We start from the raw sequence: 1,153,433 nt of genomic DNA on the forward strand, positions 1-1,153,433 counted from the left end.
GTCATCAGAAGTCAAATACAGGACCAAAGATAGAGGAGCTGCCTCTAGGCCTTTCACTGTGTGGTGGAAACCCATTGCCAGTGATCCCTTACCTCACCAGGTGGTCATCTCTGGAGAAACAAGTATGGGAAACCTGACCTAGTTAGGCAGCCAACCCAAGAACAGCACAACACACTGGGACCAGTGTTGAGTGGGGACCCCAAGGACTCAGGTGTCCATGGCTTCCATGCCCCCACTTCTAGTCCTAAACTAGCCTGCCCCGTCCACACCTCACAAAGATATTGTCTTAAAGGATGGACCCTTGGGCACACATTTTTTACTTTAAAATGAGGATTAAAGACCACTTTATAACCTTGGAATTGCAAAACAGAGACTTTAAATATATTTTAAATGACAAACACTATCAAGTTGTATAGGAGAAGAAAGGGGAATTTATGCTCACTTCACAATAAACCAGTGTGTATATTCTAAGTGGTTTACATGTAATTACAGGGAGTTTCGTGATCAACACCCTGTAGATATCAATAAGACTCACTTTTATAAACTCCAACTCATCATTCCAACTCTCTCCATACATTTGCCAGCGGGCATCTACAGTTGGAAAGCCAAGCTTGATGGAAGAAAATCTGATGATTTCAACTCCCTGTGTGTTTTCATTATTGTTGGTTCTAAAAGAGTTTCTCCACTCATGGGTAAGTTATTAGTTTTCAGTCCTAGTTTCTTTGAAACTTTTTCAACCTCATATCCTCCACTTATCTTTCAACTTATATTTTCTTCACTCATTCAACTAAAATTTCCAAAATGTGAGAGGTTCTAGGTTGGGGACAAATAGCAAGCGAGAAGATAGAGGTCATCAGGCTTTGTCAGAGACCTAAGAAACTAGCTCTTGTTCTGTCACTGTCTTAGATTAGGAATACACAGCCTCTCCTAAAAACTGCTTTGCCCCACAGCCAAATTGGAAGACATACATATGCACCAGACTTTGTGTGAAATATCCTAATAATCCTTAGGGCATAGCGGAGGAAATTACTTGCACCATGAAAAAAGTGGCCTCACTGAAGGCAGAGGAAAGGCCAGGGAACATTTTATAGTAAGGTTTATAACAGAACGTTTGAGTGGTGAAGGGCTATTTGTGCAGCCTCAGGGTGTACTGCTAATAAAAGTGTTGGCTAAGCTGCTGTTCTTAAGTTCCATAGACCTATGATGTCAGAATTCATTATGCACACAAGGACTATTTACAGCCTCATAAACATGTAGACAAGGAAATTGTTGGTGAAAAAATGATTTCCAAAGCTAAAGTGTAATCATTCATTCATCAGCTCCCTGAGGACCACCAAATCTATCTCCAAAGACTTCTCCTGCTTAAAGTAAAATCTTGTGTCCTGAGTAGTAAAAGCCTTCATGCTCTGGTTTCATTTTGAATATTTATGCCACATCTGACCAACAGTTGGGTCAGGATGTGTGTCTCTAGGGGAAAGATGCCCAAGCAGGTCCCAGTGTCTACAGCCAGCAGACACACAACATGGCTAAAGTGAAAAATGGGGGAGGGAGGAAAGATGAAGGGAAGAGTGGAAGGGGACCAGAGACAGAACCCTCATATCTTAGGTCCTACTGGCATGGGGAATGCAGATAGCCCCACATCAAAGCCAACTCTAACCCTAACCCTAACCCTAACACTAACCCTAACCCTAACCCTAACCCTAACTGAGAACAAACTGAGGGTTGATGGGGGTGGAGGGAGGGGTGGGTGGGTGATGGTATTGAGGAGGGCACCTGTTGGGATGAGCACTGGGTGTTGTATGGAAACCAATTTGACAAATATCATATTTAAAAAAAACTTGGCTTAGACTGACAATACAAGTTACAGAACCCAAAACTCTGCCTGGCACATAGTAGGCACTCAAAAACTATTTCCTGAATGAATGATAAGCAAGATAGATACCTTCCCTTTTCTCCAGTCTATGGTAATAAATCTCAACACCACTCTTCCGGAAGAAAATTTGTATGCTTTCCTCAGCCCAGTGCAGAAACAATGTGCAGGAGCACTGAAACATTTTCCCTAGTCCATCAAAAATATTTCCATTTGCTAAATGAGTATCTTACCACTGAATATTTTCCCCCTTTGTTTGAGAAGCTGATTACTTCATATCCAGCATCCATTTCTAGTTTACTATTATCATTCAATTTATTTATTAAAAACAAAAATAGTTCATCCATTTTTCCCACTCCCTACCCACCTCCCACTCCTGGCAACCACCAATCTTTTCTCTGTATCTGTGAGCTTAGTATTTTTTGTTTATTTGTTTCTTTTTAGATTTCACACATGAGAAATGATATGATATTTGTCTTTCTTTGTGTAGCTCACTTCACTTAGCATATACCCTCTAGGTCCATCCATGTTGTCACAAATGGTAGGATTTTTCTCATTATGTATGTTTGAATAATAGTCCAGTGTATATCTATACTGCAATTTCTTTATCCATTCATTTATGATGGACTTTTATGTTGTTTCGATATCTTGGCTATTACAAACAATGCTGCAATGAACAAGGGTGTGCATATATCTTTTTGAATTAGTGCTTTCATTTTCTTCAGATAGATACCCAGAAGTGGAATTGCTAGATCATATTGTAATTCTATTTTTAATTTTTTCAGGAACCTCTATACTGTTTCCCATAGTGGCTGCACCAATTTAAATTCTTACCAATAGTGCACAGAGGTTCCCTTTTCTCTACATCCTCACTAACACTTGTTATTTCTAATCATCTTGATAATAGCCATTCTAACATTGTGAGGTGATGTCTCATTGTGGTGTTAATTTGCATTTCCCCAATGATTAGTGATGTAAAGCATATTTTCATGTACGTCTTGGCCATCTGTACGCTTTATTTAGAAAAATATCTATTCAGGTCTGCCCATTTAAAAACTTTTTATTGAAGTATAGTTGACACACAATGTTACATTAGTTTCTGGTACACAACATAGTGGTTTGACAAATTGATACATTATGCTATGTTCACCACAAGTGTAGCTACCATCTGTCACCATACCATGCTATTACAGACTATTGACGATAGGCCCTATGCTGTACTATCTGCCCATTTTTTATTTCATATTGTTTGGGTTTAGGGTTTTAGGTTTTGGTTGGGGTTTTGGAGTTTTGTCTTGTTTTGTTTTGGTGTTGAGTTGTATTTATATATTTTGGATATTAGCCCCATATCAGACATGATTTGCTAATGTTTCCTACCTTCAGTAGGTTGTCTTTTCATTTTGTCAATGGTTTCCTTTGCTATGAAGATTTTTAGTTTGATTTACTTCTACTTACTTTTGCTTCTCTTGCTTTTATTTTATTTTATTTTATTTTATTTTATTTTATTTTATTTTTTTAATTTATAACCAAGTTAGTTAGCATACAGTGCAGCAGTGATTTCAGGAATAGATTCCTTAATCCCCCTTACCCATTTAGCCCATCCCCCTTCCCACAACCTCTCTAGTAACCCTCTGTTTGTTCTCCATATTTATGAGTCTCTTATGTTTTGTCCCCCTCCCTGTTTTTATATTATTTTTGCTTCCCTTCCCTTGTGTTCATCTGTTCTGTGTCTTAAAGTCCTCATATGAGTGAAGTCATATGATATTTGTCTTTCTCTAACTAATTTTGCTTAGCGTAATACCCTCTAGTTCCATCCACATAGTTGCAAATGGCAAGATTTCACTCTTTTTTATTGCTGAGTAATACTCCATTGTATATATATATACCACATCTTTATCCATTCATCCATTGATGGACATTTGCTTTTGGTGTCAGATTCAAAAATCCATTGCCAAGACCTATGTCAAGGAGTTTACTGCCTATGTTTTCTTATTGGAGTTTCATGGTTTCAAATCTTATGTTCAAGTCTTTAATACATTTTGAGTTAATTTTTGTGTATGCTATATATCTTAGTAGCACAGTTTCATTCTTTTCCTGGTGGCTATCCAATTTTCCTAGAACCATTTATTGAGGACACTGTCTTTTCCACATGGTATATTCTTAGCTCCTTGTCGTAAATTAATGACCACATGTGATTGGGTTTAAGTCTGGGCTTTCTATTCTGCTCCACTGATCTATGTGTCTGCTTTTATGCCAATACCATACTATTCTAATTACCACAGCTTTGTAATATACTTTGAAATCATGGAGCCTGCATCCAGATTTGTTCTTCCTTTTTTTAATTTTTTTAATGTTTATTTACTTTTAAGAGAGAGAGAGACAGAGTGTGAGGGGGAGAGAGGCAGAGAGAGAGAGGGAGAAACAGAATTCGAAGCAGGCTCCAGGCTCTGAGCTGTCAGCACAGAATCTGGTGTGGGTTTCAAACACACAAAGCATGAGATCATGACCTGAGCTGAAATCGGATGCTTAACTGACTGAACCACCCAGGTGCCCCTCCAGCTTTGTTCTTTTTTGTCAAGACTGCTTTGACTATCTGGGGTCTTTAAAATTCTATACAAATTTTTTGTTGTATTTCTGTAAAAATGCCATTGGTATTTTGATAGAGATTGCATTGACTCTATAGATTGCTTTGTGTAGATGGACATTTTAACAATATTAGCTCTTCCAATCCATGAACATAGAATATTTCTCCATTTATTTCTGGCTTCTTCAGTCTCTATCTTTAATGCCTTGTAGTTTTTAATATACAGGTCTTTCATCTCCTTGGTTAAATTTATTATAGGTATTTTATTCTTTTTGATGTAATTGTAAATGGGATTGTTTTCTTAATTTCTATTTCTAAAAATTCATTACTAAATAAATGCAGCAGATATTTGCATATTGATTTTGCATCCTGCAACTGTACTGAATATGTTTATTAGCTCTAATAGTTTTTGATGGGGTCTTCATGGTTTTCTGTATATATATGATATATGTATATATAATATATTATCTGCAAATAGTGATAGTTTGACTTCTTCCTTTGCAATTTGGGTGACTTTTATTTCTTTTACTTCTCTGATTATTGTGGCTAGGACTTCCAATATTACATTGAACAAAAGTGGCAAGAATGGGTATTATCTTCTTTTTCCTGATCTTAGAGGAAAAGCTTTCAGCTTTTAGTCATTGAGTATGATGTTAGCTGGGAGTTTGTCATGTATGACTTTTACTATGTTGAGGTAACATTCCTTCTATACCTGCTTTGTTGAATTTGTCAAGTGCTTTTTCTGCATCTGTTGAGATGATCTTGTCATTTGTATCCTTCATTTGTTAGTGTGGTGTATCACACTGACTGATTGGCAAAAGTTGAACCATCCTTGCATCCCTGGAATAAATCCCACTTGATCATAATGTATGACCTTTTCTTTCTCATGATATATGATCCTGTTGATGAATTGTTGAACGTGGTTTGCTAATATTTTGTTGAGAATTTTTGCATCCAAGTCTATCAGGAATATTGGCCTGTAATTTTTTTTTTTTTTTTTTTTGTGGCATCCTTGTCTGGTTTTGGTATCAGGACAATGCTGGTCTCATAAAATGAATTTGGAAAAGTTCCCTCCTTTTCTACTTTTTGGAAGAGTTTCTGAAAGATTGGTGTTAATTCTTCTTTGATTGTTGGGTAAAATTCTTCAGTGAAGTTGTCTGGCCCTAGACTTTTGTCTGGGGAGAGGTTTTTGATTGCCAATTCAGTCTCCTTACTTGTAATAGTCTATTTGGATATTCTATTACATCTTTAATCAGTCTTGGTAGGTTGTACGTTTCTGGTAATTTATCCATTTCTCCCAGGTTGTCCAATCTGTTGGCATATAATTGTTCATTGTAGTCTCTTGTGATCCTTTTATTTCTGTAGTATTAATTGTAACATCTCCTCTTTCATTTCCAATTTTACTTATTTGAGTCCTCTTTCTTTTCTTCTTTGTGAGCCTAAACAAAGGTTTCTCTTAGTTTATCATTTCAAAGAACCAGCTCTTACTTTCATCTTTTCTACTGTTTTTTAATCTCTATTCACTTATTTCTGCTCTAATCTTTATTTCTTTCCTTCTAACTTTGGGTTTTGTTCATTCTTTTTCTATATCCTTGAGGTATAAAGTTAGGTTGTTTTTGAGACTTTTTTGTTTCTTGAGGTAGGCATTTATCACTATGAACTTCCCTTTCAGAACTGCTTTTGCTGCATCCCATAAGTTTTGTTATGTTACATTTGTTTCAAGTTATTTTTTTATTTCTCATTTGATTTCTTCTTTGACCCATTGACTGTTCAGTAGCATGTTGTTTAATCTCCACATATTTGTGAATTTTTTAGTTTTATTTATGTAACTAATTTCTAGTTTATACCATTGTAGTTTGAAAAGATACTTAATATTTCAATATTCTTAAATTTATTAAGACCTGTTTCATGGCCTAACATATGACTTATCTTGGAAAATGTTCTATGTGCACTCAAAAAGAATGTGAATTCTGTTGCTTTTGGATGGAATATTCTATAAATATCTGTTAAGTCCATCTCATCTAATGTGTCATTTAAGTCTGATATTTCCATATTAATTTTCTGTCTGGATCCATTTATGTAAGAGGATACTAAAATCCTCAATATGGGGGCACCTGGATGGCTGAGTCGTTTAAGCATCCAACTCTCGATCTTGACTCAGGTCATGATCTCATGGTTCATGAGTTTGAGCCCAGCATCAGGCTGTGCACTGTCAGTGTGGAGCCTGCTTGGGATTCTTTTTCTACCTCTCTCAGTGTCCCTCCCCTGCTCAGGCTCTCTCTCTCTCTCTCTCTCTCTTTCTCTCAAAATAAATAAATAAATAAATAAATAAACAAACAAACAAACTTTATTTTAAAAAGAGGGTACTAACAAAATAAGTCACATTGCAGGTACGAGACACTTGTTATTTGCTGGCTGCCCCTTTGGGATAGTCCCTATTGTGTATAGTCTTATTGGGAGGTTGCCTGACAATCCATCATCAGGGGAGGAGCTAGAACCTCTCTTATCCCCAGCAACCCAGGGACAGTCATCTGAGTCAGACTCCTCCAATCATTGTCTGACTCTGCATCCTGAGTTAGTGAAGAATTATTAGTTTATAAATTATAAACACTTTAGCTATTTCCTGGTATGGGGTGTGTGTCTGTGTCTGTGTGTGCATGTGTGCATGTAAGTGGAGTGGAAAGAGGGAGAAGGGCAGGGAAAGAGAGAGTATGTGGGTATAACATCAATGTTTTTGTGAATCTCATCAGAAATGTGTATATCTTACTGTTTTCAGAGAAGCATCTTTTGGTTCTGTAAAATATCTCAATATTGTAGAGGGTAGTTATCCATTTCATTGGTTTCTGCTATTATCTTTATGATCTTCTTCCTTCTTGAATGCAGAAGATATTTTCCATGCACCTGCCCAAATTCACATCTTGTGAGTTTCCTATATGATGTGTCCTGTGCCCCAAGGTGCAAGCCAGAAACTCACCTTCCCAAACTCCCTTAGCTAGGCTTCATACTTGAGAATTAGACCCTACCAATCAGACTCACTCATGTGAGACTTGCATTTAAGAAAGAGCAACATGAGAAACCAGGTGCCACACACGGAATGAAGAAACTCCTTTCTAGCCAGAGTGACCTCGGGGGCATTAATTAGTCAAGACGACCCTGCAGTCCCATGGTAGGTATTATTGGTGCCCAGTGGTGGTAGTAAGTAAGTACACAAGGGTCTTTCCATGTCTGTTTTATGGTGGGGTCCAATTTTGTTCTGGTAATGCAGCATCCAAAACTGACTCTTCAGCCCTTCCAAATCAGACTCTAAATACCCTCAGTAAGTATATTTTCTGCTGAATCTAGCCAGTGTGGACTCTGGTGTTTCTATATAACAATTCAGACTATGCATTTTTTCTTTGGATTGTCCTACAACTCTTACTCTAGCTTCTTGAGTTGAATCATTGGCTTCTTTGCTCTCAATCTTTCTTAATTTCTTTTTTTTAATGCTATATATGAGAAACATATTACTGAGTCTTTACCTTTTGTGTTAACTTTTAAAAGTTTATTTATTTTGAGAAAGAGTATGTGAGAAACATGCACCTGCACAAGAGGGAGACAGGCAGATAGAGACAAAAAGAGAAATTCCCAAGCAGGCTTCACAGTGTCAGACACAGGGCAGGGTGGGGATGGGGCCCTTGAACACTGTGATCATGGCCTGGGCCAAAATCAAGAGTGCAATGCTTAACTGACTGAGCCATCCATGCACCTCTAGATCTTTATTAATTTCTGATCATTGGTTTCAAAGCTATAAATGTCCCTTTAGGTAATGCTTTAGCTGCACATAGAGCACTTTCTCTGTTATCAGCTCTCAGTACTTCATGATTTTTCATAAGCTTTTTAGCTCAATCATTATTTTATACTCTTAAAAATATATTCCCAAGCTTGTTTTTTTTTTACCTATCTTTTTTATGTCCTTCTTATAAACACCTAAATTTATTGCTTCAGAGTGAGCAAATATGGTTCATAAGATGGTAATTCTTTGTAATTTATGAAGACTTTCTTTGTGGCCTAGAACGTGGTCAATTTTTGTGAATGTTCCTTCTGTGCTCAAAAAAAATTTTCTACTTTGTATTCATTACCAGTGGTTTCCAAATAGAGCTCAGCTGACAGGCCACACTAGACTCATATGAATCACTGTTTAAAAATAGAGTGCCATAGACCTCAGTCTAAAATACAACAAGTCTCTGAGATAAGACCCTTGAATCTGTGTGTCAAGCAGCATCTCAGATAACTCTAAAATGGTAACTTTAGGAAGCACTCTCTTTTGTTCCTACCCTCAATGCCCTCACATTCAGACAGGATCAGAGATAAAATTTCAGACAAATAGAATCCTATAATATTGAAGAGATTCCATATCCTTTCATGCTACATTTTCCCCACACTCAAAATCATCTATTTTAGATTATTCTTCCTTATACTTAGCCTAAGTATTTCATGCATGCCTTCTATTCTGTCTGCATTTCCCCCTCTTTCTTTCCTAAAGAACCAGATTTCATTTCTTAATCCATGACATAGGTGAGACCCATGAAATCATGTAACTTAGGGGAAACACAGTTCCAGGGAGATAGCCTAAGTAGTCCAAATTCACCCCATGATACTTGTTTATGATTGCTTTACATGATTTATGTGTGAATGACACTCTGCTGGAGACTATAAGTGATCCAGAGATCAGAGATCCAGAGAGCATGGGCTGTAAACTAACCCTAAAAAATGAAGAGGGGAGCACTTCATCTTACTGTTGGAGGAGAAGATTTTTTCCCATACATATCCTTTTGAATGCCAACAGTGAAGCCCACAGCACCAGCTGATGTTATCTTACAACTAGAACATAAACAAGTTCTAGGATGAAGTGGATTCTGTGGCCAGCAGAGTAGAAAAACAGTTCACTGACTCTTAACCCAACCAGCTCCAAAACCTGCCCTACACCAAGATTTCCAGTTACATGAGATAATTCAATTAGTGTATTGGTAAGGATTTCTGTTCCTTGCAGCCTGAACCATCCTCACTGATAACACTCTTGGTTCCCTTTCACTGTAGATGAAAAACTCAACCAGCCACTTTTGATTTTCAATGGACCTTTTGACGAAAGACCACAAATAAATCCTTCTTCGGCTTTTTTATTTTTACACCAAATGCTCCCAACACTGTCATCTTTCCACCACGAAAGTCACACTTCATTCCTTAATCAGAGGCATGCATGACTTACGATCATTTGAATAGTGCTGAGTTCAGTAAGAATTTCCTCTAATCTGTCATTTACCTACACTAGTCCAGAAGTCAGGCTTCAGTGCCTACAGAGTTTAGGATTCATGTGACTCTATGACTAACATGAAAACAATCAGCATATCTAGAAACATATATCACTAAACCAGGAGTGCCTCATGGAAAAATGAGGAAAGTCAGGTGGCTGTTAAATTACACTAAGTCATTATATAAGAAAAGGGAATGAAAAAATTAAGGACAAGTATATGTAATATAGGCCAGGAAAAAATTTTTAAGGGGTGTTACCTGTACTGCCCAACTTGAGACGTCTGAAGTCCAGACATCAATCAAATCTTGACCTTGAAACAATTCCCTAGTCAGAAAGGGATCAGGAATACATTAAAATGAATTCAAGACACTCAAAATTACATATTGTTCTCACATTACTATGGATTTACACATAATCCATGATATTAGAAAATGAAAAGCCAAAAAAAAGCAACACACACACACACACACACACACAAATTCTCATATTTACCTGCTATATGCATCTACATTATTTTCCTTTCTGTTAAATCTCCATGCTCGTAAAATGCACACCAATTCATCTGCATTTTTTGTAACTGATTTACAAATGGAAAGGACTTCAAGCTCTTATCTTTTCTGAGAATGCTCCAACTGCAGAAGTGTTCATAGGTAGAATCCAAAAAACAAAAGACATTTATCATATTCTATTTTTTGCTGAGCTCAGCCAGGCTGATTCCCTCAGCCTGATGCCAACATACACCCTCTATCTACAGAAAGCAACCAACCCCAGATGTGTGATACTTAAACCTGCCTTTTCAAATGGAAAGTACTCCCTAAGAGACTCTGTCACTCTCTACCCTCTTTATTTTACCCCTCTCTGTCACCAGAGCAGATCTTCAAAGGCATTCTGCCCCCTTATTCAGAAAAGCAAAAGACCTGTCCAAAAGACCTGCATAGTCCCTGCTTCTCCCAGCCTCCATCTCCAAATCCTATATGCCCAGTTGGCCTATTTAACTTTCCACACCCATTTTCTTCCAAGACATGGGTCCGGGAAATTTCGTTTATATTTTGATGTCTTCAAACATCATTTCCATTCCATGGGGGAAGAAAAAAAAAACTTCATGAGCCTCCTCTTTTGCTTAATGAAAAGTTGACAAATGAAAACTCACAGCTTTTCAAATTCTTAACATTTTAACTCCAGAGACTTGGAGAGTAAATTAGGTGAATATCTGAGTCATCAAGTAGGTCAGTCTTTTTTAAAGCCAAGAACTGGTCACAGCAGAGTCTCTCATTAGGATTGTGTGATGGAACACTCCACTAGCATCCCCATGGCCTAGCTAACAACCCACAAGAGCCAAACAAAAGGGTCATTTGTTTTTTCCAAAAAATATATTATCCTTCCAATTGGGAAAATAAAATTCTGAATCTATCCTCGATCCATGCTGATAGGGAAAGTCATGTGGATCCTTACAATTAAACAGACAGCAAAATCACATATAAAAACACTTTGGCCACCAACTGGGACATGAAAACTTAGCTACGAAAAACGGTAATGAAAAGAAGGAAGAAGAAGAACTAGGATAAAGAAAAACTATTTTGTTCCTGATCGTTTTAAGAGTAAGATTTTATGTGAATGATTTGTTTAAATGGCTATTAAACTGCTAAGGTGTTTATATATGTAAAATATGCATATTGGAGGAAGTCAGCTGGTAGCTCCACTCTCCTGAGGGAAAATCCAAAGTTCATTACCAATCTTCGGTCTACCGCAGAGAAGTCTGCAAGCCCCAGGGGCCTGGAATTCTAAAAAGGCCATTCAAGCCTCAGGTGGACGCCGCGTTTCTCCATTTCCCTGTCCTTCCGCTTTTCTTTCCTTAAAAATTTTCTTATAGGATTTGCATTTGATGAGGTTCAAGAGGTCACTTCCCCTCTTACCCTCCCCCTCCTGGTCCGGCGGAATAGCCGCGTCCAGAAAACGAACGCTGTCCTAGCCAAAGTGCCTGAGAGACGCGGCTCTGCCTGAGGTTTTGCCCCTGGTGTCCCGCTGCGGGGGACGTTTTCGACCTTGGAGGAGCCAGCCTGCCCTTTGTACTCAGGCCCTCTGTCCTGGAGAGGACCACGCCGATCTCAAGCAAAGGCCGACAGCCGAGGAATGGCCATTTATTGTCTGCCTTTTCCAAGCAGTATTTGGAGCCCGGTCCTGGACGGAGACGAACCTGGCCAAGGATCATACAGGGGAAACGTCGAAGGCACTAAAATGAAAATGCTCTCTCCGCTTTCCACCCCCAGCTTCTGAGACTGTCGCCCTCTGTCTGTGCCCTGCGTTTCCGTTCCACTCCCACTTTGGGGTCGCAGTAGCGCACCGCTGCCCAAGGCACCCAGCACCCCAAGCAATCTGACCGCACTAAGCGAACCGAGTGATGGGGCCGAGGCACGGAGCAGTAGCCCTATACCAAGTCGTACTTCAGCCGCAAGTCCCCTTCCCGAAGAGATGGACCCGCCCCAGCGCGCTTTAGCCGTCGCTCTTAGAAGCCTCTCGGCCGCCGCGCGCTGCTGCTCCGGGCGTGAGCCTTCGGCCCAAAGGTCCTACCGGGGCCTTTTTGTACTTACTTCCAGCTTCTTTTCTAACGCTTAATTTTTAATCTAATCTCAAAACTAAAACAAAGCCCAAGAGTTTGGTTGGGGCTGGAACACGCGCAGGGGCCCAATTCTGCCTTTGCCCCTCGGACCACAACCGGAAGTCACCGGGAGAAAGCTCTGCCACCGCGCTAGCCGAAATCCGTCCAAGGTCAGAGGAATCCTCACAGCCAGTTTTAAGGCCAATGCGTGTTGAGCGCTCCCGACGTGCCGCACGCTGTTCTACAGCTCGGTTTGTATTATTTCGTTTAATCCTCCTAGCAACTCCATGGGGGAAGCTATTATTATCATCCCAACTACAGAAATGACAAAAGTGAAGTCCGGAAAATAAAGTTAACTTGCTCAAGGTCAGGTAACTGGTATGTGCAAGGTGTATTGGGGCGGTGAGGGTGGGGCGAGGCGTACACAGAAAATAATTAAGTGGACTGAAAGCATTTACTACCTTAGTATTTCAAATTGCATGTAACGTTTCAGACTCAGAGCTTTGAGAGCCCAGTGAGGTTGAGCAGTGGCCCTTTTGTACGCCGGCATACAGGAGGGTAGGGACCCACCCTGCTGCCCGGGCGCTGTGGTTACGGTGAACGGCGAGGGTTCTTCGCCTGCCACCACACCACACAAGCCCGTCCAGAGTCTGCGCCTCTTGCAAACGGGAAATGGAGGGGAAAGGAGGAAAATTCCGCTTAAAACAAGCAAACTCCGTGGGCGCTGTACTGGCGGCCCACGTCCGCGAGGAATCTGCAAGGCGCCCTTGGCAGCTCAAGCTGCAACGAGCCGGCAAGTTTTTGTTCCGCGTTTTCACGCTTTTCTCACGGGATCTCGAAAACCAAAGATTCCTCGAGTGCAAATCAGCTGTTGATGGCTCGTCCCCCAAGGAGCCAAAACAAGTCACACAGACTTGGGCCGCTCAAAAACCTAACATTATTAAGAGCGGGAGCTTCCGCGAGGTAGTCACTCGAGTGAGCTCCTCTGACAGAGCTCAGCTCTACACGCACACACACACACACACACACACACACACACACACACCGCACCCTGGCCACAGTACCCTGTTCGGGCCATCGGGCACGGACCCACCGCACTGAGAGGGCGCGCGTCTGAGCCCGGGTGCTGCGAAATTGTCGGATTCCTCCAGGGGCCGCGTGATCCCGTCTAAGAGAAACGTTTCCCCACTCCCAGGGAGTATTAGCCGTTCACTGTGGAGCCATGCAGCGCCACCCTCAGCCTGAACACACTCGGAGAGCAGAGACCCCAGCCCACAGAGGCGGATTTACTTAAACTTGTAGACAATGGACCCACCATCATTTCCTTATTAGGGACAAAACCAAGGAGCATATAAGCGATTGCTCAGGGAAGGAAATTTCTCAAGTACGCCTAAAATTTAAAGAAGTACCTTAAGACTAAACGGCGCTTTTGTTGGATTGGGCCAAAAATATTAGTGTAAATGTGTATATGTCAAAATGTTAGTACTTTTACAATTTTTATTTCATCTTTATAATCATCACAGAAGGACGTATTGTTTTTAAATTTTTATTATTTCCATTTTACAAAAAAAGAGTAGGAATTGAAGCTCAGACTTATTCAAGGTCATCAGGAGCAGGTGCAATTGTCAAACAAAATCTAAAGACACCTATGAGCATCATGTCACTATTCATCTGCTCTGAGGATGAGGGAAATGCTAAGAACAAAGGTAACATATATTATTTGAGGGAGCAGAAAAAATCAGACAAGTCAATAACAAATATTTCTGAAATATTTGTACAGAGTCCTGGTGTGGACTGAGGGTTGGGGATACAGACCAACCAGTGGGCCATCCCCTAGGATCCCTTTCCTCCTCCACCCTAGCCCAAAATCTTCTCACAAGCACTTCCAAATAGTATGAAAAATTATTTCCTGGTCTGGGTAAATGATTTGGAAACTACTATATGGATAGTATACTATATGGATAAACATATACACACATACATAGGGATAGATATATTCAAAGGCCACGTGTGATCTTGTGATAAATTCTGTATGTGTGATCTGGTATGCATATATGGAAGCAATGTGGGGTTAACTCCCCTTTTCACAGCTTATTGCTAAAGTACTCACCCAACCCCATTGAAGGTGGGGGAGGGAAAGTTTGTATACTTGGCAGTTTTAGCAGCCAGGAGAAACTCTAGATATTTGGGGCTGGAAGTCACTTGGGAGGAGGGGGGAGAAAGATGGAGAGTTCTGTTTGTAAGATACACATCCAGAACAATGTTCCAGCCTATTTCCAATTTCCCCAAGGAAGTGTGCTTGTCTGCACCAAAATATAATTTTAGGTATGAAAGAGCTAGAACTGGTGGGTGTGTTTAGGAGTAATAAGGTGCACTTTTAAAACATGATGTCTGGATTTGCCCTAAAATATTTCAGCAAAATGAAAATAGAAAAGAAAAATGGAGCAAGTGTGGCAAAATCTTCATAATTGTTATATCTAGGTGATGGGTATCGAAGAGAGAGCTTATTGTATACCCTCTCTACTTCTGGGTACTATGAGCCTTTTCATTTTAAATAAAAGTGTAAAAAGAAAAATAAAATCTCAATTTTTTCATGTAAATAAGTGTGCTTTATTGTATATAAATCTAATTTTTAGAATTTTGAAAATAAAAGTCAGTTGCAGTAGAAAAAACCAGTTCCTTATGATACCATGTTGCAGAGGAAGACCAGTGGTTGACATCTTCGGCTCAGGTCCGAAATCTAGTTCCCTTGGCTTTCTGGAATCCCAGTTCACTCCTACCTATTGATCGCCTGTCTTTTGTATTCAGCCTTCCCCAACAGGACCTCCAAAGTTCCCCTTATCTCGTAGACTTTCACCAGCATAAATTTAGGAAGCTGCCTGGCTTTCTTCAGCCAAAAGGAATGAGAAATAATAAAAGCAAAAAGTCGTATTACTGTCACTGTAGACCCAGAAGAGGAGAAAGAGTTCTTGGAACCTCTTCACGGATGAGAACGCTAAGGCAGAAGAAAGTGCCTTCTCCAGGATACCTTGCTGAACAGCGGACTGGAACTGGCTTCACCAAACGTTCGGTGGTCTGTCTCTTTTCTACTAGATGTCAGGAAAACGCCAGGAGCTCCGGGTATGTAACTTACAAATGAAGACCCAGCCTTCTGCCCCTTGCTTCAAGAAACCAAAACAGCTGCACTGAATCCTGAATTTCTTCAGCATGGCGTAAGCATGATTGCCACGGAGAGAGCGCGCTTCGACAGAGCAGTGCCAAGTACGTAACTTATTTTCTTCTTTAAATGTTAACGGCATGCGGGGGTAGGAAAGGTGCCCTAAGATGGTCAACCCAGTACTAGGCAGACGATAATTTTTGAAGGAACCTAGGGTCTGGGACACGCGGCTGCGGGGAGCCCGGACCTCAGTGGCTGCGTCAGAAACCTTGGGCAGGTGAGGGAGAGGGAGCTGCGCCTTTGGAGGAGCGCAGGGCAGCCTCTCTGACCACGATTCCCGAGAGCCTGGCGCCACCCAGCGGAAATGAAAAGAACTCCTGCTTTTCCTCCAATTGCACCCAAGAAAAGGGGAGGCGCAGCCCGCAACACCGCAAAATCCAAGGATTTTTGGAGGGGGGGAAGGTGACACTCATTTGACGACTCCACAAATCCATGCCCAGCCTTCCCAGTTCACTCCTCCCCACCAGCAAGGGCACTCTGACCAGGCCCCAAAGTATGTCCCCTTGATCCCCAAGACGAAAAACGCTTTCTCCTAAAATGCAAACTACGGCCACGGAAAAGCTTTTAGTGTTGATGTTCAATGCAGAGTAGGGATATGCGTTTGCCGTGCCGGCCGCGCGACGGCAAGCACAGGGGAGAGTCAAAGCAGAGGATGGAGGGGAGGGCGACGAGGGCCGCGTAAATCATTTGGAGAGATTTTTGGCCTGAGTCCCTGTTTCCGAAAGGTTGCGGGATGGTTTGACGTTGATTATATAGCTGCTTTCTTTTCAAGTGCGCGCCCCTCCCCACCGCAGCCCGCCTGGTGTGCGAGGATTGTGTTTGAAAGGGAGGAAGCATTCTTGAAGTGGTGGGTGATGGATTGTCTAAACCCTTCTGGGACGTTTTGGGCGGGGGTTTTTCCAGGCAGCTCATCAATAAAGACCCCCCTGGAGAGGGGAGGGGGCAGCTGGAAAACAGCCCCCACCTCCCGGCCTGGAGGAACCAGGCCTGGAAAAGAATATTTGCGGCCAAGGGGAAGGGTATGAGGGAGTGAGAGAGGGCAAATGGGCCCCGGGCAGGTGGAGACTCCTTGCCAGGATCCTTCAGCCACGGAACCCTTTTGGGCTTCACAGCAAGGATGCCGCAGGGTGACTCACTGGGGGTAGGGAGGGGTGACAGCCGAAAGGCTGGTGGGCTCTCAACACCAGGGTGTCAAGAGAGCAGGAAGTGGAGTCCATCTGGATGCACTAAGAGTCTTCTGTTTCTATAGATTTCTTTTCGAAGCCCCAAACAAAATCTGTCCATCTCTCTCAAATTGGAGGAGGGAGATTTAGGGTGGGGAGTAAGGATGATCTGGCTCAAGCCATCCCTTGGCTTTCATGGGATCAACACCTAGAACCAAGCCAAGGAAATGAGGTAGCCTCTGACGCTGAAAAGCCCCCTTCCTTCTCATGGGCAACAGCCTTCAGAGATGCCCCACGCAGGGTCGTGTAGGCCGCAGACATGGACTACTGAATGCCGATAGGGAAACGGGCGACTGCTAGCTCCCTGGGAAGACTGGAAATCTCAAAAGCAAGGCCAGCTTAGAGAGGCAGCTTTGGGGCTTCGTCTAGGATAGGAGGCCTCAGCTTTCTCAGAGAGCCACGGTCTCCGGTGTTTTCCCGGTCTCTTCTTCTGTCCTAGCACTGGCGAGCGCTGGCTTCCCCCGGTGCTGGCCTTGCGGGCCTTTCGTCCTCTGCGCCCCAGGGTCCACCAACGAGCTGTCCTCCTTCCACGACCAAGGGTCAGGCCGCATCCCAAAACAGGGATCCACTGCCAGATCGGGGTCTGGGGGCAGGGAGGAGAGTAATGGGGGATGGATGACAAGAAGGGCTCCCGAAAGGCAGCTCCTCCAAGGCGGCGTCTGGGCGCCTGAGGTCCCGAGTCAGGCTCTGGGCGCCGAGCACGTTTTATTTATTCCCACAGAGGATGCTGGAGGACAAAAGAAATATTTGGACGTCAGCGCTGATTTATATTTTTGGAAGAGCTACGTTTCCTTTTCTGAAGAGAAGCAAGCGCGCCCCATATCCTGAGCTCAGCAGGGAGGACAGGAGGGGAGTTTTGATGCTCCAGGAAGTTCATCCATCGCGGCGCGGCGCGCAGGGCCCGGCGCCCGCGGAGTTCGCTGCCCTTGGAGATATTTATTTATTTGGGGGGAGGGGAGGGCAAAGGGAGACGAGACAAGTCAAACACGTGAAGAAAAACCGACCACGGCTGAGTTGGGACCTCCAGGGCGCCTCCCGACCTGCCGCCCCACAGCGGGCCGGCGAAGCTCCCACGTCGGGGGGCGTTGGAGACAAATCCTCGCAACCTCCGGACGCGTTTGGCTGATGAATTCCGCAGCCCACCGCGAGCGTCCTCCCTCGTTCAGTGCCTGAGGCTAACCTCTCCGGACCCAAGGGCGCCTCCCAGGTGGTCCTGTCCCTTCGGCTGGCTGTGCGCTGAGCGCGTGGGGCCCAGCCACCTTCCTCCTGAGCCTGGTTAGACAGGCAGAAGCAGTGGGCGAGGGGCGCCTCAAAAGCGTGGTGCCACAGAGTAGGGGGCGCGCGGGCCCCGCGGCTGGAGGCACAGCAAGGTGGGCGCAGAAGTAATGCCGGGCTCAAAATATCCTGAGAAGCCCTGGCTTCACTGGTTTGTTTCATCAACGGGGACTTCCCTCACAGCAGCACAAGTGGATGCAAAATTTCCGTGCTGAGGGGCACCAGCACCCACACTTGCTTCTGCCTTTTTTTTCTCCCAACACTGGGAATGTGTGGGACAGGCTTCTCTAATTTTCCTTCGCTGCTGGGAGTCCTCTCATTCCTGCCCCGTCGGAGGGGCGCACAGACTGTGTCTTTCCCAGCACTGCCCCTTTTCTCTTGTTGCTGCAGGCATCAGAGCTGCCTTTTAGGAGGAATGGCAATGCCTACGATGGAAACCTTCTTCTCAAGCCCCACCCATAAACTCAGTAGGCGGTGGAAGAAGCCTAAGGGTGGTCCACTGGTCCGCTTGAGCTCTCAAGGTGCCCTGCCTGGTACCAATGCGCTGGCACCTGGGTCAGGGCCTGAGGGCAGATGGGTCCTGTTCCTGGAAGTATACCAAAGTTGTGTCTCCCAACTGAAGGGCTCTAGGGCCTCGAAATCTGAGAAGTGTGGAGACAGGAAGAGGCGCAGTCGCCATATGGGGCTCTGGAAGATTGGACCCCTTTTTACTTCCTCCTCAAGCACCTCAGACTAGGCCAAGCCAGGTATCAAATCAGGTCTACCTCCAGGCCCAGGAGATGGGGGCTTTCCGCGGATCTCTCAGGAAGGTGGCTATTAAAAGCCCTGCCCTGGACAGGCGTTTGGAGAGCGGAAGAATCTATCCAAATAAACATTTGGAATTGGGTGGCTGGTGTTCATTCAAGCCCGGAGGTCTGGGGGCTTCTGGACCGAGGAAGAAGAGCAGACACTGAGAAGGGTGTAAAATTCCCACCATTAACCCTCCTTGCCAAGTTCCCCTCTCCTGGGCGCCTTCTCCTGGCCTCCTGGCCTCCTGGCCAGATTTTCTACTATAAATTAAAATTTCTAGGGGGGCCTCTGCGTCGTGCAGGCTCCTGGTCTTCCCTGGTTTCCTCAAACAAGCTGACACTCCCTGCACCTCAGCATTGAGTTCCCACCGTCCCCATCTACAAAGGCCTCGAAGGAGCTAGAGAATCCTCTACACATATTAACTTTGTACCAAAACACAGGGTGAATACAGTGGTCAGTTACAGGCCGATTTGGGAAGAGGCTTTGCTCTGGCCGGGCTGACGGAAGGAAGGGAGGGGCAAGCAGAGCTAGAGTGTCCCGAGGAGGAGAGGTCTTGGATGGCGGTAAACAGTGTCGGTGCGGATGCGTCTCTCCGGTGGGTAACTGGTTTAGTCTAAGCCATTTCATGTAAAACCCACGAAGCAGAGGAAGTATGCTAAGAACATAAAATTTAAACCGCAATAATGAAGAGATTTCCTAGAATGAAACGCCGATTACAAAACAAAATCGGAGAAACCCAAGCTTCCCGAAGTTTACATTCCCCAGCACAGGAGCAGGGGCGGGGCCTTGGGGTTTGGAGCGGGAAAGGAACCCGCAGCCCAGGCGGACACAGTCAACCAAAGAGGGTCAGAGCACCGAGGATGGACAGAGGGCGGTTGCACTCGACGCCCTGTATTTCTGGTTAAGCAAGGAGCAGCGTGGGCTCATCTATATTCATTTTAACGAACCATAATACCTTTCCTTCCAGTAAGAAAAAATAAATCTAGATTTTTGTTGTTTATAAGGCAATGGAAGTAAGGAAGAGCTCACCACCATAAGAAAGGACTTCGGAGAGAGGGAACTGTCCTAAGCAAGGATATGTTGCAGAGACAACTTTCCTCTTAAACTGTCTGCTAAACAGAAATTCAGATATTCTTGCCAGGGATAAAGAATTTGACATGACTTGTTACTGCATGCATTCTTACCCAGGAGATCTGTATAAATCAGTAATTAAAACAAATTTGAGAGGTTTCACTGCAATGTGTGGAAGCAGCACTGGATTGGGATCCCAGACCCCCCCCCCCACTATAGGCCAGCTTTGTTATTTCCCCAGGTGTGACTTGCAGTGAGTCATCTGATCTTTCTGAACCCCAGTCTCCTTATGGCTAAGGGGAGATAACTGTACTTAGGTCAGGTGGTGGTGACATCATGTGAGTGGAAAAGCTTCTACCTGTGAAGTCTATAAGGAACAAATTCGGGGGTTAGTATTTCTTGACTTGGGGGTCCCTGTCAGGGGAAGTTTCCATAGGCAAAAGTGGGGTCTCCAAGAAAGAATTTCAGAGAAAAGCCTCTTCCTGCTCAGATAACTAAGGTCACCAACCTCCATATTTTTTGTGGAGCGCAGAGTAGTATTTAGATCCCCGGAGAGAGAAAAAGGCTTCAAGACAGCTGAGCTGCTCCTGGCTGGAACTGTAACTACAATGCCTACAGTCTTTCTAAGACCTGTCTAGCCTCCTGTAACACTCAGCAAAGTATAAGTGGTATTTCTTGCAAGTTTGAAGAGTTTAAGTAAAATGGATACCATTGTCACTTGGATTGGATAGGAAAGGGAGCCTTTAAAAATCCCTGCTATTTTAGCCTGCTTGGATTTTAGGGTAGGTTGTTTTTATTCTTCAGTCTCTGGGTCCTAAAACCTTTTAGGGTCTGAGATCCAATGTACATAGAATTCCTAAGTGTGGACAGTCAGAGAGGGTTCAGCAACAGTGATATTGACTTGCTTGCTGAATTTTCCAAAAATCTATTGTCCATCACCCCCACCTACAAATAAGATGATTGCCTTCCTTTTCCTTATGTTTCCATCTGGGCCAATTCTCTTCCCACTAAACACACACACACACACACACACACACACACACACACTGAAGGCTATGTCAGTGGGATTCCTTTTAGATACTATGTGTCCTCCTCACTCCAGTTTCTGTTGTATTTGATTATTTTTCAGACATTTAAAGCATTGATGTAGTGAGCCTACCATGTATACTTACTTACATTTAAATTATTCCATGTAAAGTGGCAAAAGGGGGTAAGAGAAAAAATACCATGAATAAATGGGTATCCATCCCCAAAATATGCTCCCAAGTCACTCAGAAAGAAATTCTTAGAAGTAGAAACAACTGCAAAACCCCTACCCCAACTCAATCAAAACATCCCATCCGGAAAAGACTGACTTGTTTCTTTTTTCTATTGGAAATGAGCGGTAAACTGAGTTCATTTTAGCCGTGTTTTCTTAGCTGACTCTCGGCTACAATCAAGCCATTTTCGGACACATTCCCATGTAGGTACCAGGGGTGCTCTGGAGGAAGCTGTCGACGCCTGTTCAGCTAATTTAGGTTTTCTTTGTCTAATTACTGTGGAGCTTAGGGAAAAGGAGCCCGGCTCAGGGCAGTAAACTGACACTCGGTCTCTGTGTGTGGTATCCAGGCAGGGTTTGATGGAAAAAGCCTGCTTCCACTCAACTTCAGGTCACTGTCTGGGGCCAGCCCCAGCCCAGCCCCCAGCTTCCCCCCTCCCACTCCTCCTGCTCCTCAGCTTCTACAGCCCCACCAGCACACTCAGTCAGGAGCAGATTCTCTATTCAGTATCTCCAGGGGCACAGATAGCTAGTGCCACCCCACTGCCTCGGTTCTGTTCCAAGGCTTTTGGCAGCTGGCCTTTCTCTGGATCCCGGACCAATCTCGGATTCTCTTGTCCTACCCCCCCTCAGGCTCCCCAGCACACATACTTGCACCTTAGTCCCTTTGGAGTAGACACAGAGGGGTGCCCAGCCCAGCCTCCCATTTTGTCCTCTGGTCTGCAGCACCTCCCTTCTGGGCCTCCCCCATCAGTCCTTGTGTGGCCAGGCCAGCTCCCAGGCCTCCGGCTCTCCTCCTCCCACTTCCAGCCCCTGTCCCTGGTCAGACTACATTTCCTTGCACGTGTAATCCAATAACTAACTGTCGGGTCTCATTGGAAGTGATTCCTCCCGAGGGCACATCCTCTCTCCCAGCCTGACTCTTACTTAGAGAAGAATTGGCCACACTGGGGTGGAGTGTTCTCCTACATAAGGTAGTTTCAAGATGGCACAGTTTTTTGGTGGACAGCATTGAGACTAAGGATTGTAAATCTAGTGACAGTTACCCCTTCAGGACTGAATATAAATACAGCTATCTTACTTATCTCACTCAGTGTCAGCCTTCTTTCTGCATTTTTTCTTTCTTTCCTTTTTTTTCTTTTCTTTTCTTTCAAAACATCAGATGGAAAAAGGAAAGGAAGTGGAAACAAACGCAAACATGAATCCTATTCGACTGGGTTTCCAGAGTCTCTAAACTTTGGTTTTTTCTCTATCTATACCCCTCTGCTTAAAGTTCTGAAACTGTTCCAGGATTGCTCCTCCGCAGTAACGCGGGGGGGGGGCACAGGGGGGTGGGGAGGGAGTCTCTGCGGCGCCCCAGCTTCTCGCCCTCTGCTAAGCAACTGTTGCGGAGCTTACAGGCCCTGTCAGAAAGAGAGAGGATGGAACTTTACCTTTGGGCGTGTGACACCCTGGCGTGTGGCTGAGGGCTGCAATGTCTAAATGAAGTTGACAGATGGTGTCAGTGCGGGCACAGGGGGAAGGCAGCTAAGGAGGCTCCCGGCGGGCGGCGAGGGCAGCACCAGCACGAGCGGCCGCACCATTCGGCCCAGGATGAGACAGGAGGAGGATGAGGAAGAGGAGGAGAAGGAGGAAGGAGGAGGAGGAGGAGAAAAGGGGGAGGCGGAAGGGATATGAGGAGGGGGATGAAGACCGGGTGGGGGTGAATGGAGGGAGAGGAGGGCGGAGGAGAGAGCAGAGGGAAAGGGGGAGGAGAACGGAGAGAAGAATGGGTGGGTCCGCTCTGAGGGGTTGGCTGGTTTTGGGGATGAGAGGCAGGGGTGCTGTAAGGGGCAACGAGAAAGAAGATTTCATAAAGTTATAGGTGGTCGAGTTTTGCTGGGGATGGGGGTCGTCCTAGCAAAATGTGAATGAGTCTGTAGTCCCTCAGTTTGAAAGAGGGTGGGTAGGTGAGAGGGAAAGTGGCCGAGAGAAGAATTAAAAGGCCGAGGAGAACCCTGGAGAGAGGGGAGCAAGATAAGAGCTGGAGACTGCAGCCAGGTTGGGAGGGGGGAGGAGTGAGCGTTGAGGCCGAGCGCTCCCTCCCCAAGGCGGCGCGGAGAGTGGAGGGGGCAGGGCGGGGTGGGGGTGGAGGGACGGAGCGAGGGAGGGAGGGCGGCCGGGGGGAGGGCGCGGGAGGGAGGAAGTCTGAGAGACAGAGCGAGGAGCGCTCCTGAAGGGAGACGTCGGGCTCGTCCCCGGGGTCCCTGCCGCGGTCCCAGCTCGCGGGCACAGCTGCCCTGCGCCGGGCCGCTTTGGTTCCTCGGGACCGGAGGCCGTTGCGCAAGACAAGGGCCCGAGGCTCCGGGGAGGGATGCGCCGGGCGTTGCCTCCGGCCCGCCGCCGCCGCCGCCGCCAGAAGCCCCAGCGGAGCTGAGGGAGGCAACGCCGAAGCTCTGGCTCGCAGTGGCCACCGCTGCAGCCCGAGCGGCGGTCTAGGGCGCTCGCCGGGCTTCTGGGCCGACCCCGTTCCGGCGCCTCCACTCCCGGCCCCGGGCCCGCCCCCGCGGCCCGGCCTGGCTCACGGGTCCCAGATGACCACCGAGGGCGGGCCGCCGCCGCCCCCGCCGCGCCCGCCGCCGGCCCCGCTCCGCCGCGCGTGCAGCCCGGCCCCCGGCGCGCTCCAGGCCGCCTTGATGAGCCCGCCACCCGCCGCCGCCGCTCTGGAGACCACCTCGTCGTCTTCGTCGTCGTCCTCCGCCTCCTGTGCCTCCTCCTCCTCCGCCTCCAACTCGGCCAGCGCCTCCTCGGCAGCCTGCAAGAGCGCGGGCGGCGGCGGCGGCGGCGCGAGCGCGGGGAGCGGGGGCGCCAAGAAGGCGAGCTCGGGGCTGCGGCGGCCAGAGAAGCCTCCCTACTCGTACATCGCGCTCATCGTCATGGCCATACAGAGCTCGCCCAGCAAGCGCCTGACACTCAGCGAGATCTACCAGTTCCTGCAGGCGCGCTTTCCCTTCTTCCGTGGCGCCTACCAGGGCTGGAAGAACTCCGTGCGCCACAATCTCTCTCTCAACGAGTGTTTCATCAAGCTGCCCAAGGGCCTCGGGCGACCCGGCAAGGGTCACTACTGGACCATCGACCCAGCCAGTGAGTTCATGTTCGAGGAAGGCTCGTTCCGCCGCCGGCCGCGCGGCTTCAGGCGGAAATGCCAGGCGCTCAAGCCCATGTACCACCGCGTAGTGAGCGGCTTGGGCTTTGGGGCCTCACTGTTGCCGCAGGGCTTCGACTTCCAGGCGCCCCCATCGGCGCCGCTCGGTTGCCACGGGCAGGGTGGCTACGGCGGCCTCGACATGATGCCCGCGGGCTATGACGCAAGCACAGGCGCCCCGAGCCACGCGCACCCGCACCACCACCATCACCACCACGTCCCGCATATGTCGCCCAACCCGGGCTCCACCTACATGGCCAGTTGCCCTGTGCCCGCCGGGCCTGGGGGCGTCGGCGCGGCTGGGGGTGGCGGCGGAGGGGACTACGGCCCGGACAGCAGCAGCAGCCCAGTGCCCTCGTCCCCAGCAATGGCAAGCGCCATCGAGTGCCACTCTCCCTACACGAGCCCTGCGGCGCACTGGAGCTCGCCCGGCGCCTCGCCTTACCTCAAGCAGCCGCCCTCCCTGACTCCCAGCAGCAACCCCGCGGCCTCTGCAGGCCTGCATTCGAGCATGTCCTCCTACTCGCTGGAGCAGAGCTACCTGCACCAGAACGCCCGCGAGGACCTCTCAGGTAACGCAGTGAGCCGGTAGCGGCCCGCTGGCGGCGTCGCCTCTATCTAAGCTTTCGGGCTTCCAGGCTACTGCAACTTCCAGGGAGTCGCCGAAACCTAGGGGTCTGAAGGCACTGGGAGGAGCGGGTGCTGAGGGGAACGGGAACCTTATCCATCAGGGGGAGAGATTGAGGTCATACTGCCTTCTCTCATAGCTTTGGCCAAGAGCTGGGCCTCCAGAATTTGCACTGCCAAGAGGATGGTGCAAAGTCGCCTGCCTCCCTAGCGTTTCTGGGTGACCCTATGGACTGCAGGTCTCAAGTCTCAGGACCGACTTAGAGAGAAAGAATGTTCTTGGGGGAGCCTGGCCAAAGAGCTGTATCTGCTTCCCTTTGTGTGTGACTGTGTTTAGTTTGTTTTGCTGTGCTTTCCTCCCAAAGTAAACGTCAGAAAGGGAGATGTTCTGTATCTTGAGGGTGTGGGTGGGGAGGGGTTGCAACTGGGCAGGAGTCGAGAGGAGGGGAAATGAGGGAAGGGCAGAGAAGAAAGGGGGGAGGGGGGGCGGCAGGATCTTTCACAGAAGGGAAGTGTTTCTAGTGGGGAGGGGCAACAGCCTGTTGAGGAGCCTTTTACCTCCCAACACAGAGCACCAACCTTGGTGAGGCCAGTCTTTCCTAGGTCAGAAGGATCTGAGGCCCACATTGTGCCCCCCCCAAGAAATATTTGCCTCTTGGACTTCACTTGTGTTGCTGGTGTAAATTATGTTGGTTGAAGATTATGAAAATTTATTGACTTGCCAAAGGCGATGAAAGGTAGGAGGGGGAGAGATGGGGTGGAGGAGGTAATTTGAATATTTAGCCATATTTACGGGGACAGTGGAGATAAACTCTCTCACATTAACTAACCCCTCTGAAGCATCCACAGCCTGCGGATTAAAATCAGGCTAATTTGCCCATCAAATGGTGCTCTAGCTCACACTTACCTTTCGCCCCATTTAGAAAATATGTCACAGGATGATGCATACATATACATGTTTGTGAATCAGTGTACCACAAGAGCTTCAAGGGACACGGAAAGCCCAGAAATGGGCAAAAAGATGGTTCCCTGGACGGTGAAATTTCCCAAATAGGCGTTTTAAATGCGGGTCTCAGAGGTTAACTAAACAAAGACAGTCTCGGCAGGACCACACGGGAGAGGATTTTAGCCTGACTTAACCCACTGAGAGCAGAGTCTTGTTCAATTTTTATGGGAATTTCAACAAGTAACCAATACAGACGACCTTTCCCTCTCTCTCTTTTTTTTAATCCCCTGGGACTGGCTGTCAATCACTGCTCACCCCAGGCCGGCGCCCACTCCCCCACTCTCCTGCCCACTTCTCCTCTCCCGCCCTGCCCGCTGCCCTCCTTGCTTCCCCTGTTCTCCCTCTCCACACAGGCTCTACTCACTTTAAACCCAGATTCCGAGGTTTCGCAGCTGCAGTGAGACTACACTAAAAATTAAAAACAAAAGAACTCAAAAGAAAGAGACTTATGATTCTTCTTTGAGACCACCTTTGCCCCACCCAGTACATCGGGGCACACGCACAAGTCCCAGAAATTCGGGGATCCGGAAACAGGACACTTGGAGAAGGAAAACGGCGGAACCAAAGCACGCCGGCCTCCCGCAGCGACCTTCCCGGAGAGTCTTGCACGACCTTTGGGCAGAGCTTAGGGATGCTGGGGAGGCCATGGATTGGGCCAAAGCCTACCGGGACGCTTTGCTCCTTCCCTTGTCTTCTGGGTCCGGTCCCTTTCTTCTGTCCGCCCCCCCCCCCCCCCGCCCTAGTTGGCAACCTCCAGTCGACAGGAGGTAGGGGCTCAGCAGGAGCAGCCTGGGTTCGAGGACGCCTGGTTAGGAGTGCGCCGCCCGCGGGGCCGCGGGCCACCGAGAGACTAGGGCCCAGCGAGGAGCCGGGAGGCCCAGCAGGGCAGAGACTGTGGGCCAAGAAGGTCTCCCCCAGCAGACGCACACGCGCGCGCGCGCACACACACACACACACACAGCACACCCACCGGGGGCCGCGGTCCCACTCCAGACAGGGAGGCCAAGGCCCGCGTGCTCAGGGAGGCCCCGCAGTCTTCGTTAAGTACTGTGAGCCTTTCAAGATGGAGCTAGGGCTTTTATCCCTCAATGATCACATCAAAGAGCTGACGACGGCCTTCGGTCTTAAGGTATGACTTTAGCTCTGGGTCCCGCTATTTTGAGATCGTAGAAGTGGCACCGAGAAGTGCTGTAACGTGATGGGTGAAGGCACCTGTGTGTAGAGAGCAACACGCACACACCGGAGCGCAAGGACCTATTGCTGCTTTACGAGAGCAGTGCGGCGCGCCGTTGGCGACAATAGATGTTACCGGGCAACAAACATAGCCCAAGTCAGGGACCACTTAGCCTGGTGGCTCCGTAAGCCCTGGGATGCTGCCAGGCCAAGGCGTCGAGAGCAGGGCGCGAACGCTGCGGGAGAGCGAAAACGGTTTTAACGCACTTGAAAATCGAATCCGGCCCGGCACCAACGTGTGATTTATGGTGCCATAAGGCACGGGTATCTAGGAAAGACGCGGGTTAAGTGGTCTAATCCAGCCCGGTGCGGAAACAGACCCGATCCGGGAGAAGTCTGGGCCCCGGCGCGCTGCGGACACCGCGGGCCAGTGCGCCCCGGGGCCAGGAGGCGCCGAGAAAGCAAAAGCAAAAGTCGGCAGTGGGTTGGCGCCCAACGGCCGGGCTCAGGGCCTCGGCAGAGGAGCGGCCCCAGCGGAGAGGACTGAGAGCCGTCTCGGTCCTCTGCCATCCCGGAACTCTGTCAGGGGCTGCCCGCGCTGCCGGACGTCTGGGTCTGCAGCTGAGCGCTTATGGAAGGACATTATCTGCTCCCTGGAGTCGGGCTTCTCGAGAGGAAGCCTGAGACTTTCAGGACCTACGATGACCTGCACTTTCCTTCCAGGCCTTTTGTCTTGCAAAGGGATTGTTTTCTGTCACCTCCTTTTGGGACAAAGAATAATCCCTGCTGTGACCTGCTACTCTGACTGGGCCACTTAGTTGGGAAATAAGACAGGAGGCTTGAAACTAGAAGTGGGAGCGACAGTGGCGTTTCTGGGGCAGGGGACTTGGCCTCTGCAGCTGCGGCTTTGGCAGCAAGGTCCAGGAGCCCTGCGTTTAAGGACCCCATCAGAGAGCGTGGGCCAAATGGTTCCCGTGTTGGTGCTCCCCCTGCGATTAAAGCTGTCGTGAGACTCCAGGAATAATAGGGGAATTCAGACACTCTACAACTCGGTTGAGAGGAAGATTGTGCTCTTTGCGGGTAACATCAAAACAAAACATAGTGATGGCAGAGTCCTCCTCGGACTCAGTTTGAAACTTTGAGAAACTTCTGGAGATTGGGTTTGCTCTACCAGTTTTGTTACAATAGACAAAAGGACACATCAACCCCTTTCTTACCCTGAATCAAAATAAGGCATGAGTTAAGTTAAAATTTAAAAAGTGATATGTCCCATCCTCAGACTGTTTGTGAAGAGTTTTTCTTTTCTTTCATCTTTCAGTGGGACTGCCTCGATACCAGCATCACTCTACCCCGGTGTGCGACAGAAAAGATTTTGTCCTCAACTTTAATGGCATTTCTTCTTTCCATCCCTCTGCAAGCGGGCCATATTATCACCATCACCACCACCAGAGCGTCTGCCAGGATATTAAGCCCTGTGTCATGTGAATGGGGGGAAGGAGGCCATGCCAAGGCCGCTCTCGGCTCTCTTCCCCACAATATGCACGGCGCTAGCTGTAAGTAGCACACCAGTCACTTAGCCAGAATCCCCAGGCCAGCGCTGTTCACGGATACTTGTCTACCATTGGTAGAAGGACAGCCCCTGGTAAAGTAATGCCCCTCATATGAATATGTGCAGGCTCCCAGTGAGGGGAGAGCCAACTGAGAACTCAACTTCTTAGCAGAGATGGTAAAAAGTTACCACATGAAAAACATAAACATGTAACTCTGGGATCTTCATTACCTTCCGTAATCAGGGTCTGAAAAACGCAAGTTGTGTGTGTGTGTTTTTCTTTGTCTATGAAAATTTTTGTGCTTTTCAAAAAGGCAGTGCTAAGCACAAGACTTCAAGAAAGCCTCATCTTGTTGCCTAGCCAAGTAAGAGAGTTCTGTTTCGCCAAACACTAAGTTTGGATACAGGTGCCAAAGAACATTATTAAGAAAGTATTTAGAAACAATGTGTCTAGTTTAAGAAAGTGGTTTGCAGTATTGTGACAATACAACGTTTTTTTACAAGGTTGTTTTCTACCACCATATTTTAAAGATATTTTTATGATTTTCGTGTATACTCACACTTTGCTTGTATTTTAAAAGAAGGATATATTTGCACTTATGTATACTTTTACAGTTTGCCAAACTATTTTGATGTAAAATTTTTTTCAATAAAATATATATAACAAATAGCTGTTTTAGGGATCTATTTCCTCCACTGGTGTCCTGGGATCACCAGGTTCTCTCCTCTGCCAGCCGGCAATGCAACTCTACACTGTGGGTTTTTTTTTTTTCCAAGTTGTATAATTGACGTGGTGTGGGGTCTGTGCCTTGAGTAACACAGGCCAGGTTCTGATTGTGGGTCTTCTCAGGAGAGAAAGAGAAGAAGGAACTTCTTCTGTTCTTTCTTTCCTTCACCCTAGCTCTTTCTGGCTAAACAAAAACCAGAAGGTAAAAGGAACTTAAGAGAAAACCAGGCAAGATAATGAAAAGCAAGAGTCTGATTTGAGGAAACCAAGTTTCGTGCCCCTTTTGTTCTCTTTCCTGTGGCCAAGGAGAGTTTTGCCTTTTGCTCTTTGCTCTTCCCCACTAGCAGGCAGTGATGGGGCAGAGTGGAAAGTCACCATCTAGGGCTGGGCTGAGCCTGGGCTCCTGTGAGCTCAGTGGAGGCAAGAAAGGAGTGGTATCCAAAGAATAGGACCAGCTTCCCCTTTTCAAGTCACAGTTTTGTTGATTACATTTTACTGTGGGTGGTGGTCAGATCCTAAAGTGTCCAGAGGCGGATGGCTATGGAGCGGTAATGGGCGTTCTGTGAGCATTCGATCTTTTAATTTCTTTGGAGAGTAACAGAAGCAGGTACTCATCCTCAAAAAAAGGTGTTCTGTAACTGCTGTCTGTCCCCACCCCCAATTCAGAGCCTGGCCAACCCTGCTTAGCAGAAGCACTCTCAACCCCCACACATCTCTCCCCTTCCTCCCTTGTCCCCTATGCTCCCCCCTTTCTTTTAACAAGGGATCTCCTTCAGGGATTCCTTCAGAGCCCCTTTCCCTTGCTCCATGTCCCAAGGTTCCCCAATCATGAATGCTATAGGCAGAGCTGGTAAAGCTCTGGATTAAAAAGCGAGAAAATAGGCCAACTAGGCAGCAGGACTTGCTTCTTGTCAGCCCACCCTCCTCTGAACAGTCCTTCAAAGTCATGGGCAGTTTCAGTAACAGTCAATCTGAGCAGTATCAGAGAGGTTCTCAACCCATGATCAAGCTGCGGATTTTCCTTCCCAACTTGGGTCTGGTGTTTTGTTCTTAGTTTTGTTTTTGCTTTTGCTTTCGAAAACTCACCTTTGTTTCTCATGCCCTAAAAGGTCTTTCTCCCAGTCACCAGGCACTTAATACCACTCAGTAGATATCTCACACAGAAGGTTTTTGTATTCCAAGCAAATTTAAGTCCAAAGACAGTCTCATTAGTAAAACATCTTGTTTTCAAAAGTCTTAACCGTCTTCCTAATCCTTAGGTTTCCTTTCTATATTTTCCAAAATTAATCAGTGATTTAAACATGTCTTTTGTGTCTCCATTATCATATTTGCAGTTAAATAGGGCTTTTTTTCCCTTTTTATACTGAACTACACAAGGGCCTGCTATAAATTATGAAGTCAGTTTCAGAGTTTGCTCCGACCACAGTGCTGTGTTTACATTCCTTCCAAGGCAGCCGGCATGGTCGTAATTTATATCCTAAACACTTGAACGTAACTTGTTTATACAGAGAATGACAAGACCTCAAAGACAAAAACGCTGAGTCTCTCCGGGGTGACTGCTTTGGAAAGGCTAGCGCGCCCCCTAGTGGCACAAGGAGACCCAGGCACGCAATTATTCATGGTTGTTTCAAGCTGTGGAAGAACTTGACCCATTTTGTGCTTTTCCACATCCCTATAATGTGGAGATGTTGCTCCTATTTACAGATGTGTACTAGGTCATGGCTAGCAGGGTTAGACTTCCGTTTTCTGATTTCGGTTCATTTCGCTTTTTTTTTTTTTTTTTAAGTAAGCTAGCTCTACGCCTAATGTGGGGCTTGAACTCACAACCCTGAGATCAAGAGTTGCATGCTGTATCCACTGAGCTAGCCAGGCTGCCCTCATTTCACATCTTTTAAACCCGACATTACATGTAAAAACCTGGAATCAATGTTGCAAACACAGGCACAATGGCAATCTTCACTTGGAGGGGTTGATAGACACAGACTGCTGGGCCCACCCCCCAGGTTCTGACTCAGTCTGTCTGGGGAGGGGCTCAAAAGTTTATACTCCTAATAAGTTCCCAGGTGATACTGATGATGTTGGTCTAGAGACCACACTTTGAAAACCACAGGTCTAGGAAGGTAGTCTCACTTACAGATATTTTATAGGTTCAGATGGGTAGGTATTGAAGCTAGTCCATTAATTGTTAAGCAAAGATCTAAAAGGATTTTTTTTAATAGTTTGTACACCCAAATACCTCTGTGATTGGTTACTGGGGAAGTGCAAAGCCTAATTTTGAAAATAGAAACCTGCCCATTTTTATCCAAAGCACTGAGGCCTCTTATTATATTCTAGTAAACTTTGCAAAGAAAAGTCAGGTGGAAACACTAAAGTCTACCTGCTTCAGTAGAGCAGTAAGTTTAGGTACTTACACACACCAGGATGTTGAAATTCTCCAAATGGAAGGAGGTGGTGATTGGAGCAAGTAGGAAAGGAAATCCTTTATTAGTTATAAAATCTTTTAAGGAACACAGAAAAGGCAAAGAAAGGAAGCTGTGATTTCCATATATAGAAGTAGTGATTCCTAGATACAGATGGGTCAGGCAGAACCATAGGTGGGCAGAGAGAAGAGAGAGACAGAAGGAGAGAGACAGACAGATGGAGGGAGAGGGAGGGAGAAAATAGGGGGGGTAAGAAATGGGGTGGGGGAAGAAGGACAGAGAGGGGGGAAAGAAAGAGAGGGAGGGATAGAGGAAGGGAAGGAGATAGACAGAAAAGAGAGAGAGAGAGATCTGGAAAGGAGGAGTCTCTGAAAAATATTTCACGAATCTCTGTCCCAAAGCTAGCAAAGCAGCTTTGAAGCTAGATTGCCATCCTCAGAGGCAACTATTATCTCTCCAAGTGTGCAATGCCAAGACATTGACTGAAAGGCCCATGTACTTGTTTTGCTTGGCTTCTGCCTGGATTCTGAGGAAGTAAGTGAATTCTCTAGTTGTGCACGCTCAAGTTTTCTGAACTGCTGCAGCAACTTCTAGAGAATTTAGGGTAATAATCTTGATTTACATTTTAGAAAGTAGAAATCTGATTTCAGGGAAAATTTTTCAGGTGCACAGTATATATATGCCACTGTATGGAATTAAATGGAATCAGCACCTCCTTCCTAAAGGAAAAACTGTCTTGTGGATTCATGTATATCTAATTACTGTTCATAATGGGGATTAATTCAAAGCAGGCACCAACTTATTTAGAATGGAAATATATTTTAATATATTTTATCAGAACGGAAATATATTTTACCAAACCTGCCTCTATGAAACACTATCTGAGCAAGGAAAAACACCACAGATGTAGACATTGGGCCAGAAAGGGCCACGGCACATGGGTGTCAAGATCATTTGGGAAAAAAATGAAAGTCCTGGAAGTGTTTTTGGAGTTCAGGGTGCCCTGAGTCCACAGAAATCCAACTGATAAATATTCAGCTCTCCAGTTCCTGGGGGACTTATCCAGCCCAGTGTCGATTCACCAGTCCACTTGGCATAGTGTGTGCAGGAAAGAGAGAGAGAAGGTCTGAGAGCAGTGTGGAGGCTATGTCCTCAACAACATCCCCCCCATCCCCCAAATAGAACACATCTTATTTTCCCAGCTTGGGAGTTGCTGTCTTACAGATAGAAAGAGACCCAGGGAGCCTCGGCCAGAGCCAATTGGTGGCTTGGGCCCCCAGACTGTACCATGCCACCTCCAAGAACTGGCAGAGCACCTCCAACATCACAAACTGCTTTGAATTAGATAGGGTTTGGCCCCAGAGTGGGTAGAGGAAAACCTCCTCCCCCTCCCTCTCCTGGTGATCACTGGGGTTGCTTTTCATGTGCCACTACCTGAACGCAGTCCCTCATCTACAGGGAAAATAATTAATCCCCCATCACTGGATGCTCTGGCTGTTGTCATTTGGACTTTATCTAGGACATTTCATTCCCATTTCCTAAGCACTTCTCCACGGTGCCCCTCTCATGGCCCATGAGGCTGTCTTTGTCATCTTTGCTTTGTTTTTTATTATAGAGGAGATGGAAGCAAGGCCCAGGAACAGCATCTGGCAGTGGGTAATGAGGCAGCTGGTGTGCATCCCCTTCTCTGGGGGGCATTTCAGTGTGCAGAGCCTCATGCTCTGCTCTATCTACATGAACTCATGTCATCCAGGCTCCCCTTAATCTGTTCACCTCAGCACTAAGCAGACTGAGGCATCAGTAAATCATGAGTGGATGAGCCATAGGATGATGTACGCCAATGGCTAGTCTTCAAGATGAAGGAGAGAAGCTGCTATTAGGAAAGAATCACTTTAATGGATTGAAATACTAGTTACTAGGTAACTAGGCCAGTACTTAGTGTCTGAATAGGGATTCCCAAGATATCAAATCAGCTGACATGCTCCCATGTTGGGGGTTCAGCAATTACTTGAGGAAGCATTTGTACACTCCACAGTGGGTCACAGCCCAAGTGCCTGGTAGAGGGACACAGAGAGCTTTGAAAGCCACTCATGACCATTCCATCACCCACCCAGCCAGCTGAGTTGGCTCCTAGGGAGGCGGACCTGAGCCTCAGTGTTCTTAAAAGTTCCCCATGGTGCTTTTACTCTTCTGGCCAAGATTGACAACCACAGTTGAAGATTACTTTGTTTACATATTACAGAAATCCTTTGTGGAAGGTGTTATCAACACAATCTTGTTGGTTTGCAGATGAGAAAAGGCCAGCCCAGCCATTTAGCTGGTGTCTACACTGGCTCCTCTGTCTATAAAGCGTGTGTCCTACAGCTTTGGCAAATCAGATGCCCCAACTTGTCCCACACAGTCACATAGAATCTTTGGGTGGGACTGAAGCGTCAGGAGCCTTGAAAACTCCCGAGGTGAAGCCCTACTCTATCTTCCTGCACACTGGGCTGAATGGCAGGTCTGGCCTCAGACTCTTCCTTTGTGTTCAGGGAAGACCTACAGGGAAGGAAAGCACAGGCCAGCACATCCATGAGGTGTAACTTCACAGTAATCACTTACTAAGGTTCTTTTCCAGAAGAAACGTTGAGTTGGGAGAAGGCATACAGTGTGAGGGCATGGACAATGAGTTGAGAAGGAGACACGTGAAAGGGCAAGCAAGGAATGTTAGAGCCCTCACCCCTCTCTCAGGGCTACTGGAACTGGCCAACTGGGGCTGTGCAGAATCACAGCATCACTCAGCATGTCACTGCAATTAGGACATCTAGGTGATAAAACAGGGTTTCACCTGCTCAGGGCTTCCTACAGGGCAGTTGTCAATATTGCAATTGGATGGTGATAGTGAAGGTAATGATGTGCAGTCCCTAGCCCCTGTGCACTAAGACTAGTAGTCCAGCCATAGTGTCAGATAGGAGATACCCCTCTCTGTGACTGGGGACAAGGCCAAGTGCATCAGAGCCATTGCTTAAAGAAAACACACATGGGCAGACATGCACACAAACACAGGGGACACAGACACACAGACACATGAACACAGACACACAGTCTTCTATTCAGTTGTGATTTAACTCCAAGTAAGGAAAGGTTGACATTTTATCACACCTGCCATCTTTCCAAGTCTCCGAGTTGACTACAACTATGTAATATTCACCTTCTGAGGTTTCTTTTTGCTAATGGCAGGACTTTCTCCTCCTTTAATTCCAGAAGTGTAAAGAACAGGCTGTGTTAAATTAAATGGTGACTTTTGTTTTCAAAGACCAAACTGAGCCTCACCCCAGTCATAAACAAGGTTCGAACCAGGCATAGTACAATGTTGTCCAAGATACGCACAGTGCTTCCTGGAGCAGCAGCACAACAACATATAGTTATTTATGGCATGGTGCTTGAAGGGTGCTTTAGTTTTTCCTCCAAGTGCTGAGGTCCCAGTGGGCTCTGATTCTGTCAGCCTCTGAACACTGGATGTATCCTTACAATGATAAGAACTGGGGTGGTGAGCAAGAGAGATACCCTCTTCCTTTTGGATGGTCCCTTCTTTACAGGCAAGTCTCAAGTCTCCAGAGGAACCAGACAGGTGACCAGCAGGAAGTCCTCAACTAGATGTGAATCAATCAATGAATGTCTGAGCCAGGAACACATGAAAGACGGCACACCAGCTTTGAGTCTTCACTAGCAGAGATATAGACAAATGAATGCCCATGAACAGTCCACTCCAAGCTGTAGGGGCAAAACCCTGTTCTTTATCATGACCTGAAAACATCTCCCACAGAGAGTACATACGCTAAAGAAAATGTCTTTCCAAACAGCATACCCTGTTCACTGAGCATAGGGGTATATGAAGAGCAGAGATGTCAGCGGCAGGCAGAGCTGAGTTCTCCAAAATCTTAACCCTGCCACTTACTGTATTACTTCAGTTTGTGGTGGCTCAGTTTCCTAAACTGGGCAAGGTGGGTACTGATACCAACCTTAAATATTGATGGGATGATTAAAAGGCTACAAAGCAGTTAGTTCCTGGCATAATGTAGGTGGTGAAGATATAGTTCCTCAGTCTTCTACAAGCATAGGAGCAGGGCATGGGAAAGCTGCAAAAGGCCTGATGTCACTTCATGTATAAACCGTGTCCCAACTAAGTCCTAAATGGAGAAGAAATGTTGCTGTTATCAGTGTATGCAGACGGAGGAATTGAGCACAGGATAGTTTTAAGTATTATAAGTATAATTTTACTAAGGCTACCATAACAAAGTACCACAAATTGGGTGAATTAAGCAATAGGAGGTTGTTGTTTTTTTTCTCTCAGTCTCAGAAGCCAAAAGTCCAAAATCAAGGTGTGAGCAGGGTTGGGTTCTTCTGAAGCCTCTCTCCTTGGCTTGTAGATGACCATCTCTGCCCTGTGTCTTCATGTCATCTTCCTTGTGTGTCTGTCTCTGTACCCAAAACTCCCTTTTATAAGGACACCAGTCATTTTGGATTGGCACTCACCCTAATGACCTCACTTTAACTTGACTACCTCTGTAAAGACCCTATCTCCAAATAAGGTCACTAGGAGTTAGGACTCTAACATGTCTTTTTTTGGGGAACACAATTTTCAGCCCATAATAAATATAAACCAAGCTCACAGCTGAACACAAATACACTTGACTTATTAAGGTCCCAAACCCAGGGCCTTCTCCACTGCCCAAGACAACTTAGAATAAGCAAGCTCTCTGAAGAATGCTCATGATAGCTGGGCCATTGAAGCAGGCCTTCTTCTCTCCATCTACTGCCTTGAGTGTTGAGTGGCCCGGAAGCTAGATTTTGTTTCCTTCAGCTAGAAAATACTCAGTAGCCAGCATGTAAGAGAGCCTTAGCCCCTGGCTAGTCTGCATTTTCTTGGGCAAAGCCTCCAAAGTGCTCAGAAATGGGCCCTACAAAGATCACACCTCCCAAAAGAGAAAGAAGACCAGGAAAAAAGATTCTTTCCCTTTTTTAACTGGAGAAGAGGTAGTATTATGAACACAGTATTATGATCATTCAGTGTTAGGAGAAGCAGCTCTGCTGGGTTACTGGATACTCAGATTCTCTGCTGACCAGCATGTATAATCCATCAATCTTTAAAGTAGTCTTACAGGGTTTGCATTACTAAACCCATTTCCTAGATGAGCAAACTCATTCACCAGCACAGAGCTAGTAACTAGGAGGGCTGAAACCCCAACTGAACCCATCTGCCTGCACACATCTGAATTGGGCATTAGGGAAAGGAAGGAATGACAGCTGCAGCTGACTTTGCAGCAAAGTAAGGCTTTGCTTAAGGAAAGGCATGTCCAGTATTCCAGGGTGTCCACAATGCCCACCATAGCAATGCATGAGATGTCAGGGTATTTGTCCAAGAAGCTCGTAAGTTGCACAAGGCACAGCCCACACTATAGCAGACATCCCCATCCTCATCCCACATGAAGGAACAGACCCCTGATGAGGCCAGGCAAAGGCAGTGGGGCTTCCAGGACTCCTACCCTTTTTCCTAAGGGCCCAGGTGAGAACCATCTGCACAGCCCCCAGACCTCGCACCATTGGTGGTTGCATGGTTCTCTGGGATCCCACAGTGAGCAGCCTGATCTGCCCTCAGACCAACTTCCCACCCTGGGTATAAGCTGGTTCTGCCCAAGAAAAAGCAACACTCCTAGTCCTGTTAAGAGGTGAGTTGGAAGGTGTGTGCCAGTCTGAAAAGGGACTTCAGGAAAGCATGGAGAAGAGGAAAGCCAGCTCTCAACATCTAGGATGACTCTGACCCAGACTGACTCTGACATAAGGATCCAAACTCTATTCCCACAAGATCATTGCCACCAACCTGTCCTCCAGTGAACTAAAAGTACCCTGCAGGCTTGGGGGACACAAGATCTGTCCTCAGAGGGAGCCTGGGGAGCAGGAGGGAAGCTCAGCACTTGCTGGGATTGCAGTTTCCCCATCCTCCCCTCTCCTGATGGCTCTTTGTTTCTCAGACCATAGCGGAGGCTGAGTCATTGAGGGATTTTAATTTGGAAAACAAGATTACAAAAGAAAGAAAGAAACCATGATTCTATTAACAATTATATGCAGAACAAGACCAAAGTTACAACTTTCATTTTTTTCCCTCCAAATTTGGTGTTGACTTTAGATGAGGCTTTCCAGAATTTCAAAGCAGGCTCTATTCTCATGGAACAAGAGGCAACTACAAGAGAAACAGAAGGTTTGGTTCTAGGACTTTTATTTCCTTTAACATCAAGGCCCTGATGAAAATGTGAAACCTGATTTAACTGTTGGGGACAGGAGAGAGCTTGAAGACGCTTTTTAGAAGGAACCAGGGCACAGGGATATTGTAAGAAAAAGGTATAGAAAGCCTGAAAGCAAATGTAGGGAGAAAAGAACTGATAGGCATGTTCAAATTCTCAAGGCCACCCCAGCTTGTTATTTTGGACCCTGGAGGAAGGGTGGGAGATTGGGACCCTCATCCAACTGACTTGAAGACCACCCTGCATTCTTGCCTTTGCAGTTTTTAAAAGCAGCCCCTGCATCTCAGGGCAGAAGCCCAGCGCGGGGTGAGCGGCAAGCTTTGTTGTCCTGTCTTCCTGCCAGTCCTCTTCCTAGCCGAGCCCCGGAGCTGCCTCTGTCACTGCCTTGTTTGATATTTTCAAATCCGGCCTGAGGCAGATGATGGGGCCACAGGAGGAGAATCCTTCAGGGTGTCTTGTTTGGTTTGGAAATATTTAAATGTCTGCTGCATTTCCTCGGAGAGGGGAAACGTCAGGGCCTGTGGGAGAGCCCTGCACTCTGGCCGCAGCCCTGCAGGGACCCCAGCTCCTCTGCCCCTGACCTGGGACTGAATCCCGGGGGCCCCCTCCCTCCACTCCCATTCGGAGCACCATGAGAAACTCAAGACAGTCCAGACATTCCCCACAACCTGTTTACAGTCAAGTGACTCAGTCCGTCACTCTTTTAAAGCCAATGTAGCAATTGTCCATGATTACAGAAACGTTCTCGGCTCCTGGAAAAATCGCCAACACATTATTAACCTCCGCAATGAGACACATGTTTTCCATAGATTTAACTGCTAGTGGCCACCACAGATGAACATAGCCTTTTAGAATGAAAAGCGTGTAATTAAGACATAATCTATTCTGCTTTGTAATATATGAAGCAGTAAATGGCTACAAAGATTGATTGAATTCTTCAGCTTCCCTTTGGCATGTAAGCACCTTCAAAGCTCTTGGCACCCTGTATGCTCTAAAGGCAGCAGTGATTGTCACTACTTCACAGCCTATGGGGAGTGTGGACTTAACAGCAAAATGCCTGCCTCTTACTGGGATTCTGGGACCATAATAGTGCTGGATCTGTGATTTACACTAACGCCCATCTTTGGAACACAGCTAGATTGACAGAAGAACGTGGGAAAGCAGGATATGATACTGATTAACTGATATGGAGTGGGCTTTGCTCAGTCAAAATATTGATGGAGGCAAGGACTTGTGGTAAAAGGAGATTTGATTGTATAAACACACAGCTCACCATTGAAGCTTCCTGCACCAGGCGCATTGCCTGCCTTTCAGGGATAAAAAGCACAGCATGGTTTTTTTCATGTTGTCAGGAGTTTTCTGAGGTCTGTCTTTGACAGGTTAAAAAACTGAACACTTTTTACTTTGTACTACTCCACATGAGGGAAAATCCAATCATTTTATGTTGCTCTGTGCAGAGTCAACATGGCCTGAGGCTGATCATCCAAGTATATGGATCTGCCCCTCATGGGCAATTTAGAGTCTGAATGAAGGTTCTTGCCAGAGAATCAAACCTTAATCTCTGCTGTTCAAGTCTTATCAAAAGCTAGATTTTTAAGAAATAACATTCATGAGAGATTACCCAAAGATATGCAGTCCATCTTTTCTACATTCCATCCTAAGTGCACCAGCCCCAGCAGAGAACCAAGGATTTAGGAAAGAACTTCTGACTCACGTAGAGTTGCCCTGGTGAGTGGCACTTGGGTGTTAGGCTGAAGCCCACGATGAGGGACATTAGAACAAACAGCGATTTCATTTTCTCTAATGTATTTACTGGGAAGGTTGTTAAGGGCACTTTCTGTTCCTTCTGGGCATCCTGTAAACACCCATTTGCTTCTAATCTATGAACTTCAAATCGCATAAGTGATCACATCTCATTCTTAGCTCTGGTCACAAAAAACTTTCTGAACTCGACCCCCACTCTCTCACCACCACCACCACCCCCCCCACCCCGGCTCCCGCCAATGACTCTAGAACTCTCCTTGGTATGCCTCTTGCATGCTGGCCCTACGTGCCTTCCCTCACCCCCGACTTCCTCTCTTCTGTTAAATATATCTCTGCAAGCCGCCTAAACCTTTCTCTCTTTTTCTCCCTCCGTATCTTGGAATGCATTTGCTTCACTTTTTAGTGTTTTTATTTGTTATTTTATGTTCTAAATTTTATTCTATTCTTTAATGACCAAACACATCATAGACATTCAATAGGCCACTAGCTAGAAACAGAAAACTAAACCTCCCTCTTTTCACTGCCCCTGCATGGCAGAGGTCTTCCATCTCTGTGTGTCTCAGAGATAGTCTACACATATACAAGCATATATATGTGAATGAACTTAACGTCTTCATAATAATTTCAATATGTACTGAAACTAAGTAAGAATTTTTCCAACTTCCCAGTTGGTTATTTCCTTTATATTCTTATGCACTTACTGATAAGACCTTAGAGGTCTTGCTGAAAAAAGCTGTGAATCTCCTTAAACACACACACATGCACTCACAAACCACTTTTTTAGTGTGTAGAAATGAGTAAAAGTTTTTCTGCCTGAACTGTTACCCAAGAAAGATTCAAAATCTAGAAAGAGAAGAGAGGAGCAGGAAGCCAAGGAATTCCAGCCGCTGGTGTAACCTACTGCAGGTGAAGGCAGATCACAAAAGTGCTTCCACCTCTAAAAGTTTAGTGAGGTTTCCAGAACTAACAGAGGAAGTACAAGGACATTTGCAGCCTGCTGTGTCCCCTTGGGATGCTGGCTCCCATCCTCAGGGACCAGACCAGAATAGTGCAGCAATCTGTGTAGCCGCTTGTGTCCATGTGGTCCAAGGGGAATGCGCTATGGGAGGGAAACCTCAAGTCATCGGTTTTGGAACTTCAAACACGATCTTGTGGCTTTGGGTTTTCTTACAAGAATCAGAAAAGTAAATACACTTTGTTTATATGTAGATGCAGAAACCCTCGAACTGCATTATAAAATGGCAATCTCAGGAGGGTGTGGGGGTGTAACAACAAGCCCCCTCTCTGTGCCCAGCAGCTGCTGGGAGGAGCTCTGAGTCATCACAGTTACCATTCAGGTGAGCCGGGACAACATTCCTCACTCTACCCTCTTAGAAAATAACAAACAAATCTACCCAGGACTGAGGAGAGAAAAGCTCTCCAGGGTGGACCAAGTAGCCAAGGTCCCAGGCAAGTTGACTGCCTCCAAGTGGAGACAAGATGCTGTTGTTCTAACTGTTGTGCTTTAGAGAAAACAGACGTTCCTGTGCAGTTGCTGACTGGGGCGTGTGTAAGGGGCAGTATGAAAAGAGCCAACCTGGGTGGCTCAGTCGGTTGAGTGACCAACTTTGGCTCAGGTCATGATCTCATGGTTCGTGAGTTTGAGCCCCACATAGGGCTCTCTGCTGTCAGCACAGAGCCCACTTTGGATCCACTGTCCCCCGCTCTCTGCCCCTTCCCCACCCTTTCCTGCTCTCCTCTCAAAATAAATAAACTTAAAAAAAAGAGCGCAAGTACCTATAATATAGCAGTCAGTTTATATTTATTACCTCATTTAGTCCCCAGTTAGCCTTATGAAACAGACCTCCTGTTATTTTAATAAAAGGACATGAGGTTAACACTGATGAAGTGACCCATCTGAGGTCATACAACAAGATATTAGAGGGACAGAAAAGGAAACCTGGCTCTGTGCTTTGGTTTTGAAAGTTGCCCATTGCCCTTTGGCATCTAGCAAAGGGACGCACTTTTCCCGATTTAGAAGTCCCTTCTGAGATCTTTGAAGACAAAACTTTGAACCCTTCTGGCAAAATCCAAAGATTTCAGAAGGTCTACAGCAGTGGTACAATTTGGGGACCCAGGGGACAGTTGACCATCTTTGAAGATAGTTTTCATTGTCACAGTGCGGGGGAGGGTATTTGCTAATGTTGTCTAGTGAGTGGAGGTCAGGGATGCTTCAAAATATCCTGTGTACTCAGGACTTCACCACAAGGAATCATTTGCCTCAACATATCATACAGATTGACAGAAGCTGAGAAACACTGGTCTATTGGTATAAAAAAGTCAATCAAACTTTAAAACTGATTCAACACTTTTTAAGAAGTGTTACAGATCTTTGTTGTTGTTGTTGTTGTTGTTTATTTATTTATTTGGAGAGAGAAAGCGAGGTGCAGAGATTGGAAGAGAGAGAATACCAAACAGGGTTTGCACTGTCAGTGCAGAGCCTCTGTGGGAGCTTAATCTCACGAACCATGAGATCGTGACCTGAGCTGAAATCAAGGGTCAGAGGCTCAACCGACTGAGTGACCCAGGCACCCAGAAAGAGTTATAGATCTTTAAGGAGAGCATGCTTTTTTGTAGCCACATTGTATCCTCCTAATTAAATGTTCTGTGTGTTTGGGTTATTGATGTTAGTTCCTATCACTGAAGATCTCATTGCCCAAACAAGTGTCTTCTCAATAAAATTACCTAAAGAAACATTCCTCGTTTTGCTACAAATTTATACAATACATGAATGTGAGGCTTCACATGAATATGGATGCCAACAGGAAAGGATCCACGCTATATAGCAGGAGAAAGGATGGGATACTTCAGCAAACCACAGGGCACTTTTTAAAAGTATAATTGACATGCAATTTTTTATTACTTTCAAGTGTACAACATAATGATTTTATATTTACATTACCTTATGAAATGATCACCATTATAAGTCTAGTTACCATCTGTCACTGTAAAAAAGTTTTACAGTATTATTGACTATATTCCCTATGCTATACTTTACATCCCCATATCTTTTATACATCCTCATATATTTTATAGCTGGAAGATTGTATAGCTTAATCCCCTTCACTTATTTTGCCCATCTTCCACCCCCGACTCTAGCAACCACCACTTTGTTTTTTGTATTTGAGTCTGTTTCTGTTTGGGGATTTTTGTTCATTCATTTTGCTTTTTAGATTCCACATATAAGTGAAATCATATGGTATTTGTCTTTCTCTGTCAGACTTATTTCACCTTTATGCAAAATTTCATTTTTTTATGGCTAAGTAATATTCCTCTGTGTGTGTGTGTATGTGTGTGCATGTGTTTAGCACATCTTCTTTATCCCTTCATCTATAGATGAACACTTAAGTTGCTTCCATATCTTGGCTATTGTAAATAATGCTGCAATGAACATAGAGGTGCATATGTCTTTTCAAATTAATGTTTTCATTTTCTTTGGATACATACCCAGTAGTGGAATTTCTGGATCATATGGTAGTTCTATTTTCAATTTTTTAAGGAAACTCCATACCATTTCCCATAGTGGCTGCACCAGTTTACATTCCCACCAACAGTGTCTGAGGGTTCCCTTTTCACCACATCCTTACCAGCGTTTGTTATTTTTGTCTTTTTGATAATAGCCATTCTGACAGGTGTGAGGTGACATCTCATTATGGTTTTCATTTGGGCCTCTCTCATTTGAGTTTTTAAATAATGAGTCATATGAGTTTTCAACAGATTTTTAATGTTAATCCTTTATCAGATATATTATTTGCAAATATATTCTATCCTTCAGTAGGTTGCCTTTTTGTTTTCTTCATAATTTCCTTCATTGTTCAGAAGCTTTTTAGTCAGAGCACTTCTTGTGCATGAAGCATAGTGACTTTGAACATATAAAAACCTCAAATAATAGCAATTTTTAGGGACTCTTGATGAAATGATTCTCCCAGAGTTCCCTGAGTTTATCATGGATTTTAACATCATTTCGATGGCAGCTAGTTTATCGTCATTTCACATGATTTCACATCTATCTCAGACACAGATGCAGCTCTGGCAAAACAAACCCACAGAGGACTCGAACGGAGTCCAGCATAGTGACGGCTCATCCTCCCCCAGATGAAAAAGGAGATGTTTGTAACGTGGCTGCTTCCCCGCCTCTTCACTCCAGGGCATTCCTACATCTGGCAATACTAGAAACCACAAGTCAAACACAGAATAACTCAACTAGCTAACAAAGAGATGATCAAGAAAGCCTTTGGCAATCTAAATTGCTATCATTTCGTTTCTCTTCCTACTTTTCCGTTTTAAAGTTTTTACTAATTCTGGAAGCACCATTTGACTAAGAAGAATGTACACAGATTAATTCTTAAACCGATAACCTAAGTTCCTCAAAAGCTATTGTTTTTCATTCATTGCTGTAACAAAAAAATGAAACATTATTAACATTTGAAAAAAGAAAACAAATAATCTATAATCCCACATTTCCAGAAATGTAAACAATAGACACAGAGGGAGTGAGGAGGGCAGAAATGGACCCACAAACTGCAGCAGGCATGACCTTTGAAAAGCCATACTCAGCTGGAGCCAGTTGTGGAGAGACAAGGTATGTTGGTTTTCCACAAACCCAGATTATTATGTAAAATATCTCAAATTTTAAATATTGACTCATATGTTTTAAGCACTGTGCCAGTTAAGCAAAACACATCTGCAGGTTAAAATTCAAGTAACAGGTTATCAGTTTGAAAGCTTTGGTACATAATTTTGCATCTAAACAAAGGTGAACAGAAGAAACTCCATGTGAGTTCATATATTTTTGCAATTGTAATAATTGGAACACATTTGAAAGAATATTCTCCATAATATTAAAGGGACATAGGCCTCTGAACATGAGAAAATATTGAAATATTAATGAAGCAAAAGAAGGATGTTGGTGAAAGTCCTTATTTTTACCAGTAAAACATGTCTTGGTCCACCACATTTGCACGCATATAAATTAGAACTCATCTTTACTGAGAGAAATCTACCAGTAATATAAGTGTGTATCAATTGAGGATGAAACTGGGAAGATTCTTGGACAAGCAATGAAGTCACTATAACACCCTAGGGCCAGGGTTCCTGGTGCCAACACATGTGGAAGGAATATTTCTGAAGGATTATTAAATTATTAAGAATATGAAATAGTTTGTTTTCAATGCTGAATCCAAATGAATTAATTTGTAGTCCACATCATAAGTGGATGTAACTGTGGAGTATTGCACACGCACTTCAGTAAAGAGATTTCCATCTTTACAGTAAGGGGGAAAAGATTGGCCACTTCAAGCACCCACAATAGAAGGTATCCACCATAACCTGGAAATATGAGTTTATTTATTCATAAGTTGAGTTCACTCATGTGCTAATGTTTATTTACTGATTACTCTTTCAGCATCCTAGGCCCCGGGAATATAGAGATAAACAAAATTATCGTAGTCCTTGCCCTCATAAAGCACATGGCCTGGTAGAGGAGACATATAACAAACACAAGTATCTAAATGCCCATAGAATTGTAAAGAAGTAGTAATGCCCGTGTGTTCTGCCTTGTGTAAGCAATCTGAAAATCAATGGGGGAAAAAATGACAACCAACTATTGGGGCTGTGATTTGTACCTGACCCACAACCCAGAATTCTTGCCTGAAGCTATTAAAAGCGTAACAGTTCTTTAGGGGGGAAACCTTGAAAGTATGAAGGTGAAAAGTGTTATTTGAATTACTTAGATGCTGTCATTAAAATTATACCATTATACCTTTGAAACAAGTAACTCACTACCATGTGAGACAGAACTAGGATACCCTAATCAGACGCTATCAGGGATGATTATTATTCATAGCAATAACTTGCACATTGAGGGTGAGGAGGCAGAGTCACTCTTGCTGCTGGCTCTGGTAAACCCAAATGTAGACTGGCATTTTACTGCTATTCCCTGAAGGAGACCATCCCCCATCCCTAGACTCACTCTAGGATGAGGAAACCTTGATCCACCCCCCAGACGATTTATTAAGTATCTGTTCTTCTGAGGCAATTTCCTCTTGAGCTTATGACCCACCATCACCAAAAATGATTTGCTATTGAAGACATATAGACAACCAACCCTTGACTATAAAACAGGAGTTTCACCAAATAAAGATTTATTTTTGTTTCCTGCTGTGCAGGCTTTGAGTAAGGATTGCCCATGAGGTGTTACAGAGTGTGAGACCAGCAAAGTGCCCTAAGGCTAACTCCAGGCGTGAGAAGGACTAAAATTCAAAGTTCTTTCTACAATTCCCTTCCATCTATTTTATGAATGGAGGTGAGAATCAGGCTGTGTGGTTTTCACAGGCAACAGTGAACTTAAATAAGAATCTAGTTATGCTTCCTCCCTCAGCTGTTTGATTGCCAATCACAATATGGTTCTAGCAAGGCGGCCAGAAAACATGCAAATTACCACTTCTTGGTGCTCCTTCTCAAGACCCACAGCCCAGCTGGTGGAACAAAAAGACTGAGCATAAAACACTGACAGTTGCCTTCAGTGATTCACATGCACATATCTACAATGTGTAAGTTCTTTCCATGAAGCTGCATGGAGGCAGTGTTTGCAGTGGGAAAACCAAAGACTCGACTGTCCTTATTCCCTCATCAGTACAATGTTTGTAAAACATGCTTTGTGAAGATTAAATAAGATCATTCGAGTCAAATGTTTCAAATATATCCTGGCACATAGTAAATGCTAAATAAGTTTAGCAATGATTATGGTTTCCTGCTCATCTTTCACTGGCCACTCATTTAACATTTCTGGGCCTCTCCTCCTCAAAAGCAGAAATTGGGCAAGGTGATATTTAAATTTCTTCCTGGCTTTAAAACTCAGTATCAGAGGGGCACCTGGGTGGCTCAGTCGGTTAAGCGTCCGACTTCGGCTCAGGTCATGATCTCGTGGTTTGTGAGCTCCAGCCCCGTGTAGGGCTCTGTGCTGACAGCTCAGAGCCTGGAGCCTGCTTCAGATTCTGTGTCTCCCTTTCTCTCTGCCCTTCCCGCACTCACACTGTCTCTCTCTTCTTCAAAAATAAATAAACATTAAAAAAATTAAAAAAAACCCCAATATCAGATACTGAGAACAAACTGAGGGTTGATGGGGGGTGGGGGAGAGGGGAAAGTGGGTGATGGGCATTGAGGAGGGCACTTGTTGGGATGAGCCCTGGGTGTTGTATGGAAACTAATTTGGCAATAAGTTATATTTAAAAAAATAAAACTCAACATCAGAAAACAAGAGCCTATTTCAATGGCTTTAAGAACAGAAATCTCTTTAAATCCCAAGAAAGTATCTCAAGTTCCAGAATAAAATGGGGGAGTATAGTTCAAACAACCTCATGCAAATGCCAAGATTTGTTAAAATCCCAGGCTTATGTGGAGTCATAAAGGACCTTGGCCCATACCGGTGATAAAAAGTGTCTACCAGGCAAGAAAAAAATGAACAATTCACAAGTTGTCACATTTATATAGATAATAATTTTTGTCTCCATAGTAGCTACTATTCTCTAACATTTACATGTGCTAGATCCAATAGTAGGTGTTTCATATACATATTCGTTCATCTTTCCATTGGTCCCATCAGGTAGATTTTATAGGTAAGGAAACAAGCTTCAGAATGGGCAAGTAACTTGCCTCAGGACACAGAGCTATTGTCTCCATTCTCAGTGGTGCAGCCTGGAATCGCACCCAAGTCTATGAGGCTTTGAAGCCCATTCTCTTTTCACCATGTTATAGTGCCTCACATATTTGTTGAATGTTTTTACAGGAGGAACTTTCATTAATGTGCATGAAACAATAATCCGGCCACTTTCATCAGTTGGCCTCAGGGAGTGCATGTGGGTGAGGGGATGCTCAGGAATGGCATGGCCTCCATGTTCTCATTGGCCAGGTCAGAGAGGCAGCCAAGATCTGCAGGGACACGCAGTTTTGGGGGTCCATTGCCGTAAACAGGAAGGCCGTTGATGCTGACTATACAGTGAAGAAAAGCCACTCTCAAATTTCTACCCCATGTGGCTTCTCATGGTTGGAAAAAACCAAGCCTGCCAATATCATCCACCACCAAAGAGAAAGGAGCCCTGAGGCCTTGGAAGATGGACCACCCGTGAGAAGTCTAATCAGGATCAGGCTTCCCAGCACTGAGGAGGATGGGGTGCATCGCGATGAGAAAGTCACCACCGTGAAATGCCTTCCAAACCTCCCCTCTACGCAAAGCCCAAGTCAACCACTAGAGCAGGGAGAGGGCTGTCTGAAGGCATTCTACCCAGGTCTTACCTCGGCTGCACTCAGGAAACCTCATCCAAGGCACAAAGGATGGTGTCTTCACTCAAAATCCAGCTTTCCTTCTCAAACACTCAGCTTCCAGCTCTGCACCACCATTACTCATTCTCCCAGTCCAAAGTCATCATTTGGCTTTTCTACAAACACCTAAATGATCATTACAGAGCACCAAGTCTAGCTGATACTGCTTCCACCCAGGGGCAGATGTTAGCTGCTGGTTTTTATAGATGAGCTAAGTGAGGCTCAGAGAAGTTGATGATCTGTGCTTGGCCACAGAGCAAGTCTGTGGTAGAATTAGGCTTCCAGGCCATGTCCTGCTGCTGTGTCATCAAGGGAGAACAGATATAAACACATGAAGAGCTAAATGATAAAAAAAATTTTTAAGAAAAAAAAAAAAAGAAAATCCAAAAGCAAAGCTATGCTGGAGGCTTGACCTAGTGCTTCTCTGAAATGTCTGTAAGGCTAAGAATCCAGTACCAGATGGGATTTGGGGACTGGAGGTGCAGCAGGGCCATTTGAAGGGTTTGCTTTTCAGAAAAGGGATCGTCATCTTGTTCATTGTTCTTTCTTATCCCTGTCAGCCCTAAGGACAGCCTTCTAGGGCTTCTTCCAATATCACCTACCCTGTTTGTTCCCCACAATGGTCTCTGATGTTCAAGGATCCAGCACCTCTGCCTTCTTTGGGGGCCTCCACAGTTTCACTCTCCATATCCTTGTGCTGTCTACATCATTATTGTCACTTCTCATTCTTTGCTCACCAGTCACCTCTCTTTCCTCATGTTCATCTCTACCTCCATCCTTGCATGGATAGTTCCTCTTGGATATTTCCTTCATCAGACCCAAGTGTTCATGTGGCAGTTAAGTTTCATTTTCTATGTGTCGTGCATCACACAGGTTAGCATGTGTATGCTCCCTACTTATTTCTCCCATGTCACTTTGGTCTCAGCTAGCCTGGTTAGCAAGTTGATTGCAGAGAACATATCTTACATTTTAAAGATGCTCCCCTACAGCACTAGGTGCCTAGTAACTACTCAGGCCATTATGTCAAACTACTTTAAGCCAATTTCTACCAAATTCTCTCCCCACACAACACTTATGAGCAAGCCTCTTTGAGTTTGCTATAAGCTTGGTGAGGTTCCCACTGTCTGCCCTTTAGGACACTGAGTAAACACTCTATATGGAAGGTGTACTTTGAGACCAAGATGACAGCACCCTGACTGCAGGTCAGCCCACTTTCCGGTGTGATCAAGAAACAGAACCCTCCACAAGTGTGGGGGCATGGGGACACAGAGCCACCCAGAGGCTACAACAAATGTGCTCCCTCGAAGTGTCAACCTCTGGGTTCACCTTATACTCACAGTCCTTTGCCTCATGTCTTATAGTTCTTCCAGTTAACACATATCTTGATCACCACTCATTTACCCAGGATTATTAATTTTAACTTATTTTTTTCTAAATAATAAGCTCTTGAGTACAGATTCAAATGTTATCATTTGAAGGGCTTGCCTGCTTCTAGAGTAAGGGTTGGCAAACTTTTTCTGTAAAAGGCCCAATAGTAAGTATTTCAGCTTTGCAAGACGTATGGTCTCTGTCGCAACTACCCAACTCTGACACTGGAAAAGAAAAGCAGCCTTACATGATATGTAAATTAATGGCATGGCTGTGTTCCAATAAAACATTAATTACAAAAGTGAGTTGTAGTTCACCCACCTGTGCCCTGGAGTGTAGATCCTTGATTGGGATCCTTCAAGTGTGGACTACTGATTAGGACACTTCAAATGTTAACTAACAGTCCATCGGACATAGTTTTCAGATATACATACCCACATATCACAACATAAATAGTGAAGTATATGGAGGATATAACAGATAGTATCACAACAATAGTCACCATATTTAGGCTATCAAAAGATAATACCTGGTGATTATTTGCCATATGCTAGGGAAGGCACTTGACAGTATTTATTGTTTCAGGCCACACAAGAATCATCTGAAATAAGCACTACTATTATTACTCCTATTTTACGGATGAGAAAGCTGAAGCTCAAGAGCACAACTGATGAACCCAGTGTTGTAATAGGGGTCATATCAGACAGATAGACTCCAGACCCCACACTCAGGCTACTTCAAAATGGAAGATTAAAGACCAGGGTCTGATTCTCTGCTTCACCATACAGCAGCTGCATGACTCTGGGCACAGCACACTAACCCTCAGCTTCCTTATCTTCAAAATGGGAATGATCATTGCCCTTTTGGGGGAGCTTATGAGTGTATTATTTAAATGTGTGAAAATGACCATCACAGAGCCAGGCGGCTGGTGCAAAGTACAAGCTAATTGAAATGAAATTAAGAGCTTTATGAAGATATAATTCACCTACCACACAAAGTATGCAACTCAATGGCTTTTAGTATATCACAGTGGTGTGCAACCATCACCATAATCAATCTTGGAGCACTGTTATCACCTCAAATAGAAACCTTGTATCTATTAGCAGTGACTCCTCATTCCACCCAAAAACTCCCACTCCAGCCCTAGGCAGTCACTAGTCTAGTTTCTGTCTCTATGTATTTGTCTATTCTGGACCATTTCATGTAAGTGGAATCATACGATATAAAGAATTTTGTGTCTGCCTTCTCTTAGCATAATATTTTCAAGATTTGTCTATGTTTCAATGTGTATCGTCAATTCATTCTTTTATTGCTGAATAATATTTCATTATGTGGATGTACTATACTTATTTATTCATTCATCAGTTGTTGGACATTTGGGTTATTTGCTAATATGAACAATGCTGCTATGATTATTCACATAAAGGATTTTTTGTCAACACACATTTTATTTCTCTTGGGTATATCCTAGGAATGGAATTTCTGGGTCATGTGGTTAGTCTATGGTTAACATTTTAGGGAACGGCCAAAAGGTTTTCAAAAGAGGCCGCACCATGTTACAATCTTACCAGAAGTGCATGAGGTTCCAATTTTTCCATATCCTTGTCAACACTTGTATCTGCATATTGGTTATAGCCATCCTATGAGGTGTGAAATGGTATCTCATTGTGCTTTTTTTTTTAATATAGCATTTTATTAGAAACTCAGGTTAGGAGTGTAACAGCTAATGATGAGAATGTTTTCTTAAAATAATTGATCAAAATGCATGAAGGAACAAGAATGCTCAGTCTAATACATTTTCCTCTGTACATATTTATGTGCCATGTTTAGCTTCAAAGTTGTATTCTTTGAATAACTTTTTTTTGTGTGAAGAGTATATTTAGTATTTTTTCATTGTGCTTTTGACCTGAATTTCCCTAATGGCTGATGATGTTGAACATTTTTTCATGTGTTTATTGGATATTGGTATATCTTCTTTAGCAAGCGCCAGTTCAGGTCCTTTGTCCATTTCTAATTGGGTACTCTTATTATTAAGTTATTTTTTTATATATTTTGGCTATAAGATCCTTATCAAATACATGGTTTGAAAATAGTTTCTCCTATTCTGTGGGTTGTCTATCCACTTTCTTGAAGTTATCGTTTGCAGCACAAAAGTTTTAAATTTTAATTAAGGCTAATTTATATATTTTACCATTTCTCACTTGTGCTTTTGGTGTCATGTCTAAAATGGGTTTGTCTGGGGCACCTGGGTGGCTCAGTCGGTTAAGCGGTCGACTTCGGCTCAGGTCGTGATCTCGCGGTCCGTGAGGGCTGTGAGTTCGAGCCCCGCGTCGGGCTCTGTGCTGACAGCTCAGAGCCTGGAGCCTGTTTCAGATTCTGTGTCTCCCTCTCTCTGACCCTCCCCTGTTCATGCTCTGTCTGTCTCTGTCTCAAAAATAAATAAATGTTAAAACAAAATTTTTTAATGGGTTTGCCTAACCCAAAGATGAAAGTCTTCTAAAGATTTTATCATTTTAGCTCTTATATTTAGTTCTTTAATCCATTTTGACTTTATTTTGTATATGGTGTGAAGTAAGGGGTTTAACCTCAATCTTTTGCACCATTCAGTGAAAAGGCTATTCTTTCCCTCATCAAATTGTCTTGGCGCCTTTGTTGAAAATCAATTGCCACAAATGTTAAGAGTTGATTTCTGGATTCTCAGCTCTGTTCCATTGATCTACATGGTTGTCCTTATACTATTACAACACTGCCTTGATTATTATAGCTTTCTACTAAGTTTTGAAATCAGGAAATATGAATCCTGCAACTTTGTTCTTGTTTTTCAAGACCGTTTAACCATCCTAAGTCAGGCCTTGCATTTCCATATGAATTTTAGGATCAGCTTGTCAATTTCTGTAACAAAGCTGACTGGTATTTTGATAAGGATTGCATTTAATCTGTAGTTCAACTTGGAGAGTATTGCCACCTTAACAATATTCATTCTTTCAACCATGAACGTGGAGTGTCTTTCCAGATTTAGATCTTTTTCAATTTCTTTCAACAATATATTATAGTTTTCAGATACAAATCTTGCATGTCATTTGTTAAATTTATTTCTAAGTATTGTATTACTTGGGCTGCTCTTATAAATTAAACTTTTATTAATCTCATTTTCAGATTAATTGCTAGTTTGTGGCAATACAATTGACTTTTGCATATTGTACTCTACAACATTGTCTGAATTCTATTTTTTTTTTTTTTTAAATTTTTTTTTTTCAACGTTTATTTATTTTTGGGACAGAGAGAGACAGAGCATGAACGGGGGAGGGGCAGAGAGAGAGAGGGAGACACAGAATCGGAAACAGGCTCCAGGCTCTGAGCCATCAGCCCAGAGCCCGACGCGGGGCTCGAACTCACGGACCGCGAGATCGTGACCTGGCTGAAGTCGGACGCTTAACCGACTGCGCCACCCAGGCGCCCCTGAATTCTATTTTTTTTTAAAAAGCCAAAGGAAAAAAAGTTGTCATATCAGGAGGCTAAAAGCAATTTCATTTTTATAGATGAAGAAAGAAGGGCGACCGGAAAGAATCCTCCCAAACTGAGGTACCCCTGTTGCAGCAGGACAATTAGGAAATTCATTCATTCATTTATTTATTAAACAGTACCTACTATGAGCCAGTCTGCCTGGGTTTAATTTCCAGCTCTGTCACTGGGCAGGTACTGTAGAACCTGCCCATGATTCAGTTCCCTCATCTATAAAATGGGTAGAATAGCACTTGCTTCATAAGTTGTGTGTGTGTGTGTGTGTGCGCGCATGTGTATGTGGTGTGTGTGTGTGTGTGTGTGTGGACTAAGTAAAGCCCTTAAATCGTGCCTGGTCTGACATACTTCCTGTGGTAGATTGCAGCCCCTCTCATTCTCCTACCTCCTGAATTTGGGTTGGCTCTGAGGCCTGCTTTGATGATAGATTGTAACACAAGTGATGTTGTGCAAGTTTCAAAACCTAGGTCATTGGGCGCCCTGCACTTCCACCGTTACCCTCTTGGAATGTGCTTTGTAGGTTTTAGCTATTATTTTTATTATGGCCAGACACTGGACACCAAAGTCAACAAAGACAAAATTCCTGCACTCATGGAGCTTACATTTTAATGGCAGAGAGGGGTGGGCAGGAGGGGAAACAGAGAAAGAAATAAAGCAATAAAGATGTCACGTGGCAATGAATACTATGCAGAAAAAGAAAGTGCAGGAAGAGGAAGAGACAAAGGGATACATAGGAGGAAGGAGTCCAGACATTTCAGGTGGAAGCAGGTTGGGCTTCTTAGGCAAAGTGACTGAGAGCAGGGAAGTGGGAAGGATGAGGGAGCCAGCCAAGGAGCAGGACATTCCGGAGGAAGCAGCAGTCAATGCAAAGCCCTGAACAAGGACATGCTTGCCTTAAGTGAAGGGTGGGGGTTTATGTATTCTAGGAAAGGATGTAGGACCAGGGGACTGGTGGGGTGAGGGAGTGAGGCAAAGAGGAAGGCTTACTTAAGTCATGTTGGTTTTGCGGGGCAGGGAAACTACTTTACCTTTTAAATACACCAAGCAGAGTTTCTTTTTAGTAAAGTGCATCAGTCATCATGACAGGTAACAAGCTGCAGCAAATGAATGGTTTATAGCAATAATATATTATGTTTCATAATTCTGGAGGTTGTCTGGGCTCTTAGGAGGCTGCACTCACCTGGTATCTTGGCCAGGGCAGGTCTATTGGCCTCACTCCTTGGCCTAGGGCCTTATGCTAAACCTCTTCTCCACCTGGGTTCTCATGACTTGCTTTGTCTAAGTCAGGTTGTCCTCTGTGGTGGCAGGAACATTCCAAGAGGGTAATGGTGGAAGTGCAGGGCGCCCAATGACCTAGGTTTTGAAACTTGCACAACATCACTTGTGTTACAATCTATCATCAAAGCAGGTCTCAGAGCCAACCCAAATTCAGGAGGTAGGAGAATGAGAGGGGCTGCAATCTACCACAGGAGGTATGTCAGATGTTGGACAGTTATTTGTTGGAAGTGGTGGAACTACTGTTTGAGAGATCTTTAAGAACAGCCTTCTGGGGGTAGATTAAATGTACCAGTATGATCACACCTGTCAGAATGGCTAAAATTAACTCAGGAAGCAACAGATGTTGGCGAGGATGCAGAGAAAGGGGAACCCTCTTACACTGTTGGTGGGAATGCAAACTGGTGCACTCTAGAAAACAGTATGGAAGTTCCTCAAAAAGTTAAAAATAGAGCTACTCTCTACAACCCAGCAATTGCACTACTAGGTATTTACTCAAAGGTTACAAAAATACTGATTTGAAGGGGTACATACACCTGGATGTTTATAGCAGCATTATCTACAATAGCCAAACTGTGAAGAGAGCCCAAATGTCATCAACTAATAAATGGATAAAGAAGATGTGGATGAATCACTGAATTCTACTCCTGAAACCAATATTTCACTTTATGTTAACTAACTAGAATTTAAATACAAATTAAAAAAAAAATAATAAGATGGAACAAAACTAAAAAAATAAAATGTACCAGTGTGATCTGAATTCATGTCATCTTTTTCACCTAGGGATCAATCATTGCCATGTGTCTTCTTATTGCAGATTCTACCCAGGCCCTTTTTTTCCAGCCTTTCATGGATCAAAAAGGCACTCTGGCTGGGGTTCCTTGAAGAACTGCTATTTTCCTAAATCCACTCTTTACTTTTGAGGTTTCGACATCTAGCATTTTGCTATTTTTCCCCTGAGCTTGGTGCCCTAAGCTGTGACACGGAAGTAATTCTGAATGTTTGAGTTGGAAGTCTGGAGACATCCTCACTGCTAAGACAGACATCAGGGCTGTGTGATTTCTGGAAAGCTGGCTGCTTCCTAGCAGACAAGACTCACTGGTACTTGATTGACCTGCTTTAGCACAGCCTAGAGGGAGGAAAACAGACCTAGTGTCTTGACTGCCATCTAGTGGTTGTGCCCACAGGTGGCGGGATTAAATTTAGATTGGTCTAACCCAAACTAGAATATGGAAATGGAGTTTAGAATTTTAATTTAGTTTTAATTTAAAGGTGGTAAAGAGCGGCGCCTGGGTGGCTAAGTCTGTTGAGTGTCCAACTACTGATTTTGGCTCAGGTCATGATCTCACCATTCATGAAATTGAGCCACGCTATAGGCTTGAGATTCTCTCTCCCTCTCTCTCTGCCCCTCCCCTGCGCTCTCTCTTTCTTTCTCTCTCAAAATAAATAAGTAAACTTAAAAAAATAATTAAAAAAATTAAAAAAATAAAGATGGTAAAGAATAGTGGTTGAGAACCTGGGCCTTAGAGTGTGAATACTGGTTTGATTCCTGGTTCTGGTACTTATCAGCCACGTGATCTTGAGAATATAACTTAACCTCACTGTGCCTCAGCATCCTCATCTACAAAGTGGGTTGGTAGGACTACCTGCTTCATGGGTAGCTGTACAGATTAATAAATTAATACATTAAAGTACTTACGACATGCTATACAAGTATTGGCAATCATCATTAATGGTTTTGAAAGTCCAGAAAGAGTTCTGGGTTAGAATACAAAATTTTGACTGTCATATTTCAGAAATCATCAATGAAGGTATAGTGCACAAGGAAGGCATTTCACTGCATAATAGCTGGAGTTAGGTCCACCAAATCCGGGGAGGCAAGGAGGAAACAAAGACCATGGAATCACATAGAAAGAATTTAAGCTGTATTTTCATGTTTGCAGTCTTCAAAAACCCTTTTATGTACATTATCATCATTAGTGAAGAAGAGGGAAAAGGGACTTTGACGAAGGTAGATCTGAGTTGAAGAGATGTTCTTTCCTGAGTGCCTTCCCTTCCTTATAAGATTGTTATGTGTGAGCTAAAGTTTTGTCAATTGTAATAGATGTGAGAGTATATCACCTTGTTAGAGATTCTGTGGCCATGGTCCCTTGCACTGCCTGGGGAAACCAGATAATGTGTAATCCTGAATCCTTGCAACTAAACAGAGTTGATATCTATTAGCCCATCTGATTCCCTCATTTTCCTTACCTGCTCAAATGTCTACTTTTTGTAAACATGAAAAAACACTTAAAGTTTTAATTGTATATGAGTAATTGTTGTTATTGTTTTAGGGATTGTGTTTCTTCAAATGGTTTTAGGTATAATATTGGTTTTTCTCTTTGGCCAGAACACTAGTTCTACTACAGAATTAAGGCAAAATAGAGTTCTTTAATATACGAATAAGGTAACTCCACTGTGTTTCCATTAGCCAGCTCCACTCTATAAAGCATTTTCATCTGAACTACATAGCTATCTTAGATTTAATTGTTTAATTTGATTCTACCTTTAAATGCCTGTATAATAAATCTGTAGAAAAACTGTCTTGAAACCTTCATACCTATTGTTAAATACGTTTGCTAGAGAGTACTACGATGAAGTGTTGTTCACTGTCCACTTGGCCAAGAACAAAATGCCCTTGTTTGCATCAATCTCAGTACATAAGATTAGCTGTTGTTTTTTGCATGGAACCGACCCAAAAATGGATTCGCTATTTGTGAACAGTAGGGAGAATGCGTCAGGCCCCACCTGCACTACATAGCTCTTCCTCGCAAAACCCACTGGGAGATGATTCCCCACAACCCTTCAGCAAGGACCCTCTGGAACCTGTCATTGGGAGGGAGACAAGAGAATCTATCCATTTCTTTCTCACCTAAGTAATAACACTTCAGGAATTAAAGAATATGTTCCCAAATCTGGCTCTGCCTGTTGATCATGGACAATCACACTGCACTGCTATGACCCACTCTCTCAGGATAGTAATATCCTTGTCCACCAGGTAGAATATTAAGTACACTTTATCATCAAAGACTTTGCACACACAATTTCATGTAATCATCACCTCATGTCTCTTAGCTTAAAACACATAAAGTTTAGGCAAATCTAAAGTTGCACAGTTAGTGAATGCAATGGGCAAAATTCCAAGCTCTTTATGCATTTGAGAAAAGTCTCTGAAGAAAACTTTAAGGAAAATTAGCTCAGACATTCTTTCCAGGTAAAGGGAGAGCTTGTTATGTAAAAAAATTCCTTTTTCCATCATGTATCATAGTGAGTGTAGGAAGGTGCTTATATTCCTACTGACCATGCCTTTCTCAGCATGTCTTTACCAGAGCACAGAGTCTTGACCATGGACACACAGCATTTCAGGAGTGAGCTATGGAGAAACTGAGAGCCAAGACCATTTACTTGAGTAAAAAATTCTAACTAACCTGTTCACAGTCACACACAATTCACTGAAACATCTTTTATATGTGCTACATATATGTGTATATATATGATATAAATATACATGCACAGATAAAAGAAGACATTCTTTAAAATTATAGATTTTGACTTGGGGGCTTTAAAAAAGTGTGTTATAATACCCAGGACTTAGCACTCTATTCTTATGGACAAAACAGGAAGACTTTATGCCAGCATGTGTCTTATTTTTAAAGAATGTGTCACTTATACCATCTCTAAGTACTCAAATATAAACAACCAGATAGCGCATGTGGAAAGCAAATGGCTGTGCCTTGAGCATATACACAGGAAGATGGGCCCAGCCAAGCACACTGGTAGAGTACTTGTTCTGGACTAGAAGTCCCCCATGTGAGGAGGGTTCATGAATCTTAAAGTGAACAGCTGACTGACTCTACAGTTCACCACTGCACAAAACATTCTTTCAGAAATGCTATTTCTCCCCCCATAGAATCCTAGCAATGGCGGGGGGGGGGGGGAACTAAAGTAAAGTAAAAATTCAGACCATGGCTTTTTTTGATACTATAGATGAAACACTATGTCAATATTCTGTGATTCATATTTGGTACTTACTAAAATTTAAGAAATGGAAGTTTGGGATAAATGTCTGCGTCTTAAAGGTCAACCATGCATACTGGGTTGGGACCTTGGAGTTGGCCAGCATGAGTTCAGACTCCATCTCTGCTGCCTCCAGCTATGAGATCACATGCCTTAACCTTTCTGGACTTCCTTCCCTTTGGCAGAAAAAATTGAAACTGTTATTCCTATCTCACCATTAACTACAAAAATCAGTAAGATAACATTTTGAAGTTATTACTTTATACATATCATCTGCTTTCACAAACAAATCTAAACAACTCTATAGTATTTTCAAGAAACAAGAAAAATGTTAGTGTAGTTTTACTTAAAATGACCAGCTTGTAATGAGGGCAATGGAAAGAGAACTGATTAAAAGAAATAATCTGCCAAGTGTCTGGAAAATACAAATGTCTGCAGTTATTCTATTAAGAAATACATATCACGGTTCTGAATAAGGAACTGTTAAGTAACTAATTCTTCCATGTTAGGTTAGGAAAAAAAAAAAAAAAACACCAGCAGCACTTAAAAGAATGATCTGAGGGACGCCTGGGTGGCTCAGTCGGTTAAGTGTTCGACTTCGGCTCAGATCATGATCTCGCGGTTTGAGAGTTCAAGCCCCGTGTTGGGCTCTATGCGGACAGCTCAGAGCCTGGAGCCTCCTTCAGATTCTGTCTCCCCCTCTTTCTGCCCCTCCCATGCTCATGCTTTGTCTCTCTCTGTCTCTCAATAATAAATTAATGTTAAAATTTTTTTTTAAAAAGAATGTTCTAAATGTTGGTGAGGTTGTGGAGAAATTGGTACTCTCATGTATTGCTTGTGGGAATGTAAAATGGTGCGGCAGCTGTGGAAAAACTGCATGGTGATTACCCAAAAAGTTAAAAACAGAATTACCCATATGATCCACCAATTCCACCCAAGTCCACAGCAGCATCAGGCACAACAGCCAAAAGGTGGAAAGAACATGAAGTGTCCATGACAGAAGAAAGTATGTGGCATACACATACAGCCTTTAAAAAGAAGGAAATTTGGGGTGCCTGCGTGGCTCAGTCAGTAGGCGTCCAACTTCAGCTCAGGTCGTGATCTCGCAGTTGGTGAGTTCAAGCCCCGCATCGGCTCTGTGCTGACAGCTCAGAGCCTGGAGCCTGCTTTGGATTCTGTGTCTCCCTCTCTCTCTGCCCATCCCCTGCTTGCAGTCTGTCTCTCTCTCCCTCAAAGTAAGTTAACATTAGAAAATTTTTTTTTAAAAAAGAAGGAAATTTGGACACATGCTGCAACATGGACGTATCTTGAAGACATTATGTCAAAGTGAAATAAGCCAGGCACAAAAAGCCACATATTATACAATTTCACTTATAATTAGGTATCTAGGGTAGTCAAATTCATAGACACAGGAAGTAGAATGATGGTTACACAGAGTTAGGAGTAGGGAGTATGAAGAATTAGTGTTTAATGGGTACAGAGTTTCAGTTTGGGAGGATGAAAAAGTTCTGGAGGTGGATAGAAGTGATGGTTGCACAACAATGTGACTATAGTTAATATCACTGAACTGTACACTTAAAATGGTTAAAATGGTAATTTTATGTCAAATATATTTTACCACAATAAGAAAAAAAGAAAGAAAAGAAGTTTATCTGTGGAGCAGGAAAGGGAATGCACCTCCTTCTCAGAGCCCAACCATGAAAGGATCAGTATTTCTTGCTTCTGCCTTGGCCATGAGGACAGCCCTCTCTGCTGTCAGCCAAATGGGCACTCAGGTGCAGTGGAAGTCTGCAGCTCTAGATACTGTGGCAACACCTTTGTCCCCTCTCCATCATTCCAGAAGTATTTTCATAAGGGAAGATAGACAAGGTTAGCCTCAAAAACAAAACAGCCCCAGATAAGACATTGAGAAACTGGTAGGAACACACGCTTTGCAAACAACTGGATTCAAGGTAATGTGTACAGTATAAACATTGGAAGAAAGAGTTTTAACTGCTCAAAATACAAGGTTAAAAGACAAAGGAAGCAGTTTTCTGACTTTATGGAAAAATAAGGGTGTTGTGGGATGGGGGAGGGTGACCTCTCTTTTTCCTCCAGCTTCAATGAGATATAATTAACATATAACATTGTGTAAGTTTAAGGTGTACAATATGTCAATTTGATACACTTATATACTGTGAAATGATCGCCGTAGTAGTGTTAGTTAATAGCTTTATCACGTCAAATATTTACCATTTCTTTTTGTGGAGGGGAACATTTAAGATCTACTCTTTTAATAGCTTCCAAGTATATTACACAGAATTGTTAACTATAATGACCACGCTGTACATTAGATCCCAAGAACTTAATCATCTTACTGGGATCTCTCTTCTTTAAGTGAGAACACTTTTTTTTTTTAAGGGTTTTCATAGCTATAGGCAAAAGGGAAGTTTCCTTTTGTGGCACAACAGCGCCATCTCATGGACAAAGATTATATGACACAAAGTTTCTCTCAAGTGAACATTTCCTAAAAGTCTCTACCAGGAACTTTTTGCATTGATCCATACAGTTCAACTCTCTACCTTAAAAGTCCAGTATTTTCAGAGGTGGTCCAGAAAGGATTATTTCAGTTTTCCAAGTAAATATTTGAGGCAAAAATCAGGATCTCATGCTGTCTCCACTTTGCTCTTAAGATTAAAATCTTAGGGGGACCCTAAGCTCACCTCATCCACAGATACAGCTAGACAGCATTCACATCAGTGTAAATAACCCAGAAAACAACCCGAAGACTGGCAGAACAAACTCCACAACTAAATTTAGAAAAGAAGCCACATTGAAGAGGGGAGGAAGGGTGGAGCTAAACAGACCCACAGGAGGGAGAGACCCACAGGCATGGAGAGGGGAGAGAAACAGATCATCACACTGGGGAGACTGCCCATGGAAGATGAATCTTCATAACATTTGCCTTAAAAATCAGAGGGGCCAAATTTCATGAGTTCTTAAAACCAGCAAGGCTTAAAATCTGGAATTTTAAAAATCAGTGCGCTTGGCTCTGGAAAAGCTAGGAGGGCTAGAAGAAACTGAGTCTCTGCCCTTAAAGAGACAGCACAACAGTCTATGGAGATATAACTTAGAAGCAGCAGTTTGAGAAACACTTGGGAGAGTTGTTTATTAATCTCAGAGCATGTTTCAGAGAAATAGAGATCTAAGATCTAAGATCTTAGAGATCTAAGACAGAGATCCTGTCCCCCAGCCTAAACACATGGACACCTGTAAGAACAAGCTTAGTGCCAACACTTGCTACCTAACTTGGTAACACCACTGCCCTCCCCCTGGGCTGTGCTTCAGTGGATCCAACCCTTCCAGACAGGACTGCCTTAGTCTCTGTGCTGCAGGTCTGTTCCCCTAGAGGACCAGGGCACAAACCTTGCAGACACTGTGCATCCCACCTTCATACACATTGCAGATCTTCCCTCTTCAATATGCTTTTAGCCAGAACCCATCCAAAACAGTGCCACAACCCTTGCAGTTTGCAAGCAGCCCCAACAGGAGCCAGCACCATTTCAAAGTGACTCCTACCTATAGACAGGGAAAGAACCACACACACCAGTCCAACTGTGGTCGTAACAGTGGGCTGGAGGCAGGTAACTAGTCTGACTGCATGCTCCACCCACCAGTGAAAACTTTCCATGGCACACAGGGAAAGCACCTTGCTGTTGGGTACTATTGTATCTCTGGCAAATGTCTGGCCTGACTCAACTAAACCCCAGACTGGCCCATTAACACCACAGTAGCCAAATATTGCCCACAATTGGTAAAGAGAGTCACTGCAGATGACTGGACTGAAGGAAAAATCAACAGAGCCACAAGAGCAGAGCACACACACAACACACACAAGAGATATCCCTGAAGCTCCAGATTCCAGTGACCAGAAGATACTACACAGCAGGATACAACAGGACCTCTTCTTCATAAGTCTGCTACTCTCAACAGCAAGAGACATTGCTGACTTTCCTAACACACAGAAACAGACACAGAGAGTTAGACAAATTAAGGAGACAGAGGAATATGTCCCAAATAAAAGAACAGGACAAAACCACAGCAAGAAACTTAAGTGAAACTGAGATAAGTCACACATCTGAGAGAAAATTTAAAGTAATGATCATAAAGACATTCATTGGGCCTTAAGAAAAAAGTGATGAACATCAATGAGACTCTTAACAAAGACATAAAGATGTACCAGAGATAAAGAACATAATAAATAAAATTAAAAATACACTAGATGGAATAAATAGAAGACTTGAGGAAGCAGAAAAATAACTCAGTGACTTGGAGGACAAGGTAATGGAAAGTAACAGGCTGAGCAGGTGAGAGGGAAAAAAGTATGGAAAATGAGAATAGATTTAGGAAACTCAGGGACATCATCATGCATAGTAACATTTGCATTATAGGAGTCCCGGAAGAAGGGGGGAAAGGGGATGGAAAATTTATTTGAAGAAATAACAGCTGAAAAAGTCTCAAATCTGGGGAAGGAAACAGGAAAGCAGATCCAGAAGACACAGAGATCCCCCAATAAAATCAACCCAAGGAGGTCCACAATGTGACACAAAGTAATTAAAATGGCAAAAAGTAGTGATAAAGAGAGAGTTTTAAAACCAGCAAGAGAAAGGAAAACAGTTACATAAAAAGAAAACCCCATAAGGCAATCAGGGGATTTTTCAGCAGAAACTTTGCAGGCCAAAAGGGAGAGGCTAGATACATTCAAAGTGCTGAAAGGAAAAAATATGCAGCCAAGAATACTCCATCCAGCAAGGATATCATTCAAAATAGAAAAAGAGATACAGAGCTTCCCAGACAAATAAAAGTTAAGGGAATTCATGACCACTAAACCAGTCCTATAAGACATGTTAAAGGGACTTTTTGAGTAGAAAGGAAAGACCGTAAGCGTAAGAAAAGGGGGAAGGATAAAAGCATTAAAAATAAGTATGTCAGTAAAAGTCAGTCAAGTGACTCACAAAATAAAGGATGTAAAGTATAACATCATATACCTAAAACGTGGTGAGGAGAGAAGTAAAAAATGGGTGTAAACTTAAGCAACCATCAACTTAATATGCAGACTGCTAATGGCCAGCACAAATAAGAAAAACAGTAATAGATATGCAAAAAATAAAGAGAATCCAAGTATATCACTAAAGAGAGCCAACTAACCACGACAGAAGAGAACAAGGGATGAGAGGAACAGAGAAGAACTATAAAAACAACCATAAAACAAGTAACAAAATGGCTATAAATGCATACTAATCAACAATTACTTTGAATGTAAATGGACTAAATGCTCCAAATAAAAGACACAGGGTGACGGGGTAGATTTAAAAAAAAAAAAAAAAGACCCATCTATATGCTGCCTACAAGAGACTCATTTTAGACCTAAAGACACAAACAGAGTGAAAGTAGGGGAAGGGGAAGCATTTGTCATGCAAATGGATGTCAAAAGAAAGCCAGGGTAGCCACTAGAGTTTAAAACAAAGACTGTAACAGGAGACAAAGAAGGACACTATATAATAACAAAGGGAACAATCCAACAAGAAGATAAAAAGATTATAAAAATATATGCACCCAAATACATAAAACAGTTAATAACAAACATAAAGGAACTAACCAATAGTAATACAATAATAGTCGGGGTCTTTAATGCCTCACTTAGATCAATGGACAGATCATCCAAACAGAAAATCAACACAGAAACAGTGGCTTTGAATGACATGTTGGACCTGAAGGACTGAACAGCTATATTCAGGACATTCCAACCTAAAAGAGTAGAACACATTCTTTTCAAATGCACAAGGAACATTCTCTACAATAGATCACATATTAGGCCACAAAATAAATCTCAACAAATTCAAAAATATCAAAGTCATACCATGCATCTTTTGTAACCACAATGCTATGAAGCTAGAAATTAACCACAAGAAAAAAATCTGGAAAGAACACAAATATATGGACCTTAAATAATGAACTACTACACAATAAATGGCTCAACCAAGAAATCAAAGAGGAAATTAAAAAAAATATGGAGACTAATGAAAATGAAAATACAACAGTCCAAAATCTTTGAGATGCAACAAAAGCTGTTCCCAGAACGAAGTTTATATCAATACAGGTCTACCTCAAAAAAGCAAGAAAAATCTCAAATAAACAACCAAAGCTACCTACCCTTATACCTAGAAAAGCTAGAAAAAGAACAGAAAACAAAACCCAAGGAATTAATAAAGATAAGAGCAAAAATAAACAAAAAAGATACTAAAAAAATAGAACAGATCAATGAAGTGAGGAGATGGTTCTTTGAAAAGATCAGTAAAATCAATAAGCCTTTAGACACAATCATGAGAGAGAGAGAGAACCCAAATATACAAAATCAGAAATGAAAGAAGATAAATAACAACCAATACCACAGAAATACAAAGGATTGTAAGGGAGTATTATGAAAAATATATGCCAACAAATTGGACAACCTGGAAGAAATGAATAAATTCCTAGAAACATATAACCTACCAAAACTGAATTAGGAAGAAATAGAAAATTTGAATAGATGGATTACCAGCAATGAAATTGAATCAGTAATCAAAAAAACTCTCAATGAGCAAAAGTTCAGGACCAGACAGTTTCACAGGTGAATTCTACCAAACATTTAAATAAGAGTTAATACCTATTCTTCTCAAAGTATTCCAAAGACTAGAAGAGGAAGAAAACTACCAAATTCATTCTCTGAGACTAGCATTATCCTGATACCAAAACCAGATAAGGATATCTCTAAAAAAGAGAACTATAGGCCAATATCTCTGATGAACATAGATGCAAAAATCCTCAACAAAATACTAGCAAATGAAATTCAATAATACATTTAAAAAAATCATTCACTATGATCAAATGGGATTTATTCCCAGCATGCAAGGGTGGTTCAATATTCACAAATCAATCAACATGATACATCACATTAAGAAGACAAAGGATAAAAACCATATAAACATTTCAATAGATTCAGAAAAATCATTTGACAAAATACAACATCCATTCATGATAAAATCCCTCAATGAAGTAGGTTTAGAGGGAACATACCACAACATAATGAAGGCCCACAACAAACATCATACTCAATGGGAAAAACTTGGAGATTTCCCCTACAATCAGGAGTAAGACAAGAATGTCATCCATTCACACATTCTCACTATTTTTTTTTAATGTTTATTTATTGAGAGAGTGAGAGAAAGAGCATGCCCAAGTAGGGCAGAGGCAGACAGAGATGGAGACAGAGAATCCCAAGCAGACTCTGCTCTCTCAGTGCAGAACTTGAACTTGAACTCACAAATCATGAGATCATGACCTGAGCCAAAATCAAGAGTCAGACGCTTAACGCGCTGAGCCACCAATGCACCCCCATTCTCACTACTTTTATTCAACATAGTACTGGAAACCCTAACCACAGAAATTATACAACAAAAAGAAATAAAAGGCATCCAAGTTGGTAAGAATAGTACCGTGCAGAAGACATGTTACTATATATAGATAACCCTAAAGACTCCACTAGAAAGCTACTAGAACTGATCTAAATGAATTCAATAAAGTCACAGATACAACATCAATGTACAGAAATCTGTTTTATTTACATACAATAGAAATGAAGCAGCAGGGAAAGAAATTAAGAAAACAATCCCATCTACAATGGCACTAAACACAATAAGATACCTAGGAATAAATTTAACCAAAGAAGTGAAAGACCTGTACTCTGAAAACTATAAAACACTGATGAAAGAAATTGAAGATGACAAAAGGAAATGAAAGGTATTCTATGCTAATGGATTGGAAGAAAAAATATTGTAAAAATGTCCACCCTACTCAAAGCAATCTACAGATTTAATTCAATCCTTATCAAAATACCAAGAGGATTTTTCACAGAACTAGAACAAACAATCCTAAAATTTGTATGGAACCACAGAAGACTGCAAATAGCCAAAGCAGTCTTGAAAAAGAAAAAGGGGGGGTATCACAATTCCAGATTTCAAGTTATACTACAAAGCTGTAGGAATCAAAACAGTATGGTACTGGCACAAAAACAAACATATAAATCAATGGAACAGAATAGAAAGCCCAGAAATAAATGCACAGTTGTATGATTAATTAATCTATGAAAAATAAGACAAGATTATGCAGTGGGAAAAAGACAGTCTCTGTAACAAATGGTGTTGGGAAAATGACAGCTACATGTAAAAGAATGAAACTGGACTACTTTCTTATACCACACACAAAAATAAACTCAAAATTGATTAAGGATCTAAATGTGAGATCTGAAACTGTAAAAATCCTGGAAGAGAGGACAGGCAGTAATTTCTCTGACATCAGCCATAGAAACATTTTTCTAGATATGTCTCCTGAGACAAGGGAAATAAAGCAAAAATTAACTATTGAGACTACATAAAAATGAAAAGCTTCTGCAGCACATTGGAAACTATCAACAAAACTAAAAAACAACCTACTGAATGAGAGAAGATATTTACAAATGACATATCTGATAAAGGGTTAGTATCCAGAATATATAAAGAAGTTAAACAACTCCACACCAAAAAACCCCAAATAATCCAATTAAAAATAGGCATAAAACATGAACAGACATTTCTCCAAAGAAGACATCTAGATGGCCAATAGACACATGAAAGGATATTAACATCATTAATTATATATGAAAAGAAAGTCAAAACAATGGGTATTATCTCACACCTTTCAAATAACTAAAATAAAGAACACAAGACACAAGTGCTGGCAAGGATGTGGAGAAAAAGGAAACTGTATGCACTGTTGATAGGAATGCAAACTGCTGCAGCCACAGTGGAAAAGAGTAGGCAAGTTCCTCAAAAAATTAAAAATAGAACTACCATATGATCTAGTAATCGCATTACTGGATTTATACCCAAAGAATACAAAAACTCTAATTCAAGAGGATATATGCACCCTTATGTTTATTTTAGCATTAATTACAACAGCTAAATTATGGAAACAACTCAAGTGTCTATCCATAGATGAATGGGTAAAGAAGAAGTGATATATAGATAGATATAGATATAGATATAGATATAGATATAGATATACATATACATATACATATACATATACATATACATATACATATACATAGATATAGATATAGATAGATATATAAAATTCAGCCATAAGAAAGAATGAAACCTTTTGCAATTTGCAACAACATGGATGGAGCTAGCGAGTACAATGTCAAGCTAAATAAGTTAGAGAAAGATAAATACCATATGATTTCACTCATATGTGGAATTTAAGAAACAAAATAACAAAGGGAAAAAAAGAGACAAACCAAAAAAAGAAGAAAAAACAGACTCTTAATTTTAGAGAACAAACAAATAGTTACTAGAGGGGAGGTGGGTGGGGCATGGATGAGATAAGTGATGAGGGTTAAGAGTACACTAACCTTGGTGAGCATTGAGTAATATATGAAATTGTTGATTCACCATATTGTATACCTGAAACTAATTTAATACTCTCTTTTAACTATACTGTAAAATAAAATAAAATAAAATAAAATAAAATAAAATAAAATAAAGTCTTTTTTTGGCATTGGCATTTCAGATGAGGGTCTGATGCAACATATTAGTTTCACACTGAAAACTCTCACTGAAGTATTCTCCACAGGAACAATCAATCCTGCTTATAGGAGAAAACAAAGTAACCTGTACCACAGCCAGCAAGATGCAACACAGTGAAGAAATATGCTCCTCCAGTCTTCATTACCCTTATAAGTCAAATTCTAGTTCTCTCATTTTCCAATTTAAATTTTTTTTTTTAGGTTTCCAGTAGTCTCTTGTGTGTCCCCATACTGTTGCTGTCTGTACTTTATTTTTAAATAACTGAGAAAACTTATTTTGAAAGTGTGGAATATCCTCATTGCATTTGTCCAAATCAAGGCTTAAATGGGGGAGGTATTTTTGTAATAAAAACTGTATATAGGGGCGCCTGGGTGGCGCAGTCGGTTAAGCGTCCGACTTCAGCCAGGTCACGATCTCGCGGTCCGTGAGTTCGAGCCCCGCGTCAGGCTCTGGGCTGATGGCTCAGAGCCTGGAGCCTGTTTCTGATTCTGTGTCTCCCTCTCTCTCTGCCCCTCCCCCGTTCATGCTCTGTCTCTCTCTGTCCCAAAAATAAATAAACATTGAAAAAAAAAACTGTATATATTTGAGGTGTACAACATAATGATTTGATATATATATATGTGTATGTATATATATATATATCGAAGTGATTACTATAGTCAAGCTAATTAACATATCTATTTCCTCACATAGTTATCTTTCTTGTGTATGGTGAGAGCTCTCTTAGCAGATTTTCAGGATTCAATACAGTATTATTAACAGTACTTATCATGCTGTATATTAGATCTCTATACATATTTACCTACAAAACTGCAACTTCGTACTTTGACCAACACTTTCTCATTTACCCTACCTCCCCATCCCTGGTAACCATTGTTCTACTCTTTGCTTCTATAAGTTTGACTATTTTAGATTCCACATACAAGTGAGATTATGAAATAGTTGTTTTTCTGTGTCTGGCTTATTTCATTTATCATTTCCTCCAGGTTCATTCATGTTATCACAAACGGTAGGATTTCCTTTTATTTTAAGCTAAGCAATATTCCATTGGAATATTACTGTATATATAATGAATATTATATAAATTATTATATAAATGTATTTTATTAAGATAAACATTTTATTAAATATTTATTAAATAAATATTCATTTATTATACAAATATAATTCATATATATATATATATATATATATCACAGCACATTTTCTTTATCCATTCATCTGTTGGTGGACATGCAGGTTGTTTCCATGTCTTGGCTATTGTGAATAATGCTACAATAGACATGGGATCGCAATCCTCTCTTCAAGGCCCTGATTTCATTTCCTTTGGATATATATCCAGAAGTGGGATTGCTGGATCATAAGGTAGTTCTATTTTAATTTTTTTGAAGAACTTCCTCACTGTTTTCCAGAATGGTTGCACCAATTCAGTCTTGGCATTCACATTCAACAAAGATTGTTGAACTCCTACTATATACAGCACACTGCAAGCTGCTAGAGATACAAATGTGAGCAAAAAACAGACCTGGATCCTGCCATTATGAAAAAAAAAAAGTGGAATAATTGCTCCATAATCTAAATCTTCTGCATAATAATTTTCTTTTTAAATTGAAAGACATGTCCCAAGTGGAAATGTAGTGTCCTCTAAAGGTCTGATCTTACAGGACCTCAGCTATTCAGGTTCTGGGTGGACAGGGCAAAATTTTCTAAGCTAATTGAGGATAGCTTATGTCTTTGATTACTTCAGTGTCTCTCATATTCTAACTGGTTTTGTATCTAGTCCTTCACTCCATGGGTTCTTGGACCTAGAGAAGTGAGTACAGGTTGGAAAGAACCTTATCATTTCTGCGCTTCTGGTGGCTGGAACAACAAAGCATCAGAGTTTCCTTTAGGACCATAAATCCTCCCTTTTGGGGGGATCATTCCCAACAACATACAAACATACTGTCATTTCCCTCATTAGAAAAAAAAAGTCAGCTCTTTCTTGACCCCAGTTTCCACATCACCTGTCACAATTCTCTGCTCATCTCTGCAGAATTCTCAGCGGAGCTATTTGTAATTTCTGTCCCCACTTCCTCTTCTGAAGTCCTCCACCACCCCCTGAGACAGCTCCTGTGAAGTTCCCTTGCCTTCCCAGTTCTCAACAACTTCCCCTTCTCAACAGCACCTGACACAACCATCAGTCATCCCTTCCTGAAACCCTTTCCTCACTGGTGTCCAGGACTTAGCCCTCTCTTGGTTTTCCTCTTACTTCACTGGGTCCTCCTCCAGGACCTTCTTTGCTTTTCATCTTCCTTACCAAGTGTTGGAATGGAAAGCACCAGGGAGTAGGCTTTTCCCCTACCTCACCCAGGCCTATGTCTTTAAATACAATCTACAGGCTAACGGTGCCCAGACTTGTATGTGTTGCCCAGACAATCTCTCCTAAACACCAACAGCCTCCATGCACCTCTATTCATCTAATAGACAACCCAAAATGTAATTCACCCAAAACTAAACTTCTGGTCTCCCCCACAACTCCCACTCAGAATAAAGCAACTCTGCACATCCACTTGCCCAAGACAAATGCCTTGGAGTCAACTTCAACTGTTCTTTTTCCTCTCATATACCACATCTATTCCAGCAGAAAAAAATTTTGACTTTACTTTCAAAACAGATCCGAATACAACCACTTTTCACCACCACCATACTGGCCTAAGAACCAGGATCTCTCACCTGGATTATCACCAAGGCCCTCCTCCTGGTCGCCAATTTCTCCCCAGTCTATTCTCCATCCAGAGAACAAAGTCTTATCATCTCCCTGCTCCATCCCTCCAATGGCTCCCCCTTTCACCCAGAAAAATCCAGAGTCCTTGCTTCACTGACATGAGATGCCCCTGAAAACTTGTCCTCTGTTATCCCCACATCACCTCTCAAATCTTATTACCCTCTGTTTTTCCTCCATCTGCTCCCCCCTGCCACACCTGCTGTCCTGCTACTCCTCAGGCACACCTTGCCCCAGTGAGTGCCTGGCTTACTCCCCTACTGCCTCCAGGCCCTTCCCTGACTACCTACTTCCCACCACTTCTCTGCTTGACCCTCTCCCACAGCAGGTATTCTGTGCCATGTTTTGACTTTAGTGGCCTTCTCTCCTGTTGGAATGCAATATGCTCCCTCAAGGCAGAGACTTTGGTTTGTCTTGTTCAGTGCTGTGTCCCGACCACCTAAGATGGTGCCTGGTTCTGGTGGAAAATCAATCATCTCTGCTGATAAATTAATGGGCACACTGTCAAGTAATAGAAAATGCATGGCTTTCAGGGCCAAGTTATGGGTTTGAAACTTGAGTTTGACCTTAATGCCAAAAATGTCTAGGATACACTAGAAGCATGGTCCATAAAAAAGCAAATTAATAAATTGGATTTCATCAAATTTAAAAAACTTCTGCTGTCTATAAAAAGGCTTCTATAAGAATAAAAATACAAGCTGCAAACTGGGAGAAAATATTTGCAAATTATCTATCTGATAAAGGAATTGTATCTGGCATATATCAAAAATTCTCAAAACTCAATAATAATAAAGAACCCAATTTTTTTAATGGGCAAATATTGAAGCAGACACTTCACCAAAGAAGATATAGAAATGACAAATATGCAGTGAAAAGGAGTTCAACAGCATCATTTATTACAGAAATGCAAATGTGAACTACAATAAAGTAGTGGCACACACCTATTTGCTAAATAACTGGTCACATACAGTAATGGAGATGTGGCAACACTAGAATATTCATGCACTGGAAACAGGGATAAAAATAGTGCAGTCACTTTGGAAAAGAGTACTTAAAAATGTAAACATAGATCTATCATATGATCCACATATTCCACTCTCAGCTTTTAATGCAAAAGAAATGAAAGCATATATCCACACAAACCTCATACGTGAATGTTCATAACAGCTTTATTTGTAAGAGTCCCAAACTGCAAGCAATATAAATGTCCATCAGTGGGTAGATAAACAAAACATCATTTATTCATTCAACAAAAAGGAATAAACTATTGATACTACAGCATAAGTAAATCTCCAAATAATTACAATGAGTGAAAAAAAAGCCAGACAAACAAAAAATACTGCTTTACGTACTGCTTGTTTCCATTAATATGAAATTTTAGACAATGCAAACTAATCAACAGTGAAAGAAAGCAGATCAGTGGTTCTCTGGTATTGGGAGGAGAGTGAGGTACTGGAAAGGAAGGATTACAGAGATCACAAGGGAACCCTAGGGGATGCTTGTTTGTCACCTAGATTGTGGTAATGGTTTCACAGGTACATGCATGGGTCAGAAATGTTCATTTATATGCTTTAAACATATGCAGTTTATTGTATGTTGACTATACCTCAATAAACCGGTTTAAAATAGTAATAATAAATTAATAAGAAATGTGGGTGAAAAAATAAGTAAGAAAATTTTTAAATGTGTATCATACTGTCCTATATAGTAGTAAATCTAGCTCAAACACTTAACTCTGAGGTTTCTAGCAGCAAAAGCAAAGAAGAAAACATGATGTTCTAGACTTACAAGATAAGATCATGCTAATTGCTTTAAAGTACCACTTTTCTGAGTTTCTAAGAAAGCCTTCAGAGTATTTCCTTACAGGTCCTCAAGGAGAGTTCTATCATATTATGAGGAACAGTCTCAGTAACACCAATATTGACCTCCCATGATCCCCTTTCTTAGAGCAATGCTCAGGTAATCAGAATGTGGGAACACAGTGCTGTCCAGCATCCACACATCTTTAAGTGGTCTAGTCTATGTAGCACAGAGATGCACCTTCAAATTGCTGAGCTCTTCCAAGGGTGATGTGTTAGTGGAGGAAGGGATGTGCAAAGATGGCATGGTGGAGGATGACAGGAGAGAAACCCTCATCTCATAAATGGCAGTGCTTCAACAAAGTTAAGGTAAAACATGTCAGGATGGTTATGAAACCGGGATTTGAAGATCTCAGAGGAAGCTTCATGAAGTCTAGACTGTGAGATTCACTCTGAAGGAATCTAAGCCTGCTGTTCTTCTGAGAGCCAGCCCTAACCCACCAATGGTACAAGCCTGCCCACCTAGACACACCCCAGGCCAAGTCACTTCCCCTCTCCACTTAGTTTTTTTTTTAATGTTTTTTTTTCAATATATGAAATTTATTGTCAAATTGGTTTCCATAGAACACCCAGTGCTCATCCCAAAACGTGCCCTCCTCAATACCCATCACCCACCCTCCTCTCCCTCCCACCCCCCATCAACCCTCAGTTTGTTCTCAGTTTTTAAGAGTCTCTTATGCTTTGGCTCTCTCCCACTCTAACCTCCTTTTTTTTTATTTTTAAGAGGGGCGGGGATGCGAAGGAGGGGCAGAGAGTGAGGGAGACAAAGCAGGCTCCAGGCTCTGAGCTGTCAGACTGATGTGGGGCTTGAACTCATGAAACTGAGCTGAAGTCAGATGCTTAACCAACTGAGCCAGCCTGGTACCCCTTCCCCTCTCCACTCAAAGCCTGGCTGCATCTCTTTTCAGTGAGGCAACCCTTCACAAATGGTAACTTCAGCAACCAAGCTTTTAAGAGGTGAGCAACAGAGTGCAAGGTTCTAACCTCTGGTCAGAATCTGAAATTATCAAAATTTGTTAAGGCTTTGAGGATGAAAATCCCTGCACTATCCAACAGTTCTTCTGGGGTAGATTTACTCTGTGCACAACTCTCTGTAATCGTAAACAGTCCCCAAAGCAGGACCAGCACCTTCATGGGCATGCCCCTCAGGCAGCTCCACAGGGCCCTGTACCTAGGTCTCATGCTCCATTCAAAGCTATGATGTCACTGTCTCTGAATTCTTAATATATTTTGAACGCAGTATCTGTATTTTCATTTTGCACTCCACCCCACAAATTACATAGCTAGGAGCTTGCCTCCAAGTATGCACCACAGATCATCAATTAATTTGTGTTAATTCACGTTGTGAAAAAGGAATGATTTAGAAACGGAATTAAGCAAAGTTAAAAAAACTTTTTCTACAGGACAACTTGTAGCAACAGTTTAGATCAGAAACTCAAATTTAGTCTTCTTACTGCCAATAGCAAAGTCTTAACATTATTGCACAGATTTATACACACTGTAGATTAGACTCGTCCCATAAAATAATGCTTCTCAAACATTTATATGCAGTGATTCACTTGGGGTATCTTGTTTAAGCACAAGTCCTATTTCGGCAGTTCAGGCCCAGACATAGCATTTTTAAGGTGGTTCTGATGCTGCTGGTCAGCAGACCACACTTGGAGTAGCAAAGCTCAAAAACAGATCTGTGTACAGAGGAGGGTAGATATGTCTCTCCAATTTATATGTTGCTCCATCATTTAGTGATTGAGTAATCCAGGGGAAAGTTACTTAGTCTCTCTGAGGCTCAAAATCTTCAAGGCACCCAAGTTAACTTTTCCTACAATTATTTCAAAGATGCAAGCAAAGTATTTTTGCAAAGAGGGTAATTTTAACAACCACTTTATGAATGAGGCAAAGTAGATATAATGATTCCAATTTCATGGGTGAGGAACCTAAGATTTAGGGAGATTAGGTCTTTTGCCCAATGTTACAAGCAGGTAAACCACAGCAAGGTCTTAGACCTTCATCTTTGGATGCTGAACCTCTTGGTCTTTGGCTCATTCAAATATTTCCACAATGTAGTTTATAGCAGGCTCTTGTCTTTACATCAAGCTAACTCACAAAGAGGCTTGCTTTGGGTGCCTATGTGGCTCAGTTGGTTCAGCATCTGACTCTTGGTTTCGGCTCATGTCATGATCTCATGATTTGTGAGTTTGAGCCCTGTATCAGGCTCCATGCTCACAGTGTGGAGCCTGCTTGAGATTCTCTCTCTCCTTATCTCTCTCTGCCCCTCCCCCACTCACTCTCTCTGTCTCTCTCCCTCTGAAAAATAAATAAAATTAAAATTTTTTAAATAAAAAAACAAAAATAAAAAACAAAGAGGCTTGCTTTACATTGAGGATTTAAATTACACATCTTTTATAATCCCTGTATCTTCTTTCCTTTTTTGAAAATCATGTTATTAATTTTTTGTCAAAATGATAAATGTTCATTGTTTAAAGTATTCAAGCAGTATCAGCAAGTGCAAAGAAATTACTAAAATCGTACACCTCAGATGTGACTTCTGTTAACATTTTATTTATTATTTATTTATTTATTTATTTTTCAATATATGAAATTTATTGTCAAATTGGTTTCCATACAACACCCAGTGTTCATCCCAAAAGGTGCCCTCCTCAATACCCATCACCCACACACCCCTCCCTCCCACCCCCCATCAACCCTCAGTTTGTTCTCAGGTTTTAAGAGTCTCTTATGCTTTGGCTCTCTCCCACTCTAACCTCTTTTTTTTCCTTCCCCTCCCCCATGGGTTTCTGTTAAGTTTCTCAGGATCCACATAAGAGTGAAACATATGGTATCTGTCTTTCTCAGTATGGCTTATTTCACTTAGCATAACACTCTCCAGTTCCATCCACGTTGCTACAAAAGGCCATATTTCATTCTTTTTCATTGCTACATAGTACTCCATTGTGTATATAAACCATAATTTCTATATCCATTCATCAGTTGATGGACATTTAGGCTCTTTCCATAATTTGGCTATTGTTGAAAGTGCTGCTATAAACATTGGGGTAAATTCCTAGCAGTGCTACTGGAATCATAGGGTAGGTCTATTTTTAATTTTTTGAGGAACCTCCACACTGTTTTCCAGAGTGGCTGACCAGTTTGCATTCCCACCAACAGTGCAAGTGGGTTCCTGTTTCTCCACATCCTCTCCAGCATTTATAATCTCCTGATTTGTTCATTTTGGCCACTCTGACTGGTGTGAGGTGATTGATATCTGAGTGTGGTTTTGATTTGTATTTCCCTGATGAAGAGCGACACTGAGTATCTTTTCATGTGCTTGTTGGCCATCTGGATGTCTTCTTTAGAGAAGTGTCTTCATGTTTTCTGCCCATTTCTCCACTGGATTATTTGTTTTTCGGGTGTGGAGTTTGGTGAGCTCTTTATAGATTTTGGATACTAGCCCTTTTTCTGATATGTCATTTGCAAATATCTTTTCCCATTCCATTCATTGCCTTTTAGTTTTGTTGATTGTTTCCTTGTAGTGCAGAATCTTTTTATCTTCATGAGGTCCCAGTAGTTCATTTTTGCTTTTAATTCCCTTACCTTTGGGGATGTGTCGAGTAAGAAATTGCTACGACTGAGGTCAGAGAGGTCTTTTCCTGCTTTCTTCTCTAGGGTTTTGATGGTTTCCTGTCTCACATTCAGGTCCTTTATCCATTTTGAGTTTATTTTTGTGAATGGTGTGACAAAGTGGTCTAGTATCAACCTTCTGCATGTTGCTGCCCAGTTCTCCCAGCACCATTTGTTAAAGAGACTGTCTTTTTTCCATTGGATGTCCTTTCCTGCTTTGTCAAAGATGAGTTGGCCATACATTTGTGGATCTAGTTCTGGGGTTTCTATTCTATTCCATTGGTCTATATGTCTGTTTTGTGCCAATACCATGCTGTCTTGATGATTACAGCTTTGTAGTAGAGGCTAAAGTCTAGGATTGTGATGCCTCCTGCTTTGGTCTTCTTCAAAATTACTTTGGCTATTCGGGGCCTTTTGTGGTTCCATATGAATTTTAGGATTGCTTGTTCTAGCTTCGAGAAAAATGCTGGTGCAATTTTGATTGGGATTGCATTGAATGTGTAGATAGCTTTGGGTAGCTTTGACAATACTTATTCTTCCAATCCATGAGCACGGAATGTTTTTCCATTTCTTTATATCTTCTTCAATTTCCTTCATAAGCTTTCTATAGTTTTCAGCATACAGATCTTTTACATCTTTGGTTAGGTTTATTCCTAGGTATTTTATGCTTCTTGGTGCAATTGTGAATGGGATCAGTTTCTTTATTTATCTTTCTGTTGCTTCATTAGTAGGGTATAAGAATGCAACTGATTTCTGTACATTGATTTTGTATCCTGCAACTTTGCTGAATTCATGTATCAGTTCTAGCAGACTTTTGGTGGAGTCTATCGGATTTTCCATGTATAATATCATGTCATCTGCAAAAAGCGAAGGCTTGACTTCATCTTTGCCAATTTTGATGCCTTTGATTTCCTTTTGTTGTCTGATTGCTGATGCTAGCACTTCCAGCACTATGTTAGACAACAGCAGTGAGAGTGCACATCCCTGCCATGTTCCTGATCTCAGGGGGAAAGCTCTCAGTTTTTCCCCATTGAGGATGATGTTAGCTGTGGGCTTTTCATAAATGGCTTTTATGATGTTTAAGTGTGTTCCTTCTATCCTGACTTTCTCAAGGGTTTTTGTTAAGAAACGTTGCTGAATTTTGTCAAATGCCTTTTCTGCATCGATTGACAGGATCATATGGTTTTTATCTTTTCTTTTATTAATGTGGCATATCACCTTGACTGATTTGCAAATCTTGAACCACCCCTGCAGCCCAGGAATGAATCCCACTTGATCAGGGTGAATAATTCTTTTTAAATGCTGTTGAATTCGATTTGCTAGTATCTTATTGAGAATTTTTGCATCCATATTTATCAGAGATATTGGCCTGTAGTTCCCTTTTTTTTACTGGGTCTCTGTCTGGTTTAGGAATCAAAGTAATACTGGCTTCATAGAATGAGTCTGGAAGTTTTCCTTCCCTTTCTATTATTTGGAATAGCTTGAGAACGATAGGTATTATCTCTGCTTTAAACATCTGGTAGAACTCCCCTGGGAAGCCATCTGGTCCTGGACTCTTATTTGTTGGGAGATTTTTGATAACAGATTCAATTTCTTCCCTGGTTACGGGTCTGTTCAAACTTTCTATTTCCTCCTGATTGAGTTTTGGAAGTGTGTGGGTGCTTAGGAATTTGTCCATTTCTTCCAGGTTGTCCAGTTTGTTGGCATATAATTTTTCATAGTGTTCCCTGATAATTGCTTGTATCTCTGAGGGATTGGTTGTAATAATTCCATTTTCATTCATGATTTTATCTATTTGGGTCATCTCCCTTTTCTTTTTGAGAAGCCTGGCTAGAGGTTTGTCAATTTTGTTTATTTTTCAAAAAACCATCTCTTGGTTTCATTGATCTGCTCTACAGTTTTTTTAGATTCTATATTGTTTATGTCTGCTCTGATCTTTATTATTTCTCTTCTTCTGCTGGGTTTAGGCTGTCTTTGCTGTTCTGCTTCTATATACTTTAGGTGTGCTGTTAGATTTTGTATTTGGGATTTTTCTTATTTCTTGAGATGGGCCTGGATTGCAATGTATTTTCCTCTCAGGACTGCCTTCGCTGCATCCCAAAGTGTTTGGATTGTTGTATTTTCATTTTCGTTTGTTTCCATATACTTTTTAATTTCTTCTCTAATTGCCTGGTTGACCCACTCATTCTTTAGTAAGGTGATCTTTAACCTCCATGCTTTTGGAGGTTTTCCAGACTTTTTCCTGTGGTTGATTTCAAGCTTCATAGCATTGTGGTCTGAAAGTATGCATGGTATGATCTCAATTCTTGTATACTTATGAAGGAGTGTTTTGTGACCCAGGATGTGATCTATCTTGGAGAATGTTCCATGTGCACTCGAGAAGAAAGTATATTCTGTTGCTTTGGGATCCAGAGTTCTATATATATCTTTCAAGTCCATCTGATCCAGTGTATCATTCAGGGCCCTTGTTTCTTTATTGACCATGTGTCTAGATGATCTATCCATTTCTGTAAGTGGAGTGTTAAAGTCCTACAATTACCACATTCTTATCAATAAGGTTGCTTGTGTTTGTGAGTAGTTGTTTTATATATTTGGGCCTCCCGTATTCGGCACATAGACATTGATAATTGTTAGCTCTTCCTGATGGATAGACCCTGTAATTATTATATAATGCCCTTCTTCATCTCTTGTTACAGCCTTTAATTTAAAGTCTAGTTTGTCTGATATAACTATGGCTACTCCAACTTTCTTTTGACTTCCAGTAACATGAATAATAGTTCTCCATCCCCTCACTGTCAATCTGAAGGTGTCCTCAGGTCTAAAATGAGTCTCTTGTAGACAGCAAATAGATGGGTCTTGTTTTTTTATCCATTCTGATACCCTATGTCTTTTGGTTGGCACATTTAGTCCATTTTCATTCAGTGTTATTATAGAAAGATATGGGTTTAGAGTCATTGTGATGTCCGTAGGTTCATGCTTGTAACAATGTCTCTGGTACTTTGTTTCACAGGGTCCCCCTTAGGATTTCTAGTAGGGCTGGTTTAGTGGTGACGAATTCCTTCAGTTTTTGTTTGTTTGGGAAGACCTTTATCTCCCCTTCTATTCTAAATGACAGACTTGCTGGATGAAGGATTCTTGGTTGCATATTTTTTCTGTTCATCACATTGAAGATCTCCTGCCATTCCTTTCTGGCCTGCCGAGTTTCAGTAGAGAGATCCGTCACGAGTCTTACTGGTCTCCCTTTATATGTTACAGCACGTTTATCCCTAGCTGCTTTCAGAATTTTCTCTTTATCCTTGTATTTTGCCAGTTTCACTATGATATGTTGTGCAGAACATGGGATTCAAGTTACGTCTGAAGGGAGTTCTCTGTGCCTGTTGGATTTCAATGCCTTTTTCCTTCCCCAGATCAGGGAAGTTTTCAGCTATTATTTCTTCAAGTCCACCTTCAGCATCTTTCCCTCTCTCTTCCTCCTCTGGAATACCAATTATGCATAGATTATTTCTCTTTAGTGCATCACTTAGTTCTCTAATTTTCCCCTCATACTCCTGGATTTTTTTATCTCTCTTTTTCTCAGCTTCCTTTTTTTCCATAATTTTTTCTTCTAGTTCACCTATTCTCTCCTCTGCCTCTTCAATCCGAGCCGTGGTTGTCTCCATTTTATTTTGCAGTTCATTTATAGTATTTTTTAGCTCCTCCTGACTGTTCCTTAGTCCCTTGATCTCTGTAGCAATAGATTCTCTGCTGTCCCCTATACTGTTTCAAGCCCAGGGATTAATTTTATGACTATTATTCTAAATTCACTTTCTGTTATATTGTTTAAATCGTTTTTGATCAGTTTGTTAGCTGTTGTTATTTCTTGGAGATTCTTTTGAGGGGAATTCTTCCATTTTGTCATTTTGGATAGTCCCTGGAGTGATTTGGAACTTCAAGGCACTTCCCCTGTGCTGTCTTGAATAACTTGCTTTGGTGGGCGGGGCCGAAGTCAGACCTGATGTCTGCCCCCAGCCCACCACTGGGGCCACAGTCAGACTGGTGTGTGCCTTCTCTTCCCCTCTCCTAGGGGCCGGATTCACTGTGGGGTGGTGTGGCCCATCTGGGCTACTTGCACACTGCCAGGCTTGTGGTGCTGGGGATCTGGTGTATTAGCTGGGGTGGATCGACAAGGTGCACAGGGGCGGGAGGGGCAGGCTCAGCTCACTTATCCTTTGGTGATCCGCTTGGAGGGGGTCTTGCAGCACCAGGAGGGAGTCAGACCCGCCACCGGAGGGATGGATCCGCAGAAGCACAGCGTTGGGTGTTTGTGCAGTGCAAGCAAGTTCCCTGGCAGGAACTGGTTCCCTCTGGGATTTTGGCTGGGGGATGGGCGAGGGAAATGGCGCTGGCAAGCGCCTTTGTTCCCTGCCAAGCTGAGCTCTGTCATCCAGGGCTCAATAACTCTCCCTCCCATTGTCCTCCAGCCTTCCCACTCTCTGAGCAGAGCTGTTAACTTATAACCTTTAAGATGTTAAGTCCCGCTTGCTGTCAGAACACACTCCATCTGGCCCCTCTGCTTTTGCAAGCCAGACTTGGGGCCTCTGCTTGGCCAGCGGGCCACCCCTCAACCCAGGCTCCCTCCCGCCAGTCCATGTAGCAAGCACCGCCTCTCCACCCTTCCTACCCTCTCCCGTGGGCCTCTCGTCTGCGCTTGGCTCCAGAGAATCCATTCTGCTAGTCTCCTGGTGGTTTTCTGGGTTATTTAGGCAGGTGTAGGTGGAATCTGAGTGATCAGCAGGATGCAGTGATCCCAGCGTCCTCCTATGCCGCCATCTTCCCAGGGGCCAGCGGACTCTGTTAACATTTTAATGAATATCCTCCAGTTGCCTCTTTATGACCCAAGGTGACCCATTTGGGTTGAAAGAAAAAGGGGGGGGAAGTTTCCTTTTGTCAAATAATTTGAATACTGTCTCTATATTCTCCACCTGAAGGTCACAGAGAACTTTAGCATTTTAAAGACTCACAAAACAGGCAGCAAAAAATGATGACATTATAAACAATGCTGCACCAAATATCTTGAAGTTATATGATTTTCCCAATTGTGTTAGTAGTTTTTTAGAGGAAACAAGGTATCCGTATTTCCCTACCCAACAGCTATGGGAATTTACCCTCTCATAAATTGTTCATGAGAGTTCCCATTTTCTAAAATCTACTGTTAGTAGATTTTATCAACCTTTTCGGTCTTCATTAATCTAACTCATGGACAAAACTAATTGTTGTTTTTATTTCTTTCTTTGATCATTAAGGAGGTTGAACACCTTCTCGTATGTTTATTGGTTAATTTATAAATTGCTTGTTCATGTTCTCTCCAAATTTTATTTTTTTAATTTTTTAGTTCTTTGTTTCATAAAAATTCATTTGCTCATATATCGGTTACAAGTAATTTCACCAATTTAGTTTTAAGCATGATTATTTTATTTCATTTTTTAATTTATGTAATTTTAAATTTGTACCATCACATACATAGATTTGGGGAATTTCTAACATGTTTATTTGAAAGACGTTCAGCAACCAAGATTGTAAAAATATTCACCCAAGTTTTCTTGTAACATTTTGTAATTTATGTATTTACAATTAAACTCCCAATCCACTCAGAATTTATTTTTATGTGAGGACTAAAGGAAAGATTTATCTCTATTTTTGTGTAAATCACTAGCTTTTTACCGTTTCCTACATATTAGATAATTAACTATTTACTCATAGATGATATAATGTCTTTTTATTTTTTTATTTACATGTATTTGACATATAATATTGTGTAAGTTTAAGGCATAGAACATGTTAATTTCACACATTTATATGTTGTAATATGATTGCCATTGCAATGATGTTTAGCACTTCTATCACATCACATGATGATCATTTCTTTTTTATAGTTGGAATAATTAGGATCTAGTCTCTTAGCAAAAAAAAAAATCTATAGTCTCTTAGCAAGTTTGATGATTATGATTTAATGCTGTTTATATTCACAATCTTGCGCACTGTCTTTTTAAATTTATTTTATATTTATATTTTACATTCAGTAGCATTCACTTTTGGTGCATAGTTGTGTGAGTTTTGACAAATGTGTAGAGTTACATAATCACTATCACAAACAAGGTACAGAACAGTTCTAACATGCCTCAAAATTCCCTCTCACTCCCCCTTTGTACTGAAACTCCACCCATCTCTAACCCTTGTTGACACACCAATCTTTTCTCAATATAACTTTTCTTTTTCTATAATGCCATATAAATAGGATTTTATACACTATGTAGCCTCTGAGTATTGCTTCTTTTACTTAGCACAATGTGTTGGAGTTCCATCCATGTTGTTGTGTATCAATAGTTCATTGACTTTTTTTGCTGAGCAGTATTCTATTGTATCACAGTTTGTTTATCCATCTATCAGTTTAAGGACATTTGGGATGTTTTCCATGTTTTATGATTATGAATAAGTTGTTGTTATGGACTGAATGTTTGTACCCATGCCCCAAATTTGTAAGTTGAAATCTTAACTCCCAATGTGATGGTATTAGAAGGTAGGGTCTTTGGGAGATGATTCTGTCATGAGGGTGGAGCCCTCATGAATGGGATTAGTGCCCTTATAAAAGAGACCCCAGAGACGTTTCTCACATCATGTGAGGACACAGAGATAAGATGGCTTGCAGAAGTGGGCCTCACTAGACAGTGAACCTGCCAGCACCTTGATCTTGGACTTCCCAGCCTCCAGAACTGTGAGAAGTAATGTCTGTTGCATCAGCCCCCCCAAGTCTGTAGTTTTCTGTTACAGTAGCCTGGATGGACTAAGATGGTTGTAGTGAACATTTGCCTACAGGTTTTTTATTTCTCTTAGGTAAATACCTAGCAACATAGCAATGTATAAAGCAATGTAACTTTATAAGGGAATGCCTCACTGTTTTCCAAAGAGGCTACTGTGCCATTTTGCCTTCACTAGCAGTGTAGGAGAGGCATAGTTTCTCCACATCCTCATCAGCACTTGGTATTTTCAGTTTTATTTTTTAATCCATTCTAATAGATGTATAATGGTAATATCCTTGATATTTTAATTTGTATTTTTCTAATGGCTAATGATGTTGATCATCTTTTTCATGTGTTTGCCATTTCTGTATCTCTGTTGGTGAAACAATTTTTTGAATCTTGTGCCAAGTTTCTTATTAGGTTGTTTGTTTTCTAATTTTTGAGTTGACATGGTAACTTTCTTATGCACTGACTTTTCATATCTATGTGAGTCTATTTCTGGATCCTCTGTCCCAGTCCATTAATTTACCTGTCTATTCCTGGGCCAAGACCACACTTTTTATTACTGTAACTGTTTTATTGCTGTAAGAATGTATTTCATTCATATAAGACAAGTCCTGCTTTATTATTTTTTCAAAATATTCTCAGCTATTTTCAAATATTTATTGCCAGATCAACTTTAGAATAACTTTGTCCAAGTTCTCCCCAAAATCTGTTGAGATGTTTACCTGAAATGATATTGAACAAAACAAAATAATTTAGAAAAAATAACCCTTTATAATAGTATCTTCCAATCCAAAAAAAAGACAGATCTTTGCTTTTATTAAAATCTTTATTTGTGTCTGATGGGTTGATTTTTTTCAGATATTTGTATTTAGTCTGCTTTCATATTCATCATGCACAGTCAGGAATAAAATCAGAAATGAAAACAGGACACAGGACACTCTTTGGCAAAGCTCTGGTTCAGTCTCAAACCGGACAGTCTTGAGTCTGGACCATGACAATGATGTTTTTTACATCTGTCCTATTTTAGCTATTTGTAAAACTTAGAGCATTAAATTTGAGGATTAGAAAAGCAAATAACCCCAGTTGCAGTTAAGACGCCACCTCTTTATGCAGCCCATAACTCTTTTCAGTGAATGAAAACTCAGTTCTTTTTTCACCCAAGGGAGAGCTGACCTTTTACTGAGGCATTCCAGAAGGAATCCACTGTGGATTGCATCAACTCATATGTAGCTACATATTTGTGACATTAAAAATGCCCCTTTCTTACTTTTTAGTATAAACATAATGCCATGAGAACACTTTTTTTTTCTTTTGAAAAGAGCTATTTACCTGATGTACAAAAGAATTCTTGTAAACAAGAATGCAAATCATTGGCCTGCCTGCCAAACTGCTTGAACTCTCCCTCTTGGTAATCAGTTGATCAAAGTGGTCAATTCCATTCCCAGCTTCCTCTTGCTGGCATTACTATATCTAGCCTTTGCCTGATTTTCTTATTTTTTTAAATGTTTATTTATTTTGAGGGAGAGTGAGTGAGTGGGGAAGGGGCAGAGAGAGACGGACAGAGAAAATCCCAAGGAGGCTCCACACTGTCAGTGCAGAGGCCAACACAGGGCTCAAAGTCACAAACCATGAGATCATGTCCTGAGTCAAAATTGAGTCAGATGCTCAACCAACTGAGCCACCTAGGGACCTGTAGCCTTTGCTTCATTTTCAAGAGACTAGTTTCTATAATTTACAATTTTGAAAAAAGAAAATGTCTGTTTTATATCTGACTTCAAGTCTCTTAATAAACTTGCAATAATATGACTGTTCCCAGTTTCTATAAAGAAGTTTGGTCATAAAACATGTTGCTTCCTGGAGCTTTCCCATTTTACAGAATTCAAATAAACATTTTAGTTATGATATAGGCTTAGCTTCCTTACAAGAGACACCAAATTGCAATGGTTTCAATAAGAAAAAAGCTTATTTCTCTCTTATGTAAAAGTATAACCTGATGTGACTGTTCATCTTCATGAAATTGTCAGAGGTCCAGGCTCCTGCCTTATTGCTCTATCACAGTTCTGGCATGCCCCTTATGTACATGGTCCAGTGACATTCCACAATAACTTTCTAGCCATTAGGCAGGCAGGTAAGGGGAAAAGGAAGCATGTCCCTTCCCTTTAATGGCATAAATTTGAAGATTGCATATGCCACTTCCATGCATATCCTTTTGGCCAATGTATTAATTATCTGTTGTTGCATAATAAATTGTCCCCAAAACTTAGTTGTTTAAAACAACAAACATTATTTCATAATTTCTATGGGTCAGAAAACTAGAACAGCTTAGCTGGGCACCTCTAGGTGAAGGTGTCTCATGAAGTTTCATTAAGATGTCAGCAGGGACTGTGGTCTCATCTAAAATTCTGACTGTGGAAGAACCTTCTTCCCAGCTCACTCACATGGCTGTAGGTAGGACTCAGATGAATTGGGGCTGTTGAACTGATGGCCCCACTTCCTTGACACATTGATTTCTCCAGACAGCAGCTCACAATATGGCAAGTGGCTTCCCTTAGAGCAAGGAAGTGAGAGAATGATAGAGGGCACACAAGATAGAAGACAGTCTTTTTATAACCTAATCTTGGAAGTGAGAGTTCCTTTCTATTCCCACACAAGCCAGAGTGCCAATGGGGACAACCCAATTTACCCTGATCAGTTTGCTTTTTGCTCAGATAAAACAATGAAGAAGAAAGATAGAAACCTCATTTATTTAGGACACAGCAGGCCACTATAGCTGGGACTCCATTACCAAGTCACATCATAGCTATGAGGAAGGTGGGGAAATGTTACTTTTATTTTATGCACCTATATGCCAAGCTGAAAATTCCCCATTAATCTAAGAAAGAAGCAGAAAATATATTGAGGAACAAGTATCAGGCTTTGCCCTGGTAAGCATTAAGAGACATTTTACAAGGCTATCCTGAGCTTTAGTCAAAACAGACAAGGTTATGCAGTAACAAAAGAACTTCAAAACCTCTGTGACTAACTGAACAAAAGGTGAGCTCTTGCAAAGTCTTTTGCAGGCTAGGTCACGTCCTCAGACAACAGCTTCTCTGGGGGGCAGCTCCTTATTCCAGGTTTCTTCACTTACAGCCACACGTGTTTCATCATCTCCTTACCAGAAGAAGAGACAGAGGGAGGAGCAGGGACCTGTCTCCTAATTGCTTCCACTCAGGAGGAGTGCCCAGTCTGAGCAGGTCTGCTTGGATTTCACTGGCCAGCATAAGTCATGTGGCCACACTTAACTTCAAGGGGTCAGGAAAGCACAGTGCCCCTATGAACTTGGAAGGAGAAGAGAACCAAAAGAATAGGCAAACAAAAAACTATGATATCTTGAAGGACTTCAAGTTAACCGTGGTGCAACAGACCAGTCATAGAGAGGCAAAGGGACAGTTTGGCGCCTGCTGATGGCTGTAGACCTGGGCTCCCTTCCCAATTTGCCACACTGTGTCAGTGGGATCCCAGATTTGGATGATAGATTGCTAACTCATTTACAGCCAAGGACAGTTTTCAGTTTTAGCTCTGAATGAGCTTTGTGAACTTGGAACTCATGCCAATAGCAGGAAGTAAAAGGACCACAGATAAATTATCTTGTTTACTCATCAATGTGGACCACCCACCTCTTAATTACTCAGGTCCTTTGGTGACTTCTTAAATAACTTAGAAACCATTACAGACAATACATTTAACATGAAGAGTCCTAACAGTGGAAGCCAACATAAACATAAAATCTGTACTTTCTACAACAGCTGTTGTTTATCATAATGGGATGCACAGTTTTTCTAAATGAGAATCATTCACCTAAGATTACTGGTTCCAAATCATTTATCTTTCTTGTAGCATTACGTGGCTTTAGCATGAGCTTCCTCCTACCCATACTATCATGTGGTAATTAATGAGGTATTTTGGTTATGTTGCCCTCTTCTAGGCTACCCCAGAGTGCTCTGTGGCTAAAGACAAAAATACCTGCACATTGATATTGCTTCTGCTCTTTTTCTAGGTGTGACCATCTGTCTCACTCATCTACTATAATGGCTTCTCCATTTGGGGAGGGTAATTCTAGCTGTTGTCATAGATAAATCTTGAAATCTCCATGGTTTCATATGATACTTATTTCTCATTTACTAAAATCTCAAATAGATATTGCTGATCATCACCAATAGCAGGCTCCAACCCACAGAGGTATTCAGAGACTAGACTAATAGCCCACCATTTTCAACAATGCTTCCAAGTTTGCCCTAGGCACCCACATCCCACCCAACAAATATAGAAATAAATCAGGGAAACCACAGCCATAGTCTTCCATGGTTGCCATAACTAAGTACCACAGGCTGGGGGGCTTAAACAACAATTTTTTTCTCACTGCTCTGGAGGCTGGAAGTCCAAGATCAAGATGTTGGCAATGTTGGTTTTTTCTGAGGCTTGTCTCCTTGGCTTTAGGTGGCCATCTTTTCCTTGTATCTTCACAAGGTCTTCTCTTTGTGTGTCTGTGGCCTACTTTATCCCTCTTATAAGGGCAGCAGTTATTTTGGATTAAAGCCTACCCTCTGACCTCGTTTAACCTTAATTACCTTTCAAAAGACTCATCTCTGAAAATAGTTGCATTCTGAGGTACTGGGCATTAGGACTTCAACAGAAGAATTTTGTAGGGAAACAGTTCAGTTTATAACATATTCTGAATCACATTAGACTAAGAAATAATCTTGGCCAAAGTAACTGACTAAAATTAATCACAGAGCCCCCCACCTGGATGCAGAGCAGTTGAGAGGTGCACTCTGTGCCTGGCAGTGATACCCAGCAACTACTCTCCACTATAGCATGGGAAGCATAAGTCATAGGTGCTCTGCCATAGCAGTCCTTTGACTCTCTTTTTCATAACTTCCCCAAACATCAAATTCAGATTGTTCAGCACAGGGAACCAATAGCCCCAGAGGATTCTCAGGGAATGCTAAAGTAAGTCAGTTCACTGAGTGCATTTCTTTACATATGTCATGTGACAAAGATGACAGTTTTTTGCACTGCATTCTTAATATAGATTAGACTTTAAAAATTTTTAGTTTCACACTGAGATAATAATTACTGTCCTCACTGCCATAATCAAAAAGAGTAAATGTAGCTAAAAGAGAAAGAGAGCTGAAAGAGCTAGGGATGCTGAAAAAGACCAGTCATAATCCACTTGTTAGCCAGTGTAAAAAATGTTCCAAATGCCTGCCATAATCCTAATCCTTATATTCTAACCCCTCAAAAATGTCATCCCTCACAGAATTCTGACTTTTCAGATATCTATACAACATTAGCTGATGCCAGGATCAATCCTGATGAACCATAGCTTAATGTCAGTTATAATAGGGCTCATATATGTACAAGTTCTTATTTGAGCTAAAAGATAATAAATGGAGACTAAGTCTTAACAAATTGAACAGAAGAAGTTTATTTTTATTTTTATTATTTTTTAAGTAGGCTTCATGCCAGTGTGGAACCCAATGTGGGCCTGAACTCACAACCCTGAGATCAAGACCTGAGTTGAGATGAAGAGTCAGACGATTAACTGACTGAGCCACCCAGGTGCCCTTAATAGAACAAGTTTATATGACTGAGATCAACACTGTAATTATTTGTTTATACTGAAGCTTAGTTACTATATATTACTGTCTGTACTGTGAACTTTACAATCACTTGTGAGCTATAATACAGACAGTCTTGGCAAGAGATGGGTTTCAATCAAAAGAAGTGAGCATGTGCCACCACAGGACCCCCCTTAATTAATTTTTAGTAGCAGTTTTATCTTTAAACTTTAGAAACTTGTACTATGAGTTCTTTTAGAGCATGACGGTTAGATAGAAAGCAGAACTTTCTATGTCTCAAAAATCTTCTGATCTGTTTCAGAGGACAAAGGTATATTAAGGAAAAACTAAGGTTGTCTTCTTAGAAACCTAATAATGTGTTTCCACATTATCCTTTCTTATAAACAGATATAAATAAAAAATCTGTATATATAGAAAGATTGTGTTTTTTTATGGAACTAGATTTATTATTTACATATTAATCTGCAACATGCTTTTTTGACTTAATATATCTCTTACCTATTAAGAAGTCAAGGTCCTTTCTCTAATTTCTTTTTGCAAATAGATAGCTAGATAGATGATTGAGAGGGAGAGAGAGAGTGAGGGAGAGAGAGAGAGAAAGAGAGATGATATATTTTACATAAATGACATGCATATCAAATTTTATTGTTGACACAAAATCTTTTTTGTTTGCCTCTCCACCTGTCTTTTCTCTGTGGCCTCCCACTGCAGGTGACAACCTGGCATGTGTCCTTCAGTACTTCCTCCATGCTTGTGTAACCATCTATATCTACAAACTATCTTACATAGACACATATAAAATTTTCACTGTTTTATAAATATGGGATCATAGTAGTCACATTTCTCCAAGGCTTACTTTTTTACTCAAATATTCCCCATGAAAATCCTTCCAAGTTCATTGGCAGAGCTGTCCTTTATTCTTTTTTAGTGGCTGTGTAATACTTTGTACTGTGGATCTATCACAATTTATGGAACCATTCTTCTGCTGATGGGTATTTACTTTGTTTACATCTTTGCCACAAAGAATAATGCTACTAAATTGTCCTTTGTAAGCTATACAATATACGGCCGCGGGGCGTGCTGCTTACCTCCGGGGCCTCATGGTCGCGTCGCTAGCCCGGGTGTGAGCGGGGTAGAGGTTATAGGATTCTGGGAAGATGGCGGCGTAGGAGGACGCTGGGCTCACCGCGCGTCCTGCTGATCACTTAGATTCCACCTACACCTGCCTAAATAACCCAGAAAACCGCCAGAGGATTAGCAGAACAGAGTCACCGGACCCAAGTGCAGACGAGAGGCCCACGGAAGAGGGTAGGAAGGGCGGCGAGGCGGTGCGCGCTCCACGGACTGGCGGGAGGGAGCCGGGGCAGAGGGGCGGCTCGCCGGCCAAGCAGAGCCCCCGAGTCCGGCTTGCAAAAGCGGAGGGGCCTGACGGACTGTGTTCCAACAGCAAGCGCGACTTAGCGTCTGGGAGGTCATAAGTTAACAGCTCTGCTCGGAAAGCGGGAAGGCTGGAGGACAAAGGGAGGGTGAGCTGCGGAGCCCCCGGACGACAGAGCTCAGTTTGGCGGGGAACAAAGGCGCTAGCCAGCGCCATCTCCCCCGCCCATCCCCCAGCCAAAATCCCAAAGGGAACCGGTTCCGGCCAGGGAAATTGCTCGCTCCGCGCGAACACCCAACTCTGTGCTTCTGCGGAGCCAAACCTCCGGCAGCGATCTGACTCCCTGCGGCTGCCACAGGGCCCCTCCTGAAGTGGATCACCTAAGGAGAAGCGAGCTAAGCCTGCTCCCCTGCCGCCGTGCACCTTGCCTTCCCACCCCAGCTAATACGCCAGATCCCCAGCACCACAAGCCTGGCAGTGTGCAAGTAGCCCAGACGGGCCACGCCACCCCACAGTGAATCCCGCCCCTAGGAGAGGGGAAGAGAAGGCACACACCAGTCTGACTGTGGCCCCAGCGGTGGGCTGGGGGCAGACATCAGGTCGGACTGCGGCCCCGCCCACCAACTCCAGTTATACACCACAGCACAGGGGAAGTGCCCTGCAGGCCCTCACCACACCAGGGACTATCCAAAATGACCAAGAGGAAGAATTCCCCTCAGAAGAATCTCCAGGAAATAACAACAGCTAATGAGCTGATCAAAAAGGATTTAAATAATATAACAGAAAGTGAATTTAGAATAATAGTCATAAAATTAATCGCTGGGCTGGAAAACAGCATACAGGACAGCAGAGAATCTCTTGCTACAGACATCAGAGGACTAAGGAACAGTCACGAGGAGCTGAAAAACGCTTTAAAGGAAATGGAAAACAAAATGCAAACCACCACGGCTCGGATGGAAGAGGCAGAGGAGAGAATAGGTGAACTAGAAGATAAAGTTATGGAAAAAGAGGAAGCTGAGAAAAAGAGAGATAAAAAAATCCAGGAGTATGAGGGGAAAATTAGAGAACTAAGTGATACACTAAAAAGAAATAATATACGCATAATTGGTATCCCAGAGGAGGAAGAGAGAGGGAAAGGTGCTGAAGGGGTACTTGAAGAAATCATAGCTGAGAACTTCCCTGAACTGGGGAAGGAAAAAGGCATTGAAATCCAAGAGGCACAGAGAACTCCCTTCAGACGTAACTTGAATCGATCTTCTGCACGACATATCATAGTGAAACTGGCAAAATACAAGGATAAAGAGAAAATTCTGAAAGCAGCAAGGGGTAAACGTGCCCTCACATATAAAGGGAGACCTATAAGACTCGTGACTGATCTCTCTTTTGAAACTTGGCAGGCCAGAAAGAATTGGCACGAGATTTTCAGGGTGCTAGACAGCAAAAATATGCAGCCGAGAATCCTTTATCCAGCAAGTCTGTCATTTAGAATAGAAGGAGAGATAAAGGTCTTCCCAAACAAACAAAAACTGAAGGAATTTGTCACCACTAAACCAGCCCTACAAGAGATCCTAAGGGGGACCCTGTGAGACAAAGTACCAGAGACATCACTACAAGCATAAAACATACAGACATCACAATGACTCTAAACCCGTATCTTTCTATAATAACACTGAATGTAAATGGATTAAATGCGCCAACCAAAAGACATAGGGTATTAGAATGGATAAAAAAACAAGACCCATCTATTTGCTGTCTACAAGAGACTCATTTTAGACCTGAGGACACCTTTAGATTCAGAGTGAGGGGATGGAGAACTATTTATCATGCTACTGGAAGCCAGAAGAAAGCTGGAGTAGCCATACTTATATCAGACAAACTAGACTTTAAATTAAAGGCTGTAACAAGAGATGAAGAAGGACATTATATAATAGTTACAGGGTCTATCCATCAGGAAGAGCTAACAATTATAAATGTCTATGCGCCGAATACCGGAGCCCCCAAATATATAAAACAATTACTCATAAACAGAAGCAACCTTATTGATAAGAATGTGGTAATTGCTGGGGACTTTAACACCCCACTTACAGAAATGGATAGATCATCTAGACACACGGTCAATAAAGAAACAAGGGCCCTGAATGAGACACTGGATCAGATGGACTTGACAGATCTATTTAGAACTCTGCATCCCAAAGCAACAGAATATACTTTCTTCTCGAGTGCACATGGAACATTCTCCAAGATAGATCATATACTGGGTCACAAAACAGCCCTTCATAAGTTTACAAGAATTGAAATTATACCATGCATACTTTCAGACCACAATGCTATGAAGCTTGAAATCAACCACAGGAAAAAGTCTGGAAAACCTCCAAAAGCATGGAGGTTAAAGAACACCCTACTAACGAATGAGTGGGTCAACCAGGCAATTAGAGAAGAAATCAAAAAATATATGGAAACAAACGAAAATGAAAATACAACAATCCAAATGCTTTGGGACGCAGCGAAGGCAGTCCTGAGAGGAAAATACATTGCAATCCAGGCCTATCTCAAGAAACAAGAAAAATCCCAAATACAAAATCTAACAGCACACCTAAAGGAAATAGAAGCAGAACAGCAAAGGCAGCCTAAACCCAGCAGAAGAAGAGAAATAATAAAGATCAGAGCAGAAATAAACAATATAGAATCTAAAAAAACTGTAGAGCAGATCAACGAAACCAAGAGTTGGTTTTTTGAAAAAATAAACAAAATTGACAAACCTCTAGCCAGGCTTCTCAAAAAGAAAAGGGAGATGACCCAAATAGATAAAATCATGAATGAAAATGGAATTATTACAACCAATCCCTCAGAGATACAAACAATTATCAGGGAATACTATGAAAAATTATATGCCAACAAATTGGACAACGTGGAAGAAATGGACAAACTCCTGAACACCCACACTCTTCCAAAACTCAATCAGGAGGAAATAGAAAGCTTGAACAGACCCATAACCAGCGAAGAAATTGAATCGGTTATCAAAAATCTCCCAACAAATAAGAGTCCAGGACCAGATGGCTTCCCAGGGGAGTTCTGCCAGACGTTTAAAGCAGAGATAATACCTATCCTTCTCAAGCTATTCCAAGAAATAGAAAGGGAAGGAAAACTTCCAGACTCATTCTATGAAGCCAGTATTACTTTGATTCCTAAACCAGACAGAGACCCAGTAAAAAAAGAGAACTACAGGCCAATATCTCTGATGAATATGGATGCCAAAATTCTCAATAAGATACTAGCAAATCGAATTCAACAGCATATAAAAAGAATTATTCACCATGATCAAGTGGGATTCATTCCTGGGATGCAGGGCTGGTTCAACATTCGCAAATCAATCAACGTGATACATCACATTAACAAAAAAAAAAGAGAAGAACCATATGATCCTGTCAATCGATGCAGAAAAGGCCTTTGACAAAATCCAGCACCCTTTCTTAATAAAAACCCTTGAGAAAGTCGGGATAGAAGGAACATACTTAAAGATCATAAAAGCCATTTATGAAAAGCCCACAGCTAACATCATCCTCAACGGGGAAAAACTGAGAGCTTTTTCCCTGAGATCAGGAACACGACAGGGATGCCCACTCTCACCGTTGTTGTTTAACATAGTGCTGGAAGTTCTAGCATCAGCAATCAGACAACAAAAGGAAATCAAAGGCATCAAAATTGGCAAAGATGAAGTCAAGCTTTCGCTTTTTGCAGATGACATGATATTATACATGGAAAATCCGATAGACTCCACCAAAAGTCTGCTAGAACTGATACATGAATTCAGCAAAGTTGCAGGATACAAAATCAATGTACAGAAATCAGTTGCATTCTTATACACTAACAATGAAGCAACAGAAAGACAAATAAAGAAACTGATCCCATTCACAATTGCACCAAGAAGCATAAAATACCTAGGAATAAATCTAACCAAAGATGTAAAGGATCTGTATGCTGAAAACTATAGAAAGCTTATGAAGGTAATTGAAGAAGATTTAAAGAAATGGAAAGACATTCCCTGCTCATGGATTGGAAAAATAAATATTGTCAAAATGTCAATACTACCCAAAGCTATCTACACATTCAATGCAATCCCAATCAAAATTGCACCAGCATTCTTCTCGAAACTAGAACAAGCAATCCTAAAATTCATATGGAACCACAAAAGGCCCCGAATAGCCAAAGGAATTTTGAAGAAGAAGACCAAAGCAGGAGGCTTCATAATCCCACACTTCAGCCTCTACTACAAAGCTGTCATCATCAAGACAGCATGGTATTGGCACAAAAACAGACACACAGACCAATGGAATAGAATAGAAACCCCAGAACTAGACCCACAAACATATGGCCAACTCATCTTTGACAAAGCAGGAAAGAACATCCAATGGAAAAAAGACAGCCTCTTTAACAAATGGTGCTGGGAGAACTGGACAGCAACATGCAGAAGGTTGAAACTAGACCACTTTCTCACACCATTTACAAAAATAAACTCAAAATGGATAAAGGACCTAAATGTGAGACAGGAAACCATCAGAACCTTAGAGGAGAAAGCAGGAAAAGACCTCTCTGACCTCAGCCGTAGCAATCTCTTACTCGACACATCCCCAAAGGCAAGGGAATTAAAAGCAAAAGTGAATTACTGGGACCTTATAAAGATAAAAAGCTTCTGCACAGCAAAGGAAACAACCAACAAAACTAAAAGGCAACCAACGGAATGGGAAAAGATATTTGCAAATGACATATCGGACAAAGGGCTAGTATCTAAAATCTATAAAGAGCTCACCAAACTCCACACACGAAAAACAAATAACCCAGTGAAGAAATGGGCAGAAAACATGAATAGACACTTCTCTAAAGAAGACATCCAGATGGCCAACAGGCACATGAAAAGATGTTCAGCGTCTCTCCTTATCAGGGAAATACAAATCAAAACCACACTCAGGTATCACCTCACGCCAGTCAGAGTGGCCAAAATGAACAAATCAAGAGACTATAGATGCTGGAGAGGATGTGGAGAAACGGGAACCCTCTTGCACTGTTGGTGGGAATGCAAATTGGTGCAGCCGCTCTGGAAAGCAGTGTGGAGGTTCCTCAGAAAATTAAAAATAGACCTACCCTATGACCCAGCAATAGCACTGCTAGGAATCTACCCAAGGGATACAGGAGTACTGATGCATAGGGGCACTTGTACCCCAATGTTTATAGCAGCACTCTCAACAATAGCCAAATTATGGAAAGAGCCTAAATGTCCATCAACTGATGAATGGATAAAGAAATTGTGGTTTATATACACAATGGAATACTACGTGGCAATGAGAAAAAATGAAATATGGCCTTTTGTAGCAACGTGGATGGAACTGGAGAGTGTGATGCTAAGTGAAATAAGCCATACAGAGAAAGACAGATACCATATGGTTTCACTCTTATGTGGAGCCTGAGAAACTTAACAGGAACCCATGGGGGAGGGGAAGGAAAAAAAAAAAAAAGGACGTTAGAGTGGGAGAGAGCCAAAGCATAAGAGACTGTTAAAAACTGAGAACAAACTGAGGGTTGATGGGGGGTGGGAGGGAGGGGCGGGTGGGTGATGGGTATTGAGGAGGGCACCTTTTGGGATGAGCACTGGGTGTTGTATGGAAACCAATTTGTCAATAAACTTCATAAAAAAAAAAGCTATACAATATATTCAAATGCATATTAATTGCAACAAAGTACTCAGAGGTTTAATCCTGCTATGTAAAGTGAACATTTTCCTTATTTCAGGGCAGTACATTTCTACCCAAGGATTCCCTCAGGTGCTGCAAATGCGTTCTCTTGGACTATAACACTCCAACCATCCATGTTATATCCTGAGCCATCACTGTTTTTGTTTTTTTTCTCCCCCTGTCCTTTGAATATCTTCAAGTTTACAAAGCTCTAAGCTTCCCAAATAAAATTCATTTTTACTTCTCTTATCCCAGTGATTTCCATTATTGAATTCTAATAAAATTGTTGGGTTTGAAAAAGCATCTGAAACAGTAATTTTGAAAAGAAATTGTGGGACTCTGGAAAAGTTTGTATTTTTCATAAAGGAGACCCTTGAGGAAAGGGTAGGATGTTCACCAAAATCTTGGGTGGAAGAGAGGCAAAAACAACAGTTTGAAAGTGCTCTTGAGAATGACCACCCAAGAACAGCAAAGAAATTCACAATTAGAAGTGTGTCCCTTGGCTCATCCATCTCCTGTCCATATGAGGAAATGGGGAAAATGACTTCACAAAAGCCCTTGTTTCTCCAGGGTGGCAGTATTTCCATCAATGCAGACAGCCTTCTTTGCCCATTTACAATGGGTTCAGCTGTAACTCATCACCAGCAAGCTGCTAGAACAATTTGCAGAGGGGTTTTTCTACCTGATTCTATTCCTGGAACAACCGACACCGTTTTACCTGACTCTGTATTCTCCTCGGTTCACTTTAAAGTTTATAGCAGCACTCTCAACAATAGCTAAATTATGGAAAGAGCCTAACTGTCCATCAACTGACGAATGGATAAAGAAATTGTGGTTTATATACACAATGGAATACTACGTGGCAATGAGAAAGAATGAAATACGGCCTTTTGTAGCAACGTGGATGGAACTGGGAGTGTTATGCTAAGTGAAATAAGTCATACAGAGAAGGACAGATTCCATATATTTTCAATCCTATGTGGATCCTGAGAAACTTAACAGAAGACCATGGGGGAGGGGAAGAAAAAAAAATGGTTAGAGAGGGAGGGAGCCAAAACATAAGAAACTCCTAAAAACTGAGAACAAACTGAGGGTTTATGGGGGGTGGGAGGGAGGGGGTGGGTGGGTGATGGGTATTGAGGAGGGCACCTGTTGGAATGAGCACTGGGTGTTTTATGGAAACCAATTTGACAATAAATTTCATATTAAAAAAATAATAAAGTTTGCTGTTAATTGTTTCCCAATAATTATATTTAAATCAGCAAATTTGCACCCCCTAAATATTCATTAGTTCCTATTTGCTGAGCAAAAATTTATTGACACCAACTTGCTCTAATCATCTTCAACATTAGTTTTTTTTCCCTGAGTGGAAGTGATAAAAATGAGTATCAAGATGAAAAAGCATAACCAAGAAGATTAACAGCAGCTGTAGAAGGTTCACAAAGAGAAAGAACCTCATTTTGATTGCCATGAAGGGCAAAGCAGAAAGATTATGGTGTTCCCAAGCACAATAGCTCTAACGTGGGAAGGAACTTTGCAAAGTTTGAAAAATGATAAAAAGATATGTAGAGCAGGCAAGGGAGAGAGTGATAGAATATGAGGTCAAGGGAGGTAGGGCCTCATAGTCCTGCAATAAGGAATCTGGATATTTTACTGCAGATTTCGCAAGCAGTCTTTGGAAGGTGCTGCGTGGAGAATGAATTATGATAGTGAAAAAGTGAAAACAGGTAGATAAGCTAGGATGTCAGTGCTATTAATATAAGAGGGAAAAATGATGTGGCTTAGTTGAGGGTGGTTGCAGGGATGTGAAAAGAATTAGATTACTTTTGGAAATTCTTTGGAGATAGGAAAACTAGAGTTGGTAGATTGGAACTTAGAATGAATAAAAGAGGAGGAAAAGAAGGAACTTGGAAGGAATGTTATTAGAAAACAGATTGACGAGGAAATTTGGGTAAGATGTATGTCAATAGACCTCACTGAATGGGAAAAAAAAGTGTGAAGATGTTTGTGTCCCATGTAAATGCTTACTGTAGGGTGGCCACAGCAGGAAAGGATTTTAATAATCAAGTGGATGGAGTGCCCCATTCTGTGGATACCATTAAGACACATCCCCCAGTCACCCTGTCATTGCATAATGAGCTCATGAACAAAGTGGCCATGGTGGCAAAGATGGAAGTTATGCATGGTCTCAGTAACATGGACTTGTACTCATCAAGGCTGACCTGGCTCTGGCCACTGCTGAGCACCTAGTCTTCCAGCAACAAGGACTAACACTGAGCCCTTGATATGGCACCATTACCTGGGGTGATCTGGTAATTACCTGCTAGTAGGCTGATTACATTAGACTGCTTCTCTCATGGAAGAGGTTGTATTTATTGAAATAGACACTTATTATGATATAGATTTGCATTTCCTGCATGAAATGCATCTGCCCAAACTACCATCCATGGAGTTACAGTATACCTTATCCACTGCCAAGGTATTCCACATAATATTGCTTCTGATCAAAGAATTTTCTTCACAGCAAAAGAAGTGTGGTAGTGGGCCAGTCCTCATGCAATTCACTGGTCTCACCATGTTCTCCACCATCCTGAAGGAGCTGGCTTACTAGAAAGGTAAAATGGCTTTTTGAAGATGGAATTGCCATGCCAGCTGGGTAGCAATAGTTTGCAGGGCTGAGGCCAGATTTTTCAGAAGGCTCTATATGCTCTGAATCAGTGTCCAATATATGGTGCTGTTTCTCCCATAGCCAGGATTCACGGATCCAGGAATCAAGGGGGTGGAAATGGGAGCATGATGGCTCACTATTACATCTAGTGTCTCACCAGCAAGATTTTTGTTTCCTATTCCTGTGACCTCATGTCCTGCTGACCTACAGATCTTAGTTACAAAAGAAGGAATGCTTCCACCAGGAGACACTACAATGATCCCATTGAACTGGAAGTTAATTAAGACTGACACCCAGTCACTGTAAGCTTCTTATGACTCTGATTCAACAGGAAAAGAAGGTAGTTACTGTGCTGGCTGGCGTGATTGATCCTAGCTAATACAGATTCTGATGTTGGGCTTCAGTCATTGGGTGAAAAATAGTGTCATTTACCACAGGAAGCACAAGTCTAGAGGTAGGAATGGAATTAAGAATTCTCTCCTGGACATGTTACAACCCAGTAGAAATATCAAGTGTGGATATGTATCTGGAGTCCACAGAGGAGATCAAGCTTCTAGATATAGTTCTGTAAGCCATTGAAATACAGGTGATTTTGAAAGCCATGGGACTGGATGGGATGACCTAAATAGAGAAGATGACTCAAGACTAAACTCTAGGCCTCCAACATTCTGAGATTGAGTAGAGAAGGAGAACAAACCAGGGACAGATAAAGAAACAGGTAGTGTTGTAGAGAAATGTGGGACACAGAAGTCAAAAAGGGAAAGAGTTTTAGAAAGCAAAAGTGTCACTTGGGGTACCTGGGTGTCTCAGTCAGTTAAGCATCCAACTACAACTAAGGTCATGATTTCACAGTCTATGAGTCTGAGCCCCATGTCAGACTCTGTGCTGACAGATCAGAGCCTGGAGCCTGCTTCAGATTCTGTGTTTCCCTCTCTCTCTGCCCCTACTCTCTCTCAAAAATAAATAAACATTAAAACAATTTTTAAAAAAGTGTCACTCAAAGATGGATTCAGATGAGGAAAGAGAAGTGACCTGTGACTGGAGGACACACTGGAGAACATTGAACACCTTGACGTGTTAAGGCTCAGCAGAATGGTGGGGGCAGAAGATGAATTGGAGTGTATTAGTTATCTCTTGCTGCATAACACGTTATCACAAATTGATCAACTTAAAACAATGCACATTTGTTACCTCATAGTTTCCATGGATCAGGAGTCTAGGCACAGGCTGGCTGGGTTTTCTGTCCAGGATCTCACCAAGCTGCAATCAGGTGTCAGCTAGGGCTTTGCTTGTTGGCAGAGTTACATTCCTTGCTATTTTAGATGTGAGACTCAGCTCCTAGAGGTTTCCCACTGTTCCCTACCATGTTGCCTTCTCCACAACATGGACTTTGCTCCTTCTAGGGCAGCAGAAAATTCTGGCCTTGAATCTCTGACTTCAGGAAAGGCCCAGTGCTTGTTTTCCAGACTCCTCATGTTGGGCCAGACCCACCCTGAACAATCTCATCTTTTAATTAATTCAAAATCAAATGATTAGTGACCCAATCACAGGAGTGAAATCACAACATATTCACAGTCCCACCTGCACTCAGAAGAAGGGACCATGAAGGTGTGTGCACCAGCGCATAGGATTTTGCAAGGCCATACTGGAAATCTGCCTAGGACGAAGAAGAATTGAAGGTTTGGAAAACGCAGATTTAATAAACTGATGATACCTAATGGCACAACTGCTATTTGTTATACATCTGCTCCATCCTGAATACCCTACCAAGCACCTAAACACTCCTTCTTGCTGATCCCTAGAACAACCCTATGGGGCAGGTCCTGTTATTAATCCCATTTTACAGAAGAGGACATTGGGATTCAGAGGATTTAATGACTTCCCAAGGTGATGCTACTATAAGAGCACTAGGGTTCAAATTAGAGCCATCCTCTACCAAAGTTCCCTTGTATTGTATTCCCTTATTGAAGACCATTATTATAAGTATTAAACGAAGTAAGTCTGTGGCCAGGGCTCTCTAGGAATACAGTCACTCCCTACAGGTGACATATAAGATCCTCCAAGTTCAAACATTAGCCTCAACTTTGCTCCACTCTCCTTCTTTGGTCCCCTCTTCATCCTTCATGACTGTACCTCTTGGTTCTCCAACTCCTCCAATAGATGAACATATAAGAAGTGGGGAGGGGAAGAGAAGAGAGAGAAAAAAACCACAAGAGACTATTAATGATAGAAGACAAACTGAGGGTTGATAAAGGGAGGTGGGTGGGGGATGGGCTACATGGGGGATGGTATTCAGGAGGGCACTTGTGATAAACACTAGGTGTTGTATGTAAGGGATGAATCACTGAATTCTACTCTTGAAACCAATATTGGCACTGTGTGTTAATTAACTAAAATTTAAATTAAAACAAAACACACAAAACTAAACCTCTCTTCCTAGGGTGGGGGAAGATGGCAGGGGCTGGGTATTGTTTAGTGGGTACAGAGTTTCAGTATGGAAAGATAAAAGAGTCCTAGAGATGGATGGATGCAACAATGTGAATACACTTAATGCACTGCACTGTACACTTAAAAATGGTTAAAATGATAAATTTCATGTTATATATATTTTATCACTGTTTATAAATGAATTAATGAGTGAATGAAGAAAGAAGAAAGAAAGAAAGAAAGAAAGAAAGAAACTTTCATCCTTGCCTTCTATACCCTTTCTCAACCAGCCACTTCCTATCTTGTGACATCACTTACCACTTGCTCACAGTGACCCTCTTGTCCGTGGCTTCACCTCTGAACTTACAAGCCTCCAAGCCTTTTCTTCTGCTCTTCCAACCACCCTGAAGCCAGACACATTCTACTCTAATGACTAATGTATCTCTTTAAGGCTTAGTCTAAGACATCTATTCCATGACAACCTCCTAAACTGTCCCACCTTGAAAAGTTACCTTTCCTTACTTAGAATTGCCTTAGCCTTCATGCAGAGCACTATTTACACTATTGCACATTTGCTTCTGTTTCATCAGGGATCGACTGGTTCCACACATATCTGTATGTACCAGAGAACAGCACAGTAAGAGTGTAAGCTTGCTGAGGGCAAGGATTTATTCCTGAATAATCCACCAATACCTACTCATTGAGTGGTTTGCATATGGCTCTTTCTAGGGAAACCCCAAAATATAGCCATAGTCTCAGCACTCAAAGAACTTTTTAATAAAATTATTGTGGTAAAATATATAAAACAAAATTTACCACTTTAGTCATTTTTAAGTGTATAGTTCTGTGACATTAAGTAATTCACCACCATCCATCTTCAGAACTTATTCATCTTCTCAAACTGAAACTCTATACCTATCAATTAATAATCCTGCATCCCTTCTTCCTCATTCTATTTACCGGGTCTGTGAATTTGACTACTCTACCTTATATAAGTGGAATCATACAATACATGTCCTTTTGTGATCAGCTTATTTCATTTAGCATAATGTACTCAAGTTTCATCCATGTTGTAGCATGTGTCAGAATTTCCTTTCTTTTAAAGGACAAATAATATTCCACTGTATGGAAATACATTTCATTTTCTATTCATCCACGAGTGGACATTGGGCTGTTTCTACTTTTTCCTGTTGTGAATGATGCTGCTGTGAATATGTACAAATATCTGTTAGATTTTTTTCCTTTCATTTCTTAGAAGTGGAATATCTGGGGTGCCTGGGTGTCTTAGTTGGTTAAGTATCCAACTCTTGATCTCAAGGTCATGAGTTCAAGGCTGTGTTGGGCTCTGCACTGGGTGTGAAGCCTACTTAAAAAACAGTGGGTTTTTATGGCATCACTCTTTTTTTTAAATTTTTTTAACATTTATTTATTTTTGAGACAGAGAGAGAGCATGAACGGGGGAGGGTCAGAGAGAGAGAGAGACACAGAATCTGAAACAGGCTCCAGGCTCTGAGCAGTCAGCACAGAGCCCGATGCGGGGCTCAAACTCATGGACTGCGAGATCGTGACCTGAGCCGAAGTCGGATGCTTAACCAACTGAGCCACCCAGGTGCCCCTCATCACTCTTTTTTAATATCAAAAGATGACGAGAAATATATATATATATTTAATAATATATATTATAAATTATAATGTATAATTATATATACATATACATATATATATATATACACACACATACATACATATATATCCATTTTATTTTTTTTTAAGTTTTTTTTTTCAACGTTTTTATTTATTTTTGGGACAGAGAGAGACAGAGCATGAACGGGGGAGGGGCAGAGAGAGAGGGAGACACAGAATCCGAAACAGGCTCCAGGCTCCGAGCCATCAGCCCAGAGCCTGACGCGGGGCTCAAACTCACGGACCGCGAGATCGTGACCTGGCTGAAGTCGGACGCTTAACCGACTGCGCCACCCAGGCGCCCCTATATATCCATTTTAAGTGGAATAGTGGAATTGCTGGATCATATGTTAATACTGTGATTAATTTTTTGAGGTCAAGAATCCTCTATGTACCCAAGGAGACAGAACCAGCATGTGTGAAACCATTCAAGACTAATTAGCAGAAACAGCTTTCTAATTGGTCCCAGAACGTGGTAGTTGTGTAAACCCTGACTCTACCACCAGGAGTGACCTTGAGCAATACCTTAAACTTCATGAACCCATCAATACAGTGCAATCTATATAAAATATTCTTTTTCCTATTCCAAGATTACTGTTGCCCTCACATTGAAGCATCTCTAAAATCAGTATGGGTGGTATTTAATGGTGTACCATATTTAAAAATTTAGCACTTTTTCCTTAGTGAGACATGAAAAAACAATCATTCTTACAAATGATGGATCCTCAGGCTCCAAATACAGCACCAGGTAGATGAAAACAGATAGTAGAGTAGGCACTCATAACTTTCATTTTCCTTCATTAAGGTTGTGCAGTAATGACTATACACATGTAATCGAAGGTCAAGAAAAGAGAGACCATGAAGGGTTTGACTCACTAAGGAAGGTTTCTTAGAAGAGAACGGATTTGAACTGAACCATTAAGGATGGATAAACTAAGAATAAAGGGGAAAGCATTTTATAGAGGAAAGCCTGGTAAATCAAAAGCAAAGACATAGAAATGATTAAATCCTAATTAAGAGTGGGTATGAAGAAGGAATATTTTCATGGGGGTCGGCTTAATCAAATTCCTTTTTTTATAATATATTTTTAAATTTTTTTAATGTTGTTATTATTTTAATTTTTGAGAGAAAGAGAGACAGAGTGCAAGCGGGGGAGGGGCAGAGGCAGAGGGAGACACAGAATCCGAAGCAGGCTCCAGGCTCTGAGCCGTCAGCACAAAGCCTGACATGGGGCTGGAACCCAGGAATGGTGAAATCATGACCTGAGCTGAAGTTGGATGCTTAACCAACTGAGCCACCCAGGCGCCCCAAAGGTTCAAATTTCTGAAGTGAAATAAGTCAGACAGAGACAGATAAATAATGTATGATCTTTCTTATGCGTGGAATCTAAAAAAAAAAAAAAAAAGATGAAAATGAGCTCACAGATACTGAGACTAGATTGGTGATTTCCAGAGGTGACAGGTAGAGGTGCATGAAATGGATGAAGGGGATCAAAAGGTACAAACTTCCAGTTACAAAATATAGGGCACCTAGGTGGCTCAGTCGGTTGAGTGTCCAACTCTTGATTTTGGCTCAGGTCACAATCCCAAGGTCATGAGATCAAACCCCACCTCAGACTCTGAACTGAGTGTGGGGCCTGCTTGGGATTCTCCCTTTCTTTCCCTCTGTCCCTCTCCCCCGTTGCTCTCTCTCTCTTTCTAAAATAAAAAGGAAAATAAATAAATGAATGAATAAATAAATAAATAAATAAATAAATAAATTCACAGAGATGTTATGTATAAAATGGTAACTATAGGGGAGTCTGGATGGCTCAGTCAGTTAAGTGTCTGAGTCTTCTCAGCTCAGGTCGCAATCTCCCCATCATGAAATTGAGTCCCATGTTGGGCTCCTTGCTGAGCGTAGAGCCGGCTTGGCATCCTCTCTCCCACTCTCTCTCTCTGCCTCCCCCCATTCTCTCTGTCTCTCTTTCAAAATAAATAAATAAACATTTAAAATTGTTAACTATAGTTAATAATACTGTACTCCACATCTGAAAGTTGCTAAGAGAGTAAACTTAAAAGTTCTTACCACAAGAAAAATAAATGTGTAACTATGTATGGTAGCGGATGTTAACTAGACTTTCATGGTGATCATTTCACACTAAAACAAAATTTCTGAAAAAAGACCTCCTCAGAAATCAGCAGTAAATACACAAACAGTTCAATTAGAAAATAGCAAGGACTTGAACATTTTACCAAAGAAGATATATGGATGACAAATAAGCACATTAAAAGTTATTCAACATTATTCATCATTACAGAAATGCAAATTAAAACCAAATTAAAACCACAAGTATTTGAAATAATACTACACATTAATTAGAACAGCTAAAACTTAAAAAATAATGAAAATACCAAATGCTGGCAAGAAGGTGGATCTCTCAGACATTTCTGGTGGAAATGTAGAATAGTGAAGCATCTCTGGAAACAGCTTTGCAGTTTCCTATAAAATGAAACATACACTCACCATAGGAGCAGCAAATACCCTCACCAGTATTTATCCCAGAAAAATTAAAACATGTCCACACACAAACATGCACAAATGTTCACATCAACTTTGTGATAACCAAATCTGGAACAACCTAAAAGTCCTTGGAAGTATGAATGGCTAAAGTACATCTGTACAATGTAACAATATTTGGCAATAAAAAGGAATGCATAATTCATACACACAACAGCTTGAATCAATCACATAGGCTTTATGCTGAATGATAAAGACCAATATTGGAATATTATATTACATACTACATGATTCCATTTATATCACTTTAAGGAGATGACAAAAGTATAGAGATAAGAAAAAATAGTGGTTTCTAGGGAACAAGGATAGGGAGGGTATGAAGGTGATGTGACTATAGAGAGTTAGGGTGAAAGAGTTACTTTGTGGGGCTAAAACAGTTCAGAATGTGCTTATGGTAGTGATTACACAAATCTATACATGAGATAAAAATGGATAGAATTATACACACACACACACGAACATACATAAATGAGTACAGGTAAAAACTGGTGACATCTGCTGAAGAACTGTACGCTAGTTAACTGTATAATGTCAATTTCTTGGTTTTGTTATAAACTATATTTATGCAAGATGTTCCTATTGGGGGAAGATAAGAGAAGGGTACTAGGCAACTTCCTTTGGGGCTATAATTATTTCAAAATAAAACTTACTTTTTTAAAGATTTTATTTCTAAATAATCTCTACATTCAATATGGAGCTCGAACTCACAACCCCGAGATCAAGAGTCACATCTTATACTGCCTGAGCAAGCCAGGCACCCCAAAATAAAATTTTCTGAAAGAAAATATAGAAGTTAATTGCTAGATAATTAAGAATCTATTTAGTATACCAATATCCTTTGAGTCAAGGACAACCTCATGAAAAAGTGATATGTTCTCTGAGATTTCAGAGAAAAGCTTACTCTTCATAAGCCTCATCAACTTGTATTAAAGCAATGCCTTCTCTGAGCTGGTCCAAAGTCTTCCTACCTACCAATCCTAGTAGGAATTTTCTACCTACCACTCCTAGTATTGGTAGGAGTCATTGACAATAGGCCTTGAGAGGCTAGAAGAAAAGAAAGGCAGGACCTGGAGATGTGTAGGTGGGGATGTGGCTGTGTATGTGCATGTGTAAGTGTGTGTTCATGCATGAATATGTGGGAGCTACCGGGGAGGGAGTTGCTGAGAAAGAGGTTATCAGTTACTTATTTTCCTCAGAGTTGGCTCTAGGTAGGTAATGGTTGGACTGATCCAAGATTCCAAGTTCAGTTCCTTGGGACTAACTTAGTTGTGTTCCAAAGATACGAATGTTCTCTTATCCCACTAGACCCAAAGGAGCCTTGAATAGAATTAAAGTGGATCCATAGTAGTCTTTTGTTAACCCACATTATAGGTGTGTGGTCTACTATCATAGGGGAACATTTCTGATGAGATGGAAAATTGGACTTCCAAGTCACATAGGACTAGACTTGAATTCTGGCCTTAAAGCTCACTAGCTGTGGGACCAGAAGCACTTGATTTAACTTCTCTGGCCCAGAGCATTATACTAGTTAAAATAAGTTCATATTTTTAAGAGCACTTTCCATGTGTTAGGCACTATGTAAAACATTCACCTACCTCATAGCTTTCTTGAATAATTTAAATGAGGTTACAAATCTTAAATTGCCTGGCAGAATACACATATCAAGAAAGCAGTTGAGGGGTGCCTAGGTGGCTCAGTCGGTTAAATGTCAGATTCTTGATGTCAGCTCAGGTGATGATCTCACGGTTCATGAGATGGAGCCCCACATCAAGCTCCACTCTAGGATTCTCTCTCTCCCTCTCTCTCATTGCCCCTCCCCTGCTTGCACTCTCTCTCTCTTTCAAAATAAATAAACCTTTTTCAAAGAAAGCAATTGATAAACGTTGTATTTAAATATTATCACTCATTATAGTAACCAAGATGAAAATGGAAGCACACTTCTGAAATGACACAATCTCTGAAAATAACACCAAATGCTGGCTTTCATATGGTGAAACAAGTCCAACTAACAATGATAGTCTATAAGTGTGCTCTGCACTGGACATTAGTCATGACCCCTGAAAATTTCAGCACAAAGAATCCATGCATTTGCTGGCACGTGTCTTGAAGTTGGATTTCTCCTTAAGATACTCAAAAGATTAAGTGGTTCCTTTAGTGTTAGCAACTTAGGAAACACAGAACTATTTCTTTTCATCTAACTATGCAATGATGTATCAGCCAAAGTAAATACAAAGACTATAGTTAAGTAAAAATGCAAGGAACATCAGTAAGATGTAGACTTGAAATAAGTTAAATTACTTAAGTAAGGATTTGGCTGAATTGTGGAGTAAAGTGCCAAAAAAGATCTGATGCTGATGCATGATCTATGGCATAGGAGAAGGGCTGATTTGAAGGAATTTTGTAACATATGCCTGTTAAGTTAGGATTTTAATCCTCTTTAGCAGACTTGGTAAGTATAAATCCAGGGTATACAGACTTCTACTTGCTAATGTTTTTTACCTTGCTTTTAGCCTGGGGGGAATCTCCCTTCAAACACTGAGGGTGGTGATGTGTTAGTGAACATGATGGTTATGGTGACGGCAGTGGTGATGGTGATGATAATAGTGATGGTGATGGTGGTGACAATGATGATGGTGATGGTGGTGGTGGTCGTGGTTATGATAGTTCTGGTAGTAGTGGTGGTGGTGGTGGTGGTGGTGGTGTGTGTGTGTGTTAGTTATAACCAGAACCTTAGATTGAGACAAATGACAAGCTTAACTCTCATTAACATGACCCCAATAAACAACTACAAGAGTAAAATAACAACTTAAACATACAAAATTCAGAGATATTCAAGAAGGTCTGCTCCTTCAAATATTCTATCCTTTCTTCTACCTCTTTCATCTTCTTCCCTCGAGTTCAATGAAATCTTTGGATTTCCAAGTTTAATTTTGCATTATAGTTTTTATAAAGCCCAACATATGTTTGCAAAGGCCATTTTCAGCCACTTTGACTTGGGCTTATTTCTCCATCTGGAGGGAAATAAGATAAATGCATAATTACATAAGGACCCCCATTTTCCACTTTGCCCCATGTCACTTTACTCTGTGGAGGCACAGACATGGTTTTTTGGGAGAACATTTAAAATCAAACACATCTGTTTGAATTCATCTTGCACATAGAGGTTGCAAGCCCCAAGTAATGGAAAAACTAATTCTTTTGTGGTTTTCAAAGGAAGTAAAATGACCCAAATCCCTTATATTTCTTAATCCCTAGTGGGACCACTAGGTTGTCGATGTTCCATGAGCATCTTTTCCAAATCAGTTACTTCCATAATTTTGTCTCTTTATCTTCTTCCTCAGCTTTTCCTACAGCATAGTTGTCAGGTTTCAAATGTCTGGATACACCTTAAATCTCCGATCCCTACTAAATCTATTGGCAAGTACATGCTTCCCAATTTGTTTTTTAAGTTACATTTTAGACCACCTTAGGCCTAAAGAGAAAACACCTAGAAATCAGGCAAACCTTAGAAATTCACTGAGAGTGAAAGAAAGAAAGAAAGAAAGAAAGAAGAAAGAAAGAGAAAGAAAGAAAGAAAGAAAGAAAGAAAGAAAGAGAGAAATTCAGTGAAAGGCTTAAAACATAATTAAAATGAGCTTTATTCCTGAGTTGAGGTTTAGTTAACAAATGTTAATACTCAAAAATATATAGTCCAATGGTCTAAAGTGCAAGTACACTGAGGTTTACATATCAAAAGCTTTAAGAAAAACGTTTAAGCTTTACCTTCTCCACTTTTAGGAAAGACAGAACAAACAAACAAACAAACAAAACAACAAAAAGCCCAGAGGAAAATTAGGTAATTATTGGGATTTTGTGAGGGGAATTAGCAAGAAAAAAAAACCCTTTCCAGGAAACTTTCTAGTATCCATACATGATAAGTCCAATTTCTTGTATCTTCTACTGTTCTATTCAAAGGGCTTTATAAAGAGAGCTGCTGCTCGGAACAGGAATCACCAAGGAATCACAGCAATCTTCAAACATGGCAGCAAAAGTGTATTGCTATGTAGCAGATCAAGCTTCATTGATTGATTTAATATACGACTTTTGAATGGCTACAATGTTTCAGGCCAAGGGCTAGTGCTCAGGATAGAGACGTGCTTTTCTTTGTGGGGCTGGTTCTGCATACTGCTAGACTCTTGTCTGCTGTGAGGTCTAGTTCTAAGGTGACTACTGACAGCTCTATTTTGGTAGAGCTCAGGATGTTTTAGGCTGAAATCATTACTTCCTAAAATACAACTCTTCTTTTGTCTTGCAAGTAACAAAGTTGTATTTAAAGTAGATTAAGAAAAATGGGTTACCATAAGGATACAGAGGGAACCTTGTAGAACCTAAGGACAAGAAGAGGAGTCAAGCCCCATAAGGGACAAGAACAAGGAAATGGAAAGCACATAAAATCAGGGTAGTCCATCTGCACTTTTCCATTGTTCTCTCTGGCAACCCTTGTTCTCTTGTCCCTGAGTCTTCTTTTAATTCCTCTGTCTCTCCCTTTCTCTTTCTCTCTCTCTGTTTTCTCTCTTCCATTTTCCTGTTTCTCCATTCAAAGGAATGACTGCTTCTCCAGTCCCAAAATTTTATGTTCTCCCAGTTCAAGTTCCAACTGAGACAATTGAGTAACTCCAGTTGCAATTCTAAATTTTTTAGGAGAGAAAAATTTTATTGATACACTTCATCTATAAAACTAATTGTTTTACTCTATCTATAAAATATTACAAAACAGTACCTATCATATAGAATTACTATGAGAACTAAATGAGATGTTGCATATAAGAAATTAGTCACAGTCTAAGCACAGAATATCCTGTAATAAAATGCTATTTATTACTATTATTCTAAGATTATTTTGAACCAATTGTTTGGCAGTTGCTTGAACACATTTTCTCAAGGAAACATTGTATATGATTGTTGGATTCCCAGTTATATCCAGTCAAAGCTTTAAAACTCAAAGGCCCCCAGGTCCCACCAGCCCATTAAAAATGATGCTTCATTACATCAATATTTTATCTACCTCAATGTCCCATTTGTGTAACTGCATAACGTTGTAGTTCCAACATATTCTCTTTAAATTCTTCTCTAGTTTATTTTTCTAGAAGATTCCAGATATCTCACCAACATCCCTCTCCTGCTTGTCTAGTCAAGTTCCTGATTTGATGGCTACAAACTATAAATATATTTGTGTCCATAAGAAAGAAATTTGTCATCACACCACCAGGGTCACATACCCTCATGAAGAACACTTCTGCCTTATCAAGGATGACATGTGTCTATGTCCCCACATTACCAATGTTCATTCCATCCCAGATTCAAAATGGCTCTGGTATCCCCTTGGTGCTTACTGCTTCAGAGCCACATGAATTTTCAGATAGATGATTGATAGATAGATAGATAGATGTAGATATATAGAATAGAATGATTATGGTATAGCTTTAGAATTATATTGTCCAGTTAGACTCCTTTCCATCACAGACTAGCTGTGTGACTGTTGGTAAGTTACTCAAAGAGTTGAGCTTCAGTGTCTTCTGCAAAATAATAATATATCATCACCATAGAGATGTGGTGAAGATTAAATAAGATAATATATTTAAAGCCTTGGAGATTTTTAGCTTCTAGAAATGACAAAATAGTTTATATTAGACTAACTTTCCTGCCAATATCACTTATAAATTTGGAACAAAAGATAGAATACAACCATTTGCAGGCACTAGAAGGCTAACAAAATAGGCAGAAACTGAAGATTCAACTCTTGGGGGAAAAAAACATATGAGGTGAGATCCACATTTATCCAAATTTTTTCCCTTTGAGAACTCCTTCACAGTCTACATGGGGAGTAGAAATCAAGCAAAAACCACAGTTTTATTAGTCTAAAAAGCCAGAGATCATAGTTCGAAACTGCCACAGTGGCTAGAAATTAAGGTAGAAAGAAATCCCACAAAGGAACGAATTACATGGGGGACTAGTTACCTGTCAGAATAAGATTCTAAATGTTTACAGGAATATAATCCAAACTAAAATTTCTATACCATATTATCCAGAGTGCCCAACATACAATAAAAATTACTAGACATTGAAAGAAATAGGAAATATAACCCATAGTCAAAAGAAAAAGCAGTTAACAAAGCACATCCACAATTGACCTAAAGTTAGCAAATAATAGATATGTTAAGAAATTTGCAAAAAAAAGATGAATACACAGATGAACCGTTAAAGGATTTTGGGAGAGAAATAGAAATTCTAAAATAATCAATCAGCCAATCTCCCAGAATAGAAAATTAAATATCTGAAAAATTTAAGAAATGTTCACAATGCAGAATATTTCAAGATCAATGACTTTGAAGACAAGTCATTTCAATAAATATTATCCAAACTGAAGAACTAGAAAATGTGATAAAACGAAACAAAACAAAACACTGAAAAGAGCCAAAATGACATGTGAGATAGTATCAAGAAATCTAACCTAGGCATAATTGGAGCCTCAGAAGGAGAAGAAAAAGAAAATGAGACAGAAAATATATTTGAAAAATGTTGGACAAATATTTTCCAAGTTTGATTAAGAACATCAGCTCCCATGAAAAGATGAGCAAAGCCCACTTACAGTTGGATAAATACAAACAAAACCACACCTGAACATTTCATTGTCAAATTGTTAAAAACTAATGATAAAGAAAAAAAATCAGAAGACAGAGAAAAAGACATATTAACATAGCTAACTTCTCATCAGAAATATTGGAGGCCAACAGAAAGTTGAATAATATCTTTAAAGTGCTGAAAGAAAAATGTAAATTCAAATATCTATGCCCACGAAAACATTTTTAAACATGAAAGCAAAATAAAGACATTTTCAGGTTGAAAAAGCTGAATTTTTTTCCCAGCAGTACAAGAATATAGAAAATACTTCAGTTTATTTAACTGAAGAGAAATGATACAAGATACAAATATGTATCTATAGGAAGGAATAAGAACATTTGAAATCATAAATATGTGAGTGAATATGAAAGACTGTCTTTTAAATTTTCTAAGTTGTAACTGATTAAAGAAAAAATAATGTATTATGGGGTTTATAATATATATGGCAGTAAAATATATGACAATAATACCACAAAGAGATTAAGTGAAATTATTGTTACTATTCTTACTTTATACTTGAAGTATTATATATTATTTGAAACTAGACTGAAAAGTTAAAGATCTACATTATAATCCATAAATCACCAAAAATATAAAGAGCTACAAAGCTAATAAAGGAGATCAAACAAAATACTAAGAAATACTCAACTCAAAAGGGGAAAATAGAGGAACAAAAAAGAACACGGGTGATAAGCAGAAAACAAATAGCAAAGTGCTGGAATTAAATGCAAACATATCAATAATATTACTAAATATAAATGTTCTATGCATCCCAATTAAAAAGCACAGATTGTCACACTGGAGAAGAAGCAAGTACAAAGTACATGCTCTTTATAAGGGTTACATCTAAATATAAGGACACGTTTGAAAGTAAAATGATAGGAAAAGATACATTAAGCAAATAGTACACATAAGAAAACTAGTGTGATTATATTAATACCAGCCATTTTAGATATCAAGACAAGAAGCAGTGCCAGAAATATAAAGGAGCATTTTATCATAATAAAAGGGTTTATTCATCAAGACAAAAAAATCCAACTGAGCATCTAATAATAGATCCTCAACATACTTGAAGCAAAAATATAGAAGTAAAAAGAGAAATATTGGACATTTTAACTCCACTGTCTAGGTAATTTACAGAACAAGTTAGACAAAAATGTGAGTAGGGGTATAGAAGACTTTAATAAAACTATTAGTCACCCTCACTTAATTGTAGTGTTTTATATAAAATGCTACATCCAACAATACACATTTTTATTTTTTAATTTTTTTTTTCAACGTTTATTTATTTTTGGGACAGAGAGAGACAGAGCATGAACGGGGGAGGAGCAGAGAGAGAGGGAGACACAGAATCGGAAACAGGCTCCAGGCTCTGAGCCATCAGCCCAGAGCCTGACGCGGGGCTCGAACTCACAGACCGCGAGATCGTGACCTGGCTGAAGTCGGACGCTTAACCGACTGCGCCACCCAGGCGCCCCAAACAATACACATTTTTAAAAATGCAAATGAAACATTCACCTAAATAGGCCATATGTCATAAAACAAGTTGCAATAAATTTTAAAAGATTGAAATCATAGAGACTTAAGTTAGAAATTAATAACATTTTGATAGCTAGAAAAATCCCCAAATATTTATAAGGTAACCAACAGTACTTCTAAATAATCCATACATCAAAAAAAGAAATCACAAGGAAATTAGGAAACATATTAAGTTGAATGATAATAAAAACACAAGATATCAACATTTGTGTCAAGTAGATGACTCCAATTCACCAGTTCCTCATATCCTGTAGAGGGCACTGTGGCTGCTTCCCCAACATCTACTACCATTCTCTTAGAAAATACTTGATTTTCCTGTTACCTCACCTCATGCAACCAAGGGTTTTGTATAAAACTGGCTCCCATGAGAGTCCAGGGATGGGGCATAAAGTTTAGAATAAATTAATCAACACTTTCCCATCTTTGGTCAGGATAATAGTTTAGACAAGTGCATTTGCCTCAATGTGGGGTCACAAGTAACAATAAATTCAAATTAAAATGACTTAAACAATAAGGAAACTTGTGATATCTCACACCAATAGGTCTAGCTGTAAGTCAATTCCACAGTTGGTTAATTCTGCAACTCAATAGTACTGTCAAGGACTCAATTGTCTTTCAACTTTCAGTTTTGTCATCTTCATTCTTATCAAATTGTGGTTTATCATATGCAGGCAAAACAACTTTCAAAAGAAAGAAAAGAATCATTTCTTTCTTGTGAGTCTCCTTTAAGAGTTGAAGAAATCTTTCCTAGCAACCCATCTGTAGATTTCTACTTATTCTGCATTGACCAGAATTACATCAAAGCCCATCCCTAAACCATGACTTGGACCAATGTTGGTTTTTCCCATAGAGCTAGGGCCTAGCTCCTTACAAGGACAGAGAATGTGGGAAAACTGAGCCAGATCAGTCTTTTAGTGAGGAAGAAGAGGAGTACCAACTTTTGGGTGGAAACCAATAACTGTTACTATATATGATACCATTAAATATTGCGCCAGGCTGAAACAGCTCAGAAATGTTACCTTTATTTTATTGGGTGGTGTGTCATAGGGCTTTAAAAAGTTGATGTGTGCATTAAGAAAGAGTTTTTATTAGGTGGATGTTTGGGGTGGAGAGAGAGGCATCCAGGCTAGGGAACAGTGTGTGTAAATCAACAGAGATTTCAAATAGAAAAACATGTTCAGGGAATTTCAAGTACTATAATTTAGCATGCCCACAGTAAAGAATGCAAGCAGAGAGCAGAAGTATGTAAGGCCAGATAGGTAGGCAGGGGCTAGATCATGAAAGGCTCTCAACGCTCTGCTAAGGAGTTTGAACTTTATCCTATGGCAATGAGAGTGCCATGTTGGATGGGTACCTCAGAAAAATCACATTGGTAGTCACGTGGAAGAGGAATGAGTCTGAAGGATGGGTGATCATTGATGAATCCCTCCCAATAGACCAGGAAGGACAGGGGGGATGAAGTATGGGGTGAAGTGGAGTGGACAACTGTATCTAGTAGGGAGAGTCAACAGAACTTAATGGCCAATGAAGTTAGAATGGCCTAGAGCTGCCTGACGTGGAAAGCAGAGGTTTCACAGAAAAAGAGGTGAAATTTTATTTTAACTCTATTTTTATTCTAATAAGATGCATTAAAAGCTTTGGTTTAAGTTTGTGCTCCAGTAAAAGGTTACATCATGACTGGTAGAATTCTCTTAACATCATGGGATTTGGGACAAAACTCTTAACAATATTGTGAAGTATAACTTTCAATATCTTTAATGTCCTCTTCCTATTTTGTGGCATTCTCAGGAATAACCTATGTAACCAGCCAATTACTATTTCTTGAGCATTTATTCAAAATGTCATCTTAGAAAACAATATTTATCTTACAATACCAATGTCTTAAGTTGGGAGGTACAATACAGTATCTGCAAAGATGATGATGCAAAATTCCTCCTACCTATGATTTTACATTCTATTTCTCCTGTCAAGAGGTGGAGTTTATTTCCTGTCCTCTGGAATTATAACTTGTCATGACCAATAAAATGCAGTAGGAATGGTGTGTGAGTTCTGAAGACTAGAGGCCTTGCTCTCTTGGCGTTCTGAGCTATTGTGTGTTAAGAAGTATGACAAATCTACTGGAAAGACCACATAGAAAGACAAAGGCTCATCCAACCCCCAAGCTGTTCTAGCTGTCTCACTAGATATGTTAGCCCTGGAAGTCAGACAAACTTGGATCATTCAACCCAGTCAATCCTCCAGATGACTGCTACTAATGAATAACCCCAGGTGAGACCAGCAGAAGTACTATCCAGCAGAGCCAGGACCATATTACAGAATTGTAGGTATATAAATATTATTTTAAGCTACTAAATTTTGGGGTGGTCTATTATGCAGTGATAAATAACTGATAAAGGAAGTAAATACAATTAATTTTAAATGTAGCTAAGATTTTAAGGACTAAGTACAAATCTAGTCAGTTTTCTTTCCTAAAGAGAATCAAAAAGAGGACTATATGTATACAAATGAATGAACCCATTAGCCAGCAATAATCTATTAATTGCCAAGTATAGGATGGTTACTACATAGACACAAAAAATAGAAGACATAGAACTTGCAACTTAGTAAAGGAAACCAAATTCATACAAGAAGACAACACACAATATAATAATTTGTGATGGTGAAATCTAGGCATTGAGGCAAGTCAATGTGGTATATAACTCAGGAAGCTACCCCATGGTGTTTCAACTAGGTAATCCGGGAAGAAACAAGCCTATTAGAGACTTGACAGATGAGACTTGAGGGTCTATTTATTTAAACCACGCAAAAGTCAGATATGGACTGTGCCATCCTTTGTAAATGAAACTGTGGTGGATACTGATTCCCACAGAAATGACTAAGATAAATGGTTTGGAAGGTTTTTGTCATTTTTTCCTGGAAAGTTTCTTCCTCTACATATGAGTTTATCAAAAGTTAATGATTCTTATAAAGAAGTTTAAGCTTGAAGAAAGTAAGTGCATAAGTAACCTGTAGCTAGACTCATAGTTCCAGAGAATGAGCCAAGGACCATGAACAAATATATCTCATTGAACAGAGCCTCTTCCTGATTTCAAAACATAAAGCTACAATTATTAAAGTGAAAAAGACAGAAATTGAGACAGTATAAAATTAATGTAAGGATTCAGATGGATCAATAAAACAGAATAGAAAGTCAAGAAATAAACTCTTATATTTTGGGACAAAGTTGCCAAAGTAATTCAATGATGAAAGGATACTTTTTCAACAAATATTGCTGGGACAATTAGATATGCATATATCAAAAGAAAGAAAGAAAGAAAGAAAGAAAGAAAGAAAGAAAGAAAGAAAACCCTTATCTCATACCATACACAAAAATCAACTCAAAATGGATTATTGACCTAAATGTAAAAGTTAAAACTATAAAACTTCTAGAAAGAAACATAGGAGAAATTCTTTGTGACCTGGAGTTAGGCAAAGACTACTTAGATATGACACCAAAAGTCCAATCACAATATTTTCATATATCAGACTTTGTAAAAATTAATAACTTTTACCTTTCAAAAGGTACCATTAAGAATAAAGAAGATATGGGGCACCTGGGTGGCTCAGTCAGTTAAGTGTCTGACTTGGCTCAGGTCATGATCTCACAGTTCATGGGTTCGAGCCCTGTGTCAGGCTCTGTGCTGACAGCATAGATCCTGGAGCCTGCTATGAGCTCTGTGTCTCCCTCTCTCTCTCCTCCCCTCTGCAGCTCATGCTCTGTCTCTCTCAGAAATAAGTAAACATTAAAAAAAATAAAATAAAAAATAAAAAAGAGATTTATATATGAATATTACTCAGCCTTCAAAAAGAATAAAATCTTGCCATTTGCAACAACATGGATGGAGCTAGAGTGTATTATGCTAAGTGAAACAAGTCAGAGAAAGACAAAAACCATATGATTTCAGTCATATGTAGAATTTAAGAAACAAAACAGATGAACATACGGGAAGAAGAAATAAATAGAGAGTGAGGCAAACCATAAGAGACTCTTAACTATAGAGAACAAACTGAAGGTTGATGGAGGGGAGGTGGGCAGGGAGATGAGCTAAATGGGTGGTGGATATTAAGGAGTGCACTTGTTATGATGAGTACTGGGTGTTATATATAAGTGATGAACCACTAAATTCTACTTCTGAAACCAACGTTACACTATATGTTAACTAACTAGAATTTAAATAAAAACTTGGAACAAAAACAAACAAAAAGATGCTGTTAAGAAAATGAAAATATAAGCCACAGACTGGGAGAAAAGAATTGCAAACATATACATAATAAACGACGTCTATCTAGAATAAATAAAGAACATTTACAACTCAATAACAAGAATACAAACAACTCAATTTTAAAATGGGTAAAATATTTCAGTAGATATTTTACCAAAGAAGAAATACAAGTGCTAATAAACCCATGAAAAGACCTAAAGCCCACTAAAATGACTATAATTTTAAGAGAAGAGCCAATTCCATGGATCCATACTACAACTTAGATGAATCTCAAAAATTTAGGCTAAGTGAAAAAAAATCCAGACAGTGTGATGCTCTTTATATGAAATGTCTAAAAATGGTGAATCTATAGAGTCAGAAAGATTACCAGTCATCGAGGGCTGGGGTGAGAGCAAGCACTGACTGTAGATGGGCACATGGGGACTTTTGGGAGTGATGAAAACATTCCAAAACTGGATTATAGCAACAGCTGCACAACTTCATAACTACAAAAAAAACCCAAAACATTTAATTGTACACTTGCAAAAGGTGAATTTTAAGGTAGGTAAATTGTAACTTAATAATGCCCTTTAAAAAAAAGGATAAAAATGATGATAAAGAGGGAAAAAAAAGAAACTTTCTAAGTAACAGATACATGAAATTTCATGAGATAGCCCATGTAAAAAGTGAACTGTGGACGTTTATGCCAGGTGTGAACATAGCGGCAATAATGATGATATGGGGTGCTGTGATTGAAGAAATCAAGTTTTTAAATGTATCAAATTAAGGTAAATTTAGCAACCAGAAGAATTTAGGTTAAAATTTTACCAGCTGTTAAATCTTAAAGAGTTTTTTAAAAATATCCCTATCATGCAACTACTGTCATCTTAAAATGGTTTTAACTTCATCTTGACTTCTCAGCTTTCAGAGAGTATAAAAGAAGTGAGAGCCAACCAGGTCTGTTTTCTTGCTTTAAGGTTTTAGAGTTCCTCAGCCATCATCAAAAACATTTTACAAACAGATGGTTTGAAATATGTCACTTTTCCCTCCTCTTTGCATTTATTTCCATTTTCCAGATTTCTAAGTTACTAGTGTATTTGGTGTTTTTTTTTTTTTTATGTTTGTTAGTCATTTTCATTTCCTGCTCAGCTAGTCTGGGATCCAGTCTAATTTCAGAGGAACCTCATGAAGCTTTCTTGGGATGGTGGTCATTCGGGAAAGCAGGAGAAAGTAGTCCAGGGCAGGGAAAAGGCAGGAAGCTGACAGGGAGATTCCCAAGCCCAATTCCCAGCCCTTTTTCTGGGGTCTGGCCACTGTCTTTCCCTGGGAAATTTATTTTTGTCTCCAGAATTTCCTCCTCAATCCTTCTACTTGAGACACTCAATGATAACTGACAGAGGAACTTCAGTTGAATCCTTCACCTTCTCACAAATGGAACAAGCATCTAAGTACAAGGAAAATAAATTGTTAGTGCCTATATATCACTTTTAAAATAAAATAACAAACTGCATGCTTCCAACTATATGACATTCTGGAAAAGGCAAAACTATGGAGACAGTAAAAAGATTAGTGGTGTCTAGGGTTGGGGGATGGTGGGATGAATAGGTGGAGCAGAGGATTTTCAGGGCAGTGAAACTACTCTGTATGATATTATAATGAAGGATACATGTTATGATACATTTGTCCAAATCCATAGAATATACAAATGCCAACAATGAACTCTAATGTGAACTATGGTCTTTGAGTGATCACGATGTGTCAATGTAGGTTCAATGATTTTATCAAATGTACCACATGGTAGGGGATGTTCATAGTGGGGAATGCTGCATATAGGCAGGGCAAGGGGAATATAGGAAATTTCTGTGTTTTCTTCTGAATTTTGTTATAAGAAAAACTGAGCAAAACTGCCCTAAAACTATTCTTAACTCTTCTAAAAAATAAAGCACATTAACAACTTTTTTAATAAAGGGAAAGAGCAGAATTGATAAGTGGACTAAATACCAAAATCCTGGTGTTATCATTTTGCTCCTAAATGGCAGTCACCAGAATTGTGAGGTCATTCTCTTTAAATTTTTTTAATGTTTTTTATTTATTTTTGGGAGAGAGAGAGAGAGAGAGCAAATGGGAGAGGGGCAGAGAGAGAGAGGGAGACAAGAATTCGAAGCAGGCTCCAGGCTCCAAGCTGTCAGCACAGAGCCTGACGTGGGGCCCAAACCCACAAGCCATGAGATCACAACCTGAGCTGAAACTGGACGCTCAACCTACTGAGCCACCCAGGCGCCCCATATGAGGTCATTCTCTTGATCTCATCTGAAAAGCAGGTGCTCAAAGATGGTGGCCATTGTTGCTATTATTTGGGATTAGTCTTCACTGACTTCTTTGCCTATTGCATACAACATCAGCCTACTCCACAGGTGCACTGGGCCACCTCAAGCCTGCACATCATCTTTGGAATTCAAGAAGTATCTAGGCCTATAAATAGCCCACCATTGATACATTTGTTTCCCAACACCTATGCCCAAAATTCCTCCTAGTTCCTAAAATAGACCTTCTATTCTTCCTGCCAATGAGTTAGACTAGCAGAAGCAAAAAAAAGTACAGCCACTTTGGAATAATGGTGTTAAGACAGCTATTGATAAGAAAATGTGAAATTATTTTATTCTGCTTTCTTTTGCTTTATTTTACTTTCTTGTTTGTGTGTGAAATACTATATGACTTATTTATTCTGCTTTATTCTGCTTTCTTGTTTGTGTGTGAAATACTATATGACAATATAAATTCTGGAGAATAGAATTTAGATTTTTCTCTCCCTGTATTTGTATCAAGATTGCAAGCAGGTCACCAAGCCCACATGCTTCCTTGCCTGAGAGGGGTCCATATCACAAAGCTGAATGGGGTTTCCTGAAGACAACTTCTCTTCTTGCCTTTGTGTGAACCTACTCTGGATGGTCAATTCAAGAATTACAGGGGTGGCCTGTAATAAAAAAAAAAAGGAAGAAACTAGAAGACCTGGTCCATGGGGTGCAGCATCTACCTAGCACCAACCAGCCAACTGGGGCTTGTCAGGATGCTCAGCTGTCCCTTCATCTAGCTGCTGGTTAATGGCTCATCTTTTACTGTAGAGAGGTCTTAATTAAAACAAGAGCTAAATTTCATGTAAGCCAACCAAACACATTTGTGAGCTACAGCCAGTCCCAAAGCCCAGTTTGTGACCCTTGGTCTAAATTCATTGAAGAGATTATGGACCATGTCCTGGAAGAGTAGGGGAGAGAGAGTCCCCAACACCAAAAAGGGACCAGGTTCTCCCCATGACCATGTTTCAGGATGGTGGCAGGTCCTTCTGAGATGGCTGCATGATATACCTAAGGAGGACCCATGCTCTTGGTCCCTGGAGATATTCCCATGTTTTGATAGCAACAAGACCACTAGATTCCCAGGGCCAATGGCCCTCTGATGCTGACCAGAACAGTCTCTCTGCTACTTCGCGGTTATGTAAAATCCTATCATCTTTGCAAAATCTTTGGTGGTAGTCCCATTAATGACTGAGATGGGTTTTCCACCAGTTCAGCAGAATAAAGGCCTAAGGTCATATTTAATTCAATTTGAAAGGAATGAATAAAAGTAACATTTTACTAGCTGCATTTATATTGTTAGTTCATACTTGATACACAAAAATAAAGCTCCCAATAGACATTCCTGATCTTGTATCCCTTTATACCTGTGATCTGAACCCACTCTCATCTCAACTCCCTAGAAGTGGGGCAGGGCGGCCTAAGGGGCTGGGAGGGTAGAACAATAGCTTTTTCATTCATTATACTGTAATTATGTCTTTTTGAAGCTGATAGCTTAATTTCTTTTCCAAGTCACCACAATATGTTCCCAGTCATTGCTGGAACTGGGGAGTAAAGGTCATCTTTTATTACAAAGTATATTAGTGTATAGCTATAACAAAAGTATATTTGTTTATAATATACTAGTATATTATGTGTTATACAGCTATAACAAAAATACCACAGACTGGGTGGCAGAAGCAGCAGAAATTTATTGTCTCACAGTTCTAGAGGCTAGAAATTTGAGATCAAGGTGTGGGCAGGGTTGGTTTCTACTGAGGACTCTCCTTGGCTTATCGGTGAACATCTTCTCCTTTGTGTCTTCACTCTGTATGTATCTGTGCCTTAACCTCCTTATCTTATAAAGACAATAGTCATATTGGATTCAGGTCCCTCATTGTAACTTAATTACCACTTTAAGGATCCTATCTCAAACACAGTCACATCTGAGTTACTGGGGGTTGGGAGACTTCAACAAATGGAAGGTGGGGGATGAGGGACACCATTTAGCCCATATTACAAAGAGAGGAGTCATGTTATCCAAGATCCTGAAAGTCTGTCACTTCACCTAAATACAGATCTAATCATATCAAAACCCACACTAGCTAAGTATTTCAAAGTTTTAGGCTCCTGAACTTGCTCCCCAGACTTCTGCACCATGGAGGGGCCTCTTCAAAACTTATGGCATATTCAAAACAAAACTCATTCTAGTTTTCCCAGTGTGTTTTTTATAGTTCTAAGGCTGATCTTATCAAAGGGCTTTGTCAGCATAAAGCCTCCTGGATTTACATACAGGACTCTTGAGAAAGCCACATGGTGTCAAAGAGAAGCTGGACTGTAGCCTCCTCTTTTGGTAACCAGATTGATATACAATACCCTTTATAGTCTTGTTTTTCAGCTTGAATTGTATATTCCCCAAGTCCCTGGCTGAATAAATAAATTGAATTAGATGTGGGGGTGTTTGATTTTGAATAATGCTGGCTCTTGTCTGTGAAATTCTAGATGGCTTTGTCTGGGACCTAGACCCGTTGTTCTTGCTCAGCAATAATGGTTTGATTCTCACATTAAAATTATTAGTTTGATAAAGGGCCAAAAAGTGAAGACTCAAGAATCTGAAATGACCCAATTTTCTAAATAAGGCCCAGGCAAAGCCAACTGTCTGTGGGAGATGGGAAAGGGCAGTCTGTGGCTTCTATTTTTGTGGTCTCCCCAAGGAACAAACATTTCTTTCATGTATACTTTGATGTGAAAATAAAAGTGTACTTATATATCACTGATACTTTAGCATGAACATTTTGTAGGGAGCCTCTGCCCAGGTATTCCCAAACTTTGATTCTGTTACAAGTCAAGGATAAAATGACCAACACAGTCAAGGAATCCTGGGAAGGAACTCAGCCTTTCTCCCATAATCTGCATATTAAGCCCACCACATCAGCCCAGAGGATAAGCCCTTTTGCAGCAAAGTCTCACCAAACATAGAACTCCTTAGACCATCCTTATACCACCAGAAGCCATTGTGAGAGCAGAGCCTGAGACAGAATCTCCAGGAAACAAGAAGGATGTCTTTCCTGTGAACTGAAGGCCTGAGGCTCTTCTGGGTCCCTACTAATGCATTTATGTGAATTAAGGTGGGGTCTTGAGGAAGGGACAGAAAATATGCTCAGGCGAAGGGCCAAGATTGAGTGAGTGCCTTTTGTTTGCAGGTTGAACAATGCTTTGTGAGGGCAATGTGGACAACAACAAAAACATCTGTGTCTCCTGGCCTATTCACCTGGGCCCTGGCTCTAATCTTTATCAGATAGCCTCATTTTGAGAGGAGGGACAGAAGCAACAGAGTACAGGGTAAGTGGGCAAAGAATGAAGTGAGGAAGCCTTGAGCTTCCCACCTCCCCAGAGCCTTCGAGCCAGGTGTCATTTTCCTTTCATGTTCCTTCCTTCCTTGGATTAGCCACAGCCCCTGCCCACAGGCAACTTCAGAATCCTATAGACCTGAACTCAAATCCTAACTCTACCATTTACTAGTTGTGCCATCTTGGACAGCATGCAATATATTCACTTTCTTCATCCTTAAAACTGTACTCATCAAAACTTCCTCCCAGTATTATTGTGTAGATTACATAAAACACTAAAAGAGACCAGGTCCTGGAGTTCTTTTTTTTGTCTTTAATTATTTTTATTTTTTATTTAAACTCAAGTTAGTTAACATATAGTGTAGTCTTGGTTTCAATAGTAGAACCCAGTGATTTATCATTTACATAGGACACCAAGTGCTCATCCTGAAAAATGCCCTCCTTAATGCTCATCCTCCATTTAACCCATCCCCCCACACACCTCTCCACTAGAAACCCTTAGTTTGTTCTCTGTATTTAAGAGTCTCTTATGGTTTTCCTCCCTCTGTTTTTATCTTATTATTCCTTCGCTTCCCCTTTGTTCATCTGTTGTTTCTTAAATTCCATATGTGAGTGAAATCATATGATATTTGTCTTTCTCTGACTGACTTATTTCACTTAGCATAATATCTCCTCCTTCCATTCACATTGTTGTAAAAGGCAAGATTTCATTCTTTTTCATTACAGAGTGTTATTCCATTGTATATATAAACCACATCTTTATTCATCAGTCAATGGACATTTGGGTTCTTTCCATAATTTGGTCATTGTTGATAGCACTGCTATAAACATTGGGGTGCATGTGCCCTTTCAAATCAGCATTTTTGTATTCTTTGGATAAACATCTAGTAGTGCAATTGGTGAGTAGTAGGGTGGTTCTATTTAATTTTTTGAGGAAACTTCACATTGTTTTCCAGAGTGGCTGCACCAGTTTGCATTCCCATCAACAGTGCAAAGGGTTTCACTTTCTCTGCATCTTTGCCAATATCTATTGTTTCCTGAGTTGTTAATTTTAGCCATTTTGAGAGATGTGAGGTGGTATCTCATTGTGGTTTTGATTCGTATATCCCTGATGATGAGTGATGTTGAATATCTTTTTATATGTCTGTTAGCCATCTGGATGTCTTGTTTGGAAAAGAGTCTGTTCATGTCTTCTGCCCATTTCCTCACTCAATTATCTGTTTCTTGGGTGTTGAGTTTGGTAAGTTCTTTATAGATTTTGGATACTAACCCTGTATCTGATATGTCATTTGAAAATATCTTCTCTCATTCCATTGGTTGCCTTTCAGTTTTGTTGATTGTATCCTTCACTGTGCAGAAGCTTTTTATCTTAATGAGGTCCCAATAGTTCATTTTTGCTTTTATTTCCCTTTCCTTCCAAAACATGTCAAGTAAGAAGTTGAGGCAGACAACGTAAAAGAGGTTGCTACCTGTTTTCTCCTGTAGAATTTTGATGGTTTCCTGTCTCACATTTAGGTCTTTCATCTATTGTGAATTTATTTTTGTGTATGGTATAAGAAAGTAGTCTAGTTTTATTCTTCTGCATATTGCTGTCCAGTTTTCCAACACCATTTACTGAAGAGACTGTCTTTTTACCATTCAATACTCTTTCCTGCTTTGTTGAAGATTAGTTGGCCATATATCTGTGGATCCATTTCTGGGTTCTCTATTCTGTTCCATTGATCTGTGTCTGTTTTGTGCCAGTACCATACTGTCTTGATGATTAACAGCTTTGCAATACAGCTTGAAGTCCGGAATTGTGATGCCTCTAACTTTGGTTTTCTTTACCAACGTTACTTTGGCATTTGGGGTCTTTTCCTGTTCCATACAAGTCTTAGAATTGCTTGTTCTAGCTATGTGAAGAATGTTGGTTTTATTTTTTAAAGTTTTTTAATGTTTATTTATTTTTGAGAGAAAGAGATGGAACTCAAGTAGGAGAGGGGCAAAGAGAGAGAGGGAGACACAAAATCTGAAGCAGGCTCCAGGTTCCCAGCTGTCAGCATAGAGTCTTATGTGGGGCTTGGACCCAGAAACTGTGAAATCATGACCTGACCTGAAGTCAGACACTTAACTGGCTGAGCCACCCAGACACCCCAATGCTGGTGTTATTTTGATAGAGATTGCATTGAATGTGTAGATTGCTTTGGGTAGTATTGACATTTTAACAATATTTGTCTTCTAATCCATAAGCTTGGAATGTTTTTCCATTTCTTTATGTCTTCTTTCTTTTACCTCTTTGGTTAGGTTTATTCCAGGGTATCTTATGGTTTTTCGTGCAATTGTAAATGGGATTGGTTCCTTGATTTCTCTTTCTGCTGCTTCTTTATTGGTGTATAGAAATGCAACCTATTTCTGTACATTTATTTTGTATCTTGTGACTTTGCTGAATTAATGTATCCGCTCTAACAGGTTTTTTTGGTGGAATCTTTTGAGTTTTCCATGTACAGTATCACGTTGTCTGTGAAGAGTGAACGTTTGACTTCTTCCTGGCCTATTTGGATGCTTTTATTTCTCTTTGTTGTCTGATTGCTGAGACTAAGACTTTCAGTACTATGTTGGACAACAATCGTGAGAGTGGACATCCCTGCCATTTTCCTGATCTCAGGGAGAAAGCTCACAGTCTTTCCCAATTGAGAATGATATGAGCTGTGGGCCTTTCAAATATGGCTTTTATGATGTTGAAGTATGTTCCTTCTATTCTTACTTTCTTGAGAGTTTTGGTCAAGAAAGGATGCTGTATTTTGTCAAATGCTTTTTCTGCATCTCTTGAAAGGATCACATGATTCTTATCCTTTCTTTTGTTAATGTGGCGTATCATATTGATTGATTTGCAAATATTGAACCAGCCCTGCAGCCAATGAATAAATCCCACTTGATCCTGGTGAATTCTTTGATGTACTGTTGAATTCGATTTGCTAGTATCTTGTTGAGAATTTCTGCATCCAGTTTCATTAGGGATATTGGCCTGTAATTCTCCTTTTTAGTAGTCTTTGTCTGGTTTTGGGAATCAAGGTAATGCTGGATTCATAGAATGAGCTTGGAAGCTTTCCTTCCATTTCTATTTTTGGAACAGTTTAAGGAGATTAGGTATTAACTCTTCTTTAAATATCCGGTAGAATTCCCGTGGGAAGCCATCTGGCCCAGAACTGTTATTTGTTGGGAGATATTTGATAACCATTTCAATTTTTTTGCTGATTATGGGCCTGAACAAATTTACTATTTCTTCCTGTTTGAGTTTTGGTAATGCGTGAGTATCCAGGAATTTGTCCATTTCTTCCCAATTGTCCAATTAGTTGTCATATACTTTTTCATAGCATTCTCATAATTCTTTGTATTTCTGCGGTGTTGGTTGTGATCTCTCCTCTTCCATTCATGATTTTATTTATTTAGGTCCACTCTCTTTTCTTTTTAAGAAGTCTGGATAGGGGTTTATCAGTTTATTTATTCTTTTAAAACAACAGCTCTTAGTTTCATTGATCTACTGGGGGTTTTGGGGGAGGGATTCTATATCATTTATTTCTGCTCTAATCTTTATTATTTCTCTTCTGCTGACTTTGGGCTTTATTTGCTACTCTTTTTCTAGCTCCATTAGGTGTAAAGTTAGGTTGTGTATTTGGGACCTTTCTTACTTCTTGACATAGGCCTGAATTGCAATATATTTCTCTCTTAGGACAGCTTTTGCTGCATCCCAAAGTGTTTGGACTGTCATGTTTTCATTTTTATTTGCTTCCATGTGTATTTTAATTTCTTCTTTAATTTCCTGGTTAACCTATTCATTCTTTAGTAGGATTTCTTTAACCTCCATGTTTTTGAGGGCTTTCCAATTTTTTTTTGTGGTTGATTTCAAATTTCATACCATTGTGATCTGAAAATATGCATGGTATGATCTCAATCTTTTTGTACCTGTTGAGGGCTGATTTGTGACCCAATACGTGATCTATTCTGGAGAATATTCCATATGCACTCGAAAAGAATGTGTATTCTGATGCTTTAGGATGAAATGTTCTGAATATATCTGTTAAGTCCATCTGGTCTAATGTTTCATTCAGAACCTCTGTTTCCTTGTTGATTTTCTGCTTAGATGATTTGTCCATTGTTGTAAGTGGAGTATTTATTTATTTGTTTATTTAATGTTTATTTTTTGAGAGAGAGAGAGAAATAATGATGTAGGGAGGGGCAGAGACAGAGGGAGACACAGAACCTGAAGAAGACTCCAGGCTCTGAGCTGTCAGCACAGAGCCCAAAACAGGGCTCAAACCCATGCACCATGAGATCATGACCTGAGTTGAAGTCGGACACTTAACTGACGGAGCCACCCAGGCACCTCGCTGTAAGTGGAGTTTTAAAGTCTCCTAAAATTATGGTATTATTATCAATAACTTTGCTTATGTTTGTGATTAATCGATTTATATATTTGGGTGCCTCCAAGTTAGAGCAAAAATATTTACAATTATTAGCTCTTCTTGTTGGATAGACCCTTTAATTATGATACGGTACCCTTCTTCAGCTCTTGTTACAGTCTTTGTTCTAAAATCTAGTTTGTCTGATATAAGTATGGCTACTCTGGCTTTCTTTTGATGTCCAATAGCTTAATGAATCTCTTGTAAGCAGCATATATATAGGTCACTTTTTTTATCCAGTCTGATACCCTATGTCTTGATTGGGGCATTTAGTACATTTACATTCAGAGTGATTATTGAAAGATATGAATTTATTGCCACGGTATTATCTGTTGATTTTGTGTTTCTGCTGATGTTCTCTGGTCCTTTGTAATCTTTGCTGCTTTCCACTCACAGAGTCCCCCATAGATTTCTTGCAGGGCTGGTTTAGTGGTCACAACCTCCTTTAGTTTTTATTTGTCTGGGAAAGTGTTTATCTCTCCTTCTATTCTGAATGACAGCCTTGCTGGATAAAGGATTCTTGGCTGCATATTTTTCTTATTCAGCACATTGAATATTTCCTGCCACTCCTTTCTGGCCTGCCAAGTTTCAGTGGACAGGTCTGCTACTAACTTTATGTGTCTACTCTTATAAGTTAAGAACCTTTTGTCCATAGCTGCTTTCAGAATTCTCTATCTTTGTATTTTGCCACTTTCACTATGATATGCCATGGTGTTGACCTGTTTTTGTTGATTTTGAAGGCAGTTCTCTGTGTCTCTTGGACTTGGATGCCTGTTTCCTTCCCCAGATTAGGGAAGTTCTCAGCTATAATTTGTTCAAATAAATCTTCTGCCACTTTTTCTTGCTTTTCTTATTCTGAGACTCCTATGATACAGAGATTGCTTTGTGTCATGGAATCACTTCTAATTCTCTACTCATGATCTAGTAACTTCCTTTCCCTCTTTCATTCAGTTTTATTACTTCCCGTAATTTAATCTATTTCACCTATTCTCTCTGCTTCTTCAGCACTTGCTGTCACTGTATCTAGTTTATCTTGCATCTCAGCTATAGCATTTTTATACTCATCTTGACTAGTTCTTAGGTCTTTGATCTCTGAAGCAAGGGTTTCTCTGGTGTCTTCTTCTGTGTTTTTTTCAAGCCCAGATATTAGTCTTATGACTGTTATTTCTTGTTCCAATATATTGTTTATATCTGTTTTGAGTAAGTCTCTGGCTGTGATTTCTTCTTGACCTTTCTTTTGGGGATAATTCCTCCATGTTGTCATTTTGGCTAAGTTGTTATCTTTTGCATGTTTTAAAAGCTTGTTATGTCTCCTGCAGTTGCAAGTACTGCTATATTAAAAAGGGATCATACACTATCCAGGGCCTGGCACTCGATGAAGTGTTTATGGTGTATGTTGTGTGCACTCTGATGTTGAATTTTGGCTGCTCTATCCCATTGGTCAGTCCTCTATAGAGCTTCTCCTTGCTTGCAGAGGCAGAATTTTTAGAACCTTAACTAGGTGTGCTTTGATTTATTTGTTGAAGTAACTCTGGAAAAAATGAAAAAGGGGGACTCTTGATCCCAAAAAAAGAGAATAAGGAAATGGGAAAAAAAAACACCAAACATAGAATCCAAAGCCTATAAGGCTAATTCCAAGGAAACATAAAAAAAGAAAAAAAAGAAAAGAAAAGAAAGAAGAAAAAAGCAGAAGAAAAGAGGCAAGAAGGAAACAGAAAAGAATAACAAAAACTGATAAAAAAAAAAGATAAAAAGAAATGACAAAATAATCAGAAACGGTGAGCCTGATTCCAAAAGAAAAAAAGAAGAGGGAGGGGGGTAAAGGGGGGAAAAACGAGAACTGTCAGTTGGTGCCTAGTTGTCTGTTGTGCTGGTCTACAGGAGAGGCTGTCTGCCTTGGGTCAGACTCAGTCTTGCCCCAGTAAATAAGCAGTTGCCAAGCACAGAGGGACAGGGTTTCATGTAAGCAGGTCTCACCATGAAGTCCCACCATGTTGGTGTTGGGCAGAAAATGGTGTCACCACAATCTCCCCTTCCTGGACCAGGGATCTCAACCCATGCTGTTCAGGAGGCCCTCACAGAACAGCAAGGGCAGTTAGCTTGCCCTGCTCCAAAACTCTCCTGTGCCTTCTCCTTGGCACATGGCTGGGATTCAAACCCCAAAGTCTTAAAGGATGTAGCACAGTGCAGATCTCCTCTCCTCTTCCAGAGTAGATGCTTTCCACCCTGCTGATAAAAGGTCTTTGGCACCTGTAGGGACTTTTGTCCTTGTGGAGGCAATAAACCCTCTTCCCAAAGTACTCCAGGAAAGGGACTGTTTTCTCCCAGTGTACCTCTGAGATTGCTACACCATGTTATGCCCTCTGGGGCCAGCTACCTCCTCCCCAAGAGCACACAACCTGGCTCCACTCCAGAGAAAGTCATGCACTTTCAAAACCTCAGAGTTTCAGCTCCAAAGGCTGTTTGCAAAAAAGAACTGGCACAGTCCAAACTTCTTATTCCCAGTACATGGTACAGAGAGGTTTTTCTTCTTGTGCTAACTCTAAGCCACACCTTCACAACTTCTCTCTTTCTCTCCCTTTTGTCTCTCCACAGAAAGTGTTATCTCCCCCAATTCACATCCATGCACCTTGCTCCTGCAAAGTTGTCTCCCTCCAACTGTGGAGATACTTCTGCTCTGGAATTCTTATAATTGTACTTTCTGAGGCTGCAGGTACAGCTCCTCATTTGAAGAGAAAGATAAGCTCATTGGAAAACTAAAGCAAATGCCTTGAATAGCAAACTCATCTTGTCTCTCCTGGAAGAGCTTCAAGAACCTGGCCCACCTGAGGGCACTGCCCTAATGGCCATGCCTCATCACAGAGTGCCCAGAGACCCTCTTGCCTCTTTCCCACTGCCTCTTGAGAAATCTCATGTGGCCACTGACCTCTGTCTGAGTATAAGAGACACAAATGAGGAGCACTTTTGCAAAAGAGAGGGAGGAACTTGTTCCTACACCATGCTGGTATCCCAGAGATGAGCATGGGGTTTCTAAATGTGGTGGCCCTAGAATTGGAGATTCTTAATTTTTTTGGAGGGGGCGGGGAAGTCAGCCAAAACAATAGAACCCTAACTTGTTCTACAAATGAAGGTCAAGTTTCCCAAGGTGATATTCTGGGAACTGAAGTGATTAAGAGCAAGTCTCCCCAAAATGTGCTACTTTGGCTTGTGGACTATTCTGAGGTAAAGGCAGTCAAGAACCTCTGGGTTCAAGAAAACCTTTTGTTCCTTCCTTAATTGCATAGAAAAATCTAATTGCGTTTCTTTCCAAGAATTAAAGTTATTACCAGAGGTAAATTTTATCAGGCTGACACATTTGTATGGCAGGGCAAACATCTAATTATCAAACATCTGCTCTCCTTATTGTCCTGTGAATTATCCTTCTCCCCTCTAAAATCCCTGTACACTATCCGATTCCTTAGCTCAGGATCGCAAATATATCTCATTTTACCTTTCTGTTTTGGAACTTCTCATATATGTGGGGTTTCTTTAAAAAAAAAACTAAATTTGATTTTCTCCTATTGATATCTTAAGTCAATTTAATTCTTAGATCAACCAGAAGAGCCTTTGCAATGTAAAGAAAAATTTGTTCTTGCCAACAGAACCCTAGGAAAAGAGCTTAAACTTAAATTGGTTCTCATGTCCCAGTCTGTGAGCTCCCTCAAGAGAGAGATTATGGGATACTAATGTTTGTAGCTATAGAGTCTAGCCATGTCTGGCACATAGTAACACAGTATTGGTGACAGACAAAATAAAAATGTTTGTTGAATCAATGCAACAATAGATACAAACATATATAAGTCTCAGCTTATTGGATTTCATTTATCTCAGTAATTTTAACAACCCTGATAGGTTTTCGCAGGCTGGTTAACACCAAAGCCTTGATTTTCTCATTAAATGGGGCTAAAACATGCCTAAATTTTAGGACTGACTTCAGAATTCAATCCACAAGAATTGTGTTTTTCTAATTAAGGACTCACCCCATTTGTGGGTCACAAAATCAAATTAGTGGGCTGTGACTAGCATTATTTTATAGCGATATAGAGGTAAAAAAATAAATGGACATAACAGAAAATATGATTGGGAATATCATAGTAGGTCATAAGGAGGTAAAGAAAGTATTATTTTGTGCAACTTTTATGTCAGCTATGCATATGGGTGAAAACTAATTTGGAATATAAAATATATTTCCTAATGTACATTATGGTAAAAGATGTTTAAAAGTCACTGTACCAGAGTAGGCTCATCAGGCGGCTCTGAGAGAAGAGGGAATATGTGGCACACATTAGTTTGTGCAGCCCAGTTTTGCCCTGGGTGTAGCAGTGCAGTTTTCCCCAGGTCTGTAAAGTGTCTATGGTTGTGTTGCAGAACCCTCTGGGATGCTTTATTTTATCACATTGCAAAGGTTTTGCCTAGAGAACAAATTTCTAAATGAAAAGTCCAGACTCAGGCAAGTCTGACATTTATTATTTTAAGGGAAAGAAATCACAATTAGGACTAAATTGATCCCTTCTCAAGGGACACATAAACACATGCTCCAGAACCTTTTAGAAGGAATTGAAAGGCAGGGCCTGTAGTTCCCATGTGAAGTCTTGGACCCAAAGACTTTATTTTAGGAGGAGAAAAGCTGAGGCTTGGAATTATAGAATCATGAACCCTTGGAGTAAGAAAGTACCTTAAAAGTCAACTGACCAGCCATATATGAGACCTCTTCGCCAGGTCACTTTCAGAGAAAGGGAATCTTCCTTCCTCTACGGAAAGCCCATTCCATTCCGACCAACTCTAATTGTTCAAATGTTATCCCTTTTTTTTCCATCTTAGTATTTTATTATTTATTTGTGTATTTATTTATTTACTTTCTTATTTACTTCTTTATTCAAGTATAATTAACATACAGTGTTATATTACTTTCAGGTGTACAATAGAACCCAACAATTGCATACATTACTCAGTGCACACCAGAATAACTATACTCTTTTTTGTTGTTTTGTTTGTGTTTTTTTATGTGTGTGCATTTTTATTTTTTTTCTTCCAAGTTTTTATGTAAATTCCAGATAATTAACATACAGCGCAATATTAGTTTCAGATGTAGAATTTAGTGATTCAACACTTACATATAACACCCAGTACTCATCACAAGTGTTCTCTTTAATATCCATCTCCTACTTAACACCCCTCTGGTAACCATCAGTTTGCTCTCTATAGTTAAGAGTCTGTTTTTTGGGCACCTGCCTGGCTCAGTGGATAGAGCATGTAACTATTGATCTTGGGGTTGTGGGTTTGGGCCCCATGTTGTGTGTAGAGATTACTTAAAAATAAAATCTTTTAGGGGTGCCTGGGTGGCTCAGTCAGTTAAGCATCCAACTTCAGCTCAGGTCATGATCTCACAGTTTGTGAGTTCGAGCTCTGTCAGCACAGAGCCTGAAGCTTCCTTCAGATTCTGTGTTTCCCTCTCTCTCTGCCCCTCCCCAGCTCGTGTTATGTCTCTCTGTGTCTCAAAAATAAAGGTTTGTTAAACAAAATTTTAATAAATAAGTAAAATCATTTTTAAAAAGTCTGTTTCTTAGTTTTCCTCTCTTTTTACTCCCCTGTGTTTGTTTTTTTTCTTAAGTTCCACACATGAGTGAAATCATATGGTATTTGTCTTTCTTTGATGCTATAAGTGTACTCTTAATCCCCTTTACTTATTTCCCCCATCCCTCCATCCACATTCCCTCTGGCAACCACTAGTTTGTTCTCTATATTTTAGAGTCTGGTTTGTCTCTTTTTTTTCTTTGTTTTTTAAACTCACATAAGAGTGAAATCATACGATGTTTGTCTTTCTCTGACTGACTTATTTCACTTAGAATTATACCCTGTATTGCAAATGGCAAGATCTCGTCCTTTTTTATGGCTGAGTAATATTCCACTGTGTGTGTGTGTTTGTGTGTGTGTGTGTGTGTGTGTGTGTGTGCTACATACATGCCATATATATATATATATATATATATATATATGCTACATCTTTATTCATTCTTCTGTGGATGGAACTGGGGTTGTTTCTGTATCTTGGTTATTATAAATAATGCTGCAATAAACTTAGGAGTGTATATACCCTTTCAAATTAGTGTATTGTTTTCTTTGAGTAAATACCTAGTAGTAGAATGGCTAGATAATATGGTAATTTTATGTTTAATTTTTGAGGAAACTCCATACTGTTTTCCACAGTGGCTTCACCAGCTTGCATTCCCACCAACAGTGCACAAGGGTTCCTTTTTCTCTGCATCCTCCCTGGCACTTGATATTTCTTGTGTTTTTTATTTTAGCCATTCTGACTGGTATAGAGTGATATCTCATTGTTATTTTGATTTGTATTTCTCTGATGATGAGTGATGTTAGGCATCTTTTCATGCTGCTCATCTGAATGTCTGTTGGCCATCTGTATGTCTTCTTTGGAAAAATGTCTATTCAGATCTTGTGCCCATTTTTTTAATTAAAAACTTTTTTATTTTATTTTATTTTTTAATATGAAGTTTATTGTCAAATTGGATTCCATACAACACCCTGTGCTCATCCCAACAGGTGACCTCCTCAATGTCCATCACCCACTTTCCTCTCCCTCTAACCCTCCATCAACCCTCAGCTCATTCTGAGTTTTTAAGAGTCTTTTATGGTTTGGCTCCTCTAACTTTTTCTTTCCTTCCCCTCCCCCACGATCTTCTGTTAAGTTTCTCAGGATCCACCTAAGAGTGAAACCATATGGTATCTGTCTTTCTCTGTATGGCTTATTTCACTTAGCATCACACTCTCCAGTTCCATCCACGTTGCTACAAAGGCCCATATTTCATTCTTTCTCATTGCCACGTAGTATTCCATTGTGTATATAAACCACATCTTCTTTATCCATTCATTTAAGCTCTTTCCATAATTTAGCTATTGTTGAAAGTGCTGCTATAAACATTGGGGTACAAGTGCCCCTATGCATCAGCACTCCTGTATCCCTTGGATAAATTCCTAGCAGTGCTATTGCTGGGTCATAGGGTAGATCTGTTTTTAAGTTTTTGAGGAACCTCCACACTGTTTTAAAGAGCGGCTGCACCAGTTTGCATTCCCACCAACAGTGTAAGAGGGTCCTCCTTTCTCCACATCCTCTCCAGCATCTATAGCCTCCTGATTTGTTCATTTTAGCCACTCTGACTGGTGTGAGGTGGTATCTGAGTGTAGTTTTGATTTGTATTTCCCTGATGAGGAGCAACATTGAGCATCTATTCTTGTGCCTGCTCACCATCTGGATGTCTTCTTTAGAGAAGTGTCTATTCATATTTTCTGCCCATTTCTTCACTGGATTATTTGTTTTTCAGGTGTGCAGTTTAGTGAGCTCTTTATAGATTTTGGATACTAGCCCTTTGTCCGATATGCCATTTTTAAATATCTTTTCCCATTCCGTTGGTTGCCTTTTAATTTTGTGGATTGTTTCCTTTGCAGTGAAGAAGCTTTTTATCTTTATGAGGTCCCAGTAGTTCATTTTTGCTTTTAATTCCCTTGCCTTTGGAGATGTGTCAAGTAAGAAATTGCTGTGGCTGTGGTCAGAGAGGTTTTTTCCTGCTTTCTCCTCTAGGGTTTTGATGGTTTCCTGTCTCACATTCAGGTCCTTTATCCATTTTAGTTTATTTTTGTAAATGGTGTCAGAAAGTGGTCTAGTTTCATCCTTCTGCATGTTGCTGCCCAGTTCTTCCAGCACCATTTGTTAAAGAGACTGTCTTTTTTCCATTGGATATTCTTTCCTGCTTTGTCAAAGATTAGTTGAACATACATTTGTGGGTCCAATTCTGGGGTTTCTATTCTATTCCATTGGTCTATGTATCTGTTTTTGTGCCAATACCATGCTGTCTTGATGATGACAGCTTTGTAGTAGAGGCTGAAGTCTGGGATTGTGATGCCTCCTGCTTTGGTCTTCTTCTTCAAAATTCCTTTGGCTATTCGGGGCCTTTTGTGGTTCCATATGAATTTTAGGATTGCTTGTTCTAGCTTCGAGAAAAATGCTGGTGCAATTTTGATTGGGATTGCATTGAAGGTGTAGATAGCTTTAGGTAGTTTTGACATTTTGACAATATTTATTCTTCCAATCCATGAGCATGGAATGCTTTTCCATTTCTTTGTATCTTCTTCAATTTCCTTCATAAGCTTTCTAGAGCTTTCAGCATACAGATCTTTTATATCTTTGGTTAAGTTTATTCCTAGGTATTTTATGCTTCTTGGTGCAATTGTGAATGGGATCAGTTTCTTTATTTGTCTTTCTGTTGCTTCATTATTAGTGTAAAAGAATGCAACTGATTTCTGTACATTGATTTTGTATCCTGAGACTTTGCTGAATTCATGTATCAGTTCTAGCAGACTTTTGGTGGAGTCTATCGGATTTTCCATGTATAATATCATGTCATCTGCAAAAAGTGAAAGATTGACTTCATCTTTGCCAATTTTGGTGTATTTGATTTCCTTTTGTCTGATTGCTGATGCAAGCACTTCCAACACTATGTTAAAAAACAGCGGTGAGAGTGGACATCCCTGTCATGTTCCTGATCTCAGGGGGAAAGCTCTCAGTTTTTCCTCATTGAGGATGATATTAGTTGTCGGCTTTTCATAAATGGATTTTATGAGGTTTAAGTGTGTTCCTTCTATCCCGACTGTCTCAAGGGTTTTTATTAAGAAAGGATGCTGAATTTTGTCAAATGTTTTTTCTGCATCGATTGACAGGATCATATGTTTCCTATCTTTTCTTTTATTAATGTGATGTGTCACATGGATTAATTTGTGTATATTGAACCAGCCTTGCAGCCCAGGAATGAATTCCACTTGATCATGATGAATAATTCTTTTTATATGCTGTTGAATTCAATTTGGTAGTATCTTGTTGAGAACTTTTGCATCTGTATTCATCAGGGATATTGGCCTGTAGTTCTCTTTTCTGGCTGGGTCTTTGGTTTAGGAATCAAAGTAATGCTGACTTTATAGAATTAGTCTAGAAGTTTTCCTTCTCTTTCTATTTTTTGGAACAGGTATTATCTGTGTTAAATGTCTGGTAGATTTCCCCAGGGAAGCCATGTGCTCCTGGACTCTTATTTGTTAGGAGATTTTTGATAACTGATCAGTTTCTTTGCTGATTTTGGGTCCGTTCAAGTTTTCTATTTCTTCCTGTTTGAGTTTTGGAAGTGTGTGTGTGCTTAAGAATTTGTCCATTTCTTCCAGGTTGTCCGGTTTGTTGGCATATAATTTTTCATAGTGTTCCCTGATAATTGCTGAGGGATTGGTTGTAATAATTCCATTTTCATTCATGATTTTATCTACTTGGGTCATCTCCCTTTTCTTTTTAAGGAGTCTGCCTAGAAGTTTATCAATTTTGTTTATTTTTCCAAAAAACAACTCTTGGTTTCATTGATCTGCTCTACAGTTGTTTTTTTTTTAGAATCTATATTGTTTTTTTCTACTCTGATCTTTACTATTTCTCTTCTTCTGCTGGGTTTGGGGTGTCTTTGCTGTTCTGCTTTTAGTTCCTTTAGGTGTCCTGTTAGATTTTGTATTTGGGATTTTTCTTGTTTCTTGAGATAGGCCTGGATTGCAATGTATTTTCCTCTCAGGACTGCCTTCGCTGCATCCCAAAGCGTTTGGATTGTTGTATTTTCATCTTCATTTGTTTCCATATATTTTTTAATTTCTTCTCTAATTGCCTGGTTGACCCATTCATTCGTTAGTACGGTGTTCTTTAACCTCCATGCCTTTGGGGGTTTCCCAGACTTTTTCCTGTGGTTGATTTCAAGTTTCATAGCATTGTGGTCTGAAAGTGTGCATGGTATGATATTAATTCTTTTATACTTATGAAGGGCTGTTTTGTGACCCAGGATGTGATCTATCTTGGAGAATGTTCAATGTGCACTCGAGAAGAAAGTATATTCTGTTGCTTTGGGATGCAGAGTTCTAAATATATCTGTCAAGTGCATCTGATCCAATGTATCATTCAGGGCCTTTGTGTCTTTATTGATCCTGTATCTAGATGATATATCCATTGTTGTAAGTGGGGTATTAAAGTCCCCTGCAACTACCACATTCTTATCAATAAGGTTGCTTATGTTTGTGATTAATTGTTGTATATATTTGGGGGCTCCCGTATTCGGTGCATAGACATTTTTAATTGTTAGCTCTTCCTGATGGATAGACCCTGTAATTATTAGATGATGCCCTTCTTCATCTCTTGTTACAGCCTTTAATTTAAAGTCTAGTTTGATATAAGTATGGTTACTCCTGCTTTCTTTTGACTTCCAGTAGCATGATAAATAGATCTCCGTCCCCTCACTTTCAATCTGAAGGTGTCCTCAGGTCTAAAATGAGTGTCTTGTAGACAGCAAATAGATGGGTCTTTTTTTTTTTATCCATTCTGATACCCTATATCTTTGGTTGGAGCATTTAGTCCATTTACATTCAGTGTTATTATTGAGAGATATGGATTTAGAGTCATTGTGATGTCTATAGGTTTCATGCTTGTTTTGGTGTCTCTGGTACTTTGTGGTCCTTGCAACATTTCACTCACAGAGTCCCCCTTAGGATCTCTTGTAGGGCTGGTTTAGTGGTGATGAATTCCTTCATTTTTTGTTTGTTTGGGAAGACCTTTATCTCTCTTTCTATTCTAAATGACAGACTTGCTGGATGAAGGATTCTTGGCTGCATATTTTTTCTGTTCATCACATTGAAGATTTCCTGCCATTCCTTTCTGGCCTGCCAGGTTTCAGTAGAGAGATCCGTCACGAGTCTTACTGGTCTCCCTTTATATGTTACAGCACGTTTATCCCTAGCTGCTTTCAGAATATTCTCTTTATCCTTGTATTTTGCCAGTTTCACTATGATATGTTGTGCAGAAGATCGATTCAAGTTACGTCTGAAGGGAGTTCTCTGTGCCTCTTGGATTTCAATGCCTTTTTCCTTCCCCAGATCAGGGAAGTTCTCAGCTATTATTTCTTCAAGTACACCTTCACACCTTTCCCTCTCTCTTCCTCCTCTGGAATACCAATTATGCGCATATTATTTCTCTTTAGTGCATCACTTAGTTCTCTAATTTTCCCCTCATACTCTTGGATTTTTTTTTAATCTCTCTTTTTCTCAGCTTCCTCTTTTTCCATAATTTTATCTTCTAATTCACCTATTCTCTTCTCTGCCTCTTCAACCATGCTATGGCCACCTCCATTTTACTTTTCACCTCATTTATAACATGTTTTAGCTACTCATGACTATTTCTTAGTCCCTTGATCTCTGTAGCAATAGATTCTTTGCTGCCCTCTATGCTTTTGTCAAGTCCAGCGATTAATTTTATGACTATTATTCTAAATTCTTGTTCCATTATATTGTTTAAATCATTTTTGATCAATTCGTTAGCTGTCGCTACTTCCTGGAGTTAATTTTGAGGCAAATTCTTCCATTTCGTCATTTTGGGTAGCCCCTGCAGTGACTCCAAACTGCGGGGCACTCCCCCTGTGCAGTCTGAGTAACTTGTGTTGGTGGGTGGGGCCACAGTCATACCCAATGTCTGCCCCTGCCCATGGCTGGCGCCACAGTCAGACTGATGTGTACCTTATCTTACCCTCCTCCAGGGGCAGGACTCACTGTGGAGTGGTGTGGCCCCTGTCTGGGCTATTTGCACACTGCCAGGCTTGTGGTGCTGGTTTGATGGGACGGCATATTAGTCAGGGTGGATCCACAAGGTGCACAGGGGTGGGAGGGGCAGGCTTAGCTTGCTGTGCCATTGGTGGTCCCCTGAGGGAGGGGCCTGAAGCACCAGGAGGGAGGCCGACCTATCTGAGGGATGGATCCACAGAAGCACAGTGTTGGGCATTTGCACGGTGCAAGCAATTTTGGTGATGGTGACAGGTACTGGTTCCCTTTGGAATTTTGGCTGGGGGATGGGAGAGGGAGATGGTGCTTGCCAGTGCCTTTGTTCCCCTGCTGAGCTGAGCTCTGTCTCCTGGGGTTCAACTACTGTCCCTCCCAGTGTCCTCTCTCCCTCCCAGATCTCCAAGAGCAAAGCTGTTGACTTTTAACATTCCAGATGTTAAGTCCTGCTCACTGTCAGAACTCATGGAGTCTGGACCCTCCGCTTTTGCAAGTCAGACTTTGGGAGCTCTGCCTTGCCTGGTGGGCTGCCCCTCCACTGCCCCAGCTCCCTCCCACCAGTCTGTGTAGCACACACTGCCTCTCCGCCCTTCCTACCCTCTTCCATGGGCCTACACTTCTATGCTTGGCTCCAGAGAGTCCGTTCTGCTAGTCTTCTGGCGGTTTTCTGGGTTATTTAGGCAGATATGGGTGGAATCTAAGCAATCAGCAGGATGAGGTGAGCCAAGCATCCTCCTGCGCCACCATCTCCCCCCCAATTAAGAAATTTTTAAATATTTATTCATTTTTGAGAGACAGAGAGAGACAGAGCATGAGCTGGGAAGAGGCAGAGAGAGGGAGACACAGAATCTGAAGCAGGCTCCAAGCTCTGAGCTGTCACCGCAAAGCCCAATGTGGGGCTTGAACCCATGAACCGGGAGATCATGACCTGAGCTGAAGTTGGTTGCTTAACTGACTGAGCCACCCAGGTTCCCCTGACCACTTTTTAATCAGATTGTTTGTTTTGAGTTGTGAAATTTCTTTATGTTGATATTTGGGATATCAACCTCTTATTAAATATATCATTTGCAAATATTCTCCCATTCAGTAGGTTGTCTTTTTATTTTGTTGATGGTTTCCTTCCTTGCACAAAAGGAATTTATTTTGGTATAGTCCTAATAGTTTAATTTTGTTTTTATTTCCCTTGCCAAAGGAGGCATATCTAGAAAAACATCTCTACAGCTGATGTCAAAGAGATTACTGCCTATGTTTTCTTCTAGGAATATTATGGTTTCAAGTCTCACATTTAGGTTTTTAATCCATTTAAATTTATCTATGTATATGGTATAAGAACATGGTCCTTTTTCATTGTTTTGTATGTAGAGAACCAGTTTTTCCAACGCCATTTATGGAAAAGACTGTCTTTTTCCCATTCTTGCTTCCTTTGTCATAGATTGATTGACCATAAAAATGCAGGCTTACTTCTGGACTCTCTATTTTGTTCCATTGATCCGTGTGTCTATTTTTGTGTCAGTACCATATTGTTTTGATTACTACAGATATGAAGTATATCTTGAAATCTGGTATTGTGATACCTCCAGTTTTGTCCTTTTTCAAGATTACTTTATCTATTTGGGGTCTTTTGTGGTTCAGTACAAATTTTAGTATTATTTTTTCTAGTTTTGTGAAAAAATGATGTTGGTATATTGATAAGTATTGCATTAAATCTGTAGATTTAATTTTAATGTACTACTTTGGGTAGTATAGACATTTTAATAATATTGCTTCTCCCAATTCATGAACATAAAATATCTTTCCATTTGTTTGTGTCATGTTTTACAGTTTTCAGAGCACTGGTCTTTTACCTCTCTGGTTAAGTTTATTCCTAAGTACTTTATTCCTTTTGAATCAACTGTAAATGGAGTTGTTTTCCTAATTTCTCTTTCTGCTACTTCATTAATAGTATTTAGACATGCAACATACGTATGTATATTAATTCTGTATCTTGTGACTCTACTGAATTCATTTATCAGTTCTAGTCATTTTTGGAGTCTTTAGGGTTTTCTATATAGAGTATCAAGCCATCTGAAAATAGTGAAAGTTTTACTTATTCTTTACAAATGGATGCCTTTTTCCTTACACTTGTTTTATAAATGGATTTCCTTTTCTTGTCTGATTGCTGTGGCTGGGACTTCTAGTACTCTGTTGAATAAAAGTGGGGAGGGTGCACATCTTTGTCTTGTGCCTGAGCTTAGAGGAAAGCTCTAAGTTTTTCACCAAATATTTTTCTCTCCAATACAAAACCACCCTGCCACTTTTAGTTATTGATCCCAAAAGCCAAAAGAGAAAAGAATTTTGCTCCCCTATGAAGTTCCTCAACTGATGAATTCTAAAAAAACTTATTGACTAAAAAAACTTGATAGCCAAGTAACCACTTGGGCAACTCTCTAAATTCTACCCAATTCAAATCATCTTGAGGGACTTGATTAGAATTCAAGTTCTCCTTTAGCCCAGATTATCTTTGTCATTGGTTTGATTTTACATAAAACAAAATGAATCACAGAGGCAAGCTATTTTATCAATGTAAGGAAACCTTTAAGAGGAGCTTTATCAGTATTATCAACATCCAGCTTCAGTCTCCCTTATGAAGAATTGAAATTCTGAGATCTGAGCACAGAAGGGCTATAACAAGAGAACATAACTCCAGGTAGGGAGGGGAGCCAGCTGACTTGTGTCCTCTTCCCCTTGTGGGCTCCATATTGATTTCTTTTGTAGAAACTTCCTTTGGCCTCCAAAGAGGCACCACTCCTCCATTACTTACACATGCTCAAAACGTTTTTCCTTGGGAACTCTGAGCACAGCTGAAATGCACTGGAATTTACAGTCACCTTAACTGCACAAGAACAAAAGAGAAATAAACTTGAGGCATTGCTGTTGGCACCATGGAGTCTCAGAGTTCTCAGGCCTGCCTGAGACCCTTCCCTCCAAGATGAGAGCACATGCTCTAGCTTCTGCTGGAATCCTAAGTAAGGAAAACCTTTAAGATTCCGTCTTGAGTTCCAGGTTTTCCCATCCTAGACCCTGACCCACTTCTCCTCCCTTTCTCCCTTGTTTGATTTACTCTTCAGTGAGCCTCAGCCAAGCAGGATCTGGGTCTTATCACACTGATAATCTTGGGATCCCAGTATTGACCCAGCAACCCTATCTCTCCCTGTTAACCCCCCATAGAAAGCAGAAGACTGCTTTTTCCAGATTATAAAAAACAAAACAAAACCTGCTTGAGTTCTTATGCCCACTCTGAGGAACTCCATTAGGCTCTCAGTTATTTTTCTAAATATAGATAAATTAGTATACATCAGGAACAGTAAATAATCACACCCTTCATTACTCAGAGGCTACCACTACTACCACCACTACCCCAGAGACTACTCCAGCATTTCCCCCAGCCCAACCCCACCAGCTAAAGATCATCAGATCACCCCAATTACTTATGCTGAGACTTTATTTGATCCCTTGTGTTGTGTCCCAGAGACCCAGACATTCTGATGTTGGGAAAGACTGGCTGTCTTTTTTTTCCACGTGGACTCTTCCCTACCACCTCCTCAACAGTATATAAGCCACCAGATCCAGGAATAACCAAATGGCAGAGCCTGCATAAAATATAGTTTTAGTTATTCACTCAGCCACAAAAACAATACAAAGCACATTCTGCCACTGACTTATTGTGAGATATTTTTTATGAATTGTCAAATCATTTATTATATGTTTCCTAGATGTAGATATTATTCCTAGAATCTTAGTTTTGGAAAGATCTCAGAGGCCCTTTGATTCAATACTATCTTTTTACAAGGTAGGAACTAAAGCCTAGATGGCCCTAAACCATTCAGTGTATTACTAATATAACAAGGGCTGGTACACCTCCAGCCTTGACATGTAGTCTCATGATCTTCCTGATGTACTTTCCACGTGGGGCAGTTGAAAATAAGACCACAGGGGCGCCTGGGTGGTGCAGTCGGTTAAGCGTCCGACTTCAGCCAGGTCACGATCTCGCGGTCCGCGAGTTCGAGCCCCGCGTCTGGCTCTGGGCTGATGGCTCAGAGCCTGGAGCCTGTTTCCGATTCTGTGTCTCCCTCTCTCTCTGCCCCTCCCCCGTTCATGCTCTGTCTCTCTCTGTCCCAAAAATAAATAAACGTTGAAAAAAAAATTTAAAAAAAAAAAAGAAAATAAGACCACAAATTCTTCATCCCTTCCCCTATCAAAAGATAAGGCTGCTCTCCTCATCCTTTACAATTGGGTAAACTCATGGCTGCTCTGATCAGTAGAGTGTAGTGGAAGTGATGTCATGTTCTGATATTAGGTTATAAAAGGCTATGTAACATTCCTTTTGCATGCTGGAACACCCATTCTTAGATCCCTGACCCTTAGTGTAAGAAGTCTAAATACCCTAAGGCTTCAGATGTGGGAGACCATGAGTACCTATTCCAGTCCTCAGACCCAGCACAGCACAGCCTTCTTACCATCCCCACATGGCATCAGACATGCAATTCTTGGACTGTCACACCAGCGCATTACCAGCTGAATACCACCAAATGGACCTCAGCAATTCCACGTGGAGCAGAAGAATTGCCAAACTGAGACCTGCTTAAATTATTGGCCCACAAAGCTGGAGTTTATTAAAAAAAATTTCTGTTACTTTAAGTCAGTAGGGTTTGGAGTCGTTTTTTGTGCAGCGGTAAACAACTAGAACACTGCTGACCTACATTAGTTTGCTAGGGCTGCTATAACAAAGTACCTCAAGTACCACTAGGTGGCTTAACAATTTCTTTTTAACAACAGAAATTTATTTCTCAGCTCTGGAGGTTTAAAGTCTGAAATCACGGTGTCAGAAGGGTTGTTTTCTTCTGAGGTCTCTCTCCTTGGCTTGTAGATGTCATCTCCTCCCTGTGTCTTCACATGGCCTTCCCGTCTGTGTCCTAATGTGGACAGCAGCCACATTGCTTAGGGTCTACCTTCATAACCTATTTAACCTTAATTAACCCTTTAAAGACTCTATCTCCAAATAAATTCACAATCTGAGGTACTGGAGATTAAACTTCAACATATGAACAAGGAGGGCACAATTCAACCCATTACACTTCTAAAACTGTTCTGGTCACCAATTCTGATATGGGGTCTTCTCCCCACTCCTCCAAGAATTCTATGGACACTAGCTGGGTGTCCTACAATTCAACTCAATTCTAATACTATCTATCCAGAGATAGCATCAGATTCTACAGGTTAAGGGTTCAGTCCCTAAAGATGCCTCCCCTCCCCAACATTGGATGCCAATTGTAAGCTCAGATTGTTACCTGTGCTTCTGACCTACCAGCTACAGATGAGAAGTCCCAAGACCCCCCTCCTTTCATTCAGGTCAGACATAGTCAAGCCTACGCTGCCACCTGTGCTTCAGAGGTTCCAATGACCATATCCTTCGGTTTGATTAATTTGTTAGAGCAGCTCACTGAACTGAGAAAAACTGTTTACTCACCAAATTACTAGTTTATTACAAAGGATATTAGAAAATGCAGATCAACAGTCCGAAGAAGAGATACAAAGGGCAAGATCCTCAACAAAGAAGTTTCTGTCCTAATGGAGTTTGGGACGGGCCATAGCGGCACCTGGAAATGTGCTTCCCCAAACTGGAAGCTCTCTGAACCCCATATACAACTCAGGACCAACCAGATGGAAGAAATGCATAGGGAAAAGTATGAGCAAAAGTCACGGGGCTTTCATGATCTCCTAGCACACCACTTCACCCCCCATCTCTACATGTTCATCAACTCAGAAGCACTCCAAACCCTGTCCTTTTGGGGGCTAATGGAGGCTTCATTTCATGGGATTATTAAATCATTGGCCAATTGTGATTGATTCAACCTCCAGCCCCTCTCCCCTTCTCATAAATCAGAGTGGAACTGGAAGTTCCAACCCTTTACTCATGGTTAGCTTCCCTGGCAACTAGCCCGCATCCTTAGATGCTTTCCAAAATCACCTCTCTCACATAAACCCAGTTGTGTTGGAAAGGGGCTTGTTATGAATAACAAGATACCCATTTTACTTTGATGATTCTAAAATGATTTCAGGAACTGAGGACAAGAAGCCAAATATTATAACAAAAGATGCTCCCATTGCTCTTATTGATTAGGAAATTCCAAGGGTTTTAGGAGCTGTAATCCAGCAGTCATGGTCAAAGACCAAATAGATAGTTCTTATTATAAATCACAATATCATAACCTCCTTAAAAGGAAGAATAGTCTGTATACAATTCACACGTCAGGCACTTAGTTCTCACTGCTCTAATAAGAACACTGGCTTAATACATATCCTTGCCTAGATCACTCAGTAATAATATGTCTTAAACTGAAGTTGAAATAATATACATGGACCATAGGGAAAATCAGTTATGATTTTGGGAAACCAGGGCCTGCCTCCCATGATGGTGAGAATAGAAAAAGCCTCATAACCATGATAACAACTTGTCAAGGAAGCTGGATTCCTTGGTCACATCTGTGCTTTGTGGCCCCAGGGCCACTGAGATGGAAAGCCAGTCCACTTCAGCAGGATACTATGGGAGAGAACTATTGGGGCTTTTTTTAGGCACCAACATAAATAGCTCCCCTGTGAGCCTGGGTCCAGTAATCAGGCTGTTAGGTTAGGCATGAGTCCCACCTGCTGCAAACACAAACAGGACACTCAGTGTTCCATTAAGGAACTTGTATTTTATTCACCACTCAACCAGCCCTTGTCGTTAATTACGTGTGATGCTATGCCTGGGAGCAGGGTGGGCAGCAGATTGGTATACTAACCTTTCACCTCTCCAGTGCCTGGATTCAGGCCCCAGCTCCTAACTTCATATGCAAACATGGACTTGGCAAGCAGAACCTGAGTCTGGTTAATGTAGAGCAAGAAAATCAATGGCAAGCAGCTCTCTTGGCCCAGGCTTCAGGACACAGCCCAAACCCAGATTGTAGGGGTGTCTGGGATTAGCTGTGAGGAATTCTACAGCAGTCTGCAGGAAGGCAGCCTTTCCTTGGAGTAGGAATGCAGACCAGTGTTCATGTCAACAGAACTGAATTCCTCCCTCCCCCAGCTCTTTTTTTGTAAAAGCTCTGCTTTCTCTGTCAGACCACCTCACTGCAACCTCTCTACCTACCCAGTTGTTTTCAATAACGAACCCTCCTCAGGTGGCCCCTTTGTCTCTGAGCTTTCTGCCATGCCTTCTCCATGCTACTGAACTCTTCAAAAAGAAGTGAACTTATTGACTCTACTCTCAACTCCATTTTCCATGCCATGGCCTTGGGCTCCTCCTGCCATATTGCAAGTCCCACTATGGGGGACTAGAGACTTCCTAGTCACAGCTGTGGTTTGGATTGTCGAGGTCTTCAAGGCTGCCTCATTCAAAGTAGACAAGATCCAGGGGAACCTGGGTGGCTTAGTCGGTTAAGCTTCCCACTTCAGCTCAGGCCATGATTTTATGGTTTATGAGTTCAAGCCCCATGTCAGGCTCTGTGCTGAACGCTCAGAGCCTGGAGCTTGCTTCAGATTCTGTATCTCCCTTTCTCTCTGCCCCTCCCTTGCTTTCTCTCTCTCTCTCAAAAATAAATAAACATTAAAAAAATCAAAGTAGGCAATATCCTGACTCCCAGCCTCTACTTTTCCTGAAGCTTGCATCCCTGCCAGGAATTGGTTAGTCATAGAGCAGGAATACTTTTGTGTACATGGGAGAGTTTGATTCATAATGTGTGCCTTATGAAAAGAAAGGGGTGCTGGCACTAGCAAATAGACAAATAGATTTAACTCCCTTTAAAAGTTTTTTATTTAAGGGGCGCCTGGGTGGCTCAGTCGGTTAAGCATCCAGCTTCGGCCCAGGTCATGATCTCACAGTTCGTGGGTTCAAGCGCTGCATCAGGCTCTGTCCTGACAGCTTAGAGCCTGGAGCCTGCTTCGGATTCTGTGTCTCCCTCTCTCTCTGCCCTCCCCAGTTCATGCTCACACTTTGTCTCTGTCAAAAATAAATAAACTTAAAAAAATTAAAAAATAAAAGTTTTTTATTTAATACATTAAGGGTTTTTCTCCACCATAGTCTCTTCTTCAGAAGGAGGAAGCCATCCACCAACACCACCCACCCTCAAAAGGTAAGTATTAGTATTACAAGTGATAAATAATCATCGCAGCAGCTCATATCTGCATATTCTTGCTATCTCATGTGACCCTTACAGTTACCTGGGACTTATCAGAACAGAAGTTCTCTCCTCATTTTACAGAGTATTTGGATACTCCAAAGTCATTAAGCTAGATGTGAGGTGGCCGGCATGAAACAGAGAAGGTACATAATCTAGTATTCTGACCCTAAAACATGCCACCAGAGGGCTATAAGTCATATGACTTTCACAGCCTGCCAACCCTGAGCATCTCTGCTTCATGTTTCTTCCTGTGGGAGTCTGCCCATCCTATATGCTTCCCTCCCTCTCAGAGTATTCACACCCCAGTATAACTCAGACTTAGCAGAAAACAGAGGGAGGGGGGCAAACAGCAGGGATGTCATCATGACATAACATCAAGTCATGTGTAAATCAAGCTAACTGTGATCATTGTCAATTTATGAATAGCTCCAAATTGACTCTTCATGAATTGACTATGAAAAGTGAGGTGGGCCTATGAAATGTTTCCTTTTGCCAGCTGAAATAATGTTTAGCTTCCTACTAGAGGGCATTTGAAAAACATTGCAGGAAGGATCTTCCTTCCTGGTTCCAGTATGCTCTCTAGTTAGGTTCCCGCAACACACGTAGTTCCTACAACACCAGAAGCCCCTCCACCATGGCTAGGAGCTCCACTCCAGCCCCCATTTTGGCAGTGGACTTCTGTTGAGATGTCCCATTTTGAACAGCTTTCTCTGGCTTCTAGAGTAGATTTCCAGTCAGTTCTGATGGATAGATGTCCAGAAAGTTCTATATATGTGGCTCTGCCATTTAAGGAGTCATGTCCATGGCCTTTCTAACAAGGTTTGGCCCTCAGGTCAGAGACTAGAAGCCCTTTTACAGGTACTGTATCTCATCCCTAGGGGTGTTGGCCCCTCCTTATAATTCTGTTATTCTTTAGAATTCTCTTCACTTCTAACTAGCTAATCCTTCATGACTCTAATCCCCTGTTATAATTAATAATTTTTTATATTAAACGTTCCCTGTTCTTTTTTTAATATGAAATTTATTGTCAAATTGGTTTCCATACAACACCCAGTGCTTATCCCAACAGGTGACCTCCTCAATGCCCATCACCCACTTTCCCCTCCCTCCAACCCTCCATCAACCCTCAGTTTATTCTGAGTTTTTAAGAGTCTCTTATATTTTGGATCCTTCCCTCTCTAACTTTTTTTCCTTCCCCTCCCCCATGGGTTTCTGTTAAATTTCTCAGGATCCACATAAGAGTGAAAACATATGGTATCTGCCCCTGACTGAATTAGTTCACTTAGCATAACAAGCTCCAGTTCCATCCACGTTGCTACAAAAGGCCAGATTTCATTCTTTCTCATTGCCACATAGTATTCCATTGTGTATATAAACCACAATTTCTCTATCCATTCATCAGTTGATGGACATTTAGGCTCTTCCCATAATTTGACTATTGTTGAAAGTGCTGCTATAAACATTGGGGTACAAGTGCCCCTATGCATCAGCACTCCTGTATCCCTTGGATAAATTCTTAGCAGTGCTATTGCTAGGTCATAGGGTAGATCTGTTTTTAAGTTTTTGAGGAACCTCCACACTGTTTTCCAGAGTGTCTGCAGCAGTTTGCATTCCTACCAAGAGTGCAAGAGGGTTCCCGTTTCTCCACATCCTCTCCAGCATCTGTAGTCTCCTGATTTGTTCATTTTAGCCACTCTGACTGGCATGACGTGGTATCTGAGTGTGGTTTTGATTTATATTTCCCTGATGAAGAGCGATGTTGAGCATCTTTTCATGTGCCTGTTGGTCATCTGGATGTCTTCTTTAGAGAAGTGTCTCTTCATGTTTTCTGCCCATTTCTTCACTGGATTATTTGTTTTTCAGGTGTGGAGTTGGTGAGCTGTTTATAGATTTTGGATACAAGCCCTTTGTCTGATATGCCATTTGCAAATATCTTTTCCCATTCCGTTGGTTGCCTTTTAGTTTTATTGATTATTTCCTTTGCAGTGCAGAAGGTTTTTATATTCATGAGGTCCCAATAGTTCATTTTTGCTTTTCATTCCCTTGCCTTTGAAGATGTGTCGAGTAAGAAATTGCTTCGGGTGAGGTCAGAGAGGTTTTTCCCTGCTTTCTCCTCTAGGGTTTTGATGGTTTCCTGTCTCACATTCAGGTCCTTTATCCATTTTGAGTGTATTTTTGTGAATGGTGTAAGAAAGTGGTCTGAGAGCTTTCCCCCTGAGATCAGGAACATGACAGGGATGTCCACTCTCACCGCTGTTGTTTAACACAGTGTTGGAAGTTCTAGCATCAGCAATCAGACAACAAAAGGAAACTGAATACACCAAAATTGGCAAAGATGAAGTCAACCTTTCACTTTTTGCAGATGACATGATATTATACATGGAAAACCCGATAGACTCCACCAAAAGTCTGCTAGAACTGATACATGAATTCAGCAAAGTTGCAGGATACAAAATCAATGTACAGAAATCAGTTGCATTCTTTTACACTAATAATGAAGCAACAAAATGACAATTAAAGAAACTGATCCCATTCACAATTGCACCAAGAAACATAAAATACCTAGGAATAAACCTAACCAAAGATGTAAAAGATTTGTATGCTGAAAGCTCTAGAAAGCTTATGAAGGAAATTGAAGAAGATACAAAGAAGTGGAAAAAACGTTCCATGCTCATGGATTGGAAGAATAAATATTGTTAAAATGTCAATAGTACCCAAAGCTATCTACACATGCAGTGCAATCCCAATCAAAATTGCACCAGCATTTTTCTCGAAGCTAGAACAAGCAATCCTAAAATTTGTATGGAACCACAAAAGACCCCAAATAGCCAAAGTAATATTGAAGAAGAGACCAAAGCAGGAGGCATCACCATCCCAGACTTTAGCCTCTACCACAAAGCTATAATCATCAAGACAGCATGGTATTGGCACAAAAACAGACAATGGAATAGAATAGAGATCCCAGAATTGGACCCACAAATGTATGTTCACCTAATCTTTGACAAAGCAGGAAAGAATATCCAATGGAAAAAAGTCTCTTTAACAAATGGTGCTGGAAGAACTGGGCAGCAACATGCAGAAGAATAAACTTACCCTGTTCAAATTACTATGTGGTTTCTGTCTCCTGATTAAATCCTGGCTAATAAATATATTGCCTAAGCAGCTACTATTTGTCGCCTGAAAAACAACATTGGCTTTCTAGATCTGGAGGAGGCAGACCAAGCCAGTTAAGAATGTGGAAATCATGCCATATCAGGGTTAATTATGTAGAGTCAAGGGCAGTGTCAGGAAATGTTGGTCAATGCTATTTGCTGCCTTCAAATTCCTAATGAGCTGGCTGTGGAAATGGACTTGGGCTTGTTGTGTTGGACTCAGAAGACAGAGAGAGACAGTACAAATGGGGAGAGCTCTAGGGGTTGAGAGGGGGCAGATTCCAACTCAATATAAGTAAGAACCTTCTAATCACAATAGCTGTTTAGACATGAAATGTATTTCTCCCACAAGGCCTGAGTCTGCTCTAAAACATGTGCTGAACAAAGGAAGGTATAGTCTGGACAGTCACTTGGGGAAACATTACAGAAGGGTTTGAAGTACAATGGAGAGGATTTCTAACAATTTCTAAGAGATTTTAACAAATAAAATGTAGAGCAGAGCATTGCAAAGTAAGGAACAGCTCAATAATAAAATTAGATATCTTTGACCTAAAGCCTGGGTTTCCATGTCATTCTAACATGGTTATAACTAATAAAGTCATTGTAAAAAAGTTTCTTTCCAGTTTTTAATATTTGGTATATGACATATCTACCTGTATAAAAGCAATGTATAAATAATAGCACTAAAAACACAGTTATGTTGAAACTCTAAATATATTTAACTATATGATCAAAATACATTTTCAACTATATATTATAGAGTTCTGTAATTTTAATTTTCAATTTGATCATAAAAACTCATTTGCTATTTTTTTTAAGCTTAGGAACCCAAGGGCTGTTTAACTTAGACACTTATGATGTATTAAAGTCACTGTGAGACTATTTAAATAGTTAGCATTAAGTGCACATGAATTTATGGTTCTATAAATGTCTTCTTGAACTGTCTAAGATATAGTTCTCCTGGAAATTTAGCTGAGAAATTCAAACCTAGTTTCATCATTATTTCCCAATCAAGAAGCAATGCTTTAATCTTCATTGATGTAAGTTATGAGCCTGACCATTACACAAAAAAGGTCTGACTTATCAATCTGGTAATTTAACAAATATTTATTACTTGTCTTTTGCCAGACACTCTGAATACCTTGATGAGAAAGACATGTATAGCTGCTGCCCTTACAGAGTAAAGAAATCACATTTCATTATATAATTGGCACACAGTACTCTGAAAGTTCATGCGGCATGGGGTAACCTGAGCTAAGGCTTGTGGGGAAAGGCAGGTCAAGCAAAGCCTCACTGATGAAGGGACATTTAGGCTGAGTCCTCAAGTTTGGGGGCAAGAGGCAAGCAGGTGGTAAAGAAGATGAGTATTTTTCTAGAGGAAGGAAACATTACATACTGGCTATGTAAGACCATGGCAGGTTGAAGAATCTGAAAACTACCCAGACCTGACATAGCATGAAGCCAGAGTTGAGGAGGGGTACATGGCGGAAGACAGGAACCTGATCCCCAGGGGTCTCACAAGCCATGTTATAGATGTGGAACATTACTTTTTATTTTACTTTTTATCCTATCCATCTTTATTCTTGAATTTAGTGCCATAATCCACTAAAGTGTGTGTGTGTGTGTGTGTGTGTGTGTGTGTTACACATACATGTGCACATATGCATGAGTGTGTATGTTTACTGGGTCTACATGTGACAAGTATTTCTTACCATTCATCTTAGTCAAAAAATGTGTAAAATGGTGCTGAGTATCGTCAGTACACTGGGAACCACTGGAGGCTTTTAACTCGCAATGATATGACCAGATTACATTTTAGAAGTTCCACACTGGCTGCAGAGAAGAAAACTGAAGAGTGAGGAGTAAGACTAGAAGCAAGAGGAAGGCAACTGCACCTGAGAGAATTATTGTTGCCTTCGATCTGGGTAGTGCCAACGGGAATGGAGAGAAGTAGATAAATCTGAGAAATGTTTAGGGAAAAAAACACACTAAGACTTGCTAACAGATTAAATGTGCAAAGTGAGATAATGGAAGGAGTGGAGTCTACCTCCCAGGATTCTGGCCTGAACAGCAGTTTGTACATTGAGGATATTTTCTACAAAAGGGAATCATGGAGAGGAAATGCTTTGGCCTGGGGAATTTAGCTTCCTTTGGGAAATGTCAAGTTTGAAGTTTCTGTAGGACACCAGTTTGAAGAGGTTGAGTAAGTGATTGGAGACATGGGTCTGGAGTTTAGGAGATAGGTCAGCACTAGAAATAAAGATTGATTCTGATGTTTGTTCAGTAGAGATTTCTTGAGCCCCTACCTTGTACCAGGTACTGTACATGAAGTTCTAGACTTTCATTAATAAAAAGACATTATCGGGGTGCCTGGGTGGCTCAGTTGGTTAAGCGTCCGACTTTGGCCTGAGTCATGATCTCATGGTCAGTGAGTCTGAGTCTTGCATCAGGCTCTGTGCTGATAGCTCAGAGCCTGGAGCCTGGTTTGGATTCTGTGTCTCCCTCGCTTTCTGCCCCTCCCCACCTTGTGTGCTCTCTCTCTCTCGCTCTCTTTCAAAAATAAATAAATAAACATTAAAAAAAAATAAACAGACATTATCACTGCCCCCTTGGAACTTAGACCAATCACCATTTAAGTGAAATTATAAGTCATGGATGTGGATACATTTACTGAGGGTAAGAATTTTAAATAAGACGAATGGGTTTAGAACTTCAACATCCAAGATTGAAATACAAGAAGAGTAGTTGGCAGCAGAGGCCAAAACAGAGAAAAACTAATAGCATCTTCTGCCCTAAAGGAAGAATTACAAAGAAGAGGATATGAGGGTCAGAGTCAATGCAAATCAAACTGATATGACACAGAGATGTTTCCTGCTGGGCTCTGGTACTAGACTAACTCCCCACAAATGCTGTTAGAATGAGTAAAGGAATAAAGGCCCTATGACTTCTATGATGCAAATTTGCTTACAAAATACTAGTTATCATCGTCATCATCATCATCATCATCATCCTAGTAATGTCAAAGATCAATGCCAGGAACCACAGTAGCAAAAATTTAAAGTGTCACCATCCAGAATTACCTTCATATCAGAGATTAGAAACAGGACACAGGATTTACCATAAATAACACATATAAGAAAGTAAAATGTGAAAAAAGAGGAAACTGAAAAATAAAGCAGAAGCATGTTTCCTGGCATTCCTAGTAAGCTGTAGGTGTTTATTTGTTGATGTGTTTATTTATTTGCTAATCTCAGTATGAAGATGTACAGAATGCAGTTGGTGCTTTTCTGATATTGAATAGCCTCACTCTTTCCTGATTGTTGGCAAGTCTCACTAATACAGGGAAGTTATCAAAAGCTTCATGCCAAAGAGTTTACCTCCCAGAGCTTTGACTTCTGAGGTGGTCCACTGTGAGATGGAATCCTATATCCCAAGGATGAAAAACTGTGAAGCATTGTAGAAATGTAAAGTGTCATTACTGTCATTGAGAAATGGCAACAAATTGCAGTGTGGAGCCTGGACTGCATCCTGGAACAGAAGCGGAAAAGGACATTAATAGAAAAACAAGTAAGTCTGTAAATCTGTACTTTAGCTAACAGTATTAGATGGATGCTAAATCCCTGGTTTTGATCATTATAACATGGATGTGTCAGATAGTAACATAAGGGGAAGCAGAATGAGGGGTACCCAGGAATTCTCTTTAGTTTTTTTTGCAATTTTATTCTAAATCTAAAATTATTTCAGAATAAGCAGCTTCTGCTCTAATTCAAACAAATATTTAAAACCACTCAGTAAAGGACCACCTGGGTGGCTCAGTCAGTTAACTGTCCGACTTCAGTTCACGTCATGATCTCACAGCTCATGAGTTTGAGCCCCGCAATGGGCTCTGTGCTGACAGCTCAAAGTCTGGAGCCTGCTTCGGATTCTGTGTCTCCTCTCTTTGCCCCTCCCCCACTCATGCTTGCTCATTCTCTCTCTTTCAAAAATAAACACTAAAAATTTTTTTTAATAAAATAAAATAAAACCATGCAGTAAAGCCCTAATTACTGAAGACTGAATCCTCAAAGCAGGCTTCAGAGACTGCATTTCTCAGAATGTTTTCTACGAGGTTTTCTTTATTTTGGTTCTTGTGATAAGCTTAGGTGAGAATAACTTTACATCTATGACAACAGCATTTAAGTCTTAGAAATATTTGGACACTTTAATTGACTTTGTTTCTTCAGGTTTTTCTGAACCTAAGCATAAGAAATCACCTCATTTAGATCCACTGCTCTAGAAAACAACTGGACTCCACACATAAGCTTATAACAGCAAGCAAGCAGCTTCAGTTGCTCCTGAAAAGAATGTGAACCTATCTCTTTTTATTTTATTGTTTTAAATATAATGCCTATTAATCCAATAAAATATTTTTGTATATTTGTTTTTTAATATATTATCAAGCTATCCTCTGCATTTAGCCCTTTTCTATCAACTTTCAAATGGTCAGTTTAGTGTATAAACCATCTCAACTCACAAAGTATTTATAAATGCAGAGACCCACACCCATGTAACACCCATCCCCATGTACTACTAATTCACTTGGCAAAAACATGTTACTGAAACAATGCACGGTGTGCAAAACATTGGATTATCACTTATTGTGGTGATATCTTAAACAATGAAATCTGACAATATCATCAGGAAACACTTGCCCTTCTGTCCTAATTCACTCTATTATTTGTAAATGCACTAAGTGTTATAAGTGGAAGAGTTTGCCAAAATCAGCAAAGTCAGTTTAAAAAAAAAGAAGCCTGGATATTTGGCTCTGAAAATCTTTTCTGGCTGGATCCTTACATCTCTTTCCCAACTCAGAACTTGAATGATAACTGCAGAGGATCTGTGTGAAACCTGATGTCTGGGGATTCCAGGAGCAACAGTGGAGCCCCTCAGCAGCAGGGAGGCCCTTTTATCTAATCTCTCTTAATGTAAATGCAGTTGGTCAGTGCATAATATACTTCAACATCTCATTTAGATACAGAAAGACGAATTCCACAGGAAAAAGCATTATTCAGAGTGGCTTTGATTTAACAAGAATGGTTTCATTAAACGAGCATTAACCCACCCATCTAAAGGACAATTTGCTCAAAGAAACCACCAATAATGGAATGTTCCATTCAAAACACTAATGAAGTAAGAGAGAGGACTGTGTCATCTGGAACTGTGAATGTGCAGAGGGCATGTGCTGCCCAAAGACCACGCCTTCCATTTGAATCCCTGAGCGGTGCTGACGGATGTGGCATTGATGTATCAGCAGGTCCAAGCCAGAAACGAAGGCGGCCTCCATGGAGGATATCAACTGACCTGTAAACTGTAACATGTGGTTTTCTTTACAAGGCTTTCCGCTGCTGAATTCTAGGTTTTCTACTTCACAGAAACTGTGCTGCATATTTTCCAGGGCACACAGGGTGGGCTAATCTTGTCCATTCACCAAAAACATGGAGTTTATTTTTCACTGAGACTCAGAAGAAAGAATCATTCTTAGCAAGGCCATCTCTAACAGCATAGCATCCCTTAATGTACAGGTAAAGTGTTTCATGATGGTGGGGAAAAACACCAATGAAGAAAGTGTTACAAACTGAAAGATGGAATTGTGTTTAAGCATGTTATGGAGAAGCTATTAAAGCCAATAATTCATTTTTGAGTCCCCGAAAGAATTTAGTTCTGCTAGCCCTATAAAGACAGTCCTTTTAGAGTACAAGTGTGTTGCATTTGTTGAAAAATAGTATTAACTAACTACATCATCAGAAATGGAAAAATAGGGCACTAACTTCATCATATCCCCTCCCAGAGTGTGGAAGAACAACATTACCTGGCTACTTTGGATCAGATTTGGGGCACAGAGAGACCAAAAGGTCTCAGGCAGTGCTGGGACAGCAGGGGGCGATATTAGCTCGTGCTGGTGGACTCCCCGAGCCACCTGCGGGCTGCTAAGGGAGTTCTGATCCTCAGAAGCCCCCATGACCTGGAAATGAGCAGACAGAACAGCTAGAACAGAAAAGTGGGCACAGACAGTGTCCTAAAAGGGCAGGGGAGATTTCCCTTCTGTTCAGACATGAAGCAGGGAACAAATGAGGATGCATTTTATTTCCCCTGATTAGTTTGCATTTGCTCAGATTGAACAGAGAAAAAAGACGAAAGTCATAGTTATCTAGGACAGAAACAGGTCACTCAGCAGTCCAAGGTCACATGTAGATAGCATCAGAGTGGTTAGAAACATGAGATTTAGGGACAAAGAGGGAATTGGCTTCACCTCAAACATCTGTTCCAACTCCCTTGCCTGCCAGAACCATAACTATTATCTCTTATTTAATTTTATTTTTTTATGGATCTGGAATTCTGGTCTTGCAGAATTTTATTTTATTTTAATTTATTTTAATTAAATGTCTCCATCACTGCCTGCCAGAAAAAATTATGTTTAATGGGATGGGACACAAGATGAGTGCCTTAATGTTTGAGGATGGTCTCATCCACGACTCCTGTTTTTTGCATCCTTCATCTAGTCCATCAGTAAATATTGTCAGTTCTATCTTCAAAATATCCAAATGCAGCCACCACTTACCAGTGCCACTGCTACTGCCCTGATATGGTACCATAATCTTCTCTCACCTGAACTACTACAAAAGCTTCTTAATTGGTCTCCCTGGATCCTTCCTTGTCCTTTTCAATCTAATCCACACAGCAGACACAGTGATTTTGTTAAAATGCGTGTCAGTTCATGTCACCTTACTGCTCAAAACTCTCTAATGGCTTCTCATATTACTGAGTAAAAGCCAAAGTCTTAAAAGGCCCTACATAATCTGATCTTCTTACCTCTCTAACCTCCTCTCTTATTATTGTCCCTTTTGCTCAGTCCACCCCAACCATTCTGTCCATGCTACTCCTTGAACTTTCCAGACATGGTCCTACCTGAAGGCCTTTGTACTTGTTGTTCTTTCTGCCTATAAGGCTTTTCCACAACATATTCTCATGGCTTATTCCTCACTTCTTTCAGATCTTAGGTGCCCCCACAAACCCTATTTACACTCATTCCCTAGCTTTATTCTACTTCAGAGCATTTGTCACCATCTAACATGCTACAGATTTCACTTATATATTGTTTAATACCTGTTTCCCTCAATCAGAATGTGAGGACCAAGAGGACAGGGATTTTTTTTGTTTATTTTGTTCAGTGATATATCATCAGAGCCTAGAACTTGTTGGTACTCAACAACACAGTTGGTACTCAACAAATCACTGATACATTCACTCGTGGGATGAATGAATATTGACTAGATCAGGTAGGATAGAAGAACACTAAAAGAGGAGTAAGAGACACTGAGAAGCCACTGGTCATGCCAGGCATGCTATTTCTTAATCTATTGTTTAAGGGTGTTCAGAAAGTTCCTGAGCACAGTGTTTTTCACCCATCAGACTACTCATTTGAAGCTCACGGGATCACATCAGTGGGCTGTGACCATCAATATAAAAAATTTTTCTTATGAGCACTGGGTGTTGTATGGAAACCAATTTGACAATAAATCTCATATTAAAAAATTTATTTCTTGAAAAATAAAATAAAAATTTTGAAAATTAGTGCAAATTACATAAAATAATGACAAATATTATTTTATGAACTGTTTCTAGTGCCTGTGTAAACATATGTGCTAGATTATTGCAATGTAGAATGGATTGTTCATAATGCTCAAATAACTTTGAAAATCTTGTTATAGATAATATTCCCTAAGGGGCTAAAATAATCCTGTTTTATCAGTTATGCAGAAAAAAATCTTCCACAACCTTTTTGAAACTCTCATTACATGCATGTCAGGGTGCTTATAAGTCCAACAGTTTTCTGAGGCTCTGTTCATTTTCCTTACTCTTTTTCTCTGTGTTCTTCGGGTTGCATAATTTCTATCTATCCTCAAAGTTTGCTGGTTGTTTCTTCTACCAGCTCAAATCTACTCTTTAACCTCTCTAGTGAACTTTCATTTTTGTTTGTTGTGCTTTTCAACTCCAGACTTCCCATTTGGTTCTTTTTTATAATCTCTATCCCTTTAGTGATATTCTGTTTATGAGTCATTTTATCATACCCTCCTTTAATTCTTGAAATAGGATTTCCTTAGTTCTTTGAACATATTTGTAATCCCTGCTTTGAAGTATTAGGTAAATACTTCATCTAGCATCTAGGCCTCCTCCAAGGGGCTTCTATTGCCTGCTTTGTTTGTTTGTTTGTTTGTGTTTGTGTTTGTTTTTCTGTATATCAGCCACACTTTCCTGTTCCTTTGTGTAGCTTAGAATTTTTTGATGAAACTTGGACATTTAGCTAGTATATTGTAGTAACTCTGAAACTGAGCCCCCATTTTGATTTTCTCATTAATTTGTTAACTTTTTTTATTTGGCTGGGCTAATTCTGAAAAATATATTTCCTTTTCAGGGCACAGGCACTGATGTCCCTCCTCAGAAATTTTTGCTTGCTTATGTCTTTTAAGTTGACTTTATAGAGGTCACCTGGGTCTGCATAAACCACTTATTGGTCAACAGTTGTGCTTAAGGCCCTTAACCACTTAGATTTTTATCCTTTGGTTCTGTATGTGGCTTGGAGATGCTTTCACAGTTCAGGGAATTTATGATATTGCCCTATCTTCAGTCAGGACTAGTAGTCAACTGTTCTCTTTCCTGAGAAGGTACAGCCTTGGGTATGCACAGTCTTCTAGACAACCAGGAATAAATTTTATTATATTTTTATATCTGGCTTCCCAGGAGTCACTGCCTTTAGCCAGTGTCTTGTCAGATGTTGTGCTTAAGTTCCTTCCTAATGGGTCTCTTTGTGGCATGGGTAATGTTTTGGGGCTCATCCTACAGCCCAGAGGCATACCTCTACTCTAAGGGCAGGTTCTGAAAGGGATGGTGACCCCTGGTCTTCTCAGCATGCTTCTCCCTGTATGGAAGCTCCACTCTTTGAAGAAGCTGGAATGGGACAATGAGTCCCCAGTTACACATGGATGATATCTCCATCCCTATATCCTGTAGGGAAGAGAACCCAGTCCTCCAGCCATGCCCAAATGGAGTAACATGTGTACAACACAGGCTGAGGGGAATGAGAAGTGTAAATGACCTGTCCCTCCTAGGATGAACTAGGGGAGTGAGCCCCCATCCTCTTTGCTTCACTTGCCATCACAGAGTAGAGCTGACATCACACAGAGCTAGGGGTGAGGTGAGGGTGAAGAGAGCAAGTCATGGCTCAAACGCCACTGACTCTTGCTATTCTTGTGAAGATATAGTAGATTTTCTCAAAAATTCTTCCTTTGCTATGTGCCCTTCGAACAATAACTAAAGGCTTTAAATGGTTATTGGGCTATGTTTTATCTTTTTAAATAATTTTTACCAGTTAAATCTTTGCTGAGGACAGAGTTTTCTTAGTTCCTTACACAGCCATTCTGGAAGTCCTGCCTCTGAACCTTTTGCGTAATCTACACCAAGGCCTTCATCTAGGAAGGGAGCTTTATGAAATTCAAAGACTCACATTCATGGGGCCATCCTGTTACCTTTCAGCAGGTACACAGAGAATGGAGTCCCAGCAAACTAAGATTTCTCAAGTCTGACCTCACTCAAAGGAGGACCAGTGGAGAATAGGGAGGGATGTAGTTTGCAGAGCCCTTGCTGGAGTTATGGAGGTAATTCAGTTCAAGACAAGAAGTATTTGCTGGTAGAGTTCTTACATTTCAGTTCCCATGAATTATCTGTAACTATCCACCAGAATGTGAGGACCAAGAGGGCAGGGATTTTTGTTTATTTTATCCAGGGCTGTATCCTCACACCCTAAAATAGCGCCTGTTACACAGCAAGACACTCATTTACTGGATGTAGTTTATGGCCACCATCCAGCTGTGATTGGGACAAGATGGTGATAAGGCCAGGATTCTTCAAGAGTATCTTGAACTTCCAGAGACATAGCTGTTCAGCCCACTCTCTGATCCTGTCATCTATCATAGTCCCCAGCTGTAGCCTAAGATGGCTCCCACCTGACCCCAAGGCAAGTTGGACCAAATACCAAGGCTGTAATCATATATGTCACCAAAATCTGGCAGAGTTGCTGCTTAAGAAAGATGCTTCTTCACCCTCTGTCATCCTTATCTCAGTGCCCTGTCTTTAAGATGAGAAAAGATAGGTGGATATTTCTGCTTCCATCCCAGGAGACAAGGGAACATGAACATGTCCATCATGTTCTTAAATATAATCATTGGGAACATTGGGTTCACATGTACTGGGTGAATTGAGGAAAGGCTCTTTATGGCACGTTCATTTAAGCCCCACTGCTACCCCATAAAATAAGGAATACCATCCCATTTTTGAGACAAGGAAATGAGCTTAGAGGGGAAGTAATTTTAATGTCAGTGACCAGCAAGTGATAGACCCAGGATTGGAAGCTGTCTGCAAAGGTATATCAAGTATATCTGACTGCAAAGCTCATGTTCTTTCTACTATATGCACTGTATCTTCCAGTAAGAAAAATGTTATGTAAGGTGTCCTGAGAGGTCTTCAGAGCTGGAAGGGGTCCAATAGGTAATCCAGAAGAAACCCCTCTCTTTTCGCATCAAATTATATAAAGTCTTCATTTCAACTGAATTAAGACTGTATTGTGTTCACTGAAAAAATGACTCTTTGTATGATCCAAGGTGGTCACAGTGGTCCTTGCATCTTACTGGAGTTAGCAGTAGCCCTTTGTAGCCCCTCTCTCAGCCCCAGCACACCTTTAATCATCATATGGCCCTATCTCATGAACTTATTTTTACAAATGTTAATTATATAGTATCTCCTTATTACTGATGCACAAAAGTACTCATCAGAAGCACCACTTCACACCTATCAGAATGGCTAAAATTAACAACCCAAGAGACAACGGGTGTTGATGAAGATGCAGAGAAAGGGAAACCTCTTGCACTGAATGAAAACTGCTGCAGCCCCTCTGGAGAACAGAATGGAAGTTCCTCAAAAAACTAAAAATAGAACTGCCTTATGATCCAGCAGTTGCACTACTAAGCACCCAAAGGATACAAATATATAGATTCAAAGGAGTAAATGAACCCCAATGTTTGTAGCAGCATTATCAACAATAACCAAACTATGGAGGAAGCCCATATACCCACTGACTAATTAATGGACAAAGGAGATGTGGCATATGTACATATACATACAATGGAATATTACTCAGCCATCAAAAGGAATGAAATCTTGCCATTTACAAGGATATGGATGGTGGTAGACAGTATTATGCTAAGTGAAATATGTCAGTCAGAGAAAGATTAATACCTATGATTTCACTCATGTGGAATTTAAGAAACAAAACAGATGAACATATGGGAAGGGGGGGAAAGAGGAGAGAGGGAAACAAACCTCAGACTTTTAATAATAGAAAACAAACTGGGGCACCTGGGTGGCTCAATCAGTTAAGCATCCGACTTCAGCTCAGGTCATGGTCTCGCAGTTTGTGGGTTCAAGCCCCGCATCAGGCTCTGTGCTGACAGCTCAGGGCTGATAGAGGGAGGTGGGTGGAGAATGGACTGGATGGGTGATGGATATTAAGGAGGGCACTTGTGATGAGCACTGGGTGTTGCATGTAAGTGATGAATCACTGGGTTCTATTTCTGAAACCAATATTGCACTGTATGTTAACCTACTAAAATTTAAATAAAAGGTTAGGTAAAAGAATCCCCTGACATTAATTGTTATCATTTAGTACTATCACTAGAAGGTGGGAAGCTGTTCTTTTTAATTCAGATAAGTAGAATCTAAATGTCTGATTCCCTTTTGCTCAAAGCTCTCCTGAAACAAAGGTATTTCCTTTTTTATGTTTACTTTATTTTTGAGACACAAAGAGAGAGAGAGCTTGAGCAGGGAAGGGGCAGAGACAGACAGAGACACAGAATCTGAAGCAGGCTCTAGGCTCTGAGCTGTCAGCACAGAGCCCAACATGGGGCTCAAACTCACGAACCGCGAGATCATGACCCAGGCCAAAGTAGGACACTTAACTGACTGAGCCAACCAAGTGCCCAGAAACAAAGGTATTTCTAATTGAACACTGATATGGCAATTCCTCTAGTCAAAGATGGTTTTGTATTTTTTCAACATCAGTTAAATTATTTCAACATCTATGAAATACATTTTGCCAAAAACAAACTTCTGGAAGGCTTCTGAGTTCTGAGTTCTGACGGAGAAGGAGAGGGTCTACCAGTTTGGTTTTCTATGATCCTAGGGGACAGCCCTTCAGCTGAGGGAAGAAGATTCACTCCTTCTGCAGTCATATAGGGACCCACCAGCTTCATGGCACAGATGTGGCAGGAACACATTTACATGCTCAGGTCTGGTGCTTTGTCCAGAACAAAGGCTTCTAACTGTATATACCATACTTAATTAAGTAAGAGTTTTATGAGGTTGATGGCAATACCCCAGGGGCTAACTCAACACCATGGGATTTACTGAGTTCTAACTGCAAACTGAAAGCCCCCAGCATGCACACAACAGAGTCTATATTACAAGAAAGTTAATGTTGCAAAAGAACTCTTTTGAGGGAAAGCAAAGTATCCATTCTCTAGTCAGGGTCACTGCTCCATGACACCAGCACTTCTAACAGGAATTCAGGGTGCACACCCACAGGAGACATGCAGAAGATGGGAGAGCAGAGACCCAAAAGCATGGTTGAACCTGCCCAATGATCAAAGGCAACAACAGGTAACAGGGTTCTGAAAGGTTGGTCTACCTTTATCAGAAACACCAAAAGCAATGGAATTTTAGTTCAATCATTTTCTAGGGATAAGACAGGCCAAGCAGGGTGTGATAAGAAGACCAGAGTAGTTGCCTGTTCCAAACTTGACCCCTCCATTGGCAGGATAAACAGAAGGAAGCAGGAATGAGTGATGCAGTCAACTGAAGAGGGGCAACTCACTCCAGGATCACCCATATCTAGCTTTGGGGAACATGCCTGAATGTGGATTTTAAGACATACAAAATGCTCTGCTGAAAATAAAAAGAAACACACTATAGACTTATAAGTCCACAGATTTTAACCCATAAATGAGTCAGAAAGTCCATTAGTTTTGGGGAGCATCTACCTTTTGAGATTTTATACTTCCTCTTACATGCCATTGCCCTGGATAGCCCTGCAAGACCATGGAAGGAAGAGTAAACTTGAAGCAAGCATTTGTTTTCTTGGAACATTTATTAAAATAAGAAGATTTGGGGGGTACCTGGGTAGCTCAGTCTGTTAAGTGTCCAATTCTTGATTTCTGCTCAGGTCATGATCTCAGGGTTTGTGAGAATGAGCCCCACATCAGGTTCTACACTGATAGCTCAGAGATTGCTTGGGATTTTTTCTCTCCCTCTCTCTCTGTCCCTTCCCTATTTGCTTTGCTCACTCACTCCCTCTTTCTCTCTAAAAATAAATAAATAAAAATTTTAAAAATATAAGATTTTGTGCATTCTTTTTATTAACTCATAATTGCAACCTGATTCAAGGCAAACACATAAAAACCACAGGACCATAACAGACACATGAAACGATGCTCAATGTCACTCCTCATCAGGGAAATATAAATCAAAACCATACTGAGATACCACCTCGCACCAGTCAGAGTGGCAAAAATGAAGAAATCAGGAGACTATAGATGCTGGCGAGGATGTGGAGAAACGGGAACCCTCTTGCACTCTTGGTGGGAATGCAAACTGCTGCAGCCACTCTGGAAAACAGTGTGGAGGTTCCTCAAAAAATTAAAAATAGATCTACCCTATGACCCAGCAATAGCACTGCTAGGAATTTGTCCAAGGGATACAGGAGTGCTGATGCATATGGGCACATGTACCCCAATGTTTATAGCAGCACTTTCAACAATAGTCAAATTACGGAAAAAGCCTAAATGTCCATCAACTGATGAATGGATGAAGAAGATGTGGTTTAGATACACGATGGAATACTACTTGCAGTGAGAAAGAATCAAATCTGGCCACTTGCAGCAACATGGATGGAACTAGAAGGTATTATGCTAAGTGAAATAAGCCATACAGAGAAAGACAGATACCATATGTTTTCACTCATAGGTAGACCTTAAGAAACTTAACAGAAGACCATGGGGGAGAGGAAAATGGGGGGAAAGTTACAGAGAGGAAGGGAGGCAAAACATAAGAGACTCTTGGATACAGAGAACAAACAGGGTTGATGCAGAGTCGGGGAGAGGGGAAAGTGGGCGATGGGCATTGAGGAGGGCACTTGTTGGGATGAGCACTGGGTGTTGTATGGAAACAAATTTGTCAATAAATTATATTAATAAAAAATATTCAGTAAAGGCAAACTATTACTAAAATTTTTTGCTGTAAAATTAGGTTGAGGTGAGATAAAGAACAAAATCATTAAAATAGAGAAGGAGTCTATATTGGAATTTCTTCACTACTGAATTAAGTTCCTTCTTCACTTTAAAGAAGCTGAAACTGGAAATCAATCAATAAATGTACTGAGTGTTATTTATTAAAGAAAGATGTCGTGGAACTCCAACTTCTAATGATGACACTCAAAGAAAAGATTTTGGCCCTCTATCAAAAGATGTGGATAAATTAATGTTTTGAGTTTAAAAGAACAAACAAACAAACACAGGACCAGTATGTAAGGAAAAGATTCTTACAAAAGCTCATACACTTAAGCCCATGTATCACGGCAGAGATTCTTAAGACCCTTCTGGGAACAACAGTGTATAGAAGGTTGACCATCCATCCTAGTTTCCCTGAGGCAGTTTGATTGTATCCCATTGTCCCAGGATAATCATTAATATTGTCCCTTTCATTTTGAAAATCATCTTAGTTTGGACAATAAATTATGCAGTGATCCAGAACTGGGAATCAATCCTGTAGCTCAGACAGCTTCTCATCCTTCAAGTTAAAGTTCCCACAACTACCACAGAACTAGTGTCTTCTGCTGGCCTTGGTTCCACAGGGGGCAGTGGTGATCAACAATGCACACCTAAGCTAGAAATCAGTGCTCCCCTGGAGTAGGCAGTATGCTTCTGCACTGATGGCCATGCTTCCTTTGGCCAAGTTCATCTTTGTGTATTAATCTATCCCAGGCCCAGTTCTAGATTGATGGCATAATGGTGACAACAGGAATTATTTCTCCAGTTGTGGTACGAAGGTGTTCCATGAAAGGGAAGTATATGCAAAACAGTCTCCAAAAGCAGAAGAAAATGTAAGACCAATGCAAAAAGATGAAAAGTCCAACTTGACAAGAAACGGTTTGTTGAGGGAACTTACAGACCGAAGCATGTCTTGGTCCACCTCAAGATGAGTAGATCTCTGCAACCCCACCTTCCATCAACCTGCTTTTTTTTTTTTATAGCCCTAGAGACTACCCAGGAGGAAATGTTTGGGAATCATAGTCATATCTCCAAAGCAAATGAAGAAACTTATGCCCCAAGGGTGTTAAGGGTGTGATTAAACAAAAGGGAAAAAATGTGGGTGGGGGAGAGGAATTGTGCTCAAGAAGGTTTCAGATCACAATGCAGACATAATGGTAGATTTGTCCAAGATGGCATTAGACTGGATCACAAAGGTCAAGACTGCTCTTTTCCAGACGAGGCAAAGAATCCTTCTTAAATTTAAAACAGTTCTTTGCCTCTCCATTTGGTTGCCATGGAAGCCAAACCCAAAGATTTTCTTTCTCATGGGATTTCATAAGACTTCAGACATCTTGAAGAGAGATTTTTGGAATCAAGTTCCCCAGAAATTCTGAAGAACTGAGTATGGCTCATATGGAAGATGAAAAACCTCACTGGCCATGACCTTACAGGGTCTCCCCTCCACTGTAATGTAGGCACCAAGCAACACATTGCCTTCTTAGTTATTACAAAGACCTCCAACTTTTCTGCAAAGTTTCTCTGGAACATGAATTATACAAACAAATTAGTTTTCAATTTTCTCTACCAAACAGTAGGATTTACCGCTGATCATACTCACTGAACTACCAGGCTGGCTATGAAATGGGGACACATATATTCCCAAGCTCTAGTCTACTTCTCAATCTTTATTGGCCTGAGGCAATGAATGGGTCAGGTATTAGAATTAGACTGAACAGTACTTGGGTCCTAGCTCTGTGACCTTGGGTATCTTAACTTCTCCAAACATTCATAAAATGATCATAGTAGATAATAAAATAAACTGTTCTAGTAGAAAATAAAATAAACAGATAATAAAATAAACTGTTATAACAGAGAGAGCAACAAAATTCAGGAGCTTAGAGAACAAAGGAGTTGACTGCTCTCTCATGTTCCAGTTTGGCAGGTGGCTCTGACCTATGCAGTTATCCAGGAACCCAGGCTGAGAATATCTCCACCATCTTCAGCGCATGGCATCCAAGGCAGCTGTGGTCATCATCATTTTTGTCAGTAAAGAGGGGATAGAGAGCATGGCTGATACACACCATTGTCTCATGTGCCCCAGTATAAAAGTTACCCATGTTATTTCTGTTAACACTCTATGGGATGAACTTAATTAACTTGACCCATGTACTGCAAAGAGGGCTAGGAGAGGTAGCATCCAGCTGATGTCTAAATCCCAGATAAAATTTATTGCTATGAATGAAGGGAAGCATGGAGTTTGGTTATGACTAACATTTTCCATCTCAATGGTAATATGGTAATACTACGTCCTTCTTAGGGTTGTTGCTACAAGTAAGTTTGATTAAATGTGCCCAGTACCTGTCAGTATTCAAGAAATGGCAGTTATTCCTACTTCTAATATGCTCTTGTCTGGTCTTACATCCATAAACACCATCTATATGCTGGTGATTTCCAAAGTTACTAACTCCAAATTTTTCCTTGAATTCCAGATCCAAATATCCAACTGACATTTTGTCATATCCACTTGGATATTTATTAGATATCTTATGATCCTGACATCAATTTTTCTCCCCCAAACCAAGCAATTCTCCAACACTAGCTGGACGCACTACAATTCAACTAATTTCTGAAAATATCTTCCTGGAAATAGTATCAGACCCCACAGGTTAAGGGCTCAGTCCCATAGACTGCCCTCTCTTCCCACTTTAGATGCCCATGGCAAGTCCAAGTTGTCACTTGGGCTTCTGATCAACTGACTGTAGGTTGGAGGTTCCCATGACCCCTTCCTTGGACTTGATTAATTTGCTAGAGAAGTTTGCAGAACTAAGAGAAACATTTTACTTACTTGGTTACCCATTTATTACAAAGTGTATAACTCAGGAACATCCTGATGGAAGAGATGTATAGGACAAGGTATAGAGAAAGGGGGCAAAACTTCCATGCCCTCTCCAGGTAGCACCTCTCTCCTTGAATCTCCACATGTTCACTAACCTGGCAGCTCTCCAAACTTTGTCCTTTTGGGGTTTTAGGGAGGCCTCATTACATAGACATTACTGATTAAAAAAAAGAAGCAGTTGCTTTTTTCCTGAATATGTTCCTTCCCCAGTTGCCACCATTTCAGCAAGTGGTACCACATAGTTGCCCAAATCAAAAACAATGAGTCTCGTTCCCTCCTCACCCTCACATTCAATCTTCCCTATTCTGTGTCTCAAATCCATTCACTTTCCTCCCTGTCCACTAAGCCATTGTCATGTGTTTGCAACAGCCTGCCCTTTGGTCCCCTGTCTCTACTCTTGCTGCTGTACAATCTTCTTCTTTTTTATTTAAATTTTTATTAGTTGATATACAGTGTAATATTGGTTTCCAAAATAGAACCCAGTGACTCATCACTTACATATGACACCCAGTGCTCATCACAAGTTCCCTTCTTAATATCCATCATTTATCTAACTCATCTCCCACCTACCTCCCTCCATTCTCAGTTTGTTCTCTATCATTAAGAGTCTCTTGAGGTTTGTTTCCCTTTCTTCTCTTTGTTCTGCCACTTCCCATATGTTCATCTATATTGTTTCTTAAATTCCATATATGAGTGAAATCCCATATTTGTCTTTCTCTTATTGACTTATTTCACTTAGCATAATACATTCTAGCTCCATTCATGTCATTCAAATGGCAAGATTTCATTCTTTTGATGGCTGAGTAATATTCCATTACATATGTATATGTGTATATATATATATATATATATATATGGGTGTATGTGTGTATATATGTATATATACGTATACACACACACACCCATATATATATATATATACATACACATATATATATTTATGTGTATATATGTATATATATATATAATCACATCTTCTTTATCCATTCATTGGTCGACAGGCATTTGGGCTCTTTCCATCATTTGGCTATTGTTGATAGTGCTACTATAAACAATGGGGTGCATGTACCCCTTTGAATCTGTATTTTCTTATCTTTTGGGTAAATACCTAGTAATATTTGCAATTGCACTTGCTGGATCAGAGGGTAGTTCTATTTTTTACTTTTTTGAGGAACTTCCATACTGTTCTCCAGAGTGACTGCAGCAGTTTGCATTCCCATGAGCAGTGCAAAAGGATTCCCCTTTCTCCACATCCTTGCCAACACCTATGGCCTCTTGTGTTGTTAATTTTAGCCATTCTAGCAGGTGTGAAGTGATATCTCATCATCGTTTTGACTTGTATTTCCCCGATGGTGAGTGATGTGGAGCATCAGACACAACATAGAGAATAACAAAAAAATACATAAAATTCATCATTTTGACCTGTTTAGGTATACTCTTCATTGGCATTAAGAACACTCACAAGGACACCTGGGTAGCTCAGTTGGTTGGGCATCCAACTTTGGCTCAGGTCGTGATCCCATGGTTCATGAGTTCAAGCCCCACATCAGGCTCTCTGCTGTCAGTGCAGAACCTGCTTCAGATCCTCTATCCCCCCCTCTCTCTCTGCCCCTCTCCCACTCACTCTCAAAACTAAATAAACATTTTTTTTTCAACGTTTATTTATTTTTGGGACAGAGAGAGACAGAGCATGAACGGGGGAGGGGCAGAGAGAGAAGGAGACACAGAATCGGAAACAGGCTCCAGGCTCTGAGCCATCAGCCCAGAGCCTGACGCGGGGCTCGAACTCACGGACCGCGAGATCGTGACCTGGCTGAAGTCAGACGCTTAACCGACTGCGCCACCCAGGCGCCCCTAAATAAACATTTTTAAAAAAGAACATTCACATTACTGCACAACCATGTCTTGCTTATTCATTTTGCTTTTTCATATATCTCCTTCTTCACATAGCTCCTCAATGCAGAGACCTTGCCTATGTTGCTCACAATATCCTTAACATCTAGTCCAAAGTTAGTCTCATTGCAAACAACAGTAAGTATTTGTTGAATAAATAAGTCTTCTATTACTCTTCTACTAGTATTATCTCTATTTCTATTTATACCATTTCTACTGTTTATTGAGATTCTATTATATGCCAAGTGCTGTGCTAGGTATTTTAAATACATTAATACCCTCAGGGCATCTGGGTGGCTCAGTCTCTTGATTTCAGTTTGGGTCATGATCCTGGGGTCATGGAATCAAGCCCTGAGTAGACCTCTGCACTGAATGTGGAGCCTGTTTAGGATTATCTCACTCTCTCACTCTCTCTCTGCCTCTCTCCCCTGCTTGCTGTCTCTCTCTCTCTCTCTCTAAAATAAAAAATAAGATTTTAAATACATTAATACTCTCAAAAATCTGAAAATCAGGTATTAGTGTGCTCATTCCATATATGAAAAATTTGTCTCAAGTTAAGAGATGTGTTCAAGCTCACACAATATAACATAGAACTAGGACCACAATGCAGATCTTCACAACTTCAGAGTTCACGACCTTTCCTGATACCACAGGAAAATTGTCTTTCTTCTATTCCATGCAAAAGGAAACTATCTCAGTGAAATAGCAGGAAGGTTACTTTCAAACTTCTTATTTCAGAAAGGTCTAACAAATAAATACTCTTGCTTATGAGGACAGCTTGGTGCCTCCCCCATGGCTGTTTTGTCCTCCTTGTCTTCTCCCCAACTACTCTTCACATCCTCTCCCTCTAGCTCAAGCCCAGTTGCCTCCTCCAAGAAGCCCACCTGGCCCATGGGTTTGCTCTCAGTCCATGGTTCTTTATCTCTCTTGGAGTCCCAGAGCCCTAATGGTCTGTTCAGCTTGCCTGGCATCATCTCGTCCTGCCTACTTGCCACATAGGTGAACTTCATCCCTATGCCTAGATTATAGCTCTAAAAAGAGGAGAAACTCTTTGATGCAAAGCCAAACAGAGATTAAAAAGCAGAAGGGGCGCCTGGGTGGCGCAGTCGGTTAAGCGTCCGACTTCAGCCAGGTCACGATCTCGCGGTCCGTGAGTTCGAGCCCCGCGTCGGGCTCTGGGCTGATGGCTCAGAGCCTGGAGCCTGTTTCCGATTCTGTGTCTCCCTCTTTCTCTGCCCCTCCCCTGTTCATGCTCTGTCTCTCTCTGTCCCAAAAATAAATAAACGTTGAAAAAAAAAATTAAAAAAAAAAAAAAGCAGAAGTAACAGATAAGATTTGCATCGCTAACTTCTCTAACAGACCCACAAAATCCTAGAACTTCTTCAGTGGTATCTTTACAGTGGAATATTATTTGGCCTTAAAAAGGGAGGAAATTCTGACACATGCTAAAACATGGGTGAAACTTGAGGACATTTTGTTCAGTGAAATAAGCCAGTTACAAAAGGACAAAAGCTGGATGATTCCAGTTAAATGCAGTCCCTGTAGTCAAATTCATAGAGATAGAAAATAGAATGGTTGTTCCCAGTAGGGGAGGGAATGGGGAATTACTGTTTAATGGGTATAGGGTTCCAGTTTTGCAAGATAAAGAGTTCTGAGACAGATCGCTGTGATGGTGCACAACAATGTGAATGCACTTGTTGTCAGTAAACTGTACACTTGAAAATGGTAAAAATGGTAAATTTTATTCTATGCATATTTTACCCTACAAATATATATATATACTAAAAATATAAAATAAATAAAATAAAATAAATAAAATTAAATTAAGAAAAGAAAAGAAAAGAAAAGAAAAGAAAAGAAAAGAAAAGGAAAAGTTTTCCTCAGAGAACAGGGCCCAACTGTCTAAGATGCCTTCCCTCCCTGCCTGTCATAATTTCAGGGTCTGAGCCAGAAGCATAAGGGTCCACTTCTGTTGGGTCTTGCAAATTTAAGGCCTAAAGGGCCTAACTGACTCCCCTGTGGGGCTCTAGAGAGTCCCTTTGCAGGGCCACGGACTCTCAGCCATGTTCTCTCAGGCCACACTACACCTCTCCAGGAGCATGGCCCTCTCAGCAGAGGAGCTTACACTGCATGCATTTCAGAGGGCCAGCCCCACACTCTCTCCTTCAGGAACAAATGAAACGTGTTATTTCCCAAGATTATAAGCTCTAGGAGGAGATCTGCACTTCCTCTTCTCCCAGTATCTTCCATATCAGGAATTGCACACTCAGGCTTATTGGTTTGTGAGTGCAGATGGGGAAACAGTCATTGTTTACCTATTTCTCTTGCTTTTGACCTGTCCTGCTGCTAATTTACAACTGGGAATCCTCCTTCCCCCTGCTCCCACCCAGGCCCATTTCTCTGCCAATTCCACTCAGTTATTTCTGGGAACCTCCAGGGGGTGTCTCATGTGAAAAAGAAAAAAGGAATGTTCTAGATGGCCAGGCCAGGGTGCTCCCAGGCCCACCCTGGTAGCTGCCAGCACCACAGACACCATCTCTCTGAAGGGCCTCTTTGCCGTAAGTCATCCTTGTGCTGGGCTACAATGGTAGCATGGCTGTCCATAGGAAAGTCCAGCACACAAGACAAGCATTGTTAAGTCCTGGCATTAAGTGGCCATATAAAACTATTTTCTCTAAAATATTTAATGTTAACTTATGAAAAACCCAGAAAATATGTTTAAAGCCATGCCAGATTTTGGGAGAAATATTTTTTTAATGTTTATTTATTTGTAAGAGAGGAAGAAAGAGTGCACAAGCTGGGAAGGGACAGAGACAGAGGGGGACAGAGGATACAAAGCAGGCTCCATGCTGACAGCTGAGAGCCCACATAGGCTTAAACTCACAAACCACAAGATCGTGACCTGAGCCCAAGTAGTTTGCTTAACCAACTGAGCCACCCAGGCACCCAGCCACACACTCCTGATTTCTAAATCTTACAGGAGGGTGTGAAAATCCCTAAACTAAGTAGCTTTTTCCTTTCACTTGTCCTGAGTCCTCATTCTCCTTCCTGTGCAAACACAGTAGAAGAAGGAAACTGCTGAGGGATCTGTGGCTAATCAAGCCAATGTGAGACTAAAGTCAAGAACAAACAGCTCCAGAAACCCAGGGCCATACCATAGTCCTACAATACTAGGGAACACCAGCATGAAGCCACCCCTTTCCAGCAAGCCAGCACTGCCACATGGTCTGAAACTGTGGTCTGGGGAGAAAAGGACCTGCAACACATGTGGAGTTTTTTGTTTGTTTGTTTTGAGAGAGAGTGGTGTGAGCTGGGGAGGGGCAGAAAGAGAGGGGGAGAGAGAGAGAAATGAAGCAGGCTCCACACTGTCAGTGCAGAGCCTGACACAGGGCTCGAACTCACGAACCGTGAGATAATGACCTGATCTTATATCAAGAATCAGTCGCTTAACCCACTGAGCCACCCAGGCACCTCAACACATGCGGAGTTTAAAGTCAAAGGTGGCTATGCCACAACATGGAGAAACCTTCAGAACATTATACCCAGCGAAATACGCCAGACACAAAAAGGCGAAAACTGGATGATTCTGCTTACAGGAGGTACGTAGAGACATCAAATAGAAATTCAAAGTAGAGAGAAAGCAGAATGGTGGTTTCCAGGACCTAGAAGGAGGGGGTAATGAGGAGTTGTTGTTAAAGGGGTACGGAGTTCCAGTTTTGATGAGAAGGGTACTGGAGATAGATGGTGTGATGGCTACACAGCAATGTGACTATACTTAATGCCACTGAATTGTGTCTTAAAAAATGGTTAAAATGGTAAATTTTATGTTATGTGTGTTTTACCACAATAACAACACTTTCAGGTGGCTGATTCCCAATCTCTCCCGCCCCATTGCAGAGAAACAGAAGGGTCAAGATAAGGGAGGGGTGGCTCTCTACTGCCTGGCCCTGTTGCCTTCCAGACCTTGGGCACCAGAGCTCTTTCTAGCCACGTTCATAGGCCTCTTTCTGGACCCACCAGGTCTTCCATCTGGGGGAACAGTTGTGGGGAGAGCCAGCATGTGGACAGGGGAACGTGGTGCACAGCATCTTGACCCTTTCTCCATTTTCCTCCAGTTTACTGCTCTTACCTATAGGGTGAGTGCTTGCATGCATTGTTTAATTTTCACACTCTGCAGAACACTTCACCTACCTCCTCAATCTTCAGGACAACCATGATCCCCAGAATCTGCCGGAAGAAGGAGTAGAAAGAGCAATGCATCACGTGGGGACACCTGACTCAATGGCCCAGCTCACAGGTCCCCGTGTTGCCTTAGGCAAGTCCCACAGCCTCTTTGAACCTCAGTTTCCTCATTGGTAAAATGAAGGCAATTGGACATGATAATCCCCAAGAGCCCTCTAAGCACCAGGCTTCTGAGAAATGGCCTGGCACAGCATGCCCCGATTAGCACACATGAAACCAGAGAGAAAGAGTCTCAGAGGAGGAGGAAGCCTGGCCCAGTACACACTTCTTAGAAAAGGACACAGTTAGAAGCAAGAGCACCCATGACCTTCTGAAATGCAAAAAAGGCCCAGGGTTCTGCAACTCTTTGTTCTTTCATAGAACACCTCACTCTCCCCAGGAAGAATATTTAGGGAGTAGGCTAAATACTCCAGCCCTGGCCTGCTTCCTCAGCTGCTGATCTGATTCTGGAGGGCCTACTCTACAGCAACTCACATGGGTCATCCCAGCCAGCCCCTCAGGGATCATGTGGGCCCAACCCACCCCTCTTTGCCTTACTTTTCAGCTTTGTAGGTGAAGGAGCAGGCCCACAGGAACTTTGCCTGCACCAGCTCTGCTACTTCAGCTTGACCTGCAGAGCTGCTGTCGAACCGTGCAGCCCTCCAATCCACAGAGCCGCCTGCCCTGGAACTGCTCTGCCTTTAATTAGGCAGCAGTTTTATGAGGTGGACGTGAGTGCCAGGTTTATGGAGCCCTCCCTCTGACCCAGGCCCAGCTGACTCTCCCAGGGATGCCCCCAGCCCTGGAGACAGGTGCCCTAAGGGCTTTCCTGGCCTGGCCTGCATCTCTGGGCTGACACTGGCACAATGAACACCTAAATGAGCTCACAGGGAAGAGGAGAGAACATGAGGATGGGTGTACCCAGAAGCAAGCCCATGGAAATGGGCATTTGGAAGCCCCAGAACTCTAATTCTCCATGCCATTTACCCATCATGAAACGAACACTTAGAAACTGGAAACCTATGAATAGAATAATTCTGTTGTAAAGCTTTAAGGACTTTGTCATGGCTGGGCCCAAAATTCACCGTGGTTTCTAAATTAACAGCAGCCATCTTCATTTACCAGCAGGATAAAGAAGGTAATTCATTTTCTTAGAAGCTTCAAGCCTGTCGCCCTGCTCACAACCAGTCCAAGCAGCCATTCCAAATACTGCCTTCAGCCCATGCCAAACTTAGATCAACTGCAGACTCCTAGCTTTCTGAGGAGAGAATGGAAGTATGTGTGCCATGGATAGTATTGCATGTGTACACGTACTTGTATGAGGGGTATTTACATATACCCCAAATGAGCATGCATACATGTTTATCTGTGCACACCTGCTAAGGCTTTGGGAGGCTCTCCACACTCACAGGATGGAAAAACCATCACATTTATTATCTGCCCTTGTGCGGTATTTAAAATACAACTTTGAATGTGTGCACATTTTTTAATGTTATTGGACCACTTGGGTTTTTTTTTTTTTTTTTTTTTTTTTAACCAGGCTGACTTTGAGCCAGACTGCATCTGTCTGCATTGAAAGGGACCATTCTTTCCCTCAAACTCCCAGCCCTGGCCCCGTCCTCACACACCCTCCTTCCAGTGAAACCTGAGCATTTCCTTTCCCGTAAGGCTCAGCCAGCCCAGCTTCTTCTCAAAGCCTGTGCTCAGCTCAGAGGCCAAGCCCTGCTGCTCAAGCAGACCCACGTGACTCTTGAACTGTGAACCCAAGTCCCAGGGTGGGAAACCGTTTGTCAACAGCCCCCATATTTACGACCACAAGGCCAGGCTTCTCTCTGGTGCAAAACTAGTGTTCAGACCAACCAATCATGTGAAAGAGTTCCTAGGTCTGTTCCTAGATCCTCCAAAAATCTCTCTTCAGCTTTGGAGAACATGATTTCTCCTCCATTTGTGTCTTCTGTCTGGATGATCATTCTAATTTGGGGATTCCAGTAAGAAGAGGGCCACTTGCTCAAGACACCCACTTGGAGAAGCATCCTTGAAAGTTTCCAGAATTTTTTGCAGTTCTCATCACTGTGATCCTAAACTGGAGATATCCCTTTTGTAGATGGATTAGTCCTCTGTCTTCTCTGAGAGACACCATGGACTGTATTTTCTAAAATACACTTTTTCAATCTCATTTTCACTTTAAAACACTTTAGCATCATATATAACCCAAAATACAACTTTGTCAGCCCCATTTTCATCTATTTATATACTTTTCAATCCTGACCATATGAATATTTTATCAAGTTTCAACCAGACATCCAATATTTTCACTTAATTTATTATTTAAAGCCACTTCCATTTGTGATACAGTCTACACAACTATAATTTCTACTGCTTGAACACTATTCCATTCAGCAAACACTGGGACTTAGTCTGTCATCCCCCTATTCCTGGACATGTAGATGCACAATGGCGTAGACCAGTTATTTCGTCCATTGATTTCCTTGGGATGAATTTTTATGAGTGAAACATTAGTGTGTCCACTGGTATAATCATTTCCAGGACTCAGGGTATTCCAACTTGTGTTCTGAAAATCTTTTAACAACTTACAATGTCACTTTAAAGGAAGTATAACTTTTTTAATTGCAACTTTGCCAGGAATTAAATTAGTTTTTTCTGACTTAGAAGCTAAAAGTTGATAAACTCAAAGTTTATTTTAATTTACATTTCTTTTATGACTAGTGAAGTCATCATCCACCCCACCCCACCACACCACAACCCCAAACTCTGAGCATTTTTAAAATAGCTTAAGGCTATACATTCATTCTACCTTCTTTAGATTCCATTCAAAGGAAAAGATGCAAATGAGACCCAAAGGGAGAAAGAGAGTGGGGAGCATCAGAATAGCCTGTGTATGTTGCCTTTCATGTACAAATCACACACCTAGATCTTGCCAACTAGAAGAGAATGGGAGATTGAGCTAGGAGATGGGAGTGCAAAGAAAAAAAAATCCAGGCAGAGGGATAGTTACTGGTCAATTCTCTCCCTTTTGTGGTAATGATTGGCTTTTGTGTTGACCACTGCTGCCTCCCTGAGGCCTGTTCTCTTCTATGGGACTGTGAAGGTGCACTCAGTTTAGTTACATTTCCTAACTCCATGACCCCAAACATAAGCTCGCTCTATACAGGTGGTTTGTCTTCAAAGACAATACTTCAACACACACTCTCCGGTACCTTTCCAGTAGCAGTGATAGGCATGCAAAGTCTTTTTTTTTCCCACACTTTATTGAGATATAATTGACATATAACATTGTGTAAGTTTCAGATGCACAATGTGTTGATTTGATACAGTTATACATTGCAGTGTGATTGCCACCATAGCATTAGCTAATGCCTTCATCCCATCGCACCATTTTTTTCTGTGGTGAGAACATTTAAAATCAACTGCCTTAGCAACTTTCAAGTATATAATACAGTATTTTTAGTTGTATTCACAATACTGTGTATTAGATCCCCAGAACCTGTTCATCTGATAAGTGGAGGTTTACTCTTTGACTAACATCTGCTCACTTCCCTGAAACCCAATGCTTAAGTAACCACCATTCTACTCTCTGTTTCTACAAGGTCAGCTTTTTCAAGTTCCAGATAGGAGATCATACAGTATTTGTCTTTCTCTGTGACTTCTTTCGCTTAGTGATAATGCCTTTAGGTCCAAACATGTTGTTTTCAATGACAGGATTTCCTTCTTTCTCATGGTTGAATACTATTTCATTCTTAACGTATACTACATTCTTATCCACTCATCCATTGTCAGGCACTTAGGTTATTTCCATATCTTGGCTGTTGTAAATAATGCTTCAATGAACATGGGAGTGCAGATACAGTTTCAGGATCCTGTATTCATTTCCTTTGGATATATACCTAGAAGTGGGATTGCTAAATCATACGGTAGTTCTATTTTTAATTTTTTGAGGAATTTCCATACTGTTTTCCATGGTGGCTGCAGCAGTTTACATTCCTTCCAACAGTGGCCGAGGTCTCCCTTTTCTCCACATCCTCATCAACATTTGTTCTCTCTTATCTTTTTGATAATAGCTATTCTTGTCTACAGACATACCACCCTGAACACGCCCGATCTCTTCTGATAATAGCTATTCTTAGAGGTGTGAGGTTATAGCTCTTTGTGGTTTTTATTTGTATTTCCCTGATGATCAGTGGTTCTGAGCACCTTTTCATGTGCCTGTTGAGGATTTGCATGTCTTCTTCATTGACAATTTGTATGTCTTCTTTGGAAAGTCTTTCTCCTCAGGACCATGGGCTGAAGCTTCCAACATTAAGCCAAATTAGCAGCCAGGAGCGATGCTTTTTTAAATCCAGGCCACTTTGGGAATCTGACAGAAACACAGATTACAGCCTCACAAATTCATGATACATACCTACCATATCAGAGGTCTCAGAGTTTCTGTAGCATCCATTAACTCGAGGTTAAGAATTAAGTCCATCCAGAGCCACCAGACACTTGTGCAGGGAAGTTCTATCTTGAGCTGGTGAAGACATTGGTGCTTGACCATAGGCTCTTCCTCAGGCCATCAGAGGCATGTTATTGTCTTATGAAGAAGTTGAGGGACAGTTTGGGATGACAAGAAAGAGAAACTTGGGGAGAAACTGAGGGCAAGATATCTGGGTATTTGTCATATTTCCTAGATGTTGGGCATCTGAGGAGATTTCCAGTTTCAAGGATCAGGGCCTTATCTTGATTCAGACATTCAATACTCTTATTCTGATATTAAACAGCTCTCTGCCCAAAAGCTTTCCCACCGTCCTGGAAAGTTACTTCCCTTTATAAACCATGAGATGTGGCTCCTGAGATAATCTCATTCCTGAACTCCTTGAAGCTTATCTGTCTCCCGACTAGATTGTCCAGGCCTGAAAAACAACAGCATCTCTTACTTCTCTTATTCACAGCATGTCTCACATGGTAAAAATGTTAAATGAATGAATGGCTTTAGGTAGAACAAACCTAATCCTAACCCTCCTTGGGTAAGCAAGAAAGGACTGGGCCTTTATTAAAACAAACTTCTGTGAGGATCCTAGTCCAGTCTTTCTATGTGGGTATTGTGGGGGGCATTAATTTTTATTTGGTTTCAGGGTTGCAGTTTGTTTTTACTACTCCTTCTAATATTCACATCATTATCTGTACCCTGTGCTTTGCTTCTGCTGTACCCAGTTAGTATGACAGCCTACTCTATGTTTACCAAACCCTCCACAAATTTTCAAGATATTTTGCACATATATAATATAGACATGTATATAGTTTTTCTTTTTCACATATGATAGCACGGTATTACTTGCTCTTTTCACTTAGCATATGTTTTTTTTATGGTAATCTTTTTTCTTTTTTATTAAGTTTTAATTTTAATTCCAGTATAGTTAACATTCAGCGTTATATTAGTTTCAAGTGTACACTATAGTGATTCAATAAATCTGTACATTACTCAGTGTTCTTCATGATAAGTGTGGTTTTAATCCCCATCACCTATTTCACCCATCCTTCCATCCATCTCTTTTCTGGTAACCATCAGTTTGTTCTCTATAGATAAATGTGTATTTTTTTGGTTCTTTATCTCTCTTTTTTTTTTTACTTTTGTTCATTTGTTTCATTTCTTGAATTCCACATATTAGTGAAATCATATGGTATTTGTCTTTCTTTGACTAGTTTAACTTAGCATTATACTCTCTAGCTCCATCCATGTCATTGCAAATGACAATATTTCATTCTCTTGTATGGTTGAATAACATTCCATTTTATATATATATATATATATATATATATATATATATATATACACACACACAAAGAAGATCTGGCATATATATATATACATATATATATTCATATATATTCATATATTCATCTTTGATGGATACTTGGACTGCTTCTGTAAGTTGATTATTATAAATAATGCTGCAATAAACATAGGAGTGCATGTATTCCTTTGAATTGGTGTTTTGAATTTTTTGGATAAATACCCAGTGCTATCTTTATTTAGGGTAATTATATTTCTAATTCGTTGAGGAAACTCTATTGTCTTCTAGAGTGGCCACACCAGATTCCCAACACTGTATGAGGGTTCTTTTGTCTCCACAACCTCACCAACACTTGTTGTTTCTTGTGTTTTTTATTTTAGCCATTCTGACAGTGGTAAGGTGCTATCTCATTATAGTTTTGATTTGCATTTCCCTGATGATGAGTTATGTTGAGCATCTTTTCATGTGTCTGTTGGCATGTTGAGCATCTTTTCATGTGTCTGTTGGCATGTGTATGTCTTCTTTGGAGAAATTCTCTTCATGTCTTCTATCTTTTTTTAAATTATCTTAGAGAGAGAGAGAGAATTGGGGACAGGGGCAGAGGGAGAGAAAGAAATTCTTAAGCAGAGGCTTAAGCCTAACAAGGGTCTCAATCCCATGACCCTGGGATCATAACCCAAACTGAAACCAAGAGTCAGATGCTCAACAAACTGAGCCATTTGGATTCCCTACTTCTGTCCATGTGTTTTTTTGTTTTTTTTTTTTATCCATGTGTTAATTGGATTATTTATGGGAAGGTTGATGTTGAGTTGTATAAGTCCTTTATAAATGTTGGATACTATCCCTTTATCAGATATATCATTTGCAAATATCTTCTCCCATGCAGTACGTTGTCTTTTAGTTTTGTTGTTTCCTTTGCTGTGCAGAAGCTTTTTATTTTCATGTAATCCTAATAGATTATTTTTGCTTTTGTTTCCCTTGCCTCAGGAGACCTATCTAGAAAGAAGTTGCTATAGCCAATGTCAGAGAAATTAATGCCTGTGCTGTCTTCTAGTATTCTTATGGTTTTACATCTCCCATTTAGGTCCTTAATCCATTTTGGGTTTATTTTTGCATAAGGTGTAAGAAAATGGTCCAATTTTACTCTTTTGCATGCTGCTGTCCAGTTTCCCAACACCATTTGTTGAGGAAGCTATCTTTTCCTATTGCATATTCTTTCCTCCTTTGTCAAAGATTAACTGACAGCATAATTGTGAGTTTATCTCTGAGTTTTTTGTTCTCTTTCATTGATTTATGTGTTTATTTTTGTTCCACTACCATTTTGATTAGTGTAGCCTTGTAATATAACTTGAAGTCTGGAATTATGATGCTTCCAGTTTTGCTTTTCTTTTTCAAGATTGCTTTGGCTATTTGGGGTCTTTTGTGGTTCCATACAAATTTTAGGATTGTTTGTTCCAGTTCTGTGAAAACTCCTGTTGGCATTTTGATAAGGATTGCATTAAATGTGTAGATTGCTTTAAGTAGTATAGACATTTTAACGATATTCATTCTTCTAATCCATGAGCATGGAATGTCTTTCCATGTCTTTCTGTTGTCTTCAATTTCTTTCATCAGGGTTTTATACTTTTCAGGTTACAGATCTTTCATTTCTTTGGTTAAATTTATTCCTAAGTACTTTATTGTTTTTGATGCAATTGTAAATGGGATTCTTAACTTCTTTTTCTGCTGCTTCATTATTAGCATATAGAAATGCAACAGATTTTTTTTTAATATATGAAATTTATTGTCAAATTGGTTTCCATACAACACCCAGTGCTCATCCCAAAAGGTGCCCTCCTAATACCCATCACCCACCCTCTCCTCCCTCCCACCCCCCATCAACCCTCAGTTTGTTCTCTGTTTTTAACAGTCTCTTATGCTTTGGCTCTCTCCCACTCTAACCTCTTTTTTTTTTTCCTTCCCCTCCCCCATGGGTTCCTGTTAAGTTTCTCAGGATCCACATAAGAGTGAAACCATATGGTATCTGTCTTTCTCTGTATGGCTTATTTCACTTAGCATCACACTCTCCAGTTCCATCTACGTTGCTACAAAAGGCCATATTTCATTTTTTCTCATTGCCACGTAGTATTCCATTGTATATATAAACCACAATTTCTTTATCCATTCATCAGTTGATGGACATTTAGGCTCTTTCCATAATTTGGCTTTGTTGAGAGTGCTGCTATAAACATTGGGGTACAAGTGCCCCTATGCATCAGTACTCCTGTATCCCTTGGATAAATTCCTAGCAGTGCTATTGCTGGGTCATAGGGTAGGTCTATTTTTAATTTTCTGAGGAACCTCCACACTGCTTTCCAGAGCGGCTGCACCAATTTGCATTCCCACCAAGAGTGCAAGAGGGTTCCCGTTTCTCCACATCCTCTCCAGCATCTATAGTCTCCTGATTTGTTCATTTTGGCCACTCTGACTGGCGTGAGGTGATACCTGAGTGTGGTTTTGATTTGTATTTCCCTGATAAGGAGCGACGCTGAACATCTTTTCATGTGCCTGTTGGCCATCTGGATGTCTTCTTTAGAGAAGTGTCTATTCATGTTTTCTGCCCATTTCTTCACTGGGTTATTTGTTTTTCGGGTGTGGAGTTTGGTGAGCTCTTTATAGATTTTGGATGCTAGCCCTTTGTCCGATATGCCATTTGCAAATATCTTTTCCCATTCCGTTGGTTGCCTTTTAGTTTTGTTGGTTGTTTCCTTTGCTGTGCAGAAGCTTTTTATCTTCATAAGGTCCCAGTAATTCACTTTTGCTTTTAATTCCCTTGCCTTTGGGGATGTGTCGAGTAAGAGATTGCTACGGCTGAGGTCAGAGAGGTCTTTTCCTGCTTTCTCCTCTAAGGTTTTGATGGTTTCCTGTCTCACATTCAGGTCCTTTATCCATTTTGAGTTTATTTTTGTGAGTGGTGTGAGAAAGTGGTCTAGTTTCAACCTTCTGCATGTTGCTGTCCAGTTCTCCCAGCACCATTTGTTAAAGAGACTGTCTTTTTTCCATTGGATATTCTTTCCTGCTTTGTCAAAGATGAGTTGGCCATACGTTTGTGGGTCTAGTTCTGGGGTTTCTATTCTATTCCATTGGTCTATGTGTCTGTTTTTGTGCCAATACCATGCTGTCTTGATGATTACAGCTTTGTAGTAGAGGCTAAAGTGTGGGATTATGAAGCCTCCTGCTTTGGTCTTCTTCTTCAAAATTCCTTTGGCTATTCGGGGCCTTTTGTGGTTCCATATGAATTTTAGGATTGCTTGTTCTAGTTTCGAGAAGAATGCTGGTGCAATTTTGATTGGGATTGCATTGAATGTGTAGATAGCTTTGGGTACTATTGACATTTTGACAATATTTATTCTTCCAATCCATGAGCAGGGAATGTCTTTCCATTTCTTTATATCTTCTTCAATTTCCTTCATAAGCGTTCTATAGTTTTCAGCATACAGATCCTTTACATCTTTGGTTAGATTTATTCCTAGGTATTTTATGCTTCTTGGTGCAATTGTGAATGGGATCAGTTTCTTTATTTGTCTTTCTGTGGCTTCATTGTTAGTGTATAAGAATGCAACTGATTTCTGTACATTGATTTTGTATCCTGCAACTTTGCTGAATTCATGTATTAGTTCTAGCAGACTTTTGGTGGAGTCTATCGGATTTTCCATGTATAATATCATGTCATCTGCAAAAAGCGAAAGCTTGACTTCATCTTTGCCAATTTTGATGCCTTTGATTTCCTTTTGTTGTCTGATTGCTGATGCTAGAACTTCCAGCACTATGTTAAACAACAGCGGTGAGAGTGGGCATCCCTGTCGTGTTCCTGATCTCTGGGAAAAAGCTCTCAGTTTTTCCCCGTTGAGGATGATGTTAGCTGTGGGCTTTTCATAAATGGCTTTTATGATCTTTAAGTATGTTCCTTCTATCCCGACTTTCTCAAGGGTTTTTATTAAGAAAGGGTGCTGGATTTTGTCAAAGGCCTTTTCTGCATCGATTGACAGGATCATATGGTTCTTCTCTTTTTTTTGTTAATGTGATGTATCACGTTGATTGATTTGCGAATGTTGAACCAGCCCTGCATCCCAGGAATGAATCCCACTTGATCATGGTGAATAATTCTTTTTATATGCTGTTGAATTCGATTTGCTAGTATCTTATTGAGAATTTTGGCATCCATATTCATCAGGGATATTGGCCTGTAGTTCTCTTTTTTTACTGGGTCTCTGTCTGGTTTAGGAATCAAAGTAATACTGGCTTCATAGAATGAGTCTGGAAGTTTTCCTTCCCTTTCTATTTCTTGGAATAGCTTGAGAAGGATAGGTATTATCTCTGCTTTAAACGTCTGGTAGAACTCCCCTGGGAAGCCATCTGGTCCTGGACTCTTATTTGTTGGGAGATTTTTGATAACCGATTCAATTTCTTTGCTGGTTATGGGTCTGTTCAAGCTTTCTATTTCCTCCTGATTGAGTTTTGGAAGAGTGTGGGTGTTCAGGAATTTGTCCATTTCTTCCAGGTTGTCCAATTTGTTGGCATATAATTTTTCATAGTATTCCCTGATAATTGTTTGTATCTCTGAGGGATTGGTTGTAATAATTCCATTTTCATTCATGAGTTTATCTATTTGGGTCATCTCCCTTTTCTTTTTGAGAAGCCTGGCTAGAGGTTTGTCAATTTTGTTTATTTTTTCAAAAAACCAACTCTTGGTTTCGTTGATCTGCTCTACAGTTTTTTTAGATTCTATATTGTTTATTTCTGCTCTGATCTTTATTATTTCTCTTCTTCTGCTGGGTTTAGGCTGCCTTTGCTGTTCTGCTTCTATTTCCTTTAGGTGTGCTGTTAGATTTTGTATTTGGGATTTTTCTTGTTTCTTGAGATAGGCCTGGATTGCAATGTATTTTCCTCTCAGGACTGCCTTCGCTGCATCCCAAAACGTTTGGATTGTTGTATTTTCATCTTCATTTGTTTCCATATATTTTTTAATTTCTTCTCTAATTGCCTGGTTGACCCACTCATTCGTTAGTAGGGTGTTCTTTAACCTCCATGCTTTTGGAGGTTTTCCAGACTTTTTCCTGTGGTTGATTTCAAGCTTCATAGCATTGTGGTCTGAAAGTATGCATGGTATAATTTCAATTCTTGTAAACTTATGAAGGGCTGTTTTGTGACCCAGTATATGATCTATCTTGGAGAATGTTCCATGTGCACTCGAGAAGAAAGTATATTCTGTTGCTTTGGGATGCAGAGTTCTAAATATATCTGTCAAGTCCATCTGATCCAGTGTCTCATTCAGGGCCCTTGTTTCTTTATTGACCGTGTGTCTAGATGATCTATCCATTTCTGTAAGTGGGGTGTTAAAGTCCCCTGCAATTACCACATTCTTCTCAATAAGGTTGCTTATGTTTATGAGTAACTGTTTTATATATTTGGGGGCTCCGGTATTCCGCACATAGACATTTATAATTGTTAGCTCTTCCTGATGGATAGACCCTGTAACTATTATATAATGTCCTTCTTCATCTCTTGTTACAGTCTTTAATTTAAAGTCTAGTTTGTCTGATATAAGTATGACTACTCCAGCTTTCTTTTGGCTTCCAGTAGCATGATAAATAGTTCTCCATCCCCTCACTCTCAATCTAAAGGTGTCCTCAGGTCTAAAATGAGTCTCTTGTAGACAGCAAGCAACAGATTTTTCTACATTGATTTTGTATCCTAAGATTTTACTGAATTCATTTATCATTTCTAGTAGTTTTTTGGTGGAGTCCTTGGGGTTTTCTGTGTATAGTATCATGTCATCTGCAAATAGTGGATGTTTTACTTCTTTTTCCTTACCAACTTAGTTGCCTTTTATTTCTTTTTCTTATCTGATTGCTGTGGCTAGGACTTCCAGTACTGTATTGAATAAATGTGGTGAGAGTGGACATCCTTGTCTTGTTCCTGATTCTTATCCTTTCTCTTATTGATGTGATATATCACATTGATTGATTTATGAATATTGAACCACCCTTTCATTCTGAAAATAAATCCCACTTGATCATGGTGAATGATGTTTTAAAATGTATTGTTGAATTCTATTTGCTAGTATTTTGTTGAGGATCTTTGCATCTATGTTCATCACAGATATTGGCCTGTACTTCTCTTTTTTAGTGATGTCCTTATTTGGTTTTGGTATCAGGGTAATGCTTGCCCCATAGAATGAATTAAGAAGTTTTCTTTCCTCTTCTGTTCTTTGGAATGATTTGAGAAGAATAGGTACTAACTGTTCTTTAAATGTTTGGCAGAACTCACCTGTGAAGCTGTCTGGTCCTGGACTTTTGCTCATTGAGAACTTTTTTATTACTATTTCAATTTAATTGATGGTAATATGTCTGTTCAAATTTTCTATTTATTCCTGATTCAGTTTTGGTAGGTTATTTGCTAGGAATTTATTCATTGCATCCAGGTTATCAAATTTGTTGACATGTATTTTTCATAAGATTCTCTTACAATCCTTTGTATTTCTGTGGTGTCAATTGTTATTTCTCCTCTTTCATTTCTGATTTTATTTATTTGAATTCTATCTATCTATCTATCATCTATCTATCTATCATCTATCTCTTGTCTGTCCAGAAGTTTATTAATTTTATTGATCTATTCAAAAAACCAGCTCCTGGTTTCATTGATCTGTTCTGTTGGGGGTTTTGTTTGTTAGTTGGTTGGTTTGGTTTCTATATCATTAATTTCTACTCTAATCTTTATTATTTTATTCTTTCCAAACAATTTTGGACATTGTTTTTCTTTTTCTAGCTCCTTTAGGTGTAAGTTTAGGTTGTTTATTTGAGATTTTTCTTGCTTCTTGAGGTAGGCTTGTAGTATTCTAAATTTCCCTCTTAGGACTTCTTTTGCTGCATGACAAAGATTATGGGCCACTTTATTTTCATTTTTATTTGTCTCTATGTGGTTTTTGGTTTCTTCTTTGATTTCTTGGTTGACCTATTCATTGTTTAGTAACATATTTAGGAGCATGTTGTTTAACCCCCATATATTTGTGTTCTTTCCAACCTTTTTCTTTTAGTTGATTTCTAGTTTTATAACAGTATGGTGTTATTGTCAGAAGAGATGTATGGTATGACTTTGATCTGTTATTATTTGTTAAGACTTGTTTTGTGACTTAATATGTGATCTATCCTGGGGACTGTTTCTTGTGCACTTGAAAAGATTGTGTATTCTCCTGTTTTAGGATAAACTGCTCCGAATGTGTCTGTTAAATCCATCTGGTCTAACATGTCATTCAAAGCCACTGTTTCCTTGTTGATTTTTCTGTTTGGATTATTTGTCCACTGATGGAAGGGTGTTAAATTCTCCTACTATTATTATATTGTTATCAATTAGCAATATAATAATATATATTATATATATATAATATATATATATATTTATTCATTTTAGACAGAGAATCAGGAAAAAGGGATGAATTTAGTTATATTTTTCCCCCACTTCCTATTTTTTAATGTATTTCTTTAAATTCAAGTTAGTTAATATACAGTGTAGTATTGGTTTCAGGAGTAGAACCCAGTGATTCATCACTTATGTATAACACCCATTGCTCATCCCAACAAGTGCCCTCCTTAGTGCCCATCACCCATTTAGCCTATTCTCTCACCCACCTCCCCTCTAGCAACCCTCAGTTTGCTCTCTGTCTTTAAAAGTCTCTTATGGTTTGCTTGCCTCTCTGTTTTTATCTTATTTTTCCTTCCTTTCCCCTGTGCTCATCTGTTTTGTTTTTTGAATTCCACATATGAGTGAAATCATGTGAAATGTGTCTTTCTCTGACTGACTCATTTCACTTTGCATAAACACTCTAGCTCCATCCATGTTGTTGCAAATGGCAAGATTTTATTCTTTTTGATCACTGAGTAATATTCCATTGTATATACATATACCACCTCTTCTTTATCCATTTATCAGTGAATGGATATTCAGGCTCTTCCCATAATTTGGCTATTGTTGATAGCACTGCCATAAACATTAAGGTGCCTGTGCCCCCTTTGAATCTGCATTTTTGTATCCTTTGGATAAATACCTAGTAGTGCAATTGTTGGGTCATAAGGTAGCTCTATTTTTAAATTTTTTGAGGAACCTCCATGGAACCACCCAAACACATAAAACAGTTAATAACAAATACAAAGGAACTATTTTTAGACACCTGTAAGAATGGCTGAAAATAGTTCCTTTATATTTGTAATTAACTGTTTTATGTGTTTGGGTGGTTCCATATTGGATGCATATTTACAGTTGTTATTTCTTCTTGTTGGATTGTCCCCTTTATTATTATATAATGTCCTTCCTTGTTTCTTATTATAGTCTTTGTTTTAAAGTCTATTTTGTCTGATATAAGTATTGCTACACAAGCTTTTGTTTTACACCCATTTGCATGAAAAATGTTTTCCCAGACTCTCACTTTCAATCTGCAGGTGTCTTTAGGTATGAAATGAGTCACTTGTAGGCAGCATAAATGGCTCTTGTTTTTTATCCGCTCTGTCACCCTATCTTTTATTGCAGCATTTAGTCTATTTACATTCAAAGTAATTATTTATAGATATATATTTATTGTTATTTTTTACTTGTTTTGTGGTTGTTTTGTGGTTATTCTCAGTTTCTTCTTTTCTTCTTTTCATGGTTCACTGGCTTTCTTTAGTGATATACTTGGATTACTTTCTTTCTATTCTTTGCATATCTGTTACCGGTTTTTAATTTGTGTTTACCATTAGGTTTGTATACAACATCTTCTGCATATAACAATCTATAGTAAGTTGATGGTCACTTAAGCTTGAACCCATTCTTCACTCTTCTCCCATGTTTTAGGTATATGGTGTCATATTTTACACTTTTTTATTTTGTGGATTCCTTGACTGATTTTTACAAACATACTGATTTTTACTACTTTTTTGTTTCCTACATTTGATACCCTACTTATGGCCTTTCCTTTCTACTCAGAGTTCACTTTAAAATTTCTTGTATGGGTAGTTTAGTGGCCATGAACTCCTTTAGTTTTTGTTTGTCTGAGAAACTCCTTATCCCTCTTATTCTGAATGATTGCCTTGTTGGATAGAGTATTCTTGGCTGCAGATTTTTTTCCTTTCAGCACTTGGAATATATCATGTCATTCCATTCAGGCCTGCAAAATTTCTGCCAAAAACTCTGCTGATAGCCTTAAGGGGTTTCCCTTATATATAACTGTCTTCTTTTCTCTTGCTACTTTTAAAATTCTTTCTTTTTTTACTTTTTATGATTTTAATTACTATGTGTCTTGGTGTGGACCTCCTTGGTCGATTTTGTTGGGGGACGTCTGTACTTCTTGTTCTGGATTTGTGTTTCTTTCACAGATCCAGGAAGTTCTCAGTTATTATTTCTTCACCCCCTTTTCTCTCTCTTCTTCTGGGATCCCTATAATGTGAATGTTATTATGCTTGATGGAGTTACTGGGTTCCCTAAGTCTTTCCTCATTTTACATAATTTTTTCTCTCACCTGTTCAGCCTGATTATTTTCCATTACTCTGTCTTCCAAGTCGTTATTTTGTTCCTCTGCTTCCTCTAGCATGCTATGTATTGCATCTCGTGTATCTTAATTTCACTTATTGAGTTCTTCATCTTTGATTGGTTCTTTTTTATCTCTTTGTTAAAGGTCTCACTCTCTTCTCAAATCCAGTGAGTATCTTTATGATCATTACTTTAAATTCTCTATCAGGCATATTACTTAATCCATTTCACTTAGGTCTCTTGCTGTGGTTTTGTCCTATTCTTTCATTTGGGGACATATTCTTCGTCTCTTCATTTTGTCTAACTTTGTGTCTCTTTATCTGTGTTAGGAAAGTCAGTGATGTCTCCTGCTCTTGAAAGTAGTGGACAGGGCACACAATTTTAACAAGGTGGTGTTGTTCCTCTTGCACAGGGGACACACAGCCACTGCAGAGACTGGGCCAGCTGGGCTGCTCTGCAAAGCACACATAGGTAAGGATGCAGTATTAACAAGCTGTGCACATACCCTTCCACGGGGGTGGGTGTGTCCTCACCACTATGACTCACCCCATGAGTTGTGGTGTTGGCAAAGTTTATGCTGGCCATCTGGTAAAGGGAACTTACAGTACCAGGACTGAAGCAAATGACTGGGAAGGATGGACCCACCAAAGTTCAGGGGGCAGGGCTTGGTGTAAACAAGTTAGGTAGCAAGTGTCAGAGTGTCAATGTTGTGCTGATATCTGCAGGTGGCTGTGTGTTTATTCTGAGAGACAGGGGAGGGAAATGTCACCTGCCAGCTACTTGGTTCCTGGAAGAGTCTCCCTCTGAGATGTATAAATAACTCTCCCTCGTAGTGCACCTGGGTGGCTCAGTTGGTTCAGCACCCAACTCTTGATTTTGGCTTAGGTCATGATCTCACAGTTCATGGGTTTGAGCCCCACATCAGGCTCCACAATGACAGTGCAGAGCCTGCTTTGGATTCTCTCTCTCTCTCTCCCTCTCCCTCTGCCCCTCATGGATGCTCTCTCTCTCTCTCAAAATAAATAAATAAATAAAATAAAAACATAAAAACATAACTCTCCCTCCTTCATGCCTAGGGGTTTTCCAAGCTGCTGCTTCTATGCTATATCTCCACAGGTCGTTTGTTGTGCTATCTCTTTAAGAGTGAGGACTCAGCTTTCTAACATCCTCCTGGCTCTCCCAGAGCCAAGCCCACTGATTTTTTTTAAATTCCAGTCCTTAGGTCCCACTGGTTGTAAGAACTCATGAAATTCAGCCCCTCTCACTTTCAAAACCAAATATTGTTGGGATTCATCGTCTTCCCCCATGTGGGATCCCCAGTGTGATAGTCTGTTTCTCACCCTTCTTTATCCCTACCTCCAGCTCTCTCCCAGCCACAGGCAACCAGGGCCCTTTCAGTTCCTCACTGTGTCTCTACACTTTCTACTCTCTTTGATGTGGTCTCTTCTCTACCTTCAGTTGTAGAGTTTGTTTTGTCAGGCTTTGGGTCATTTTCTGGGTTATATACACTGATATGAGTGTTATGGAGTTGTTTCCATGGGATGATGTGAGCTTAGGGTCCACCTAATACACCATCTTCCTCAAGTTCTCTTAGCATTATGTTTTGAGGCTTATTCTATATGAATACATTTAGAGTTGCCTTGTTTTTGTTTTTGTTTTTGTTTTTTCATGGCTGGATACTACTCACTTGTATACACTTATTTTGATTTATTTAACCTGTCTCCCACTGATGGGTGTTTAAAGTATTCTTAACTTTCTGCTATTATAGGTAATGTTACATATTCTTGTGAAATTATATCTGATAGATTTATTCCTAAACGTGGGATTTTTGGGTCAGAGGGCATATGCATTTTTTCATATAGATGCCCACCACGGATGACATGCCAGTTCAGACTGCATCAACAGTGTACGAATATACCTCTCTTCCCTCATGCTTAACAATATTTTATCACTTGTTTAATCTTTGCTAATCTGAAAATGAAAAAAATCTCATTGTAGTTTTGTGTTGTATTTCTTATATTATAAATAAGATTAGGCATTCTTCAGAGGTTTCAGAGCCATTTGTTTTTCCTTATCTTTATCACTTTCCTTTCTTTGCCTGAGGTTCCACCAGGCTTTTTTCTTACTAGTTTATAAAACCTTTCTCTATATATCAAGAGCTTTAGATCTCTGTATAGTGCAAGTTCAAGCATTTTCCCCCTACATGTCTTCTACCTTTTACTTTTAGGTATTTAGAGGGTAGTGTTGTTTTGTTTGTTTGTTTTCCACTGTGCAGAAGTGTTTTCTTCTCTTGCATACTGATTTTTCTTTTACTTTTTCTGAGTTTTTTCATAATTGAAAAGGCTTTCCTCACTTCATATTATTTTTATAATTCCCCCATATTTTAACATTACAAAATAGTTTAATAGTTTTGTTATTCATAATTAAATCTTTGATCTAAAATTTATTTTTATGTAATGTGTAATTAATATGTAACATAATGCTAGCTTCATTTTTCCAGAAACCACATTTTCTTCACTAATTTGAAATGCCACTTTTAGTATATATGCTAAATTATTATACATATTTGAATGTTTCTGAACTTTTTATCCTGCTCTATTGATCTGTCTCTAATAATACTTCAGAAACCCATAGTTTTCATTACTGTAATTTTATAATGTGTTTAATATCTGGCACAGATAGTCCCCTGCCCCCATTATCCCTTTTTTTCCAGAACTTTCCTGCCTATCCTTGCTTATTTGCCTTTCCATATGAGCTTTAGCATACACTGTCTAGTTCCAAAAATCTAATATATTGAAATCTTTAATCTATGAAGAATTGACCTCTTAATGATACTGAATCTTACACAAGAACATAATATGTGAGGGGTTTTTTTTTTTTTGGCTTGAAGGGGATTATTTGCTTGTTTGGGTTTGGGGGTTGTTTGTTTTTTGTTTTTTTTTTTTTCCTGTTGCTTTATGTGTTTTATGGATTTCTTTGTTTTTTGTTTTAGCTAAGTCCTATTTGGATTCCTTTAGTAGCATATTGATGAGTTTTTATATAATTATTTTGCACATTTCTAATTAAGGTTATTCATAGGTGTGTTCTTTTTGTAGTTGTTGCTTTTGTATATGGAATATTTATTAAGTCTTAGACTAACTAGTTTTCATTTGTCTGTATTAAAGCCATTGACTATAGAATATAAACTTTGAATCTAGTCACTTTACTAAAATATTTAACTATCTGTAATTCCCTGGAAAACCCAAGAAAATCTGCTGGAAAAAAATAACTATCACATAACCTACAATTAACGATTAGTTTATCTTCTTTTTAATTTGTATATATCATATTTCTTTCTACTGTAATTTATGAACTGATCTCTAGAACAGTGTTACATAATATTTGTGAAAGTGTATATTCTTGTCTTCTTCCTCTCTTTGAGACAAATGCTTCAAGTGTTTCTGCGTTTTAAGCCTGACACTGTTGTTGGGATTGAAATATGGGGTTTTTTTATGTTTATTTATTTTGAGAGGGAGAAACAGAGAGAGGGAGAGAGAGAAGAATCTCAAGAAGGCTCCACGCTGTCAGAACAGAGCCTGGCTGTGGGGTTCAGTCTCACAAACTGTGAGATCATGACCTGAGCCAAAATCAAGAGTCAGACACTTAACTGACTGAGCCACCCAGACACTATTGAAGTATCTAGCCAGCTAGCTAAGCATTGAGAAAACATGGCTGCTAACATCTCAAAGAATCACATAGGTATAATGTATCTCCTCATGAAAACACACATACCACCTGTGAAGTAATTTTGTCCACCAAAAATGTCAAAGCTGGATCTGATCGAACCACTAGATCCAATTACCAACTTATGGAAGCACAGAGAACAGAGGAACTATCTACATCATAACACAGGGAAGCAATCAGCAAATTCTAGACTATAAGAAACACTATGGGACACACAACTCAGGTTCTTTGACAAATAAATTCTAAAGGGGTAGAAAAGAGAGAAGGCATGAGGGAGACAAATGTAGGTTAAAAAGACAAAAGGCATCAATCAACTTCAATGTGTGGAATTTATTTGGATCCTGATTCAAACAAACAAGCTGCCAAAAAAATAACATCATGAGACAATGAGAAATTTGAATTTTACTGGATATTTGATGACATTAAGAAAGAATTGTTAATTTTTTTTGATGCGATAATGGCCTTAAGGTTGTTTTTCAATCCTCCTCTTTAAGCGATATGTACTAAAATATTAATGGATAAATGATACGATGTCTGCGGTTTGGTTCAAAACAGTATAAAAGAAAGGGAAGTAGGTGGAGGTACAGATGTAACAAGAGTGGCCATAGTTGGTACACCTTAATGATACACAATTTTTACTTGTCAATTACACCTCGATAAAGCTTGAAAGGAAGAAAAGAGTGGTTGCAGGTGAAACTGTGTAGTGGAGATATGGGTGTTTATTATACTATTCTGTTTACTTTTGTATTTGTTTGAAATTCTTCATTATACAAAGGTAAAAACAGAATAGATGCATTTTATAAATGCCTTTGTAGGATCTCTAAGAAGAGTAAATTATGTCTGTTTTGTGTTTTATGAATATGTTCCATATTATTAATCATTTCCCTTGCTTTCCTGGAAAAAAAGCCACTCAGTCATGTTCCATTATCCTCTTCATGAGCTGCTAGGTTCTCTTTGCTGTTATTTTGATGAAGTCTTTTGAATAATTATTCCCAAGTGAGACCTTAGTTTCCAAGCAGATCAAAGGATGGGTGTTTGTATGTGAAGACACCTTGAGGCCCTTGTAATAGTAATAATAACAGCAGTAAATATTGATTACCCATCTCTGTGCTGAGCACTAGACTTCTTTTTTTTTTTTTTTTTATGAAGTTTATTGACAAATTGGTTTCCATACAACACCCAGTGCTCATCCCAAAAGGTGCCCTCCTCAATACCCATCACCCACCCGCCCCTCCCTCCCACCCCCCATCAACCCTCAGTTTGTTCTCAGTTTTTAACAGTCTCTTATGCTGTGGCTGAGCACTAGACTTCTTAGCTAACCTTGCCCTTCATCTCACAATTGAAAAGAATGGACCCCAAGAGCACCGAAGCAAGGAGAGGAGGGGCATGACCTATTGGGCCACACCACCCCTGAGTGTGTACCATTCCTGAAGCCACCACATATAACTGTGAAGTCCTGTACATTATCCTAGCCCTTGACACTGGGCTAGAGACCCTCCTCCAGTCCTGATGTGAGCCCTTTGCCTCAAAAGCAGCCTGAATCAGGAAAGAAGTTGCTCCATAATGGTCTTTCATTTTAGGCAAGTTGGAAATGGTCCATTGCAATATCTTGAGAATCCTTGAACAATGAAATATGTGTGAAATCAAAGTTCCATTTTCTGGCACAAGGATTGTTACATTAAAAATAGCATGGGGGGTGGTGACTGGGTGGTTCAGTCAGCTGAACGTCTGACTTCTGCTCAGGTCATGATCTCACGGGTGTGGGTTCAGGCCCTGCATAGGGCTCTGTACTGATAGCTTGGAACCTGGAGCCAGCTTCAGATTCTGTGTGTGTGTGTGTGTGTGTGTGTGTGTGTGTGTCTTTCTCTCTCTGCCCTTGCCCTGCTTGTGCTCTGTCTCTCTCTGTCTCCCCAAAATGAATAAATGTTTTAAAAAATTTAAGAAGAATATCTGGGGGGGGGGAAGCACCTGGGTGGCTCTCAGTTAAGTATCCACCCTTGATTTTGGCTCAGATTATGATTTCCCCATTCATGAGCTCGAGTCCCACATCAGGCTCTGCACTAACAGTGCAGAGCGTGCTTGGGGTTTTGTCTCTTCCTCTCTCTCTGCCCCAACCCTACTCCTGTGCTCTCTCTCTCTCTCTTAAAATAAATAAATAAACTTTAAAAAATAACATCCAGGGGTGGGGCATCTGGGTGGCTCAGTCGGGTGAGCGTCCAACTTTGGCTCAGGTCATGATCTTGCGGTTTGTGAGTTCCAGCACCCCCCCCCCCCACCCCGGCAGGCTCTGTGCTGACAGCTTGGAGCCTGGAGCCTGCTTCGGATTCTGTGTCTCCCCCTCTTTCTGCCCCTCCCATGCTCATTCTCTGTGTCTCTCTGTGTCTCAATGATAAATTAATGTTCAAAAAACTTAACATAAAATAAAATAAAATAAAATAAAATAAAATAAAATAAAAGCATCCTGGGGTGCCTGCGTGGCTCAGTCAGTTGAGCATTCAGCCCTTCATTTTGGCTCAGGTGATGATCCCAGGGTCATGAGATCAAGCCCATCACTGGGATCCATGCTCTCTCTCTCCCTCTGCCCCTCCCATGCATTCCTTCTCTCTCTCTAAAATTAAAAATTAAAAAATATTACCTAATGTTTCCCAAATTCAAATTACATAAACTAATATACTGACTATAGAGAAAGGATGCTCTTGATTTGACATTGAATGAAAACAAGAAGGTTAAAAATTATAAATATATATATATATATATGCAGTAAAATCTCAACTTTGTATTACATGTGTATAAACAAAAGAGAGAGAAAGAGAGAAGACTAGAAGGAAAAATACCAAAACATTAACAGTAGCTATACCTGGATGGTGATTGTGGATGATTTTTTGTTTGTTTTCTGCAAATATTTTCAATAAATATATCCCAATTTAAAACTATTATTTAAATTAATAACGGAGTGGCATTCCACAGGTAGTCAAAGGACTGCAGTTAATCCTCTTGTATTAGAATTTTATCTTGGTCAGTAAAATTTCCAAAGATATAATCAGTTGGTCCTTAATACACCCACATCAGTAAAAAGTGTGCTATCATCTCTATCATCTCATTGTGTTATTTTTAAAGTTTTATTCAGTATCAGACCCAGATATTTCTCCCATATTACCAGTATTTTCTAGCTTTATTTTTCTTACTGCTTACCCTGTGATCTGATCATGTCTTTTTTACAAATAAAAACAAAACTACTTAGGAAGCTTGAGATGAGCAGGCATCAGAGACCCCATTAGATATCATCATCTCCTCAAGTAAGGATCTTGTTTCTCCAGAGGCTAGGAGCCCCAGACTGCCTCTGTGGACAAGTGTGATATTCCCATGGGATCTCTCCTCAGCACTGCTCACCTCCTGGGGCTCCATACCTGCTACCTGTGGCCCCCAATTTCCAAAATGCTCCTGTGCTAACGTTGTCTACGTGCATACAGAAATATGCTGTACTATTTTGAAAGCTGTAAAATAAGTAGGCATAAGAACCTTCAACATTCTTTTGCAGTGAAATTGCAATTATCATAAATAATTGAGAAAAGAGCTCTCCAACTTTTCAGATGCCTTGCTTTCAGAGAAACCAACTCTCCACCTTCAACAACCCTAGCATATGCAAGCTGTAAGGGCTGAGATTTATTTCCTGCAGCTGCTTTTATTACATAGTGTGGACCCTACTCCCCAAAGACACCTCAAATAGATTGTGTCCGGTTTGTTTTAGAAACCGTGGTATCAAGATCAAGTCCCAGAACTACCTTATGACCTAAAGAAAGCCTAAACCTTCTAGGTAGGGGAAATCAGCCTATATAAGCCATTTATACAACACTTAAAAATAAATAAACCAAGATATAGTAGATACTGCCAAATAAATAACCCTCTTTTAAAGAATACCTTTCAGTGGTTTGAAGTGAACGAGACTTGCCTTAAAAAAGAAAGAAATGATATAATTTGGTTCTCTTCTCAGTACCAACTGTGCCATTTGTAAAAACAACAAAGACCTCAAAATTGTTCAGAGTTCATTCCTCTAAGCCACAGAGGCAGAATTCCAGACACTTGGGTGGTCAGAGTCCCATGAAGAGGAGTGAAGGAAACCAAGGGAAATCATGAGAGGAAGTGCTTCATCCAGACCAAGGGACTATTATTTGGGAACATTATTAGGGGTTACATGGTGATAAAAGGTTGCATTTAAACCAGGGCATGTTTCTAAGGGAGTTCAAATATCCTCTGAAGAATATCATGAGCTTGGATATGAAGTGAATAAGTATTTTTACTCATTTCACAGAAGTGACAAATTTTCCCATTGTCTGCAAAAGCACAGAAAAGGTTTGGTAACTATGTTTTACTTGATCAGTCTGTAGTCGCAAACTGTTCATTCGAACAAAATCTATATGTGGTCTAATGGATCAAAATAATGGATCAAGTTTTATTTTGTTTTCTTTTGGCTTTTCCTTTATACTGATCATGATTTTGGAAAAGTGTATGTGTGTGTGTGTGTGTGTGTGTGTGTGTGTGTGTGTGAGTGTGTGTGTGTGTCTGCTCAATAATAGAGCAAGAGTAACTTTTAAGCCTAATTAAAAAAAAATAACAACAGACCTTAGCAATTGCCTAGATTTGCAAAAGCAATGAATAAACAAAGACTAAAGGAAAATCAAGGACAGTGATGGAGGATGTATCTTGTACCCTACCCTCACCTTGGATGCCCTGCCTGCCTTGTTTTTCTTGTGCTGATCTGACCTCTGAATGTAAATGCAGGCTTAGTCCCCTGAGGGCAGAGACTGCTGCAGTTTGTATGTTAATGTGTCTGGTGCCAGATAGGGCTCTTAGCAGGACCTTAGTAGACATTGAAGACTAATTTCCCAAGATGAGTTTCCCTTTGTTGATGAAACACTTTGAAGCAAATGCCCAAGAAGGTCACCTCAGAGACCTCCATCCCATGGCATCAATAATCCCACCAGGACAGCATCTCCCAAAGGAATGTGGGTTTAAAGCTTCCTTTTCTAAACTTCCTGCAACACTGGGACCTCTAATTTTTCTGATAGGAATGGCGAATTTCCATGCAGTTCATATTGTGAGGATTTGTTGTGTGAAGTGTTTCACTCAGCTGTGTTCCAACCTGGGAGCTGGGTGGGTGCAGGCTCTGAACACAGGCATCTGGACCAGCCTGGGGAAGTTTTTGTGCTTATGCATTTATTTCTGTCCTCAGTGTTTTAGCGCCTCTGGATAAAAAAATCCTTGCTAGAGCCACAGACTCAGAACCAAAAAGCCAGAAGGCCCATCCACAGTCCCTCTTCCAGAATAATAGGCTGGACTCTAACAAGCATATGTAATGAGCCCAGAACAGGCAGTTTACTGTATCTTGGCTTCCTGGGTGATGTCCATTGAACCAGAAAGTTGACCTATGATTGATCTGATCGGTCAATGGAGGAAGCAAGACTGCTTTGGTTTCTTTCATTCCCCCAATGTTGAAACCACCTGCATTTGAAGGTTTTAGGAGCTTCTAGACAACCTCAATAAAAGACACATTCTCATCTCTGTGTGTGTCTGTTGATGTGTGCATGCATGTAAGAGTGACCCCAGGTATCGACCAATCCACTCCACAGCCAGAGCAAAAGAAGGTAAGGATACTTCCATAGTTATGCTGGAATAAAAACACGTCTCAAAGTCCTCAAGGCTGCATGTTGTTCAGAGCTCTCCTTACTACTATAAGATTAACCCCAAAGAATTCATTTAGCTTCTCTGAAGGTCAGCCTACACAATGTTAAACTCTCCAGATGTTCCCAAATATTAAGATTTAAACTATGTCAACACAGCATACTCTCAAACTCCAGATGTTTTCCCGTATTGAAAATATAACTTACATCTTATTTTAATAGTTTCAGGTACTATTTTTTTGAGGATGTACTAAGTTCTAAGAACTATACGATGTGTTTTGCTTAAATATCATTTCTAATCTTTACAACAACCTTGCAAGGCAAACATGATTACCTCCTCTTCATTTGTCCTTTTCCTTATGTCAGTTTTGAGGTCACATACCATTTTATGGAGACAAAACTGAAGTCAAAAGGTCACATTACCTGACTTGGATCATATATCTGTTACTTGACAAAGAATGGCAAACAGAATGAAAGTTTGCCCAGATCCAAAATCCACCCTGCCTTCATCTCTCTGAAGAGAGTTCCTATTTCTGCATCAGTAACATGAGAATAATGTTGTGTTTGGAAGGTTGCTAATAAAATAATATAATAGAGATGGACTAGGAGGCCACAAACACAAGGCTTCTTGGACAATTTAGCAGGAATGTAGTTAATTTGACCAACACTGTGCTTTAAATTTTTTTAATCTGAATGACACTGGCAGGGGATGTTCTCTTCAGTTAAACACAAATCCCTCTCTGTCCTATTGTCCCCACCCAGCTGACTCACTAATTGGTCTTCCCCTACTGGCCCCTAAAATAATGTGAGTTTGTAACACCCCTCTGGTTTGGAGCACAGGGGAGAAGTTGAGAGGTCACATTCTGTTTCACAGTGATCCAGGAGGAGCAAGAAACACAGGTGGATTATGGTGACAAGGAAGAAATCCACTTCCAGATCCTCGGCTCACATATGCACTTTCCCCCAAGAGCATCCCACAGTTGAGTTCACAACTGCCCTCTTTTACTTCACAAAAGATAACATCCCCCTCACCCTTCCCACATGACTCCAAAGACAAAGCAGGGGAGTCTTATTAACAATGAAACAGGCATAGGACTTTATGTTTCCCCAGGACTTCCCACCTGATGTTCTATCTGTGAAGGTGAGGCTGGTTTGACAGTGTTTGGCTCATGTAGGAATGTTCTATATCCAGATATGTGATAGGAGTGAGAATTTTTGTTAATAAGTGCCTCTTACATTCTGCAACTAGTGTAGAGAATGTATCACTGGCAAGAGGAAGAGTCCTGGGACCCAAACGCCCAGGATAGGTCAGTCTGAGATGGAAAAGGAAGAGGGAACAGGTGGCAGGAAGCCCTTCTCCATCATGTGGTGGATTCACTATATTTTCTTATTTTCTGTGTTTCTGATGATCTGACATCTGACGCTTCACCAACAGGGAAAGATGGTCTCTCCCAGCATTAGTCGGTCTTTAGAGATGGCAAAGAACTTACCTGTGAGCATGCCTTTTGATACAAGTCAGCCAATCCAGAGTCCTCGGATGTGGGGCTCTCACTCCAGCCCTAATCCTCATGCCCTAATCACCTCAAGGCCAGGTATGGGACCATCGGAGAGAGCCCCTGTGCCCCAGAGCCCATTGACATTATTCAAAATAGCCAATCCTAAGCCTGCCCACTCTGCCTTGCCTGTTCCTTCCTACTGAAACCACAATACAGCTCTGGCCTGTGTTTTCTTCCATCTCCATCTGCCTTCTGACCAACCGTGGTGTTTCCCCTTATAGCCCTGAATGGCATGACATGCCCTCCTCTTGAGACTTGTGACTAATAAACTATTTTCTCAATGGCAATTGTCTCCTTATCTGTTTGTTTCACCATACCTAAATAATAATAATAAAAAAAAACATACATTTTAAAATACATGAGATCCAATCCATTTCTTATAGAGCAAAAATTCTTTATTTCTGGGTTCCCAATTAAATGATCATAACCACCCAATTAATTAAGCACCAATTAGCAAATATATTGAGATTGCTTGCAGCATACAAGCAATATTCTAAGCAATATGTAGGGTAAAAAGAAATTGAAGATCTAGTCTCAGTCCTCAGAAGCTTATAATCTCATAGTTTCTAATTCTGTCATTAGAAGAGGAACATTGAGAAGTCTTCCCCAGGGCACTATAATCTACAAGCATATTTCAGAAAGTGTATCCATGGAGCAGTAATTCCAAGGAATATTCAGGGTGAAAAATCTCAGTAGTCACATGATTTGGGGAACCATTATTTCTAGAGAGTCACAATACACATTAGCATATTAAAGTCTTGGTGAAATCCATTTAAAATTTATTTGTTTCTGAAACTTTTTTTTACAAATTGTATATATGACAACTGTTGACAATTATAAACAGCCAATGTAACTAGTTGTTGTCAAAACATACTTTGGGAAACACCAGCCTATAATGAACAATTATTTAAGAACTGTTCCTTATTTAAGTTATATAAGAAATTTCAGAATTTAGGGCCAATACAACAATTTCTCAACTGAAAATTGAGTATGCTCTGCTATTTCTGAATCTATAACTGGTCTCAAGAACCATCTATCTCACAGGTGGAAAAAGCTGTTAGTTGCCTCATAATATCCCTTTTCCCCTTATCTAGTCATAGAACCCTGATTTTATTAGGTAGTAGCAACATTCCCAACTAATAGAATGCATTTCCCAGCCCTTACATTTAGGTATTGCCAAGTAACTACTGTCAATGAGGCAGTGATGGTAGGACTTCTGGAAATATTTCTTAAAGAAAACTAACTCAGGTAGTGAACCCATTTTGCCCATTCATGGCTCATTTTTCCTGCTCTCTGGAATGCAGATGTGATGGCAGGAGCTCCATCAGCCATTTTAGACCATGAGGTTAAACTGAAAATGGGAGCTATGCACTATGCATATGAAAGCAAAAAGACAGAAGAGGCAGGAATCCCTGCCAACATTGTGAAGCTGCCATATCAGCCCCCAAATGCCTATATCTTGACCTGCTTTACATGACAAAATAAACACTTATATGTTTAAATCGCTGTTATTTGAGGTTTTCTTTTATAAACAGTGGTGCTAAATCTTAACCAAAGTAAAGAAAGAGAGTAACTGCTTGAGAGAGATTTTATTGATACTTCTGGCACAGGAGTTTATTGACCAACTTTCCAATAAACTTCCACCTTCCCAGCTGTTGCTCCAAAAGCAAAACATGATCTATTACCTGATAACCAACAGAAAAATTCCCCTTCCATCTAGGGATTCCTCCTCACCCCAGAATCTTAGCCTGTGGCCCTTTGTCCTTTCTGCAGAATAAGAGTCATGTTTTCCTTGCCAGATTCCTTACAGAATTACACAACATGATTTTTCACTGATCGTTGCTTTTCACAATGTAAATTTCTCCTGTAAATCTTATTCTCATTTTCTTGAGTGCATCTCCCTTTTGGATGGAGCTTCTCACCACAAGGTTGCCATGTCACTTGGTTGTGATATTTTATACAGATTTTTACCCTTTTTTCTCCATCTGTCAGGAATTGAGTTTCCAGTAAGAGGAAGTTTCTTTTTGATTCAGTAAATTGATGTAAAAAGAGGAGTAAAACTATTTTGATGGGAATATGTTTGCTTAGATACCTTTTCCAGCTGTTTAATGCAAATTCAAGAGTTCCTTATTCAATCTCTGCGTACAAAACAAAAAGGAAGCAAGGACCTGCAAAAACACAAAAGGCTTTTACAGAGCAAAATGTTTTTCTTCTTCATCTCAGAAGTAATGTCATCTGAGGAAAAGTCTGTGATGAGGTTTAAGCTAACTTTCACATAGAAGGGTAAGTGGAATGTAAGAGTTGAGTTTTGGGAAAATTGTCTTAGTCTTTTTTATTTGAGCTGTTATAACAAAATACCATAAACTTAGTGTCTTATAAGCAACAGAAATTTATTTCTGTCAGTTCTAGAGGCTGGAAATTCAAAATCAAAGTGCAAGGATGCATGGGTGAGGGCCCTCTTCTGGGTTTCAGACTGCAAACTTCTTGCTGTATCTTCACATGGAGGAAGGAACTAGTAACCACTGTGGGGTCTTTATAAGAACACTAATCCCATTCATGTAGGCTCCATCTTCCATGATGAATGGGGATCACCTCCTAATGACATTACCTTGGGTGTTAGGTCTTCAGCATATGAATTCTAGAGGCACCCAAACATTCAGACTATAGCAAAAATATCATGGTTTACTAAGTAATTCACTTTAGTCTCTAGAATAAAGATAGATTGATGGAGAGAGAAAGAGAGAGAGAGAGGACTATTACAATCATAAGATGATGGAGAGAAAATCTAGCTCAATTTCCTTTGTCTACTGATGAGAAAACTAACTCCCAGAGAAACTTAGCCCATGGTTTCCCAAGTAACACCTATAATCCAGACTCCCAGTCTAGATTCTATCACTGCCACTTTGCCTCATTCATACTGGCATTAGTAACAAACTAAGTTATGCTGCAATAAAAGTAACCCTCAAATCTCCGTGGCTTGTAATAACAAGGGTTGATTTCTCTCTCATATGCATGTCTGCAGCTGGTCTGCCTGAGGGCTCTGTTCATCTTAGTTCATCAGGCTGTGGAGCTGACATTCCACGATCCTAGGTCACAGCCATTTTAGCACTAAGTTCACTGTTTCAAGGAAAGACAGCATGGAGGGTCTCCCACCAGCCCTTCCTGGCTCCATCTAGAAGCGACCTGGGTCACCATCTCCAACATTTCATTAGAGCACATCTTGTAGAGGTTGGGGAATGGTCCATACCTGCCTTGCTGTGTTTTACAATGGGCTAGGGAGCTGGGGAGACAAAGGCAAAGTTAACCTGCAGAATCTTTTTCGACATGATATAGAATTGACCTCTGGTGGCAGCATGGAAAATTACAACCTAAAGGCATGAGGAATGCTTGTGTCTCAAATTCTGCCTATCTCCAAATCTGAGCATAAGGAAATGAAGATTTTAAGTCCTTCATTGCACCATATGGTGGCCACAAAGAAAACTCTGTTTTTAAAGCATGCTGTTTTGCTAAGCTAAATGTTCTTTGAAGAACGTTAGGCCTGGACAGAACTGTTGGCTCCTTTAACTCAGCCCATACAGTTGTCTTATAGATATTATTATTACTCTTTTACAGATGATAAAACTTAGACTCAGGGAGTGAAGGAGAGTTGACCAAGTGTAAGAGTATAAGATGTTTTATCCCACGATAACAAACATCCTTAAAATCCTGCATGTGTTCTCACTCAGGATGTGTCCAACATGGGTTATCAGGGAGCTCTGTTCTATAAAATCATTGGAATCAAGGGTGATGGAAGCTTCACTACCTTGCAGCTGCAGGACTGATAACACACATCTTCTTTAGTCACAATGGCAGAAGAGAGAGACAATGATCACAATGCTTCCATCTGCATGTGACACAAGTCATTTCCACTCACCACTCACTGGCAGGGTTGGCCAAGTGGCCCAATCTCACAAGCAATGGCTGGGAAGGATAGATCTGTGAGTGTGCAGGACAACCATGAAACTGTCATGTCCATCAAACCAAGGTACTCAGCAGCAGAGCTGGATCTAGAACCAAGTCATGTGAGTTTCCTTTCAGTGTTCCTATTCAGAAACCAGAGTAAATGGCTTCAAGTAAAAATTAGGTTCTAAACCAATGACTTTGGGCTGCTTTATCTGAGAGTCAGTTTGCTCATTTATAAATAGAAATAATAAATATATTTTATTGTTTATTATTATTAATTTTATTATTAACAATAAACTATAAATAGGAATAATAAAATTTATCTCAAGTGTGTTTATGAGGTCTGCATGAGATATGAATATTAAGTACTGGTATAGCATCTAGTGCATAGTAAGCACTCATTAAATTGTTTGCTGTTGAGGTTGTAGTTTTTTTTTTTTTTTAATTTTTTTTTCCAACGTTTATTTATTTTTGGGACAGAGAGAGACAGAGCATGAACGGGCGAGGGGCAGAGAGAGAGGGAGACACAGAATCGGAAACAGGCTCCAGGCTCTGAGCCATCAGCCCAGAGCCCGACGCGGGGCTCGAACTCACGGACCGCGAGATCGTGACCTGGCTGAAGTCGGACGCCTAACCGACTGCGCCACCCAGGCGCCCCGAGGTTGTAGTTTTAAAGCCATATGACACTGTTGTGCTTTTGACTTTAATGTCAGGAACAGGTGGTGTCAGCCAGGTAATCCAGACACCTGACTCTGCTCTCTAGATCTTAGACTTGGTTAAAATGACCCTCCAATGACAACTTTTGTTGGAACTGGCAATTTATTACTCAGACACTGAGAAAAACCTTTCACAAACCCATTAATGAGTGTGGGTTCCTTTTCTACACTCATTATTTTATCCATTAATTCAATAAAAATCTATCAAAGACATCATTTTCACTAGGTACTCTTTTATCTATGTGCCAGGAATACAGTGGTAGAGAAAACAAAAGTCCTGCCCTTATGGTGTTTATAGTCTCTGAAGAAACATAAAGTCATCTTGCATGGTCTTTGGGAATACATAGGGAGAGAAAACACCCTTATGTGTAAAGGAAATTGGAGACTCTCAGGCACAGACTGCTATCATAGTCTGTATCCATAAACAGAACATATTTTGGGCACGTTGAATTTGAGTCATCTCTAGGGGTAAAAATGGGTACACTAAGTCATGTTGTGGCAGTTATCTGCCCAAACCCCTTAGCAAGCCTCACTCCCTCCTTCCTCTGATTGTGTTTCTTCCACAAACCAAGCAAGCCTCAAAACACCCTCTTCTCTCAGTCCATTGTGTTAAAATATTCACTTAATGTGATAAATCCAATAAATGTTATCAAAGCAATAAATTCTGGTGCCTTCTCCGAGGACTCTGCAAGTTGTGACTGTCGGTTCCCCAGGATGGATTCTTTTGGTTATGGCCCTAATGCCTTTTCCTTTCCTTCTCCACGAGGGCAACTTTTCCACATTTTCCATGTTACCACCATTCTGCTGTTGTGCATCTACACTCTGATATTCCATCTTTTTCATCCTTTTCTTTAGCATACCTTCCTTTTTTCAGTGGTTAGAAATCTAAACATCACATGGCTCGGCAATGGCAATATAGTTGGCTCAGCAGCTTGCCAAAGTGTCAGACTGTGCACTATGGAAGAGCCACAAGCCTCCTTGCTACATGATACTCTGGGAGTCATTATTGAGAACTTGGTATAGAGTCTGTTTGTTCACCTTCCCCACTGATCTTATGAGCCGTTTAATATCCTGTAAGAAATCCTGTTTTGCTCAAACTACTGAGGGTGGATTTTACTCTATAACCAAACCCTAACCAATACAGTAATTGGTATCAGGAGGGGTTGCAAAACACATTGGGGTCCTTAGGAATGAAAATCAAAGATCCTTTATCTCAGTGGTTTTCCAACTCCTAAGTACAAGTGGTACACAGATCATTTTAAAGAAATCTATGTCCATATCCTCACCTTCCATATACACTCTTGCCTCAAAGACATTAAATGCGCAATCACCCTTCACCCAGTTTATAACAGAAAGCAATAGCCCTCAGCCCTCCCAGACTGACTCAGGTGATTGCCCTAGGCTTAGCAACCTAACACAAGGAAAGCCTTCCCTGATAACCAACCAAGGAACCATGAATCCTCCTGCCTTTCCATCCTCCCCTGTCTTGTGTTACCTTCTGTTAAGTGTGAGACTTGGCTTTGGCAACTGAGTGTTTAGGTCTGTGCTGGAATGTTCCTAATTCAGGTGTGTGATGAAGTGAAGCTGTGAGCATGATGTCAACTGTTGTTTAAAAACCTCTTCACCTCTTACACCCTTCAGCCACTGTCAAAGAATGTGTCATTTTAGAGGGACAGTCCTGTGAGAGAAAGAAAAGAGAACTTGGGTAAGAAATACTACGTGGTTTGGGTGCCCCTGGGTGGCTCACTTGGTTAAGCAGCCAGCTCTTGATTTTGGCTCAGGTCATGGTCTCACAGTTCATGGGTTTGAGCCCTACTCTGTGTTGCACTGACAACACAGAGTCTGCCTGGGATTCTCTCTCTCCCTCTCTCTCTGCCCCTCCCCCGCCTCTCTCTCTCTCAAAATAAATTAAACTTTAAAAACAAAGAAATACTATGTGATTTTAGAAATACAACTAGGAAGGAATTGGAAAAACAGAGAACCATCACAAACCCTTTCCCATTCCTATCAGCTTTATTTTGTGATTGGGACTTTCCCGCAGTTCCATGTATAAACACAAAAAGTAGAAAAAGAATTGATGCAGAGAGTAGATCTTAAGCAGTGTCACCACGAAAAGATAAAAAATACTTAACTATCTAAAGTGATAGCCAGGTTAATTATCTTAATCTTGGTAATCTTTCCACAATGTGTGTGTGTGTGTGTGTGTGTGTGTGTGCATGTGTGTGTATAAACCATCACATTGCACACGTGGCCAAATGGTCAGTTTCTGGGTGTTCTTTCTTGTACTTTGTACTGAGAAGCTGTAGTCTTTCACTAACTTGCATGATTGGACAGACAGCCTCAGCTATTTTCCTTGACCTTCTGCAAGCACTATCAGTATCATAATCTACCATTGATGCTTCAAGCACTTTTAGACCTGTTGTGGACCCAAGCGGTAGAGCCTCTTGCTCTTGGCCTGAATAATTGTCCCTGGATAACTCTCAAAGCTGGTGGTCATTCATAAATGGGTCGAACTGCACATTCACATGAAGTAAATATTAATTCCCAAATCCAGACTCCCATCAAGTTCTGTAGCTGTTTAATAACGGTAGGTATGTAAGGTGAAGGAAGTTGCCTTTTGCTTTGGAAAGAAATATCCCATCACTCTGCAGATCATTGTATGTATATATACCATATCTCCATTTATCCATTGATGAACATGTAAGTTGTTCCCATATCTTGGTTTGTGAATAATGCTACAATGAACATCGGAGTGCAGATATTCCTTTGAGAACTTGTATTCATTTTGTTTAGATATATACCCAGAAATAAGATTGTTGGATCAAATGGTAGTTCTAACTTTATTGTTTTGAGACTCTCCTTACTTGTTTTCCATATCGGTTGAACCAGTTTACATTCCCACCAAGAGTGCAAAAGGGCTCCCTTTTCTCTATATCATTACCAGCATTTATGTCCTATCTTTTTAACGATGGCTGTTCTAACAGGTATGAGGTAATATCTCACCGTGATTTTAATTTGCATTTCTCTGATCATTAGTGATGTTGAGCACCTTTTCATGTACCTGTTGGCCACCGGTATGTATTTTTTGGAAAAATGTCTATTCAGTTCTTCTTTCCTTTTTTCAATCAGATTGCTTGATTTTTTTTGGGGGGGGGTGGTTAGTGGTGGTTGTGGTAAGGTTTTTTTTCTATTGACTTGTATGAGTTATCTATATATTTTGGATATTAACCACTTATCAGAGATATGATTGTCAAATATGTTTTCTGCTCCATAGGTTGCCTTTTCACTTGGTCAATGGTTTCCTTTGCTGTACAGATTTTTCGTTTGCTGTAACCCCATTTGTTTATTTTGCTTTTGTTGCCTTTTGCATTTGTTGTCAAATCCAAAAAATCATTGCCAAGACCAATGTCAATAAATTTACCTACTATGTTTTCTTCTAGGAGTCTTATGGCTTCAGTTCTTATGTTCAACTCTTCAATCCATTATGAGTTGACTTAAAAAATTGTTTTAATGTTTATTTTTATTTTATTTTTGAGAGAGAGACAGAAAGCACAAGTGGGGCAGAGAGAGAAAAGGAGACACAGAATCCAAAGCAGGCTCCAGGCTCTGAATTGTCAGCACAGAACCCGATGTGGGGCTCAAACCCCATGAACTGTGAGATTATGACCTGAGCCAAAGTCGGATGTTTAGCCAGCTAAACCACCCAGCTAAATGACCCAGGCATCCCTTGAGTCGACTTTTCTGGGTATAAGATAAGGGTACACTCTATCTATCTATCTATCTGTCATCTATCTATCTATCTATCATCTATCTATTTGCATGTGGCTATCCAGTTTTCAGCTATACCATTTATTGTAGAAACTACTACTTTGTGTTAAATTAATTGAAAAAATGCATAGGTTTATTTCTAGGCTCTCTATTCTCTATGCTATATGTCTGCTTTTATACCAATACCATACTGTTTTGATTATTGTAGTTTAGTAATATAGTCTGAAAACAGAAAGTGTGATACAGCTTTGTTTTTGTTTCTTGAGATTGGTTTGTCTCTTTGGTATCTTTTGTGGTTCCATACAAATTTTATGATTTTTTTAATTTCTATGGGAAATACCATTGGAATTTTGTTAGAGATTTCATTGAATCTGTAGATCACTTTGGGTAGTTTGGAGATTGTAATAATATTAATTCTTACAATTCACAAGCATGAATATCTTTCCATTTATTTGTGGCTTCCTCAATTTCTTTGATCAATGTCATAGCTTCTTGTGTTTTGATCTTTCACTTCCTTTGTTTAATTTATTCCTAAGTATTTTATTCTTTTTGATGCTAGTGTAAATAAGACTGTTTTATTATTTTCTCTTTCTGATAGTTTGTCCTTAATGTATAGAAACACAACTGATTTTTGTATATTGATTTTATATCTTGTAATGTTACTGAATTTGTTTATTAGTTCTAACAGTTTGTTTTTGGTGGAATCTTTAAGGAATTTTATTTATAATATCCTGTCATCTGCAAATAGAGACCATCTTTCTTCCTCCTTTCTGATTTGGGTCTTTCTTTCTTTCTTTCTTCTTTCTTTCTTCTAGTTAATTCCTCTGGTTAGGACTTCCAAAACTATGTTGAATAAAAATGGTGAGAATTGGCACCCTTGTCTTGCCCCTGTTCTTAGAAGAAAATCTTTCAACTTTTCACCATTGAGTATGATATTAACTGTGGGCTTATCATATATAGCCTTTATTATGTTCACTGTGTGCTCAGTTTGCTGAAATTTTTATCATAAAAGCTGTTGACCTTTCTTAAATGCTTTCCTGCATCTTTTGAGAATATCATGATTTTTATCCTTCCTTTTGTTAATGTAGTGTATCACACTGATTTGCAGGTGTTACAGCATCATTGTATCTCAGGGATAAATGCCATTTGATCATGGTGTATGATCCTTTTAATGTACAGTTGTATTTGCTTTGTTAATATTTTGTTGAGGATATTTATATCTAAGTTCATCTGGGATATTGACCTGTAATTTTTTTTTTGTAGTGTCCTTCTGGTTTTGATAGAAAAGTAATACTGGCCTCTGGACACCTGGGTGGCTCAGTTGGTTAAGCATCTGACTCTTGATTTCAGCTCAAATCATGATCTTACAGTTCATGAGTTTTGCCCCACAGTGGGCTCTGCACTGACAGTGTGGAACTTGCTTGAGATTTTCTCTCTCTCTCTCTCTCTCTCTCTCTCTCCCCACCCCCCACCTCCTGCCCTCAAAAATAAACATCAAAAAAATGCTGGCCTCATAAAATGGTTTTGGAAGTGTTCCCTTCTCTTCTATTTTTTTGGAATAGCTGGAGGATTGGTATTAACTCTTTAAATGTTTGATAGAATTTACAGTGAAATCATTTGACCCTGGACTTTTGTTTGGGGGAAGTTTATGATTAATGATTCAATCTGTTTACCGCTAATCATTCTCTTCAGATGTTCTATTTCTTCATGATCCATTCTTGGTTGGTTGTATGTTTCTAGGATTTATTCATTTCTTCTGTCATCTAACCTGTTGGTATACAATTGTTCATAGTAGTCTCTTATGAACTTTGTATTTTTGTAGTATCAGTTGTAATGTCTCCTCTTTTGTTTATAATTTTATTTCATTCCTCTTTTTTCTTGGTGAGTCTAACTAAAGGTGTGTCTATTTTGTTTACCTTTTCAAAATACAGCTTACAGTTTCATTGGTCTTTTATATTGCCATTTTAGTCTCAATTTCATTTATTTCTGCTCCTTACCTTTGTTATTTCTGTCCTTCTGCTAATTTGGGGCTTAGCTTGTTCTTCTTTTCCAAATTCTTTGAGGTATAAGGTTAAGTTGTTTATTTGAGATTTTTCTTTCCTAATAGAGACGTTTATTCCTGTAAACTTCCCTTTTAGATTTTAGGCACAGGGAGATGAAGATGGACTAGGAGGACTGTAGACTCACCTTGTCCCACAAACACAACTAGATAAGTATCCAAATACCCCAGAAATAGACCTGAAGACTGACATTACAAACTTCACAACTAAAAGGAGAGAAGAGGCCACCTTAAAGAAGGTAGGAAGTATAGAGGTGTCTTTGGGGGGGGGGAATGGATTATGGGTTTTGCAGAGGGGAAGGTGCCCTGGTTGTGGAGAAGGGTGAGAGAGAGAAGCACACCAGGATTTACATAAGGAAAACACCTCCCCAAAGCCATTGGTTTGTAAAACAAGAAGAGCTGAATTTCGTGAGTTCTTGCAACCAGTGGGGCTTAAAGATTGGAATTTTAAAGGTCAGCAGGTTGGCTGGGGTACTGCCCTTCTTCTGCAAAGAAGGCAGGCAGGCAAACAGCCCAGGGGCAGTGTGGAAACAGTGATCTGAGGAATGGAAACAGTGATCTGAGGGGGCACACAGGGGGGAGATAATTCCCTCTTCTTAGAATGCATCCCTGAGAGGCAGCATTTATGAAGCCATCTCTCCAAGAACAAGTGAGATGGCCACTGTCACTTCCTTCCCTTACCCCTCAGCATAGACACAGAGCCAGCCCTGGGAAACTGCCCAACACCGACACTGGGTGCCTAACTTGCTTACATGAACCCCATCCTCATGTATTCTGGCGGGACTGCCCTTCTCAGTCACGTTTGCCTCAGTTCCAGCAGAGAACATCTCTCCAAGAAGAGTAGCACAAACCCCTGCCTACACCATGTCCCCAACCAGAGAATTCTTCAGGGCCTCAGTTTTGGTGTAGGTGGTCTCATCTCACAAACAGACCAGGGCACACCTGGTTAAAACTCACTACATTCAGGAGAGGAACAAAACACTGTCGACTGAAGGCAATAACAACCTCTGCAGATGACTGACCTGAAGGATAGTGCAGCCAAAACATAAAGCAAAGCACACACAACACACACAGAAATACTTCTTGAAACACCAAGCCCTGGGCACTGCCTGACCTCTTCTTCATAGAGCCATCACTTTCAGGAGCAGGAGACATCACTGGCTTTTCTAAGATAGTGAATAAGGCAGAGACTTAGACAAAATGCAAAGATGGAGGAATTTATCCCAAATGAAAGAAGAAGATAAGGCCATGACCAGAGATCTAAGTGAAAGAGATATGAGTAACATGCTGATGCAGAATTTAAAGCAACAATCTAAATAAATAAATAATAAAGCAAGCAGCAACAATCATAAGGATATTCCTTGGGCTTAAGGGAAAAAAAATAGAATACATCAGTGAGAACCTTACCTCAGAGATTAAAAAGTTTAAAAAGAATCAATCAGGGGCACCTGGGTGGCTCAGTCAAACTTCTGACTTTTGGTTTTGGCTCAGGCCATGATCTCACAGTTTGTGAGTTCAAGCCCCACATTGGGCTCTCTGCTGATAGTGCTAAGCCTGCTTGAGATTACCTCTCTCCTCTCTTCATGCCCTTCCCCTGCTCACTCTATCTGTCTCCCTCTCAAAAATAAATACATAACCTTAAAAATATTTTTTAAATCAATCAATAAAAAATGAAGAATGCAATAAATAAGATTAGAAACACACTTGATGCAATGAGTATCAGGCTGGAATAAGCAAAAGAATGAATCAGTGACATACAAGACAAAATAATGGAAAGTAATGATGCTGAACAAAAGAGAGAAAGAATTATACAACATGAGAATAGACTTAAGGAACTCAGTGACTCCATCAAACATAATAACATTCACATTATAGGAGTCAGAAGAAGAGAGAGAAAAGGCTGCAGAAAATTTAGTTGCAGAAATAATAGCAGAAAATTTCCCTAATCTGGGGATGGAAACAGATGTTCAGATCCATAAGGCACATAAAACTCCCATTAAAAGCAACAAAAGTAGGCCAACACCAAGATATATTGCAACTAAATTTGCAAAATATAGTGATAAAGGAAAAAAAATCTTAAAAGCAACAAAACAAAACGAGTCCTTAACTTTCAAGGAAAAACCCATAAGGCTATCTGGAGATTTCTCAACAAAAACTTTGCAAACCAGAAGGAAGTGGCATGATATTTTCAAAGTGCTTAATGGGAAAAATTTGCAGCCAAGAATATTCTATCCAACAAGGCTACCATTCAGTATAAAAGAAAAAACAAAAGAATTTCCCAGACAAAAACTAAAGGAGTTTGTGACTACTAAACCAGCTCATAAAGGAATAGTAAAGGGGTCTCTCAATGGCAAGGATAGACCAAATGTGACAAAGACAAGGAAGAATCAGAGAAAATCTCCAAAACAATGGCAAAACAAGTAATAAAATGACAATAAATCATATCTATTGATAATTACTTTGAATATAAATAAACTAGCCCCAACTAGGAAACACCCAAATATATACATCAATTAATAACAAACACAAAGAAACTCATTGATAATAATACCATAATAGTAGGGGACTTCAACACCCCACTCAAAGCAATGGAAAGATTATCTAAGCAGAAAATCAACAAGGAAACAATGGTTTTGAAAGCCACACTGGACCAGATGGACTTAATATATTCTAAACATTTCATCCTAAAGCAACAGAACACACATTCTTCTCAACTGCACATGAAACATTACCAGAATAGATCAAATACAAACAAAAAATGAATAATCCAATTAAAAAGTGTACAGAAGATATGAATAGACATTTTTTCAAAGAGGATATGTAGATGATCAACAGAAATATGAAAAGATGCTCAACACTTGTCATCAGGGAAATGCAAATCAGAACCACAAGGAGATATCACCTCACATCTGTCAGAATGGCTAAAATCAACAACACATGAAACAACAGGTGTTGGTGAGGATGTGGAGAAAGGGAAATCCTGGTACACTGTTAGTGGGAATGTTAATTGATGCAACCACTCTGAACAACACCATGGAGGTTCCTCAAAAACTTAAAAATAGAACTACCCTATGATCCAGCAATTACACTAGTAGCTATTTATCCAAAAAATACAAAAATTCTAACTTAAGGGGATATATGCACCCCTATGTTTATAGCGGCATTATCTACAATAGCCAAATAATGGAAACAATCCAAATGTCCATTGATTGCTGAATGGATAAAAAAGAAAAGATGTGTGTGTGTGTGTGTAATATTTCACTGTGTGTGTGTATATATATATATATATATATATAGTAATATTACTCAGGCATAAAAAAGAATGATATCTTGCCATTTGCTGTGACATGCATAGAGCTAGAGAATATAATGCTAAGTGAAATAAGTCAGTCAGAGAAAGACAAATACCATATAATTTCACTCTTATGTGGAATTTAAGAAACAAAACAAATGGGCAAAAGGGAAAAGAGAGAGTGAGGCAAATCAAGAAACAGACTCTTAACTATAGAGAACAAACTGATGTTTACCAGAGGAGAGGTGGGGGAATGGGTGAAATACGTGATGGAGATTAAGGGGCACAGTTGTTGTGATGAACACTGGGTGCTGTATGGAAGTGTTGAATCACTCTATTGTACACATTAAACTATTATTAAACTGTTGTTAACTAACTGGAATCTAAATAAAAACTTAAGAGGAGGGGGCCAAGATGGTGGAACAGGATGGAAGGTTTTTTTGCACCTCTCATCCCTGAAATGAAGCCAGATCAACACTAAACCATCTTGCAACCTAGGAAATTGATTTTAGGATTAACACAACAATCTGCACGACTTGAACCACAGAACTTAGCAGTTACATGGCACGGAGAGGTGAACTGGGGGAGAGAGAAGTCGTGGAGGGCTGAGAGCTATTTTTGCTTGTGGAGAGAGGATGGAGATAGTGGGAGGATATGGGTAAAGCATCCCTCCCCTGAAAGCAGCTGGAGAGAGAGAGGAAGAATGGAAACAGTTGCAAGGGACTGAACAAAAAAGGGATAAAGGAAAGAAGACAAAGGAAAAGATTTAAATTCCATTAAGATGCTATAAACAGAGAAGTGAAGAGTCTGAAACTCTGCAGCTTGATACCTGGAAGTGCTCTGGTGAGAAGGGCAAATCCCCAGGAGCAAGGAGCAAGGTCTGAGGGGTCCTGGGGCCACCAGGGAGAGACAGTTCCCCTGCTGGGAGGACACTTGGTAGAGACTTATGCAGCCTCCCCAAAGGCAAAGGTCCCAGCAGACCCCAGATATCAACCACATTTGCTGGTGTTGGAACAAGACATTAAGGGTTCACTGAAGCCTGGCACCAGATGTGTGTTGTGATTTTCCATAGTCCCTGAAACGCTGCTGCTACACGATTATGTGAACTTTTTCTGGGGCAGGCTGACACCCCACCACAATCTCTGGGCATTGGCAACAGCACAGTCGCATGAACATTCCAGGGGGTGGGCTGGCACATGGCCATTGCTTGAGATCCTCCCCCAAAGGGTTTTAGCTGGTCAAAGCTACAGTCCCTCAGAAGTGAGGGGTTGGGAAACACAGTCCCATCTGAAATAAAAATCAGGAGGGAAGTGCCACCTGGCAGCCTGATGGCTTGGTCACAGTGTAGAAGCAGGGAGGAGACAGAAGCTAGAGACAAAGGAGGGGTTTTTGATTGCTGGTGAGAGCAGAGTTTTGATACTAAAGGCTGGGTAGCTGGGTGATGCCATTTTCACCCCTCCTGCACATGCCCATACACACCTATATATGCCACAATAATCCACCCCAGAAAGCTAAGCAGCACCATCTAGTGGAGAATGGGGTCATTACACCAAGCCATGCCCAACTGGGCCAACCGTGCTCTTAACCAACTGAGCCACCCAGGCACCCCTATGGGCCAACCGTGCTCTTAAGGAACACCACAAGTATCTCTGCCTGCTTAGGTTATGGACTATATAGTTTGACTTCTATGGGAAACTGGATGTAATTTCAATTGTATTTCACTTTGTTTGCTGGTCCATCTAATCTATTTTTTCCCTTTCTTATTCCTAACTAAAAAAAGAGAAAAGATTTATTTTTATTTTCCATTTTATTAAAAAGATTTTTCTTTATTTTTTCAACTATATGTTTTACTTTTTTGCAAATTTTTTACATTCTATTTTACTTTTTCATTTCATTTTATTCCATTTTATCATATTTATTTTTTCAAATTTTCAAACATTTTCCTTTTTTTTCCTTTTCTTTCCCTTTTTCCTCTATTCTATCAAGCTTCCTTCAACAACCAGACTAAAACACACCTAGGATCTAGCATCTTTTATTTGATTTTTTGTGTTGTTTTTAATTTTTTAATTTTTTTTACTTTATTAATTCCTTTTCTTCCTTCAAAATGATGAAACAAAGGAATTCACCCAAAAGAAAGAACAGGAAGAAGTGACAGCCAAGGACTTAATCAACAACAGATACAAGCAAGATGTCTGAACCAGAATTTAGAATCACAATAATAAGAATACTAGCTGGTGTTGAAAATAGCATAGAATCCCTTTCTGCAGAGATAAAAGAAGTACAAGCTGGTCAGGACAAAATTAAAAATGCTATAACTGAGCTGCAATCTTGAGTGGATGCCATGGTGGCAAGGATGGATGAAGCAGAGCAGTGAATCAGCAATATAGAGGACAAACTTATGGAGAATAATGAAGCCGAGAAAAAAGGAGAATAAGGCAAAAGAGCACAACATGAGAATTAAAGAACTCAGTGACTCATTATAAAGGAATAACATCAGAATCATAGGGGTCTCAGAAGATGAAGAGAGAGAAAAAGGGGTAGAAGGTGTATGTGAGCAAACCAGAGTGGAAAACTTTCCTAACCTGAGGAAAGACACAGACCTCAAAATCCAGAAAGCACTGAGAACTCCCATTAGATTCAACAAAAACCAATGATCAACATGGCTTATCATAGTCAAACTCACAAAATACTTAGGCAAAGAGAGAATCGTGAAAGCAGCAAGGGGGGAAAGGTCCTTAACAAACAAGGGAAGACAGATCAGGTTCGCAGACCTATGCATAGAAACTTGGCAGGCCAGAAAGGAGTGTCAGGATATATTCAATGTGCTAAATCAGAAAAATATGCAGCCAAGAATTCTTTATCCAGCAAGGCTGTCATTCAGAACAGAGGAAAGATAAAAAGTTTCCCAGGCAAACAAAAACTAAAGGAGTTCATGCCACTAAAGCAGCCCTGCAAGAAATTTTAAGGGGGAATTTCCGAGGGGAGAAAAGACAGGGAAAAAAAAGACCAAAAGCAGCAAAGACTAGAAAGGACCAGAGAACACCACCAGAAACTCCAACTCTACAGGAAACATGATGGCAATAAATTCATATCTCTTAGTACTCACTCTAAATGTCCATGGACTAAGTGCTTCAATCAAAAGACATAGGATAACAGAATGGATAAGAAAACAAGATCCATCTATATGATGTTTACAAGAGACCCACTTTAGACCTAAAGACACCTTCAGATTGAAATTAAGGGGATGAAGAATCATCTATCATGCTAATGTCATGAAAAGAAAGCCAGAGTAGCCATAGTTATATCAGACATTCTAGATTTTAAAATAAAAGAGATGAAGAAGGACATTATATCATAATTAAGGGGTCTATCCACCAAGAAGATCTAACAGTTGTGAACATTTATGCTCCTAATGTGGAAGAATTCCAAATATATAAATCAATTAATCACAAACATAAAGAAACTCATTGATAATAATACCATAATAGGAGAGGACTTCAACACCCCACTTACAACAATGGACAGATGATCAAAACAAAAAATCAACATGGAAACAATGGCTTTGAATGACACACTGGACTGGATGGACTTAACAGATGTATTCAGAACATTTCATCCTAAAGCAGCAGACTACCCATTCTTCTCGAGTGTACATGGAACATTCTCCAGAATAGATCAGATATTGGGACACAAATCAGCCCTCAACAAGTACAAAAAGATCGAGATCATATAGTGCATATTTTCAAACCACAACACTATGAAATTCAAAATAAATCACAAGAAAAAATTTGGAAAGGTAACAAATACTTGGAGACTAAAGAACATCCTACCAAGAACTTAAAGACAAAATTAAAAAGTACATAGAAGCCAATGAAAATGATAACACCATAGCCCAAAACCTCTGGGATGCAGCAAAGGCAGACATAAGAGGGAAGTATATAGCAATCCAGGCCTTCCTAAAGAGGGAATAAAGGTCTCAGATACACAACCTAAACTTACACCTTAAAGAACTGGAAAAAGAACAGCAAATAAAACCCCAAACCAGCAGAAGACAGGAAATAACAAAGACTAGAGCAGAAATCAATGCTATCGAAACCAAAAAACCAGTAAAACAGAACAATGAAACCAGGAGCTGGTTCTTTGAAAGAATTAACAAAATGATAGACCCCCAGCCAGTTTGATCAAAAAGAAAAAGTAAAGGATCCAAATAAATAAAATCAAGAGTGAAGGAGGAGAGATCACAATCAACACAGCAGAAATACAAAAAAATAATAAGGTAATATTATGAGCAATTACATGCCAATAAAATGAGCAATCTGGAAGAAATGGACAAATTCCTAGAAACATATCAACTACCAAAACTGAAACAAGAAGAAATATAAATTTTTATCAGACCCATAACCAGTAGAGAAATTGAATTAGTAATTAAAAATCTCCCAAAAAACAAGAGTCCAGGGCTGAATGGCTTTCCAGGAGAATTCTACTAAACATTTAAAGAACAGTGAACACCTATTCTTTTGAAGCTGTTCCAAAAAATAGAAATGGAAGGGCAACTTCCAAACTCATTCTATGAAGCCAGCATTATGTTGATTCCAAAACCAGACAAAGACCCCACTAAAAATGAGAACTGCAGACCAATTTCCCTGATGAACATGGATGCAAAAATCCTCAACAAGTTACTAGCCAATCGGATCCAAAAATGCATTAAAAGAGTTATTCACCACAAGCAAGTGGTATTTATACCTGGGATGCAGGGCTGGTTTGATATCCACAAAAGAATCAGTATGACACATCACATCAATACAAGAAAGGACAAGAACCACATGATCCTCTCAATAAATGCACAGAAAGCAATTGACAAAATACAGCATCTTTTCTTGCTAAAAAACCTCAAGAAAGTAGGGATAGAAGGATCATCCCTCAAGATCATAAAAACCATATATGAAAGATATATCATTAATTTCATTCTGAATGGGGAAAAACTGAGAGCTTTCCCTCTAAGGCCAGGAACATGACAGGGATGTCCACTCTCACCACTGTCATTCAACATAGTATTGGTAGACTTAGCCTCAGCAATCAGATAATGCAAAGGAATAAAAGGCATCCAAATCAGCAAAGAGGAAGTCAAAGTTTCACTCTTCACAGATGACATGGTACTCTGTATGGAAAACCCAAAAGATTCCACCAAAAAACTGCTAGAACTGATGCGTTAATTCAGCAAAGTTGCAGAATATAAAATCAATGCACAGAAATTGGTTGCATTCCTATACACCAATAACGAAGCAACAGAAAGAGAAATCAAGGACTCTATCCCATTTAAAATTGCACCAAAAAGCATTAAAATACCTAGGAATAAACCTAACCAAAGAGATGAAAATCTATACACTGAAAATTATAGAAAGCTTATGAAAGAAATTGAAGACACACACACACAAAAAAAGGAAAAATATTCCATGTTCCTGGATTGGAAGAACAAATATTGTTAAAATGTCTGTACTACCCAAAGCAATCTACATATTCAATGCAATCCCTATCAAAATCACATCAACATTCTTCATGGAGTTAGAACAAACAATCTTAAAATTTGTATGGAACCAGAAAAGACCCCAAATAGCCAAAGCAAACCCTGAAAAAGAAAACCAAAGCTGGAGGCATCACAATCCTGGACTTCAAAATGTATTACACAGTTGTAATCATCAAGACAGTATGGTACTGGCACGAAAACGGACACTCAGATCAATGGAATAGAATAGAGAACTCACAAATGGACCCACAAATGTATGGCCAACTAATCTTTGATAAAGCAGGAAATAACATCCAGTAGAATAAAGACCGTCTCTTTAGCAAATGGTGCTGGGAAAACTGGACAGGGACATGCAGAAAAATGCACCTAGACCACCTTCTTATACCATACACAAAAATAAACTCAAAATGGATGAACGACCTAAATTAAGACAGGAAGACATCAAAATCCTAGAGAAGAAAGCAGGCAAAAACTTTTTGAACTTGACCACAGCAAGTTCTTACTCAACACGTCTCTGGAGGCAAGGGAAACAAAAGCAAAAATGAACTATTGGGACTTCATAAAAAAAAAAAAAGCTTCTGCGCAGTGAAGGAAACAATCAGCAAAAATAAAAGGCAATGGACTGAATGGGAGAAGATATTTGCAAATGACATATCAGATAAAGGGCTCATATTCAAAATCTATAAAGAACTTATCAAACTCAACACCCAAATAAAAAATAATCCAGTGAAGAAATGGGCAAAAGACATGAATAGACACTTCTCCAAAGAAGACATCCAGATGGCCAACTGACATATGAAAAAAATGCTCAACATAACTCATCATCAGGGAAATACAAATTAAAACCACAATGAGATATCACCTCACACCTGTCAGGATGGTTAACATTAACAACTCGGGCAACAACAGATGTTGGTGAGGATGCAGAGAAAGAGGATCGCTTTTGCACTGCTGGTGGGAATGCAAACTGGTGCAGCCACTCTAGAAAACAGTATGGAGGTTCTTCAAAAACTAAAAATAAAACTACCCTCTGACCAAGCAATTGCACTACTAGGTATTTATCCAGGGGATACAAGTGTGCTGTTTTGAAGTGGCTCATGCACCCCAATGTTTATAGCAGCACTAACGACAACAAAGTATGGAAAGAGCCTAAATGTCCATCAATGGATGAATGGATAAAGGAGATGTGGCATATGTATATATATACACAATGGAGTATTACTCAGCAATCAAAAGAATGAAATCTTGGGGCGCCTGGGTGACTCAGTCGATTAAGCGTCCGACTTCAGCTCAAGTCATGATCTCACAGTCCATGAGTTCGGGCCCCACATCAGGCTCTGTGCTGACAGCTCAGAGCCTGGATCCTGCTTCGGATTCTGTGTCTCCCTCGCTCCCTGCCCCTCCCCTGCTCATGATCTGTCTCTCTCTGTCTCAAAATTAATAAAAAAATTTTTAAGAATGAAATTTTGCCATTTGCAACTACATGCATGGAATTTAGTTAAAATTAAGATAAAAAACAGATCAACATAAGGGAAGAGAAGCAAAAATAATATAAAAACAGGGAGGGGGACAAAACATAAGAGACTCTTAAATATAGAGAACAAACAGAGGGTTGCTGGAGGGGTTGTGGGAGGGGGGATGATCCAAGTGGGTAAGGGACATTAAATAAGACACTTGTTGGGATGAGGACTAGGTGTTATACATAGAGGATGAATCACTGGAATCTACTCCTGAAATTATTGTTGCACTATATGCTAACTAACTTGGATAGAAATTAAAAAATTTTTAAACATAAAAAATAAAAATAAAAAATACAAACAAAAAAATGAACTTCCCTTTTGGAGTTGCTTTTGTGGCATGCTCTAAGTTTTGGTATGTGTGTTTTCTAATTTTTCTCAGCATAGTCTTTCATTTTCCCTTTGATTTCTTCTTTGACCATTGATTATTCAGCAGCATGTTTTTAATCTCAATATATTTGTTAATCTTTCAGTTTTCTTCCTGTAATTTATTTCTATTTTCAAACCATTGTTGTCAGAAAAGATGCTGGATATAGTTTCAATCTTTTTAAATTCATTAATTTTTTTTGTGGCCTAAAATGTGATTTATCTTGGAGAATGTTCCATGTGTACTTGGGAGCAATGTGTGTTGTGCTGGTGTTGAATAGAATGTTCTGTAAATGTCTGTCAAGTCCATCTGGTACAATGTGTTGTTTAATTCCAATGTTTTCTTCTTGATTTTCTGTCTAGATGGTCTATCCATTATTGAAAGTAGGGTATTAAAGTTCCCTATTACTAATGAAGTTCTCTACTATTGAACTGCTGTCTATTTCTCCTGCCAGTTTTGTTAGTATTTGTTTTATATATTCAGATGTTCCTTTGTTCCATGTATAAATATTTACAAATATTAGAAAACAGTGTGGAGGTTCCTCAAAAATTAAAAATAGAAATACCAGGGGCATTTGGGGTGGCTTAGTTTGTTAAGCAACCAACTTTAGCTCAGGTCATGATCTTATGGTTGGTGAGAACCCCACATCGGGTTCTGTGCTGACAGTGTGGAGCCTGAAGCCTGCTTCAGATTCTGTGTCTCCCTCTCTCTCTGCCTCTCCCCCACTTATTCTCTCTCTCTCTCTCTTTCTCTCTCAAAAATAAATAAATGTTAAAAAATAGAAATACCATATGATAAAATAATTCTACTATTGGGTATTTAACCAAAGAAAATGAAAATAAAACACTAACTCCAAAAGATGCATCCCTATGCTTATTGCAGCATTATTTACAATAGCCAAGATATGGAAGCAATATAAGTGTCTATAGACAAATGGATAAAGACAATGTGGTGTGTGTGTGTGTGTGTGTGTGTGTGTATGGCTGGAATATTTTACAGCCATAAAAATAATGAGATTGTGCCATTTGAGACAACACAGGTAGAGCTAGAGGATATTATGTTACCTGAGATAAGACTGACTGAGAAGACAGCTACTATTGATTTCGTATGTGGAATATAAATAAATAAATAAATAACAAAAAGCAAAATCAGACCTATAAATACTGAGCATAAACTGATGGTTGCCAGAAGGGAGGAATATAGGGGGTTGGGCAAACAAAGTGGGTGAAGAAGAGTTGGAAATGCAGACTTTCAGTTATGGAATGAATACATCACAGGATAAAGGGCACAGCATAAAGAATACAGTAAATGTTACTGTAATAGTGATGTGTGAGAACAGGTAGCTACACTTGTGGTGAGCACAGCATAATATATGAACTAGTAGAATCTTTATGTCATACACCTGAAACTAATGTAACATTGTATGTCAACTATACTTTAAAAATTACAAATGTTTTATCCTTCTGAGTAATTGATCCCTTTATTCTTATATAATGACTTTCTTTGTCTCTTATTACAGTCTTTGGTTTAAAGTCTATTTTGTCTCCTATAAGAATAGCTACTCCTGCTTTCATTTGGTTTCCATTTGAATAGAATATCTTTCTCCATCTCTTCATTTTCATTCTTTGTGTGTCCTTAGAGTAGAAGCAAATCTCTTGTTGACAGTATATAGTTGAGTCTTGTTTTTTTATCCATTCACTCTCCAAGTTTTGACTGGAGAATTTAGTTGCTGTTCTCTTGTTGCATTTAAGGGTTTTTTTGTTTAATTTTTTGATAATTTAATTATAATGTATCTTAGTGTGGGTCTTTTTGGGTTTATCTTGTTTGGAACCTTATCTGGATTTCTGTTTCTTTCTTCAAGGCAGAAAAGTTTTCAGCCATTACTTCTTTGAAAAGCTTTCTGCCCCTATCTCTCTCTGTTCTCCTTCTAGGATTCTATAATCTGTACTTTGGTCTATTTGTGGTGTCTCATAAGTCCTCTAGGCTGTCTTCACTTTTCTTTCTTTTTTTTTTTTATTCTTCTTTTCGTTTTGCTCCTCTGATTGGATGAATTCCACTGCCTTGTCTTCAAGTTCATTGATCCTTTCTTCCACTTGATCTGGACTGCTGTTGAAACTCTACTGAGTTTTTCAGTTTAATTATTGCATTTTTCAGCTCTGTGATTTGTTTGGTACTTCTTAATATTTTCTGTGTCTTTGTTGAAATCCTCACTTTGTTCATGTGTTGTTCTCCTGAATTTGTTGAGTATCTTCATTATCATTACTTTTAACTCTATCAGGTAAATCGCTATATCCTTTTTGTAAGGTCTGTTTCTAGTTTTATCTTGTTCTTTTTTTGGAATGCATTCCTCTATTTCTTCATTCTCCTGGCTTCTCTGTGTTGGTTTCTGTGCATTAGATATAACAGCCAACTCTCCCAGTCTTGAAAAACTAGTTTCAGGTTAAGAAATGAACTTTGTCTATCAGCATAGCTTGAGGTCTTGGTTGTCTCCCAAACCTCTGTGATTGTCCAAGCTGCTTTCTTTGTTCTTGGAGCCTCCCAGTAGTTGAAGTTGTATCAAAGGGCAAGATCACAATCAGCACCTAGAAGCAGGTAGATTAGAAGTCATGCCCTCAGATCAGGATTAGAATGGGGAACACACCTAAACCAAGGAAATTAAATAATAAGATGGTCCCAGAACTAACTTATGATTCTACCACATGACAGTTTTAACTGAGCAGCTTCAGGGACATTACAGATGCCTAGGGAAAGGGCAAGCATGTCTCTAAAATAAACTTTACATTCTGTAATCCTATGATGTCTCCACTTCCCAGGACTTAGTAAAAGGGCAGGAGACAAAAGTATTTTTACAACATGTTTCTTTCTGTTATCTCTAAATAAAGGTCCCATTAACTGAAAACAAGCTTATGGGTTTAACCTCCCAGTTAGCCAAACAGGAATGCCACACAGGAGGGAAAGGGTTAGGCTGCATGAGATTGTCCAGCAAACAACCCACAGCTTCCAGAGGGGAAAATGCTTCAATAGCAGGATTCAGGGGAACTTTAGTCACAGGCTCCTTCAGCAGAGGGCCCAGGGCAATTGACACATGTGGGTTAAAATTCTTTGAAATGTCTTCTTTGTGCAAAAAATAGTAAAAGGAAAGGAAAATATACATGTGTAGATCATTTGTAATACAAATTAGCTAGCAATAATATGAATGGACCTTGAGGGAATGAAATAAGTTAGACTGAAAAAAGACAAATACTGAATGATAGCACTAATATGTAGAATCTAAAACAAACAAACAAACAAAATAAAACTTGTAGAAAAAGGGATCAGGTTTGTGGTTACCAGAGGCCAGGGGAGGGAGAATTGGATAAAGGTGGTCAGAAGGTACAAACTTCCAGTCATAAGATAAATATGGTGACAGTGATAGCTATAATTCTGGTCAGCATAGAATAATGTATAAACTTGTTATACACCTGAAACTGTTACATTGTATATCAACTATACTCAAAAAATAAGTAGTGGGGATGTAATGTACAACATGATAACTATAGTTCACACTGCTGTATGGTATATTTGAAAGTTGTTAAGAGAATAGATCCTAAGAGTTCTCATCACAAGGAAAAACTTTTCTTTTTTCCTTTTTGTTTGCATCTGTATGAGATGGTGAATGTTAACTAAACTTATGTAATCATTTCAAAATATATATAAGTCAAATCATTAAAACTATACAGTGCTTATGTCAATTATATCCCAATAAAGTAAAAAATTTAAACATTTGACAAAATACAGCATCTTTTCTTGATTAAAAAAAAACTCAAGAAAGTAGGGATAGAAGGAACATACCTCAATACCATAAAGGTCATATATGAAAGACCCACAGCTAATATTATCCTCAATGGGGAAAAACTGAGAGCTTTCCCCTTAAGTTCAGGAACATTACAGGTATGTCCACTCTCACCATTGTTGTTCAACATAGTACTGGAAGTTCTAGCTCAGCAGTCAGAGGACAAAAAGAAATAAAAACATCCAAATCGACAAGGAAAAAGCCAAACTTTCACTCTTCATAGATGACTACACATGGAAAGCCCAAAAGATTCCGCCAGAAAAACTGCTAGAATTCAGCAAAGTTGCAGGATATAAAACCAACATACAGAAACTGGTTGCATTTCTATACACCAATGAAGAACAGAAAGAAATATCAAGGAATTGGCCCCATTTACAATTCCAATAAAAACCATAAGATACCTTGGAATAAACCTAACCGAAGTAGTAAAAGATCTGTACACTGAAAACTATAGAAAGCTTATGAAATGAACTGAAGACACAAAAAAGTGGAAAAATATTCCATGCTCCTGGATTGGAAGGACAAATACTGTTAAAATGTTGATGCTACCCAAAACAATCTACACATCCAATGCAATCCCTATCAAAATAACACCAGCATTGTTCACAGAGCTAAAGAAACAATTCTAAAATTTGTGTAGAACCAGAAAAGACCCTGAATAGCCAAAGTAATGTTGAAAAAGAAAATCAAAGCTGGAGACATCACAATTCTGGACCTCAAGCTGTATTAAAAAGCTGTTAATCATCAGCACGGTATGGTACTGGCACAAAAACAGATGCATAGATCAGTGGAACAGAATAGAGAACCCAGCAATGGACCCACAAATGAATGGCCAACTAATCTAAATCTCTTCAACAAATGATGCTGGGAAAACTGGACAACAACAAGCAGAAGAATGAAACTGGACCACTTTCTTACAACATATACAAAAATGAATTAAAAATGGATAAAAGACCTAAATATGGAAAGAGAAACCATCAAAATCCTAGAAGAGAAAACAGCAACCTCTTTGACCTTGGCTGCAGCAACTTCTTACTAGACATCTCAGAAGGCAAAGGAAACAAAAGCAAAAATGAATTATTGGAACCTCATCAAGATAAAAAGCTTCTGCCCAGTGAAGGAAACAATCAACAAAACTAAAAGTCAACCAATTAAATGAAAGAAGATATTTGCAAATGACATATCAGATAAAAGGTTATTATCCAAAATCTATAAGGAAATTATCAAACTCAACACCCAAAAAACAAATAATCCAGTGAAGAAAAGGGCAGAAGACATGAATAGACACTTCTCCAAAGAAGACATCCAGACATGTGAAGAAATGCTCAACATCACACATCATCAGGGAAATACAAATCAAAACCATGATGAGATACCACCTCACACCTGTCAGAATGGCTAAAATTAACAACTCAGGAAACAACAGATGTTGACGAGGATGCAGAGAAAGGGGAACACTATTGCAATGCTGGTGGGAATGCAAACTGGTGCAGTCACTCTGGAAATCAGTATGGAGGTTACTCAACAAATTAAAAATAGAACTACATTATGTCCCAGCAAATGCACTACTAAGATTTATCCAAAGGATACAAAAATGCTGTTTGAAGGGGCACATGCACTCCAGTGTTTATAGCAGCACTATCAACAATAACCAAGTTATGGAAAGAGCCCAAATGTCCATTGACTGATGAATGGACAAAGAAGAGATGGTATATAAATGCAATGGAATATTATTTGGCAATCAGAAAGAATGAAATCTTGCCATTTGCAATAATGTGGGATGGAACTGGAATGCTAAGGTAAACAAGTCAGAGAAAGACAAATATCATATGATTTCACTCATATGTGGAACTTAAAACAAAACTGATGAAGATAGGGGAATGGAAGGAAAAATAAGGTAAATACACAGAGTAGGGCAAACCATAAAAGATTCTTAAAGATAAAGAACAAACTGAGGGTTGCTGGGGGGGGGTGGGGAATTGGGTCAGGGATGGGATAAATGGGTGATGTGCATTAAGGAGGGCACTTGGGATGAGCACTGAGTGTTATATGTAAGTGATGAATCATTAGGTTCTACTGTTGAAACCAATACAACACAGTATGTTAACTAACTTGAGTTTAAATAAATAATTTTTTAAAAATATTTTTTAAAAAATTCATGCCCTCACACAGCAGCTGGAAAAGTATGTAATTAGGACTTTCCAGGGTGAAACTGGGAGAGGGTATTTTCCTGCTCCTTCTGCAGTTGGTAAAGTTTGGGGGAGGGGGGATCCTGTGCCCATTAAAAACTTTTTGTTTGTTTGCTAATCTTGTGGGACTCATGAATGCAAGTCCCATGACTAAGAGCCAGGAGATCTAGGGATCCATCCCTTGGGTGGCAACTGTAAAAGCTAGGATGCCAGATGTATTTACAATCACCTTTTAGAAAGATATTGACAATTTGCGGCAAGCTAAAGGAAAAAGGCAGTGGAGGTGCCTTCCCTGATCTCCAAGGAGGACCTCAGTCAGTCTCTAGATGCATGCTAAATTAGAAGCTTGACTCTTAGGCAGCAGCTTTAAAAAAAACATGCAAATAGACCTCTTTCAAGGAAAGACTGGGAGATGGGTGTTTCTGTTTGCTTCCTTTACTCTGAGTCCTGGTAGTATACCCAGTAAGCAAGTGCTCCTTTGTTTGCTACAGTGCTGTGGGATTCATGAATGTAACACCCATAGGCGATTAGAGCCATGTATTACAGGGACCTGTCTCTTAGGTGGCAGCAACCAAAACTGGGATGCTAACATGTGTATTATAAGCTCCACCCAGGAAGATACCAATGATTTGGAATGAACTGGAGGGAAAAGGCTAAGGAAGCATCCCGATCCCTGGGGAAGATGGTGGTCGTCCCCTAGATGTATGCTAAGTTAGAAGCCTAATCCTTAAACAGCAGCTCTTAATGAATGCAAATAGACTATTTTCAGGGAAAGAATTGAAGGTGGGCATTGTGTCTGTTGCTTTTGTACTGAGCCTTGAGGGAATAGCCATGGTGTGTAGTGGAGAGCCTGTTAAGAACTTTCTTTGTTTGCTATAGTCTTGTGGGTCCTGTGGATACAAGCCCCATTGGCTTTCAGAGTTAGGTGTTTCAGGGACCCATCTCTTAGGTGGGAGTTTTAAAAGTTAGGGTGCTAGATGTTGGGTCCAAATCTTTCACTCCTCAGGAAGAAGCTAGGAGTTGGCAGTTCCCTTCCAATTGTACAGCACTGTTCCAGGGTTGGGGTTTACAGGAAGAATGTGTCTCAGCATTTCCTATCTATTCAATGTTGGTATTTTCTCATTTGCCCAATTTGTAGGAGTCACTCAACTGGTTTCTGGATTTCTTTCAGAGGAAATTGCTTGGTGAATATGCATTCAGGGTATCCTTTGGAATAGGGAAGTTCAAGAGTCTCCTATATCACCATCTTGGACTAGAACCCAAAATGAGCTCTAGTTTCTATTACACAAGGAATTATTGATGTTTTGAAGTTTAAATATGGGGGAAAGAACATGTACGAGAATTGAGTAACCATAGGGAACTGTGACATGCACTGTGAATTGATTCAACCAGCATCCATGCCAGCATCCTTCCAGTGTACTTTTATGTATTTCAGAAGCTAGAAAAGTAGGGTTTTATGCAGTTTCTCAATTCTCTTGCATCTAAAGTTCTATAATAATTTAAGCCCCACTATTTAGAAACAAAAATGTAAGATTTAGAAGGTATGTTTCTAATATTTCTGCTGACAAGCACCATAATGGAAGCATCTGGTTTCTCTGTGAATGAGGTGTCTATTTATTGGCTTCATGGGATACTCAAAAGTACTGCCTAGAGTAACTATTTTGTTGGTGTGGATTGCATAAGGCTCAGCATGGTTTTGGAGCCAGCTGCTTTCTACTCATGGAAGTTTCCTGATTGTGCCAACTACCTGCCAGGATAGCTTTCCTGATCATGGCAGATGGTATGGCTTTGGAGCCTCTGCTGTAGACACCATTTCCCAATGTGGTTGATGTCAGCTGAATTAGAGGAGAGGGAATAGCTTCTTTAGTTCTGCAGGGTGGTTGTGGGCAGTGCTCTTAAAAGACCAATATGAAAAATGTTTCTTCAATCTTACCAACAAGCATCCTGTAATAAATCCCTTTCTGTTTAACTAACTAGATTGAACTCTATTGCCTGCATGCAAACCTGGGCAATACACCCTCTTTTCTATTCCTTTCCCTATGTATCCTTTTTCCCCCCTAAACCAAGTCGCTGCACATGGATCTAGAATACATAATTCATTCTTTTTGGCCAAACCACAGGCTTTCCCTTTTTTAAAATGCAACTTGAGATTTACCCTCCATGAATCCATTTTAGATGGGTTCAAAAACACATCCCATTTCCTCTGAAACTGTAACTTAGACACTTAGTAATGGTTCTTTGGGGATTCTAAGAGCATTAATCAGTTTCAGAAACAGAGTCAGAGTACTTCCCCTGGGAAGCATTTTTCACATAAAGTAAAAAGTACTTTGACCTAGCAAGGCAGATGAGGACTTAAGAGAAACACTATAGTTTAAGCTAGGATGGTGAAAGATGTGAAAACTTACTCCTCTAGTTGTTCAAGTTATTTCTCTTCCACTTTCCTTATCTCTCCCCTTCCCACAACACCTGGCAGCTGGCAGCAAAACTAGATGGCAGTTGATCATCCCAATGACAATATTCTTTCCAAAAACAGTCCAAATCTGTCAGCAAAACAACTCTACCTTTCAGAAGGCCCTGGAACCTAGATTCATCCTCCACTGTGCCTGAATCTTCTCAACTCACAAGTGTTGAAATGCTGAATGGAAGCAGGAAGCTCTCTGGTGGGCACACACCACCTCCTGGGGATGGGTCTTGGCACTGCTTCCTGCTTTCCCACGAGGTCTCTGTTCCACTTCTCAGCTGTAGACTTTTCACTTGACCCAGAGAAGTGGCAGAGAAAGACACAGAAACAAATTCACTATAAGTTTTAAAGAGAAACACCAAAGGGAAATTAAATGAAAAGAGGTCATTTCAATTTTTTTTTTTGAAAAGAGGTCATTTCAACTAATATAATGTGTGATGGCTCAAATATGTGAGAAACCATTAAAAAATGCATAAATTGTATTTCTCATTAACTGTGATTCCTGAAGTCACAGCTTTTTTTATTTATTTTTTTAACCTGTAAGTGCCTCATTTGAAGTAGTGTCATGAATTTCCAATTAACCATATTATCAGACTTTGGCAACAGTGCCAATTTCAAAAGTCAAAAAATGGTAACAATTGGCAATTAACAATGTCATTTACATTTTGATATATTTTAAAAAACTAAATAAAAATGCAAAAAACTGATTAGTCAATCCTATGTGATTATGTGTCATTTCCAAAATTCAATATTCTTTGAATAATAAAATAAACACTTGCTCTAGCAACTGAAAAGACAAAAGTGTGCAGTGTCACTGAATCAACACTTAGGATTTAGAACTAAAACATAAGTCAAAGAGATTCCTTAATTGGAAAGTTGGCTTCCTTGCTAAGGACATTAACCTGTTCCTATTTTAATTATTCTTTCCTTTAAAAATGGATTATGTTACATGCCTTTTTGTTTACACATGTATAAAATGCTTGTCTTACCAGAAATCAATCAGATATTAAAAGAATTTAAACATATCCTGGCCATAAGTTTCATTTGGGGACATTCTAAATATTTTTATTATTTGCCGCCTGTCATGTTATTAACATTGAAGAATAGAAGGGTTCTGGGGCATCTTTGTTTGTGAATTCCCAAGTCCTCAACTACATGGAAAAGTTAATAAGCCTTAAAAAGTTGGAACATCACAGGAATTGACCATCTGAGGTATCTATAACTTCATCTTTAAAAAAATTTTTAGTTCCTGAAAACTCTTTAAAAGATATGCATAATGTCATATGGGATCAGGTGGCTGTGCTCTTGATTATGTTTACTTAAAGGCAAAGGATCCAGGTACATTTCTTTGTATTCTCTTTTTAAAAAACTGTAGTCTTCTTTATTAAAAATAAAATTTGGTAACAAACACAAGCAGATATTACTATAAGTGTCTTAACTGCTTCCAAAAATGTGTGAGCACATACATGTTTGAAATCTTTTCATCATTTTCAGAGACAAACTTTTAATTTCCTGCTCTGAAACAGGTGGAATATCATTTTAAGCAGAAGTCTGCTTTGATGGGTGTTCAAGTTTGGTGTGGCTGTTAGGTGCTAGAGACCACTTGGGACATGGGTTTCTCTCTCACCACACAGGAGATCAGACACAGCAGCTCCATGCATGGTAACCGCTTGTTTCTCAAACAGATGATAAACCAGAGGACAGTGGTTCACATTTTCCATAGTCTCTGTAACTGTTTCTGGTGCCTGTATTATCTTTACACATAGGGATTCCAGGAATTAACTATAAGAGCTAGTATGTGCAAGGCATATTCTATGTGCCAGGCATGCATTATCACATGGAATTTTCACACCTTTGTTTGCTGCCTGAGCATATAGAGGATTAAAGATAAGAGTTAATGTATCCAAGCTAAAAGAACCCAAGAACCAACCCAGGTCTGTCTGGATTGCATTTATCAGAACCTTGTAATTAGCCATCATATTGTTACTTTTTAATAATCACCTTTGCTTAATTAATCAGCCACATTATTCTCCCATTAGACCTATATGCAATCAGCATTTGGAAAATGTAAAATAAGAATGTCTACAAAACCCAATAATGCCAACATGCTAAAAGTTTTTTAACATTTAGTTTATACTCAAGACTTCTGCCTCTAAAAAGATCTACAATTAACTTATAAATTAAGACTGTATATCAACTTAACTAATAATAAAATATTTTAACATTTATTTCAGGTTAGATTAAGTCTAAATGTATCATGAAATATTCAAGCTTCCCTTGCAAATGAAAAAAAATTGAGCTACTTAATTTTATACTTGAAATATTTAAGCATATGCCATATAATAAAAAATCTCCCAGGCCAAGACAACGTTGCCAGGAAAATCAGGCTTTCCTTTCTCCACAAGTATTTACTTTTAAAAAACTCACTAAACTCCAAAGAAAAAAAATTGGTTTAAAAGAGTGGAAGAATGGATGAGTTCACATTTTTATGTAACTGACATTACACAGAGGTTTCAAACATCAGTAAGAAAACTGTATGAGATCAACTCTATTGCTTCCCATTTTTTCTAGCTTTTTACTGAAACATCGTCTAAATATACACACAAATGTAGACAGAATATTGTAATAACCCTTTCTGTACCCTTTGGCCAATTCAATAATTATCAATACATATGTATATATACCCATACCTAATACTCTAATTACTTTGAAGCATATTTGCTTCAAGATATATCAACTCATTTAAAAATATTTCCATAGGTATTTCAAAATATAATTACTGTTTTGGGGGAAAATACATTACACTATAATTATCACACATTAAAAAAGGATAACAGTAATCTTCTATGTCCTCGAATATCCAGTCAGGGTTCATTCACATTTCTATAACAATTTAATGATTTTTTGATTGTGTATTCAAATCAGGTCCAAAGTCCATGCATTGTATTTGACTGATATATCTTTCAGGTCCTTTTTAATCTATACTTTTCCTCTCTTTTTCCCTGATATATTTGTTGAAGAAACCAGGTCATCTAATAGCATTTCAACATTTCCCATGTTCTGAATTGGCTGACTGCATATTAGTGGTGTCATTTACATGTCCCCTGTACTTCTTGTAAATTGTCAATTAGATCTAGATCCTTGGGATTTAGTGATGCCTCTTTTGAGATCGTTCTGCTTTGTGATTTTCCCTTCCCCTCAAAAAGAACAAATGTATAGCATGACTTCAATATTATGCAGTTCATAACTATTGTAGATGAGGCCTTTTTCTGTGGAATTCTTTGATGGGGAGGATACATAATGTCTCACATGGTCTAATGGAAAAAACACAAACTGTGGAGCCCAACAGACCTTAGTGGAAGACCCATCACCTACATGTTATGTGATCTTGAGCAAGTCATTTAAACTTCAGCTATTTTGTTTGTAAAAAAGGGGCAATAATGACTTTCTTAAAAGTCTGTTATAAATATTAGAGAGAGCAACACATATAGAGCATCAAGCACATCATAAGTTTTTTATAATAGTTACTACCCTAATAGTCTAGAGGTCTTGAGGATGGCTCTGCTGTCTGCCTGGAATGTTCTTTCCCACTATGTCCCCTACTCCAATATTGCTTTTAAACACTCGAATAAGCCATTACCTATCCAGGAGGTGCTTTAAAACCCCAAGTCTGAACTATCAGCAGCTCCTTTACATCCCTATGTCTTTCATGTTATCAGTATGTATCAAACCACTTTTAGTTTGCTCATTTTGCTTCCTCACTAAAATGTGGGCTACTATAGATAATACCTCTGTCTTTTTTATTTAAATGTTGTTTTAATTATAAAATATTTCATATGTTAAAATACATAAAAGTATATATAACTGACACTTATAAATCCTCTACTAAAATTTAATGAAGGGTTAATGTTTTATCTAATTGACTTCATCTGTCTCTCTTTAAAAAATAATGATGATATTACTGACCCAGATAAGACCTCCCCCATCTACTTCTTCTATTCTTTCCTTCCCATAGGAAATGCCCTTATTAAAGCATATTTTATACTTTTATTTCATATGTATAAGATATACTATCACATACATTGGGTCTCTAAGGTTTACATAAGTAAACCCTTATTAAAGCATATTTTATACTTTTATTTCATATGTATAAGATATACTATCACATACATTGGGTCTCTAAGGTTTACATAAGTAGCATCAGGGTGTATTACTTTGCTGCTTGCTTTTTGTTTTATGATTATTGTGCTTTTGAGGTTTATCCATGGTATAATATGTACCATTTTCATTAATTTTAATTATTATATAGTATTCCATTGTATGAATAAATTAATATTTAACCATTTTCTTCCTGATGGTTGGATTAATTCCACCTTTTTGTTACTATAAACAACCAGAAACATTTGTCCTTGTGCTTACATGTTAGTGTTCTTGGAATGGGGGAGGAGGGGTAGGTAAGATGAGAGTCTTGTTTCCATGTCCTAAATCCTAATATAGTGCCTGAAATATTAAGTGCTCAAACAGTGTTTATTGAAGAGAGGAACGAAAATATGACATTTTTCATTCATGAATGAATGAAATGCTGATGGGCATAAAACTAAAATATCACTAGGACCCAGTTATTGAAGATATGAAGTTATCCAGGAGGCTTTATAAATGTGAATGAGCTGCTATTTCTTGACTTAAGCCACAGAAATTTTGGTTGAAGTGAATTACAGGGGAAATGAAAACATAATGCCAGAAAAAATCAATCATTTCCCAGGTTGACTTTAGCTATGAATTCAGTTCAGTTTTGAGGACAGAGCTTCAATTTTTACCATGGACAAAACTGAAAGGCCAAGTCAACCATAGGGCTCTGATATATGGCACCACAAGTAGCAAAAGGATCTAATACCCCTTATCACAATGAGGCTTTATTCACTTTCATGGGAATATTCAAAAACTGGGTCAGAGTATAAATAGATACACTTTGTCCCTAACAGACTACTTGGGGCATATTATGCAACATACTAAAAGCCAACATTAAGACCACTTTAAGCAGTTCAGCTTAAAGAACTTGATAATGGATGCTGTCTGAGGAGAAAACCCACTATTCAGCTTCTGATACTACTTTAGAAACTAAATTAGAAAACTTCATAACTGTGATTTTCAAAAAATCCTCAGCTATAAACCTCCCACATGCAAAAGCAATGTCAAGGATCCATCCATCAAAACCATACAACCACCTATTTCTTTCTTAACCACATCATTGGCAAAAGAGATTCAATTACCTCTGGACCAATTAGATCCACTTCCTGGATCTGAGGATGGAATTAGCTTTCCCTGAGGCAGAGGTTGCACACAGGAAGGTGTGCGACAGGAAGGTGCTCAACAGAAAGGTGAATAAATTTAAAGTCCAGTTAAGAGGAAAGAAGCAGGGAATAGATCCTGAGTAGACAACCAACAGTGTCAACAACAGCCCACCTCTTTAACATCCCAATGTCCATCCACATTCCTCTTATCACGCAAGACATTCATGCCTACATGAAATATATTCACTGCAACTCCAAATCTATGATCTTGGGGTGCCTGGGTGGCTCAGTCAGTTGAGCACCAACTTCAGCTCAGGTCACGATCTCACAGTCCATGAGTTCAAGCCCCGCTTTGGGTTCTGTGCTGACAGCTCAGAGCCTGGAGCCTGCTTCAGATTCTGTGTCTCCCTCTCTCTCTGCCCCTCCCCCACTCATATTCTCTCTCTCTCTCTCTCCCTCTCTCTCTCTCTCTCTCTCTCTCTGTCAAAAATCAAACAAACATAAAAAATTAAAAATATAATTAAAATCTGTGATCTCTGAGTAAGGTACAGTTTTTGCCTTCAAGCAGTTCCTCATGTTCAAGCAATACATGGAAGAAAAAACCCAGGAGAGTTTCAATTAAAACAAAATCTATCTGAATATAATATAGCCTGGAAACCCACTAGTCACTGGCTAATGCTAGGATGGTATAGAAGGTTAGGGAACTCAGCTAGAAAGCTAGAGTAAAAATTTCCCCAGTCTTATGGTACTCTGAAGATAACATCCTGCTAAGAAGGAGCCTAAAACAAACAACAGGTTTCTACCTCAAGATATTTGTTAGATTTTGAAGCAGCATGTAGCAGCTGAAGTAAAGAACTAAGCTAAAACCTCCAGCACCAAAACATCTAAGATGGAAGAGATCAACAATTCAAAGCTAACACACTTCACCAGAGCTAAACAAAGTTTTACATACATTGGAACCCAGCCCCACTTCACAATGATCCCTGCTCTAATTGAAGAAATCATCCCTTCACCCTTATGCTACTACAAGAAAATGAAAATTCTGGTTTATCAAAGATATTATACAGAGCTAGGATTGTTGTTTGTTTGTTTGTTTGTTTGTTTGTTTGTTTTACACAATGTCAGGCATACAACAACAGAGAGGCAGGAAGATGTGTCCAATAATCAAGAGGAAAAAAACACACTAAATCAGACTGACAGAAAATCCAGATTTTGGAATTAGCAAAGAATGCATTAAAGAAAATAGAGGAAAAGATGGATAAAAATCAATGAAAAAACGGCTAATTCAACAGACAATACAAAACAATCAAATGGACATTACAGAACTAAAAAACATAATATATAAAATTAAGGCTCCATTGGGTAGATACAAAGGCAGGCTGGAAAGAAGAGAAATGAAATTGAAGACAAGTCAATTCATTTTGGACCTGAGGACACCTTCAGATTGAAAGTGAGGGGATGGAGAACTATCTGTCATGCTACTGGAAGTCAAAAGAAAGCTGGAGTAGCCATACTTATATCAGACAAACTAGACTTTAAATTAAAGGCTGTAACAAGAAATGAAGAAGGGCATTATAGAATAGTTACAGGGTCTATCCATTAGGAAGACCTAACAATTATAAATGTTTATGCATTGAATTCAGAAGCCCCCAAATATATAAAACAATTAATCACAAACATAAGCAACCTTATTGATAAGAATGTGGTAATTGCAGGGGACTTTAATATTCCACTTACAACAATGGATAGATCACCTAGACAGAGAATCAGTAAAGAAACAAGGGCCCTGAATGATACATTGGATCAGATGGCCTTAACAGGTATATTTAGAACTCTGCATCCCAAAACAACAGAATATACTTTCTTTTCGAGTGCACATGGAACATTCTCCAAGATAGATCACATACTAGGTCACAAAACAGCCCTTCATAAGTATAAAAGAACTGAGATCATACCATGCACACTTTCAGACCACAATGCTATAAGACTTGAAATCAACCACAGGAAAAAGTCTGGAAAACCTCCAAAAGCATGAACGTTAAAGAACACCCTTCTAAAGAATGAACAGGTCGGGGCGCCTGGGTGGCTTGGTCGGTTAAGCGTCCGACTTCGGCACAGGTCATGATCTCATGGTCCATGAGTTTGAGCCCCACGTCGGGCTCTGTGCTGACAGCTCAGAGCCTGGAGCCTGTTTCAGATTCTGTGTCTCCCTCTCTCTCTGCCCCTCCCCTGTTCATGCTCTGTCTCTCTCTGTCTCAAAAATAAATAAACGTTAAAAAAAAATCTACTTTATAAAAAAAAAAAGAATGAATAGGTCAACCAGGCAATTAGAGAAAAAATTTTAAAAATATATGAAAGCAAATGAAAATGAAAAGACAACAATCCAAACGCTTTGGGATGCAGCAAAGGCAGTCCTGAGAGGAAAATACATTCCAATCCAGGCCTACCTCAAGAAACAAGAAGAATCCCAAATACAAAATCTAACAGCACACCTAAAGGAAATAGAAGCAGAACAGCAAAGACACCCCAAACCCAGCAGAAGAAGAGAAATAATAAAGATCAGTGCAGAAATAAATAATATTACTTATTTAATAATTAAAAAAACAATAAAAAAACAAACAGTAGAGCAGATCAGTGAAACCAAGAGTTGGTTTTTGAAAAAATAAACAAAATTGATAAACCTCTAGCCCGACTTCTCAAAAAGAAAAGAGAGAGGACCCAAATAGATAAAATGACGAATAAAAATGGAATTATTACAACCAATCCCTCAGAAATACAAACGATTATCAGGAAATACTATAAAATATTATATGCCAACAAACTGGACAACCTGGAAGAAATGGACAAATTCCTAACCCCCCTACACTTCCAAAACTCAAATGGGAAGAACTAGAAAATTTTAATAGACCCATAACTAGTGAAGAAATTAAATCAGTTATCAAAAATCTCCCAACAAATAAGAGTCCTGAACTAGATGGCTTCACTGGGGAATTCTACCAGACATTTGAAGCAGAGTTAATACCTATCCTTCTCAAGCTGTTCCAAAAAAATAAAAGGGAAAGAAAACTTCCAGACTCATTCTATGAAACCAGCATTACGTTGATTCCCAAACCAGACAGAGACCCAGCAAAAAAAAGTGAACTACAGGCCAATATCCCTGATGAATATGGATGCCAATGTTCTCAATAAGATAGTAGCAAATTGAATTCAACAGATATAAAAAGAATTATTCACCATATAAAAAGAAATATCACCCACCGTGATCAAGTGGGATTCATTCCTGGGATGCAGGGCTGGTTCAATATTCACAAATCAATCAATGTGATATATCACATTAATAAAAGAAAAGATAAGAACCATATGATCCTGTCAATCGATGCAGAAAAAGAATTTGACAAAATACAGCATCCTTTCTTAATAAAAACCCTCAAGAAAGTTGGGATAGAAGGAACATACTTAAACATCATAAAAGCCATTTATGAAATGCCCAGAGCTAATATCATCCTCAATGGGGAAAAACTGAGAGCTTTCCCCATGAGATCAGGAACACGACAGGGATGTCCACTCTCACTGCTGTTGTATAACACAGTGTTGGAAGTTCTAGCATCAGCAATCAGACAACAAAAGAAAATCAAAGTCACCAAAATTGGCAAAGATGAAGTCAACCTTTCACTTTTTGCAGATGACATGATATTATTTACATGGAAAATCTGATAGACTCCACCAAAAGTCTGCTAGAACTGATACATGAATTCAGCAAATTTGCAGGATACAAAATCAATGTACAGAAATCAGTTGCATTCTTATACACTAATAATGAAGCAACATAAAGACAAATAAAGAAACTGATCCCATTCACAATTGCACCAAGAATCATAAAATACCTAGGAATAAACCTAACCAAAGATATAAAAGATCTGTATGCTGAAAACTATAGAACGCTTATGAAGGCAATTGAAGAAGATTTAAAGAAATGGAAAGACATTCCCTGCTCATGGATTGGAAAAATAAATATTGTCAAAATGTCAATACTACCCAAAGCTATCTACACATTCAATGCAATCCCAATCAAAATTGCACCAGCATTCTTCTTGAAGCTAGAACAAGCAATCCTAAAATTCGTATGGAACCACAAAAGGCCCTGAATAGCCAAAGTAATTTTGAAGAAGAAGACCAAAGCGGAGGCATCACAATCCCAGACTTTAGCCTCTACTACAAAGCTGTAATCATCAAGACAGCATGGTATTGGCACAAAAACAGACATATAGACCAATGGAATAGAATAGAGATCCCCAGAATTGGACCCACAAATGTATGTTCAACTAATCTTTGACAAAGCAGGAAAGAATATCCAATGGAAAAAAGACAGTCTCTGTAACAAATGGTACTGGGAGAACTGGACAGGAACATGCAGAAGAATTAAATTAGACCACTTTCTCACACCATTCACAAAAATAAACTCAAAATGGATGAAGGACCTGAATGTGAGACAGGAAACCATCAAAACCTAGAGGAGAAAGCATGAAACAATCTCTTTGGCCTTAAGTCGCAGCAATTTCTTACTCGACACATCTTCAAAGGCAAGGGAATGAAAAGCAAAAATGAACTATTGGGACCTCATCAAGATAAAAAACCTTCTGTACTGCAAAGGAAACAATCCACAAAACTAAAAGGCAACCAACGGAATGGAAAAAGATATTTGCAAATGACATATTGGACAAAGGGCTAGTATCCAAAATCTATAAAGAACTCGCCAAGCTCCACACCCCAAAAACAAATAATCCAGTGAAGAAATGGGCAGAAGACATGAATAGACACTTTTCTAAAGAAGACATCCAGGTGGCCAACAGGTACATGAAAAGATGCTCAACGTCACTCCTTATCAGGGAAATACAAATCAAAACCATACTGAGACACCACCTCACGTGGGTCAGAGTGGCTAAAGTGAACAAATCAGGAGACTATAAATGCTGGCAAGGATGTGGAGAAAGGGGAACCCTCTTGCACTGTTGGTGGGAATGCAAACTGGTGCAGCCATTCTGGAAAACAGTGTGGAGGTTCCTCAAAAATTAAAAATAAATCTACCCTATGACCCAGTAATAACACTGTTAGGAATTTACCCAAGGGATACAGGAGTGATGATACATAGGACCACATGTACCCCATGTTCACAGCAGCACTTTCAACAATAGCCAAATTATGGAAAGAGCCTAAATGTCCATCAACTGACAAATGCATAAAGAATATGTGGTTTATATATACAATGGAATACTACTTGGCAATGAGAAAGAATGAAATCCTGCCATTTGCAGCAATGTGGATGGAACTAGAGGGTATTATGCTAACTGAAATAAGCCAGGCAGAGAAAGACAGGTACCATATGTTTTCACTCATATGTGGATCGAGACACATAACAGAAGACCATGAGGGAGAGGAAAGGGGACAAAAGTTACAGAGAGGGAGGGAGGCAAACCATAAGAGACTCTTAAATACTGAGAACAAACTGAGGGTTGATGCGGGTGTTGGGGAGAGGGGGAAGTGTGTAATGGGCATTGAGGAGGGCACCTGTTGGGATGAGCACTGGGTGTTGTATGGAAACCAATTTGACAATAAATTATATTTAATATAAAAAAGTGGCTCTAATTGTGAAAACAAAAAATAAAAACACAAAAGAAATAAAGCTTATTATACTAAGTAATTAGCCCAAGATCACAAAACTATGTCACAAAGCAAGTGGTGGAGTCACAATTCAACATAAGCAATCATGCCATTTGTAGATAAATAATTTTACTGTTTCTTCCAAAAAAAAATACAAGTCAATATATAAACAAAAGCACAGGGAGAAAAAAGAAAAACACAAGAGACATGTGGGGCACATAGTCAAAAAACATATATGTGATCAAAGTCTTAGACAAAGAGAGAGAGATTGGAGTAGAAACAATACAGAGGGCAGAGGAAATTATAGCCAAGAATGCTCCAAAACTGGAGAATGACATCAAACCACTGATTTGAAAATCTCTGGAACCCCAAGCAGGATAAAGCAAAGACAACTATACCAAAGATCATTATAGTCAGACTACTGAAGAGCCAGAGAAAACCCGAAAATCAGACAAACGTCCACAGGAAAAAAAGACACAGTATCTTCAAAGAAGGAACAATAAAACCAATGGCTGAGTTTTCAACAAAAACTATGGACACCAGAAAAATTACATCCTTAAAGTGCTGAAAAACACCCTAGAATTCTATACTCAGTAAAACTGTTATTTGGAAACTAATTACACAAAGACACCACAAAACAAGCTGGGGGAAATCTGCAGCAGCATACTGACACTATAATACTAAAGGAAGCTCCTTGGGTTAAAGGGAAATTATCATAGATGGAAACATGAAACTGCAAACACCAGAAAGCAGAACTACCTGCTGGGGGCTAGCTTTGAAGGAATAGGCCCTAGGTTACAGCCATGCACGTGAAGAGGTACTTAACTACTGATGAACTGAATGAGCCAGCCTCTCAGGAAAACAATGATCACTTCCTCCCACCCCTCAGCCCCTCTTCCTCCTTGTGCAAAAGCAGAATCAAAACTATCCTTCCATCATAGGCCTCATGCTAATACTATCCCAGGAACTTTCTCCAGTGCACCAGATTATCTTCTTGGAAAAACAAAAAAAGTAATCATTTTAAGATTCCCCTGTGCATGCTCATTTTTAAAGTTTATTTCTTAAAATTTGTTTAATATGGTAGCTTCATTGATATATAATTCATATGCCACATAATTCATTCATTTAAAGAGTACAATTTAAAAGTTTCAGTTTATTAACAGAGGTCCAAAAATATCACTGAAATAAATTTTAGAGCATTTCATCACTCCAAAAAGAAACTCAATAGCCATTAGCAGTCACTGCTTATTTTCCCTCTGCACTTCCTCTCCCGGGCCTAAGCACCACGAACCTGCTTTCTGTCTCTATAGATTTGCCTATTCTGGACATTTCATACGAATGGAATCGTATGACATGTGTTATTTCATGACTGGCTTTTTTCATTCAGCATAATGTTTTCAAGGTTCATCTATATTGTAGCATGTACCAGTACTACTTTCTTTTTTAATTGTGGTAAAATACATATAACATAAAATTTACCATTTAACCATTTTGAAGTGTACAGTTCAGTATTGTATTGCTGTGCAGTCAATCTCCGAAACTTTTCATTTTGCAAGACTGAAACTCTACACTCATTAAAGAACATCTCCCATTCTCCCTCCCCCATAGTCCCTGGCAACCACCTTCCTTTTTCTATGAATTTGACTAATCTAGATACCCCATATAAGTGTTATTATACAGTATTTGTCTTTTTGTGACTGGCTTATTTCACTTAGTACAATGTCCTCAAGGTCCATGCACATTATAGTATGTGTCAGAATGTTCTTTCTTCTTTTTTAAAGCTGAATGATATTCCATCATATATACACCACATTTTGTGTATTCATGTCTCTGTTGATGGGCCCTTGACTTATTTTCACCTTTGGGCTCTTGTGAATAACACTGCTATGCCTATAGACATACTAATATCTCTTTCATACTTGCTTTCAATTCTTTCAGACATATATCCAAAAGTGGAATTACTGGATCATATAGTAATTTGATTTTTTTTAAGAACTGCCATACAGTTTTCCATAGTGTCTGCACCATTTTATATTCCCACCAACAGTGCATAAAGATTCCAATTTCTCCTTATCCTCACCAACACTTGCCATTTTCTGTTGTTGTTTTTTTTTAAATAGTAGCCATTTAAAAATTTTTTTTTCCACGTTTATTTATTTTTGGGACAGAGAGAGACAGAGTATGAACGGGGGAGGGGCAGAGAGAGGGAGACACAGAATCGGAAACAGGCTCCAGGCTCTGAGCCATCAGCCCAGAGCCTGACGCGGGGCTCGAACTCACGGACCGTGAGATCGTGACCTGGCTGAAGTCGGACGCTTAACCGACTGCGCCACCCAGGCGCCCCAATAGTAGCCACTTTAATTGTTAGGTTATATCTCATTGTGGTTTTAATATGCATTTCCTTAATGATTAGTGATATTGAACATTTTTTCGTATGTTTATTGGCCACTTGTATTGCTTTGGAGCAATATCTATTCATATTTTTTAGTTATTTTTCTTTTTAAACTTGGGTTAATTTTTTTATTATTGAATTGTGAGTTATTTATGTAATCAGATACATGATTTGCAATATTTTCTCCCATTATAAAGGTTGTCTTTTCATTCTTTTTGTTGGTGGTATCCTTTGAAGTACATAAGTTTTTCATTTTGATAAGTCCAATATACCTATTTTTTTTTATTGCTTATACTTTTGGTGTCATATCTAAGTAATTTTGGCTAACCCAAAGTCATGAACATTTATATCTATACTTTCTTCTGACATTTTATAACTTTAATCTTACATTTAGGTCTATTATATATTTGAGTTAATTTTTTTGTGTATAATGTGAATGAGTCCAACTTCACCCTTCTGCATGTGGGTATCCAGTATTAACCCAGCACCATGTATTGAAAAGACTATTCTTTCCTCCACTGAGTTGTCTTGACACTTGTTGAAAATCAATTCACTGTAAATGTGATCGTTTATTTCTGGATTCTCAATCCTATTCTATTGATCTATAAGTCTACCTTTATGCCAATGCCACACTGTCTTGACTACTATAGTGTTGTAGTAATTTTTGAAATCAAAAAGTGTGAGCCTTCCAACTTTGTTCTTCTTTTCCAAGAATGTTTTAGTTATTCTGGATCTTTTGACTTTCCATATGAATTTGAAAATCAGGTTGTCAATTTCTTCAAACAAATAGGCTGGTATTATGAACTAAATTGTTTTAACCCTATAGGTCAATTGTTGGGGGGTAGATACTACCATTCAAACAATATTAAGCGTTCCAATCCATAAACATGGATGTCTTTCCATTTATTCAGGTCTTTAATTTCTTTCAACAGTGTTCTGTGGTTTCAGCATGTAAATTTTTCACTTCTTTTGTTAAAAAGTGCCCTAAGTATTCTTTAAGAAAAATTTTTTTTAACATTTACTTCTTTTTGAGAGACAGAGAGAGAGCACAAGCAGGGGAGGGTCAGAGAGAGAGGGAGACACAGAATCCAAAGCAGGCTCCAGGCTCTTAGCTGTCAGCACAGAGCCCAATACGGGGCTCGAACCCACAAACTATGAAATCATGACCGGAACTAAAGTCGGACACTTAACCAACTGAGCCACCCAGGCACCCTCACTAAGTATTCTTTTTGAAGCTATTGTTAGTACAACTGTTTTTTAAGTTTTTATTTAAGTCCCAGTTAGTTAACATACAGTTTAATACTAGTTTCAGGTGTACAATATAGCAATACAATATTTTGGGATTGATTCTAGTGTATAGAAATACAATTGATTTTATATTTTGATCCTGTATTTGACAACCTTGCTGAACTAGTCTATTAGTTGTAATAGTTTTTAGTGGAGCTGTTAGGATTTTCTATATACAGTAAAACCTTGGTTTGCTAGCATAATTCTTTTCAGAAACATGCTCGTAATCCAAAGCACTTGTATATCAAACCAAATTTCAACAGCCGTTGGCTCAGTTGTGATCATATGATGTTCAGTGTCACGTACTTCTCATATTACAAGACATTGCTCGCTTATCAAGTTAATATTTATTAGAAATATTTGCTTGCGGCGCCTGGGTGGCTCAGTCGGTTGAACGTCCGACTTCGGCTCAGGTCATGAGCTCGAGGTCTGTGAGTTAGAGCCCCGTGTCGGGCTCTGTGCTGCTGACAGCTCAGGGCCTGGAGCTGCTTCGGATTCTGTGTCTCCCTTTCTCTCTGCCCCTTCCCCGCTCATGCTCTGTCTCTCTCTGTCAAAAATAAATAAACATTAAAAAAAGAGAAATATTTGCTTGTCTTGTGAACACTTGCAGATCAAGTTACTCACAGTCCAAGATTTTACTGTATAAGATCATATCACTTACAAATAGGCATAGTTTCACTTTTTTCTTTTCAATATGGATGCCTTTATTTTTCCTTGTTTAATTTCCCAAGTTAGAATTTCCAGTATAATGTTGAATAGAAGTGGCAGCAGCAAATACTTTTGTCTTGTTCCTAATCTGACAGAAAAAACACTCAGTTCTTCGCCATTAAGAATGATGTGACCTGTGGGTTTGTTATAGATGTCCTTTATCAAATTAAGGAAGTTTCCTTCCATTTCTAATTTTTGAGTATTTTTATAATGAAGGTGTTTTAGATTTTGTCAAAAGCTTTTTCTAAATTTGTTGAGATTATTATGTGGTTTTTGTCCTCATTGCACTGATATGGTATACTGTATTCATAGATTTTTTTTATGTTCGAACTAAAAATTTTTGGATAAATCCACTTGGCATGGTATGCAATCTTTTTTATATGTTGATGAATTCAGTTTGCAAGTATTTTGTTAAGGATTTTTGTATCTATATTCATAAGAGATATTTTCCTTTTTTTGTGATGACTGTCAACTTTTGCTATAAGGGTAATAATGATCTCATAGAATGGGTTGGTAATTGTTCCTTCCCTTCCTTTGGAAAAATTTGTATTAACTCTATGTTATTTTATTTAATTCCAGTATAGTTAACATAAAGTGTTGTATTAGTTTCAGGTATACAATTTAGTGATTCAACAATTCTATACTTTACTCAGTACTCATCATGATAAGTGTACTCTTAATCCCCTTCACCTATTTCACCCATCTCCCTACCCACCTCCCCTCTGGTAATCATCAGTTTGTTCTCTATAATTAAGAGTCTATTTTTTGATTTGTCTCTTGTTGTTGTTCGTTTGTTTTGTTTCTTAAATTCCCCATATCAGTGAAACCATTTTCTTTCTCTGACTGACTTATTTCACTTAGCATTATGTTCTCTAGATCTATGCATGTTGTTGCAAATGGAAAGATTTCATTATTTTTATGGCTGAATAATATTCCATTGTGTGTGTGTGTGTGTGTGTGTGTGTGTGCGTGTGTTACCACATCTTTATCCATTCATCTATTTATGGACACCTGGGCTGCTTCCATCATTTGGCTATTGTAAATAATGCTGCAATAGACATAGGGGTGCATATATCTTTTCAAATTAGTGTTTTTATATTCTTTGGGTAAATATCCAGAAATGCGATTACTGGATCATATTTTTAACTTTTTGAGGAACCTCCTTACTGTTTTCCACAGTGGCTGTCCCAGTTTGTGCTCCCACCAACAGTGCAGAGGTTCCTTTTTCTCCATCCTCACCAGCACTTGTTGTTTCTTGTGTTTTTGATATTAGCCATTCTGACAGGTGTGAGGTGGTATCTCATTGTAGTTTTCATTTGTATTTCCCTGATGATGAATGATGTTGAGCATCTTTTCTTGTGTCTGTTGGCCATGTGTATGTTTTCTTTGGAGAAATGTCTGTTCATGTCTTCTGCCCATTTTTTTTTAATTTGACTATTTGTTTTCTGGGTGTTCAGTTATATAAGTTCTATATATGTTTTGGATACTAACCCTATATCAGGTATGTCATTTGCAAATATCTTCTCCCATTGTCTCCCAAATGTCTTCTCCCATTGTTTCTCCCATTGTTTTGTTGATTGTTTCCTTTGCTGTGTAAAAGCTTTTTATTTTGATGTATTTCCAATAGTTTAGTTTTGCTTTTGTTTCCATTGCCTCAGAAGACATATCTAGAAAAATGTTGCCACGGCTGATGTCAGAGAAATTATTGCCTGTGTTGTTTTCTATGGTTTCATGTCTCACATTTGGGTCCTTAATCCTTTTTAAGTATATTTTTGTGTGTGGTATAAGAAAGTGGTCAAGTTTCATTCTTTTTCATGTTGTTATCCAGTTTTCCCAACACCATTTGTTGAAGAGACTATCTTTTTTCCCATTGTGTATTCTTGCTTCTATTAACTGTATTTTAAATGTTTAGACAGTTCAGAAGTAAAGTATGGGCCTGGGCTTTTCTTCGTGGGGAGTTTCTAAATTAAATCCTTTGGTTTTTTATAGTCTGTTCAAATTTTCTATTTATTTTGAGTCAGTTTTAGTAGTTTGAGCCTCCTAGAAATCTATTTCATGTAAGTTATCAAATTTGTTAGCATACAGTTGTTCATAGTATTCTCTTATAATCCTTTAATTATATATATATATGTATATATATCCTATATATATAATTAGTTTTATATATATACCTAATAATTATAACAATGTATTATTTTGTTTATATCAAACCAAGCAATACATTGTTATAGTTATTAGATTATATAAATTTATGTCTTTTAAAGAAGCTGAGTGGAGAGGACAGCAAGTTTTATTTACAGAGTCTGTTATTTTAACCTTCTGATTTACCATTTATGGCTCTCTTCACTTGTTCCTATGAATTCCAGTTACCATCTGCCATAATTTCCTTACATTAATGTAGCTTTGCTCACAATCACCTCCTTTGTGTGTTCTTGTAAAATATATTACATTTTTATATGTCATTAGCTCAACAGTACTATTACAGTTGACACTTAAATAACATGAGTTTGAACTGCACAGGTCCACTTATACATGGATTTTATTTTTATATAAATACAGTACAGGACTGTAAATGTATTTTCTCTTATGATTTTCTTCTTTTTCTTATGATTTTATTAATAACATTTTCTTTTCTCTAGCTTACTTTATTGTAAGAATACATATAACATACAAAATATGTGTTAATCAACTGTTTATGTTATTGATGAGATTTCAGACCAACAGCAGGTTATTAGTAGTTAAGTTTTGAGGGAGTCAAAAGTTATATGTGAATTTTTTACTATGTGGAGAGTCAGCAACCCTAACTTGCATGTTGTTCAAGGTCAACTGTATAAAATATTGTTTTATACAACTTGTTTTTAAATAATAAAAGGAAAAATGTGCATTATTGGGGTCTTTTATAATTATTTAATAATTATATTATAAATATATTATATCAATATATAATATTTATAATTACCTTTACAAGTACTGCTTGATTTCTTATGTGAATTCAAAATCCTGTCTGGGTCACTTGCTCTCAACCTAAAAAATTTCCCTTTAGTATTTCTTGTGAAGCAGTTCTGCCAACAATGAAATCTCTTAGTTTTTGTTTATCTGTATTTTTATTTTATCTTCCTTTTTGAAAGATAGTTGTGCTGGATACAAGATTTGTTGACTTTTTTCTTTTAGTACTTTGAATATGACATCCCATTGCCTTCTGTCCTCCACTGTTACTAATGAGACATCAATTATTAATCCTTCTAGGATTAAGCATTTTTTTTCAATTTTTAGAGAGAAAGACAGAGCACCCTGGGAGAGGGGAAGAAGGGGGGAGAGAGAGAGAGAGAGAGAGAGAGAGAGAGAGAATCTTAAGCAGGCTCCATGCTCAGCGCGAAGCCCAACATAGGGCTTGATCTCATGACCTGAGCCAAAATTAAGAGTGGAATGCTCCACGGACTGAGCCATCCAGGTGTCGCTAGGGTTCAGCATTTTTTTTGAAAGAGAGAGAGAGAGAGCACACAAGCAGGGGAAGGGCAGAGACAGGGAGTGGACAGAGGATCTGAAGCTGGCTCTGCATGGATAACAGAGGGCCTGACTCGGGACTCAAACTCATAAACAACTGAGCCACCCAGGTGCCCTGGGCTCCTCATTTTTAATATGATGTGTCTAGGCGTGAATCTGTATTTGCTCTACTTGGGATTTATTGAAGTCCTTGGATGTATAGGTTAATGTTTTCTATCACCTTTGGGGAGTTTCAGTCATTATTTCTTTGAACATTTTTTCTGCTCCTCCCCCTCTCTCCTGTACTACTTGTACAATCATTAAATGTATGTTGGTGCACTGTATGGTGTTCTGTGTTTCATTGAAGCTGTATTCATTTTTCTTCATTTTTTGTCTGTTTTCAGAGTGTATAGTCTTCATCCTTTTTTTTCTAGCAGTTCAAATCTACTGTTGAGTACTTCTAGTGAATTTTTCATTTTAGTTATCATAATTTTCAACTCCAGAATTTCCATTTGGATCTTTATTTGCAATTTCCATCCCTTTATTAATATTAATATTTGATGAGCTGTTATCATCATACTTTTTTACTTCCTTTAGCACGGCTGCCTCTATGTCTATGAATATATTTGCAATGGCTGTGTCAAAGTCTTTGTTAAATCTAATGCCTGGGCTCTCTCCCAAGCAGTGTCTTGTTTTTTCTGTTTTTCCCCCATGTAAAGTTCTCACTGTCCTGTTTATTTGAATGGCTTGTTTTTTTCAGCAAAAACTGGACATTTTAGATAACGTATTATAGCAACTTAGGATACTGATTTCCCCCTTCCTTCTGGGGATTATTGTTGTTTTTGTTGTGCCATTTGCTTATGTATTTGTTTAGTGATTTGGCTGGTCTAAAACAGCAAAGTCTATTTCCCCTGTGTAGTCTCTGATATTGGTCCTCAAAAAGCATAGCCTAGGGGCACCTGGGTGGTTCAGCCGGTTGAGCGTCCAGCTTCGGCTCAGGTCAAGATCTCTCGGTTCGTGAGTTCAAGCCACGAGTCAGGCTCTGTGCTGACAGCTCGGAGCCTGGAGCCTGCTTCAGATTCTGGGTCTCCCTCTCTCTCTGCCCCTCCCCCACTCATGCTCTGTTTCTCTCTCTGTCAAAAATAAATAAACACTAAAAAATTTAAAAAAAAAAAAAAGCATAGCCTAGTCACCCTGGGATGACAGTGGCTTTAGCAGGTCTCTCTTTCACTGTTTATTTCCCTGATCTGTTAGGCTATCTGTCTCTGTTTATCTCATACCCTGCTCTTAGGTTCTACTAATTGCCTGCTGATGGGTCTGTTTTTGATGATGCCTCGGTGCATAAATTGCTTCACAGTTTCAATTAAATTCAGACGCTTTTCCAGGGGAAGCTTTCAAGGCTAGTCTTTAAGATTTGTTTTGCCCCTCAGAGGGCTCTTCTTAGTCTTTCCCTGATTCTCTCTGATAAACCAGCTGTCCTACAATTTAGGTCGCTCTCATGGAGCTACCAGCCTTCTGTTAATCGCTTACCACCAGAATCACCATTGTTTTTGAGAGCTCTCTTAGATCTGTCTGAACTTCCCCCCTCTGTTCCAAATAAAGTCAGGTCATTTGGGGAGAACTTCAGAACGCTCTGTTCTTAAGGCCCACCTCTCCTGTCAGCCAAAGTTTCTCAAAATGCTCCAGATCTGGGGGCAAGGGTAATGGCTTGCTTCTCTCTAAGCAGCATGCAGGGCAGGGGCAGTAGCTTCTGGTCTTTTCACCGTGCCTCTCCCAGCATGAAACCTCCACCCTATTAATAAGCTGGAGTGAGGACAACTGGAGCCCCAGTACTCATGGCCTGCCACTTAGAGTAGAGCTTCCATCCTATGACCAAAAGTCTCTTCTCTCAATCCTCAACTTCGGTCCTTAACCTCAGCCATGCTCACCTGGAATTCAGCCTATTTAACACAGAACCAGGGGAGATGAGAAGTGTTCATGGTCCTTCCCAACTAGAAAGACAAAATAACCCTTGACTGGAAGCTGGTCAGACAGGAAGGCTTATGTTCTTGAGCACACCCACCCAAAAAGTAGCTTCCATCATGCTGAGTTGATAGAGTGAGCAGATTGTGGCTTGAGTACCACAGAATCTTCCTTTTCTTACCAAGACTTAGTAGAACTTCTTGAATTAATATTTCTTCATTTACTGTATACTCTTAGGACAATTTCCAGGGATTTTAAAGTTTGGAGCTTTAAAAAATGATTTTCACCAGTTACAGTTTTTATGCTGAGGTCCTCAGAGTTTCTCACACTACCTTTCCAGACATGAATCAATTTTTTGTGCTCATGTAGGCATAGTAACTGCTAGGGAAGAATATTGAGGAAATTACGTGTTAAAAGGTAAAGGTAAATATAAAATTATTTTCATTTAATACCAATCTGTACTGGGATATGTTATTTTCTTTTAAAAATAAACAATAAAAATGAGCAATTTCAAAGCTAGATCATAAAAGACTGTGCAGATTCTTCCTTGTTCACTAAAGATGGCCCTATGCCATCCTGTAGCCTTGACTAGTGCAAGGCTACCATACTGTGAGGAAGCCCAAGCTTCCTGAGAGATTCAGATGAACTCAGATATCAAGTCATCTCAGCCCAGGTGCTGGCTCCAAACGTTCACATCAACCTTAGCTGTTCAAATCTTCCCAATAGAAGCACCAGGTATTGTGCAACAAATACACACTATCCTTGCTGTGCCTTCCAAACTGGCAGACAACTCACACACGAGCAGCCTGCCAAACCCAGGGAACTCCATACCTAGGAGATGTGCAGGGGCTAAGGAGGGCCACAGTCACTACTTGCATCCCTGGCTTGTTTATAGTCTTTTCACTGTTTATTTCCTCTTTCAATAGGAAACCAAAATAAAGCCACCTTGGACTAATTCTTGTGCATCCTCAAACCTGAACAAAATCTCACGGTCTGGAACAGGACAAAGTGACCTAACATAATCCTCACTCCGACTGTCTCCCTCCCATTAAAGGCTTCCCCCACAAACACTATGGCCAAGTCACCCACTCCTGACTGCACCCACTGTAGACCTTCCACACACAGTGGGCCTTATGCTTTTCCTGTAATCAGCTGATGGCCACAGCCTAGTTTTCTGGAGAAGTCTCAATTATAAATGATGATTCCTTCATCAGATCGTGATAAATTTCTCTGTTCTGAAAATTTCCTCACTGGCTCTAGAAGGCAGTTCCAGTGGCAGAAAACATGCGGTCTTCAGCTCTCACAAACCTGGGCCAAGTCCCAACCTTGTCCTGTGTCCTGTACTTATCTTGAATCTCAGACTTCTCATTTGTGGAAAAGATACAGCAATCTCTTCCCAGGATCTTTTATGTGTCTGGAAAATGCAAGGGGGGATGACTTAGCATTTGAGCTCACTAGGTTTCTTCTCTCTGTACCTTGAAGTGTTAATCATGGTCTCTGGTTAGGAACTCAATAAACATGACTTCCCTTCCTCCTAATCCCCATCACCAGAGTTTTATCTCAACATGAACCCCTACTACTCAGGCAGAGCTCATGTTAAGGCCCTGAGCTTGCCCTGTGGTGTTGGGATGATAACCACCCACAAGCACAGAAGGAGCCTGGAGTCTTCTCTGGGACTGCACACCCCTGCTAGGAGCCCCCTCCCCTTGTCTGCCCCCTCTCTGTAGGTGTGGGAACCCAGGCCACTAATAGACCCCGCGGGTTTCCTTGAGGGAGCAGAACTGAGACTATAAAACTCACAACCTCCAAGTTCCCAGGCTCTTTGTCAACCCACCACACCATGTCACCTCACAGCTAATGCAGACTGTGGCCCAGTGTTCTCCTGGGAAATGTTTAAAAGTGCAAGTCTGGTTTTTAGAAAACACAAGAAGCTGACAGTTCCCCTACAGTTTAAAGCTGTGAGCAGCAAAGAGAAAGGAAAAAACGGGGAAAGAGCCCCTTGAGTGACAGTCTCACAGGAGATATCATTTCTACCTGAGAAACTAGAAGGTTTAGGCAATAATTTTGCTCTATCAGGAAGGGAGCCAAAATCCCCACAGCATCCTGAAGTTGGGACCTCAGCCCAGTCATAACACTGACTCCCGCACAAGCCCTCAGAGGCCAGAGTCTCAGGGTTTCAGCCTTTGTGTTCTCGCTTTCAAAAAGAAAGGGAGTCCAGGAGCACCAAAAGTTCTCTTTCCAAAAATGGCAAACCCAGAAGCCCTATGTTGAAACCTTTCTTCACACCCAGACCTCAGCCTGTGCAGGAAAAGACAGCACTGTCCGCATCCAGCTCGCGATTGGGAATAAAAGGGTAGCCTTGTTCTGATGGGAAAGCAGGGCTGTGGCTCCCCACAATTGGAAAATGCAGTTCTGATGATTAACGTGTGCATTTCAACAGGCTTTGTGAAAGATGTTTCTGGGCGAGGTCTGAGAGAAAGAAGCTGCCAGTGAGCTGTCTGCCAGCTTCATTTTCTCTGAACTTCTGGCCCCAGTGGGAAAGGAAATTAAAACTTCATTTTTAATTTTTAGTTATGATCCACAATGCTGAAGGGTCACAGCCTGGGGTTTAGGATCCCTAGCTGTGAAAAAGATCTGAAATGCCTTATTCACGGTCAGTCTACCAGCCTACGATTCTTTCTACAACAGAAACACCAAAGGCACAATCCAGGATGCCAATGTTATCTATATCATATCAGTATCATACAGTAAGAAAGTCTGTTAAATATCCTTAATAATTTCAGTTACTTAATGATGTCTACAATACTTTCGTTCTTGGACTTATGTCCTTACTTAAGAGGCTTTAATCTCTCAAATTCTATCATACTATTATCTTGCACTTAAGTGCAAGCCTGGTGCCTTGCCGTGTACTATTTTGAGGTCAGTTAATGAAATGATATGCAGAACAACCAGTCCTGACAATAAATGAAAGAAGAGTAGTTGGAGAAACAGACAGCAGGCTCAGAATCAATCATTGCTCAATGGATAACTGCATGGTTACTTAACTACCAGTAACTTAAGAAAACAAGCTCTTCAGGAAAAACATGTATTGTCTCTCATTGGCACCATGAAAGGATTCTAGAGAGAACTGGCAAAAAGTAAATAGATCCCAAATGGTCTTGTTGGACTCTCAGAGCTTTTTTCTTTTTTAATTTGAGTTACCACCTGTATGAGGTAGTCAAATTCGTAGATAGCAGAATGGTAGTTCCCGGGGCCTGGGAGGAAAGGAGGATGAGGAGTTGTTTAATGGATACAAAGCTGCAGTTTTGCAAGATGAAGAGTCCCGGAGATCTTGTGTACAACAATATGAATATACTTAACGCTACTGAGCTTAAAAATAGTTAAGATGATAAACTTGGTTATATATATTTTGCCCCAATAAAATAAATGAGAGAAAAATTTTAAAAATGAGTTGAATTGGTTGCCACCATGCAAAAGTCAAGACATCACACAAATCTCTGTTTCTCGTCTCCCATAATTGGGAGATGAGGCTACCCTGGGCCCCACCATCCTGCAGGCCAGGAGCCTGGTGGACTGTGAGCAGCCGCCTCTGGGGTGAGCTGTCTGGTCTCTGTTCCGCACAGCAGCCATGCCAGACTTCCAGAAGCTCTGAGGTTTGAGAACCCTGTGCTGAGACAACGGAACAGGCTATGTACTTTTCCAGAGCAATAAAAATGCAAAAGTGTTAAATATACTTGAGAGTCTTAGCGAAAATCTTTTAAGATGCCTTTTTGGCCATGCTTAACAAATTAGGCAAATAGCAAACAGAAAAGACCAAGGGTTCAGGGAAGTGGCTGCTCCTGATGACCCACACCTGTATCAGTGCTTTGGCTGGACATTCCTTCTGGCATGCCCCTTCAGCTTCACCAAGGACTCAGTGCTAAGAAACATCTCCTGAAAGGATGAAGGGTCATTCAGCTCCTCCCAGGACACTCACCACCCTGGCCTCCCTGAGCCTGCAGCCAGGGCCTTGAATGGGGACAGTGTGTGACAGCAGAGTGCCTATTTGTCCACTCCTGAGCTGCGGGAACCTCTTACCACTGCAGGGAAACTTTGGGAAAGATTTGTGATGTGGAAAGTTGTGCCCTGGAAATGAAGTTGAGCCCTTTGGCTGGTCCTGTGCCATTAATTATGGGCTACCGAGCAGACTCACAGGGTGACAGCAATCTGAGGCAGCCAGCGTGCTATCTCAGCCACCCCTGCAACCCAGAGCTGCCACATACTCCCTTCCCCTGGGTCTGGAGCCGTTCTACTGACTGCATGCAGTGCTTGCATGAGTCCAAGGACAAGTCCCAAGTCCCAAATAAGGAAGAATATTTTATTTTTTTTATTTTTTAAATCTTTATTTATTGTTGAGAGAGAGACAGAGAGTGAGCAGGGGAGGAGCAGAGAGAGAGGGAGACACAGAATCTGAAGCAGGCTCCAGGCCCCAAGCTGTCAGTACAGAGCTGTCGGCACAGAGCCCGACACGGAGCTCGAACCCACGAACCGTGAGATCATGACCTGAGCCAAAGTCGGACGATCAACCGACTGAGCCACCCAGGTGCCCTAAGGAAGAATATTTTTAAATGGACACCAGAGAGAGAGAGAGAAATAAATGGTTATAAAATATAGAGTATACCTGGGGTACCTGGGTGGCTCAGTCAGTTAAGGATCCAACTTCAGCTCAGGTCATGATCTCACGGTTCATGAGTTCAAGACCCACATTGAGCTCTGTTCTGACAGCTCAGAGCCTGGAGCCTGCTTCGGATTCTATGTCTCCCTCTCTCATTCTGCTTATCCCCCACTCACACTCTATCTCTCTCTCTCTCAAAAATAAATAAAAACATATTTAAAAGTTTTTTTTAATTTAGTATAGCTATCAAAGTATTTGGAAAAACCTCAAAGCCTAACATTAGTTTTTCAAATTGTGGTCCTTAAGTATAAGAAACAACTGTACTAGAAAAGACAAAGAGAACCTTGGATACCATTTGTGTCAAGATGTCCCTGGAAAGAAGGACGAGTGAATCCTGAGGGCAAATGCAGCAATGAATGCTCAGAGACTTTGGGCCCAGATGTTCTAGATGCCCAGCATTCAACAATGATACCTAGCTTTTAGAAGTGAAGCCAGCACTTGGGCACAGAGTAACCTGACTTTAAAGGCCATTAGTGGGATTTATTTTCACATTTATGTTTTATTATTTTATGTAGAAAAATCATTGTTTTGAACAACTGGAAGGGACCACAAGGAAAAAATGGGTGGGACATGAGGAGAGTGGGAGGGATTAAAGCACCAACCAACATTTTCAAGAAGAAAAAACTACCATTCTGTTTTCTGCATTTCCTTGCTGGAATTTATTACTCATCCAAGCACAACAGATAATTGAGTGGGGTATTCCACCATCTTTCCAAAAACAATAATGCCACATGTCCAAAATTCCACCATTTCAAAAACCTCATAGCCAACAAATTGTAGAGTCCCTCTATGGTAACCACCTCGTACCAAATAAATCCTGCTGTTCATGGCCACGGTTCTTTCCATTTCTTGCATGGGCTTTGAACAGACCATAAATCCATTGATGAATTAGTCAGATTTTGACCACAGTTCTTTCCACAAAGGCTAGGCAAGGTATGATGAATTTAAGCCTAGTAGCCATGCACAGGAAAAATCATACAAATTCCCTCTTCATAAATTGAGAATGAGATTTGGGGAAAATGCCCGCAGAGTTCTTGCTGACATCCAAATCCATTGACCATTTATTTGCTAGTTGGATGAATGGTAAGGAAAGCTTACCCTTCCTGGGCTCTGGTCAGTCTGTTTGTAACCATGACTATGATCGAGTTACAGCTCTTCTGGGGCTTAGGTGTCTGATCCCTAAAATTAGTCCTTGTAGCCTTCCCACTCTAAGACTCCATGATTTTATCTTGTAATTTGCAAGAGGCAGGAAATAAAAAGATCAGATAATATATTGGAAGAAGTGGGCAGACTACATGGAAGAGGAATTAATAATACGGGTAGCAGACAGCTCTATTTCCCATAACTGGAGGGAGAGGAATCGCTCTTTGCTTTGAAATCAGAATTCAGTTTTTTTAATTTCTAAAAAGATGTTGCAGCCTGAATATAGCAGCCCCTCTAGGCAAAGAGAGCTTGGTCTGAACCGCATCCATCTCCCAAACTGAAAAGAGAGCCTGTGTTAGACATGTCTTTGACTGGGAAAAGCATACCTTATCACCACATTAAATGCCCTGGAAAGAAGAGTGACCACATTATTATTAGTTAATTTCTGTTCTTGTGACAGATACTATAGAGAAACAATAGAAAGATGAGGTGGGGAAAGCAAAGATTCCAGGAAAGTTCTAGGCGTATCAATGAATAGAGAAGTACTTATAAATATATGATGTAATGTACTCACAAAAAGGACTTTTAAAAAACTTGATACACTGGGTGTATACAAAGAGGCCAGACACTGTGTGCCTGAGATGTAACAAGGCTTTCTTTATTCTGCAGATCCCAACCTTAGTTCAGCCTTTAAGAAGACCGCAGACAGTTTGGAGCACCCCAAGTTCAGAAGAACATTGAGACATTGGAAGTCTTCCAGAAAAGAGCCGCAAAGTTGAGTTATAGACTGCGAAAGGTTGAGCAATGCAGGGAGGGTCAACAGCATGCAACACTGAGTAAGTGCAGCAGCTATAAGTCAACCAGGGCAAGAACAACCTAAAATAATCACTAGGTCTCCCCCATGAAGAAGGTTTCCATTCTCCACAGGAGTGGGACCTGGGCAGCTGCAGACCACACCCGGGCTTTTGGCCAGAGAGCCAACAATATATTTATAACCTGCAGCCTCCAGGGACTGTGGTTGCTGGCCTGCCTGTACTGGGATTAGCAAAGTCAGCTGTCAAAGAGATGGTCCCACAGAGGGTGACAAGCTCAAGCAGAAGTGGCCCCAGGAGCAGTATGCAGGAGCCCCTGCTGGGGCAAGTATGCTCTCTCCATCTCTCCTCACGGAGCTCTTTTCCATCTTCCTTGTACCTTACTTCCCTCCCCTTCCCCACTGCAGTGATCTTCTGTGACCTTCTGCTAGGCTAGCTCCCCTGGTCCAGGAAGAAAATCAGAAGGCTGAACAAACCACCCTTGAGGTGTGAGTGACTCTGCAGATTAGCCTCCAAGACTAGAGGATCTGCAAAGGTGGAGAGTCCAGCAGAGCAAAGAGATTGTGGACGACACCATGGGGGTTACTATAGCTCTTCTCTCCCTTGGTGCTGCTCCACTGCAAGTTCCTCACCCTGCCTGAGCCCTAAGATCTGCGCAGCATCAAGGGCTGTACTCTATGGGAATAGTATGTCTGTCTTCCTCTTCCATTCAATGAGCCTGAACCTATCCCCTGAAACACATAACCTCGTATTCTAAATTTTTTTTAAAAAACTGCAAGAACATATGGGAGAGTTACTTTCCATGTTCTATCTTTGAAATCAATGATCTGAGAAAAAAATGGTTTTTAAGTACAGTAAGATGACCATTATTTGGAGCAGTTTAGAAATGGATTACTCATGTTGCAGCTGGGAAAAGCTCTCCTGGGTCTCCCTCCCCCCATTTTTTTAAAAATAATACTATGCTGACTGAGAACAACAAGCTACATTTTTATATTAGGTGATAAAACCAGTGTACAGAGAACTTCCTTAGCCAGAATATTTAGAAGAGGCATTTGGTGACATGGGGTTCTGCTTGGCTTGAAGGTGCCCTTTAAGCGCTGCCATGCTTTGTTGTTAAAACCAGGGACCATTATAGAAATCTCACACCCTGGTAAGCTAAGATTCTGCCAAAATCTTGCTAATCTATACCCACTTTTCTGCCTTAGAAAGAAATCTTCATAAACACAATAATTGTTCAATAAATGTTCAGTTTTGGTTAGGTTGTGTATCCATCTGTGATTTATACTCATCTGTGATATAAAGATACAAAATACAGGACAAACTATCTGTTGACCCCCAGTCATGACATAGAGACGAGTGGAAGAGCAAGCAGAATTCAGTATTTAGTTGCGGTGTGTGCGAGTATGCTCTAGCAAAATTCTGAGCTGCCTCTACTTCTTTGTTTTCTTCTACTTATCTTGAAGCTCCCGCCCCCAAATCCCCAGAGTTCCTGTCCTCCTTTTGTCACCTGAACTTCTTAGTCTTGTAGGTTCTTGGGGCTATGAGTCTGCCCCAGGGTCTCCCACTCATGCTTGTGTTAAAGGAGCATCTTGGCAGACAATGTTAAAGAGGTTTCTGGAGAAATTCAGGCACAGAGTGGATGAGGGCTAGTGTCCTATGAGACAATGGAGAGGAGATAAGGGACCCCAAGGACCTAGATAGGGCACTACTTGCCTGGAGGTGCCAGGACACCTGAAGAGGCAAAATCAAATAGTCCAAAGACAGCAGAAAACTATGGGCAGATTAGCCTCCAGGGGCTAATCCATTCCACGATACAGCCACATGGGGGGCAGCAAGAGGTAACTAAGCCTGACAGAAAATACTTAAAAACAAACAACAGTAAAAACAAACAAGTATGTCCCAGCCCAGCTCAGTTTCCAAACTCACTGAATGTCTCCACAGGCCTCTTTCCTGCTCTGGTCTTCTGAGAGATATCCCATCTCACTGACCACACTCTTTAATGATGCTGCATGCCTAGGCCAATAATTAAAGCCACTGCTGCCTCACTGAAGATGTAGCTTTTGGGCTGATGGAAGTATGAGGGTGTTTAGAACCCCAGAAGAGGGACCATCCAGAGAGGGAAAAAGGACCCAGGAGATGGGAGCTGGGTCCTCCCACTTTGAGTCCAAGAAACAGAGCTATCACTTGGGAAGGATTTGGACCATGAGTTCTTCCACACTGTCAGGGGAGCATAAGACACTAGGATTCAATAATTCCATACCTGGTGTAACTTAACAGAAATATACACACATGTGCATCCGGATTCACACATAGCAATTTCATAGAATACTGGTCCTAAGATCCACAAACTGGAAGCAACTCAGACATCCAGCAGTGATAAAATCAATGAATAATAAGCACAAAGAAATAGTATAAGCAATGAAACCAACAAACTATAGCTATACACAATAAGAAGCATCAATCCCACAAACATAATGTTGAGGTAGAGAAGTGTGACCAAAAGAAATAGAAAATATAACTCCATTTATATAAAATTCAAACACAAGCCAAAAACCATACACAGCCTATATTGTTTAGGGGTTATATCCAGGTGGTAAAACAATGAAAAGAAAAGGAAGAATCTCCAGAAAAGTGGGACAAAGATGTAATTGGAAAAGCCCACAGCACCCCTTCCCAGGGGTAGGATGATGTTCTGGGTTGTTGGAATATTTTATTTTTTTTATTTTGGGAGTGGCTTCACTTAGCTATCCATGCACAGGAAGGCATTTTATGAAAATATATTCTATTTCACCATATAAGAAGGGGGAGGGAAGAAAGAGTATTGAAATTTGAGAGAAATCCATGGATTTTGTTCCCACCTCTGCCACTTATTAAACCCTTAATCTGGTCATATAATCTTCCTAAGCCTCAATTTTTCTTACCTGTACCATTTATAAATGGTAAAATATGAGTAATAACTCTTACCTCAAAGGTCTATTGTATAGCTAAAATGAGTATACTTTTGTTTAATTTTTTTTAATGTTTACTTTTGAGAGAGAAAGCACAAGTGGGGGAGGGACAAAGAGAGAGAGAGAGGGAGACACAGAATCTGGAGCAGACTCCAGGCTCTGAGCTGGCAGCCCAGAGCCCAATGTGGGGCTCAAACCCACAGACCATGAGATCATGACATGAGCCAAAATCAGATATTTAACTGACTGAGCCACCTAGGCATCCCTGAGTATAGTTTTTAAATGTGTTAAATCCTCAAAAGCAGCATACACATGGAAGATATAATTTTTATAAATTCCCATTCCATAATTTTATCTACAGCTGGATATTGATTTGCTATCTATTCACTCAGTAAACGTCTATTTTGTGCTTAGGCACTGTGCTGGGTGCTGTGCAAACCCCAATGAACAAGAGCAGACATTTCATTGAGGAAATTTGCATCAATATTTAAAAGTGAAACTAAGGTCCCTCCAAGAATGTAGTATATCCATACAATGGGATATGATTCAGCCTTACAAGGAAGGAAATTCTGACATATGCTACTACATGGATGAACCTTAAGGACATTACACTAAGTGAAATAAGCCAGTCACAAAGGACAAATATTGCATGGATCTACTTGTATGAGGTTCCTAGAGTAGTCAGATTCATAGAGACAGAGAATAGAATGATAGTTGTCAGAGACTAGGGGATAGAGGAAATGAGGAGTTAGTATTTAATGCGTATAGAGTTTCAATTTTGCTAGATGAAAAAAGTCTAGACATAGATATGGTGGTGATGGTTGCATAATACCGTGTACATTCATGTACTTAATGTTACTAAACTTTACACTTAAAATGTTTAATTTTATGTTATGTGTAGTTTACTGTAGTTTTTAATGTTTATTTATTTTTGACAGAGAGAGGGAGACAAAGCATGAGTGGGGGAGGGTCAGAGAGAGGGAGACACAGAATCTGAAACAGGCTCCAGACTCTGAGCTGTCAGCACAGAGCCCAACGTGGGGCTCGAACTCATGGACTGCTAGATCATGACCTAAGCTGAAGTCAGACGCTAAACCGACTGAGCCACCCAGATGCCCCTAGTTTACTGTAATTTTTTAAATGGTTAAGATAGTTAAAAAAGAAAAAGTGAACCTGGGGAAACACAAGAGGTATTCTTACTAACATCAGTAACAAAACAAAGGATGTACACCATCATCACAGCCATTCATATTATACTGGTCATGCTAGCCAAAGCAATTAGATATGACAAAGAAATTAGATATATAAAAATTAAGGGGAAGGTGAAACTATCACCGTTGATGGATAGTATCACTGCAACCAGGAAATCATAAGAGAATCAACAAAACTGTTACTAAAAACAATAGTTCAGACAGGTAGAAGCAAGATTGACATTAGATTTTCCCATGCCTGGTTCAGCTAAGGAAAATGTGCCCCATCTGTGAAGATGTCTAGAAAAGGCACCTCTTTCTGGTGGTCACAGCCCCATGACCATGCTGCCTGACCAGGAAAGGGCAAGTTGAATTCAATCCACACCCTCACCATGCTTTGTGCAATGACTCAGGTACACAAATGTGCACTCTTAGTATTAGTAGTAAGATAGAAAATTAACATCTAGAAATCAATAGTTTTGTATGTACAAACTCTCATTTGAAAGATAGCAGGGAAGGCAACATCGTTAACAGGAGCAATAAAAAAGACGAAATATCTAGGTAAAACTTAACAAAAAATGTATAAACCTTCTGAATAAAACTTCAAGATGCTCCTGAAGAATACAAGGGTAAACTTTTTTAAATGGAAGGACATACCATATTCTTGATAGGAAGACTCAACACCAAAAGATGTCAACTCTCAGGGTGCTTGGGTGGCTCAGTCAATTGAGCCTCCAGGTCTTGGTTTTGGCTCAGGTTGTGATCTCATCGTTCATGGGTTTGGGCTCTGTGTCAGGCTCTGCTGTGGTGCAGAGCCTACTTGGGATTCTCTCTCTGCCCCTCCCCTGCTTGCCTGTGCTCTCTCTCTCTCTCTCTCTCAAAATAAATAAATAAACATTAAAAAAAATTTTTAGAAGATGTCAATTCCCTTTAATTAATTAATTTGTTTAATTAAATATAAATACTATCTCAATTTTAAGGAGGGGATTTTTCTGGACAAGTAATTCTAAAGTCTATATGAAAAACAGGAAGAACCAAGGAAATTGTGAAAATAAAGAAAAATGAGGAAGGTCCAGCTTTAAGAGGTATAAATGCACTCTAAAAAAACAATAATTAAACACCCAATAACTAAAACTGAAAGGAAGGCAGACTAGTGGAAAAGAGTTATCCATATATGTGAAATAAATGTCTGACAAATGCTGCATCTTAAATCTGTGGCAACAGAGATGGACTTTATAATAAGGGAGACCAATGCAAACCAGGAGACTAATGCAGCCATTTGGAGTAAACTGGACCCATCACTCACAGAAAATACCATGCATAAGCTCCAAATGTGTCACAGGCTCAAATGTAAGAAAATGAAACCATCAAAAAGTACTAGAAATATTCAAGAACAGAAGAAATCCAAGGCTTTTATAACCTTGAATGAGAATGTCTTTCTAACTGAAAAGTCATTTTAAGACTCAAAAATTCTGTAGCCATAAAAAAATTGAGAAAATAGTTAATGTAAAGATATCAAAATCAAAAACAATCATACGGTAAATCTATCACAGGCAATACAGATATTAGATGATATTAGGGAATTATTAATTTTCTTGGATGTAATAATGATAGAACTATGTAAGAAAATGTTCTTTTAGGACGTGCATGCTGAGGACTTGGGTTTAAAGAGACGTGCTGTCTGCACCTTATGTTTATACGCACATGCTCACACATATGTACATTCATGTCTTCATATGTCCATACATACACATTCACGCATACACATGCTCACACACACAGCTAAGGCAAAGGTGGTAACTGCTATCAATTGTTGAATTTAGAGAGTGAATATACAAGTGATTGTTACACTACTCCTTTGATGAGTTATTTATTCATAACAGAAAGTTGAAAAACATATCATAAACACAGTCAAAAGACAAATGACAGGGATGCCTGGGTGGTTCAGTTGGTTAAGCATCTGACTTCAGCTCAGGTCATGATCTCATGGTTTGTGAGTTCAAACCCCACATGGGACTTTCTGCTGTCAGTACTGAGCCAGCTTTAAATCCTCTGTCTCCCTCTCTCTCTGCCCCTTCCCCCACTCGCTGTCTCTCATTCTCAAAAACAAATAAACATTTTAAAAAAAGACAAATGACAAACTATTTGTAACACATATCATAAAGAAGGGTTATTCTTCCTAATACATAAAGAAATTCTAGAAGTTAATAAGAAAAAGTCCAAAAACCCAATAGAAAAGAAAGTGAAGGAAGAAATAGTTCACAAAAAGGAGATATGAAACATGAAAAAATGCTTGATCTTATTCAAAAGAAATTCAGATCAAAACTACACTGAGGTCACATGTCTCACTTTATCAGATTGGCAAAAATTCCAAAGTTTGACAACACGTGAAACTGTGAGAAAATGATTCTCTCAGGCTTTTCTGGTAGGAGGGCAAAATGCCAAAATGACAGTGAGTAGGGATTTCACATCTATCAAAATTATAAATGCATTTACTTTTTACCCAGCAATTTGATTTCTGGGAATTTCCCCTATGGATACTCCTGCATACATATAAAATGACAGATTTCCAAGTTGACTCGTTGAATCATTGTTTGTTATAGTAAAAGACTGACAACAACACAAATACCCATTTCTGTGGGGCTGGGTTAATAAATCTCGGTGCATCCACCTCAAACAGCAGCAGGCAGTTCTGAGAAGATTCCTATGTACTAAGGACAGATCTGTAGTACATAATGTTACATGGAAAGAGTAAGGTATTTTTGGTTATAAAAAGAAGAAAAATAAGAACATATACTTTTAATTTATTTATATTTCCACAATTAAATAGTAGAAGGACACAGCACATAATGCTCCCTCCCTACACACACACACACTTGCACACACACAACTGAGTACACACACACACGCATAATTAATAAAAATAGTTACATTGGGGGCTGCAGTTTGGAAACAGAAGGTCAGCCACCTGGATGGAAGTAAGACTTGTCAGTATCTACCCTTTTATATCCTTCTTCTATTTAAACCATGTTCTTGTATTGCCTGTTAAAAAAATAATAATAATTTAAAAGAAAGAGGAAAAGTTCATCCAAAACTTCTGATTTTTAAATAAAAATTTCTTAAATGTTGGTGGTACTTATTTTGAAGATTATTCTATGAGTTTTCTGGTCAATACTTTGATTCCCAACATTCTCATTCTGTCATCTTTTTTAAATTGTGCAAAATAAAGAGCCAACTGCTTACCTGGTGGGTTTGGTTTCTGTAGATAACTAACCTCAACAATTCAGAACCAAAAAATTCCTTTCTTCAGTAACCAGAAACATGGGATTTGCTCTAAGTTATCCCATGAGCTCTCCCACAGGGCTCTGCTTGTGTAGACATAGCCTGGCTTCTCCCAGGTGCCTCTAGGTACTATCCATCTCAATAAGCTCAAACAATCACCTTTCCAGATAATTCATAAACAAATATGGAGGTGAGAAAACTGACAGTGCAAGAGAGCTGGCTGCTGTTCAAGAAAGGTGGGGAGAAGTACTGCTCCTCATGGGTCTCATCCAGAAACCAACACAAAACACATCCCCACCCTTCTGAGCCACCCAGATGCCAAAAGGCCACACGTACTGACTCTATCAATTCAGTCTATTCTTAAGACAGAAAAACCAGAGTGTTTGAAATGCTTATACTATGGCAGAGAGCTCCAGGATCCACTTGAAACCCACTACCCTCTCCCGGAGCCGGTTGTTCAGCATGAAAACAATATTTTGCAGAATGTAGCTGTCTGTTGAGAGGATGTTCCTGAACTGCCATAATGTCCAGGAAGGTGATCCTGTGGGGACAGAAGCTCAGGCAATCTTGCAAGTATCTCTCAGCCTCCCTGCATCCTGACACTCTACTGTGTGCTATTGTGCAGGTTAAATCAGCTTGGAAGAGAAAAAACATTCAGCAAAAGGCACATGCACGCTGAAGTGTCCATAGAAAGAACGGGGTGCATTTCCTTAGGGACCCAGAGGGTTCACAGGCTATTTATAGGAGAATGGGCTTCTGGGATTTCATAGCTGCCAAAGCAAAGTCAACTCCTAGCTGACAGTGACCTTGGGCTGCTGCTCTGAGCCCACAGAACAGGGTCTTCCAAGCATATGATTCTTGGCCATGAGCCCAATTTGCCATCCCCCAGGCCAGCTTGGGGTAAGCCCTCCTCTTCAGTCACAGTTCCCAGCCAGGGATCAGAAGGGTATGGGCTCCTGGAGTGTGAGTGCCTGCTATTATAGCCACATGTGTCCTGGAACAATCTCCAACTTACCTTCCTAGATCCTTTGCCCTTTTCCCTCCTGTGGCCTTAGGTTTTTCTGTTTTCCTTTTGCAAAACAAAATTAGACAGGGCAATAAAACATTTAAATATGCAAAATTGAAGAACTTCAGTTTTTCTAAATTAGGTAGTGTTAGTGTCAAATTATTAATCAAAGCCTTTCTGAAGAGAGCTTCTGTTGTAAACAGGCTGTGAAAAAAAAAAGAAAGAAAAGTAGGTTGTTAGTTCTGATTCTATCTCTCCCAGAGCAAAGCTCTCACTGACCAGTGCTCACTTAATTCAATAACACCAGTCACTTTTTTTCCCCAAAAACAAAAAACAAAAAACAAAAAAACTGGAGATAACTATTGCTACTGACGATAGCTGTTGACAAGCAGGGTTAAATGAATGGAATATTAAAGTTGTGGAGAAAACTGAGAGCAATGCCCAGGCAGGTGTGGCTCACCTCTGTAACTTGATATGGCCATAGGTATCTTCCTTTTGTTTCCCCGAGTGTACAGAAACCTGGGTTCTTTATGACTAGAGAGGTCAGGATCCGGGAGATACTGAAGGACATCATTCATGATAGAGGATCAAACCCCAGTGGGTCAAGGGGTGTATGCTTCTCCCCTCCACCAGCCCATTGTGACAAAAATGTAGCATTAATAGGATTGAGAATTTAGCCTTCACTGCTGCTGTTACATTAGCAATGCCTGATACATATTTCATACTCCTAATTTAGAAGCAGCAGGCAAATGAGTGCATTTGTTTGTGCTTATACACTACCAAAATCTGGTGAGTCCATCTGCCACTCAGTTTCCCTTCCTTTCCTGTTACATATAACCAGACAGGGAGAAGGAAAAACGACCCATTGGTTCAGGGTTTGCATCAGTTAGACTGAGTGTCAGCTTGTGTGCATGGTGTGTGTGTGTATAGTGCATGAGTGTGCGCTGGGTGTGTGTGTTGAGTGAGTGCGTGTGTTGGGTGGGTGGGTATGTGCATGAGTCAGTGTGTGCAGGTGTGTGGTGTGTGGGTGTGAGTGTATGTTAGGCGTGTGTGAGTATATGGGGGTGAGAAAAAGGAGAACATCCTTTGGGTGATTGGGTTAAATTTTGAATCACTGGCGAACTGAAGCCAACCAATTCAAATGAAGATTTCTTTTTTTCATTGACTCAAGAAAGGCTTAATAGCTCTGGCAGAAACTCTGCAAAAAATTTACCTTTGGGCAGACATGGCCCAGGACCAGGCAAGAGGTTTCAGCCCCAAAGAATTTGGCAGAAAGTTATGAGCAAGTGAATAAAGGAGCAGAGAAATGTGACTCCACCCTCCCTGTAACCAGCCTGCTTGCTCCTGTTAACACTGGAGAGGCACTTCTGCAGCCTTCATCCAGGCCCAGTCCCTGGGGCAGCCCAGCTTGGCTCACCTGGCTTGGCAGCTGCGGAATTAAGTCCCATGAAGGTATTTGTGAGCTCACATAAAGTGACCTTTATGGAAATAGCATACACTGTAGACTCTGAAGATAAATCTATGTACATATCCTCAAGCCATCTCCTTTATAGAGAACCTTACATGCTCAGAATACCATGATAATCCTTCCTATAAAATACCGACACACAAAGAAGAGCATTTTTGTCATCAAGTTCATGGTAAGAGTGTGTAATGTTCCAGAACATCTGCCAATACACAGCATGAAATGGAGGGGTTAGGCCATTTTTCAGATAATATGCGACCCCCAATACTTGCTCTTGAATTATCTAGATAAATCACAGAAATACACATCGCAGGCTCTATTAATCTGATGGATCAACTCAATTCTCTAAATGTGTGTCATTAGTTCTCTAAATGATCAAAAGGAAAAATTCTTCTAAAAATTATGAGTATTGGAGTGCCTGGGTGGTTCAGTCAATTAAGCATCCAACTCTGGAGTTCAGCTCAGGTCATGATCTCATGGTTCGTGGGTTTGTCCTGTGTTGGGTTCTGTGCCAACAGTGCAGGCATAGACCTTGGTTGGGATTCTCTCTCTCCCTCTCCCTCTGTCCCTCCCTTGCTCTCTCTCTCTCTCTCAAAATAATTAAAATAAAATAAAATAAAATAAAATAAAATAAAGTACTAAAGCAACCTCATATCTACCCTGTTTTGCTGACTAGCCAATTGTCATTTCATCTTTAAATCATCATCGCTATTTGTTTAACAAACATTTACAGAGTATCAGTTCTGAGCCAGGCACTGGGGAGATAAAGATGAACCAGATGTTGCCCTGTGTGACAATTACAGTGGGCAACAGAGGCAACATTTCCTACACTCCCACTCCAGCCAGTGTCCTCAATGCTCTGCCATCACCTCCATTTAATCCCCAAGGATTAGAGTCCATTTGATTTTTTTAAAATCTCTGTCCCAAACACTCCCAGCAATATCACAGTTATTGTTCACAGCAAACGTGGAAAATTCCAGCATCAGGCACAGAGTGGGTATTTGAGAACTGGTAGCTGTAATTGTTACAATTTAATTATAAAGGCAAGACCTTCTCTCAATAAGGACAGGAACTAAATCTCATTAATGCTGTTGCCTGGTACCTAGCACAACACCTGCCCAGATCTAATTCAGTACTAATGCTTTTGTGCTTTTCTTACAGAGGTGACCAATATTGAGCTTCAAATTGCACAAAAGAGGAACATTGAGAACCCATGTGACTCATTGATTGACTCTCCTTCAAAAGCCCACTTTGGGACAATTTTTTAAGGTTATTACCATTATCCAATTGTTACGCATGTCACACTGTCTACACGAGAAATGCAAAAGGATAAAGAAAATCCATGATGCTCCAACAATAGTCATTACAAGGCCGATATCAGTTCCACTGTGTTCATTGGGGTTCAAAGAGCAGTGAATGTCTGAGCCTCCTCCTGAAATATTTGTGTTTGGTAACTAAGGTTGAGATAATTATTGTTGCAGCATGAAAAACAAGATCAAAGGCAAGTCACTGTAGTTTCTCTTTTTTTGGCAACTCTATCATTCCATTCATCTTCCTATTACCTACACTTAGCACAGTGCCTGTTCATACTCAGTGGTCAATAAATGCTTCTTGCAAAATCACATGGAGAGAGGAGTGTGTCCATTTTGGTACCTAAAAAACAGGAAACAATCCCCAGTAGTGAAAGAAAAAGGAGGGAGAGCATCATTTCATTCACCCACGACAATGGGAGTGACTGTGTTTGTCCCCCATTGTGATCTGTCTCACACATACTGCCATCTGCCCCCTGGAAGCTGCACCTGACCCCATGCACCAGTGACAACTCCTCCAGTGTAGATGTGCTCTGTCTATGTTGTGCACCATCCAGCCTCTATAGTAGTGTGTCCCAAGAAGGAACCGAGAGAACAATGCTCTGGGAGATAATCCCATGGCCAACACCGTGTGGAACACGCTACATACCTCAAAATGTACGTTGGCAGCTAAAGGTTCTGTGAAGGCCTTCAATAGAAAAACAAGTTTGACTTTGCTCAGAATTTCTCAAATTTATCCAATTGCATAATCCATATTACTAGTGTTTTGTGGAATTCACTTTAGGGATGGTTTCATAATCTCACTTTGGAAAAAACTGATAAGCCTTCCTTGTCATGAAAATGTGGGAAGGACACCTGAAAGAGATCCTTCACTTGAAATATTTTTTTTCCCAAAATAGCTCCAAAAGGCAAAAGCATCATCTCCAAGTGAAGTAATTTACTCCTTCTAGTACATTGATACATTCTCATCCAATAGTTCAACAATGATGAAATTCTGGTCTTTAAAACAACCCTAAATTCTACCATTGGTGACTGACAAATGAGGCTAATATCAAGGCTCAGTCATATCTAGAAATGCAGAGGGTATTTGATTAGCAACTTTTGATGGGTGTGGAAAGATGAGACAGAAGGAGTATTGTTGATTTTAAGGGGAGAAAAGGGAAAAGAGCTATTTTCAAAATCATATGTCTTGATTAACAGAACACTGTATTAATGAAGTTAATTTTTTAAAACATGCATTATCTTTGCTTTAACACTAAATCAGACCAAAAATTAACTTACTAGACAATAATCATTACCTAGAATCAATAGATCTTAAGAATGCACATTGGGTTCATCAAAATACAGTTGATCTTCATTATTCACAGATTCTGTATTTGCAAATTCTCCTCCTCACTAAAATTTATTTGTAACTCCAAAGTCAATTCTCACAGTATGTTCATGGTCATTTATGGACATACACAGAACAGTAAAAAAAAAAAAAAAAAAAATTGAGTTGCCCTGAACATTCCCAGCTGAGGTCAAACAAGGTGACTCTCTACCTCAGTTCTCACAGTGTAAAGAAGTGTTCTTTTCTCAGTTGAGAAAATGTTCCCCAAGCAGAGTGCTGAAGTGCTGTGTAGTGTCTCTAAGGGCAAGAGGGCTATGACGTAATTCAAGGAGAAAATACGTGTGTTAGATGGGCTTCATTTAGGGTTGAGTTATAATGTTGCTGGCCATAGATTCAATGGCAATGAATCAACAATATACAGATCTTCCTCAACTTATAATGGGGTTATATCCCAATAAGTCTATTGTAAGTTGAAAATATTGTAAGTTGAAAATGCATTTAATACACCTAACCTACTGAACATCATAGCTTAGCCTAGCCTACCTTAAATGTGCTCAAAACACTTACATTAGCCTACCCTTGGACAAAATCATCTAATATAAAGTCTATTTTATAATAAAGTTTTGAATATCTCAGTTCATCTATTGAATGTTATACTGAAAGTGGAAACAGAATGGCTGTGTGGGTACAAAGTGGTTGTGTAAGTGTGTCAGTTGTTGGCCTGTATGATGGCATGGCTGACTGGGAACTGAGGTTTGCTGTCACTGCCTGGCATCACAAAAGAGCATCATCCTGCATATTGCTAGACCAGAAAAAGATCAAAATCCAAAGTACGGTTTCTAGTGAATCATAATGTTGAAAAATAATAAGTTGAACAATCATAAGTTGGAGACCATCTGTATGTTAAATAAGATGTCTCAGAACAGAAGCACACATAAAACAAGGTTATGTATTGATCAGATGATGGAAATACCATAAACTCACAGGAACCCAACCCTGTATTTTCCCCAAGATCAATGGTTCAATATTTGTTAATTCAGAGTTCATGGTAGCATTATAGAACTTAACATTTGAGAATCATGAGAATCGACTTTATGATATTTGGGGAGCAAGGCACAGTTTCCTTCAAGAAAAAGACTGGCAGAAGTGGGAGATTACTTCAGGAAGGTGAACAAGCTGCCAGTGAGTCTAAGTACTGCAAGATGCCAAACCTTTGGATGAAACTAGAACCACTCAATCAGCAGCAGGCTGTTCTTGGTCTTCGCTGACAGAGTGCACAAGATATTGTGCTGTTTAAATGAAATCTGCAGCCAGTTTGTTGACTCAGTCCTATGTGTGAATCTCTGGTACTCCAACAAACTCTTCTTTCAACTCCTGGTTGAAACAACTGAATGATGCCCTAGAAGGCATAATTTTATTCATGTCTCAATCCTACTGTGCTGAAATGTTGTTCTTCTCTGGGCCCATTTGAAGTTGACCTTTCCTGTGTTTAAAACATCATAACAATTGGGATGCTTGAGTGGTTCAGTTGGTTAAGCATCCAACTCTTGATTTCAGTTCCAAGGTTGTGAGATCGAGCCCCATTTGGGTCTCCATACTGAGTGTGGAGTGGAACCTGCTTGAGATTCTCTCTCCCTCTCTTTCTCTCTGCCTCTCTCCCCTGCTCACGTGCTCTCTCTCTCTCTCTCTCAAAATAAATAAGTAAACTTAAAAAAATCATGACAATCAAGTATAACGGTAATTTCAAACCATCTTATAAAGATCGGCTGAGATGACATCATCAAACATGTTTTTCAGTCATTGTAACTTCACCTTTTCTCTAAAGAATCTAGAAGATCATTCCTTGATGAGGCCACCATTGATATAACGTTGGCTCTTGTCCCCAGCTGTATCACCTGTAGCCCTCATGGCCTGGTCTGGCACACAGCTTCCACTGACTTCAAAGACAGCTTGCTGGTGTGTAAGAACTGTGTGTTCCACAAGACAAAACTCACCGACAACATCAGCTATTGTGGTTCAGCCACGATGGTGTTCCATGGCCACAAAAGTGGCTCACATTCAGTTGTAAAGGAGGAAAAGTTCAAAATCCATGCTCCTACTTCCTTCTAACACACTCTCTCTGTGCCCTCCTCTGCACCAACACACACACAAAAGCCTCAGGAAGATTAGTTTTGTTCAATCTTTTTAAAAAAGACATGCTTCTAGACTCAGCCCATGAATGGAAGATTACAGCCAAATAAATCTGATTTTAAAGTATATTCAGTGGAAAATATGCTACCAAAAAAATAAAATAAAAAGCCCTTAATGATCAGGCACCCCCCCATCCCCAGGTGCAGCGTGATTATTCCATGACGTGATAGTTCTACAGCTATAAAGAGATATGCTCATGGACTGAAATAGCACATTTTTCCTTTGAACTTACAAAAAGATCCTTGGGCGATTTTGAGAGCTATGCTGAGCGTTTGCAAGCAGCAAAGTGATTCACAAGGGGTTTTGCTCGGCTTGTGCAAACACACAATGGGCGCCAGGAAAAGAGGCACAAAATCTGTCACCTCAGGTTCGTCAGTCTCAGGAGGAGCTTCTCCTCCTTCGGTGCACTTTCTAGAAGCTTGATGAGGCTGCTCACACCCCATGAACTTAACCGATGAACCGGGCACCTGTGGTAAGCTTCTATGTTTCTATCACCTTGTCACCAACCCAGAGGAAGCCAACCCTGTCATCTTTGTCCAGAGGAGCTGGCCTCTGAGGGCACAGAGGATTCCAACCTGCCTCACAAGAAGGAAGCCCCAGGTAGGTGCATTAACCAGTCACTGTCAACCCTCCGGTCAGGGAAGCTGTCCTGGCTTTTTCTCCAGAGGATGAAAGGGGGGTAACAACAAAGAAAATGAAAAGCCTTTCATTCAAGGAAGAAGCAAATAAAGGGGACTCCAGGTAGTTGTCTTTCTTCCTTTGGAATTTTAACAAAAGCAGATTCCTGGGTACTGGGGTACCGTTGTAGGGGCAAAAATCACCCCCTGAGTTGATTGGTCTTTATTTTGCTGTCACTTGATCCTGCTTGGTAGCTAAGGGCCACAATTTTATGTGGTCTCCACAGGTGAATCGTGTGTGTGTGTGTGTGTGTGTGTGTGTGTGTACGTATAATACAATATAATGTTTTTTAAGTTTTCATTTTGCTGTCTTCAAAAAAAGAAAAAAGCCAGACAAAGGCACAAAAAAATGACTGTCTGGCCAAGAAAGAAATTGCTGGCAAGTGTAGGTTAACCAAGCTACTAGCTTTCTTGCAGCTGTTAAACTTGTTGCAGAACACTTAGATAGTCTGCAAGAAGAAGTGGCCTTCTTGCTGACGACTCACCTCAGGAGGATGTCAGTCGACCCTGCAAGTTACAAGTCTCTCAAGGTGAAAGCCAAAAGGATGAAGTTGAGAAAGTGCTCACATTTATACCCTCTGTTTGAACACGACTGAACACTTCTGATTTAAAAATAAATTTGGGGGTGTATTATGAATTCTATATGATTCAAAATGCCAAGGAAATAAGGAAAGTTTTCAAGAGTTAATCCTTAAGAAAACTCCTTTTTAAAAATTGTGGGAATGAGTGAAAGCCTTATTTTCTCTCTCACTGTGGAAGGACTCGAATTCTGTTTTCTAAAATTGCCTCACTGAAGCCCATGGAAAATTTGCCCATGGAAATGAGACAAAGTCGTGAGCATTCCTAATAGACAAATTGAGGGGAGAGTAAGCCACAGGCGAAGGAAAACAATGAACTTTATGTTCTTCCAGAACAAATTACACACTTTCCCAGCTCATAAAGCCTTTTTATATAACTTCACTCAGGCAATACCTGGGCAGGGAGAGTCTGCAGGGAGATAACCATGTCCCTGGGGCGGCAGATGCCCTTGGAGCCGGTTCACACTGCCTCACAATACCCAGGAGTGTCTCAGCCTGACACGGCCCCACCTTCGTCAGCTGCTCCTGTCTCCCACAGGCTCCTTCCCACCAGCTTCTCCTCCCCATCTGGGAATCAGACCTTATTGCCACTGGGGTCCATCAGGGCCACAGGCAGAGGGAGGAGGAAGGGGAAGCACCCAGATAGCTTGACCCCAATGGAAGACAATCTGTGAGCCCACTAACCAATTAAGAGTCTTCCTCAGACAGTGCAGTTTAATAACCTACAAGTGCTTTTGTGATCAGGATAATCCAGATCATTGTGTCAACGGCATAACCAACTATAAGTACTGAAGAAAGCTTTTGCACTTAGAAATTAAAATTCAAAATGTGTACCCTGGGAAACTTCCAACAGAAGTCCAGCTTTGTCCTAGGAGAGATTAAATTAGTTACACTCTAACCTCAGTCAACACAGAGATTTTCTTCACCAACACGACTGCCACCTGCAAGCCCTCCCTGCTTGCTGGCTGTCCCACTAGGTGGGATGTCTCTCTTCTCTTTCCCCTACAGTGTTTCTGCATTTAGCAAAGAAGAGAAAAGGAAAGATGGTGCTGAGGACAGTGGCACCCACCAAGATGGCACATCAGTGCAGAAGGTTGAGAAGCATAAACCAATGGCCAGGAGAGGTTAAGTCAATGCACACACAGATGAGGGTGAGCTTTACATAATCCTTCTTCTAAGAATATTTTCTCTTTTATTTATTTATTTATTTCAAAAGAGAGAGAGAGAGACAGGCAGAGAGACAGAGGGAGAGAGAGAATCCCAAGTAGGCTCCATGATGTCGGCACTGAGCCTGACTCTGGGCTCCATCTCACAAACCATGAGATCATGATTTGAGAGAAAACCAAGAGTCTGATGCTTAACTGATTGAGCCACCAAGGCACCCCAGCTTTAGATAATTCCAGGGAATCATTCAAGACAGTTATAAATGTTGTTTTAATTAAATTAGTAATTATATTTTATTGATATATTAACATTAAACATTTATTATTATGAAATATCATTAACTATATTAAATATTTCAGTTAAGTAACCTGGCCACCTCATGTGAACCTTAGCTGAGGTTTTCCCAAAAGCTAGATTTTTAGGTGATACATCCAAATCTTCAGCTTCCAGGATGGTTAGAAAATGTCAGCCAGCTGGGTTGGGGGATCCCCAAGGAGCTCCCATGAGCCTGTGGCTCATTCCCAGGATGGCCTTGGCACAGCCCTTACTTGGGTGATGCCTGGCTAGGGTGAAACACCCCCCTGGGTCTCAAGCCTGCGCCCTCCCCAGCAGGGCCTTCTGGCCCAGGTCAGCTTTGAGTTTGGAAAGTTGGCATTGCATCGGGTCAATAATGGCCATGCCCTCTCTCAAATACCCTCTCTGACAGCTCAGTGTGGTGAGAGTTTGTTCTCCAAAGACTTTCCAGCAGGTACCTGGGGATGGAGAGCTTTAGGAAACCCAACATCTGGCTCCTCCATTTCCATACTTGTTCTTCCCTTAAACTAATCTGCCTGGGACCAGTCCTCAGAGTCCCAGCTCTCCTTCCCCCCAGCCCCTCTCTTGTCCGCCTTTCTCCCTACAGATACAACACAAGGATATCTTGGTTTAGGGGGTATTCTTTAAGGAAGGGCTATGATGCTTTCAAAATCAGTCTAGGAAATAATGTGAGTAGAAGAGCATGAAGCAGAGCCCTCAGATCTGTCAGCAGGGTGTGTGACCAAACACGTGTCTTGAACCTCTCTGAGCCTCAGTTTACCTCTCATAGGTAAATCTGGATTTAGAAAGGGATTGATCAAAGTAGAAATCAAGGGAATTTAAGTTCATTTGTGGCTTTTTTTAGCCACTGTAGGGAAACAGGGCCACCAAAACAGACCCCAATTTGGAATTCAATCGCTCCTTCTCCCTAAAGAGCTGAACAGAGCTTACTTAAAGCGCATGTGATATACTACCATTCCAAATCCATTGTGAAGGCTCTTGACTTGCAAATATTTACCCATAAACCTCTAGGATTTTACTTTGATAAAGTCCTCTCCTCACTTGGTTGGTGTGTAACTTCCTTGGCTTTTGGAAGGCTCTGAAGTGCACTTCTCCATTACTAACACTAGATGGCGGCAGAGCTCCATCACAGTCCCTGTAGACTGGCATGTTAAAGGACCCACAGCCTGGATTGGAGGAGTGCAGGGAAGAAAAGAGAAGAAAAATAAAGGGGGTGGGGGTGAGGTGGGGAATAATTTCTGTTAGTACATTCTTACAGAGTCAAGAAATAACTAAGACCATTGATTCCAGTCTTCAAAACTGCAGTCCCATTCTAGTTTATTGAGATTCACACACAAGAGAACACTTCACATCAAAACATAAAAACCCATAGCAACTGAATTTGCAACACATAAGTGCAAAATATGGAACCTACCTCTAGTTCTACCTCTCTTCTGTTTAAGGCTGACATCACATTAATAACTTGGGCTTTTCTTCCTCTGGTAACAGCACACAGGATGAAGCTCCAATAGTTGGCTTGCCAAGAGACCGAGCCCTCGTGAAAAATTTTCTCTCACTGGGAAGCCACAGATATTTGCCCTAGAGCCTCTCAGGCATGCACACACGCGCACGCACACACACACACACACACACACACACAGGCACACACCACCCAGAAAAACCTGAAGAACAGCCCACAAGCAATCACCCCTCTCCCCCAGCAGCCCCCTCACCTCACCCTCCACAGCACCAAGACTTCTCCCTCTTCCCTGCCCCCCAGATAAGATTAATGCAAAACCAGAGGGAAATCAATACTCCCCCAAAGCTTTTTCCCCTTGAACTGCTCTACTCTGTCTTCATGTTAATTTGCAGCACCTTCATTTTGTGAATCAGCAATCGTTATATAAACGATTTACCATTTTAAAGGTGTGATAACATCAGAGCAGAAGAAGATAAAGAGCTTTATGTGAAACTCAATGCGGCTTTCCTTCTTTACCTTCCCAGAGGCTTTAGACCCCTTGTTTATCTCTTCCTCTCACCAAATTACTTAGGGCCATTGACACCTCTTCTTCCCCCACTTCTTTCTCTTCCCACACCTCCCCATGAGGCCCCCTGCCTGTCCCATACTTGTTCACCAGGGAATTTCCAGGCCCAGCTGCCGGCTGGAGGACTTTCCAGAGAAGCTTCTCTTGATGTGATTGTGCATCTCAAATCGCAAATGATGCTTTTCCAAATCCATTTTCCAGCTTGAAATTTTCTATAATTTGAATTTCTATATAAATTCTATATTTCTATAATTTGAAAACCTATATAAATCATACATTAAAGAAATGTTTAGATGGACGAAAGCATCATCCTACTACCCTACCGATCACTTTCACTTTGCATGTTTTTGATATTCTGTGTCCAAAGGAATCCATCCATGGGTTCACTTTCATACTTTGCAAGGTCCTCATAATTAAGATTGTTTGGGAACCCATTAGGTTGATGTTGTCATTAATGGACGTCTAGTATGAGTCAAAATTTCTTCAAAAGGTTTTGCTTCAATGTTTGCACTATTGAAAATCTTGCTTATGTTTAATTGAAGTATCAGTTGCAATATATATAGGACTTTCTCCTCTGCACTTCATGGCTCTCTTTGTTTCCCTGAAACACTATTTCTTCTGCAGCTCGGTGAGCCAGTTCATATATGAACCAGTGCCAGCAGTAAAGTCTGGGCAGGTGCTCTGAGAATAAGCCTTCGCTTGGGCCCTTCATCTGACTCTCTATGATGCTGTTATTTATTTGCAGCTTTCTTTCTCAGCACAATTAGACTTGAACACACAACCCCCAGTCCGCATGTGCTGCCCAAGGTAGAGACATGAGACTCCAGTAGCATTAACTGGAACTTCAGAGCACCGGTACACTCTTTCGTTCACTATTTATAATCATCGTTCTTTAATTTCCTGTATTTATACAGTTTCTTTTTTCAAAGGCATTCCAAAGGTTCTCTACTGAGATCATTTCATAAAAATCCCTCTTTTAAGTTAAAACTTTTTAAGTTAAAACTTTTTAAGTTAAAACATTTCAGTTAAAAGAGATATATTATTCTCTCCTTTGAAAACAAGGTAAACTGAGGCAGCACTCAGCACCTCATGCTAGACACTCTGTGCCTGCTTGGAGCTGCCGGGCAGTGCCCTGTGCAGTCAAATGCTGTGGCAGCCAAGGTCCCCTTGCTCCACCCTGTGGCTAGTGCCCTGACCGGAATGGGGCAAGGTTTCATTTCTCTGTCAGATTCTGCTTGCAGCAGCCCAGCCATTTCATTCCATTGAAATAATTGGGAGAAGTTATTTTTTTTCCGCAGGCGTCCTGCCTGCACTTCATCATGTGTATTATTTTGGACCCGCTTCAAAAAGAAAAATGGCCTTTCATGGTGTCTACCGAATGTGGGCAGAAATGGGACTAGGCAGGCATAGAACTCCACATAGAGATGGAAAATATTCACGGAGAACACCCACACTCCACGCAGAGAGAGGGTGAGGGCAGCAGGCACCAGCGCTGGGCCCAGCGAACAGAATGCACAAATGACTTCTCCTCCAGCTTCCAGCTTCTTCCAAATAGACCCCACCCCACCAGGAAGGGGAGGGCTAGGCAGGCCTGGCAAAGAGGACTATAGGCTCTTGGCCCTGCCTAGCTTCTCCACACCAAGACCATGGCTTTTCCCCTCCCTTTGGTGGCCACAGTAAGAAGGCCCCCAAAGTTTCCTAAACACTGATATAAACACAGCTTCCTGTCAGGTGTGCCTGTGTTTGACAGGGCAGCTAGGTGGACCGACCTCCTTCTCTGGGATTCTCTTCTGCTCCTAACAAGAAGCTCAGTGTCTCTCTACATTCAACTTCTTGAAACACTCACCCCCAGGGGCATCCAACACCAGGACACTGATCTCTCAGGGGTCCCTAGAATGGGTCTCCAGTAAGGAAAGGGGGGAGGGGGGAGGGGGGAGGGGTGAGGAACTGGCCTGTACTCCTCCTTTCTCCATCTGTTCCTTTTCTTTGCCACTCGCCCCCATCTCTCTTTCCCTCCCCAGGGGCACAAGGGAGGAAACTGGATGATATAGATGCAGTTTGCACTGAACTATTAGAGAGTTCATGTACCTTAAAAAAAGAAAAAAAGAGGAGGCACGCTGGAACAAAAATAACCCTACCCTCCTCCTGCAAAAAAAAAATACGAATAAAAAAAAAAAAATAAAATAAAATAAAATAAAAAAACCCAGTCAGTAGACAGGGGGAACCTATGTCTTCCTATTCAGCCCTAGGGGCTCCCAGTGGAGTCACCAGCCAGGAGGATGAGAGGAGCTTCCCAACAGCATCCATATGACTCTCTGCCCCATATGATCATTAATAAGCCCTTCATAATATGAAAGAATTCACAACCACAGTCACTATGCTTTCTAAGAGAAAGTCATTATAAATAAAAGACCCATCTAATTTTTTCTTCAAAATTTTGGCTCTTGGTTTGATCTCTTTTCAGAGCTCCCCCCCACTCTCTCCTCCCATGCTCCCACACCCAGCTGACTTCAAATTTTAAGTATAGTATTAAATGGCCAGAAATGAAGCACTGTGGGGAGGGGAAATGAATCGAATTTATCAAGACATACATTGGAGTGAGCTATTAAAAATTCAAACTTGCCCAAAGAGAAAGAACAAATTTTGCATCCATCATTTTCTTTTTCCACCAAATGTACACACTTAACATATTTGTCGGGTGGATAAAACTGAAAGTTATGCTAATATTGGAAAAGCAGATCTAGGCATATCAGAGAAATTTGTTTTTAAAGGGACGTTGCCAAGAACTTTGAATCCAGCACTTGACCTGTATTTAATATTACTCTGATCTGCTAGGGGATGTTTTCTGGGTTCTAAATACCTTCTTGGAAAAAGTTTGGCACAGTCAGAAAATAAAGTGCAACTCTCCTTTTACGAGATTTTCAACAGACTGTCAGCACCACTTGATGATTGAATCTCCTTGAAATCAGCAAAGCTGTATAGATACGATCAGGAAAATGAATGTACAAACCAGCAAGGGAAGGCAACAAGTAAGAAAAACTCCACTTAATCCATAATCAAGGGAAATTCAAAATTTGCCAAACTAAGGAGAAATATGAAACACATATTTTTCAAAATTCATTTTAAAATAAAAGGAAATGTTATTGCTATGCATTCACCCTCTCTTGTAAAATATCCAAAGACTAACTAAAATGGACAAAGCATCATGATCTGAGTAAGTCTGAGACTGTTCCAGGAAAAAAAAAAAACAAAAACAAAAACAGTTGACATCAATGATAGTGATGTTTACTAGAAAACTAACCTACTTCCAGCAGACAGTAGACATTGTGACTGATATTAAACAAAATATGTGACTGTTTGCCTTGATGTGAGGAGGGTGGGGCCCCATTTGTTTTCCTATTATGTAAAACCCCTGCCTGGCTCCTGCCAAAACATTTTCCCAGTGACACGTCTGCCTGCCTTTGGACGTGTTCCTTACTAAAACAAATACACCTAACAAATAATCTTTGATAGCAAATACTCATAAAGGCAAACAATGAAAACTACTATGGGTGTTTCTTAAGATGGCACTGGGCACTATGTAGAATTACCACACACAAAAGCAAAACAATTCTGCCTTGCTGACTGGGCCAGTTCCCAGAAGTCAGCAACGTTAGCAACTTGCTCTTTCTTGGCAAGTAGCTAATTTTCCCCCCTTGGGGCAGTGAGTGGTCCTCTCCCTAATAAGTCACAGTGTGTATATATGTTGTCTACTTGGGAAGAGAGATAAGTACAAAAACAAACTATTATTATAAGCGCACACTCACAAATAAAAGGATAATGTCTCCTAAGACGATACTGGCACCTTATAAAAGTGTAATTTAACCTTATCTAATCTGGAGCCTGTTTCATCATAAGGATGGCCAATAATGTAAACCTTTGTGTTAAAGGAAGGAGGAAAAGTACATGCAGGGCAGGCGGTGGCCAGCCTCTCCGGTGACAGCCTGCTGGTGGGGACTTTCTGGGCAGTCAGTGGAGACTGTGCCGTCCTGGAGATGCTAGGTGAGAAAATGATGGATGAGCCAGGGTACAGTGAAGGCAAAAATGGCTAGGAGAATCGTTTCCTCTTCCCATCTGTTCAGGAAGGACGTCAGCGAGATAGACTAAACACAGGCCCTGGTTCGGGATTATGTGCGTGCGCCTGTGTGAACACAACAGCCCTGCCTTTAAAAGAACCTTCCTCCGCTCACTGCAGGGACAGACAAAGGGGAGACCAGACACCCACACTGGCTGGCCTTGAAGAGAAGCAGGGCAGTCCCAGACTGTCGCCCGCAGCCGGCGGGGGGCTGGGGCGGTCCTAAGGGAGTCTGGCCCTGGTGCCCACTGCCTGCTGCAGCCACCAGTTGATGGGACACACCCACCAATGCTGGATGCACTGGCCACCCCAACTGGGCACACTGCTCTTCCTGGGAAGACACAAGGGATCCTAGCGCAGAGAGGCAGTTTCACACCACTGGGTCCAGGATACAACTCTTCCGTGTTCCCTGAGAGAGCAGAGCCCCTTGCCCTCCAGAAGCTCCAAGATGTGAGATATGGTGCCGGCCCACAAACAGGGCTGGGGGCTTGGGGCCTCCTCTGGCTGTGCCGCTAGGTGACCCTCTTCCTACCTCACTATCCAGGCCAAGTCCGAGTTGGGCAGGGGAGGGATTTTTTCCTAGAAAGGATACAAAGGCCCTCTTGCCTATTCTCTCCCCGCACCTCTCTGGCCCTCCCTGATGCTGTCCCCACCCTGCCCCCTGAAGCACCAACCACATGGCCAAAGGCTTCCACTGCATTAGGCACTTGGGCCTGGTGTCAGTTAAGGCTGAGGAGCTGGGGTGACCAACGGAGAGAAGGCTGCAAGTGCTGGGTGGGAGCCCTGCCTTTGTGTGCAGACACACTAGCTCTGTGCAAGTCAGCTAAGCTTACACACATACAACAGATTCAAGCATCTATGTGGATGAACGTTTCCCAACAGTTATTACTATTTGCCTTCCCAAATGTGTCCAGTAAAGGGTATTATATATCAGTTATATATAATCAGTTATATATAATGTTATATATCAGTTGCTAGAATAATGCTGAACACAAAAAGTGTCCATATATTTGCTGATTAAATGGATTAGTCAATATATCAATAATCTAAAATGTACATTTTAACATCCAAAGTAGAGATGAGACTTAAACCACCAGTGATGTTTACTGGTTTAATTTTTCTTCTTAGTGGCACATAAATGATGTACCTTATCATAAATGGCATGTTAGAACCAAGGAGATACACCAAGTAAAATTGGACAAGTAACTTAGTCGCTTTGAGCCTCAGTTCCCCTCTGTATAAGATGCAGATAATAGTGTCTACAATGGGGTCCTTGTGAGGATCAAACGAAATGATTATATGAAGTCCTCAGCAGAAGAACAACATAATAAATGCTCTGTGCATCTTATTGTTATTGTTTAAGGGTCTGTGGTTGAGACTAGAGAAATGTCATATCAAACAGATTTACCCTGCATTAGTATTCACTCTGCCCCAAACTAAGGTCTAGAGGAGCAGTCAAATGTTAGGGAAAACAGAGCTGTCCCATTTGGTGAGTGGGGAGATTTTCCCATTCTGACGGGGGTGGGGGGGGGGGAGGTGTGACCTCAGGCAAAAAGGAACCTCAGTAAAAGTAAATTCTGGGTTTCTTTTTCTGTTGCCATAAATTTATAGTTTAACCCTAGTCAACTATTGGCCTTAAAAAATGCTAGGGTGGGGCACCTGGGTGGCTCCATCAGTTGATGAGTGGATCATCAGACTTCGTTTGGCTCAGGTCATGATCTCCAACTGGTTTGTGAGTTCGAGCCCACATGGAGCTTGCTGCTGTCAGCAAGGAGCCCACTTTGGATCCTCTGCACACCCCCCCCCCCGCCGCCCCTCTCCCGCCCGCACTCTCAAAAATAATTAAAACATTTGAAAAAAAATAGTAGTAGCTAAATACTACAGAGCAAGTGCCTCCTTTCCTTTCATACATTTATTTCTATTTAATATTCTGTGGAAATTCGCCTCTTTATTTGCCATAGTTTATCTTTTCTTATATCTGTGCTTCCAAACTAAATAGCACTAATCCGAATGCATACCTCTCTGCGTGCCAGCGTCTAGCCTTGTGTCTGTGTCTACTGTGTATGTAAATATTGGCAAGTCTCTCCGTGGGTAAAGCCTCAGTGTGCATGGTCTGTGTTGTCATACAGTGTCTCTGGGGTGTGTAAATGTGTGTGGGGGTGTGAGACCGCACTAGTAGCCACTATCACTGCCACTCACTAGTCCTGTTCTCTAAACAGGTTCTTTGGAGATTCAGTTTTTCATAATTAAGACTAAGGTGTGGTTAAAAAACAGAAGTACATTTTCCTGGAAACCAGCAGTCTTCATTTGCAACTTTTATTGGCAAACCTGGCTGCCAGTAAATACATTCCTTGGCATCTCCTAGAATGTAATTCACTTGATGAAGCGGCCTTGCTTTTTCTGTAACGTGCACATCAATTAAAAGGGGCCGCCTGGAAGGAATGTAGCCGGTGGCTGCAAGCCCCAATACCAGGTCACCTCGGGCTCCAGGAACAAAAACGTCCCTCGTCCCTGCCTTGGAGTCTGAGATGGTCTCCCCACGGGACTTCAGACTATTTTTGCTTGGACCCTGGGTAGATTGCAGGGTGCTAAAACAAGGAGCCGGACACTTCGGGGTCCCACTCTAGCTTCGTGACCTCCCCCAGGGACCCCTACCTCAGGAGCCCCTTTCCCCAGGAAAGGCTCCGGAAGTGATGGGCCTGCGAGGGGCAGTATAGCCTCCCGCCGCCTCAGAGGCGCAGGGGAGACCAAGCCACGGACCGCAGGGGGCGCTCGGAGCACGCGCAGTGCCAAGTGAAGGAGCCCAGAGCCACCGGCGAGTCCGGGGCCCCAGGACACGGGACTTGGCTGGGGCTGCGTCCCCAGCCCGGGAACCCCAGCCCAGTGCTGCCGAGTGGCCTCGGGACTTCCCACACTTCTTCCCTGCTCTGCGTTCGCGGGGGAAAAGGCGGGAAGTCTGTGGAAGGAGGAAGGGGAGCCCGAACCCCGGGCCACCGCTTCCAACCGCAGGCGCACGCCAGCACAGCCGCCCTCCCCGGAGGCCGATTGCTCCGATCCAGGTGCCTGCCGGTCCCTGCCCTGAGAAGTGCAAACAGCCGGCTCGGGGTCGAGGGCCCCGCGGCAGTTCCCCAGAGTCCAAGGGTGCGAGGCTGATCGCGCTTTCCGCACACCAGGCCCGGCCTTGCGTACGCTCGGTTGGACGGCCCGGGGTGGGGTAAGGGACGTCGGGAGGGACGTCCCAGAGCTCAAGCCCGCCGGGCAATCGTAGGCCCCGGGAAGTCGAGGCTCAGGCTCTGCTACGGTGGCTCTCCAGCTAGGAGAAGGGTGGCAGACCCGCGGGGCGGGGCTGGAGACCCGGGAAGCACTCGTCGCCCGCACGACACAGGCCCAGCCGCCAGCAAGGTGCAGCCGACCTCGCCTGGCCTGCGGTTCTGAACTGTCTGTGGGTCTTTTCACGGATCAAAGCCTTTCCACCAACACCCGTAGCCAAGGCGCGTCCGTGCCGGAGCGCGCGCTTTTCAGTCCAGCCCGGAGAAGGCGCCTACACCCCGTGGTTTTCTGACGGCTGGCGCCCGCCGGTACCCTACAATCTCGGTGCTGTGCTACAGCCTCTGGGGCTGGAGGACCGCTGCGCCGTGCGCGGCGCGCGCCTTAAATGAGCAGATGTTACCAAGCTGGGAGGAAGCGGGGCCTCTACACTTTCAGCACCTGGCTTGCGGCAGCCGCCCTGAGTCTGTTGGGGACCTGGATGCGAGGACACAGAGGTGCGCGCATGCACGCGCAGGCACCTAATCCTTTCCGATCATCCACCCTTTTATAGATTTTATTCTTGTCCTGGGTTATTAATTAAAGAAGACATTTCGGGTCTCCATCTACCTCTGCCTGGACAAAGGAACCCCCGAGTCTTCCGTAGCCAGCCACTGCAACTTAAAGATTCACTTCCCTTATGCCTTGTGTCCCTTTCTTGCTACTCAGCGCGGCTCTGAGGTGACAGGTGGGCCAGCCCGACGGGGTAACCAAGAGCAGGTGCTGGCAAGCATTCTCCTGTGTAATTAGGGGGACAGCCCAGCTTGGGGACTGGGGGAATGACGTTAAATTATTCCATCACATAAACTGTGAAGGGCTGCTCCTACCAGAGCAACTATCCAATTAGTTCAATCATGTAGACAGGCAATGTAGATCACTTTAAAACATAATCGAAAAACAAATGCTCTTTTTATTTATTGTAGCAAGTATTTTTCTGCTGAGGAGGGAGCAGAATTAGAGGTACTGCGTTAACTCAATCTCTTCTCAGAAGCCCCCCAACTAAGAGGGAAGAAGGAAGAAACCCGCTGAGTCTCGGCAACCCAGACATTCGGTCCCCGCCTCCTCCCTCAGCTGAAAAGTCACACTGAAGACCAAGGCTACCTTCGGAGCTGAAGGTTTGGTAACGAATAACGGTTACTGACACCGAAATATCCTCCCTTACCCCTGGACTCCTGGTCTACGCAAATGAAGCCATATGTAGAACTACAGGCATGTATCTAAATATCCCAAAGACACCCCCACACGGACTTTGTTGCAGTTGTTTGTGATTTCGGTCTAGTGGGGAGTTTTCAAATTTCATTGGCAGAATAAATGCCTTAACCTTCCAATTTGTCCCCTAGCAGCGAAGGGGACAGGAAGGGGACAGCGAAGGGGCTGCTGACGTGCAGCCTCCCTCCTGGGTTTGCAGGATCCCTTAGATTAGCGGCACCGTCTAGAACAGGGGAAGCCCCTTCCCTCATCTTCTAAGCCCGCCTTTCCTGTTTCCGCAGCTCCTGGGCTAAGCTCCCCCCCCCAAAAAAAAAAGCTCTCAAGGGCGTCCTAGATCCCCCGACGATGGGCCGGTTTCCTGGGCAAAACCGAGAGCCAAAAGCTGGATACGCGGGAACAGAGGACTGGGAGGGGGTCTGGGCAGGTCACAGGGGCGATTGGGCTGCCGGCCCGAGGGGGACGCTGGAAACTCCCCGAGGGGTCTCTGACGGAGAGGACAATCTATGCACCCTAGGCAGGGCTCAGACGCCTGGAGACTCATTTCTTGAACTCGGAGTTCGCCCGATCCTTCTTTCCTTATTATTATTGACTGGAATAAAAAGAAGAGAAAGAGCTCCTGGTTCCTGGTGACCTGCGTTAGGGCACCATCTCCTCCCCCACTCCCCCCAATACACACATTCCTGTGGTGTCCCCACGTTCCCAAATCCAGGCATTTCCTGGAGTGCTGGCCACATCTCCCTGGTTCTTTTCTACAGTAGGGGCCCGGTGAGGCCTTGTTTTAAATATCGTTGTGACGTCACGCCCCCTCCTCAGAGCTGTGAGCCGGTAAGTGGGCCCCGGGAACTGTAACCCCACCTGGCAGGTCAAGGAAGGGCTGGGGGTTGCAGGGCGGGCCAAACGACAGCTCCACCAAACATCCATTACCGCTGTCGCCTGCAGGACCTTCAGGCTGCAACTATGGGAGGTGTCAGAAAAGAAGCCCAAGGTTTCCTGCGGGGGCATGTCTGCCAATTGAGTCAGTAGTTGTCCGGAAGACGGATGATTGAACTACCCCGAGGAGCAGCAAAAACGGGGCAATCAAAAACTTTAAACTGAAAAATAAAAACTTTACCCATTCCCCCAAAGACTTTATTTCTGTGCCTTAACATTAAAACAAGACCACTAACAACAATAATAAAATAAGCGAAGTACTTGAAATATAATCAAGCCGTTTACTGGAGGTTTGCTTCCGAGTAAGCTTATAAAATACAAATGCAAATATCTTTTCCTGGCGAATATCCAGAGCTAAACCAGTGGAAAGTTGATCTTTATAAAACTGCACCTCTCCATTTTTTTTTCCGCATGCCAGATACTAATTTCACAACGGCAACTTTTATATCCAAAGCGGGGAGCCCAGAACACCCCCGCTGTTCAATTTGCAATTTACATAACAAGCTGTTTACATTTCTCTGGGCTGCTGAGCGAGAGCGAGGAGAGGGCAGGGGATGGTGAGCTGGGGGGAGACAGTGAAGCACAACTGTCCATTGCAACACCCAGGGTCCGCTGGCATTTCCCACAATAGGAAAACAAACGAGTCGCTATTGCCACTTTCTCTCCAAGCACTGCCAGCAGTGGAGATGCAGTTTAAAGTCCAAATTCACCAAATGCTGGGGTGTTTAGGGAGACCACTTAATTGGTCTCCAGGTTGAAACCAAAATGCTCCCATAAAGCCTCAGCCAAAGGGGCTGGTTATGTCAGGGTACAGGGTTGGAACTGGGACACAAATTCCTTTTTCAAGTCGGGGGTCTTCTCTTCCCTCCCTCCCCCTGCTAGTGTTTAGGAAATATCAAGTACTGAGCCTCCTGCTGATAAATCAAGCGTTTCTTCCAATCCGAGACCCCGCCTTTCAAACACCCTGGAAAAGGAGTTTCAAGTGTCCCAAGAGCACAGCAGGCCAAGAGGTAGCTGCCCCAGGAATGGGAACTTCCGCCCCCCCCCAAGGCTAGTTCTAGACAGAGCAGGTCCTCTTCTCTCCGTGTAAATGTCCATTCTGAAACACATTGTTGTTGTTGTGTGTTTTTTTTAATGTTCAAGTGACACAGAGCTGAGCCCGCTACACAAGATAGCGTCTTAACATCTAACAACTGAAGCTACAAGGAGAATTTTTGTGAGAAAACCGGGATTCCAGCTGAGAAGCCAAAAGGGGCTCCCAACACATCTTTGCAGTTAAAGATTGTCAGAAATTGGGGGAGTGGAGGTGTTAAATGCGTCACACTACTCTTCTTCACAGTTTCCTAAACTTGCCAGTTTCCCCAGCTTCTAGTAAAGAATCCAGTGTTCAGTCTTCAGGAGGGTCTTTTCTAGAGTTGCCAAAACACAGAAATGCGCTGCAGGCACAGGGAGGCCAATCTTTTTCTTGCTCCTTCGTTTCCTTTCTTCTGTCGTCTTTCCATCCCATTCCAGTCGCTCAGAAACTGCAAATCTCAGGCGTGCACAAGGGTACACTTTGTATGCTTACCACCCCCACCCCAATCCTTGAGCCATTCTGCAGGTGTGATTCTGAACATTTTCCCCCAGCACACCCGTTATCTCTGAAAGCCGGCAGCCCCGCGCGTGTGGAGATGGAGGTTAAACTGAGACGCGTTAAGTTCTTGGACGTGTTTATTTGCCTCTTGTCATCACACCTGCTAATGTCACTGAGCCCGAAGCGTGACCCCTCCTCTGAGCAGAAACATGCCGGACCAGACAAGACCCATAGGCCAGTGGCAAACCTTAGGGATCACGTATGCACACACCCCCTCCCCACCACAGGGAAGCGCAGAAAGCCTCCTGGCCTCAGCAGCCTGAGCCTCAAGCACCCCCGGGCCGCCAAGGGCCCTTGGGGCACAAGAAGCAGGGTGTCTTGAAGTTGGGCGGGCGGAGCCTACCTGGGCAGCGGTCCGGCAAGGCCCCATATACCCCCCCCACACACACACCTTATTTCTACTGGGTAGGGGTCACGGGGAAGACGAGGTGGGGCGACAACTCCTGCCCCACTGGGAACAGCATGGCTGTGACTGAGCCTTTAAAACTGTGTCTTTTGTAACCCAGCTCCAGACAAGAGAACCTCCAGGTGGGGGGCAAATGAACACATGTGTGAACCCAGTGAGAGTGGCGACGGGAGGGAAGAAGTGGAAAGAGAGGAAAGGTGAGGGGAAAGGAGGAAGAGAGGCCCAGGAAATCCCGGCCCTGGTGCCAGCAAGATCCGCCACCGAATGGGAAAGAGCCAGTTGGGGCTCGAGGACTCGGTGACATCTGGGAGCAATGGACAGAGGAAGGGTCTGCGTAGGGTACAGGAGGACCCAGGAAGTCTGCGGGACCAAAGGACGCCTGTGCAGAGAGCTGGGGGTGGAAGACAGTACCGGCGGAGGCGGCGGTGGGCATCTGGGAATAGGGGGCCGATCTTGCTGTGGGTGGCAAGCCTGGCGCAGCAAGGGTAGGAGCAGGGGCAGGGGCAGGGGCAGGGGCAGGGGCGCGGACTCCGAACGGCCGGCGCGCGTGTGGTCAGCCCGGCGGTCCTCCCGCAGCTGGGCGCGGGCCGGCAGGGTTCGGCCTCCGGCTCATTCAGAGGCGGTTCTCGCCTACCATTGGCTGCTGCCGCTGTGGTGGGGCGGGGCTCCGCTGCCCGGAAAAAATGTAACTGCGTAAAAAAGTCCTCGCCTGGGTGACGGATGCTCAAAAGTTCAGAAGTTTTCCCAATGCTTCCTTAAGCGGCCGGCGCGCGAGAGACTGAAAAAAAGGTGACGCGGGGCCCAAGAAGGCGGCCGGCGCGCTGCCCCCCGCCCCTGGTTATTTGGCCGCCTTCGCCGGCGACTCAGGGCAGAGTCTCCTGGAAGGCACAGGCAGTGTAGCGAGAAGGGCGCCTTCTTGTTTTTTAGTTTTGGCTCTGTTTTGCCGTCCTCGCCTGGAAGTTGCTCCGCGGGTTCCTCTAAGGCCGTTTGCCGCGTTCTCGTCCGGCCCTCTCCCCTAGCACCGACCCCGAAGTGGCCCGGGGCGCCCCAGGAGCACGAGAGAGCCCAGGGAGAGGCCGTGCGCGGCCGGCGGCTCCTGGAGGCGGCGGCGGCGGCCAAGCCGGACTCAGCGCGGCGGCCCGGCACCAGCTCTGTGGGGCCCGGACTCGGACTGGGCAGCCGGCTTGGCGTGGCCGGCCTAGGGAGGGTGGGGGGCGGCGGGAGGCGCGGGGCGGCGGCGGCGAGCGGGGGCCATGCAGGCGCGCTACTCCGTGTCCAGCCCCAACTCCCTGGGAGTGGTGCCCTACCTCGGCGGAGAGCAGAGCTACTACCGCGCTGCGGCCGCGGCGGCGGGGGGCGGCTACACCGCCATGCCGGCCCCCATGAGCGTGTACTCGCACCCGGCGCACGCCGAGCAGTACCCGGGCGGCATGGCCCGCGCCTACGGGCCCTACACGCCGCAGCCGCAGCCCAAGGACATGGTGAAGCCTCCCTACAGCTACATCGCGCTCATCACCATGGCCATCCAGAACGCCCCCGACAAGAAGATAACTCTCAATGGCATCTATCAGTTCATCATGGACCGCTTCCCTTTCTATCGGGACAATAAACAAGGCTGGCAGAACAGCATCCGCCACAACCTCTCGCTGAACGAGTGCTTCGTCAAGGTGCCCCGAGACGACAAAAAACCGGGCAAGGGCAGCTACTGGACGCTGGACCCGGACTCGTACAACATGTTCGAGAACGGCAGCTTCCTGCGGCGGCGGCGGCGCTTCAAGAAGAAGGACGCAGTGAAGGACAAGGAGGAGAAAGACCGGCTGCACCTCAAGGAGCCGCCGCCGCCGCAGCCCGGCCGCCAGCCCCCGCCCGCGCCGCCGGAGCAGGCCGACGGCGCCGCGCCCGGACCGCAGCCGCCGCCGGTGCGCATTCAGGACATCAAAACCGAGAACGGTACGTGCCCCTCGCCGCCCCAGCCCTTGTCCCCGGCTGCCGCCCTGGGCAGCGGCAGCGCCGCCGCGGTGCCCAAAATCGAAAGCCCCGACAGCAGTAGCAGCAGCCTGTCGAGTGGGAGCAGTCCCCCGGGCAGCCTGCCTTCGGCGCGGCCGCTGAGCCTGGACGGCGCGGAGCCCGCGCAGCCGCCGCCACCCACCCAGCCAGCGCCGCCGCCGCCGCACCACAGCCAGGGCTTCAGCGTGGACAACATCATGACGTCGCTGCGGGGGTCGCCGCAGGGCGCGGCCACGGAGCTCAGCTCTGGCCTCCTGGCCTCGGCGGCCGGGTCCTCGCGCTCGGGCATCGCACCCCCGCTGGCGCTCGGCGCCTACTCGCCTGGCCAGAGCTCCCTCTACAGCTCCCCCTGCAGCCAGAGTTCCAGCGCCGGCAGCTCGGGAGGGGGCAGCGGCGGAGGGGGCGGCGGCGGTGGCGGCGCGGCGGGCGCCGGGACCTACCACTGCAACCTGCAGGCCATGAGCCTGTACGCGGCCGGAGAGCGCGGCGGCCACTTGCAGGGCGCACCGGGGAGCACCGGCGGCTCCGCGGTGGACGACCCCCTCCCCGACTACTCTCTGCCCCCAGTCACCAGCAGCAGCTCCTCGTCCCTGAGTCACGGCGGCGGCGGCCAGGAAACCGGCCACCACCCTGCGGCCCACCAAGGCCGCCTCACCTCGTGGTACCTGAACCAGGCGGGCGGAGACCTGGGCCACTTGGCGAGTGCGGCGGCGGCGGCAGCCGCCGCGGGCTACCCGGGCCAGCAGCAGAACTTCCACTCTGTGCGAGAGATGTTCGAGTCACAGAGGATCGGCTTGAACAACTCTCCAGTGAACGGGAATAGTAGCTGTCAGATGGCCTTCCCTTCCAGCCAGTCTCTGTACCGCACGTCCGGGGCTTTCGTCTACGACTGTAGTAAGTTTTGACACTCCCTGTTCCCCCCTCAAAATCGAAATGAATCGAACCCCAAAGCAGGAACAGCCAAAAGAACCATCAATGCAAAATCGAAACCAAAAAAAAAAAAAAAAAAGAAAAGAAAAGAAAAGAAAGAAAAAAAGAAAAAAAAAGAAAAGAAAAAAAAAGAAAGAAAAAGAAAAAAAGAAAAAAATTCCAATTTAAAAACAAACTTGAAAAACATTCACCAAACGAGTGAACAGAATCCCTCCAAAACTTCAACTCAACCAGCACAAAGAAAACTATTTTCTTAAAAGATTCAGAGCCACCTTCACTTTGCCTTTTCTAAATAAACAAAACGGTAAACTATTTTGTACAGAGACAGCAAAATCATGGTTTATTAAAGGACAGTGTTACTCCAGATAACACGTAAGTTTCTTCTTGCTTTTCAGAGATCACGCTTTCCTCCTTTCTCTTCCATTCCCCTGCCCTTCTCTTTCCTTCACCTCTCACTTGTAAGATATTATTTTATCCTATGTTGAAAGGAGGGGGAAAGTCCCCATATATGAAAATCTCTTTCTTTTTATTCATGGACTTGTTTTAAAATGTAAATTGCAATATAGTAATTTATTTTTAATTTGTAGTTGGATGTCGTGGACCAAACGCCAGAAAGTATTTCCAAAACCTGACGTTAAATTGCCTGAAACTTTAAATTGTGCTTTTTTTTTCATTATAAAAAGGGAAACTGTATTAATCTTATTCTATCATCTTTTTTTCTTTTTGTTGAACATATTCATTGTTTGTTTATTAATAAATTACCATTCAGTTTGAATGAGATCTATATGTCTGGATACTTTAATACAGCCTTAATTATTATAAGAAAAAAGATTTCAGATTAAAACACTAGAAATTACCTATTCTCCTCCTAAATATCTTCAAAATGGAGAAGCCCTGTGACTATTCCTTGTCAAATTTCACATAAAAGTCTCTTTTTGTTTAGATTTTTTTCTTCTTGCAGCATCTTCTGCAAAATGTACTATATAGTCAGCTTGCTTTGTGGCTAGTCAAAAGATACTTTCCTAAACAGATCTGAGTTGGCATATACGAAAATATATTTTTTCAGTAAGGACAGAACATGGTCTGGAAATTTTAAGCCCATGAATCAGCAGCGTTATTACCACAGTGATACCTGTGTGTAGAGATATATACAGATGACTATTTGGCTTGTGCATCATATAAAAAATCATGATGTGTGTTATACATCCCTGTGAGCCAAATGCTGGATAGATATTTCTCCTATTAATTTCACTCCTTTGTAAGAAGAAAAATAAACCCGTTTATAAATGTATATAACTCATCCACATTTACAATCCTTCATGCGTTACAAAGAAGGGTTGATTTAAAAATATATATGTACTGTGGGTTGGAAAGGGATATTTAATCTTTGGGAAACTATTTTAGAAGATGTGTTTGTAGAACAATTATTTTTTGAAAAAGATTTAAAGCAATAAGAAGGAAGGAGAGAAGAGCAGAACATTTTAGTCTAGGGTGGTTTCTTTTCAATCCATTTTTTCTTGTCAATTTACAGTTAAACCTAGGGGGCAATCCAGATTGGCCCTCCCCCTTTGTAAATAACCCAGGAAATGTAATAAATTCATTATCTTAGGGTGATCTGCCCTGTCAATCAGACTTTGGAGAGATGGCGATTTGATTACAGACATTCAGGGCCTTTCAGTTTGTTTTCGAGATAATACAGTTTCCTGCTATCTGCCGCTCCTATCTAGAGGCAACACTTAGCAGTAATTGCTATTGCTTGTTGTCAAAATTTGATCATTGTTAAAGGATTGCTGCAAATAAATACACTCTAATTTCAGTCAAAAACTGCTTTACGTGGCCTCTGATTTGCTGGGTCTCCTCCCTCAGAGTCGTAACCTAATAGCTAGAGAAGATTGCAGCGGCCCAGGGCGCGGGTGTCTCTCCGGGTCAGGCCGGCTGGGACTCGCTTTACTGCTGCGTTTAACTCCCGGCTCGGCTGTCTCGGCCCTAGGCTCTGGAGCTGCCTCGGGTTACCCCTTGCGGCTGGGTGGTGAAGGGAAAGAATCCATTGACAGATCTCATAGTTTGTGCGTTGGTCCACTTTTGGGAGACGAGTTGGAGCCAGGATTTGCCAACAAAGCGTCCGGTGGCTGGAGCTGGGTTGTCTAGGCCCGGATGGCAGGCGGCAGCAGGTGACCCACGGAATGGCCCTGTCCTTTCGGACTGGTGGCGAATCCCAAGGCCCAGCAGCTCCGGCAGCCAGAGACGTTACATTTCTCGACTTGCCTGGTTTCAACCTTTTGGACTGGGGACATGGCCCACCCGACTGTGGCCCACCCGAGGCTTTCCTGCTGGGGCGTTTCTTCGCGGCCCTGGTCCTGCCGAGTAGCTCCTGGCCCAACGCCGGCCTCCGGGACGCCGCTCCCGGACGGGAACGCTCTGCAGCTAATTAGCTGTAATTACCCGCCGCGGCCTGGGCCCGGCTTCTGTTTGTTTGGAGCTCCTTCCTCCCGCCCCCCACCCCCTCACGCCTACCCTCGCCCCGCCGTCTCCCCTCCCCGGCTTCTCGCTCTCCTCGCCGCTGCCTGCCCCCCAAAAGAGGTTGCTTGGGGAGCAGAGAGCCCGAGGAGACCTCTGTTAGGTGTGATGGATGAATCACAAGTTGGGTCGTAGGTGCCGGGAGGACCGCGCTGAGCAGAAAATGGCAAAGAGCAGGGCTGTGTGTGGAGGGACGAGGGTCGCCGAGCCAGGAGGAGCGCTTTCCAGCCCTCGCGGCGGGGGCCGGCGGAGCCCGGGGAAAGCAGCCTACCCGCTCCGCATCCCGCAACTCTGCCTCGCGCCACCTGGCCTACGGCGCTATTTATACTCCTCTCGCGCCGTCTTTGTTGTGAGGACACACGTGTGTTTAGGTGTTTAGCCAGGGTAGAAAGGTCACAGGCACTCCATCGCGCCCGGGTGACAGGGCGCCCCGCAGCCTCGGCAGCCGCGCTGTTAGAAGGACAACTCCCATCCCGCCCCGCCTCGGCCTGGTCGCCTGGTCGTGCCGGACGTGCCCGGGCCAGCGCTGGGGTCCCAGGCGGCCTCCTCGGCTGGGCTGTGTCCTTGCGCGGCGTGTGGGGTCGGTTTACAGGCCACAAATCACTTGGCGGTGGCCGGCGCGGGGAGTCGCTGGGCCTAAGGGACTCGGGAGATATGCAAGCGGGCAGCGGGTTCGGCGAGTTCGGGGTCCACGTGCTCGCACCCCTCTGCTTCTCCCTGAGCCTGGGTTTTGAGGCCGGAGCACGTCGCGTCCTCAGCCAGCCCTGGGCCTACCCCAGCCAGGCTCTTGAGGGCCCGACCTAGCCGCTGCGAGGGGTGGGATGCGGGACAGTGAGGCAGGCAAGTGGGGAGGGCGGCCTGACCAGTGCGGGGCTGCGTTTGCCCCCCCCCCCCCGAGGGAGGGCACGCGGCCTGCACTGGAGAGGACTTTCGGGGGTGAGCATGGCGGGGGGGGGGGGCGGGGGGAAGAACGGGCTCGCTCGGGGCTGGAGACCATTCTCGACCCCGCCAGAATGTGGAGTGGGCAGCGGGCATCCCTTGCTCATCCTTCCTTGGAGCCTGAGTTCTTGCAGCTGGAGAAGGATCCCGGCATTAATGCGGTGCTTGGACTGAGGCAGCCCGGGAGGAGTTCTTCTCCTAAGCTCTCGGGAGTGTTTACACATTTGCCTTGGGACAAACTTCTTAGCAATCGTTACTGCCCTCTTCGACTGCAACGTTTGAAAATTAGTCATGGCAGATATATATGTCTGGGAAGGTGTTTGTGTTATACATATATAGTTATATCTACAGGAGTTGCCTTAAGTCATAGCTCAGGAGCTATGTCAGAGTGGAAGGTCAGAAGTTCTGCTCATTATTCGGATTTTTTAAACCATATAGGTAATGTTTTCAATTCTCAATACATGTGCTTTTGGACTCTGGTCTTAAGAAAAACAATTACCGCTGACCTTATTTAATCTGGGGGAACTACTTGTTCCTTAGTGGTATTGCACTTTTTCAGTAATAAGGATATTTTTTCTGTAAAATATTATAAGAGAAACTTCTTGCTATTTTAGCTAACAGACAGTACATTTTGAAATTAGCCTTGGACACAAGGCAGGATCTAATGGTTGGGAATTGGCTAATTTTGAAATTAGCCTCTGTAGAAAGCTCTGGGATAGTAAGTATTTTGTCCTTTATGTAGCAGTGGGTGCATTTATTTTCTTTGCAATTTATACAGTGAGCAAGTAAATGCCAGCATGTTACATGCCACATAAAAACTTGCATTTTGGCATATTGCATGTGTGGTAGGAACGCGTGCTGTTTTCCAGGGTTATGTAGTTAGCAGTCTTTATTTCACCAGACTGCATGCAAACAAGCATGCATTTTACAATTTATCATTCCACACAGCTTGTGTCATTAATAATCGATGTTTGCAGAGGAATAAGGCTCGATTGTGCTGGTGGTCTGTAAGCTCTTGGCTGTTTCCTGCGGGGGTCAGAAACAAGGGTCAGGAAACAAGAGTGCCTTATAGCCCTATCGGGCTCCTGAACTTTGATAGGTAAAGAAGAGACATAGGACCTTTCTTTCCCACCCTGTTCCCTAGGGAAGGGGTCTCAGTTTTAAGATGGAGGGCCTTTTCTTCATGGCACAAAATTCCAGAGAAGCCTTGAACCCTCTGGTGGTCCAGGCTGCCTGGCCAGGTTGCCCAGGAAGGACAGGAGGCATCCATAGTGCACCCAGGTCCTGGACACCCATACCGGTGTTCTCTACAGCTATTATCAGCACTAGAAACAAGGCTGGTTGGAGTAGCAGTTTCTTTCTACACTCCACATCTTAGAGCTTCTGGAGAGGGGCCACCTTTGCTTCTGAACCTAGTTCCTACTACTGGATCCTGCCTGCTGTCCCAGGGCCTTCTCTTTAGACTTCTCTTAACTCATTTCAGAGTGGGCTCATGAAGCCATTAGCCCTTCCCATTGGGTCATAAACAAATGTCACGTTAAGGGCAAGATTGATAGTGGCCATGTCATAAAGCTGGCCAGGCAGGTTAGATTCTGTGCGGGCAGTCATTCTTCAGCTAAGCAAGGAACTTTGGAGGGAGGCAGGGAGAAAAGGGACTAAGAAACTATGTCATAGTCCTCACCCCCACCAAGTTGTGAGGTATGGCGGGAGCAGAGAGGGAAGCAGCCTTAAACTCAGGAGAGCTCCCAAGCAAGACCTAGGTCATTGAGATAGTAGCCACAATGGCATGAAAAAAAACAAAAACAAAACAAAACAAAACCTGCTGAGATTTGCTATGGGGCCTTAAATGTCAGCTTCAGAAACCCCACTTTTCTGAAAGCTCCTATTTCATTTTTTAAGGAAGCTAAGAGTTTCCCTGAAAAGAGATTTTGTTAATGGCATTTTCACTTGCACTTAAATAGAAAGTCTTCCTTTAGTACTTGGGCTGTACATTCATAGCTGGACCTTTGTGACCAGAAACCTCCTTTACTTTGTCTCTCCCTTTTTTAGTGTGAATCCAACATAACCATTAAGTTCTGTGTGTCTTTGTGTCTCTATCCCTCTGTCCCTTTCTTCCTCACTTTCTTTCTCCCACCCCTCTTCCTCCCAGGCCCTTTTAAAAGGCCCCACAGTTTCTCCCAGATGTCTCCTTTCCAGCTTGAGCCACCTCCCCAGTAACACATATAACCAGGCTCTGAGCCCTGTGGGTGATGGCCACATGGGGTCCTGACCTGGAGCTTGCACTCAGGCCTCAGACAGAACTGGGGCTATATTCAGGCAGGAATGGCAGGTTCCAGGTCTGAGTCCGGTTGGAAAAGGAACAATACTTAATTAAAAGAATTCCAGCTCCAAAATCCATTCAGGAGAATGAAAGCCACTTCTCCACGACATTCTCAACATGATTAGGAGTGGAAAATTGAGCAAAATGTACCATGTCCACCTTATTGGAAACCAAAATATGGCGCAGAGAGCATAAGGCCTGACTTAAGACCTTTGTTCTGCTCCTTTCGCATCTTACCCTGACTCCAATGAAACCCTCTGTTTTATATTATTTTTTTTTGTTGTTTACTTGATTTTTTCCCTCACTGATTTTAAATTTGCAACATATTGAGCATATTATAGGAGATGCAGTAGGATCTGGAATTTCCTTGCATATAGGCCTGAGCCTGTCTTCAAGACAGGAGAGAGGGGTGGAGCTCCCGTTGCGAGACAGCCTGAGGGGGGAGGCTGGTCTGAGGGGTGCTAGGAAAGGGCCTGACATTGTTTCCAGCTCAGAGTTCACCCACCTGGAGTATGGAGAAAGCCTCAGGGGCACTTCCACAGGCCTCTTGCTCTTCCAGATGGCACCTCCTTCTGTTCTCCTAAAGAGCATCTTCTTTTTTCACTGGTCTGCCCTTGAGTTCCCTCAAACCCACTGGTCAGCACAGCTGGTCATATGTACTAAACTGCTCATCTTCTTTCCTTAGCTGTCCCTGTTCCCCAGAATGAGACTGGGTGGGCTGTTCATTTGCCCCCTAAGTCAACACAGCTTGGTGCTACTTGGGTGGGCATGGAAGTGCAATTTGTGGGCCCATAGAGTGAGCAGTGGGCTGGCAGCCAGGGCCAGGTGGTGGGGCCTCTCCATTGACCTGGGTGGTGGGACCCCAGGCAGGGCCTAGGGACAAGGAGGAGGCCTCAGTGAAGGGCTTGGAGGGTCTCAGAACTTGAGTTTGGGAATGAAGGGGTCTGAGGGCTTTGAGGCTGATTTAGATTGAAAGATAAGAGAGAGAGACACAGAGAGATGGAGGCGGGGGGGGGGGGGGAGAGAATAAAAAAGAGAAGACAGGCACCCTCCCTCCCTCATTACCTACCCTAGGGAAAAAGCAGGAAAACCAACACATTTAGCGCCATTAACTCTTAAGGCCTCCTCATTTCCTTCAGTATAAAAGCAGGTCATTGGTCCCGGAGGCTGTACCTGGGTCTTGTTAATGGTGCAGATGTGCAAACAGGACAGGGGTGGGGAGCACGTGTCTAGGTGGCCGTAGGATTCTTAAAAATATGCTACTGGAGGAGAAACGAAAACTCTGTCCTCCCAGCTGAACAAAATCCGAGACCCGGAAGGTGCGCAGAGGTATCCGGTTCTGAAAGCCCCGCGCCCCAGGCCCGCGTTGGGGGTTGCCATGGTCCCCCAAGTTACCGGCTAGTTCCACAGCGCCAGCGCAGTAGCGCTCCAACCTCGGGGTCTTTCTGCAGCCCTGGCACACACAACAACAGAAGGGCTTCCTTGAGGTTATGAAGAGGATGTCTGCTATCACCCACGGAGGACTCACGCGGACAGTGGACGATGGGCTTCACAGCTGGCCGCTCAGGTCAGGGCGAGAGGAGGAGTGTGGTGGGCTAACTCGGGGAGAAAGGGTGCCGCGGAGCCTCCGCCGGAAGTATGGGGGGGGAGCCTCGGGAGGGGTATGTGTGTGGGTGGAGGCCCTGTCTTTGTTCCCACAGCCAAGGGCTGCCTAGGTCCTAGGAGTTCCCAGAGACAACTCGAGCGGCTGATGTCCTAGGTCACCTGTCCTGGGTCCTTACGGGGGTTTCCTGCGTGCCCACTCCCACTCTGGTTCTATGGAATATCCAGGAGATACAGGGCAGTTGTTTACAGTGCGTTTGCTGACCGAGAAATAACGTATCATTGCTCCGTATTTGCGGGCTGGCTCCCGGGAGGGCCTATCCACCATCTCAGAAGCCAAGACGGGGTCCGTGGAGCTAGGGGCCCCGGGGTGCCGCCGGATCGGGCCTCCCTCCCTCTCGGGCGCTGTGGGGGGCGGGTGTGTGTGGCGGCGGGGGGAAAGTGGCACAACAGGAAAGCCTCGCCAGAAGGCCCTTCCCAGGCGGCTTCCTCGCCATAAAAAGCCAGACTCCAGCCGAGGTCCTGACCCCTTCCAAATATACATTCCCTTGCCCGGGGCCCGCCACTCCAGCCCAGGCCTCGGGCTGGGCGGTTTCCTCACAAGCTGGCCAGTGCCCAGCGCTTCGTCTCAGAGTGGCAGGAGTCTGGGGAGCCCCAATTTCAGTTGTCTCCCCAGTTCACCAATCCGTGTGTTCTCGCGTTTAGGTTTTAGGCTTGTGAGCGCCCGGCTCCGCGTGCGCACTGGCGCCTTAGGCGAGGGCTGAGGCGTGGAGGGTTTCCTTCTTAAGGACAGTTCTCCATCACCTCCTCAGCCCCCGCTGGTGCTCGATTGTTCGGGAGATTGAGGCTGCGCACCCCTCCCCCCGCTCCCCGACCGGTGCGCGGGGCTAGCCTCCCAGGTGTGGGCGGAGGGAGCGCGGCCGGCGCTTGCGCACGCGCGCGGCGCCGGTCGGTCCCGCGGTCCGCCACACCAACACCCCAGCACACGGTGTCCTGGAGGAAGCTTGGAGGTCCTGAGTTAGAGCCTCGCCCGAACTTGCTGGGCTAGTGAGCGGGGTACGCGGGCCATCCTAGGCCTCAGCACCTGTCGTCGGGCCCTTAGGCACCTTACATGCTGGGTGTGCACAGAGGCGAGCACCTCGGTCCCGAATTTAGAGATCAAAAGGGGCAGCTGAGACGGGGCGTCCGCTGTGTGATCCCTGACCCTGGAGGAAGGGAGGGATCTGGGGAGTAGGCGGCGGGGCCGGGGTCAGGTCGCGGTCGTCGGCCTCCCAGCAGAGAGACACTGGCCGAGGAAATGGGTGAGGGTGGGGTGGGGCCGTGTCGTCGTTCGTAACGGAGGCCTTGGAAACGTCTTTGGGGACATAGTGCACTCGGGGAGAGCCAGACGGGGGCGAGGGTGAGCCCAAGGCGGCCTGCGGGAAGCATCGCAGCTAGGGCCTAAGGGGAGGCAATGGCGGCCACACGGGCTCGGGAAAGCGAAGTGGCTAGAGCCCCAGTGACGAGTAATAATTCTGATGGCACAGTCCCTGAAAATGTGCTCGACGCTCCCGGGGTGTGCGTGCGACAGGGAATGTGGCTGCGAGGTCGCTGGGAGCCCTGGACTGGGGCCTAGTTGGAGCAAGGCAGCAGCGCCCCCTATGCCTCCCGGAAGAAATCCTATCCAGACCCTGTGAGCTCGAAAAAGACGCCGTGGATGGTGGGAAACCCCCGATTGCGGAGGGTGGACCAGAGCAGCTTTGTGTCCCAGTTGTCGCTGCCGTTTGTGAAACTTCTCGGCACCTCCAGTTATTAAAATCAACGATTTTTAGAGAGGTGTAGGTGGCAATGTTGGGACATGTTGAACTATTTGTAAGATACGTACATGCGCGCGTGCACGATCTTTTTGTAAAACCGGGGTGGGAGCGCTCCGCACCCCCTTCCAGCGTACCATGCGTAGATCGATCGCGCAAACCTGCAAGCACAGGTTGTGAAAAATAGATGACGTATGGGCTTGGATTTATTGGGATCCAGGTTACAACTGAGAGTTCCCGGTTGAATTTCCAAATACAAACACGGTGTCTGGGATGCTTTGAGGCTTTCTCTTGAGGTTTAGAAAGTTATTTGTAAACAGTGCGTTTAAGGTTAACTTGAGGTGAAAATTTAAAGAGTTGCTTCCAGCTTCCAGCTTTAAGAACACGGGGAAAGTCTCATGCCAGCAGTCGACCATCCAGCGAGCAGAGGTTCTATGGAATCTTGGTGTTGGTAAGGCGACTAAAGACCAAGAGGAAGCCTGAAGCAGTTTTGCATGGTTTACTGCCGCACAACGGTAGACCTGAAATCGAGTTTCCTGAGGAGTCATCTTGGCGGGGAACTTTATCTCCCCTAGCATTTCAACACTTCCCTGCACTGCAGGCCTTTATCCCCAAACAGCTGTAGGGGTGTGTCAGTTTTATGCGGGGCCTAGCTCCCTCCTAATTCCTTAAAGACAAAGGGCAGCAGACACCTCCCAAGACAGAGGCAGGCAGGTCAGGTTGAAAGTGAGGTGCTTGGGTGGCCCAGGTATCCATGCACCTTGGTGTTCATTAGGGGCATAAATGTGGTGTTTGGCGCCTTTGGTGTTGTGTTTGAATGTACTGAAAGTTTGACTTTCTTAGATTTTACTTAAAAAAAAAAAAGGTGGAAGCTATTTTATCATACTTGAATAGCATAGCGAGGGCTGGCTAACCAGGAAAAGGGGAGGTAAATAAGTTCAGTGAAACTGAGTTGAGATTTAAGATGGAAGACACTGTTTAATAAAAAGAACTGTCCTGAAGGTATGTCTGAGTGAAATTCACAGCACAGAAAGAACATAAATACCTAAGCAAATATATTCTCTTTTTCACCCTTTTTAAGTTTTTTTTTTTTTTTTTATTTTGAGAGAGAGAGCACACCAGTGAAGGAGGGTCAGGGAGAGAGAGAGAGAGAGAGAAGGAGACAGAGAATTCCAAGCAGGCTCTGCACTGCCAACACAGAGCCCAACGTGGCACTTGAACCCACACATGGTGAGATCATGACCTGAGCCGAAAAGCCTGACACTTAACCGACTGAGCCACCCAGAAGCCCCTTTTTCACCTTTTAAACAGAAGGAGACCAGGAAGCCAAACGAGCCAACCCCTTCCCCCCAGTTGAGGGTTCAGAAATAGAAAGAAGGTTGCAACCAAACATACTCTTGTGTCTTTCAAAAACTGATGCTCTGGGCCATCGTGAGAAAAATAATGTAACATTATAACTCCACTACAGTTCCATTAAGCCCCTGCCTAGAATCCCTCCTGATCCTTACTAAGGAGCTTATTATGGTTTTGGGCTAACAGCCTCAAAACACTGAATTACATGGGGCCACTGCAAAGCCTGAAGGACCCTTGAATGGCCTCTATGCTTGGGTGTGGGATGAGGTGAAGGTTCATGGGGTCAGAGGAGGAGAGGGGGTGCCTGTCCATCAGGGTCAAGGCTAAGGGGAATGTGTGTGTGATTTGTGAGGTTTATGAGACTATGTGTGTGGCCGTGTGTTTGTGATAGCAGGTTTGTGGGTTGTGTTTTCAAGTGTTTGTGAGACTATTGTGTGTCAGTGTGTGAGATGGCAGGTTGTAGGTGTGTATTTGTATTTGTGTGCATGGGAGTGTTTGGATGTGTGACAATGTGTGTGACTGTGTATTTGTGAGTGTGTATGTGTGCCCACCAGCCATTTCAGTCCTGGAGCCCAGCCTTCCAGGACCATCTGTTTCCCATTAGCAGCATCCCGATTGGGAGAAGGCCTGTCCTGGGGCAGCTTCTGAGAACCGGGTGGGCCAGCTCAAGCTGCCCCAGTTCTGCTCCATCGAAGCCGAGGCTGCCCCTGGCCAGCATGCTCTTGCAGCAACTCAGGCAGCCACACAAAGAGCCCTCTTTCCTGCCGCCAGCCGTTGGAGCCTGGGTCCTCCCCCAGATCATAAACTTGCCGGTGAAGACATTCAGAAATAGTTCACCGGCATTCATACAAGCATGTGCAAAGGCTGGAATTCCATTTGCTGTAAAGTTTTATTTTATTTTCCTTGGAGGGGGAGTGAGGGGGGAAAAGAAGAGTCCTGACCCAGTTTATTCTAGGGCAAAATATTGTATTTCATGCAGAAGTATACACCTGTACACAAATCTTTGCTTGCTGCTTGTGGGTTATATACATTTATGTGTCCACCTGCCTTAACCTGCCTTAATCCACTGTACACAGCTCAGGAGAACATACCTGCGGTGAAAGCCAGGCCACCTAAATGATGCACTCAATAAAAGTGGATCCAGTGATCTGAGGCCCAAGTTAAACCTCTTTATTATAATTTTTAATTAACATTGATGTAGTTCAAGTGCATAATGTCTGGCATATATTAGTTACTTAATATAAATTGGTTGAATGACTAAATCAAAATTAGATTTAAAAAGTGATCTGGTACTGAGAAGTGGTTGGAAATAAGTATTGTGTGAAAGATTCTAGACCACAAGGAAAGGCATGGGTTCAGAGACCTCTGGGTAAATCAGGGGCTTTGGCCTGGAATGTTCCAACAATATTTACTTACCTTCACGTTGCTTCTTCTAGCCCCCCTCTATTTCTCAAGACTTCTTTTGAGATGGTGGGAGCCCCGTGGGTTCTAATTATAGTCAGCAGAGAGACCTGAGGGGGTGTGAATGCCTCCTTTCTTCAGGAACTGGGTTTCCAGATCGGCTGGATAGAGTGGCTTATTGTCACCAGAAGGAAAGAAATGTCCCAGGCAGAGCCTTAGGAGAACACTCCAGAGAGGCCAGGCTCAGGCCCAGCAGGGGTCTACCTGCAGGGGCTCTCTCCAAAGGGAGGGAGGCTTAAAGGAAGCTATTTCACTCCAAGGCAAGAATTTGGGTGTTTTTGTTTGGGGGTCCTTATAGCCGCTCTTATACTTCGGGAAAAACATTGACATCGACTCTGTTAATGCTAGTTCATAGAAAGGACATTTTTAATAAAAGAGAAAAACAATTTGAAAGCCCCACAATTTCAGTTGTCTAATGACATAATTTCAAGTATAGTGAACTTGTGATTAAAACATCTTGTTGATTTCACAAAACCCTTCAGAAGAGGCCTCGACAAATGGAAATTGGGCCGAACCCCGGAGTGCCACGTCCCGGCTGCTACAAACCTCAGCCGTCCCACATCCTAACGGCGGGAATAAGGCGCAGTGGCAAGGAGGGTCGCACGGAACGGGCCGGATTCTCCCGCCCCTCCCAGGATCACACCTGCGGCCCCGCACCCGCCGATTCCAAGCAGGGACCGTAGGCCGGCAGGGGCGGCTCGGGGCTCCGCGGTCGCGCTCACGCGTTGGGGTTGTTTCTCATGAGCTCCACGTCGGCGTCCACCATCTCCCTCACCAGCTCCTGGGACCCGAGACACAGGGGGTGGGCGGTGAAGGAGAAGTTTCTGCCACACTCTCCCGGTGACACCTCCACCCCCTGTGGCGCGCGCGGAGCGGCCTCGGCAACCCTCCCTCCACCCTACCCGCCTCCACCCTGCCCCCTCCTCTCCTTCCAAGCCTGGGACACCTCGGGCGCCCGGCGGGGCCCGAACGCTGCTGCTTCGGACGCCTCGCTGCTTCGTCGGGCCGGCCACCCCTCCCGCCCGGCCCGACCCAGCCCAGCCCCGCAGCGAGCGGGCCAGCGGATTCTGCCGTAAAAAAAGGCACTTACATCAAAAGCGACCCGGGGTTTCCAGCTCAGCTTCTGTTTCGCTTTGGTGCAATCTCCTTGCAGAAAGTCCTGCGGGGGGAGGGAAAGATAAAGCAGACGTGAGTCGGGGGCGGCGGCGGCGGCGTCCTTCCCGCTGCTGTCGGCGGGCAGCTCAGGATGCACACGGCTGGCTCCCCGTTTCCCTCCTTTTGGTCCCCGTCAGGCACGCTCAGTCGCGGCTCCCGGAGCCGTAAATCTTGGGAAGGTCGCGTTTAAGAATGCGCTGCACAGATCAGTGCGGACCGTGACAGCGGTTCCGTCCCCAGCTCACGCAGCCACCTCCTCCTGTCCACCCCTCCCCTCCGCGGCGTCCCATTGACGCTAAATGACTTAAAACACACACACACACACACACACACACACCCCAACATGAAGTTGTCAGGGACGCTACTGTGAGAACTGTTTCGAATTACCGCACTTCTCAGGCAAGTAGAGGAGTAAATGAGCAGACGCCTCCTCCCCGCCCCCGCGCTCCGCGGCAGCTTTCCTCTCCGCTGCAGGGCGGACGGCCGTGAGCCCTCCGCGGGCGCGCTCCGACTCACCCCGGAGGCTCCGGGGCTCCGGGGCGCCGGGTCCGCAGCGTGCTGGCGCGCGGCGCTGGGGGACCCGGGACTCCGCGGCGGGGGGCTGGGTAATCCCCGGTCCGCAGAGCTGTTCTTTCCGGGCGGTGGCCTCGAGCTTTCCTGACCCACGGTAAAGACGGGCGGCTCACTGCCATCCAGCACACCCGCGTGCACATAAAACGAAACTGAAGTTTCACGAAGCAATCCTCGCCCTTACTGTCCAGGGGCACGACATACCGTATTTTCTCTTCTGTTCTGTTCTGTCCCATTCCTTAGAAAATAATGATCTCAAGCCACTTCACCTCACGACCCACTAATACGTGCAACCAGCTGTCTGAAAATACAGCTCCGAAGAGCCAGCACCCTGCAGCTTCTTCAGCTCCACCGCACTCCTTCCTTTGCCCAGCGTTCCCTAACTGCTCCGATGGAAGATCAAGTTGATTTTGAAACGACCCTCCAGCTCCTGTACACGAAGCTGACATTTACTTGATCCTTGTGTTTCTCATCCCATCTGACAAGGTCTTATCAAAATATCTATCTATCTATCATCTATTTATAACGCCAAAGACTCAGGTTGGGTCGGCCCTGCTCAGCTTTACCAGTTCAGGCATGGAACTGCTTTAGGAGAGTTTCCATCCACTTAAGAGACTTCCTTAGAAGGAAACTGTCTAATAGAAAACTATAGGGACATGTATAAATCCTGTACCTCAGCCCTCACTCACCCATTTCTTATTATAGATTTCTGGAGACTGATTCGGAAGAACATTGAGATGAGAATTTCAAGAGGATTTGAAAAAAGAAAGGGAGGGAGGGAGAGGGAGGAAAGAAGGAAAGAAAGAAAGAAAGAAAGAAAGAGGAAAGAGACGTACTTTGAAACAGACCATTTTGGGGGGGGGTGAAATAAACATTTAGCTTTGCCTAAATACATGTACAAATGTATTCATCAAACAGTACACAAGATGAGTCCTTAAGACAGAAGAATGTGAAGGTGGTATGACAAAGAGCTGTACTTTAAACAGGATACATACCCCATTGAGAAACTATTTCAGTTATACACAATATTAAAGAACAGCCTAAAACCAGTTACATCAAGTGAAAGTAACAGATAATGAAGCGGCAGCTTGAAAGCCTGCCCACTGATTTTCTTCAGATTCCCTGAAAGGTAGCACGTGTGGGGAGTTTGTTAGAGATTCATGATCAGAAAGGCCACAAAGGGCTGGGCAGAATTGGTGCCCACCTTCACTGAGACTTCCATACTGAAGGGTGTCTGGATGCTACTTCTGAATGAGCATGCAATAGTCCTGCCTTATCCTCAGTGTCACTTTCCATGGCTTCAGTTACCTGCCTTCAACTGAGTCTGGAGCAGGCAAACAGTCAGAAGGTCAGCAGTAGCCTACCCCTATGCCTACGTCATGCACCTCACTGCCTCTCATCACTAGGTATGTTATCATCTCACATCATCACAAGAAGGGTAAGTACAGTACGGTAAGGTATTTCGAGAGAGTGACACCACATTCACATAACTTTTATTATGGGATATTGTTATAATTGTTCTGTTTTCTTATTAGTTATCATTGTTTATCCCTTAGTGTGCCCAATTTATAAATTAAACTTTATCATAGGTGTGTATGTGTAGGAAGAAACATAGTATACATAGAGTTCAGTACTATTGACTGTTCTAAGCATCACTGGAGGTGGGGCTTGGAATGGACCCACCTTGAATAAGGGCGGCAGCGCCCTGTACTGTATGCTTGAAATCGTTCTCTAACAGAGTACATTCAACAACGCTCATTCTCCATCATCCATCATTACTTTTTAGGCTTGAATAAATCAAACTCCCAAAGGCGTTTGCATTTCACAATACAGTGAAGTACTGATTTCCTCTCCAGAGTGTTAAATAATAATAAAACAAGTTATTTCTGCTGGTCCTAACAGTCCACATACAGATTCTTCAGGAAAAGTAGGATACAAAAATTAATAACTGGCAATTTAACACTGCATGGAGTGCTGGAAATATAAGTGGAAAAACAAATTAATTTATTTCTCTTTCCTTTCCCTAAATAAACTTGTATATATTTCCACAATACTTCTCTATTTTACTATAAAAGTCACACAAAGATATTCATTCTTTTTCCCCAGAGAGCTGTGAAATGAAGCAACACAGCCTCCCTCAATTCTATAGCAGTTACATAGCTTGAAGAAACATGGTTATTGTTTAATCACATAACACTTGCTGTAAATCAACCGGCATTGCATAGGATGCAATTCATGGCTCTGAACTTATAGTTAGCAAAACCCTAAAACCCATTTTGGCTTCAAATGATCTCAGTAGGCTTGGGAAAGGGAGCTTTGTATTGTAATTATGTTTCCTGTATTTTTCTACAAGTAGCTCATAATATAAAAACAACTAGGGAACTACAATTAAGGAAAAAGAAAAATGGTTTTCAAAAGCTCAGCAACAGACATTGCTACCATACACTGTAAAAGTATTTCATTGAAACCAGAGACGCACCCAGTTAAACTTCCCAATTTAGTTTTGAGCCCAGCTCCTACATTCCAGTCTAGCAGCTTACTTTAACCTTCTGCCAAGGCTCTGTCTCCCTGAAATTTAATTAGACCAAGAGACCTAGTGAAGGAAGAGGATGAGGTTCCATCAAAACAAAGCAGCAGCTCTCTATGCCAGCTGCTACTGAGCTAACATCTAGACTAGTCCGTGTGCTTTTGCCCCTGTCAACTTTTAGGGAAAGATTAGGGACATCCTAGCTTGTTCACTTCTCCTGAAGGATTTTCTTACTTCTTTCTGTTGGGTCCCTTTAGGGAAAATATATAGTAAATGGTTTAGGCTGCAGGGTTTGGGGCATAAGGTGGACTTAAAGGGTGGGGTGGGGAAAGTGTGGCCCAGGAGTATAGGTGGTTCTGGAATGACAGCAAGGACACAGAAATGCTTCTTTAAATAAGGCTTCTGCCACCGTGAAAAGAAATGGGATTGGGGAAGCTGGATTCTTACAAGAACATCAGGAACTAACCGCTCTTCTCACCGGACTACAGGGGCAATGCTGGGGTGGGGTGGAGAGGGGAAGGGGAGGGGAGGGAGAGGGAGGCAGATAAGGTCACACTACAGTTTCCCTTTACATTTGACAAATCCTCTCCTCTAGGGTGTGATCAGCTCCTAAGGAGGAGAGAGAAGAATGATTCATCTGTTTTGTCCTTTTCTTCTTTTTTGACAGTTCAGTTCCTTCTTTATTTATGGGCTTAAAGTCATAGTATGACAACAGGGGCAAGAGCTGATTAAGGAGATTTTATGTACACTTTCCAAAATGGACTTTCTGCACTGGGTGGTCTGGAGCTTTTCTGAGAGAGAGAGAGAGAGAGAGAGAGAGAGAGAGAGAGAATAAAGCTCTGGGAAAAATTTAAAGCATTTCTATGTGAATATGACATTTCCTGAACTCTGGCTTCTGGTGTCTTCACTGTTTCCATTGCTATTCCTTAGGTGAGCTATACAGTTTCAACATGTGATTTATTATTGTCAAATTCAATTAGGTTTAGCTGAGCATTTTACAGCAGCAAAACAGCATGAGCAAAGAGAAAACGTGCATGTCCAGATGCCCAGAGCCCCCTTATTTTTTCTTGGACTCCCTGCCTACCGTTGACTGGTCAGACCTTTAGGAGCTGTCCTCTGATGGCTCTGTCTAGGCATAAACCCTACAGGCCCAATGCCAATGGCCAGAGTTGGAAACAGCAGCCCAGTAGGAGGGCATGTTTTGCTGCAGCAATTTTTCAGGCTTTCCTGGCTTATGTTCTTGTTATAGTGAACTGATAAAGGGCCAGACCAAATCCTGGAAAAGTCATTAAGCCAGTTCCTGAGCCCACAGTAGTTAACATAAAATCCAGAAAAGGAGAGACCATGCTGTGCCATTATCTTCTACTCTAACTATAGTTCCCTTTCCTCAAATCTCCTGGGTGCCTTTTTATCTCAATCAAGATAACAACGCATCTTTAAATCACACCGGTTAGTCTTCTTTCCTCCCTGCCCCCAATCTTTTTAAAATTTTGATCATCATTTAACACATTAAATGTCTTTGATACCCACCCTCTCTCCTGAAAATCACTGTGGGGAATGCTAATAAATAGATTGACAACATAGGATAACTTCTCAAAATTCATAGTGTAATTTTCTTTGTCTCCCTTTTTCTCTGTGGTTGTGTTGGGGAAATTTAAATATTTATTTCAAATCATGTGTTGGATACCATGTTTCCTCAACAGGTCTGCCTGTGAGGTTTGCAAAGGACAGCTGTTTAGGTGGAGAACCATTTTAAGAGTGTGAGCACTTTTGGCAGGATGTTGTTAAATTTCTAATGTGCATATTGAAAGAAATTGACTCTTGAGTGCTACAAATAAGGAGAAGATGTATAGACAGGGGATGTTAATAAAGAAAACTAAGACTGGTGAAAGCCCTGGTTATATCTTCAAGAATTTAAAATACAGAGCTGTGAGTAACACTGGATATTCATTTCTTCTGCTTTTTTTTTTTAAAGGCAAAATTGAGGAATAGCTTAGGTTCCAAGGGAATAAAAGAATGAAGCAAATTTGGTTCTTGATCTAACTTTATGCTAATGTGGAGTGAGCAGAAAAAGATTACTCTTGGGGAAATGCTTCTTTTTAGAGAAAAAGAAATGCTAAAACAAAACAAAATACCAAAAACCAAAACAACAACAAACTTCAGTAAAATGGAAAAAGCTTTAAAGTTGCCTAGAATATCCCAGTCAAGATTCAAGATGTGCAGCTGGAAGTCAGCAAAAATGGGGTGGGGGAATGAAGACTGAGATTTCCCCCAGAAAGTTTGCAATATAGTATGTCTCTTATTGGGCAAATTTAAACTCTTCCATGCTCACAACTACATCATTTGATTGAAACCTTCCCAGAGACGGAGTGAATCTCAGAGCAGTAAGAAAGGCAGTGGCCTTAATAACGGAACGAACATTTCCCCCTCTCTTCCCTTTTACTGCCATATATCAGCACAAATTGAAGTTGAAGCAAGGCCTCTCCTTTAATGACAAGAGGTGATAAGAGACAAGGAGAAAACAGCAGGCCGTCTCGTCTGCTCAGGAAGCTGGACTCGGTGGGACTGTCCATCAGCAGGAGCTGACAGAATGCCGTCAGACCCCAAACAATGCTTGGGCTCAACCTCAGGGAAATTGAGTCAGTCAGCACTGGCTCTGATGAGCGAAGAACGTACTGACAGTGGAGATAAAGTGGCAAAGGGAGCAAAACTGAGTGAGCAGGCCCTGCATTGTGTCCCTGTCCTCAGTTACCCAGATGGAGGCTGCTGGGAGGCACTCGGCACAGGGTAACACATATATACCCCACACTGAATGCCCTGCAGAGCCCTCACATCATCACCACTGTCACCTCCACTGGTGGCCTTGCATGTGAGCCTGGTTAGTTATGATTCAGGATGTGCTGTACTGACCCCTTGGATGGTGCCTGAGGGGGTCTCCAGGATCCTGTGACCCCTCAGTGATCCCATTAGTCTAGGTTGGGGACCACTTATTTTCAATTGGTAGCATTTATCATTTGGAACCAGGAGCTATTAAGAGCTACTAAACAAAGGGAAGGAAATACTTCTGTGTGTGTATGGCTTAGACACTACTGAAAAATCTATTTAGCATGGTAGAGCTTTCATGGACAGTGAATGAGAACACTGTATTCCTTATGCTCCCACTTGTAAATAAAGCCCAAGGTGGTAAAAGGAAGTATTCACTTTATTAAGGGAGAACCCAATTAATGGCACTTATAGTGCAGCCTACATATAGATGCATCTTTTTAAAAAAATTTTTTTAATGTTTATTTATTTTTGAGACAGAGAGAGACAGAGCATGAACGGGGGAGGGTCAGAGAGAGAGGGAGACACAGAATCCGAAACAGGCTCCAGGCTCTGAGCTGTCAAGCACAGAGCCTGATGCGGGGCTCAAACTCATGGACCGCGAGATCATGACCTGAGCCGAAGTCGAACGCTTAACCAACTGAGCCACCCAGGCTCCCCTAGATGCTTCTTTTTAACATGTGTTCTAAAAATATGGTTAGCACAGAAAGAGAAATGCAGTGGGGCACCTAGGTGGCTCAGTCGGTTGAATGTCCGACTTTGGCTCAGGTCATGATCTTGCAGTTGGTGAGTTCGAGCCCCGTATCGGGCTCTGTGCTGACAGCTCGGAGCCTGGAGCCTGCTTCGGATTCTGTCTCCCTCTCTTTCTGCTCCTCCCCTGCTCACACTCTGTCTCTGTCTCTGTCTCTCTCTCTCTCAAAAATAAATAAACAAAAAAATTTAAAAGAAAAGAAAGAAATGTAGTTAGACAAAAAGCACTCTATAAGACACACTGACAACACAATCATGCAGGAGACATACAGGACTTAACCACACTAATTTTCTTTTAAATAGGTTTTTAAAAATATTGTGGAGAAAGCCCCTTCAGGCAGACATACTTGAGACGTGTAGAGACGAGGGCAGTGGTCCATTATCCTGCATGGAAGGGACATACAGAGCCATACAACGCATGCTATGCTAAGGCCCAGCTTCTCCCCTCATTTGAAGGGGCAGAGGAGCAGGGTGCCCTTACAGCAGGGTCCCAAGAGCTGTCCAGCCATCTGCAGCATCCAGCCCTGAGGGCCTTCAGGGCCTGTCCTGTTCAGACAGGCTGTGAGTGAGCTAGCTGAGCAAAGGAAAACATCTTTCAGAAGCTGTGCTTTGTAGCTTTGGGGGAACTGTCTGTTCATAGGTTGGTGTTAATAGGTTGCTTTAAATAAAATAAGCAATAGGATTTGGGGAATAGGATGTAGGCTTGCATCATACACATTTATGAGGTACTAATGTCTTTCTGTACCTATTCTACATCTACATTGTAATCATAGAGTTAATTTTTGTTGTTGTTTTTAGCTTTATTTCTTGATCCCTGGTGCTTACAGGAGTATCAAGCTAGGGAAAGCTAGATTAAGTACTGTAACTGGAGCCCTCTTGGTTCTGATTTCTTCACTGATCTTCACTCCAAACAGTTGATATGGAGGGGCTGACTCACAGTTGTGATGCAGAGCCAGTTAATGAAAGGGAGATAAGATTGTTAGTGACCTCAGCATTCCAGGCTTCAAAGCCAGCACCATCTTCGATGGAAATTACTGGTTACTGTTAATAACTGGATCTAGGGTGTAAAGATTTACCCATGCTGGTAGGAGGTGACACAAACCCTGAGGAAAGGAGATAAAGCACCTTTAAGTGGACCGATTAAAGATTGTTGTGACCTAATTGGCAAGTGGCACTCTGGAGCACAAGAAGCAGGCTGCCTTTCTTTTGCCACTTAGTACTTTTCAACCTCAAAGTACTTTACATACATCGGCTAATTAAATCTCCAGGCAATCACATTCAAAATGCAACTCAAGAGATCTTGTATCTGTTTCAGGTGCCCATTTCCTAGGGATGAAAGCACTGTACAAAGTATCCATGAGGGTTAAAGCCCAACTCTGTTGTGCAGCTTATCTTCAGCATGCATGTGGTGGGGAGCCACCTTGTCACCAGGGAAGGTACCTTCTCACTTGGGGGAGGCTGACTTGGGTCACAGGAGACCCCTAATAGCAACAGGCGAAGGTGATTTTCCTTAAGCTTGTTCCTTTGCAGTTTGTTAGGAAATACACACTACCCCTTAGAAAAGGTTCTGCCCTCTTTTTGAATATTAGTAGTAAAAAATATTGTAAGTGATATGAATGCCTCCATAACATAGATGGGATATTTTTTCCTTTGGGATTTTTCTCATTTTATATAGTACCATAGGTCACTCAAATTCAAGAAACTCACTTCAGTAGTCCTTCTTTCCTTCCCTCCTTTCAGTCCATCCATCCGTCTGTCTGTCCATCCATTCATCCATCCATCCGACCATCCATCCTCCTCCCAACCAAAATAAAAATTATATGACAGGGTCATTCAAATGTATACCCCCACATTCCTTCAAGCATTCATGCCCTCAGTAACTTAAGAAACTCTAGGATTAACCAGGCAGCTGACTAAGTCCAAATTCTTGTTTTACGGTTGTTTCTCTAGGGACTTTTATATTTGAGGAAAAATTAAGACAAGTATGATGGCATTTGTTAGTAAGGTTTTTGAGAGGTATGGAGAAAAGAGCATTAAGACAAATATTTAGGTTTTTTATGATTTTATCTATCCATTATTTGGTTTCCTATTACCATGGTTAATAGAGAGTTTACCAGGCTTCTGGGTATCTATATCACATGTTACCTGGCATTCTTTCTTTTATATTTTTATAAGAGGAATAGAATCCTATACCTCTATGTATCTATAGAGATATTTAAACAAATAACTTGATTAATGTCACAAAGCCATCTAGTAGTAGGGTTTTGGACTAGAAGTCAGGATTTCTGATACTTAGTCCAGCACTCACAATGCTCAGTGGTACAAACCCTCCCTAAAAAGTACTATAAGCAATATACTTTATGCTTCACTAATTTGAGTGGCACAAAGGTCTCTAAATAATAAAGACTGTAACAACAGATAGAAATATGGAACTATTTCCAATTCATTTTACACTGTTAAGGCTAGCTAGTGTTGCTCTTATCACTGAATTATAGGGAAAGCTATCCTGTTAATTTCTTATAGTTAATATCACAGATGAAAATGTAATCTTTTAAGTGGATTGTCTTATAGTTTTTCTTTGATGCTTGTATGTTACTTTAACCTTGCACTTAACCTTTACTACTATTTTTAAATCGTCATTTTGTTTGAATCACTGTAACCAGAGTACACAGGATTTTGTATTCTACTTTCCCCCAATTATTGTAAACATTTCATAATGCTCTTGATCCTTTGCTGCCAAATGTTTATAGTTTTAGATGCTGGAGAAGTAGCCGTGGACAAGACAAGGCCATGTTCATGAGCTTATGTTCCAGCTGGGAGAGACAGTCAAGAGGACAGGAGATGTGAATAAGACCATGTCAACTACTGAGAGGGTTTGGCAAAGACAGAAGAGAGAGCAAGCTTGATAAAGAGTGGGAAGGCTGGGTGGGGAAGGCCTTCCTAAAGAAGTAACATATGATCCCAGATTTGAATCACAACAAAAAGCTAGTCACAGGAAGTCCTGGGGTAGGAGGGTCTTTCAGGGACACCACAGGTATAAGGACCTTAGGGAGCAACACCGCTGGTCTGAGATGCAGAGAGAAGGCCACTGTGTCTGGGCAAAATGAACGAGGGTGATCAGAGCCCAAGACAAAGTTGGAGAAGTAAAAAAAGGTCAGATCATGCCTGGCCTGCTGGGTAATCCCTATCACAGGGCCCAGGTCTCTCCCAGCAAAGCCGTGTCTTCACAAGACTTTACTCTCTAGTCACAGATTGTGTCGTAAACTATTTGCAGCTGGCCGGCCACAGTCATACAGCTGGTTAACTCAACTTGATATAGCTCACAAGTCTGATTTTCAGATGCCGATGCAATCTTTCAAAGTATGAATGGGACTGACTTTTAGCTAAATGTTTAAAAGGGTGGATGACATATTTTTGCCTGGCATGCTTCAGCCCCTTTGCCTCCTAAAAAAGCTGCCACGCTTTGATTTGTTTGTGCCACCCAACCTAGAACCATCTGGCCACTCTTGAAGGGATTCTGTCCGAGCTATTGCAGTTAAGTCAGGATTATGCTCAGCTGGCCCTGTGGGACATAGGCCCCAAGAAATGTCATGGGGCCAGCAGGCAGGAACCTGGCCTATGAGCTGGCACCTGCTGGGGTATGTGGTAGAAGGGCCGCACCTCTTCTGGCCAAACAAGGACACACTCAACCTCCAGAGGGCTGCAGAGATGGTGCCCCACCCTTCACTTCCTCCTGTGTGAGCAGAATTCTGGCCGGAGTGAAACTCTAACTACAAATACTCCTTGTTGAGAGCTGCCTTCTTTTTCTCCACTAGTTTTCTTTTTTTTTAATTTTTAAATGTATTTATTTGTTTTTGAGAGAGAGAGAGAGAGACAGACTGTGAGAAGGGGAGGGGCAGAGAGAGAGAGAGAGGGAGACAGAATCCGAAGTAGGCTTCAGGCTCCAAGCTGTCAGTGCAGAGCCTGATGGGGGGCTCAAACTCATGAACCATGAGATCATGACCTGAGCCGAAGTCAGACACTTAACCGACTGAACCACCCAGGTACCCGTCCACTAGTTCTCAAGACAATGGGACACAGCACTGAAAGTTGCTTGAGTTAATTTTTTTTTTTTTTTACCAAATTCTATGTCTGTAAAGTTCACTCATCTACAGAGAAAGAACCTAGCTTTGCTTTAAAACGTATAGTCCTTCATCAGCGTACTACCCAAAACACGGAGTTTGGCTTGTGTTCTGAGCCCCTGGAGGCTTCCGGCACTGGGGGCACATGCTCCGTGGGATGTTTTCAGGCATCAGTGTGGGTGCTGTGCTGGACAGGAGCCTGGATCGGGGCTGTGGCAGGAGAGGAGAGCAGCCCAGATGCGGGGAGAGATAGTGAGAGTGAGAAGACTTGCTGAAGGACTGGATTTGGAGGAAAGAGGATTCACAGAGAACTCCTAGGATTTGGGCTTGAATGAGAACCTTTTCATTGCTTTCAAAGACACTATGAATTTACAAACACTACTAGCAAAGTATGAGTGTAACTTTTTATCACAACCTCAATGGCATTAGATTTTATCTCCTTTTCAAGGAAATCTCTCATTTTCATGATTATGAAACAGAGGCTCTTTGAAAAGATTACTTTTGTGAAATTACCTATGTTCTCTTATATCATTCCATGGAACATACTGTCTTGTTTCAGATCTTGATTTGTTGCCAAAGCCTCTTAGCTGAGGAAGTCTGGTTAACTCAGAGAAAGGAGCTCAGTTTCCACAGGCCCCAGCTGTGTTCGTGTGAAAGGAAGGAGAGGGGAAGGCAGCTCACCTTCTTCCATGACCCTAGCTAATGGACAGCTTCAGCTGTGCCTTAGGACAAGCAAGGAAAGGGTTAAGCCAAACTGTGTACACTATGCCCTACCAACCCGTCCCGCTTTTAATCTATGGCTTGTGGCAGGAGGAAGTCCGAGAGGTGGCCTTTCACATGACATCATAAAAGCCTGATTTATCGCCAGCCACCAAACATCTAGAAAATCATAACATCCTTTCAGGAAAATGCAGTGGAAAATAATCAGGTTGACTTTGATGAAAGCTTTGGTGGGGACTCCAAGTGTGACATTCTGCACAGTAACCCTTGGCAGGTGCTCTGTTTGTGCTTGGAGCGGCCTTCACCAACAAAGCCTGGAGTCCGAGTTGCTGGCTGCCCACAGCGGAGCATGGCTTTAATGTCCACAGATAAAACAAGAGTTTGGTTCACACTCTGCTAGCTTGCCTAAGATAACACTTGAGTGTATGTGAAAATGCTTTTGAAATAATAGCTCTATCTGGATGTGGGGAATTATTGATTATAGAAATATAAAGATCATACTCTTCTACATAACCCACCCCTACAGCAGCAATGCCCAACAGTAATAACTTCCTATACTGCTTCTGTTGATTTGCTCTTCTGTGCTTTCCTAGGACTATCTTTAGGACATGACTCTGCAGTTAGAACTTTTTCCTATGTAGTAGTTCCAAAGTAGTGCCCACTGTGGTATCGTTCTTAATAATTAAGGGGGATAAGAGATGACAGAGAAGACACACTCAAAAATGTCAGAGGAAATCAAGGGGTGAATTCCTCTTGCCACAAGGAATCAGTCCCAGGATTATTTGTATCACTATGTTGTTTCTCTTGATCAGTAAGTTGATAAAGCCACCAAACAGGAGCCTCAGTTTCTTTTCTATGCATGATGTACTCTGCAAATAAACACAGGAAAGAGGGACAAAAAAGACTAGAGTATTGGATGGTTCTAGAATTCTGGCCACATCAAGTCTACAAAAGCTCATTGGCATAGAAAGTAGGCCTATCTTTGCAGATTGACACCAACTCTGAAGGTCCTGGCATTCTTGAGTTTGGGGGGGAGAGGAGAGAGGTGTTCCAAAGATTGGGCCAGGACTGACAAAGGGCTAGTCAGGGTTGGAAGGCTGGCAAAATGAAGACTGGGATTCAGTTCTAAGTTATGTTCACTTTGTTTTACTGCTACACCTCAATTGTGTAGGGCAGAGACTTCACAGAATCAAAGGCTCAGGTAAGTAGACACAGCCCTGTGAAGGTTCCTAGAAGGTTGATGCTCAGTGGAGGGAAGAGCCCCCAGTTTGGAGGAGCTCAGAGTCTGGGTCCCAACACCATCAACCTCAGAATGGGTCTCCTACTGCCACATAAGGCAGCCCTAATCACTTCACTGTCAATTCCTTCTGAATTTGATTTCTGAACTGGGAAAGCCTGCCCAAATCTGACCTTCCTGGGATTCTATATGGGGAACTGGAATGATGGGGAGGGAGCAGAGCAGAGAGGTGAGGCCCAGCTCTGGCCCTCCACATGAGTTCCATAATAACTCAAGCTTTCCTCATCTGTAAATGGGCTGGAAGAATTTTAAGGTGCCTTCTCTAAGCTACTGCTTGCCACTCTGCTAGGATTGTTGGTACCTGCACAAGCACTACGTGCCTTGCATCAGTGCCATATGGATCATGTATTGCATCTTCTTGCCTAATGACTGCTCATCATTTCATAGTGGCTGTGGCAGCAGGAGCAGTGGTTCTCAAGTTCTGCTCCAGCTGGGCCCTGGTTTGGCTTAGCCTCAGCACTGCCCTGTGACTTTTGCTCCTGGTAAGCTGAGCAGTGGGGGGAGCTGGTGACTTAGCACACAATCAGATGGCCGAGGCCTATGCTGGCCCTGGTCACCTCTGCCCACAGAGGCTGGGCCCACACTTCCTGGGTGGGTCAGCCCATACTTCCTGGATGGCTCCATGTAGAGAGCACTAGTCAGGAGGCAGGTGACCTGAGGGTACAGGCGTGGTTTTGGTAGTGATGTGTTGCACGGGGCCCAGAGGGAACTATGGCTTCAAACATTCCCCATGAAAACATCCCTGAACATTTGGGGAGCTTTTCAAATAACCAGCCAGACTGAGTGCTTCAGCTGTCTTGTGGCTGTAAAGTGAATACTTGCAGTATCTTATTGCCCAGGGCTATGCATGTCACTGAGACACTTGCCTGATAAATAGTGGTGAAAGTGGGGGAACAAATCTACCACTGATGCAAATCCTAATCAAATGGCTTGGCCTACTGGAGACTGTTGCTGGGTTAGGAAGCTTCTACTCAGGGGCCTTTTAAGAGAGGTTCCCTCTTCAGTGGGCCAATGAGCCACCTCCACGCCCCAGCTCTGACCATTCAGGACTTAGACATGAAGTGCTTCTGGCTGTCATTCACTCCAGAAGTCCATAGAGGCTCTGAGACCTATTACTAGTTTAGGGGTGGGGAAATTGGGAAATGCTTTGAGCTGGCAATAACAACACCTATTAATTGGGCCCCTTGCTTGAGCCATGTGCTAAGCACTTTACATACCTCCTACTGTTAAACTTTCTAACAGTCCTGTGTGCTCCATGAGGAAAGTGAGGCTCCGGTAAATGCCCACTGTCAGTTTGTGGTAGAGCCTGGATTGAAAACCAGGTTTCTGTGACCCCAGACCAGGTAATTAGCCCATTTATCTACACTCCCTCCCTTCTCCCTCTCTGTTTAGTATGTGGGCTGACAGTTGAGGTGTACAATACACCAAGTCACACATTCCCATCAAGCAGCTGTTCTTAATGAGGATGAAGTGCCACCCTAGAGAATTTGTTGAAGACATAATAGAAGGGGAATATACTTTCACTTCACTAGAGGTCCAGAAACACTAAAACTGTTGGTTAGACTGCCTGCGTGGGTTGTACACTACAGCAGATTTAGGAGTGGAAACCTGAGTCAGAAAAAAAGGAAGCATTATCAGGAGACACCACACTGAAATAAGCACATGGCTCTTGATGTCAAAACAGCACCTTCTGAAAAACTTTGACACAGCCATGGATTGTAGAGCAAAAGCAAATTCATTGTTTTCCCTCAGCTGGAGGTGAAAGGTTTTATAGGGGGAACCTCAGATGAAGAAGTATTTTGTTTTGGTTCATATGATTAATGCAGTTTTCTAAGAAAAAACAACCATCGGCTCCTCAAGCTCCATCAGGAATGGTCATGATAATGGACTTTGCAGGTAGCTAAAACATAGACCAGTGGGCAACTGCCTGTGGAAGGATTCTTCCTCATCTGTACCCCGCTGACACTACCAGGCCATGAGACTCCCAGTGGACTTCCTCTGGCAGAACCAGGCTCTGGGGCGGAATCTTCTAGGAACTGTTGGCTTTCTAGGACCACAAGGAATACTAAGAGATGCCTGACATGGGAACTCTGTGAGTTTGGGAAAGTTCCAAATGGCCTTTCCTCAGTATCTGACCTCTGTGGAATACCCTTTTCTATGAAAAGACTTCAACTCACAGAATTCAAAAGAGTTGTCCAGTCTTATTTATGCCACTGCCATGACCATAACTAACAGAAATGCAACTCTTCCTCAGGGTGTATATCTTTTCAGGTTCAGGGTCTGGATAGTGAAGGAGATTACTACTGGAGCGAGTCTGGAGAACACGTGGTATCTAAAGACTTTATCCAAAGTGACTTAGTTCTGGAGTTTGGACAGTGAGAGTTCAGAAAGAAAGGGATGTCTCTGTTTATCACCGTCATGGTGATAGTAGTTACAATGGTAATATTTATCACATAACAACAGCTGCATCGTGCTTTACTATTAGGACCTCTTGGCCTATTTTCTGTAAATGTAATGTAATGTAATGTAATCCTGGCAACATTAAGGCATTCTTGCGCTCAGTAGCCATAATTGCTGGTCCTTGAGACGATCAAGGTCCAGTGATGAAGACTAGTGAGCTCATGGCATTATCATCTGATGCGTGCCACAGCAAAGAGTGAGCGACACGGCAGATGGGCAGAGAGGGAGGCCATGTGAGTGTAGGGAGTAGAGAGAGAGTTGAGACCTGAAGAGCAACAAGAAAGGGGAGGAGAATGAGCATTAATGGTGAGACTGAAAAGTACCCTGTGTAAGTATGTCACCATGGCACCTGTACAAGTAAATGGGAGGACTCTCTCAACATTTTCCCTCTAGAAAAGGTGCTAGGGTGAGCTACTCTCACAGTGGGCCAGAGGAGGGGACTGCAGCCCATCGGGGACCAAGGCCTTCAGAAACATTTTCAGAGCAAATGCTCCCTGAGCTGGGTCATGAAGAATGAGTGGGAGGGAGGATGGTAAAGGGCAAAGGTAAAGACAGTGTAGGTGTAGGATCAGGAGCTGAAAGGCACAAAGGTGTTACAGAATCTTCCAAGAGTTGCAGTTTGGTATGGCTGGGGGCAGGCTGGCATGGGATTCCCACCTTGTGCTGGGTATGGACCCCAGGCACACAGCAGTCAGGGCTCGTTTAGCATGAAATCTGCAGTTGGACCTTAGCTGAATCCCAATACTGTCACTTACTACCTGAGCCTCAGTTTTATGACTTATAAACCTGTTAAATTATATCTTCCAATAATAAAGACCAGAGACCGTAAGTGCTTAGAGCAGTGCCTGGTGTTGAGCAGACGGCAGCGACTGTCAGTGCATAACGTTAGGGCTCCACCAGGGCCTGGAGGATCTGGCAAGATGCCTTGGGGGCCATTCCAAGCCTAGGGGCTGGTTCTCCAAAGAGTGGGCCCGACATCCCTCCACCAAAACTTCTGACTGCAGCAATGGGCAACCCCCTTTCATCATTCTGTTAGTTCCCTATAGCCTGTGACGTTCTTCCTCTTCCTCTTCATTTATTTCGACTATACCCCTGTAAAACATGTGGGACTTAGGGACAGAGAGACTCAGGTGGAAAATCTCATTTGTACCACAACCTGGAGCTGGGGAAAGGATGTGATGTTTTGCGTGTTTGTCAGATAAGGCCCTCCACACATGCTCATTCTTCTCCCCTCTTCAAGTCCTAACTGACTCCCTACTCCCTGAACTCATTCCAACCTTCTCCCCACCCCACCCCATTATACCTAATCTGCCTTTGTATTCCCACAGCACTGTTCCAGTGCTGCGAACATAGCAGCCAATGAGACAGGCAGTGCACATTCTGTTGTGGGGGTGCTGGCAGTAAACAAACCAGCAGGGAGGAAACCAAGACCATGATGAAAATGGTTCCTGTGTCAGGAACACAGACCAGGTGACGTTTAAGCAGAGTCCTAACTACAAGGAGGAGCCAGCTATGGGAGATCCTGGGGAAGCATTTCAGATGGGGGATGCAGCTTGGGCTAGTGCCCTGTGGTTGTAGGGAGCTGGCTAGTCAGAAATCCCAGAATTTTAGAGTGGTCCATGAGCATGGGGTAAGGTAGACTGTTACAGGTGGCAGTGAATCCAGGATGTAATAATTTGGAGCTTCAAGAAAGATCCCTGGATACATTTCTTCCTCTGGGTACTCGTCAGACCCTCTGCCTGCAGGTGGCCTCAGGGATTCACTTGGGGAACCTGTTGGCCACCTAGGGACTGGTGAGCGGATTGGACTCATTTTAGGGGTCCTGGGAAAGGGATGGAGGCCAGAGCAGCACAGACAGCCTCTGTCAGGAGTTCCAAAGCCCAGGGGCTTCCTTTTAGGCTGTAGGTCCTCATCCATTCGTAGGCACCCTGGAGTTCTTGGAGGAGGAGAGTGGGATCTGATATAGTAAGTTCTTCTGGGATAACCTATGTCACTGTCACCAAATTACCAAAAATAAATGGAGGGAAATACTGTGTGCCAATTGATGGCACACAGAAAGTGTCGCAGGGTCATGGAACAGAGAAGGTCTTTCAGGAGAAAAGATTTACCTTCTTCCTGTCAAAGGAGGGAAATATCTCAATGATGGTCAGGGCACCTCAAAGCCTAGTAAGTGCCTGCCTTACTCGAGCCAGTGGCAGAACCTGAAGGGCCACTTTGATCTTTATCGGGTGACTCAGCGCTTCTTGCACCACCATCCCTCTGACTGGAGCACTGGAAAAGTCACCCTATCCAAGGAGGCACAGAGGGTAGAGGAGGAAAAGACACATGAACCATCCTGGCAGATGAGCTCAGTCCTGAAGGCTCAGCATCACGCTTTAGCAGCCCAGTGCTTACACCTCATTTCTCTTGAACAGTTTCTTTCTTTCCTATCCTTTTCTCTCTCTTTTCCCCCTGAAGGAGTCATTTATTTTAAAGGAAAGTCTTTTAAATATTGGCCAACATTCTGTTTAATATTTTATATATGTTTGGGGGGCTCCTTGTATGTCTCTGGCTTACCCTCCTGAAGGGGAGATAGAAATGCTGCCAATAACTCAACACATCTTTTTTCCCAAAACACATTAGACAGTTCCTCAGAGCCCCAAAGAAGGCCCTGACTTGGCCTGCCCCTTTGGGATTTCCTGCCCTTTCTCGTTGGTTACCAGCTGAGAAAGCACACCCTGGCACTTTGTACCCCCAACCACTTTTTCCATTTTGGCCAGTTCTCTCTGCTTGGAAGTCATGCTCCTTAGACAATGGTGGACAGAAGGGGCTTCATTTCTGTGACACCTGGGTCATTTCAGCATGTTTCCTTGTCATTGGTTCTATAACTGTTCTTCTGGTCTGTCTGAAATTTTTGGTTTTGTGGGGGAGAAAATAAATTTCTCCTTTTATATCTTCAAAATACTCCCCTCTCCTAGGTTAAGGCCAATCCAATGTGGCCTTGTTCTTTGGACTAGAGAACTGGGTTTCCTGATGACCATAGTCTCGAGTTATAAATGAAGTATGTTTACTCATCTTTACGAACAGAAACACAGTGTAATATCTTGACTTTATAAAACCTGCCTTCATGACCTGCTGGTAGTGTCTATGTGAAAGATGTAGGGTGCCAGCTGTGCTGGTCCTGTCAGCAGGTGGACAAGCTGGGGCCCAGAAGGGACTGTCCCTAGAGTCCTACAGGAAGTTAGCAGGATGCAGTGGTACTCAGGGCAGGATGGGTCTCTGATCCTAATGCACACCAGGAACAGCCAGCCACATGTAACCCCTTACCTTTATTCCTCACATAGACCCTTCCTCACTTTGAGCTTTTTCTTTTGTTATTTAATTTTTTTCCTGTTTTGGAATAGTTGCTTATGGGGACTCCTCAGGGGCTTTTAGCCACCACCTCTGACCCTGAAAGAGTGGATCCAGCTACATCCTAGGGATGTCTGCTGAGGAGGTGGGCATCAGCCAGATCAAGTGGGTACTTGCTTTCATTCTCTTATCTGGTTGCCCTTCTCTATCTCTGTCTCCTCAGATAACTTGGTGTTCCTCAACAAATTCTGTGGATTTTGTTAAAAGTGGAATTGGTGGGATCCTTAGATAGGCTGAATGAATCAGAATTCCCGAAGGGGACCCTCAGCAAAAGTGTGCTAAAATCACTTCCTCAGACCTGTATGCATTTTGGGGGGTTATTCAGCTTGGTATCCCTGGGACCCAGTCCACTTCTGGGTACACAAATGGGTATTAAAAGGAAAAACAGTCTCTCTCCTTGGAATGTAGCCCAGACTGTCCAGTGTAGCCAGACACTTCACGACTGCCCTACCCCTTGAGGTTCTCAATTACTTCCATCACCAAATGGCTCCCAAATTGCTTAAATGAGGCAAGTGGAGCCTGCAAAAGTCCTTTTGAAACACTGAAGAGCACAAAGAAGAACATCCTGAAGGCGAGCCTTCCCTGGAGATCACGTTCTGACTCTGCCTCAGCAGACCTGCTCCCAGGGCTCACAGCCCCCATCTAGCCCCCAGCTTCCCCAGATAGCTACCCTTCTGGGCCCAAGGCCCACACCCACGCATTCTGCTGGGTCCTGACTTTTCCTGGCAATTGGGAGCTCCTCCCTGGATGCCCTCTATGCCCGCTGGGCCTGGCAGGCCCACGTCCACAGCACCAACATGCAGCCTGCAGCCTCTAGTCTGATGATTTGCTGCCCTTTCCCCAGGGATGCTTACCTGCCAGGTAAGACCCTGATTCCACCTTGAGGAAATGGGTGAGTTACGGCATGCATGGGGGTACCACTATGTTGTGGGTGCCTACTACTACGGCTGTGACTGGGGCCCTGTCAGCTGAACTGGTAAATTACCACTGTGATCACCTCTGCCAGGCTTCTGACTGTCTCCCCTCAACATGCCCTGCCCCCCAGCTTTCCTGCTTCTCCTCTCAGTTTCCAGAAACAGGGCCCACAGAGCAACCAAATGGCTTCTCCAGTAAGCTCAAGGCTTTGTCACTGACTGTCCTTTGCTCCTGCTCTCCTCACCACTTTGTATGTCATTTCCTGTGCTGTGTCTTCTCATAGTGTCACTGCTGTGCCAGTGCTGCCACATGGGTGAAAGTCTCCCAGGGCCCTGCACCCATGTGTGGGTGTGGCCCCCCCACAGCTCTACCCACCCCATAGTGCTTCCATGCTTTGTGCCAACACCCTTTCTATAGCTGCCACCTCTGCACACTCGCTATGCAGCTTCCGTCTATGACATCACCTCATTTTTCATTTTACGTGCTGGATATCATCTCCGTTTTGCAGATGAGGAAACTGAGACTGACAGAGTTGATGAGTCGGGGTGGAGGAGAATGAGCTTCAAACTCTCGCCTGCTTTACACCTAAACTCTTGCTCTTAACCACTGAGCTTCTTTCCCGCAATCGAATGGAAGCTCCACGTGGGCAGAAAGTGTTTCTTGCCCATTTGCAGGGACCTGGGAAGTGTGCGGGATGGCCTCCTGCGTACAGGCCCTTGAAGTACAGGCCCCTGAAGAAGTCTTCCCCTGGTTCTCTCTGTTACAGTGTCCTCTTAATGTCCCTTCTGTCCCTTGCCACAGTCTGTAATTACTTTGTCAATTAGTTTATTGTTCTACTGTCAGCCTCCCTAAAATGTAAGCTCCATGAGGGACAGAAGTGTGTCTTTCTCATTTACCTCTATCTTCAGGATCTAGTACTGTGCCTGGCACACAGGAGGCACTCAACGAGTATCTGTCGAATGGACACAGGAATGCTTAAAACCAAAGTCAGTATTCCCCCCCCTGCTAAATACACCCGTCCCCTTTCCTATTGCATTGTAACCATTAACACCGCCTCCTTCTCTTAAATTTCTGGTCAGCTTTTAGCTGTTTCTTCTATATTTTCCACACATCATTCATTTCCAAACCTTATTGCTGTCAGTTTTCCCTTTCATGGCCTTCAGATCACATGTACGTGGATGACGACAGTCCCCTTCTTTTCACAGACCAGTGTTTCCCTGGCTTCAGGGTCCCTTCTCTCTCTGAGATGTGGCTCATTCTTTCAGAAGCTCTTTGTGACATTCCTTCAGTTAGAAATCTCAATTACTTGCCAAATAAAATCCAAATTCTCTCTCTGACTTCCAATTATCTTTGAAGATTTAATCCCAACCTACATTTCCAGGTTTATTTCCCATTCCTTTCCAAATATTCCCTGCATTCAGGACAAGTCAGATCAATCAGGAAGCACACATATGCTGAGGACTCCCCTACCTTCCCAAATGTAGAAATTCAATGAAGAAGCATTAATTGCATGCCTACCACATTCCAGGTACTGCATGCTGAACATACACAGCTAAATGCCATGAGGCTGGAGCGGGGAGGTTAATTCACAAGCTAGGTCAGAGACAGCCTGTCCCCCAAGCAGACCACCCTGATGGCTCCCTTGGGCATGGGCAGTCAGGTCTCCTGTTCCTTCTCTGGTCTGGCTGGGCAAGAGGTGAGTAGGAAAGGGCTCTGCATAAAGGTGACAAAACCTGGTAGGAGGAGCTCAGCAGGTGCCAGAGGGACAGGACCTTGATCCCTCTCCCGAGGGAACCAATGTTCCACACGGAATAAGAACCAGGGACTTTGGAGAACCAGCTTGTCCAATATGTGATTTTAGACTGGCTTATTCATAGGGCACTTGGGTGGCTCAGTCGTTTAAGCATCTGTCTCTTGATTTGGGCTCAGGTCATTATCTCACAGTTTGTGTGATCCAGCCCTTCGTGGGGCTCTGCTCTAATAGCATGGAGCCTTCTTGGGATTCTCTCTCTTCCTCCATCTCTGCCCTTCCCCTACTCATGCTCTCTCTCAAAATAAATAAATAAACTTAAAAAAAAAAAAACCCTGGCCTACTCATTAAGATATAGCTTGTTTGCCAAATTCTTGAAATTACAGAACACCTTATTTGCTATGTCATGTGGAGAATGGAAGATACAGGAGACCCAGACAAGGTTGGAGAGTCCAGGAGAAGCAAGGGCATCCCTGAAGCCAGGTAATTCACACAAGTGCTGGGAGAAACACTGTGTTGCCTTCAGCATGCAGGGACAAGAATTCGAGCATTTTTTTCCCTTTAAAATCTTAAAAACAGTCCCCAGTAGGCTGATGAGTCTGGAAGCATCCAAGTGGCTGAGACTCTGGTTACCAAAATAAACTGCAGTGCCTCTAGCTGTACACAGAATGGTAGGGGAGACAGTTCCATAAGCCAATAACGGAGCTCAGTGACAAATGTCATTAGGGGGGACAGTGGAGGAAAAAAAGGAGGAGAGATGAGTACCCATTCTTTCATGGGACAGACAGGGCTCTGCAGGGGAGAGGGTGTCTGGGCTGAGTCCTGCAGAATCATGGAAACCTTCCATGGAAAGCCGGGGTGGGAAGGACAAGCCATTCCCTCTATTTGGGATGTCCTTCTCTCCATCTGGACCCACTCACATTATACCCATCCCTCAGGAACCAGCTTGGATGCCACCTCTTCCCAGAGCACACTGATCCTAAGTGATCTGGTCTTCCTTCAAACTCAGGCAGCTCTAGGCTCTTCCCACTGACATGACTGGGTTCCCCACATCCTTGTTGTTGATGTGCAAGGAGGCTGTACTTGCGGCCTCTTCTGGATGGGAAAGGAACTCTTATCTTACTCATTACCACCCTATCCATACTGCCTATGAATGCCATGTATTCTGCCTGCAGTGAGTGCTCAAGATATATTTACTGAAAGATTATCAGAGTCATTGTTTTAAGCTCTTTCCTCTGGTTTGATGAGAACAGGCCTGGAGCTCTATAATTTGGGCAATGGTTCATTATATTCTCTCTTTTCAGGATTTTCCTACTATTCTTTCAAAGTGACAATATAAGCAGTGTAGTTATTCTGCGTGAATATCACAGGAAGTCACATCTCTAACATACCTGCACATTTCAGTAGTTAGTTTGATCTGAAGAAAACCTTTCTCTCCAATGCCATGCTTTCTGAGTTTCTTACTTATTTGAAACTGCCTATGGAGCTGTATTCAGTAACACAGGAGGTTCTATAGGTTATTTTTACATCACTATTGAGGGCTGCTCCATAAGGTATGGCTTAATTTTGTAACTAGGAACACAATGTTACTGAATTTATATGAGAAAAACACACAAAGCATCAGTCCTGCTCACCCTTATTCCTTGCTAATATAGCGAAGAAAGTTTTGAACGAATTCTAAAAATACACAATTAAATTTTCACAAGGAGAAGTGTGACTCTTGCCTCCTCCATAAAAATGCAAAGCTGTTTTGCACAAAGAATTGTCAGATCCGTTAGTTTCATGATACTTTAATTCATAGGTAGCTTAGCTAATTACTACTCCCAAATAATGAAACATTGCAACTATTAATAATTTTAAATAAAATCATTCTTGTAAAATGGCTGCATTTTATCAGTCTAAGTATAAAAATATTGTGGTGATCATTGGCTGCTGCCTCCCTATTTAATATTTCTGCTGGCTGTTGCAGAGCTCTTGATGATAAAGCATCTAAAACATAAACAGTCTTCTCTTTAGAGTTCTTCTTTGAATTTATTGCTCTAAATTTCCAGATATAATGGCCATAAAGGCAACACTAAACAGAATCAGAACTAAAGAGAACATGAGCTTTTTTTTAAGGCAAGCTTTCAAAATACACAAATGTAATTATAATTCTTATTTTTTAAAGTTTTAACTTAGAGGGGCGCCTGGGTGGCGCAGTCGGTTAAGCGTCCGACTTCAGCCAGGTCACGATCTCGCGGTCTGTGAGTTCGAGCCCCGCGTCAGGCTCTGGGCTGATGGCTCAGAGCCTGGAGCCTGTTTCCGATTCTGTGTCTCCCTCTCTCTCTGCCCCTCCCCCGTTCATGCTCTGTCTCTCTCTGTCCCAAAAATAAATAAACGTTGGAAAAAAAAAATTAAAGTTTTAACTTAGAGTATTGTTACAGAATACCGTTCACATGCTAGGTAGGTTTCAGATTATGTGAAATATCACTTGTCATAAAATTGGGTTTCACTGATGCAGGTATGCATTAACCCTTTCTGGCAATTAAGGTCCTGTTTTAGAATAACATTGTGATGCACTCTCAGAAAAATAAACCTGGGTACTAGGAAGAAATGAGACTATCGCACTGTAGGGTTTTTATTAGTCTTGCCATTACCCACCTCAATCCATGTTTCAAATGTGCATCATTCACTTCTTAACAGATGAGAAAGCTCAATCTCAGAGGTCAATTTGGAAAATCAGACTGATGATTTCTCAATCTCAATTTAACATGTTATATTTATGTGCTATGTGCCAACAACATTAAAGATATAACATTGTGCATCTAGCTTCTTTTAGAGCACATACAATAATACATTTTAATTTTCCTAATAATGCACCTATTAAACTAAGATTCCTAGAGGAACCGAAATCCTCTACCATTGCACCTTGTAACATGAAAGCACGTTACACAAGGTACAAATGCAATAGATCTAAATGTTCTTTCTCTAATTACTACATCTTGTTTATTATGTGCAGGCCAAAGGGCATTTTTTTCTTTTGCTACATTCCAACTCATTCTCAAACAAAAGGCCAGTTACCACAGGTTATTCTTTCTAAACCATCTCTTCTCTATTTCTGAAGAAAAGTTTATTGCATCCTTCTCTAATAAAGACATTTTTACTGTGCTTCCAAGATATCTCTTAGATGTTACACTCCTAATTCCTCTTTCAGAAAACAGTTCTAACATGCTTTATTTCTTTATGTGGGTGCCCAGTTCCTGGTTTCATAGTTCCCCAAATTCATTTATCAGAGAGCCCTAAAAAGAACACAGTGAACTTTCCAGCACGTCTCCTGGCCAAGTGAATCTGAACCTCACCTTATGAAAAAGGTCCTCCAAGTAGCTACCTAGTTGTCTGACCTTAGCGAGTCACACTTCCGTGTGGCCTCGGTTTCTTCAGCTGTGAAGCAGCAGGGATGGGTTTCACGGCTGAGGCCTCTCTCGGTGCTCCAGCTCCAAGACTGCAGCCCCTTCCTTTCCCTGTCTTGTTTTGTGGAGCCTGGTGTCGATGAGTGCACTTGTAGCACAAGGAGTTTTAACTGTCAACGCAGCTGTGAGCCCAGCAAAGACTGAAAGGATTACCTTTTTTGCACCCGGTGTTTACAACTGTCCTCTGACAGCACTCTTAATGATCAAACTCCATGTCAAGAAAAAAACAAATAGTAACTATACATTAATTTCTTTCTTTTTATAAAAAAAAATTTTAGCGTTTATTTTTGAGAGAGAGAGAGGAGAGAGAGAGAGAGAGAGAAGAGAGAGACGGCACATGCTCACATGAGTAGGGGAGGGGCAGAGAGAGGGAGAAAGAATCTAAAGCAGGCTCTGAGCTGAGTACAGAACCTGACATGGGGTTTGATTGCACGAACTGTGAGATCATGACCTGAGACGAAACTAAGAGTTGGACGCTGAACTGACTGAGCCACCCAGGTGCCCCGATTTCTTTCTTTAAAAATGGGAAGAGGCTCCTTTAAGTGCTGCAACCCTCTTCCCGAGTGTCCCATTGATGGCTTGTGACAGTGGCACCTATTTAAGAATATGTGAGATATGCCACAGTACATTAGTAACCAGGCAGAACCCGAAAGGCTCCAATTCTTCTTTCATTGTAATTTCCAAGTAGGTTAAAATACAAGGACAGAGGGAAAACCCCTCTTAACTCACTATCTACTAATTAAATGTTTTATAGAATTATGGCAGTCTTGTTAGATTGGGGAAAAAAATGAACAAGTGAATGAAACAGAAAACTACCTAGCAACCTTGCCATGCCTCTCTGGGGAGGCGGGACCAGCTCCACAGTCTGTGACAGAACCAGATCAACAATGAAAACTGGTGAGTGGCTTTCTTGGACTCTTCACAGGATGAAAACTAAGCTTGGTATTAAACACGTACATGTTTCCCTTTGAGTACCTTATCTCAATAATTATGGCCATGCTGGTTTCACCACCATTACCAGTGTGCACATTCCCCTTAGATCTAATCGGGCAAGGAGACACTTTGGGGCTGGCTGACTTGTGCCTGCTGCAGCATGTAGGCAGCAGCCCACACTCATCCCCGTGGCTTGTTCTCATCCTGTCTTAGCTCACTCCTGTCATGCAGGTTAGGGACACTTAAGGACTAATTCAAAGAGTCAGGTTGATCTAAAGGAGTGTACTGGACTGACCTGTGAAGGCCCAGTGCAGTTTTCTCCCAAGCTGCCCTATGCTCATGTTCTTCGGTTTGCATTTCTGATTTTTCCAGGCAAGGGACAGAGAAGTGAAGCTCCTGGAACTAACTCCCTTCTAAGATGCTCCACGAGCCTTGATTTCTGGGTCCTGTGTCACCCACACTCTAACTATGCTGTGTGCACACCTCCTTGAAGTAAAAGAGCAGCTGAAGATGTCTGTGATTAGGGGTTAGAACACCCATGGATCTCTTGCCCAGGAGATCTGAAGCCAGGATGCAGCTGAGGCCAGATGTGTTACTCCTCCTTCATCCTGACCCTGGAGAAAGTGGATGTAAATGCAGGCTTTTAGGTCGTGGTATATAGGTGTCACTGCTCAGTTTTTAATGTTTCTGGGACCATCTCTCTGCACCTACCTGTTTGTCTTTAGATAGAAGCCATGATCTCTGCCTCATAGAGTTGTAAGGAGGACTAAATGAGATAATGTATTTGACAACCTGTAGATGCAGGCACTTCATAATGACAGAAATCATCCTTCTTTCTGGTCTGAAACAAACAACTGCACAAATACCTGTTTTCCAAGCATGCATTGGCAAAAAAAAAAAAAAAAAAAAAAAAAAAAAGAAAAAGAAAAAAGAAAAAAAGAAAAGAAAAAGAAAAAAACAAACCAAAACAACAACAAAAACACAAACAAAACCATGAACTCCTATGTCACATGCTCAGCTAGCTATCCTCTGCACTGCACATGATGAGAACCAAAAGCTCCTCATTTTATGTTTTTACTGATAGTGATACAGAGCTCTGAGACATTAATCTGAGCATATTCTTGATAGAACTGGTACATCTGAGATCATTAGGTTTCCTAAGAAACTGTTTTTTTATTTGTTTGTTTGCCAGCTCAGATACTGTTTAAGGTCTCCTGCTGGCTATGTTTTGCTGTGTGTCCTTCCCCTGCTTGTCAGATGTACAAAGGCTACAACACACATATGTACATACACACAGGGGTGCTGTCTTGGCATTCTTCCCAACCTTTGCCAGGTTATCCATTTCTGCTTAAGCTTCCTCTTGGTCTCTCAGGCTTGCTTGCTTTTTATTTTGGCCTTCCAGCTCACTTTTAGTCATTCAGATCGTCAACCCATTGTATTCTTGGCTCTACTGCTTCTTTCCTTGGCTTGTGCCCCTCGTGTCAATCTCCCCGGGGGTCCTAATACTGGTCAGACAGATTTTCCCCCTCTGACCTCATGGCATCACCTTGATGTCCTCAGCTGGTGTCATTTCTCATCCATGCCCTTGACTCATTCATATTATTTGTCTAATTCAAATTAGACTTTAAGCCGCTCTAAGAAAAATATTTAAGTTTTCCTTTTTCTATGATCAAAGATGGTGCTGTGCTTACAACTGGTCTTCAGAAACAAGTGCAAAAGACACGAATAAATGGAAAGACATGCCGTGTTCATAGATCAGAAAACTTAACATTGTTAAGATGACAACACTAGCCAAAGAAATCTACACATTTAATGCAATCCTTAATAAAATCCCAATGGATTTTTTTTGGCAGAAATAGAAATTCCTACTAAAATTCATACAGAATCTCAAGGGATTGAGAATAGATAAAAGATTCTTGAAACAGAGGAACACAGCTGGAGGTCTTTTCCTGATTTCAAAATTTATTATTAAACTATGGTAAAGTAGTGTGGTATGGGCATAAAGACAGATGAACAGAACAAGGGAATAGAAATCCCAGAAATAAACCCTCACATGTAAGGTCAAATGATCTTTGACAAGGGTACTAAGACCATTCAGTGGGGACAGTCTTAAACAAATGAAGTTGAGAAAGCTGGATTTCCACATGCAAAAGAATGAACTTGGACTCTTACCTTATACCATATGCGAAAATCAACTCAAAATGAATAAAAGACCTAAACTTAAGAGCTAAAATTATAAAACTGTCAGAAGAAAACGGGAAAAGTTTTAGACATTTGATCTAACAATAATTTCTTGAATAGGACACCAAAAGCACAGGCAATAAAAGTAAAAATAGATAAACTGGATTATCAAAATTTAAAAATGAACAGAATGGAAAGGTAGCCTACAGAATGGGAGAAAATATTTGCAAATCATATATCTGATAGGGGGTTAATATCCAGAATGTATAAAGAACTCCTACAAGTCAACAACAACAAAATAAACAACCCAATTTTTTAAAAAAATGGGCATAAGATTTGAATAGACATTTCTTCAACAAAGATATACAAAGAGCTAATAAGCAAATGAAAAGATCCTCAACACTTCTAATCATTATGGAAACACAAATCAAAACCACAATAAGATACCACCTCACATCCATTAGGACGGCTATTATTAAAAAACAAAAAACAGAAGATAACAACTGTTGGTAAGGATGTGGAGAAACTGGAACCCTTTGAGCACTGTTGGTGGCAATGTAAAATGGTGCAGCTGCAATGGAAAACAACTGGAAGGTTCCTCAAAAAAATTAAAAATAGAATTAATGTAAGATTCATCAATTCTGCTTCTGGGTATCTATCCAAAAGAATTAAGAAGCAGAGTCTCAAAGAGATATTTATACATTGATGTCCATAACAACATTATTCACAATACTCAAAAGGTGGAATCAATACAAGTGTCCATTAACAAATGAATGGATAAGCAAAATGTGGTATATACCTAAAATGGAATATTATTTAGCTTAAAAAAAGGAAGGAAATTCTGACACATGCTACATGGATAAGCCCTGAAGATATTATGTGGAGTGAAATAAGCCTGACACAAAAAGATAAATAGAAGATTCTACTTACATGAGGTACCCAGAGCAGTAGTAAGATTCACAGAGACAGAAAGTTGAATGGTGCTTTCTAGGGACTGGGGTGGGGAGAATGGGGAACTACTATTTAATGGGTACAGAGTTTCAGTTCTGTGAGACAAAAGAGTTCTGGAGATGGCTGGTGGTAACGGTGTCATAATAATGTGATGTAGTTGAGATCATTGACCTGTATAGTGGAAGATGATTAACCTAGTTAATTTTGTTATGTGCATTCATCACAATTAAAAAATATTCCTTTAATATTCAACTTAAAGGGGCGCCTGGGTGGCACAGTCGGTTAAGCGTCCGACTTCAGGAGGGTCACGATCTCGCGGTCTGTGAGTTGGAGCCCTGCGTCGGGCTCTGGGCTGACGGCTCAGAGCCTGGAGCCTGCTTCCGATTCTGTGTCTCCCTCTCTCTCTGCCCCTCCCCCATTCATGCTCTGTCTCTCTCTGTCTCAAAAATAAATAAACGTTAAAAAAAATTATTTAATATTCAACTTAAAAATAAATAAGTCATTACTATACTGAATCTCTTAACTGTCCTTTATCTTTCAAAAAGTGTCACACCAGAACTACTCCTTTAGGTGGTATCTGAACTTTAATTTTTGTATCATCAGCACTTAGCACATCATAGGAACTCAATATACTCGCTAAAAAAAAAAAGAAGAAAAAAGTGCAGGGACGAATATATGAACTCTGATTATTCCCTTCTTAAATTTCTCTTTAAAAACTTATTTATCTATTAACATGCAGTGTTATATTAGTTTCAGGTGTATAATATAATCATTCAACTATTCCATGTATCATCCAGGCTTTCTTAAATTTCTAGAGCTACTCACTCAACTATTTCATGTTCAACTGATACATATATATAATATACATATATAATACATATACATATATATAAAATATATATTATACATATACGTATATACATATACATAATATATAAATATATTATATATATATATATAAGTTGGTATATATCATGTATATTTCTTTTTTTAGGTGAAGAATTTTCCATTTATATAAAATATATTAGTTTCTTTTTATGTCAAAAGCCCTTAACATTTTTATTTTTATTTATTTATTTATTTTTAATGTTTATTTTTGAGACAGAGAAAGACAGAGCATGAGCAGGGGAGAGTGAGAGGGAGACACAGAATTGGAAGCAGGCTCTGGTCTCTGAGCTGTCAGCACAGAGCCTGATGTGGGGCTCGAACTCGCCAACTGTGAGATCATGACCTGAGCTGAAGTCTGACACTCAGCCGACTGAGCCACCCAGGTGCCCCATCTTTAACGTTTTTAACATGGAACTAGAAAGAAGAGTATAATGAATGTCTATACATATCACCCAGAATCCACAATTCAGAGCTTTGTTTTTGGCCACGGTATATGTTACCATAATTTCCTCAGAGTCAGGGTCACATCTTTTTGTCAAGTACCTCCCAATGTATGTGTATATATGAGGAGACTGATACAAAGAAGTTAAGTAAGTGGTCAAGTTCACACAAATGGTAAATGGTGGACTTAGGACATCTATCTCCATAACCCTAGGTATATGAGATCTTCCAAATCCATTAGGATGAATCTCTTTATTTTCACTTATTTATGCAAGTGAATTATTTTAACTAATAAGATTAATTTTCCAACATGACTTGGCCAATTTTCAGATATGGTTAATTAAAATTTTTAGGGGCGCCTGGGTGGCTCAGTCAGTTAAGTGTCCGACTTTGGCTCAGGTCATGATTTCACGGTTTGTGAGTTCCAGCCCCGCGTCGGGCTCTGTGCTGGCAGCTCGGAGCCTGGAGCCTGGAGCCTGCTTCAGATTCGGTCTCTGTCTCTCTGCCCCTCCCCTAAGCACTCTCTGTTTCTCTCTCTCTCAAATATAAAAAATTAAAAAATAAAAACAAAATTTTCTTAAAGAGAAACAAATGCCAGTGTTTTACTGTCATTGGTATTTGAGTTTTGGAAACATCCTCACTACTGTCTCTAAGCACTCAGTGTGGCTTCTTGAGCCCTGACTATTTGAAGCATGTGCTAAGACATGTGGGGTCTGATGGCAACAGGGCCTCACAGCTGTGCAGTTGGGAAGAGAAAGTTACTACCTCTACAGTCCATTGCTACTTAAGTTGCTAAATTAGACCCAGATTTATCTTTTTTTTTTGTCATTGAGGAAGCAATTTATTCATTTTAGAAAAATGTTTTTTGCCCTACTCTCTTCTTTCCCCTGTTCCCAAGGCAGATTTACTACCACGAATCACAAATTCAGGCTCAGATGAGGTAGCATCTGCAAAGAGCTTTCTTTGTAAATGTGAATCAGTACATGCAGTAAGGTAGACTGACTTGATTGTAAGAAAATGTAACTTTCTATTTTCCTATCCAGGTTTGGCTCCTGGCTGCACACTGTGACCCCTTCCCTCCATAAAATTGAACTGAGCAAAGGACTGAAGGTCTCTAACATACAGTACACTGTGTCGGAGAAGGGCTGAGTGTTCCTTCCAGTGGTCTCTCACCAGGCACAAGGCACACAGGAAAGACTCACAAGGAGAGACTGAGTCTGGCCTCCCAGAAGACTATGCTAGATGCTTTCTCAAGGGGGAAACAGGTGCAGCTGTGTAGTACTGGGCCCATGGACAGACACGTCTCACCAGGAACCTCTGCTTCATCCAGTATCCCATCTCACTGAAGTCAAACTCCAATTCTGCACCAGGCCACTCACAGAGAAGAAATTTGTTCTGGTGGGGGTGTAAAAAATCCTCATCTATTATAGCCTATGGTCATTCATCATGATATTGCAAGAGATCTGAATGATTAAAAATGCTGAATTAATTCTTTCATTCAATGATTTTTTTATTTTTTATTTTTTTATTTATTTTTTTTTTTAAAAAAATTTTTTTTTTCAACGTTTATTTATTTTTGGGACAGAGAAAGACAGAGCATGAATGGGGGAGGGGCAGAGAGAGAGGGAGACACAGAATCAGAAACAGGCTCCAGGCTCTGAGCCATCAGCCCAGAGCCTGACGCGGGGCTCGAACTCATGGACCGCAAGATCGTGACCTGGCTGAAGTCGGACGCTTAACCGACTGCGCCACCCAGGCGCCCCTCATTCAATGATTTTGTGTCACGCTATGATGGTGGATATGGCAGCCACACCTCCTGTCTCATGGAGCACATGAGAGCTGTTTCAGCCTGCACAGAGTGGCTATTTCAGCCCTTCATTTACCCAAATAGGACCCAGGTAAGTGGTTCATCAATGGTGACATGAATCATCCAGCCACACTGCACTACTCTGGTGAAGAGGACATTCTAGAGGGTTTGGCTTTACCACAGAAGGGAGATCAGGTCCCTGGGAGCCTGGTTCTCTTGGCTGACTCATAGACATCTGACCGGGACGCCATCAAATTCCTGATGAGATGAAGGCCAGACGATGTGCCCATGAGCATGGTGGAGTCTCTGTCTCTCAGTTGTTTTCGCAGATAGAGCTGAGAGTGAAGTGTGAAGGGAGACAGAGCCAGGATTGAGCTTGTCTGGCACAGGCCTGCAGACAGAGTCCATTAGCCTCTGTGCTGGAAGTGGCGCTTATGCACTTAGGCAGGTGCTGAAATGAGAGAGCCTGAGCCTGAAGATGCTGGTCAAGTCTCGATATGACAGCTACCTTGTGGATCATAAAAACCAGATGAGCCAGCAGATAACTGCTATATGGTAACTTGTGTCACGATAAAAATGTCAGTTTTCTGTATTATTTTACAACATCGACTAGCTTAGGAATGCTTTCAAGCAGGACACCGATACCCTCCATTGTTAAAAACAGACCTAGGCATTTATTAACTGGTATTCACACGGCTCTTTCACTACCTGAGTTTATGAAGCGAGACCAGATTTCCTGTCCTTAGTATTCCTTCAGGAGCAGCAACCATTTGGGTGCTATAAAATGTTTCCATCAAAAATGATAGTCAAGGACAGGCACCCTAGGCTCCTCACTCCTACCTACTCACTTTCTTTCTCCCTTGAGAGTTAAGCAAAATTCTCTTTTGTTAATTTTATTCTTTACTCCTTAAAGTGATTCCTGTAACAAAGAACTCAAGTAAAAAATCCACGTAATAATTATGAGTAGAATCCACCCCCTACCTTTTTCAAAGTTTAAGATGAGCTCTATGGGTAGTGAGTGTCATGCCAGCATGGGCCTGGAAACTGGGCTTCTCTCTTCAATTGTGCCTCGTACAGCACTGGGGTCCAACACTTCTGGAGGATTCTCATGGAAGAATTCAGAGGCTGGGAGTGTGAAGGGTATGTGTTTGCAAACAGATATCCAAAAGATGATCTAGGAAATAGCCCTGAATTCTAAACTGAAAGTCATTGTTTTCAGGGCTCTTTTCTCTTCAGTTGGGGTGGTCCATCATGAACTCACTTTATAAAAATTGTGGTTCTTTATAATGAAGATGTACATGATGCTATCTCTTTATGGGGACTTAGGGGAAAATATCAATTATTAGCCAGCAGTTGCTTCTCACACTTCACCTGGTTCACTGTTTCAAAGCTGAAGTTAAATTTGTGCAATCTTGTTATATTTACAGTGTTTACACCTGGAATGAAGAACATACAGTATAGTTCTGCTGACGGCTGGCCAGGACTCCCTAAGCCGCGCCACAGAGCCCAGAAATATAATCACCTTGTGTGAAGGTGGGAATTCATTATAGGCATTATGGGTCAGGTGGAAGACTTGACTTCCATTTTTATGCAATACTTCATGTACTTTATGATATACTAATTCATATCAAGTCTACTGATCATGAATAAAAAAGTAATGTCTTTGAATGATTAATTTTTAAAGAATAAAAGAGCAAGGTTAAAAAAAAATAGGGGCGCCTGGGTGGCACAGTCGGTTAAGCGTCCGACTTCAGCCAGGTCACGATCTCGTGGTCCGTGAGTTCAAGCCCTGCGTCGGGCTCTGGGCTGATGGCTCAGAGCCTGGAGCCTGTTTCCAATTCTGTGTCTTCCTCTCTCTCTGCCCCTCCCCCATTCATGCTCTGTCTCTCTCTGTCCCAAAAATAAATAAACGTTGAAAAAAAAATAAAAAAAAATATAGCATATATGTTTATAATCCTTCATCTCAAAACCATAGAATCTGGAACACTTAAAGCACCTGAGAAACTGCGTGGCTCAACTTTCTTCTTACAGACCAGTGACTGAGGCACCAGCCCAGAGAGGTCAATGTCTTGACCACAGTCACCTTGGCAGCATGGTGGTGTCACCCCAGCCAAGCCTATTGTTAAAAATGTCCAAGGAATGAGGAAGGCTTGAGAGTTGTCTTCTAATATCTGAAAGACTCACATGGGCAAGGGATTGGCATTGTTTGGGGTAGATAAATATAGAAGTTATATGGAGGCAGATTTTAGTTTAATAGAAAAAAATAGCTTTAATGGAAAAGAAATAACAGCTTTCTGACAGAAAGGGCCACCTTGTGACCTAGTGACCAACTCCTCATCACTGGGCAAAACAGACCCTGCTTAGCCTCTGTGGGATATGTGAGCATTTGTGCATTGGGTGGGAGGCTGGAAAATCCCACCGCTGGGCTGGGTGGGAACATGGGAGATTGCACACTGGGAGTAACTTTGTGGCAGGCTTTTATTTTTTGACAACTTTATTATCCCATATTTTACGTATCATATAATTCACCCATTTCAATTGTATAATGCACTGATCTTTAGTTACCTGAACAAAGTAAGCAACATTACCATACATCAGTATGGTATATTATACTATATTGAGGTGTAGTATATTATCACCTCAGTTAGATCCCACTAGGACAGCTGTTTTAACTAAAGTACCATCTCTTGGGGCACGGCTACCTAGTGAGGGGCCACGTCACCCACACCAAATCATGGTGGTGTGTATTGCAATCCGAGCACCTTACTGTGAGTGGATCAGATGCTGTAGCAAAGAACAAGGGCAGGAAGGAAGGGCTGGATGGAGAGGAGGAGATTGGGAGGTAGGTGAGAGCTCTGGGGAGGTCAATGTGAGCCCATGGGTGAACCAAAGGGCTAGTGTTGTGAGGTGGCAACAAGATAAGAGCATATTCCTTTTCCACTGGTTCTCCTCAACTCCGTATAAGATTCTAGTTATAATAAATCTGTTTAAAGTAGTGGACACTTTTACTCTGACAGTTTATCATAGCAAACTTTAGAGGGCCTTTAAGAATAAATCACTTGAAAAAAGAAACTGAAGCTAGCTGCTAGCAAAAAGAGATGATCATAATTGTAATGTCCATTTTTTAAACAGCACCATCTATTTTCAAACCACTTTATTTCCCTAATGAGTTAACATATGTTTACCAGAAAAAGGGAGTCCTCTTTAAACTCAGGCTCCCTGTGGTGCATCCCCAAAAGAAGTATCAATGCCTTGGACACAGACATTCTGTGAGAGCAGAGTTTGGCCCCATGCCCACACTATTCCTCCATCCCGAAGGACCTGCTTGTGTTCTTAAAGCAGGTACTTAAGTAGCACCTTGAAGAAAATAACATGCATGCTGTTTTATGTATATGCTCACACTTCCTTGCTTAAGTGTGCCTGGAAAGCCCCTGATAATCATATCTGAAGCAATCATGAGAAGGGAAAGATAAAGCCACCAATCCATGTGCCAATTAAAATTCAATCAGCCTTAATGGGATTGGAATACTTTTTTTTTTTTTTTTAAGGTAAAGCCTAGGATTTCAGCTTCAGGACTTCTGAAAATCTCGAGAGTTAATTCTTCATACAAAACTTTGAAGGGTGGGGCTCATAGTATCTTTAGGTTTACAGTACCCAACATCTAAACAAAAAAAGAAAGAAACGAAAAAAGAAAAGAAAACATCAACTATCCAGAAAAACTAAGAAAGTCACTTCTGCTCTTGAAAACAATGAAAAGATTGCACATAGTATGTATTTCTCCAGAAAGGCTGATGAGGAAAAGAATGTAAGGGGTCATGAGTGGTACTTCTAGTAGAAAAAAATGAAGATGAATGTTAATGAATGAAAAATATGTAGGAATTACATGTTTTTTTTTTTTTAGAGTTATCAGGTGTAGAGTGTGACCAAAACTGTAAGTTGCGGGACACAGTCTGTTCTGTTCACTTCATCGATTAGATGGGTAAGAGCCACATCTCTAACAAGGCTGGGAATGGATTCATTCTATTTTGATTACTAGCAGCCTAGTCCCTGAGTTCAACCTACCTAATTGGTTTGTGAGATATAAGTAATGGAACATTATAGAAGACAGTCACAAATATAAAATCCAAATTCCACTATAAAGTCTTTTTAAAATAGACATGACCACAAAGAGGGGTGCAAGAAATATTCACGAACAACACCTGGAATCTTTCAGAGCTGCCTGGAAGACAAGTATATTAGGAACTCTCATTCTTTCCAGCACAGTTCCAAGGGTTTGTAAATAAATCAGTGCTGGCCACACCATATGGCCTCCATTTTCTCCCATCTTGACCTTGAGATATGGCCTGAGGAGACCGCAAGTCCCAGCAAGCAGTTTTCAATCTATATCTGAGCAGCACCACATAAAAGATGAAAGCAATTACAACAAGCACCATTTGCAGCAAATACCACGATGCAGTCTTCTTGGCTTCTGGAAAATTGCTAGGGAGCCCTGTAACTGGCCCGACATTTGGGCACAGGCCTCACTGACATCTTTTTCAAATTATAAATCCATTTGGGCTAAATTCTCATGGGTTGTGCCTTAGATCCCTGAGTGGATTGCACAGCAGGTGCTATTAGAACCTAGTCGTAATCAGTGAGTGATGGTCCAGGAACCTGGGAAGGTTCTAATAATAAGCGAGGACTATCATCAGAATACTTAAACACTTAACCAGCTTTGCATCTTCAAAGCACTTTACAAACATTAATTAATTAATATACACTATCCACCCCTGTGATGTAGTTAAGTATTATTATCTCCACTTGACATATAAGGAAACAGACAGGTTAAGTGGCTTGCTTGAGGCCACACAACAAGCCCAGAGTGGGTCTGGGAACGTAAATTAGAAGCACCTGATCCAAACTCGCACCCAGGTGTGCTAGTGGTGTAGTCAGCTGGCTCACGGCACTTCCTGAGCCCTTACTGCCCAGGAGCAAAGAAGTGCCTCTGTCTGAGGGCGTGAGGTTGCAGCAGACCTGCTGACAAACTGTCAGAGGAGGCAAGCCCTCAGGCTGTCTATTGGACCCTGTCCCACTCCACTGGAGATGCCACTCCTTGATCACTTTTTGACCCAGAATAGAGTCTGAGAGAGAGAGAGAGAGAGAGAGAGAGAGAGAGAGCACCGAGTGAGAGCCACGCTCTGGCTAATCCACTGCTCTGTCCAGCTGCAATGGGTGGAGGAAGGATGGGGGCCCTCTGCTTCTGCCTTCCCTCACCATACTGGAAGTGCACTAGTGGCTTGGTTGGGGGAGAATGCTCAGGCTGGCCAGATAGCTGGGAAAGTGAGCTGTCATATCTAAAGGGTGGGTTACTGAGGGAGGAAAAAATGGAGGAAAAGAGAATGCATGGGCAGGAGGAGCCTATCATCTAAGGGTGATCAAAACCAACAGCAACAGCAGCAAAAACCTACACCGGGGAAATGGTGGAGAACAGTGATAACTGAATGAAAAACTACGTCAGTGGGAATTGTGAATTGTGAGTGGCAAATTGCTCTGGTGACTGAAAGTGCTGGGAAAAGGCGGAAGAATTGCATCTGGGAAGAGGAAGAAAGAGAACCAGCAATTCTGGAGTGCCTTTTGTGTATCAGTATTCACTGATTTAATCTTCAAATCAACTCCAGCACATGAAAACATTGATTTTTATCCTCATTTTAGGAATGGGAAATTGAGGTACTGACAGTCAATTTTCTGGAGGAACTGGAATTCAAACCAGGTCTGGCTGACAGTGATGACCCCACACCACTGGAAACAAGGAAGGACTCTAGGCATTTCAACAAATGAAAGGGCAGGAGGCTTCCAGGAACAACTGGGAGACAGTGGAGGCTTGGGAGCGGCTGTAAAGTTGACAGTGGCACAGTGCTGGGGGCTTGATTTTGAATTCGGCAATCCTGCAGCTGCGAGGGACTTGAGGACAGTGTGAGGGAAGTGCGGAAGCTGCATAAACTGTGTCGGGGTAACTCACTGGAATATCCAGAGAGCATTCAAGTGGATGTCACATCAGTTGGCTTGTGTTAACTTATACATACCGTCATGAGAGGCAAGGAAAATGTCTTGACTTTTTAATTGAAGGAAATCATCCCAATGCTTCTCTGGTTATTTGATGAAAATAAAAATTTGGGGAATAATCCTGAATACCATTTCCTCTCTCTCCTACCAAAAGGCCCAGGGCACTGAGCAATGCTACTTTGGGGCTGAATGGATGTTTGTTGAATGAAACACTGAATGAGGACTCAGAAACAAAACTTTCATAGTCTACAAATCCTCACAAGACTGTCAGAATGAGGACAGAGGTTTGCATTTATTTATTTTGCTAAAAGCTTCATACTTCTCCCATCTCTTGATATTGTGAGAGGTCTGGCACTTTCCTCTCAAATATATTTCCTTATATGACATGCTTTTCCACGAAGATGTAAAATTTCTTATTATCATAGAGCTCACTGCTCAAATATGGTACTGTAGCTTTTCTTAGCATCTTGCAACTTTTCTAGAGTGTGCATTGGAAAAGGAAAGAGAGAGAAATTCAACTTGAGATGTCTTCGAAACCTTTGTCAGGGATATTGGGAACTGATGGGAATCGAAGATGTGGAAACTCTTACAGGTAGAAAACACCAAAGTAGAGATGTGGGTGTTGCCTCAGAAAAGGTGGCCACTGCTTCCCTTTATGAAGCCAGTCCAAACTGTGGAACCCCTCCACCAAAGCACCCCCAAATTTCCTCTCGTTCTGACCTATTTAATTGAACTGCCCCCTCGCCAATTTCCTAGAACAGCAGAAAACCAAGTCACTTTCTCCCTGTTTCCACTAATGCGTCTTACAGAGTTCTTCCCACAGCAGTTAGATGTTTTTATGAACACAAGTTGCACTGTGGCATTCCTCCTGCCAAAACAACCCCACAACTCTCTGTAACTCCCATATGCTAGAACCCCAAATGCTAACAATAGCCTGTGTTGCCTTATGTGACTAGCTCCTGACTATTTCCCTAAACTTCTCTCCTCCTCCAGCCCTTTCTCATTCTCTCAGGCACACTGGTCCCACTGCTGTTCCTTCAACTGGCAAAACACACAGTGCCTTTGCACTCATAGAGTACCCTTCTTCTGAAGATCTGTGTGACTTGCTCCCTTACTTCCTTTATGGCTCTGTTCAAATGTCTTATTTTTAGAGAGGCCTTCTTTGATCACTATTTACCCCACCGTATTTTCTTCATAGCACATATCTCCCCTGACATATTCAATTATTTATGTTCTGTGCCCTCCCATTAGTATGTAAGCATCCTATGAGGAGGGAATTTGCACTCCCAGGGCCTTACGGCAGTGCTTGGTACCCAGTAAGAATTTGTTGGATACATGTTTAATATTTGTATGTACCAACTGTTATAGTTTCCTTACAATAATCAGGCTAAAAGTTGCTTACAAATAAAAAAAAATCCATAAAGATTTTACTTTGGTGATTCTTTTTGTCGAATTAATTTCTTAGATGTTACTCCTACTCTAAGAAACCAAGTTTGCATCTTAACAATTGATTTTTAAGATCAAGAATCTGCTCTTTGCTACTTGAATCCTGTATCAGCCTTTGGCCAAAACCAATAAAAGTCTGGGCCACCTTTGGCCACAGCGATTTCTGAGTCACACGTGCATCTCCTTTATCCCTGTGACCCTGCCCCACCTGCCAGCTCCCCAACAAATCCTATTGTTCAGTGTCATACAGAGTAATGTTGAGGTGCACTCTTACGACGTCACTACTAGCTCACATGGAAGGTTGGGAGTTTTCGCCCCTAGTGGAGAGGAATCATTTCTCCTAGAGGGGCCTTAGATGAATGAGGGTCCCATTCTCCTTAGAATTCTCACTCCACTACATATGGCCCTACTTTTGCATTTACAACATGGACAACCACATAAAGTTGAAAGTGATGCTCTTTTGAGTGTAAGCCAGAGATGAATAAAAAGTGGTTTAATGTGTGACTCTGCCAGTACTGAAGGGTTTGAGCCTCATGTAAACTTTCGCTGATCAGCTGCAGTTCTGGTCTAATAATTAAGAGAAAATGTTAATATTTAATACTTAAGCATAATATTTAATTTGGAAAATACTAGTACAGTAATAAAGAGGTTGCACATATGGGTAGAGTTTTCTTTACCTCATTGATATTGAAGGTATAGGGCAATGAAAACATTTTGAAATTAAAGTTAAAATAGTCCCAACTACAAAATTAACAGGTTTTAGTTCAATAGTATTCATCAGGATCACTTATGCATGACATATGTGCTGTGTAAATAAATATATATATCCTTCTACATATACAGTTGGCTTTCCACATCTAGAACTCCCTTGAACAGAACATGATTCATGGAATTGGCAGTTGGTAGTTTATCTTTTTCCACTGTCTTCAAAGGTGGCTTATGCTTTTAAATGCACAAAGTGTATAATCACAATTACTTTAAAGGGTTTCAATCCCATGTGTGAGAGAGTTCCTAGGCCAGCCTAGGAACTGAAAGTGATAATGAAATATTAAAATAAGATGGAAAGGAATGTAGACCCTGGCTTGTTAGTGCAAAGAAGATACTTATCTCAGGTTCACTCTATACATTACTTTCTCCCATTTTTCTTAAAGGGTAGGAATGCGTATCTGATAAGGATATGTATATGTATAGAGCAGGGTTTTGCTGTTGTTTTGGTGTCTAGGTTTTCCTCTTTTAGTGGAGATGTGCTTTGTCAATGGCTATTGAGTCGTGACTGAAATAGAGCAAATTGAAGAAGGCAATGACAGGACGATGGAGAAGGGGGAGAAGACAATACATGTGTCTTGCTTCACACAATGGCTACAGCACTAGAAAAATAGAACTTCTGTATATATACTTATGTCTTTTTTTAATGTTTATTTTTGAGAGAGACAGAGTGTGAGTGGGGGAAGAACGGAGAGAGAGAGAGAGAGAGAGAGAGAGAGAGAGACAGACTCACTCCCAAGCAGGCTTCAGGCTCTGAGCTGTCAGTATAGAGCCTGATGCAGGGCTTGAACTCATGAACTGTGAGATCACGACCTGAGCTGAAGTCAGACGCTTAACTGAGCCACCCAGGTGCCCCTGTACTCATGTCTTAAATGTAATGAGGAAGCTTGCTCTCTGAAAAAGATCTTACTGAGAGCTAAAATGACAACCATTTTGTAAATATCATCCTTAATTTATTTGGTAGGTTTGGATTTGCTATATCAAGGTCAGTCATGTCACAGGTAGAATATTTCCTTCTGAGGACCTTATTTCTAATTTCTAATGTGACCTAGAGGAGTTAAGCTTGACCTCTGATCATATTAACAGGAATCAGCCAAATGGACCATCAAGGGAGGAGTGATAATGACATGTACATTCAGGTAGGACTTTGAGTCCACAGAAGAACTTTCATGTATATCATTTTTGATTCATAAGCCATGGGGGTAAGTATGTATTACATTAAGTAGATTAGGCATCTGTTCCATATTACGGATAAACAAACAAAGTCTGCATGAATCCCCTAAGGTCAAGCAGCTATGAGGTCCTGGAAGTGGGACTCACACTCTGGCCAAGGTCCCCTCACCTGCACCACATGTGCATCTCTTTCTCTACCCTCTTGATTTCATGCTGTGTGTCTGGTGGGCTATGACTCGTCTTCTCTTAGTCTTGAAGATGCACCAACACCAAGAACATTTCACATTTGTGGAGCAAATATGGTAACTGTTAAGCATCAGAGAACTCCTCTTCCCATTCGCACAGCCTTATTGTACTACAGGTAAATCTCTGCCATCATTTACTTTTTGTCTACCTACTTGTTTATATTAAAAAGAAGTTCTTGAAAATCTAAAAAGTTTACAGATACTCAGTGATCCAAAGGTATGCTCAAAAGACTCTAAAGGACCTTAAGCAACATGAATTTACACTTATACAATGAGCTTTTTATGTTACGGAGTTGTGGTTGATAACAGAAGGAATTGGGTACCCACAGAATGCACAAGATCTTTGGCGTAATGGGGTATAATTTGAATCAGTCTCTTGCTGGATGAGTTATGTAGTAGGCATCTCCTATAATGTCTTATAGCAAATTTATGACACATTTACATTTTTTGGTCCCCAGTGTCACAGTGTCTTTGTAACCTTGGCACAAAGTAGTTAACTGGAATGATGGTGGAGATCTGGAACTAACTTTATCTCTTCTTTGCCAGTATGAACATGGCTGGCAATCAAATCTCCTAGTTGGTTAGCAACCATTTATGGAGCACCCTCTGGGGAAAGGGTGCTGTGTTTTCTGTTGAGCACAAGTATTCTTAGACTCCTCACAGAGCAACAAGGCAAGGCCAACCTAGATGCATAACACCAAAGAGTAGCTTATTCAAAGCTGTGCCTACTCTGGGCCTCTGCCATTGACTCAGCAAGGATGCTTGTCTTACAGGGGCCCAGAGGTGGGGTGGAGATGGAAGAAGCAAGTCTGCTCAAGAAACTGCTAGATGGCTGGATCCAGATTGATCAAAGTCTGCCATTTTGCCTTGTCCATCTGGAACCATAATTCAAGAATGAAATTGCCCTAAGTTTTCTCCTCCCCACCATTAAATTCCATTCAATCATAGTAGGCAAAACGCAGTCACGCTCAAGCAGCCAGATGTTATCATTACAGACCTTTCTTTATAAACCGATGCTGAAACTTGAGTGGTTGATGAGACCAGCTAAGCAGTTGTACCTTTGACCCTACTGCATTAAACTTGCCCTATCAATTTAAGCTTAGTATAAACACCATTTCCCAGAGCCCCTCATGAAGTCAGCAGTGAGAAGAAGCTGACTAAGCCTAAACATTTTTTAACAGCAATCTTGTCTTACAACACCAAGGGGATTTGCTGGGTATCTGGGGCTTTATAAAACCATATGAACATGCTGAAAGAATTAAAGTCCTTTAAAAATGAAAAATTGATGGTGACAGTCCTTCTGAAGACCAGTTGGTATAATGGCAGCATAGGAATGGGTATGAGAGTTGGTCTGAAACACGTCTGAATTTTTTTAAGTGATATATTTTTATTAGTTTTTCTTCTTTCTCAAAGGTTTACTCCAAGGTGGCCACTCCAATAAAAAATGAAAAAGTGTGTCCCAGTTATCAGCAACTTGGACATTTAAGAGCCACTGAACATATGTATTGTCCTGATTAAATTTCTTTCAAATGAAGATTGGGATTCTCTCCCCATTCAAGCATATTAGTGATATCATAATTTTCCGCAAATCTGCTTGTAGCTGACATTCTAGTAAAGCTTCACCTGTATACATGCCCAGGAAGAATGAAGGTAGTTACCACTACATTGTTATTTATTTATTAATATTTCAAATGAATGAAACCTAGATGTTCTATAAAATATAAGAGTATATTTATGACTTATTAAATATACTTCAGTGTAAGGCTATTTCAAAAGAGAAGATCAACCTTCGCAGTGTTTAATTTTTTCTGTATAAAAATATTATTCAGTCACTTTGTGGTTTAGCTTCCAAATAAGTAGAATACTGTCCCTTTCTGTCAAAATGCTAAAATTGTACATTGGCAAGCAAATACATGCATGATTATAAGATTTATAAACTCTAATAAAAATTACCTTAAAATGTTTTATCAATGAAATAAAGCTATATTTAAATTATAAATTCTAAGTTTTAAAAAAACAGGCAGGAAATGTAGATATTTTCAGAGACACAGGGTAAAAAAGGAACCCAAACATTAAAAGAGAATATTCTCCATTAAGGGGAAAAAAATACTATCAACTTAGAAATAAGGTGTTTTGGAATATGTGTTGCTTCTAGCAAGGTTTCATCTGATTATTGCAAAATCAAGCAAGTACCAAGGTTATCAGCTCAGGACCATAAAGCCAGTGAGTTATCAAAAGGGATTTACATGTGGACCTCAATCACTGGAATTAGTGAAGAGTCACAGATTTGAAGGGAATACATATCTTACTCAAATTGATATTATGAAGAAATCAACTAGTCAAGGGAGAACTCTCCAAAACCTTAAAATCTAATACTGAGGTCAAAGAAACTTTGTCAAATGTCTTGGTAGCCTGATTAAAAGAGTCATTCTAATTGTTTTCTTTTCTTCAGAAGGAGGAGACAGAAGAGACATTTATTTCATGGGATAAACAGATGAAAGATTGGGAGAGTTGGGATCAAGGCTTGGTGCTGTCACAGCCAGGTTTTGGAAGTTTCACAAGTCTCTTTAGGTCTTTGCCTGCTCATCAGGGAGTGTGTACTTCAGAGGAGATGGCATCTCCTCTTCTTTCAGGCTCTGGGACACAATTCAGAATTCTATGATCTTTAAGACTATTCTCATCTTTAGGATTCAGCAAATGTATGAAGCATTTATTTAGAGAAAAAAAAATGTACTTCGAGAATAACACCTCCCTCTGTCACTTAAATAAAAAGAAACAATATGCATTGGTTCGCTATTTAAATGGGGGTGTTGAAAAATGATGTCATCACCTTCCACCACACTCCACAGTGAACTCACTGGAAGCAAGAGCATTGCCATCAAGAGCTGTCACGACCTGTCCTATGATGGCCAGTTTATGGCAGAGACCACAGAAGTTGCCCATGGAAGGCTTGGTGGGATTCTCGGGAATGTCTCCTCAGCTTTATTAAGGAGTGGAAAGATTGAACAGAACTTTTAGACCCATGAAATCTTCAGGAAGAAGAAAATGCCTGTTTGACCTGACATGAGAATGAGGGAGCCTACCGCAGTGCTGGGTGGTCTTCTGGGATTGCAGGGTGAAAGGGTGGTGGCTTGGAAAGGAGAAGGTATTACATGTTTGAAATGAGGACCAAACGCAAGAAGGGATGCCCTGGATCCCATTGTATACAGCCATTGTATACAACTTTCTGATGCAATACTTTTCTTGCTTTGATTTAAAAGAGTTATTTTAGTATGAAGGGTTTCTGTTGGCTTGCTTTTTCCACCTAAACTAAAAGTGAGAGGAGAATGCCTAGGGAAACTTTGATCAAGCCTTTACGACTTCATGTAACATGGGCTGGATGAGGGATTTGTAAGTTTCTGAGGCATCATGACTAGTAACTGATGCCTTGTTTTTCTTAATTAATGAGTAGCTCAGATATTTCAATGGAATTGGTTTATCCATGTGAAGATAAGAGAAAAAAAGTACACTAATGTGAAAAGCTAGAATATTTTCTAACTTGGTTTATAATGAAAAAGTACATTTAAAATGAGGAAAATTAAATAGACTTATATTCCTTAGACATAATCTTCCTAAGGTAACAGTTCAGTAGTAAGAGAGATAATCATCTTTGTGTCTTTTGTCTTCAGTTGTATTTTTAGTTTTCATTCTGCATTCCATGATTCCAAAAGCTGAAGTCATCTGCAGGTCAAACCATGGCCTGGGGTGAGTACCTCGTACTTCTTAAAAAAATGTGTCTTCATTCTGAAAACATGAAAACTCTTGCTCTGAGGTTGGATTCAATGAACCACGCCTCTTACAAGTTGTTCATCTTTCCTTGCTCATCCAGGCGGACTTTTGCTCAGTTTTGCTGTCACCACATAGCTGCAGGGCTTTTTGAAATTCTAGGCAATGAAGCTCATTTCCATGTTGCTCATCTCCCAGCAACCACGGGGGCCTTCAGAAGGCATGAGTCTAAGGACTGGGGGAAAAGATCTGATGGCAGTGTCCTGCAAACCACAGTAACCCACAAAGGCCCCAGCACATAAAATTTGTCAAAGGTGTTAATCAGCCTCACTGAACTCACCCTTCCTGAGCAACCTGTGACCTACAAAGATGCAGCTTGTTGGAGCCTGGTAGCAGTCTTATCACTCTCGTTTATGAGTTTTCAGACACATTCATGTTGGTGCATGTGTTTAAAAATCTGCCTCTCTCTCTATGCCCAGTTCAGAGTAAGCAAGCGACCGAAAACAAATTTTCTGTTAAGTTGCTCTTCTATAGGGCGCCTGGGTGGCTCAGTCGGTTAAGCGTCTTGACCTCCGCTCAGGTCATGATCTCGAGGTTCGTGGGTTCAAGCCCCGCGTTGGGCTCTGTGCTGACAGCTCAGAGCCTGGAGTCTGCTTCGGATTCTTTTTCTCCCTCTCTCTCTACCCCTCTCCAGCTCCTTCTCTGTCTCTCAAAAATAAATAAATGTTTAAAAAATTTTTGTAAAAAGTTGCTTTTCTATGAAGTGCCATAGTGACAAGGAGGTGAATGGCTTGCCACTGGGATCAGGCCAAAAGCAACACCACCAACACTCCATACTACCACTAAAGACTCCTGATAAAGGGCATTATTTATTTTCTAGCTTATAGTCACCAATGTATATACATGTAAACCCCTACGTAAACAGAGGCACTGAATGAATGATATCACTCTGATGATTTAAGAGGCAAGCATTTTGTGTATTCCTGAATGAGATAAATTAAAAATAGGCAAAATCACAGACCCAACACCACCACATAGTTCCTTATTGTATTTCTACAAAAGAGTGTTCTGCACTGGATTTGACAAATGCCTAGTAGTCACCCAATAAAATCACATTTGGGTATGGCTTTATGGATGATGGGTATGGGTTAAAGGAGGTACTGGCAAATTTGAAGCCACTGTTATGTTGTATTTTCCAAAATGATAAGGGTGGTCTGGTGTCCACATCATGATGAATGAATGAGAGTAGATGGAAGAGAATGGGAGAGAACTGGTGGGGGATGGTGGGTGGTTAGGATAAAAATGGAGTCAAAGAGAGGCAGAGGTAGGTGGGAAAGCAGGGTTGATGTGACAGAAAGTAGTCGATGAGACACTGATTGGATGGCTTCTGTGTGTGTATATAGGCATGCATAAATATAGAGATCTAGAGTTATGTTTAATTCCTGCAGCAGAGTGATAATTCTTAGAAACAAAAATTTCCCTGGAATTTCTAGTTTTATGTCTAACATTAGCTGTCATTATTTAAGTCTTTAAGATTAGTGTAAAAAGGCATTTCACAATGCCTGGTCTCCTTAATCAGCAAAATCAGATGCTGAGAGATAGTTCTCAGATTGGTTAAGAGGATCCCTAAGAAATGACAGACTGCAGAGGTTTTACATGGCAGTATAGAGAGAAGACCTATTTTGCCACTGGACTGAAAAATCTTCCAGAAAGTGAAAAGTCTCAAGAGGATCCAAACACCTCACAGGGCAATGGAACAGTGGTGATGCAAATTTGTGGGTGCAGAAGGGGGTTGTTTATTCATAATTTATGTGTCCTGTCTCATGCTGTATTCTTCTGACCCTCTCAGAGCAGGCTTTCTGAGCCCTGCTGGTCAGAAGTCAGAGTCTTCACTAGGCTGGAGAGAACTCCATTCCCTTGTGTCCTTGTGGGCATGTCGGGAAAGACAAGCTTATTGCTGGCTCTGCACTCTCCACCACGCCCAGCCAGACATTTCAGCAGGGATTCAGAATGTACCACCCAATTCCTAATTCCATATTTTTAAACACAGCATGAAACAAACCATCGATCAGCCAACAGCAGCTGGCAGAGGATCAAGCAGGCCCACCGTGGTTTGAACTTTCGTGAAAACAAATGAGGTTTGGGATTTCAGAGAACCTCTCCAGTTTCAGGCCATCACTAGTACTGACTATTTTCTCTCTAACATCCCAGGCTGTCCAATCTGCTCACCCTCAGCAGAATGATGCCTGCACAAATCCACAGGTTGCCTGGTTCCCAGAAAATATAGGGCCAAGTGATCAGTGCATTGCCATATCCCTTCTTCCCTCCCACTACTTTTTTGGCATGATTAGCCTACAATTTTCTCACTAGGACTTCTCTTCAGATAAATTGTCAATGGGCCTTTCCCTTCCTCACTCCCTCCCTCTTTTCCTTCCTTCCTTCCTTCCTTCCTTCCTTCCTTCCTTCCTTCCTCCTTCCCTCCCTCTCTTTTTTCTCTTTCTTTCTTTCTTTCTCTCTCTCTCTTTCTTTCTTTCTTTCAAAGTCTGTGTTTTTTAGAGCAGTTTTAGCTTCACAGAAAAATTACACAGAAAGTATAGAGAGTTCCCATATATGCTTTCCTCCTCCATTTCCTGCACAATTTCCCCTATTATGTAATATATTGCATTAGAGTGGTATATTTGTAACAACTGATGAACCAGTACTGATGCATTGACTAGTTTGTGTTAGGTTCACTCTTTGTACTGTACAATCTATAGGTGCTGACAAATGTACAATATCATGTATCTACCTAGCATCACAGTGTTGTACAGAATAATTTTGCTGGCTTAAAGAACTTCTGCACCCCACCTATTATCCTTTCCTCTCTCCCCTTGAACCTTTTGCAAGCCACTGGTCTTTTTCTTGTCGCCATAGTTTTACCTTTTCCAGAATGTCATGTAGTTGGAATAATAGAATATTGTAGGCTTTTCAGATTAGCTTCTTTCATTTCTTCACTTAATATGTACCTAAACTTGTAGTCTAAACATGCCATATCTTTCTGTGGCTTGATAGCTCATTTCTTTTTATCACTGAATAATATATTCCATTGTATGGATGTACCATACTGAAGGATATCTTGCTTACTTCCAGTTTTTGGTGATCATGAATAAAGTTGAATGATTATGAATAAACAGTCATATGCAGCTTTTATGCTGACATAAGTTTTGAAGTCAACAGTGTAAATAGTTAGCAGTGTAACTGGTATATGGTAAGACTGTTTAGTTTTTTAAAAAACTGCAAACATTCCTGCAAAGTGACAGTTTGCATTCTCACCAGCAATGAATGAGAGTTCCTGTTGCTCTACACCCTCGCCAACATTTGGTGTTTGGGATTTTCCCTAATCTAATGTGTGTAGTGGTATTCCATTATTCACTTATTTAGTAAATGTTTTATTTTTACATAATCTCTACACCCAATGTGGGGCTCAAACTCACAACCTGGAGATCAAGAGTCGCATTCTACTGACTGAGCCAGCCAGCTGCCCCTCCTGTTATTGCTTTGATTTGCAATTACCTAATGACAAGGGATGTTGAACATTTTTTCATATGTTAATTTGTCAGCTGTATATCTTCTTTGGTGATGTGTCTGTTCAGATTTCTGCACATTTTGTAATTGGGTTGGTTGTTCATTTTCTTATCGTTGAATTTTAAGAGTTCTTTGTATGTTTTGGATACTAGTCCTTTATCAGATAGGTGTTTTGCGAAGATTTTTCTCCAAGTTTTTGGCTTGTTTTTTCATTCTCTTAACAGTGCCTTTCACAGAGCAGAAGTTTTTAACTTTAATGATGCCTCACATATTAACCTTTTCTTTCATGGACTGTGCTTTTGGGGTTGAAACTGAAAATCCAAGGTCATTTTTGGTGATATAGTTAAAAAACTCTTAAGGTCGTTAGATTATCTAGATTTTTCTCTTATATTATCTTTCAGAAGTTTTTCAGTTTTGCATTTTACCTTTAAGTCTATGATCCATTTTGAGTTAATTTCTGGGAAGGGTGTAATGTCTGTGTCTAGATTAATTTTTTTGCACATAGATTTCTAGTTGTTCCAGCACCATGTGTTGAAAAGACTAGCCTTCCTCCACTGGAATGCCTTTGCTCCTTTGTCAAAGATGTGTTGACTATATTTGCATGGGTCTGTTTCTTGGCTATTCTGTTCCACTGATCCATTTGTCTATTCTTTTGCAAATACCATGCTGTCTTGATCACTGTAGCTTTACGGTAAGTCTTGAAGTCAGGTAGTGTCGGTTCTTTGACTTTGTTCTTCTTAAGTACTTTGTTGGCTTTTTTTGGTGTTTTGACTTTCCATATACACTTTAGAATCAGTTTGTCAAGATCCACAGAAATATCCTATATTATTTTCCGTCTTTATGGAGGATTTCTTTTAACTTCATTTTTTGCAGGGTAAGTCCACTGGTGACAAATTTCTTAATTTCTGTTTGAGATAGTATTTATTTCTCCTTCACTTTTGATGGATGATTTCACTAGATACAGAATTCTATGTTGGTATTTTTTTTTCTTTCAACATCTTAAATATTTCACTTCCTTCTCCTATTGCTTGCATGGTTTCTAAACAGAAGTCTGATATTATTCTTACCCTTGTTCCTCTATAGATGTTCTCCCCCCACCAGCTTACTTCTGTAGTTTGAACATGATATACCTCAGTGTTGGTTTTTTGTTTTGTTTTGTTTTTTTTTTTTGTATTTATCTTGCTTGGACTTTTCTGAAATTCCTGACTCTGTGGTTTGATGTTCTACCACTAATTTGAGAAAAATCTCATCTATTTTTTATTCAAATATTTCTTCTATTCCTTTATTTCTTATCATTCTGCTATTCCCATTACATGTGTGTTACACCTTTTGTAATTATTTCACTGTTCGTGGATATTCTGTCCCAATTTTTTCCATTCTATTTTCTTTCTGCTTTTTCAGTTTTGGAAGTTTCTACTGACATATTTTCAAGTTCACTGATTCTTTCCTTGGCCATGTCCAGTCTACCGATGAGCCCATCAAAGGCATTCTTTATTGCTGTTACATTGTTTAGGGTTTCTAGCATTTCTTTTTGTTCTTTCATAGAGTTTCTATCTGTCTGCTTACATTACCTATCTGTTCCTGCATGTTATCCCTTTTTTTCCATTAGATTACAGTATATTAATCACAGCTATTTTAACTTAAAGTCTGATAATTCTAAAATCTCTTCTATATCTGAGTCTGGTTCTGATGCTCACCTTATCTCTTCAGGCTGTGTCTTTTGCCTTTTAGCATATCTTATAGGTGGAAGCCAGACTTGATGTATTGGATAAAAGAATCTAAGGTCAATAGGCCTCTGGTGTGAGGTTTATGTCTGGCTACGAGTTAGGTTGTTTTTATTATTTGCTGTTGCTGCATCGGAGGCTAAAATTTCCTCCAGTGTCCTTGTTTTTGTTTCCCCTTTTGTCTTTGGGTTCCCTAGACACTCCTTCTTAAATGGAGTCTGACCAGTTCTTTCAGCTGGAACCCCCCATTATTATACAGGCTGTGGTGTTAAAATGTGGGAGAAAAGGAAACATTCTATAATCCTATGATTAGTTTTCATTCTATTACTGGGTCTGTGTCCCTGGGCTGTGACCTTCATAAGTGCTTCTCAGTTTTCCTCCTCTCCATCTTAAGTGACACAAGAGTGCTCAAGGGCACTGGAGGTGGGCATTTGCCTTTGTTCACATCATTTAGGCTTTGGTAAAATCGTTTCCCTTGAGGGAAGGCCTTTGCTAAGGTGAAACAGATCTCTCTGGACATATTTCAAAATGGTTACTTTTCTCCTCCTTCTGGCGAAAGCATGAGGGATTTTTCTCTGATCTTTCTCCCATTTTCTGATCTTAACTCTGGGAACAAGTAAAATTTGTGAGGGAGAACTCATGAAAGTGTGGGGTCCTGATACTGGGCCCCCAAGAGTTTTGATCTCTCAAGCTAGTCCACACTCAACCTCCAACAATTAGTTAACCATCTTAATGTGTTCCTACCTGATGATGGCCCAATGGAAGTTTCTGTTCCTAAGCTCTCTGATTCTCTGTATTCACCTCTCTTACTAATTTTGGACAGCAGTTTTGTCCTGTGACCTCACTTCTCTGATGGGTCTAAGAAGAGTTGTTGATTTTCAGTTAGTTCAGTTTTCTTCCTGTTGTGAGGATAGGAATGAAGACTTCCCCACTTCTTATATGTTAGAGTGGGAACCAGAAAACAGTTTAACGGACTTTTATTTTTCTCCTCAACTAAATGCAACTAAGATCGAACATGAAAAGGCAAAACGTAAGTCAGGGGAAGTGGTAAAAAACCAGACAGGTAGAACATTTTAATTTAAAACTCAGTCAGAGGTAAAAGATTAAAATAGATTTTATAATTATTTTTTCACATGACATGTTGATAAGTTTCTGTAAAGAAAGACTTCTCTGGGTCAAAATATATTTTCAGGCATTTCTTTTCATTATTTAAAATAATCATTAAAAATCACTTTAAATATTTTCATTTACACAAGCCCACAGCCCAGTCAGCAGTGTCACTAAACACTACAAGGATTTCATTATTTGTTTAAAATAAGCACCTACCAGAGCACATTCTAATACCTGGAATATGATTCTGATAGCAAAGTAACCCTGTCTAAAAGAGTACTCTCCACATTTGCTGATATTGACCTTGCAGGGAATTTAAGATCCATGAATGGCCCATGGAATAATGACCGAGCACTAAATGGATGCAGAGGAAGGCACACCTTTATTTGCTGGGTGCTCCACTCATGCAGAACACCTGCAAGGGGGAGTCTGGCCACTGCAAGTTGCTACAGTTCAGTGTGCACCATATTTTGATAATGTTCAAGAGTGTTTTATTGCAATCAAATAATATCTTGAGCTCTCACAACAGCAAAATGCAGGAACTTCAAAGGGATTCCAGTCCAACTGGAACCATCATTACAAAACAAATTTTAGCTTTATTGTTAGCCAGACCACAAAAGGGCAGAGACCGTGCCAAAGTAAATGCTCTTGAAATCTCCTCTATATAGTACCTTTGAACAATTAATTGGTCTCCTAGAAACAAGAAAAAAAAAGTAAAGAAAACAAAATAAAAAATTGACAATGGAATATATTGTTCTTGGATGTTGTACCATGGATAAGCCATAGTCCTATTGCACAAATACCTGCCAAATTGATCATTAATTTCAACTAGTCTGTAATTTTACAGATTAGGTTAGGTGTTGTAAACTGAAATTATACTCATTTTGTAGATTACATTTTCAGTTGCCCATGGAGAGGAGATGTTAATGCCTAAGAGAATCTATTGTATTTAATATCAGCTGTTCAGTAGACCATCATCATTGCCACCAAGCCTCAGAGGTGACCTTCATTCATGAAGCATGTTTCTGTAGCTAACACAAATTCCAAACATGTGGACCCTTCACCAACCTGACTTCTTCCAGAATCCTCCAAACAGATAAGACATGGTTCTGGGTAGATGGGTTAGTGAACAGGACAGGTAGGAGGTGAGTTACGGTGAATAAATAGGGGGGCCTGACCCAAATCAGGATTGAAATGTTTTGGAGTCCCGATCCCAAATATCAGAATCCCTTTGCCTATTATTTCTCTTCTTAAACTGTCTTCTAAAGTACTCAGGTCAGATTTTAGCTCTAATTCTTTACTGTGGTTCAATTTCTTATATCAGGAATGGTGCCTGTCTTCTCATTTCTCTCCCTTGGGGGATATATCAGAACATGTAATGTCACATTGGTAATGTCCTTTGAGATCCTTACATTAAAGGCAAAGTGTCATCTATGGCATATATTCTAGATGCAACATCTGAGCTATCAGAATCACAGAGCAGTTTCCCCTATACTTACTTTTGCACAGAGTGTTCCCAATCAGGCAAACTATGAACTAAGTCTGTGAGGATGTCTACTTAGGGTAAGTGTTCAAGAATCCTTGTCATTTCTTAAACTGATATAAATGACCTAAAACACTGCTTCTCATGACAAATCACTCTGGATGATGTTTCGTAAAGAAAAAACACAGAAGTGGGCTAGAGGTAATATAATATAATTCTTGGGCTTACTGCTACCTCCCTAGGAAGGTGGCTAAAAACAAAGAAGCAACACACACACACACACACACACACACACACACACACACACACACAAAACGGAGAGGTGATGGACACGGGGTGTATGTCAGGGCAGGGAGAGGAATGTGTCTGCTCATTTGCCTCTGGGTAGTATCCTGTCACCTGGACATGCTGGTACTTATCTGAATGTGACAAAAGCTTCTGCTTGACTGATATATATGACATCACACTGAAAATTCTGCCACATTTTTGGATAAGTCACTTATGTTTCATTTTCAGTCAGCTGTGTTCTAGCATGCATGGTTCCAAAATGGCACAGAAAATAAGTAGCCCTAACAGTGTTCTGAATCTGAAGTTTGGGAAATTACAAAAGGCTCCTTGCTCAGGATGGAGTGTGGCTCTGTGTGAAGGGGAAGAGTTGGCAGACCTAGGTGCACAGCACAGGCTGCCTGACTGACAGAAAAGGCTTTTACCAAAAGCAGTTACAGAGGGCTGGGAGGGGACCAATCAGATCCCACCAGCCCTCTGGTCTCCTGAGCATCATAAGAAAGTGCTAGAAGTTGAATAAAAAGAATGCTGTGGACCTGCATTTAGCATGTTAACACGGAAACTTTTTATTTTTATTTTTTTAATGTTTATTTTTGAGAAAGAGAGAGACAGAGTGTGAGCAGGGGAGGGGCAGAGAGAAAGACACACACAGACACAGAATCTGAAGCAGGCTCCAGGCTCCGAGCTGTCAGCATGGAGCCTGACACGGGGCTCAAACCCACAAACTGTGAGATCATGACCTGAGTCAAAGTTGGATGCTTAAACTGACTGAGCTACCCAGGCACCCCAACGGGACTTCTTTTCAAAAAAAAATTTTTAAGTAATCTCTACACCCAATGTGGGACTTGAACTTACAACTCCAATATCAAGAGTTGCTTGCTCTATGGATGGAGCCAGCCAGGCACTTGATCTCCTTTTTTTTTTTTTTTTTAATGTTTACTTATTTTTGAGAGAGAGAGAGCAAGAGCGAGAGAGAGACAGAGTGGGAGCAAGGGAGGGATGGCAGCAAGGAGACACAGAATCTCAAGCAGGCTCCAGGCTCTGAACTGTCAGCACAGATTCCAAAGCCTCAAACTCGAAACTGTGAGATCATGACCTGAGCCAAAGTTGGATACTTAACCGACTGAGCCACCGAGGCACCCCACTCTCCTTTTTTAAATGGAAAACTTATGGGACTTAGAAGATCTAGCTCCAAATTACGGACCCTTCACTTGTTAAGCCTTAGAGTCTTCAGTATTTGATATGTTCTAGGTTTATGAAATGCTCTTTTCTTCAAAAACTTTGATGCTTCCTGAATACCTACACTTTGCCCCCAATTGCACATGTAATTGTGAGTGATTTGATGAAATTTATTATATTCTATAACTTATTCTAAGACAAATATAAAGAAAAGCAAAAAAATAATCTTTGCCCTCCCCCAAATCTTAGCACACTTTATAACACATCACCGTTTTATTTTAATTAATTAATTTTATTTTATTCTATTTTTAAAAACTGTTTACTTATTTATTTTGAGAAAGAGAGCATGAGCGCTTGAGTGCAAGTGGGGGAGGGGCAGAGAGAGAGGGAGTGAGAGAATCTCAAGCAGGCTTCGTGCTGTCAGCACAGAGCCAGACGTGGGGCTGGATCCCAAACTGTGAGATCATGACCAGAGCCAAAATCAAGCATTGGACACTTAATTGACTGAGCCACTTAGGGGTCCCAACATGTCACACTTTTAGGAAGGAAGAAGCCAGTGTTGTTCTTAAGCCCAAACAAGTTCTCTTGGGGCTCCCCTCTCTAGCCTTCCACCCCATCAAACTGACAACCAATGGTAGGTGAACTATTGGCATTTCTCTTCAGCTTCACAAAGACTCCCCAATTAAAGGGATTCAGGTTTTGTTCTTTGACTACTCTGGTGCCTTAGCCAATTGTGTGGACCACGGTCACAACATGCCCCCTAGGCCAAGAAAGCAGGCAAACAACATCAGCAGGGAATGTGCATTCAGTGTTCAAGGTCTTCTCATTTCTCAGAAAGAGGAATCTGAATTTTTCTGCAAAATCTTCTGATGTTTAAATTCAAATAAAGAAAGCGCCACTATTGGTCTAGTTGGTCCCGAGAATTTCCCGACTTGAGATCTCTATACAGGCGATGTAGAAAAGGCAAAGAAAACATATGTGCAGTGAATGCATAGAAACCTCACTCTGCTGATTTCATTAATTTCCTTTCTGTTTGGGATTGGTTCCTATAATATACATTTTACCCCACCAATGGCTCTAGTTTTAAAATTTTAGGATATTGGCTTTAAGCCCTGTCACAAAGGGCAAATCATTTTAACCCAAGAAACTGGCTGAAAGGTTGATGTCGGAGACCCAGAAAGCCTGGCTTCAGCACTGGCTTTTCTCGCAACTTCAGCAGATAGGATGTAAGCATTTACTCCTGTGGGTTTCAAGGAGGGGGTGGGTAGGTATCATATAGAAATGGCATGATATGCTGATTTGGGGGAATAAAGGCTTCAGACATGAGAGATGTTTTCATCTCACTTGTTTCCCTAAATTTGTTTTTCTATTAATTAAAAATTCTTTCGCACACATTCATTCAACTTTGTATTTATAACTCAGGCTCTTGACTTTTGACATATAACTAATCATATTTTATCTGTCTTAAAATCCTCCAGATTACCAACAAAAGCTTTTGTGACCTTAAAAGTACACTTTGTAATTGAAGGTGAGGGGGGTTTTGGCATCAATAGACCTGGTCTGATAAACACTGCATCTGCTATCTGTTCGCTATGTACCTTACACAAGTCGCTTGCTGTCTTTAGGTCTTAGTTTCCTCATTTGTAAAATGGGAATAACAACAATAATAGTTAACTTCATAGTGTTGTTATGGGGAGTAACCGAAATAATATAGAAACAGGAGGATGTGGAGCAACTGGAATTCTCAGACATTGCTGGCAGGAAGGCAAAAAGGCAGAGCAACTTTGGGAAACAGTTTGGCAATGTCCTATAAAGTTAAAAATATACTTCCCAATATGAACCAGCAATCCCATTCACAAGTATTTACCCAAGAGAAATAAAAACATATGTCGACACAAACCTTGTATATGAATGTTCAGAGAAACAACATTTCTATCATTCCAAAAGAAAACAACCCAATGGCCTTCAGCTGCTCATCAGGTAAACTGTATGTATCCACGCTGTGGCATACTACTCAGCAACAAACAATGAACTACTGACATACTATGAAAATGGGTGAATCTCATAGCCCTTACAGGAGGTGAAAGAAGTCAAACAAAAGACTACAAATTAATGACATTCTAAAGAGGGAAACCTTACACGACATTCTACATGATATTCTAGAGAGGAAAAAATACAGTGACAAAGAGTGGAGGGAGGGATTAGCTGCAAAGGAGCAGGAGAGAACTTTCTGGGGAAATGTTCTATATCTTGGTTGTGGTGATGGTTATACAATTTATATATTGTCAAAACTCACCACATTGTACACTGAAAGTAATTTTTATTTTAAACAAATTATACCTCATTAAAGCTGGGTGGGAGAGAGAAAAGCCAAGCATGGTGCCTGGCCCCAAGTAAATATATTGAGTAAACTGTTAATCCTCCTCCTGTTTAGTTGTTGTTTAGAATGATAACCTTGTGCCTATCTATGTTAATGGTGCTTATCACCAAAGCCATGCTGATCTTAGGCTTAAGTATTTCTTTACCCCTTCAAGTACTTCTGAAGCACAACTGCCTTTTCCTTTCCCTTCCCTTCCCTTCCTTCCCCTTCCCCTTCCCCTTCCCCTTCCCCTTCCCCTTCCCTTTCCCCTTCCCTTTTCCCTTTCCCTACCTTAAAAAATAAAAAGAAGAAGGTGGGGAGGAGACTGAGCTTAATGTTTGTAAAGCACCTTGGGACATCTGGATAAAAAGTGATAGAGGACTGCCAAGTGTTGTTATTACTCTTCTGTTTTCAACTATACAAATAGTGAAGTTCTTTGTTTGCTAAGTAGCTTCAGTAATAAAGTAAAAACAACAATAAAAAAGCACTGTTTAACCTTAAAAGGCAATTAAAAGGTCTGTTGGAGATCTATTCCTCATCTCCTACTATGCTGACAGATTACTGATGCTCATATTGTCAGACTTATACCAATGGGCTCCTTAATTCTGAGAGCAGGGGAGGCCCTGCTGGGACCCACTCTTCATCCACAGCTCAAATCTCACCAGGGTCCTGGGGCTGAGCCTTGCGAAGGTAGGAACATTCAACAGGAAGAACAGAGTAAAGAAGGTGAAAAGGAACCAGAGGGGCACAGAAGTGGAAATTTTAGGCTCGAGTTGAAGGAAAAATTATGGCTGTTTCACTCAACATTTCTTGGCTTTACTCATTAATAATGCTGTTCAGTTTTTACAAGCTAACAATTTGTGACAACCTCCTTAATCTTAGCAGTAAGTTCTTAAATACCACATATTGAAACCTTCTTTTGGCACATGCCCGAATCTTAAATTCCCCTTCCCATTCTCGGTAATCATGACATAAACAGAGGGAAAAAAACCATTCTCTGAGACAAATGTCACTCTATATTGGGGACTTCTGGGCTGGCTCTTGTTTGGAGGTGGGAGTAGAATAGGAGCCTATAACTCTAATTACCAGCCCTTTCCCGGCTGAGGCATATGGCTGTAAGAGGAGAGTATAACTGAAGCGAGTTTCTCATACTCTGCACTCTGAAACCTGAGATGATGCGGTTCTTTCCTGCACAACAGCGTAGAGCGTTCAGTTGGTGTTATGACTTGTCTGGTTCCCACAGAAAGAGGAATCCTGCCAAATATTTGTAATCTGTGCTGAAGTATGCAATCAGGGAAACCACACCCAGAAGCAAGTGCATGGCTGTGTAATTAGAATGATCTTGCTTGAAGACCAGATGGAAACACTGGTCAGGGGTGGAAGAAGCTGATGGATGAGTGTAAATGACATCTCTAACATGTTGACTATCGTTCTGTACAAAACATTTTCTCCTTGGGCTCTAGTATTCATGCATCTTTCTCTATGCCCACTAAGAAATCACAGTATCTTCTTTGTATGGGTCATTGTTTTGTATCTACTTAAAATACCTAAATAGATCTCCTTGATTGGTTTGCATTTATGTCATAAGCCAAAATGGACTGTACTTATGTGCAAATGATCTTTTTTCCTCCAAGTAAAGCATTTTGTCATATTTTCTATGACACCACTGGGTAAAAGTGCATGATATATTAATGTAGGCAACTGTGGGGATTGAACTGTTCCATGTGTCAGGGCTGGCTTCACTGTACAAACTGGTTAAAATCACTCATTTTCTGAAGTATTGGCAAGATAAAAGACTAACCAGATTAATGTATCATCCCAGGATGCAATAAAATTTTTAACAAAATGAGATTATTTAAGTTAGTAAACCTGAAATGTATTTTTTTTAGTCAGATAATAGCTACCAGCAGCGCCATCTGTTGAAATATTGTAAAACTTCATTTTCCTCTATCTCAAATAATATTCACTTTAAGTTAAGGAAGATACAAATGTTTAGAATCACAGGTAGAATTGGAACATTATGGAGTTTTAGTCCACCCCAGCTTTAGGCAAAATCACAAATGTGATACTTTCCAAGATGAGAAAGGAAGAACTATTTGCAAAGCCCTTCCCTATAGCAGTAACCTCTCCAGTGTTTACTAACTTCCTCAGAGACATAATTTCTCCCATAACACAAAGATAAAACTCCCATGTGTTCCCAACAGGGAGAAGAAAGGATGGGAACAGCTGTGCGGTATACATTATACACAGTCTCGCCCACACTTCACAGGTAACCAGTGTTCAGAGCTGCAAGCGGCCCAGGCTTCCATTTTTACTGGGGTGAAGAACAAGGCCTGTGTTCTTTCTAGGTCTAGATATTGTCCAAGGCCAGACAGGTGGTGAGTATCAAGGTCAGGACCTGAATTCAGGCCCCAGGTGTTCTGAATTTCAGCCCAGAACTCTTTCTATTGCATTCCAGGCCTCTCCCTCAATGGTATGTAGGGGCCAAGATTAACTCAGCCATCCAATAGGTAGTCATCGAACAGTTATGTTCCATGTACTGAGGCACAGAAGTGAGCACAATAAGGAGGGTCTCAGCCTCACAGGGTTTACATTCTAATGGGAGGAGAGATTTGAGAAGGTAGAAGGTAGGCTGTGATGGCAGCTGCTATTTTACAGAGGCTCCTCTGATAGAGCGACATTTATACAGAGACAGAAGGAGTGAGGGAGCCATCTGTGCTTTCCAGCTTTCTGAAGGAAGAGCAGGTCTGTGTACCCTGGGGTGAAGGGTCACTGAGATTGAAGAGAGGTGAGTGGGGGGAGGGGCAGATCATAGAGAGCCTGGTAGGTTTTATTTAAAACTTTATTTTGAGGGACAGAACACCACACAGAGAGGGTTTGTTGGGAGAAGTAACATTATGTCACTTCATTTTTAAAAGTGTCACTTTGTTGTTGTCATGTGAATGGGCTGTAGCCGGGACAAGAATGGAAGGTGAGGGGCTGCTATGGAAGAATTCATGGCAGAGAATGTGGTGGCTTAGTTTAAGGAGGTGGTGAAATGTGGCTGGGTTCCAGATATGTATTCCAAAGGAGAGTGCAGTTTGCTGGTGGATAGATAAGATATGGGGATAAGAGAAAGATGAGAGTCACAGTTGACTCTGAGTCTTTGGGAATCAGCAAAAATAACCACTATGTTTTTTGAATACCTATTACATGTCAGGTGTATCGTTTCTACTAGTCTCAGAGACTTTGAAAGGTGGTTCTTATCCCCACTATACAGATGGAAAAAAAGGCTTATAGAAATCCAGTAGCTTGCTAAGGTCACACAGGCGGGGCATGCTGAATGGAAACCAAGCCCGACTCCAAAGTTCTTTCTCCCACTTAAATCTTCCTATGGCAATCAAGCAATTCTAGTCCCCCCTACCTTCTAAAATTATGTGTGTTTCCACTTTAAATCCTCTCTGTGATTATTTCCTAAAACCTGTCTACAGTATTCATGCACATCTTTAGTTGCTGAGTCACAGATCTACCATAACTCTTATAAGGTCTCTATCTTAAGTACTATCCAAAATGGAAGAATTTATCTGAGGACTTTATACTTCTGTGCACAGTTTAGTTTATTTTTAAGATATGGCTTAATAGTCGTTGTTAGGGACATAGGTATCAAATAAAGCAGAGATTCTATAAAGGTATCAAATTAACTTTTTTGCGGTATAAGCAGAGTTTGGGGGTAGTGCTTTCCCCAAATTTGGTATCCATAAAGGAACATGAGTTTATTGGGAAAAAAAAGTCAGCTTTCATATATACACATACATTTTGGAAGAGAAATAAATGATAAGACTTTAAATTCATGTCATTTGCGCTGGAGATCACCCAAAAACCAATGTTAGAAAATGTGTATTTACATGGTCATTGTTGTAAAAGATCACTTTCTTATATAATGGTCTTAATTATGAAGGTTGCATTGAAAAATGATGCTCTGAAACTATAACTTCTGTACCATCACCAGCACTAGTAGCCCATTACATAGGCAGACAAGCATTCAGTCTTATTTATTATCTATCTATCTATCTATCTACCTATCTATCTATCTACCTACCTATCTACCCAATCTATCATCAATTCTATATGTCTATATTTACATATCAATAATTTTATATCCATCCATCCATCCATCCATCCATCCATCCATCCATTTAACCACTTAAGAGATACAGCAGAAATGGCTTGTGTAGGATCCCATATTTCTTCTGGGTTCAATACAATCATGGGAGGATTCATCTACCACTTCCCGCTTTCTCTTCATTTGACTTCCCCACACCCAAGACTGCAAACACTAGCCAAGAGAGCCTATAAAATTACCTTAAGTGCAGGCCTTTAAAACTACTTTGCAATGAGTACTTAAAAGCTTTCACTAGCTATTATAAAGTAACTTTTTATTTTCTGAATGAAATGTCTCATGACTAATGTCATCTAGCAATGTAGCAATCTAGGGACACTCCCCCTGAGTCACAACTAGTGTAAAACTGAATAGAGGTATAATTTAACAAACTACACCCACATCTTTGAATCAGATACATTTGTATCTTCTTATATAGATACTGGATATTAGGAGTAAACATGTTCCTGGGAATCCTGGGCAGGTAAACCTGTAACTTCAGTGTAGATTCCATCACTCACTGAGGCAAAAATCTTCCTTTTTCTTTTGTGTCACCAAACGATTTAATATTCCCAGACTTTTTGTCTAAGTTGCCTTTCCATTGCCTACAAGACTGATTTGAAGGCTGTCTTACATCGTTAGCTCCTGGAACATAGATTTACATACTATAGTGTCATGCAAATAGGGACTTCCTAAATGCCTTTTGAAAAAATTATAATAAAGTTCAAAAAGAGCCATAATTTCTTTAAGTCAGGTGGACCCCACCTGGCCTAATCTTAAATAAATATTCAAATTGGCTTTCAATAGCACAGAAAGCAGATTGAAATATATAGTATTAATATATAAAACATGACCAAGTAATCAGATTGCTTTTGTTAAACAAAATGAAACTGTTTCACATTCACGTATACAAATGAACTGTGCATTGTTTCTTCTAAAGAAATTATCTTGGACTTCAAAATATTTCTGGAGTGTCCCTTTGGGAATTTCCTTAACAGTGAGTCTACAAGTCACTTAGAAAACCAGTTTCATATGGTACAGTTACAGTATTTTTAATTTGTTTTAACAGCTTTAAGGTTCATAATTAACATACAATGAAGAGCTGCCATCCTTCTCTTTGTTCCTATGTGTGTCACGTGTTCTTTAACATTTTCTCTTTGTCACTGGTTTTGTGCAATTTGATTCTGAGGCACCTCAGTGCCTGTTTCTCCCTGTTCCTTGTGCTTGGGGTTGGCTGAGCTTCTTGGATCTCTTTGTTTATAGTTTTCATGAAATTTGGAAAAATCTTAGTTATTTCTTCAGATAGCTCTTCTGTTTTCCCTTCTTTTCAGGGACTCCAATTACATGCACATTAGGGCACCTGAAGCTGTCCTCTGGAATTGATACTCTGCTCATCTTCTGGAAATTCTTTTTTTCTGTGTTTCATTTTGTATAGTTTTTAATTGTTATGTCTTTAAGGTCACCAATCTTTTCTTTTGCAATGTCTAATATACCATTAATTTCATCCAATATAAGTTTCATGTCAGACAACATAGATTTCATCTCTCCAAGTTCAATTTGGGAGTCTTCTTTATTTCTTCCATATGCCTAACTTTTCATTTTTTAATTTAATTTGATTTAATTTAATTTTTTATTTCAGAGAGAGAGAGAGAGAGAGAGAGAGCGCGCACAAGGTGGGGAGAGAAGGAGAGGGAGAGAGAGAAAGAATCTCAAGCAGGCTCCACAGTCAGTGCAGTTGATCCCATAAGCTTGGGCTCATGACCTGAGCTGAAATAAAGAGCTGGACACTCAACCGACTGAGCCACCCAGTAGCCCCCTGCTTAGTTTTTTAAAACGAAATGACTAGGGTCCTAAAAATTGTTTTATGTCCCTGTAAACATCTATATCAGTTCTAGGTTGGTTTTGATAGATTCTTTTTCTCTTCAATATGGGGCATATTTTCCTGCTTCTTTGCAAACTTGGTAATTTTTGATTGGATGCCATATACATTGTGAAATTTACCTTGTGGGTGGTAGATATTTTTGTTTTTGTAAATTATCTTGAACTTTGTTCTGGGACACAGTTAACTTACTTGAAAAGAATGTGGTCATTTTGGGTCTTCCTTCTAAAATTTGTTAGGTAGGTCTGGAGCAGTGCCCAATCTAGGGCTAATAAATCCCCACTACAGGGGCAAGACCCTTCTAAGTGCTCCAATTAATGCTTGTGGATTTTGAACTTTTCCAACCTGGCTGATGGGAACAGGCAATGTTCCCAGCCTTGTGTGAATGCTTGGTACTGATCCCTGTAATTCATTCAGGTGGTTCTTCCCAAGACTTAGTTTCCTCATATGTGTGTGCTGATCAGTACTTTCCTAAATACTCTAGGGGAACCCCCCTCACACTCTGGAGTAATCTGTGCAATTCTCTCCTCTTTGGTACTCTGTCCTACAGACTCTTGCTAGCTTGGCCTCCCTGAACTCCCATCTCTGTCCTCTCAACTTAGAGAATCCACTGGGCTCTGGCTAACTCTTGTCCCCAGGCTGGATCTTGGAAATTCTCTCAAGGGCTCATTTGTTTCCCATTTGTCAGGGATGACTGTCCTCTGCCGTCTGATATCCAGAGAACTGAAAAGCATTGTCTTGTATATTTTGTCATGTGTGTTTTGTCTTATTCTGGACTGGAGGGTAGATCTGGTCCCTGTCACTCCATCTTTGGTTGGAAGTGGATATCTCCCATGCTTAATTTTTGCTATCACTTGACATAGTCATCAACTTGACAAGGGTTGACTTTGGATGACTTTTCCCCACTGCAGAAAAAAAAATCAATAAAAATGCAAAGGGTCTGTCACTAGCAGGCATGGTTTCTAGTTTGTTTCCCTCTTCATCATTCACTGAGCATATACTACATACCCCCAAGTATGATGTTTTTTATGTACATTATCTCATTTCAATCTTTAAAGCAACTTTATCAAGTAAATACTATTATTCCATGCAGTAACCTCCAAGTTGCAGCTACCCAGGCACTCCAAGAACACATGTATATTTTAATTTAACAACTGATTTATTGGGGTGCCTGGGTAGCTCAGTTGGTTAAGCGTCCAACTTTGGCTCAGGTCATGATCTCATGGTTCAAGAGTTCAAGCCCTGCATTGGGCTCTGTGCTAACAGCTCAGAGCCTGGAGCCAGCTTCAGATTCTGTGTCTCCCACTCTCTCTGCCCCTCCCTTACTCACGCTCTGTCTCTTTCTTTCTCTCAAAAATAAATAAAAACATTTAAAAAATTAAAAAAAAAACAGACATCTGTTCAAATGAAAAATATCTGCTGCTTTTATAGATGCTCACACTATAGTCGTACACTAAAGACCCAGGACAAACTCTGTCTAGTGAGTCTAACTGTCTAAAGCTCTTAGGTTAGAGAACATGTCTTTACAGTGCTACACCAGGAAGATTTTGCTCCAGGTAGAACTTCCTTTTGTTTCCTTGTTCCTTCTGTCCCTGTCTGGTGTTACAATCACAGAACAGATTCATTCCTCTTTCTAAGAACACATTAAGACAAACAAACAAGCTTTCCTGAAGGTAAAAGTGAGAGGTTGGTCATTTACTGTGACTGACAACTATAGCCTACGATGAAACATCCAAGGACAACTAATCTACATGTCATCACCAACATAATATGCAATGTGGAGAATGCTGAAAAGCTATGCTGCTGTTTAGAATCCTCATTTCTAATAAGGGTTATAAATCTCCACAGTGAGTTACCATTAGAAATAAATGGATTTCTGAGCCTTCAATAAAAATGCTGAACCAATGAATGGCTTTGAAATAATAGAACTGAATGTAGCTCCCTTTGAGACTTCACATCAGTAATATTTTATATGAAATCATAGGTATGTTAATATAAAGACTGTTACAATCCTGGCCTAGAAATGCAATATTTAAAATTTTTTTTAATGTTTATTTTTGAGAGAGAGAGAAACAGAGCATGAACAGGGGAGGAGCAGAGAGATAGGGAGACACAGATTCAGAAGCAGGCTTCAGTCTCTGAGCTGAAGAGACTGTGTTGGACAACACAGAGCCCGACGTGGGGCTCGAACTCACAAACTGTGGGATCATGACCTGAGCTGGAGTCGGACACTCAACTGAGGCACACAGGTGCCCCTGCAATATTTTAAATATGAATGATTTAATTATGTTTCCTATTTCAGAAGAGTAAGGGGTGACAGTGATATACAGGAAACAGATTTTCTAAATGCTAGATACTATTACAGAGAGTTCTCCCATGAAGTAGCAGACAATGTCTAATATGTCAGTCCTTCCTTGAAGTCTACATCGACACGTTTGGCCGTGACAAGTAGAATGTGGAAGTAGCTGTTGACAGTACTGCCAAGCTTATGAACAGTAGATGTGTGCTTCTCCCTGTAAGGTCCCTGTGCTAGGGAACCTGCCCTGTCACTCTCAGATTGTGGCACCTCCTCTTTGGGTCCCATGTGCACCTCTTCTGGCTTAAATACAATAGCTGGCACCCAGTGACTCAACCATGAGACAAAGAGTGCTGAGGAGAAGCCCATGGGTCTGTGAGCAAGCTGAACCTGACTGAAAACTATCATGCACTTTTTTTTTTTTTGAGTTGAAGCTTTGACAAAAAAAAAAATAATGCAGGAGGAAATGAGAGGACATGATTTAATCCACGTGTATCAATTTAGATGATAAAGCTATAGGCAGACACATCTTTGCACACAGAGAAAAAGGAAGGAGAACAGGAAAGTAGGAAAGGCAGAAGCAGACACATTCGCAAAAGGATGATCATATTCCATGATCTTGGTTCAGTGCTCTAGAGTTCCTAATGTTTTAAGCAAAAAGGAAAATAACCACAGTGAAATATAATGAGACCTTTTAACCCTGAGGAAGTGACAGCTCATGCTTGGCCTACTTTTACGCATCTGTAATCTGTGTCTTCACAAGAGCATTTCACAAAGAGAGGGGTCTACACCTCTCATTGTATCCCTTCAATACTGGCCAGGGCCAGTGTTCAACTGGCTGCTCTGCAATGGGTCATACAAGTTGCTAATCCTTATAAAGCCAGCTGAAGAACCATTTCCCCAACCCCTCCCAAGAATTTTCTTCAGTTTTTTGCTAATGATGGCTACTTGAATTTGCTTTGTTTCTTTTTCACTAAAGTAACTATTCCTCAAGTTGATGCACCAAATCTTTCTTTAAGAACAACAGAAGGTTTAATAACTATGCATACATTTGTTCAGCACTTTGTCAGGTTACCAACAGCTTCCTAATCAATACTTCTCTCTTTTTTTTTTTTTTTTGAGAGAGAGAGCACAAGTGAGAGAGGGGCCTAGAGAAGGAGAGACAGAATCCCAAGCAGGCTCCAGGCCATCAGTGCAGAGCCTAGTTCGGGGCTTGAACTCACGAAATGCAAGATCATGACCTGAGCTGTGATTGAGAGGCAGACACTTAACCAGTTGTGCCACCCAGGTGCTCCCCCAACAATACTTCTATGGCTTTTCTTTTTTTTTTTTTTTTTTTTTTTTTTTTAAATTTTTTTAATGTTTATTTATTTTTGAGACAGAGACAGACAGAGCATGAATGGGGGAAGGTCAGAGAGAGAGGGAGACACAGAATTGAAGCAGGCTCCAGGCTCTGAGTTGTCAGCACAGAGCCTGATGCGGGGCTCGAACCCACAGACTGCGAGATCGTGACCTGAGCTGAAGTCGGACGCTCAACCGACTGAGCCACCCAGGCGCCCCTTCTATGGCTTTTCAAGACAAGGTAAGGTGGAATGCAGGGAAGGCATTATTATCCTCATTTCACAGATAAGGGAAGTGAGGCTCAGAGGGGTTAAAAAGGTGACTTGGTCTAACTTATATAGCCAGTAGTGGAAGAAGCAAGACAAAAGCCCAGGCATTTTGAAGTGAATCCACTGCCCTCTACTACAGAATGGGTTTATCTCCAATAAAGTAAAAGAATGTGAATGGTGGGAAGGATAGTGGTTACTATAAAAAAACTTGGATTTAATGTTCTTTAAGGTCATGTGGTAAAAGAACAAGTGTTTGACCTGTGGCTTGGCCTCTTACAAGATCTGTGACCCTTGTGTACAAATGGTCCTTTTAAGTATCCACTTTTGGAGAACAGAAACAATGACAATTAGCTGGTTGGGCTGCAGGGAGAATGAAACAAGCTAGTACACAAAGGGTGCATAGTAGTATGTCTGCCACACAGTAGGTACCCAGCAACATAGGTGCTATTCAAGACTATAACAGCTGTTTTGCTGTGTAAGCCTACCAGCCACAAGTCAGCATATTTACAGTGTCTGTGATTCCTATATATTCCTCGTGAGGTTTAATTAGCATCTCTAAAGAGCATAACTGTGCTTTGATGGCAAGTATCAGTCAAGTTCTACCATCATTACTTCTGCCACCTTGCCTATAAGACCCAGGGGTGGCACATTCACAGCCTTTTCTTTCTTTCTTTTTTTCTTTTTCTTTCTTTCTTTCTTTCTTTCTTTCTTTCTTTCTTTCTTTCTTTCTTTCTTTCTTCTTTCAAATTCCTTTTTAAAAAGTGTTTATTTTTGAGAGAGAGAAGAGAGAGAGATAGAGGATCTGAAGCAGGCTCTTCATTGAGAGCACAGGGCCCGATGTGGGGCTGGAGCTCACAAACCATGAGATCATGACCTGAGCTTAAGCTGGATACTTAATGGACTGAACCACCCAGGCACCCCTCATGGCCCTTTCAGTGGGAGTAGGGAATCCATTGGAAATGGACCTGTTGTGTCAGTACCTTAGCTGAACCATTCTGGAAAGGATTTGGGGAAGCTGGATCAGTAACTGAGGTGGCCAATATTTCCCAGTTTACCCAGAACTTTCCCATTTTCAGCATGGCAAACCCTGTGTCCCAAGAACCCCCTCAGTCTTGGGCAAACTGGGATGGGTGGTCACCTTATCAGTCATGGAGACTGAACTAGTAATAAAATAAAATACCTAAGATATTTATAAACAGAGAACAATGCAAAAACCATGGAGCTCTGTGACCTCATGTTCTAAATCAGTGGTTCCCAAAGTGTAGTCCCCAGACCAACACCAGCATTGCCTCAGACCATGTTGGAAGAACAGATTCTGGAGCACCCTGCCAGACCTAATGCCTCACAAGCTCTGGGGATGAAGCCCAGGATTCTGAGTTTTAACATGGGTGATTCTGATGGTCACTCAAGTTCAAAAACAACCACTGGTTTAGAGCATACACAAAAGTTAGACTAGATGCCAAGTAAAATGGAAGCAATGAAAGCTCATGAGAGAAAACTTTTTCCTTTGAACATTTTCATTCACTTCTGATTTTTTTAAATGCTTATTTACTTTGAGAGAGAGAGAGAGAGAGAAAGAGAGAGAGAGATTGTGTGTGTGTGTGTGTGTGTGTGTGTGTGTGTAGACAGAGAGAATCCCAAGCAAGCTTTATGCTGTCTGCGCTTGATCTCAGGAACCGTAAGATCATGACCGAAGCCGAAATCAAGAGTTGGACTTTTAACTGACTGAACCATTCAGGCTCCTCTACTTCCATCTTTGATTATTCAAATTGAATGGAGAAAATGCTAGAAGAGCGCCTTCTTCTCCCTTGTTCCATAGTAATCCAGTATTACTTGGAGATTATCAAGTGTAAAGTATCTCCAAAAAGTAACATACTGACAAGAAAGACATCTTTAGGGACAAGTCATACATATTACATCATCTGTGGCCACATGTGAGTGCTATTTATTCATGTGTTCTAAAAAGAAAAGGGGAGACAAAGAGATCCTCCTCCCAGCCCAGCACACTAGAATCTAGTTTCCTCTCCTCAGCTGGTGCTCCAGGGCCTGACTCCAGTAATAACAGCCTCCTGGGGAGATTAAAGCCCTGGCAGACACAGCTTATCTTGGTTAATGTATACTTTAGCTTTGTGTATATATGCACATATACACACACTGCAGTATTTATAGATGATATACATGTGAAATATTACTGGAGATGAGGCCTGGGATGGGTGGGCAACACCTATGAAGTCAGGACTGAGATCTTTTACGTGCAAACTCAATTTCCCTGAACTGCCCTCCACCTGTGTGGTAAATACACACATGCATCTGTATCAGGAAGAGTCTTCTGTGTCCAGAAAGAGTTGAGTATTTTGTGATGGCCTCTTTTATCTGTGGGGATTTTGCTTATTAGAAAAAATACATGGAATCACCCATCTCCTGACTGTGGAAATGAGATGGTGGGGAGATGAGCTGACTCAGGACTGCTGCTTCAAGTTAGGTCGACAAAGTGGGGTTGAACTGGAGAAGATTGAGCACCACAGCACCTAGCACTGAGAAGGGCAGCGTGCTGGCACCTTCAAGGCCTCATGTCTCCCGTGTGTACAACCTGGGACACAGGGGAGTGTTCTGGTGCAGGTGCCACCTCTGCGGCAGCCTGAGGCCTGGTTTCCTTTTTTTGTGGTAGGGGTGCATATTTCCTTGGGAAGGAGCAGATAAATTACTCCTTAGGATTGTGAATGCTTTCTTGTCACCTGGCCAAATGGAAATTCCAAAAGTATTCTGAGTAGACAGTGACACTAGGATTTGTGCACATACTTGATAACAGCCTATGATAATGGAGTGATAAAAACTCTCAATCCCCATTTTCATGTAAAACTAACGTGTACCTCATAGTTAGGACCCTCAAAAACCATCAACCCCCTGTGCTCTATAGGTTGTATCTATTCTATGTGTATGTCTATGTATTATTTAAAAAGCACAGATCCACACTGTGTTAACTAAGAGAAGTTGCCCTGAGTGTTACAGAAGTGTGGTATTCTGTGCTGCTCTTCTAGTAAGGGACTAGTCAGTTTCTTCCGTAAGGAAGAAACAGAAGAGAGAAAAGGAAGATTGCACATCAGGCTGGAAAAATAAGCCTGGGGGGTTATTATATTTTGAGAATGGAAAGAGAAATAAAGAAAATGGGAGCTGGGAAAATAAAAAGAAGGCAGAGTCAGGGGCTGAGGAGGGCCCTGGGCCCTGGGCAGCTTGGAGGGGCATTCAGAAAGGCCTGGACCCTGGGAGATGTGCTGCAGCAGGGGGTGGGGGGGTGGGGGGGGCAGAAAGGAAATGCTGCAGTCAGGGAAGTGCAATGTCCTTCCTTGGGCTGCCTAACAAATTCCCACAGAGTAGCGGCTTGAAACAAAATATCCTCTTCCAGTTCTGGGTGTTGGCAGGGCTGCTTCCTTCTGGAGGTTTCAGGGGAGGATTGGTTCCCCTGCCTCCTCTGGCTCCCAGGGGCCACTGGCATTCCTTGGCTTACAGCTCCTTCCTCACGTCACTCTGAGACCTGCTTCTGTGATCACAGTTCCTTCTCTGCTCTGATCATCCTGCTTCCCTCTTATAAAGACTTTGTGATTCAGGATAATCTCTCCATCTCACAACCCTTAACCTGATCACACCTGCATGTGCCATGTAAGGTGGCACAGGCACAGGTGCTAGGATTAGGATGGGGACATCTCTGGGAGCCACTATCCTGTGACCCACGCAGACCATGGCACACTATGCATTCGCCATGTCTCCTGTCCTCCCTGGTACAGCTAAGGAGCAAATACACCTTCCCTGTGCACAGAAACTGTCTGGCCTGAGGCAATGAGGCCCAGGTGGGGCCCAGAACAGTTCACATGGTCCTCCACCTGTGTAAAAAACTTCTAAAGGTTAGTTATTTTTACACTCTTCTCTACAAGGGAGGCCCCCAAATGTGTAAACTGTCCCCATTGTCTATTTTATCCATCTATTCAAAGACTCTCAGTAGAAAACTGTTTAATTTGAAACACAGTTGACCCTTGAAAATGCAAGGTTAGGGGCGTCAACCCCTCCTGAAGTAGAAAATACAAATGTAATTTTTCATTCCCCCCACCCCCCCCCAAAGTTAACTACTAATAGCCTACTGTTGACTGGGAGCCTTACCAATAGTACATACAGTCGATTAATGTATATTTTATATGTCATAAGAATTATATACTGTATTCTTACAATAAAGTAAGCTAGAGAAAAAATAGTTAAGAAAGTCATAAGAATGAGAAAATACATTTATAGCATTGTATAGTATTTATAAAAAAATATCTGCAGGTAAGTGACACACGCACTTCAAATTCAGGTTGTTCAAGGGTCAACTGTACTTTGTATTTAACAGTGTGGCAGAAATTTTAGATTGCTTAGAAATGCAGGCAAAGAAATACTTCTTTAAGGAAAAATCCTCATGCTCCTACTAATTTATCTGAGTATGAGAATTTTTTTTAATCATTTAAGGAAACTTTTCACTTTTATTTGCAACTACTCTTGGAAAGTTCTTTTTTGTTTATTTATTTATTTTGAGACAGAGACAGCATGAGCAGGGGCAGAACAGAGAGAGAGAGAGAGAGGGAGATAGAGAAAGAGAGGGAGAATCCCACGAAGGATCTGCACCATCTGCACAGAGCCTGGTGTGGGCTCAAACTCGCAAAACTGTGAGATCATGACCTGAGCTGAAATAGAGTCAGATGCTTAACTGAGTGAGTCAACCAGGCACCCCTACTCTTGGTAAGTTTTTGTTTTTATATCTGAATTTAATTACTATTTCTGGAAAAACATCAGTAATTCATTTCATTTTCATACAGTCACAAAAGTTATCAGAAGAAAATTAAAAACAAAAAATTTGATGTACAGATCAAACGGGGCTCCCTAGTACTTCTTAAAGCAGGAGGGGAGGGGAGAGCCTGGAGTACATTTCATAAACTCTAATTATTAGTTTCTTCCTGGGAGCAGGGGTAGGAAAAAAAAGCCTGTTTATAGTCTTTTGGCTCCTAGTACTCTGAATACAGTCTGAAGTTGCATAGGAAGGATTCTATATCACATTTTAAATTCTTATTGGTGGCTCAAATATGGTGACTTAAAGACTGGACATCAGGGGCGCCTGGGTGGCTCAGTGGTTGGGCGTCCGACTTCCACTCAGGTCACGATCTCGCGGTCCCTGAGTTCGAGCCCCGCGTCGGGCTCTGTGCTGACTGCTCAGAACCTGGAGCCTGTTTCAGATTCTGTGTCTCCCTCTCTCTCTGACCCTCCCCCGTTCATGCTCTGTCTCTCTCTGTCTCAAAAATAAATAAACGTTAAAAAAAAAAAGAAAAAGACCGGACATCAGAGATGTTAATTTGAGAAGAAACATAGCAACATCATAGGAGAATGGTATCTGTTTTTTGTGTGTTTTGCAGAAGTGAGCGCTTTTGTCTGATGCATGTTCTATACAACAGATGGAGGCGCTAGCACAAAACTCGCCAAGGCCACTCCTCTCCACCTGTGGGTCGCGTCCTGCAGGAGTCACTGTCCATCACTGGACTCCAGGTGCATATATGCCCTAGATGCAAAAATCCACCCCAGCCTCGGTCTTGAAATCTGAGACTATTACTGTATTTTAAAAGATAACTGACAAACAGCAGCAGGAGTCAAAGAGAGGGGTCAGCCGTAACTTATCCTATTCATAAATCAGAATAGCAAAGTATAGGATCCTGGGCCGACGCTCTGGTGACAATGCCAGAGAAATTGGCTGTGGCCCTTTAAAAGGAGGGCAGTCGGGGGAGGGTGAATAGTGATGTTTAGGTTTAGGAAGCTTTAGGTGATCAATTGTGCAATGACTAGAGATGCTCCTTCACATATTTACAGTTCATTTCTTTGTTAACTCCATTTTCCCTCCCTCCTTCCATCCATTATAGTGGAGTACATCATTCTGTCCAAAGGGATGAACTATATTTGTTAAGCTTTGGATTATAATGAACTAAGTGACCTTAATTCTTCACATAAATTGTATTTATCATTCAAAAACACAGGTAACCCTTCTTTCATTGTGAATGTTTCAGGTATTGTTTTCCCATGGCAAATGAAATAAAAATGATGGAAGTCCTGTCTTTTGATTCCGATTTCTCTAGAAAGCACTCCTTCCCTACCTGATTACTCCCTCCTGATGGGTTTTCAGGTCTAAAACCCACGTCTACTTTGACAGTCTTTCCTTCATCGACAGAGTAACTTCTTCCCTTAATTAAGGCAATTTTTGAGCATAAAGATACGTCTGTACAATTTAAAAAATATATATTCAAATTTATAAGAAATTAATCTTATTTTCTCTTATGGTCTTTGTCTTTGTGAAACAGAATTAAAAATAAGATAATTTATTCCATTCCATTTTCTTACATTAGGCCATTAAGTCTAAGGTCAGTGGGGCAGAAGTCTTATTAATTTTAAATTATATGTACATCTATATAAATATTTATGAGTTTCTTCCTTTTCACACCTCTATAAATATTTCTTCCATTTCTATAAGCTTAAAGTAATGCCTTAAAATGAATTAGTTTTACTTACCTATGATGGATAAGACAAATAATTTTATTTGAGTAAAACATGTTCTGATTCAAAGAGAAAGGGTTTTTCCAAAGTGGCTAAAAGCAGGTTCACAAATGTAGGAGTTTGCCGTTTATAGGGAGACCTGATGTTATGAAATGTCAGATGTCCAAGATTTTTGAGATGGGGGTGTGAGAGATTCTTTTAAAATGACACATAGCTCTCTGGGGTATTACTGAACTTGAAATTGGAATCTCCCCTTTAAGACCAGATAGACACTGAAGAAAGGTAACACAAGAGCTGTTTTCTCAGCAATGCCTGACTTAATGTCCTGTTTTAACAAGAGTAGCCTGGGTTTGACTTTTTGTAAAGGCATACGTTAATCCAGGCACTGATAGAGAATCTTTAATAGAATTAAAGACATTTAGGGCAGTAGAAACTCCTGGTCTGGCTCCTTGGTTTGACAGGTGAGGACACTGAGGCACAGCAAAGCTAGAAAAACACACGGTAGCAGAACCAGGACTAAAACATTATATACTTTCCATTCTTTCCCCGAAAGCTTGATTAAAAATACCCTTTGCCCACTTAAGAGGTTAATGTACTGACCCCTTTCTTAACAACACTGATCCTTGTTATGTTTTATAATTATATGTGGGCGGTGGGCCAGTCCTAAGGAGCACTAGAAAGGGTAACACTAGATGTACTGAATCTTGCTCCTTAGGGAGGAACAAAAATGCCTCTGAGAGAAGCCACAATGAAGACAAACACCTGTGCATTCGTTCTTTGTCATTCTCTGTTCCCTCTCCCCGTCCCCTAGCCAAGGTGTTATTAACAGCACTGTCAGTCACGGTGGCGTCAGCCTGTGGAGTGGGGAGTGACAGCCTTTAAAAGCTTCCAGGGGTAAGTTTCTGCAGGTTTCCAGGCTGATGCCTTTAAGCCATAAGCACTCAGGGTCTTAGAGCTCAAGAACGTGGTGTTGCAGATAACCACACAGCCTCACTGCCCTGCTAGTGACCCTGAGGGAAATCACTTCTCTATGAAAGATAATTTCTTCTTTGTGACAACACCACCCTGGTCCTCACTGAGAAAAGATCAACTGTGTTGACTTATGACTGCTGGTTTTTGACATCACTATCCTCGGAGGATTTCCTAACGCAGTTGGACAGGAGCCCAAATGTGCAAAGACAGGTTGAAGTGATGAACATAGCGCATGCCCCAAGTTATAGCTGCAGCGGTGCATTTTGGCTGAGAAAGATGGAATCTTTCCTTAGCACAACAAGGAGAGTGCATGTTTCGTGGATTCTTTCTGTGATAGCTGCTCTTGAACAACAGAGCTGGCAGACATGCAGGGCATGGAGGGGGGAACTGTGAGCAAGTACAGAGTCCTGCTTCCCTCCCTCTCCCTCTCGTTCTCCCTCTCCTTTCCCCTCCCTCCCCCTCTCTCTTACCTCCCACTCTCCCTTCTGCTTCTCCCTCCCTCTCTTTTCCTCAGGGAGAGCAGACATTTTAACTGATAGTTTGTAAATAGTGTTAAGGCAGGCAGTTGCTACCTGAGTTCACCTTTCTTATCTCCAGTTCCATTCCAAACTGATAATGCAACATATCTGAACATGTCTTGTCATACCAAAAAGGAGTCTGTAGCTCAAGTATTTAGGAACTTTCATTCACAGTTTTCTTAAAGATTGCTTTTGCATATGGCTTTCTCTGTATTGGGTAGAAATTCATTAATTGGTATTTTGTATAAAGACATACAACCCTCTTTACCACACCTGGTAAGTCAGTGCACAGCAAGCCAGCCAGTCTCCCTGGGTGTGTCTGTCGGCACCTCTGTGGCCACACTCTGCCCCAGCAGGGAGAAGAAAAGGAGACACTGAAGATCCTCCTGGGCATCACACTGCCATTCAAGAGGCCCAAGACAGAACTGTGGTTTTGAGCATCTCATAACCCTCCCCTGGTTCACAACGAGTGACAGAAGCTACAATGCCAAGGCTTTTTTATTTTTTTCCCCATTTGTGGTACTGTTCAGTTGTGTCTGTCTCTTCCATAATTTGATGTTTAGATCCAGGTTTAGGCCTTGAACATTTCTGTTCTCCTTTTCTTTCACTTTTGATATACGCTTCTTGTAAAAATGAGTTTAAAAACATGGTTCTCCCACGTGAGAGATGTGTTTCTGAATGTTGGTGCACCCTGACTTTCTAAGGCCCATCACTCACAGTATTAATTACCTATCAACTGTCAGTCACAGTGACAGGCACTGTGAAGATACAATAGCAAGACAAGACATGGTTCTCGACTCTAACAAGTTAACGTTTTTGCTAAGGGGACAAGATAAACACTAATGATATAATCAGCCAACAATACAAGGTTGTCTACAAGGATTAAATTCTGTGCTTCTCCATCAAAAGGAAAATGAACATTACAGTGGGTAGGGTGAGCCTGAGCAAAGGCACAGAAAATTCCAGGAGGGGGCATTTGTAGGGGTGAGGGGACCACCCTGCCTGGTAAAGAGGATATGTGGACCAACAGGGAAATGTGAAGGCTGGGCAGACTAGCGCAGGCTCCATGAGATAGGCAATTGGGAACCACTACAGGTAACAGGCAAGAATGTGCTTATGAAGAAGGAAGGTTGAGATGGTTTGCTGAAGGAAGAGGATGAGGCAGGGAGACTGCCAGAAAGAAACTCAGGAAATTAAAGGAACACCCCAGAGAGGAAGAGGGCCTGGATAGATGGATGGGGAAGATAAAAATATCTGCCTCATAATGTTACTGAAAAGACTCAATGAAAAATGCACAAGGTGTGCTCTGCATAGTGACTACTTTATAATATGTGCCCAGTAAATACTACGCTAGAACTATTGTGCTTATTATTATTTCCATGTATGAGAAGAGAAATAAACAAACAGAAAGTGAATAAATAAAACATAGCCCTGCCCGCATGCTTTGTGAACTAATATTAGGGCTATCTGTCTATGAAAACCATTCTTCTGTCATTTGAGAGGGGTTGATACACATTTGTTCAACCTAAAAAGTATCTTTGAAACAGAATTAAAAAAATGTTTATTTATTTTTAAGAGAGAGAGAGAGACAGATTGTGAGCAGAGGAGGGGCAGAGAGAGGGACACAGAATCCGAAGCAGGCTCCAGGCTCTGAGCTGTCAGCACAAAGGCCAACAACGGGGCTTGAACTCACAAACCGTGAGATCATGACCTGAGCTGAAGTTGGACACTTAACCTACTGAACTACCCATGTGCCCCTGAAACTGGATTATTAAATGGCTTTGGTATTAAAACATTTAAATGATAAAACTCATGGTTAAAATGCAGGACAATGGGGATGCCTGGGTGTATGTGTCTGGCAAGGCACTGGGTATACAAATGGAACAAAACACCTTCCCTATACTTACAGAGCTTAAAATACTGTGGCGGAAAGAGATGCAGAAACCAGCAATTAGGACACAGGTGTGCAATTCCTTATGCGAAAGCTTTGGGGAGCATTGTGGAATTGAGATAGTTTGGCTTCCAGAAAGACAACATGACAGATGTAGCACACACAGGTGAAGGTTGCCCTGGTCTGTCTGGGCCACCCTATTTATACCTGTCCTGAGGTTGCATCTGGCCAGTGCCCCCTTTTTACTGTCAGAAATTGTATGGCCAATACAGTTACCCTAATCCCATCTTTCTTAACACTCCTGGCAATGCCTGAGAAGCACCCCATAATCAAACGCATTCAGATTTCTTCAGCAAAATTAAAATCTCTTTAGCAAAAGAGGTGTGAAATTATGAATATTCACACTAAATGGTATAAAGACAGACTGTAAATAGTCCTTTGTCCATTCAGGCCAGATTGTGCTGCCACGTGGGTTATGAGAAACATTTGATTTTTCCAGAGCTTTCTGAACTTTGAAATCCTGGGCAAGAGGCTGTGGGCTGTGTAGAGTGGTAGGCAACACCTTCTGAGAAGTGCAGGCATTACAGAAGAATGGCAGAGGGAACACTTTGCTCAGTGTTGGGAAGTTGAGGGAGCTTCCCAGAAGAACTACTGGTGAGCTTGAGACCTGAGGGAGGAGGAGAGTTAGCTGAAGGAGCGTTTGGGAATGGGGTGGGCAGAGGGAAGGGATGTCATATCCTGGGAGGTGGCATCCCCAGTCACCCCAGGGCTGGAGCCAGACAGTAACAGAAGGGCAGGCAGTGAGGCAGGGAGGCCATTGTAAGCAAAGGGGTGCATCTGGAAGGCCTGAGGCTGGGAGGAACAAGGTCAGATCTTCACTTTCAAAAGAAGATTGTGGCAGTTTTGCACTGATAACTCTGAGGAAGGGCCAGGGAAGGGATGAAAGCAGGAGGTGAAGCTGGCTGCACTGGAGGGGGTGATACACTCAAGGGCCCTTCAGGAAGCGGGCTCAAAGGTTTGCTAGATGTAGGAGGCCATGAAAAGGGTGAAGCCCAGGGAAACATACAGGTTTTCCTGTTCACTTGTTCTAACCTGAGGCCCTATGAAAAATATTTGTCTTTTTCCTCATGCTTTTCTTTATGTTAACTGATGAGAACATCTCTGGGATCTGTGACTGACATTTTTTACTTTCCATTTTAAGGTAATATATGTTCATCAGCAAATATTTAGAAAATACAGTACATTAGAGGGAAAGACCCCTTAAAGGTCTATCATCAAAACACAGTCAGTGTTAACATTTGTGCTGGAAAGAGGCCTGAACACAAGAGAAGTCTGAAGAATGTGGCTAAATGATTATTTCCTTCTAACTTTTTCTTACTGTTCTTATATGGTTGCGATCATACTGTTTGTCCATTTTCAATACTACTTTTCTTATTCAACATTTTATCTCAAACAAGTCTGAATGAATGCAACTTTTAAAGGCTTTGGTGCCTTATATCAATTTGAAGTATCCTACACAATTATCTTTTATGATTGAATATTATGCTGTCCAACCGATCTCTAAGCCCTAAGGAAATTATTTTAAAGGAAAACACTCATGACAATATTATAGGGAAGGCAAGGAAGTGTTTGGCATCTCTTACTAGGTCCTAGCTTCTAACTTTCCAAATTCTCTTGCTGTCAGCTGAACCGGGCATGGAAACATTTATAACTGGTGGTTTGTGGATAGCAGAGTAGTATTTTAGCAGTTAAATGAATCTCAAGTTTCAGTACTTCTCCAATGTTGTTTACCCAAAATTTCAATATTATTATTGGTTGGGAATAGAAGGAATTAAAATTACATCTCCATTGTGCCCACCAGAACCACGTCTCTGTTAACCATACTTTTATGTGACTTCAAGAAAGCAAAACCAACTCATAAGGTTTTGGGGGTCAAAACATGGGCCAAAAAGATTGTGATTTTTCAAAATACATATCTTTCCATTCATCTATCTATTGCTGAAAAATACTTCTGGGTCTCACAGAAGGAGGAGAAGAGACTTTAAAGATAGACTAAATAGCCACGAAGTTCAGAGAAGTAAAGAGAGGACAACTTTCTTAAGGGCTCTGTTCCAGAGCACCGTTATCTTGTCCAGGAGGGAGGTACTGGACCGAAGTGCCCTCTGTGTCTCCCAGGGCAGCCCTCAGAGTGACCACACACAACTCTGACTAGAGGAACATCTGTTGGGCATCCATCCTTCCCTACCCATCCACCCCACTCTTCCCGAAAGACCCATGTCATTAGCACCTAGATTTGGAATTCAGAACGAGTGCTTCCATAGAAAAACAATGTTATATATGGTAATTAAGTACAGTTAAAATATTTTTATTAGTGTTTTCAATACGTTATTGGGAAGATAGGTGTTTGTTGGGCAGGGCTGGGCCCTAATATTATTTAAAACATGTGTTATGGGATGAAAATCATTTTGAATATGAACTCTGTTACTACACTAAAGATTTCACAAAATAGCCTATGCTCTTACTTGTGACAGAGGTAATTATATTTTCTTAAACATTTTATGGAATAAGGTGTAAATAAATGAAATAAGAATAAACAAATACACTTTTCACCCAATTTTAATGGCAGAGAGAGGAAATAACCAGAAGTGCCAAGTGGGAAAGGTACCCATCCACACCTTCCTAAGGCCTCAAGGGCCATAAAGAGTGAGCCATTTGTTCGCCATTCACAGAAAGTGTGTGAAACAAAACATGGCATCCTTATATATCTCACAGGTAGGGAGGAAATAACTAGAAGGCTATAACTCTGTAGATGCTGGAAATGTCACTCTTTTGCATTCCCAGCAATCTGTGGGGCATGTTCAGAGAAGCAGAAAGGTGGAGGAAGGGGGAAGGGGGGCCTGAGGAGTGGGCTTACAGTCGGAACCCCTCTGGGGGCATTGTCGGTACAGTGACAGTGACAAGAACAAACATGCCACATGGGGTGGGTCCAAATCTGAACTGCTCAGGGATAAAGAAGTAGCTGTGCAATGAAGTATGATAATAATAATACAGTTTAGATATGAAGAAGGTGTTGGGGAGAAAGTCCCATTGCATCAGATAAGTGGTCCATAAAATGGTTTAGATATTGGCAAAAACAGGTTTGGTTTCCTCCTAAACTATGGCTATTATAAATCCTTTGGTATATTCCTTTAAAAATTATTAAAATTATTAAAATATTCCTTTTAAATTAAAATCTAGTAGTCTACTCTAAGAATTCTAAGGGCACATTAAAGAAAAAATAGTGACTGCCAGGTGGGCTTTTGGGCCTTGCTAACATTCCCTTGAGTCCCAGGGGAAGAGCAAAAAGCCACTAGGGTCACATCTTATTATGCTGTATCTCGGTGGCTTTGATTTTTCTTTTAAACCTAAACCAGAAGCACTCCTCAAAAAGACTTTTTTACATGGTAAGTAAAATGTGAGCCAGTCACACACTAAAAGGACAAAGAGCCATTGTCAGGTAATATGGTGATGCACTCCAGCTGGGCCATTGCCCCTCCCACTTGTAGACAATTCTTCAGAACCACTGGGGGAGAGCAGCCAAATGAATAATGCTCTCTGATGGCCTGTGAATGGTTCACAGTGCTTCAATTCTGCAGGTAGACAGGACAGGTTTACGTCCTCTGAACATATCACCGGACTCTGCCTGCTGGGTTTATAGTTTCAGACCATTAAGTAGGTGCAAACCCACTCACTGCAACAAAGAAAAGCTGCACTGAGAAAAGGCCAGGGAAGACCTTCACAGAGTCACAGTGCCAGCAACCCCTTCTGGTGCCAGAGCTGAGGGGACCTTGGCTGGAACAGACCAAGAGCAGGTGTCCCTGATGGCCAAGGGGTAGAAGGCAAAGTTTTCAGGTGACCTAGAACATATGACCCTGGAGAAAAGGGGGGTAAGGCTTAATGGGGAACCATAGCCTGGAAACCGGCTGGGCCACTACCATACAGTATGACCTTAGGCAAGTCACTCAGCCTTTTGGTGTCCCAGTTTCCCCATCTGAAATGATGATGGAGAAATTAATGCTCCCCAGGCACCTGGAAGAAATAACAATGAAGTTCTGTGCTGGAGAAATCAGAGATGCAAGACAGCAGAGATTGGTCACAGATTCAAAATGGCGGCAAAGGCCAACGCCAAGCAAAGTGATTTTCTGCCTGTTACTCCCCCTCACCCCACAGGGCCCGGAAGAAGCACCTGATGTTTTTAGCTGATTTTCACAACAGCAGACAGAAATGAACAAGTATTGTGGGCCAAGACCTTGAATCTTGCTTCCTAAGGCAAGAACTTGATTCTCTGAGCTGCCCTTACATGGTTTTGAGACACTGCTTATGTCAGAGAAAAAAAGGGAAAAGAGGAATTTGTCAAGAAATTATGCTCTAACTAGGATTTAAAGTTGGGACTGAGAGTTAGTTTCAAAACCAGAACTTGAAATTTGGGGGTGGAGGGAAAATGTCCCTTCTCTCAATGAAAATGTCTAGCTCAACTAGTGCAGAGCACCCAAGAATGAAGAGTTTGCATCTCTAGCAACAGCCTGTGGCTTAACTGCAGAATTATTTCTGGAAATAGTCAATAAAAATTACATATGTATATAAAACAATAACATAAAACTCCAACCGATATAAACTCACTTAATGTAAATTACTTTGGATCTTAAAAAACTGTTTTTATATTGCCTAAATCCCTGAAGTCTGAGCCCATGATGTACCTGGAAGCTTCCCAAGAGTCTCTGCTTGTCAACACTATTCCTGCAGAAGTCAGGCTGTTTACCTCCACCATGCCTGTCAAATTGACTTTGTTTCTAAATACTCTACTTTATATTCCCACCTTCCATCAGACAGGAAAGAGCATTTGTATATGTCCATACCTGAAAAGCCACATTATGCCTGAGGATACAGCAGATATATTCATCAACTTGGTAAAGAGAATCATTTAAAAGCCAGTCAGATTCTGTGCAGTGTGGACTGAAGTTCCTGTTGGCCACATGGGTTGAGCTGGGTAGAGGGACTGTTAATATGGTATGATAAATGCCATCATGAGCATTCAGGGCTAACATAATGTGGTATCCAGCAAGCATCTGTTGGGTGGCTGTGCTGGATAGTCACCTGAAGAAGTTGTCTTGCAAACCTGGTTCAGTCCTTCATCTCAGTGTTTACAAATACCTGACACATTTCCTCTGTTTATAATTCTGTGACCATGACCTATTCTCTAATCCTCTCCAACACCTAGAAACAGACTCCAGGATCAAGAGAGAAAATTTCAAGAATTCAGAGGTTTGGGGCTTCACAGCAGATACAGAGGAGGTCGACTAATTCAGCCAAATTAATTCAGATTCCTCGTTAGAGAGGTTTTCTTTGATAATAACCACATCAATTTATACTAAGATGGTATCTTTGGTCATAAAATGTCAACATGTTTCACAAACATTAACTTAGCCTTCTAGTACCTCTGTGTAGGTTAACATAATCACCCTTCATTTAGAAGACAAGACTGAGATGATGTTAAGGTTGTAGATAGCTAAACATACAACCTTCTGAAGCTGCATTCTATCTCAACTCCTAATTATCTAACCAGAGTGTTTTTCCTTGGTGTTTCCTTTGGATGAATAAACTAATATCATTGTCAATGGTTTCCATAAAAAACAATAACTGCAAAAACACATTTCTAACCTATTGTCTATAGTGGGAGTTGAGGCACAAAATGTCACCTACACAGACAGAAGTTCCAAAAGAAATAATGACTTATCCCCTCATGTTTAAAAACAAATACATGCTTTACTTTTATGTCTGTGATGCAGACCACAAAATATAAAGGAATCAGAAATGAAGTTTAGCTACCTGGAAAATTTATAAAGATGGAGGAAGGAGGAAAGAAAAGAGGTTGAATTATTTTAAAAAAAGAGCAACATCATGAAAATGCAGAAAAGGAGAGGAGAGTATTTCTAGGAAGCAATGGGTTGTTTAGTTTGGATTTCAAGATTGGTGGGTAGTGAAACAATATAAATATTCAGCTGGGGAGGGTTGAGGACAGAGTGATGTGAATCAAAATGACTGACAAATGTACATCAACATATGGGGACAATGATGCAGATGCGTGAAGTTATTTCTGTTACAGAAAGCTGGAAGGCAATGGTCCTTACATCCATGCTTATCCCAAAGTGATGAAACAGTATAAGACTATGCAGAACTGAGTCACAAATGTAAAACTGATAAATTAGAAGAAATATGCCCATAGTAGATGCTCTAAATGGACAAGAAACTGAATTTTGTTTTATTTTTTTCCAGACAAACCCAAGTGACAGGAGATTAAGCGCCACCCTTTTCATAAATACATTAAAGAAAACCATGATTAAAACTACTCTCTTACCTACCACTGTCCTTATGGGATAAAAAATGTCCTGGTTTTATGAATGGACTCTAGCGTTTTATCTTTTCAGTTCCTTTTTGGATCAGTTGGTGGTTGCTCAGCACCATATGTGATGACTGGGTGCGAGTCTTTGCCGCTCCTGGGCACCCACCACCCGCCCACACTAGGATCGGATGTGTGGGCATTGTTTGTTCAGCGTCTACTCCCTTAGGCTGCACTGCCTCCCACTACCCTCCCTCACCAGCTGAAAGAGGAGACAATGCATTGGTATCAACAGCCATCCCACCTTTAGGGCAAGTGGGAGGTGCTGATTCATGAAGAGAATATTTCATATCACACTTCCCTCCCCCCAACCTTCACACTACATTTTACAGATGTGCCAAACTGTGAAAATGGCTTCTCTCTCATCTCAACCTGGCAGCACGCAAAACAAAGGCTTCAAAAAAGAACTGTTTTGATCCACATTCTCCCTCTTTTCTGATCCATTGATGCACAATTTTTAGCAAGAGAGCCATACGCAATCAGACCCACGTCTCCTCCGTTGGGAAACACAATATTAAAAAAATTATATTTTATATACTTGTTTTAGAAAGTAGATCTGAAGCTTATTCCATTGCATCTGACTGTATTTTTTACCAAAATGGCTGCACAAAGAGGAATACAATGCAAGCCTTAATAGGAAAATCTTCTCTGTGAGTCCAATGCTTATTTCAGAATTAAAAAAAATATTGTTCTAAATGACTATTACCTTTCTTACACAATCATATATTTAAATTTTAGTCTTCATTTAAAAAAAAAACAGGAAAACACTGGAGGTTTAAGTGAGGGGGAGATAACATGCCATTAGGTTTCTGGTAGACTTTGGCTCCACAGTTAAAGTACCAGTCATTGTAGCTATTTACTGATCTATACTTATCACTTTTTTATTCAAAAAGTTTTGGAGATGAAGTAGCAGAGGAACACATGCAATGCACAAAGCCAAAAGAACAGCTGAGCGTCTCTTATGCCGTATAATACTTTGCTCAACACATACAGTCTCAGAGTAGGGAAAATAAAGATGGTAGCTGCCACCAGGGCATTTCTTATTAGCAGTTCAAAACTGAAAATGCCTCTGTTTGGCAGGTGTACTTTTCTTAGTTAGAAACAACCTAGCATGCCTTTTGCATATGTGATGCTATTGGTGCACTCCCTCCAAGATTTCAAAGACAACAATAAGGTTTCTCACATGAGCAGTGCACAGCAGTGTACCCACAACACACCAGATGGATGCCAAAGGGACCTACTCTAGAGTCAGTCTGCAATATCCCCATTACCAGCTCTTCCTATTAAGAGGCACCAGTACACAACTCTGGTGGGTTGGAATGGGTTAAAAGCTTATTTGAGATGGTCTGAATTGCTTAAGAAAGAAGTTGCAGGGACTGGAGTAGGGAAACAATCAGAACCTCTGGAAAAAAGAATTTCAGAAAAGATGAAGAAAGAAAGAAGGCAATATCAGCAAAAAAATAAGAAAGAAAAGGGCAAGAAATAAAGAACTCGTGAATGGGGGATATATAGAGATGAAGGGATATAAAAGGAAGATGAATTTTGTTTAAAGGTTGGATGTACAGATGTAAGCCATGAATAAACCCAATACTCATCTTGTAGTAGAATTTCAAATAGAAAGGAAAAGAGGAAAAATATTTTTATACTTTTTTTTCTCCTTTGGAATTTAGTTACAGTTTATTACAGTGTTGGAGTAATTTTGTTTATACCAGAGCTGGTTGGAAAGCAGGAGAATGATCCTTTGATGTGGCATACATGCATTCATTAATTGATCCCCTTTTATGTACCAAGTACTATCCAAGGCCATCAGATGTCATTCCTGCCCCCAAGGTTCCAGGTGGAAATGACACATCACATTACAATGGGACAAGTGCTTCATAAGAGGTTAAGTGCTAACTTTGCCTAAAGAAATAAAAGGAGGCTTCACCAATGGGCTGACATTTGTGCAGGGCCTAGAAACTAATAATTCATCAGTTTTTCAATATGCCCTTTGAGACTGGTGGGAAATATTCATTGTTATGCTACAGTGGAAAAAACAGAAGGAAGGAGAAGTTCGAAGCTTTGAGATTTATAAAAGTGAGAGGATTGGGAATAAAAAGTGTTGAGAGTTATACTTTTAAATTTCTAATGCTAGCCAGTAGAACAGATTCAAATTACCACCGCACTTTCTTATAAATTTTAGAATTTTAATAAGGCAATGTAGCACTCACTCTCTAACCTTCCAAAGCTGAAACGAATTCAGAAACAGATTATTTCTTTTCACCATCTTGACTTAGAGAAACTTGACATATTCCCAAAAGTTCAACAAGTGGTTCTAGAAGATCATTTAGGCACATTTTCTCTGCTAACATTTTTCCAAAAATAATAGAAACAACTTGAATCTAAAATGTATAGTGTCTTTCTAATACCACTCCACATAGGATTAATTTCATTCTCAACAAATTCCCTGTAAGATTGGGAAACATTTCACGATAAACTTGAATATTTGGGAAAAAAAAACCTCGCATATTTAGATTGACCTTGTTATAGCTGTTAAGGACCCATGTTTATGAGATAAACAAAATTTCTTGTGAAAGTAAGGTCGTCTCTATTCTTGACTTTGCCTTTTAAGCATTAAGACAGCTGTGAACTGTTTAGGAATTAGTCTCGAACACAGAATTTAACTAACATCATAGGACACGCAAGGGGCACTCTTCTAGAATTTAAGACAGTTAGGGGTCAGATGCCATGTAACACAAGGCAGATTGGTGGTCTTGGAAAGAATAGTAGCTACACGGAGTTTAAGAATGATGCATGACTGATGTTAAGACCCATGACAGCAAGAAAAGAGAAGATGAAGTACAGGAAGGCAAATACAAGAAGGTAAAAATAAAGAAGAAGAAATAAGCTAGAAATAAAGGAGGAGGAGCAGCTGAGCTGCTGCAGACAGGCTGGAGGCACAGCAACATGGAACAGAGGATGTGCTGGGCACAAATGGAGGCTGGGAAGGAGAGTTAGTGGTGATGGGCCTCATTATTGCTGTGCTGGACAGGTTCTCTCTGCACGAGGGACTCCCTGCCTTTTGTCTCTGCAGGCCCCTCTGGTTCATTTCCTGGACACCTCCTGCCCCAACCTGGAGTGTGTTCTCTCTGTCTTTCAAACCACAAGTCTTTCCAAAACTCTACTCTAAAGCTCCTATTCTTTAGGAATCCTGTTCTTATTCCTTTGCCTACTGTTCCCTCAGACTTAGGATGGTTTGTCCTCACAGTTGCTCAAGTGCATATTAGTATTTTGGTGGGGTTTTTGAGTATGTATATTACTAAACTTTAAAATGACAATTAACTAGAGTCCCCCATTTCTTCTTTCTTCTCCAAGTGATAAATAATGTGTTTTTCAAACAACAGAAAGCACTGTGATCCAGCAGTGGGTCAAAGTGATTAATTATTCTCTGCCAACTGAATACCCCACAGCCCAAGAACCCTGAGCCTCCAGAAGGAATACAGCTCCTTCAACACCTTGATTTTAGCCCAGTGAAACTTAATTCAGACTCCTAATATCGAGAAGTATAAGATAATAAATCTGTGTAGTTTTAAGCTGCTAAGTTTGGGATAATTTGTTATAGCAGCAATAGGAAACCAACACAGATTTTAGACTGTAAAAGTGACATCTAGCTCGTTGTAAGAAGCAAGTACAAAGATAGGTTTCTGCAGGAAGATTTCTGAAAGGGGATGGAAGGGTGTGGTTGGCAGGTAAATGGAGCACTATGAACATACATGATGGCCTAATATATTCTCTTTGGTGGCTGCTCTCTAGATTGTTAAGGATACTTACATTCTAGGAGTAGTCATAGAACTTGCTAGATCTCAGGATCTATTATAGGTTCTGGGAATACACAGTTTAAGCAGAGTAAGAGGAGAGGGTCCCTAACTCATCTCCTTTAACTTTCACTGTGACCATCATTTCTGCCACTGGATCAAGAAGTACAGAGCTGGTAAGTAGCAAATAACCCTTTCTGCATGAAGTTATAGATGCAAAACAAAATAAAGGTTTAAATAAAAGAAAATCTCAGGAGTTGATAAGCTCAAAGTATCCTTTCAGATGTCTCTTGATAACTAATGATTTCACAGCAGTGGGTGATGATGATAATTAATCATGATGACAGTAATAAAAATGGTAATATGCAGCACAAAGTACCTTATATTTATATAAGCTCTTTCATCTTTAAGAATTCTAAGATGCTTTGCAACCTTCCAGTACATATCAATATGAAATGAGGTCTCTGCTTACATCTGAAATTCAGTTTTGCCTGGATTGACAGGTAGTAATCATCTGCCAGTTAATGGAAACTCTGATATTAGCTGGGTAAGGAGCCTTGAAGGCAGGGGATAATCATCAAGGATGGCAGACACTTTAGTCTGGCTCTGCAGCTCTTGGACACAAACGTTTGATTGGTGAATTCTGTGACTTAAAAAAATGTTTATTTATTTATTTTGAGAGAGAGAGAGAGAGAGAGAGAGAGAGAGAGAGAGAGAGAACGAGCAGGGTAGGGGCAGACAGGGAGAGAGAGAATCCAGGCAGGCTCCACATTGTCAGCACAGAGCCTGACTTGGGGCTCCATCTCATGAACTGTGAGATCATGCCCTGAGCTGAAATCCAGAGTCAAACACTTAACCGACTGAGCCACCCAGATGCCCCAGAGTTCTGTGAATTCTTAACCCACTTTTCCAAAAATAGGCTTCTGAGGCTTATCTCCTGAAATTCAAATTGCCTGGCTTTGTGACTAGCTCCCTGTTCATGCTTTTCTCTCCTCTCACCCGCCATGCTCTCTTTGGGGTGTTCATCTCAGAGCTTTAACTCTTCCTTTTGCACAACTACCCTGTCTAGAGGCCCTGTCTGACCTCTTTTCTTTACACCAGGCCTCCAGCTCCAACTCCTGCTTGGTATTGCCATGTGGATATCCCTAAGGCACCATGACTGTACCAGAATTCCTCAACACCTCCCACTGCAAACGGAGTCCTCTTCTTATATCTCTGATGTGAGTTCTGGCATCATTATCTCTCACCTACTTCACGGTTCAGCCTCTACTCCAGGGAACCACCTTCAGTTCCTGTCTGTCATCCACATGTCACTATCCAATCCATACCTAATCCTGTGGTCACCATCTCTGCAATGTCCTGGCATTTGTCACTGATTTTCTCGCCTCCGCTGCCCTGGTTCAGTTAGCTCCTTCTTATACCTGCACTAGATTGTCCCAATAGCTTCCTACATGCTCCTCCTCATTTGTCTGAGAGTTACCATGGGACAAGAACCTTATTTCATCCATCTTCACATTTCTCACAGAGGTTCTAGGACTTATCTCCATGGTAGAAATTCAGTAAACATTCTTTTTTAATTGAATCTCTAAGACCGCAATCATATAAGAATACTTTATTTTATATATACTGATATATTCTGGAGAAGCTGAAGGTAAATAAGAATTATATTTTAAATGTATACAATGAGCATACTATTTTTAAAAGATTCTGGTAATAAATCCTGAAATTAGATAATCTTTTAATACCTTAGAAACCTACTTATTTCTAAGTTTAGATATTCTTTAAAAAAATTTTTTTAATATTTATTTATTTTGAGAGAGAGATATAGAGTGCGAATGGGCGAGGGGCAGAAAGAGAGAGAGGGAGAAAGAGAATCCCAAGCAGGCTCAGCACTGTCAGCACAGAGCCCGATGCGGGGCTTGCACCCATGAGCTGGGTGATCATGACCTGAGCCGAAATCAAGAGTCAGATGCTCAACTGACTGAGCTACACAGGTGCCCTTAAGTTTAGATATTCTTACTCCAGCTTTTCATGAAGCAGTGCACTTCTGATTTATCCAAGAAACCAGCAAATTTATGACAGCATTACAAAATGTACAAACTGGATTTTGCTATTAAGGACAGCACCTATACTGAACAGTGGCTGAATGGAACTAGGTATTTACCAGCAGGCCAACCACCTAACATGTAATTATCTAGGAGGCAGATCAGAGCTATTAAGTTAGACCATCAGCTGTGGATACCAAATTGGAGGTTTCTGACAAAAGCAGTCAAATGAATTCTCAACACTGCTAGTAGATGTGACAGTGAATGAAGAAACCAGTCTGCCATGAACCAAGGGCATGGAGAGTGAGGCTACAGAAGGCCTAGGGTAAGATAAAGATAGATAGGGGCCAAGAGTAAATGTACATGGACTAAATTTTGGTAGACCTGGAATACTTGGAATATTTTTTTCCTCAGTGAACAAAGTGCTGGGGAAAAAATCAAACTTGGTAAGGAATAATTAACCTTATTGAGAAGATAAAGCAGAATAGGGTGGAGGAAGGAAACCATAGATAGATTTATCCATGAAATCTCCATGAATGAAGATTTTTGTATTTATTTTAGAAGATAAATATAGCTTGATACAACAGGAAAAACACTGTCAATTTGTTTAAAAAACAAACAGCAAATGGGGATTTCTAAAATTCCAAAATACAGATCTCGCTGGCTGGATGAAAATGAAGAGGGAACAGGTGATCACACCCATGATGGATGGGCCTCCCGTAAGTAATTCTATACTTTGAGTAAGCTGCATCAGGGCTAGCTGAGGTAGAAGCTGAACTCAAGTACTAATAGTTCTTCCTAAGAAAAGTAGCTGCAGAAGCTAAAACAAATTTCTAAGATTTTGGAATTTCTTTTGTAGATGTCAAGAGGTCAACACTGTAATTATAAATGGGGGTAGTCATTAGCTGGACAGCTTTTTTTTTGGGGGGGGGAAAGTACAGATTTTATAGGAATTCCTAATTGGTGCAGAGAAAAACCCCCATCTATAGAAGGACATCAGAGAGTTTTTAGGACAAATACAAAAAATATTTTTAAATAAGATAAAGTATATACTTATGTATATTCATATAGATTTTATGAATCATTAATTACATTGTTCTGATCAGGATCTAATCATGAAAACTTTCAAGGAAAAATAGGATGTTGGGGGCATTATAGTAAGTACCCAATTACTATTTCATTAGATATGAAATGCTCTCGAGGGGGGTAGCAACCAAGGAAAGAACACAGGCTTTAAGAGGAATGTTATATGCCCCTAGGGGTTCTGTATGGGATCCTATGAAGTATGGAAAACATACAGTAGAATATTTGAGAATCAACTGAAGAGACTGAAACTTAAAGCTCCTTTGGTTAAATCCAAGGAAGGAAAAGGGCAGGAAAGGTCAATGTGATTAAGGAAGGATATAAAGATTAGTATGAGGAGCCTAAGAGGGAGGCTTAAAATATATAAACAGTGATTTAGAGATATAAACTATTTATAAAATACAAGTATAAGAAGTTCAGAGGAAGCATTATGATGGCACATTAGTGCTAGCATCCCACTCCATTGTGATAGTTGTAAAAGAGGAGAATGCTAGGATATGAAAAATTGGAAGGGGTCTTACAGAACAGCCTCTCCTTTCACAGGTCCAAGAATGCAGGAAGAAAGGGACTCGCCCTTAATTTGCTCTCTCTGCAACTCCTTATCCTAGCTCCCACCAGTCAAAACAAGGAACAAAGAAAAGCAGCAGTGGAGGGGTAGGATTAGAGCTTTGGAGGTCAGAGGATCAGGACAGGGAAAGATCAACTGGCTCTAACAGCGCTGAGAAGATGAAGGGTTGGAGTTGGGAGGATCTAATTTCCTGCTTTGGGAGGGGAAGTGTGAGAAGGTGGTGAGAACAGAGATGGGAGAGAAAGGGGACAGTTTCAAGACCCCCAGTACCCAGAGATGGAGCTGAAGGAAGGACGTATACACATCTTCTGATGATAGATCAGATTCCTGAGGTCTGGAAAGTGTTACCCAGCATTATTCTAAACAGGGCTCTGAGATAGAGCAAGCAATTATGGGCCATTTAACTTAACATCATTTACAGAAAAATATTAGGAAAAGTTTGCAGAGGGGACAACTCGACAAGCATATGGTAATTTGATTAGAAACAGGCCACACGTTTTTACTGAAGGAAGGTGTTGTTTTAACTAGCTTGTTGGACTTCTTTGAAGTTACTGCCTTCTCAATTCTGGATTTTAACTCCTGATTTTTCTAATATCTATAAAGAATGGGAATAAACAGAAAGTATCTAAGTAAACAGAACAAAACCAATTACAATTGAGGACACTAGAAATACAATGGCAAGAAAAATGAATGTTGAGATGAATATAATAGCAAGAAAAAAATTTAATTTACAACATCTAGTAGCATTTAAGTCAAGATATTTTTCATGAAAGGTATGTGATTTGAATTTTGGTTTGTGAATATATGCCCTATGTCATTTCCTAAAATACTCTGCAGAAAAAAAGTGATTTTTGTTAGTTTAACTGAGAAAACAAAAACCAAAAAACAAAAAACAAAACAAAAAACAAACTCTTAGCCTTTTTTTTTCCTTCAATGGATTGACTTTTCGGTGTGGTTAAAAATTTGGTGTGGTTAAAACATTCAGATGAATTTCTCATTAATACAACCTTTGAAAATTTTCCAAGTGAAAAATTCTCAAAGAAAATGAAGACATCTTATTTTATTTTAAATTAAGTAGTAAATCAATATTATTATTTCCATACCACCGAATAGCTACTAAAGCTTCGGAAGGAGAATTAGAAAAGATAAAAATCAAGAATAAAATATCAAAGTACTTATTAATGTTGGCTTGAAGACTTTATTATACCTTCTTATCTACTTTTTACTGGTTGATCTGTACAATTTATCATGTGTCATTGTACTTTTCAAAAGGTACTAGATTTAAGTAACTGATCTATACCTCTCTCTATATGTACAATTTCCACAAGGGTGGGGAATGTGTCTGTTTTGCTCATAGGCCTAACATAGTGTTTGGTAAATATTTGGTAAATGGATAAATAAATAAATAACAATAATAGCACATCAATATTGGGTATTTTACTGTGTAACATACTATTTTAATAAGCATTTTGTATAATTGACTGTTAATTCTTCAACACTTCTATAGACTTCTAGCTCTCCTATTGATCTCATTTTTAAAGTCAAGGAAACAGAGGCATTGAGAAGTTGAGTAACTTGCCTAGTCACACAGCTAGTCATTGGCAGTTTTTGAACTCAGGTGGTCTGGCCCTAAGGCCCACACTCAGGCATGACGCTACTTCTTCTCTCTGAATGAAGCACATTGCAATGAGTCTGTGTATAAATGGGTACACATACAGGAAATTATATACAAGAGAGGAGATTTAAGAGGCACAGAACTCAAGCGTTAACATTGCCATCACCAGATACTGGAAATCAGGGGCAATGGGGGATTTAAAGTCTGATGTCCAGGATCAAGATCTTCACAGAAGCAAAACTAAACATTTAAAGGAAACATAGAGATTGATAGGTAAAGAACTAAAAGAATGTGACTCCATTCTGCTCTAATTGGATGCCAGAGTCCTTAGCTCAGAACAAAAACTTTCAAGACTTTCCATGTTGGTAACAGAAGCAAGATTTAAGGTTTTGTGGTGGCTAAATCAATGAGGACAAAAATTACTGGTGCATGTGGAAGTATGTTCTATATGGCATCATCGGTGGTCTTTTTTGGGGTAGTGCTGTCCTGTGCTGAGTAAAGAACCTTTCTTAAAACTAGCCTGAATCTTATTCAAAAAACAACACAAAGTTCTATTTCCCTTCAGTTGCATTAGGGTATTGATGTTCTGAGACCTGATATGTCCTTATCATTTTTTTTTTCAAATTTTCTTGATGGTATTTATTTATTTATTTTTTCCTAGCAGTCATTCTGGAACCATTTGACTCTAAGAAGATTTAGTTTAGTTTTTGGCTTCAGAGTGCCCTATATGCTGAGAATCTGGGAAGATGCATGATTAAAGCTAATCAGGAGATCAGAGTTTTAAAGAATTCAAGGAAGAAAGAAAAAAAAGTCTCTGCCTCTTGCGAGATGGATTTAAGACACTTAAATGGGAAGGATCCAGTTTAGACATGGGAGAATTCCCCGTCCACCCTCTACTGAGTGCTGACAAACCTCAGAGAAGCTGGGTGCTTTTCAGGACTCACTCTGAATGACTCTAGATGTGTTGGTTTTAGGGCCCTGCACCTAAGTGAAAGCTCATTTACCAGTCAGTCTCCAGTTCTGGTCACCTTTTAACTAGAAGAATACTATCACCCCTAAGGCAATTCTATATAAGTCTGTCAAGCTGGTCCAAGTTTTGGGAAAACTTGTTGTTCTGAGGAATGAGGCTAAAAGTTTAGTCTCACTATACAAGAAAAGCTTGTCCCACAGAATATTAAGTTGAAGTGGAGTGAACAAAACGAATGTAGCCTAAAGGCTTAGAAAGATGAAATGTAGTTAAAAATCCCAAATCAAGCAGGGAATCCCAAATCAAAAGAAAATCTAGGGTGAGAGTCCCATCAGTGAAAAAAGCAAGCAAGCATTTGAAATAAGATGCTTCTCTTATGTTCAAACAACACTAGTATAAACAGAATTGCAGAACAGGTATGATGATGACATTTGAATGGACAAAAGAAATGAGGAGGGATGCAGCACTGTCAGGGCAGGAAAGAGGGGTTGATACGGACTCTAAGAACCATCTTGTTAGTCCAAGGGTCCTTTTCCTGTTCAGCAAATTCTTTTGTTCTGTGTCCTTATCAATCCCCCACCTTGCCTAAGTAAGAATGACAGACAAGCCATTCTTAATGACTTCCTAGCTTTTGAAACTATTTTGGTGTCAGAGAAAGAACCACGTTTCAGTTGTTACAAGGATGGAGGTTTCTGTGGGCTCAGTAAATTTTCTACTCTGAGATGACAATTTTTGTTCGTGAGGAGAGAAATAAATTTGTCCATTTATGTGATCTGTGCAATAGTCTGGAAAAATGACACCCTTGTGGCACCTCTTTAGGACAGGGAAACAAATGCCAGTGTGGCTAGGGGGCTCCATAGACAGGCATTCCTTGCGGTGTCAGCAGGAGTGTGCTGGTATCTTCCTCCCCCAGAGATGGAGCACATCCTCTCCTTGGCACACCCACTTGCCATTAGCACAGGGAACCATTGTTCACTGTGTGTTAGAGACCCAGCCACGCCCTGTGCCAGGACAATGCACTGACTCTACAGCTCTAGTCTCTAAGCACTGCTGATTTCCTTTCCTTTTTACTTCCTCCTGTGTGTCAGAGTACATGAAATGAAGTTTGTTCTTTTGTTTAAAAAAAGAGATTTTAGAGGGTGATTACTGATGACATACTCACTGTCAGTTTCTCTTCTCTGGGGTTTTCCTAATCTCTGAAATACTGTACAACATATAAGGTTCAAAGCACAGATAAAACAGGTTCTATTTTCACAGCTAATGTACATTTCATTAGGAAACCTCTGAACAATTCTCTCTGAAGATGCTGTTTTTGATTATTTTTAGATCTATTTAACATGCTGGGTTTTGTCACCATAGTATGAAGGTAGACCACTTTAAAGTGACAGCACCAAGCTAAAAATCTTTATAAATTGAGGAAAGAAGGATAATAGGCACTAACAATCTATAGGTCATTTCTTAATACAGAAAATTTTGTATTCATCCACCCATCAGTCAATATTTATTAAGCACCTACTTATTAAAGCCTAAGATATTTTTTAAAAAGACCTTATCCTCAAAGAATTCATAATTTGGTAAAAAGAGAAGGTCATGTAAACAAATGAGTATGATAAATTATAATAGGTATTACAGCATGATTATGCATAGCATATAATGTAGATACAAATGAAGGAGGAAAGATTTTAGTGGTAGTAAGTAGTATATTGACCAGAAAAGTATTCACAGGCAGGACAGTACATGAGCTAAATCTTAAAAAAATGTACGGGGGGATTGTTTATGGGTTAGGTTTGTGTGGGTGCATGTGAGCGCATATGAGTGAGTGTGGGTACATGTGTGAGTGCATGTGCATATGGGAAGGTATGCAGCCCTCCAGGTCTTGAGATCTTGCAGGTTATGGAGGGCCTTGTAAGTCAGACATCCCATATCAGGGATCAGCTATCAAAGCTAATAATGTGAGGAGACTTGCCTTGGATAGAAGTCTCTGTTTCTTAAATCAACTACTTCCTTGGCTGTATTTTACCCTTGTTTTCCTTGATTAAGCAATGGATTTCGTGCTGAGAATAACAACTCAAATTCAATTCACTGTAGTCTGTTTTGGGACCTGACCATTGAAGGATGTCAGAGAACCCAATGGAAAGCTTTGAAGGCTGACTGTGGATATTCACTAAGAACATCTTCCCAGCCAACCAGCCAGCCAAATGTGGCCATGCACTGGGTGGCCAAGGAGTCCTTACCACTTCAGTTGGTCGGTAGTATTTGAGATCCACAGTCACATGAATTTTTCCGGTCTCTTTACATCTGCCCACTTCATTTTCATTCTTTCCTTCCCACCTGTAAAGGAGATAAACACTTAATCAGCCTCTAATTGCTTGGGAGCATTTGCCATGTTATAGTCCCTCAGGATGGCTCAGCCTTCTCCCTGCAGGAGTATATAAGCTCATTAACTACAGGAACACAGCTGATGTGTCACCATGTTATCAGGGCAACAGTGACTTTCAAAGCCTTTCCAGATCTGTTTCTAAAGGGTAGGGTTTTTTTTTTTTTTTTCCTTCTTTGTAAGAAAATCATGATGGGTTCAGAAGTGCAACTTCAGAAGTGAACAGATTAGCCAGAATAAGGAATTGGGCACAGGGATTTCAAAGATTTTGTACTTCTTTAGACTATTCTTGATAACATCAATTATTATGAATTAATGTCTTCTGTCTCCCTTTTATTTATTTTTTAAAATTTGTAGTGATGTTTTAGGGATATTTATTGTAAACTTCAATGCACTCCAGTTTGGAATAAGTTTCATACCCTAAATTAACCATTCATCTCATCTCTGTGTTATAGCAAGTTCCCTTCCTCTATTCAGTCAGCAGTAGGCCTCATTAACAAATCTCAGACTATTAAACCTCCAAAAAAATACACAACTGGTTTACTGCTTGCTAAGAGAGGGTATATTAGCATCAGCTATGGTGTGCTTTGGACTTGGGTTTTTCTTCCTTAAACATCCACAGTTGGAAACAGTCCCCCCTCAAGTCTATACCGCACATTGTGCAGGATATGCTCACAAGTTTCAAGACCAACTTCTTTCTGGAATTCCATTTTATGTTCTCATTTTTAAAGAAATGAAGACACTGGCTTCATGTTAGCCTCTGGAGACAATACTATACAATTAAAATTATTTTTACAAATGAAACTTTTCAGCAAAGAAAGAAAAGAAATTACAAAGTAATGTCTGACTTCCATGCTTATCACCAGACCTAGTTTGCTTTATCAGTTGGAGAGGAATCCTATGCCAACAGGACAATTCTGTGTGCTCCCTGGATCAGAGGCACAGTGGAGATCAAAGGAAAGAGTAGAACATTAAATTAGTTGCTTGACTATGTCATTCACACGTGTCATTGAAGACAAATAGTAAATATTGATTGTGGCTGTATTTTGGACATAGCTGGGTAGTAGAGACATAAATTGCCCTTATAAGCTTAATTTCTGAACAATCACTGGAATGTTCTATTCTCAACTTACTTTTTTATAGCAGAGGGATAACATGTCATTGTTGGGAAAACTCAGTTTCTAAGCACATTGAATTTGCCAGTGGACTCAAGGCAAATATGAAAAACATCCCATAACACATAGGGATTCATAGTATATGTTGAATAATAAAACTGAACAACTGGCATTATATTAATTAGTTGCCTCAAAAAGAGGTGTTTGGTAACTTACTTTTTTGGTTTAATTTCTTACTATTGATTAGACTAATTTGGCAGGGTCAGAGCTAAGTTTTTGGAAAATTCACCTGGATATGGTATGCGGATGCTTTAGAACATGCAGACTGAAAACAGTGTAAAATGAGAAAACCGAAAGTGGTTATAAACCCTATCTGTCTCTAATAGAAAAGACCACATGTTGGCAAATATCTGCAGTAAGGGAGAATAGATAAATCATTACTTTAAATATCTGCAGTAAGGGAGAATGATAAATCATTACTTTAAAAATTACCTAGCTAATTTTAAAGTTAATCGTTGAAGTGGAGCCTTTTCTTTGGTAAGGCTTTCAGTGGGTGAAAGGATATTTGTATCTCATAAGCATGTTTTTATTCTTGTTCATGTTTAATACTAACAAAGAGAAACAGTCCAACATCTGTCTTCCTGATGGTATCTCCCAGTAAGCCGAAAGGGTTAAAAAATCACTGCTCACAGTTTTACTCTTTTCTCCTATGGTAGCTGGGTATGTAATCTATAATGGGTCAGGCTGACTTATGTGCACACATATATATCCGTAATTCTGTCCTTCTTACTGATAAATCTTCTCAGATGTCACCAACTTGAAAATTGGTGATTCAAATGTACTTTTAGTTGATTTCTTTGAAACCACACATGAACACACATATATTTAAGTTGATAAAGGCCTGGAAAAGACCTGGAGAGCTTGACTGGGGAGGGAACATGTCGGACAGGAAAGGAATGAGGAAAAGCCAGCTGTGTCTTTAGAGCAGGGGCTGACAAACTGTTTCTGTAAAGAACCAGAAAGTAAATATTTTAGGCTTTACAGACCACATATAGTCTCTGTTACATAGTCTTCCTTTCCCCCTCCCCATTCTGTTCTCTTCCTCCTCCTTTTCATCATCATCATCATCATCATCATCATCATTTTTTTTCTTAAATTACCCTTTAAAACTATAAAAACATCCTTACAGGACAGTAGAAAACAGGTGGGGTTTGGCCTGTAGGCCATAGGTTCCTTACTCCTGCTTTAGGGGATGAGTTAATGCTATATCCTCATTCTTTTTTTTATTTTTTATTTTTTAAAAAAAAATTTTTTTTTCAACGTTTATTTATTTTTGGGACAGAGAGAGACAGAGCATGAATGGGGGAAGGGCAGAGAGAGAGGGAGACACAGAATCGGAAACAGGCTCCAGGCTCCGAGCCATCAGCCCAGAGCCTGACGCGGGGCTCGAACTCACGGACCGCGAGATCGTGACCTGGCTGAAGTCGGATGCTTAACCGACTGCGCCACCCAGGCGCCCCTATATCCTCATTCTTAACTTAAAACATTTAATTCCTTTTCATACCAAAAAGTTGCATTGCTGGACCAGCTTAAATTTTGCGGTTTACTGCTTCTTTTTGGCTGCTCTGAAGCCATATGCTAACATGTGGGATTTATGACAGTAGTTGAAATGGGAAACGACTGACGGAAGGAAACTGCAGGTTAGATTTGAGTTTGATGCTACTTGGGCACCTGTGTGTATCAGCTCTGGGCCCACTTCTTGGCCTCTGTCTGAATACTGTCCACAGGGCTGCCATCTTGCAAATGCTGTCTACAGTCCAAATCGTCTCTGTGGTCACTGCATTGCCCCCACTACTAATACAGTTGCATCGAATAATCGAGTATAACCAGGAAAGGGCTCAAAGCAGAACTGAGTTGGCAAAACCGCTTTGTAATTTGCACTAGGTCTGCATGAAGGCAGTAAGCAAAAGTTTCAGCCAAGGGCCAAAAAACATTCAGTTACAACAATACACAAAACACTTGTATTAACAAGTAAAAGGTAACAGCTAACTTGTCCTAACAAGCAATGTTATGACTCAAAGCAGAGCTGGGATGTTAATGAAATGAAGGTAGCTTGACAGGGAATAGAGGATTCAGCTAATTAAAAGGAATTGCTACCCACCAATTTAGATCAACAGCTCACTGAGAAGAGCCTCTGTATAATTCAATTTTTAAAATATATTGTTGGCTCCTAATAAGCATTAAGTGGCAATAGAAAACATTCAAGAACAACAGAATCAAGCACAATAAGGAAAGATGAGGTGTTATTAAAATCTACTCAACTAGGAATTCCTTTAAGGAACAACAAAAGCAAAGTCAACTGTATTAAGTCAAGCTTAGGAGACTATGTTAAAGTAAGGGAGGGCATGATGCACCCCTTATAAAAACCTGAATATCACAAAAGTTCTCAAGGATTATTTAAAAAAATACTATTTTATTAAGGATGTATATAAGGAAACAGGACGTTGCCAAAAGCTACAATTTAGAAAATGACACAAAGTAGTCCTGGGAGAATTATTAGGTTCTGAATGAAGGTGGTGGTTTGTACAGTTTTGCTCCTGTCTGATGCCCCTTTCAAAAAGGAACATACTCAGAAAGGCTAAAAGAGCAAGAAAGAGAACAGAAACCAAATTCTGGAAGCTGGAAGGCCAGATGGATGAGTGTTAAAGGACTTAGCAGAAGCCCTAGAAAACAGACTCCTAAGCCAGCAGTGGGGAAGCTGAAAATGAACCCAATTTACACTTGCAGGAGCCCTCAGATGTCAGGAAGTGAGGGCGGATTACAACTTTCCTTGAGAAGCAGTGTGATGCCCAGTCCCCTCCCAGATCCCACATTGCTTGGCAACTGCCTCACCCTCCCTGGAGAACAAGGTCCCAGATCTGAAGGTCACTGGGCTTGGGAAGGGGTAGGGCCACGATGCTGAAAACAAGGAAAAATCTAGTGAGGTATGTGCACAGAATGCTGAGACTCCCCAACCAGCCCCAGGGCGCTGGCAGTCAGGCATGTCTCCTTTCAGGCAGGAGATGAGGAATCTTCTCTGGGTATCAGGGATTCTCCAAACTAAATGGTCCTGTTAGGTCCCCCTGTAAGTGACATAGTCAACAAGCTCTAACTATGTTCTCAAACTCCCAATTAGCTTTTTAGCCCCCACTTTTAAACATGAGCAGAAAACCAAGGACTACCAGACAGACATGTGGGGAAAACCACATATAGGAAAGAGAAATCATAACAAACAAATTGAAAACCAGCAAGCTGGAGAAAATAGGACAAATAGAAAAGGTAATCAAAAAACAAAACAAAAACACACATTCTACCATTAATATCTTCAGAGATATGAAAAGATACCAAAGAAACAAAAATAAGACAGTATATAATAAAGGACGATTTGGAAAAAAAATCTTAGAAATTGAAAAAAAATTGAAAAAATTAAAAGTTCAAGAGGAGATTTTGGAGATAAACTGAGGAAATCTCCCAGAAAGGAGAGCAAAAAATGGAGATATGAAAAACCAGAAGAAAGATAAGAAAATCAGAATATGGCCTCAAGAGGTCAGTATAATAGAATTTCCAGAAAAAGTACAGAAAAAAAGGAAGCAGAGAAGAGCAGATAATTAAGTAAAATCAAGACAATTGGTCAGAGAAGAACATGCATTTCCAGACTGAAAGGGCCCAACAGAGTGCTCTGAATAATGGATGGAACCCATATCACATGAAATTTCAGAACATTAGGACAAAGAAAAAGACTGACAGACTTCCAGAGAGAATACACAGGGACTAGGAGGCAAAATGGCTCTCAGTCTCCCATAGTAACACTGCAAATTAAAAGGCAATGGAACAATACCTTCAAAATTCTAAGGGCAAAGTATTTCCAACCAAGCAATCTACATCAGCTACCTTCTTAATTCTGAGGGCAGAATAAAGGTATTTTCAGATGTACTGGGTCAAAAATATTTGCTTTCCATCCACTATTCTTAGAAATAAGATTTTGCTTCATCAAACCAAGGAGTTTTTATTTATTTTTAAAAATCTATTTATTTATTTATTTATTTATTTATTTATTTATTTATTTATTTAAATTTTATTTAAACCCAAACTAGTTAACATATAGTGTAATGGTTTCAGGAGTAGAATTTAGTGATTTATCACTTACATATAACACCCAGTGCTCACCCCAACAAGTGCCCTCCTTAATACCCATCACCGATTTCCCATCTCCCCACCCAACACTCCTCTAGCAACCCTGAGTTTGTTCTCTGTATTTAAGAATTTCTTAATGGTTTGCCTCCCTCTCTGTTATCTCATTTTTTCTTCCCTTCCCTTATGTTCATCTGTTTTGTTTCTTAAATTCCACATGAATTAAATCTTATGATATTTATCTTTCTCTGACTTATTTTGCTTAGCATAATACACTCTAGTTCCATCTATGTTGTTGCAAATGGCAAGGTTTCATTCTTTTTGATTGCTGAGTAATGTTCCACTGTATGTGTGTTTGTGTGTATATATATATATACACACACACCACATCTTTGTTATCCATTTATCAGTTGATGGACATTTGGGCTCTTTCCATAATTTGACTGTTGTTGGCAGTGCTGCTATAAACATTGGGGTGCATGTGCCCCTTTGAATCAGCATTTTTGTATCCTTTGGATACAATTGCTGGGTTGTACGCTAGGTTTCCTCAATTTTTTGAGGAACCTCTACAGTGTTTTCCAGAGTGGCTGCACCAGGTTGCATTCCCACCAGCAGTGCAAAAGTGTTCCCCTTGCTCCACATCCTTGCCAACACTGTTGTTTCTTGAGTTGTTGATTTTAGCCATTCTGACAGGTGGTATCTCACTGTGGTTTTGATTTGTATTTCCCTGATGATGAGTGATGTTGAGCATCTTTTCAGGTACCTGTTAGCCATGTGGATGTCTTCTTTTAAAAAGTGTCTTTTCATGTCTTTTGTCCATTTCTTCACTGGATTATTTGTTTTTTGGGTGTTGAGTTTGATAAGTTCTTTACAGATTTTGTATACTAACCCTTTATAACTGATATGTCATCTGCAAATATCTTCTCCCATTCTATCAGTTGCCTTTTAGTTTTGTTGATTGTTTTCCTTCACTGTAAAGAAGCTTTTTATCTTGATGAGGAAGGAGGTTTTAAAAAGATGCCAGGAAATAGAGGACCCAACTTAAGAGAGTGGCTAAGAGAACCCTTCAGATGAGCATGAAGGCAGATCACACAATGCCAACCCTCCACCAGTCTAGATGGAATCAGGTCAGAAGGTTCTATAGGCCCTGCTACAGGAAGACATGACCTGATAGAATAACCCACAGACCTGAACACATTCAAAGGTGATTTAGAAAGCTGGAGCAAAGTCTGGGGTAGTTAGTGATAAATATATAGAAAATAAAGCAAATGAAGACAAATGAAAATTATTAGCTCTGTGTTAAACAAATGACAATTGTACAGAAAAAAAGTAATTGTTGTTTACTGGAATGAAAACCATTGATCAGTCATGATAATTTAACACTGAATATTAAGCTATCCTCAAATTAAAATACAGCAATAGAATATTCAGAGAATGGAGAAATCGGGAGGAACAGAAAACAAACCCTCATTTTGAATAAGAGGACGCCAATAGATAATGCCTAGAAGGGGATAAAAATCAAGAATCAGCAATAAAAACATGTTACTTAGAAACACGGAGGTAAATGCCAAAGTAATCAGCTAGAAGAGTATAATAGAGTGCAAAAGGATTTCCAGAAAGAGAACAGAAAAACATAGAGAAGAGTAAATACTCTCTTGAGGTAAATCAAGACAATTTAACAGAGTAGAGTAACATACTTTTCCAGACATAAAGTGCCAAAAGAATGGCCCACACAGTGGGTAGGAATAGCTGTGAAAATGGGGAAGAAGGGTGGAGGGTGGGAGATTGCTGGAGTTGGTGACAATTCCTGTTGAATGGTTAGAATTTAAATTATGTGCTGGTGTTAACTGGAAAAAAAAATCCCAACAATGAAGGAAAAATCATTACAAACATGAGTTCGCAGAGGACTCTGACCAAGGCTGTTGCCAGCAACTCCCTCTACATGGCCTACAGAATTCTATCCCCAGGGCTCCTGCCCTGCCTGCCTCCCCTAAAGACGCAATGCTTCCTCCATATCTCCCTCTCTCACCCTGCCTTCTGGACATCTGGAGGAACTGATGTTGTAGAGCCATTGACACCCCAGCTCCAATCTCATCCACGGAGGAAAACACTACAAGGCAGATAGAGCAAGTCTGCAAAAACTGAGGAAGAGCCACCTGGGAAGAAGCAGGCACACTGTAGAGGGTTGGATCTCAGAAAGTGAGGGACCAGTGTGTTTGGCAAGGGAGGGAGAGTACATCAACAATGCCAGATGCTGCATCGATGTCAAAAATTGAAGAATTGAAACTGGTCCATAGGATTTAGTAGCATGCAGGTCCCTGGGGATGGCAGAAAGAACTGCTTTGATGGGGTGATGGGGCAGAAGGTGGACTGAGGTGTGGCAGAGGGACGGAGGTAAGGACAGGGAGATGGCGAGGAGGCAATTCATTGGTACGTTTTGACAGAGCAGGGAAAAGAGAGGAAGGGCAGTGTCTGAAGGGAATGAGTGTTTGCAGAGGTCCATTTTTTAAAGATGTAAGGATCTGAAAATGTCAAGATACTGATGGGAAGGAGCAATGTAGGACAGCTGAAGGCAGAGAAGGGAGAGATAACTGATAGTTTCTTGAGGAGACAAGAAGGCTGAAGCCCAAGGCCAGGAGAGACTGTTACCAGAAAGGAGTAAAGGGCAACCAGTCAGTGGAACAGGAGAGGAGGACAGAGTGTAATTTTTATGTTCAGGGGACCATGGTTTTAATCACAAAGTCTATTCTAATTTATGTATATATGAGAACTTAGCTGTGCACAGAAAGACAATATTGCTATTGAAATGGGGACTCTTGTCTCCATTCATGCTCAATTTTACCCCATTTTATTTATGTTAATAAGGATAATTGTTATTAAATAATGGGGTTCCAGCTATTGCATGCAGTTAATGAATAATCAACTACAACAAAAAGTGTAAAATTTAAATCCATTAAACAGCTGTTCATGTCACTTGTTAGAGTAAGAACTACCTTTACTTTGTGCTTTCCATATTGTGGGCCTCTTGTGAATGCCAACTAATGAATCCCCACATCAAGAATCAGGCAGGTAGTACAATCTGCAGTTTACATGTGGAGGGAGAGGAGTTTAGGAGGTTGAACAATTTTGGGAAGGTCATTGGATGACACCTCTATCTCACACAGTTGGAAAAAGCAGAATAGGTGTGGTGCCCTCTTAAAAGGTCACTGTCATTTTCATGGGAGGCCCCTCCCAAACGTTACTATCAATAAGAGTTATTGATTGGTAAATGTTTCCTTGCTTTCTTCTTTTTATCAGTATTGCTGAGAGACTTAAATTGTACTTTCAAAGTGTCTTTTCCTTATGCTTTATCTTTAGGAAATTTAGAATGATTAACTCAATGAAAAAAGCTTTGTGTGGTCATGTCTAACGAGGGTAGATCAAGAGATCGAATAGGAAAAAGACCAGAAATTGTTCTCAGCTGTAAAATGGCAGTGAAGGGAAGTTCAAATGCACACCTAATTTTTAAACAAGCCTTGGTGTTTCTATGCTATCTTTGCATGGATTGCTAACCATGCTCTATCCACCTGCTTTATTTTAATTTATTTTAACTCACCTGGGGCATCCTATACACTTCCAAAGATTGTAGGTGGAGTTTCTTCTGTTTTACAGGACTAAGCAAAATGAATGGAGGTCTTACTAAGGGGTGGTAGTGGGAAGGTACAATTTAAGGACTAGTGCTTGAGCTCTGTATGAGTCTCAGCCATAGCTCAAGGCCTCTGTCCTCTGTACCTCCTCTATTTGCCCAATCTTATCTATCCATCTCTCCTCCTCCCACCTCCCACAAATCTTCACTGAATACCTATTAAGTGCCTACTAAAAGTATTTACTAAAGTAAGCCAGGTGCTGAAGACACAGGTATGAGAAAACTAGATGGCCTTTGTCCTTAGGGGGCTTAAAGTCTAGTGGCCCCTACAATGTAGTGTATGAATGATGGTAGAAGGTACACAGAGTGATAGAGAAGACTGGAAGGGCACCTAGCAAGACTTGGTTGAGCGTAGGATGTTGGGCTACGGAGGATGTCTAAGCTAAGACCTAGAGAATGAGTGGGAAGTGCAGAGAAGCAGAGGGAATAGTAGGTGTGAGTATCTCTCAATATGCCCCAATGTGGTCTGGCTGGTCCAACCCAGTTTATCAGCTTGCCTATCGCCCACATACAATTTACTAACTCTTGCCTCCATGCCTTTTCTCATGCCATTCCACCCACTTGGAATGCTTTCCTTCTTCTTAACTACCATCCATACCTCCCTCTTTGGCTAAGAGCCCGTTTAGATGTACCTTTCTGCAGACATTGCTCCAATGGTGATCATGGTGATATCACTTCAGTACTGATAGAATGAATTTGCACAATACCAACATCTATTTGTGTATATTGGTAAATAATGTATTGTCAGCCAATTACAGTCTACACTACTCAAAGGAAAGGAAATGTCTTCTGATTCTCTTAGATGAGTTTTGCTTGGAGAGAAAAAGTGAGGGGAAAAATAGCACATTTATGGTGCATTTACTACATCTTAAGAACTATGCTGGCTGCTTAATTAGGTAACTTATAGAAGAAGCATTTATTCTGAGGATTAATGGACCCTTAAAGAACTTAAACTGACCTGCGACCCTGTGAATTACATCAACTATACATGAAATAGAATGAGGGTTGCCTCAGCCTCCAAGACACAGCATGAAATCAGGGCTCAAATTAGATCTTATACAGGTTAATAATTAAAAAACCTGCTGTTTCAGTAAAGGTTCACACATCACTTTAGCATGTTATATTTTGGGGGTTTTTTACATGTTAAAAATTCAACTATCTTAGAAGTTTACAAAGGCAAATAATAGAGTTCAGATTGCTAGAGAGGGGAGGGGAGAAAGACAAAGAAGAGAAGAAGGAGGGAAGGAGGAAGGGAGGCAGGGGAAAGAGTCTTTTTCAATAAGTTGAAGCTTGTATGACAAATCCAAATCTATTTATTGTGACTAAATATTATGTAGATATTTTTCAAGGCCTGGGTCTATTTAGAGTATCGCCAGAAAGTTCCCATAGTACCTACATTTGGGAATAGGCTTTCTGTGCAGGCTTCTCACAGTGATTGAGTTTTTCTAGCAACAGTGGCAGATTCAAAGTGATGATGACTAAAAGTGAGTTATATTTCTAATATTCAGTCTCACAGATTTTGTTCAACTTGGTTAGATAGTATGGACACCAAAGAAAGATGTAGCAAGCTGGAGTTAAAGCTTTCAGGTGGGAGTTAAAGCAAGTAGGGGCTCAGAGGCAGCTGGTCAAAAACAAATGCAGCCATGCTCTGTCAGGGAAAGGGACACTTAGTGGACCTACATTTAAAGTTATGAAATCTCCCTAGGAGAAAAAATGCAGAGACACAGTGATTTTCTTTCTTCTGACTTTCCCCCCAAATAGAACGCTTGGAAGTAGGTCTTGGGAAAATTCTGTTCAACAAAACAACTCATTGGAGGGATCTCTTTTCCCATGATGCAATCTAACACAGTCATAGGCACAGCCAATTCTTGAGGAATACTTTCTAGCAGATACACCAGCCACAGGGGTACAAGATTTACACCCTAACCTCTATCACTGGCCTTCCTCTTTTTACAGTCTTCCTTACCCTCATCCTCAAGGCCCAGGGGCCAGAAATCCTACCCACCAGGGAATAATTCCCAATTAGGAGAAGAATATGCATGAACATAAAATGACTTATCTCAGCCAAGAGGATTTTAGAAATGAGTTTCTTTCTAAATGAATAATTTCTTTTTAAATAAATAATAATTTCTGGCCCCTGCTATTTTTACCCAAAATGTAGACAGAGTGCCACAAACTATGATAAATATTTCCATTGGCTGAAACATCTTTTTCCCCCCAGCACGGATGGTGGAGCTCACAAGGCTGTAGGCTATTCTTACAACTCTCTTCTCAAAATTTAACAAGATTAGTGACAAAAAATTAGTCAAGACAAGTATTTACCTATTTGGGTTTATGCTATTATCACTTTAATTGTAGGAGAAAAGTACTTCCTTTTCACATTACTTAGTAATAACTTGATGGGAAAGTGTAAAGCAAAACATAACACTAAAAACAACCCCAACAACACACCCTCCTCCAAATAAACAAACACCCTGTAATGTTCTTGGAAGAAAACATTTGTTGTCATAAGGGTGCCTTCTTAATACAAATGACCAAATGGGAATTTAATTGCCCAACATTACCTTAAATTTTATCAGGATTGTATGTGGTACTGATCTATTTCCCCGAGAATCTTCTACTCACCCAAACCGAAACGAACATGCTATTTTTCTAATAAATTCAAAGCAAAAAATCACTCAAATGATATCAAAGATTTAAGAGAAAATATTGGTGCCAATTCTAAACATATAGATGGCAACATCTTTCAAGGTTTTTTCAGTGAAAATTACAACAGATAATTTCAAAAACGATAATAGAATTAGAAAGTGATAACTGGCCTTCAAACAGCTGAAGTGAGAATATTGCAGATAGTGATTGGTGTGTCTGATATGAAAATCATGTAATAATGAGGTTAAAGAAAAAGTTCAGTTTAGAGAAAATATCCATAATTTTCCTTTAAGCATGTAAATTACAGCAGGTAAAACTGTGAGAGGGCATAAAGTTTTCTATCTTAATTGATGGCACACTAATCAATCTCTCCCTTCCCTTCTATATCCAATTGTTCACCAAATCCTATCGATTCCAAGTCTCTTGGATCAGTCCATCCTCTCCATCTCCACCTCCAGGCACTTGTGTAAACTAAGGTCCTTATCATCCTTCCTTAGCAGCTCTCTAGGGTAGGAAGCATAGTGGCTTCTCTATAGCTGTCACCACCATGAGAGAGTGAACCATGATGAATCCAACTAGGGGAAGTTAGGGTGACAATGAACATTCCTGAAAGGCTTTTCTGGACAAACTGGCTTTTGGCTATCCATCTGGGCTCAAGTAAGAAGGTATCACAGAGCATCTACTACAGACCAGTTGTTGTGAGCACTGAGGACACTGGTGACTGACACAGATGCCAGGCCTGGCTCATTCGCTTACAATTGTGGATCTGAAAGGACAGGAGATGCTCAAGGAACTATGTGTGGTGCTACAGGTTAGGGGGGATTTGCTTCTAGTGACAGAGCTTATGAACAAAACTGCATATAGTAAAGATTATCCTTGAAAGATCTTTCAAATCTGTTTTTTTCCCATCAGAACAAGGGCTCTTGAATGCTTAAAAACCAAGGTTTGACTTATTTTGCTCTCTTGGTATTCTGTTTGGGGCCTCCCTTTCACAGAGGCATGTGGGCCTGGATCTTGTTTTGCAAGTTGTTTCCTTATGATGTGATCCCACTGTTAGCATACAACCATCACATTACAAAGATTGTTTTGAAGGATATAAGCAAGTAGGATGAAAAGTGCAATATAAAAAGCTCTTTGAGTCAAAAAGTACTCAGTTTAGATCTTGGCTCTACCACTCACTAGCTGGGTAACCTTCAGAGGATACTTGACTTCACTGTGCCTCAGTATCCTTCTCAGTGAAACAGTGCCCCAGACCTGGAATTAAACTGAATAAGTGGGCAGCTCATAGCACACTTTGGGGCTCATATTAAATGACCATTAAATGCTATATGAACATGTTATTTTTGTCTGCTTAGCAGTACTTTCTGCTTTTCTTCTAGAAATAACATCCTGCTGTTGGAGAAGGACCTTGATCCTCTCCTACTCAGACCATGGACTTCTATGGCCTGCCAAGCACAGAATTCTCTCTCCCTAACAAGACAGGGCCTAGGCATTGGCCCCATACTCTGTCTTCAGTGAATGGTCTAGAGGTTATCATAGGGCTCAGTGGGGCCAGCCAGAATCCTTCCTCAGTCTTCTTTCTTGATAACTATCAAAAAGATTCTATTCTTCATTTACTGTGTTAGTCTGCATCCCCAGAAATGCTATCAATGATGTCCTCTGCCATAGGAACATGCTGAGGGAATGAAGGCAGCATTCCAAGAAGCAGAGAGAGCCCTGACAGATCTCCAGGCCCTGGATCCGAGTGTCCCCAAGGCTACTTTGAGTTCAGTTTCACTTCCTTAAAAACAAAAAAAAAATTATGACTACTAAAAATGCTTATTCATTCAACTCTCCTTCCTAAATACTTTCATTATGCTTAAGGCTTTGTTTTATTAGCATGGATATTTCACATATTAAAAAAATAAGAACTTATATATATCATCCTTCATAACTCAACAGAATACCCCTAAAAATAAAATGTCATGCTTGATTCCTCAAGGAAACACAAAGTGCACATATTTTTACAGACTACGATGTTGCTTCCATGTAGAGTCAGAGGCCATTAATTTCTTCTAAAGTATACATTTTAATAAAGCCTTTTGAAGGATTGTTTAAAAGCAACATGAATTCCATATCAAAAAGGTGCAAAAAACCCTCAATCTTAACCTAAGTAATCAATAATGCATTTTCAAGTCCATAAAAGAATATGGACAATTTTCTTGAAACATGAAATATCTTCTGTAAATATGAAATTGAGGGCATAACGATTATCTAGATGACTAAATTACACTGCAAAGATTAATTTTTGCACTTTTAATTTTTGTTCAAATTTTCAACTTGCAGCATTGTATTTAAAATAAAAAAAGACCAGATATTTGCTTTCACATACTGTAATTTCTCTAACTAATGTTAGTTTCCTACAAAATGTTTTTATGGAAAACAAACTTATAAGTCAGCTAGCCAGCTAAGGACGAAAATGTAAGTGAATGAAAAATGACTTATACAAAGTAAATCTAATTAAAATTTTTGCTCTACATACTACAATTCAGAAACAAAATTGCCTTAAGATGTATACAAACAAAGACATTGTTCATGGGCTTATTGACTTTCATGCAGTCTTGGGATTTAAGCAATGTCAAATGTTTTAAAATATAAAATGTGATAGGAAAGCACATTACATGTTTCCAAAAAGATAAGCTCTTAGACATTCTCCAATTTTCAGGTTATTTTTGACAGATTATCATAATTTTTAAAATAACAAAAATTATAATAATCTGTCAAAAATAAGCAAACTACTTTATGCAGTAATAATTAGTTCATTTGTAAGAACTTGATTCATCAAGGACTGGTGGGATTGGGTACCTAATGATTAATAAATAAACCATCCTTCCTTAGGCTCTGAGGTGACTTGTATTAAAAAAGCATAGTATCTCATCTCATATTAGAGATTGGTTTAGTCATGGTAGGACCAGAAGCAATTTCCAGAAACTTTGGCTTCATTCTTTGGAGATTCCAGTCATCTTTTGGTCTACCTCTTTCAAGCCATATAAAAGAAAAGAGGTATGTATGACCCTTGCTTTTTAGATTTCTTCATCTCATCTTTGTGCATTCCTGAATTTATTAATAGCAGAAATGGAAAGTCCAGAGAACTCTTTTACCTGAATTTATCAGATGATAAATTCAATCCAATTACAATTAAATTCAACTGGCATTTAAGTAATTTTATGAATACTGGAGATGTAAGGGATAGAATGGAAAAGGAAGAAAAGGAACAAACTAGTTATAGGTGCCCACTGAACTGTTTCTCATGGATGCCTGGAATTTTTTTCTTTAAGTCTTTTCATTTATAAGTACTCCCTCCCCCCTCCAAAAACCCCTAAAATCAAATCCCCCAGCTTCCATAAGTTATTTTTCCATTGTAGACTCATTAAAATGTTGATTTATTTACAAAATGTCTGACACTGTACTGTCCAGAATGAAAGGTACAGAAAAAAAGGGAACTAGAATTGCATTCTGCCCTGAAAGAGCCCACTGTCTAGTCTATCAGGGAAGGTAAAGTCACAGATGACTGAAAACAAAGTAGAAAGTGATAAGGGTTTGGGTTTGGTGATTGTCAAGGTGCATCTCAAACTTGAGACTCCATAATTCTCTCAGGCTTTGCTACTCAAAGTGTGGTCCATGGATCAGCAGCACTGGCATCACTTGGTATCTCAATTAGAAATTCAGAATCTCAGGCCCTGCCCCGACCTACTGATTCCAAATCTGCATTTGAAAAGATCCCCAAGTGATCCACAGAACATTATAGTTTGAGAACCACTGCTCTACAGGAGATAGATTCAGCAAAAAGGTGTCCTAATTCTAATAAATAGACAATTACTTCTCAGAAGGGGTCAGGTGTTAGAGATGAAGAGATGTCTCATTACACCCATAATTTCTATCCAACTACAACCGGCAAGTTTGTTCTTCCTGCAATCGCCTTTCTCTGCTAAGTGTCTATGTTCAGTTCTGTCTGGTCACACAAACATGAAACATTTCTTCTCCCCACACATATAATCACTTTTCCAATCATACTGTTTCCACATTTTATGTTTTCCTTGTTTTCACTGCTGACCAATGTTTTCAATCAATTACACACTTTATTGATAGCAAATACTTAATATGGAGCTTCAGAAGCATAGGACACTGTTTCAGATGCTTCAAATATATTTAACCCATTTAATCTTCACCCCATCCCTGTGAGATGGGTACTCTTATTATCCCCATTTTTACAGTTGGGAAAATAGAGACATAGATAAAGGACTCCCATTGGAAGTTGTAGGGCTGGGATTCAAACTCAGGGAATGTGGCACTGGTACTGCGCTTTTACAATACAATATTATGCCACACTGTGTACAGATAAGGATGAATGTCTTAGGACTGAAAATCGAGCAATTCTGAAAAAGATGAAAACAGCATCCCCAGGAGAAAGAGGTATATACACTCCTGAAAGTCTAGAAAAGCATGTCTCCTCAAACTGTAATAGCACTATGAGTTACTGAGGTATAATACTATCCTTGGCCTTCTAAGCTCTGTTCAGATATCAGTGCGTTTTCTTTGCTCCTTTCTGCCTGGTTTCTGACTGTGTGGATACTGTTCCCAAGAAGGACTTGCTGGCCCATCAGAGCTCACAGCTGCAGTGGGGACTCTGAAGCCCAAGGAACAGCCTTGGCTGTAGCACATGAAATTGCCTGTGGCTTCCCTGCTCTTCTTCCAGCTGAGATTGGTATGCTGATGCATGGGGCCCAAAGAAGATCCAGAGGAAGGAAATTGAAAAAAAAACAAACAATAGAACATAACTTGCAGACAGCATTCACGAAGCCATCATGATTTTATTATCTAGCCCTGAGAAGGAATTTTATATTTTCAGACAAACTATGAAGAATATGCAATGTAAGCATTCTGTTCCCACAACTCTAGTGATAGGACACAGCAAGACCTGAAGGGTACTGGGCACACAGGTGGTAACTGCTGCCACTCAGAAGACTCTTATTAAAGGGACAAAGCCAGATCTTTAGTTCATCTAGAATGCTCAGCACTTCACATCAATCTCTTTTTTCTAAGAATTTGCAAAAAGTTTTTTGCTTTACCAAAATTTTATATACCACTCAAAGGAAAATTTTAATATACCACTAAAAACTTGATTTGTGGTGTAGTCTGCCTTCTGAAACAAAATGAAGGCCATTGCCTGAAATTTGAGACAGATTTTAGTGAAAATGACTCAACTGCTTTGCCGGGCCTTTTCTACTGAGGGAGAACTTGCCAATGGCCAGCACTACTTTGGAAGAGAGGGAGGGAGTCAGACATGCTAGATATCTGTTGTTCAGGTTTGAATGACAGAGGAACGTTTCCCAGTGGGTGAGCCACAGAACTGTTGTTTTTATAAGATTTTAATATAAACTTAAAAATTAAGCTTGGAAAATGCTGGGTTAAACAAAGTTAAACAGTTGCTTTACTGGCAATTCTCCAAGAGTGGTTATAATATTCTGTATGTTCTAAATGAAGGAGACATGGAATGCTTTCATACACATCTCTTGGAATAGCATTCTACTTTGTGAGAGACTGCGCTAGGTCAGAAAACAGGCATTTAGCTCATGGGGAGCATAGGTCGGAAGAATGGCCTGGTGACTGAAAACAGAACATTAGCCCCAAGATGGGAGAATGGCCAAGTCTCATCCACTTCTCAAAGAGAATCTGATTCATTTGTAATACTACCCCTAATTAAAAAAAAAATGTGTGTAAGGTGACTTCTTACTATAAAAGGACACAAGTTCCTCACAGAAAATTTAAATACAGAGCAATATATACAGCAGAATACTAAAGCTGCCCATAATTTCACAATGTAGAAATTGCCTTTGTGTTTTCTTCTAATGTTTTGTAGGCACAGTTTTAGGGAGTTTAGATCATACAACAGATCAAAACTTGTATACTTTTTTTTTTTAACTTAACATTGTCATAGTTATACTTTAAAGTCCTAAGCATTATTTAAAAAAAATTTTTAATGTTTATTTTTGAGAGAGAGAGAGACAGAGCATGAGCGGATAAGGGGCAGAGAGAGAGGGAGACACAGAATCCAAAGCAGGCTCCAGGCTCTGAGCTGTCAGCACAGAGCCCGACGCGGGGCTTGAACTCATGAACCGTGAGATCATGACCTGGGCCAAAGTCAGACACTCAACCAACTGAGCCACCCAGGTGCCCTGTTCTTAAGCATTATTTTTAATAGTTTGATAACAATTGATTACAGTCACTTAAACATTCCTTGATGATGGCCTCTTGAAGTTCCTTGTTTTTTTTCCCTTTTATATTAAAAAAAACTTTACTGAGGTATAATTTACAAACAATAAAATGTCTAACAAGTAGACAGTTTGATGAGTTTTGAAAAATGCATACATTCATGCAACCACTATAGTCAAGATATGAGACATTTATACCACTTCCCTGTGCTTTTCTCCAGTCAACACCCCAAACTCAGCCCATCATGCTTAGGCAACTACTGATTGGCTTTCTATCAGTCCAAATTATTCTTTCCTAGGATATCCTATAAGTAGAATTCTACAGCATGTACTCTTTTGTGGGTGACTTCTTTCACTAAGCAATTATGCTTAGATTTTTTAAGATTTTTAAAATCATTAGTTTTTAAGACTCATCCTAGTCCACTCATTTCTGGAACTCCACTGTATTCCACTGTACAGACACATAACCTTTGTTTATTCATTCACTGGTTGACTGAATGTTGGGGGAGGCAGTGCTTTAATTAGGAATAAAGCTGTTACAGATATTCATCTATAAGTGTCTATGTGGATGTAGATTTTAATTTTTCTTTGTTAAGTGTCTAGGAAAATTGCTGGTCAAATGATAAATATAGATTTGATTTTATAAGAAAGCCAAACTATTTTTCAAGGTGGTTTTACTATTTATACTTTCATCAGTAATGTATGACAGCTCTAGCTGCTACAACATCCTCATCAATACTTGGCACTATGGCATTGTAGTCATTCTAAAGGGAGTGTAATAGTATTTACACTGTGGTTTTAATGAACATTTCCCAGTTGACTAATCACACTGAGCATCTTTCCATGTGCCAAATAATCATTTGTACCTTTTCTTTTGTGAAGTTTCTGTTCCAATATTGGACTCATTTTTTTTTTAATTTTTTTTTCAACATTTATTTATTTTTGGGACAGAGAGAGACAGAGCATGAACGGGTGAGGGGCAGAGAGAGAGGGAGACACAGAAGCGGAAACAGGCTCCAGGCTCTGAGCCATCAGCCCAGAGCCTGACGCGGGGCTCGAACTCCCGGACCGCGAGATCGTGACCTGGCTGAAGTCGGACGCTTAACCGACTCCGCCACCCAGGCGCCCCGGGACTCATTTTTTAATTGAGTTATTTGTCTTCTTGTCTAGATATAAGTCCTTTGTCTGATGTAAGTATTACACTTATTTCTCCTAGACCATGCTTGCCTTTTTCTTTTATTTTAAATTTTTTAATGTTTATTTTATTTTTGAGACAGAGAGAGAGTGTGAGTGGGGGAGGGGCAGAGAGAGAGGGAGACACAGAATCTGGAGCAGGCTCCAGGCTCCGAACCATCAGCACAGAGCCCGATGCGGGGCTCGAACTCACGAACCGTGAGATCATGTCCTGAGCGGAAGTTGGGCGCTCAACCAACTGAGCCACCCAGTGCCCTATTGCCTTTTTATTTTCTTAATGGTCACTTTTCAAAGAGCAGAGATGTATTGTTTGTTTTGGGTTTTTTTTTTTTTGTTGATTTTTGTGTATTTGTTTAGCATTCTCTTTTCCTTTTCTTTTCAAATTTTTACTTAAATTCTAGTTTGTTAACATACAGTGCAATGTTGGTTTCAGGAGTAGATTCATCACTTACATACAACATGATTCATCACTTACATACAACACCCAGTGTTCATCATAACAAGTGCCCTCCTTAATACCCATTACTCATTTAGCCCATCCCTTACCCATCTCCCTCCCTCAACCCTCAGTTTGTTCTCTATTTTTAAGAGTCTCTTATGGTTTGCTTCCCTCTTTTTTTTTTATCCCCCTCCCGTATGTTCATCTGTTCTGTTTCTTTAATTCCACATATAAGTGAAATCATATGGTATTTGTCTTTCCCTGACTGACTTATTGCACTTAGCATAATATTCTCTAGCTCCAACCACGTTATTGCAAATGGAAATATTTCATTCCTTTTGATGGCTAAGTAATATTCCATTGTGTATATATCGCACATTTTCTTTATAAAGAGCAGAGATTTTTAACTGTGATATTCAGTTTGTTATTTTTTTTTTAATTTTTTTTTCAACGTTTATTTATTTTTGGGACAGAGAGAGACAGAGCATGAACGGGCGAGGGGCAAAGAGAGAGGGAGACACAGAATCGGAAACAGGCTCCAGGCTCTGAGCCATCAGCCCAGAGCCTGACGCGGGGCTCGAACTCACCGAACGCGAGATCGTGACCTGGCTGAAGTCGGACGCTTAACCGACTGCGCCACCCAGGCGCCCCTCAGTTTGTTATTTTTTTTTCCCCTTTTATGGTTCTTGCTTTTGGTGTCCTAAGAAATCCTTGGCTTCACCCCAAACTGATACATTCACTGCAAACACACATACCAACCAAAAGCCATAAAGAATGATAAATTGAATTACATGGAAATGTAAAATTTTTTGCTATTTGAAAGGCACTATTAAGAAATTTATTTATTTATTTATTTATTTTTTTTAATTTTTTTTTTTCAACATTTATTTATTTTTGGGACAGAGAGAGACAGAGCATGAACGGGGGAGGGGCAGAGAGAGAGGGAGACACAGAATCGGAAACAGGCTCCAGGCTCTGAGCCATCAGCCCAGAGCCCGACGCGGGGCTCGAACCCACAGACCGCGAGATCGTGACCTGGCTGAAGTCGGACGCTTAACCGACTGCGCCACCCAGGCGCCCCTCTATTAAGAAATTTAAAAGGTAGTCATGGGCTGAGAGACTGTATCTGCAAAGCATAAAAACTCTTATAACCCAACCTAATAGAAAAACAACTTAAGAAATCTTTGCCTACAGCAAAGTTGTAAAGCCTTTCCCCTACGTTTTCATCTAATCGTTTTTAATTTTAACACTTACATTTATAGCGATGATCCTTTTCAATTAATTTCTATGTATGGTGTGATTTATGGATTTTCATTTTTTTTCCACTCCGTATGGTATGGCTATTCATGATTCCAGCACCATCTGTTGAAAAGACTATCCTTCCCCAATTAATTACCTTGACATCTTTGTAAAATTCAACTGATGGTATAGTGTGAGTCTACTTCTGGGCTTTACAATCTGTTCTATTGATCTATAAATCTATCTTTCTGTGGGTATCATGCAGATTAAGTGTTAAAAGAAGTTTGATCTTCTTTTTCAAGATTCTAGATCCTTTGAAGTTACATATAAATTTTAGAATCAGCCTGTACATTTCTACCAAAAAAAAGACTGTGACTTTGATTGTGATTGCACTCAACCTGTAGATTAAACTTTTTTTTTAATGTTTATTTATTTTTGACAGGGAGAGAGAGAGAAACAGAGCATGAGCGGGGGAGGGGCAGAGAGAGAGGGAGACACAGAATCCGAAGCAGGCTCCAGGCTCTGAGCTGTCAGCACAGAGCCTGACGCAGGGCTTGAACTCACACACTGTGAGATCATGACCTGAGCCGAAGTCAGATGCTCGACCGACCAAGCCACCCAGGAGCACCTCAATCTGTAGATTAATTTGAAGAGAATCTACATCTTAATATTCAGTTCTCCAATCCCAGAACATGGTGTATTACTCCTTATATTTAGGGCTATTTTGGTTTCTCTCATCAATGTTTTTTCAGGTTATAGTGTACAAATCTTTCATATATTTTATTAAATTCATCTCTAAGTATTTCATGTTTTTCTGATTCTGTTATAAGTGGTATTGTGGTTTTTAAAAATTTTCAGTTTCTGATTGTTCACTGGCAGTCCATAAAAATAAAATTGATTTTTATGTATAGATTTTGTATCTTGTGACGTTGTTAAACAAATTGATCAATAAATAAATAGTTAAATGTTAGTTTTAGTAGTTATTTTGGTATAACACTTAAAGTTTTGTATGTCCTCCATCCTGCTATCTATGAATAAAGACAGATATACTTCTTACTTTCATTTATTTTTCTTGTTTTATTTTTGGCTAGGATCTTCAAGATAAGTTTGAAAAGGAATAATAAAAGCAGACATCCTTGCCTTGATCCTGATTTTTAGGAGAAAAGCATTCAGTCTGTCAATATTAAGTAAGATATTAATTGTGGGGTTTTCTGAGAGACCATTTATCAACTGGAGGAAATTTCCTTCAGTTCCTAATATGGTTTAAAAAAAAGTTCTTTTTTAAAAATTTTTTAAATGTTTATTTATTTTTGAGACAGGGAGAGACAGAGCATGAATGGGGGAGGGTCAGAGAGAGGGAGACACAGAATCAGAAGCAGGCTCCAGGTTCTGAGCTGTCAGCACAGAGCCCGACGCGGGGCTCGAACTCATGGACCGCGACATCACGACTTGAGCCGAAGTCGGACGCTTAACCGACTGAGCCACCCAGGTGCCCCATCTTTTTTTTTTTTTTTTCCAATAATAGTCACTGACTTTTTTCAAATGCTTTTTCTGCAACTATTGAAAAAAAATCACATGGTTTCTCTTTTCTGTTTTTTTAAATATGCTAAATTATACTGATTTTTAAATGTTAAACTCATCTTGCATTCCTAGAATAAATCCCACTTGGTCATGGTGTATCGACTTTTTATATATTGCTAGATTCAATTTGCTAATATTTTCTTAATGATTTTTTGTTTCTATCTTCATGTGGAACAGTAGTCTGTACACTTTTTTTTCCTGTAATATTTTTTGTTTTTTACTATCAGGGTAATGCTGACCTCATAAAATGAGTTAGGAAGTATTCTTTCTCCTAAGTGTGTATAGTAAGGATATTATTTTGTTCCTTAAATGCTTGAAATTAAGTTCTTTAACAGAGATACAGCTAAAATTTCCATTTTTCTTGAGTCAGTTTTGGCAATGTTGTATCTTTTGTTGAATTTGTCCAGTTCCTCTAATTTGAAAAAGTCATTGGCAAACATTGTTCATAGTATTTCCTTACTATTCTGTTAATATCTGCATGATCTGTAGTGATGTTCCTTCTTTCATTTCAAATAAATATAATGTTATAATTTGTGTCTTTTTTTCCCCCATCAGATAAAAGTTTATCCAGATTTTGATTGTACTGATTTTCTCCACTATTTTTCTATTCCATCAATCTCTATTTTTGTGTTTATTATTTCTTTTTTCTGTTTGTATTGGGTTTAATTTCTTCTTCTTCTTCTAGCTGCTTATGATGGAAGCTTGGATAACTGGTTTGGGATCTTCTGATCTTTTCTTTTTCTTTCTTTCTTTCTTTCTTTCTTTCTTTCTTTCTTTCTTTCTTTCTTCTCTTTCTTTGCCTTTATTCCTTCCTTCCTTCCTTCCTTCCTTCCTTCCTTCCTTCCTTAAATAGTGGTGTTCAAAGCCAAAAAATTCTCTTTAAGTACAGCTTTAGCTGTATCCCACAAATTTTGGCATGCTGTTCCCATTTTCATTTAGTTCAAAATATATTCTAATTTCCCTTGTGATTTCTTCTTTGACCTGTGAGGTATTTAGAAGTGTGTTGTTCAAGTTCCAAATGTTTGGGAATTTTTAATATTTTTCTGTTACTGATTTCTAACTGAATTTCACTTTGGTCAGAAAATGTATTTTTTTGCAATTTTAATACTCCAAAATTTATAAACTTCTCTTATGGCACTGAATATGGTCTATGTTGGTGAATGTGTATGCACACAAGTGTATTTGTGTGCATATACATATATATATTTATATTTATATACACACACACACACACACACACATATATTCTGCTGTTCTGGGCTCAGTGGGTGGTGTATTCTACAAATATCAATTTGGTCAAGTAGATTAATTATGTTGTTCATGTCTTTTATATCCTTAAAGATTTTCTGTTTACTTGTTCTGTCAATTATGGAGAGAAGAGTGCTGAAGTATTCAAATATAAAGTTTGTCTATTTTTCCTCAGTTCTGTCAGTATTTTGAAGTAATGGTAATGGGGTGTATGTACATTTAAAACTGTTATGTCTTCATGATGAATTGATCCCTTTAAAATTATGAAATGACTCATTCCTTCTAATTAAATGAAGTCTAATTCATTGCATATAAATATAGCTACTTCAGCTCTCTTATGATTTGTATTTGCATGTTTTCTCTTTTTCTCTTTTTACTTTTAACTTACGTGTTTACATTTAATGTGTGTCTCTTGTAGATGGCATATTGCTTTTTTATCAAGTGCAACAAATCTGCCTTTAAAGCATTTACAATGGATGTATTATCAATATGGTTACTACTTGTTTTCTATTCATCCCATCTGATATTTGTTCCCATTCCCTCTTTTCCTTCTTTCTTTTAGACTGAGCACTTTTCAGGATTCTGTGTTAACTCCACTATTGCCTTATTGCTATTTTTCATTTTGTTTTTCGTAGTCTCTGATGTTTGTAGTATGCACTTAAACTTACTGCAGTCTATCTCTGAATAATTTTGTATCAATTCACATCTAGTGTAAGTATCTTACAAACAATATAATGATTAAATGCTTCCATCTTGCCCCATACTTTATGCCACTGTTGTCATATAATTTATTTATATGTATCAGAAATTTCATAATGTTATGATTTTTACTTTCAACCAATTACCTTTTCAATTTTAAAATGAGGGAAAAAACCTTTTATGTTTTCCCACATATTTACTATTTCTTTTGATTTTCATTTCCCCATAGAGACCCACGCTTTGAACTAATATCATTTTCTTTTTGCCTAAATGTTTGCTAACAATAGAACATTTAAGCCTTGTTTGTTTGAAAACAGTATTAATTCACCTCCATTTTTGAAATAGCCTCCCTGGGTATAGAATTCTAGGTTGTAGGTTCCTTTTGGCAGTTTAAAGATGTTACTCTATTGTCTTTTGTCTTACATAGTTTCTTATAACAAAACTTGCTTTCATTTGTTCCTCTGTAAATAATTCTCTTTTTTCCTGTGGCTGCCTTTAAGATTTTCTCCTTAGTGTTTATTCTTAGTAATTTGATTATGATATATCCTGGTGAGATCTTCTTTTTATTTCTCCTGCTTGGGATTTATTAAGCCTCTTAAGGATCTGTGATATTATTGTTTTCCCCAAATTTGAGGAAATTTTGGCCATTATTTAATTCTCTCTCTGTGCCCTACCCCCTTTTCCCCTGGGTCTTCAATTACATGTTAGGTTGTTTGCTATTGTAACACAGGTCACCAAGACTCTGTTATTTTTTTCTCCAGTCTTTTTTATTTCTGTGTTTCATCTTTGATCATTTTTATTTTTACTATAAGTTCAACAGTATTTTCTGCAATATTTAATCTGTTCTTGATGCCAATAGTGAATTTTTAATTTCAGATACTTAATTTTCCATCTCTTGAAGTTCCATCTGGCTATTTTTTAAAATATATATTTCCCTCTTTCTTCTCACTAAATTCATGTTTTACTTAAAATATTTGAGCATAGTTACAATAGTTGTTTTAATATCCTTGGGTGCTCGTAACATCATCTTTATTATTCCTCAGACTGTTTTTATTGATTGACTTTTCTCTTGATTATAGGTCACATTTTTCTGCTTCTTGACACTCCTACTAATTTTTTATTGAATGCTGAACATTAAGAATTTTATGTTGTTGAGTCTAGATTTTACTGTCTTATTTTGAAGAACGTTGGGCTTTGTTTTAGTAAGGGGCTGTTATTTGTGTCCAGGTTGATCCTTTTGAAGTTTGTATTTAAACTTTGTAAGCCAAAGTCTGGAGTAGGCTTTACTCTCAGGATTAGTCACATTACTGAGACAGCCCTCTGGAATCTGAATTGCTTCTCTGAGTGATGAACAAGGTCTCTCCAATAAGGCTGGCTGAAACACAAATGCCTCCCAGACTTGAGTAAGCTCTACGAAATGTTGTTCAGTTCCCAGCTTCCAGGTAGTTCTTTGTCTAAATTTACGGAATTTCTTCTTGCATATCTACATCTTATTATTCAGTACAAACTGAATGGGGTCCTTATGTAGATTTCTGGAGTTCTTTTTTCTTTGTAGAGCCCACCTTTCTAGAACTCTACCCCATAATGTTAGGTGCCTCAGATTCTCTCAATTCTGTCCTCTATCTCCTCAACTCAGCAAAACAGTTGTTCTCTGTTGGAGTGCCTCTTCCATGTCCCATGGTTGAGACTGTGCCTCCAGGAAGAGGCTCAGAGTGATTGCAGAGCTCACCTCATTTGTTTCTTTTCTATCAGGGATCACAGACTTGCACTGCCTGTTGTTCAATGTCTAAAATAATTATTTCATATATTTTATGTAGTTCCCCCCTTTTTTTTAAGATGGAAGGTTTAATATGATTTCTGTCATTCTATCATAGCTCAAAGTAGAAGTCTTTTTTTTATACTTCAACAATGAATCTTGGAAAACAGTTTGGCAGCTCCTCAAAAAGTTAAACATATAATTACCATATGACCTAGAAGGAATTCTACTATTCAACATAATTAAAAGCAGGGATTCAAGTGGATATTTGAATATGCATGTTCATAGTAGCATGATTCATGATAGCCAAAATTTGGAAGCAACCCAGTGTTCAACAAAAGATGAACGGATAAACAAAATGTAGTATATGCATATAATGGAATATTATTCACTCCTAAAAAAAGTGAAATGCTGAAACAGGCTATAACATGGATCAATCATGAAGACATAAAGCTATGTGAAATAAGCCAAACACAAAGGATAGATACTGTATGATTCAATTTATATGACGTACCAAGAATAGGCAAATTCATAAAGACATAAAGTAGAATGGAGGTTGCCAGGGATTGGTGGGGAGGGTGGATGGCAAGTTACTGTTGAATGAGTTTAGTTGGGGAAAATCAAAAAGTTCTAGAGATGGATGGTGGTGATTATTGCATAACATTGTGAATATACTTAATGTCACTGAATTGTGTACTTAAAAATGATTAAAACAGCAAATTATATGTGTGTGTGTGTATGTATACAATCACAATAAAAAATTACCAAGACAGAAAAATTTTCCATCTATAATAAAGGATTTCTGACAAATCTTTCAAATATTCCAATAAAAATCTGACTCCAAAATTTGTGTAACACAACAAATAAATGCAATTCATGATTATAAACCAGATCATTTTGGTATAAAGTATAGCATTGTCCCAGTTGGCAAAACTCAAATGAGATCTGAGGATTAGACAGTAGCAATTTATCACTGTTTGTAGGAATGTCATTGTTTGTAGGAAATACACACAAAGTCCAGGGTGATGGATCAATCTACTCTCTTAATGGTTCAAAGAAAAGAAGATCATTTGTAACGGATCTGAAATTTTTCTGTAAGTTTTTTATGGTTTCAAAATTTTAAAATATAAATGACAGTATTAAAAAAGATTGTGTAATGTTATCACATTGATCTGGTAAGAGTAGAATTACCTACAGTAAAATCACAGTAAACCATGTGTTAACCTTTGTAAAAAGTTTAAAATTAAAACTTTGAAAAAAGAAAAAAAAAGAGGCAGTGAAGAACAAAGTCTCTGCTTCATACTGAAACTCAATGTCTTGCTTTACAAGAGACTAAAAAGGGAAAAAGACAAAACCAAGGTGGATAGCAAGCACTTATACAAACTTGCCGGCAAATGTCTGATAAATGACCAGAAATCAGCTCTTAGTTACTTACACAATGGTTTTTCCAATGTGCAAAAATGATTTCTCTACAAATTCCCGAACGCTATGGACTTCCCCAGTAGCTATGACAAAATCCTCTGGCTCATCATTCTGCAACATCAGCCACATAGCCTAGAGAGAGAGAGGCAAATCCAAGTTAAAGTTGAATGCATCCAGTTGCCCCTTGGGAAAGATAATGTTATCAAAAGCATGTAATTGGATATGGACATTGCTAAAAGGTAAACTGAGGCACATTAAAAAATTTTTCTTTCAAGAGCTTATTGGAGCATACATCAATTCAAATAGGGCAGAACTAAACCAAAGGAGGTTGGGAGCGCTGCACTAACAGAAAGTAGGAGTAGGGTTTTCATAGAGTAGACACTGAAGCACAGTAAAAAAAGTTTTTTGATTGACTCTAGTTTACACAGTTGCCTTATTTGAAAAAGTGGAGATAGCTGTTTGTGATTGGTTGTTCTTAAGTTTCATTTTCTTGGATTTGAGTGCATGGACTCTGGCTTAGGTTTTGGTTCACTTACATGGGCTATTAAGGCATTAAAAGCTGCCTCTGTCTAATGCTCTCCTTATATGAATTCTTTGACCTGCACAGCTAGAAAATGAGCATGAATTTAACACAATATTCTAACCATCACAGTAGTGGTTCTCAAACTTGAATGTGCATGAGAATCATCTGTGGAACATCTCAGTATAGATGCCCGGGACACAGAAGTCTGGACTCAGTAGACGTGAGAACATTTAGGCATCTTGATTCCCACACAGCAGGTCTTTGGGCTACAATTTAGAGGAACAAGTATCTGTGGCAAAGAAGCTTTTACATATACTTAAGAAAGGAAGAGTTTAAAAAGTATTGCCAAATTTTCCTTAATATCATGGACGGAAGGTAAGAAAAAGTCATTTTTTAAAGACAGATGATTTTCCTCAAAAGTAGAACGAAATTTTTAACGATAAGGTTAGAAATTTACCAACGTGCTGACATCAAAAAGCAAAATAATCAAGAATCATTAATGGGAAAAGAATCATGTGATGAACAAAACTGCCACTTTTAAAAAGTTATCTGAGTGGCAATAAGAATGTTTTCACCAGAGTTCAGGATTCATCAGGTAGCATTTCAAGGTCAGGTACTCAATGGGGGTATCATACTGGTGGTGCACTTTTTCCACAGGAATGAGAAGTCTAGTTGGGCAACAATGCAGCTGCATGTCTGAGACACAAACTGGTGGCAACTGTCATAGCCTGGCTTCACTCAGTTGTAACTTTATCAGTAGCTATACAGGACTACAGTTTCTATAGTTTGGAACTGTACATTACTTTTTGTGATTTTGTTGCACACAAGACACAGATTAAAAAAAAAAATCATAGCTTATAGTTGACTAAGCATGCCTCTTTAATAAAAATCCAAGCCAAAAAAAAGGTGTTTTTTCATCATTCTCGCCCACTTTTCAAAATAAAATGGGCAAAGGTAATAGGCACTTCATTAGAACACAGTCCCCAATATTATGTGTATTAAACTCCTGTAACATTTAAAGAAAACTATTTTGGTTGGTGTCTCCCCAGCTGCTATTGGAGCTGAAATATAAGTTGCTGTAATCAATGGGGCAATTTATTTTTTCTTAGAGAATGTAACCCAAAAAGTTTAATTCCTCTTTATTCATTTGAATTTGTGGCATCCTTCTGAAAAATAAAAAAAATGATCTTTCCCTTTAAGTTATTTCTTGTGAATATTTTGTATTTTTGGTCTATTACAAGACTATTTCAAATCATATTCTTGTTCTATGGAAGATGATACCTTTGGCAATTGTATATGCCTTGGAGATGGGGTACACTGGCTGGGACAATGGCAGTAGATTCAGGTCAGTGATATACCGAAAAGTAGCTAAAGAAACTGTCTTGGCTAGGAGAGAGTTCTGCTGACATTAATGAAATTTCTGCAGCTTCATTTTGCGTTAGGAGTTCACAGTTGGTGAACACAATTGATAAGCAACACTTCAAAAATTGTTAAATTAGTATTAGTAATAAAACTTGATCAATTATTAAAAGACATAAAAGTGCAAGATGTTCTCTTTATTGGGACAGTCCATGCAACACAGAGTTTACAAAATCTTTGTACCTCCCTGAACTCAGGGATGAGCTATTAAATGCTCTAGGCTGAGAGGATTAGTGGGTTCTGAAATGCAGCCCAGCTGTGCTGGCCAAGCCCTGTGCTCAGCACCCTTTGTTGTGAAGGTCCTCACAGGGCTGTCTTTTGTAATGGGCACCAAGGCACATGCGCATTAGCACAGGCCTGGTGGGGGTCTACCTCCCAGTGTCTCTGTGCCTTGCATGTGCAGTTCCTGCAGCTTAGAATACCCTCTTCCCTCATTTGTCTGGAAACTCTGACCTCTCCTTCCAGATCCCATACAAAAGCCCAAGATCTAGTCCTTGAAATAAATTCCTATTATCTCACTGAGTTTCCACGTGACCAGTGGCACACAGTATTGTTGGCTTCCCTGGGACTGAGCCTGCCCTTTGGCCATCCTTCCCCAACTAAGCTGACCCTCCCATCTTCCCTGAGTGCGCGTGCGTGTGCACACACACACACACACACACGCACACACACACACACATACACACACACACGCACACACACACACACATGCTTGTTTTGGCTTTCTTCAAAAATACTTTCAGAGTTTTTAGGAAAAATTAAATTATGCTTCTGGCTACAATTTCTATTTGAACATTTTTCTGAGGGATTAGTGTATACACTTACACGTGTTTTACTCAAATTTCCATTCTAAAAATAACATTTAAAATAGGCCTTTCAGGACTGCTCAGCTTATTTCTTTTGAAACACTATGTTGTGCTAGAATGGTTTTGAAAGAATTATATTTTTAGTCGTGTGAAAGAAAGCAAGAGCTTGCTAAAAATAAAAGGAGAAAATATGATTACTCGTTAATGGTAGATTACTTTAAACACTAGGCACGAGTTCCCTGGTACTTGTTTTGTTCCCTGACGGGAATCTGGGGATCAGTAGGAGACTCTCACTTTCACTAAAGTGGGTGCCAAGAATCTGCTCTTTTCTTTTCCATCAGACTATCTGTGGCCTTTGACCTATCAATTTCTAGGCATTTCCTCTAAAGTTCATATTGTACCAGACTCCAGTCTGGGAATGGGAAGGGAAAGGATATACAACCCCAGATTTATTTGTTATTACTGAATAGTTTACTGGTTTTAACAGAGGGAAAGGGCTTTGTTTAAATTTCCACTGAGCATAATTAATGGTTATTGACTGGTAAATGAAGAACAGGTGACATTCTGGATTAGAAGATAAATGATCTTGTGTTTGGGTGTGATAATGGGTTAGTAATTTGCCACAGAGCCGAGGCCCAGTGCATCCCATCATAATGCTAGATCATGTCCAGGACACAAAGGCCCCTGTGTGAGAAGTACTCAGCCATTCACCTCCTTATACAGCTGCACACGTTGATTTGGTCCATTTATTCTCTGATGGATAGCACAACTGAGGCAAAAGCTCACCACTTCTCACCTTCCTGTTCACATGCTGAACATATGACCCATAACACAGCCAGGCCACAATCTGTGATCAAATCGCCACTCGGCTTTGACGTCTGACTATAGAAACAATTTTGAGGTTACATGTTTTAGATGTCAGTCCTCTCTCTTTGTCTCTCCAGGAATGAAGGAGAAAAAAGAGAGTCTTCCCACATTCTTTCAGTGCCCTTTAAGGATATGACTGACTTATCCACTTCCTCAGATACTTATTTACTTTCAGCCGTGACCTGATCACCAGTGCAAACAAAAAAATCTCCTGCTTTTTAATCCATCCCACAGGGAGGAAAGACAGTTAAGGAATGTACCAAGGCTTCAGATTCTTCAACATAAAAATATCCCTTAATGGCGAATGAAAAGTGAAGTTTTCAAATCATGTCTCACATTCATTTTGCTTTTAAGGCACATGATGTAGAGAAGAAATCTGACACCATACCATTGACACTGAAGGCCAAGTGTAGATGGTTATAAATATTAGTTAAATTTGGACATGTGTTCTCTGGTAACTATATAATTATAGACAGAACATATCTGTTCTATAAATCTAATTTAGAGAAGTCAAAATAAAAAAAAATTCAAGGAAAAACACTCTGTCCCAAAATGTACTCTTTGGCTATTCAAATCATGAATGCGGAAGTAGGTAGTGAAGGATCATTCCGCTTTCTTTGATTTGGTAGCTCTGGAGGCTGTTCACAGCTGGACCAGTGAAGGAGAACACCCAAAGTACATCACCACAGCCGACTAACTACACCTGATTCCATGCATGCCTTTTGGGGTGTGAGGTGTGTTTGTCTTAAAAATCTGGATTCTACAATTGCTTCCACCTCGCCATTAACCTCCAGTTCAGTATCCAAGCCACAAACACTTATTAACTGAGCTGTCATCCATGAATAACAAGATTTGTTAATCAAGGTTATGTTTAACTATGTTTATTTGACTGCTGCTTTTCCAGTCCTGTGCTTTGTGCTTTATGTGCTACTGTCATAAAAATAATCTTAGAACCATATGTATACATATATACATATATACGTATATACATATACATATACATATACATGTACATATACATACACATGTATATATTTCAGGGGAGAAAGTCTATGAAATAATTCCAATAAAAATCAAGGGAATTTGAACAAATGGAAATAAAAATTCCCAATAAAAAATGCCAACTGGGGCTCCATTCACATACATTTTGTCTTTAAACTTTAGTAGCTGTCTTCATGATAACAGCTTGGTATTTATACAGTTCAGGTCAGGAGTTCAAGTAGTCTTGCGCTATGTCAGGCTTTATGCTTTGTAGTACCCACATATGTAGTCCTGAGCATTAGTATGGGAGACTACCCCCTACTAAGACATAGTTGGGAAACAGGTACCAAATGACTATATAAATAAAACTATATCAAGAAAATTATCTAGTATAAAACCAAAGGCTGGCCTTAAGGCCTTCTCAATCTAGTAATTTTCTTCATGGACAAAAAGACTGTGGTTTGTAGATTCCTTTCATAGAGTTCTTCAGACATTTTAAAGATACAAAGTTACTGAAAAGAATCATTAGGTAATAAATTAATAAAAACAATAAAATAACAGAACACAATTTAGAAAGCTATAGAGCTCTTGTTTCTTACTTTTGCTATTAACACGTTATTTTACATTGATATAATATGCACTGAAAGAAAAAGGCTTTGTGTCAAAATTGGCCCTGCCCTCTATCCCTATTTGCACATCAATGTACAAATTCCAAGGGCAAGGGTTAGTTTTCCTCTGGAAACAAGAGAAAACCTAAAAGCTCATAGTCTTGTGTTAATCATCCTGAATCAGTTTTTTCTGGGATACTATAGGCAGATACAGATTATGTATTTATTTCTTCTATTAATCTTTGAGTATATTTTATCTCTTCTATTTGTTCCATTTCTTTTTCAGGCGCACCAATTATGCACATGTTGTATCTCTGTTTTTCTATTTTCTGTGCCTATTACACCCTATTGAATCATTTTTAGGCTTGTTCTTTTCCCTATTATTTTATGTGGTTTCTTCCTGCCTGTTCACCTGATTCTTTTCAGTAACATTTGTTTTAAATTTTGTTGCTAGTGGGGCTTCAGTTTCTGGATGGATTTTCTTTTTCTCTCCCATATCTTTCCTGATTACTTCTAGCTCAACTCTTCCATTTATTTTCTTTAATCCAGGGGTCAGCAAACTTTTTCTTTTTTTTTTTTTTTCAACGTTTATTTATTTTTGGGACAGAGAGAGACAGAGCAGGAACGGGGGAGGGGCTGAGAGAGAGGGAGACACAGAATCGGAAACAGGCTCCAGGCTCTGAGCCATCAGCCCAGAGCCCGACGCGGGGCTCGAACTCACAGACCGCAAGATCGTGACCTGGCTGAAGTCGGACGCTTAACTGACTGCGCCACCCAGGCGCCCCTTTTTTTTTAATTTTTTTTTCAACGTTTATTTATTTTTGGGACAGAGAGAGACAGAGCATGAACGGGGGAGGGGCTGAGAGAGAGGGAGGCAAACTTTTTCTTAAAGGGCAATGTAGTAAATATTTTAGGCTTGTGAGCCATATGATATCTAACATGAGTACTCCATTCTGCTGTTGTGGCACAAGAACATATACAAGAACACAGACAGTACAGAAACAAATGGGCATGGCTGCATCCCAATAAAACATTATTTACAAAATCAGTCAACTGGCCCATGGACTGTAATTTGCCCACCTTTACTTTTACCAAACTCAACAAAAATATGTTGCCTATAATTTTTTTAATCTATGGAGAACAATAAACTGAGCTCCAGCTATGTATTTTTCTTTGAATAATAAATACTCCTTATGATATGTGCTATTCATCTGTTTTACTCCTTTTCTTCTCCTTGCAACCCTCTCTTCACTCCCACCTCAGGTACAGATCCTGGAGTAGTGCCTTTCAAATTATTAATACTATTTGAACAAGGTTGGAAATTTGCTGAAGAATCATATGAGGCACAGGAAAGTACACTGAGGGCACCCTTTCAAAGTTCTCTCAAAAGCCTCTCATTGAACTCATGGCTGTCCTCATTTTTCAGCACTTAGTTGATTAGTGTGGCTTGCAGAATAGTCCATAAACAACAAGGTTGTTATGGTACCACCTGGCAATCATTGCTTCCTTGCTGCCTTTACAACAGATCATAATTTGCACTCTCAGCTAGGAGGCTATGTCACAGACAGCAAAATTTGTTCCTCCTTCAGCAACATCCTCTTGCCATTCTGCAGTATAAAGGTGGGTATACTGAGGTATTCTTCATTCCTCTGTAATACCATTTTGTGGCCTTTTAGGACTCAAAATTAATTTGAGCAAAACATACATCTTGTATGTATGTATGTATGTATGTATGTATGTATAACATAATATATTCTGAGTACATAAGGCATTATTTTAAGCAATTATATGTATCCCTAAATTATGTGAGTATAAAATCATGTATGAAAGAACTTTAATGTAAAATCCACATACAAATAAGGGATGCTTCACGTGTCTAATCTGCTTAATAAGCCATCCTAACATTTCACGGTTTAAACCTTTTTACGGCTGAGGATTGTATGAGCTGGTAATTTAGGAGGGCTTGGGGTGGATGGCTCGACTTTGCTCCCTGTGACCAAGGTGATCTGACTGGGGTTGCTGGCCTCCCTCAGAGGCCTAGGTCCTTGGTGCTCAGTTCTCCTCCATATGTCCTCCAAACCTGTGATCTCTCATTGTCCAGCTCAAGCTTTTTTACAAAACAGAAGCTGCAAGGTCTCATAAGGTCTTAATAAGACCTCACTTCCTCTCATACTACTATTTATAGGGTCAGTCCCAATTCTTACAAAAGGGAAATGGATCTCCTTCTTTATGAGAAGAGCTGTGGAGTCACAGTGCAAAAGGGCCTGCAGAACAGGAGGGATTATTGCAGCCATCTCTAGAAAAAATCTACCACAAAGGCCTATCTTGCGATGGCTATCACAAAAGCTGATTGTTTCAATATAGTAATGAAATGACTATGGCTGCCTTTAATATAAGCATTATTGCTTCAGCTCGTAGTTTCTATATAGAGCTCCATCTATCTTTAACATTGTGTGGCATTAGGTTTATATGAGGGTGACAGTAATTTGCAGACTAACACCTGGAATATGGAAATTCACTTTCAGGTCACCGTAATTTAACAAATACTCTTACTTGGCCCTAACATCACTACTGTCACAACATACTTCTCAGAGTGGTTGTTTCCTGGAGCGTGCCCAGCCACCTACCTCAACCAGGTGTTTCCAATTACCTGTTCCCACTCGCATACCCAGGTAAGCCATTCTAGAATTAGTTCCTGGCTCAGCAGGAACAATATAAAAGCTGTGGGCATGCAGCAGGAAGTTACTTTATACTCATGACCCCCTGATCGCCCATCTCCCTGCTCATAGTTCCTGGCCTGAACATGTTCTTGGGAAGCCAGCTCTGACTTTTCTATGACCTTATCCCTCAAGCCTGTCCTGGCCACCTGGTTCTGCCTCAGTCTGACTCTGACCTTTGGAATCCAACTTCTGGGCTTGTTCTGGGCTCCCTTGAATAACAGGTCCCAGTGTTGCCATAGATCTCTCAGTTCCAGGTTTGATAATCATTGTTACCAGTAAATAAAAACTATATACACACCATATTATGTGCATTATGGGAGATGTTGACAGGACTTTACAAGCTTAGTCTAAAACAATAGAAATATAGGGGCACCTGGGTGGCTCAGTTGGTTAAGCGGCCAACTTCAGCTCAGGTCATGATCTCGCGGTCCGTGAGTTCGAGCCCCGCGTCAGGCTCTGTGCTGACAGCTCAGAGCCTGGAGCCTGTTTCAGATTCTGTGTCTCCCTCTCTCTGACCCTCCCCTGTTCATGCTCTGTCTCTCCCTGTCTCAAAAATAAATAAAATGCTAAAAAAAATAAAAATAAAAAAAATAAAACAATAGAAATATAATGCAAGCCACATACTGAATTTTAAAATTTCGATTAACCATATAAAAAAAGTAAAAAGAAAAGGTGAAACTAATTTTAATGCTTTATTTAATCCAACATATACAGTACAGTATCATTTCAATATAAAACATTATCACAATATTTTACCTTATTTTTTTGTGTATTAAGTCTTTGAAGTACAGTGTGTATTTTACATTTATATCACATCTCCATTCAGACTGGGCACACTGTAAGTGCTCAGTAACCACATGCAGCTAGTGGACACTACACAGGACAGGTCAGGGCTGAAGGGTCAGCTTCGTGTGAGGAAGGAGAGTCCACCTGCTATGGGATGCACTGCCCTACCTATGTGCTTAACCTGTCAAAGACTCTCCTGGAGCTCCATGGAGGAGGCCTCCTCATCTCTGTAGCAGAGCTGGAGGAATAATCTTCCTCTCCTCCCTCCTTTGTAATTGTCTCCACCTCCTGACTTTTCTGGCAGTGACTTCATCTGTGATGTTAACTAGGAGATAGAGAGCTTGAAAAGCAGTATAACTAGCTCCTAATTTATGGTCACCTGTATTTGAATGCTTGCCTTGTCCATGTACAAATGGGCGACAGTACTACATCTCTAACTATTTATTCCCCAATTAGAATACCTGGGGAGTAAATACCTAGAAAACCACTTATGGGTATGCTGAAATACAGTGTTGAGGAGAGGAGGCAGGAATTCTCAAATTTTAGTGTGCATTAGAACCATCTATAAGGTTAAAAACAGATTGCTGGCTTCCTCTAGTCCAAGAGTTTCTGATTCAATAGGTCTGGGGTGGGGCCTGAAAATCTGCATTTCTAAGAAGTTTGCCTAAGCTGGGGCTGCTTGTCTGGGACCACACTGAGAACCACTGCTTGTTGTAGCTGGAGCTCAGACTTGGGATCAGACCACCTGTGTTTAAACCCCAGCTCCAGGCAGGACTCACCTGGAAACTTCTGGCAAGTTCCTTAATCTTCCAGTTCCTCAGAAAAATGAGAACAATAACAGTACTTACCTCATAGGGTTGTTTTTAAGATTAAATAAGGTAATATAGGTAAAGTGTCTGGAACAGTGCCTGAGACATAGTAAGTGTTCAAAGACTATTATTTATCATGATGATGATGATGACAGTGATAATTATGTAGCTAGAGAGGGTTACTGGTGTCTGGGAGGATCTAGTTCATTTCCATGATCAAATTCTTGCACCCATATACGGCACAGGGAGGGGAGACTTAAAGGGTGGAGTGAATTTAATCTTGATTCTGTTAGTCAGAGCCACAGAATTTTATAGCTGGAAGGGGCCTCAGAGATGTTCTCATCCAATTCAATTCATTTTAAAGGTGAAGCAACTGAAACCAGAGAGATCATGTGACTTGCTTAAAATCATATACCTGGTTAGTGCCAGAGCTGGAAGTAGAATCTCAATTCCTCTTTCAGTATTCTTATTGCATTACATGAACATGCATTTTCATGTGAAAATTCTATTAGAAATGGTTGTTAGGAATAGCTGCATGGACTTCTGTGGCCATGTCAGTCAGTTAAGTATTTATGGAATACTTATTTATAGGTGCTAGGTGCCACTCTGCTAGAGTCTGATGGTGTATCAGGGAGGGATAAACAATGTAGATGCTGTGCCTGACTTATGGACTGCCAACATTTATATACAAAAAGGGTTTTAAAAGTTCAACATTGGATTTAAGAAAGAACTTCTGAGACATAAACTCTAGGTAGTTTCCAGAAGACATTAGGCATGGAATCTTTCTAAAACCTTCCTCCTAAGCAAGACTATCCTTACAGCTCTTGCTGAGGGAGTGAATCAGGCAGCTGTATTTAAGCCAGGTGACTTGTCTCTATACCTTCCCTCCTTCCCAAATCCCTTATCATGGATGGGGACCTGACATATTCTAGGCCAGTCTGTCTTAAAAGAGTGTGTAGTAAGAGACCCAGAGACTGAATGAATGCCACAGCACTGAGCACTGGGGCTGTCTGACTGTCACATAGAGTCAGCCAGCCCTGCTGAAGTCCAGGGGAGGCCTACAGAAGAAGCAGAGCAGAGCAAAGACCTATTTGGGTAGAGGAGTGGGAAAAGGTAGAGTACAAGGTTTGGATGGTGTTGAGGGGAGAGATGCATAGACAAACAGTAAAGTAGATTTCATTTCCCAGTTCCTGTAAATTATCCCAACACTCTATGAGAAATCCCTTTTTACTTGCATTTCTCTGACTTGGTTTCTGCTCCTTGTGCCAATAAGCTCAGACGAAGACAGCTGCAGTTGGAAGAAGACTTTCAGAACTTTGCTGAGTCTCAGTGTTGGGACCAATCATTTGTTAGGCTCTGTATTCAGTGAAAGAAGGCAGTGCCAGAGGCAAGAAGGCACCATTTGAGAACTTAGCATCCATACAGAAGACTGCCATGTGTCTAACAGCAACCAAAATAACAGAAGGCAAATGAGACAAATGCTAGCAGGAAAGGAGATACAAGAGCACAAAGGAGATGATTACTGCACATGAGCAGAGGAGGAGAGATCCAGAGAATTCTTAGTCTGTTTTTTAATCCCAGTAAGCAGTGTTGACTGCCCATTTTTGAGTTCCTCTGAAGACTGCAGACGGAATTAGTGTTCCATTTAACTTGTTCATTTAAACTCATTTCAAATGTGTTTCCCCACAATGTCTTCATTTACAAAAATCAGGATTTCAATTTAAAAGTCACTCTACCACTCAATACTCCTAAAACTATACTTGAACAGATTCAGACTTAATCATTATGCCTTTAATTTTTGGTTGTTAAATATAAAAATATCCCAAGATAAACAGTGCTGTTCTTCTGGGAGGTCAAATTGCCTTTACTGACTTGGTCTTATCCCTGAGTGTAATGTTTCTGCTATCATAATTATTTCCCAGATGCTGACTCTGTAATATCTTTGACTGAGAGATGAAAAGGGAAGCAATTAAGACAACATTTATTGTAGCAGTAATATTGGAGCCTAGTGATACAGGAGGAAAGAAATTCCACTAATATATAAAAAACAATAATGTAGGGACAACTCCACTTCCAAGATGGACTGCTTCACACTACTGAAAATTGAACAAAAAGCCCCTTTGTGTTCTCCAAATTAAAAAAAAAAAATCAAGAGCGCTCCTAAAAGTTCAATTATTTTGAAAACACATAGATGGTGACAAGAGATTTTTGGGGGGTGGGTATTTATAAATCTAGATGAAATCTCGAAAAACAAGCCTTTAATACACTGAATTAACATTTTCAAAACATTAACTTATCAAGTATTTGGAAATCAAAAAATGTCTAAAAAATGTTTTTAAAAATCTTTAGCAAAGCCTACTTCAGATTACCAGACTTTGGAGAATAATAATTATTTTTTGGTGACTAAAATTGCCAGTAGTCTGACAAGTATCAATGACTGCTCAAGACTTATTATTAACAATAAAAAATTGTCTATTACTACACAACACCGTAAGTAATATCATTTAGCAAACACTAAAGGTCACAAACTGAGGGAAATCTTTTCTGTTAATATAACACAACATTTTTCACATTCATTTCATATGAATGAACAATGTATTCATTGTTTCCCTGAACACTAATTTAGTGTTGTATTTTTTTGCTTGTATCAATGAGTGTCAAAATATTGTTCTTTAAATACATGAAAGTATTTGCATAGAGCTTTATTACTGATCTTTAGATGTTAGCCAGAGGCAAAATAAAACAGAGAAGCTCCAGTTGGGAAATCTCACTCGCAATGAAAAGCAAGAGTCTTTAACATATTCTGCTTTTCTGCCAATTTTTTTCCTAAGTATACAATGGTTTATTTACCCTACAATTGGTAAAATTAAAAGTAATGTCGAACACTATAAAACTATACTTCAACTACAGGACGCAAGGATTCCATTTCCCTAAAAATGAAACAGAAAGCTTGCAAGGAAGAATACAAAAACTCTTAAGAGGAAATTCTAAGATCCTGACATGAATTAAAATACAATACCATATAAACCAATTACGGAAAAGCCAAGAAACACAGTGTGTTTCAAAAATGAACTGAGAAACACATGGACAATTTTTATTAAGTTATGCCTTTCTACATCATCTCATCATTAAATGTTCAATTACCTGTAATTGTTTGCATTTATCCCAGTTATTAAGAAAAATAAAGCCACCACATTTTGTCTCTTCAAAGTCAAAGAGTCCACAACCAGATATCTGATGCGGTTTTCAATTCTGTTTTTTCTCTCTAATGCTAACTATCTTGCCATCATGGTACTGCCTTAAAAGACAAAATGCCCTTTCACAGAAGTGCAGGCTCCAGCTGATGGGTTACTCACTATGAAACTGTAGGGCTGTACCCTGGTTGCGGTCAGGAAAGAGCAGTCCCAGAACTTGGTGCCAGGACAGGCTAGTAAAGGCCATGCTTGCACCGCGAGAAACCAGACCAGCCTTTCAAGTCAAGTGTTGGCTTGTAGACATATAAGTTAATCAGCTATGAAATAACCACCACAATGTTCTTATTGATCGCGAAGGGCTTATGATGCAACACTTGGCCTGGAGAGGATCTGTGCTTCATTCTCTCAGCCTCCAACTTTCAGAGAAAGAGAGAACTTTGAGAGTGGTGTTTACAAAATACAGATGTTTAACTTCATGATTTGAACCTTCCTAGGAAGAGATGCAGTGTACCGGGTCTTCAAAATGAAATGTACTAAATGCCTCACATTCACATACCTGTTCACTTTATCAAAGAATATGATAGTGTTTCCATTTCATTGCACCTACCAAGGGTAAAATGGTATTTAGAAAACCTAAAACTGGTAACATTTCAAAACTAAAATTTTAATGTGTTCCCATAAGTTTTTTTTCTTCACTGTGAGACATTATGTTAGTATTTTGGTTATGCTAACCAATGTTAGCAATTTTTGTTTTTTGTTTTTGGATTTCCACAGTTTTTTAGTAACAAAATTCAAAAGATAATAGAATAATAATTGACTAAAATATTTTGGTAGTACTGGTCTACTAAGGAGAAGAATGGAATTCTGGATCACGGGAGATAACCTTTTCCTTATGTTATCGATTCAAAGAACAGCTATTGAACATAAATTAAGAAGATGGTATTTTTTTTTAATTTTTTTAACGTTTATTTATTTTTTTGAGACAGAGAGAGAGCATGAACAGGGGAGGGTCAGAGAGAGGGAGACACAGAATCTTAAACAGGCTCCAGGCTCTGAGCTGTCAGCACAGAGCCCGACGCGAGGCTCGAACTCACGTACCGCGAGATCATGACCTGAGCTGAAGTTGGCCGCTTAGACTGAGCCACCCAGGCGCCCCAAGAAGCTGGTATTTTTAAAGTACTAATATGTGTGCAGGCAGAATATTTAGTGTACTTTGCTCTTGAAAATGAGGAAATCAGTTCCCATTTCTACCAAATCCTTTCCAAAATCATAGAGGGAAAAACTAAAGAGGATAAGGGCGATTTGTGCAGGCAGAGCTTTAGGGCATAATCTAAGATGTTGCTAAATGTGGCCATTGGGTCATCTGCAGATGTGATGATAAAATAAGGAGTCCTTTCCCATGAGGCCAGCTCTCTCATTCAGAGGGTGCCTTCTGGAATAAATCCTCTTGAATAAAATTGACAAAGAAGAAATTCAGTACAAAGTCCAGTGAGCAGACTATGTAATAAGGGGGCTGAAGAATCAGTGAATTAAGTCTTGATGTATAGTAAAGATGTATAGTAAAGCAATTCTCCAAGGGCATAGAGATAAATTCCCAGTGTTTCCTCACAAGTAAACCGGCAGCCAAGTGATAAATCCTCTATTCCCAGTGCACTATCCTCACTATCTGGTTAGGCCTCCAGAAGCATGTGTCCACAGACATTAAAGCGCTTGGTCAGTGAGAGAATGAACATGCTTGGCGGTAATGACAGTTACACAATTGTTTCTGCCTTTCTTTTTTCTTTCATAGAAGATTGCCTATGTGTGACTGACTCCAGAACAAACAGGGACGGAAAAAAATCAAGCATTGTGTTTTTAACGGTGAAATGGACTGCAGGTTTACTCTAGAGGGAACAGGTACATCCCAGCCAACCTGGTGGCATGATGACCTACAGAGCAGTGAGAACCAGTTTCTCAGTTTGCACAACTCACTTTTGTCTCCAACTCAATGTTAGATTGGTTTAAAACTTTGCAAGGTCCATTGAGAAAAAAGAACAAATACTGGACATTTGCTAATAATGGGGAACAGTGTCCCACATCTGGGGGGCATAGATGTCCTGCTCACTTGGAGGAAACAGCGCCACCTGCTGAAAACCCAATCTACTTTAGCTGAGACATCCACTCTTCCCCAGTACCCCACTTGCTAGTTTGGAGGGCCTACTGGAGAACAGAACCCAGCATCTCAGAACTACCTGCTTTTCATCTGGTTTAGTTTCATCTGGTTTAGTGCTACTAGCAGTGGCGGTTAAGACAGAAGGAGTGAAGAAAAAAAAGCTTTTTTTAAAATATGATCTTGTTCCCAGCAGTAAACAGTGCTGCTAGCTTAGGAACCTTTTCTGTGAGCACTTGTGTAGTTTCATACAAGATAGGAGACAATTATTTAAAGTTGGGCTTGTGCTGTGAGACTGAATACAAAAGCACAAACTCAAAATGAAACTCTGTAGCTGGATGTGAGAGCTGAGAGAATCGCAGGGGCAAGAGATGAAGGCCTTATGTATTTATTCTTCTTTCCAAACGAGGTGTTTTTGCAGGAAAATAGGCAGTCATAAAGGACAGCCTTAATGTTATGTAGTGAAAAGAACTCAGACAGAAGTCCTAAGACTCTGGGCTTGTCACTTTAGGTGAGCCACTTATTTCACTCTTGATTTTTTTACACAGGTTACAGGGTTTTAGGTATCCCTTTAGATAATCTATTGAAAGCACTTTGTGATCTACTCAATGTTATTGTTATTACAAATGATAATATTATTGGAGAAAATTCCTGGGTTAATGCCTAAGAGATCAGTGTTCCATAACGATCACTGAGATATGATGTGATAATTCCATAGACTGTTATTATACTTAAAATACAGCATTTTTCAGTATACTAATTCTTTTAAAAATGTGTTTTAGAACGGAATTTGGGGTTTCAACATTTCCATTCTTAAGAATTTCTGATTTCTTGCCCAAAATAGGTCACTTATATTCAAGTTTTGAAAGAGCATAAAAATCCTGGTACCTTATACATTTGTTTTATATATGGGTTTTGCTATTTCAGGAAAATGAATTTGTGTTACATAGGTAGATATTTCAAAGGGGATTTAAGTCTTCTTTTCTGATTAGTTAGCTTCATTAATTGTTGTGAGATAGTGGTCCTTTGTTCAAGTGTTCCTAAATAGTAAATTGTTGATAGAAGTCTTTTCCAATATGATTCTCAAAGAAGAAGAAAAACCCATTAGTAGAGCCTGAACTGAGGAGTGATCAGAAGATTTCAATAAATGAAATCTTTAAAAAAATAAAATAAAACCTTTAAAAACAGATCACTTAACTGGAGAGTGTGCTTTTAGGAACTAGATTCTAATTTAAGCATTATAATAGGTCTAATGTCATCTTTTATTCAACATCATTTTCCTAATTATCTTGGTCTAAGTGTTTCCAAACTTTATTGTTTATTTTGGAATCAAGAGCTTTTTAACCTCTACTGCTCTCTTTTTAGAGCAGGGGATGGTGTTAACATGAAGGTTAGGTGGGAACACAACCCACTAATAGGTAGCAAGTGGTCTAAAAGGCCTTGGTTTGAAAAACTCCTCCAATCAGATAAGAAGGCACTAGAAAAGAGTGAACCAAAGAATGGATGAAGACAGGGCCCCCATGAAAATGTTCCGTTGGGACACCTGGGTGGCTCAGTTGGTTAAGAGGCCGACTTTGGCTCAGGTCATGATCTCGCGGTCCGTGAGTTCAAGCCCCACATCGGGCTCTGTGCTGACAGCTCAGAGCCCGGAGCCTGTTTCAGATTCTGTGTCTCCCTCTCTCTGACCCTCCCCCGTTCATGCTCTGTCTCTCTCTGTCTCAAAAATAAATAAACGTTAAAAAAAATTTAATAAAAAAATAAAATAGAATGTTCCGTTGCAGTAGTTTTGATGAAAATCATCAGAAGAGCTTTCTAACATTTTATACAAAGAATATTAATTTCATCGTCTTATTTTACAGATGGAGAAACTGAGACATGGTGGGGGAATGACCTGCAAATAGGTCACACAGCAGCAGAATGAAGAACAGAAGGCAGATTTCCTGATCCCTGTGCCAGTTTTCCACCCAATCCACCCGTCTAAATGAAATGGCAGAAGCTTAGTTTTGATAAGCAGTTCCATGAAAACATGTCCTGTGCCAGATTCTCTCCAGTGCCCAAGACACTCCCCAATGGTGGGTTAAGGCTCAAGGCCCTTTAACTCTTTCTGCACATACTGGCTTAGGAAATGGCAATACAGTGAGAGGGCTTGGGATTGGCATTTCTAAGACTCAGCACAGAACCCTCCTCCCTTCTCCACTTTTCAGCCTTACGTACAAGGGATTTTGAAGACTTTACCCTGGGTTCTTTGAAACATCCTTGAGTCCTCTTATTAACAACTCTACTTCATATATCAAGTGCAAGTGTCCTCCACGACTGTGGTCAGACTGGCCCCACAAACTGGCTGCACTTTCAGAAAACTAGACAGATAAAATGGGAGGGTGATTATTGGAGTAATTCTTATCTTTACAAAGGGACTTTCTGCATATTCTGTTGCATACATACTCCCTCCGTGCATCAACATGTTTGAGTCTACGATAAATTATTATTATTTTTGACAAAGAAACTATAGAAATTGGGAAATCTAAGCTACTGTGTGTTGAATCACTGGAAACCGAACAGTGGCAGAGATCACAGAGCCTTGGGCAGTTGGCAGGTTCGTATAGGTTTTAGAGATATGAAAACTGGGGTCCAATGAAGTACTGCAGATGGCTAGAGACAGGCCTAGCCCTGGAGCCCTCACCTTCTGTCTTTTAGGCCAATCCTCTTTTTAGGTCACCATGGAGGAGATAAAAGCATTTGAGAATCCTATTGTAAGCCAGTGAAGAAATAAGTAATATATTTAGATACCTGCTTTGATACAAAAATTAGTAACAACTTTTTAGTGAACAAAGTATTTTACTTTGAAAAATGATTTCTCTTTTTTGACAGGGCACTGGAGAAGGGGTCTAAGACAGGCTTCACAACTCTAATGCCTTCAAGGCCCCCTGGCTGGGTTTTACCCCCCGTGTTCTGGAGAGTATGCCCCCCTTCTAGAAGGGGCAATAACTTCACTTCAACAGACAGTACCCATATAGGGATGTAGAACCAGTCTTGCCAGATCTTCTGCTTACATAAAAGAAATTGCAAATCTGGCATGCTAAAAACTGAGAGTTATGTTAACACACAACACACACACACACACACACACACACACACACACACCTCACAGATTTTAACTGTTAGCTAAAAAAATTTTAAACATTACCTGGACTAAACAAAGCATACCAATGAAGCCAGATCTGAGGTCTGACTATTTAGTAATCTGGCCTAAAGGAGTATCCCAATAAGGGTTATTTTTTCTTGAGGAATTTGACTTGAGTGTAAAATTGAGCAAGGGATCTCCAAATCTTCTTCTCACACCACTACTGCAGGGAATACTGAACTTTATTCAACTTACTAGAAAATAAAACTATACTAGAAAATAAACTATAAAATGTAGCTCCTTAGTTTGTTTATAATATAGATACCACATTTAAGAATACTTTTGTTTTCCTACTTTTCTGAAATTCTTCATGTAGGAAATATAAACCACACAGAGAATATAATTTTTAAAACCGGAAACATATTTTCCAATCCCCTTTTACCCCAAATTTCATTAAATGCACAAGTGAAAACATCCTTTGTAAAACAGCTAATATAATTACAAAATAATCAGTTGCAGAGCTCCTATATAATAAAAACAACAACAACCCTTACATTAAACTGCATTCATCAAAAATCAGGGAACCCAAAATTTGGGGCATAAAAGTACCAGTTCATCTAAAGTAAATTTGGGGGTAAGAAAAAATATTTCAAAAAAAAGAGCCAAGCAAAATTCCGCACTACTTCCATCCCATGCTCTGTCCCCCTTTTTGAATGCACTTCAGATAACAACAAATGACAAAGACAGAAAGTGCTATTTGCTAGACCTCCCCTGAATTCTTCTCAGAGCTGCCACCTCTTCTAGTCCCCAGACTGACCTCTGAGTCAAGCCAGATGGGACTGAGAGAGACATCAAGCAAGTGCTGAAAAGGTGACTTGAGTCTCTGGCAGCTGAGTCTGGAGCGAGTTTCTCTGCAAATTCTCTGGGGGTTGCTGCTTTCCAATTTCTCAGGAATGTTTAATTCTCCTCATCCCTTCACCGAATCTCTCTCTGGAGAGGTCAGGGAAGCCTGTGACATCCCCGGAGGGCACTGCCTGACTAAATTAGCATGAGATAACTTTGGACTCTCTTCCAAACATGAAAATACAAGGGAGAGAATTTCATTAAAAGCAGAAGACTAGGTGATCCAAGTTAATCCCAGCTCTAAGCTGCTGTAGAAATGCTCAGTGTTTATGTTCAACTCTCCTCTCTGTGACAGAGTTCACCAACTATAATGCCAGAGATGCTAAGTGTCCAACTTGACCTCAGCTGATCAAATCTTAGCTTCATAATGAAGGTAAAAAGTGGGTTTTCTGGTGTCAAAATGAGTATTTAGACTGTTTATATGTTACTATATGAAGCAGTAAGATCCCATGGTCAAAAATAAACATTTTAGTACTTCAGTCTTTAAATATCTTTTAAATTAGGAAACAGGAAACTGTAATAGGTAACATGAGTCATTAACCATATGTAGTGTGTAAACATGGGAATATCTAATGTCAATTCAGTAAGGCATATAATGTCATAGGGACATGCTTTCTATTATATCTACAAATATTTGAAAAAACACATTGTAAATATTTAGAATGATAGTATAATTAATAAGATCTGTTCAAAAAGTGCAGGATAACCATTGTATCATTTGCCTCTAAAAAATTTAATTAGGAGAATAGCTCTAAAAAAAGGTATCAATACAGCTTGTCTATAAATATGACCAACACACTATTAAAGAATTCAGATTTGGATGTACAACTTGGAGCTCTTCTACTTCAACCAAGGAAGCACTATGTTTGCTAATTCTCTGATGAATAAATGTTTCTTCTTAGCTACTACACCACAATGTATATTGTTTTGCTTTGATTTAAAAAATCTTTCGTGTCTTTTGAATATTCATAATCTATTCATCTATTGACATTTTTCAGACTAAAAGTTATGCTGTGCACTTTTAGACATTTTTAACTTTAGATTCCTTTTAATATTCATTGACCATTGTAAGAGATAAAAAGTATAGAATAATATTCCCCTGGATGAGGGATAATGGCTAACTTTGATTATACTACATTCTACTATAGACAGCAAAGTACTTGGTGATAAAAACTATTTGCTAGTATATTATACTTTACATTAGGTTATCTACTGATGTAATTAGTTCCTAGAAGAGTCCTCTATTTTGACCTAGTGATTCTGTGTAATATGCCCCCCGACTATTTCACTAAAGCCTCAAAACAATGACTGACACTGACTGAATACATAGCATACAATGGCAGTGCATTTTTTATTTATGGAGATAAAGAGGAAGACTCTTCCCTTAAGAAGCACCAGAGTAACAGAAGATATGTAATGTCTTATGAAGAAATAAAGTTCTTGAATGTTAAAAGCTGGGTTCGGAAACTCTCAAAGCTGGGGGCAATTTTGTTTTAGCTTACATTTAGTTACTTTTCAGCTGAAGTGCAAGCTGTATCCAGACTGAAGAGATGTACGTACAAACTATAGGAAGCACAGTGACAGAGTTGACCAGTATACTATAACTCCCTGCCCCTTCTCAAATCCATCGTGGGCATTTTCAAGATGGCTGGTGCGACTTGGTAAAATCTGTGGCCATAGGACTGTGCTGTTAATCAGTAAATAGGAAGATTGAAGCCCAGGCTTCAACCTCACCAGTTTTAAGCTGTAACGAACCAAATCAATTAACTCAGACATAAAATGTTGATAGCCTTTAAGTCACATAGAGGTTAAATTTAATTTTCTGGTGATTTCTACCTTTTGTTACAAATGTTAAATAAAATCTAAAGATAGTTGTGGCTATCTGTTTAATTTTTTAAAGCAGTAATTATTAACATGAATCATTACTTGGGTCATGGAATCCTTTGAGAATCTGACGAAAAATAAGGAGGATTCCTTCCTCATTGAAAACATACATACGTGTGAGCCTATGCATGGACACATTTTTGCCTACACTTTTAGGAGATTCACAGATATTCCCTAAAGGCCATCTTTGGACTCTAGATTAGAAAACACTACAATTTCCACCGATCATTCACTCGTTCATGCTTCCTTCTAGTGCACATTTACTGAAGGTCAGGTTTAAGGTACTTCACTAAAAGCAGTGTGGGACACAAAGAAATACAGCATACAGTCCTTGCAGTGGAGAATCTGACCATGAAGCAGATATGGCATGAAACTGTACACACTGTCAATGCAACAGCTTGAAAGCATTCCTAGGATGGCAGTTTCCTCATTTGTGATTTGGAGTCCTATGACAGTGACCCCCAGCACTGGGAGTGAGACAATAGGAGTGAACAGTGCTTTCTTTGTAAAGGGTAAACCACTGTGCAACTGCTAGTTGTTGGTTTTATGAAGTCAAACTTGTCTTCCTGTTCTGGGAGCCAACCACTGAATAGTAAAGCAAAAACTTATACCAGGAAAGTAGAAGTGGGGAGGAGGAGAATTAATCAGAAGCATCCATAATGGTCTTTAAAAAAATTTTTTTTTAATGTTTATTATTTGAGAGAGAGAGAGACAGAAAGCAAGCAGGGAAGGGGCAGAGAGAGAGGGAGACACAGAATCGGAAGCAGGCTCCAGGCTCTGAGCTGCCAGTACAGAGCCCGACGTGGGGCTCGAACCCACAGACCATGAGATCATGACCTGAGACGAAGTTGGCCGCCTAACCGACTGAGCCACCCAGGCGAACCCATAATGGCCTTCTTAATGAGGGAAGAATATCATTTAGCCAAAAGCACCCAATCTTTTTGAAAGGACCTTTAAACTGATGATTCTTTAAAAAATAAAGCTGCCAATATAATAAATAAAGAAGTGTCTGCTAGAGTGTCACGTAGTAGCAAAGGCTCTGACTTACTTCATGCATTCTTCATTTGGTTCATAAGATACATAAATAAACTAAAATTAAATAAATATAATAAGTAAAAGTTTTATAAGATATAGTCACTTTTGAAATTCACTTATTTCTCATACATTATATGCTAAAACACCTGCATCTCCTCTGGCACTCCAACACTGTACTCTTTTGGAGCTAAGAAATCTAAACTTGAAAATATGATTAATCTGGAGCATGTCAGCTGCAAGACAGTCAAACAAGCCATATTCAGTTTCAATTACATCCTGCTGAAGATGGGTATGATGGTGGCTTCCTTTGTCTCCTCTTCCTCCTAACTTAGGATGCAGAGAGAAACCATGAGGAAAGCCTGAGCATTGGACAGACCCTAGTTAGAATCCCAGCTCTGTTAATTAATGTCTAGGAGGCTGGGCAAGTCACTTCAACTGTAAATAAGGGTAACAATGCCTCCATTGCAGGCTTTAAAAAGATAAGCAGGAAAATGAATGTAAAGTGCCTATAACAATGGTTGGTACATAGTAGATCAATAAAATGGTGGCCTCCATTAATTAGCATGTTATAATCCTAGTTATACAGCACCATGTTTTCTAAAACACCCTCATAATATGTCATTTGATCCCACAACAAACTTTGAATTAAATAACCAGGTATTACTGTTTCTCTTTTACCCATGAGAAAACAATGGCTGAGAGCTGTTAATTGATTTGCTAAAGACCCACAGTGGTAGAAATAAGAAGTGGTCCAAGTGAAAATTGACAGTTTTATAACATCTGATATGTCCAGCCAGGAGAGCATCCTATGTTACCAGTATCTATTGGTACAGTGTGATATTTGAGCCCAGCTCTATGAATATTATAAATATTTAATAAAAGGAAAAAGAGAGGAGCTATCTGGGAAGCATGAACAAATAATATGGAGACTATCAGTCTCAAGAGAAACTTAATAGTGTAGGAAAGAAAAGGGAGATGAGGCAAAGAGGTTTTTGCTGGCTTCTAAGAGCAATAAAAAGAATATCCTTGAAAGCAGAAACTTGCACTTACTGAGGTTTACATTTTGATGGACTAGAAGAATGGTATTTGTGAAAACAGCACAACAATGTGTCGAAGTATACACTGCCCTTTTGTAATTTCCAAAATCTCATGCTATTTGCAGTTATTGCTACAAGGAAAATAAAGCAGAAGGAAACAATGAATTGAAGACCAAAATCAAATCCCATTGCTCACTTGCGCGTGCTCTCTCTCTCTCTCTCTCTCTCTCTCTCTCTCTCTCTCTCTCCTTAAATCCCTAAGGATAGGGGAAGGAAGGAATGTTAAGGAAAAAGGGAGGCATGTTCTTTATAACTGGGAAGCACTTGTACAGTTGATCCTTGAACAATGCATGGGCTAGGAGTGCTGACCAACCACACGGGTGAAAATCTGCATGTAACTTTTGACTCCCTGAAAACTTAACTACTAATAGACTACTATCGAGTAGAAGCCTTACTAATATAATAACCTAAATGATTAACACATATTCTGTATGCTATATATATCATACACTGTATTCTCAGAATAAAGTAAGCTAGAGAAAAGAAAATGTTAAGAAAATCATAAGGAAACTATATTTACAGAATTATACTATATATAAAAAAAAGTCCATGTATAAATGGAACTTCACAGTTCAAATCTCGTGCTGCTCAAGGGTCAACTGCACAAAGTCGTTTCACAAAAAGGTTCTGGGTGTCCCAGCACTACAATAATTAGAATTGTACAAATGAAAAAGGAGGGCTACCGCTTAGAAAGGCTTGTGTGGTATCAGAGGAAAATCTGAGTGTATGTGGTATGAGAGCTTCACAGCATGGGCAACAGAAGTGAGCAATTCACTCTGAAAGAGGTCGGCTATCGACTAAGAACTACTACTGGTAAGCAGTTCCAACTGCTACTGGATGGACTGGCCCAGGTAATGTCTAACTAATTTTATGAGTTCTACATGGTCAATTCCTCATGAGAGGATGTGGAGAAGAAACTCTGTGGAAGTAGTCATATCTTATTCCAAGAATGAGTTAATCAAGACTTTAGTCTCTTTGGAAAGGATAGAGGAGATATTAACATAAAGGGGTACAGCTTGTTTTTTAAAAATATCAAATCCATTAACAGTTTATGAGTATCTTTGAATTCAAATATTTATTATTGTGTCAAAAGTTCAAACAATTACACATGACACATTTTTGAAAAATAGGAACTAGGTTGAATTTTTGAATAGTAGCTTACACTTAAAGTACAGAAATGACTACAAGTATTTAAAATCAACATTAGAATAACATATAAAAATTCATTAAAGAAAGTCTTAAAAGAAGGCCATGTCCATTGTTTTTTCTTATAAAATTCCCAAAGAGCACTGAATATGCTGGTGACAAGGCCTTATAAACATATGAATTAAAAACATAAGAATTCTATTCCCTCATCTCTCTTTTTAGCTACATTGTTAATATAAATATAGCTGCAGAATAAAGGACAGTATATTATCTGGTGTGGAGAGATATACTGTCTTCTTAATTCACTTGTGCCTCATCACTCCTGTGTCACAGGGTTTAACCTCCCCCTCTTGTGGAAATAACATCCTTGTATAGCATCTATCATGTGGTCTTTCTGCATACATGGAGGATACACAGAGTAATGAGTTGATATGAGATATGGAATAGATCCCACAAGTAAGAGAGGCAGGCTCTTGGATGAATTATGAGAGTTATTCCTTCACAGCTGCAGATAGTTTTCATATTTGGTAAAACAAAACATGATGCAATCTCTCACTAGGCTATTAAAGTGGATTAGGGCCCATCAGCATCCCCAAATGATGACCGTGTGTAAATGTGCAGACACAGACAAACACAGGCATAAACACACACTCTGTCCTGTCTCACCAAAAATCTAGGAAAGATGTTTCAAGCTATGGCTCACATTGAAAACATATGTGCAGCAAGTTACAGTTCAGAAAGCATGGTAACTCATGTCAGGGTAGAAATTACTTGACTCAGACTAAAAAAGGAAGAGCTTCCAAAGTTTTCTTTTGTGCTCATAAACAAATTTTCATATTTAATTACTGCAGTCATCTTTTCCAGCCACTCTGATTGAATAATAGATGTATAAATGTTAGAAGATCACAAGACCTTAGATGACCTTAGATTAAGGAAAGGGAACTGAATTTCAGAGAGTTGAAAGTGGAGCCAGGACATACTATGGAGAAATTTCTTTTGGACACAGCAAATAATTGTCCATTCCATGGGCAGGAGCAGGGGAGGGTACTGGGGATTTTCAAGGTGAGGCCACTTGATGGCCTCTTGTCTCTGGCTTCCTCCAAAGGAACAAATTTGTCAGAGAAAACTACTTAATTGAAATCCATAACACCTAATGTGATCATTGAAAATAAATAAATAAAACAACTCAGGGATCCACGAGCAAGGAGAAAGACCAAGTCTTCAAGAGAAGAGCTGAATTCTGCTAGCAAACTAACGCCCCAGCTGAAAGTAAGGACTTTTATGGGCAATCGCAGTAAGTCCACATGCCTCATCTTTGTTTTTCTATGTCGTTTGTTCACAACAATGGCCTCGTGTCTATCTGTATAGACTTGGGAGATATTTGAAGGGCCGAAACTACATAAAGGTTAATTAAGACAATCACTACCACGTAATAGTGTGGCTGCTAGCTCAAAAGGCATCTTTCTGTGCATTAGAAAAAAAGTGCCTTTTCCTTTTCTTCAGTGGAAAACATTTATTAATATGTTGATTGTTATAATACGAAGCTCTACTTCAACCTGCTAGATTATCCTAATGAGTGTGCAGATAAGTACAGCACTCACACTACACAGGATGGACTTGAACCCACTATACTTTGAAGCTTCCCTGATCTGGTGTTTAGCAGGGCCAAAACTCATCCCTTCTTGGAAGCCTGCATATATAGAGAAATTCACTATATTTCTGATGCCCTGCCCCAGAAATCCTGGGATGGGAGGGGGCAGAGCCTTGCCAAATATTCTCCCTATTGCCGTGAAGCAGGATGAAGGCGACTGGCCAATTGTTTTTCCTCTGGAAACTTGTGTTGCTTAAAACTCAAAATATTGTTCTCCAGAATACAGAGAAATTATCCTATAATAAAAAAAATGAGTGATAGGTGGTTGTTTCTAAGTGTTGGGTTTTTTTCCGTTAAATTTTCTAAAATGAATGTTTATTCTTCTCTATCTTTATAATGAAAAGAATAGTTTGTGTTTAAGAAGTAAAAAATGGGACCCATGAGGTTTGTGGGGTTTTATGGCCAGTATTCTACTGAGCAATATACTGCATGTTTTGTCACCTCCCTTGCTAAGTATGGATAGGCGTCTGCATGGCCGCAATCCTGGAATCACACGGGCAGCCAGAGAAGTCAATCTGCTAGGTTCAGGGAGTCAGTACCTCCATCGTCTGTGCACTGAAAACCAGGCATAATCTGGAATTGACAACACAACATGAGCAAAAAGATACTGACTTTTCTTAACCAGTCATGGGAGGATAGTGATTAAATACCATTCCTCTATTTCCTTTCAGCTTAGAGTCATGGGACAGCTGCTGCCTTTCTTTTAAACCAATTATGTTAACTACATAGATTTCCATTTAAAACTAAGGTATTCCTGTTGTTACAAAGCTTTACATCCCACACTGCATTTGAGGAATCTTAGAGCCTTGATAAACAAAGAATCAAATATATGGAATCTCAGTTTCTACCCCAGACCTAAGGGCTGAAACCCTACATTTAACCAAATCCCCAAAACCAAAGCATGGCTTTAGCTCTTTGCTATCTGGGCACTCAATTATCTACCCTGAGAGTCTGTTAACACAGGAAATAATCAAATATAAGGGTGAAGATTGACACTCTTCTCCATCAACATCTGCAAAGTTATGGGGGGACATGGCCTGAGGCTGATCAACTAAGGAAGCAACAACATGGAACATTTGTAGGTGGCCATCTGACAAAGGGTCATAGATGATAGGTGTCAGACAGTCACTAGTGTGAAAACAAATGGTTTAGACACAAATTCTAGTCACCTCTTACTCTGGATAATCTGGCATAATAATAATACAGTCCATCATTGATGAACACCTACCATGTGCCAGACACCATACAGGCACTTCACATATGCCCTGATCCTCACAGTGTCATTTAAATAGGTTGTGTTATTCCTATTTGATGGCAGAAGAAATGGAGGTCAGATGTATTATTGTGCTAACATTATACAATTCCTAATTAGCCTGGGAATTTATCTACTGTCTGTCCACTTCAAAGGCGATGTTCTTTTCACTATTCTATACTGCTTCCTTAAAGTTCATGGGAAACGTGTGAAACTTAAAAAAAAAAAAAAACAAATTGATGTGGCAATTCTAATAAGAAAAAAGTTTGTTTGCATTTTTATATTTTGATGTAGTCCAAAACAATGTAGTTCAAATGTATTGCTGAAGGCTGAGTCATCTTGTTTTGAGAAATTAAAAAATATATACATATATACTTTATATATAAATACATGCATATGTATATACACATATGTACACACACACACACACACACACACACAAACCTATTTACACATATATGTCATCTCCATCTGGGAGATCTTGCTTCAACAGTGGGTGTTATACCATGAGTCTTCTAAGAGACTGCTAAGATCATAGTAACATTAATATTTCTAGGAAAAAGGGGAATGTTGAGCAAGTTTCTGCTCCTGAGCAATACTAGGCAGTCAGCTGCCATGTGTAGAGGACAGAATTGGGGTTTAGTTAGATGTTCTTTGGATGAAATTCACATTTGTGGAACACATTTTCTTTGAGGAGGTGAAGAAGGGATAGCAAGAAGGTATAAAATGCCTTCCTCATTTTAAAACACAAACTGTTCTCTTCAGACTACTCACTGTGAATAATGAACCAGGGAATTAAAAGCTTTAAACCTGTTAAAGAAGCAATATTAAGTTTGGTATAAATATAGCTGAAATAATCCAGGCAGTTTTATGACCTTACACCCCAAATAAAGGTGAAATGTTGAATTCTTTCCCTAGAAATAGTGGTAAACACAGCTAACAGATGGAAGAGCTGAATGGAAATTTCAATAAAGAAGGCCACAAAGAAGCATTTGTAAGCTCAGGGGTGCATGCTTTAAAAAAAGAAGCTGAAAAATGGAACTTTGTTTTATTTTGATAGAGTGCCAAAACAGTACTGCATTCCTTAAAGAGCTGAATAAAGGATCGAGTTAGACTGGCCTTCTCAACACCTCTTGAAAAGCCCCCTTGGGTCTCATTTTGCTGGGATGACTATTTATATGACAGGTAAGGGAATAATTTTGTTGGATTCAGTTACACTCGGGCCTCTGTGACCCCTAGGTCAAAAGAGCAAAGGCAAAAGTGACAATGTAGATAATTGCCTGTTTAGGATAATGGAATACTGATTGAAGTCAATGATTATAACACCTGAAAGATAAATGAGCTGATGTTAAAGGTTCAGTGGAGATAGCAGACAAGTGGAACAGCAGGAGCTACACCAAGGAGTGGCCAGGAGCTGTGGAATTCCAGGGGAGGGGCAAGTTTCCTGACCTGGAACTTACTCCAGCCTGGAGTGTTCCAACATCTAAAATGGGTTAGTTTGTAAAACATGCCATAAAACAGAAATTTAGCCCAATGCCCCAAACTGCGGGATTAGAGTAACATTAGTTAACGTGGCCCTCCATTAATTTTCACTGTAACCTCTGAAGGCCTAGATTTGCCCCAAATCCATTATTTTTGTCTGTCACTGGAGGGAACTTTCCCTTCCTGCCAGCCAGGAAAAAGCCTGCTGACGTTTGCAGTTCAGACCTCAAAGCGCGTCGACAGCCTGACCAGTGTGGGCCAGGGCTGTACCAGCTCCACCGTCAGAACTTGGCCCCTTGGATTTTCTTTTCTTTTTCTTTTATTTTTTTTCCTTTAAGGCAGAAATATGCCTGAAAATATTTTTCCAACCCGAGCACCCCCTACTGACCCCCCTGGTTCAGGTTTCTCAATGCTCTGCCTGGTCCTTCCAAGGGCTTGTCCTGTCACCTTGCAGGAGCTGGCATGGCCTCCCAGGCTGCTCCCTTGATCAGGCCTGGCTAGGGCCTCAAGCAAAAAAGGCTCCACTCTATTTACAAGTTGGGCCAGAGGTGGGTTGCCACAATCCACATGACTTCTCTGGGCACAGCAGTGGCCCTTCTCTGGCAGGTCTCTCTTGAGGTCAATGCTGGGAGCCTTCCTGTCCCAGACCCAAGATGACACTTGATGAGAAACTTCAGAGATGGGTCTCTCATTCCCCTCAGTGCTCCCCTCTGACCTCTAGGCCCAGGTCTGTCCCTTCTGACACAGCCCCAATGACACAGTCTCCTGACCAATGCTTTTGGAGCTGTATGTACTCCCTTTGTTTCCAGATGAATTCACTGAGGCCTAAGGTCATGTATCTGGTGACTTAACAGTCTGGAATTCTACCCAGGCTTTCTTCTTCCAAATACTTTTTAAAAATGACCAAAGATCCATGAGTGACTTGAGAAATTTCTAGAGATTATGACTGTGGAAGGAAACTTTTTGACCCAGGTCCCGATTTTCCAGTGAAAGACCGTGCATCTGACCCCTGTGGAGACATCCGTCTTCTTCTTGATGAGTACATGTCTGTGTAAATAGGAATGTCCTCTGACAGGAAATGTCCTGAAAATGTTTTTTTGTTGCTCTCCCCTGCCACCCTGAAGAATACTATATAAACAGCTGGGAAGCAGAATTCAATATTGTGTGCTAATCAGTCCTTGTAATTGAGACAGGTAAAAGAAAAACACCACTGATCAATCCAATTTTTTTTTTCATTTATTGAGGGTCATGGATGAATTAAACAAAATGTCTGTCTTTAATTGCTCAGAACTCTCCAAGGGAGCCAGCCCTATAGCTGCAGGATCAGGTACATTTTGGTGAACAACATGCACAAGCAGGCAATTATTGAACCAGCCTGACAGAATCACATCTTCCCTAGTCCTGCCTCTGTTGCTGAGTCCAGTTCTGAGTTTGGTCTTTTGAGGATACCTCCTGCCATATAGCTCCCTCAGGCCACACACAAATAACTGTTTTCTAAAGAGCTGGTGACAGACTCCAAATATAAAAAGAGAAACATATTTAATACAGTCTGTCTACCTGCAGCCTATTGTTCACAGATATGACAAAATTCATTTTGGTAACTACATTTGAGGATATATGAATAAAAGTTTTATTTCTAAAAAGCTACTTCTCATCTTTTGGGCCAATCGCTTACTTCTTTATGTCCTGGTTTCCTCACCTGTACAGTGATGAACATATAGTAGCACAGAGGTTCTTAGGAGAACTAAATTATAGTACTCAGCATGGTGGGAGACACATGGAATATATTCCATAAATGGAAACAGTGGCTATTATTTGAATAGCTTCTACAGTAGCAAACGTGGCCCTGAGGGTTGCTGGGGGTTGTCTCTATTGGCCTGTGAGAGGGGAGGGACAGAAGGGTCTGCACACCTGTGTGTCAAAGCTCCCTGTCACCTGCCTGCCTGGTGAGAGCAGGTGATGCTGGGTATCGGCCCAGGAAGACAGGAGCTTCTCTGCCCTGTCCGTTTGCTCTTCCATGAGGATCAACACTGTACCGCTCTGTCACTTCTCAAGTCTCACTTATGTCACTACAGTAACTCAAGTGCCTGATGGGACGTGACTTAGAGAAAGCCCATGCTGGCATGTTTTGCATTATTATACTCCAGGGTGATTTTTCTTTTTAATCAGAGAGATTGAATTGCAACCAGAGATTTACTATTTATTTAGTTTTGAATGTTTATTTTTGAGAGAGAGAGAGAGAGAGCGAGCACAAATGGGGAGGGGCAAAGAGAGAGGGAGACACAGAATCTGAAGCAGACTCCAGGCTCTGAGCTGTCAGCACAGAGCCTGACACGGGGCTTGAACTCACAAACTGGACACTTAATGGACTGAGCCACCCAGGTACCCCTGCAACCAGAGACTCCCAAGTGCAAAGTCCAAGGACAGATCTGACCTACATTATGATGCAGCATCATCTCTCCACATCAGTTTTTTTTTTTAATGTATAAATTTAAAACCATCATATCAAGGAACCCGACTTTAAATTTTAAAAACTAGAGCCAGATTTTTCTTTTTCTGTCATATCCCATTGCATACACAATTTGCATTTGAAGAATTACCCAGGGGAAGTAAATCTTTCTCTGCAACTGTTGCAACTACTAAAGTCAGACGAAAACCCATCTGTGAACTGTAAGATCACCAAGTTCGTAAGCACTGACTTACGTGCGAAGTCCCTGATCTGTGAAGATGCAGAAATCAGAGAAGGCGTACAACAGAAAGCTGGTTAGAGAAAGCTCTTTGCTAATTAAGCAACAGTGAGAAAATGGCCTCCTGGTCCTCCAGGTGTCCCTGCTGCTGACTCAGGTCTCCAGTGAGGGACAGAAGCTATGAGTGGGCTCTATTTCTGTGGCTGTCTTATTGCGCATTTTCTCTGGTGTGGAGATAGGGTTACTCTGAGCCATTGCATGGGCTCCCAGCCCTTTGCTCCTCAAGCTGACTCTGGAGCCTTCTGATTGCTTCCTTAATGGCCTCGCTCCGAATCAACCTCAGGGGAGTTTGAGTTCCCAAGTGTGGAGGTCAAGATCTTGGACCTGGTTCCCTCTGCTGTCCTCTGTCACCTTTATTCCCAGGCTGGGACACTTCACGTGAAGGACAGGGGAAGCTCTACCACGTGGACTTGAACCCTACTGCATTGTCAGTTTGGAGAATAATGTCCCACTGTGAATATCCTCTGGAATGAACCCTGCTGGTCATAACTTCCTTTCCTTTTAACTTAGTACTGAAAGATGAGTCACCAGGTTCCAATATTCTTAATGGTTGTGGAGCCTTTTATAATTTTATAGTATTGTAGGAATAATAATTTAGAAGTAGCACAATCCTCTCAACCCAACTTTTTCCCCCCACTTTTTTTCTTGGCAAAAGATTTCCAGAGAATCCCAGCTGTCTTGAAATATTGATGAGCAGGGGTAGAATGGGCTAACTTCAAACACAAACCCCTGTCCCACCCTCACAGCCAAGTTCAACAGACTGCACAGCAACAGGCTGTTGTGCTTGGATCAAAAGGATCTGAGAGTCTGGAGGCAGGCTTGAAATACAACTGATTTTATTACAAGTAAAATTAATTCAATGGAATTCTATTGAAACTGCATGGGGGGAAAGAGAATTTGGCGTGGTTTAGTCCAGACTCACAGAATTTGGTCCAATTCTTTCATTTATTTCCTTACTCCAACTTAACCCCAAAGAAATTCCTAGCAAAAGACTTACTTACATGTACTTAAAAAAAAAAAAAAACAAAACAAAACAAGGAAAACAAAACATCCAAACCAATGCACCCAAAGCTAGGTGTGTTCTAAGAGTCGCTGTTTCTAGATACATATAATCAAACACAATAATCTTCAGTTTGAGCTTTGTGAGGATTCTTTTTCTTAGTTAATTTGAGAAAGTTACAATTAGATAAGGACAATTAGATAGCTTTAAAAATTCTGACCACAGGCAATAAAATGCTCCAAAATCTTAATCTTCTAATAATATCTTTCAAGACCAATAAAAACCTGAATTTAGAGCAAAAGGGACCATCATCAAATGCACAGAAGGATGAAAGCTTGGTATCAAGAGACTTTGAATACAAATGCCTCATTGGCTGTCTGATTCTTTTTTTTTTTTTTTTTAATTTTTTTTTTTTCTTTTTCAACGTTTTTATTTATTTTTGGGACAGAGAGAGACAGAGCATGAACGGGGGAGGGGCAGAGAGAGAGGGAGACACAGAACCGGAAACAGGCTCCAGGCTCCGAGCCATCAGCCCAGAGCCCGACGCGGGGCTCGAACTCACGGACCGCGAGATCGTGACCTGGCTGAAGTCGGACGCTTAACCGACTGCGCCACCCAGGCGCCCCGGCTGTCTGATTCTTTTTTTTTTATTTTTTATTTTTTTATTTTAAAAAAAAATTTTTTTTCAACGTTTATTTATTTTTGAGACAGAGAGAGACAGAGCATGAACGGGGGAGGGGCAGAGAGAGAGGGAGACACAGAGTCGGAAACAGGCTCCAGGCTCTGAGCCATCAGCCCAGAGCCCGACGCGGGGCTCGAACTCCCGGACCGCGAGATCGTGACCTGGCTGAAGTCGGACGCTTAACCGACTGCGCCACCCAGGCGCCCCTGGCTGTCTGATTCTTAAAGCTTACTGACTTTAACTCAATCTTGGCAAAGGGAAATATCAGGAATTGCTAGGAAGGAATGTGTAAGGGTTAAATGGCAATGTTAGTAAATGCTACAATGTGCCAGGCACTATGCACAGCCACAGTTTAACTTGGCTAATTGGCAGAACAACACTGAGAAGGAGACATAACTATTTCCCTGTCAAAAACTGAGGATCAGAGAGGTTAAGAAAGTTGTTTGATTGGGGAGAAAACTGAGGACTTGATTACTCAACTCAAAACATGTTAGCTTAGACACTCCTGATATCTATTCCACTGGGAAGTCCTGCCCTTGAGGTTGTGTGGGGTGCTGGTACATTCCCATAAAACTATACATGTCCTGAGGGTGCTTCTCTCACCACTGTCACCCTGGGGCCTGACTTAATAAATGTCAGATGAATGTTAAATATTGCTCAGAATCCACATGTCCAAAGAATCCAAAGGAGGGGCATAGTTCTCTTACTCACTGGAATATAAAAATCTAAATAAAGTTGTGAATTAAAATAATAAAATGCATATTGAATAAAGTTAACTTTTCTTTTTACCTTAAGAAGAATTAGAATTATAATGTTTAAAATAAAAAAGAAGAATTGTGATGTTTTACACAGGTAATGATAATGCTGTTGGAATAAATACAGCTTTGCTGTCTTCAGAGGTGGCAACTGAATCACTATTGAAAAGGCATAAAAGCAAGAAATGTAAAAACATTACTATCAGTTATCTGATAATGCAGATCATTCATATATTAATGAGGTTCAAACATGCACACTACAAGGACAGGAGGCTCTTTGGTCTTAGTGACAGAAAAAATGTTAACATATTGTTAGTGTGGGTGCCTTATAAAGTCTTGCCCTTTACCCTGGGTCTATGGCCAGCCCTGGATTTGTGATAATTGCATAGATGGTCAGGCTAGATGGGCTGGTCTTAAAAAAATAAAAACATAAAAACTTTTCAACTTGAGTTGACACCAATAAAATATTAGGAAGTTAAATTTGCTGTAATGAAAGTTACATTCTGCATGTTACAGGTAGGCTATTTATGATTACCAATTAAAAAAACTCTCTAAGTGTAATAGTATGTGACAAAGACCGGAAAAGTTCATTTGTAAGTTTTCACAGAACTCTTTCTCCTATTACTGCCTGAGGATGTTCAGTGTTTGTCTGATCGTAGGACTCTCTGGTGCTGGAAGGAATACGGGTGAAAATAAAGAGGCCTGAGACAGAAGGAAAGAGGAGAGTCAGATCTACATGAATTTTAGAGTTTGGGGCAGAGATGGGGTAGAAACAGGGCATGTGTGGGTAGATGGGTGCTTTGACTCACTGTTTTGTGTCATATGACTGGTTCTTCTTTGCCACCTCTTCTAGAGATTGCAGAAAAGAGTAAGACCACCTTTCAATGATTCTACAACGTTGGATTTTTCTTCCTTTGGAGGTGACTGACCATAAAGTAGCCTAGTTTTCTTTGCATTACATGTAAAACAGACTGATTTCATTCTTGGGTTTATCACAGATGTGCCTTTGCAGATTTGAATAATTAATCACTGTGACATACCAATAGAAATTAAAATTGTGCAATATATGAAACACTATAATTCAGAAAGCATGCAGAAAGAAAAAGTGAGAGGTTTTCAGAGTAGTTTTGATATGGAAGTAATCTATGTTACAGCATAATTTTTTCTCTAAAAAAGCATAAAAGATGAATTTTAGTCTAAGGCAAGGATTAAAATAAAAATGTGCTAGATAAAGCTGCAGTAATATCTCAAAGTCCTAAGAAATTGACCCATTATTTTCTAGCAGAGACTTATATTAGCTAAACAGGATTAGGAGTGTAATTCATGAAGTTCTTTGGCCGTAACAAATCCAGATGGCTTATAATTGAAAAACAGGATTGAAAACATGTTTTTATGTGTACTCTTAATAAATCTTTGGAATGAAGTATTAAAAAAATAAAAAAAAGAGCTATATAAAAAAAGCTACATAAAAAAGACGTATATAAGAAAATTCTAACAATTAGCAAGAAAAAATAGTTTTATCAGATGAAAGTCATAATATTATATACAATTATAATAGGTTGCATTTGCCTAAAGACAGTAATTTAACCATGACTATGGCAACTGAATGCCATAATGATATTTTGTAGAACTCTCTTATTTCTAAATGACAGGACAGAAAAACTAGATTCTCAAAGTCCTAAGAAGTAGACACATAAAAAATGCTTTGTTTTAAGTTTTAAGAATGTGGAGAACATCTCATTCTGGAGAAATCAGTTTCTAAGAAAATTGCATAGTATTATTATAGGGGATCTCTAATAGGAGATAGGAACTGCAACAGGTCTGGGAGACCAGGCAACACTACACTTTTGCATGGTACCATTGTGTTTGTTTGGGTAATGCGTGCTGCTGTAACAGACAAACCCTGAAATCTCAATGTTTTAACACAGCCTTGTCTGCCACAAGTACAAAGTCACCCACAAAGGAACCTTAGAATTTTTAGTAGCCACAATAAAAAAAGATAGATAAAATGAATTTTAATGTCACTTAATCTATCTAAAATATTATCATTTTAACTTGTAATTTATATAAAAATTGAGATATTTTACATTTTTTGTATCCTTTGAAATCCAGGATCTAGTCTACATTTACAAAAATCTTAGTTTATACTAGCCTTGTTTCAAGTGTTCAACAGGCACATGTGGCTAGAAGCTACAGTAGTACTAGATGCCAAAGTTTTAACACAATAGAATTCCTTCTCCATCCTTGCTATCTTTGATTCAATCGGGTATTTAATGTTAGTCTTCTGTATGCTGATTCAGGGACCAAGGTCCTTCCATCTTGTGGATCTATCTACCCCTAGGGGCTCAGAGAGCTTAATTTCTAGTCAGGATAAGGGAAAGACAGGAAGAAGAAGGCCCAGAAATGACACATCATTCTATTCTGAAATAGAAACTGGACCCACCGGAATGCAAGCGGGCATTAGGAGATGCCATTTTGGATTGAGTGGTTGTTTTCCAGCACAAACTCTGAGGAGGAACATGGATCTATAGGAAACTGGCAAAGTCTAAACTTCCATGTTTTGTTTTGTTTTGTTTCGTTTTGTTTTGCTTTGTTTCTCTCAAGAAGAGCAAACTACATGCTCATTTTAAAGTTTGTTTATGTTCCTAACACCAAGACTGACTGGCTTTATCAAAGAGTAGAAGATAAACACACTCTGGCTTGGTGTTCACATGGCTCAGGGTTAGCAGTTTGGGTATGGGTGGGTATAGAGGCTAGCATTTCCACTATTGGCGAGGAGCCATAGGTCTATGACATGATAACTCTAAAGTTGTGCCAAGGTATGAATCTGCACTATAGTCTCTGAGGCTGGTTTGTCTGCATTAGCTCTCTAGTGAATGTTATGGCCACTATGGCTGAGTAACAAATTTCCCCAAAACGTAGTGCCCTAAAACAATTATTTACTATGTTCATGAATTATTTGGGTCAGCAATTTGGACAGTTGTTGTCTGGAGCCTGAGCTGGAAGACCCTGAGGCTGGGGGCTGGACTTATTTGAAAGATGATTACTCCTATGTCTGGAAGTCAATGTTGATTGTTGGCTGTGAGCCCTAGTTCCTTTCCACTCAGGCCTCTCCATGTGGGCTGACTCAGATCTTCTCATAGGATGATGACTGGTTCCCAAGAGCGAGCATCCCATAATACCATGGAAGGGGGGACCTGTGGTTCCATTTTATTCACTGAGACAATCACAAAGGTCCATCAAATTTCTAGGGCAGAAAAATGAGGCTCCATTTCTTGATAGGGGAGTGGTAAAGTTCTGGAAGAACATGTGGGACTGCAAATATTGCTATGGCCATTTGTAGAAATACAATTGGCCATATTGAATGACTATGCTGAGCACCTCTATGAGTTTCAGAAGGTCACCATTCAATACTGAGTTACTCCCACGAAGACATGAAAACATCTCTTGTGAAAAACGTTCTTAGAAATAAAACCAAATGCCGGTGTTGATGAAGGAAATGAAGAGTCAAGGAGAGATGGTTCTCAGCCAGAGAGTTGAAATATTAGATAAAGAGTGAAATGTTAAAGAGTACAGTGGTTAAGGAAAAAGAATCTACCTAAAACAAGTGTGTTACTATTTCTGCATGAAGTTATATGCTGTCTAAAGACTTGGAGACTGTGAAGGTCTTGGAAAGTCTGCCTAGTGATGGCCTAGGTCAAACTATTCATCCCATAAAGAACGATGTTATTTCAGTAACTCTATGGAAATGGTGAAATAATGGAAAAATAGGACAGTTTGATTCAGTTAATCAGAATTCATTAAAACCCAGCCATCAATGAGGTTGATAACTATAATTCAGACAGATGTAAATGGCAATGCCTTGACAAATAGCATCCAGTTGGTATAGAACTTCAGCTGAGGGTGGGAAGTATAGGAAGAGGAGTCTGCTGAGGGCAGGTGCCAATAAGAACCCTAGTCCAGAAGGCTGGGGTAAAGAGCAGGGCACTGAGCTCTGGGAAGTGGAATGCAAAGACTCAAGACAGAGGCCCCATCACACAGTCTTGGCAAGCACAGCAGAGTCTAGAGGAAGGCTGTGGGTTGAAGGACAGGAGGAAGACTTTAGCATCCTAGGTTCATGGTCCATACGCTGGACTTCAGCAAACTGAGTCCTAGCCCTTGCTTGTGGCCAGCAGTGCCAACTGGGCAGTCCTAGGCCTACATACTAAGCATGCAGAGGCTGAAAAGATTTAGGCCAGGCATTCAGAGGAGTGCTACTCACCCTCGTGGGAGACTGGTTTTTGTTGGGGGAGCAGGAGGTCTGGCATCTCCCAAATAAGCAGTTGTATATTTAAATTATTACAATATGGAAATTTATCAATAATTTGTGGCATGTTTATCATTCTGAAAATTATAATTATTTTGGAAAGAAAGATCACTATTGATTACTCAAAAAAATAGAATAAATTGAGTGTCTTGTTACGATGTATGTATCAGTTATAGATACCTTAAGATGTCTTAAATTATTTCATCTGCTCTTGGACCCACAGCAATATGCCCCCAGCAAACACAATCCTGCAGTTATTCATTACTCTCCAAATTCATTTGTGTCAAAACAAAACTAAAGTTTCCCACTTAATAAAAATGAAAGGGTAATAGACTTGAACATTTACTGCATGTTTTTTGGGTATGCCTTAATCTCCCCCTTGGCTAAGTTGCCATCATATAAATCAGGCCCTTAAGTTATCATTGTTATAGTAGCAATAAAAATAATAATAAAAGTACTGTGAGGTCAGAAAATGTCAAGAACAGTCAGAAAAATGAGAGAGACATAAAACAAAGTATAAAAGACTAGCTAGGATTGGAAAAATTCAGGTACTGTACCTCCAAGTGTATTCCAGCAGGAGGTAGCTGCCACTGCTGTTTTATTTAATGAGCCTCCACATAAATCCCAGCTGCTAACCATGTGATAAGTCCATCTCTGCAAACAAGAGACCCCATTCTCTATCGGTGTTCAGTCCTGGCTGCCACTAATGGGAATTTCACTTATAATAAGGGAAAAAACAGATCTTGAAATGCTCCTTTGGATTTGTGTGTTTTTTTTCAACATTTAAACATTAATTGGTTTGACTCCATTTGTGTGTGTGTGTGTGTGTGTGTGTGTGTGTGTGACAAAATTAATATGTAAACTTTCTAGATCCAAATACATGAAAAAAAGGAAGAGAGGAAGTTCTGGATATTTGAAATATTTTTTAATGTGAAAAAGATATAAAGACATTTTCATGGATTACCAGAGAGAGAATTTAGACTGTAAAGTAGAAATAAAGCCTAAAGAAATTTCATAAGCTTCCGATAATGAGTGAATAGAGAAAAGAGAGGAACTTGTTTGGAATTTTATTTTTGAAGGACACACATACTTTTGTAACTTTCTTGACACTAAGGTTTCAGTGGTTGATCCACCATTTTCATACTGGAGTGTGTGCAGGACTGAAATGGAGACTTGCACCTGGTAACGGAGGCTCAGCTGGTGGGGAGCAGTGTGGGAGAATGGAGGACACAGCCCTAAGGCAGACAGGCGAGGAGCCCAGCCCTGCCACGTGCTCACCATGCAGTCTTGGCAGGTGACCTACCCTCTCTGTCTCAGTCGTCTAGATGTCAAATCGGAATATTAATACCCAGAGGTTAGAACAGGCAATGAGGAAAGGCTTGGCAAACCAGCCAGAAGCAGGCACAGAGAGGAAACCATGAGTCATGAGGCAGGGACCAGGAGACTACTACCAAGGCACAATAGTCAGGAGGGCGATCCAGAGTTCATATCAGGAGGTGAAGAAATATGGGGGGGGGGAGGAGATAGACTCAAAGGATCCAGAGAGAAATTTCATAGGTAAAGAATGCCTTTTCAGGGTGCCTGGGTGGCTCAGTCGGTTGGGCATCTGACTTCGGCTTAGGTCATGACCTCACAGCTTGTCAGTTTGAGCCCCGCGTTGGGCTCTGTGCTGATAGCTCAGAGCCTGGAGCCTGCTTCGGATTCTGTGTCTCCCTCTCTCTCTGCCCTTCCCCTGCTCATGCTCTGTCTCTCTCTCTCTCTCAAGAATAAATAAACATTAAAAAAATTTTTTAAAAAAGAATGCCTTTTCACATTGTGTACTACACTGGATGCTTCGATGTCTTCAAAATTAAAAAGAAAAGCAGGGGCTAGAGCACACAAATGCATTTATTTGGGGGCTTTTGTGTTGATTTCTAAGAAGCATGGATCAGTTAACTCACAGGCATGTGGTGACTGTGTTGGGGTCTCTTAGCTGAAGTACATGAGAAGGTTTGATGAAAACAGTGGAGGGAAGAAAGTGGCCATTTCTGATATTTAACTAGCAACGGAGAGGGAACAATAAGGGCTACAGGTGATGACATCATTACTCTAGGGAAGAAAATAAGAACTTCTGTCAGAATTCTACAAAGGTCTCACTTTAGGCCAAACTTCATTCTAGCTAGTTAGAAGTATCAAAGCTCCATATGGCTCAAACGCTGCTGATACAACTTGGCACTCTATATTTTAAGTAAAATAATTAAAAATTTTTTTTAAATGTTTATTTATTATTGAGAGACTCTGTCACAGAGTGTGAAGAGGGGAGGGGCAGAGAGAGGGGGGCACACAGAATCTGAAGCAGGCTCCAGGCTCTGAGCTGTCAGCACAGAGCCCGACGTGGGGCTTGAACTCACAAACTGCGAGATCATGATCTGAGCCGAAGTTGGTCGCCTAACCAACTGAGCCACCCCGGCGCCCCTTAGGTCAAATAATTTTAACTCTTTCAAACACCAAATGTTAGATTTAATTATCTTGGGTTTCTGGGTCATTTCCTCTCCCTCAATTTGTTAGTGCAATATTGCAACACAATTCTGATGTTAACCATCCAGAGTCAGACTCCACAGATCAAAGGATGTAGCTCCCAACAAGAATGCTCTCACTTCTGATGCAAGCCACAAGTTTTTCGGGGTCCCCAGGCCACCGTACTTCTCACTAACTGGCTATAAATTCAAGGTGTTTCCATGACTCCCTTCAGGTTTGATATTTTGTTAGAATGACTCACAGAACTCAGGAAAATGTTATTTGGTACAAATTAAGGATACAAATTAAGACCAGTAAAATGAAGGGACATAGAGGATGGTCCAGGTGGGTCCCAAAATTGAAGCTTCTGTGTCTTCAGAACAAGAAACCCTCCCAACACACCTAATATGGTTACCAGCCAGGAAGCTCCACTGAGCCTTGAGTCCAGAGTTTTTATTGGGTGTCCATTGTACATGATTGGGTGTCCAATACGTGATTGATTGAATTACTGGCTGTGGGGTTGAGTTTAGTCTCCAGCTCCCTTCTCCCCAGAGGCCAGGAGGTTGGGCTGACCTCATGTGGCTCAAAGCTTCTACCCTCCAACCACGCTGGGTGGCCTGGGTCAGGCCCTGTCCTCAAGCTATCTAGGGGTCCATATGAGTCACCACATTAGCATAAACTCAGGATGGTTCAGGGGGCCCACCATGAATAACAAAGATGCCCCTATCACTCTGGAAAGTCCAAGGATTTAGTCTTCCTTCCAGGAATGAGGGGAAAAGGCCGGTCAAATTCTTAAATATACAAGTTAGATGAAACCAAACAACAAATTTTCTTCTCTCTTTTTAAAATTTTTAAAAATGTTTATTTCTTTTTGAGAGAGAGAGAGAGCATGAGCAGGTGAGGGGCAGAGAGAGACGCACAGACACACACGCACACAAAATCTGAAGCAGGCTCCAGGTCATCACAGAGCCCGATGCAGCATTCAAACTCGCAGTGAGATCATGACCTGTGCCCAAGTTGGATGCTTAACTGATTAAGCCACTCAGGTGTCCCCAAATTTTCTTATTTCATCTTGCTGTTGGTAGCATAGCTAATTATTGTGCTTATATTCAGATGAGTGGCAGTCTCACTCCTGTTTAAATAATACTTAAATTTATTAGCTTCCAGAATTAAAACAATTTGTAAACCACTCTGATATATTTTATTATTTTCCCCCATCTTGTATCCATAAAGATACATTTTTTAAAAATTCTTAAATATATGGGGTTGCATTTGTTGTGACTGAAGTTCTTATACCTTTTCATGAAATGCTTTTCCCATTTTCAGGGTCACCTGGAAAATCCCATTTTTCTGCTGACAATCTTATTAATCTTATTTACTTGTTGACAAATCCATACATAAACAGTGTCACTCCAGTATGACAGCTCAAGAATAAGCTTTCAGGATTTAGGGTTTATTATTTAGATAAGCCACTTTTGTGAAGAAGACAAACCAATAATTAATAATAAGAATAAGAGCTCACATATTGAACATCTTCAATGTGTTAGGCACAGGACTTTGTCAAAACTCATACAGGAAGAGGCAGAGTTGGGTTTTAGGCTCACTTGTTTGACTCAAGCATCTAACAGACTGATGTGTCTTCTTTTAATAGATACAATTTGATGATGTAACAAGGCAAATTATCTATGAAATTCCCAAATTTGTTCAAATATTAAGGTTTCCAATAGTTGCAGTTAAAACAGAAATTAAATGTGAATTTCTATATATCTCTGAATATAGCAAGGAACATATGATTCACAAATTTCAATTCACTATCAGCAATCTTGATACTTGGGGATTAAAGTATAAAGAAGTTCTGTTTGCTTATACCTGCTGACTCTCTTTACCTCTTTTGTGTCAGGTTGGATAATGGTCCTGCAAAGATGTCCATACCCTAACCCCCTAACCTGTGAATATGTTACTTTACATGACAAAAGTGATTTGAATATGTGATTAAGGATCCTGAATATGGGAGATGATCCTGGTTATCTGGGTGAGCTCAATGTAATCACAAAGTCCTTAATAAGGTCAACAAGAGGACTGGAAAAGGCAGAGAGGATGCTGTGGAAATGAAGCAGAGATTGAAGTGGTATGCTGTGAAGATGGAGGAAAGAGCCACAAGCCAAGGAATACAAGCAGACTGGAGAAGCTACAAAAGGCAAGGAACAGATTCTCCCCTAGAGCCTCCAGAAGGAGCACAGCTCTGCTGATACTTGATTTTAAGTCTGTTAGACGCATTCAGACTTCTGACCTCCAGAACTATAATAAATCTGTGTTTGTCTTAGTTTGCTCAGGCTGCCCCCCAAAACACCAAAGATTCAGTGGCTTAAACAACAGTTATTTTCATACAGGTCTGGAAGCTAGAAGTCTGAGATCAGAGTGGCATGTTCAGTTACTGGTAAGAGTTCTCTTCTTGGCTTATACCTGGGAGGCTTCTCACTGTGCCTTCACATAGTGGAGACAGAGTGAGCAAACCCTAGGATCTCTTCCTCTTCTTAAAAGGGCACTAATCTCATCATGAGGGGCCTACCCTCATGACTTTATCTCAGTCTAATTATCTCCCCAAATCCCCATCTCCAAATGTCATTACACTGGGGATCAGCACCTTAACACATGAATTTTTGGAGGACACAAGTCAGTCCATAGTAGTGTTGTTCTAAGCTATTAAGTGTGGGGATTTGTAGCAACAGCAAAAGACATTAATACACCCTTTTCCCTTCTTTTTCTAGGTAAATGAAATGAACATTTTACTATACTAACTATACTGAATAATACTGTTACTGTATATTTGAATTTGCTAAGAGAGTAGATCTTAAAAGTTCTCAACACAAGAAAAAGATTTGTGACCATGTTGTGATGGATGTTAATTAGACATATTGTAATCATTTCACAATACGTACAGTAAATATTGAATGATTATGTCATACACATGAAACTAATATAATGGTATATATCCATTATATCTCAATTCCTATTCTTGGAATATTGTGTGCATTTTGGTATATTTAGTAAAGATGAAAACTGAACATATTCTTTAATTTTAAAACTGTGTATAACATAGTGCTAAATTAGGGGCGCCTGGGTGGCTCAGTCGGTTGAGTGTCCGACTTCAGCTCAGGTCATGATCTCGCAGCTCGGGAGTTCGAGCCCCGCGTCGGGCTCTGTGCTGACAGCTCAGAGCCTGGAGCCTGTTTCAGATTCTGTGTCTCCCTCTCTCTCTGTCCCAACCCACTCGCATTCTGTCTCTGTCTCTCTCAAAAATAAATAAACATTTAAAGAAAAACATAGTGCTGAATTATACTTGTTTTTAAAATCAATTTCAAATTAATCAATATATTATATGTAAACAATGTAAAAAATTAAATAGTGCTTAAAGACATTAAAAAAGCAGAATCCCCTTATATCCTGCTCCTCCCAACTTTTAACACTTATAATAATTTGCCAAATAATGTGTCTGTTATTTTCTGATTAATCCATTTTAGACATTACCTTCTGACTTCCTATTATAGCAGATGGAGATTTTTAATATATTTGCATACTTTTCCACCCTACTGTACATCTATAATTAATTCTCAATTTTGTGTTAGATCTTCATTCACAGTAGTCATTATTGATTTCTAAATAAATGTTACCCAACTTCTTTTTTTTTTTTTTTTTTCAACGTTTATTTATTTTTGGGACAGAGAGAGACAGAGCATGAACGGGGGAGGGGCAGAGAGAGAGGGAGACACAGAATCGGAAACAGGCTCCAGGCTCCGAGCCATCAGCCCAGAGCCTGACGCGGGGCTCGAACTCACGGACCGCGAGATCGTGACCTGGCTGAAGTCGGACGCTTAACCGACTGTGCCACCCAGGCGCCCCATCCAACTTCTGAATCAACCAGCAGATTAGGATTTCAACTCCTTTCTTAGAAATCTCTTCCCTCTCCCTACCATACTTATACATGGTTTTTTTTTCATTTGATTAGTCTACTTTGTATAGCCGAATTTTCTCATACCCTTCAATTCTCTATAAAATGCAATTTAACTGTCCATGACTTTAAAGTACTCAAGTACTTATTGTTACCTTTTAATTTTTTTTCCTATAGACACATCTCCTTAAGCCCTCCACCTTCATTTACTAATTGCTCTAGACCTGCTGCTGTTGTCTTCTTGGGACTTCTTTTGTTGTCATCTTCAGAATTCCCATGTCCTGTTTGTGTTACATCTCCTACTCCTACATACCCTTCTCTTTCTTGGTTTACTTACTTGTTTCAGTGGAGTATATTCTTGGGTAGTTTTCTCAAAAAGTACACAGAGGATAATTTCTTTAAAAAGTTACACATTTGAAAATGTCCATAGTATCTCAACCAGATTTAGAATTCAGATTAAAAATCATTTCCAAGGGGCACCTGGGTGGCTCAGGTTGGTTAAGCGTCCAACTTCAGCTCAGGTCATGATCTCATGGTTCATGAGTTCAAGCCCCACGTCAGGCTTTGTGCTAACAGCTCAGAGCCTGGAGCCTGCTTCGGATTTTGTGTCTCTCTTTCTGCCTCCCCTTGCTCCTGCGCTCATGCTCTGTCTCTCTCTCAAAAGTAAATAAACATTAAAAAATTAAAAAAAATCATTTTCAAATTTTAGAAGGCTTTGCTTCATTGGCTTCTCATTTCAATGTTGGAATAGACATACATTGCCATTTTTGCTCCTAATTTTACTCTTGATCATTTGTGTGAAACCTATGTGTACTGCTGGAAGTTTTAGGATCTTCTCTCTGATCCCAACGCTGAACATTCACAGTAATGGTCTTTGGTGTGGGGATCTTTGTTCATTCACAGAGCAAGACACTCACAAAGCTTTGGCAATCATATTCTTCAGTTCTGGGAATTTTTCTTCAAATAGTGATTTGGTAATTTCCTTCTATTTTCCATTTTCTCTCAGTTTGAAATTCTTATTAGATGCTTTCACTTTGCAATATATTCTCTGTTCTCATATGCTTCATCTTCATGCGGGTATGTTCCAGAGTTTCGTTCTTGATCCCCTTTCTCTATACTCACTCTAATAGCAATCTCTTCCAGTCTCAGCAAATGACTTCTTGAGGTTTCTTTGGGGCACTAAGGGGAGCTTTCCTGGGCCATTATAAATTCCCAGATACCTCATCTTCTATGGTAGTCTTGGAACCCATGATAAAATGACTGTGAATTTGTGATGTACTTCTCTACTCTAGAATGATGTTAGGAATCTATGGGGCTGTTGTAGGGGTATAGATATGGGTTAAAGTGAGCCTAAAAGCTCCAGCTGCCTTTAGAACAGTTACAAGAAGAAATTCAGGTAAACTGATAAATTCCTATGTTCCTCTAAAGTAGGTCTGAAATCTGAATGGGGAACTATAAATGACCTACTTCCAGAAGTTCACGAAATTAAAGCCTAATGTATGCCTTTAAGATGTCTATTTACTTGATGAGTCTGTTCTTGTGTTAAGTGAATGCAGTCAACTCCAAGAAATCTGGATGCTTCTAAACTGCCCTAGGTGAAGGCTAAGGGTACTTTACATGCAGAGGTGATAGATATAGTATATTGTGAAGGCAGCTAATCTTCCTCCTTTAAAATGCCAAAGAAAGTTAAAAGCCCTTCGGGGGATAATTACTATCCTTTCCTTTCCTGCACTGCAATTTTATGGTCACCTGGAATAGTGGGTACTCATTTTGCTTAGTATTCATGAATGCACACAAATTCTCTGCCTTAAGGTTGAGAGCTTTTCCCAAATGCTCAAGACTTAACAGAAAGTTTGACAGTTCAGGGCCAAAAAATGAAGAGATGTTTGTACTGAGTTTAAATTACAGTATGCCTTGGTCTAGCAGGACAAGGAATCCACCAGGATGGGAGAAGGTGAAGTGATGGAAAGGGCTTTATATGCTTATGTGGGAATGGCTTAGTTTTAAATGGACAGTAGATGGAGAAAAATATTGCTAAACTAAAGATGGGAAAATGAACGATGTCCTATGAGGGCATGTTTTAGTGAAAAAGAAAATAAAACAAAACAACAACAAAACCAACAAAGCATGGTTCTGAGATCTATATGAGAAGTTTATTCTAACCTTTGAAGTGAATGTATAAGCCATTTTTCAATGCCACAAACAACACCCAGTGAGGTCTTTCTTTTATAAACCCATGGAGATTCCCACAGTTAAATAAGTACATTCCAAATCCTATTTCTTTATATCTACTCTACTCTGTGGATTTCTCAATCTAATATATCCCCTATAAAACCAGTTTATTGAGAAAAAACTTGGAAAACTGTAGCATCACTCAGGTAGTGCAAACATGGAGAGCTTGGTGTTTGATAGTGTAAACATGGGATCGCCAGTTACAATGGTTTTATGTCTAAGGATAGGGTCAGAAAGAGGTAAGCTACTGGAAATCTACCTGCCTTGAGACAGCTTGGCCTCAGCCTGACTTCATGAAAAAGTAGGGTTAATATTGTTGTCTCAGGACAAAGGAAGGATAAAATATCATTTTCAAAACTTCTTATCAACTCTGAATATTAATGATAGTACCCAAATAATTTTACAGATTGATTAAAAGCTATATGTATTATGTGAAAGGATTCTCATATGTGTACTGTATAGGACATACTTGTCATTATTACCCTAGGGAATATAAAATCCATTTGGAACCTTTGAAAAGAAGACAGAAATGTCCCATTCCAGACCAAATGTATTTAAATGTTAATAATATCCTAAGTGTTCTAAATTAATGTATTTTTATATAAAGATTTATATATGCTACCAAAGACTTTGAAGTAGTGACTTTTTTGTTTTGTTTTGTTTTTAAATGATCAGCTATACCTAAAACCCATGTGGTATCAAAGTTACACAAATACATACAATGTCAGTCTAACTGCTTAAATGACTATGTAGAATCTAACTACTGATTTTCCTCCCAATCTCCTTTTCTATATGTATATCTTTTAAAACCTCTATTAGAAAGAAGATTTAGGTACTACAGTTCCTAATGGAGAATAATTAAAAGGTGGAAGAAAACTTTCAGATTTAAAAATAATAACCATACAGTGACAAATAGACAAATTATAGGAATTATGCCTTGAATTCAAATAGAATTTGGAGATAAAATACTTCTAAACCTGAAGTCCACATGAAATGCTTCAATAGTAGAATGGGCTTTGTAATAAAAAGAACATGTAAATAGATGTTCTATTCTGAAAACAGTTCATGCACATTAAGTCATTCACATTTTATTACACTCAGGTTAAACAGCTCTTTGATTTAAAAGTATATAAGAAACATTTGCAACATGACACTAAAGAGGCACTTGAATGAGTTTTGATAATTTATCATAAAGCATAATCTATATTTGCAATGACCCTCTTTCTAAAAGCCAGTGGAGCCAAGGGGTAGGAAGAAGACAGGGCCTGGCCAGTTCCCTTCTTTCTATGCCACATAAGCAGGATGTCTGTAGCCAAAGAGAAAGTTGTAATCAGAGCTATTACCTCAGTCGGAATGAGTTTCTCTCCAAGTATATGCACAGGGATGTATACACACTTCCTTATTAATCACCACAGGACCCAAGAGGGCTCTGCGGCCAGGAACCATGGACAGGGCCCTGGGGAGCGATCCCTGCAATGCTAGCTAGCTCCAGAAGTCCACCCACCTTCACATTTTCTCCTTGAGGCTTACAGCACACTGGGGTTCTTCTATCTTGGTTTGGGAAGATATGGAGAAAAAAATGTATACAATTTGTTATTTTTCACTAAGACCATACTCCAAAAAATAGTATTAAAAAACAAAGCTGGTTCAGTTATAAACTATGCTGTTAACTATGTGTATTTCCAATCACTTGGGGTGCTTTAAAAAAATTCTCAGGCTTCACTTCTGCAGATTGCAACTAGGTAAACTGGTGAGGGGCCTGGGAACTTCTAAATTTATAAAGCTCCCCAAGTGCTCTTAACGATTAAACCATGTTTAGAATCTCAAATTTGATGCTATTTTGGAAATTTTCCTTGGGATGCTAACTTCTCAAATCATAACCCTCAAATTTTATGTCACTTTGGAATATTGAACTACTACATATATTTGCTCTTTCAGCAACATAAAAATTCACTTATTCATCTCCCCATTTCAGTTAAAAATAACACAAAATATTAATTTGCTGCATTTTCCATCCAAATGCTCACTTTATTTTAATAGCAAGAAACTTGAGGAAGCAGAGAATAAGATTTTCCCTTCCTCAGCACTCACTAAAGATCCCATTCCTCAAACTGCAGTGATTTTTACACATATACTATGCTCATAGGGGTGCTTTTCCCATTTACTAATAATAGGTCAGAGAAAAATTATATTGTTTCTGATGAGAAATGTTTATCTAAATGGCTCAAGGAAGTAAACAGAATGGTGTCACTATACCCACATCAAGTGACCACTGAGGATAACCTAAATTTTATAGCTAGCATGGTAAAACCACAAGTGTACCTGGTAAAAAGAATTTTCTCAATTCCCTCTTTAGGTAATAAATATATAACAGACTTCTTTCTACCTGTGTCCACTTTCTATGAGATTGAAAGCTCCTCCTCAAGAAGAATTTTATGATGTTCTGATTTGTGTGATGCAAAACACAGTGGTAAGTGCATGTCAACTGTCAATACCATCACCACTATCAACATCATAGTTGTTGACATTTGAAAATATTCAGTTTCATGTACTTTACATTGTGTTAAATCCCTTATAAGACTCCTATGACAGAGTACTACTATTATGTTCATCTTTATAAACGGAGAAACTGAAGCACAAAGAACTTCAGACTCACCCAATATTTCACAGTTAGGAAGTGGCAGAGCCCGCACCTGAACCCAGGAGATCTGGCTCAGAACTGATGCTGTGGAATTTTGCTCCATGGGACATCTTTCACATAGAACACAGGATAATTAAGGCACTTGGAGTTCCCAATGAGCAATGCCTCCAGGACCCCTCAATAATTATCAGACCCCATGCCTTTGCATATACCAGGACAGGCTTGTTAACACGTCAAAATACGTGTTCTTTGATGATAGGCAGGGCACTGTAGTTTTCTGTTTCAACTTTATCTCTGACTCATTCTGGAGTATTAGTGCCAGGAATGTCACATAGTTATTTCCTGGTTTTATATACTCAAAAGTACTCCTGGAAAACGCCCTACTGAAATTCTTTTTACAAAGAAGTAAAAGGACACAAAGTTTTCACAGTCTCTCAGTTTTGGTTTCGATCTCAATTTATGCCACTTCAGAAAAGCACTCATTTTATTCCATAGTTCCAGAAATTTCAACTATGACAACATACTGAAAAAGGCCAATCTTTCCTAAATTCTGATTTAAGAGTTTACTTCTAATTACACAGCAATCATACACACACACACACACACACACACACACACACACACATCTTAAGGTAAACATTTTAAGGATTTTAAAAGCTATTATTGAAAATGCAACTCCATACAACTATGTTATGATTTTCAAATAAGTGACTATAATAGACAATTTTGAAAGAAGCTGGATTTTGAAGGATGTATTAAGTAAACCTTCCTGGACTCATTTGTTCTCAGGTAAGAACAGAACCTGTAGAACCACTGAGTCTTGTGTAAACCCTTTGTGTAGGAGGCTCTGGAACATCACCAGACTTTCTGGAAGCTGGTATATGAGTGAGGAGCATGTGGAGGTTAGTAATGAGAGTCTCTTTTTGATCAGAGGGCTTTATAATTCTCCCTGCAGCCAGCAACCCACTGAATCTTCAAGAGAAAGCATTCCTCCTTTTGGCGCATTACGTGTTTGGGAGTCTTCCAAGTGAATGTCCCTTAAATGTCAAACAGAACCAGGCACTATAAAGTTCTGTTTTGCCAGCGCCTTCCTTGCAACCAGATCCCACTTTTTGGTTTTGGCACCATATACCTTGGAGAGTAAGAGACAGCTTTGTTGACACCTACACTGGGGGTGTGAACTGCAGGCTATGACACATCGATGGCAGCACAAACCTGCATTTTGCTTGCTTCAAAACATGCTTGTTACTTATGGGAAGTAGCCATATAAATTTAGTAAGGCAGGAAGCTGGACACAAATAACACAGAAACCCCCAATTTTATTTCTGTCTCATGTATGCTGTTCTAGGCCCAGTCTTCACGAGCCAGTAAAGAGGCGTTTCAATCACCACTACTTATTTTTAAATACAAACTTTCTAAACCTTTACTCCTAACAATCCCCAGGATATCATTTAGCTCAAACATCAGTGAGCAAAGGGCCTTAGAACTGGGGAGCTGGAGCTAAAGGAGGAGAGTGAATAGGGAAATGGAAGTGAGGGAGAGAGGGTTGCTCATTCAGTCCAGGCCCAGAGCTTCCCACTGGCCAAAGAGTCAGCCATCCCCTCCTTCTTGACCTCAAGTTCAGGTAACAAAAAAACAGGTTCTCTTTAAAATATCAAATTTCTCAGGATTTAATTTCCAATGATATGAGTAACCCTGATGTGGTGGATCAGACTGTGTATATTGCTGAGGCCTAAGCTTCAGCAAGGTAGTGTCTTTTAACAAAGGATGAGGTGTTATACAGCCCAGATGCACTTCAACCAAGAATCTTTGGTCTAGTTTTCATTTTGAAATTGTAATATCTTTGATGGGTATATGGGAAACAATGATCAAGATCACTTTGATTTTAAATCAGAAGGTCTTCATTCTTGTCAAAGTAGGCTAAGGAGAGAAAGAAAATAGAACTCTGGTTTTCCTTATGTACTTGGTCACATTTCAGAATAAATAGATGTTACATGACCCTAACATGGAAAGGATCACAAAGGAAGAAAGTCAAGAGAAATTGGTTAAGGGACTGGGGAGTGAGGGAGAATTAAAATTGGAGAGAGACTCTGGAGAAGATAATTCTTGGATACATGCATATGCTATTCATTCAACACTATACCTTATCATTACCACACAACTGATTTCAGAGTTACATCATATTCAACAAACCCCTAGACTTTATTCCTAGATAAAATAGTTTGGGGACTTTCTCTTTGAACAGAGAAGAAAACCCATCCCTACTTCAAATGCTTCCCACACATTGATATCATTTACAGATTCATTTGAATTAACAAACTCTGCAAGGGTTAATTAAGCTAACAGATCATTCACACCTTGGCTTTGATTTTTTCTTAACAATTAAAATCCCAACTAGGTATGATGATCTCAGTGATTCAGAGCTCTGCTGTGAGGAAAAGAGCAGAAACTTGGGGGAATGCAATAGAATGGTCATGTATTCACCTGCTCAGGGCTGGCCTTCACCTCTCTCTCCTTGGCCATGTGGTCCTCCCTCCCTTCCATCTTAATGAAGGCTGCCTGATGACACCCATATGGTGGATGACTTTTGGAAACCACTCCTTCTGAGAAACAAGGTCTCCAAACTAGGTTTTCAAAGTAAATAAGGTCTAGTTTAAGTAATGTGATATAATCCCAGCAACTCCCAACTGAAGACCAGTTATATTGATTCTAATAAAGTTTTGGGTTTCCTCATTTGTAAAAACAGATAATCTGTCTGGTCTGTCTTAAAGGGGCCAGTGTGAGGCCAAATGGAGGTGGCATCTATAAAGGGTTGGCACAGTGTGCTTATGGCTCCTATTAAAGTTCACTTCTTTATGGTCCTGCACAATACTCATCATCTCCAGGGAGCTGGGTGAAGCAGACACAGCCTTGTCACACAGCTGCACTAGGTGGATGTTACTTTGCATCTGAATGCACAGACATGGGCTTGGGCCTCCAAGAACAGAGTCACACCAGAAGATGTTCAGGTTTGGGAGCAAACTTCTGGGGAGAGCTTCTGCCAACCTTTGTGGAGAAGAAAGTGTCATTTCCTCAACTCTGTGAAACAACACTATAGAGAAAACTGCCTTTTTAAAAAATAATTTTTAAATATTTACTTATTTTTGAGAGAGAGAGACAGACAGAGCGTGAGGGGAAGAGGGCAGACAGAGAGGGAGACACAGAATCTGAAGCAGGCTCCAGGCTCTGAGTTGACAGCACAGAGCCCGAAGCGGGGCTCGAGCCCATGAACTGTGAGATCATGACCTTAGCTGAAGTCTGACGCTTAACTGAGTGAGCCACCCAGGCTCTCCGAGAAACTGTCTTTCAACTACCATCTTGTTTCACTAAGTTCGAAGTGTGGCAACCTATGAGCAGAACTCTGGAGTTCTGTAGGGAGGTCTGGAGACTATAAACCCTGAAAGGCGAGGTCCTGGTTTAGGGCTGTGGATACAAAAGATCTGGGCAGCAGGCAGCCATCACCTTATCCTTGCTCCTGAAAAGGTATGCTCCAAGGACATGGTCTACTTCCAGGCACTCTTTGGAATGCAGTCCTGACTACGAGGTCCCACAGTCAGCACAGCCTGCCCTAAGTTTAGAAACCAAAGTTATTTGTAAAACTTCCCCATTCTTCAAGACCCGTGTTAAAACTACCTTTCAGAAGTGAGGGATATGCTTTCTCTGAGCATGATGGCCTTTATGAAGGCCCCAGGTATATATTTCTAGTTTGTTCCTTTGAGTTTTAAAACTGCAAGCCATGCTATTTATATGAAGGAGGATGTTCCCTTGCTGGAGAACACTAGTACACAGATTATTGTTGTTGTTCAAGTTGCCAATCCTGGTAGCTATTCAGGAGATAAGTAATTAGTAACAGTTTTGTTGGACCATGAATATCAGAGATTCATACCCTTTGAGTGGAACCTTAATACAGCAGTAAAGGTTTATAGCTATATAAAGCTGTCCAGCTGGAGTGGAAGCAACCCACAACATTTTCCATGCAAAACCCACTCACATGATGCATTCCCCACCCCATCTTGCTCCTGTTGGAGAGGCAGGGAGGAAGAAACAGATGTTTGCACAGGAATTTTCCCAGGGCTTAATTCAAGAAGCTAAAACCGTGAGCACACCTGAGCAAATGAGGCCTGGATCCGGCAGGTAGCGCTGGGCCGTAGCCCCATGTTTCTGTAAGACTATGCTTTATGAACATGGAGAGGCACAGAGTAGGAAAAACAAAGACATTTTCATTCTGTAAGTTTGGAATTCTATCCATTTGCTGTAGTAATGTTTAGTTTTATCAGCTTTCCAGAGGGGACAGTGTAGAGCTACAGTATTTTTAGCTTGTTGAATTTTTCAGTGTTTAAATATATCTCAGAGAAAACACCTCATCTAATGCTACACCCCTTCCCCATATATAAATGACAGTGAATATTCTAATGCTGAAATACGCACTGACCTTAAAAAGCAATGTCTCAAGCACTGCTGGTAACAAACTTTAGATTTGGACATTTACCTAACTGTGTTAAACAAAGGCCTGTATTTGCTTAATGAGATGCAGTACTACGTAAGGAAAGTGAAAAAAAAAATCATTGCAACAATTTCACTTGATTATTCCAATGCAAAAGAAAATCTACTTCCTAAAATACTGTACTGAAAGTACAAGTCTTCATTTGCGAATCTGAATTGTACCTATGTTACTATCATCTTAATGAATGTATAAGTATCGGCAACACCAGTTAGCTCATGGCCTTGTATACAGTCAGTATTCAATAAATGTCACTTGACTTGAACTGAAGGACAAGACAGAATTCTGTGAGATTAAAAGAAAAGAAAGTTTCTACAAAGCAAGCATTTTCTATAATAGGCATATCTCAAACTAATAGGCAGGAAGTATATTTAAAAAAATGTTTTTGCTTTAGGTCTAAAAGATTTTCCTTTCCAACTATAAAACAGCTGAAATCATGTATCCTCAGCCCAACGTAATTTCACGCCTAATTTATGGAAACAGAATACCAAAGGGCTCTGAAAGGGAGAGGGCAGGCAGGAGGGAAAGGATAGTGTGACATTAACACAGGGACCTGCTACTCTGTTGTTTGGCAGGGAGAAGCCTGGGCGATTCTACCCTACTGGGCGGCACAGTAAGATTCCAGCAAAAACATGTGTTATGAGGAGAGGAGGGGGTACTCAGCTGAATGAACTTACTGTTACCTTTTTCCCCCCTAACATAAGTCTTCTTTTTCCTGATACTGTCTGAATTTGAAACATCTAATTTAATCCGTTGGAGGGCCAGTCTTCCTTTTATTTCCTGTCTGTACTGAAGCAGTCGCCTGTTTCAATTACGACTTTCTCCAGCTCCTACATTTCTTGTGCTCCAGCTGGCTCAAAGTGCACTTCCTTGGAAGGTAAAATGCACTAACTGTGCTGATCGGAGACTGATAGCTGGAGAGCCACAATATTTAATAGCTGCACTGATAAGGAGGTTTAAAAAAATCCATTTTTGAGCCTAAACAAAAGGATATTATGTAGCTGTATGTTCAATTAAGATCTAGTTAAATTCTTTTTTCCCATTATGTGGAACTTCATGCAGGCAGCCGACATAATTCATAGTGTTATGGCAAATTTCATCGGCACTGTATGTTTGAGAAATGTTTCCCTCCTGCTTTTCAGTTAGTTACTGCTGATTTGGGACCAGCTTGGTGCAATTATTTCAAAGAACAGAACTGTGGGATTGATACGGCATTCTTGCAAAACCTTGACTGGCTAAAAATAAGACTGTTTTGTAGTTGCAAAGGCAAAAAACGTCTCTGGGCTGTAAACACCAGTCAATGTATTTCTTTTCTGCTTTATGAAAACCACAGTTTTTTTTTTTTCCTTCTTCTTTTCTCTGTCCCTCCTTACTCATAGTGTAGTTTAATTACAGTTTAATCTCTTTCACTGAGGAGCTCTGGAGACCTTATTGTTCAACCACAGTATTATCAAGGCTACAGCTACAATTTATGGCAAAAGGTAGAGGCTCCCCTTAGAAAATCCAAAATCCACCCCCCAATAAATAAATAGATGAATAAATAAATAAATAAATAAATAAATAAAATCGTTACTTTATTGCAAATTTTTATGAGGCCCTAGAGATGCCAGTGCAATAATTAAAGAAATACCTGAGAGGTGTTGATCAACACTTACCCTGTTTAACTCTGCTGGGTCAATAAATCTGAAGGAAAACTTTCAAGTTAACAAGATTGTTTGGGCCTCCAGTTGCTGAAAGTATTCGGTTACACTGAGGGGAAATGAGGTGGGAGAGAGTGGAGGAGAGGTTCAGAAGTAAAAAAAGGAACTCTCCACACTTGAGGTACAGGAAGTATACAGTAGAGAGTTTGTTTCAATTGAAGGGGTGAATAAGGTCACTAAATTATTTTTGTTGCTTTAAGCTTACAGGTGTAATTTAGTGTCTGATTTTTAGTACATATTTTTAGAGAGTTCCTACAATCTTGGCAGTTTCAATAAAAGGAAAGGTATGACTTGGCCTTCCACCAGAACACCACAGATGACAACAATAAGGCCACTACTCAAGTTTGAGATGAAACTTTAACTATTGTCAGTTGTTCCCTTTACTGTCTTCATTCTTTAAAGGATCAGTTTGGGGGCGCCTGGGTGGCGCAGTCGGTTAAGCGTCCGACTTCAGCCAGGTCACGATCTCACGGTCCGTGAGTTCGAGCCCCGCGTCAGGCTCTGGGCTGATGGCTCAGAGCCTGGAGCCTGCTTCCGATTCTGTGTCTCCCTCTCTCTCTGCCCCTCCCCCGTTCATGCTCTGTCTCTCTCTGTCCCAAAAATAAATAAACATTGAAAAAAAAAATTTTAAAGGATCAGTTTGATTCATACATTCATTTTCTCTAAAGAAGCAGGAACAACAAGAACCTTTTATTCAGCTTGCCAGTGAAAGCTGGCTATTTGGAGGGTTTACTTTCACACACTAACTTGGTTCTAATAGAAGCTGTTTTAACCCCATGCTCGTCCCTTCAGTGGGGCCATGATGTCCACGAGGTGTAAGTCAACTCTGCCCAGTGAGGGCCTCTGGCCTGGTGCACCACCTTAGCCATCTCTGAGGCTGATCCCCCCACCACCAGTAACTGTGGCCTCTGCCACCTACACTTCACTGCAATTATGCTTTTCTCTGTTACTTCTGGGAATTTGTGTCAAAAGTGCTGCTTTTTGCTAACTGCCAGTCAATCAGAACTTCAGTGCCTGCTGGTCCTTTCCACTGATTACACTATGCTGACTGACTAGTTCTTCTTCTATCAGAGAACACATATATCTCTTATTTATCATGAATTGCATATACTTTCATTTGAAATTATAGAAGTTCATAATACACTAAACTACAAAAAAAGAAGCCAATGAACAGAAAATTCTAAAAACCTACTAGAAATTTACTTATAATCCTTATTAACAGATACTTTTACATGGTAGAAATGTGTTTATTCTATTTTCTCTAAAACACTTCAACACCGTATGTTCATTTTTCACTGGCAGCTGAAATATATTGCTGTTAATACTTTCTAGGCTAAAGATATCTCTGCCAAACTTTGAGGTATATAACTGTAAGGATATCAATGGAAAATTTTTCTAAGTGCTTCAACAAAATTAAAGCTTTTGTTTCAGAAAAAAAACATTGGCCTCCAAGTATCCCTTAGCCATCCTTCAAAAGAAGTGAAGTGGCTTTCTGTTTCAAAGAGAAATGAAGACAAACCTCTTACTGTCTACAATAGTGTCAGCTTTCTTCCTTGTTTTATCTCATTTTTGGAATTGATGGATCTCTCTTTGTCATACAGAACTTACAGCTCTACCTCAGATTTCTGAAAGGTAACTTATTAGTTTAATTTTTTGAGATGGTTCAGTGTTAAGCTGTTTGATTTTATGAAGTACAGTTGACCCTTGAACACCAAAGGTTTGAACTGTGCAGGTCCACTTATGTGTAGCTTGTTTTTGATAAATACAGTGCAGTACTATAAATGTATTTTATCTTTCTTTGATTTTCTTAACATTTTCTTTCCTTTAGTTTACTTTATTTTAAGAATACAGTATATAATACATATAACATACAAAATATGTGTTAATTGACTACTTATGTTATTGGTAAAGCTTCCAGTCATCAGTAGGTTATTAGTAGTTAAGGTTTTGGGGAGTCAAAAATTATATGCAATTTTTGAGTGTGTGAGGGGTTGGTATCACTAACTCTGTGTTGTTCAAGGGTCAACTGTACTGATATGAGAAGTGGTCTAAACTGTATGCTTTATTTTTCCTGTTGTGTTCTATATTCATTTTGTTTCCTAAGTTGGGGAGCGTATATTATTAAAAATGTATTCTTGTGTATTGGAAGCATCCACATGCATGCCATTTTATAAGGCCGTATGGTATCTTGCTGTACTGCTCTGATGTAGTTGCATAAACATTTCAACAGTACAGGGCCATAGTTCTCAAAGTATGAACCAGGAACCCTATGAGGTCCCTGGGACCATTTAATTTAATCTTGAGGGCAAAATTATTTTTCTAATACAAAGACATTTTTATTATTTATTTCTATTATTTATATTACCATGTTATTTTTAAAAAGAATTAATAAATATCTCTCAAATATCACAGTTTTATTTTCTAATAGGTAAATGTTGATAGATATAACCAACCCACATAAGTAAAAACAGTTTGAGGTGCTCAATAATTTTTAAGATTATAAAGAAGGCTGGGAGAGTTCTGAGACAAAAACAGTTTGAGAAACTCTGATATACGCTATTTAGATTGTTTCCAATTTGGGGCTTCTCTTTTATGGAGCTTCAATTTATATGGAAATGTGAAAATATATATATATATATATATTACATTACATATTTGTGAAAATATATATATATAAATAAAATACATTACATATTACATATTACATATTACATATTTGTGAAAATATATATATATAAATAAAATACATTACATAATGTGAAAATATATATATATATAAATGTGAAAATATATATATATATTACATTACATATTTCTTACATGTAAATCACAACTTTATTATATATATATATATAATAAAGTTGTGATTTACATGTAAGAATGTATCTAGATAACCAACTTTGCCCTAAGTCCAAGTTGGTCTATTCTTTTGAAGACATATTTAACCATTCAAAAATCAACTTCAGAAGCTTACAAGAGAGTTATTCACACTTATAAAATAGGTCCTAGTATTTGTTTATTATGCTTACTTAAAATATTGAATAAAACTAAAATTTCTTAGAGATTTTGAACTCTGTTCTTATAAATTGAGACTTTGGTTTTGGAATCAAAAAGAAGATTCCTTTGGATTAGAGTTTATGTTGTCAATGTAATTCAAGTCAGAAAAAGTCTTTGAATTTGGGCATGGGCCCTCCATCCAGTGTCAAAAGAAACTACACATGCACATACTATCTTAATTGAACCTGAGTTTGGTAGGCCCATTTGTAACTTAACATAATAGTCCTTTGGAAACACTATTTCTAACCCTATCAATTTTATCTTTTGGTACAAAAGCCTTCTGGTGTTGCAGCCATTACTATTTGTTAGTAAAATATGATGGATTTGAATTTGCCTAGGTTAAAATTTAAGTATTCTTACATTTTAAAACAGGAAAAGTCTCTGTTGATATTTTCACACACTGATATCTATATGAAAATAGGACTGTATTTAACAATAGTGATCTTTCAAAAATAGAACTATAAATATCACTCAAATTCACAAGTCAGCTAATGGTTCTCCATGGGAGATGACAGTCAATGTTCAGTCTCATATATCTTTCAGGCTTCAGGCTAAAGATGGCTAATTGTTCAGTCCCTTAAGTTTTGTATAACTATAATCTGCATATTTAGTCTTCATTTAGACTAGCAAATCTCAATACTGGGTTAGCGTAAAGGGAGCAGAGGCAATTTGTGTGTTGTGGAAAAGTATTTTTAGTATTGTAATTATTTTGTTTTAGTCACGATATTTAGTCACAATACTTTTAAAATTCAATGAACATATTAGAGGAAATAGGATTTACTGACAAGAATCTTTTGCTTATAATGACAGATTTTTAATCTCATGTGCAATGTAAATTAAAGGGTAGAATCATGGACTGTGAACCCCATGAGAGCAGGAACAATGTTGTTTTTCACTCCTGTCTTAACAATGACCATAACGTGAACTCAGTTACAATTCACTGGAAGAATTTATGGATGAAAGAATGAAGTTTTAAAACTCATATTATTCTAATTTTTAACAAAGACACCAAAGCAAATTTTTAGCAAAGGCACCAAAGCAATTCAATGGGAGAAAGATGTTCTCAATAGAGTTCTAGAGCAACCAGATATCCATTTGTAAAAGAATGAATCTGCACCCCTAACACCATACACAAAATTAGTGGGACATTACCTAAATATGAAAGCTAAAACTGCAAAACTTCTTGAGGAATCACAGACTGTCTTCATGACCATGGATATAAGCAAAGATTTCTTAAGAAAGACACAAAAGAAGTATCCATAAAAGAAAAAAAATGATAAATTGGACTTGATTCAAAAGAAATCACTTAGGAAAGTGAAAAGGCAACCCACAGAGTGGGAAAAAAATTCACATTATACATAACTGACAGAAGACTTCATTTCTAGACTATATTAGAAACTCCTACAAATTAAGAAAGAAAAGCCAAGAGTCCAATAATATTCCAAATGAACACCATCAATTTTCTGGGGTAATAGGATCAAAACAACCAGTAGGGAGGTAACTTGTGTATTCACTTAAGCATGTTCTTGCTACTTGATCCTCTGTTAGAAATTGTGCACACACACACAGTTGATAAAATAAATGGCAAGAAGTTTCAGTTTAATCACGGAGGCAGAAAAGTGAATGGGAAAGGATAACACAGTGTGAAATGGCAATGAAAGCCTAGGTGGCGTGTGGCTAAATTCAGGGCAGCCCTGAGGGTCACATGACTGGCTTCATTTCCTTTTAATTCTATTTTCAGTAGTGCTACTTCTACCATACATACTTAAGTGTTACTTCTCCAACTATATTTTATACAGATATATGAGGCAATGACCATGGTGAGGTTTAATTAATTACTTGTAGAATGGATAGATGGATGCAAAATTTCAAACGGAGGAACATTCTTGGAATATTTTTGTTGATCAGCATTCGGTGTATGGCGTTAGACCCAACTTCTTATGAGTGTTTCATGCCATTAAGTATATAACTGAATTTCTCTAATCCTAGATGTTGTTGGATATAGATGTATAATAATAACACCAAAGGAAGTACAGTTCCAGTTTAGAAAAAAAAAACAATAAAAAAAAAGTACTGCTGAATGCCACTATTTACAATAAGATCAACTTTGTTGAGGCTTCCAAGATTATCTTTTTCTCCAAACATATTAAAAGTAAGTGTGGCAGGAATTAAACTGAAACCACCATTAATTACAAAATACTACTGATATAAATGAATAATTTCAAAAACTAACTCCTAACCTTGTTCTCTCATACTTGTTTGCACTAGGGTATGCTCTCTCTCTCTGTTTATGTGTGTCTTTGTGTATCTGTATACATACATATACATATCTATCTATCTCTGAATCTATCTATATCTCTTCTTCAGTTATATTTAGTTAAGTGTAGGTCCTTGTCTTTTTTCTTTTTCCAAGATGATTTTACATCAGCAATTTCCATGAACACATCTGGTGTTTCTTTACAGGCTAAATTTACTAAATGTTATATCTAATGAAGGAAGGATTTATGCTTTTTAAACATAAATTCATTTTATTTTCTCTAGGCTCCTCCCTCTCTACTCAAAGCTGATGATTTCTTAACCAAAATGGTTGGTCAGAATCCAATCAAGAATATAACGGCAACTGAGTAAATAAAACCATGAAGTAAGTGTAAAATATTAGTGTCCAGACATCTGAGATGTATGTGGCTACTATGAAACTTCCACAGCTGTACCGACCTGGAGCTCACATGGTTCCCCAGATTTAACAGGACCCATTACCAGTAAGAGTTTTATTTGCTTAATAAATTACATTCTAAAGCACAATAGCCTAGGTTCATAGCTGTAAAATTGCCAAATATTGTCAATGACCACTCTCTGGTCATAAATAACAAAATAATCTATGACTCATTGGATTTTTGATTCCCAGGGCAATTCTTTCTCGCCATTACTCAAAAACATAAAAAAGCGCCTCTGCGTGGCATTTTATGATGGTTGTAAATTACTCAAAGGAGATGACATAGGACAGATTTGTAGGCCGAGTAACAGGAACCAGCCAACCAAATGTGTAAATTAAAGAACTAGTGACAAAAAAGAGGGCTAGTGAAAGAATTCTGAGATCCTAGGAATAGATCAAGATTAACTATGAAAAGAGAAGAGGAGAATGGAAGGAACATGATGCAAAAACCACTCATGGAACATTTATGCTAGCAGCTCGGGGCATGGCATTAAAATAACTGAACCATCATCTGGTGGCTTCAAAGGGTTGACCTTGAAATATATTTTATATTCACGGTCTTATTTGAATATATCAAGGGTAGGTCCTGATATCTAATAGGTGCACACACATAAAACGTGGAAGATTATTTTTAATAACTAATACCAATTTTCAAATGTGGTTAATAGTTCCTTCATGTATGCAACTACCACATACTGAACACTTGCTGTCTGCTGTTGCCCCTAGGCCAGTGGCTTGAGTACTGAAATTAATAAGGCACAGCCCTATTGCTCCCTGAAAGAGCTCAGAGTTGGGAGCAGAGGGAGATGGTTAAATCAACAACCATACTTGCACACCCTCAGCTCTCACAGGGGAGGCTCCTGTATGGGAAGGTGCCGACCAAGGGCACCTAACCTAACTGGGCTGCAGATGGGGAAGACAGGCTCAGGAGAAGCCTGTTGGGCAGCACAGGGAGAGGAAGGTGGGGGGATAAGGACAGAAAAACCATTTTCTTGATGGGTGGAACAAGGGGCATGAAGAGCCTGTCCAGGGAATAGACAGGGAGAGAAGTATGGGGTGGGTGGGGAAGGTAAGGGGGCAATCATGATGGGGTTTCCTCTGCCAAAGAGTAGGGCTGGTGTCACCCTGAAGGTGAGCAGGGCAATGACAAGATTAGACTAGCATTTAGGAAGATTATTCTTTCAGCACCATGGCTAATTTCATTATAACACCATTTAATGATCAAAGTCAACATTTTTTAGCTATTAAACAGAACAATCTTGGAAACTAAAAATTTATCTTTGTGAAAATTAATTATGAAAACTAGAACAGAACAGACGTCATTATATTCTTCTTACATGTACTAAGCACATAGAAGTACAATTATTTTCTGTGGAAATAGGTGTCCATTTCACAAGGATAGCTTAGGCACGTGCAGAGATGTGTTGCTTTTTACATGTCTTGATTGCTTCCTCTCCTTTCATTATGTTCTTTGTTTTTTCCCCTTCAGTATTCTATAGAATGATTTGTAATGGTGTGAGGAAGATTGTGTCAACATGAAGTAGAATTGTGTTAGTTTGTCTCATGTTAAGAAGATAATTTTAAAATCTTCTTTTGGTCTCTTGATTACTTTGACTGCAAAGACATCACTCTACTGGATAAACTCTCATGTCCTGCTGAGGTTGAAATGATGAAATAATTATTTAAAAACTTCCGCCCTTGTCAAAGAGAAACATGTCCTATTTCATAGAAGCCATCTAAGAATATAGTCTTGAGGTCTTCTCTAATATTCAACATGATGCTATGAAGGCTGAACTGCCCTGGATAGAAATTTGACAAACAAGTCATGTAAGTAATATCAGCTAAGTGTTATTCATGTTTCTGTTTCTCTCAACTCCTGGTGGTATTTTGTACATACTAGGTGATTCAATACATCTTGAATGAATGAAATAAATGAGTACTGCTATTTATTATAGATCATTACACTTCAATGCATCTTTAATGTAAAATTTTATGTGTACAGTAACTATCAATATTTTGATTATTTATCTTTTAACTAAAGACCTCCACAATACTCTAGGAGACTTAGAGGAAAGAGGTGTCTTGCCTCTTGTTACAACAAGCATGAGAACATCCATAGGCACCATCTTTGTGTATCACTGGAAGATGCAATATTGTTAATCCTCTGTCACCCCATATAGTAGGAACTCAATATTTGATGAGAGTGACATACTGATTTATATTCCTATTCTACTATCTGCCATCCTCTGAATAAGTTTGATGGTTCATTAAGTTAAAGCCTATGTCTAAAGGATTCTCTGCCTCTTTTTTTTTTTTTAATTCAAGAGAGTGAGAGAGAAAGAGTGAGAGAGAAAGAGAGAATGTGAGCTTGAGCGGGGGAGAGGGGCAGAGGGAGAAATAATCTTAACAGGCTCCACATTTAGCATGGAGCCCAATGTGGGGCTGAGTCTCACAACCCTAGGATCATGACCTGAGTTGAAATCAACAGTTGGAGGCTCAACCTACTGAGCCACCCAGCTGCCCCTAGGGGATTCTCTTAGACTATCTAACACAAACCCATGTGAAATTAAGTATCTAACTGTAAAATGATTTGTTTCCATAACTTCAGAATTAGAAGCTCTGATATTTATTCATCTTATTCATCCAATTAATGTTTACTAAGCACCTACTAGGTTTCAGGTACAGTGCTGGATATACAAAAATAATGATACCTTCCCTACCATCATGGAAATCAAAGTCAACTAGGAGAAGGGAATTATAATTAAGATATGATAAATGCTAAAATACAGATCTGTATACAATGCTATGTGGGCACAATGGAGGAAGAAGTGAATTTTGAATAGGATAAAAGGTGGAATGGAGCAAAACTCAGAGAGGTAAAATTTTAGTTGAGGGCCTGGTAGAATGAAGAAGCGTTCACGAACCAGAAAGGCTGTGTTGCCTAGTACCGTAAACAGTACAGCAAAGGGAAAAGGGAATGAATGTACAGAATAAGTTAAGGGAATGCCCAGTACTCCTCATGATTCATGTAAAGAGCACATGAAAAGAAAGCTTTGAGTCAATAAATTAGGACCAGATGATTATTTACTGAGGACTTTATTATTTTTTTTTTTAAATATATATATATATATATATATTCTTTTTTTTTTTTTTTTTAATTTGTTTTTTTCAACGTTTATTTTTTATTTTTGGGACAGAGAGAGACAGAGCATGAACGGGGGAGGGGCAGAGAGAGAGGGAGACACAGAATCGGAAACAGGCTCCAGGCTCTGAGCCATCAGCCCAGAGCCCGACGCGGGGCTCGAACTCACGGACCGCGAGATCGTGACCTGGCTGAAGTCGGACGCTTAACCGACTGCGCCACCCAGGCGCCCCAGGACTTTAAACTTTCAGTAGCTAATGGTGAATTGAAAGAAGTAGAGAAAATCAGAGGTTCCCATTTGAGCAGCTGTAGAATCTTCCAGGAAATTCATGAGGAGGATACAGGGAGAAAAAGGAAGAAGGACAGGAAAAGGGAAGGACAAGCAGTGAGAGAAGCAGCAGAAGGGAGAGTCAGGGGAGGAGAGAGAAGGGAAGGGAGAACAGAAGATAAGAAGGAAAAGCAGGTCACAGGTGAGTGCATCTAGATCCCCAGTCTCTAAATCCAGGTAGGCTGAGCCAGAAGCTACAAACGAGGGGCCTGGTCCTTGCAGTTCTAATGTGGGTGAGCAGCCAGGTTTGGGATCTTGGTGTGAATTGTCAGACTCACTGGGAGGAGGCAGGCTCTGTTTTTTTGTCTGTTTTTGCCACAAAGTTCCAGTTGGATATAAACTTCTTAGACTCCAGCACAGAAAGGATGTACCTGGCAAGGGAACTGTGTTTTTGCTACAGCTTTCTTTGCTTTTTCTCTCTTTGATATTCTCTGTAATTTTGTACTTCTAAAATGAGGTTATCAAGTGTCAGTATATGTTTTCAAGGATCTCAGGAAAGAATAAAAACTAATACATAACTAATAAATAATTATTTTTAAAAAAGGTTTATTTATTTATTTATTTTTTTTTTGAGAGAGAGAGAGAAAGAGAGAGAGAGAGAGAGAGAATGTGCGGGGGTGGGGAGGGGGAAGTGAGAGAGGGAGAGAGAAAAGCCCAAGCAGACTTTACACTGCAGAGCCTGACACAGGGCTTGATTTCACTAACTGTGAGATCATGACCTGAGTCAAAATCAAAAGTCAGACGCTTAACTGACTGAGCCATCTAGGTGCCCCGTAAATAATCATTTTAAAGGGTTCTTTATATGAAAGTTCATAAGAGAGACCCAGAACTCAACAGCCAATGTGGCTATTTTAGGAACCACTATTCCTAAGTAATTCCTATCTTCATCTGACTTGAGAAAAAGAATGAACGCTAATGGGGGGTTCTTCTTCATTTGAAAACTTTACATGATAACCCAGGAGACAGACAGAATCATAAAGTCCATAAAGAGGTGCCTTGGGGGTAATTAGTTCTAGATAGCTAATAATGTATGCTTGAGAAAACAGAGACAGCTCCAGAGGTTTTAGTAAGAGCATCTTTCCAACACTCCCACAGGATACTTAAGATCCATAAGTAAGAGAGAAGAAGCAATTCACTGAATTTTCTTTTAGTCATGAAGTCTCTACTAACCTAGGCTGTTCATGTATGATTTGAAAAAAAAAACTCCTTTTAAAATTTTTCTTAGCACAATTCAACTAAATAGAGAATTGTTCATCCTGTTGTTTGATAATTTGAAGCTGAAATGTTAGGGGGAACACCACAGAATAACTTCCATTCATTGTTTAATATAGATACTAATATTCAGTTTCATATAAAGAAATGTAAAGACTAAATTACAAAACGCAATTGCTTCACATGAGCAAATTTTGAAGAGCTGACACCATGAAAGCCGTGCTGTCCTCAAAAGGAAGCTTGGTGCTCTGCAGTAACCTGAAGGTTATGTATCCTTTCTGCGCTTCCATTTTCATTTCAGCAGAGTCCCACATATTGATGAGAAAAACAAATATTGACCACATAATTTTATACCAAATCAGAGTATCAGTCTAGCCTAAGAGTCTGATTAAATCTACCCTGGCTGCCAGAAGGTTTTTCATCATGACTGAGGAGGTTTTCCTTCTTCTCATTTGTAGGACTGTCTGTAGCAGAGACAAGAACTTTTTTTTTTTTTTTACAAAGAAAAAGCATTCCACTTTCAAAGCACTAGGCTAAAATGGCGTTTTTTTTCTTTCTAAAAGAAGTGTACATTTGGGGACCAGAAAGACTACTGGAGCATTATAAAAAGTCTTATAATGTTTTCAACATTAATACCCAAGATAAGGGCACCCAGAGAAAAAAAGTGCAGCTGCCTTTGGAACATTCGGGACCACCCAAGCTGTATTCTCTTAAGTTTGTTGATGTGCTATATGGGGCAAAAGAGCAATTTAAACATGTGGGATATTATAAAGACTTAAATAATGTAAGATTTAATAATACGAAGCAGGTACTTAATGTCTATAGTTTTAAAGAACTCTCAAGTGGAAGAAGAGCAGATTTAATTTGAAGGCATTTTATGTTTTTATTAAAAAAAACATATGATTGTGTGTGGTGTGTATATGTCTATATACACACATTCAAAGTTTACTTATATGAAACAATTCTGCTTTACAGTTCAGTCTCTAAACTTGTTTATACAAAGCCAATTATGCTACATTTATTTTATGATTTTGTAAAGTTTCTTGATGTTTCAGTTTCCAGTTAAAAATGATAGGATGAGGGCGCCTGGGTGGCGCAGTCGGTTAAGCGTCCGACTTCAGCCAGGTCACGATCTCGCGGTCCGTGAGTTCGAGCCCCGCGTCAGGCTCTGGGCTGATGGCTCGGAGCCTGGAGCCTGTTTCCGATTCTGTGTCTCCCTCTCTCTCTGCCCCTCCCCCGTTCATGCTCTGTCTCTCTCTGTCCCAAAAATAAATAAACGTTGAAAAAAAAATTAAAAAAAAAAAAAAAAAAAAAAAAATGATAGGATGAATAGTTCTGTACTTGAATTGTACTAAGGAAAGAAAAGGTATTTATTTTAAATCAAATATGAAAAGAACACATCACATTTGGGGACAATAGCAGGCATACAATAAAATATCATAAATTCTAAGATAAAACATACATGATCATGTAAATGAACTAGCCCTCTGTAACACGCAATAGCCTGCTGCTCTGGGTAAAATTCCCCATGTACATAGTATATCTCTCACACAGAAAGGTGGGCTTTTCTGTATGATGGAATACTTTAGATAAGACAATTTTTTTCCAGTGCATGTATTGCCAGAAATAAAAAAGCAATTTGTTTAATAATAATAAAAAACTCAGCAATTTACCTTAGGTTTGAGGCAAGTTTAAAGTGTCAGTCAGTCAGCCCTATAAATATTTCAACCCAACAAGTTATCATTTTCACAAAGTAAACATTAGATAACTTAATTATTTTTTAAAGTTTATTTTATTCATTTAGAGAGAGAGAGAGAGAGAGAGAGAGAGAGAGAGACTGTGGGTGAGGGGCAGAGAGAGAGAGGGATAAACAAAATTTCAAGCAGGCTCTCCACTGCCAGTGCAGTCTGATGTGGTGCTCAAACTCACAAACTGAGAGATCATGATGTGAGCCAAAATGAAGCGTCAGAAGCTCAACCTACTGAGCCACCCAGGCACCCTTCCTATCTCTCTCCCTCTCTTCCTTCCTTCCCTCTTCTTTCCTCCTTCCTTCCTTCCTTCCTTCCTTCCTTCCTTCCTTCCTTCCTTCCTTCCTTCCCTCCTTTTTCTTTTCTTTTCTTCTTTCTTTCTTTCTTTCTTTCTTTCTTTCTTTCTTTCTTTCTTCTCTCTCTCTCTCTCCCTCCCTCCCTTCTCCTTCCTTCCTTTCTTTCTTCCTCCCTTCCTTCCATCTTTCCTTCCTTTCTTCCTTCCTTTTCTTCTTTCCTTTCTTTTTTAAAAATGAAAAGTAGGGGCGCCTGGGTGGCGCAGTCGGTTAAGTGTCCGACTTCAGCCAGGTCACGATCTCGCGGTCTGGGAGTTCGAGCCCCGCGTCAGGCTCTGGGCTGATGGCTCAGAGCCTGGAGCCTGTTTCCGATTCTGTGTCTCCCTCTCTCTCTGCCCCTCCCCCGTTCATGCTCTGTCTCTCTCTGTCCCAAAAATAAATAAACGTTGAGAAAAAAAATAAAAAAAAAAAAGAAAAGTACATGAGTAGTAAAAAGGCCAAGGTAAGTTCTATAGATAACTGTTTAATTAGTGCAACTGTTTTTTGATGGCCTTCTGCCTGTTTATAACTTACACTGATGTCCAACCGTGTTTTTACTCTTCCAGATTCCTTTCACATAAAAAGAAAGAAAGAAAAAAACCCTCAGTCTAATAGAATATTGCAAAATAAAAGAGGAAGAGAAAACTTCAACTGGAAAAAAAAGTCTTTGTCCATGACACTAAATACATTTCCTATCTCTAATATGGTCTATGTATGCTTGCTAATAATCCCAGCTATTTGCAATGAGAAATGAATGAGTAAGAGTGCTTATTGTCCCATAGGTGCAGGTGTAGAGCTGAGAGGGAGGCTTGCACTCTTGGCCTTGATCTGACATTGACTGGTGGTGTGACTGGGCAAGAGGAGAGACAGTGGGTGGAAAAGTAATCATTTATTCATTTATCCATTTATTCAATATTTGTGAGAGCCTACCATGTGCTTGGCAATTCTTTAGATGGCATTTATGGAAGATCTGCTACGGGCTAGCAGCTTTAATTATCTGCATTCATCTTTGTAACATCTTAATAGAAATAATATTTTTATAACTTATTTTAGATGAGGAAAATGAGCTTCAAAGAGATTATTTAGCTATCTTAAATCACATCAACTAAGGATTGAGCTATGACTGCATCCCCATTTTGTCCCATTTCAAAGCCCAGGAGCTCTCGATGACCATAATATGGTGATTCCACAAAACACCACTGTTAGATGTACTCATGTACAGTAACATCACCTCTTCTGAAACATAGATATCATCAGGATACCATGCCTGACTGCTATTGGTAATTCATAGTATACTGTAAAAACATTTTACTGTTTTCTACTTCTCTATAGCATTAATATAAATGTAATATATTCTCATTGTAATAAATCAAAGGGCACAGAAGTGTATAAAGACTTAACAGGCTTTCTCCTCCTTTTTCAAACAAAGTTGAATTCAACTAATTAACCAGTGTTCAAAGTTTGGTATTTTTCTGTTTATACCTTTTTCTCTGCTCATGCTAACTGCAACAAATAGATAAACACAGATGTGTGGTTTTATAAAGTAGTGAGAGGTTTTCTTTTTGTCTTTCGATCATAGAATGCTTCTTCAATAGGAATTCCAATGGAAGGGTGGTGATAGAGTTTTGGAAGACCAGGGAAACTGCCAGAGGAGAGTAAGTCTGGGTGGGGTTATCAGAGTTTAACATTTCATCAAGAAAACATGTTTTTCCATTCTTCTCAAGCACTATCTAGAAAATTTGTCATTAGTAAATTAGCAGTGACTATACATAATAGTAGCATGACTACATATAAGCTGGTGTCTACACATATATATTTAATAGATTGCTCTCCTTCATATATAAATACACATGATGCTACTGATAGATTGCAATCTAGAACATGCCTTCCTGTTCCAATACAAATGGGTCTGCATTTTCTTTTAACTTGGCAGGGTTAAAAAACAGACTCGTCATAAGTGTGTAATGTCTTGAACTAAAATAGACTTCCTTAATGATTTGTTTTCTCCAATTTCACCACAAAATGTAATGCAGCCAACAAAAGAACTATTCTTCCCCCACGTATAATAACATGTTATTCAACAATCATGTAAGAAAGCCTATACATAAGACTGCCAAGGATCTGAAATTGAGTTTCTGAAATGTTTGGGAAGAATTTTTTTTTTCTTAAGTTTCACTCCAAGGCTTTGAGTGAAGTGATATAAATATCTAGGAATATACAGTTTTGCTTTACTACTGTAACATGCTTACAGAAGTAGTTATGGTTTACTTTATAACATGGGTCACTGAAAACATTAACCATAAAAGCATATAAAAATACAAACAAGTTCTCAGTAGCCCATTTACTTTATAGCAGAACAAACAATTTAGTTGCTTCTGTCCTTGTAAGGGCAAACAACTTCTGACGAAGTTGGGTCAGAGCACCCCGTGGCTTTCGCGGAGCTCATAACCTGTATGCCATTCACCCTGACTCTCTCAAGACATCAAAGGAGCTGCACCTCAGGAAGCAGGTAAAAGCTTGGTTTAGAGGACAAAAGGCAACCCTTGCCCAGTATACCCTAAAGGAGATTGTAATGAAATGAAGTATTTTTTCTTTCTTTTGTTTCAAGGAGAACTGCAAAAGAAAGAAAGATTACAACGGTACAAAAGCTAATAAAAGAGAGGAAAAGTGAATCCACTAGTCACTTTTCTAAAATATAGGGTTGGCCTTATAATTTACCTCATAATCACTAGCCCAACAGAAAACCATAAAATTACAGAATATCAAGGCACATAAATATATCTGAATGTGCATTAATGCATTTTTATGTAGAAATATGACAATAGATTTAGTATTACCAAAACTGTGTGTATCTCCTGAATCTGTTACATTCCTGGGAAACATAACTGGGTAAATTAAAATGTAACAGCCAAGAACACAGCTAATGAATTTTAAACATTGGGATATCAAGACAGATCGTTTGTAATGACTGAAAGTTAGGTTTCTTTAAATAAAAGTTTCCTCCCAAAACTTTGTTGGGGGGAAAAATGCTACTTGGAGTGTTGGTGGTGGTAGGGGGACTAGTACAACATAGACACACACACCTTTATATCATACATGTAACATACATGTAATGGATGTGGCACACATATAGACCTACACTAGATCACAAAAATAAGGGCATTTTACATTTGGGAGTTAGGTGAGGAGCCGGGGTTTAAATCTCAGATCCACTACTTGCCACCTATGTGGTCTTGGGTATGTCACTTCACTCTGCTTCATGGAAGATGCCCGTTCCATGAAACATAATTCTTTATATTCATTTTAGAGTCTGTACTTTGGGTTACGTTTCTCATAGAGACAGGAATGTGACAGGTAAAAGCTTCGGAAGTAATGTTAAAGAAAATAAAATAGTATGGTACAATTAGGAAACTTCATGCTAAGCGAAAACTGCTGAAATTTTGAGTATTTATTTTGGCAACGTATACAACAATAAATACACGTCATACAAAAGCTTCTGTCTGGTACTAATATAAAAGCCCTCTGATAATATAACCATTATTTAGTGAAGTTACAGATTTCCTAATCTGTTGTTACAGTTTATAAGCTACATATCTTTGACTCAGCATTAATGAGATGAAACTTACTAGTTTGAAAACATATTTAGCATAAATTGTTAAGTGGGTAAAAAGGACTTGGGTAGTTATCTGCTATCCACGTGTTACTGAAAAGAAGAGGCATGAACTTTATTAGGAAAAAAATAAAATGTGCATAAGAATCTTTCGTAATAAAAACATACACATAAAAAGTACTGGATTTCACAATCAAAATCCGATGAGAATTCTCCTCCTTTGGCAGTCGAACAAAAATTCCAGGAAAATAGTTTAAATTCCCTTCACAAAGTTCAAATGTAGCTATTGGTTATTAACTTGCAGATATAAGAAATAATATTTTGGTATAGATTCTGACCAATGACTGCTTACGTACCCTGTAAAATTCAGAATGTTTTTTGCATTTAATATATATAACATGCAATTATTATTACAGTGTCCAACATCTATTTACTTAATGTAATTCCATACAGATGTATTATAATCTCCCAGAATTCTATTTAAATTTTAATATAAACAATTCACCTAGAGGGGTAAGTGGTATTCATGATTATTTTTGAGAGAAGAATGTTTTAAAGAAGGGGATAACTTACTTATAAATTGAAGAGTAAGTTCATTTAATTTCTAAAATTTGATAGACTAGTAACTTACATAACACTCTATAATATAAAGTGCACAGCTTTAAAAAAAATCATAATTCCCCTAAATTTGTATTTTAAAAATACAAATTATTAATTAGGATTTCTCTGCCTGTAAGCTTAAGAACACTCTATGGCTGGTCAATAGGTCGTTCTGCACATGTGGGTAAGGGTCTCAGCTTGGGAACCTGACCCTGGGGTTCTAGCTCAGACCCCACTGTCATTAACCCGCTTAGTGACTTCAGTGACTTGCACAGCCAATATGTTCCACACAGAAATTACAAAAACAGTTACACAAAGTACTGGAGAATGTTACTTAACTGTGCCTTACATACATGGACTCTATATTTGGACACATATATTACACTCAACTATAGTCATCCCAAAGTGGAAGGATCTTTTGAAAGAGGTAATTATTAAAGCAAATGAAATAAGAAACATTCTTTTTCATTGCTCACGGAAACATAGACATTTGTTTCTTGTCTGCCGGCAAAAACAGAAAAACGCTCCAGTATTTCAGAAGTTAGTGGGTCTCCCCACAGGTTCCAAGAAGAGCCTATGCTAAATACTCCTAAGCTGAGGCAACCTTCCTGGTTCCTTCCTGGAGGCTCCATTCAGCCTGAGCCCAGTGTGCTGCCAGGAGTCACTGCTGGTGGACGGTAGACGGTAGACAGCCAGACGGGTGGGCACTACAGGGAGTGTGCCTGGAAAGGCCAGGATGGGTGGAAATGAGGAGGGGGAGGCTGACATTTCTTTGGTAATAAAAATTCAATTTATATAAACTATAGGAGACTTGGTGAGAAAGTAAAAGAGGTAATTGTTCACATTCCAAACGTTTTAATATATAAACTGTGTAACCATCACTCATGAACAGTGCAGCTGCTAACAATTTCTTTTTTTTTTTTCCCCAGGATAAAAATCATGCTGAAGCCAAGAGATGTTTCTCTAGTGAATGATATTTTGAAACTCTGGTCAAAACATAACTGTGACATAATAAATTTTTAAGAAGTCAGGAAAACCTGAAGACTGAAATTTGAAAGAAGACCCAGTTTTTACCTCAATTAGGAAGGACCACATTTCAGCTTTCACTACAGTGGCAGGCTCAGTCTTTGGAGGGGAAAAAAAGGCCAATTCTGCATGCACATCTGTTTCCAGTGTGATGCTGGTATGCAAACTATTGTCTATTGGAAGTGTGTTGTGGTAAAGTTTGCCAGGGTTAAAGGCTGGGTCAATTTGATCAAGAAGCTAAAATTAGCTTCTGTGTGTTTTCCTGAAAAGAGAAAAAAATACTGTAAAGCTCTTTGTTTTCCTTCAAGTGCCGTTCTCAGATTTCAGTTTCTGGTGTGTAAACTACCAGGAAACAGACAGCTATGACAAGTGACTTCTTGTTCATTGCATTCTGCATAATGAAATGGTGCAACATGTTACCTGAGCTGAAGGACACATGGAAAAAACAAGCATTCTGACCCAATTCACATTTTCTCATTTAAAAATATTAACATTATAAAATTATTTAAAGTGAATGCACTTGGAAATTCAAAACCATAGCTATATTTTAAAGTATGTGATGGTTTGGCAAAGCCCAAACGTATTAAGAAACTCATCATTCTGAGAAGTATTGGGGTAAGTTTTAGGTCACATATTCTTGGTAGTCTTGACAGTGCTCTGATTATTTTCATAGGAAGTGAGTTCCTTAAGACTAAAACGGGGAAAAATTCATATAAAAACTCCAAACCAGTAATAATTTGATAAATTCAAAGAGCAGAAAAGAATCACAGAAACAAAATATACAGTCATGAGATGATTCAAGAAAACTATTAATATGCTTCTGGATAAGCAAAATTACTTAGAAAATTACTTCATAGTTGGTATTCAAATAGATGGGAGAGAGGAAGAAAGGAGAAATAAAATTATCTGCTTAGTTAAGACTGTGATGAGTGTACAAATAAAATAAAAACAGACGCATGTTTGAGATTTATTTATATTCTCAGGGATTTGCTTTTTATTACACCAGATGCTAAGTTAGATTACAGTGATCTATTTTCACTTCAGTAAAATGCCCCTTTAATATTTTAAACACTTAAATATTGTTAATTTTCAAAATAACTTATAATGTAATGACAAATAATTTAAAAACGATCTTTGATGTAACAAATATTTTTATTTTTGGTTTACTATTTTTAAATAGTTCCCTAATAAAGAGAAGTCTGAAAGGAGAAATAAGAAGGTTTTCCTTAGAATAAAAAAATGTAATAACAAAGTACTTCAACCTAGTAACTCCAACGTGAAGATATTGTGTATTTGGGTCATTTATACCACAGGATTTCCTTTTTCCTAAACATCCTCTCAATTTCAGTGACCTTCTGTAATTTTAAATTCAAAGCTTTTTAAAAAGATTTTGTATGCATACGGAAAATATGTAAAATATTTGGCAAAATTCATTTACATATAAAATTGTAAAATATATTTAAAAAAAACCTGATTTTTATACTTAAAGGCCTTCTTGAGCTTAACACAGAACAGTAGGTAGCTACTAAATGTTTGATTATATTTTGGGGTCAGAAATGACTGAAAAATACCCATTATATAAATTTTAGATATTCAACAAAAACACACATATTTATTCATACATTCTGTCATAATTTCAGTAGCCTCAAGTTAATAAAATTCTATATTATCTCTAATTTCTTACAACCCACTCTTCAGTTTAAAATCAACCCTCACCTCACACAATTGTTTTAAAAAATGGGAATAATAATATTAGACAATATTAAACAAAAATAACTGTCTATTCATCAAATCTACAGTTTTTCAGATACTATCTTCCTAATTATATTCTTTTAAACACAGATGACTACTGTTTTCTCTGAAGAGATTCCTTGGGGCTCTAAAGACACTGTACTAACCAAGTGTTCTTCTCTACCTTTCCTACACACTCCGTGAATACCCCCTCCTCCTCCTCTTCCTGGCACTAGACTTTAGGCACTTCCTAAAGTTGTGACCTTATCTTCCTTCCTTTTCCTTTTACGTACTGTTTTCCAGTAAATTCATCCACCAATATGGCTTCAAATATCTCTGTTTCTAGCGTAAGGATCTGAACTCTAGGTTCAGAAGGTCCATGGCTGGACTTCAGGGAGTCTATCAGGGTACTGAAGTTATGATAGAATGTATGAATAAATATGTGTGTTTTTGTTGAGAATCCAAAAATTTCATTGAAAGTTGTCCATAACTCAAAAACAAGACAAAACAAAGACTAAAAATCCCCTTTGCCACACTGGCATGGACATTTCTAATAGTCCAGCATTATCAATACTTCACATGCAAGCCCACTTCACCGTCTGCCAACTCCTGAGAAAGTCGTTTCTCCTGTGTCCCTAATTCTGCTACGGTACTGCCAAATGTTAATCCTCAGACTTCCTTCCTTTCCTCCCTCGCCCAACAGCTTCAATTAGCTACAAGTCCACGTGTTGCTCTGCAATGGTCTCATCTGTTTGCAACACCACCCCATTAATTCATGACTCGTAAACTATGCGATGATTTTGTCTCCTGTCTCCCAGTCCAGGATGGCCAGTGTTGCACAACTCCAGGGCCTGCAACTCGTGTTATAATCCATGCAAAGGCAACACATGTCCATGCAACATGAAGGAAGCCTCCTAGAGCTGAGCACATAGCCCAGAGAATCTGAGTTCGAATTTTTTTTTAATTTTATTTTAATGTTTATTTTTGAGAGAGAGAGAGTGAGTGAATGTGGGGGAGGGGCAGAGAGAGTGGGAGACAGAATCCAAAGAAGGTTCCACAGGCTCTAAGCTGTCAGCATAGAGCCCGACACGGGGCTCAAACCCATGAACCATGAGATCATGACCTGAGCCGAAGTCAGATGCTTAACTGACTGAACCACCCAGGCTGGACATTTCTATGTCATCCGCAGCATCTTTCTTACTTCCCTCTTCAGTCTTGTGTTCTATACCTGCTCATCCTTCCACAATTACCTATTCACAGTCTCTGAATATGTCCACATGTTTTTTAAGCCTTTGTGCTACAACCTCTGTTGATTCTTCTATTCTGGAAAAAGAACACCAAATCCTCACCTCTTAAAATGCCTGGCAACCTTACTTCTGTGGGTCTCTCCCATGAGGTTCTCAGCAAGGCATAGTGTTTGCAATAATAACGGTGTGGGCATCACATTAGGTCCAAAATCCAGCTCCAGCATGGACTTATCCAAGTAGCTTTCTGTAAACTACCTAAACTCTCCACACTCAGAGCCTCATTCTAAAGTGAAGATGTTATTTAACATGTAGAATATGAAGATTAAATGGAATAATGTATGCTATGTGTCTGGTACATTTTAAGTGTTCAATATTTTGTAGCTATTATTTTAATAGCCTCACTTCCAAGTTGTGATTTTGGTCTCTTTTGTCCTCTTCCCTGGATTCTAGTACTGAACATTTTGTGTTTTCTTATGTTGTAAATATTATTTTAGATGGTGGGCGCATGAATTACAACATTTAAATCCTTGAGCACCTAGCATAGTACTTTATGCATCATAGGTGCTTACTAAGTGTTTGATTATTTTTCTGAAGTCACTTTTCATAGGCCAGAAATTACAGGAGTGGGGGAGAAGGAAAGGAGCCACATAAAGTTTTTCAAAACTTAAAAAAAAAATTAAATGTTTTATTTTAGAGGGAGATAGAGAGAGAGAGGGAAGGAGGGGCAGAGAGAGAGGGAGACATAGAATCTGAAGCAGGCTCCAGCCTCTGAGCCGTCAGCACAGAGCCTGATGTGGGGCTTGAACAAACAAGCTGTGAGATCATGATGTGAGCTGAAGTCAGACGCTTAACCGACTGAGCCACCCAGGCACCCCTAAAACTTTTTGTTAACATCTAAATCCTTTACTTGCAAATAAATATGGAGTCAGTCACCATTTCAAAGTTGCATGTGGGACACAATGCCTGAGGTTTACAGATATGAAAGCATCAGGTGAGATTATTCTTGATAAAGTTTAACTTGTTCAGTGTCCTTTAAAAGAGTCCTATGACCCTTGTGAGAATAGGAAATAGAGATAATAGGAGATACAGAAAACCTAAAAAATTCATAAAACATATATTTTCTTAACTTTTAAAAATTTACTAGACAAGATATATTATATAATTCCAGACTTGCAAAAAACCAGATAAATAAAAAAGTTGAGCTATGTCAAATAAATGAAGCCAGTTTAATTTGAGGAACTAGTTTGAATACCTGTAATAAGAGAATCACAGAATACTTCTAAGTAGAGAGCATATGAAATCTATATTTATATAGAGATACAAGACTTATATTAGCCAATTGTTTTCATTCAATAGAGGTTCCTAAAATTATGTTAAATGCTTAAAAGTTGGTTGTAGGTAGACACCATTTTCACTTTGCTTAAGATGTTAATATGCTAAGCAAATGCTTCCTACAAATATTGTAAAGATACAGTTATAAATTCCAAATTAAAAGATTATCAGCCAATTTCTCATCAGAAATCTTGGAGGCCAGAAGGGCCACTGGTTGATATATTCAAAGTCCTAAGAGAAAAACATCGTAAACTGAGAATTCTATATCCAGCAAAACTGGCCTTCAATGATGAGAGAGAAATGAAGACATTCCCAGATAAACAAAACCTAAGGAAGTTCATTACCACTTGACTTTGTCCAGCACGACATACTAAAGAAATGTCCTTCAGGTTGAAATAAAAGGATGCTAAACAGTCATAAGACACAAAGTCATAAGACACAAAGATCCCCAGTAAGGGTATATACATATCCATTATAAAAGCTACTATTATTGTAATTTTGCTTGTAACTCTACTTTTATTTTCTACATTATTTAAAAGGAAAGTGTATAAAAATAATCACTAATCTATGTTACTGAGCACACAATGTAATCTGTAACATTGCTAACAGAAAAAGGTAGTGATAACGCTGCAGTGAAGACAAACTGGTATAAATTCAATTAGATTGTTATAACTTTAGGACGTTAAATATAATCCCTATGATAACCACAAAGAAAGTATCTACAGAATATATACAAAAGGAAATAAGAAGGAAAAAGATAAGGATTTGGTACTAGCTTGGCCATTTACTAACCATGTAGTCCAAGGCTGGCCATTTGACATTTTGAAATCTTGTTTCCTTATAAATAATTATGGTTACTACCATCTGCCATGACTATTTCACAGATGCAGAGTAAGAACCAAGTGGCGTAATATAAAGAAAACTCTTAGTAAACAGTAACGTTCCATAAAGAATTTGGGTGATTAGAAAATATGCTTTATTGAATTGACATTTTTCTACTCGAACATGCATTTCTGGCATCTATAATATCTGTGCTCATACTCCTCCATTCTCTTTATACACCTAAAAAGAGGATTATATAAGCCTTATTCTCTTTTGTTCAATGCTACAGATAGTAGTATTTCATGAACAGAAAGTACTCTAGTGTTCTGAATTCAAAATGACACATTCAGTTTTTAAAGATTTTTTTTAATGTTTATTTATTTTTGAGACAGAGAGAGACAGAGCATGAACGGGGGAGGGGCAGAGAGAGAGGGAGACACAGAATCTGAAGCAGGCTCCAGGCTCTGAGCTGCCAGCACAGAGCCCGATGCGGGGCTCGAACTCACAAGCTATGAGATCGTGACCTGAGCTGAAGTCGGACGCTTAACCGACTGAGCCACCCAGGCGCCTGACACATTCAGTTTTTAATAGTGTGAATCTCATGGTACTAACTCATGGATATCCATGTATTAGTGTTAATAATCTTTGAATGTGTATCTTCAAAAATGATAAGGTATTAATTTGCTATTCTCTTGGCAAAACAATTTAACAGTGGAGTGCACCTTAGAAAAAACATTTTCAACCAAGGAGTTATGTGTCTTGAGTGGGATGCAATCAGTTCTTAGATGACTGTTACTATTAATACCACTAAAGCCTGTAATTGATTAAAAAGCAAAGATCATGAGATTGCATGTTCAGTCTCCACTTCTAATTCTAATTTCTCGCTATTTCTACCACATCTGCAGTCACTTCCTCCAGTGAAGTCCTGAACTCTTCAACGTCATCCATGAGGGTTGGAATCGACTTCTTTCAAAGTTCTGTTCATATTGATATTTTGATCTCTTTCCCTCAATGTTCCTAATGACATCTAGAATGGTGAATCCTCTCCAGAAATTTTCAATGTACTTTGACCAGATCCATCAGAAGAGTCAGTGTCAATGGCAACTACAGCCTCACAAAATGTATTTCTTAAATAATAAGACTTGAAAGTCAAAAAGGACTCTTAGATCCATGGGATGCAGAATGGATGCTGTGTTAGCAGGCATGAAAATAACATTAATCTTGTATACCTCGATTTCAGCTCTTGGGTGACCAGGTGCATTTCCAATGAGGAGGAATATTTTGAAAAAATCTTTTTTTTTTTTTTTTTCCTGAGCAGGTCTCAACAGTGGGCTTCAAATATTCAATAAACCATGTTTTTAACAGATGTGCAATCATTCAGGCTTTGTTATTCGATTTAGAGAGCTCATGCAGAATAGATGTAGCATGAGATTTAGAGACCTCATGCAGAATAGATTCCTAAAGGCCCTAGGATTTTAGAAATGGTAAATAAGCATTGGCTTAAACTTCAAGCCATCAGTTTAATTAGACCTTAGCCAAAGAGTCAGCCTGTGTTTTAAAGCTTTGAGGTCAGGCACTGACTTCTCCTCTCTAGCTATGAGAGTCCTAGATGGCATCTTCTTCCAATAGAAGGCTGTATCCGCTACATTGAAAATCTGTTCTTCAGTGCAGCCACCTTCATTAAGGACCATAGCTCAATCTTCTGGATAGTTTGCTGAAGTTTCTACATCAGCACTCGTTGCTTCACCTTGCATTTTTATGTAATGGAGATCGCTTTTCTTAAACCTCATGAACCAATTTCTGCTAGCTTCACACTTTTCTTCTGCAACTCCTTTACCTTTGTCTGCACAAAACTGAAGACAGTCAGGACCTTGCTGACTTTGTCTTAAAGGAATGTTGTGGCTTGATTTTCTACCAAAACCACTAAAACTTTATAAATATCAACAATAAGGTTATTTTGCTTTTGTATCATTCATATGATCACTGGAACAGTACTTTTAATTTCCTTCAAGAAAGGAAGCACTCTAGAAAATTTAATCTCTTTCTAGAAATTTATTTGCTCATAAATAGAAAATTATTTGCCAGAAGTATTATCATTTTTAAATTATTCTTCAACAGCAATTCTGCAAACATGAATGCAGTGATCCTGTTGGCTTTATTTTGCTAATATAGATACAGGTCTAATGTTTCCGAATCAGAACGAACTAGCAGAATTATTGTGGTAAGGCCTTTTGTAAATTGCTTCCTGACTGGCTACAAAGATAGTACCATCATTACAGGATTAGAGGAAGTCAGATGGCTTTCTTCCCTCTACATTATTCCACTGGCCACATTGGCTTCCTTAACATTAGGTCAAAGTCCTCCCATTCTGAAACCAAAGGAGAAATCAGTGGCTGTGTTCCTTCTGCCATTTGTGATAGGCAATGAGCAAGAAGGCCTTCACTCTAGCTCTGCCACTTAACCAATGGTGCTTACCAGTTTCTTCAGTAAGATAATGAATCATGATGATCCTGCTTTTGGGGTTGGGGAAGGGAACATCTTTATAAATTGCAAAGCACCAAACAGATGCCAGGTTCACTTTTATTCAAGTATTTTAGATATGGTTATAAAGTTTTTAGCAAAGGGATAGGGAAGAGCACAAGTTGAAGAGAACTGTGAATCCCAGAGGTGGGTTTTAGGGGAAGCATGTTTTAGGGGAAGTATGCTTTAGGGCATGATTTAATAAAAGAAAAAAAAACACTGTAGAATGGCATGACACTCAGGGGACAGTCAGTCTTTTATTCTACCTCTCTGAGGATTCATCTGAACAAAGGTGTTCCTACTCTTTTTAGGTTTTTGATGAAATCCTGAAAGCTCTTCAAACACCTATAAGATTATTTATTTGAGGAGTTGAAACTCGTTTCCCCAGGTATTTGCCAGTGCTAATCAGTATACTGAAAAAGGTGATATATGATATGTGAAAGCCTAATTCAGGTCCATATTAACCTCTGATTACTGGGTCGCTCTGCAGCCAGGGTGCAAGCGCCACAGGTAAGTTCTGGTGACTTACTCTCACCATTTCTATCTCCATGCAGGACACTTTTTGTAAATAGATGATTCTAAGGATGAGCTTCTTTATGGTCATAAGTGATCTGTCCTAGAGCAAATAACCAGGAGGTGGTTTTGAAAATAACCTCAGTTGGGGCGCCTGGGTGGCGCAGTCGGTTAAGCGTCCGACTTCAGCCAGGTCACGATCTCGCGGTCCGTGAGTTTGAGCCCCGCGTCGGGCTCTGGGCTGATGGCTCAGAGCCTGGAGCCTGTTTCCGATTCTGTGTCTCCCTCTCTCTCTGCCCCTCCCCCGTTCACGCTCTGTCTCTCTCTGTCCCAAAAATAAATAAACGTTGAAAAAAAAATAAAAAAAAAAATAACCTCAGAAATTTCATAAATTTGACAAAACTATCATGTTGCATGATTTGGTTAGAGTTAAGCAAAGACTAGGGTGCAGAACAGAAAAACTCCTTAAAGGTTAATTTTTCTTTGTAGCATTTTGACCCTCAGGTTGAAATAATGACTTTTTTTCTTTTTGGTCCGATAGGTCATACAAAAGCCGGCACTGCTTACCATGCAGATAATGCAAGCAACAACCTGGTTGTCATGACTCCCTGGGCATTCAGGATGAAAAAGCAGCAAGTGGGAAAGGAAAGGCAAGGTAAGAGAGAAGCAAAGACAGTTTGGTCTTAAAAACTGTCTGCCACGCGAATTGTTAGCTTGACTGTAAACATTCAGTAAGAAAAAGAACTAACAAAGTGAGCCTTCATGTTTTAGAAAGCATATCTGCAAAAACCCTTTAGCACAAAAGGTAACTTTTATTTCTCTCTTTTAAGCTGAACTTCATCTAATGCAGATCTGAATACCTCCAGGGAAAACGTCGCCACTGGACGTGTGACGCCTGTGATGAACTTTATCTGGTTGTGTGTCTCTGTGGCCACTTTCCAAATCACACATTCACCCAGCAAAACATTCAGGCCACATGAGGAAGGAAGTCTTCGGCTACTGAAGATCATTAGTAGCACTGAGTGAAACCACTGTCAGTTTCTTGGGGTTGGCCTCTGATCACTCATACAAAGGACGGAAAATTGTTGGCGCCACTGGACCTCTGCCCAGCTTAGCCGGCAGTGGAGCATATGAAAGGCTCCTTCTTTAAAACCAACACACTGGAAGGGGGCAAAGGGTGGCAGGGACCCTCAGGCACATTAATCAGCAGGGGAATCGCCGATGTCACCTCCCGCTGGGCTTCACTGCCCAAACTACATGTGTCAGCGACTCCCAGAAAAGGGGAGGCCCCAGAATAACACTGGAAGCATCAAATGTCCTCCCTTCTCTTCATATGGAAAGCTCATCTCAGAGGTGTCAGGATAAAACATGAGAACAGCATTTGTCCTCAGAGACAAACAGGAGTGATTCACTGTTTCATGACACAATGAGAGGAGGAGGACACTGTAATAAAAACTTTATAAGGTGAAATCTAAATCCTGAATGCAGTACACATTTTAAAAAACTTTTTTTTGGGTTTTCTTCCTTTCCCTTCTCCTCCCCTTCCTGAGGGAACATAACACAATGTAATTAAATGGTAAATTACTTGAGAGAGAGATGTTTAGACTCATGACAAATCTTTTTGCAGAAAACAAAACTTCACACCCCACACATATTTCGGATGACCCAGCTCTCCCAACAAAGTAGAAAACTAGAACCAAGGTTGTTTAAAAAAGAATATTCAGATGGAAAGGCAGTGAGTTGAAAAACCTTCATTATTTAAGAGTAAGGTAATTTATGGAGGCAGAAATTAACATGAACCCAAGTTGCTCATTAAATAAAAAAAGTAAACTAAGAGGTGGTTGGTTAGCTTTTCTCTATTTCTAGTCAGTGTCTAAATGGGAAAATATGCTGCCCTTAAAGTCACAGTGTGCATTCTCCTTCAAATCCTTAGAACAATTCCAGTATTCCTACAATTTAGAAAATGAACGCCTATATATACAAACATAATGGAATCATTAAGGCAGAGCTTGGGTTTTAGCTAAAATTTATAAAAAATTTAAAGAAATTATTAAAGGTTAATTTTTTAAAATCTAGTAGTTAAAACTGAAAAGGGAAAAGTTACTGATTTGCAGGTTAAAATGTTTGGCATGCTTTGAAATTAAACCGGCTGACATTAATTTCATCAAGTAGCAAGAAAATGAAAGATACTTTACAAAGTTTTATTAAGGGTCCACCAAAGGTTAAAAAACATTTAAATCTAAGAGAGATTCCATTTAAAATGTTCTCAGTGGCGGAAAAAAAAGTTGGTCTATTTTAAGATACTAATTTCCATCTGGCAGAACAGACGCAGACCTACAAAGCTGCATTTCCCTGAGCAATTGCACTGAGGTCCTGGGGCTCCTGGGGGTTACTGAGTGTCAGAGGCACCATGATACATCTTCCCTCCGTTGTCCCCAGTTGGGATCCATCTTTTCTTAGCACATGACATCTGTGTGGAGAGTCAGAAACTCCCTCTTTCATTAAATAATAAAACACAGCAAAACCCTTTATTTACAGTGCTTTTGTGAGGTTTGGTTTAAGTACCAGCATTTCGTTTTTAATATACTCCTAATTTGAATACAAAACTGTTCTGTTCTTATAGAGAATGGATTGAAACATTTCTTAAGCTATATCAAATGCAGTAATTCATGAAAACTCATTTTGAAAAATCAGATATTACAGTCATATGGTTAAAATCCCCCCAAATTAATGAGGGATGTACTGAATTGCCGCCATCCAGTTCCTGAGCACTCTCCTGCCTAGCCCCTCAACTAGGCAACCTCAGTAGCATTCCTATCTCTCTCACCCACCTTTTTAATACTATACTACACACGCTATTTTGAACTTACTTTGTCATCTTATCCTATCATAGAGGTGTTTCAGTTTCACGGAGAATGTTCTTATTCTTTTCTATGGCTGCAATCAAATCACATTATAGAATTATCATAATTTATTTAACTTTGTTTTAATTTAGGTATTAATTAGTTCTCTATTAATGGACATAGACTTCCTCTCCCCCCTGCTCCCTTAAAAAATAAAAAAAAGGAAATAGAAAAACTTGAGATAAGTGTTTTAGACTTTTAAATCTTATGTTGATTCTGTTCTGTAGCTCTAAGAAAGTACATCTGATGACTTGGGTTTAATTTTTTGATCCTTGAGTTTGATCCAAAATTGAGTTGAAGTCTATCATCTGCCTATTATAAACAATACTGTATTCTACCTTTAATTAATTAATTAATATATAATTTTTTTTTTAAAAAGAGAGCTTGAGCACGTGAGCAGGGGAGGGGCAGAGGGAGAGGGAGAGAGAATCTGAAGCAGGCACCATGCTAGGTGTGGATCCCACAACCATGAGGTCGTGACCTGAGCCAAAATCAAGAGTTGGATGCTTAACCAACTGGGCCACCCAGGTGCCCCTAATTTTTATATTTTCAACAAGTACTTATTAAGCATCTAATATTATATGTCGAGCTTTTGGCACCCTCTAGATATCAAGCAGAGGTAGAGGTGGTGGTGGTGGGGGAGATGATTTTAAAAAATAACCAGTGTCCATTAGGAGCTTATAATGTCATAAATGAGACAAGCCATACAGGCAATTCAAAATGAGTCCAAAGCACCTATAACCAGGTGTCAAAATACCAATTGCAGGAGTTTAGATGTTCCTAGGTTAAGTTAGTAAAAAGGAATTTTTAAAAATTGTTTAAGATAGAGAGTATTTTAGTCAGACACTTTTGAATTCAAAGGTAGACTCTGCCATTTACTATCTGTATGGTCTTAAGTAGGTTCTTTTCAACTTCTCTAAGCCTCAGTTTCTCTGAGTCTATGAAAGGGATCTTCCTCCTACTTTACAATGTTCCTAAGAGGAGTGAATGAGATCACACATATAAACTTCCCAAGAGATGACAGGCCCCCAATATGTCACAGAGCCTTCCCGATCTCTGACAGACAGATGACCTCTTACACATCAAGGATGAGAGTTCACATTGGCATTTATCTTTCATTGAGAAAGAGAGGCAATGACAAGCATTAAGTGCTAAAATGAGATGATATGTGATACAGGCATGAGCAGGAGGGACATAGAACCTAGTTCTCCTCCCTAGGGGAAGACTGTCAAAAAGTTTTCCCAGATGACACAATATGTAAACTTGCTGAAGGACCTGAGGAGTCAGCCTAGGACTGAGCACACAGACAAACAGCTGGGGACAGGTTGGAAGTGGCTGATGCTGGACCAGGCTCTACCTTCTCTGCCCTCGCAGCCGTAGAAGTGGAATTCCTGAGAGTAACGTTGCTTTTTGGGGGGAAGCTGTTATGTCCAATTCTGGGCATTTTTATCCAGCATTTACAGAAAATAATGTGAAACAAAGGTGAAAAACAGGGAGATCCATCACAATGAAATGGTAACAACCACCTGAGTAATATTTACATTTAAATCATTAAGTTTATATCTAGGTTTGATGAGTCAACTATTTATAAGTTCTTAAGCTTTTTTGTATTTGTAATTCACATAGCAAGGGCATAAATATCAACTGTTTATTGTGCTTTTTGATTATTTTTTTATGGTATCGATTTGGTAATACGGTAAAAAAAAAAAAAAGGACTATTTTTTGACAAGGAAAGAAGAGACTATCAATTTAAGGTTCCAGAAAGTCATTAGGGATTTTTTCATTTGTTTTATTTTTTTAAATATAATTTTTGATTCCCTAGTGTCTTATCATCTCCAAGAGATAGAAGTCTCTTTTCCCAGTGGTTCTGTTGTATAATTAAAGAAAAGTGAACCAAATTAAATGCTCACAAATCAGTGTGTCTATGTTACCACATCACCACCAACTTAATAACCATTACACTGTTTCACTAAACTAAGAAAGGCACCTCCATTGCTTGTTATAATTTGTGTTTATGGTTAGATGTCTGTCAGTATTTTCTATTACATTGTTAAGTACAGACATTTTAACATTTCACTGAAACTGAAAGCATTTGGAAAGCATTTCTATGTATTTTATGATGAAGTAGCTAATGTTCTTGCATCCACAGAAAAAAAATCTAGCTGTTCCAGTTTGCAGGAAAATATTCTTATTATGAAAATAGCCTATAAAAGAGAGCACAGGTAAAAGTGGTTGATGAACTGGTTATGTTAACACATGTTTCTTCACTGAATTCTGTCAGGTTCTCCCTTTTCTTTTATAAAATTATATGGATTCTTGCAAATCCCTTTCTTCTGCAGCCAAGCTCTTATTCAGAATAGAGGACACCTGAATTACATAAATCTCTATCACAAAGTTACATTTTCTGTGCAGAGCAAGAGCTTGTCAGGAAAAAGGTAATGAAGAAGAATAGCTTAGACAGAGGGATTTAATGATATCCAGCTGCTACTCTATGTTACTTGCTGATAAGACTTTGCTTTAAGTTTACAATAGAGAAAGTTTGGGAAAAGGCTAAAAATTCATATACAGGAAGTGGAAGTCTTTATATTTCATTTGTTCAATTTCCGCTAACTCTTGCAATTATGTTCATACAAGATTTAATTTTCAGAATGTTCATACGTGTGATTGCAAGGCTTTAAAAATAAAATGTAAATTGCATTCAAAAGTATAGAAATATTGCACCTTAGGGAAAAGACACTTAACCTATTTGGGCTTACCATATGGTTAGATGATAAGATAAACCTGAGAATGCACAGATTGTTCAATGTTTACTATAATTGCATGTCATTATTGTGGTGATGTTTCTGCACTTACAAAATGGCAGGGAGTGGGTGCAGAGAGAGCTTTTTCCAATGCAGGGAACATAGTCATTGCTTTAAACATACAGTAAGTTACCATGAAATTTGATAAATGCAATTGTTGAAGAATGGGAAAATCCTAAACAAATTACACTTTACTGAAGATTCAAATTCTAATACAATATGACCTTTTAGATTCTTAGCTTGTTACTTGCATACATGTTGCGAAATGGCATTGCTCACAGTGTTGACCGACCTTGCTACTAAGGCCTGCACTTTCTATGGGCAGAAATGCATTATGATTAACTCTTGTCTGATAAAGGATATAACTAGGAAAAATCTTTGTGGGAGAAAAGCAATTATAATTCTCCCAAGAAAGAACTTCAACATCTAAAATGTGAATACCGCTCTCAATGGATTTACTGCCAGAGGAACCAAAGAGTTAAAACGAAGGAGCGATGTTCTTTCAGGCTAATGAAACCTTCCTGTCTGGAGTCCCTTTCCCAGTGAGTGGGAAAGGAACAGTTTGAATAGCTGGTGCTCTGTGCACTTTCCCACAGGTCTGGACAGGATCTCCAGCTCAGCATCTACTGCTCAGAGAGGAAGAGGCGCATGGAGGGCAGCCGCTGGAGACCAAGGCCTCCCAGGGAGGAGGAGACAGGAGGACCGCACAGACACAACTCAGGCACTCCCATATGGCTCAGCTGCCCACCACAGGCTCTGAGAGGTTTGACAAAGAAAAGCATTGCTTTTTCTTTCTTAAAGGGCAAAAGGTACATGAAGGTCAGTGGCAGGTACCTGTCTAGAGCCATTTTATGCTATTGGTGCAAAACTCCCACAAGTTGAACTTAAAGGAATGTTCCATCCTTGCAGGAAGTCTCCAGATACAGGAAAAGCTAATAAAATGAAAAGGGAGGAGGCACTGCTTTCCTTCCCAAACTCAGCTCCCACAACATCTCACATTACAAATTTGCAAACTAATTACTTAGAGCCAGACATATTAAAAAATTTCCCCTTACAACTAAGTGAATACAGAGAGATTTAAAATAGAGGACTTGGCTCCAGACTTAGACAGGGTTCTGAATTTAAAAGTCTAATTAAGGCGAATGGTGTTTGCTATGTAGTTCTTGCAAACACTAGCATTATTGAAATTACTCCTAACGACTTAATTGATTTAACCAATACCTCAGGTTAAAGATTAGGCAATAATTAGTTCAGCCTGCAGAAGCTGCAGTATTAGGGATGATGAGGTTTTCTATAATGGCTTTGGCTATTTTTTTTCTACAACATAAATTTATCTCTATGAAATTTTGCATTAGATAATTTCACTTTAAACAGACATATCAGTGGAAATCAATATGGAAAATAGCTGTAATATTCACTTGATTAAATGGTCTGATTTCTTGATTAGCATTAAGATTAGTACAGGGAGTGGAGGAGTTCTTTTTCTGTCTTTCCCCTGGAGCTCTCTTTTGAAAGGAGAAAGGGGAAATGGCAGTATTTTGTGACTCATCCTTAGGAGCAGCATTCCAAGTGTGATTTACTTAATATAGCCCTATAAATCACCTAATGCAGAAATAATCTCAAGATCTGCATGTAAACATAGCTATTAAAATATTACAATTACTCTGTTTGCTTAGTGCTCATAAGGTATATCTCATCTTAAGATAAATAGTTTTTTCCTGAGGTGGGGCATCTAAAGTAGCGTCCAAATTATATGCCCATCTAAGAATGCTGAATTTAAGTAAAATATCATATCATCTAAGTATAACAAGTGTGCCACTAGGAAAGGGACTACTTTACCTTTGGCTGACAATTTTTCTGCTTTCAATTTGCTGTACTGGTTTAGAAATCAAATTCGCTAATTTCATAGCTGGCTATTACACTGGCTGGTAATTACTAATCACAGAAAAAAATGTTCAGCTCAGAAGAAAAAAAGTGAGCATGTCTTTTGACTACATTTGTTTTAGGGATTTGCTATGCAACAGCCAAAGGGCACTTATTTTTAAACAAAAAGTGAGCCAGGGGACCCAGGTATATATGCCTTTTGGTAATACTTATTTTTGACTCATAAGACTTAACTTTGTTGAGTGTGGTAATCTGTAACTGTAAGCAATCATCCTCCCGATTACTATTGGGCTAAAAACTGTAAACCATCTACAATTACTAGCATGATCCCTAACCTCTGTAAGGTGGTAATCCAGTATTGGTTGTTAGCTGTCAAATTTATTTCCCTTTGGTGAAATATACCCTGGATTTAATTAGCAGTCATTCTTAATACTTTATGGAGCTGAGCCCAAGCTCTGTGGCTTTGACATTTAACCCCTGACCCTTAAATATTTACCAGCTTTTAAACTGGTTGTGTACAATTATCCCTTCAAGTATATCTCAGATCCATCATTGTGACTACTCTGGTCAATTCCAAGTCAGATGTACTATTCTAACTGATGTTGTAATTCTCTCCCTGAAACTGGAAATAAAACCCTGTTGTTCCACAATGAGCTCTGTCAGGCAAAGCCAAATGTACTCGCCACTACAAGCTACCTGTGGAAGGAGCAGGGTGGACTACTAGTCACACTGACAATGCAACAAGGAAGCAGCAGGGCTGAGTGACTGTGGGCCACTCTTTTGGCTTTAGTGAGCCCTGAGCCTTTGTGGGGATGTTTTAGGATTAACTGTATCTTTAGCTCACAATCATGAAAGGAATACTTTGGGACCTTTTTCATTTGTTTAAAATTAACTTTATTGAGGTATGATTTGGGAAGTATATATATATTTTTTTCTAGGCAGCAGACACCTAGCTGGAAGCACCTAAGAGGCAGGGACTGCATTTTTCCTACCCTTATTCAAAACCCCCACAGCATCTAATATACAGAACAAGTGCTCTTCAGATGTTAGAATGTTAGGAACACACTTAAATCCAAAAGATTGGGAAAGAAAAAGCCCTCATTAGGCAACACCAAATGTTAAAAGACAAAACGGATGTTGTTCTATTGGGACATTTCGAGACCTCACACCTGGAAGGCGCAGCTCAGCCATCACTTCAGGAATGACAACACTGCTCACATGTTCCACTTGCCTTAGACACATTTCCAGAACACACACATTATGCCTGGCAGGTTCTTGATAGTACGTTGTCAATAACTATCTTTGAATGGGTATTAAATAAAGTTGGCTGTTTCACGAACAGCTTCACAAAAGCAAATGTTGACAACCAGAAATGTCAAATAGGTATGTACAAGTATAAAGAGGAAGTACTGGGAGCAAGAGAGTTCAGAGAGAAAAATAGAAGCATACATTACTGATCTCCTCTCCACAGCTCTGTGCCCCGTCTGAGCGAGAGAGGAAAAGAGAGTGAGAGAAGTATCTGCTGCTGTTACTGGGGAGCCCATAAGCTGAGTCTAAATTAGGGCCAGATGCTGGTTTTTGGCTACTTTAAGAAACCAAAGTCTGGGTCAGCTGCACTTCCAAGTAGAACACTGAGGAGAGACTCTGGGCTCTGGTGTCCAGCTGATCAAGAAGCCTGTTTTCTGTAAGAAGCCAAAACAGGCAAGTGAACAGGCTAGACTTTTAAGAAGTCTGTAGAGTAGCCATAACGTGTACTCTCCAGCATCGTCTCAGTAAATGGCATTTGGGTTAGGTAAAATGCCTCAGTGGTAGTTTGGTGCTCACTGGATCTGGCAGCCACTTACTATGTGTGGGTGGACTGCTGCATAATCAAGCTTACTGTATACATAATACAAATTAAAAAATAAATAGCACAGACTGAAATTTATGAGTCAAGCTTCCTCATGTTTTCCCAACATTGACATATGGACAAAGAGCATACAGAGTTTAAGGATCAGAGACTGAACAAGCAGTACATTTTAAATTCTCTAATTTGTTTTCAAGTTTTGTTAACTAATGCTTTAGCAATGTAAAAAGATCCTAAGCAGTAAAGAATAAGGCTGATAAATCTTGGGCGTTTATCTTTAGGGAGTGCCAAAGTGCTGGAAGTGCTAAAAATAAAATGGACTCCCTCTCTATAATCACTTGCTTTCAGTACATCCCCAAATATTTCAAGGCGTTCCTCGTTTCCAGTTTGGTCTTTAGTTCAACTGTGAACTTTATTTGGGGAGGAGGTTGACTAAGCATATTTCAGTCATTTGTAAGAAACATGATACTGGAAAATGGTATGTTTCCTCCCAAACTCTACAAAATGAAACTTACATGTAACCCAGCAAATGCAAAAGTAACTGATAACCGAATATTGAGGTTTGAAATGATTGATTCTTTCTAAAGATCAGTGTCACAACTAATTAGAAATCACCAAATCTTTTTTTTTTAAACATTTATTTATTTTCGAGACAGAGAGAGACACAGCATGAATGGGGGAGGGGCAGAGAGAGAGAGGGAGACACAGAATCTGAAACAGGCTCCAGGCTCTGAGCTGTCAGCACAGAGCCCAATGCGGGGCTTGAACTCATGGACCGTGAGATCATGACCTGAGCTGAAGTCAGATGCTTAACCAACTGAGCCACCCAGGTGCCCCACCAAATCTTTCTTAAAGGAGTCATTTTTATTGTATCCTCAAACAAGAGAAATCATTCCTTTAAAATATTTCCAAAAACTGGGAAAGGGGAAGACATTAATACTAGAATGGGGAAGAGAACACATAAAAAAATTAACATCTTTCAGGCATGTTTCTGTTTCTGTTACAATGTCACTGCCATAAAAATTTCTGTGCGTGTCTATGTATGTGTGTGTGTGCATGTGCGCACGTGTGAGCAGGAGACACTATGAGAAATGATGCTAATACAGGTGGTTACAGAGGCTGAAGGACCTAGGACTTGTCAGGTCTGTCACGTGGCTCCTTTCTCTTCATTCCCTTATATCCCACTGGCCAGGAAGTTTTGCAACCCTACCTCTGAAGTATTTCTCTGAAGATCACTTCTTCTTTACTTTCCCAACCATAGTCTTAATGTAGAATTAAGACTCCCTATATCTAGTCTGCATATTCCTATAATTCAGAGTGGCATTCAAGCTTGGCCATGACATAAACAGACCTCTTCCTCAGGCTCATATCTCATTACTCTCGTTCTCTATAGTCACATATTTACAGTTCCCTCCAAAAGACCATGTTATTTCAGACATCTAAACTTTCTGTATATGTTCTTCCCATCTACTTAATAAAACCTCTTCCTTGCCTTCTAACTCTACTTATTTTTTAAAACTCAGCACAAAGATCCCCTCCTCCAGGAAGTATGCTGTGGTGGCTTTGTTGTAATGGCCTGAGTAATTTCCTATATTCTCCTTCCTAAGAGAACGCCAGCACAAGAGAACCCCTTGTACCTCAGGGAAGAGGACCATAGCTCTAGTCCAAGCTTATCAGAGCAATCCCACTCATTTGACTAGCAAAGGGCCACGGATGGCAGATGACTCAACACTAGCCCAAGGAGATTGCAGAGGTCTGCTGGGGAATTCTGGGAAAGCCATTGGACATCATCTCTGTTTCTACAGATGGAAAAGAATGTGGCCCTGATTGCTACTGGTGGCTGGCCTACAGCCATCTACAGGAACCAGCTGACGGTAAAACCCAGCCCAACTCTGGATGTCAGGTCATGTGTGACAATATATTTCCTTACAGTTAAGGACAGTTTGATTCAAATTTTCTGTAACTTCTGAAGCTAAAAGTATCCTAATTTGGGAGAAGGGGGTAGGAGGAAGGAGACCAACTGCCTTCAAAGGTTGCAATGAGACACAGAGGCTCAAATTGTATATTTTTAATAAGAGAATATCTAGCTCTGCTGCTTGCTCAGGTTCTGCCTAGGTGGTAGGTAATGGATAGCACAGATTAGGAGTCACACACTGATGTGCCAGTGCCACTGCCCACACCCAAGTGGGTGGCTCTCAGAGTGGCAGAGCTTTAAGCAGGCAGGTCCATTCATGTACCAAGCAGGCCATGACCATGTGGGGCAAAAGGAGATATCTGTCAATCCTTCTGGGTCTCCTGACTCCTATTTTATTTATGTGTTTATTTATTTAAAAATTTTTAAAAATGTTTATTTAGTTTTGGGGGGAGGGAGGGGCAGAGAGAGAGGGAGACACAGAAGCAGGCTCTAGGCTCTGAGCTGTCAGCACTGAGTCCTAGGCGGGGCTTGGATCCGTGAACTGCAAGATTATGACCTGAGCTGAAGGGATGCAAGATTATGACTGAGCCACCCAGGTGCCCCTACTGACTCCTATTTTAGAAAAGAATCTATATCAATATACAGTTAAGGTGGAAAAACAACCAAAGTATAATGTCTAGGGCCCTATAGTGGCTCTCTCCAATGTAAGGCCCATGTTGTTGAAGCCCTGTTTGAGCACAGGGCAGCCACTGACCTGTACTACATGCCCTATACCACAGGGCCTTTCTGCAAGAAGAATGGAGGAACAGGATGGATGCCACCATGGCCACACAACCTATCTCATATGCTGGTGAAGGATGATGCCAGCCTTCTATTCAGACTTCCACTCCAGAGCCTTTTTCCTTACCTTGTTCATAGGTTTTATTTTCAACATAAATATACAGGTAATCACAACAGCAACAAATATAATTATTGAATATCTACCACGTGCTGGGCACCATATTAGTAGCTTTATATATACCACCTGATTTAATTTACACAGTTATCCTACTCATATGGCTTGTTACCCCCATGTTTCACAACTGGTTAAGTGGCAGAGCTGGGGTTTGCCGCTAAACCTTATGTTTTTCCAAGTGTAGTATATTGCCTAAATAAAAAAGCCTTAAAAAAAAAAACTCCAAGTAAAATGAATTTTTTTTTTCCAAATCAAAAGACGAAGGTGAGTCCTTGCCAAATGGATTATGTATATTTTTTGGTCCCTAAAAGAGTTAATATCACAGCAAACCTATCTCAAACAGTTTTTACCTATTTCAGGATTAAACTTAAAATTCTCGGCATACCATACTTTTTGAATTTAACTGGTTTGGGACATAAATGCTTGGCACACTTTTTACATTTAGTTTGAATTTTTCTGAAATCACTGATAGCCTTCCTTATCAGAGAAAATCTTTCAAAAATTTATATCAAGAAATATAACAATCTACACCTTTTCTCTGGAGAGATCTGAAAAAAAAATCATATTTTAGACCTGTCTTTTTTGTTGTTTAAAATATTTTGGTTGGAAATTATGGCAAAGATAATGAATGCACACACTGCCTGTACTATATCTAGCAACTTTTAGTAGCATTACTATATGAAAATACATTTCAGAATAACTCTTGGCCCAATTCCAAATACATACTTTTCATAAACTAGTTAACTTCTCTCTTACATAACTTCATTTAAGTAGGAGTTAATAACAGAGAATTGTGTTTATAATCTTAAAGTAACATTTCTTAATGTGAATGGATAATGACTAAATTAGGTGCCTCTCTCTAAATGAAATGGAAATTTAGCCTTAGAAGAAATCTTTAGGTTTTACTGCACTGCTCAGTAAATGCTGCTAAAGCCCAATGCATTTAAATCATGTATCTTAATATTTTGCTCATGTTCAGACTGATTATGAAACTGACTCTGGTTACTGAGGAAAAGTAGGACATTTGAAATAATGGCAAGACAATTTGGTTTCACCTCACTTTGCATTTTACATCTAAGATTGAGGTAATTTGTCAATATCATCATATGACTCTCTAATGATTTCAATATTATACCTTAAAAATAAAATAAATGGCTTGGGGTGCCTGAGTGGCTCAGTCAGTTAAGCGTCTGACCCTTGATTTTGGCTCAGGTCATGATTTCATGGTTGTGGGATCAAGCCCCGCATCGGTTCTCATATAAAATGCACATAGATTATATCAGAATAATATCCTGGCCCATAATTTTGTTTATTAATGAGCTACTTCATTGCTTACAAATATTAAATGGATATCTAATATAATTGAGACCTTCTCAGAATGCTCTTTATTATTTTGGTCTGTTCACAGGGCACCCTTCTAAGTCGTCACAGCAATGTTCATGCATAATAACATAGTGGGGCAATTTTGAACCCTGGGCCCGTAGTGTGGGTCTCTGGGGAAACCTCTCACCCTATGGCTTCCTTGATAATATGACATGGGGAATTGAAGGAGGGGGCTAGACAATATGACTTCTAATGTCTTATAATCTCTAAAATTCTCACAACCAATAAAGAGAAACAAAATTACTTCAACACTGGGGTAAAGTGAACTGCAGTTTATTAAAAAAAAAAAAGATAAGTTTCTCTTCAGAGAGAGCAGGAAAGATGGGAGAACGATGAGTCTGGATGGAATGGAGAAACCGAGTTTGGAAGGCACATGCAATAGAAAATATTCTCTACATCTTTTGAAATCCTACATTACAAACTTCTATCTCCTCCACTACATTGTTAAACTGCAACCCAAATTCTGGAAAACTAGAGCTAGGCAAGGAGAATAGGTAATGAGAGTAAGTAAAAGGTAGAGATGTGGCCAGAAGCAGGGTTACATTTGCCATACAACAAGGCCCCAGGAGAGCATCTGAGGAAGTATTTTTTTAACATTTAGAAATTGTACAACCCATATCTTTCATGATGCAGCAAATTTGTGAGTTTGAGTCTATTGATCCAAGAAAGCAAAAACTCTGGCAAAACAGATGGTTATGGTGGAAAAGACTCTAGGGGAAAAAGAATAGCTGGCATCATTCTCAACCTTCCAGATGTACTTAATACTCACTATTGTGTATCTTTTATTGGAGAGAGGGTAAATATTCCTAAAGAACTTGGGAAGATGGCAAGAAAGACCATGGGGGCAGTGGTGAAATTTCCATTCTGCTAAGATCAAAATACCAGAAACCTGTTTAGTCTGTCTCAGGTTTTGAATGTAACTGTAACTGACTTTCACATCTGAACCTCTATGCCTAGTTCTCTTCCACATTTCCCAAACCTGCTAAATCTCTCCACACTAACACTGACTAGCACTTCAGTCTCAGCATGTGCAATATGGAGCTCAGCTTCTTTTCTGCTGAATGTGTGTCAACCCATTTATTTCCTAGCCCTTTAATGTGCCACACACCCCCTGTTAGGAGGGATTAAAACCATACAGTCATCTTGGATTCACCCTTCTACTCTGCCCCGACGTTAATCAGTTGGTAAATTCTACCACGTCATCCTAATGCAACATCTCTGTCAACTGGAGCTGAAATTCTGATTTGTGCTGGTCTGGGAATTTGGGTAGACTGGGACAGACAAGGTCCCTGACTTGAGAGTTCACAGTCTGAAGGGAAGATAAGCACTGTAGGAGGAGGAAAGAGAGTGACAAGATTTACACAAGACAAGTAGAAGATACTAGGAGAGTACAACAGCAAGGGCAGTATGCCAAGCCTTGGGAGCTGGGGAAGACTCTCTGGGGAAGTGACACTGAAACAGAGACTTGAAGGATGAGAGGTGAAAAGCAGTGGGTGGTCCAGGCATTGCGATTAGTTTAATCTTACTGAAATCCACCTCAAATCATGTCTATTTTCAATCTTCATGGCTCTCCATTGCCAACAGAGTAAAGCAGACTTCTCAGCTTTGTATTGAAATTTTCCATGATCAGGCACCAACTAATCTTTCTATTTTCATCATCTACTGCTTCCCTTCTGTATGCAATGCTCCACACAGAGCATTCCATCACATATTCCTTGGTCACAGTCCTACTTTCCAGCTTCTATACCTTTGTTCATCTATTTCCTCCACTTAGAATCCCAGGCATCTAAATGCTATGTAGCTTTTAATGCCCAGCTCAAATGCCACCTTCCCTGTAAAATATTCATGGATCTCTGCTCCTTCCACTCCACTCCAGGTCCTCACTACCTTTAAAGCTGAAAGCACTTTATCTGTACTTTAACTCCCACAGATACCCTCTCTTGATATTTACTACTCTCTGCCTTGGGTCACTTATGCAATTTGAATTACAAAGCATTTTCTTTTCTGAGTGCCAACCATGTACCTAGCAGAATGCTGTAAGCAAATGTTTGGAGGGAAGATGGTGAATTCTGTCTTAGAGGCTCTGTGCTTGAGAAAGTCTTTGAGATACCAAGATGGTAATGTCTAGAGGGCAGGCTGTATAGAGCTGGGTGCAGGGAGAAAACTGGAATGGAAACAAAAGTTTAGAACCAGAGTGCATATGGCTGTTGAACCCCAGGAGTGGAAGAATCACCCAGGGAGGGTATGCAAAGTATGGTGAAGAAGGCTGGCAGGTAGGAATGGCTATGTATATGTTTTCTCTTCTACTAGAGCAGAGATATTCAGCAGGAGCATTACTGACAGTTTGGGCTACATGGTTCTTTGTTGGGGGGCTGCCCTATGCACAGCAGGATATGAAGCAGCATCCCTGGCTTCTACCCACTAGATGCTACTAGTACTCACCACTGGTTGAGAACTACTGGCCTAGACCTGTAAGTATATGTTCTAAGCATGTTTCTTTATTCCTGTGATTTAGTCATTTGATTAAATTAATTGTTAAGCAAATACTGTGAAAGCATATAATATATATAAGGCATTTTTGATAGCACTGAAGGCCTGTGCTAGATGCCTAATACATATTTAGTAAATAAGTGAAAAAAAATGCTACATTCCAGGAAAAAAAAATCTAGCAAGGGTATTCATAAAGGGATATGACCACCAGAAGCATGTAGATCAAATGGTTTAATGTTCATGCATCCACAGGCCACATATGCTAATAAATAAACCAGGCAAGTAGGAATATAATGACTTGATATTCATGATGATCTTTCTTAAAGCAGATAACATAGGGTAAAGACACAAATGATGTTATTTCTTTCTTTTACTCTTCAGACACAGAAAAGTTTGTTGACTTGTTAGTTATCACAAAAACATGAAAGCTTATTTGTGAATAACTTGTGAATACCCACAAGATACAGAGTAAGCCAATTTTGTCATTGCAAAAACAAATCCTAGAATTTCTGTGGCTATATAGCTTTTCCCTGAATCGAACTTTCTTAAATCTTTATCAGAACCTCCTCATTCTAAAAAGAGTATACCATAAGAATTACCCTATTATTTGTAGACAATCAGCAGTTCAGATTGAAGCTCTTTGCCATATTATATAAACCAGCAACTCCGTCAGTATTATTATGACACAGTTTTGCAATCCCTTCTTTTTATCTAACAAAGAACTTTTCAAAACCTTTTTCGTGGAGCCAGAATTGCTCAGAAAAAGTGAGTGTTCTTTGCAAAATATGAAGTTCGTTTTTCACAATAAGGAAGTTAGGTCTTAAAGAGCTTTTGTACCTGAACACATTTGCTGCATATAAAATACCATTTGTTTCCCTGTAAATGATCCTGATGTGTTCCAATGCAGAATATAATATCAGACACATCCTATTTCTCCTGGTGCATTTTCTTTGGAATTCTCTGCATTCATACACATGCGGCTTCATGGGCCTTCTGCTCCACATAAAGACCTCCAAATAAAGGCATAAACTGGCAGCAAAACATGTGGGCAAACTTCTGAATAGTTTCTTCCTTGTGCCAAGCTGCTATTGGATGTAAATACATTCCCAGACTGTGTTAAAAATGGGGCCCCCCTTTTTGGTTCAGCTGCAGTTTCTACAACCCAGGTTTTGTTCATTAGAAAGTCATTATTACGAATGTGTCAAAATATGTGTTGTAGTAAGGCTCTTCTGCAAGCACACATAAAACTTTTATCTAGGCCTCTAAATAATGCTTTTTATCTTTGTCAGTTTTCAATTAATTTACAATGCTGGTCTGTTTATCAGAACTGGATTTGGGCCAGGCTCTCAGTGTATTTGATGAGTCTTACAATAACCCTGAATGCACCTGTTAATTTTGCCTCTGGGTAAACAGTTGAAAACTCCTCAGCTATTTCCTCAAATTGGGTGGAAACAAAGAAACATGAGATTAAAAAAAATGTCTAGATTAGGGAATTGGAGATGCATTAATTTAAAAAGGGAACAGGGTCAAACTAGGGGCTAGGAGGCTAATAAGCACAGAGCACACAGCAAAAAAGCTCCCAGCAGGGTAAGAGTTCACTTAATTTATCCAGGCGATCTATTCCAGACGCAGTCAATGATACATTATTGGATCCAGACCTGCAACTGCTTCCTAAGACCAACCTCACTTAAGTGTCATTGCCCTCCCTTTTAGAAATATCACTATTACCCAAACCTGTTCACAGGGAGGGCTTTACTCAGCTGGCAACCCACTAACTTTTGTTCTTTATGATGCTCCCTCTAATTCCCTTCTCTGCTGTGGGAATTAGGCATAACAACCACCATGCAAACCGCAGAACACCCAAGTTGATCCTACTCTACGAGATTTTTAGTACTTTATTACACGGAAAGCCAATCCCAGGGATAACAGACTATAAACAACAGCAAATGCTCTATCAAGCAGGCTGCACAAGGTTAAGGACTTTGAGAGATTTACTGGAGGGGTTGTGGAAGGGGATGTTCCATCAATCAAACACCCTTTTTTACACATTAGATTAAAAAAAGAAGAATGGAACACAAGGCAGCCCAGTTAAGACATCTAGAAAACACTTGTTTGTTCTAAACAATGAGAGGAAAGGCTGAGTGATTAGCTGTAATTAAGACTGTCTTCTGACCATTTAATTACTATTAATGTGGAGAGTTATAAGACTGAAAAAATATATTTTATTGCAACAGGAAATAAGTTTTAGGTGTTTGCTGATGTCATTTAAACATTTAAATATTTAAATACATTTGGTGAACAATAATATAATCCTATACTCATATTAAAGGGGTTTACTGGAAATAACATACTTTATTAAACTTAGGAGCTTCAGGGCAGGAATTTGCTTCTTACTTGTGCTGGTATCTAATTGCTTCAGGACACACATACTGTACAGCAGAGCCCACACTGAATGGCAGAATTTAATAATGGGAACGTGTTTGCAGGGCTATAAATACAAGCCAACTAATAAGGAAGTGATCACCAATAGTGAAGTGCCAGGGAACTTTCTCTTCGCCTGGTGATTACCACTAAACACCACATTTTTAAAAAGTGATAATAAAAAAAGAAAGGCTGAAACTGAGAACTATCCACAGAACATGAACTGCTTTTAATGATAATCCAAGGTAACTGTTGTGTCATTTCTGTAACATACGGACCTCTCTCTCTCAAGTGCCTCTTCTATTTCTTATTCAGAAAAAGATTAACTCTTTCAAATGAGAAAAAAAAACAACAACAACAACAAGGTAGGCTGCTCAACAGACACTGCCGAGCACGCGCCCACATGCATGTTCGATCATCACCTGTGCTGTTTCTGTAACAGATCAAACTACTGTCTCCTGCCCTTGCTGACAGCAGATGGTAAAGAGGGAGCTGAGCTCCACTGACACTAAATCACACAGACTCTCAGACAGAAGTCAGGGGGTGACATGGAGTGCTTGCTTCTAGATAGACAGCAAGGTATCTTCTCTTCTGGGGCCGCAGAGAATGCTCTGAAATATGTCTCTTCCATAACTGTCACTCCAGCCACCACGATTTCGGAGGTGACTGAACTGCAAGTTACCTATTGAAGCAGCAGTAGCTGCTGACGACTCAGGGGTATTTGCGTCCCCTCAAGAGGTCACACACGCCCTTGGAAGGTCTGGACACAGATGTGGAGCCGAGAAGTTGAACTCAAACAATAAATTAAATTTACGAATGCTTCATTTTCATCAAAATCTTTCAAGTACATTTTCTTTAACAATAAAAGATTTTTGCTTTAATAACTTAACTCAAAAATGCATATGTATGCAAGACGCATTTGTTAAAACTTTAGTACCCTTTCCATTCTAGACACAGTGATACATTTTCTGCCCTGTGCTCTATAGCAAACCCATTTAAAGGCAGTATTTTAGTATTTTCCACAAGTTTTTCCCTTTGTTAAAAGATGTTTTCCCCCATAACTCATGCTTTGACAGTTTTGCATTTTACCTTTCCCATTCCCACTTCTTTCCTTGACTTTCATTATTAACTACCATCAGCTACTTTTTCCTATTCCTGGGGATGGTGGAAGGACAGTAGTAAGTGGCATTAGTCATGAAGTATGTTTATCATTTGGAGAACGTTCTCATTTCCGTCCTTGTTGAGAAAAAGAGGAAATAGAGGTGGGCCTTGCTAGAAGTCTTTCCATTTCTTCCCTCCTCACCAAGTGCATGTAGGAAACCTCTGAAAAGTATCTGGGACGTGCAATAATGCCAACACCAAGCACATAGGGTCTTTTTGTAAAATGTTGTCTCAAGGAGATAACAGGGTGCATGTGTGTGTGCATACCCACGTGCATGCACTTTGACAGCAACGTTTATGGAGACAAAAAATATTATTTCAAGCATATCTTCTGTGTTTATTTAGAGCTACAGAGTCTACCAGGAAATTAAAATATTAAGGTAGACTAAACAGAAGTGATTAGTCTATAAAAAAGAATACTTAGCACTGGGTTACCATTTTAGCAGTTCAAGAGTCAGTTAAGATAGTCTCAAAGATGGAACCAGAAGGCATTATCATCAGTTTGATATACCATGGGTGGTGAAACATTCAAATCCTATGTGGATCAAACCTAGTTATTCAACTTAGCAAATCCCCTGAGTTGAATGAATGAGTCATGCACATAAAGTGTATTTTTTATTTTAAATTATTTCCCCCACTCTGATATCAGTGCCAAATCCTTCCCCTCCTCAGTCCTTTAGCACCATTCAGAGGCAGACAATGCCACCACTGTTTTCAGAACACAGACATGGTCAAGAGTGGAATAATATAATGATGCCATTCGAAGCAGGGCAGCTAAGGTTGTGTCAGCATTTCCATTATAAAAATCTCTTTTCAAGGATTAATATCTCAGTTGTAAAAATTCACACCCAGGTAAAATTTGGTAGCAGGAACAATTTCATTCTGTAAAACTGGAAATATACTTGCTCAAAAAGACATATTTTTAATGCACACTGAATTCTCACATACAGATATGTGACTTAGAGAAAGAGACCTTAGAGAAAGATGAATATATGTCTCTGTGTGTGGATGAGGCCACCAGCATTGAGACTGATCTTGGTGGCTTTATTTTACTGAAAGTAAGGGCACAAATACCATGTACTGAGTTGAAATTTCAGTTTTAAAAACTCAGATTTTGTTGTTATAAAAACCAAAATACACTAAGTCTCATGACAGTCTCATACAGTAATATTTTCTGTTAGTGCCCTCCTCTAGCACTATCTAACCCCCATCCATCCTTATAGAACAGTGGTTCTCAACGGTGGGGAGGGGGGGTGGATTTTGTCCCCCAAGGAACATGTGGCAATGTCAGGAGATATTTGTGGTTATCATGGTTGGGTTGGTGTATGCTAATAATGGGTAGAAGCAAGGGATCCTGCAAAAAGGAAAGACTGAATTTTTATGGCTGAAAACATCAATAGTGGCAAGGTTGTGAACCTCTATTCTGGAAGTTATTTCTGAGAATCCCACTGCAGAGCCATCTTCTTTCAATATATGAGCACATTAAGTACAAAGCTGTCCATAGCCCTATCCCTGTTCCTAGGAAACTCACAGTCTAGTAGGGAAATAGCCCTCATTCACAAATAATCTAATCCCCAGTGTCCTGAAATGTTTGTGTCTTTAAGTTGATAGGAGAGGAGGCACTTCAAAATCTCTGATTAATTATGCTGGACTATTTCCTTTATTATCATGCTATTCTTGCTAAGGAGTGGTTTTTTGTAAAGCACAGAGAAAATAAGAACAAAAAAGAAAGAGAAGGAAGATGATAAATAAGTGGCTCTGTGCTAGGAATTGATGCTTATTTTTTGTTTTCATTAGAGGCGGAAGAAAGTACTGTTGGGCCAGAGTGTGTAGCTATCTAGTAAGACCCCCAAAGCATGTAGTTTTAGGAGGTACTCACTTGGCATTTAAAAATCCTACATTACAAAACAAATGAGCAAAGGGGGGAAAAAAAGAGAGAAGAGCAAACCAAGAAAGCACTAAGAAAGTACTTAAGAAAGTCTAGAGAACTGATGGTTACCAGAGGGGAGGTGGGCTGGGGGATGGGTGAAATAGGTGAAGGGGATTCAGAGAACACTTATCATGATGAGCACAGAGTAATGTGTGGAATTGTTGAGTCACTATATTGTACATTTGAAACTAATATTACACTGTATGTTAACTAACTGGAATTTAAATAAAAACTTAAAAAAAAGAAAAGAATCAGATAAAACAGATAAAAATTAAACTCTTTTGTTTATTTATAACAAATACATAGCTAACTCCCATATTTTATTTTACTTTGTTTCTAACTCCCATGTTTTAGTTATCTGTTAATCAATCACCCAATCTCCCCACTTTGTGTCAGGAAAGGTATCAGGGTGCTCTCGGTGCCTTGATGATCTACTACAGGAATTGTGCAAAGCATCAACCAAATACATTCAAAGGAGATCCTCAATTCTGTTTTCAGTCATTAGTGCCAGTATCTTCTAAAACCATCTAAAACCAGTTTGCTAAAACCATCAATCAAGTCACATATTTTGGTAATTCAAATTTCAATCCCTTTTCTTTCTTATTTCTACCATTGTGAGGAACGCCTGCTTACTAAAGAAAAGTGAAAAAGCAACAAGCTAGTGGCTGGGCAGATTGAGCAGTTAAAACTAAACAGAAGAGAGTTCTCTTTTCAGACCAACGACCAAGAAGAGTTCTTTGAGACAGACCACTATGGATTCTAGAATTCACGAGATCCGAGATGGTTGATTCCACTCCCTCAAAATACCACTGGAAGGACTATATATGACCACCTTTATATGTTATCTTGATAATTGTCTTGAATGAGTAGCAAATGATGTCAAATGGCAGAAGAAAAGAACTGAAGGATAATATGTTAAGTAAAATATTCAATGGGACTAAGCAATAAAAATATTACCTTTGTTAACCAAAGTACACTGTGATAGCAGGAGGCCAAATAGATTGAACAGGAAAACAGTATTTTTCTAGGAGAAAATACATACAAATTCACCATTCCAGAATTTGAAACATTTAAAACAGAATTTAAATTTACCTTTCCAACAAATTTTAGGCATTGTATCATATATTCCTCTCCTTTCTCCTACAACTGTTACTACTATTGTAACACATACACATACACCCCTATGTATGTGTGAAGGGGTGCATGCATGTATACTGTGGGGAGATTTTGGAGTTGTGAGATTGGATTTATAAACTAATATTCATAGACATTATGTATGTCTCTGTATGCAATCTCTTAACTCCAAAATTTCTCCACAATAGTTTCAAAATCCTTCAGAATTCCAGACACCTGAACAATGAACACTTGAACGCCTTCTGGAAATCTAAACCTCTCTGTAAGTGCATAGACTGCCCTGGGGGGTAGGTCTTGTATTTCGGAGTATGGTCAGTGAGGATCAAACACACTAGTTGTTGGTGGTGATAGTGATAATGGTGGTGTATGTGTGCTTAAAATACCTTAACTATTTTCATCCCCTGATTCTAGTGAATAAAGTTGCTGAAAATGAAAACCATCTTGATAATTCACCTGGGCTTCCTGCCATGTCACAGAAAGCTGCACTCTAACCTACCTGCTAGAGGTTGCCTGTATCTATTCCTACTTACAGCTCAGCACCTCTCCTTTTACTTCCATAAATCAGAAAACTCCTCCTGGCCCTAAAAACATTATTAACTACCATATGGAGTGCCAAACTTTGCCACTGATGTAGACATTAGCTCTTCAAATGGCTGAGAGCTAACCTATCTGCACAATTTGCATCTTAATAGTCTGCAGCTGACTTTCTCACTTGATGGGGATGCCCCAGCTTTGCTCAAGACAGGCTACACTGGCACACTGCCCAGAGCATGACAGCTGGAGCTCATTTGGACAAACTGCAACAGAGTAGAGCCTCTCATTTTCAGTAGGGTTCAACATGTAGGGGGTTCCACCCCAACAGCTAGCTTAAAAGAGCTTAATCTAGCTCCTTATTTGGCTTAGCAGTTTTGGTATTCCCTCCTATATATCTCAACTTTGTGATCAACCACCTCACTCCTGACACAGCCACATGGAAGTGGACACTCATTCCTTATGTCTAATCTTGGAAGTGAGGTACATAAATTATTATACACAATGGAGAGATAGAACAAAAATATTAAACACTGTTGATGAGGTTTTAATCACACTCAGTCTAAGAAATTAAATGAAATCAGTCCTAGAATGCATACAGTTGTACTACATGCTAACACATGATTTCACTGTACTTTTCTGAGGGAATGAGCATACCATGTGCACACACTGGCAATACCAGTGCTCAGCATTCAAATCTATCCTCTTGAGACATGCTTGAGGTTTTTGTCTTAGAAAATACTGACTTCACTACTAAGTTATGAAGTACAAACAGGATGAGGTCTTAAGAGGAGAACACATATACATGGCATTCACTGTAGTGAATGGAACTGGGTCTTGCTGCTTCACACTTCAAGAACTCACCTGCTAGTCCTATATGCTGAGTTTCATTCCAGACATCATAATGGGAAGCCCAGGATTACTAGTAACAGCTTCCAAAGCCCATGAACAATAAAAAAGGCCTGGGGACACACAGAGGTAGCAGACTCTGTGGGGTGCTTATGCTGAATTTGGGCTGAGAAGGGATGCCTGTTGCAGTATCTTCAGCTCTTTACACTTTGGAAATTGTGGTTTGACTCTGGCTAATAGTTGGTTGTTTAGGGTCAGTAGGGGCTAATTTGGAAAGAGATCCTAACCTTATTTTTATTAAGAATGGCCTCTTGGGGCGCCTGGGTGGCTCAGTCATTTAAGTGTCCGACTTCGGCTCAGTCGTTTAAGTGTCTCACAGTTCATGGGTTTGAGCCCTGCGTTGGGCTCTGTGCTGACAGCTCAGAGCCTGGAGCCTGCTTCGATTCTGTGTCTCCCTCTCTCTCTGCCCCTTGCCTGCTCACACTCTGTCTCTTTCTCTCTCAAAAATAAATAAACTTTAAAAAAACAAAACAAAAACAGAATGGTCTCTTAAGGTTGAATGTGCTGGCTTCCCATTTGTGAGCATTAGAACTACCAAGCAGAATGCAAATGTCACAAAGCCTGGAGAAGATGATGCCTCTACCTTTTATCACATATGTATTACTGGGAATATAATAAAATGCATTGGTATTATTCTTCTTATTTTATAATAGGACTGAGCATTGATCCATGTGCAGAATTTATTATTATTATTATTTTTTTATTAAGCCACAAATATGGCTGCAACCACCTTGACAATCTAGGAGTTGCCACTGTTAGGAATCACATTCATGTAATTATAATCAAAGTACAGAGGCAGCCATCTATAAACATCTTGGAAAATTCACCCAACCAATTTTAAGATAAACTACTGCCACATCCACCACAAGCTTGTGTTGCATTTATGAACACATGTCACACCATAAGGGTAAAGTGTGTATATTTATTAGAGTACATTATGTAATATATTTATGAAGATCTTTGTCATATACATAAGAGTAAAGTAGTAGAGCTCAGAGTAGGGAGTCCTACATCTAATTACCTATGACTCCAAATATCTCAGGACATTGGATAAAACAAATAAAATCAGACAAAAAGGGGCCATAATGTAAAATCTTCAAACAATAATGAAACCTAGAGAAAATTGCTTAGACGTTACCCCTCATTTCTTGCAAAGTAAGCTCATATTTAAGTTCAGATGGACCGGGTTAACAATCACTATTTTTACTGTTAAAATGCCCCAGGGAAGTTATAAACGCACCAAATATGCTGTTAACCTTCCTTTATATTGTGTGCAGCTGTATGGCTTTGTACCAGGGACCAAACTTCCTAACTGGGCCAGCAACGTGAAAGAGGCTTTTTTCTAAAACCTTTCAATAACAATGCTTTGCTTGTCACTAGATTTCCATTCCGTTTTCTCTACTACTTCATACTAGTATTTGGCTTGGATTTTACTCATTCCAATTACTTTCTTTGGTTGTCATTTTCTCTGAGGAGTATCTTACATATTACCAAACAGTGATAAAAACAGACAAAGAAATGTAATAGAGAGAAGAGTAAATTCAAATGCTTATTTCTGACACCCAGAGTCAATACTTTCTTAACTCACATTCATTTTCACTGGCAAGCTTAAAGATACATTTGTGACATTTCTGTTTTTCCTTGACATCATTGATACTAAGGATTATCAATTGATCTTATGAGAATTCAATGAAGATGATGACTTTTATTCTTTACTCTTTGCTGTGTACATGAGAGGTTAAAATCTATTCAACTTTTTAAAAGAGAATTTTAATGGTTTTAGATCATTTAGAAGCTTTGGCAGGTTACATTAAAGGAGAAAATGTCAGCCATATTTCGGGCTTTTCTTTCTTTCTTTTTTTTTTTTTTTTTTTTTTTTTTTTTTTACCTAGGACTAAGATGAAATCAGAAGCGCTGTGGTCAGATTATCTGGTCTGAGGAGACACATTCTGCCCTATTGGTTTATACTTTATGAACTCTATACTCAGACCTATATAAAAAATGGCGATTCAGTCTGGGCACTGGTAGTGATTAACTGACTATGATACTGTCACATGACTTTTATTTATTTATTTATTTTGACATCCAGACCCAGCATTTACCTAGGAGATCAGTAAACAGTAAACACTGATACCCCATAAGAAAACAGAAATCCAACTATGATCCCTTGTGCCATTTCAGCTCTATTGATGGAAATACTTTCTTCAAATGCCCTTGTTTGTACAAAGGGAATCTAGAAACTATTTACCAAAATTAATCTAATGACACAGAACAAATAAAACAAAAACTTTCTTAGGCAGGTCAACTTAGGCTAGGCTGTAGCATGTTGGATGAAAAAGATTAATACAATAAATTACATTTGGTTGAAAATTGCAATATATTAGCTACTAATGGACATTAAAAGTGCAATGAAATGAGTCTAACTGCCTTAACAAGTCCATACCTCATCATGATACTGAACTTCAAATTTTTGCTTTAAAAAACAAAATTTCCTTACTTAAAAGTAAGGAGAGGTACCTAGGTGGGTCAGTCAGTTAAGTATCCAAATCTTGATTTCTGCTCTGGTCATGATCTCACAGTTTGTAAGTTTGAGCCCCCTGTCAGGCTCTTTGCTGAGCATGGAGCCTGCTTGGGATTCTCTCACCCTCTCTTTCTCTGCCCCTCCCCTGCTCATACACACACACTGTCTTTCAAAAATAAAAAAATAAAATTAAAAAACAAAGTAAGGAAAAGTTACCCCAAAGCTCTTGTTTCTAAATGGTCTGTCAAAAGACCAGAAGCCTTAGAGGGAGAGTTGGGAGTGTTGGAATCTTCCAGCCCTGTCCTCTTACCAAGTGGATGGCTGAGTGGACCTGGAACCTTCTGAGATTTAAGAGAGTAGAAACTCTTATTTAATACGATTGGACTAGAAGCCACTCTTGTTTCCCACTGGTGTTCTAGACATCATATTCAGTTAAGAAGAGAGACTAAGCAAATAGGAGTTAAAAAAAAAAGTACCCTCCTAGTAATGTATTAAAAAAAGGAATACGTGAATTCAAAACAAATCATTAGCCTCAGACTTTAATTATATATACTTAAAAATCTTGGGACTACATGTAATATAAATGTGATACATAGTTAAAATGTTATAATGAAGTTCTGTAACTTTTTTCAGTTAAAAATGGGTGATAAAGGAAAAACTATATATATAAACAACAAAAGGGATGAATCTCAAATGTTATGTTGAGTAAAAACGTCCAGATTACAAAGGCCACCTGCTATATAATTACATTTATATGGCATTCAGTAAAAGGAGAAACTATGTGGCAGACAACATATCTATGATTACAAGGGGTTATAATTGGAAGGAGTGAAGGAACAATTTTTAGGTGATGGGACTGTTCTGAATTTTAGTTATCTTAATCTTGAATATGGCACTTAATATATGACTACATGCAGTTTCAAAAACCACAGAACTACACACTGAAGAGGGTATATGTCAGTCACACCTGAACAACCCTGACTCAAAAAAATCCAAAAAAACAAAAACTAATTTTTCACTAATATATGTATATTGCCCAAAAAAGGGATAAGAAGAGTCTACGATCTTACGTTGTAAACTGTAAAAAAAAGAAGTCCTAGTCCACAAGGTTGGATTTTTAGAACTTGATTAGGAAGGCAAAATCTAACAGTACTTTCAGAAGGTTAAAGTTAAGCTCTCTAATTTGCTGCGTTACATAGCCATGAAACTCTGATGGGAAGATGATAAGAATCTGAATGTTTCTGCTTTTATTATGATTACACCACCTGGGCAAGGTGCTGTTCCTCATCCTGCTGTAGTAGCTGCTGGTCAGTTAGTAGCACACTTGCATTTATGCATCTTGGCCCAGAGCCCACTAGCAGGGCAATGAAATATCAGGTCTCTCAATTCAAGAATGTAATTTACAGAAACAAGATCTGTCTTTTCTCTGCCTTCCAGTTAGTGTACTGTTAAACTAAATAAGACATCTGCTTTTGAGCTGGATTGCTGGAGGGAAGTTTTATGAATTACCTGCAGGGTAAAAAGCACACAAGGTGAAGGCACCCTCAGGATGTGAAGGACCATAAAACCAGACTGACATCTCTGAAGTTCTGGGCTCATCATTCATGTGTTGAGTTCATGTTCATTCCAGGAGGATATATATGTATAGAAATGGGAAAATATGATGAAACATATTTAAACAAAAGTTTGTATAATGAACAAACAGATCTAAGAATCCAGGGGTTCTAGGACTAGATTAACATGAGGCTACTGCTTTCCCTGCACTTGAATTAGCCCTTGCCATTATTAACAACTCTGAGTGTTAAAAGTTTGTCTTACACAAAAAACATAAAAATGCACAATATTATTTTGACCTCTGGAACAATACAGATGATTTCTATTTTCTCTATTAACTAACAACCTTTCAAATGTGAAACTGTAGCTTTCAGTTCCTACTTCAGGCCAAAGTATACATTGAAGTAGTTTCTAAGCAATATTGAAAATTACCAACTTAATGATGCTGTTTACTTGACCACAGTCATTGAAAGTGTCATTCTCTGTCCACCTCTCTCTGGTGGCCAGCAAGTCAGCCTTTCACCATTCAAAAATCCCAGGAGCTGAAAGCTTGAATCTCCTCAAAAAACAGATCCCAAGAAGGCTCAGAATGCTATCCCCCAGGCAATGGTACCGTCCTGTCACAGAGTTGTACACTTCTCAGGGAACAGGAGCCAGGAAAGACCACTCCAGCTTATTGTACCTGGGGGACAGCAGGGAGGTTTAGTTTGGCCACATAGCCAGTGGGGTAAGAATCTGGGTCTTGCCTTTTAGAGGGAAAGTAGAAGAACCTCATTCCTGTGAAAATCACAGCCTATAGGGCTGGATTGCTAGCACCAAACAGGCTGATCCAATTCTTCAGACTTCAGGGCATGAAGCAGAAATGTCAGTGGCTAAAGGTCATTGCTGTAAACCTCCCTCCCCTCAAAAAGTGAAAAAAACCCAAGAAGTACCCACCGTCCACAGGGAAACTGGCTAATTGGCTGTGAGTGGTCTGGCATGACATTAGCCCTCTGACTGGCTGCCACAGTCCTCTTTTGTGAAAAGATGGTATGAGAGAATGTAGACAGATACTGTTGAGTCCCTGATCACAGTGAGTCTCAGGGTTAATAAACACACTTGGTCCTGTGTGATTTTTCTTCTGAAAAAGTCTAGGTTACAAGGACAAAATACATTTTACCTACTCTGCTAAAAGTTATTTTTGTTAAATTCAAACTGAAAAGCAGATTATGATTGAATACGTTGAAGAATAGAAAACATAACAATGTAAGTTTTAGTTATAAACCTTTGAGTATTTAATTGTGACTTACAGAAATTAACCTGAAAGGGAAGGAAGATAATGATGATGAAAGAATAGATATTCCTATACTAGGACTTCTCATTCTTCATAAACCAGACCAATGAAAATAAGGTTTTGTTTGATGAGTTAAACTCATCTATTTATTTTAGAGGCTGTGGGTGATCCATCGGTATTGAAACAGAAATAAAAATTATTTTGTTTAATATTTGAAACTAAAATAGTGGTTCTCCCTTTACATAAACACACCTTGAACAGAAGACAATAGAAGAAGACAAAGAGTCCTGCTGGCAAAGCTTTGGGCTCAATGGAACAACATCACTAACGTATATTAGCAACACATACCACTGCTGTACTGAGTGCTCGGTACAACACACCACACTATTAAAAAGAATTTGCCAAATATACCAAATGAATCTCAGAGAAGTTCTTTGCATTACCTAGAACAAGGCTAACAAATATTGAAATCTTTCATAAAAGGAGTCAATGATTTATATATTTCCACAAGTTACTATAGCCTGTGCTGATTAGTTTCCGCCAAAGAATCTTTCCCAGCTGCACCCAACAAAATCCTCAATGGACAACAGCCTCAAATTAACTTGAAAACATCTAATATTTTATTCATATATATTTTCCTTTGTAAACAATTGTGGACTTATTATTTTGTACCGCTGAGCAGACTAAAATAATGGGCATAATATAAAATCTATTGGGGAAGAGATATAATTTATATATACAATGTTCATGATGTTGTTAAGAATAAGTCTTTCCAAGGATCATTCTCTCTTCCAAATATAAAACCTGCATAAACAACTTACACAAAACACTGGGAAGAGGAAACATCTCTAAAATTAGAGAAGCTAAATATTGAAGCTATAGGCAATTTATTATGAACATTAACTGCATAGATGCTAAATTAAATACATTATTCCACTTTTTAACACATAAGAAATGATGCTTGTATTTTGACTCTGCAGAACAGGAAGAAAAATGTTTTAGGGAATCTTATTTTAGACATTAAATTCTAAACCTTCTTCCTGTTATCTGTTTTTAGAATCACCTTTATTATTTGTGTGGTTGTAGGAGGTAACACAGATATCAATGATAGGTTGAATATATCAATTAGCTCCTATCAGGTGTTATAATCACATATAATTGTTAGGGTTTTTACAACATATTGAGGAAAACTCATCATAGGAAAAGTTCTGCAAGTCAAGTAAAAAATGTGTCAGGATTTTGCTTTAGAGGGTATATTTTTCCTATTTGGTTTAGTGGATTTTTGTGTGTGAGGAGAGTGGACTGGAAACAGCAGCACAAACACTTGGTGTACAACTCCAAACTATTATGTAATATGTTCACATATTAATTCCTTATATAGTACTTCTAAACACAGGAAAACATTTTGTGTGTGAGTGCATGTTTGCCAATATAAATAGGAGAAGGAGGGATAACCTCCTGGTAATTTTATTCAACACCTCTAAATTTACATAAAGTATCTGGATGGATGACATTCTTTTTTTGACTTTAAAACAGCATGAGAATGGGCTAATTTATTAGTAGTAATTTAAAGATTTTGAAATTTCCCCAAATCTTCTTTTAAATCTTATAAATTAAATTCACTCTTAAAGCTTTAGACATGTTTATAGGTTTGCTTCAGCTCACATAAGAATATCTTCATATATGTATCTAAACTGTACAGTAGTTTGGTTTCTATACACCACTTTATCTTTGCCATTATTATAAAGAATGTATTTATTAATACATGCAAACATCTCACAACATGTACATTTCTCCATATCTGTACATTTAGCAACATCACAAATCGCTAACTTTTGAAGTTATCACAAAAGTTAAAAATGAGTTTGAGACCATATTTTCTAGTTGCATCCTTTAAAAAGACATTAACCGGTTTCAAACAAATTAGCCAATAAACCAGATTTTCAATTGATAAAATTAAGTTATCTAATTTAGTAGTATCTAATTCTACTTAGTAAAGTAGATCATTACTTTTTATTTATAAAAATTTTAAGTCACTTTTTATGAAAATAAGAAAAAGGTTTTCTAGTTTATTATCAATTCAAAAACAATCTGAAGAAGATAAAACCTACAGAAATCAGAGTTATTTATATAAGCTTTTCTTATTATTTATCGGCATTACCACATAGGAATGCTACTTTGATTAATCTTTCAAAGCAGGGATTTCAGAAAATATTGTTAATTTCTGTATTACAAAAAAAGATAGGGAATTTCAATACCATATATTTTTATATAAGATAGTTCATCATAACACTTCTAAAAATTGAAGTATAAATTTAAAGAACCATGATGAGGGAAAAATAATAAATTAATAAAATAGCATTCAATTGTTATTTTCAAAGGTTAGAAGTAGTAAATTATTCTGAGAACAATCTGAGGGTTGATGGGGGTGGAAGGGAAGGGAGGATGGGTGATGGGTACTGAGGAGGGCACCTGTTGGGATGAGCACTGGGTATCGTATGGAAACCAATTTGACAATAAATTTCATATTTAAAAAAGGGGGGGGGAAGAAGTGGTAAATTATTTTTCCTACAAATAACAAATGTTAACTGAACATTTTAATTATTAGACTACTTACTCAACACTATGAAGCAATGGGTCAATCAACAATGACATGAATTTTTTTTTTTTTATGTGGTGTATGTTAGCACATAACAGGGGTGGAAACAAATCTGTGATCCTCATTCCTGGTCTTCATTCATTTAGTAGCATGTACTAAACGTGGCAAAGGAAGATTTGCTGGTGATGAACTCAGGATAAAATGAAAAAAATGTGAACCTTGACCTTTTTAACACTACTTAAAAATCAGAACCAGACCCATCAGCACACCCCCCTCATTGCCGTCAGCCTAACACACTAGAAACCTGATCTCCCCCTCATCCGAGCAGAAAATACCCTTGTAAACTCGGAGCTAAGCAGCAAATGTCTGATGCCTCCTCTGTTGCCTGTTCCCTCCAGACCAAAAGTACAGAAAGATTCTAAGTAAAGTCAAACTTCATATGGTATTTAGAATTTACAACAATGTTGGATGTAAGCTGTATGTTTGAACTATTTCCTTTGCCTTGTTTTCAAATTTCATTTGCAAATCATAATATAAGTAATATAAATTTTGACTGGACATGAGAAGAATGCTTGAATTTTTATTGCTGAAGCATAGAAATGCCATCATCTGTGCTCACCACATTCACACTCCTAAGTACCTCTCTCTTCACAGCATTATCATGTGAAATTGTCCAAAATATTCTAATTTCATCAGCCTGTGCTTACTATAGACATAGATTTCTTTCTGTAAGAAATATTTCTCAGCTGTGGGTTTCTTTATAGCCCTCTCTTCCTATATCGTCATTGATTATAGAATCTTTTATATTTTATATTTCCTTTTTAACTTCTCCAACCTGGTAGATTTGTAATAGTAGAAAAAGTCATAGAAAGATAACAACTATATGGTATAATGTCTAGTATACAACTGCATTTGTTTTTATTTCAAGGAAAAACAAATGAGTGAAAAACCTGTTATCCTCTAGTTTTCAAATAGGAAAATGTGGAATGAAGCAAAAATGAGGTGAAATTTTACAACAGATTAAGGTAGGGTGATAAAATCCATGGGGGAAGAGGAGGAGATTAAATGACATTAAAAAATATCCAAGACTTCATTTGATTAAGTTTAATCTAATTATAAAAAGTCACTGCTCAGTTCCCAACCAAACAAGGAGACCTCAGAAGGTTTAACTAAAAAAGAAAAAAAAAAAAAAAAAAGAACGAAAGAAAAAAGAAAAAAAAAAAGTTTGGTCAGAGGAGCAAAAATAATGCTGAATTAAAGCACTTGGAGGCCAATGGCTTTGAACCTGGGCTTCACCAGTCATTCCAACCAGCGAGGCCGTCTGCAGAGGTTTGGGTTCTCGTTTAACAGAGCCCTCATTGTTTCCAAGGCAGCTAGAAAAATGCTGCTTTATATCTCCTCACACCACAGGCTCCGTGCACAGCCCCGAGAAAAGGCGGCTGCTAGTGTACAATCCACAGGAAGAAAAAAAATGCATGGATATATACACAACCCCTCACCTCCTTACCACCACCCCCACCCATACAGAAAAACACATTTTTCTGCTATAAACTACCTCAAACTCAATTCCTGGCTCACAAACTGTGGTAAAGGATGTTATGGTGGTGCATAATTTATAACTGGAAATTTCTGATTCATGTGGGATTTGGGGCATTTCTTTGCCCTTTACCCATTGCCTCTCCGTTTCCACCTCAAGCACGGGGAGGTGAAAGCCGTCAGGCAGTGGGGCCAATGCCATCAGGCAGTGAGGAGATAAACACTGCATTTTTGAGAGTGCAGTTATTCCACACCTGTTTAAAATGTTTATACAGTAATTAAAGATTAATGCTTATTCCAGACCAGATAAATATTAGACAGTGCATGTGTATATATACATATATGAATCTGCAATGCTGCAGAGAACAAAGATTTTATTGTATCAAGCTTATTTAGAGAAGGGTATATGCTTTAAAAAAGCCTAAGCTTCACAGAGTTTACATTACAGAGGGGAAAAAAGGCTTAAAAATGTTAAGTGGTTGGAGCTACTGAGTGCCATACAGAAAGCAGGTAGTAGTGAGTATGAGCTAATTCTGCTGCTAATCGTTCAGTTTTCTATTTATTAAAGGAGGGGGCTCAGTTTATTCCTGACTAGCTGTCAGTTCAATGGGTCAACTCTAACTTGCTTACTAAAGTTCAACAAGTAAAGCCTGCTGAGACCATGACAAGGAAAATATTTAAGTGTTTTTTTTTTAATTACTAACTATAACATACAGATTTTATTCTTAATTTTGAAAAGGCAAAGCAATAAACTGTTTTGGTTACTAGCTCTGGGCCATACTAGGGCCATACTACAGTATCATCATCCTCAGAAGACAGTAGAAAACCTACTATGTGAACAGAGACTGCACAACCTGTGGTGTTATACTCTGCCTAGGGCAATTCATGCTGCATGGTTAGGATGGTTTGGTAATGTCCTTTTCAGGAAGAAGAGAGCACCCAGCATACCACCTCACTGAATTACCACACACACACACACACACACACACACACACATATAGTTTTTAATACATTGATAGTTTTGTCAACTTTTTAATTAATACCAAAAAAATTAATTAAAAAATCAGTGTTGTCTTTCAGTTTATGCAAAGATATGTTTCTGACAAATTGTATGGGTATATTCAGCCATATTTCCCAATTTACTCGCAATAATTTTACAGAATTCTATGTGTTCCCTTCTGATGATTTTCTGGTGAATGTATGGAAAAATCACTTTGAACTCAAAAGGGCTGGAATTTGTGACAAATTTTAAAGTTAAAATATTTACGCATTGCATTTTCTTATGGGGCACACTAATAGCGTCAAAATAAGGATTACTTTAAAAAGTGGTTAAATAAGTCTCATAAAATAATCTTAACATGTTTCCTACAAAAGTTTTCTCCCTTCTGAAATGTTAACAAAGATATATTTTTACTATTATAGGGTAATACAAGCAATTAGGTAAGTTTTGAAGGTAACAATAGGGTTATACCTGACAGATTTGGGAGGGTTTGCAGACAAATATAGACGGAAATAATTTTGACCAGTCTAGAATCCATTCATCCGGATTTTACAACACTGTGCACTCAGACCACCAGAACACTGTACATTTTCATACCAGCCAGCTTACTGACACCCACTCCATTTGAAAATGTAAACCTGCAAGCCTTCTCTAAGTACTGCACAAGAAGGTGCCTACCACAAAGATTCCTAGAAACATGTGGACACATATCTTGGAGAATAAAAATGTAAGAGGAAATTTCCCTCTATTGCCTGAGTAATTTTGAATTATTAATAAGTATGGCTTTAGATGTTTCATAAAAATAAGTCAGCAAATCAAAGAAAATTCTGAGAAGACAAATCAGAATAAAAGTAAAATTGTCTTATGAAAATTTGAAGAAAACACACATTCTGTAATACTGATAACAGAAGGCAGAATGGAGGTGGGAGAAACATACTATCACCAATTAGCCCCTGTTACTGTAGGTGTCCCTGTGCACATATGGGTAGATGTTTTCTCTCCCAGTGAGAGAGGTAGACCAAGCAGGGTCCTAAATGTTAACATGACCTCTCAATAGTTGTTCTGCAAGCAGTAGATGTTTACTCATCAATTTATTCAGCCATCTATCCTAAATGAGTAATCAGGTAACCTGGGAAACAGTTTTCTATATTAATAAATATGGGGTGAGTATACAGATGACCCAAGGAAAACAGCAATCATTTGAGGTGAATTACTTAGTTTCATAAAGTGAGTATACTTCATCACAAGATTGTCTCAAACCTGGGAACTAAAAATGATGTAAGGAAATTGAGAACACTATTTTGCAGAGCACTGAGATGGGCATTTATATATTCCTCACTTCATTTAATAATTTTAGGGGCGCCTGGGTGGCGCAGTCGGTTAAGCGTCCGACTTCAGCCAGGTCACAATCTCGCGGTCCGTTCGAGCCCCGCGTCAGGCTCTGGGCTGATGGCTCAGAGCCTGGAGCCTGTTTCCGATTCTGTGTCTCCCTCTCTCTCTGCCCCTCCCCCATTCATGCTCTGTCTCTCTCTGTCCCAAAAATAAAATAAAACGTTGAAAAAAAATAATTTTAAAGATTCTTTGAGTAAAAGACTTTTATAGATGATGAAATTTATCTAAAAGGTGTCAAAAGGGGCAGAGTTGGGATTCATTCCTAAATCTCTGAATTAAGTTTAGGCCTCCTCTTTCCAGTACACTCTGGTACAAAGGTTACAAATGAATGTTTACTAGTATCCAAGTAAAAGGGCTGAATAATTCAGAATCTAAAAAGCAGTATTTATATGTTACTTGAAGTAAGGAGTACAGAGTTACAACCTTCTAGTTATAAGGTAAATAAGTATAGTGATGCAATATACAACATGATGACCATTAACAGTGCTGCATGGTACATTTGAAAGTTATAAAGAAAGTAGATCTTAAAAGTTCTCATCTCACATACATACACACAAATAAAAACCTTTCTTTCCTTTTTATTTTTATCTATACGAGGTAATAGATGTTACTTAAACTTCTTGGGGTAATCATTTTGCAATATATATGAGTCAAGTCATTATGCTGTATACCTTAAACTTACACAGTGCTGTATGTCAATTACATTTCAATAAAATACAAAAAGAAATCGAAGTAGGATCTTTATGCAAATTTTAAGTTTAAAATGTTCATTTTAAATTAAGAACTCATGATTTTTATCTACTTTTCTCCTAAAAATGATTTGACATGTTTAATGTGAATGACTAAATTCAAATAACAACCTGAAATGGAAGTATTAAATGAGATCTGAAATCATATTGTGTCAGTTGGAAGAAAAAACGGACATCAAGCTTCCTTTAGTCTGTAAGTGGATAATGCAACTGAAAGCAAGAAGGGAGCCCCACTGGGTTATGTAGTTCATTCTGTTTGAATAAAAGGGAAGTACTACTTCTTCAGGAATGCTTTTCTCTGGCAAGGGGTACATGAATTCTTATACATGGATACTGAGTAACACAACTGGGAATGTTTTCAAAGGTGTCTTTGGAGATGCTAAACTGTTCTAGTTCTTGTCCTTTGTTTTTCTAAATAGAACCCCCAAATAAAAGGCAAAGGCATACACACATCACAACTTAGGACAGACCATTCAGGTGGGGGGAGATAATGAAAATGTGGTTTAGGTATGTTTCTCTAGGGTGATCTAATTTGAGGCAGAGAGACGGTATATATAGCAAAGAGGAGGTTGGCATGGTGTCATGCTTTTAACAGCAATGATTTCAGACTTGCTTTTGGCAGAAGCTGGGGAGGGCTGTCAAGATCTTGCTCCCTGGTGAATGTCTGGTATGTGGGCATTCTGAATTGTCGATCTGTGTGAGAGCCACAGCTTTTAGATGTTCACGCAGTAACATTTCTGACATGGTTAGGAATGCTGAAAAATCTGGGACCATCTTACCCCTGCTTGTCAGCAGGGCAGGAAAGTAGAATGAAATGCTTATGGGCAGAAAATAAATTTTAATGTTAAAAAAAATAAAAAGCTAAGAACCTACAGAAAAAGAAATCACAGAATCCAGTGTGTGGAACCACACTGTGGGACGGAGACAATCTTGTCCTGAAACATTTAGTGGGCTATTTCCCCATTCAATCTTTAGAGGACACCTGCTAACGACAAAAGGTTTCTATCCTCCGACTACCTCCCTATTTTTCCTCCTGGTGTGCTATGGTCATAAGCATAGGCAGACTGATTTCTCGGGATGTTTCCATAAAGCTTGGCATAGGGGAGGCAGCCACTGGGAGGTGTATGCCATGGTGCTGTAGGTTATGGTAGTCTCTAATTATGCTTGTCCACCACCAGCTGCCCGCAGAGGAAGTGGTGCCTACTCTCTCTCACAGGTGGGGAGGAGCAGGTCACATCTGGTACCTGCTTTTCTGGGTAGAGGGGAGAATAAGGCCATGACAAGCAGCCAGACTCCACTGTGTTTCTGCCAACATGCTGTCTTTTGGCACTTGACTTGAAAGATTTAATTCAATGGCCACTCCATAGGGTTTATCTGCAGAAATAAACAGTGAAATCAATGCCAGTTTCTTTCAGCCCCTCTTGTTCCTCAGTGTGGGATGAGAACCCTGTTACTGTTATGACAGATTTGTATATAAAGCTAGGACACATCTGCCATTGTACATGATAGAGAAGAGCTAAGGATGAGCACTTCAACCAGCTTGTACTTTCAGTGATGACTATGCACTCAGCTCTTAGAAGCAGAATATATGCTGGTGCTAATGGATCCACAATCTCAGTCTTTCTCCCCCCTTCCCCGCCTCCACATATACATAACACAGCTGCAAAGCAATCCCCAAATCATCATTGGGGCTCTTTGCTGTGATAGAGGAAGCCAGATTGGCTGTGTGTACAACCCCAGTACATTTTGTCTTTTAAGAGGAGGAAATATACTTTAGTGCCAGTTACCTTGAGATATTTTTATTTATTGAAAAAAATTTTAATGTTTATTTTTGAGAGAGAGAGAGATACGTGAGCAGGGGAGGGGCAGAGAGAGAGAGACAGAGACAGAGTGTGAGTGGGGGAGGGGCAAGAGAGAGGGAGACACAGAATCCAAAGGAGGTTCCAGACTCTGAGCTGTCAGCACAGAACCCAACACAGGGTTCAAACCCATGAACTGTGAGATCATGACCTGAGCCAAAGTTGAATGCTTAACCAACTGAGCCACTCAGGTGCCCCGAGATATATATTTTTAAATATCCCTTTACTTACACATACTCCTTTTAATAGAATCATTATTTTTGTTATACCCAGGACACACCTATGAAATTTAAGAAGTCATTTAGGAATAGTATTCAAAACAAATGTGAAACATACATAATTATTTAAATTAAACCATATCAATAGTTTTATTTTTCTATATATCACCTCTGTAGAAGGCACACATGACAAATTTTACCAATGGTATGTATGTAAGCAAAAATAAACATGAATAGGGCCTGGGGAACTGAAAACGTCACTTATGCCATATGCTGGAAAAATGAATGTCAGAGTCAGTCGCAGACAGTGACTATTTTCCATACAAAACAAATTCAGGTTTGGGTGGCTTCCCCTAGTGAGAGAGTAAATACCTAATCTTCTCCAAACTAAATGCAGCCATTCATATCCCTATCCCCTACCCCACACACTTAAACCATTATCTAATTACACAGTGAACATCCAGAAGGGGAGTTACCAAGCACCATGGGTTAGGAAAGGGCTGGCCAGCAAAGGGGTGGAGGGAAAGGGGAGAACTCACTGGAAACCCTCCAGCTGGGGCCTGTTTGTGACTTCTTGGCCTCACTGTTTGAGACTTTCTGGCATTTTTATTGCCTGTTGTCTCAGTGATAATGTGCAAGCATAGAGATATATTAAAACCCTAAGTAAATATATTCAAAGAGAGAAAAAGAATAGGTCATTAGAGAAAAGAGCAGAAGAACGTTAATTTTGAAGTAACACATATAGAGAATGCAATATTTTAATTTTTAAAATCGCCATAAAAATGTAAGTTAAGGCTATTATTATTTCAATTGAGGGCTTTGGGGAGCACAGACAAATAAATTATAAATGACATTCCATGAAATGAAACACTGAAAGAAACCTTTGGTAAGCTGGACTTTTCTTATCCCTTTTTTCAGAATTATTTCTTCATGAAATTCTGAAGGACGAATCTATGAATTTTATAAAAGAAAAGCATAGCTTCCTTCATTTCAGATATAATTGTTCTACGCTAAATACAACAAAATTGTGGCTCTAAGCTGCTGTTGCTAATAATAAGGAAAGCCAATTATGATGTATTCTTGTAAGGATTTAAAAAAATAGTTACAAAACAGCTCAATTCTTTTCTTATTAGTCACATAATACTTTCTACAAGAACATAGTCCAGACTAAGATTAACAACATGGCAAGCTGCTTGCCATTTTTTCCCCTTTTTTTTTTTCTCTGAATGGGAACAAATACATGACATTGATATTCAAGCCAGGCAGTCCAGATGTGCTGGCAACTTTGTCCTTCTGTGTGATGCAGTGACTACCTTTAGGTACCAGATTATTTAATGGGCAAATGAAGTACTTAATTCTAACTTCTAGCCAGCAGAGCATACTCCCTCTCTGATGACTGGACAATTGTCTTCCCAGATCCTTTTCACAAAATAATCTTTCCCTTGCCTATTGTTCTATCTTTTCCACTTATTGCTGTCTGTCTCTGACAGTGGACAACAATGCCCTCGGTGTGGCCTACAGCATCCAGCCCACTGTTGGCCCACAGCATAAATGCTGGCCTATATGCAGTACTGAGCTACTGAGGACATCCGCCAGGCTGCTGGCAGGATTATCTTATTTTTCAAAAAGGCAAAAGATTATATTCTATAAAAATTCAATCCATATTAATGATAATATTTCAATACTTTTATTTATATTCTCTCACCTACGACATGCATGATGTGTGATATATATGCTTAATAACCAAAAGAAGTGATGACTAATACTTTATGGAAAGGTTGAAGATGAAATGAACACATTGGTTTGTAATTAGACTGTTTAAAAAAAGATTTCCCCAGTGGCTCTGTCAGAATTTACTCTTTATGCAGGGATATGATAGTCCTACGAATAAAACAGCCTGCATTTGCTAGCTGTATGTGACAACATCCAAAAGGGGTACAATATATCACCAAAACAGCTCACAAACTGGCTAGTCACATTATTTATTACGAGCCACACATGTGACAAATTATTTAACTCAGTTGATCCTAATAAGTCAAAGAGCAAGCAATTAGCTAACTCAGTCAGAGGGCTGTTTGTGGCAATTTATAGATGCGCTCAAGCTGTCCCAGCACTTCAAAGCCCCATTAAGGGGAAACCTTTTAATGACTCACTTGAGATGACAAGTATTACACAGCACATATGGCAGCCAAGAATTTGGCAGCCTATTCTGTTACACTCGGCCTCCCTGCCAGCCCGCCCCCTATCTCCAACAGCTGTTTACGTGTTTTCAGTCTGTGCTTTGCTGTTGTAAGCAGACACAGTGCTGCAGAATCAGGCAACACAATGTTTTCAAGAGCAACAAGTGGCATTAGATTCTTGCATCACACAGGTTTCTGGAAACTGCTAAAATCCCCCCACTTTTATGAGTCTGGGTGAGTTATTTCACAGGGGAGGAAAGACAGAGAGACATGGATTGTGAGGGACAGCCCCGGTGACTTTAGGCAAATTGCTTATTCCCATCCTGTGTCTTTATATGAAAAATGAAGACAAGAAAAAACTACCTTACAGAGGTGCGGGAGAATGGACTGACTGAAGGCTGGGCTGACGCTTTGAAGATGAAAAGGGAAGTTGTCAGGATGGTTATTCTTTATCCCAACATGAACTGTATGGGTCAGAGGGTGTTCTGCATCCTGACCTACTCCTACCACTTTTCCTTAAGACAATTTTCATTTGGGCTACATCCACATCCGCATGCTTAATTCCATCGCCAGCCATCCTGCCCCACCTTTGGAAGAAGAGTGCAATGCCACAACTCAACCATTCAATAAAGGAATGGAATTTTGAGCAACGACTTCCCAGCCTACATTGGGGCCACTTGTTCCCTGGAAACAGGGCACACAACAAGTTTAGACACTCAGAAATGAAATACCAGCTGACACTCTCAATATTCAGGCAGTACTGAGGAAATAAGCACTGAGGGAAAAGTACTGAAAAGGCTGAAGATGTTTACTATGTAAAAAGCTGAGAGACCTCAACAACAAAGCAGCATACTTATTTTTAAGTGATAACGGTCGTACTTCTTTATCTGTGGTTTCAGGTACCTCAGTAAGGCCAGTGTGGTGAAAGACCAGCTTAATGGATGAGAGCAGCTGGTGACAGGAGGAAAGCACAACACGCTACCTCATTTGGAGGGGCCACAGTATGTGGAGAAAAGGCAAGTGTCAACCTCTTTCAAAGTACCAACATCCATGAGAACTCAATTAAATCCTGTGACACCATACACTCCCTTTATTCATATGAAACAATCAATTGATTGTGCTTTTGTGTTCCCTGCCAGCCACAGCTGTACTGGAGCCAGTATGTAACTACAGCTTGCAGGAGGCAAATGCAGCAACAGGAGGAAGGGAAACCATGGTCTGTCATAGGGCACGAAGTGTGCCAACCCACAGTGGACAGGAAAGCCACGAAGCCTGCCATGCTAGCAGTCACTCTGTTCTTGATTCCAGTTTTTCACTTTGGCCCACCGGAATTTCAGGTTTGTTATTCTGATTATACAGAAAATCTCCCAGAACAAACGTGAAGTTGAAGAGGTGACAGAGCAAGAAGAGCGAAGAGGTGGACATTTCTTTTGTAGTTGCAATTTAAACTTTCAAATTTTCCTGCTAATACACCTCAGCAAAAAGGGAGTCACCTCATATTTAAGTCCTAACAAAATCCTGCTTATTATGGGGCAGCCTCTCAGTCATATTATTTTGAACACCAAAGTACTATATTGGGGTGGCTGAGCAAGAGGGAAGACATGTTAATTAAACATCAATCGATCCTAGTTTCCATGCTTCAAGGGGCCATGAAAGAATCTGTTTTAAAAAAGCAGTAAAAAAAATAGCTGTAATTATTGCAAGTATGACCTCATAGTTATGAGTTTGATGTCAACAATACTTTAGAAAGCACTTTAAAATGCTATACTAGGGATGGGGAGCCTGACTCTCTCTCCTCTCTCTCTCTCTCTCTCTCTCTCTCTATATATATATATATATATATATGAATGAATGAATGAAATAGTACATGTCCTCATGTTATGCACTAAAGACTTGGGGCTTGGGATAGACCTTCTTCCTCTGGCAGCACCAGCAATGAATTCAAAAGCCCTTGGATGAACAGCATGTGCTCTGAAAGACAGATGACTCAAGGAGGTATCAAAGATGTGTCCAAGGATATTGAATAAAATCATTTTATAAAATATGAGTAGAAAGAACCCCCACTATTTATAAGCATTCAGTTATTTAAAGGATGTGTATATATGCTTAGTAAATTGAACACTTAGAGTCATTTGGTCATTTTGTCCACATCCCTAAATGTTTTTTTTTTTTTTAATCTTTATTTATTTTTGAGAGAGAGACAGAGTGTGAGCAGGGGAGGAGCAGAGAGGGAGACACAGAATCCGAAGCAGGATCCAGGCCCCGAGCTGTTAGCACAGAGCCCAACGCGGGGCTCGAACTCACGAACCGTGAGATCATGACCTGAGCCAAAGTCAGAGGCTCAACCGACTGAGTCACCCAGGCGTCCCAGCCTAAATGTTTAATTATCCAATTCGTTTAGAACATTTTTGTTCTTCTCTGGAAAATATGTGACTGCCTCATTTGAGGTTACTTATTCTTGGATACATATAATCCAAAATAAAAAGAATATAAAACTGTAAAATAGTATAAGAATATCCAAAAAATTCCATTAAAAAACTCTTTCAAACTAATGAATTTGAAATAATTTAAAAGAATATCAATTTTGATGTTTGTGATTCAGATTTTAGTTACAAAAAATATTGGTATACTTTTTATTTAACCAGTATGTTTATTTCCCCTCTTTTTAAAATTTACATATGTATGCATAAAGTCTGGAAAAATACGTACCAACACAATCTCTGAGTTTCAGGTTTAAAATGGTTTTTAAATGTATATAAATGCCATGGGATACATTATAAAAATATTTTAGTCAATTAAAACACACACATGCACACGCACACCCATGCACACAAAATAAAACCCATGGCCCTCTATTACTCTCTCAAAACAACTGAAAAACAGAATTACACAGGTAGATTGGAAATCTTACAAAATTTCAGGGTATAGAATCTTTACTACTATTCTTAAAGTACTATATTATATCTCAAGATGCTCAATGTGTTTTTTCTTATAGTATTGCCAAATATCTTCACAATTTCTATTTGCCAAATATTATGTCAAAGTAAACTTGACAAAGTCAAATTTGCTTAAAATAAGAACAACATATTGTTAATCTCATGCTTTAAAATATGTACTCAAAATAACCTATGCAATATTTTATTTTATCTTCATTTAAAAAAAGTACAGATAATGTGATGTTCGTAAGTTTGAAGATATGGTCTGTTTCTGTTATGCTCTGGAGCTGAAGGTGATAAGAAAAAAAGGTTTTCAAAAGGAAACATAAAAGAGACCATTTATTGATTTATATAATCTTTAACTTAAGAATGTAATCCTCAGGATATAATAAATAGACTCTGAAAACGACTGTGATAATTTGTTAAAGAAACAAACCTATGGCTAGGTTATGGGGAGGCTGCTGTGTCAGGCTGCTAGAAAGTGGAGGCGGTTGGGAGTTTAAGACCTACGTTCACGCCTGGCTTTTGGACAGTTCCTGAACTTCTGTGATCTTTATCTCTCGCACTTAACATGGGAATAATAGTACCAACTAGTGCTATCCTGAAGACTGATTAAATGAGGTTACTCATAGGAGAGCTTTCCAAAACCTCTGATATACAATATAAACATTAGGTATTATTACTGTTATTCCTGTTTGTTTATTCAACAAACTTTTACTTACAATATACCATGAGATCAAATTCTTCCCTTCTTTATTTCTGGTGAAAACTAAGGTGATTAATTTTCATGTGTACAGAGATTCTCTGATCATCTCTATTATCCCTGCCCACACAGAACAAACCAGGAAAAAGAGATGTTGTAGGAACAAATACCTTGGGGAAGGAACATTATGGCTAAAATGCCAGTGTAACAGAACTTTCTGCTATTACTGTGTATCAGAGCCACCGGTCCTCAGAATTACAGAAATGAGTAGCCTCAAGCTTTGGTTTTGGACATATTGATGACCAGCGGGGTGGGTCTTCTCTTTCTCCTTCAGGGTCACCTCAGAGAAGGCCCACTGCTGAAGCTGACATACTATCCACCTCTGTGGTAGAGGAACTGCATTCACCTAACTTTTCCTAAGCCTCACATTCAGATCCACAGAAGAGTGGTCTCAGTTTGCAGTATATGCCCAGATGTTCAGCAGAACGGATGGAAAAAATTAAGGGCCTAAAAAAGAGTGAGGCTTGAAGGCACACCTTCTTTTGTCAAGTTGTCCATTATCCTCTTTTGACCTTGGATATCTACATAAAAGCACTTTTTGGAGCAAAAAAATTTAAGACCTATCCAACATGGGTCATTTGTAATCTTAATCTACTGGGAGAGATTTAAAGACTAAAATGGCTGGCAGGTGCACTGTTTCATTGGCCACCTGGCACAACAGATCTTTACCACGTATATTCCAGGATGTGGATTTTAGAGAAATTTCACATTTTTTTTTTTGAGAAATGCTTCCTCCAGGGAGTAAAATTATACAATTATTATAGATCTAAAGTTATAAGATGTATATGCAAAGTCCTTTGCTCTTTGAAGCAAATTATCATGATTTAGATGCCAGCCACATCCACTTGCTCTCTTATATGACTGGACCATGTAACTGGCTAACGTCCTGCTCCAAGTATCTATAATACAGCTATAACATCTATAACACATACTCCCAGTATCTATAATACTACTATAATATCTATAGCGCATACTTGTGTGCAGAATTATCTCTTTAAAAAGTCCTCAGATAGCTAGCTCTGTAAAACAATCTACATCAGTTTGCTGTTCAGGGACATTCTTCCATTTTTACAACCATGGGTGTTCTAAGGGATAATGTGATGCGTTAACCCTCAAGAACATAACCAGCAACCCCAGGGGAATTCTTGGCTCTGCACATGTACTCCATTTTGTACAGATATAGACATGTGACATCCAGTCCTGTGGGGCTATGCTCTAACATTTCTACTGGCCACACAAAACTTTGTGTGAAAAAGTAAGTTGCATTCACAAAAGTGTGAGAAAGGTGAGATGAAAAATGCCAATGTACATGTTAATGTTCTTAACAGATATTATTTAATCCCTAGAAATGTGAATTTCAGTATAAATAAACCCAGTGCACTTTCTGCAGAATCTAGTGGAGAACCACGTAAATAGATACGTGAAAAATAGCATTTAGAAATACAATTTATAAGACTCGAAAAGAGAGAATATATTCCCAATAGATAGATACTCAAGTGAGCAAATGATAGAAAGTGGGGTATGTAACAGTCCTAACTTTTTTAAACATACCCAGGCCTAAAGCTGTCATCACACTCACCACTGCTTATTGTGATTGATCTCACTGAGCATGTCCAGTGACCATGTAAGGTCAGAGGCTGCAGTGTATTCATTTTGTTACCCATCCCCAGCAAAACAATGAATTCTCAATAAATGGGTGGTATTCGGTAAATACTTGTTAAATAAATTAGTACAAAAAGTTGTGAATAAAGAAAAATGAAAAAAGAATTCAAGGATTATTTCTAAAATCTAGTTATGGACATAGAAAATATAAGAATTAACTGGGTATTTCTATTTAAAAAGGTATTGGGTACAAAATATAGAAAAATATTTAGATATAAGTGAGAAGGATAACTTGACTGCAAGAGGGGCAAACCACTAAAAAGGTCACCAAAGAAAGTGGCTGAGTTTCTCAGAATTGTCAGAAATCTTTCTAAAGTATACCTGCAGAGTTTGAATACTGACCGAAGGTATCTAATATATTATTATTATTGCAAATAAGGAAGCAAGCTGGCTGGGCGAGTACACTTAAAGTGAACCCAGAATTATGAATAAATGTAGGCATTTTTACGTTGCCTACAGAAACATAAATAAAACATAAAAGATATTTCTTCAAGAAAGAAATGTATTCATCTTTCTCTTCATGTTAGTCAAGTTTTTTATACTGAGGTAACATAGAGAAGTTCCTTTCACTATAGATTTTCTCTTACTTTTACTTCTCTGTGCTTAAGTAGTAGAAAACCCAGTACTTTATGACAGATTGATCTACTAACTTGCCAGGGCAAGCACAGGACAGATGGTTTCAGTTGATCAATCTGGAAATGGGCTGCATGTCTAAGACATCTCTTAACACTTTCCTTCATGTAGTCAGTTCTGATCTAGGCATTATGCATGAGACACAGAAGAGTGCTCCAAGAGGTGGCAAGTTCTATAGGTACTGGCAGTCTAGCCTTTCTAGGTGACAAAAAGTAGATCCTGGTTCTGTAACGAAAGGGCCTGGGGAGGCACTACTCATTTTGCTTCACGAACATACAACCTCATTCCACACCTGAGATATGGAAGAGCTCTTTGATAAACATGAAGAGGGATAAACATGAAGAACTAATTCATTAGTTCTATTATCTGACAAATATTTGAATTGTTATGTATAACAGTAAGTAATGATGTATTTTCTTAAATAGCACTTGTATTACAGGGTAGTAAGGCAGAGTCTGAAAATAAAAAGGAAGGGAAAGAAAGTTTATGAAAGTATTTTATTGTTATAAGAAAAAAATTTAAAAGTAATTGGGCTAAGTTGGGGCTTACTATTCTTATTTTACCCAATATTGCTTAATAACCTTCCTTTACCTAGTATTGCAAGCATACTGCTTTGTTTCCTAGCCATTTCAGTTAATATCCAAACAGCTGCTAGAGTTGATTATTTCTGCCAAAGTAACCAGAAAGTATGCACTAACATGGTTATCTTTCAAAGCAAAGATTGAAGGCAAAATGGTTGTTTCAATATTTTCCCAATTACAACCAAATTCCGTTAATATACTTAGACAATCACTAGAAACAAAGATAATTCCAGCAACAGAAACAACGCCCCACATCCGGTTGGAAATCTCAGTCACTATCTACCCATGACAAGGTGTCTGTGTATTCTGATGGACACTGAAATTAAAAAGTAGATACATACCCCTATTAGGTAGTGACAGTACTTAATAGAAAAATTAAACTAGGAAGGAAGGATATAAATTGTTGATGAGATATGATAGCAGAAATCAAACAGGAAGAAACAATAAAAACATTCTATTATCTTGACAATTTTAGACTGAACCAAAGGTAAAATAATTCCTGAAGTATATTTCCTAGATGCAAAATGATGAATTTTTAGAAATGGGTGCTCTTCTCAGTAAAGAAGGCATTCATCTATTAAAAAAAAAAAAACAACTAGGCAGGAGGAAAAGGCGGGGAGGGCATTAAGAAATCAAATAGGCTGAACTTATTGGAGAAGCAGCCTTTTCCTGCAGAACTAGAACCAGTGATACAGAAACTAACCTTGGGACGTATATCCAGAACATGGAAGAAGTGAGTAAGGAGATGAAACAAAAACAAAGAGAAGCTATAATACTCTATACTACATTTTAAACTATTTGCAGACAAGCTCCTGTTTTGAAATCAAACTTGTAAGAACAGATATTTTTAAAAATCATTAAGTAATTTTTAAAAAAACAAACTGAGATTGAAAATTAAAATGGCTTACTTTCTAGGCAAAAAGCAGGGTGAATATAGGTTTAAGTAAAGCAATTTCAAATAAATTCCTAAAGTACATCATCATAAATCTCTGCCATGTAGCCTTGCAAGGGCAACAGTGACTAGTCAAAAGAAGTGACTCTGAAGAGACAATGAGTTCTCCTTAAAACTTCAAAGATTTGATTAAAATAAGAGCCACATAAATGAGACAAATTTATCTACCGAAAATGGACTGTTCTGTTTTTCAGTAAACCTCTCATCTCTCATCTCATTGTTTCAGCAGGACGGCTCCAACTCTCATCCCAGAAATCCTACTGAGTTTACTGGAAATAACAGGATTCAGATTACTCAAATGGTCAAGAGCATCTGCTTTCCTGCAAGATGCACAGCAGGATGAAGCAAAAGACATCATTCAAGACCTGGCAAGTCGACCAACAGTCCGACAGAGATCTGGCAAGGATTGTAAGTAGAAGAAAGCCTACATACTTTCAAGAATCACAGAGAAAGAGCAGTGTGATTCGAAGTCTTGCAGCTATAGAAAAAGTTCATAGAGTCTTTTCCCAGATAAGGTCCTATGTCAAGGAACCTTCATCCACAAAAGATCATCAAAATGATTATTTTTGAACACACACATAAGTAGGTTTATTTATGGTGAGTATTTTATTTTTAGAACTTCTTTTCTAAATCAACCAAGGAAGGCATTGGTTTAAAAACATGGGGTGGCATTTTCAAACTGGAACATACAGTTTATGCTGTCTAAATTAAGCGTATTTACCAGGCAGCAGGGGGATGAGAATTCTTTACAATCCTTGGTCCCTCAAAACTGGAGGAAGAGAAAATCCCTGCACAGTACTCTCAAGTGAGGTTGACCAAGGAGCTATTGAATTGTTGTTCTTGTTGCTGTTGTTTGTAGAGATACAATATTACTTAGAAATACAAATGTTGGTTATAACTAAAATCATCCTCCATTTAGTTTAGCATGTATGAGGATGCGCATGTATGTGTGTACATGAGCGCATACACATATATTCAAATATTAATAAAAGGCTGGAATGAAATAGACCAAATATAATCAGAAGTGCTCTTTTGGTGCTCTTAGGATAGGATGACAAGTTGACAAAAGTTTCATATTTTGCAATTAGAATGATTGTGACTCAGGATCACTTAGAAAGAAGGAGAAATAATGAAATGAAAAAACTCCACATTTGGACTTAGGAAGGAAATAAAAACTCTAAAATTCAATCTTAAACTCAATGCAGTTAGCAATACCTGGCAAGTGACCTACAGTCAGAATCAGTGATCAAGAGAATCCTAACACAGTTTTTTGTTTCTGATTATTTGATAAGCATGGCTTATAAATATGGCTACAGATAGGATCTTAAAATTCTGTGGCTCTTGAATTCGTTATCTGATGATATCCAAGAATAGATTTATAAGGACAAGGCAATACAACATAACAGAAAAAAGTATGGGTTTTATCCAATTCAGAATTCCTTTGTTTTTACACTTATATGCCTTAGAGCTTAGCTCTATTTTTTTCATCTGCAGAAAAAAAGAGTTAATAATATATATCATGCATGCACTTGTGAAGATTAAACACACAGTATAATGAATTAGCCTGGTTCATAGTAGCTCATAAAATAGTAGCTATGCTGGCAGTAGCAGTACAAGCCATTACCAAGAGAAAAAGGTCACTCTTTTTACACATATGCAATTTATGACATTAAAGATAAACACAGGAATTTAAGAAACAAAACAGATGAACATATGGAAAGAGGGGGAAAAAAGAGAGGGAAACAAACCACAAGAGACTCTTAAAGATAGAGAACAAACAGGGGTGATGGAGAGAGGTAGGTGGGAGATGGGCTAGATGGGTGATGGGTATCAGGGAAGGCACTTATTGTGATGAGCACTGGGTATTGTATGTTAAGTGATGAGTCATTGAATTCTACTCCTGAAATGAATATTTCACTGTATATTAACTAAAATTTAGCTACAATAAAATAAAATAAATAAAATAAATACATGCACTAGACCTTTTTTCTTAAAAAATATAATTTTATGAATTAGTCACAATTTTTTATTGGTCTATTTTTTTATATATAATCAATGGACTTGATTTTTATCATTTTTTAAAGTTTACTTATTTATTTGAGAGAGGCAGACAGTGCAAGTGGGGGAGGCACAGAGAGAGGGAGTAAGAGAATCCCAAGCAGGCTCCCTGCTGGTGCAGAGCCCAAAGCAGGGTCTGAACTCATAAAACTGTGAGATCATGACCTGAGCCTAAACCAAGAGTTGCTTAACTGACTGAGCCACCCAGGCACCCCTAATCACTAGATTTTAAAAGTTAGTAACTGGGGCACACGGGTGGCTTAGTCAATTAAGCATCTGACTTGGCCTCAGTTCATGGTTTTGAGCCCTGCTTTGGGGTCTTCAGTGACAGTGGAGAGCCTGCCTGGGATTCTGTCTCTCCCTCTCTGCCCCTTCCCAAAGTGCATGTGTGCTCAGGCTCTCTGTCTCTCTCAAAATAAACTTAAAAAAAATGCTTAAAAAAGTTAGTAATAAAAAGAAGTAAAATAAAACACAAATTAAATATCTTAAAGACTAATTTAAATAACAAAATGATTTTTCTACATCTATTACAAAATAGATTTTGAAAGCTTCTAGAAAGGCTCACAGATATATCATCTATTTACTCTAATACCCTGTCTTAATGAAAAAATTTAGGTGAATCTTTAACTCACATAGACACAGATTAAGGAACAGAGATGCAACTAAAAGTCAGCACCCAGAGACTTTTCTTCCTACCTAAATATGTACAAATTATTTTGCATATTAAGCCAAATTATTTAAAAAATTTCATTAAAATATTAATATTTATATTTTAATGTTAATTTAATTTAAACATCAAATATACCAAAAAACACTTTGATCTCATATGTTTTAAGTTCTTATTAGCAAAACAAAATTTATAACACTCAAGTACATTATTACATGTCTATTTAATCAAAACTAAATATTCTTCAATTACCTATGTAATATTTAGCATGCAATTTCCAACTAGTGCAGATTTTGGTATAATGGAATTATAATTAGAGCAAGAGGTTCAATTTATGGAAAAGGCCATGATCGACCTGCACATGGGAATGTGAATCACACAGTCATTGTCCTTCTATCCCTTGCATCTTACTTTTCTCACCAACTGGTCCCAAGTACCCAATCAAATATCTATGTGAAAATCAGATCCAGACAACCATTTATGAAACTTACATAGTTGAGAACTTCCTTTACAAAATTATAAAGAACAAAAGAACACTGCCAACAAAGGAAAATGTGACATAAGAGCAATTTATATATAACTCAAATCGTCAATATTTAATAAAAAGCACAAATCCCAGAGTCCTAGGGAGGAAATGATGTAGCGTCAACCAGGGAAAGCCTACAAATAGGACTGGTAGTCAGTTATGTCTTCACCAAAGTGGCATTTTTGCCAATAAGACTCTTGGCAGCCCTTAGGGGGCTAAGCTAGTACAATTTACCAAATATGGTGGGGAATGTGAAAACATCACAGATATTAGCATTTATTTTTGAGGCTAACATAATGCAGTCCACAGGCTTGCCATCGGAGCCTGCAGCCACTAAGTGATAACTGAAGCAGTGGAATGCAAATAATCCATTGGTTCACATTAGTGTCACGCTCATTTGTAAATGTTCTCAGTCCCCTTCTGGCCCTTAGGGTACCTCACTTGCTTTTTAGGGGCATAACTCATGGGCAGTATATTTAAAAAGGAGTTAAATTGTGAGAGCACCAGCTAGCAATGATTTACTCATTAAAAAGTGCATTAGGCTACAGTGCCCTGAGTCGTTTGACCTTGTAGCTGATCACTTCTAAATTGCTTGAAAAGAAGTTAGTTATTTACCTACTGGCAGTGGCCCAAGATTTATCTATTTCAGGCTACAAAGTTCTATCATTTATCAGTAAGCTCCCCACTCAATGTTGAATTCTGAAATGCTGATTTAACTATAGGAGGAAACTATGTTGAAACAAGTGAAAAATGAATACAGAACTCTGATAAAACAGGAAATATTTAAGAAATCTGGCACCTCTCCTCAGAGAAGTTAAAAGGACGTTGCAGATAATTTATGGATTTAAGGGGATAAAGCCCTTGTTATAAAGAAATAGGGTCAGAAGGCCCTGAGCACTTGACCCAGACACGCCATATTGGACTTCTGATTCTGGAAAAGAGCAAAACTCTGTAATTTATTAGAAAACCTGCATGGAAATTAATTTACAGCCTAGTTATCTCCATGCGACAGAGATAAATATAATTATTTCTCATTCTGAAGTTGAAAAAGGAAAGCTATCTTAGAATAAGTGGATTCTCCCACTCATTCTCTTTCTGCTTGTTTATCTTCATCATATATCAAATTAATGTGTCTATGAATCCAAGTAAAGAAGTCAAGTGTTTAATCTGAACTTTATGTCACTTTCTCATACCAAAGAAGAGTAGGAGAAATGGTGGAATACATCTAAACTAACATTGGCTAGAGACTACAAAGGCAAAGGGACAAACCAGTGTTTTCATAGTGTTAAAAACAACCCTGAATTTTTAATTCATAAAGATCACAGCGGAAAGTGACCAGGTAATATCATGATTGTTCCTTGGCCTCCAGGTTCCCTAGGTGTCAAAGGGCAAACAGAGTCCATTTTGCCAGTCTGTGGGCTGTCTGCTTCCTCTCCAATGTTTTCCATCCTTTCCCTCCTCCTATGTTACCACCCACCTGTCATTCCTTAAGAGACACCCGTCCTTTGGTCTGGAGAATGAAGCCCACAGACTTCATTTAGACCACTTCTATGGTGGGCCAGCCAGGCCACTGGACGGCCATCCAGTCACAGTCAGTGGGTCCAGCATTGCCCTTTCCTCTTGTTCTATACCCCAAAAACAGAGGAGACTTCTGAACTCCTGGGGCTACACTGACAAATCAGACTTGCATGGCTCCCATACTGCTTTGATTACTGCTGTCTGCAGAAATGCAAAGGACAGGGTGAACCAGAGTGACTTAGCTGGGAATCACAGCATGCTATTCAAAGTGAATGTTTTTGTAATTTATAAAAAATTTCCTGCTTGGTCATTTGTCTGAGAAAAGAAGAAAAGTTATGGTATTCTTCCCCCCTCTTCCCAAAACGTAAAAGCAATGCCAAGAATGTCCCCTAAAAATATAACATTAATTTCCAACTTCAAGAACGTAACATACTGCCATCAAGTTCAATCTCCATCAGAAATCCATTAGGGTATATACTTTTAGGACCTATCAAATCATTCTTTCTCAGTTGTGTAATTCTGTTGGAATTTTACTGTAACAAGCACTAAAATATCAATGGAAAAAGGATAATGACTAGAAATGGCAAAGATTTTATTCTGCAATAAATCAAATAACTTCATCACATATCAGAGATGGAAAGGTAAACTTAAGTTAGAGACCCTGTTCTGTAACAAATAGGCTTTGTATTACAAAGACATTTCATTTACAGTGGCATATATAAATCTGATAGCTACTTCATTAACAGCATCCTAAATAAGAAAATGTACTGTTAGGATTACTTGTCAGTGCTTCTTACTCTGACCCAGGAATTTTGCAGTGAACAATGACCGCTTCACATTGTGCCTTATCTACTTCATTGCAATTAATTACAACTTTTTTTTTTAAATCAAGAACAAAAGAAGTACTTTTTATTACATTTATCAACACCAATGACTGAGGGTAAAAAGACTAAAGAGTGCATGTCAGAGGTAGTACTGCCTGGTTACTGTAATAAATGGTTAGATTGGACTCTTTTAGCAAATGGTAAACTTTATCACAGCAGCTTAGACTTTAATTTGAATAAAGGATTACATCAGCAGAGTTCATTCTTAGTTAGCTCTCATTAACAACTGGAGAAAAGTTTTCTTCTTTTTTTTTCTGTTTTTTCTTAGATTTTCACTCCACTTTAAGTTATTGAGCACTTAGTGACGTTCCAGGCTCTGTATTTACATGCATGTTCTCATTTATTCATCATAACAACCACATAAGTAGCTCTATCTTACCCATTTCACAGATGAGAAAACAGAGGCAGAGTGAGATTGCCCTAGATTGGAACCAATGATAGTCCATTCTAGGGCTTTATTCTTTATCAATTATTTACAAGCTATATTTTTCAATAATACTTTTCCAGTAATACTAACAAAAACCTTGCAAGTAGAGATTATTATTACCATTTTATTTTTATTTTTTATTTAAATCCAAGTTAGTTAACATTTAATAATGTTTCCAGGAATAGAATTTAGTGATTCATCACTTACATATAACACCCGGTGCTCATCCCAACAAAGGCTCTCTTTAATGCCCATCACCCATTTTAGAGCTGAGAACACATATTTAGAGACACTTACAACACCGTATTCAAGTGCATAAGAGGCAGTGCTGGACCCTGAGTTTACCAAATCATGGGCCTCTAACAGGGAAGAGTACAGTCCCCAATGTTAGAAACTGCACAGATTTTGGAAACACTTTACAAAATGACAACTTATCAACAACTAAGATAGATTTTTCATTAAGTTAAGAAAAAAAAAAAGATTTACTGTAGGTAATGCCTATCTCTAAAATAGAAAGAAGGGGCTATGGAGGTAGAGGTAGGTGGTGTACTAAGTGTTTATAATGTGTAGATCCAGAGTTTTACTTTGTTATGAGTTTTCTTCTGCTCTGAACTAATTATCAGTCATTCCCCTCTCTGGCTCCTTTCCCTCAACCTCTAAATCTTAAGACTTTCTCTTCTTTTTTTTCTTTTTTAAACTTTTTAAGTATTTATTTTTCAAGGAGAGAGAGAGACAGAGTGTGAGTAGGAGAGGGACAAAGAGAGTGGGAGACACAGAATCCGAAGCAGGCTCCAGGCTCTGAGTTGTCAGCACAGAGCCTGATGTGGGCTTTGAACCCTTGAGCTGTGAGATCATGACCTGAGCTGAAGTCAGACACTTAACTAAGCCACCCAGGCAGGCACCCCTTAAGATTTTCCTTTCTAAACAACATCATTATCATTATCAACAGGAGAACCTTCCTTCAGCCTCACTAATTTCTTTTTTCTTTTTCCACTACCTTCTTTAAGCCTCATTCATTAAAATTTTGTATCTGGCTTTTCCCCCCCTTCTGCACTTAACTGTAAAATTACAATCTCCCAAACCAAGCCAATTGCATATTTGGTCATTCCAAATTTACCTTTATGAACTACCTCCTCTATGTATCCACCTCTCCCCTTCCTTTCAATTATTCTGTACTGTTAACTGTTCTCTCATTATCTCTCAGACCATTCTTCTGACTTCTATCCTTAAAAAAATAGTTGTGTGGGATGCCTGGGTGGCTTAGTGGGTTAAGCATCTGACTCTTGATTTCCACTCAGGTCATGAACTCACACTTTGTGAGATCAAGCCCTGTGTTGGGCTCCCCCCTGACAGCGTGGAATCGGCTTGGGATTCTCTCTCTCCCATTCTCTCTGCCCTTTGCGCACATGTGTGCATGTGCTCCCTCTCTCTCAAAATAAACAAACATTAAAAACAAAAAATACCTGTGTCCCCAGGTTGTGCAAGTAACTTCATTAGTTTTACTCTGCATTCTCCCTTGGATACTTGATTCACTTCCCCAGCTTCACCCACTCCTCTACAGAGGGCTGCAGAGGTTTCCCTTTTGCCCAGACCTCTCTCCCGGATTCCCTGGACTTCACCCTTGTATATACTTTTGGTTTCCCAAGATTAACATTTTAATTTCTTTTAAAAGCATCTTCATTGAGGGGTGCCTGGTTGGCTCAGTCAGTTAAGCGTACGACTTCGGCTCAGGTCATGATCCTAGGATTGGTGGGTTCGAGCCCCGCATTGGGCTCTGTGCTGACAGCTCAAGAGCCTGGAGCCTGCGTCGGATTCTGTGTCTCCCTCTCTCTCTGCCCCTCTCCGACTCATGCTCTGTCTCTGTCTCTCTCAAAAATAAATACACATTAAAAATTTTTTTTAAAAAAGCATCTTCTTTGATATATAATTCCCACACCATAAAATCCACCCATTAGAAGGTTACAATTCAATGGGCTGGCGTATATCGCAGGGTTGTACAACCATCACCACAATCCAAGTTTGGAACATTTACCTTCCCCAAAAGAAATCCCACATCCATTAGCAGTCATTTTCATCCTTGGTGTCCGTCCTAGGCAACCCCTAATCTAATTCACATCTCCACAATTTGCCTATTCTAGACATTCTGTATAAATGGAATCATACAATATGGTGCCTTTTAGGTCTGTCTTCTTTTGCTCAGCATAATCTTTTCAAGGTTCATCTTGGCTGTCACCTGTATCAGTACTTCATTCTTCTTATGGTTGCATACTGTGCCATTATATGGAGATACAGCAGTCCCCCATTATCCACAGTTTTGCTTTCCACAGTTTCCATTAACATAGTTCAGGAGATCAACTGTGGTCCAGAAGATGATCCTCCTTCTGACACACAGTCAGAAGGTCCGTAGCAGCCTAATGCTACCTCTCAGTGCCTACGTCACTCCTCCCGCTTCACCTACATCACTCCTCCCACTTCACCTCATCACATGGGCATTTCAACATCTCACATCATCACAAGAAAAAACGGTATAGTAAGATACTATGAGAGACAGATCGAGACCACATTTGCATAACTTTTATTATGGTATATTGTTATAATTGTTCTAGTTTATTATCAATCTCTTATGTGCCCAATTTATAAATTAAACTATATTTAACATTTTGAGGAACTGCCAAACTGTTTTACAAAGTAGCTGAATCATTTTACGTTCCCACCAGTGATGAATGAGGGTTCTAGTTTCTCTACATCCTCACTAATACTTGTTATGGGTCTGTCATTTTGATTACAGCCATTTTTGTGGGTGTGAAGTGGTATCTCACTGTGGTTTTGATTTGCATATCCTTAATGACTAATGATGCCTTGTCATGTGTTTATAGATCATGTGAATACCTTCTTTGGGGAAATGTCTATTTAAATCCTTTGTCTATTTTTAATTGGGTTATTTGTCTTAATTATTGAGTTATAAGAGTTATTTATATATTCTGGTTTTTATCAGACAGACAATTTGCAAATATTTTCTCCCTTTGGTGGGCTGCTTTTTCATTTTCTTAACGGTGTCCTATGATACATAAAATCTTTTAATTTTGATGAGGTCCAGTTTCACTACTTTTCCTTTTGTTGCTTGTGCTTTAGATGTCACATTTAAGAAGGCTTTGCCTAACTAAGGGTTGGAAAGATCTTCTCCCATGTTTTCTCCTGAGAATATGATAGTTTTGCACTCACATTTATGTCTACAATCTATTTTTGAGCTAATTTTTGTGTACAGTATGAGGTTCTTTCCCCACCAAATCGTCTTGGTACCCTTGTTGAAAACCAATCAATTATAAATGCATACACTAATATTCTAGAAATTAAGCTTTTCTTTCCCAAAGTTCACTCCTGATTTTTTTTTTAAACTGGCACCACCATCTATTCTCTTGTTCAGATATGGGAAGTCATCTTTGATTCTTTCTGTTACCTCCCATGCATAAACGTTTGTCAAGCCTTGTAGTTTCTACTTTTGCAAGTTGTTTTCATTTAGTCCTTCCTTTACATTCTGATATTGTCCTAAATCAAATATTCACTACTGTTGACCTCTACACAGTTGAGAAATAAATCCATATCTAACCCGGTGTACTGACCGAGCTGTTCTAAACCAAAGCTATCACACCTTGGCTAATCAAAGCAGAGGAGTCTGATGTGCTGGGTTGTGGAATAAACTGGAGGTAGGTATGATGATGTTAGAGCAAGGGCCTACTCATATTTCTTGGTCTAACCCCCAAACTTCTAGAATAGGTTATGCTAATTTAGAAAAGTTTTAGTGGTAGATTAGAAATGTCTGACCTATTTTTAAAAAGTTATTAACATAATAAATATTTGAGCTCCTAATTAGCCAGACAGGCTCTTTTTTTTTTTCCAGCTTTACATGACTACATCAATACCTCTTCTAGATGCTGAAATGGCTAATGAGACCAAAGAACTTCACAAATTTAAATGACTGTCAATATTTAGTATATATGTCAAAATGATATAGCTAAATGTGTAAATTGTTTTTTTTAACGTTTATTTATTTTTGAGACAGAGAGAGACAGAGCATGAACAGGGGAGGGGCAGAGAGAGAGGGAGACACAGAATCTGAAACAGGCTGCAGGCTCTGAGCAGTCAGCAGAGCCCGACGCGGGGCTGGAACTCACGGGCCGTGAGATCATGACCTGAATCGAAGTCGGACGCTTAACCGACCAAGCCACCCAGGCGCCCCAATGTGTAAATTGTTATAGTCAAAAATTTGCTTATTATTTTGACATCACAAATTCCATATATATGAGAAGCAACATAGTAAAGATATAAGTGGCACCTATTAAACTATGCTCATATTTAAATACATTTATTTTGGGAGAAATGGAAATATACACCTGAAGAGAAAAAGAATGACACACACAAAATTTTTACCTAGAAGTACATCCTTCCTAGACTTTGAAATTAATCAGGCTTTGGAATGTACACTCTGCCTGTATGCATTTCAATAGCATATCTTTTTATCAAAGCCTACAATAAATCCACTTTTAATTAACCGTTTAACACCCCATATGAATTACTTAAAAATAACTTTTGGATCTAATAGACTCAAATTTAGCAGGGTGGCTTTAAGTTCAATGGTGCTTGCAGAAGGGAAGTGTTACTATTTTTTACCCCCAGCCGTGTAAATGTGAACATTTGATGCCTTGGCCTACTTTAATTAGATATGCATTCTCACTCACAGCTGCAAACTGTTTCCCCTTCCTATGGCTGCTCCCAGATAAGACCATGCAATTTTGCCTGAGCTCTAAACCTCATCCTGGGCACTGCTGCCCATTTCCCTCCAGCTGCTGGTAGAGAGACCCATGTTTATACCAGTGCTGCAGTTAAACGAAAGCCAAGAAGAGAAGCCCCAAAGAGAGGGACAAAAGTGCAAGACTCAAAACTGATTTTCAGGTTTAGCTCCCCCACCCTTCTCCTCCCCATTCTACCTCAATTGAAGAAAACGGAACCAGGGGCCAGGTACGGGAGAAGGAAGGAACACCAGGAAGAGAATTACAAAGGGTTCTCATCTTCTGTCTCTGACTGTCTACCCCTGTTCCAACTTACTCTGTCCTCTTCTTCATTTTCAGTTGCCATTTTGGGCTTTCTTCACAAATTGAATCCTGTTTTCCAAATTGGCCAGTGAAAAGTTTTTGCCATGTTGAAATCATTTCCAGAGCTAAATCGGGAAACCTGAGGCAGCCGGGCAATCTTACAGCTGGCTGGAATGTGGCTTGCAATAAAAGGCAGTGTGAATAAGGTGCATTGAAGCTAAATTGGATTCATGTGAAGGGCCGTTTATTCAGAGGGGGGTGGAGATGGAAGGAGAGGAATTAATGAATATAAGAAATTAAATTAGCTCAAGCAACCCTTTCAAAAACACACTGAAAAATATCTGACCTGCCATGAACCCTTTTACAAATCTGAGACCTTTGGGTTTAGACCACGGAAGCTCAGTGACATTCGTCTCCAAAGAAAGCCCTCTCTGGAAGGAAAGCACTTCTGAGTTAGATAAGACAGAGCCTGAAGGTGGCTGAGGGGAATGTGGTTTCCCCTGACTGCAATCAGAAGGATGGAAGGCACTGTTGTGAAAGTCAATACATAGCTGAGAGACAAGAGGTCACCCTAACCGATGAAAATATTTCATTAACTAATCAGAGAATACCTGACACAAAAATAAACCTGTCTTTTCATCTTAGCTATCACATTTTTCTTCAATGAAATGAAAAGAAATCATGACCTATCATGTTCTTGAAAAATTATTGATCAATTTATGAGCCTAATGCTTTAATTGATTGCAATAATATTTTACTCACACTTCTAATCTGATCTGACCGCCATGCTGAGAAAAGCCATGGGGAATTCCATTGGGAGAATGACGGCACAGTTACAGGCAAAAGGGTTTACAGACACACATTAATACTGTCCTATTAAAATAATCTCATTGTAGAAAACGTTTCCCTTCCTAAATAACCATCTAATTTTGATATTAAAACATTTAATATTAAAACATTAATAGGAGGGAATGATATTTCTTTACACTGAAACATCCATTTATCTCATTTTCACCTAAATCCTTCTCTTATTACATAGAAAGTAAGATGTTACATCTATTATTTTATTTCCATAATGAGATATCCTAGTAAGGGAATAGATACAATACAATACAATACAATAGATACTACTGCTTGGCTATTCTGTGAAAAGCATTGGAAAGAAATAGTATAGAAGTAAAAAAAAATCTGTTTTTAGAAATCAAGTTTTTATGCAAAAGATTCTAAGCTCCATGGAGTTTGAGATTATGTCTTATGGTTCTCTCAAATATGCCCAGTGTCTACTGATAATTGGGGTCACAGCAACAGACATTCAAAATATGTCTGGTTGGGCTATGGGATTTTACTTATTTTACTGATTAACAAAAAGCTTATTTTACAAAAATTACATCTCGAAGCAAATTCCAAACAAAAGGCATTCTTTTGCGTTCATCAGGCTCTATAATTTATTAACAAATTTGATCTCTTGTAGAATTTATATTCATCCCCATTTGAAAGTGGCACATTTTGAACCTGTTCAAAGGCCAGAGAGGTTCTAGGAGTCCTTACGGCACATTATTGTGGCACATTCTGGCAGTGGGAATAATTTTATTTCATGGGCTATGAATCTGGGAGGGTGTGAGGGTAGTGGTCCCTGGCTTGCCTGTCAAGCTTTTGGAATTGTGCGCAGCTAAACCTGGCTTCCATCTGCCACACACTGAAGAAGTCACTCTAGAAAAATGGACTGTTTTCCCCACTGTATTGTCTTTCCTTTTTTAGAACTTTATCTCACTTATCATTTTTCCCTGCCCATGATCAACCGTGATAAAGTTAACAAAATGATCCTAAGACCACCAAATGTGGTAGGGCAGCCCCAAAACAGGCGTCAGGTCTGAAACGTCCATTACAGCAATCATAGACCACATGTGACCTTTAAGTTTACTTTAATTAAAACGAACATGATTGAAAATTGAGCTCCTGAGTTGACCAGCCACACTTGTGGTTGGTGGCTTACTGTACCAGACACTGCAGATAGAGAACATTTCTAATACTGCAGAATCTTCCATTAGGCAACAGTGCTCTAATTTCTTTCACCTTCTCCTATATAACTTCTAGCTAATACAGAGTAAAAATGGCACACAAAACAAGCTTGAGTGCCAATTATCTAGAGCCTTTTTGACACTAGTGCCCTGGCCAGCAGGCTTCTGCACAGCTTTCCATTCACATTCCACCCACACCCCCCTCTGCATTTCCAATCATAACCATCAAATACAGAGATGCAGAACTGATGTAAGTTTAAAAAGAAGAGAAAATTTGCATTAGTATCTTTTACCATTCAGTTCTCTCTTCGTTGGATTCAACTATTATTTCCCTCAGCCACAGGTCAGGCACTGAAGGCACAAAAGTTCCTAGCCTCAAGGAACACAATCTAGGAAGGATAGGAAAAGTAAAGCCACAATTGGAGAGTAATTTCCTAAAAGCCATAACAAAGGCACAAGCAGAGCTGTGGGGGCAGGGAGCTTGGCTTGGAAGGACCTCTCCCTAAGGGGCAGAAGCTAAGGCAGAGTTTCTCAAATGGGCACTAGTGACATTTTGGGCTGGATAACTCTTTGTTATCCCATGCATGGTAGGATGTTTAGCAGCATCCCTAGGTTTTACCCAGCAGAGGTGATAATCAAAAATGTCTCCAGACATTGCCAAATGTTCCATGGGGGACAAAATCACCCCCCTTTTTGAGAATCACTAACCTAAGGCCTTTAGGACACATTCATTATTTGCCCCAACAAAGTTCACTGAACAACTACTGAAAACTAACTGGTGAGGGTAATGGATGAGAGGACAAGGTCTTTATATTAAGCAACTTAAAGTCTAGTAGAAGTTGGAGTGAACAGGTAGGGTGTAGGTAGAGGGAATTTCAAGCGGGCGGCGGGGGGAAACTACATGCATGGAAGTACAGAAGGGTGACAAAACATGGGAACTTTACAGAATGGGAAAGGGTTGGTGCTTTGAGGAGAGAGGAGTGTGAATGACAGGAAGTAATGGGACCGGGGGAGGAAGCAGAGCCAGATTGTGAAGGTGCACCTGTATGTTGCATATTGCTGTGTCAAATTTAGAACTTATTGTAGGACACTTGAACAAGGGAATAACATGATCCAGATTATATTTTGAATGGTGATATAAACTTTGTGCCATCAAAGTATGACATACAAACCACAAGTGCTATCAAATACCTAAACTGTAGACAGGTTAAAAACCTTTTTCTAAGTAAAGATATTGAAGTTCCAAATCATAGGTGACTCTAATAGGGATGATCTGGAGACAGGGATTTAACTGGTGTCTTTGTAAGTGGAACACCTAGCTCCTAGGCTCGCTGTGGGGGGTGTGGCCAGGGAGGAGGAGGAGTGAGGATCTTTAGGATCACTTCCCACTTTGGGGTAAGGACAACTACACACATGGGGGTCACATGAACAAAGGCAGCAGATTCAAGAGGAGGAGCAGGGTGGCAGATGGGAGAAGTCTGTACCACTCGGGATAGATATAAGGTCTCACTATACAGTGCTGGCTGAAGCATGGATTGGGCTTAGTACAAGGAGAGTAGACGGCACAGGAAGGCTGTGCAAATTTGCTAGGGTGGCCATAACAAAGTTCCACAGATGAAATGGCTTCAACAACAGACATTTATTTTTGTATAATTGTGGAGGCCAGAAGTCCAAGACTAAGGTGTCAACAGGGTTGATTTCTAGTTTCCTAGTTCCCAGGCCTCTCTCCTTGACTTTCAGATAGCCATCTTCTCTCTATGTCTTACGTGGCCTATAGCACTCTCCTCCTCATTTACTTTGTCCCAGAAACTATGGCTTGTTTCCTGTTCCTCAAATGAGTCAAACCTGTGCCTATTTTAGGGCTTTTGCACTTGCTGTTGCCTCTCTGCAGAGTGCCTGCCTGGCTCTCTGCTTTGCTGGCTCTGTCTCATCATCCAACTGTCAGCTTAAATGGCACCTCTTCAGAGAGGACTTCACCACTTTCACTGACTACCCTGTCCCAGCCACCCTGTCACAGCACCGTGCTGGACTTCCTCCAAAGTTGGGACAGTACTTCGTCTCTGAGAGTCTCCTCTCATTAAATTGTAAACTCATGGAAAGCAGCAACCTTGGCAGTGTATTCAGTGCAGTGCCCCCAATGCTGGGAGCAAAGCTTACACATACTTGAGGTAGAAAAAAAAGAAGGGGAGAGAAGAAAGGAAAAATAAGAATACATGAAGGGGAGGGTCAAATGCAAATAAATAAGGTCAGTCCTATGAAGTGTTCAAAGATGTGACACTGTGGACTCTACTGATGACATTTAACAAGTTTTTTTAAATGTTTATTTATTTTTAGAGAGAGAGAGAGAGCACACGAGCAAGCATGAGCGGGGGAGGGGTAGAAAGAGAGGGAGACAGAGAATCCCAAGCAGGCTCCACACTATCAGCACAGAGCCTGAGGCAAGGCTTGATTCCATGAACTGTGAAACCATGACCTGAGCCGAAATCAAGAGCCAGCCACTTAACTGAATGAGCCACCCAGGCACCTCTCTACTGATAACATTAATCTGAGCTGTGGTCTGGAAGTACTGGATGCTCAGTAAAGGTGGGGAGGAGCTGGCAGCTGCTCTCAAAGCAACATGGTGGTAAAGAGAATGAATGACCCAGAATCAGGAGACAGAGGTTCAAAGAAACCTAATTTGAGAGAATAGCTTCCATAACACTGGGCTTTTATTTCATCCCCACTGAAAAGACCCACATATCATTGCCTCTTGCCTTCACGTGGGCTATCACCAACTTTTCAAGTGAATTGCAATGGGTTTCTTCTATCTCTTCAAATGAGCTAAACCCAGGCTTCAACCAGGTTTCAAAACACAAGGCTGTGCCTGAAAATGTCAACTTAGACACCCCTAGGGGGATCCAAAGGTTTGATGAGGCTGCCCAGGGACAAGCTGACCATCTCTTCAGGTATTTACCACACTTCACCACTATGTCTCTGATGTCTGACTGACAAACCTTTCCTCTGGAATGTGGCCTCACACCAAGAGGCCAGGCACCTTCTCTACTATGTCATCCACGCTATTGGCACAGTGCTCAGTACTGGGTGTGGTGTGACTTCTGCCATCTTAAGGACGTGCATCTTAAGGAAAAGTCATACATCAGAAGTCTATGACTAAATGGTGAGATGACAATTTTGGGAGAGCAGAATTAGCCCTAGTGCCCATTTAGCCAGGGTCACAAGGTAGGAGTGCAAAATAAATGCAAGGCACCCTGTTAAATTTGAATTTCATGTAAACAATAATTTCTTACTATAAATATTTTCATGCAGTATTTAAGACATGTGTCTTAAACAAATATTATTTGCCATTTATCTGAAATTAAACTTAACTGGATTCTCTTTACTAAATCTGGCAACCATACTATGAAAGGGCTGCCTATTATTTCAAACACACTTCAGAGAAGTACTGATCAATTACATCAATAGATAATTAAGGCTGGATGAGGACACATGCAGCCACTCATCAAACTTTACTGAGAATCAACTGTGTACAAAACCCCGCTAGGCACTATTGAGGCATATGACTCTTCTTCTAGAACAAAGCCTACTAGGGGAGATAAAGCATGCAGGTAAAAATGACTACCACAATGTAAAAAGTGGTACTGGTAATTTGTCACACAAGCCTGGAAGAGGAAAATCACTTCTGTCCTCAGGGATCTGGATGTTCTCCTGGGCAAACCTAGCTGAGAACCTAAATGAAAAGGCTGGGAAGTGAAGTTAGGGCAGGCCATACAGAGCCAAGATGATCAGGCCAAGGAGTATGGGTCTCATCTTACAGACCAGGAGTCAGTGCTCTGAGGAGGGCATCTGCCCCAAGCAGTTGCAGACCCACCACCAGGACTGCTGAAATCCTAATTTGACAAAGCTAGCCTGAGCCCACCTTCCCGGTCTGATACACCCCAGAGGCCTGAGCTCGTAATTCCCCACTGAAAATCTTAAGATTATTTGGCCACAAACCATATACGTGCCATGGACTCAAGGTCCATTTGAACGTGTGTCCCTTAAAAGTACATGGGCCTTCAAAATCTTAGAGCAAGAACTTCTTGGGTTCTGGAGGAGGCGGAAGGCACACCAGGACCTGCCACAGGCAATATGAAGAACCCATGCTTGGAGGCCTTTTTTGGTTTCTCAGAGAATTCATAAGACCTAAATATCTGAAGAGGGAGAAAAAACCCTCCTGAGGTGAGGCATCATGAAAGGGATGGGTTATGAGAGTTACTCCAGACCATATTTCTTCAATTAGCATTGACTAGGACTAGTACTGCAAACACCCAAAGGTGCACAGTTGTAATGCTTTTGCCTAACACTGTATCAAAGTCACTCAATAATTTTGTTCACAGGACAGGTGATAATATATATTGAGTAAAAACCTTAAGTTGACTTTAATTATGTCCTTTCAAATACTGTTGCACTTAAAATGCTCATGAAAGTAATCTGGCAGGAAATATCCAAGCATATTTTCTCTACTCCTCCTTTATTACCTTCCTACTAGTTAAACTCTTGAAATTTGAAAGCTTTCTCATATGAATTCAAGTACCAAAAGTAAAAAAGAAAGTAAGAAATTGTTTTCATAGTTTAATTTTTAACTTGAGCTTAGACATTTTCTTTGGCTCTAAAGAAAATATTTATGCCACGCTAGTTAGTATACATTAAAAAGGCATGATAAGGAATTAACATAAAATTGCAAAGAGTTGAAAGTAGTTAAATTAAAAAAATATGTATAGAAGAAAGGTCATTTAGTGAAAAACATCTTACTCTTTGACTTGACTGTTTTAAATTTTCACAAGAGTGTATGCATTTCCTGTAACATATATGGTTTAAAAAATTTTGTGTGTGTGTTTATTTATTTTTGAGACAGAGAGGGACAGAGCATGAGTAGGGGAGGGGCAGAGAGAGGGAGACACAGAATCTGAAGCAGGCTCCAGGCTCTGAGCTGTCAGCACAGAGCCTGACATGGGGCTCGAACCCACGAATGATGAGATCATAACCTGAGCCGAAGTCGGATGCTTAACCGACTGAGCCACCCCGGTGCCCCAATAACATATATGGTTTAAAATGGAATAATAATGTAATGTGCTTGACTTCAGACATGGTTATCCATATTAAATGTTTGACATTTATAGGTATGATTAAAGTACCTAAAACACAGAATATATAGACTTAGAAGGTAATTATATTGTATCTAGAATACAATACAGAAAATGTGCTCCAGTTGTTATATATTTATATATATGTATAAAACCAAACACCAGCATTAAAAATGGAAATCTTAGATGGAGCACCTGAGTGGCTCAGTCAACTGAGTGTCTGACTTTTGATTTCGGCTCAGGTCCTGATCTCATGGGTTCGTGGGATCAAGTCCCATGTCGGGCTCCATGCTCAGAGCACAGAACATGCTTGGAATTCTCTCTCTCTCCTTCTCTCTCTGCCCCTCCCTCTCGGTCTCAAAAATAAACAAACATTAAAAATAACATGAAAAAAATGGAATTCTTAGCAAAAATTAACTTCCAAACTCTCAAACATGAATGGAAAGCTGTTTGAATTATGTACTGGCATATTTCAACTTATTGAACTTTGCAGATATTGCAGTATTGCAGTTTTTTTACAAATTAAAAGTCCATGACAACCCTGGGTCTATCATTGCCATTTTTCCAATAGTATTTGCTCACTTCTTGACTCTGGGTCACATTTTGGTAATACCTGCAAAATTTCAAAATTTTCATTTTTTATTATATGTGTTACAATGATTCGTGATCAGTGATCTTTGATGTTACTCTTGTAATTGTTTGGGGGCCCCACTAACCACACCCAACTAAGACAGCAAACTTAACTGATTAATGTGTGTGTTGTGACTGTTCCACTGGCCAGGCAGTCTCTTTCTCTCCTTGGACCTCTGTAGTCACTGAGACACAATATTATTGAAATTAGGCCAGTTAATAATCCTACAATGGCCTGTAAGTGTTCAAGTGAAAGGAAGAATTACACATCTCTTACTTTAAATCAAAAGCTAGAAATGATTACGCTTAGTGAGGAAGGCATGTTGAAAGCCAAGACAGGCCAAAAGCTAGGCCACTTGTACCAAACAATTAGCCAAGTTGTCAATGCAAAGGAAAAATCTTGAAGGAAATTAAAAGTGTTACTCCAGTGAATACATGAATGATAAGAAAGCCAAATAGCTTGATTGCTGATATCAAGAAAGTTTCAGTGGTCTGGATAGAAGATGAAACCATCCACAACATTCCCTCAGGCCAAAGGCAAATCCAGAACAAGGCCCTAACTCTCTTCCATTCTATGAAGGCTGAGAAAGGTGAGGAAGCTGCAGAGGAAATTCTAAAGCTAGAAGGGGCTGGTTCATGAGGCTTAAGGAAAGAAGTGATTTTTATAACACAAAAGAGCAAGGTGAAGCAGCAAGTGCTGATGTAGAAGCTTCAGCAAATTATCCAGAAGATCTAGTTACAGTCATTGATGAAGGTGGCTACATTAAAGAACACATTTTCAATGTAGGAGAAACAGCCTTCAACTGGAAGAAGATGCCATCTAGGACACATAGCTAGTGAGGAGAAGCCAATGCCTGACCTCAAAGCTTCAAAGGAGAGGCTGACTCTCTTGTTAGGGGTTAATTCAGCTAGTGACTTGAAGTTGAAGCCAATGCCTTTTTTCCACTCTGAAAATCCTAGGGCCCTTAAAAACTATGCTGAATCTAATCTATCCGTGCTCTAAAAATGGAACAACAAAGCCTGGATGGCTGCATATCTGTTGACAACACTGTTTACTGAATATTTGAAGCCCACTGTTGAGACCTACTGCTCAGAAAAAAAAGAATCCTTTCAAAATATTCCTGCTTGTTGACAATATACCTGGCTACTCGAGACCTCTGATGGAGATGAAAACAAGATGAATGTTGTCCTCATGCCTGCTAACACAATATGCATTCTGCAGTCCATGGATCAAAGAGTCATTTTGACTTTCAAGTCTTATTATTTAAGAAATACACTTTGTAAGGCTATAGCTGCCATAGATACTGATTTCTCTGATGGATCAGGCAGAGTCAATTGGAAACTTTCTGGAAAGGATTCACCGTTCTAGATGCCATTAAGAACATTCATGATTCATGGTAAGAGATCAAAATATCAACGTGAACAAGACACTGGGAGAAGTTGATTCCAACCCTCATAGATGACTTTGAGGGGTTCAGCACTTCAGTGGAGGAAATAACTTCATGGGGTGCAAACAGCCAGAACTAGGATTAGAAGTAAAGCCTAAAAATGTGACTGAACTGCCATAATCTCATGATAAAACATGAATGGATAAGAAGTTGCTTGTTATGGATGAACAAAGAAAGTGGTTTCTTGAGATAGAATCTACTTCTGGTGAAGATGCTTTGAAGATTGTTGAAATGACAACAAAGGATTTAGAATATCACATAAACTTAGTTGATAAAGCAGCAGAAGATTGACTTCCAATTTTGAAAGAAGTTCCACTGCAGGTAAAATGCTATCAAAGAGCATCACATGCTACTAGAGAATTTCTTCCTGAAAGGAAAAGTTAAATCAATGCAACAAACTTCATTATTGTCTTCAGCAATGTCTTCATTGGTCTTTAGAAATGACCAACCCTGATCAGTCTGCAGCCAACAACATTGAGCTAAAACCCTTCACCAGCAAAGATTATGACTTGCTGAAACCTCAGATGATGATTAGCATTTCTTAGCAATAAAGTATTTTTTAATTAAGGTGTATATATTGTTTTTTAAAGACATAATGCTATTTATTGCACACTTAATAGACTTCAGTGTAGTGTAAGCATTACTTTTATATTCCCTGGGAAACCAAAAAATTCATTTAACTTGCTTTATTGCGATATTTGCTTTATTGTGGTGGTCTGGAACTGAACCTGTAATATCTCAGACATAATGCCGGTACAAAGTACCTATGCTACTGACTACATTACTTTTAACGAAGGGCATGATTGTATATGTGTGAATTTCTTTTTTTAACTATTGTGATTTATCAAATTCACTCATCTAAAAAAACTGTACATAGCCAAACCTAGACTCATTACTGTATAATCTGTGCATGTAAGCACAAAATAAAATTTACCATAAATACCAGTGAAACCTCCTTTATGGTCCCAATTGTGCATGTTTAATTCTTATTTTCTGATGAGTATTAAAGGAATATATACATTTTCAGAAATTTGCTGGGAGGTGTCTTCAGGTTGCTAGGAGGCTGCTTTCCCAGCCATATTAATATTTTTAGAGTAAGAATTTAGCTGAACTTTTGCTGCAGGACAAAAATGGCAACTGCTACAAAAGAACTAAATAAAAAGTGGTTGCTAGTAGGTGGCATGACTTTGGGGGACAGAAGTGCAGGAAGGCAGTTCACTTTAGCTGCAGCTGTAGACCACAGGCAAAGAAGAGACGAGCACATGCATTGCTCCAGAGGCGGAGCCCACAACCATGCGCTACAGTGCTGGAGTGATGAAGAGCACAGGTGAGGTACAGGTTCACAGAAGCCTTCATCAGTCTTTTCAGGGCAATAAGCCCCTAGTTACTGATGTGGGATGTGTTCTGCCAACCACTGTATTGTAAGACATGTTTGGTGAGCAATTCCTCTGGCCTGATGCTTTCTTTTTTTAGGCAACTAGATGTTTTTACATCAGAATGGGGCACTTCACATTTCAAAAAGTCTGGCACATCATATGAGGCAAAGGATGCATGCTTTCAAAATGTGTATGAATGAAACGGGTAATGCTTTCTATTTTTACTGTACTAGGAGATCTAGTAATTTCAAAGCACCCTGTAGGGAATCCTTTTGTAAAATGAATTTTTTTCATACTTCAGAAGTAGTCATTTTTTTATTTTTATTTTTTAAGTTTATTTATTTACTTTGAGAGAGGGAGAGAAAGAGAGAGCATGGGGCAGAGTGAGAGGGAGAGAGAGAATCCCAAGCAGGCTCTGTGTTGTCAGCATAGAGCCTGATGTGGGGCTTGAACTCAGGAACCACAAGATCATGACCTGAGCCGAAATCAAGAGTCGGACACTCAACTAACTGAGCCACCCAGTGTCCCAGAAGTACTCCTTTTTATAAATCAACTTGTTGCAATCCATCTCCTGCCCTGTTCAGCTAGGACGCAGTTCTAAGTCTAGACAAATAATTCACATATCCTACAAAGAAAGATATTTTTCCTCATGTAACTAGATAGCGCTTTCATATGGCAATCTCAAGCTTCTTTATGGAAAAACACCAATGAACTAGTGAACCAAAAGTGTAAAACTATCAGAGCTAGATAGAGACCCTGGCACTGATACCCTGTTCTCAGGATCAGTGTTCTCCATCTAACACTGAACGATTCCCAGACAGCTTTTCACCAAAAAGAAGCTCCTTAAAACCTGAGAGTATCTGATCCCTTGTGAAGGCTGGATTCATGCCAAAGCCACCCCCTGCCCATCCAGGACACAGCACACCCTGATGCTTCCTTTTCTGTCAGGGATCAGACTGGACAGCAGACCCCGCCTCACAAGGAGATCCTCAAGGCCTCTCCCATTGCTTCTGTCCACAATAAAACTTACTAAAGAGAATAAAACATTCTGAATTAAATTATTTGAGTTAAAAAAATTAGAACTGAAAGATACTTTAGAAACTCCGTAGTTCAGTCTCTGTACTGACACCATCAACTTCTATTCTCCTGGATGCTAAGCTATTGAAGGTGGGAATTATTTTTTACAGAGTGGATCACCTGTGAGTGTTTGGTGACTAAATGAAGGAATGGGTAACTCTTGCTTGAAGGTTCCAGCTGCAGATGTAGTATGAGTAAGCACAGCATATTAATAAAAAGTCTCTTTTTTTTTTTCCAAGGAAGAATCACTTGACCTTGTAACTATTTTCAGCAGGTGGTATTTATTGATCATGAGAGATTTTTACAGCCAGGAAGCACAATCTCTCCAGGAACTCTGAAGAAGAAATCTTTTTTGGGGGATGGATAGATTTTGGGGTGTGGGTACATATGCCTAAATATTATGTCTATGTACAACAACTTCACCTTAGGGAGAAAAGAAGAGACTGCCTTAGATTTCCTCAAGGAGTGTTTCATTACAGAATTCCTGAAAGGGAATCTGAACCACCCTGGAAGTTCTAAGGGGAGGGGTACCTGAGTCTTGCTGCAGACAATTGGGAGGAGCATGTCAGGCTGATTAGGCAAACTCACACTTGTCAGTCCCTGAAGGAGATGTGGAAGGCATCAGCCATTACTGCTAGACTTCATTTTCAGATCCCCTTCCTCAAGGCTGCAGCTGTGTCCCTCAGGACCTGGAAACTGTCTTCTTCAGATAGCATCACGAGGTGGATTTCACACAAATGAGTCAGTGTGGTACAGTGGAAAAACACAAGACATAAAGCCAAGAGACCAGCAAATAACAGTTCCACCATATACCATTTGACCCAAGTCAAGCTGTTCACTCTCTCAGGCCCAACTCCCTTTTCTATAAAGCCCTAAAACAACAGTGTCCACCCTCCTTATCTGGGGTTTGCTTCTTGTTTGCTCATTCAACAAACGGCATCAACATGCACTCAGCATGGTGCTAGGCCCTAGGGACTCGGCAATGAAGAATCACACACGGGCCAAGTCTTCCTGAGCCTGACAGTCTAGCATGGACGAAGGTCTCTGAACAATGAAGTACATGTGTTCTGTGAGTTTCAAAACAAAGAACAAGATGCAACAGGAGCTTGTGAACAGATTCTTAGACTGGGGATCAAAATAATCTCCTAGGAGAGTCACACTTAAGGTGAGGGAGGGTGCTTTAAGAACTCAGCCATTTAATCAATACTTCCAGCTAGCCTATCACAGGCCAGGAGGTGGGCATGTGGCTGGGGCTCTAGTTGTGAACAGGACAGACAGGGCCATGCCCTAATGGAGCTTACAATACAGTGGAGGAGGAAGAGCACCACAGATCACACAAATAATGAGTTAATTACTTTTGTAATAAACACCATGAAAGAAAAGAGCTCAGATAAAGTATTTAAAGTGCTTCCTGAACTATCACTTCCTTTATAAATGCTCCTCTAGAAGTGGCAATAGAATAAAATTAGAAGGAAATCTTCCTCCCTCCCTCCTTTCCTCTCTCCTTATTCCTTCTTTCTCCATCCATCCTGCATGTCTATGGAGCTTGTAAGACATCTGGTGTGAATAACACTTAAAGTGTCAGATTTAAATGTTACTAGTGTTGTTGTTATAGTCGTTGTTGTTGTTTTCTGAATGCTTTGATCTAATACTGAAGAACTGGAATAATTAAAACATCTAACTTTAGTACTAAGAAGAAATTTAAAAGCACTGTTTTCATGCATCACACTATGTGAAGAAGGGGTAAAGTGAAGAGTGGTAACTATTCTCCATGGGGTAAAGTCGGATAAAGATGATTTAACAGACTTTTAAAGAGGAGCCTCCATTAAAGAGAGAAGACCTTCACTAAGAAAACCCAGAGCTAAGGCTGCACAGAATCAAGAGAGAGAAAACCCTCAGGCCATTCCAGGAAATGATGGAAAAAAGCTGAACTTTTAATAAGTTTACTATAAAAAATATTAAATTTCAAAGCCAAAAAACAATCTCCTAAGGCTTCAGGAAAACCTTAGCTCAGACTATTTTGTAAACATGACCTAATCTTTATTGAAGACAGCATCAGTTGGGATCTGGACGCAAAGAAGTTGGGCAAAAAGAACACAGTCACCTGTGGCTGGACACCCTGTCGTTAGTTCCTGGAGAAAGTCCACATAGCCATCCAGATGTTTCTAGCCAACATTTAAGGCTCAAGTCTGTTTTCTACACGAACTGTCCCTTCCCTAGGAAGGAGAGCTTCTTAAAGAAGCAGGAAGACTATTTGTGCCAAATGAGTGGCTTGGAAGTCTTCCTCAGCAGTCAGGGCCTCCCACCGGGCAAAGTAGGAGAGAGAGTACAATTGTGGGGGTGACCTCCTTGGGGTCTAACATGTGGTGGATGGCCACCCAAGTGGAGGCGGTTCCTGAGCAGATATAGATAACTGCTAAAATGTAACAATCTAATACTTTTATCATGTGGAGTCTACAGCAAATACTGCCAACAAGGCATGAAGGAAAAAACTGTCTGATACTTTAGCAGGTAGCACAGAGCTGCAATTGAATCCATCTCTGTGGTCATCCCCTTAACTTTAAGAGGTAAGCATATATTACCACCAAAAATATGTTCATAAAGGCCTCACGCTGGTAAGTATGTCAGATTTCATAAATGATGGCATTTTTAAGATACCTTATATTTAAGTATAATATAAAATACAAAAACACATGTGTGATGAGCATATGGCTGGATGTATTTTCAGAAACTAATCATGAAGCTTTATGGTCAACTTTCACCAATGTTTAAAATAATATGATAATATGAGACAACAATGGAAAGAAAAAACAGTAGCCAAAAAGGCTGGCAGGTGTTTGGTTTGTTTAAGTTTTGGCTGTACAACACTGAATAAGTCACTGACATCTTTTGGTCTTCATTTCCACATCTGATCAGAGTAAAAACAATGTCTAAGTATACTCTCTAGTCTAAATTTTTTCATGTTTATTTATTTTTGACAGAGAGAGAGAGAGACAGAACATGAATGGGGGAGGGGCAGAGAGAGGGGGAGACACAGAATCTGAAGCAGGCTCCAGGCTCCAAGCTGTCAGTACAGAGCCCAACGCAGGGCTCGAACCCATAGACCATGAGATCATGACCTGAGCCGAAGTCGGACACTCAACAGACTGAGCCAACCAGGCACCCCTACGTGTACTCTCTCGTCTAAAATGTAATACATTGTGAATGCAGCCTACCCTAAATTCAAAAAAGTGCTTCTGGATGATTTCACTTCAAGAGTGTTTCAGGCAACTCATTTATGTCAATATGCTATTCTGACATTATTGTACTAGGGAGCAGGCTTTGCTGTAACCTTTTTTTTTTTCCTCCCTAGGCCAATTCCTCATACATCTAACTAGCAAGAAACATGTGTCTTCAACAACAATCAAAATTAGTGAGAGGCAGGGTGCTGGCAGCAGAGCCCAAGCAGGCCCTCACAGCCGACCTTACTTTATGGTGGAGCTAAAGTATCAGAGCTGCAGGCTCCTCGATGCCTGAGCTCCAAGTCTCAGCTCCAGAGGGCAGGCAGGCCTGAGTCACCACCCAGGCCCAGTACTCTGCGGCTATGGATGGTCTGTGTTAATTAAGGTGAATTTCTCATCTCAACTGCGTAACATAATTCTGATTTTTGACTACAGCAAGCTCTTAACTTAAAGTCGATCTTTTCTGAATAGTGTGTTAATCTTTGGGTTTGGTAATAATATGTTCTTACTGGCACAAATTTTATTACTGTAACAGTGCACATGCTCACAGTTATCTAAAGTACATTAGGCCTATTAAGTTAGCTTTTCACCTCAATGTGATTAAAAGCACATAAGAAAAAATATGTAGTGAAAAAGATTATTCTGGGAGCCAGACCACCTATTTTAGGGAACTGTAGTAACTCATATCTGTTGAGGACCACATATTACTGTTTCTAGAAACTAAACGTCATCCAAGTAGAAAAGTTAATGAATCTTCCCCAAATACTTTATTTACTAGAAGATTTCTGTTGCTCTTCCTCTCTGCACTGGAGCATTTTTAGGTAGTAGTTTTGAAGGGCTGTCAGAGAAATCTGCTGTGTCCTCTGCAATGCCATGGCAATGATGTATCAAAGTGCCCCTCACTAGTCTGAAAAGACACACGCCAAATCTCTTGTCTCTTCAGTCATCAGCATATATTGAGCTGATCCTATGTGCTTGTTACTTATTTAGACACTGAAGAAACCACATGAAAAATAGCATTGCTGCCCTTGAGCGACTCATAATGTCTGGATAGACAAGCACATAAAAAACTAAATAATAAATCACTACTATGGATGCTGCATGAACTAAAAGGCCAGACAGGTGAAAAGGCCTATTTTGGGTGCTGAAAAGATTGCAGTCCCAAGATACAAGGGTACTATATATATATATATATATATATATATATATATATATATTCTACTATATATATATATTCTATATATATATAGAATATATATATATAGAATATATATAGAATATATATATATTCTACTATATATATATAGAATATATATATATATTCTACTATATATATATATATATATATATATATATTCTTCAATTCTTCAAATTGAAATATAAAAGAAAAGCCTAATGGATTAGAAAATCTGTTCCTTTACGGTATCACAGGCTATGTTATATACCGATTGTCAATTGGCTCAAAGTTCTAGAAGTGCATAAATTAAAGTTTGTGTACTGAGAGTTGAGTATGCAAGAGTATTTAAAGTGGGCCCTAAGAAAGGTCTGTTTCTCTAAATTTCCTGACTCTTAAAACCCAATCTTCACTCTAGATACACACTGACCTGGGCTCTTCAACCTTCCACCTCACACAGTATTAGTAAAATTTAAACGTAGAAATGGTAAAAAAACATACAATGGTAACTATAACTATAAAATTTACTTATGGACTAAGCAATAAAGCATGATATGGCAAAACTATTGAAAATGTCAGTTGTCTGTACTAATGGAAATGTAAGTTTGCAGTAATTAATTTTTTCCTAGATAACTCACTCCAGTAAGAGGGTGTCCTTGAGGAAGCCCTTAGAAAGCCAAATATGCTGCTAGATCCTTAACAACCCCAAATGATCTACCAATCTTCAGTAATCTCAATAGAAAGACATAGCTTGATCATCTGGAAAAGAGCTGAAATTGTTATTTCTAACAAATTGTGAAAATATGCTAAACCCTAATTGCTACCTCAGTCACAAGATATTCAGATTATAGGATAAAAAATACTAAGAAATTATATATAATCACTTATAATGTGGCTATTAAAAGTTCTGTAGTTTAAAAAAAACCTTACAACTAGATATGATTGTATATTTAAATACCTGGGTCAAATAATAAGTATAAAAACATTCAGATCACTTCAGCTGAAACCACAATGTCTTTCTGAAATCTGTTGAATTTATATGCCATTTAGTTATTGAAGTTCATAAGAAACAAAAGTTTCATATCCAGAATGTGAACATCAATATTAACATTGTGAGGAAATCTATCACTCTGTGAAAAGCTGAACTTTCTATTGATATAAGCTTAATGTTCATGTAAACATAAAACATACAAAATAGCAAGCTCTCCTAGTCACAAAGAGCCTTATTTTTCCCTATGAAAGTATTCCAGTTATTAGCACCAATTATCCACTGTACACTGTATAGCAATCAGGAGATTCACTCTTTTGTTTATGAAGTTTCTAAATAGCTGATTTTCAGATATTCAGTATATGTATTACCACAGGAAAAGACTGTTGATGTATTATCAAACTTTTAATACAAAAAAAATTTTTTTGGTTTATTTATTTATTTATTTATTTTTTTAAACGTTTATTTATTTTTGGGATAGAGAGAGACAGAGCATGAACGGGGGAGGGGCAGAGAGAGAGGGAGACACAGAATCGGAAACAGGCTCCAGGCTCTGAGCCATCAGCCCAGAGCCCGACGCGGGGCTCGAACTCACGGACCGCGAGATCGTGACCTGGCTGAAGTCGGACGCTTAACCGACTGCGCCACCCAGGCGCCCCATGGTTTATTTATTTTGAGAGAGAGAGAGAGAGAGAGAGAGAGCCAGCCAGGGAGGGGCAGAGAGAGAGAGAGAGAAAATCCCAAGCAGGCTCCATGCTGTCAGCACTGAGCTCAACATGAGGCTCGATCCCATGACCCTAGGATCATGACCTGAGCTGAAATCAAGACTCAGATGCTTAACTGAGCCACCCAGGGGCTCAGATGGTGTCCCTCTTTTTATCCAGTTTCAGAATCGAATTTCTACAGTGGTAAATATTAAAGTCGTACAAAAACATGGCTACTGTGTAAGGTTTTAAATTATAAGTTATATCTTGTTTTCTACTTCAAATGCAATATTTTGTTGGTGAATATGGAGAATTAGTCCATCTTACATAATCACTTTCATATAGACATGTTCTGTGGGAATTTAATCAACTGTCCTTTTTTGGATGGATATGTGGAAGCATGCAGAACTAAAGAAAAAACTGGGAGTGAACGCTAATCCAAAGCTATCATTGTCTAACTCAGCTTTCTGTGAATAAAAGCACCTCAAAAGTGTTTTATCTGCACAGCTTTTTTGTAAAAAAATTTACAAAGAAGGAGGCATTAATTTTATTATATATATTTTTTATAACAAAAGCTCCTTTACTTGGTTCATTTTGTCTTTCAATTAAAATACAATTTCTGAGCTATTATATTTTCCTTCCATTTAAATACTGTATACACATAGCCTGACATTGATACAATTTTCCCTTGTTGGACAGCTTGTTCTATTTCCTCCAAATTAGATAAAGTCCACTCAGATGGGTTCATGGGAGCTTCCCTCCCCCTTTGTGCCCTCCCAACCTTGGATGCCTTTCTCGTCCTCCTCCAGCATATTCTTGGGTGGGCAGAAACCTGGGGAGACGCAGCCACCAGGCAGCTTGCTACTCTCCTAAAGCACATCTGGGCTTTATATCAGGCCTTTAATTAATCCTCAGTGAAAGCCAAGCTATGACATTTTGACTGGGCAGGCTCCAGTTCTGGACAGGTCTTGATTTATTGCGACTGAGTCTCAACCAACTTTGATTTATTTCAGCTTTGGGGAGGAGGGCAAGCTCAGAACAGAAAAGTGCTGTTGAATGTAGAACACGTGATGTCAGCACAGGCCCTCCAGACTTCCGAGGGCTGCAGGACAAACGGTTCAGAAGAGAATGGCCTCTGAGAAAGCCATTAAAAAAATGATTTAAATAACTTAAAATTGTACATAACAAAATAAATGCAATCATGGATGAGAGAAAATGGTCCTGAAATAGTGGGCTGATTGCAGCAGGATAGGAAGCCTTGGCCTTATCTCTGGGATAAGGACAATTCCCAGTGGGGCATCAGTGTTAATCAAGGCTCTCATTTGCATGTAGGGAGCAGTGGCCCAGCCAAGCCTCTCCTTCCTAGCTGGGAGAACATTCTCCAGAATGTACCTCCTACTTAGCAACACCAAAGATCTTTTGGCTGATTAAGTAATGTCAGATTTCCTATGCTTTTTTTTTTTTTTTGACAGACAAAATAAGCCAAAAGAAGTTACAGTTATTTGATTAAACAAAGTTAGAAGAGTTAGTAAACTTAACTAATGAATTTGTTTCTGTCATGGGAAGGCTATCCGTAATGCCCTTTCCTGGCTGAAGCCTTGACAATGTGCTGAGCTCACTGCTATCTGCTTGAGCACAGTTGTATCTGCACGGTGACCCCCAAGTGCGACACGAGCATGCGCAGATGAAAGTCCAGCTAATGCTTCTCTACAGCTTTGTTTGGCCTAGCATAATGCCTAGCACACAGTAGGGGCTTCTACCACAGGATCTTTGAATACTGACAAGCCCTCCCTGCTCCTGGAGGGAGAAAGTCTGTGCGCATGGTCCTGGCCTGGTGTCACCAGGAATATACGGGTGACACAAGAGAAGTGTCAAAAATCATTATAGGCAAAGTTAAGTTCTCTAAAGGGATATAATGGTAGGAAAAGTGGGTTACAAAAAAAGAAGAAGGGGAGTGGCATGGCCTACAAAAGTAGAAAAAGCATATTCAAACTCCATCACAGCTGCTACCCACATATGCTCTGGGTATAACCAAGCTGAGCCTCCTTTTATCCACTGGCAAAATGGGGAGAAAAACACTTATTCTGCACGGCTGCTGTGAGGAGCAGAGGACATGTTGGTAAAGCTCTTAACACGTTAGACATGGGCATTCCTGGTGCTGAAGACACAGGGAGAGTGCTACGAGAGGGACAGGAACAAAGTTATCAGTGTTCACCTGTGTACCTGTCCCTAGCACTGATAATGCATCCATGGGCGCTGGTGGGTGAGCATGACCCTAAAGGGTGTCTGTGAACATGTGTACAGAAACAGAAGTCTCTGAGAAGGAATGCCCAGGTGGCTGCAAATGTGAGCCACCCACCATACCATAGTATTGACTCTTTCTTCACAGAGCCACATATAAAGGCTGTTCCTAAACATACAATAATCTTTACTTAAAACTACTGAATGAGTGATGCTTGTGACAAGGATTAATATAACTGTTGCTTTGTGATTAGACTTGAGGTTTAAGCCGCTAAACACAATTGTTAGGTCACCAGCACATTAGAGACCTTACAAAGTGCTATCATGTTTCAGAGCTGGCTTTTCATAACAATGCGCATATGTAGAGGAACCATCTTGTGGGTGGTCAGTCTGCCATTCCTGCAAGTGTCAGTCACCTACTTTGAGGTGTGGTGTGCCAGCAGACAAGTTCCGAGCATGGAGAGGGACACCACATTTGGAAATCCACAGCATCCCTGAACCAAAACATTAATTGCTGCAAATTCAATAACCAGGGTTGACGTGAATAAATGCACAATGAAATGCAGCTGTTGTGTCACTGAAGCCAGCATACTCTAATTTTTATAGACTTTCCTTTTTTTAACCTTAAGTGAAAGTTATCTGAATACACCTATTCACTGGTTTTGGAAATTAAACTCTCTTTACATCTCTATTATACTCTAGTTTCTCAAAGAGATTTCGAGGTTGAGAGGTTAGAGAGCCCTGGCTGAGAAATGCTGTACATTCACAAAACCTATTTAATGTAGGGGACCCGGGTCTGCACACCAGTGCAGGGCAGGGTGGGCTCCTGCAGATCTCAAAGCATTTTGTGCTGGAGAGGAGGTGGGCAGGGCTCTGTCCCTCGGGAGCTGCCTCCTAATCACAAGGAACCGGTGGGGCAAAAGGGCTCTTTGAAGAGTACTCCCTGTTCTCCGCAGGGCCAAGGTGACCTACACCACAGCTTGCAAGGTCCTTCTCACCAGCCATCATATGCTCAGTGACACTGAGACAGCAGGAAGGGTCAGAGGACCTGCTGCAGGGGCTGCCCAAGCATGGCAGCTCCAGATGCTGCAAGGGGGCAGGAATGGAATGGCACTTGCCCCTCTGCCTGGTGACAGAGGGTGAGCACTCAGGCACACAGAGAGCTACTAGTCAAGTGCTGCCAGGATCCATCATTTTCTTTGTCAGTTTATGAACAGGAAGATGAAGGGTGAGGGTAATATGTTCATATGTTTGTACCTGCAATCTCACCCCTAATATCATTTCCTGTTTTCACATATGTAGTTTCTCCCCCATTTGATTCTTGGCTTCTAGGAGAAGATGGACATACATGCGTGGGTGTGAGTGTGCATTTCTGTGTCTGTGTGTGCATCTGCATTAACTTTAACTCCTCCCACCCCCTCAGGTATTTTAAAGCTCCATACGATGCAGAGGGAGAAGATGATAAACCAGTGGATGAATTCTTACAAATCAAAGGCCACACAGGACCAATTTCAGAGAAGAATTTTAGGGGAATTTAAACAAACCTGGTATAAAGCAGTAATTGTGACCTATGAGTAGAGATAACTCTCTAAAAGTATTTATAAAGAAGTTTTGTGTAAGAAATCAAAGACCAGGGTGCCTGGGTGGCTCAGCTGGTTGCCCATCTGACTTTGGCTCAGGTCATGATCTCGAGCCCCACTTCAGGCAAAAACACGAGCCCCACTTCAGATGAGTCCCGCTTCTCTCTCTCTCTCTCTCTGCCTCCCTCTCTCTCTGTACCTCACTCACTTGCACCCTCTTTCTCAAAAAAAAAAAAAAAAGAAAAAAGAAATCAAAGACCAGATACCTAATTTGGGCCAGTTCAGTGATGAAATAAGGGAAGTAATATGAACACACCTAGGAATGTTCTATCTTCAAGGGGGTCTTTTAACTGAAATAGGTGCACCCTTTTCTATATAAGACATAGTGTGTTTATTTTCTCAGATGAATAGGCCAATAATTTCATAAAGAAAATATAAGTGACTTGTTCACTGTAACAAAGCAAAGTTGTGCAAGAACTAACACAGAAACGTTTTTCCTTGTGAGCCAGTTTGGTCTCCATGGGAACATACATTTTACAAAAACACACACACACAAAGTTTACATTAATATGGGGTTATAAATAACATGCTGCATGCTTATTAGAGATATTAGAGATTTAAAAAAAAATTTAACGTTTATTTATTATTCAGAGTCAGAGAGAAACAGAGCATGAGCATGAGACAGGCAGAGAGAGGAGGAGACACAGAATCTGAAGCAGGTTCCAGGCTCTGAGCTGTCAGCACAGAGCCCAACGTGGGGCTTGAACTGACAAACCACAAGATCATGACCTGAGCCGAAGTCAGATGCTCAACCGACTGAGCCACCCAGGAGCCCCGAGATATTAGAGATTATTAGAGATAATACCTGATCATAAGTGAGCTATACCATTTTTTGTTCATTTCTTTCTTACAGCTTTCACTTAAAGGCTTTACCTAAGATTTCTCTTTGACAAGCAGTTTTTGAGTATTGGCCAATTTTGTTCTGAATTTTTTTCTGATAAAAAATATTAATTGGAATCAAAAATTTTCTTTGAGATACATGTAATTTGGTTTGTGATATAAACTCAATGAAGATTGTATCATTTTAATGTCATCCAGCTAACAGAACTATCCAGAAAAGAACAAAGGGGTCATGGAAAGTAAATCCCTTTGTTCAGCCACAGTTCTTTTCTCTTCCTGATTTACTTCTTCTGATCTTCATTCGGACCTTCAAACAGAGTCTTGGCAATCTAAAGCATGAATTGTTTACTTCTTAGCTCAAAGACTAAAATGAGAGATGTAAAATTGGACTTTGCTGTGGCTATTTGCTCATACACAGTTGGACAAATATTGGAATGGTCTCTATTACCCTTTCTCTTCATACTTTTTCATAACTAAACATGAGAGCAGAAATCTAAGAATCAGGAGACCTGGGCTAAATATCACAGTTTTGCCCCAGACTCAGGGCTGACTCTAGAGGCAGCTATTCTAGCCCCCAGGGGTGTTAAAGCATCCACATGTTTGTAATTAGAAAACCTATACCAACTTGTTCAGAAAGGTAGTTTGAGATCCTTGGAAAAGAAGATGCTATATAAACAGAAAGACTGGAGGATTCGCCTGAAACCTTAGGCTATCAGTCATACCGGTAAAGTTATAAACGTTTAATTTATTTGTATTGCTGTCCCTAAGAACAAAAACCACACACCATGAGACTTGATGAAGTTCCTTTTAACAAAGACTTTTGGGTTTTTGTAATTAGTGAAGTTTGGCAGTCTTTAAATGGAACAAATCATAGAGAAAGGTACAGCTAAACTGTTCTCCAAAATTAAATTGATTCTTAGTATGAAGTTAAAGCACTTAATTAAGTTAGTCCAGAATTTCATTTGACAACTGAGATTCTGCCTACCTCTGAATCATCTGTCTAAAAGAACAGTTACAATGACTCTATCTAGTCTAAATCAAACATCCAAAGATAAATACTTACTCTGTTCTTATGGTTAATCCTATGTCAACAACTACAGGCTTTCTAAGGTCCTTTACTTTAAAAATTGTAGAATTCTCTGGATTGCAAAGTCTAAGGCTTGACTGAGCTGCTTTCCTTTAAACTGGTACCCCCAGTCTCACAGTGATTCTTGTGTGGCTGTTTTTCCCAAGGGTAATCTGCATTTCAGATGATTGAAGATGTCCATTTGTGAATGGCGGTAGCTACAGCCCTTCAAAATCTCCATAAAATCTCACTCTGGGAAAAAAAAAAAACTGTGAAGAAAGTCTTCTGCCTGCCCCCTTGAGCGTGCAGAGACTACCAGGCTGTGGTCCTCAACAATTACTAGTGGGACAGAGGGAGGGCCACTGATGTCAAATCATGTATCACTACACAGAAAAATGACAAATTGCTTATCTAAAAAATGGCATCATACAAGCATCTACGGTTTCTTTTCTCATAGATGTCCTTCTCTAGGATTCCACAACTACATGTATGAATGCTGGTTTTAAAGTATACAACTCTGTAGGGGCGCCTGGGTGGTTCAGTTGGTTAAGCAAGCATCTGGCTCTGGTTATAATGTCATAGCTTGTGAGTTGGGAGTCTCATGTTGGGCTCTGTGCTGATGGTGTGGAGCCTGCTTACAATTCTGGTTTTCTCTCTCTCTCTCTCTCTCTCTCTCTCTCTCTCTGCCTCTCCCCTGCTCATACTCTGCCTCTCCCTCTCTCTCCCTCTCTCTGCCCCTCCCCTGCTCATACTCTCTCTCTCTCTCAAAATAAACTTAAAAAACTAGTTTTAAAGTATGCAACTCTGTGTATAAATGAAGCAAATTCTAAATCTACAAATATACAGAATTTCATTAAAGTGTTCACTACAGTAGGAGCTAGTTTGAAATATGATTTGGAATGTGGCTAATTTGAGTTGAGATTTGCTGTAAAGTATAAAATCTATGCATTGTTGCATAGATTGTAAAAACTTAGTAACACAAAAAGGAATAGTTTGGATACATTGGGTTAAATATCAAAATTAAGTTCACCTGGTTCTTTTTATGTTTGAAAATGTGGCTACTAGAAAATTTTAAATTTCCTAAAATTAAATGACTCACAGTGATATTCTATAGCATCTTTTATCATGGCATGAAAAAAGAAATTTTAAATTAGTCCGGATTAAGTGGCAAAACTGGAAAAAAAATACATGACATCAGGCTATATAAATGATTTGTTTCACTTAGGAATTTTACAATGTCAAAACATGAAAGCATATTCTGTATCACTGAAAACAAAACAAATTTTATACTAGATGGCAAATAAGACTTTCAAGGAAAAAGTGTTTATTATGCTAAAATCATATTCTCAGATTATGAATCTTACACTGTGTAGGACCCCAGCTCCCTCACTCTGAAGAGGAGAAAATTAAGACTCAGAGTGAAAAAGTGATGGGTTTGCAGCCCCACAGCTAGCAAACAGCAGCACAGTCTAAGGACCACCAGCAGAGCAGGCATGGAACAGGGTTTTTTGTGTCAAGTCATACAGTCAACTGTCTTTACTACAAGAAGTTCTCAAGCCAAGAAAACAGGAGGCAAGAAAACAAGCAAGATTTCATGTTCTAAATGGAGGTAAGGTCCACAGCATATATTTAATTCTAATAAAACCAGCTCATGAGGTAAATGCCCTCTAGAAAATGTATGATAAAAGTATTTTCCTGGATGAGTGGAGGATTAACTTTTAAAAATTGCTATACAAAATGTGGTAATGTGTTTTTAAGAAAAATCACTGATAACTCTGGAGCAAGGGCAATTGATTATAATTTAATCACAAAAGGTTCACTTCATTAACCATTACTTAGAATTGTTCTACAGCATCTGTGACTGTTGCAATGATTTCTACATGAGGATGGTCTGGCTTTTTTATTCATCCTAGTAACCGAAGTACCTCTTTCAAGGTGGTCTGATATGGAATGGATTCCCATAGTCTGGATTCTGCAGTTGGGGATACAGTGAGGCTCTAGTTCACTTCCAACACAAAGAAAACAGCAATGCGTATCATATATTTGATCCTAGTAACAGACAGGGCCATCCAAGAGTAATGTTTCTAAAAGTAATAAGCTTTCCCTACATACTGATCCGAGTAACTAGAGCTAGGGAAACTGTCTCTAGGGACATGCTAATGTCTCCCAAAGAAGGCCAGTCAGAAAGTTCAGCAGTTCTATCTTTGGTCCATTAATACTGGATGTTGAGTCAGGCTACATCCCAGAACACCTACAACTGAAAAGTAATTCTTCTCAAATGAAAACTGGCATATTAAGTGTACCCTCTGGGTTTGGGGAATGCTTCCCATCCCAAAATAAATTTTTAAGCACAAAGAGACAGTTAGAAGTGGTCACTCTGCTGATAACTATGTTTTATTCAGTAATCTGTCAAATAAAGGGGAAAATGGCAGAGAGAGAGAGAGAGAGAGAGAGAGAGAGAGAAAACCCAAAGCAGACCTTTACATTTTAATTTCTTTGTCCCAGTTCTTCCTCCCATTAAAAAAAGTGTGGAGTTTGTGAAAAGAATGAGCAGAGATCATGAAAGTATGATATGCCTTCCATGTTTCATTGGCTCATATTCCAGGGAAAAGAATTACAGCAGAGAAAGGATGTTGCCAACATGTATACAATAGTAGCATTAACCATTCTGACTTGCAATATAAATTGAACCATTAAAGGATTTTAATGTTCCTCATTAACTTTTATTAGCTTTAATTTTTAACTTTTTCTCTTCCTCTTAAAATTAAAAATGAACATTCCCTTCAACTTTGCACACCTTCAAGCAGCGTTCAGGCTAATCAAGGTCTTGGAGGGATCGAAGACAAATACAGGAGGAAAAACACCACAAATAACTGTAACCCCTAGTGCAGAGTTTCTTTCAGTGTCTTCCTTCATAAAAAACAGCAAGTGGGAGGTTATAGTTTTTAAACTTCACAGAAGAATCAGAGATCTCATAGTCCTTTTCTATTAGCATTCATCATCCTTCATCACCAAAAATAAGTGACCTAATTAAATAATTCTGGAGAGAATTTTTTTTCTCCTTCCTATGTATAAACATTAGGTTAACACTCTAATTTTAATATATGTAGTAAAATTTGTCCCCAAATGTAATGCCTACTGGTTGATGAACATGATACCTATTTAAAAAAGAAAGAAAGAAAGTTAAGAAAGAAAACAAAGAAGGAGAAAAAAATACCACGAGGATCTTCTTCTCTCTATAGATTGTGTATCTGAGTTGCCATGTGTATGGATGGATGGGAGGATGAAAAGATAGATGGATGGATGGAAGGCAGGAACACAGGTAGGTATCACATATACAAATAAAAACCTTTTGACTCTCAAAAAAAGCCTTTTAATTTGTGTCTAAAAACAATGATGTTATATTTAAAAGAAGCATTTCAGAAAAGAGAAAATAAGGGCATATTTGCCCTTGGTGAGAAATTTTTTAAAAATCTGTGGAATATTACAACATAAAAATACAGAGTTTAGGGGTGCCTGGGTGGCTCAGTTGGTTAAGTGTCCGACTCTTGTTTTCGGCTCAGGTCATGATCTCATGGTTTCATGGCTTCGAGCCCCACATCAGGCTCTACGTAGGTAGTGCAGAGCTTGCTTGGGATTCTCTGTCTTCCTCTCTCTCTAACCCTCCCCCACTTACTCTGTCCCTCTCAAAATAAACAAATAAACTTAAAAACATTTTTTAATAAAAAAAAAATACAGAGTTTCACTTCCTTATACACATGCCTGTCTGGGAACAGATCCAATTCCCAGATGATCTCTAAGCACACTAAAAGGCCAAAGCAGCATTAACAAATCACCTGTCAAAAGTAGATTTATATTATCTTCTGTCACACAAAAAAGAGAGTATAGAGAATCTTTCAGTTACAAAACTGGCTTCCTCTTATTTATTGTTACTTGGTCCTTTAATTATTTGATCCTTTAAGAAAATACCTATTATACAAAAACATACAAATATTATTTAGCCATTGAGAAAAGGAGGAAATCTTGCCATTTGTGACAACATGGATGGAACTTGAGGGCATTATGCTACATGAAATAATCAGAAAGAGAAAGTCAAATACTGTATGATCCCACTTATATGTAGAATCTAAACAAAAACAAAAACAAAAAACTGAGCTCATAGATACAGAGAACAGATTGGTGGCTGCCAGAGGCATGAGTTGGGGGCAGGTGAAATGGGTGAAAGTGGTCAAAAGGAATAAAGTTCCATCATAACTTACTTACAAGTAAGTCATGGGATGTAATGTACAGGATGGTGATTATAGTTCTAATACTGTATTGTAAATTTCAAAGTTGCTAAGAGAGTATGTCTTAAAAGTTCTCACCAAAAGAAAAAAAATGGTAACTATGTATGGTAATGAGTGTTAACTAAACTAGACTTACTGTCCTGATCAATTTGCAATATATATAAAGACTGAAAAATTATGCTTTTACCTGACACTAATATACAGATGATCCTTGAAAAATGCAGGGGTTAGGGGCACTGACACCCCTGCACAAAGATCCATCTATTAACTTTTGACTCCCTCAAAATTTAGCTACTGATAGCTTACTATTAGCCAGAAGCCTTACCAATAACATACACAGTGGATTAACACATATTTTGTCTATGTATTATCTACTGTTTTCTTATAATAAAGTAAGCTAGAGAAAAGAAGACATCAATAAGAAAATCATAAGGAAAATACATTTACAGTGCTATACTGTATTTATTTTTCAAAAAATCTATATATAAGTGGGCCTACACAGTTCCCAACCTATGCTGCTCAAGTATCAACTGTAATGTTATGTTTGAATTATATCACAATTTAAGAAAAAAAAAAACTAGTTACTGTTAACTGACTTTTTAAAAAAAAACTTGCATATTTTTTTTTTTAATTTTTTTTTTCAACGTTTATTTATTTTTGGGACAGAGAGAGACAGAGCATGAACGGGGGAGGCGCAGAGAGAGAGGGAGACACAGAATCGGAAGCAGGCTCCAGGCTCTGAGCCATCAGCCCAGAGCCCGACGTGGGGCTTGAACTCACGGACCGTGAGATCGCGACCTGGCTGAAGTCGGACGCTTAACCGACTGCGCCACCCAGGCGCCCCAAAAAACTTGCATATTATAAGCATGTCGCAATTATATTTTCATTCACCTCAATTTGCTGATATGCAAATTTGGTAGCCCATTATCTAAAAGACATTTGAGAAGCATTTTCTTCCTCAAAGAATAGAAGGGTGTAATTCATTTTAAAAGACTATATTTCAGTAACAGAAAAAAATAATGCTATATCAAAATGACAATAATATGCATTTTTTTCACCTTGGAAACTTTAGACTTGAAAGAAGCCTATAGTGTAACTTTTCCATCACTCCTGTTGAATTCTAAGACCACCAGTGTAACAGCACCACTCGGAAAACCACAGGGCTGGCCTTGTTAGAATACACATAGAGTTGCTGAGGAACAGGAAACGAAGCCAGATGGTTCTGCTGAGGGAAGCACTTTTTTTTTCTTTATAAAACCAAAAAAGCACTAATAGGTCAAACACAAAAATGCAGATATGGTTAAACGGAAAGCTAACAGGGAGATTTATGTAAATAAGACAAGCACGGTTTTGCATTACGTTCCCATCCATACCAGTAAGTGGAAGGGGTGGGGGAGGGAATAGCACAGATCTATACCATAGATCTGAATGGTTTTCTTGATGGTGGATAAAAGCTACTAGCAATCTTTAAATAGGTACTGCTGCAAAATTCTGGAAGCCAATAGAATATGATTTGTGTTAGACTGAGCATCTGTGAATTATCACAAAAACTATTTAAAAAATAAGCCTTTAAATACAGAGTTTAAAGTAACTGTAGTCTACACTCTGGCTTCTTGAACATCCAATTTAATGTGGTTGTTTACAAACACATGAAGTCCAAATGTGGTACAGCACTCAACACAAGCTTTTGGGGTGAGGCAGGGAAAGGAGCCTCATACCTCAGGTCTCTTTCTGTCCCTCACCCACTCTGGCCAGTTCAGAACCATGCCATTTGCAAGAGCACAGTTGAACACAGGCAGGTGTCTCCTGCAGCACCCAGTCTCTGGTCTTCAACCAGGAAGAGAGTCTGAGAGACTACAAACCTGGCCTCATGATCTTCCTTACTGAGCAGGGTGGCCACGGGCCATGGCTCTGGCTAACAGAATGCTAGGGCTGGTCACCCAGAGATTTGCAGCCTTCTCTTCTTTGACACAGTCCTTAGGGGATTTGCGCAGCTGGGGACAGCTGGGACTGCTGCCACCGTGGAGTCATGATCAGATATTTGGGCCTGGCATCTATGAATTGTGTAAGTGGCTTGCCCCTGCCTCTGGACTTCTGATGGTAAATAAACAGTGATCCCTAGTAAGCTGTCACTTGTAACTGAGTGTAATCCCTAACTGGTGCATGGACCACCTAGATGATGAGTCTTCACAGTGATGATAAAATGCATAATGTAGCCCTTGTGTTGGTCACATGATCTGACAGATGCTATAGTGGGAAGACCGTGAAAGACTGGAGTTATGTTCAGACTCTGAACTGTTTTATCTCAATCTATCAGTGAATATCTCTGAATAATGAACTGCTTCACCTGCTAGATGAGGGCAAAGGAGAGGAGGATAAATAAAGTTGCTTCAGTTTTTAAATTAAATGAATAGATGAAGCTAATCTGGTTTGAGGTCCATTCATTCTGGGGTATTCATTCCATAAACACCCACTGAGCACATCCTATGTTTCAGGTACTCTGAGGGCACTCAGGGCTATGAAACAAGGTCAGCATGGTGATCATATGTGGAAAGTTTTGTGTCTGTGAGAAGGCTGCCCAGCTAACTTGGGACAAGGGCTCTGGCAGCAGCGATTCAAAGGGTTGTAAATAAAGGGTGACAGGACTATAGGGGAAATGGTCAATCCTTGTGGATAAGCAGCTGGGGAGGAGAGTAATAAAAAAGAGGCAGCTCAGAGTGACCCCAAAGCAGAGCAGAATTTTGAGAAGAAATGAGCAGACTGCCTAGCTACCTCTCAAACATGCTACAAAGATGGAACATAAGCTGTACCTAAAGATCTTAGAATTCTTCCTGATGCAAGAACTGTCATTAATTATTTTTTTAACACAAACTTGTGTGATAATCATGGTTTTCATGGAATTTAGTTTTTTCTCATCCTGATGTTTTTGCTACTCCAGTTTATATGGAAAACACAGCTGTAGGAAAAAGGAAGCCCTTTTGGGAAAAGGAAAAAGGAAGCTGGTGAGAGGAAGCCCACCAGCCACCTAGCCACAGTATAATGCTGTTCACATAGTGCCCAGCACACATCAAGTGAAACAGGGCATACCACTAGCAGTCTGTCATGCTTTAAAAGGGTTTTCATTGAGCAAAGCCTTCTTGATACTGTTCCCCTCCCCTTCCCCTCCTCCCCCCTTCAGAGAGAGAGGAAGAAAGAGGGAGAGAGAGATGACAGGAGGGGTGGAAGGACAGAGGGGAAAGGAAGGGGAAGGAGGAGAAAAAGAGGGATAGAACAGAGGGAAGGAATGAGGGAGGAAGAGAGAGAAAGAAAGGAAGATGGAGGGAGGAGGAGAGGGAATGTCTGCACGTGGTGAGTTAGGAAAGATCCTACTGACATGCTTAATGAAGTCAACACAATTTCTTTGAGTCTCACTAGACTTCTAACATCTCAGAGCCCTACACCACGCGCAATTAAACAAGCAAACCAGTAATTCATTAGGGATAATTTTAATAGATGACTCATTTAGCCCAGCCAGTCAATGATGCTTTGGTTTCCCAAAGGCTCTAGCAGATAGTTAACTACAATGAAGCTTTCAGCTGTCACTGACAAAAGGTGATGGAATTTAAACTACCTATCCCATTTCTTCAAACTTATTCAGTTTTTTTTGAAGATAAGGATCAAATGAAATGATTTCTGTGAAACCTGTATTTCCTGTACAGAGTTGATATCCTCTTCAAATTATATGAGTGTACAACTATTAAGTTAATACTGCAGAGGAAGTCTCCCATTTAGAATAGAAGACCTGGCCTTTTAATTTTTGGCTCTTCAAATGTTTTAGAGTTTCTTTCTATCTCAGTTTCTCTTTTGTGTGTTCTTTTTTCCACAGAAGGCCAGTGGTAAAAATGCTAGTTAATTTGTAATTCCTAGTGAGGGGTATTCTTATTAGAGGGGTAAAAAAAAATGGCTTTAAAATCTCACAAGAATGACTCATTATACCAAGAATCAAGCCAGAAATGTCATGCTGTATCACATGAAGGGATTGTGCTGAAGAGCCATGTTCAATACAAGGCCTGGGCATCTCCTTTCCAAGCCAGATTTTTCATATGGAAAATGCAAATAACAATTCCTGCTCTCCTAATCCCTGACTAAAATTTATTGGGAGAATTGAATCCAAAGATATAAATGATAAAGCACTACAGAAATTTAAGAGGATAACCTTCAGGGGGTTAAAAAAAAGTCTGGTGAAAGCTCTTTGTATTTTGTTTTCAAACTTGAAATTTAAGATCCAGTGAAAATCAGCAAGCAATTCTTGACTTAAAGGAGATATAAGAAAAAACACATGAAGCCATGAAGCCTCGGGGATTCTGATCTTTGCCTTTGCACTGGCAAGGAGAGAGAATCAAGTGCCACACCCAGCATGAGTATTTGTATTGTGTGGACTTGGTGACAGAATGGCCAAGAGGCAAGGGCCTTGGTCACCTTCCTGGAATGCAACCTGCCTCCTCCAGGCTCCACCCAGGCAACCCACACACCATCGCCCCTGGGGCGGAAGCTCACCACTCCACTTTGTGAGTCAGAAGCTGGAGGATGGACCTGGGAACAGGGATCTGCTCGACGAGGGGATGAAATGAAAGTACGCACTCGGGGCACTTAAAAAGATACTACAGAATACTTCTCTTTTCTGCTAGCTACACAGTTTACAGTTTTCTACAGCTGCTATCAGAGATCTCCATATAAGAATCTTTAACTTTTACATGTACAAAAACAAAGTCGTATTATTAGAAAGTGACCTGCTCCTATTATGTGTATGTGTGCATGTGTGTGGGTGTGGGTGGTGAAGGAGATACTGGGGACTGGGAGGGGGGACAAGAAGGGGGAAAGCAAGGAGGAGTGAAAGTTTTCCAAAAATAGAATTCGTGACAGAAATCCTGCTTTATCTAGAAGAATCCTCTACCAAATGAGAGGCTTGAAAACTGCGACAAAATATAGTGAGGACCACATAAGGAAAGATGTTTCTGAATGAGCAGACGTCAGTGTTACCAGTCATGCAGAGGGGCACTTAATCTTGTAAGCCAATGCTACTTTTGTGATTATGAAAATTCTGTCTGGTAAATCAGGACCAGTATATCAGTCTTTCATTCTACTTCTTCCATCTGCTCAAACATCCTTCTTTTACAAATAGGAATAAAGTCTAATGATAGTAGAATCTGCAGATAATTGGGAAACTTATCATAGTACAAGAACATATGGGCACTATTCAGTTTTCCTTTATGGTCTGCATGTAACAAGAGTGAAAATTGCTTGAAAATTACTTGCTAGAATCAAGTAAATCCATCACAATTAAAACCTAAAATATGGTTAAAATCATATTCAGTAGATAATGTCTTATGCTAAGTTTAGAAAATAATCTTTTAATAATGAGAGGGATAAAACACATTTCATATATACATATTCATTTTTATAAACCATATAAAGAAATGGTCAAATCAGGAGAGTATTTTTTGGGCATCTGCCATTCTGTGCCAGGCATGTTGGGAAGCACAATTACGACAAAGAGGAAAAATAGCCAGTCCCTGCCTTCAAGGAGCTTCGTGGAGAGAGACTGACACTAGCCAACTAACCACATCATAGCCTATGCTTGTGGAGAAATGGTTTTATTCTCAGAGATTTCAATTTACTTAGATTCTACAGGAAGTAATAAAAAGTAATGAGTTAAACCCAACCATTCCCCTTATAATGAAAAAACATAACAGAAGTGATCTCAAATATTTTACATAACTTTGAGAGGTAGCTGGGAAGCCATTCTAAGGAGTAATTCATCTCTTTCTGTAGGAACTTTACTATTTATTTCCATGGGAGACTCAAATCAACAATGCAAAGACAGTTTTACAAAAGGTTTCTCAATTTTGCCTTTAAGTAATTCTACTTCTGTAAAACTGCACTTGTTAATTAACTGGGCTTGGCTCAAGCCCCAGTCTATCTTTCCTAAAATGAAAAGGGGATCTTTGCTTAATGGTATCCCAGATTCATCCATTTGGGGCATATTTAGCCTGCATGCGTGATACATCCAGTTTCTCGAACGATGGTAAAAGCTACATGGGAAAACCTTTTGGAAATCTGATCCCAAGAGGACAGTGGCTTTTGATTATTCTTGAACCACAATAAGGCAGAGAATAAAGAACATGGGACAAAGTCATGGAACAAACCCATTTAAAGCTATTTAACTAGCAACTCAAAGTGGCAGACATTTCATTCCTGTACAGCATCTATTCCCAAGACAGTCCAAAAAGGTGTCTGCCTCTTGGTATCACAATTGCTTCCCTGGGCAACCAGACCATCAGTGGGACAGATTAAGGTATCTACCACAGAGATTGTCCTTGAGTTCAGATCTAATTGCTCTACAAAGCCATCAGGTATCCCAATTTTACTAAACTCAATTTGTAGAAAAATAAATAACTGATCTCACAAATGCAGAAGATCCAATACTCAGAGAGTGGATCAAAATTTTTTCCTTCCCTAGAAAGAAAAGATAAGGAGAATTTTTGACAATTCACTGCAGAGAATAAGCAGAGGAGATATTTTCTAGCATGGTACACAGAAGCAGAAAATAAAATCCATGTCCTTGCCTTACAGAATATTCTATTTGGAACAGGTTTTTGCTTTATGGTTTTGGATATAAAGGCAAAATTAACACGCTTGTATTAAAGGGCCCCAAAAGGCCAAGACTGGGAACCTGGAGCCTGGGATCACGAGGGCAGTAAGAAGCTCTCAAGTGGTCTGAGAAAGCTATAGGAAAGGGCCACAGGGCCAGACTGTGTGAGGATAAAACATAATTTTAGTAAATGATTCCCTGTGAATGAAGCAGAAAACTAGGATGAAATCAAACAGTACTTTAGAATGAGTGTAAAAATTAGGATTGTTCCTGTGTGTGTGTGTGTGTGTGTGTGTGTGAGAGAGAGAGAGAGAGAGATATTAATTTATTGGCATTCCTGGGCATGAGTCACATGAAAGTAGGAAAGACTAACTTCATTGCAAATACTTTCTGTCCTTTCCAGAGTGTGCTAGTATAAAAAATGAAGCATTTAATATTAAAGATACATACCTTCTACAGGCAAATTCATCATCAAATTTAGATGATGTCGTATTTTAAAAGAGGCAATTATGTCTATATCACACGAATAGCCTTGTTATTAAAGTTAAATAGCCAGTTTTCATTTGTGGGAGGAAGCAGATGTGAAGTGGAAGGCCAGTGAAAGGAGAGAAGCAGGAAGGACAGAGGAGAGCATGAGGAAGGGTAGCTCAGCCCGGATGAGGACCAGCACAAAGGGACTGGGCAGGCCTGAAGGGCGGTGGAAGCAGAAAGCTCGTGGAATCTCACAGTACACTTTACATGTAAGTGTCATAATCTAAGAGGAACAGGAAGGGGTTTCCCTAGGACTGTTCTCAGAAATAGAACCAGGACTTTCTTAGGTACAAGCTATCGTTTCATGTTCCACAGTGGTATAATGACACTTAGCATCATGAGAGTGAGTAAAGGGTGGAGTACAAGCTTCCACCTTAATGTGGTTAATTGCTACCCATCAGAACTTAAATGGCATTTACACAAAGTTTCATAATCCGTTTCCACAGGCACTGTATCTCCTGAGTATGCAACTCCATTCTATATTCATTTTCATTTTTTCCCTCCAAATTCACACACTTATACACATTTGCCAAGAACTACTTTTTCCAATTTAATGTCAGATGCTCAATTTTAGATTTTTAAAATACAATTGAAAATATCTAAAAATGCATCCACCTCCTTGTTCCTAAACTATTTGTGGATGAAAACTTGATGAATAATCCATCTTAGAAACTTTGATGGTGTAGTCTTCATTCACTGAGATAGCAATTTAAACAGTCTAGAGGTTCTGGGGATCTTGGGGCACATTCACTCCTGTGATATCATTCCCAGCCACACAAGACCTGGCCAGAGTAAATAAGGCAACTATGACTTTCTGCATTTGTTTAGTGAGGCCTTTCTAAAGAATAGACTCTGGCACCATGAACACTTTGAGAATTCAAACACAACAAGTAATCAAGCTACTCCGCTGAACATAAAAAAGAAAAAAAAAACTATTTGTTGATGTTGCAACTAGTAAGCTTTCCCTTAAATAAAATCTCAGAAAGTTTAAATGGCATCCTTTCTTTCCAGATTGGTATGAATTAACACAGGATGCAAAATGCTAGCAGCAGACTGACAGATGAATTAGAAACAAGGGGGAAACACTGGTTAATCCTCCCCAGCTCTGTCAACAGTCTACTTCTCCCCCTGCCAGAGGCTCCCTGGCTTTCCCCTGGTCTCTTTTATCAGCTGAGAACTGGAAGCTGTAAGAAAAATTAACTCATGCAGAAGACAATGAACAGAGAGGGATGGACATCTAACTATCCATTTTCCCCAAACACACCCTCCGCATCTTTGCCTAATACGGTCAATATAATGAGTTCAGCAAGATCTGATCATCTCTGTTTCAGCCACACACTCTCTTCCACATATTTCTCCTCCATTTGAACTATAAACGGCACAGAGAGAAAAGAGAGAGAAGTTCAATGTCTTGGCTCTCTGGGAAATGGAAAGTTAGGCAGACCCCACTGCTTATGTCTCTCCTCCCCTCACCTCAGTGAGAATCAGTGGTTGTGAACATGGCTTAGCTATCAGGCCTGGGCTGGAGTTCTGGCTTCATTTACCTCTGATGGCCATGGCTTTGGGCAAATCGTACCCTGAACTCTCCAACCCTCAGTTCCTTCATCCATGAAGGATTGTTGTATGTTTCATATAAGATAATGTATGTGAAGTCCTCTATAAAGTTTTTGACCCATAATGAGCATCCAACATTTGGCAATTTTTATTATTTTTATTTCTAAAAGTAGTTTTTTAAAATTAATATATGCTCCCTGCCGAAAAAGAGGAGGAGGAGGAGGAGGAGGAGGAGGAGGAGGAGGAGGAGGGAGAAAGAAAAAGGAAGGAAGGAAGGAAGGAAGGAAGGAGGGAGGGAGGGAGAAAAGAAAGAGGTGTGTGTGAGGGACTATTATATTAAAATTCAGATGAGTCTCAAAAATCCCGCCCTACCCCCCATAATATGAATGTGCCCTGGATTGCCTTTAGAACAGGAGAACTCTTCAGGAATATCTGTATGGTCAGTTGTTGGTAGTAAAACCTCATGATATTTTTTAAATGGTTTTGCTGAGTCTTGGAAAAAGTTCAGACTTGGGTCACTGATTATCCATGTATCCCAAGACTAAGGACCCTCTTGTGAGTTGATAAAAGCTTAAAGATACTTCCAGTCCAGTGCTTATCAATTAGGTCATCGTTCCATATTTTCCAGCTAAAGTTGTATCCTAGCTAGTTTTATCAAGGTAGGATCACACTGGGACCTCATTAATCAAACTGTTACCGTTAATTTTAAACATATAGTGCCATTTCCAACTCTTCACTGTTAATGTTTATATATATATATAATATATTATATTATATATATAATATATATATATTATATATATAATATATTATAATATAAATATTATTATTAAAAGGGTAGCAAAGTTAAATAAGTTTGAGAAACACTTTATTAATCTTAATAGGCAGTAGTGCATTCATATATTCTAAGTTTTGAGAAGCCAGTCCATGATAAAGAAATCTGCTTACATTTGTGAAATTTAGCATTGTGCAGGCTTATGTGGCTTTAGACAAAGTTTACAAGACTGTCATCTACAGCAACTAGAACCATGACCATGGTAGGTAGTCAACAGAAGGTGTGTGAAAAGAACAGTGCCTCCTAGAGAAGTTAGAGATCCTCTCCTTTCAGGCACCACTGGTACTGTGTTGACATCTCGAATTTGTTTGAATGTGTTCTCATAAATACAATGGTTCAATGTATGTGGACGGAGGCAGGCATGAAAAGAGTGTGATGGTGTCACATAATTATTTAAGAAGATAAAAATATTTCAAAAGTTTGAATTATCAACTGACTATATCCTGTAAGAAGTACAAATTCTCGACAACCCGCGTTTGTGTAAATTGAGTATTTAGAGCTCTGAGCCATCAGCACTACAGAGTAGTTTTTAAACAGTAATACTTTTTTTTTCTCAAGTTGCAACAATTGTAGATGTTAATTATAGGATCTGGGTGGTGGGTATATGGCTGTTAATGGTAAAATTCATTCAACAATCCTGTACGTTTAAAATGTTTATAATAAATATTATTGGAAAAGATGTAAGCACATAACTTATTTATTCTGAAGTACAGCATGATTTAATATAGTTTTTATATTCTTCACTTCAAGTTGAAATACCCCTTACCCACTCAGTTTAAGTTTTAAATCATTTTGATCTAGGAAACAAGACTATAAATGGATGTTAATAAACCTGAATCAGCAACAGGAAGTGGCTTTGTATAAATTCTTGCAAAAATGTTTACAAGACAGAGGTAGATTCTAATCACGAATGTACAGCACATTAATGCTAATTTTTTACAGGGTTGTTATTAGGCCCTTTTCACAGATGGGTAAGCTGAGATATAAAGCCCTAAGACTGAAGAACAAATCACTGACACAGCTAGGATCCCTATACTCTGTTTGTCAAACGCTCTCTACTCTTCATCATGGAAGTTTATCCATAAGTAAAAAAGTGTAAGTCACTTAATCTAAGGATTCACCAGTACAATATGTTTGTGTATAAATGAGAAAGATTATATAATTAAAACGTGTGTAAATAAGATGCTATTATAACTTGTTTGATCTGTACTTGCCAAGGCTTCTTTATTCTAAAGCTGATTATAGCACCAGGATGCAGATGCACTTTAAACAAACAATGTTTCTCTTTTTTCATTCTTATGCTTGTTGATTTTAATTTTAGCAACATCTGCCTTTAGTCGTAAGTCTGTGAAGTAACCTCATTTTAACACGTTTAGAAATGCAAGAGATGGTAACACTTCTCAAAATGGAAATAGCAAACTACGTATTCTTACTTAATAATGGCACTTTTTCAGAAATCAAGAAATTTAAATTGAGACATCCTTCAGGACCCATAAATGAGAACTATATAATACTTCTTGCATCATCAACATGTGTTACTGTCTGAACCCCAGGGTTCAGCAAAACCTACTTGTACTGTGGAACAAGCCAGGTCTTGAATGACAATGACAATGACTTAATTTTGTATGTCTGTTTCTCCATAAAATCTGAAAATTTTACATTTTTCCTGAAAGGCCAGAACATTTTACTCTTGTGTGGATGCTTTGGTTCACTGTACTGATACCATTTTGTCAAGGAATCTTCAAAATGGCATTTGGGAAGACCTTTTTGGAGTCTTTGAGCCAAAATGTTTATAAAATGCTTTTATTTTAAAGGAATACAAATGTGGCCTCTTTGTTTCAAGGTTTGAGCTACACCCAGGACCAGTGCTAGCCTTGGCATTTGGAGAATGAGATGATACCAGGGTCCTTCTTCCAGATCCACTGAGCTCACAAAAGACTTACTCATTACTTATGTATTTAACAGTGTCATGAGTTTCTAAAACACTTTTTGGCTTATTTTTAAAATGTCATTAAATTTTTTTCTGATTGAAAAGTTTATATTCATTTCAAATATATGGAAAATATAGAAATACAAAGAGAAAAATAAACATAAATGGTAATAAGCATTATTAAGATTTGGTATACTGTTTCTCTATCAAAATCTATTTCTGAGTTCTAGCACAAACTTCATTTTTTACCTCGGTGCAAAAAAATAAAGTTAAATAGAATGAAATTTGATCTATTTGGTTCTGAATTTGGAGAACAAGAATTTGGATAAAGAAAGATAACTATACAGCTATCTACTGCTCTAAGCATATGCAGAAAGCTAGAATGATAGTTTTGAAAAAAAATTCATTTTTATGAACCTTGCTGCATATTTTTAAGTAGGTAAGGCCATATAGATTAGACAAAACAGAGTTTCAGCTTCTATTATTAACATCTCCTTTCTCCTACTTCTTAAATTTCTGAAAAGGTGGGCTTATATATTTTTTAATGAAATGTTCTTAGAATATATCTAATGTCTATTGTCATAAAATGCCTCTTTGTAATGACAGCTTCAAAGAACATACCGAAATTATCTAAATGTTATGCTGTTCAAAATTTAAAATCAAAGCTGTTCTTCATCCATAATATAAATCAGTATTAGGTGTACAAGTACCCATTTTTAATTGTTATGAACAAAAATAATAACACCTGAAACTAACCTCTGTGTTAGCAAGTAAACTACTTGTTTGCTTTCTTTCGTAAACGTTCAAGTTTCTTTTTGAATCGCATCAATGAACAAGGAAGCCAGATCCGGTTTCCCAGAGAGGAATCATTAAGGACAGAAATAGTCTCCTGAGCACAGGAAATCTGTAAGCACCTAAACAAGGACAAACAGACTCCAGGGAAAAACACAATGTCACCAACATGCTCCTTCATGTCTGGCCACAGAAAGAGCCATGTATATTTAAAAGGATACTGATCAGGGAAAGGTAAAATATAACCATTTGCTTAAAGAAAAGTCACACTACTTACACATGTAACACATCTAATCCAGACCAGAATTTAATGTGCAGATAAATCCCAAGAGTGAGAACTTGAATTTCCCTTCAACTAATATCCAGTATTATGCAATATTATCATTATTAACAACTCTATCTCTATTTAATGAACAAAATTCATTGGTGTGTAAAGTCACACATTGAGAAGTATGTAGAGTAATAACCAGACACTCAAGCAGCAGAAACCAAAACCTCCGCAAGAATTTCACTCTTAGAGTACTTTAGTAGAATAATGTAAACCTGAAAGTCTTAGATTATACAAACTGAAATTAGGGAGTATTTCCTGAAGCTCTGAGAACTGTACCTGTATACCTAAAATTTTTTTCACAGTTATATGACTTTTGAGTAGGCAGGAGGGAGAAGGTGCACAAAGTGAGGAGATAGAGGCTTTAGGAAGGAAAGAATACTACTCAAACATTTTTCAACCATCCTCGGAACAACTGACTGGCACCTTCATTTTAATGATGGAAAGAACAATTGTGAAAGGTTTCCATATTCAAGTAACATTCAGTGTCATCTACATGTAAAATGGAACCATGGAGCCTTAAAATGAAAGCAGTGTGAGTGTAAATATATCTGCATTAGCAAAATTTTATATGCTACCACTTCTTCTAGGTCATGCTTTTCTACCAGAGGCCTGGCATTGAAAACACCAACTGATACAGGTATTTTTAAGAACATAATGAGTCAGTTCCTACCTCTACATAGTCCTTGGCATGGCCCCAATCTCGCTTGGCATCCAGATTTCCCAGGCTGAAACATTCCAGTTGTCCAAGGTAAATCTTAGCCACTGACCGGCTAATTTTTCTAGTAACAAAATTAGCTCCTAAAAAGAGATAAAAGGATGTATGTATTATCAGATAGTACATTTGACATTTAACAGTTTGGTGAACCAAATCCAATCTCAGCCTCTAGGCATTTCTTTCATTCTCCCCCATTCTCCCTCCTTTAAAATAAGAATGAAAGAAAATGATCACTAACTGTCATTTAGATAAGTTAAGAAGCTCTAATTCTATGTGTCACATCAGCTCTACTTTCATAACAAACATTTTTCTTTTGGGGACGTCTTAACATTCCTAATTTGCTGCTGCAATATGTGACCCAGGCATTAGGCCAAAGAAAAGCTATTGGAATGCCAGTTTTTAAACAGAAAATTCAAAAGGGTTGTACAAAGGGAAATGCCAGAATGGAAGACAGACATCTAAGACCACCCTGATTTTTTTTAAGAACATAAACAGCGTATGTTCCTATTAATAAAGCTATTTTGGAGCTCATGGGGAAAGGGAGAGGAGTAGCTCACAGGCTTTAACCAGTTACAGGAAACAAACAAGAAATGCATTTGGGTTGCCAATAAGTGGTGATCATTCTTCTTTGGAAACTTGCAAAGCTATCCAGTTATAAATTATGACACAGTTCCAACTCAAAAGTTTCTCTCTACTATACTTACTGAAATGCCACCTTCCAAATTCACTTAAGTGCTATCTACAGAAATGGGCTCCTGAATTCTGCATAAATATTTTGAAATGATTGGAGGAAAGGTGCCATAAATTGAAGAAAGAACTGAAATTGTTTTATGTTCTCTGGTCTTTTTTTTTTTTTTTTTTTTTTTTCAACGTTTATTTATTTTTGGGACAGAGAGAGACAGAGCATGAACGGGGGAGGGGCAGAGAGAGAGGGAGACACAGAATTGGAAACAGGCTCCAGGCTCTGAGCCATCAGCCCAGAGCCTGACGCGGGGCTCGAACTCCCGGACCGCGAGATCGTGACCTGGCTGAAGTCGGACGCTTAACCGACTGCGCCACCCAGGCACCCCTGTTCTCTGGTCTTAATGAAAGGTTCTACTTTTTAAAAGATTATAGAGAAGGACAAAATAAAAGACACTTTGGAGATGATTTTACCCATGGCTCTGTTTCTAGGTAAGGTTAGCACAAAGCACCAAATTCTCAAGGTAATAATACACATAAAGTCAATGATGGCTTCATACAGTTTAGATAGATTACTATCATAATTTATCACATTTCAATAACTTTAGCTTTGTTCTTTTGCAGATTAAGCAGGGAGGTTAGTTATGATGAAAGCTTTTGGTTTCTAGAGAAACTGGCACAGTGATAAGGGGAATTTTTCTAAATAGGTTTACTAAATTTTGGCAAGAACATGGCCCAGGGCAAGTGCCAACATATACTAGATCACTGACTACAAAAATTTGGTATATGCATTTATACCAATGCCATCATTAAAGATGACAATGGGATTTCTATGGAAATCTAAATTTTCAGTTTTTCTTAGCAGCTCATAGAGTACATTAATAAATCCAAAGTTTCAACTTTCCATGGCAGTTTATAAAACAGAGCTCCTTCAAAAACCAGACTTTCAAAATGAAGAAATATTAAATAGGTGCAATCCTTCTCAATCTGCTACCCATTAGCAATCATTTATTCTCCACTGACTTATAACAAATAAAACTAAATTTATAATTAAATGTAGATTTCTTGATGTCTGCCTTTTTATTTTAATATCAGGACTATACTATCATTACAAATATACTAGATAAACTAGTGATGCCATATCACTATATAAAGTTCCAAACAAAAAATAGTTCAGATTATTCTCTTTACTAGTAAGCAAATGTTTAGGGGTCAAATGGAAGCATGTGACCATGTTCAATGTATCTAGGTCCTGTCCTTCCCTATTTATTCTTTCAAATAGTATTAACTGAGTACCTATCAAGCACTAAGCACTGAGCTGGGGAACTTGGGAGTGATGCAGTAGCAGCTACTCTGAAGTAGTAGAGAGAGGGTAAGATAGACAAATCAGTGCTGCCAGAAGTGAGTTGACAGATTTGCAAGAACAGAAACAGTCAAATCTGGTAACTCAGTAGCTGGGTGTGGTCAGGAAACACCCACCAGAGAAGCAGCCTGCATGGAGTCTCCTCATGAGGTCATGAAGCAACTAATTAGCTGTGAGACAAGGACAGTGCTCCAGGCACATGCAAAGGCAGTGCAGGGGTTTCCAGCAGGCCTGTCTTTAAATCCTTATCACAAGCCTGCAATGATCATAACCTCAAGACCTCTAACAATGGCTATCACTTTTAGCACCGCACTGACCTCTTTAGATGAAAAAACTCATTTAGTTTTCAGAGAAACCCGAGAACTAAGAACTGTCATTACCCCTTTTGTAGGTGAAGAAGCTGAGATTCAAAGAACCTATGCAAACTGACCATTTTAAAACCGATTTACATCAGTGACTGTAAAATTATAAAGCCCAGGTTCCCTCTTTGATGGGACAGAATGTCTTGCTAGGAGATGTGGAATCTTCCTTATCTGCATCCAAAAGTTGTCTTGGATAATGGTCAAGTTTATTTGAATATGTAGTTCTCAAAATGTAATTTTTTAATATGATTTATTGTTAAACTGGCTTACATACAACACCCAGTGCACATCCCAACTGTGGAGTGCCCTGCTCAATGCCCATCACCCATTTTTCCTCTCTCCCATCCCCATCACCTTCAGTTTGTTCTCTGTATTTAAGATTTCTTGTGGTTTGCCTTCCTCTCTCTCTGTTTGTATCTATTTTTCCCCCTGCCTTCCCCCATGGTCTTCTGTTAAGTTTCTCAAGTTCCACATATGAGTGAAAACATATGATATCTGTCCTCCTCTGACTGACTTATTTCAGTCACCATAATACCTTCCAGTCCCACCCATGTTATTGCAAATGGCATGATTTCATTCTTTCTCATTGCCAAGTAGTATTCCATTGTGTATATAAACCCCATCTTCTTTATCCATTCATCAGTTGATGGACATTTAGGCTCTCTCCATGATTTGGCTATTGTTTAAAGTGCTGCTTTAAACATTAGGGTACATGTGCCCCGATGCATTAGCATTCCTGTATCCCTTGGGTAAATTCCTAGTACTGCTATTGTTGGGTCATAGGATAGTTCTATTTTTAATTTTTTGAGGAATCTCCACACTGTTTTCCAGAGCAGCTGCACCAGTTTGCATTCCCTCCAACAGTGCAAGAGGGTTCCCGTTTCTCCACATCCTCGCCAGCAACTGAGGTTTCCTGATTTGTTCATTTTAGCCACTCTGACCAGTGTGAGGTGGTATCTCTGTGGTTTTGATTTGTATTTCCATGATGATGAGTGATGTTGAGCATCGTTTCATGTGTCTGTTGGCCATCTGGATGTCTTTTCTGGAAAAGTGTCTATTCATGTCTTCTGCCCATTTCTTCACAGGATTATTTGCTTTTCCGGTGTTGAGTTTAGTAAGTTCTTTATAAATTTTGGATACTAACCCTTTATCTGATATGTCATTTGCAAATATCTTTTCCCATTCTGCTGGTTGCCTTTTAATTTTGTTGATTGTTTCCTTTGAAGTGCAGAAACGTTTTATCTTGATGAGGTCCCAATAGTTCCTTTTTGCTTTTAATTCCCTTGCCTTTGGAGATGTGTTGAGTAAGAAATTGCTGTGGCTGAGGTCAAAGAGGTTGTTGACTGCTTTCTCCTCTAAGGTTTTGATGGTTTCCTGTCTCACATTTAGGCTTTTCATCCATTTTGAGTTTACTTTTGTGTATGGTATAAGGAAGTGGTCTAGTTTCATTCTTCTGCATGTTGCTGTCCAGTTCTCCCAGCACCATTTGCTAAAGAGACTTTCTTCCCTTGGATATTCTTTTCCTGTTTTGTCAAAGATCAGTTGGCCATACATTTGTGGGTCCAATTCTGGGGTCTCTATTCTATTCCATTGGTCTATGTGTCTGTTTTTATGCCAGTACCATACTGTCTTGATGATTAAAGCTTTGTAATACAGGCTAAAGTCTGGGATTGTGATGCCTCCCACTTTGGTTTTTTTCTTCAATATAACTTTGGCTATTTGGGGTCTTTTGTGGTTCCATACAAATTTTAGGATTGTTTGTTCTAGCTTTGAGAAGAATGCCGGTGCAATTCTGATTGGGATTGCATTGAATGTATAGATAGCTTTGGGTAGTATTGACATTTTAATAATATTTATTCTTCCAATCCACGAGCATGGAATGTTTTTCCATTTCTTTGTGTCTTCTATTTCCTTCATAACCTTTCTATAATTTTCATCATAATGATCTTTTACATCTTTGGTTAGGTTTATTCCTAGGTATTTTATGGTTCTTGGTGCAATTGTAAATGGGATAGTTTCAAATATTAATTTCTTAATGTTATTCTTTATAACAGCTTTCTTGAGATATAATTCACATACTATATAACCCATTCATTTAAAGTGTATTATTGAATGACTTTTAATACATTTACAAAGTATACAGCCACCATTACTAACATTTCAGAACATTTTAGCACCCCCAAAAAACACTTAGGCAGTCACTTCTCATTTTCCCCAAAGGCCTCTTGCCCTAAGCAACCACTTATCTGCTCTCTGTCACTACAGATTTGCTTATTCTGAACACTTCATATATAAACAGACTAATTTTTGGTCTTTTGTGACTGGCTTCATTTTAGCAGAACATTTTCAAGGTTCATCTATGTTACAGCATAAATCAGTACTTCATTCTTTCTTTATGGCCAAATATATATTTTATTATGTGGATATACCACATTATTCATTCATCAGTCAGAAGGTACACATTGGGTTGTTTTAATCTTTCGGTGATTGTGACGAATGCTTATGAACACTTATGTAGAAGTTTTTGTACCGACACCATGTTTTCATTTCTCTTGGGTATATACCTACAGGTGGAATTACTGGGTTACAGGGCAACTCTACATTTAACCTACTGAGGAAATGTCAAACTGTTCTCCAAAGTATCTGCCATTTTATATTCCCACCAGCAGTGAACTGGGTTCTCATTTCTCCACATCCTTCCCAACATTTGTTACGGTTTATCTTTTCTGGTAATAGTCTTCCTAGTGAATACTGAGTGTTATCTCAGCATGGTTTTGATTTGCATTTCTCTGATGACTAATGAGATTGGGCATCTGTATTTTTACATGCTATTGGCCATCTGCATACCTTCTTTGGAGAAATGTCTATTCAGATCCTTTGTCCATTGTTTAATTGTGTTGGTTGTGTTTTTACTATTGAGTTGTAAGAGGTTTTTTTTACATATTCTGGATCCAAGTCCTTTATTAGATATATAATTTCCAAATACTTTCTCACATTCTATAGCTTCTCTTTTCACTTTCTTAATGGTGTCCTTTGAAGTGCAAAAGTTTTTGTTTGTTTGTTTTTTGTTTTTAATTTTGATGAAGCCCAATTTGTATATTTTGGAGTAATACGAGCTTTAGGTGTCATATCCAAGAAGACTTTGCCTAACCCAAGATCATAAAGATTTTCTCGTATTTTTTAAAGTAAATTTTTACAGACTTTGTTTTTACATTTAGGCCTCTGATTAATTTTTCAGTTAATTTTAGTGTATGGTGTGATGAAAAGGGTTCAACTCCATTCATTTGTATGTGGATATACAGCTGTCCTGGCCCCATCTATTGGAAAGGTTATTTTTTCCTCCTTTGTATTGTCCTGGCACCTTATGTGAAAAATCAATTAATCGTAAATGTGTGAGTTTATTTCCGACTTTCAATTCTTTTCCATTGATCTATGTATCTATCCTCATGACAGTATCCCACATTCTTAATTACTTTAGATTTATGGTAAGTTTTAAAATCAGTAAGTGTGAGTTTTCTGACTTTGTTTTTTTTTAAACATTGTTTTACTTATTCTTAGTCCCTTGAATTTCTTTGTGAATTTTATGTTCAGCTGGTTAATTTCTGCAAAAAAAAAAAAAGCCACTGGAGATTTTGATAGGGATTGTGTTGAATCTGCAGGACAATATGAAGAAAGAATACTGTCATCTTAACCATATCATGTCTTCCAATTTATGAACACAGGATGTCTTTCTATTTACTTAGGCCTTTTGAAATTTCTTTCAGCGATGTTTTGAAGTTTCCAGAAAATAAGTTTTGCTTTCATTTTGTTAAATTTGTTCCTGTGACATTATTGTAAATGGAATTGTTTTCTTTAATTTCATTTTCAGATTAATTTTAAACATTGTTGTTATCATATGCTTCACTAATTAGTTTTTGGAGAGGCTTAAAATTATTATTTTTTAAATTTGCTTTCTTCATTTTTACTCCTTATCACCTGCTGTTTTGGGGAGAGAACTATAAAAATAATTATATATTAGAATGAGACCTTAGAGGCCACTTTGACAAACCATCCCAAGTGTGCAGGTGGAGAAAGACAGGCAGAGAGGCTGAGCAAAACTGCCCAACAGTCAGGACAAGCAGGTAAGCCTGATCCAAGCCTGTCTGGCTTGCTTTCCCACCTGTGCTGATTTCACTAAGCCACAGTGCAATGCAGGAGGTATCCTTCCTCAGATGAGATTATTTAAGTGGTTGTGCATTATAACACGTGGATAATGGACCTCTCGTAATTATTTTAAATGTACACTTCATTTCTAAGAGCCTTAAACTAGAAGACCTTAGTGTCAAGAAATGAAAAGTTAGCCCAATGAACTGACTAAAGGCCAGCTCTGATAGCTACTGGCTATGTGGTCTTGCACAAACCATTTAACGGCTCTGTTCTGTAAACTATCAATATAGTGATATGTGCCATGTCAAATGTTCCTGTATCTGAAACAACACTGTAGAACATAAATCATTACGGAAATGTAAGGAATTAGTATCATCATGTCCTCATTTGTAAAACAAGGATAATAACAATACTTACCATGTAGATTTGATGTTTAAGTGAGAAAATCAAGGTAATATGATTAGCAAGTTCTCAATAATAAATGTTAGCTATTATGATAATTATTACATTACAATGTTAGTGGTATCTATAACTAAGCATGAATGAAAGTTCATATTTCTTACATCTTTTATGACGAAGTCTCTTAATTCTCTGATTTTGAAAATCTAAAGTTGAGAATAGAGGTAAATAGTCAAAGTCAAATGTACAGACTCACACAATGAAAGCACTAATAAACATTTCTTAAACCACTGAACGTTACTTTGTCAATGTAAACTCATTAACATAGAAAAAAAGAGTGGTCACATAAATGTATATCCATAAGAAAAAAAATTAAGATGAATTTTAGTCCAAATCTTAGTTCTAAGTCTGAGATCATGAGTTCTAGCACAGATAGAATGAAAAGAAAAGAATTTCTGTTTTGGCAATGTTGCACATAAGAAAAACTGCCACATTAAAAAACACCAAAATATGCTGGATAAAGCATTAGTATTATTAATTTAAATTCAAAGCTGAGTCTCAAAAAAGTACGCAAGTGAAGGGAAAGCTCCAAAGCACATGTCTGGGTGGACACTAAGGGCTCTGGGCTAAGAACATGACTGGAATACCACCTCAGGACCTAGAAATAGGCTTTAGCTTTAATGTCCAAGCTGAGGCAAAGGACATGGCCTTGGAAGTGTAATACTGGAAGTAGGGTTATATACTATATGAGTTATTAATAGTTCTGTTCCCTTTATAAGTGCCATTACCTTAAATAAGCATTTTAACTTTTCAGTTGCTTTATCTATAAAATGGGATAATAATCCACTCTAAGGACCTAGTAAGATACTTAGTTTAAAGGCTGTATAACTCTATACATTGTAAAGTACTTCTATTAGCTATAAATGTTTATTGTCTTGGATATTTTTACTGTGATAAATCTTTTAAAATAGTAAAATCTTTTTCTTCCACATTTGTCTTTATGTGACCTTTTCCACAGTTAGCCCAAGTCTGGAGAAAGAACAGAACTGTATCAAATAGTCAAAAAGAAAGAGTTAATATTCATCCCTATCATTCAAAATAGGATTCCGTAACAAGACAGTAAGTTTGAAAATAAGGTCATGGAAAAGTAATTTTCTAAATAAGTTTAGTGTATCAAAAACCAAGAGTGGTCACAACCCAAAGTTTCTCACACATTCTGATGGGCAGGCATGTGGCCTGTGGTTCTTGTAAAAAGGACAAAAAGAGGTAGCAGGTAGGGGGTGCCCAGGCCACCCCAGGCAGTGGAGGACACCAGCAGAGGCAATGTTCTAACCTAGCTTCTGTGGGATAACAAGTAAATTATATTGAAGAAATCATCAAGAGGAGGAGACTTCAACCTACTTCATGCTGGAGACTCTGGAGAGATCTCCTTAGGATGCCACCCAGACTGACCTGGGATAGCTGCATCAAGATACATGAAGCAGTATTATGAGGCTCTCTTACAGGGCATGGGCAGTGGTGTGAGAGCCAACAGGCCTGCCCTGCAGCCCTGAGTGGGCTGGAGGCGGTGAGGGAGGATGCTCTGTAGTTGAGGCTTGGAGGTAAAACCCGTAGGATATGGACTACATCTTACATGTAGTGGGTCCACCACGCCAATGAAGGATGGGGTGAGGCTAACTCACTCCAGGAGCCTATGGAAAGAGAAGCCCCTGAATTTTATAAGCAGCAGACACCAAAAAAGAGCCAAGCCTGCCGCCTCCCTGGCCATTAGGCAAGGGAATGGCTTGTATCAGCAGCTCTGCAGCTGAGATCAGCAGTGTGCTGAGTGTACCATGTGGGCCTGAGGATTCCAGTTGCCTCCTTGTCAACACCAAGTCAAATAAGCCACATCTGTGTCCCAGATAGCCAGATGCCATCTCAAAGACAAACAAGGGAAGAAGATGGCATGCCTAGAGAAATTGGCTTCAAAACTGTAATACAGCAGACAATTACATTTTTAATTGAATTTGGTTTTTGTTTGTTTGTTTCATTTTATTTTGTTTGAGAAAAGTGTAAGTTTAACCTTTAGGGACTGTATGACTTTCCTGTGGCTGCCATAACAAATTAGTACAAACTAGGGGGCTTAAAACAACTGAAATTTATTCTTTCACAGTTTTGGAAATACAAGTCTGAAATTGAACAGGGCCAAGTTCCTTCTGGGAAGTCTAGGGGACAAACCTTCCTTTGCCTCTTTCTGGTTCCAGGCATTCTTGATTCTTGGCTTCTGGCTACATCACTCCAATCTCTTCCTCCATCTTTACACCATCCTCTCCTGTACATCTGTCTTTGCCTCTTCTGTTTCTTATAAGAACACTTGTCATTGAATTTAAAGTCTACCCTGGTAATTCAGGATGATCTCCTCGTCTCAAGATTCTTCATTTAATTATATCTGTAAAGACCCTTTTTCCAAATAAGATCACATTCACAAGTTTCTGGAATTAAGAAGTAGGCAGATCTTTTTGGGATCACTCAATCCACTATAAGGATCACAGATTAGAATATTTGAGAAAATGATAAAACATAAATCAAGCACTGTTATATTATTTTAATAACATCTTAAGAGAATGATATATCTTTCATGAGCACAACAAACAGTATCTGGTTGCAAAAGATTAATTTAAAGGTGATAAAATAAGTTTCTCCTCTATTGTAACTCTGAAGTTTGCCTCAGTTAATCTGAGTAGCTCCCAGAGTCTCTCCTTCAGAGAATACACATCTATTTATAATTTTGGACTGGAAATGCCATGCATATTCCCATATTTACCAATTTCCCTTTTCATCATTCCTTCTTGAATCTTCCTTCTGGCATAATTTCCTTTCTTTTGAAAATGTATCCTTTTGAAATTCCTTTAATGTAGAGAAATTGGCTCATATTTGAAAGATAATTTTGCTAATTTCACAACTGCAGGGTGCAAACTATTTTCTTTGAGCATGCTAAAGGTATTATTCCATTGTATTCTGGTTTCCATTTTTTGCTATGGTAAGTGTGAGGTCATTCTATTATTCCTTAGTAGGTCATCTTTCTTCCTCCCATTAAAGATTCTCTCTTTGCCTCTGGTATCCCACAATTTCAATTCAATGTGTCTAGATACGTTTTCTGCATGATGCACACAACACTTAACAGTGTCTCTTATAGCAGGTCTGGAAATCTCTCAGTAACCATCTCTTCCAATATTGCCTCTTCATCACTCTATTCTGTTTTCTTTTCTCTTACTATTTGTTTCTGGGAAGGAATGTTAGACATTCTTATTTTGCCTTCCAAAATCTTAATTTCTTTCTTCCTCTTCTTCCTCTTTCCTTTCTTCTCCACCTTCTTTTATTTATTTCTTTGTTTATTTATTTATTTTAATAATTTTCACCTCTTTATCCTTCTCTGCAATGTTCCGGGTAATTTCCTGAGATCCATTTAATTTTCCTTCAGCAGTCTAATATTTTAAAGTCAGCCATATAATTCTTTGTTTCCATAATTATTTTTGTTTTTATGTCTAAAGTTCTCTTTGGTTCTTTTTCAAATCTGCCCGGGCAGTTCTTTATTCTGTTGCTGCTTATTTATTTTTTATGATTTATCAATTTATTTACCTAGAGATATCTTAGTAATTTTATATTCTGAATTTGATAATGCCACTATTTAAAGTTCTTGGGGGGACTAATTTCTTGTTTTTCTCCTGCTGAATATGACTGATGGTAGCTTGTTTCCTTGTGCATTTGATGACACTCAGAGTTCATACTTAGTAATCTTAATCTGCTGGAAACCAGAGGACATGTCTGAGAATGACTGTTTCCTCCTGAGAGGGTCTATGTTTGTTTCTGATGGAAGTCAGGAGATGCTAACCTCTGCAACCTTTCATCCCCTTCCACTGTGCCCACGTTAATAAGGTTCTGCTCTTCTAGTCTGTTGCTAAGGCCAAAACTGAGCCTTCTAATTAAAGAGGCTGGACATTACCTAAAGGTCTATTAAAACTAGGTAAACAGGACTGGATACCACTTTGGGGTCCCTAGTGGTCCCCACCTACAGTTGGGAGGCGATTGTCAGGAAGATGAAGACAGATTTAGAGAAATAAAGATATTAAAAGAAATTATTTGCTCTGTATAGCTGGATGCAAAGCAAATAACTGTTCCACCCAACACATATTTATTTTTATTTTCATACTAGACATTCAGAAAAAATTTATTTTTATGTTTTCTTTTAAACGGAGTATGCCTGTTCAATATGTATGTATGTATGTCTTTGGCTCAAATATGATTACTTTTAATAATCTTTTTCACACAACAGGCAAATATGCTTTTTTTTTTCCTTATGAAATTCTGAACTAGAATATCGTCTTGTCTTGTGGTTCTTCCCCTTTACACTGGGCCTCACTTCCTGTGAGAACAGATGATTAAGACCTGTTGTGAGATCATTCCAGCACCAACACACAGGAGGCAGCTCAGATATAGAACTAAAGCCAAATTCCTAATTTCCTGGCTTTGTTCTTATATCTAATCCTTACATCATGTATGTGTGAGTATGTATATGCACATATGCCTTGTTAAACTTTTTACTATAATACCGTAAAATATACCAATAATATTTATAGACAAATATCTTCTAAACCAAAATTTTAAGGAAAAGAAGAACTGACAAAATTTATAACATATATCGTAAATTATCAGCATTAAACTTTGAGACATGAATAGCAGCATACTTATTGCAATTAAAGAATTAGATCATCTGTTAAATCACCATCTTTACCACAATGTACTACCCTCTGTACAAAACAGAGGTTTTGTTTTTATTTTTGTTTTTATAACATACAAAATACAACAATAGACATTTTATGATGATCAAATAGAACTAAGGGAAGAAACATTGAGGGAGATACAGTAATTCCTACGAGGGATAATTCTGCTTACCACATTAAACAAAACTGCTTCATTCTGGCCCTGCCATTATACTGTCTAACTCCCAAGAAGCAAAGTAGCTGTGATTGTGTGGCAATTTTCATTGTTAGTATGTGCACATGTATATACAAATATGTATGCTGAAGACATACATATAAATACATGCAAAATATATCCCTGTCAGCATCCAAATAGTATGTGAAGTAACCACAATTTCTCTAAGAAAAGTTTTATTTCTTTGCCCAGTACTTCATCCAAAAGCTGTAGATTTAAAGATTTTTTGGAGTTAGATAAAGTACAAAGCCCGTTTGGATGCTATTCATTGCAAAACAGAAATCATTCCAATTTATCCTGAACCCCTCATGAACCTCCGCCCTGGGGCCCTGCATTCCCCCCCTGTGGTAGTCTCTGGCCACCCCACTGGGAACTGCCTGGGCCGTGGCTCGCTGCAGACAGGGTGTAGAAAGAAGAGACACTGGGAAGGTCATGGCTGACTGAGCAGACTGCAGAGATCAGAGAGCTCATACCTCATTTGCTCACCAAGTCCTGCCAAGAGCAACACTATTTAACTGCAGGTACTCAAAATCCAACAGGCATGCTTAAAGGAATCTCAGGCTTACAAGAGGACCATTCACAACGTGCATTTGTCGAGGATAGCTACCACCTTTTGGCAATTATTCATAAATACATGTTTAAAGAGAAAGATTCAAGCTACTTTGCTCTTTGCATCAAATGTTCAATGCCTTTTCTACCGAGATTAAGATGATTCAAATTCACAAATCTTCATTTTCAGGGTTTCTCAGCTTTAGCACTATTGACATTTGGGGCTGACCTGTACATTGCAGAGTGTTTAGCAGCATTCCTGGCCGTTACCCAAGAGATGCTAGTAGCACCCCCTTCTCAGCAGTGGCAACCAAAAATGTCTCCAGACATTGCCAAATGTCCCCTGGGGAAACAAACTGCCCCCCTCCTTGAGAATCACTGCCTTAGTCAAACAAACGAATCCTGACAAAGACAAAATCCCACAAAATTAAAACAAATTTATATATAAACGCTAAACTTACCCACAGATACACTGTGTTATTTTAAGTCTCTCCATTCATTTGATACACTGACGAAACTATCAGAGAACTAATAAACATGAAATATTTAAATCATGATGAGACAGGGTGAGTCTTCATCTAAAGTCAAAGTGAATATATGAGTCTGGCCTCCTGAGGAGGGTCTAGGTGAAAGCACACATTTGGGAACCATTGATGTGTGGATGGTATTTCAAGTCCTGAAACCGGCTGAGACCACCAAGAGAGGGAAGTGAGCAAGAAAACAGAAATGGTCCAAGAACCGAATCCACTGACACTACAACATTTAGAGGTCAAACAGATGAGGAGGAAGCAGTGAGGCTGAAGGAAAACAAGAGCAGGGAAGAATCCGGAAAGTCTGGAAAGCGCGTGCCCAGGAGGTTGTTAATCACCACGACTGTAGGTCAGGGAGGAAGACAGGGGACAGATGGAAAAATGACCAATGGGTATGGCAGACTCAAGGTGACTGGCGACCCTGATCAGAGAGCCTCAGAGGAATGTAGTCAGAAATCTGATGGGTGAGAGGGTTAAAGACAGAATGGAGGAGAGACTGAGAAAATTTTATTTCAAGATGGGAGAAAAAGTAACATTTGAAGGGAGAGATCTAGTGATGAGGGAGAAATAGAAATGATCCAGGAGAGAGGTGAAAATTGCTGGTGTCACACCTTTGGGTTGGTGATTACAAACAGGGCCTAGTGGACGAATGTTGAGTTCTCCAGACAGCCCATCCATGGGCATAGGAGAGAGGGTAGAAAGAACAAAAATTCAGATTAAAAAATGTGCAGATGTTCCCTCTGAGGGTTTCTATTTCCCTCTCAAATCTTAAACAAACACTTCCCTCTGCTATATGATTTATCCTCCTGTCCACAATGTCCATTCTTACAGCAGCATTATACCAGTTCTCCAAGCATACAGAACTCCCAGTCTCTTGTTCATGCAGATTCCTTAGTCTTTATTTCCTTCTTTTTCATATAATGAGCCATCACTTTGACCATTTTCTTGCTAATACCCTTAATTCCTTTGCTCTCCTGGCTGTTCCACTTCACATACTCTGCAAAACCTCATATCAATATCAATGTCTTTCCTCCTATGTTGTGGCCTGAGTGCTGTGGGAGAACACACCTATTCTAATTATGCTCTCCAACTCAAGCTAAGCTCCTGCTGCCTGGCTGGTAATCATTTAATGTGATCTGCAAGTTTCCATCCGGCTTTTCTCCTACTCACCTCAGGGGATATAACCTTTATCTCACTCATGTCTCCTTTACCTCAGCTGACATGATTTTTTAGATGTCACTGCTTGATGAATGGGCTATCTACCCAGCTACTTGGGAATCCCCTTTGACTCTTTCTCATTCACATCTGCCAGTCAACTGCCCAACTCCTACCGCTTCTACTTCTCAGACATTCCTACAGAACTTCCAAATCAAGCCTCTAGTAGACCATGATAGTGATGGCTGCCTAATTTGTAGATGCCCCTGAAGGACATGTTTGTGTTCCTTCCTTCTTTGCCTGGTCCTAATGGCAGTGGACTGACTCTGCCTTTCTGACTGCACTGACTTATTCAAAAGCATGAACCGAACCCACGCTGACCCAAAGAACCACAGCTACAGTGACTGGTTGAGGGACAGGCACCCCATCATGGCAGGCCAATTAGACTCTTTCCCTTGGCCTTTTCTAAATAGAGTTGAGGGAGCATAGTGAGACTAAAGCTGGTAGTGACCCTAGTTCTGGTTTCATAGAAGAAAGTGGTTTAAAAAGACAAAACCAAGACAAAGAAAAATGGAGACAAGAGACAAAGAGAGAGCACCCTGAAGATATATGACTTCTGGTTCCAATTGTCACTAAGGTCAGGCCAGATACATCTCTGTCATTCCCACAGTTGGGTAATATACACCCAACCTGCCATCTAACTCTAATTATTTCGCTCAAGCCTAGTGTGAGTTTTGACATTTCTAAACCTAGATTCCCCACAGATGCACAAGTCCAACTCAGTGAAAGATTTCATTTAGCCCTCCTACCAGATGCTCTTCTTGCTTTGAGAGAAGTCTGTTTTAAAAACTTACAGTTCCTAAATGAAAATCTGATCACAACCCCCTCTTTCTTCAGTGGTAACAATATCTCTGTGTGATCTGTCATCTGTCACCTTCTAGCTTCTCTACCTGCCCCTTTCCTACCCCACAATTCTCTCCAGCAGCATCCAACTGTACAGGTTCCTCAGCAAGCCTAGGTCCCTTCTCTTTCTCTGCATATGCCTCCTCTGTGAGAAACATCTTTATCCACATTTTGCTCCTGAATTGTCATACTTCAAGTATCACCTTGATGAAAGGATTTCCTGAGTCCTCCCCTCACCAATAGGTGAGCTGTCCCTCCTCCATACTCTTCAATCACCCCTTGCATATGTCCACCTGCTTTTATTACACTTCATTGTAATTTTTAGTTTACTTATCTCCACTGTGAGATTTTTATTTTTTCTAATTTTTTTAAATGTTTATTTTTTTTAGAGAGAGGTGGGAGGAGGGGCAGAAAGAGAGGGAGACACTAAATCCGAAGCAGGATCCAGGTTCTGAGCTGTTAGCACAGAGCCTGTTGCAGGGCTTGAACCCACAAACCGCAAGATCATGACCCAAGCCAAAGTCAAACGCTTAACCGACTGAGCCACCCAGGTGCCCCCACCGTGAGCTTTTTAAACACAAGCATTATGTTCTTCATCTCTTTCACCAGAGTCTAGTATGGGCCTTATCACATGATAGGTATTCAATAAACATTTTCTGAACAGGAAAGAAGTAGGAGTATTCAACAGTTTAAGGAATAGGGTATCTTTTCATTGGTAAATACAGTACATCATGAACTTAGTTCTTCTATTTCTTTTGCCACAATTCTAGATTCTTGGGAATGATTAAACACTTAAACTAGTATGTTTGTTTTACAGGGACATGTATACCAGTAAGCATAAAGATAACATTACAGATAGCAGTCAATGATGAAGAAATTATCTGTCATACTAGGCAGCTTATCTCTCTTCTGACACATTGTAGTCATAATTTCTTCTCACCATCCATATTTTTCAGGACCTCTGTAGACTACTCTTACTTCAATCTACAGTAAGAGGTAGGGAGTGGGGAGAGGTAAGGGATTGATGCAGAACAATCAAACTTTGTTCTGAGAGAATATATGCAATGTATACAAGAATGAAAAAGCATGGGAATAATATAGAGATATATATATTTTTGAAATCAACTCATTTTTACAAAATGACTTATTGACATTAAAATGCCTTATCTGACATCATTCTGTATTATGTTTGCTGTATTTCAGAATTGACATACAGAGCTATTTCACAGGACAATGTTCGTACTTCTATTTGACATTGCTCACACTGACCCTCTTGGATTCAGTTTCTTCTTTGGCTTCCATCTTGACTCAAAATTGTAGTGAAATTTGAGAAGTAAAGCAGAGCCCGTTCATACAAATTTCATGTTCAAAGTAACTTTAAAAAAACAGTATTGGCATATAGCCATTCCAGTGTAAAGACTGCAAAGTAAGAAAATCTTCAAAAGGGCTTTGATTCAAATTTTCATCTGATAGAAAATTGAGGATAAGATAGATATCTATAAAATGAAGCAATTGTGTCTCCTTACACAATAATCTTACTTGGTAGTCATGACTTTGTTTCTGTTATTCTCTTATATCACAGAAAAGTAAAGATATGCAGTACCCCAAAAACAAATGAGTACAAATGATAGTTTTTCACCCAAGGAAAGCAACTAATATTTCTTCTTCTGTAATAACTGTTGCTGATATGTGGTTTGGACTTCAGTTTATGAAATATTTTTCAAGATGGGTCAGACTCCAAAGGCAAGAGTAATCAGAAATAAAGGATGAGTTGTAAGTATTGGTTACCAGTCAATAAATGCCACCTTAATTGTTGACATGGAATAAATATGTAATACTAAGGAATGAAAAACACAAGGAGGGGAAAGTACGACTTTCTTATTTGTTCCATAGTCCCTCTCTGCTACTACTATCTATGCTTTCTTGATATTCCTGACCTATTTAGGGTTCTCAGCTGAAGGCCCAGGGAGTCTGATGGTCACACAAATGACAGCAGCATATCTAAGGCACACCAGAGCAGAGACAGAAACTATTCCTGAATTATCATAGAGAATGAAGAATAAATTCCTTTTTCTGAAAATTTAGGTAATGATTAAAAAAAAAAAAGCATTCAGTCAGTACGATGATTAATTTTGAGTCAACTTGACCAGGCCAAGGAGTACCCACATATCTGGCTAAACATTATTTCTGGGTATGTCTGTGAGGGTGTTCCCATAAGATTAGCATTTGATTGAATCTATAGCCTGAGCAAAGCACACTGCCCTCTTTAACGTTGGTGGGCCTCATTCCATCCCTCAGAGGCCTGAACAGAACAAAAAGGTGGATAAAAGGAGAACGCCTCCTCTCTGTAGGAGGGCTTGAGCTGAGGCATCTGTCTTCCCCTGCCTTCTCCTCCTTACACTGCAAGTGTGAGTCCCCATTCCAGGGCCTTTGGACTTAAGACTGGAACTATATCTGGATCTCCAACTTGTTGACATCAGATAATGGGACTTCTCAGCTTCCATAATCATGAGCCAATTCCTTACAGTACATCTCATATAGGTATAGATATCTCGTATTTTTTCTGTTTCTTTGGAGAACCTAATGATCGGTGTTATAGAACACATTTTAAGACATGCTGACCCTAAACCATAATATGCAAGGAAATAAACTGTTACACAATTATTATCATTTTTTTTTTGTCCAGGGAGTCTTGCCTTGAATTTTCGAGTCTGCACATACTGCTCTTGAGGCCCCTGTTTGATTTTCATGAAAGGAATGTCTGTGAGTTGCAAAACCCAATATTCTTCACATCAGTTTGTAAAAACAAAGATTGTTGCCATCAGTGAAAAAGCAAATTTAAAAATTATTTGACAGTGTATAAACAATATTAAGAATTCTAAACAGTGAGGGTAGCTATCATTCATCAGTATAATTGATTCCCTAATAGTCTCTATAAACTAAAAACCATGCAACATAGTTTTTGAAAGTTAATACACTCAGTTTCAAGATAGCTTAGTCTCATATTGCCCCAGTTTCTATGTAAACTACAGGACAAAATTCAGGAAAAATAATTTGCTTCCACATCTTGCTTCATCATTTCGTATTTTCACTAATTAAATTTAGTGTTTAGCAAAACTAAATAAGGAAAACCAGGAAAGTCAAGAAGAAACAAAAATGTCAAATAGGAATAAAACTCTTGAGGAAAAATTTGAGGGTCAAAAAAGGAGTTGATGTGATTAGAATAAAGCTCATTTGGGAAACGAAGCATGGCTTAAGAGACAGGCCATCTTAGAAGTCAGCATAACGTAATGGATAATTGTAGGGGTTCTGGAGTCAGGCTGCCTGGGTTCAAATCTTGGACACTTCACTTACTACGGGAAAGTAATTTAATCTCTCCAAACTTCTGTCTCCTCACCTATAAAATGGATATAACCATTATAAAATGGATATAACCATAGCTTTACTATGAAGTTAAAAGAAATGTGGGGGCGCCTGGGTGGCGCAGTCGGTTAAGCGTCTGACTTCAGCCAGGTCACGATCTCACGGTCTGTGAGTTCGAGCCCCGCGTCGGGCTCTGGGCTGATGGCTTAGAGCCTGGAGCCTGTTTCCGATTCTGTGTCTCCCTCTCTCTCTGCCCCTCCCCCGTTCATGCTCTGTCTCTCTCTGTCCCAAAAATAAATAAACGTTGAAAAAAATATAAAAGAAATGTGAAAAACACAGCACTGTGTGCATGGTAAGGGCTATGTGTTAACTGCTATGTTACCATCATCATCATTAATATCACTAATAGTTTCAAAAGTTAAAACTTCTTAAAAATGCAAGCTATTAGCTCAGGAGCCCTCCATACTTCTCAAGAATGATTTGTGCTTAAAAATTCTGATCTTAGACACACTTAGAATCGAACCAAGGAAAAAAGGAATATGCAAAAAACATCAAGCTAGTGTCAAAGACCTTGAAGGAAGTGGTCACAGGGCGTGTTCATCCCATCAGCTGGAGGAAAGGAGTGTGTGACAGGGCAGCCACTGTGGATGCTAATTAAGGCTTCAAAGTGAACATTAACCACCCCCAGGAGCCTTTCCTCCTGACAGAGGTGCCATATTCTAAAGCTAGCCCAACTCCTGAAATCCCTACCCCCAAGTCTATTCTAGAATAGCAATTTCATTTTCATGACCACAAAATTTAATTGACATAGTGATATTCAGCTATGTTTACAAAGTTCGATTTCTCTGTTAAAGAGAGGTACACATGTCATTTTTTTCATATATGGTATGAATTTTCATTATAGCGCTGGGTGTAGAACAATAGATTACATTCATTTTTTAAAAATAATTTCATTCCCCTCCTCCCTATAAGGAATATTTCCCTTTGTTTGCAGGTTAAGAAAACATTCCTAAATGTCTAGCACCTCAGATTAAATAGTTATCATAGGCTTCTGAGAGTGTACAGTCCTATGGCTGTCCACATGGGTATATATTAGTACTAAGGTTCTTAACAATACTCGTTTTGTCTGCCTCTAATAAAATTAATCAGTGCTCCTCTGAGAAACTCCTTCCTCTTCCTTAAAAAGAAATTTTGCTCCTTTTGTACAAATTCATTGTTAGGATTTTAAGAGGCACCTGGGCCAGGGTTGAGACATTTCCTGTGTACTTCAACCCAGACTTCTTTAACATCTTGTGGGCACTGGGGCTTCCCCTATTCCATTGACAAAATTATGCCGCATACCTACCTTTTTCATGGCCAGGAAGTGTTTCTTTGTGATCAGATTGTATTTTCACTTCCTTAATTGCAGCCCATTATGGGCTACTTATTCTCATGTGCATCCTGCTTTAGCACCTTTTAAGAAATCTTAAACATGCTAGATATTTAAAAAGTTTTATTATAATGACCTGCCTATTCTGGCAGAAATTAGCCTTATTGAACATAAATTTTGCTCACTCCAGGAATTTTTACTTTACTCATCATTAGGGTCTGTCCAGACCAGGAATGTCTGTATAACAATAACTGAAAAGCGTTCATTAAACCAGGACTGTATGAAGATGGCAAAAGGATTCATTGAGAATGGTTGAGCCCAAACTCTAATAAGATCCAACAATTTATTAAGTTTGTTTTGGTAACTGCATGCCCCCCAGGATTCCATGAGTCTAGAACTATAAAGGAGGTTAAGAGTAGCATTAGGGTTCAACTTTTGCTGAGTCAGTACCCCTACCTGCAGAATCTCCAACAATTCTAGAAGTTGCTGGGATATTTTAAACATTCTCAAAACCAGTTATCTAAAGTTCTACCCTCCTGGCATTAAATTAATTTAGGGAGGAACCACAATCACCTGCACCCTCCATGAGAACTTGAGTTGCCACATGGGTTCCTGATCCTCTGAGAATTCAGAGCTGCACAGGTCCTGAGGGTCCACAGGGAAATGTTCTCCCTCAATGAACTGTGCTTTACATGGAAGTGACGGAGATGCCCCCTTCCTACCTCATGGTCTCAGTTCATAATCTGAGCCCCAAAGGAGTATTCCTGGCATCCCTAAGTCTCTAGTGTCACAAAATTCCTCATTACCAAAAAAAAAAAAAAAAAAAAAAGTGATGCTGCCTTCTCATTGCATCATATCTCCTTTCTCATACCTAGTTAAGTGACTCAGCTTTAAGGGGTTGCCAATCCCACTCTTAATCTTAGTCCAGGCTAAATTTAGATTATACTTATTATAAATGTATTTATAATACTTAAACTATAAAAGATATTCAGTGGTTCTGGTAAAAATGTCCAATGCCTCCTCATCCCCCAACACACACACACACACACACACACACACACACACATACACACACACACACACATGTCCAATGCCTCCTCATCCCCCAACACACACACACACACACACACACACACACACACAATGATCTTGACCTAAGGAACTGCTCTGTTCTGGGCAGATTCTCTTTGTTGTGCCCCTTGCAGGCTGGTCTGTCCAGCTGGGTTTGTTCCCGCAAGTTTATCATTCTGTTTTAGTATTGGTTTATGCACTGGCCGAATGCTGTCTTTAAGCACTGAGTCATTATCAGCTGGTTTTTATGCAACACTTCAGTTCCTCCACTGAGCTTCCAGAATGCTTACTGTGGATCTAGAGTGCTATGTGGCTCTTCTCTGATCTTTCTCTTTCTTTGCAACTAGTATTTTCTTTTTTTTCCTTTTTTTTTCTTTTAAGGTTTTATTATATTATTGAGAGACAGAGAGAAACAGAGCATGAGAATGGGAGGGGCAGAGAGAGGGGGAGACACAGAATCCGAAGCAGGCTCCAGGCTCTGAGCTGTCAGCACAGAGCCCGATGCGGGGCTGGAACTCACAAACTGCAAGATCATGACCTGAGCCAAAGTCGGATGCTTAACCAACTGGGCCACTCAGGTATCCCTGCAACCAGTTTTTTCTTATAGCACAAGTTTTCTTCTGCAAAAGTGAGCATAGGAAAGTAAGATTTTAAACCCTTTATCTAGAAAAATCTTTTCTGCTCCGAGTTCAGTCTTCAAATGAACTCTGGGAATTAAACATTCCATAAACAACAGAAGTTCAGAACTTATTCTTACCAATACTTCATGTTCAATACTCTGTAAATTACTTTATCACATCTTGTCTACCTTAATTACCAGTTACCAAGCTCTGAAAGCTTAACTTCCATACTTGCTCAGGAAAGACAAGTTGTCTATCCCTTCATTAATTTCCTTTTTTGTTATTCCTACATTTTAGATTGTGAGGTGGTACAAATTGACCCTCCTTCTCCAGATGCAACATTACTAGTAGTAGTGGTAATAATAATAATGTGCTAATAACTTTATTTACATTATTTCCTTAATTTTTTCACTTTTTATTTTTTTATTTTTGCAAGAGAAAGCATGAGCAGGGGAGAGGCAGAGAAAGAGGGAAACAGGATCTGAAGCAGGCTCTGTGCTGACAGCAGTGAGCCTGGCATGGGGCACAAAGTCATAAACTGAGCTGTCAGCACAGAACCTCACATGGGGCTTAAACCCATGAACCATGAAATCATGACCTAAGCTGAAGTCAGACACTTAACTGTCTGAGTCAACCAGATGCCCCATAAGTGAAGACTAATATTATCCCATTTTACAGATGAGAAAACTGAGGCTCAGAAAGACTGAGAAACTTGCCAAAAGTCGCTCATTTACTAAGTGATAGAACCTGGATTGAAGCAGTTGAATACTTCTGTATCCTTACCTGAGCCTGAACCAATTAAAAGGGAAAACAAAATTCATAATTAATAATGAAAAAGAGGGGCGCCTGGGTGGCGCAGTTGGTTAAGCGTCCAACTTCAGCCAGGTCACGATCTCGCGGTCCGTGAGTTCGAGCCCCGCGTCAGGCTCTGGGCTGATGGCTCAGAGCCTGGAGCCTGTTTCCGATTCTGTGTCTCCCTCTCTCTCTGCCCCTCCCCCGTTCATGCTCTGTCTCTCTCTGTCCCAAAATAAATAAAAAACGTTGAAAAAAAATTTAAAAAAAAAATAAAAAAAAATAATGAAAAAGAAAGCTTTGATTCAAACTGAATTTGAGGGAAAATGCTATTCTGAAAAGAATTGTAATTTATCTTATAATTAATGAAATTTAAATTATAATTGTACTGATGTGTTTTTTCCAAGTATAGCCAAAAAGTAAAAAAAAAAAAAAAAATTCTTGTTTATAATTTTTTTTTGACAAAACAGCACTTTGTATTTCATGTAGCATTCTCACAAGGACATTAATAAAAATATCTGAATCATTTAAAAAAATACTAGAAGGTTTCATTAATTTTCCCAAGGGTCTTTCATACGTGTTTGATGTTTACCATACTCCTTCCATATCCATCATCTTTTTTTGATTTCCCTAATTTAAAGGTTCACTGGTTTAACTGCCTGAATCTCACTTGAAAATGGCCTTCCTGTGATTACAGCGATTCTCCAATACTACATTTTTTTTTCTTTTTGCAATTCATGCAAATAAATTGACTACTCTAACTCATCTGTAAACATCATTAATATACTTTGTTTGTGGTTCAAAACCATCTCTAATTGGCAGGCCCTGCAGGATTTATATTTCTCACTGTCTTAGTCTTATGCCAATAGCCACTAGAACCCCACAAATTGGTTTGGCTTCAACACAGTCTTACCTCAGAAGGGGAGGAAAAAAGAAATACTCTAGGTTCAGTGCTGAAAATACAGTAAGAGGGAAATAAAGAAGGAAAAAGAAATACACACATGTTCAAAATCCACCAGGTACTATATTAATCTTTTTCACATATGCTCTCCTATTTTATCTTTACACTGGACCCATAGGTAGGTAACATATATTGCCTCATTGACCCTCGCAGTGCACTTATTAGGCAGGCACATTAGCAATACAGAAGAGGAAACTGAGGTCTGAAAAAGTAGTGCAGCCAAGCTGACTCCATCCAGGCCTGGCTCTGAGTGGCTTAATGCACTCTTAACCACTGTGTACACTGCCTGCTTATACTGTGGGAGTTGCACTATGTGAGATCAGACAGTTGTTCATTTGGTTTCAAATGTAAATGTCACAGAAATGACAAAACATTAAAAAAATCAATTCAACAGTCTCAGAAGTCTCACCTCAGTAGGTGAGAAGGACTTGACTTTATTTAGTGGTAACAACCACCTCAATTAGAACAACTATTGCTTCAAAAGTCTTTCATGTTTAAGCAATTACACCTCATCTCCCCACAGTGAATAATATCAGCAGACAGCTCTGTGATCTCCAAGTGCAGATGTCATCTGTGAAGTATCACAGTCTACAAATGTAATAGTAAGCCAGATGATGTCACTTTGTGCCCAACCGGAAAGGCCACCTAAAATCAGGTGGGTCCAAGGTGAGTTGCCAACAGTCTAACCATTTACACACAGACAAAATGGCATTGTGTAAAACACATTAATGCTCTGCTGAACTCTAGCATGAGATTACTTCATCTGCTGATGTTGCAATGGGCGGCCAAATTTTCTTTCAATACATTGAGGCTATGATGCCCATCTAAAAGAACCACAAGGTAGCTTCAACAGACAGAAATACAAATAAAATACTGGGTTGTTAGATATTGGTTTGCTTGTTTCTTGATAGTTCTATATGATCTAAATTGTTACTCAGGCAAATAATAACTTTGTAATTTTTAAAAATACTGTTTTATTTACACAAACACACACACACAAATGAATGCTTCTGCCTGTTGAAATAAATAAAAATAAGTTCTAGTTATAAAAATAAGTTATTTAATTGATATCCTGAATTCTATTATCCCTAAAGTACTAAAATTATCTATGAATTCAAATAATTTTAAAGGAAAATTCCCAAATAAAGTGAACATCTCACGCTAATATTACTGTAATCCTATGCATTGAAAAATTATCTTGAATCCATTTTTGTTATTGTCTTATATCAAAGACAGAACATGGACTCTATTGCTTATTCCCAAAGGAAAGCTTTGTTCTTGTTATAACTTACAACAAAAGATAAATATGCTCATTTATTTTGGAGGTGGAAGGAAGGTCGTCAAGGTCCTACCTTTGATGTGGTTCTGCAGACCAGTGGGTCACGAAAGTAAGAATTCAGCCCAAAATGATTAGGAGAGCCCTGCAATAACAATTCTGTTCTCTGGGTTTCCCTGACTGGCGTTTGACCTATAGAAGACCAGAACACTTAAGGCCTAAATGGTTTCACATGGAGCTACTTATTAAATCAGAAGTTTTCTTTTCTTTCTTTTTTTTCTCCTGTGTTTAGGTAAATGCTTGCTAAAGCTCCATGAAGGATTTACTGCAAAATAAAAGTGATAGGTAAAGAAAAAGAAGATCCCAGTCTTATAGATGATATTTATCTAGATAGGATGATAACATTCAAGGGTGAAATTCTAGAGCCAGCTACCTCACCCTTAGCACTGATATTTGGGGCTGGATAATTCTTTGCTGTTGGGGTTTTCTTGTGCATTGTAAGATATTAAGGAGCATTCCTGCTGTTACCCTCACCTCCAGTTGTGACAACCAAAAACACCTCCAGATATTGTCACAAGTCCTCTGAGGGGCAAAGTCACACTCTTCCTACCCTCATTCCCTTCCAGTTGAGAACCAAAATCCTTGAGAATTAGTCTATCTTCCAGCAATGAATAAGAGCAATCATTAGAAAAAAATGAAGGGGAAAATTATCCAAAATTTTGCTGACTTAATTAGTTGATTTTTACAGGAATTATAGCTTAAACATATGAAGATGAATTTATAACAATAAATATAGTTAGGAATTTTAAAAAGCAAAACACTTGGTAGCTAAAAAAACAAAACAAAACAAAACTCAAGTCTAAAACTCAAAACCACAAGTTCATGAACCTTAAAATGTCAGATTCTTTCAGTTGAATACTGTGTTTAGACTGATATATATGATTTCTTATGAAGCCCATATTTAGAGGAATGTGTTACACTCATCTAAAAATGGCTCAATATCTAAACAGTAGTGGTACACCATCCATTTGTGGTAGTCTTAAACTCTTAATTACAGGTATATTTAAAGTACTTTATATCTTCTTATTACCACATGATTTTTAATGTATTTTGTATTAGCTCTGTTTCTTCTCATTGCCAACTTTTTGGTGATATTCAAGATAAGTCATTGTCTTCATAGCGTATTTACATTTTAATATTATAAAAGTAATGTTTTATTATGATTATTCTGCTAAATATCTGAAAGGTTATATTTCCATTAACCGAATCAATCAATGTCTTTTACAAAAAGATAAAAGCAATTGAGATAGATTTCCCACTTCTCTGCTTGCTTCGTTCCATAGTACAAGTACCAGCTCTGCTGCATGGGAGTTGATCTGCTCACTTCCAACTCACAGTTCATATACATGCTATTTCTGCAAATATGAACAATGCTTATGTCATTTCTCTCTTCAGGATTACCTCTAGCTTTAGTGTTGACACATGTTAGTTTTGTCACCTTGGACAACACAACCTCATGCTGCTCCAGTTTCTTCATTGATGAAATCAATGGGAGTGGGTGATCTTTAAACTCCTTCCCATCTCATAAATTCTGAGGGTATTTGGGGAGAATACATAAAAGTGGATATTAACTGTTCCCTAAAAGCTCTTTAAAATAAAGAATATTATTTAATGGGTTATTATACACTTTTAAATTAAAGAATTAGAAAAAATAGGTGTATGAATTTCCACATACAAATAAAGAGATGTGTAAGTTAAATAAGTTAGTTAAAATGTCTCTAAAAGTACCTTTAGATATTAAATCACAATGTCAAATGCAACAAAACACCTCATGGATGTAACATTTTTCACTATTATAATGCTTGACGATGATGATGATGATGATGATGATGATGATGTGGCCAAACTACTCTGATTCCTTTATCTGGGAAATGATAAAAAGTTCCTCTCGACTAAGAAACACAAAATAAAATAAGCACATAAATGCCCCAGCCTCTTCATGGTATTTATTAGGCTTTCTTGGAATTCTAGAGAAAACAGGAGTCCAGAAACTAAAGAGCTCCTGGAGGGAGAAGGCAATGATGGAGTCTCTTTATAGGACTCCATGGTCACAGAGAAGGTAGCACAGTTATACACCATACGTGGGTGACAGCATTATTTAGGGGTCAAACATGAAAGGAGAAAGAAAAGGAGAAAACCTAAGAAAAAATATTAATTTATGTAGAACTGAGTAAATGGTCCAGTTTTAAACACTTAAAAAAAAAGAAGAAGAAGAATGGGAAGAAAATGGAAGAAATAATATTGTTGACATGGACCCTGGTTTCTTTCTTACTCAGGCTAAAGGTATCCAAGGGATGAAGGCAGTCACTGCATGTGATTCATTGCTAGCAAACTAATAGTGATGAGGTAGGTTCACATAGCCAAACTTTACTTCTTCAGTTTATTCTGGAAGTAGTAGTCACTATATTGTCCAGACTGATCTAATGATCTACACATTAAGATGAGTCAACGTAAGAAAAATATCCTCATAAAAAGACTGGAACTCTTGGGGCACCTGGGTGGCTCCGTTGGTTAAGTGTCTGCCTCTTGATTTTGGCACAGGTCATGATCTCACAGTTGTGAGATCGAGCCCCACTTTGTGCTCTGCACTGTCAGTGCAGACCCTGCTTGGGATTCATTCTCTCTGTCTCTCTCAAAATAAACGTTAAAAAAAAAAAAAAGACTGGAACTGCTAAACTAACCTCCTTCTGTAACACCAGTGGCATCCAAGTGAGGGTCAAAAGTCAATGGGCCCACCATTGTGAACCAGCAGACACTTGAGCCCCACCTGCTGATACCAGACAGCAAAGAACTTTCATGGAACACATTCCTAGTGTGGGCTTTCTCCTTAAGGACATAGACTGTGGGAAGTCTCTCAGAAACCTACACCATCACTTAGCTGTAAGATATTAGACACTACTTCTACACTCATACTGAAAATGGAAAAGTCACAAACAATGAATGCTCAATATTATGTGCATTTCACTCTTAATCATGATGGCTACAGTTATCAAAGTCAGGAACTCAAGTCAAGTTTAATCATTTGACTTTTCTAATCTTTGGAAACTAGAAGGTAGGATATCTCTCTTTGTTCACTCTTGATCATGTAAAATATGTTTTTTTCAATATATTATTTCGTATATATTGTTATTTATAATTTTTAAAGGTCAGCAAATTTGTTATTTGTGAAATGACAAAGTAGTCTGCTAATATAAGAATAAAATATAATTAGCAAAATGTTTTAATTATCCAGGTGATGAATAGTAAGAATTCCTGTTACTTTATTTCTAAATTAATAGACAATGAGAACTAGAAATATTACCATTAGCTTTACAAATAGCCTTGTTTTAATGTTCTGGTTTATAGAATAATCTTAAAGTTAAGAGATTATAAAATCTCTTATACTGATAAACAATATATTGAAAAAGAAATTCTAATGTCTTTATTCATGAAATACTTTAAAGTAATTTAAAAATTTCTCAATATTTTCCATAGTTTAATTTATATAGTTAATAGCTTTATGACATCAGTCTTATTAACTGATATAACTTTCAAAAACACTTAGCAACAAATGCTGAAAGATTTTTTTGTACATGACACCTTCCTCAAAGAAATTTAATAGTGCTAGACAATAAACCCAGCCTTTATTTCCTAAATAGAAAATATATAAGTCTGTATTTCCAGAAGAAAAGTGTCACTATAGCCACGTTCACATTTGTGGCAAACTGAACACTGTATTTATGTACATATATAGAGATATGTAAAGGGAACAGAGAACTTCAAATTTGGAGAAACAACATGAGAGGAAAAAGGTTTTCAGATAGATGTCTTGTTTTTTTGCAATTTATTCATAGAGCAACTACCCCTTTAATTCAAAAAAGAATAGTACATTTTTTATTTTAAAAAGTTGAGTGCTTATGAATAAAAGCACCTAATGAATATCTGTGGATATTGTCATATAAAACATGGTAGTTATTTCCACAGCATACAATACATACCATACATTTTCATGCCTTTATGGAATTTCAACTACTGTTCATTACTAATTTGTACTAAATATTACTAAAGTGCCTCTATTTTATAAAATAAGCATACCTAAAGCATGAGCATATCAACTATCTTGCCTTAATTGAAAGAGTGACTACATGGATGACTGAGGGAAACAGGGGCCAAGTCTTTGATTACTGGCTTCATTCTCTACATCAATGATTTCCAACTGTTAATTCGATGCCAAACACAGGTTATCCCAACTATCTTTAGAGGCATTGTGATCTTTCCATAACAAAGCAAAATAAGTACACTTAAAAAGAAAACTACAAAGTATTTGGAATAGAGAAAAGACATATAACCCCGTCAAAAATATAATGGAAAAAGTGTCAAACTCAGGAGGGAGGGCTGCTGTAATGAGCTATGCTACAGATCTTCAGTCAGTTACTAGTTTATTTGGTTCCACACCTTAATGCTTCAATAAAGCATAATAGAACCCTAACTGACCCAAACACTTCAGAATTTTGTTAATGGATGAGTTAATTATTTATTCTCTTTGACTTCAATATTTATAAGAAATCTTTTGTGTAAGATTATCTTGCTACCTTGGGAGAAATATTAAACCCAATTGAAAGTTTCTTGATGTTGAGAAACAAATTATTCTATAGGTGGGGCCAGCAAATGTTTTCTTACAGGGCTAGACAGCAAATATTTTAGGATTTGCAGGCCACCAGACTACTGTGAAAGCAGCCACAGATTAATATACAAACAAATGGACACGGCTATGCTCCAATAAAACTTTTTTTTAATATATAAAAATAGGCTGGTGGGTTGGATTTGACCCGTGAACCATTATTTGCCAAATTCTGGTCTAGAATAATCTTTATATTGAAAAATTCTTCATTCATACTTTTTAAAGTTAGAAATTCCCATAGAATACTATTCCTGTAGTCAAAAGGTGCCTTGGTCATTATTTTTCATTAGAGAAAAAGCACATACCCCAAAAAGGCTGCATCAGTCTGGGCTCTACTAGTTGGGCATTTGGGATATATACCTTAGGACTAGATTAAAGTTTACCACTGCATTAAAAAAAGAGTATTGTGTACCTGGGTGGCTCAGTCACTTTAGTGTCCAACTTAGGCTCAGGTCATGGTCTCAGGGTTCCTGGCTTCAGGCCCCATATCAGTCTTTGAACTGACAGCACTGAGCTTGCTTTGGATTCTGTCTCCTTTTCTCTCTGCCCCTCCCTACCTGGCACACTCTTTCTCAACAAAATACGTAAACATTAAAAAAAAAAAGTATTTTATTTGATCACTGTGATAACAGGGCAAAAGAGGACTGAGGTATAAATGCTACCTACTTAAGAAAACAAACTTAAAGTACTATAGCAATTATAGGCATACAGACTAAGATTATTAATTAGAAATGAATTTTATCTATTTATTAAAGTATGTCAGGGTTAATCTTTTTTTTTTATATGAAATTTATTGACAAATTGGTTTCCATACAACACCCAGTGCTCATCCCAAAAGGTGCCCTCCTCAATACCCATCACCCACCCGCCCCTCCCTCCCACCCCCCATCAACCCTCAGTTTGTTCTCAGTTTTTAACAGTCTCTTATGCTTTGGCTCTCTCCCACTCTAACGTCCTTTTTTTTTTTTTTTTTTTTTCCCTTCCCCTCCCCCATGGGTTCCTGTTAAGTTTCTCAGGATCCACATAAGAGTGAAACCATATGGTATCTGTCTTTCTCTGTATGGCTTATTTCACTTAGCATCACACTCTCCAGTTCCATCCACGTTGCTACAAAAGGCCATATTTCATTTTTTCTCATTGCCACGTAGTATTCCATTGTGTATATAAACCACAATTTCTTTATCCATTCATCAGTTGATGGACATTTAGGCTCTTTCCATAATTTGGCTATTGTTGAGAGTGCTGCTATGAACATTGGGGTACAAGTGCCCCTATGCATCAGTACTCCTGTATCCCTTGGGTAAATTCCTAGCAGTGCTATTGCTGGGTCATAGGGTAGGTCTATTTTTAATTTTCTGAGGAACCTCCACACTGCTTTCCAGAGCGGCTGCACCAATTTGCATTCCCACCAACAGTGCAAGAGGGTTCCCGTTTCTCCACATCCTCTCCAGCATCTATAGTCTCCTGATTTGTTCATTTTGGCCACTCTGACTGGCGTGAGGTGATACCTGAGTGTGGTTTTGATTTGTATTTCCCTGATAAGGAGCGACGCTGAACATCTTTTCATGTGCCTGTTGGCCATCTGGATGTCTTCTTTAGAGAAGTGTCTATTCATGTTTTCTGCCCATTTCTTCACTGGGTTATTTGTTTTTCGGGTGTGGAGTTTGGTGAGCTCTTTATAGATTTTAGAGACTAGCCCTTTGTCCGATATGTCATTTGCAAATATCTTTTCCCATTCCGTTGGTTGCCTTTTAGTTTTGTTGGTTGTTTCCTTTGCTGTGCAGAAGCTTTTTATCTTCATAAGGTCCCAGTAATTCACTTTTGCTTTTAATTCCCTTGCCTTTGGGGATGTGTCGAGTAAGAGATTGCTACGGCTGAGGTCAGAGAGGTCTTTTCCTGCTTTCTCCTCTAAGGTTTTGATGGTTTCCTGTCTCACATTTAGGTCCTTTATCCATTTTGAGTTTATTTTTGTAAATGGTGTGAGAAAGTGGTCTAGTTTCAACCTTCTGCATGTTGCTGTCCAGTTCTCCCAGCACCATTTGTTAAAGAGGCTGTCTTTTTTCCATTGGATGTTCTTTCCTGCTTTGTCAAAGATGAGTTGGCCATACGTTTGTGGGTCTAGTTCTGGGGTTTCTATTCTATCCCATTGGTCTGTGTGTCTGTTTTTGTGCCAATACCATGCTGTCTTGATGATGACAGCTTTGTAGTAGAGGCTAAAGTCTGGGATTGTGATGCCTCCTGCTTTGGTCTTCTTCTTCAAAATTCCTTTGGCTATTCGGGGCCTTTTGTGGTTCCATATGAATTTTAGGATTGCTTGTTCTAGTTTCGAGAAGAATGCTGGTGCAATTTTGATTGGGATTGCATTGAATGTGTAGATAGCTTTGGGTAGTATTGACATTTTGACAATATTTATTTTTCCAATCCATGAGCAGGGAATGTCTTTCCATTTCTTTAAATCTTCTTCAATTACCTTCATAAGCTTTCTATAGTTTTCAGCATACAGATCCTTTATATCTTTGGTTAGATTTATTCCTAGGTATTTTATGCTTCTTGGTGCAATTGTGAATGGGATCAGTTTCTTTATTTGTCTTTCTGTGGCTTCATTGTTAGTGTATAAGAATGCAACTGATTTCTGTACATTGATTTTGTATCCTGCAACTTTGCTGAATTCATGTATCAGTTCTAGCAGACTTTTGGTGGAGTCTATCGGATTTTCCATGTATAGTATCATGTCATCTGCAAAAAGCGAAAGCTTGACTTCATCTTTGCCAATTTTGATGCCTTTGATTTCCTTTTGTTGTCTGATTGCTGATGCTAGAACTTCCAGCACTATGTTAAACAACAGCGGTGAGAGTGGGCATCCCTGTCGTGTTCCTGATCTCAGGGAAAAAGCTCTCAGTTTTTCCCCGTTGAGGATGATGGTAGCTGTGGGTTTTTCATAAGTGGCTTTTATGATCTTTAAGTATGTTCCTTCTATCCCGACTTTCTCAAGGGTTTTTATTAAGAAAGGGTGCTGGATTTTGTCAAAGGCCTTTTCTGCATCGATTGACAGGATCATATGGTTCTTCTCTTTTTTTTTGTTAATGTGATGTATCACGTTGATTGATTTGCGAATGTTGAACCAGCCCTGCATCCCAGGAATGAATCCCACTTGATCATGGTGAATAATTCTTTTTATATGCTGTTGCATTCGATTTGCTAGTATCTTCTTGAGAATTTTTGCATCCATATTCATCAGGGATATTGGCCTGTAGTTCTCTTTTGTTACTGGGTCTCTGTCTGGTTTAGGAATCAAAGTAATACTGGCTTCATAGAATGAGTCTGGAAGTTTTCCTTCCCTTTCTATTTCTTGGAATAGCTTGAGAAGGATAGGTATTATCTCTGCTTTAAACGTCTGGTAGAACTCCCCTGGGAAGCCATCTGGTCCTGGACTCTTATTTGTTGGGAGATTTTTGATAACCGATTCAATTTCTTCGCTGGTTATGGGTCTGTTCAAGCTTTCTATTTCCTCCTGATTGAGTTTTGGAAGAGTGTGGGTGTTCAGGAATTTGTCCATTTCTTCCAGGTTGTCCAATTTGTTGGCATATAATTTTTCATAGTATTCCCTGATAATTGTTTGTATCTCTGAGGGATTGGTTGTAATCATTCCATTTTCATTCATGAGTTTATCTATTTGGGTCATCTCCCTTTTCTTTTTGAGAAGCCTGGCTAGCGGTTTGTCAATTTTGTTTATTTTTTCAAAAAACCAACTCTTGGTTTCGTTGATCTGCTCTACAGTTTTTTTAGATTCTATATTGTTTATTTCTGCTCTGATCTTTATTATTTCTTTTCTTCTGCTGGGTTTAGGCTGCCTTTGCTGTTCTGCTTCTAGTTCCTTTAGGTGTGCTGTTAGATTTTGTATTTGGGATTTTTCTTGTTTCTTGAGATAGGCCTGGATTGCAATGTATTTTCCTCTCAGGACTGCCTTCGCTGCGTCCCAAAGCGTTTGGATTGTTGTATTTTCATTTTCGTTTGTTTCCATATATTTTTTGAGTTCTTCTCTAATTGCCTGGTTGACCCACTCATTCGTTAGTAGGGTGTTCTTTAACCTCCATGCTTTTGGAGGTTTTCCAGACTTTTTCCTGTGGTTGATTTCAAGCTTCATAGCATTGTGGTCTGAAAGTATGCATGGTATAATTTCAATTCTTGTAAACTTATGAAGGGCTGTTTTGTGACCCAGTATATGATCTATCTTGGAGAATGTTCCATGTGCACTCGAGAAGAAAGTATATTCTGTTGCTTTGGGATGCAGAGTTCTAAATATATCTGTCAAGTCCATCTGATCCAGTGTCTCATTCAGGGCCCTTGTTTCTTTATTGACCGTGTGTCTAGATGATCTATCCATTTCTGTAAGTGGGGTGTTAAAGTCCCCTGCAATTACCACATTCTTATCAATAAGGTTGCTTCTGTTTATGAGTAATTGTTTTATATATTTGGGGGCTCCGGTATTCGGCGCATAGACATTTATAATTGTTAGCTCTTCCTGATGGATAGACCCTGTAACTATTATATAATGTCCTTCTTCATCTCTTGTTACAGCCTTTAATTTAAAGTCTTGGGGCGCCTGGGTGGCGCAGTCGGTTAAGCGTCCGACTTCAGCCAGGTCACGATCTCGCGGTCTGTGAGTTCGAGCCCCGCGTCAGGCTCTGGGCTGATGGCTCAGAGCCTGGAGCCTGTTTCCGATTCTGTGTCTCCTTCTCTCTCTGCCCCTCCCCCGTTCATGCTCTGTCTCTCTCTGTCCCAAAAATAAATAAACGTTAAAAAAAAAAATAATAAATAAATAAATAAATAAAGTCTAGTTTGTCTGATATAAGTATGGCTACTCCAGCTTTCTTCTGGCTTCCAGTAGCATGATAAATAGTTCTCCATCCCCTCACTCTGAATCTAAAGGTGTCCTCAGGTCTAAAATGAGTCTCTTGTAGACAGCAAATAGATGGGTCTTGTTTTTTTATCCATTCTGATACCCTATGTCTTTTGGTTGGCGCATTTAATCCATTTACATTCAGTGTTATTATAGAAAGATACGGGTTTAGAGTCATTGTGATGTCTGTATGTTTTATGCTTGTAGTGATGTCTCTGGTACTTTGTCTCACAGGGTCCCCCTTAGGATCTCTTGTAGGGCTGGTTTAGTGGTGACAAATTCCTTCAGTTTTTGTTTGTTTGGGAAGACCATTATCTCTCCTTCTATTCTAAATGACAGACTTGCTGGATAAAGGATTCTCGGCTGCATATTTTTGCTGTCTAGCACCCTGAAAATCTCGTGCCAATTCTTTCTGGCCTGCCAAGTTTCAAAAGAGAGATCAGTCACGAGTCTTATAGGTCTCCCTTTATATGTGAGGGCACGTTTACCCCTTGCTGCTTTCAGAATTTTCTCTTTATCCTTGTATTTTGCCAGTTTCACTATGATATGTCGTGCAGAAGATCGATTCAAGTTACGTCTGAAGGGAGTTCTCTGTGCCTCTTGGATTTCAATGCCTTTTTCCTTCCCCAGTTCAGGGAAGTTCTCAGCTATAATTTCTTCAAGTACCCCTTCAGCACCTTTCCCTCTCTCTTCCTCCTCTGGGATACCAATTATGCGTATATTATTTCTTTTTAGTGTATCACTTAGTTCTCTAATTTTCCCCTCATACTCCTGGATTTTTTTATCTCTCTTTTTCTCAGCTTCCTCTTTTTCCATAACTTTATCTTCTAGTTCACCTATTCTCTCCTCTGCCTCTTCCATCCGAGCCGTGGTGGTTTGCATTTTGTTTTCCATTTCATTTAAAGCGTTTTTCAGCTCCTCGTGACTGTTCCTTAGTCCCTTGATCTCTGTAGCAAGAGATTCTCTGCTGTCCTGTATGCTGTTTTCCAGCCCAGCGATTAATTTTATGACTATTATTCTAAATTCACTTTCTGTTATATTATTTAAATCCTTTTTGATCAGCTCATTAGCTGTTTTTATTTCCTGGAGATTCTTCTGAGGGGAATTCTTCCGCTTGGTCATTTTGGATAGTCCCTGGTGTGGTGAGGGCCTGCAGGGCACTTCCCCTGTGCTGTGGTGTATAACTGGAGTTGGTGGGCGGGGCCGCAGTCCGACCTGATGTCTGCCCCCAGCCCACCGCTGGGGCCACAGTCAGACTGGTGTGTGCCTTCTCTTCCCCTCTCCTAGGGGCGGGATTCACTGTGGGGTGGCGTGGCCCGTCTGGGCTACTTGCACACTGCCAGGCTTGTGATGCTGGGGATCTGGCGTATTAGCTGGGGTGGGAAGGCAAGGTGCACGGCGGCAGGGGGGGCAGGCTTAGCTCGCTTCTCCTTAGGTGATCCACTTCAGGAGGGGCCCTGTGGCAGCCGGAGGGAGTCAGATCGCTGCCGGAGGTTTGGCTCCGCAGAAGCACAGAGTTGGGTGTTCGCGCGGAGCGAGCAATTTCCCTGGCCGGAGCCGGTTCCCTTTGGGATTTTGGCTGGGGGATGGGCGGGGGAGATGGCGCTGGCTAGCGCCTTTGTTCCCCGCCAAACTGAGCTCTGTCGTCCGGGGGCTCCGCAGCTCACCCTCCCTTTGTCCTCCAGCCTTCCCGCTTTCCGAGCAGAGCTGTTAACTTATGATCTCCCAGACGCTAAGTCGCGCTTGCTGTCGGAACACAGTCCGTCAGGCCCCTCCGCTTTTGCAAGCCGGACTCGGGGGCTCTGCTTGGCCGGCGAGCCGCCTCTCCGCCCCGGCTCCCTCCCGCCAGTCCGTGGAGCGCGCACCGCCTCGCCGCCCTTCCTACCCTCTTCCGTGGGCCTCTCGTCTGCACTTGGGTCCGGTGACTCGGTTCTGCTAATCCTCTGGCGGTTTTCTGGGTTATTTAGGCAGGTGTAGGTGGAATCTAAGTGATCAGCAGGACGCGCGGTGAGCCCAGCGTCCTCCTACGCCGCCATCTTCCCAGAATCCCCCCCAGGGTTAATCTTTACTTCAGAATAGTTAGCCTTTGGTTACCCTTATGCATGAAATAAGTAAAATAATATTTATTTAAAACTTTTACATAAATTCCTATTGTTCTCTAATTCAGACTGCCTAGCTTTCAACTCAGTAAAGTTTTACTAAAACATGAGATATTCATTCATTTATTCATTCATGCATTTAAAAATATGTATTGAATTTTTATTAGCACAGAGGTATTGTTTTATAAGCTGAAGATTCAAAAATAAAACACAGGAAGAAGACTTCCTTAATGGTAGATTCCAAAGAATCTCCTTGGAAAAGGTTAATAAATAAATAAAAATAATAATTGTGAGAAAATGATAATAGTATTGTAGGACCAAGTTAATATGAAAATTAATTTTCAAATTCAAAAAATGCTTTAAGTATTAACTATTAGAAATCTTAACAAATAAGTATTATATCATTTTTACATATACCCCTATAATTCTTCATTATTTGATATTAAATGAAATAAACGAAATATTGATTTTCAGGTATATAATAAAACAGAATGTGTATATTACAAGATCAAGTTTTTAACAAAAGCCCTAGATGTAGAATATTACATATAGAATAACCCTTTCTGTATGTTTAAGGATAAAGACACTTGAAATGTTTCTGAAGGAGCTTTAGTGGGCCTGAGGACAGAGCTGGGAGTCAGTGAGAGGGAATGAAAGGGAAGAAAGAAGTTATTAATTTTAAAGTAAAATTTTTTAGGGCACCTGGGTAGCTCAGTCAGTTGGGCAGCAGATTTGATTTCAGCTCAGGTCAGGAGTTTGAGCCCCACATTTGGCTCGACTATGCTCACAGTGTGGAGCCTGCTTCAGATCCTCTGTCTCCCTCTCTTTGCCCCTTCCCCACTCACACATACTTTCTCTCTCTCAAAAATAAATAAATGTTAAAAAAAAGTAAATAAAATAAAAAAATTTTAAAGTGTTTAACACTGACAAAGACAAAAATTAGTTCTCATTATAAGATATGCAAATAGAGGATTTTTTTGAGGGAAAGTTATATTTTAATGTATCTTTTCATTCTGCAACTAAGAATGCTTTTCCCTATCCTAACCTATCCAAAACAATTGACTTTTACTTATTTATTTTGTTTTTCAGGTGGAAAAGCTGAGGGGTGGAAAGCACAAAAACCCAAACAATGGGTATCAACATAGTTAGGATGAAAGAGGGAGGGACTATCATTTACTGAACAGATGCCTTGAGCATCCCGCACACCAAATGCTGTGAGCAAGGATAGGTACGATCTTCCTTTTCCTTTTCCCTCTACTAAGAATATCCACAACCACAAAATTAATTAAAGAAACTTTTCTGGCTGCTTTTTGTTTTCTTTTGGAGCAACAGACATGACAGATTGGGTTCTTATGCTCTAATGGCCCATCATGGGAATTTTTAACTTATGCAATTATAAAATAAAAATGTACTGATGCTAAAGATACCTTTATAAATCTATCACTTTACTCTTTCCTCATGACTTATAGGTTAATTATGTAGCTATACAGTCACATAAAATTTCACTGAAAAAGTTATAAGCATTATTAGTTGGTGGACTTGAATGAAACAAATTAGGACTGGACTTCTCAATGATTCTCAAGCTAAAAGGCTAAAGGATAGTGAAATTTCATAAAACTTCTTAGAATTGTATTGTACAGGTAATTATCATTTTGTGAAGAGTATACAAGTTTTATAAAGATTTCTCATGCTTCAGCAAATCAGAAATAATGATAAGAGTACACATTTTCTTATTTAAAACCTTACATTTGCAACGGAAAAGCCAGCATGTTGCTAACAGTTTCAACAGAAACTTATGAGAAGCAAACAAGGCAATACAAACAAATATGTTTTCTTTTTTTTTTTTTTTTTAATTTTTTTTTTCAACGTTTATTTATTTTTGGGACAGAGAGAGACAGAGCATGAACGGGGGAGGGGCAGAGAGAGAGGGAGACACAGAATCGGAAACAGGCTCCAGGCTCCGAGCCATCAGCCCAGAGCCTGACGCGGGGCTCGAACTCACGGGCCGCGCGAGATCGTGACCTGGCTGAAGTCGGACGCTTAACCGACAGCGCCACCCAGGCGCCCCACAAATATGGTTTTCTGAAAAAAAGTGATAATGATTCTAAATACAAGAACTGATTTCAAATTTATTTTAACATATACTCTAGAAGCATGGTAATTTCTGGATGTCTATTTCAATGGAATGTAAAGAAAGAATATTGACATCTAACTGACTCAAAGTAAAAAAAATATATGGATTCTACAAGTTGAGTCTACACAAGTAAGAGTGACTTCCAGAAACAACCATTAGTTTACTACTTATTCCTTTCCATTCATTTTGAAACTTCCTAATATTTAGGTTAAAAATGTGCTTGTGGGGTGCCTGGGTGGCTCAGTCGGTTGAGCGGCCAGCTTCAGCTCAGGTCATGATCTCACAGCTCGTGAGTTTGAGCCCTATGTCAGGCTCTGTCCTGACAGCTTGGAGCCTGGATCCTGCTTCAGATCTGTGTCTCCCTCTCTCTCTGCCCCTAACCCACTCGCATTCTGTCTCTGTCTCTCTCAAATGTAAATAAACATTGGGGGGCCTGGGGGCGCCTGGGTGGCGCAGTCGGTTAAGCGTCCGACTTCAGCCAGGTCACGATCTCGCGGTCCGTGAGTTCGAGCCCCGCATCAGGCTCTGGGCTGATGGCTCGGAGCCTGGAGCCTGTTTCCGATTCTGTGTCTCCCTCTCTCTCTGCCCCTCCCCCATTCATGCTCTGTCTCTCTCTGTCCCAAAAATAAATAAACGTTGAAAAAAAAAAAAAAACATTGGGGCGCCTGGGTGGCTCAGTCGGTTAAGCGGCCGACTTCGGCTCAGGTCATGATCTCACGATCCGTGAGTTCGAGCCCCGCATCAGGCTCTGTGCTAACAGCTCAGAACCTGGAGCCTGTTTCAGATTCTGTGTCTCCCTCTCTCTGACCCTCCCCCGTTCATGCTCTGTCTCTCTCTGTCTCAAAAATAAATAAACGTTAAAAAAAAATTAAAAAAACAAACGTAAATAAACATTAAGAAAAGAAAAAAAGAAAGAAAATGTGCTTGAGAAGACCTACCAATGAAAATGGTAAAATTAGAACAGTGTTCAGTTTTCATGTTGAATAAAAAACCTAGCAAACTTACTAAATAATTAAGTCTGGATTTGTATTTTTTCATTTACCACTTCTGACATTCAAAATATAGTTGATCCTTGAACAATGCAGACAGGTAAGGAATGGTAACCCTCCATGCAGTAGAAAATATGCATATAACTTTTGACTCCCCCTAAACTTAACTACCAATAGCCTACTGTTGACCAGAAGCCTTACCAATAACATAAACATTTGATTGACACATATTTTGTATGTTATACGTATTATATACTGTATTCTTACAATAAACTTAGCTAGATAGAAGAAAATATTATTAATAAAGTCATAAGAGAAAACACATTGTCAGTACTGTACTGTAAAAAATCTGTATAAGCAGACCTGCACAGTTCAAAACCTTGTTGTGCAAGGGTCAATTGTAGTTAAAAGCAGATGTGAAGTTTTCCGCAGTCTGCACAGTACATATACAGAATATAACATACAACTTTTTTAGTTGTTGTAAAAGTCTGAAATTCTCTTGTCCATTAACATATTTACTGACCTCTTCTAGGACTCTCGTGATTGAAGAGAATGCCATTCACCGCAAAGAGATTATATGCCTCACGGAAGTTCACCACAATCCAATAGGCATAGAGTTTTGCTGCCCCTGTTGAACAATTTTTTAAAAGGAAATAAAAGACAGTAATTATTATAAATGATGGTGTCTCCTTATAAAAGACAGTGATTTTCACTCATCTTAAATAAGTAACAACTTGCAAAAACTATAATTTATATTACATTAAGATAGAAAACAATTTGAATGAAAACCAAAGACAAAATAAAGGTTCCTTTGCCAGTTAATCATGTGCACAAGAAAATATTTAAGAATTTTTTACTTTTGTAAGAGCCACAGTTCTGTCTTCCACAATCTAACTGATTCAACTATAGTATGCAATATATCAAGTTGACCTAAGATCTTATTCCCATTTTCTTAGTTTTAAGGAATTAGAAAGTAAAAAAAAAAAAAAAAAAAAAGGAATCTTAATATTCTAGATGCTTAGAAGTTTTATCACTAAAGTCTCCCATGAATACTCTTTTTTAAAAAATATATAAGATATAATAGACCTGGTTTTTTTGTTCGTTTGTTTTTAAATATCTGAACCCAGGGAAACTTCCGTTGGGAAAATAAAAAACATGAAATGAAATCTATCACTTCAGCAAATCTTACAACAGTTTAGTAAAAAAAAAAGTCATGTGGGCCTAATTTTCCTTTCAAAGTGATCTGTATGGAAGACTGAATGAACATGGATTGGTGAAGTGAAGTGGTAATTTCACCCTGGAGGCAATGGTAGCAAATACTTGTAGTTAGCAGTGTATAAAGGTATGCTTCTCAATGTCTGCTCACTTAGTCCAATCTGAGTGTTAATCTCACACTCAAATGACTTCAGATGAGAGAAAGGAACAGAATTAAAGCAGAAGCACACGCACGCCCATGCCAAAAGAACATGGCACATGTACAAGTTTATACCCATGCGTTCTCACCATACGGTGACCGAGGATAAAAAGGAGTTGTCTCCTTCTGGGGTATTTCTTGCACTTTCCCATAAAGTTCACTAGTTGAGGCTTGGTAGAACTTCACAGAGTTGATAAGGCCACAGGTCTTAACTGCATCCAGAAGCCGCAAAGTGCCAACTCCATCAACATCTGCAGTATATTCAGCCAAGTCAAAAGAAATCTGGAAATAGCAGGTGAAGACAGTGTTACATTAATGTTTAGCAGCAACATAGATGCTGACGGTGGTAAAACAAACACATTTTACAATTTCACTTACTTAGAAATGTTATGCTTATAAAAAAAATCATACAATTTCACTCAAATATGGAATTTAAGAAAAAGACAGATGAACATAGGGGAAGGGAAGCAAAAATAAGATAAAAACAGACAGGAAGACAAACCATAATAGACTCTTAATACAGAGAAGAACCTGAGGGTTCCTGGTGGGGTGTTGGGTGGAAGAAGGGCATTTGTTGGGATGAGCACTGGGTGTCATATGTAAGAGATGAATTACTAAATTCTATTCCTGAAATCATTATTACACTATATGTTAACTAACTTGGATTTAAAATTAAAAAAAGAAAGAAAAAGAGGGGTGCCCGGGTGGCTCATTCAGTTGAGTGTCCAACTTTAGTATAGGTAATGATCTCATAGTTCGTGAGTTCGAGCCCCGGGTCGGGCTCTGTGCTGACAGCTCAGAGCCTGGAGCGTGCTTTGAATTCTGTGCCTCCCTCTCTCTCTGCCCCTACCCTGTTTGTGCTCAATCTCTCTCTCTCTCTCTCTCAAAAATAAATACACATTAAAAAATTAAAAAGAAATAAATAAAAATAAATAAAAATCATGGAAAAATATTTTCTAATAGCAGAATAAGAGTATGAATGTGATCTATTCTAACATCAAATGACTGAAAAATATCTTAAGAAATATCTATTAATTATCCATGGTAAAGTGAAGAACACTTTAAACACACATATTACTTCCTAATTCTAGGCTGAATTCCCTATGGCAGTGGTTCTCAAAGTGCAAACCCTTGCTCCTCAGAATCACCTGTGGTATTTCTAAAATTCCAGAATGAACCAATCTCTTGGGGGTAGAATCCTAGGAAATCCACATTTATAATGAGTCAATCCCAGTTGACTTTTATGCAGAGAAGTTTGAGAATATGTGTTTTGGACACAGTTGATTTTTTAAAAGATTGTTTTATTTTTTTAATTTTTAACTAAGATACAAGATTTTTAGCATATCACATGCATACATAATCTTTTAATTTTGAGGCACATTAATACAATAAGTACTAATGTACAGAATTGAATGATTTCCAAAAAGAGGTTTCAAGGAATAATTAAATATTTTGCGCTTCCTTAGGATGGTTCTTAAAAATAAATGTGACTGATATATTATTTTTCTTAAATTATTTCTAAGCACAATAAATATAAATTAACCTAATATTAAAATGTCCCCAAATAGTAATGATGAAAATCTTTGTCACTGGTTTATTTGCAGGCCAATAACAGCTGGGCACAATACAAAGATGCTTCCCTGCTGCCTGGTGAATGACCTCAATCTTCACCTGGAAAAACCCCTCTCTGAGGTGAGTGAGGTTACCGGCCCTCATTGCTGCCAGTCCTGAGTGTCACCTGGGCACAAGCTGCAGTCTTGTGCAGTCTGTCTTTAGGAAACTTGGGCGATTGGTGACCACAGACCTGACTCTAAACGCATGTCATCTAGGCCTGTCAGTAAAATTCACATGGCAGACGTGAGATAAAACAGGATAAGAGTAGGGGTGCCTGGGTGGCTCAGTTGGTTAAACACCCAACTACGGTTCAGGTCATAATCTCACACAGTTTGTGACTTCGAGCCCCACATCCAGCCTTGTGCTGACAGCTCAGAGACTGGAGCCTGCTTCAGATTCTGTGTCTCCCTCTCTCTCTGGCCCTCCCCTGCTTGTGCTCTTTCTCTCTCAAGAATAAATAAACCCTTAAAAAATTTTATTTTTATTTTTTTATTAATTTTTTTACATGTTTATTTATTTTCGAGGGTCAGAGAGACAGAGTACAAGTAGGGGCAGGGCAGAGAGGAGAGGGAGACACAGAATCTGAAGCAGGCTCCAGGCTCTGAGCTGTCAGCACAGAGCCCGACATGGGGCTCGAACTCACGAACCGTGAGATCATGACCTGAGCTGGAATCAGACGCTTAACTGATTAAGCCACCCAGGCACCGCCCCCAAATTTTTTTTAAATAGGATAAAAGTATGTTTCCTCCCAAGCTTTCATAGGCAAGAAAGCACAATTTGGGGTTACACTTTTCAAGTAACAGTTTCTTACAATAAAATTTACATACCATAAAATTGACCCTGTTAAAGTTTACGACTCAGTGGTTTTTAGTATTCACAGCATTATGCACTCATCACCGCTATCTAATTCCAGAATGTGTTCATCATCCCCTAAAGAAACACCGTACCCATTAGCAATCTCTTGCCCATCTTCCCTTCCCACCCCCACAGCCACTAATCTACTTCCTGCATCTATGCAGTGACCTATTCTGGATGTTTCATACATATGGAATCATAACATGTGGCCTTTTATAACTGGCTTCTTTCACATATCATATTTCCATTTCTCTTGGACATGTACCTAGAAGTAGTGTCATTTGCATACAACATTTAACATTTTGAGGAACTGCCACATTATTTTCTAAAGTGGCTGCACCATTTCACATTCTTATCAGCACTAAATAAGGGTTCCAATTGTTCCACAGTCTACTCAACACTTATTATAGTCTGTCTTATTGATTGTAGACATCCTAGAGAGTGTGAAGTTGTATATCACTGTGGGTTTTTTTTATTATTAAGGTATAATATACATAAAATATTATCTTAGTTCCAGGTGTACAATAATAATTTGGTATATGCATATATCATGAAATGGCCACAAGTCTAGTTAACATCCAACACCACACACAGTTACAAAATTTTTGATGATGACTTTTAAGATCTAGTCTCTTAGCAACTTGCAAATGATACAATACAGTATTATTAACTATAGTCATCATACTATACATCCCCATGACTTATTTACTTTACAATTGCAAGTCTGTACATTTTGACCACCTTCACCCATTTCATCCACTGTCCACCACCCCACTCCCTTGTCTCTGGCAATGACCAAATTATTCTCTGTATCTATGACTGTATTTGTTTTCTCTTTTACTTTTTTTTAGATTCCACATACACATGAGATCATAAAGTAGTATCATGAGTAGTTATCTCTCTGTCTGGCCTTTTTCACTTATCATAATGCCTTCAAGTTTCTTGCATGTTGTCACAAATAGCAGGATGTCCTTCTTTCCTTCTTAATATAATATTCCATTGTATATATTCACCACATCTGCTCTATCCATTCAGCCATCGATGGACACTTAGGTTGCTTCCATATCTTTGCTACTGTTAATAATGCTGCAATGAACATGAGGATGTAACTACCTTTTCCAATTAGTGTTTTCATTTCCTTAGGAATTGCTGGATCATATGGTAGTTCTATTTTTAATTTTTTAAGGAAACTCCATGCTGTTTTCCACAGTGGCTACACCAATACATTCCTGTATTCCCACTAATAGTGCACAAGGGTCCCCTTTTCTCCACATCCTCACCAACACTTGCTTTCTCTTGACTTTTTGATAATAGCTATTCTAACAGGTACAATATGATATCTCATTATGGTTTTGATTTGCATTTCCCTGATGATTAATGATATTGAGCACCTTGTCATGTATGTGTTGGCCATCTGTCTTTTTTTAGAAAAATGTCTATTCAGATCTGCACATTTTTAAATCAGATTTTTTTTTTTTTTGCTATTGAGTTGTTTGAAGTCTTTATTTTGGATATTGGACCCTTATCAGATATATGATTTGCAAATATTTTCTCCCATTCAGTAGGTTGCCTTTCCAGTCTATTGATGGTTTCTATTGCTGTGCAGAAGCTTTTCAGTTTAATGTACTCCAACTTATTTTATTTTTGCTTTAGTTGCCTTTGCTTTTGGTGTGAAATCCAAAAAATAATCACCAGCACCAATGTCAAGGACCTTACCACCTGTGTTGTTGTTGTTGTTTTTCTAGTTATATACTTTCTGGTCTTACATTCAAGTCTTTAATTTATTTAATTTTGGTGTTTGGTGTCAGATAGTGGTCCAGTTTAATTCTTTTGTATATGGCTGCCTAGTTTTCCCAATGCTACTTATTAGGAAGACTGTCCTTTCCCCATTATACATTCTTGGTTCTTTCATCATAAATTAGTTACCATCTATGTATAGGTTTATTTCAGGGGTCTTGGTTCTGTTCAAATGATCTATGCATCTGTTTTTATGCCAATACCATATTGTTTTGGTTACAATAGCTTTATATGACAGCTCGTAATCAGGAAGTATGGTACCTCTTGAAATCAGGAAGCAGCATGGTGCCTGGCTTTGTTCTAGCTTTGTTCTCAAGATTTTGCTTTGGTTATTAGGATTCTTTCGTGGTTCCACACAAATGTCTCACTGTGGTTTTGATTTGCACTTACCTAATGACTAATGATGTTAAGCATCCTTTCATGTGCCTATTGGTCATTTGTACATCTTATTTGCAGAGATGTCTATTCAGATCTTTTGCCCATTTTTAAGTTTGGTTATTTATCTTTTTCATTATTGAGTTATAAAAGTTCTTTTTTTTTTTTTAAATTAATATTCCACTTTATTTATTTATTTATTTATTTATTTATTTTTTTATATGAAGTTTATTGACAAATTGGTTTCCATACAACACCCAGTGCTCATCCCAAAAGGTGCCCTCCTCAATACCCATCACCCACCCGCCCCTCCCTCCCACCCCCCATCAACCCTCAGTTTGTTCTCAGTTTTTAACAGTCTCTTATGCTTTGGCTCTCTCCCACTCTAACGTCCTTTTTTTTTTTTTTTTTTTCTTCCCCTCCCCCATGGGTTCCTGTTAAGTTTCTCAGGATCCACATAAGAGTGAAACCATATGGTATCTGTCTTTCTCTGTATGGCTTATTTCACTTAGCATCACACTCTCCAGTTCCATCCACGTTGCTACAAAAGGCCATATTTCATTTTTTCTCATTGCCACGTAGTATTCCATTGTGTATATAAACCACAATTTCTTTATCCATTCATCAGTTGATGGACATTTAGGCTCTTTCCATAATTTGGCTATTGTTGAGAGTGCTGCTATGAACATTGGGGTACAAGTGCCCCTATGCATCAGTACTCCTGTATCCCTTGGGTAGATTCCTAGCAGTGCTATTGCTGGGTCATAGGGTAGGTCTATTTTTAATTTTCTGAGGAACCTCCACACTGCTTTCCAGAGCGGCTGCACCAATTTGCATTCCCACCAACAGTGCAAGAGGGTTCCCGTTTCTCCACATCCTCTCCAGCATCTATAGTCTCCTGATTTGTTCATTTTGGCCACTCTGACTGGCGTGAGGTGATACCTGAGTGTGGTTTTGATTTGTATTTCCCTGATAAGGAGCGACGCTGAACATCTTTTCATGTGCCTGTTGGCCATCTGGATGTCTTCTTTAGAGAAGTGTCTATTCATGTTTTCTGCCCATTTCTTCACTGGGTTATTTGTTTTTCGTGTGTGGAGTTTGGTGAGCTCTTTATAGATTTTAGAGACTAGCCCTTTGTCCGATATGTCATTTGCAAATATCTTTTCCCATTCCGTTGGTTGCCTTTTAGTTTTGTTGGTTGTTTCCTTGGCTGTGCAGAAGCTTTTTATCTTCATAAGGTCCCAGTAATTCACTTTTGCTTTTAATTCCCTTGCCTTTGGGGATGTGTCGAGTAAGAGATTGCTACGGCTGAGGTCAGAGAGGTCTTTTCCTGCTTTCTCCTCTAAGGTTTTGATGGTTTCCTGTCTCACATTTAGGTCCTTTATCCATTTTGAGTTTATTTTTGTAAATGGTGTGAGAAAGTGGTCTAGTTTCAACCTTCTGCATGTTGCTGTCCAGTTCTCCCAGCACCATTTGTTAAAGAGGCTGTCTTTTTTCCATTGGATGTTCTTTCCTGCTTTGTCAAAGATGAGTTGGCCATATGTTTGTGGGTCTAGTTCTGGGGTTTCTATTCTATTCCATTGGTCTGTGTGTCTGTTTTTGTGCCAATACCATGCTGTCTTGATGATGACAGCTTTGTAGTAGAGGCTGAAGTCTGGGATTGTGATGCCTCCTGCTTTGGTCTTCTTCTTCAAAATTCCTTTGGCTATTCGGGGCCTTTTGTGGTTCCATATGAATTTTAGGATTGCTTGTTCTAGTTTCGAGAAGAATGCTGGTGCAATTTTGATTGGGATTGCATTGAATGTGTAGATAGCTTTGGGTAGTATTGACATTTTGACAATATTTATTTTTCCAATCCATGAGCAGGGAATGTCTTTCCATTTCTTTAAATCTTCTTCAATTACCTTCATAAGCTTTCTATAGTTTTCAGCATACAGATCCTTTATATCTTTGGTTAGATTTATTCCTAGGTATTTTATGCTTCTTGGTGCAATTGTGAATGGGATCAGTTTCTTTATTTGTCTTTCTGTTGCTTCATTGTTAGTGTATAAGAATGCAACTGATTTCTGTACATTGATTTTGTATCCTGCAACTTTGCTGAATTCATGTATCAGTTCTAGCAGACTTTTGGTGGAGTCTATCGGATTTTCCATGTATAGTATCATGTCATCTGCAAAAAGCGAAAGCTTGACTTCATCTTTGCCAATTTTGATGCCTTTGATTTCCTTTTGTTGTCTGATTGCTGATGCTAGCACTTCCAGCACTATGTTAAACAACAACGGTGAGAGTGGGCATCCCTGTCGTGTTCCTGATCTCAGGGAAAAAGCTCTCAGTTTTTCCCCGTTGAGGATGATGTTAGCTGTGGGCTTTTCATAAATGGCTTTTATGATCTTTAAGTATGTTCCTTCTATCCCGACTTTCTCAAGGGTTTTTATTAAGAAAGGGTGCTGGATTTTGTCAAAGGCCTTTTCTGCATCGATTGACAGGATCATATGGTTCTTCTCTTTTTTTTTGTTAATGTGATGTATCACGTTGATTGATTTGCGAATGTTGAACCAGCCCTGCATCCCAGGAATGAATCCCACTTGATCATGGTGAATAATTCTTTTTATATGCTGTTGAATTCGATTTGCTAGTATCTTATTGAGAATTTTTGCATCTATATTCATCAGGGATATTGGCCTGTAGTTCTCTTTTGTTACTGGGTCTCTGTCTGGTTTAGGAATCAAAGTAATACTGGCTTCATAGAATGAGTCTGGAAGTTTTCCTTCCCTTTCTATTTCTTGGAGTAGCTTGAGAAGGATAGGTATTATCTCTGCTTTAAACGTCTGGTAGAACTCCCCTGGGAAGCCATCTGGTCCTGGACTCTTATTTGTTGGGAGATTTTTGATAACCGATTCAATTTCTTCGCTGGTTATGGGTCTGTTCAGGCTTTCTATTTCCTCCTGATTGAGTTTTGGAAGAGTGTGGGTGTTCAGGAATTTGTCCATTTCTTCCAGGTTGTCCAATTTGTTGGCATATAATTTTTCATAGTATTCCCTGATAATTGTTTGTATCTCTGAGGGATTGGTTGTAATCATTCCATTTTCATTCATGAGTTTATCTATTTGGGTCATCTCCCTTTTCTTTTTGAGAAGCCTGGCTAGAGGTTTGTCAATTTTGTTTATTTTTTCAAAAAACCAACTCTTGGTTTCGTTGATCTGCTCTACAGTTTTTTTAGAGTCTATATTGTTTATTTCTGCTCTGATCTTTATTATTTCTCTTCTTCTGCTGGGTTTAGGCTGCCTTTGCTGTTCTGCTTCTAGTTCCTTTAGGTGTGCTGTTAGATTTTGTATTTGGGATTTTTCTTGTTTCTTGAGATAGGCCTGGATTGCAATGTATTTTCCTCTCAGGACTGCCTTCGCTGCGTCCCAAAGCGTTTGGATTGTTGTATTTTCATTTTCGTTTGTTTCCATATATTTTTTGAGTTCTTCTCTAATTGCCTGGTTGACCCACTCATTCGTTAGTAGGGTGTTCTTTAACCTCCATGCTTTTGGAGGTTTTCCAGACTTTTTCCTGTGGTTGATTTCAAGCTTCATAGCATTGTGGTCTGAAAGTATGCATGGTATAATTTCAATTCTTGTAAACTTATGAAGGGCTGTTTTGTGACCCAGTATATGATCTATCTTGGAGAATGTTCCATGTGCACTTGAGAAGAAAGTATATTCTGTTGCTTTGGGATGCAGAGTTCTAAATATATCTGTCAAGTCCATCTGATCCAGTGTCTCATTCAGGGCCCTTGTTTCTTTATTGACCGTGTGTCTAGATGATCTATCCATTTCTGTAAGTGGGGTGTTAAAGTCCCCTGCAATTACCACATTCTTATCAATAAGGTTGCTTCTGTTTATGAGTAATTGTTTTATATATTTGGGGGCTCCGGTATTCGGCGCATAGACATTTATAATTGTTAGCTCTTCCTGATGGATAGACCCTGTAACTATTATATAATGTCCTTCTTCATCTCTTGTTACAGCCTTTAATTTAAAGTCTAGTTTGTCTGATATAAGTATGGCTACTCCAGCTTTCTTCTGGCTTCCAGTAGCATGATAAATAGTTCTCCATCCCCTCACTCTGAATCTAAAGGTGTCCTCAGGTCTAAAATGAGTCTCTTGTAGACAGCAAATAGATGGGTCTTGTTTTTTTATCCATTCTGATACCCTATGTCTTTTGGTTGGCGCATTTAATCCATTTACATTCAGTGTTATTATAGAAAGATACGGGTTTAGAGTCATTGTGATGTCTGTATGTTTTATGCTTGTAGTGATGTCTCTGGTACTTTGTCTCACAGGGTCCCCCTTAGGATCTCTTGTAGGGCTGGTTTAGTGGTGACAAATTCCTTCAGTTTTTGTTTGTTTGGGAAGACCTTTATCTCTCCTTCTATTCTAAATGACAGACTTGCTGGATAAAGGATTCTTGGCTGCATATTTTTGCTGTCTAGCACCCTGAAAATCTCGTGCCAATTCTTTCTGGCCTGCCAAGTTTCAAAAGAGAGATCAGTCACGAGTCTTATAGGTCTCCCTTTATATGTGAGGGCACGTTTACCCCTTGCTGCTTTCAGAATTTTCTCTTTATCCTTGTATTTTGCCAGTTTCACTATGATATGTCGTGCAGAAGATCGATTCAAGTTACGTCTGAAGGGAGTTCTCTGTGCCTCTTGGATTTCAATGCCTTTTTCCTTCCCCAGTTCAGGGAAGTTCTCAGCTATAATTTCTTCAAGTACCCCTTCAGCACCTTTCCCTCTCTCTTCCTCCTCTGGGATACCAATTATGCGTATATTATTTCTTTTTAGTGTATCACTTAGTTCTCTAATTTTCCCCTCATACTCCTGGATTTTTTTATCTCTCTTTTTCTCAGCTTCCTCTTTTTCCATAACTTTATCTTCTAGTTCACCTATTCTCTCCTCTGCCTCTTCCATCCGAGGCGTGGTGGTTTGCATTTTGTTTTCCATTTCCTTTAAAGCGTTTTTCAGCTCCTTGTGACTGTTCTTAGTCCCCTGATGTCTGTAGCAAGAGATTCTCTGCTGTCCTGTATGCTGTTTTCCAGCCCAGCGATTAATTTTATGACTATTATTCTAAATTCACTTTCTGTTATATTATTTAAATCCTTTTTGATCAGCTCATTAGCTGTTGTTATTTCCTGGAGATTCTTCTGAGGGGAATTCTTCCGCTTGGTCATTTTGGATAGTCCCTGGTGTGGTGAGGGCCCGCAGGGCACTTCCCCTGTGCTGTGGTGTATAACTGGAGTTGGTGGGCGGGGCCGCAGTCCGACCTGATGTCTGCCCCCAGCCCACCGCTGGGGCCACAGTCAGACTGGTGTGTGCCTTCTCTTCCCCTCTCCTAGGGGCGGGATTCACTGTGGGGTGGCGTGGCCCGTCTGGGCTACTTGCACACTGCCAGGCTTGTGATGCTGGGGATCTGGCGTATTAGCTGGGGTGGGAAGGCAAGGTGCACGGCGACAGGGGGGGCAGGCTTAGCTCGCTTCTCCTTAGGTGATCCACTTCAGGAGGGGCCCTGTGGCAGCCGGAGGGAGTCAGATCGCTGCCGGAGGTTTGGCTCCGCAGAAGCACAGAGTTGGGTGTTCGCGCGGAGCGAGCAATTTCCCTGGCCGGAGCCGGTTCCCTTTGGGATTTTGGCTGGGGGGTGGGCGGGGGAGATGGCGCTGGCGAGCGCCTTTGTTCCCCGCCAAACTGAGCTCTGTCGTCCAGGGGCTCCGCAGCTCACCCTCCCTTTGTCCTCCAGCCTTCCCGCTTTCCGAGCAGAGCTGTTAACTTATGACCTCCCAGACGCTAAGTCGCGCTTGCTGTCGGAACACAGTCCGTCAGGCCCCTCCGCTTTTGCAAGCCGGACTCGGGGGCTCTGCTTGGCCGGCGAGCAGCCCCTCTGCCCCGGCTCCCTCCCGCCAGTCCGTGGAGCGCGCACCGCCTCGCCGCCCTTCCTACCCTCTTCCGTGGGCCTCTCGTCTGCACTTGGGTCCGGTGACTCTGTTCTGCTAATCCTCTGGCGGTTTTCTGGGGTCAAATGAGAGAAGCCCTAAACCATCAAAAGTTATTTTCCAGTGTCCAGCTGGGAGATAAAAACAGGTGACAGACCGGAGTTTACAGTCCCCTGATATAGACACACTCTGAGCGGCGCGGGCGCGGGCTCGTCTGCGGTACGGCTGCCGAGCCTAAAAGTTCTTTATATATTCTGGATAAAAATCTCTTACCAGATACATGGATTGTAATTGTCTTTTTACTTTTTTCCCCAGCTTTATTGATAGGTAACTGACATGTAACATTGTGTAAATTTAAGGTATACAAACACTTTCACTTTCTTTATGGTATCCTATGAAACATAAAAGTCCAATTTATCTAATTTTTCTTTTGTGTTTGTGCTTTGGTGTCATATCTTAAAATGCTTTGCTTAACTCAAGAGCATAAAGACTTACTTCTAGTTTTATTCCAAGAGTTTTATAGTTTTATTTCTCATGTTTAGATCTTCAATCAGTTTTGGCTAATTTTTATGTATGTGGTGAGCCAGAAGTCCAAAGTAGTTGTTTGCACATCGATGTCAAGTCCCAGCACTGTTTGCTGAAAAGGCTATTCTTTTTCCACTGAATGGTCTTGGAATTGGGTCATTTTGTTCAAAAAAAAACAAAGCTGTGGCTCCAATTTGAGGGTATAGTTCATTGAGTGGATCTCAGAAGATGGGGATGTCAGGGCTCTTGAGCAGACCACTCAACCACTCTTCCTGGCTGTAGTTTTCTTATAGTATAGTGCCACCACTATACATTTATAGGACATTTTACAATTCAAAAATGCTTTTGTTGGAGCTTTATAACAATTCTAGGAGAAATAGAAACCAGTTCTGAGGTTCACAGAGAATGACTTGATAAAAGTCACACTAAAAGTCAGGAACAGCAAATCTGGGTCTCCATTCCTGGAATGGTGCTCAGTGCTCAGCCTTTCTGAGACTCACTCTGTGAGGACACAATGAAAGCCTCAGACTCTGGCAAGACACAGAAATGCACATATGTGCAACTGTGTATGCATGTACATGTGTGCAGGTATACATGCAGAGTGTTGCCATGCTGTCTACAGTTTCTAACGATTCATGAAATGCAGATGAAAAAACCATGAACCAGATGATCTTTAAGATCCTTTTTACATATCAGCCAAGCAAATACTTAAATCTTTTTTTATGTATAAATTAATATCCATTCACATTTGGAATCTGTCTTGATGGGATCAGTCAAGTACGAAGGGCAAGACAATGTTGGATATTTTTTTCTCTTTGGCTATTTTTTTTCATTCATATACATATTATATAAACAGCTATAAGAAAAGAAAAGCTGACATATGAATACTCAATATTGAGCAGACATCATTCTAAACATCTTGCATATACATGTTTAATCCTAAAACAGGTAAACACTAAAACTGAGGCACAGAAGGCTGAAGGCAAGTGTTGAAGCCACATACTATACTTACAGGAAAGTTATATATATTATATAATTGTATTTTATATTCACAGTGAAGCAGAAGTCCTTGTGTATATATATGCTCCTATTTCTGAAACACAGGATAAGGAGATTCTGCACAACAAAAAGCTTTTCTTGTGCTAGAATATCCAATGAATCATGTCCAAAAGAATTAAAAGCAGTTAGGCTTAAGAAAGTAAATATGGCAGGGGAGTGGGAATTATAGGGCAGGATGGTTCCGTACAGATTTTTTTAGTAAGTCCATCAAGAATTCAGCATATGTTTAATGTTCAAAATGCTGAAGAATATGATTGGCTAATAAAATCTAACTGTCCACAAGGTTTTATAATATAGAGCAACAAATTAACTGGCTTTCTTAAAAAAAAAAATATCAGACTACTCCTCTGTAGCTTGATAAACCTCTCATGGTTACAAGTACGATTCTGAAATACACCGGAACATCAGGGGTCTGGAAAGTTACAGGCCAAATCTGTTCCTATGCCTGTTTTTGTAATAAAGTTTTATAGAAACACAGCCACATGCATTCATTTATGTGTTTTCTATGATTGCTTTCACACTGTAACATCAGAGTTGAGTAGCTGAGACACAGAATATATATTCTACAAAAACGAAAATATTTACTAACTGGCTCTTTACAGAAAGAGCTTTCTGCACCCTGAACTAAATCATAGTTATATTTTGGGGCCAAGACTGAATAATTAAAAAAAAGTTTATCATTACTTCTTCCATATTTCCTCAATATTACAGGATGAATATGGAGTATGTTTCCGATCACGAACAGAGCTGCATTTTCAGAGGCATGGAGACTCTGTTAACAGTAGGAACTTATTTTATCTAATAAGGAGAACAAAAAAATAAGACTGATAAAAAACCAAAGCCTACAAAATTAGTCCCTACCTTCCCCTTCTAAAATTTTTTTCTTCACTTGGCTTTTGGAGCCCTACCTTCTTCTAATTCTCTTCTACTTCACTGACACAACTTCCTGGGCTCTTGTGCTGTCCCACCATCTCCACTCTGGCCCTGTGGCTCCTTCCCACCCACTGTGAGGTGTCTCACTCGGTCTGGGTTTCACATTAGCATCACTGTGCCTAGGACCCCAAGGGTCCATCTCCAGGCCTGCCTGGACCTGAGCTGTAGGACCCCCCCCCCCCACTTCTTCCCATCTGTTTGACAGGCTTCATATCATCTCACGTTGAACTGGCTCAAAACAGAATTCTGGATGTTGTCACCAAAGTTCTTCCCTTGGCCTCTCCTCTGCAAATGATACCCATTTACCTACTGCTTGAGACAAAACCTAGGTTTCATGGATGCCCTTCTTGTCCTTCAGAATTCACAGAAATAACACCTTCCCCACTACCATCTGCAGCATCCTTATGAAAGCTGCATCACCTTCCACCAGGACTATAGCAGCACCTGAGCAGCTACTAGTTCAACCACAGTCCTCCTCCCACCTGGCCCCCAAGTGCTTCTCCATCTCATTGCCTACTCTGCTTTCTCTCACTAACGACCCTACCTCTCTGGACATTTTGCTGTCCCCAGACTAGTGCCAACTCCTGCCTACAACCTTTACACTTGTGTCCCTTCTATGTGCGTGTGTTCTTCCTTCTTTACTATCTCTCTTTTTTCTTCCCTTATCTCTGTTCAGATGTCACCCCTTAGAAAGGGCTTCTTTGCCTTCCTCTGTATCTAAAACACCCAATGCTTTGTCATCTCTATATTTACCCAGGACTCCACGCTGCTTCATTTCTTCTTCATTTTAATATATTATCTGTTACTTGTTTATTTTCTACCACCTTCATCAAAATGTAAGCTCCTTGACGGCGAGGATTTTATCTTTTCTATTGTATCCCTCAGACTGAAACGTTGCTTGGCATGGTATTTGTTGAATGAAGACAGCGTGTAAACAAATGAAGAATTTAAATGTCAAATATACAAATAACAAAATAAAAATACAAAAAAAACCCAAGAACTAGTAGAAAAGAAAACAGGCTACCAGAATGATAGAAAGGGTTGGTAATTTCACAGTACTGAAATAGGTAAAATTTCCAAGAGCAAGATGGACAAAATTCTATATAAATTTCAAAGCTTTAGTATAACAATTATTAAACAAAGGTTTAATGATTAAATACTACACTATATAAAGAGGCAGAATTCAGAGTAAAGGAGAACCATCTTAGACTATAATCAATGAAGTGGGTGTAGGAGAAATGGGTTATTGAAATGTCCAAAGATCTTGTAGTGGGATATCCTCATCTGTAACACACTATTAGGACAGTCTCAGAGAAGAGTAGTAAAGCCTTATAGAACCAGAGAAGTATTTAAAATTAAAAGAAAATAGTTAATTCAAGTACAAATATAAAGAAAATTGCTCTTCTCAACATTCAAAGACATAAACAGATATCCTCAGTTATCCTCATTTGTATATCAGTGGTAAATCGTGGCCTCACTTAAAACAAAAAGAAAATTAGAAATGGTCACCTAAAAGTCTATGTGGGATCCAGACATGAACTGAAGGTTTACAGTGCAATTCTACATAGACTGCAGATTGGAATGTAAATTCTAGAACTGTTTTAATTGTATCAGACTATTATACTGCAGGTCTGGGTTCACTGTGCTAGATTTCACATTAAATAAAGCAAATAATAATGATAATTCTACCATCTTTAAAGCCTTATTCCTCTTCAAGGTTATCATAAATTCATGTCCATTCTATAACCACACGAAAAATGAACAGAGCTGGAAGTGGGCATTCTAACCAAGTAGGATGAGAAAATTGTGTTGATGATGACATTTAAAATGTTATTTATATTAGCTTATTATAAGAGAACATGAACTATGTCCAATTAGTAGATTGGTTTCCAAAATGGCGGTGACTGCAGTGCTGCCATTTTTACCTATTAAAAATGATCACCAAAATTGAATACATGAGGTCAGAAATGTTTTTCACCTGAAACACAAAGGAAACTTTATAGAGGAATTTAAAGATACACAAAGTTATTTGTAGTAGGTGTAGCGTGAGACCACTCGGCTATCCGTATACCCTTATAATGTGTGTTGTTTGCAGCCTCCAAGTCCAACATGACTTGGCCTCTCCAACCTCACTCCCTATCTGCCTCCATGCCAGCCCCACTAGTCCCTCAATGCTCCCAGTAAGCCCTACCTCAGGGCCTGGGTGTTCACTCTTCCCTCCACTCAGAACATTTTGCCCCTGGATATTTGCTTGGCTGGCTCCCTTCACTTCTTTCCCTCACAAAGCCTTCCCTGACCTTGCCATTTAGAGCAAACAGTCTTTCCAACCCATCCTCTCACTGCAGACATCTCTCCAGAGTACCCAACACATTTGACTCTAAGTGTCTTCATTTGTTTAGCCAGCCTGTAAGCTCTCTGAGGACAGCAGGTTATTGGTGTTTTTCCCCCAGGCTTCCTACCACTTAGAAGAGTTCCTGTCACACAGAAGGTGCTCCAGAAACATTATTTGAATGAATACAGTGGCACTAAATCTGAAGTTTAGGCATGTAATTTCTCAATGACCTTATTTTACAATTAATAATGGAGTGAACTTTACATATGAAGTATATGAAATTTTGAAAATCTCAATGAATGAGCCAAAGTTTCCTGAATAAAAATGTTGCCTCAGAGAAAAGACTGGTGTGCCAAAAGAACTATATATTGAAAAAGATAACCAGAGACCAGAACACTTCCTCTAACATTTGCTTTTAGAGGCATAGGAGGCTCAAAATACCAGTAGGCTGGAAATGCCTAAGACCACACAAGCAGCTGCACTGTTTTATTACTCCTCAAGACTTTGAATCTACAAGTGAGAGTTATTAGCCAATGAGAACAACAATAAAACATTACTTTCCATCATGAATCAGCCTTTCTCAGCAGAAATCCAGCAAAGCTGGCATTTATTTAGCAGCTGGGACTAGAAGTAAATCTGTTTTAACAGAGTGAAACAAGTATGGATTCTGAAGAATTGTATGTCAGTGGGCAGGAAGGGCTTCCTTGAGGGGATCTAGAGAGGGTGCACTCCTGTATTAGAAGCACTGTCCCCAAGCAGCAGGGCAACATATCCTGATTATAGGAAATACAAAAGTGTAAAGAAACAGACCCCTGTATTCCTCACTTGTCTTATGGGTACAGATCAGAAAAAAATGTGGTGGCTCCTGGGTGACTCAGTCAGTTGAGCATCTGACTATTGATTTTGGCTCAGGTCATGATCCCAGGGCTGTGGGACCGAGCCCTGTGTCAGGATTTGTGCTGGGCATGGAGCCTGGTTGAGAAGATTCTCTCTCTCTCTCTCTCTCTCTCTCACTCTCTCTCACCCTCTTCCCCTCTCCCCCACTTGTACTCTAAGAAAAAGAAAAAAAAGAAGAAAAAGAAAAAGTAAGAGGTGTGAAGAGGTTACAAAATGAACGCAATAGGAATTAAGACAGGCATGGCTGAAATGTTTGTAACAAGGTAGGGATATAAACTTAAAGGAGCAGAGATGACAAGGACAAATCAAAAAGGGCTCAGCGAAGAGATGGCCTACATAAGCAAATGTAGATGGAGGGGTATGAAGCCATCTAATGGATGGGCCAGCATGAGCAAAAGGAGGGAAAATGCACTGGCCATGTTTGGGAAACAAGAAGCCTCCAGTTTAGATGGAGAAAGGACAAGAAACAGAAGGGACTAATTTTGTAAACACCAGTAGAAGTCATTCTGGGAAAGGTCTTATATGCCAGCCTGTAGTTTGTTTAGCAGGTACTGAGGAGGAACAATGGTTCTAGAACTGAGGAGCAGCATCATTTCAACAAGGGCTTCTCGCTGTGCACTACAGTCCAAGATGCATCTTTTTTGCCCCCAGCCCAGCCAAGGCCCAGATCAGAAACATTTATTACTCACATTTATAAACCTGATTTTATATGATTTTTCCTTATTCACTGCACTTGTATTTTTGTTCAAAACCTTTTATAACTACAAATTGGAACACCAAATAATCATAAGGGCATTACTTCATTGAAGTGATACACTCCTGCCAGACTGAACAAATGTGATATCTTTATTTACCTTTATATGTCCAATATAAATTAATATGTAGTTTCCAATAAGTTTTTGAAATCCTCAAAGTAGACTAAGGACTCTCAGAGGGAATCAGAACTTTCATTATACAGAACAAGGTAACAATCCCCAGATGCACCATGCTCCAAAAAAACTCTGATAGAGTCAAGGCAGCACCATACTGCTTTTGTCTCTGTCTACTCCCCACAGTGTGGAGACCAGGCTTTTCCATGTGTCATTCCTATTGCTTACTAGCCAAGTTAGATTTGTTGAATGAATGAATGAATGAATGAATGACTAACATAAACTTTTTTTCACACCATATTTTTACCATCAAGACAAATTGAAACTTTTTCTAATCAGAGTAGAAAAGATATATGGTATTCTACTCATAGAGTTTTCTAACGTTTTTGCCTTCTTGAAGAGTACAGTTCCTGCTGTGGAAGGTCAACCACACTGCAATACCTTATTAAATCTTATCACTCTTCCCATTTACTAACACCAAAAGGAAGCTCAGCTGTCCCAGGACAGCTTCAGTTTGAATTCTTTCAGTTTGAAAATCTTCATTTCTGACATGAGTTTTTGTCCCCCACTTCAGCAATAACACCTTGGTCACAATTCTTTGCCAAATTCTGTATCTCCAACAATCTCTGGCCCCATTCTTTAAAACCTTTCTTGATTTCTCATTTAAGAGAGACCACAAGTTGAAAAAAAGAAAACAATTAAACTATGTCTCTAGGTTTTGTTGAAAATCTTAATATAAAAATACTTTGTGACTCCAATTATCACAAATCAGCTATAGCAGACATCTTTTTTTTCCAGTTTACAGAGTTGTATCAGCTGGTGATAAACATAGAAAAACCTGTAATTGGGGCGCCTGGGTGGCGCAGTCGGTTAAGCGTCCGACTTCAGCCAGGTCACGATCTCGCGGTCTGGGAGTTCGAGCCCCGCGTCAGGCTCTGGGCTGATGGCTCGGAGCCTGGAGCCTGTTTCCGATTCTGTGTCTCCCTCTCTCTCTGCCCCTCCCCCGTTCATGCTCTGTCTCTCTCTGTCCCAAAAATAAATAAACGTTGAAAAAAAAAAAAAAAAAAAACCTGTAATGATTTTTGTATGAAAAAACAATACCAGAAGTAACTATCCAATTTTTCAAGAGCAAAAGTTACAAAGATTCTCTACAAATAAGCAGAAATACAAGCTTACTACATGAAAGTAATTACATTGGAATACTAAACCAAGGTCCACAAGGTCCATGGATAGAATTCAAGGAGGCATGTAGATCTGGATAAGAAAAATATACACTTTCATTTCTAGCAAATTCTATCTGAAATTGACAATTTCTTTCAATTTTGAATATAAGCAAAAATCCTTGGTAATAATAGCACCACATGTGACTTTTTCACCAATGGATATTCAAGACATTTTTATACCACAGCATAGTTGCTACAAAGGTCTTAAAGTATCACTTGTGCCCATCACTGCTTTGAAGTCACAGTGGTGACTTCAGGTCTCGCCATATAATGTATCACATCACATTATTACATCACAAGCCTGGCTTTTAATAATTATAATATTAGCATATGATATAATTCGTTTCCTTTGTAACCCTAACTGTTTTGCTTTATGCTTTTCAAAAACATTACTCTGAGAATATGTATAGGCTTCACCAGACTATTTGAAGGAGTCATGGCATAGGAAAGAATGTCTGCTGTATATTGAGTGGTAGTGACAGAGTATCAATACTTTAGAATGTGGTTAAAGAAGAAAAACTCCTCTAAAAGAGATCCTACCTTAGGCCACAAAACAAACTTAACAAATTTAAGAAGATTAAAATCATATCAAACACCTTTCTGACCACAAAGGAATGAAACTACAAATTACATAAAGAAAACTGGAAAATTCACAAATATGTGGCAAATCAACAACATGCTACTAAATAACCAATGGGTAAAAGGAGAAATCAAAAGAAAAAAACAAACAAAATACCCTGAGAGAAACAAAATGGAAATGTAACATAACAAAATGTATGGGATGCAGAAAAAGCAGTTCTAAAAGGCTTATAAGTTCATAGTGATAAATGCCTTTCTGAAGAAACATGAAAAGTTTCAAATAAGCAACCTAACTTCAGACCTCAAGGAACTAGAAAAAGAACAAAAACAAAGCTAGTAGAAGAAAGGAAATAACAAAGATTAGAGCAGAAATAAATGAAATAGAGACTAAAAAGACAAGAAGATGATATTAAAGATCAATGAAACTGAGGGCTGCTTCTTCGTTAAAGATAAATTGACAAACCTTTAACTTGACTCACCAAGAAAAAAAAGAGAGGGTGCTCAAATAAAATGAGAAATGAAAGAGATGTTATAATTGAAACCGACAGAAAAGAAAAAGAATCATAAGAGACTACTATGACCAATTAAACCCCAACAAACTAGACAACTTAGAAGAAATGAATAAATTCCTAGAAACATACAACCCATCAAGACTAAATCATGATGAAACAGAAAATCTGAGTAGACCAATTATAAAAAGGAGATTGAATCGGTAATCAAAGACTCTTAAAAAAAAAAACAAAAGTCCAATACCAGATGGCTTCACTGGTTATTTCGGCCAAACATTCAAAGAATACCAATACCTCTCAAACACTTCCAAAAAACAGAAGCAGGGAAACCTTTTTCAAATACATTTTACAAATTCAGCACTATCTTGATACCAAAACCAGACAATGCTGCCACCAAAATAAATAAATAAAATAAAGGATAATATCCCTGGTGAACACTGATGTAAATAAATCAATAATTATTGGCAAACTGAATTAGCAAACTGAATTTTAATGATCATTAAAAATATCATACACCATGAGCAAGTGGGATTTGTTCCAAAGATGCAGAATGGTTCAACACCTGTATATCAGTCAATGTGACACATCAAACTAACAATATGCAGGATAAAAATGTATGACCATCTCAAAAGATGAAGAAAAAGCAATTGACCAAATTCAATACCCATTTATGATAAAAACTGAACAAAGCAGGTAAAGAGGAAACATACTTCAACAAAATAAAGGCCATATATGACAAGCCCACAGCTAAAATCATACTTAATGGTGACAGGCTGAAACTGTTTCCTCTAATATCAGGTATAACACAAGGATGCCCATTCTCCCCACTTTTATACAGCATAGTATTGGAAGTCCTAGCGTGAGCATTTAGGCAAGGAAAAGAAATAAAAATTATCCACATTGGGAAGGAAAAAGTAAAACTATCATTATTTGCAGATGACATATTATATATAGAAAACCCTAAAGACTCCATCAAAAAGCTGTTAGAACGAGTAAACAAATTCAGTGACAATGGAGGATACAAAATCAATACACAAAAATCCATTGTTTATTTATACTAATGACAAACTATCAGAAAGAGTAATTTAAAAAACAATGCCATTTACAATTGCATCAAAAAGAAGAAAAGAACTAAAATTAATTTCAACCAAGGAGGTGAAAGACTTATATATTGAAAACTACAAGGCATTGATGAAAGAAACTGAAGAAGACACAAATGTAGAGATTACCATGGTCATGGATTGAAAGAACTAATATTGTTAAAATGTTCATACTACACAAAACAATATACAGATCTAATATAATCCCTATGAAAATTACACTGTCATTTTTCACATAAATAAAACAAACAATCCTAAAATCTGTATGGGACCACAAAAGACCCTTAATTGTCAAAGCAATATTGAGAAAGAACAAAACTGGAGGCATTATGTTTCCTGATTTCAAGCTATATTACAAAGCTATAGTAATCAGAACAGTATGGTGTTGGCATAAGAACACACACAGTTCACTGAAACAGAATAGAGACCCCTGAAGTAAATCAATACACATATGGTAGACTGACATGTAATAAAGAATTCAAGAATACACAATGGGGAAAGGACAGTCTCCCCAATAAATGGTATTGGGAAAAATGGACAGCCATATGCAAAAGCATTAAAATGGACCACTATCTTACACCAAACACAAAAGTTAACTCAAAATGGATTAAAGATTTGAACATAAGACCTGAAACCATAAACTCCTAGAAGAAAACACAGGTTGTTAGGGTCCTTGACATTGGTGTTGGTGATTATTTTTTGGACTTCACACCAAAAGCAAAAGCAACAAATGCAAAAATAAAACAAGTGACTGTTGGGATGAGCACTGGGTGTTGTATGTAAGCCAATTTGACAATAAATTATATTGAAAAAATAAAAATAAATAAAACAAGTGGGACTACATTAAACTGAAAAGCTTCTGCACAGCAAAGGAAACCATCAACAAAACAGAAAGGCAACCTACTGAATGGGAGAAAATATTTGAAAATTATATATCTGATACGGGGCTGATACCAAAAATACATAAAGAATTCATACAACTCAATAGGAAAAAAAAATCTGATTTAAAAATGTGCAGAAGATCTGAATAGACATTTTCCAAAGAAGACATACAGATAGCCAACAGGTACACCAAAAGGTCCTCAAAATTATTAATTATCAGGGAAATGCAAATCAAAGCCATAATGAGGTATCACCTCACACTGGATAGAATAGTGATTATCAAAACGTCAAGAGAGAAAAGAGGACCCTTGTGCACTGTTGGTGGAAATACAGAATGCATTGTTGCAGCCACTAATGGAAAACAGCGTGGAGGTTTCTCAAAAAAAATTAAACATAGAATGGGGCACCCGGGTGGCTCAGTCCATTGGGTGCCCAACTTCAGCTCAAGTTATAATCTCATAGTTCATGGGTTCAAGCCTGCACTGGGCTCTCTGCTGACAGCTCATAGCCTGGAGCCTGCTTTGGATTCTGTGTCTCCCTTTGTCTCGATGTCCCTCCCCTACTTGCACTCTATCTCTCTCTCTCAAAAAAATAAATAAATAAAAATAAAAATAAGCATTAAAAAGTAATTTAAAAACTTAAAAATAGAACTACCATACGATCCAGCAATTCCACCTGGGTATTTATCCGAAGAAAATAAAAACACGAATTCAAAAATATATATGCACCCCCATGTCACTGAAGCATTACTTACAATAGCCAAGAATGGAAACAACCTAAGTACACATCAATGACTGAATAGAAATATGGTACACACACACACACACACACACACACGCACACACACACTGGATTATTCAGCCATAAAAAATAATGCAATCTTGCTGTTTGTGAAAACACGGATGGACCTCAATGGCATTATGCTAAGTGGAACAAGTCAGACAGAGAAAGAATAATCCAGTATGATCACTTACATGTGGAATCTAAAACAACAACAACAGCAACAACAATAAAAACCAAGCTCACAGATAACAGAAAACAGATTGGTGGCTATAAGAGGACAGGGCAGGGGGGTGGGAGGCTAGGAAGGTTAGATGGGGTTTGAGGGGTGGGAGAAATGGATGAAACTGTTTGGGATCTTTTATTGTTGTTATTGTTAACTAAATTGAGTTTAAAAAGCAGAGAGAAAAAGCCCATAAATCTCTCTCAGAACCCATACCCAGCCCATTAACAAGTTCTAATCAGCCATTTTGGATTCTGGATATATATAAGGTAAAGCATTACTATTACATCCTTTTATTCTATGGTCTGAAATATTGAATACATTCTTGACCTCAATGACTAAGAATCAAAACTATGTAAATACACTAGAGTTGTACATGCAAATCAAAATGAGTATCAAATTAGCATTGATACCTATATTTTTATAACTTTAATATTCTGTATTATTTTGATCATACATAAACAAAATGATCTAACATTCCCCAAGCCCTCTGTTGGCAAAGGGTGATGACACAAGAGTGAATTGAGGTATTATTTAAATCAGAGGTACTTAACCAAGAGCCTTAAAATATTAGACCAAGGAATTAACTATATTTGTTGAAGTTAATCCAGAGACGACTAGTGTATTTAATGTTTGCTGTCAGTTGCTACTCAGATTACAGTAACTTGGAGTGTTCTCTACACAGACAAAATAATGAAATTACTTCAGTTGTGGTATAAGGGGACTGAAACACAGCAAACATCTCATAGTCTTCATTATTATTATAAAGTATTACTACTTTCATTTTGTGTCTACTATAATTACATTTGGAATTTATCTACTACCAACATTAAAGTAGGAACAAAGTACTTACCCTTGGATCTAAATAGCTAATCTTTTTTTTTTTTTTTTTAATTTATAGATCATCTTAAAGAAATGAGAGCTTGCTGAAAGGGTTGAATGAGTCTGGGAAACCAGAACATGGACCTAGGTGGCAATAATGGAGGTTTCAATATCCACACAGGAAGAGTTCGTTAAGAATTACCACTAAAGGGGCGCCTGGGTGGCGCAGTCGGTTAAGCGTCCGACTTCAGCCAGGTCACGATCTCGCGGTCCGTGAGTTCGAGCCCCGCGTCAGGCTCTGGGCTGATGGCTCAGAGCCTGGAGCCTGTTTCCGATTCTGTGTCTCCCTCTCTCTCTGCCCCTCCCCCATTCATGCTCTGTCTCTCTCTGTCCCAAAAATAAATAAACGTTGAAAAAAAAAATTAAAAAAAAATTAAAAAAAAAAAAAGAATTACCACTAAAGCTTCTAGGACAAATAACTAGTTGAGGCTTGAACCCCACTGGCAACTAGCATATGCAAGTATTTGGAAGTCACAGGAGAGACCAAAGCAACATGTTATTTGGGTAATCAACTGTTTTCAGTCCTCCCTTGCCTCTGTTTCTCTTGTCTAGTCTCTATCCCACAAATAGCATATACTATATCAGTTTTGGAAGGAATTAAAGAGAAAAAATACCTAAGCCATGGGAGAAATGAACAAAGATATGTTTAAATAAGTTAACTCCTCAAAAGAGACTTGGAGGTTTTGTTGAAAATACTTTATTGAAATCCTTGTAACAAAGAACTAGGAACTTGAAACAAACAGGAACTGTGTGGCAAACCAGCAATAAAAACAAACCGGGAAGCATGGGAAAAGATGGATCTGTGAAAACTAGAATAAAATTAAAATAATGCTCAAGAAAGAAAGAGGAGAGGTTGAAAGACAATCAAGAGAGGTACAACCAGATACAGAGAGGGCTGCTGGGGGATGCAAGTCCGGAAGGAATGCAGGGGCTCCAGGAAGAGACGGCTGAGAAAATTTGCTCTCCATGGCTATGGCAGACACTGGGTGTGTTCTGCTGTTTGAAGCAGGTAGGAAGGAACAGTGCTAAATACTGAGCTGTTCTAGATCTAAGAGACAAAACTAAAAAACAGACAAATCACTGAGACTGACTGGCATTCAAGAAGCCCTGAGTGATCTTATAAAACTATATGAACTATGATGAAAATGCCAGTAGATTCCTAATATGACTTTACTCTATAAAAAGGTAACTTTACGGTCTCACTGGAGGGAAACTCAAATCACCAAGCTGTGGGATCTTGTTTTCATAGTGAAAAATCTAGCAAAATGTATGTAATGTGCAGAATCCATAAATAGTTAAAGATATGGCAGAAAATAAAAGTGTCTTTGTGAGAGTAGATACTGCCTTATAACTTTTGCAAAATTCTTTATGGTATAAATAAGCAGAGAGGCAAGGAAGAGTATGGGAAGAACCTGTGGATACAATTCACCTAGATTGTCAAAAGCCTTGACAAATACCATAACAAAGTGCATTTAACAAAGAAATCACAATAACTGCCTCTGGAAGAATATCCCAGAGTCTTTTAGGCACTAATAGGGGACTTGCTGCTCTATGCCCAGTACCTCCCACCTACAATCATGAGCTTCTAGACAGAACACTAAAAGAATAAAAACTTACAGGCAGGAAGAACAAAATACAAAAAGTAGATCCTTGATGGTGACTAGCTTATGGACTGTTCTTATTTAATGTTTTGAAACAATCTGCAAAATGGAGGGACACTATAAAAACCTCCAAAACTTCTGTTGTTTTTCCAGAAAAGTGGAAAGTCACACTAGAAACAGTAAACTGCAGGATCCCATGGGACTGCCTAAAGGAGCTGAATTGGACCACATGAAGATAATGCATTTAATACAGGAAGGGAAAAAAAGAATGATTGGACCCACATGCTCAGAGTTCTGAATATTCCTGAAGACATGAGGAGTTGGCTTGACACTAAATGGCTAATCAACTGTGGAGTCTCACACTCTGTTGACAGAGCCAACAGAGCAGAAAGCAGTGTCCTTTGTAGAATACCATGCTTCCTGCACCCCTGGGAGGCCTGGAGTCCTGGTGATTGTATTTTAAGAGAGTCATCTGGAGCTCAAAGAATATCCAGAGTACTAGGAAAATGTTTAAGGAAAAAGGGCAGCTATGGAATGAAGAGAGGGTTAAAAAAAAAAAAAGTTAGACTTCTTTGGTTTGTGAACCCTAAGCCAGGAAGTGGGTGCAATGACTAAGGCTTTGTAAAATAATAAAGGATATGAATAGAAAGACCATAAACCAGCTCATTAGAAGTTCAGAAGGCTTGAATGAGGCACACCCTTCACTTAAGTCTGATTAAGCACTAAATTAACAAAATAGAAGTCTGTCTTTAACTGAGTGATATCTGAAGAACAATTTGCTTAATCTGCTCCATTGGGAGGAACTCATACTATTGAAAGCATATTATGCATTAAAAAAAAACTCATGAATTTTAGAGGCAAAGTTAATAACAGTGACTTTCCATCTTATTTTCCTCTATGTGCCTAGCTTAGTGCCTGGCATGTGATAGGCCTTCAGTGAGTTTCTTCAGGGAATGAATAAATAAGAGCAGAGTATTTCCATATCACCAAATATGGCAGAGATTTTCTGTGGAGAAATGACAGTAATTTCAAAATTGCTCCTTCCTCTACAGATGCTTTTTTCTATATTCATGTGTTAGTTCTAATGAAGAATCATTTCCACAGGAACAAAATGATGTAAAAACCTGATGTAAACATGAGATCAAGGCAATTCAGTAAGATATATTAAAGTATTCTCTGGGAGGAAAAGATTATCAATAATAGTATTACCATTATTAATATTCTTAGTGTTTGTTTAGTGGTATTAAACATTATTTTTGAAGTAGTATCTTTCTGTAACAAAAAAGCACAGAAGAAGGTATTAGCCTCATACTTTTAAAATGAGAAAAACATAAAGCCATGTTTTCAGGGTTTTTTCCACATTCAAATTGCTGGGCCATATAAAATTTAGATTTTGCAGGAAAACAAAGGTCACACTGAACAGGATACATGTCTTATTTTCTTTTGAATACTAGCATGATGATACTTGCTGCAGTGTGACCTGATGTCTACTTCCTTAAGATCTGTAAACCGATGCAAGAAAAGCAGGGACACTGAGGACAAGATAGAATGAAGGAAAGGAATGGAAGAGAATTATGTACCTACAACATTTTAGACAGAGAAAATAAGAACAAAAGGAAATTGACCACAAAGTAAGAGGAGAAAAAAATCATTATCCAAGTTGCAACTTAGCAAAAACACCACCACCACCACCACCACCACCACCAACAGCAACAACAACAAAACCCCCAAAGAATTAGAACTCGTAAGTTCCCAGAGGCAGAAAAAAATACCAATTTGCGATGACAGTAATTCCCTTGTGTATGTATGATTGGTAAAAGAGAAACCATAAGAAAATGACACAAGAAGTTATTGGTGACAATTAATTAAAATGCTGGGACTCTAGGGGCGCTTGGGTGGCTCAGTCGGTTAAGCGTCCAACTTCAGCTCAGGTCATGATCTTGCAGTTTGTGAATTCGAGCCCGTATCGGGCTCTGTGTTGACAGCTCAGAGCCTGGAGCCTGCTTCAGATTTTGTGTCTCCTTCTGTCTCTGCCCCTCCCCCACTTGTACTTTGTCTCTATCAAAAAATAAATAAATGTAAAAAAAGTATTTTTTAAATGTTGGGGCTCTAGTCCTTATTTTGTCAAAACTCAAGTCAACCTCTTTAAGTCTCAGTTTCTTTCTCAAAAATAAAGTCCATTCTAATCCTTTCTCTTTCATGTAATTCAGGATACCAACATGTATCCAGCAAACATCAACTTGACTGATATGAAGATCAGAAGAAGCCAGGAAAATCAAATGTTCAATCTTCTATTCCAAATAGCCAGGAGGTACTACAATCAGGAGATAAGGCTGGTCCTGAAGGTGAAAGCCATTCAGGCATCACTGGACGTACTGTCTGATACACTGCAGTTGCTCCTGGTCACCCTAATATCCTCTATCCCACGTAACACCCTGGGTCTCCCATGACCCTCTACCATGTAGGCAACATTCTCCAAACAGGTGTCCCAACCTTGTACACGGCCTTTTGAAAATCCATACTGCATGCTACTGAAATTATCTTTCTAAAACATAAAATCTTATCAGGTCATACTCTCCTAAAAGTGTAATGACTCCACATAGCTTGCAGATGAAGTTCAACTGCCCCATCTTAAATAACTCAAGTCAACATGGCAAAATATGTCGCCATATTTTAAGGCCACAATCCCCTACCTGTGCCACTATAAGCACAGCAATAATGAAATTTAAGAGAAAATCATTAAAAATACATAGCTTTGTAGTCCTGACTCCAAACAGAAGTTATTAGAACACAAAGCAAGCAGTAACTAAGGCCAAAGCTGTAAACCAGTTGGAAGTAAAGGCCAGAATTAAGCACAGGTAGAATTTCAGCTCTTGTGAGTAATGGGCAAAGAAGGCTAAAAGCACTAATGAGGAGGGACTCGTTTCTTTTCTTGAAGAACTTTCTTTTTTTAATTCCAGTATAATTAATGTACAGTATTATATTCATTTCAGGTGTACAATGTAGTGATTCAACAATTCTGTACATTACTCAGTGCCTATCACGGTAAGTTTACTCATATTCCCTTCACCTATTTTCATTCTTCCCCCACCCTGAGAAGGGAGTTTTAAGCCTGGTGTGCTGCTTAAAATGAAGGTCTGGGACAGAATTTCTGGCCTATGAAAGAAAAAGGAAAAAAAACCTGCTTCTGAAACTAATAGTATTTTTGTTTCAATATAAAGCTAAGTCTCTAAAAAGAGAGGCACATGGCAGCACATAAAACTTTACGTGGGGATCTGCTGAAAGATGCTAGACAGGTCTGCAACTGAATGGATCTACTAGATTTCCAGTATCAAAGCAGGACGGAAACTCTAAGCCACCAATATAGGAGTGGTTCTAGAGGCTGGGGTGGTGACAACCACAAAATTGTTAATGAACAATAAGGGATAAGAATAGAGAGAGGAGGCTCCTGTTTAAATATGGGTCTGCAAACCAAAACTTTAAAGAAGAATATTTCTGTTAAAAGAAGAACCAGTAATATCTATAATTTAAGGAAGAATTTACTCTATAGGAAATGAAAACAGTATTGCAATCTGAAAATGACTTTTAAATATATCTCTTTAATATTCCTTTAACACTGACTTTAAATTATACCTTAAAGAGATGATGAAAAAAATAACATCAGCTAAAAACAAGAAAAAATTCCTTAAAACAGGCAAAACAAAACAAGAATGATTTGGAAAAGGCTCAGAATTCTGGAAATAAAACATATACCAGCAAAACTCAAATTATGAAGATTAAAGAAAGGAACAAGTGTTTAGGAAATACAACTAGACATACCACAGCAAGAATAGATTCCAAAAGAATGGGTACATTTTTGAAGACTTACCTTTCTTCAAACTTCAATATCGAGCATACTGTCAAGAATGTAGCCAGAAAACATATGAATTTCATGAAAAGAGAGAGAGAGATAAGGAAGTATGATCAGTAATGAAACAGGAAAAGGTGGATCACTAAAACTGGGATCTTCAAGAAATGAAAGGCAACAGAGGTTTACCAGTTTTGCAAACTATCTTGGAGGAAGATGGGCAAGTCAGATTTTGCACAAGCCACAGGTGGTATCTGGGAAATGTGCTTTTCTATATTTTAAGTAGAACCAATCTGTTCCTCTGACTTCATGATGCACAAAACTTAGCTGGTATAGTGGCATATTTATGATGATTTGGAAAGTGAACAACCTAGAACTAGTGAGTACCAATCATTTCAAGTTTCAGCATTTCTTTTATTCAAAAGAACATCACTTTCCTTTAAGATTATAATAGGACAAGGTTTTAAGTCACAGGTAATCTGTAAATGACATTCTTTGTATTTTTTAAAATGTCCCAGAAAATGACTTTTACTTTTGGGAGTTCTCCAAAGTAAAATGAGATGTTGTTACTTGTTTTACCTGAAATTATTATAGTCGCCTTCAAGATTAACTCTTCAGAGAGGTACAAATACAGTTTGTACAGGTGTATCTGCATCAGTGCCAGACACTGCACTGCTATGACCCTTCTCAACTTACCATCATCAATGACTCAGAATTTTCATTTGTGAAAAGTTTCAACTATTTCTGTGTTAGTTTTCACTAAGAAACCTAGCCTTTCACTACTTTAAAGAGAACAAAAACATATATTACGAGTTAAATAACAGAGGCACCTTTGTGGCTCAGTTAGCATCCAACCCCTGATTTCAGCTCAGGACATGATCTTACAGTTCCTGAGATAGAGCCCTACGTTGAGCTCTGTGCTGGCAGCATGGAGCCTGCTTGGGATCCTCTCTCTCCCTCTCTCCCTCTGCCCCTCTCCTGCTCATGGTCTCTATCTGTCGGTCTGTCTGTCTCTCTCTCTCTCAAAATAAATAAATAAACTTCAAAAAAATATTAAATAACAAAGGTGCCTTAAGTTCCTAAAAATGAGGTGCTATATAACCACAAAGTTTTATTAATAGTTTATCTTCAAACTTCTATATGAAGGTACATTTTACATGAATGAATACTACAATCTGAAAATAAAATGAGGGCTGAAGGAGTGATTTCATGAGACAATGAGAATCACAATGACTCTAAACCCCCATCACAAATGGGGATCTCTCCATTCATTGTTACTAATTTAAAGATCTGGAGGACTGTCAGAGATATCTGGTAAAAGTAATTGATCTTTCAAGATAATCTCAAACCCACTATTCAAAACTTTTTTAGCTTTAAACTACACAGCATTTAAGAATAAGAGGGAAGTAATATGTCACACTTTTGCAAAGGAGATTGTTTAGGCCCCACTCTCTTTATTTCACACTGCAAAACAGACCAACAGTGGAGCCAGAAACAGTTTGCTTTCTGAAACAATGCTGTACCCTCCATGGTGCATGACATGATAATGCTCTGTGAGTTTGTTTACACAAGCCAGATCCAGCTGTGCTAGTGGCTTAACTACTACTCAGAAGTTAAGGGGCAGACAAGGGACTTGAGAAATCACCAGAGTACAGTAGTATGAAGATGTAAAAAGATAGGCCATTCATTTTTCCTTATTTGTGTCAAGGGAAAAAGGAGAATGAGCCTAAATGTGGGAAAGGAATTTTAAAAACCATTTTAAAACTAGTTTTCATTATTTTCTATTTATAGACATACATTTAAAATATACTCAAAATTTAAAATCCATCTAAAGTTGAGGTGTCTCTTTGACATGAAAGTTTCTCTCATTTTATTTTACTTTTGCTTTTTGCTTCAGATACACTGAGTCATACTATTTGCAAAAGTATCAGTTGATCATTTTTAAGTAATTTTCTTGTTCATTCAATAAATATTTATAGAGCAACTCACGAGGCTCCAGCATGTTCCAAGCACTAAGATACAGCAGTGAACAGAATAAGCAAAAATCCCTGTCCTTGTAGAGTTTACTTTCTAGTCAGAGACAAAGAAAACATACAATATTAACAAGTTAAAAACCATAGAAAGTTTGATGCTGCTAGGAGGTATAGAGAAAAACAAAGCAGGGAATGGAGACAGGGAATGTTGGGTTGCACTTTTAAATAAGATGAGGCTTCTCTGAGCAAAAGGGGGAAACATAATAACAAAAATGTAGTAGCCACAGAAGTAGTAGTCCTGGTGGAAGTCATGTAATAAGTTTGAAACTTGCCATGCAGCAGGCCCTGGGCCAAGTGCCCTACCAGCACTCTGTCATTTAAGCATCAAGACAAGTCTGTGAGTCAGGGAATACTATTATATCTATTTTATATCTGGAAAAAATGAAGCTTATAGCACTTAATGAGCTTGCCTAGGTCACAGTCAATAAGTAGTGGTGGTGAGATCAACACGAGGGGAAAAAATAATAATATAAGGGAAACAACCAAACTACCACTACACACACACACACACACACACACACACACACACACACACACCAACATACAAACCACCATCAACATGCACACACACCCATGTATGCTTTACAATATTTTCCATAATACACAATATTTTCTATAACAAATTCTATAGAATTGGTACCTGACTTTTCTGTGCAATTTAATCCTAAGTTGAAGCTTCACTTTTCCAAAAAGCAGGGTGGCTGTGATTTACAATTAGATTGTCCATAACAGTATATTTTTAGGATGGTTTTTCATAATTCAGAATATTATTTTCCCATAGATACACTATTATAAATAGTGGCCTAGTTTTCACATAAGTCTATAGGATTCAGAATGCAGCTAAAAAAGAAATTGAGTTTTAAAAAGGAGAGGATGCAATTAATATGTCCTCACTGCAACTACTTTCCACTTCTCCCACCCAAACCCACTCCTGTCACCTCCATTCAGGGCTCTACCTCTTTGGGACAAAAACTACTCCTTCTGTGGAGACTCCAAGCCCAAGGCCCTGAGTGTGCTCCAGTCTGGACTCCCTATCCATGTCAGCTTGAAAGCATGTTCTTCGCTGGTGGAGCAGCCCTCACGTGAAGTCTCGGGGCATGCACGTCATCTGCAACAATGAATTTAACAACAAAGAATTCTCTCATACTAAACGAATATGCAGAGTAACGTGACTGTAGTTGTTCAATGAAATTGTCAATGTTTAAAAACAAATTAAAATAAAACCAACTATTTTAAAATGAGGAATAGATTTTTAAATATGAAAAACAAATTTTAAATCTAGCTTTAAAGGAGAGATGGATGTATAAAAGTGGCATGGAAAGGAAAATACACAGGAGGAGAACCACAAACCTTCAAGAAACTGCCAGACTCGGCCAAGCTACACTTGTGCATTCCAGTTCTCAGTAAAGGAGTGTGATGCTGGGGTACTGGGCAATGAGGATGGGGAGGGCGGTCCTCCTACATTAGACTTCAGAATTTTCTTACAGTAACATTACTCACAGTAGGAGTGGAGAAAGTTTATGAGAGTTTATTCCACATGACAGAACTGGAAGGTCAAGGGGAAATGGGATCTTGGCAATGCTACAGGTTACAATCAAGTGGTTAATGCAATATGTTTTAGGAATTCAAGCCAGAATAGCCAGAAAAGTGCAAGAAAAGAAGTGGATAAAGCTAAATAATTAGAAACCTAGACCTAAGAAATGGACAAACTCTAGGTATGGGGAAGGGTCAGAGAACAAGTTAAAGAGGCTGTGATGGAGAAGAAAGATTTTACATGGGCAAATCCCTGGAGAACAGTGGTGCCTTATAACAGAATGGCCAGGCTGGTGTGTGGTCAGGGTTGGGGGAAAAAGAGAGAGACCAAGGGCTTCCACTGGGGTAACAAGGGAACCCAGACATTGCCAAAGAAGAAAGGCTCTGCTTTCACACATGAGTATTTTCACCCAGAGTGACAATTTACGTTTAAATTAAAGAGAAAGAAAATTGACTCTGAAAACTTGAAAGAGTCCAACAGGCCTTGCTTAGTCTTTGAAAAAATATGCTCTGAGTGCCTAAAGTATTGAGGGCATTGGATGATGACTAACTTCTTCCCCTGGCCCTTGTCACAACAGACTGGGGAGGGAAGACAGGGTAGACACAAGTCAAAGGGCACCAGCTTTCATAGAGGAAAAACAAAGGTGATCATGTTATGTGTGATGAATAAAGGTTACTCTTCATTCTCATGCTTTCCTCCCTTGTTTCTCTCAGAATATGTGTACAAGGGAGATGCACAAAATAGTCCTAGTCTTCTCCTTAAGCTCTCCAACAATCAGAAACAGTTATTTTAGGTAAGGTATTTTGTGAGGAAGTCAGTTGCTTTTTTGGAAAACCAAAGATTATGAATGTATTTTTTAATTTTTTTGTATTTCTAAAATGCTCCCCTACCATTAAAACACAGCAGAGGGGCACCTGGGTGGCTCAGTCGGTTAAGCGTCTAACTCTCGATTTCGGCTCAGGTCATGATCTCGATATTTGTGCATTGGAGACCTGCATTGGGCTCCACACTGACAGAGTGGAGCTTGCTTGGGATTCTCTCTCTCCCCCCTCTCTCTCTGTCCCTCCCGTGCTCACTCTCTCTCAAAATAAATAAATAAACAAAATAAATAAAACATAGCCGAAATAATATAACCATTCTTAATATGCCAAAGCTCTGACTATAAACATAACTGACACTTGAAAACTACAGAGCATTTATGAATGTTTTCTTCTTTACCAAGTATGCTTCATGCTCTGTGCTGAACCATAATAAAGCACATACAAAATTAGTAATAGTCCCTGTGTTCCTCTGCCTGTGGGTCAAATGCCTGGCCTGGCACTCTGACCTGTCCTCACAGAAACAAAAACAGGCCAAATGCTCAGACTTGTTGCAGAACCGAGAGCCTCTTGGGTATGGTATGTGGTTACAGACACAGCAAATGTTCAGGGGAAAAGAAAAAAAAAGAAGAAGACTGTTCATGATGGACAAGGTACCACAAAATAAAGAAGGAATGTTTAAGTTTTAAAGAACAAAAGGAAAATATCAAAGAATAAATAGAAGAACCCATAGTATGCTCAAAAGAAATATATCCAGGGGCGCCTGGGTGGCGCAGTCGGTTAAGCGTCCGACTTCAGCCAGGTCACGATCTCGCGGCCCCTGAGTTCGAGCCCCGCGTCGGGCTCTGGGCTGATGGCTCAGAGCCTGGAGCCTGTTTCCGATTCTGTGTCTCCCTCTCTCTCTGCCCCTCCCCTGTTCATGCTCTGTCTCTCTCTGTCCCCCAAAAAATAAATAAACGTTGAAAAAAAAAAAAAAGAAATATATCCAAAGGTGTCCAAAGTTCATGCAATCCTGATTATTAAACCAGAAATGGAGGTGTTAACATTACTCCAGAAAACAAAGCAAGCTTCCGTTTCGGACGTTTGACACGAAATACCAATCCCAAACATTTCATTGTATTTGAGGCTAACACTTCCATAATGATCCTGCTTAAATAGGCAAAATTAAAAACGTTAAAAACCTAACATGTAGAGTTAAAGTTGTTTACTATCTGTTTTTAAAACAAATACAGACCCGCTAGGAATTAAAATACCATACACATTGTGTAAACTCTTATTCTCTCTTCATTAATTAACCTTAAACCCAAAGTGGTAGGAAATGCCAAAGACACCAATGCCAAGACACTACTCACATTGTTATCTGTAATTTTTTATTACTAACAAATTTTCTCCTTTGGGACTATTCTTTATTTTCCTATTACATATAAATTAACAGTTCTTAAGAAGCTTGAACATTCTGGATATTTAAAGCATATGTCACCTTTAGAAAGAATGCAGGAATTCTGACAAGATGAAAAGAGCTGGAATGCAAAGGGCGTACGTGCCTGTAAATGAAGGCATAAGCAGGAGGCTTGCAATAGGGTTTAGCTTTAACACATTTGGCTTCAGAAATATGAAACTTGAGTTTTACCAGTACATTAGAGACAAAATGGTTGGAATCTCTACATATCTGCAGTTCTATATCAGCAGGGAAAGGGTGTTTGGAATTCACCCTTGCATGCTTTCCACCAAGTGGAGGAACTGGGCCTTTGTGGTCACATGAGCACTGTTCACTGCTCTCCTTCCTGACAACTGTAATCCTCCATAAATTGTTAGGGTTACAAGTGGGGCTGCTTATAAAACTTTATGCTAGTAGAAGAATAAATGAATGTAAATACATTTAATATAATAAGATTAGCTGAATACAGTGACTCCACATTGGAGTTAGAACTGAGTGCAATGGAGACGTTTCTACCTTGGACTTCATACCACAATGTCTTTTTTTCCTTCTGTAAAACAGGGCTAACAGCATTTTTGTGACCTGTGAATCTATATCAGAGCTTAACAACTTATGGAGGTCTTTGAGATTTTTTTAAAGTACTATAAGAATAAAGGGAAATAATTTTTTTCATACACATCTTATAGAAAGGAAAGTACACAATTCAAGTTTTCAGGAGGGAAACTACTGCCATCCTAAAATTCATGATCTCAGGACTAATTTAGGCAAATGTCTCTTGAGTTTTCTCTTAGTACTTAATGTTTTCCCTACCCATTAATTGTTGCTAAGTCACCCTTTTTGTCTACAAGCTACTAGAACTTTCATATAGATTTCAAGGTAAATTTTAAGCTATTCACTGTGTATTTCAAGGTTTTCCATCATTTGACTCCACCCCACCTGTCAAAACTTACTTATTAAGTGTTGGGAACATGTTTCCCAGGCAAGAGATCAAAGGAGTTCCTCCAGTACTGTCCATGGGGCCAAGGAATATACAGATAAACAGGCCTTATTTATCATATCTGGAAACTTGAAGAAAAAGAGTGTCTGTTTTTCACTATCTTGATAAAATCAGCACAAAGTGTATTTCTGACACATATTCTTGATTTTAGGAGGTATCTTCTCTCTTAAATTTAACTGGGAAGTATAAAAACCGTACCTAAAAATCCTGTTACCTATGTAGTAGGCAACTATTTAAAGCAGCTTCAGAGGTTGCATGACCAAGGATGGGCCAGTCAGGACTCCAGCTGCCAGGCAGAGTCTCGGGCTTCTTCTCATTACACCCCTGATCTGACTGGAACACTGCCTTCACATCACTCTTCTTTCCAGTTCCTCAGTTTCTCATGACACACCTTTCTGGTCAATTGCCCTCTCTCATCCCTGCCCAGGTCCGTCCTGCCTTCTGTGATCTGGAGAGGATCAGAGGTGGCAGGTTAAGGACGCAGGATGAGCTCTTGGGGCCAGATTGCCTGGTTTTGAGTCCCAGCTCTACTTCTTAGCAGTAGAACAATTTTAGACATGTTGCCAAACCTTTTTGTTTCTCAGTTTCTTCATCTGTAAAAGAGGAGATATTAATATTACCTACCCTGTGAGGCAACTGTGAAGATTCTCCACAATAAGTGCCAAGAACAGTCAGCCACTCTTATTACCATCCTACTCCGCTGAGTCCCCTTCCCCTTTTTGGCCTTCTACTGTGATCTCTGCAGGCCACATTCTGGGGTGAAGGAAATTCTCCACTGATTAACCTTTTGCTCACATGTTGTCTCTATTTCCTTTTGGAAATCTAGCTGGTTCCCCATTGGTCAACTAATTAACCTACATTCTTACTAATACTGGAACACACTCCTGATAACTCCCAATTTCTCCTTGTTTTTTCCCCCTCTGTACTGGAACTCCTTGGCTGCCAAAGAATACCCTAAATGAACATGGTAACATTGTAAATTTGCGAGCAATCAATCTATGCAGTTTGTAGTCACTTCACATGCTATTAATTAGCTCCCTTTTGGATTCCCTACCACTCCTCTCAAAGTCCTACCCTATCCTTTTTCTCTCCTTCTCCAGAACACTAGCTCTCTATTTCACCCAGAAAACAGAAGAGTCGTTGGGGAATAAGTTTTCTCAAATATTTTACTCTACATAAACTTCATTGGTCTTTTCTCCTGTGATATTGTGGTTTACTATATATATATATATATATATATATATATATATATATATATATATATAATATTTGGTTTTCACGTCCCCCCCCGCTTTCTGGCACAGAGCCCCTAAAATCCTTGGATGATGGAACTGATTAGAGCCAGCCTTTTGTTATGTTAATAATGTGACTAACGATGGGGATGACTACCCAGAGAACCAACAGTGTGATTAAGGGGTTGGAGCTTTCAGCCCCACTCAGGGAAGGTGGGGAGAGGGCCAGAGGTTGAATCAGTCACCAATGGTCAGTGATTTGATCAATCATGCCCATAAAAACCGAAAAGGATGGGCTTTGGAGAGCTTCCAGGTTGGTGAACACATGGAGATTCTGGGCAAGTGGCACATCAAGGGAGGGCATGAAAGGTCCATGCCCTTTCCCCATACCCTGCCTTGTGGATCTCTGCCACCTGGCTATTTCAGAGTTACATCCTTTTATAACAAACCAGCGATCTAGTTATAAAATTTTCTTTTGAGTTCTGTAAGCAGCTCTCACAAATTAATTGAACCTGACAGGAGGTCACAGGAACCTCGACTTACAGCCAGTTGGTCAGAAGTACAGATACTGGACTTGTGGCTGGCATATATATAGTCCAGGGGGAGGATGGGTCATTGGGAACTCCAATTTGTAGACAATCAGAAGCACAGATAAGAAGCTGAGGTTGGCACTGGTATCTGAAGTGGTGGCGGGTGGGGGAGGAGTGAGATCTCCATCTCACTTGAAGAGCATCATTAACACTGTTTTCCCTTTCTGAAGCCTAAAATGGCATCTCCGCTCGGTTCCCACTGCTATTTTCCCAGGCCAAGCCCACAACCATTGACCTACATTGGTCTCCATGCTATTCCTTCAACCTGTTATGGAAATTCCTGACTTAGGGGCTTTGCATTGCCTATTGTTTGTACCTAAAATACTTTTCCTCTAGATATCTGCATGCCTGAACACTTCCACTTTATTTAAGATTTTCCTCAAATGTTACCTTCTAAATGAGGTCCCAATCACCCATGTTCCATTCCACCTCTGTCCCTAGCATTCTTTATTTCCTTGGCTTATAGTATTTATTGATCACCTTCTAAAATAACATGTAATCTGCTTGCCTACCTACCTGCTTACTTACTATTCTGGTTTACTATTACAGTATTAACATCCACCTTGCTAGGGCTTACATTGTCCCCCGATGGGTCTCAAACACCTAGAACAGCACCTGGCACACAGAAGGTACCCAATAATTGTCTGTTAAGTGACTTAATCTACAGGAGACTAACAGGCTTCTTTAGAGCAGCCAGTCTCCAGCCTCTTTCTCACCCAAAAGATCCCACACACTACCCACAAAAACCATAGAGATTTTCCAAAAGATCTTTTTTGAAATATGTTCATGAATAAAAAGGAAAAAGGAAGAGCTATTAATAAGAAAACAATCCAGCACCACAGATAGAAGTAGATCACCCAACTGCTTTTTCTGCAGAATAAAGTCTAGATTCTCTCCCAGGACACCTGGAGTCCTTAATCTAGATGTCTCCACTTGTTACCACTGTGACCTCTCGTCTTACCCTTGCCCAGATCCATGCACTACCTACTGCACATTCAGTCCACTAAACTACTCTTCATTTTCCAAACAGGTCATAGATATTCTCCTTTCTAGGACTTTCTTCTCAGCATTTTTGTTTGTTTCATTGCACAGAATGCTGCCTTACTTATACAATAAATTCCTGAGCCTCTCATTCATTTTTTGGTAGTTTCTAAATCCCAGGAACTGAATTAGATATTTCTTCCTCTATTACTTTTGATACTACAATACCAATTTAATATAAGACCCTACCACACTGATTTGTAGACTCCTTCAGGGCAGAGGCTGGGGCTTTTCCATTTTGGATCCCAGCATCTCCTCAGAGGACCTGGCACATAAAAGATGTTCAATAAACTTCTGTTGTAGGCAGATGATGAAATAAAAAATTAAATCTTACCACAACGTAAAGGATTATCATCAAGCAAGAAACAAAAATATAGGGACCCCTGGGTGGCTCAGTCAGTTAAGCGTTCAACTTCAGCTCAGGTCATGATCTCTCAGTTCGTGAATTTGAACCCTGCATCAGGCTCTGTGCTGACAGCTTTGAGCCCGGAGCCTCCTTCGGATTCTGTGTCTTCCTTTCTCTCTGCCCCTCCTACACTTGCGCGCGCTCTCTCTCTCTCTCAAAAATGAATAAATATTTTTTAAAAATTTATTAAAAAAATACTGATGTTTTCTGTATCTATCTCTTTTGAACCATATTTCATTATTTATTTGTTCTTCATTGTCAAATGTTACCAGAAAACTTATTTAATAAATGTTTGCATAGTTTTAAGTTAAATCTAACATTAGAAAATTTCTTTTAATTTATTCTCCTGACCTTAATCTTTAATGGTTCCTTCTCTAAAAGGAAAAGAGCAAAAAGGGAAAAGAAGTTTGTATAGGCTCAAAAGAATTTTTTTTTTAATACAAAGACTTATCGTTGTCTGGAATTTAAGTGGATTCTTTTTTTAAAAGCTAGCTCTAGCTGCCAATTTCCTGTGTTCTCCAAGTGCCAACAGGGTTGTGGTGACAAGAATCACTGCTCCATGAAGCTCTGCACACTTCTGATCATCCACACCATACCTTCCAAGTGACCTGATACATGTCATGGTAACCCTTAGTTCCTGGCTTAAATCTTTCTTTGGTGTGTGTGTGTTTGAAGGAAATGAAGACAGTAACCTATATAAGGGGAAGCATATGCAAAAGGAATATAATAACTGGTTTTAGAAGTACACATTATGATTAGAATATAAATAATTTTCTTATTCATTCAATTTGTACTGATATTCTTTGGCTACTAAGACATATAAACCCATACTGACTACTTTGTTTGCTTGGTCTTTATACACTAAAAAAATATTTTATTTATTCTCCCTACACACACATATATACATATACACTCATATACCTTTCCAACTATCACTCCTCAACCAAAACAAATAAATATGGATATAATCATGATATAAAGTTAGTAGGTGAAAGCGGAAGACTAAACTCTTAGGATATATTTATATCAGTTCTAAAATTCTTAGTGTTTCTTTCCCAGGAGAGAAATAATATGCTATATTCTATAACTTGTAGCTTGTAATTTTCACAAAGCATCAAGAAAGCAAACCATAAATAACTCTCCAACAAATATGTACAGCATATTACTAGGGCTAGGCACTGTGCACAGTTTGGGAACAGAAAGAGGAATGAAGCACAAACTCTGTCATTAAGGAACCCATAATGTATAAGGGACACATACATGCAAATATATATATATTAAAACATATTTAATGCACAATTAGAATGATGCCAAGTATTAATAGCACAGAGGAGGAAGGGAGCAGTAAATATGCCCTGGGTAGTCTGGGCCTTCTAGGAGGGGTGACAATTAAGCTAAGCCATGAGAGATTATAGGTCTTTACTGGACAAACTGGGAGAAAAGGCAGAGAGAGGAAATAGTATTGAAAGACCTAGAAATCCCTTCCTTTTTAAAAGAAGAAATCGTATTGAAATCACCAAAGCAACATAAAATTAAGAAAAATATCAGGGGCACCTTGGTGGCTCGGTCAGTTGAGCATCCAATTTTTGATTTCAGCTCAGGTCATGATCCCAGGGTCATGGGGTCAAGCCCCACGTCAGGTTCTGTGCTGAGCATGGAGACTGCTTGGGATTTGGGATTCATTTTCTCTCTCTCTCTCTCTCTCTCTCTCTCTCTCTCTCTCTCTCTCTGTGTGTGTGTCCCCCTGCTCTCTCTCAAAACAAAAACAAACACAAACATATATATAAAGAAAAGAAATATAATGGAGAAATATAAATACATATAATATATATTATATATAAAAGAAAAATATCAATAGCAGTGCTAGAACACAGAGAAGGGCACATTCAACAAAAGAAAACTAAAGAATTTTTAAACACCATAAAGAATGTATAGTCAGGTTTATCAGGCAAAATAATGTTGAGTTACTAGTACTATGATAGAAAAAGGCAAAAAGCTTTTTAAGTCACCCCACAAACCTGTAGAAACCTCTAGGCCAATAAAAGCAGCAATCCGGCTTACAACACAGCCAGGAAAAAATGGGGTCACAGAAACTGAGTGGCCACCATTGTGATGACCCTAGATTTATTTTGCGGAGGATAGCTCACTATATAATGGGGTGGGGGGGGTGTTGCAGGAAGCAGGAAAGAGAAGAGGGACTATGCCACAGACAGCTCACAGTGAAAGACAGGGGACCATAGTCATGTAGAAAGAATGTACCCACCTCCACATACCTCTGGGCAGACTTCCTATTGGCTACAACTCTAGACAAGGCAGCCTGTGAGCCCCACCATATCCATAGATGCTACCAACACAGGAGAGGAAAAGAAACAGAAGGTGGAGACAAACAAACAGACTAAGGGAATATCAGAATCCTCAAATAGTGGCTGGTCAAAGCATGCCATTGTTGTCTTGTCTTGAGGAAGATCAATCAGTCAATCAGCTCCCACCCCCACCAATATTTCTACAGGTAGCTACATAACTGGTTTACTGAAGATCCTGCACTTGGGGAAATACAAATGTGAAATGTTTAAAACTGCTTCTCCACTGTCCCCAACTTTACAACTTCAAATATTCCTTTCTCTAAGCAGAACTCTCAACTACATGTGGACAGATTCTAGAACTTGCTAGTTACTCTCAGATGTCATCAGTCTGATTTCCTAACTGCTCCTCCAATGCAGGCCAGTCTTGTCCCCAGAGGGCTTGGCTTGGTGAGATCCTGCTCTGCTCTGATCCTTTCCCTTCCGATCCAGCACCTCTGACTAGAGAGGGCAGCAGTAACTGTTGCAGGGACACCTCTTGGGGTTAGTTTCCTATTTTTTGGTGATCTCTGCTTCTTTGCCTAACAACCAGGTGGGTCATTGGGTGGCAGGTGCACATATGCTAACTAAGGCATAATTTGCTAGAGTGAATTCTTGGAACAGGGAGGAGCTGCACCATGACACAGTTTCCTGGGGGATAAATCTGGCTTTGGGACAGTATTTTCTGATATGCTCTCCACCTCTAACAACTGCCTCCAGTAGCACATCTAATAGTCTCCTATTGCTGGGGTTTCCTCACTGAAGGTCCAGTCTTCCATACCAGCAAGAGGGTGGCTATTCCACTGTTGTTCTTTCTTTATGCCCTGCCATTTCTCTCCAATTCTCTTCTCCTCTGCTCAAGTAGAATGCCTTTATTAGTTAGGATTGGGCTCATATGAAAGTAATAGAAAAGCCAGTGAACCTTGTCTAAGTGAACCTTAGACAAGATGAAAGTTTATTCTCTATTAACATAAGTCATTCTATTGCTCCACTATCAACATCATATGGCTTCTAACCCTTGGGCCAAAATGGCTGCAAGAATCCCTAACATCACATCCAACCTCCCATGAAGAAGAGTCTATCTCTTCTCCTTTATAGACTCATAAATACACACATGCACACACACACACACACACAAGATTACAGTATATTACGTGTTATTTCTACTGGAAAGCAATTTCTTAGTGCATTAGTAGTCACATGTGCACACCTAGATATAAGAGGAGGTAGAAATGTAGTTATTAAAGGGTGTATAATCAGGACAAAAATTCAGAATTCTATTACTAAGAAGAGAAACAAAGAAACTGGGGGACAATCTATAGGTTCTACCATACTACCTAAGTAGAATTCCAATGAAAGAATGAGATGTATTTTTCTTGGAGCATCACCAATTTTCCCAAGAAATTCTTTTGATGCCCCCCCCCCACCACATTAGCTTGGTCAGAGAAGGAAACAGCCACAGCATTCCCCACTAGGCTGACAATTCATGCCTAATGATTCTTTCCCCTCTTCCTACTCCATATGCTTTGATGGATGCGGGGAGGAGGTTATAGGGTTGACAGAGAAAGTGCTGGCAGATAGCAAAGCTGGTTCTGATGCTGCTTCTTAAGGCTTGACAAAGGAATGAGGTCCCAGCTATTGATGGTTCTCTTAAGAATGTGAGGACTTCATGGCTCTAAGATCCCTGGACACAAATCGCCAGTTATGCAGAGACAGAAAACAACCCACTCAACATCCTCTGATTTCTTCCTAAAAGGGGCTGTGACCTTCTTGTCCATTCCTAGGTGACACACCTGCAAGGGAAGGCCACCTTTTGGCCTGTGAACCCTGTGAAGCTCACCCCCACTGACCATTTGGTGGGAAGAGGCCCCTCAGAGAACAAGAGACTTCCACAACTGCTAAGTGGTGCCCGCCAACCACTAACAGTGATCAGTTCACACCTTCCTTCATCAAAATGAACAGGCAATGAAAAGCATGCACTACTGGGATAGATCAGTATCCAAAAACAGGGGGAAGAGGGAGCAACTGGAATAAATAGTTGAAAAAGCCCTGTTGAAAATTAGTATCTTCAGGGAGATCTGAAGAAATGCCATCTCAGAAGCAGGAGAAGACTGCTATGAAAAAATAACCAAGAAATAGCTCTAGGAAATTAAAAACACAACTGCTTAGGTGAGATACTTGTTGGGGACTTTAGGTAACCAAATAAAACACTGAAGAAAACCAAATTCTTGATTCAGAACACCAACTCAATAGTCTTCCAGAATGCAGAAGGGAAGCTGGTGAGAGAATAGCAAGAAACATAAGTGTTATATCCAAGACGTTCCATTGCTATGAAATTGAATGGGTGAAAGAGAAGAAATAATCAACAAAATAGAAAACTTCCCTGAGGATAAAGGTCCCCCTAAGTGCTGGACCAGAACACTGACAGATCACATACACCCAAACCCCTGGTGGAATTTCTAAATATAAAGAGAAAATCACTATGAGCTCCCTGGTAAGAAATAAGGAAGGAACAGGAAAAGGAGAAAATGGAAAAGAAGGGAAGGCCAGGGAAGAGTGGAGAAGGGAAGAGAAAGACAATTCTAAAGGCTAAACATAGTGGAGAAAATAAATATACCAATCTGAAAGAAAGGATTATGACCCCAGAGTTGAAACCAGATATAATATTTAAATGTGAAGAGTTGCCTGGGTGGCTCAGTAAGTTAAGTTTGCGACTCTTTATTTTGACTTAGGTCATGATCTCATGGTTGGAGCACTGTGTTGGTGCTTGGGATTTTCTCTCTCCCTCTCTCTCTGTCCCTCCCCACTTCTGCCCCTCCCTCACTCTCTCTCAAAAATAAATGAATAAACTTAAGAAAAAGACATAATATTAAATGTGAAGATAAAAGAAAACCATTTTTGCAAATGAAAAGACTTGCAAAGTATAACAATAATGCATTCTTTTCAGGTAAAGTATTATTTGAGGTAGTACCTAAAAAAAAACCCAAATAAGTAAAGCAATGTGTGACAAACAATAAAAATTTTTAGCCCAAACCATCTTAATAATGCAGTTGTGGAATTAACTGCAATTACAGAATGATTAAAATAGAAAAGATAAAACATAAAAAAATTTGAACTAATATTTAAAATATACATTGTTTCTAAGAACCTAGGACTCAAGGAGGAAAAGAATAGATAAGCATAAACCATGCAAAAGATTTCCTTTTATCCTTGGCAAGGATGTAGTGAGATGCAGATACTCTTAAATTCTTGGAATTCATAGTTTCAAATACCACCAACAAAATATAGTTGGAATGTAGAACCCCAAAATAACTGGAGATGGAATACAGCTTAAAGAAAATGAGATAAATAAGAGAATCAGAAACAGAAGAAAATAAATGAAAAGCATAGCAAACTTTTAAAAACATAAAATCACAATCGTAGGAATTAGGACAGATAGATCAAGAATCAAAATAGATGTGAATGCCTTGAATTCTTCTATTTAAGACTAAAAAGTTCTTTGAGTATTAGGAAAATTAATTAGATGCTATTTTCAAGATACTTGCCCAAAACATGAAGCAGAAAGATTGAAAACAAAAGGACAAATGCTAATAAAAATAAAGTAAAAGTAGCAATACTAACATCAAATAAAGTATAATTCCAAAAAACCGTATTAATCAGGAAAAAGATATTTTATCTAGTTAAAATAAATATAAAAAATAAAAATATGAAAAAATATATACAAGAATGAAACATTTAGAACACAAAGCAACATAACAGTTTCCAAAAGTATAAAGCAAAAATAATTAGAAGTTCAAACACAATTAGACAGTTTTTATTTGCAGGATTTCTATATAAATCTTAGAATGTAAAAGATTAAGTACTCAAAAATAAATAAATAAAAGAAGTTGGGAGGAAGAGAGAAAATGGAGAGTGGAGAAGGTATTTTCAGGGCTTCCGTTTTACACGTTCTACACCCTATGTTGCTCTACCAGCAATAAAAAAGTAAGAAGCAAGCCAACTACAGGTAGCTATGGTACAGGCCATAAAGTGATCAGGCCATAAAGTGCCACTTGGCAAATCAAGAATATAGACATCATTAGGTGGAATGAGACACAAAGAGCTTGAAAAATTGGTTGAGACCAGACTAAAAAGCCTTGGATGTCAGGGTAGGTAGTCTGAATCTTGCTAGTAAAGGTGACACACCCAGATGTCTCTGAAAGTGGGACTGAGAATGGAGTGGTGTAGGAAAGGAGGACAGTGGCAAGAGGTGAGTGGGCAGACAACTGTGACAGCCTGGGAAAGTCAAGAGAACGAGATTCCAGGAAGAGCAATAGTAATGAGACTTACATAAGAGTAGTGCACAAGCATTCACCTGTGCTTGCAAACTGAATGTGAACTTTAAAGTCGGCTAAACACATAACAGGAATATGCATGCCATTTGTCTTAAATTACCTCAAGGCCACCACAAAGGCACACAGTTTTAGTTAAAGGACACAACAATGTTAGGAAGGGAAAATCAATTGTGTATTTTGCATATATACATGGAAATTAAATGCTTTCAGATATGCACTAAGAATTTAATATTTTTCATATGTGTATTTTTATGAGCAGGAAAATTTGTGTTTAAATTTGTTACTAAGTTCCTATGACCTTTTCTTTTACCTTTCTTTGAGGGCTGCTTCCTACAGGCTCTGCCATCTCACTCCCTCCAGTCTAACCACAGGCCTTCCTAACAGTTATCTGTGCTTGGTCCATGTCTTCACTCACTTAAAAACCTTCAAGCGCTTCCCAGGGCCATTTTAACATACTTTTCCAAGCCTCCCACAGTCGGTCTCTAATTTAACGTTTCAAAAACCTTGTTCTGTGCAACAACCCCTATGGTATTCCCACTTCAGTCACTGAGGACCCCTTTGGTCAGCCAACACATCAGAACAGACTATCTTTCAAAATTGTTTTCTCCGTTCACGCAGCTTCTCTTTTTAAGTCTGTATTATTTATAACTCCTACCATATTAACAGATTTATCAAGAACTACAGTTCAAATCCAAGAGCAACTACAACTAGAGCTATAATTATTAGCTACCAGCATTTATAGAAGGGCAGGTAGGTGTCAGGTACCAAGATGGGCACCACACATATACCCTCCTTGCATCAGTACAGCTGTACTAAGATTCCTGAGTCTGTTTATTTTTTTTTTTTTTGTTTTCAACGTTTTTTATTTATTTTTGGGACAGAGAGAGACAGAGCATGAACGGGGGAGGGGCAGAGAGAGAGGGAGACACAGAATCGGAAACAGGCTCCAGGCTCTGAGCCATCAGCCCAGAGCCCGACGCGGGGCTCGAACTCACGGACCGCGAGATCGTGACCTGGCCGAAGTCAGAGGCTTAACCGACTGCGCCATCCAGGCGCCCCTCCTGAGTCTGTTTAAAAAGAATCCCCCCTGATACCTGATCTCTCTCCTCTCCCAATTTTGATACCTGATCACCTGGCTAGCCTTCAGCAAGAATCCTTTTAAGTCGGTTTAACATAAAATCCCCCTACCCATGACGCGATGTTGCCTCTTGGTAATTTTCTTTTTTTTTTATTAAAAATTTTTTTTTTCAACGTTTATTTATTTTTGGGACAGAGAGAGACAGAGCATGAACGGGGGAGGGGCAGAGAGAGAGGGAGACACAGAATCGGAAACAGGCTCCAGGCTCTGAGCCATCAGCCCAGAGCCCGACGCGGGGCTCGAACTCCCGGACCGCGAGATCGTGACCTGGCTGAAGTCGGACGCCCAACCGACTGCGCCACCCAGGCGCCCCAACCTCTTGGTAATTTTCTATTCACTGACCTGCTCACTCTGTTGCTTGACTATAAAGCCGACTTGTCCTGTAATTAGACTTGAGCCTGATCTCTCTTTTCAAATGCATTATCCCTATTGCAATAGTCTTGAAGGAAATCTTCCTTAACATATCAACAAGTGTCAGAACAATGTTTTTTTTTTAACAAGTGTTTCATACAAAGAAGATAGGTTCAATAAAATAAGAGGTCAAAGATAATCAAACAAAACCCACTGTTCAACAGCTTTTTATTGTGAGTCTACTATGTTCCAGCCACTACTCTAGGCATGGGGAAGACTGTAGTAAACAAAACCTATAAAATCCCTGCCCTCATGGAGCTATAATCAGGTGGGAGCATAGACAGTAAATAAGCTTATAATGTCAGGCAGTAATCATAACCGATAACATTGACCACATGCCAGGCATTGCTCTCAAAGTTTTGCCTATAGGTGATGAAGATTAAGGAGTGCACTTGTCGTGGTAAGCACTGGGTGATGTATGGAATTGCTGAATCACTATATTGTATACCTGAAACTAATATAACACTGTATGTTAACTACACTGGAATTTTTTAAAAATAAAAATTAAAAACCAAACCTCAAAAAAAAAAAGAAAAAGAAAAGCTTTGCCTATATTAATTCATTTAATCCTCATGACTACTTTATAAAGGACATATGGTTATAACACAATTTTACATATAAGGAAAAAGAGGCACAATGAGATTGAGATGCTTGCCTAAAGTCACAACACAGTAAATGAATGGCAAAGCCAGGAAATCAAACTCAGGCAGTCTGGCTCTGAGGTTGTGCCTCTACCACACAGTACTGACCCTTAAATACAGTGAGGGAAGAAAACATGACAGGTAAGTATGGCAGGCAGAGAAGACCTCTGATGAGGCACTATTTGAAGAGAAATCTAAAAGTATTTCTTTTATGTAATGTAGAAACTTTAGTAAATTCCAGGAACAACAAAGAAGTTAACATGGAGGGAAGCAAACAAGGGATAATCATAGGAAATAAAGGCTATATCACTTAAGGATTTAAAGGACAAGGCTAATATGCTATAAATGATAAGGCAATCTTTCTCCTCTCCCAATTTTGTAAAATGATACCAGATTTTAAATATATATTTGACCCCTGACAAGCATTGGTTTGAACAGCACAGGTCCACTTACATGCAGATTTTTTTTTTATAAATACTATACAATACTGTAAATATACTTTCTCTTCCTTATGATTTTAATAACAGTTTCTTTTGTCTGGCTTACTTTATTATGAAAATATAGTATATAATACGTATAACATACAATATATGTGTTAATCAACTGTTCATGTTAAGGCTTCCAGTCAACAGTAAGCTATTAGTAGTTGAGTTTATGGGGAGTCAAAAGTTATACATGAATTTCTGACTGCACAGGGGTTCAGCCCCCCTAACCCCTGTGTTGTTCAAGGTTCAACTGTAGTTAACATTGACATTCTGTTCTATAAACATAATTCATACAGTTGTTCAGCCTTATTTTTTCAAAAAAATATAAGCTTTATTGAAATGCAATTCACATACTCACAACTTGAGATATACATACTTCCTAATTCCCCATTTCGAGTGGGTGATTCAGTGGTTTTTAGTAGAGTCATAGATTTGTACACCCATCACCAAAGTCAATTTTAGGACATTTTAGTAATGTCGAAAGAGTCCTCTACCCATTAGCAATCACCTCCACAAAACAATTCCTCCCACCTTAAATACTTATTTTGGACATTTCACATAAATGTCATCTTTTGTGATTTACTTCTTTCAATTAGTATAATGTTTTCAAGGCTCATCCATTATAGCATGTACGACTACTTCATCCCTTTTTATGGACAAATAATATTCTATTGTATGGCTATATCACATTTTGTTTATCATTCACCAACAGGCAGACATTTGGGTTATGGATAGTATAAATAATGGCTGCTATAAACATTATTATACAAATTTTACATGAGTATATGCTTCATTCTCTTGGGTACATACTAAGGAGTGGAATTGCTGGATCATATGGTAACTATGTTTAACCATTTGTGGAATTGCATTCTGTTTTCCAAAGTGGCTACACCATTTTATGCTTCCACCAGTAGTGTACAAGATTCCCATTTCTGCACTAACACTTGTCATTATTTTGATTCCAGACATCCTAAAGAATAAAGTGGTATCTCATTATGGTTTTGATTTGCATTTCCCTGATGACTAATAACATCAAGTATCTTTCCATATGCTTATTAGCCATTGAGTTTTTTTGTTTTTTTATTTGTTTTTGTTTTTATTTTTTTGTTTGTTTTTATGGTTTGTTTCTTTGGGAAAAATATCTATTCAGATCCTTTGCACATTTCTTAATTGGGTTATTCATGTTTTTATAAATACAAGTTGTAAAAGTTTTTACATATTCTAAATATACATTCATTATCAGATATATGATTTGCAAATATTTTCTCCCATTCTGTGGATTGCTCTTCAATTTCTTGATGGTATCCTTTGAAGCACAGAAATTTTTAATTTTGGTGAAGTCTGATTCATGAATTTTTTCTTGTTACTTAGGTTTTGGTGTCATATCTAAAAATCCACTGACAAATTCAAGGTTATAAAGAGTTACTCCAACATTTTCACCTAAAAGTTTTGTAGTTTTAGTATTCTTATATTTAGTTGTTTGGAACTGACAAGGTGATTCTAAAGTTCATATGGAATTACAAAGGATCCAGAAGAATAAAATACTCTTTAAAGAATAAAGAATAAATCAATCTTAAAAAAGTAACACAGTTGGAGAACTCAGACTTCCCAAATCCTAAATATATTATACAAGCAACAGTAATCAAGGAAACATTATACTAGCATAGAGGCAGACATATATATCAAATACAATAGAATTTAGAGTGCAGAAATAAACCCAACAGTCTCGATCAACTGACTTTCAACAATGCTGCCAAGACCATTAAATGAGAAAAGAACAATCTTTTCAACAAAGGGTGCCAGGACAACTAGATAACCACATGCAGATGAATAAAGTTGAGCCCTTATTTCATTCCATATACAAAATTCAAAATGGATCAAAGATCTAAATGTAGTAGCCTATATTTAAATTGATTCACTCTTTGCCACCAATTTCTTTTATTATGTTTTCACTATTCCAATTTTCTTTATTTTGATTCATCAATTTGTTGGTTGAACTACATTCTCAAGTAGTTTTCCAAAAAAAGCACCTGGATGTTGTATAATCTACATCCTGTTTAAAATTTGTTTTTAAATGTTTGTTGTAAAGTGGTCATGAAGGGAAAATTGGATTTATATAAAGTTTTTGGATCACACTTTTTTTGCTCCACCATCTTCTGGAACTAAGGGTTTGTTCGTTCATTCATTCATTCATTCATTCAACAAATACTATTGAGTGCCTACCATATGTTAAACAGTAGTAGGGACAGTGTCCCTGCCCTCACAATTCTTCTATCCTACTGGGGAGAGATGAACTATCAACAAAAATTATGTATTAGTTGGTGATAAACACCATGGAGACGAGACGGGATGAATGAGGGATATACTTAGATATTGAATTAAAAATAAAAACATACTGTCAAAAAAATATTCCCACTTCAATGTTTTTCATAACCTTTTTCTTTTTTTTTTAACTTTTTTTAAATGAACTTAAAAAAAATTTTTTTTACTTATTTTTGGGAGAGAGACAGAGACAGCGCATGAGCAGGGGAAGGGCAGAAAGAGACGGAGACACAGAATCCGAAGCAGGTTCCAGGCTCCAAGCTGTCAGTACAGAGCCTGATGCAGGGCTTGAACTTACAAACCACCAGATCGTGACCTGAGATGAAGTCGGAGGCTTAACCGACTGAGCCACCCAGGCGCCCCTCTTTTTTTAAATTGGAAGGGTTCTTTTAGGAACTAATGTTTAATATAGTAAAAAAGCATTAAACTGAATATGAACAGGTCTTTCAATTTCACTATTATTTATTCCTTAAATTGAAAATATCTTGTTATTAAATCCTACCCTATATTAATATGAGGGACTTAAATGTTGAAGAAGGCTCTAGGTTATCAAGATCTATTTCATAACAATTTCAAAGTATATTAGAAACAAACATTAGAGATTTCAGACCCCAATGTCTATACAAGAGATTTTTTTAAACACTGTAAGAGAAATCACAACTAGAAAGAGAATACAATTCAATTCAGCAGCCATTTTTTCAATGTCTACTTCCTTCAAAGCATTGCATCTAAACAAGGAATCCAAATTCTACAGAATTTTCCTATCTTTGCAAATTAGATGATACTTTAAAATAATTCCAGAAAAACCTATTAATCTTACCTGGTTGTGGAAAAGCTCTTGGTAATACAGGTTATTGCAAAAAGCTGTAATTCTTTTGAACCTACTTTACATGAACTAACAGAAATCATGAAAGAAAATAAGAATTCATTTAATGCACAAAAAATTAAAAACAGAACTACCCTACGACCCAGCAATTGCACTACTAGGTATTTATCCAAGGGATACAGGTGTGCTGTTTTGAAGGGACATATGCACCCCAATGTTTATAGCAGCACTATCAACAATAGCCAAAGTATGGAAAAAGCCCCAATGTCCATCGATGGATGAATGGATAAAAAAGATGTGGTATATATATATATATATAATGGAATATTACTCAGCAATCAAAAAGAATGAAATCTTGCCATTTGCAACTATGTGGATGGAACTGGAGGGTATTATGCTAAGCGAAATTAGAGAAAGACAAACATCATATGACTTCACTCATATGAGGACTTTAAGAGACAAAACAGATGAACCTAAGGGAAGGGAAAAAATAATATAAAAACAGGGAGGGGGCAAAACATAAGAGACTCTTAAATATGGAGAACAGAGGGTAACTGGAGGGGTTGTGGCAGGGAGGATGGGCTAAATGGGTAAGGGGCATTAAGAAATCTACTCCTGAAATCATTGTTGCACTATATGCTAACTAATTTGGATGTAAATTTTAAAAAAATAAAATTAAAAAAAAAGAAAGAAAAGTTAAAAAAAATGCATTTAATACAAAAGGTCCATGTCTGAATATGTAGAAAACCATCTTCTACAATAGTGTTTGATAATAAAAGCACATCTTTCCTGAGTTAACCTACTTGTAAAGGAATACAAGAATAAAACTCAGAATCCATACACAGGATGACTTACTGCTTAGTCATAATTAATGTAAGTATAGAGAAAGCCATGCAATAATGCTGTTGATAGAGGACGATGATGATATTATATATTTATGTGGCACAGGACCCCACTGAGGTTTTAAATGTTATTTTATGAATATCCTTTAGATCCCTCTGAGTAAGAACAGAATATATATTATGTCAATTCTGCAAACTGGAAAACTGTAAATAAAATAATTTACTTAAAATTCCAGAGAGTCAAAGCACTGCCAAGCTAAATGACCAGGAAGCACGCTGCCCATTAAGCCATAAATTTAGAAAGCACTTGTCATTTATGCCCTACCACTCCCCCAAAAGAATCTGTGACAAAGATTAAAGCAAAAAATTTCAAGTGGCAGCAGCAGCAAATTCCCAGGGCACTTCTTAGAGTAAGATTTGCTAGGAATGAGGAGTCACACAGGAGTAACTTTTTTCCTAGATCTCAAATATTTGCCTTATAATCTCAGAATAGTCAAACTGGAATACAACAGAATTTAGCAATAAATTGTTGTCTTGCAATAAGGAGGGATAACATCATCTCAGGACTAACTTGACACCTTTCAAGTTAAGGGAATGCACTGCCCCAAATTAGGGCCACAGCCCATTATTTTAAGCTTCTACTATACTAAAATCCTGTGAATTATGATTCCTTTTTCAATGCTATGTTTGCCCATAAAGATTATTTTGCCCTAAATTTCTGGTAAAGATCCAATGTAGGTTTTTATATTTTGACATTTAGACACCTACCACATGTTAAAATTAAGACCCAGTGATATGTTCACATACAACCCTGTACTATATGCCACATAATTAAATCTTCTATTGCTACAATTCAGCTTGTAACAAAAAGGCCCTTCCTTTTAAAGAGTACAAAGCATTCAGAGGTCACAGAAATAAAAATTAATCTGATATTAATTAACCTCTATATTTTATTTGTTAGCCCTTTTTAGAGAATGTTCATTGTCAAAAGGCTACAGGATAATTCCCTTCCATGAGACCAACAATTTAGAAAGTAGTTATTACTCATGCCACACCTACTCCTTAAGGGAATGTAGAATTAAAGCAGCAAAATTTCCAAAGCACTTTTTTCTGGGTACAGTGGAAATCAGGAGCTTTCGAGGCCATCGAGAAGCCACTATTCATTATCCATCATATGAAATAGTTACCTGTCACAACTTCAAAACAACTCAAACTTTGAGAACAGAATTTAGCCATTTTTTGAATTTTACATAACTATTTAGTAATTTACTATAATAAACTAATTTTAAAACTTAAAGTTTTTCTTAAGTTCTTCCAAATGGTAACAGATATTATATTAGGGAACTCTCACAGCCCATGAGCTGCTAGAACCAGGACTTGATATAAAGACTCCACATTCTGAGGTTGGTCTAATATTGGTATTGACCCAAGCTTTCTAAAATATAACTGAGCTCCAAGGTTGTTACGGAAGTTCTAAACTTCTGGTACTGTCAATCAGGAAAAAGGAAAAGAAATCCTGAACACTTCATCCACTGACATTTCTTAAAACTGTGTGGGGAGAGTGCAGGAGTGATGGAAATAAGGACAGCAGGATAAAATAAGGGATTCAAAGACCCTAATTATAAGCAAGTTTTAAATGGGTTTTGGTATTTGGATTTAATGTTACTCTTTAGAAAATTATTTGAGCTAATGTTTGACATTCACTGCTGAAAACTGCCTATAAAGTACAGCAACTGGAATTAAACTAATAAAATCTTATGCAGTATCAATCCATAGATTTAATAACTAGATAAGGGTGATTTGCAATGAGTGTATAGATAGTTTATAAGTAAGGGAGAGCTTCTAAAGTACTTAAGAAGTACTTACGGGTGCTTATAAACAAAGTCCTGTTTTAAGTAGTTTGAACATTCTTGCTAAAATCTTGTTCGCACTATTAGTTTGCTTAGTGGAAATTTTTTCAGAGACTGTTACAGTGAGTTTTAATAAGCCTTGTGTCTGCAATGGCTCAAATCCTGATTCAATGGGGCCTGGATTAATAAGGTTTTAAATTACCTCAAAACACAAGGCCTGTGCAAGATGTTAAGTATCACTAGGACTCAGAGAGTTAAACTGTATGGTCCAAGTTAGATGTAAGAAAACTCTAGTCAGAGTTAGTCTATCAGGGCCATTTACCCCACAGAAAACAATTATTCCTCTGTGATTTCAACACTGTAAGGGAAAGAGAAGAAACAAATTTATATGGTTTGGAGTAGACAGGGACAGGAAATAACATCCTAAATCAACAGGCATTTTGACATGTGAAATTGAGCCTAACAGTTTTCATCTTTGTCATCTTATTATCAATCAGAAATTTTGGTATGCGTGAGGAAAGCCTAAATCCCATATCCTAACACCTTACTCATGTGTCAGGACTCACCTTACCTTCATGATCTTCCATTAATCCAATTAAAACCTAACTATCTGGTTAGGATTGGCTTCTCCAATCCATGAAGAGCACAGAGATACACTTCCAATGTATGGCTTCCAAATACAGCTGGATCCTCAACACATGACACCCCTTCTGAATGCATTTCACTCAATGAAACTATACCATGCCTCCTGAAATACAATGCTTCCCTTGGTTTCTGAAACCACCAGGCCTTAATTCTCATCTTGCTTCTCTTATCACTCCTAACTAGGCTCTTAACATCCAGGACACCCATATCTTTTGGTATCTCCAGAAGCCATCTTTCCATAGAATTCACTCTTTCCAACTTTTTCAAAGTTACCTCTCAATACACTAATAACCTCCAAATCCTCATCTCTAATTCAACCACCTTCTGAGCTCCAGACAAGCACGTCCAAGCTGCCATTAAAAGATCTCTGCTTGGACCTGTCTCACCACCACTCACCCAGCTCCAGTGACAGAAATGTAGGAACCATCAAACCCATTCACTGGCTTCAGGGGCAAAAAAGAATTGGGTTCCAAATCTCTGCTGATGGCAGTATACTTCTTAACAACTGCCACAAAATAAAATTTGTATTTATTAATAAGTGAACCTAAAAATGAATATTTTATGTAGCATTTTATTATTTTATGTATATTCTCTATATTATCTGAAAATACTTTTCAATATCATTCCACTGTGTCTATGCACCAATAATTTTCCACCACCTTTTCCATCCTGTAAACAAAAAGTTAGCAAGGTATTTAACTTTCCTTCAAATAAATAAATCATCACAAAATTACTTCACTTTGACTTATAAATTAATTTACATGAATCCACAATACATGAAGTTTTCAAGGTGTTCAAAGCAGGTAAGAGAGCCATTTCCCGGATATACTGCAAATGTTTTTCCCTCAAATGCACAAGTGTTTTGAGCAATGTGCTTAGCGCAAGTTTTATGTAAAAGGAAAATACCAAGCTTCTATTATATAATTTCCTGGAACTTATCCTAGGAAGAAACAAAAAGTGATAAAAGATAAAAGAAAGTTCCATATAGAGTATTCTTTGTACTCTATTAAATATTATAGAAAATAAATAACTTTAAAAACCCTAGACTTACTTGAGCAAGTTTTAATTGGATGGAGTAACTATGCAAAAATCTCATCCTTTCATAGCTTCAAGGTATGAAAGTATACAACAGAAAATATATGGCATTTTTCCCTCTCAACCATCTGATTTTCCACAAATCACCTTTGATTTTTTCACAGAAGTTTTTTATTTTTTAATTAAATTTTTTTTAATGTTTATTTATTTTTTTTAGAGAGAGAGAGAGAGAGGGTGAGCAGGGGAGGGGCCGAGAGAGAGGGAGACACAGAATCTGAAGCAGGCTTCAGGATCTGAGATGTCAGTACAGAGCCTGACACAGGGCGGAAGCTCACAAACCGTGAGATCATGACCTGAACCGAAGTTGGATCCTCAACCGACTGAGCCACCAGGAGCCCCTCACAGATTTTTTTTTAAAGCTTTATTTTTGTAGGTCACAGTGACTTTAAAATCATCTCTGCTGCAGAAAGTGGCATTCTCTAGCCAGCTCATCTATATATATAAACACAGAACATCACCATTAAACACAAAAAGTAATCACCAGATTCCAAGACGAGTAAGATATAGAAAAACAGACTGTGTCACCTCAGTGAGTTTTCAAATGTTCTGAATGATTTTAAGAAACATATTGGGGGAGTTTTCACGTATTAAGAGATGAAGTGAAGGCAAATATATATATTACGCCTTGCAGTGGAAGAAAATCATGAAGACAATTCAAATCAGAGTAATTACTGGCCTATATCCAAATAACGTCAACAAATAGACATACACCTAGAAAGATAGATCTCTGTCACTGGGTAGAGAAAGTTTTATCTTTTGAAATAACAGCATGACAAAAGTTTCAAGAAAAGGACAAATAGCTCACAACTATGGAGGATTCAAAAGACTTTCTGGCTGTAGTATTCCAAAAGCAATTCCAATTTTTGTATTCTTGAGAAAAGAACAATCAATGAAGGAAATAGGCCCTATAATATTTGAAAAGCAGAAAAAAGAAAAAAAAATCTATATCTTCTTTTAATGAAAGTGTCTAAACCAACTGAAAGAATCCTAAGGAAAGCAATAGAGAGAATAAGAGTATGAGAGAAGAGAAAAAAAGAAATACAGCTAAAAGGAATTTTAAAAGGACCAAAAGTTAATCCTGGAAGTCTTGGATTTAATTCAAAGATCATCGAAGTTCTTATAAAAGATACTGACACATTCAAAACAGCAGACAGGTCAAGGTGGGATAAGGCAGGTCTAAGAGGGGAATAAATCTAGCAATGGAAATTTAATCTGTACCAAAAAAGTCAAAAATGAAGAGGATAAAAATTGGTAAAGAAAATATACTACAAATGGAAAGTTAAAATAAATACTGAAATGTGATCAAAGCTGCTAATCTCATTAGGAATAGAAAATTAAGAAAACAGTCTTCATATCTTAATCAGCAAAATTCCACAAAGAACCAAAAAATAGATTCAAATTTATTTTGAATAGAGGCTCAATGACAAATAGGAAAATATTAAGTGGTCTGATATACATGCTATTAAAATACAAGAACAATATTTCTAGATATAATGAATGAAAATCACCATAATTTAATGAAGACTCATAATTTGAATCCTTCAGATACAAGAAACCTAACGAAACCCTAGCAGGTAACTACTTAGAAAACCAAACATCACATTATAATAAAATTGCTATAAACTGGTGGTACAGAGAAAATTATAACAGAGGAAAAAATATCTAAAATTGTACTCTCTTTTATGATAATAATACCCAATAAAACTAGGAGTAGAAAACTTTCTCAGCCTGAAAAAGGGCATCTTTAAAAAACAAAAACAAAAACATGGCTAGTATCATACTTAATAGTGAAAGACTGGATGCTTCCCCTATAAGATAAGAGATAAAGGAAGACTGCGGGATCTCTTCAATTGTGTTCAATGTTTCCCTGGAGGTTCTAGCCAGAATAATTAGGCAAGAAAAGAAATAAAAGGCATCCAGATAGGAAAGGAAGAAATAAAACTACCTCTATTAGCAGATGATATGATTTTATACTGTAGTTAGATATTTGTAAGGAATACAGGAAAAATGTAATTAAATTAAAATAATATAAAAATTATCTTAATTTTTAATACTTTCTCAGTTCTAGTACTTACAATAGAGTAGGTGGAATGCTTTCAAGCTTTTTTTAAACTTATTTTCAAGGAAGAAGAGTTTTACCTTAATGTTGTAAAAATACTAAAATAATTACAGGGGTACCTGGGTGGCTCAGTCAGTTAAGCATCCAACTTCAGCTCAGGTCATGATCTCAAGGTTCGTGAGTTCGAGCCCCTCATCAGGCTCTGTGCTGACAACTTGAAGCCTGGAGCCTGCTTCAGATTCTGTGTCTCCCTCTCTCTCTCTGCCCCTCCCTCAGTCATGTTCTGTCTCTCTCTGTCTCTCCCTCTCTCTCAAAAATAAACATTAAAGGGGCGCCTGGGTGGCGCAGTCGGTTAAGCGTCCGACTTCAGCCAGGTCACGATCTCGCGCTCCGTGAGTTCGAGCCCCGCGTCGGGCTCTGGGCTGATGGCTCAGAGCCTGGAGCCTGTTTCCGATTCTGTGTCTCCCTCTCTCTCTGCCCCTCCCCCGTTCATGCTCTGTCTCTCTCTGTCCCAAAAATAAATAAACGTTGAAAAAAAAAAAATTTAAAAAAAAAAATAAAAAAAAAAAAAAAAAAAAATAAATAAACATTAAAAATTTTTTTAAATATTAAAATAATTACCAATAATACATTTTGCAATGCTTTCATAATCATGAAAAAATACTACAATGCATTCATATGTATACATTTTTTTAAAAATCAAAATCATCAAAGAACTCCTTAGTGGGAAAACTGCTTAATAAAATAGAAACTCAATGGGGGAAACCATTAATATTTAATATACATGAAGCAGAGAGACTGTTTTAATAGCTAGAATAGATGCCTAAGAAGAAAATGTGAAAAATTAGGATGATAATAGAATTATCTGGAAATAGTGCATCCACTCAGACAGGAAGAAATTTTATTTAAACCATACCTATATAGATTTATTTTCCTTAAATTGTGGATGGAATATTAACTTAAAAAAATTAAAGCATGAGACTGAATATGTGCTTATCTACTAAGCATATCTGGAAAAATAAAACAAATGTGTAAGATTTTTTAAAAATCATTTTTCCTCTAAATTTCCTTAGCCCTTCTACCCCCAGCTGAGATGGTCTTGTGCTTCCTCCTTTGTCCAGCTGTTCCTTGTGCATTTGGCTTTAATCAGGTGCAGAGCAGGAACTCAACATCCTGTTGCCTTACTCTGATTAGGAGGAGTCAAATTCTACAAATTGGCAGGTTTCTGCTTTTAGTGATTCTATTTGATGAATCATTTGCTTTTAAGTATTTGAAAAGGGCCATTAGTGAAGCAGCAGCCCAGCTTGTTGCTATTTTCCGGTCTATTTATAACCAGCCACTCCAAGGATCCAAATGCTGATCCTCTTTATCTACTAAACCTAAAATTTAGGAATATGGCAAAAAAAGAATAGATAACTGACTAATATCTGAAATAATAACAGAAGTGATCAACAGCTGAGATGCTAGCTGTAGCAGTCTTAAAACAATTAAAATAATAAATTAGCAGACTAAAAGACCAACGTGCCCTTTTCCCAATAACCAAGAGATATAAAATGAGTTTTTAAAAGCTGAGTCCAAAAACTCAAGGATTGAGTCTAGAAATATAGTAAATATAAAATTATTTTTAAATTAATTAAAAAATAATAAATACAGAATTAAAGATATAAAGAGAAAAAGAGACAAAAATTAATACAATAAGTAAAAAATTTAAGACTCTCTTAGTCTCCACATCTTGTCTTAACTTCAGTTCCCAAAACTGTAGTCCTAGATATAGGATACTAGAGATACTACCATCTTGAAGGGGTAGAACATTGCAGCTATACCCACTAATGACAATGTTCCAAGTAAGTTTCCATCCCCACCCATCCATGGAAACAGCTCCCCACCACATCACACACCATACACCCCACACTCTGGAGCTCCAGTCAGGATGTAAGGTGATACTAACAATGCATATACCACCCAGCTGGTACGGTGGCAAGAAGCCAGACTTCCTCAGCTGTATGTCTTGATTTAGAGGTTGTGAAATAGCAAACTCTCATTAAGACTTGGCCACTGTCTCTTTCTCAACATCATTAAATTGCTAACACAGCAGGCCTAACATCAAATGGCCTTTGTGTAATCCCATTAAGCCAAAGGATGAGAAAAGCTGGACTTGGGGATGAGGGAATGCTTTTCATGGAAACCTCAGTTTCATATCTATTTTACAGCCTGGCAGCCTCCCTCAGCCTAGCAAGGTAACAGAGTATGGAAAGACGACACAGATAACACATGTAAGCTATGCCAAAACCAGGCAGAGGCAATGCCAAAAGGACAGGAAACAGAGTCTAAAGAAATTGAAGTGGAGCAAATTTTTTTTTATAGTTCATGGGGGGTGGGGGCTGAAGAAAACTATAAAGTAAACAGATCAGCCAGAGTATGAAGGGCAGAACCTTCAAGGTACTAAATGTAAATGGGTGGATACAGGACACATGCATGGGAAGAATAGTCACTGATCCCTGATGGGCAGCTGCTCATATTCTGAAAGCCAAGTGATAATTTTGTGGCATTTTTCCTTTATTCTTTTGTGAGGTTTCTAAGATAAAAAGAAGTACAATGGTGCTACACACTACTTAAAACCATGCAGAGTTTCAATGATTTTTACAATTTTAATTTTAAAAGGAGGTTAAAAAGTCACATATAGCTTGTTAAATACACTGGCAATTTTGCAGATTACAAAATGAAAATCACCACATTTAACACAATATGAAACTGAGCTCCTTAGCTACAAAATATTTGCTATTGTGTATATGCCACTGCGCTGGTGCACAAAACACTTTAGACTGAAATGTGGTTTTGAATTTCACTGTGTACTGAATATATATGAGAACAGCATTCCAAGAAAAGATAAGATTTTGCTCACATGTAAATAGTTTGGAAATCAGTCAATTAGAAAACATCCCAGGCATTTTTTGTTTTTTCAGAACACTCTGAGAAAACCCCCTAAAACTCTAACCAGCTTTCCTTCTGAGGGATCATAGAATTATTCAGGCACCTGTCTTTTAAAAACTGTGACAATTAATTAATTTTTTTTCAAAACAATTATTTATAACTGATAATTTATTTCTTTACATACACAGATGCTGGGCCGACTTAGCAAATGTCAAGCAATATTGATATAGATCCAAACTATGTTCCCAGAGGGATTTCAAATAGTCGACTTGAAATTCATTTAAATTATATTGAAAACTATACTCAAACCCATATGTAAATTACATTAACATTTAAAATAGTGGCAACTACCTAAATATGTACTGTCAAGTTAAACCCATTTTTATGTAGACTTCGGAATAAGGCTTTTCCTGTCTTTTAAGCCTGTCATTAGTTGAGATGGTTACAAGCTACAAAAGGACAGGACTTCTGACTCTTCCTCATAATAACTATTGGATGAACAGTCTTTTCCGTGCTATCATTTTCATATTCAAACATGAAATCTTGATTGAAACCAGTGAAACCTGGGGGCATGGCAGAAGCAAAGATGAAGACCCTCTTTTTGGGGACACTTCCACAACCCAGGTTACACAGACATTGTACAGAAAGCAAAGATGTAACACACAGAATTTTCACTCCTTAAAAGGAAAACAAGGGAAAATCAAAGACTCTCTAAAATAAGCATATTTAAAATATTCAAAGAGATGAGATGTGAGCAAAGCCACAAAATAAGAAAAGGTGATTTGAAGAAAGCACCAAACAAATTCCATATAGTTAGTAAAATAACAACAAAAGGCATCAATGGATAGGTTGAATAGAAGACAAAACTTTCAAAAACTAGCAAAACTACAATTCAACTAGAGAACACACAAAATTAAGATATTTTCGGGCAAAGGTAGAGGGTTTGTAAGTCACACACCTTCACTAAACCTACCACTAAAGGACCTACTTTAACCAGAAGGAAATTAAACTCAAAAAGCAGGAACAGGATGGAAGCACTAAGGGTGAGCAAATAAACTGGTAAACATATGGATGAATCTAAACAATTACAAGCTACATTTAAAAACAAGAAAAATAACAATGATTAATTTGAAAGACATGCAAACTGGACAGCAATAAACTGGAACATGGGAGGCAGCAGATCAGAGTCAAAAGTGTTCTGAGAAGGCAATGAGGACTAGTGATTAGATTTGGATTAAAGTATATGTGTTAAGTATATGTGCTAAAATTAAGCATAACCGCAAAAAGAATACAAATGAAAAGTGTAACTTCTGAACCAGACGTTAAGAGGAAAAAAAAACAAAAAGATTCACCAAACTAAAAGGGAAGAAACATGAAAAAAGTAAAATAAAAAGTTGAAAACACATATTAACAAGATAGAAATAAGCACCTCTACATCAGTAATAACAGTAAATGTAAACACTAAATTTTCTATAAAAGTGACAAATCGAAGTTACAAAAAAATAAATAATTATTTTTTTAATAAACATAAGCTTAAATGGACACTGGATGGTTGAAAATATAAGGAATAGAAAAAGATATCCCAGGAAACTATTTACAAAAAGAAAGTGGATTCAGTAATATTCATTCTTTTTGCTTTAAATTCCAGGAGTGAGGGGCGCCTGGGTGGCGCAGTCGGTTAAGCGTCCGACTTCAGCCAGGTCACGATCTCGCGGTCCGTGAGTTCGAGCCCCGCGTCGGGCTCTGGGCTGATGGCTCAGAGCCTGGAGCCTGTTTCCGACTCTGTGACTCCCTCTCTCTCTGCCCCTCCCCCGTTCATGCTCTGTCTCTCTCTGTCCCAAAAATAAATAAACGTTGAAAAAAAAAATTAAAAAAAAAAATTCCAGGAGTGACAAGAATAATGAGGTATATTGCATACTGGTAAAACCATCCACCAAGAGGATATGATAATCATAAATGAAGAAAAACAGATAAATCCACAATGATACTGAGAGATTAATACTTTGTGAGAATATTATAATCTTCAATGTAATCATTTAGGAAAAGAAGAGACTAAAGTAAATAAACTTAATAATCAATGTAAGAAATGGAACAATATTTCAAAGAAACCAGAAGATATTAAAATTAATTTTCTATTGAGATTTTGAAACCTAATTTGTTCCATTTGTATTCACACATTGATAAGCCCATAAACTAAGGTCTGACATAAAAAGATACTAGAGCCTACTGAAAATAAATATTTAGAACTCTTGATATGTGCACAGGCACACTCACACACAAACAAGTGTTTCTTTTTGTACTTCAAGACTTTTCAAATAAAGCATTTACTTAACTTTATACATGATGTTATTAAGCAAGTAAATTCAACTAACATTGCATGAATAATGACTATGCTGGCTCAAAACAAATATATAAACTGGTAAACTTGTACTTTCCACCTTGTACCGTAACCTCTGAATCTATAAATGAATGGATGTACGATTGCTCAGAATGTATAAAGATGTACGCCATGCAGCCAGTTGTCAGGTCAAGATGTTCTCTGGCAATGTGAACACATTTCAAGGTGAAGTCAGTATTTGGAAAACGCAAAATGAAAAAATTCAGCAAGTTCTTTCTTAATCCTAACAAACCTACACAGGTAATAATTCTTGTTTGAATGAATAATCTTCTCCGTAAAGAAGATGACTTCACCAGTCCCATGTTAAATTATCAAGTCTCCCTTACTCTAAGATATTATCTCTTTCTTTTTAAGTTTTTAAACAGCTACATGTCCCTTAAAGTTTTTTGATATAACAAATTAACTTTTAAAATTAATTTTAAGGTTGCGTAGCACATTTTGCTCAAATGCTTACATTTTACTATTATTTTTTCAATGTAAAAGGTTTGATCCTCAGAACAATCACTTTAGTTCAATTGGCACCATTTAGCTGCAAAAAAACAACAACAAAAAAAAACAAAACAAAAAAACAACAGTGCTCAAAAGGCAAAGGGAGGTCAAAGGGCCACCACCTGGTCTGGGCCACCGCTCCCCGCCCTCCCCCCCCCAGGCTTTTTGGCCATGTGGCTCTCTTTATCTCAGGGTGTAGAAAACCTCCCAATTTCTCTCAGTTCAAACTCAGAAGGCTCCAACCTTGGTTCCCAACATATACCTTCACTCCACATTCACGAGGCTCCATTTGTTCCTCTGCTGATCACGAGCATCACTTGTCTAGCCCTAACACAAACATCTTCAGCATGCATCATGGGTTTAATGAAGTGGAAAATAAGGATAATAAGGACTTTTCAAACAAAAAGTCAACACAAAAAACTTTTGCAAGTTATACATGAAACATGAAAAGATAGTTTAATATTAATGCATAGACCATTTCTCTTGGCAAATGAGAGCATGCTGTTCAAAGCCACCAGCATCCTAGAGTAGCAACTTTTATTTTCTACATCCCTGGCTACAAGCACAACCTTGCCAAAGTCAGTTTGTCCTTTGTATGATCTGGACATGTTATCAGCAAAATGTAGACTTCTAGCATTCACATTTCCTAAACTGCTTACAGTCAATCTCAACATTTCCTAGAAATTCTTCCTAGACTGGTTTTGATGATGACTATAGATACATCACAAAGCAAACTTCATAGAACCTAGTGTTGGTGGATGAGACAACCAACTATATGGCCACCAGATTTAGTGGGATGTTGGTGCATACTTTAAGCTACTTTATAAAATGAATGTAGTATTTCATTAGTTTATTGAATGTTGCCTATGGAAGAGCTTTGTACTAATCCTGAGATGTTATTGAGAAATAGGAAATGAGTCAATAAATTTTTCCAATGAAGGTATAGATCATATAAGAAAAAATAATAATGTCAAAGAAGAAAAGATCAAAAACAAATAAAAAACCCAGAAACTATGGAGTACATATTAACATAAGCATTAACATAACACATTAATATAAGCAAAAATATCATAGTAAACTCGATGCTGAAACCGGAGAATATAAAACAAAGTATTAAAACAAAAGAACTCAATCTAAAATGGTTTCATGAAGAGATGATCCTCGCTTGCTTCATGAAGAGATGGTCCTTTTGAAGTTGAGGTTTTCTAACTAAATGAGAAGGAGTGGCATTCATGAGGAGAATGTGGGGCCTTAGGTAAGGCTGAGGCAGGAGTGGACAAATTTTCAGCAAGTAGTTTATCTGGGGAGAGCAAGTAAAGGTGCAGGGAAAAAACAAAAGGCAGTCCAGTACAGTGAGATTCACAGGTAGAGAGCTCTGAAATACAGGACTCAACTCTTTTTTTTTTCTTTCCCTTTGATTTCCAATATGCTCAAAAGGGGACTTAGGTGATTTTTCTTAAAGTGGGAGATTGAGAAAGATGGTTTTTATTTGGGTATGTATAAAATATGCAAAATAGAGCTGGGAATTAAAGAATGTCCAGGAGAAAAGTGTTATGGTCTAGAGTAAGAATAGGAATGATCGGGGTGCCTGGGTGGCTCAGTCGTTTGAGCGTCCAACTTCAGCTCAGGTCATGATCTTGCAGTCCATGAGTTCAAGCTCCATATCAGGCTCTGTGCTGACAGCTCAGAGCCTGGAGCCTGCTTCAGATTCTGTGTCTCCCCCTCTCTGCCCCTCCTCCACTCACACTCTGTCACTCTATCTCAAAAATAAATAAAAACATTTTAAAAAATTTTAAAAAAAAGAATAGGAATGATCAACATAATGATAAGAGTATTTGGCATATTAGTAAGACCCAACAACAGAATTTACTAATGCCTGACTGGCAAATAAGAGACAAAAGAATACTTCCAGAAACAAATATAAGGCAATCAGAGGACAGCAGAGTACATGATAATTATTGGAAAATAAGGTAAAATGGCATGACCTAATATAGACTTAATGAGAAGTCATAAACTTATATTTCATAAAGTTTATGAAAAGCCCTTTTAATAAAAAATGGATTTCTATGTGAAAAATGAAAACTTGAGGAAATAATCTGTAAAATCAAACTGGCTTTATATAGTGATATAATTAAACTTATTGCCACTGCAAAGTCATTTTTTTCTACACTTTGAGACTCAAAAAATTTCTAGTGCTCATAGTTGTTTGAACAAAGATTTTTAAAAACTTTGAGCACTTAAGGAAAAACAAAGAATTTATGGCAAAAGAACACCCTTAAAGACAGCTACTATAAAAGGGCCCTAGTTAAAGAGATCTAACTTGTAAAACAGCATCTTACGTATTTTATAAGTTCGGCTGTAAATCTCTGCTTTAGCTTCCTTTAACCACATCTTTAAGTGGAAAAAGACTACTCTCAGTAAAATAAATCCTTATTCTGTTTAGCATAATGAACAGGAATAAGTTAGCTCAGTACGTGACAAGGGTCTAAAATGCCCTTATAAGTTGAAGGAAACACAAAGAGATAATTTAATTGAAGTTAAATATGTTTCAGTTTTTCTGAGTGGAGAAAAGGCACATAATTTTTAAATCCTAAATCATTTACGCTCTGCAATTATCTCATCTACCAGAACTCCAAAATCAATTTTAGTGGACTTTCATTTATGCTTTATAATAGGAAAAAATGACACATTTCCAAATTTAATTAACCAAAACAAAAATTCCTAGGACACCCCATGTAATTCTGAGTGGACTAAACAATACATCTTAGTCGCTCAGGACAAAAGGTCATTTGGAAGGGATGTGCCTTTAAGGGTTTACAAAGGCTTGGTCTTCAGTCCTGTAATAAAAGAGGAAGCACATCTCAGTAAAGGAAGGATGCCCACTTTAAATAAGGAAATGGGTTTGCAGGATGCACACATGCTGCTTTCTATTAATGATAAGCACAGTCTACAAAAAGAGCCTCAGACTGCTTTAACTTTCATGTAGAATACCTGCAGAGAATGCCTAACGTAAACAAAATGACAAGTAATGTGTCCACTCACCATTTATTAAATGATTTATGTGTTCATAATAGAGGCTAGTAAATACTGATGACTATATTCCAGTTAAGAGCTGTAATTACTGGTGTGATGACTGTATGCCAGGATCAACGCCAATAATGTTTTGGGAGAGAAGCATACTTTAGAGGTTTATGAGGATAATTATACAAGATAGATGGCTTTGCTATGAGATTATTATTTTTTTTTTTAGCCAGAGGGAATAAGAAGGCAGAGATTTCTTGAGACCTTTATCATAACTTAAAAAAAAACTTTATTCTATATATTTAATGAATGTAAAACATTTTGTTAAAGTTTTCTCTCCTTCAAGACAAAATAAATCCAATCAAAATCCTAATAAATGTTGATTTAAATTTAATCACTGGCCATCACCTTTTGCTTCTTCCATCTCTGTCTCCTCTGTCTCATGTGTGTGACACACACACACACACACACACACACATCAAATATTTTTCAACTACAATAAAATAAATTACACCCTTATTTAATTACTCAGTTGGTGACTGTCCAATTTGTCAATTTACTCTGCCTCTGATCCCCTCATATTTCTTCTCACCATCTACCGGCAATCCTTAGGACATTTTCCTATTTCTTAGCACCTCAACTAAGAGGTATGCAATAACAGATAAATTACCTACCAAGTCAAAACTCTTTATAAGTTGTCTAGGGTATTGGTGATTTCCAAGAATAGCCTCGATGATGGAGACCAGATTACAAATTGCACCCACAATCCAGCCCAACCTCTCCATACAGCATAAGTGGCAAATTTTGTAAGACTAGCAAAACACATGCTCATTCTGTAAGACCTGTGTTAAGCATCACTTCTACTATGAAGTATTCTTGAGTTGTGTTCTGGCAAAAGCTGAGGCTGAGTAAGTATATGCTTGAGGATACACGTGTCACCCAAAAAAGGGTATCTGCAGTGATCTAGGATTTTTATATCAAAACATTTCAAAGAAATATTTCAAAGAAGCTATTTTAATTTTAACATGAATTTAAGTTTTGGGTCATTTGGAATTATATTTTGGGGTACGGAGGCAGCAGCATGAAATACTATTTTCCATGCTTTAGGTCCCTGCAGGATTTTAATCTGATCCTGGTCAAACCTCTATTATAAAACAGATTTATACCTTTTATCTAACTGTTGGGCTGTGTTTCTCCTCCTGAGATAACAAGCACCACAAGGACAGTCCAGGCAGGTGGACAGGTTGAAGGAGGAGGGAAATGCAGTGCTGACACAGGGACCATGATGTAGTCCAGGTCATTTTCCACAGCACACACCACTGGTTACCGTTCATCTCCTCCACAAAAGTTTGTGCTGTTTGTCTGCACTTAAATTAAAAAAATTAATTATAAAAACTTATTTTAAAATAGAGAGTCGGGACACTTGGGTGGCTCAGTTGGTTGGGCATTCAACTTTTAGGCTCAGGTCATGATCTCACAGTTCGTAAATTCAGGCCCCGAGTCAGGCTCTGCGCTGACAGTGCGGAGCCTGCTTGGGATTCTCTCTCTCTCTCTGCCTCTCTCTCTCTCTCTCTCTCTCTCTCTCTCAAAATAAAGAGATAAACTAAAAAATAGAAAATAAAAATAAAAAATAATATAGAGTTTCAACAAGAATAAATACATGCCTACATTTCCTTTAGTGTTTGTGGAAGTGTTACACGGGAATGCCTGTCAAGTTTTGTGAATCTGCAAAGCTGAAAGATAACTGAGGTAAATCTTGTTTCGGTATTTATAAAACACCTTAAAGGATATTTTGCTATTTTTACTTCAGCATCTGAGACTTTCTAGGGAGAAGAGAGGACATATAACTTCAAATGTTGCCCCAATTTCTGTTTTACATAGACTTGCTTTATACATATATAAAATGCTCTCCTATCTAAAATTTCCCCAAGGATCTACAGCAAAAAGAGTTTATACAACAGACTTGACCACAATAAGTCTCAAAGGCTCTAATACTCTCCAGGGATCAATGACATGTGTGCAGAGAAGAATTTATAAGACTCACTATAACAGTTCCCTTGGAACTATTACTTTCTGATGGGGGAAAGTAATAGATATTTTTAAAAAGTAACACACTTGCCAAAATACGTATTGGCTCCAAAGAAGGCAGTGTGCATTAAACAAACACAATAAAACTGTTGTAAAGTGCTACACTAAAATGTGGATACACTGCAGGTCAAAACATATTCCTTGGAATAGTAATATAGGGCCCATGTTTCACTAAAATGTGAAAAGCTTAGGACATGAATATTATCCTTGTGACTCAATATCAATACAATAAAAGGCTTTTCTCCAATTCCTTTATTATAAACAAAATCAATTATTACCATGTCAACTCTCTCACACATAAAAATGATCATGTTACTTTACACAGCAGGGTCACAAATTCAAATGCCGAGAGAGGCAAGCATGTAATATAAATAAGTGAAGCAGGGCAGGTGCAGGCTGTGGTAAACTCATGCACTATTCCTCAAACTTTAATGTGCATGAAGGAATCACCTTGTTTAAGAGCGTATCCTGATGTAGTAGTTCTGGGGCAATGCCCAAGATTCTGCATTTCTAATAAGCTCCTTGAGAAGCAATGAACTAGGGAGCTCTTTTCCCTTTCTGCTAATTTGCCTCAGATGACCGTCTCCACACAGTAATGCAACCAGGCTCAGTGCTGACCGATTTCTCAAAAGAAGCCAGAAATCCATTCATTCAACAAATATGCCAAGCTCGTCTACATGGCAGGTATTCTAGGCACTTAAGATACAGTGACAAGCCAGACAAAGATGTATGCTCTCATAGTTAACTTGATAACAGGAGGAGAGAGATGAAGAAAGCTATGAGGATATCTAGGGGAAGAACAAAGCCATGTTGTGAAACCTGGGGTTAGAGCATTCCTGGTGTACTAAACTGGACTAGTATGGAAGCTACATGGCTGAGAAGCAAAGTGAGCATGGGAAAGGGCTAGGAGGTCATTTAAAACCTAAGTGCTGTACATGTTCTCTTCTGATTTTTAAATGCTAAAATCTAGAGAACATTAAGCCTATGGTCACCACTTCCTGGCTTCTATAATTTCAAGACTTTGAAGATAAAATTAACATTTTACTTTAGTACTATGCCTTCTAAAAACATTATTAGGGGCATCTGGGTGGCCCAGTTGGTTAAGTGACCAACTTTGGCTCAGGTCATGATCTCATGGTTCATGGGTTTGAGCCCCATATAGGGCTCTGAGCTGAACACTTGCTCAGAGTCTGGAGCCTGCTTCAGATTCTGTGTCTCCTTCTTTCTCTGCCCCTCCCCTACTTGTGTTCTGTCTTACTCTGTCTCTCAAAAATAAATAAATGTAAAAAATTTTTTTTTAATTATTAGCGATTTTTATCATTGTCTATTTTTTTCTAAACTTTTCAACTATAATGCAAATATACAACTTTATCATCAGAATTTATCATAAAAAAATGGGTGTACACAAAGATCTACAAAGAACAAGTGCAGATGTTAGGATCTTTCAGTGATCAAAGGGTAGAATAGAATCCCAGCAAAAGATAATATTCAGTTGTCCTTCATCTATGAATCTGCTGCCCGTATTCCATCATCTGTAAGATAGATACTGTGAACTGCTTTTCTGGTAGTGGTGACAGGTTTGTACTGGAGACATACATCTATTCTTCAGTTGCTTTGTAATCAATGTCAAACATTTGAAAGGAGAGCAGCCCAGGTCAAGGATGCCTTAAGAGACAGTAAATCTAATTTGCCTTTTATCTTCTTGATACAGAATCCTGTACAGCTGGAAACCGCAAAGCCAAATCTATAACCCTTCTCCGAGAAGTCTATAGAATTTCATGTGTATAATCTTTACACTAATCTCATTCTCGGTACTATCTTACTTAGCTACCTATCCTTTCCCATTGTCTCAGTTTCTTCCTACCAATATTAAATTCGTTTTCTCTTGGCATATCAGATGTATCATCAAAGTTCCTTAAATCCTTTTCAAAATAAGTTGTGGAATCCATTCATTCATTAAATATTTATTGAGTGATATTATTTTAGGGGCTCAGCATACATCTGAGAGTGAAATAAAGATCCCTGCCCTTAGGGACCTTAAAAAAGTAAAAAATATATATGTACAGGCAGACAAGAAAAAAGTAGCTTGCTCACAAAGAGTCTATTTAAACAACACCATAATCAGTAGCAGCATCTCCACTCATCATTGTAAAATTGCTAATTCCCTGCTAATTAAAATGTCTTCCACAAAGTCACGGTAAAAAACAGTGCCAGCATTTAAAATAGAACACATCTGACAGACATGACTTAGTCCCTCTTATTGGTTTGCTATATAATTCACCAACTCCTAGGAGAAGAAACTGCAAAGAAAATTTTTAACACAAATTTGGGATTTTTCAAAACTCATTTTTTAAAATTTCTAAATTAAAAGTCATAAAGATTAAGTAAAAAACATATAACATGTAGTTAAACTAAGTTCTTGGTATTTATTCAAAGGCAAGAATATATTAAATCTTGCAATGAGATGAATAAAAAATCATGCAAGAAAAGAAAGATTAAGGTCTTTGCAATTCAAGTCATTTCCATTACTTGATGACTTTAAATTGATATTCTTAATTTGAGACAAACCATGTGGCCAATGAAATAATCATTGCATAATCATTGAATCAATGATTCATTAATCAATGAAATATTGCTGAAAGAAAAACTGAATAAACCCAAGCATGAAATTAATAGCAAAGAACTCAGTGAGAAGTTCTCAAAGTATCATGTTATACTGCTCTTAAATTGATAAACTAAAGCAGTATTTATTTCCCTCAAAAATTCATATTGCTTTTTTTTAAGTTTATTTATTTTGAGAGGGAGAGAGATAGAGTCAGAGACAGAGACAGGAGCAGAGAGAAAGGGAGAGAGAGAATCCCAAGCAAGCTCCTCACGTCAGTGCAGAGCGCGATGCAGGGCTCAAACCCAGGAACCGTGAAATTATGACTCGAACCGAAGTCAGAGGCTTAACTGACTGAACCACCCAGGCACCCCAAAAATTATCATATTGTTTGATGAGAGGTGTTGGGGTAGGGGGAAGTAGTGAGGGGAGCTCCATTATTTTTCTTCTAGGGCCCAAGGAAACTTTTACAGATGTTCAGGAAAAGATGTACACTGAAACTGGTCAGGCATAGAAAACATTCTTCATTTTATCACTAAACCAAATATTATTCTTTTTTCTTAAATCTCATTAGAGTACTTCCCAAAGAACAAGTGGCAATATTTGATTCATAAGAAAAAAAATATGTTTTGAAAGAATGGTCTCACGATAAAAGAAGGTTTCCGGAAATTAATTTCTTAAGGGGTTAAACTGTCAGAGGTTCATTGCCATTATTTTTTATTATACTGTTTGCCCTGCAGTGTGCCTGTACATGGTACCTTAGATCCTAAAAATACATAGCAGTGGTGCCTAAACCTGGTTGCACATGGGAATTGCTAGGGGTACTTATTAAAATGTAGATCATTGAATTCAACTTCTAAAGAATCTTTTTCAGTTGCTCTGAGGTAGAGGCCTAGATGCTACATTTTGATAAATGCCAACATGCTTCTAACACTGCCTACTTATAAGTAAGTAATTTGGGGGCACCTGGTTGGCTCAGTCAGTTAAGCATCCGACTCTCAATTTTGGCTTAGGTCATGATCTCATTGTTCATGAGTTTGAGCTCCACATCGGGCTCTGCCCTTAGAGCACAGAGCCAGCATGGGATTCTCTGTCCCTCTCTCTCTCTGCCCCTCCCCCCAACTGCAAAAATAAATTTTAAAATAAATAAATATATATATTAGATATATTAGATTTAATTTTACCTCTTTTATTTTAATTCTTGAGTTGAGTAATTAATAACATACAAATACAATGGTACAAGATTAAGAGTATACAATTTTATAAATATATGTGTGTACATAGGGGCTATATGTTCAAAAATATCTCTTTGATCAAAATACACATACTAATTTGAAGGGATACATGCACTCTGATGTTTACAGCAGCATTATCAGTAATAGCCAAATTACGGAAAGAGCCCAAATATACACCAACTGATGAATGGATAAAGAAAGTGGAAAGGAAGGGGAAAGGGAAGGGGGAGGAGGATGGGTAAGGAGCAAGGGCAGAAACAGAAAAGGAAAAGGAAAGATGAGGTGGTGTATACACACACACACACAATGGAATATTACTCGACCATATAAATGAATGAAACCTTGCCATTTGCAACTACATGGATGGAGCTAGAGTATTATTCTGAGTGAAATACACCAGAGAAAGACAAATACCATATGATTTCACTCATATGTGGAATTTAAGAAACAAATGAACGGGGGATGGGGGGTGGGGGAAGAGTGCACAGAGAGAAGAACACCAAGAAACAGACTGTTAACTGTAGAGAACAAACTGATGGTTACCAAGGGGAGGTCGGTGGGGTGATGGGTGAAATAGGTGATGGGAATTAAGGAGGACACTTGTTGTGATAAGCACCGGGTATTGTACAGAAGTGGTGAATCACTAAATTTTATACTTGAAACTAATATTACACTGTATGTTAATGAACTAGAATTTAAATTAAAAAAATAATAATAATGAGTATGTAGAGCCACACACACAAAAATTTACATTGATCTAAGGGTATAAACTTCCAGTTAAAAGATGAATAAGTTCTGGGGATCTAATGTACAGCATGGTGATTGTCGTTAATAATATTGCATAATATACTTACAAGTTGCTAAGAAAGCACATTTTGAATGTTTTCACCTCAAAAAAGAAATGGTACTTACATGAGGGGAGGGAGGTACTTGCAAATGCTATGGTAGTAATCATTTTGCAACATATTATTGTATCAAAACAACACATTGTAACCTTAAACTTGCATAAAGTTATATGGCAATACCTCAATAAAGCTGGTTAAAAAGGAAAGAATAAAAAAAATAAAAATCACACAAAAAAAGTACATTGATCTTCTTTAAGACGCAGGCTTTTCTGCTAAGGAACACACAGTAAATACTTTAAGCTTTGTAGGACATACCCAATCTCTGTTTTATATTTCTTGTTTTATATTCCTTGTACAACCTTTTTAAAATGTAATAACTGCCAGCTACAAAAGATTGCATATTTCATGACCCACTGTTTGAAATGGCAAATTTCAAATTTTCCAGAATAGGCAAATCTAGAGACAGAAAGTACATTAGCAGTTGCCAGGGGTTGGAGGGGCTAGGAGATAAATGAAGAGTGACAGGTAACAGAACTAGGGGTTCCTTTGGGGTGATAATTGTTCTAAAATTGATTGTGATGATGGTTGCACAACTCTGAATTTTACATTTTAAATGAGTGAACTATATAGTATATGAATCATATCTCAATAAAGCTGCTATAAAAAATGTAACCACCATTCTCATCTCAGGACTGCCTTTGGCCCACAGGACCAGAGTGTGCCCACCACTGATCTATAGTAATAGTTCTCAAAGTGTGGTCTGGGAACCCTTGAGGGTGCCCAAGACTTTTCGAGGGGAGCTGCAAAACCAAAAATATCATCAAAAAATTAAATCATCAAAAATTATTTGTCTTTTTGTGTTTTTCATTCTTGTATTTTCACATGTATACACTGGAGTCTTCCAGAGGCTACCTGACATGTGGTATCAAAATGAACCAAACGTAGAGGCAGATATGAGAATCCAACCAATCATTCTCCCTGTCTGGAATGTGAGCGTAATAATGCCCAAGGTGAAGTCACTACCAGGACGCCAAAAGGAAGTCTAGGTTAAGAATGGTTGAAGAAAAACAGTAAAAGCTGCCACACCTGATAGCATTGCGGAATGTCTGTATCATCTCTAGTCTACCTTCTTGAAACTTCATGCTACATTGGAAAAATAAATTCATTTAAGCTGCTTTCCAAGATTCTTTAACTTGAAGCTGGATAAAATCCTTTACATATACAGCATCATACCTCTCTAAAAGTCACAGATAGAATACTGTGTAGCCTCAGCTGGCCTCATGCACTGTGGAAGGCAGACCTCACTTTGAAACAGCAAAGAGATCAAATCAACTCTTCTGCCTTTAGATGCCATGTTTTCTTTCCCTACTGCTCTGAATGCTTGATTTGATCTGTGCAGATACCCTTCTCCTCATCTTCCAAAATTTAAAGCTTACCCATTCTTCAAGATCAACCCAACTAACAAGCCACTTCCTTAAAAATGTCTTCTTTTATTTCCCAAAGAATCACCCATTATTCTTACCTCCCACATCTGTACCCAAATGGGATTTAACACTTTCTACTTTACATTTATTCATTTCTCTTATAATTCCACTAAACCACCGGATTCAGTTCTGTTCCCCTACCCCAACATAAGTAGCACAGGACTTTGAGCTACATAAAAGCTCAAATTTGTCAATTACATTAATATTACTACTCATAATTAAGTTCTTTAGGAAAGAGAAAACAGCACAGGATAAAGCAAAAGAGTATTCAAAAATCCTCTCTCCCAGAATAATCTCATGTCTTAGGCTAGTCTGGCCTAATAGAGCATCTCAGCCTTCAATATACTGTGCCATTAAGAGTTAACGAACAGTGTTCTCCTTTCACCCAACTTTAATTTAATATAAGTATTTTTGTGCTTAATGAAAATCAACTCAACCCTTAACTCCCCTTTAAAGTCAATGAAGGAAATCAGGGAGACTTAATTAAATGGTGAAATAAAGCCCTTTAAGGAGGATTTATGACCCTTCTGTGTAAAGTATTTAAGATAACAAGGTGATGGTAAATTAGGTTTTGGCTGGATAAAGACCTAAATATATCAGTGTAAGAGGTTATGAAGGTGTCTTTTATAAATGTACATCTCAGGAGTAAACTAGCTTATTGATTCTTTAGTATGTTTGCTAACTAGAAACAAAATTATAACTTTTCAGTATCTTATTGCCAGACACCAGGTTGTTAGCTATTGGCACCTAGAAATACAAGCTATGCAGAACCAGAAGATTTGTATCATAGATCCCTTAGTACTTCTACTACTCTAGGCTTTAGTTGTCCATACTAGACATTAAGATATTCCTAGCATCATCCAGTACAGTATTTGTGTATTTCAAATAAGCAGGGCTCCAGGCAAAATGCCAAGCATTTTACACAGCAGAATCATATGTTGATTAATAATAATTATCTTCCTATAAATGCTAGGAAGTAAATATAGGATATACTGAGGGTAAGCAGTTATCCTCATGAAGATATTCTATAGGAAAAATAAACTGTCAACTAGGTTTAAAAAACTGCTTCATGGGAAGACCTCAGAGCCTTTAGTATGGTAATATATCCTGTGAAACTTGCATGGTAAGCAGTGTTCCCCCAAACTAACATGGCCACAGATCCCTTATAGCATCTTAGCCATAAAATATACTTTCAGAAGTAAGGTTTAAAATACTTACTAGATGCCTCAATTCCCACTTCTGTTCTACCTGAAATTATTTTTTGGAATTAAAAAGAAGTGAGGTAAAAATATGAACTTATGAGATAAAAGGAAAGAACCCTTAGTAGCATCATGATTATCAATAACATTTCCCTAATAAAAGGTATCTCTACTTACAGGCTGGGAAAATGGTTCTATCTGCTTACCAACAATTATTAGGTTTGGACCTCTCACATTAACTGTACCACTCTCAATCCCCTGCAATACACATCTTCTGAGTGCTATTTTTTTTTTTAAGAAGAAGAAGGTAGGAGATGAAAATCCTAGTAGATATTTATAAATGGTCCAAAAGGTAGGCAAATCAGATTAATTTTCCACAATCTGGAATCAGTCAAAAAGCTATGTTACACTGCAGTAACAGGAGCCTTCAAATAAAACATTCCCAATGAAATATGTTCCTTCCCACCTCACACCCCTCACAAGTCAGCACACCATGGGGGTTCTGCTCTTCCAGGGACAAAGAGCCAGCATCCTAACATGTGCTTCCATAACCAGGGTGGGGGTGGAGCACTGGGGGAGATGAGGCAGCAAAGGAAACTGCCTTCAGAAAAGTCAGAGATCAAACAGGCTAAGAAGCTGGACCCTACCTTGTATCCACAACAAGAAAACTGAACATCTGTGAGAGCATTCTTACTCAACCACATTTTAACCACATTTTAAAGAAATTTCTACAAATTAGGTTGTGATGTGACAGAGTGCCTGGATTCTTGACGAGTAGAATCTGATTGTCTTGGGATTTGGTTCTGCTGCTCTCTAGTGTTTACAAACACTAAAGCTGGTCCTCCCTTACCACTAAGATCTAAAAGTTGCTAACTTACACATTATTTTTAAAGAAGCCTGAAATGAAGACAGAAAGATAACAAGTAAATGAAGACTCAGCACAGCACTGGGAAAGACAGAAGAGGGAAAAGAAGTCTTAGAAAAAAAACCACCAAAAGCAGTACAACAGTGGTTTACAAACATAAATGATTTAACCACTACTTGCCACAATGTATCTATAGATTACCTACCTTGGTAAGCCATACTTTTAAAGTTAACCTTGAACCTTGAAATAAAGAGGAGGGAAGAAACTGGTTCACCAAAGAACCCCTTATAAATTAAACCCTGAAGTCGGGCTCAGACACTTTTCGCTGAAGATCAATGTCCCTCCCTCCCCCTACCTCCTGACACAATGCTGGTTTTGTCCCCACTCCTGCATCAGCTGCGCAGTGCAGGGCGTACATGTTGAAAAGCAGCTGTTTGCTGACAGACTGTGAGCTGGGAAGCTAAAGCTAAGTGAAGTGGTTAACCCACATCCCTTCCCCACCGATAAAGTGCTTTGATAAGCAAGCTACATTGGCAAAAGCTAGAAAGGCTGCCACAGCAGCCACTCTTAGGAATGAATGCTGGCTTGTTTGGTGGACGCTTAATGCTTTCACATCCTTAGCATTCACTTATGGTCCCCAACCTCCACTAGGCTGGTATGCTTCACAGTGTTCTTTCAGCTGGCAGCAGGACCAAGTCTTTGATATGTCAGAGCAATATCCTGTTCATACAGGGAAAACAAATATAAAAAAAAAAAAAACCTGCAAGAAAACATCTCTTCATATAGGCTTTTCTCCATAGTATTTTTTCCTAACATAAACTCCTATTAGAAACACAGTATTAAAGAAAATACTCCCACAGAAGTATGCTCATCATGTCAATGACTGCTCAGTAACACAGGGCCATAAATTTTTCTCCACCTTTTATTAATACAATGAAATCTTAAGTTAAAAAATATGATTAATTTGTAATTTTAACTACTAAGTAACTTTGGACATACGGAGTTACTAATTAAACGCAGAAGGCATGGAACACATGATTCCACACTAACTTTAATGAATACTTCCTTCAAATACATAGCCCTCATTTAAATTTGTAGACTAGAGAGCTTTAATTCCATTCATGTACTTTCTCTGAGTCAAATGGAACCTTACTACCTAAGAGGACACACTAGACCACATTTATCGCTCTCCACAGATTAGAAAAAAATGTGGATGATGGCAAGGCCTGCTCTCCATGTCCATTGGAAGGATTAAATCAAAGGGTCAATAGTAATGCTAGTACAATAGGAAACAGTTATATGATCTATTTGACTTACCTGCTATCAGAAAAGATCACTCTATTATAGCAAATATATTGATAGTATCATCTTTGTATTCAGTACTACCAGAGATATACACTGATTTTTCAAGTAAAATAAATCCCTCTAAGAACTGTAGAAAACTCCATGAGGTAGAACCAAAGGTAACAGAAGGCAACTTTACTTGCAGAATACTGGCTCTGTGGATCGAAAGTGGACAGGTGATAAATGCTCAAAAGGATATTGCACTAGATACAAATAAATTCACACACACTTCTATATAAAAGTGTACATATACATGTGTGCCTATATAGACAGAATTTCTAAAAACTACAAAACCTGTTAAAAAAGGTGAAAAAGATTTAGAGAAATAAATGCCTAAGAGAATTCTACAATGTGTAGCCTGCCCTCCTACCAAAAAGTAATGAATGAAAAAAATGAAGCATAAGAGAAAATGACTATTTCAGCTACCTGGAGAGTATGATACATTCAGGAAAGGATCACAGGTAAAAATAACAGCATCTATAACATTTATCTCAAATCATTTAATTAAGCTATCTTGCCTGGAACATTTTTACATAGCCATTTTGACACCAAGGCCATTTTGACTGGGCTTAAAGAAAACAAACCATTGAACTTTCAACTTTTAAAACATGATCTGCTAGCATGTGCTACAGACAGTTGATACTGTCCCTGATCCTCACCTTCCCATCCTTGGGCCTCAAAGAGGGTTGGGGAGCAGGAATAGGCAGAATTCAGAAGGATAAGTGGGGCTCAGGGGTATCTACTGAACACAGTGCTTAATAAATTCTTGTAAACATCAATTTTAGATCTTAATAAGACTTTGTAGAAATATATAATTTGGAAACTGCGAGGAAAGTTTCAGGTAAGAAGGGTAGAAAATATGCTATGACTGGCAGTGGAGAAAGAGTGAAAACAAAGAAAGTAAAGAATACCTTTAAAAAATATATATGATCACCTGCATATGTGGTCATCTGTCCACCTGGAACATCCATATGTATCGCATTTAGAATGTTCTATCCCACCAAATAACTTTAATGCAAGAGATATTACTTAAAATTTGGATAAAACATCCTGATTAACTATTGAGATCTTTTTCTGATGGGCATAATATGAGATAACAGTGGATATCATGATAAAATGACTTTGAATATTAGAAGAGGTAGTAAAAGGAAAACCAAAAAAGTTAACTTGTTTGAATGCCACATGTGCTTACATTTATGAGTGTTCCCATCTGTTCTACTTAACTTTAACAATCATTACCCTGATTATTAAATACTTTATTCAACAGTAAAGAAAATATCAAAATGTCAGCAATTATTACAATGGATAGGGAATCCTCCTGGACCCCTTTCTTCTTAATGCCCAATAGCTGACCTGTCAAGAGTCACCCTTCTTACACTTCCCCAGTATCTTTCCAATCCACTCCCTTCTCCCTACCCTGCCCAGTCTGAATACTTGCCCTCTCTCACAGTCCATTCTCCATACTCAAAGGTAGCTGGTTACCTTACAGGATGTACATCTCTTCTTTACAGCTTACAGAATAAGAATTACATGGGAAATTTATTCTAAAACAGATTTATGGGGCTTGTCAATTAAGATACTAATGGAAAAAGTCGAGCTTAGAATATAGGAACCTAAATATTGAACATGTCCCCAGATGATTCTGAAGTAGGTAGTCCCCAGAACTTACTTTGAGAAGTGCTGGCCTATGGAGATCCAAACCCCTAATCATTTTCAAAACCACTCATAAACATGAGGAATTTAATATTTAAAAAAAAAAAAACCAACAGTAACAATGCCTAACAATTTTAATTATTTGCTTTCACTGGTGTGTTTTCTTTACATTAAGCCACTATACAAATGATGGTAATACACACACACACACACACACACACACACACACACACACCACAAAACATTTATATCATAATCACCCTTCACTTTACTAAATCAACTACTCATGTAATGCTTTCCATAAATTCCTATGGTTGACTAAAGTACTAATAAAGATAGTATTATGGTGAGGATAGAATTTCTGGAGCTCTCTGGGGTTTGATCAACTCTCACAGGCTCAAAAGAGCTACCTAAAGACAAAGGGGATACTGCAGCAAGCACAAATTTACTGCTGTCACTCAATGCATTAGTCCATGGGGGCAAAGAGAACCTGGACCACAGGGACAGCTGGTTTCACAAGTAGGACCTTCTTATTGTCTGTTAAAAAATCCTTTATTTCTGTGACTTAACAGGGCTCCTACCAATCTTAGCTAATTCGAGAAATCTTACACAAAAGTATTCAAGCATACCTCATGAAATATAAATACACATGTCATTGTTACTAGATCTTCTAGTTAGATTTTCTTGAATCAATTTGAATAATTTACATAATTTATACTTTCCTAAAATTCATTTCACTAATTTTTCCATATCTTTTGTCATATTACATGTAATAAAGTAATTGAAAAAATAGCATGAAGCCAGATCATTTTCTGACACACTTTCATACTTGCCAGGGAAGAGTGATAAAGAAATATGGACAGTGATTACAATGCTGAAAGTATCCCAAAAAAATCCATCATATTCTGTACACTAAATGGTGAGTTAATTTTATATTCAAGCAAAAATATTTTTCTACTTGTGTATACTCATGAGTATGTGCAATACATAAGCACTGCACACATATAGGAATAGCTAGAAACTCTAGGTTGAGCACAAATTTTACTTTTTAGTTATGTTTGGATAAATTCCAGACACTAAAACATCATAAGCAGCCTGAAAATATACTACAACCAATACCCAATTCACACCCTAGATTATAGTCTTATTGTAATGGACATTTGATATAATCCACCAGAACACAAATCTGGCAATCCTCTTTACATGATCTTGCATAGTCTGAGTTGTATTAAAATTTTAGCACAATGCTCTTGCAGTATCCTTGCAAACTCAAACAACCAATCTAACTTTACAAAAAAATGACCTAGAGGAATGGGAAAGAAGGCATCATTACTGGGGTCCCAGAGGGATCTTCGCCTTTGTAAAGCAAATTAAGCATGAAGTTCCTCTAAAATAGCAAATTGTCAGCATGGTTTTTTTTAAAACCATATTATATCCAAGTCATCCACATAGTTTTTAAGAATAAAATCACATATGATTATACATAGCAAATATTTTAAAAACACCTTGTCATCCTGTAAGGAATATTCCATCTATCTGGTAAACTACATTTAGTTTTAGAAAAGTTCGATAGCTGACTTCCATTCTAGATACTTTTAGATAAAGCTATATCAATGTTTCCCAAATGTTTCTACCATTGTGTTTATACTGAATAACAACACTAAATTTGTACAATACAAAAACTCTTAAAACTAGTATCCAAGAAATCAATGATCATTTTCAAGTTTACACATTCTCACTTACTAATATTCTCTGATGGCCAATAGTCAAGAACTAATTCAAACCGCAAACACCAAACTAATCTAGTACGCTTTTTATGTCTTATATAAGAAATATTTCCCTACCTTGAGGTTATAAAAACATTTCACTATATAATGTTCTAGAAGATTACTTATTTTTCCTTTCACATTCAGATTCATAATCCATCTACAACTGTTTCATGCGGTGTAGGTTTTTTTCCATATGGCAGGCAACTGACACACTCTTTAGGGAAAAGATGAGTCAGTCCCCAGGGCAGTACACAAACTCCTTAATACTCTGTCCCACTGGTCTCTTTGTGGCACTCAGGCTAAGGGTTTTAATTAATGTGACTTAAATCTTAATAACCAACTAAATAGTTCCTCACACCATGCTGGTTTCTTTGCAGAAGCGTTGGCTCTTCTTGTCCCCTTGCATTTCCATATACATTTTAGAATCATTTACCAGTTTACACACACACACACACACACACACACACACACACACACACACACACCTACTGGATTATAAGTCAGTAGATGAATTAGAGGAGAATCTACCTTTTTATGATATTGCATCATCCTACTTATAATAGTATAGGATTACCTCCTTTTGTTTAAGTCTTCTGTAATTTCCTCTTAAAAATGTTTATCCTGTTATGATATTGCTTATTTTAGTACATTTGATATTTTTCTACCATTGCAAACAATGTCTTTTAATATTATTTTTTCTTTTTGTTGCTGTTGTATAGAAATGAAACTGACTTTATTTACTGTATTGACTTTTCATCCATTAATATCCTGTTATGGATGGAATGTATCTCCCCAAAATTCATGTGTCGAAGCCCTAACCATCAATACGATGGTATTTGGAAGTGGAGCCTTAGGATGTTACTAGAGACAGATGAGGTCATGAGGGGTCCTCATGATGAGATTCGTGTCCTTATAAGACACACCACAGAGCCTGTTTTCTTTGTCACCCTGCCATGTGAGGAGCACAGCAAGAAGGCAGCCATCTGTAAAGCAGGAACCAAGTCTGCCTTTATTTTAGAATTCCCAGCCTCGAGGACTATAAGGAAAAATATTTCTGTTGTTTAGGCCACTCAGTCTATAATATTTTTGATGGCAGCATGAGCTGAATAAGATGGCTTTTGGTACTAAAAGTGGAGTGCTGCTCTAACGAATACCTAAAAGTGTGTGAGTGGCTTTTTAACTGGGTAATGGGTAAGGGCTAGAAGAGTTTTGAAGTACATGCTAGAAATATGGACATTAAGACTGAATCTGCTCAAGTCTCAGAAATGAGGACCCTGATATAAGAAACTGGAGAAAAGATGATCCTTGTTATTAAATTGCAAAGAATTTGTAAGAAAAGTATCTTAGTGCTTTGTGGAAGGCAGAATTTGATAGTGATGAAACTGAAGATTTAAATGAGTATATTTCTAAACAAAGTATTGAAGGAGCAATGAGGTTCCTTCTGACTGCTTATAATAAAATGCCAGAAGACAGAGATGAGTTGAAGAAGAAACTGTCAAGCAAAAAGGAATCAGAACTTGAAGATTTGGAAAATTCCCAACCTACCACATTGCAAACACTCAGAATGTATGTTCTAAAGAGTTGGACTACACTTGATAAGGAGTTTATGGGATTATATGAGTAGAAACACTGACAGCTTGAACTGCAGGGGATAGAGGCAGGACAAAATGAAAGCTATAGGACTTTTTGAATTTGACAGAATGGGAAGATAGTGCTATTTGGCTATTATTGTATACTATTCTTTAATAAGAGGTAAAAAAGGACACAGAAGGAGATTCAGAGATCATCAGGATCACCAGCCTCATTTCAACAGGCCTTGGGGACAGGGCCACTCCGACAGCCATGGGGGTGCAGCTGCCCAAAGCCTTGAGGATGGAAACTGGCCACGCAGAGCTAAAATGGCAAGACCCCCTCCCACATTCTCCAGGTGGTACTGTCGCCCCAGTGGACCTGGAGGGGGATGCATCTAACCAAAGAGAATTATTCTCCAGCCTTAAGATCTAATGGAATTTGCCTTGCTAGGTTTTGGACTTGCTTGGGACCCATCACCTCCTTTTTCCTTCCGATATCTTCTTTTTGGAACTGTAATGTCTATACTCTGCCTCCCCCACCACTGTATTTTGGAAGCACATTGTTTGTCTTGTTTTACTAATTGGCAGTTGGAGAAGAACTCTGCCACAGGATGAATCATACCTCCAATATCATTCACACTTGACTCAAATGATATTTAGATGAGACTTTGAACTTTTAGACTTTAACATTGACACCAAAACGAGTTAGCACTTTTGGGGCTATTGGGATGGAATGAATATATTTTGCATGTAAGAAAGGCATGAACTTGGGGCATCAAGGATGGAATGTTATGAACTGAATGTTTGTGTCCTGCCAATATTCTTATGTTGATGTATTAATCTCCAATGTGATGGTATTTACAGATGAAGCTTTTGGGAGTTAATTAGGGTTAGATGAGGCATAAGAGTGGGACCCTCATGATAGGATTAGTGCCCTTATAAAAAGAGATTGTAATACATTTCTGTTGTTTTAAGCCATTCAGTTTGTGAGAATTTGTTACAGCAGAGGTAGGAAACCAACATACACACTAAAACAGGTATATAAAACTCTATTATTGGGACACCTGGGTGGCTCAATGGGTGAAGAATCTGACTCCTGATTTGGGCTCAGGTCACAGTTTGTGAGTTCAAGCCCCGTGTTGGGTTCTGCACTGATAATGTGGAACCTGCTTGGTATTCTCTCTCTGCCTCTCTGTCCCTCTCTGCTTGCACACTTGTAAGCTTTCTTCCTCTCTCTCAAAAATAAATTAAAATAAATTTAAAAAAAACCTTCAAGATGGTTCCTCTTAAAAAAAAAAAAGTAAAATTCTGGGGTGCCTGGGTGGCTCAGTTGGTTAAGCGTCCAACTTTGGCTCAGGTCATGATCTCATGGTTCTTGGGTTCAGGCCCTGCATTGGGTGGGCTCTGTACTGACAGCTCAGAGCCTGGAGCCCACTTCAGATTATGTCTCCCTCTTTCTCTTTGCCCCTTCCCTGCTTGTATTCACTCTTTTGCTCTCCCTCAAAATAATAAACATTAAAAAAATTTTAATAAAATTCTATTATCAAATAATTTTCTGCTTCTGTTAAGAAAATATATATATTTTTTTCCTTTATGTAAGTAATGTGGTGAAATACATTGACTGAAATATTAAATATTTTCATTCCTGGAATAAACTCAATTGGCTAACCTATCATCTTTATTATAAACTGCTGGTTTTGGTTTGCAGTTATTTTGTTTAGAAATTCCTATATGAATTCACAAGGGAGACTGGTCTGTAATGTCCCTTTCTCTTAATACTCTTATTAAGTTATACTACTGAAGTTATGCTGCTTCATAAAATTAATTAGGGAATATTCTTTCTCTTTATATTCCGTGGAAAAGTATGTATAAGACTGACCTAAGTATGTATCAAGCCAGATGACATTTACTTAGCTCAAATAAGTTAACCACACTGTTCAATTCTTCTGTATTTATAGATATTTTTTGTCTGCTTCTAGCAGTTATAAGGAAAGTGGGTTAAAATTTCTTACTATGGCTACAGTCTGTCTACTTCTCCTTTTAGTTTGGTAAAAAGCATCATACTGAAGTGAAATGAGATTTGGTAAGCAGCAAATGAGCTTAGCAAGCCGATGAGTGATGACAAAGCAAAGGGTAGGTAAAGTTGAAAACAGAACAAAAGAAATTATAGAATCTGAGGAAAAGAGTGAAAAATATTGAAAATGGAAAAACCACTGCCTTGCAGGACAATATTAAAACAGCCCTATAATTGGGTCCTCAGAGAGGGAGGGGGAGAGAAAAAACAAAACCCAAAACAAAACAAAACAAAAGGGGAATAGGACAAAAGTAGTAAATTTCTCCAGTAGGCTTCAAGTCATTAATTTACAGATTCATAGAGTGTAGCAAACATCAAGCAGGATAAATACAAAGAAAACCACACCTAGGCGTGTCAGTCTAGCTACTGAAAACCAGTGATAAAAAGATACCTAATTGTCACTTGATTCACTGTTTATTATAACACTCACAGTCTTCCTACATGTTGTCATGTCTGGGTATGATGACTCTGGTATTTGCACTATCCAGAATCTTGCCTCAAGGATGTCAAATTATTTTCTCTCTTTCTCAACCATCTCATCCCTCAACCTCACAGGTAATCATGTTAGTATGTAGGGCTATATGGTTGATGGAGTGGGAACATAAGAACTGAGGGAAATCCAGCATTAACTTGGATTTCCCTCAGTTCTATACGTCTCTTGCCCCATTACCTAAAAGAACCAACTCTGAGGATTACACACAGATCAGTAGATTAAATATGAAGACATCAGTAGAGTACAGTGGTTAAGTTACAAGGCTGAGCTCTGGAGAAAAACGTGTTTAAATCTCAGTTTTGTAATTTTTTAGCTGCTGCAAAATCATCACCTAAAAAATACTTACTATTGCTACTCTAGTATGAAGATCAAATGCTTACTAGCACCATCCTGGATACATAAAAAATGCTCAATAATTGTTTGAAGTTATAATCACAGTAATTAAGTGTAAATAAGAGACAAAGGTATTGCACTTTATTAAAACAAAAATTAGCTCATCTAATCATTTTTATTTCATAAAATAAATGTATCTAAGACATCATCACTTGTAAGATACACTCTTATTTTATGTAGCACACAGAAAGAAGTAACATTCTCAAGTGAACTAGAACATTATATTGCTTGTATGTCTCCTCATTTCAGAGATGGCAACATGTACATCTTAGAAACAATAAAATAAAGCACATATACTAACTTTATATATCTCACAAAGTCCTACAAATAAATACTATTATCCCCATTTTTCAGACGAAGAAACTGAGGCCCACAAAATTAAGTCACTTGCCCAATTCAAAGACTACCAACTTGGCTTCAGACTTCTTGCTATTGGCCACTGTATATTATTAGTGCCCCTGTTTTTCTTGGGTTCTGTCATTTTATTAACTTGAAATGTTCAACAATACAACAGGGCTCAAATTTGTACAGACAGAATGTCAGGTTCTGACTATGAAAAAGAAGGCCATTGCATGTCACAAAAACATGCAACGTGGCATCTATTATTATAAAATTCCACACAGGACCAGTGGTTTTCAACCCTGGCTGCCCATCTGAATCACTTCAGATCCTTAAAAAGCCATAGATGCCAAGAAATAACCCCAGACTGACTTGAGTCAGAATCTCCAGGATTGGAATATAGGGATCTGTGCTTCTTTTGCTCCAAAAGTGACTCTGCTGTATGGCCAGGCTTGAGGACCAATCCGTCTTATTTTTGATTATTTAATTTTTCCACCAACACACTCTCCATTACTCCTACCACTAGCGATCTATACCTAGGTAATAAAACATTGACTGTATAACAACCAAAAGTATTCTGATGTTAATATGGTCTTAATTTAACATCATTATATTTTTAAAACTAAAAACTTATTCCATGTACATTTGGACTTGCTGAGAATAGTAATCTCTGTTTCTGCAAAAAGGCAACATTACCCAGAACATTTACTGGGTGTTGAGATTATGGAAATGGAGCAGTGACTAGCATGACTGGGAAAATGAAACAAAAGTGCTTTTGAAGGAAACGACATCAGTGTCTTTGTCACGCTTCTACCTCAAGTGACAAATGCTGAAACTACCCACTGGGTAATGGAGTCCTACGCCAGTGGCCTTGCTTTCTAAGGACATCATCCCTATCTCAACCATATTATATAGCAAATTGCAGTGACCTGCTTCTGTTTGTGTCTCTCACACTGATCTCTGAGTCCCTACAGGGGCAAGACCTCATGATGGTATCTTCTCTATACAGGTCTGGGTCAGGACAGAGTAGGAACTCAACAATTAATTGCTGACTGAATAAGTGAACAAATAAACATTCTTTTCCTCTAGTTCATAATTCATACTTAGGTCAGCATTTTGTATATACAGTTGACCCTCGAAAAAATGGGTTTGAACTGCACAGGTCTTCTTATACATAGATTGCAGATTTTCAACTGTGCAGGGGAGAAGGGTGATAGCACCCCTAAGCCCTGCATTATTTAAGGGTCAACTGTATGCACACACACACATATATTTACTTTATTTTTTATGAATTAACATAACATAACCATGCCCCCACAAACATTAATCCCCAAGAATGGTGAATTATTCATGTCTACCTGTATTACCCAGTTTTCCCAAGAAATTAACAATTCCACTAATATCTACTCCCAAAATCATATTCATCCTTCAAAACACAAATTATATTACATCTTTCATTAAAACCTGTCTGATGCCCTCAAATGAAATTGGGCAATGCAGGTCTAGAGGTATATAGGGGTAAGCCTCAGTACCCTAGTGCTGGCATTATCTTCAGCCTTATCCTGGTCAATGTTTATATTAAGTCCTCAGATCAAGTATGCCAGTGACAAAAAAAGTGAAATGAAAGGTTAATAAGCTAGGAGGAATAATATCCCTAAAAAAAGAAATCAAAACACTGGGACCAGAGTCTATATTTAGCACATTTAATGAAAATGAATATTAAGAGACTAAAACACCAAACCAAAAACAGAAAAAGCCTCATTAAGATAGAATGATGATGGTGTAGGTTCACTGGTATACAAGCAGGAAGAAGAAAACAAAACAGATTTTAATTAAATGAAGCTCACCATTTCAACAGTGTGACACTGACTACCCAAAGAAGCTAATGTCATCATAGCTATATATAGATAGAAGCAGTTTCCAAAATGAGGGAAGACGGCCACTCCACCCTCTCCAGGCTGGCAAGCTGCATCTGGTTTATGGATTAAGTCAGGGTGCCCCACCAGAAGCAAGGCCTGCTCCTGCTGGAGCAGGTCTCATGGAGAGGGACAAGGATGATACTGGGAGGCTCAGAACCATGACTGGGGTAAACTGTAACAAAACAAAACAAAACAAAACGGCCAGGAATAATTAACCTGGAATAATGACAGACCATAAATTATTGTATCTGAAAAAAAAAAAAAGCCAAGTAGAAAAGAGATTAATTTATTTTTCTTATTCCTGAAGTAAACATTAAAGGCAGGCAGATGTATTATGAGCATAGGAAGAGCTTTCAAATAGAGCTAACTGAAGGTACAAGAAATATCTCAAAAGGTGGTAAGTCTCACATCACCAAAGATATTAAAAATATCTCCAACTACCACATTCAGTGCCACTGTAAAGGTTCCTGGAACAGGGACAGGTATGTGGAGTGAAGCACCAAAATATAAGTTTGTAAGTCCATCAATAGACTCACAAGAAAACAATCTGGTTTTCCTAAGACTGCTGTATAAATCAAATGTACACCTGGAAACAGATCTAGATCTTCTAACCCTTCCTTCATCCATTCTATCCATGAGAATAGAGGTAGTCACATATTTTAAAGTTATTTTAGGGGTTATGAATTTCATTTTAAACTGCTGGTAGTGATGTCCACTACACATGTTCTCATCTCCAGAGTTTCTTTATTGAACAAAGAGCTACCTTTGAGAATACATACTTTGTTGGAACTATTATTTCCTTTTACTTTAAGGCAGATTGAAAATATGATCATTAAAATAATAAATAGTATTTCATCCTTGAATACTTTTTAGCAACCTCAAATATTTAATAATTCTGATAGAACAAAGTTCAGAGGTATTGACTGGAAAATTCTGTAGATTAAAAAATACAAATTAAAAAAAATGGAAATAGAACTGCTCCATTTCAGCACTGATATTAGAGTCTGGCTCTTGTTTATTTTTTTTACAAATTTATAGAATAAGCTTTATAGTTGAAATGACAACAAATAATACAACCACATTTTCAGGATAAAAGAACAAAATAATATATCAGTAAACATAAACCTCCTTCATTTTTTCACCAGACTATGCTCTTAATTTTCTATACTGTTCTCTCTAGTAAGTAAACCACAGAAGTAATTTTATTGACATTAACTAATACCCTCATTTTACAAATGAAAAATTGAGGTCACACAACTAAACCCCCAAGCAGGGGTGGCATTTGGGCATTCTACCTCCTAGACCCTAACATCTCTGCCCCCCTCCTCAGCTGCTCATCACAACTGCCTCACTATGCTCACTCTCCATAAGAGCTAGGTAGGAGGTTTCCACAATGATAATTTTTTTCCCTCAAATCCCCAACAGAAAGCACATCTTAAACATTCTTATCTTATTTTCAGGTTCTTGATAAATATTGGAAAAAATTAACAGCAAAATAAAAGGAAGCCAGTTCTGAAGTTCTGTGATTATATTAAAAATCTTCAATTCATTCAAAAAATACTGATTGAGCACCTATAATGAGCCACCACCATTCTAGGCTCCATTCTAGTATAATCCATTCTAGAAGGTGTTACAGAGACAAAAATCTCTGTCTTGATGAATCTTACACTTTAGTGATGCTGAAGAATGACAATTAATAAAATAAATATGTTGAATATATACAGTATGTCTTAAGTAAATGCTGTGAAGAAAAAACAAAAGGGAGCAAGTTATGGGCAGACTGCACATCATAATCAGGGAAAGGGAACACCTTACTGAGAAGATGACATCTAAGAAAGACCCAAAAGAAGGAAACAAGCTGTGCAGGCATTTGACAGAAGGAACAGCGGGAGAAGCTTGACTGGCATGTCTAGCATCAGGAAAAAGGCAAGTGTGGCTGGCACTGAGGGATAGAGAAGGAATGGTAGGAAGTGAGGACAGATCCAGGTCCTATAGAACCTTGTTAGAACCAATCAACTGCCTGTATGCTGACTTCCACATCTATACCATACTAGTTCACATCCTGAACCTTACAACTCTGAGTCTAGAGGGCATCAAATAAGAAATGATCGTGGCATTTTGAAAACTGAAGAAAACATTTTTCTGTGGACTGGTAATTTCTCCAAATCTATCTTCAACTGCAGTTATGTTGTTACTCTGGAGAATAAAAATGATGTTATTTATTGATCAGTATTACAGATCTGAAGTGGTTACCAACCCACATTAATGAAACTATCTCTGTTGCAATGCTTATTACAGCTCCAAATACAACAGGAGACAAGATGACAAAGGAAGAAACATGTGTTGATTCAAATTCTCTATCATTAGTCATTCTTTATCTTCACAGTACATTAAAAACTTTCGATGTTTTTATAGCTATGAATTTTGACTTTTAACACCTGGAACCCTAAGCCAGTGCAAGGTGGTGGGCTTGGGTTATTTCCTAGTGCTAAGAATTTGGCAGCTGAATAAAATTGAGAACTCAATGTTAATCACTCACTCAATATTTTCTTGACCACAATTATGCCTGGATCAGCACAAGAAACCGGAGAAAGCACTCTGCTAGCAGTATTCCCTGCAGCTAGCCCTGAGGCAGTTTCACAACTGCAGTCACCTTAAGTCTAGGGAGCTGAAGAAGGATCACAAGACCCCAAAAGAGGAATGTGCCTCACACACTGCAAGAAGCAGGAGCAGGAGGTGGGCACCCCAAGACGATTGAACAATCATATACAAAAGAAATCCTTCTGGGCCATTCTCTGCCTTCAGTAAATATAATCTATATATTAGAAAATATCACAGAACTATATAAGTAGGTCCAATTCAAAAGTAAAATTGTAAATACACTGTGTGTTGCCTTGCATTGTTAACCTAGAACATTTGTTGCTTTGGGCAAAAATTAGGAAGAAAGATTCCATATGCTTAGGGTAACTGGGACTATTGGATATTCACAAAGATCCCAAGAAGAACTGTGATATGGGATATAACATGTGATAACCATATTATCAGGCTGCACTAAAAAAAAAGTATGTTCTTGCTTTAGTGGATATACACATAAACTATATGCAAAACTACATGGCTGGCAAAAACATAAGGCTAACCATTAATTTATCTGAAAATCAAAAACCAAAACCAAAAAACCAAAAATCAAATTACAAAAATACTACTTTCCTTTGTCAATGACCTAAATCACGTTTCTAAAACTATCAAGTTTTAAACTGCTACCCACTGATTTCATCTTAAAAACAAGGTAGCAGCATTAGTCTAAAACCTATAATGAGAGATAATGAGTCATAATGGAAAGGGTCAACTGGCAACAGACTGTAGTTTTAAAATTACAATAAAGGAGGCTGATGCCAACACTGGCACTATGATGTGGACCAAATCAATCAATTTTTCTGAACCTTACCTATGACATCGACTTCAATGAGTTCACTTACCTATAAAATGAAAATACTAATAGCTCCTCACTTGTAAAGATTAGAGATGTAATACACAAAGCCTGAAGCTCTAAATAAATTATAGGTATTACTACAACCAGTTTGCTATAGAATTTGTTTTCAGTCAGATCCTAGGAATACAGCATTTGCCCCCATGAGCTATGGATGCAAGCTGTTACATGCAAGCCCACACAAGTTTCAGAAGAATAAAGATTCTGTCTTTTCACTGCTATCTCTCTAACACATACCACAGGGCCTGGAATTTAAAGGGTACTGAATATTTATCTTTTTGGTTAGAAAGAAGGAAGAATATTTTAACATACCTTAGGCTTTGGATCACCTTAATTTTTGCATCACTTACTGCTCTAATAATAGATTCTGGTAATTTTGATATTAAAGATATCAAATAAGCAAAAGGAAACCTTTAATTTGTTAAGGAATTTGTCTAAAGTGATAGAAATCTCTTATATTTTCTCAATTTGCAAATAAACACATGTCAAGACATTTCATACTGGAGACCTAAAAGGCAAAGGAATCAGAAATCACAAATATCCACAACCATAAACAATGGTTATGTTTCCCGTAATAAGAAACTATGTAAAAACAAACAAAAGCAAACCATAACAAATGCTATGTATAATTCTAGCACTACTAATAAATCAAACTACAATAAATACTAATGTATAAAACGTTTAAGAAAATGCTAACATTCTAGCTAAAATCTTTATAAGGCTGGCTCTTGCAGATGTGTTCCAAATTCAATAAAGGAGGTTGATGCCACAATGGCTGTCAGAAACATGCAAGTCAAAACCCAATCCAGAGGGAACAAAGCAGCCATGGAACCCAGTGTTTCAGCAGCCCTAAATAATATCCCACCTGTCGTCATGTCAAACAATTTGGCCCACTTCCATAACAAGACAAAAGTCACTTTTGTTGCATGTCAAATGTGCTGAGAGAACAAGCCGGGAAAAGCTGTTTGAAGGTTAGAAGTACTCTGAGCAGTTTAAAAAGAACAGCAATAAATAAAACTCGTTAATGCCCCTAACATTACTGGTCAAAAATAGTCATGAGTTAACAGATGTTACCAGTGCAGCTACATACCCAGGTGATAGACAAACTGAGTTATATAAATAGGTGACCTACAAATAAAGATATCAAGAATGAATAATTAATTACAGTCTGTGTGGAAAAGATATCTCACAAATTTAAAATATCAACAAATGGGTACCTAATGAAATGGTTTTCAAAACACAAAAAGTAGATCTTATATTTTCCATCACCTGAAAAGTAGACCGTGTCATAAATTATGCTTTCATACACCAAACTGATACTAAAAGGTAATCCAATCTTAGCAAATGAATTTATTTTTCTACATTAAAAAAATCAAACTTATTAATAAGTTAATAATCACAACTGTACAAATGTAATTACTTTATTTTTCAGTTTGTAACAATTTAGTCAAAGTATTTTGAAAATAAGTGTAAGAAAATACCAAGACCAAGCAAGAGAAGGTTTAAAAGAAAACTAAAAGGTAGGGGAGGAGAGAGAGAAGAAGAGAGAGGAGAGAAGGACTGAGGGAGGGAGATGAAGGGGAAAGGGAGAGGTAGAAAAAAAGAAAATATATTTTAACCAATCACACTTACACCTCAAGCAGATTAGCTCTTTGCTGAATACTTTCCCTTTTTTTCCTCCTAGGGGCTGGCTGACACTTTGTCCACATGTTTTTCCCCCTTTTCAGTGGTTCCAAGGTCCCCTTGCCCTCTCTGCCCCACAATTTCTTCTAGCTCTATTACCCCCTGCCCTCCTGATGTAGGACTCCAGCCAAGCCCATGGTTCCTCCAGTCCTGCTGCACGCATTTACACTTCCTGACACAAGTTCTGATACTGAACTGAGGAGTACAGGGATGGTCAGTGCAGCTGGTGTGGGAAGAAAGAAGTAGTCTGGCCTCACCAGCTTTCAGAATGACTAGGCTGGTTTCACATCAGGTATTTCTTTAGGAATTCCACAATATTCCATTCTATAGATGGAATATAGATATCTATCCATCAGGTATTTCTTTAGGAATTCCACAATATTCCATTCTATAAATGGATAGATATCTATATTCCATCTATGGAATGGAGTATTTGTGGGGGGGGGTGGGGAGTAGTGAGGCGTCATTCTAAGCACTAATAGTCCCATAAACTTCACAATAACCCTATGAATTAAATGCAACTGTCTCTGTGCTAGAGATAAGAGACCAGGGGCACAGAGGGGGGTCCCTGGGTGGCTCAGTCAGTTAAGCGACTGTCCGACTCTTGGTTTTGGTTCAGGTCGTGATTTCATGGTTCATGAGTTCAAGGCTCACATCAGGCTGTGCACTGACAGTACAGTCTACTTTGGGATTCTCTCGCCCCCTTTCTTTGCCCTCTCCCTGTCTCTCTCTCTCAAATAAGTAAACTTTAAAAAAACAAAAAGGAAAAGAAAAGAAAACAGGGGCACTTTATGTCTAAAGTCACAAAAACCAGAATATGGCAAAGGCAGGATCTGAGCCAAGGCCATCTAGCTCCAGACCCCAAGCTCTGAAGCACAATGCCTGACTGCCCTGAAACTCTCTTCCCTAAAATCCTATTTAGACCACATAAGCATCAAACCCAATAAGAAAGAATAACTAATAAAATTTGGCTATAATTTCTGACTTTTATGATATTTAATTACAGTTTGATACTGAAGGATGGTAAAATATACCACCCCAAAGTATGCTACCTTGGCATAAGGATTACATTGAGAAAGAGACACTAGGGAAATAGCAGACATAAGAAGTGCACTCTGACCTCCTCTTTCCTTCCTGAAGGCAGGAGGAAAACTCCCACATAAAAGATGCCCTCCCTATACCAGGAGGAAAGGAAAGTTCTTATCACCAGAGATGGAGTGTAGAGGCCAAGGAACATCTGTACAAACAGTCCTTGTTAAAATCACTCTTATCTTCCTTGAGTCTCCCCATATATTCTAGTTATTTGTCCACAAGTACCTCTCTCTGTTCAACTTAGTATAGAAACACTTGGACCAAACCACTTCTTTGGGTCTTCATTTTCTCTGGGTGTTCTCATCTATGCATGTAAAAATCTGTATGCTTCTCCCCTGTTAATCAGTCTTATGTTGATTTGATTCTCAGGCCCAGCCAGAGACCCAAACAGGGTTAAGGGAAAGTTTTGCTTCCCCTACAATGCAAATCTTATAAGAAATAGATGACAGAAAAGCAAAACAAATCAAAATAAAATTATAAATTTATGAAAAGCCAGGCTCTTGAGAAGAAGGTGGTTGTGATGTTGCTTTACCTCTCTGGGTTTCAGAGTAGGCAGGGAAACTAATCAATCAATCAATTTTAAATGGCTTTTGGAATGAAACAAAAAGAAAATATAACATCTGACATTCATAATTATATAAATTTCCACATCTAAGAAAAGAAAGACAGACATGATTTGATAGCAGTTAAGCAGTTGATGTGTTAAAGACTAGAAAACTTTGGTCTTTACAGGGTGGTATAAAAATTACAAAAGCTAAAAAGATGTCAGGCCACACAAGTAGTGGAGTATTTGGTGGACTAGGGGAGGCAATGGCATTGCTGGGTCCTCAGAACACATCCTGGCCAAGCACAACTACATGAGCACAGCAAGAAGCAAGAGGAGCATGCTGGGTGAGGAAACTCTGCAATTGTCAGAAACGGATGAAAGAAGGGGAGGTGATTATATATGGGCGGAAAAAAGATTTCTGTTAAAAGGAGAAAACTTATTTTGTGTTACTCCAGAATTAAGACTATGAATAATTGTCCCAAGCACACCTAAATTGAGCACATACAAAAAATTCCCCCCAAATAAGAAACACCTAATCAAAGGCTATGTGCAAAGTATAGAGCATATAACTGGAAACAGTCTATCATATTGTAGATAAAAATAATTCACTCAAAAATAAACATCTGTCTGCCATATAACAGGCACTGAAGGAACATTTGGGGATAAAACTTTATTTACCTGTAACAAGAAGCTCATATTCTATCTTTTAAATAAATAATTTATAAACAATCAGAATTAACATTTTAATTGTTATAATCATAGTATGAATAAAGGTGTTACAAGTACTCAAAGCAAGAATTCTATAGAGGCACTGAACTTTAAGATACAGCTTGAACTAGAAGAATGAGATTTTATATAAGATCCTCTTAATGTTTCCTTTTCAATTACATAATCTCTGAAGAAAACAAATTATTATGAAGTACATTCTTATTTTAACAAGTGACAAATAATTGTTCCCCTGTTATCATCACATTTCTTCAAAATAAGCTTGTATCTTAGCAGGTTAATCCATGAAAGTTAATTTTAACTCTATTACCTACAATTCAACAAGAGGCAGTCTTTTATATCTGACATGTGTTTTAAATGCTATAAAACTAAGTGATTTTACAGAGAAAATAGAAAGTAAAACAAACAAACAAACAAACAAAAACAGAATCTTACCACTCCAAGCACTTTATTGACTTTTAGTTACTTTTGCACAAGCATATACCATAATAATAATGTATCTACAATTTTTATATTCTTTTCTATTACCATCCTATTTTACAGAAATATTAAGTCCAAAACATTAAATATCTTGTCCAAGTACACCGATCTAGGCAGTTACAGAGTTAGGCTTTGAATCTCCCAGTCTGGCTTGAGAACCATGCTCTTACCGAGAACCATGCTCTTATCCCTACCCTACATTGCCTTTCAAAGATAAAATGAGCCTAGAGCTATGGAGAGTCAGGTGGACCCCAGCTCAAACTGTCTTGTCATTATTGGAATATGACTGTAACTAAGAGTTGAAACGTAACTGTGTTACATCTTTCCTGTTGAAGAGGAAGGTTCTGTGTGTTTATTCATACACCATTCCTTAGCTGTTCATCAGATACGTATTTAGTACCTACATGAAGCCACTGTGCTAGTGACACAGAAGTACAAGCCACAGAGAGAGTTTCCAGGGCAGTGTCCTGCATGGTTTTTGTGCCATGGAACTCTTTGACAATCTATGATGCCTATGGACATTTTCTCAGCATAATGTTCATAAAGACACAAAATAAAACACATAACATACCAAATTTTATTGAAATACCATTGTCAAAATATTTTGAAAAGCGAATTTATGATACAGTAATGTCCTTTATTTAAGATATAGAAATTTGATGGAGGAAGACACAAGTGCTGAGGCCAGAAAGGTAATAAAATATACTAATCAAAAATATTTTTTAATATATATTTATAGACATTATTAATACTACAGATCTTTTAAAATAAATTAACAAAGAGAAGAAAAAAATACATGACAAAAGTTAGATGAAAACTTGGATCAAAAAGTCAGTTCTAAGTACACCAGTGGCTACCTAATCTGAGCACTTTATTTAGTCCCAATTTTCTTGACCTCACTGATACCCTGGATTCTCAGGACTCCCTGGACCTTGATTTCTAAGACCCGATACTTACCTGTATCTCCTCCTACCCTTCTCAGTACTTCTCTGCTCCTTCCACTAATTCTTCTTCTAACTTCTGAACACACACATGTCCAAAGGTTTCTTATCAGAGTATGCATCCTAGAAACAGTCTTGGTAACTTCTTAATCAGCTCTCCTGGTATTCATCTCCCACTACCACATATACTGTAGCTACTCTTATGTAATGCTTCCTCACTCTTGCCTACCCACAGAAGCCATGCCCTTATTTCAGAAATGACTCCTTTGGTCCCAAAATAACAAATTCCCATAAAGCAGAGGCAAAGGTCACTCACCATCTTTTCTCAATGCCTTCCTCTTTTCACTGTCCACATATACAGAGCTGCTTTTAAGAATCTGATTTTCCAGCAAGTGTACCCCAACAACCCCACATCCCAGATGTTAACTGGGTCAAATCAGAATTATAAACCTCAAATCCTAAATCCCCACTCAACTTATTACAATAACTAAATCAGAAATTTCTGATTTACAGAGTGTACAGAGAATGTCAGTTGTCTTTCTTTTCTTCACATTATCTTAGGCTCATGAGTCGAACTTAACTAAGAAATAGTAAGGACCTGCTTTTATTCCTTTAGCATAAGTGCAAGGAGAGTCAAGCCTGAGTGATGCACTCTGTGATTCCTTTCCCTAAACTCATCTGTTCTGCTAATTAATTTCTTGAGGGAAAAAAATGCTGTACATTTATGTATCCACAAAACTGTCTCATACATAATAGAAGCTCAATAAATGTTGAATGAGTGAAAGAACAAAAGAGTAAATACAGTAGACTAAAGGTGCCAGAGGCTGGATCTCTAACAAAAGAATAAACACTCCATATTCCTTAACAATTAAATTGAAGACTTAAAAAGCTATAAAAGACAATGTCACATGGGAGAGTTTACTTTAAAAATAAAGAAACTAAAATTCTAAACCCTCAAACCCCAAATTCCCATTCAGCCACCTACACTTCCATATTTGAAATTTCCAAGATAGTAAAACAGCAAGTGATATGGTAAAGACTGAATAGCAATTCCAACACGGTCCAATTAAGCTGTCTATGCCTGTATTTCGTATTTTTAATGTGATCTTGGGAAGTTCAAACCATAGACCCAGGCCTCATTTTCTTCATCTCTAAATGCAAACACTACCATTAAGGTTCCAAAAGAAAAAAAATGGGTAAAAATAACAGTAAAGCCTTCTGTCAATTTGTAGAACTCTATATGAATGAAGAAATCAACATGTGAGTCGGAGAGTTCATGCCAGGCAGGTGGGTGTGTAGTGTGGGTGTTGCGAGGAGGGGCTTGTGTGTGTGTGTGGTCATAGCTACATTCTGCAGGTTTAACTTTTCCTTTACACAATAGGAAACACATGCCATAAGGCAAAGCTAATATTAATTTATTTAAAAAGCAACTTATTTAGTTTCTACTATTTAGAGCCTCTAAAATATTTAAAATCTAAGAGAAGGAAGAAACCTCCTCTACTGTTAACCCTCAACACCATAATTCTCCAACGTTCCAGCAGCTGTTCTCCGTGACACATTTGAAGAAAAGTAAGATATCCAGAAAGTCTGGGGTGTCTAAAGGCCTAACCTTCTTTTTCTTTTTTTTCTTTTTTTTTGGAACTGATCAAACATAGAAGTATTACTGCTCCAAAATAGGCTGGAATTTTCAATTCTCTCAAAGCTATGAAGCACGTGAGCTGTAAATTTTGGTCTCATAGCAGTGGGGAGTCAATTGTGGGAGTTATGGTTTTGTTTTTGAGTGACCAATTTCTGCAAACTGAAGTTTAAGGAAAGATACTGGAAGTCATCCAAAATCAATCTTCTCTCAATTTCATTATTTTAGGACAAGCAGCAGATCCTTCACACTGCATGGAACAAAATCAATAAAAGCCAAGAACAACAGGCATCACTCTTTCAAGATCATTTCATCAGGATTTAGCAGAGGCAAATACAATGAAGTATCTGTAAGCTGCTAGAATAACAACATTTTCACTTTGTTATTCACTGTGCTCTAATCTGAACCCTATCTTCCTGTTCCAAATGCCATTTCAATATTTGAAATCTCTATAGCTGGTAAAATCACAAACACATCTGTGAATTTCTATCCCCTTAAATTAGATGAGTGTGTGACCTTTCTCTATCTTGGGTTCAGATATTCTGCATTAACATACTGTTTTCTTTTTGCATATATTCTTTTTATCCATCTGAGGCTCAATGACCCTTCCCTAGAAATATCAACTATCGGTTTTGTTTTCAACATTGGAATGTTTAGATTAGACAGTCAGTGCACAGGGAAAATTAATACAGCTCCCACCTGCCACAACTCATGTTAACTTCTGCATATGCCACTTCTGTGCTGAATGCACAAGAGCATCTCGGGAATAGCTCTGGGCTTGGGGGGAGGCATCTTTTCTAAACATATCTAGTTACTCTTCATCATCATGCATCCTGGGAGGACAGAGGGCCAATCTCTAGAATGTGAAGAAGCCACTGAGCAGATACATGGGAAAGGAATATATTTAGTATTGAAGAAATGGCATTCTGCTTCAGATTTCAAGCCCATAAATATGCTCACTTTCAGTAAGTAAATTCACTTAGAAATAATTATACTGGGAATCCTAAAATCACCCTTCCCTCCACAATTCTTAGTAGTCACTTAATTCACAACAATATTGGACAAAGTGTCCCTTTTCATCTTCACGTTTCTATTTTCAGGTGCCAACCTAGAATGTGCTCTCATGCTTTTGTGCCATGATGAGGAAACATCTTTTGCTTTTACACTATTTATTCCATGAGTTTTTAAAATGTGGAGAAGTTCAAATAAAAAGCAGTAAAGAATAGTGGAGAAAAATGAAGATGGGCTTTGGGGTCATCAGAGCTGAATTAGAATGATTCCTGGATATTTGATCTTTGCTAAGTTATTAGGTTGAACAATCAAATACTGCTGATATTTATTTGGGGGTGACAAAATGGCAATCTCAGAGGCTTCAACTGACTAATTAGTAGGATCATCAATTTTTTGAAAAACTGAGATAATGTCTCTACTTAATAGGGCTATTGTATTAGGAAGCATCAGTAATCTAACCAAAAAAAATTTCAGTATTTTTACTAAAGCTTTGTTTATAAAGTATATTAGTAAATGTCAGATGTCAGGTTTCAACGAGAAACCCACATTCAATTTTTTAAACTTCTGAAGGGAGAAAAGAAGATCATGGTAAAATCGAGACTTTGTAAGGAAAAAAAAATGAAGGAAGGAGGAAGGGGAGGCAAGGTTTAGAAGATGAAGACTACGAGGAGGACTCAGGATAGAGAAATGTGCCCTAGAAACTACATACAGTTCTCTCTGGCTACATGTTAAGTGTGCATACTGGTGAGGGCTTAGTTCCAGTGGGCTTCTAGGTTCCCCTCTCTGCAGCTCACCCTGCCCCAGTACCTGACAACATTATGAAGCAAGCCTTACACAAAGAGCCACTGCAGGCATCAGTACCTCCTCCTCTGGATTCCTCTAGACCACTTCCTTTTTGCCTGTCTATCTATATCCTTCAGCTCGACTCCCCCAATCATTTGGATTTATCAACCATTTCTTCAGCTCACTCCTCTGCCCTTGGCAGTCCTCAAGAGTCAAAACTGCTTGTGTTCATTGATAAGGCTAACCACCATCTCAAAGGGCACAAGCTCCACTACATGATGTAGCCACTCACTCTCACAGGTCTCTTAAGAGTACAGGTTGCAAGTGGAGCCCTCTTCTCTTTTAGAGGATATTTACCAGGAACAATTCAGGGTAGGCTACTGACTCTCCCATTTCCATCTGTTCTCATGAGATCTTTGGAAGTCCGGAATCAACGTGCTTGTTCCTGAAATCTCCTCTCTCCCTCCTCAAAGCAAAATGATACCCACATATCCAGAAAGGTACACTCTCAAACATTACCTACTTCAAAAGTGTCTGACTCTCAAGAGGAGAACAAGTGAGCAGAATGTAGTTTAACTACTAAACCAATAGCCAGCTCAATCCCAACAATGCCACAAATTTCAGATTTAGCCACAATGAGGAACCACCTCATTGTTCTAACATTATTGTCAACTGTTTCTATTGTTCACGCCATCTTTGAAAAAAAATTATATAGTAATAACATTCAAAATGTAGTAACATTCAAAATGAAGAAAGAAGATCAAAAAACACACAATACAATATGCGTTCTCTACCTTACACACACACACACACACACACACACACACACACACACACAAACTAAACACAGAAAATACACATATTTTCCAAAAACCCACTGTTTCATTTACTTGCCACTTCTGCTGATGGACTTCAGATATTTTCTTTTCATAATCAAGGAAAATAAGGTAGCACAAATGTAAATGCTACATACCTCTACTCTTACCTAATTAATCTGCTACTCTAATCTTGATTCCTGAGTTCTGATGACTTCAGCTCTAAGGAATGAAATAGTAAGGCACAACCAGCAAAAGAGGAGACACAGCAGAAGTCCCTGCTGCTGGCCTAGTCAGTACCTGGCCGCCTGGCATGACAGGTACCACAGCAGTCCCAGAGAGCCCCTCCTATCTGCCAGTTCTACTCACACAAACACAGGAGACATTTTTTGCCAACACATCCCCTCCACATTATGATGAGGATTGGTTTGTCATTGCCAAAAACTTAACTCTTATTTTTGGTCAAATAATCATAAAACTGGTTTCTAAAATTCAGTTTTGAATCCTAAAATTGAAAGGGCTGAGAGCATATAATCCAGTGTTCTTCCAAACTGAAAGTGATGACTATGGGTCATGAAATCAATTTACTGGATGGCATTTTTAAAAAATAAATAATATACTGCACATTGGAATGACATGTATTGTTTTGCAACATTTTACATATATAAAGCATTTATTTATTTATTTGTTTGTTTATTATTTACTTATTTTAAATGTTTATTTACTTGTTTTTGAGAGAGGGAGACAGAGAAAGAGAGAGAGCAAGCACGAGCGGGGGAACGGCAGAGAGAGGGGGAGACAGAAAATCCCAGGCAGGCTCCATACTGTCAGCACAAGCCCGACACAGAACTTGAACTCATAAACCATGAGATCAGGACCTGAGCCGAAATCAAGAGTTGGATGCTTAACTGACTGAGCAACCCAAGTGCCGCAACACTTTTTTTTTTTTTTTTTTTTTTAAATTTTTTTTTTTCAACGTTTATTTATTTTTGGGACAGAGAGAGACAGAGCATGAACGGGGGAGGGGCAGAGAGAGAGGGAGACACAGAATCGGAAGCAGGCTCCAGGCTCTGAGCCATCAGCCCAGAGCCCGACGCGGGGCTCAAACTCACGGACCGCGAGATCGTGACCTGGCTGAAGTCGGACGCTTAACCGACTGCGCCACCCAGGCGCCCCAACACTTTTGTTTTTAATACACACATACATACCAGGATGCTTTATAAAATATATTTCTTACTGTGGATTGCAGTGGGAAAAAAAAGTTTGGAAATACTGCTCTAATCCAATCTCCTTATTTGACAAATAATAAAATTGAGCCCCCAAATGGTCAAGAAACTTACCCACGATTACACAACTTGTTACTAACAAGTACGCAAACTTAATTATTCTTAATAAGATGTCTTTTTTTAATGTTTATTTTTGAGAGAGACAGAGCATGAGCAGCGGTGGAGCAGAGAGAGAAGGAGACAGAATCCAAAGCAGGCTTCAGGTTCTGAGCTGTCAGCACAGAGCCTGACGTGAGGCTCAAACTCACAAGCCAAAGTCAGACACTTAACGGACTGAGTCACCCATGCGCCCCAATAAGATGTCTTTTTTAAAAAGATTTTATTTCCTGTAATTCTTTCTTTTTTTAAAGTCACATTAAACTTCAGCACTTGTCTCAAACCCAAAATGCAGGTATTCACAAATTTTCCAGATAATTGCACATAAACTATATAAACAATTTCTCCAAATCAGTTGACAAATCTGGACTCTAAGGATAACATCAGGCTGAGGATAGAAACCAGACACTGTGATTTGTAATCAACACAAGATTATATCTATTTAACATACAAAGTCTTCAACCCAATGTCAGGAACTTAACAAACACCAGTATCTTCCTTAGTCACACTTCCTTTGTTTTCCATCATGTACCTTGAGTCTAGATCACCCAAGACAACAGAAAAACTCCCACAACATCTAAACTAACTGCCCAAAAGCCAGAACTGGCATTATTAGATAATCTGTAACTCTTCAAGTGTCTGTAACAGCCTGAAGAAAACAACAACAAAAACCATAGAAACACTTTTGGTTATTCTAAAGAACTAGAAAATTAAATGAAATGGGCAGAAAAATAGGATCCAAAACAACCATTTAGGAAGTAACATTCAAATCACATATATTCAAATGGAAATGTCACTTCAGAGTATTAACCATATATCTCTTCTGACACTTAGGTTAATTTTCACTGCTCTGAAATACTGGCCTCAACACCTTCTAGTTTAGGAGTTGAAGGTCCTGTCTATGCCATCTGAAAGCTAATTTTGCCTTGATTTTACAATAAGGTCTCAGATTTCTCACAAATCTTCAGGCCATTTTGAGTATTCTTAAAAATAACTACTGTTTATTGGACAAGTCCATCATCAAGTAATTTTTAAATTATGGTATATTTATCATTTTACTAGTGATTCTTGACAGATATACTCAAGTGGAGTCTATTTTTACCAAAACATTCCAGTTAATTGGGGGGTAGGTATTACAATGTGCCACATTAACAGAAATTATTTCAACTTGCATAGAAAGAAACAGCTAACACTAAAATAAACAACACTGAATCATAAGTAAGTCAGTCAAAATTATGTCTCAAGGACATTACATACAGGTAACTTACTTTTCCTGACCAAAGTCTTCGGTCAGACAAAAGTTATACTTGATTATGTAACTTTAACCTTTTCCTTCACCCTCATGGATACTTTTCACATAAGCCTATGTGTTTCCAAGTACGTCTACCTGTTACGTAGAGGTACCTGTATTTCTGGGTTTGGGAGATTTGAGGGAGGGGACAGATTTTCTAAATCACATAGACCATAATAAGCCAGTGAACAAGAGGCAGACCTGTGAATACACCATTGGAATATTGCTGGTTGGATGTACATTTGAGAAGCTGCTTATTTGTTCAAGTGGCAGATGGAGATCCAATTTTCCAATCTCTAAAATTGCTACCAGATCCTAGATTAGCCAATTACCCTTCATTTTACAGAAAGTAACTATAATAAAATAATCCAAATAAAATTCTTGAATTCAACTTTCCAGAAGTAAGATGGTTAGTTTATACACAGTTTGAGTAAACCAGAGAGGGCTATTCCCTTCATCAGAAAACTTTCTAACACTACTAAAGTGAAAGAACCGGCATTCCAATTAGTCACATAAAACCATAACCAAATTCAGCAGTCAGTACAAAATCTAGCAACCCTATCATTTTTCAAGGTTATACCAGTTTTTACAAGGCAAAGCAAATAAAGCCTAGGAAAATATTCTGAACTAACACATTCACATTTAGAAAAGTTTGCCTCTTCTACAACAATGTTTAACCAATGCCATGAGATCCTTAAGTTTCTTAAATTATTCTCTCTTCCTTGAAAGAAACAAAAATTATTTTTCTTGCCTTAAAGGTCTTTAAGGGTAATCCCAGGCCCACTCCCATATCTCAATCTTTTTCTCTTTCCCTTCTATCCATCTCCCCAGGTATCTGTAACATCGGTTGTACTATTTTTATTTTTCTCTCACTTTTTTTCTTTTATTTATAGTTTCTTAACCTAGCAAATCAATCAAGCTTGTTTTTTTACTATGTCAAATAAATAAATGATGTTCTTAATTCAGGATGAGATTCATCACATTTCATCATGAATTAACATCATCCATCTAACATCTACATTTTTAACAATCATATGTTCTTACTTCTACCTTCTCTTACTTTTTCATGTGCCAATCTCATCAGAAGAGGAAAAAAACCTACCATGAAATTTAGACATTTTTGTAGTTGAACAGACCTGTATTCAAATCTGATCTCCCTAACTTAACAGGCTGTGGTTGATCTACCCAGGTGAAAATAGACGTCATCCCAAAGACATGCTTTCTTTTCTTACAGAGTTGACACCTAGAAGAACACTCTACTAACAAAGGGTCCAACACTGTCCATGTAGGCCTATTTACCCAGCAATCGTGCCTCTTGAGGCAATTACTCTATCTGAACAATGACCTTCCTGCCTAGTGGCAGAAACTATAAAAACCCTACCTGAGTTTCCTGTTGTCTTTTCACTCCTCTCCTAGAAGCAACACTTCTTTTGTTATAAGATACAATTCAAAGAAGCATCTGGTCTCACACAATAGAAAATCATGCCTCACATATCTTGGGTTCCCATCATTCAAATACAACAGAGATCCTTTACTAAGATCCAGACCTTTCAAGGCACATTGGCAAGGTAGTTTCTCCATTTATGTCATGAGAGAATAACCAATCAAGAACAGCCAGAGTGATGTTCTCCCCAAAGCTGCTGTTCTGTAGCTACCTCAGGGACTTTGAAACTTCTTACAGTTAGTGATGAGGGCTGCTTCCCAGCATTTACATACTTTTCAATTCATATAATAGACATTTTAAAGAAAGTTGTTGATAGACTTCATTCTGCTGGTGCACATCAGTTAAATGTGTTTTATTTCCCTTCTGGGTTGTGTGCTGGCAGAGAATAACACAAAGAAGAGGTGGTAGTGTGCATTTCCAGGCCCTTTATGGTCAAGATTATGAAAGAAGGGCTTTGACAAAGAATGTTCAGGCTGACTATAAGAGTTTTCCTTTTAGTACATTATTGTTGCCATGTGTTTGCTGCTGTCTGGAGCAATAAAAAAGCTCTGAAATATTTGTCTGTGTCCTTCATGTACTCAAGAGTTTCCATAAGAGAAATCACTTGGAAAATCACAATATTGCTCCAAATAAAATATTAACATAAAAAACTTGTTGAAATGTTGAGCTAAAATACTAAAGAATTATTACCACAGATGTAATTTATGAGGATCTGAGTGCCTTAGCCTCATAAAGGCTTTTCCATTCCCACTACAAGCACATGTTTGGTATTGTTCTTCATACAATACTGATGCCGCCAACCAGAATGATTTGGTTTGGGGGATCCGCAGAAGTTCCGACGGAACAGATGAGAATGACAAAGAAAGAGCATTATATGATTCAATCCTGAATAAAAGTACATTTAATAAACCAATAGCCAGCCTTATAATTTTATTTAAAGAAATTAAAATTATTTATTTTGTGTATGAAAAATGTAGGCACTTTTTCCTTCTTTCTATCATGGATATTTTTGATAGATAATTATAGACTGCAGATAATTTTAGATTGATTTCCTCAAGTTGAAGGATTTGGCCTTGTAACTATAACAAGTTACCAGGAGTACTAATTACCTATAGGAGAATGGGTTAGCTCAACATTGGTAAAAAAAAAAATAATAATAATCATTTGGTAGCCATGAATTCTCTCCAAATGTAATCTTCATGGAAATCTCCAAAAGAAGAGACTGAATTTGATTTAGGGACCATTTTATCTTTAGCTTTCAAATTTAAGCACAGATTGCTACACTGATCCTCAATTCCTGGGAACTGAAGGCACTCAATAAATGCTGTGCTAATCAAACTGTATGCATTAGCACTTGATCACATGTGACTTTACAGTGTTCCCTGAGTGCCACTGCCTCTCCAATGGAACTGCAAATAAGCTCTGTACCTTGAACTTTTAATTATCCCAAGACTTAACACAGTTTGACTCTTTGTTCTTAAATATTATCAACATCAAAGAAGTTTTTATTTTTTACAAAATTTAGGTTGAGGGAAGTCTCCATAATCAAGGTGAATTATCTACATTGTCCAAGTTCTGTGTCCTAAGATTACTGGCCTTACCATATATACTCTGTTGACATATTTTGTAAGGTCTTTATTTTTCCTAACCCCACAACAGCTGAAAAAGGAGCTATGGATTTAACAATTAATTCAGGGTTTATCTACTTCACATGTCTGCAAAGGATAATCTACTCACACAGTGGAACAGACAAACGAGAGACAATTAAAAAGAAGGTCAAAATTAAAGAGTCATAATAAAACACTGTGATATGGAGTATTCATTTTACAAATGATAATGCTGTGGAAGAAAAAAGTCAAGTGTTGACAAGGTTACAAGACTAAATTAGTAATAGCAGCAGGAATCAGAAATAAAAATGCAGCTGAGATCAGAACAACAACAACAACAACAACAACAACAACAACACAGTCAAGAACAGAGTGAGGGATATGGAGTTTCATTAGTGCTTCTGGAATTAAACTAAGTGACTCATTTTTAAAAGGAAAGGATGGCTAGGAGCTAACTTTCCTGTAAAAAAAAAAAACAGCAATAATAGGAATCTGCTTTGCCTGTATCACAAGGTTGGCATAAAGAGAAAAGAGACAGAGAAGACATGGGAAAATGTTCTACAAACCATAAGTACCAATGAAGATAGTGTTCCTTGTATCAACTTTAACCTGCCTAGTAACTCACGATTTCTTTCAGGAGAGTTATCTGCTTTCTCTTAGTTATTAATTCATTCAGTGATCATTTACTGAACAACCATAATGTGCAAATCACTATATGAAGAACCAGTGCAAACACTAAAACAAAATAGAAGAACTCTCATTCTTCAAACAGCTTATAGGTTAGTTTGTGATATAGTAATCTAGTATGGGAATGAATCATATGAGTAAATGGCTCTCAACCATTTCCTAGTTCCCAATACTCGGCCCTACCTTTATTTTCAGAGAAATCAAGTGGAATTTTCATAGAGAACCTACTGAAGGACTTAATTAGCCTGAAACTGATTTACTATTGAATTTGGAAAGAAAAGGGGAAATTAAAGTCAACTAGAAGGCTCTAACAACAAACTGTTTGTAAGATGGTGAGGAAGGATTTAACCAGAGCAATAGCACCAGAAATGAAAAACTAATCCTTTGAGAGTCTACCAAGCACAGGATAATTTTCAGTGAAAACATTCTAAGCTGTTACAAAACTGAAGAAGGGAAACTAGATAGCAATAAAGAGAGAAAAGAGAAAGAGAAAGAAAAACAGAGGCAATACATGACGCAGAAGAAAGATGTCAGAAGAGAGGTTTCATTAGAAATTACTTTTTTCCTTGAGTGCCTGGTTATTTTTTACTATGTGCTGCTCATTATCTTTGTAAAATTATTTGTGAGGCTTATTTGTGGCAGCTTCCCCTCAAGAGGAATTTTGTTAGCTCCTGTCAGGAATTTAGGATGCTACTAGTTAATGAATTCCTATCACTAAATCCTAGGCTTAAAGTATGCCTAAAGGTCTACTTTTGGTTATATATTCTTAGCAATTTCCCCTCAACTGTGCTCTGCTTAGCATCAAAGAATTATTCCTGTAGAATCCCCTAGTGGTAAAGATAAGGTTTATATTTAATCCATCCTAAATCTAAAGATGTAGTCCTTTGATTTCTGTCTCTCTCATCACACACAAGACTGACAAAACTAAGTTCAAGTTTGCCAAATGGGCAAATGCTCTCAGGATTAAAACAGCCTAAATATGTGATTTACCTACCCTACTTTTCCACAGGTATTAGCCTAATTATCGCCCACTATCTTGTTTGTTCTTCAGTTATTTTAAGCAGACTTAAGATACTTTTTATCATGTATTTTCAGTTGTTTTAAATATAAGATTTGATCCAAATAATTTAGCCTTCAATATCTGTAGATATTGAACAAAATAATTAATTCAAATCTCTATACACAAAAATATTGTAGTAAACTAAGGAAATATATGATCCAAATCTGCTGGCAATGAGAAACAAGTACATGCAATTGTTCCACTTAGAAAAGATTAAGTATTTGCAAAACCGAGATTAACATATTAATTTGATAGTTATAAACAAAGTCACTTACCATTAAAAAACCATTTTATTAGGCCACCAACCAACAAATACATAGAAAATATTCCTAATGATGTACATTCCAAGTATCAACAAATCTCTTGAATTTTAAAAGCAACATTCAGCCTGAATAAACAAAAATAGATTTTAAAAAATCATACATTTATAAAATGACCTGTTTTACATTGCTTTCTAGGATTTCAATCACAAGCTAGAACAACAAAACCAAAAAACCTTGTTTCTTAATCTTAATTATAGAGGTATAAAAACAAAAAGGTTTTGGAATGGTACTTTGATTTATACTGATACTAGTTCAAATTAAAACAAATATTTTAAAATATTTGAACTCTTACTATGTTTATAATGGCATAAAATAATTTTAACAACTCCTCCACAACCAAAATGGAATACATACTTTAGAGCATCAAAGAAGGATTTAACTGAAGTTTCAAGGTCTCATCACTTATTAGTTCAAACTATCAGCCTAAGAGAACTAAAAGGAAAATGACACTATATTCATTATGTGATTTAAGTATAAAACACTGCCATGATAAATATTTGGAAATTCCAACCTTTTATAAAGCATACTTTATGTACAATATCAGCATTCATCCCTTTAGGGTGTACGATGTGGACTGCCGCTGGGGGGAATTTATCTCATTTCATTTTCATTCTACATTCCACTTTGGGGTTGCCAACTAAATTGCTTCTTGGTTTATACTATAGAAAACTTCATAATGTTTAGCTGGAATTGCTTACTTTTAAAGTATGCTGATAGAAAACCCAATGTGGTCTGAAATATCCTCACCAGATGTTTGGATGGATGTGAAACCAACACATATCAAAAGGAAAATTCAAAATACCCTTAGCTATATAACACATAGCCTCATACATTTAACAAGTTCAACTGATCAAAAAACATTAAAACATTTTCAGGGGAACTGAACTTAGGATTAGTACATTTTCCATTGTAAGTACTCAAATTCTATCCAGTTTTTATTTTTATTTTTTTGTTTTTTACTCTCAGGATCTCCATAAAAGTCAAGTGATCATGAGCTACAAGTTAAGTGCCTTTAATAGGACTAGACAATGGGACAGTCTAAAACAGGCTTTCCCAATCTTGGTCTGAAAAACAGAAGTTTAGTCATTAAAACAAAGAAAATGATAGTCTTATTTCTTTCCACACCAGCCAGACCACAATCTGGTATAAGGTATTCAATTTTGAGCATTATTACACCTTCAAAAAATAAAGGTAAATGGGATGTGTTAAGCACATAAGAATAAATATAGTTACGGGAACCTGAATCCACATAAGAAGAAGAAATACTACAGGAAATAGTATTTATGTCCATGAAAAGAGAAGGTCAGGGCCTTCTCTGGAGGTGGAAAGGTATCTACATGGAAAACCCTTTCCAAAATAATTGGATTGTTCTGCATGAATTCTAAGAAAAAAACTAGAAACAATGGATGTAAAACAGGCTACAGGAGGAGAAATTTTCAAATACAATTGTCTGAGGATGAAATGGATTGCCATGACATGTAGTGAAGTAGTTAAACTACTGAGATTATACAGTTGACCCTTGAACAACAGAGGTTTGAATTGCTTGTGTCCACTTACACATGGATGTTATTCGATACAGTACAGTAGTATAAATGTATTTCTTCTTATGATTTTCTTGATAACCTTTTTTCTCTAGCTTACTTTATCGTAATACAATATATAACACATATAACATACAAATATGTGTTAATCAACTGTTTATGTTAGGCTTCCAGTCAAGAGTAGGTTATTAGTAGTTAAGATTTGGGAGAGTCAAAAGTTGTATGTCTATTTTTAACTACATGGCGGGTTGATACCCCTAGCCTCTGTGTTGTTCAAGGGTCAACTGTACTTGTTAATATTACTGAGTATCTCATGAGTGTACCATCATACCATCAAGCCTCAACTTGTTCTGTTCTCTCTGAATCAGTTTCCTTCTTTACCTGGCAAAATATAACTTCAATCATTCTAGGCCAAATATGGCCCCTGTCCTGCAATGTTCCCTGACATCACCCTTTTTACAAAGCCCTTCATCCTTAGAATTAATTATTCCCTCACCGAAGATCATGCAGCACTATTTGTGTTCTTCTATTACAATATTTACCTATACTCAAGTGTGATAACAGATGATAAGGACTACCATATTTATTTTTATTTTTCCAGCACCTATATAGTGGTATAGTCTTAGCCTGTCATGTTTTAGGCAACAAATATGTTCCAAAATGCAGAAAGTAGTCAAATAGCAGATATAGAGTCAGGCTAGGTAATTTTTTAAGACATTGAGATTCTATAGTTCTAGGAAATATAGAGACATGTTTAGGCCTCTTACCAGTAAATAAAGATGATCTAGTACTGATACCCCTATCAGTGAGCATGGAAGAAAAAACTATTGTAAACACACCCTTAACAATGAAATGGAGACACTCAGAACCAACTGCATTTCTCTTGACAGTAAAAACAAAAAGCTCACTCAGAGCTCTGTAAGTCGAAGTTGGTCATTTTAGACATTCCAGAAAAAAAGAACAATTTTTAATTTAATAGCAATATAAATGATATCCTAAATAATGCAGAATATTTGATACAGAAGTAAAGATACTGGAATGCTGTCAGGAAATACCAACAGATAGGTGTATTAAGGCAACATTTATCAATTACACAAATTTATATTATTTGTATTATTATTATTGCTTATTCTACTTCTGGGCTGTATCTTAAACTTGTCCATTGATATATGCCAAAACTATAAAAGTAAAGGAAAGGAGAAAATGTCAAGCCTCACCACCAACTCTATCTCCAATGTGATCAGTCTTTCCAGATTTAACTAACTGGACTGAAAATTAAGTTCAAACATATTCAGCCTATGCTATTCCTACTGGGCTTTTAGAAATCTCTATTTTAGAAAAATAGGTCTACAAAGACCACAAGACATTCTTTCATATTTAAAGAAGACAAAAAAACATTTGAAAAACAATAAAAATAAAGACCAAAAGTAAGGGGTTGTTTGCATTATATATTCTTTTTTTGTAAGATAAGAAAAATGATGAAAAAACAAAAACATGGATTTATCTTAAAAATATCCAAAACATTTCATACATTCAGCACAGACTCAGCCTAATCCCATAACTAGAGTTAATGAGCATAACAGTACCTTTTATAGACATGGAGAGGATCCAAATAATAAAAATGCACAAGAAGCATTTTAATTATAATGCTTAATTAATATAAATATAAAGTTAAGAAAACATTCAGCAAGATTATTCAAATTGAAAGACTCTTGTAAGATTATGCAGTCGCTGAAATGTTTATTGTGAAAAACAAAAAGAACCATTTTATAAAGTTTTAATTCTAAAAAAGATGCAGTGCTCCTGGCTGGCTTAGTCGGAAGAGCATGCAGCTCTTGATCTTGGAGTTGTGGGATCAAGCCCCATGTTGGGTTGAGTATAGAGATTCCAAACAAACAAACAAACAAACAAACAAGCAAATATTAAAAAAAGCTAAAAAGATGAAAAATTGAATGCATATTATGATTCCATGTAAATGAACAGACCAAGAATGAAAACAGAAAAAAACACAGCAAAATGTAGGTTCCAGTGTTAAGATTTTAGGTTAACTATTTTCTGTTTTCCAAATTTGTTCTAATGCTGTTACTTTTGTAACTAAAAAATTTTTTTTCATTCAAAACAATTTAAAAGTCCTGGTATAATGGAAAAACAGTACTTAGAGTAGAATACGGATTTCTCAAGAAAGAGTCCTCTGATAATTCCCAATAATCTTCAAGTCTTCATGTAGAGAGGATAATGAAATGCAGGCCCTTGTTTTGAGAAAACAGCAGGGATTCTAACCTGGCTAAATGAGCACTCCTGAAGGAAGCTAAAGACCAGTGTCAACACACATCTGCACAGGGAAGATTCTGTCCGATGCAGCAAGGGCTCTGCTCACATCTGTTCAAAATACACATCAGTGAAGTGGACACAGGCTTAGGAAACACGCTGAGCACATTAGAAAATGATACCTAGAAGTGATTACAATTATAATGAACAATGTAAAACAGAATAAAGCTATTAATTTGTTTAAACACTACAGACTGGAAAATTTTAACTTATACCTACAAGACGGTAATTTAGCAAAGGTAATCTGAAGGCCTCACTGGGCCCAAATATTAAAGCACAAAAATAAGGCTGAAGGAAACATGTATACTGCCAAGAAAGCAAAATATGATTCTAGACTGCACAAAAAGAGAAGATGGTAGCCCTGGAGTGCCATATGCTTCACTAAACCCACATACTACAATGGATACCAATAAACCAAGCACCAAGAGAGAAAAGAAGAGATTTAAAGCTATTTAAAACTATATTCAAAAATTCAAGAGGAAGTTATATAAAAAGAGGGATAGACACTTTGGTGTAGTTTGGGGGTCACAGAGAACTAAAATCAATGGCATAGAGAATCAGAAAGAAGCAGATTTGGGTTTAATGTAGAGATCTTTCTGACAAGAAAGCAGTCCAAGCATAGAACGGGCTGCTGGTGAAGGCAGCCAGCTCCATGAACGGGAGTGTCCAGACAGAAGCATAAATGAGATCATATACAGTCAAGGAAGCTATAGAAAAGATTCCTGCACTATATAAAAGACAATAGACTACCTGTAAAATCTCTTCTAACTGTGAGATTCCATGATTTGTTAAGCCAACTAAGGTCTGGTACAGGCACCACAACTAACCAACACTGAAAATAAAACAGAATCCCACATGGAATTTTCTCATTAAAAATAAGAAAAATGGTTATTTGCTCCAGTAATTTGGAAACTGTGAAAACAGATGGCATACTCCCTCAAAGCACTAAACACATGCAACTAGCTTTCCAACATAGCACAGAATATCATACATTTAACAGAGGACATTTTTCACGTTTTAATATGTCCAAAACCAGGCTGCACCTTACAATCTAGAGCTGTGATCAGCCAAGCGCGAGTCATGCTGTAGCTGTCAGTGACTAAACATGTGCACAGCTGGTTACCACTGTTCATGCTCTTGTTGCCCCAGTTAAAGAGGGAGCACTGCAGGTATTATATATCTTACCTTTAATTACACTATCAGCATTAAAACAAAAAGTTATTGTATATAGAAACGAACTAAAATATGGAGTGGGGCACAAGTTTGGTATTAAATTAAGCAGACACTTGTCCTGGAGGAATGTCTACAATTCTGTGTTTTCTTGCAGAGTAACCAATTTATTTCACTTATATTTTTATTTTCGATACATGCACAAGAGTAAAATATGATATAAATATGTCTCAATAAATCTGAGTAAGCTTTTCTATAAGCGGAAAATAAAAGCATTTTAAGTGGAAAGAAAGAATTATGTCATAGTTTAATTAGGAAGCTTATCTTTTCCTAATGGTATGTTAAATAAAATAATGATACACCTTAAATCAGTAGTATCTTAGATTCAATGAAATACAATGTGTTTCTTGAAAATTTGGTATGTATTTTATACTACATAACCCTTTATTTTTAATCCATCTACATCTTAGAATTGTAGAGCTGGAAGGAAACTTGGAGGTCATTTGGTCTAACTCAATCTAGTGTATGAATCCTAATGTAGTAGATGACAACTTTTAAAGAAGCTGAAAATTCCACACATTCGTGGAACCTAATAGAAAGGATGCTATCCAAAAGAGGATTTCTCAAGGCACAGAAAGTATACCAAAAAGAAAATCTTCGACCTCAAAAAAATTTAAGATTCATGCTCAGTGAAGGCACCACAAAATTAGCACAGAAGTGACAAACCGGAAGAATATATTTGCAACATACATAACTGATAAAAGATTTATAGGAATGCCTGTATATCAGCAATAAAAATGGTAGAAGAAAAGAATGGACAAAGGATAAGAAAAGGCATTTCACAGAAAGGAACACCAGAATATCTAATAAATATACCGACGGTTCAACTCTACTACAAATCAGAGATAAAGCCATGAAATTACATAAAGTCCTCTAATTTACAGAATAAAAGGATACATTTTAATATTTGGTAAAGTAACACGATTTGTTAAAAAGAACACTGAAATAAACTATTTTGTAAAGTAAATACTCATTTTATAGCTAAAAATGATAATTATAATTTGTTTTCAAATTAAGGTTTTAATACATCAGGTTGTCTTGAAGCAGCATATTATCTGTACAGAGAAATAAAATGTGTTCTAGGATTTCCAAATAAAATATGTGTGTGTATTTATCTCACTTTTCTTTTATTACTAGAATTTACTTATATTTTAAGAAAATACAACATGCTTGTAAACTTGAGCACAGTTTAAGCACAACCAGTTAAAGGAAATATTCACAGTGTCTGTTTCAGAAATAAAAATCTTCATGTTCACTGATGTAGTGGAAACCACTACATCAATGGTTTGCCATTTTATGGAAAAAGACAAGTTAGGTAACAGCTGTTACTAGGTCAAGTGCAATTCAAAATCATTAAGAGCAATGTATGGCAGTTCTAAAAAAAATACTTCAATAGATTCTCTTGCTGTGAAGTTCACATATTGCTCAATAATTCTAGGACTAATCACAATCAAGTCACAATGAACACATGCCATAAAAAGCCAAAATCAACTTTATATTCTAGTTGTGTATGTATATACATTTAGAAACCATTTAAATTAGCGAGTGCAAGTTCCATATTTCTAAATGTCTATATATTTAAAAATCAAAGAATAAGTTTGCCTTTTTTTAAAAAAAAAAGCTAGTTACTAAAGAGGGATACATAATGTGTATATATTGATAGACAATGTGGATCTATTTAACAAGTTTCATCTTAACGTTGTCACGCTGAGCAAAATACAAAGAAAATAATGCTATTTGAAAGGAAAAGGAAAAATAAACCATGCAAGTTCGCTAGTTCCAGATCATAAATGGACAAAAGAATTGCAAGAATATTCAGAAGTCCAAAAGAAGCTGTTTACATATCACTGGATTTTTTAGAATCTCAAACTTTTCTTATTTTTTATATTTTATTATTATAGATAAGAATATACATAGCCCCCACCCCATGGAATAATGCCTGTTCTATTGTGTTTAGGAGAGAGCAAAAACAGATGGTTCTAGTCAAAGCACTTTAACAACCCCCAGCTTTCCCACCTATCTCCTGAAGGGGTGGCGATGTGGGGGATGGCTAGGAGGAGGATGAATGTTGCCGGAACGAGAAAGAGGGTGGCAGTTTAAATCAAAAATAGACAGGTAGAGCAGTGAGGGGTAAAACTGAATGTAAATTATGTTTGGCTTTAAAATATAAGAGTTTTAATGTTTTATTAGTAATAAATCCACCTTTCCCCCCTTAAACTGCTGTCACAACATGTATTAGTGGCCCCTGACAAATGCTTGAAATCTTTGCCATCATTATTACACAGGAAAGGCTTTGAAAGAATTCCAAGCAATCCATCCATGTCATACTTAGACAAAGCAAGTGAGAGGCAATGGGTAGAGAAGATTTAGCTCCGAATAAAGAGAAAGCCTTAACTCTAGTCCCCACATAACCTAGCTGTGCCTGACCTAGGGCAACCAAAGGCAAGGAGCTTCATCTCTTTGTGATCCAGTTATCTAATATGTAAAAGGAAGGAATTAGACTAGGATCTTCCAGTTAGAAGAAGGCAGTCACCAATCTAGATGGTTAAGATAGTGATAACAAAAGAAATGTCAAATAAATAAACTGTTGCCATTAAGTAGAGTCTATAATTAATTTTCAGGTATATTTCCAATTTTGTATCATAGCTTAAAAAAAAACTTCAATTAACTATCAAAAGTAAAGCTGATTAAATATTCCCTTATATTAGTAAAAACAAAAAAGGTAGGATATTAAGAAAATTACAAATAAGTTATTTTTGTAATTATTCTTCAAATAATGAAAATTTAGTCAAAAAGAAAGTAATCTACTTGAAAAATTTTAAGCTTTTATTGTAAATAGCAAAAGACAAAGTCCAATCTAAGAATTTGTATATAATTTATAACTTCATTTAGACACAAATTCTTAAATCCTTATGGTAACTGCATAGAAGAGAGGTGGGGGAAAATCTAACTTTTACGTATCTGAGTTATTTAAGTTATACTTATAGTAATCACTGCACAAAACTTTTAAGATTTCCAAATGTCATATAAGAAAACTAATAAAAAGCGCTCAGAGTAAATATTTTAGGAATGCCCTAATTGGGATGAATAAAAGACTGATAAAAGCTTGAAAAAACAACCTAAAAACAAGTTTGCCACCTTGAATACATAAAATGCCCCTAAACAGAAAAGAAATCTGAATAACTAAAAATAACCTACTCTATGCTGGTTATAATTTTATACTCTTTCACTGGGAATACAATATTTAAATACAATGAAAGCTAAGAGGAGAAGACATGCTTTGATTACTATGTAGTATTTTTTTATGAATTTTATAAACACTTCCTTATATAGCACTTCCTTATTAAAATAAAAAATCAACAAAAAATGAACACCTTGGAAATTAAAACTTTTAATTTATATTTTTTCTTCCAGATGGTGAATTTGGACTTTGCCACTGAATATCTTTTAAAGACACATCTTTTAATAAGTTTTTTTAAACTTTCACTTTTTGTTTTCTAAATTCATTTATATATTTGACCACTACATTTTACATTATAAACTCCAATTTAGCATACATTTAATAGAGCAGCCAATACTGATAAGTGGCAAACTCTATTACCCTAAAAACCAAACATACTTCAACCTTAACTACTCCAACCATAATCCCTCCCCTTCCCCCCAAAAGTAATGTCATTAAACACAAATTTATGGGAGGTTGTACTTTAATGAAATGTACTTACAATATTTAGAAGCTTAGTTTCCATAATCACAAACTGCATATTCAATACACTCAGGGCATGAACATAGGTTGGTTGGTTTGTTTTTCCTTTATGACCAAATTTGGGGCACAACAGATTCATTCTACTGCAATTGTCTATAAATTTTCAGAAATTAAGACATAACTACTAAAGCAAAATGTAGAAACAAATTAACACTGGTACCTAAATTTATTTATATACCTCAGAATCAATTTATGGAAATTCATATACATATTTACATGTAAGAAAACTTAGCATGTATTATTCAGAAAACCAACTTATTTTATTCATTCAAATTTCTGTTTCAAAGAAAATATTCACATACTAATGTTTTCTAGATAAGATAGACCCATGGTAACAGTGTGATCAACAATTTACAAAGCACTCAACTTTAGTCTGTACTTTCCGACAAAATGGACTATAATGCTTTTTCCATCCCAGAGTTTCCACTATTCTGTATTAAATTCTTAAAAAGGTATAAGCCCATTTAAAATGAGTATGTCAAATATTTCTTGAGAAAACCATTATATAATAAAATCTGTCAATTGAATCTTGCCCAAAATTAGTTTTTAAAAGAGACTGTTTGAAGTTTTCATCATTAATTTTTATTAACATTTATATTTACATTAGACAAGACACATAATTTATATCAATAAGCAATAATACCACTGCAAAAATAAATCACAGAATCATAAGGTTTTAGGTCTGAAAGAGATCTTCAAGAGCACATAACCTAACTCTTCCTTACTTCCCAAAAAGTCTCAAACCCTGTTTACAGATGAGGAAAATTGAGGCCCAGAGAAGTTACATGTCTTGTTTAGAAGTTTTGCTCTTATATGACTAAAAAAAATTTGACAAGTCCAATTCTTTTTACTTCTCTTCATAAAGAAAAAAATGCCCTATACCAGTACTTAGAATGTTTTACATTTTAATATGCCCAGCACATATATGATCAATGAAGCTTAAATAAGAGAATAATTATATAATTAAAAATGGGTTAAATATACAATCTCAATTGTCAATATGGTGAAATCCTTAGTTCATGTGTCAACCATGTAGTTATCTTACAGATTTATTACAAATATCTAAAAGAACTTTCAGACATTAGTCACGTTTAAGTATGTGTTCTTAGTGTCTTCAAAGTTCCAACAATCAATTTTTCATCATTATGGTGATATTTCATTAAGCTATCTCTATATGCAAAAAACTATTTTATTTAATTTTATGATGCTGTATACATAAAGGTCTCAAGTCACAACACAATTTAAATAAACTACAAGACTATTCAAGAGATTTAATATGTAGCAACAAACATGTCTTTACCTAATACACATGGAAGATTGCAAATATACACTAAATGACAACAAAATCTATATAACTGAGAAATCAAGATACCACATATAGCATCAGGTCACAGAGCTAATATTTAAAAAAAATAATAAACAAACGTAATTAGAACACTACATGAATGCCATGTGTTAACATCTGGAATTAAGATTACTACAGTAGAGAAAATGAAATGCCCCTAAAAAGCAAAGGGAAGCACTAAATCTCTGAACTTGTTGTTTTACACATAGAAATGTAAATCTCATCCAGAAAATTGATTTCATTAAAAGTTTTCAATGAATGCAAAAAAATGAGTAAGATGAGTCAACTCTCTGTAAACCAGTATTTTATCATAAAAGAAGATAAAATTAAACTGCACTGTTTCTATTAAATATTTCATGAGCATGTCAACTGACACTGAGATTTCTTTAAAAAAAAGTGTTCAAATTCACTAACAACTTTTTACTGAAAATACAAAGTATAATTTATGCTACATTATAAAGAATGATTTTTTACTGGTTTGTAACTTAAAATCTCTGACCAGGTAATTATATAACCAAGATATTTATGTTGTCAGTTAAAATACATATTTTCCCATAATGACATCTATAAATTCTTCCAGAATTAGCACAGCAGAAAACGTACAAAACAAGAAAAAGAAAAATTAATGAAGCTTGTCAAAAGGGAAAACTCAAAAAATGACAAGTTAATATTTTATACTTTGGAGACTTCTGTAATTGTGTTTTATGGATTAGTCTCTGGGTCTTATGCCAATAAAGTTGCACCACCAAGACTCATCATCATAAAAGATGTTCAACTTGATAAGTAGAATCCTCAAGAAGAAACTGAGAAAGAAACAGGGGGAGAGAGAGAACACTAAAGATATAAAAGAATCTCCCACAATATGAGAGAGCATATCACATCTAAAAACACCATCCCTCAAAGGATACAAACTATAGGTAATACATTTATGAATCTAACTGTTCAATACAAAAATAAAGATGCAATCTATAAAAAAGAAAAAAGAATTTTTGAATGGATAAATTTGGAGCCAAAACTGGACTTCAGGGCATTTATATCAATTTTTCTACTAATTATTAATACTTCATAAAAAACAATGGTTACACGAGAAAATATGTTTTGGGATTATAGTCTATCTCATCTATCAATTTAAATAATTTTTGAATATTTATATACTTTAAAATACTTTTATCAGATTTTTTTTTAAAAAAGCACAATTTGGGCATAATAAGAATGAAAAGCTAAGAATTATAAACACAAATATTTTAACAGCATAATTCCAAATAATAGAGTGCAGCCTACTTTTTGTTCAATTTAAATCCTATGCAACTAATTACATAAAAGTTAATATAATTAAGAAACAGAAATCTTCAAAACCAGTATAACATAAGCTACTGTTATATTATTTGCAAATATCTAAGATTTTATAGGATTTAGTCATTTTACAAATGTAAAGCCATCACAAATTATAATTGGTTATAATATGCCAATAAAATTTTGGAAGACCTCTACAACCCATACATGATCTATTTTTCTAGATTAAAAAGTACATCAAAAATTATTTATAAAGTGCATCCTTCTGAAATCCATTTAAAGTGTTATAAGCAATTTTTTAAAATTTTAATCATTCAACATTTAATTATTTATGTAAAATATTTACAAACATTTTATCAAGAAAAATTGATGTGCCAATTGATGTGCTAATATTAACAAAAATCAATATATTGGTTTTAAAAAAGCTTTAAAACAATGTTCTTCTGTTAGATTTGCCTACTTTAGGTATGATTCTTTGAAACCAAGAAGTTGGAGGAAGTGGTGTTGCAACACTGCCCTTTTTATGAAAACTGCAGCAGTGAAAAGGTCACATAAATAATCTGCATGATACTATCCCATTAAGAAAAAGCACACAGCCTAAATCTAATACTGCCAAAAAGGGACAAAAAATACGAAAAAAAGTATGCTGTCAACCTGCAAAACATATTATATTCTAGTTGAAAGTTGTTTCCAAACAGCAGATGTCAATCTAAAAAAATTATATTTATATATAAATATAAATAAAACATATTTGATATTTTGATAACGATTTATAAAGAAATTTATATGTAATTGTGACTAATTGGAACATCCTTGACTTTGGTTTTAAGAACTGTATGACTGTGAAAGTTCATCTTATAAAAATCTATTTAATTAATTGAGAGCCCACAAAATTAATAAAATTCAAATTTTCATAATTTTTTTAGCTCTTGTATTTATACAGCTCACAACTAAAAAATTGAGAGTAACACAGACCTATCTGTGCACACAAACTGAAGTTAACAAAATAGATTTTTTTAATAGAATATATATATGGGGGTATATTCTTTTTCTACTGATATGACAGAGTATAACCATTTAATCATTAATAAGTAACAAGCAACCGCCGTTATATGTTTTATGCTTCATTAAAACAACATTGAGGCCCATCACAGTGCACAGCAAATGGGGCTGGAAACCACCGCACACCCTGGGAAACCACATTCCCTTCTAACCTCGTTTGCTTGAAGCGGCTAGAGAGTGAATGGCAATATACTCTCAAGTAAGCCTTTATTAAGTATGAGAAATAAATTATATTAAGTGTTATTTTTTGAACCCCAAAATGAGGGGAAGGGTTGTTAAGATATCAAATTTACTAAAAAAATAATTATGTGAGAAATAAGTTGCTGTCACAAGAGAGACTTGCCAGACACTGCATTTGAGCAAGTTGTTATACACACCTTTGGAATCAATTTTGTGACACAGAGATTAGTCTGTGGTACTAAATCGCATGAGACTAGATCAGAAAAAAAACTAAAGAGTACGGAAATGTTTTCTTGAACAACATTACCATTACATTAGAGGTATTAAGGAACCCTTATTATATTTATAACTAGTAAGATACTGACATGATTCGATAGTTCAGGACATGTTACAAATTGCTTTTTTATAACTTGCCTCCATATCTCAGGTTTCTAATAAATACGATTTTACTTCATTAGATCCTCATGTCTGTGATTTCACCAAATTCAATTCTACAACTTGAAAATTACCTTGGAAATTTGTGGGAAGCCACAGAAAGTTCCTCAGAAACAGACACATATTAAATATTAATTATAATGATGACTGTCATCTTTTATAGTGATTATGTCATTATATAGGAATGCTAATTAAGACATAAAATGACTTCTTAATTGTAAATCCATTCTGAAGAAATATATATCTGCACCAGTGTGTTTAATAGAAAATCCAGTGTGGGGACCAGACCATAACAGACTGCAGTTCTATTTTCTAAAATGCTGACATTTGAGCAAATGTTCCCATGGAATGTTTGTCTGATTCGTGGACTGACATTTCCTCTTTGTAACTTGCTTAACTAAGAAGGAGACATGCAGGCCAAACTCTACAGTACCCTCAGGCAGCAGGCCATTACTAGCCGCTGCAACTTGTGTATAGTTTCTCTTTTACTTCCCTCTTTCCCTACCGCCCCTCAGTCCTTAGCGGTCTCTTTATTTTGACATGCATATTATCTTAGCTGATTTCTATCATCTTACAGGAGTGGATGACATACCTTAAAAGATTAAGCCTCCCCACCTGGGATTTGTCCAGAAATTCAGTGTACTATAGCTTCTCATAGCCTTCTTCATTCTCCTATATTCTTGTGTTATCAATAGTGGCTTTCTTTCTTATTTTATGTTTAACTACAGGACACAGGCAGCTACGTTGATAGAAGTCAGTTTATACTGTCATTCATCTTTCATTAGAAGTACAAGGTTGACTTCCGCTGTCTGTAACACTTTGCTGCCATCTATGTGTATAAAAGAGCACAACAATCTTCCATGCACCAGAAACCTCCCCTGTTCCAAAAAGAAACATGGCTCTAATCTAGACAGATGACTACGGAAGCTTCAGGAATAATTTGCCTCCCCACAAAAATGCCGAAGCTTACCAGGAATTTCTATTTATGTCTCTGTACAACAACTTTCTAACACTGAAAGAGTAGTGAGGATACATTATTTAACATAAACCAAAACCAATAGTTTTTTTCATTATTACTGCCAATAAATTTTAGCTAATATGGCAACTTCTACAGTTATGTTTAGAAATGAAACAATGACAAGAAAAGGTGAAGTTTTAAGTCAATTATTTACAATAAATTAATTTTTGCAAAACTGCAATCTAAAGAATCTTGCCAAGTGATACGCTGAAAAGATCACTAACCCAAAACACTTTCATAATAATTAATACAAAGCAAATGCAAAGCAACGAGATAAAAAAGTATTTATTCACATTATTTAAACTACCAATAATTCAAATATTGTGATCTACTAATTAACCACTGTCTGTCAAACACTCAAATCCTTTTCTAGGGAAGACAGAGAAATACATCAGAACACTGAAGAGCCTCTCAACCTCCTCCTTAGTGGTGCTGATGGCTCTGAATTGTCCTGACAAATGTCAGTGTCAAAACAACAAACAAAATCACTCCAGTGTGAGCCATATGGAAACCTAAGCAAAACAAACAAACAAAACTTTCCTCTACTAAACCATTTAACAATCTGCATGGTAAAAGGTAAAGATTGATATTTCCAATCAGGATTAATTATATGTGTTAATAGTCCTAAAGAATGTCCCTTATATGTTTGTCAATACTATTGATTTCTAGAAGACATTTTACTGTTAAAAAAAAAACTGACACAACTGGGGCACCTGGGTGGCTCAGTGAGTTAAGCATCTGACTTCAGCTCAGGTCATGATCTCACAGTTTGTGAGTTCGAGCCCTGCGTCAGACGCTGTGCTGACAACTCAGAGCCTGGAGCCTGTTTTGGATTCCGTGTCTCCCTCTCTCTCTGCCCCTCCTCGGCTTGCACTCTGTCTCTCTCTCCCTCAAAATAAATAATCATGAAAAAAAAAACAAAAAAAACCCTAACACAACTAAAGTGTATGGGGGTGGGAGTAGAAAGGAGATTCAGGAAAAGGTTTTACCCTGATTTACCAAACAAAATGAAAAGCTCACACTGACCGCCTTGCCTCTGACAATCTGCCATTTACAATAACTGCATCATTGCTACTAACACAATATTTGTCATCTGGAGAACATTTCATTTTAATCAACACTATAATTATACATAAGTTGAGCTCATTGTTTAAAATTCAACATTTTTTTAAGGAATTTTTGGTCTAAGTTTTTCTAATGACAAACAACATTGTTTAAGAAGCCCAACCAAGCCTTTATGGATATTTACCTGTAAAGAAAGCAAATTTAAATTCATCACGGATGATTTTTTATTAACATCCATAAACGATGTACACATTGTATGAATTTTACTAAAAACAGTAGCGTAGACATTTTTCAAAAAATTGAAATCTAAATTACAGCAATTTTCTCACAATTTACTTCTTTTTGGCACTTGTAAGGTATCCAATACCTAATAACTTAAATAGAAATAAAAATGATTTTAAGCATTACATTTTTTTAAACACAAAAGGTTTCATTTTATTTTACTATACCAATTTTAAGGATCTACATTTAACAAAGAGAATTTTATAAACTCCACTTGTATTAAAAGGATATAGTAGGAATTATATTTGATACCAGGCCATAGGAGGTGCTTAAAAGAATGATTAAGTTTAAATTCTTAAATTTACACACAAGTGTTTTGTGGGGTTTTTTGAGGATCAGGATGACAGATATATCTAACTGTGATATTAAATTATTATCTATGTCTACATCTTAATTTATACAAATTACACATTTCAATCTAATTGGGAATCCAAAGTTTTCATCATTAAAAATCCAAAACAAAAAGTTTCACTCAGAGTACCTACACTATTTACTATTTATGCTTATAAATATATCTAGAAATTGATATTAAGATAAACATTTACCTATTTGCATTAATTTTAGTTTAATTATTGCAAAGCTAAAATAATACTCTGGATTTTATTTAATAATAAGTGGATTAAGAGTGCAAAACCCAACAAACATACCTTTGTGTGGTCTACTAATTATAAGCAAGATTCCAAACGTTATTAGCTGTTATCAAAATTACAATACCACCTAGATCTAATAAAACAGAACAATCTGTTTGAACAGGGAGAGGAGAACTTTCATAGAGTGTTCTCTCTCATATAAATTCTTAATGGACTATAAAGGACTTTTTAAGTGGTTTTAGATTTGAATTCAATTGCTCAAATCTGTAACAGGCTTCCAGAAAGAATTTGAGCCAGATGACACACAGAGGCCCACAAGCATTATAAAGTCCTGCTCTACCCTCATGAATATAAGATAAAAAATGCTAAACTTCCTTCTAAGAACCATAGGAAGTGATTAGCCATATTTACATTAGAGGAGTTTATACACTGTAAGCTTAAACATTAAATTATAAAATGAAAAGGTTTTATACTACAATTTCCTTGTAACAAACTAAAGTGGTTACCAAATTATTAAATATCATGGGGACTGTGCCCACATGGGTGATGATCAACAGAATCAATCAGAAAGAAATGGAGCTATGGAACAAAAACATACAAAATGCAACTTTACTTAAAAGTAGAGATTTGTATCACGCAAGCCAACTATCTACACAGAGTAAGAGCATCCAGTAGTTGCTCCATTCATCTTGCTCACTTCACTTGTAAGGGAGCTAATTTTTCCAGAAACAGACACACCACTGAAGGCATGGATATTAGGTCTAATTGCAAACACACCTTATTAATACTCAGATTCTCAAAGTTGTATTCATTGCTCTTTACCAGGTAAAGCCTTCTGCCCATAAGGTACCTTCATAATCGTTAACAATTAGGGTGACTTTATGCTGCTGTGAGCACACAAAAGAATTACATATAAAAAGGGAATTCCACATGAAAATGAAAGAACTAGCTTTTTTTTTTTTTATGTTTATTTTTGAAAGACAGAGACAGAGTGCAAGCAAGGTGGGACGGGGGAGGAGGTGCCAAGAGAGAAGGAGACACAGAATCTGAAGCAGGCTCCAGGCTCTGAGTTTTCAGCACAGAGCCGATGTGGGGCTCAAACTTCTGAACTGCGAGATCATGACCTGAGCCAAAGTCGGACACTCAACCAGCTGAGCCACTCAGGTGCCCCAAGAACTTATTTTAAACCTCACAAAATATATAAGCCTATATTAATTTATTTATATGCTAAACAAAAGAAGTTATCTTCAGAGACCAAATAAGGAGTTATAATTTGTATATACTATATATGGACAAAAATATATTTGTAGTATTAAAATGGAAATATTTATTTTTAAACCTTATAGAATAGGTTAATTGATAATAGTCATATAACTGACTTGGCTTTTTCTTTTTTTAAAAAAGTACCCAGGGGCGCCTGGGTGGCGCAGTCGGTTGAGCGTCTGACTTCAGCCAGGTCACGATCTCGCGGTCCGTGAGTTCGAGCCCTGCGTCAGGCTCTGGGCTGATAGCTCAGAGCCTGGAGCCTGTTTCCGATTCTGTGTCTCCCTCTCTCTCTGCCCCTCCCCCATTCATGCTCTGTCTCTCTCTGTCCCAAAAATAAATAAAAAACGTTGAAAAAAAAATTAAAAAAAAAAGTACCCAAATAGGAACAATTTATTCATTTTGGCTACCAAGCTATTGATACTTCTGATTCCATAAGTAGCAAATATTATTAGCATCCTATAGCTTTTAGGGAAACTTATTTACACACTAGCACAGTACAGGCACTTGACATAAAAACTATTATTGAATTACCTTAGCCAAAAAGATTGTGCTTATTCCTGATAATTTAGTACTGTAGATTTCTATTTTCCTTATATACTAATTTTATATTAATATCAATTATGTGCTACCATTACATCTTGTATTGTTGTATTAGGGGATCTTCTTCACTATGCAAACACTACTCATATGGTATCAATTACAACCAGTTTCCTCCATTAAGGAAAAAACAATGCTTTTCATTCAAACCTATTGCATCAAAACTTCATTTCACTGTATTAAAGTGGTTGGAACAAGAAGAGAGGTAAAATTTCAAACATCAGAGTCTTACATTATCATCCCCTGATATTTCAGTGACGCCTTTCCAACCTCAGTCTTCTTAGATCAGTTGTATGACAAGAAAATCAAGTGGTGTCAGTTCTGGGTTCCAGCCTAGATAGTAGACCCTGCTGCTCATCAAATGGAAGTTCCAAGTGGTGTTTTGTAAAAAAAGGGCTTAAGCTGGCTCATCGCCAAGATCTCTTCCACCTCAAAATACTATGGCTCACTTCATAAAAATCAAAGGGCCCAAAACATCATTTTCCCCTTTATAATAGGACATAACAAGTTAACGTTTCAGAGGCAGGAACTACAGGCATTTGAATGAGGAAAACATTCTTGCATATAATTTCAAACAGCTGCTGTGGCAAAGGGCAGGCCTCCATCACTGGCGGATGAAACAATGAATGGCATGTAGATTCCCTGTGTTACCTTCATGCATTCGATTCCCTGAATAATTTGCCTCATGTTAGCCTAAAGTATGACAAACAGCAAACTGGGATTGGAGGTTGAGGGGAGCAGAATGGCAAATTTGCAATTCCCTCCCCCCTCCTTTGTTCCTACTAAATTCATTTGTTAGCCCTCCCCCTCAGGATGGACTGTGCCACCATTCCCAGGAGTTGCTATTGTAAACAGCATAGTCAGGAGGGCCTTGAGGAGTTGATGTTTGAGTAAAGGTTGGGAGTAGTTAAGGGAACAAGCAGGTGGATATCTAGGACAGAGTATCAACAATCAAACAAGCATAAAGGACTATAGATAGAAGCATGCATAAAGGACTATAGCAAGCATATAGCAAGCATATAGAAGCAAGCATAAAGGACTATAGATAGAAGCATGTCGAAAGGACCCACAACTGAAGGAAGGTGCTCATTTTATAGATGACTAAATGGAGGCTTAAAAGCACTGAGCACTCTATCAAAGTCACATACCTTTGATAGGGGCATGTAACATGGCCAGGATCTAAAGCCAGAAAAAACACCAAGGCCCAGGGTCTAGAGTGGGCCTGGATCTAAAGTTTTAGAGTATGTCCTAGGAATTCTATGTGCATCCCTGATTTAAGAACTCTTGCCTATAGTGTCCCATGAAAACCTTCCTTCCTTCTGCCCCATGACATGATCATCTGCAGGTTTCCCCCAATATCCAAAAGTAGACAGTTCTAGGAAAACTTTGATAAGCCAAAATGGCATGAAAGCAAGGAACAATTACCATTAATTTATACGGAATAATTTTTGAGAATTCCCAGACCCAAAAAATAACCTCTCTTAGGCTTTCCTGATACCTTAAGACACATCCTGCTTAACAGGTGCACAAAATAAGTCTAGATAAAGCATAGATGCTCACAAACACTGCTCAAAGCTATGGTGTCTTGATGCTGAGATGCTGAATGTAATTCCTGGGGAAGAAGTCTGATGTGCCACTCTCACTGCTCAGGGTGCAGGCTGCCTCTACAACACCTCAATACAAAACAAACACTGAACCTGATTTTTTGCTATTGACCTATTATTTTCATAAAAGTGAAAATTCTCTTCATATTTATTTTAGTGATAACAGGTACTAATTCAGGTCTTTTGTAAAAGCAAAGTGGTATAATGTGATCTTTTTTGAAAGATAATACTAAGGATGTTCTGCATCTGTAAGCCTCCTCCTGATCCTGCTGGCATAGGGCTTGATAAAAGGCAGCAACCAGACCACATGTTAGATAGCTGCTTTCACACAACTTGATTTAATGAAATCTAGCATGCAATTGTGTGGGACATGGAGCTAGACTCTCATCCACATACAAGGATGTTCTCACATTTCCTGTCCTAACAGCAAGCTATACCCCACATTTTCCTGCTCTACTCACCCCTCCCTGAGGGCTCCCCAAGATAACCCCCCCCAAAAAAAAAGAAAAAAGAAAGAATGAATGAGCAGGGACACAGAAGAACAGTCCTCTCTGCTGTTTGCTCTGGGTTTTAATAGGCCACCCCCTACCCTTGCTATGATTACACAGCACAGGGCCACGTAGTTGCAATTTTATTTTGTTCTATAACTGAGTTAGTCAGGCAGTAACCAGATGTTCAACCTAGGCACCTGCCTTTTCCTACCATAAGCAATTCTCCAATGCATCAAGTCACCCAACCCCTTCCCCTCAATGAGAGAAGCCACAAGAGGTTTAGGCTTCCTGGAGATAAATATGAGGGTCAGCTCTCCAGCTATAAATTTCAACTCCTAGAACAAGCCAGGAAAAAGCCACTGGAGATGACAGTCTTTAACCCAGGTAATTAAACAGCTCAGTCCCCTTCCCAAGGGCCACTCGTCTAATTCCCATGCCTTTTTCTTTTTTTTTCCTTTTTTTTTTTTTTAATTCCCGCTTCATTCCCTGGCCTGGTGTTTCTCTCATCTCTTCCCAATTCTAACTTGGTGCGTGGCCACTATGCTAGCTCCTTGGCTCACGATCAGCTCTGCTTCTTGTCTAGCTTCCTGGGCTGGAAGTTCCCACCATGAGGACAACTTAGACTCAGCTCCTTTGTGCTTCCATGTTCACAATTTGCTGACTGGTCCCACACAACCAGACAAGGAATCCCACTCCTGCTCACTTGGTCATGCTCTAGTTTACCTTCTGGTAAAAAGACAGCCTCCTAACTTTCATGAAACAAAATAAATGTCATTAAAGAGTTAGAAAATTAATGAAAACTATGGAGTTATTCAATTTGAAAAAGAAAAAGACTTAATAATGGTCTGCAACACTGAGAAGGGATTTGAAAATCCTTCTCAAAACTGAAGGAAAAAGAGTAAACGACTTTCTGTCTCCACTGAAGACACAGGGGGAAAAGAGTAAGCTTAAGAAGAAACTTAGGTGTGTGGGGAAAGAAAAAAATTATGGTGAGAACTACTTTACATTACATTTATTACTGCAGAGAAAATCATTTTCTTGCATGGTCCTTAAAATAAATTATAGAGAGATATATAAACTACAGAGATCTGAGTTCCAATCCTGGATTGGCCAGTAAACTAGCTGTGTGACTTTGAGTAGCTTCATTTATAAAATGAAAAGCATATGAAATCATTTTTTAATTTTTTTTTTATTTTAGAGAGAAAGAGAGAGAGAGTGAGAGCATGCGTGCATACAAAGGGGGACGAAGGACAGGAGAAGAGGGAGAGGGAGAAGGAGAGAGGGTGGGGGAAAAAGAGTGAGAGAGAGAGGGAGAGACACTCTTAAGCAGGCTCCACATTCAGCACAGAGAACCCACAACCCTGGGATCATGACCTGAGCCAAAATCAAGAGTCAGACACACTCAACCGACTGAGTTATGCAGAGGTCCCCATATGAAATCATTTCTAAAGTTTCTTTTAGCTGTAATATTCCATGACTGTATAATTTTCATTTCTTTGAAAAAAAAATAAAGGCAACTCCAACAGGACACTGTGAGACAAAAAAGACTAATGCTGGACTAGATTTATTATAGAAAGATCACATCCAACACTATAGCTTCAAGAATGACATGAGAGTACCAAACAAGTTGGAGGAATGGTGGAAAAATCCAAAATCACAATAGTAATGAACATTGAACAGGTAAGAAATTTAAGACAGAAATTACTGAAAAACTATTATTTATACAGTTTTAAGAAAAGAACAATAAAGCAGGCTCTTGAAACATGTTCTCCATCAAAATGGGCTGGACTAAATGTTGGATAATTTGTTCCTACTTGGATGATGTCATCATGCTAGGTTTAACTACTTTTAATAACTAGTACATTTCCGTCATCTCTCACTTTCTCCCACATAAGATCAAATCAGCCTCTCAATGACCCACACTTCATGAGTCATAATTTTTCTGTTTATGATTCAGAAAAATGTCTTCAGTCAGTATTTCCCAGACTGTTGTGGGTTTATTCCAAGAACCAATTTCATCTTCATTGGTTTCCTACAGGAAACCAGACCAACTTCCTATTATTTTATTTTCCTTACTTTTAGCATACCATAGCCCACAGCAAATTAACTGGAAGTGAGAGTGATAGAAGACTTTATCCTGCACAAAGAGAAGCCAACACAAACAATGCCCAGTCTAGAAGTCACGGATTCAAAAGAAAATACAAAATGTGCTAATATTAGAATCGTCCTTCTTAAAAGCTCCAAACCAAATAATAAAAATGTATTTTAATTAACCTTATTGCAAGCATTTCACAGTCAGAAAGAACTTTTGTTTAAAAACTATTGTCTAAGAATACAATAAATCCTACAAAGTTAACACTGAGAATTCACTTCAAATATATATACATATATATTTCCCATCCTAACCCCCTAACAAGCTGCTAAAAGAACAGGCAGACAACTGAAGCCCAATGCAAAGAGCCTTGGAGTGGTTGAGGAACTGAGCAACATCTCCCTAATAACAGGGCAGTCTGTCATCCCCAGCTACCATCACACCAGCCCCTGACCCACACCCACTCCTTCTATGACTGATAATCAATCGGACATTAGCTCACAGCAGAAATAGTAACGTGGAACACGGATTTTTAACGGACATCCTAACAGCGGTTTGTATTCATACTATTCCCCTAAAATACTAGTTATTTCTCATGGACTACATACTTCTCAGAAAAAGATTTGTGAATGTGAAGAATTTTGATATAAATGTATATCAGATTCTCCTTAGACTCTCCATTCTCATCATTCATGATCGTAGGTATAGTTTTAGGCTTTAAAAGCACACAAGTTCACTACCTGTCAAGGAACAGGACTATTTTATACCAAATTCAAAAAGCTGGTACATTAAAAAAAGAAGGCCTAAAAAGAATGCATTTAAGACACATATCAAAAATAGATAAACCAAAAAACCTGAAACATTAGAGCAATGGCTCTCAAAGTGAAATTCCCAGACCAGAATCAGCATTATCAACATGTCCTAAAAACATAAGTTCATGAATCAGAAATTCTGGGGAAGCACCCTGCAACCTGCAGCTGATGCTAAAGTGAGCCTTATCTATCAGATATGCTCTCTTCCTTACACCAGGAAATTTCTAGAAAAGAATCCACTCAATTTACATTTCCCTTATAACCCCTCAACTTCTAAACCCTCTGTGCTAGCTAACTCTTCTATCATATTGCTAGAATGCTCTTTTTAGAAGTATCTAGCAATGCCGATATCCCCTCTTGCTTGAAATAGCCTGATTTTTACTTCTGTGACACAATTCCACCCTCCTGCATGTCAATCTCCCACTTTCCTGTTATCAGTGACTATTCTTCCTCTTCCCATTCTAAATACACTCCTGTCCCCTAGGTTCAATCTTCAGGCCTCTACTCTTCTTTTTCTATCTGCTGTCTTGCATTGCAAGAATTCCCAGAGCTGAATTTACATTTGTTGTACCCCTAGTCTCTCTCACAACATATTTGAAACTACCTCATGACTTGTTTCACCTGAATGTCCTTCAAGTACTGCCAGTACCCTGGAATCAAACAGGGTGAAGGAACTTCTCATTTACCCTGTCTGATTCCAACAGTCCCGCCTTGAATGCCTGCTCTGGTATTGGTACCAGCAGTTGTCTGGTCCCCTCGGCACTGGAACCTTGTTTTCCCTCTTCCCTGGCTCCCATATCTTATCAGTAGAGAGGTCTGTCCTACTAGGCATCCTGTATCATCTACTTCATTCCTGCCGTCTTCATCTGACAGCTTCCTATCTCTTCTGAAGCCCTACCACTAGACTTACCTGTAAACCTCATCTCTAAATCTATTTTCCCCATGTTCAAAAATATCCAGAGGCGGGGCACCTGGGTGGCTCAGTTGGTTAACCAGCAGACTTCAGCTCAGGTCATGACCTCACAGTATGTGGGTTTGAGCCCCACGTCGGGCTCTGTGCTGACAGCTCAGAGCCTGGAGCCTGCTTCAGATTCCGTGTCTCCCTCTCTCTCTCTCAGCCCCTTCTTTTTTTTTATTTTTTTTTTATTTTTTTTTTCAACGTTTATTTATTTTTGGGACAGAGAGAGACAGAGCATGAACGGGGGAGGGGCCGAGAGAGAGGGAGACACAGAATCGGAAACAGGCTCCAGGCTCTGAGCCATCAGCCCAGAGCCCGACGCAGGGCTCGAACTCACGGACCGCGAGATCGTGACCTGGCTGAAGTCGGACGCTTAGCCGACTGCGCCACCCAGGCGCCCCCTCTCTCAGCCCCTTCTTAGCTCACACTCTTTCTCTCTCTCTCAAAAATAAATAAAAATTAAAAAAAAATTTTTTTTAAATATGCAGAGGCTATTGAAAGGTAGCCCAACTATCTACAGAGCCTTATGTCCCATTTTTCAACACATTTTTCGCTCAATCTGGAATGCTTATCATGTTAAAAATGTGTCCCAAGTTTTCTCACTTCTGACTCTTAGACTTACATTACTGCCTCCATTTCAACTGCCAGTTCCCACTATGTCTGCAAATTTCCTCCCTAAATCTTCTCCTTGAATCTCTTCAGACTGAAGTTCTCTCTCACCCTTCTCTAAAGACTCTAAGATACTAGTGCCAGCCTCTGTCACTTGCCACAAATCACCTCTACAAAAGTTTAGACCCTCCATGACAGAAGTGGGATTTATACATCTTTGTATCCTCTATTCCACCATGCATGCAAATATTTGTTAAAGGGCTAAATTATCTGACAAAGCAAGATTCATATTCAATTAGACACCATTTCTGCCAATTAACTGGCCTTTAGGTGAAGCCGGCAAAACACAATGAAAACAGATAAACTTCACATACATAGCAACTTTGAATGAAACAACTCAGTCTCCTACACTTTCTACACTTACAGTACAACCACTCCAGAATAATAACCACACAGTAACAGGCTCACTCAAGTAAGAAAAGTACAACTAACTTTTTGAACTTTTTGGAAAAAGAAGCCTGATCCATTTAATTCTAAAGTGACAGGGGGAAGACTTTCTATAAATAAATTTCCATAAAATTTCCTTTAGCTTCCCACCATGCCAGTTTATAGCCCCAGGGGTGAGAAACTATCTAGAATCACAAAGTAAAGTTCTTAATCTAAAGGAAGTTGATTAACAGAGGATTCATTCCAAAACATTCTATTTTGCCTGGAAGATACTCTCATTTTGGTGAGGAAGGCCAAAAAGCAGCTAGATAAATTACAATGTGGAAGATGGACTGATTGTTCCAGTTAGGGATAAATAGTCTTCATTCCTGGAGTGATAAAGAGAGCCACTATGTCTCTATAGAAAAGACAGGTGATAATCTCTCCAGGCATAGTATGCATAAGATACCCTTTCAAAATGAGAAAATACATTCAGAATCATTTACAAAACCAGCTCTGCTCTAACTGAAAAACCTTGATAATTTTCACAGCCCAAAGCTTAATGCTGGATACAGGACAGTATCATCAGAGATTAAGAAAGGAAAAACATTTTTTTCCTAGACAGCACAGATAAGAAGCATCTTTACTAATATGTAGCTATCTGCCAAGGTTAATATTTGAGAGAAAAATGTACATTATGAGAATTTATACACTATTTTTAAATTTGATATCAATTATAAGACTGGGCCTACCATTATGTTTCTCTCACTATGTTCACACCTGTTTCATTTTATTTAGAAACTTATAATTTGTCCCTTAAACTAGCTGAGACATATAGCTTCCACTGTGCCAGAGTTGGGGATATAAAGGAATACAATTCTGAAATAAGACTGCTGAATTCATTCATTGAACAGAAAAAATCACTGATAGATTCTCTGATTTGGGGGGAGAGAGGGACTGTTTTAACTTAGAGTTATTTGCTTTTATTTCTAAGCTCCACTATCCTGATTGAATAAATATCTAAATAGAATTCATATCATTCCTGGCTTCAGATTTCGCTCACTCAAGTGAATATAACAAAAACTTGAATTAAGGAGATTAGTAGAGCCCTAGGAATGGGCTACTCAGGTTTACTGCAATTTTTTCCAGAAAGAAAAACTAAAGAGAGGTAGGTAGACTACCGGAGAATCTGAATTAAGGGGAAAAAAATCAACATTAGCTGTATCATACTAAGGAGACAAGAGGCTTTTCTTCCCATGATTTTTACTACTTATAATAAAAAGTTAATTCAGTTAATTTTAACATATTATTTAACTCAAAAATATTACTTTCTCAGCCAATAATATAACCACTACCAAAAATTAATATTAAAATAGAAGTTTTATTGAGTTACATTTTTCAATATTTTAACAAAACACTTCATTCACAATGTGATTTGAAATGGCAGAGAACAGACTACAAGATCAATCCAAAATAAAGGAATACTGCTATTTTAATGTTAGCAGTAAGATTTTATATCATTCAATAACAGAATACACTTCTAAAAAGTATTAGTATTTCTATCAGATTCATTAATTAAACTTGAAGACTAGGAGCAGTGCCTGTATTATTGTATTAAGAAACAACAGACAAAATACAGAACAACTCAAGAACACAGCAAATGTGTTCAAGAACACAAAATGTGACTGTGAAAATGGCTTACTTTAACATGGCTCTGGGCTCCAAGGTTGTAGATCTCCGTAGGCTTTACTTCATTAATGATCTTCACAAGGCAGGTACTGTCAGTGAGATCACCATAGTGCAACTTCATGTCTTTAGAATTCAAAAACATACCATCAGATAGAAGAAAACAACAAAAGCCCAATTTTTAAAAATATCAAAATGGAAATGTATATTCTAAATGTCTGAAAACCAGACTGGTTTTGGAGTAGCAGAGAATAACTCTCATCTTTAAAGAACCTAAAGAGTAGAAAGCTATTCACATGTGTTGCCTATGTCTAAAGAGGATTTTTAAAAACTCAAAAGAACGTTTTAAAAAAATCATATCAAGGGGCACCTGGGTGGCTCAGTTGGTTAAGTGTCCAACTCCATTCCAACTCAGGTCATGACCTCACAGTTTGTGAGATCAAGCCCCACATTAGGCTCTATACGGACAGCAAGGAGACTGCTTGGGATTTTCTCTCTCTCCCATTCTCTCTGTCCGTCCCCCACTTCTGAGTTCTCTCTCTCTCGCTCTCGCTCTCTCATACACACAAAATAAATAAACATTTAAAAAATAAAAGATTAATTAATTAATTAAAAAATAAAAGTCATATCAAGACAGAAGGCAGATATTATACAATTAATGAATCTTATGGTTCCCAGATAGTTGTAAGGTATGTTACATAAGAGTGATATTCAGATAAAGAAAATCTCACACTAATGTATATATTCTCTAAAGAACTCTGTAATACACTGGGTAATAGTGAATCAGATGCTTTTATCTGGTGATTTTTAAGTACTTCATAAACATGAATCCTTAAGCCATCCATGAAATGAGTGATGTAGTGACATAATTGATTAAATTGATTAAAGAACAACTGGCCTATTCTAACCCTAAGTCTCAGTAGATCCGTACACTGACTTCATTACTATAAGAATTTGACACATTGCAGATGGGCAATTTGCTAGCTTGATCTTTACATTATTTGTACATAATACTAATCTATGTTTAGATCCAATGGCAGTGCCATTCTTCACTTTGCACAAAAATGATCATAATTTTCAAGGAGGATGCACTAAATAACTAAATATAAAGGTGAAAAGCCTTTAGTGGAGACAACTAGATCATCTTCCTGATGATGTCACTACTTGTACAAGTAACCCAAAACTCCAAGTATTCGATGCTCTGAAATGAATACAAAATGACTTATGCTTTACAAACTGACTGAATCATCCCTGCCAGCTGGAAAAACTGGACAAGCAGAGCCGGCTGAACTTGGAGTTTAAAAACCCAGTGTCCTGGTCCTAGCTCTGTCTTTTACATGGTGTATGACCTCAATAAAGTTACAACCTCCCTCTGCCTCCATTTCCTCATCTGTAAAATGGTTTCACTCACAAGTTTAGGAGCTGCTGTAAAGAATAAATGAGAAAACTCTGTGACTGTGCTATGTAGACTATATGGCTACATTCAGGCAATTTTAATAACAAAAAAACATGCAACTGCAATGATCTGTAAAGCAATTAAATATAGTTTTGATTGCCATTTGTTTTTGGACCTGTCTTCACAAATTATTTTAAAAATTAAATACATGTACAAAGATTACTTGGCTTGATTACATTAGACCAAACATAAAAAGTAAAGGAGTGTTCTGAGAATATGGACCTGATCTTACTTGAGGGGATAAGGACACCTGGAGAAGGGCAATCAAAGGCATGTCTACTCTTGGTCCCTTGAGCAGTATCACCTGACCAATATCCTGTAACAGACTAACCAAGATGACACTGTGGCCCAAGGGCAGCAAGCAATGGAAGGGTTTTCAAAGCATGCAGATAGAATTCAACGCAGGCAATTCACCGGTAAATAATTGCAACTTGATGGGCTTTGAGAAAAATGACATCTGAAAATACCTTATCATAATACAGGAAGTTATAGAAAGAAATTTTAGTAAAGAAAATGACTTACTTCCTTCAATATGAGCCTGGGGGTTCTTATACAGATGTTCAATTCGACCTGTATTGAATGAACTGGATCGCCGCACAATTCCATGGACCTTCATTTTTTTATAGTGTGGAAAGAAAAGAAATTATAAACATGTAATGAGGATTAACAAGCACCTCAAAAGTTCTTTTGTTAATGCTTACCTTGTGAGAAAAATAACTATTATTTATAAACATTATTATTTTTTAATAAACATTATTTTTAATTTGTTAGAAATAGTTCCACTGCTTACTTTCTCCCCAACCACTGCCCACCAGCCACCAGCATGGTGCCTCCATCTCTCTGTGGTGTTTTCACTGGCAATCTCAACAAAAGTAATTAGATAATTATGCGACTTCACAGCAAATGCTTACTTACTGATACTCAAATGTCTCCTTTTCCAAACACACACACACTTAGAACCCTGCTGCTGACAAAAATATCTCTTGAGTTTGAAACTGAAGACAGACCATGCGAGGCCATATCGGTAAAACTGCCTTTCAGCCTCTTTAACACAAAGCATGAGGCCACGAGGCTCTGATGCCACCATGTCCTTCCAATGTCCTCATTATAAATAAATATATGGGTGCACTAATATAATCTGGCAGCAACTCCTATAATACAGCTTTGTGGAAAAGTAAGAACTAAACAGCACAGATTAGGAACAAGACTTATATACTACTAGATTTAACACATGAACCAAATTCAAATAAAAAAAGGATTTTTTACTTTTTAATTTTTATCTTTGATTTAACCATAATAAGTGTGACAGTGGGATAAAGTCCTTGGAACAAGAATGCATACCTGTCTGATACCGAAGAAAAGACTATTTGTGTCTGATACATAAGAGAAATTGTTCAAGACTTGGTCTCACTTCCTTCTGGTGTCAAGATTGCTCCCTTTGTGTTGCCAATGCTAATATGAGCTTATGTCACCAGCTGCCCAAGTTCCAGTTCTACTGGTGGCAGTTTTAATCCTTCACCTATTTTAGAAGTGTTCCTTCTGAAGTTGAGTAGTCTCATTTGCAGCTGAATACACTTCTATATTTTCACTCAATCGTTTTCTGTCTGTTTCAAACCAAAATTAATCCTTGGCATGACTCAAATATTCCAAATTGGGGGGGGGGCCGGGGAGTGGAATTATAAGCACATAAGACTTTCTTTCAAATAGAAAGAAATGTCACCGTCATTTTATACAGCATACATGAGAAATTAACTTCTTCAAAGGATACAACACACCCACAATTAATAATTCTGTTGGTTAGTTGCTTTAGCCAAAGAGAAAAGCACTCATCCACCCTATTTTCCAAAAGAACTAAACCCAAGAAAATTTGGTAAAAAGGAAAATATTTTAAGAAGGGAATATCTCAAACTTCATTGACATCTCAGGAGGAAAACAGTAGGGGCACCCGGGTGGCTCAGTCAGCTGAGCATTCAACTTTGGTTCAGGTCATGATTTGGTTCAGGTTCATGAGTTTGAGCCCTGCGTCAGGCTCTGTGATGATAGCTAGGAGCCTGGAGCCTGCTTCATATTCTGTGTCTCCTTCTCTCTGTGCCCCTCCCCCACTTGCACTCTGTCTCTCTCAAAAATAAATAAGCATTAAAAAATTTTAATAAAAAAACAATAAAATCTAGGAAACACTAAATTGAGATTTGGGTACACATATCCATTTCTTAATTTGAAAGTAGATAATAACACATCAAGCCTAGAATTATTGTACTTCATGGTCCAATTTTTCAGGTTGTAGCTTAATTGTAAAGTTGAACTGTTCTACAAACAATTTTAACAAACAATTTCAGCAAATAATTTTTGTTTAATAAAAATCAAGTTCACATACATACTTATACATAACAAAATTGGTATTGACCACCAAGTTATTTCTGAAACATAGATTTCTCAGATGTAAGTAGAGCTTTATTTCATTGGATATAAAGGAATTTCTATGTTCTAAAGACAACTGAATTTTCATAATGAAGTAATAATAAAAATATGATTTCGTCTATTTTTTCTCTTGATCGCTGGATTCTGGGTAAGTCACATATTCCAACAGCCCAAAACAAAGAGCAACTCCTTATACATACACAATGCATATAAGCTTTAAAGGCTCTGATAAAAATATCAAATGATACTGCTGGATTCAGTACGAAATCAGACAACTACACAAAGTCACAGCAAATGAATAACATAGGACTTTCTGTCACACTTATAACCAAAAGCATTAAGCACTAAGTTTTTTTATAACACACACACACACACACACACACACACACACACACACACACAATGTGTTTTAATTTCCCCTACTCCCAACTTTTGGTATGTGTATACAGGGAAAGAAAGACCTGCCAAATGCTTAATACATGACAGCAAGTATTATTCTAAGAACTAATGAAAGCTGAGTCTGTCTGCTTCAGAGACAGGTGAAATACAAACTTTAAGACAAGCCAAAATGTGTGCAAACTGGATAATCTAGTTAAGAATTTGAGATTAGCAGCTTTCTCTTTACAGAAGGGATGTATGCATGGTTGTTGTTTGTTTTTATAAGGATTTTGGGGGGAAAGGAGCTGAGGAGTTAGGAAACCAAACTGAAAAGATAAATGAGCTGAAAATGACTCCATATAAACTTAATCAAAATCACTATTATGTTATAGTAGTTCAAAAACAAAATATAATTCTGAAAAACCGATGTCTTAAATAGAAATAAGTATTTTGACAAATAAATTTTATGTTCCATTTAACTAAACGATGAAAAAGAAAATTTCGAGTTCTCTCAATGTCAGAACAAAGTTAATTTTACTTCAAAACCTAGACTCAGATAAGGCAATATAACAGAGAAATGCTTGCTCATTTCTTTATTTATTACAATCACAAAAACAGAAAATTGTTGCTACTGGATTTCAAATCCTTCAGGATGTTTGTTATTTTGATCAAGAAAACAGAAAAATTATAACCACTAGATTTCAAATTCTTCAGTGTCTAGATTTCTCTTGGAGCCAAGGAAGGATGCTTTCCCAGGTATGTTTAATACTACTTGCCTTTTGAAAAGCATAGATAATATAGGTAACATCAATAGCTAATATGTACATGGCAATGACCCCTGTGCCAGACACTGTTCTTTATAGACATTAAATCACTTAATCTTCCTAATATTATTAGGATTATAATACAGTGCCTGAGAGGACAATGCCTGAGATCACACAGCTAATATACGTGGTAAAGTTAAAATATATACATGGTTCATTCTACCAACATTCAGTATGTTTCAAAATGAAATCCATAAAAACTTTTGCCTCTTTTCACCCAGAAAAATTATTTTATAGATTCTCACCGATCATGATTGGATGCATAGGAACTCCATGTTGTAACAAATGATCTCCCAGATAACAACTGGACAATCCTTATATGCTATTTTCTTTCTGTTTTCCTGATACTCCCTGGTTATAATTCCTTTCCTAGAAGGAAAACCCACAATTCACCTATTCCTTATTTTAAATTTCGATATGTTGTATTGTAGTTGTTACCATGTTATTTAATATAAATTTTTCGTTTACTCCCAGATATATTTTAGCTTTTAAAATATATACATATTATTAAATATATATATATATATTTACTCCCAGATATATTTTAGCTCTTTAAATATATAACTTTGACTTTTGTTTTTCTGGTTTTTCTGTGTTTTGGGGTACAAAATAGGTACACAAGTATGTTGCTAGCTTATCTGCTAACAGTGATTACAGAAAGGCACTTGAAACTTTCATAAGAAGTTTCACTTCTGTCAATGCTCCTTTTCCCCTCATGGCAAGAAGGAATACAGGCATAGGATCCTAGGAAATGTTAACAGGCCTACCTTTCACTAATGCTAATTAATGAACTAGACTAAGGAGCCTTCTATAAAATCTCTATCCCCTGGCTTGTCAGCATCAAGCACTGTGTCACCTTGTTACTCTTATATCAACCAAAGCCCCATAGATCCCACAGAGCTTCTCTGGACTGTTTTCCATCTTTTTGTCTCACCTAAATCTTCAAGACAACCTTAGGAAATAGAGGCATTTATTATCCCCATTTACCTAAAAAACAAAACAAAACAAAACAAAACAAAACCCTAAGTCTTAGAGAGGTCCAGTGACTTGTCCAAGGCCACAGAGCTGCCAATGGCAAAGGAGGAGTAGGAAACAGGCTGTTCAGTGTTCAAGCCTAAGGGCTTCCTCACCACTGTAAGCTGGACCTCCTTGTTCACCTTCCTGGCTCTGAGCTGGCTGACAGACTATAAGGGAGAATTATCCTTTGCACTTTAACAACTGTAGAATTAAATATTTGAGGTTTTAAAGGGTGAATTTCTATACAACCTGACAATTCTGAATTTCCCTCATCATGATATGGCACCTATATTCTATAAATAATAAGCAAGTGTGTGATTCATTCTCTTTAATGTTTAATGTTAAGCAAAATTCAAGAAAAAAGCAACATTAAAAACTGTAAGTTTAAAACTTTAAATAGAGTCTCTTCTCAATGAGAACTGAACCAGGAATAAAGCAATCCTTTACTTTCTTATATCATTCAGAGCATGATCAAATGCATGGATTTCAGTGGCCACATTAGAAGGCCAGGGCCCACTGCTTCAGAAATCTAATATGTGAGGTCACAGAAGGTAATTAACAATAACTAATCAGTCTATTAATATATGATATTCCTTTTCAAGTCATATGCAAATGTCTATCTTTGCTTTAAAGTTAGCCAATCCTGGGGCGCCTGGATGGCTCAGTCAGTTAAGCGGCCAACTTCGGCTCAGGTCATGATCTCGCAGTCTGTGAGTTCGAGCCCCGCATTGGGCTCTGTGCTGACAGCTCAGAGCCTGGAGCCTGTTTCGGATTCTATGTCTCCCTCTCTCTGACCCTCCCCCGTTCATGCTCTGTCTCTCTCTGTCTCAAAAATAAATAAACGTTAAAAAAAAAATTTTAAAAATATAAAGTTAGCCAATCCTTTTATACTCTGCTTTTTTTTTTTTTTGACTAAAGAAAAGTAAAGGAATATATGTAACTGTGCTGTGCTAATTCTATAGATAGGATTTGGTTTTACCTACATGGCTCCATCATCATTACCTCACCAACCTGTCTCTGTTCTTCAACCGGTTGCTCTGCTCCAGTTGACTACTGCTTCTCTGTAGAGTCCATGCCTCCCCCTCTTCATAATGAAAGGCTGACTTTGCCATTACTAGCCAATTAAAGTTTGCCCCTTTCTGCTCTAGGAAGAACTCAGCCTCATTATCAAGCCTATTCACAGAATCTATGGCTCTTTTTCCCATTGCTTATTTGTTCCTGGGTTATACTCTGCTACCCCAAAGCATATTGTTTCCAGTTATTTCTGATCCTAGTGATATTCCTTATACAAAGCATAAATTCAAAATAATATGATAGCTCAGAGAAGCAAAGCCCCACAAATTAAGGTACCTTAAGAAATTCTGTTTATCTTTACCATGTGATTAAATGATCTCATTTGAACCTTTAGTTGTACTTGTTCTCAAACCATAAGATCCAGGAGAGCAGCATCAGTCACACCTGGGGGCTTGTTAGAAAGGCTGATTCCCAGACCCCTGAACCAGCCATCCGCATCTTAATGGGGCCTCTGGGTGGTTCTGATGCATACTACAGGTTGAGAACCTGCTGTGTTAGAAGTCTGTGCTCATCCAAATTGCTGATGTTGACCCTCTGGAATCAGATACAGACAAGTGTCTCCTCTTATCCTAGTGCATGCAATTTACTAGCCCTATTATTTTGCTCATGGTCTTGAGCAACCAGGGGCTGCTGGCTGATAACTCAGGAAAACTTCCAATGCAGCCCCTTTGAAAAATGACCCTCATATTTACTTCAACCTAAACACAAAAAGATGAAGTCTGTGCCACTATTAGATTTCCCTTAATAGCTTATCCTACAATTATATCCATGTCTTAAAATTGAAGACAGCAGCCTATTAAAATTGAATACAATATGGATAAACACCCTTTCATTCCCCTATTCCTACAAAAGTCATATTTCCCCAGGACTATGAAGAGGAATCATTTCTGATTATGCTTTGTAGCTCTATACCTTCTACCTGTACTGTCTGTAGTATCTCCCTCTATCAATTTATGGATCTTACTCCTAAATCTCCCTTCTCTGGTCAATCATTGTTTCAATGATTCATTCCTCTCATTAACTGTGATTTGCCAAGTGGACCTTCTGTTGCGTTTATCATAATCAAATATGCTCTTATAATTTCAAATGTCAACGTAACAAAAACATTTGTAGCTCACCTGGCAGTCCTAGGTTCTCATTATATTTATTTCTTTTTTTTTTAAATTTTTTTATTTTTTTTTAAATTTTTTTTCAACGTTTATTTATTTTGGGGACAGAGAGAGACAGAGCATGAACGGGCGAGGGGCAGAGAGAGAGGGAGACACAAAATTGGAAGCAGGCTCCAGGCTCTGAGCCATCAGCCCAGAACCTGACGCGGGGCTCGAACTCACGGACCGCGAGATCGTGACCTGGCTGAAGTCGGACGCTTAACCGACTGCGCCACCCAGGCGCCCCTCATTATATTTATTTCTATGTCTGTCAACCATTTAGGAACATCTTCTCAAGTCTGCTAGTTCCTTAACGAGCCACCTAAATGGAGCTTCGCATGTCCCTCTGCAGGTCTTCTTCCCAGCCATTTCTAGTAATACTAACAGCAGCATCATGCTGAGACCGTTCACCATCTACCATATCCAGATTAACCCTAGCCCCTATCACTAGTCCACCACATTTTCACAGTGACAACTCCACCTCACGCTGCCATCCCTGCTCCATTTTCCTCTGGGCTAGCTGTGGATACAACTTGTTGCCACCATCCTCACCCATGTCTTAGTCCCCCATGTCCACCTTAGAAGTAAATTTCAATACCACACAGCTTAAGCTTTCTGTCTGACATATCACCTCACTGTTCAAAACTGCAATGACCATGATGGGGTTCAGGACATGCTACCCCAAAATATGGCATCTTGGTGTATGGAATATTTTAAGCTGAAGGAATGTGAGAAAACAGTAGAAGCAGGAAAGTCACTCTAACCTTCCCCCTGCTCTTCTCCCCTGAAACAGTCATGACACCCTCTAGTGAGAGGTATCCACCCTATAACTGGAGAAAAGGAGCATCCTTGTCTCTGAAGACAAGGGGATGCCAAGAAGAATTCAAATAAACAAATCTTGTTAAGTTTTCCCCTATTTACTATATTCACATCATACTGCCTGACCTGTCATATTTCTCCACGACCATCCAGTCTCCATCGAACCTAACATAAACATACCTAGCCTTAACAGTTTCTTTGGATCTTCATTTCTTTTTTTAAAAATTTTTTTTTCAACGTTCATTTATTTTTGGGACAGAGAGAGACAGAGCATGAACGGGCGAGGGGCAGAGAGAGAGGGAGACACAGAATGGGAAACGGGCTCCAGGCTCTGAGCCATCAGCCCAGAGCCTGACGCGGGGCTCGAACTCACGGACCGTGAGATCGTGACCTGGCTGAAGTCGGACGCTTAACCGACTGCGCCACCCAGGCGCCCCTGGATCTTCATTTCTTTATGAAGGTTTCCATGTCACGTAAAACTTACATTAAATAAATTTGCATGCTTCTCAGTTTAATTTTCAGACCCAGACAGGGACCCTAAGAGAGTTGAGGAAAAATTTTTTCCTCCTCCACATTAAACCAAAAAAGATTAACAGGAAGAACTTCTACAGTTTTCTCAAACTCCTTCTATTTTCTCCAACTTCCACTATTTTCTCAAACTGCTTCAGCTTAAAATATTCAATACGCTGAGGTGCCATATTTTGAGGTAGCACATCCTGAACCCCATCAACTCTTACTCACAAATTTCCTTCTCTTGGTTCACTTGATACACAGCCAAATCACTAACTCCTCTCTAGCTACCAAACACCTCTCAGCCAGTGCCAACACCTGAAACAGAGTAAGTCTCTCTGCTAATCCTTCCCTTTTAGACTTACCAAAGCACTAAGTTAATGTGGTCTAAATAAATACCAGTCTTTATCTAAAACTAACTCTTCTATATTACATATGATCTACTCTAAAATTCTCTGATTTAAAGAATATGTATTTATCACTCAATTATTATAGGAAATCTTTGCATATGAACATAAGTGCACATGTACACTTTCATAATTATAGTTGTCTCATTTTGATATTTTTGCAAAATATAAAACTAGCTGGCTAGGTAAGGAAATAGAAGGTGCTAAACATATCTGCTATTACTTCTTAAAGTCTAAAAGTCAAGGCTCTCAGAAAAGATTATGAGTTATAGTAAGAAAGTTAGTTTCCTTTTCAGCAAATCCTGTTGGCATTTAGATGCCAAATTCCTTGCTGTTGTTTTTCCATCTACCCACCATGCACATTTTTTAAAACAGTACACCTACAATTAGAATAATCCAGAGAATCCAAATTTATTAACATAAACACTCCCAGATCAGCCCAGAGCATATGGGTCACTGTATAGGTTTTTCTTCTCTGTGTAACATGAATTTACATAGATGTATATATCTGAGAATTGTTCTTTAAAAGGGTAAGATATATACATGGGGTTATATCAAATTCAATATGTAAAATTCTGGTTTCCTTTAAGGAAAGCAGTCAGTGTTGAAGGAGAGGACAAAAGAGGAGAAAAAGATGACGACGATGATGATGACGCCAGCAAACCCAGAAGTTTCAGCCTCCATAAAATATATGGCTGCCTATTAGAAAGCAAAAACCTCTGAGTGTAAATGTTTCATTCAAGCTTGCCAAAGATCAGCTTAGTTTTTATTGCTCTGTGCAATTTCCGAATTAAGTGACTTCACTGCGAGACTTTTTTTTATGTAACACATTACATCATAAATTAACCCTAATAATATTATAGCTTTTAGCTTACACAGATTGCTGTTTTATCTAAGAATGTGGGAAGCGTGCAAAGCAGTTAAACACTAAGGAACAGGGGGAAGCCACCAGTGCTCACCAACAGATAAATAGCACAATGAGCTGGCATGGTTACAAGCCAAGCGGCACATTCTTCCCCTGATTTTGACTTGTTATCAGAGTTTCAGTGGAAAACACACACAGGAGGACTACGGCAGAGGAAGCAGGAGGCCACTGCGTCCAAGTGATTCCACCAGCCTGTGCTTGCTCACTGAGTCACTCACCTCGTAGCCTTTCTCCAGCAGGAACTCAGCCAAGTATGAACCATCCTGGGAAGGGAAGGAAAATTGACAACTGTCAGATTCATCATGGCGAGGAGAGAAGGCAGCCAAAACTGAGAGTTTTGAGAAAAGCACTGAAGAGGCATATGAACTTAAATTAAGGATCATGGCAACCAAAATAAAAATAATACAGATAATGATGGTAAAAACAGAATAATGATCAACTTTCTACTATTCCTTGAGCATTTTCATAGACATTATTTCATTTGAGCACCAAAGCAGCACAGTAAAATGTTATCATTGTCCTATTCATGGAGTAAGAAACAAAATCTGGGGAGATAATATGGGGCAACAGAGAGAACATGACACTTAAGATTCACATGGTTTGGGTTTAGGTTTTTCCACTTTACTATGCAAAATATGTGTAGCAAAGCAGAAGTCCTTGGTACTACAGGAACATACAGGAATCAGACTAATTCTGGGTGGTTGTAAAAAAGGAATCACTGGGGAAAAATTAGATGAGAGCTGTGGGGACTTGGGGAGAAGGCAGGGTGAGTGTGAGGAGGAGGCAGGGAGCACTAGAGTGTTAATGTTATTGAAAAAAGACACCATAGTGGAAAGGAGGAAGATGAGTACTTTCGTGGGAGAAGGCTTTCTAGGCACTGGTGGGAGTTGGCTTCTAACTCAGGGGTTCTGGAAAGTTCAGCAACAAAAGACTTTTGCGGGAGGGGGATAAACACAATCAGATTTGTGTTATTATCACTGAATATGTATGCATACACACACACATAAACTTTAAATAAAAGAAGGATGTTTATTTTTTACAAAATAGAAAGAATGCATCTTAAATCATGCAGTTAATCCCTACATTAAGATGAAGGTATCTGACTAAACACAGAGATTCTCGACTGGCTTTTAATAACTCTTGTAAAAATTTCTAGATAAGGAAGAGTGTCATTTAAACTAAAATATTTCATGTGCCAGGTTCAGGGAAAGGAAGTATGAGAGTCTTCTAATAAAACTATTAAGAGACCAAAAGGTGAGAAATCACTGTTCTAGAGGTACTATAAAAAAGCTACCAGCCTTGCTCAAAATATGAGTTGGATAGACATTTTGCAGTAAAACCTGTTAACTGCCCACCTGCTTTCAGCCTGGGTAGGTCCCCTCCATCCTATCCAGACTTAAACATAAAAATGGGAGGCTCCAACTACTGGATATTTGTGTACTCAAAAGTAGCTGGGGATATTTGGTTTCTTCACTTTGAAAAAGTTTACAATATCCCTCTGAGCTTCAAAAGTTCCTACCAGACATTCCAGGAAAAAGAAAAGTGAAGCAAGTCTTATTATTGTCATTAGTTGGCTTAAAGCTGGAATTGGAGACACCCTATGGGTCCTGAAAATGACAGGACTGCCAAAAGAGTGTTTACTACATTAATGCAGAGTCACACATAAATTCAGGCAGGATGACAAGGCAAGGTATACAAGGGACACATTTTGTGGTTCATTAAAACCACCAGCAGATTTTCTTCTGACTTGACATAAATATTCTGTTTTATAGACTCATGTAGAGAAGAGAAATTGTTTAACATATTCCTTTTCCTCTCAATCTTATGATTTACACACAATTACACAGTTTTTAAATACCCAACATGCAAACTAAATCAGATAAGAGGGCTGAACAATTCAGACTAGAACAGACCAACAGAAATGTAAGAATAATGAGTAGTCTTACAAATCAATCAATGAGAAAACAGCTTAATAGAAAAAGCATTTACAATAAGAGGAATAATTTTATAGTAGTCTGGAAAACCCTACAAAATATGAAGTTTTGTTTTGGTGCTGGTGTTAGTGTTGTCATTTTGAAGCTGGCAACACTATACTTTTCATCTTTCATAATTCCTCTTTGGAATAAAAATTTAAAGCGCTTTGTGTTCTACCATGGCTACATACAATGTTTCAAAAAAAAAAAAAAGGCAGAGGTGAAAGTGCTAGAGATCCATGGGGGCTGGGAGGGCTGTGATTATTCAGAAAGCTGATGTGAAACAGACCTGATCGGGCCTGAACCCTGTCAATAAGGTCTTGTTCTTCTCACCCAGGGCCCTTCTCAAACTTTCCAACCACACTGGAACATTCTGAACCAGCAGGGCACTCACTTCCTCCTGACTTCCTTGCCAGGTCTCTCAAGTGATAGGGCCTGGGCTGCACAATGAGTGGGAAATGGAGCAGAGCAAAGGCTCTTGGTCTCTGGCCTAGGCAGCCCAGCTGGCCTCCCCTTGTCCTCTTCCCAGGCCCCTGAGGGGACTCCACAGGGAGACACAGTATCTAAACAGGCAGGCGTCAGCCAAGCCAACAAGATCATTTTTTCTGCCTCCTCTAGAAGAACAGGGTTGTTGGAGAAGGCTTCAATCAGACTAATGACTGAAATGTCATGGCAACTGAGAACCTATGACCAACATTAAAAATTCTGATTCTTAATCCCCCAGAAAACAAGGAACTAAATGAACTAAATTTCCAACTCACTTGCTATGAACACAATTAATTTGGTACAAATTCCAGCCTGAGTTCAATCCTTGTTATAGAAAACTTTTTAATTGGAGAGACAATGTCCCATTTGTGACTCTTTTACATTTAATTTTGCACAAATTAAGGTAATTAAGGGTTTCCATTTTGTATTAAATGCTATACAGATCTGAGTAATCACCATGGCTATAACATTTTCAAGACACAAAAACATTTTCTATCTTATTCTTGCAAGAACTCAGCCTGGAAAGCAAGAGCCACTACATCTTAGGTAAATGAGGCATGTGAAGATAGCCATTTTGCCTAATATCACACTACAGAGGCAAAGCCAGGACTAGAATCCAAGTCTCATGTAATTTTGACCTAGAAAACAACCTTCTTCCTCACCCTTCTACACCTGGGATCTACGAAAACATGTCAAAACCTAACAAAATAATGAAAGACCATAATGGGTTTACTTTTAAATCAAATTAATTTAGTCATTTTCCATTACACAGTGCTTTATGGATTAATCAGTGCTTCTAGTTTTGATTAAGTAAACTAATTTTAGAACATTCCAGAGCTCAGAGGAAGGAGACCATACACAGCACCTGAGATTTCTCAGGTTTTGTTTGGGTGTATGCTCCACACAGGAAACAGTATAATGTTGTTTGAAGATGGACTTGGATTGGCTGTGGATGTATTTACTGTTTGGTGCTCTAGATCCAAGGAGGCAGGGCCAATGACCAAGGACCAAAAGTGCCAGATTTAGGTGTGCCTGATGCCTATAGTCCCTATACTTGGGTATCTCTGGTTTTTTACCTTTCATGGAGTATTCAGAAATATTTTAGATAAACACCCATAAAAATAAAGAGTAATTGCAAAAATTAATCCAATCCTATCTTGTTTTTAAATTTTTTTTAATGTTTATTTTTGTGAGAGACAGACAGAACATGAGTGGGGGGAAGGGCAGAAAGATGGAGACACAGAATCCAAAGCAGGCTCCAGGCTCTGAGCTGTCAGCACAGAGCCCAACTCAGGATTCCAAAGTTGGATGAGCCAAAGTCAGATGCTTAACCAGCTGAGCCACCCCGGCGCCTCTAATTCAATTCAATTTTGACTGTAGCATTAAAATTCCCTAAAATTTCACAACTATAAAAAGCTGAAGGAAGTAAAGAAAGCTAACCCCTTCTCCCAATGGCCACCGAAGGCTATATTAAGCACCGACTGATCCTCTAATCTAGCCCACATCCAAGCACGTATGTGCCAGGCAGTCTACCTTCCTACAGAGGAGACTAGCATTTCTCTTTTCTCTTCAAACATGGATGCACTTATAGCACAGAAGAACAAATGAAAAGGACACTTTCTTGTATGCAATTTGCAAAGCGGTTCCTCTGAACTGCATGCTAAATTATACTGTGTGTTTCTGCCTAAGAACCAATTGGCAGCTTCTTTGAACAGAATAAGTAGTATTGGGCTAAAGAATTCATGCCACTAACACATGAATTTCTTTGTTTAGACCATCTCAAGCATTAGGAAATAGAATATCCCTTCTGGAAGGAGAGAGAACACCAATTTATGCTGCCCTTTATGTTCTTTAATTCTACAAATTCTAATTACACTAAAATAAGCATCTTTTCAGCTAATAGCAATTACAATATCAAAGTAATCTGTACCTCCCCATAAAAGAAATGCAAACAGCTCAATGATTAATGGAAGATGCAGTTTAGAATTAGAATGAAAACTTCCAATGGGAAGATTAGCCACATAATATGAAGAATGCAGAAGCAGAATATACTTGAAAAGTATTTTCACTTGGCTCATGTTTGTAACACAAATCACTGCATAAAATCTTTGTCAAACTCACAGAATTCAAAAGACCATAGGGATTAATTAATCCAACTCTCTCATTTTACAGGTCAGGAAATTGAGATTCAAAACAGTTAAATGTTTAATGTAGGGTCACACAGTACGGAAGTAGCAAAATCTACACGCAAAAAATAGAAAGAAAGAAAAAAAAAACAGTCTTCAACTCCCAGGCCTCAGAATTTTTCACTAAAAACTACTGCAAAAAAATGTAGGGGCACCTGGGTGGCTCAGTCAGTTAAGCATCCAACTCTTGATTTCAGCTCAGGTAATGACCTCATGGTCGTGAGATTGAACCCTGCTTCCGGCTCTGTGCTGACAGCATGGAGTCGGCTTGGGATTCTCTCTCTCTCTCTCTCTCTCTCTCTCTCTCTCTCTCTCTCTCTGTCTTTCTGCCCCTCCTCCACTCACACCTGTGTGTGTGTGTGTGTGTGTGTGTGACAAAAAAATCTAAAAAGAAGAGAATGGACTAATGTCTACAGTTGAGAACCAAGTAAAATACACTAATGCACTTCCAAGTGAAGAACAAGAATACAGCCAACAATTATCAGTGGAGTGAAAACTAACTGAGTGGTAGACAGGAAACGAGGATATTATCAATATTTAAAACATAAGTAATTCCCAATTCCCATAGTCTTTTATTTTTTTTTAAATGTTTATTTATTTATTTTTGAGAGAGAATACAAGCTGGGGAGGGACAGAGAGAGAGAAAAAGAGAGAGAGATACAGAATCTTGGGCAGGCTCCCAGCTCTGAGCTGTCAGCTCAGAGCCTCATGTGGGGCTTGAACTCACGGACCGCGAGATCATAACCTGAGCCCAAGCCAACATGAGCTACCCAAGTAGTCTTTCAAAATTAACAATTATTTCCCCATAAAAGCCACTGCCACAGAAAAACAGACTTTCACTTTTTGTGATTTACTTCCTGTTAGAGAGGAGCACTGTAATCTAGAAACGCTATCAACAAACTCTGAACAATAAAAAATTTATTGTGCCCAGCAGCTAAGATATTCTTCCTGTAACCACCCATTCCCTCTATTTGCCAGGGAAAGAGCCCTTCAAACAGGTGTAAAGTGCTTGCACATACACCTCATACATATATATACATATACAGCAGCTCTGTTGCCAAACACAGACTTTCCAGTAAACCATCATGAACTAGGATAAAAGCAACATTTTAAAAAGAAGCCAGATATCTCCAATAATCCTACATATGAATGTAATGTTAAGTCTTGTGTCCATGGTAAATTTTTTAAAAAAGATTTGCTGAAGAAAAAATATCACAAAGAAAAAAAATGACCTAAAAGGTTAATTTTACAAACATTTTTTTTCCAGTTTGACAGGTTAAAAATGATGTTTTTCTTTTCATTTTTTGGCTAGTCTTAAGACTGAAGAGTTTTTTGTTTGTACTATTTCTTCTAGGAACTATCTATTCTTATTTTTTCTATTTTTTATCCACTTTTCTAGTAGGCTGTATTTTGCCAATTGATTTGTTCTTGTTAGTATCTAGAACACACATAAAATTAATTTTCCTCTCTAATATAAGCTACTCAAAAAAGTATTTTGAGACAGATTAACTGATTTTCAGTGATAGAACTCCCATAATTAGCTGGTTTAAAATACATTTTCTTTTCAAATTGCAAATGATTGTTGCACGTTCTTGGTTTAATGACCAAAGAAGAATGCAAACACCAAAATATGAATTCCAGCTAAATTTGCACAACCCAGCATTTGTAATATTGTTAACTTCAACATAGTAAAATAAATTTCTGTAATTAGACAAATGCTTTAAGGAAAATGGGATTAAAGGGTTAACAAAAGAAGGTAGAAAGGAAACAATTATTAATAAGGTATAGAAAGACAATTTTTAACTACATAATTAGAATTACAACACACACACACACACACACACACACACAGTCCCAGAAATGTTTTAAAAAGCCTCGAAAGGAAATATAAAGGCATTTTTTTAACAGCCTAAAGTGTGTTTGGGTGTACATAATACGTAGACACATCAAGAATGAGCCAAACTTTCATCTCTACATGAATATAAGTATGCCCAAAGAATACTGTATCCCACTGACTAGCTTTCCTTTTTTTAATGGGTAAGCTCCTTTAGTTTGAACCTCTGTGTTTTTCTCTCTCCCACTCTCCTATTCTTCACTAATGCTGAGGTTTTATCCTTCAGAGATTAAAAAAAAAAGTCTTCACATGACTTACTATTACTACAAATAATATTAATAACAATAGTAAGTGCTTATATACCACTTAGATAAGATATGCTAGACATGCACTAAATGTTTTACATTCATTAACTTTTAAATATTCACAATAACCCTATGTAGTTGGCACTATTATTATCCCCATTTTACAAATAAGCAAACTGAGGTGAGCTGAGACCAAGTAACCTGCCCAAGATGTCAGTAAACAGAAAAAGAATTTGAAATATATATGTAATCTACACACAAACACACACACACACACACACACACACATATATGTAATGAATTATTTATGACAATTTGTTTCACTAACAGGATCAATTACCCCATAATGATGGACAGATGTTTTAACATAAAATTTGGTCACTAAACAATTTATTAACAATATGAACTGTCCCAGATTAGTGAATATCAAACATCCACTTGGGCCATAGGTGTTATGGAATAAAGGACAGGAAGGAAATAAGAGATTTAGTCCATGCCCTATTGCTCTGAGAAGTATCTGGGAAGCCAGGCATTTCCTGGCCTAGATAGGATTATGCTCCAACACTGGCTCAGACCTCCACATTTCACATACATCAGCAAACACACACGTGGACAGATTGAGAACAGTAACCAGGTAACCTGTGCAGCTAATCAAAATGTTCTGCTATCAGTGAACACCAGTAGATGCATGAGTCATAGACAGAGGGTGGCAAGGCTGTACAGATAAAAGAAAAGCTATGAAATACTACCATATTGACCTCTTCTATACTGGATGGCAGACTTCCCTGGAGAAATAAATCATCACACTTGAGCATGAAATCAAGGTGGGGGGGGGAGGAAATACAAGAAACATATCCCTGTCAAAATCCTTTTAAATATCTACCTAACTGGCCATTCAGTGCTGGTGTGAATTAACTCCTTTCAAGTTTAGAACAATATACTAACTGAAAGTTTTTATAACTCAGCGTTCCAAATACATTGATAAAGATTTGGACAGGTCTGTAGGGAAGTTAATAATAAATCACCAGTAAACTTCATGCTTAAATAATAACTTCTTTGTAGTAAATATATATATACAGATTTTGAAAACAGAGTTCCTCTCTTTCCTTTTCCCTTTCTCATTATCTCTCAAAGTGACATTCTATACAATTAAAGCCTGTTTCTTTGCAAAGTATACGCTTATGTAGTTCTATTCATCCAAGTGATTTATACAGGAAAGGATTTTTTACAGGTAATCAAAACTAAAACAGTGCTATACTTTGTCCAGTGTTCAAGTCCATGCTTAATGAAAAACTTTAAATTTCTTTGTACTGAAAAGAGAAGAATTATGAAATTTTAGTATTTACCTGATTTATTAACACTTCCTTATACATTTCTTTTTATAATTTGTGTCCTGGCTAAGGGAGGAAGACGAAACAAATGTCCTTTTGTTTACAGCTTTAAAAAGGTCATAAATAGGGGCGCCTGGGTGGCGCAGTCGGTTAAGCGTCCGACTTCAACCAGGTCACGATCTCGCGGTCTGTGAGTTCGAGCCCCGCGTCAGGCTCTGGGCTGATGGCTCGGAGCCTGGAGCCTGTTTCCGATTCTGTGTCTCCCTCTCTCTCTGCCCCTCCCCCGTTCATGCTCTGTCTCTCTCTGTCCCAAAAATAAATAAACGTTGAAAAAAAAAAAATTTAAAAAAAAAAAAGGTCATAAATAACAAAAGAATACACACATATTGATGTCTCTATCTTTCCCTATCTTACTGCAAATTCATTTAACAGGTTGTTACTAAAATGTCACTGTTGGTAACAAGCAGAGTTTAACTATTTACAAATGTTCTTTTAACCTAATTTCTTTCAGGGTTAAGTTATTGGCACAATCTAGTTAAGACTGTTTCTAAAATATATACTATGACAGAAATGTCACTTATAGGCTCCCTGATGCATTTCAGATCTGCTCTGCGACCATGGAATATCCATCACCCTGGAGATATTGTAAATCACTGAAGAAAGATACAAAATATGAACTGTGATTTACTGTGATTTACATAACTTGAAATCACTGAAACAGATAAAATTCAAGCATATGTACACAAGTATAAATGGAGAAATTTGTAAGCATCTACCCCGAAAGCTGCATATCATAAAACTAATAAAGCCAACTAACTTTAAGAGGCAGAGGACAAAGAACAAAGTATTGTAGGAATGACCGTAAATCACAGAGGTCCTACCATGAACAATGTTGATTCCCCTGGATTGTCCGGTCTGTGGGTAGGTTCAGTCCATTCAGTTTGTGGCTAGGAAATCTCTCCATTTACTTGTTAAATTGTGCTAATATTGTGCTTTGGGTTCTACCACCCAAAGAAGTTATTAAAAACCATTTGGGGGGGGGAGGGGGAATCACATATTTAAAAATATGTGCCTCCACTCTGCTTGCAACTCTCTCTCCAGTGTCACTGCCTTTTAGGCTATACAATCTAGGTGTGTTTCTAGATATTTCAGCCCTAACATAGAAACAGAGGGGATAAGGGGCACCTGGGTGGCACAATTAGTTATGCGTCTGACTTTGGCTCAGATCATGATCTCACAGTTTGTGGGTTCGAGCCCCACATTGGGCTCTGTGCTGACAGCTCGGAGGCTGGAGTCTGCTTCCTATTCTGTATCTCCCTCTCTCTCTGCCCCTTTCCTGCTCGCACTCTCCTTCTGTCTCTCAAAAATAATAAATAAATAAATGTTCGAAATAAATTAAAAAAAAAACAGAGGGATAAAAGGAACTCTTTGTGAGATACTGAGATGACAGTTTGAATTTCTTCAGCACTTACGCTTTAAGTCGTTTTTATCCTGTCGTTTTGCTTTCTCTTACTAACAGCAGTGGAGCTTAGTTCTTATTCAACCCTACAATTTTTAAAATCTTGACTTAATACGACAAAAAACATTATCAACATTGCACTCGAATGAAGACCAGAGTTTTGTAAGGGCACACAGGGGCAAGAGTACGAGGAGGAGTGGAAATTCTCTAGGTGAAAATCAACTCCCCACCTTGCTTACAGCAGCACCAAACTCCAACTTCCCAACATTTCCAGAGTCTTAGACTGAAAACCAGGTGTCTCTAGTTCAGTCTTACCTGATCAGATGCACCTTTTGGTCTAATCTTATAATACTTAAATGTCTAACTATTGATTTGTTTCCCAGCTAGTCTCTCACCTAATGTTTATGACTTTGGGGGTATCTGACTATATTTTATAGATTTAGGTTGTACATTTGAAACAATTGAGAGGCTTTTTTTGTACCACAACTCTGCTTAAAAATCCCATAAGCGATCACGTTTTAATTGATGTGGTTAACTCAACCTTATGTTGTGTTATGTTTTTCAAGATATTTATTATTATTTCTATCAAAATAATAATAATGTATATTTCTAGGATTCCTATGGTTGCTAAGCACTCTAAGACATTTTCCCCATTTATATCTCTCACACCATCCTAGTAATGCAACTGATATTATCCCCCCCTTTTTCCTGATTAGAAAACTGAGGTTCAGAAAGCTTAAATCCCAGGGTACCTGGGTGGCTCAGCTGGTTAAGCATCCAACTCTTGATTTCTGCTCAAGTCATGATCTCATGGTTCATGGGACTGTGCCCTATGTCAGGCGTTGCTTGGGATTCTCTCTCTCTCTCTCTCTCTCTCTCTGTGCCTTCCCCCACCTCTCTCTCTTTCTCTCAATAAATAAACATTAAAAAAAAATAAAGCTTAAATCCCTTGTTCAAGGTCACAGAGCTAGTTAGAGAACATGGCAGAATATGAAGCCAATTTGTCTAATCCTAACTACAGTGTTATTTCCTGAATAATTCTACTTCAATCAAAATAAAAGTGTTTCAACAAAAACAAGATTCTAATAATGTCAGTTTTTTAAAGGTTTTCAATGTATATAAAAAATATATAAAAACTCAAAGCTTACTGAAATACAATTTTCAAAGTAAGCACCAATTACTTTTGCAATAATCTATGATTATGAATGTTTAAATAACTCCCTTTCAAGTATACTAAACAAAATACTCGTGTGTGTATGTGTGTGTGTGTGTGTGTGTGTGTGTGTGATTGTATGCATGCACATGTTCACAGACTCAAAGAGATTTCTATGCCATTATCCTGAAGATGAAAAAAAAAAAAAAACCCACAGGTCCATACATGGAATATTAAAAGCAGATCCTGGGGCAATCAATCCACTGTCCTTTAAAAAAGGACTACACGATATGACATGGCAAATAAAAATAAGGATAAGATGGGGCACCTGGGTGGCTCAGTCAGTTAGGTATCAGAGTCTTGATTTCAGCTCAGGTCATGATCTCATGGTTCATGAGATTGAGCCCCATGTAGGGCTCTGTGTGCTGACAGCACAGAGCCTGCTTGGGATTCTCTCTCTCCCTCTTTTACTGCCCCTCCCCTGCTCATGCTGTGCTCTCTTGCTCTCTCTCTCAAAATAAATATATAAACCTAAAAAAAAGAAGGATAAGATATATTTCTTACCCCTAAGGAATTTATAATCTAGTGAGAGGACAAGGAATCAATACAACAACAACAATATATCATCATCATCATATTAGCGATCATATTAATGCTAACATTCATTCACTGTATACCTATGATGGGTTAGCAGCAATATATTCTGAGCCATATGTGTAACTTTAAATTTTCTAGTAGCCAAATTTTAAAAAGTTAAAAATAGGCAAAACTTAATTTTAAAAAATTTATTTAACCCAATATATCCAGAATGTTATATCAATACATTAAGAGAAAATTATTAATGAGATGTTATACATTCTTTTTTGTATTAAATTTTTCAAAATCTGTTATTTGACACAACACATCTCAATTCAAACTTAAATTTTCTTCAGAAGCACTTGATCTGTATCTAGATTTCATAAAATTGAACAACTGGTCATATCAAATCTTCTGAAAATTTAATACCAAAAAAAAATAATTTCCCTTTAATAACCATTATATACACTGGTACAACTGATTCAGTTTGTTTTGTTTTGTTTTGCTTTGTTTTAAGAAAAACTGATTTGACTTTGGAGCAAAAGGCTATCAGTTTAAAATCCGTATCTGTTCAAGTTAACTCAGTCTTAAGTATTAACACTGAATCCAAATGAGTATTTGCATACATCAGAAAGCAACTCTCATAGTGTTCTTCCAATTTTCTTTCTGGTTTTTATAGCCAGTTTATGTAATCCTAGTAAGAGTTTAAATCTTCTACATATTGATTCATGTTAGAAAAACGTGAAACTTCATTATTTATTTGTATTATAAAGATTTTCAATTTCAACATGAATTCTCACACCTCCCTAGCTAGGTCAAAAATAAACTTTTCCTTTCCTTACAGCTTCAAATTTAACTCATTCATAAGCAGTGTGGTAAAACTGAGAAAACATAAATCACACTGCCATATTTTCTTTATAATTATCTGGCAAGCATCCCTTTCATTTCAAGAAAGAAAAGAAAATCTTATATTGGAGTAAATATTACAGCAATCTTTGTAAAACTCATTCATGACTCCACCAATGAATGCTGGCCAAGAGCGCAAGATCACAACCTTGTCTGTTATTTCCTTCAACAGGTCTATGAACTGGCAATGATTCATATATTTGAATGTATAGATTGAAAAATTTTAACCAGTTATCTATGACACATTTTAAGTTTATTTATTTATTTTTGAGAGAGACAGAAAGAGACCACAAGCTGGGGAGGGACAGAGAGCAAGGGGGAGAGAGAGAGAGAATCCCAGGCAGCCTCCATGCTGTCAGCACAGAGCCCCACGTGGGGCTCAGTCTCACCAATTGTGAGACCATGACCTGAGCCAAAATCAAGAGTTGAACCTTTAACCAACTGAGCCACCCAGGTGCCCCAATGACACTTTTTAGAGTCTGCTTCAGAATATAGTGAAAAGAAGCAATAAAAGAAATATCAGTCTCTTATTTTAAAATTCATAAATGCAGATATTTCACCTAACATAGCTGAAGTGATAGAAACCTGTTGTAATAGAAATTAATTTTTTTATATCCATCTGAAATTCTTCTCTGACATAGAGAACATTCAAAAATATCTATGCTACAAATTTGGTATTTCTCACTATAAATTTATATCATTTCTTTGTAAATTTTTAAATCCTTTGAGAAAAAGGATATCTAAAGTAGTAACTAGGCAGTGACCCTGCAACTTGTTGAAAGATAAAGAAAAGCACTTGAAATTTTTCAAATTTCAAATAAACTAATCTTTGATAGTTAGAAAGACCTTGTATTCTATAGGCAACTGGTGATTTAATTGAGTATCTTTAAAATTGTGTATATACATTGTTGTATTTTCTCATAATTTTCTAATAAAACTTCAGTAACAAATAACTTATTTTCCCACCTCTCCAACTAAAATTGTTTTCCTCTTTTGTGCATTAATCTAAGCCATTTTAGATGGCTGAAGTGACAAGCGCTCATCCTACCAAAATTTTAAATGTACTGGATATTTAATTCAGATTTCAGGCAACTAAATGCATTAATTCTTTTTTGATCATCATTGAGAGGAAACTTCTAATCAAATCTTAATCTCTTAATATTACCCGGTTTATTTTCCTTAAATTTTTTAACACAACAGTTTTTCTGTTTTGCTCTGGCAGAGCAAATTGCAAATTAATCACAGAATTTCCAGTCTCTTATGTCTTCATTGCTCTGAAGACATAGTTTCTATGTCTGCACTCAATTCTGCAGCAGTAAATGCCTTTGATTTGAATTCTAAAATTGGTTTATACTATTTTAATTGGAAAAATTACATTTTAATTAAAATTATAAACATTTCAATTTAATTACCAATGATGAGGTACATGTATCACTAAGTCCTGCTGTCTGAATAAAATACTCAAATAAATGCAATACAATGTTAGATAGAACACAGAAAAAAAATCATTCCAAGTGAATAAATTAGGTGACATCAACAAAATCAGTGGTGTGTTTAAGTGTGAAATACACCAGTTAAACTGAAATGTAATCCTAACCAAAACAAGAGAGTTGTGTTTAACAAAAATTTATTTTATATTGCTTCCATTTAAAAAATTCATTTCCTCAGTTCTATTATCCACATCCTAATTGTTCAATAGCCACATATGGCTTATGGCTACAATTTTGGACAGTGTAGTGATAAGCTGTGTTTTCAGCAGTTTACATTTATTAACTTATGTAATTCCCAAAACAACACTTTAAAGCATTTACTCTAATTATCCCCCATTACAGACAATGAAACTTAGGCAGAAGCAATTAAGTAACTTACCCAAAATCATACAGCTATTAACCGGGGAAGGGAGGCTGGGATTTAGACCCAGACAGTCTGACTCCAGAGATTCTTGCCCACTATCCCACACTGTTCAAAGTTCAACAAAGGCACAGAGTTTAATGAGAGATGACACAAGAGTGCAAGGTGTTTTAAAAATATAAACCAAACTACTTAGCAATTAGAAGTAGGGAGCAAAGACAGATAGGAAGGCATTGTGAAAAGGAGAAAAGGTGAGCTTCAAGATAAATATTTGATGAAAAGGAAAACCAATTTGGCATAAGAAGGAGTGGCTAAGAAGTGTGTCCTAAATGGATAAAAGATGATCAACTGTGGTAGGTAAATAATGGCCCCCCAAAGCATAGCCCCATCCTAATGACTGCATTGTATGAATGTTGTTATCTTATATCAAAACAGTCTTTGCAAATGTGATCAAGATCTTGAAATGTGGAGATTATTTTGGATAGCCCCAAATCCAGTTGCAAGCATCCCTCTAAGAGGGAAGCACAGAGAGATTTCACAGACAGAAGATGAGGAGGCCGTGTGACCACAGAAACAGACCGAAGTGATGCAGCCACAAGTCAAGGAATGCTAGCAGCCGCCAGAAGCCAGAAGAGCAAGGAATTGATTCTCTTCTAAAACCTCAATAGGGAGCATAGCCCTACCCACAGCTAATTTTGGATTTCTGGCCTCCAAAACTGTGAGAGGATAAATCTGTTGTTTTAGGCCACCCAGTCTGCAATTTGCTGCAGCAGCCCTAGGAAGTTACTTCAGGACTTCTCAAAACCTTCAGCAAATGTACCTTGTGAATGAGCAAGAGGGGAAACTTGGAAGCGGTGTTTCCCAATTTTTTAATGACAGAATCCCTACTGCCTCTGAGGGAGGGATGGTGGTGAAAGAGAGAGATCCTGTTCACCTCTGGCAAGCCCAGTGTTCTACTAACAAGGTCTAGGAAATGCTGAGCCAAAACACATTCTGGAAGGGATGTAATTTAGCCAAGTTAAGTCTGAACTATATTCAAACAACAATACCAAAAAATTAAAGGTTTTTGAGAAATGTTATAAAAAGCCAACTCTTAAGGGTGAGGAAATCTAGCACATTATGAAGCTGGGTTCCAGGTGACTTCCAAGTGGTAGAATTCATGGCTTTGGGGGACAGAACATGTAACCAGTTGAGCTAACCATCTCAGTTTACAATACAGTAACTTTTATTGCACTCTACTCTGATGAATCCACCACCTCTAGGAATTGTTCCTAGGGAACAATGACCAACTCCAGTAGCTTCAGAAGGTGATAAATGAGAATGGCATTAAAGAACAAAAGAACAGAGAATAATAACAATCAAAGGGGGAAGGAAAATAGTGGTAACTTCTGGTAACTAAAGGGCTAAAATAAAACTACAAAGGGGTCAGTAAAAGCCAAAAATTAAATACTCAAGGAGAGTAGGATCAGGCAAGTTCCTGATTGATTTGTATATTCTTGCAGAGATTAGACAGCTAGTTATTATACTGCTGTAGGAGAAAATCCACAAGGGTAGGAAGTTGGTCCACAAAACCAATAAGGTTCCTTCAACTCTAAGAGTCTATGCCCCAAACTGGCCACAGACCTTTTTGTCCTATCCACATGCAATGTCCATCCACATAGAATAAATAACTGAACAGAAAAAATACCGCGTTGGGACACCTAGGTGGCTCAGTTAGTTGAGTGTCCGACTCTTGATTTTGGCTCAGGTCATCATCCCAAGGTCATGGGATCGAGCCCCACATAGAGCTTAAGATTCTCTCTCTCTCTCTCCCTCTGCCCCTCTCCCCTGTTTGCGCTCTCTCTCTCTCTCCCTCGCTCCCTCCCTCTCTCTCTCTCTCAAAAATTTAAAAAATATGTTGTGTTAAGCTTGGGGTAAAATTCAAAATATTTCATAATCTATTGTAGTGTATGCACTAACCCACCAAAATGCTTGCCAGCTTATGTACCTAACAGGTGGGTATTCACCAGATGAATTTCAGTCTTCATAAAACTGTTGACAGTGACCTACAGTTGAACATGGATTTTGAGCAAGCAGGAATATAGAGGTTAGAGGGAAAAATTAACACCACTTAAAACCTGTTTATTTGAATTGACAATAGGTCCCTAAGCTTAGGAAACCACAGGATGGAAGGGAAGGATGACCAGGTAGGTTGGAAACCACTCTCTATATACCGGACATCTGACCACAAACTGCTAGCAGCTGCACTCATGGCCCAGCAGCCACACACTTGGCACCACAGCCTCTAAAGTGTCCTCTTGGCACCTTCTGCAAACACTACTTACATGCCAGGAAGTCTGGGTTTAGTTTTGGTTCCATTCTCTGTCTCTGTCTCCCTCTCCCTTCTTTTCCCCTACCCCCCCCCACCCAGCATAAATGTGGGTCCCACTGGTTTCAGGCTAATAACATCCACTCAGCAGCAACTGTCTAATAGGTACACACCCAACAATGGGCACTTGTATTTTCTTATGAGGTGGAAGTAAATTATGGCACTTGAACAAAGACCTTATTATCTAAATTTTACTGCATGTTTACTACAAGCCAGTTTCAATTTTATGTTTTCATCTCTAGGCTCTAAGACAAAGGAGAGAGAAAGTTCATTTTCATATTTGAAGTAGTTATTTTCTAAACATATAACAATATCAGGCTAAAAATAGGACCTGTTGCAGGCTGAATGGTGTCCCCCTAAAAATTCACATATGAAAGTCCTAAACCCCCACGAGTTCAAAATGTGACCTTATTTGGAAAAAAAGTCATTGCAGATGAAATTAGTTAAGATGAGGTCACACCAGAGTAGGGTGGGCCCTAATCTGACAGTGTTCTTATAAAAAGGGGAATCTTGGACGGAGATGCACACAAGGAAAACATCATGTGAAAATGAAGGCAGAGGACTGGGGTGATGCTTACACAAACCAATGGATGCCACATATGTCAAGAAACAATCAAAAGTAAAGGGAAAGGCCTGAACCAGATTCTCCCTCATACCCTCAGAAGGAACCAACCTTGCTGACACCTTGATCTTGGACTGCCAACTTCCAGAACTGCCAGAGAATAAACGTCTGTTGTTTAAATCATTCCACCTATGGTACTTTGTTAAAACAGCCCTAGGAAACCAATACAGGACTCAAAAGTATTAAGGAGTGCAAACCAAAGGTCATGCAGGGCCAGGGGGAAATGGTCAGAGGAAAGTTTCTGCTCTTTGCACTTCTAGTTGACTGTCAGGAACTATGAGGTTCAAAGCCAAGCCAGTCCTCCCTCCAGTGTGCTGCCCACCAGCCACACTGGCCTTCCTTGGGCTCCATAAGCTGTACTTCCTGAGCTTCACACAGGCTGCTCCCTCTTCCTCAACTCTCCTGACTACCCTGCCCCCACTGTCCACTTATTAGGACTCCCATAATCGTAGATGTCGCTTCAACCATTGTTTCTTCAGAAAATTCTTCCTGCTATGTTCCACCCTGACTGAATCAGATCTCCTACCTGTCAGAAACACTCAAAGCACACAGTTCTTTGTTTCATATCTCATCATAGGTCAGTGACAATGGGTTATGTGCCTTCCCCACTGGACTGCAGGATCCATGAGGACAGGACCACAATCACTTTGCTCATCATGACCCAGAACACTGATAGGTAGTTGGCACACAACACCTATCCGCTCAATAAAGTAAAATTCAATGCGCTTGAGTTTCTAATCTCACAGGTCTTCATCTCAAGCAGACATACCAATGCCCTGTCTACAACTTCTATATCAAAAGCTGTCTTATCAATTAGCTTGGACTCACATCCCACACTGCCAATGGAGATGCACTACGGGCTCTACTTCCTCAGCACTGCGTGAGCTCTCCCCCAGGATGCCTCTCAGGTTCTCAGCTGCCATCCACTTCTCCCAGCACATGGGGCACTGCCTTGATCCTCCCACCCCCAATACCTAAGCCATCACACACCCAGCACACCACGGTAAATGGGCTGTGCTACTCCTACAACTCAACTACTTTCCAATGAAACTTAAGCAGAAATCCAATACATAAAAGCACAAAACTATACACAAAACTATCTGGTTTCAAGGTCAGGAGCTCTGTGGAGATGTGGAAGAGGAAAGAGTCCCTCCCATACACTTTGCCTCCCACTCCTCTTTGTGTCACACCCTTTACCTCCATCCTACCTTGAGGCACCTCAAGGCAGCCACAGGCTCTTCAAAACACAGTTTAGAAACCACCAGCCCTTCTGATTAAACTTAAAGTTTCTAATTAAGAAGCTCCAGTAAAGCTCTCAATGAACTATCACTTCCATTCCCAAAAGTCTAACCAAATAAAAGTACACACTTTTAATGTGGGCATTTCATATCCTGGCTCTAATCCTCCTTGCATTATGTATTTTTTCATTCATTGATTCACTCATTCATTCATTCATGTGTCAAGTATTTATTGATGTTCTAGAAGGAGGGTTACAGAGATGATCTTTGCCCTTCAAGAGATGAAAATATGGTAGATGAGAGAGCTGTGTCTATCAAAACATGTAATAATAATAACAGTAATAATAAAAATAATGGGCAATATTTATCATGGGGCAGAACTGATAGAAATATTCTGTAAGCATTAGCCTTCTGAATAACACTAAAGGTAGGGTCTATTACCCCAATTTTAGGAATGAGGAAACAGGGTTCTTAAGAAGATAAAGTTGGGTCGTATAGCTAGAAAGAAGCAAAGTATAAATTAAAATCAGATGTTTTGGGGCACCTGCGTGGCTCAGTCGGTTAAGCATCTAACTTCGGCTCAGGTCATGATCTCGTGGTTCATGAGTTCAAGCCCTGTGCCAGGCTCTGTGCTGACAGCTCAGAGCCTGGATCCTGCTTCGGATTCTGTGTCTCCCTCTCTCTCTACCCCTCCCCCACTTGCTCGCTGTCTCTCTCTCTCTCTCTCAAAAATAAACATTAAGGAAAATTTTTTTAAAAAAAAATCAGATGTTTTGACTATATTGAAAAGATATCTGCACCCCCATGTCCATAGCAACATTATTTATAACAGCCATGATATGGAAACAACCTAAGTGTCCCCTGACAGATGAATGGGTAAAAAAGTTGATACATACATACACACACACACACACACACACACACACACACACATGTGTGTGTGTGTGTGTGTGTGTGTGTATATATATATGAATATTATTCAACCATAGAGAGGAGGAAACCCTGCCATTTGTGACAACACAAATGGACTTTGAGAGTATTGTGCGTGCTAAGTGAAATTAATCAAACAGAAAGGTACATATTGTATGATCTCAGTTATCTGTGAAATCTTAAAAAAAAAAAAAAAACTTCATTATGAAAGAAATCAAATTTGTGGTTACCAGAGGCAGGCGTTAGGGGATTGGACAATGTTGGTCAAAAGGTTCAATTATAAGAGAAATAAGTACTAGGCACATAATGTACAACATAGTGACTACAGTTAATATAGTTAATACTGCCATATGGTATATATGGAAGTTGTTAAGAAAGTAAATTCTAAGACTTCTCATACCAAGCGCAAAAAACATTTTTGTGTGTTTGTGTATGTATATATATCTCAATAAAATGGGGGAAAATATGTTTTGTACCCTTTCATGTGATGGTCAGTAGATACAACCACAGGAAAGGCTCAGGAAAAAAGTTTATTATATTCACAAGTCCTAGAAACAAGAAGGCACAGCATACCACATAAAGCCATAATGGAGAAACCTCAGGGTAGTCAAGAGGCAGAAAGCAAAAGCAAGGGAAAAGCCAAGGTCAGAGCCTTTATCAGGGTCTCCCAGGGAAAGGCAAGACAGGAGGACAGGGCAGTTTCACTTTGGTAGTCTGAATAATTTTGACAGGCTTTAACTATCGGAGTGGCCCCCAGATGCCTGACACCTAGCCCCAGGATGAGGCAGAAGGAAGAAGAATATTGTATCCTGGAGTGTAAGGGCCCAGACAGAGGACGTGTGGCTCTAGATTGGTTAGTTTGGTATCAAAGACATGCTTCCAGCTGAGGCCTTTGCTATCTCTATTGGCTGGCCCCAGGAGGGGCAGCTAGCTATACCCTAGCCAGAAAGATTTTTAAGGTCCTGAAACATCAGAACGTACAGAAAATTTTAAATATGAACAATACACCAAATTATGTGACTTCAAATCTTCCAACTCCTGTGCCTGCTGCGTCCTCAATATGGCAATTATGTGACACTAGGACCAGAGACAAAGTATAGGCCCTAGAAAGAAACATGATGACATACAGAAAAGGTTAGGAAAAGATCCACAGAGAAGGCAGTGCTTAAAGTGGGTAGTAAAGGACAAGTAGGAACTTACAAGAGGGTAAGAATGGAAGAAAGCCTTTCTAATAAAAGGGACTAACCCATGATAAGGCAAACTAGAAAATCCAGTCAGCTAAAAGTGCCTGGCTGTTACTGGAGCCAGGGTCCTGAGAGAGCACAGCAGGGTAAGGGTAGAGATGAGGGCAAGGACCTAGTCTAAAGGGCTACTAGCATCACGGCAAGAATCCTCAATTTTCAATTAGGGATATAATGATAAGAAATCGAATAGATACGCATTTTAGTTCAACTTCTCGAAAGTTTATTACGTACAATTATAGTCTAAGCACATATAGAGCAGAAAAGTTTAATGCCCAGAATATATCAATAAGTCCTAAATATCATATTTAAAAAGACAATCCAATAAAAATACTGGCAAATGCACAAACTGATATATTACAGGAGAAGAAACACAGGGGCACCTGGGTAGCTCAGTCAGTTAAGCATAGGACTCTTGATTCTGGCTCAGGTCATGATCTCATGTTTTGTGGGATGGAGCCCTGCATCAGGTTCTCTGCTGACAGCACTTGCTAGCTCTCTCTCTCTCTCTTTCTCAAAATAAATAAATAAACATTTAAAGACAAAAGAAGAAACACAAATTGCCAGTAATCACATGAAAAAATGCTCAGTCTTCATTAGTAATCAGAGAAATGCAAATTAAAACCACAATGAGATAACAATCTACACCCACTAGATTAGCCAAAGTTTAAAAATTTACTAAAATCAATTATTAGCAAAAATATGTTATGAAGACATATTTGTGTACACTCCTGGTGGAAGTAAAACCCTTTACAAGATAGCAATTATATTCCAATGTTGAAATTGCTCACCCTAGAGAGACTCCTGTTCATGACACATAAAAAATCTTCACAGAAGCGTTATTTGTAAAAGCAAGAAATGGAAACAATTCAGCTGATCAGTAACAGGAAAACTGATGATTATGGTATACTCAGAAAAGTGAGTATTCACACTAATGGAAATGAATCAAGTATATTTACCCACCTCAAAGTTGATAAATATTATAAACAATGTTGAATGAAAAATATATACAATATATAGCATGACATACTTTTTATAAATTAAAAAATACACAAAACTAAACAATATAGTAATTAGTAACTATTCTTGTATGATAAAACTATAAAGAAAAGCAAGAGATTAGGCAAATGTCATGATCCTGGTTACCCCTGGAGCTTTACAGGAAAGAACAGATAGAGAGCTTTCATCAGGATTCCACTACTTTTTTTAAAAAAAATTTTTTTTTCAACGTTTATTTATTTTTGGGACAGAGAGAGACAGAGCATGAACGGGGGAGGGGCAGAGAGAGAGGGAGACACAGAATCGGAAACAGGCTCCAGGCTCTGAGCCATCAGCCCAGAGCCTGACGCGGGGCTCGAACTCCCGGACCGCGAGATCGTGACCTGGTTGAAGTCGGACGCTTAACCGACTGCGCCACCCCGGCGCCCCAGGATTCCACTACTTTTTAAGTTAGGTGGTAGATTAATCTGGGCTTTCGTTTCCTTACTACACTTTGTAAATTATCAAGATATTATGTATTCATATATCAAGTATTCCCTAATTAAAAATAAATAACAATAGGGGCACCTGGGTGGCTCAGTCGGTTAAGCATCCAACTTCAGCTCAGGTCATGATCTCATGGCTCATGAGTTCGAGCCCTGCGTCAGGGTCTGTGCTGACAGCTCAGAGCCTGGAGCCTTCTTCATATTCTGTGTCCCACTCTCTCTCTTCCTCTCTCCCACTTATGCTCTGTCTCTCTCTCCCTCTCTCTCTCCAAGAATAAACACACATTAAAACAATTTTTTAATACTAAATAAATAAATAAGTACATGGCATAGAACAGGTCCTTAATAAACTATAAAGATTATTTCTTAAAATGGAAGAGAGCTAATGGAAAGAGATGGATGAACAAACAAAGGGGAAGAATAACTGGCATGTGGAGGAAGGGAATAGGCTCAAGAGCAAGTAGAGAAGGTCTGGTCTAAACAGGAAGCACAATGGCTCCCCAAAGCTGGAGAGAAGGATGGATGCAGATGGAGATAATTTAGTATTGGAAAGAGAAGGATGTTTCGGGAGCTAAAAAGCAAGGTTATTTGCTAAGGGAGATCAAGTTGCCTCAGGAACCTAGAGAAAGAGACTAAACAGAATACTTAGAGAAGTAGAAGAAGACTGATCAACATAAGATGACTACTGAGTGCCCAAAAGAGATCAGACACTTACAAAGAAAGAGTGATACCATATACTTATTTGGGTTTTTGTTTTGTTTTGTTTTGTTTTGTGTTTCCAAGAACACTGTCATTTCAGCATAAACACAGGAAAGAAAAGAATGGTCAAATTTATTTGGGGTTGAAAGTTTGCAGAGAGGCAAAAAAGAAAGACAAGGACCAAGGAGTTAAGAGTACCACTATTCCAAGAATAATTAAAGTAACTGGCCATTGGATTTAGACCTGGAAGGAGCAGAAGTGAAGCCCCAACATGATAATAACCTAGGAGAAAAAGGAATACTTGAAAGCACAGAAACTTTGATTAGACTCGAGAACAGTAATAAGAGGGAATAGTGTAGATGAGGCCAGGGCATCTCAGAATAAAGGCTTCCATGGACAGGTTAAGAAGGGCATGTAGTTATTTGGCCAGAGATACAAGTATCTGCACACATCACCATGCCACCTTCCACCTATCCAGAGCATGCACAGCATTAGTGCCCACTGGACACATACCTCTTTCCACAGAGTTCTACATAGTCACTACCAATTCACAGGTACTGTCACTTGACCTAAAACCTGCCTTTAGTCCCTGAAGTAATTACTAAGGTTTCCTCCCAACTTTTAATCTTGAGAATTTTCAGATCTGCATGAAAGTTAATGAAATTGTACAGTAAACGTTAATCTTTCACTTAGATTTACCAATTAACAATTTTACATATTCTATCTCCCTCCATATTTTACACACACACACACACACACACACACACACAATTTTTGTTGTTGGGTGGAAAACCATTTGAAAGTAAGGTATAGACATAATGGTACTTCACTCTTAATGACACTTCTTTGGCATGAAACTTGAAGGATTTTCTCCTATGTGACCTCAGTGCCATTAGTATAGTCAATATTCAAGCTTCTTAGTTGGCCTCAAAATGTTTCTATATGTCTTTATTTTTTAATCCAAGATCCAGTTATAGTCTTTGCATTGCATCTAGTTGTTACATCAGTAAATTTTACACCTGTATAAAAGGCAGTAGTGAAGAGAACTGACTGAAAGCCAGAGGCAGACAAATCAGAAAATAACTATACGAGTTCAGAAAAAGATGGTTATGTTCCTAAATGAGGGTGGTGGTAAGGAAAATGTAACAGGTGAGCAAAGTAAACAGTTACAAGGCAGAAGAAAGGACAGTCAAATTGACTGGAAGAATAGTAAATATTAGGTGGGCTGGAGGCATTCTGAGTTTTAGGCAATAATACTCAAATGAACATGTCCAGCAGGCAAACTATGGTCATATAACACTGGAATTTGATTAAGTTACAAAATCTTTAATGGCCCTTGTGGCTCTCAAGAGCTAGGACTCTATAATAGTATCAGAAAAAGCAGGCTTCATGGCTCTTTCAAGTATGTGACTGTAATTAACATCTTCCCTTGCTTTTACATTCTTGCACACTCAAACCAGCTTCTTAACCACCTCCACAAGGAAAAAAAACAAAAAACAAAACCTGTCTTTATAATATGAGTGTTTAAATTTTTTTCTTGATTCTTCAACTAGACAGTAGGTTCCTGCGAGGATATAAATATTTATTTATTTTTGAGAGCGAGGGAAAGAATGTGTGTGCACGCACTCATGAGAGCAGGGGAGGGACAGAGAGAGAGGGAGACAGGATCTGAAGAAGGCTCTGGGCTGACAGCGAGAGCCCAATGTGGGGCTCGAACTCATGAACCACAAGATCATGACCTGAGCTAAAGGCATCCCCCTGCAGGGATATAAAAAAGCGTTCATCTGTTTTCCTCAGAGTGCCTTCTACCACAGTGCTGTTCATACGATAATACAGTATACACTATTCATACAATATTGGTTATTTTTTTTTTTTCAAAATGTAGTCTAGAGGTGTCTGGGTGGCTCAGTTGGTTAAGTGTCTGACTTCAGCTCAGGTCATGATCTCACAGTTCATGGGTTCAAGCCCTGCATCAGGCTCTGTGCTGACAGCTCAGAGCCTGGAGTCTGCTTCGGATTCTGTGTCTCCCTCTCTCTCTCTCCTGCCCCTCCTCCGTTCACACTCCATCTCTCTCTCTAAAATAAAATAAACATTTAAAAAAAATTTTTAATATGGTCTATATCTAGGAAGAGGGCTAACTGTCAGGTAGAATCTGTCAAGAAAGCCCTCCCAAAGGTGAATTTGGGTCCAAACTTTTAAAGATGTAAAGGAACTTAATTAGTAGAGAAATGAGATATTCTTGGTAGAGGGTTGAAGAATGAAGGAGGAAGTCACTGGTAGAACTGGTATCCATTAACTGAACTAAAGGACCAAAAGGCAAAAAATAATAAGTCCCATTTTGACTTATGCTTATTCAGTTAATTATTAAATTTAGAATGCCTATCTATATTCTTTCAATGGGTTATTAGAGTCAAAAATAGTATTCTGGAATTAAGAGAAAAACAAGACATTCAAAAAATTCTTTAGTTTTGATGAAACCTAAAAAAAAAAATTACCAGTTGGCCAAACTGCAAAAGTAATGCTCTGAAACAAATCATGAAGATAATCAAAAGAGTAATCCTTTAACCTCTGATACAGCAGACCCTGCCAAGATTAGAAAACCAATCACACGTGTGCACGCACACACACACACACACACACACACAAGTTCAGAGCCCTTAATTTCAGTGGCACATGACATTGGTTGCTAGCCTGGAAGAGATGCATGAGATGCTGAACCCAATGTTTTCAATGACTTAATCCAAAAGTATTAAGATATTTTGATAATATTCCAAAATGGGGAGGAAAGACCTAGACATCAGACTCTTATAACTTTGAAGCCCTAGAATTAATTATCTTAAGTCTGGCATCAAAACATTGAAAACCTCTGCATTCTCAGGTAATCACTTTGGAGTCACTACATTTATCAAGTTATCCATCCCCTCTCCACAAAGATGCATGCCATCACCATCTATCTAGTGATAATATCAATAATCTCATACTCTTCACAGAGATTCAATTCTTAATGAGATCCTTATAAAGATCATGCTACAAAACACAGAACTTTTCTCTACAATTTTCAAAAAATTATAAAGATGTAACCAAGCCTTAGTAAATCTTCAGAGAAATTCCCCTGAGCATACTAGATAATTCAGCAACTTAGAAACTAAAAGTAGTTACATTTCATGCATAATGAAATAGATGTGTTGCTGACAAGATGTCTTAACAAAATATTTATGTATTGACTCACATTTGAAATATGTTAGTAGTAGTCCCTGTTTAAAAGAATCCTGTGTAAAAGCATCTGTAAAGGTTGTTATAAATTAGACATTTTCAAACTGGGGCACCCATACCATGGAACTAAGCTCCTGTTTTGGTCCAGTGTTTTGAAACACATTTTTACTATTCCTGGAAGCACTTGCACATTTTTGTCAGATGTTGAGTGAGCAACAGGGTAAATAACATTTCAAAAGCATTTTTAGAGCAGTAAAACCTTAAGTTCCTAGCTAAAGGGGCTGATCCAAAATAAATTAAACGCTGGTGTGACTAAGCCGAGTGTGGTAAATTCTGATTTGTAGTGTGAAAACCTCCAGTTAATAGATCTATTCAGTGACTCAACATGCACTTCGAAGTCATAAGTAGGGCAGCAGAGTATAAATACAAGACTTAAAAGCATCCTCCAGGTCCGTGTTCACATCTAAGAAGTTGGTAGTTGAAAGCAGGGTTTCTCAAAGACCTGCTGTCACACTCTGGCGTGCTATATCAGTTTTGTGAAAAAGGTAGAGTTTAGGGAGCTGTGCTTCATAGGAACCCAAAGCTGACTAAGTCCATGGGAGCAATATTTGTGGGTGTGTAGAAATACAGTGGAAGAGAAGGTAAGAAATTATTCTTGTGTGTTACACTGGAGGTACTACTGGCACACTGGGCTCCCAAAGCACCACTGAAACAGTAATGAATCGTAAAATTAGACTCAGAGAGGGCCATACAGATCAATTAAATCTAATTACTTTACCAGTGAGGAAACCAAGACCTTAATAATGTAAAATATAGAAAGCTTTAGAAAACAATACTGTTCTTTTGCTTGCCCAAGGTTTCTGAGACAGTTTAAGGAGGTAACCTGACTTTATCTAGAGTAATTAACAGAGAAAAGGTAGGTAATTATTTTACTAATTGGGAAATACCACTGAAGAGCCAGCCAGGGGCTGGGTTTAAAGAGGTAATTAGTTTATTCATTCATTCATTGAAATGGATGTTGAGGACAAGATGTGTTACCTTTTTATTTATTAACCAAACTGCTACCAAGTATTGGGTCATTTATGTGTTTCCTTCTGTTTGGAAAACTAATAGGTGGACAACATAATCACCACAAAACTCCAACAAAGAGACACATACAATGAACACGCACATAAGGTGTGTACCACAAAACGGCTTTTTCAGTCACCTGAATTTAGGTCCATTAAAAAAAACAGGCAGTGCAGAGTAGAGCAGCTGTCCCAACACAGGCAGAAATGGAGCTGAAAATATTCCCACGCCAGTTCTCCTGAATCCCGTCTATTTTATGCTCTTGCGTGGATTCAAGGAAACAGAACTACTATTTAAAAGTACATTTACAAAGGAGCCTTTAAAAAGCGTCAAAATAAATTACTTTGAAGTGTTTTTCACCAATACGCCTCCAGCTTTCCCTTCTTTTCCTATTTGCTGTTCCACAGAACTCAACTGTGACTATATTTAACTGACTTTACAAGCTGTGGGGAGATTGAGTACACAAGGCAGGTCCCAACTGGAGCTGTGTGCATTAACTAGGAACCAAGGTTTTTTGGTTTGGGAGTTTTCTTTTACACTTCCCCCCCCCCTTTTTAAGTGTCTTAAAATTACCTTATATCCTGAAAACAAGAAAAAAACACTAAGAAGAACCTCTTCTCAGTTTGCTATGTAGATTGAGTCCTGAAATTTATTTTTTTATTAATAACAAGATGTTCAACGCAAACACTGCCACAACACAGTATTCTTCATTAAAAGTTTATATTTTATTATTTCTGCCAGAAAATGCTCATTCCATCTAGTCCATATTATTAGGGAAGAATAAATACTTCTCAAAAGATTTTCTTTTAGAAACAGGTATATAAACAGCATTAGGAACTACCTAGGATGACAACGAAATCAAGACTTCCCACAGAGGAAAAGTAAATTAATAATTTCACTGAGCTGGATCCCTCTGGCTGTACAGTCTACTTCCCCCAACAACATAAATGATCTCCACAGAATTCTAGAGATAGATTCCAGCATGCAGCTGGCTTTACCAATTATTCTGCTGTCCTATGGGAAAATCATTTACTGCTTTTGGCTTTAATTTTCTCATCTGTAAAATTAAAACTGGAACTTTAAAATAATCTCTGAAATTATTTCCACCTATAAGAAGTTTCAGATTAGCAATTCACAATAATTGGAACTAAATCATATTCCAAAGACTGACTTTCTGCAAACTTGGTAGCTATTTGGCTATATATGGAGTTCTAATTACTCAGTAAGATTATAAGTGCTATGGTTAGCTAATATTTCAAAGTGTGTCAATACCCCTTTCTTTAATTATTACATAATACTAAATATGTTATCTCCTTCCATTCCACAAAAATTATTCAGACCACAGTTACAGTTCACAGCTTCCAACTAGTTTGAATACTTAGAAATTTTGAATATGAATATAATTGGACTACTTTTACATGGGCAAATTTCCCTGAATTATTACTGATATGATGTACTGAGATAATATATTTTTATGGTTTTGTCTCTAAGGAGTATTATCTTAAAATATTTAATTTTATTTTTACTGAAAAGAAGTCTAACTTTCAAAAATAGTTCGGTCATGAAAATATGAATGAGTGCATTCTGAGTAAACAGAGTTGATAGTAAATGAACAGGATAACCATTTGATAGCTACATAATCTTGTGCAAGAAAGCTGTATTCTTATAATCAGTATATAAGAAAATGTATAAAACCTTTTATTGTAATCTCTTGCTCATAATAATCTTCAGTATTATTACCTGTATTATTATAATTATTAAGAAATACTAATAAAAAAACACATAGAAAACCACTATGGATATCTGAAAATGTCTATAAAATATTATTAATCTAAAACTAGATTTTCCAAATTTCAATTTTTCTCACTCTTTAAAAGCTTTATGACATTTATACACTGTTCTTTACTTTTTTCTGTAAATTATTTTGCTGTGTCTCTTTTGTTTTCTGTTTTGTGTTTTTGTGCATTTTTCTGTCTTTAACCTCACTGTAGGCAAATGTCAACAATGGAAACACACATTAGAAATGGGGTAAATAATTTTTTCCTAAGATAAATATGTAACAATTGATTTCAAATGTATTCCTTAAAATATTTCATGTTATCTTACGAACAGGTTTGAGAAACATGGATCTAAACTGTTCATTTGCTAATCTATACTAGGTTTCCAAATTGAAGTTCACATATTCTGATAGGAACTCCACCATACTTAAGGGTCATACACAAGCTGACAGATCAATGTCATAAGCATACACAGTTCTCTAACATGAAAATATTAATGTTATAAACAAATACTTAAGTCCGTATTTTTATCTCCTCATAATTTGGACTTAATTCTTTAAGAATGGTATTTAAAATTCCCTTTTTTAAACAAAAAACTATATTCAAGAATACCTTCCGTAAAGGCTATTTTAATCAAACTAAATGCAATCTAAGTACTTTATTGGTCAATTTGCTTCCTGCTACTAGTGAATGTAATTAAATAAGAAAAAAGAAAATAAAAACTATCATTTTTCAGATGATATAACTATATAGCTAAAAAACAAGGATCTATTAAGATACCAGGTTATAATCAAGAGTTTTCCAATTAAAAAAAAAAAGTTGTATGTAAGAAAATTACATTGAGGAAAAACATCCCATTTATATTAGCAACAAAATTTACATACCTGAAATCAGGGTTAACAAACTATTAATAGAAATTATATAAGGAAAACCTTAAGCTTTTCAAAGCTGTAAAAAACAGAAGGTATTTTAAAATACTGAAGGACAATCTTGGCTCTTAGATTAGAAGATTCAACATTATGAAGGCATACATTGTACCCTAATTAACCTTAAATTTAATTCAAGATCAGGTTATAGGGTTTTAGATAGAAGGTGACAAAGTTATATGCTACAGTCAAATAAATATGCAAGAATAACCTAGAAATCCTGCAAAAGATTAGTTGGAGGGATGGAATCCTGTTAGTCACTAAAATTATGTGTTATGAAAACATGATACAGCAGAAAGACAGTAAATATACAACCAAAACCTAGATACAGTCCCAAATAAATACATAAATATAGCATACAATTGGCATATTTCAACCAACAGAGAAAAGATGGATTATTAAATACATGATGCTACGAAATAACATTTTGAAAAAACTAAAGCTACAGCCCTATCTCATTCCTTATACCAAAATAAATTTCAGGCACAACAAAGAAAAGTTAAAAATGAAACCTTAAAAATACCTGAAAAATATGGGTAAATATATTCATAATCTTTGACCAAGGAATATATTAATAAGGACACAAAATCAAGATCATAAAGAAAAAGACTGCTAACTTGAGAGACTATAGATTGATAACCTGACTGATTAAAATTTTCTGTAGCACCAAAACTACCAAATAATTAAAAAGCAAAGGAGAAAATGGAGAGAAAATTATCTTCAATATGACAAAAAGCTAATTTCCACATATACAAAGAACATATCTAGGAAGAAAAATAATCTGGTAGGAAAAAGGCAATGCCTGACAACATATGTATAAATTGACAACAAATATATATACAAAGATACTGACCCCTACTCAAAATGAGATAAATATAAATCAAAGTGAGATACCAACATCACACTTTTTACCCAGTTACCTATATGTATGTAACAAGAATGTTTATTCCAGCAAGGGTCAGAATTGCATGTAGAATAAAACATTTCTGCAAATTTTAAAAGTATATATATTGACACGTACATAAAAATATTCCTGAAAAGATACAACAAAAACTGTACTCTGAGGGGAGAACAGAATGGTAGAGATAAAAGTGATGAGAAAGACTTTCTATACAGTTTGATTTTTGTCTTGTCCGTAAAACACTTTTGTATAAAAAGTAAGAAAGTGTTTTTATTAAGGCTGCTTTTATGTTTTTATACATAAGTATTCTCTAACTATTCATCCCAGTGACACATACAATTCCACATCACAATCACAGTTACTGAAAGCTTAAATGAAAATATTTGATATTTCAAGGTAGATTTTAGACACAAAAATGGAAAAAGCTGTGAAGTATATTTAGTTTCTCTTCTTGAACAGTTGGCTCAGTCCACATTTTTCTGGACTTAAAAGAAAAATGGCTTATAAATACATACAATGATCCTCTTTGGAAAATCTTTACCTCTATTTCAGAAATTCTGTTCAATATCAAAATGGTACATTAAATAAATTTTCTTTGCAGTCCAGATTGATGTTAATAGTTTTCATTAACTAATACATTAAAACAATGTGTCACAGCAGTCTTATACTCAGAATTAAATTAAGATACTGGGAAGTGGTTAGGATCTCTAATTCTGATTTTGGCACATAAAATAGGAAAGAAAGTCAGTGACCACAAGTATGCACCAACTCTTTTTCCAAGTCAAATTCAGTAAAAGATTTTTTCCACCTAAAACTTAGGCCACTCAACTTCCAGACATTCATTGTCTGGTGCCACCCAAAACTTGCTCTCTTGACTAGTTCTGAGTTTATAATATCAGACTAATAACATATCAATAAATGTAGGCACTGAAATGCCATTATATGAAAGATCAGAGTAAAAAGCTGAATTTTTCAAGTTATTTATCACTAAAAACATGAACCTGAACTTCTGGCCAGACCCAAACCTGTGTTGAATTTTATCTGGCTAAGGGAAATTCAATAAAAGCCTCTTACTGAGGAGATGAAAAAAAAAAAAAAAAAAAAAAGTTTAGCTAGACCAAACCAGTCAGTTCCAAAAGAGTACTGTAATAGGTTGAACCATATGAAATGTATTCAACAGTTTACCTACAGCTTTTTACCTATTTCATATGGCTCAATCTAATTTTAAACCTTTTAAAGAGGTTGATTATTACCTTCACTGATTTCTTTAATAGTACTTCTTTATTTTTTCAACTCATAATATATGTGACCTACTTTAGAAATATGTTTTCCAAAACCAGAGGTGAGGCTCTTCCTTGTGGGATGCTTAGTCTCAAGTCCTTCCAGAATACTGGCATGAATTCATAAATGCTGATATGTTAAAAAACAAAAACAAAAACAAAAAACTAACTTTTTTACTTGAGACTTTATATGTCCAATATGATACAATGTAGATTATTCAAATCACAAGGATACTTGTTATTACCAATTAAAGGTCTGCATATGACCAAGTTTATCTTTACTATTTCCCGCTAATTTTATTTAACAGACAAAACACAAAAAGAAATGAGTAAGTACAAAAAGGATAACGATTTTTTTCTCCTAATTTGACAATTAATAATGAAATTAAAAAACTGGACAGTTTCCAAAAATCAAGACGATTCACAGACTGACTTGAAAGGTAATTACCATTTGGGTGGATGTCTTTTGTGGCTAAACCTTGTGACCAAATGCTCAAATTTATTTTAGACCTCTCTCCTAAATGGTTCCCCCATTTAAAAGGAAACATTTGACTTCCTTACCACCAATACGTGACAGCTTAACATTTTAACCTAATTGCATCTGACTGACGGGAAAAGATTAGTGTGTCCCAAGCAACAGATAAAAAGAACATAACTGTTTTAAATTTTTCAAATTCAGGCACTATGTTCATAGGAGCTCCCTATTAATGGAGCATTGGGGGACACCATATCTTTAAGAAAAATGAAGTGTGAGAAGAATAGCCATAATGCCAATTTCCTCTTTGGCAACAGTTCCATCAAGTTGCTTTCTCTTTCTTGTAGGGGAGGGTAGGAATCAGTATTTCTGCTAAAAGGTGTTTTTTAATCAGGTTGTGAAGATTTTACAAATGTGAGTTGAAAATTACGTATACGAAACCAAACACAATGGCCATAATTTGAAAGTTTTGAAAAGTTATTTTACACCAACAAACTTAGAAAATCAAATTGAGCTATAAAGAAATATATGAACCACAAAAGAAAATTAAAATTATTTTTGGCATCTGTTAGAAGTGAGTAGTAGATTACTTTTTTTTAAAGATTCAAGGAAGATAGGATACTTACAGGTTGGAGCCAAATGTTACAAAGAATCTAAATAGATGGTATAGTGTTTTCTTCCTTTAAATCTTTTCAGTTGATACCACTTTCTAAGCCCAAAGCTTAGAAAATTAAATATATTATTAAATACCTTAAATACTTATTCCCCCATACTTGTAAGTTGTGCATAATAATTTCTAGGCAAAAGTATGAAGGATAAATACTAGAGGCAGTATTTTCAATCACTTAAAAAATATCCTCAAGGAATTCCATTATATATACATTCTTATACCAAAACCTGAAGAAAAACTGCTCCTACGAAAAAAATAATAAAATAAAAATTATTTTCTTGATTTTTTTTAATTAAGAAAACCTAATGAAAACTTCTAGATCCTAGAAGGGAAAGGGCCATGCTTTGCAGTGTCATTCACAGCTTATACTCAATAAATAAATGGGTAAACTAATAAGAATTAGGCATACAACTAAATATTGACTCTCATAATAAACGTATTTTTTTAAATATAGTCTTAAAAGATGTCCTTGATACCTATTAAAATCAGATTGGATTTATACTTTAGGGGTTTTTTAATAAAAAATTAATTTCATAATGTAACCAACAAAAAAAATTTTAATTTCATAATGTGACCAACAAAATAAGTTACTCTCTTCTTATCCTAAAGTCAGGTAAGAAACAAAGAATATGATTCAAATCATCATTGTTATAAAAAGATAAACATTTTGGGGGGTAGACATTATTTTTGTTTCTGTGCATGAGAGCTTTCTAATTTCTACTTTGAATATGCTTCTATTTTCTTGCACACACGAAATATCAACCCCATACTTTGTTCAATGTCCTATTAAAATGAGAAGAAAGCAAAAAGCACCCAAGGTTTTAAATAAGAAAGCCAAATACCACAGCTCTGAGCAGACTGCTAACCTTGTAGAAGAGAACACAAAACTATAACCAATTTATTATTATAAAGAAAAAACAGAATTCATTCAGATTTTTCTAAGTATGCACACAAACTTTTATTTATTTGTATTTCAGAGGATTTAACTTTTTGTGGAAAGTGCAAAAATGAGTGATAAACCTACTAACAACTCCATTTGTAACAGCAATACAGCACAGATTTTCCTTATAGACTCAATACATTCCAAAGTAGAGCTTCTCAAACTTTACCGTGCATCCAAAAACTGTGACATCTTGTTAAAATGCAAGGTCTGATTCCATCAGACTGGGGCAAAGCCAAAGACTGCATGTCTAAGAGGCTCTCAGGGACACTGCTCATCTGTGAACCACATTCTGGACAGCAAGGTTCTTCAAAGACCTCCCCTAAGACAATTGCTCAAGTGATCAAGGGCCTTCAAATTCATTGTCTTCTTTTTAAATGTGGACATTATGATATGGTCATTTTTGTGGTGAAATGGGAATTACCAGTCTCAGATTCATTTTAAGTGAGCTGGGAAATAAGCAAGTAGTAAGAATTCTGTGTATGTCTCAACCCAAGTGACCAAGGACTGCTAATCTGTTGCTCTGAATAAAAAAGAAAACACATCCTGTGGAGAATCTCAGCACATACATGTTGTTTCAACCAAAGATGCCAGTGCTCATCTTGTCGTGTGAGTTAATATTTTCACTGCCAAAAGGAATTCTTCAGACAGAAGACAGAATTGCCAAAGAAATTAGGGCTTCAGTAATTAGCAAACCACAAGCCACTACGCATCTTGCATCAGTTGGAGATGAATGGGAACACTTGCAAAAGTATTTTACCATTAGCCTGTTGTGTTAAAAAGAACCACAGTGGGGAGAAAAAAAAAAACAGCAATTTTTAAATTCCTTTATTACCCAATACAATTATGTGTTTCAGCCTAAACTAACGTTGGCATGGTTCAGCAGGATTCTTTCATTCCACAAGGGTAAAATGAGAAGCAGAACAAATACACTGTCTATGTTAGCTTTTCCCAGTGTATCTAAGAGAGACATCTCTGGAAAGAGGCATTAAAACCTGCCTGCCTGATACAGTTCTGATCCACTATTGTCTCCAAGATGGTAGCTGAAACAAAAACAAACCTCATCCCCCAAACCACATCAATCCCTCCCTCCTCTAGAAAGCACCATTCTTTTCCATTCAATTTTCCACAGTGGCCTTTTCATCACCTTGCTGGTTCCAAATTTTATTTTCCTTCATAGTACTAGTAATGTTAAAACACACACACACAGCTCATATGTATACATAAAGGAAACACAGAAACCAAAAGGCAGTCTCATTCACATTCAGAGAACTCCTCTGGAAGGTAGTCAACTTATAGTAAGAAAATACTTTCTAAAGTATGGTGAGACTAGAACAGAAAAGTAAAGTATAAATATGTCCTATGATGTTTGTTTCCTGAAAAATGAAGGAATGTGAAGCAAAATTTCTAATCAACCTCAAATACATAATACCTAGGGGCCAAAATAAAATGGTACTTCCCACATAATAACACATCAGAGTACCTTAACAAAGGAACTTCCAACCTTGGTAAGAATCACAGATCACAACTGGTCACTCCTTAGTAAAAATCCCCATTGGATACCAGCTGCCCATTTGATTGCTACTAAGCTCACTGCTCTGACTTCCCTTCACTGCTGGGGGAAAAAGGCAGGGATGAGAATTGAGCAAATCCCTTCAAATTACTTCTCCTAACCTTCACTCAAAGCAGTATACCCAGATACGGTTACGATGGCTTCTCCTTCTCCAACTGGCATAAATGGATGCTTCTTTCCCTTAGGATGTCCATCTTAATTAATTCCCTATACCACCAGAGGTAGCAAGGTAGTCTTTCCCAAGTCCTTAGTTGTTTGTGAGAATTACAGCTGCTTTTATCAAGAATCTTCAAAGTTAACTCTGCAGGAAAAGAAATTATCAAAAGTAAGAGTAAGGGGCATGAAGATAAAAAATTATGTGCTCTGCTGAGTACTGTATGTAAGTGATGAATCACTGAATTCTACTCCTGAAACCAATATTGCATTGTATGTTGGCTAACTAAAATTTATTTTTTTAAGTTTATTTCTTTATTTTGAGAGAGAGATAGAGACAGACAGACAGACAGATGGGGGGAGGGGAAGGGGGATCGAGTCAGGGGAGGGGCAGAGAGAGAGAAAGAGAGAGAATCCCAAGCAGCCTCTGCACTGTCAGCATGGAACCTGACTCAGGGCTCAAACTCAATGAACCATGAGATCATGACTTGAGCCGAAACCAAGACCCCATCCCTTAACTGACTGAGCCACCCAGGGGCCCCTAACTAAAATTTAAAATAAAAAAAAAAAATAATAATAAATAAATAAATAAATAAAATATAAGTGCTCTGGGTAAGCAATAACAAACATAGGTAAGTTGGCCATATTGTTTTTGGATGGATTGAGTTTTCCTTCAATATTTTAGAACTTTACAAAATCTCTCTACCACCTGTTAAGTTAAAGCAAGCCCAAATTTGGGTATATACACTAAATGTAGACCAAAAAGTAATTTTAAAAACCTCTTTGTAAGGAATGTACACAAATGTATTTGTAGTTTTATGGTCACATTATATTAGCATCATGTATAGGAGTGTAAATGAACAAGGAAGCCAACAAAAAATTATTTGACTTCAAATATAATGCAATCCTTTCAGAGTTAATAGGAGAAACCATGATCTAATTAAGCCCAAATATTAACATATTTTTAAAATAAATTTTAAAAGACAAATGAAAACTTCTCCACCAATAAAAAACAAGTAGTACTATATTTTCCAAAAGATTTTTACAATGGTTACAATGGTTTTCATCTTCATAATTTGCAACTTGTGCTAAAATGCTGCAACTAAACTTTGAAAAGAGTGACTTTTGGACAGTGATTCTTCACCAGGAGAAAAAATGACAAAGGCAGCTGACATTTATGGACAGTGTCCAGTTATTATGTGAGCATGTAACAAGCACAACTTCTTTCACATAATCTTCATTAAAAGGAGATGAATGAGTACTATTATGACCCCTTTTAATAGGTGAAAATCATGTCAGAGATAAAAAAATCAATCCAGGTCTCATGCTAAACTCCAAATTTATTAATCATTTTATATATTTTTTAAACTAATTCTTTAAAGATAACTCAATTGGGGCACCTGGGTGGCTCAGTTGGTTAAGCAGCCGACTTCAACTCAGGTCATGATCTCACGGTCCGTGAGTTCGAGCCCCGCACCGGGCTCTGTGCTGACAGCTCAGAGCCTGGAGCCTGTTTCAGATTCTGTGTCTCCCTCTCTCTGACCCTCCCCTGTTCATTCTGTGTCTCTCCCTGTCTCAAAAATAAATAAAACGTTAAAAAAATTAAAAAAAAAAATAAAGATAACTCAATTTACTAAACCAACACACATTATACATTTTCTAAAAAATATCACTTCCTTAAATATATACTATTATTCTTGCAACCTGAATAAATAACAACTATACCTTATGCTCTTTGAAACATTTTTAATAAATTTTGTCAAACCTATTATGCAAAGACAATTTTAGAGTACAATTAATCTTTCATTCTATGTATAAGTTAGTTTCACTCATGGATTAAAACAAGTTATTTAAATAGGAATGAATGACTGACAATAGGTGCTCACAGAGCACACACTATATCCGCTATCCTAAACATTATGAGTTCTGAGACAAGATTTATGAATAAAGCAGAGGTTATAATAGTATCCTCAGGGAGCTTCAAAGTGTTTCTTTGAGGATTTTGTTTCCATTTGCGTGTACTTGAGGATCTGGACATTCATTTCCAACGTCAACAAAGCTGTGCTATGAAGTGCTGACCCAGAGGCAACTGGGAAGACCCCAGTTCCCACCATGACCCTCAAGCACCAATTTTTCTCGGACACAACAGGAACATACCTCAGGCCGGTGAAAAGATAAAGGACCTCAATGAAGAAACCAAAGTACCCTTTTAAGCAGTTACTATTTCCCAAACTCTCCCTGAAACACAAAGAAGAGCTAAGGGTTTGGTTTCAAAGAACTTCCTGGCTGTGACTCAGGCTGCAAAAAGTCAGAATAAGAAAGCCAAGACCTCAACCAAGCAAGTCACTCATGACAGGAGTCACTGTCAATAAACTTAAAAGCAAGATTTGCAACAGATAAGCTGCGATACAGCTAATTCATTCAGGAAAAACAGAGACCTGGCTCTCTGTGCTTGTTTTACACCACAACATATTCACCAAGAAAAATAATATTCTGCCAAGGAACATCTTAATGACACAGGAAATTGTCTATGCCTGATAAGGTCACTGTCCTCAGAGGCAAAATCTCTGGAGACTAAGCTGGCCCCCAGAGCCAGACCTGGGTAAATATTCTAGTGTCGATTAAAAAAAAATAAAAATAAAATAAGCCCACTTTCCAAGGATGGAAAGCACACCTGACTAACAGTGTGGACACCTGGGATCTATCTAGCCACGGTTCTGCCTGCAGCTATGTGCCCTTGAAATTCAAAGTAAGCCACAGTGTATAGAGGCCAGTTTTTGCACTGGTGAAAAAGAACTGATTAGACAAGTTTAGTGGTTCTCAAATTCTCCTCCCATGGAACACCAGTATTCCACAATTTAAGAGTGTGGTTTTTCTGTAGCTAAAACCAAATAATAGGCATCTGTTTGCAAAGTTCTTTCTCATGATTCTTTCTTATACCTCTGGGACTTGAAACTACTTGTTAGCTATGAGCAAGCAGAAATTGACTGCTAAGGGAAAAGAGTAAATTTTTTGTGTGTTTTCCAGTCTTGTGTTCAGTGTTGGAATTTTAAACTTCATACTTAAAATAGTTATATTTATTGCTAGTAAAAGTTATTCCTGGTACAAATGATAGAATCAAAGATACCAAATTGTCATGCATACACACACACACACACACACACACACACACACACACACACACACACCCCTTCCTGGTGTTTTGCTAGTGACCACATTTGAGACTTGCTAGATTAGTAACATCTAAAAAGCAGCCCTGGGGTGAGAGGAGAACACATATGTAATGTGAGGTGAGGTGAGGTGATGCATATGTCCTCACTCACGCTGCTTCTCACAGGCATGGAGTTTCCTCTTGATCTTTAGGTTTGGGGCCACTGCAATGTCACTTTATTCCTGCCATCCTGTGTGCCTGCAGCCACCTTTCTCTATCACTCTATATGCTCTATGATTATATCTAGGAATAAAGAATTAGACGAAAAGCAGCCCATCGATTTAGACAACTTTCTAACTTTCTCACAGCTCTACAATGCTGATGTGAAACTGTCATAAGCAGAGTATGCGCAAGCTCTTAAGATGCCCAATCAAGAATGATACAGGCTAGGTTTAGAATACTAAATTCTGTTGAGTATGTGGCCCCAGGTGACAATAGGAAACTATCCTAACAATTAACAGGAACTAGAAAAATCACCAGGAGAAGGGTAGGAAATCATGTTATCTGCCTGGATTCTCAGGAAGAGAAAGAATCACAAGTGTAAAGTCAGATTTCCAAACTTAACCAAGTAATGTAGAACTCTCAAGCCCAAGAGAGGCAAACACTAAACAGCCTGTATCAGAGAGTTCTTCAGAGAAACAGAACCAACTGGATATGTGTGTGTGTGTGTGTGTGTGCGCGCGTGTGAGTGTGTGTGTGTGTGTGTGTGTAGACTTAATATAAAAAAAAAAAAAAACTGGCTCACATAATTACAGGGGCTGAGAAGTTCCAAGATCCTCAGCCAGAAAGCTGGTAACTTAGGAGAGCCAATGGCATAAGCCTGTAGGTTTGAGACTCAAGAATTGCTAATGTTTCAGTTATAGTTCAAAGTTAGGAATATATATATATTGTTGTCCCAGCTCAGGACATTCAGACAGGAAGAGGTCTCTCTTACTTGCAGGAGCGTGAACCTTTTTGTTCTATTCAGGACTTCCACTGATGGTATGACACCCACCCATATTAAGGAGGGCCACATTACTCAGTTACAGATTCAAATGTTAATCTCATCCAGAAGTACCCTCACAGATGAACGTAGAGTCTACGGCCATACTACCCTGAACGCGCCCGATCTCATCTGATCTCAGAAGCTAAGCAGGGTCGGGCCTGGTTAGTACTTGGATGGGAGACAGATGCACGTAGAATGTCTGACCAAAGGTCAGAGAATCCTGTAGCCCAGTTGAGTTGACACATAAAATTTACCATCACAAGTGTACTCCTTCTCAAGGAAGTACCCATATTCATCACATCTCCTTAAATCCCCAAATAAATTATAACAATAAATATATAATTCAGCCTAACATGATACAACTATCCTTTGTACAACTGAAAATGCATTAACCCCTTCCCCAGAGAAGAGGAGGTAAAGTCTTTGAATGAGGTTTGTTCTCCTCTTTAATAACCCATTAAGTTAAATACTATGATATAAAATAAATAATATTTAAATAAATACTATGATATAAAGTCAATACATCTTGAGTTACATTATGAGGGAATAAGAGAGGGAAGAAAACAAAGATATTCGCTCTATAGTGTGTGTGTGTCTGTATATATACATATTGTGTGTATATACACATACATGCACACAAGCACATGTATATGCCTAACAAAATAAAGAGGAAATTACTTATGACAATTACAGCCCTTGTTTCCATAATGGTCATGTCACTGTAGCTAGTTTTTGTAACTACCTTCTTTCATTCTTTTGCCTTCAGCAAGCACCTCAAATCATCATGGTTCTTCACCAGGTGGGGTAACCCAAACCTTCATTCCTGAAGGTCCAGGCTATTTAAAGCCTTGCCTGAATTGGATTGTTGTAGTTTTCCATTGACCTTAATGCAGGGCATATAATACTAAGAAATGCCCTGAGGGATCTCCTGTATTCAACAGAAACTCTTCCTTGCCTCCATTGTGGAGCAACAGTACAATTTCCTCTTGGTAGTCAGGATCAATCACTCCAGCTAACACTGTAACACCTTTCTTTGCTTGCTGAATCAGAGGCATGAAGAACCTAAAGTGGCAGGTGGCAATCTTAACTTCCAGTTCAATGGGATCATTGTTGTGTCTCCTGGTAGAAACATTCTTCCTTCTGGAACTAAGATTTCTAGGCTGCAGAGCATAAGGTCATGGGAAAAGGAATTAAAAGTTTGCTACTAGGTCACTAGGGGTAATTGTAAGTGGTGCCACTCCATTTCCATCTCTTGATTCTGGACCTGTGAATCCTGGCTATGGGAAAAACAGCACCATATGGTGATTCAGAACATATACAGCCTTCTGGACAACCTGGCTCCAGCCCCACAAGGTAGGGCACCTGGCACTGCAACTGAGTTTTCAAAAGACCATGCCACTGTTCATCAAGCCAGCTGCTTCAGGATGTTGGGGAACATAATATAATAAGTGAATTCCATTGGCCCAATGCTACACTTCATTTGCTGTGAAAAGAGTTCCTTGATCAGAAGCAATGTTGTGTGGAATACCACAATGGTAGATAAGGCATTCTGGAACTCCACGGAGGGCAGTTGGGAAGAAGCATTATATATCGCAAATGCAAATCTATATCCAGAGTGTCTATTCCTACCATAAGGGAAGCAGTTCAATGTAAATAATCTTAATCAGCCTCAGACCATGGTAGCTGGTTGATGACCTTTAAGGAGCGGTGCCATATAAAGGGGCTCAATGTTAGTCTCTGTTGTGGGCAAATTGGGCAGTCAGCAGTGCCCAAAGCCAGGTCAGCCTTGATGAATACAAATCCATGTTGCTAAGAACATGTACAATGCCATCACTGCCACCATGGCCACTTTGTCCAGGAGCCCACTGGGTGATGACAGGGGTCACTGGGAAAGAGGTTGACTGGTATCCACAGAATGGGTCACCCTAACAACTTGATATATTAAAATCTTCCTCTGGGGCAACTGGATGGTTCAATCAGTAAAGCATCTGACTCTTGATTTCAGCTCAGTTCATGATCTCACCGTTGTGAGATCAAGCTCCGCATCAGGCTCCACGCTGAGCATGGAGCCTGCTTAAGATCCTCTCCCTCCCTTTCCCCATGCCCTTCCCCCACTCTTCCTCGCATGTGCACATATGCACTCTGTCTCAAAAAAATAAAAATAAATTTAAAAAAATTAAAATCTTCTTCTGCTGAGGTTACCTTTTGGTGACCATTCACATGGGAAACAAATATTTTCATGTTTGTTGCCCAATCAGAGATCTACTCACACATCTGTTCGTCAAATTTCCTTGTAGCCAATTTTCCTATCATGTTCCTTCCAACTCCCTGATCACCAAGCCAAACCACTGGCCCAGTGAATTGGTCATTGGCACATCTGGCCATTTCTTCTTCTAAGCAAAGTGAACAATCAAATTGGTGCTCAAAGTTCTGCCCACTGGGTGATTTCCCTTTACCAGTGTCTATCAGGGATGTCCTAAAAAGGGGCTGCAGTGCTGCAGCTGTCCACTTTCAGATGAACTTACAGAACTATCTATAAACCAGGCCCAAGTCCTCTCTTCCACTACCACAGAGAACTCCTTACAAAAATCATACATACAAGCTAGGGGAGAGGAGGCAGTGTAATGATAGTAGGACCATGGGCACTTGGGTTACTTCTTCTTATAACTTTTTTGTGCTCTCTGGATCTTCTTAAGTTGATCTTACATATGGCACTTTCATCTGATGATACAGTGCATTGTGTCCACCCAACTTTATAGCTTGGTTGATCAGATAATATCCAGTTCAGATTGCAAGGCCTATTGGTAAGTGTTCCACTAAGGTCTATTAGCAGTCCAAAAAAGCTGTTTCTCATGTTTCTGAAGAGAATGGTAATTAGCAGCGGAAGATGGCAGGGCTTTGCTCCAAAATCCTAAGGGACTATGTTGCAACAGGTCTGACTATACAGGTGTGCCAAAGGCTCCAAGCAGCATCCCTATCTCTCACTGATACTTCAAGTGCCATTGGATCTGCTGGATCATATGGCCCAACTGGCAGAGCAGCTTGCATGAAAGCCTGGAACTTCTGCAGAGCCTTTTCTTCTGAGCACCCCCTCAAAACTAGCAACTTTTCTGCACTCAGTAAAGGAGCCAGAGTAACATACCCAAATGAAGAATATGTTACCTATAAAATTCAAAGAGGTCCAACAGTTTGTAAGAAGGACCAGATGCAACAACTATCCTTCACCTTAGAAGGAATATCTACATTAAAAAAAAAAAAAAAAAAAACTTTTTTTAAAGGGGACATCTGAGTGGCTCAATTAGTTAAGCGTATGACTCTTGACTTCAGCTCAGGTCATGATTCCATGGTTCATGGGTTCAAGCCCCACAATGGGCTCTGTGCTGACAGCTCAGAACCTGGAGCTTGCTTGCTTCAGATTCTGTGTCTCCCTCTCTCTCTGCCCCTCCTCTGCTCATGCTCTCTCTCTCTCTCTCATTCTCAAAAATAAATAAACATTTAAAAATTTTAAAAAAGAGAGAATATCTTTACATGCCCCACCCCATTTCTGAAATTTCACTGGTAGAAGGCCTCTAAATTTTTAGTTGGATTTATTTCCTACCCTCTGACAAGCAAGTATCTTACCAGCAAATCTGGAGTAGTCCTTATATACTAGGTCCAATCAGCATAATGGACCAGTATGATATCTTGTGGAAGGGAAAGGTGATCAAGATCCCTGCCAACAAAATTATGACATAGGCCTGGAGAGCTGATATATCCCTGAGGTAGGACAGTAAAGGTGTATTGCTGGCCTTGCCAGCTGAAAGCAAGATGAAGAAAAAGCATTTGCCAGACTAATACCAGGAGATGTGTCGATTTGCTCAAGCAATGAAACCATACTTTGTACAGTAGCTGCAAATGGAGTCACCACTTGGTTAAGCTTACAATAATCGACTGTCATTCTCCAAAATCCATCTGTCTTCTACAAAGCCAAAGTGGTAAACTGGATGGGGATGTGATTCGAATTTCTGCATCCTTCAAGTTCTTGATAGTGGCACTAATCCACACAATCCCTCCAGGAATGCACTATTGTTTTTGGCTATTTTCCTAGGTAAAAACAGTTCTAGTGCCTTCCACTTAGTTTTTCCCACCACAATATCCCTCCACCCACAGGTCAAAGAACCAATGTGGGGATTCTGCCAGCTGCTGAGTATGTCTACTCTAAGTATGCATTCTGATACTGGGAAATAACCACAGGATAGGTTAAGGGATCCACTGGGCCCATATGAGATGGACCAAAGTTAAAAATCCATTGATCATCTGACTTCCAGAAGTCCGTAGTCCATAGTCCATAGTGTGACTAAAGGACCACACTGACACTTTGGGTCTCCTGAAATCAGTTCAGACTGTGAAAATCTGATTATATCCTTTTCCCCAGTACACAGTTACCCTAGAAAAGGCCATAAATCCCTTTGGGGAAGACTGGGAGAAAAACTAACAGTATAAACTTTTGGCAGTGTACGTGGGTCCTTCCTCAAGGGGACTTAGCCTCTCTTTCATTTGAAGGGTTCTGGGTCTGTAAACTCATTCAAATCTGGTAACTGATTAAGGGGATGTGACTCTCTAATTTTATAATTCAGGTTAGACTTTTGTTCACTTGACCTAGAACATTTCTGCTTATACAGATCAAGTAAGAATTTAGTAGGCTTCCTATCTATTTCACTTCTAGAAACACCATAATCAACTATCCAATACCACAGCTCTACTCTGACTCTACTGTCCATTACAGTAGTCATCCCTACCTTGTCTTTGGTGGCTGAGTGCTGCCACTTGGCCCTGTTACCCCAAGATCCCGTTACTCTCATTGCACTTAGGTTCTCCTAATCAGTGACCACAGTTCCCACTGTAATGTCTAGTCCACAAGGGAAGGGAGATCACAAAGCTCTTCAAGGTTTCTGGGGCTTCCCTCAGAAATTTGTTTCTCACAGTACTGGGGAAAGATAGGTCTGTTTTGGCCCTCCCAGGTTGGGTGAGCAGGTCTTAAAGGAAATATCTATTCTAATATTCCAATCTCCCTAAAATTTTTATCCCTCCCTCTACATTAAACAAGGGCCAATCCAGCATTTCTAACTCACTCAGTGTGAGCCACTTTTCCATCTATATTTCAGCCAAACAAATGGTTAGAACTTCCTGAGCTACAACACTAAATGCAGACTTAAAGTAAGTATGTTTTAAGAGATAAAGAAAGAAACCAAATTCATAATGCAAGAACAGGATGTTATGAAATAAAAACAGACAGCTCTGGAAAAGAAACACAGAAATTCCAGAAATGAAAATATACAGTCATTAAGGTTAAAAAACTCAAAGATGGGTTGAACAGTAGATTTGACAAAGGTAAAAATATAATAATAATAATAATTAGCAAACTGAAAGAAGGCATCCACAATGATTCATATAGAGACAGAAAGACTGAAAATATGTAAGACTAAGAAACATGAATGATAGACTGGGCAAACTCCAATAATACTCAATAGGCACATTGAGAAACAGAAGTAAGAGAGGGAAATGAATATTCAAATAAACACTGGCATAACAATATCCAGAACTGAAGACAGTCTTCAGGCTGAAAATGCAGATCATGTATCAAGCAGAATAAATAAGAACAAGTCCATTCCTACACATATCTTACTGGAACTCCATAAAGTAATATACAAGTTCTTAGGGAAAGAAAGTCCCAACTGTTCCCAGTAAAATACTAACAGTAAAAATGACAGCAACATTATTATTGTTTTAGCTCCCAATTTCTAGGCTGTTACTCTGTGCTAGGCCCTCTGCTGAAAACAAAAATTACTATTATAATTTTTTTTAGTTTTAACCTTCAAATTAGCCTGTGAAATAACTCACATTCTCATTTTACAGATGAAGAAACATGATATTATAACTAAAGATATATAAATACATAAACTATATACATATATAATAAATAAAACAGTAATTTTCTTACTGGTCTTAAGCCTCTGATTTCAGCTCAGGTCATGATCTCATAGTTCGTTAGTTCAAGCCCCAAACTGGGCTCTGTGCTGACAGCTCAGAGCCTGGAGCCTGCTTCAGATTCTGTCTCCCTCTCTTTCTATCTCTGCCCCTCCTCTGCTCATGCTCTGTCTCTTTCAAAAATGAATAAACATTAAAAAATATTTTTTAATAAAAATAAAATTCAAAACCAATCAGAATCAACCCCTCTTCAAATTTACAGTCACCCTATATCAACAGAAAACTGTAATTCTATGGGAAGATATGAAAGACCCTCACTATTCCACCTAATGTCTTGTCATTCCCCCTCCTGCATCCCCCACATGTAATAAGCTCTTTCATATCTTTACATTATCTTTCACCTACAATGCCTGCTCCCAGCTAGCCAGCCTGTAATGACTAAGCCCAAAGCATTCCTCCTTTGAGAATTGGTAACTGTTAGTCAATGCTGATGCAGGAAGCAAGTCTATAGCATGATTATACTTCCCAGGCATCATTTCAGGCCTCTGCACTGAGCAGGTACAAACTTTTCTAAGGTGCTTCTTCCATCTTTGTTTTTTCTGCATTTTTCTCCTCTTTTCCATCCTTCCTCAGAAGGACAAATGTATTAGCAATATTGTTTCAATTTTTTCATTTCCCCTTCTCAACTCAGATGTTCTACAAACTATAGAGATGTGAGAGTACAAAAGTTTTGATTTACCATAACAGTATCTAAAACCAAAACTATGTTCATACCTGACAGCTTCACTTGTACCATTTCAAGTCCTAAGGTTCCTGAGTAGAAGAAACTGGGAGAGAAGTAAAGTGTCACTACATAACTAACAAAATGTAAGCCTCAGAATATGGAGCCAGAACATTTTACATAATTTGAATGTTTCATCTGTTGTCAGCTTTTAGCCCATTAAAATACAAATAAATGTTCAATAACTAGCATATTTTATTTGTATGTGGTTGAGAGAGGATACTCTAGAAAAAGCCCTAACTATGCTTTCATTTCATGTACCACAAATTTAGCTTTCTACTACACCTTGTCTTTGCTGTACTTTCTGAAATTGACTGAATCAGTTACATTCTTCAAATACTAGCCAGAACACATCAACTGCTTATTTTAAAATGGGACAAAGTTGATGCCAAATAAGGACTCTATTTCTAAATATAAATTTAACGCAACCACTGTAGGCAAAATCAAAACTATGAAAGAAACTCTACTTCTGAATATTTAGAGGAAAAAAGTTCACTCTCAATTTTCATGGATTTCTAGATCCTTTATGGTCAACAAAAGTACAAAAATAATAATTGAAATTTTAATTCTATATGAGTACATTATATTGGCAGGAGATAATGGGACTATATCATATGAATACTTAAAAGCTTTAAGTCATAGATAGAAAGAATATTTGAAAAAGATACTGAGATTCAAAGAGAATTTACAGATTTCATTTTAGACTCCACTTTCCAGGGGAAAAAATAAAAATCATCGACTTTCTTAATATCTAGGACAACTTCAAACATAGGTAGTGCTATATTCACCAGACATAAATCAGGCACAAGTTATGAAACTGGAAGGCACCTTGGGAAACTGAAGAGGGAAACTAAAGTTACCATTACTATAAAAATAGTTAACCAAAAGCCAATATAAAAAAAAAACAGCTTAAAAATTCTCCCAAGAAATAGCTCATTCAACAATAGGACATGTAACTATTTGAAGCAACTAGGAAGCCAAAAAAAAAAAAAAAGACACTATAATTTTAAATCATCTGGAGAAGCAGAGGCACCAAGAAATTAATGATCACAACTGCAACTCAATGAGGCCATTAAGAGTAATTTCTTTTTCCCTTTACTTTCATAAAATAGTTGCCAAGTCCCATGGTTCTTAACTCACATCAGTCTTGCAGCAGAACATTATCCTCAGACACAGACTTGGGAAACAGACTCAAAGACAGCTCAGTCTCATGGTCACACTCCTTTGGCCAGCAGCATAGCCTCCCAACTATATCCTGGAAACTCCTGGGTTAGTTTAGAATGTGCTCTCTAGTGGAAAGGGAATCCCATTTCTCACTGTAATTGTAAGAACATCTTATCACTTCTAGACTGCTTTAAGTCCTTCATCCTGTTACTATATATTCTAAACTAAATTTAAAAAAGCACATTTGTCCAGTTACCTTTTTATGGAAGACTTAAAGCTCTAAAAACCAATATATGTCAGACGGACAAAAATACTACTACTATGTACCTATCAGTCAAAATGATAACATTAAAAATTACAAATACACATTGGTATGGAAATTCAGAAACTCATGAACCTGTATTCAGGAGTCTGTCTTTTCACTCTGAGGAGTAAAGTATATGAGACTGTCACACAGGTTTCAAAGGCCTCATGAGCTTCATCAAATGGGGTGATGAGCAGGTGAATTCTACCAAACATTTAAAGAATTAATACCTGTTCTCCTCAAACTATTCCAGAAAACAGAAGGAAAGCTTCCAAATACATTCTACAAGACCAGCAATACCCTGACACCAAAACCAAAGACACTACAAAAAACAAAACTACAGACCAACATCTCTGATGAAAACATGTGCAAAAATTCTCAACAAATATTAGCAAACCACATTTAACAATAGGTTAAAAGGGTCATTCACCACAATCAAGTGGGATTTATTCCAGGAATGAACAGATGATCCAATACTCACAAATCAATCAAAGTGATATACCACATGAACAAAACAAAGGATGAAACTCATATGACCATATTCACAGATTCAGAAAAAGCATCCGACAAAATTCAACACCCGTTCATGATAAAAACTCTCAACAAAGTAGATTTAGAAGGAGCAGACCTCAACATAATAAAGACCTTATATGAAAAACCCACAGCTAACATCATACTCAATGGGGAAATCCTGAAAGCTTTTCCTCTAAAGTCAGGAACAACAGAAGGATGTCCACTTTTATTCAACATAGTACTGGAAGTCCTGGTCATAGCAATCAGACAACAAAAAGAAATAAAAGGCATCCATTTGGTAAGAAGTTAAATGGTCACTATTCACAGGTGATAAGATACTATACATAGAAAACCCTAAAGACTCCCACCAAAAAACTATTAGAAGTAATAAATGAATTCAATGAAGTTACACAATACAAAACTAATATGCAGAAATTGGTTGCTTTTCCATACACTAATAACAAAGTAGCAGAAAGGAAAATTAAGAAAACAATTTCATTTAAAAAAAAAAAACAATTTCATTTACACTTGCACCAAAAGAATAAAATACCCAGTAATAAACTGAACCAAGGAAGTGAAAGACCTGTACTCTGAAAACTATAAAACACTGATGAAAGAAATTGAGCATGACACAAATACATGGAAAAATATTCCATGCTCATGGATTAGGAGAACAAATATTGCTAGAATGTCCATATTACCCAAAGCAACCTACAGATTCAACGCAATCTCTATCAAAATACCAACAGCATTTTTCATAGAACTAGAACAAATAATACTAAAATTTGTATGGAACCACAAAGACCCTAAATAGCCAAATAAATCATAAGAAGAATAAAGTTGGAAGTATCACAACTCTAGATTTCACGATATATTACAAAGCTGTAGTAATCTAAACAGTATGCTATTGGCACAAAAACAGACACACTGATCAACACAACAGAATAGACAGCCCAGAAATAAACCCAAATATATGGTCAATTAATCTGTAATGAAGGAACCAAGAATATACAATAGAAAAAGGACAGTCTCTTTAATAAATAGTTCTGGGGAAACTGGACAACTACATGCAAAAAACTGAAACTAAACCACTTTGTTACACCATATACAAAAATAAACTCAAAATAAATTAAAGGCTTAACTGTGAGACCTGAATACATTAAATTCATAGAAGAAAACACAGCCAGAAGTTTATTTGACATCTGTCATAGCAACATTTTTCTAGATGTATTTACTAAGGCAAGGAAAACAAATATAAACTATTAGGACTAGACCAAAATAAAAAGCTGATGCACAGCAAAAGAAACCATCAACAAAATAAAAAGGCAACCTACTGAATAGGAAAAGATATTTTAAATAACATATCCAATAAGGAGTTAATATCCAAAATATATAAAAAACTCAGACAATACCAAAAAAAAAAAACCCCAATTTGGTTAAAAAATGGGCAGAGTACTTGAATAGACATTTTTTTAAAGAAGACATACAGATGGAAGACACATGAAAAAATGCTCAATATCACTAATCATCAAGGAAACGCAAATCAAAGTGACAATGAGATATCACTTTACACCTATCAGAATGGGGACCGTTTAAAAAAAAGAAAAAGAAAAGAAAGAACGAGCATTGGCAAGGATGGGATGTAGAGAAAAAGGAGACCTTGTTCACTATTGGAGGGAATGTATATTGGTACAACCACTGTGGAAAACAGTATGAAGTTTCCTCAAAAAGTTAAAAACAGAAATACCATAGGATCCAGTAAATCTACTACAGGTTTTTTGCCCAAAGGGGCAAAAAATATCACCCTAATTCAAAAAGATATATGCATATGTACCACTGTGTTTATTGCAGCATTATTTACAATAGCCAAGATATGGAAGCAACCCAAGTATTCATGAACAGATGAATGGATAAAGAAGATGTGATACACACACACACACACACAATGGAATACTACTCAGCCATAAAAGAAGATAAGATCTTGCTATTTGCAATAACATGAATGGACCCAGAGGTTATAATGCTAAATGAAATGTCAGTCAGAGAAAGACAAAGATCATGTGATTTGACTTATATGTGGAATCTAGAAAAACAAAACAAACAAAGAGCAGAAACAGACCCATAAATCCACAGAACAAACTGATGGTTGCTGAGGGGGTGCGGGATAGACAAAATGGGTGAAGGGGAGTGGAAAATATAGGCTTCCAGTTATGGAATGAATAAATCGCAGGAATAAAAGGTACAGACATCACAGTGAATACAGTCAATGATATTGTAATAGCAGTATATGGTGACAGTAACCACATTTGTGAAAAGAGCAACATAACGTATAATTTTGTCAAATCATTATGTTGTATACTTTAAAACAATGTAACAATGTATACCAACCATACTTCAAAAGCATTAATCAAATTAAAGTGATTAAATTAAAAAAATAAATGACTGATGAGCTCTTATATATATTCAAAAGACAATAACAAAACAGAAAGAGACGATGGAGAAAGAATGTAGTAATTTGTTCAACATGGGACCGCTTTGGCAAGATAAAATGACATTTCTAACACAATCTACCAAACAGAAAAATTCCACTAAAACTTTACAAGAGAGGCACCGAGATGGCTCAGTCAGTTGGGCATCCAACATCAGCTCATGTCAGGCTCTGTGCTGACAGCCCAGAGCCTGGAGCCTGCTTCTGATTCTGTGTCTCCTTCTCTCTCTGCCTTCCTCCACTGTGCTCTCTCTCTAAATAAATAATCATTAAAAATTTTTTTAACCTTATAAGAAAGAAAGGTATATATGTAGAAAATAGCTGACATGTTCAGCCATACTCAAGACCAAAAATATAATACAGAGAGGATTATTGCAGAGTAAAGGGCTATGACTTTTAAAAACACAACAACAATACAAAACAAAATTGCAAGTTAGAATAAACAATCAAAATTAACAAATAAAATTATGGTCTTAGAACAAGATGGCAGAGTAGCATGGAGACCTTCAGTTCGTCTTGTCCCTGAAACACAGCTAGATCAGCCCCAAACCATTTTGCCACCTAGGAATTTGATCTAAGGATTAACCACAGAACTTGGAAAGTATGTTGTGTAGAGAGGTGAATTGGGGAAGGAAAACAACAGAAGGTAGGGAGCTGTTTTTTCAGAGAAATGACAGAAATGGGGAGAGTGCAGGAAAAACACTCCCCTGAAAGCAGCTGGAGAGAAAGAGAGAGAGTGAAAACACTTGCAGAAGACTGAACAAGAAATCTGTTCCCCAAAACCACTGACAGGAAGAAAGGAGAGGGTTTCAATACCACCAGGATTCTATAAACAGTGGAGCACAGAGTCTGAAGTTCTGGACCCAGTGCCTGACAGTGCTCTGGTGAGGAAGTAGGGAAAATCCCAGAAGGAGGCAGCAGGGTCTGAGGGGTCCATGTGTCACACAGGAAGAAGTGGTTCCCCTGCTTGGAGATCATTTAGTAGAGGCCATTAGGCCTCCCCACAGGCAAAGGTTCTAGTGAACCCCAGAGAGCAGCCACATTTGCTGGTATTGGGACAAAGATGCCAGAGTGCAGTGAAACCTGGTGCTGGCTATGTGTTATGATTTGCCATAATCTCTGAACTTCTGCTACTGCATGACCACACAAACATTTTCTGGGGCAAGCTGGCATCCGGCCATTGCTCAGTGAGACCTCCACTAGAGAGTTAGCGTGTGTCCAAGCTGCAGGGGTCTCTGAAATGTGGAGTTTTGAAACACAACCCCATGTGAGATAAAACCCTGGAGGGAGGTGCCACCTGGAGGGCAGATGGCTTGGACATGGACAGTGTAGAGGAGGGGAGTGGTCGGAGGCCTGAGACAAAGGAGGGGTATTTGATTGCGGGTCGGTGACAGCATGAAGTTCCTGTGCCAGAGACTACAGAGCTGGGTGAAGCCATTTCCATCTATTCCATGCACACACATGTGTACACACACACATCACAATGATCCACCCCAGTAAGCTAAGCAGCACCAACACTGGAGAACGGAACTGTTACACCAAATCCCATCCAACTGCACCCTCTAATCATATCCCCTACAAGAGTACAAGCCTTTCAACCTGCTTATTGGATGGGCTATAGAGTGCTTCATAGCCCAGGGGGAAATTAGATATACCTTCATTTGGGTTTCATTGTGTTTGCTGGTTCATTTATTCTTTGGTTTTCTGGGGGGTGGGGGTTTGTTTTGTTTTGTTTTTTGGGTTTGTTGTTGTTGTTGTTGTTTAAATTGGTTTTTCTTTTCTTTTCATTTTCTTGGATAAAGAAAGAAAAATTTTTATTTTTATTTTCTTCATTTTTTATTTTTATATTCTTATATTACTTTTTTAGCTGTATGTTTTTAATTATTTCCTCTATTTCATTTTATTCTATTTCATTCTATAATTTTTTTTAATTTTAAATTTTTTCTTACCTTCTTTTTTCTTTTCTTTTCTTTCCCTTTTACTTTATTCTAGCAAGCTTCTTTCAACAAGCAGACCAAAACACATCTAGGACCTGGCTTCCTTTATTTGATTTTTTTTGTTTTGTCTTTAATTTCTTAACTTTTATTTTTTTATTTTGTTACTTTTTTTCTTCCTCCAAAATGACAAAATGAAGAAATTCACTCCAAAGTAAAACACACACACACACACACACACACACACGCACACACACGTGCGCGCACACACACACACAAGAAGAAATGATAACCAGGGGCTTAATTAACACAGATACAAGCAAGATACCTGAACTAGAATTTAGAACCACGATAATAAGAATACTAGCTGGGGGTGAAAAAAGCATAGAATCCCTTTCTGCAGAGATAAAAGAAGTAAAATCTAGTCTAGACGAAATTAAAAATGCTATAACTGAGATACAATCTTGAATAGATGCCACGATGGCAAGGATAGATGACGTAGAGCAGTGAATCAGAAACACAGAAGACAAAATCATGGAGAATAAAGGAGAAAAAAAGAAGCAAACAAAGGCAAAAGAGCATGAAACAAAACTTAGAGGACTCAGTGACTTATTAAAAAGGAGTAACACCCAAATCATAGGAGTTCCAGATGAAGAGAGAGAAAAGGGGGCAGAAGGTTTATGTGAGTAAATTACAGGCGGAAAACTTTCCTAATCTGGGGAAGAACACAGACATAAAAATTCCAGAAGCACAGAGAACTCCCATTAGATTCAACAAAAATCAACAATCACCAAGGCATATCATAGTCAAATTTACAAAATACACAGACAAGGAAAGAATTATGAAAACAGCAAGGGAAAAAAGTCCTTAACCTATAAGGGAAGAGAGATCAGTTTGCAGCAGACCTATCCACAGAAACCTGGCAGGCCAGAAAGGAGTGGCAGAATATATTCAACGTGCTGAATCGGAAAAGTATGCAGCCAAGAATTCTTTATCCAGCAAGCCTGTCATTCAAAATAGGAGAGATAAAGAATTTTCCAGGCAAACAAAAACTCAAGGAATGTGTTACCACTAAACCAGCCCTTCAAGAAATTTTAAGGGGGACTCTGAGTGGAGAAAAGAAAAAACAAAACAAAAAGACCAAAGTCAACAAAGACTAAAAAGGACCAGAGAACAACACCAACTCTTCAGGGAAAACAATGGCACTAAATTCATATCTTTCAGTACTCACTCTAAATGTCATTGGACTAAATGCTCCAATCAAAAGACATAGGGTATGAGAACAGATAAGAAAACAAGACCCATCTATATGCTGCTTACAAGAGACTCGTTTTAGACCTAAAGACAGCTGCAGATTGAAAGTAAGGAGATGGAGATCTATCACATTAATGGTCATCAAAATAAAACTGGAGTAGCCACACTTTTATCAGACAAACTAGATTAAAAAAAATATTTTTAACATTTATTCGTTTTTGAGAGACAGTGAGAGATAGAGTGTGAGAGGGGAACAGGCAGAGAGAGAGAGAGAGAGACATAGACTCTGAAGTAGGCTCCAGGCTCTGAGCTGTCAGCACAGAGCCCAGTGTGGTGCTCGAACCCACAAAACACGAGATTATGACCTGAGATGAAGTTGGACTCTTAACCGACTTGACAGGTGCCCCAGACAAACTAGATTTTAAAATCAAGACTGTGGGGCGCCTGGGTGGCTCAGTCGGCTGAGCGTCCGACTTCAGCTCAGGTCACAATCTCGCGGTCCGTGAGTTCAAGCCCCGTGTCGGGCTCTGGGCTGATGACTCAGAGCCTGGAGCCTACTTCCAATTCTGTGTCTCCCTCTCTCTCTGCCCCTCCCCCATTCATGCTCTGTCTCTCTCTGTCTCAAAAATAAATAAACGTTAAAAAAAATTTTTTTTAAATAAAATCAAGACTGTAACAAGAAATGAAGAAGGGCATTATATCAAAAGTAAGGGGTCTATCCACCAAAAAGATCTAACAATTGTAAATCTTTATGCCCCAACGTGAAAGCACCCAAATATATAAATTAATTAATCACAAACATAAAGAATACTGGTATCATTAGAGAATAATGGTATCATTAATAATAATACCATAACAGTAGGGGACTTCAAAACCCCACTTACAACAATGGACAGATCATCTAAGCAGAAAATCAACAAGGAAACAATGGCTTTGAATGACACACTGGACCAGATGAACTTAACAGATATATTCAGAACATCTGATCCTAAAGCAGCAGAATACACATTTTTCTTGACTACGCATGGAATATCCTCCAGAATAGATCACATACTGGGATAAAAATAAGACCTCAACAAGTAGAAAAAGATCAAGATAATACCTTGCATATTTTCAGACCACAATGCTATGAAACTCAAAATCAACCACAAGAAAACCTGGGGAAAGACCATGAGTACTTGGAGATTAAAGAACACCCTACACTAAAAGAATGAGTGAGTTAACCAAGAAATTAAAGAATAAATTAAAAAGTACATGGAAGCCAATTAAAATGAAAACACGACAGCCCCAAACCTCTGGGATGCAGCAAAGGCAGGGGGAAGTATATGTCAATCCAGGCCTTCCTAAAGAAGGAAGAATGGTCTCAAATACACAACTTAAACTTACACCTAAAAGGGCTGGAATAAAAACAGCAAATAAAGCCCAAAACCAGCAAATGAAGGGAAATAACAAAGATTAGAGCAGAAATAAATGACATTGAAATCAAAAACACAGAACAGATCAATGAAACCAGGAGCTGGTTCTTTTAAGGAATTAACAGAATTGATAAACCCCTAACCAGATTGATCAAAAAGGAAAGGACCCAAACAAATAAAAATCATGAATGAAAGAGGAGAGATCACAACCAACACTGCAGAAATACAAACAATAATAAGGATAATAAGAATATTATGAGTAATTATATGTCAACAAACTGTGCAATATGAAAGAAATGGATATATTCCTAGAAACATAAAAACTACTAAAACTGAAACAGGAGGAAATAAAAAATGTGAACAGACAGTAAATAGTACAGAAATCGAATCAGTAATCAAAAATCTCTCAACAAACAAGAGTCCAGGGCTGGATGGCTTTCCAGGGGAATTCTACCATTTAAAGAAGAGTTAACACCTATTCTTTTGAAGCTGATCCAAAAAACAGAAATGGAAGGAAAACTTCCAAACTCGTCTAAGAGACCAGCATTACCTTGATTCCAAAACCAGACAAAGGCCCCCCTAAAAAGCAGAACTACAGACCAATTTCCCGGATAAACGTAGATGAAAAAGTTCTCAAAAGATACTAGCAAACCAGATCCAACAATACATTAAAAGAATTATTCACCACAACCAAGTGGGATTTATTCCTGGGGTGCAGGGCTGGTTCAATATCCACAAATCAGTCAATGTGATACATCACGTTAATAAAAGAAAAGAACTACATGATCCTCTCAATAATGCAGAGAAAATATTTGACAAAATTCAGCACCATTTTTCAATAAAAACCCTCAAGAAAGTAGGGATAGAAGGATCATACCTCAGGATCATAAAAGCCATATACGAAAGACCCACTGCTAATATCATCCTCAATGGGGAAAAACACAGCTTTCCCCCTAAGGTCAGGAACACGACAGGGATGTCCACTCTCACCACTGTTATTCAACATAGGGTTGGAAGTCCTAGCCTCAGCAATCAGACAGCACAAAGAAATAAAAGGCATCCAAATCAGCAAGGAGTAAGTCAAACTTTCACTCTTCGCAGGCAACATAATACTCTATGTGAAAACCCAAAAGACTCCATCAAAAAACTGCGAGAACTGATCCATGAATTCAGCAAAGTCACAGGATATAAAATCAATGTACAGAAATCAGTTGCATTTCTATACACCAATAATGAAGCAACAGAAACAGAAAATCAAGGAATTGATCCCGTTTACAATTGCACCAAAACCCATAAAATACCTAGGCATAAACCTAACCAAAGGGGACAAAAATCTATACACTGAAAACTATAGAAAGCCTATGAAAGAAATTGAAGAAGACACAAAAACATGGAAAAATATTCCATGCCCATGGATTGGCAAAACAAATATTGTTAAAATGTCGATACTACCCAAATCAATCTACATATTCAATGCAATCCCTATCAAAATAACACCAGTATTCTTCATAGAGGTAGAACAAACAATCCTTAAATTTGTATGGAACCACAAAAGACCCCAAATAGTCAAAGAAAACCTGAAACAGAAAAGCAAAGCTGGAGGCATCACAATCCTAGACTTCAAGCCGTATTACAAAGCTGTAATCATCAAGACAGTATGGTAATTCCACAAAAACAGATGCATAGATCAATGGAACAGAATAGAGAACTCAGAAATGGACCCACAAACATATGGCTAACTAATCTTTGACAAAGCAGGAAAGAATATCCAGTGGAAAAAAGACAGTCTCTCCAGTAAATGGTGTTGGGAAAACTGGACAGCGACATGCAGAAGAATGAACCTGGACCACTTTCTTACACCATAAACAAAAATAAACTCAAAATGGATCAAAGAACTAAACATAAGACAGGAAGCCATCAAAATCCTAGAGGAGAAAACAACCTCTTTGACCTTGGCTGCAGCAACTTCTTACTTGACATGTCTCCAAAGGCAAGGGAAACAAAAGCAAAAATGAACTATTGGGACTTTATCAAGATAAAAAGCTTATGCACAGCAAAGGAAACAATCAGCAAAACTCAAAGGCAACCGATGGACTGAGAGAAGATATTTGCAAATGACATGTCAGATAAAGGGTTAATTCCAAAATCTATAAAGAACTTATCAAACTCCATACCCAAAACAAAAATAATCTGGTGAAGAAATGGACAAAAGTCATGAATAGACACGTCCATTCCAAAGAAAACATGCAGATGGCTATTAGACATATGAAAAGATGCTCAGCATCACTCATCAACAGAGAAATACAAATCACAAGTACGATGAGATACCACCTCACACCTGTCAGAATGGCTAATATTAACAACCTGGGCAACAACAGATGTTGGCAAGGATGTAGAGAAAGAGAAACTGTTCCTTTTGCACAGCTGGTGGGAATGCAAACTAGTGCAGCCATTATAGAAAACAATATGGAGGCTTCTAAAAAAATTAAAAATACAACTACCCTATGACCCAGCAACTGCAGTACTAGGAATTTACCCAAAGGATACAGGAGTGCTGTTTCAAAGGAGCACGTGCACCCCAATGTTTATAGCAGCACTATCGACAATAGCCAAAATATGGAAAGAGCCCAAATATCCATCAACAGATGAATGGATAAAGAAGATGTGGTGTGTGTGTGTATATATATATATATATATATATATATATATAGTGGAATAGTACTTAGCAGTCAAAAAGAATGAAATTTGCCATTTGCAACAATGTGGATGGAACTAAACGTGCTAAGTGAAATAAGTCAGTCAGAGAAAGACAAATATCATATGATTTCACTTATATGTGGAATTTAAAATGCAAAAAGGGGCGTTTGAGTGGCTCAGTCGGTTAAGCGGTGACTTCAGCTTAGGTCATGATCTTGCGGTTCATGAGTTCAAGCCCCACATCAGGCTCTGTGCTGACAGCTCAGAGCCTGGAGGCTGCTTCAGATTCTGTGTCTCCCTCTCTCAGCCCCTCCTTCTCTCACACTCTGTCTCTCTCTCTCTCTCAAAAATGAATAAAACATTTTAAAAAATTATAAAATACAAACAGATGAACATTAAAAAAAAGGAAAGCAAACATAATATAAACACAGAGAGGGAGACAAATCATAAGAGACTCTTAAATACAGAAAACAAACTGAGGGTTCCTGGAGGGGTGTTGGATGGCGAGATGGACTAAATGGGCAAGGAGCATTAAGGAGGACACTTGTTGAGATGAGCACAGAGTGTAATAAGTAAGTGATGAATCACTAAATTCTATTCTTGAAATCATTAACTGGGATTTAAGCTAAAAAAATTAAATCCCTTAAAAATATATACACAATTATAAATAAAATAAAATAATAAAAATAAAACAAATCAAAACAAAATAAAATAATAATATAATATAAAATAATGGTCAATGCACCAGAAATCACAAAATACCCTTCCCAGAGTCTTGCAATGAAAGATGAAAGACAAGGATGTAATAAAGATTAGATTAAGGCAGCATGAAGAAACCTTATGTTCAAGTTGGGAAATGAACATAAGGCAATTATCAGTAATATCATCATGGCCAATATTTACTGACCACATATATCAATGCTATTTGTTGGAAAGCTGAGATTAAATAAGGATTATAGATTAAGGTGGCAAGAAGAAAACCTTGTGTTTAGGTTGGAAAAGAAGCATAAGGAAATCATCAATATCATCATGACCAATTATACTGACTACTACATCTATTAATGCCATTTGTTGAAAAACAACTGTCCATGGATTTCTCATGTTTCTGCACATCTTGCAAGCAGAGTTATTTGAATGCCCTCTTGTCCCAAAGCTATCTTTTCAAGGATGTAAAGAAGATAAAGTGTCTTCTTCCAGAACAAGTTTGTTTACTGTCCATCATAAAAGATTCAGGTTCCCTAAGCTCAGTGTTTTCTCCTATAATATAGCCCATTGCATATATAGATCTCACCTTGCCATATTCGTATTGCCCTGCAAAAACTAGGGTTCAGAAAATGAGAGCAAGAAAATGTGACACTTTAGTATCTGCTATTGCTATGTGTTTAATAAAGCCCTTTGTCTCCAACCCAAAAGTCTTATATCTTCTGCCAGTACCCACAAAACTGGCAGGCTAATTGGCTGGCTTGTAAGTAGGGTAAAATCTTAGACCCTTCACAGTTCTTCGTGACTATAAGCATTTTATAAACATTATCCCCTAAGCATCTCAGCATTCTTTAAGAATAGTACTCCTACTATTTTCATTTCATAAATATATTCACAGAACACATATTGATCAAGTGCCAATTATGTGTCAGGCACTATCTGAGGTAGTGAAGATAGAGCTGTAAAAAATATAGAGAAAGTCCTTGCCTTCAGGGGGCTTTACAGTAGATGATGAATGAGTGTGATGATTAAATTAAGACCCAGAGAAACTATGCACCTTGCTTAGGGTCAAGTAAGTAAAACTGTAAGTAACGGAGCCAGGTTGTATCTGAGCAATACGACTGTCTAAGCCAGAACTATTAACCACTATACTATAGTGCCTCCTACACTGTGGTGATTAAAAAAAAAGAGAGAGAGAGAGAGAGAGAGAAAGAAAAGAGAAAAGAAAAAACAAACCAAAAATCGCCTATTCATGAGATTTCCAAAGATTAGTGTACTCAGAATCATCTGGTACTATATCTCACTAAAAGAAACCAGGACTCCTGGAAGAAATGTCCTTGCAAGTCTGGAGCAGGAAGACAGGCTTAGAACATCTTGTTCTAGAAGAATGCAAAAAAAAAAAAAAAAACAGAAAGCTAATCAGGAATAATGGGATTCTATCTAAAGGACAATTTAGGAGCAACCTAAATAGGCTTCCAAGAGGACAAATTTGAGCATCACTGAAGATAACTGCAATGGATTACAACATATGAAAGTTGTTCCATACGATACTTCTCAAAAAAATCCACATTTACAGGATGCTAGGTTTTATGGAATGAACTTTGTTCCCTTTAACATTCATACACTGAAATCTTAATGCCAGTACCTCAGAATAGTGACTATATTTGGAGACAGAATACAAAGGTAATTAAGGTTACATGCGGTCATGTTGGTGAGCCTTAATCCAATATGACTGGTGCCCTTATAAGAAAGCATTAGGATATAAACACAGACTAAGGGACAACTATATGAATTTAAAAAGGGAAGACAGCCATCTAAAAGTCAAGGAGACTCCTCAGAATGAAATCAATCTTGCCAACATCTTGATCTCAGACTTCTAGTCTCCAGAACTGCAAGAAAATAAATTTCTGTTGCTTAAGCCACTCAATCTGTGTTGTTAGGACTGCTCTAGTAAACTAATGCACTAAAAAAACACCTCCTTGGGGCACCTGGGTGGCTCAGTCAGTTAAGCGTCCGACTTCGGCTCAGGTCATGATCTCACGGTTCATGGGTTCGAGCCCTGCATCAGTCTCTGTGCTGACAGCTCAGAGCCTGGAGCCTGCCTCAGATTCTGTGTCTCCCTCTCTCTATGCCTCTCCCCTGCTTATGCTCTCTCTCTTAAAAATAAGTAAACATTAAAAAAATTGTAAAAACCACCTCCTTAATTTGAAAGCTGGTAAGAATCAAGCCACTATTCCATCTTTCCTATATGATCTGTGATTTAGGGTAACCAAACAGCTGATATGGGTAAGCTCCTTTTTGTTTTTACAAAAGAATTATGACTAATCAAACAAGAAGAAATAACAGAACTAGAGTATCACCATTTGCAATACTTAATGAATAGACTTAGACAGTGAACATGAATAGCCGGAAAATAACAAAAAGAGAAAAGGCCAGATATTACAAACCTTCCTAATGGAAGTATAAAACATTACCTTTGACATTTCTTGGGAGAAAAAAAAAAAAAACAGCCCAAATCTGATCAAGCCTCTAGATTTAACTGCCAATGTATAGGAAATATAGGAACATGTTAAATGTCACCATAGGGTCACAATCAGTGAAATCCAGATGTGCAAAACCCTCTAAGACAACAGATCTGATTTCTGCAACAACAACAACAAATCTCCAAAAAACAAAACAACAAAAGGAAATGGAGGGAAAACCAATCTTAATGCACAGACCTTAGATACAAAATTCAAACTAGCTGTCACAGACAGAGATAACTAGAGAAATGCAGACGTTGATTGGATATTTGATAATATTAAGGGATTTTTATTTTTTCTTTTTTTAAATTTTAGTTTTTAATTTTTAAGCATGATAAATGGAATTGCGCTTTTTTTCATAAATGGAATTGGGCTTTATATCTCTTAGGTATATAGTGTAATATTTACAAATGAAATAAATGACATGATGCCTGGGATTATTTTTAAAACAATCAGGATAAAGAAACAGGAGTGGATATATATGAAATAAGACTAGCCATATAGTGATAATTAATGAAGCTACATAGATGATGGATGTGTGGAGTTCACAACTCTATCCTCTCTCTTTTTATATTTTCATAACTTCCCTTATGAAAAGATAAAAAGATCTGTGGTGCTTATTAAAAATATATAGGCCTTCCCACCTCCCCTCAAGATTTTTATTGTGGGGGGGCGCCTGGGTGGCGCAGTCGGTTAAGCGTCCGACTTCAGCCAGGTCACGATCTCGCGGTCCGGGAGTTCGAGCCCCACGTCAGGCTCTGGGCTGATGGCTCAGAGCCTGGAGCCTGTTTCCGATTCTGTGTCTCCCTCTCTCTCTGCTCCTCCCCCGTTCATGCTCTATCTCTCTCTGTCCCAAAAATAAATAAAAACGTTGAAAAAAAAAATTTAAAAAAAAAAGATTTTTATTGTGGGTTTAGGCCTAGTTGTCTGGATTGTAACCATCTTACCTAAGTTATTTTAACACAGGTGTGGGAGAAACACCAGCCTAGAGGTCACACACTTGGCAGCAAGCAGGCTTTAGGCACTAGGAAATGCTTATACTAAAGCACACACAGTTTCCTTGGCCCCCAGCAACCAGGTTAATTTACAACAGCCAATGCTGATGCAGTCTGTCCTCTCCAGGAAAAGGACCAAGGACTGGATTTATGAACCACCCACTGAAATTAGCCTGAAAGGATTAAGCCAGCTTTCTTTCACAACAAACTATACATGTCTAATGTCATTTCAGGGGTATCTCATCCGTTTGACTTGTCTCCCTAGCAGCCTTCAAGTATAAAATGTAGTCCCTGAGACAGTGTCCCAGCTTTCCATTATCACTGAAGATAACAGAAAATAACAAAAACTTACACCTATTCTGACAGACAAGCAAATCCCAAAAAATGGCAGATGTTATGATAAAACAGATAGAAAAAACTGGCTTAAGAAAAACCAAAATCCAGGCTTTAACTCAGATAAACCTAATATACCTCTGCATCTCCAGCAGGCACTCAATAAATGCACTGGGTTAATGAAACAAACCTAATGAAACAATGCTCCCATGATGGGTAGAGGGTAGGGAGATGACTAGCAGAGGAAAGGAAAATATGATCATCATCCTAAAGACTCAGAAAACTAAAACAATCTACCAGAGGAGCCAGCAGAAAGTATTAAAAAAAAGTCTTTAATATCTTAATTAGATTGCAAAAAGACTTACGAAAAAGTGCAAAAAGCCATAATGAAAGAAGCAGCTATGGTAAAAATAGGATAAAGTAAAAAGGAAGGTGAATTAAATAAGGAAAGAAACTAAAATTGAAAAAAGATTTAAATTCCCACTAAAACCAGTGAAGGTCAAAAGTGAAGTAAAAACAGATTCCAAACTGTAGAAGACCCCAAAGAAAAGACAGGATATATACCAAAAACAAGCCTTTCAACCCACATGCAAGGCAAGAATACATTAAAAATAAAAAACAAGAAGGCAGAAATATGTCCAAACTAATCTGTTATGATGATCACTATAAATGAATTTAGCTCCTCTCTACTAAAGCCTCTCCGATTAAGGAGAAAAAATAGGATACTACCTCTCAAAATAACCAGATTGGGTATATATCAAGTAGATAAAAATAAAAGAAAGAGGGCACCTGGCTGGCTCAATCAGTACAGCATGTGACTCTTGATCTCAGGGTTGTGAGTTCAAGCTCCATGGTGGGTGTAGAGATAATGTAAAAATATTTTTTTTTAATAAATAAGAATAAATAGAAGAAAAATGGAGTGGCATTATTTTTTTTTAATTTTTTTTCAACGTTTTTTTATTTATTTTTGGGACAGAGAGAGACAGAGCATGAACGGGGGAGGGGCAGAGAGAGAGGGAGACACAGAATCGGAAACAGGCTCCAGACTCTGAGCCATCAGCCCAGAGCCCGACGCGGGGCTCAAACTCCCGGACCGCGAGATCGTGACCCGGCTGAAGTCGGACGCTTAACCGACTGCGCCACCCAGGCGCCCCTGGAGTGGCATTATTAATATAAGACAAAGTAGACTTTAAGGCAAAAGCATTAAGCAGAACAGTGATTAGGATATACCAGTCATGAATTTGTATTTGTAAAATATCACTGAATTGAAAATAAAAAGAATTAAAAGACTAAGAGGCAAAAGTTATTAGAAGTGCAAGGAAAGTTGAGCTTGCAAAATCTGACACCATTAAAAGAGCACACACCTCTCCATCTGGTATATTCTGTAGGAAAAAATTACAAAGCACAGAGGATTGGAATAATATAATTGATAATATTAAAGGATTTGTGTCAGATTTGTAACGCACATATTAAAAATACATCTTCCTTTTAACCATCAATGGAACATTTATAAAAATTGATAATACATCAAGACACAAAGAAAATCTCAGAAAGTTCTTAAGTATAAAGGACACAAAGCCAAAGTCTCAGTTCCAAAGCAATAAAATTACTAATTTTAAACAATAAAAAATACCAGAAATTTTTAAATACTATACTGAATAATGCATAAAACAGACAAAAAAAATCTGCAACTACAGGTAACTTTAAAAATAACAGGACTACCACTTATCAACACATAATCAGATACACTCCAAAGAAAATGCACAGCCTTAAAGCTTTTCAATATTAGACAAGCAAACAAAAATGTTGATGTCCACTTACTGATACCTCCAAAAAAAAGTGGGGGGGGGGGCTGGAAATTTTTCATTTACAGTAAGAAATTAAAGGACTTAAAGCACAAGTCCATAGTTTAAGATAACACACTTCAGAATGAACCAGTTTTAGGCCACCTGCACCCAGCTGATGGATCGATAAAGTTAAATAATACCAGATGCTTCCATGTTTTCATAGGGCACGGAGGTAAAGAGGGCAGGAAGGCAGAGAGTCATGAGTTTAAAAGAGTTCAAAAAGTAGAGACTGAGGACACAGAAAAGAGTTTAATATGCATCCATTTTTCTTAGTATAAGTACTTTTATTCTAACATTAATTGAAACTAAACAGACAAGTAGTGCCGGCATGAAGTTCTATTTTACATCAGTTATTCTGGGAAAATGAATTTACTTGATTGCCTATAAAGGCTGTGGTTGCTAACAGTTCTGAGAATCAAGAATAAAGGAAAATATCTAGGTCTGTGAACTACTGCAGGAGCAGTTTTCATTATTTATTTCATTTCAAATAAAGCCAGTATTCTGATTAGAAAATGGACAGTTTCCACATCTGCTTAGTATTAGGCTAGTATTAGTATTAGTTCTAGGAATAGCTACTATTCTTCAAGCACCTGAGTGTGTGAGGAACTGCATACATAACACTTCTTAACCTAAGGACTGAAAGGGACAGGTTGGCATCACCAATTTACCTAGGAGCCAACTGATTCCATACTGGGCCAAAGCCATGCAACCAGCAAAGGTACAAAGTCGGGATTCCAACCCCAGATCTCAACACAGTATAATTATTAAGTAGAACTATACAGCTTAGGATCAGGTTAGAGACAAATTATAGGCTCCCGCTAACCGTAGTCATGTGACCTTGGACACTCGCTTATTCAATAAATATTTATTAAGCATCTTCTGTGTGCAAGCTTCTGTGTTTAGACATAGAGGTTCAGGGGCGCCTGGGTGGCTCAGTTGGTTAAGCAGCAGACTTCAACTCAGGTCATGATCTCACGGTCCGTGAGTTCGAACCCCACATCAGGCTCTGTGCTGACAGCTCAGAGCCTGGAGCCTGTTTTGGATTCTGTGTCTCCCTCTCTCTGACCCTCCCCCATTCATGCTCTGTCTCTGTCTCAAAAATAAATAAACATTAAAAATAAAATTTTAGATATAGAGGTTCGGAGTTCCCAAATCTCAAAAAAATGTGATCAAATATACTATCTACCTCATAAAATCCTTATTGTAAATTAAAGACATTTCTCTCATTCAAATATACCACACCAGAGCACCTGACTCATTATCACAGTCACCTGAGGGCTAGTAATGTGAAACACAATACAGTACAATCCTTTCAAAAACCTCCCCCAGCATTTTCATGGTTGGCCAGATTTAGGAACCTGAAAAATAACTGCATTTTTGCTTCTTAAAAAAGATGTTTTGCTTATTAACATAAGTTAAATTAATAAGCATGAACTCAAAAAGAGAATGTTGCATTTTTTTTAATGTTTACTTATTTTTGACAGAGAGAGTGAGCACAAGCAGGGGAGGGGCAGAGAGAGGGAGACCCAGAATATGAAGCAAGCAAGCTCCAAGCTGTCAGCACAGAACCCGACGCGGGGCTCGAACCCACAAACCACGAGATACGACCTGAGCCAAAGTCAGACACTTAGCTGACAGAGCCACCCCAAGTGCCCCAAGAGAACATCACATCTTAAGTACTGTAAGTATAGCACATTTGAGGTGACTAGAATATTATTAAGCTTTAGAAGGGCTCAGCAAATTCCAAGCAGTTTAAGAATAATAAAAACATGGTTCCTGAGCTTGGGAGAACTAAAGCAAAGTACAGTTCAACTCAAAGAGAAAATTCTTTGCCATAGAGACATGCCACCTTGCCCTTGAGAAAGATAAGTTTCCATGTAAAGAATGTTAAGCAGAAGAGACATCAGATCCACTCTTCTGCAAATACTCCTGAGGGAATCAGTGTGGTTAGAAAAAAGAGGGAAACATTACCACACTCCAGGTCTATGAAGAACTGGAGACAATGGCTGCAGCATTTCCCTCAATGAACTGCTCACTCAAATCAACTTTTCTATCACACTCACACAGTAATTGCCCAAACCTAGAGGAAGAGAACTCCTGAGAAATGAACCTACTTTTGTTTTAACACACACACAAAGTCAGGCACCCAGTCCCTCTCTAAAGGCCATAAATAAAGTAGCCAATAACAGTCTCTATTAACAATAATACTAATTATTACTTTACATCTTAAACTTATACATCCTTAAAATGTGGTCCAAGCACTTTATACTTACTCACAGTCCATATAAGCAACCCTGTAAGGTTGTAGTAATAATTATCTCCATCTAATAATGTAGTAGTATCTTTACCCCCATTTTATAGATGAGGGAACAGAGGCAATAGCAATGTTCCCACCAAGCTGCCTATGTATATCACTATCATACAAAAGTGCCTTGGAGTAAAGATGTTTCAATTTGTCCTTAACCAGCTAAAGGCAACAGATGTGACTCCAGGCAAAATGTAACATTAACAACTTTTGAATCTGGTGTTACAGGCCTCCCCAGCTACTACCTGCCCACATCAGCCACCCAGGATAAAATTCTATTTCTGTTTATTAATAAAAAGTATCAAAACAGAATAGACTCTGATTCTGATATTTTTTCACTAATTATATATTAAGAGTTTTCCTAAGCATATTATCTAATTTTTTGTTTGCAATCTTATCTCATATCAAAAGAATTTTAAGCACCATAAAGCTACAATAAGGCAATGCAACAATAGTTAAAAACAGACTTTGAAGCCAGAGGTTGGCCTCTTACTAGCTCTATTACTTCAGCTAAGTCATCTCACTTTTCTGCACTTCATCTGTGAAGTGGGTATAGGCCTTCATGAAGCAGGGGCAAAAATTAAAGCATGAAGTTCCTAACAAAATGTCTGGTAAAATAACTTAGTATAGAGGAAATTGGGATGTGGGATGGTAGGGAATAGGTCAGAGAGGAAATAGGGGAATTCACAGAAACTATATAATGGCTTATCTTACAGCCAGGTATACAAACAACACTGATCTGCCTGGTATAGGATGGGAGAGGGGACATTGAGAGCACCAATGAAGCCAAATAGGTGGCAAAGAATAATCCTAAGAAAATCCTTCTTTTCTCAAACCTCCTCTCTCAGAAGCCCACCTCCTGCAACCTAGGTAGTAAAGTAGGAGATGGCCTGGAAGCAATTGCTGAAGCCCCTTCCCCAGGACTGATACCACCCAGTACTAAGACTCCATGCAGCTCTGTGCACAGGCTACAGTACAGGGTTCAAGAATAAGGAAAGGCCAGGTTAAAGGCCAGGCACAGAGGGGACATCTTAAAAAGGTATGGCTGTCAAGGTAAGCAGAGGAGCAGAAAAGCAATGTAAGCAGGTAGAAGAGTCAAAAGAAGAGATTTTATTTTAGAAGATGGACAATCTCAGAAAGCTTGTAGGCAAGTGAGGAAAAGAAATACAGGAAAGAGTACAAAATAAGTGGACCCATACTCAGAAAGAACAGTATTTGGTTAAAAGAACATAGCTAGTAGGCCCAGACTTGGTGAAGACGACCAGAGAAGAGAGGGACCATCAAACTATAGTAAGATTTTAAAAGGATGAGGTGTGATTTGCCTAAGAATGGGATTGATCTCAAAAAAAGAAAAAAAAAAAAAGCAAGAAAAAAAGAAAAGATATTTTACTAAAAGGGATAGGTCTATGGTAAAACCTGGAGAGATCAGGAAAAGTGGAATAGATCTGGAGCACTGGCTACAAAGACTAAAACAACAGTATAATAATGATATAGACAAAAGTATAGCTGGCTCTATAAGTCATGATTTAATAGAATTTTCCTATAATTACCCTTTCCAATGTCTGAACATCCATATGCCCTGACTTCCCCCATTGACAATGAGGTTCTGTGGCAAAATATACCCTTGGAAATATATTCTTTGTTAAAAAATAATCTCTACCATGACTACATATAGAAAAAGAGATGCCATTATCATAAGAACATAATTTGAGATCTCTTGACATTCTTTCACTGAAAAACTACTTTGCACAATAGCCAATTTACTATTTGTGTAGAATATAACAATGAATAAAAATGCTATCTGCCTTCAAGAACACTACCATCTAGTCCAAGAGATGAGAAATGCAAACTACCATAGTACACATAGAAAAGCATGATAAAGATGGCAAAACACAGCACAATACATAGAAGAACTCTAACTTAAATCCAAGATAACTCATTTGTAAAAAGAGGCAGTTGCTCTTCATAAGAAGAAATTTAAATGTATCTTCAAAACTTGATTTCAGGAAGTTGCAATAGTAAGGTCCACAGAGAGTACAAAAAGGTTATGCAAAATATGTACATATATGTATATACATACATATATATACACATATATTTTTTTAAGGTTCTCTATTTTGAAATTAACTGCCAAAGTAAATAAATTAAATTCTTACTTTAAAAATGGAAATTTAAGGTGATACACCCATCTGATCATACTGAAAGATATAATACAGCAGTGGCACAATTTATTGACAAGGGCCAATCATGAAGTATGGGTTAACTGCAGGTAGATTAAGCAATTCTCAGTCTGTGGTGTGAATGACAGCAACTGGGGCACTTCAGGACTGCTCAGAAGTACAGGATTGAATCAATGAAAGCCAGAGAATTGGCAAAACTGGCCACCAGTGTAGGCAGAGATGCCAGAGGTTGGGCAAGGCATATTTCAAAATATCAAAGGAACTCTCTCATGGAAATAAAAGAAGAATAATGTCAGAATCTCACCTTACAGAGCCCAGACCAAATAAAAAACACCTGGGTCTTTCTGGAGAGACTCTAATGCTGCAGAGAAAGGTATACACCAGAACTAATCTGTTTTCTCAGTTGTTCCCCTGGCCAGGGGCTAGCCCCAGTATAGTAACCCCAAATTTGGTCATAAATCTTGATCTTTTCATCATTTGAATTTTCTAAGGAAAAAAAAGTTATTAGCAAACACAAAAATGGCATGGAAAATGAAGTTCAGGACTTAAAAGCTAATATGAAAGTTGAATTTTTCCCTTTTTTCTCACTGTCTTAAAAAAAGACAATTGTGTATGATAAAGCTATATGACTGCCCACCATATCTATACTTCACTACTTGAGTAACTTGTTCTTTGTAAACACATAAGCAAATGCAAATTACATACATACAGAGCAGGATGCTGCTTTGAAATAAATAATAACCAATGTGAACAAATCCTCCCATTAATTCCTAAGTATTTTTCTGAGATTTCCAAAATAATTGATAAACAAAAAGATTTTTTTTCCAATGTCTGTTAGACCCTTAGAATGATAAGAGACTCCAAGAAGCATACGTCATTAGCTATTTCCTCTCCAAGACATGTGTAACAATACTATGTAAGACAGATCTGAAATTCCACTTTTAAAAGGATTCATGAAAAAGGTACCTATCAACAAGGAAGATAACTAACCCTTCTTAATGCTCAGTTCCCACTCACCCTTCTCTTCAAAAAGTGTCTTTCCATTCCAAATGGATAAAGAAGATGTGGTGTATACAATGAAATATTACTCAGCAGTCAAAAAGAATGAAATACTGCCATTTGCAACAACATGGATGGAACAAGAATGTATTATGCTAAGCAAAACAAGCCAGTAAGAGAAAGATAAGTACCATTTGATTTCACTCGTATGTGGAATTTAAAAGAGAAAACAGATGAACATAGGGAAGGGAAGGAAAAATAAGATAAAAAAGGAAAGCAAACCATAAGAGACTCTTAAATATAGAGAACAAACTGAGGGTTGCTGGAGGGGTATTGGGTAGGGGGATGGGCTAAATCAGTGATGGGCACTAAGGAAGACATGTGTTGGGATGAGCACTGGGTGTCATATGTAAGTGATGAATCACTAAATTCTATTCCTGAAACCATTATTACACTATATGTTAACTAAGATTTAAATATTTTTAATAGTGTCTTTCCGTTCAATAAATGGAATCTCTATTCATCCAAATGATCAAGAAAAACACTTAGCATTCATCCTTGACTCCTCCCTTCTTTTTATTCCCCAAATCTAATCCATCAGCAAATCTTATCAGTTCAAGTTCAAAGTATCATTCTGATTAGTCTACTTTTCTCACCTCCCCTGCCTACACTCCTATCCAACCCACCATCACCTCTTGCCTAGACTACTATACCAGTCTCCTAACTGGTGCATTCTTTTCCACGCTTGACCATATAATTCATGTGGCAAAAGTGATCTTAAACCATAAATGAGGTCACACCACATTCTTAACAAAAACCATCCAACAACTGTCACTCAGAATAAAACCTAACCTCATTATCAAGGGTCAAAAAGCCCTGAGAGGATCGGGGACCTTACCCACCTCCTAACCACTCTTCTCATCACTCTCTTACTCATTATGCTCCTGGCCTCTTTCTGTTTCTAAAACATAATAACTAGGCTTGTTGTACCTTGAGGCTTTTGCACTACTGTTTATTCTGTCCAGAAAGATATTCTCCAATATCTTTATATTTCAACACAAATCTCATTTTTCAGAGAGGCCATTCCTGACCTAAACCACCCTGTTAGTCTCCAGTGCAGTGCTTCTCAAACTATCTGTGAAGAAAGGCGGCTTTCTTGTTTTAATTTCTTATCTATCATGGAACTATTCTTATGTAAAATACAGTAAAAATTATTTTCTTTTTAAAATGGAATTTTAAAAGGACATACAGGGGCTCCTGGGTGGCTCAGTCAGTTGAGTGTTTGACTTCGGCTCAGGTCATGATCTCACGGTCTGTGAGTTCAAGCCCCGTGTCAGGCTCTGTGCTGACAGCTCAGAGCCTGGAGCCTGCTTCAGATTCTGTGTCTCCCTCTCTCTCTGCCCCTCCCCTACTCCTGCTCTGTCTCTCTCTGTCTCATAAATAAATAAACCTTAAAAAAATTAAAAAATAATAAAATAAAATAAAAAGGACATACAAAGCATAAGTTCAAAATTTGCATTAGTAGCATCAACAGACAAAAATTTTCTCTATCACGTTACTAGGAGTCTCTCACTTTCTGTGCTTATCCCACTGTGAACTGGCAAACTGAGCAGATTAGACTATGATACTGCTCCAATGTGTCACCAGTCTTTCCTTTGCACAGCACTTGGCACACCTTAGGTCCATTTATGTATGTATCTGTCTGTACCTGACACTATTCTCAGCAGTGGAGTTGCACAACGGAAGAAAGAGACAAGACCCCTGCTTTCTCAGAGCTCATGTTTTATGGAGAGGCCCAGGGAGGCATATTAGTCAAGACAAGGCAAAGCCAGGATTTGAACTTAGGTCTGACTCTAACGTTTTTCCTGGCTTGTGAAAAACACTCAGCACTTAGCTAAGCAGTGAAATGTGCAAGTTTGTATGCATCATCATCTGTCCCTGAAAATACTGCACTCTTATAATTGTATAGTCTTCATATTACTTCTAACGTGTCTATTCAGATATCAACTTTAGGACATAACTGTGAGGAAGAAAAGATATTTTGCTAAAAGGGATGGGTCTGTGGTGATACCTGGAGAGATGAGGAAAAATGGAATAGAGCTGGAACACTGGCTATGAAGACTAAAACAACTGTGTAATGATACAGACAAAAGCACAGATTTGTACTGTGTCTCCTGCTAGTGTTATTCCATCCTACATGCAAGTTCCTTCATCCACTTCCCAGATCAGCAGTGATGACATTTAGGATTTCTCCCAAGTCATAATCAGTGCCTCAGAAGAAAATTCTAGCTGCCATACTAGGGCCATTTTTAGAGAACTAGGACCATGATGGTGTTATACCTATTAAATATATAAATATAACTCCATGTCCTTAGACCTCATCAGCTTGTGATGAAAAAAAAAAAAAAAGTCCATTCAAAACACATTGGCCCACATCTATATAATGAGCAGACCTTGAATTGTGTAGGATTATCTCATACATGCTCAGATTCTTGCCACTCCTGTTTAACCATTCACCATCTCCCCAAAACTCTCCATATTTATTACTCACGGTTTATAGAAAACTGAGAACTAGATATATTTAGTAAATATCTGTCAAAAAATAATTACTACATATTTGTTCAAACTTTATTCTATTAAATACAGTGTTATATCCTTACAAAGAATTCTCAAAGTTGCCTAGGCTTCAAATCCCCAAAGCTACTAATATCGAAGCTGCCACTGTGGTTCTAAAGCAGCCAAACTAGAACTGAGAACCAAGGCACTTTACTATGAAAAATCAAGTACCCTATGGACAAAAACTTTAAGAGAAATAGGAAAGTGAAAGGTGTTCATTTTTAAAATGTACAGGCACTGTTGTGATGTTTTAATGTACCATGTTATTAGAATATTATTTGCAAAGGACTTCAAAAATCACATGTTTATGTTATTGCAATGTAGGATTGAGCCTACTCCTTAAAAATACCAAAAGTGATAATTAAATCCTGGCATAAGTCTACCTATTCAGTTTAGCTGATTCCCAGCATAAGGCCAAGGACACTGTTTAAAGATTTCCATTAAAACATCTGAATATCTGGAACAACTTGGATGGCGGGGATCTGCAACAACCCCCAAGAGTTACTTCCACAGAAACAAAGTGCTAGCTAGCCTTCCTATAATAAACACTCTAGAAAAACTTTAGCTCTATATTTGGTGTCCCCTCCAGCTGCCTTTAAGCATTTACTCTAAAATACACTGAAGACCATTGTTTAATTTTGTTCACTAATTTAAAGAAAAAAAATCCATTCTGTCAAGCAAGGACTAGAAACCACAAACCACCTACGTAGATTTACTTATCAAGATCTGACTAATCAAAGTGTAGGACTTAAATCACTAGTTGCCATGTACTAATACTCTAAAGTAAATGGGAACCTGAAAAAAATTCTTTACTTAGGTATTTGCCACATTTCACAAATAAATAGATATACACGTATATCTATTTATATATAATGTTATGTATGTGACAAATGTGATACTTTCAACTAAAAGTGAAGTCTACTATTAACCATTCATGATACTGTATGTTTAAAAACAATGTTTTTAAAACTTTGCCAGATCACTAAAATATCCTAAAGGATTCTTCCTCTTTAGGTTATCATATATAGTGTGTCTGCTTTATTGATTTTGTAATGGTATTATTTAAGACCTGAGATGTTCTTCATCTCAATCAGAATTCAAGTCAGATTCACAAAAGAAACAGTAAATAAGTTGGTTTCAGTTGGTTGGTCCTTTCTGCACTCAGGAGAGAAGGTGCCTCCAGTTGGTAAAGCATTCCTGACTCAGTCCAAGGACAGACCTTTACACAGACCATCAGATTCTGCTTCAGCTCCACCCTCGTGGTTTGGGACAAAGTCACAGAGACTACCAAGTCCTATAACATGCTTAGGAAACAAGTTTCATTCTTTCATTCACCACTTAACAAGCATTCACAGTTCTCTAGATTTGATTTACCTGTGGCCCCATTAGTCACAATCACAAGATTGACTTTCATCCAACTAGACCTAAGCTACTCCTTGGAGAGGTACCAAGCTCTTAGACAAAACACAAAATGGAAGGAGCACAAAAATGCCTCGCAGTCTTCCATGTAGAAAACACCCATACCATGAGAGATACAGTGCTAAGTGTTTGCTATCCATCATTCCATTTAATCAACCCACAAGCCGATGGAAATAGTACCACCACTATTCCCATTTTTCAGAAGAGAACATAAAGGTTTAAAATGAAGTTAAGAAGTTCTTGCTTAAGTGGCATGTCAAGCAAATAAAACAGTAAAGGTTTAAAATCTGGGCTGTGACTTTTATCTTTCTTTCACTATAATAGATAACATAAAATGGCATCCATATTAGGAGGGAACAATTAATGGTTTTCAAGCTGAAATTGTTTTATTCAAAGGGACTGTCCCTTAAAAATGTTTCCAATATAGTCAATTACTAAAGAGCAGAAAATTACAGATTTAAACCAGCACTTTCATTTCAGAATCACTGAACTCAATTCTTTCCTCTAAAACACTAGAAAACAATACTCACAAGTAACCTGCCCAGGAAAGCAGAGCAGTGAAGTCTCCAGGCCCCTTGCAGAGCTTCCAGTTTAGAAGGCACAAAAATAGCACTCTAATCCAGACCAATTAATAACTGACAAATTAACTACCTATACACTCAAGCTCTTTCTTTTCTCTTCAGGCTGACAGCTGCCCACATCCCTAGAAGAAACACATCCATTTCCACAGAAGAGGGAGGACTTAAAGTAAGGAGGTAATTTGGGTGCACAAGGGCTCCTGCACTGCACACAACTGGAATATGGATTTTATTATATTCCGTAAATACTCAGAGCTCTCTCCTTAGACACAAAGTCCAATTTAGTTAAATTCATCAATGGTCAAATAGAAGTGATTTTAGCTTTCCAACCAACCTCCTCCTTGAGTTCCAAAATAAAATGTTCCATTTTGATACAGATTGGGTTCATTACTGAGGTAGGAAAAGGTAGTTAGAGGTTTTAATTCCTATTCTTTGCAGTAGTGAGATATTTTCCAGGTAACCTCAATTCTAAAGAATTCGACAAATACTTATTATTCCCTCATCTACAATGACTGAGGTTCTTTACTTAGTGCTGCAGGGGTATCAAGATGAGTAAGCCTCAGTTGTCAAGGAGTTTAATGTCAATACTAAGATAAGCCAATAATTAAGGAACTGTAACATGCTGCAGAGGAATCAGAGGCAGCCAAGGGCACATCTGTTAAAGGAGGGATCAGGAAGCCTTCCTCCATACCTAATACTTGAGCTGGGTCATGATGAACAGTGGGAAAGCAACAGAGTGAGACCCAACACAAGAGGACACCATTCCCGCAAGCAATAATGTGGGTACACGAGAAAGGTGAAGCAGGGTAAAAGAACAGTCAATCATCCACTATGGCCAAACTTGTGATACACATAAGGGATAAAACTGTGATAATCTGTGGAAAGGTTAGAATGCTAGGCTAAAGCATTTAGGTTAATTCACAGTATCAGCACAGAAGAAAATGGACCTCATATTGATAAAAACTTGTGGGGAAGACTGAAGGCAGTACAATCAGTGAGACTGCAAAATTCCAGGTAAGAGTTAATAAAAAGGAAAAAGCAGGGGGTGGGGAAGGAACAGAAAACCATTCAAAAGGAACTGGTATTTTAGGCCTGGGTAACAGGGAGACAAATCAAGCTAATAACAACTGGGAGTGGAAGTTAATGGTGAGGAAGAGGCAGGGGTGGGGGGTGAGGGGAGATGCAGAAGTCAGGAGCGTAGATGTTTTTTTAACCTGTGTTGATTTTGAGATTTAGGGAGAACATCCAAGTAGAGATAGCAAATGGACAACAAGAAATGCAGGCTGATTTATGTTTGGAGGGTTAATTTTCCAATCCATAATGATGATTCCCAAATCTATATGATTTGTCAGAATCAACTGGGAAGCAAAGACCCCAGGCCTCACCTTAAAAATCCTAACTAAATAGATCTCCATAGGACCCAAGAATACACAGTATTTAGAAGCCAAGAATGCAGCCATTGCTCTACATGACTCTGCTCACTCTGCAGTTCATAATCTCCTGCTTTATAGTTCTGAATATACTTCCAGAACATACTTGGATGGCATTTACAGAATATGAAACTAGTACACCTCTCTGGAGGATTGGAAACATACTTTCACATCTGAAAATAATTATTTCTCAGTCTGTATCCCACTGGTTATAGGGAATGGCTTTGATATTCTACTACATAACTGATGGTTTAGGTCTACAAGTACCAACCACTACAACACAAAGATCAATTCTGCTCAAATTTTCTGTGACCAAGATAACTAATGGATTCCATGACTACCAGGTTAATGACACATATAGTAGTTCTCTCTTTAAATGATGGAACTCAGTGAGATGAAAGGATAACTTGCAAAATCAAACATAAACGTTTTATAGATTTCAATAACTTTCCTTCATATTTCAACAGATTTCTTTCTCATCCTAAATCCTCTCAGTACTCCTATCTCCTTTCTCCTCAGGTTCAAGACAGAGGTGAGGTCACTAAGGTCACTCAGGAAGGCAACTCACCCAACTGAAAACATTCAACTTGCCACTTTTACTAAAAGTACAGATGTTTTTTTTTTATTATTTTTATAATTTGTTCCTAAAAAAATAACCAGGGAGGGAAGAAAAAAAGATCAAGTATGGAATGAAAATCTGATATTACAAGCCACAGGAATTTTTTTTTAATGTTTGTAATAAAAGACCAAACATAGTTTGTAATAGAGTAACACCAACCCAATTTATTGCCTGTTTTTTTTCCCTTATGTTAAAAAAAAATACTAAAAGACAACCTTTTATACACTCATTATTGATAATTGTGCTGTCTTTACACAGCATTTCTTGTTTAATTCTTACAGTTGTCTTATTATGTAGGTAATCTCATTATCTTCATTCTACAGGGGGAGAAAGCCATGCTTAGACAAGTTAAGTTTCTGTTCAAGGTGTCACTTCTTATAAGGGGCACAGCTAGAATTCCCACCCAGTGCTTCCTGATGACAGTGTCCTCTTGGCCATTATCCTAAGGGCCTAACACAATACAAGAGAGAATATAAAGGTAGAGGAAAACAGCTTATTTTTGAAATGCTCTATACAGGACTTTTTTCTGGATCCTGTATGTGATCAAATTACCTCACTTTCCCTTACACAGCATATATATGTGTCTTCTCACACACCAGACTGAGCTCTCTCAGGAAGGAAAACAAGTGTCATTCACCCTGACACTGCCTGACAAAGAAAGTTCTTAACAGCGTTATTGAATGAACATGACCAAGTAATTTGCTACGTCTTTACCACTGGCTCTCACAGCCAATGTTCCCATAAGCCCTAGTGGACTGAAATCGATGGCTGTCCATTCCAAACCAATCCAAAAGTTCTTTCCTTTTGGTATGGGTTTGTTTTTGTTATTAATTTTGAAATACTTTTGAACACTGGGATCTCTGAAACTACTAGGTCTCTAGAACTGCTATGGAGAATGGAACTTGCTTACAGCTTTAACAGTTAGAAACTCTCCCAAAATAAAACTTGTCTTCAAGTATGGAAAAAAGGAAGGAAGGGGGCTAGAAATTTATGGCAACATTCTGATTAACAGAATCATTGAGGGATGTTGCTGGCTTAGGGGATGGAGACCAGGAATGCTGGCAGTACTGCAATACCTTGAACAGTCCTACACCCAAAGACTGTCCTTCCCTTGCAGTTTTCAAAAGTCCTGCTGGGTATTCCTGTGCATTTAAAAACAACAACAACAACAACAACAACAAACCTGCTTTCTAATTATCTGAGCACAGATCCTAACTACGTTTTTACACAGACACAAAGTATGTATTAAAGAGTATGTGTTAAGGAAAACTGCTATTTTATTCCAAATTTACCCAAATTGGTCTATTTCAAAAAACAAGGATACCAACAGCATGGCGGCTAGTGTTGCAGAGCTGCCACTGCCCTTCACTGGTGTCACAGTTTGGATTTGCAGCCATCACATCTGGGATTCGAGCTGAGGTGCACACATCTGAGTGCTTCACCAAATGTCCTGATGCAACAGCATCTACACCTTTATATACAGAAACACAAATTCTCCTTACAAATTACTTTCTCTTTTTAGCTGCACTAAAAACATTATATAGATTTTTTTTTAATGTGTGGTAGTTAAGATGTGTTAACCATGAATTTCATTTTAAGATTGTAAAAGCACCAAACTCACATGCAACAGCCACATCGATCCCTGAAACAGTGAAAGCTTAGTGAAAGTGCTTTTTTAAAAAATGACATAAAAATATTACCTGTCTTTCTCAATTCAACATGATGCAAGTCAAGCTAGGTAGTTCCCAAACCTCAGGAAATCCTGACTTAATCTCAGCTTTGTCAGCAGTTTGGACTACGTGTATATGAGGAGAGGCACCAATTGATCAAGGCAGTTTTGTATTCTATACTTAAGTTCTTTTCATATCAAAGCTTAATTTTTAAATTTATTGTCATTTCTGAAGCAACATACACAGTAAAACTAATTAAAAAGAATTTAGAATTTTAAAGCAGGAGGAAGGGTATTAAAATACAATGCAAAAAATTTTGAAAGCTTATAAAGAAATATGAAAAATAAAGTTAGGGGAAATATGCTTCACAATTCTTAAAGGTCTATTCCTCCTGGGATACACATATACAGTTGTTTAAACCCAATAAATAAATATATCTAAAAGGATTATAACACTAAATGATATCTTTAAGCATTTTCTACCAATTTTACTTCCTTATCAATCAACTTGCTTTACACATTTCTAATTTATCATTATGACAAAAAAGATTCCCCTTTTATACCAAGCCACCAGCATAAATAAAAAATAAGTAGGATTAAAAAGTTCTACACACACATGGGGCGGCTGGGTGGCTCAGTCGGTTAAGCATCTGACTTCAGCTCAGGTCATAATCTTGCAGCTTTAGAGTTCCAGCCCCGTGTCGGGTCTCTGCTGACAGCTTGGAGCCTGGAGCCTGCTTCAGATTCTGTTTCTCCCTCTGTCTCTGTCCCTCCCCTGCTTGTGCTCTGTCTCTCTCTCAAAAATAAATAAACATTAAAAAAAAAAGTGCTATACACACATACACACACACACACACACACACACACGCTTTTTTTTTTGTTTTATTTTCCTAATCATGGGGGAGGAGGAAACATACATGCAGCTTCCTCTACACCGTTCACATACATTGACAGTTTTTTTATTTATTTTTTTCTCTTACAGTGAAAGTATTTACTTGTAATTAACATAATTAATAATTTGATTTAAACTATTTCACATATCACTGTCCCCCAAACAATAGTTTAAAAAATAAGTCTATTGAGTGCAGTATAAGATTTCTTTGGGGGTTATTTGGTCTTTTTGTTTCATTAATAGTTTTTTTAAACCACATCAATTTCTTTAACAAAAACTAGTATCTTAACAAAGATGCATTGTTTAAGATTCTTGATTACCACACAGCTAACCGTGTATACAAGGGGGAAAATTAGTATTTTTATTATTAGTTAATAGAACATATTTATTAGTCAACAGAACATATATCAAGACTTTCAGACACAGTAACACTGCCTCTGAGCAGTTACAGTAGAGCAGTGTTAAATAAATGCTATTCTGCTTTTTTTAAAAAGTGTCTTTGGAATTATCAGCCTTCACTAAAATGACACAAAAACATGCTTAATAATATCAATAAAAATTCTGGTTTCCTTTCTGAGATAATTATACTTACATGAAATTAACAACAACAAATAAAATCATGGTAATTTTAATACAAGTTTTTTAAAAACCTTTTTTATCTTTGCTCCAGCAAAAGTTGTAACCAGAATTAACACAAAGAAAAAAAAAAAAAAAAAAACCCTGTTCTGAATTTCACCTTTTCCCTTTCCGAATTTTATAATAAAAGTGATAGTCCTAATGACTGTCCAAAAATTCTCAAGTAAAAGACCTAGATAAACAGAAAACAGGAAATTTTTAAACAAGTGTTTTATGCTCTCATATGCCTTAAACTTACCAGAAAAAAGTCCTAACTCCAGGAAATCTGTGATTAAAAAATAAAGAGAACCAAAATTAAGATGTGTCTCGGTCTGCCAAAAAAGCAGAATCCCAAGGGTTAATTTTACTTTAACTTTATTATACATACATTCTAAAATAAAGCAAATATTCTGGCATTTTAAATCTTTTTTGTCTATGCTGGTAGGAACCTACATAGCAACCTTTCTTATCATGTAACAAAATTGGTTTCTTTAATTCCTCTTGGGCAATAATAAGTCCACAAAAACTATGTGTTGACTTTTTAGGTATTGTATCTCTTCATTTTTGTAAAGAATGCAAGCATAAAATAAGACAATATAAACCAGGCTAACAGTTTAAATTTCAAAAGTGAAATTTAACAACATATCTATTAATTAGTGAATTAATAACATAACTTTTAATTTTTTTTGCAACTGTGGAAAGTATATGTCAAAATAAACAGATAAATAAATTATCATAACATTCTAAGATGACAATTTACGGACACTTACTTCAGCCAAAAAAAAAAATAATGTTCAAGTTTTCTATACATTTAGCAAAACATAGTGTTTGGGTCCAAAACTTGTAAATCCTAGTCAGTGACACAATTCAAAAAGGAAAACTTCTGTTTTAACATTCTAAGACTATGTGAAAAAAATCAATGCTCACAATGGTTTTTATTAAAAGTGGAAAGCAACTGCAAAACTTAAGTATAATTATCCAGGACTAAGAAGTGCAGATACTATATACTTGAGCCACCTGGTGGTTTATTTCCTTCACTGCATGAATAAACACCTTGTGCTATGAACAAACTTTGAATTGGATACTACATATTTTACTTTTGATGCCAGGACCAAAAAGAAATTACACTTACCAAAATTTAGTAACAGTGTAGGTCACAAGGCACAACTCCACTCAGAAGCACTTAAAAAAAAATTCACAGGGCTAAGCACGGAATCCACACCTGAAAATTTATCATAGTGGGCCTCTATAATTGTTCTTATGTCTTTTCAACAGTGTTTGACGCCTACACTAAGTGTTGAATCCAAAATAAATCCACAGTACCTATAGATCACACAGCAGGCTTGCCTGTGGTTTATTTACCTCTTGCCTAGGTCTGGGCAATTCAGAATAGCAAACTTAACTTCTAACAGGGCACTGTCTTAACTGTCAGCAAGGTGGCAATAGGTGCTCAGAGACATCATTTAAAAATCAGAGAAAAAAGTTAAACAAGGTATACTCTGTCAACAAGAGGAAAGTTGCAGAATGCTAATCTTTATGACTCTGTTTGACATCAAATTGTGACAACCAAAAGAATTCCCAAGGAGACTCAAATTTTTATAAAAGCAGATTATGTCCAAAGTATACCTTTATCTTAAAATAGCCTAGCAGCTAGAGTACATTAGACAATAGCCATGACAATCCCAATGATGAGAATTATCTAAAACTTGACTCTAAATGGATATCTACCAAAACAAACAAACAAACAGACAGACAGACAAAAACAGTGACAATTTGAGACTTTTAATTAAGTGAATGGGATCAATGAGGTGAACTGGGTATAGCAGCAGTCCCACACCCCTCTTTGGAGAGACAACGTCCTCACTCTTCCAGTGATCTTTTCAATGGAGAACCAATAAAACTCAGCTATTAGCAAACTCACATACACATTATAACCACTACTCTCCATTACTGATTTTACTGGGAGGTGCACTATGCACAGCTGCACCCTCACGTCAGCGTGCTCTGTGCTTCTGAATCATCTCTGATTCAAGGCCATACAACTTGCCCAGTGGAAACACTGAATGGATAGGAAGCTCTCAAGATGGCTCTATTCATCTTCCAGCCCAGGTTCTTGGTGGAGGCAAGGCTTCTATTAAAAGACTAGTTTCCTGAGGAAGGTAGATAGTTTTAGGAAAAGACCATTTGGCTGGAAGGCAGATGCTCTTTTGCCAGCTGTTTCTCCAGCTCCCTGTGTGGTCTTGAGTTAAGTTGCTAAACCTGAACACGTCAATGGGCACGTCTATAAAAATGACTATGTTTCCCGCAAAAAGGGCTCCCTGTTTCTGTACCATTTGCCTTCGTGGGCAAGCACCACAGCTTGAGAAGCTCAGGCCCTGCTGTGAGCACATCAAAAAGTGAGACATGCTCAGGACATTGTCATGGGACATTTTCCTCAGTGCCAATCAAAGGGTCTCCTTTCCTTGAAATCCTCTAACAATATGGCTTTAATTTTCAAAACTTCCTACTTCTAGGTGCTACTATGAAATAAACAGCATTGTGAGAAAAACGATGGCACCTTTGATAAAAAGGTCTGCAAAAAGGCAGGGATGGCAAAGGAAAAATGCTCCCTAAAGAAATAATCCTACTCTTCATCGCTTCTTGGTCTGCAGGGCTCAAAGGCAGATTTGTTTTGGTCTTTCATTCACTTCCTCGAGAACTCATTATTAAGAAACAACAAGGGTATCAGTGGAAAGACATGAGCTTTAGAGTCAGAAGTTCTGGGCTCAAACCTCAGCTGTCATCCACCATTGGGGAGACACCAAACAATCATTCTTGTCCCCCCCACCTATACCAAGGAAATAATGTCTATCACCCCACAGGCTCATCACTCCATAGCAAGTATGTGGAGTTTAAACAGCCACCAGAAGCTGAGCTTGAGACTGGCTGATAAAAGAAGGAACCAAGAATGCAGAACTTGCACCAAGTGCTGGAGGGTTAATTTCCTTGACCATGATGAGAAATCTGGATTCATACATATATTTGTAATGTACACATGTACAAATACATGTAATTCCTAAGGGATTGTATGTTTCCTGGAAAAGGGGCTGTCTTGTTAACAGGTGTCTCATCACTGCCTGCCTCATGACAGGAAAAAATAGTTGTTAGGAAGTGAAATAAATATATCCAAAATTCCCAGAGATGCTTTGAGGGCCTTGCTATTAACTAATACACTTTGTTTCTCTTTCAGTGACACAGCTGTCAATCTGTGTATTTTTCTTTTCTACAATGTGAAAGCATGCTAGGACTCTTCAAGGACTAGAAGGTCCAAGGTTACATCAATTTTTAATCAGGCCCCAGAAATCACTGGATTGGAAACATAAAGAATGAGGGAAGTGAGCAAGGAAGACACATGGAGCTACAAATAAAATTTTATTTTAGGGGTGCCTAGGTGGCTCAGTTAGGCATCCGACTCTTGGTTTCGGCTCAGGTCATGATCTCCCAGTTTCGTGAGTTCAGGCCCCATGTCAGTCTCTGTGCTAGCAGAAGGATTCTCTCCCGTGCTCCCTGTCCCTCCCCCACTCACACTGTCTCTGTCTCTCTCAAAATAAATAAACTTAAAAAAATTTTATATTATTTTACTGATACAAGGTATTTTACAGAATCAGAAAATTATGATTGACCTTGTGAAAGTGGAAAATATTAGAACTGTTATAACTCTGTACCACAGCAGAATAACTTCTATACCACATTAGACTTTTCATCAAGTTTAAGAAAAACTAAGCATTGTGCACTTTTTGTTGTCCGAAATACAAACAACAGAATAAACGAGCAGACTAGTAAAATTCTACTAGTCTATATGATGCCTCTAGCCCATCCCTAAGACCACTCCCAGTTAGAATGGGAAGACACAGAAAAGAGACACTCATCAAGCTGATAATTCAGGTGAGGCAAACATTTGCCACTGCTACCCTAGGGAAAGAATAAAAGATCCTACCTATTTCATAAAGTTAAATCTCTAACTTCTAACAATCTATTCATTTGAGAGTTAACTGGAATATTTTAAATATTCAGAAATGTAATTTGAAAATGCAACTCCTATAACATATAAAAGACTTCATAATCCAATATTGTTTATTTATTTAGATTTATAAATATTTAGATTTAAATTAATCTAAATATTTTTTTAAATTTTTTTAATGTTTATTTTTGAGAGAGAGAGAGAGAGACAGAGCACAAGCCGGGGAAAGATAGACAGAGAGGGAGACATAGAATCCGAAGCAGGCTCCAGACTCCAAGCTGTCAGCACAGAGCCTGATGTGGAGCTCAAACTCACGAGCTGTGAGATCATGACTTGAGTTGAAGTCAGATGCTTAAGTGACTGAGCCACCCAGGTGCCCCTAAATATTTAGACTAAATATTTAATTCAATTTACTTTGTGTTTTTAACTTTCATATCCACAATATATGGTGTTATATATTTAATAATTGAGATTTTCCTAAAACCCATTAAATAAAAAATGCCAGTTTTATGGATGCAAATAAAAATTAAGTATTATGCTGAAATCTCTCTATTAGAGAACTTACTAGGAGCCCAAAATAAATTAACTCCCTGACACAACAACTCACAAGCAGCTAGCGATCTTTTATAAAATGTAAATCAGATATCATTCCATTGGCTTCCATTTCAACTGGAATATAAGGTACAGTTGACACTATGGCCTACAAAATCCAACCCAATCCATCCTCTACTTACTTCCTGCCTGGCTCCCCTCTCTCCCTCCCTTCTACCTGCTCTACTCACTGCCCCCTCCCTAACACCTCCTCCAGGCTGCTGGCTCCTTCTCTCCATTTTCAGTTCCTATGATAGCTCCTCAAAAGGTCTTATCCAACAAACTAATGCAGTACCCCAGCCACAAACCCAATTTACTTTCTATTCCTATAATTCTTTTCATGGTATTTATCATTTGGGGAAATTACCTTCATTTATTTCAGTCTCCTTCATTCAAGTGTAAACTCCTTAACAACAGGACTCTTATTTGCCTGTTAACTACTTTTCAGCAGTACCTAGAAATAGTACAGAGCAGATTCAGGAAATATTTGTGGAAAAAAAAAAGTGGACAGTCTGAGAATTAAGGAGTTCCAAAAGATTGAAGGGTAAAAAAATCCCAAACTATATAATAAATGATATTCCAACTCACAGCAGATTAGAAATATTATGCACTTGAACACTATATATATGAATGTTGTCATTTGGAAACCTTATTGTAAGTACAAATAGTACTAGTATGCATTCATTCATTTATTAAACAAATATTTATTGCACACCCACCATGTGTCAGACAGTATTCCAGGCAGTAGGGATCCCAGCAGGAAACATCAACAAAGTCCCTAAACTTAGAAAGTTTAACACTCTTAATTAACAAAGAAGATGGACAATCAACAAATGCACATGTCAGGTAATGAAAAGTAGTAGAGAGAAAAATAAAGCAAAGTAAAGGAGTGAAGAAGGAGGGTACTGATACTTAAAATACAATTCAGGCATGATCTGAAGATGACACTAAGGAAGAGAGAGAACAAACCATTTGGCTATCTGAGGTAGAATGACCCAGCAAGTGAGGAAAGGAAGTGCAAAGGCCCTGAGCTGAGGATGTACACAATGTATGCAAAGAACAGCAAGGAGGCCAGTGTGGCTGAGGCCTGCAGGGGAAAAGTAGTAGAAAATGAGGTCAAAGAAGTAGCAGGAACTATTTCCTGAAAGGCTTTAGCAGACCACAGTAAGGCCTTTGGCTTTTTCTGAATAAGATTAGAAGCCACTGGAGGGTTTTGGAATGAGGATGACATGACCTGACTTAAAGAGTCACTGATCACTATACTGAAGACAGTATAAAGAGCAAGGGTAGAAGCAGGGAGCCCAGTAAGGAATAGAAGTAAGCAGAAGAAGTGAGGGTCATTGCCATGGACTAAGGGCTTAAGACATACAACACTTATTTTAATGACTCAGAAATTTTTTTCTAAAAACAAAAGCTATTTTCCAAATAACCAAGATTTCTAGGAGTCCAACCTCTAAATAAACAGATTAGGCTATCAATGTGTATTAAACTCAACAATAAACATTCTTAGATACACAATACAAACATTAACCATAAGAAAAATGAGTGGCTAATTAATATCAAACAAAGTCAAATTCAAAACAAGGAATATTACCAGGAATAAAGACAGATATTTCAAAATGATAAGCAGACGACTTCATAAAAAAAACATCACAATCTTTCTTAAAGGAGTATGAACCCAATGACAGGGCTTCAAATACACTAAGAAAAAAAGATGCATGAATTCATGTAAGACCTAAATATAACAAAGTAGGAATAGGAACAGCCTCTCAGAGGTCCCTGTAGTTTGTCTGTCAATATAGCTTACTTGGGGTAAGAACACCAGATCTGGAGGAACCCAGAGGCACAGGCTACTACTTATTATATTCTAAGCTGGGGAGGAACCACTTTAGGGCTCAAAGGCCTGCAGCCCTATTAAAATTCTATGAGGCTCAACAGTTACATACTTCTGTGTTCTATGTGCCTAGCTTGTTCTCAGGGCAGTGGCAGGCCTGCCCGTGGCACACCACAGCATACCGAATTAAAGCTGGACAAATTATTAAATGAATGAACACAATAGCAACCGCCTAAAATCTTGAAACTAAATTTTATGTTGAGCCACACAAAACCCCATGAAATCTTGAAACTAAATTTTATGTTGAGCCATACAAAACCATTCAAAATGACTGAATATTGAGCCATACAAAACCCCCTAAAATCTTGAAACTAAATTTTATGTTGAACCATACAAAACCATTCAAAATGGTTGAATATTGGTAATTTCATATGGCTTAACCCAGTTTATTGAAAAGGCAACAAAAATCATCTCAATTGGTGGCAATTTCATTTTTAACTGTAAATATTCAGCCCAACTTTTGGTGTAACAATTTAGAGTACTGACCTCACATAACTATTCCTCAGGAGATGTTCTTAGCTTCCTGTGGTCTCTGTGTTGGATCCAAGCTCTTTTTTGTTTGTTCTTTAACTGTCAGGTCAACCCTTTGTGCAGATGTTCAATGTTGTAATGAGAAAAATATCAGACTAGTACAGAAAACATTTAAGTATTCTAAGTATGAAAAAGATGTAACTTTTTCAAACTATTAAACCTTATACAGTAGTTTTAGAGGGAGGGGAAACCTTAAAATAAGCAGTATTTGTTTGCATTAACTCAATAGCTACTACAGGGTATTTTCCAGTGCTATTTATATCATCCATTATTATTGTTGTTAATTAACATAACTTATAATAGATAATCACATTATGGCAAAACGGGAGTTGCACCTTGCTGGCTCTGGGTAACTATTGCCATATTCTCAGTTTCTCTCTTTTTGACAGATACAATTTTCTCTGACACTGGTGTGCTTGAATGTCTGGTTTCAACTCAAATGTTTGTTTGACTACCTCATAATTCTCTCTGTGCCCTTTGGCTGGAAGGAGGGGCCTGGTTGTACACATGGGAATGGAGTTAACTGATGAAAACCAGGTAAGGTGGGAACAGTCATGATAGCCTACAGGCTCAGAGACTAGACTTGTGACCTACATCCTGGCAAAGACAGGGAGGCCCAGAAGGAGCTATTGAATTTAACATGGCGCCAAGTTTGGTGTGGTTTATCTCAATACCATATATGACTTCTAACATGAAGTTCCTCTTACTCTAATAAAGATGAACTGTGCCTTTGGTTCTGGACCTTAGTAGATAGAATGGTTGGAGCAGCAGGGGAAATAAAGGTCTCCCAGATCATGTGCACAGTCCTAAAGCCTTTTTACACTTGACAAGTTCTGCAGAAAGTGAGCCTGAGTCAAGTAGCAAAGGCACTTTGATAGAGGCTATGCACCCCCTTTTGCCATGAGTATTCTGCTGTATTTTCATTTGAAAGGTTTCTAAGAACTTTTCTTGGTGTGTCTTGAATGGTTCATACTTGTTAACTTTATAGGAATGTGTGTTCATAGGAAGCCTGTTAATCAAATTGCCAACATAAATTACTTTTCCTCATTTTTGAAGGCTTGTCCAATTAATAAAAGGCTGATGCGTATGTATTGAAATTATTTGAGGCCACTGGGGGGCTGGAGGGAGTTACATTTATTGATTCAATATAGTCTTTCCTGCCACTTTGAGAACATTTATTCAATTTTGAAATGAATAATGATGGTAAAATTGGAAAAGAATATGTAAGAAAAGAAATTTATGAAAAACAATTCCCCAATTTAAAAATAATACTGCCTTCCCTGTCAGGCTTTGCTGCCAGCTGTTATTTAAACTTGTGTGCTCCTGCCCAGTGCAAGTCAGCAGCAGAAAGTCCTATATTAGCAGGAAACCAGGGCATTTATGATTGAGTTCCTGTTATTGACTTGTTCTTAGACAAAATGCCAAGTTTCTTCAGACACAGTACAGTAGGCCCACTGTGGAAGCCCTGGGTGAATGCTATTGTGACATTTAGACTGCAATTTTTGTTTTATGTGTCAATATTTTTTTAATGACTTTAAAAATGCTCCTATAATGTTTTCGGTAATGATTTGGAGAAAGTGTTTGACTTTAAAATGAATTTTTTATATCTTTAAAATAGCATCTGATTGGTATACTAAAGAAATATAAGTAGTTTAGGTTGATCCCAATGATTCTGCTATGTTTTCCTTCCTACATGGTGCATTTTGATAAAAAACACTGTAGTAGCCCTTTTAGGTAGAAGGTGGTAGTCTAGAAAGCTGAGAGGGTGGGTAAGGGAAATATCTTCATATTAGTAGGAGAAAAGGAAATCTTTAAATGATTACATAATATCTTAGGAAAACAAATTCATTTTGTAAGAACAAAAATTATCGGTAAGATAAAATTAGTGTGAACCAACATATATCAATCAGCATTTAACATTTTTCTTAAAGGAGGAGGGTGAGGGTGTAATTTCCCTTGAGATGAAGTTGAAGTATTTCTGAACAACTTGATTTTCAAACTTCCTTAATTTGGATGCCCTGCATTCTGAAAGAAAGGTTTTTCAGGAAATGATAAAACCAGTACCTTAGATTGTCTGTGTTCTGATAGGCCAATCCTTCCCAGCATTTCTCTAAGCATACTTCACGTATTAAGTTCCTATCACTATAGCTGTAGACTGGCCTGTAACAAAGGTCATTTTCCTATCATCTTTATGTTAGTCTTTCTGCCAGTTCAGGTAATTGATGGTTTGGGATCAGGTTAGAAACCAGGAATCATCATATAATCTATCTCATTCTACTACTGCCAAAATGTGGTAAACTACTTAGACCACTCTACAACTCTTCTTTGGCTCATGCTCATGTCAGGTGCGGTCAACAGCCAACAGTCACCTATCTCCACATAATTAATACAAGGCCTAAAGCTATCATGACTATTTGTTTCAATGACAAAAAAACAATCTACAGTATATGTACTTTGACAAAGAGCTTTTTTAATACTGACATTTTTTATGTGTAAAATTTTACAAAGGAAAACAGTAATGACTATTATGTACTGACCTTTTACTATGTGGCAGGTATTATTCTAAGTATTTTAACATACTTTTTCTCATTTAATTCTCCCATTGATCTCCAAGATGGATGATGATCATTTTACAAATAAGGAAATTAAAGATACAGCAAACCTTAGCCAAAGTCACTCTGATAAAAAGTGGCAGAGCTGAAGCAACCGATTTGGAGTTATATGGTTGATGGTGTAAAACACTGTATTGTTGGGGTACCTGGTGGCTCAGTCAGTTGAGTGTCCATCTCTTGAGTTCAGCTCAGGTAATGATCCCAGGGTCATAGGATCAAGCCCTATGTGGGGCTCCATGATGAGCCTGCTTGGGACTCTCTCTCCTTCTCTCTGCCCCTCCCTCAAGTCCCCCTAACATGCTCTCTCTTCAACAAATGGTGTTGGGAAAACTGGATGGCGATATGCAAAAGAATGAAACTTGGACTACTTTCTTACACCATACACAAAAATAAATTCAAAATAGATGGAAGATCTAAATGTCAAACAGGAAACCATCAAAATACAGGAGAACACAGGCAGCAACCTTTTTGACCTAGGCCAGAGCAACTTCTTACTAGACATGTCACTGAAGGCAAGGGAAACAATAGCAAACATGAACTATTGGGATCTTATCAAGATAGAAAGCTTTACACAGCAAAGGAAAGAATTGACAAAACTAAAAGGCAGCCTACAAATGGGAGAAGATATTTGCAAATGACATATCAGATAAAGGGTTAGTATCCAAAATCTGTAAAGAACTTACCAAACTCAACACCCAAAAAACAAATAACCCAATTAAGAAATAGATAGAAGACATAAATAGATACTTTTCCAAAGACATCCAGATGGCTAACAGACACATGAAAAGATGCTCAACATCACTCATCATCAGGGAAATACAAACCAAAACTGTGAAGAGAAACTACCTCACATCTGTCAGAATGGCTAAAATTAACAACAAAAGAAACAACAAGTGTTGTTTAGGATGCAGAGAAAGGGGAACCATCTTGTACTATTGGTGGGAATGCAAACTGGTATAGCCACTCTGGAGAACTGTATGGAGATTTCTCAAGAAACTAAAAATAAAACTACACTACAATCTGGCAATTACACTATTAAGTATTTACCCAAAGGATACAAAAATACATATTCAAAGGGGTACATGCATCTCAGTGTTCATAGCAGCATTATCAACAATAGCCAAACTAAGGAAAGAGTGCTAATGTCCACTGACATATGAATGGATAAAGAAGAAGTAGTATACAGATAGGATGGAATATTACTTATCTATCAAAAAGAATGAAATCTTGTCATTTGCAATGATGCAGATGAAGCTAGAATGTGTTACGCTATGAGAGATAAGTCAGTCAGAGAAAGACAAATACCATATGATTTCACTCATACGTGGAATTCAAGAAACAAAACAGATGAACATATGGGGAGGGGGAGAGATGAGAGGGAAACAAACCACAAGAGACTTGTAATGACAGAGAACAAACTATGGGTTGACAGAGGGAGATGGGTGGGAGACAAGCTAGATAGGTAATAGGTACTAAGAAGGGTACTTGTTGTGAAGATCACCAGGTGTTGTATGTAAGTGATGAATCACTGAATTCTATTCCTGAAACCAATATTGCACTGTATGTTAACTAACTTAAATTTAAATTAAAATTTAAAAATAAATAAATAACAAAAGATTAAAACAGGGGCACCTAGGTAGCTAAGTTGGTTAAGTGTCCAACTCTTGATTTCAGCTCAGGTCATGATCTCATGGTTCATGGGTTCGAGCCCTGCCTTGGGCTCTGCACTGACAGCATGGAGCCTGCTTGAGATTCTCTGTCTCCTTTTCTCTCTGTGCTCGCTCATTCTCTCTCTCTCTCTCTCTCAAAAATAAATAAATAAACATTTTAATAAATAAATAAATCACTATATTGTTCTTCCTCAGCCTAAGTCACCATTAGTTGCATATAAAATGCCCTCATTGAAAAGTTCACCTCCTAAAGTCTAATCCTATAGCAAATTCCATACATCCTGACTCTAAAATATACAGACCTACCTTGTTTTACTGTGCTTCACTTTTATTGCCTTCACAGACATTGAATTTTTTACAACTTGAAGGTTTGTGGCAACCCTGCATTGAGCAAGTCTGCATTGTGCAAGCCAATGCACCATTTTCCCGATAGCACTTGCTCACTTCCTGTCTCTGGATCACATTTTGGTAATCCTCGCAATATTTCAAACTTTTTCAATAGTCTTATATTTATTATGGTGATCTATGATTAGTGGTCTTTGATGTTTACTGTAATTGTTTTGAGGCACCATGAACCTTGCCCACATAAGAAGATGAACTTAAGAAATAAATGTTGTATGTGTTCTGGCTGCTCCATTGACCGGCCATTACCTCATTACTCTCCCTCTCCTCAGGCCTCCTTATTCCCTGGGACACAACAATATTGTAATTAGTCCAATTAATAACCCTACATGGTCTCTTAAGTATTCAAGTGAAAGGAAGAGTCACATGTCTCTCATTTTATATCCAAAGCTAGAAATGATTAAGCTTAGTAAGGAAGGCATGTCAAGAGCCAAAAACAGGCCAAAAGCTAGGCCTCTTGCACTGAAGAGCCAAGCTGTGAAAGCAAGGGAAAAGTTCTTGAAGGACATTAAAAGTGTTACTCCAGTGATTACACAAATGATAAGAAAGCAAAACAGCCTTAGTGCTGATATGAAGAAAGTTTTAACAGTCTGGATAGAAGATCAAACCAGAATCCAGAGAAGACCCCAACTCTCTTTAATTCCATGATGACTGAGAAAGATGAGGAAGCTACAGAAGAAAAGTGTGAGACTAACAAGGTTGGATCATAAGGTTTAAGAAGCCACAAAAATGCAAGATGAAGAAGCAAGTACTGATGTAGAAGCTGCAGCAAGTTATCCAAAAGAACTAGCAAAGCTCATTAAGAAGGTGGCTACACACTAAAGAACAGATTTTCAATACAGATGAAACAGCCTTCTATTGAAGAAAATGCCATCTAGGACTCTCACAGCTAGAGAGGAAAAGGCAATGCCTGACCTCAAAACTCCAAAGAACAAGCTGACTGTCTTGTTAGGGGTTTATAATACAGATAGTAACTTAAAATTGAACCCAATACTCATTTACCATTACTAAAATCCCAGGGCCCTTAAAAAGTATGCTAAATCTATTCTGCATGTGCTCTCTAAATAAAATAACAAAGGCTGGATGACTGCACATCTGTTGACAACATGATTTACTGAATATTTTAAGACCACTATTGAGACCTACTGCTCAGAAAAAAAAGATTTCTTTCAAAATACTATTGCTCATTGACAATGCACCTGGCCACTCAAGAGCTCTGATGGAGATGTACAGTGTGATTAATGTTGTCTCCATCCCTGCTAATACAACACTCATTCTGTAGCCCTGGATAAGGGAGTCATTTCAACTTTCAAGTCTTATTATTAAAGAAATACACTCTTGGGGCACCTGGGTGGCTCAGTCGGTTAAACCTCTGACTTCAGCTCAGGTCATGATCTCACAATTCGTGGGTTCAAGCCCCGTGTCGGGCTCTGTGCTTACAGCTCGGAGCCTGGAGCCTGCTTCCAATTCTGTGTCTCCCTCGCTCTCTGCCCCTCTCCCGTTCATTCTCTCTCTCTGTCTCTCAAAAATAAATAAAGCATTTAAGAAAACAGAAAGAAATACATTCTGTGAGGCTGTAGCTGCCATAGACAGTGATTTTTCTGATGGATCTGGGCAAAATAAATCGAAAATATTCTGTACAGGAATCACCATTGTAGATGCCATTAAGCATATTCATGAATCATGGGAAAAGGTCAAAATATCAACATGAATAGGACTTTAGAAGAAGTTGATTTCAACCCGCATAAATGACTTTGAAGGGTTGAAGACTTCAGTGGAGGAAATAACTGCAGATATGTTGAAAATAGCAAGAGAACCAGAATGAAAAGTAGAGCCTGACAATGTGACTGAACTGCTGCAATGTCAAAATAAAACTTGACTAGATAAGAAGTTGTTTCTTACAGATGAGCAAAGAAAATGGTTTTCTAGAGATAGAATCTACTCCTGGTGAAGATGCAGTTGACAACAAAGAATTTAGAATACTACATAAACTTAGCACGACTAGAGAGGACTGACTCCAGTTTTGAAAGAACTTCTGCTGTGGGTAAAATGCTAGCAAAGAGCATTGCACACTACAGTAAAATTGCTTGTGAAAGGAATAGTCAATCAACATGGCAAACTTCACTGTGGTCTTATTTTATGAAACTGCCACAGCCATTCCACCTTCAGCAGCCACCATCCTGATTAGTCAGCAGCCAGCAGCATCAAGGCAAGACCCTCCACCAGATTACAACTCACTGAAAGCTCAGAAGATGGTTAGCATTTTTCAGTAATAAAGCATTTTTAAATTAATGTATGTACAGAATACTTAATACACTACAGTATAGTGTAAATGTAACTTTTATATGCACTGGGAAACCAAAAAATTCATCTGACTCAATTTATGTCAATATTCTCTTTACTGCAGTGGTCTGGAACTGAACCTGCTATATCTCCAAAGCATACCTGTATTCCAAATCTGAACTCTTCCCACCACATCCTCTAGTTTAAGTCACAATTTTCTTACATCCAAATTATTCTAACAGCATGCTAACTGCTCTTACTTCTTCCACTGTTGCCCTCTATAGTCTATCATCCATGCAGCAGCCAGAACAAGTTTATCAAATTTCAAATCAGATTATAACTCTCTTAGTTAATACCTTCCATTTATTCCCAATTTCAATTAGAAGAAAATCCAAACACTCTGTCAAGTTCTTATAGATCCTGAATGATGTGGTCCTTGTACACATCAGAGACCTCACCGAGGAGGTTTTTAAATTGGTGCCTTTGCTCTCCTCCTGTGTACTGCACCCCCAGAGCTCTACATGGCTTGTTCCTTTTCAGCATTCAGCCTAAACTTTCAGGGTTTTGTTTGTTTAGGAGGGCTTCTGCATGTGTGTGTGAGAGAGAAGGGTTCTGATAATGTTATGAATTCCTTAATAAATATACTAGTGTCCGTGTGCTCTGTTTCCTCATGAGTCAGTTTGGGTAGATTGTCTTTCTCACAAGCAATTTGTCCATTCTTCACTGAATAGTTTGATGGTGTAATAGAGAACATGAAAAGCACAGATATCCAAACCTGAAACCAGAATTGCCAATTCAAACAAAGTATCATTTCCTCTGGTATTTGATGATTCTGTGTTCTTACCTCAGGTGGGCTGCATTGACTGGCAAACTCCAGTGGTGATTCTGGGATGCACTAGAAGGCACTAGAAATTGTGCTGACTCCCTTAAGGGGTATACTTATCTCTTGCATGAATTCATGCATCTTTTTAAGTGCTCATTTGTCAGTTCCACCATAAATAAGGGAAAACCACTTGATAAGAGTCGAAATGGCCATTTTAATTAACTTCAAACCCAACCAACCCACCATTGCCTGGCCAACCTCATATGAAAACACGACCTTGCTTATCTGAGTGACAAGGTCCATAAAATCATAAAGCAGTGGTTCTCAAACTTTAACCTACATCAGAGTCACTCATTAAAACACAGACTGTTGAGTCTCACTCTCCACAGTTCTATTCAGAAGGTCTAGGGTATGGCCATGAGATTACAAACAAATTCCCAGGTTGATACCAGTGTTGCTGATCTGGAAAGTACTTTAAGAACTTCTATTTGAAGTTTTTCAAGGCATATTTGTTCAGGAACAGTGCAGTTGATGTTCCTTAATCTGAGGATTTCCTTACTTGCAATCTGGAACTACTGTCAGCAGGAACATGAAGGGAGGATAAGTACGTTGGTAACCCCCAGAAGTCTGCTCAACGGTGGTGTTCTAATTATAAACATGCTGTTAAGGTCAAAAACAACCTTGAAAACATGAGTTACTTAGTAAGGATTAGGTACAGCTGCATACAAGTTAAAATCTAACACATGTCACATAAAAGAAGTTTAGTAGTTGTCAGTCCAGGGCTGGTGTGTCTGTTGATTACTAGGTCAACAATAAAGAGGGACCTATGCTCCTTCTATCTTTCTTACTTCTATCCTCAAGTTTATCTCATCATCAAAAATTGCTTTTGGAGCTCCAGACATCACATCCAAATACCAGGTAGCAGGAAAGCGGAAGGTAAAGGCTATGGGGGCCCAACTCTCTTTAAGCAGCCATTCCAGAAGATTCACAGACTTCTACTTATGTTCATTGGCCAGAAATCAGTCACAGAATCAGTGACAGTTAAGGAAGTTAGAAAATACCATCCTTTACCTAAGCAAAGAGCTGAATCCAAATAATACAATGATTGTGTTTAGAAGGAAGAAGAAAAGAATGATAAACAACCAACTGGTTGTCTATGCCAAAATGAGAATAAAATATTGAGCTTATAATGACAGAGTTTAGAATTACAATCATACAGACTGTGTATTGGATTCAAGTTGCCTATGAGTTTATATGCATTATTCCTAGAACTGTTTCATTCCTAGCAGATGCACAATAAATACTTGTTGAAGGAATGAATATTATCTATGAGAGCAACTGCATACCATCGCTGAATAAAAATAAAAGTGGTTCTCATATTAGACCCTCCCTTCTCTTCTGTGATGAAAGACCTTTCCATCTGAAGGTTCTCCTGGGAAGACTGCAATATTAACATTGCCAGAAGCAATTTTCTTAAGTACTAAGGGCAATTACACAAGTAAATTCCTCTGGGTACCAAAAAAAATTGAGAATATTTCTCTAAAATAAGATCTTGAGAACCAAGAAATAAATATACACATATATTTATTTATTATATATATTATCATATATAATATACACACATATATGATATACCATACATCTTACAGTCACAGGAAAACTACCTAGAGTACTGTATAGAGAATACACATACAATCTTCCCACTGTGTTACAGAGTCACAAAGAGGCAGTACCAATCGCAGTCCACATATCTTAGATGTTTATAGGAAACTGTCTACATGATTGTTCAAAACATTTTCCCATAGACTGATGGCAGTCCAGACTGTAGAAGAGCTCAGTGTAGCTGAAACACCTAAAGGGAAGTAAAAGTACTTTCGAAAATAACATGCCCAAAATGTGGTAATTGGAAAGCCCATAATTTTAGAAAGACCATTTGTTTACTATTTTCTTCAAGTAATATCTGTCCATTTTTGTTAAGTAACTATCACTAACTGAATTATAAGGCCCGCAGAGTGGGCTACATTAAGCAAGCTGTGAAACATCCATCTGAACACTATCACCATCCTCATTTAAGGAAGAATAAGGGTGTCTTGGGTCAAGGTAATCTAACTTTGTCCATAGCACAGGTAATAACTACCTCTTCCATCACTTTGAGACCACCATTTGGACCTCCTTCTTATAATGCAGACCCCTGACTCAGAGTTCACCAAGCTATTACAAAGGAAAAAAAAAAAAAATTAAGATAATATCAGACAAGCCTAGAGCTTTTTTCCAGATTTTTTATAAAATCTTCTATTCTTGGGGCGCCTGGGTGGCGCAGTCGGTTAAGCGTCCGACTTCAGCCAGGTCACGATCTCGCGGTCCGTGAGTTCGAGCCCCGCGTCAGGCTCTGTGATGGCTCAGAGCCTGGAGCCTGTTTCCAATTCTGTGTCTCCCTCTCTCTCTGCCCCTCCCCCGTTCATGCTCTGTCTCTCTCTGTCCCAAAAATAAATAAACGTTGAAAAAAAAAATTAAAAAATAAATAAATAAATAAAATAAAATCTTCTATTCTTGAGATTACTGCCTCACTATTCTAGTGTTAAAATACCCATTATTTTAAATGATGGCAATATTTAGTATTAGCATATGGCAGGGGTTTTGCTTGGTTAATTTTGATTTTAAATATCCCTAGGAGACAAAATAAGAGCACCGATCCATACTGAACCAAGAATATATATTGTGGGGTAGATGTTGCTAGCCATTCCATTCCAGATGTAATGTTTCACCATTTCTTGAGTTCTACGACTAATTACTGAACCTCTTATTCCTCTAGGGGGAGCACTGCCTATACAACAGGCTGCTGTCCTTAACCACCACCTACCTCCCCAGTAACCAGCAGGCAGACACAACTGCAGTATGAGATTTTACAAGTGCCAAGTAAAAAGGGAAAAGCCATGTTCAAATTCTGAAGTATAACATATCCCTAGCGCGTGCACACACACACACACACACACACACACACACACACAGACACACACACACACACACACACACACACACACAAACACACTCTCTCTTAAAGAACTGAAGTTGAGAAAATTTCTATACTGCTTTTATATTTAGCATTATCAAACCTGGGCAATTATTAAAACCTCTAGAAATCAGAAAAGTAGTCCTAAGAAAAGGACAAAGTAAGATAAAAATAATTTTAAATTAAGGGGAAAATCTATGGAATTTTAATGCATGATTTATCACAATGTTTAACATGAAGCTTAAGGCAGATTCTCAAGTTGTTTCAATAAAACAAAGGCTCACTGAGCTAAGTGACTAGCTTAGCACTACTGCTATTAGCCACACACAGACAGAACATATACTCCTTCCCATCAGGACCCAAAAAATCTAGTTTATGTACACAAAAAGATTCCTAAGCAAGATAGCCTGAACATACACAAAGGTGACATATTCTGTTATACATACAATTAGTGAAAAAAACAGTAACTGCTCCACATTGCAGAAACAAAAAGCTTCATGTAAATGAGTTTTCTAGCTACTGAAGGTTAACCAATTCAGATCCTCAATTCTTTTTTCATTATAATTAACAGATGTGTGTAGAATATTTCAAATATATATTTCCTACTTCTACAGATGGCATTTTGAGAATGCCAGGTCTGGGATTAGGGTGCTAGGTTAGTATCCCAGTTCCTCTCTATACTCCTCAGCTTCCGCACCTACTTCAGCATACTGATAAAGGGATTAAATAATGCACATAAAGTGTTGAGGACATATAGCCTGGCACATAGTAATTGCTCAATACATTTTAGTTATTATTAAATAAAATTATAGTGGTGTTTGTTAACTACTAAGTTTTCTAACAAAATCCCAAATATATTTATCCATCCCTTCCCAGTGCAACTCAGTTCCAGAAGTGAGCCAACAGATGGGTTAGGAGAACACATGCAGTTCAGTACAGACCAAGGAGACATAAAAGAAAGTCAGCTGGGGGCTTCAGGAAAGGTTTTCTTATTCCTGACAGAAAGAGACAGAAAGTGACAGGGATAAAGGAATCTCCTTCTTTAAACCATCTCTAGACATAGCACCTGGAAATGCTTTAGCCACTCTGCACCCTCTCATACCACATGGGGTTAATCTCTTTCACTGTACTTAATGACTACCTAAAATAGTTCTGTTTACTTGTTTATTATATGCCTACCCTCCCTGCACCATCCCAGAAGTGAAAGGGAAGTTATTCTGTTGGATGCATATGCAAATATCCCTTGCAAGAGTACTTAATTGCTAAGGCCAGCAGTCTCCAGCTGGCTCCTACCTCCAGTCCTTAGCACTAGGCCTGAACATGGGGAATGCTCAAGAATTATTTATTGAAGTAATTAAAATAATCTTATTCCATGGCAAGGAATCTTTGACAAAGACTGTGTTTTTCAAATAACATCTGATTGTTTCCAATGCGTTTGACAGCATTTTCAATTACTCTTCCCCCTACAATTTTCTAATTTGCATTTTAAACTTCAGACAAGACTAATTCACTACAGTAGTAATACCTGTCCTATACGTTTTTTAAATAGGGCTTATGTCCCAAGATGATTTTTTTTAATTTTTTTTGATGTTTACTTATTTTTGAGAGATGCGGGGAGGGGCAGGGGCAGAGAGAAAGAGAGAGAGAGAGAAACAGGGAGAGAGAGGAATGGAGGATCCGAAGTAGGCTCTGTGCTGACAGCAGTGAGCCCGATGTGGGGCTCCAACCCATGAACCATGAGATCATAACTGAGCTGAAGTCAGACGCTCAACCAACTAACTGAGCCACCAAGGTACCCCCCCACCAAGATGCTCTTTTTTGGGTGAAACTCCTCTCCTCAAAAAAGCAGTAATTTTTTTTAAACTCCCAAAGGACATGTAAAGTGGGGGAAAAAAATTTCACATTAGTATTCTTAAAATCATTTGTCCTATAGGATCAGAAATTAGGTAATAGTGAAAAGGAGTCCAAAAAACTGCTCCAGAATTCTAAATTCCCATAAAATATTTATCCCCTTTGAAAACAAGTCTACCAAGTTAATAGCTTCTAATTTTTTAAGCAAGCCAAAGTAGGAACTAAAATCAAGTACTCTTATAAGACATAATATAGAAGGATTCCAAAATTACAACTTTGCTATCATTTTTTCTAGTTTAACCACCTAAAATTTAATTAAACTTTCAACAATTAATCATTTAATCCATCCCTTTTGAATTATAGTTCATGCAACTAAACAAATATAAAATTGTGTGGGAAATTTTAATGTTGTTTTTCATTTAGAACTCGTTACATTTCTCTATAATTCAACTGATTAAAAAGCCAACTAGATGTGATATTTTGTGATGTGATAAAGAAAAGTTATACTACCTCTGACACGAATTTTTTTTTTTTTAACATCTGGATTCAATTACAAAATAGCAATACCTCAACTAACTCCTTAAGTGGTTCAAATGTTATTTTCTACTTGGGAAAATTAAGATTTCAAGAATGTCTTTCTCAATGACAATGCATATAAATATATTCACAGTTTATACTCTTCCCAGACTTAAACAAAATATTGCTTCAGCAGTAAGTATCTGCATGACTACCATTTCGAAGGACTTTGCCTAACAGAAAAAAAAAATGAAAATCAATGGGATAAAATTCAAAAACATTACAATAACTCTTAGATAATAATACAAGCTACAGGACACTCCTAATTACATTTAAAACGTACACTTAAACATGCATTGTCTGTGAAAATTGCACAGCCCCAAACTCATGTTTGGCAAGGGAATAAAAATGATATAACTGCTATAAAGATTATAGTCACTGCAGAAAAATATCGCAGGTAGCCTTTGCATTAGAAAGGGTCTGCTTACTCTTTCAGTTGTCACCTTTTTCAGCATGACAAAGTTGTATTAACCTTTTGAAAAAGTAAATTAGAAACACTGAGCTTACCAATTGAGAATAATCTTAAAATAATTTTGTACTCATGCAGCCTGACATGGTCTCTAATCTCAGATTGTAAGAGCACACTGTCCTCTTCTTGAAAAGTCATTTTCTGAATAGTTGTTAAAAAAAAATCATCATTTAAAACTTTTTTTAGGTCACTTCTTATAATTTCTTCTGTATGCTCATGTCATTTTTTACTTAACTTGTCTTCCCTAAGGTTACTCCCTCTCCAGGTGACTTAAGGGACAGGGAAGTCAAAAATACTCCTTACTCTCCATTATTTCCCAGTATTTTTGAACTGAATAAAGGGAACATGGGCTTTCACTGCAAAGGTCTGTTCACTACTTTAGAAACCATAAAACGATAATGCAAAGTAAAAGCTCATCATAAGGGGCCAATATCACTCAGGAAAGCCATTTTAGACCATTTTAACTCAAGAATGCCTCAAAACGTTTTGCAAGGAGTCCCTTGATTTATGGTTGTCCGTGAAGCATAGTGAAAAAACCTCTACAGCTCTAAATTCTAATCCCAGCTGCTCATTAATCTGTCATTTACTAATGGTGGGATCTTAGGGCCAACAAGCTTTGGGCTTCCATTTCTACACTCATAAAATGAAAACAATACAGACCCAATGGTCCTAATAGGGCAATTGTAGGAATCAAGGGAGATACTTAATGTGAACTCACTTTGAAAAAAGAAAGCAAATAAAATATAAATTAATTTTCATAAAGATACGTGAAAAAGTTCCATTATGGTGGGTCGGGGCACAGGGGCAAGGGTACATGTAGAGTAAAAGAACAAAACAATGACAGGCCTAGAAGAGACTGTGGTCACAGTGTGGGAAGAAGCACCATTTAACAAACAACACTAGGTAGCTGCACCTCAGAAGACTAATGGTCAGAGAGTGTTAGGAAAGAGGAAAGAGGCCTCCTCCTGGAGGCCACCGGAGGACCAAAAGCAAGGGGCTATCTCATAGTTTGTTTTCATACAGATGGCAGCAATCCTACCAGGTTGGAACCTGGGAGGACAATCAGCTGGGACAGTGGAACTGCTGCTCCTGTCAGGGACTAAGGAATAATAGAACAGGATCAGGGATAGTTTTAAAAGCTGTACAAAATGTAGACATAAAAGCATTCTGAGATGAAGGAGAAGCCCCTAGATGTGGGAGCCCAAACAGGCTCAGCAATCTCAGATAAGGCATATGGGTCATCACTGAGAATAAAGATGAAGAGACTAAAATTCAAGCGTAAAGGGGGAGAAGGACTGAACCACCACTATTCAGTTTTTGGTCAAATAAAACAATCCATACAACAATTTGGCAAATATTTATTAAGCTCCTATTATGTCCAAAACACTGCTCTAAGTGTCCTGGCAAAGAGGTAAACCATTAATGCCCCCACACTGCAAAGCTTCAACCAAAATCAGTGCTTTAGCAGCGGTTGCATGAAAAACAAAGTATTATTTTTTTTTATTATTTAAAGACTTTCAAACTTAAAATAAACCTGCTCCCAAGGTCCTTGGAAAAATAACTGATTCCAGATTTGAAGCAGGAAAAATAAATAGATTATCTTCTCCTACCAAAAAGTAATGAAGCAAAGACTACCACAGCTGCATCAAAGGGATGCAGAGGTCAAATGAAAAGGTTTCCATGGCCATATATGAGGCAATTTGAGCATCAACTAGTTACAATGGACTGAAACACATAAAAAAATATATAATTCCATGAGTTTATAATGATACCAAAATAAAAAAAATTGTTCACATTGTAGGATGGTATGGACCAAGTCTTAAAAACTGGTAAAAAAAAAAAAAAAAAAAAAAAAAGAGGCATCATTTATTTTGCCTTTCCTACACCCCAAAGTAACTAAATACTTACACGTTTCTCCTTTTAGAAGTATTTCAGCTACTCAATGCAGAAGGAATTACAAAATTCAATAATCACCACTTTGTAATCACTAATGAAATCATGGATCCTGTCCATTGATACTCAGTGGCTGCTATTACAAGAAAAACAAGACATATATGCCTCCTAGTGGAAGTACACAAGACCAGCTATGAGGTACTCTTACCCTCACTGCTCCCCCCCCCCCAAAAAAAAAAAACCAAGATCAAGCCTTTAAACCTAAATATCTATTTACAGGAAATACAAAGGATGAAAAAACACCTCAGGAATAAAATTAGCCTGAGTCAAAATATGGAAACAAGACACAGCAAATGGCCCAGTGTCTTTAACAAATACATTATGACAGAGAAACAGTGAGAGAGAAAACAGTGAGAGAGAGAGCGAGCAGGGAGGGGAGAAGGATAGAAAAGGAGGAGGGGGAATGAAATACTGGCAGTATAGTTATTTAAGAGAATCATTTAAGAAAATCATTATTTAAGAGACTCATTTAGAGATATATAATAAATACACATATAATAATAAGAAGCCCACAATTTACTATAAAAAACTTAGAGAGGGGCGCCTGGGTGGCGCAGTCGGTTAAGCGTCCGACTTCAGCCAGGTCACGATCTCGCGGTCTGGGAGTTCGAGCCCCGCGTCAGGCTCTGGGCTGATGGCTCAGAGCCTGGAGCCTGTTTCCGATTCTGTGTCTCCCTCTCTCTCTGCCCCTCCCCCGTTCATGCTCTGTCTCTCTCTGTCCCAAAAATAAATAAACGTTGAAAAAAAAATAAAAAAATAAAAAAATAAAAAACTTAGAGAGAGGGGATCATGGAAAAATATAGAGCTACACATGAAATAAATTTTGCTACAATCTAATAATTGTAGCACCTAAGTGATATCATGTAGAGACTCATTATACTATGATTTCTACTTCAGTATATATTTGAAAATTTCCTTAATAAAAAGCGTAATATATAAAACTGCCTTCAATCATTTTTGACATAAGACAGAATATAAATAAAAATTTTAAAGATTTCAGATTATTAAAATGCTTTTTTTAAGAGGAAAATATACACTACTTAAAAGAACTCACAACATGAAATAATTTTAATTTCTAACTTATAGTATTTAAGGTTCAGAAATATGTGGGTAATGTTTTTAAAGTCTGTAAAGAAAATAATAGCCCATCTAATTTCATAATTCCTAGATTTAGGATAAATTATTTTGAACATTTTAAGAAAAACAATCTCCACTGGCTCAAGTTAGTATGAAACAGATTTTGAGGCAATCAGAGGAACATACATGTACTTTAGTAGAAGACCTGTGAACCTCCAGTACTATATGGAGGGATACATAAGCATGTGTGTATGTGAGTGTGTCTCTGTGTGAGCATGTTTATGTATAAGTGTGTACCTGCATGCACACTTATTGCACTCATGTTTTTCTATGAGTAAAGATCCAGGCTTCAGTCAAAAGGGTCTGTAACTCAAGAAGAGTTAAAAAAAAAAAAAAAATTGGCTCACTTAGAACTGCTGTCAATGCTCATACATAAAAATTTTATTTCTAAAAATAAAACAGAATCACTAAAATCGTGCATATCCTCCCACAAGGAGCCTTTTCACACTGTATTTAACACATGCTCCAAAAACATTAAAAGTGCTTTAAGTTGGTTGAACGAACCAAAGCTGTTTCTTAGCTTGCCTGCCCTTTGCTTGTGCAGGTACCTCTGTCTGGCATGACCCCCATTCACAACTCAGCTATTACCTGCTCCAGAATACCTGCCCTTCCTTCCACTGTGCCCCAAGGCCCAAGTTCAGTATTCACCACCACTCTTACCGTGCACAGGGACCTACACAGTGTCTTGTTTCCCCCATGAGACTGGGAGACCCAAAGGACACACCTGTCTTTGATTGTTCACTGGGTCCTGAGGGCCAGGCAGTGTCCCACCCAACTGCAAAAGGATTCGGATTAGGGCTGTCACTCTTGCCCCACTTGGAGGGCACCTCTCTGTAAGTAGTAAGTAGGTAAGCAGTTCAAGCAGAGAGAGGGATTAAAGATCATTAGAAGGCAGTTTCTCTGCAGCCCAAGCTGTGACACCTCTTAATCTGCTTAAAAGCCTTCTAAGCCTCTCTGCTTCACCTCCCTCCCACCTGACTCCACCCTTTGCTTCCATCCCACTTCTCTTCCATTCTGCCAACCACCCCAATCCCATTAGGAAAATGCCCTTACCACCCCCCACCTTTTTTCCCTCTTTGGATTTTTTTTCCCCTCACCTTAAACCCTACTACACCAAGAGCTATGGAGCATTGTTACTTGTGACATCCCATAATATAGGTCTATGTTTTTATAGTGTAATATAATATTAATATAATAAAACATAATAGTATATTTTAGACAATAATATTAAGTGAAGGTTTGTATTTGTGGTTTGTTGTTAATTTTAAAGGGGATAGATGTAATTTCACTAACTTACTTTTGAATTAAGCCTTTTACTGGAGTAAAGTAGGAGAAAGGTCTCCCAACCCTGTTTTAAAATAGGAAACATCAAACTATGCTTTTAATGATTTTGCAAATGGCTAATAAAGCGAAGGTGCCCTTGTGTGGATTAAATATGTGAAGATCTTGGCACATACAGGGCTTGATAGAGTAAGCACTCATAATGTTTAGCTGCTATTAATAACATTCCTAATTGTAGTCAGATTATAAGTAAAATGGTTTTTGATATTAATAACTGACATTTCAGGGTATCTTAATACAAATAAGTAAGCTCCTTGAGGGCAAGATCACTCTGAGCTCTCCTCAGAACTCCCCAGCCCCACCAGGGTGCTGGACGCCCAGGCTGCTGGGGAACATTTATGGGATGAATGGAGTCACCTAGAGCCAAAACCTACCAAGAAACAAGAGCTCTGCATGTCCTTCTCTGAAAAGAGACAAGACAAAATTGGCTTTATTCCAGAAAATAAAAAGCCAAGCAATACACTGCTTGGCATATTTACATATCTACACTGCTGCCATATTTATCCAAAACTTATTTTAATCAATGTCATTTAGAGTCTGGAATTAGTCTAGCTATATCTGAAAGACAAACTGAAAGAAAATGCTCTCAGGTTCCACAGGAACTGAGAAATGGTTTGTAAAATGGTATTAGCCTGTGGGAGTGTCCTTAAGTGTCCTCACCAACTTCTTCCTAGAGCACCCTTTTTACTGACCCTACAATCACCCCATCCCAAGCCTGATAAGCCTGATAAACCATTTTCTCACTTACTCCTTAAAAAAAAAAATTTTTTTTTTTAAATCTGCAGAGTTAGAATAAAAACCTCAAGGAAAAAAAAGAAAAGAAAGTTAAAGGGTTATAACAAATTTATCTGACTACCAAGACATCCAGAACTCATCCTCTGGAAATTTGGAGGCTAAATGACAAAAAAACAAATCCCACATTTCTGTAAATCAACCTAAATTCTCTCTCTTCACAGATATAATGAGGAAAAACAGGGGATGGAAAAACCCTCACCCACAGGAAGTACAGGATAAGGGCAAACCAGTTAGATTAGATAATTCAGGAATTACAAGATATTCGAGTTTATACACTGTTTCTTGGATTAAGAGTCAGTCTTTGCCAGCAATTAATGATTCACTTTTGCACCATACTTTCACATCCTGGAATGGAAAATAGGGGCCTTTTTTATCCACCTCAAAGAGCATGGGACATTAACATTATTTTAAATTTTTGTCCTTCCCATGTGATGCTTCTTCAGTATATTTAAATATCTACATTTATAATTTTGAATCCTTTCTATATTTTAATGTGTGTATATTTTAAAGTATTTCAGATTACAACTGCCCTATCATTTATTGCTATGTGCCAATAACCCAGCAATAACATGTTAACTAACCTCATTCAATAGATTGAGAAACTGAGGTTCACAGAGGGTAAAGTTTATTGAAGGTCACAAGGTCCCAAACTCAGATCTAAAGCCTGCATGCACTCTTTATATCACACCATGTTGTTTTCCATTTTGTACACTCTTCACTTGCACAGATTTCCTGTTAACCAATCACCACAGTTCTTAGAATAACTACTTTGTTTTAAAAGAAGGTTTAACTCCCCTATATGCCCAACAAGTCTATGCCCAAGGTACACAGGCTATACTGGGACATTCTGGGACACATCTCGAAAATGAGCAAGAATTTAAATTTCTGAAAATTAAATGTTCTTTAGATGTTTGCTGAGATCATTTTATAGCCAAGATAATGTAATGTCCACTTTGAAACTCTTCTAGATTAAAACTACTATGTAAGGTAAAATACAGGGCATTTAAGACCAATGTTTTTCCTTGTCATGGTGGAGTGTCCCTGAAAACCTGAGACTGGGCTTGAACCCAACTCCATGCAGAGGAGAGATGCCCTTCTACTCTGTTGCCTGCCCCAGGCAGCCTAGTATCTTTTAGAGTCTACCATTCTCACCTCAAGGGTAAGTCAGTACATATAAAAGACTGTACTTTCTTTCTTCTCGTCATTTATTTAAAAGGCAACTTTATTTAAAGCAAAAGAAAACACTCTGCACCTAATCAGCAATATACAAAAGCTAACTCTGAGTCTACACTGCTGCCGTATTTATCCAAAACTTAAAAATTCTCACGGAGATTTTCTGAAGGAAACGGAGTAATCCACTCTGACACTGAAAGACAATTGACACAAAACACAGGCTACCAGTGGCTCCTCTGAGGAAAGGAAATTGGCCAGGTGAGGGACAGGGTTGGGAAGGAGACTCATGTTAACATCTATTTGTATTTTTTTTGTATTTTAAGTTAGATGAATTATTACCTACTCAAAAAAAAAAAAGTAGAAATTTTTAATAAAGCAAAATTTCACTAAAAGCCAGATCATAAGAGACCTGTGAACTTGAATCTCTACAGAACTGCTTTAACTGCAGGGCATGCTGACACTGCCAACCAGCCAACAGCATAGTATGTCCAATGAGAAGGCAACGCTGTAGTCCCCTGACACAGGCTCTCCTAAACCAGTGCCTCTCAATTAGCTGCAGTGAAGACTGTCATCCCTGCCATCGTTTTCAACTTCTAGTCCATCAGGAACTGGTTCTTTGGTAAATACAAAGAGAATTAAGAGGAAAATGACCATACGTGTGAACGTCAAAGGAATGTCAACTTGGTATTAAAGCTTCTAAAGTTACTATTATCTTCTATATTTATCTTGTCACAGGCGGTAACAGCTCAGAGACCACACCTGTGGATAGACCATACCTTCTGGTCACTGACTTAAACAGGGAACTATAAAAAAAAAAAAATCACTCTGATATCTGAATAGTGAAAACTGCTCCAAAGCAGCCTAGCTGCTTTCTTTCTTTTTTTTTCCAAATACCATAAATTAATTATATTTCCTTCTGTGTTTTGGTTGTAGTAATGCTTATAGACAAAACTGTGACCCTCCTCTAAGAAAAGATGTACAGAATTGTGGCATGCAGTTAATCTCCCAGCTTTACTCGGGCTTCACTTAAGAATTCCAGTTCTCACTCTTAATGTCACAATTTATCCAGCCATTTGACTCCAACTGCATTGTATTTCGTTATATTCATCAGGCTCCCTTGAACACATTATTACATTCTTTTAAGAAGCATCATCTGGGGGGGGCCTGGATGGCTCAGTCGGTTAAGCGTCCGACTTCAGCTCAGGTCACGATCTCACGGTCCGTGAGTTCGAGCCCCGCATCGGGCTCTGGGCTGATGATGGCCCAGAGCCTGGAGCCTGCTTCCGATTCTGTGTTTCCCTCTCTCTCTGACCCTCCCCCGTTCATGCTCTGTCTCTCTCTGTCTCAAAAATAAATAAACGTTAAAAAAAAATTTAAAAAGCATCATCTAAAATGTTACTTTAACAAAGTGACTTTAGTGAATTTTATAATATGAGTAGAAGAATTAGAAACTCTTACTCAACACATAGTAGTTCCAAACAAAAACAAAATAAAAAATTACTTTCAAAATGTGCCACATAGTATTAAGAGAAAAAGAAAAAAAGAAGGAAAGAAAGAAACCACAATCAATAGCCACTGCCAACAGGGCAAGCAGGAAACTTGGTCCTTCCCCTTTAAGAGGCAACCAGGACATTGCGAAGAAAAAAAAAAATTAAAGGACTATAAAGGAATAGGCTTACATACATACATACATTACATACATACATTACATTACATTACATACATACATTACATACATACAGTATTTCCACCTAAATTATTCTCCAACATAACGAAAAACAAAAGAAAGACATTTTTCTGACAGGGTTCACTTGCTTGCAGTTGATTACCAAGAAGCATCTAATATGCTGAAGTCTGATAAGTGACTGCTTTTGCATGTTGTCACAGTCATAATATCAGGGCTGTAAATTCTCAGGAAATCACTAGACCATCACTGCCTGGATGAATGCTCTAGCAGTGAGTTTTGGAGCTTCTCAGAGTTTAACTCTAATCCTCATTTAATGTGACTGCAGACCTAATTTCCCTTGGCATCTTTCACAGCTCCCCTGGGATTATGGATCTCACCCTAGTGTTGTGACAAATGACTCCTGAATTTCAAGATGGTTCTAAAACCTCTGCTTTCCTCCATGATAAGTGCTTGTCTGAGATCCTGCTTGTCTGAGATCCTTTATCACTGCTTGTCTGAGATCCTTGGGCCCAACTTCCCCCATTTATTCACTGATTCATTACACAATTACTAGGCACAAACCAGGAGTTTAAGCCATGGAGTCTGTGAAGAGAACAGAGTCTGTCCTTGAGGCATTTTTATTGTGTTAGGAAAGATAGGCAAGTAAAGAGAACACACTGCAAGGGAATGATATTGTAATAGAGGTGATTGCTAGCCAATTAGGAACAAAAAGAGGAAATACTGTACTCCTTGGGAAGGTCAGGGCAGGGCTGAGAGTTGAGTACGTGAGTAGTAGCAGTTGCTGGTCAGTGGGCACCACAGTGGGTGTATGGAGCAATGTGGGCAGAGATAAGAACATGAGAAAAGTTGAGAAAGATACTGCGATGTTTAATTTTATTGTCAACTTAGCTAGGCAAGGGTACCCAGTCAAACACCAGTCTTTATGTCACCATGAAGGTATTTTCTTAATGCGATGAACATTCAAATCAGCAGACTTTAGTTAAGCAAATTACCCTCCACAATGTGGGTGGGCTCCAATCCACTCAAAGAAGAAGAAAGGATTCTGCTTCCAAACAGTCCGCAGACTCAAGCTGCAACATCAATTCTTCCCTAGGTCTCCAGCCTGCCTGACTGCCTTCCCTGCAGATTTCAATTTTACCAGACTCCACCATTACATGAGTCAGCCAATTCCTTGAAAGAAATCTCTCTTTCTGTATATATGCAGGCAAATGGTTCTATTTCTCTGGATACCCTAATACATATATAGTGAGATCCCACATATCAGCATACAGAATGACTGGATTACAAGGTGAACACACAGAGAGGGGGAGCATCGCTATAAAGGCAGAAAAGTTCTGGTTATAAAAAGCCTAAACACTCGGAGTTCATACTTCCCCTTGGAACAAGAGAGAGCCACCAAGGGTTTTAACCAGTAGTGACAAGATCAGACGGTCATTTCAGTCAGCCAATTAACGGAAAAGGCAGAGACTAGAGGCTAAAAGTCAGGTAGGAGGTGACAATAGCCCAGCCAGGATAAGGTGACTTACCTGGGCAGTGAAAGGAACAGAGGAAATAACTAGAAAAGTTATGTTAGTGGGATATAATCAACAGGACATGCTGGTAAAGACAGGAGCAGTGAAGGAAGTGGAGAATAGGATGATTCCATGATTTCTGAATGGCTTCTGAATGGACTGTGTGGTGCCACTGTGGATTAGGATGGGATTAAACAGAGAAATGAGGAGGAAATAAGGGGATGAATTCATCATTGGACATGTGGAGGATTTCCATGAAATACTTGTATGTAAATGTTGAAGCACTTGGAAATCAAGGGTCTAGAACTCAGGAAACCAATCTGAGCTAGAGAAAGTTGGTGCAGAAAGTGTGTAGAGCAGAAAAGCCAGAAATGGGATCATAAAATGCACCAACCTTCAAAGAAGGCGGGAAGAAGAGGAGGAGAAGCAGCACTAAAAAGTGAGGTAGAAGGAAAACGAGCAGAGGGGAGAAGGTCAAGAGAAAGTGCCTCACAGTCACAGCAGGTGTCATGAAAAAACAAAAGATATTTAGCAATGAAAGGTCATAGATGAGCTTAGATAATAAGTTTCAGGGTATGAGGGGAAAGTGACCAAATACAGCAAATTGAATAGAAATTAAGACAGAAGAAAGTGAGTATCAGTAATAAAGATGCTTAGCCATGAAACAAAAGCTATGGGAACAATTACAGGAGTAGTTTTCCTGACAGCCCCTTGTGGAACCCTAAAAATTGTCCATTCCTATTGACATAGATGCTGGATTACATATTTCATCTTCATTCAGCTTTCGCTGCAGGGATCTCTGAAACAGACCATTGACCACAAGACAACAATGACCTCTGGGCATTAGGCTTAGATGACCAGGTATTTTCAGCTGGGGTAAAATGTTGGAAACCCTGTCAATGTTGCAAAAAACTGGAAACTATTTTCAATTTGCAACTAATCGCTTCCTGATTAAAAGATCTCCATGATGCTTCTTTTAGGAGAAATATATTTAGTAAAAGGGATCAGTGGTCAGAAATATTTTGTGCATAAATTTGGTACTGTGTCTCAGAATGTTACTGATAAAGAAAGTATCATGAGTACAGCATTTGTTGACTAACATCTAATATCTTTATAAAAACATGTTTATTTGGACATGAAGAGTTGGTGGAGTATTCCTGTCAAAATTACAGCACAGCTTCAGGAAAAGAATTCTGGGGCAAGACAGACTAATGTTCAGGATGGTTAGCAGTAAACAATTCATGCATACTTACTATGTGCCAGGCCGTGCCCTTAACATGCATTATCTCATCCACTTCTCACCCTATGAAATAGGTAGTGTTATTATCCCCATCTTAACAAAAAAGAAAACAGAGGCACAGAGAGACTAAATAACCACCTCAGAGCCACAGAACTAAAAATTGGGAAACAGCCATCTAAACACAGGTGTGTCTGCCCAATTTCAGACACTGGCTGAGGTTAACAAGCCTTTCCCCTGCTGATTGTATTAAAGACAAAGGGGCAGAGCAAACCGCCCCTCTAACTTATACTGTTTCCTGTTAGTGAAAGCCCTGGTCCTATACCACCCGTCTCTTCTGCATTCATTCTGATTTGTCCCACGTCACTCTGTGTGAATGATAAGTCATCTGCTAACTCTTAGATGTTCCACCTTGCATCCGGATCAGTGTGTTTGCTATAGACCAACACTGATGATCAATATCACTGCAAAAAGGAAATAGAAAAGCACCTGCAATTACATATCAACCTAGGGATCAGAAGGGAGTGATTGCAAAACCCCAACACAGAATAGAATAAGGAAATGCTTCAAGAGTAAAATGAGAGGGGTAGATTCAGAAAAGTGCCAGCTTCCATCTGGACCATGACCTGCAAACATCATTAATGCTCCTTCCAGAACTATTTAAATAAGAGTCCACTGTTTGTTTTCAAAACTCTCCTAGGGCACAATTACCAACCGCAAGGCAATCAGTTGGGACCACAAGAGGACAAGGGTTGCCATTACAGCTCTCCTGCCATTTTTACTTCCTGCCATATGAACTCTGTTCCCACATGATAAGCTATTACCACTCCAACCCCAGAAAGCCTAATGTGAAGAAGGGGGAAAAAGTAGGGGGAGCGGGGCAGAATAGAAAGGTGGGGGAGGGGGGAACTATAAAAAGGAAGAAACTGGAGTAAGAGAGAAAACAAATAATTATGCAAGAAGGTAGTTTCTAAAAGATGACACCCAGCCAGGTTAGCAGTCAAGATTTATACACTATGTTTTGGTTTTTTTTACTGGTATTTTACAACAATTCACCATGCATATGTAACCAACTGTCAAGAGGGGACAACCAATTGAGAAATCCAGATAGAACTTCGCCCTTCAGCCAGGTGAGGACTCCACCTTCCCCCACCCAAGATAAAGAGCCATCCCAGCATTCATACTCACCAAATATACACTTGACTTTTTTCAAAACTAGCCTTGGTTTTGAAATCAGAATCCTGGTTTGCAGAATCCTGGTTCTTGGGTAGAATTAATATAAAACTTGTGAGGTCAAAGTGTCCTCTACAGTAGTGGCTCTGAATGCAGTTCACAAACTTTGAAAGAAGATGTCAGAGCTGCTTGGAGACCTGTGGGGTCATGATCACCAGCTGCATCTAAGAGGTTCATTTACATATGGTGACTGTCCTTACGAATAAAAGTGCACTACACTGTGGCATTACTGTAGGTTAAAATAAATTTAAACATTAATAAGTCAAGTTTTAAAGTGCTTTCACACCGTATGTCATTAACAAAAGTCAACTAAAAAAGACACCAAGAGCAAAGGTATCAGAACCTTCCCTATCAGCATCAACAGCAATGGAATATCAATGTGTGGAATTGTAATCTTCAATAAATAGCACAGGAATTTTTTTTTAGTTTTTTGCATATACCATATCAAAAATTAATGAACTCTGATTCTATTTGAATTTATTCCCCTAAATCACATCATCTCACTCAAAATATAAAACCAATTAAAACAACTGACATTTGAACTAAAATACACAAGCAGGTATCTGTGACAACTGTAGCAGAGGCCAAGGAAGTGTCATGTGGGTTACGTCAGAAATCTTGAAGATGGGGTTATCCTCACCACTGAACCATAAGGTGTGTACCACAGTCCACTACAGTCCCTTGTAGTCAGTACTTGCTGACCGCTAAAGAAATATTCAAGAAAGATTCCACATCCACTATAAGATCCATATCCTATTCTAGGCCCATAATATTTGCTGAAAAGCACTGATGAAAATCAGAAAGTTTAGTCAAAACAGTGAAAAAATAGTGCTACCCAAGATTACTACTGAGCAGTATGATTACATGAGTTGGTTGTTGTTTCTGTTTTTGCCTGATACTTTATTCCTTCTTATACTTTCCCAATCTTCTATAGTAAACATGCATTTTTTTTTTAATAATTGGGAAAATGTTAAGGAAAAAAATCAGTTAAGCTTCAAGTCACTGTCACAATCCCCTTAGATGAGGGCTTCTCTGCCCAAGCTCACTTTTTTTTTTTTTCCAAGCTCACTTTTGAATCACTGGGAATGTCTTTAAAAACAGCAAAGTCTTGGGGCACCTGGGTGGTTCAGTCAGCTTAGCGTCCAACTTCAGCTGAGGTCATAGTCTCACAGTCCATGAGTTTGAGCCCCATATCGGGCTCTGTGCTGACAGCACAGAGCCTGGAGCCTGCTTCAGAATCTGTGTCTCCCTCTCTCTCTACCCCTCTCCCACTCGTGCTCTGTCTCTCTCACTCTCAAAAATGAATAAATGTTCAAAACAAAATTAAAAAAAAAAACCAGCAAAGTCTTAGTCCCACCCTTTCCACTAAACTGATCAGGAGAAGAGCCAAGACTTTTCAAGCCAATGAAGTGGTTCTACTGTGCCACCAACAACTATGCTTTATAGATGGTTCCTACTTCATCTGCAAAAGGTGAATTTCTTTGGAAAGGATTGAAACTGAAGGTCAAAACACCAAAAAGAATAACTATCCTTTTGGAATGAACTCTCACTCCAGAGACATAGCTGATTCTGGTGAGTATTTCAATAATTTGTAGAGAGTGAATAAGGAAAAACAAAACCCCAGCAGGAAATTCCAAGATGGATCTAGTGAATGAGGTAACAGATTAATCATGGCTGAAGCTAAAGAACTAGGTCGACAGGACAGGGATTGTTTCCTTGGAATTCCAGAATAAAGAGCGGCTCTGCACAGGTGAATCTTGGGTCACAATGGCAGCTGGATTTCAGTGGCCACACAAGCAAGAAAAAGGCAGGGCCTGATCCCTCTGGACATGGCCATATGTATATGGATGCTCAGAACTTACCCGCAGCTCCCCAAACATCGGCTCTCATGCCTGTTTCCATCCTCTCAGTTCTGGGCAGTATTTCCAGGCAACTTAGGAAATCTACACACTCTCATACCTCAGTGAAACCCAAGACATTGCCCTCTTTCTAAGTGCATGGCCTAAGCTTGTGCAGTACCCACAATGGGAAGCACAACACAAAAGGGAAGAAAGCAGCAAATTAAACATGCCAGAGCTAAACTGAGATAAAATGTACCTGGCTTAGCAGCAGAGGAACAATTCAGCAACTCTTCCTAAAGGAATAGGGCAGAATAAACCAATGAAATCTTGCCATTTGCAACAACATGGATAGAGCTAGAGAGTATTAATCTAAGCAAAATAGTTAGAGAAAGACAAATACCATATGATTTCAGTCATACATAGACTTTAAGAAATAAAACAAATGAACGGGGCGGGGGGGGGGTGGGGAAGAAAGGCAAACCAGGAAACAGACTCTTAACTCTAGAGAACAAACTAATGGTTACTGGAGAAAAGGTGGGTGGGGGGCGGGGGATGGGTTAAATGGGTGATGGGTATTGAAGAGAGGACTCTTGTGATGAGCACCAGGTGTGGTATGTTAGTGATGAATCACTAAATGCTACACCTGAACCTAATTTGCACTATATGTTCAGTAGCTGGAAATAAAACAAAACAAAACTTGGACAAAAAAAAATCAGTAAAAAAATAAAAATAAATCAACATAAGCAAAAAGACAAAACTACACTGTATGTTATGTCCTTTAAGTAACATCTTTCATTAAGATGTAAGAGATTCTAGGGATGCATGGGTGGCTCAGTTGGTTACGCAGCTAACTCTTGATTTTGGCTCAGGTTATGATCTCAGTGAGATCGAGTCCCAAGTCAGGCTCTATGCTGACAGCAAGGAGCCTGCTTGGGATTGTCTGTCTGTCTGTCTTTCTTTCTTTCCCTCTCTCTCAAAATAAATTAACATTAAAAAAAGATGTAAGAGATTCTATACATATGTGTAGAAGCATATGGGAATAGCCATATGCTTACCTCATTGAAACTAACTACACTGTTCTGCATAAACCATCATTCAAGTAACACCTTCTTTCATTGATATATATGTGTTTGTAGACCTATTTAAATAAACCTGTCAAAGAGTCCTTGGGTCTTCTTGGATGAAAACAGCAAGGCTATGTCAACGTGAATGTCCCTCAGCATTAAATGTTTATGACATCTCATCACTGTTTTAAATGATCTATTCACAGTGGGAAAGGACTTAAAAAGTCAAGAGGCTCAGAACTAAAACGCTACCACCACCCTTGTATGCTTCTCAGCACTTCTGTGGCCTTCTGCCTTTCTCTTTCTCTTCTACTTTACAACCCTCCCTGCTTCTTCATTGTCTACTCCAACCCCTCTCCACCTGCATGTTAAATGTGTGCCCTGAGCAGAAAAACCAAAGCCATCTTGAACAGAGGAAAAAAAAAAAAGACTAAATTTAAGAGAAAGGAGCCACTTGTTGCAGAGTCAAGAAAGCAGCCCTTCCCCACTCTGCAGCAGTCATGTTTCAACTTGTCTGGTGGGCTTTTGGCTGGTAGTACTAACTGGCCAAAAAGCTGTGCTTTAATAAATCCTTACCAAAATACACTTGCTATGTGAAACATGAAACCCAGTTCACCACAGGAGAGCACTCAGCTGAACGCAAGTTTTGGTCCTGAAGCCCATAATATGTAGTAATAAGAGTAACCTTAATGATGCTTTTTCTACACAGAATGCCTTTCTTGGCTGGAACTGGGCAGTGTTGCAGAGCTCCCTCCTTGCCCCACGCTCTCCATTGACACCTTCATCATGCGGGGGTCCAGGTATGATGTCTGAGAAACAGGGTAAAATGAGGCTCTAGTCAACAATAGCGGGGACGGGGGGGGGGGGGGGGCAACCAGGTTCCTGGCAGCAATAGCAACCAGAGGCTCCTGGGGAAAACTCTACAGCTTTGTATATTAGGGGAGGAGGAGACAAGGAGAAGAGAAGAGTGGCAGGAGTCTCTGAAGCCTATGGCCAAGTGGCCCCCCTCACCCCTACCCACCCCTTCCTGTGTCTCCACAGGGCTCTGCTACAGAGGGTGTGGGGAAAGGGAAGTGGGGGGAGAAGCGTCAATCAGGTGTCAGGAGATAAGGGACTACCTGAATCCCATCTGGCACACAGGAAAAACCAAAATGATCCTCTAGGATAATGATGCTCCCATCTCCTGAATGCCAGTGTGCAAGGCACTTTCTTACAGTTCAATCCTCATAGCACTCAGAAGTAGGTTTATTATTTCTTCGCACAGGTGAGGATGGTATAAAGAGACACAGAAATGTGCCCATGACACCCAGTAAATACTGCGGTCAGGATTCAAACCCATGTTCATCTGGCTCTCCTCTTCCTTTAGGAATAGATTTCTCTCAATTCCAAGGCCAGATCTAAGATACCAGAAAATGGGAGCTTTACCAAAATCATCCCTGAAAAAAAGGCTTTATTCCTTTACAGGGCCCTGAGGAACAGCCTCTGTCCCTGCATTTACTGTGGTCATCTTTCCAAAATGCCTTTGGGGGCAACACTGCTGCCTCTTCCATGACAGCCTTTGTGACACTGGAATAAGCCTCTGAAGAGCCAAGGCTGACTTCCTCTGTATACAGGGTCCTGCAGTGGGCTAATTCCTAAAATCCTTGCCAAACCCAAACATTAAAATTATCCACATTAGTCAATGTCCTACTACATTCTAGTTTCCATTACACATGCTGTAGATTTTAACTTAGGAAAGCAAAAAGTAAATTTAGATGTTTTTAGTCCATATGTATATTTACATCTATTTCCTGAAATGTATATTTAAAGAGAAGAAAGACCAAAGCCCATAAAGGTTAAGTGACCTGCACTGTTCAAAAAGCTGAGTAGTAATTTCACATTTCCTGGACCCAACCCTAAGCCCTCCACTAACCACTGTGCCCTATATAGAGAATCTTCTAAGATTTCCAGTTGGGATCCTAATGATTTGCTTTTAAAAGAATTCCTTTTAAAATAATTCCTTTTAAAACATTTCCTTGTTTTTAGCAATTAAAGTCAAAATCCCAATAATAACAGTATGGCAATAATATAAACTTTTGATTATGCTTAAATAGTTTAAAATCTATATGTTCAAACATCAGTAAAAATTAAAAGACAACAGAAAAAAATACTATGTAAGTTAAAATAATTCAAAACCTTCTAACTTAGTCAAATAGAAAACTGGATGAGGGGTGCCTGGGTGGCTCAGTCAGTTGAGTGTCCAACTTCGGCTCAGGTCATGATCTCGCGGTTTGTGAGTTCGAGCCCCATGTCAGGCTCTGTGCTGACAGCTCAGAGCCTGGAGTTGGCTTCAGATTCTGTGTCTCCTTATGTCTCTGTCTCTTTGTCAAAAATAAATGAACATTAAAAAAAAATGGAGGAGGGGTGAAATAAAAAAAATATAGGCCACAAAAAACTGGAAGAAAATAGAAATAATAGAGGCAGTTCAATATCTGTTCCAATTCCTGTCTCTATTTCAAGATTTACATTTAAGTGTAGAAAAGCAAAACTCTCTGAAAAATCCATTATGTATTTTATCACTTCCCTGCAAAAACAACCCCCAAAAATCTTTCCACTCACCCTTGAGAAATTCACTCAATACTTTTTTTCCCAGTATACCTAGGGTTGACTAACCTCACAAAACAGAGTAAAAACCACTCAGAAGCAACACAAAACTTGATTTCAGTTTCAGGTTCCGAAGTTAAAGTTGAAACAACCCAACAGTAATTTGAATATTCCTTCCACACACACTCAAAGACTAGGCACAGCTGCAGAAACAGAGCTGTAAGGGTCAATTAACTGGGGTCTCCTGACTACCAGCTGCTGCTGGTATTCTTTATGAGGTAGGAAAACTGCCTAAGGAGGCTGCCCAGAATGCCAAAGAAAGTGGTAAAAAGGGAAATCTCAATGAACCAACTAACTACTGCTCAGTTACGGGTACCAGGAAGGACAAAGTATTATAAAGTAACTGTACTTTACTGGAGTTACTGAACTCCAAATTCTTCCAGACAGCTCTAGTTTCCAATATTCAGTTCCACTCTAGATCATATAGACATGAGATCATGTGGCCTATCTTGGAGTCCAGAAGAAAATGGTCACCCCAAGCCAGGAAATTTATATATGAGTTCTGACAATCAGAGAAGTGAATAATTTTTTTTAATAAAACAATATTCAATGGTGATTCCCAAATGCAGTCAATAGACTAATGCTAATCCATGACACATTTTTAACCCTTTCTTTGACAAAATAAGAAAGATTATCATACTAAAGTAGGTCACATAGCCAAAAATATATAAATTGGTGATTGTTCTTTATTCTGATAGTATATCCTTCTTACATTTTAGTGTGTAAAATGTCTTTTTTTACTTAAATGACTGATGCCCAGTAGGAATTTGCTATTCTTGAGGTTCTTACCATCCCAAAATAAAAACCATATATCAATCACAAATTTTTATCAGTCTATGAAATCTTAAAATCTGGGAGCTGCTGACATTCAGAACTTTACTCACTCATTCCTCTAGGTACAAAAAAGTACAGCAAGAAAACCCTACCCCCAATTCCTGATGCCACTTCTGAAACACAAATCACCACATTCTCTTTGCTTCTCAGCACTTTTCACCAGGAAATGTACTCATACCACCCTAATCAAACCACAGCGACCTCACTGGTGTGATCTACTCACATGCACTCTCGTGTTCTTATGAGCCTTCAAAACCTGGTTGGTATCTCTCTGTCCACACCTCACCCACGAACATATACTATCACTTTCCACTCTGGAATCATTTGTGGATCTTACTGGCACACCATACAAATAAACCATTCTGCAGCCAACCAAATCATAAATTTATTGAATTTATTAAATCACAAATTTATTAAAGCTATTGCACAGACCAAAGAAGCTTGCTTCACAGCCAGCAACACCACCAAAAATCACATTGCAGAATATGTCCCACAAGACTGCTACAGGCAGAGATGGCAGCCTTGGCACCACAAGCACCCTGTGCAGGGCTACATGCTCTTACCTGTCAGGCCTGTCTGTGCCTGTCACCCTCCCTGCTTTAGCCTCTTCCATAACCACATTCTCTTTTCCTCCACTGGCTCCACTCTGAAAAGAACATGTTTCCATTCTATCAGGAAAAACAAAAACCTTCACTAACCTGATGCCTTCAATAGATAAGAAACTATTTCTGGTTCTTCTCAGCCAAATCTTACAAACTTGTAACCTACACCTGCAGTCTCCCACCCTTGGCCCTGCCTTGGAGTAACTATGCAATGTGATTGCTGCTCCCTTCTTACCTCTACTGAAAATTGCCTAACGACTTCTTGTTACTAAAATAAAAAAGCTCTTTCTCAGCTCTAGTTTCTTCCTGACCTCCCTTGGAGTGTTTTCAATACTAAGCCTCCTTATTCAAAATTCAGCTCTGCAATTCCACTCTAGGAAATATACCCAAGAGAATTGAAAACAGGTGTCTAAACAGATCTTGTACATGAATGTTGATTATGGCATTATTTGCATAATCCAAAAGGTGAAAATAGTCCAAATGTCCTAGATGAATGCATAAACAATATATAGTATATCCATATAATGGAATATTACCCAACCATAAAAAGGAATGACATTCTGATACATGCTACAACATGAACTGTGAAAATACTATGCCAAGTCAAAGAAACCAAATACAAAAGGTCACGTGGTGTATGATCCATTAATTTGCAATATCCAGAATAGGGAAATCCATAGAGACTGAATTCAGGGCTGTGGAAGGGGAAGTGAATACTTAAGAGTATGGAGTGTCCTTCTGGGGTCTAAAAATGTTCCAAAACTAGATAGTGGTAATGGTTGCACAGCATTATGAATGTAGTGAATGTCACTAATGATAAAGTTTATGATTATCTGTGTTTTAGCAACAATAACAAACACCTCTGTCCTTTCCTCAATTACATCCTATTAACCTGTACCCTGTTCTCTGTTCTCTCTCCCTCACTACCTCTTCCCCCTCTTCTAATCCTGAAGTGTAAACATTTCCTCATCCATCCATCTCCTTGCTCTCCCATTTGGAGAGACCATATCTATAACCATAGCAATTCAACTGTCCATTCTAAGAGGATAACTACAACAAAGGTTGACAAACTTTTTCGGGACAAAGTCAGATAGTAAATGTCTTGCAAGCCACACAGTCTCTACTGCAGCTATTCAATTCTATGTGGAAGCAGCCATAGATAGTAGTAAAGAAATAGATGTGGCTGTGTTCAGTGAAACTTTACACTCCTACATTCCCAGTGCTCTTTTTATGCAGTAAATATTTCATCCAGGACTTTTACAAAGGAGATATTAACTCCAGACATCACTCAATAAATGTTTACTGAGAGCCCATGATGTTCCAGGCACTGTGCTAGGGACAAGGAAGTGACTAAATTGAATGTCATTGGCATCAACTACAGAAACAAAGGCTTCTCCCCTGGTCCCCCCCAATCCAACAATTCAATCAGTAGCTAAGTTCTTTGATTCTCCTTTCACAATCCTTCTCACTGTTTCCTTCCTATCTATGCATGCTTGTCTCATTTTAAGTGTTCAGTATTTCTTAAGTGAATGAATAACTATCACTTTAGTTCAGATTCTTACCTCCCCATACCTGTAATAAGAAAAAAAGTAGTCCTTCTTCCTCTAGCTACCTTTCAAACTATTTTGTCTACCACCTCCTCCCCCAATCAATATCCTAAAACAACTTCTGTCATACCACTTCTCTATCCAAAAACTTTTGATGAGGGGCACCTGGGTGGCTCAGTCGGTTAAGCATCCGACTTCGGCTCAGATCACGATCTCACAGTTTGCGAGTTCGAGCCCCACATCAGGCTCTGTGCTGACAGCTCAGAGCCTAGAGCCTGCTTCGGATTCTGTGCCTCCCTCTCTCTCTGCCCCTCTCACACTCTTTCTTAAAAACAAAAACAAAAACAAAACCTTTTGATGACTTCTTACCACTTAATGGATGAAGCTCAAACCCTAGGGTCTAACCTACAAAGCTCATCATAATCTCATCCATCCAATCTTAGTAGACTATCCTCCACTATTTTCACATCACCTCTACATGTCAGTCAAATAATGTGATTAACATCCCTGAAACAAGCTTTATGCATTCTTCCCCATACCTCTGGTCATTCCCGTCTGCCCAGAAAAGTCTATCCTCTCAAAGTCCTGCCATCTTGTACAGTACAGTTCAGAGGCACCTCCTCAGTGAGGTTCTCCTTTATTTCATCAACCACAGTCATGTCCCCCGGATAAGCAAAACACCTATTTACACTGCTACTGTGGCCTTTACAGTACCCTATCTTACAGCTATTTCTGCATTTGCTGTGGCAGTATGTTAGTTCTCCTCATATTAGTTATCTATTGCTGCATCACAATATTACCACAAATTCAGAGGCTTACTTAAAGCACCACATATTTATTAGTTGACATTTTCTATGGGTCTAAAGCCTGGCACACTTAGTTGGGTCCTTCAACAAGGTTACAAGCCACGTGTCAGTCCCATCTAAAGCCTGATGGGGCGCCTGGGTGGCGCAGTCGGATAAGCGTCCGACTTCAGCCAGGTCACGATCTCGCGCTCCGTGAGTTCGAGCCCCGCGTCGGGCTCTGGGCTGATGGCTCAGAGCCTGGAGCCTGTTTCCGATTCTGTGTCTCCCTCTCTCTCTGCCCCTCCCCCGTTCATGCTCTGTCTCTCTCTGTCCCAAAAATAAACGTTGAAAAAAAAAATTAAAAAAAAAAAATAAAGCCTGAGTGGATCTAAGGATCTGCTCCATTTTTTGGCAGAATTTTAGGATCTAAGGCTTTAGATTTCTTGCTTGCTGTCACCCAGAGACTACCCTCAGCTACTCGCCAACTCCCTGCCAACATGGCCACTTGCATCCTTGAAGCCAACAAAGGAGAATTCTGTTTTTAAATAACAATAATGATGATGATGACAGACAGCTTTATCATTAGGAGCATATTGGTACCACAAAGCTCAGCACTGAATAAACATTTCCTGAAATGACACATTAATGCTTCTTGTTAGACTAAGCTCCTCAAAAACAGGGACATCTTGTACTCTCCTTAATTCCAAAAGAAGGAATATCTTACTTACCAGAAGACACTCAAAAATATTTGTTGCAGGAACAAGACAGGGATGTCCACTCTCACCATTGTTATTTAACACAGTACTGGAAGTCCTGGCCTCAGCAATCAAACAACAAAAAGAAATAAAAAGCATCCAAATCGGCAAGGAAGAAGTCAAACTTTCACTATTTGAAGACAACATGATACTCTATGTAAACTCAAAAGACTCCACCAAAAAATTGCTTGAACTAATACATGAATTCAGTAATGTTGCAAGATACAAAATCAATGTATAGAAATCTTGCATTTCTATACACCAATAATGAAGCAGCAGAAAGAGAAATCAAGGAATTGATCCCATTTACAACTGCACCAAAAACAATAAGATACCTAGGAATAAACCTAACCAAAGGGGTAGAAGATCTGTACTCTTAAAACTACAGAACTTATAAAAGAAATTGAAGAGGACACAGAGAAATGGAAAAACATTCCATGTTCATGGATTGGCAGAGCAATATTGTTAAAATGTCTGTACTACCCAAAGCAATCGACACATTTAATTCAATCCTTTCAAAATACCACAAGAATTTTTCACAGAGCTAGAGCAAACAATCCTAAAATATGGATGAAATGATAAAGACCCCAAATAGCCAAAGCAATCATGAAAAAGAAAAGCAAAGGTGGAGGCATCACGATTCCAGATTTCAAGCTATATTACAAAGCTGTAGTCATCAAGACAATATGGTCCTGGCACAAAAGCAGACACATAGATCAATAGAACAGAATGGAAAACCCAGAAATGGACCCACAGCTATATGGTCAACTAAGCTTCAACAAAGCAGGAAAAAATATCCAATAGAAAAAAGTGTCCTCAAATTGTGTTGAGAAAACTGGAGAACAATATGCAAAAGAATGAAACTAGACCACTTTCTTAAACCATACACAAAATAAATTCAAAATGGATGAAATACCTAAATGTGAGAAAGGAAACCATCAAAATCCTACAGGAGAATGCAGGCAGCAACCTCTCTAACCTCAGCCAGAGCAACTTCTTACTAGACATGTCACTGAAGGCAAGGGAAACAAAAGCAAAAATTAACTATTGGAACTTCATCAAGATAAAAGTTTTCTGTGCGGTGAAGGAAACAATCAACAAAGCTAAAAGGCATCTTTCAGAATGGGAGAAGATATTTGCAAATAAACTATCTGATAAAGGGTTAATATCAAAAAATCTATAAAAAACTTACCAAACTCTACACCGAAAAAACAAATAATCCAGTGAAGAAATGGGCAGAAGACATGAATAGACATTTTTCCAAAGAAGACATCCAGATGGCTAACAAACACATGAAAAGATGGTCAACGTCACTCATCATTAGGGAAACACAAATCAAAACTACAATGAGATATCACTTCACACCTGTCCAAATGGCTAAAATTAACAACACAGGAAGAAACAGGTGTTGGTGAGGATGTGGAGAAAGGGGAACCCTCTTACTCTGTTGGTGGGAATGCAGTCGAGTGTAGCCACTCTGGAAAACAGTATGGAGGTTCCTCAAAAAAAAAAAAAAAGTTAAAATAGAACTACCCTATGATCCAGCAGTTGCACTAGTAGATATTTACCCAAAGGATACAAAAATACTGATTCTAAGGGACATAAGACATTTATAGCAATATTATCAATAATAGCCAAATTATGGAAAGAGCCCAAATGTCATCGACTGACGAATGGATAAAGAAGAGGTGGTGTGTGTGTGTGTGTGTGTGTGTGTGTGTGTGTATAATAGAATATAACTCAGACATAAAAAAGAATGAAATCTTGTCAGACAGACAGAGAGCCAAACCATAAAACAAACTCCTGACTATAAAGAACAAACTGAGGTTTCCTCAAGGGGAAGTGGGCAGGGGAATATGCAAAATGGGTGATGGGTATTAAGGAGGGGCACTTGTGATGAGCACTGGGTGTTATATTAAGTGACGAATCACTAAATTCTACTCCTGAAACTAATATTACACTATATGCTAGACTATATATAAAAACTTGAAACAATAAAATACATATTTTTGTAAATATATATACACATTTTTGTAAATATACATGTATTTTGTAAATATATATGTATATATACCCACACACACATATATGTATTTGTTGGATAGTTAGAAATACAAAAAAGATTCCAAGATGATGTAAATGAATAAGGGCTGGAACATGAAGGGAGGGTTTGAGGAGACATAAATAGGCAAAAGTGAGACAGAAAAGAGAATTCTCAGTAAGTGAAAAGGATGGACAAACACATGATTTGTGTACTAGTTCCTTATTGCTGGTATAACCAACTACCATCAAGCTCATGGCTTAACATACATTTACTATCTTACAATTCAGCAAGTCAGAAGTCTGATGTGGACCTTAAAGGGCCCACAAGGCTTAGTTCCTTTCTGGAGGCTCTAGGGAGAATCCATTCCCTTGTCTCTCCATTTCAGGAGGCTACACACATTTCTTGGCTTATGGCTCATTCAAAGCCAGCAATGGCCAGTCAAGTCTTTCTCACAATGCCATCTTTCTGTTCCTGACACTTCTGTTCCCTTCCATCCCATTTAAAGACCCCTCATGATTATATTAGACGCATGCAGATAATTCAGGATAATCTTCCCATCTCAAGACCCTTAATTTAACTATACCCGCAAAGTCCATTTTACCATAAGTAACATATTCACAGGACCCAGGAATTAAGATGTGGACATCTTGCGGTGGGGGTAGGGAGCATTACTACCCTACCTATCACAGTCTGTTTATGGAACAGTAAAGAAAAATACCAGACTACAGTAAAACATTGGTGACAGAAAATAGAAGAAAATTACATTAACTTAATCTAGTAGACTGTAAACATCTGAAAGACAGAGACAAAAAGCCTGGAGTTATTATGACTGACAATCACTAGCCCCAAGACACTGACAAGTCATTTGATCACTCTTAGGTCTTGGTCACCACAACTGTAAAATGACAGTAATACCTGCCCTGCCTGCCTCACAGAATACTATTAAGAACAATGGAAGCAATTTTTTAATTCTCTGAAAATAACAAATTAATATACAAATATAAGTCCTTATAACTAATATAGGAGTGAACCAAAGTTACATGCACATTAGCAATTTGCAATGGTAAACCACACCAAAAAACTTTGATCTTGCTAAACAGTTATACAAGGCCTGACTTAGAAAAATGCAATCCTTGAGTGCAAAAATCATATTCTTTAACAAACATGCAACTTGCTACAATACATTCTGATGATAACATCAAAACTCATAAAAATCAAAACAAGACTCAGGGAAACTTTAAGAAAATCTGAAAAGACCTACAGTTTCTTACCCTGAGGACAGGGCCTATTATCACATGGTAGGCACTAGCTAAACATTCTCATAATTGATAGGAGTAATCTCAAGGTGAAGCTGAAAGTTTAAATTAGGTATGATTTTAAAACAAAGCAAGAAAAAGCATTAAAATCAATGAAAGAAGTTTACTTTCACTCAGTGAGTAAATAACAACGAATGATGGCATGTGTTCACATAGGGGTGCAATGAGGAAAAGGAGGTTCTAAGCTAAATGAGTTAGAATTATCCAGTTGGGATCATAGTCAGTAGAAGTATGGATGTGAGCTCTTCATAGTTGGAAAAATGTTCTTCTGAGTTGGGGTTCTTCAGGCCAACAGAGACGAATCTACCAGATTAAGTTTATTCAATGTTTCACCATACTACCCACTACTACTATACATGAAACAAAAAATAAATTACATTCCCCAGGGGCAATGCACATTTACCCAGCCTACACTAAGCACCAAAGTCCAAGTCTTATGATTTTGTTCCTCAAGTAAAAATGGTAAAAGAAAGGGGGATCCAAAATAAAATTCAAGCTTCTCATGGAGATGTATGGAGAAATAAGGAGAAAACATCTCTAAGTTGTCAAACTGGTAAGTTTCAATTCACAGAGTAAAAGGTACTGGGAAGCAGTTCTCCATGCATCTCACCTGTTTCCGTATGTCTTATGAGGAGACCCACTGACAGCTTTCGTTCAATCCTATCGTTTCAAGGGTATTTGTAAAGTAGATAGCCTTTTAAGATGAACATATTGTCTCCTATCTCTGGAGCAAAGGGAAGACCTGTTTGCTATCTAGAAAAATAATGTCTCCCTCCCAAGCAAAGGTTGGTCAAATTTTCCAGCAGCCCCCTTATAAAAGATTAGGGTCCCAAAACCTTAGGGTTTCTCAACTGTGAGGCATGATACCCACTGTATTTGCCACATCTACCTAAACCTACCACGTTTTTGCCTCCACAGACCTGAGGGGGGCAGGAGGATCTGATGCAAACAGAAGTGCTGCAAACATGAAGCTCATACTGCCTCCTGTGGATAAATAATAAAGTCCTTTGTCTCTGTTCCAGGAGGATCCAGTCTTAGGCCCTCACCCGAGAAACTGCAGTAGGCTCACTTGCTAGCCCACAAGCAATTCCTGACAAACTGTGGTTCTCATTCTTTCTCCTGGACTTGGTTCACTCCAATTCACTCCAACAGGAATACATGCCACCCTGGCAGGTCTCTTGCAATCAAGATTAAATTTTAAGAGATTCCACTTTAAGCTAAAATAAAAAGCTTAGCTTTTCAACATTGGTCAACAAAAAAATCTTACAATGGCCTACACATATCTGTAAAATTCCAGTTCATCATTTTTAAAGAACAAATGTAGGGCTGCCTGAATAGCTCAGTTCATGGGTTCGAGCCCTGCATCAGACTCTGTGCTGACAACTAGGAGCCTGGAGCCTGCTTCAGATTGTGTCTCCCTCTCTCTCTGCCCCTCCCCCACTCACACTCTGCCTCTCTCTCTCTCCCTCTCTCTCAAAAATAAACATTAAGAAAAAATAAATAAAAATATGTACAAATAAATTATAAACAACAAATATAAACACACAGTTTATGAAAGGAATACTGGAAAACCAAGTGATTTTGTGAAAAGTTATAAAAAGACAGTACTCTTCTAAGGAACAGAGTAAATCATATTAAAATAATAGGGTTTTTCTTTTTTCCATAACATTGTGTTAAGTGAAATTTGTGAATAAGTGAAGTTTGCCTTTAACAAGTATCTTTTTTTTTTTAATATAACTTATTGTCAAGTTGGCTAACATACAGTGTATACAGTATGCTTTTAGTTTTGGGGGTAGATTCCCACGATTCATCACTTACATACATTACCGACTGTTCATCCCAACAAGTGCCCTCCTCAACGCCCATCACCCATTTTTCCCTCTCCCACGTGAGCCCCCATAAAACCTCAGTTTTTTCTCTGTATTTAAGAATCTCTTACGATTTGCCTCCCTCTCTGTTGAAACTATTTTTTTCCCCTCCAGTCCCCCATGGTCTTCTGTTAAGTGTCTCAAGTTCTACATATGAGTGAAACTATATGATATCTGTCTTTCTCTAACTGACTTATTTCACTTAGCATAATACCCTCCAGTTCCAACCACGTTGCTGTAAATGACAGAATTTCATTCTTTCTCATTGCCAAGTAGTATTCCATTGTATGTATAAACCACATCATTTTTATCCACCCATCAGTTGACGGACATTTGGGCTCTTTCCACAATTTGGGTGTTGTTGAAAGCGCTGCTATGAACATTGGGGTACATGTGCCCCATGAGTCAGCACTCCTGTATCCTTTGGATAAATTCCTAGTAGTGCTATTGCTGGGTCATAGGGTGCTTCTATTTTTACATTTTTGAGGAACCTCCACACTGCTTTTCCAGAGCGGCTACACTAGTTTGCTTTCCCACCAACAATATAAGAGGGTTCCCATTTCTCCACATCCTCGCCAGCATCTGTTCTTTTCTGAGTTGTTAATTTTAGCCACTCTGACCAATGTGAGGTGGTATCTCAGTGTGGTTTTGATTTGTATTTCCCTGATGATGAGTGACATTGAGCATCTTTTCATGTGTCTGTTGGCCATCTGGATGGCTTCTTTGGAAAAGTGTCTATTCATGCCTTCTGCCCATTTTTTCACTGGGTTATTTGTTTTTTGGGTGTTGAGTTTGGTAAATTCCTTACAGTTTTTGAATACTAACCCTTTATCCAATATGTCATTTGCACATATCTTTTCCCATTCCATCAGCCGCCTTTTAGTTTTGTTGATTGTTTCCTTTGCAGTGCAGAAGCTTTTTATCTTGATGAGGTCCCAATAATTCATTTTTGCTTTTATTTTCTTTGACTTCAGAGATGTGTTGAGCAAGAAATTCCTGTGGCTGAGGTAAAAGAGATTGTTGCCTGCTTTCTCCTCTAGGGTTTTGATGGTTTCCTGTCTCACATTTAGGTCTTTTATCCATTTTGAATTTATTTATGTATATGATGTAACAAAGTAGTCTAGTTTCATTCTTCTGCATGTTGCTGTCCAGCTCTCCCAGCACCATTTGCTAAAGAGACTATCTTCTTTCCATTGGATACTCTTTACTGCTTTGTCAAAGATTAGTTGGCCATACACCTGTGGGTCCAATTCTGGGTTCTCTACTCTATTCCATTGATCTATGTGTCTGTTTTTATTCCAGTATCATACTGTCTTGATGATTACAGCTTTGTAGTAAAGGCTTAAGTCCAGGATTGTGATGCCTGCTTTGGTTTTCTTTTTTTCTTTCTTTCTTTCTTTCTTCTTCTTTTTTTTTTTTTTTTTTTTGAGGGTAGCAAGTTAATGGTATAGAAGGGGCAGCACTAAGGGTCAAGGAAGATTGCTGGCCCCAAAACTTCACCCTGGGATATGTAAACTGTGGAAGTATAGACAACCTCTTCTCAAAAGAGCTACAGGTGAAGTGGTGTCCTCAGTGTAGAGCCAGGTTTGAAGATTAAGATTATATAGCAAAAAGGGAAGGTCCTTGGCTCCACATAGTGGGCATCTGATGAAATATTAGTTGCCTTTAAACATTCACTTAAACATTTGTATGTCCTTGCTCTGCACCCCTCTCTCCCAATCTCTTTATTCAGAAGAGACCAGAGCCAGGTAAAGGGATGGGATCAGGTGGTTGGAAGCAGCATGGCTCTTCACAAGTGATCAAGGGACTGCCTCCTCTAGGCCCAGGGAGAGCTTGTACCATGACTTTCCCAACCTTCATCGGCAAAGCTGAGAGGAGCCCAAAAAATGAGGGCCATTCTCCCCCATGCACAGGGCACATCACCCCCTAAGAGAGATTTACTTCTCCCACCAATGAACATTAATCAAGAGCCTTACAAGTGCCAGACACCGGTGACACAAACACGAGAGAGATACACTCCCAACTACACGGAGGGTGCCGGGCCACGTTCTCTGTCAATGCCAGCATCCGTAGATTTCACAATGATCAGACTTTTCCAAGTTCTCCTCACACTTTTAGCTGAGGTAAAATGTCAGAATTAGGTGTGCAGCCAGTATGGAGATCCTTCAGGTCTTCGCCTCCTGGGCTCCAGATTTCCCAAACCGCACTCCCCAATTGGTTTTCTTTTTCAGCATTACTTTGGCTATTCAGGGTCTTTTGTAGTTCCATACAAATTTTAAGATTATTCTAGTTTCAAGAAGAATGCTGATGCAATTTTGATTGGGACTGTATCGAATGTAGATTGCTTTGGATAGTATTGACATTTTGACAATATTTGTTGTTCCAATCCATGAGCATGGAGTATTTTTCCATTTCTTTGTGTCTTCTTCCATTTCCTTTGTAAGTTTTCTATAGTTTTCAGCATACAGATCTTTTACATCTTTGGTTAGGTTTATTCCTAGGTATTTTATGGTTCTTGGTGCAATTGTGAATGGGATCCATTTCTTATTTCTCTTTCTGTTGTTTCATTACTGGTGTATAGAAATGCAACAGATTTCTGTATATTGATTTTGTATCCTGCAACTTTGCTGAATTCATGTATCAGTTCTAGCAGCTTTTTGATGGAGTCTTTCAGGCTTTCCATGTAGAGTATCATGTCATCTGTGAAAAGTGAAAGTTTGACTTCTTTGCCAATTTAGATGCCTTTTATTTCATTTTGTTGTCTGATTGCTGAAGCCAGGATTTCCAACACTATGTTAACAAAATGGTGACAGTGGACATCCCCGTCGTGTTCCTGATCTCAGGGAGAAAGCTCTCAGTTTTTCCCCATTGAGGAGGATATTAACTCTGGGCTTTTCATATATGGCTTTTATGTTTAGGTATGTTTATTCTATCCCAACTTTCTTGAGGGTTTTTATTAAGAAAGGATACCGTATTTTGTCAAATGCTTTTTCTGCATCTATTGACAGGATCATATGGTTCTTATCCTTTCTTCTATTAATGTGATGTATCGCATTGATTGATTGTTTGATTTGTGAATATTGGACCAGCCCTGCAGCCCAGGAATGAATCCCACTTGGTCATGGTGAATAATTATTTTAATATACTGTTGAATTCGATTTGCTGGTATCTTGTTGAGAATTTTTACATCCATGTTAATCAGGGATATTGGCCTGTAATGCTCCTTTTTAGTGGAGTCTCTGGTTTGGGAATCAAGGTAATGTTGGCTTCACAGAATGAGTCTGGAAACTTTACTTCCATTTCTATTTTTTGGAACAGCTTGAGAAGGATAGGTATTAACTCTGCTTTAAATGTCTGGTAGAATTCCCCTGGAAAGCCACCTGGCCCAGGACTCTTATTTGTTGGGAGATTTTTATAACCAATTCAATTTCTTCTTATGCATCTGTTCATATTTTCTATTTCTTCCCATTTGAGTTTTGGTAGTGTGTGGATGCCTAGGAATTTGTCCATTTCTTCCAGGTTGTCCAGTTTGTTGGCATATAATTTTTCATAGTATTCTCTGATAATTGCTTGTATTTCTGAGGGGTTGGTTGTGATCTGTCCTTTATCATTTGTGATGTTATCTATTTGGTCTCTTCTCTTTTCTTCTTGAGAAGTCTGGCTAGGGGTTTATCAATTTTGTTTATTTTTTCCAAAAACCATCTCTTAGATTCATTGATTTGTTCTACTGTTTTTGGGGGTTTTTTTTTCTTGGATTCTGTATTGTTTATTTCTGTTCTAATCTTTATTATTTCTCTTCTTCAGCTGGCCTTGGGGTTTCTTTGATGTTCTGTTTCTAGGTCCTCTAAGTTTGCTGTTAGATTCTGTATTTGGGATTTTTCTTATTTCTTGAGATAGGCCTGTATTGCAATGTATTTTCCTCTCAGGACTGCCTTTGCTGCATCCCAAAGGGCTTGGATTGTTGTGCTTTCATTTTCATTTGTTTCCATATATTTTTTAATTTCTTTTTTTTTTAATTTTTTTTTCAACGTTTATTTATTTTTGGGACAGAGAGAGACAGAGCATGAACGGGGGAGGGGCAGAGAGAAAGGGAGACACAGAATCAGAAACAGGCTCCAGGCTCCGAGCCATCAGCCCAGAGCCTGACGCGGGGCTCGAACTCACGGACCACGAGATCGTGACCTGGCTGAAGTCGGACGCTGAACCGACTGCGCCACCCAGGCGCCCCTATATTTTTTAATTTCTTAATTGCCTGGTGGACCCATTCATTCTTTAGTAGGATGTTCATTAACCTCCATGCTTTTAGAGGTTTTCCAAACTTTTTCTTGTGGTTGATTTCAAGTTTCATAGCATTGTGATCTGAAAATATGCATGGTATAATCTCAATTCTTTTATATTTATTGAGGGCTGTTTTGTGCCACAGTATGTGATCTATCTTGGATAATGTTCCATGTGCACTCAAAAAGAATGTGTATTCCACTGCTTTTGGATGAAAAGTTCTGAATATATATGTCAAGTCCATCTGGTCCAGTGTATCATTCAGGGCCATTGTTTCTCTATTGATTTTCTGCCTAGATGATCTTTCCATTGCTTTAAGTGAAGTATTAAAGTCCCCAGCAATTACCATATTCCTTTCAGTAAGATTGCTTATGTTTGTGATTAATTGATTTATATATTTGGATACTTCCGAATTGGGGGCATAAACCTTTATAACTGTTAGTTCTTGGTGGACAGACCCCATAATTATGATATAATGCTCTTCTTCATCTCTTGTTACAGCCTTTAGTTTAAAATCTAGTTTTTCTGATATAAGTATGGCTATTCCAGCTTTCTTTTAACTTCCAGTATCATGATAGATGCTTCTCCATCCCCTCAGTTTCAATCTGAAGGTGTTCTCAGATTTAAAATGGATTTCTTGTAGATAACATATTAATGGGTCTTGTTTTCTTATATATTCTGATACCCTATGTCTTTTGATTGGAGCATTTAGTCCATTTACATTCAGCATGATTATTGAAAGATATGGATTTGGTGTCATTGTGTTATCTGTAGGTTTCCTTCTTGTGGTGATTTCTCTGGTCCTTTGTCATCTTTGCAGCATTCCACTCAGTGTCCCCCATAGGATCTCTTGTAGGGCTGGTTTAGTGGTCATGAACTCCTTCAGTTTTTGCCTGGGAAAGCCTTTATCTCTCTTTCTATTCTGAATGACAGCTTTGCTGGATAAAGGATTCTTGGCTGCATATTTTTCCTTTTCAGCACATTGAATATTTCCTGCCACTCCCTCTGGCCTGCCAATTTTCAGTGGACAGGTCTGCTACTACCCTTATGTGTCTACCATTCTGGGTTAAGGCCTGTTTGTCCCTAGCTGCTTTCAGAACTCTCTCTTTATCTTTGTATTTTGCCAGTTTCACTACAATATGCCAGGGAGAAAACCTATTCCTGTTAGATCTGAAGGGAGTTCTCTGTGCCTCCTGAATTTGGATGTCTGCTTCCTTCCCCAGATTAGGGAAGTTCTCAGCTATAATTTGTTCAGGTAAAACTTCTGCCCCTTTCTCCCTCTCTTCTTCTTCTGGAACTCCTATGATATGGACATTATTACGTTTCATTGAATCACTTAGTTCTCTAATTCTCTCCTCATGGTCTAGTATTTTCTTATGTCTCTTTCTTGGCCTCATCATTTTCCATAATTTTATCTTCTATTTCACTTAATCTCCCCTCTGCCTTTTCCATCCTTGCTGTCCCTGCATCTAGTTTATTTTGTACCCCATTTGCAGCATTGAACTCGTTGTGACTTTTTAGTTCTTTGATCTCCCCAGCAATAGATTCTCTGCTATCTTATTTTTTTCAAGCCCAGTGATTAATCTTATGACTATTTTTCTAAAATCTTGATCAGATATATTGTTTACATATGTTTTGAGCAATTCTCTGTCATTTCTTCCTGGAATTTCTTTTGAGGAGAATTATTCCATTTCGTTATTTTGACTAGTTTTCTGTCCCTTATGTGTTTTAATAGCTTGTTATGTGTCCTGCACCTGTGAGCACTACTGTATTGAAAAGGAGTCATATGCTGTCCAGCGCCCAGCCCTTCAGAAGGTGTTTCTGGAGTGTTATGTGCTCTCTGTTGTTGTGACTCTGGTTGCTTTATCTCCCTACTTGTAGTGGTGGTTTCGACCTTCTACCAGGTGTTCTCTGATTTGTTTGCTGAAGTAACCCTAGAAAAAAATTTTTTTATAAAGGGGGTGGAGGGGTGGTGGTGGAAGAAGCCATATCCCTAGCAAAGAGAGCAATGACAGGGGTGGTAAAAGAAAAGAAAAGAAAAGAAAAGAAAAGAAAAGAAAAGGGAAGGGAAAAGAAAAAAGAAAGAAAGAAAAGAAAAGAAAAGAAAAGAAAAGAAAAGAAAAGAAAAGTGACCAGGCAGAGAAACTATACAGCTTAATCCACAGAGAGAGAGAGAGAGAGAGAGAGAGGAAACTAAAGAAGAAGGAGATACAGAAGAGGTGTAAAAAGAATGGATTAAATATGTCTGCTTAAACAAACCAACAACCAGAATAACCAGACTAGAGAATAGGAGGAAGAGGAAAAAAAAAAAAATACACACACACACACACACACACACACACACTAAGAATTGACCAAGAATTAAATCAGAAAATGCAAAACCGCTGGTGCCTTGGAACCCGTGCCTGCACTGGTCTGGAGGAAGGACTGTTTGGTTCCATCAGTGTCAATCTTCCTCTGGTAGATACACAGTTACCAGACACAGAGGGGCATAGTTTGGTATAGGTGAGTGTCACCTTGTCCGTTCCCTGAAGCCCGACCTTGTTGGTGATAGGGAGAAAAATGGCCATACCCTAGTCTCTCCTCCCTGTGTGCATGTCCCAAACCACTCTGTTTAAGCCATCCTTGCAGTGCAGTGCAGGCACCAGCAAGGCGTTTGTCCTGCTCCAGTCTCCCTCACCTGCCAGGTGCTCAGCTGGGATTCATACCCCACGTCTTAAAGGATCCTGATCCACACTTCCGGTTCCTCTGGCAAGTGCCGTTCCACCTCACCAATAAATGGCCTCTGGCTGGCGGGCACAGGCAGTCTTTGTCTCCCATTCCAGACTGCACCTCTGAGCTACTTACCAAGCCCGGGGCTGGCTCCCCTCCTCCCCAGGTGCACAAACAGGTCAGCGGCCCCAGTTCAGAGAAAGGCCTGCAGTCAGAAATTGATTTTTCTCCATTTTTTCCAATCCCCAGTCCATGGTTTTTCTCTTGTCCAAATACAGTCCTACATTCAACAGCCTCTCTTTCTCTCCCTTTTGTCTCTCAATAGAAGGGGCTCCCTCTCCTCCATGCCTATGCCACCCTATTTTATCTCTCCCAGTTCACAATCACGCACCTATGGCCTGCCAAGTTGTCCCCATGGGCCCCTGGAGACATCTCTGTCACTCTGCAACCCAGACTCTTGGAATTCCAAGTCCTCTGGCCTCAACACTGCTGTGTTTGAGGGACGAGGGAACTTGGGTCCCTCTACTTCTCTGCCATGTTGACTGGGTCTCTAGCTTTGTTTTGTTTTTTGTTTTTTTTAAGATTGCTAAAGGTGCAATTCAAAGCTTTTTCACTCTTCTTCATTAAGGAACATGCCTCTGTTATATGTGACTGAGCAATTAATTTCAGCATTATAATCAAATCTAATAATCAAGCACATACAATATAACCAAGCTCCAGAGGCACAATTTTCAAGCGTAATTATGAAGTATAAACACTTTCTATAAATACTTAATAAACCTTTACTTTTTTTTACCCTTGAAGTTAAATAAGTCATATGACAGAAAAAGAATATCCTAAAATTCACATGTGGTAAAATTCCTAAAAGGCACAAACAGTATGACCAATCTGAAAAAGATAAGGCAAACACTCCTCAACAAAGACACTTCATATAGGGGCACCCGGGTGGCTCAGTCAGTTGAGCGTCTGACTTTGGCTCAGGTCATGATCTCGTGGTTCGGGAGTTCAAGCCCCATGTCAGGCTCTAGGCTGATAGCTCAGAACCTGGAGACTGCTTTGGATTCTGTTTCTCCCTCTCTCTCTCTCTCTGTCATTCCCCTGCTCTCTCTCTCTCTCTCTCTCTCTTTCTCTCTCTCTCTCTCTCTCTCTCTATCCCCTCTCTCAAAAATAAATAAACATTAAAAATGTTAAAAAAAAAAAAGTCACTTCATATAAAGTCATCTAACCACAATTCTGTGTAACATAGTTCTATGTAACTGAGCACCAAAACAACATCCTAAAAGTAGAGTCATTTCAGTGAATGGATTTATACACAATTATGTTACTACTTATGGTAAGTCACAAGTTTTGGCAGGAAAACCACTTACTGGCTTGCCAAAGACTAAGTTTGGCACACTGGCGAACACTGCCAAGAACATTACCAATAACTGGCTTTCTATCCCACACGATTATCTTCTAAGTATGTTTCATTCAGTCCCTTCCCATGTACTGAGTTCTCATGGAAATGGTTAATGGAACTGGGCACCTTACTTCCAATTAATCTGGAAGTATGGGATTCCCAAAATTCTTTACAGAAGGAAGGAAGGGAAAACAAGCTGAAAGTTGGAGGGATCTTGGACAAGAACATGATATCAGTAAAATTTAAGTAATTAAGATAAATACAGAGGGAGGGAGAGCTGAAGTATACTGGGATAACTGAAACTAAAAGGATAAATGTTAGTTTTTATGCCAGATAAGTGGGAGCCACAGAAAATTCTGGGGGATGAACAAAGAGTACCATAGAGTAGCATGGACACATCTACGGCTTTCCCACTCCACAACTGCTGTCCAGGTTGTTCTAAGAGACTATGTGGCCATGATCTCTCACTTGCATCCCAGACTTATATTTTAAATAGATGACAGGTTATTTGAACTTGAATGTCATGCTCTCACCTCAGATTCAAGAAGAACAAAACTGAATTCAGTATCTTCCCCAGAAGTTGGCTTTCTTTCCCCATGACTGCATTTCTGGCCATGGTAATACCATCCAGCCAGTCTCCAAAATTAAAATATCCTTGAGATCTCCAACTCCTGCCCTTGTTACATTCTCTATATCTAACTCATCACAAAGTCCTACTGTCCCTTTGGTTCCCTTTTCTTCTCCACAACCAACATTGTTTGTATCTATATCCTCATAATTACAAGAGGTTCCTAGCAGGTCTTCCTGCATCCATTGTTTTACTACTCAAATTCATTCTGTATTATCTACAACAAACTGTATTCTGAAAACACTTATCTATCCTTCTCTCACACCTCCCAATCTTGTGAACTTATTACACATAATTATACATAATGAATTATTTATTATGCCTAATAAATAAGCACTATCATTTCAGAAACTGTGTTGGGCACTGTGTGAGGTATTATTATAATCATATGTAATCCACACATTGATTTGTAATGTGGGTATAATTAACTGCATTTTAGAGAGGAAACTAAGGTTCAAGGTTATTAAGTAACTTACTTAGGGACACTCAGCCAATAAGTGGCAGACATTTCTATATGTACTTTTTTCAAAGCAGGATTTGAGCCCAGGTTTCAAGCTCACCCAAGGCCGAGCTCTTTCTGTCACATCACAGTGTCTCTGCCTCGTCACCGCTCATTTCATCAAATCCAAACACCTCTGCCCTTGTTAAAAGCTGGAAATACAGCTTCTAAGACAGAAAAATGAGTGTCAAAACAGTAACATCTTTAACCATTCTTCACTGAATATAAGACTATGCAAAAGAGTTCTATGTCAAAAAGAAGAATACAGTAGTATATGAGCTTAGGCAGCTCAGCTTTCCACAAGAAGGCCTCACAATTAACCCTGTTAATACAACAGCATTTATAACCAGAAATTTCCAAGGAAGAGATGCTCAATCAATAAATCTACTGAATTAATGATACGTTAGAGAATTTTTAATTTGAGAGAGAGACAGCACGCATGCGCATGTGTGAGTGGGGAGGGGCCGAGAGAGAGAGAAAGAGAGAATCCCAAGCAGGCTCCACACTGTCAGCACAGAGCCCAATGCAGGGTTCAAACCCATGAACTGCGAGATCATGACCTGAGCCAAAACCAAGAGTCCGACACTTAACCGACCCAGCCACCCAGGTGCCCCAATGATACTTTAGAGCATTTTTATTTAAGAAAGGATCTTCATGTGATTCTGTGACTTATTTATTACTATCATACTACTTAACATGCTGTAAAATTGCTTGTTGCTCACCAGACTATCAGCTTCTTAAAGACAAAATCATATTCATCTTGCTGGTGCCTATATCTCCAATACCTACTACAACACAGAATAAATCTCAGCAAATATTTACTGAATGAATAAAACCTCAACTATTAAATGCTAAGCTCAAAATATATATAATAAATAACAGGAATAAAAAAACCACTTAATTAGGTATAACCTAAAAAGGACAGCTCAGATTTTTCACTTTAACCTTACAAATTCCTATTTATTTATTTTTGGGAGGAGAGAGAGAAAGAGAGAGGTACAGAGGGAGAGAGACAATCCCAAGCAGGCTCTTTCTGGATGATGTGGGACTCTGCCCTCCCACGCGGGGCTCAAACTCACGAACTATGAGACCATGACCTGAGTTGAAATCAAGAGCTGGACACTTAACTCACTGAACCACCTTTAGGGTTCAATCCTAAAGTCATAGCACTTTACACCCTGAATAGACTTGAGAGATGACCAAAGCATCTTTGCAATAAGGATTAAGAAACAGGCTCAGAAAAAATTAAGGCTATAAAATAAAGGTGGTGTTAAAACCCAGCTTCTGATTCTCAGTTCCATGTTCTTTCCTCAGGTAATCAATTAGTTACACGTAAAGACTAAAAAACGTTTCCACCACATAACAATCTTTGATCAAAGTAGGAAAGCACTCAACACATCTTTCTCATTTCCAATTATGCCAACCTTTCATTCCAGGACCACATCACAGTAAGGAAGATTCAGAGTGCAGTCCACTGCCTGCAATCCTCTTACACAGGAAGATAAGACTGGCTCCCAGATCTGCTTATATAATCAGTCTGTAAGACTTAGTGATGTCAAATCTCCTCACCTCCAGTACTTTACAGCCTTGTGGTTGATTCCAAATGCTATGGAACTTTCTGCCACTGATAATAGACTCGTGCAAAGCGAAGCTAAATATTAATACACTCTTCATTCAACTTTCTTTCCTTAAATTCAAGAAATCTTTTATTATCTTCTTAACACTGTGAAGAGAAGGTACATTCTAATAATGGGGCAAAAGTCCCTATTATGTGCAAGAATTATTTTCTACTTGGTAGAATTATTCTTTTAACCCAACAGCAAAGGTTAAAACTTGCCCAAAGCCATGCAGCTCATACGCAACTAATCAGTAATTCAAACCCAAGTTGGGCTAAAAATCTAACTCATTCTCTTCCACTTACTCCAAGACAGAGCCCCAGCCTGCAGAGAGTTTACAAGATTAGTCACCAATACAGGTCCTCCAAAGAACTAAGATATGACCCACATGACACAGCTAATAAAATAAAAGGTATCTAATGTAGTGAGTGGTTAGTGCAGGCTTATTTTACTACTATAATCCACCTTTCCACAACTGCAAAAAACTCTTAACTATGCTTTGTTTTTCAAATCTGATATACAATTTATGTATCTCTCCTTGGAATTTATATGTCGATACCAATTACAAACTTAATAGAAAAAAATTAATGGGATTTACATTTCAGATGTCACTCTGCAAAAAAATGACTGGACCCACTTTTGGATAATATATTTAACTTCTGTATTCATTGGGGATAATAAGAAAACTGCATCATAGGAGTGCTCTGTTGCTTCAGTAATAAATATAATAACTTTGAACAGTGCCTGGCAGAAAGTAAATGTGCAATACGTGCTAATTATTATAATTACCATAATTATCAACACCATCTAGAACATCATCAATGTTATAAGGATGGTCATTTTTGTCGTTTTGTTCACTGTTATATCCCTAGTGCTTGACACATATTTGGCACTCAAACATTTGGTGAATGCATTAATTACGACTAACAATACTTCTATTACTAAACAGATTCACACCAAAATGTAATTGCCTCTGGGAGGAGAGATAAATTAAGCATGAAAAAAATTACTACCTGGAAATTTAGAAGAGGTATGAAATAGGAGAATTGCTAGTAGCCCAAATGCAATGCTATTGGAAGAGAGAAGAGGGGAGGCTACTCTCAAGTCAGGGAAGCATCTCTTCAGATTAAACTAACTCACCAGAAGAAACATCAAATCAAAAGTACTTGCTAAAATCATTTTGCAGGCAAAACTATTTTCAGGCTTAGACCATGTTTGTTCATAACAGGCTACAAGAATCTAGAAGACTTCTGAGTCTAAGGAAAATCTAATCTGGACCTTGACATCAAGGACAAACCCCAGTTTATAGAAACAAAAAGTAGCATTAGAGAAAGAAAAAAAAATGTATCTAAGGGCACAACAAGTGAACTGGGAGCTGTAACTCTCTGATCCATGTGCAGGTAGAAGAATCCTTGGGAACAATTCGTAGCAGCCGCACAAGCAAGCATCTCAGCCTCTCACCTGCCTCTCTCCACCACACTGAAAACTAAGACCATCAAAGCTTATGTATAAGCTCTCCAGCCACAATTTTCATCCAGACAGCCCATCACCCACACTGTAGCCCCAGAGACCTACCTGTTTCTGAGGATCCTATTAATTGACTACTGGCTCCTGGCTCTCCCCTGGAAGAGGAAGGTTCATGAGCAGGGAGAAGTATTTTCATCTCTTACTGTAAAAACCCCTTAGAGAACTGAAAAGAACACTGGGGAAATGAGCCACAAGAACCCTTCAAAAGGACTCAGAGAACATAGTGCTCGACCTCCATTTCCCTACCCCCCTTCCATACTTCCACTAAGACACACACACACTGCTAATGTTAACATCACCTAAGGAGCATGGTAAGGCACCAATCAAATTATATAGCAGCCTTTAAAAACAAGTTGAGAGCAGTGAGCTTCTGCAGTTAATTGACAAACTGCCCCAACAGAGCTAGTCTGATAATGCAGGAAAGAAGGTCCTGAGGGAAAAAAACTAGTGCATTAAGGGTTCTTAGGTCATTTTGAAATTCTCCAAGTCTCGGTTTCCTTGTTTAATACAAGGTGGACAGTAAAAATTCATACCACCTGGGGTTAAAAGAGATAATCTGTAAAGATGCCTGGTACACTGCATGGCACACAGTAATCATTCTATCAATGTCAGTAATTTTTTTCTGTACCCTATCCCCAATAATTATCTACTAAATATCCAGAAGGCAAACATTTTGCCTCACTCCTTAAACCTGATTCTTTACATAGAATCACAACCATATAATTCTTCTTTAGTGGTAACTTTTGTCTCACAAAAGTTCCGGAAAGGCTGCTTCAACAGGCAAGTTGAGAACTCTACACCTTAAAGAGCCATTGAGGATCACAAAGACACTTAAATGTACTTTCCGTTCATCCAGAAATCAAGTCAGTAACTAATAAAAGCCACTCTCATTTCAGCCTTGGAGTCCAGAGGCCAAAATGGAGATGTGCAGCACTGGGTTTTCCCATGTCATGAGTAGATAAGGTAGCACTAAGTTTGGAGGCACTGACCAGCTCAGGACAGCATATGACCTTGAATGAATAGTGAATATCTAAGGTCTCTAAAGAATGTGTTGTCCAACATAAAAAGATGTTCAACATCACTAATCATCTCGGAAATGCAAATCAAAACCACAGTGAGATATCTCTTTACACCTGTCAGAATGGCTAGAATCAAAAAGACAAGAAATAGCAAGTGTTGGTGAGGATGTGGAGAAAAAAGAAGCCTTTTGCACTTTGGTGTAAATGTAAATTGATACAGCCACTGTGGAAAACTGCATGAAGGTTCTTCAAAATAGAAATAGCATATGGTCCAATAATTCCACTACTGGGTACTTACCCAAAGAAAACAAAGACACTAATTTGAAAAGATATGTGCACCCCTATGTTTATTGCAGCATTATTGACAATAGCCAAGATATGGAAGCAACCTAGTGTCCATGGAGGACACTAGTATCCTAGTGTCCTAGTGGATAAGGAAGATGTAGTACATACATACATACACACACACAGGAATATTACACAGCCATTAAAAAAGGATAAGAACTTACCATTTGTGACAATATGGGTGGACCTAGAGAGTATAATGCTAAATGAAAGAAGTCAGACTGAGAAAGACAAATTCCATATGATTTCACTCATATGTGGAATCTAAAAAACAGAACAAATGAATAAACAAACAAAAAGCAGAATCAGATCTGTAGATACAGGAAACTAATTGATGATTGCTAGAGGGAAGGAGGTGGGAGAATGGGCAAAATGGGTGAAGGAGAGTGGGACATACAGGCTTCCAGTTATGAAGTAAGTAACCCACAGGAATAAAAGGCACAGCACAGGGAATACAGTCAATGGTACTGTAATAGTGTTGTATGGTGACAGATGGTAGTTACACTTGAGGTCAACATAGCATAAAGTATAGACAAGTTTAATCACTATGTTATACACCTGAAACTAATGTAACATTGCGTGTCAATTATATTCAAATAAAAAAATTGAAAGAATGTGTTGTCTAAAGTTAACCTTTCTTTATTTAGTCCCTATAATCTTGTTAATTTTCCTTTATAGATCCCATACTAAAGATTCCTATGTAATTACCCTAAGCCTCACAATTTTTGCAGAATGAAAATATTTTGTTAATATAAGATGTTAAATGTTACATAAAGTTACCTTTACCTTACATATCACAACAGATTTGATTACTCTTCACACGTATATTTATTATTATTCAACTTTCTAGAACACTATAATATTACTACATATAGTTTCTACTCTAATATTCCTAGCTTAAAGCAGTCTCCCTTTCTTGTTAGCAGAAGACAGTGTTGATGAGTCCTAACATAATAGAAACACAAGAGTCCAGGGTGCTAATCAACACGAGCACTAATTTTCTGTGTGACCTGGGGAAATCACATTTTCTCAGTCTCCTTTCCTCCTCTACACAATAATGGTATTTAACTGTAGCTCTAAAATCCCAACATGTATACCACAGGAGTATATTTCAAATTTAGTGGTAAATATGAATACAAAAACAGTAGGAAATCTATCACACAAAACTGGGCATGTTACCTTTTTTCCCTGAAATGAACATATTCCATGTCCTTTAAACCTTAAGTTATAATAAATCATTTCACCTCCTAAACTGCAATCTGTCAAGTATATACTATCCCAATCTGCCCAGTACCCTGACGATGTCTTGCTTCTACCCAACCAAAAAGGAATACATCGTTAACATTTTATTCTTATTTCTACAATCATCTGCAATTTCCAGGCAAGTCTTCTGCAAGACAATAAACAACAGTAACTAAAGATTAATTTAATTAATTTACTTTTGAGTACCTCACAGGGTATAAATGACTAAGACACTTTTTTCCTATTCTCAAGGAGTCGCAATCCTGTAAAGACATAGCATGCATGCTGTCACTCCCTCTCCCAGGCAGACATCACTAACCAATCATGGGCCTCTCCCCTGCACTGGAAAAAGCCTTGGCTCCAGGATTCCATGTAGCCATTACCAATCAAATGGGCTAGTTTTAACAGACATTATCACATTTCACTAAATCTCCCTAGAGGAGAAAGCAGGAAAAAACCTCTCTGACCTCAGCCACAGCAATTTCTTACTTGATATATTTCCAAAGGCAAGGGAATTAAAAGCAAAAATGAACTATTGGGACCTCATCAAGATAAAAAGCTTCTGCACTGCAAAGGAAACAATCAACAAAACTAAAAGGCAACCAACGGAATGGGAAAAGATACTTGCAAATGACATATCGGACAAAGGGCTAGTATCCAAAATCTATAAAGAACTCCCCAAACTCCACACCCAAAAAAATAATAATCCAGTGAAAAAATGGGCAGAAAACATGAATAGACACTTCTCTAGAGAAGACATCCAGACGTCCAACAGGCACATGAAAAGATGCTCAACGTCGCTCCTCATCAGGGAAATACAAATCAAAACCACATTCAGATACCGCCTCACACCAGTCAGAGTGGCTAAAATGAACAAATCCGGAGACTATAGATGCTGGAGAGGATGTGGAAAAACGGGAACCCTCTTGCACTGTTGGTGGGAATGCAAACTGGTGCAGCTGCTCTGGAAAAGTGTGGAGGTTCCTCAAAAAATTAAAAACAGATCTACCCTATGACCCAGCAATAACACTGCTAGGGATTTACCCAAGGGCCACAGGAGTGCTGATGCATAGGGGCACTTGTACCCCAATGTTTATAGCAGCACTTTCAACAACAGCCAAATTATGGAAAGAGCCTAAATGTCCATCAACTGATGAATGGATAAAGAAGTTGTGGTTTATATACACAATGGAGTACTACGTGGCAATGAGAAAGAATGAAATATGGCCTTTTGTAGCAACGTGGATGGAACTGGAGAGTGTTATGCTAAGTGAAATAAGTCATACAGAGAAAGACAGATACCATATGTTTTCACTCTTATGTGGATCCTAAGAAACTTAACAGAAGACCATGGGGGAGGGGAAGGAAAGAAAAAGTTAGAGAGGGAGGGAGCCAAACCATAAGAGACTCTTAAAAACTGAGAATAAACTGAAGGTTGATGGGGGGATGGGAGGGAGGGGAAGGTGGGTGAGGGGTATTGAGGAGGGCACCTGTTGGGATGAGCACTGGGTGTTGTATGTTAACCAATTTGACAATACATTTCATATTAAATAAATAAATAAATAAATAAATAAATAAATAAATAAATAAAATAAATCTCCAACTCCATAAGTGATGATTCTGATACCTATATTGGAATGTAGAAATTTGTGGGAAACTGAATATGCATCAGAAAGTAAAACCAAAAGAGGTAGTATCCCCTTCATCTATTATAATTCAATTGAAGCATTAATTAAAAAGAGTTAAGGAAAATTGTGGGGAGAATGGTACTTCCTGCCAATTCTCAATTATTATTTTCTAATGTGCTAAATTAACCCTTCAATGAAGAAAAGGAAGCCTGCAAAAGCCACCGAGTCCAGGGAATTAGGTTATCCATTTAACGTGTTTTCTTTAAAGGCCAGGATTGTTTCATGGAAGCTAGAGTATGCTCAAATGAAACAAAATCAGTGAAAATAAAAAATAAGCCATAAAAAAAATTCTGAAACAAAATATGACTTAAAGAATCTGACCTTGATAACCCAAAGGGACCAAAAGTTTCTTTGTTGTCTTCCAAACACAGACAAGTTAACTCCTCTTGACTATTTAAAGATAAATGCTTTCTCTTCCATCTGTCATGATGCAGAAATCTGGAACCTTGAATAGGTACTTGCTTAAATGTTTGGCCAGATCTAAACCACTTCCCAAAGAAAATCTAGACCAACTTACAAGTGAGAAGGACCTCACCATGTCAAATTCTTCCACTTTTAAAACACCAACATTAAACTGACAATCAACATACCTGACAAAGTAATCTACAGCTCCAACTTGCCTGCTCTCTTGGCAGGGACCAGCTTGAAATAACAGATGTTAGAAAAGTATATGTTTAAAAAAGGGAAAAATTCACAAACACTAACCATTCAATTATCTAAGTCTCTATCAAAAAAGTGTGCCTTTGTCATCCAATAGGGAGTAATAAAAGTGTCCCAGGGAGATGAGTGTCTTCTTTAAAAAACTACTATCAAGCATATTGTGCATCATGTTGTTCTGTTGTTTAAAAGTTGTTTCTCTAGGGGCACCTGGGTGGTTGAGTTGGTTAAGCAGCTGACTCTTGATTTCGGCTCAGGTTATGATCTCACGGTTCGTGACATCAAGCCCCACATCAGGCTCTGTGCGGACAGTGCAGAGCTCACTTGGGATTCTCTCTTTCCCTCTCTCTGTGCCCCTCCCCTGCTTGTGCACATGCTCCCTCCCTCTCTCTCTCAAAATAAATAAACATTTTTTTAAGTTATTTCTCTAAGAGTGTAATACTAATAAAAAGTTTCACTCACCTATCATTCACCTATCACTTTGTCTTGACTATAAGGAACCTCAAAGTTGAATCTTATGTCCACCTTGACAGCAGCCACCTCTTAGTTTTGGGTTTTGGTACACTACCTCCACCTTTCTATTGCCTTCACTGCAGACTCCTGTTTTTTGGTTTTGGGGTGCTGGGGCTTTTTTTCTTTTCATTCTTTTTATGATGGTCCAATGATGTGTTTTTTTATTGATGCCACCTCAGAATCTTTTTGGAAATGAGCAAGGGTATAACTAATTTATAAGTTAAATTCCCTCTGTTATTATTGTATCTGTGCTCACTGTCCCCAAACCCTCCTCTCTCTGCACTCCTATGCATGCTGTTCACCCCAATATAGTCCCTGCTATTTCTAGCATTCAACAACTTCTCCCAGAATCCTGAGGTTAGATAAACCACTCATTTGGCCCCTAACATACTTGTACAACACTACTTTTTTCATGTGCATTGTCTTAAGTTCTTCAAAGACTGTGAAATCCCAGTGGGCAATGAGTAAATTTAAATATCTTTATACTCCCACCAGCATCAAAACAAGCATTGTACCTTGCAGACACAGAACAAAGATGTGTTGTTAATGAGAAGAGTAAGTCAACATTTTTGAAAGCCCACTAACTAAAACTATGTGGGAGATAACATGCTGAAAAGGTTTCTATCTTGAAGAACCAAGATATGTAAATTACCTATAAAGCCAATGGGGGGGGTGCATATATGTAAACACAAAGAAAGTTCATGGAATGGCTGCATTTGGCAGGATTACTTGGAGTGCACAGAGGCTTTTAGGAGAGTGAAAAGGAGTACAACGTGTGAGGGCATTCAGCCACAAAATGACTCCAACGAGGTACAAAGAGACAGTATTCACACAACAGCAAGAACAGTTCCACCCATATATGTAGTAAAGAACCACAAGCACAATTAAGACAATCAATGGAGGTGAGCTTTGGGGATGACTGGTAGAGGGCCTAGAGGCAGCAATGCAAAGCCAGAGCCTGTTTTTCTTTAAGGTGATTTAATGAGGTAAAAACTTGAGAAAATGATTCACAACTACTGTATTAAGAATAGACAGGAGGGCTGAAGCTAGACTATGAAGCCTGATGATAAATACTAGAGATGATAAATAGCAGACAGGGCACCATGGCTATCTGCATTCATTCTCAAGTGGGAATTTGAGACAACCCATTTAAGAGCCCATCATGGCACAATGACATGAATGCCCTAAGGGCAATGGTGTCTGCCTCATCTTCTTGAATCTGAGACTTCTTAGAGTAAAACAATCTCTCTTTCTCCCTCACTCTCTAACACAGACACACACACACACAGAACTGTATTTTAATTGTGTGTAGCTTACCACAGAAGTGTGTTAACAAAATGGGTCTAAGCAACTTCTTGGTTCAAATCTCAGCTCTGACACTCATTGGATGTGCATTCCCAGGGAACATTCTTAACCTTACTTAGGTAGGTGTAAATTGGGAATAAAAATTGTATCTGCCTCTAAGGTAGGGATATAAAATGTTTGCAGAGTGGCTCAGTAAGCTCTCACTGAATATTATTTTTAAAATGAATAATAACGTATAGATTTTCAGACCTCTGGTATTAACTCCATAGTCCTCTGGAGTTCCTTAATACCCAGGTAGGGAGTCACTGTCCTAGAAGATAAATGCAAAGTATAGCAGGGCATTAAATTCCATTAACAAGGACTTACATGGCAATACAGAGTTCAACATTGTGCCAGGGGCTATGGAAGCCAACACAACAACCCAACATGGAAAGGAATAATGCAGAGGGTGAATGTTGGAGGAAAGCTTAAAATGCTGGTGCTGAGAGTAAAAGGAGCCTGAAACTCAAGCAGGAGTTTAAAGTCAGAAATGAAGTGATGAACCAAAAGTGTCTGGCCAGGGCATAGCATGCTGAACACATGTATAAGAAAGACTCCCCTGTGGCAGCCTATAGGACAAACTACAGTGGGGGCCACTTCTGCTCCTCCCTTGTCACTCAGTACCAACCAGATGACTGTGTTCAAAGCTCTCAACAAGGTTTTATTTCTAACCTGCATTGATTCACAGTGTTGGTCACTCAAATTGGTATAAGCCATACCAACAGAGTTACATTAACAGCTTAACTAATTTCTTAATGGTACTAAAAAAAAAAAAAAAAAAATCTCTACCTTCAAGAGTTCATATAACCTTAGTAAACATTTGACCTTCAGATCTAGTATAAGAAATTGGAAGAGTCCTCACCATTAGAGAGAAAAAAAAAGTATGTAGGCCGTGACCTGGAAGCATATGGGCCCTTGACTAATTTAATGGTTCACTTCCTCAACCTCAAATCCTTGTCCTACACACCTCTTCAACCAGTTTTCAAACAGTTGTTTACTGTAATTACCTTAAACAAAGTAAGATGCATGAATAATCAGAAACTAATCAGATATCCAGTAGTTAAAATTGTCTAATATTCTTTGACTCTACATCTGGCCAATTCCAACTTCTTTTCTAATGCTAGAGTGCTTTGTGAAAAGAGTTTGAATCCGAATTAGACACTTCTAGTTGTTTGATTTCAGCAAATCAAACCCCCATGCCTCACTTTCCACATCGGTAAAGTGAAGGTTAAAAAAAAAAAAAATCCCCTTCAAAGAGTACTTGTAAAAACTAAATGAGTTAATATTAGTCAAGTGATCGATACATAATAAACACATTTATTAGCTATTATTATCATCTTCATTACAGAGTAATATTAGCCACTACCAGGAAATCTCCAGAAATACTATCTACAAAAATACAAGAGCAAAATTATTCCATCACCAATGAATCTCACACAGCACAGTCTGGTTAGATACAGTGGTCGGGTCCTACCTGTTGCAACATCTCTAAGATGCACATCTTAGTCTGCACATGGGGGTTCCAACATGCAGGACAGCTCCTCATGATTATCTCACTCAAGGAACTCCTTTTATTTGAAAATAGAACCCTAGCCTAACTTTTGGACCAATCTGTCACATACACTTCAAATGTGTTAACATGAATTTCAGGAGTTTGTGTACTTAAAAAGGTTTTGTGAGGTGTACTCCCCAAACAAAAACATTTCCTGGTCTGTGGCCCCACGGCACTACTTTCTTTTATTTTGTCTTTTCGTCTGGAAATCTGGTTGGGGGGAACGAAAAGAGCAAGAACTCCCCTGCTTCCCAAGCATTAGCAGGTAAGTGGCCTTGGCCCTTACACGGAAATACAGCAAGTTGACTCCACACACACACACACACACACACACACACTCTCTCTCTCTCTCTCTCTCTCTCTCTCTCTCTCTCTCTCACGGAAAACCAGTCCCTTTCCCTCCTCCAGCACTAGGATCTCTAAAGAACTGAATTGGAAGTGCACCCTAGAGGGCTTGGAAAAACAAGCGCTCCAGTCGCCGGCAGGACAGGTGAGACAGCGTAATCTTGCTCGGGTTTCAGGACAACATCCCAAGTAGAACACACGCCCCCACGCCCCCAAGGTAAGCCTAGAAGCATCCAATGTATCCAGGACACTCTCCACAAGACACATCTTGTCTCCGAGCTCTACAACAAGCCACATCGGAAACCTTCCGGGATGCCCAGAAGGCTGTTCCTGGAAACGCGGGCAGCCCCGAGCGCGGGGCAAGGCGTACATGTGCCCCGGCAGCAGCAGGCCCGGCTCAAACCCCCTCCTCGGCACTCACCTGGCCCGTGATGCCAGTGATGAGCGCCACCTTCCTGGGCTTGCCCATCTCGCCGTCCCCGGAGCCCCGAGCGCTGGGGCAGCGTACCGCCGCGTGTGCCATGTCGCTACGGGCGTGCGGCAGAAGGCTGGGCGGAGCGGAGGCCAGTGGAGCGGAGGCAGCGGCGCCTAAGGGACGTGGGGGTGTGCCCGCGCGCAAGTCTCCTCGCCCAGGCTCCAAGGAACTAGCGCACCGCGCGGCCCGCCGCCACAATCTGACAGGGGCGCTGGGGAGGCCGGGCGGGGAGGGCCGGGGGCGGGCCGAGGCGGGCCCCACTGCCGGGCGGCGGGGCTGCGGCCTGGCGGGCGCCGCGTCATTCGCGTCAGCCCGCGACGCTCCCTCTGCGCCCGCGGCAGGCCCCGCCCCCCGCCGACGGCCGCAGCGCCACGCCACGCCCCCTCCGCTGCTGGCCGCGCGGGCTCCGGGGGTGGGGTGGGGCGCCGGAGGGGCGGGCTGGCCTCTGGGCTGTGTCTGCTCTGTCCGGGTGTGATAGGCAGCTTCAGGAAGGGAACTGTTACCAGGTCTTTACGCCTGGCCAGCCCCTAGGCAAGGCCTGGCGTGGAGAGGTCGGGCCGTCAGTGGCCTAGACTTCACCATCTTACCCTCCTTGGAACCCCTATCTCTTGTCCTCCGCCCCTCTGAATCTCCCAGGAATGCTAATAGTTCCAGAGGATGCTGAGAGAAAGTATGCACTGACCTTTAAGTGAGGAGAAAGCCTTGAATTCCAAATCTAGGCGTCACAGGGCCTGGGGCCATTAGCTTTGATAAATAATTTATGGAAACCTGTTGCAATGCCTTTTGATGAGTTTGGTTTTATGTGTACTGAAAGCACTAGCGTTACAAGGACCCTAAATGGTGTCACAGATGTGAGTTAAGACTAACCTCACCTGTATCCTGGCTTTCTGGCTCTTCTCATATTTCCCTGAAGCTTGGAACCAGGCACAAAGTTCCAAGTAACTGGATTCAAAGTATTCTAGTTCAGAGGTCTGGCAGAGTACAAGTAAGTCTGGCCTCACTCATGTGCAACTTAAGGAAATGTTGAAAAGACTGCAAGGTCCTATAAACCTAGACATGGCCAATTTCAAAAAAATAACAATTCAAATGCAAGGTGGGGTCCTAGCGTGATGTCTGCTGAATTGGCTTCCATATGGCAGCCGCACATTGGGCAGAGAGAAGAGCAGAGGTGACTCACACACTGGGAGGGCAGCAGGTGTGTGTACCTAAGCAGTTGGCTGGAATCCACAGAAGAGACAAAAACTTCCCTGTCTCCACTGCTCTGCTTATCTGCAGCTATTCCTCTCTGCAGTAAATCACCTCGGATCATCACTCCAAATCACAAAGTGAGTGACTAGAGAGTCCCCAACCTATCATGCAAGTTATTACAGACCTCAAATCCCCAAATCAGAAAAACTCAGGTTTAAAATAAAAATCTGTTTGGGGCAGCTGGGTGGCTCAGTCGGTCGAGCGTCCAACTTTGGCTCAGGTCATGATCTCCCCATTCCTGAGTTGGAGCCCCGCATCAGGCTCTGTGCTGACAGCTCAGAGCCTGGGGCCTGTTTCAGATTCTGTGTTTCCCTCTCTGTCTCTGCCCCTGCCCCTCATGTTCTGTTCTCTCCCTCAAAAATAAACATTAAAAAAAATTAAAATTAAAATCTGTTTGTCCCCTAAGCTCCTCAGGAATACTCCTTATCTTTATAGATAGACTTGTCTTTGGTTTCACACTTTGTCCCTCATCTGTCTATTCTATACATAGAACTGAATAAATGTGTATTACATGCAATAGTAGAAGGCTGCCTCTGAATGGTTAATGAAGAGGCCCTGATGCACAAGATAGTGAACACTTTCATTTAGGGGAACTTACTATAAGCAAGAAATGTCTTTGAAATCTACTAAATTATCTTGAAAACTTATGTTTGTTTTAATATAAATATACTTTCAAATACATTATTTAACATTTTCCCCAAAATTGCTGAAAAAAAATGGTTACTCAGAGAGGACGTACCAAGTTTATCCTGCAGCTGTGAGACCTCCTATCACACCACTGAATACTGAACATTTGCCTTTTCTAGTATGACAGTAGAAGTATAACAATAGAAGACCCATAGAAAATTGATGATGTTGTAGGTCCTATAAATAAAATAATTACAAAATATTGAGGGAAATGGTAGTTCTGAGACACAGTGAAAGGTTGAAAAGTGAAGGATATTTCCCTAGAAAACTTCTCTGAAGAAAGGTGGTAGGGCTGTATGTTGGTTTCCTGGGACTGCCACAACAAAGTACCACAGACTGGGTGGCTTAAATAATACAAATTTATTTCCTCACAATTCTGAAAATCCCAAATCAGGGATTGTCAGGGTTAGTTTCCTCTACAGTTTCTTTTTTAGCTTTTTATGGCCGTCTTCATGTTCACATAGCATTCTCCCTGTACATGTATCTGTGTCTAAATTTTCTCCTCTTATAAGGACACCACTCATACTGGATTAGGGCCCACTCAATATGACCTCATGTTAGCTTAACTACCTCTGCCATGACCCTATTTCTAAATTAAGTCATGTGCTAAAGTACTGGCAGGGAGGTTGTCTGCAACATAAAATTGAGGGGAGGGGAGGACACAATTCAACCCCATAACAAGTCCTGTCAACTCAAAACAAATCTCTGAGGAGGATGTGCTACTTAGTGGATAGTAATAGCTCTGAGTTCAGAGGAGGTATTCACTGGCTGATTTGGTTCCTGGTGAGAGCTCTCCATCTGGATAACCAAGGGCCATCTTCTTGCTGTGTCCTACATGGTGAAGAGAGAGACATCATATCTCTCTCCTGTCTCTACTTATAAGGGAAATAATCTCATCATGAGATCTTCACCCTCATGATGTAATTACCTCCCAAAGGCCCCCGTCTTCAAATACCATCATATGGTGAGTTAGGGCTTTACCATATGAATATTGGGAGGATTCAATTCGGTTCACAGCATCAACCACTCTATACTTTATATGCTTAATAAGTATAATTAATATGCTTACTATGCTTAATAAGTATATTTAGTACTCAATACTTAATATGCTGAATAAGTTTTTTCACATCTTTATTACTTGACATTGAGTAGACGTGAAGTATTCAAAAATAAGACCTCTGCTTTCACCTCCAAACTATCTCTTCTTTTTTAATCATTCTTTCCTTTGCTTTTAACCTATGGAACATTTGTAATATTCTTTCACCATACATCAGGTTAGAAAACCAATGATAATGACTAGAATGTATTAAGTGAGCAGTAAGATGTGCCAAGCACTATGCTATATCTCATTTATAATGATCTCTGTTTGATAGAAAATGGGGACCAGAAAGGTTAATAAACTTGCCTAAGGTCACATAGCTAGTGGCTGGTTATGGTAAATATCATGATTGACCCTTTCAATCCCCATTCCATTTACTATCTGTAAAAATTGAAGTGTTAAAGCCCACATTTCCCAGATCATTTTGCATCTGATATTTTGGAAGCAAATTGAGTTCACAGCAATCAGATGTGTTCCCCCTCCGTCTGGTAGGTTGAGGTAAAACAAAGGCCATCTTTCTACTTCTAGTCAAACTAACCTGAGAATTTTGGCAAATAGACCCCAAGTTTGGGTCTAGTCACACAAGTTTCATGAGTACAACAGCCAGTAGGGTGGCAGCAGCAGCAGTTTCCTAAATTCTAGCTTGGAACTATGGTGGTATGCCCTTGACATCAACAGCCCAGCGATGGTTCCCTGGCTTCTGTTCCTCCATCCCTTACAAAGAAGTGTTTGTTTGTTTTTGAAAGTTTATTTCTTTATTTTGAGAGGGGGGAGGGGCAGAGAAAGAGGGAGAGAGAGAATCCCAAGCAGTCCCTGAACTGATAGTACAGAGCCTGACATTGAGCTCAAACCCACAAGCTGTGAGATCATGACCTGAGCCAAAACCAAGAGTCAGACACTTAACTGACTGAGCCACGCAAGCACTACCACCCTTACAAAAGAAGTTTTTGTTTTTGTTTATTATGTAATTACTGATCCAGAACACTGCTTTTATTTCCAATGAAATATCCCAATTTTCCCTTCATGCCTTTTTTATTAAATTATGGGGAAAAATGGAAATAAGATTCTTGTTTATTTTCTAATAGTACTACTGCTCCATTTGTTCCCTTTCTATATGGGTGAAGAAGAACATGCAACTCGCTGAAGACCTCCAGTCAGTAATCCAGAGGCTGTCAGTGTTTGGGCCAATTAAGTCAGTCACTTTCTGTGGACGGCAAAGTGCTAGCATGGTGTTTGAAGACCTGACTTCAGCTTGTAATTCTGTGAATGCTTTTCAAAGCAGGACCCCAGGCACGATGTTTAAGTGTTTCTGGCAACAGCATTTCATGTCAAAAGATGTAAGACTCGCTATGACCCAAAAAAGTTTTTAACTGAAGTTTTTATTGAGATAATTGTACAATTCAAATATATTTGTAAGAAATAACACAGTGTTATCCCATGTACCCTTTACCCAATTTCCCTCTTTGTCACCTCCTCAGAAATTGCAGTGCAGTATTATAAGCAAGATATTGACATTTATACAATTCACTGGTCTTATTCAGATTTCCCCCATTGTACTCATTTGTGCATGTGTCTGTGTTAGTGTGTGTGTTTATACAATGCCTTTTATCATACATGTTGGTTCATTCATCAACCACCAAAGTCAAAGTACTGAGTAGTTCTGACATGGATGCCTCATGTTGCCCTTTTACATCACCACCCCTAATCCCTGGAAACTAATCTGTCCTACACCCCCAAAGTTTTGTCATTTCAAAAAGTATCATACATGGAATAATACAGCTTGTAATCATCGGGAATTGTTTTTTTTTTTCTTCACTCAGTTTAAGTCTCCTGGAGATGCATCCAAGATGTGTGTATCAATAGTTTGTTTGGTGTTCTTATTGTCGAGAATTATTTCATGGTATAGATGTACCATAGTTTGTTTTGCCACTTACCTATTGAAGGATATGTGGGCTGTTTCCAGTTTGGGGCTGCTACATATAAAGCTACTGTAAACATTCATGTACAGGTTTCTGTGTGAATATAGTTTTCATTTTGCCCAAGAGTCCAATTGTTGCGCTGTATGCTTGTTTACTTTTAAAAAAAAATGCCAAACTTGGTCTTTGCAAAGAGTTTGTAAACAAAATTTCTTGCACTAACTCTTTTTCTGCTTGAAATATCTAGGGTAGTGTCTGTGTCCCACTCTACACACTGACTGACAGCGCAGTAGAGACAAGACACAAAATCCAGACTCAGGGCTTGTAACCAAAACTGAAATACTAATGAAATGGTTACTTGTGTGTGAATACGATTGAAAGAGAAGCATTGTAGTAGGGAAAACATACAAGGGAGAAGTGGAGACCATTTTTCCTTTTTACCTTACCTCTACTTCAGGATTTATACCAGTTTTCCAGTTTAGGAAACAAGCAGAATAGAAGTAGTGACTTTTTACATTAGATCTTATAAAATCCAACTCTATTGGAGATGGGACAACTTATGATCTCTGTTTTCCACCATGTTTCTCTTTGGAATAATACTAAATTGTGTCAGTCTCCTTTTTTAGAATTCATGGCAAAAGCAACAGAGTTTTAGAAACAGAACTGGAAGGTGACGAGGTAGCTCTGAAGCTTGTAAGGACTTCCTGAAATCTGTCACCTCACTTTGGGATTATTCCATTCTACTGATGAAATCACACTACGGCGATTTTTTGGACTGTGTTCTTAGAAAAGGGAAAGGGTTTCAAAATAACTGAAGACATGTATTTATCATATCCTCACTCTTGTGATTTTCTATCACATAGCTCTCTGTCTTCAGGCAAATGAGTATTAGAAGTATGAGTTCCAGGGGCGCCTGGGTGGCTCAGTCGGTTAAGCGTCCGACTTCAACTCAGGTCATGATCTCGCGGTCCGTGAGTTCGAGCCCTGCGTCAGGCTCTGTGCTGACAGCTCAGAGCCTGGAGCCTGTTTCAGATTCTGTGTCTCCCTCTCTCTCTGACCCTCCCCTGTTCATGCTCTGTCTCTCTCTGTCTCAAAAATAAATAAACGTTAAAAAAAAAAAAGAAGTATGAGTTCTGGGCCCTGGATGTACCTCTGTCTCTAATAGAGCATGTGTGCCTAAACATGTTGTCTCTACCTCCTTTGCTTTTTAATTTCCAATTTTTTTAGTTGGACTAATAGTTTTCAAGCTAGAAGAGCTATTTATTGAGAAAGTTTTCCACTCTGGTAATTTGAGTTTCCTAATTCACGAAACCCCAGGATCAGAGCCTTGGGATCATTGCTGTGCTGTCTAATTAGAATCTCCACTCGATGCATACAACACTGTTTTTCCATTAGTGGCATCAAACCTGGGAGGAAAGTATGTAAAGCTTTAAGTCTTCCTTGGCTTCTATTTTCAGCATTCTCCTCTCTGGATTTGAGAATGCATATGTGCTCACTACTCTCTTTATGATATTTCCTAAAGACTTGCTCAATAAAAAGTGGATCTCCAATAACACAAAACACTAAAGATGAGGTAATACATTATTCCTTCAATTAGATGATGGAATAAAACACCTTTGACTGCCCATGGATAATTTCCAGTTCCTGACTACTAGTCTGATCCTTATAATATGTCAAAATTGCCTCAAGGTTAAAATATAGGCCTCATTTTTAATTCTATCTTTTTTTTTTTAATGTTTATTTATTTTTGAGAGAGAGAGACTGGGGGAGGGGCCAAGACAGAGGGAAACACAGAATCTGAAGCAGGCTCCAGGCCCTGAGCTGTCAGCATAGAGCCCAGTGTGGGGCTTGAACCCATGAACCATGAGATCATGACTTGAGCCGAAGTCGGATGCTTAACCAACTGAGCCATCTAGGTGCCCCTTTAATTCTAAGCATTCTAATTCCAGAGAAACTTTATCCCTTTATACTAACATGTTTAACATATTCAAGATGCTGTCATAAATGTCAAACTCAAACAGAGCCCATTTCAACTAGTGACGGCTTTCCATCTTCCTTCTAGTACCTATATGACTAGTAAAGGGCCTGGCTATGAGCCTAATATATACAGGTAACAGATGAATGCTAGGGATTATACAGTCAAGCACCACAAATCCTATGCATTAGAAAACTTGTTGGGGCGCCTGGGTGGCGCAGTCGGTTAAGCGTCCGACTTCAGCCAAGTCACGATCTCGCGGTCCGTGAGTTCGAGCCCCGCGTCAGGCTCTGGGCTGATGGCTCAGAGCCTGGAGCCTGTTTCCGATTCTGTGTCTCCCTCTCTCTCTGCCCCTCCCCCGTTCATGCTCTGTCTCTCTCTGTCTCAAAAAAAAATAAATAAACGTTGAAAAAAAAATTTAAAAAAAAAAAAATTTGCTATACCTCCTTAGAGGAATGACAAAGAGAAGGTAAAAAATTTTTTTACAATGTTTATTTTGAGAGAGAGAGAGAGAGAGTGCAAGCAGGGGAGGGGCAGAGAGAGAGGGAGACACAGAATCCGAAGCAGTCTTCCAGGCTCCAAGCTGTCAGCACAGAGCCCAAAGCAGGGCTCAAACTCACGAATTATGAGATCATGACCTGAGCCAAAGTCAGATGGTTAACGGACTGAACCACCTAGGTGTTCCACGGCAAAGAGAATTTTTTATCCTAATGAATTTTTTTTAATGGTCTCCTCCTTCTCACCAAGAGGGAAATTCTTCAATCTCTGGGAGGCAAGCCTTAAGGATGCCTCACTCTAGGATAGAAGGGGGGCTAAAGAGCATCTGGATTCTGTCCCACATTGTGTCCTAATTATTAGTGAGAAGACTCACTGCTGATGTGATAGTAGTTGAGACCATTAAATAATCCTCAGATGCAGATCAGGGGTAATTTGTCCCAAGTTCTCAAAGCAAAGTGTAAGCACCTAAAAAGTCAACTGCTCCTCCAGGAACCTCACTGAAGAGCAGTAAGCACTGGTAAGGACATAGCCTTTAACTGCCAGCAAGCAGTGGAGATAGTTGAGGCAAAATCAGTATCATCTGTGGTCTTGGCACGATGAGTATGGCAGCAGGTAATCATTATGGCAGAGATTATGGTTTGACTTCAAACATACAAAGTATTCAGCAAATGTTCAGGGAAAGGAGCACCAGGAGGTGCATGTTGATTAATCTGAATCATCATAATTCCATTCTTAGTTAATTCCATAGTTAGTGAAGGATTGGCACAGGCAAGTAATACAACTCTACCCAACAAGATGTGATGGGTATAATTGTTCTGCTGTTGAGTCCCCCTCTCCCCACCTCCATGGGAGATATCCTCAGGTTAGTATTGGTGGTATTCTACCTTTCCTGGAAGAGACCCAACCAAATCTTGCCTGATTACTGCACGCAACAAACTGCAATTTGTTGTGTGTGTCAGTAGTTTGAGCAGGGTTCTTCTGGGCAGTCCTGTTATTCGTGATATCATCTGGGGTCACTCACTGGTGTTGAGATGACAGCTAGTATGGCCTAAAGGGTCCAAAATGTCTTCACTCACAGTCTGGTGCCTTATCAGGGAAGGCTGGAAGGCTGACATCAGCAGAGAGTTCAGATGGCCAGGACATTCTCTACATCTGGCCTCTCTATGTGGTCTCTATACATGGTTCTTCCAACATGGTAAACATCCTACACAGTGGTTCAGGTCTAACAAGAGTATGGGTTCTAAAAGACCTAGGAAGAAACCTCAAGACTCATTTTGATGGCCTTGAAGTCTCAGAATATCATTTCTATCACATTCTATTGGTCAAAGCAAAACAACTGAGTAAGCCCAGCCCAGAGTCAAGTGAAGGGAGTTAGATTCCACCTCTTGATGTGAGAAGCAGCATGAATGTGCAAAGAGGAATTGATGGCAGCCCTCTTTGGAAACTGTCCACTTCAGGTCATCCTTGGGCCATTCAATTCACATCCCTTTCTCAGGCAAAATACACTCACTCCATGTGTTAGTTTTATATTGCCGTGTAGCAAATTAACACAAACTTAGCTCTGAAAACAATACACATTTACTATCTCACAGCTTCTGTGCTTAGGAGTCTGTGACCAACTTGCCTGGGTTCTCTGCTCAGGGTCTCACATGACTGTAACCAAGGTGTCAACTGGACCATGTTATCATCTGGAGGGTTGACAGGGGAAGAAACTGCTTCCAAGTGTTTTAGGCGGGTGGCAGAATTCATTTACTTGTGATGTATGACTGACAACCCTGGTTTTTTTCTGGCTGTCAAAAGAAGCCAACCTCAATCCTGAGAGATATCCTGCAGTTCCTTGCTTTGTGGGCTTCCTCAGTGAGACTGCTCACTTCTTTAAGCCAGCAAGAAGAACCTCTCACTTCAGTATGCTACAATGGAGTCTTATTTATACATAACCTAAACATAACCTAAACATCTCATCACCTTTGCCATATTCTGTTGATTAGAAACAAGTCACAGATCCCACCCTCACTCAAGGGAAGGGAATTCCATGAAGTCATAAATATCGGGAGATGGACATTATTGACCACAGTGTCTGTCTACAACCCTCTCTCTTTGGAGGCCCCAAAATTTGGTGTCTTAAACAAAAAAGTTATTATTTGCTTTTGAATGGGCTCTGATGGAAAGTTTTTACTTAAGATCACTTTTCTGGTTGCAGTCAAATGGCATCTGGGACTGGAATCATCTGAAGGCCTAATGGTCTAGAAGTCCAAGATGCCTTCTTCAATCATATGTTTCATGCCTGGTTGGGGTAACTAGCATGCTAGAGCCTGGCTGGGCATTTCTGTCTCTCCATGTAGCCTCTCTATGTGGCTACCTTGAGCTTCCTCACACTGTGAGAGTCTCAGAGTAGTCAGACTCATTGCATGGCAGCTAGTTTCACAAAAGTGAACATTTCAAGAATCCCATGCAGAAGCTGCGAGGTTTTGTATGATGTAGGCTCATGCAGGAGCCATGCAGGGTAACTTCTGTCACATTCTATTGAAGAAAAGCAAGTTGTAAGAGTTATAAGGCCAGTCCAGATTCAAGGGGTAGGGACTACACCAGAGCATGAATACTCAGAGTCATGGCTCAGTCAGAGAACCATTTGTAGAGACTATTAAAACCTAAAATATGGCAACCTGGAAAATCAGCATAATTACTTTACATTGTTTCAAAAACTTTCTTTCACAGGCATATCACCTACATCCTGTCCAGATTCCAGATATAATTTTGACTAAACAACCAATGCCATGTAGGTGCATTATCCTCTAGTTATTTAATGACCAGGCATCAAACACACATAGTCACCCTGAAACTGTCTAACTATGGCAAGCTATGGATATGCCATCATCCATTATCTTGGATAGCTTGATGGAGTCTTATACAAGACTAAGACATCAGAAAGATCTGCTGAGAACTTCTAGAAAGGGTTTTCCTCCTGAAAAGAAATAGGTGAGGAAAAACTCATCTTTCTGCTTTTGAGGATTGTGATGTGAAGGCTTGATGCCTAGAGTTGCAGTAGCTATCTTGTGATTATGAAAAGGAAGTCAAAATTGTAGAGAAGCAACTGAAAACTGCTGAGCAACTGTAGTAACCAACCCTGAAACTTCTTAGCTCCAGGCTTCTTGTTATGTGAGATGGAAAGTTCCTTATCCTATAAAATACTTTAAATGAGTGTTCTGTTACTTACAACTCAATGTATTCTTGTTAATACATATCTCCAGGCCACCAAATAGTGGAAAGGAAAGGAATATAGTGCAGAAAAACTTTAATGGCCACTAGGGCATACTGCCAAAGAAATTTGAGCCTTTGGAGTTCACTGGTTGGGAACCTACCCATTTGACTATTCTTCCTGAGGCAGTGTCCTGAGAGAACAAGTTTGTTGTCTTGTTTCCTTAGAGATTTTTTTTAACCCTTTCTAATCCTTAATTATTCTCCCCCTTTCTAAGGCTGGCTTCATGTTGGAAAAACAAGATTATACTTTAGGAAATGTATCCTTAATTATAAAAAACCTGGTGTTGCCCCCAACTGTTCCACAGATTATTACTAACTCCAGAATTAGAATCAAATGACCTTTTGTGGTCAGAATATCAGCCTCTTAGCACCTTAACCAAGTACCACACACTTGGTGGCTTAACACAAATTTATTTTCTCACAGTTCTAGAGGCTATAAGTATGAAATTAAGGTGTCATCATAGCCATGTTTTCTCTAAAGGCTCTAGGTGAGGATCTTCCCTTGCCTCTGCCTAGCTTCTGATAGTTACCAGCAATCCTTGGGGTTCCTTGGCTTGAAGATAGAGTACTCCAGTGTCTGCCTCTACAATCACTTGATGTTCTCCCTGTGTGTGTCTGTGTCCAGATTTCTTTCTTTCTTTATTTTTAAAGACAGTTATACTGGATTTAGGGTCTATTCGATTCCAGTTTGAACTCATCTTAACTGAATTATATCTGCAAAGACCCTGCTACCAAATAAAGTCACAGTCCCAGGACCTTTGAACATGTCTTTTGAGGGGGTGCAATTAAATCCACAAAAAGTACTGGTGATGAGTCTATTAAAGAACTCATGTGATACTGAACATCATCCTTAATTGGAAGATTCTAATGAAGTGTTGGCAGCACAAAAGATAACAGCATAAGGGCAGATTTGGAACAACTGAAATTATTTTATTTTTTTATATAAAGCTTGTCTGTTTGTTTGTTTGTTTATTTATTTATTTATTTATTTTGTGAGAAAGAGACAGACAGAGACAGAGCTGGGGATAGGCAGAGGGAGGGAGAGAGAGGGAATCCAAGCAGACTCCACACCTGTGTGAAGCCTGATGCAGGTTCAATCTCCTGAACCATGGGATCATGACCTGAGCCAAAATCAAGAGTCAGATGCACTTAACTGACTGAGCCACTCAGGTGCCTCTGGAAAAGGTGAATTTAAATAGCGAGATGATTGGATGGTGAGGAAGGAGAATGTAAAAGAGTCTGGGTAAAGTTATCTGAAGAAATAGAATTCTCTTGGGTGGCCAGAAAAACCATGTGGGAAACAATAAAGTCTTTCATTTATCCAGCATTTACAACTTGGCAGCCATGAATGAAACACTGCATGTATTGTTTCATTATTTCTCATAACTCCTAAAAGTAAGAAGTATCTCCATTTTCTAGAAAAGGAAGTTGGAGCATAAGGAAGTTAAATAAATTGCTTGAAGTTTACTTAGTAAATAAAGTCAGGACCAGGAATAAAATTCAGTTTTGTTTGACTGCAAGGTCCATGCTTTTTCCAGTCACAGAAGTCATCCTGCACTGAGTCAACAAATACTTATTGCATGCCTACCATATGTCACATACTGGACCAGAGAGTAGGTGCCAATACATGCTGCCAAACTGCCTTCAATAAAAGTAATCATTGTTTACATTTCCACTCACAGTGCATAAAAGTATTTGATTCTCCAGTCCCTTCCCCAAACTGAATATTCAATCTGGAATTCTTCAAAATTTGATAGTATCAGCAGTACCTTGCCTTAATTTGCATGTTTTTGAGTATTAGTGAAGTTAAACATCTCTTCAAATGATTGTTTTACCATTTTTATTCATTTTTCTCTAAATCACCTTGTCATATATTTTGTCCATCCATTTCCTATTGGGTTTATCTTCTTACAGACTTATGAAAGATATTTATGTATGCTAGATAGTAATGATCTGTTAATTTATTTTTTTAAAGTTTATTTATTTATTTTGAGAGAGACAGAGACAGTGTGAGTGGGGGAGAGGCAGAGAGAGAGGGAGAGAGAGAATCCCAAGCAGGCTCCATGCTGCCAGCGTGGAGCCGGACATGGGGCTTGAACTCATGAAACTGCAAGATCATGACCTGAGCTGAAAGTAAGACTTGGTTTCTTAACTGATTGAGCCACCCAGGAGCCCCAAGTTCTGTTATTTTATATATTATAAATATATTACTTTCATGACTTTCAGGAGATGGAAATTATTGACCCTAAGGTCTGTCCCTAGGGTCCATTTCTTTTCATTTCCCTTTATTTTTAGTAAGTAACTTATGCAAGTATTCTTCACAGTAAGATTATAGAACTGTTCTGCTATTTTTTCTGTTTATATTGTTATATAAAATGTAATAAAATACATTTTTTCTCAAACAGATAGCCAATTATCTCAAAACCATCTATTGATAGTCTATTTTTCCTTTGTTATATCTTAAATTACAATTTAGACATGATTCTTATACTAGAATCTCATTTGTTTTGTTGATTTAATTATCTATTCCTTTTTCAATGCCAAACTCTTTTAATATAATAGCTTTATATGTCATAATATTTTTCTCTTTATGAGTCTTTGTTTTCAAAATTTCTTTTTTAGTTCCACACATTTTCTCTTCCTGGAAAATATCAGAATCCTTTGTCAAATTCTTTCCACTGAGACTTCTAGGGGGAATACCATTAAATTTATAGATTAATATAAAATATTTATTTCTTTATAATATTGTTTCCTACCCTTTAACTTAGGACTTTAAAGTTTTAAGGGTTTTGTCACATAGTTCAGATACTCTTCTTGTTAGATTCATACCAAGGTTTTATAATTTATGTAGTTATTCTTACTGGGAGTTTATTTTTCCTGATATTTTCTAATTGGATACTGCTTAAAAAATAGAAAACCAAGACACAATCAATTTCTATATCTTGATTTCTTTTCTTCACACTATAGGGTTTCACCATAATCTGTTCTTCTCTACATAGTCATACATCTATATGAAAATAGGAAGAGTAAATGCAAATGTCAAGGGATTATGAAAGGGAAAAAGTCCAAATTATCTTGGGCCCTAATAGTCCCATTAATGCTAGTGTAGACAAAGATCTACCATATTAAGGCAGTTTTATGATTGAGAGCCTTGGTAAAGGGAGCATGCCAGCCACATAATGAAGCCTGTAGGGTACATATATCTGCTATTTTCTCACTCTTATAAGTAGCTGACAAATGCAGGTAGAACAAAAAGACAAACAGCTTTCCCACCAGTGATTAAAAATCCAGCATGTTTTGGGATGGCATGAAGCCTTGGGATTCTAGATATCTTTATGTAAATGAATGGAGTCCAAATGAAAAGGTTAGAGCCCCTACTCATGCATGGAATCAATGCACAAGAGAATAAAAAGCAGAGTCTTTATGTGCTGCTAGGGCCTGGCTCTCATACCTGTATGAACATGGGTTGAGCTTGGATAAGGCTATCCTAAGAAGGCCCAGGAAATAAACCGTCCCCACTGTATCAAAACCGGGATTGATGGAAACTATCAGTCAGTCAAAGTATTTGTTGAACACTCGCTGTATGCCTAACTAATGGTAAAGAAAACCACATCTGAGAAGGCTTGGTGAAAACTCTAGAGGTAAGACCATTTACCTATCTCATCACTCTTCAAGCCAACTTCTCTCCTCCAAGGTAATACAGAACAGAACCTTTAGTAGGATGACAAAAGTTCTGTCCTTTCTCTTTTTTTCATACCACCTGAAAAGAATCTCAAGATGGTGAGTGGAGAGAGCAGAAATGGGAGGAGGACAAAAGAGGGAGGTGGGTTGAGGTGGGTGGAAGATGAAGGTGGGAGGAAGGTAGTGATAGGAGTCAGATCTCCAAAATGTAAAAACAAATATATATGTTGTATGTTTTTCTGAAGGAAATGTAAGATACACATACAGTCACCATTTTGGACCTGTTTCTTCCAAGTCTTAGGAGATATTGGGTTTATCTTTGGAGGACTTCATACATTCCCATAATTTGGATAAGGATGCTGACTTGCAAGGGCTACATACAGAAGGATCTTGTGTCTGCCTCCAAAAATAAAACACTGATGTGCTTTAGAATTGTAGGTCATGTTTTATTCAGGACATCAGAAGTAAAATACTTGAAATAAGAGGAGTTACAAAGGCAGTCACTCTCCCTACCTCTGAGAGAAGCCACAGGTGAATGAGGTGTGATATGGGAAAAAGCAGAGATATCCCCTACTTATCCTGGCACTAGCTCCTCATTGAAAGGGAGAAACACTTCTAAGTGTGAGAGTTGGTGAAGCTATTCAAATAATTCCTCACCTAGTCTCCTCATCAACACTCTCCCAAGTTCAAAGAAAAAGCTGACAGTAAGAATTTAAAGGACAATACCCATCCAAGAGATCCAAATAAAAAGGCACCTCATAAATTTTAAAAACAATAATAAAAATTAAAAATAACAAGTTTAAAAAAGGAACCTCATACTGAAGATACAATAGTGCGTGCGCAAGAACAGCAGCGACCACAGTGAGATTAGCAACAGCAACATCAATTACAGCAGTAATAATGACAAAAAGTAGACTGGCGACCTCTATCAGAAATGGACAGATCCAGCATGCAGAAAATCAGTAAGGACATAGTTGAGCTCAACAACGCCATCAATTAATTGGATATAATTGACATTTATAGATCACTTCATCCAACAACAGAAGAATGTACATTCTTTCCCAGTTCACGTGAAACATTCACCAACATAGAGTATATTCTGTGCCATAAAACACACCTTAGCAAAGGTAAAACAGTAGAAGTCATGCAATGTCTGCTTTCAGAGCCCAATAGAATTAAGCAAGAAATCAATAACAGAAACAACTGGAAAATCCTAAAACATGTGGAGATTAAGCAACACACTTCTAAAGAACACATGGGTCATGGATAGTAAAAGCATAATAAAGAGTACTGTGTACAAGTCTATTTCAAAAAATTTGACGGGGCGCCTGGGTGGCGCAGTCGGTTAAGCGTCCGACTTCAGCCAGGTCACGATCTCGCGGTCCGTGAGTTCGAGCCCCGCGTCAGGCTCTGGGCTGATGGCTCAGAGCCTGGAGCCTGTTTCCGATTCTGTGTCTCCCTCTCTCTCTGCCCCTCCCCCGTTCATGCTCTGTCTCTCTCTGTCCCAAAAATAAATAAAAAACATTGAAAAAAAAATTTTTTTTTAAATTTGGCAACCAGATGAAATGAACCAATTCCCTGAAAGTCAAAATCTGCCAAAACTTACACAATAAGAGATAGTCATTTTAAATAGGTTTATATTTATTAAAGAAATTGAATCAATAATAAATAAGCTTCCAAAACAGACCCAGGGGGGTTCACTGGTGAGTTCTACCAAACATTTAAGGAAGAAATTATACCAATTCTCTACAATCTCTTTCAGAGGATAGAAACAGAGGGAATACTTCCTAACTCATTCTATGAGGCCAACATTATTCTAACCAAAATTTGCAAAGATATTACAAGGGAGAAAAAAATACAAAGCAATACTTTTCATGGACAGGGATGTAAAAACCCTCAACAAAATATTAACAAACAGAATGTAACAGTGTATAAAAAGAATGATATACCACAACCAAGTGTCATTTATCTTAAGTATGTAAGCCTGGCTTGGCACTTGAAAACCAAATTAATGTAACCCATCACCTCAGCAGGCTGAAAAAGAAAAATCACATGATTATATCAATAGATACAGAAAAATCATTTATAATAAGCCAAGCTAATGCAATAGGACAAGGAAAAGAAACAGAATGTAAACTGATTGGGAAAGAAGACTTAAAACTGTCCTCGTTCATAGGTAACATGATTATCTATGTCGAAAATCCAAAATAAAATTGACCCCCCAAAAAAAAAAGCCAACACAAAAATCTCCTGGCACTAATAATCAATTATAACAAGATTGCAGAATACAAAATTAGTATCCAAAATATTAGGAAATAGAAATATGTTTTTCTATATACCAGCAATGGATAAGTATAATTTGGAGTTAAAAACACAATACTATTTACATTAACCCCCCCTAACATGAAATACTTAGGTATAAATCTATCCAAATGTGTGTAAAATATATGTAAGGATAACTATAAAACTCTGATGGAAGAAGTCAAAGAAGAGCTAAATAAATGACATGTATTCCATTATCATGGATAGGAAGACTCAATATTGCCAAAATGTCCGTTCTCCCTACTTGGTCCATAGATTCAATGCAATCCCAATCAAAATTTTGCTGATATTGACAAATCAATTCTAAAGTTCATATGGACAGGGTGCCTGGGTAGTTCAGTCAGTTAAGCATCCAGCTCTTGATTTTGGCTCAGGTCATAATCTCTTGGGTTTGTGGGTTCAAGCCAGGTGGAGCCTGCTTGGGATTCTCTCTCCCTCTCTCTCTCTCTGCCCCTCCCATGCTTTTGCACTCTCTCTTTCTCTTTCAGAAATAAATAAATAAACATTAAAAACAATAAAGTTCATATGGACAGACAAAATACCCAAAACAGCCAACACAATATTGAAGTAGAAAAATAAAGTTGGAAGACTAACACTATCTGACTTCAAGACTTACTTCAAAGCTACAGTAATCAAGACAGGGTGGTATTGGAAAAAGAAGAAACAAAAGATCAATGGAACAGAATAGAAAGTGCAGAAATAGATCACATTAATAGAGTCAACTGATCTTTCACAGAAGAGTGAAGACAATTCAGTGAAGCAAAGACTGTCTCTTCAACAAATGGTGCTGGAACAGCTGCAGATTCACTTGCAAAAAGAAAGAAAGAAGAAAGAAAGAAAGAAAGAAAGAAAGAAAGAAAGAAAGAAAGAAAACTAAACACAGTCTTTATACCCTTCCACAAAATTAACTCAAATAGTGTATTGACCCCTAAATCTAAAATGAAAAACTATAAAACTCCTAGATGATGATGTAGGAGAAAACCTACATTATCCACTATCTAGCCCTGTGCGTGGTGATGACTTTTTAGATACAACACTGAAGGCACAATTCATGAAAGAAATAATTGATAAGCTGGACTTCATTAATATTAAAAACTTCTCTGTGAAAGATAATGTCAAGAGAATGAGAAGACAAGCTGCAGACTAGGAGAAAATATTTACAAAAGACATATTTGACTAAGGACTGTTTTCCAAAATATACAAAGAACTCTTTAGACATTAACAATAAGAAAACACAACCCACTTAATGAATAAGCCAAAGATTGGGACACCTGGGTAGCTCAGTCAAACATCAGACTTCGGCTCAGGTTATGATCTCATGGTTCATGGGTTTGAGCCCCATGTCGGGCTCTGTGCTAATAGCTCAGAGCCTGGAGCCTGCTTCAGATTCTGTGTCTCCCTCTCTCTCTGCCCCTCCCCTGTTCATGCTCTGTGTCTCTCTCTCAAAAATAAGCAATCATTTTAAATTTTTTTTTAAAGAATAAGCCAAATATCTTAACATACAGGTCACCAAAAATACAAATCACAAATATATATATGAAGATATGTTCTACATTATAGGTCACTGTGGAAATGCAAATTAAAACAACAATGAGATACCACTATACATCTGTTAGAATGGCCCAAATTCAGAACACTGACAATACCAAATGCTGATGAGGATGTGGAGCAACAGGAACTGTCATTCATTCCTGATGGGAATGCGAAATAGTACAACCACTTTGGAAGACCATTTTGCCATTTTTTACAAAACTATATTAACTCTTACCAGCATTCACATTCATTGTTATTTACCCAAACGAGTTGAAAATTTATGTTCACACAAAAACTATACATGGATGTTTACAGCAACTTTATTCATAATTGCCAAAGATTGGAAGGAATCGAAATGTCCTTCAGTAAGTGAATGGATAAACTGTGGTTATCCACAGAAAATACAGTATTATTTATTGCTAAAACAAAATGAACTATCAAGTCATGAAAAGGCAGAGAAATCTTTTTTTTTTTTTTAATTCATGGAACGCTTCACAAATTTGTGTGTCATCCTTGCACAGGGGCCATGTTAATCTTCTCTGTATCATTCTAATTTTAGTATATGTGCTGCCAAAGTGAGCACCAAAGAGGAATCTTATTAAAGAAATGGAGTAATGGATGTTAGTAAGTGAAAGAAGCCAATCTGAAATGACTACATATTATATTATTCCAACTATATGATATTCTGGAAAAGGCAAAATTGTGGTGACAGTAAAAAGATCAGTGTTGCCAAGTATTGTAAGGAGAGGGGTAAATAGGCAGAGCACAGAAGATTTTGGCGGCGGTGAAACTACTCTATGTGATACTATAATGGTCAATATGTCATTAAACATCTGTCTAACCCCACAGAATATACAACACATTCATTACATTAGAGTGGCCCCTAATGTAAACTATGGCCTTGGTTTGATTATGATATGTCAATGTAGGTTCTCATTGATTGTAACAAATACACCACTCTGGGGGGAGGGGAGTGGGGGTGCTGGCAATGTGGTAAGGTATGCATGTGAGAGCAGAAAGTATATGGGAAATCTCTATATCATCCTCTCAATTTTTCTATGAACTTAAAAGTTGTCTTAAAAAAAGCCTATGCTGATCCCAATAGTGGCAGAGAGGGCAGCTGTCCCCCAAAGTCTCTAAGTGGCAGAAGAACATCTCTGACCATGGGGGAAAAAATAGAGGCTGCCAAAAACAATTCATGAATCAGAGAATACTCTGAACCCTCTAGAACCCTCTAGAACCCTCTCAGAGAAAGGAGAGTGACAAGGAAATTTGGGATCCCATTGCTGTTGTTGGATGGGAGCCAAGGGCAAGAAGTCACACTGATATTATTGTCTTGTTGCTGTTGTTATTGTTAACCCCAAGTGTTAACTACCATCCACCCCTGGCTGTGTAGCCTAAGAAAGCAAGAGCTACATGCAAGGAACACTTGTCACTTAGGAAAAATAAGATTTCAATGGTTTAACAGATGTAGAAGTATTGGCCATGAATGAATACTTGTTGGGATTGGCAAACGAGTACATGGAAATTTATTAAAATTGTTTTGTGTGTTTTTGTAGATGGTGAAATTCTCCATACCCAAAACAACAACAATAAACAACTCCTCTGACATGGTGATAATTGTTATGTTGGAATGGCCTAGCTATGCCCTCTAAGCTTCCAGCCTTTGCTACTGATGGAGCACTCAAATAATGGTGACAACTGATTGAAAGTCTAATGCAGGACATTATGTCTGCATTGGTGCACAGCACAACCCCCTTTTAGGAAGCTCTTAGAGAATTTGACTCAGTTCTGAAACCTAGTGGTTTACTACCACCCTCCTCCTTATTTGGAGACAGCTGGCCTACAATGGAGGCCTGTCTGACATGCATCCAGGGGTTAGTTGCAAAGCTGGAACCAAGAAATGATGGTGGATCCCTCTGCTGCCTTGAGAAGGTGTGTTCATCACTTTCTCTGCCAGGTGTGTTCATCATATGGGAGCTGGAAACAGACAAGACCCCACAGAGCCCAAGAACAGAGCGAAAGAAGTGAGAAGCCCGATTCTTGCTTTTAGGCAGTAACCCAGCAACTCATCACCAATCATGATCATACTCATTGCACCTCCTCCCTTGGCATGGAGTGAAAAAAGAGGTAGAAGTACAAGTCAAAGGTTTCCTTCCAACATTTCTCCAAGGAGGAGAAGGGAGAAGACAGAGGCTTGGACTAAGATTCTGTCCATCCCTTGGGTAGAGACAGAAACATCGGACAATTAGTTTACTTAACAAGAAATACCATCAGAAAAAAACATGGTCTTAGTAGGAAGCAGCTTAAGAGAGCAAAATGTATTCTATGAGGATGCAGAATATCTGAGATTGCAACCCTGCCTGGTTCTATAATCTAAGGAAAATTTCTGGTCCTCAATTGCTTTATAATTCAATAGAGAGGATTTTCTTCCCTTCCCCTTCCAGTCCTCCCCGCCCCCTTTTTTATGTTTATTAACTTATTTTGAGAGGCAGGAGCAGAGAGAGAGGGAGAGAATCCTAAGCAGGCTCCACTCTGTCTGAGCAGGGCCTGACATGGGCTTGATCCCAGGAACTGTGAGATTATGACCTTAGCAGAAATCAAGAGCCAGATGCCTAAACAAGTGAGCCACCCAGGTGCCCCCCTCCTTCTATTTTACAAGCACAGAGACTAAGACACAGGGCTTGCCCTCAAGGAGCTGAGGTCTTAAGGGGCTGGGAAAAAAATCACTGTTTTAGGTCTATTCTAAAATCTGTGATTATTAAAAAGTATGGTCTAATTTTTGATAAAGCCAGGTTTCCCTTTCAGTTATAATTAATGTTGGGAGAAAGAATTTCCTATCCCCTTCAGTGTCCTTCTAGTCTGACTAAGAACCAAATTGACAAAAGACAGATTAATCAGAGAAAATCAAATGTAATTTCATACATACGGGGAATCCACACATGGAAATTCCAGACAGTCAGGCAAAGTGAGGTTTTTATGTCATTCTGAACTAAGGAGAAAGAGGTAAGGAGAATAAGGGACTTCAAGGGGAAGAAATGCAATTCACAGAGAGATGTAAAAGAGTAAATGTTTTGTAAACAAATGATTGCTAGGCTATTCAGAAACAATAGGACACAGAAGACAGGGATCAAACTGACTGCCCTGGGTTCCTCCCTGTCCACCATACCTAGTTCATAGTATAATATAGTTACCTACAGTGATAGCACTCTTCCTGGAGTTGACCCTCTATCTAAATTCTTTTTAGACAGTTATGGAGGACAAAAAGAGCTTTTCCTGAATCTACTGGGTTTTGATTTCTTTTTAATTCAAAATAATCTTTATGTCAAAGTGGTCCCCACATTAGCATGAATTCAGATCAACCAAGGCATAAATTGGACCAAACATTAATACTGTGTGTTGAAATCCTAAAATAAGAATGTTACTGGAACTTTCCCTTATATATCTTCCAAGTCAATTCTGACAAAATCGAAAAACTCATCAATACTGTATTTAAACAACAGGATTTCAAATAATAGCTGTAGCGAGTAATAAATCTGACCTAAAATATGAAAAATGGATACTTTAATAATGTCTTTATTTTGTGTTTCTGGTTAATGTGTGCAATTTTGTGATTTATAATAAATACATATCTGGTCATTGACCAAAATATATTTCTCATATATATTTGGTCTTGGTTCCATGGTTCCTGGCTCAAAGCTCCTAAAACCATTGCAATTTCTTGAACAATAAGAGCAATGGGAGCATCTTTTCTCATAATATTTGGTCTCTTGTCTTTTGTTCTTGAAATCCACTTCTGAGCCATAAAATTGAAATGGGTTATTTTGTTATTTATAACAAGCCCCTTGCCACCACAACAGAGTTTATGTTGATGACATGACTTTGGAAATTACCTAAGGATGACGACTGGTTGCCAGTGGAACCAATCTGAATAGAGGGTTGGAACTTTCAGTCCAACCCCTTGATTTCCAGGGAGAGGAGCAGGGCTGGAGATTGAATCAATCACCAATGGTGAATAATTTAATCAATATGCCTATGTAATGAAGCCTCCATAAAAACCTAAAAGGATGGGTTCAGAGAGCCTCCAAGTTGGTGAACACATGGGAATTCAGGGAGAGTGATGCATTTGCAGAGAGCATGAAAGATCTCCATACTTTGCCCTATGCATCTCTTCCATCAGTCTTTTCCTGAGCTATATCCTTTTATAACAAATCGGCAATCTAGTAAATAAAATGTTTTCATGAGTTCTGTGAACTGCTCTAGCAAACTGATCAAATCCAAGTTGGGGATCACTGAAACCCCTAATCTATACCAGGTTGGTCAAAAGCACAGGTGAAAACCTGGACTTATGACTTATATCTGAAGTCCATAGAGAGGACTGAACCCTTAACCTATGAGATCTGATGCAATCTTCAGACAGACAGGGTCAGAATGGAGTTGAATTATAGGAATCATGGGTGTGTATCCCCAAGTTGCGTGGTGGTGTGGAAAAAGGCCACTACTTCCACACATTGGAATTGGTGACCAGAACCTCTAGTTGGTGTCAGAGAAATGGGGTTTGCTAGAACAGCCCAGGTACACAGAAACTTGTGGTTTGTTGAGAGAAAAGATAAAGATCATGGGATGAGGAATCTTTGAGCCATTCTAGCAAACTAATCAAACCCAAGGATGGGATCATGGTAATTTCCAATCTATACCAAATCAGTCAGAGGCACAGGTAACAAAACAGGGCTTATATTTGGCATTTGAAGTGGAGGGCAGTCTTGTGCGACTGAGCCCTTAACTTGTGGAATCTGATGCTATCTCTTGGTAATTAGTATCAGAACTGAGTTGAATTGTAGGACCACCAACGGTGTCAGAGAATTGTTCCATAATGGTGTGGGGAATCCCCCAATCCTCCCATCCCCACAACACACACACACACAAACACACACATTGAAATTGGGTCCAGATCTTTTAATGTATCATCTAAGAATGGTTATTACAACTTGTAAAAAGCTGCTGCCCGTATTTTAAAAATCTCTGAAAAAATTTGCATAAAGGGCTAATTCATGGGTCTGAGGGTAAAAGGAAAAAGTTAGAAAGGATTTACTAAAAATAGCATGCATTCCACCCTGTTACACTGGGAATTACATATATGCAAAGTTCATATGAACTTTGGAATCAAGAGTAAACCTTTGATAGTGTTTAGAAAAAAAGAGAGAAAAAAAACATGAAATAGCAAAATGGAGAGAATTCAAAGTGAATGGAAACTCTTGGTCAGTTAAAAAATTTCACACCTCCCCAACTGTCTTTTTCTGCCTCTTGATTCAAAGCTTTAAGGCATGTAAACACTAGAAATTAGTGTTTCCTGAAAAAGCTTTCTTGGATTATACTAAATCAAAACAGAATTCTTAATGAACTAAGAAACTATTGAGAAAGTAGAGCACCTCTGAAGTTACCAGCTCTTCAAAAGCAGGACTGCACATTTTACTTCTTTGAACACACCCAGAACAGATTGAAAGGATATTCAATAAATGCTAAGTGAATTGAATCTTGATGAGAAACAGACAATGCTTCTAACTATTAGTTCTATTTTATGGGGGTAGCTTAAAAATTAATCCATTTAGATTATGACATTCCAGGTCAAGAATGTTCTCCTTCCTTCTTTCTCACTCTGTTTGTGAAAGCCTTTCCAGCTTACTGTATTCAGTATTCCTGTCCGCAAAAAACAGAGACTAGCAGCCAAAATTATCATGAAAAATTGAAGGAAAAAACAAGTGCTCCTATTAAAAGTTTAAAAAAAAATCTTTTTTGTCAAGAAGAAAAACTGTTTTTAGTGTTGTCCTCAAGTCTAATAGAGGGCTTTGAGAAAAATGTTGGGCCATATTCTTTTTTCTGAAGTCCAAGAAAGGCAAAGGGACCTAAATTTAAACTTTGATTGAACATCTTGATTATCAAATATTCACTCAGAAAATATTTATAAGTACTGTGATAACCTTTTGTTAATGCTGACTTACCAGCATTGACAGTTGCTGGAGTGAGCTACTAATGGAAGTAGCATAATATGAATCATTATAGATCTTTGTTGAGAAGTGAGACACTATCCTGAGGATTAACAGGAAAATAGGAAAGTGAACTAGGTAAAACTCAATGTGCCCCCTATCTCTTTAACTCTTACTCCATACTTATCATAAATCAAGGTGGGAAAATCCCAAGCATTCTGGTTTATAAGCTATTAAAAAATCATAGAGTTTGACAGGGCCAAACAAAGCCATGGGAATCATTTTGTTACTTGACCTTCCAGTAATGAAATTAAGTAAAATCAAACCAGGCATTTAGTGAAGAAAAACATAATTTGGTTTAGTGAATCAACAATTAGCTGTAACTCCACAATCATAATGAACTTAATGGTGAACATTTTCTGCCACTTAACACCCCGTGGTGTAGATTGAGTGCAATCAATTGTAGAGCAACTATAAAACTCTGGTTGAGAGACATTGCTAGACCCAGTGGCTTCTTTCAGTATCACTAGATGTTTAGATTCTTCCAGAGACCCCATATAAATCACCAGAATGTACCTGGAGGACCATTCTCAGGAATGAATCTAGGAATTATACAAGGTAGGTATAAATATTCTTTATCCTTTATGCCATTCTGAATTGGAATGACAAAACTAAGAGCTAAAAACAAACAAAAATGACATCCAAAGGTAAAATTAGAAATTGAATCTAATGAGGCAAGATGAAAATTATAGTGGAGAGGAAATTTGAAAAGAGTGATGTGTCTTATTTTCCATTAAAAGGAGCCACACTGTATTATTGACATTTCGGGAGGGATAATTCATCATTTGGTTGTGCTGTCTATGCATCATAAGATATTTAGCATTCTTCCTGGCCTCCTGATCCCTGGTTGTTGTGACACCTGCAATACCCTGTTTTGGTTAGGATTCTCTTGTAAGCAGATAGTGACACAGGATTTGAATCCAAGTAATTTACTTGGGAGGTGCAAGAAATACTAGCAAGGGAATGAGAAAATGATACAAACAATGAAGGAAAACCAAAAAGGGTATGTTATCAAACTAGCTACTGCTGTGGATGACAGTATAATCATGTAGGATAACTTGGAAATAGTATAGAAAGCACCTTGTAGTTATCTCACCAGGGCAAGGAAGCAGAGGTATCTATACTCCAACTTATGTTAGTCTTGTTCAAAGTATACTGGTATGCTTGGGGTGTAGAATATTTCTTCAAAAACGGATGGAGTTGGAAGGGCTGGGGTGTACTGAAGTGTTAAGTCCCAAGGGATATAGGCAGAGAACCAACAATATCTACTACACAGCCCATTTATTTCCAAATGTCCTTCTGGAGGCCAGTACCAAATCTAGTTTAGTCTTCTCCCAAAAAGACTACTTCTTCAGTCTAGCAAGTGTCACTGAAGAATTTTAGAATGTGAAGCATTAATGATCATATTTGCCTTTTTACTGGCATACTCATTTGGTTATAGAATGAATTCATGGTTAAAGTCAAAAAGCCTGTTAAGAAAATGTTGCTGTGGTGAGAGGAATCCGAAAAGAAAACTAATGGTAAGGCAATATGTAAGATAACAACAGGAAAAATAGACAAATAGAATGAGAAGGGGATAGAGCGTTTCAGGAGGTTGAGGTAGAGGGCTATAATTCTAAATTTTATGATGATGAAAGATCTCACTGTGAAGGTGACATTTTTAACAGAAATTTTAAGGAAGTAATGGAGTAAGTCATAAGGATATCTGGAGGGGAAGTGCTCAAGGTAGAGGGAAAGCAAAGGCAAAACTCTGAGTTGAGCACATGCTTGGATTCCCAGACAACATAAAAGAAGCCAGAAAAACTGGAGCACTATGAGCTGGTGAGGGGAAGAGGAGTGTGAAGATTACTGTGGTGGACAGTCTCCACGATGTTCCCAAAGATCCCCAATTCCTAAGATTCCCTCCTTTTTGTGATTGCTTCCTTTGAGTATGGCTACCCTTATGAACTTGCTTCTACCAAATAGAAAATGGTACAAGGGGTGGGATGTGACTTCTGAGACTATGGCTTCCATCTTGCATATTCTCTCACTCTTTGTCTTTGTGTGTCTTGAATAATTTGTACTCTAGGAAAGCAGCTTCCATGCTGAGTGCAGTCTCTGGAGACCACATGGTATGGTGAAGAGCTGAGGCCCTTAGTCCAGCACCTTGCAACAAACTGCAGCCTGTCAATAACTACACGAGTGGCCTTGGAAGTGGATACTTTAGCCTAGTAAAGGCTTGAGATTAGTCTGAAATCACCAAGTCCTGTTGGAATGACAGAAAGATGGGAATGAGGAAGAGTGACCTGGGGAGTTAGTCAAAGACAGCAACAATGAGCAAGTTTGTGGTATAATCTGCTGACATGAGATGCAAAGCTGTGAGGCCTTAGTGAAGTAGGAAGAAGAATGGTCACAAAGGGCATGGAGTAAGAGAGAAGACATCCACCCCACCTATAGGCCCACTGATATAAGGATGTGGCAGAGAAAACAGACACCACCTGTGAAAGCTGCAGAGGAAGCAACGCCCACAGATCAAGGCTAAATTTCAGAAGTCCAGGAAGACAAAAGGTATGGGGGATTTTACTGAGGACTGACTGTGTCTTCCAAACCAGAGCTTCTCAAACTTTCATGTGAAACTATATCACCTGGAGTCTTGTTAAAATGCAGCTTCCATGTCCGACTTAGGCTGAGGTCATGATTTCATGGTTCATGGGTTCAGGTCTCGTTTGGGCTCTGTGCTGACAGCTCAGAACCTGGACCCTACTTCAGATTCTGTGTCTCCCTCTCTCTCTGCCCCTCCCCTGTTCCTGCTCTGTCTCTCAAAAATAAACAAACATTAACAATATTTTAATGAAGCAATCCCAATCAGAATAACACTAGCATTCTTCACAGAGATAGAACAAACAACCCTAAAATTTGTATGGAACCAGAAAATGCCTCAAATAGCCAAGGCAAACTTGAAAAAGAAAACCCAAGCTGGAGGCATCACAATCCCAGACTTCAAGCTATATCACAAAGCTGTAATCATCAAGACACTGGTACTGGCACAAAAACAGACACTCAGATCAATGGAACAGAATAGAGAACCCAAAAATGGAGCCACAAACGTGTGGCCAACTAATCTTTGACAAAGCAGACAAGAATATCCAATGGAATAAAGACAGTCTTTTCAGCAAATATTGTTGGGGAAACTAGACAGCAACATGCAGAAGAATGAATCTGGACCACTTTATAACACCATCCACAAAAATAAACTCAAAATAGTGAAAGACCTAAAGTAAGACAGGAAGCCACCAAAATCCTAAAGGAGAAAGTGGGCAAAAACCTCTTTGGCCTTGGTGGCAGCAAATTCTTACCCAACATGTCTCTGGAAGCAAGGGAAGTAAAAGCAAAAATGAACTATTGGGACCTCATCAAAATGAAAAGCTTTGGCACAGCAAAGGAAACAATCAGAAAAACTAAAAGGCAACCAAAGGAATGGGACAAGATATTTGCAAATGACATCTCAGATAAAGGGCTAGTATCCAAAATTTATAAAGAACTTATCACTCAACACCCAAAAAACAATAATCTAGTGAAGAAATGGGCAAGAGACATGAATAGACACTTCTCCAAAGAAGACATCCAGATGGCTGACAGACACGTGAAAAGATGCTCAACTTCACTCATCATCAGGGAAATACAAATCAAAGCCACAATGAGATATCAACTCATACTTGTCAGAATGGCTAACATTAACAACTGAGGCAACAACAGATGTTGATGAGGATGCAGAGAAAGAGGATCTCTTTTGCACTGCTGGTGGGAGTGCAAAGTGGTGCAGCCACTCTGGAAAACAGTATGGAGGTTCCTCAAAAAACAGAAAATAGAACTATCCTACGACCCAGCAATTTCACTACTAGGTATTTATCCAAGGGATACAGGTGTGCTGTTTCGAAGGGATACATGCACCCCAATGTTTATAGCAGCACACACACACACACAATGGAGTATTACTCCATTCATATACATACAATGGAGAGTTGCAATCAAAAAGAATGAAATCTTGCCATTTGCAACTACACGAATGGAACTGGAGGATATTATGCTAAGCAAAGTTAATCAGAGAAAAACAAATCTCATATGACTTCACTCATGAGGAATTTAAGATACAAAACAGGTGAACATAATGGAAGGGAAGAAAAAATAATATAAAATCAGGGAGGGGGACAAAACATAAGAGACACTTAAATATAGAGAACTAACAGGTTTGCGGGAGAGGTTGTGGGAGAGGGAATGGGCTAAATGGGTAAGGGGCATTAAGGAATCTACTCCTGAAATCACTGTTGCACTATATGCTAACTAACTTGGATGTAAATTTAAAAATAAATAAATAAATTAGTTAATTAAAAAATTTTAGGAGGGAGCCAAGATGGCAGAACAGCATGGAATTTTTTTGTGTGTCTCGAATCCATGAAATACACCCAGACCAACACTAAACCATCTTATACACCTAGAAAACTGATCTGAAGATTAACACAACAATTTGCACAACCTGAACCACAGAATTCAGCAGGTATGCGGCACAGAGAGGTGAACTTGGGGAGAGAGAAGCCACAGAGGGCAGAGAGGTACTTTTGCATGTGGAGAGAGGATGGAGACGATGGGGAGAATATGGGAAAAGCACCCCTACCCAAAAGCATCTGGAGAGAAAGTGGAAAAGTGGAAACAGCCACAGGGACTGAACTAAAAAGGGAGAAAGGAGAAAGGAGAGTTTAAATTCCATTAAGACTGTAAACAGGGGGAGCGCAGAGTCTGCAACTCCACAGCTTGATACCTGGCAGTGCTTTGGTGGGAAGGGTGAATCCCCAGAAGCAGAGTGGAGTCTGGGAGTTTCTCAGGCCACACAGAGAGAAGCTGTCCCACTGCTGGAAGGACATTTGGTAGAGGCTGTGAGGCAACCTTGGCCCAGCAGACCCCAGAGAATGGCCACATTTGCTGGTGCTGGAACAAGGTCGTTAAGGGTGAAGCCTGGTGCCAGATGTATGTTGTGATTTTCCATAATCCCTGAAACACTGCTTCTGCTACACTATCTTGTGAAATTTTTCTGGGGCAGGCTGGCACCTGGCCACAGCCTCTGGGCATTAGCAGCAGAACGGTCCTGCAAACTTTCCTGGGTGCGACTGGCATTCAGCCATTGCTCAGTGAGACCCTCTGCAAAGGATTGGAATGGGTCAAAGCCACAGTCCCTCAGAAGTAAGGGGCCAGGGAAAACAGCTGTATATGAGACAAAACTTGGGAGAGAGGTACTACCTGGGGCTTGGTCATGGACAATGTAAAAGCAGGGAGTGGATGAAAGCTGAAGACAAAATATGGGCCAGCAATTGCTGATCAGGGATAACAGAGTTCTGATACTAGAGACTAGGTAGCCATTTTCACTGCTCCCGCGTATGTGCACATGCACCTACAAGCACCACAACAACCCACCCCAGTAGGCTAGGAGCGCCATTTAGTGGAGAATGGAGTCATTACACTAAGCCCCGCCCAACTGGGCCAACCTCACTCTTCAAGAACAGAAGTCTCACCGCCTGCTTAGTTTATGGACTATAAAGCCCTTCATAATCTGACTTCTAGGGGAAAATGAAGTAATTTCAGTCATATTTCAGTCGGTTAGCTGGTCCACCTATTCAATTTTCTTTCTTTTTTTTTCTTTTTTCCTTTTTTCTCTTTTTTACTTATTTTCTTTTTCTTGAATACAGAAAGAGAAAAAATCATTTTTGTTTTCAACTTTTATTAAAAATATTTTTCTTGGGGCGCCTGGGTGGCACAGTCGGTTAAGCGTCCGACTTCAGCCAGGTCACAATCTCGCGGTCCAGGAGTTCGAGCCCCGCATCAGGCTCTGGGCTGATGGCTTAGAGCCTGGAGCCTGTTTCGGATTCTGTGTCTCCCTCTCTCTCTGCCCCTCCCCCGTTCATGCTCTGTCTCTCTCTGTCTGAAAAATAAATAAACGTTGAAAAAAAAATATTTTTCTTTAATTCTTTTACTATATTTTTTACTTTTGTGTAAATTTTTTCAAATTCTATTTTACTTCCATCATTTTATTTTAGTCTACTTCAGTGTATTCATGTTTTCAAATTTTTCAAATGATTTCTTTTTTTCTTTTTCCCCCTTTTTTTCTCTGCTCTATCAAGCCACTTTCAACACCCAGACCAAAACACACCTAGGATGTAGCATCATTTATTTGTGTGTGTGTGTGTGTGTGTGTGTGTGTGTTTAGTTTTTTAATTTTAATATATTTTTTAATTTTAATTTTTTAATTTTAATTTTTTCTACCTCATTAATTCATTTTCTCCCTTCAAAATGATTAAACGAAGGAATTCACCCCAAAAGAAAGAGAAGGAAGTAATGACAGCTAGGGACTTAACCAACATACATACAAGCAAGATGTCTGAAGCAGAATTTAGAATCATGATAATAAGAAAACTAGCTGGAGTCTAAAATAGATTAAAATCCCTTTCCACGGAGATAAAAGAAGTAAAAACTGGTCAAGATGAAATAAAAAATGCTATAACTGAGTTGCAATCTCGAATGGATGTTTCAGCAGCAAGGATGGATGAGGCAGAGAGAAAATCAGCGATCTAGAGGACAAACTTATGGAGAATAATGAAGCAGAAAAAAAAGGGAGATTAAGGCAAAAGAGCACAATTTAAGAATTAGAGACATGAGTGACTCATTAAAAAGGAACAACATCAGAATCATAGGGGTCCCAGAAGAGAAAGAAAGAGAAATAGGGGTAGAAGGGTTATGTGAGCAAATCATAGTGGAAAAAAATCCAGGAAGCACAGAGGACTTCCATTACATTCAACAAAAATCGACCATCAAGAAGGCATATCATAGTCAAATTCACAAAATGCTCAGGCAAGGAAAGAATCATGAAAGCAGCAAGGGAAAAAAAAAGTCCATAACCTATAAGGGAAGACAGATCAGGTTCGCAGCAGACCTATCCACAGAAACTTGGCAGGCCAGAAAGGAGTGGCAGGATATACTCAATGTCCTGAATCAGAAAAATATGCAGCCAAGAATTCTTTACCCAGCAAGGCTGTCATTCAAAATAGAAGGAGAGATAAAAAGTTTTCCAGATAAACAAAAATTAAAGGAATTTGTGACCACTAAACCAGCCCTGCAAGAAATTTTAAGGGGGACTCTGAGGGGAGAAAAGATGAAAATATAAATAAATAAATAAATAAATAAACAAACAAACATCAAAAGCAACAAAGATTAGAAAAGACCAGAGAATACCACCAGAAACTCCAACTCTACAAGCAACATAATGGCAATAAATTCATATCTTTTAGTACTCACTCTAAATGTCAATGGACTCAATGTTCCAATCAAAAGACATCGGGTAACAGAATGGGTAAGAAAACAAGATCCATCTATACGCTGTTTACAAGAGACCCATTATAGACCTACAGACACCTTCAGATTGAAAGTAAGGGGATGGAGAACCATCTATCATACTAATAGTCAACAAAAGAAAGCTGGAGTAGCCATACTTACATCAGACTATCTAGACTTTAAAATAAAGACTGTATCAAGATATGAAGAAGGACATTATATCATAACTAAGGGGTCTATCCACCAAAAAGACCTAACAATTGTAAATATTTATGCACCAAGTGTGGAGGCACCCAAATATATAAATCAATTAATCACAAACATAAAGAAACTCATTGATAGTAATTCCATAATAGTAGGAGACTTGGGGCACCTGGATGGCTCAGTCAGTTGAGCGTCTGACTTCGGCTCAGGTCATGATCTCATGGTCTGTGAGCTTGAGCACTGCGTCGGGCTCTGTGCTGACAGCTCAGAGCCTGGAGCCTGCTTCAGATTCTGTGTCTCCCTCTCTCCCTGGCCCTCCCCCGCTCATGCTCTGTCTCTCTGTTGAAAGTAAATAAACATTAAAAAAATTAATAAAAAAAAACAGTAGGAGACTTCAACACCCCACTCACAATGGACAGATCATCTAATCACAAAATCAACAAGGAAACAATGGCTTTGAAGGACACACTGTACCAGGTGGACTTAACAGATACATTCAGATCATTTCATCCTAAAGCAGTGAAATACACATTCTTCTTCAGTGCACATGGAATGTTCTCCTCCATAGACCACAAACTGGGACACAAATCAGCCCTCAGCAAGTACAAAAAGATAAAAATCATACCGTGCATATTTTCAGACCACAACACTATGAAACTCAAAATCAACCACAAGAAAAAATTTGGAAAGGTAACAAATACTTGGAGACTGAAGAACATCCTACTAAAGAATGAGTGGGCTAACCAAGAAGTTAAAGAGGAAATTAAAGAGTATATGGAAGACCATGAAAATGATAACACCGCAACCCAAAACCTCTGGGACTCAGCAAAGGCAGTCATAAGAGGAAAGTATATAGCAATACAGGCCTTCCTAAAGAAGGCAGAAAGGTCTCAGATACACAGACTAACCTTATGCCTTAAAGAGCTGGAAAAAGAACAGCAAATAAAACCCAAAACCAGCAGAAGACAGGAAATAATAAAGATTAGAGCAGAAATGAATGCTATCAAAACCCAAAAAACAGTAGAACAGATCAATGAAACCAGAAGCTGGTACTTTGAAAGAATTAACAAAATTCATAAACCACTAGCCAGTTTGATCAAAAAGAAAAAGGAAAGGATCCAAATAAACAAAATCAAGAATGAAAGGGGAGAGATCACAACCAACACAGCACAAATAAAAACAATAATAAGAAATATTATGAGCAATTATATGCCAATAAAATGGGCAATCTGGAAGAAATGGACAAATTCCTAGAAACATATTCACGACCAAAACTGAAACAGGAAGAAATAGAAAATTTGAACAGACCCATAACCAGTAAGGAAATCAAATTAATAATCAAAAATCTGCCAAAAAACAAGAGTCCAGGGCCAAATCGCTTTCCAGGGGAATTCTACCAAACATTTAAGGAAGAGTTAACACCTATTCTCTTAAAGCTATTCCAAAAAATAGAAACGGAAGGAAAACTTCCAAACTCATTCTATGAAGCCCACATTACCTTGATTCCAAACCAGAGACCCCACTAAAAAGGAGAACTATAGACCAATTTCCCTGATGAACATGGATGCAAAAATCCTCAACAAGATATTAGCCAACCAGATCCAACAATACATTAAAAAAATTATTCACCACGACCAAGTGGGATTTATACCTGGGATGCAGGGCTGGCTCAATATCCACAAAACAATTAACATGATTCATCACATCAATAAAAGAAAAGACAAGAACCATATGATGCTCTCAATAGATGTAGAGAAAGCATTTGACAAAATACAGCATCCTTTCTTGATAAAAACCCTCAAGAGTGTAAGGATAAAAGGATCATACCTTAAGATCATAAAAGCCATATATGAATGACCCACTACTAATATCATCCTCAATGGGGAAAAACTGAGAGCTTTCCCCCCAAGGACAGGAAAAAGACAGGGATGTCTACTCTCACCACTGTTATTCAACATAGTATTGGAAGTCTAAACCTCTGCAATCAGACAACACAAAGAAATAAAATGCATCCAAATCGGCCAGGAGGAGGTCAAAATTTAACTCTTTGCAGATGACATGATACTCTATATCTAAAACCCTAAAGATTCCACCAAAAAACTGCTAGAATTGATTCATGAATTCAGCAAAGTTGCAGGACATAAAATCAATGCACAGAAATCGGTTGCATTCCTATACACCAACAAAGAAGCCACAGGAAGAGAAATCAAGGAATCTATCCCACTTACAGTTGCACCAAAGAGGTGAAAACTCTATACACTAAAAAGTATAGAAAGCTTATGAAAGAAATTGAAAAGACACACAAAAAATGGAAAAAGATTCCATGCTCCTGGATAGGAAGAACAAATATTGATACTACCCAAAGCAATCTACATATTCAATGTAATTCCTATCAAAATAACGCCAGCACGCTTCACAGAACTAGAACAAATAATCCTAAAATTTGTATGGAACCAGAAAAGACCCCAAATAGCCAATCTTGAAAAAGAAAACCAAAGCAGGAGACATCACAATCCCAGACTTCAAGCTATACTACAAAGCTGTAATCATCAAGATAATATGGTACTGGCACAATAACAGACACTCAGATCAGTGGAATAGAATAGAGAACCCAGAAATGTACCCACAAACATATGGCCAACTAATCTTTGACAAAACAGGACAGAATATCCAATGGAATAAAGACAGTCTCTTCAGCAAGTGGTGCTGGGAAAACTGGACAGCGACATGCAGAAGAAAGAACCTGGACCACTTTCTTACACCATACAAAAAAATAAACTCAAAATGGACGACAGGCCTCAATGTAAAACAGGAAGCCTTCAAAATCCTCGAGGAGAAAACAGGCAAAAACCTCTTTGATCTTGGCTGCAGCAACTTCCTACTCAACACTTCCGTGGAGGCAAGGGCAACAAAATAAAAAATGAAATACTGGGACCCCATCAAAATAAAAAGCTTCTGCATAGCAAAGGAAACAATCAGCAAAACTAAAAGGCAACAGATGGAATGGGAGAAGATATTTGCAAACGACATATCAGATAAAGGGCTAGTATCCAAAATCTATAAAGACCTTATTCAACTCAACACACAAAAAACAAATAATCCAGTGAAGAAATGGGCAAAAGACATGAATAGACACTTCTCCAAAGAAGACATCCAGATGGCCAACTGACACATGAAAAAATGCTCAACACCACTCATCATCAGGGAAATGCAAATAAAAACCACCATGAGATACCACCTTATACCTGTCAGAATGGCTAACATTAACAACTCAGGCAACAACATATGTTGGCGAGGATGTGAAGAAAAAGGATCTCTTTTGCATTGTTGGTGGCAATGCAAGCTGGTGTAGCCACTCTGGAAAACAGTATGGTGGTTCCTCAAAAAATAGAAAATAGAACTACCCTACGACCCAGCAATTTCACTACTAGGTATTTATCCAAGTGATACAGGTGTGCTGTTTCAAAGGGACACATGCACCCCCATGTTTATAGCAGTACTATCAACAATAGCCAAAGTATGGAAAGAGCCCAAATGTCCATCGATGGATGAATGGATAAAGAAGATGTGGTATATATATATATATATACACACACACACACACACACACACACACACACACACACAATGGAGTATTACTCGGCAATCAAAAAGAATGAAATCTTGCCATTTGCAACTACGTGGATGGAACTGGAGGGTGTTATGCTAAGTGAAATTAGTGAGTCAGAGAAAGACAAAATCATATGAATTCACTCATATGAGGCAAAACAGATGAACATAGGGAAGGGAAACAAAAATAATATAAAAACAGGGAGAGGACAAAGCATAAGAAACTCATAAATGTGGAGAACAAACAGAGGGTTACTGGAGGAGGTGTGGGAGGGGAGATGGGCTAAATGGGTAAGGGGCATTAAGGAATCCACTCCTGAAATCATTGTTGTGCTATATGCTAACTAATTTGGATGTAAATTAAAAAAAATAAAATTGAAAAAAAAAGAAACATTACATGTTTTCATAAAAACAATGAATGATAATGTTACATATGTTCCCCCTGGCTAGTTCATGGAAGACTATATTTCTTTAATTGTAATTAAAATCCATCTTAGTACTGAAAAGAGTAGAACATTAAAATATCCCATTGCCTGAAAAAAAGATTTAATGCAGCTTCCAGTTAAATAAGCCTTGAGCAGACTCAGAGATTGTATAGTTCTAATAAGGTCTCAGGTGATGCTGCCACTGCTGGTCTGTGGACCAAACTTGGAGTACATTGGTTCCAGGACTGATCTATTCTGTCCAGTAGGGTAGCCATTAGTCATATATGACTATTGAGCACTTGGGATGTACCATAAGAGTAAAATACATACTATATTTTTGAGGGCTTAGAAAAAAAAATATATATAACATCTCAAGAATGTCTATGTTGATTACATATTAAAATAATAAGATTTTGGATATTTCAAATTAAAATATATTTAAAGTAATTTCACCTGTTTCCTTTTACTTTTTTAATGTGGATACTGGAAAATTTAAAATTACATATATAGTGCCAATACTTTCTCTTGTACAGCACTACTCAAGAGAGAACATGGGAAAGCTTTGAAGAGTTTGAAAGAGCCAGAATTTCAATGAGATAAAAGAATGTGAGACAGAGAGTCAGAGGAAGATGGCAGTGTATGAGGACGCTTGGCTCACCACGTCCTGCTGATCACTTAGATTCCACCCACACCTGCCTAAATAACCCAGAAAACTGCCAGAAGTTTAGCAGAATGGATTCTCCAAAGCCAAGCATAGATGAGAGGCCCACAGAAGAGGGTAGGAAGGGCAGAGAGGTGGTACGCTCTACAAGGACTGGCAGGAGGGAGCCAGGGTGGAGGGGCAGCCCGCCGGCAAAGCAGAGCCCCAGAGTCTCGCTTGCAAAAGCAGAGGGGCTGGATGGAGTGTGTTTTGACAGCAAGTGGGACTTAACATCTGGAAGGTTATAAGTTAACAGCTCTGCCCCGGGGAGTGGAAGGGCTGGAGGACAAGGGGAGGGAGAGTTGTTGAGCTCAGCTTGGCAGGGAACAAAGGCGCTTGCCAGCGCCATCTCCCTCGCCCATCCCCCAAGCCAAAATCCCAAAGGGAACCAGTTTCTGTCAGGGAACTTGCTTATACTGCGCAAACACCCAATGCTGTGCTTCTGTGGATCCATCCCTCCAGTGACAGGTCTGACTCCCTCCCAGTGCTGCAGGGCCCCTTCCAAAGTGGATCACTGAAAGAAAAGACAGCTGAGCCTGCCCCTCCTGCCCATGTGCTAGTTGCCGATCCACCCCAGCTAATATGCCAGATCCCCAGCACCACAAGCCTGGCAGTCCGCAAGTAGCCCAGACAGGCCACACCACCTCACAGTGAATCCCACCCCTAGGAGACGGGAAGAGAAGGTACACACCAGTCTGACTGTGGCCCCAGCGGTGGGCAGGGGACAGATATCAGGTCTGACTGTGGCCCTGCCCACCAACTCCAGTTATACACCACAGCACAGGGGAAGTGCCCTGCAGGTCCGCAACACTCCAGGGACTATCCAAAATGATGAAACGGAAGAATTCCCCTCAAAAGAATCTCCAGGAAATAGCAACAGTTAACGAACTGATCAAAAAGGATTTAAACAATATAACTGAAAGCGAATTTAGAATAATAGTCATAAAACTAATTGCTGGGCATGAAAACAGTATACAGGACAGCAGAGAATCTATTGCTACAGAGATCAAGGGACCAAGGAACAGCCAGGAGGAGCTACAAAATGCTCTAAATGAGCTGCAAAATAAAATGGAGACAATCACAGCTCGGATTGAAGAGACAGAGGAGAAAACAGGTGATCTAGAAGATAAAATTATGAAAAGAAGAAGAAGCTGAGAAAAATGGAGATAAAAAAATCCAGGAGATGAGAGGAAAATTAGAGAACTAAGTTATGCACTAAAGAGAAATAATCTACACATAATTGGTATTCCAGAAGAGGAAGAGAGAGAGGGAAAGGTGCTGAAGGTGTACTTGAAGAAATAATCTCTGAGAACTTCCCTGATCTGGGGAAGGAACAGGCATTGAAATCCAAGAGACACAGAGAACTCCCTTCAGCCATAACTTGAATCGATCTTCTGCAAGACATATCATAGTGAAACAGGCAAAATACAAGGATAAAGAGAAAATTCTGAAAGCAGCTAGGGATAAATGTGCCGTAACATATAAAGGGAGACCAATAAGACTCGAGATGGATCTCTCTACTGAAACTTGGCAGGCCAGAAAGGAATGGCAGGAAATCTTCAATGTGATGAACAGAAAAAACATGCAGCCGAGAATCCTCTATGCAGCAACTCTGTCATTTAGAATAGAAGGAGAGATAAAGGTCTTCCCAAACAAACAAAAACTGAAGGAATTCATCACCACTAAACCAGCCCTACAAGAGATCCTAAGGGGGATCCTGTGAGACAAAGTACCAGAGACATCGCTACAAGCATAAAACATACAGACATCACAATGACTCTAAACCCATATCTTTCTATAATAACACTGAACATAAATGGACTAAATGCACCACCAAAAGACATAGGGTATCAGAATGGATAAAAAAACAAGACCCATCTATTTGCTGTCTACAAGAGACTCATTTTAGACCTGAGGACACCTTCAGATTGAAAGTGAGGGGATGGAGAACTATTTATCATGCCACTGCAAGTCAAAAGAAAGCTAGAGCAGCCATACTTCTATCAGACAGACTAGACTTTAAATTAAAGGCTGTAACAAGAGATGAAGAAGGACATTATATAATAATTACAGGGTCTATCCATCAGGAAGACCTAACACTTATAAATGTCTATGTGCCGAATACAGGAGCCCCCAAATATATATAACAATTACTCACAAACATAAGCAACCTTATTGATAAGAATGTGGTAATTGCAGGGGACTTTAACACCCCACTTACAACAATGGATAGATCATCTAGACACACAGTCAATAAAGAAACAAGGGCTCTGAATGATACATTGGATTAGATGGACTTGACAGATATATTTAGAACTCTGCATCCCAAAGCAACAGAATATACTTTCTTCTCGAGTGCACATGGAACATTCTCCAAGATAGATCACATACTGGGTCACAAAACAGCCCTTCATAAGTATACAAGAATTGAAATTATACCATGCATACTTTCAGACCACAATGCTATGAAGCTTGAAATCAACCACAGGAAAAAGTCCGGAAAACCTCCAAAAGCATGGTGGTTAAAGAACACCCTACTAAAGAATGAATGGGTCAACCAGGCAATTAGAGAAGAAATTAAAAAATATATGGAAACAAACGAAAATGAAAATACAACAATCCAAACGCTTTGGGACGCAGCGAAGGCAGTCCTGAGAGGAAAATACATTGCAATCCAGGCCTATCTCAAGAAACAAGAAAAATCCCAAATACAAAATCTAACAGCACACCTAAAGGAAATAGAAGCAGAACAGCAAAGGCAGCCTAAACCCAGCAGAAGAAGAGAAATAATAAAGATCAGAGCAGAAATAAACAATATAGAATCTAAAAAACTGTAGAGCAGATCAATGAAACCAAGAGTTGGTTTTTTGAAAAAATAAACACAATTGATAAACCTCTAGCCAGGCTTCTCAAAAAGAAAAGGGAGGTGACCCAGATAGATAAAATCATGAATGAAAATGGAATTATTACAACCAATCCCTCAGAAATACAAGCAATTATCAGGGAATACTATGAAAAATTATATGCCAACAAACTGGACAACCTGGAAGAAATGGAAAAATTCCTAAACACCCACACACTTCCAAAACTCAATCAGGAGGAAATAGAAAGCTTGAACAGACCCATAACCAGCGAAAAAAATGAATCAGTTATCAAAAATCTCCCAAAAAATAAGAGTCCAGGACCAGACGGCTTCCTAGGGGAGTTCTACCAGACATTTAAAGCAGAGATAATACCTATCCTTCTCAAGCTATTCCAAGAAATAGAAAGGGAAGGAAAACTTCCAGACTCATTCTATGAAGCCAGCATTACTTTGATTCCTTAACCAGACAGAGACCCAGTAAAAAAAAGAGAACTACAGGCCAATATCCCTGATGAATATGGATGCAAAAATTCTCAAGAAGATACTAGCAAATCGAATTCAACAGCATATAAAAAGAATTATTCACCATCATCAAGTGGGATTCATTCCTGGCATGCAGGGCAGGTTCAACATTCACAAATCAATCAACGTGATACATCACATTAATAAAAGAAAAGATAAGAACCATATGATCCTGTCGATCGATGCAGAAAAAGCATTTGACAAAATTCAGCAACCTTTCTTAATAAAAACCCTCGAGAAAGTTGGGATAGAAGGAACATACTTAAACATAAAAGCCATTTATGAAAAGCCCACAGCTAACATCATCCTCAACGGGGAAAAACTGAGACCTTTTCCCCTTAGATCAGAAACATGACGGGGATGTCCACTCTCACCGCTATTGTTTAACATAGTGTTGGAAGTTCTAGCATCAGCAATCATACAACAAAAGGAAATCAAAGGCATCAAAATTGGCAATGATGAAGTCAAGCTTTCACTTTTTGCAGATGACATGATATTATACATGGAAAATCCGACAGACTCCACCAAAAGTCTGCTAGAACTGATACATGACTTCAGCAGAGTCGCAGGATACGAAATCAATGTACAGAAATCAGTTGCATTCTTATATACTACTAATGAAGCAAATAAAGAAACTGATCCCATTCACAATTGCACCAAGAAGCATAAAATACCTAGGGATAAATCTAACCAAAGATGTAAAAGATCTGTATGCTGAAAACTATAGAAAGCTTATGAAGGAAATTAAAGAAGATATAAAGAAATGGAAAAACATTCCGTGCTTATGTATTGGAAGAATAAATATTGTCAAAATGTCAATACTACCCAAAGCTATCTACACATTCAATGCAATCCCAATCAAAATTGCACCAGCATTCTTCTCGAAGCTAGGACAAGCAATCCTAAAATTCATATGGAATCCCCGAATAGCCAAAGGAATTTTGAAGAAGAAGACCAAAGCAGGAGGCATCACAATCCCAGACTTTAGCCTCTACTACAAAGCTGTCATCATCAAGACAGCATGGTATTGACACAAAAACAGACATATAGACCAATGGAATAGAATAGAAACCCCAGAATTAGACCCACAAAAGAATGGCCAACTAATCTTTGACAAAGCAGGAAAGAATATCCAATGGAAAAAAGACAGTCTCTTTAACAAATGGTGCTGGAAGAACTGGACAGCAACATGCAGAAGGATGAAACTAGACCACTTTCTCACACCATTCACAAAAATAAACTCAAAATGGATAAAGGACCTGAATGTGAGACAGGAAACCATCAAAACCCTAGAGGAGAAAGCAGAAAAAAACCTCTCTGACCTCAGCCACAACAATTTCTTACTTGACACATCCCCAAAGGCAAGGGAATTAAAAGCAAAACTGAACTATTGGGACCTCATGAAGATAAAAAAGCTTCTGCACAGCAAAGGAAACAATCAACAAAACTAAAAGGGAACCAATGGAATGGGAAAAGATATTTGCAAATGACATATCGGACAAAGGGCTAGTATCCAAAATGTATAAAGCACTCACCAAACTCCACACCCGAAAGACAAATAATCCAGTGAAGAAATGGGCAGAAGACATAAATAGACACTTCTCTAAAGAAGACATCCATATGGCCAACAGGCACATGAAAAGATGCTCAACGTCGCTCCTCATCAGGGAAATACAAATCAAAACCACATTCAGATATCACCTCATGCCAGTCAGAGTGACCAAAATGAACAAATAAGGAGACTATAGATGCTGGAGAGGATGTGGAGAAATGGAACTCTCTTGCACTGTTGGTGGGAATGCAAACTGATGCAGCTACTCTGGAAAACAGTGTGGAGTTCCTCAGAAAATTAAAAATATACCTACCCTATGACCCAGCAGTAGCACTGCTAGGAATTTACCCAAGGGATACAGGAATACTGATGCATAGGGGCACTTGTACCCCAATGTTTATAGCAGCACTCTCAACAATAGCCAAATTATGGAAAGAGCCTAAATGTCCATCAGCTGATGAATGGATAAATAAATTATGGTTTATATACACAATGGAGTACTACGTGGCAATGAGAAAGAATGAAATATAGCCCTTTGTAGCAACGTGGATGGAACTGGAGTGTGATGCTAAGTGAAATAAGCCATACAGAGAAAGACAGATACCATATGTTTTCATTTTATGTGAATCCTGAGAAACTTAACAGAAACCCATGAGGTAGGGGAAGGAAAAAGAAAAAGAGGTTAGAGTGGGAGAGAGCCAAAGCATAAGAGACTCTTAAAAACTGAGAACAAACTGAGAGTTGATGAGGGGTGAGAGGAAGGAGAGAGTGGGTGATGGGTATTGAAGAGGGCATCTTTTGGGATGAGCACTGAGTGTTGTATGGAAACCAATTTGACAATTAATTTCATATATTGAAAAAAGAAGAATGTCATATTAGACTTGATGATCTCAAGGCTCATGGCAGGGCCCAGGTTGTAAGAGCTGGGGCCAGGGGCACAAGCCATGCCTTGAGCATGTACACATTTCAATACCAAAATAATTACAAATAGTTATATATTTCAACAGCAAATACTTACATATTTCAATACCAGAATAACGAGAATTGAGAATGCCCACCATTTGCAGAATTTACTTAGAGACTACTGTGTACTGTATGGCCCATGGAAGAACACTTTCTCAATTAGAAATAATATGATCTACTGAGAAGGATGACTGAAGGAGTCAAAAAGCTCTAAAAGGTGTTAACAACAAAATGCCACTTTGAAGAAGAGTGCAAGTAATTTTGTGAAAAAATATTTAATAATAATAATACCAAATAAAACTCTTTAAAGAAATACCATTGACCAGTAGTATTAGAGATAGTTACAACTAAGAAACTGATAAAATTGTGTGAAAATATATCAACATATTTTTCTCATGTTATTTATTCACACAGATAATTCACACAAATGAAAATACATTCTTCCTCATCTTCTTCTTCTTCTTTTTTTAATTTCAAGCTCTCAGTTGCAATTCTCTTCTTTGCTTTGTATGTCAACTTCAGGGTCTCCCAAACCTGGCAATTATTTCCCAATAATCTGGAAAAATCTTTTCCCAATGTTTAAGACCTCATGGTTCCTGCTTGAATCATGCATTTTTCTGTTGTCCTACTTTGACATTTCCTGTGGCATCTGGTTCTTTGCCTTTACTGCCTTCAGTTTTGGTGCTCCAATGAGCCTGGAGCAAAACTGGCCAAAAAATAGAACTTGTCCCCAAAATGATTAGTTAAGTTTAGAATAAACAGAGCTACATATGACTACTAAGAGAAGCTGGGGTTTACCCAATTTTTAATGTCAGTGTCAAAAAGATTAGGTATGCTGTTGTGAGAAAGGTCTCACATGAAGTTTATGCTAGCAGCAGAATCATAGATTAGCTGAACCACAAGTCTTAAATGGTACATGTGTTTTTATTTTCCTTTTGCTGCTCTCATTTTCCTCAAAAGCCTTCAACCTGTATCAGTGGGGGTGTCATATTACATGCAATGAAATGTGACAAGACCACTTTCAGTTAACCCCCTAAGACCTTGGACACTAAATGCCAGACTGAATTTTGAGACACATAGATGTGTAAGACATGCAGAAAAGAGGGGACAGAAAGCCAGCTAAATAACTTCTCAATCCTTAACCTATATCAAGGGCACAAAGGGACTAAGAGTGGAGATTGAAAGAGAATTTGGGGGGTATTTTTGAAAAGAACTGCTGATGTCTTTTGAGTGTCACCCTTTCTCCAAGTGGAAATCTCATTCCCAGGGTGGTGAGATTGTCTAAATTATCCCAAAACCCAGAAAGGGATTCCACTACAAGAGATGTGTGAGAGACACAGAGAACTGTCCTCTGCCTCTTGTCTAGAGAATATGAGAGATGGGAGCTAAGCTGGTCAACTGCTCTTTAGGGAAAGGAAGCCAAAGAGAGATTTCTACTGCAATAAGATGGTCCAAAGCATGTATGGTAACCTCCCAGACTTGGTCCAAAGCATGCATGTATGGACTCCACAAACCAGGTGTGGATCTCGTGTAAGAGTAAACTAGAGAACCTGATGTAATATCCAAAGATTGCCACAGGGACAAAAGGAACTCAGCAAAAAAGAGCCCAGAAGTGAACCACCAAAGACTCAGGGTCTGAGGTAATGTCTTAATATTGAGAAGTAGAAAAGTATGTCACCTACAAAAAGAGAGTTATAGTTGAGAAAATCCCAGCTTTAAATATCTACCAGATCCAGAGAGTGATGCAACTTTGACAGAAGCATGCAAAACATAATTTTCCTGTCCCCACTTTTCTTCATTCTATCTTCATTTCAGAGAAGGGTCAGAAACCATACATAGTTGGCAAGATGAGAGAAGAAGAGTAGAAGCCAAACTGTAGAGGGAGAGAAGAAACCAACTACCTCTAGCCATTGCTGATAATGGACTTCCCACCTGCATCAGGCCTGACCTGTCACAGGTGAGAAAAGAAGGGTAAACATCAGGCTTCTAATGCAAAAGAAGGTTAAACTTGTGGCTTATACTTGGGACAGAAAAACTGCACAGGCTGTGTGAAAATATATACTACCATGAACTGATAACATTTAAGGAATCAAAGCAAAACTTCAGCCTTCAAAAATGAGGTAAAATGAGGTTCACTGAAGATGCTTAGTCGTGTTGTAATTTCAATCCTTCAACAAAATTACTGAAAATAGTACAGTGACAAGTATAATAGAGAGTATGCTTGAGGAAAAATCATTATTATTTTGTAAAAATTTATATAAAAGTTTAAGTGGATTGGAACTCCACTACATTATGATTTAACCTCTGAATTTTCAATAATTGATTTAAACTCAAAAGAAGAGAAATTAGATTAAGAAGTATAATTTAAAGGGACTGAATTATCGGAGTTCTAGTTGATGACAGAAAAGAGATTTCCCTTAATTACAGAAGAATACTCTTCCATGATAACACAGTGTTGAAAGCAACACATATATCTATCCTTGAGAGAGTGGGTGGGTGAAAAGTGTAAGTGCACTACATAAAGTACTGCACAACAACTAGAAGCAATGGGTTAAAAAAAAATACACAGAACAAGGGTACCTGGGGGGCTCAGCTGGTTAAGTGTATGACTCTTGATTTTGGCTCAGGTCATGAGCTCACAGTTGTGGGATCAAGCCCTGCATCGGGCCCTGTGCTGACAGTGAAGAGCCTGCTTAGGATTTTCTCTCTCCCTTTGCTCTTTTCCTCACTAGCACTCTCTCTCTTTCTCTCAAAATAAATACATAAACTTTTTTAAAAAATACACAGAACAATATGGATAGAACTTAGAAAAGAGTGTTTACTGGAAACAAAAAAGGAAATAAAATTTTATATATAATGTAATGCCATTTACTTTAGTTAAAAGTACAGAATACATAGCAACAAAGCACATTTAATAAGAGTGCAAACAAAAATATACATCAAACAGAATAAAGTTGTTGACAATGAGGGACGAGCAGGGCAGAATATATGAGTGGGATAAGGGAAGAACAAGCCCTGCAGGGCCCAGTGATATAGCTGAAAGGATAAAAAAACCATTGGGGTTCAAAAGAAAAGTGAATTATGCTAAAGAAACAAGTTCAATTTTCTCATTAAAATTTTAATGAGATTTTACTTGGAAATTTTAAATAAATTGAATAATATTTTCTTCAATACTTAGCATTTTATTTTTCTTTAATCATATAATACAAAGAAAATGTAGTAATTTTTTCACTAAGTCCAACACAAAACCCTTCTCATCATCCCCTCCAGTTTACCCAATATATGGATAATTATACTATTTTCCATTACCGCCATGGAGTGAAAGGGTTGAGGAGCACTAGTGACCTTTGACTGTTAAATAAAAATTTGACTGACACATTCTATTCCTTACACTTCCAAAAGGCAGGCCCCAACTCATATCATATGTGGAAGTCTTCTAGATATGTATTTTTAAAGGTTTGATGGTTATTTTTGTCTGTAAGTCCTCTGCCCCTGCCTTTCAAGTCACTTCCCATATGATTGAGCTACCCATCCTCATGGTCTCTCCCTGGGACAACCTGAAGCAGTTGGACTTACATGAATCTTACCAGTGATGTGATTCCTCTCTGGCAGCTGCTGACATACTCTTCTGATTCTAAGAGTATGGGCCTAGCTTTCTGAGAACGTGTAGCTCTTGGAAAAACTCCCCCCTTGTCAGGGGATACACATGCCCCACTCTGCCAGGAATGCTGAAAAACTAATACCCCTAATTCTCCTCTTTGGCTAAGAATTTGCTCTTTCCTTTCCCACTGAGTCTCTAGAGAGAGAGAAGGTGGCAGTAAATTTGCTTGTGTATTTATTATTGGCTGTGAGGCTGAGTCTCTGTGTAAAGACCATTCATATAGCAGTGACGACTACACATTAGAATCACCTGGGGGACTTTAAAAACATACCAATGCCTGCCTGGACTGAACCCCAGACAAATGGAATCAGAATTACTGAGGGTGGAGCCTGGGCATCAGGAGATTTTAAGAGCTCCCCTGATGCTTCTAATATGCAGCAGAGTTGAAATCCATGTTCTAAGCTCTACATTTGAAACTTGATAGTCTTTAGTTGACAATGTGGGAACTAACTTAGAGAAGTAAAAATTTCAATTTCATCGATGACATGAGATTACACTCTAGAATCCTAATAAAAAATTTTCAAAGGATCCCCCTTCTTGCCCACTGAATGTCTCTCTTTCCCTCATCTCTAAATCTTGTAGGGTTCCTTGGGAAATGTTTGCATGCCTCCTTCACCACATTCTTACAAGATAGGCACAGTAAATATAACTAATCTAAATTAATACGAGGGTATGCTCAGAAAGTTAAAGACATTCCCTTTTCCAACTTATTTATTCCATTTTTCAAATTTGTCATTAGTTTATCCCATGAATATCTGGGAAGTAAATTGTATACAAGGAAATATCCTTGTACAAGGAAATATCCTCATATATTGTGGGATAAAAACATACTTGAAACACTGTTGTTATCTTCTAGGTGCTTTTGGTACAGCTTTCAAGAACTAACTAAACCTAAGTCAGTGTATAATGCCTCGAGAGAGTTTCAAATGTTTTATACTTCAGGAGTGGTGGAGAAGCACCTGAAAAAAAAGTGGGGCCATACTGGGGAAGGTCTTATATTGGCAGCTTGCACTTCACAGGCAATGCGGATTTTACGAACTGAGTGGTGGCATGACAAAGTGTGTTTTAGGAGATTATTTTAGCTTCTGGATAAGTGGTGAATTATAATAAAGAGTAATTGTAGGTTAGGCAAGAAACCGATTAGAAGATTTGCTTTGTCGGGGCACCTGGGTGGCTCAGTTCGGTTAAGCATCCGACTCTCGATTTCAGCTCAGGTCATGATCTCACAGTTAGTGAGTTTGAGCCCCACATCTGGCTCTGTGATGACAGCATGGAGCCTACTTAGGTTCTGTCTCCCTCTTTCTCTGCCCCTCTTCCCCTTGCTCTCTATCTCTCTCAAAAATAAAATAAATTAAAAAAAAAAGATTTGCTTGGGGAGGAAAAGTGGGGAATGACTGGGAAGGAGCATGAGGAAATCCTTTGGGGGTAGTAGTAGTATTCTATATCTTGATAGAGATATGTCAAGTGATCAGTGAATATACATATGTGTATATTAGATCATATGTAAGTTTTATTACAGAAGAAAAACTGTCAACAAATATAGAACTCTGGCAAATGGCATGCATATTAAAGTACTTAGAGGTAAGTGTACTGATATCTCTAATATACTTTGACATGTATTAAAAATTGATATAAATTGATGGGTGTAAAGGTATATAATAAACCAAGTGTAGTAACATGTTCACAGTAGAAGCTGGGTAGTAGATATAGGAATGTTTGCTATAAAATTCTTTCAACTTTGCTATATGTTTAAATGTTTCATATGTGGGAGAAAAAGAGTCCAAAGCAGAGAATGAGGCCAGTGATATTTGAAAATTTGACATGATAGAGCTGAGCATACATGAATGTAGGGAATGAGGGACACAGAGAAAAAGGAGTTACCATGAACTTAAATGATCAGGATACCAGAGAATAAATGTACTACTTTCATGAATGAGAACCATTTATTGAGCCCCAACTGTGTGCCAACAATGGTTTCACACAGTTTATTTATCATCCTTACAACTCTGTATGGAAAATATAATGTCCATTTTGTGATGATAAAACAAAACGTCAGTCTGGTTAAATACAGGAAATAGGGAAGTTGGGAAAAGCTTAAGGAGGAAGATGGAGTTTGACAGTGAGATGAGGGCATGAAAGTGTTCATTAGGAAGTTAGAAATATGTGGCTTTTGTACAAAGGATAAGACTAGAGATTTGGATTTGGAGATCTCTTAGACTCAAAGACTCTTGGAAGCCAGCAGAGATGTCTTCAGAGAGATCATTGAAAGGAGGTAGGCAAATGAAGCTGTAAAGAGAGAGATAAAAATAGAGAACTTGGAAGGATGCTCAGAGCTGGAATAGGAGAAAAAATCAAACCTAGAGAAGTTTACACGGGGCCAAAGTCTATCCAAGTACACACCCTGGTATGGGAATAAAAATTGGGTAGGACTAGGAGTTCTAGTTGGTAACTTCATGCCTACCCACTATGAGATTGAGCAGTTCTTTCTACTCCTTCCAGACCTATTCCCAATCATTGTGATAACTGTATGGTCCAGATTTGTGACTAACCAACCTTATAGCTTATCACCTAGTGCAGCTGCCCCTCATTCTTTTGGTTGTTTTTTTCTTCTCTAGCCCCATTTCTTGATAATTTGGGTTCCACCTGTTATTACTGCAAAATAGATACCAGGAATCTTCACTCAGTAACTCATGCCTGTGGACATCAGAAAGGGAGAAACTGCCTGTGACTGCAACTGCTGCAAACCCTTGTGTTTAGGCTATGGTGTAACCTCCATTGCTGTCTCATAGTCAAAACTGTAGAGGCATTGCTTACCATTCAGCAGGTCACATCCAGTTATATATTGACCACCTCTTCCTTTGAATTCTTTTTCATTCCCACACAATTTAACATAAAGTGGAGGTTAAGAGTGCCAAAATGGTGTATTTTCACAAGTTGAGGGAAGAGATTTAAAGAAGATGAAGATCAGCAGTCTGAGCTGATGCAAAGGAGACATGGGACATAGGACTGAGGTAAGATCTTTGAGGATGGTCTTTATTTGTTGTCTGACTTACTAAGTGTAAGACCTTCTGATATAATATCCACAAAATTTCTACCAGCAATTTTTAACAGTCTATCAGAGAAACAAATTATATACAAATGATTTTTATTTAATTAATTAAATTAAGATACAATTGGCATATATCATATTGTATTAGTTTTAGGCCTACAACATAATGATTTGATACAGGTATATATTATGAGATGATTACCACAATAAGTTTATTTAACATCCATCACCAGACATAGTTAAAAAATTTTTTTCTTGTGATGAGAACTTTTAAGATGTACTCTCCTTGTAACTTTAAAACATATAATACAGTATTTTTTTTTAATTTTTTTTCAACGTTTTTATTTATTTTTGGGACAGAGAGAGACAGAGCATGAACGGGGGAGGGGCAGAGAGAGAGGGAGACACAGTATCCGAAACAGGCTCCAGGCTCCGAGCCATCAGCCCAGAGCCTGACGCGGGGCTCAAATTCACGGACCGCGAGATCGTGACCTGGCTGAAGTCGGACGCTTAACCGACTGCGCCACCCAGGCGCCCCCATATAATACAGTATTAACCATAGTCACCATGTAGTACATTACACTCCCATGACTTCTTTATCTTACAACTGGAAGTTCACTCCTTTTGACCACTTTCACTTATCTTGCCCACCTGCCTCTAGCAAACATCAATCTTTCCTCTGTATCTATAGTTTGATTTTTAAAAATTCCGTATCTAAGTGAGACCACACTTGAGCTGTCTGACGTATCTCAGCATAACACCTTCAAGGTCCATCCTTGTTCTTACAAATGGCAGAATTCATGTGTATACACACACACACACACACACACACACACACACACACAACTTCTTTCTCCATTCATCCATCAATGGACACTTAGTTTGTTTACATGTCTTGGGTTTTATTAATGATGGTGCAATGAACATAGGGGTACAGATATCTTTTTGAGTTAGTGATTTCATTTTCCTTTGGATAAATACACAGAAGTGGAATAGTTGGATAATATGGCAGTTATATTTTTAATATTTTTGAGGATTTTTGTGCTGTTTTTCATAGTGGCTGCACTAGTTTACATTCACATCAGCAGTGTACAAGGGTTTCCTTCCTTTTCAATACTTATTATTTGTTTTCTTTTTCATAATAGCCATTCCTACGTGTGAGAAGTGATATCTTATTGTGGATTTTATTTGTGTTTCTCTAATGATTAGTGATGTTGAACACATTTTCAGGTGTCTGTTAGCCATTTGTATGCCTCATACACAAATTATTTTAAAATAAGATATGTAATAAGAAGGAAAATTATTGGGGTTTTCAAGAGTGTTGTTTCTGTAAAGTAGTGAGAGCAACTGCCAAATTTTAGTACAAGAGGGAATATTGGATGGTGGAGAGATTAAGGTAATTAATATAGAGTTGAAGACCATTGTGGCAAAAGTTTGGCTGTGAAAGGCAAGACGGTTATATGGAATGGCTAGGATGACAGGTAATAAAAAGATGAAGGGCTCCTGGTTAAAAAATATATAAAACAAGGTGTCTTAAATCTGAGCTTATTGTAATACCAAGTATTATGCTGGTCATTGAAGATTCAAGCAATCATGATATCACTCACTTGCCTTCAAGTATCGCAAGTCTATTGAATAATATAGGTACATTAACCGATACTATTTTTAAAAAGAGCATTTAAATGGAATCATCAACATGAATATAAAAGAAGAAACACTTAATTTTGTCTTGAAACACTGGCAAAGGCTTCATAGAGGAAGTAGCATTTAAGATGAGCCTTAAAAGGGGACCTGGGTGGCTTAGTTGGTTAAGCATCTAACTCTTGATTTCCATTCAGGTCATGACCTTATGATTTGTAAGATGAGCCCTGCACTGGGCTCTGCACTGACAGCCTGCTTGGGATTCTCTCTCTCCTGCTCTCTCTGTCCCTCCCCGCTCCCCTTTGCACTCTCTCTCTCTCTCTCTCAAAATAAATAAATAAACATTAAAAAATAAAATGAATCTTAATGATCAGTAGTAACTTGGGAATAGTTATGAAGGGAAACTAAATTTATAGCAAGAGATATAACATGTGAAAAGGTTTGCAAAGGTGGAAGAGCATGATGTATGTGATGATTTATGAAAAGCTCAATTTGATTGACTTATACAGTGAATGAAGGGAAACACCAGGATATGAGGTTAGAAAGATACATTAGCACCAGATGGTGAAAAGAAACTTGTCTGACCTGGTAAAGAGGGAAGGAGTTTGGATTTTATGCTGTAGGCAATAAGGAGCTCAAGCAGAGAAGAATATAATGAAACTATGTTTAAAAAAGATAACCAGCTTCCAGGCATGACAGATTGGAACAATTCTCCTCTAAGATTATATATAGAAATATCAATTCAATAGATAGTTTATAAATACATTTGAAAGCATCAACGTGCTGCTGAGGTAAGTAGGAATTAAAAGGACAAAATCTTGGAGAAGGAAGAACCATGTAGCTGACAGTATACTTTGTTCCTCAGGGCATTTGTTGATTCTGGGTGTAGAGCAACAGACCAAGAATTCAAGCAAAGACATTAAGGAAATGATTGCTAGTAAGAGCAGAAAAATCAATAGAACTTTTCACAGTCTCATCCTAGAGAAACAGAATTAAAGACTAAATCTTTTTTGAAGGAAGATAACATTTTTTAGAACATCTAAAAATTTTCAAAGACAATGCCCAACATTCAATAAAAAAATAACTAGGCATGACATACATTATGATTTAAAACAAGAAGAAAAAAGGACAATAAAAACAATCTCAAAGAAACTCAGATATTGGAATTATTGGAAAAGGAATTTAAGATAGCTACAATTAATGGGGCACCTAGGTCACTCAGTGTACAACTTTAGCTTAGGTCATGATCTCACAATTCATGAGTTCCAGCCCTGCATCAGGCTCTGTGCTGACAGCTCAGAGCCTAGAGCCTTCTTCAGATTCTGTGTCTCCCACTCTTTCTTTGCCCCCCACCCCGCTCATGCTCTGTCTTTTCTCTTTCTCAAAAATAATCATTTTAAAAAAGGTATGATTAATATATCAAGGTACTAAAGAAAAAAGGGAGAATTTGACCAGAAAATTTAAATTAAAAAAAAAAGGAAGAAAATAGAAACACTAGAATGGAAACATAAAATATCTGCAATCAAGAATACAATAAATGGGTTTAAAGCAGATTAGCTACACAAGATCAAAATGTTAGTGAACTAGAAGAAAGGTGAACAAAATATGCAGATGAAAGTATAGTGAACAGCAAAGGATGGATAATACAGGAAAGAGTATATTATGTATTCTTGAAATTACAGTATTCAAAAGAGAAAATTACAAGAATGGGTCAGAAATAATATTTTAATACACAATGACTGCAAATTATCTGAAACTAATGAAAGACAAAGACAACAAAGAAGCCTCAGATCTGAGTTTTTAAACTCAAGGCAGTAATGAAGTTTTTTTTAAAATACACTTAACCAGGAACACCTGGGTGACTCTGTCGGTTAAGTCTCTGACTTCAGCTCAGGTCATGATCTCACATTTCGTGAGTTAGAGCCCCGCATCGGTATCTGTGCTGACAGCTCAGAGCCTGGAGCCTGCTTCAGATTCTGTGTCTCCCTCTCTCCCTGTTCCTACTTCACTCACACTCTGTCTCTCTCTCTTTCAAAAATAAATATTAAAAATAAATAAATAAATAAATAAATAAATAAATAAATAAAATACAACTAACCATGTTATGGTCAAACTACTAAAACCAAAGACCAATCAAAACTTTTAAAGCAAGTTGATGGGAAAAAAGGCACTATTTTCTGATGGGAAAAAGTAACAAAAGACTGATAATTGACCTCTTAATTGAAATGAAGGAAGCTGAGAAAACTTGTGGAATAACAAGTTTAAAATGCTGAAAGAAAATAATTGCTCATCTAGAACCTCACCAAACAAAATTCTCTTCAGAAATGAAGGGAAATCAAAGATATTTTTCAGACAAATAAAACTGAAAACATTTATCACTAGCAGATGTGCACTAAAAATGATACTAAAGGGAATTCTTCAGAAAGAAGAAAAAATAGTTTCATACAGAAGCATAGAAACATGGGACAGGAATTAAAGAAAATGGAAAAGGATGATGTGAGGGTAAATGTAATTAAATATTGGACATACAAAGCAATAATTTATTATCTTATGAAGATTAAAATATATGCAAAATTTAAAAGACTAAAATAAGTAAATAAAAGAGCAGAAATTTATATGACAAAAAGTAAATATTTGATAGAGAAAATAAGCAAAACAAAAATTATTACTTGAAAAGAATGATAAAATTGCTAGAGCCTTTTGCATGCTATCATGAATTGTCAATATGAAGAGAAAATAAATGGGGCATCCCTGACATTATACAGACATTGAAAAGATAATAAGGAATATAGTGAATAATTTATATGCTATTAAAAATTTTGGTGAAGTTCAAAAATCCCTAGGAAAACACAGTGTACCAAAATGGGCGTAAGGAGAAACTAAAAATCCATATATCTATTCTAAAATCTGAATCTATAGGGGCGCCTGGGTGGCTCAGTTGGTTAAATGACTGACTTTTGCTCAGGTTATGATCTCACAGTTTGTAAATTGGAGCCCCGCATAGGGCTGTATGCTGACAGCTCAGACCCTGGAGCCCACTTCGGATTCTGCGTCTTCTTCCCCTCTCTCTACCCCTCCCCTGCTCACACTCTGTGTCTCTCTGCCTCTCAACAATAAATAAACATTAAATTTTTTTTTAAAAATCTGAATCTATAATTAAACATCTCCAGACACACACACACACACACACACCCCAAAAAACATCGGACTCAAAAAAAATCTGGGAGGTAGTTAAAATGGAGGAGGAGAAGGGAGACCCTAAGCTTGTCTTATCCCTCAAACACAGCTAGATAGTTAACAAATCACTCTGAAAACAGAATAAATCAATTGGATATTTGAGAAAACAAAAACTGCAAGTCTACAAATAGAAAAGCTACCACCTTCTGGAAGGTAAGAGGTGTGGGCAGTTAACTTGGGGCAGAAAGAACTCTGGGTACAGCAGAGGGGAAGGAAGTTGCTTATGGAGGCTACCACAAAATAATATAAGCAGTGGAATGTAAAATCTGAACTTTTAGAAGTCTGCTACATTGGGGGATGTGCCTGGGTTAAAGGTATGCAGGTGGTGAAGTGGGATGGAATCCCAGGAATGACACCATGGTTTGAGGATCCCTTGGGTCACAAGAGGGATGGGTGGTACCAACATGCTGTGCTTTTTCCAGGGATAGGAGCAGGGACTTAGGCTGAGGGCAGCAAGCAGAGGTGCTGGCTTTCTGCTCTGTTTCGACATAAACTCTGAACTGCTGCTCAGTTGTGTGACCACTTTCCTTCCAGGGGCTGGAAAAAGCCCAGAGGAACAGCGAAGGTTTGCCCTTCTAGAGTCTTTAAAATTTGGAGTTTTGAGCCTGAGATAAAAAAAGTTAGGAAGCAGGCAGCGTGAACACAGGGTTCTGACAGAAACCAGGGACAGGAGAGGCGTGATTGATTGCTCTTCTGTGAGAGTTCCCTGAAGAGTGGCAGTGCAATCTTTCACCTCAGGAGCTAGAGAGTGGGGGGCCTGCCATATTCATCCAGCCCATCAGTGTTGAAAGCCTTCAGGGAGCAAAACAGCGCCACCTAGTGGAGGCCAGAGTCACATACACCAAGCCCCTCCCCTCCCCCTCCCCTGGAGGAGCATTTTTACTGCAACAAGTCAGCCAGGGAATCAGCACAACACGTCCCACCCCCAGAAGACCAGCACAAATAACTTGCTTGCCCCAAGTCTTCTGATCCTAGAGTGCTACAAAGCTTCAGGTCTAGGGGAAATAAATCTACCTTCCTCTTTAGATTAAAAAAAATATTTTTGTAAGTTTATGTATTTATTTTGAGAGAGAGACAGAGAGAGTGAGTGGGGGAAGGGCAGAGAGAGAGGGAGAAAAAAATTCCAAGCAGGCTCCACACTGTCAGTGCAGAGCCTGATGCAGGGCTTAAACTCATTAACCCTGAGATCATGACCTAAGCAAAACCAACAGTCAGATGCTTAACCCACTGAGCCACCCAGGCGCAACCTCCTTTTTATTTTTATTCATTATTTTTAAATTTTTTTTCATTTATTTTCTTATCTCTTCAGTTCCTTTATTTATTTTATTTTTTATTTATGTATTAAATTTTGTCTATATTTTATTTTTATTGTTGAATCTAGATTCTTTTAACAAGCAAACCAAAACACACTCAGGATTTAGTTTTTTTTGTTTGCTTGTTTTTGTTTTGTTTTGTTTGTGTGTGTTTGTTTGTGTTTGTCTTCTTTCTTCTTTTTTTTCTGGACAAAATGATGAGACAGAGAAATTCACCCCCCCCCCCCCCGGCAAAAAAAAAAAAAGAACAGGAAGGAGAACTCATGGCCAAGGATTTAATCAATACAGATATAAATAAGATGTCTGAACTAGAATCTAAAACAATGATAAAGATACTAGCTGGGCTTGAAGAAACATAATGGATACCAGAGAATCCCTTTCTGCAGAGATAGAAGAACTAATGTCTAGTTAGACCAAATTAGAAATGTAATAACTGAGATGCAAACCAAAATGGAGGCCATAAAATGAGGATGATTGAGGCAGAGGAGCAAATTAGTGATATAGAAGATAAAATTATGGAAAATAATGAAGCTGAAAAGAAGAGGAAAAGAAAGGTCATGAATCACAAAGGCAGATGCAGAGAACTTAACTATTAAAATGGAATAACATTCCTCTCATAGGAGTCCCAGAAGATGAAGAGAGAAAAAGGAGCAGAAGACTTATTTGAACAAATTATAGCTGAAAACTTCCCTAATCTGGGGAAGGACACAGACATCAAAATCCAAGAATCACAGAGAAGTGCAATAAATTCAACAAAGGCTGACCATTGCCAAGGTGTATCATAGTCAAATTTACAAAATGCACAGACAAGGAAAGAATTCTGAAAGCAGCAAGGGAAAAGAGTACCCTAACCTACAAGGGAAGACAGATCAGGTTCTCAGCAGATCCATCCAGAGAAATTGGCAGACCAGAAAGAAGTGGTAGGATATATTCAACGTGCTGAATGGGAAAAATATGCAGCCAAGAATTTTCTGTCCACTAAGGCTGTCATTCAAAAATAGAAGGAGAGATGTCTGTTTCTCAGACAAATAAAAGCTAAAGGAATTGTGATCACTAAACCAGCCCTTCAGGAAATTTTAAGGGGACTCTTTGGAAAAAAAAACAAAACACCAAAAGCAACAAAGACTACACTAGACTGGATAGACCAAAAGCAACAAACTCTAGAACATCACCAGAAATACCAACTCTACAGGTAACACAATGGCACTAAATTCACATAATTACTCTTTCAATAATTACTCTGAATGAAAATGGATTAAATGCCCCAATCAAAAGACATAGGGTATCTGAATGGGTAGAAAAAACCAAGATCCATCTATATGCTACCTACAAGAGACTCATTTTAGACCTGAAGCCACCTGCAGATTGAAAGTGAGGAGGTTGGGGTGGGGTAGGGGGGCGCCTGGGTGGCTCAGTCAGTTAAGCATCCAACTTCAGCTCAGGTCATGATCTCACAGCTCATGAGTTCGAGCCTTGCATCAGGCTCTGTGCTCACAGCTTGGAGCCTGGAGCCTGCTTTGGATTCTGTGTCTCTATCTCTCTCTGCCCCTCCCCCACTTGTGCTCTGTCTCTGTCTCTCTCTCTCTTTCTCAAAAATAAACATTGAAGAAAAAAGAAAGTGAGGGGATGGGAAACCATCTATGATACTAATAAAAGTCAAAAGACAGCTGGAGTAGTCATACTTATATCAGACAAACTAGATTTTAAAACAAAGACTGTGGGGTGCCTGGGTGGCCCAGTCAGTTAAGCGTCCGACTTTGGCTCAGGTCATGATCTCGTGGTTCGTGAGTTCAAGCCCCGTGTCGGGCTCTGCGCTGACAACTCAGAGCCTGGAACCTGTTTCAGGTTCTGTGTCTCCCTCTCTCTCTCTGACCCTCCCCCATTCATGCTCAGTCTCTCTCTGTCTCAAAAATAAATAAACATTAAAAAAAATTAAAAAAAAAACAAAGACTGTAACAAGAGATGAAGAAGGGCATTATATCATAATTAAGGGGTCTATCCATAAAGAAGATCCAACAATAGTAAATTTTCATGCCCCAAACTTGGAGATACCCAAATATATTAATCAATAACTCATTAATAATAATACATAGTAGCAAATGAAAATGAGAACATGACAATCCAAAACCTTTGGAATGCAACAAGGGCAGTCCTAAGAGGGAAGTATATTGCAATACAGGCCCATATCAAGAAGCAAGAAAAGTCCCAAGTGCACAAACTAACCTCACACATAAAGGAGCCAGAAAAGGAACAGCAAATAAAGCCTAAAGCTAACAGAAGGGAAATAATAAAGATTAGAGCAGAAATAACGATATAGAAAAAGAAATACAGTAGAACATACAGACAAAACTAAGAGCTGGTTCTTTGAAAGAATTAACAAAATTGATAAACCCCTAGCCAGACTTTTCAAAAAGAAAAGAGAAAGGATTGAAAGAGATAAAATCAGGGGCACCTGCGTGGCTCAGTTGGTTAAACATCCGATTTCAGCTCAGGTCATGATCTCATGGTTTGTGGGTTCAGGCCCTGCATCAGGCTCTGTGCTGACAGCTTGGAGCCTGGAGCCTGCTTCAGATTCTGCCACTCTCTCTCTCTTTCTCTACCTCTTCCTTGCTCACTCTCTCTCTCTCTCAAAGACGAATGAACATTAAAAAGCTAAAACAAAAACACAAATAGATAAAATCATGAATGAAAGAGAAGAGATCACAGCCAACATCAAAGAAATACAATTATAAAAGAACACTATGAAAAATTATATGTCAAAAAGCTGGGCAATCTGGAAGAAATGGACAAATTCCTAGACACTCACAAATTATTAAAACTGAAACAAGAAGAAATAGAAAATTTGAACAGACTCATACCAACAAAGATATTGAATCAGTAATCAAAAATCCTTTAACAAACAAGAGTCCTGGGCTAGATGACTTTCCAGGGGAATTCTACCAGACATTTAAAGAGGAGTTAAATACCTATTGTTCTCAAACTTTTCCAAAAAATAGAAATACATTCTATGAAGCCAGCATTACCTTGATTCCAAAACAGACAAAGACCCCCCCACTGAAACGGAGAATTACAGGTCAATATCACTGATGAACCTGGAGGCAAAAATTCTCAACTAGATACTAGCAAATCAAATTCAGCAGTACATTAAAAGAATTATTCACCATGATCTAGTGGGATTCATTCCTGGGCTGAAAAGCTGGTTCAATATTTGCAAATCAATCAACATGATACATCACATTAATAGAAGAAAGGATAAGAACAATTATGATCCTGTCAATAGATGCAGAAAAAGCATTCGACAAAATACAACATCCATTCTTGATAAAAACCCTCAACTAACTAGGGATAGATGCAACACACATCAAAATCATAAAGGCCATATATGAAAGACCCACAGCTAATATCATCCTCAATGGGGAAAAACTGAGAGCCTTTTTCCTATGGTCAGGAATAAGACAAGGATGTTCACTCTCACCATTACTATTTAACATAGTACTGGAAGTCCTAGCCTCAGCAATCAAACAACGAAAAGAAATAAAGGGCATACAAATCAGCAAGGAAGAAGTCAAACTTTCACTTGCAGATAATAATGACACTCTATGTATAAAACTCAAGAGACTCCACCAAAAAATTGCTAGAGCCGATGCATGAATGCAGCAAAGTCACAGTATATAAAGTCAACGTGCAGAAATCTGTTGCATTTCTATACACCAATAATAAAACAGCAGAAAAAGAAATCAAGGAATTGATCCCATTTGCATTTGCACCAAAAGCAATAAGATACCTAGGAATAAACCTAACAAAACAGGTAAAAGATCTGTACCCTGAAAACTATAGAATACTTATGAAAGAAATTGAAGAGAACACAAAGAAATGGAAAAGCATTCCATCGTTATGGATTGGAAGAACAAATATTGTTAAAATGTCTATACTACCCAAAGCAATTGATACATTTAATGCAATCCTATCAAAATACCACCAGCATTTTTCACAGAGCTAGAGCAAACAATCCTAAAATATGGATGGAACCACAAAGACCCCAAATAGTCAAAGCAATTGTGAAAAAAGTAAAGCAAAAGTGGAGACATCATGATTCCAGATTTCAAGCTATATTACAAAGCTGTAGTCATCAAGACAGTATGACACTAGCATAAAAACAGACAAATAGATGAATGGAACAGAATAGAAAACCCAGAAATGGACCTACAGCTATATGGTCAACTAAGCTTTGACAAAGTAGGAACGAATATCCAATGGGAAAAAAAGACAGTTTCTTCAACAAATAGTGCTGGGAAAACTGGATGGCATCATGCAGAAGAATGAAACTGGACCACTTTCTTACACCATACACAAAAATAAATTCAAAATGGATGAAAGACCTAAATGTGAGACAGGAAACCATCAAAATCCTACAGGAGAACACAGGCAGCAACTTCTTTGACCTCAGCTGCAGCAACTTCTTACTAAACATGTCACTGAAAGCAAGGGAAACAAAAGCAAACATGAACTATTAGGATCTCATCAAGCTTTTGCAGAGTGAAGGAAATAATCAACAAAACTTAAAGGCAGCCTACAAAATGGGAGAATATATTTGCAAATGACACATTTGATAAAGAGTTAGTATCCAAATCTATAAAGAATTTACCAAACTCAACACCCAAAAACCAAATAGCTCAATTGAGAAATGGGCAGAAAAAAAATGAATTGACATTTTTCCAAAGAAGATGGCTGAGACCTGTTGGAAGATGGCGGCGTAGGAGGACGCTGGGCTCACCGCGCGTCCTGCTGATCACTTAGATTCCACCTACACCTGCCTAAATAACCCAGAAAACCGCCAGAGGATTAGCAGAACAGAGTCACCGGACCCAAGTGCAGACGAGAGGCCCACGGAAGAGGGTAGGAAGGGCGGCGAGGCGGTGCGCGCTCCACGGACTGGCGGGAGGGAGCCGGGGCGGAGGGGCGGCTCGCCGGCCAAGCAGAGCCCCCGAATCCGGCTTGCAAAAGCGGAGGGGCCTGACGGACTGTGTTCCGACAGCAAGCGCGACTTAGCGTCTGGGAGGTCATAAGTTAACAGCTCTGCTCAGAAAGCGGGAAGGCTGGAGGACAAAGGGAGGGTGAGCTGCGGAGCCCCCGGACGACAGAGCTCAGTTTGGCGGGGAACAAAGGCGCTCTCCAGCGCCATCTCCCCCGCCCATCCCCCAGCCAAAATCCCAAAGGGAACCGGCTCCGGCCAGGGAAATTGTTCGCTCCGCGCGAACACCCAACTCTGTGCTTCTGCGGAGCCAAACCTCCGGCAGCGATCTGACTCCCTCCGGCTGCACAGGGCCCCTCCTGAAGTGGATCACCTAAGGAGAAGCGAGCTAAGCCTGCCCCCCCTGCCGCCGTGCACCTTGCCTTCCCACCCCAGCTAATACGCCAGATCCCCAGCATCACAAGCCTGGCAGTGTGCAAGTAGCCCAGACGGGCCACGCCACCCCACAGTGAATCCCGCCCCTAGGAGAGGGGAAGAGAAGGCACACACCAGTCTGACTGTGGCCCCAGCGGTGGGCTGGGGGCAGACATCAGGTCGGACTGCGGCCCCGCCCACCAACTCCAGTTATACACCACAGCACAGGGGAAGTGCCCTGCAGGTCCTCACCACACCAGGGACTATCCAAAATGACCAAGCGGAAGAATTCCCCCCAGAAGAATCTCCAGGAAATAACAACAGCTAATGAGCTGATCAAAAAGGATTTAAATAATATAACAGAAAGTGAATTTAGAATAATAGTCATAAAATTAATCGCTGGGCTGGAAAACAGCATACAGGACAGCAGAGAATCTCTTGCTACAGACATCAGGGGACTAATGAACAGGCACGAGGAGCTGAAAAACGCTTTAAAGGAAATGGAAAACAAAATGCAAACCACGACGGCTCGGATGGAAGAGGCAGAGGAGAGAATAGGTGAACTAGAAGATAAAGTTATGGAAAAAGAGGAAGCTGAGAAAAAGAGAGATAAAAAAATCCAGGAGTATGAGGGGAAAATTAGAGAACTAAGTGATACACTAAAAAGAAATAATTTACGCATAATTGGTATCCCAGAGGAGGAAGAGAGAGGGAAAGGTGCTGAAGGGGTACTTGAAGAAATTATAGCTGAGAACTTCCCTGAACTGGGGAAGGAAAAAGGCATTGAAATCCAAGAGGCACAGAGAACTCCCTTCAGACGTAACTTGAATCGATCTTCTGCACGACATATCATAGTGAAACTGGCAAAATACAAGGATAAAGAGAAAATTCTGAAAGCAGCAAGGGGTAAACGTGCCCTCACATATAAAGGGAGACCTATAAGACTCGTGACTGATCTCTCTTTTGAAACTTGGCAGGCCAGAAAGAATTGGCACGAGATTTTCAGGGTGCTAGACAGCAAAAATATGCAGCCAAGAATCCTTTATCCAGCAAGTCTGTCATTTAGAATAGAAGGAGAGATAAAGGTCTTCCCAAACAAACAAAAACTGAAGGAATTTGTCACCACTAAACCAGCCCTACAAGAGATCCTAAGGGGGACCCTGGGAGACAAAGTACCAGAGACATCACTACAAGCATAAAACATACAGACATCACAATGACTCTAAACCCGTATCTTTCTATAATAACACTGAATGTAAATGGATTAAATGCGCCAACCAAAAGACATAGGGTATCAGAATGGATAAAAAAACAAGACCCATCTATTTGCTGTCTACAAGAGACTCATTTTAGACCTGAGGACACCTTTAGATTGAGAGTGAGGGGATGGAGAACTATTTACCATGCTACTGGAAGCCAGAAGAAAGCTGGAGTAGCCATACTTATATCAGACAAACTAGACTTTAAATTAAAGGCTGTAACAAGAGATGAAGAAGGACATTATATAATAGTTACAGGGTCTATCCATCAGGAAGAGCTAACAATTATAAATGTCTATGCGCCGAATACCGGAGCCCCCAAATATATAAAACAATTACTCATAAACATAAGCAACCTTATTGATAAGAATGTGGTAATTGCTGGGGACTTTAACACCCCACTTACAGAAATGGATAGATCATCTAGACACACGGTCAATAAAGAAACAAGGGCCCTGAATGAGACACTGGATCAGATGGACTTGACAGATATATTTAGAACTCTGCATCCCAAAGCAACAGAATATACTTTCTTCTCGAGTGCACATGGAACATTCTCCAAGATAGACCATATACTGGGTCACAAATCAACCCTTCATAAGTTTACAAGAATTGAAATTATACCATGCATACTTTCAGACCACAATGCTATGAAGCTTGAAGTCAACCACAGGAAAAAGTCTGGAAAACCTCCAAAAGCATGGAGGTTAAAGAACACCCTACTCACGAATGAGTGGGTCAACCAGGCAATTAGAGAAGAAATCAAAAAATATATGGAAACAAACGAAAATGAAAATACAACAATCCAAACGCTTTGGGACGCAGCGAAGGCAGTCCTGAGAGGAAAATACATCGCAATCCAGGCCTATCTCAAGAAACAAGAAAAATCCCAAATACAAAATCTAACAGCACACCTAAAGGAAATAGAAGCAGAACAGCAAAGGCAGCCTAAACCCAGCAGAAGAAGAGAAATAATAAAGATCAGAGCAGAAATAAACAATATAGAATCTAAAAAAACTGTAGAGCAGATCAACGAAACCAAGAGTTGGTTTTTTGAAAAAATAAACAAAATTGACAAACCTCTAGCCAGGCTTCTCAAAAAGAAAAGGGAGATGACCCAAATAGATAAAATCATGAATGAAAATGGAATTATTACAACCAATCCCTCAGAGATACAAACAATTATCAGGGAATACTATGAAAAATTATATGCCAACAAATTGGACAACCTGGAAGAAATGGACAAATTCCTGAACACCCACACTCTTCCAAAACTCAATCAGGAGGAAATAGAAAGCTTGAACAGACCCATAACCAGCGAAGAAATTGAATCGGTTATCAAAAATCTCCCAACAAATAAGAGTCCAGGACCAGATGGCTTCCCAGGGGAGTTCTACCAGACGTTTAAAGCAGAGATAATACCTATCCTTCTCAAGCTATTCCAAGAAATAGAAAGGGAAGGAAAACTTCCAGACTCATTCTATGAAGCCAGTATTACTTTGATTCCTAAACCAGACAGAGACCCAGTAAAAAAAGAGAACTACAGGCCAATATCCCTGATGAATATGGATGCCAAAATTCTCAATAAGATACTAGCAAATCGAATTCAACAGCATATAAAAAGAATTATTCACCATGATCAAGTGGGATTCATTCCTGGGATGCAGGGCTGGTTCAACATTCGCAAATCAATCAACGTGATACATCACATTAACAAAAAAAAAGAGAAGAACCATATGATCCTGTCAATCGATGCAGAAAAGGCCTTTGATAAAATCCAGCACCCTTTCTTAATAAAAACCCTTGAGAAAGTCGGGATAGAAGGAACATACTTAAAGATCATAAAAGCCATTTATGAAAAGCCCACAGCTAACATCATCCTCAACGGGGAAAAACTGAGAGCTTTTTCCCTGAGATCAGGAACACGACAGGGATGCCCACTCTCACCGTTGTTATTTAACATAGTGCTGGAAGTTCTAGCATCAGCAATCAGACAACAAAAGGAAATCAAAGGCATCAAAATTGGCAAAGATGAAGTCAAGCTTTCGCTTTTTGCAGATGACATGATATTATACATGGAAAATCCGATAGACTCCACCAAAAGTCTGCTAGAACTGATACATGAATTCAGCAAAGTTGCAGGATACAAAATCAATGTACAGAAATCAGTTGCATTCTTATACACTAACAATGAAGCAACAGAAAGACAAATAAAGAAACTGATCCCATTCACATTTGCACCAAAAAGCATAAAATACCTAGGAATAAATCTAACCAAAGATGTAAAGGATCTGTATGCTGAAAACTATAGAAAGCTTATGAAGGTAATTGAAGAAGATTTAAAGAAATGGAAAGACATTCCCTGCTCATGGATTGGAAAAATAAATATTGTCAAAATGTCAATACTACCCAAAGCTATCTACACATTCAATGCAATCCCAATCAAAATTGCACCAGCATTCTTCTCGAAACTAGAACAAGCAATTCTAAAATTCATATGGAACCACAAAAGGCCCCGAATAGCCAAAGGAATTTTGAAGAAGAAGACCAAAGCAGGAGGCATCACAATCCCAGACTTCAGCCTCTGCTACAAAGCTGTCATCATCAAGACAGCATGGTATTGGCACAAAAACAGACACACAGACCAATGGAATAGAATAGAAACCCCAGAACTAGACCCACAAACATATGGCCAACTCATCTTTGACAAAGCAGGAAAGAACATCCAATGGAAAAAAGACAGCCTCTTTAACAAATGGTGCTGGGAGAACTGGACAGCAACATGCAGAAGGTTGAAACTAGACCACTTTCTCACACCATTTACAAAAATAAACTCAAAATGGATAAAGGACCTAAATGTGAGACAGGAAACCATCAGAACCTTAGAGGAGAAAGCAGGAAAAGACCTCTCTGACCTCAGCCGTAGCAATCTCTTACTCGACACATCCCCAAAGGCAAGGGAATTAAAAGCAAAAGTGAATTACTGGGACCTTATGAAGATAAAAAGCTTCTGCACAGCAAAGGAAACAACCAACAAAACTAAAAGACAACCAACGGAATGGGAAAAGATATTTGCAAATGACATATCGGACAAAGGGCTAGTATCTAAAATCTATAAAGAGCTCACCAAACTCCACACCCGAAAAACAAATAACCCAGTGAAGAAATGGGCAGAAAACATGAATAGACACTTCTCTAAAGAAGACATCCAGATGGCCAACAGGCACATGAAAAGATGTTCAGCGTCGCTCCTTATCAGGGAAATACAAATCAAAACCACACTCAGGTATCACCTCACGCCAGTCAGAGTGGCCAAAATGAACAAATCAGGAGACTATAGATGCTGGAGAGGATGTGGAGAAACGGGAACCCTCTTGCACTGTTGGTGGGAATGCAAATTGGTGCAGCCGCTCTGGAAAACAGTGTGGAGGTTCCTCAGAAAATTAAAAATAGACCTACCCTATGACCCAGCAATAGCACTGCTAGGAATCTACCCAAGGGATACAGGAGTACTGATGCATAGGGGCACTTGTACCCCAATGTTCATAGCAGCACTCTCAACAATAGCCAAATTATGGAAAGAGCCTAAATGTCCATCAACTGATGAATGGATAAAGAAATTGTGGTTTATATACACAATGGAATACTACGTGGCAATGAGAAAAAATGAAATATGGCCTTTTGTAGCAACGTGGATGGAACTGGAGAGTGTGATGCTAAGTGAAATAAGCCATACAGAGAAAGACAGATACCATATGGTTTCACTCTTATGTGGATCCTGAGAAACTCAACAGGAACCCATGGGGGAGGGGAAGGGAGAAAAAAAAAAAAGACGTTAGAGTGGGAGAGAGCCAAAGCATAAGAGACTGTTAAAAACTGAGAACAAACTGAGGGTTGATGGGGGGTGGGAGGGAGGGGCGGGTGGGTGATGGGTAGTGAGGAGGGCACCTTTTGGGATGAGCACTGGGTGTTGTATGGAAACCAATTTGTCAATAAACTTCATAAAAAAAAAAAAAAAAAAAAAAAAACAAAGAAGATGGCTAACAGACACATGAAAAGATACTCAACATCACAGATCATATCACCTTGCCATGTAGTCAGAATGGCTAAAATTAATAACACAAGAAAAAACAGGTGTAGGTGAGGATGCAGAGAATGGGGAAACTCCTTACACTGTTGGTGGGATTGCAAACTGGTACAACGAATCTGGAAAACAGTATGGAGTTTCTTCAACAAACTAAAAATAGAACTACCCTATACTCCAGCAGTTTCACTACTAGGTATTTACCCAAAAGATACAAAACTACAGATTTGAGAGGCACCTGGGTGGCTCAGTCAATTGATGGTCCAACTTTAGCTCGGGTCATGATCTCACAGTTTGTGGGTTTGAGCCCTGTGTTGGGCTCTGTGCTGACAGTTCAGAGCCTGGAGCCTGCTTCAGGTTCTGTCTCCCTCTCTGCCTCTCCCCCACTTACCCTCTGTTTCTCTCACTCTCAAAAATAAATAAACATTAAATTAAAAAAAAACACAAAAATACAGAGTTGAAAGGGTACATGCACTTCAATGTTTATAGCAGCATTATCAATAATAGCCAAACTGTGGAAAAAGACCAAATGTCCACTGGCTGATGAATGGAAAAGAAGAGGTGGTATAGATACACAATGGAATATTACTTATCCATCAAAAAGAATGAAATCTTGCCATTGGCAACAATGTGAATCAAGTGAGAAGGTATTATGATAAGTGAAATATGTCAATCAGAGTAAGACAAATACCATATGATTTCACTCATATATGGAATTTAGGAAACAAAATAGGTGAACATAGGGGGAGAGGTGGGGAGGAAAAATGAGAGATGGAAACAATCCACAAGAGACTCTTAACGATAGAGAACAAACTGAGGGTTGATGGAGGAAGGTGGGTGAGAGATGGGCTAGATGGGTGGGGACTATTAAGGAGGGCACTTGTTGTAATGAGCACTGGGTGTTATATGTAAGTGATGAATCATTGAATTCTACTCCTGACCAATATTCTTTATATGTTGGCTAACTAAAATGTTTTTTGAATTTTTTAATGCTTATTTATTTTTCAGAGCGAGACAGACAGAGCACGAGCAGGGGAGGAGCAGAGAAAGAGGGAAACACAATCTGAAGCAGGTTCCAGGCTCCAAGCTGTCAGCACAGAACCCAGTGTGGAACTTGAACTCACAAACTGCGAGATCATGACCTGAACAGAAGACAGAAGCTTAACTGACAGATCCACCCAGATGTCCCTTGGATAAGTAAAATTTAAAACAAAACAAAACAAAACAAAACCACCAGTATCAATGGTTGCACTGGTGAATTCTAATAATCTAATAAAGAAACAGCAGCAATCTTCCACAAACCATTTTAAACAATAGACAAACAAACAATACTTCCCAACTCTTTTTTAAGGCCAGTATAATCCTAATTCCAAAACATACAAGAAAGGAAAATTACAGGCCAATTTCTACCAAAAAAATTCTAAAAAAAATTTTAGCAAATGGAAAAGACTATATATCATAAATAAGTGGGGTTGATTTCAGCTATGAAGGTTAGTTTACCACTTACATATCAGTCAGCCTATTTTGCCACATTAACAAATAAAAGGTGAAAGAAATCTTCACTCAATAAGATGTTGTACTTAGAAAATCCAAAAGACTCCAAAGAAAAACTATTATAATTCATAAATACATTTAACAAGTTCTTGGGGGCCCCTAGGTGGCTCAGTCAGTTAAGTGTCCAGCTCTTGATTTTGGCTCAGGTCATGATCTAATGGTAGATTGAGCTACATATCGGGATCTCTGCTGATAGTATGGAGCTTGCTTGGGATTTTCTCTATGACTCTCTCTCTGTCCCTCTCCTTCTCTCCCTGTCTCTCTCTCTCAAAACAAAAACAAACAAAGAAAATAAGTTCTTGAAATGTCAACATACAAAACACACAAAAATCAACAGTATTTTTTTATATCAGCAACAAACTAACAAAAAATGAATTTCAAAAGATGATAGCTCACAACTTCAGAAAAACATGAAAAAAAAACCTTGTAATATAACTAATAAAAAATGTATAAGAATTGTACATCAAAAACTTCAAAACAATACTGGGAGAAATTAAAGTGGCTCTAAACAAATGAAAGGGGGATTATATCATGTTTATGGATGGAAAGACTCAATATTGTCATGATCTGAGTTCTCTCCCAATTGATAAACACATTTAGCTTCATCCCAGTCAAAAATCCCACCAAGTTTATAGTATGGAAATAGTCTAGCTGTTTCTAAAATGTATGTATGGGAAGAAATGGAGCAAGTATAGCAAAGGTGTTCTTTAAGAAGAATAAAGTTGGTGGGTATTGCTACTAGATATCAAGACTTAATGTGATAGTAATTAAGATGTGGCACTGGTATAAGAATAGACAAATGGACCAGTTGAACAGAATAGAAAGTCCAGAAACATACTACCTTTGATTTATTATGAAGATGGTATAATGGGGTCTGGAGGCCTTTTCAATAAATGCTGTTGTGTCATCTGGACATCCGTAAATAAAATAAATACGTCTAGAACTCCTCTTCATGTCCTATACAAAAATTCGGGAAATCTTGTAGATCTAAATGTAAATAATTAAAATAAGAAAGTTTTGCCCCCAGATTTATATTGTGATATAAAAGACATACATCACTGAGTTTCAAGTGTATTGCATAAAGGTTTGACTTACAAACAACATGAAATAATTACTACAATAATTACTATAGTACATCATTTATATAGATACAATAAAAAGAAGTTGGAAACAAAATTCTCCTTGTATTGGGATCTCAGGATTTACTCTCTTAACTTTCTTATACATCACATGGCAGTATTTGCTATTGTTATTATGTTGTACATTGCACCCCTTCTATTTATTTACCTTATAATTGAAAGTTTGTAGCTTTTGGCCACCTTCTCTAATTCTACTCCTCTTCTGCCTCTGGTAACCACAGTCTTACCTCTTTTTGTATGAGTTTTTTTTCTTTTTTTTTTTTTTTTTTACTATTCCATATCTAGGTGAAGTCATACAGTATTCATCTTTCTCTGACTTATTTCACTTAGCATAGTGCCCTCAAAGTCCATCCATGTTGTCACAAATGGTAGGATTTCTTCATTTTTTATGGCTGAATAATATGAATAATATCTATATCTATATATCATAACTCCTTTATCCATTCATCAGGCAATGGATACTTAGGTTGTTTCCACATCTTGGCTATTGTAAATAATGTTGGCTATAAACATGGCGTTACAGATATCTGAGTTAGTGTTTTTGTTTCTTAACAAAGCTTCAAAAATTTTTTTTAAACATTTATTCATTTTTGAGAGACAGAGAGAGAGACAGAGTGCAAGGGGGCAGGAGGAGCAGAGAGAGAGAGGGAGACACAGAATCCAAAGCAGGCTCCAAGATGTCAACACAGAGCCTGATATGGAGCTCAGCCCGAGAAACTGTGGGATCATGACCTGAGCTGAAGTTGACGCATAACCGACTGAGCCACCCAGGTGCCCCAAAAGCTTTTAGCAGAAAACATAGGAGAATATCTTCCTGACCTTCAGGTTGGCAAAGACTTCATAAAAAAGCACTAACCATAAAGGAAAAAAAATAATACATTGATAAGTTGGGCTACATTAACATTAAGAGCTGCAGTTCCTCAGAAGATACCAATTCAAGAGTGAAAGGCAAGACATAGATATTTGCAAAGTATACACCTGGCAAAGGGCTTGTAATCTATAAGGGATATAAAGATTCAGAACATCAAAAAGGCAATGCAATGAAAAGTCTAAGTGAAAGCTGAGGGAAAGACTGGCTTTGAAAACTATTGAGATGGAGCCATTGCTGCTTGGGGTGCTACATCAACAAACCGACATTTATATAACTGCCGTATCCCTGAAAATGCTCCCCTTGACTAGGAATGTAGTATATTCAGTCAGCCAATCCCCAAAGCTAAGCAAGCTCTGGACCTCCTCACCTCAAAAAGGTTGACTATGTGGCCCCAGCCAATCAGATACTTTCTATTTGTCTCTCTCTTGTTCTTTATTTTGTTAAAGAGAAAACCACAGGCTCCAAGTGGTGTCACTTAGACTGAGTTTCCAAACCAGGGCTTAATACCCAAGCAAAGTGCAATTTCAACCTCCCCCAGAAATGTGTCCTTAAACAGTCAGTCAGGGAATTTTTCTATCTATCAGCACTGCTGCATCTGTTACCTGGGTCGTCTCCATCTCCTAATGAAAGATGAGGTAATCTACATAAGACACCATGCTCTTCCCTGTAGCAAACAGCCTTCTCTGGAACAATCCTTTTCTTTTGCTAATAATTTTCTTGCCCACACCCTTCCACCTATAAAAACCTTCCATTTTGTAGAACTCCTCAGAGCACCCCTCTATATGCTAGACGGGGTGCTGCTGCGTTCATGAATTGTTTAATAAAGATGTTACCGAGAGTGAAATGGAAAAAGAACCCTCAGTTCTTTTCACTGCCACGGTGAAGAATTTCAGAACAGAGAAATGAAAGTAAAGCAAGCAAAGTTTTATTAAAGTACTCTCCAAGGGAGGAGCAGGCCAGTCAAGAGAGACAAAGGCCCTGGAAATTCCAGGGTGTGGGCTTATCTCAATTTTTTGGGGGGGTGGACCCTAGGGGTGCAACATTTGAATGACAGGTCCAAGTTATAACAATAATTAGCCAACTGCGCATGTCCTTTCTCCAAGATGTATTTGAAATGCCTGCACAGGGTAGGAAACCACAATATTGTTTCTATTCTAGAGACATAGGTCAAATAAGGACAAGCCTCTGCTTTCTGCAGGAGCACAACAAACAAACTTAACTCTTCTTCGGCTGGAATGCTGTAACCACAAACCGACCACTGGATGGGTGGAATGGGTTGTCCTGGGTACGTCCTCTGTTGAGGTTCTCCATCAGGATGTCTAAGGTCCATCCTCCTGTTGCTCATGCCTTCCTTCCTGCCTAACAAAGCCTTAGATCTTCAAATTTATTCAGTTGAATTTTATTTTTGAATAATTCTTTACCCTATAAAAACTTATTGCTCTTGCCCCATTTTGCAGTTCTCCAAAAGGAGACTGTCCATGAAGTGTTAAATCAAGTTTGTTTGTATCACCTAAATCGTCTTCTTGAATCATTTGTTCACAAAGCCAAGGGCTTGGGACCATAGAGAACCAAGGAGCTGATGACAGGTCTTTGGGGCATGAGTGGGAGGGGAGGAGCCACTCACAGCAAGGAATCTCTTCGTGATTTCCAGCTGCTGAGAACAGTCACCTTGATTTAGTGTAATCAAGTGTTGGACTCTCAAACAACTCCAGTTGGCCTGGTATTATGTCGGCATGCTGCACATTAATGTGAAATGAGATTAGATGGAGCTCCATCTCCTCACTCTGGGGAATTCTCCTGGTCATTGCCCTTTGTTTCCTGTACCTCTGCTAAACTCTCCACCCCATTCCATCTTCCCTTCAGTGTCCAGACTTCTTCCCCAGGAACGTGGAATACAGCTGTTTTTGGTGCTATTGTAACTTTTCACAAACTATCACTGATGGACAGCAGATGTGCAGAGCAGCCTTTTACCAAGTGTCTTTTCTGGGCAAAGGTGGGAGGAGGTAATGAGAGGAATTACAGATGAGTGCTACTCAAACTCCCTGTTCTTTGGTACCTTGACTCTCATTTCCCCAGCCCCCTTTCTCCAGGAGGGTTCCAGCCTTCTGGTGTTTTCTCTGAATATTTTCTCCAAAACTTCAGATTCTTTATTATGTAGATTAAACCATTTAGATATTTCTAAGTCACTCCTCTGTTTTTCCAATCATGCCCTGGGACTGATCTGTCATCAAATTCCACTGAAGTGTTTTCTCAGAGAGGCTTCTACGGAGGAGTTTTGAGCTAGCTTAAAAAGAATTCTTTAAAATTCCAAACTGAACTTATTAATATAGGACACATCCTCCTCTCTTCCCAGCCCAGTTCTTACACCAAGTTCTGCATTTTCTTCTTCCTTAAGATTTCTCCAGGAAGCCTACACTGCATTGTCTAGGCTCAAGCTCTCTTTTTGGTTTCCCCTAATAAGTTTCTGTGAAGGAAGAGCAGATGGCATGGGGATAACGGTTTTAGAGTGGAACTTTAAGCAGGATGTAGTGGTCAGGAGGCTGAATGAAGACAGGCACCCCAACACTAGTCCACTGCTGTGAATATTACAGAGGCTGCTCCAGGGGAGGGTAGTCACCCACCAAGACTCCATGCTGATATGCCCCGCCTGGTACCAGTGATTGGTTTGTGCACTGAAACTACAGTAGATGACTAATGTCAGCTTCCTGTGACTGTCTCAAATGACCTCAAGAAGAAACTAAAAACAAGAAGAATGGGAAAAACAGTTAAGTGGAAGCAGTCAAGCAATATTTTTGAACAATCAAATATGATAGAAACATGACATATTTGTGGAGGGCACTTTTAGACAAATAAGCTTGGGCAATGGAATGCAGAAAAGGCCATAATGGCCACCTGGCTGAATACAGACAGGCCCATCAGGTCACCCAATGATAAATACCCATAGACCCTAACTGACTGATGGGTTACTAACAACTAGGCACAGTTACCAAGAAAGGGAAAATTCCATGTCACCATACATCCTCACCTACCTTCCTTAAATGCAGACCTCTCCCACTGCCTTCTTACAGATACAGACTCTCCTCTGCTGTCCTGCCTGCTGCTCCCTGGCAGGGTATTCAGTCAACTTCTACCTCCCTTGTTCTGCCTCGGGTGAAATCTTTTACCTCCCACACCAACACCAGCTTCCACAAGATCACCACCTCACATCTGGGGGCCTCCATCCCATTGAGAGACACCCATTTAGTCACTACTATAGTAAGATGTTCTACAGATCTTTCACATACTTATGTGGAAATTGGTAAACCTTAATTTTTACAGATGAACAAATTATACCTTGTGACATGCAATTATGCCTTGGAGAGCTGCTTGCAAGCATGTATACTCCTTCCCCTTTTTGTATATAATCCCCCTGTAAACTGATGGACTTTGGAGTAGTTCTTTCAGAGCAATCTGAAATAGTATCTCTCAGTCTATAATCCTTAGTAAGACAACAAATAAAACATTTACTAACCTATTTTGAGGTTGGCTTTTTTTTTCAGTCCACAAGTTCCTTCTCCACCCCTAAAATACCTATAATGAAGCCCATTCCCTGTCCTCTCCATGCTTCCAGGAGCTCTCCTTTTGTTTATCTTTGTGACTATTATACTGTAGCCAATCAAGTGATGCAGGGGAGGCAAGGAGCACAGGAGAAAATGGAAGAGATTTTCCACATCAGGCCAGGGCTTCTAGCAAGATATGTAACTTATTCTGTGATGGGGTTTTGGGGTGATGGTGGGGTTTGGAAGTGATGGCCAAGAAAGAATTCCTGAAGAGGTCTTTGGTGCAAAAAGGTGACTTTATTAAAGCACAGGGACAGGACCGATGGACAGAAAGAGCTGCACCAGCGTTGTGAAGAGTGACATCTTATATACTATGGGCGAAGTAAAGTCAAGAGGAAGTTTCCAAAGAGATTTCATATGCTAAAGTCTCACAGATTACTGGAGGCCAAGCTGTTTTCAAGCTAAGGTTGTTTTTCCCTCTAGCAAAGCATTAACACTGAGACAGTGGGCGTTCCTGGACTTTAGCCCATTCATGGAATTGCCTTTTTCTTGTAAACTGGTGGAGACTTTTATCAGTTAACCATTTGTGGGTTTGTTGTTGTTGTTGTTGTTGTTGTTGTTGTTTGTCCTTTCCTGTTTTTGGGTAGCCAGGAGTGTCCAAGGAATTTAACATATAACCCACCTGGGGAGGGAGGTGTGCTAGCTTGTACTTTGCCCTTAGCCTGCCTTATGGTCTCTCATCATATCACCTCTGAACAATTTTGACCCTCAAATCTTTGAAATTGTTGAAGGTGGAAGGTCTCATCTTCTGCAGCTTCTTCCTTTTGAGTAGGGGTATAGAGATGTCCCTACCTATGGGTGAACATTGGTCAGTCGGGGGAACAAAAGGCAGAGGCAGCCAAATCCAATGTAGACACTAAGTTGGTATCAACGTAGGTAAGGATTATCTGTCATTGAGAAGTCATTGTAGTGCTAGAGTCTTGGCACCAAGCAGAGACAATGAAAAAGGTAACATATTAGGATAAGCATGGCTAGAAGAATGAGAAGTCCAACAGAGAGATCCTTAATAGTTGAGTATAATTCTCCAGTCTAGATGTTTAACTAATCATTAAAGGAAAGAGGGATTATTTAAAGCACCAATTTGAGTATTCGTGTTAGTTAGAAATACAGAAATATTCTTGTGGCAATCTTGAATATATACACAGCATTTTGTTTTTATGAGAGCATAAGTTCCACCTTGTGCAGCAAACAGGTAATGCCATTCTATTTTGTAGAACTGTTTTATGGATTTGTGTTACTTTAGTATGTTATTTTGAGAGTCATTTAAGGCCTTAACTGGGTAACAGGTGGTATTTTAGCCATCATATAGATTCAATTTTGTTTAGTAAGCAATTAGGCAATTAATAAGGGGTGTAAAATATAAGTTAATGGTTAGAGCAAACCCAACATCTGTCAGTGCTGTCAGTGAGAAGATGTTTAGATGTCAGGCTTGAAGCATCCCCAGATAGAGTGGGAACAAGCAGCAGGAATCAGATGGAGTTTTCTAGTTTATAATTCAAATGTCTGTGGTGATCCTTTTGAATGGCCCATTTTGAGAAGGAATTGTCAGTATAAATTGGGGAAAGGAGAATGAAAAAGAAAGGTACAACCCTCATAAGAGAAGTTTGAGGTCTTTCATGGGTTCACAGGAATAAGAAGACACATTAGTTTGCTCACTGGTTTCCTGTGAAGGGAGTACAGGTGTTATTTTAGATATAGGAGCCCTTGAAGAATGCCCCTCTAATTTTACTGCAGTGGGAGTACATAATATGACCCAGTAGGGGCCCTTCCATTTTGGAATTAAATTCCCTTCTGTATTAGACTTTCAATCGTTAAATAAACCAGGTCTCCCGGGTTTATATGGGGTGGGTTTCTAGTAACTGTCCGATCAGCTTTAGGGAGGATATGGTTTGCATATTTAGAGATCTATGAATTAACCTGGCCTTAAACGAATTTAATAAAGCACTGTATTTTTTTTGTCTATTGATAAGTCTATAGTAAGAAAAGTCTTTTATATACAATTCTTGGGGGAATCCATCTCATTTTCCAGTTGTTTAAACAATATACCCATGAGGTCCTGTTACTATCCTCACAGAATAACAAGCAAGAAGATTGTCCAGACCTGTGCTATTGTGACAGTATCTCTTAAGTTTACCTCAAGTTGTCCAGCTTAGGCAAACAAACTTTTAAAGACAATCAGAATTGGAATTTAACATCCATAAAAGTGCATTACTGAAACATGATTTTTCTCTCTAATAACCTTCAACTAGAGATAGCTAAATCAGGACTAATTCACTTATAAAATAAATCCAGTTTTAACAAACTTGGCCTAATTATTTACATAAGCTCAGCAAGGATAGTGATTGATCATATAGATCTTTTATAATTTGCTTTGCTGAAACTTTTTATAAGGACTCTAGATTGAACTTTTGGTAGCCTCTCCAAGCCAGAAGCCAAGCCAAGTTAGCCATTAGGCATGGCTGCAATAGCGACTGATTTGGGCAAATTTCTATTCATAAGGTTCCCAACATATCCTGAGATTCCTGCACCTACCAGGAAGTGGCATTCTTTACTTGCCTGATAAGGCTCCTGAGAACTCTGTAAGTAAGATAGGTATAGGCCAGCATTTCCAAGGAGCTTTATTGGCTTCATGTTTCATAAAGTCAACCTTAGTTCCTTAAAGCTATATGGTTATATCTGAGGCTATGCATGTTGCGCTCAAATATGACATTCCAATCAAAGCCTTGGTAAAATAACCAGTATTTCCAAGATGAACAGATTCTTATTGAACTTATACAAATATGTATGATTGCCATGAAAGAAAGAATACTCACTGAGAATCTTTGAATTTTAAAGAGAGAATAATTAAGTGCCTCGGTTTGTTTACAAATGAATGCTTTATCCTATTTCTGTATGTCATAGATATCTTAAAAGAAGTTTCTTTAATCTGGAAGAGCAAACATTAGAGAACCACCAATATTTCTAACAAGAGTCACAAAAACTATAATCTTTCTCAGTTCATTTAGTCCCATGTTACTAATTCTTGTTCAGTTTGAATGCAGCTTTTTAATTCTGGAAATTCTTACCCATTTTAGTTTTAGGATTTTAAAGATGCCAAATACCTCTTAGGATTTTAAATATGTCAGATACCTATATTTGTCCTAAAAGTCCTTTTAATTAATCTCCTTGAAGATGAAATACATTTTGTGAGAGAAAAAGAACAATTATAAATGACAAAATCTCAGAGGTAGACATTGTTAAAGATCTGATGAGAATTTATTATGATTCAATTGACAAAGAAATTTGGTTATTTCTGTGACACATAACACTTCAATAATCAGAGTATCAAGTGAGAACCTTATACAAAAACATTAAAATTTCAGGAATTGCATTTATATTGAGCAGTTATAGCATTTACCCAAGCAATGCAACCTAAGGTTTATCATCATTTGTTTGACAGTGTTTCCAGAGTAACTTAATATACCAAATAAGCAAGCCTTAATTGGTCAAAGACTTAATTTATAATTTTAAATTCTGGGAAGTTTGTTAAAACCTTAGAAAGTTATAAAGCACGTCCTAAATAGGATTACAGATCATTACTGATCTTATTTATTTAACCAAGAAGGCAATAAGATATTCTAAAGGCAAATATATAGGGTTATATAGTTGTTAGCAAAACTTAGCTCCTTTAACATTGAAAAGTTTTAACTTTAAGTAATCAAAGACCTAATAAAGACATAAACATAAACACAAACATTTAAAACATTGGGTCACCTGGGTGGCTCAGTCAGTTAAGCATCTGACTTTGGCTCAGATCATGATCTTGCAGTTTGTGAGTTCAAGCCCTGCATCAGGCTCTGTGCTGACAACTCAGAGCCTAGAGCCTGCTTCAGATTCTGTGTCTCCCTCTATCTCTGCCCCTCTCCTGCTCATGCTCTGTCTCTCTCTGTCTCTCAAAAATAAATAAATATTTAAAAAATAAAAAAAAACATTTAAAACTTAAAGCTTTGATTTTCCTGGACAGACATGAGAAAAAAAGCTTTGTTTACATTTTCTTATCAAGAGCAGACCAACAATCTAAAAAAACCTTTTTTTTAACGTAGAGTAAAGCAGAATTTTAATCTTAAAACAGTATTTTTTAAAATCCACTCATTGCAACCTTAGTCCATCCTAACCATACATAAAATTTCTTTCTAAAGATTTCCCTTTAAAAACCTCCTACAACTTTCCTTCACCTTCAAATTTTGTCCCAAGTCATTTCTCTCTAAAGAACCAATCTCATTTAGGACAAAATTACTTTCTTTTACCTTCAACAAAAATTTATTTCCATTCCTTACATCTTTATTACATATCTTCTACTTTTTTTACATCCAGAGTTGTTTTTCTTATTCCCATCAGTCTTAACTATATTGAGTACAATTTTAACTCTTAGAAACCTTCATCTCCAGTGAAAACTTAGTAGTAACCAATTATGAATTGTTACACCAGAATTCTTTAGATGGAAAATTTATGAACCACTTAAGCACAAAGATGTTTACCAACAAACCTCTTTGCAATAAATCAAAAGCAGGTGGAAGAAAAAGAAGTCAAAAGTGCAAACTTATGTTCAGTAATCAATGCTTTAGTTTTTTATCTCATTAGATAGCCAATGAATTCAATCCCTTTTATCATGCAAACAAAACTTTGAAGTTTCAGGGTACCAAAGACTTTGAAAGCTATCTTCTTAATTAACCATTATTGTAAGTCTTTTTTTTTTTTTTTTTTTTTTTTTTTTTTGCTAATGAATGGCAACAGAGATAACATGAGCTTATTTGATCTTCAGGAAACCTAGATAGAATAAAACTTTTATGTTTAATGCTGATAAACAGGTCTATATCAAATCAACAAACTTAACTTAGTTTAAACAATGAATATGTTCCACTTGGGTCCACTTAAGACAATTGTTCCCCGTTGTCAATTTTTACCTGGAACACTGGTGGGGAAATCTGAAGTGGGTGGTCCAAGGGATTGCTCTTTGCTCCTTGACGTTGAGGGTGGGAAGAGCAGATGGTGCCTGAGGCACTGAGGAGCCAGTTATGTAGGCTGTACCCAAGGTGGTGCAGAAACAAGAGGACCGGGAGGGGAAGGCAGAAGAGGCGAGGTACCAGCAGAAGGCAGAGAAAGAGGATTCCCAGTTCTAAATTATGTCAGTTCTGACAGAGAAGCAGACGCCATATCTTTTTTTTTTTTTTTTTTTTTTTTTTTTTGCCAACTAGTGGAATGTCCATGTCAGGCCTGAGAAGACAGGGAATTTCCCCAAAACAAATGGAGTTTCAGCAGCTGCTTGGGAATAATTCTTAAAGTCCCTGTCCTTAGGTAGACTAGCCATAATTGACTTCACTTATAGCCATTAATCCGGGAAATGAATGAGGGAGATGCCCTCCCATCTATTAGGAGGAGGAACAGAGAGAAAGAGTCAGGGATGGCCTGAACTCCAGTGACTGAGTTTTATCAGGAGGCCTGTTTAGACATTCGATTTGTCAGAAGGGAGTTTATTAGCCAAATGCATTTGGGCAAACACATAGCAGAGATCTAACTGCTAGATTCTACTAAGGCCACGCAGTGTTACAGGAGATCAGTCTTTTTCTACATTTTGTAATTCAAGTTGTTTCTAGTAGATTGAAAAGACATCCCAAGGGAAAGTCCATGAGGGCCAAAGAGAAGCTCGCATGCTCCTCCTAGAGAGAAAAGTAGACAGAGGGAAGTAGAGAAGGCCCATTTCCACGAAGATTCCCTCAACACCCCCACCCCACCGACAACTTCCAGGTGGCATCCCATGCACAGGATATGTCAGAAGTTCCTGGTGTCATAGTGACTGGAGGCATCCCTCCAAAGAAGCAACTATGATCACTGAAAAGCCACTAAGGGCCCCTGAGGAGGGATGCTAGTGTCCCCCCACTTCCCCATTGCATTCTAGACTACAGATGGGTACCAGTGTATGAACCTGAGTTTGCCTTGCTAAGAAGGCCATGAAGAACTGCTGTTTTTAACCCATGGAAAACACTGGAAATATTTTACAAAGGGGAATTACCCAATTTTGTAATTTAAGTAGTAGTTAGTAGAGGACATTGACTGATAACAGTAAAGACAGAAATCCATCATGATCTAAGCAACATTCCAACACATACTGCCTTTAGAGCCAACTTCCCTAGGAAATGGTCCCTGGTTGGGTTTTAGTTCAATTGGGTACTGGTTTTGGCTGGGTCCCAGTGGAGGTCTCATGGCCAGAGGCTGCTAGACCAGACATGTAGAGGGTATCACATTAGACCAATGAGGAGGAAACCTCACACGGGAGTCTGAAGATTGGCAGCCATACTAGTCACCTAGGTGGTTGTCCCCTGCCCAAGAAAGACAACTTTGTATAAGGACAGGAATAAAGAGAGGGCATCACGTTTGTGGGTCTTATTCCCATTCTGGTCAAGGTACTAACTTCTAGCCAAAAGGCAGGTTTTCTCCTCCCCATAGAGTAACCATGGGCTAGAGGATTGCAGCCTGAACAATCAACATGAAAGTATTCCAATAAAACCATACTCCTCGAAAAACTCCTGAAATGAGAGTAAAGGAAGAAAAGAGAAAGTGCTCACCAAGTTTGCTCCAAAGGTCAGAGTCCAGATGAAAAGACTCATCTCCCCATGCTGGGAACCAAATGATGAGGTTTTGGGGTGATGGTGGGGTTGAGAACTGATGACCAAGAAAGAAATCCTGAAGACGTCTTTGGTGCAAAAAAGGTGATTTTATTTAAGCACAGGGACAGGACACATGGGCAGAAAGAGCTGCGTTGTGAAGAGTGTTGTGGAAGAGTGACTCCTTATATATTATGGGGCGGGGGAAGTAAAGTCAAGAGGAAGTTTTCAAAGATCTGTCATATGCTAAAGACACAGATTATTGGAGGCTGAGCTATTTTCAAGCTAAGGTTGTTTTTCCCTCTAGCAAAGCATTAACATTAAGACAGTGGGGAGTTCCTGGACTCTAGCCTATTCATGGAGTTGCCTTTTTCTTGTAAACTGGTGAAGACTCTTATCAGTTTAACCCTTTGTTTTGTTTTGTTTTGTTTTGTTTTGTTTTGTTTTGTTTTGTTTTGTTTTTGGTCCTAGAAGTGTCCAAGGAATATAACACATATCCTACCTGCGAAGAGGGGTGCTTTAGCTTATACTTTGCTCTTAGCCTGCCTTATGGTCTGTCATGTAAGCATGGGTAAATTGATTTTATACTTTCGAGTCTACATTTTTTGTCCCCACTCTCAACATATGTCTGTAAGCATAGTAACCTCAGAGGCTTGGGTGACGTTGGGAGGATATATTTTCTTCACCATCTTAGATTTGAATGGCTGGAGGCCCATGGTAGTAAAAAGATTAATAAGAGAAAAGACAAAGTTTACGTACACATGCACTTGGAAGTTTCTCAGTAATGAGTAACTCACTGAAGAGCCAGAATAAAAGTTTATATACCAACTTAACAAAAGGGCATTGAAGTCTTCAGTGGGAAAGTAGATAAGGTTGGTTTTTTTAGTGTTAATTAATTTATTTTTGAGAGAGAGAGACAACATGAGAACATGAGCGGAGAGGGGCAAAAAGGGAGGGAGAGAGAGAATTCCATGCAGGGGCTCAATCCCATGAACCTCGAGATCATGATCTGAGCTGAAATCAAGAGTTGGACCCTTACCTGACTGAGCCACCCAGGCACCCCTCTGTTGGGTTTTTTGATGCTCATGGAAATGGGCAGTGTCTCTCCATGGAAAGTTGAATTTGCAGGAAATTGCCTTAAAGGGAGATTCATGACAGTTGTGTTTTTCCGGAGGCTCTGCCTTAGCCATATATGGGAAGTTCAGACAAGATTTCTTTCTGCATCTTTCCATAGCTCAAATGTTATCACTTTAAAATAATCTTTATACCAATTGTGGTGTCCTAATGGATCCCCACAATAGTAAGGTAAGTATGATTTAGGGACATCTTAGAACCTACACATTCAAATTATTAAGAAAACAGAATGATTTTATTTTGTGTCTCTCTAAAAAGTAAAACAGGATATATTCTCCACAAGTAGGTATAATGCTCCATTCTTTAGAAGATACATTTTTTTTTACTCTTCTTAAATTCATATAAAAGCATTTAACAGCTGGATATCTCATTTTTGCCTGGAATAACGAGGTATACATCACCAGACCGGATTGGAATGTCTTACTTCTTTTTTTATTATTCCTTTTAGCCTACATCATCAAGTTGTTGATGGTGGAGAATCACTACTGGATCAGGGACCAGCTTATCCATAATAATATAATCATCAGCCTGTTTAGAAAGTTTGGCTTTTATTCACTAAGGAGTGAGTTGTTAGAGATCTCCAGATTATTGTGAGTAATTCTTTTCCTTGAGTACGAATTCTAATGCTTGTGAGATAGGATATTGTCCTGGGGCATCTAAAAAATGTTTCTTTCAATTTTACTATTTTAAAGATGTATTGAGTGCCATCAAATCAGAGACCTTTGGAAAGGTCTTATTACAAAAAAAAAAAAAAAGCCTCAGGGTTGAGTAAGACTTTTCCAGAAACAAGAAAATTAAGGATGATGAAAATCCAGAAAAAAGCATACATGAGTATACATACAAACATCAGCTCTCTTTTATTTCAGTCTCAAAATGGTATCATTGAAACATCTTATTGACATCTATGCAAAATGTCACATATCTTTGGTCTTGGAAAACTCAATGTTAATATTTCCACTTCATTTTTTAATGATGTAAAATCTCTTTAGGGGTTCTTATACCAGTGTTATATTGGTTTTGAAGTTTTATGGCATAGGGCTTGCCATTTTCCATACCAGAAGTCACTTTATTTGAATACCAGGGTGTGTTTCTGCTTGTATGCTGGCAAAGACAGTTGGAAAAAATAGTGTTGTATTTTATTTTATTGCTACCAGAAAATATTAGACATAAGGTGGAAATGTGAGAAACCTCCCACTTTGTAAGAGGAATCCGTATATGAAGACTCTGGCCTCTATAGAAATAAGTGATTAATTTTTAGAACTTTGTACCTAATACAGAGAATCATTTAGCTAGTCACTATCATGACAGGAGAGAGACATGCTTTTCATCCTTTCCTTCTCTCTGCTGGCTGGAATGTGGATATCATGACTGGACTCAAGGAGCAAGCAGGAATGGTGAGGTGGAAAGCCATGTGTTGAAGATGGCAGAGTGAAAAGGTGGAAGGACTCTGGATCCCTGATGGTCATGGACCTGCCAGCCCATCCCAGGAATAAGTGAGAGGGAAACAAATTTCTCTGGATTTAGGAGTCTCTTATGGTTTGCCTCTCTTCCTGTTTTCATCTTAGTTTTCCTTCCCTTCCTTTATGTTCATCTATTTTGTTTCTTAAATTCCACATATGAGTGAAATCATATGATATTCATCTTTCTCTGACTGACTTATTTCACTTAGCATAATACATTCTAGTTCCATCCACATTGTTGCAAATGGCAAGATTTCATTCTTTTTGAATTCCAAGTAATATTCCATTATATATATATATATATATATATATATATATATATATTCATCAGTCAATTGACATTTGGTCTCTTTCCGTAATTTGGCTATTGTCAATAAAGCTGCTATAAACATTGGGGTGCAAGTTCCCCCTTGAATCAGCATTTTTATATCTTTTGGGTAAATACTTAGTAGTGCAATTGCTGGGTTGTAGGGTAGTTCTATTTTTAGTTTTTTGAGGAACCTTCATACTGTTTTCCAGATTGGCAGTACCAGTTTGCATTCCCACCAACAGTGTAAGGGGGTTCCCCTTTTTCTGCATCCTTGCCTATACCTGTTGTTTCTTGTGTTAATTTTAGCCATTCTGACTAAATGCTGAGATGATATCTCATCATGGTTTTAATTTGTATTTCCCTCATGATGAGCGATGTTAAGCATCTTTTCATGTGTCTGTTAGCCATCTGGATGTCTTCTTTGGAAAAGTGTGTATTCATATCTTCTGCCCATTTCTTAACTGGATTATTTGTTTTTTGGATGTTGAGTTTAATAAGTTATTTTTGAATTTTTGATATTAATCCTTTATCAGATAGGTCATTTGCAAATATCTTCTCCCATTCTGTAGGCTACATTTTAGTTTTGTTGATTGTTTCCTTCACTATGCAGAAGCTTTTTGTCTTGATGAGATCCCAGTCATTTATTTTTGAGCAGTCTCTATCACAGAAGATGGAGATAGTATTAAGATGTGTCTGCATAAACAAACCTTACTAAATAATCTTTATTTTCCATTAGTTTCTCCCATATATTTACCTTCCTTAATGTACTGCCCCTAAAAGCCTCAAACCCATTTTCTTTATCTTGTAACATCTATGCAATTTTTTTGTTTGCTTGTTTCAAGTTTTTATTTTAATTCTAGTTTGTCAATGTATAGTGTAATAGTGGTTTCACGAGTAGTGTTTAGTGATTCATCACTTACATACAACACCAGTGCTCATTGTAACAAGTGCCCTCCTTAATACCTATCACCTGTTTAATACATACCCCGCCCCCACTGCAGCAATCCTGTTTATTCTCTATAGTTAAGAGTCTCATATGACTTGCCTCCCTCTTCTTTATTTTCCCTTCCCCTGTGTTCATCTGTTTTGTTTCTTAAATTCCACATATGAGTGAAATCATATGATATTTGTCTCTCTCTGACTGACTTACTTCGCTTAGCAGAATACACTCTAGCTTCTGTACAAATTTATTACCCTTTGTTAAAATACTATATAGACCTCTGGGTCTGACCACCTCTTTGGGATTTTCATTTCATTTCTGTGAGTTCCTCATATACAATACACCTATTTATCCTACTAATCTTTGTCAAGTTGATCTATAAACCCAGCCACTGAATTTAAAAGGGTAGAAGAAAACATTTTATTTTTCCTCTGCCAAACCATCAGGGGAACCAAGATATATGAATTTGCTTGTTCTTTGAAAGACTGTGCTAGGTAATCTTTCTATTATGTACAAAGATATGTAGAAAAATATAACGAACTCTTGTGCACCTATCACTCAGTTTCAATTAACACCAGTGGCTAAGCTTGTGTCATCCATACATTTGCTTACTCCTTCCCCTCAGTATTTTTTGAAGAAAATTCAACTTTATTATTACATCCGTAAATATTTTACCATATCTATCTAGATATCCTCTTCTTATAAGGAGAGCAATCCCATCATGGGGTCCCACCCTCATGACCTTATCTAAACCTAATTACGTCCCCAAAGATGTATCATATTGGGAGTTAGTATTTCAACCTGTGAATTTTGGGGGGTGGGGCACAGACATTCAGTTCATAACAATGGGGATGTTTCTCACTCCTTTTCAATGCTGCATAGTACTCTTATGTTTTTGTTATTGGTGTTACAAATAGCCCTGCAGATAATAGTTTTGTGCATTTGTATTTTGATATCTTTGCCAGTGTATCGTGGGATAAATTCCTAGAAGTAGGACTGCCAGGTCAGAGGATTTCTGGAGGACATTCATATGTAATATTGTCAAATGATGCCAAACTCCATAAAGGTTGTACAGCTTTACATTCCTAACAGCAACATATGAGAGTATGTATTTTCTCATAGCCTTGTCAACAGTTTGTTGTTGATATTTTGAATGTTTGCCATTATAATAGCTAAATTATTTTTTATTGTGGTAAAAAAAACACATGTGATCTACCCTCTTAACAAATTTTTAAGTACAGTATTGTTAACTACATACACATTGTAACAGCAGATCTCTAGAACTTTTTCATGCTTCATAACTGAAACTCAATAGCCATTGAACAACATCTCCTCATTTCCCTTTACTCCCCAGCCAATGGCAACCCCATTCTTCTTTCTGCTTCTCTGAATTTTAGTACTTTAGATACTCCGTGAAGTGAAATCATGCAGTATTTGTCCTTCTATAACTGGTTTATTTGCACGGGCATAATGTCCTCATTGGTTATATATGTTGTATGACAGAATTTACTTCTTTTTTTAGGGCTGGATAATATTCTTTTGTATGTGTACATCATATTTCTTTATCCATTCATCAACTTATGGACATTTAGGTTGTTTCCACATCTTGGCTATTATGAATAATGTTATAATGAACCTGGGAGTGCAAGTATCTTTTTGAGATCTTGTTTTCAATTGTTTTGGACAAGTAACCAGAAGTGGAATGCTGGATCATATGATAGCTCTGTTTTTAATTTTTGAGGAAGCTCCACACTGTTTTCTATATTCCATTTTCATCTGTGGCCCCTGAATCTTTCCTCTGGGGTGCTATGGTCTATTATCATCTACATCACATCTGAAGTAGATATTAGGGTTTATTTCCAGTTTATAGGAAGTACAGGAGACAGAGAAACACATTAAACCTTACCACAAGAATGCAACCAAGATGTTTATTGTCTGAGTCCCTGTTGTCTGTTGGAACATCAGCAACTCTGCTCCCCAGGGTGTCCACTCACTCTATGAGCTACACTTTCAGGGTGGCTCTACGGAGTTTGGTGCTTCTCCTCATATGTCAACACCATCAGAGGTCCTGATACTTTTTGGGGGTACTGTGAGAAGTAGTGCTTCCATATTTAGCCCTCACAGTTATACTATCCTTAAATTAACATTCTTTCACTGGGATTTGGGATTTCCCTGTATTCTTTCAACTAATGATTTCCTACATAGAACAACACAGTATTTTTTCTTCTATTAGTGTGGTATCTTTCTGGAGCTGTTCTCACAAAGTACCACAAACTAGGTGGCTTAAAACAGCAGAAATTTATTCTCTGACATTTCTGGAGGTGAAAAGTCCAAGATCAAGATTGGCTGGTTCTTTCTGAAGTATTTGAGGGAGAATCTGATGTGTGCATCTGACCTAGCTTCTGGTGGTTGCTACCAATCTTTGGTGTCTCTTAGCTGGTAGATGCATCAATCCGATCTCTACCTCCATCTTCACATGATGCTCTCCCTGTGTGTCTCTGTCTCCATTTTCTCTTTATAAGGATTACCAGTAATATTGAACTAGGGCCCATCCTACTCCAGGATGACCTCATCTTAAGTTAATTATATCTATAAGACCCTATTTACAAATCAGGTCAATTTCTGAGGTGTGAAGAGTTAAAACTTCAACATATCTTTTGAGGGGAAACAATTCAACCCATAATAACTAGTCTGACATTATATATGCTACCCTGAGTGGCACACCTCTGTCCTCACCCCACCTTCAATTTCAACACACAAAACTGTGCTTCCTTTTCTAAAGGAAATAAGAAAAATACTTCTCATTTTCCATTGTGAACATGAAGGAAAATAAGGCACAGTTATTTTCAGAAAAATTTATAGATAACCACTGCTAGATTTTTTTTCAAATTGGAAATGTATTTATCATTTTTGATTATTGTAAGTAGAACACATAACCACTATAAAAATTCAGACAATTCAGAAGTAACAGTAGAATATAAAACAGATCTATCTTCTGATAGAACAAAGGAGACAAAAGGAAAGAACAAATTGTTGATGTGGACTAGGTTATTGAAACCAACCCTCCTTCTGAAAACACATAAAATTTTGGATAAAATGTAAAAAATTATTTCTTGACATCATCAAAAATTTGCCAAGACCTTAGGAATTCACTGTCCAAAATCTAAAGGAAAATGGGACCCCAGGAAGGTAAGCAGAGCACAAAAGCCTCTTGGGCCCTTATGGCACTCACAGAGGCTGGTAAACTTGCTCTTTGGTTTTGATCACCTCAGAAAGTGACAAAAAAAAAATCCCATAGCCAAGTGAATCAGAAGTGAATTTTCACTGGGTACCTATAAGAAAAATTGTCCCCAAACCGAACATAGGTGGTGTGGAGGGCAGGGAAATACATCCCAGAAACAGTGATGTTTTTTAGCCCCCCTTGAAGATTTGCAGCATTAATTCATTTCTCCTGCATGGTTAAAATTTTTAACCCTTGAGTTTATTTAAAAGTGATTGTGGTACAATCACTTTGGAGAACTCTTTGGTAGTTTCTTAGAAAGTTACTCTTGTACCTACCATACCATCCAGCAATTCTACTTCCAAGGAAAACAAAAATGTATTTATAAAAATATTTGTAAATAGCTGTTCATCGCAGCATTATTTATAATGATCAAAATCTGGCAATACTTCAAATAGCCATGAACTGGAGAACAGGTAAAGATATGATAAATTTATATATAAAAAAACAAATTATTGATACACATGGATGAGTCTCAAAAACATGCTGAACAGGAGTAGGCAGGTACAAAAGAGTACATACTAATATTCTATTTATATGAAATTCTGAAACAGGCTAGACTAATACATAATGGCTGAAAGCATATTAGTGGTTCCTTGGGGTTAATAGTGGGAAATACAGACTGCAAAGGACACAAGAAAATTTCCGGGGGAAAATTGTTCTATATCTTGATGTTTATGTCCATCAGTCACACATTTGTAAACATGTTTGTCAACTGATACTGATATGGATATAATTATTCAAGTTTTATTTTATGTAATTTATAATCTTAACAACATTGTTTAAATAGTAAAACAAAACAAAACAAAATATGATCCTAGACTGGGAGCTACTAGGTACCTGACACTGGGTAGAAATATCTTTATCTTGGGCCTCAAAAAGATGTTCACAAATAAATTTTCATGGACAGCACCTAGCACACAATAAAAAAAGTATCAGAGGACTCTCTCATGGGCAGAACTAGAAGTTTGTAAAAACAATCTTGAAAAGACTTTAGGTGGTGAAGTTATCACAGATTATAAAACAGTCATGTTCACTAAAAAACGTATGCAGGGAATAGAACACTATGAAAAGTTACCTGGTGAATGTAAAGAAGAACCAAATAGAATAAGAAATGGAAAACAGAAAACTGAACTTTAAAAATTTGTTGAATATGTTTCATAGAAGATTCAAGTCTATCAAAGAGAAAATTAGTAAACTGAAAGATAGATCAGAATAAATAACCCACAGTGTAGCATGAAGAAACACAAAGAAACAAAACCAAACATGAAAGATGAGTTAGAAAGTGAGCTATCAGATGTTTAACTGGAGTTTTGAAGAAACAGAGAGAGAATGAGAAAGAGCTAATATTTGAGAAAGCGGCTGAGGCTTTTCTAAAACTAATAAAAGATTACCAATTTACAAAATCAAGAAGTCTACTAAGAAAATCTTCCTCTAGTTTCAAATAGATAGCACAATAAAATAACAAAATCTTAATAAAAAGGATGAAAGACAATTATAAATGGAAATTATTATAAGCAACTATTGAAAATACAGAGTGAAAGATTTCTCAACAACAATGGAAATCAGAAGACAAAGTGCTGAAAGATTATAGTAGTCACTCTTGCACTCGGTAATGAACAATAATAGATATCTTTTCAGAAATAAGCTTGTAAAAAAGGCATTTTCTGATAATTAAAACAGACAATTCACTTTCAACATGTCCTCACTAATAGAAATTTTAATGAATATATTTCAAGCAAAAGAAAATAATCGTAGTGGAAAATCTGATGTGCAAGAAAGAATAAAGAGTAAAGATAGTAGTAAATAACTGGTAAGCTTAAATAACCAATAAACAAATAAAGACAATGTCTAGTGGAATTGGAAAAACAAGATAGAGTTAATACAACAATAACATATAAATCAAGAAGAAAGAAAATGGAATCATAAAAAAAATTATAAAAGGGCAAAAGATAAAAAGAAACATTTAATAAACATTTCTGTATTGAATCTGCTATACTGGGTACATATGTAAGTGGAGTTATACAATATTTGTTCTTTTCATCTGGATTACTTCATTTACTATAATATTTTCAAGGTTCATCTGTACTGTAGCATGCACTGGGTTTTCTCTCTTGTTTAAGGTTGAATAATGTTCTACTGTGGGTATATACACATTTTGTTGATAACATCCATCTGTCAATAGACTTTTTTATTGTTAGCTATTATTATTACGCACCTAATTTTTAAATTGAAATATATTTGACATATAACTGTGTAAATTTAAGATGTATAACTAGTTAATTAGATACATTTATATATTATAGTATGATTGCCAATGTAGCAATATTTAGCACCTCTATCACATTACATTGCTATTTCTTTCTAGTGGTTGGATTAATTAAGTTCTAGTCTCTTAGCAAGTTTAGTGATTACAATACAATATTGTTGTCTATTTTGCAACACTGTGCATTAAATCTCTAGGACTCACTTCTTCTTGCAAGTTTGTACCCATGAACAATATCTGTCCAATATCTCTACCTCCATCCCTTGGTAATGACTATTTTAGTCTGTTTTTGTGAATTTGGCCTTTTTAGATTCCACAAATAAGTGATATCATACAGTATTTGTCTTTCTCTATCTGACTCATCTCACATAGCATAATTTCCTCAAGGTCCATACACATTATCACAAATGGCAGGATGTCCTTTCTCATGGCTGAATAATTCCATTGTATACATACACCACATCTTCTTTATCCATTCATCCACTGATAAGCATTTAGGTGGTTTCCATATCTTAACTATTGTGAATAGTGCTTTAATAAACATGGGAGTGCATACATCTCTTTAATATTCTGTTTTCATTTCCTTTATGTATATACCCAGAGGTGAAATTGCTAGATTAATGGTAGATTTATTTTTAATTCTGGAGGAAACTTTGTATTCTTTTCCATAGTGACTGAACAAATTCACATTCCCATCAACAGTGTACAAGTGTTCCCTTTTCTCCACATCCTTGACAAAACTTTTTCTGTCTTATTTTTTTCCCTTATGTCCTTGATGACAGCCATTCTAACATGTGTGAGATAATATCTCACTGTGGTTTTGATTTGCATTTCCTTGATTAGTAGTGATAATGAGCATCTTTTTCGTGTTTCTTTTGGCATTTGGATGTCTTCTTTAGGAAAATGTCTGTTTAGTCCCTCTGCTCCTTTTATTTTTTCAACATATGAAATTTATTGTCAAATTGGTTTCCATACAACACTCAGTGCTCATCCCAAAAGGTGCCCTCCTCAATACCCATCACCCACCCTCCCCTCCCTCCCACCCCTCATCAATCCTCAGTTTGTCTCAGTTTTTAAGAGTCTCTTATGCTTTGGCTCTCTCCCACTCTAACCTCTTTTTTCATTTTCCTTCCCCTCCCCCATGGGTTTCTGTTAAGTTTCTCAGGATCCATATAAGAGTGAAAACATATGGTATCTGTCTTTCTCTGTATGGCTTATTTCACTTAGCATCACACTCTCCAGTTCCATCCAGGTTGCTACAAAGGGCCATATTTCATTCTTTCTCATTGCCACGTAGTACTCCATTGTGTATATAAACCACAATTTCTTTATCCATTCATCAGTTGATGGACATTTAGGCTCTTTCCATAATTTGGCTATTGTTGAGAGTGCTGCTATGAACATTGGGGTACAAGTGCCCCTATGCATCAGTACTCCTGTATCCCTTGGGTAAATTCCTAGCAGTGCTACTGCTGGGTCATAGGGTAGGTATATTTTTAATTTTCTGAGGAACTCCACACTGTTTTCCAGAGTAGCTGCACCAATTTGCATTCCCATCAACAGTGCAAGAGAGTTCCATTTCTCCACATCCTCCCCAGCATCTATAGTCTCCTGATTTGTTCATTTTGGCCACTAACTGGCATGAGGTGATATCTGAGGGTGGTTTTGATTTGTATTTCCCTAATGAAGAGCGACGTTGAGCATCTTTTCATGTGCCTGTTGGCCATACGGATGTCTTCTTTAGAGAAGTGTCTATTCATGTCTTCTGCCCATTTCTTCACTGGATCATTTATCTTTCGGGTGTGGAGTTTGGTGAGTCCTTTATAGATTTTGGATACTAGCCCTTTGTCTGATATGTCATTTGCAAATATCTTTTCCCATTCCGTTGGTTGCCTTTTAGTTTTGTTGATTGTTTCCTTTGCTGTGCAGAAGCTTTTTATCTTCATGAGGTCCCAATAGTTCAGTTTTGCTTTTAATTCCCTTGCCTTTGGGGATGTGTCAAGTAAGAAATTGTTGTGGCTGAGGTCAGAGAGGTTTTTTCTGCTTTCTCCTCTAGGGTTTTGATGGTTTCCTGTCTCACATTCAGGTCCTTTATCCATTTTAGTTTATTTTTTGTGAATGGTGTGAGAAAGTGGTCTAGTTTCATCCTTCTGCATGTTGCTGTCCAGTTCTTCCAGCACCATTTGTTAAAGAGACTGTCTTTTTTCCATTGGATATTCTTTCCTGCTTTGTCAAAGATTAGTTGGCCATACTTTTGTGGGTCTAATTCTGGGGTTTCTATTCTATTCCATTGGTCTATATGTCTGTTTTTGTGTCAATACCATGCTGTCTTGATGATGACAGCTTTGTAGTAGAGGCTAAAGTCTGGGATTGTGATGCCTCCTGCTTTGGTCTTCTTCTTCAAAATTCCTTTGGCTATTCGGGGCCTTTTGTGGTTCCATAGAAATTTTAGGATTGCTTGTCCTAGCTTCGAGAAGAATGCTGGTGCAATTTTGATTGGGATTGCATTGAATGTGTAGATAGCTTTGGGTAGTATTGACATTTTGACAATATTTATTCTTCCAATACATGAGCACGGAATGTTTTTCCATTTCTTTATATCTTCTTCAATTTCCTTCAAAAGCTTTCTGTAGTTTTCAGCATACAGATCTTTTACATCTTTGGTTAGATTTATCCCTAGGTATTTTATGCTTCTTGGTGCAATTGTGAATGGGATCAGTTTCTTTATTTGCTTCATTAGTAGTGTATAAGAATGCAACTGATTTCTGTACATTGATTTCGTATCCTGCGACTCTGCTGAAGTCATGTATCAGTTCTAGCAGACTTTTGGTGGAGTCTGTCGGATTTTCCATGTATAATATCATGTCATCTGCAAAAAGTGAAAGCTTGACTTCATCATTGCCAATTTTGATGCCTTTGATTTCCTTTTGTTGTCTGATTGTTGATGTTAGCACTTCCAACACAATAGCGGTGAGAGTGGACATCCCTGTCATGTTCCTGATCTCAGGGAGAAAACTTTCAGTTTTTCCCCATTGAGGATGATATTAGCTGTAGGCTTTTCATAAATGGCTTTTATGATGTTTAAGTATGTTCCTTCTATCCCGACTGTCTTGAGGGTTTTTATTAAGAAACATGCTGAATTTTGTCAAATGCTTTTTCTGCATCGATTGACAGGATCATATGGTTCTTATCTTTTCTGTTATTAATGTGATGTATCATATTGATTGACTTGCAAATTTTGAACCAGCCCTGTAGCCCAGGAATGAATCCCACTTGATGTTGGTGAATAATTCTTTTTATATGCTGTTGAATTCGATTTGCTAGTATCTTCTTGAGAATTTTTGCATCCATATTCATCAGGGATATTGGCCTGTAGTTCTCTTTTTTTACTGGGTCTCTGTCTGGTTTAGGAATCAAAGTAATACTGGCTTCATAGAATGAGTCTGGAAGTTTTCCTTCCCTTTCTATTTCTTGGAATAGCTTGAGAAGGATAGGTATTATCTCTGCTTTAAACGTCTGGTAGAACTCCCCTGGGAAGCCATCTGGTCCTGGACTCTTATTTGTTGGGAGATTTTTGATAACCGATTCAATTTCTTCGCTGGTTATGGGTCTGTTTAAGCTTTCTATTTCTTCCTGATTGAGTTTTGGAAGAGTGTGGGTGTTTAGGAATTTTTCCATTTCTTCCAGGTTGTCCAGTTTGTTGGCATATAATTTTTCATAGTATTCCCTGATAATTGTTTGTATCTCTGAGGGATTGGTTGTAATAATTCCATTTTCATTCATGATTTTATCTATTTGGGTCATCTCCTTTTTCTTTTTGAGAAGCCTGGCTAGAGGTTTGTCAATTTTGTTTATTTTTTCAAAAAACCAACTCTTGGTTTCATTGATCTGCTCTACAGTTTTTTTAGATTCTATATTATTTATTTCTGCTCTGATCTTTATTATTTCTCTTCTTCTGCTGGGTTTAGGCTGCCTTTGCTGTTCTGCTTCTATTTCCTTTAGGTGTGCTGTTAGATTTTGTATTTGGGATTTTTCTTGTTTCTTGCGATGGGCCTGGATTGCAATATATTTTCCTCTCAGGACTGCCTTCACTGCATCCCAAAGCGTTTGGATTGTTGTATTTTCATTTTCATTTGTTTCCATATATTTTTTAATTTCTTCTCTAATTGCCTGGTTGACCCACTCATTCTTTAGTAGGGTGTTCTTTAACCTCCATGCTTTTGGAGGTTTTCCAGACTTTTTCCTGTGGTTGATTTCAAGCTTCATAGCATTGTGGTCTGAAAGTATGCATGGTATAATTTCAATTCTTGTATACTTATGAAGGGCTGTTTTGTGACCCAATATGTGATCTATCTTGGAGAATGTTCCATGTGCACTCGAGAAGAAAGTATATTCTGTTGCTTTGGGATGCAGAGTTCTAAATACATCTGTCAAGTCCATCTAATCCAATGTATCATTCAGGGCCCTTGTTTCTGTATTGACCGTGTGTCTAGATGATCTATCCATTTCTGTAAGTGGGGTGTTAAAGTCCCCTGCAATTACCACATTCTTATCAATAAGGTTGCTTATGTTTATGAGTAATTGTTTTATATATTTGGGGGCTCCCATATTCGGCGTATAGACATTTATAAGTGTTAGCTCTTCCTGATGGATAGACCCTGTAATTATTATATAATGCCCTTCTTCATCTCTTGTCACAGCCTTTAATTTAAAGTCTAGTTTGTCTGATAGAAGTATGGCTACTCCAGCTTTCTTTTGGCTTCCAGTAGCATGATAAATAATTCTCCATCCCCTCACTCTCAATCTAAAGGTGTCCTCAGGTCTAAAATGAGTCTCTTGTAGACAGCAAATAGATGGGTCTTGTTTTTTTATCAATTCTGATACCCTATGTCTTTTGGTTGGTGCATTTAATCCATTTACATTCAGTGTTATTATAGAAAGATACGGGTTTAGAGTCATTGTGATGTCTGTATGTTTTATGCTTGTAGTGATGTCTCTGGTACTTTGTCTCACAGGATCCCCCTTAGGATCTCTTGTAGGGCTGGTTTAGTGGTGACGAATTCCTTCAGTTTTTGTTTGTTTGGGAAGACCTTTATCTCTCCTTCTATTCTAAATGACAGACTTGCTGGATAAAGGATTCTCGGCTGCATATTTTTTCTGTTCAACACATTGAAGATCTCGTGCCAATCCTTTCTGGCGTGCCAAGTTTCAAAAGAGAGATCAGTCACAAGTCTCATAGGTCTCCCTTTATATGTTAGGTCATGTTTATCCCTTGCTGCTTTCAGAATTTTCTCTTTATCCTTGTATTTTGCCAGTTTCACTATGATATGTCGTGCAAAAGATCGATTCAAGTTACGTCTGAAGGGAGTTCTCTGTACCTCTTGGATTTCAATGCCTTTTTCCTTCCCCAGTTCAGGGAAGTTCTCAGCTATTATTTCTCCAAGTACACCTTCAGCACCTTTCCCTCTCTCTTCCTCCTCTGGGATACCAATTATGCATATATTATTTCTTTTTAGTGTGTCACTCAGTTCTTTAATTTTCCCCTCATACTCCTGGATTTTTTTTATCTCTCTTTTTCTCAGCTTCCTCTTTTTCCATAACTTTATCTTCTAGTTCACCTATTCTCTCCTCTGCCTCTTCAATCCAAGCCGTGGTCATTTCCATTTTATTTTGCATCTCGTTTAAAGAGTTTTTCAGCTCCTTCTGACTGTTCCTTAGTCCCTTGATCTCTGTAGCAAGAGATTCTCTGCTGTCCTCTATACTGTTTTCAAGCTCAGCGGTTAATTTTATGACTATTATTCTAAATTCACTTTCTGTTATGTTATCTAAATCCTTTTTGATCAGTTCATTAGCTGTTGTTATTTCCTGGAGATTCTTTTGAGGGGAATTCTTCCATTTGGTCATTTTGGATAGTCCCTGGAGTGGTGCGGACCTGCAGGGCACTTCCCCTGTGCTGTGGTGTATAACTGGAGTTGGTGGGCGGGGCCACAGTCAGACCTGATGTCTGCCCCAGCCCACCACTGGGGCCACAGTCAGACTGGTGTGTACCTTCTCTTCCCCTCTCCTAGGGGTGGGATTCACTGTGGGGTGGCATGACCCATCTGGGCTACTTGCACACTGCCAGGCTTGTGGTGCTGGCGATCTGGCGTATTAGCTGGGGTGGGTAGGCAAGGTGCACGAGGGCAGGAGGGGCAGGCTTAGCTCGCTTCTCCTTAGGTGATCCACTTCAGGAGGGGCCCTGTGGCAGCCGGAGGGAGTCAGACCCACTGCCAGAGGGGTGGCTCCACAGAAGCACAGTGTTGGGTGTTTGCACAGAGCAAGCAAGTTCCCTGGCAGGAACTGGTTCCCTTTGGGATTTTAGCTGGGGGATGGGCGAGAGACATGGCGCTGGCGAGCGCCTTTGTTCCCCACCAAACTGAGCTCTGTTCTCCAGGGGCTCAGCAACTCTCCCTCCCTTTGTCCTCCAGCCTTCCTGCTTTCTGAGCAGAGCTGTTAACTTACGACCTCCCAGATGCTAAGTGGCGCTTGCTGTCGGAACACACTCCGTCTGGCCCCTCCGCTTTTGCAAGCCAGACTCGGGGGCTCTGCTTGGCCGGCAGGCTGCCCCTGTGCCCCGGCTCCCTCCCACCAGTCCGTGCAGTGCGCACCGCCTCTCAGCCCTTCCTACCCTCTTCCGTGGGCCTCTCGTCTGTGCTTGGCTCCGGAGACTCCGTTCTGCTAGTCTTCTGGTGGTTTTCTGGGTTATTTAGGCAGGTGTAGGTGGAATCTAAGTGATCAGCAGGATGCGCGGTGAGCCCAGCGTCCTCCTACGCTGCTATCTTCTTAACGTGAAGAGCCTATTTTTGATTGAATGTGTGACTCATGGTGTATTTGCCTCCCTGAGGAAACAAAATTTGCCTCAGCTTTTTGAGAGTAGAAATTTTGACTGTGCTTACTATTGTAGTTCCTCATAGCAGTCTTGGACATGTACTTTTTTAATTAATAAGAAAATATTATTTAAGAGTTATAAGTGAAATTACTTTGCTCATTTTAAACTTGGTTCCCACTATTTTGAAACTTTTGTTTTGTTTTGTTTTGTTTTGTTTTGTTTGAGTGGCAAACCCCATTCTTTTAGTCAGATTTGGTGTAAGTGTTGGGAAACCTTGAAGAGGTTGGCTGATAACTGGCATTCTCTGTGGTGGTATACCTTATCAGCCTCCTAACCTCTTTTCTCCTTTCTATAAGTGATCATGGCTCCTCTATTATTTATAAATTTCTCCTTGAGCAGATACAGTATTTTCTTTAGGACTGACATAGGCTTCAGACCATGGAGTGGTAGTGGTGAAGTGGGCTCTTCCAATGTCAGCCATGTGTGTTCTGGACTTTCCCAAGTTATTATTATTAGTGTTTCCTAGCAAATTAGTTTAACTACAAGAACTTATGTGCCAGGTACTGGTCCACGTGCTTGACATATATTAACTCAGCATATAAGCTGGTCTTTGTTGCCTGGAAAAATACATACATAGAGTGTGGTGAGGACAATGACAAAAATTGGCACAGGTTATCAGCCTTTAGGAAGGCTAATAAACCAAACAGACACCAACATTTGAATCCACCAAAAAAGGATTGAGAACCAGATCAAGAGAAAAGGGTGAATGAAGGTAGAAGGCAAGCAAGTACACAAACAAATTGCACAAGGATATTGTGCTGTACCTGGGCACTGGGTGAGCAGATGGAAGGCTTTGTTTGTGTTCCCTATGGTTTATACCATGGCTATGGGAACACACTGCCTTTGGCCCACCCTGGACCCTCTGAGCACAGTCTTACAAGAGGTAAAAGTGTCTTCCCCCCACCCCCGACTTTCTTGGCCAGGCCAGGATTTCTGCACCCATGAATGCCTCCAGTTACTACATAGACCATTATAAAAGGGCTTAGCTTAAGACCATTCTCTCCTAGGTGAACCTCAGCTTGAGTCTGTGGCTGTGCAAGGCCAGCACCAATAGGTGGGTGTGCAGATGAGCCTGTGGGTGGGCAAGTTGTGCAATGCTTTCTGGGACCTTGCACTTGCACAGCCATTTCTCCTGGGGCAGCACAGGCCACAAGACACCCCTACCAACCTGGGTGATCTATTTGTGGTGGTTGGTTGCAGAGGCTTGGTCCAGATGTGGAAGGATGAGGAAGCGGAGGAGAGGTAGGTGCTTTCAGGCAGTGAGGAGGCCAGCCACCACCATCAAAGTCAGAAGGTGATAGGCAGGAGGAACTCTGGCAACATGATGCATTGGAGTAGGAAGATGATGCAAGTCCTAGGGAAAGGAAAAAGAGCAAGCAAGCATGGAGAGAGATGCCACCAATCTGTTCAGAAAGCCCAATCTCCAGTTTTTGAAACAAAAATATGGGTATTTTCACTGTAAAAATTGTAAAACCAGATGGGACAGTGCTTACATGTGGTGCATTTCTGGAACAAAGTTTGTTTCAAACAACTCTATTGCAAATGCCAAATGAATTTTAACATTTATTGAGTAGAAACAATACATTTCAAGCCTATTCAAAGTCTTATTCTCTTGCCCTCAGAAGAAAAGGCACACTGATCTAAGGAAGCCTCCTTGACAGAAACTGTGTGGTTTGATGCAGAGAACAGATTCTCTTTTGGCAACATTTATAGCTGTAAATACATCACATGACAGACAGTGTGACTTGTGCAGGGCACCCAAACTCTTTGTAAGTTACTGTACTGTTTTTCCTTTTTGTAACTTAAATCTGAACTGCCATTGGAAAATGGTTAGGTTTTTGTACTTTTTGTAGGTTGTATTTGTAGGTTGTGTATTATTTTGTAGGTTGTAGGTTTGTATAATTGTGCAATGTGAACAGAACAAAATAAATGTGTAGAAAAATAGAAAACAAAAGGATCGTACCTCAAACTATTGTGGATCCTAGGGCCACTGGCTGAACTAGTCACACAGGTTATACAGGCTGTCACCATATTGCATTCTGGTTCATGTAGGTCAGCAGCCTTCAGTACTAGGGCTCCCCTCAGGGAGGGGTACAGAAGTTCTCAGTTCAAAAGGGGATCACACTGCTAGATTCCTTCTGTATTCTTGCTCTAGAGTTGCTCCTTAGGGCACGTTACTGGTTTGACAACATTCTCTTTCTTTTGTCCTCACTGCTGGGTGGATTGAAATTTCAGTGTGACATCTATAAATTGCCTGATACACTGGCAGCTAAGAAGAAGTTTAATGCCTAGAAGCATTTGCAGTCACTAGAAGAGATTACTGACACAGCAAAGGAAAGATTGTACAAAATAAGGAACTTAGAGGCTTTCATTTAGTGACTCTACCTCTACAGCAGTGGTTCTCAAAGTGTGTTCCTACACAGGGAACATTAGTATCACTTGGGAACTTGGACCCACTGCAATCTGGGTTTTAACAGATCCTCTGTGTGATTCTGATTCTAGAGTTCCAGAAGTCATTTCAATCTCTTTCTTTGTATTGTTTTTTTGACTGAAAAAGTCCATTTTATACCCTTTCAATGATATTTGGATACTCATACTTAGATATTTCTCCCAAATGTTCTCTGCTTAATATTAGAAAGAAGGCGGTGAACTTTGGCTTTAGACAGGGGTCTGTGAACCCCAAATCCAGCTATTTCTTGTTTTTATGCCACCATTGAAATAAAGAAAGTTTTACATTTTTAAAACATTGTTAAAAATTAACAAAGAAAACAAAAAAGAGGTGACAGATACAATATGGCCCTCAAAGCCTAAAATATTTACCATCTGAGCCTCAATATTTATTATTTCAAAGTTTTTAGAGAAAAAGTTTGCTGACCACTTCTTTTAGATAATGTCCCAAGAATCTTATTTACTTTGAATTAAACATTGCTTCTGCAAATATGTTCTGACATACAAAATCAGGGTAGAATAAACTTGTTAGACAATACTTTAATTTACAGAACTGTGTTTTTCTATTAGTGAAATTTAAACTCTTCACTGCTTTTTACAAATGCCTATCCTCTGGTTGGAAAGGAACAGTGTCTTGTATTTCACTCTCACTTGGCAAATGTTTATTGAGAGGACACAAAGGTTAATAAAGTTAAATTTTTTCTTGAGTCCTTAAGAATGCGTTAAAGAAGTCTCACATATGAATGGATACCTTATCAGTGTGTAGTCAAAGCCTGTTCAATGGGCTTTGGGAGCACAAATTAAAGGACACTTACCTAGTATTTCATTACAGGGTTACACCCTAATTTATCCTGTGCCCTGATGATAGACATTTTCTTTGTTTTCTCTCTTTTTTCTATCAAACAATGTTGTCATGAGTAACGTTGACATAGCTCATTTAATTGATGTAAGACAAATTTCCAGAAGTGAAATTGCTGGGTTTAAAGCTCTGTGCTGAAAGACTACATGTACCAATGGACAATGGCCAGACCATTGTCTGTATAAACATAGAATTCTCACCCATAGTCTGTAGCAACCAGTCCAGAAAACTAACTCATTATCTGTTGTAACCAGTCCAGAAAGTCAAACCATCATCTGCAGCAAACAGTTCAAGAAGTCATACTATACCCTCTTTAACAATTGTCCTACAACAACCAGGACTTGATTAATAACTGATAGATTCCCTAATATTTGCCCTTGTGTCTGACTTAGGACCAACTGGAGAAATCCAAATATGCACCCCTAACCAATGACGTGTGATGTCCTGATTCTAGTCCATCTATAGCTTTCCCATTCCAACAACCTCCAATCAAGGCACATCTGAAGACTTTCCTTTATTCCACTACAAGACTTTCCTATTCTTCTGTCTCCTTTTGAGTCTCTGCTCAACACAAGTCATGGTGGCTAACTCCCTCACGACAGCAAGCTCTGAATAAATAGGCTTTGCTCTTCTCTATTTGGTTGATCTTTACTTATTTCCACAATTAAAGAGGAGGTCCCATTATGATATGGTCTGTATGGCTTATTGTCATGGACCCCAGCCTTCAGGGAGATGTGGAACCCCTAAAGGCCCCGCATGCTTTGCTGCTGACAGTGCTGATGCGGCAAGTTATCAGTGTGTCTCAACTTCACTCTCTCTGAATTGAGTTCCTTGGCTGTTTATTCTCAATATGTTATCTAGGTTTTGTTACTGGTTTCCAAATTTGGGGCATCCTTGGTGGAGTCAGGCCATTCTTTTTAATTCCTTTTTGCTGTCTTTGTGTTACTGTTTTGTGTTATGCTGTTCTAAGAAGGAGAATCACAAGGTAGAGCACAGGCATAGGACCTATGAGCCTGTTACTAGAGCTGGCCTCCCAGATGGGTGCATTTACAGTGCTCACATGACCAGTGTCCACTTGGACAGACTTTGCTGTGGGTCACAAACAAAACTGGTTGAGGTTCTCCTTGTCTTTATTTTGTGTCCTGAGAGCCTTTTGGTTCAGAGAAAGTATTATCAATGTTTTTTCTGCCTTCTGGGGGCAGATTGTGGGGTTTGGAGGTGGCTAACTTTCTGGTAAGGGGAATGCAGAGGTATGAATGCAGAGGCAGTACATTTTTACTGACTGTTGCCAGCTTTCATGGTGTCGTCTAAGTTTAAATCCCTTCCTCTAACTGGAAAAACTCCTGCTTCATATAGGTACTCTCTTCATAACCCTAATTCTTGTGCTTGTCTTTCTTGGCGTAATTTCACCAAGGATGATTTGGGCCTTTAGTGTCTACTCTGGGGAACATTTGATTGAACACATTTATTTGAGAAGAAGAAAGGAAATAATATTTATTAGGCTTAATGAACAGCATTTTTTGACTGGTATGCAGAGGTATCAAAACAAAATTCTTAGTAAAAAGTGTCTTCACTAAAAGGTTCTTTGAACAAAGCTAATTGAGTAATTCAGCGAACTTAAGCAAGAGTGAACTAGACTAGTTTTGATATCCAGCCTTGCCTTTCTCCCCGTATCCTTCTGATGTCCCCTTTCTGTGCCTCTATCAACTCCTCTCTCATCTCCCTTGTTCAACCACCCTACCTTTTCCAAACAACTCTCTGATCCAAAATTGTAATTACATCTAAATATCCATCTCTCCCATGAGTTGAATATGCAGACAACTATAAAATTTAAACCGTGAACCTGAGCTGAATTATGAACTATAATGAAAGATTTTCCTAAACCCAAACAAGACCAGCAAATATTCATGTAAAAATTTAGAATTCACTGGGGGGGGGGGCACATGACAAAATTACCTGACCTATATCAACTTGTACATATGTTGATCATAACCTCAGATGCTGAATTTTAGATAAGAAAAGGTGATTAACTTGGAAAAGGATCTGCAGGATCCTCATTCCTCAATAAACCTGAGGGTCAAAAAAGGCCGAAAATGTCAGTATGAGTATCTGAAAAGTCATATACAAAACACTTCTAGGAAAAATCTGTTGGACCATAATTTAATCATGCAAACAAAAAAAGATGAAACTCCAAATATGTGGAGATAAAAAACCATGCTACTGAACAATCAGTCAAAAAAGAAATAAAAAAAGAAATAAAAAAATACCTTGAGACAAATGAAAATGGAAATAAAACATACTGAAACCTATGGGATTCAGCAAAAGCAGTTCTAAGAGGGAAGTTCATACGCTTATATCAAGAAACAGAAAATCTCAACTAAACCACTTAAGTAACTAGAAGAGTAATACAAAAAGCCTGAAGTTAGTAGAAGAAAGGAAATAAAGATCAGAGTGGAAAAAATGAAATAGAAACTAAAGGAACATTAGAAAACATCAGTGAAAGCTGGTTCTTTGAAAACATAAATAGTACTGGCAAACCTTTAGCTAAAATCACCAAGAAAGAAAGAGGGCTCAAATAAATAACATTAGAAATGAAAGAGGAGACATTACAACTGATAGAACAAAATATGAAGGATCATAAGAGACTACTATGAGCCATTATATGCCAAGGACTTGGACAAACTAGAGGAAGTGGATATAAATTCCAGGAAACATACAACCTACCAAAATTGAATTATGAAGAAATAGAAAATCTGAATACACTGATTGTTAGTAAGGAGATTGAATATGTAATCAAAAACCTACCAAGAAACAAAAGTCCAACCAGATGGCTTCACTGGTAAATATTACCAAGAATGCAATAAATAATTAATACCAATTCTTCTCAAATTATTCTGAAAAATAGAAAGTGGAGGGGATGCTTCCAAACTCATTTTATGAGGCCCGCATTACCCTGATATCAAAACCAGACAAGGATGCTACATGAAAAGAAAATTAGCGGCCAAATGTCTGGATGAACATAAATGCCAACATCCTTAACGAAATATTGGCAAGCCAAATTTAACGATGCATTAAAAGAATCATACATTACGATCCAGAGGGATTTACTTCAGAGATGTAAAGATGGCTCAACATCCACAAATCAATGTGATACGCCACATTAACAAAATTAAAGATAAAAATCATAGGATCATCTCAATATATACAGAAAAAGTATTTGACAAAGTCAGCATCTATTTATGGCAAAAACGCTTAATAAAGTAGTTGTGGAGGGAATGTACTTCTACATAATAAAGGCCAGTCATGACAATCCCCAGCTAATATCATACTCAAAGGTGAAAAGCTGAAAGCCTTTCCTCTAAGATCAGAAACAAGACAAGGATGCCCACTTTAACCACTCATTCAACATAGTGCTGGAAGTCCTAACCAGAGCAATTTGGCAAGAAAAAGAAATAAAACGCATCCAAAATGAAAAAAAAAATTGTCACTTTGCGGATGACATGATATTAAATAAAAAATCCTAAATACTCCACCATAACACTGTTATAACTAATACATTCAGTAAAGTTGCAGGATACAAAGTCAGGATACAAAAACCTGTTGTGTTTCTATACACTAATAATGAACCATCAGAAGAAGAAGTTAAGAAAAAAATCTCATTTATAATTGCATCAAAAGGAATAAAATACCTAGGAATAAATTTCATGAAGCAGGTAAAAGATATGCATACTGAAAACTATGACATTAATGAAGAAAGCCACAAATAAATGGAAAGAAACAGCATGATCATGGATTGGAAGAATTAATATTGTTAAAGTGTTCGTACTATCCAAAGCAATATATAGATTCAATGTAATCCCTATCAAAATTCCAATGGCAATTTTAACAGAAATAGAACAAAAAATCCTGAAATTTGTATGGAATCCTGAGACCCTTAATGACCAAAGCAATTTTGAGAAAGAAGGAGGTTTCACACTTCCTGATTTCAAACTATATATTCCAATGCCACAGTAGTTAAAACAGTATGGTATTGGCATAAAAATATACACATACATCAAGAAAACAAAGAAAGCCAGAAACAAACCCATGCAAATATGGTCAATTAATTTATGACAAAGGAGGCAAGAATATACAATGAGGAAAGGACAATTTCCCCAATAAATGGTGTTGAGCAAATTGGACAGCTGTATGCAAAAGAATGAAACTGGACCACTATCTTACACCAAACATAAAAATTAACTCAAATGTCTTCAGACTTGAATGTTTGACCTGAAACCATAAAATTCCTAGAAGAAAACAGGTGGTAAGCTCCTTGACTTGGTCTTGGTAATGATTTTTAAAATCTGACATAAAAAACAAAGGCAGTAAGAGGTAAATGAACATGTGGGATTACACCAAACTAAAAAGCTTCTACACCAGCAGAGGAAGCCAAGAAAATAAAAAGGGATCTTACTGAACGGAAAAAAAATTTGTAAATCATATAAGAGGTTAATATCCAAAATAAATAAAGAACTCATGCAACTCAAAAAAAATCTATTTTGAAAAAATGGGCAGATCTGAATAGACATTTTTCCAAAGAAGACATACAGATGGCCAACAAGTACATGGAAAGGTCCACAACATCATTAATAATCAGGTAAATGCAAATCAAAACCATGATGAGGTATCACCTGTTGGAATAGCTATTATCAAAAAAGAAGACATAGCAAGTATTGGCAAAAAAATATGGAGAAAAGGGAGCTCTTATGCACTATTGGTGGGAATTTAAATTGCTACAGCTACTATGGAAAACAGTATGGAACTTCCTGAAAAAATGAAAAATAGGAAAATAGAGCAATTCTATTTCTGTATATTTATTTGGAAAAATAAAAATACTAACTCAAAAAGATACATGCACCCCTGTGTTCATTGCAGCATTATTTACAACAGCTAAGATGTGGAAACATCCTAAATGTCCATCAGTGGATGAATGAATAATATATCTCACAATTTCTTATTATATAAATAATATATATAATATATTAGCTAATAAGACAAATACCTTATGATATAGATATTAGATAAATATAGATATAATATATTAGATAATAGATAAATACCTTAGGCTTTTACATATACAGAATCTGAAAAACAAACAAACACCAAGTTCATAGATACAGAGAACAGATGGGGGGAGGCTAAGGGGTGGGCAAAATGGACAAAGAGGTCAAAAGTACAACCTTCCAGTTATAAAATAATTAAGTTATGGGAATGTAATGTATAGCATGGTGACTGTAGTTAATAGTACTGTATGGCATATTTAAAAATTGTTAAGAGAATATATCTTAACAGTTTTCATTACAAGAGAAAAAACTTGTTGTACCTATGTATATGGTGATGGATGTTAGCTAGACCTAAAGTTGTGATCATTTTGAAATGTATACAAATGTTGAATCATTATGTTGTACACCTGAAACTAATATAATGTTATATGTCAATTATACCTCAATAAAAAAAAAACCCAAAACAGAAAATACAGAATTATAGGAGATTTTCAGAATCGATTAGAAAATACCTTTGGACAAATTTAGGAGGTAAAGAAGATGCTGATGGAATATCATTTAATTTTGTTTGTGAAGTTGACCCTGGAAGTGGAGACCTATTTTGAAAATAGAAACTGGAATAAAAACTAGCTCCTTTATCTGAATTACAACATCTGACAGAACATTTCGAAAAGGGGGAATGAGACAGGATCCAAAGTGAAGTTGAGCCCAGCAGATCAGTTAGTTGACCCACTCTTCAATCACCCATGAGTGAGAATGCTTCATCTCCTAAACTGGAGGAAAAATCATCCTACCTTACACACACACACACACAGACACACACACACACACACACACACACACACACACTGAAGGCAAAGAAAAAAAAAAAGAAAAATCCCTTAATTCAGATCAGTGAGCATACTCTAATGAAGAAAAAAGGGACAAATATCCTGCCATACCCTTAAGGACTCAAGGTGAATTATCTGTAAATGTAGATCGTCATCCTCATCAATTGTGAGTAATACTCTTAGTACATTAAACACTGCCCCCTTTGGACAATGTCTTCTTCGGAGTAAACACACCACATACATGGCAGGAATTTCAAGTAACCCAGGATTTTCCCTATTTCCCAGCCCTTGAAAGAGTCCTTTCCTCCCTGTAATACCACCTCTGCAAATTTACTAGAGACCTACTCAGCAGATGGAAATTTGATACTAACTGAACACCAGAGAGACTATTGAGTTTCCAGAGGACTCCTGTATTATAATCAAGTTGTGTCTGCTTTGACTATAACTTTTCCCCCTCCATATTTGATGCTGACTCCAGATAAGGATCATAAGCAACGTAAGCTTGGGGTTAAATTTGCTTTAGGATTTAGTAGAACACTTTGAATTTTCTGGAGAAAATTGATAGTTATACTAGTTATTTAAATAACAGTATAGTATATATTCCCAATAAAAATATTTCTAAATATTTGGCATAATTAGTTTAACACAAAAACATTTTGGGAAGCCATTAGTGGATAAAGTGTCCTAACTCTGAATTTTGGGAAAGAGATTTCTATTTCCATTAGATGAACAATCTCACCAAGGTTGATAATAGCAGGGTTGGATTTTCTCCTGTCTTTACCATATTGTGGGGCAATATGGCCAAATAACATACAGGAAACACTCAGGTAAGGCAGTAGGCCAATATTGACACCCCAGGCCAGCTGACAATTGGCCAGTGAAGAAGGCAGAACCAGTTCCATACCCTGTATACACTATCATTGAGAGACCAGGATCCAGGTTTTATATATAAACGGTTGGTTTGTAAGTGTCGGTAACTGACTCATTGAAACAATAAACCAACACTGTGTGGACAACATCATAAAAAATATGGGCAGGCAATATTCAGGCCCCCCTGAATATTACCTCCCCCACCCCGCCCCGCATAAGGCCATGTCCTTTCTAGGTTTCATTTAAAACTTCTGGAGACCATGGAAATCTTCCCAGGTGCCCCTTCCTTATTCCCTGTTGCTGTTAGGGCACCTTTTGTTCTTACCGTTCATGTCATATAAGTTATCATTCGATTGATAACCATGCTTTCTGTCACACACCTGCTCTACCCTCTCTGGATCTGCTCTCTCCCTCATACCAGCTCCCAGTTCACAGCACCACCCCCTACTAGTCCTTCAGTGTGGGGAAGACTATGTAATACTCTTAGTCTCCGCAATCTTCCTCCTGATACCATCAGTCACCAAGTTTTACCCATTTTATATCCTAAATATTTGTTCAAATCTGTCTTGCATACCTAGAACCAATGTTTTAGTTCAAAGGAGGACGCTTATCCTTTGACCAATTGCAGCCATCTCCTGAGCTGGTCTTCCTACATCTGCTCTTGTCCCATGCAAGTTTGTCCTCCATGCAGCTCCATAATGGTGTAACTGACACATAAACCTGACCAATTACTCCTCCATATAAAGCTTCTGGAGTAACAATAGGAGAAAGTTCACGATAGGCCCTCTACCTTTATTACCAAGCCTCACCTCCTAACAACCTCCTTCTCCTAACATTTTTATGTGAAAATGTATAACATGTCATCCCTCTACCTGACATGACATTTTCACCTCTTTGACTGTCTCACCTGTGAAGGTTACCTGTGTGTCCTGAAGTGTAAAAGGCCCTCCCCTGGGTTCTGTAGCACCTTTGAACCCTCACCACTCTGATTATTTTTTGTATTACATCAAATGTATCTATTTGCTGGCCAATTACTCCTTCATCAGAAATCTCCTTAAGGGTAGGGCACGTAGCTTTATCCATTTTTTCCCATAACTTAAGTTTAGCATGTTGGATATCTTGAAATTCACTTCTTATTTAAGGCACAGCAAACACCTAGAGCAATGTGATGGAGACCAAGTCCCGTGGTTGGCACTAGACAGGCACTTATCCAAATGCCAGACCAGTGATGTCCCAGCTGGTGACCACACAGCCCCCAGTTTCCACCTCTGCTAGGAGGGAACACTCTGCCTATACCAGGGCCTATATAGCTTATTCACTTTTATTTCCGTGTGCTAGCACAGGCCCGGGTATATAGCAATGAACTGATGAATGTTTGCTGAACTAAACTGGTCAAGAATGGCTGATCTAATCTCTGTGCCTCCCTTCCTCAACAGCTGTTATCATTCTGGCCTTCACGTTTCTGAGAGAGTCCTTCCCTCAGAAAGGGACTGTTGTGGACTGTTATGTTTCTGTAAAATTCATACGTTGAAAGGTCAATCCCCAATGTGACTGTATTTGGAGATAAGCCTTTTTTGGCAGTAATTAAGGTTAAATAAAGGTCATAATGGTGGAACTCTGATCCAACAGGATTAGTGTAATTCTGAGACACCAGGGTGGGGTACCTGGGTGGATCAGTTGGTTAAACATCCAACTTTGGCTCAGGTCATTATTTCGCAGTTCATGAGTTTGAGCCTCACATTGGGCTCTGTGCTGACAGCTCAGAGTCTGGAGCCTGTTTCGGATTCTGTGACTCTCTCTCTCTCTGCTCCTCCTCAACTCACACTCTGTCTCTTTTTTTCTCAAAAATAAATAAACATTAAAAAAAACAAACCTGAGACACCAGGGAGGTCCAAGTCTCTCTCTCTCTTTCTCCACCATGAAGGTGGCCAGCCATCTACAAACCAGAAAGAGAGCTTTTACCAGGAACTGAATGCTGACAGAACTTTGATCTGGTACTTTCCAACCTCCAGATCTGTGTGAAATAAATTTCTATGTTTAAACCATTCAGTTTGGTGTGCCTGGCTGGCTCAGTTGGTAGAGTACATGACTCTCAATCTCAGGGTCATGAGTTTAAGCCCCAAGTTTGGCATGGAGTAAGCTCCATTAAAGAAAAAATTAAACCACTCAGTCTATGATATTTTTTTATAGCAGCCCAAGTGGATCAATATAGGAATCCCCAAGGAAAAATCAGCAAGTGGCAAAGCTTATTTCCTCTTCCAAATTCCAGTAGCTGAGATGACTTAAGATAGAAAGTGTAGAGATAAAGCACAATGTCTTCTTTTATTTGGTCCAGGAGTAACACTACTATCCTTTTAAACTACATGATAACATGTGTCTGCATCATAGCAGTAGGTGGACTGGCCTCTACAGTGGTTTTTATTTCAGTCAGGATTCTTTGGTTGCAAGTGACTGAATTTGAACTCATATTCACTTAAGCAAAATAAGAGATTCATCATTTTACTTAGCTGGGTAAGACAAGGGCAAAGCCAGAAGTGATCAGAAACAGGGACTCTGAGCTATTAACCCTGTCTCTACCCCCTTGCCTAACCTCTCTCTGGTTCTGCATGTCTCTTCCACTCCAGATAGGCTTCATCACAGAGCCAGAGCCAGGACCAGAGGAGATTCAGGCTCACTTCTTTAAGACCTTTCAACCAAAGAAGAAAAAGGTCTTTCAGGCAAGCTAGAGCTGAAAAAATGTGTTGGGATGAGCTGGGACAGCCAATGTCTAAGGACACACAGTGGGCACTGTGATGGCAGACCCCTCTTCACCATATGTTTTAAACAAACATTTTCTGGGCATACAAGATAATGGAAATTTACTTTACGGGGCATTTGTGACTGTTCACATGGTGCCTGCAGTACCTTCTCTTTCTTGTAGGAGAGAAGGGAGCACCACTTGGAGCCAGAACCGGGGGATGTTTCCATGTTTGCCATTTGCAAGCCAGTTTGCACATTACATTTGGCATTATGTTGGCATTTGTCTAGCATTATATCAGAAAAAATATTTTTAAAAATTTCAAGTAGATAAAATTTTAAAATATCATCCTTTTAGGAAAGAAAGATGGTGGCAGAGTGGGAGGGCTGTAGGTTTGCTGCATTCCATGAATACAACTAAATAACAATGAAATCATCCTAAATACCCCAGAAATCAACTTGAAGCTGCGCAAATAAACTCTTCAAATACAGGTGGAGAAGAGGCCACAGTGAAGAAGGCAGGAAGTATAGAAATGTGGTTTGGGAGAGAAACAGATCATGGTCTCTGCAGTGGGAGGGAGCTGTGGTTGAGTAAAAGGTCCAGAGACAGAATAACACAGAGGGGAGCCCTCAGGGAAGATGAATCCCCATAGCAATTGGCTTGGAAAACCAGAGGGCCTGAGTTTCATGACTTCTGGCAAGCAGCAAGACTTGAAGCCTGGAGTTCTAAAGGTCAGTGGGCTTCAGTGCAGGGAGAGCCCAGAGGCATTGGGACTGCTTTTGGAGAGAAGGTAGGACAAACAGCCGTCTGACATACAGCATGGAAACAGCAATCTGAAGAACACCTGAGGCACACAGTGGGGAGGTTATTTGCTCAGCTTGGAGCATGTCCCACAGAGACAGAATTCACAGAGAGACCCCTCTGGGAACAAAGGAATTGGCAGGCACCATTTTTCTCCCTCACCACCTCAGCATAAACACAGAGCCACCTCTGGGAACCAGTACAGCACAGATTCTGGCAATGTACCTTGCTTACACTAAACCCCTCCCTCTATGCTCCATCCCCCAGAAGACCAGCCCAAACCCCTGTTCATACTACATCTCGTGACTCAGACCTTGGTTCCAGGAGTGCTAACAACATATCTCCTTTCACAAGCAGACCAGAGCACACCTAGTTAAAACTCACCACATTCAGGCCAGGAACCAAACACTGCCCATAATTGGCAAGGAGAACCTCTGCAGATGACTGGCCTGAAGTATAAAGCATCAAGACGCAACAGCAGAGAGCTCATAGCACACATCGGAGACATCCCCGAAAGTGCCAGGTCCTAGGAAACAGGGGACACTACACTGCAGGGCACTACAGGATCTCTTCTGCATAAGGCAATTACCCTCAAGAATAAGAGAAGTAGCTGACTTTCCTAACACATAGAAACAGACACAGAAACTTAGACAAAATGAGAAGACAGAGAAATATTTCCCAAATGAAAGAACAGGACAAGGCGATGGGCAGAAGTCTAAGCAAAACAGATATAAGTAACATGCCTGATGGAGAATTTAAAGCAATGATCAGAAGGTTACTCAGCAGACTTGAGAAAAGAGTAAAAGAAGACATTAGTGAGGGGCGCCTGGGTGGTGCAGTCGGTTGGGCGTCCGACTTCAGCCAGGTCACGATCTCGCGGTCCGTGAGTTCGAGCCCCGCGTCAGGCTCTGGGCTGATGGCTCAGAGCCTGGAGCCTGTTTCCGATTCTGTGTCTCCCTCTCTCTCTGCCCCTCCCCCGTTCATGCTCTGTCTCTCTCTGTCCCAAAAATAAATAAACGTTGAAAAAAAAAATTTTTTTAAAAATAAAAAAAAGAAGACATTAGTGAGACCCTTAACACAGAGATTAAAAAAATAACATAATAGAGATAAAGGACTCAATAAATGAAGTGAAGAACATGCTTGATGGATTGACAGCAGGCTGGTGGAAGCAGAGAAACAAATTAATGACCTAGAAGACAGAGTAATGGAAAGTAATTAAGCTGAAAAGAAGAGAGGAAAAGGAATTATGCAAAGTGAGAATAGACTTAGGTAACTTGATGACTCCATCAACATAATAACATTCACATTATAGGAGTTCCAGAAGAAGAGGAGAGAAAAGGGGGCAGAAAATTTATTTGAAGAAATAATGGCTGATTCTCCAACACAGGGAAGAAAACATGTGTCCAGATCCAGGAGGCACAGAGAATCCCCAGGAAAGTCAACAAAAGCAGAGCCACACCAAACATTAATATAATTAAAATGCAAAATATACTGACAAAGAAAAATTTCAAAAGCACAATACAAAAGAAGATAATTACATACAGGGGAAACCCCATAAGGCTAGCAGGGGATTTTTTAGCAGGAACTTTGCAAGCCAGAAGTCAGTGGCATGATATATTCAAAGTACTTAATGGGAAAAATTTGCAGCCAAGAATACTCTATCCAGCAAAGCTATATTTCAGAGTAGAAAGAGATAAAAAGAATTCCCCAGACAAACAAAAGCTAAAGGTACTTCAAGAAGGAAAATCTGAAATAAACAATCTAACCTTACTCTGAAAGAAGTTAGAAAAAGAACAACAAATAAACCCTAAAGCCAGTAAAAGGAAGTAAATAATAAAGATTAGAGCAGAAATAAATTATACAGAAACTAAAAAAAGCAATAGAACAGATCAATGAAACCGGGAGCTGGTTCCTTGAAAAAATAAATAAATAAATTGATACACCTCTAACTGGACTTAGGAAGAAAAAAAGAGAAAAGACTAAAACAAATAAAATCACAAATGAGAGAGGAGAAATAACAACCAACACCACAGAAATACAAACAATTATAAGAGAATATTCTCAAACTATTCCAAAAAATAGAAAAGGAAGAAAACTTCCAAATTCATTCTGTGAGGCCAGCATTACCCTGATACCAATACCAGATAAAGACACCACAAAAAAAGAGAACTACAGGCCAATATGATTAATAAGGAAGCAAAAATCGTCAACAAAATACTAGCACACTGAATCTAACAATACATTTTAAAAATCATTCACCATGATCAAGTGAATTTTACATATTTCTAGGATGTAAGGGTGGTTCAATATCCACAAATCAATCAACATGATATATCACATCAATAAGAGAAGGATAAGAACCATATGATCGTTTCAATAGACACAGAAAAAGCATTTGACAAAGTGAAACATCCTTTGTGATAAAAACTCACAACAAAATGGGTTTAGAGAGAACAGACCTCAGCATAAGAAAGGCTTCATAAGAAAACCCGCAGCTAACAAACATCATCCTCAATGGGGAAAAGCTCTCGGTCTAAGGACAGGAAAAAGACAAGGATGTCCTCTTTCACTACTTTTATTCCACATAGTACTAGAAGCCCTAGACATAGCTATCAGACAACAAAAAGGAAATAAAAAGCATCCAAATCAGTAAGGAGGAAGTAAAACTTTCAGTATTTGCAGATGACATGATACTGTATATAGAAAACCTGAAAGACTACCAAAAATACTGCTAGAACCAATAAACAAAGTCAGTAAAGTCACAGGATACAAAATCAGTGTACAGAAATAAATTCCATTTCTTTACACGAACATTGAAGCAGCAGAAAGAGAAATTAAGAAAACAATCCCTTTTATAGTTGCACCCCAAATAATAAGATATCTAGGAATAAACCTAACCAAAGAGGTGAAATACCTGTACTCTGAAAAAAACTATTAAATACATCAGATAGTAATTGAAGATAACACAAAGAAATGGAAAGACATTCCATGCTCATGGAATGGAAGAACAAATATTGTTAACATGTCCATACCACCCAAAGCAATCTACACATTTAATGCCATCTCTATCAAAATACTAACAGCATTTTCCATAGAGCTAGAACAAACAATCCTAAAATACGTATGGAACGTCAAATACCCCAAATAGTCAAAGCAATCTTGAAAAAGAAACACAAAGCAGGAGGCATCACAATCCCAGACTTCAAGTTATATTACAAAGCTGTAGTTACTAAGACAGTATAGTAATGGCACAAAAATATACACATGGATCAATAGAACAGACTAGAGAAATGGACCCACAACTATATGGTCAATTAATCTTTGACAAAGCAGGAAAGAACATCCAACAGTAAAAAGACAGTCTTTTAAGAAAATGGTGTTGGGAAAACTGGACAGCTACAGGGAAAAGAATGAAACTGGATCACTTGCTTACACCATCCACAAAAATACATTCAACACACCTGTCAGATGGCTAAAATTAACAACACAGGAAACAACAGATGTTGGTGAGGATGTGGACAAAAGGGAACCTCTTACACTGTTGGTGAGAATGCAAACTGGAGCAGCCACTCTGGAAAACAGTACGGAGGTTCCTCAAAAAGCTAAAAATAAAAATACTTTACAATTCAGCAATCACACCACTATTTACTGAAAGAATACAAAAACACTCATTCAAAGGGATACGTGCACTCCTATATTTAGAGTGGCATTATTTACAAAAGCCAAATATGAAAGCAGCCCAACTGTCCATTGATTAATGAATAAAGAAGCGGTATATATATGTACAATGGAATATTATTCAGCCATAAAAAAGAATGAGAGCTTTCCATTTACAATGGCACAGATGGAGCTAGAGATACTATGCTGAGTGAAGTCAGAGAAATATAAATACCACATGTTTTCACTCATATGTGGAATTTAAGAAACAGAACAAATGAGCAAAGGGGGGAAAAAGAGAGACAGGCAAACCAAGAAACAGACTCTTAACTATAAAGAACCAACTGATGGCTACCAGAAGGGAGGTGGGTAGGGGGATGGGTGAAATAGGTGATGGGGATTAAGGAGGGCATTTGTGATAAGCACTAGGTATTGTACAGAAGTGTTCAATCGCTATATTGTATACCTGAAACTAATAAAACACTGTATATTAACTAACTGTAATTAAAATAAAACCTTTAAAAAATCATCTTCCTATTTCTTTCTGGAATAGATGAGAAGATGAGTGGAGAGTCTGAATGGTAATGAGGTTATGGGTTAGAAGGTGACATGACTTTTAAAATGAAAACTGTCCTAATCACATGGAATCCAGATGTTTAGATCATTTTGATAGGGGGCACAAGGGTAATTCACTTTAGATGCCTGTAACCCTCTCTGAGCAAATATTAATTTGTGAGAAAAATTTATTTTATGGGTCACAGAGTGTCCCACAAGGTAGAAGCCTTAAATCTAAAAACAACACAAGCTGATGGGAATTGATTATAATAAAAGTTTGATGTGTTTATATGTAAAGGTGTAAGAGTCTTTGTGTATTTTATATTTCAGGAGTTGGTGTGTTATTTGTGTTTAGAGAGCCCAGCCTTGAAATGCTTGGTCTCTTTTGATGCTTTCCTTTGATTCCACAAAATGTAGGGTCCAATACCCTTCTGTCTGGAATTGTCTGAGCAACAATAACATACTGCTGGTCTGTGCCATGATAGGAGACTGTCCAACACAGTATGGCTGGTCCCCACTCAGAGGTGGCAGAATTTAGTTCCTGGGCATGTACAGGTTGACTGAGCATGTTCACTGTCCCCCCACAACTCCCTACAACTTTCACCAGAACCAGCATGGAGTGATCAAAGTTGTACCCCTTAATTTCCCATTGTTACTGAATCTCTGGACAATGCATTCAAATTAACTTGTATTTCTCTGTCATCTTGTGAGTCTAAGACCCATTCACTGAAAGAAAAATAACTTCCTTTTAGCTCTACCCTGGGTCTCTAAAGTTTGTCTTAAACAGACTGTATATAATATGCCCAGCCAGTTCCTTGCTGTGTGATTTTGTGTAAGCCACACAATTTCTCTGAGCCATAGTTCATTCATCTGTAAAAAAGAGACTGGGGTTGAAGGATATTGAAGGCCCCTCCTAGCTCTAAGTCAGCCCAGCAGGCAGGCACACTTGTTCAAGTTTCTTTGCTTCATTTCTAAAAAGCAAGCTTCTGAGAGTATCTCTGACTATACTGCAGAGTCAAAGATAAAATAATTATTGAGCGAGTCTGTTATTTTATGTTATTCCTTTCCTACTAGCTAATCCACTTTGCAAAATATCGTCTGATCCTGGTGAAAGGGAGGAAAGAGAAACTGTGAATCTGAAACTCATGTTTCATTCTAAGTTAGTTCTACAGATTAGTTCATTAGCCCTCAAATCTCCACGGAGGATAAACACCAACACCAGCCCACCTCCTAATGCTCTTCTGTTGTGGCTGCTGGAGGAAACTCACTGTACAGAGCAGTCCGCAATAAGTGAGATCTTTTCTTTCAAAGCCAACAGTGCTAAGGATTTGTAAAAATTTCAAAACTTAAATTTAAACATAAAGTTTAAAAAATTTTAAACTAAGACTCAATAACACTGAGTGCTTAAAGACATTCTAACTAAGTCTCTACTGCAAAGCGTATGCTGTGGTTTCATGTGTGTTCAGTGTTGCGGTTTCTGCTTGTTTTCTCTGCGACACTTCTGTTCCTCACTCGCTCCCCTCACCATACCCAGCCCACTGGGCAGCATCATGGCTGTCATTTGGACCAGATTTTCTGATCTCGGGCTCAGGATTTTCTATTTTCTAATGAAAATAAATATGTTTTAAAAAATACTAAAGATCCATGTCAAATTCTACTATAGAACCTTAAACAGGCAAAAGTTTTAAATAGGAAAAATTTAACACAATAGGCAGGGCTAGGGTCTATCTTTTTGGGAGTCTTTCTGGGCTTGGCTTACATGATCGGGTTTATTGTCTACAAACTAGTTGGCAACCCCCAGCCTGCAAAGCAAATCTGGCCTGCTGCTGGGTACTGTACTGTTCTTGAGTTAAGAATGGTTTTTACATTCTTAAATGGTTGTATACATACCCACATAATATCCTCAGTTTTGCCCCTTACTCCTTAAAGAGGAAAATTTTATTATCTGGTTGCTTAAGAGAAGTTTGCCAACCTTTACTCTAACTGAAAGGGATAAATAACTCATTTAGCATTTCAGTGATGTGCCTGAAAGGTATATGTAGCACAACACTGAAACCTTTGGTAAAAAAGAATGTGAACATTTTATTCACATGATACACTTGTACTTATGTTTATAAACATGTCTCTGATGATATGACCAATTGGTTTCATTTCGTTGATACGATTCAGAATCCTGATATCAGATTGTTCCTTTTAGTAGGCAAACAATAACCTCCCCTACAGATAAGTTTATATCAAATAAAAATACAATAAATATACAATTAAAGAGGAGTTTGTCAGAGGATCCTTGAACAGCTTGTAGTAGGTATATAAATTATTCTGAGAATAGCTTGGACTATTTTAATGCTTCTAACTCCAATTATAAACTCATTTTCTCTCATGCATATTGTTGCTCTGTATGTTTATAGGAAAATTCCCATGTAGTTCCAAAGCTCTGTCCTGGGCAACGTAAACAGTGGTGCTTTTCTAACTATGAAATAGATAAAGTATATATCCACTGGTTGACTAAGACTTGGAAAAGAAAGGCCATCTCTTTAATGCTATACATCCAGCCAAGAGAAATAGATGGATCATCAGGCTTTACAAAGGGAGTTCACAGTAGTCTCTGATAGGATGGAATATCTTTGAAAGTTTCAAAACACAGATAAGATTAACTCATTTGTATTTCTTGGGAATTACTCTTTTGAAACAATGACAAGTTCCAGCCAGGTTTAGGCTGTCCTGGCATACGGTCAATATCGCCACCTGCTGGTCTAACTGAGGAAGGTTCTTTGTGTGAGCATTTCTTTTACAGAAAGTATGTGATAAAAATAAATTGTGGCGCGAAACCCCATTATTTCAAAATTCGGTCTCTTTCCTTCTCTCTGACAATGCCTTTAGCAGAAATGTGGTTTTATGTGCATTTTTTGTATTAGTGGATATCTATTGGAATCACATTTGCTACAAACTATTTCCAATATACTTATAAAAGTTACAGGAGTATTATAAATCTTTGTGGTACTATTCATTCCTTTTGTAAGTACCTCCGGTTCTAACTATTGTCTTTTCATTCATAGACTATATCCATAGTGGAGACAAGTTAAACAAAAGAGGGCGAGACTTATGTCAGCCATTTGTTTCCCATGTCGGCAGCGTTTATTAAACTTTTGGTGGAAGGGAAGTTTAAAATTGCTAGTCAAGGTGAGGGTCCGTAGTTACTAATTCGTTGCATTTAAATTCATTCTTCACTGACACAGAAATCTATTATTTTGATGGTTAATCTATTATTTTAATGATGCTACATTGATTTTGTCACAATGGCCCTCATGTTTACTTCGGCGTTACCCGTTTACTACAAATATTTACTTACCAATAAATTTGCTGGGAACCACAGATTTGATCTTGGAAATCCATTTAACCAAATATTTTTGCTACTATCTCTGTAATATGGCTGCATATCTCACATTATTTTTTGTTAGTTTCTGAATAGAGTACTTGAAAACAGGAGCTGCTGCATGGAAGAAACACAAGTAAGCAGCATTTGTGCAGTTAAAATGGGCCAAATGCTTTACAAAAGAGAAGCGGGAAGGAAGGGTTGATTCAGGGAAATCGCCATAAAAGCTCGCATCAGAGAAAAGATCGAAATCTGCATAAAATGATAATACCACACTTAAATATTCCGACTTATGTAACTTGAAGAGCATAAATGCCCCAAACAGGGAGGTCTCTATTCCTAGGCAAGATTTTAGAATTGCAAGCTAAAAGACAAGCAAATAAAACCTGAAAAACTATTAATTATAGGCTTAGAATTTAAAATAACTTTTATAATATTGGAGATTTGGGGGGTAGATAACTAAAAGTATGACTGTATGAACACATAAATAAAATATTTTGGTTAAAAACATATTTTGGTTTGTTTCCATACAGCAACACAACTTATTTTCAGCAATTCTGTCTCCTTGGACTCTAACTAAATTTTAAGATTTTTGGAGAATAGCCCAGAGTTTCTTATTTAGTGGTTAAAATCTAGCCGGAGGACTTGACATTTGTTTTTCTTTACACATTAGTTCAAACTACTACTCACTAAAATGATAGTTTTTGAACTCAGTTTTTGAACTGAGAGATACCATAACAGCCACCTGGTTCAACACTCTCTTGTCAGGGAAACAGAGCTCTTAAATAGCCAAGTTAAGTTGTCTAAAGTATCAAAACATGTTTCTGAGTCAGGACTAGGATGTAGGCTTAACTAAGTAGCGGGAGATTGGAGAGTCCACTCTACTTTCTAATAGGTGAATTTACATAGTAGTATCTTTTTTTTTTTTTTTTTTTTTACTGTTGCTCACACATTAATTGGTCCATTTTGTTTCCACCATATTTTAAAACAATTTTTTGGGTCTATAAATATTTTTTATTTATATTGTATGTTGATGCATAAAATGTACAACATAAAAACCCAGTAGGGTCCATGTAATTTCAAAATTAGAGTCTTACATTAAAAGTTGAGTTCACAGATAGACTTTAGCACTCCTTACAACAATTAGGCGTGCTGAAGGATATAGGGAGGATGTGTGGCTGCTGCTGAATGAGGAAGAAGAGATCAATTATTGAAAACGATCATGCTCCTGAATAATTATTCTCCTACTGTCTTTTCTACTCTTCATAGAAATGATTCCAAATGATGAGTCTTCCTAGTCACCTATTTGTTCATCGATCCGTCCATCCATCCATCCATCCATGCCAATTATAGCAATCCCTGTGTTAAATAATATGTGGAAAAAGAAAAGAGGAGAGATTTTTTTTTTAAGTACTGTTGTATTTTTCCTAATTCTCATTTTTCTTCTTGCAGGTATTTTGAATCGCCTTTTCAAGGAGACCAGATTCTGAATTTTCCTTGCCTTTTTCTTCTTTTTAGCCCCATTCCCCAGAGCTCCTTTCTGTTCAGTAGCAACATAATGTTTTATTAATAAGGACTCCTGAGATATCTAGTTTAGATGTATATTTAGAAAAAGCTGGCACACTATATTTTCATATCAAATTATTATGGATTAGCCCATGTAGGACCACTGTATTTTTTCAAAAGGGACATTTATTTTTAAAAGAGACAGTGGGGGGCAGGGGCAGAGAGAGGTGGGCAGCAGATCCAAAACAGGCTCTGCACTCACAGCAGTGAGCCCAATGAGAGGCTCGAACTCACGAACTGTGCAAGATTATGACCTGAACAGCAGTGGGATGCTCAACAGACTGAGCCATCCAGGTGCCCTGGACAAGCTACCTTTTTACCTTAATACTTGAAATATATACAGCAAGTCTTTCTTCCTTCTCAAAAATATGCTTTAATAATATAGATTAATTTTAAATTCTCCAAGTAGTGATCATAATTTGGTAGATTATCTATGGACAAGTGTTTTTCCCCTTGTTTATCTGGGATCTTTGCTGTAACTCACTTGAATTTTTAGTCTGGTTACTTTGGTGTTGTTCACAAGTATAAATTTAGGGGCTAAGTATCAACTGGATAAAACCATGTATCATGAAGATGTTGTCAATATCAGTTGGAAAACAGCCAAATATAAATGCTTAAAAAATTTTTTTTGCTTGAACAATTTGGAAATGTGTGATTTCATAAAATAAGAAACCCAGAGGTAAGAGCTCCCGGGTTCAGCAGCTGAGTACCATCACAAAGAACTCAAGTTCTTTACATTTTTCCTGGCATCTTCCAAAATCTAGTAGACAGTAAATTTTTGCCCACCCCCCCCCCAAAGAGACCAACACCCTAATTCCTGGAACTTGTGAACATTACAAGAAATAGCCTTAAAAAAAAAAAAAAGAAAAAAAAGCATTACTTTTATTGAAAATTTTTGTCTGCATTTTTTAAAAAGCTTATTTATTTTTGAGAGAGAACTAGAGAGTGAGTGGGGGAGGGGCAGAGGAGGGGCAGAGGAATGGAGAGAGTCTCAAGAAGGCTCCCTACTGTCACTGCAGAGCCTGATGTGGGACTCAATCTCACAGTTTGTGAGATTGTGACCTGAGCTAAAATCAAGGTCAGATGCTTTTAACCTACTGAGCCACCCAGGTACCACATTGTCTGCATTTTTTTACGCAAATATATTCATTGCTATTTGTTATTTGCCATGGCTCACTGTAAACAAAATGTTTATGTTGTAGCATGCAAGCTGTACATGTTATTGCCTACAAACCAAATTAACATATGGCACATAACAGTCACATTATTTGGAGATCTGAAAATGATGTCTTAAGCATTTTACACTGTAGTATTATATATTACTTATATAGAGACATTTCACCACGTTGCAGTTATGTTTTAGAAAATTGATTGGGGTTTGGGGTTGCCGTACAATGTGGCATAACTTTTTTCCATTTATAAGCAGTGGGACATAGGCTTTTAGCGTTTTTGCACAGAATTTCTGATTTTCAGGAACAAGTGGGAATGCTAGGATATCCCTGCACCCACATCTGCACCACCACCATTCTGATCTAAGTTACTGTTTCTTGCCTCTGCTACTACAGTCGCCTTCTATCTGGTCTTTCTGCTTCCACTCCTGCCTTTCTAGCATCTGATCCACAAGGCAACCAGGGTGACTTTTAAAAATTGTGGTAAGGGGCACCTGGGTGGGTCAGTTGGTTAAGCGTCCAACTTCAGCTCAGGTCGTGATCTCAAGGTTCATGAGTTCCAGCCCTGTGTCGGGCTCTGTGCTGACAGCTCAGAACCTGGAGCCTGCCTCAGATTCTGTGTCTGCCTCTCTCTCTCTGCCCCTCCCCACTCATGCTCTCTCTCTGTCTTTGTCTCCCTCTCAAAATAAGTAAACATTAACAAAATATTTAAAAATTATGGTAGAATAGGGCACCTGGGTGGCTGAGTTGGTTGAGCGCCTGACTTTGGCTCAGGTCAGTGTTTCACATCATGATCTCATGGCTCATCAGTTGGAGCCCCACATCAGGCTCGCTGCTGTCAGCCTGTCAGCACAGAGCCATTTTGGATCCTCTGCCCCTCCTCTTCTTGTGCTCTCCCAAAAATAAATAAGTATTTTTAAAAATGTGGTAGAATATACCTTTGATTCATTATTTTAATTATTTTAAATGTACAGTTCAGCAGTACATTTCCTTTATTGTGCAACCATCTCCTCCATCCATTTCCAGAACTTCAATGCAAACCTTATGCTTATGTCATTAATGGTCTCCATCCCTCCCCAATGCCTCTCTCAGCACTGCGCCCAGTGGCCCACAGCAGAGGGCATGCATGGGAAAGCACTGGGCAGTCTATGGCTGTGGGGATCCAAGGAGATGATGAACTTATAGTGCTTTGGAAAAACTAATATTTGGGCAGGGGCAAGGGGACTGGTGTTCTATTATTTGCCATCTTTAAAATATACCATATAGAGTAAGCATATTCCCAAATTCGTCACTAAGGCATAGGTTCATGACAAAGACAGACTAGAAACAACAAGGGCTCAGTGTCACCACTACTCCAGCTCTGGAAATAATAGTAAAGGAAACCACTTCAGACCTATCAGGATGGCAACAATGAGAAGGATGGGTGAGTCAAGGCCTGACGAAGATGTGGGGAGACAGGGCGTTGCTAACAGGAGTACAAACTGGTACAGTCATTCTGGAAACTGTCAGTTCCTTTGTGAAATAAAGTGTGCATCTGTCCTCTGACCCAGCAATCCCTCTCTTGAAGTTGTGCAATGTGCCGCTTTCACAACTGTAAGCTGTGGCCCTGATTCAAGACCACAAAGTGAACTGCCAGAATATCTGGGAATAGGTCCTCCTGCTTGCCAGGTAGACCAAAGATCTAGGTCTGCCACAACAACAATGCCTGAAAAAGAGAAGTAAAGCCAACATATTTCCAGTATTGAAAAGGAAAGCAGTCATGCCACTGGAGGAATCCTCAAGTCACTGTGGACTCTGTGAAGTGCCCGAAGCTGTGTACCTCCTTGGAAGAGAATGCAGGAAGGTTGTGTGGAGGAACTGAGGACTTTGAGCCACAGTCCTGAGAGACTGGGTGGTGGGGACCCAGGTGGATTTAGCACAGAGGGAGTGTAGAATGCTGCATGGCATCTTCCTTTGCAAGGCCTATTGGCTGCAGCGTGGGTCAGCGCTGTTGACAGGTGGGGAACCAGTTGTGAAGCTGTGCAGAAGGGCAGTGAGAACCAGACTAGAAATGGAGGCTGGGTAATGAGAGGGCTTTCCTTTACTTGGAAGAAGACCATGATGGAGGATTCCAGGTGATGATCCAGATGATCTAGAAGAAGACAAGAACGTGCATGTTTGTAATCCTAGAACTCTTGCCAGTCTGTAGGTGGAGGCTTGAGCTAGTTCTGATTAAATCTGGAAAAGTGAAGAAAATGAGGCAGTACCTGCAGCCCTCCAGGTGTTGGGAAGCAGTTCGTACGAGTTGCCCTCATGTACATATCCCTTTTCTTACTGGACAGCTACATGTGAAAGAATGACACTGGCCCACTTTCTTACACCATACACAAAAATACACTTAAAATGAATTAAGGACCTAAATGTGAGACCTGAAACCATAAAAATCCTAGAAGAGAGCACAGGCAGTAATTTCTCTGACATTGGCCGCAGCCACGTTTTTTAAGATATGTTTCTTGAGGCAAGGGGAACAAAAGTAAAAATAAACTACTGGGACTACATCAAAATAAAAAGCTCTGCACAGTGAAGGAAACAACCAACAAAACTAAAAGGCAACTTGTTGAAGAAGAGAAAACATTTATGAAGGACCTATCTGATAAAGGGTTAGTGTCCAAAGTATATAAATAGCTTATATAACCCAACGCCAAAAACCCCACAAATAATCCAATGAAAAAATGGGCAGAAGGCATTAACAGACATTTCTCCAAAGAAGATATACAGATGGCCAACAGACGCATGAAAAGATGCTCAACATCACTCATCGTCAGGGAAATGCAAATCAAAACCACAATGAGATATCCCCTCCTACCTGTCAGAATGGCTAACATAAAAAACTCAAAAAGCAACAAGTGTTGGTGAGGATGTGGAGTAAAAGGAACCCTCATGCACTGTTGGTGGGCATGCAAACTGGTGCAGCCACTGTGTAAAATGACATGGAGTTTCCTCAAAAATCAAAAATAGAACTACACTATGATCCAGCAACTATGCTACTGAGTATTTACCCAAAGAATACAAAAACACTAATTTGAAGGGATATATGTGCAGTCTTATGTTTATTGCAGCATTGTTTATAGCAGCCAAATTATGGAAGCACCCCAAGTGTCCACCAATTGATGAATGAATAGAGAAGTGGATATATACAATAGGTATATACAATGGAATATTGTTCAGTTATAAAAAAGAGTGAAATTTTGCCATTTGCAACAATGTGGATAAATCTAGAGAGTACAATCCTGAATGAAATAAGCCAGTCAGAAAAAAACAAATGCCACATAATTTCACTCATATGTGGAATTTAAGAAACAAAACAAATGAACAAATGAAGAAAAAGAGAGACAGAGAGAGACAAACCAAAAACTGAAAAATAGTTCTTTTAACGACTGAGAACAAACTGATGGTTACCAGAGGGGAGGTGGGTGAGAGATGGGTGAAACAGGTAAAGGAGATTAAGAATAACTTTAAAAAAATGTAAACTCTATGTCAACGTTGGGCTTAAACTCACAACCTCATGATCAAGAGTTAGATGCTCTACTGACTGAGCCAGTCAGGTACTCCAGGAGTGTGCGTGTCGTGGTGTGCACTGAGTAATGTATAGAATTGTTGAATCATTATTGTACACCTGAAACTAGTATAACACTGTATGTTAACTGGAGTTAAAATTAAAAAAAAGAGGCATCAATATAAACTCATTTTTGTAAAAGCCACTTGTGATAGGAATGTATATTGCCAGCATAAAAATATAAAATGCCTCTAAAATAAAAAAGACTTTTAAAATAACCATTTTTACTTTTTTAAATGTTTTTATTTATTTTTGAGAGAGACAGACTGTGAGTGGGGGAGGGGCAGAGAGAGAGAGGGAGACAGAATCCAAAGCAGAATCCAGGCTCTGGGCTGTCAGCACAGAGCCCAATGTGGGGCTCGAACCTGCAAACCATGAGATCAGGACCCAAGTTGAAGTCAGATGCTTAACCGACTCAGCCACCAGGTGCCCCAATAAATAAACATTTTTAAAATTAGATTATGACTTTCTCAAAAGTACAGCCAACTTTTATTCTGTGTTGTATCTCCATGATTTGGCACAGAATCTGGGACATAGTGGTTCTCAGTAATTGTTGGCTGAAGAGGCAAATAAGGGGACAAGGCAGACTGCAAACACAGTCTGGCCTTGTGGAGGTCAGAATAAGGCAGGGGGAGCAAATGGAGTCCCAGCCATTCAGGGGAATTCCCCAAACCCTTCCTATCCTTTTTTTTTTATTTCTCTTTAACAGAAGGGTTTACAGGCTTAGCCCAGATCATTTTTTCAAACACTTGGTCAGGGTAGAGTCACTGCTGGGGTGCTTGGGTGGCTCAGTCAGTTAATCATATAACTCTCTGTTTTGGGTCAGGTCAGGATATTGCTGTTCATGAGATTGAGCCTCACATCAGGCTCCATGCTGACTGTGTGGAGCCTGCTTGGGATTCTCTTTCTCTCCCTCTCTCTCTGCCCCACTCTCTCTCTATCTCTCAAAATAAATAAATAAACATCTTTTAAAAACCTTGGAAGATTATCCATTCCACATTGCACTTTTAACTCAGGTTTCATGCTGACCTATTCTGATCTATCCCACAACCAATAAAGTTCCAGTTAGAAACTTGAATAATGGGTGGAAATGGAAAAACAAATTACTCACATTCCAAGGGCTTTTGCACATAGTAGGAATTAATTCACATTTCTCCATTGATTTATTTCCCTGGAATACATATGCTTTCTTGTAATACTTTGTACCTGGTAGTCCATAAATAAAGAGGGGAAATTTGTTTCTAAAACTTGAAAGAGAAGAACTATTGAAAATTTAACTGCTTAAGAGATTTTTTGGTTTTGTATTTAATTTCTACAAATCTTTGCTGGTAGAGTTTAGTTTTGGCATCTGTATGGTATTTGACAGTCTCCAACTGATTTAAAATCTTTAGGCACAGTAGATGTTAGTCCTTGGATTGGAGGCTGCAGAATGGGTTAGTGAAATCCATTAAGGTTGACTTATCCATTTTACAAAAAACAAATGTGGACACGCTCTTTTTAGATAGGATCTGTTGAGTTTAGTGGCTAATGGTATTGATATTGATATAGGCCCATGTTGACCAAGGTTTTAGCAATTTCTTAAATACTTTATCCTATCTTTGGGAGTCAAGTGCATTTCAGTGTTTTCCAGTTATGTTAATACATGTCTATGAACATAAAGACAATTATAGATTATATGTGAGATAGGCTTTAGAATACCTGCCCTACACACTGAGTAATGCAGGTACTTCCACAGTTCACCTATATCTGTACTTATATACAAGTACATGGGAGAGTTGCATTTCTTTATCCCAGCATTTAGTCATGGAATGTCACTTGCTTTTGTCAACAAAATGTAGTGCCTGACTTTATAGCCTTTTGTTCACCTACCTAGCTATCATGGAAGTATGTTTCACTTGGTCCCTCTATCAGTCTTGGTCTCTGAATAACTGGGATGAACAGAGCCACTCCTCTGAACTGTGCTGGGTGTGTGGACTTTTCGTAAGCTGAGATATTTAGGTTGTCTATTACTACAGCATAACGTAGCCAGTCCTGACTGGTAAAGAAAATGACTTGTTTATATACATAAAAGTACGTATATGGGTAAAATGCATAGAGGTAGACAGGAAATAATAGGAATAATGAACACAGCAATGCATTAACTAAATTATTTTTTCCTTCTTTGTGAAGTCAAGCACAAAGATAGGCAACATTGTTCAGCTTCTCTCACAGGTAGGAGTTCTTTTAAAGAAATGTGGAAAGAAGAGCTATCAGCCATTTCTAGGCCTGACTCATAGAACATCTCCCAAACAATTTCCTATATGTTGTTTCTTGTTTTCTGCTACCCAGATACAGAGAATTCAGGGAGGCCTCTGAGGCTCTGGGAAATGGTAGATGGAAGAAGCATAGGTCCCTAAGTGACTGCAGAGATTAGAGCTCTCACACTGCCCCATGATACACGGTGGGCTGTGATTTGTGATTTGAGTGATAAAAAACAAACCCAAACTGTCTTTATTTGTTCAAGCCACAGAGATTTTGGAGTTGAAATTAGTAATTATTGGATATTTTAGTTTGAAATGAGCAATACTTGGGTACTTCCTTAAAATAAAAGATACCCATTTCAATCTGAAACCAGCATCATGCTTTATGGGGAAATACAAATATTCTCACTAAAGTTGGGAACAAGACAAGGATGTCCACAATCATCATTATTAGTTAGCATTGTTCTGGTGGTACTAGCCAATGCAATTAGATAAGAGAAAGAAATCATGGGTTTTAGCTTTACCAGAAAAATCATGGGAGGCAGGCCCATGAATAGGGAAGCCCTAAAACCTCTGGAGATTTCAAGTTTCAGTGTTTGATAAAGGGCATAAAATCCATGTAGAATAAATGAATCACATAAAAATGATGTTAGGACAATAGGGAAACATCTGAATAAAACTGGATCCCTGTCATAAATATTAGCTCCATGTAAATTCTAGACCCACTGAAGCTTTAATGTTAAACAAATGGAACAATGAACATACTATTAGAGGACATGAATTTAAAAAATGATCTTTGAGTGGGAAAGGCCTTTCTAGTTATGGTACAACCCTCAGAAGTCATAAAACAAAGATTGTTAAATTCAAATATATATAAAAATTCTGAAAGCTCAAAAGTGAAAGCAGAAAATAAAAATATTTAAAAACCATTTCATAAACAAAGGGTTAATTTTTCTAATATTGAAAATACTTATGAATCAATTAGAAGAAGTTTCAACAGTTTAATAGAAATATGGGAAAATATATACATAGGCAGGTCTTAGAAAAGTAAATACAAATCAGTCTTGTTCACCAAGCATTTTACTGTAGAAACTTCAGACTTATGCTAAAGTAGGCAGAACAGTACAATCAACTTCCCCTGCCTATATCCATCACCCAATTTCAATATTTATCTTGTCCAGTCTTATTTTGTCATACCCCTCCATCCACTTCCTTAAGAAATACCATATTCTACCTATCAAAAAGGCAGAAATTTAAAAAAAAATCAACACACTTTATTGGAATAAAAGTAAAAACAAAAAAGTCTCATATATTGTTGGAAGGAATGTAAACCATTTATAATCTCTAGGGGGTGCAATTTGTTTTTATCTATAAAAACAATAAACACTTTGACCCAGCAATTTTTTTATGCAACTGTACTTGCACATGTGCAAAACAACATGTCTACAAAGTCATTAATTATAATAGCCAATGATTGGAAATAACTTAAATGCTAATACTTTGTCGGTATCTTTTAAAAAAGGAGGAAATTGCACTGATATAGAGTGATCCCCAAGCTCTACTGGGAGGTGAAATGCAAAGTGCAGAACAGTGTGATAGTGTAAGCTCCCACTTGTACAAGAAAAAACAATTGGTAACTGTGAGTGCCTAGGGGGGTCTCCAGGGGGAAACTTGGTGGCTCAGGGATAAGGATAGGAGAGAAGTTCAATTTTCCTCTACATCTGCTTTTGAATTACATATCATTTCCAAGCACTAACTATTCAAACACAACATTAGGTTAAAAATTAAAAAACAAAGTCTGGCAACCACCAAACTATATGTTTAAGCAAAGCACACCACTGGTCTCCTGTCAGCCGGCAAACAGACTGATGATGCCTTCTCTTTGGAAATTAAAAAACATGGCTCATTTAAAAAATATTAATCTTTCAAATACAAAAGAAATTAGTGATCCCTGATCTTGGTTTGTAATTGTAGTTATAACTGTAAAGGACCATAATTCTGTAGAGAACATATACTTCAGCTAAGAAAAACAATAAAAATGAGAAAGTATTAACTTGTGTTCTGAGAAATAAAATATCCTGTGGAATGTACTGTGTGCCAGGATTCACACACACACACACACACCCCCCACACACTCCTATCTTGGCAACTTGGTTCTCTTCCCAAGTAGAATGAAATAACACACGGATGCATATGAAAGCAAAGGCTGGCTTATAACATGTTTTAGGTCCCTTAGCTGAGTCTTGGCACTTGAGAGGAGGCTCTGTTTGATCAAACACCATGTGTTCTGAACTGCATTTTATTTTACAGCTTTCCAAAGAGCTGTCCAAAATGCTCCCCACCCCCTTTCCACAGAGGAACCCCAGCCATCTCAGTGTGTGTTTCTCTCACCCAGCTGGCCCGACTGGAAGGCATGTGCTAGGTGCCAAGAGGCCCCTGGTCTCTCAAGAAGGGGAGTGATGTTGGAGGTGTTTTCTGCCTCATTCCATCATTGAGGATTGCTATTCACTGCCCCTTCCTGCACTCTCTTAAGAGTAGCCTGGCACGAGGATTGACTGACTTGCCTTTGCAAGTAGGGGGTTATGCTGTTTAAAATAAACTTTATACCTACATTTGTACAATTTTATAACTCTTATAAGAAACAATGAATCTACACAATTTAGTAGTACAAAATTTGTATACAGATAACCCAGCTGAGAACCCTGGAATGACACTGAAACTTACTGTAATCAATGTTTCAGCATTTGTGAAGCAATACTTACTTGTCCAAGTGCTAACTGACCAATACATTTTTGTTGAGCCCTTACCATGTGCAAGGCTTTGTTCTGGGTGCTAAGGATACAATGATAAGTAGAAAGACAAGATGCAGGCCCCCCTGAAACCAATAACCTAATGATGTAAGATTTATATTTTGTGTTAAACATTCAATCGAGCCTTGGAGTAGATACCATCCTGCTTGGATCAGCCACTCACACCAGTGGACCCAAGCCACTCAGATTCCCATAGTGCTGGCAGATTCTTTCAGACCCATTAGTATTGGCAGCTGCCAGCTCTCAGCTGAGTGCCTCGTTGAGTGCTGCCCTTGGCAGAAGAAAATGGCTTAGGTCCAAGGTCTCATCCCGTTCTGGGAGGCATCTGCATCTGATCAGGGATTTCCCAGGATGGGTACAAAGCAAAGACATGGCCCTCCCCCTAGCTCCTGGGACTGATGTTTTTTCTTGTGCTTTTTCTGCAAATGACCTAATTCTTTTGCTAAGAATTAAAGAACATAATGACTTTGCTCATTTCTTTTTTTAAATGTTTTTATTTATTTTTGAGAGAGAGAAAGAGGGAGAAGAGAGAGCGGGGGGGGGGTGCAGAGAGGGAGACAGAGGATCTGAAGAGGCTCCAGGTTCTGCTCCATCAGCGCAGAGCTTAATGTGGGGCTCAAACCCACAAACCATGAGATCATGACCTGAGCCAAAGTCGGACACTTAACCAATTGAGCCACCCAGGCACCCTGACTTTGTTCATTTCTTAATCTTACTCTTCTTTCTGTTTGGATGCACTATTTCCTTGAAATTTGTGGCCTAATTACAAATATGCCACAATTAGACTAATTGTTAGAATTTGGTGTCCTTTTTTCCAACCCTATTTGATACTTAAACCAGTATTTTAAAGGCAGTCTTCCAAACTAAAACCTTGTCTTGCCTTTAGAACCTTATAAATGAAAGTAAGATTTAAATTTATTTAAAATAAATGGTTCAAAAACAAGCAAACATGAGGTTCACTGGAGGAATTTAATTCATACTATCCCACTTTAAAATATTTCTAAGACATGATCAAAGGTATCATTCATATGTGCTGTAATAGCTTTCTGTTTGTTGCAAATGACAGAAAACACTGCTGGAACTGGCTTTGACATAAACCAGTGGTTCTCAACTTGGGCTGATTTAGCCCCACAGGAGACATCTGGCAATGTCTGGAGACATTTTTGGTTGCCATAATTGAGAATGTGTATCCAGTGGATAGAGGCCAGGGATGCTGCCCAACATCCTTCAATGCACAGGATGGCCCCACCACAAAGAATCATCTAGGCCAAATGTCAATAGAGCCAAGGTTGAGAATTCCCAATGTAAATGACAATGACATCTTTGGGCTTCATACCCTTATAGCCTATCCTTCAGAGGGAGAAAGGAATTTGCTTCTGGTAACCCCCTCTGAAGGGAGAGAACGTTCTTGTTTCCTACAGGTTCCAGCAAACAGATGTCTTAGCCTTACAGCCTCAGGTGTTTGTGCTCTCTGTGGCCATGAGCCAGAGTGGGACACATCATTGGGTTAACTCGGGGCCTGATACTGGAGCTTGGCATGGAGTGGAGGAGTCCCCAGAAGGAAAATGATGTATTGTTTCATCAAAAGAAAAGGGAATGTACAGGTAGTAGCAGGAATGGGGGAGTAAGATGTCTCTTCTACTGATTCTGCCAACTGAAGACCAGGACTTAGATGCAGGTACTCAGTAATGTGTATTTTGGGTATTTTCTTTACCTGATCAGTGAAATATGGTTAAAGAAAGTGAAAGCCATGCTTCCCCACTGGAATCAGATTGCTTTTGCACCACCAAAATATGCTTCTCTGCTAAGCAGTCTGGGACATGGGGATGTGGGGTCTAAAGCAATTCTGAGCCCATACCGTTCATCTCATTGGAACCAGGAGTCCTTTTGTAGAACCCAAGTTCTGTATGTGTATGTGTTTGGGTATGTGTGTGTGTACATATGTATTGGGGTGGCTCAGGATGATGTGGGAGCCAGAGAGACACGGAGAATTGGTGCTCTAAATCTGGTCAGAACACTGTTGTTCACAAATATAGCCCTGCCTTGTTGGGTTCTGTTTGGATGTGATCTGCTTTGGTTAGTGGAATGAATGTAAGTGGGAGTGATACCTGCTACTTTTGGGTAGTAGCTTTGGCAGTCAGCACATGGTTCTCTGTGTTCTCTTTCCCTCAGCTCCAGTGACAGCCATGCTCAAGGTAGAACCTGCTCCATTAGCCTGGGTCCCCAAGGGGTCAAGAACATGGCTAGAGTAACCTGAAATGGTCATGTATTGTGATCAAGTGAAAGATCTCTGATGGAGTAAGTCCCTGGGATTCTGGAGTTATTTGTTATCCTAGCATACTATAGTTAATTTTGACTGATCCAAAGACCCTTGGATCTTTTAAATTTATAAGATTTGGATCCCTGGAGTACAAGGCTGAGAGTGAAGTAAGTCAGACAGTATTTTGGTAACTATCCCGTTGGTCTATGGTTACTCACTGTGGAGCTAAAGTGTGCTGGGAGATTTACAATGATGAAGCTATGGTGGTATTGGGTCCCACGATCCTACACATCCTGGGGACAAGAGTGAGGGGGAGAGTGGTGGGTATTGGGGAGTACAGTGTGGGAGGTACTCAGAGGTTTGTAATCTGATTTCTATGTAGATTTTTTCCTATTGTGAAAAAATGAAGTAAGGATTTGTAGGATCTTTTATATGAGATAAAATTAGGTCCAGATGCTTTTAGTGGTCAATTCTTCCAAACATTTAAGGACGAAACAATAATTATGTTACAGAAACTTTTCCAGAACATAGGAAAAAAAGGAATGCTTTTTCTTTTTACATGCCAGTCCACTTTGAATATCAATACCTGAAAAGGACATTATAAGAAAGGAAATTATCAGATGCTAAGTTTTCTAAGAAAATATTAGCAAACTGTATCTAGTGATATATAAAAAGGATAATACTCATGCTCAAGTGTGGTTTATTCCAGGAATCAGAGTGGTTTAACATTTGAGACTCAATCAACGTAATTCATCAGATTACTAGAAAAAAGAGGAAACCATATGACCATCTTGATGGATGAAGAAAAAAAATTGGACTAAATTCAACACTCCTTCATGATAAAACTCTCAGCAAACTAGGAATGGAAAGAAATTTTCCTAATCTGATTAAGAATATTTACAAAAAACCCACAGCAGCAAAATCATACTCGATGGTGAAACATGGAACACTTTGGGGAAGCTGAGGCCTTAACCAAGCCGGCTTCAGACTCATTCCAGAGTCCCCCCAAATGCTTGTTTGCTTGAGGCACATGTGCGTGTATGCGCCTGTGTGTCCACCTACATATATATATCAGCTTCATAAACTTCGTAACACTTTCTTTCCAAAAAGACCCTAAAGCCTGAAGGTTTTCTCACTTTTGTGTTGACTGAAACACTGTTTAAAATGTTGAAACCTGATGAAACAAAACCAAACAGGCCAAAAAGACCAGATATCTGATCAAGACTCTGTGTATTATGAAGCTGTTGTTGTAGAATATAATATTAATTTCATCTGGACGAGTGGTTCTCAATCTTGAGAAATGTCCAAACATCTTTTTAAAAAATTTTTTAAAATGTTTCTTTATTTTTGAGAGAGAGAGAGAGAGAGAGAGAGAGAGGCAGAGTGCAAGCAATAGAGGGGCAGAGAGAGAGGGAGGCAGAATCTGGAGCAGGCTCCAGGCTCTGAGCTGTCAGCACAGAGCCCGACATGGGGCTTGAATTCACCAACTGCGAGAGCAGGACCTGAGTGGAAGTCAGACGCTTAACCGACTGAGCCACTACCCCCAGACACACGTCTTTTAAAGAAAAAATATTTCTCACAGAATCTCCCAGTTTATAAAGTATCTTTGTTTTAATACTTAGTTTGTATAGTCCTAAAACTATGTATAAACTTTCTTATAAATTCTGCAAGTACATTATAACATTTCATGAATTTATAATGATTTACACATTAATCAATTCTATAAGTGATTCTATACCAAATCATTGCTTTCAATGTGAATATGGTATTGACAGCTAAGGCTGAGTTTTTCCACTTTTAATCTGGTGATCATTGCATTACTTTCTATTCTTCCATCATTTCTCCCTACTCAAACTACTGGCAAGTTTCCCTGTAATGCTCTGCTATGTTGTCTGGCCTTCACTTGGCTCCATGCGTCATTTAGATCAGGAGTAAGACAAACACCACCCGCAAACTGTTTTGGTAAATACAGTTTTTTTGGATCCCAGTCCTGCCCATTTATTTATTATGTGTGTTTATGACTGCTTTTGTACTGTATCAACCAAACTGAGCAAATGCAACAGAAATAGGCCTGCAAGACCTAACATATTTTATACCTGGCCCTTTACAGAAAAAGTGTGCACACTCCTGGGGCACCTGGATGGCTCAGTTGGTTAAGCACCTAACTCTTGGTTTTGGCTCAGGTGATGATCTCGTGGTTCGTAGGATCAAGCCTGGTGTCAGGCTTTACACTGACAGTGAGGAGCCTGCTTGGGATTTTCTTCCTCCCTCTTTGTCCCTCTCCCACTGTGCTCTTTCTCTCTCAAAATAAGTTAATAAACATTTTTTCCAAAAGTTTGCATACCCCTGATTTACATGATAAATCTGTTACTTTAATAACTTCTTGAAATGTGGCACTTTTTGGCATTAATGCCCTCATAAAGCCCAATGCAGAAGTGGACATTGTATCAAGAGGTGATACTAAGCTATGGCTGGCAGGAATTCAAATAATTCAGAATATATGTGCAGATTATTGTTTCTGGGGTAATTTAGACCACTTCACACTATCAGATGCTAGATGTATAGCACTGGCATTAAATTAGAGGGAACAATGTGTTTGCTAAGGCAAACTCATTTATGATTTATCCAGTTTGCACACTGATGTTATATAAAGGTGATTTTTTGGTCTGTGTGAAACATGGGCATTATTTAACAAACTTTTATTGAAAATCTAGTAGGAAACCAAAAAAGAATCAGACACAATTCTTGACTCAAAGTTGTGTGGAGCTAGGGCTTAGAGGTCTACTTTATTTCAACACTTGGAATTCAAAGTGTCCCTAACACACAATGAACCAGCTTTTCATGGGAATCTTACATTTATGGCCAATGCAAATGGCAGCTAGTTTGGCTTATCTTCAACGCTCCTACATTTCTATTGAAAACTACTGTTGAGGGGCGCCTGGGTGGCGCAGTCGGTTAAGCGTCCGACTTCAGCCAGGTCACGATCTCGCGGTCCGTGGGTTCGAGCCCCGCGTCGGGCTCTGGGCTGATGGCTCGGAGCCTGGAGCCTGTTTCCCTCTGTGTCTCCCTCTCTCTCTGCCCCTCCCCCGTTCATGCTCTGTCTCTCTCTGTCGCAAAAATAAATAAACGTTGAAAAAAAAAAAAAAAAAAAAAAAAAGTAAAAAAAAAAAAAAAAAAAAAAAAAAAAAAAAAAAGAAAACTACTGTTGATCTTTGAGCAACGTGGGTTTGAACTGCATGAGTTCATTTATGGGCAGATTGTTTTTTCAATAAAAACAGTACAGTACTGCAAATGCACAGTAGATAACACATACAACATACAAAATAGGTGGCTATTGACAATGCTATTTGTAAGGCTTCTGGTCAGCAATAGATTATTAGTAAAGTTTTGGCAGAGTCAAAGTCATATGTGGATTTTTTATTGCGCTGGAGCTCGGTGCCCCTGACCCCCATGTTATTCAAGGGTTAATTGTACTTTACTGGAAGAGAGTGGTCAAGAAAACAGGGCTCAAGAAAAAGAAGGTGTTTTCTTTCTGTAGTTTGAAAAGAGGTACTTTGAATACAGTGTCTGAATCTTGAAAGGGTATGTATCCATCCGTCTTCCCATCTACCAAATATTCACTGAGAATTTCTATGTGCCAAGCTTTCTTCTACGCACTGGGGAGACAGCTGTGAATGACAAGACGTGCTTCCTAACCTCAGATAACTTCCAGCCTAGCACAGCACATGACTTTATGCGAGTGTGGGGAGATACACCCAAGCACCATGGGATGCTGCAAGAGGGGGAAAGTAGGTTAAATCAGGGGACAGGAAAAGCATAGTGAAAAAAATCAGATTCGAGCTGAGAACTTTAGTATCGCAGGAGTTAGATAAGCCAAAAGGATAGGAGGAAATTTGCAGGCAGGATATAGAGACTGTGGCCAGGTATGTTATTGGAAACTTTTGAGGAATAAAAAAATGAAGATATCTATGGATACGATGATCATATGTCACTGAGATACTTACAAACCCTGCCTTTCAGCTTTTTCTTGTTTGGCCTGAGGTCCATGTCAAAAAATTTAGACATCGTCTTTGTGATAGCTTATTGCTTGAGGTAGATTGACATTCAATTCTACATCTTTTTTTTTTTCAAGCCAGCACAGGAGGAAGTTACACTTTCCCACCCACCTAGTTTCCACATAATCTCAAAAGTAATAAAACAGACAGACCAGTCTGTATTTGCCAAACTCTCTTATGCTCTGAGCTTGTAATGTATTGGCCTCTTTCTCTTTCCCTCAAAGAAGGAAACTTTGCTCTCATATTTCTTTCTATGAGCAAGACAAATGCACACACACACATATTTCATATGAGTTTTAAAATACCTAATTTCAAGTTTGAGAATGCTCCTTTATGATACTTTCTTTCTCTGCTTTCCTCCGGTCAGTTAGACAACAGATGCCCTCAAATGACAGTGGAAAGGGTACCTTATACTGCAAAAGATCTATTTTAAAGGAGGTGCTTTATGAGTGAGGTCTGCTTGGACAGACCCTACTTAATGTCCGTGTGTGCTCACTCATAACAAACCATGCACAGCCTCTATTCTGGACCTGGCACAAAAAGTTGCTGAGGTGGGTATATGCAAACAGATTCACTTAAAAGCACCTCTTTAAATGAAATCTGTGGTAAAGGCCCTCTCTTGCCCCCTTGATAAAACAGTCCGAGCCCACTTGCTCTCTATCACGTGTACACTCATATTCTTGATGGGTGCATGAGCATGCTTTCAGTCTCCAGCCTGGTTCTCTGCAAAACTGCTAAGGCCCCTTGGGCAAGTCATTTTATACATTTAGGCCCCAGGTTCTCATCTGAAAATGAGGTGTTTGCACCAGATGACCGCTAAAGTCACTTCTAGCTGGAACATTCTGTGAATGAATCTATTGAACATGTTTAAACTCCCTAGAGTGATGGAATGGAGGTTGGAAGTTTCTTTAGCATACCATTTTATGGGGAAACTAGCATAATCACAAAAGCCCTGACATTGCTTGCTACTGTCATTTATGCCAGTCAACTGTTTGGTAATACTCATAATTTGATTTGGTTTCATTTCAAGGAAAATTGGGATCGAGGGCAAGCTGTGAATTTGGGTGCAGCGTCTAGCAGATGACATCCCGTGGTTGTGTCCCCCCCCAACCCCCAAAGCTCTTATCTGAAAGATCACTGTTCCAGAACACCTGGGGCTCCTTTACACAAGCATCATGTTATTCTCATTAAGTGCAAGAACATGCAACAATTATGTAAAAGTGTGCATGTGGGGAAAATCCAATGCAGTTCACAAGGGAATGGATATACAAAGCCAGCTTTGAACCTGCAAACTCAGGCTGGCCGACATGCCACAGGTGAGAACGTGCTAGCGAGGGAGTGTCGACAGTGCTGGAGCCATTAATTCACTTATCCTCAGGTACAGTCGGCAATTGTTCTGGGTTTCCGGTGCTTCCAGAGCAGTCCTCCTCCTTGGCACGTGCAGGCAATGCCGGCCAAAAATTGTCTCCTTTGCTCACTCCCGGGTTTCTGTCTGAAATCTTTTCTTTCTTTCTTTCTTTCTTTCTTTCTTTCTTTCTTTCTACCTTTCTTCCTTTCTTCCTTTACCTTTCCATTTTATCCCCCTTCCTTTCCTACTTTTCCTTTCTTCTGAACTTCTTTTTCTTTTGTTCCAAGGCAATAAACACGGACAAATTAGAAAGAGTAGTAAAAAAAAAAAAGATGTGCTAATTTCATATTTGATAGTCACTGACATAGCCAGTATAATATAAAATGCAGAAAAACCAGTTGGCAACCTTTAGTTAATCTATATACTTTTATTGCTCTCCCAAGTGTATGCCCAAAGGGTGTATGGGTATCTTCTCCCTGTCTTATGTAATAAGTCTAAGGCTTTGGCCTTGGCAGTGACCATAGAAAATGGCATAAAAATGAGTTACTAGTTTTTTGTTTAGGGTAGAAATCCCTCCTGTTTGTGCCAAGAGCATCTGTCTCTTCTTTTTTTTTTTTAATTTTTTTTCAACGTTTTTTATTTATTTTTGGGACAGAGAGAGACAGAGCATGAACGGGGGAGGGGCAGAGAGAGAGGGAGACACAGCATCGGAAACAGGCTCCAGGCTCCGAGCCATCAGCCCAGAGCCTGACGCGGGGCTCGAACTCACGGAGCGCGAGATCGTGACCTGGCTGAAGTCGGACGCTTAACCGACTGCGCCACCCAGGCGCCCCAGCATCTGTCTCTTCTTATAGACACATACCACACTTGCACATGTATACCACATACACACACAGGCACACACATGAACACAGTCACCTACCCAACACACACGCATGCCTAATGTACACAACACTCCCCCAACATATCACAACACAACACATCACTCCACCCAACATACACACCATATGCATGTACACACGCGCACACACATGCACACATGCCGCACAAATCTTCTCCACACCCAACACACACATACACACTATACACATTGTGCCCACATACCCCAGAGCCAACACACACATGCACACACACACCCTGCCTACACGTACACACCCGGTGTGAGCATTCCCACAACTGGATGGAGAGAAGCAGGCATCTGCAGACAGACACAGCCGGGATCAGGATAAGAAGCTGAAGAACAGTGAGGTGACAGGACAGCAGGAAGGGTCGTGGGCTTAAGGAGCAGGAGGCTCCCTTCAAATGGAGTTTTCCCAAACCGCCTTTTCCATATTCTAAAGCTTGATAGCTTTTACACTGATGAAAAGAGTGCATATTTGCCAGGAATCTTTTATTTAACTATTTCCTTGGTTTCAAGATCTTATAATTTTAAACAAAGCAAAACATGCCCCCTTTCCTCCCAATCCACGCACATGCTGGCTGATGGCTGCTATCACGTGGTGGGGCACGGACTTATGTTTCAGGGTTTGTAGCAAGGCAGGAAGGAGACTTTCTTCTCTACCCAGCTGAGAACACCTTCCTTTCTAGGACCAACTTGTCTTCTGGCCACACTAATAAAAGAAAGAAGCCCAAGTGAGAAGCCAATGTCCTCAACAACAGGTCAATGAGCACTTTATTGAGATGCCCTCCAGAGGCTCCTCCCCACCGCCCACCCTCCCTGCCAAGACTGAGCAGTATGTTTCAAGAATTACCATGGTAATGATAATTTACGAGCATGAGTCACTCTTCTGTTTTTCAGGGAGCACTCACTCTGCCATCTCTTTTCACACATTTCCACTGGCTGTGGTTTGGCTGCCAGGTGCAATGTGGCAGCAAGTTACTTGAAAACGTTTCACAAAAAGCCAGATTCCCCAACCCTGGCTTACCTGTGGACCACATATATGGCTGTAATTGCAAACAGCTGCCCACCCACCAAGTAAAAGTAAGAGAGGTCATTTTAAAAATTGTTAAAAATAGCAAGCACTTGGGAGCAGCCAGTTCATTTGTTGATTCAAAAATATTTGCCACCAAGAGCAGTGTTCTGAGCATATACCCGTTAACAAGTCAAAGAAGGGACATTCAGGGCTAGCTGAATGGTTAACCTCAGAAATTAATAATAGTCATTATAGCTTATATTTATTTTACCATGTATGGCACTTCTGCTCTAAGCATCATATGTGTACTAACTTAGTGAATCATCATACCCCTATGAGGTAAGTACTGTCCTGTTTCACGGAAGAAGTCACCTCCTGATAATTTTTCTGAGAGATAGTTGGCCCTGGTCAAACTGATGGAGGGCCCTGTTCTTCTTGTGTTGTAAGTCGTTCTGTAAGACCAGAATTCTATAAAGAGTGTTCCTCAACTAGTCTCGTGTGGTGCTCTAAAAAATAAAAGGGAAGTAAGGAAGGAAAGAAGAAAAGAAATAGGGAAAGGGGGAAGGAATCGGGAAAAGAAAGAAGGGAGGAAAAAAAAAGGAGGGAGAGAGAGAGAGAAAGGGAGGAGGAAGGAAGGAAGACAGGGACGGTCTTGGTTTCAGTACTGTTACACAAAGTTGTAACTGGGTACTTCTCAGAGGAGGTGCATATGCTTTTCCCAGACTTGACCCCGGATCCATTATTTCCAGAACTGGTCTTGTCAGCCTATATTAGAGTTGAGAGTTTTCAACAATGCCCTCTGAAGAAGGCCTCTTTTAAATGGACATAATCCTAGGGGTCTTAACACATTTGAGATAACTAGTTCCTTGAATATTTTGCTTTACAACACTGGTACATAAGACAGTTGTATAAGATTGTTCCTCCCTTCTTGAAATATTTATTGAGCACTTCCTATATGCTAGGAGAAGTATATACCTTTGGGGAAGATATACTTAAAATTTTTTAATGTTTATTTATTTTTGAGAGAGAAAGGCGGGGGGGAGGCAAGGGACAGAGAGAGAGAGATAGGCAGACAGACAGACTCTGAAGCAAGCTCCAGGCTTTGATCTGTCAGCATAGAGCCCGATGTGGGGCTCAAACCCATGGACCGTGAGATCATGACCTAAGCCAAAGTCAGATGCTCAACCAACTGAGCCACCCAGGTGCCACCCCCGGGAAGATATACTTTAATAAAGTTTTTGAGCATGTGGAGGTGCTGAAAAGTGGGCAAAGTTATGAAAGAAAAATATAAAGACTTTCTGGATCTTAGTGGATTTTTGTAAACAGGTGCAAACTAACCAACAATTTAATAAACTACAAATCTTTGTCAACCCTAGAAAGAGTTGGTATCACCAAGATATACAAAATTTCATATAAAAACATTTTAAATATTTAAGGCTGAAATTATCATTGCTTGTTAAAATAAATTATGATGATGATGATGATAACTAAAAGCAAAAGATAGGTATAAATATATAATTTCATTTCCCCAGCTGCTCTCTGAAGTAGGAGAGGTAGTAAACTCATTTGAAAAGGGACCTGTCACAAACCTATTTATAATGAGAAGCACATTTGGCAGGACCTGTAGCATGTTAAAGAAGCACTGCATAATCACTTTATACAATTTGTGTGTGTAGAATTATAGCTTTCCGGGGCATCTAGATGGCTCAGTCGGTTAAGCATCTGACTTCGGCTCAGGTCATGATCTCGCAGTTTGTGAGTTGGAGCCCCGTGTCGGGCTCTGTGCTGACAGCTCAGAGCCTGGAGCCTGCTTTGGATTCTGTGTCTCCTTCTATCTCTGCCTCTCCCCTGCTCATGCTTTGTCTCTCTCTGTCTCAAAAATAAATAAAACATTAAAAAATAGAAAAAAAAAGAATTATAGCTTTTCTACTACATTTTCTCAATGCCATGTGATGTTTTGACATGTGATGCACAGGTACACATACATAGAGCCCAATGGGTACAAGGTGTCCAATCCCATCTCATTCCTCTTTGTTGACATACATCATTGTACTGACACTAATTTGACTGGGTTATTTGAGATAGCTGCATTCAATCTCAATTGAACTTTATGCCTCAGGATGTGCATTGGAGATGGATTTTAGGAATCAAGGCAGGAAGATGTTATGGAGACTCAATTGCATGTCCCATAGTGCTCCCTGTAATAAACAAAAAGCTGCCTCATGCAACTAACTCCTAACTAAATTATTCTGAGTTGTGTTAGAATCAATGGATTGATGTGAACTTACTTATAATGTCATAGATATAAAGAAGGTATAGTCATGGAGGAGGCAAGGTGTCAATCTCTCCCCTTCCCCACCCCTACCCCATCTGGTGATGTAAAAAATAAATTTGTGTTTAAATGTTTACAACATAATTTATGACCCTGCCTTCATGACTACCATAGCTCAATAAGAGACAGACATTAAGCAAGTATTACAATCAATTCATTGATAAACTGTCATTGTAAAGGCACAGAGTACTAAGTGAATAACATGTTGAGCATCCTGTGGCTCTTCCCCATGCCTAAAGATGCACCTAAGATGCAACATATTCTACCGTAAGTTGTTATAGTACTGGACAAATGACGGAGAGAGTGAGCAGAATTGGGAACTCCTTATAGCTGTGTTTTCTTTTCCAGTATCTAAGGTCTAGGTATTAAATTCTAGTCTTGTTGAGAATTCTGTCCTCTCACTGGCTTGATTGGTAATAATGTTACCTTACTCACTGTGGTGTCCCTTGAGCCTACTGTGTCTGGCACATAGTGTGCCCTTAGAATGCTACTTTAATAAAGGAATAAATGGAAGAATGACCATGTGAATCCACACTTTCATGCTTCTTAGCTGTGCTGAAGTAAAGCAGGCAGGCTCCATCAAGGAAAAACTAACTATGGTCAAAGAGAGGGAGGGGTAGGACCAGGAAAGTGCCCAGGCAAGTAGAAAGAACTCCCTGTCTCTATGCATATGCTTCCCCTGGCCAAGTGCCCTTCCTGCACTCTGGGTAATGTACATATGTTCTGGCCATGCTCTGTTGAACTCAAATTATAGTATTCTGTTCCTCTCTCCGAACACAGAGCCAATATGAATGGTTTTCCCAATAGCTTTAGTCAGTGGAAAGACTGAGCAATGTAACCCAGCCTGTGGCCAGTGAAACTTCAAGACAAGCAAATCAAATAGATAAAGCCCAGATTTTGTCTACATGGCAGAAATACATGAGGATGTACATATCCTACACATATGTATATGTCTCCATCTGTGACTGGTTGAATTGTGTTAAGGAATCATTAAAGTCATAGCTGATGGAGTAAAGAGAGTACACACACACACACACACACACACAGAGTCAAAAGGTGGTGACTGGATCTCCCAGATGTATGATTATGTATAAATTATACATCATCCTTGATTTAGAAAATTGTGAATATGTAATGTGAAGGAGATAAGCTGGGGTAGAGAATATAATGATGATATTTGTCTTTGGGTAAGAAAAAGCTCCTAATTTCACTAAATTTTTTCAGCATCAAAAATATTGAGTAATTATACATAAATAGATATGTCTATTTAATTTTGGTAGAAAACATTTCCCTAAATTAAAGTAGAAGTTGATATTAAAATGTTTTGAATAAGGAAATAATTCTTTGGACACTCTGCAGTTTCCAAAACCAAGATAAAAATGTCACTAAGGAAAGTAATCCAATTGGATCAGTAAAGTTGCCACTACTTAATTACTACTGATCCTTTCAGAAAGGACATTTAATCTTTAGATGATTATTCTAAATTTGACATCTGATTCCTTGCTGAAGTCATAGGCTTACTGCCTCCGGTTCCCTACTATTCTTTCTCTTAGAAATAAAAGTACTAATTCTCTGAAGGAGTACATTGTATTGAAATTAACCAGGCATAAAGAACCCAAGAGTTACTGTCTTTGATCAGAGCACAGAATATTGCTTTATGCTAAAATGAGAAGTTTAAGATGTCTTTACTTATGTGAATTAAGAAATGAGAGCTGTGTTGAATATCATAACATAAATAAAAAGACATTCTTGGATCATATTGGGAATGCCTTGTTGCAGGCAAATGTCCAGTGCCAGAAAAATGAAGATAGATTGAATGGTCCAGGAAATGAGCCAGCACTGGGCTGATGAAGGACAACGTTAGCCACCCTAATGTGATCCTGGCCTACTTCTCCCTGACATCCTCCCCACCCTTCCCCCATTCTGGTGCTTTAAGAAAGAGACATATTTTAACATGTGGCCAGTCACTTATTTAGTTCCTGGCTTCCTAAATTTTGTTTTTCCCCCACAAAACCATTATCCCAATTACTTTTGTCTGTCCTGACTAGTCAGGGGTAGATAATTGAGGCTGCGTATAAACCTTTCTCTCTTGCATTCTACTCAAACATCTATCCACACAACAGGGCAGCAACATCTCATTACATAGAGTGGAATGTCGGGAAACCAGGTACTGGTTGTCAAGACAGCCTTGTCTAGGAAGTGACTAGCAGCCCAAGTCTGAATTACTGTTGGCAAACTTTGCAAGACCGTTCTGTTCCAGGAATAGGGAGATGATGACCATGAAACTTGGAAAAATTGGTTTGGGGCAAATGATATGATACATGATACATTTTCCTGCTATGGAGAATGGCATGAACAGAGGAGGGAAAGGTAATCCAAGTGGTCTTTGGTTAAGAATGTGTTAGGCTCTGCAAGTCTGCTAAGGTATGCGCTCAGGGTCTAAAATTCACATGCATATGGCAGATGTTTCAATTTCTGTATTCATTTCAGGAATGTGAGATCGAAAACAAAACTGCTTAGAAATTATCTTTGCAATTTTATGGTAGGAATACTTACTATGCTGTGACATTTTATGGGAAATTTTTTTTTAATATGTGAATGTAAAACTTAGAGAAAAAGAATCCTTAAGTTCTTTTGCCCCCAAATAATTTCTTTTTCTTTCTTTCTTACCAGTTTGGTTTTTATCATCATTATTTTACTTTTCTTTTAGTTTTGACAATTGGCATTGTGAACTCCTGGGTAAAGAGGTTTCTGTTTAAAATTATAAAATATCTCAAAGTAGTAATTTCACACCCATTTAACCCACACTCAGGTTAATCTACTATTTCCAACCAGGACTTGGGCTAGCTTTTTTGCATCAGTTTTCTTCAGTATGTTTGGTTGTCTAGAGTCCATCAAAATGCTTTTCAAACATGGATAGTTGCTGCTTCATTATCAGTTGCTAGATGCCTTCAACTTCGGCCTCATGCAGGACTCTAATTGATATGAATTGTAATTTACATATCCTTGATGAATAAATTCTCTTTTCACACACTAATGCCTATTTTTCCAAATAAAAGGCTTATTTTTTACATGCGTCTATACCATAAACATTTCTTCAGTAAGACTCCTGTTTGCAATGATATGTTCAGCATGGTTTCTGTTCATTCCTGATTCTCAAAGAACTCAACCGTGCAAATACCAGGTCCTAGACTTATCAGCCAGACAGGCTATGTGCTAATCTTTCTGCTATCTGAAGAGGGCAAGCACAAATTTCATCTTCTGAAATATGTAGGTCATAGAGGTGATTTTGAAAAGAGATTCAGATAGAAGTAAATGTTAATGTTATCTCTACTTTTGTGTATGTTTGAACATTTTCACATTAAAAAGTTTTAAAATGGGGCGCCTGGGTGGCTCAGTAGGTTAACTGTCTGACTTCAGCTCAGGTCATGATCTAACACTCTGTGAGTTCGAGCCCCACGTGGAGCTCTGTGCTGACCGCTGAAAGCCTGGAGCCCATTTCAGATTCTGTGTCTCCCCCTCTCTCTGACCCTCCCCTGCTCATGCTCTGTCTCCCTCTGTCTCAAAAATAAATAAAAACATTTTTTAAAAAGTTTTAAAATGTCTTGACAGTCCCATATATAATTAATCCTCATTATTTGCTATTCTATATTTGTGAATTCACCTACTTGGTAAAATATATTTGTAATCCCCAAATCAAAACTTATAGGGCTTTTGTGGTCGTTCATGGACATGCACAGAGCATCAAAAAATTTGAGTCAACCAGTGGACATGGTCCCAGGTGACGTTAAACAAGATGATGCTCTGCCTCCTTGGTTCAGTTCTCATCCTGTAAACAAATGTCCTTTTCATGGTCTATTTAGTGCCCCAGTTTCTGCATTTTTGTGCCTTTTAATAGTGATTTTGCTATTTAAAGTAATTTCCAAGCAGAGTGCTGAAATGTTGTCTAGTCTTCCTAAGTGCAAGAAGGCTGTGATGTGTGTGCCTCAAGGAGAAAATACATAGGTTAGAGGCACTTCATTCAGGCACGAATTATAATGCTGTCCACGATGAGTTTAATGGTAATAAATCAACACTACACATTAAAGGTATCTTTAAACAGCAATGCATGTAAAAGAACATCCTGTGTTGATCTGTCAATAAAAATGTGACCAGAGGCTTGAAAGGAACCCAACCCTGGATTTCCCCCAGGAGCATTGGTTCAGTATTGGCTAATTCAGTGAACTGCAATGAATAAGAATCAACTGTATTTGCATATAAATATAATTCATTTGCATCTAAGTAGCACCAGAAAGAGCTGTTTGGGTCTGTCAGCATAGAAAACCACTCTGAGATGTTTGGCTATGTATGCATATCATGCAAGTTAGGCTGCTAATTGTCCTACCTCCTATTTTCTTGGTCCATTGTAGACATCACTTGATTCTGTTCCTTAGATTGGACTGTTATCCACGATGTTATTCAAATACTATTGTTGTTGTTGTTGTTATAATTATTATTATTTTAATTATTATTTTCTTTTTGTTTTGGTAATTGTCTTGTGAACTCCCAGGTAAAGAGGTTCTGTTTAAAATTATGATTTTCGTAAAAGCTGGCACGTATATATTCATTGCTCCTTTGTGAATATTTCAGTGTCTGATAGGCTACACTATCTACAAGATCAGGAAACATTGAGCCCTCCCGTACTGGTAAGATCTTATTTATTCCCCAGATCTGACATGGCACCTGGCACCTAGTAGGTGCCTGATTGGGTGAATGGGTTTCTAATTAAATGTAGAGTTGTAACATGTATTAATTTAAAAACCTTACAAAATAGGTAGTGACTTATGTTTAATGTTACAGCTGGGAAACGATGCCCTTAGGGCAGAAGCTGTCTTAGATGTTTAGAGACTTAGTATTGGTTACAGAACCTATAAAAGGCACAAAAATTTACCATAAATGTCTTTAAAACACACATATTTCTTGTGATAAATAATAGAGCCTATGTATTTTATTGGCTTGGCAACTGACAGCAGTAACTGTAAATAAACAACTGAGGTAAACTTTATTGGTTAGACACAGAATAGTAAAATATTGCCCAGGGGACAGAAAAGCAAATTTAAATGATGATATCCTGGCTTGGGAATGATCTCACAATTAAGGTAACTTCTATCAAGAGGGCAATATTTTCCAGCTGTTCTCTGCAACCTCTACCATTGACATTATACTTTTTATTTTTGTTGAGTAATAGCAGCAACTCATTCCAAGCATTATAGTTTGTTCTGCATTTGGGCATTTATGCTTCTCAAGAGCTGATTTCTTTTTAATCCAGGCAGTTAAACAGGATATAAATGTCATTTTAATAATAGGAACTGAAAATTTAATAATATGGTATTAATCTGTAAGTATAAGTGAATAATGCTAGTCCTCACTCACTTTACTTCCTACATAATTCTGGCCTATTAATGGAATTTTTATTCAAGGGAATGCTGTGTTGCAAGATTTTTTTTTTTGTAAGTAAAGAAGTTTTCAACAAATGCAAAGGAAAAAATAAAGATAAATATTGAAATACTTATATGGATTGTTGGAGATATCTATGTAAATACATACATTAAATTGCTTGAAGGGCGCCTGGGTGGCGCAGTCGGTTAAGCGTCCGACTTCAGCCAGGTCACCATCTCGCGGTCCGTGAGTTCGAGCCCCGCGTCAGGCTCTGGGCTGATGGCTCAGAGCCTGGTGCCTGTTTCTGATTCTGTGTCTCCCTCTGTCTCTGCCCCTCCCCCGTTCATGCTCTGTCTCTCTCTGTCCCAAAAATAAATAAACATTGAAAGAATTTCTTTAAAAAAAATAAAATAAAAATAAAAATAAATTGCTTGAAATGTCCAGGAAACAGCAACAGGAAAGTTAAAGGTGATTTTTCACTTGGAGCATTTCCTTACTTTTTCAACTATGTGAGGCATATATGTATCGTATATATATCTCAAAGAGAATGTTTGAAAAGCCAAAGGGTATTTGTGTCAAGTGAAAAGTAAAATGAAGCAGAAGGTCTTCCTACTGAACAGATGAGGCGGATGCTAGCTCCCCTGCATGAGAACAGTCACTGAGGGTTTGGGTTCACACCTGTGTGAATGTTGCTAAGGAGATGTTATATAATGGCTTAAATTAATTCTTTAAAAAATAATAATGATAACTCCCTATGTTTTATTGTGGCACAATGATGGAAACATGGCTAATTTATGGCATTAAAAACACTATAGCTATTTTGTAGTCTGAGTCACAGAATGGTCACTAAAATGAAGAAAAACAAAATGTTATAAATGAAGAGATGTTTAAACTGAGAAAATATACTTATTATACCTAACTACTGTATATTTAAATTTGAAGTATATTTTCTTGCTTGAAACTTCTTTTCTTTGGCTTTTCTAGTCCTTTTTATATTTCTCCCTTTTTTTTCTGGGCATGCTGTCTTATGCCATTTGGGTCACTTTTTGATGTTTTCATGGACAGCCGTGCAACAACTGTCAGCCCTGACCAATCTGGGATGCAAAGAAAATCAAAAGTTTTCTTTTAGTTGTTTGCATTTTGGAAATTAAACAGAAATAAACCCCAGTCTTCCTCTTCCACTGGCCCAAACAAAACACTTTATTTATTTATTTTTTATGGAGTTCTTTCAGCACTGAGGAATGAAAGATTAAAGAAATGGGATACTCTTAAAAAATCTTTTTTCCATAGACATGCTTTATATGACCGTCTATGGTCTCTGGAACCTGACGGTCTTGGGGCTGTGGGCACAGGGACTATTTCTTGGCTGTATTCACCTAGCAGTGTCCAGAACATTGCCTGCTCACAGGTGATGGGCTCTTGTGCCACCAGCCTCTGGAAGGCCAAGAGGAAGTCCACACAGTATTTTTATTATAGGACTGTCCTTCTTAAAACATAGTCTGAGGAGCCTGTGGTTTGAATTATAGAGTGTCTCAGGAGAACTTCTGGCATCTGGTTTGACAATCATCTTTTTAAAAAATGTAGTCTTTTGTGAGCTTGTGACCCAAAATGATATGGTAAAACTAATGCTAGAGACTCATAGTTGCTTCAGTTATAACTGTTATTGCAACTAAGTTAAGAGAATAAATGAGCCTGGACACTAGATGAAATTTAATAAATGTAATAGAAAATGGAAGCCCCACCTATTGTCTACCGCCTAATTCCCAGACCCTGTGAACCTGTGAATGTGAACTTATTTGGAAAAAGCATCTTTGCAGATGTCATTTGAGTTAAGAATCTCAAGATATGAGGATCATCCTGGATTATCTGGTAAATCCTAAATCCAATGACAAGTGTCCTTAGAAGAGATACATAGAGGAGAGACAGACAGAAGAAAAGGAAGCCATATGATTGTGCAAGCAGAGATTGGAGTGATGCAGCCACAAGCCAAAGAACACCAGGAGCCCCCAGAATCTGGAAAGGACAAGGAACATATTTTCCTGAAGAGCCTCTGGAGGGAGCTTGTCCCTGTTGAAAACTTGATTTTGGACTTCTGGCCTCCAGAACTGTGAGTGAATATATTTCTGCTACTTCAAGCCACATAGGTTATGTTGATTTGTTATGGTAGCTATAGGAAACTAATTATCTACTATCTGTCTGTCTGTCTTTCTACCTACATCTATCTTAATATACTCAATGTTTACCATCTCACTGTATTACTGTTTTTGCCAATTTATTCTTACTTCTTTGTGTGTGTGTGTGTATATGTATATATACACACACACACACATTTAATTATCCCATGAACTCTAAAAATAGTTTACCTATTAACTGAAAAAATCATACATTCTAACTATTCTCAATTTGAGGCAGTATTTGATTTCTGTACTCCATTTTATTACATGTGTACACATATGTATTAAAATATATACATCTATGTTACAAATGAACTTCACTTTGTGTCTATGCCATCTCAGGTTGTTCTTTAATGCTGTCTGTATTAGATCTCAAGCCTCAAAGGAAAGGAAACTCTATACTGTAGATTCCTTTATAGTAGCCCTGATGATAGTGTCTTTTATTGATTATAATTTTCAGGCATGTCTTTTCGACTTAAAAATAAGTCTGAATATGTGTTAAGAGAGTAAAAAACCAGGAAACCAAAGCCATCCCATGAAATCTGCTTCTATTCCATTACTCCTTATTTCAGTCAATGACATGGGGACACATCAAGTCCTCCAGGCCAGCACTCCAACAGTTTCTTATGCTGCCCATCACTAGGTGCTGCCCACCCCCTGTAACATTCCCCACTCGTGGCCTTTCCTCCTTCAGTGCACTGAGCTGGATCAGGCCTAGCTGTCCTTTCATCCATCGGTTACTCTCATGCCTTCCTTTTGTTTTCCTGCACTTACCATTCTTCTGCCAGCACACATATACACACATATCCATGCACACACACATACATGTGCACAAAAATACACTGCACATGTGAGCACACACATAAACACATACCCACCCATTTCATGGGATTCTAGAGGCCCTTCAATTACTTAGACCAGCCAGGTCCTTGGTTCTCCTGGGCCAGCCAGGAAAGAGTATAATTAAAATTAATAAGTAAGATATAGAGTATGTGTAAAAATTTAATCATAGAGATACTTTGTGTCCCAGCAACTCCACTCCTGTGTACATACCCATAAGAAATGAAAACATGCACTTACAAAAGTCTTGTATGTGAATATTCACAGCAGTATGATTTGTCATAGGCAAAAGGCAGTAACAAGATGGACAAGGGTGATTCCATGTGCTGGCCCTTCCATCTATGCTAAGTTCATCTGCTGACTTGTGTGTGTGTCTGTTTCGATTCACTGCGTGCATACAGACGGTGGGGCTGTTCTGAACTGGATTCTCACTGCTCAGCACAGCAGCTGGACAGAGTAGGGTCTCTAGAGCATGTTTGTGGATCAACTGTACAAGCCAAATGTACCGAGTTTCCACAAGGGCATTCCTGATATGGCCATGTAGCTCACAGAAACATAGGAGTTATGTTAGGCTTCGGCTGAAGGTCTCTCAATTGCCCAACACACAGCAAGACTCCTGCAGCCGTCTTTTCCCTCAAGTCTCTCTGGCTTCTCTCCCTATCTCTCCGTTACCCTCCATGCTCCCACTCTCACTGTGGTCTCTGGTCTCTGTCCCTTTGGTCTCTGTCCCTTTCTCCCAGTGCTGGCTCACCTCACCCCACCGCACCTCATCTTTCCCAGGTGCCTGAGGTAAGCCCACTCTCTGCATCTGACATCTCCCCTCCATCTCCTCACTCAGCCAGCAGCACAAATCTGGAAATCTGACCTGCCTGAGCAAAGTGTCCTTTCTCCTTAAAAGATGAGGAGGGAAATGATTACAAGTAACTGGTTGTAATAACCAGTTTCCTTTTATTCTTATCACTTATGAATGAATGCTGTTATACGGCTCTTAACTTGGGATGGAAAAACCTATTTCATGTCCCTATGTGTCTGCACCTGCACCTGCTGTTTCCTCTTCTCTTCTGGAAATCTCTTCTCTTCCCTTCGAAAAGACTGCTCATTTGTCAAGATCCCTTTCCTGGGGCCCACTTCTCAGTGAAGTGTTTCTCCCAGTGAAGGCAGAGCTGGAGGCAATGTAATACCAAAGAGAAACTCTCATGAATTTGAAACAAGATGGGCCTAGGTTTGAATCTCAGTCTCACCTCTTATGAGCTGTGACACCTCGAACAAGTTTCTTAAACTCAATGCATCCTCATTTTCCTCATTTGTAGAGCTGTGATGTTTTGATGATGCATTGAATGCATTCCTGCCTGCCTCTACAGCAAAATGAGGCACCCAAGAAAGGGGTGGGTGGTACTGAGATGTGTTCCCTGCAGTCTATAGAGAGACCTGGAGGGTACCTAGCCCTGGAGGAGTACCCTTCCGAGTTTACCTGAGTGTGTTACAGGGCTATTCTCATTTTTCAGATGCACAATAATGTGGAAAGACTGGGAAGCAATGAAGGAATGTTGTAAAGTTCGGCACATAGTGGAAATAATGTGGAAAGACTGGGAAGCAATGAAGGAATGTTGTAAAGTTTGGCACATAGTAAGTGCTCAACACATGTAGGTCTTCCCACCTCTTGTTCCCTCCCACTTGTGAACAAGCCTCTATTACAGCATCTGAACCCCCAGCCTTGCGCACAGAACTGGAAGTAATTCAGGGGCATGATATGTGTCATCATTATTTGTTTGCACATCTGTCTCTCCCTCTAGATTCCAAGTCCTTCAAGCCCATGGACTGCGCTACACTCATTGCTATAGCCCCAGGGCCTAGAGCATAGTAGATACTCAGTGGATATTTGTTGAATGAATGGATCAATGGATGACAATTTCATGGAAGAATCACTCACTAAAATTTCCAGCCAAAGACTTTTGAAAGTTGGGCTGAAAACACATCATGTTTGTTGCCCAACCCTCACCACACTCTTTAGGGGTGGCCACAGCACTACATGTTTTCTTCAGGAAGGATGAACTTTGCCAAGAATGAGGGCGTAGGTCTGCACTGGGCACTTCCTGATTCTGCTCTCTGGGTGTGGGGAGGAGAGAGGATGCCCACAAGTGAGAGAGGGAGCCAAATGTGACAAAAGAAGCCCAGAGGGGCAACATTTGCCCTGGTGAGACCCAGACACATTGCTGTGCTCCTGAGCTACCTCGGGTCCTGTGTGCAGGGCTGGAGTTTCAGATGTTGCCAGATGTCTCTGGAGTGTTCCTTCATGTCCTGAACTTGTTCTCAAGAATCAGATGCCCTGATGCTCTGAGTGAAAATAAAACTATCTTCCATGAAGTGTCCCCAAAAATTCCTATGAGGAAGGAAGTACCATTAGAAGTGTCATTGGCACCATTTCCATCTGAGAGGCCAGTCTTGTATGACCTTGCATGACTTGGAGGTGTCCCTGAAGGGAAGCAGCTCTCACACTCCCACAGTGCAAGTGGCAGGACTCTTGCAAGCATTCAGGCTTACTCAACTGTGACTGTACCTTGTCCTCAGGTTTCAGTCTGATCAGTTATTACTCCCACAGGCTGATTTCTTAAAATGCAGAATTGGGGTGCAAGGTTTTCAGAAAAGATCTATGAAATAGATAGGACCTGTATTTAGTTCCTAGTTAAGAGATTTCATGGAATACTTACTGACTTTGTGGGTTTCTTACTTGTTATATATATATATATATATATATATATATATATACATATATATATAATATGCATATATATAAAATAGGATGAGACCACATTTTTCAGAAGAAAACCTTGCTCCCTTCCTGTTTCTTCCTTTCCTGTGCCCCTCCCTCTTCCCCTTGTGGGTTCCCCTTTTAGACATACCAGAAGGAGTATCATGTGGAACCTCAGTTCTCAAAGTCATGTTCAAGACCTGCAGCACCCACATTACCTGGGAGCTTGTTAGAAATGCAGAATCTCATATTTACTCAGAACTGCAGAATCAAGATCTGCATTTTGACAAGATTTTACAGGTGACTTGAATACACACTCAAGTTTGAGATGCATTGATATAGTAGTTTAGATGGGGGTTTTATAATATATGCCAAATACTATATGCCAGATAGTCCTGGCTCTGATTTTGGCCCCAAATCCTCTGCAACATATCAACTGTGTAACTGGGGCAAGTTACTCCTGGTCTCTTTAAGCCTGGTAAATGTGCAGGGAATTGCGTTTCTATATGGTTTGTGATGGGATAAATGAGTGACTGGATGTAAATCTCTTAGCACAAGTGTTTGGTAATGGTAGCTATGGAGATGATAATCATTCTTTCGCCCTCCTTCGCCATTGTGGCACCCAGGACCCAGGCCAGTGATCTTAGCAGGACCAATTTAAGAGCTCTACCTGACCTTTTGGTGCTCAGGAGAGTAGCATCAAGTAGGCCTTCTGATTGATTTTGTATTTCAAATACCTTACTCATGAATGTTGACAGCAGTGGGTGCAACTGAGTAACATCCTTTTTTTTATTATTTCAATAGGTATTTTTAGTAATACTGTTGTTTCTATGCCATTGAAAGAATTCATGAGTTTCCAACTTGTAATTGCAACCCATTTTTATAATGCAGTCTTTAAAAGTTATGGTTGTGAGTTTTAGGTCCTTTGAATTAGTGCCCCCTGGAACAAAAGTCCATCTTGCCCTGGGTATCTGGGTATTGGGCCACAGATGCCACAAAGACTGTATCTACTCGTGGGACATGGCAGGGCCACAGGGTTCAACTGGCAGTGTCTGCCTGTGCATGGGAGGCATTAGAAGGACTCTGATCTGGCATTAGAACTGGGAACAAGTGAGGCTTCAGGTGGCAGGGAGGACTTGAAGTACCTTAGCCCAGAGGCATGCTTGTTCATCTACAAATCCTCCATGGTTCATTTTATAACTTGCAGTCCATTTTCATGGGTATCTTTGCCTTGAAGAGAATTTTTAGTCTTTCCTGTTAAGATCTTCAAAGTCTTTGGCACATGGTTTTGACCTGATGGTAAATGAATTGCTTTGTCACTAAACCCTTGACACTTATCAGTACAGATGTATTTTCTCAATATAAAGTCTTAACCCAGTCCCTTTGGGCCCACATATTTCACTTCTATTGAGGGAAACCAATAAAAATACATGCTAGACAAATGCCTGTATCATCCTTATTGGTTTCATGGTGAGGGCAGATGTAGGAAAGGGAACAAAGTCAAGAATTGTGAATATAACAAGGATATTTAATGAAGAAGGCAGGAAGTCTTGAAGCATAGGTGAATGAATAGGGATGATTTTTTTTCCATAACAGTCTTTGTATTTGGCTTGGAAATAAAGAGTTCTAAGGATACTCCATGAATTGTCATTGTGGTAGCCACTACATTTTTCTTGGACAGAGCCAGCTGTCACAAATCTTGGATATCTATCAGGAATAATATCAGAAAGGTCAAAGTGATATCTTTCTGCGTTGTTGAATATCACAGTTGGCTTTGTTCCAACCAGTGTCACTCCAACACTGCTTAGTGGCATCACCAGTCAGCCAAACAACAACTTCTTGCTCTAGTGAGCCCTGTGAGCTGATAACTGCCAGCAGGGAATGTTCCCCTACCCTTTTACCAGTTCAGTCTAACACTTTAGTCTGGTTATTATTGCATCTGTGGGCTCCCATATAGATTGCATACTGTAGGAAATCACTTCACTGTCTGGATACTCTGGGAGCCTGAAACATTTTTCCAGATAATTCAATCCATAAAAAACCTTCAGTTTTTCCTCACTGACTGAAATATTTCAAATGAATATGCTCTCTTTGGCCAAAATTGCAGTTACCTGTGTTCTCCATTTTTCTGGCCCAATATCCAAAGAGGCTTACTGCATCTTATACATGGGTTTGGGCATCCACACTATGCAATTTACCAGAAAATCTCCCAGGGTTAACCTGGTCTACATGTGTCCTAATAGAAGAATGCCATGGCTCTAAGTTAGAAAACAATTATCCAGCTTTGGGCTGAAATTAATGTCCAATTTTACACTTTTTTTTAAATGGAAAGGACAGAAAAGATTTTAAAAATGGTCAGAGAACAATAACAATAGTTACTAACATTTATTGAGTACATACTCTGTGTTAAGTGTGTGAAATAGTTTTCACTTAAACCCTTTGGCAACTTAAGGCTGACAGCATGGAGGTTTGAGAATACAAGTTTCCTGCCTGATGTTTCTTAACTAGAAAGCAACAGAGTCTGGATTCTAGTCCAAGTCCAGGAGTTGCTAGAGCTTCTGGTTTATTTGTCTTATCTATAAGTAATGGGCAACATGTTTATTAGTAGTAAATATGATGCTGAAAACAATAGAAATAGGTCCCAACTATGTATTCCTTTTCATATTGGAAAGAAAGACAGTGAGAAACTGGCATGTCTTCTATCCTATTTTGACCCATTAACTGGCCTCCAGAATTTCCTCTCTTCCTGGTTCTCCAACTCTTTTTGTCTCTTTCCAGAAGAGCACGAACTCCTCCAGGACCCTTACTGAAAATTCACAAACTTTCCACAAGTTTCAATAACTAACTGTGGCTTCTTTTTTAATACTCAAGGGTAGGCGGGTCCTGGAGTGCTGTAAAAACCCCCTAATTTTGCCAGCAGACTGAAGAAGGGAAACTCAAGTCACTGGAGACAAAGGGGCAAAGCCACGGGTTTGGCGGCAGAAGGAAAGAAATGGTGTGTGACCAGGACTTAAGCCGTCTGTGTTGGCTCTGGATGACAGTATACTCTTGCTTCAAGGACCTTAATTGGCTGATAGAGTGATTGCTTTGGCCAAGGGTCCAATTAATACCCAACATTTGAGGATTGGTTTTCCAACCCCAGCTGGATGAGTTTCTTGGCAAAAAATGGTAACCACTGTAAATTCAATTCACTTCCTTAACTCTGCACCCACTCTATAATGTAAGGATATCACTCTGTCTGGTTAATTCCAGACATGGCTCTGTGAGCAGATGGGGAATTTGGATTTTCAAATTTGAAAAAAAAAAAACACATAAGTGAGTGTGAGTTTTATGCAGTTACCTTGATACTCCATCTTATGGAAAATATACTAAGTCCCAATATGGTAGAAGGCAGGACTGCAAAAGTGAAGCAGTGCATAGCCTGAGGTTTGCGCTTGCTGAGAATGCTCTGATCAGTAGCCTGGTATGATTGACTACGGATCTGCTGAAATCTCCACTGAACCAGCAAATGAAGTCACTTAGCTCCTGCATGTTGCAAGTGATCTAAGATGCCACTACAGTAGTCTTAGCCTGGAGGGGCCACTGTACATTCTAGAACACGGGAACAGCAGATTTGGAGCCATGGGTTCAGATCATGGCTCTGAAATTTACTTAGTTGCATGTACCTGATTAAGTTGCTTAATCTAATTTATAAAGCAAGGATGATAACTATCCTTTCATCTTTGTTCCAAGGATTCCATTAAAGAATATATGTAAAAGCATAAAGATGTTCAATTAATGGTAGTTCACTTTCCTTAATACCAGGGGCAGCTGTGGCTGCTCAGTCTGCTACTTTATGTGTCTTGATCCTTTATGCTATCTTGGAGAACCACATACAGCCTAATGCTTGGTTTCTAGGTAGCAGGCACATAATAGCAAATTTGTAGTGAAACAAGCTTATGAGATGTTGCTCCTTCCCCTGTTTAGCATCATAACAGACAAACTGTCTTAGAGACTGAATTTCAATGCTCTTACTTACCCCCAAAAGTATTGTGGGCTGCTCACTAATTACTGCTTCTCTTTACAAGGTTTTGCCTTGACTTTTTTTTCCTCTTGTTTACCAGACAGAATGAAGTCTATTTGTCAAAACATCCTTCCCCTCTATTTACTTTGACCTGATTTTGAAATCAGCAAGTCACTTTATTTGGGCTGCTGGAAAGAGCACTAAACCAGATGTTGAGGTGACTGAGATTTCTAGAAGACATTATTTTCTCTGATGAGACATGTAATGCATGAAGTAGGAGCCTGTGGCAGAAAGCCACAGGCCCCTATTGCTGCACACGTGCTCACTCATATCATTGACCTCATGCTTCCCATCTTTGTCCAGAGGGTCAGCTACTTCAAGATCTTCCTGATAATCATTCTTTTGTGTGTTACCCAGACTAACCTGGCTTCCCTTTGGTTGTTTGTGTGTAGGTAATTCAGTAGCTCAGGGCAGACACTCCTGATTATAGGGAATCCACCAAGCACTGGAGTTTGTCAAATGGTCCAGTCTGGGTCTGTGTCATATAGAAAAGAAAGAAAATTCCTTGAAGACACTTTACTTTTATTTTTGACTTCTTAAGTGATCAGTGTAGACAGAGAGCAGGATGTTCTTCAAGAGTTATTACCAACCCTGGCCTTGCCTTAGGATAGGCACTCCCTGTTGTCAAGTGTTATCAATAGACATCCACCGCTGGATATCCTGTACAAGTGATGAACTCTGCAGTCTTTGCTGCCTTCTCTCTTCATTGGCTTATGAGCTGGAGCAATCCATGACTCCTTGGGAAGCAAAAGGGGCATTTCACTTTGTGTCCCATAAGTGGGTCTTTGCAAAATTGAGCCAAGTGAAATGAAAAGCATTTAGTCATGCATTGATACATTTAATTGACCATGTGCCAGGCACTGTGGGCTCTAAAGAGAGAAGTGTGAACAAGACGCAGTGCATAATGGGGTGTGGGGATGGTGTGCATGGATAGAACTGGTAATGCAGTATGTCAGGGTAAACATCAGGTGCCATGAGTAGCTCCCTGGGAGTTGGGGGAACTTTCTAAGAAGCAATACCTCACCATAAACATGAAGGATGAGAGGCAGCTGGTTGTTTTCGGGGTGAATGGAGATGTGCATAGGGCAAACAGGGTTTAGAGGTGAGAACTGCAGGTAGAACTGACACTCTGAGGAGCCTGGGAGATGCCTGGGGCTTCTGTGGAGGCCAACTCAAGGCAGGAATGAACTCTATCTGGTAAGGTTCTCTGTGGTTAGGTTTGACACTGGACTTCAGAGCTGCCATTTCTAGTATTGGTAGAGTTGCATTTCCCTGTCATGATCTCCAAACTTCAACAGTGAGATGTTCTAGATCAGTCTTTTGGTGGTGTGGATTCAGCCTTGTTCCATTCTTCAGAAAGAGTGGTAAGGGAAGACCTAGAATTTCCCTGGTAAGACTAGAGTTATGGAAACAGCAGAGCTCCCAGCAGACCAGACATCTCTGGGGTCACTATAGAACTAGAAGTTCTTAGGAAGAACTTGTCAATTTTACCATGTCTGGGTTTCACAGCTATAGTGATGCAATCTTATAGCTGGAATCTCTCTTTATGTGTAGGTATAGGGTGTGGGCTAGCCTACCTAATGCTTCTAGATTTTCTTGCTTATATTCCACTGACACCTTTTATGTTTAAACAAATTTTCAATGAATGCTAAGGTGACCAACTATTTCAATGTGCATGGGGTTTAGGGAGTTCTCCAGATGTCAGACATTCAGCGCAAAAATCAAGGAAGTTCTGAGTAAATCAGAATGAATTAGTACCCCAAGAATGCTGACTTTGTACTAAGCTCTTCTGTGTTATGTGATCACATTACTCTTTAAAGCAATGCCTTGAGGTAGATACTGTTATTTCAATCTTAAAGAATTTGTAAATAAGAGATGAAGTGAATTTCCCAAGGCTACTTAGTGCTACAGCTTGGATTTAATTTGGGTTGCCTGCTTTAAAACTAGTGTTTTAGTTATCTATTGCTACATGATAAATCATTCCAAAACTTGCTGGCTTAAGCCAACACTAAAAGGTTATTAATTCATAGTTTCTGTGAAACAAAAATTCAAGAGCATCATAGCTGGATGGTTCTGGCTCAGAGTCTCCCATGAGGCTACAATCCAGGTGTCAGCTGGGGCTGCATGATCTGAAAGCTTGACTGGAGCTGGAGGGTCTGTTTCCAAGTTAACTCCCTCACATGGCTGTTGGCAGGAGACCTCAGTTTCTCTCCAGGTGGCTCTGCTGTAGGGCTGCCTGAGTATCTTCATGACATGGTAGTTGGTTTCCCTCAGGGTGAGTGACCCAAAAGAGAGACAGACACCACAATGCCTTTTGTTGCCTACCCTTAGGAATCATGTATTGTCATTTCTGGAATATCCTATTAGTTTTACAGGTCAGCCCTGCTGAGTGTGGCAGGGAACCACACAGAAGGTGAATACCTAGGGGCATCCTAGAAGCTGACTATCACAGCCAATGTGTGTTTCACAATTCCACAGCTGCCTTTAGGCCCTTCACCTAAAGTAGGCATTTAGAGAGCAGTCTGTAGGATAAGACATTGAACATGTATATCCTATGAACACACACACACATGAACATTCATTATATATATAAATACCATTATTTATAAACTCAAATGACTGTACTTTAAAGTAATCACTACCTTGGTAGGCTATATATTTATCCTAATGATGTTTCCATTACACCAAATATTTTTTAGTTGGTCACTAATAGACACAATTATATATAGAATTTATATATTCTATTGTATGTATGAATATATATGCCATTACCTGGAATTCAAATCAGGGAAACAGTGGGGAATGTAGGGAAGTCCAGAGCCCAGGGAGGCCAATGACAAAACTCCAGATGGTAGATAAATGGGGAATACTTGGAGTGGATTTTGCCCAGTCCTTGCACAGTGCTGCTAGCGGTCCCTATTAATTTAAAGGGCTGGAAACCCAGAATTTCAGAATCTTAGTTACTATGTTTGTAAAACAAAGGAAGATAGTAGCACTTGTGCTTTCAACTCCATAGAGCTGTTGCAAAGAAACAAACATGAGAAACTATGTGAAAACGCCTGCAAAAGCATAAAGTCTTAAGACTAGAGGAAGGTGCTACTGTCACCGTCATTTTAGCTGTTATCTCTGGATGTGTGCCAAGACCTCCTACAGGGCAGGGTTGGGGTTCCTAGAACCACGCACAACTGCTGCTTTGCAGCCCCTGGGAGCCTTTTTTGAGGAGCATTAGCCACACGTCTTGCTCCAGTTGTCAGACACCTTAGCCACTGTGTTTTCTTAAGCTCTGCTTCCATGTGCTGCCTGGAAGTGCATGGTTCTGTGGGTGGAAACAAGGCTGTCGGCAGGGTTCTTTACTCATGTATGCTTTCTTATGCCTGGATGTAAGGACAGAGGAAGCTAGGTGTGCACAAGCCCTGCCACCTAGCGCTGGTGTGTGCACAGAGCCGGCATCCGGCCACAGAGGCTCCTAAGGAAGCAAGTACAGATGCTTCCAAAGGCAGTAAATGGAACATGCACATAAATCTGTAACACTGTTTTCACATTCCTTGCCACACTACCAAGGCCAAAAACAGGAAGAGAATTGGGTTTCTTGACAAACATTTCTTTTTCGCTCTTTTTCTTATAAAATTATCCCCAACCTGTCCGAAGGGTCTGGCAGCCATTCATGTGTCAATAACAGGCAGTTTTATGGGGATGGCATGAGCAAATGCCCTGCTAAGCTTTTCAGCTCTGTTCGAAGAACGAGTTGCTGCTTAATGAAGCACAGCTGAGAACCTCCAACTGCCTTCTGAGGACTCCCAAATTTTATATCTCTATATCAGACTATTCTCCTGTAACCCAAAGAGTGGTGTGCTGGAAAATATTTCACCACCAATTCTCCAAAGAGAGGGAAACCCACCCTGAATTGTAGTATTTGCCAATTTCCATGGTGTAAATATTCTAACCAGGGCCAATATCAAGCTACTGACGTGGTATCACTGAATGATGCAGAGCATGTGTGAGCTGGCTCCAGTATCCCTCTGGATCCAAAGTTACGTATCAAATGCATCCTTTCCAAAATGAGTATGTCAAAATCAACTTGTGCAAAATAGAACTAACAATCTCTCTCTACCCCACACTCAGCCTTGTTTCCTTCCAGGGTTTCCTATCTGAGCGTGTGGCACCGCCTCACCACCATTTCCAGGCCGTCACCAACGTCTATTAATTTTACTTCCTGAATATTCACAATCTATCCACTTCTCATTATTATCATTATTAATCACTTGGATGTTATCATTATTAATCACTTGGATTATTGCCAAAGGATAAGTGTTTCCTTGTATCCACTCTTTTTTTTTTAAGTTTATTTATTTTGAGAGAGAGAGAGAGAGAGAACGAGCAGGGGAGGGGCAGAGAGACAGAATCCCAAGCAGGCTCCATGCTGTCAGCACAGAGCCTGATGTAGGGCTTGGACTCATAAAGCACGAGATCATGACCTGAGCCAAACCAAGAGTCAGACGCTTAACCGACTAAGCTACCCAGGTGTCCCATTCTTGTATCAACTCTTGCACACACATGCATTCAACCCATCTTCCTAGTATTGACCAGCACGATCTTTGAGAAATGCAGTTCTTAGAGCATCAGTCCTCTGCCTACTTTCATGGCCTCCATGGCTCAGGACTGCAATCAAAATCCTTAGAGTAGCCTGCAAAGACGTGGAGGAGTCTTGCCTGTCCGTTTAGCCTAATCCTGGGCTTTTCTGGCCCTGTGTTCTTTGCTCCATCTGCCCTCGCCATGCTGGCTGTCTTTCAGTTTCTCAAACATGCCAAGCCCTTTACCAATTCAGACCTTTGTACAAAGTGTTCTTTTTGCCTGGAATTACTTGGTCTAACCAGCTTTTGATTCTTCAGTTTCAGCTAAAGGTTTTTAAAAAGGCCATCTGAAAACTTCCAATTTGAAAAGAATCCTCTATTTTTCTCTTCCATAACATCCTGTTCTTGGTTTACACTCCCAACATCAGTGTATGATAGTCCCATTTTTGCTTCACATCCAAGCCAAAATTTGATATTATCAAACTTGAAAATTTTGACAAGATGGTATAATGGTGTCTCATTGTGATTTTAGTTTGCATTTCCTGAGTTTAGGCATTTAAAATTATGTTTATTTCTCATTTGGATTTTCTGTTGTGTGCAATACCACTTTGAGTTCATTGCCTATTTTCCTATTGGGTTGTCTTATTTTTATTAATTGCTAGTAAGATCATTATATATTTTTTGGATAGTAGAGTTTGTAGGTTAAATGTGTTGCAAGTATTTTCTTCCATTCTTTGCTTTGTGTTTTCACTCTTTTCAAGGTGTCTTTTGATGAAAATAAATTTTTTAACTTAAGAGTATTAAATATTTTATATTTCTTTTCATTGCTAGAACTTTTTGTATTTTCAAGAAATTCTGTTCATAAGGGTCTGTTGGGTTTTTTTCTGAAAAAGTGATTATTTTCTTAATTTGACTAGGTAAAGAATTTAACTATGGCAGTAATTTTCTTTCAGTATATTAATAAATTTTTCACTCTTTTTTGCTTTGTTTACTGCTGATAAGAAGTCAGGCTTCAATATAATCCCCTTCCCATGAAAGTTTCTGTCTCTTTTCCTTGGTTTACATTTAAACTCTTCTCTTTGTCTCTGCCGTTTTACAGTTTTATGATGTGTCTATCTTTTTATCCCACAAGGAATTGATTTGTCTTCCTTAATCTGAGGTTTGGTCTTTCAACAAATCTGGAAATTTCTCATTCACTGTCTTTTGAATATTGCCTCTTCTTCCTCTCTTTTCTCCTCCTGAACTCCAATGACACGTAAGTGACACCTTTTCATTCTCTCTTCCACCTTTGTTTCTCTGGGATGAAGAATAATTTCTTCATTTCTTACTTTCAGCTTGGTAATTTTTTGTTTAGTGTGCTTAACTTGCTTTTTAACATGTCTAATGAAATTTTAAGCTTAGTTATTATAATTTTCATTTCTAGAGGTTTTACTTTATAAATTTGCTTGGTCATTTTAGAAACTCTAAAAGAATAAAACATTTATTAAAATGTTAAAATACCAGTTTTATGTTGTTTGATAATTTCCATATTTAAAATCTTTACCTGACCTATTCTGATTATCTATCATCTATCTATCACAAAGATGTGCTACCTATACTCCTCTTCAAGGAAATAATTGATGCCCAGATGTGGGAAGAAACGAGGCTCAGCAGGCAGCCTCCATTTGCAGAGAGCTGCCTCACCAATGGCAATGCCATACTCAAAGTAACCTGTATCTGGAGACTGAGTGAGGGTATGAAGGCCTAGCCATTTTGGCCCAGTGTAGGATGATTCTGATGGACAATACTCTTACCAGTGCTCTCTGCTGGGGCTGGATGAGGTTTTGTCAGAGCTACACAGCAGTTCTACTTCTCCTTCTGTCTAATCTTGCTTTCTCTCTCTTTTCTTCACTGTTGTTGATCCTAATAAACATATTTTGTATCTGAAGTTTTGACCTGGCAACTGGTTTCACAAAACCCAAACTACAATGTGTGTGTGTGTGTGTGTGTGTGTGTGTGTGTTCTGCTGCTTCTTACTCATGGTACCTTGTCTCCTTCTGTGTTTTTTGTTTCTTGAAACATTTTCTGTTGGAATTCTTTGAGATTTGTTTTGAGGTTGAGTTCCTTTTGAGAATATATGAGATTTCTTCTATCAGTTGCCAGCGGGCATGACCAAGTTGGGACCAGTTTAAGTGAAATTATCTGTGTTTTTTTTAAACTGACAAAAGTAGTATGTATTATTTACTAACTCATGTGAGTGGAATTGACAGTAATTAATTAAATAATAGACATGTTCAAAATAGGCATATCCCTTACTTTCCCTTTCTGTGCTGGGTTTGTTTCCCATTCACCTTTATACTAAGTTGACATTATAGGCCCCACCTTATGTAGTATTTCTCCACCTTGGGTGTGCTGAAGTCTTAATTTCCTGTTTCTCATGCCACTGTGTAACTCTCCAGTGGAAATGAAAGGTCATCAGAGTTCAGTACATAGTTTCAGGGTGAAGGCTGGTTTGGATCTTGCTTACTCTCCATGGTTCCAGTCTCAGTGTTTCACTTTGGAACTGGAAACTCATGGTTTCAAGTTTCATAGTAAGATAGACTCCTCACTTTACTGCCAGGATGCTGATTCATTAAATTGTTATTTTCTTTTGTTTCATATTTATCCAGACTTCACTTATTTCCTTTTCTGAACAGGGAGGCTGAGTCATTTAGGGTTTCTAGTCCACCATACTGATGAAAATAAATGTCTGGATTCATGTTTAAGAGGACCTTACATAAGACAGCTGCCAGTAGGGCCAATAGGGCCAGTAGGGTCCCAACAGAGAGAGTCTGCATTGACTGGGTCATCAGAAAGGGAAGTTGTAAGTGGCTAAACAAAGGAAGTAAGTTTTCCATGAGTGATCCACAGTTATGAAGAACGTCACTGATGAATCTACAAATGCTTTCTGAGAATAATAGTTTTGAATGTACCCAAAGACTAGTGGTAGGGTGAGAAGATGAAGGCACTATCTGTCAAATAAGATCTTCTCTGGTTCTGCCTTTACTTTTTCCCTTATATTTTATTTGATGAGGGAGCAGAAGTGGAAGCATTAAGCTTGGAAATAGAGAAAAGAGATCCCTCACCCCAAGGCCTCAGGACACAGCTGGGAGAGGGAAGCGGCCTTAAATAAAACCCATGATTACTACAGGAACAAAAAAAACCCCACAATTGCCAAAAGGCGACTATTCTTGTTTAGTTTCACAATTCAACATGAGCAGATAAACTGTGGTGTTTGCCCAATATTCCACCCAGGCAAGGACAAGAACAAACTCCACAGAACAGGTTGGAACAAAAGGGGTGGAGAAAAAAGATATTTCCTGGCAGAACCTGGTGAATCTGCTCTTTTAACATAGAAACTACCTAAAATTCGTACTAAATGTCAAATAGTTGGAAGGAAATATGAGTTTATGGTGTCATTGTTGTTATTTAGGTAAGAGGGGTTTGAATGCACATATATGTTGTTGGGAATGAAACAATATAGAAGGAGGTATTGAAGGGAAAGGAGGGGGAGGATAGTCATGGGGGATGGGGACAGGATCTAGAGCACAGGTGAAAGTTATTAACCTTTGATGATGAAGAGGGTCATCTTCTAATTTTAAAAGGAAGGAAGAAAAAGGATGGGAATGCTTACAGATTAAATCTATATGTTCCAGGGCAGAAATCTGAGGGATTTCTGATCTGATGCCTTTTCTCTTTGAAGTGGGGACAGAGTTGTTTTTTGAGAGTGAATGAAGGCCCAGGCATTGGGTGATGAGTTTTAGGCAAGTGTGAGAAAGGGCAAGTAGGAGGATGGTAGAATCCACTCTGGGCCCAACCAAGGGTGGAAATCATGACTTTATAGTGGAACTCATCTGTGCCATTGCACAATTTCTTCCAACAGCCTAACCAGCTTGGATGCAGGACAGGAAGGGCACAACTGAATGGTCTCTGTGCAGAACACACTAAATCTTTATAGGGTCCAGAATGCCCAGTCTTTTACATAGAATCTCTTTCTCCCTGTATGAGGAAAAACATTCCTGTGTTTCTCATCTCATCTCACAACATTACAACATTACCTCCACACTTCACCTCTGACACCAATGTGTGGATTTTCCACACATCACGCAATTCCTGACACCAGCTGGGTGTCTCACAAATTAATTCTGACACTCATATCCCACCAGTGGTTAAGGGCTCAGTCCCACAGAACTGCTTCCACCCCTTGCACTTCAGGTGCCAATCTCAAGTCCCCTGTATTTCTGTCCAACTGGCTATCAATTGGGGTTCCTGTGACCCCTTCACTGGGTTTGATAATTTGCTACAATGGCTCACTGAACTCAGGAAAATACTTATGTTTACTATAAAAAGATATGATAAAGGATACAGAGGAACACCCAGAGAGAAGAGATTTGTAGGGCAAGGCATGGGGGAAAAGGTAAGGGTGTTTGTGCCTCCTCCAAGCATACCACCCTCCCAGTACCTCCACATCTTCAGCAGCCTGCAAGCTCTAAGAACCTTGTGCTTTAGGGACTTTTATGGAGGCTTCATTATGTAGGCATGATCCATCGTTAACTTAATATTCAGTCCCTCTTCCTTTCCTAGAAAAATAAGGGTTAGGGCTGAAAGTTCCAAGCTTTTAGTCATGGTTGGGTCTTTCTGGTGGCCAGCTTCCATAGTGAAGTTATTCAAGAACCCACCAATATCTCCTTACTAGAGCAAAAGATGTTCCTGACATCCAGGAAATTCAAGGGATTTAGAAACTCTGTGTCAGAAATTGGGGTCAGACACCAATGTATAGATGTTCTATTATTTCACATACACTCTTCCCTCTCTCCCTACACAATTTCCCTATTTTGAGACTTATTCTTCTAAGTTTTAATTCAATCAGATATTTGTTTTTCTTAATTACATCCCAGTACTATGACTTGATTGAGAATGTTTCTTGACCTTTTTCTTGAATCCATAGATTCTAGAATCCATAGAATCCATTTCTTAGAGTGAGTTATTTCTGAGCTTGACAAAACTGTTCCAGTAAGTAATCATTCCAGCTAATTTCACCTCAAAGATTAGTAATCTCAAAATTTGGGAAGCATCTCACAATAAAACTTCTATATGTTGACTATAGGTGTAAGGAAATAAAAAGACTAAATAAACTTCTCAATGGTGGTACTGTAGCAAACTCCCACATTTATCAGAGTCACGTGGACACTGATGTATTTAGGAGAACACAGATTGCTGGATCTTGCTCTTAGAGTTTTGTACTTAGTTGTTCTGGGATAGAGCGAGAGAATATGAATTTCTTCCAAGTTCCCAGGTGGTGCTGTTAGTCTGGGAACCATACTTAGAGAACCGCTGTGTGAAATAATGAGACAGATGACAATAAATCTTCATAATAATAATGAGATAGTACTCATCTTTAATCTAAACAAATGTACTCAAAGGCGAGTTTAAAAGGAACTTGATCTAAAGGAGAGCTGGATTCTTTAATTTCTCTAAGAAGTGTTCTGCTCACTCATTTCTATGCTGCAGCTATTTAATCAAGTCTATAAGTAAAGAAAGATGGAGGAAACAAGCGAATATGAGACCCTAAAGGTGTGAAGGATGCCATCAGAATTGAGCCATCCCAGCATCCCATCCACAAAGGTGGATGAAAAATGGGTAATAGGCTTTCGGTGGCATCTTTATGTCAATATTATGGATTTTAACGTTTGATGAAAATAAATGTTACAATATCTTAGTGACACAAAAAACAACCAAAGACATGTCAAATAAGTACTATTTTGATATTGATAATAAAATGATTAAGGTCACAAAAAAATCAAAACACATCCAAACTTCCAAAGCAAATGATCTAGAAAATTTCTGAAGTAATGGACTAAGAACAACTGTAATAAGGTACTGGGGCAGGTGATTTGCCTACAAGTTCCTTGGAAACTGTCTAAATTTTGTCTTTTGTCTCAAAACTCATGTTTGCAATCACAGGTACTCTAAGAAGGTGATTCTAGCTTTTTTTGCTGAGTGAAATTTGTACTCTAAAAGGAGGTTAGAATACAAATAAGAATAAAATTAAAGAGGCAAATAAATCCATGAATTAAATCTTTGGTAAACTAGTCTGAGTGTAAATTCATTGATCTGTTTTGTATTCATTGTAATAATGTGTCCCTCTAAAAAGTTGTTTTTAAGTTTATTTATTTTGAGAGAGAGAGAGAGAGAGAGAGCACAAGCAAGGAAAGGGCAGAGAGAGAGGGAGAAAGAGAAAATCCCAAGCAGGCTCTGCACTGTCAGCGCAGAGCCCGAGGCAGGGCTGGAACCCATGAATTGCAAAATCATGACCTGAGCTAAAACCAAGAGTTGGACTCTTAACCAACTGAGCCACCCAGGCACTCCAATGTGTCCTTTTTTATGTGCTCAAAACATTGAAAAGACTTATATCCATGAAATCTTTGGAAGAGTCTGTTTAATTTTTGATATCAATCATTTATTTAAATGTTCATGTTCAGAGGAGTCAAGTTTGTTAAAATTTATAACTTCATATTTAATATTTAGTAATTTAGGTTTTTATTTAGTAGTTAAGTTTATGGAAATAGTATGTAAAATGTTTAGAGCAGTTTTGTTTAAAAAATAATCAATAGACAATTAAAAAGCACAAACAGTGATCAGAATATTTTCCTTTCCACACGTAAGAGCCACTGAGATATTGGAGAATTTTCAGCATCAAACAGACTGGCCAGTTGAAGAGCCAAGTAATTTCTTTTATAGAGAAAAAGGTATTATTTATTGAATACAGAATGTAGTATGCTCTCTATTTATCAAGGGATTTCTCTGTTGACAAATTTTTGTTGCTGTGATACTCTTCAAGTTCTGTCTGTCTATACTTTTCACATAGCTCACTGCTGAATTTGTAATTCTTTTCTTTTTTCAAAGAGGGCTTTATTACTTATTACCTGTGAGCATTTTTTTCAGTTCTATAAGATAATAAATGAGCCACACAGCCCCTGGAATCCTGTAAAGGCATTTGGCTTGGAAGATGCTCCTTGGTTATGTGCCAATAAGAATGGATTACAGGGACGACTTTCAGTTAGTCCAAAATGAGCAACTTGAACCTTTACTGTTTAATTTCTGCTTGATTATTGAAAACTGGCTCAACTTCAGTTACAGGATGAAGTTTATGAAAAGGAATTTCCATGTTCAAGAAAGGAACTATGGCCACTGAAAGGTTCACAGTATAAAAACTGAAAAGGAAAAAAAATTCTATCTTAAACAGATTTTATTAATTGTCGATTATTATTTAAAAATAGTTAATGTAGTTTCCTACCTTATCAACCTGTATCAAGTCACTGAATTGACACACTCATTCTGGGAAGCTGGTTGGCAGGCAAACATGGAATTTGCTGGCTCATAGCTTGGTGAGAAAACCAACAGATAGATGGTAATTTTCTTCTGTTTTATTTTCCTCTTTCTTCTCTCATTTTTCTTTCCTCTTGCCCTTCTCTCCATTTACCCACTTTCTTTTTTGCCTATTGAAGATTTATTGCCTTTCAGTACTTACAGATGATGTTTTCATAGGCTCTAATGAGGTCCCAGCAGTTTTTAACAATAACAGGACATTACTGTTTCTAAGATATATTATGTGTTTTCCCTCATCTTTCTCCCTTGAATGAAAAGCTTAGAAGTATGTTAACCCCCAATTCCCTTTCCTTTACTATGATAAATGGTCTAGTTACTTAATAGGGCTAAATACTTTGCTGGGACTCTTATAATACTCATTTGAATAAAATCTTAAAAGAAGAGCATTTGTGTGCTTTTAATGTACTTTCTAGTTGAGTACCTGAGCATGTGCAGAACACCTGTTCCTTAAGGGCCTTGGAAGTCCTCTCTAAAGCTGTCTTTGCTAGTTTATGCATCCTGGTGGCGACTTCTGCAACATTTTCTGATTCTCTTGGAGAGCTGACAGAGGTGATGCTCCTGTATACCTCTGCCTCACGCCCGTTGCGATTCTGACTCCAACCCCATGTGAGTATGCCGTGGACTCCCCTTGGCCGAGCTGGCTGGGCAGGTCAGATCTCCTCCAGCTGTTTCAGTGAGACGCATGACCATGGAGATATTTTTTAAGAGGAAACAACGTGAGGATGCACAAGTGCCTCGGTGTTGCCTAACTTAGCGTGGCCGCTCCCAGCACTTGTTCTGTGGTGACAAGCTTGGGAGCCAAGTCTGGAGGTATTTTTTCTCCTTAAAGGTCAGACAGATTACAAGTCAGCAACAAAGAAAGGAACCACGCTGTGTCCCATGATGTAACACACAGAGACTTCCATTTTCCTTTGAGGAGTCAAGCTGCGGGGAATGTCTTTGAGCCAGGAGGGGCTTTGCGGGGGAGCAGGCTCCAAGCGGTCCTGGAGCAGTGGATTCTATTTTGGTTCTGGGCTAGCTTTGGATCAGTGGCTTTCACTCTGCCCTGAAATTAGCATGTTATAAACAGACGGGTTGGGTCTCGGATCCAGCAAAGAAGCCAGCTTGAAAAATCATTCTGGGAAATGTACTGAATCATTTGTTCCAGGCACAGTCAGCCCCTGCGCCCTGACGGGCCGGCGGCAGAGTCCCCAGACAGCGCCCCAGATCTGCTGTCCCGTGGTCGCTGTGTCCCCTTCTTTCCAAGCTTTCCTTCTCCGGCGTCACGTCACTACTCAGGTTATTCAGGGCTCGATTGCTGCTAATAGGTTCTCTTTAGAGACTTTCTGGAGACAGCTTGTCAAGAGCCTCCACTTTCCGGATTCCTGTGGGACACTAACCACGGAGCTATTTAACACAGTCTGCGATAACCGTCATTTTCCATCCTCCGTTTTCTGGGCAACTGCCTTTGCTCTTCGCACACGCACGTAACGACTGTAAATGAGTTCCAGGCGAGAGCAGCCACCCGCTGGCGGGTTGTCAGGCTCACGGGGGCCTGGTACCGGTTCTGCGGCCCGTGCCATCCTGCCGAGCGCGGCGCCCAGATGCTGCTGGAGACCCTGCTCCTTGCGCCTGGTGGCCTGGACACGGCTGAGACGCTGGTGATAGCTCCTGGGCCCGGCTGTCCATAGTATTCAGTTGTGTCCCTCCACTTCTCCCCCTCCAGACAAGCAGTCTGTCCCAAAAGAGGATCCAATGGAAAACTTTATAAATACTTCAAATGGTGGAAACAGGAAGTGGAATAAAAATGATGCAGCTATTCACAGAAAACATGCCGTCATTTTCCCTCCATAAATATATGCTATTCATTTTCAGAAAGAAGCAATGCCTCAAGCTGAAGAAGAAAACCTGACAGTGCCTCCCGACTTTGGAGACTAAGAGAAGGTCCCTTGTGGTGTGTGGATGTCCTTGGGGTGACAGGAGCACTACTCCCTGGCCGTGGAAACCTCAGAAACCTCCGGATGGTTTTTGGTATGGAAATGTAGAGTGATGCCTTTGTTGGGGTGCACAGGTCCCGATGCCCTGTGACTTAACAGATACTTCATCAGTATCAAACGTGTCAGTGTAGTGATCCCAATCCCAGTGATCTAATTCCTAAACCAGATCTAACTTCTTTCTAATAAAGTTGTTCGTATAATAACACAATGCTTACTATGTTCTAGGCACTATCCTCAGTGCTTGACAAGCATCGGCTCATTTAATCCCAACAATCCTAAATGGTCGGTGTTACTATCATCTCTATTTTATAGGTGAGAAAACTGCAACACAGAGGAACAGCTCACTTTCCTGAGGGCATACAACTTAGAAACAATGGAGCTGAAATTCAAACCTAGGTAGTTGGGCTCTAGAACCTATACTTTTACTAGCATCGCTTTACACTGGATTAAGACAAAACTAGAAAAGCAACCACAAGGTACAGCGTGAACAAATCAAATCGTTTTTCATTGACACCATTTGGACATATAAAAGATGAAACAAATATAATCATGATAAGATTGCTCTAATAAAGCAAAAGAATGGTATCTAGTCGCATGTGTCCTTATAGCAGAGAGGCATGGGAGATTTCAGGCGGAAGAGAAGACCATGTGAAGATGGACGCAGAGACTGGAGTGATGAAGCCACAGTGAAGGAATGCAGGCAGCCGCCAGAAGCTGGAAGAGACAGGAAACAGATTCTCCCCTAAACCCTCTGGAGGGAGTACAGGCCTGCTGACGTCTTGATTTCAGCCCAATGATACTCATTTCAGACTTCCGGCCTCCAGAATGTGATTGTCTAAATTCTATCTATTAATTAAAGCTGTAATCTTTCAAGGGCAGAGCACTGAGAAAAGGATTAAATGCCTTATCCTCTGTTTTGCATTAGTCTAGAGCAGCAGTTCTCAAACTTTTTGGTCTTGGTACTCCTTTTCACTTAAGAATCCCCAAGAGCTTATATTTATGTGAGGCATATCTACAGATATTTACAGTTAGAAATTTAAACTGAGCAAATCTAAAAATATTTATTAATTTATATGAAAATAAAAACGGTTATGTATGCTGATATAAATGACCTAATTTTAGGAAAATGGTTGTATTTTCCAAAGTAAAAAGCTAGTGAACAGAGTGGTGTTGTTTTCTATTTTTTCAAATCTCTTTCCTCTCTGTCTTAATGGAAGATAGTTGAGTTGTCTTACGTGCTTTGCTTTCAAGCTGTTGCAATATGTTGTTTTGGTTGAAATGTATGAAGAAAATTGGGCTTACATAGATACGTAGCTGCAAACGGAGTGATGTTTTAATAGCCTTTGGGGTAATTATAAATGTTCTTGTGTCTTCATAAAACTCAATGATAATTTTTAAGAGTTAGTTGTAATGCAGAATCTGAAAATGTTACCACTAAACTTTTAGTATCATGTTACATTAAAATATGCTGGTTTAGGGGTGCCTTGAGTGGCTTAGTTGGTTAAGCCTCCAACTTCGGCTCAGGTCATGATCTCACCATTTGTTTGTTTAAAAAATTTTTCTTGATGTTAATTTATTATTGAGAGAAAGAGAGACACAGAGAATGAGCTGGGGAGGGGCAGAGAGAGGGGGAGACATAGAATCTGAAGCAGGCTCCAGGTTCTGAGCTGTCAGCACAGAGCCCAACGCAGGGCTCGAACCCACGAACCATGAGATCATGACTTGAGCCGAAGTTGGTCGCCCAACCAACTGAGCCACCCAGGCACCCCATGATCTCACCATTTTTGGGTTCGAGCCCCACATCGGGCTCTGTGTTGACAGTTTGGAGCCTGGAGCCTGCTTTGGATTCTGTGTCTCCCTCTCTCTCTGACCCTCCCCCATTGGCACTCTGTCTCTCTGTCTCTCAAAAATAAACATTAGGGGCGCCTGGGTGGCGCAGTCGGTTAAGCGTCCGACTTCAGCCAGGTCACGATCTCGCGGTCCGTGAGTTCGAGCCCCGCGTCAGGCTCTGGGCTGATGGCTCGGAGCCTGGAGCCTGTTTCCGATTCTGTGTCTCCCTCTCTCTCTGCCCCTCCCCCGTTCATGCTCTGTATCTCTCTGTCCCAAAAATAAATAAACGTTGAAAAAAAAATTTAAAAATAAACATTAAAAAAATTAAAAAATATATATGTTGGTTTATTTTGTACTTTTGAATGGATATTTTACTCATGAATGATTTGTACTTATTTATTTCAGGTTGTGGTAAAATATACACAACATAAAGTTTACCATTTTAATCATTTTTAAGTGCACAGTTCCGTTCTTCTACATTGTTGTACATTTTTAAGTGTACATTTAAAAAATGTACATTGTTGTACATTTTTAAGTGCACAGTTCAGTACATTCACATTGTTGTACAACCATCACCACCATCCATCTCCAAAATTTTCGTCTTGAAAAACTAAAACCCATTGAATAATAATTCTGTACCCATTGAATAATAATTCTCCATTCCCCTCTTCCCCCTAGCCCATGGCAATCATCATTCTTCCACCCGTTTCTAAGAATTCAGGTACTCCAGATAACTCCTGTAAGTGCCATAATACAGTATTGGACTATTTGTAACACACATTGTAGCATATGTCAGAATTGCCTTCCTTTTTAGGGCTGAGTAATATTCCATTGGGTTATACACCACGTTTTGTTTATCCATTTCTATCTATTCGTGTGTTGATAGAGGCTTGAGTTGCTTCCACCCCTTGGCTATTGAGAATACTACTGCTATGTGCATTGGTGTGCAGATATCAATTGGGATCCTGCTTTCAATTCTTTAGGATACCCAGAAATGGAATTACTGGATCATATATTAATTCTATTTTTAATTTTTTGAGGAAGTACCATACTGTTTTCCACAGTGCTGCACCATATTACAACCCCATCAACAGAGTTCAAGGGTTCCAATTTCTCTACACCTTTGCCAGCACTTCTTTTCTTCTTTTTGTAGTAACCATCTTAACAGGTGTGAGGTGATATCACATTGTGGTTTTGATTTGTATTTCTCTAAGGATTAGTGACGTTGGGCATCTTTTTTATGTGCTTTTTGACTGTTTCCATATCTTTTTCTTTGTCCACTTTGTAAAAATTCGGTAAATTTGACAATGTCCTTTGTCAAATTATTGACTGAATTATTTGATTTTTTGTTTTTGAGTTGTGGGAGTTTTTCACCTTCATATTAACCCTTATTGTATATATGATTTGCAAATATTTTCTTCCATTTTGTCTGGTGTCATTTTATTTTGTTGTGTCCTGTCATGCACAGAAATCTTTAATTTTGATATAGTCCAATTTGTCGATTTTTACTTTGTTGCATGTGGGCTTTGGTATTATATGCAGGAAGTCTTTGCCAAATCCATAAATATCTCACTCTATGTTTTCTTCTTAGCAGTTTTAGGTCTTACATTTAGGTTTTTCATGAATTTTGAGTTAATTTTTATATAAAGTAAGGGTCCAGTTTTTGCATGCATATATCCAAGTTTCCCAGAAACTATTTGTTGAAAAAACTGTCTTTCCCCCACCCAATGATCTTGGTACCCTTGTCAAAGATCAGTTGACCATATATGCAAGTGTTTATTTCTAGGCTCTCTATTCCATTCCATTGGCCTATATGTCTGTCTTTGTTACCCATGTATGATTTTGTAACATTATTTACTGATCACTTTGAAAACGTTCATAGAGTTTTTCACATTTTCTGAATATTGAGATATTTCATTTACAATATCAAAAAAATCACACTCATTGGTATCGCCACCAACTTCATCAAAAAGTCTAAGTATGTGTAAACTTCTCATGGTGGTATATACACATTCTTTTTTAAAATTAAAAACGTCTTCATTTTATTAGCTAGCTCAAATTTTATCATTGCCAACAAGACTGACAATTGTTTTCCTTGTAGGGAAAAGCTCACTGCCTTTACTTCAAGATAGTTTCTACCGAGTACCCAAATCTGAACTATCACAATTAAACAATTAAACAAATTGACACAGTAAACCATTTCATCTATTTTATTTTTTTTATTTTTTAATTTTTTTTAAATGTTTACATATTTCTGAGGCAAAGAGAGACAGAGAGACAGTGGGGGAGGGTCAGAGAGAAAGGGAGACACAGAATCAGAAACAGGCTCCAGGCTCTGAGCTGGCAGCACAGAGCCTGATGCGGGGCTCGAACTCACGAACCGTGAGATCATGACCTGAGCCGAAGTCGGTCGCTCAACCGACTGAGCCACCCAGGTGCCCCCATTTCCTCTATTTTAAAACTTAAAAAAAAAATTGTGTGCTATCATACTTTCCTGGTTTTCCTCCTCCTTTACTGATTACTCATTTGAAGCCTTTGCTGGGTGCTATTCTGTGCTCTAATGGTGCAGCACACCAGGGTCTTGATCCTGGGTCCTCTGTGTCTTTAGATGTAATTTCTATGTAAGTGATTTTATCCAGTTGTGTGGTTTTAGATGTCATCTGTAGACCAATTATTTCTCTATCATCTGTCTATCTATCTATCTATCAATCATCATCTACGTTATCTATCATTTCTACCATTTCAATAAGCTCCAACTGTGTAGGGGACAGCTCCACTTGTGAACCATATAGGTGTCTACAACTAAATGTGACCACAGCAGGATTCTTGATTTTGTCCCCCCAATCCCTCCCTACCCCCATCTCAGTAAATGGCACCACCATCCTGGCCCAAAGTTAAAGTCATCTTTTGTTACTGCAGTACTTCAAATTCCTGGGAGAGAATTCCTAGTCCAGCCAAAGGGACGGGAACCTATTCATGGCCAAAGAGCTGCAGTTACGTAGAACTTCTGTGGGTATTTGGAAGAGGAGAAGTGGTCAGCAAAGAGAAATGTCAGTTATTAAGACATATGAAGAGAACCAAGAGAATAGTAAGAAGAGAATGTTTCAAGGAGGCAATCAATAAATGCTCAATGCTTCAGATAGGTCAGGTAGAATAATTTATTCATTAATTCACTATGAATTGCTTACTCACTTACTCAGTGCCAGGCATTATCCTAGGCATTATGCTAAAATGAGACCAATAATGTTCCTGTCCCGAGAGAGTTTAGTTTTTTTTAAGAGTTTAGTTTCTAGTAAAATAAACTGTCAATGAATAAACAAATATGTGTGTATCTATAATAGGTATTGATAAGGACTGGAATAGAGGATGTGGACCAGAGGGAGGCTTCCTTGAGGAGCTAACTTTTTTTTTTTTTTATATGAAGTTTATTGATAAATTGGTTTCCATACAACACCCAGTGCTCATCCCAAAAGGTGCCCTCCTCAATACCCATCACCCACCCGCCCCTCCCTCCCACCCCCCATCAACCCTCAGTTTGTTCTCAGTTTTTAACAGTCTCTTATGCTTTGGCTCTCTCCCACTCTAACGTCCTTTTTTTTTTTTTTTTTTTTTCCCTTCCCCTCCCCCATGGGTTCCTGTTAAGTTTCTCAGGATCCACATAAGAGTGAAACCATACGGTATCTGTCTTTCTCGGTATGGCTTATTTCACTTAGCATCACACTCTCCAGTTCCATCCACGTTGCTACAAAAGGCCAGATTTCATTTTTTCTCATTGCCACGTAGTATTCCATTGTGTATATAAACCACAATTTCTTTATCCATTCATCAGTTGATGGACATTTAGGCTCTTTCCATAATTTGGCTATTGTTGAGAGTGCTGCTATGAACATTGGGGTACAAGTGCCCCTATGCATCAGTACTCCTGTATCCCTTGGGTAGATTCCTAGCAGTGCTATTGCTGGGTCATAGGGTAGGTCTATTTTTAATTTTCTGAGGAACCTCCACACTGCTTTCCAGAGCGGCTGCACCAATTTGCATTCCCACCAACAGTGCAAGAGGGTTCCCGTTTCTCCACATCCTCTCCAGCATCTATAGTCTCCTGATTTGTTCATTTTGGCCACTCTGACTGGCGTGAGGTGATACCTGAGTGTGGTTTTGATTTGTATTTCCCTGATAAGGAGCGACGCTGAACATCTTTTCATGTGCCTGTTGGCCATCTGGATGTCTTCTTTAGAGAAGTGTCTATTCATGTTTTCTGCCCATTTCTTCACTGGGTTATTTGTTTTTCGGGTGTGGAGTTTGGTGAGCTCTTTATAGATTTTAGATATTAGACCTTTGGAGGAGCTAACTTTTAAGTCAAGTCAGGAATGAATTGAAAGGTGAATCATGGGAAGATCTGCAGGTAGATGTTCCAGGCAGGGAACACAATGTACAAAGGCCCTGAGGCAGAAATGGATGTGAGTATTTGAGGGACAGCAGGGAAACTGGTGTGGCTGCAAGGGGAAAAGTGGGAGGAGACAAATCTGGAGAGGTGTAGGAGCCAGATTACAAAGATCTTACAGGTCGTGGTAAGGACTTTGGGCTTTATTCTTAATGTAGGAGGCCATTGAGAGTTTGAGCATGAGGATGTTATGGTCAGATATATTAGATTTCTATACTGCATATCAAATTACTACAAACTTAACAGTTGAAAACAATATATATTTATCATCTCACAGTTTCTGTGGGGCAGGACTCTGGGCATGGCATAGCTAGGTCCTCTCTTCAGGATCTCATATAACTGCAAAGTGTCAGCTGGGCTGTGTTATTATTTGGAGGCTCAGCTGAGGAGGAACATGCTTCCAAGATCCCTCATAGTTTTTGGAATAATTTATTTCCTTGTGCTGTAGGATTCGTGATGACTTCCTTCTTCAAAGTTAGCGAGAACAATACTGCAAATTGAGTCTCCTAGCAAGATAGGGTCATATATGACATAATGGGATCATAACATTCAATCTTTGCCATATTCTATTGGTTAGAAGCAAGTCACAGATTCCAAACACACTCAGTGGCGGTGAACACGAACATGAATATCAGGAGGTGGGGTCACGGACACTGCTTTAAAGTCTGCTCACCACATCTGTTACATGTTTTAAAAATACCTTTCAAGCTGATTTGTGGAAAATAGACTCTATGGTGGCAAGGAGAGAATAGTTTAATAGTTTACAATGCCTACTGACAAAAGGAATTCTTATCTAGAAATTAGGAAATTACTGGGGGTGGTTTTTCAACAAATATCCATTGAATCCACTATGTGAGAGACCCTGGGCTGGGTTGGGCATTAAATAAGGAAGTAAGATTTCTAATTTTTGAGAAAGTATTGTCTTGAAAGAGCAAGGGACAAAAGTTCACATTGGGTGAGGAGTAAACAGAAGGTAAATATGTATCGATAGCCATTTAGAGCATTTTCATAAAGTTTGGAGGTGTCTAGCTGGAGAAACGAGATACTAAGTAGCTTGAGGAAGCACAGAGTTGGAAAGGTGTTTTTTGTATGTATTTTCTTTGTGTATTTTTTTTTCAGGCTAAGGAATAGAAACAGAAGAAAGAAATTAAAGGTACAATAGAGGGATATTCCAGAAGAGAAGGGAGGAGATCAACAAGGGGCATGGGAGAGAATTATCTTAAATAGAAGTGAAAACAGGGGTGCCTGGATGCCTCAGTCTGTTAGGTGTCCAAGTCTTGATTTTGGCTCAGGTCATGATCTCAGGGTTCATGAGATTGAGCCCTGTGTGGGGTTCTGTGCTGACATTGCGGAACCTGCTTGGGTTCTGTCTCTCCTTCTCTCTCTGCCCTTCCCCAACTTTCTCTCTCTCAAAATGAATAAATGAACATTAAAAAAAAAAGAAGTGAAAACATCTTTTCTGAAACATTGACTATAAATACATCAATAAGGTTAGTAAAAGGGTGGAGGGAAATTGTGGGAGGGCATGCCAGATTGCATCTGTTTTCTCTGTCAAGTCAGAAGGGAATATTATCTACTAAGAATCCCAAAGGAGTTGTCACTTTGAAGACTGTAGGCAGAGCTGGGTATCACCTTCTTGGGAGAAGGGAAGGGAAGGGGAACTGACCCAAGATGAGTGAGTGGATTTCCTGCTGTAGTTCCAGGCAAGTTTGAAAAACATGAATTTGCGGTGGAGCAAGTCAATGTGCCTGTGTCATTTTTTAAAGCAGTATTTGGAGAATTTAACTCCAAGGAAATTGAGGAAGAAGAATGGAGACAAGAGATCATCAGGATAGTCCAGGGCTGGAATTAGCACAGGTCAGTGAAGCAGAAGGTCAGTATGGCAGGAGGTCAGCCTCCAGAGAGAAGGAAGGAGGGACTGAAGTCCTGCTCAGGTGGAATGGAGGTAAGAGTGGGGGCTGCCAAAGGAAGGGAGGTTGAGCTTTAGGGGGTGAAATTCTATACTTTAACATCTTCAAGGAAGAGTCATTTTGAATGTTAGTGGAGTCTAATTTAATGAGAAGTGATAGGTTGAGTCAGTGAAAAGTTAATGTTAATACAAATTTCCTAAAATAAATGGGCCTTGAGTTACAACTTTACACTTGAGGCCTTCCCATCCTTTATGAAGCACTATGGAGGCCAGCCCTGTTCTGTCAGAGGTCACTGCAAGAGGACAAGGTTTTCAAGGACTCACCTCTGTCTGCTTAAATCTGAGTTTCTTTGGGTTTACCTGTCTGATCTAATAGGAAGTTGAAGGTCGACATTTGGAGAAAAGGTTCAAAATTTTAAAAACTTGAAAAGCATTAATAGGTTTACAGCGTGATTGTCATGGATATGTGCATGGATATAAATTACCTGGAGAGCTTCTTAAAAGTGCAGATTCCCCATCCTCACTTCTGGAGTGTCTGATTTCTTTATTCTGGTGATCCTCAGATGTAATGTAAAGTCTTAAAATATAGATATTTATAAACATATTATAAATATCTATTTTTATTTATTTATAAATTTATATGCTCATATATATTCATAACATATATATTTATATTTATATATTTACATGCAAATATATTTATATATAAAAATGTAAAGTCTTAAAAATTGTAACACTTTTAAAAAGAAGTTTTAGGTTTATAGAAAAATTGACAGAAAGGTAAAACAATTTCTCATATGGCCCTGTTCCCACACATGATAGCTTGCCACATTATCGATATCTACCACCACAGTGGTACATTTGTTACAACTGATGACCTTACATTGCCACATTCAATAACCCAGAGTTCATAATTTACTTTATGGTTTATTCTTGGTATTATACATTCTACAGATTTGGATGAATGTGTAGTGGCATGTATCCACCATTATTGTAGCCTACAGAGTAGTTCTGCTGCTTTAAAAATCCTGTGTGTCACTAATTCATCCTTCCCTTGGTCAACCCCTAGCAACGACTGATTTTTTTACAATCTCTTTAGTTTTACTTTTTCCAGAAGGTCATGTGGATGGAAAATACAGTGTGTTGCCTTTTCAGATTGGCATCTTTCACTTAGTAATATGCACTTTTCTCCGTGTCTTTTTGTGGCCTGATACCTCATTTGATTTTAGCACTGAAAGTATTCCATTGTCTGGATCTACTACATCTTATTTATCCATTCACCTACTGAAGGACACTTTGGTTGCTTCCAAGTTTTTGTACTGATGAATAAAGCTGCTATAGACTTCCATGTGCAGGTTTTGTGTGGGTATAAGTTTTCAGCTCCTTTGGGTAAATACCAAAAAGCATGATAGCTGGATGTCATAGAGTATGAAGTAAGTGAGGTAGAATTAAATTTCTTGAGGGGTGGACATTGAGATTGTGTTTTTTGTTAAGGAAGCCTGAGCAAACCAGAAAAGAGCAAAGGAGTTAAGGATATATGCATGTTCACTACCAAACTTAAACTAAATAAATTTAAAGGGTCTCACCTGAGTGTGAGGCCCATAAAGAGACTTGATCAATAGATTGGGCGTACCAGTTAGATGAAAGCATTATTGCAGTTTGGGGTTAGAGGAATTGAGCAAGAAAGAGGAGATGGTGGTCAGAGATCAAATTTTTTAATGCTATTAGAAATGGTGTTTTCCTCAAGAATAGGTGAATTCTGCAGGAAACAGACCTTTGGCATATCTAACTGAAGATAATAAAAAGAAAGGGAGGGCACTGTCAAGTCAAATACAAAATTATTTCTTGATCGTCTACTTTATACGCTGTTGTGTGCTTGCCTTTGGGAAACTTCTAATTTAGTTAGATATACATCTTCTAAGAATTTCTAGTCAAGAACTAAACCATAGTGTATTTATTGACCATTTCCAGTGGATAGAGAAAGGAGGGTGGCATTGGCAAAAGGGATACATTAGTGGCAATTCTTCTATGGGTTATTTTCTTTGGGGTTGGTTCTTATAGTTTTTATGGTCGCCTCCGTTCCCTCCCCTGCACCCGATATGCTTATATTTTGTGTGTGTGTGTGTGTCTCTTAAACAACATGGGGGTTTGGGCACCAAACCCTCAGGCAGTTGAAAATCGGTGTCTGACTTTTGACTCACCCCAAGCTTAACTACTAATAATCTACTGTTGACTAGTATCAGTTACTGATAACATAAATGGTTGATTAACACATATTTTGAATGTTATAAATATTACATTCTGTACTCTCACAATAAAGTAACCTAGAGATAAAAGAATATTGTTAAGAAAATTATAAGAAAGAAAATATGTTTGTATGTTTATTGAAAAAATCCATGTATAAGTGGTCCCATGCAGTTCAAATCTGTGTTGTTCAAGGGTCAACTGTATATTCAAACTATAAAACATAGAACTTGTGATGCTGACACTTTTGAGTAGATTTACCAAGATAATGAAATATCTAATTTAAAATTCATCAGTGTCCAGGATATTTCATGACACATGGCCAATGTTCAATAGGGAAATACAATCACTGTGCCAACATTCATTCCCGTTCTGTTTCCTAGTGACACCCAACATAAATGGTGTCCTTGGAGTTGTAAACACAGAAGCCCTGTCTCCTCAGAAGTACTGACTAGCATTTCTGAATTGTCCAGGGGCAGGCATCACAGGAAGCCTGTGTCCCCAGCACAGGCAAGCAGACTGCTCACTCCCCTTGTCTGTCCCAATACTGCCAGTACCACAGAGCCCTGTGCCACAGGTGAAAACAATGTTATTGTTTCCCATAAAGTTTTCATTTTCAGGCTCTTTTCTACTCAAACCCTCATATATTATTAACGGGTGAGACCACAGAGCAAATGAATGTATCATTGTGTTTAACCTGACGATTGAATGAATGGAGCTGGGGCAGACCCAGCCAGAAAAGGCCTATCCTCTCTTTGTGTTCATTCCTTTTTCAACTTTTCCTGGTATTTCTTATCAGTATCTGCCAGCCACAGAAGAGTAATGACCTTGAATTCACCCTCATCATCACCCTCTGCCTAAATTATTTCTTTAATCATTTTGTATTGATAGTTTAAGCTGGATAGGCAGGAGGTCATTTTTTCCTCCTCTTGGAAAGATTTCCAAGGGGATGGAAGGAGACCTAGAAAAACACCAACAAATTCTATTGACTTCATATTTGCACTTGAGTCATGCCTCAGAGCAGTGGGTTGGGCAGGGGGCTGGGAGGATGGAATGAGATGGATAGAAGACAAAGGCTTGAGTCCAAACCAGAAGTCACATTATCTTACATTTCCTTTTATCTTTTACTTAAGGTAATACTTCACTTCTTTTCATGCAAACTCAGGCCAAATTTGTGGTCAGATTCTGCCCATCAAGGAGAATAGGAAGAGAAAGAGGTGGCAGGCAATCTCCTGGCATTGTCCGGGCATGGTTCTCCTGTGATAAAAGTCCATTTCTCATGACTTGTTGGTTTTCCCATGGTATTTACTCCTAACTGGTAAAAACTGAAGCAAGTACTTGCAAACACTCCACAAATTTGGTACCATGTTGGTGAGATTCCTTTCTTGCCATGTTATTCCTGGAGCACCTGCTGAGGCTGTTTTCCTACCTAAACATATTTCTTGTGCAAATATAGTTGTATTGACTGAGACATCTTTCCAACCTAGATTAGAATATGTGTCTCATTCCTTCCCTTGGCAAAATAGCAGATCTTCCTGAGTTCCCCAGAAACTAATTTTTCATATTCTGTCTTATCTATTTCAAAAGCTATTTACCTTATTTATTGAAATTATACAGTTTTTTTAAAAATTTGAGCTTATATTATGAGTTCTTTAAGGACAGGGGCTTATGTCTTCTGCTAATTGAGCTTTTTGCCAGTTCTCTAGTTTTTGATATACTTCTTTGAAATACATATAAAAATATTTGATGATAATACCACAAAAATATAGTAAATGGCATTTAATTTAACTTCTTACAAGAGATTTGTTGAAAAATTGTTTATGATATTACCAAGAGCATTTTTGACTTATTTGGTATCTACTCTATTCGTCTGTTACAGAGGATGAGGCGATAAATGCTGAGAAAAAAAGACCAAAGGACAGACCCAGGATTTCCACTTCTGGGAAAATACCTCAAAAAGTGAGTACTATGTCCACTGAAGATATATGCCAGAATGCCCAAAGCAGTATTGTTCTTAACAGCCACAATCTGGAAATGATTCAAGAGCCCTGTGATAGAAAAGTGAATCCATATATGGTGGTATACCCATTCAATATAGAGAAATTTAAAGGAACAGATTACAGCTGCATGTAACAACCTGGGTGAGCAAAAGTGCTGAGAAAAAGTGGACATCTTCAAAGACTACATATGCCAAAATTCCATTCATATTAAGTTCAAAATAGGCAAAATTAATCTATGGTGACAGAGTTCAGAATAGTGATTAATTTGGTGTTGGGGGAGTTTACTGGGAAAGGGAATGGGATAGGCATCTGGGGCACCAGAAATGTGCATATTGTGATCTGGCTGGGAGTATGCAATATGTAAATATTCTAAAAATTGGTTGAGTTGTATATTTAAGATGTTTGCATTTTGATATATGAAAATTATGCCTCAATTAAATAGCTTAAATGAAAATGATGAATATACAGAATCCCTGGCCTCAAGGAGCCAATAGCCTAGTAAGAGAGAAAAGTATAAAAAGGAGTAGTTTCTATGCATGTGCTAAGTGCTTCCAGGGAAGTGTGTAGGAAGAGGAGTGAGAAAAAGACATGGATAGAGGCATGGGGAAGGAGAAAAGATAGAGGGAGATGAACACTGGTTCTCTTGGAAAAAGGCAGAGGGGCATTTCAGGAGAGGGATAGCACACCAGACAGTTGATCATGTCACTATCATACCATGAGACTGCCCTTCAGATTAGCCAATCAAGGATGTATTTCCCAGCTTTCCTATTTTTTGGACCTTTCTGTGGCATTTGGTTCTGCCAATTGTTTTCATTTTTAGAAACATTTTCTTGCTTAGCTTTGGGGACATTTCCTATTGATTTTCTTTCTCCTTCTTGGCTATTCTTTTCCTTCCTGGCTCCCTTTCCTTAGTCTTGTCTTTTAAATGTCACCATCCTGCAAGGTCTGTCCATGGTCATGTTCCTCTTCTCATCCCTGTCTCTGGGTAATCTCATTCATATGTGATCATGGTTTACCTACCACCCCACCCATGGTGTTGACTCCAAATTTGGTTTCTCTAACCTACATTTCCATCCTTGCTTTAAGAATCACATATGAAACGTCAACTGGACACCACCACTCAGCTGTCCTGAGGACTGTTTAAAATTTAATATTTCTAAAACCAAGCTCTTCATCTCCCTCTCCTTCTCAGCCTACTTCTCCTTTTATTTTCCCTCATCTAGCAAATGGCCCTTGAGTGTGGTCTTCTCTTTTCTCCCAGACTCAGTTAGATTGTCTCTCTCTATACTTCCATCATACTTTGCATATACCCCCACCAAAGCATAGTTCACTCTCACTTCAAAATACAATGCTGGTGTGTTTTTACCTCCAAGAAGCCCACCTTGTTTAATGGTTAGTGGAAGGTGATGAGGCCTAACACTCCTTACTCTTTTGACAGGACTTGTAGCTGCTTCACAATGTGCCTGTTCTTTCCCACAGCTCTGTGTGAATGCTGGTATTATGGGTCCTGCATTTGCTTTATCAAGTGGCAAAACTGCAACTACTGACTTAAGGAAAAAGAGAATGCATTGAAAAGCCTTGGATTTGACCTTGGACATAACTGAATCCAGGAGCTCCGATGGTGTCATTTAGATTTTGTCTCTCCCTTTCCCTCTGCTCTCTGGCTCTCAGATCTGCTTTCATACTTATTGGCTTAGCTCTCAGGTGGGCCACTGAAAGCTCTCTGCAGTTACATCACCTTAATGGTTAGCAATTCCGGCAGAAATAGAATGCTTTTCTCTGTGTCTCTCCAATAAAATTCCTCAGACAAAGTCTCTTTGGCCTGACTTGACTCATGAGCTCATCCCAGAGCTGACCACTGAGGCCACAAAGGTGGGATGAATGCCCCAATGATCCGGGCCCGAGCCTTGTACCTACCTCAGGAGTTGGGTGTTAGACTGGGATAGGGTGGGACCTCATAGGAAAATGGAGGTGCTGTTACCAGAAGAAATAAAAGCTGGCCAGGACAATAAAAAAAAGAATACTTGTCTGTGAGGAGAAGTTGGTGACACTACAGGCTCAGGGCAGGGTTCTAAGTTGGCAACAACACTGTGATCCCCTGGGCCAATGCTTCTTTCTTGATTGTGGTTTAGCCTCTGATTCACTCCACCTGTCAGCTTGTTTCTCCTGCCACACATTTCCTAGGACAGGTCATTGTCAGGGGAACAGGAATGACAGAAAAGGAGTCTTTTAATCTGTATTTTCAATTCACCCTCTGTCTTTACCTGCCATGCCCTGTCCTGTGTCATGAGAATAAGGAAGGGTGATGCAACCAGCCAGTTCTAGCCGGTCTGTGTGAATCATCTGTAAGTCATGCAGAACAATGATATCAAGGGGTCAGATTTCCAGGAACTGCATCTCATGCATCTCTCTTATTCCACAGTAACTGGCATGGGACTCTTGGTTTCCATCCCTCTGCTGCTCACCCCTCAAATGTTGCTGAGACTATAAATTAAAGGGCTGCGTGGAGGACAAAAAGAGCTACTGCCCTAAACCCAAAGCCAAGATGAATCACAGGCAATGGACAGAGCACTGGAATGGCTGGGTAACTAGTATTTAACCAGTGTGCACTGGATGACCACACTAGCTCTGTGTTCTCATTGGTTGGTGCTTGGTCTTAGTATCATCCATTTTTCTACTCCTGGTTCTGTCACCAAATTAACTTATGTATTCATGCATTCACTGACCTCTCCCTAGGCCTCAACTTTCTATCAGTAGAATGAGAATCTGGGACACAAACACTCCTTTTAATTCAAAATGTTTCTATGATTCTGGGATATTTCATTTAGGAGAACCCCCCTCCCCACACACACACACACACACACACATACACAAAAATACAAATCCTATGTCCTGGAGTTGATTTGATAAAAATCACCATAAACCATTTAAAGCATCCAGTAATTTACTAGTAATGTATTTCATGATGAGGAGATGGAAGGCCGTGGTTTCTCTCTCTCCTACTGATTCAATATGTGCTGTTCCTTAAAATAAAAATCAATTTCATATAAAGCTGCTGAAAGTTTTATGTAGTCTTAGCACACACCACACCTAAACTCAGCAGGACATTGTTTCCTTGTTAGAGGACACATAGCACAGAGTTCCAAATAATAGCTCAGTTGTCCAATGTATACTTAATGGATTAGCAAAGTTAACAAATGATATCTTATTCCTGGCTCCTTCTGCTGAAATGTAATACTTCCAAAGGCGAATAAACTGTTCCCATTTGGTGACCTTCCTTCTTTCAGGGAATGAACATATTTGATTCTCTCAACCTAGGCCTTTTCCCCTCCCCACAGAATAAACCAAAACATCTGGAGATACTGTGGGGTCTCTTTCAAGAAGACTGCACGTTCTTTTCGGCTCTGATTTTTCTGGGAGATGAATCTTGACAATTCAAAATTAGAAGCTGGTGTTACGGCTACATGTGAGACCAGTAATTGTCCCCAGGGAAGTCTTCCTGTCCTCTTTCTCCCTGTCTTTCCCTTTCTCCTTTCATTCTCTCCTCTTCTTATGTCTTTCCTTGCAATGTCTCATTGCACCTTGAGAAGGCAAGGCACAAAGAAGCTTCCCTTTCCTCCTCTCCCATTTCCAGCCAGAAACAGGCCACCTGGAATTAGAATGCAGCATTGCTGACACCAGCTACCTTTCCTCTGGGCTTAGCCTGAGGCCAGGGCTGCTGGTTAATGGGCCAATGTTGACCTCACTACTAGACATCCCTGCAGACCACTGAGCATTTACCTCTGGGTAAGAATAAGTTATAGCTTGGAGACTTTGAAGCCAGGTGGAACCAGCTTGTCTGTCCCTTCCGTGATGAAGGGCTTTGCAAATGCTGCAATGTGTGTCATCTCTGTTCATTTATTTCCCCTCTACGTTGATCTCTCTCTAGTCAATGAAAGGGACTTGATGCTTGTCTACCATGTGACAGGTAGGGGGCTCTTTGCCAATCAAAGCTCTAGGACCATTTTTGGGCTGAGATAAAAGGAAAAAGGGCAGCTGTAGGACACCTGTAGAAAGGAGATGGGTGACTTCTCAGGGAACTGTCCTATTTAGCTCCCAGCTGAAAGCTGCTAGCTAGGTTTTTGAGGTCCAACTTTCACTGATGTTTGGTTAGAGAGAAGAAGGGCAAATAAAACCCTCACTTAGGTGCTGATGGGTAAAAGCATTCCAATTGCTATGTGGAGCTGGAGCCTCCCAGTGGAGAAGTTGGTGAGTCATAGAATGCTGTAAGGATGAAATATTTTGGGAAAAGACATTTTCCCTTGGGATATGGACCATGGTGAGCATGTGCGTGTGTGTTTGGTGAAAGCGGGGTGATAGGGAACAAAGAGAATGATGGGAAGACACTAATAACTGAGGTGGAGACAGGTCTAAAGAGCCTCCCTTGTCTGCTTTGGCCGATTTTGCTACAGGTGGAATGTGAAATATGAACTGTTTACACAGCTCATATTTCCATGTACTAAGAAAAACAGAGAAAGCTGGGCATGGAGCTAAAACTGAGCTCCCTTCTTCTAAGCTCCAAACCACTTCTTTAAAATGGACCGTTAGATTTTGGAGGAAGCTGTTTTCCACTAGACCTAGTGGTGCTGGAGCAGCGCATGTGCCACCAGCTGAGAAAACAAACCCGAGAAAGAGAAAGTACACTCGGGTTAACGGGCTCTAGGCAAGAAAGCCTCCTTTCCCTCCCCTTCCTGGTGGGCCCCGGTCCCCCGGGGCTGGAATAGTGGGCTTTGGCAGGAGAGGCCCTTAGGTAGGGGCTGAAGACTGGCTGCCCTACAGCCACGTAGAACATGAAGAGATTTACAGTCTTCTGCTCCTGACTTTTATTTAATGGAAACCAGAGGTATAAAAATGAGGCAGCAAATAACACCATCACAGGAAATAAAAGGGGAGAAGGGGGAGAAAAGGCTGCACTTTGAATGGGGTGCACACTTGCAATGCAGGTACTCACAGTTACAACTTTTATCAGCCACACTCTGTGAAGGTGATGTGACAGCCAAGAGCACAATGGGTGCTCAGGGGTCACTGCGTTGAGAACTCACTGAGAAAAGTTTCACCTTTGGTGAAATCCTCAATGGGCCTTTTCCTGTTTTCCTTGGAAATCTTTGTTTATTTGAAGAAACCTTTCATACCTTTGTTTCTGGTTTGTTTTATCCTTCTCTGAGACTAGTTGGGTTAACAACTATTGGAAGCCCACAAACTCTTTATGGAGTCTGAGTGTGATCTAGAAACCATCCATACTTTTTTTCTTTCAAGTAGCTGGCAATTTGAGTGAAATCTTACTTGCTGAGCCCTTGTCTATGGTTTCTGAGTGGGCATCATTTTTCGGCAGTCCATGGTCCTTCCTAGAGACAGGTCTTTCATCTGACAGGACGATTCCATGTACTGAAGAGTAAATCCTGTTTTTAGAGCCACAAGTATTTCTTCTCCTTTTTCCAAACTCATACCTGGACTCTGATTCATCAGCTAAATTCAGGTGGAAGAAATCAGATGCTTATAAAAATATTCTGGAAAGTCATGCCTAACCTTAAGGGGAAAAGTCTAGATGTTTCATTAAATATCACTTTTTTTTGGTGGGGGTGGGGGAAGAAACCCTATTTTTCTCTCTTGGGGAATTATCCAGAAGCAATAAAATGCTGTTTTATAACTTAATATCCCAGTTTACCTCTCGTGGAACGAAGCAAAGTAAATATAAACTTTAAAAATATGGTCACGGTCCATATATTTTAAAAAGTGTTGTCACCACGGACCAACGCAGCTCAAATATGTTTCTTTCATGTTTAATTGTATGGAGTGGACAGATCTTTTTCCCCAGTACAAGTCTTGCTTCTCTACTAAGTGTCCAATTTCTGCTGTAGTGTTTGATTAGAAAAAAAGGAGTGGTAATAGAATTTTATGTCTTATTTGAAAAGTAAAATGTTATCAAAATTTAAGAATAGTTTTTAAGAATGAATTCCTTTTTCCCTTTCCCCACTTGGCTTCTCAAATTTTTCTTTAGTGGCTTTACTTTTGTTTGTTTTCAGGTTTTACTTTCCCTTGGAATTTATATGCCCCTTCTCTGTGCAGTTGTCCTAGTTTAAAAGCCTTCATATTGAAGTATTATTAAGGAAATGGTATGAGGTCTGGGATTTGGTTCAAAACAACCCAGTAGGGTGAGGTGGTGGAGGGATATGGGTGAAGGTCTAGATGAAACCAGCTGGGTGGTGAGCTAATCATTATTGAAGCTACATGTTGGGCATATGGACATATATTACATTATTCTGTTTTAGAACACATTTGAAATTTTCCATAAAAAATGCTTTCCTCAATTCTCTCCAGGATTCACTTTTCTCTTTTGTTGGACTCTGGTTTGTTGATCCATATTTCTTTCTTCTAGACCCCAAACGTTTAGTCTGGAAAGGACATCATTCTGCTCAGTTCACCATCTCTGACAATGGCATTTTGGGAGCTCTGTCTGAAGATGTAGGGTAAGCATAGCAGAGTGTAGACCCACGAGGAGCACAGGATGAGGTGAGCAAGGATGAGCACCATTGAACCAAAAGTTTTCTCCTTTTAGGATCCAGTTTTACTTCCTTTTCTTTCCTCTTTTCCCCTTCTCTTTGTCTCCCTTTATTATTTCTTCTTCCCACCCCTTCTCTTTTCTTCTTTTCTTTCAGTACTAGGTCAACTCTGTTTCCTTTTTTTTTTTTTAACATTTATTTATTTATTTATTTATTTATTGAGAGACAGAGAGAGACACAGCACAAGCAGGGGAGGGACAGAGAGAAAGGGAGACAGAATCCTTAGTAGGCTCCAGGCTCTGAGCTGTCAGCACAGAGCTGGACAGAGGGCTCAAACTCCCAACTATGAGATCATTTCCTATATTATGTGTGGAAAAGCTGTCCCATAGCTATCTTTCCAATTCAAACTCTTCCAGAGTAGGTGGGCCAACTGCTTCCAACTGCTGCAGGGTATCCACCTGCCCCAGTCTATAGAACCTACTGAAACACGGAACACTTTGAAATAGGTGTCTAGAGATAACCCCCATATGACATGGGGAAGAGGAACCCCAATGGAAAAAAATTGGAGCTCCATTTAATTGGGGATTCAATATGTTCCGACAAAACTAGTGAGATGTTTTGGGCATAATGCAGAAATGGACTTTAGCTTCTGAAAATCTTTCCACTTTACCAGACTCCTCAGAACATAATAAAAGCCACTTCTGTTCTTTTTCCACAATGCTAGGAGAAATAACTAATAAAATAATAGATATATAATAGTATCAGGATTCCAAATTACTTCAATAGGCAAGAATGATGCCTAGACCCAATAAGGTAAAATATAACATTAAAGTCTTAAATTCCTACATTTGGGTGAAAAAAAAGCAACGGCAGTAGAGTAGTAAAGACCTGACATTATGCATATGCAAAAGGCCTGGGACTTAAAAAAAATTAGTCTGAACCAATAATGAAATGCAGTTACTGAAAAAGCTAACACACTTGAAACTGCATGATTATATTTACAGTATCCAGATCGACAGAGGTAATGGTTTCAATACATGGGCACCACATCTTAAGAGCGATACTAACAAATTTGGGAAAATCCAGAGGAAAGTGAGTGAGATGAAAAGGAGTCCAGAAATGATAAATTATAAGGAACCATGAAGGAAAACAGGGATATTTCTCCTGAAGAAAAACAGGAGAATACATGGAAGAAGATTCTCTCCGTGGGGGGAGGGGGGCAGAATGCAGGTGGGTTGGCAGAAAATGCACAGGGGTTCATGATAAAATGGAGAATACTCACTCCTCCCCGTGTCTCCCATTGAATGTAGCTGTGCAACCTGGACAGGATGTGTGGAGCAGCTACTCTGGGACTCTGGAAAGTAGCTAATAGAAGGTGGGTTGCAGAAGACCAGAATTCAAAGTACACTGAACTGGCAGCAAGCTTACGACCTCTCCCCTCCAGTTCTCTTACTCTTTGATGCAGGATGTGGGTATAGCTATGGAAGGGTAACTACAGTCCCAGCTTTCTAGGTGGAAGACAAAGAAGGAGGCCCTGGGAAACCAGGAAGTACTCACAGGGCACAAAGAGAGAGGAGTTTGGGAAAGCAAACTTGCAAAGTTACTTGTGAAATCTTAGGCTCACCTCAAAGTTACACATGGATGAATCTGATTTAATCAGCACAGAAAGGACTTTTGAGAACTGAATAACAGATAGGCCACCATCCAGGTTCCAGACTAGTCACTGTATGCAGGGTAGATCCAAATAACACTGCAAAGGCTTTGAAAATTGAACAGACCTTGAAACCACAAACCAAAGATGGCGGGTTGGAACTTGCAACCTGAACCTATGCAGGTTGACTGTCTGCTAAAACACAAATGTCAAGTTTCCACATATTTAAACCAGACTCAGAGTCTTAAAATAGTCAAAATGTCAAAATTGCTTGGCATAAAAAGAATTTGAAAAATCTCAACTTTTGTGGCAAAAGGCAATCAACAGATTCACAGACTCTAATGAGATGACACAGATGTTGTAATTACATGACAGAGATATCAGAAAAACTCTTATCAAAATGCTCCAAAAAGCAATTGTGAACATACTTGAAATGGAAAGCTAGAGCGGAAACATATAACTGAAATTTTAAAAATCACCAAATGGGCTTGTTATCTTTGTTTTAAAGATAACTTATTTAATTGTAAATGCATATAATTTGTTTTTTTAAATAATGGCTGTTTTTAAAAATCCATTTGAAAATTCCTGAAAATGAACAATGAGCTCTCATTAGTTGGCACAAGCCATCCCACAACACAATTGACATCTACCATGAACAGTTTGTTTCAGTAAATAGTGCTGAGAATTTCTTATAGAAATAGGTATTGTAGGGGGTGCCTGGGTGGCTTAGTCAGTTAAGTGTCCAACTCTGGATTCTGGCTTGGGTCATGATCTCCTGGTTCGTGAGTTTGAGGCCCGTGTTGGGTTCTGGGCTGACAGCACGGGGCCAGCTTGGGATTATCTGTCTCCTTCTCTTTCTGCCCCTCTTTCTCTCAAAAATAAATAAATTTAAAAAAAGAAATAGATGTTGTAGGGGCACTTGGGTGGCTCAGTTGGTTGAGCATCTGTCTCTTGATTTTGGCTCAAATCATGATCTCACAGTCATGGGATTGAGCTCCACATTGGGCTCCATGCTAAGCATCGAGCCTGCTTAGGATTCTCTCTCTTTCTGCCTCTCCCCTATGCTCTCTCTCTCAAAAATAAATAAACTTAAAAAAAAAAGAAATTGGTATGGTAAACCAAGTGAGAGATGAATATGCATTTCTACCCATAGTTGACTTGTGGTCCAGAGGATATACTTTGGGAAATGCCAGTCTAAACAGTTTACCCCAAGATGCTCCTATTGTTCTGACTACATTCTAATCTCTCTCTTGCTATATTGTTATCTATACTTTTACATTCTCTTTAATTCTAGGCTTTTAATATTTTTGTTGTCTTTGCCTTCTTTCTATATCCCATATCTGCTGGCATAAAGCAAACCCTTTTTACTTTTTTTTTCTTCATAGACAGTAGCCAAGTTTAAAATCTGGACTTGCTGGTGAAAATCTTGGAAAGGCTGTACTTTTTTTCCTTAGTTAGCTGAAAGAGGCTTTTCCCATTGCTTTTCCCCAGATTTAACAATACTTACACATATGCCCTCAAATTGTCTCTCACAATATCCATACTCTTTGCAGCTATTAAATCACAGAAAAGATGGAGACTATCTTGTAAGCTTGGCAATGCAAACCTCTGGGAAAATGTTAGACATCAGTTCCCTATTTGGTGGCCTCAAATCTCCATCTGTGTTGACCTTCCTCCCACCGTTTAATTGCTAGAGCCCCATACCCACGTTAACAAGAGTGGGAAGAGCCAAATAGTTAGAAATGATGTGATTTTCCCCCTTCATTCTCAGATGGACTATAGATCACAGATACACTATCATCGGTGTCTCTGGATCTCATTTGGGAAACACTACTTTTTATTACTTTAGAATATGTTTATGTCAATGAATATCATCCCTGAACTACAGGAATTTGACTCAATAGCTAATTTCTCTTAATTTGCGCACAGCTGTTTTACCTGTGTTGACAATTTTCCTGAAGAAAAATGTTATCCCTTGTGGAGTTAGAGCCTCTTTCAATTTTGCCAGCATTTCAGAAATAAATGGTGTGCTAGTGCAAAGTTGCTTTTCAGTGAACCGTATGCTTGCCAAAGCTGCAAGGACTCCCACTACATCATGGATGTTAAAGTGAACTCTTAAACAAATGGTGTCTGAGGTTTAAGGCTGGCTAGAGAGAAAAAGGAATGAAGGAGGTGACTGATTTAAAAAAAAAATCTAAAAATATGCCTATCCCTCTTTAGGAAACCAATATTTAAACTTAAAATGGTTGAAATAATTAAATTCAAAGCAGGAGCTGACCACCACAAGACACCATCTCTCTATCCCCATTATGGGCACTTTAAAGTTATAATTCAAACTTTGGCAAATTGGTTTTAAGGCAGATTTATTAACACACTTGTGGATTGCCAAAATTAGGCTGTTGGTTTGTGTTCTGTATGCTTATTCAAAAGAATGGAATTGTCTATACACACAAAGAGTGTAATTGGGCTGTGATTCCTAATCATTGTTTCTTCTTTACAAATTAGTAATCCACTTTCTTTAGACATTCCAGGTGTTTCAGAATATGTAGATTTATTTACATTTTTTATTACTACTTGTAAAATTTGTGGTTTCATCAATGAGATGAATAAATTCAAGCTCAAAATAGAATTAATCTTTGTCTCTTTAACTGCTAAGATCAAGCTTGCTGGGCAAACAAGTCAGTAAGTGAATTAATGAACGATAATGAGCGAACGGGTGAAGTGGTCATATTTACAGCTGAGTACCAAGGTCAACATTGCTTTCAGTCAGTGAGAGTCTCCCCGTTATTAGATAAAAACTATTTTTTTCAGGAAAAATAATCAGCTTAAAATTGAAGATTTCTCTCTCCCCACCCACGCCCAAAAAATGATTTTGGACTTAGTCTATTTTAGGCCCATTCTTCAGGCTCTGATTCAAGGCAAGTAGAACAAACTTCATTCCAAGTGGGAATTTGGGTATGGTATCTTTCTCTACCAAAAAATTCAAGGGGTGCCTGGCAGTCTCAGTCGGTAGAGCATGTGACTCTTGATCTTCAGGTTATGAGTTCGAGCTGCACATTGGGTGAAGAGATTACTTAGAAAAATAAAATCTTTTAAAAAAATTCAAAATCAGCAGGAGTAATATTTCCATCAAAGGAGTGAAAATTGGTTCTTTGGTTGGGGTAGGGGGAGACGGAAAAAAATATTCCTCTTTTTGTGTATAAGTCACAAACATATACATTTAGTCCATAAGCACTACGTCCATGGTATGAAAATTTCACAGGTATTGATTAGGAAAAAATGTCTACAAAGGCTCCTTAGAAGGGTGACAATGGAAAGAAATTTGTTCTAAGAGGTTTTGATAACTTGCTATTTGTAACACAAATAATAGCTCAAAATCTATGACTCGATTTAGTGCTAAATAGATCCTCTAGGCTAGAAAGGGTAGAAAGTATATCAGCTATTGTAATTATTTTCCAACATTGATGGGCAAAATAGAACTGTTTTTATTTTAACTAGCTTCAGTGTTGTTAGTGGTTTACAAATATATATCACACCTATGCTCACACTGGTATATTAGCTGTGTAAATAAAGTTTACCCCCACTGAAATGAATAAAGTCAATATAATTGTTTTTAAAAAGAAAGAAAGGCAAATCCTACCCCACTTATTTTAGGCAATATTTGGCCTAACACAGTAATAGATGTATAATTTGTTGTCAGTTAAAAATGAAGTTGTCATCTTTATTTTTAAAATATCATAGTGAAATATGTTGTTAAAGGTTCTCGGTTTTATTTCTGCTGTTATTATTAAGAATTAAGGATAATATTCCCTTTCATGGTTAGGGAATTATATCCCCTTTTAATCTGTGGTATCAACATTTGTCCAAAAGCAGTTCTGTTTTTGAGAGGATTGTCCAGGCGAGGCATAAGGAAAACAGAAAATTCTATTAAAAAGAAACATGAATCTGAGCTGTATATTTAAAACAAAGAAACTAGCACTTTCCAAGGTAAATGAAAAAGAGTTTATCTTATTTTTCTCAGAAGGGAAGGTTTGAAAGCTAACCCATTTATGATTTCAAAGTCCTGAAAGGATTGATAAAATACTGATAGATCCAGTGTATATTTTATGGTAGCATGGAATTTAAAAAATAGGAACTCCTACAATATTATTTCATCCAAAGCATAATAAATATAGGGAGCAAGGTCACTGGAGTTGATGATTTAAATAAATACTGTAGTTCAAGAGACATCTAACATTGTGAGGAAAAGTTGAAAAATGGCATTCTGCTCGGTGTTTTAAATACACTTCTCCGTCATGATTAAGAAGAAGATAAACCAAGTAAGTCCAGCTTTGCATTTTTCTTTTGGGTCAAGGAAGTCACTGAGATATAATTTCATGTCCTACTTTGAAAATTTGGGACTTAGTGTTATCATGATTTAGACCATGCTTTTGATGGATTATACTGGAAAGAAAAGTTGCTACAGTGCTCAGCCCATTTCATTCCTTAGGAAAGTAACGTGATCATTTCTCATGCCTCACATGAAGTGAACGGAAATGTTGTTCTGAGCACAAAGCTGAGCATGAGGTGCTGGGTTTTAAGGAGTCACGGTATTCATCTTACCAGTAGGTAGAATAGACACTGAACTGGCTTGTTAAAATAATAAATCAGACTGTGAACTTCTCTCAGGTAGGGACTGTGTTTTTCTTAATCCAAAGGGGCATCAGAAAGGAAGAAAAGATTCTAGAAAGAGGTTGTAGGAAACAAACTTCACACTTTGATCAGGATCCAAGAGACATTCCAAAGGGCTGCAGACTTTGGCCAAAACCTTTAAACTTGCCTCAGTTTCTGTTTATGTCAGATAAGAAATGCTTTGCTGTACTTTCCTTCAGAAAATGATTGATCCAGAAGGATTTTGTAAATTACTTAATACCTTTTAGACTTGTTTCCTTATCAATAAATGGGGATACTAACATCTATGTTTATATGCAAAAACCTGTAGAAAGTACTTGGCATTTAGTAGGTGCTCATTACACAGTAATTATATATCAGGGCTCACCTGAAACCAAAGGTTGCCATGGGAGGAGAGATCTGAGACCACCCATATCAATATGATTTAGTTGTTTGTTCCAGGGAAACTTACCCAGGGGGAGATAAGGCTGTAAATCAAAAATTAACTTTAATGTTTACTTCAGGAAATTACTATAATCAATTTATCAGAAGTAGTCTGCTCACCTGGACAAAGGGCTTGCTTATTAAAGCAACAATTTACTTATCAAGACTCACTTCAAGGCACTCATTGCACTGTGTCAACTGATCCCAAACTTGTATGTCACAAAGCCGTCTAATCCCTGGCAGTTTCAGTTCTTGGCCTCCGAGGGCTCAAGTCGAGGCTCAAGTTGAGGGCTTCATAGAGCCCTATGAAGGTTTCTCTCCGACCTTGCCTTCTGAGACAGTGCTAAGATCTGTCAAGATGGCATTCTCTCACTGCACTGAGCTCAGATAAACTTCCTTTGGCTTAATCAACAGTTTAGTGATATTTCAGGGAATTCAACAATCATCATTACATAATGGTTTTGATCTCTTCAATTTATGCTTCACTTGTGCTGCTGAGTAATTGCAGCGAGGTAGGCTTTATTCCCCTCACTCAGCTACTCATTCTCTGGCATTACGTTGGGTTTCTAAGGGAGTAGTGATAGCCAGCAGCTTGGGAATTGTAATGCATTTTAAATTGCCTCTTGTTTGCTTCCCAATGTCTGAAAGCCTTAGGGAGCATCCTTAAATGCCTAATTCACTGGGCTCCTGGGGATGGCCTGGCTCATTATCCCTTTTCAATGCAGGTAGCCCTGTTTGCTAAGTATTCCACAATACCTGCTTACTTTTGTTTCTGGAAAAAAACAGGAGGCAGCTAGAGTGTGCTATTCTGCTCAGATGACCAAGATGGAAGCTAAATTAATGAGTAACAGGTGCCAAGTCTGGGATTCCACTGGGGTGGGCTGGTTGTTCTGACCCTCAGGTTTATACCTGGGTTTGGCCGAAGAGCAGTTAAATCTTTGAGTTTCATTAGGTGTGTCTTGGGTGGAATCCTGTTGTTAGCTGTCAGCCTGGCTTCACAAAAGCATTATTCCCTAAGCTGAGTTTTCCGTCAAACAGAGTATTAAATCAAGCCAAATTATCTCCATCTGGTTTTTGGCAGCAGACTAGGTTAGGAGAGGAAAGAAAACCTGTGTCCCATCTTCTCCAAAAGCTGTAGAGCTGGCATGTTTTTTAAGTGTTTGTAAATTCATATTTTCACGCACTACAGACAAATAGGATTTTAAATTTGAAGTTCCATAGAGACTGTACAGGACAGTCATTCTCAATTTAGGTGCCCTGGTTACCTAAGGGTAGGGGTTGTCAGATTTAGCAAATAAAACTATAGGAATTTGAATTTCAGATAAATGAATAATTTTTTTAGTGTAAGTAGATCCCAAATATAGCATGGGATATACTTATACCAAAAAAATTATTTTTTGTTTATTTGAAATTCAAATTTAACTGGCTCTCCTGTGTTCTATCTGGCAACCCTTCTAGGAGTTCATGAAAACGTGCTTGAACGAAAAGTCAGGTTTCCTTGCTTGTAGTTCTAGAGGCTTTTGAGCATGCTATAAGCATGCTTATGTTTCTTAAATTGATTTATTAAGTTACGTGACACAGAGAATTATATGATTAGTGAGAAACTACACAAAAAGTTTTGCTATGTAGCAGAAGTTTACTGTGGGAAATAAAAAGTGTCTTTGGTGTTCAGGCTTCAGGAAAGGAAATGGAGAAGCACCTTACACAGATCTTAAGTGTAGTGGTTGAAAATAATATTCAGCTGTCACAACTCGGTTTAACAGTGTGTCTTTCTATCATTCTTGCCAGGCTCATGCCCTGTGAAACTCAGGGAGTATATTCTATGACACCAGGCTGATTGTGGCCAGATGTTAATCTTGCTGTTCACTCTATTTTGTTGTCATTATATTATCTTCATACTGCTGAACAATGACATGTAATGAAACTCCTAACATACAGTAGTCAAAATCGTCAAATTACAAGGTCTGGGAAGCCCATGTTCATCTTGAAAATATGTTTCAATACCTCACACCCTTTTCTAAAGTCAATTCATTTATCTTAGTATCTTATAATTGAAGCCCTACATTCACACTCTGAAAAAAAATCCCCAACTTCTGGGGAAAATATGTTGGTGTAGTTATTGTTTTCATTATCGTACATCATGTTCATATTACTATGGGAAAGAGCCCTTTTCCCTCAGAAAGGAAAAATTTCCTGAGTGTGTGGAAACACATCAAATACAACAGCGCCCTCTACTGGTCATTAAAGGGAAATGTGTGCTTTTGTGATGAAAGGAAGACCAGGCCAGCTGAAGATCATTCTAATCAGAGGCAGTTTGCCACTGTTTACAGCACAGATATTAGGATATCAGAACATAAGTAAGTTATTGGCATTGGGCTGTTTGTTTTTTTGTTTTTAAATAGCCAGAATGGTATAAAAAAGTGTCCATTCACTCTAGGTTATAAATAAGAATAGAACTCTAAATCATCTACAATATTTCATATTTCACTGTGACGTCTTTGCAAAGCCTGAGAGGCCCTTTACCATGATTATATTTTCCCTCTCCTTTGCATTGGAATAGATTCTGACAGACAAAAGAAAATTAAAATCAGATGCAGTTCTCAAAAGACTAAAGAGGAAGCTGGATTTGTGGGCTGACCCTATAACCAGAGGCTCTGTGAGTTTCAGTTTGCTTTGGAGCTGAGGGACAGATCCAGCACCTTAATGTCAAGTGCTTCTCGTTGCAGCCCACCTGGAAGGGTGGAAGTATCTGTTTGTTCTACAGTGAAAGCACCCTGTTAGTAATGCCTTCTACCCAACATGACTACCACTTTGGCCCATCTCTCATCTCAGCCTAGAATGCTCACCTTGTCTTAGATGTTCCAGTGTTAGAGGTATGCGGACATTTCAAGGTAATATAGTTCACTTCCTTGTTTTATACTTTGTAAATCCAAGGTGACCTGCCTAAAGTTATCGAGTCATCTCTATATAAATGTTTTATTTCAACTAGCTATAGTGTTGCTGTATTGCTAATAACTTAATCTGATTTTAAACTTCTTGGTTTGGGGGGAAAATTAATTTCCAAAGAGATGTGAAAGAAAGGACTGATGGTTGTACAGGAACATGGGAGGTGGGTACTCAGATACCTGGCAAAGTCTACTGAGACACTTGGTATTATGCTTTCAGAGTCTGCTTTATTCGTGGAAATGCATGAAGTTGAACCCCAAACAGATGAATGGTTAGTTTTGGTCTGTTGGTGAATTATTCTTCCATAACACTGGTATGTGAAGTGGAAGGTAAACCATTATACTCAAGGCAGGTCTAGAACAAGTTGAGAGTTCTTTACTGGCTCATATGGGTACTGTTGAATCCAAGTAACTTCATGGCCAAATTAATATGCTTAACAAAATGAAATAATGTTTTAGTATAAGTAAATACTAAATAAGAGATGTAAGCTAATAGTATCTCAGATATTTTGTTTTTCTTTCATAGACCAGAGAACTCTACTAAATATGTAAATTTAGTTCTTTTGAGTCTTAGGTTATATAAAATTGAAGAACATGAAAAAAAGTAAACCCCTGAGACACAAAACAGAAACTTGAGTTGACTTTCTTAAAAGGTAAAGGTATTTTAGGCATCTTCATAATTTCAGCCATGCCGCAAACATTTTAAATAAATTATGGTAGATAGAGGTAAAGAAACTAATTATGTATGGAAGATAGTCTCAGAAATCCAGTCTGGAAACCTAGTTAGTAATGAGTTGCAAAACCATCCTTTTTCACCCATACTGTTGGGTTTATTTTGTCACTATTGTTACTATGAAGCATAGCTGTAGGGCACTTTAGCCTCTGGTTTTCTAAAAGGTGCTGCACAGACTTCTGTGACCAATTTCCATAAAGTTCGTTTAGCAGTTCAAACTTTATTAAGACTCTTGACAAAAACAGCTGCTAGAATTGCAAAGGAATGTAATAAAAAACATAGGGTCAGAAACAACTAGAGTCTATAAAAGCGATATCCACAGTGGCCAAGCCCCCTTGGGGGTGCAAACTGATCACAGTCTGCCTGTCCCGCAAGGACTCCCAAATGGGCAGACAGCAGGACACCCAGGGTCGGCCAAAGCCCTGAGACTCAAGGCTGCCTGCCATCACCCAGCTGATAACCTAGTTAAGGTCTGGGCAAGATGCCAATGAAAGACTAGCACAAGCAGGGGGAGGCATGGTAGTTTTAAAGAGTGAGGAAGCACTGGAGCAAATTCATTTTATGTTGGTTTTATGATGCAGTAAAAAAATCTCCAACACATACTCATTTACTAAAAAGAAAACAATAAATGTTCAGTTGATTGTAGTTTCCATATTAGCATGAAGGGACACAAATGTGAGTTGGCCAAAGACTCCAAGATGCATTTGGAAATCTTAGGGGAAAATTCAGGTTTGAGTAGAAATAGGGAGTAGAAATTCATGTTGACAATCACTATTGTTAAGCTTCTTTGATGTGGGAGAATCTTTGATATGTACTTCATATACTATTAAAGTGACATCTAGATATTCCAGGGGGGAAATGGGAGCACAACAACTGATATTGCTTTCCACATAAAAATATAACATCCAGAAAATGGAAAATTAGAAAGTGGGTTTATTTTTGTGGTTTTGACTGCAATTGCAAATTACAAAATGTAAAGAGGCTAGTGCAATTATAGTGAAGTGGGAATGAAAAGCTCTCCATGTCAGCATTGCTGTCATTGACCGCCCACAGCCCTTGGCCTCTCGACACACACAAAGTGAAAGAGGGAGTCCTATCTGAGACTCTCAGAGCCCAAGATCCAGTGTGTAGTCTCCAAAGTAGGATGCAGGAGCCAGCATGACCAAGACTGACCAGTGGCTACTTATGAACAGTCATTTCTGGGGGGCTTGGACAAGTAATTTTCTTTGAAAATTGGGAGGAAACACACCTGTGCTGGGGGTTGTGAGCCTCCTTGGGGAAATGTTAATTTTACAGGAATATGGGGTGGTAGTCATTCAAGCTCTCCCTGTTGCCCAGCTCCAGAGCCCACTTACATCATATTCTATGGAACTGCAACTACCCCTCCCCCACTTCAATTTGAGTGCCATCCCCTGGGTTGTCCAATGCTGTGACAATTCTGTGCCATTCAATTGTTCATTCAGTAAATACATGAAAGCTCATTATGTACCAGCCACCATGCCAAGCAATGGGGTTACAAAGATAAACACATAGCCGTGTCCTCACATACTTCCTAGTTCAAAGAGAGGCCAGCATGGATGGCACAAGTTCTTGTTACAAGTGGGAGCACAAAGAGAAGGCTGACCAACCCAGATTTGGAGGGTCTTGAAAGGGTTCGGAAATGAGGTAACAGTGGACTGAGACCCAGGGGAGAAAGAGGCAGAGGATGATTCTAGGCTGGAAAACTCTTGACCAGTCCTGAGGCATAGGAGGCTCAGCGCCAGTTCAGAGAGAAGCAGCCTGGGTGCTGTGGCTGGAGCATGGACTGGAAGAGGGAGAGAAGGCAGGGGATGAAGTGGCTAGAGTTTTGGATGTGGCATGGCCCTGCTTCATCAGGATAAAGTGGCAGTCTCTTTCACAGGGGGGCTTCTGGTTTGTTCCCTGCTCAGCCTGCATTGCCTGAAGAGGACCAGGGCTTTACCCTTCTCCAAAGTTGCTTTTTGGTGGTGGTGTCTGCTGTCCCCCTTAGTTGTTGGATCTTGTTTAAGGACAAGTGAGTGGCTTACTTGTCCAAGCTTACTAGGCGGGTCACAAACTGAATTTTCTACATGCTGGTTTGTGTCCTTGGCAGAGCTGCTGAATGGAAGCTGGCAGAGCATGTTCCCCTCAAATGCTGGAAGCCAGGAAGACACAAGGTTGTACCTATGGTCAGGCTCTGCCAGCATCAGCAGTAAGGGGCACAGGTCACCTCTAGCTGACACGGATTGTGAGGAGGTGCCTATGTAGCTCTGAGGGCAACTGAAGATAGGACCCTTGAAGCTGAGTTCATATCACTTTAACACTGAGCACTAGTGGCTTTGTTTTCTCCAGCAGCCACATCTTTGGTGGACGTAGGCATGGGAGAGGAGTTGCAACATTTTTTAGGATATGTGTGTGTGTGTGTGTGACTTCTTTTTTTACACTTTTACTTAAATAAAATTCACCCATTTAAGTGTACAATTTATTACACTTTTACTTAGATAAAATTCACCCATTTAAGTGTACAATTTTTAGTATATTCTTAATTTTTTAAAATTGTAGTGAAGTAGATATAACATGAAATTTTCCATTTTAACCATTTTCAAGTGTACAATTCAAATAGCATTGATTACATTCACAATGTTGTGCAACCATCACCATATCTATTTCCAAACCTTTTCATCACCACAAGCAGAAAAACTACTGAAAAACGGGAACTTACACTGAAGTTATTAAAGCAATAACTCCCCATTCCCCCTCTCCCAGGCCCTGGTAACTTCTAATTTATTTCTGTGTCTATGAATTTGCCTACTTTAGATATTTCATGTAAGTGGGATCATACAATATTTGTTCTTTTATGTCTGGCTTGTTCACTTTGCTTAATGTTTTTAAAGTTTATTCATGTTGTAGGGAGTGTCAGAATTTCATTCCTTTTTGTGGCCAAATAACATTCTGTTATATGTATATGTCACCTTTTGCTTATCCACTCATGTGTCAATGGACATCTGGGTTGTTTGCACTTGGGGGTTCTTGTGAAGAACATTGCTATGAACAATGATGTATATAAGTATTTGTTTGAGTCTCTGCTTTCAGTTCTTTTGGGTATATTCCTAATGGTGGAATTGCTGGGCCATATGGCAATTTATGGTTAGTTTTTTAAGAAACCACCAAAATGTTTTCCATAACTATTTTACATTTCTACCAGCAGTGTAAGAGAGCTTTAATTCCTCCAAATCATTGCCAATACTTATTTTCTGTCTTTTTTTTTTTAAAGAAATTATGATTAAAGCCATCCTGATGGGTGTGAAGTGGTATCTCATTGTCATTTGGGTTTGTATTTCCCTAATGACTGATGAGATAAGTCAACCATCTTTTCATGTGCTTTTTGATCATTTGTTTATATTCTTTGGAGAAATGTCTGTTCAAGTCTTTTTCCCATTTTCAAGTTGAACTGTCTTTTTGATGTTAAGTTGCAGGAGTGCTTTATATATTCTTGATATTACACCCTTGTCAGATGGGTGATTTCCAAATATTTTCTCTCATTCTGTAGGCTGTCTTTTCACCTTCTTAATAATGTCTTTTGATGATTGTAACTGTTTCAAGGCAGGTAAAGGGGATTTTATTCCTTCTTCCTGCCCTCTCTCTGTGCTGTCTCTTTGCTCTATGAAGGTACATAGTCAAGCCAGTGTCGCAGGGGAAGGGACCAACAGAGATCTCCTCAATCTGGTTTTCTCAAGGAGGCCCTTTCTTTCCTGAGGGTATCACCCTGTAGAATAAAACATTCCTCATGGTGAATTAATCATTTCCCATGTATGGAGGCTACTTTTCAAAGTAAATATTCCAATCATGTCCTCACTCCTGGGCAAAGTCCTAAGCCCTGCTTAGTAGCATCTGCTCTCAGCATACATGTGTCAGGCTGCCCACATTCCAGGGCAAAAACACTACCCATGCAATCACAAAGAAATGCTGCTTTTAAAACCTTCATCTCTCCACTTCTTCATAATGGGGAAGAGATGTGCATGAATGTTTCAAATTAAGTCAGGGTGTGGGAACCTAGTCCTGCAATAAAATGACAGGAACCTCAAAGCTGGGGTCATTGCAAAGGAGGCCGTTCATGTTTTCCATCTGAGTCCAAGACTGAACTTGGCATTCTGCAGAGAGTAGTCAAGTTTCATTAACAGGGTCAGGGCCACTCCAACTCCCTGAGCCCTTTCTCAGCCTGGTTTGTGCCCACACCTGCCACCAGGCTTCTCCATCAACTACACCCAACTCAATAGGTTTGGAGGATGGCAAGAAAAGATTTGTTCCCTCAGGACTGTGCCAATGAAATTTGGCCAAGATTTTCTGCCTTAAAAAAAATTTTAATGGAAAATTCTAAGCACATGCAAAAGAAAACCTGCAGGTACCCATCACCCAGCTTCAATAATTACAAAGTGTGACCAGTCTTCTTTCCATTTCACCCCTACACACTCTCCCTTGCCCAGAACCATTTTGAAGTAATTCCAGGCTTCATATAATTTCATTCATAAAGGTTTCAGATGATATCTCTAAAAGATAAGAACTCACAAATGTAAAGATATAAATCTGCTATCACATGTCAACAATATTAACAGTGATCCTTATTATCACCTGATAGCTAGTCCTTGTTCACATTTCTAATTGTTTCATCAATGTCTTTCAATTATTCTATTAGTTTGTCTGAATCATAGATCCAAACAAGTTTAAAACATTGCATTTTGTCAAGATGTTTCTTTAATCTATGGATTTCCCCACCCCATCTCTCTTTTCTTTTTCCCCTCTGGAAATGTATTTGTTGAAGAAACTGAGTTTCTCCAAACTGTCTTATAGAGTTTCCCATTGCCTCAATTTTGTTAATTGCATTACAATAGTTAACATATTTCTCTGTTAAATTGGAGGTTGAATCAGCCAGTGCTTTTGTAAGTATAAAGATATCTGGAAGCTCAAACCCTGAGGTGTAGCTACACCGGGTTTTAAATAAACCAAGTTTGGTCTTCTGGAGGAAGCATCAGGTGGAGTGTTCTGGAGAGGTGAGCCTCACTATAGAAGGAGCTTCTAAAATTGGTCTTCAGGAATGTTTGACAGTAGTGGTTCTCAAAGAAGAATGTTGGGATTAGGAGGATGGGGGAAATTCAGACAGGACATCCACTTCATAGCATTTGAAATTTTCATAATGAGGGGCGCCTGGGTGGCGCAGTCGGTTAAGCCTCCGACTTCAGCCAGGTCACGATCTCGCGGTCCGTGAGTTCGAGCCCCGCGTCAGGCTCTGGGCTGATGGCTCGGAGCCTGGAGCCTGTTTCCGATTCTGTGTCTCCCTCTCTCTCTGCCCCTCCCCCGTTCATGCTCTGTGTCTCTCTGTCCCAAAAATAAATAAACGTTGAAAAAAAAATTAAAAAAAAAAAAGAAATTTTCATAATGAGAATATATTTAAATACTATTTATGAAATACAAAAACAAGTATAAAAATAAATAAGAGAAAAAAATGAAGACAGTATATCAGACAGCTTGGCAAACACTAGATAGATACACATGGGTTGGAGACAGGGATGTGAGCATAAGGCACCGTAAGAGAGACTGAGAGGCATTAAGCAACCAAAAAACAAAAACAAAAACAAAAACAAAAAAAACCAGAAAGCTTTCTCCATTAACCTCCATTTCTTCCCTGGGCTAGA

At 39.1% G+C, this 1,153,433-nt stretch overlaps 3 protein-coding genes and 1 non-coding gene across 4 annotated transcripts; 2 read left to right on the top strand and 2 right to left on the bottom strand.

Moving 5' to 3' along the window:
• Positions 1 to 23,746: 23,746 nt before the first annotated feature.
• FOXF2 (forkhead box F2) lies at positions 23,747 to 28,648 on the top strand. The gene is made up of 2 exons (XM_047101403.1): positions 23,747 to 24,929; positions 28,482 to 28,648. The coding sequence occupies exons 1-2, from the start codon at positions 23,747 to 23,749 to the stop codon at positions 28,646 to 28,648; spliced, it is 1,350 nt and encodes a 449-aa protein (XP_046957359.1).
• A 261,285-nt stretch (positions 28,649 to 289,933) lies between these two features.
• FOXC1 (forkhead box C1) lies at positions 289,934 to 291,733 on the top strand. The gene has a single exon (XM_047103101.1). The coding sequence runs from the start codon at positions 289,934 to 289,936 to the stop codon at positions 291,590 to 291,592; it is 1,659 nt and encodes a 552-aa protein (XP_046959057.1). The 3' UTR covers positions 291,593 to 291,733.
• Positions 291,734 to 303,944: 12,211 nt separating this feature from the next.
• Positions 303,945 to 948,699, bottom strand: GMDS (GDP-mannose 4,6-dehydratase). The gene is made up of 11 exons (XM_047101621.1): positions 948,442 to 948,699; positions 798,744 to 798,788; positions 789,528 to 789,615; positions 787,566 to 787,675; positions 651,331 to 651,523; positions 650,351 to 650,455; positions 610,427 to 610,554; positions 428,079 to 428,197; positions 400,475 to 400,571; positions 304,693 to 304,761; positions 303,945 to 304,383 (listed from the first exon to the last, which is right to left on the bottom strand). The coding sequence occupies exons 1-11, from the start codon at positions 948,541 to 948,543 to the stop codon at positions 304,321 to 304,323; spliced, it is 1,119 nt and encodes a 372-aa protein (XP_046957577.1). The 5' UTR covers positions 948,544 to 948,699; the 3' UTR covers positions 303,945 to 304,320.
• Positions 948,700 to 967,188: 18,489 nt separating this feature from the next.
• LOC124529433 (U6 spliceosomal RNA) lies at positions 967,189 to 967,295 on the bottom strand. The gene has a single exon (XR_006966333.1). It is a non-coding gene; the product is annotated as a U6 spliceosomal RNA (small nuclear RNA).
• Between the last annotated feature and the right edge of the window lie 186,138 nt (positions 967,296 to 1,153,433).

This window comes from Lynx rufus, unplaced genomic scaffold, assembly GCF_022079265.1.
Source record: "Lynx rufus isolate CCGP_SWC_20201006 ecotype Redwood Valley unplaced genomic scaffold, mLynRuf1.p SCAF_6, whole genome shotgun sequence".
Lineage (NCBI taxonomy): Eukaryota > Metazoa > Chordata > Mammalia > Carnivora > Felidae > Lynx > Lynx rufus.

What these genes read in the sequence shown, in the direction of transcription:
- FOXC1 (XM_047103101.1), top strand. Translation starts at nt 289,934, where the DNA reads ATGCAGGCGCGCTACTCCGTGTCCAGCCCCAACTCCCTGGGAGTGGTG.
- FOXF2 (XM_047101403.1), top strand. Translation starts at nt 23,747, where the DNA reads ATGACCACCGAGGGCGGGCCGCCGCCGCCCCCGCCGCGCCCGCCGCCG. An exon ending in CGCCCGCGAGGACCTCTCAG is followed by an intron (nt 24,930 to 28,481) that starts GTAACGCAGTGA and finishes TTCATCTTTCAG; the next exon opens with TGGGACTGCCTCGATACCAG.
- GMDS (XM_047101621.1), bottom strand. Translation starts at nt 948,543, where the DNA reads ATGGCACACGCGGCGGTACGCTGCCCCAGCGCTCGGGGCTCCGGGGAC. An exon ending in GAGCCCAGAGCCATGTTAAA is followed by an intron (nt 651,524 to 787,565) that starts GTAAGCCATTTT and finishes TGCTATTTCCAG; the next exon opens with ATTTCTTTTGACTTGGCTGA. An exon ending in CACATTGGAAAAACCATTGT is followed by an intron (nt 400,572 to 428,078) that starts GTAAGTAACTAA and finishes TCTCCTTTACAG; the next exon opens with GTGGGAAGGAAAGAATGAAA.